Source organism: Typopeltis vanoorti, chromosome 20, assembly GCF_054136105.1.
Source record: "Typopeltis vanoorti isolate ZY-2024b chromosome 20, IOZ_Tvanoo_1.0, whole genome shotgun sequence".
Taxonomy (NCBI): Eukaryota; Metazoa; Arthropoda; class Arachnida; order Uropygi; family Thelyphonidae; genus Typopeltis; species Typopeltis vanoorti.
In genome coordinates, this window is record NC_143568.1 from 67467457 (window position 1) to 68287500 (window position 820044).

At 35.3% G+C, this 820044-nt stretch overlaps 3 protein-coding genes and 1 non-coding gene across 6 annotated transcripts; 3 read left to right on the plus strand and 1 right to left on the minus strand.

Moving 5' to 3' along the window:
- Positions 1 to 302: 302 nt before the first annotated feature.
- g (adaptor-related protein complex 3, delta 1 subunit-like garnet) lies at positions 303 to 563566 on the minus strand. 3 transcript variants are annotated; one of them, XM_090410782.1, is made up of 33 exons: positions 563349 to 563566; positions 530299 to 530394; positions 485730 to 485810; positions 479993 to 480073; positions 474922 to 475029; positions 466586 to 466715; positions 439083 to 439222; positions 413933 to 414006; positions 366398 to 366447; positions 361477 to 361505; positions 316316 to 316364; positions 305721 to 305866; positions 301798 to 301946; positions 292528 to 292654; positions 292317 to 292420; positions 276124 to 276355; positions 252306 to 252451; positions 242150 to 242242; positions 230303 to 230366; positions 203912 to 203980; positions 187127 to 187199; positions 169202 to 169460; positions 160130 to 160271; positions 150957 to 151115; positions 142682 to 142849; positions 113967 to 114191; positions 90813 to 90860; positions 84076 to 84213; positions 71151 to 71291; positions 46174 to 46259; positions 30984 to 31108; positions 14396 to 14478; positions 303 to 1407 (listed from the first exon to the last, which is right to left on the minus strand). In XM_090410782.1, exons 1-33 carry the CDS (start codon positions 563445 to 563447, stop codon positions 1297 to 1299), a joined length of 3825 nt encoding a protein of 1274 aa, XP_090266908.1. In that variant the 5' UTR covers positions 563448 to 563566; the 3' UTR covers positions 303 to 1296. The 3 variants fall into 3 exon arrangements, with proteins under 3 accessions (XP_090266908.1, XP_090266907.1, XP_090266909.1); XM_090410781.1 differs by having other exon boundaries at positions 361477 to 361526; XM_090410783.1 differs by lacking the exons at positions 474922 to 475029; positions 479993 to 480073; positions 485730 to 485810; positions 530299 to 530394; positions 563349 to 563566 and adding an exon at positions 474863 to 474875 and having other exon boundaries at positions 361477 to 361526.
- Positions 563567 to 597738: 34172 nt separating this feature from the next.
- Positions 597739 to 707471, plus strand: LOC150095533 (phospholipid phosphatase-related protein type 5-like). The gene is made up of 7 exons (XM_090410703.1): positions 597739 to 597781; positions 615427 to 615698; positions 649049 to 649205; positions 660773 to 660890; positions 672098 to 672284; positions 684645 to 684757; positions 707299 to 707471. The coding sequence occupies exons 2-7, from the start codon at positions 615469 to 615471 to the stop codon at positions 707469 to 707471; spliced, it is 978 nt and encodes a 325-aa protein (XP_090266829.1). The 5' UTR covers positions 597739 to 597781; positions 615427 to 615468.
- Positions 707472 to 717615: 10144 nt separating this feature from the next.
- LOC150095534 (uncharacterized) lies at positions 717616 to 786368 on the plus strand. Its single transcript, XM_090410704.1, has 5 exons — positions 717616 to 718258; positions 719156 to 719224; positions 761360 to 763400; positions 779876 to 780050; positions 785369 to 786368. Exons 1-5 carry the CDS (start codon positions 717616 to 717618, stop codon positions 785453 to 785455), a joined length of 3015 nt encoding a protein of 1004 aa, XP_090266830.1. The 3' UTR covers positions 785456 to 786368.
- A 19770-nt stretch (positions 786369 to 806138) lies between these two features.
- On the plus strand, positions 806139 to 806210 carry TRNAE-UUC (transfer RNA glutamic acid (anticodon UUC)). Its single transcript has one exon. It is a non-coding gene; the product is annotated as a tRNA-Glu (tRNA).
- The last annotated feature ends 13834 nt before the right edge of the window (positions 806211 to 820044 follow it).

Genomic DNA, 820044 nt, shown 5'->3' on the forward strand with positions numbered 1-820044 from the left:
CAGAGGTGTATTTTTTATGTTTTTCTACTGTACTTAAGATTTACATTATATAATATAAACAACCACAACTGAACTGTGTATGCAAAAAAAAGCATTATAGTCCTTAAAACTTAAAAACATTTTTAAATGATGTAGTTATGTAAGGAGATACTGAGTAGTAATATCTCCAGATTAAAAATGCATGATAACTGGTTTTACAAAAAAAAAAAAAAAGGCTTTATAATGAAGTGCTATAATACAGCAGTCAAAACAAAAGAGTTTAAATTTAATATACAAATGATATATAAACACGTACACCCATATTCATTTATAAGACGTTTATTCCAGCACTAATATATTTACAGTGTTTTTCTTTAACAAGAATAGTTATTTTCCTCGCCACAGTTACCTTCCCAAGGAGGAAGGGAGAGAGAAGGTATTACAGCACAGCAACAAAAGCAATTCTGCCTTTTCATGGAGGGAGTTGTTCATAATACGAAAATTTATTAGACTTCCATAAAAGACTTTAAATACCATAATTTACAGCTGATGTTGCAGCTTAAACAGAACATTTCAATAACTTCTTCTTGATTTGTTGATCATATTTTACAAATGCTGAAAAGCCTTTATTATATCAAAGGATCAATTCTACCCATCAAATGAAAGTTCTTTGTCACTTTACACTTTTATTAGAAAACAGTTCTGGATACTTGATTAGCATTTAATGCTACAAATTTAGAAATGGTTTTATGTCTGGATGATAAGAAGATACAAATAAGTCTGTATAAATTAATTATTTTTTTCTTTTTGTTCTTAAAGCATCTTCACTGTAACTCTAAAAGAGCACAAAAAATAAACCAAGCATATAAATCAATACAGGTAACTAAATCAATAGAGGTACTAATTAATGTGTATCTCTATATCCAAATAACATTCACAATGAAGTCATATTCACTCAATCATCAAAATTTCTGCTTGTTTTGTATTTTAAGTTCTTTTTTTTTTTTTTATCCCTTTTTAATAGGTCATCAAACTGCTTTTTGGAATGTTAGTAAATACCACATCACACTTTAAGTTAGCTAAAATCTTCACAATTCTAGCACTCTGATACTTGAAACATGTTGGTTATCCTGACTTAACACTTCATTAGTGCCATGGTTGCATAAGAATGTCACTATAGGCAACCACATAAATCCCTTTGTCCTTCTCCTCCTCTTTCACTCTCTCTCTATATATAAGATCCAGTTTCCTGTAGGAGGAGGAGGAAGCACAATGCTGAATAAATTTCCCAACAATAAAGAATTAATACTGCTATCCTCATAGTGTTTTACTTGATGAAGGACATAAAAGTGTTTTCATTTCATCTAGCATACTAGACAGAAGCTGGCTGTTTGTGCTTTTACCATCTATACTGAGACGATTTGGATTCTGTAAGAAATATATACCTATATTAGAATAGTTTAATAAATCATATCAGAAGTTAATTATAATAACTTCTAAACTATTTGCTAAAATTTCCATTAACCAAAAAGTTTTCTTTGATGTTCTATTATGTTCAAAACAAAAAGTTTACAATGTTTAACAATTTCTCTTCTTCATTTATTATTAGCAAACTCCATAGAGTCAGCATATTCATCACAAAACCACAACCCATACTAATATTCTAAATTCTAAACCTAAACTCATTCACACTCAGCATCCACTATGCACTTGGACAATATATTCATCTCACTCACCACTCTCCATTAAAAAAAAAAAAAAACTTTCCTTGTTAGCAAATCACTTATACAACAACTTACTTTCAGGGATGGATTCTTATTCTTTCTCTTGCCCTCAAACTCAATGTATAATTCATCACCAGCCATTTTCTGTCCACTGTTGGATGAAGGCCTCCCCCAAAGTCCTCAATTCATTCCTATCTTGAGCCTTTCTATACCACTGAGTTCCTGCCATATCTTGAATCTCATCATCTCTTTGGTCTTCCTCTCTAGGATAACATCCTGATATCAACTTTGTATGTTTTTGAGTGTTACTTCTTAGTCTGAGCTCTGATCTAAATACTGTGCTTTCTATCTACAATGGTAATACCGAGTAATGATCTTTCCATTTTCCTCTGGATAATCCTAAATTTGTTGATAAATTTTTTAGTCAAATGTCCATATTTCACTTCCATATGTAATGACGAGAGGGAAAGAGAAACTTGTTTATTATTATTATTGGATAGTTCTTGACATTATGTTTACCATGCACACCATGCCACTAGTTACAGGCATTCTTTTGGACTCTACTCCTGAATAAACTATTCTCTGATATCTGTCCATCAACCATCCTCCTATTCATCTCATCAAACCCTATATCCATCCCCATGTGCTGCTGTTTACTGATTACAATTTTATGTAGTATCCTGTTAAAGGCCTCTGCAAAGTCTAGCACTGTCACTATAAATCCATTACCTTTATCCAACTCAGCTGTCACTGTATAATAAAATATGAGCAGAATACTAATGTGAAGGGTGCGCTTGACCTAACCTTCACAAAAGCATGTTGACCCCAATACAGTATCCCATTTCCATCTACCCATTCTTGTATTTGGCTCCTGACTAACTTCTCCAATACTTTAACTCCTGATATGCTGATTGGTCGGTAATTTGTTACATCAGTCTTGGAGCCTCCTTTATGCAATGGAACTATCCCCCCCTCTTTCCATTCCCTTGAGACTATCCCAGAGCAGAGACTTAGATTAAACAATATGATCAAGGGCACCAACAATTCCCTCGCTGCTTCACATAAAAGTTGAGCTGGTATACCATCCAATCCCACAGCCTTCAGTTCCTATATAAGCCTTTGGCTCTCTCGTTCCCAATATCACCACCTGGATGATATACTCTTGCAAAGTGTTCACTTAGTAATTCTACTATTTCGACTGATTCAGTTACCTCTCTACCATCAGCATTTATTAAAATCATTCTGCCATATACATTCTTTCTTTTACTTGCAGCATATCGAAAGAACTGTTTGGGATTATCTTTAGCTTGCATTGCCAACTTCCTTTCATACTCTGCTTTTTCTTTTCTTACCACTCTAGTTACCTTTCTTGACTGTGTCTTGGACAGGCAAGGGTAATTTTCGTCAGGTAATTCATGGGCCTGCTGGTCACCTTTCACAACTGTTTCTTTTTTTTTTTGCAGCTCCAGCTTAATGATGATATTCATCCATTTAACTCCCACTTTATTTACTCTCCTGATTCTAGGTATGTAGTCTACCATTACCTTCCTCAAGCACTCCTTTACCACTTCCCATGCACTATCAACATCCAGCCCTTGCAGTTTTACATGCCATGGCACTGATTCAAGCAATTTCCTAAGCTTGTCATACTTACCAGCCCTGTAATTCCACATATACCCCATTTTAACTGAAAATTCCACACATTTAGCCACCTCCCAAGTCAAGACCATATGATCACCCTCTCTCTCTCACTAATTGGTGGCAACATGGTCATATTCATTACATACGAATTCTCAGATGCAATTACTAGATCGAGCACTCTTAAACTCCTAGTATGTTCCATTACATGCTTTTTCAAGTAATTATCCCTTAGTAACTGCATAATTTAAATCAATTTATTCCTCATGTGATATGAGAATTGAAATTAAAAATTACAGCAGTGAACCGTTCAGGGCAGAACGGGGGGGGGGGGGTAAGACAGGGATGGATCTTGTCCCATCTTCTTTTTAATTGTTTTCTGGAATATGTCATAGATGAAGCTCTTCATGAATACGACACCGGAATAGTAGTTGGTGGACTAAGAATAAATAACTTACTTTTTTGCAGACGATATCGATCTTCTGGCAGAAAGTGAAGAAGAATTACAAGAGATAACCAGTCGTGTTTTCAGAACATTAAAAAAATATGGATTATGCATAAACATAAACCTACAAAAAACAAAAATAATGATAACCTCAAAATCAGACATTGAATTCTTAAAGATACAAATTGGCAATAAAGAAATTGAGAATGTAAACAAGTTCACTTATCTAGAAAGCATGTTGAGTCAAGATGGTTGTTCAAAAACCGACATTAAACACCAAATTGCTAAGGCAACCGTGGCCCTACAGAAGTTAAAACCATTGTGGGGAGATAACAGAATAGCAGTAACAACCAGACTAAGACAAATTGACACCTTGGTGAATTCTATCCTCTTGTATGGTTGTGAGGCCTGGACTTTATTGAGGGAAGATGAGAGGAGGCTTCTGTCTTTTGAAATGAAAACTTACAGAAAACTTTTGAGAATTCCCTATACCGCTCACGAAACCAATGAAAATGTCCAAAAACTGATCGATTCAATAGACGGGAGAAGAAGGGAAAATATTCTGACAGTCATCAAAAGAAGACAGATGAAATGGTTCGGACAATACAAATTGTCCCAGTCACTATCCTAATGGCATTCCAAAGCAAACACTAGAAGGAATCGTTCTGGGACCAAGGGTTAGGGGCCCGACCTCGATTAAAATGGACTGATAACATCAAAAAATGGACAAATTCCTCCCTTTCTCAACTGACATCAAGAACAAGAGATCAAGATGATTGGAGGAGGCTAACAAAGAATATCACCTACCAGCCATGAATTACCCAACGGTCCATTTAGGACTACGGAAAATAGAAGAGAAGAACTGCATAAAATCTATTTCCTTCCTCCAATGTGTTCTCTCCTCCTTCCAATCTATGTTCTCAGAGGAATTCTTCCCATAATAATTACCTATCCTCTACTCATTGAGTCTATTTGCTGATGCATACCATCTCCATCTTTTCCATCCTCTGGTCTATAGCAGCATCCAACTGTATATTTTGTTCTGCTGGCCTCACTCTCACACCAGATAGTCTCAAACAGGCTATTTTCACTGCCCTGCAGTTGAACATCTACTCTCTTTGGTTGCAGTTCATCAGCTATCAATAGCACTCCCCCCCATTCTTTTCTCTCTATCCTCCCTGAACACACTATATCCTTCACATTCTGTCCAATTAACAATATCATATTCTGTTAGCATATCTCACTAATGCCAATAACCTTTGGCCAGGATGAGCCAACCAATGTCAAAAATTCCCCCTGCTTGTTCCGAATGCTCCTGGCATCAGCATACATAAAGTGCAAAAGTCCCTTAGGCCTACCACTATCCTGATGCTTTATAGTAACTATTCCATTCTGGTTTGTTACCAGTGGTACTCACTTAGGCATATGCATTTTATACACATTCTTACACTCAACTGCCTCACTGATGTCTGCATATCCACTCAACAGCCTATCCCCCCCCCCCACAGTTTTTAGTTTCCCTGATTCTGCACATCCACTTTCACTGTATTCAACAACACTTTTTCCAGTCTCCGAACACTAAATCCATTCAGATGAACCATCCTTCTTGTGTGTCCTTTTGCTCGTCAAACTCGCTCCACACATCCACAAACTCCACACCACTCCTCCTGCATAACCTACACATATAACCTCCTGCTTTGCCCTATGAATCACTCTGTGCAACCAAGTTATCTCCCTCATTGCAGCCAACTCTTCATTCTTCACATCAGTCATACTATTCTTTTGTTCAACACTTTTACTCCCTCTCTCAATTATGTCACATTTAATCTCACTCTCAATGCTATCAGATGTTACATCACACATTTTCAATTGTATTCTGATTTCCATCCACTACTTCAATCTTGCGACCTGAGACACTCTTTTGATCCTTGTTCTCATAGCATTTTCAGCACATTTTCCCACCACTATCGCTTTCAAACTAAATTCCACCTGCCTTCAGTAATTCATACATTTTGCAGACGTTGCACTGTACAAAGTCCTTTTGATTAAATTCTTTAAACTATGCTATGTATCTTACTGTGCAAAAGACTAACAATATTTACAACAAAATTTTTAACCTAAACTAACTCACCCCACCAATGCCAGTCTAATTTTAACACAATCTTTTAACTAGCAATGTTATTTTTTGAAAACTAAACAACTTAGCTTTCGGAGCTCTGCAACCACAGTCCTACCACCACATGTCACCTAATGGCGTATTTGTTTGTTTTGATCTATTTATGAAATACAAATAACTAACTAATAATAATCAGCAACTATATACATTTGGTAGCTCAGTAAATAACTAAGGAGGGAGGGGATTTAATCCAATAAATTAATAATGTTGACCAGATGATTCATCTAAGCATGGTAAGAATATATGTGGATTGATGGAGTGGCAAGGCATTTTGTATAGCTTATGTTTTTTTTTTTTTTTCACCAGCTCTTCTGTCTTATCAATAATAGATATTTTGCTTATGTTAATATTTTGTTGGAGATTAATGGAGGCAGTTCACATCTCATAATACATAGGATTCATTTTTTTATTCAGGAAAGGATGAATTTTTACTCACTATGTCTTTTTTTTTTTTCTGAAGACTAGAATGAAAAGTTCCTAAAGCATGAAAAATATTCCATTCCTCAACATACACTGTATTTAGTGATACAATAAAACTACCTGTTTTTCTTGCTTCTGTTGTATAGTGTCTGCAGTATGTTAAACAAATGTATTTAGATATTATGTTTGGTGCTACAATAAAACTGTTTTGCTTGCATGCATAATGAAAAACATGCCCCCCCCGCTCCCATAGACACCGTGCTGAATGCATGCAAGCAAAACAGTTTTCTTGTAGCATACATATTTGATAGAGGATGTTAGACAAATGTATTTAATTATCTAACTAATACATTTGTCTAACATCCTCTATCAAATTTGCAGTTGCAGAAAATAGGTGGCAACAACTGTTTATAATGCAACTATCACTGGTTGCAGAAAGCAAACAATTTATGTAGAGCAAATTTTCTAAAGTAAATAAAGATGCAAGATGAATCAAGTAGGAATTGTTGGATCTTGAATGGAGAACTTTTAAAAGAAACTATTCATTCAAGATCTAACAACTCTAAAATTCTACAAGGAGAAAAGTACTTGGGCATGAAAGAAAATAGATATATATATACTGTAAGGAAGGCTGTAAATACTTTGATGTAGAGTTATAAAAATAATCTTGTCTATCCAAAATAATGTAAAGAATTTAGTGTGTAGAATGTAGTTAAAAGAGAGTATTCTGTAAGGTGAGTGGCTTGATAAGATGTAAACAAAAGTCCAAAGGTCGAATGCGAACTGTCCAGTTGAACGTGTGGCTTGAGGCAAAGGCATTTACAAGGAAAGCAACGCTAGTTCGTTTTCCCGTGAAGATGCTACACAAGGCGATGCGGTATACCAGATGATCTCGCTGGGCAAAAAAAAAAAAAAAAAAAAGATGAGTGCGGTGTGGAAGAAGGTAGCAGAGAGAGGGTACCAAAGTGCACAATAAAAGGGGTTTGCTCCCCTTTTTCAAGGCTTTTTTTTTTGCTGTGTTCCTGGTTCCTGATTTCTTGGACGTTGGGTCTCTCTTTCTCGTCTCCTGATGGATTCCAGATCGCCCTTGGATGTTATGTGTCGGTACCAATAATTCCAGAGTCCTGGCTAGCTATCTCTTCAGAGCGGAATAGCTGACCACGACAAAAGAACCGGCAATGCTGATGAGGGAAGGCGGCAACAGAACGAGATCAGAATGGGCATAGTGCCAGCCGTTAGGAAAGGCCAGATCGTGCGACTGCCATAAGTGACCATGTGGACGAAAGCCAAAGGAAGGATCATGCTGTAATAGACAAAGCTGTAAGCAGAATAGATGAACCTGGTAATCTTGCCAAGAGATGGTAATGTACAGAATTTTGTTATATGTTCCCCAGTTAGAGTAAAGAAAGGAAAACTGTTATGTAATTGTTGAGTGTGGACATTTTAATAGAGAACTTTTAGGTGATTACCATAATTGGCTGGCCTATCTCAACTAGTTAATTTGTCTGAAAAGGGCTATAAATGAATTGTGACAATGTTTAATGTGAAAGATTAACATAACCTAAAAGGAAATGGAACGGATAATTTTTAGACTTGCATATTGTGTATATTAGTGATTAGATAATCTCATAGAACGAGTTATTGCTCATATTCAAGTGTGTTTACTTGATTTTTCTAATTTAACGTAGAATGATAATGAATAAATTGAGTGTCTGGCTGTACGTGATTTAAGACCTCAATAAACATGCTTTGTATTTTATACCTGGAACTGGCCTGATATATGAATTCAAATTACCACTCATAAATCTGAACCTAAGTGGGGGGATGAAAGTATAATAAGGTATTTTAGGAGCCACAACTGCAAACTAAATTAAACATAGCCGAAGTAGAGCAGATTGTTGATGAGAATAAGTGCTAGATTTTCACCTCTGTACAGTATTCTGAGAAGGTCTCCCTGAATAAGAATCCCTTCTATCCTAAGATATTGGCTAGTGCAGCGTATCAAATAAATTTGTCAATATCTGATCAGGAGACAGTCTCAGACAGTAATCTTAAAGGATTCGTTCCTAACTAAGGAAAAACCTTTAACAGTTAAAGGATACATGTGACTAATCTAGGAAACGGCCAAAAATATAGACTGCCTTTCTACACAGAGTACGATAGGTAAGAATTGATTAGATCTTGAGATTAGTTGAGACTTACAAAAGTTTTATTCTTAGTGTAGGAAGGCAAGTATAATTAAGGAAATTAATAGAAAAACGGTGATGTAACAGAATAAAATAGCTCTCATTTCTCAGAGACCAGATTGTTACTACTTACAGTAGCCAGCAATTAAACATGAATGCTAAGATTTCCTGGGTAATCAGATCGTGCTGCTGTTGGAAAGTAGACCTTAAACTTTACACTGTAGGATTCTGAGCAGTGAAGTATGGCTAACTGAAGAGTTAAAGTGACTAAAATGGAGACATGCTGTACTACTGAGGCCAAGATATTGGCCCCCAGCATTGAGTTAGTCTCAAACTGTGAAAGTCAAGTTATTTTCCTCTGGATGCTCTAGTTTTCCCCTGACAAAAATAAAACTAACTTTAAGCACATTTTGGTTTTTATTTAAGAGTACAAATATAAGCAATCATAATGGGAGACTTTAATTATCCAAATATTGATTGGGTAGCAGTAGAAACTCATGAAAAGAATGAAAATTCATTTATTGAGCTGTTGCGGGACAACTTCCTCAAGCAGCATGTGACTTGAGGTCAAAGAATGTTAGATTTGATTATAATATCAGAGGGTGTTTCAGTTAAAGACGTAACTATTCTGATTTTGGTTGGTGATAGTGATCATGAGGTACTCACTTGGGAAGTGACTAAGTTTATGAATGTTCCATTCAGAAAAAGGTTACATGCTGAACTACAAAGCATGAAATTACGACCAACTAAGGAGTATACTGAGTTCACTGGAATGGGATCGGTTGCTGGATGGGTAGAATATCAACAGTACATGGGAAGCATTTAAACAATACTTAAATGATGTGATATCAGAGTGTGTCTTGAGAGTTCGAAGAATAATTAGGGTAGGAGAGTCAAACGGATGTGTAATCTTATTAAACAAGAAATTTGTAAGAAAAGAATGCTGTGGAAGGAATACAGTGTGCACAAGGATGATGTGCATTATGAAAATTATAAGCAGCAGGCTAGAATCGTCACAACTGTTGTACGGAAAGCAAAGTCTGAGTATGAAAAGAAACTAGCTCTGTGTGCTAAAGACAACCCACAAGAATTCTATCGATATGCTGCAAGTAAAAGAAAGAATGAATATGAAAGAATAACTCTTTAAAAGGCTGATGGTGTGAGGGTTACAGATGCAGAAGATATTATTCAACAAATGAGTGCCCATTTTGTTAAAAGCTATCAACCTGGTGTATGTGACATTGAGCTCACTGTTACCTCTTCACTGGATGAAGAAACTCAGGTGTATGAGGACAAGGTATTGTCCTATACACCTGAGTATAAGCTGTTGCACAAACTAAATAAGAATTTAGCAATAGGGACTGATGGGATATCAATATGTGTGCTAAAAGTGTTCAGCTGAACTGGCTATTCCTTTGACCAGGCTGTTTAATATGAGTCTCAGAACAGGGAAGATTCTGCAGGAATGGAAGGAATGTATGGTAATTCCATTGCACAAGCATGGTGCAAAGACTGACATATCCAATCACTGAGCAATTAGTATCTCAGGAGTGGTGGTGAAGATTTTGGAAAATTGGTTAGGGCTCGCATTCAAGAAATGGGTTGACAGTGAATCTCTACTTTGCAATGAGCAACATGGGTTTACTAAGGGAAGGGTATGTTTTAGCAACTTGCTCACATTCTATAATTCCATTGAACTAGACAAGGGAAATGGATACACCATGATACTTTTGGATTTTGCTAAGGCTTTTGGCAGAATACAGCATGGTAGACTGTTGTATAAATTGGGTTTGGTTATAGAATATTAGGATGGATAAGAGGGTGGCTGACTGACAGATATCAAAAAGTGGTATATGGGGGATGCGAGTCTACAAGATTTAAGGATTATGGGGCAACTCCGAGGTTTACCAGCGCCACCATCTCTTTACATGGCACATAGAGCACAGATGCTATAAGGACTTAAAACAGCTTGGGCTTATGCAGGATATAAAAGTTCTTTCCTTGAGGGTCCCACAGGGCACACTGGTGGCATGGTGTTGCCACCAGAGAATGACTACAATGACAACTAGAACAGGCATAGGGTAAAACACTTGTAAAGGCTTAGGCCTACGTCAAGTCTGGACATGATGTAAGGGTAGTACTTCCCATGACCAGTGTACACACACACAAAAATAAAAATAAAAAATAAATAAAGGTGATGTACCACAAGGATCAGTGCTTGGTCCACTGTTATTCAATCTGTACATTAATGACATTGGGGAAGGATTTGACAAGTGACATAATTCCTAATTACATAATTATTAATTACCCTACGTATCTTTGCATCATCAGCAAATAGCTGATGATGTAAAGATAGGTAGGGTAATTAGGAATGCTGCTAATATGCAGTACTTGCAGAATGATTTGAATAGGTTGGAATTGTGGGCATGGAGAAATGTATGTATGTTCAATGTTAGTAAATGTAAAGTCATTCACTTCGGATTAGATGTCCAATGCTGTATTATATTGGTGGGATTATGCTAGAAGAAACTGATGAGGCTAGGGATCTTGAAGTGTTAGTAGATAGCAAGTTGAAGTTCAAAGGCCATGTAGCAAATATAACTCAAAAGTTAATTGCAATGCTGAAACGAACATTTACATGTAAAGATAAGGATGTCATTTTGCTTCTTTACAAGGCTTTGATAAGACCTCACTTGGACTATTGTGTGCAGGTCTGGTCTCCTGTTTCCATTGTGATTCCGATATATTGGAGAGAGTGCAAAGGAGTGTTGAAAATCATATCAGGATTGTGGAATACTAATTATGAAGACAGATTGGGAATTTGTAGACTTTGGCCACTAGCAAACAGGAGAAAGAGAGGGGGTGATATGATTGAGACTTACAAATTTATGAAAGGATCATACAGGATTTCAATTGATGGAATTTTTCAATTTATGGAGGGTGGGGAAAGGACAAGAGAGCATTCTTGGATGCTGAGAATGAATGCCGCTAAGAAGGGGTGAGGGCTAGATTTTTCTCTCATAGGGTGTGGTGCGTGACTGGAATGGATGCTGTGAGTGAAAGCAATATGAATAAATTCAAGAAAAAGTATGATAGCTGGTGTGTGTGCAGTATGTGGCCTCCCTTGGGGTCTCTCTTAATAATAATAATAAATTTGGATGCTTTGTAGAGTTAATAATATTGCCACTCTAGATGGACATAAGTCTCTTAGTGGGTGGCTGATCAAAAACAGTATTCACAAGCAAAACACATTAATCTTCAAAAGTGATTTTAGAACTATCACTAACGTAGGCACCTCCAAAAGAAGCTGCTACAGAAATACAGACTGAGCGCTACACACCCAAGTTACCATTGCTTTAGATATCTGTGCTACCAGACTAGTTCCATTCTTTCTTACTCTCACAGATAATTGGAAAACACCCCACTATCACTGTACAACCAAATAAGACTATCTGCACCATTAAAAATTAGAATTCTAGCTAGAGAGAAAAATTTAGCAATCCTGAGAGTTGATATATTGCTAAATAATACACAATTGCCACTATATTATTTTTATTTATTAACTTCATACTGAGAGTGCAGTATTACACATACAAATCTTACTAGGCCGAAGGCTTTACAAGAGATTACCCAATTCCGGCACGAGGCATCATAACAGTCATATGCTCAGCACAAAGCAAGCAGTGTGCCCTGCGGAGACAAAATTTTAGTCTCCATATGACAGTCCTAATAAAGAGAGATCTTTATAACTAGCAGAGCACCAAACTCCACGAAAAGAAATAGTAGCACCGGTAAAGTGAGGAGTTGCCCCTGTATTAGTCTTACAAGGTCTTGGTTCTGCTTGTAGTGTTGTACCTTGTAAAGATGGCTAGAGGTAAGTGTGTGTCCAGTACCCACTACCTGGGCATCAATAACTCAAACTTCTTTTTCTTTCTTTATTATCAAATCTGGTATCCTTATGCCTATCTCGGTATGGAAGCGAGGTTCTACCATGGTTGACATATTGCTAAATAATACTCAATTGCTACTATATTATATAGAAGTCACTCTGGAAATTCCCATGAATACCATATGTTGAATTCAACAGCTAAGTTTGCAAACTCAAAGAAGCTGCTAAAAATGACACATCATCTAACACAATGCGACAAAAAAATCAAGACTTTATTTTAAACCAATTATGGTCAACATATATAAAATACTTAAGAAGCTAGGAACCAAGTTATAACAGACATTACATAATGGAGCACAACGAGTCAAGTGAAATCTCAGCACGGCGTGCACTATCAATTTAATGATAATTCTATATATGGCAGTTTAAGTTTTAGGAATGAATCAATCTATTAATATAAGTTTTTCAAATTACAATATTTTATTCCTGAAGAAGCATCATCTTCATCATCATCAAATTCCTGCCATGTACCCTCAAGGGGTGTACAGGATATGATAGTGCTACATGAAAAATTTACATCATTACTAACAATCTACAATTTTCCTCCAAATCAGCCTGTTACTTGTCAACACTCCAACATTATCAGATCTTATATTTCTATTGTCTAAGGCACTTTGTACCATATCAATCCACCTATATCTTGGTCTTCCTCTGGGTCATTTTCCTGCCAACCTGGCAGAGAACAATTGTTTTGTTAATCTTTCCTCGCCCATTCTGTTTAAGTGACCATACCACCTGAGATTGGCTCTGCTAATGCATTCCTGGATGCTGACGATGTCAAGTTCTTTCCTAATATCCTCGTTTTTAATATGATATTGCCATTGATGCCATCTGTTCATGCCTCTAATATTTCTCAGGACTCTCATATCTGCGGTCTCTAGTCTTTGGTCAAGTGTTTTACTTCTGACCCAGCTCTCAGATCCATAAGTTAAAACTGGTTTGAACACTGTCTTGTATACAGCTAATTTAGTTTTCCAACTAATTTCTCTCTTATTCCATATGAATTTATTCAATTGACTTCCTACCATACCAGCTTTGTTGATTCTGTTGTCTATTTCTATATTTAATTTACCATCTTTACTAAAAATCGTGCCTAAGTAGCTGAAATGTTTTACTTATTCCACAGGTTCTCCATTTACAACACAGTTGACATTTTCAATGATTCTACCTATTTTCATTGTCTTTGTCTTTTTATTGCTGACTTCATACCATATCTATTACAACAGTTATTCAATTTAGTCATTGAATCTTGCAGACTTGTAGTGGATGTATAACATCGTCTGCATAAAGAAAAGAGCTGACATTAACATTTTCAATTTTGATATCATGTTTAATGCCACTTTCCTTCATAATGTGATTCATATAGATAATGAATAACAGAGGGGATAATGTACATCCTTGTCTCACACCAGATTTAACATTAAATCATCTTCCTTCAATTCTAACTGCTGACTTACAACTCAAATAAAGACTAAGTATTGCTTGATATAACGCACCATTGACACCATATAACTGTAGCGTATTGAATAGCTTCTCTCTTGGCACCTTGTCATATGCCTTTTCCAAATCGACAAAACTTAAATACAGATCTTTGTTATATTCCCATGATTTCTCCACTATTTGTCGTAAAGCATGCCATAGGAAATTTGTTGAATTAAACAATTTTTGCTCCTTGTAGTTCTTACTCGAAGCAATACCATGCATAATACCAACTGCAGAAGCTGAGACTTTTTTTTTTATTACCACAAAATGACAGGTTGCAAACATGGAGCACATCAGATATTTGTTTTCTTTGAGTAAGTGATGTAATCTGCTCTTTTAGGACACAATAGTATAAACAGGATCATGAACCAAACTGATATAAATTATTATACTTACCAAGTGCTTGACTAGTAAGCAAATGTGGTCATCCTGGATGGAGCGGCTGTACAATGAGGCACTTAGTCCAACTTGCTCTACAACTGCAATACAGAAACAGTGTGTATCCATTAAAACATACATCATAAAGAGTAGAAAATTGAACTTCTGTTTATTTATTTATTTGTAGTGGGGGAGTAAGAGATAAGAATTATTTTTGTGCATTAACTACAGAATAAGGATATCCTGTAGAGATGTTCATTATCTAAGTTTGATCACTAGATGCATATTGCAAACAATTGCAAAATTGCCACAGATTACAAAAAAAATGTGAACTGGTGACTGGGACTTTGAATCAATGTTGAAGTATTTTCACCTCATGGTGCTTTTGCTACAAGGGATCCATCTGGATACTAAATAAATGAGGATGGGCTGTAATTTAGGATTTAGCTGACTAAGTTGTATCTCACATGGACTTAAGCCACAAAGAAATTTGAAGATACATTATAAAAGGTCATGCTAGCTTTGACATTACTCAGTTAAACAAGGTAATGGCAATTTTCATCAGAGAACAAGGGTAAACAGGGAAAAGTGAGCTACTGGAACAAATAAGCTTAGCAGAAAATGGGAGACAGGCACCATAACTGGTTACCAGAACTAAGAAGACTATTACTATGACTATTAGGTAGACTATTACTTCTTCATCAACAACTATTCTGACAGATGCTGTCAGATCAGGCAGATCAAAGCTCTCGATTTCTTCCTAAATTCCTTCTTCATGAACACTGTTCCAGTTGAGGTTTCTTTTTTTTCTAGATAATCTCTTATCTGGTCTTTCCACCTTTTCTGTTCTTCTCTCCTCAAATTTCATTACATATATTCTTGTTATTCTTTCTAAATTCATTCTCATTATATGTCTAAACTACTTCATTGAGAGTTCACAAGCATTTTGTCAACAAATTTACCACTTTCTAGTCCCAAACCTTTTATTGACCACATTTCATATTCTATCTTTCCTTGTTTTTGCCAAGGTGTCCATAAAACTCGGGATGCATGTTGATTCGGTGTACTTTTCAAATATTTGACTTTAGCTGAATTAGTAAAAATATTTGGTATTCAGTTAGCCAAAGCAGGAAAATTCCTGTTACACAAGTCATAACAAACACAATCAATCAGGGAAAGCCTCCCCTTATTTTGCATAACCACAAAGGTTGATGTTTGTAATAGGTACTTTATTTAGTCTATATTATGCAATCTTAAAAGTTGTTTATATTATGAGGTATTAATATTTGTCTTAAAATGTTGAAAAATGGTATATAGTTTTATTCGTCATGAATAATAATAATAATAAAAAAAGCAATATTTGAAAGTTTTACATTTACATGCAGATTCAAAATTTGAAAAATGTAAAATATGAAAACAAAATATCCGAGCAATACAGAAAAAAAGAAGTACATATCTCTGATCATGTAATCAAGCATAGTAATGAACTGTAAAACAAAACAATATAATCCTCTGGGATTGTATTCTTATAAGCTCTCTCAATTTTCAGAAACTTTGTGAAAGTTTCAATTTTTTTCCTTCGGTCATGAAATAAGGATGAATCTGTAAATCCCCTATTTCCTCCTATTTTAATATTGCTAAAATGAAGCCTTTGGCTCCTTTTTTGAATAAATGCAATGTTTTTTTCTGATTTTATGCTGTATTCTTTTTTAAAGAAATGTCCCCTATAAAATTAAATGATAGTTTTATTATATTGAAATGAAGGATATTATGGATCCATCTATATTTTATAGCCAAATATAGAAAGAAACAAGTTTTGAAAATTTACCAGACAGCTTATGAGAACATAACCTTTGGAATTGCCCTGGCTTTAACTATTTAAATGACATGAACTCTAACCCAGAAGCCCATATATTCATCTTTTATTAGTGCACTGATCGGGTTTTGCTTGCCTGACAAGTGGTTAGTTTTCATCAGAGACCAGGTTTCAAATTGCCAAAGTTTGAAAAACTTAGAGCTACAGGCAGAAATGAAGGCAAAAACTCTCATTCAATAATATTGCCAACTATGTCAGAAAGTTAAATTCATCATAAGTGAATTCTTGGCAGGTGCATAACAAGATATTAAATGCAGAGCTGAGAGGCTTAAAATTTTAATAACTAAGATGTTATAATAGATGATATAGTGCCACTGTATAAAGCACTGATCAGACCATACTTGGACTATTGTGCTCAGATTTGGTCACCTGGTTTTCATTGTGATGTGGAAGCATTGGAGAGGGTCCAGAGATGTGTGACTAAGGCAATATCAGGGCCCTGGATTGCAGAGTTCAGTGAATAGGAGGAAAAGAGGTGATATAATCAAGATGTTTTAAGTTAGTAAGGGCAATTTATCAGATTAATCCAGAGAGGAACAGAAGAATAAAAGGTAAAAGGGGAAGAACCAGAGGCCATCCTTAAGTTACGGAAGAGTGTGGTGAAGAAGGGTGCAAGGAGTAGATTTTTTACATGAAGAACTGAATGAATGAACACATTATTGGAATATGTTGTCAGTTGAATGAACAACCTCCCATGATGAGTCTGCTGACTTCATAGAGGGTGTAATAATAATGATATTGTGAATCCATTTATATTTTAAATGTAAATGAAGCTAAATGTAGAAAGAAAGAAAGATTGGCTATAAAATATGGATGGATCTATAATATCCTCCATTTCAATTTTTCACTTACGAAATTGAAGCCTCTTCGCTCTATACTACTTTAATATCTGATGGTTATAATATTTAACAAAAGCAAAAATTTTATTTTCTCTTTTTATCAAAGAAGAGTCTAAATGCCTTCATTTTAGAAATATAAAATAAACAGAAGCAACAGATATTAAAGACCAAAAGAACTTATGAGAATACAATCCTCAGCATCGGAGTTGCCTTAGCATGCACTACTTTCCAAGTTTCTATATATATATTTGGCTATGATCTGTTATGAACCATATACCTCTCTGAAATATGATTGCTTTGGTATTGAATGGGGGATTCTTGCCATATTAAGGTTGTTGCCTGAGCTTTTAACAACCAACAGTTCGAAAAAACTAAATAAACTTGATAAAACATTGCTTCGAGATATGTGTATTTGATCAATCAATCAATTCTTTGCATATGCAATTTTATATACTGAAGCTGTACATTACTATTTACATACTGGATAATAAAAAAAAAAAAAAAAAAAAAAAAAAAAAAAAAAAAAAAAAAAAAAAAAAATCAGCTAACGCCTTTTTATTCCCGTTTATACGGGAGTAGGCGAGGCCATTTAGCCCTATCTAACTTTTGGAGACTGAGTGGGCAGTTCAATCTCCACTGGTACTCAATCAGAGACAGATGGCCCAAGGCTATCACTAATTAAGCGGTACGCAGTGAAGAGAGACGGCTCAAATGTGCCGCCATCTCGTGGTCTCTAACCCTAACACAATATATTTAATGTCTGAAATAATGTGGGTTCTACGGTCGATGTACATTACTATTTACATACTGGATAATTTCAATTCTTATTTCCTCTTCAGTTCAGTCACCAAAAATAAATCAAACATGAATGATATATGGAATAAAAACAGAATTTGTTTCTTTCTTTAAAAAAAAAAAACACTTTTTTATATATCATTCATGGAAGAAAATTCTACACCTTGAAATGTAAAATTTTCTCATATATTTCAGTCTCATGAGACTGAAATATACAGCCATAGCCAGGTTTAAAAATGCAGGTTTTGCATAAAGTATTCAACTTTTTTATCTAAGGCGATTTCCAAAAACAAGATAAGCCTTACTAATCTTTCAGGATTAGCCAGATCTTTCCTGAATTTATTAGAAATAAACTTAGAAAACCAAGGCCTTTTATTTTCTTGAGGTTAAAAAATAGAAGGAATGGATGTAAGATCATTGAAAATTCTTAGAAAAAAAATTTCCCATACCTATTATTTTGAAATAGGTTTTCAGGGTATTTTACTGTATTTCCTGCTAGAGTAAAACTTTTACTTTGTTTGATGCATCTGCATAGTGAAGTGGTAGAGCTGTGTGTGTGTGTGGGGGGGGGGGGGGATTTTTTCACTATCTCCCTTTATAACTGATGCTTGTTATAAATGTGTGCATATGCATAATTAGAGTTTATATGATGATATGCAATTTGTTCCCTATCATAGTAGTTTATTGAACAACTTATAATACCACAACTATAGACTGAATATTTATTTATCTGCAACAATTCCATTCTCTTTTCCTTAGATGTGCTAGACATAGATAAATGGTTCATATTTGATTAACACGTTCGCTGCCAACTACGAGCATACTCGTAGTTGGTAAACCAGCTACACAAGCCAGCTATGAGTATACTCGTATGACGCTTACCGCCGGCAACGAGATTACTGTACTGACCTCGAAGAAGTAAAAATGCTTGGCTTGTGGAGCTAGCATCAAAACTGTGTATTCTCATAGATGGTATATGCTGTGCACAAGCCAACTACGAGTATACTCGGATGACACTTACCGCCGGCAACGAGATTACCGTACTGACCTTGAAGAAGTGAAATTGCTCGGCGTACGGGAACAGACTATGCTGAAGTAGTGTGGCAGCGAACGTGTTAATGCAGGTTGAAATATAATTACCTATACCTCCTGGAAATTTAAACATACCAAACTATTATAGAAATTCTCTTAATTATTGGTTATTTATATATCCTGAAAACAACAACTCTTATACAAATCCTCTACATAGCTATGGTTTTTCTATAAAGCACACAACAATTTGTCACGTGCCTGCCAGATGGCAAACTAGAAGTATGAAATGATTTGTCACTCCTGCCCTGTGTTAAAATACTAAAATCAAAGTCATCAGAAAGGAACTTGACACTGTTAACATCCAAAATATGTCAGCACTAAACCAAGGTAATTTGGTCACTTTAACAGAATGAGAGAGGAGGGATAAGCTCTGAAACTAGGACAGCAGTAAAAAAAGATTCACATTAAGATCAAGATGGATTAATGCAGGAAGTAATGCTTTAGAGGTACCAAAACACAAGATCTGAGAATAGAGTCCTCACAAATAATAGACGAATTTGGAAAAAACTGATATGAAGCATCACCATATCCTATACGTTTCTTGAAGGTACATATCAGGAATTTGATAACAAATGACTATAAATTTTCACATCAGAAACTATTGAATTTATCAAGGTATGTTCATTTCATGGAGTGTGTCTAAAAACAAATATGGTTTGACTGTAAGCTAAATAATAAAATGATTATTTGCATACTAAACATGTCTACAACTAAAGTTCTTAGCACAGGACAAAGACATGCTGAGAAAAGGAAACATGAAGGAAATTCATAATTAGCTCATATGTATGTAATTAATAATACAAACATGACTTAACCAGCAAACAATTATTATTCATTAATTCATTAGTAATTTGTGCTCATCTTTCCCTCATGTGATATGCCAGAATTGTCACTTCATTTCATGGAGTATGCTTAAAAATGAATATGGCATAATTGTGAGTTAAGTAATAAAATCATTATTATTTAGTTTGCATACTAAATATGTCTATATCTAAAAATGCCACTTTCCTACTTATTGAGTGGGAATCCTTTCTTTTAGTGTTACACAGTGGTGATCAGCATTCATTTTAGTAAAATTATGGAGGCTATATTCTATTTATAACATTATCGGAGAACAAATTCATATTGATAGTTTTAATACAGCAAAGTGGTGGTCTAATCCATAATTTAACAAGAGTGTTATATTAGAGTTATGATTCTGGATTGCTTACAGTCCTAATTATAATTAACTCTTAGACCAAAAGGTTAAGTGGGTAGAATATGTGCCATCCATATTCTTGGGATTTTTAGACCACTATTATTATCAAAATTAGGGTGGTTGATAAGAATTTCACAGGCTTCCTTAAATTTACGATCATCCACATTTTGGTGTGATGTAAACAATAGGTGTCCTTCATGACTGGAAAGGCATCACAACACCACTGAGTTTTTTTTTTAGTTTCTATGACAATAACGAGTCTCTGAAAACAAACAAAATCATAAAAATGCACTTATGATTGCAATAGGGATAAAATATTATATGATGTTAAATCTAAGTATATTTGGACAAATGGGACTAACAGAGTATTGACATCATCATCATAATTCAAAGGCATTAAAAAAGCCCATATTATTATTATGGGCAAATCCAAGGAGCCGACAGACTCTCGAGGGAGGCCCTAACATCATGTCAAGAAAAACTATTCGACATTCAAGCAGTATCTATCATACCTCGTCTTGAACTCATGCACGGTCATAGCACCCACAACAGACTCTGGCAGCTTATTCCACTCATTCACCACTCTCCAAGTAAAACACCTAGTTCTAACACTCCTGCTAACCACATTCTTGCCCAGCTTCCATGTATAGCCCCTAGTCCTCTCACCACCACCGGTCCTGTTCTCAAAAATATCTTCTGGATTAATCTTATAGAAACCCTTCAGTAATTTGAATGTCTCAATCATATCACCCCTTTTCTGTCTATCGACCAATTTTTGCAACCCACAAATCTTCAACCTGTTCTCATAAAGTTCATTCCACAGACCTGCTATCATCTTGGTCACTTGTCTCTGGATCCTCTCCACCTCCTCCCCATCAAGAAGAAACCCTGGATCCCATATCTGGGCACAGTAGTCTAGATGGGGTCTTATCAAGGCTCGATATAGAGGAACAATAACTTGTTTGTCTCTGCTTATTAAAGTATTTTTCAGAAGCCAAGAGATTTGATGAGCTGATTTAGCCACTTTTGCAATGTGCCCCCAAACTTCAATTCCCTATCCACCAACACCCCCAAATCCCTGGCCTCATCAATCTCCTGGAGTACAGTTTCACCAATGTGATATACTGCTGCTAATCTTTTCACCCCAAAATGCATAACCTTACACTTCACCACATTAAATTGACATCCATTTTCCCTTGCCCAGTCCTCCAAACTATCCAAATCGTTCAGCAAAATTTTGACATCCTGTGCACTAACAATTGCTCTACCCAACTTTGCATCATCAGCAAATAAGTGAACACTCCTCTCAGATCTTTTCTTATATCATTGATGAACAAATTGAAAAGTAGTGGTCCAATAACAGAACTCTGCGGCACACCACTAGTCACAAGCCGTCTTTTGGACTCAACTCCTGAATAAACCACTCTCTGGTATCTCTCCATCAACCACCCTCCTATCCATCTCACCAACCCTATATCCATCCCCATCTGCTCCAGTTTACTGATTAAAGTTCCATGTGGTTCCAAAGGCCTTGGCAAGGTCCAGTAGAATCACTGTAAACCCATTACCCTTATGCAGTTCAGCCGTCATTGTGTTATAAAATGTGAGCAAGTTACTGAGGCATGATCTACCCTTCACAAAACCATGTTGCCCCCCCCCCATACAATATCCCATTTTCATCTATCCAATCCTGTATTCTTTTCTTGACTAATTTCTCCAAGACCTTGACAATGATCCTGATATGCTAATTGTTCGGTAATTTACTGTCAAGGTACTGACAATTCTTTAGCCGCTTCACGTACGACATGAGCTGGTATACCACCCAATCCCACAGATGTATTGACATTGATGTTTTGCAATAGGCTACTCACCTCCACTTCATTAACCACAATTCTCATATACTCTATTGGTTCATTCATTTCTGCAATGTCACCACCTAGATGATATATTCTAGCAAAGTGCTCGCTCAGTAACTCAACTATATCAACTGATTCGGTTGATATAGAGATTTACCTCCCTACCATCGGCATCCTTTAAAATCATTCTGCCATATACATTTTTTCTTTTACTTGCAACATATCGAAAAAACTGTTTAGGATTCTCTTTAGCCTGCATGGCCAATGTTCTTTCGTAATCCTTTTTTGCTTTTCTTACCACACTCGTTACCCTTCTGGCCTGTGCTTTATACCGTTCATGTGCTTGCCGGTCACCTTTCTCCTTAAATTCCCTTCATAGTTGTTTCTTTTTTTGCAGCTCAAGCTTAATGGTGTTATTCATCCATTTAACCCCTACTTGATTTATTATTCGGACTCTAGGTATACAGTCAGCCAGTGTTTCATGCAAATACTTCTTAACCGCCTCCCATGCACTATCAACTTCTAGCCCTTGCAGTTGTACATGCATGGCACTGAACCAATCAAACTCCTAAGCTTGTCATACTCAGCCCGATAATTCCACATGTACCCTGTCTTAATTGTAAATTCCACACCTTTAGCCACCTCCCAAGTCAAGACCCTATGATCACTCTCACCAATTGGTGGCAATATGGTCAATATTAGTTACAGCCAAATCCTCAGATGCAATAACTAGGTCAAGCACTCTCTGACCCCTAGTACTTTCCATTACATGCTGTCACAGATAGTTATCCCTTAATAACCGTATAAATCCAATACCTTCCTCCCGCATATCCTCTCCTCACTCCAATCAATGCTACCATAGTTGAAATCTCCTATAATAATTACCCTCCTTCCACTCATTTCTTCTATTTGCTTGTGCATACTATCTCCACCATCTTTTCCATCACCTGGTCTATAGCAGCACCCAATTGTATATTTTGTTCTGCTAGCCACAATCTCACACCAAATGGCCTCAAATGTGCTCTTTTCTCTATCCTGCAATTCAACTTTTATTCTCCTTGGCTGCAGCTCATCAGCTATCATCAACAATACTCCTTCCCCCATTTTATTCTCCCTGTCATTCTTGAACACGCTATACCCATCACATTCAATCCCACTAGCTATATCATCTACAGTCAGCCATGTTTCACTAATGCCAATAACCTGTGGTCTAGAAGTGCCAACCAGGGCCAAAAATTCTTCCTTCTTGTTCCTAACACTCCTAGTTAGTGTACATGAATTGCAGACCCCCCCATTAAGCCCTACCTTGATGCCTTATAGTAACTATCCCATTCTGATTTGTTGTCCTTATTTGATTTGCTCGGGCATAGTATATTCATTCATACACTCAACTGCCTCCCTAAGGTCTGCATATCTACTCCATCCCCTTAATAAATTTAGTCCCCCTGATTTTGCACATCCACTTCATTCAACAACACTTTTTCAAGTCTCCTTACACCGAATCCATTCAAATGCAAACCATCCATCTTATATAGATCCTTACGCCCATTGAACTCACTCCACACCACTCGTCATGCATAAACCCACACAAAGTCATTTGCAATTATGGCCCTCCTTCTAAACACTTCACCGTTGTACCATGGCAAAAGACTAATCACCCTAACTCTCTCACTCTTTTCTTTTGCTACTTCAAACAATTCATTCAGGTCCTCTATCATTTCCATTTTATCTCCTTTCAAATCATTCGTATACCTGCCACAACTAACTATCATTTCTTTCACCCTTTCCTTTTGCTCTCTAATAGACTCACTTACGTCCTTGATGGTCGCACCAGGTTGGTACGATTTTGTCAAACCCTCTACTAACACATCTCGTACTAGCGAATCTCCATATAGCACTCACTCCATACTCCATTTTGTTTACGTTCACAAACATACTCTTATTTTTCCTATCATACTTTTTATTATTGGCTGGTACACTCGGTAGACATTTGTGCATACGCTCTAGCTGCCATTTTGTTCTATGTATCGCTCTGCTCAACAATGCAATATCACTCATTGCATCTATCTCATCTTTTTTATTAACTGTTAAACCATTAATTTCCTCTGTATTAATACTATCATTCACGCCGTCACTGTTCTCAGGTACAACCTTGCAATTTCTTATCATATCACTATTATCTTCATTCTGAAATTTGACAAAACCATCACACTCACGACCTGAAATACACGTTAATTACTCATTTTCCTTACATTTTCTACACACATTCACTCCATTATCATCATCTAACCATACTCCAACCGCTCTCCGTAAAGCGTACATTTCGCAGGTAGTACACTGAATAAACTCCTTTATATTACAGTTATTGAACAAAAATGCGAACTATTATTACTAGCCGCCATTTTCCTTTTTTTACGGGAGCCATGTGCTTGCTTCTATCATATTTTATCAAATTAATAGTTGAAACACCAAAACACACAAACAAACACACTAAGATATGCAAAGCAAACTAAACTATGTGACATTCAAGCAAAATTGTCAATGATAACTTAAAATAACGCTTATCTTATCAGGAGCTCTCAACAAACACTACAGACCACGAATCCCTCTAGCAGCGACTCCCCAATCAATCAATCATTAAGTTATGATGATTGAAATCAGGTTTTCATCCTGGTATGCAGATAGCCTGCTATGTCTATAAATGAACTTTCCTATTATATCACCAATTGTATATTAAGTTCTTGTACGATGCCAAGAAACTTGCATGTTTTGGCACCATAAAGGCTACTTACTACTTAGCTAAGGGAAAGAGGATAATGATGAGCTGTTTATCACTGTCTCTCCTCTTCATAAGTGAGGCCACTAATTAGACAGTTGACAAAATGTATAGCAGCTATCCATCACTCATATGTATGTTAGTGAGACTCCCAATATTAGGAGACTAGTGATCAGTCCCTTAGTCATTCTCCTCTCTGTGGTCTATCAATTACAAAGATGACTATGACTCTGCCAATGTAATCCTATCATATAGGATAGGATTATCTATTGGTTAATTTACTTCAATACTGATGTCTTGGAAACTGATAGTTTCAAATGTAATTTTTTTTTTTTTTAAAGTTCAGTTATGCTTCATGAAATATCTAATTTATAATGAATTAGATATTTAATACATTATGAATTATTTCAAATGACATTACTTTCAGCTATAATAACATTTCAAAAATCAAACATTAATAATCCTGGATTTTCACTGTCTTAAATTTCACATGTTTCTAGTTATTTTATCTATTCCTAAGAATAGAAGAACAGAACTAGAATCTTTTTTTTTTTCTTTTCTGTGTTCTTTATATATTGTCATCTGTATCATGTTGAATGTCTGTATCATGTTTTATGTTGAAAGTTTATTAATCAAGTGAAAAATAAACTTTCAACATCTTTCTCTAAATCCAGAGTAATTTAATAAAAAAAGGTGGCACACCTTTTGGCAACTCCTATAGGTAAAGATGACCTTGCTATTGCTTCTGCTTGGTATCTCCACACTGGGCCTAGCTCCCACTGAAGAGACCTCAATAAAGGTTGAAATTAGTCTGGGTGGTGGCCAATCCCTTAATGCATATCTGCAAGGAGATGTATTTTGCAGTATGAGAGATACCGGAATAGGAGTGATGGTATCTTGGTCCACTTTTGCTACGAGTTGCACCACCTTACCAGTACAACACCATATTCAGTCCTGAAGATATTTTCAGATGCAAACTTTGTTTGCTCACACTTGGATAAAGGATTAAACTAAATTTATTATAGTCTAACCAAGTGAAAAATAAACTTTCAACATGGCCATGGATGTTTGTGATTATGAAAATACTAGTGGTGGGGAGCAGTAGATGGCATTGGTGTAGTTGCAGTTCCTTGCAGTTGGTGGATTGAGTGGTGGAGACAGAGAGTTGTAGAATAGGTGCCCTTCCTCAATGAGTTTTTGGACACCCTGGAGGTGTCAAGTAATAATAATAATAATTGATTTCTGAAATATTTACACAATTACAATAATCATCTTTAGTGACATTCAACTTGTAATTTTTACAAAATTCAACACTAAGTGCTGCATATGTGATTCATTTTCTACATTGTATTTCAATTAAAAATTTTGATAATAATATTTTTTTGCTTCTGTATTTACAACATGTGTTCTTCTAATATTAACAATGAAGATTACATGGATTTTTTTGAATAATGGATAATAATAATAATAGTATAATAATGTCACAGATAAATTACATACATATGATTATTACAGGTGATTATTACATACTTTTTTTTGGATGTTTACACTTTATGTATAAAATAACAATTTTTGTATTTTCATCGTACAGAGTATTTACAATTAATGCATATTACACTTGATACTCTGTACATTATACTGTAAGCAGTTAAGGCATATTATTTCTTTTCAATGTTTTTTCCCTTTGGATACAAATTCATATACTTTATATATATCTATATATCTATATATATCTGTATCTTCATTATTATTATACGCCATACTGATTGTTTTGTTGCATAATTTACAGTCTTTGATTATGAGGATTACGTGTTGATGAGTGAGGTGGATTAATCCCACCTACTTTGAAGCTATATCAAATAATAATTGTATTTGTTTTTTTGCAGGAACTTTACAAATATTTACTAATCCACAATAAGGGATACTATAACTCTGTTCTTATTTCAGAGCCAAATGTATAGAAACTTAGAGAATTTCAAACTAGAGAGCTTATGAGAATACAATCCTTGGCATGAGAGTTGCACTGGCTTGTAGTAGTTAAAAGATATGAGCTCTACCCAGAAGCCTATATGTTCACCATTCACTAGTGCACTGATCAGGTTTCACTGGCCGGACAGCTGTCTTGAACTGTTGGTTCTCATCAGAGATCACAAAGAAACATTAAGACAGCAAAATCCTCTCTGGTCTAGCAAGTTTGATGGTCTTTTTTCAAAACTATTTTTCTATACCTTCAACTATGAAATAAGGACAGATTTATAATATCTCCAGTTTCTATTAATATATAATGAAATGAAGCCTTTTTTAAGATTTTTTTCAATAATTACTGTTCTACAATTTTTAACTGCTATATGAATATGGATTTATAATAATGCAAATATCTTTAATTAATTTTTATAGAAATGTCTAAACTATATTATTGATTTATTTGATTTTATTGTATTAAACTATATTATTGATTCATATAATTTTAACCTTAAGGGTCAAAGCTGTATAACCGAGAGGAGACCTCCACATAGCCTTTAAAAGAATGCAGAGAACTGACCAGGGCTTCTAACCTAATGTCCAATCCTCACCTTCTCGTGGTGCACCCTGTTGGGTATCTACTTAGATACTGAACGAACAAGGAAGGGCTGGCAATTTGGGATTTAGCCGACCAAATTGTATTCTTATTGGTTAAACCAAAATAAAAAAATGATGGTATAACAGGACAAACTTTCATGATGGCTGGGGCATCGCCCGGTTAAACAAGGCCCCCGTTGTTTTCGAGAGGGAACCAGGGCAAACAGTGAAAAGTCAGCTACTGGAACAAATCTGAAAACACACCATAATTCAACATCGCCAGAGTTAAAGATCGGTACTATCAACATAAGAAGCCTGAATGGCAAAGAAATGGAGCTAGCTGAGGAATTAGATAAGTACCAGATCAACATAATAGGGGTGACTGAAACAAAAAAAGACAAAAACTGGTGAGATCTTTCTGAGCAATAAATACAAAATGTTATATTCAGGCAATGACAATCAAGGAAAAGAAGGAATAGCCATAGTATTCAACACAAAATACGAGGCTAATCTTCTTGAATGGCAGTCAGTTTCAAGTAGAGTAATGTGGGCATATATGAGAATGGGGGAACTGGACAATGAAACTTATTTTTGCCTATGGTCCCACAGAAGGTTCTACTAAAGTAGAAGTGGAGGAATTTTTTGATGCTTTAGAAAAAGCAACTGACACAATGAAAAAAGAAAAGTTGGTCCTTGTTGGGGATCTAAATAGCAGAGTAGGAAATGATTGTGAGACATACAAAAATATTTTGGGAAAATTTGGAGAAAAGAGCAAAGCTAATAATAATGGCAAATATCTGTTGGATTTCTGCTCAGGATGAGCTGGTTATTACTAACACCATGATCCAACATAAAAATGTGCACAAATTCACATGGAGAGAAGAGGCAAGGAATAAGAAAAGTCTCATTGCCTATGTTATTGTTGATAGTGATGTTTTCTCCCTGGTGCAGGGAGAAAACATCACTATCAACAATAACATATTCTCTCAAATCAACACTATCAACAATAACTTTTCTCCCAAAGTGTACAGAGGATTTGAAATTGGAAGTGATCAGTATTTAGTTTTGAGAAGGATAAAATTGAATTTCATATTGAAAAGAATAACATGAAAGAAAGTTTTAAAGCCAATAAAAGTTGAGCAGCTCTCGGATGTGAACTGTAGACTAAAATACACAAAGATTATTGAAGAAAAAATGAAAGAGTTTGAGAACAAGAACCATACCTTTGAGATATTCAGCGGCAAGACTTGAAGAAAGCCCTGATTGATTAAGCAAAAGAGGCATGTGGTGAAGTTGTCTGCGAGGATAGAAAAATTAGAACTCCATGGTGGACAAAGGAAGTTAAAGAGGCAGTGAAGGAAAAGAAGAGAACATATCAAAAGTTCCTGGCAAATAAGTCAGCTTGTGCTCTTAGAGAATACAGAGACAAATGCAAGAATGCTAAACACTGTGTAAAACTAGCTAAACAAAAGTCATGGGAGGACTTTGGCAAGAATATGGAACATAAGTATGAAGTAATTACTTTTAAAAACTGCTAAATGAAACAAGCAGTGATGACAGCACAGTGGTAAAAAACACTGACCAGGCATGCAGCTCATGAATACATATCCATATTTGAAGTAGAAAAAGCCACCAAAGGCTTGAAATGTGGAAAGGCAGCAGGAGTAGGAGTAGATTATATTCGACCAGAAATGCTGAAGTATGGTGGTATAAGAATCTTATAGTGGCTGCACTGCATAGTTCAGAAAGCCTGGACAGAGGGACAAATTCCCGATGATTGGAATAGAGCTCTCATAGTACCCATATATAAAAAGGGAAATAAAACTGAATGTGAGAATTACAGAGGTATTTCCCTACTGAGTGTTCCTGGCAAGATCTATGCAAGTATACTTGAGAAATGGTTAAGAAGAATTGTGGAAGAAAAGCTTGGTGAAGAACAAGCTGGATTCAGGCCAAATAGAGGCTGTCAGGATCAGATCTTCACTTTACGACAAATAGTTCGAGAAAGCATGGGAATATAACAAAGATCTGTATTTAACCTTTGTCGATTTGGAAAAGAAATATGACAAGGTGCCAAGAGAGAAGCTATTCAATACACTACAGTTATATGGTGTCAATGGAGCATTATATCAAGCAATATACTTAGTCATTATTCGAGTTGTAAGTCAGCAGTTAGAATTGATGGAAGTACAGGAAGATGGTTTAATCTTAAATCTGGTGTGAGACAAGGATGTACATTATCCCCTCTGTTAATCATTATGTATATGGATCACATTATGAAGGAAAGTGGTATTAAACATGATATCAAAATTAGAGATGTTAATGTCAGCTCTTTGCTTTATGCGGATGATGTTATACTTCTAAATAATTCCGCTACAAGTCTGCAAGATTCTCTGACTAAATTGAATAGCTGTTGTAATAGATATGGTATGAAGGTCAGCAATAAAAAGACAAAGACAATGAAAATAGGCAGAATCACTGAAAATGTCAACTGTGTTGTGAATGGAAAACCTGTGGAACAAGTAAAACATTTCAGCTACTTAGGCACGATTTTTATTGAAGATGGTAAATTCAATATAGAAATAGACAACAGAATCAGCAAAGCTGGTATGGTGGGAAGTCAATTGAATAAATTCATATGGAATAAGAGAGAAATTAGTCGGAACACTAAATTAGCTGTATACAAGACAGTGTTCAAACCAGTTTTAACTTATGGATCTGAGAGCTGGGTCAGAAGTAAAACACTTGACCAAAGACTAGAGACCGCAGATATGAGAGTCCTGAGAAAGATTATAGGCGTGAACAGATGGCATCAATGGCAATATCATATTAAAAATGAGGATATTAGGAAAGAACTTGACATTGTCAGCATCCAGGAATGCATTAGCGAAGCTAATCTCAGGTGGTATGGTCATTTAAACAGAATGGGCGAAGAAAGATTAGCAAAACAAGTGTTCTCTGCCAGGTTGGCAGCAAAACGACCCAGAGGAAGACCAAGATATAGGTGGATTGATACGGTACAAAGTGCCTTAGACAATAGAAATATAAGATCTGATAATGTTGGAGTCTTGACAAGTAACAGACTGATTTGGAGGAAAATTGTAGATAGGAAGTTAGTAATGATGTAAATTTTTCATGTAGTACTATCATATCCTGTACACCCCTTGAGGGTACATGGCAGGAATTTGATGATGATAATTTGATGATAATTTTAACCTTTCCATATGACGATGTAACATCAGCAAAATGATGAAAGAGAATTATTATGAAACAGCTTATTTCTGCATATATTACCATATTAAATTCAACTAAAGAAAAATTGGTACCTCTGTCATTATTGTTTTTCTTAATTATTTTATTTTACAGCCTGTTGAATCAGTTATAATTAAATGCCATTCAATTCATTTTATTGGAAAATTATGTTTATAATCACTCTGGCATTACTGGTTCCATAAATGTGCAGGTATTTTGGACAAGTAATATTAATGTAAGTGTGTGAGAGAGAGAGAGAGAGAGAAAATGGGAGGGGTAGATTTCTTTCATTTTAAATTTGAGCTTTATGACAGTTAAGTTACAAAAAGTGCATAAGTGAAAGAAAAAATCCAAAGTACTTACCAGAAAAATGACAATGGAAACAAATTTTGGCCAAAACATGAGAGAATTCAAACTCTACACCATCGAGGTTAAGACAACTCTTTTCAATAAGTTCTCCACTTGTCAACAGCTCAGCAAATGTATCCCTGTAATACAATATTTTTGAAAAGTAATTTGAAACATTCAAAATTTATAAAGTATAATCATAAAATAATAGAATGCAATTTTTTAAACATAAGCTCATCATGTCGACTACTAAATATCATAATGAACAAACTTTCATTAATTCTCCATTCATGAATAATCTGAGATTTTACCAATAATGCTTGAAAAGAGCATTTTTTTTCATATGGATCTATTAGTCTCATTGCAAAATGAAAGAGAAAGCCATTTGGCTTAACCCAGTGTGTCAGGGTTACATAGAATCAATGCTGAGAGCGCCAAGACAACAAGGTAAACAACATTATGTCTATTGCTTGTATGTGTGGAAAAAACAAACACCTAGGAGAAAATCTGTCTCAGAGCACTTAACTATTTCTTCAGGGTACCATTATACAGTACCACAATGGCTGGAATTGCAGTAAGAAAGATGCACAATGCTATAATAAAACATTAGTAACAATGAGCTATGGAAAATTAGTCATCATCATTAAATTCCTAACATGGGCCCTCTGGTGTACAGGATATTATGATAGTACTACATGAAAAGTTACATCATTACTAACTTCTGATCAAAAATTTTCCCCCAAACTGATCTGTTAACTATCAAGACTGCATCCAATATTATCCTATCTTATTTTTATCTTCTAAAGGCACTTTTTACTGTATCAATCTACCTAGTTCTTGCTCTTTCTCTGGCTGTTTTCCCTGCCAGCCTGGCAAAGAACACTTTTTTTTTTTTTTACTAATCTTTCCTCTTCCAATCTACTTAAGTAATCATCCACCTGAGAATTAGCTCTGTTAACACATTCCTGAATGCTAACAATGTGTACTTCTTTCATAATATCCTCATTTTTAATAAGATGTCTTCAATGATGCCATTTGTTCACTCCCCGTAATCTTTCAGAGAACTCTCATATATGTAGCAGTCTTTGGTCAAGTGTTTTATTCCTAACCCAGCTGTCAGATGCATATGTTAAAAATTGTTTGAACACTGTATTGTATCCAGCTAATTTAATATTTCGACTAATTTCTCTCTTATTCTATATACATTTATTTGGCTGACTTCATACCATATTAATTCTGTTAACTCTGTTGTCTATTTCCATCTTTGCTAAAAATTGTGCCTACATAGATGAAATGTTTTACTTGTTCTGGTTCACCATCCAAGATGCAGTTGATATTTTCCATGTTTCTGCCGAATTTCATCGTCTGTCTTCTTATTGCTAACTTTCACACCAAATTTATCCTAATTGCTTTTCAATTTAGTCAGAGAATGCTATACACTTGTACTGGATTTAATTAGAAGTATAACATCATTTGCATACAGTAAAGAATGCAAATTGGAGATTAATATCTCCAATGATGAATAAAAGTGGAGATAAGCTACAGTCTTGTCTCACATCTCTTAACATGAAACCATCTTCCTGTACCTCCTTCAATTCAAAATGCTGATTACAACTAAAATATAGACTAAGTATTGCTTGATATAATGCTCCATTGACACCATACAACTGTAGCGTTTTGAACAGCTTTTCTCTTGCCACATTTGCCATATGTCTTTTCCAAATCTACAAAACTTAAATACAGATCCTTGTTATATTCCCATGATTTCTCAACTGTCTTAAAAGAAAAAATCTGATCTGGTCCTGAATCCAGCTTGTTCTTCAAAAGCGTCACCTCCACAATTCTCCTTAGCCATTTCTCAAGTATACATTTGCATAAATCTTACCAGGAACACTCAGTAAGGCAATACCTCTGTAATTCGCACATTTTTTATTTCCTTTTTTATAACTGGATACTATGAGAGCTCTACTCTAATCACCCAGAATTCAACCATCTGCCCAGGACAGTACAGCCACTGTAAAACTTTTATGCCTCCACATTTGAGGATTTTGGTTGAATATCATCTATTCCAGCTGCCTTTCTACATATCAGATTTTTGATAGCTTTTGTTTTTACTTCAAGTATTGATGTGTATTCCTGATTACTTACCTGTTGAGTGTTTTCTACCACCATGCAGTCACTGCATGTTTCATGTAGCAGTCTTTCAAAATAATCAAAGTAATGGCCTGGTTGGACGAGTGGTTAGCATACACTCTAGCTAAAAGGCAGTGGATTCGAATCCTGCCATGGGCAAGGATATTTGTGACTGTCTGTGAAAATACTAGTGGTAGTAGGTAGTAGATGGCATTGGAGTAGATGATGTGGTTTGCTATAGTTGGTGGATTGAGTGGTGGAGACAGTTTTAGAATAGGTGCTATATACTAGAAACGTGATCTTGTCATGTGTATTCTAGTACTGATCAAAGGCATGTTGTCCCAAAATCATTGATAATGCTAAATGCTTGTTGATTTATTTGATTTTATTGTCATCATCATCAAATTCCTGCCATGTACCCTCAAGGGGTGTACAGGATATGATAGTACTACATGAAAACTTTACATCATTACTAACATCCTATCTACAATTTTCCTCCAAATCAGTCTGTTACTTGTCAAGACTCCAACATCACCAGATCTTATATTTCTATCGTCTAAGGCACTTTGTACCGTATCAATCTACCTATATCTGGGTCTTCCTCTAGGTCGTTTTCCTGCCAACTTGGCAGAGAACACTTGTTTTGCTAATCTTTCCTCACCCATTCTGCTTAAGTGACCATACCACCTGAGATTAGTTCTGCTAACGCATTCCTGGATGCTGACAATTCAAGTTCTTTCCTAATATTCTCGTTTTTAATATGATATTTCCATTGACCATCTGTTCACGCCTCTAATCTTTCTCAGCGGTCTCTAGTCTTTGGTCAAGTGTTTTACTACTGACCCAGCTCTCAGATCCATAAGTTAAAACTGGTTTGAACACTGTCTTGTATACAGCTAATTTAGTGTTCCGACTAATTTCTCTCTTATTCCATATAAATTTATTCAATTGACTTCCTACCATACTTTGCTTTATACGGACAAAGTATAACATCATCCGCATAAAGCAAAGAGCTGACATTAACATCTCCAATTTTGATGTCATATTTAATACCACTTTCCTTCATAATGTGATCCATATAGATAATGAATAATAGAGGGGATAATATACATCCTTGTCTCACACCAGATTTAACATTAAACTATCTTCCTGTACTTCCTTCAATTCTAACTGCTGACTTACAACTGAAATAAAGACTAAGTATTGCTTGATATAATGCCCCCATTGACACCATATAACTGTAGCATATTGAATAGCTTCTCTCTTGGCACCTTGTCATATACCTTTTCCAAATCGATAAAACTTAAATACAGATCTTTGTTATATTCCCATGATTTCTCCACTATTTGTCATAAAGTGAAGATCTGATCCTGACAGCCTCTATTTGACCTGAATCCAGCTTGTTGTTCACCAAGCTTTTCTTCCACAATTCTTCTCAACCGTTTCTCAAGTATACTTGCATATATTTTACCAGGAACACTCAATAGGGATATACCTCTGTAATTCTCACACTCAGTTTTATTTCCCTTTTTATATATAGGTACTATGATAGCTCTACTCCAATCATTGGGAATTCGTCCCTCTGTCCAGGCATTCTGAACAATGCAATGCAGCCACTGCAAGACTTTTATACCACCATACTTCAGCATTTCTGGTCGAATATCATCTACTTCTGCTGCCTTTCCACATTTCTAGCCTTTGATGGCTTTTTCTACTTCAAGTATGGATATGTGTTCCTGACTGCATGCCTGGTGAGTGTTTATTTATCGCTGTGCTGTCATCTCTGCTTGTTTCATTTAGCAAAATTTCAAAGTAATTATTCCATACTTCAAGGATATCTTTTTCTCCTGTTTTCATTTCATCTTTATCATCTCTAACTCCTTTTACAGCACTCTTTCCTCCATTCTTAAGCTTCTTCAACAACCTCCAGAATATTTCGCCACCTTCTTGATATTTATTTTCTATATTCTTGCCAAAGTACTCCCATGACTTTTGTTTAACTAGTTTTACACAGTGTTTAGCTTTCTTACATTTGTCTCTGTATTCTCTAAGAGCACAAGCTGACTTATTTGTCAGGAACTTTTGATATGCTTTCTTCTTTTCCTTCACTGCCTCTTATTATGGAGTTCTAATTTTTCTATCCTTGCAGACAACTTCACCACGTCTCTCTAGCTGAATCAATCAGGGTTTTCTTCAAGGCTTGCCACCGAATCTCCAAGGTTTGGTTCCTGTTCTCAAACTCTTTCATTTTTCTTCAATAATCTGTGTATTTTAATCTACAGTTCGCATCTGAGAGCTGCTCAACTTTTATTCGCTTTTATTGTATTACTGTGTTATTGAATCATATAATTTTAATCTTTCCATATGAGGTTCCATGTCTGGAAACCCATATGTAAACATGGCTGGTTCGGACTCGTGGGTTTGTAAAGATGAATTTTAGTATTTGTGGCAATGAAATTGAATTTATAGATATTAGGCTTTTATGGAACTGAAAATCTTTGTGATTTCTTTTCACTGTGTCAGCTAGAGGATTGATGTGGGAACCAAGGTACTAATATTTCCTTCTATTCTGTTCTTTAGGACTTTAGTTTTACATAAATTATCTAAGTGGTTTGGGGCAATTTAAATGTTAGAGTGAATCAGTACATTTCCATCAGAAAAGTAGAGACTATTTATGTGTGTTTGTCTTGCTAAATCTCCAAGAGTTATTCAATAACCAATTCCTGTGAGTCTGAATATGTAGGCAAGAATAATAATAAACAGATATGAAGCCAAAGTGTCTCCCTGCTCCAGTGGAGATGAGATAGCTTTCAGTCATCTCTCCATTAATCATTACTGTTGCATGGTAATTCCTGTATGGTTCTACTATTGCTTTGATTATTTTAAAGGTATGCTATAATATCTGAGTATTTGGAACATCCTTTGTTCTGTCTCTTAACTGAATACGAGGCTTTTGAAAAATGTACAAAGTTTAAGATTAAAGCAACATTATTATCTCTTGCTCCTTCGCAAACTTCTAAGGCAGTGGACGTGTCAACAGTATTTGGTTTTTCAAGAAACCTGCTTGATTTTGGGGAAAAAAAAAAAAAAATGGTGTCACACACAATTCAATTGGATTTAGGACCATTCTATTATAGCTTTTCAGCATGGTAAGAGGTGTGATTCCTCTGCAGTTTTTTTAAGGTAATGGTATTATTAGATGTTATCTTTATTATGCTAGAGCTGTATTACAGATATTGAGTAGTTGTTTCCAAAGCTCTTTTTCTCCATGTTTAATAGCTGCTGTTATACCATCCAAATCCAGGTGTCACAATCAACAGCTTTCTTCATTCATTGCTGGATGAATGCTTCTCCATGCTCCTTCCATTTTGGCCAATTTTATGTACCTCTCCATCATAAATGTCCATTACATCTTGTTATCTCATAAGCCCATCTCACTGCTGATCTACCTGGTTTTCAATAACCAATTCTTGGTGTCTACTGTGCTGCACTCCATTTGTTGTCAGACATTCTCATCACATGTCCTGCCTAGCATCATTTGTTGCCCTTTATTATTAATGCAATGTCCATTACCTCAGTTTCCTTCCTTATCCAAGTATTATTCTTTTTATCTAACCATGTTATTCCCAAAATGGCTCTTTCCAAGTATGTGTTGTGTTCAGTTTCACTAGGTATTTTCCAGTTAGACTCCAGTTATTTGTAGTCAATCCAGGTTTCACAGGTCACTATTGGAAGTACACACTGATTGTAGACTTCCCATTTAGGCAGTCTGGTAAATTGCTTTTAATATATATATAGTATATATGTATGTATGTATGTATGTATGTATGTATAATGGTTAAAATTTTTCCATACTGCTGTTATTCTAGCTGAAATTTCATTATCAAGTTTATGGTTGTTTGTAATGATTTTTCCTAGATATTTGATGAACTCACTATTTCAAACTGTTTTTGATTTATTTCAATTTGTTTTCATTCTGGAATATTTTCACCATATATTTTCCTATACAAATTAGCATTTTAAATATACTAAAAAGTGTTAAACATGCAATTAACACACAAAAATACTGTGTAGGATATGGTGTAGTTGATAGTGGATTGTGCAATATTGCATAGAATAGTGACAAACCAAATTATTTTTTAAAATGTTGATCTACAAAAGGACATTAAATATCCCTTATCTAATTATAGTTAAATATGATACAATTTAAAAGTTTTGAAAATGACCTCAGTGAAGTTTTCCAGATTATGTCTAAAATGGCAGTTTTGCTGTAAAGAACTTGGATATTTATGAACTTGTGACTGTTTAATCTCAATAGTGAGAAGGAAAAAAGGTACAAGACTTCAAAAAATTCAAATGCAAGGTTTTGCAATAAGATATTTCTAAAGGAGTCTTGAGAGATAACAGATTGATTTGGAGGAAACTGTTGATAGGAAGTTAGTAATGATGTAAGTTCTTCATGTAGTACTATCATAATATCCTGTACACCCTGCTGAGGGTATATGTCAGGAATATGATGATGAATATTTCTAAAGATATGGTGGGATAATCTAGTTATTCTTAATTTTTTTTGAGAATGAAGAAATACATTCAGTCTAGGTGCTAAATTTATTTATGAAAAGGAAAATCTCCTGCTGTTAAAAAAGAATCTGCACGCCCAGTACTGGAAAAACTCAATATATCACAGATGATATGACTATTCCCAGTCATACCGTCCCTAATATGCAGGACAACAAAAAATAAACTTGAACAAAATCTGTAAAGAAAAATTTGAAATTGTCTTTACAAAAAAATTAACTTCTAGAAGATAAAAAATGGATATTGAATTTTCTAGCAAAATTCTTGTTTTGCAAGAATTTAGCAAAATAACATTAAATCTCTAGTAAAAGGTTTTCAGTTTGCCTTGACTCACATAACATTCCAAAAATAGATATAATGGATCTTGTTGAAAATATAGCTACACTTATGAAAAAATAATGCAAATGATTGTAGATTCAAAAACTGCTTTTCTGGTTAGATGTTACTATCCTTTAAAAATAATATAATGGCTTGGAAAGATAGCAAACTTAGAATTAACCAAGATATCATTTTGAAAGATAATGCATTAGCTTTCAAAATGATATCTTTAATATAATAAATTTAGTTTAATCCTTTATCCAAGTGTGAGCATACAAGGTTTGCACTGAAAGTATCTTCAGGAACCAGTTCCTATGCATTCGGTATTTTTTTTTTTTTTAATGTATTGATTCATAATCAAAGCTCATTGTTTATTTATATTTACATGTTTATCCAAACCCAGATGAAGCCATTAGTTTATGTGGTGAAACTAATAGGTGACTAGTAGTATCAAATCTTTACAACCAATAAACCCAGCATTAGTTATTTTTATTACATTAGTTTTTGTGGTCCAAAATAACATACTTATTATCATAGTTCCTTGTTATATTCCTACGCTTTCTCAACTATTTGTCAACTGTAACTCAACTCCTACTAATCTGAACTCAGATAATTCTTCAAGTGTCTCTTCCAATATATATATATATATATTTAGCTTCTTCTCAAGCATTCTTACTTAAATCTTACCTGGAAAACACTCAATAGAGAAATTCCACTAATTTTCACATTGACTTGTTTCTCAAAATCTACTCTAATCATCTGGAATTTGATTTTCTGAGTATGTCTGAATTATGCAAGGATTAATAAAAGCTCTACAACTTTTATACCTCTATATAGGAACATTTCTGGTTTCTGATAGGTCTTTCTACCTCACATATTGATGATGATTGCATTCCTCTTGAATATATTCTGCCATTCCTCAGTGACATTTAACACACTTTCAAAAGTAAATACTCCAGACTAGAATATATTTTAAGTTTTCATGTCACCTTTATCATTTGATTCCTTGTACAGAATTCTTTCTTCCTTTTTATTCTTTTCAATAGCCTCCAAAACATTTTGCTATCTTCCTGATGTTAAGTGAATATTCTTACTTGTATTTTTATGACTTTCACTTAGCTAATTTTGCACACTTCTTAGCTTTCTTGCAAACCCTTGCATTTCCCCCCTTCAATAATATTTGTATATTTGAGTCAACAGTCCACTTCAGAAAGTTGCTTGATTTTCTTTTTAAAATCTTTCTTGCATATTTTTATTTTCATTATGATATTCATTTTTGTCATATTCAAAATTGAAGGTAATTTCCTGTATGCACATCTTTATGCTGAAATATTGTTTCAGTGATGATTAGTTCATGTCATGAACAGAAGTCCAACAGGTAATTAGCATTATTATTATTATTAGATTTGCTCTTTTTTTCCAAATTTTCCCAAAACACATTTGGTATTCATTTCACTCTGGTGTTAAGATCTCCAACAAAGATCAACTTTTTTGTCAGTTGCCTTCTCTAATGACTCCAAGAATGCTTCTATTGTTCCTTAGTAAAACTTTCTGTGATACCAGAAACACAAATAAGCATTGTGCAGTTCTCTATTTTTTGAGTAAATAAGATAGGAAATTTCAAACAGTGATGGATGTCTGCCCATCACTATTTGAAATTTCCTATCTTATTCACTCAACCTATTAATTCAAGATTATCTTAGTGTTTAGTGTTGAATACTACAGTTACTTCTTTCTATCAAAGATCATTATTGCCTGAATATAACATCTTGCAGCTGTTATTAAAAGAATCTTATAGGTTTTTGTCTTCTCTGTTTTTTGGTAACACCAATTATGCAAATTTTATATATTTTATGTATTTATTTAATTATTTTTAAATTCTTTTGCTAATTCATATTTTAAACTGTGCCTTGTGTACTGCTGTAACCTTTGATCTGGTGTAATATGATCTTTTGTCCTTGTACCAATAAACCATTAATAAATCATTTAGTTTTTGTTTATTATAGTAATAAACTTACACAGATTGTAAAACCAATATTACTCATTGCCATACATGAATGAGCAGTTAAGAAGAAACATGCCGATGTGTTTTTTAAACAGCTAGAGGTTATAGTCTTTGGAGGAACTGTCCAGATGACTGTTTCAGAGAAAGGTAGAAATAAAGAGGATGGGGAAATGGATGGCTAGGTTTGAAGATGAGCTGTAATTGGATGTTGATCAGCATCTGCTTGTACTTTTACAAGTTTAGTGGAAATTGGAATGATGGAAGCCAGTTCAGTAGAATTACACCCATGAAGTCTATGAGAAAGTGATTTTTTGTGTGTGAGAGAGAGAGAGAGAGAGATGGGGGGGGGGCATCTCAATTGGTTATGAGATGATTTTCCAGAAATGTTTGTTGTTTCTGAATAGCAAGAAACATTTCTAATGAAATTATTGGTGTCTCACCCCAAATAACTTGTAAAGCCAGTTCTAAGATTTGGCATTCCTTCTCAAGAATATTGGAAAGAAAAAGGACATTAATTTTTTTTTTTTTTGCTATGAATGTGATGTGTTTTTTTTGGTAACGAAGTCAATTCTCAAGGCACTGACTATGGAAGAGTTTAAAACTCGAAATACACTGCTTGGAAAGAAGTCAATAGACACACACACACACACACACAGTGTGAGGAACAAACATTCACGACACCCACCTTAATAAGATGTAGGACCTCCTTTCACTGTGATGACTGCAGCAATCCTACAGAGCATACTTTCCACAAGCATCGATATGAACAATGGGAATTTTGGGCCATTATTTCTGTATGCATGTAATTGCTGGGGGGGGGGGATGGACATCCCTTGACCTAACCCACTGTTCCAGTTCATCCCATAGATGTTCATTAGGGTTGAGATCAGGGCTCTGTGGAGGCCTAGTCAAGTGTGGTGATGTTGATGTCCACAAACCATGCAGTTACAACAGCAGCCCTTATGACATGGTTCATGGTCTTGCTGAAAGAGATAATGGTCAGTTCTGTAGAAACTCCACAAAGTAGGAAGCATTGCATTATCCAGAATGCTCTCATACCTCTCAGAGTTCAATGTTTGCGGTACCATAAACAGAGGTCCAAGGCCAAACTAGGAAAAACAGGACCATACCATCACACTGCCACCTTATAATTTCATAGGGTGGCAGTGTGAAACAATAGTAAAAGACGTTCATTGGGCATCTGCAACAATGCACGTCTTTGCATCACTGAGGATGACAATGCATGCTGGTTCGGGCAATATGCATGTGGGGCTTGCATACTGCAGTCCTACCATGTTGTGAGCTTCGGTTCTGAATATTTTTGTAGATTCATCGATGTCCAGAATACGCATTCAACATGCTGGCTCACGAATGGCAGTTTTTACATATTATGCTTCGTAGCACCTTACGGTCACATCTGGTGAGTGTGGCAGGTCGTACTCTGCAGGTAACACCTGCAGTTGACTCCCTGCACTTCCATCTCAGTATGGTATCTGATTGTTGACCTGGGATGGCCCAATTTGCAAACAAATAGGCCTGCATGAAATCTTATTACAATGCCTCTTTCAAACTCCATCAGTTCCCCTTTCCAAGCAGTGTATTTGAGTACAACAAAGTTGAGCAAATGAAAAGTGAAAAACTGAACTATCATCAGTCAAACCATGAACAAGGCTTGAGCTCATTGAAAGGGGGATCATTTATATACAGAATGAAGAGCTTGGGTAAAAGTATAGAGTAAATCTGAGACAAGAGAAAGCCATCTAATATGGCCAGAAAGGAAATTTGCAATATAATTTCGCAAAGGGTGGGAGGAAACCATAAGGTGGTAGTTCAGTAAGTAAGTCCTTATGCCAGACTTGATAAAAATCATGCCCTGGATTTGTCTAATATAATTTAATAAATGCTAATGGAATTTTTTCTTAAAGTCCTAATGGCTTATATCTTTAATGCCTACTTATAGCTTTTTTTTCAATTCAAAGCTTTTTATTTCACATTTCTAGCTTATTCAGAATATTCATTTCCATGGGTGCACAGATACTTTATCAGTAGTTTGGCAGTGAAAAATCTGAAAACTGAGCATAACTTGCTTTTCTCATCCAACACCCAATTGTAAGTAATAATCAAAAATATCTGTTATATAAATAACACCTCTGAAATTTTTAGTTTCAAAAATTACCAAGAACTTATGAGAATGCAACCTTAGATATTATTATTATTACGTGACCCCTCCAAGGAGTCCAAAGACTCATCGAGGCATGGCACCTACTCTACAACTCTCCATCTCCATCACTCAATCCACCAACTACAGTGAACCGCTTCATCTACACCAATATCACCTGCTACCCACCACCACTAGTATTTTCAAAGACAAATCACAAACATCCATGTCCACGATGGGATTTTTACCTGTAGCCTTTTGGCTGGATAGCAAATATGCTAACTACTTGGCCAACCAGACGGCATCATCATCAAAATTCCTGAGATATACAATATATACCATACCCTCGGGGAGTACAGGATAATTATGATAATAATACATGCAAAAGTGACACATTTACTAACTTCTGATCAACAATTTTCCTCCAAATTAATCTGTCAAGATTCCCATATTATCAGATCTTATATTTCTGTCTTTTATGGTTGGCTGAGTGGTTAGTGTACGAGGGTAGTCTGAAAAGTCCACGGGCTTGACCATAGATGGCAACACTATCAGCACGATTTTTTTTCTAAGTTGGTACAACTGTAATAAGCATCCATGTGAAATTGCAAGTCAATCTATCAAGTAGTTTGTTTTATACAACACTTTCTGAAGCAAAAGTGAGACAAAAGTTATCTGTATCCCTTGAAATGGATAAAATTGAGTATTGTGCTGTTATAAAATTCTCTGTAAAAGAAGGTTTAACGCCAAAAGAAATTCATTCAGAGTTCATAAAAGTTTATGGGCACTGGCACTCTTCTCCTTTTTTTTTGATAATTAAGAAACGGGATAGCAAGTTTAAACATGGCCGTACCAGTCTTGAATATAATCCACGTGAAGAACGTCCCAAAAGTGTAACACTAGAAATCATTGATCAAGTGCACGATATGGTATTGGATGACCGACGACTCAAAGTGAGTGAAATTGCTGAGACTATAGGCATTTCGAAAGAAAGTGTAGGATATATTTTGCACGAAGAATTGCAAATGAAAAAGCTTTGTGCAAGATGGGTGCCACGCTTGCTCACAGCAGATCAAAAACACACTCACATGAAAATCTCTGAACAGTGCTTGGAGTGTTTTAACAAGAATAAAATTGATTTTGTGCATTGATTTATTACTATGGATGAGACTTGGATTCACCCCCACCAGAATCCAAACAACAGTCAAAACAGTGGACAGAAGCCAGTTGTTCAGTGCCAAAGAAGACAAAGTCAGTTCTATCAGCAGGAAAGGTCATAGCATCAGTGTGTTTTGGGATGCTAAAGGCAGTTTGCTTATTAATTATCTTGAAAAGGGTAAAACAATAACCAGGGAATATTATTCTGATCTTTTAACCAGACTAGACAAAAAAATTTATAGAAAAGACCTGGTTTGCGGAAGGAAAAAATCACCTTCCATCAGGACGATGCATCATTATCATCAAATTCCTGCCATGTACCCTCAAGGGGAGTACAGGATATGATAGTACAACATGAAAAAAAATTACATCATTACTAACTTCCTATCTACAATTTTCCTCCAAATCAGTCTGTTACTTGTCAAGACACCAACATTATCAGATCTTATATTTCTATCGTCTAAGGCACTTTGTACCATATCAATCCACCTATATCTTGGTCTTCCTCTGGGTCGTTTTGCTGCCAACCTGGCAGAGAACATCTGTTTTGCTAATTTTTCCTCGCCCATTCTGTTTAATTGACCATACCACCCGAGATTAGTTCTGCTAACGCATTCCTGGATGTTGACAATGTCAAGTACTTTCCTAATATCTTTGTTGTTAATATGTTATTGCCATTGATGCCATCTGTTCACGCCTCTAATCTTTCTCAGGACTCTCATATCTACGGTCTCCACTCATTGGTCAAGTGTTTTACTTCTGACCCAGCTCTCAGATCCATAAGTTAAAACTGGTTTGAACACTGTCTTGTATACAGCTAATTTAGTGTTCCGACTAATTTCTCTCTTATTCCATATGAATTTATTCAATTGACTTCCCACCATACCAGCTTTGCTGATTCTGTTGTCTATTTCTATATTAAATTTACCATCTTCACTAAAAATCGTGCCTAAGTAGCTGAAATGTTTTACTTGTTCCACAGGTTCTCCATTCACAACACAGATGACATTTTCAATGATTCTGCCTATTTTCATTGTCTTTGTCTTTTCATTGCTGACCTTCATACCATATCTATTACAACAGCTATTCAATTTAGTCAGAGAATCTTGCAGACTTGTAGCGGATTTATTTAGAAGTATAACATCATCTGCATAAAGCAAAGAGCTGACATTAACATCTCCAATTTTGATATCATATTTAATACCACTTTCCTTCATAATGTGATCCATATAGATAATGAATAACAGAGGGGATAATGTACATCCTTGTCTCACACCATATTTAACATTAAACTATCTTCCTGTACTTCCTTCAATTCTAACTGCTGACTTACAACTCAAATAAAGACTAAGTATATTGCTTGATATAACGCACCATTGACATCATATAACTGTAGCGTATTGAATAGCTTCTCTCTTGGCACCTTGTCATATTTCTTTTCCAAATCGACAAAGGTTAAATACAGATCTTTGTTATATTCCCATGCTTTCTCGACTATTTGTCATAAAGTGAGGATCTGATCCTGACAGCCTCTATTTGAATCCAGCTTGTTGTTCACGAAGCTTTTCTTCCACAATTCTTCTCAACCGTTTCTCAAGTATACTTGCATAGATCTTGCCAGGAATGCTCAGTAGGGAAATACCTCTGTAATTCTCACATTCAGTTTTATTTCCCTTTTTATATATAGGTACTATGAGAGCTCTACTCCAATCATCGGGAATTCGTCCCTCTGTCCAGGCTTTCTGAACTATGCAGTGCAGCCACTGTAAGACTTTTATACCACCATATTTCAGCATTTCTGATCGAATATCATCTACTCCTGCTGCCTTTCCACATTTCAAGCCTTTGATGGCTTTTTCTACTTCAAGTATGGATATGTATTCCTGACTGCATGCCTGTTGAGTGTTTTTTACCACTGTGCTATCACTGCTTGTTTCATTTAGCAATTTTTCAAAGTAATTACTCCCTATCTCAAGGATATCTTTTTCTCCCGTTTTCATGTCACCTTTATCATCTCTAACTCCTTTTACAGCACTCTTTCCTCCATTTCTAAGCTTCTTCAACAACCTCCAGAATATTTTGCCACCTTCTTGATATTTATTTTCTATGTTCTTTCCAAAGTCCTCAAATGATATTTGTTTAGTGATGTTTTTTCTCTAAATTTTTGGTCTCAAAAGCAAGGTTTATGTTTTTTGAAATTTATGTTTCTAATTGCATAACAAATTCACAGGGAAAAATATTTAAATACTATGTTTTATAGTTAATATTGTTTTTAAGACATCTACTTCTTTATTTAAATTAAGCTGCATGAAATCTTGAGAAAGGTTTCTGGACATCTTCACTCACACTGGTTAAATTTTTAATATTCTATTAATAAAGAAAATAGTTTATTATTATAGTCCGTGCAGTTAGCCTAGTGGCTGTGCTCTTCGCAACCGTATGCCTGGGGAAGGAGTGTCCTAGGTTCGATTCCCGTTGGTGATGTGAGGAGCTGAAGTATCTTCCTCAGCCATTGCCAAGTTAGCCAGTCTTGGGTGTGGACAGTAGGGTTTTTCCCCCCCAGTTTATCCTATGGGTTTTTCATTCTGCAAAGCAGGCAAACCGGCCTTGAGAACTCAACACTATAAACATAGGATACACTGGGGAATAGGGCTGACCTTATCCTGTGAACAGTTTGAGGTTCGATGATTAACAAACCCTCGACACTGCAAGGTAAAAGAGGGAAAAGGAAGATGAGATGAGTTTATTATTATTATTATTAATTTTGCCTATTTCTAAGAAAGCAACTGCAGTTACATAAATGTCAGAGAAGCAAAAAACCATATGGATATATGAATAAATGATTTTTATCCTACCTTTTATATAAAGTACCAATTAGATAGGAAGATACAGGAAGATGGAGTTTGAAGTCCAATTTCTCATGTGTTGATCCATCTTCTTTCTGAAGATGAGAGATTTTATATCATATTAAAATTTAGAGATAAAAATTATTAATGTTAATAATTACTGTTAATGAGAATGGGTTCAACAAAATATACAGTTTTATAATCTCATATTTTACAATTAATACAGTATCGATCTAAAAGTTACTGCCTAAATAATTGTTCACTTAATAGTTACACAAAGATTTAAGAGTAGCTACTGTCCATGACACAGTTGCCAATGTTCTAATTACGATGATAAATAGGAAAGTATGCTTCACATTAATATATAGGTAAAACTTGCAAAATATCTTTCAGTATTAACATCATCATCATGGTTCTACCAGGAAGTCATTGAGGTGAAGAACTCACTGAGGAAGGGGGGGGGGCTTTTTTCAGTTAATCATGACCTAATATTTAATCTACTTCTAATAAATTAATCAAATATTGCAATCACAACATATAGTGGTAACTCATTCCATACATTCACCATGTCACAAGAAGAAATTATTAGACATCATGTTTTCCAACTATCCCCTTAGTTGCCATCCAGGAATCAACATGAATTCTATTCACCACTTGCCATAAGCTGAAAACTTTTATATCTTTACTAACTTGTATGTTTCTATCATATCTCCTTCTCATCTATCCATTCCTCAAACTGCAGACTACATTCCATCTGATTCTCGTGTGCACAATTTCATATGATTATACTTTTACTCTGCCCCAATATAAGCAAATAATGATGTCATACTTTAGACCAGGGCCAAACCCTTTTGAAAAACATGTGCCAAACTGCTGAAAGGTTTAAGAAAAAAGCAAATTGTTGAATGTCCATAGAAATTGTGAACAGTAAATTATTAAATTGTAAAGATTAATAGTAGTCTTTTTTATTTTATATACTATTGTCACATTATAAGTTATGCACAATACAAAATTATCAGTAAGAGAGAATAAAATACATTCAAGTTCTATTTTATAGATTTATTTACCCCTCCCCCAATCCAATAAAAAAAAAAATTAATCACAAATGAAATAAATGCAAGTCATTTGCAGGAAGTATGTTCAAAAAAATTAATGCAACATCAATAAATGCTTTAAAAGAAATAACTATGTGAAGTATTTGAATAAAAAAGACAAATGTGACAGAGAAAGTACATGAGCAGAACACAAGTGTATATCAATATGGCCCTGAGTGGCATAAGTACAGCTGAGGTCAAACTGTCAGGTAAAAAAAAAATAAAATAAGCCTATAAAAACAAATGTTCATAAAAACATAAATACAAAACCAGTTGTTTTGTATTTATGTTTTTATACATGAAGTTCAATTATTAAAAATAATATATACAATATGTGCTTCGTCTATATAAAGTAATAAATATTAATGCTCTGTAAAAATTTAAAAACAAACTTGATTACTCTCATAAAATCTGCCCGAGTGTGTAGAGCTCAGATGGATTCATGAATATGACTAAAACAGTGACTGTGTTCATTGACAAAATAAGGGTAGTCAATTAAAATGTGAATGATGTTTAGTCTATTATCACAGAACTGACACATTGGTATGTCATTCCTCCTCGATAACAAGGAGTGTATAAGATGACTACAAATGATGCAGAGCTATGCAAGAACAACTTTCTCTCTGCCCTGTGTAAACTTCCATAATTTAATTTCAGGCTTGATTTGATAGTTTGTTGTTGGTATCCCTATTCCATGACTGCTACTGGGATAAAAGTTTCTGTCTGATGATCTATCAATCATCAGTGTATGAGACAGGCAGATGGTGAAAATTTGACCTAGATTTTGTATATGCAGCATCATTTCCCTTAATCTCAATGTGGCTTGTAATCCAACAGAGAGAGGACATGATATATCTGAGAGTCCTGGATGTATCTGTAACTCCAGACATCTAATTCCCTATAAAGAACTTTGTGAATCTATGTGTAATGAACCTTTGGTAGCTTTGCAGTGAAGTTGTTACATTCCTTTGGGATCTGAGCTAATATTATGCTGTCTAGGAAGACTGCAGAAGATCCCACTACAGCCTTTCCTTTTGGACCATCTGTAGAGATAGGTACAGATGGTTGAAATGCAGTGCATCCCTTAGACCTAAGAAAGAGGGGCAACACTTGCCCTGGGCCGCTGTGCTTTAGAAGGCCTGTATATCACAAAAACAAAAAAATAAATTTATTAAATAAGAAGTAAAAAATGAAATATTCAGAATCAATCTCATGAAAAAATAAATTTTATGGAGCAACTTTGTATCAGAATGTGTGTTTTTGACTGCAACTCTATTAAATTAAAAAAATAATTAAATGATCATATATAGGTGTTATTGCCTACCTTTGCTGTATTTTTCAAAAGTATTGGTGAAATTAAAGTTGAAATTGTAGATGGATGAAGATAAGTCAATAATCAATGAGAAAGTAAAATCAGTGAGATGGAATTCTATTAATCTTAAAAATTTAAAATTGAGATAAGTCAAGTCTAAACATGTAAAAATGATAGAATATAATTAAAAGATATAATATGAACAAAGAATAGATTCAATAATGGATGATGTGATATTAATGATAAATATCACCATAACCGTCACAGTTTGATTTCAGTCTTGATAAAGCATGTTGTTGGTGTCTCTGTTCCATGATGACTGCCAACGGGATAAAAGTTTGTCTTATGTGAGTAATCAATGTGTATGGGATAGGCAGATAGTAAAGGTCTGAGACCTTTACTTGGATCTTTACATCCAAGTAAAGCATCAATAGCTTAGAGAGGACATGCTGGATATGAGAGCCATGGATGTTTCTGTATCTCTCATCATCATCATCAAATTCCTGCCATGTACCCTCAAGAGGTGTACAGGATATGATAGTACTATATGAAAAAAATTGCATCATTACTAACTTCCAATTTATAATTTTCCTCCAAATCAGTCTGTTACTTGTCAAGACTTCAATATTATCAGATCTTATATTTCTATCGTCTAAGGCACTTTGAACCATATCAATCCACCTATATCTTGGTCTTCCTCTCTGTCGTTTTGCTGCCAACCTGGCAGAGAACACTTGTTTTGCTAATCTTTCTTCGCCCATTCTGTTTAAGTGACCATACCACCTGAGATTAGTTCTGCTAACGCATTCCTGGATGTTGACAATGTCAAGTACTTTCCTAATATCCTTGTTGTTAATATGATATTGCCGTTGATGCCATCTGTTCACGCCTCTAATCTTTCTCAGGACTCTCATATCTGCGGTCTCTAGTCTTTGGTCAAGTGTTTTACTTCTGACCCAGCTCTCAGATCCATAAGTTAAAACTGGTTTGAACACTGTCTTGTATACAGCTAATTTAGTGTTCTGACTTTCTCTCTTATTCCATATAAATTTATTCAATTGACTTCCCACCACTCTGCTGATTCTGTTGTCTATTTCTATATTGAATTTACCATCTTCATTAAAAATCGTGCCTAAGTAGCTGAAATGTTTTACTTGTTCCATTCACAACACACAGTTGACATTTTCAATGATTCTGCCTATTTTCATTGTCATTGTCTTTTTATTGCTGACCTTCATACCATATCTATTACAACAGCTATTCAATTTAGTCAGAGAATCTTGCAGACTTGTAGCGGATTTATTTAGAAGTATAACATCATCTGCATAAAGCAAAGAGCTGACATTAACATCTCCAATTTTGATATAATATTTAATACACTTTCCTTCATAATGTGATCCATATAGATAATGAATAACAGAGGGGATAATGTACATCCTTGTCTCACACCAGATTTAACATTAAACCATCTTCCTGTACTTCCTTCAATTCTAACTGCTGACTTACAACTCAAATAAAGACTAAGTATATTGCTTGATATAATGCTCCATTGACATCATATAATTGTAGCGTATTGAATAGCTTCTCTCTTGGCACCTTGTCATATTTCTTTTCCAAATCGACAAAGGTTAAATACAGATCTTTGTTATATTCCCATGCTTTCTCGACTATTTGTCGTAAAGTGAGGATCTGATCCTGACAGCCTCTATTTGACCTGAATCCAGCTTGTTGTTCACCAAGCTTTTCTTCCACAATTCTTCTCAACCGTTTCTCAAGTATACTTGCATAGATCTTGCCAGGAATGCTCAGTAGGGAAATACCTCTGTAATTCTCACAATTCAGTTTTATTTCCCTTTTTATATATGGGTACTATGAGAGCTCTACTCCGATCATCGGGAATTCGTCCCTCTGTCCAGGTTTTCTGAACTATGCAGTGCCGCCACTGTAAGACTTTTATACCACCATACTTCAGCATTTCTGATCGAATATCATCTACTCCTGCTACCTTTCAACATTTTAATGCTTTAATGGCTTTTTCTACTTCAAGTATGGCTATGTATTCCTGATTGCATGAGCGAGTTCCTCAAGATCTTTTTCTTCTGAGATAATGTTGGTCGTCTATTCTTAAGCATATGTATTATGCTGAGTTTCTGTGCAATATGGTGAGTCGATATGAAGTGCAGGTAACATCCAGTGTGTGTTGGATTTCGACAGATTGTGAGCTTGATTTGTCCATCCTCTTGTTTCTTTTTTTTTTTTAGTTAAACATCTAGCCCATCTATTGAAAGAAAATATAAAAAAATCAGATTCCTTCATAAAGAATTCTAAGTATTTCACTGAAAAATTAAAAGGCATCTCCATCTTAAAAACAGATATCCTCGCAAGCTTAGATGTTGTTTCATTATTTACCAACGTACTTGTTGAAGAGGTTATCAATATCCTAGACAATCTCAATCCTCATGACACAGCTTAGCTTTTTCATCATTGCCTCAAATCTAATTTTTTTAAAGTGAATGACATGTTATATGAACAACTTGATGGCTTAGCCATGGGCAGTCCCTTATCACCTCCCTGCATTGATCTGTTCATGGAAAAACTAGAAGCTGACATCCTTTCCAAATTAAACCCAAAGCCGTTGGTTTGGTGGAGATAAGTAGATAATGTTTTCATAATTTGGAGAGGCACAGAAACAACCTTATTTGAATTTCTTACAAAAATAAATTCCTTCCACCAAAAAATACAGTTCACATTAGAGTTTGAAAAGAATAGCAAATTGCCTTTTCTAGATGCACTAATCAAGAAACAAGAGAATGGACAAATCCAGCTCACAATCTATCGAAAACCAACACACAGGACATTACCTGCACTTCAAATTGACTCACCATATTGCACAGAAACTCAGCATAATACATATGCTTAAGAACAGAGTGACCAACATTATCTCAGAAGAAAAAGATCTTCTTGATGAACTCGCTCTCATATCTCAGACCCTAGTAAACAACAGTTACCCAAGAAATATAATCAAAAAGATTCTTCATAGAAATCCTCCACAACAGCAACCTTCTGTCACGCAATATGCATCGTTCATCGTCATCACTTATGCAGGCTCAGTGTCAACAAAAACTGCCAAACTCCTTAAGTCTTTCAATGTCAGAGTTGCTCTCAAAAACCTGTCAAGACAATACGCCATATTTTAAGATTACCAAAGGACATTAATGCCTTCTTCAAATACGCAGGTGTATACAACATTCCATGTTCCTGTGGATTAAATTACATAGGGCAAACATCGAGAAGCCTGGAAATTTGAAAAAAAAAAAAAAAAAAAAAACATGCAGGAGACATGAACAACAACAGAACAGATACTTAAGGATTAGCCCATCACTTCTCGATTGGGATAAAAGCTCCATGCCCTATATAGAAGAGGATTTTCGATGTAGAAACTTCAAAGAAGCCGCAGTTGTACTCCGCTCTGGAGAAAATCTAAACAGAAATCAAGGAATGATTTTGAAAGACATCTGGAAAAGCCTAATCAGTTCGCTCAGCTTACCAGAATTTCATTTTGCCAAAAATTATATAACGCGTTCAATAAATAAACAATGACTGATACACCACGTCCCATGCTTATGATGTTACACGCCGTTTTAATTTATTTCACTGTGTTACTCAATTCTTCTTTTTTACTAGTAAACGTTAGTTCCATGTCGCATTACACATTCCTGAAGAAGCCAGACAGTAATGCTGGTGAAACTTGTAGACAATTATTATATATTTTACAAATATCTGGTCAACTAATAAAGCCAAGATAAAAATTCAGTTGCAATATTCAAGAAGTGACCAAAAACAACACAGAGACATACTTTTAATTTTTTTAGGAAATGGCAACGTAAACTATATCATTAATTATAAAAACTTTAATTAATAAACTACCTATATTTCGGCAATGTTACATTGCCATCTTCAGGGATCACAAAACAATGATATATACATGCAGGCACTAACACTAACAAATGAGGCTGAAGAAAGGCAATTGAAGTCAGTCCTAGAGTCCTAAAGGTGCCACCTAGCAGGCCAAGATCTTTATCTTGGACATTGTACTGATGATCTTAGAATGTAAGTTTCCCAAATTTGGGACAGTCATGCACCAAAATTTGTTGAGGTTTGGGAAATTTTTCAGAGCTGAGGCTGATTCAAGGAATAATCTTGAATCAGCTTGTACTTGCTGCAGTGTAATAAAGTGGCCTTCCAGCTTATTCTGTGGTGGGTGTCTACAATGCATGTTCAGTAAGTCCTGAGTGGCGCTATTGGTGGAATCGGATGTGGTCATTGTGTTCAGATATCCTGATATTGGCTGTCTTGCCTGTTTGGCTGTAGTAGGACAGTTTGCAACTGCAAGGCACCTGATATACTCCAGGTAGGTCTAGGACAGTGTTTCTTAAACTTTTTTTGCCATTTTTTTGCAAAAAAATGTTGATTGTTTAAGTGTTTTGAGAAATTGTGAAGTGTATCCAGGCCATGCAGCCATATAGCAAACACATCATCCACATAGTGCAGCCAAACAGTGGATTTATGTGGGGCAGAGTTTAAGACTTTTTCTGCAAAGATCCCCAAAGTTTCTCAATACACAAACAATCAACAACAACAAAAACAGTTTCCCTTTCTTAGATACGCTGATTACATGCCAGCCTGATGGATCCACAGCTTTCTTTGTTTACAGGAAAGCTATACATTCAGGTAGATACATTCACCAGCAGTCACTCCCCCCACCCCAACTCCCAACAATATGGGATTATTAAAAAAAATTTTGCCCTGTTATGTATAACAGGGCAAAATTAATCAGTTCAGATAACAAAGTCCTAACTACTGAACCCCATATCCTTAACACCTTAGCCAATGGCTACAACCCTCAAAAAATATTAAACAGAGATTACTCTGTTTAATAACAGAGACCTCATAACAGAGATTACTCTAAATCTATCATCATTCCATATATCTGGGGTACATCCAAAAAACTAACAAAAATCCTAAGAAAATATGCCTTACAACTAGTTACAAACCAAATAAGAAATTAGTATCTCTTATCCACTCCAAAGGCTACAACCCTCAAAAAATATTAAAACCAGTTGACCACAACTCCCCCATCTCCGCCCTCATAACAGAGATTATTCTAAATCTATCATCGTTCTATATATCTGGGGTACATCCAAAAAACTAACCAAAATCCTAAGAAAATATGACCTCACAACTAGTAACAAACCAAATAAGAAATTGGTATTTCTTATTACTCCAAAGATCAGCCACTTCCCCTAGACCTACCAGGAGTATACCAGGTCCCTTGCCATTGCAAACTGTCCTACTATATCCAAACAGGCAAGACAGCCAATATCAGGATATCTGGACACGACTACATCCAGTTCCACCAATACAGCCACTCAGGACATTCGACACCCACCACAGAATAAGCTGGAAGATCACTTTATTACACTGCAGCAAGTACAAATACAAAAGATTATTCCTTGAATCAGCCTCAGCTCTGAAAAACTTCCCAAAGCTCAACAAATATGGATATATGAGACTGCCCCAAATTTGGGAAGCTTACATTCTAAGATCATCAGCTTAATGGCCCAATTTAGCATGCTAAGGGGTGGGGGAGGGGTACCTCTAGGACTGACTTCAGTTGCCTTTCTTCAGACTCATTTGCTCGTTGTTAATGCCTGTGTGCAAATATCATTGCTGAAATATAGGTAGTTATTAATTAAATTTTTATAATTATAACATAGTTTAGTGCTGCAATTCCCTAAAAAATTAGAGGTAGTCTAACTAGCATATAAGCTTATCTACAAGGATTACCAAACATATATAAATGTTTTGGAAAAAAGCAAAGCTAATAATAATCTTAAGTATTAGCTGGATTTGTACACATATTTTTAGTGTTGGAGCATGATCGTCTATGTCCTGAATAGAAATCAAGATGAAAGAAATAAGAAAAGTCTTAATGACTATGTTATTCGTTGATAGCGATGTTTTTCCATTGGCTTAAGACATAAAAGTATACAGAAGTTTTGAAACTGGAAGTGATCACCATTTAGTATTGAGCAGGATAGAACTGAATTTCATATTGAAAAGAAGATTGTATAAGAAAGTTTTAAAATGAATCAAAGTTGAGCAGCTGTCATAAGTAAACTGTAGACTCAAATAGATGAACATTATTCAGGAAGATATTGAAAGCAAGATACTGAGAACAAGAACCAAATCTTGAAGATTCAGTGGCAAACCCTGAAGAAAACTGACTGATTCAGTCAGAGAAGCGAGTGGTGAAATCGTTTGCTAGGATAGAAAAATCAGAACTCCACAGTGGACTCAGGAAAATAAAGAAGAATCATTAACTAAATTATAATGACAAAAAAAAGAAATTCTGTAATATGGCGACAATGTACTCATACTATGTTTATTGTAAATCAAACAAATAATAATAGAAAAATACACTGTTTATATATATATATATATATATATATATATATATAAACAGTGCCGATGCATGATCATCATGCAAGACCTATAACATATCAATGTCTTATGTGGTCAAGAGGGTAAGAAGAAAGGAGGAACAAGTTTTTGATAACAGTGGAGAAGAAAATATGAGAGAGGCAGTTCCAAAGAACAGAGGTAGATGGAATGAAAGGAGCCAAGGAAGGCAGTCAAGGAAAAGAAGAAATCTTATCAAAGGTTCCTGGAAAGTAATTCAGCATGTGATCTTAGAGAATACAGAGAAAAATGTAAGAAAGCAAAGCAATGTGTAAAACTGGCTAAACAAAAGTCATGAGAAGACTCTGGTAAGAGCATAGAAAATAAATATCAGGAAGATAGCAAAAGATTATGGAGGCTATTGAAAAAAGCTTAGAAATGGAGGAAAAAAAGTATTGTAAAAGGAATCAGAGATGATAAATATGACATGAAAACTAAAGATATTCTAGATGTTTGGAGTAATTACTTTGAAATATTGCTAAATGAAACAAGCAGTGTCACAGCATGGTGGTAGATAACTCCCACAGGAATGCAATCAGGAACACATATCTATACTTGAAGCAGAAAAAGTTACCAAAAACCTGAAACGTGGAAAGGCAGCTGGAGTAGATGAAATTTAACCAGAAAAGTTCTAATACACAGGTATAAAAGTTTTACAGTGGCTGCACTGCATAATTCAGAAGATCTAGGCAGATGGTTGAATTATGGATGTTTGGCATGGAACTCTCATAATATCAATCTATAAAAAGGGAAATAAAACTGAATGTGAGAATTACAGAGGAATTTCCCTACTAAGTGCTCCTGGTAAGATTTATGGAAGTATACTCGAGAAATGGCTGAGAAAAATCCTGAAAGGGAAGCTTGAAGAACAAGCTTATCAACATAAATGTAAACTATTTCTAGAATCTGCCACAGCATTACAAAATTCACCAAATCTTAAATTCAATGGCCTCACTTTAGCAAAAATCTGGGAGACCATTATCATGAGACTTTTACTAAGATTCCATTGCTGTATTAGAAGGTGCAGTTAGGACTGTAGGATCCTTTCACTCAGTCTGTGTTTGCAATCCTGCAAGTGTAAATGTGAAAATGACAGGTAGGGGCTACATTATTGCAATGTAGTCCTTATCTGTCATTTTCAGGTAGTGTGTTAAGTTCTGAATTAATCAAAAATTAAATTAATTTACTTTTCCTTCAGACTTAACATGGGCTTGCAAATTTGAATCAATTATTGATGTACCAGAATATACTAGACTCTTGTAAATTTCACTAAAATATTACTAAGCTGAGAATCCTTCATTTAATATGTGATATTACAAAGTATTGTGAATTGCTAGACTGTTTAAGTGTAAGTACTTATAGATTGCTGGGTGAAAGAGATAATCCGATTAAATTGAAATGACCGGAATCGAAACACGTGCATCATAAAGTACAGGTGCACCTTTTCGTAACCAAATAAGCCCCCCCCCCCCCCCCGCCACACTCATACACGCAGAAGAGTAGGCTAGGATTTCTGTGTGTGGCGCGCAGTGCTAGGTGACGCTAAAAAAATAAAAATGGGCGGAGTAATCAACGACGTGGAGTGAACATGTGGTGCGCAATTTAAAAAGTCGTGCAGCACCTAGGAAGCTCTCTTATGCTTCTGGTTTTTTAGGCAGAGTTTTTGGGCGGTCTTGCTGATGTAGCCTCCTCGTGGCGTCCCCTCGTTCCTCGCGGATTCGAGACAAGGATGGAGGAACTTTGCCATAGAATTCCCATCAAATTACTGGTCGGCGACCAGCCCAGCAGAAGGTATTATTCACCGATGCTTATGGAGATGTCGTTATAATGTTGAACGAGTTCACCATGGAACAACGTCTACCTATTTTCGGCAGCAGAAGTAAGTGCAGATTGAAACCTTGAAGAATACCTCAGAGAAAGCAGAAGGAATGCGGTGTCTAAAGTAATCGTCCAGACGAGATATGTAAAGTGGCCAGATAATTCTCCAGCAATTGGTAACGTACAATCCATGTTTTATTATGTGTATTAGAAGAATGTATGTAAACTTTAGGAAGGACTTTAGAGAAAGTTTTCTTTGAATGATAAAGTGAGTATTTTGTTAGGTAAATTAATTAAGAGCATGTGGTGCCTTAGAATTGTCTTTTAATGATAGAAAAGGTTATGAGAATTTTGTGGGAAGAAATTGTATAAGAGCACATGAAGCTAGTTTAGTAATTCAGCTAATAATTGTCCTTAGCATTAATGAATAAGTGTGATTTTACAAGTGTAAATTATAAGCATAAACTGAAGTTCTTTGTCATACATGCTAAGATAGATATTGAGAATCTAAGTAAATTAGTGCTCATTCATTAGCAATTGCAGATTAAATTTTAAGAGTGAATTCATAGAATGTATAATGTTTCAATTGAATTAAATGTTTTGCTTCTTTTGTTTAACTAATGACTTGCTTGATTTTCTTCTCTGTTGCACTTGCTCATAAATTACGGACCACAGTGGGAGATTAATTTATAGAGGCTACGACTGCAAACGTAACTCTTAGTAACGTAAGATCGTATGCTAAACTGTGTTCTGGTTCCTCGATTCTACACTATCTGTTAATCTAGGATTCGGGGTGACACAGTGAAAAATAAATTTTTCCTGAATCCGGAAAAGGAATTAGAACCACTGTGAGACAAAGGAATAGGTATCCGCCATTAGTAATTCCTTTGTCCTACAAACCACTAGCATTGTTCTTGTAAGTATAGATCAGCCATGAGAGATATTGAAGTTAAGAGAATTAAGATTGAAGATAAAGTTTTAGTATAATTAAGAATAATCAAGAGGTAAAGATAAGAGAATATAGACTAAGTATAGAGTAAAATAATAAGAATAAAATAAAAGAGCCAAAGATTTTACAGTGATTATTATATTGCCAATCAAATGCTTTTGATTTTTTCACTTCTCTAATTTCTTGCTGCACATCCTCTACATCAGGGATCAGCAAACTTTTCAGACGCTCGTGGGCTACATTCAACTTTTGTTTTTAATAATCGGGCCGCAAGCTTTTATTTAAGAAAAAATAGTGAGTGAAAAAAATACTTAAGTTATCAATTATTATGTCAATCTTAAAAAACACAGAAATATTTAAAGTACGAGATATAAAACAAGCATGAAAATCAAACAATGAAAAATTATTATCACTTAAAAACAAAGTAATATATCCATCACAATATGTACATATGCCTCCCTGCTTAATGTGACTTTTGTGATTGTTTTCCCTTAGCCAGATTATCTAGATCCACTTTATAACCTGAGGTGCAAATTCGAATCGAAGCATGCAAATATTCATCAGTCAGTCGAGAAGAAATTTTATCTTTTCTAAGACTCATGGCAGAAAATGCTTATTCGCAAATGTAGGCGCTTCCCAAATGCAACTATCATCTTTGTGAAACTGATTAATCCTTCAATTTTTTTTTTTTTGGTAAGCATCGATCAATGTCAACATTAAAAGCATTCAAACATAATCGCATTTCGATGTTATTTTTTATGAAAATCCACAAACCTTGTTGAAAATTCCATTTATAAATCTTCAAGAATACCAGCAAAAGTTTCCTTTTGTTGCCATTTCCAAGTGGCACGGGAGATATCACGAAGTATAGGTATAAAATTATTTCAGATTTATTATTCATATTATAAAATGTATTATTTAAATAATTCAACATACAGGACACATGCCATGTAAGTATGGTCAACCTTTTATGGACTGCCAAAAACACACGTTTGGGCCACATGCGGCCTGCCGACCCCTGCTCTACATCATGAAATTAACAACTTTTCATAAATATTCTCATATAATCTTCAAAAGCTCAGGTGTTTGTGGCTTTTATTCAAAAGTATGTTAGATAACATACAAACTGTATAAAGATATTAATTTTCCAAAGAATTACTAAAATATATTCTTTACATTTCCCCCAACCCACACTAAACTAAGAAACATTGCAACAGACTCTTCGATCTAGAAACTGATCATAAACCACATCAACTTTGACTTGCTTTGAAATGAAATACAATAAAAAAAAATAACGCAATGAAAAAAAAAAAAATCTAGAGACTAGAAAAGAAATCTTTCCATATTTCTGAAGTGTGGAAAGGCAGCTAGAATGAAATGCTCAAATATGAAGTATAACAGTGCACAATTCAGAAGGCTGAATATAATTATAAATATAAACAAATATAATTCCAAAGAAGAGATTTTGCATGGTGCCCATCTTAATAGCAGGAAATAAAATTGAATGGGAAAATTCCTAAGGAATTTCACTATTATGTATTCTGGGTAAGATTTATGCAAACATACTTGAGAATAAGTCAAGAAAAATAGTGGAAGACATACATGGAAAGGAACAACTTGGGCAAAGGCAAAACAGGGATTGCCAGGACCAGATCTTTACTTCATGACAAACAGTAAAGAGAAATTATACAAATATAATACAAAGTTGTATTTAAGTTTTGCAGATCTGGAAGCATACAACAAGATACCCAAAAGAAAAAGTTTTCAAACAAAACAATTTCTAATTGTTCTGTGTAATTTACTAAAAGGGAAATTACACAGAGCAATTACTGCTTATAAATTGTGTCAACTCTAAGAAGTGAAAGATTACAGGAAGATGGTTTGATGTCTTATCAAATGTAATGAAAGGGTACATGCTATTATTATTATTCTCATCAGCAGATCTTGGAGTCAAGAGACTCATTATGGGAGGTCCCACTCTCACATTCACAGCTCATCATACCTTGACTTAAATGCATTCACTATCTCTGCCCTCATCACACACACTATCAGGCAATGCATGCCAATCACCCACCACTCTGTAAAAATTCTACCCCCCCCCGATCACACCCATCTTATATAGCTTCCAGGGATGGCCGCTTGTACCCCCCCCATCTCTCCAGATATTCTATGAAAAGCCTCATCTACGTTAATCTGGTAATTACTCTTTACCAACTTATATGTCTCGATGACATATACCCTCTTCCTTCTATCCACTAGGTTCTGTATTGCATTCTCTCAATCTGTCCTCATATTCCACATTCTAGAGACCAGAAACCAACTTAGTCAACCATTTCCTAACTCTCTCTCTCCAATATATCATCATCTTTTTGAAAACTTAGCGAACAAATCTGTGCAAAATAATTCACATGTGGCCTGATCAAAGCTTTGTACAATAGAATCAAAACATACTTCAAAACATGTCAGTATTCTCCACATCATTCCCATAATTTTCTATGTTGTCCTCACAATTTTAGCAATACGTCCATGAAATTTCAAGTCCCTATCCGCCATCGCCTTCAGATCATCTCCTCCACCTCCTCTAAAATATTCCCACCAATCCTACAGAATGCATCCCAAATTTTAAAACCTTACACTTTGCAATATTAAACTAACATCCCCACACAGTTGTCCATTCAGACAGTCTAGAGCAGTGGTTCTTAACTGGTGTTCTGCGAACTGGTTACAAGTGTTCTGCCAGTGAAAGATGTCACATGACACAATTCTGAATGTAATTGGCTACTCTGATCCTAACAACTGAAGACTGCTTTGAGTTTTAAACCAATAGAATATCGCTTATAGGTCATGTGTTTGCAGGAAGGGTGGGAGGAGCATCTTTTTTACAGTCATTCAGTGATGTGTGTTTGGTTTGTGGGTTGTCTAACATCGTAGTAGTACACAATGGATAAATTTATCATTAAACGAAAACATGATTCTGGGGGAAATATTAATGATGGATAAGTACAAGTGGAAGAAGTAGTAGTAATGACGTCGCTGCAAATACGAATCATAGAGAAGACAACATTATACGTAGTAGTAAAATAAAAAAAAAATTAATAGACAATATTCGGAAGAATATTTAAGTTGGGTTTTACATGGACCAGTGAGGAAGAATGTCCTATTCCCCAGTGTCTTGTATGCAGGGGAAAACTATCCAATAGTACAATGGTTCCTGCTAAGTTGAAACCCATTTTACTACGAGGCACGCCAATCTTGCTTCAAAAACTAAAGATTATTTCAAGAGATTGTCGGACATGCAAGTTAAACAGGTAAAATATTTTGAAAAGACTGTTAAAATATCCGATAAGGCACAACTTGCATCATATAAAGTAGCTGAATTAATTGCTCTAAAATTAAAACCACATACTATAGCAGAGTCTCTTATTTTACCAGCATGTTGTGAAATAGTAAACATTATGTTTGGCGGCAAAGCAAAAAAGGAAATTATGAAAATTCGTCATTCGGGCGATACAATAAAAAATAAAATTAAAGATATGTCAGATGATATTGAGAAAACAGTTACCAATAAACTTTTCAAACAACATTTTGCTTTATTGACGAGTCCACTGACATTAGCGGTAAAGCTCATATACTAGGATTCGTTCGTTTCATTAATTGAAAACAAAATAGTGAATCAATTTCTATGCTGCAGAGAACTTACCAAACGTACAATAGGACAAGATATTTTTAACTCTATTACGTCATATTTAGAAAATTTTAAATCATGGGAGCTGTGTGTAGGAATTTGTACGGATGGTGCTCCATCAATGATAAGCTCTATTAAAGGATTTGTTACCCTTACAAAGAAAATGAACCCAAATATTATATCTACGCACTGTTTTTTGCACAGAAAATCTCTAGATCTCTAGTTTCAAAAACATTACCGGCAATATTAAGACCTGTACTAGATCAAGTTGTAAATATAGTAAATTACATCAAGTCAAGACATTTAAAAGCACGCCTTTTAAAAAAAACTTTGCATATCTATGGAAGCCAAGTACGAATCTTTGCTTTTGCACACTGAAATAAGATGGTAATCCAGGAGTAAAGTGCTATTCCGAATTTGAGAACTTAAGAATGAATTATTGGTGATTTTTCAAAATGAAGGTACAGATGCTTTTATAAAATGTCTTCAAAATGATACTTGGTATGCTAAAATGGCATATTTAGCCGATATTTTTAATTACTTAAATAGCGTTAATACAAGTATCCAAGGAAAAAATGAAAATATTTTGACATCCACTGACAAATTGTCAGCTTTTTTTCTTATATGCGGTTTTTCTGCATATCAGAAAAAAAAATCTACTATGACTATCTACTACAGAAAACATATCTACTATGCAGTAGACATGTTTCCTTTGCTCCATAATAAAAATGTTGAGGGAATTATTTCCGTTATAATAGAACATTTGACAATATTGGAAGAAAAGATTTCAAGTAACTTTCCTTCCTTAAATACACACAATTATGACTGGATACGAAATCCATTTGGCACAGTTAATACAGTGAGTTGTGAATTTTCGTTACAAGAAGAAGAACGATTAGTTTCCTTGTCAATAGATCGTACTCTCAAAATAATTCTCTGAAATAACTCTCGAGGAATTTTGGATTTTTCTCCAAGATGAATACCCAGCTCTCTCCATAAGGGCATTGAACATTTTGTTACAGTTTTCAACATCATATTTGTGAGAGTTAGGTTTCTCAATATTAACACGTTCGCTGCCAACTACGAGTATACTCGTATGACGCTTACCGTCAGCAACGAGATTACTGTACTGACCTTGAAGAAATGAAAATGCTTGGCTTGTGGAGCTAGCATCAAAACTGTGTATTCTCATAGATCGTATATGCTCTGCACAAGCCAACTACGAATATACTCGTATGACGCTTACCGCCAGCAACGAGATTACCCTACTGACCTTGAAGAAGTGAAATTGCTCGGCGTACGGGAACAGACTATGCCGAAGTAGCATGGCAGCAAACGTGTTAACTAATATAAAAACTAAAAAGCGTGAAAGACTTACTAATATAGACAAAGAGATGAGGGTAGCTATATCACATATTAGACCTGATATTGCTGAAATCTGCAAAAGCCGACAAAGCTCATGTATTGCATTAAAATAAGTTCAATTTTTATAAAAGGCAAGTCGATGCATATTTTTATTGTTAGTTTTATGACCCTAATGCTTTTGGTGTTCCCCAAATTTTTCTTACAACCAAAAGTGTTCCGTGACTTCGAAAAGGTTAAGAACCACTGGTCTAGAGGTTTGTCTGGGAAATTCCCAAACTTTTGAATTATTGTGCCAGCAAGCACTACTAGCATGCTTTGTATGTTGCAATCTAATGCAACATTGGGAAATAGCCTACCAAAAACCACAACATCATATTTTGCTTAGTTATTCTACTATGTCTGTTTGTGTCAACACATGTTCACTGCATCTAGCGATTTTTTGTTGCGTTTAAAATGAACAATTTTCCTAATCAATAAATTCGCGCGAGGTTTTGCATCAACTTGGGAAAAACTTTCACGGAGATATCTGAAATGTTAAAAACAGCATTTGGGAATGAGGCTTTAGGTCAGACTCAAATGTACGAGTGGTGGAAATGTTTCAAAGATGGCCAAACTTCAGTAGATGATGATCCCTGTTCATCAACATCGAAAATTGACAAAAAATGTCGCAAAAGTTGGGAAGCCATCTGTTCATTTCGTGAGATAGCTGAAGAAGTAAACATTTAAAAATTTGTCTATCATGAGATTCTTAGGAAAAATTTATGCAGTCAAATTTGTGTCTCACCTTTTTGACTGACGATCAAAAACAAATTCGAGTTGATGTGAGCCAAGAACTTTTCACAGTTGAGCTTATGAGGATGAAACCTTTTTAAAAAACATCCTTACTGGAGTTGGTTTATGGCTATGACATCAAAACAAAAGTTCAATCATCCACAGGTGTCAAAAGGTCATCATGACCAAAAAAAGCAAGACAAGTGCAGTCAAATGTCAAAGTGATGATGACAGTTTTTTTTTTTTATTCTGAGGGCACGGTTCACCATGAATTTCTGCCACAAAGCAAGACAATGAACAAGGAGTATTGTCTTGAGGTAATACTCGTGATTGTCATGAGACTATCACAAAAAAAAGGCCCGATGTTTGGAGGGAAAACCAATGGATGCTTCATAATGATAATGCACCCACACAGGCATCATTACTAATTCATCAATTTTAGGTGAAACACGAAACAACAGTCGTTCCACAGCATGCTTACTCACCTGACCTCACACCAACAGACTTTTTTTAAAAAAAAATTTTTTATTCCCCAAATTGAAATTGATAGACCAATGTTTTGAGTCAACTGACTCAATAAAGAAAAATTGCAAGCAGAACTGTGCAGCATCCCAAAAAAAAGTATTCCAGAAATGTTTCAACGGATGGAAGAAATGCTGGTAGTGGTGTACACAAAGTGGAGGAGAGTACTTTGAAGGTGACAAGGCCGAATAGCTTCTAAGTTAGACAGGAAAATTTTTATTTAAAAAGTTCAGGAATTTCCTGGACAAACCTCATATTTAGGTCCTCTTGCAAAGCTACAACATCTGCTCTACTTTTCATAATTCGCCCCAACTTTGCATCATCTGCAAACAACTGTATATCACCATTTAAGCCCTTTCCAATGTCATTTACATTGGCCCCAAAACATATTCCTGGGACATACCACTAGTGATTTTTCCTCTTCTGGGAGATATCACTGCCCATACACAACCTGCTCATACCTATCAAACAGCCAATCTCCAATTCAATGCATTAATTTACTGTCCAACCCCACCTGTTCCAATTTAACTGCTAGTTTGTCATATGGTAATCTTTGCAAAATCTAAATATACCACTGTATATGCATCCCCACCTCTTGTCCAATGTATTTGTCACCTTGTTATAATAAGTAAGCAGAATGCTAAAACATGATCTTCCTTTAGCAAACCCATGCTGTCCATTAAGGAGAATTCTACTGCTGTCAACCCAGTTCTGATCCTTTTCATTGCTAGATATTCTAACACCTTGACCACAACTCCAGACAAGCAGATTGGCCTATAATTGGAAGCCTTAGTCTTATCATCCCTTTATGAAATAGAACAATTTTGCCATCGTCCCACTCCTTTGGAACTTGAGCTAATCTAAGACTCATGTTAAAAATTAAAGTTAAAGCTCTTGTTAACTCTCTGTAGCATTCTCTCAAGACACATGGTGATATACCATCAAGTTCCATGGCCTTGTTGATATCGAGTTTATTCGATTCCTCGCATACCTCTTACTCACTCAGCATCAGTTTCTCCCGCATTTCCACTGCTCACAAGGATGGAATAATTTAATGAACTGCTCATTAAATACTTCCACTATATCCTCCTCAGTGTTTATCATTCTCCCATTATCACTGAGCAACATCATCCTCCCATAATCATTCTTCCTTCTAATGGTTACATATCGAAAAACTCCCTAGGATTTCTTTTAATATCATTTGCTGACTGTTGCTCATACCGCACTTTTATTATCATTACTAAGTGAGTCACCTTCCTTGCTTGTTCTTTGTACTCCTCATGTAACTGATTATCTCCTCTCATCTTGAGCTGTGTCCACAATGCCTTTGCTTCCAAGCCCTGCAAGATTCACTTCTTCAGTCATCCATTTTCACTTACCTTATTTAATCTCCTGGAATACACTCAGTCACTGCCTCTGCCAGACACTTTCTGAGTAGAGGCCAAGCAGCACTGAATTCCTTCCCATGCAAGTCCTCATTCCATGATATCGCTGCAAGCCACCTCCTGAGCTTGCCATAATCAACTGCCCTATAGTTCCACACATAACCCTGCCTAACAAAAAGTCCTAATATGGTTGGCCGCCACCACCTAAGTGATCACTTCATGGCCATTTTCACCAACTGGAAGATGTGACACTTTATTCACAACATCTTCTGATGAGATAATCAAATTTAAGACCCCTCAATCCATGTGTAGCCTCTGTTGTGTACTGCTTAAGATAGTTATCCTTTAAAACTCAAAAAATTAATTTTCTTTGGTTCGTGATGCTGTCTCTTAATTCCAAGAAATATCTCTTCATTTCATTCTATATCACCATAATTGAAATGGCCCATAACTCTTTTCTTATTAGTCAGACTAATTGGTCTAAACATTTCCTTTTCACTGCTTTTCATATTACCAGGTCTATAGCAACACCCTACTAAAGATTTCATCCTATCCATCTCCACTTCATGCTGCTTCAAAACTACTGTCAGTATTTGCTCCTTGTAAAGTGCCTCCGTAGCGCAATTGGAAGAAGGACGGTACTTTGCGCCCTTCAATTGGAAAAGGCATGAGTTCGATTCCCGTCGTGATGGGAGGAATCTTTATATGGACTTTTTCAACTGAAGGTGAGTTAGCTGATCTCATACGGAGGTAACAGGGTTTTTTCTCCTGGAAACTCGGGTTTTTCATCCCGCATACAGACAAATCAGCCCTTCAGAACACACAATTTACAGACAAAAAATACTTGTTGTGGTAGATGGCGCTGATGTAGTTGACTGGTAGTAGAGGTTCGGTAGTGGTGGAGATGGAGAGTTGTACACCAGGTGTCCTCCCACAATGAGTCTTTGGACTCCTTGGAGGTGTCACAAATAATAATAATAATAATATCTTCACCCTAGATGGGATACAACTCCTCTGCCATCATCAATAACACCCCTCCTCTCTTTCTGCTTTGTCTGTCTTTATGAAAGACCACATATCCCTCCATCTCTATTCCTGTCAAAATGTCATCCTGTACAACTATGTCTCACTTATATCAACCATTTTTGGGCGAATGAATTCTATCAATATGGATCGCATTATGAAAATTACATTTATACCTAATATCAACATCTGAGATCTACTCAATGCAGATGTTATGTTCCAGAATAAATCCATAAAATACAAGTTTTCAGACATCATTATATATTGAATAACTGCTGTAAAAATCTAATATGAAAATCAGCAATAAAAAGACAAACTATTCAATTCAATACATAAGAATAGAAAACATCAACACTATATTTTTAATAGAGAACCTATAGTACAAATAACATGTGCTATTTAGACACAATCACCTATTTCCATATTTAAGTGGCCATTTTGTGAAGATGGCCAATTGAATATGGAAATCAATAACAAATAAGAAAAGCTGGTATGGCAATGAGGCAAATGAATCAATTTATACAGAAAAAAAAGAGAAAGATTTGCCAAACCACTGGTAGAAGTATAAAAGACTGTTCAAATTGTTTTAACTTTTAGATCGGAGAGTAGGGTTAGAAATAAATCAGACTACAAACTATTGATAAAACAGTTCTGAGAAAAAACGGGAAAGTGAATAAATGGTATAAATGGAAGCTGCGAAAGGAACAGGTCACCATTAGATGTGTGTTAGTGGTGATTGCGTTTAAAGAGGGGACGGGAATAAATATTTAAGTATGAGTTACTAGTGATATGTTCATAATAATAAACACCAGAACCATAATAAAAACAAAGGTATTATGGAAAAAAATTATCATTCGAATGTGAGAGGTATTACAGTCACTTCATACTTAAACAAAATGAGAGATGAAAGGTAAGCAAAACAGGTATTTGATGTTGGGATGAGAGGAAAAAGCCCCAGAAGATCAAGATCTAGATGGATTGCAGATAATAGTGCTTCAATAGACCAAAATGTAAATCTGTCGATATTAGAGACCTGACAAATAACAGAATAATTTGATTCTAAATCAGAACTATTCTGATTTAGAATTTCTGATTTGTTTAGATAATTTTAATTTTAAATTCATATTTACGAATTTAGGGACACAAAACACACGTGTTGAAATGATTAATTTACTTATTAATAAAATAACAATTGATGTTTCGACCCCTGTATTGACATCATCAGAAAAATTCACGTGTATATGAAAACAAGCTGCATGTTCTTGCACTCTACAAAGGCAAATTGAATCTATGCTGTTAACTGATCTTTTACTTAGCCTGACCCCTAGTGGTAAAAAAAAACAAAACACTACACTAAACCCTGCTCAGGTCCTCCCATACTAAGATTTTCTTTTGAACTTGTACAGTTCAGGTTGCTATTGAATGTTAAAAAAAACTTCAAGTCTTCTGTATTGAGATTTTTCTGTGGCTTGTTCTGGTTGGTATAATGGTTGCAAATGGATCCTTCACATTCTTGGAATGATTAGACTGTCAGTTTTGTTCAGGATGGGATTGCGTTTGAGCATTTCACGTGCTTCTTTAAATTTCCTCTTGAACCAGGTTTTGGTGCGGTGTAGGGACTTTGTATCTTTCCAATTGATTCTGTGGTATGTCTGGAGTGCATGGTCTGAAAGGCCAGTTTTTCCAAAATGGAGATATTTAATGTGTCGTTTGTGTTTGTCCTTCCTAATTGGGATGGTTCACCCTGTTTCCCCTAGCCGAGTGAACATGTGTTTACACTAGCTGCCTCTCCAAAGTTATGGAGGAGGAGATATAAAGAACAGGGTATCCCTCAGCAGCATGAGGAGTACAAGGTGCATGCTAAGAAGGTGACAAAGAGAAATTGGCATATGGCAGGAAGTTGGCTGAAGCAGTAAAACAAAACCCTAGAGAATTCTACAGTTATGTTGCTAGTAGAAGAAAGCATGAATATGGAAGACTAACTTTAGTTGCTAGATGGCCACTTCTACTGAAGATATAATGGAAATGTTCAATGAGTATTTCATTAGTGTATTTGATGTAGGGGGTTTAATAGTAATATTGAAGAACAACAGAAGACAGACGACCGACAGTTCAAGAATGAGAAGTGTCTAGAATAACAAATAACCTTGATGTTAATAAGTCTGTGAAATTAGATGGGATATCACCACATGCATTATGGGAATGTGCAAAAGGGCTGGTAGCACCCTTGACTTGGATGTTCAACAGAAGTCTGGCAACAGAAATAGTCCCAGAAGAATAGAAAGAAGGAAAAATAATGTCACTGCATAAGAGGGAATTCAACTATAGGCCAGAGTGCATATAAGTAGTGAAGGTGTTTGAGAGGTTGGTTAGAGATGGAATACAAACCTAGACTGATGAGAATAGTGCTGCTGCATAAGAGGGAATTCAACTGTAGGCCAGAGTGTATATCAGTTGTAGTGGTGAAGGTGTTTGAGAGGCTGGTTAGAGACAGAAATACAAACTTGGATTGATGAGAATGGAAATCTTTTGAGAGAGAGAGAGAGAGAGAGAGAGAGCAACATGGGTTTGTTAAGAAGTCATGTTTTAGTAACTTGGTTACATTTTATAATAGGGCTAGTGCACTGAACAAAGAAGGTGCTTATACAGTGATTTATCTGGATTTTGCTAAAGCAATTAATTGAGTACCACATGATAAACTACTATTGAAATCGAGCAGGATGGGGATGGATAATCAGTTGGTATATGGGGATGCAGTGTCTTGAAGAAGAAAAGTGATGAGTTGTTTAATTTCTATATCAATGATATAGTTGAAGGTGAGAGAGGAGATATTCAGTTGTTTACTGATGATGCTAAATTAGGAAGAGCAATGTCAGTATAATGTTATGCATTAAGGGAAGGGCCACTATCCAGACTAGTTTCGACCTTTATTGAGGTCTCTTGGCAACTCCTATAGGTAAAGATGACCTCTCTATTGCTTCTGCCTGGTATCTCCACTTCTAGGCCTGGCTCCCACTGAAGAGACCTCAATAAAGGTCGAAACTAGTCTGGGTAGTGGCTCTTCCCTTAATGCATAACATTATACATATCCGTAAGGAGATGCATTTTGCATTATGGGAGATACTGAGATAGGAGTGATGTTAGCTTGGTCCACCTTTGCAATGAGTTGCCCGGTGTTGTACTACCTTACCCCAGTCTTGAAGATACTTTCAGGTGCAAACTTTGTTTGCTCACACTTGGATAAAGGATTAAACTAAATTTATTATAGTCTAACCAAGTGAAAAATAAACTTTCAACATCAATTTAGAACTGTATTTCAAAAAATGAATAAGTATTATTATTTGATAATATTTTTTCAAATAGGCAATAATGTTGGAAATAATTATTTTTCTGCACTTTTAGTAGAAAATGAATAACATTATGATCATTTTTGAATAAGTACAAGTAGCATGTTGTTGCTTTATTTGTGTTTTCTAATGTCTATCTTGCATCTGTGAGTATGGTTCTATTAATGAGAATGAATAATTCAAACAGAAATTGAAATGATCAATGACAAAAGATGTGCCTGGACTATATATTTGTTTGGAATGTGAAATATTAGCTTCATGAAATTAATACAGATGCTTATATTAAACAAATATGCGAATGAACATTCAAAGGAAACTGTCATTCACTAAGAAATATATTTAGCCTTTGTTTATAAACTTTTGTCAATCAACGGCACAATTTAAATTTCTTTTAACTTACAAAAATAAATTAGATTGACAAATACAGCAAGCTGCCAGTGATGAATGTCATTTATGCACCATGAGGGGAAAAAAATTCCCATTTCATATTGCAAACTTAGGGTTGCTTTTATTTTAATTAATTTTAAAATATTAATTAAAAAAATTAATATTTCATATTCCAAAGAAAAATACAATTCAGGCATCATTATTTTCTTTTCTTTTAACCAATAATTCTCCTTTTCTATATGTATTATAAATTAATAGCTTTTATGAAATTTATGACCCAAGAGCACAAGTATTGTGATGACAAAATTCACATATCTGACACACACACACACACAGTGCCACCACTTTAGTACATACACGTGTACTGCAAAAAAGCATCATTCTAAGAGGGGGGGGGGGGTCTCTATTATGCAGAAAACTACTATCAGAAGACAAAATTTCCCAAGCTATTTGGATAACATAGACTTCACTATTACATCTTGAAATGTTAGCTTTAAAAAACAGAAGTGATTTTTCAGCTAGGGATTTGTGTTTGTAAATTAAAACATGCTTGGTTCTAACAACTTTTAAGTCATATATAAAAAATCACTTATATATATATATGACTTGCCTATTATAACATCTTGGATATTGCTGCTAATCGTAATATTTAACTACATAATTTAATCAAAGAAAATGTAAATAAAAGTAGATCAAAAAGTTTACTCCAACTGAATAAGACTGAGCAGGATACAGACTTGGGAATTACATTTATATTACTACCATATGCAAAGATACAATTATTGTAAAAGAAAGCTGATACATACCACAACCATATAAGTAAAAGTGCCTCGTAACCTCTGCGACATAACTATGCTGTCTACACTGAAGGCAAACTGTCCTTCATTGGCAGTGCAAGGAGGTAATTGGAATGGAACTTTAATACCATCATGATTATTTGCATTACCCTGGAAAAGTTAAACAAAACGAATCATTCTCAAGTAAATAACATAAAACCCACCTGATTTACATGCATTACCTTAAGGTAATTTAAGCAGATAAACTAATAAATATCTATAGCAGGCGATGTATTTGATAAGCCCAACATAGAACTGACCTTGCCTGACCATAAGATGGTCAGGCAAGGTTCCACTGATGAATACTCTAATCTTGGTAGCCTTGGTTGCACACCTTTTGGTCCGAGGCACCAGACAAGTGCAGAAATGGGTAGCCTCCTCGTGGCATACCCTGGATACCTTTGGGTGACTAACTGGCTCATTACACTATTCCTCACATCTTGTGCTAGCACCCTGGGATGAGTTAGTTTCCTCACTTGCAATAATCAAGAAAATAGTGGAAATGATCCAGGAAACCTGAAGTACTGATTCCAACGTTTGGGACTTGTTTGATGATGTACCAGTCTCCCATCCCTTCAACATTTCTAAACGTCACAGATGTGCCTGCAAGAATTGTTATCAACTATTTTCTACCAGTACAAGTCATCAATGTTCCAGCATATCGGTAATTTCAGACATTATCATTTTACCTGATTGTAATCATGCCTTTACTTCCAATGTTGGGCTTGGAGTGCATCGTTCTTCTAAACATCCTGCTGAGGTAAACACCGGTGAGTGCATTAAAGCATACTAGAGTTCAGAGGAGGAGGAGTGTATTCTTGCTGCCCATGAAGTTCGTTTGGTGGAGGCAGGTGTTAGGAACTTATATGAGGCTTTGGCTGATGTGCTGCCTCATCATACTTGCATGCTATTAAAAGTCACAGAATATTAGCAGGTTACAAACAGCTTGTTAATGAGCGTACAGAACTTTCTAGGAATGGTGGGATGGGTAATATCTTCATACCTCCTACCCTGCCTTCCATCCCTACTCAACACCAAGTTGATTTTTAACAACCAGGTTTAGCAACAGGGGCTCCGATTTCCATGTTGGTATCAGCTTTAGACCATCAATCTTTAGAAGAATATAATCATACAACTCTTAAAGACATTATTCATGCTCATCTTAATGGGCATGATATCACCAGCAAATTTCAGAGCTATCTCCAAAATGCATTTTCCAAGCAGCAGCATCAGCCTCAAATAACCAAGACACCCCAGCCTCAAAGTCTGCCTTCGCATAGGCAACTGAGGAAGAGGACCTGTGCAGAAATGCAAGCCTTATATAAGAAGAATCGCTGGATATGTGCAAAGACTATACTAGATGGGGCATCTCCACCTCCCTCCGAAGAACAGCACAAAGATTTTGTGGAATTTTGGAGTACTGTTTTCTCTACTCCACCACTGCATTCACCTGATCAAGAATCCCTGAATCAGCCATTCATTCTCCCATATTGCATTCATTAAGAAATTGTATCAGCTTTACCCCTTAGTAATTAAATTTCTGGCCCCAATGGCTTTCCAGTGTCACATTTAAAGAAATGTGCCCATTCATATCCTTCGAGATCTGAACATTTTCTTATCAACTAAAGTAATCCCACCTTATTTACAGAACTCCAAAACTATATTTATCCCAAAGGATACTGCTAGTATAGCTGTGGATTACAGGCCTATTACAGTTTCTCCTGTTCTTCTTCAACTTTATCATAAAGTATTAGTCAAGAGACTGCAAAAGTATATCCAACATTATGTTCGGCAGAGAGCCTCTGTCCCTTCAGATGGCTGTGCTGAGAACATCTATATTCTTTCCGCCCTCCTTTCTGATTCCCGCTGGCATCTTAAGCCTTTGTTTATGATTTCCCTGGACCTTCAGAAAGCCTTTGATAGAGCCCCACATTACCTGAACCAACATACAGCATCATCTTCAGTGGTGAAGAAATCTTGTAAAATGGGATGTGGAAGCTTGAAAAGCTGTGTTATGGAGTGATAAATCATGCTACGCCCTCTATCTAGAAGAAGGATGGGTGGGGCAGATGACTGGTGAATATCTCTTAACACAGTGCATAAACCCAAATATGAAATTCAAAGGTGGTAGTGTAATGTATGGTCCTATTTTTCCTGGTTTGGCCTCAGACCTCTGTTTGTGGTGCCAAAAACATTGAGCTCTGAGTGGTATCTGAGCATTTTGGATAATGCAATGCTTCCTATTTTGTGGTGTTTCTATGGAACTGACCATTGTCTCTTTTAGAAAGACAATGCATAATGTCATAAGGCTGCTGCTGTAACTGCATAACTTGTGGACATCAACATCACCACACTTGATTGAATTCCACAGATTCCTGATCTTAACCCAAATGAACATCTGTGGGATGAACTGGAGTGTCAGGCAAGGTCAAGGGACATCCACTCCATCACAGCCCAGGACCTCATTACATGCTTACGGAAAGCATGGTACAAAATTCCCATTGATCGCTATTGTATGTTTGTAAAAAGTGACCCCATAGGATTGCTGCAGTCATTGCAGTGAAAGGAGGTCCTGCATGTTTTTAAGGACTTATGGGTGCTGTGGATGTTTGATTCTCATGCTATGGTGTCTTTTGACTTCTTTCCAAGTTGTGTATAAAGAATACAAATGAATCAGAATATAGAGCCTAAAAGGCTTCAGTCTGGCAAGTCAAATTACAAATATGAAGGACATTATTAGTTCATTATTGTTATAGTCAGATAGAATCAAAACTTGAAAGGTTTCAAAATTTACCAGAGAATTTATGAAAATATAACCTTTGACACTGGCTGCTTTGATCTGCACTACTTAGAAAAGTCATAGTTACAGAAACTTTCCATAAGTGAACTCTTGGAAGGTGCATAAATGCTAGATAGATGGCTTAAAAGGTTTCATCATGGCAAGTTAAATTATAAATATTATGGTTATATGTACTTCTGGGCAGTGAAAACAAGACAATTTGGAAAACAAGGCTATACACAAGGTTATATTCTCATAAGCTCTCTGGTAAATTTTGAAATGTAAGTTTTAGTCCTATCTGGCTAAAACAATGATGGATTAATAACATCCTACATATTTTAAAACAAAGATGTGTTTTTTGATACATATTACTGACATCCTGGCTGGCCTGAGTAAACATGTCTCTGCTCTCCAACTAATAGGTCATAGGTTCGAATCCTCCCATAGGCAAGGAAGTTTGTGAATGTTTTTAGATAGCAATGATTTTTATCTCCCAGTGAGATTACTGCTCTGCTTATTGAAGGCCTGAAGTGGCTCGAAAAAGTTCCATGTTTGGTCACTAGAGCAAGGTTTCTAGATTATTTAACCCCTAGCTCATGCATAGTTTCAGGTTTACAATCGTTTGATGGCAGAATTCATATAACAAAGAAAACAAAATGTAGATAAACAGAGAAAATGATCAGATAAAAAATTCAAATGTGCAATTCAAAATTAAAAAAAAAAAAAAAAAAATTAAATAACCTACAATGGTCATTTTCTTCTTCACCTTAATGGACTATTTAGGTTTAACGCTTCTATCACTAGGTTTCGCCATTGGTCTTTGTCATAAACTACATCTGGTGAAAAGTGTTCATTCAGCCGTCTTAAGTCTCTCATTACTACACCTTCCTATGGATCTTTTCTTGTCAATTTTATTTGTAAGTACTTGTTTTATTAACTGGTCATATGCTCTCCAAACATGACCAAACCATTCAATTCTCTTGCTCTTATGATAGGATGTTTGGTCTTGGATTTGAAATGGTTTCATAGTTCCTCATTATGTCTTCATCATTTTTATAGTCCAGTATTTTGATTGTAAGACGGTCAAAAAATTTTCTCAGTATGATATAGCATAAATACTAAAACTGGTCAAGAAATTGAGAGGTAACATTACTGATATGCACACTACCCATTCTTGGCTGCAGTTATTAGTGACACAAACCTATATACTATAAACCTCTATACACAAAGTATAGACTGCATGTTTTTAATGAACTTGAAAACTTTTTTTTTTTTTTTTTTTTTTTTTTTAAACTCTAGTATGTAGTGGATTGTGGCATTTGAAATTTACTATGTTGAGAGAGAAAATAGTATTTCTCATCTGTTAAATGATGAATTGGGCCCCTTTTAAACAAATACTCTCCAGCTCCTTTTTCTCTGTGCCAGTTATGTAATAATCTCTTTTTTAATCCTTTTCCTTTACTCATCCATTCAAGAAACACTGAAAGCAGATTTTGAAAAGGCATCCTTTCATCATGCGCAAATCACTTTATGTGCTATGATACTTCATATTATCAATTTCCTTCCAAAATAATCTGTTTATTTGTCAAATCTCTAAAATTATCAGTTGTTACATTTCAGTCTTCTAAGGCATTACTAATATTAATCCACATAGATCTTGGTCTTCTGTTGAGTCTTTTCTGTCATGCTGGTATATGTTACTTTGTATGGAAAACAACTATTTTCAATTAGAATGGATGTCTGTAGGCTTACCATTGTCTCTCCTCCATCACAAAGACTTTTATAAAAATTCAGTCAGAAAGTTTAACTCTGCAATTTTAAAACCTTAAGTATATGCCTTAGGTATTTAAGAATAGCCTACTTAAAATCAAGGATGATGTTAATTTGTAAAGGGAAGAATGGAAAGAATTGATTGTTTAGGCAGGCAGAGATGATTCAAAAGGTAAGAAATATGCAATGAGAGAACATATGAAAGAGTTTCTGACAGAAGAGAAAGTAAAGATTGTGAGTTTGCTGCCTACTTGAATACTCTAGAAGTTGAGAGAATTAACTGGAAAAATCAGTGACTGTCAGAACAGCGTGTAAGTCATGTTAATGTCTGCACAATTAACAAAAAAAGATCAAGTTAAAAAATGCTTATATATATATATATATATATATTTATTATATATAACAATGAAAATTTTTATGCAGACATTAGATATCATTCAGAATTAGAATATTAAAAATCCAGATGTGAGATTAACAGATAAGCTGCCCAAATGGCTATTGAAACTCTTCTTTGAGTTATTTAACCTTTGAATTGTACTAATTTAATTTTACTGTATGTAAATAAAATTAAACAAAATTCTGGCATGCCTTTTGCTAACTAAGCATCAAATTGCACTCTTACAATAAATGCACTTGCTTCACATGGGGATATATATTTTATTTATTTTAATTTCTTCTTATTATTTTTTTATAATTATCTGAGTCAGCATCACTTTCATAATTTTTGTCCAGTTTACCACAGTTCCCCCCCACCCACCCCCCGACCATTCTTCTTTATTTCATCTTCATATTTACCATCATTTTTAATTCTGGACTCCAGTAAATCATCACTTTTAACAATCTCTATTTTATCTCCCTCCATCACAAAGTGATCTAACCTGCACATCCACAGGCCAAAGTAAACACCTGCAGAATTTGCCTATACGGTTAGAGCTAGAAACATTAAATTTGGTTTATAGCTCCTTCTTATCGCAACTTCAAAGTAGTGTAAGGATTAGATAGGGCACAAACCAAATTTGCAGCATAGTAAGAGAAAAGATGCTTCACTCAGGTAGTTAAAATGTTTTGTGTGATTTTTAACCATGCTTTATTTTAGTTTCTAATTTTAAAATTTCATAAAATGCTTCCTTTCAGTGAGGTATTACCCAAATCAAGCAGTATTCAAAGCAGCTGGTTTTTAACACGTTCGCTGCCAACTACGAGTATACTCGTAGTTCGTATATGAGCTTCACAAGCCAACTACGAGTATACTCGTATGCTGATTTACCGACATCCTATGCCAAACACGAGTTAACCCTTAGTATAATTATCTTAATTTGGATCCTTGGATTCTGAATAAAGCGAAGAGCACATCTGTGGGGCTTGATAGAAGGGAAATAATTTCAACTAAAATATAGTATATTATGTATGTGTCTCAGAAGCCAACTACGAATATACTCGTATGTCAATTACCAACCTCCTATGCCAAGCGCAAGCTAATCCGTAGTATAACACGTAATTTGTAAATCAATTTAAAACTGATAAAAATCAATAAAAATAATAAAATGAAATCAATAAAATAAAAACCAATTTATTCAAATTACAAATGATTTACTTTAAAACAATTTTCTACGCACAATGGTGGTTTTTCCTGGCAAACAGGACAATAATAACATGTTTCGCGTCGTTGTTTGTTTCGTTTGTTTGTACATACTTGGCATGGCTTTGTCGGCAAATTTTTTTTTTCTGTAGGTGGTAAAATTTCGAAATAATGAAGATCCTGAATCCTGCTGATAATCTGTGATGCTGTAAGCTTATCCATTCCAATAAAAACTGAGATAAATTGATCTCTAAATTTTAAGGCAGTCATAGCGTTTCCAGTAATTATATTATAAAATTTATGCACATTTTGAAAGTATATATCAAGAATGCGTATTGCCAATTTCTTTGGCCATCTAATTGTCTTTCATAAGGGGGAACAAAGAGATCGATGCCTGACATATCCAAATTATAGTCCCTAACGATATTTGGTTTTAATTGAATTTTTCCATTCCGATTTTTTGCTTCAACCATTTAAAATTTGTGCATATTTGAAATGGAAAGAACTTCCCTCTTATCCTTCCATTTGTGATGATGAATTCATTATATTCATTATCGCTCATATTAGCGTAAACTTCTAATTCTTTATCAGAAAGTTTTCTTTTACTGGTCATAAACGCAATAAACACATTCGTCAGCGCATATAATATATGGGTGGGGGTGATACGAGATTACTCGTAGTTGGCGTATGAAACAAAATTCTGTCTGATAAGCCGGCTACGAAATTACTCGTAGTGACCTTGAAGACGTGAAAGTGCTTGCCGTGCGAGAACAAACTATGCCCGAGGAGCATGGCAGCGAACGTGTTAACAACCAATCACCACAAACATCACGTAAAGCTGACCACAATGGCAGCACAGCATTTCAATATTAATCATGTGATGGTTTTTAGATAGCTTCATACATGAAGTTGCAAAACCTATGGCACATCATTGGCAACTATAGGGAAAAGTTTAAGGAGAAAGCAGATATCAACTGTTTCTCTGAAGAGGAGTAGTTTGTTTGGGAAAAACAGTGCAAGAGGTTCTTTCAAAGAGCAGAGGTAAATGGAATGATGGAGAGGAAGCAAAAGTAAGTTATACAGTAGTAATGAAGAAGATGGTAAAAGGAGACTGACCATCAGCTGCTTATGTTCTTACAAACTTTGAAGAACGTAGTGGAAGGGAAGCAGTCAGCAAAATGCTACCCTTGAAAATACCTACATAAAAGCATAAGATATAAACAGAATATCTATGAAAGAGTGATTGGAGTAAATTTGTGTACGAGAGAGAGATAGAACATCAGTGGATTGGAGTGACCTCCTGGTTGGTTCAAGCATTTTTTGGGACAACTTTAGTGCATCATTTTAATGATGACGCCCACACATGAGAGATTAAGAACTATAATTCTGCAGTGCCATGTGTGAGCAAGTGATAAAGCAGAAACATGTAGCTGTTTGATATGTTTCTTAAAGACGTTACTCAGTGGGAAAAACAGTATGGGGGATGGAGACTGTTCCAAAGAATAAAGGTGGATGGATGAAGGAAGTTGATGAGAAGTCAGTTCAGTGTGTTCAAAGCTGGACAGCGTATGGGTGTTGGCCAGTGGCTGCTCTAGTTTTCTTCTATGGATAGAAGAAAGTAGAGGAATAGTAACAGTCAATTCAGAAGCAATGCTCATGAAAGTACCTATAGAACAAGCACATCACTGAAACAGAGCACCTACAACAAAGTCAACAAAGGGAGTCTGTGAAGGAAGGGTCCTGTATTAAGTGGATGGTCCTCTTCTGAATATCATCAAGAATTCTCAGGGAGGTCTTAGGTGCTCTATTCCAAATGTGGGAACAGTACTCCAAGGTCAGTTGGATCAGAGACTTATCAAGTGTTAGTTGAGAGGAAGAGAAGTAATATTTAGAACATAAAAGAACATCAAGTTTTTTTAGAGACTAAGGAGGCTATGTAGGTAATATGTTTGTGCCAGGATAAACTGGATGTGACAATCAATCCAAGAAGAGAAAGCTGATCTTAAAAGGAAACTGGAAAAATATCAAAGGTGAGAGGGGATGAGGTAGGATTTTGCTTGTAGGTAATAAGGCAGGCCAGAGTTTTTTTGTCATTGAAATTTACTAAGTTGTCTTCACTCCATTTCAGGATGTTGAAGAGGTCAATGTTTAAGTCATTGGTTATGGAAAATCTTGAAGCATCTAACATTAGGATACTGTAGGGTTTATTGAATGAGGAAGAGGAATGAAGAGTACTGATGTAAAAAAGGAAGAACATAGGTGAGAGTCCTGGAGAGTTCCAGCATTGAAGGAAAATCTGATAAGAGGAAACCATCCATCATGATGACATACAATGAACAACCAGAGAGGCCATAAGATAGCAGCTTGTTTAGGAGGCCTCAGTGCTAGACATGATCAAATGCCTTTGAAATATCCAGAGCAATAACACAAGTTTCTCAAAATCTTTTCATGGCCTGTGTCCAAAGGTGGGTGAGATTAGCTATGATCGGCTGTACAACGAGAAGGGTGGAATCCATATTGGTGATCGCTAATTAACAGTTGAGTCTCCAGGTAATGAAGAAGCTGGTTGTTGATAACCTTCTCCATCACTTTTGAAAGTACTGAGGTGAGAGCAATGGGATGATGGTTAGATGGCTGACTTTTGTCTCCCTTTTTGGGTACAGGCTGGATGTAGGCTTGCTTCCATGATAGTTTATATAGACATTACAGGATTCTGGAATGTCTGGTCAATTCTGGAGCACAACTGGAGAAATAACACCTAGACCAGGAGCCTTATTAGTATCAAGATTAATGAGGGTTTTCCTGATGTCCTTTTGGTGATAGTTCAGGCAAGGTATGCAGGGGACAGTTTGTGGTAATATGAAAGATGATTTGCTTTTGTCACCCAAGCAGGAGTAAGAGGGAGAAAACTGATGCCAAGTGGTCTGCCTTTTCCTTGGATGAGATTACCAAGGTCCCATCAGGATGCAAGAGAGGTGGCAACACAGTAGTGCAGAAATTACACCCCAACAGCCTTCATTTTAAAAACTTTTTTTATTATCCCGACGTTTCGATCTTCACATCAAGATCATCATCTGGAGCATACATAAATATACAGGACAAGCTGAGTTACATCATTAACTGTAAGCTAGAGAAACAATGATTTGATCACGTTATTCTACTGGCGTGACCTCTGGTGGAAAAATAAAATAAATAAATTTTTACATCAAGCTAAATTCTATTTTTACAATGACAGGAATAAACATTCTTTTAGATGGTTTTCTTTCAGAAACAATTGGTGTCCTATTTTTAGTATTACAATTCTTATTTTTGATTTACAATACTGGATTTTCTACAGTCCTGTTTATAGTTCTTGGTGAGGAAGGTCGAATATATACCTTCCATATGTTTGGGATTTTTAAACCATCATTGTTGTTCAGATTGGGGTGGTTGCTGATAATCTCACAGGCTTCCTTGAATTTCCATTCATGGCATGCTCTAGTGTGATGTAGACAGCTGGTGGTTTTCCAGTCAATTGCCAGTAGAATAACATGTGATCAAATCATTGTTTCTCTAGCTTACAGTTAATGATGTAACTCAGCTTGTCCTGTATATTTATGTACGCTCCAGATGATGATCTTGATGTGAAGATCGAAACGTCGGGATAATAAAAAAAGTTTTTTTTAACACGGTTGTAAATTCCATAAAATTTTTAAAATGAATGCTGATCACCGTGTAACCCTAAAAGAAAGGATTACACCCAACAGCCTCCTTAGCAAGGACCAGAAGGCTTGACTGCTAGTTGAAAAGTTTATTGTGTTTCATTCTTACGAAGTTTGCTTTAAAATTGTAGATAACTTTTTTTTTCTTTTTTTTAAACACATTTCTGGCTATTGTGTAATCTGAATGAGAAGCTGTAGTTTTTAATTTAAGTCAATGAATGTAAGCTGCATGTTTATCATGGATTGAGGAGGAACATATTTTTGAGAATCAGGGCTTGGATATGGGTTAGGGCTTTGCAGTAGAGTGCAGAATGAAGGCTCTGATTCCAGTGAGGATTATTCTGGTTATTAGTTCATTGCAGGTGTTTAGGTTTAGATTGGGAGAGCAAAAGCAATAATCTGACAATGAAAAAGAGGCATAAAAATTCAAGAGGTCATTAAAGTTGGCATAATTATAGTGCCTGAGGGCACAAGGATGAACTGTGGAGAAGGAAACTTGAATACGATTGTGGTCATAAACAGAGATATTACAAGGGACCGAACCTGATGGTAATGCATCTGCTTGAGTCATTCCAATCAGCTGGTGAATAATCCTGCTTCTGCTTACTCTGCAAAGTGTACATTGGAGGAGTCAGAGTATAGCCAGCATGCAGAGATACTGCTAAAGCCAAACTCAGAGTCTTGGCACTCCCTGTGTGGGAGTTATATGCAAGTCCCTCACCTCAGCTGCATGCCCCTACTCTTTATCCTACACCAACTCTACAATGAAAGGTAACAAAAAATGCTGTAGATGTAAAAAAAAAAATATATATATATATATATATACATACAACAAAAAATTGAAAAACAAAACAGATTTCATCCAATAAAAGACAGTCCCATATCCATTTCACCAACATCCAGAGCATCAGTATAAACATTAATGATTTACACCACTACTTACAGGTGGTCAAAACCAATCTACTATTTCTAAACTAACCTCAACTGGCATCTTCTGCAACTGCAGTTTACCTTAATTATCCCAATGACATTTTGCATGATGTCATGCAAAAATTAAGGAAAATGTACTTATGTCAAATCAGACATTCCTTGTCAAATGCTATCAAACCTGGAATCAACCTGGAATCTCTACTTTTTGATCTGCAAATCACTTTACAGGTTTTATTTGGTGCCTTTACCATTCTTCTAATTCAGACAACCTTCACAACTGATTTCATGCAGTTCAATACTCATAATACTCAAATTGTGAGATTATCTTCCTTGAAGACTAATTTTCATATCACGAGCTACCTTCTCTAACTTCATAGTTTAAGCTGGACAGATAACTGATAGTAAATAATTCAGTTTTCTTTCAAACTGAATTTCTCTCTGGTTTCCTACAAACTAGAATACTAGACGATCTTCATTGATTTTCCAACATTCTACAGCTCTTCTCAACTAGGTTATCCCTCCAAATACACAGTAAGCATCTGCTCACATCCTAGTTAATCCTCAACCCTGTAACCTATGACACAATGATACCAATTAGGGTGACCTCCAGGATTTCTATGCCTCTTTTCCTTGATCAGATTACTGGTTTTGCTCTCCTGATCCAAATACCTGCTCTAAACTAATAACTGAAAGAAACTTACTGGAATGAGTTCATTCTACATTCCAATGCAAATCCCAGACCGCTTTCCAAATCCTGGTTCTCTAAAAATTGTGCCTCTGCATTTCAGTTCATGATAAAAATACAGTCCATGTTTAATGGTTCAAGTCAAAAATTCCCTTCTATCTACTCAGCTTATGCTATAACCAAAAACAAGTGTAAAAATTAACAAATCCAAAGCAGAGACTTCTTAAGGGATAGATGCAATAAGCAGCCTCCTAACTGACTACCAGTTGATCAGGAGGCAAGCTGCTTATCGCATTTATCCCTTAAGAAGTCTCTGTTTTGAATTTGTTAATTTTTACACATGTTTTTGGCTATAGCATAAGCTGAGGTCGGTCATCCTTCTAAGACTTATTTTTCCTTCTTGGGCTAGCTTTCACGTCTGGCTTGTCCTAACATAAACAAATTGCATCATGATAGTCTCCTCAGCCTCTAAAAAAAAAAAAAATGTATTTATTTATTATTATTTATTTTTGGTTCAAAGACACTACTTCTTTCCTGCTCAACTGCCAACACTTTATAAATCTAACCAAATCTTACTCTCACATTTCAGGTGGTCCACTCAAAAGCTCCCTAATTTTTGGCTGTATATAGAAGAGGGCACACCTCTCTCAAAGACTTCCTCCAGTCACTTTCCCCATAGGTGCTGTTTTTCTGCATTATGCCTTTTATATAAGTACTTTCATTGGCATTGTTCCATTTAAGTGGCCACTACCATTGCTCTGATTTCCTTTAATCATGTAAGAATTAGAACAGCTACTAGCCAGCATCCAAAGTTCAACTCCAAACATACTGAATCAATGTTTCATCTTCTTTCATTCCACCCCACTCTGTTACTTGAAAAATCCTTCATCATACTATCCCGCCCCCAGCTCAGCAAAAATACTTCTTAATAGATTTCTTTTTAATCCCTTAACTACATGACCACACCCAGCAGTTGTGTTATAGGTCTTGTAATCTATCATCTCTCACTGGGATTACTATTAAAAAAGAAAAAAAAATCTCATTGAAGTTTTTAATCTACTCACTGTTCATCACTAAGCTGGTATTGCTTCAGACTTTTTTTTTTTTTTTTAGCAATCTGTTATAGTATAGGAATCATTTCATTATTAAACATATTCTCTACAGTGTCCATCTGTCACATAATAGTAGTGATATTTTAACTGACTTCTAGTGATATGAGTGACAAGAAGCCTTTTGGCTTTTTATTTTTAGTGATGTGAGGATTTTTATATGTTTCAAGATAACTGAATCTCATCCTTATTGCATCAAGCTTGATTCAATAAGGATGAATTCAGAAAAATATTTTAATTTTAAACAAAATTATGTTTAAAAAAAAAAAATGTATTGCATTTGAATTACAAAACTACCTTACAAGGTTGTGATGCATCAATTTATTGATGTTGAGAACTTACCGAACGAATCATTTTAGTATTGAGAGTATCCAAGATATTAAATTCCATCTCTTTAACATGATAGCCACTGAGGTTATGGAAAATGACTGATACAACAATTTGGTGTCTGTGATTTGGCAGTACTCTTGTCTCATGTGTCTGTTAAAACATAGAACCATAAATAATTATTCAAAATATATAATTTACCAATTACTAAAATATAGAGCCAAAAGGTTTCAATTTGATTATAAGTAAGATATTAAAATGGAGGATACTTGGATCCAGCCATATTTTATAGCCAAATATAAAAAGAAATTTGAAAAAGTTTTGAAAATTCACCAGAGAACATGTTAGTATGCTTTCTTCTTTTCCTTCACTCGGTTTTTAACTTCCTGTGTCCACCATGGAGTTCTGACTTTTCTATCCTTGCAGACAACAAAGGCATGTGGCTCACCACATGTCTCTCTGGCAGAATCAATCAATGTTTTATTGAGGGATTGCCACCAGATCTCCAAGGTTTGATTCCTGTTCTTAAACCCTTTCATTGTTTCTTGAATAATGTTTGTATAGTCTACAGTTTACATCTGAGAGCTGAACTTTTATTCACTTTAAAACTTTCTTACATGTTCTTCTTTTTAATATGAAATTCAATTTTATCTTGTGTTTGGCTGTTTATATCTTTCGACAGGCAGATCAATTTATTGTCCACACCACAGGATTCCAAGGCTACCCATGTTATATTTTGGTCAATATTATCGAAGGTTTTTTTGGAAGTCCACGAACAGCAATATAACTTTTTGTTCTTCCTTTGAGCTTTTTCTGCTATTAATCTTAATGCGTGTATTTGTGCACTGTACTTGAATCTTTTCGAAATCCAGCTAGCTCATCAGGAAGATGTGCCTCCATATGACCCTTAAGGCAATCTGTAAGTATTTTCATCAGCACTTTGCCAAGATGATTCATTAGTGTAACAGTTCTGTAATTGGTGCATTCTAAAGCACTGCCTTTCTTATGAAGAGCCACCAAGATCGATATCCACTCTTTGGGGGCATACCCTGATCTCCATATTTCATTACATAGCTTCTGCATTTCTTTTAAAACCAATTCTCCTATTATGCATCTCGCCTATTATGTTGTCATTTCTAGGACGCTTGTTGTTCTTGAGATGTTTTATAGCCTTGCTTACCTCCTCTTCCAAGATGCCATTTTCAAAGATCTCTGCTGGTGGAGAAATTGCTTTTAGTTCTTTGATTACTTCTGTTATTACAGTATTATTTACTTGATTTTTATACAGTCCACTGCAGCATCTTGTCCATCAATACTTTATCATCTTCATCTTTGACTGCTACTGAAAGGACTCCAATTTCACCAGATCATATATTTCAGTCTTCTAAGGTACTACTTACTGCATCAATCCACCTAGATCTTGGCCTCCTCTGGATCGTTTTCCTGCCATCTTGGAAAAAAAAAAAAAAACTTGTTTTGCTAACCTTTCTTCTCCCATTTTGTTTAAGCAACCATATCATCTTTGATTAACACTGCTCTCACACATTCCTGAATGCTAACAATGTCAAGTTCCTTCCCAATATCCTCATTTTTAATATCGTTCTGACTTGACACCATCTGTTCAGTTCCATAAGTATTCTCATAAACTCTCTTATCTGTGTGATGGCCAGTTTTTAATCAGATATTGTATTTCTAATCCAGCTCTCAGATCCACAAGTTAAAATAGGTTTAAACACTGTCTTATATATAGCAAGTTTAGTGTTTTGACTAATTTCTCTCTTATTCCACATGAATTTATTCAGCTGCTTACCTACCATATCAGCTTTGTCTGTTGTCTGTTTCCATATTTAATTTACCATCTTCACAAAAAATTGTCTAAACATCTGAAATGTTTTACTTGTCCTCTATTCAGGTTCTCTATTCAAGATGCACTTTATGTTTTCAATGTTCCTGCCTATTTTTATAGTTTATGTTTTTATTGCTGATTTTATGATCCATATGTATAATGGTTAATTTGGGTCTCCCATGATGAGATGCCATAAAATAATAATAATAATATAAATGAAGAATAACAGTGAAGATGATGTGCACTGATGTCTCACACTTTAACACCAAATCATCTTCCTGTATCTGCTTCAATTAAAAGTGCTGACTTACAACTCAAATGTAGACCACATATTGCTTGATATAAAGTCAGTACCATCAACAGGGTGTGGCATAGAGGCAACGTGCCTCACGACATGGGTTAATAAGGGAGCTTGTTCAGCCATATTGCAGTAGGCGTTGTCACTACAGCATAGCAAGTGCAGAAAGAAGTTTTTCCAAGCTTAAACTAGTTAAAAATTATTTGCGAACAGCAATGACCCAAGAAATATTGGTTGGTCTAGCAGCTATATCGATAGAGGCGGACATAGCTTATAATTTAAATTTAGAAGAGCTTATAAACAGTTTTATTGTGCAATATCCCGTAGAGCAAACATTTAATTAATATTATGTAATCGTTTTGCATTAATGTTTCTCTTGTAATAAAAACAAAATAGCAGTTGGAGATTTTCTTATATTTTTGTCTTATAATGCATCAGGGGCGATATTTAATTGTTTGCCTCAGGGTGCGATCTAATCTGGTGATGACTCTGTATAAAGTACCACATAACTGATGGCACTTTCTTTCAGTACTCTGTCACTGGCCTTTTCCAGATCTATACAACTCTAATTCCAGTTTGTTTGTCTCTAAGTTACTTTTCCATAAATTTTTAGCCTCTGCCTCTTGTCAAGTATGCATGCATAAATTATAACTAGAACGTTCAGTAAAGAAATCCTTCTGTAAGTCTCACATTTGATTATTATTATTTATTTATTTATTTTTAATGTAGATAGTTACTATAGGAGTTCTTGCCATCTTGAAAAAATCATTTGGAACTGGACTCTGTAACCAGGCCATTTTAATTATGCAGTATAGCCAATCAACCATTTATATCTCCATATATGAACATTTCTGGTTGAATTCAGTAGATGACATTCAACCAGAAACACTCATATATGGAGGTATAAATGGTTGAATACCATCTACTGCATTTCTACATTTCAAGTTTTCTAAAAGTTTTTTCTAACTCAAGTACTGATATTTAGTCCTAATTGTATTTATCTTGATAATTTTCTACCACTGTTCTGCCACTTCTTGTTTCAGCAGTTTATCAAAGTAACTACTACTATGGACATACAAATGCCCAATATAAATGTTAAGATCAGAGGAAATACCTTAAGATCAAGTAGAGAGTTATATATTTGGATCAACTAATTATACAGAATGGAAAGTGTGATAAGGAAATATTAAGGAGGATAGAAACTGATAGATTAGCATGAAAAACATTCTGACCTCAAGGGAAATTCACACAAAAACAAGAATTAGGCTCTCCAAATGCTACATATGGTCAACACTGCTATATGGAGCAGAAACCTGGACAATATCAAAATATTGTGAAAATAAACTAAAAGCCTTTGAAATGTGGATCCTCAGAAGAATCCTTAGAGTCCCATGGAACTGGCAAAAAAAAACTATAGATATTGGAGTTGAATTGAGAAGATAGAACTCTGTTGAAAACCATTAAGAAAAGGAAAACCACCTACCTTGGTCACATACTAAGGCATGAATCCCTACAAAAAAACACTTACAGAAGAAATGATACAAGGAAAAAAGAAGAAGAGGAAGACAAAGAACAGATTGGATGGGAAATATTAAGGACCGGACCTTTTTGTCTAATGAAGAATGTAAAAGAGAAGCACAAAACTGTACATGGTGGAATCTCATGGTAATCAACCTCTTGGAAGGAGATGACATCTGACACACACTACGGACATCCAAAACATCTTCAGTTTTCCTGTCATCTTTATCATCTCTGATTCATTTTACAGTACTATGAGAGCTCTACACCAGTCATTTGGAATTCAATCCTTCAACAGCCTTCAGAACATTCTGCTACCTTCCTAATATTTATGTTCTATATTCTTACCATTTCATACTTTTTGCTTAGCTGCTTTTACATAATGGTTTGCTTTCTTACATTACTCTCTGTATTCTCTCAGGGCATTTAGTGATATATTTACTAAGAACTTCTGATCTGATTACTTCTTTTCATGACTGCTTCTTTAATTCAAGGACTATAAAACTACAATTGTTCCAAAACAAATTACAAGGTTTCTTCTTTCTTTTTAACTACTTGCCATCACATGATTTTGATGTGCTACAAGATCAGACAACTTTTCATAGATCAGGGTTAATATTGGAAGCTGCCTGATCTTAGAGAGTATGTATACCCACACATATATAGAAATTTAAAATGTTATGTCATTCTCCTCATAAACAATTATCTCTGACTATCTCCATTCTTTGTATACACCATAATTAAAACAGTTTATCTATTTTTTTTTTTTTAGTCATTCCACTGATAAGCAGCATTGTGAGATTTGCTGTAGGTTGTAAATCCTATACCAATCAACTGTACAGTAAACAACATTTCTTTCGAATTTGTAATACCCTCCAGATTCTTTGATGTGACATAAAGAACATGTTCTAATTCTTCTTAAATTTATTTCTTTTCTATACAATACTTCAAATTGCACAGAATCTTAAATATTTTTGCAACGATGTTTAAGATATCAACTCTAAGACAACAATGTTCAACTTTCAGATAAGATTGTAAAAACATTCAGAACTTTATTGGACACTTCTTTTTGAACAGGAAAATAAAGTTGTTTTTTTTTAAAAAAATTCATAAAATAACTGATTTCCTCTGTTTATTTTAATTAAAGAGTATTACAAATTTATTTTTTAATTCCACTTGTATTACTACCTTTCAGAATCCATTTTCCTACTTTTTTTCTTTAAAACCCAACTATGAACTGCTGAACAACATCCATTATCATTCTCAATATTCTTCTTATATGTGTATGCTTGTAAAACAGAGTTCACTTTTTATTTAGCTCAACAAGCAATGCAAGCAATGTAATGCAAAATTAAACAGCAATAATGCCCCCACCTCCCCATAGTGCTAGTTAATAATTTTAATGATATTATAAGGTTTCTTCATTTTACAAGCATTAAATGAAGGATAAAGCAAATTCATTTAAATATCCAAAATGCAAATACAATAGTCGATTTGACATGGATCATATACAAGTATTAAGAGAAAAGTTTTATGCAGTGCTTATCTAATTTCCTCTTCCATTAAGCCAATATGTTACTAATAATTGAAATTTAGTGCTGTCACTTCTACACATAATGATTAGAAATATATACACATCTGCACAAGAATAATGTTTAATTTGCCAAATATTTCGGTCTGAATATTACAGACCATCTTCAGTGGCTACATAGGAATAGTTTTAAAGAAACAAAGTGGAATACGAACCATTGTTCATTCACACACACATAGAACGAGCCGCATGATGTCATATCACTAAGTATTAGAAGAGTAAATATTTTTAAAGTCATAATTAAAGATATTCACCAGGTAGAGACAAGGTTGAGCATTTATCTTTAGATGTGTATCAAGTTCCTTGTAATTGTAATCTTTCCTACTTTGGACAAACTGGACGTTCTATAGAAAAAAGAATTCAAGAGCAGCAGTCATCAATTCAACACAACAAACCTGAGAAATCTGGATTAGCTCAGCATGGATTAGAAACAAGCCACAACATCCTTTGGTCCAAGACTTTCCTCCCACACAGATGTCGCTACAAATATGAACGCTTATTTAAAGAAAGTGTGGAGGTCTTACTTCAACGTCCTAACTTGAATTGTAATGACTGTATATCTATATCAAAAATTTGGGAAAGTTTAATCAGGATAACACATTAATTTTTTTTTTTTTTTGTAAATTTCCTATATTAGTCTAATGTTATTTAAGATTATTATATGAATTTCTGAATTAATATCTTTAATTATGACTTTAAAAATGTTTACTCTTCTAATACTTAGCAATATGACATCACGCGGTTCGTTCTATGTGTGAATGATCAATTGTTCGTATTCCACTTTGTTTTTTAAAACTATTCCTATGTAGTCACTGAAGATGGGCCGTAATATTCAGACCGAAATATGTGGCAAATTAAACATTATTCTTGTGCAAACGTGTATATATTTCTAATCATTATGCTACAAGTATCGTTAAAAAATCAAACTTCTACAGATAAGTTAAGCTCTTTAACCATTAAGTGTGACTTCAGGCTGTCAGAAGGAAGCATTACAAATATCTTGCTCATAATATATATATATATATATATATATATATATAAAAGATAAAAGTATGTCATTAAAAAATCAACAATTTATATTCTTTTTAACTTTTAAAATGAGATATCTGAATACATGCAGAAAATAACCTAGACTAAAGATTTGGTGGATCCCAAAAACAGACTCTTGGATTTAAATCTCTAATGAGAGGTTCTTGCCCCTTGCCACCCAGATTTAATGATCAGAGTCAATGGTAGTTTAAGTAGTGGACACTTTTTACATTCATCCATATCAATGTTAGATAGTTCAGCATGAGTTCCTGCAAATGCTTGATCTAGGTAATGGAGATGGTGAACAGATAAGGATAATTAACTTTTGTTGAGATATGAAGGTAGGTATCACAATATATTTTTTTAAAAATAACATGAATGATAATGCCTAAGAATTCACACCAGCAAAGCATCAAAATAAACTTATGATTTCAATTTTGTTCAATAAATCAACAAAATATACTACTTACAAGTTTCATATTTGAGTCTTCCGCTAGTAACTTATAACTTGATGCAGGCTATAAAATAAACAAAATGTTATTCATTTTGAGAAAAAAGGATTTTAAAAAGAATTATAAACATCAGCACTCAACCTATAAAAAAAAAAAAAATCAACTGGTAAAAAAGAATCAGGGGTCGGTTACTAAAAAGAATAACATCTTGTTTAGATATGTTAAAACAAATAAATCTGAGTGGTCAAATTTAAACATTACAAACTGAAGAGGCATTTCGTAACTTCTTCAGCAACTTCACTTGATATAATGGCAATTTCTGGTTTGTTTTCTCCATGACTGTTTTATCATTTATATATAACTACTTCAATGGCAACTTTCAACGATGAGTAAATTCACTTGATGCAAAAGCAATAATGAATTTACCCATGTTTAACTATGTCCAATGGGATTCTAAAGTAGCTGGCTAATCAAAATTTACAGATATAATAACCAAGTTGACTCATCTTCAAGGAAAATTCAGTTTCTTCCACCTCTGCGCTGAGTTCTTGGTGCTGCACTACTTAAGACATCATTCCCATAAACCACACTTTGTGACTAATGATAAAATTAGCTTTTTAAATGAATAATAATTAAAAGTATGGAATTCACCAAAAAAGAACTATGAAAAGGCATGCATTTGAGACAATCAACAGATGTGGTCATGTCACTGGGCTTTTTTTTTTTTTTTGACAATCCACACACAACAGGCTGCAAAACTTACAGCACATCATTCCAAGAAAATCATTGACAAATTCCTTCTTAATCCTCCTAGACATCACTCAGAAGAAACAAATAGATTCGAAAGCAATATATCTATTCCTTACATAAGTACTGTTTCACATAAATTAGCAAAAGCTGTAAGAAAATACAATATCAGAACCTTGTTCACTCCACTTCCAAAGATCCGTTCCTTAATTAGCCACCCAAAACCTTGTCATCATCAACTCAAATATTATGTGACTGCGATATTCCTTATTTTGGGCAGACAGACAAATTTGTCGAAATGCGTATGGAAGAACACATAAGAGACATTACTTACAAGAGACAGCGAGCGAGTGCATTATCAAGTCATATCCTTTTCTCGGCTAATCCTAATGATGATAACCAAAGTCACAAAGTCTGCTGGGAAAAATCTACTAACATCTTCCGTTGCAGTGACGAAATAGAGAGAAAAATTGTGGAATCTAGAGAAATCGTCTTCAATCCTGTTCATCTAAATAACAACTTAAGCTACAACCTCCCAGATAGTCATTCAGCTGTAATCATGTACTGGCGTTCACATGATGCAGCAAGCACGCACTCTCCCAACAAATGAAAGACAGCTTCAAATACAACTACAACATTTTCATGCTAATTATGTATAAAGACTGTCTATGTTGTTCATAGTCTTTTAACCCTCAATGTTTAGTGTTTTTTCTTTTATAACGTCACCTGAAGAAGGCTGTTACAGGCCGAAACTAGTAGTGTGTTTATATTAAAACCTTTTTACTTAAATCTCGGTTCTAGTCATTCAATTTTTTCATAAAAAAAAAATATATATATATATAGAAAAGGCATAGAGTGGAATCACAAACATCCATGTCTATGGCAGGATTTGAACCCATGACCTGTTTATTGGAGAGTGGGTACACTAACCACTCAGCCAACTATGCTGACATTAAAGCAAGATTGAGTGCTGGTGACATCAAAATTGAAAAGTTGTCCTCATGTAATTGAAATACAGGCAGATGCACTTAAGGGCATTGATTATGGAAAATTATGCAGTTTGGGATTTATGAACATTACAGTTTTGTTGAATGAAAAAAGATCAAGAGTGTACTGTCATCAGTAAAAATGTGTATAGGATTTATGGTTAGCAAGAGAAGGTCGTTCATGAAAAGGAGAAAAAGTGTGAGAGAAAGCACAGAACCTTGGAGTACCCTGGCATGACAGGTTTGTTGATAAAAAAAGATTAATAGAGTATACTGCCATCAGTAGAAATGTGTACAGGATTTGAAGTTAGTGAAAGAAGGTCACTCATGACCTTCTCTCACTAACCTCCGAATAGGAGAAAGAGTGTGAGAGAAAGTACAGAACCTTGGAGTACCCTGGCACTGGTAGAGAAGTCTGAAGAAAAGAAGCCATTCATTATGACATACAGTGAATGATCAGAGAGGAAATTAGCAATCTAGTTGCAAGTGGTGAATGATAGATTTACGATGGACTGTAGATTGGTGATGTTGGCAAGGAGATCTGTTGTGGACCAGTAGTTGTAAAATCCATATTGGATTCTAGGTGGTGAAAGAGTTGACTGGTAATGAATTTATTTTTCATAAAACTGAGGTGAGTGCAGTAAGATGATAGTTGGCTTTTTTCTCCTTTCTTTGGGATGAATGTTAAATCAAAATCTTCAAAAGTTAAATACATGCTAGTCTAGTTTCCATGCTGAACAGAAGATGAAGGATGAGTATAAGTGATTACAAACATGATACAAACGGGTGTTAGGTCAGGAGTAAAGGTTTTAAGCACAAATGGGATAGAAGGAGATGGACCCATTAGGACAGAAGAATTGTTGGCACAAAAGCTATTCAGGATTCTTCTGTCTTTCTAGCCTGATGAAAGACAAGAGCAGGCATGCAGCATGAAGTTTTTGGAATACTGGGAGTACTTTGCCTTCATCAATATAGGGAGTTTGAGGAGAGAAATGATGCCAGGAAGCTAGTCTTGTCTTTTAGTACAATGGTACTATCTGGATGTGAGAGAGGTGAAAACACAGATGAGCAAAAGTTTTGCTCAATGATTTTGCTAGAAGGGAACCAAAAGATTTGACTGCCATTTGAGCAAGAGGCAAGTTTGTTACACTTAGACTGCTCAAAGTCAGATTTTTATTCGCTTATGGTCTTTTTGCAGCTGCTGCCTTAGAGGGTGAGTGAGATGCTGCAAGTTCTGGTTTCAAGCCACCTACAATATGCAGAATTCTTTTCTTGAACTGCTTTGGCATGCTTGTTAAAAACCAAGATTTGGATTTTCGGGTGGAATGGGAGATGAAGGGTTCCATTCCCGTAAGAATTATTTCAGTTAAAGTAGGTGTTTGGATCTGAATAGCAGAAATTATATAAGTCATCCCAATTGGCACACTATTAAACTGTCAAAGAAAACAAGGATGTGAGTGGCTGCTGGATGAAGGACATTTTGCTAGAAAGGAGATGTGGATAAAGTTATGATCTGAATTATCAAGAGGAGAGCTGACATCAGTAGAGTGAGAGTGTGTGTGTGTACACACACACACACACACACACACACACACACACACTCTCTCTCTCTCTCTCTCTCACTCTGTAACGTGATTCAAGCTACTAAAAATGAAACTAGCAGCTTCTTTTACTTATATAACTGTACCCTGAAGCTTTCAATAATGGCAATATCTATTTAAAACATGATATAATTATTTTCATCTCATCTTCCTTTTATGTTAGGCTCAATAACCTGTCACAGCTGAGTAAGTTGGCTTCCAGAATTTCCAAAAGGAGAAATATATGTGACCAGCTAACTTACTTTCAAGTTTACAGTAATGGATTATTATCGATCCAATTGACTGATTTGATCTTTAGCTAAACTAAAAAACAATGCAATAACATTGTTTTTGATTTTAAAAAAATGTTTCTTTGTTTTGTTTTCTAACATGCCATTTTGATTTTTGCAAGATTGATTTTTGCACCCTTAAGGTGTGAGAACAGAAAGATCAGGAATGTTGAATTTCTTGAGTCTCAATTCTGGATTGGGCATTTACTATAAACCCCCTTAATGGCATCTCCACCTTGATGTGGCTTTCATGCACCAATGACCCCAAGAGTTATGCCAGCAGTAGCAGCTTACTGGTAGGGCCTCCCCAGCTGGACAGGTTGAGAGGTAGGGCCCAGACTAAGAGAGAGAGAGATATATATATATCCTGGTCCTCCAGGTTGGGGGTTTTGCATAAGGCTGGTTACCTTACCAAGTAAAAAATTTCTAACTCAGACATTGGAACTGGAAAATATACTGAACCAAAGCAAAGTAAAAAGACCAAGAAAGAACAAAGGCAAACCAATTAGGAATCATGGACATTTTAAAAGTAGTTACGTGGAATGCGCAAAGCATAACAACAAAGGAATTGGTAAAACAACTAAAAATTTAAAATATTAATAAACAAAAAAAGAAATTAAAGGGAATTAAAGATATAGATGGTTTTTACTATGCTATACAGGTGGATGAACATATCAGAGCTTCTAGTGGTATGGCCAGTGGTGAGCTATAAGGGGCTTGCCCGAGCCCTTTGTTAATTTTTCTCAAATTTGCGAGCCCCTTGTTCTTCATGTTTACTTTTTCATTTTTTCAAAAAACAAAACAAAAAAAAAAAAAAACATAATTTTTTTGAAATATATTAAGCGAAAAACTCATATGGTAACCTAACAAAGTGATTTTATTAAATAAACTATTATAGTTACTGTTACTACCATTTTACAAATAAGAATTCACTTTTGGTAATCGCATATAAATATATAGGACTATAAAATAATGCCCCTTGATTATCACTTGAAGTATAAAAACAAAAGAGAAATATAACGTACTTCAATATTATTGTGATTAGATAATATTTATTATTTCTAGATTGTTTGTCATAAAAACTTCAATCGCAAACAAAAGAAATTTAGTTTATTTATAAAAAATGCGGACTATTTCACATGTGCGATTATAAAAGATTTTATTCTTATTATATTCTGATAGTTAAAAAATATTCTTATGTCAGATAAATTAACACAGATGATTGTGTGCAAATATTCAATGTTTAGATCATGAAATATTTGTTTAAAAATGATAGCCTTTACAGGTTCATTGTTCCCTCATACTTTTTGATTGACATTTGTACACAAGCTGTATTAATAAAAGTTTTTGTGTGAAATATGACTTTTTTTTTTTTTTTTTTTTTTTTTGCTCGACGATGGCGAGCCCTTTGTTAAAATTTCCATAGCTCACCACTGGGTGTGGCCATTTTAATTGATAATAAACAGAAAAACAGAATACAAAAGTACAATTTTGTGAATGATCGAATTATAACAGTTAACTTAAAAACAAATAAAAGCTACTTAAAGATCATAGGAATATATGCCCCTGAAGAAGGTAGGAAAGAGAATTCCAAACAATTTTACGAGGAACTACAAAATTGTAATAAAAATTACTATATATTAATAGCAGGAGATCTTAATGATAGAGTTGAAAATAATCCAATCCCTTTAAATGCCTTAGGAAAATATAGAGAAACTTGCATGAATAACAACTGTCAAGAACTATTAGGCTTCTGTATTTTCAATAATTTTAAAATAACCAATACTTTGTTTCAAAAAAAAAAAAAAAAAAGAAAAAGAAAAAATATATAAATAAATATGCTTGTAACAGCAGAGGAACAAGATCTATAATTGATTATATCATTACTTATCAGAAACTAGCTCCATGTGTGAGAGATGTACATGTTTACAGATGAAGTAAAATTTTTTAGGGGGTGCTAAGGGTCAAAGCTGTATAACTGAGAAGAGACCTCCAGATAGCCTTTAAAGAAATGTGGTGAACCAACCAGGGCTTCTGACCTAATGTCAAATCCTCACCTTCTCGTGGTGCATCCTGTTAAGTGTTTATATATATATATATATATATATATATATATGTTGGGCCCATATATGAGAGGTTGGCTGGTCAACCTATAGTACTTTAGTACCATATATGGGTAGCAGGATGGGAGAGGAGGAACTTGTTAACATTCGATTTAAAAGCCCGTATTATTCCTTGGGAAATACATCAGGGGGAAGATTGCTCTACAGTACAGCAGTAGCAAGGATGAAGGAGGAGGAAAAGAAACTTGTTCTGTGGGTTCTGAGGTGTACTGTAAAGGGGTGTTGGGAGGTGGCTGTATGTGTTCCAATGGGTTTAGTAGAGAATGGGGAAATTATTGACGTTGTTTCAGATGAATATTTTCCATGAAAATATTTGCAGAATATACAAATTGCAGAGACTAAGCATCGATGTGAGAGTGGGAGGGGGGTGAGTCAGTAAGAGATGGATCATTTATCAGTCTAATTGCTCTCCTCTGTATTGAGTCAAGCATTTTGAGGGAGCTTTTAGCAGCCCTACTCCAAATGTGAAAACAGTATTCGATAGCTGGGCGGATTTGCAATTTGTATAGGGTTAACAGTTGTTTTGAAGTGAAGTAGCGTCTTGAGCGAAACAGAAAGCTTAATTTTTTGGAAGCTGAGGATTTTTTGGAAGCTGAGGATAGTTGCGATGTGTTTATGCCAGGAAAGGCCTGATTTCATGGTAATTCCGAGGAGAGATTTCATCTTGTCTGGGAATTTGAGTGTTATCGAAAGTTCTTTTTTTGTGTGAAATAAGACAGAACTGGGTTTTACTAGCGTTGAAGTTGACGAGGTTATCTGAACCCCATCAGAGGATGTTTTGGAGGTCTGCGTTAAGGGAAGTTGTGGTTAATGTTTTGTGCATTGAAGTGAGTTGTAGAGGTTGAGGTTTATCAAATGAAAGGGAGGAGTGCGATGTGCTGTCATTTGCAAAACTGTGTATTGGGTTAGAGGTCAAATGAAGTAGGTCATTGATGTATAAAAGAAAGAGGGTCAGTGAGAGAACTAAACCTTGTGGAACCCCGGCATTTGTTGGATAGTGGGAGGAGGATAGGGAGCCATCTACCATCGCACATAGTGTGCACCCAGACATGAAGTTGGCAATCCATCTGCAGAAGTCCTGAGATAGTCCAAATGATGAAAGTTTGCTTAATAAGCATTTGTGTGAGACCCGGTCAAAGGCTTTAGAGATATCAAGTGCAACTACTTGGGATTCGCCAAATTTTTCCATGGCATATGTCCAGAGATGGGTGATATATGACAGCAGGTCACCTGTTGATCAGCATCGACAGAATCCACACTGGTGGTCGTTTAATAGCTGGATGCCTTCAAGGTAGAGTAGGAGTTGAGAGTTAATGGTTTTCTCTATCACTTTAGATAGGATTGAGGTGGGTGAGATAGGGCAGTAGTTAGATAGCAGCAATTTGTCACCTTTCTGGGAATGGGCTGAATACAGGCCAATTTCCAGGCTTTGGGATATATATATATATACTTGTGGAGTATTTGAGAGTGTGTATAGAGCATACGATAGGAGTCATTTCTGCTGCACAGACTTTCAGGACAATTGGAGGAATGCATTCAGGGCCAGAATTTTTTTTTTGTGTCTAATTTTGACAACAGGTTTATGATCTCTTTCTGGCAAAAGGATACAGGGGGCATTGTGTGTTGGGCAGTTGGAATGACTGGGGAACATGTGTCATTGTCAGTTATGCATGCACTGGAGGCAAAGTGTGAAGCCAGGAGATTAGCTTTTTCTGTGGGTGATGGTGCAATTGAGCCATGCCATTTGGGTATAATAGCGGGGGGGGGGGGGGAGTAGAATAGTGCAAAAGTTGCGACCAGTATCTACCTGGATACTGAACGAACGAGGATGGGCTGGCAATTTGGGATTTAGCCGACAAATTGTATTCTTATTGGCTTAAACCAAAATACCAAATGATGGTACAACACGACAATATTTCATGCTCGCTGGGGCGTCGCCCAGTTAAACAATGCCCCCATTGTTTTCGCCAGGGTGAACAGCGAAAAGTCAGCTACTGGAACAAATCTGAAAACACACCCCAACTCAACATCACCAGAGTTAACGATCGGTACTATCAACATAAGAAGCCTGAACGACAAAGAAATGGAGCTAGCTGAGGAATTAGATAAGTACCAGATCGAAATAATAGGGGTGACTGAAACAAAAAAGACAAAAACTAGTGAGATCTTTCTGAACAATAAATGCAAAATGTTATATTCAGGCAATGACAATCAAGGAAAAGAAGGGGTAGCCATAGTATTCAACACTAAATACAAGGCTAATCTTCTTGAATGGCAGGCAGTCTCAAGTAGAGTGATGTGGGCAAATATGAGAATGGGGAACTGGACAATGAGACTTATTTGTGCCTATGGTCTCACAGAAGGTTCTACTAAGGTAGAAGTGGAGGAATTTTTTGAGGCTTTAGAAAAAGCAACTGACACAATGAAAAAGGAAAAGTTGGTCCTTGTTGGGGATCTAAATAGCAGAATAGGAAATGATTGTGAGACATACAAAAATATTTTGGGAAAATTTGGAGAAATGAGCAAAGCTAATAATAATGGCAAATATCTGTTGAATTTCTACTCAGGACATGGACTGGTTATTACTAACACCATGTTCCAACATAAAAATGCAGAAATTCACTCGGAGAGAAGAAGCAAGGAATAAGAAAAGTCTCATTGACTATGTTATTGTTGATAGTGATGTTTTCTCCCTGGTGCAGGACACCAGAGTGTACAGAGGTCTTGAAATTGGAAGTGATCATTATATAGTGTTGAGCACGATAAAATTGAATTTCATATTGAAAACAATGATATGTAAGAAAGTTTTAAAGCGAATAAAAGTTGAGCAGCTCTCAGATGTGAACTGTAGACTAAAATACACAAAGATTATTGAAGAAAAAATGAAAGAGTTTGAGAACAGGAACCAAACCTTGGAGATTCAGTGGCAAGCGCCTTGAAGAAAACCCTGATTGATTCAGCCAGAGAGGCATGCGGAGAGGTTGTCTGCAAGGATAGAAAAATCAGAACTCCATGGTGGACACAGGAAGTTAAAGACTCAACAAGCATACAGCAACAAGTGTTTTATGCATACCATAAGCATAAAACACTCAACAGGCATACAGTCAGGAATACATATCCATACTTGAAGTAGAAAAAGCCATCAAAGGGGCTTGAAATGTGGAATGTCAGCAGCAGTAGATGATATTAATATTATTATTATGCAACACCTCCAGGAAATCCATTGACTCATCGAGGGAGAATGTGCCAACACATTCAAACTACTAACAACATCAAAACCTGCTTAACGTTTTGCAAGCAGTAGTAGCAGAGGATCTACCAATCGACCAACCTTTGCAAAGACCAGAAATGCAAGTATGGTGGTATAAAAGTCTTACAGTGGCTGCACTGCATAGTTCAAAAAGACTGAACAGAGAGGAAAATTCCCGATGATTGGAGAAGAGCTCTCATAGTATCCATATATAAAAAGGGAAATAAAACTTAATGTGAGAATTTTAGAAGTATTTCCCTACGGAGTGTTCCTGTTAAGATTTATGCCAGTATACTTGAGAAACAGCTGAGAAGAATTGTGGAAGAAAAGCTTGGTGAAGAACAAGCTGGATTCAGGCCAAACAGAGGCTGTCAGGATCAGAACTTCACTTTACAACAAATAGTGGAGAAATCATGAAAATATATCAAAGATCTGTAATTAAGTTTTGTCGATCTGGAAAAGGCATCTGACAAGGTGCCAAGAGAGACGCTATTCAATACACTTCAGTTATATGGTGTCAATGGGGCATTATATCAATCAATGATACATGTAGTACAGGATATGATAGTACTACATGAAAAATTTACATCATTACTAACTTCCTATCTACAATTTTCCTCAAAATCAATCTGTTATTTGTCAAGATTCCAACATTATCAGATCTTATATTTCTATCGTCTAAGGCACATTGTAATGTATCAATCCACCTATATCTTGGTCTTCCTCTGGGTCGTTTTCCTGCCAACCTGGCAGAGAGAACTTGTTTTACTAATCTTTCCTCGCCCATTCTGTTTAAGTAACCATACCATCTGAGATTAGCTCTGCTAATGCATTCCTGGATGCTGACAATGTCAAGTTCTTTCCTAATATCCTCGTTTTTAATATGATATTGCCATTGATGCCATCTGTTCACACCTATAATCTTTCTCAGGACTCTCATATCTGCGGTCTGTAGTCTTTAGTCAAGTGTTTTACTTCTGACCCAGCTCTCAGATCAATAACTTAAAAATGGTTTGAACACTGTCTTGGATACACCTAATTTAGTGTTCTGACTAATTTCTCTCTTACTCCATATAAATTTATTCAATTGACTTCCTACCATACCAGCTTTGTTGATTCTGGTGTCTATTTCCATATTTAATTTAATATCTTCAGTAAAAATCGTGCCTAAGTAGCTGAAATGTTCTCCTTGTTCCACAGGGTCTCCGTTCACAACACAATTGACATTTTCAACAATCCTACCTATTTTCATTGTCTTTGTCTTTTTATTGCTGACCTTCATACCATATCTATTACAACAATTATTCAATTTAGTCAGAGAATCTTGCAGACTTGTAGCGGATTTATTTAGAAGTATAACATCGTCCGCATAAAGCAAAGAGCTGACATTAACGTCTCCAATTCTGATATCATGTTTAATACCACTTTCCTTCATAATGTGATCCATATAGATAATGAATAACAGAGGGGATAATGTACATCCTTGTCTCACACCAGATTTAACATTAAACCATCTTCCTGTACTTCCTTCAATTCTAACTGCTGACTAACAACTCAAATAAAGACTAAGTATTGCTTGGCTTGATATAATGCCCCATCGACACCATATAACTGTGTATTGAATAGCTTCGCTTTTGGCATCTAGTCATATGACTTTTCCAGATCGACAAAACTTAAATACAGATCTTTGTTATATTCCCATTCTTTCTCAACTATTTGTCGTAAAGTGATCTGATCCTGACAGCCTCTATTTGGCCTGAATCCAGCTTGTTCTTCACCAAGCTTTTCTTCCACAATTCTTCTCAATCGTTTCTCAAGTATACTTGCATAGATCTTGCCAGGAACACTTAGTAGGGAAATATCTATGTAATTCTCACATTGTTTTATTTCCCTTTTTATATATGGATATTATTAGAGCTCTACTCCAATCATCAGGAATTCGTCCCTCTGTCCAGGCTTTCTGAACTATGCAGTGCAGCCACTGTAAGACTTTTATACCACCATATTTCAGCATTTCTCGTCGAATATCATCTACTCCTGCAGCCTTTCCACATTTCAAGCCTTTGATGGCTTTTTCTACTTCAAGTATGGATATGTATTCCTGACTGCATGCCTGGTCAGTGTTTTTTTATCACTGTGCTGTCATCACTGCTTGTTTCATTTAGCAGTTTTTCAAAGTAATTACTCCATACTTCAAGGATATCTTTTTCTCCTGTTTTCATGTCACCTTTATCTTCTCTAATTCCTTTTACAGCACTCTTTCCTCCATTCCTAAGCTTCTTCAACAACCTCCAGAATATTTTGCCACCTTCTTGATATTTATTTTCTATATTCTTGCCAAAGTCCTCCCATGACTTTTGTTTAGCTAGTTTTACACACTGTTTAGCTTTCTTACATTTGTCTCTGTATTCTCTAAGAGCACAAGCTGACTTATTTGCCAGGAACTTTTGATATGCTTTCTTCTTTTCCTTCACTGCCTCTTTAACTTCCTGTGTCCACCATGGAGTTCTGATTTTTCTATCCTTGCAGACAACCTCATCACATGCCTCTCTGGCTTAATCAATTAGGCTTTCTTCAAGGCTTGCCACTGAATCTCCAAGGTTTGATTCCTGTTCTCAAACTCTTTCATTTTTTCTTCAATAATCTTTATGTATTTTAGTCTATAGTTCACATCTGAGAGCTGATCAACTTTTATTCGCTTTAAAACTTTCTTACATGTTATTCTTTTCAATATGAAATTCAATTTTATCCTGCTCAAGACTAAATAGTGATCACTTCCAATTTCAAATCCTCTGTACACTCTGGTGTTCTGTACCAGGGAGAAAACATCACTATCAACAATAACATAGTCAATGAGACTTTTCTTATTCCTTGCCTCTTATCTTCATGTGAATTTGTGCACATTTTTATGTTGGAACATGCGTTAGTAATAACCAGTCCATGTCCTGAGCAGAAATCCAACAGGTATTTGCCATTATTATTAGCTTTGCTCTTTTCTCCAAATTTTCCCAAAAATATTTTTGTATGTCTGACAATCACTTCCTACTCTGCTATTTAGATCCCCACCAAGGACCAACTTTTCCTTTTTCATTGTGTCAGATGCTTTTTCTAAAGCATCAAAAAATTCCTCCACTTCTACCTTAGTAGAACCTTCTGTGGGACCATAGGCACAAATAAGTCTCATTGTCCAATTCCCCATTCTCATATTTGTCCACATTACTCTACTTGAGACTGACCGCCATTCAAGAAGATTAGCCTCATATTTTGTGGTGAATACTATGGCTACTCCTTCTTTTACTTGATTGTCATTGCCTGAATATAACATTTTGTATTTATTGTTCAGAAAGATCTCACCAGTTTGTCTTTTTTGTTTCAGTCACCCCTATTATTTCGATCTGGTACTTATCTAATTCCTCAGCTAGCTCCATTTCTTTGCCATTCAGGCTTCTTATGTTGATAGTACCGATCTTTAACTCTGGTGATGTTGAGTTGGTTGTGTGCTTTCAGATTTGTTCCAGTAGCTAACTTTTTGCTGTTTGCCCTGGTTCCCTGGCAAAAACAATGGGGTCCTTGTTTAACCGAGCGATGCCCCAGCTGGCATGAAATTTTGTCATGTTGTACCATCATTTTCTATATTTAAGCCAATAAGAATACAATTCGGTCGGTTAAATCCCAAATTGCCAGCCCATCCTCATTCGTTCAGTATCCAGGTAGATACCCAACAGGATGCACAACAAGAAGGTGAGGAGTGGACATTAGCTCAGAAGCCCTTGTCGGTTCTCTGCATTCCTTGAAAGGCTATGTGGAGGTCTCCTCTCAGTTATACAGCTTTGGCCCTGAAGCATCCCAATTCATTATTTAGTAGCCTAAAATAGAAATACTAGCAAAATGGAGAAAGTAAATAAGAAAAAACAAGAAATAGAACAAGTATATCTATTACAAGAGGAAAGCATTAGAATGCTATATCAATCACAATTAACAGATTACCTAATTTTCTGATTAACTTTATTAAAGTTTAACGGAAAACTTTAATAAAGTTAATCCATAAAGCAACCTCTGAAGTACTTGGTACTTGGAAAGAAAAATAAAATATTAAAAAGAAAAATATTAAAAATCTGGAACACAGATATAGAAAATGCAATAAAGGAAAAACAAATGGCATATAAATCACTCCATCAAAAAGCATACAAAGGAAACTGAAGAAATATACAAAAACAAAAGAAATATAGCTAAAACCATAATAAAGAAAGCTTACCAAGATTCTTTTGGACAGATTTATTAATGGATTAGAAGACATACATGGAAGACAAGACAGCCTACAAAATATTAACGGAATTAAACAATAAAGAAAGAGATACAGCACAAATCAGCATAATAAAGGAGAAACAATGGAGAGAACATTATAAGAATTTATGTGATGACCCAAATTTAATGACAGAAAATATTAATGAAGAAATCAGCACTGATATAGAACCAATAAAATTGGAAGAACTAAAAAAAGCAATGAAAGTATCAAAAAATAGAAAATTAACCAGATTACATGGCATAAATACATAGCTTTGGAAATATGGTAGAGAATATTTACATTACATTACAGATTCTTGAAATTGATAAATAACTGTTGGAGGAAATGTTAGCTTCCATCAGATTGGTTAAAAAGCTAGTTATATCTATATTTAAGAAAGGAGATGATTGTGGAAATTACAGAGGAATTAGTTTATTAAATATAGGTTACAAAATTCACAGTAAAATCCTGAATAAAAGATTTAGAAATATTGCAAACAATTTACTCTCAGAAGAACAAAATGGTTTCAGACATGGAAGATCATGTATAGACAATATTTATATGCTAAAACAAATTATTGAAAAAGGAGGAGAATTTAATTTAAATTCATATGGCCTTTATAGATTATGAGAAAGCTTTTGATAAAATAAACATAGAAAAATTATGCAATATAATGAAATAAAAGGATATCCATTACATTTGGTACAAGCTAGATAAAGTTTATATACAGATACAAAAATACAGTTATAGTTAGGAATAAATTAACAGAAGAGACTGAAATAAATCAGGGTGTCAGACAGGGTTGTAGCTTATCTCCAACTCTGTTCAATATATTAATCAGATTAATAGAATATGGAAAACAACAATAAAAGAAGGTATTCAGTTAACCAGAAGAACTGTTATCAATGCAATGCTGTATGCAGATGATCAGATTATATTACAAGACAATGAAGATGATCTTCAAAAATCAGTTTTTGAATTAAACAAAATAAGCCAACAATACAATTTAAAAATTTCACAAAAGAAAACAAAAGTCATGACATTTAAAGGATGGGATCATGTAAGATCAAAAACAGTTATAGAAAATAAAATAATAGAACAGATGACACAGTTTAATTATTTATGCTGTGTAATAACATATTTAAAAGATAAAAATATAAAGAAATTTCAGAAAATTTGTGGAACAATTAAAAGGACACTGAATTAAAAAAAGACAAGAAACGCAGTTAAAATTTCATAAGGTAACGGCCACTCCCACTCTGTTATATGGTTCAGAAACATGAATGGTTAAAAAGAAAGATGAAAGTAAAATACAACCTGCAGAGATGAGATTTTTTAAGAACAATTAAAGGATGCACAAAATTGAACCATATAAGAAATAAAGATATCAGAAAAGAACTAAATATTTATAAGAAAAATGAAAAGATCAAGGAATATAGAGAGAAATGGAAAGATATCAGCAACCAAAAGATGTGGATAGATATAGACCAGAGAGAGAGAGAGAGAGGAAGACCAGTGAAGCAGGAACAGGCAAATGCCTGATCATTGAAGAGAAGAAGAAAACATTCACTAAAACATGCTGGGATACCTGCAGACCCAAAGCAATATTGCAATTTGTGAATAGTAATACCAGAAACATCAGAAGCAAGGATGAAGGGATTTCTTGGTGATGGTTAGTTTGACTTGACCAAAAATTATAAGCAATAGTGAGGGTTCATTGGTGGAAGAGGATATGAGTATATGATAGAATTTAAGGGATGTTGTAATTTCAAGGACAGAAAACAGGACTGGCTGCTATAATATGAGATACAGAGCATTCAAAAGTATGTTGACAAACTACCATTTGACCTCAAATCCTTCAAACTAGTTGTAAATAATGAACTCAGTCTTATTTGTATATTTGTAGTTTGATTGAAAGCATACACTATAAATAGTTTAGTACCCCCCCCAGAGTTTTTGCTATTTGTTGGTTTTATAAATAGCTACTATGAGTTTAAGAATATTAATAAGCCATGCTAATGAGAAAAGAATACTCTGCAGACTTTAAAGAAGCCATAATTCATGCTATGCCAGAGGATGCAGACAAAACAAAAAATTTTTGGAATAGATCTTAAGGCTAGGGGAGCTGTGTACGACAAAATTAGACAAGGGCATCCACAAAAAACAATGACTAGAGAGGAAAAAAAAGTTATCAATAGACTATCTGAGCAAGATCCTCAAAAGCCTGCTACAGCTATTAACAAAGAATTACAGGAGAATTATGGACTAAATATACATCTTTCAACTGCAAAATGCCTGGACAAGAAACAAGGTTTATTAAGTTGCTGATCTAATAAGAAGCCATTTCTGCAAAAAATAGAAAGGGCTGATTAAACTTTGCTAAATGTCCTAAAAATCAAATGAACAATTCCAGACAATGTAACTTCATGATATGGGATGTTTTCTGATGTAGGGGTTTTCATACTCACTGTATGAAAGCAACCATGGATTGCTTTATCATAAAATCTGAAATAAGAAAATGCTACCTTATGCAAAAAGAAATATGCTGAACCCAAAACACTGATCAAGCTACATCTGGGATTACTCTCAGCTGAAGAATATGACTTTTAGAGTGGCCTAGTCAAAGTCCCAACCTGAATCCTAATAGAGCACTTGTGGGAAGAGCTGAATATTATGTGAGACAATGTAACTTCTCAAATAAGATAAATTCTCTGATGCATTAAGCAAAGAATGGGAAAAACCACACTGTTAAGTTGTTTGACTTGATGCCTAAATGCTGCATGGCTATTATCAGTGTCAATGGTTAAGTTACAAAATATTGGCATTCTAGAATATATTGGATTAAGAATTTGTTTTGTTTTGCTTAAATCATACATTTTATTATTCAAACTCATGTTTGTAAAATCCGAAGACAATAATGCATTAATACAAAAGCAAAACAGAAAATTGTTTTGTTATTATTTAGAATAAAAAAGAAAATATTTTTGTTTTCATTCATGCATATAACATTTTAGAGATATTACAATAAATAGTTATGTACAAAAATATCTGTTTGTTAAATACTTCTGAATGCTACTCTATGATACTGCTAATGACAGTAGAAATTCAGCAGGAAGGTAGGACTATGGAAGGCAGTGCATTGAGGCTATTTAAAGTGAGACAGAAGAAACCAGAACAAAATACAGTTGGTTGTTGCTACAGACAAGGGGTGCAAAGAAAGATACAATTACAGGTGTCCCTCGCTTTACGTGATTAATTAGTTCTATGAAATAATCACGTAATATGAAATCACGTAAAGCGAGTTGAATTTAGGATGGGTGAGATATAGATAGGGATAAAAAAAAAATGAAAACTTTACATCTGTGAGTAAAAGAAATTTTAATGAATGAAGTGGTAAATTAACTCAATGAACAAGATGAGTAATTACTGATTATTATTATTGAAGGAGAGTTCTCACTGGACAAGTTTATTAAAAAAAAAAAAGATAATAAAACAGAATATGAAAATTATAGAGGAATTTAGCTACTGAGTGATTGTTCAAAGAAAGATTTATACAATCACAATTTTACAAAACAGGTGAAACACAAGCTGAATGTAATTGTAAGATTTTCAAGTCCAGATTTTTATGAGAAATAGTTAAGATCATGGGAACATAATGAGTAATTTTAAGTTTTGTTGATCTCAAAAAGAAAGCATACAATAAAGGGCCAAAGGAAAAATGCTCTGATCATTAAATCTACACAGTGTGAAGAGAACTTCATAGAGAAAAATATAAAGCTTATTAATAAAATAAAAATTAGTCAGAATGAAAGATGTATTGGAAGATATTTTGACGTTAAACTGGGTATATAGCACTATTGTTTATTACTGTTACAATTACAGGTGTCCCTCGTTTTACGTGATTAATTGGTTCTATGAAATAATCGCGTAATACGAAATCATGTAAAGTGAGTTGAATTTAGCATGGGTGAGATACAGATAGGGATAAAAAAAATGAAACTTTACATCTGTGAATAAAAGAAATTTTAATGAATGAATTATTTAAACTTATAAACAAAACACACAAATTTTAATGAATGAATGAATTTAATTAATACAATGTCATAAATACCTAAACATTACATACTTCTGACAATCTTCTGGCACTTGCAGCAAAAGATTGCACTTTAGGACCAGGATCTATAGCATTCAAATTGAACAAACTTTTCGCTTTAGCCTGGATAATCAAGGTGGATAATGGAACAGCATGTTGATTTTCATGTTCAATCCAATGGGCCAACATCCTTTCCAATTTCTCCATAATTGGTTCCCTTATCTGTGTTATCTTAGTTGTCGACATTCTCGTCACACTTATACAACTTTCTTTTATTTTCTCTGCTTGATTTCTTATTGTTCTTAAATTTGATTCTGAAATTTCTGTAGCTCTGACTATGTCGACTGTGCGCTCATTACGTTCATACCTCTTTATAACTTCTAATTTTTCCTCCAGTGTTATACCTTTTCTCTGTTTTTTAGTCTTGGAAGTATTTTGATCACAATTACCTCTTTTTCCCATAATGTTTGCATTGCAGAAGACTCCAACAATGGAGCTTACTAGTTCTGCACCTTCTGTGAGACTGACATGCAACACGATGCCTCCTTGTCAAAGTGGTGAAAGTGCACAAAGTCACATGACCATGCACAAGGTAACTGCGAAATTGCTACTGGCAGTTAAATTACCCTATTAAAATTGCTTTATGGTGAAAATGCATAAAGTGAGATCGCGTATAACAAGGGATACCTGTATTTATAACCTATATGAACAACAACATTACAGAAAGTGGTAGCACCTAGCATTTCAATAAGAAATATTAAATTTAGTCCTTTATTCTTGCAGATGTTATCCTCTTAAATAAATCTGCGGCCAATCTTCAAGAGACTTTAAACCAAATTAAATTATAATTTTGCCATTTTTATGCACTTTAGTGAAGAGGACAAACTGAATAAGAAGGCAGGTATGGTGGGAAGCCAGATGAATATGTTTATATGAGAGAGAGAGGCTTGAATTACCAAAAATGTTCCAGAGCAGTAAAAGAAAGAAAAAGGTTCTGTGACATGGTTGCCAACCTCCTTCTAGGAGATGACACTTGAAGAGAGAGAGATTAGCCAAGATAGCATATGTTAACATACAGATATATAAGGAAGGGGTGGAAATTTCTGATAAACACCTAGAACAAAAATGATATTAAAGCAACTGATATAACTACAAGAAATAATATATGAGGATAGAAGAATATAAATTACTTTCATAACTCAGCTACTAGTATATTCTTCCTTGTGATTATATATTGCTTTAATATCATTTTTGTTCTAGGTGTTTATCAGAACTTTTCAGCCCCTCCCACATAAGAACTGGATTAGAAATAAAACAGTAAATCAGACTTTAAACCAAAAGATACATTTTGAGATAACATAAGCACAGCGAAGAGCCACAATAAAAATGAAAACACATCAGAAAAGAACATCATATTATTAATCTTAAAGTATGTGTAAACAAAGATTTTAGATGGTATGGCCACTGAAACAGAATGGAAAATAGAAGATAGCAAAACAGTTCTATTTATTCAACTGTTTTGAACAAAGAGTGCTTGAAAAATCAAAAAGCTGATTAGAAACCAACCATGAAATGTACTTGATTGTCATAACATGTAATATAGATACTGAGAGTTTGCATAATAAATTTTCTCTCCCCCTCTCTCTCTCAGCGGAATAAAGCTCTTATCACTCTGTCAAACCGACCAAGTCACAGTTAAATAAGGACTAGGAAGTGTTTCCTCCTTGAAGTCTTGATGAGATTCAAACTCAATAATCTAGTCAAATGTATTTTTCATGTTCTCCAAGGTGGATGTCAACAGATTTCCTATCTGTCCATAATAAGCCAGGTCACAAGAACTGGGTACTTCGTATACTCTAGGACAGTGTTTCTCAAAATGTGGTATGCGTACTCCCAGTGGTACGTGAAAGGTCGTGGGGGGGTACGTGGCAATTTTTGGATATGCATAATTAAAGGAGTCCTTATATTTTTCAACAGACAGTGCAATTAAAGACAACCGGGATAAAAACGGCACTAACTAATGAATCAAATCTCCCATCCCAACAGAAACTGCTGCATAGACTAAGCAAAACCATATGTTGCTGGTGGAACATATGGTTTTGCTTGACAACTACCCCATTGTTAACGTATTAAAACGAAGAAATATATAGTGAATGTGTTTCAGATATTATGGAATTCAGTTGAATGGAATTACCATTTCAACTCAACTGTTGAAATGCTAATTTTTCTTTGGTTCGTGCGATCTTTTGTTAATACCGCATCAATCATATGGAGTTCTTCGCTGCTCTACGCATCTCAAGTCTTGTAAATTACTGGTAATTTTTACTTGAAATAATTGGAAAGAAGATGAGACTATTTGGGCAGATGACTTTGACGATGCACACAAACTGTTCTCGATGCCAAAAGTAGTGACAGTGAGTAGGAGCTTCATGGTAAGACACACCATTTTCAGTTTTTTCTGAAAACTTTAGTTTCAGAAAATCCCTGCACATATCTTGCAACATGATTTTTTTAGATTTAATTTTGGGAAAAAAGTTAGAGTTATATTCGAGTAAATACGGTATTTTTTTTTTAGCTTTCAAATTCTTACGTATGGATCATTGGTTAAAGATTGGATTTATAAACCCCCAAAAGAGAGCAATATAGCAAATACAAGTAGCTGTGAGCAACAAGAAAACGTTGATATTGCATCTGGATCAAATGAAACTGATAACAGTGTGTCGTCTGACATCTCTAGAGAACCAACTAGGAAAAGGATGAAACTCCTCGTAAGTATGGTATGAATTACTTGAAACGTGGATTTTCATGGATGGGAAATGAAGAGGAACCTATTCCAAATTTTGTTCTATTAAAAATAAATCATAATTTTTGTAATATGATTTATTGATCATATTACAAAATAATATGATATTGTAATATAAATTTTGAACATATCAATTCAAATAAAATAGATATTTAATTTTTAATTAATATTTTTAATTAATTTATTAATTTTAACTAATTTATTCATTTTTAATTAATTAATTAGGGGATACTTGGTAATAACGAAAATTTACGAAAGGTATGCGGATATCTGACCTAATGTCAAATCCTCACCTTCTCGTGGTGCACCCTGTTGGGTATCTACTTGGATACTGAACGAACGAGGATGGGCTGGCAATTTGGGATTTAGCCGACCAAATTGTATTCTTATTGGTTAAACCAAAATAAAAAAATGATGGTATGACATGACAAAATTTCATGCCGGCTGGGGCGTCGCCCGGTTAAACAAGGCCCCCGTTGTTTTTGCAAGGGAACCAGGGCAAACAGTGAAAAGTCAGCTACTGGAACAAATCTGAAAACAAACCCCAACTCAACATCACCAGAGTTAAAGATCAGTACTATCAACATAAGAAGCCTGAATGGCAAAGAAATGGAGTTGGCTGAGGAATCAGATAAGTATCAGATCGACATAATAGGGATGACTGAAACAAAAAAGACAAAAACTGGTGAGATCTTTCTGAACAATAAATTCAGAATGTTATATTTAGGAAATGACAATCAAGGAAAAGGAGTAGTTATAGTATTCAACACAAAATACGAGGTTAATCTTCTTGAATGGCAGGCAATCTCAAGTAGAGTGATGTGAGCAAATATCAGAATGGGGAATTGGACAATGAGACTTATTTGTGACTATGGTCCCACTCAAGGTTCTACTAAGGTAGAAGTAGAGGAATTTTTTGATGCTTTACAAAAAGCAACTGACACAATGAAAAATGAAAAGTTGGTCCTTGGTGGGGATACAAAAATATTTTGGGAAAATTTGGAGAAAAGAGCAAAGCCAATAATAATGGCAAATACCTGTTGGATTTCTGCTCAGGACATGGACTGGTTATTACTAACACCATGTTCCAACATAAAAATGTGCACAAATTCACATGGAGAGAATAGGCTAGGAATAAGAAAAGTCTCATTGACTATGTTATTGTTGATAGTGATGTTTTCTCCCTGGTGCAGGACACCAGAGTGTTCAGAGGATCTGAAATTGGAAGCGATCACTATTTAGTCTTGAGCACGATAAAATTGAATTTCATATTGAAAAGAATAACATGTAAGAAAGTTTTAAAGCGAATAAAAGTTGAGCAGCTCTCATATGTGAACTGAAGACTAAAATACACAAAGATTATTGAAGAAAAAATGAAAGATCTAACAGATAAGCTTAGGTGTTGATGATTCATGACTTATTTTTCATGGTATTAACAACACCACAAACACTTTTATCACCAAAGATGTATATTTCGCTGATTTTCAACTCAGAATCATCAGAGCACAATGCACTTGTAAACGCGACAGTGAGTGATTGAAACAATATAATTGCAAAAGACAAAAGATCTAAAGTACTATTTTTTGGCACTCTCTAACGAGGGAAAAAAAAAAGCAGTTATCCAGGAGTTTTTCTTAGGATAACCGTCTCCCAAATTTTTGGCAAATTAATGCAACCATATTTGTTAAGGTTGGGAGAATTCTTCAAAGCCATTGCTGACTCAAAAAATAATCTTTCAAATCTATAACGACTCCTAAATAGCACATTCGTTTTTCTCCATCTAATCCTGTGTGAAGGAGTGTCTAAAGCGTGGTCTGCCAGTCCCGACTTGCCATAGTAATAGTAGCGAATGTATCTTTCATGTTCTTCCAGGCGGATGTTCACTGATCTTCCTGTTTGCCCATACTGTAATAGGCCAAGTCACAGTCACACGGAACTTCATACACTCCTGGGTGTGCCTAAAGGGTGAAGTTTATCCTTAGGCAAGCGGATCAGAGTTGCCAGCTTGACATGAGGTTTGAAAGTGGTGCGAAGTCCATGTTTCAACAATACTTTGGCTATCTTTTCCGATGTACACTGATATAGGGAATAGAAATGGTCACGTTGTATTCTTGTGTATTAAGGGAGGGCAGCGTAATGGGCCTATGTAGTATTTTATCTATTTTGTAGGGATTGTAGCCGTTGGCTAAGAACGTATGGCACAGGTATTGGAGTTCAGTGGTCAGAGCTGTATCGTTAGAACAAATGGCTCTGGCTCTGTGTGTAAGTGGTTTTAAAATGCCGTACTGTTGGACTGGATGATGATGTGATTGTTTATGTAGGTATCTTCCTGTGTGTGTAGGCTTTCTATAAATAGAAAAAGATAGTGATCCATATGAAAGGTGGGTGACTAATGTGTCAAGAAATGGTAAACCGTTATTTGATTCTTTTTCTACTGTGAAATGAATTTTGGGATGTTGGTTGTTTAGGTTGGTGACAAAAGCATCCAAAGGGTCTTGTCCATGGGGTCAGATGGCAAACACATCATCTACATAGCGTAACCACACTTGTGGCTTGTATGTAGCTGTGGTAAGTGATACAGCTCTGACTACTGAACTCCAATACCTGCGCCATACGTTCTTAGCCAACGGCTACAATCCCTACAAAATAGATAAAATACTATATAGGCCCATTAATCTGCCCTCGCTTAATACACAAGAATACAACATGACCATTTCTATTCCCTATATCAGAGGTACATCGGAAAAGATAGCCAAAATATTGTTGAAACATGGCCTTCGCACATGACGACGGATGCGGTATGGAGTTCTGATTTGTCTCACCATTTAATAAATATATATATATAAAATCACAAATTTGGTGAAAATGGTGCAGTTTCAAACCTGAGTAATACATAAATGTTTACAAAGTCTTGTTTGTACAGCAAGTTTATAATGGCTTGTATTTTAATAACAAAAAAAAGTTCATAATTTTTGTTTTCGTAAATTACAAGTTAATAAATAATTTAATGCATACTGGCACAATTGGTGTCATGGGAGTTTGGGCAATACTGGCTCCTGGTTCTTTGGAAGGGGTAGCAATTCCAGGAGCTTCCTCATATTCTGTTTTATCCTTAGGTTGATCTTCCTGCAGTAATGAAACATGCCTCTCCTTCTCCCTCTCCTTTTTCTTTTTCTCTTTTTTTGATTTCCTTTCCTTTTCTTTATGTTTATCTTTCTCTTTCCTCTTTTTTCTTTCTTTCTGAAAATATTAATTTAATAACAAATCAGTTCAAAAATTCACAAATCACAATCACAATCAAATCACAAAAATTTAATTCTAATATCCCTTTACATCTTTAAATATAAACTGCTATAAAATGGAGCCTTTAGTTAAGTCATTTACAAAAATAAAAAGAAATCACCATTTTAACAATATTTCCCTATGATATCTTTTAAACCATATGTTTTAAATATATTTCAAGTCATTAGAAAATATAGCACACAAAGAAAGAAAGAAACCTACTGTTTAGATCTTCCTGTTGAAGATCTAAACAGTAGAGTAAAAAAAATAAATATTACACAAAGAAATATTTTTGTAAAATTTTGAGAAAACTAATAATAATGATAAATGCCTACTTGGATTTCTGTTCAGTATATGGAATAGTTATTATCAATATCTTGTTCAAACATAAATGTTTACATAAATTCACCTGGAGAGAACATACAAGAATTAAGAAAGTTGTATTCACTATGCTACACTGTTGATAATGACATCTACTGACTGGCTTGGGATACATGGATATGCAAAGGATTTTGATATCACTGAATGTTAAATACAAAAGTCAAACTGATCCCACAATCAAGGATAGCATTAAAAACTCAATTTTAGATGACAAAACAAAGCAAGGAGTGATAAAAATTAAAAAGAGAAGGATAGGTCTAAGTTAAAAATAAATGAAACAAAGTAAATTTTTGTTATGATAAAGAATGAATTATAAATTTTGGAAAATGAGAAACTAGAAAGTGAGAAAGAAGAAGAAAGCTTAGATGATAAAAAAAAAGGAGATGAAAACATAAGATAGTGTACAGTAAGGTAGCAAGAGACTGTTTAGGTATACTAAGAAAGTAAAACAGAACAAGATTGGTTATCAAGCAATACTGCAAAAATTATAGAAAAAAGGCTTAAAATTAAGCTGTTTGACAGAAATGTTGTCAGTACTCAGAGAACTAAAGAAATTCATTTGAAAAACGATAGAAAAGTTAAGTAAAAGAAAAGTAAGTTAAAAGATCAGTAAAACCAGATAAAAGGAATTACATGAAGAGCACAGCAGAAAAACACAGTAATAATAATAAATTTAGTCCTTTATCCAAGTGTAAGCAAACAAAGTTTGCGCCTGAAGTATCTTCAGGACTGAGGCAACTCGTGGTAAAGGTGGACCAAGCTCTCATCACTCCTTGCCTTAGTATCTCCCATAATGCAAAGCACATCTCCTTACGGATATGTATAATGTAATGCATTAAGGGAAGGGCCACTACCCAGACCGGTTTTGACCTTTATTGAGGTCTCATCAGTGGGAGCCAGACCCAGAGGTGGTGATACCAAGGTGGAAGCAATGGAGAAGTTATCTTTATCTTTATGAGTTGCCAAAAAGGTGTCTCACCTTATTATTAAATTACTCTGGATTCAGAGAAAGATGTAGGAAGTTTTTTTCCACTTGATTAGACTATAATAAATTTATAATAAATTTAGTTTAATCCTTTATCCAAGTGTGAGCAAACAAAGTTTGCAAGTGAAAGTATCTTCAGGACTGGGGTAAGGTGGTACAACACCAGGACACTCCTTGCAAAGGTGGAGCAAGCTACCAACACCTCTATCTCAGTATCTCCCATAATGCAAAACACATCTCCTTGCAGATATGTCTAATGTTATGCATTAAGGGAAGGGCCACAACCCAGACTAGTTTCGACCTTTATTGAGGTCTCTTCAGTGGGAGCCAGGCCCAAGTAGAGATACCAGGCAGAAGCATTTGCAGGTCATCTCTACCTATAGGAGTTTGTTTGCTCACACTTGGATAAAGGATTAAACTAAATTTATTATACTTTAACCAAGTGAAAAATAAACTTTCAATATAATAAATTTAGTTTAATCCCTTATCCAAGTGTAAACAAACAAAGTCTGTGCCTGAAGTATCTTCAGGACTGAGGCAACTCGTGGTAAAGGTGGACCAAGTTGCCTCAGTCCTGAAGATACTTCAGGCACAAGCTTTGTTTGGATAAAAGATTAAACTAAATTTATTATAGTCTAACCAAGTGGGGAAAAAACTTCCAACCACAGTAATCAGGCCAAAGTAAAAAATTGTATGAGGTGACAATAAAAGTACGCACTGAAAGAAGGAAGCAAGTAAATGCTTATAAGGGATAAAAATAGTGCACTGCTATAATGGAAGAGGATAAGACTGTAAGTTGGAAAGAAAGTACTTTGTTGAGATTTTTAATGTAGAAAACAATAGAACTGATATAAGTAGTTAAATAATGAAAGAACCTCCTATTACTATAGATTTGTAGCAATGATAATACAACAGCAATAATTAACTAAAGAATGTGCTACTGATAGTCACAAGTGATCTTTAATAATGTGCTAGAGAATAAAAAGACAATGGAAAGAATAACAAGCATAATTCCAAGGAAGAGAGAGCTTATTAAATGTGAAAATTTCATGGGGATTAAATATCGTCAGTACTCACAATTTTTTTAATTTATAAACTTTTGATAAATAGGATTAAAAATGAAATGGAAAATATATCAAGACATGAACATTTGGTTTTAGAACAGACAGAAGTACTGTACATCATGTTTTTATTTTAAGGAATATCACTGAACAAATTATAGAATTTTGATCTTCCTTATACCTAAATTTTATAGATTTTTCTAAAGCTTTTGACAGAAAGAAGATGTCTTATACTGGCAGAGAGAGACATTCTTCTTCTTCTTCAAGTGTTATCTCCTAGGAGGAGGTTGGCAACCATGTCACGGAACCTTTTTCTTTCTTTTTCTGCTCTGGAACATTTTTGGTAATTCAAGCCAGTCCAGTCCTTAATGTCTTCGAACCACATTCTCCTGGGTCTACCTCTCCCTCTTTTTCCATCCAATTTCCCTTCTAATATTAATTTCTGCATGCCTTCTTGTCTGGTTAGATGTCCAAAATATTTAAGTTTTCGCTCTTTAATTATTTTGATTAACGTTCTTTTCATTTTTGCTTTCTTTAAAACATCTTCGTTTTTCATTTTCTCTTGTCCATGGTATTTTCAACTTTCTTCTGATGGTCCACATTTCGAAAGCTTCTAATTTTTTCTCTGCTTCTTTATTTAGAGTCCAAATTTCATTGTTGTAGAGAAGGCTTGACCAGATATAGCATTTTATTAATCTTTTTCTTGTGTCTATATTAATGTCTCTGGATGTTAGAACAGTTTTCATATCAGTAAAGGCTTTTCTTGCTATCTCTATTCTTTTTATTTCTTTAAGGGAATTTCCTCTATCTGTAAACATTTGTCCCAAATATATAAAAGACTGAACCTGTTCAATTTTCTTTTTGTTAACAGTTATGTTCAGTTTCTTATTTATTGGTTCTTTTGATATAATCATGCACTTTATTTTCTTTAGGTTAATAATTAATCCCATGTCTAAGCTTCTGTTGCAAATTTCTGTGATTAAGTTTTGAAGATCATCTTCAGATTCAGCTATAAGAACTGCGTCATCTGCATACCTGAAGTTGCTGAAGTTCCTACCTCCGACTTTTACACCCTTTGGTTCTGAAATATTTTTAAAAACTTGCTCACTATATATATTGTACAGTAAAGGTGATAAGACACATCCTTGCCTTACTCCTTTTTTGATTTCAAAGTTGCCAGAATATGTATTTTTATATCTTATTGAGGCCATTTGATTCCAGTATATATTTGTAATTATACGTAGATCTTTTCCTTTTAACCCATTATTCTGTAGGATATGTATTAATTTCTTGTGATCTATTGAATCAAATGCGTTGGTGTAATCAATAAAACAAAGATGTATGCTTTTCTGGTTGTCAAGGCTTCTTTCACATAATGTTTACAAATTGAAGATTCCTTCTCTTGTACCTTTGTCTTTTTGAAAACCTGATTGAGTGTCTTCTATTTCTACTGACAAAGTGCCTTTTATTCTTTCTAGGATTATTCTCAGTAGTAATTTTGTAACATGACATGTTAAGGAAGAGGATCTTTGGAGGAATTCCTCCAAAGATCCTCTTCCACACCTAGCACACCCAGGGGTATACAAAATACACTGCACATGTAACATACCATACATAGGGGAAACAGGGCGAACTATCCCAATCAGACAAGACGAACACAAACGACACATTAAATACCTCCACTTCGGTAAAACAGGCCTTTCTGACCATGCACTCCAAACATACCATAGAATTGACTGGAAAAATACCAAGTCCCTACACCGCACCAAAACCTGGTTTGAGAGAAAATTTAAAGAGTCTTGTGAAATGCTCAAACACAACCCAAATCTCAACAAAAATGATGGCCTCACCATTTCAAGAATGTGGAGGACCCATCTACAACCTGTATAACATCCTAAACTAGAATTAGAAAAATTCCCACTACAAGAAGACAACCTGGTGACTTGGTGAAGTGTTTAGAACATTCAATAGCACTGAAAGAAATCATTTTGTAACTATCCAGAATATTAATACATGAGGACTCTAACAGTTTATTGTAGTTGCATTTATCTATTTATATATATATATATATATATATATATATATTTTTTTTTTATATATAATTTTATTTCTTTCTTTATTTATTTTTGTTTTTCTTTCTATCACTAGAGGTCAGGCTAGAAAAAAGATTTATTAACTACGTAGATTTAGTTTACTGGTATAGAAAGAATGAGCATGTAGCTTGGTTCTGTATACAGTTGTATTCTTCCGATGATGACCTCGATATAGAGTCGAAACGTCAAGTTTTATTTTATTTGTAATTAATAAAATAATCTGTTCAACACATGTGTCTTTGAGTCCCTAAATCTACAAATATGAGAAAATTGGAGATGTTAATGTTAGCTCTTTGCTTTATGCAGACAATGTTATATTTCTGAATAAATCGGCTAGAAGTCTGCAAGATTCTCTGACTAAATTGAATAATTGTTGTAATAGTTATGGTCAGTGTTAGATCTTGAATGAAGACCTTCTCATCAAAAGGATCATTCATTCGAGATTTAACAGGAATACAATACTGACCAAGAAATACTTGTACTATTAGCAAAGAAAACAAATTGTAAAAAGAGAATATATTTGAATTACTTTAAAGGAAGTAATAAGGAGGAGAATTTTGTCTAAATAGAAATTTTGTTGTTTAAAGCATTAGTGATTAAAATATACTCTTTGCAAAATGTATGACAAAATGCTAACAAAGGTCACGTGTGAGTTACCTACGATAGTGTAATGCCTGAGGCGAAAGCATTCGTGGAAAGCAAATCGAACTCGCATTCTACGAAAAGAGCGCTCTTCAAGGAGAAGAACTGTGACGTGATAACGTGAGGGCGAATAGGAAGGTGCCATCAGAAATTTCCGTAACCAAAAGAGGGCATGACAAAGGAGAATAAATGCAGGTTCATGCAGGTTTCAGCCCCCCATTTTTTTTCTGTTCCTCGTTTGGAGCTACGATGCTGACCAGTGGAAGGAAGCTCTACGATGACCGACAGTAGGCCTTTCCCCATTACTGATTGACTAGTATTGGACGAGCTGTACTCGAGATGATGGTGTCCACCAATTCAGGCCATCGGTAAAGGTTTTTACCAAGATGAGACAGCGGAATGATCCCTCTGGAAAGCTGTCAGGCTAACGACAGTAACCAGCGAGACATGCAAGCTCTGCCCAGCAGAATGCAGAAAATGGCTATAAGCGACGAGCAACGTGACCTCCACGCGGACAGGACCCACTGAAGCAGAAAGGTATCTAAAGTATCTAAGGAAAAAGGATGAATTAAAGGGACACGGCAACCTCAAGTGGCGGTGGTAAAGTACAGAAATATCTTATTCAATTAACAATTATCATTAGAGGAAAAGTGTGAACGAGAATAGAAGATGGACAATTACTTAGAGAACTTTGAGTGATTTGTTAGTTCCATTGGACTGGTAGTCTGAAGATTTGAGATTTTGTGTGAGACCTAATTAATGTGGAGGACCTATGTTGGCAATTGAAGTTAGGAATTATGAACTTATATTTTATGCTAAGTGTGTATTTATTTATTTAACCTAAGGATATGAGTTGTATGTTTGTTAATTAGAGTGTTCTTTCATTGTTTGTCAATTGATTTAGTAATGATAATGTGATATGCTTTTGATATGTTTAAACCTATTTGTAAACTCATTAGATTCCTAATAAACATGTTTTGCCATGTAAGCCTGAGCATGAGACTAATTTTACCACTCATAAAAGTTTGAACCTATGCATAAAGGGAAGTTAAGGGAATTTTAGTGGAATAAGGCCATGACTGCAAGCTAATCTTTCTACATATGCTTTAAACTTTTAACAAGATTAGGTAGCTCTGGAACTCTAGGAGGTTTCTCTGAGGCAAGAATTCTTCTGTCCTAGAACTCTGACTGGTGCAGTTTAAACAAATTTTGACAGAGTTCGCAAAGGAAACGACCCCAGAGAGATAGATTAGAGATCTCATTCTTAGTTGGCATAAGGGGGAATAATAGAAGTATAGTTTATGAGAAAAATCCATGACGTAACAGTCCGCAATAACAAGAAAAGACAATGAAAATAGGCACAAGCATTGAAAATGTGAACTGCGTTGTAAATGGAGAACCTGTGGAACAAGTAAAACATTTCAGCTACTTAGGCACAATTTTTAGTGAAGATGGTAAATTAAATATGGAAATAGACCACAGAATCAACAAAGCTGGTATGGTAGGAAGTCAATTCATATGGAATAAGAGAGAAATTAGTCAGAACACTAAATTAACTGAATACAAGACAGTGTTCAAACCAGTTTTAACTTATGGATCTGAGAGCTGGGTCTGAAGTAAAACACTTAACCAAAGACTAGAGACCACAGATATGAGAATCCTCAGAAAGATTAGAGTCGTGAACAGATTGCATCAATGGATATCAGATTAAAAATGAGGATATTAGGAAAGAACTTGGCATTGTCAGCATCCAGGAATGCATTAGCAGGGCTGATCTCAGGTGGTATGGTCATTTAAACAGAATGAGTGAGGAAAGATTAGCAAAACAAGTGTTCTCTGCCAGGTTGGCAGGAAAACGACCTAGAGGAAGATCAAGATATAGGTGGATTGATACGGTACAAAGTGATTAGACGATAGAATATAAGATTTGATAAAGTTGGAGTCTTAATAGGTAACAGGCTGATTTGGAGGAAAATTGTAGATAGGAAGTTAGTAATGATGTAAATTTTTCATGTAGTACTATCATATCCTGTACACCCCTTGAGGGTACATGGCAGGAATTTGATAATGATGATGACTTATACATTGCTACATTTTTTCTATATTTTTGAAGAGCATTCTGGCTTATTAATCATGAAATTTTCATAAGTTCTTTTCATGGACAACTTCTTTAACTTCCTGCATCCATCATGAAGTCCTGTTTTTATATTTTTATGGAACAATGTCATCATTTGCTTTCTTGTCTGAGTCAATATGTTCTTTAGATTTTGCAAACTCAGTTTCTTTTATTCTGTTCCTGTTTTTAAACTGCTTCACTTTTTCGTTAATTATTATTGTAAATTTGAGTTTGTCGTTCACATCTGCATTGTTTGATTTTGATTGTTTTCAAAACTATAGTCTACAAATTTTTCTTTTCAGTGAGATACTCATTCCTTGCACAACCAGAAGGTATCATTATTTTTTGTTGTTGTTGTGTGTGTTTTGTCCAGAATAATTTATGCATATTTATGTTGGAAATATGATGCATGGTTTGTGTCCTGAGCACTATCTTTCAGATACTTTGCAATTTCATTGTTTCTACTCTTTTCTTCAAATTTTTCCAAAGCATTTCTATGTCAGGCTTTGATTTTCTATACTGCTATTGTTGTCTCCAACAAGAAACAATTTTTTTAAAAAATTAGAATGAATAATATAAAATTCCTCTGCCTTTTCCCTAATAACCATCTGCAGGACCATACACACAATGTCCAATACCCATTTCAAAATGAGTTCACATTAATATACTTAAAACTGACTCTCATTTAGAAAGTTTTCCTTATGTTTGGTATTGACTATTACTACAGCTGCTTCTTCCTCTCCCTAATTCATAGTGTCTGATTAAATCACCTTATGCATAACATTCAGAAAGATATCATCTGGTGTATTCTCAGAAAACAGCAAAGGCCTTGGATAAATGAATGATGATACAACCAGCATAATCTCAATAGAGAATTAGGTTACATCATATCTTACTGAGGGATCATCATGTTTTAAAGGATGAAGCCAGTGTATCATCAGTTGATGAGAACTGAGCCACAAAGTCCACTTGCTTTTCTGTGTTTCTCATAGGCTATGTAGAGGTCTATTTCCACTTATCTGGTTTTGAACCTAAACTACCAATTATGAAGCTTCAAGTCTTGTTCAAGTATTTATTTATTCTAATATTTTTCGATGTTGTACAGACTAGTGTAGAGACCCATCTGTCTATTATGGGTAGTCTTTGGAGTGTGTGTGGGGGGGTCATCCCTACCAAGCATGTCCCTCGGGTGGCAGTGAGGGAAGCCCAAGAGGGCTGCTCCGAATAAAGAATAAGGAGTCATGGACCAAAGGCGCACTTCAGAATCATGGCAAGATGAAGTGCTATGAACCACTGTAAAGATGCCAGCAAGTAAAAGGCCCAGTCCTGCGTGGCTCTTTGCAATCCCACCAAGGTGAGGGTGAGGAATCTGCAAGAGGAGGTATTAAGAATCTCGCAGAGGCAGATAGACCACCATCTGGAAATTCGAGCCTATTTATTGGTTCTTTCAACACTTGAACTCTGTTTTCTGACTCCCATATTGATTTCCTGTTTCAAGAACTGCATATGTAAAGTTTGATGTCCTTGCTATTTGTGAAACCTGAAGAAGCTCTGAATTAACAGCAAAATGGAACAATGGGCAACCAAATCTTCCTGGAACTTCAGATAATGCTACAAGTGTTGGAGGAGTTGGCTTTATCACAAACGAAAAGCTAACTAAAAATATTATTTCTTGCACAATCCATTCTGAACAACTAAGAATGCTCAACTTAAAAATAGGAGAATCAGTAACAATAAAAATAATAGTAGTCTATGCACCTACTTCAACAGCTGACAAAGAAGAAATAGAAAACTTCTATGAACACCTACAAGATTGAAATCCCCACACACTATAGTGTGTGGGGATTTCAATGCAAAGATCAGTAAAGGATCTATTGAAGAAAAATACATTGAACCATGGGGGAAATGGGAAAGAAATGAACGAGGTGAACTCTTAGCAGAATCTGTTGAAGCATTATTGAAGGCAAAACTTGATATGTATGGATAAGGAAGTAATTTTTCCTCTTTATAAGGCTTTGATAAGACCACACCTGGATTACTGTGTGTAGATTTGGTCTCCTGGGTTTCAAGGGGGATAAAGAAGCTGTGGAAAGGGTGCAAAGAAGAGTTACTAAGATTATTTCCGGATTATGGGATTTAGATTATGAGGACGGATTGCGAGTATGTGGATTGCAGACTCTGGTTAACAGGAGAAAGAGGAGTGATATGATAAAGGTCTATAAACTTTTGAATGGATGTTATAGCATGTTAAATGATGAAATTTTTCATTATATAGAAGGCAGGGAGAGAACACAAGGGCATCCATGGAAGTTAAGGTTGTTCTCAGTCAAGAAAGGGTAAGAGCTAGGTTTTTCTCCCAGAAAGCAGTGAGTGAGTGGAATAATTTTCCCTTAGGGATAGTGAGTGCATCTAGCGTAAATGAATTTAAGGGAAGGTATGATAGCTGGGTTGGGTAATTTACAGCCTCCCTCGATGAGTCCTTGACTCCCTAGAGGTCTCGGATAATAATAATTACGAATAGTTTTCTTTAAAAAGAGATTTGGAAAAAGATAGACTTGGCAATATCCAAATGGAGAGACAAGAAATTAAATTGCTTTCATCCTGACAAATTGCAAAAAAATAGTAAAAAAAGTTGAAGTCTTTGGAAAAACCAAGTGTGATATTCATTCAGACCACTGTCCGACCATAAAAAATGCTCAAAACAGATAAATTCAGAATTTAGAAAAATTGTGGAAGAAATTAACTGGAAATTAAAAAATGACAATGATAAATATTTAAGAAATTTTAATAATCATTTATTGAATTGCAACGAATGAGCCTCCTAAGACCGAGGAACACCTATCAGCGAGAATGAAAATTGAAAGAATATAGGAAAAGATCATTTAGAATATAAAATTATCTGTAAATAACTGAGGCAGAATATCAAAGATAATTATAATATATATAGAATGACAAAACTGGAAGAAGCAGCCAGGGTCTGCAGTTGCCTATAAAAAGTAGAAAAAGAAATAAGTCTAAAGCAACCACTACCATCAGTTTTCATAGACAATCAAGGAAACAGGCACACAAACAGATGTGAAATGGAAAAAATAATAAAATCGTTTTATGAGAACCTTTACTCATCTAAACAAGTAGTCACAGCTCCAGTACTAGATGAAAATTTGGAAATACCATCTGTCCTACCTGAAGAAGTAAAAATGGCTATCCACCATATGAAAACTGACTGATCACCAAGAATTGAAGGTATAAAATCTGATGAATTAAAAATGGGTGGACAGGTACTTTTTAAAGCTCTAGCAGATTTACTCGATATATACAATTAAGGAAAGTACCTACTCAATGGAAAACATCAAAGACCATAATTCTTCATAAAAAAAAAGGTAATAAAGAAGACATCGGTAATTACAGACCCATCTGTCTATTATCAAAGTCATCCTAACATAATACAAACCTCCAACGAAAATAGCTGCAAAGAAGGCCAGTTTCAGAAAAGGCTTTCAATAATAGAACACATTCAAACTATTACTCAACTAACAGAAAGATGCAGAGAATACCAGATGCCACTTTTTTCTTTTTACAGATTTTAAAAAGGCATTTGACACTGTTGAACATAATGCAGTATTCCAAGCTTTAATAGAACAAGGAGAAGAAATAGCATACATCCAGCTCATAAAAGATATTTACGAAGATGGCATAACAAATATAATATCACTCTTTTTCAATTACCCAATTAAAATTAACTTAAGCAGAGGAGTACGTCAGGGTGATGTCTTATTACCTAATCTCTTCACATTCACTCTGGACAGCATCATTCAAAAAACTGACATGAAAGGTGGAATAAATATTGATGGTGAAATGATAAATATTCTATTATTCACTGACAATGTGGTATTAATATCTCACTTCCCAGAAATCTTAGAATCAGTGCTAAATGACATAAGCCAAAACTGCCAAATAATTGGATTGGAAATACATCTAGACAAAACAAGATGGGTAAAAACGAATACTGCAAACATTATACGATCACCTTAGAATCCTACACCATCGAAAAAAAGTTGAAGATTACATCTACTTTGGACAATCCATAAAAATGAATAACGACATATCAAATGAAACAGCAAGGAGAAAGAGAGCTGCTTGGATGGCCTTCAAAAAAATAAAATCAACAATTCCTAACCAAAACATAGATATAGAAATAAGAGGCCCATCTTTTCAATAGTCACATCCTACCAGCATTAACTTATGGCAGTGAAACATGGAACAACTTTAAAAGAAGAAGAAAGCTTAATAACAACTCAATGTGCAATAGAAAGAAGTCTGGACTCAAAGATGTAATAAAAGCAACTGACAACAGCAAAAGTCAATGGGCAGGACATCTCACCAGATGGAAAGTCAGAGTAACAAATTGGTATCTCTCAGATACCAAAAGGAAACCTGGAAGACTGGTCTTAAGGTAGGAAGACCCAATGATCAAGAAAGTTGAAAGAAAATGGAGAAGAAAAGCTCAAGATAGGAATACCTGGACTCTTTACGACTTGCTGTCATGGAGAAATCCTGACTGAAATCACAGGTCCACTAAGGTAATGATATATATACATATATATACATATATAGCAATTTGTAGTATTAACTCGGTACTGGGATATGTTCATATTTATATATACTGACTATAACCGAGACTAGAACAACAATTAAATTTATTCAAAACGCAACATATTTCATCGGATTGTCCGACTTCTTCAGGCATGGGAACATAGAAAGCAAGTAAACACTATAAGAAACATCGTATCACTATAAAACGACTATTATAAAATCAGTTAGCTTTGAACTGTAGCTACAGTCCGTGTTGAAGTTCTATTGTTAAGTAGCTGCGTGCGTCTGATTTCACGTGTGTGCCAATATCGGATAGCAAAGCTGAAAGAGTCCGATAGATTATAGCTGAGGTTATTATTTATGTGATGAGGGTCCATAACAATTTCTTTAGACTCGACTATGCGTCGCTCCACCTCATCACAGTTTATCTCATGTTGACGGCCTTCATCATTTGTTTACTGAAAACAGTAAATGGCTTGACAGGGCACTTGCTCTAGTTCTTTTGTAGGCAATGTCTCTCTGATGTTCTTCTAGATGTAGGAGGATGAATTTTTCAGTTTGGCCATAGTATTGCTTCCTGGAGTCACACGTGATTTTGTACACTCCTGGGAATTGTAGATGGTTGTGAGCTTGTTTGTATTTGCTTAAAATTGATCTTAGGTTAGGAAGAGTAGAGAAACAGTTTTTATGTTGAACTTTCTTAAAATTCTTCTTAGTTTTGTGGAGAGCGAGCTGATATATGGTAAGGAGATATAACCTTTTGGATTGTCTTGTGTTTCCGAGTTGTTTTAATTGCGGTGGTATAGATGCTTATAATAGTTTTCAACGAGTAGCCATTACTTGTGAAGGTTCTTTGTAGATGTTGTAGTTCATTTTTTAGATCTTCATCATCTGACAGTATAGATCTAGCACGATGTGGTAGGGTTGAGATGATATCCACTTTCTGTGCAGGATAGTGATGCGAGGACGTATGCAGGTATCGATCTGTGTGTGTAGATTTTCTAAAGACTGGTATTTTAATAGAATCAGATGACTTAATAAGTCTTACGTCCAGGAAGGGAAGAGATCCATTTTCTTCAACCTCCATTGTTAATTTGATATTCTTGGTGGAAGTTGTTTAAATGATTTAAAAAAGACTGAAGGTTATCAGTGCCATGGTCCCAGATAAGAAATATGTCATCTACAAATCTTAGCCAAATTTTTGGTTTAAGAGTAGCTGAGGAGATTGCCTTTTGTTCGAAATCTTCAAAAGAGATGTTAGCTAATATAGGAGACAGGGCTTCCCATTGCCAATCCTTTATTTTGTTTATAGATTTTCTTCTCATATTGAAAGTAGCCGGAGCGAATGCAATGTGATAGCACGGAAAACATCTTTTTTGAAATTTTGTTCTTTAAAATATCGAGAACCTCTTGAATTGGTACGTTTGTAAAGAGAGCCACCACGTCAAAGCTCACCATGATATCTGAAGGCTGGAGTTTGAAATTTTTGATTTTCGAGACGAAATCTGTTGAGTTTTTGATATATGAAGAAGAATTTCCTGTAAAATCTTTTAAAGATGAAGCCAGAAACTTAGATAAGCTGTAGGTAGGCGAGTCAATACTATCTACTATTGGTCTCAGTGGGTAGTTTTCCTTGTGTATCTTTGGGAGACCATATAACCTTGGGATGAGTGGATGTAAAGAGCAAGCGGCAAGGCGTATGTTTCTTGGAAGTTCTGTGGCTATTTGTAAGAGGTTGTTTTTCTATGATAATATAATATATTATCATAGAAAGAAAGAAAAGAAAAAAAATAAAAGAAAGAACATAGAAAGCAACCAATATAATATATTGATTGCTTTCTATGTTCCCATGCCTGAAGAAGTCAGACAATCCGATGAAACATGTTGCGTTTGGAATAAATTTAATTGTTATTCTAGTCTCGGTTATAGTCACTGTGTGTGTGTGTGTGTGTGTATATATATATATATATATATATATATATATACAGTAAAACCCCTTTTTAACACTTTTCAGGGGTCTGATGAAAAAAAGTGCAAATAGCAGGAAATGTAAAAAAACATAAAAAAAAAAGGCTAAAATATGACTTACTGCTAGTATGTGAGTCTACACACTAGATTACAAAATTTAATAACTGAAAATAAACGAATTTACAATGCACTTACATTTATCTATTTAAAAAAATTTTTAATTGTTGATTGTTTTTGCTTTTCGTTTTTTTTTCTTTTTTTTGACTTAGTGCCAGATTGCTTTGCATCGAGTTCAATGCTTGACCTGTTTTTTTACTATCGTGTTCAAAGTGGACATGGAGAGTCCTGGATCTTGTACTAAATGCACACATATTCCGGCATGCCAATTTACACATCGCAGAATTGCCATCTTTTCTTCTATCGAAATACATTTTCTGTCTTTTTTTCCCTCCATGTTAGTACACCGCAACTTGAAAGCAACTTTCACACGCTACATTACATTGCAGAAATTCTGCAATATCAATTCATACTGTGATTGAAAAATCATGGTATCGCTCATCACTACAGTACTGCTGCATGCGCGCAAGTCGCCATGATGGCGGAAACGAAACTACAGCCGAAAGCAACGCCACCTGAGAACAGAAATGCGCAGATTTCCATTGAAATGTATTTGAAAATCGGTATTGCTACCAAGAAAAAAAAACGCAAATCATGGGAAATAACGTCCACATCGAGTTGTTAATGGCGGGAAAACAATACATCATGAGAATAGGCCTTAAGATGGGACCAACAGAAAATGACGTAAATGGCAGGAAAACGAAAATTGCGGGAACGTAAAAACAAGGTTTTACTGTATATATACATATATATTTTTTAATAGTTTAGCCATTTCATTTTTTTTATTTAAACAGAATACAAAGAATATAACCAAAATATAATATTTATAAAACTAAGTCATTTTTTTTTACTGAAATACTCAAATTAACAAATAATGATAAGTAAATTAAGTAAACAAATAATGACAAGATAAGCATTATATCAAGAAATACTTAGTCTTTATTTGAGTTGTGAGTCAGCAGTTAGAATTGAAGGAAGTACTGGAAGATGGTTTAATGTTAAATCTGGTGTGAGACAAGGATGTACATTATCCCCTCTGTTATTCATTATCTATATGGATCACATTATGAAGGAATGTGGTATTAAACCTGATATCAAAATTGGAGATGTTAATGTCAGCTCTTTGCTTTATGCGGATGATGTTATACTTCTAAATAAATCCGCTACAAGTCTGCAAGATTTTTTGACTAAATTGAATAGCTGTTGTAATAGATATGGTATGAAGGTCAGCAATAAAAAGACAAAGACAATGAAAATAGGCAGAATCACTGAAAATGTCAACTGTGTTGTGAATGGAGAACCTGTGGAACAAGTAAAACATTTCAGCTACTTAGGCACAATTTTTACTGAAGATGATAAACTAAATATAGAAATAGACAACAGAATCAGCAAAGCTGGTATCGTGGGAAGTCAATTGAATAAATTCATATGGAATAAGAAAGAAATTAGTCGGAACACTAAATTAGCTGTATACAAGACTGTGTTCAAACCAATTTTAACTTATGGATCTGAGAGCTGGGTCAGAAGTAAAACACTTGACCAAAGACTAGAGACCACAGATATGAGAGTCCTGAGAAAGATTAGAGGCGTGAACAGATGGCATCAATGGCAATATCATATTAAAAATGAGGATATTAGGAAAGAACTTGACATTGTCAGCATCCAGGAATGCGTTAGCAGAGCCAATCTCAGATGGTATGGTCACTTAAATAGAATGGGAGAGGAAAGATTAGCAAAACAAGTGTTCTCTGCCACGTTGGCAGGAAAACGACCCAGAGGAAGACCAAGATATAGGTGGATTGATACGGTACAAAGTGCCTTAGACGATAGAAATATAAGATCTGATAATGTTGGAGTCTTGACAAGTAACAGGCTGATTTGGAGGAAAATTGTAGATAGGAAGTTAGTAATGAAGTAATTTTTTCATGTAGTACTGTCATATCCTGTACACCCCTTGAGGGTACATGGCAGGAATTTGATGATGATGATGATAAGTAAATTAATGCTGAGGAGATTTTCATATGGCAGAATGAGGGAAAGGAACAAGGACAAGGGGCCATCCCTGCAAGTTGCAAAAGGAAGTAGTGAGTAAAAGGATAAGAAGTAAGTTTTTTGCATGGAGAGTAGTAGATGTCTGGAACACATTGCATGAGAGGGTGGTGAATTTGCAGACTGTCGATGATTTTAAGGAGTGGTATGATAGACTTTGTGTTCATGTTAAGGCTTAAGTACTGGGCAGACATATGTTTAAAATATTAAAAAAATAAGTATGAGTATAGACTGAAACCATGAAAATTAGAGTCTGGTAGATAGCACATAAAGGGAGGAGGGAAAATGACGGATATTTAAACAGATGAAAGGTATTTATTGCAATCGACAGTGGAGCGATTTTTCATGTGATAGAACAAGGATAAAAAAAACAAAGACAGTGCCATCCCTGGAAGTAGAGGTAAGAGGGTAAGAAGCAAGTTTTTTTACATGGTAGGAGAACAGAATTGACTAAGAGGAAATAATGATGTATTCCTATCAACATGATAGCACTATATGATTATTTAGCTTCTATTAACAATGAAGCTCAAGGCAGTGAAGTATATGATATCAAATAAGCAGTTAGGCAAATGTCTTTTACCAACATGTATGCAGTGAGCCATCTTGTTATTAGAAATTTATATAAGTAAATTACCACAATTCAACATATTCCAATCATAAATGCTGTATTTTTGAGCAAGGATAGGCAGAATAGAAGAGGATACATGATGCTAATGATATTAGGATGACTTAAATCCAGCTAGATATGAGACCTATTACTGCAATACTGGTAACAGTTTTTCATATGGCAGAGATTGGAAGCCATCTAGTGTGAGGTGGGCAAGATTAAATACATAGTGGGATGTTATTAGAGACTTAGCAGATTGGTTGCTAGTGATGAAGAAATGCATCACCAAATAAAAACAATGGGTGTGAAAAGAGTAATCAAATTGGGGGAATTTAATTATCATTGAATAGCAGTAAAATCTCACGAGAAGAATAAAAATGAATTTATTGAGCTGTTGCAAAACAACTTCATCAAGGAGCATGTGAAAGAAAGAACTCGAGATCAAACACTGTTAGATTTGATTATAGTGTCAGAGGGAGTTTCAGTTCAAGGGGTAACTATTCTGCCTCAGATTGGTGACAGTAATCATGTGGAACTCACTTGGGAAATGGCTAAGTTTAGGAATGCTCCAATCAGAAAAGTTTACATGCTGACCTACAAATCAGGAAATTATGACCACCTGAGGATTATGCTGGATTCTGCACTTCAACTGTAAGATGGGAAGAATGTCAACAGTGCATGGAAAGCATTCAAAAAATACCTAAATGATGCAATATTAGAATGTGTTCCTCAAGTTTAAAGAATAAATATGGCAGGAGTGAAATGGATGTGTAAGCTTATTAAGCAACGATTCTTATTAAAAGGATGATGTGAAAAGAATACCGTGTGTATAAGAACGATGTCAGTTATGATAATTATAAGGAGCAGTCCAGAAGAGTCCTAATTGTTATATGGAAAGCTAAGCCTGAGTAGGAAAAGAAACTGGCTCTGCAAGCTAAAGACAACAGCAAAGAATTTGATCATACTGCTGCAAGTAAAAGGATTGAAAATGACAAAATAGCTCTACTGAATGTAGATGGTATGGGGAAGACAGATGCAGAAGAGATGGTTAAATTGAGTGTGCAGTTTGCTAAAAGCTATCAACTTAGTTTATGCAACATTAAGTTCACAGCTACCTCTTCACTGGATGAAGAAACTCAGGTGTATGATGAGGAGGTACTAGCGCTGTTGCACAAACTGAATAAGAATTTGTCAATAGGGACTGATGGGATATCAGCAGGGATGCTAAAAAGTGTTCAGCTGAACTGGCTATTCCTTTGGTTTGATTAACAATTCACAACATTAAAGAATCCACAGAAGTGGAAACAACATATGGTCATAACATTGCACAGTGGTGGTGGTGCAAAGACTGACCTATCCAACTGATCAGTATCCCTGGACTGGTGGTGAAGATTTTGGACTTGCATTCAGAAATGGATTGATAGGGAATCTCTATTTTGCAATGAACAGCATAGGTTTACTAAGGGAAGGTCACGTTTGAGCAATCTGCTCACATTCTATAACATTACCACTAAGATAGACAAAGTATACACTATGATACTTTTGGATTTTAGTAAGGTTTCTGACAGAATATTGTATAGGAGACTTGCATAAATTGGAGAATATGGGATTGGATTATAAAATATTAACCTGGATAAAAGGATAGCTGAATGACATATATCAAAACATGGTATAAGAATCTGCAAGATTTAAGGTAACCATTGGTGTATCACAAGGACCAGTTCTTAGTCCATTCCCAATGTCGTCAATCTGAAAATTAACGCCATTGGGAAGGATTTGACAAGCAACATGACCGAAGTTTGCTGATGATGCATAGATAATCAGGAATGTGGCTAATATGTAGTACTTGTAGAATGATTTCAATAGGCTGGAACTGTGGGCGTGTGAATGGTGATCAGTTCAATGTTAGTAAATGCAAAATGCAAAGTCGTGCACTTCTGTGTGATTAGATATCCAATGTCATATCATATTGGCGGGATTATGCTAAAAGAAACTGCTCAGAATAGGGATCTTGGAGTTTTAGAAGATAGGAAGTTGCAGTTCAAGGGCCATATAGCAAAGACTGCAGATACAACTCAGAGGATAATTGCAATGCTGAAATGAACTTTTATGTAATGATAAAGAAGTAATTTTACCTCTTTACAAGGCCTCGATAAGACCTCACTTGGACTATTGTGCATAGGTCTGGTAGCCTGGTTTCTGTGGTGATCCTGATATAGTGGAGAGAGAGAGAGAGAGTGCAAAGGAAGTTAAAATGATATCAGGATTGTGAAAAACACGGTTTATGAAAACAGACTGAGAATTTGTAGACTGCACACGGCAGCATACAAAAGAAGAGGGGTGACATGATTGAGAATTACAAACTTATGAAAGGGTTGTACAGGATTACAGTTGATGGAATTTTTCATTTTATGAAGAATGGCAAAAGGACATGAGGATATCCTTGAAAGTCGAAAATGCCATCAAGAAGGGGATGAGAGCAAGATTGTTCTCTCAAAGAATGGTGAGCGATTGGAATGGATTGCCACTGGATGTTGAGTGTGCAAGAAGTGTGAATAAATTCAAGAATGAGGATGCGAGGTGGTGTAGGTAGTGTGTGGCCTCCAATGATGAGTCTCTAATTCCCTGGAGGTTTCTCTTAATAATAATCATTCCAAACTTATTTTTATCCCATAAACTTAATGCACTTAATATGAAAGTAAAAAAAACAACAACTGTATATTGATTTTTTTTAAGCAATGCTAATTTATTTATTTATTTAGCATGTGACATATTGCACACACACAAAGCATCAAATTTATGACAAACAATCAAAAATTACAAGTTAACAACCAGATTACAAATAAAATTAATTAATTCTTTGTTTGCAAACAAGAAGTCACTAAAATTTCCTTTATAGGCTCTTAAAGTGAAGTCTTGTATAAGATGCCACTGATTGCTTTTCAGCTCCACAATCGCAGTTTGAGGGAACTGCATTGTTCCATTTATGAAAAGCGTCGGCACATCTACCATATCCTGTTCTGATTCTATTGAGAGATGACCAAATTCTAGGTGGTAATTCAAAACCAATCGGGGGGGGGGGGTCCGTGATAAATGGCATAGTGTGGTAATCTGTTAGTGATTCTTCAAACCACCTTGCTGACCAGGCATTATTCATGCAGGAGATGCTTACCAGAAGCACCTCTGTGGTTTCAGTGAAGGATTTCTAGAATAAAGTCTGTTGATATTAAGGTCTTCAAGGTTAGAGTGGATAGGGAGCTGTTGATTGGACATGATCTTCTTGTATTCTTGAAGAAGTGCTTTTCATCTGCTTAGGTTTGGTGGTGAGATATAGCTCAGAATTGGGAGCCAATAAATAGGAATTGATTTAATTGTACACAAGATTAGGTGCATGGTGTTATTCAGTTATGCATCTACGAGTTTCACAGGGGCACTATTCATCCAAACTGGGCGCAGTATTCAGTGCACCAATTATCAATATTTATAAATATTGATTTTCAGATTTCAGATTTATTTAGATGTTATACTTCTAAATAAATCTGCTACAAGTCTGCAAGATTCTCTAACTAAATTGAATAGCTGTTGTAATAGATATGGTATGAAGGTCAGCAATAAAAAGACAACATCATCATCATCATCAAATTCCTGCCATGTACCCTCAAGGGTGTACAGGATATGACAGTACTACATGAAAAAATTACATCATTACTAACTTCCTATCTACAATTTTCCTCCAAATCAGTCTGTTACTTGTCAAGACACCAACATTATCAGATCTTATATTTCTATCGTCTAAGGCACTTTGTACCGTATCAATCCACCTATATCTTGGTCTTCCTCTGGGTCTTTTTCCTGCCAACCTGGCAGAGAGCACTTGTTTTGCTAATCTTTCCTCTCCCATTCTATTTAAGTGACCATACCACCTGAGATTAGCTCTGCTAACGCATTCCTGGATGCTTACAATGTCAAGTTCTTTCCTAATATCCTCATTTTTAATATGATATTGCCATTGATGCCATCTGTTCACACCTCTAATCTTTCTCAGGACTCTCATATCTGTGGTCTCTAGTCTTTGGTCAATCAGCAATGTATGGTGACTTCCCACCATACTTTGCTGATTCTGTTGTCTATTTCTATATTTAATTTACCATCTTGATGGTAAATTAATAATGAAGATTGAACTCATAATGAAGATTGCAACATGGAATGTGAGAAGCATTGCACACAAAGAAGAAGAACTTGATAAACAACTAAACCAAGCTAACATAAAGATATGTATAGTAACAGAAACAAAGAAAAAACAAAAAGGTACAAAAGAAACAAACTATATACAAATCTACAGTGGGGTAAAAAAAAGAAGAAAGAGCAAAAGCAGGTATAATGATTATGGTACATAAATCCCTAAAGAACAATATTGTATATTACAACTATTTGAATGAAAGACTAATAGAAATTAGACTCAAGACATTAAGAGGCCACATAACAATAATTGGTGCATATATACACCAGAAGAGGGAAAAGAAGAAGACAGTAATATATTTTATAAAGAATTACAGAATGCCATAGATAAAACAAATAAAACTGACTATTTACTGCTAGCAGGAGATTTAAATGCCAGAATAGGAAACAAAAAAATACAAAACAAACATAGGTAAATTTGGCGAAGGTACATGTAATCAAAATGGTCGCAGATTGCGCGATTTTGTCATTTATAATAATATGAGAATAATGAATTCAACATTTAAACACAAGGAAATACATAAATATACTTGGTCAGCCAGAGGATACAAATCAGTAAATGACTACGTTATCACAAATTTTAAATTAGCGGAGTTAATTTTAGACATAAAAGCATATCGAGACTTTGAATTAAACTCTGATCATTATATGGTATCAGCAAAAATTCATTTTAAACCAAAGTGGCTAAAAACACATAGAATTGAAAATTCTTACCAGCCAAACTACAAAATTTCTTCATTACAGGATCCTCAAGTTAGACTACAATATCAAAAATGCACAAACTTAAAAACAGAAATCACACATGAATCAAGTGACATAGAAGATGAATGGGAAAATTTGAAACAAATTCTCACAAAAGCAGCAACAGAAACCTTAGGAATAAAGAACAAATGGATTAGAAAAAGAGGACTACGAGACTGGAACAAAGAAATAGAAAATATAATAAAAGTGTGGAGGAGTCTCATAACAAACAGTGACCCCACTTAAGTGGGAGAAGCTGCAGAAGAAGAAGAAGAAGAAGATAATAAAAACCAAAAAGGACAGTTACCAGAAATGGCTAAATTCCAAAACAATAGAAGCAGAAATAGAGTATGAAAGAAATAGTGCAATTGCAAAACGAGAAGTAAGGAAAAAACATAGAGAAAGATGGAACAATTTCGTAACAGAACTAGAAAAGGATTTATTTAAGCCACAACCCAAAACCTATAAAGTAATAAAATACATGAATAAAGAAATAAAAGAAAAGATAAAAATACAAACAATAGATTTAGAAAAATGGGTAACCTATTTCCAAAATCTCTGGACAGATGAGAACAATGAATTAAAATTTTATAAGACAAAGAATGACCTAATAGAAAATATCACAATGTTAGAACTGAAAAATATAATAAAGAAGATGAAAAATAGGAAAACGCCAGGAGAAGACAATATAAATATAGAACTATACAAAAATGCAGGTGAAAAATTTAATGAAAGACTTTTGAAATTTTTTAATATGATTTGGATGTCTGGAAAAACCCCTAACTCTTGGAAAAAAGCATTGGTCATCCCAATCTATAAAAAAGGAAATAAAGACAATTGCAATAATTATAGGGGAATTAGCCTGCTGAATACAGGATATAAAATATATGCAGGAATATTAAAAGAGAAACTAAGCAGCATTGTAGAAAACAAATTACTAGAAGAAGAAATATTAACAATCTGGAAACAGCATAACCCATTTGGTATACAAATGACCCCGCAAATGAAGATAGATACACTACTATTTGCAGATGATCAAATAGTATTAGCTACATCAGAAGATGACTTACAAAGATCATTAAAATCATTAAATGATATCTCAAAGCAATATAATATGACAATATATCCAAAGAAAAAACAAAAATAATGGCATTCAAAGGAGAAAACCCAATAAGAAGTAAAACAGTGATAGATAATAAAATACTAGAACAAGTAAACACTTTCAGATACTTGGGGTGTGATCTATCATACGAAGAAGAAGAAAAAGACATAGACACTAAAATATCAAACTTTGTCAAAGTAAATGGCATAATAAATAGTATATTTAAGCCATCCTTGGTACAAAAACACACTAGAATCAGACTATATAATGTCTTGTCAAAACCAACTCTACTAAACGGAAGCGAAACATAGACCATGAAAAGGAAAGATGAAAAACGAATTCAAACAGCAGAAATGAAGTTCCTCAGAAAAACAGCTGGATATACCAAGTGGGACCACAAAACAAATGAAGAAATCTTACAATCCCTAAAAATCAAACCAATTAATTACTACATAAGACAGTATAAACAAAAATGGCTAGAACATTTAAATCGAATGGACAACAGCAGACTACCAAAAATATTATACAGATACAAAATAAGTGGAAAAAGAAGAATTGGAAGACCAAGAAAGAGATGGCATGAGACCAGAACAGGCCACATGGCCTATATTCCATGATAGGAAGAAGAAGAAAGAAGAATTTACCATCTTCAGTAAAAATCGTGCCTAAGTAGCTGAAATGTTCTCCTTGTTCCACAGGGTCTCCGTTCACAACACAATTGACATTTTCAACAATTCTACCTATTTTCATTTTCTTTGTCTTTTTATTGCTGACATTCATACCATATCTATTACAACAATTATTCAATTTAGTCAGAGAATCTTGCAGACTTGTAGCGGATTTATTTAGAAGTATAACATCGTCCGCATAAAGCAAAGAGCTGACATTAACATCTCCAATTCTGATATCATGTTTAATACCACTTTCCTTCATAATGTGATCCACATAGATAATGAATAACAGAGGGGATAATGTACATCCTTGTCTCACACCAGATTTAACATTAAACCATCTTCCTGTACTTCCTTCAATTTTAATTGCTGACTTACAACTCAAATAAAGACTAAGTATTGCTTGATATAATGCCCCATTAACACCATATAACTGCAGCGTATTGAATAGCTTCTCTCTTGGCACCTTGTCATTTGCTTTTTCCAAATCGACAAAACTTAAATACAGATCTTTGTTATATTTCCATGCTTTCTCGACTATTTGTCGTAAAGTGAAGATCTGATACTGACAGCCTCTATTTGGCCTGAATCCAGCTTGTTATTCACCAAGCTTTTCTTCCACAATTCTTCTCAACCGTTTCTCAAGTATACTTGCCAGGAACACTCAGTAGGGAAATACCTCTGTAATTCTCACATTCAGTTTTATTTCCCTTTTTATATATGGGTACTATGAGAGCTCTACTCCAATCATCGGAAATTCGTCCCTCTGTCCAGGCTTTCTGAACAATGCAGTGCAGCCACCGTAAGACTTTTATACCACCTTACTTCAGCATTTCTGGTCGAATATCATCTACTCCTGCTGCCTTTCCACATTTCAAGCCTTTGATGGCTTTTTCTACTTCAAGTATGGATATGTATTCCTGACTGCATGCCTGGTCAGTGTTTTTTATCACTCTTTGCTTTATGCGGACAATGTTATACTTCTAATGAAAATAGGCAGAATCATTGAAAATGTCAACTGTGTTGTGAACAGAGAACCTGTGGAACAAGTAAAACATTTCAGCTACTTAGGCATGATTTTTAGTGAAGATGGTAAATTAAATATGGAAATAGAAAACAGAATCAACAAAGCTGGTATGGTAGGAAGTCAATTGAATAAATTCATATGGAATAAGAGAGAAATTAGTCAGAACACTAAATTAGCTGTATACAAGACAGTGTTCAAACCAGTTTTAACTTATGGATCTGAGAGCTGGGTTAGAAGTAAAACACTTGACCAAAGACTAGAGACCGCAGATATGAGAGTCCTGAGAAAGATTATAGGCGTGAACAGATGGCATCAATGGCAATACCATATTAAAAACGAGGATGTTAGGAAAGAACTTGACATTGTCAACATCCAGGAATGCATCAGCAGAGCTAATCTCAGGTGGTATGGTCACTTAAACAGAATGGGCGAAGAAAGATTAGCAAAACAAGTGTTCTCTGCCAGGTTGGCAGTAAAACGACCCAGAGGAAGACCAAGATATAGGTGGATTGATAAGGTACAAAGTGCCTTAGACGATAGAAATATAAGATCTGATAATGTTGAAGCCTTGACAAGTAACAGACTGATTTGGAGGAAAATTGTGGATAGGAAGTTAGCAATGATGTAATTTTTTTCATGTAGTACTATCATATCCTGTACACCCCTTGAGGGTACATGGCAAGAATTTGATGATAATGATGATGATAAATATTGATAATTATTCAAATCTGGCAAATTAATTCCATATTGTTGGACACTTTGTCCAAGTGTTCTGGTCCTATGGTCCTTGTGTGTGTGTGTGTGGGGGGGGGACCTAGGGCTTGACTCATTCATTTAATCCTTGTAATGTGTACTGGCCAGGAAATCTTGCAGAATGTTTGGCCATCAGATTTCACTAGTGTTCATTCAGTGTTATCCAGGGTGAGCAATGCTAAAATTGATTCAATTAGAGAATGAACATTACTGTCAACAGCATAACTTTTTTTAAAAATTTTTTATTTGAATTCCACCCATGAAAGGTTGTAAATCTATACTACTTTATTATAAGCACCACAGAATTACCATAGAGAATTATTTACTGGATGATGTTCTTATACCAGGTGACGAAATGCATCTTTTTTTTTTTTTATGTTGCTCCTACCTATGAAATGTTATTTGCAAACCTATAGTACATTTTGTACTGTGGGTGGACCAAAGATAACAGTATTGGGAAACTCTCCGTAGCCCACAATCTCCATATCATCTTTAGCATTCTCCTTTGCACTCTCTCTCTCCACTGTATCAGAATCACCACAGAAACCAGGGGACGAGACCTGCAAACAATAGTAAGTGATATTTTATCAGGGCCTTATAAAGAAGGAAAATTACTTCCTTATCTTTACATGTCAAAGTTCATTTCAGAATTGCAATTATCCTCTGAGTTGTATTTGCAATCTTTGCTTTATGATCCTTGAATTTCAACTTCCTTATTTACTAAAAATCCAAGCTTCCTAGCCTGATCAGCTTCTTCTAGCATAACCGCACCAATATAATACGACATTAGAAATCTTACACCAAAATCCACGACAATTTTTTTCTTACAATCTCTTGCTTAATAAGATTACACATCCATTTTACTCTTACCCTATTTATTCTTTGAAATTTACTGAGGCATTCCAATATTACATCATTTAAGTGTATGTGCGGTTAGCCTAGTGGCTTTGCGCTTCGCAAGCATATGCCTGGGGAAGGGGTGTCCTGGGTTCGATTCCCGTCGCCGATGTGAGGAGCTTCAGGATCTTCCTCAGCCATAGCCAAGTTAGTCGGTCTTGGGCGTGGACAGCAGGGTGCCCCCCCATGAGGGGACTCAACTTGCCCTAATAGGGAAGGGAAAGAAAAGGGAGGAAACTCCATATGAATAAATCATTTAAGTATTTTTTAAATGCTTCCCATGCATTATCATTATTTTATCTATCCAATAACTGATACCATGGTGCAGAATCCAGAATACTCCTCAGCTGGTCATAATTATTTGCTTTGTAATCCAGCATGTATAATCTTTTCTGAATTGAACATTTAGAAACTTAACTACCACAAGATCACTGTCACCAACCAGAAGAACATCTTCTGACACTATAATCAAATCTAAAACTCTCTGACCTCGAGTTCCTTCTGTTTCATGCTGCTTGAAGAAGTTGTCTAACAACAGGTCAATAAATTCAATTTCATTCTTGTGAGATTTTACTGCTACTCAATTGTATGTTTGGATAATTAAAGTCCTCATTATGATTACTCATTTTACACCCACCATTTTTATTTGGTAATGCATTTGTTCATTACTAGCAACTGATTCATTAGGTCTTTAACAACACCCCCACTGTGTATTTGATCTTGTTGGCTGTATCTCAACACCACATGGCTTCAAACTCATTGCCACATGGAAAACCATTACTGGTATTGCAGTAATAGGTCTCATATCTAGCATTTAAGTCACCTGACATCATTCAACACTATCCCCCCTTTCCTCCTCTCCTGTCTATCCTTTCTAAAAATACTATACCCTTTAGTATGGCTGCTTCTGATAGCCAGGGTCTCACTAATGCAAACAATCTGAGGTCCCAACATATTCACCAAGGCAATCACTTTGTTTCTTATACTTCTAGCATTTGTGTATAGATATAAGTAGTATATATAAGTAATATAGTAATTATAATAATAATATAATATAGATATAAGTTACTGCATGCATTTTTGTATACTCTTCTCTGTGGTCTGCATTATAGAGATCTGCAAGTTTGGGGAAACTTGCAGATCTCTGTTCTTATCTAGTGCCTACCTTATGCAGACATCCTTGCACAATCTTGATAGTCTGAACTGGACAAACACACAATCGTTATGTCCTAATTTCTATGAGAATGTTCATTCCCATCATTAACACAGTTACTTAACATTGTCAGTCTTACACACAGATTATCATTGTTCCTCCCATCCTTATACTATACCATTTCATACCAATTACTAATTTCCCAAATGTGGGTCATTCCTTTTATACAAATACATTCTACTCTCAAACTCACTCCACACATCAAAAACTTGGATCTATTCCATCTACACAGTCTATGCATCGAATCATTTGCCATCCTAGCCCTCCTCCTTAATTCATATCTATCATATCTAGGTAATATACTTATGGTTTCCACTTTCTCACTCTTACTTCTTCCAACAATCCTTTCATATCCTCTCTCATACTACAATTACAATCCCTTTTGCTTTGTTTTTCTGTTTTACAACTGCTTGAGCTATATTTTTAATTTATGCTCCAGGAAAACTTGAAGTTATAATCCAGGCATCATGACAGAGTAACCATACCAAATATCATCCTTTTTTTTTTACAATTGACTTCATTGAGCTGATTTTTATTATGCACTAATTTATGGGATTCCATGGTTTGTTGTTTCTCATTTTGCTGGTTATTTTTCTCATCCTCCTTATGTTCCTTTAAATGCCACTTGCCTTTCTGTAATTAGCATGATATCTGTCTAATAATATGTTTTAACTTTGTTGAAAAGCCATATCAGTGCTTTCTTCAAGATATACCAATGTATATGCATTCATTTTCAGACAGATTTTTTAAAGTTTACAACTCTATATGACATAGAATTTTATACCAGCTAGTGTTGACTTTGGAAATTTCAGAACTTTCCTACAATATGTAGCGACAAATTAGTGATAAAACAACTAACAATCAATCTTCATTGAAATTCTATCAATGCCACAATGTCACGCTTTTTTGTAATATGTTCATTACTAATATAAACTGATTTTAAGCAAAACCTTTGCAGAACTAATAGACAATTTAATACAGCTTATCAATGGATTTCCTGTATCTTCAGCTTCATGGAATTACATGATTATCCAATGACATATATGATAAAGGCTAAGCTGTGGGCCCAAACAAATTATTACTAGTTTCTCTGTTGTTCCTTACTCTTATACCTGTTCCTTTGTGTGTGTGTGTTTTAATTCATTCTTTTGTAATATACTGATTCCTCAAAACCAACAGACAATACAGCTTACCAATGGAGTTCCTTTGTCTTCGGCTTTGTGTAATGCAGAATGATTTTCCAGTGGTAGAGATGATGGAGGTTGTGGACCAGAACGATATTGATGATTAGATGGAACTAAATCATTAGTATCAGGCTGTGAATCAGGAGCTTCAGGAGCTAACCAAAATTCAAGGTCAAGCTTAAAAAAAAACATTAAATTTGTTAATTGTAGAAAAAAACAAATGAAAAGAAGAGCATGATATATCTACCTTTTAATAAAATTTAAATTATTTTTATTTTTTTTCATTTATTTATTTTTCTTATTAGCTAAATGGAAAAGAACACGGAATATTCATTTTATGAATTGTGAAATGAAGCAAAAGTCTGGGCTTATTAATACATTTACACTGTTTCACATGTACAAGGGTGGTCTGAAATGTTCTTGGCCTAACAATGAAAAAACGAATTCATAATTTCAAAATTATTTTTATTTTTCAACATAATCTCCCTTAAGACTAATACATTTATTCCAGTGATGCTTCAGTGCCATTATCCTGTCCCTGTAGTGGTTCTCGGGAAGATCTGCAAAATACCCCTCTACAGCTGCAATCACCTCTTGATTCGAAGAAAAACGCTGACCAGCGAGGAAGACTTTTAGTTTTGGGAAGAGACAGAAGTCAGAGGGAGCCAAATCTGGGAAAGAGGGTGGATGTTCCAACAATTCATAGTGCAGATATCTTAATTTTCCCATTGCCAAAACACCTTTGTGGGCAGGTACATTGTCCTGATGAAAGATGATTTTTTCTTCTGCAAACTGGGTCTTTTCTTTGAACTTCGAATGAATTTCTTTTGGCTTTAAACTTTCTTTTACAAAGAATTTTATAACCACACAATACTCAATTTTTATCAATTTCAACGGATACAAACAACACTTTTGCTTCAGACAGCTGTATAAAACAAACTGCTTGATAGAATGACTTGCGATTTCACATGGATGCTTATGACAGATGTATCAACTTAGAAAAAAAAAAATCGTGCCAATAGTATTGCCATCTATGGTTGAAGCTGGGAACTTTTCAGACCACCCTCGTACAGTAAAGAGCTGAGACCGACATCTTCAATTTTGATATGAGGTTTAATGTTGCTTGTCTTCCTTTTCTTCATAATATGCATCCTTTCATAGAGCTGCAGGTAGATGGAGGGTTTGTATGTTTCCCTCAGCTGCTTGAAGAGAAACTGCATTGTGGAATACAGGCATGCCCACTTAGAAATGTATTCTGTGATGGGCGCTGTATTCTCTAATATGAGATCTTGAGCTGCAAGGATTTTATTTTCACTGCATATTGTGAAGACAGTTGCTAATGACAAAACAAAAATGTTTGTTTGGTACAACATAAAAATTATAAACAGGTGATGTCTGCGATGTATGAGCTGTTGTTTTCATTGCCTAATGGGAAATGGGATCCCAATCTCGCATTTCTCACAGAAGACCTCAGATCGGTAATCAAATCTGATTGGAGATATTCCATCTGTACTCAACACAGATGGAACAAATAACATCGGTCTGCATTCAAAGAAGTGAAGGACAGGGTACAAAGGATGTTCATTGCTCTCAAACACTTATCTTGCAATTAATGTATGTGGATGTGTTATTTCTTATCTCATACAAGTCCCAAGAACTTTCTTTGTCACAACTGGGATTATCATTTGTTCTGGTCTTAATTCTGGGTCAGGGTAAGACTAAATTTGTGGCAAAAATGAAAACAAACTGTCTTTTGTGATGAAAATGACCCCACTTCCAAGCAAGTAGAAAGATAGTCAATGGCCTGATATAAATGTCTCTGAACCTCATATTGCAAAAAAGAGCAAAAGAGGTTCAAGCAATCAACATATAGGGCACTGTTTATGAGAGAAGAAAGTTGCCATGTTACCGAGTCAACTCTGAATACAAATAGTGTGACAATTAAAAATAGAACCTTTTGATCCTACTAAGACTTGGAAGATTGTTGAAAGAGAGAGGTTTCCTAAAGACTAGAGTTGCATAGGTCTTTCAGTGTATAAACCAGACTTCTAAGCTGTGTCATATGCATTATTTATTTTATTTTTTTCCATATTAAAGAAAACCAGTATACCAAGCATTCATGTTTTAAGACCGCTTTAATAAATATTTTATCTGATTAAATTATCTAATAATGAATGATTTTAATGGAAACTAGATTGTGTCTTGGAAGGAAAAGATTACCATTCTCCATAAACCATAAAAGACAAGAATTAACCATTTTCCAAAGATGATGCATGTTCAAATGATAGAATTAGATGACAATTTGTTGGGATTTTCTGATCCTACCTCATTTTGGACAGGCAATAATAACTTCCCTTTGCCAAGAATTTGGAAATTTTGTTCTCACAAAACATTGTGTTGAAAATGAAGAGTAAATATACCTAATTTGTTATTATATCAGTAAATATTTTTTTGTTTTCTCTTCATTATCATTTTAATTTTTTTTTTTTAGGAGTATCCCTTTTTATGATATCATTGGCTTTTTACTCAATTTTTTTAGGGCATTATTGGTATTTTTCCATTATTGGCATTCATTGGTTTTTTACCATGAGCTCCGAAGACGACACTCAGTCAAAATGGTACACACCCCCGTTTACTCTCACCCTAATCTTGATTCATATTCTATCTTCCTTTCTCCTAAAAATATTCTATCGTTTACCTTCTTCCCAAAGAATTCACAGTTCGCCCTAAACCTGGGTTTTAAATTCACATACCTTTGTTTTATCTGCAATTCTCCCACATCTTTCTATCTCCACATCCCCCCCCCCCTTCCTTTCTGTTATACTTCAGCAGTGGTATATAAATGTTTATTGCTATAAGCCTCATGCTGCTTCCAAAGAAGAAAACCAAGAACATCCCCTACAAAGGTATGCCTAAAATTATTCCTTCCTTATAGTCATGTATTTATGTCTTTAAAATACCAATAATGCCAAAAAAATTGAGTAAAAAGCCAATGACATCATAAATAGAGGTACTCCTAAAGAAAAATAGGCAAAATAGCCATAACAATTAATATTAATTCAGCGGAGTAACATGGAAAATTTTCCAGAAATAATATCTATTTTAATTTTCAATTGTTTTCCTGTTAGCAAAGAATGAGTACCAGCACCCATTATTCCACAAACAGAAGTGCTGAGTAACAGGGCATAGTAACTGTAACAAGCGATGATCAAGGTCATCTTAGGATATACATGCACCAAGAGGTAAGTCAATGCAGCTTGCAATAAGCTTGCATATGCCAGCTTCTATATTAGTGTTGGATTTTGTGAAAATGGGATATATGGTTACCTATAAGGATGGCAACTCCTTTATGGGTGGATCCACATATCCTATCCACATGAATAAGAGTAAAATACTCATCATCATCATGTGTATCAAGGATTTAGGCCTAGCATGGCCTGTTGCGGTCTTACAAGTAATCGTTGAATCGTTTAAGAGGACGTCCTGGTTTTCTTTTTCCTAATGGCTTGTACTTTAAGGCTTGCTTTGGTAATCTTTCTGTTTTCATTCTCTTACCGTGTTCCATCCATTTATGTTTATATGTTTTAATTTTTTCTATTACTGGTTCTTGGTTTAATTCTTTCATAATTTCTTCGTTTCTTTTGTGATCAAACAGGGTATACTTTGCAGTTTTTCTCATAAACTTCATTTCTGCTGTTGTTAATCTTTGTTTGTCTTTTTGTTTTATTGTCCCGATTTCGCTTCCATACATTAAGACTGGTAGGACTAGTGTATTGTATACTTTTAGTCTCGTTTGTTTTTGAACTAGGTTTGGTTTAAATATAGACTTAATTACACCTGTTATTTTTAAATATTTTGCAATTTTTATGTTTATATCTTTTTCATTTTCATATGATCATACATCCTAGGAAGTTAGATGAATTCACCTGTTCTAAGATCTTGTTATCTATTACTATTTTAGTTCTTGCTGGATTTTGTCCTTTAAAGGCCATAGTTTTTGATTTTTCTGTTGATATTATCATACCATAATCTTTGGATATCTCATTTAGATCTAAAATAGCTTTCTGTAAGTTATCTTCAGAATTTGTAATTATTATTTGGTCATTGGCAAAAAGGAGAGTGTTTAAGTTTACTGCAAGAGAAAATTTAGTTCCTTGATGTAAATTTTTATTCCATTTTATTATTATTTCATTTAATAATAATGAAATATTATTAAATATTAGATAAAAAATATTAAATAAGTAGATATTAAAAAGAGTTGCTGAGAGGGGACATCCCTGTCAGACCCCTTGGTTTATCTCTCTCGTATATGATAGCTCATGATTTAATCTTATTTGTATTTGATTATTTTCATATATACTTGTGATAGCTTTTAGGATATATATTATTTGGCATTTGTCTTTCTTTTAATATGTTAAATAATATGTTTCTTTTAACTTTGTCAAATGTTTTTTCAAAGTCAATAAATGCAATATGTGTGTTTCTAAATTATATTCTCTTCTTTTCTCTATTATTAATTTTAGGCAAAAGGCCGGGTCTATACATGATCGCCCTTTTCTAAATCCATTCTGTACTTCTAAAATAAAGTTTTCGGAATATTTCATTAGTTTGCTATTTAAGATTCTGCTATATATTTTGTAACAGGAATTTAGTATTCTGATACCTCTATAGTTTTTAGGGTCATCTCTATTACCTTTTTTAAAGATAGAAATCACAATTGCTTTTTTCCATTCTATTGGGGGGATACCAGTCGAGTAAATTTTATTTAAAAATAATAAGAATCTTTCTTTGAATCTTGTTCCTGCGTATTTATATAGTTCTGAACCGCTTATCTTCTCCAGGTGATTTTCCGTTTCTTGTTTCTTTCAGGCTGATTTCTAATTCTTCTTTAGTTATTTCCTTTTCATTTTCGTTAATTGTTTGCAGTTGTCTTTTTTAAAGTATTTGTCTGTCCACAGTTCTGTGTAATAATTTAGAAATTCTTCTAATTTCAATTCCGTGTTTAATTTTATGTTTTCTTTGGTATCTGCATTTAAGTGTTTCAAAATCTTATATATACATTGGGTCTTATTTTATATAAATCATGTTCTAAATTAGAAACAAATTTGTTCCATGATTCTCTATGTGTTTTTCTGACTTCTCTTTTAGCTATGGCTCTTATTCTTTTATATTCTATTTCATCTTCTAATCTTTTACTGCTTAACCATTTGTGATAGGCTTCTTTTTTCTTTTTGATTATATCATCCCAGATTTTCAGTTTTTTCCTTTTATTGAATTTTTTGGCCTTTCCTAAGCTTTCATTTGCTGCTGCATTTAGTATCGTTTTTATATTAAGCCATTCTATTTCTATTTCTTCATTTTGTTTTATTTTATCTAGATATTGATTAATTCTTTGTTCATATAGCCATTGTACATCTGTGTCATTCAGTAGTCTAGTTTTATTAGCAAATGTTTCAATTTTTCTTTCTGTTCTTGTTACTTGTAGCCATTTAGGTGGTAATCTTAATTTTATTTTAACAAGGAAGTGGTCACTGTTTATTTCATATCCTCTGTGAACTCTAACATCTAGTGAAAATTTTGATGTATTTTCATTTAATATGAAGTAATCTAATATTGATTTCCATCCTCTTGCTGCCCAGGTATATTTATGTATGTCTTTATGTTTATAGAAGGAATTCATTATTTTTAGGTTATTATAACCTACAAAGTCAATCAATTTTTTACCATTCTAGTTTAGAGTATGTTCTCCATATATTCCTATATTATTAATATTTTCGTGTTTCCAATGCTTGCATTTAAGTCTCCTGCTAAAATTACATAATCATTTTTATTTATTTTATTATATATGTTTTGTAGCTGATTATAAAAATCAATATTATCCTGTTCTCTTCCTTCTTCTGGGGCATATAAACCAATTATTGTTAAATAGCCTCTATCTATTTTTATTCTAGCTCCTATTATTCTTTCATTCCATAATTTATAATGTTTAAACCATTTTGAAAGGGAGTTATGAATCCAAATCATGACTCCTGCTTGTGCTCTTTGGTCTCTGTCGACTCCACTGTATATCACATTAAAATTTTCAGTTCTTAATTCCTTTTAATTTCTTTTTTGTTTCAGTGATTACTGCTATTTTAAAATTTCTTTCATTTAATAATTGGTCTAATTCTATTTCTTTATATGCTATTCCTCTTACATTCCAGTTTGCTATGTGTATTATATTTTGTCATTTCCATTTTTGTTTTACCTTTTCCATTCCAGGGTCATTTCCCATAGATTCAATCCAATTATCTTTTTCTGTCAGCTTACAAGTAGGATTATGTTCTCCATGTCAGGGGACTAACCTGACAATGGAATAGTTCAGTGGTAGGGCTGCTACCTTAAGGCTTCTGAACTAGCCTTCTTCCAAATTTAAACCCGTAGGAGGAATAGAGTATATTGAAGGGGAAAGAGTAGATTATAGAAGAATTATAGTAAAGTTTATAGAGAGGGCATAGTTGTAAGGCCAGAAATGAAAAGACCCCATGGCCCTGGAGTACTCTAATAGCATAAGGATCATAAAATAAGAAGAGTTGGCTGATAAGGCCTTATAGGAAAGATTGAAGTAAGTGGATCTTCCTCAAAGTGGCCCTGTTGGTCCACGAGTCCTTATTCAGCATAGTCGGACCACCCCACCAGATACACACACACACACACACACACACACACACACACACACACACACACACACACACACACACACATGGTAGGCTCTCCTATCCGCCACCCAGGGGACACGCTCTCTAGGGGTTACAGTGTCCCCCGAGAGATAGTAAAATACTAAAATGCAGTATTCTCACTAGATATCAAATAAGTCTCTTGCAGGCAAAAAACACAGTGGCTTATACCTCAGTATGAGAGCCATGAAGTCATCAATATTTTGGTAGAGTCCAAAAAATTTTCACTGCAGAAAGGTAATAATGATTTATACCTCCCCTTCCTTTAAAAAGGTGTAGATAGCCACTGTCCATGTCTTCCTCCTAAAAAAAAAATACTTGGAATTATAAATTTGACCTCCTCTGTGAATTCACAAGTATCCATTCTTTGCTGGCATGTCTCAAGGCTATTGGACTTTAATTAGAAGTTCTGATCAGTTAGTTCTCTGCATTTTGCTTAGAGGATGTGTGGTGATGGTGGGGAGATTCTCTCTCTCTCCTTACAGTTATCCAGCTTTCGCTCTTAAATAATTCTTTATTAAGTCTTGAAGTCAACGACTTAAAACAATATTCAAGTGTACATAAGTTTTTTATGTTAATGATCAATAAAAGCACTTCTGACTTGGATAACAGGTAAATTCATTCAAATGGCCTGGTTGGTCAACAAGTTGGTGTTAACACATCTTATGTAATTCAGTCAAATGCATTCATTTAAAACACATCTTCGTGTTTATACTGAATGGTAATGATAAATCACAAGGATTTATTTCTGACTAAATCAATTAGTCGTAGGATTCACTTTACTTAAAATTTCATTTTTGCAGATACCTTATGTATTTCCATTATTGAATTAACCAAATCATCTGGTCTCTGTTCCTATTTTCACTCCATGTCAAGCTGAAAAATTCCCATAAATATCTTTGCCTGCAATTGCAATTGTTCAACTAAATGGTAAGCAGAAGCTAAGAGTGGTTACTACATTGTTGTTAGCAAAGCAAGATTTTTTATTTTTTTTTAAACCAAAACCGATGGGATTACTGTACATTTAATAAATTCAGTAAGCTAAATAAGTACCATTAAAATTATTACACATCAGGTTTCTAGAATGTACAATTTAATCAACAAACTTTTAATTTTTTTTTTTTTTTGAAAGTATATCATCTGTCACATATAAGGCAAATTCTGATGGTATGTAGTTACAAAACTAACTTTTCATATTGCTATTGCACAATTTTTTTTAAAAAAAACATCATAAATGTAAATTTTGATTATTCTTATAAATTTTAGCAAAGATTAAACAAATGATTACCTTGCATTTATGCTTTTTCTAACTTTTTTTTTTTAACGAAAGCAGAGACTTATGCATGTTTTTTTGTAGATTTTTTGTAATAAGCAGTACATCCTTCCTGTCATTATAAATGAATGGAAACACCGTGAAAACCAATTAATGATGAACCATACTGAAATACTAAATTTCATCAAATTCTTTCAATCAGTGTTACAATTGTGCAACAATGCAAAGCACACCTTTGAATAAAATTAAATTCTGTGTATGTTTGTAATGTTAAAATTAAAAAAGAGAGATGTACCTTCTGCTTTTCTGGTAAAGGTTCTTCACCCATTTCTTGGTCTATAATTTTGCTTTCAGAATCCATGCCATTCTGTTGTATATCATCTTTATCATAGTCAACTTCTTTCTTTTCTTCGTTTTCCACAACATTATCTTTATTTTTCTTGCTCTTTTCTTTCTGAAGTAAAAATAGTTAAGGCTTTTATATATTAAACTGAATTCAATTTTTTTTTTTCATAAGAAAGGAGAATATAATTTAAAGCCTGTTAACAAAATTTTAATTAAATTCAAAAACTTAAGCATTAACATGAAAGTAAAAACTTTCATGTTAATACTTTCTTTTTATCAAAACTAATACACACCAAATAATCAGAACACCATGTATCATGTGTGAGCAAGAGTGTAAGAGGAAAGAAAGAATATGTTGATACGTTTCTTCAGATGCATCTATCCATTATCACAATTGTTACCATTCAAGAATGCTTACACATTCTTGAATGGCAACAATGTCATAATATCTAATTTTTTCACATATACTACTAATTTAGTGTTTTGGCTAATTTCTCTCTTATTTCATACAGTTTTCTGTATGGATCAATATCAGTTATGAGATTTTTACTCTGCTCTTCTGATTTCGCAGGAATCACAGGGCAGTAGAATAAGTGGTCATCAGCAAACTTTATGAAGACAATTCTATAATTCAAATTGATAATTTGAATCATTAATTCATGAATAATACTAAAAATTCTACCCAAGTATTATTATTATTGATATATAATTTAAAACAAGCCTACAGTATACTTTGAACTGTAGTTCAAATGAAATTTATATGAACCAAAACGGGCTGTGGGATTTGAACCATTAGCCCACTGGCTGGATAGCAGGTAAGGTAAACCACTCAGCTAACCAGGCCAACAGAGAATGCTGAATGTTGTAGTTAATGAAAGTTCTGAGAATTTAATAAGCCTGTAATTTTGATCTGTTTTGGAAATTATTACAAAAGTGAGAGAAATTATAGTAATGTAATTAAACTGGGATAATGGATCAAAACTTGGGTCTCTTACCTAAACTGGAGAACGGACAGACATGCTATTATCTACATCTGAATATTTCTTCCTTTCATTAAGTTATAGTGATGCCCCATCAAAAATTTTTAATTTTTTTTGCATGGGATGGATAAATATACCTGTCAGCGATTATGTTTGAGTGTTGGAAAACTCTGATGCATATGCAGTGAGCAATTTTATTTAAACCAGAAAACAAAAAATCAGTCCATATAACCAGGTGAGTTAACCCGTTTAATGCACTAACCTAGTGCATTAACTGGGTTAACCAGTTTTTTCCAACCCATGATGGGAAGATAGCAGGCTATCTTCCCATCACACCCTATTCAATTCCTCTGATAAACTCCAACAGCAGCAGTAATAAGGTATATAAACACAACATAATGTAGGTGTTGGTTGTGGCATATAATTTCTCATCAAGTGTAATTTAGGTGTTGGTTATTATCCACATTGGTTTTTAATGGTATTTACTCACAATACAATATCAGTAGGGTTTTTTCCGCCAGTTTATCTGGCGTTTTTCATCCCGCAAACAGGCCCCGTGAACATACACCTCTACAGTCAAAAATATATATCCCACAGCGGCAGACCAGGCGACGGGTCGGTTGGGAGTAGTACTAACAGGTAGTCGCATCTAAGTAACACGCGGACCCTGCATAGGAAGCGGGAATAACGTGAAGAAGAAGAAGAAGAAGACTCACAATACAATATCAGAATAGAAAATATGAATTTATTACACGTCAGTATTTTGTTGGATTTAAACCTACAGCCTCAAAGCACAAAACACTATAGTGTTTAGTCAGTCTGCAGAGCACTTGCAAAGATGTCGACTGAAATTTTGAATTGTGGGAAAAAATGACCTTGGCAATAAAAAATGGAAACAAAATATTGAAAAGGGGTGTTTAAGGGTCAAAGCTGTATAACTGAGAGGAGATCTCCAGATAACATTTAAAGGAATGCGGAGAACCGACCAGGGCTTCTGATCTTATGTCCAATCCTCACCTTCTCGTGGTGCACCCTGTTGGGTATCTATCTAAATACTGAACGAATGATTTAGCTAAACAAATTGTATTCCTATTGGTTAAACCAAAATACAAAATGATTGTACAACATGACAAAATTTCATGCCGGCTGGGTCGTCGCCCGGTTAAACAAGGCCCCCGTTGTTTTCGCCAGGGAACCAGGGCGAACAGCGAAAAGTCAGTTACTGGAACAAATCTGAAAACACACCCCAACACAACATCACCGGCGTTAAAGATTGGAACTATCAACATAAGAACCCTGAATGGCAAAGAAATGGAGCTAGCGGAGGAATTAGATAAGTACCAGATCGACATAATAGGGGTGACTGAAACAAAAAAGATAAAAACTGGTGACATCTTTCTGAGTAATATATACAAAATGTTATATTCAGGCAATGACAATCAAGGAAAAGAAGGAGTAGCCATAGTAATCAACAATAAATACGAGACTCATCTTCTTGAATGGCAGGCAGTGTCAAGCAGAGTGATTTGAGCAAATATCAGAATGGGGAACTGGACAATGAGACTTATTTGTGCCTATGGTCCCACAGAAGGTTCTACTAAGGTAGAAGTGAAGGAATTTTTTTGAGGCTCTAGAGAAAGCTACTGACACAACGAAAAAGGAAAAGTTTGTCCTTATTGGGGATCTAAATAGCAGAGTAGGAAATGATTGTCAGACATACAAAAATATTTTGGGAAAATTTGGAGAAAAGAGCAAAGCTAATAATAACGGCAAATACCTGTTGGATTTCTGCTCAGGACATGGACTGGTTATTACTAACGCCATGTTCCAACATAAAAATTTGCACAAATTCACATGGAGAGAAGAGGCAAGGAATAAGAAAAGTCTCATTGACTATGTTATTGTTGATAGTGATGTTTTCTCTCTGGTGCAGAACACCAGAGCGTACAGAGATTTGAAATTGGAAGTGATCACTATTTAGTCTTGAGCAGGATAAAATTGAATTTCGTATTGAAAAGAATGACATGTAATAAAGTTTTAAAGCGAATAAAAGTTGAGCAGCTCTCAGATGTGAACTGTAGACTAAAATACACAAAGATTATTGAAGGAAAAATGAAAGAGTTTAAGAACAGGAACCAAACCTTGGAGATTCACTGCAAGCCTTGAAGAAAACCCTGATTGATTCAGCTAGATAGGCATGTGGTGAAGTTATCTGCAAGGATAGAAAAATTAAAACTCCATGGTGGACAAAGAAAATTAAAGAGGCAGTGAAGGAAAAGAAGAAAGCATATCAAAGGTTCCTGGCAAATAAGTCAGCTTGTGCTTTTAGAGAATACAGAGACAAATGTAAGAAAGCTAAACAGTGTGTAAAACTAGCTAAACAAAAGTCATGGGAAGCCTTTGGCAAGAACATAGAAAATAAATATCAAGAAGGTGGCAAAATATTCTGGAGGATGTTGAAGAAGCTTAGGAATTGAGGAAAGAGTGCTGTAAAAGGAGTTAGAGATGATAAAGGTGAACTGAAAACGGGAGAAAAAGGTATCCTTGTTTGAAAATTATTCGTTATTCGAAGTAATTCGTTTGAAAATTTGCTAAATGAAACAAGCAGTGATGACAGCACAGTGATAAAAAATACTGACCAGGCATGCAGTCAGGAATACATATCCATACTTGAAGTAGAAAAAGATATCAAAGGCTTGAAATGTGGAAAGGCAGCAGGAAGTGATGATATTCGACCAGAAATGCTGAAGTATGGTGGTATAAGAGTCTTACAGTGGCTGCACTGCATAGTTCAGAATGCCTGCACAGAGGGACGAATTACCAATGATTGGAGTAGAGCTCTCATAGTACCTACATATAAAAAGGGAAATAAAACTGAATGTGAAAATTACAGAGGTATATCCCTATTGAGTGTTCCTGGTAAGATATATGCAAGTATACTTGAGAAACAGTTGAGAAGAATTGTGGAAGAAAAGCTTGGTGAAGAAAAAGATGGATTCAGACAAAATAGAGGGTGTCAGGATCAGATCTTAACTTTACGACAAATAGTCGAGAAAGCATGGGAATATAACAAAGGCCTGTATTTAAGTTTTGTCGATTTGGAAAAGGCATATGACAGGTGCCAAGAGAGAAGCTATTCAATATGCTACAGTTATATGGTATCAATGGGGCATTATATCAAGCAATACTTAGTCTTTATTTCAGTTGTAAGTCAGCAGTTAGAATTGAAGGAAGTACTGGAAGATGGTTTAATGTTAAATCTGGTGTAAGACAAGGATGTACATTACCCCTCTGTTATTCATTATCTATATGGATCACATTATGAAGGAAAGTGGTATTAAACATGATATCAAAATTGGAGATGCTAATGTCAGCTCTTTGCTTTATGCGGATGATGTTATACTTCTAAATAAATCCTCTACAAATCTGCAAGATTCTCTGACTAAATTGAATAACTGTTGTAATAGCTATGGTATGAAGGTCAGCAATAAAAAGACAAAGACAATGAAAATAGGCAGAATCATTGAAAATGTCATCTGTGTTGTGAATGGAGAACCTGTGGAACAAGTAAAACATTTCATCTACTTAGGCACGATTTTTAGTGAAGATGGTAAATCATCATCATCATCAAATTCCTGCCATGTACCCTCAAGGGGTGTACAGGATATGATAGTACTACATGAAAAAAATTACATCATTACTAACTTCCTATTTACAATTTTCCTCCAAATCAGTCTGTTACTTGTCAAGGCTTCAACATTATCAGATCTTATATTTCTATCATCTAAGGCACTTTGTACCGTATCAATCCACCTATATCTTGGTCTTCCTCTGGGTTGTTATGCTGCCAACCTGGCAGAGAACACTTGTTTTGCTAATCTTTCTTCGCCCATTCTGTTTAAGTGACCATACCACCTGAGATTAGCTCTGCTAATGCATTCCTGGATGTTGACAATGTCAAGTTCTTTCCTAACATCCTCGTTTTTAATATGATATTGCCGTCGATGCATCTGTTCATGCCTCTAATCTTTCTCAGGACTCTCATATCTGCTGTCTCTAGTCATTGGTCAAGTGTTTTACTTCTGACCCAGCTCTCAGATCCATAAGTTAAAACTGGTTTGAACACTGTCTTGTATACAGCTAATTTAGTGTTCCGACTAATTTCTCTCTTATTCCAAATGAATTTATTCAATTGACTTCCTACCATACCAGCTTCACTGATTTTGTTGTCTATTTCTATATTTAATTTACCATCTTCAGTAAAAATCTTGCCTAAGTAGCTGAAATGTTTCACTTGGTCCATAGGTGCTCCATTCACAACACAGTTGATATTTTCAATGAATATGCCTGTTTTCATTGTCTTTGTCTTTTTATTGCTGACCTTCATACTGTATCTATTACAACAGCTATTCAATTTAGTCAGAGAATCTTGCAGACTTGTAGCGGATTTATTTAGAAGTATAACATCATCCTCATAAAGCAAAGAGCTGACATTAGCATCTCCAATTCTGATATCATGTTTAATACCACTTTCCTTCATAATGTGATCCATATAGATAATGAATTACAGTGGGGATAATGTACATCCTGTCTCACACCAGATTTAACATTAAACCATCTTCCTGTACTTCCTTCAATTTTAACTGCTGACTTACAACTCAAATAAAGACTAAGTATTGCTTGATATAATGTCCCATTGACACCATATAACTGTAGCGTATTGAATAGCTTCTCTCTTGGCACCTTGTCATATGCTTTTTCCAAATCGACAAAACTTAAATACAGATCTTTGTTATATTCCCATGCTTTCTCGACTATTTGTCGTAAAGTGAAGATCTGATCCTGACAGCCTCTATTTGGCCTGAATCCAGCTTGTTCTTCACCAAGCTTTTCTTCCACAATTCTTCTCAAACGTTTCTCAAGTATACTTACATAGATCTTGCCAGGAACACTCAGTAGGGAAATACCTCTGTAATTCTCACATTCAGTTTTATTTCCCTTTTTATATATGAGTACTATGAGAGCTCTACTCCAATCATCGGGAATTCGTCCCTCTGTCCAGGATTTCTAAACTATGCAGTGCAGCCACTGTAAGACTCTTACACCTCAGCATTTCTGGTCAAATATCATCTACTCCTGCTGTCTTTCCACATTTCAAGCCTTTGATGGCTTTTTCTACTTCAAGTATGGATACGTATTCCTGACTGTATGCCTGGTCAGTGTTTTTTTTTTTTACCACAGTGCTGTCATCACTACTTGTTTCATATCACCTTTATCATCTCTAACTCCTTTTACAGCACTCTTTCCTCCATTCCTAAGCTTCTTCAATAGCCTCCAGAATATTTTGCCACCGTCTTGATATTATTTTCTATTTCTTGCCAAAGTCCTCCCATGACTTTTGTTTAGCTAGTTTTATTCAGTGTTCAGCTTTCTTACATTTGTCGCTGAATTCTCTAAGAGCACAAGCTGACTTATTTGCCAGGAACCTTTGATATGCTTTCTTCTTTTCCTTCACCGCCTCTTTAACTTCCTGTGTCCACCAGAGAGTTCTGATTTTTTTATCCTTGCAGACAACCTCACCACATGCCTCTCTGGCAGAATCAATCAATGTTTTCTTCAGAGTTTGCCTCTGATTCTCCAAGGTTTGATTCCTGTTCAAAAATTGTTATTTTTTCTTCGATAATCTTTGTGTATTTTAGTCTACAGTTCACATCTGAGAGCTGCTCAACTTTTATTCGCTTTAAAACTTTCTTACATGTTATTCTTTTCAGTATGAAATTCAATTTTATCCTGCTCAAGACTAAATAGTGATCACTTCCAATTTCAAATCCTCTGTACACTCTGGTGTCCTGCACCAGGGAGAAAACATCACTATCAACAATAACATAGTCAATGAGACTTTTCTTATTCCTTGCATCTTCTCTCCATGTGAATTTGTGCACACTTTTATGTTGGAACATGGTGTTAGTAATAACCAGTCCATGACCTGAGCAGAAATTCATCAGTTATTTGCCATTATTATTAGATTTGCTCTTTTCTCCAAATTTTCCCAAAAAAGTTTTGTATATCTCACAATCATTTCCTGCTCTACAATTTAGATCCCCAACAAGGACTAACTTTTCCTTTTTCACTGTGTCAGTTGCTTTTTCTAAAGCCTCAAAAAATTCCTCCACTTCTACCTTAGTAGAGTCTTCTGTGGGACAATAGGCACAAATAAGTCTCTTTGTCCAGTTCCCCATTCTCATATTTATCCACATTACTCTACTTGAGATTGGCTGCCATTCAAGAAGATTAGCCTCGTATTTTGTGATGAATACTATGGCTACTCCTTCTTTTCCTTGATTGTCATTACCTGAATATAACATTTTGTATTTATTGCTCAGAAAGATCTCACCAGTTTTGGTCTTTTTTGTTTCAGTCACCCCTATTATGTCGATCTGGTACTTATCTAATTCCTCAGCTAGCTCCGTTTCTTTGCCATTCAGGCTTCTTATGTTAATAGTGCCGATCTTTTACTCTGGTGATGTTGAGTTGGGGTTGGTTTTCAAAATAAAAAATGATGGTACGACAAGATGGTAAATTAAATATGGAAATAGACAACAGAATCAACAAAGTTGGTATGGTAGGAAGCCAACTGAATAAATTCATATGGAATAAGAGAGAAATTAGTCGGAACACTAAATTAGCTGTATACAAGATGTTTTTCAATTTTAACGTTTTAACTTATGGATCTGAGAGCTGGGTCTGAAGTAAAACACTTCTCCTAAGACTAGAGACCGCAGATATGAGAGTCTTGAGATAGATTAGCAGCGTGAACAGATGGCATCAATCGCAATATGATATTAAAAACGAGAATATTAGGGAAGAACTTGACATCGTCAGCATCCAGGAATGCGTTAGCAGAGCTAATCTCAGGTGGTATGGTCACTTAAACAGAATGGACGACGAAAGATTAGCAAAATAAGTGTTCTCTGCCAAGTTGGCAGCAAAACGACCCAGAGAAAGACCAAGATATAGGTGGATCGATACGGTACAAAGTGCCTTAGACGATAGAAATAAGGCACTTTGTACCTTTGTACTGTTACTGACAAGTAACAGACTGATTTGGAAGAAAATTGTAGATAGGAAGTTAGTAATGATGTACATTTTTCATGGAGCAGGAATTTGATGATGATGAATATTGAAAAAGGGGAAAAAATGACATATTTCTGACAAGTGCTTTTTTTTTTTGCTCCAGGATGCCAATTTGAATCAAATGTTTGTTGTTGGATTTAAATCCAACTATTTAAATATTTGCATGTTCATCTAGATGTACCCAACATTCTTACACAAGTTTAACCTCCTGGAGTCAATATAGCCTTCTAAACAAAAATGTGGAACTTAAACAGTTACAGCTGACTGATCTTGTGGGGTCTAATGGCTGTTATAATAGATAGTTTACTATAGTGCATTTTCAAAAAACTATTCTAAAGGAAATTCACAACTATCCATTATAAAGATGATAAGAGAGTAGATGACATGTCATCAAGGATGCTGATGATATATATAACTTTGCAGGCAGGGAACAATACCACTCGATGTTGTGGTTTTGTTGAATGTGCAAGTATACAAAAATTGAGAAAAAAGATTTCTTTCACTGATCACCTGAACAAACCTTAGTTCGGTACATTCAAGAGAACATAAACTAAATTTATCCCAAGACATGAGTTATGTTTAATTAAAATTTAAAACTAACTGCTGGGTGTTTTTGTACTTTAAATTGATTTCCTTAATATAAACTGAAAAAATGTATAAAATTATGTTCAAGTTTGCTAACATAATTCATTATGCACTATTCCAAGAAAGATTTTATATATCATTACTATCTTCAGAAGTACAGGAAAAGAATAGTCATACCATAGTTTCTCCTCTAATATCATAAATACTGTTTTTGTATACTGTTCAAAGTTTTCAGGGACAGCATCTATCTTTCAGGAATAAACCGATGTCACTGACTGTAGAAATCTATGGTTTTTCGGTTATATTCCTCAATGAATCCCATGAAATATAATTAAAATTTTGCTTTTTTCCAAAACACTTGAATGATTTCAGCAGAAGTGAATATTAATCAACATGTTACCAGTTAACTGATTATTAAACATACCTTTCTCTCTCTTCGCTCTTTATTTCTTTTACTTTTATCTTTTCTAAGTTTTTTCCTTCTTCTTTCATCTGGTTCTAGATCTTCCATAATATCAGGATTGTGATGAGTTCTAACTGGAAGTTGTTCTTCATCCCGAAGAGGCCTGTAATTAAATGATTTAACATTCAGAAATTTATACTTCAGGAAGTTAAGTATCTTTTAAGATAGATTTCTAATTGCAAAGTAACTATTTTTTATTATGTTAAATTATCATCAAGATAAACATTACAACGTTATTCATAACCTTGGAATTGTTTATTACGCTAAAGCAACTAAGGCTATGAGGAAATATTTTCTCTGTTAAATACAGATGTCCATTTTTAGGGTAAAAATCATCAACAAAAGCAATACACGTTTGGTGAAATGTATGGAAATGCATCATGATAGTTACTTTGGACATCAATTATTCATAAATTCCCATTAACATTTGATTTTTCCATTTTTGTAATGAGAGATTTTGCAACTAAATTTATAAATAATTATGCACTGAGTTTTGAATAATCCATTTTTGAATAAAAGAAAAAAAAAATTACATAGGCAAAGTGGATACTAGATCCAACATTATTTCAAAGCCGAATATTTGTAGAAGCTACGAAAGTTTTGTAAGTTGACCTGAGAGCTTATGAAAATACAATCCTCAGCAAGAAGGTCCCTTAGCTTGCACTACTTAACATTGGCACTGCGCAAACGTCCATATATTTGCCTTTTATTGGTGCATTTTTTAAGATTTCACTGGCATGATAGCTGTTTCGAACTAGTTACTAATCTTCAGGGGGTGCTTAAGGGTCAAAGCTGTAAAACTGAGAGGAGACCTCCACATAGCCTTTAAAGGAATGTGGAGAACCGACCAGGGCTTTTGAGCTAATGTCCAATCCTCACCTTTTTGTGGTGCACCGTATTGGGTATCTACTTGGATACTGAACGAACAAGGATGGGCTGGCAATTTGGGATTTAGCCGACCAAATTGTATTCCTATTGGTTAAATCAAAATACAAAATGATGGTACAACATGACAAAATTTCTTGCCGGCTGGAACGTTGCCCGGTTGAACAAGGTCCCCGTTGTTTTCGCCAGGGAACAGGGCAAACAGCGAAAAGTCAGCTACTGGAACAAATCTGAAAACACACCCCAACTCAACATCACCAGAGTTAAAGATCGGCACTATCAACATAAAAAGCCCGAATGGCCAAGAAATGGAGCTAGCTGAGGAATTAGATAAGTACCAGATCGACATAATAGGGGTGACTGAAACAAAAAAAGACAAAAACTGGTGAGATTTTTCTGAGCAATAAATGCAAAATGTTATATTCAGGCAATGACAATCAAGGAAAAGAAGAAGTAGCCAAAGTAATCAACAAAAAATATGAGACTCATCTTCTTGAATGGCAGGCAGTGTCAAGTAGAGTGATTTGGGCAAATATCAGAATGGGGAACTGGACAATGAGACTTATTTGTGCCTATGGTCCCACAGAAGGTTCTACTAAGGTCGAAGTGGATGAATTTTTTGAGGCTCTAGAGAAAGCTACTGACACAATGAAAAAGGAAAAGTTGGTCCTTGTTGGGGATCTAAATAGCAGAGTAGGAAATGATTGTCAGACATACAAAAATATTTTGGGAAAATTTGGAGAAAAGAGCAAAGCTAATAATAATGGCAAACACCTGTTGGATTTCTGTTCAGGACATGGACTGGTTATTACTAACACCATGTTTCAACAGAGAAGAGGCAAGGAATAAGAAAAGTCTCATTAACTATGTTATTGTTGATAGTGATGTTTTCTCCGTGATGCAGGACACCAGAGCGTACAGAGGATTTGAAATTGGAAGTGATCACTATTTAGTCTTGAGCAGGATAAAATTGAATTTCATACTGAAAAGAATAACATGTAAGGAAGTTTTAAAGCGAATAAAACTTGAGCAGCTCTCAGATGTGAACTGTAGATTAAAACACAAAGATTATTGAAGGAAAAATGAAAGAGTTTAAGAACAGGAACCAAACCTTGGAGATTCAGTGGCAAGCTTTGAAGAAAACCCTGATTGATTCAGCTAGATAGGCATGTGGTGAAGTTATCTGCAAGGATAGAAAAATTAAAACTCCATGGTGGACAAAGAAAATTAAAGAGGCAGTGAAGGAAAAGAAGAAAGCATATCAAAGGTTCCTGGCAAATAAGTCAGCTTGTGCTTTTAGAGAATACAGAGACAAATGTAAGAAAGCTAAACAGTGTGTAAAACTAGCTAAACAAAAGTCATGGGAAGCCTTTGGCAAGAACATAGAAAATAAATATCAAGAAGGTGGCAAAATATTGTGGAGGATGTTGAAGAAGCTTAGGAATTGAGGAAAGAGTGCTGTAAAAGGAGTTAGAGATGATAAAGGTGAAATGAAAATGGGAGAAAAAGATATCCTTGAAGTATGGAGTAATTACTTTGAAAATTTGCTAAATGAAACAAGCAGTGATGACAGCACAGTGATAAAAAAAACTGACCAGGCATGCAGTCAGGAATACTTATCCATACTTGAAGTAGAAAAAGCCATCAAAGGTTTGAAATGTGGAAAAGGCAGCAGGAGTAGATGATAATCGACCAGAAATGCTGAAGTATGGTGGTATAAAAGTCTTACAGTGACTGCACTGCATAGTTCAGAATGCCTGGACAGAGGGACGAATTCCCAATGATTGGAGTAGAGCTCTCATAGTACCTATATATAAAAAGGGAAATAAAACTGAATGTGAAAATTACAGAGGTATATCCCTATTGAGTGTTCCTGGTAAGATATATGCATGTATACTTGCATATATCTTACCAGGAAGAAACGGTTGAGAAGAATTGTTGAAGAAAAGCTTGGTGAAGAACAAGCTGGATTCAGGCGAAATAGAGGCTGTCAGAATCAGATCTTCACTTTATGACAAATAGTGGAGAAATCATGGGAATATAACAAAGATCTGTATTTACGTTTTGTCGATTTGGAAAAGGCATATGACAAGAGAGAAGCTATTCAATACGCTACAGTTATATGGTGTCAATGGGGCATTATATCAAGCAATACTTAGTCTTTATTTGAGTTGTAAGTCAGCAGTTAGAATTGAAGGAAGTACATGAAGATGGTTTAATGTTAAATCTGGTGTGAACAAGGATGTACATTATCCCCTCTGTTATTCATTATCTACATGGATCACATTATGAAGGAAAGTGGTATTAAACATATCAGAATTGAAGATGTTAATGTCAGCTCTTTGCTTAATGCGGACGATGTTATACTTCTAAATAAATCCGCTACATGTCTGCATGATTCTCTGACTAAATTGAATAACTGTTGTAACAGATATGGTATGAAGGTCAGCAATAAAAAGACAAAGACAATGAAAATAGGCAAAATCATTGAAAATATCAACTGTGTTGTAAATGGAGAACCTGTGGAACAAGTAAAACATTTCGGCTACTTAGGCACGATTTTTAGTGAAGATGGTAAATTAAATATAGAAATAGACAACAGAATCAACAAAGCTGTTATGGTAGGAAGTCAACTGAATAAATTCATATGGAATAAGAGAGAAATTAGTCAGAACACTAAATTAGCTGTATACAAGACAGTGTTCAAACCAGTTTTAACTTATGGATCTGAGAGCTGGGTCTGAAGTAAAACACTTCACCAAAGACTAGAGACCGCAGATATGAGAGTCTTGAGATAGATTAGCGGCGTGAACAGATGGCATCAATGGCAATATGATATTAAAAACGAGAATATTAGGAAAGAACTTGACACTGTCAGCATCCAGGAATGCGTTAGCAGAGCTTGTCTCAGGTGGTTCACTTAAACAGAACAGGAGGGGAAAGATTAGCAAAACAAGTGTTCTCTGCCAAGTTGGCAGGAAAACGATCCAGAGTAAGACCATGATATAGGTGGATTGATACAGTACAAAGTGCCTTAGACGATAGAAATATAAGATCTGGTAATGTTGGAGTCTTGACAAGTAACAGACTCATTTGGAGGAAAATTGTAGATAGGAAATTAGTAATGATGTAAATTTTCATGTAGTACTATCATATCCTGTACACCCCTTGAGGGTACATGGCAGGAATTTGATGATGATGATAGTTGTCTTCAGAGATCAGGCAGAAACCTTAAGAGAGCAAAAACTCTCATTCAGTACTAAGGAAACTGAAATGTCAGAGAAATGTATTTTTCATAAGTGAAGCTGTCAGGCCAGTGAAACCATAAAAAATATAAGGTTGGAATTACCCAAGGGGTCACTACATTCACTGTGTATTTGGAAGGGTCATTGGTTGAGAAAGAGATCTAGGGTGTTTTAGGAGTAGTTTGGGTTATCTGGTATTCTCATTTGCATGTGAACAATTTGTGCAAGGTCATTAGTGATGGCAAATATTTCAGCATCTCTGCCTGCAAAAATCTGTGCAACTGGAGGAGGAAAGCCAGTTGGTATTGTGGACATTAAAATCTCCTAGGAAGATGATTTCACTTTTAGGAGAGTGAAACTGGAGAAAATCAATTTTTAAGGAGAGAAAATTAAAAAAGCTCAGAGTGGCTGGCAGAATTAGGAGAGCAATAGAGACAGCAAATGAATTTGACTAAGCAGGGATGGCATGTTTTTAACCAAAGGTCAAAGTTGGGCGATTCTAGGTTAGGTGCTTTCATGCAAGCTATGTCAGAGTGGACATGCACAGATGCCACCCTCGGGTCAAAAGGAGTTAAAGAGTGTGTAGTTTGGAAGGGTGAGATGGACAGTGCTGGGGGGAGGTGAGATTTGGGTTTCTGCTAAAAAGAATAGGTGGAGTTTGGTGGACTGAAAATGGTAGTGGACACTATTAAGGTTGGAGTTGAGGCCATGGATGTTAGTGAAGTGGATGTGCAAGGTTCTGTGGGGCATATATTTGACTGCAAAGGTCTTGCACAATTCCTATGCAGTGCCTGCATACTGGTCTCCATCATGGCTGCTAGTGGTGTCACTTGATTTTTGCACTAATTTAACTTGTTTGTTTGTTTGATGATTCAACTGTTGTTTCCATTATGCCGTTTTTCTTCAAGTTGTCTTCAAAGCCAATATTCAACTCAGAGAGTCTTAACTCATGTGTCAAGGACACCTGCCTCCAATCACGCATGTGTGCTTGACCTGACTTAACATTTGCCCAGAGGGAACAAGGATTTTGCAACCATCCAATTTGTAGGATCTTTCTTTAACTTTGTTCTTTTGAAAGCCAATATTCAACTCAGAGAGTCTTAACTCATGTGTCAAGGACACTTGCCTCCAAATCGCGCATGTGCATTGCCTCTGGGCAAATGTTAAGTCAGGTCAAGCACACATGCGCGATCAGAGGCAAGTGTCCTTGACACGAGTTAAGGCTCTCTAAGTTGAATATTGGCTTTCAAAAGAACAAAGTTAAAGAAAGATCCTACAAATTGGATGGGTGCAAAATGCAACAAATGAAGAACTGTATAGCAAAGTAAACTGCAAAGAGAACCTAATGCAGAAAATAATTCAAAGGAGACAGACCATGATGTTTAGTACAATGGACATTATAAACAGAAGAGGATGGCCAAGGCAAGAGTGGGTAGATGATATATGAAGGAGTGGTGTAGAAAGAGTTTGCAGGATTTGAGTTACCTGGTAATGGGTGCAGAGAAATGACAAAGGATGGTAAAACATCAGACACTAACAGACATTGGAACTATGGGAACAGATGATATATGTTTCTTTTTGTAAATTAAAGATTTTTGTTTTGGTTAGAAGGTGTCTGAAAACTCAATCTCCTAATGGGTTAAATAGGTTAATTTAAGAGGTTAAGTTACATAAGAGATATCCTGAGATACATATCAGTGTGCAAGTGAGTTGTACTTTAGTTCAGATGCTTTCTTTTTATTCTGAAGTTCAGAGTTAAATCACTCAAAGTGGAGGGAGTAATTTACTAAGATTACAACTTATAGAATCACATGCACAAGAAAGAAAAAAAAAGTAAAACTTCCTCACTCACCCAAACATATACATTTTACACAAGTGTAAGCATACAAAGTTTGCATGTGAAATATCTTCACAACTAGGCTACTTGAACATATGACATGTACACCAACCAAACTTGATGGATATGTTATATGCCCAGACTTAATGGGTTTTGTAACAATAATATATTTGAAATGGATGGTAGGACTTTGCATGGAGGTATCTTCCAATGTGCTTAGTTTTCTATACTGTTTTCTATATTGAGATCCCGCTGATGAGACCTCAATAAAGGTCGAAACCAGTCTGGGTAGTGACCTTTTCCCATAATGCAAAACAACAATATTCATGTCTGCAAAGAGGTGCTTTGCATTATGGAATACTAAGGCAAGTGATGTGAAGTCAATATCACCTTTACCACGAGTTCTCCCAATTCTGAAAATACTTTAGGTGCAAACTTTGTTTGCTTATGCTTGGATAAAGGATTAAACCAAATATATAATTTCTTGGTATCTTTATAATTAATTTATAGTATAACCAAGTGGAAAAACTTTCAACAACAACTTAAGACCTTTTCAACTGGCCTGAGGACACTATGAAACTTCTAGAGATCATCTAATTCCCAGAATTTATGAAGTTTCAAAGTTCACAAGCAAAACCTACCTTATGGTCCATGTATTCACTCACTAATCTTTTCTCTACTCTTATTGAGTAGAGAAAAGTATAGAAAAGGTAGTCTCACTTATTGAGCAAGATGGATACCAATATTCATCTCACAGGAACATCACTAAGTTTGTTTTGTTTGGTGAACTGTAGTGGTGTCTAAAATAGGTAAGGATCCATTGTTTTCTAATTTGATAGTGAACCTCATGTGGGATGAATGTCATTAAGATGCACAACAAAGATTAGTAATTATATTGAAAAGTCAGGCCATATGATGAACACATCATCCTCATCCACGTAGCCAGAGTTTAGGTCATAATTTGTAATTCCTCAGAGTTTGTTTTTCAAATGACTCCATCAACAGGCTGGAGGTAGAAAAAATAGTGGACCCATGGCTAAGCCTTTCCTCTATGTGAAATTGGAAAATGTAGTTGATGCAGTGTTCAAATAACATCAAAATGTCCAGTGGAAATAGTTCTTGTAGTAGTAGTCTTACCATCTCTATTTGAGGTACAGTGGTGAACAAGTTGATAATGTTCAGGCTTTCTAGTAGATCAGATGGTTCTGTTACAAAATCCGTCATTTTTTCAATAGTGTGTGTATGCTGTTTCTTATATAGGTATCCATCTTGCCTGATAACTGGGACTACCAGCTGTATAATCAACTATGGACCACAAGGTAGGTTTGGCTTGCGAATCTCTTGGAACTCCAAAAATTCTGAGAATTAGATAATGTCTAGATGTTTCTTAGTGTCCTCAGGCCAGTTGGCAAGGTCTTAAGTTGTTGGTTGTGTCAAGTGGTCACAGTGAAGTAGACTGTAGGTGCTGGTGTCATTAAGTAAGTTTTACATTTTTTTAAAATACTCTTCCATGTTCATGGCTACTGTAGAATTACTTTGTCAACTTTTAATACTATAATGTTCCTGTCATGTATTTTCTAAAGCATAGACCACTCAATTTTTGAGATATTTCTGTATGGCTGTTTGGCTTTGAGAAGTATGGCTGCTGTTTGGATGCAGTTACATTGCAGCACCTTTTGGTAATTTTCTTAGACTCTTCTCCACATTACAATGACATCAACTTTGAGGGGTTTCTTTTATTTTTTTATTTTATTTATTTATTTATTTTTTAAATTTCACTCTCTTGGTGAAGTGCATTATAATATACATGAAACTAGTAGTAGGTTTAAATAAAATAACTCCTCAACAAACAGTCTTTGTGTGGAATATATATGATGGACTTAAACATTCAACAATTACAAAGTATCTGCAATACAGCTTGAACTATAACTAACATTCTATACCAATGGGAGAAAAAAAGCTATCACCACCAATACCCCCGCCCTCCCCTAAAAAAACCATTCTAAATAAACAGAAAAATTACAGCAGAATTACATCTTACTATCAACTATAAGAATCTATAAGAGAATGCCTCCAAAAAAATGAAGCATATAAAACACCTTTTCTTCTCAAAGAAGCAGCAAGGAGGTTTTGGTTTATTTGGATTTACAGTCAAAGCAACTCAAGCTATGAAGCCAGTGTTATTATGTCTGTTAATTACATGTGTTCTAATGGCCGGTTTGCCTGCTTCCTGCAAGAAAAGAGGTTTCCTAACAAACAGTACTATCAAACATCCCTTGCCTCAAATAGCTGCTAAAAATAAATAAATAAATAAAAAATCTTTTAGTTCAATCAAGAAAAAAATGTTTAAAATTCTTAGTTATTATCAAATACCCTTGTGAAAAATTAAAATAGCAGAACCAAACCAGGACAACCATGCAAGAGTAATGGTTAATGGAGGAGATGACTGAGAGTTTCCTATTTCTAATGAAGACCTTCAAATTCATTTGGCATCATAACTCTTCAACATTATCATTGACTATGTTTAACAGGTATGGAATAAATAAATCTCAAAGATACAACACGCAAAACCCACTTCAGCAGCTAATGTGTCGCAGGTGAACTAATTGATTCCAACATTCAGTATGCTCAAAACTACCTCTGCAAGAAAAAACAAACAAACATTATTATTTGGGTTAACAGCAATGAGACTGAAGTCCTCAAAATAAAACAGAAGGGAAATATTAAATGAACACAATTCCAAAAGGCAGAAGCCTTTCAATACTAGAAGCACTAATTCTGTACAGAAATGGTATACTTGATATTCTTGTAAAATAAAATTTTACAAAAGACTAACAGTTGAATGGCTAATTCAATTAGCCATTTAAGTCCTTTTTTCTTATTACAGAATATACATTTTTTTAAATTAAAAAAAAAAAAAAAACTTGAGTAAAATTTTAAGCCATATTAGTTACACTAGTATATTACATTCAGTTATTACTGCACTATGTTGTAATATCCCTTACATTTAAGAGCTTTATTAACTATAATAACTGTAATGAATAAAGATAAGAAAACAAATCCTACTCTTCTAAATTGATATCTAATGCTCGATGAGGATCATCTGGATTACGCTCATCATCATCATCTTCTGTGCTTCTAGCACCTTCAGGCATTTCCCCGCCTATGATATTTACAACATGAACTGGCTGAATATCTTCTTCTTCACTCTCTGATGGAATGTGTTTGTTCTTCTTTCCTTTTCTGTATTTTTTCTTAATTTTTTTAGGCTTTTTTTTCATCTGTTCTTTATTAGTTTGTAAATATCGGTCAGATGAGATTAAACCTAAGAAGTAACAACCGTATCAACAAAGAATATGAATTTGTTGTGATAAAAGATAAAATATGGATGACTATTTCATACAACACTATGCAATATGATGTTCTTTAAACTTTTCAAAGTGAAAATTGTTGATCAACTACAGAAAAAACTAAACAAAATTTCACAAATGTAGTAGTGACTAATATTAACACAGACAAGAATTCTGTAAAAATATACCCTTCATTATATTAAGTAAGAATTCAACTTTCATTGTATCCATATCCCTAACAAAAACGCAACTAGTATCCATCCACAAATTTTAGAAGCCAATTAATCAGTTAAGAGAGAGAGAGATAGGACTGTTAATCTTATCACCATGGCTTGGTACTGTAAGTTGTACATATCACTTGTATTTTTCGTTCCACAAAATAAACCAAATTTCTGTGAGGACAAATCCTATGGGAATACCCTACTGAACAGCTATTATAATGGTTCTTTGCATCCTAGACAGGATCTGAACTCAAGCTCTGCAACAAAGGCATCATCATTATATGATGATGCCTTTGTTGCATCATCATATAATGATGAGCTATGGAAGCTCATTTCTTTGTTTCTTAACTTCTTATGTTATGTTAATATGTTATTATTTTTATTTGAATTTAATGGTTCATCACAACACAATACATAAATGAATTAAAGACATTATTTACCAATATTTTGTCTCCAGTAACTGTATTCTTGAGGTCAACCACAGTGTAATCACAGATACAATGCATGTTTGCATTGTGTGCCCTTCCTCATATTACTTGACAGCAAGGAAAGAGTAGATAAAATAAAGCCTACAGAATCATGGCATGTGATATTTCAAGTAGCGATAACAAAAGAACTAATATATTATGGATGTGCTAATCAAAAATAACCATTATCTCATCTCACCGAAATGATATGCGTAAAACCGTTTCTGATCAAGGCATCCTTAATATATAAATACTTTAAATTATTCCCTTAACTAGATGTTCTGGTGCATCACACCATAATATAAATTCTAACCAGAACATCTAAGTAAGGAAACAATTAGTGTCTTCTAATTCAAGCATAATTCGTACCCTGATATGTATTTGGATTAAATAATTGTTGCTGTGATGCCCAGATAGATTATAAAGATAATTCATATATGCTGGTGTTTATGCATTTTATAAAAATCATAAGCACCAGCAAATGTCCAGATGTTGATTGTGGACATATTTCTGAGAGAGAGAGAGAGAGAGAGAGAGAGAGAGCATCTGATCTCCTGATAACACAGAATCGGCAATGTTCTTCCCCACAAACCACTATTCTCACACTCTTCAGCCCCCAATCTATCAGATTAATGGAAGTATGATTACAGAGTGAATAAGGATGCAAACCTATGGGAACATATCAGGACTGATGTGTTATGACCAGGTGAAGTCATATGTACTAACTAGCAGACAGCTTGCAAAAACACTTTACTGCAATATACTTAAATGGAGGAATTACATTTAAGTATTACAATGACACAGTACATTTGGCATACTATTGAAAGGTTCAAATTGCATTATATATAAGAAGAAAGGAGGAAAATGAGGAATATTGCAATGGTTACTTATGTTTTCCATTAGGAAGGTGGCAGTGGTGGTTCATTTGATGATGAAAGGCAACCAGTGAAATCAATTTCTGGTGATAAAAATAGCACAGAAACTTATCTGACAAATAATACCTAAAATTGGAAGTGATCATCATATAGTTCTGAGCAGGATAAAATTGAAGATCATTTTGAAAAGTGTGCAAGAAAGTTTTAAAATGAATCAAAGTTGAGCATCTTTAAGAGACAAGTACAGACTCAAATACACAAATATTATTGAAGGGGAAAAAAAAATGAAAGAATTTAAAACAAAAACTAAACCATGGAGATTCACTGGCAGACCTTGAAGAAAACATTAACTGATTTGGTCAGAGAAGCATGTAAGGCAGTTTTCTGAAAGGATAGAAAAATCAGAACTCCATGGCAGTCTCAAAAGGTTAAAGAGAAAGTCAAGGAGAGAAGAAAGTGTTTTGAAAGTTCGTGGTAAGTAAGACAGCTTGTGCTCTGAAAGAATACAGAGGAAATGTAAGACAACAAAGTATTGTGTAAAGCTAGCTAAACAAATAATGGTAAGACTTTGGTAAGAAATAAATATCAAGAAGGTAGCAAAATATTCTGCAAGCTATTGAAAAGGCTTAAAAATTAAGGAAAGAGTACTGTAAAAGGAATTAAAGATGATAAAGATGGCATGTAAAGTGAAGACATTCAGGATGTCTGGATTAATTATGTTGAAAGATTGCTAAATGAAATGAGCAGTGACAGCATGGTGGTAGAAAACATTTCAGACGAATGCAATCAAGAGTGGATATCAATGCTTGAAGTAGAAAAAGCAGTCAGAAACCTGAAATGTAGAAAGGCAATATAGTAGATGTTCAACCAGAAATGCTCAAATATGGAGATATAAAAGTTCTATGGAGACTATACTGCATAATTCAGAAGACCTGGTCAAATTTCAGATAACTGGAATTGAGGTCTCATAGTACTCATCTATAAAAAGGGAAAAAAACTGAATGCGAGGAATTTCCCTATTGAGTATTCATCGTAAGATTTATGCAAGTGTGGAAGAGAAGCTTGGACGCAGATGAAGCAAAATAGAGAATATCAGGATCTGATTTTCAGTTTAAAATAAATAGTTCAGATACATTATTGGAATATAACAAAGATCTGTATTTAAGTTTTGTAGATCAATAAAATGCATGACTGGGTGCCAAATGAAAAGCTACTCAAAAGGCTATAGTTGTATGATGTAAATGAGAAATTATATCGAACAGCACATAGGCAGGCTATATTTCAGTTCTAAGTTGCTCTTTTTTGTTTTGTTTTTTTTTTCCCTTTTTTTAAATGTGTGGTTCTCACCCACAAATGGTTATTATAGACCTGTAGTATGTTTTGCATCATGGGTGGCCCAAGGATTTTTTTTTTTTTTTTTGCCATTTTTAACAATTTTATATATTTTTTGGTAATTTTTTTATTTATTTTTACAAAATAAATAAAAAATTAGTGCAAAAATCCTGCTCTAGAGCCTAAACATGAAACTTTTCCAAGCCACTTCAGGCTTGCAATAAGCAGGGCAGTAGTCTCAAACCATGCAATGAACTTCATACCCACAGCAGGATTCAAATCCGTAACCCTGGTTAGAGATTGGGTACATTAATCACTTGGCAACCAGGCCAGCATTTGAATAGCAGTTGACTTCCTGAATGGAAAACCTATTGAAGAGGTTAAACATTTCAACTATTTAGGCACACAATATAATAAATTTAGTTTAATCCTTTATCCCAGTGAGAGCAAACAAAGTTTGCACCGGAAAAAATATCTTCAGGACTGAATATAGTGTTGTACTATCTTACCTGGGTAAGTAGTACAACACCAGGCAACTCGTAGCAAAGGTGGAGTAAGCTACCAACACTCCTATCCCAGTATCTCCCATAATGCAAAACACATTTCCTTGTGGATATGTATACCGTTATGCATTAAGGGATTGGCCACTACCCAGACTAGTTTCGACCTTTATTGAGGTCTCTTCAGTGGGAGCCAGGCCCAAAGTTGGAGATACCAGGCAGAAGCATTAAGGGATTGGCCACTACCCAGCTACTTGCTACTGCTTCTGCCTGGTATCTCCAACTCTGGGCCTGGCTCCCACTGAAGAGACCTCAATAAAGGTCGAAACTGGTCTGGGTAGTGGCCAATCCCTTAATGTATAACAGTATACATATCCACAAGGAAATGTGTTTTGCATTATGGGAGATACTGGGATAGGAGTGTTGGTAGCATGCTCCACCTTTGCTACGAGTTGCCTGATGTTGTACTACTTACCCAGGTAAGATAGTACAACACTATATTCAGTCCTGAAGATATTTTCAAGCGCAAACTTTGTTTGCTCTCATTGGGATAAAGGATTAAACTAAATTTATTATATTCTAACCTAGTGAAAAATAAACTTTCAATATTTAGGCACAATTTTTAGTGAACATGGCAAATCCAATTTGAAAATAGAATTAGCAAAGCTAGAGTGGTAGGAAGTCATCTGAATAAATTTAAATGAAAATATGGAATAAGAGAGAAGTAAGTCGAAACACTAAACCAGCTGAATAGAAAAACACTGTTAAAACTAATTTTAGCATTTTGATCTGAGAGCTGGGTTAGAAATAAAACACTCGATAAATGACTAGAGACCACAGATATTCAAGTTCTGAGAAAAATTAGAGGAGCAAACTGACGGAATCAATGGCAATACAATAGTATCATATTTATAATGGGGATATTAGGAAAGAACTTGACAATGTAAGTATTCAGGAATGTGTTATCAAAGTAGTCTTAGGTGTTATGGTCACTTAAGCAGAATGGGAAAGAGGAAAGAAAGGTTAGCAAAATATAAAAAATAAAATAAAAAATAAATAAATAAAACCAGGATGACAAGAAAAAGATTCAGGCAAAGACAAAGATTTAGTTTTCCCCTGGTGGAATGATAAAGTAAGTCTTTGAAAACAGAAATATAAGATTAATTTGGAGGAAAATTGTCAACAGGAAGTTAGTACAACATGAAAAAAATTGCATTAATGCTAAACATGACATCCTGTACATCCCGAGGGTACAACCCAGAAATTCGACTTTTTGCGCAGGTACGTGCATTTAAGGTGTGGGGGAGGGTAGAATCCAGGCTCTCTTTTCTTCTTGTGTATCTCTGATATGCAGTCTATGAGAGCTGACTATGTCTATAAATAGCATGCATTATGTAGTATCAAAATGGATCACACTCTTCTCAAATTTTTCACTTCCTTCATCTATAACAGGGTTTCCCAAATTGTGTTCTGCAAAATGTGAATAAGTGTTCCGTGATGTCAGTGACCAATCCGTGCATTTTTAAACATGGAAGTAATTCGGGAAAGGTAATACCACTGTTTATGACTGGTCATAAAATTTGCCTGCAAGCCAATTACAACAATGGGCAGCATATCCTCAGTTCTCAAAACTGAACGAAATAATATCTGTTTTGCAAATGTCAGCTACCAAGTCTCATATTTTTAAACATGGAAATATTTATGAATTATCATTAATTTTCACACATTGAAATCTTTCAACATTCGGAAAAGGGAATACTGCTGTTTATGACCGGTCATAAAAATTGTCTGCAAGCCAATTACAACAATGGGCGGCGTATCCTCTGTTCTCAAAACTGAACAAAATAACATCTGTGTTGCAAATGTTAGTGACTAATCAGCAAAGAAGTATAAAGAAATTTTTCCACTGAAACTGAAGATCAAGGTAGTCTGTATCCAGTTCTCAAATCTAGTAATACTGAATTTCTTCGCAAGTTCATATTGTAGGGTGAAAGTGCTTGTTTCGAAACCATAGTGCCATGATTTTTTAAAAGTAATAGGCCTACAGATTTAAATTTTAATCTGAATAAGAGACAAGAGACTTTATTTAATTTTGGTGTTAAGAAATCTCTTATTGAAGGTGTTTGTGACACAACAGATAGTGATTCATCCACCTCCAGCCTACAAAGCGATATTCGGGATGTACAAAAGGAGGGGAAAACTACCAGAACTCAGGAGAAAAAGCCTGCATTCACTCGTAAGTACTTATAATATTATAAATTTTTGGTTATCAGAATGGGATATGTCAATGATAATTAGCACAGATTAATTTAATGATGTTGGCCTGAGGAAACTACAATACACTACAAGATTTCATTAGTCCAGTGATTGATAACTGATTTAAATGTAATTTTATATTTGTCAACATGTCACACCGAATACATAAGTGTACTAGTACTCTTTATGATTATGCCATAATTAATTATTAATACATTACAAAATAACCAAGGTGTTCCGTGAAAATTTCAGGATTTGTGAAGTGTTCTGTTGTAGGAAAAATCTGGAAAATGCTGCAGATGCTGAATTTATTTTTGCTCTCTATTTTTAGAAATAAATTTCTAGGTTAGCATTTATGACAAAAGAGTTGTATATATCAATATTTAATTTATCAGAATTGTAGATCAGTTTGGGTTTAGTGGTATAAAGATAGCTAAGATCATTCTTCTTCTTTGAGTGCCATCTCCTATCGGAGGTCGATGACCACCTTGGCAAATTTTGAGCGATTCTCAGCTATTCTGAGCAGTCTCTCAGAGTTCATACCAGTCCACTGTCTGATATCTGCCAGCCAAGATTTTCTTCGTCTTCCTTGTCCTCTTCTTCCATTTATATTCCCTTTTATAATCAATTGAAGTATCTTATATTTTTCATTACGAAGTAGGTGACCAAGATATGCAGTTTTCCTTCTTTTTATGGTATCTAAAAGTTCACGTGATTTCCCCATTTGTTCCAGTACTTCCTGATTGGACGTTTTTGCTGTCCAATCAGGGGAGTGAGGCAAGTCCATGTCGTGCTCCCTGGGACCTTCCGTAGGGTACACTCCCTACAAGGATGCTAACAGACCTCTGTGAAGAACAACGGACAAATCAGTGGAAGAGGATTTGTATCCCGAACAGTGAAATGTGTGGAAGAATCTTCAGAGGAGCAGACCTCTATAAAAAACTCAGGCTCAGCTGGCTCTGGCTGTCAGTACCCGGTTAGGGCCCCTACCTAGGGTTACAAGGAAAAATAAAGGATTCAATCCTCTGACAAAGGGAAGCAGCTTTGTCAGTACTGACACAAGGTTGAGGTCTTATGATGACAGTAAAGCTTGTGATTAGAAAATTGCAGATGGCAATACAGTTTATTGTGTACATCTGTAATAGCGCAGAGCAGAAAGCAAATGGAGAACTACTGCTCTATTCTCTCTCCAGACTAACCACCATGGCGAGCAAATCTACACAAATGGCTCCGAGTTACCGGCGTCCCTTAAATGGGACAGGGGTGCAAAGAATCCCCGGGCTCAACATGGTGCGCTCAGCTAAGATCATAATGCATCAAAACATGTCGCAGCAGTATACGATACTAGTAACAAACAGATAATAAATACATAAAACAGCAGAATAGCAGGTATAAAATTAGTGTTTAAACAACAAATGAAAAAAAAGGTGCATAAAACAAGTATAAAAAAGTTAATAAAAACATATTCAAAAACCTAGTGTTATGAGCTTATATACACTAAGTTTAACAAATAAAACTAATATATACAACATGTACATAACACACATATATATAGAGTGATAAATATTACTGCTCCACAAAAATTTAAAAAAGGAAATAATGCTTGATTAATCTGAGAAAATCTGATAAAGTGTACACTGCTCACAGATTATGAATATGACTCTTACAGCGACTGCGCTCATTGAAGAAATGAGAGCAGTAGATTCAAATTTTAATAATGGTCAGTTCAGAGACAAACAGCTCTCACATAGATATGTCATCACTCCCCCTCAATAGAGAGGAGTATGTAAAATTACCATAATCTATGCAGAGCCAAGCAAGAACACTTCCTCTTTATGGTCCCTGTGAAAACTACAATGCCAAAATTTGATTTTAGTCTTCATAAAGCTTGTTGTTGGTCTCTCTATTCCATGACTGCCACTGGATATAAAAGTTTGTCTTATGACTTGCTTGTAATCAACGTAGGGAATAGGCAGAAATGAACCAACCAAATGGAGTATCTACTGCCTCGTTTCCCTTAATCCCAACACCACTGAGGATTCAACAGAAGTGGAGTCCAAATGTATCTGCAGAAGCATCTAAGGCTCTGTCTTTTATCTTACATGTCCTGTCTCAGTTACTGCCATTTGGACTTGCACTTCTGTTGAATGGGAAACCTATAGAAGAAGGCACAATTTTTAGTGAAGATGGCAAATCAAATTTTGAAATAGACAGAATTAGCAAAGCTGGAGTGGTAGGAAGTCATCTGAATAAATTTAAACGAAGCTCTGTGAATCTGTACATATAGTGCACTTTTGGTAACACTGCAATCTTATTCATTTAAGAAGCTCTATGGCACATAGCTAAGCAGCAAAGTTATTATATTCTAGTGTGATATGATGAAATATTATGCTGTCTGGGAAGATAGCAGACAATTCAACTAGAGCCTATTATTTTGAATCATCTCTGTAGAAAGGCACAGAATCAGAGTATTCTCTTCTGCGCTTGAAAGAGCTGCTGGTAGAAAACAGGAATGGAATGTGTGAGTAGCCTGAGTAGAAAAGATGAATGACAGTATATGAATGCCAGTAGTGTATTTGGCAATATTTTCTAACCTAATATCTATTTAGAGCTTTTTAAGTGCAGTTGTTCACAAACCAAAGGGTCATATGGTAGTCTGATGAGTGTTGTACAGATTTATCCAGCATGAGTAAAAAAATAGTTGGCCACGTGGAATAGTCTGGCAGATAATTTATTTTGTCAGTGTATAGCAAGAGCTGTTGACATCAAAGTGACAAGGGTATTCCATTTATGTGAGCATATAGACTAGGGATTGGTAAGGTTCAAAATGCTCCAGTTGCAATTCTTATGGCTTGATGGTAGATAGGGTCCAACCATTACAGTCTGGCAGAAGACCCATAATAAAGTTTTGATCTAATCAATGCATGATATAAATGGAGCAAATAACGTCAGCTCCCTGCCACCAAAAAAAAGTATTTACATATAAACAAATTTATGGTCAAATGTGTTTGTACAAATTAATTCTTTCTAAAAAATTAAAAACATCATGCAATTTGCCTGAGTCTGATAGCATTTCCCTGAGTGTATATGGCTTGGTTAGATAGGTGAAAATTTCATTCCTCTCTCGTGTAAATTTTTGACAATCTACCAGAATATGATGAATAGTGGATGTGTGTTGCATTTTTCACATATGGGAGGGTCATCAGCTCTCAGTAAATGAGAATGCGTAAGGTGACTGTGACCTATGCAGAGCCTAGCAAGGACAACCTCCTCCCTTCTCTTTGTATGTTGACTAGAATGCCAATGTTTAATTGCAGGTTTAATGTTATATAATTTGTTTGTTGATGTTTCTTGCCATGTTAACTCCCACTGAGCAATTAGCTTTGATCTTATAAGTTGTCTGTATATGGAACTGTCAAATAGTATGTGGAGAAGGTATGAGCTGATTTAGCAGCTGCATCTGCAGCCTCATTTCCTTTGATTCCGATGTGGCTGGGAATCCAGCAAAACTGAACATCAAAATTAAGGATTTTCATTTTGTGAAGCAGGTGTAGTACCTCATAAAGTACTGGATGTGGATTATACATAGGAGAGGAGATAGCCTGTAAAGAGCTCAATGAGTCTGTATAAATTATACACTTTTGGTAGCAGTTTTCTTTTATATGCACAAGTGCAAGCTGAATGGCATATAACTCTGCTGTATAATTACTGCAGTCAGGTGGGAACTGATTTGAGATAATAATGTCAGGAAACACAGCAGCACAGCCAACAGAGGTGTTAGTTCTTGAACCGTCAGTATAGATGGGTAAGAAATCAGCATGTGCTGTTCTGTGTGCATTAAACAATTGCAGGTAGATGGATGATGGGGGTATAAGATTTCTGTAGCTGACAAAGTGAGAGGGTGCAGGATGGTGTGCAAACCTGCCATGGAGGAATGCTGTTATGTTTAGTGTAGCCAATGTTGTCAACATTTATACTAACAGCTTGCACAGTTTCTTTAATATGCATACCAAAATGATGTATAGCAGTTTGATGTGATATTGAGCTTCCCAATGCAGAGAGAAGATACTATTCCATGTAGGGTGATCTGGGAGAGATTTTATTTTTAGGGCATAATTAAGAGAAACTGTTTTCGTCGAAGTGATAGAGCTGGTTCATTTGCATCTACATAGAGACTTGGAGTGGGTGAGGTGCGAAAGGCACCAGAAGCTATCCGTATACCCTGATGATGGATGGAATCCAACCATCGTAGGTTACTCTGTCTTGCCGAACCATAGACTTGGGACCCATAATCCAGCTTTGAACGTATAAGTGCACGATAAAGATGGAGCAATGAAGCTCGATCAGCACCCCCACCCAGTAGAGGATAGAGTGCGAAGGAGGTTCAAAGTTCTTTTGCACTTTTCTCTTAGTTGACGAATGTGTGCTAGAAATGCGAGTTTTCTGTCAAAAATGAGTCCCAAGAACTTGGTTTCTGTAGTTACTGGAATAACAGTAGGTCCTATTCTTAGTTCACGATCTGGGTGATGAGTGCATTTTCAACAGAAGTGTACACAGATACTTTTTTCTGTTGAAAACCTAAACCCATTATTAAGAGCCCACAGAGAGATATGATCAACTGCTTGCTGAAGTTGTCTTTCAATTACCCTCATGTTACGTGAGTGACAGTAAATTGTGAAGTCATCAACATATAGAGCATTGTCTACAGTGTGAGGAAGCTGTTCAATGATTGAGTTGATTTTAATAGCAAAAAGGGTTACATTTAAGACAGAGCCTTGAGGAACACCTTGTTCTTGAAGATATGGTTGAGACAGCGTACTTCCCATTCTGACTTGGAAAGTTCGCCTGGACAGAAAGTTTTTAATAAATATAGGGAGGTGTCCTTTGAGACCTAGGTTATAGAGGTCTTTTAATATGCCATATCTCCAGGTTGTGCCATAAGCTTTTTTCCATGTCAAAAAAACAGAGATGTTCTCGCTTCAGAAATGCATCTCTTATACAAGTTTCTAACCGAACTAAATGGTCTAAAGTTGATCGATGTCTACAGAAACCACATTGTGTATTGGAAAGAAGACTGTTGCTTTCTAAATACCAGAGAAGTCTGGCATTAACCATTTTCTCTAATATCTTACAAAGACAGCTGGTCAGAGCAATGGGTCGATAATTATTTGCTTGTGTTGGATCTTTTCCTGGTTTTGGGATAGCAATGACAATTGACTTATGCCGAGAATTTGAAAACTCTTCCTCTGCAAGTATTCGATTGTATAATAAGAGAAGAAGATCCATAGAAGATGATGGTAGATGTTTTATCAATTCATAATGGATGTCATCAGGCCCTACTGCACTAGGGTGAGATTGTAGGAGAGCTCTTTTTAACTCCTCCTTGACAAATGGCTGTTTCTCTTGCTGCTCTTTGAGCATTAAAAATTCCCAAGAATATGAAGCTGTTTGCTGAGATTTTAGCAAAAGTTTCTCCTCAAGTATCTGCAATAGCTTTGGGATCAGCAAGAACACTTCCATTAAAGTCTAAGGTGGACAAACAATGCGTACTATATTTGCCTTTCATTTTCCGGATTTTATCCCATACAATTTTTGGACTGGTCATTTGATTAACTGATGTAGTAAATTGGATCCACGATTGTTTTTGACTCTGATGTCTTACAAAACGTGCTTTGGCTCGCGCACGCTTGAAAGTTATTAAATTTGATGTGATGGGGTATCTACGAAATATGCTCCGTGCTCTGTGTTGATCTTTTTTGGCTGCCTGACATTCTGGGTTCCACCAAGGCTTTGGATAGACTGGAAATTGAGATGATGTTTTTGGGATGGAGGTTGTTGCTGCATGGACAATGCATTGTATTATATATTTTACAGCTTCATTGATAGGTGTTTGACTGATGGCATCAGCATTAAATTTTGCAAGATGAGAGAAAGTGTTCCAGTCAGCCTGGTCCATTTTCGATATAGTTATCCGTGTGGCTGAACATGGTTCCTGTGAAGACTTTGTACAAAGAACAGGAAAGTGATCATTTCCATTCAATTGCAGAATATGAGCGGGTAGGCATATGGAAGAAAGTATTGAGTTTATTATTTAGAAGGGAAAGGTTATTATTGTCAAGAATTTTTTCAATGCTTCAACCTCGTCTATTAGTGTTGACACTACCCCATAGAGTATTATGACCGTTAAAGTCACCCATCAAAATATGGGTTCAGGCAGTTGCGAGATAAGGTTATCAAGATCAATTTCATTTAACTCAGCATTTGGTGGTAAATAAATTGAACATACTGTAATAAGGAATCCCACAGAGAAGCAAATTGCTACCGCTTCCAGAGAAGTATTAAGTTGGACCTGATAGAAAGGAGTATGACTGCCTACGAGGATAGCTACTCCTCCATGAGTAGGACCATCTCCAGTTCTATCCTTATGAACAACAGTGAAATTCCTAAAGGTACAGTCCTCATTGGGTCTTAAGTAAGTTTCCTGTAGACAGAAACAGAAAGGTTTGTGTTTCTGCAACAACATCTTGATATCGTCAATATTCTGGTGGATCCCGCGACAGTTCCATTGTAAAAATTTTCATATTACTGTTTTAGGGAAGTATGGATGGCCAGTGTCCATCTCTTCCTCTGGTAGAGTGTTCAAAACATCAAATGTGTTAGGGTCAGTTGGTATGCTTAGTTTGCTTTCAGTGGGTATCGAGGTATCCATTTTTCTGTGTGAGTGTCTGGTGGTTTATCTTTGAGTGAAGTCTCCACCATAATTTTTTTGACAGATGAGTTTTCATTGAATGGGACCATTTTTGAAGTTGTCTCCAGAGACAACAGTAAGGCCATAGGTCTTGTGATTAATGCACTCAATGGAGAAGCACTTACGATTGTAAAGTTCAGATATGGTGAAATTATCAAATGGTGGAATAGACATACATGTTTGAGTTGCTGTTGGCATTTTTTTAATTGTTACTTTTTCAGCATAAGAGGATCGTAGAACAGGTGTAATGGTGGCTGGCTTTCTTTTTGCATCCTGATATGTTATGTTTTGTTTTTATTTTTTGTATCTCTTTTTCATCTTTCCATTTCTGACATGTACGAGAGTATGCTGGATGATCTCCCTGACAGTTGACACATTTAACTTTTTTTTTCACAGCAAGATTTATTCTCATGTTCTTTACTACCACATTGAGTGCAGGTAGTAGAACCACGACAGGCAGTTTGGGCATGTCCATATCTTTGACATTTAAAGCAGGTTAGGGATATACATTCTAACAGGACAGCTGAGATAGCCTGCTTTTACAGATGTCAGAGGCCTAGGTGTATCAAAAGTAAGGATGATGTTCTTGGTTGAGACCAGGCGACCATCCCTGTGTATCAGGATGCGCCTCCTCACACCTGTCACTCCTTGATCTTTAAGCTCTGAACATATCTCCTCATCAGGAACCTCAAGGAGATCCCATTCTGATATCACTCCTCTACTAGAATTGAGTGTTCTGTGAGGTGTTACTGCAATTTGTATTCCACCCTTTGTCGTTGCTCTCAGTATGTTGAATGTTGTGTGCACATTGTTTCCACGAGGATATCACCAGAACGCAATTTCTTGACAGTTTTGAGAGATCCTGCCAGTCCTTCTAAACCTTTTGGATAAAAAAGGGTGACATTTTCCCAATTGGTTTTTCACCTGTTGCATGAATGATTAAAAAGGTTGGTACATTTTTGTTAGTATCCGATATCTTTTGTTTCTTACTTCTGTTTCCATATGCTGTGTCTATGTTATCGGTTCTCGGTTGGGACTTTGTTAGGGTCCCTAAAACATCTGAGGATGAAGAATTCATATTTAAGGAATTTTTAATTTGGCGCCAGAGCTCCCCACCCACTACGGAGCCACACATGGATGCCCACTACCCGGCAAGCAAAGAATGCACTCAGGAGTGGAACGGCAGGGCTACCCTGGATGCTATACTGCTATACCGCCACTGCAGCAGGTCTAGGATCCCGACCCCAGCCCATGGGGGTGAGAAACTTACTGCAATACCGGTGATCCTTGCAGGCAAACCCACTAGCTGATTGATCCTAGCTGGGCCATCCAGGACCACCCGTCTTGCCGAAGCAGGGGCCAAAGTAGTGCAAGACTATCAGGATCCCCCTTTCCGGATGTCCATGGGTCGCACTGCATGGCAAACATAGCGTTGGATCCCAGTGATGATGGTCTGGAAAAAGGATAGTGAAAAAGACTCAGGAGAATTAGAGCAAAGAATATGGGAAGAAAAACAAAGAAAAAGAGGAAGAATGAAAAGGGCCAGTACCATCACTGGGAGGTCCCCTCCACCAAGAACAGGTGCCCCACATGGAGGGGTGTGAGAAGGTAGGATCAGTGTTAGATGCCTTATGTGTTAAGGCATCTAACACTTTTTTTCACAGTTGTCTTCTCAATGTAAGATGATTTACCACTAGATGTTGCTACTTTTGTGGTACACTACCTCTTTGCCTCCTGATATGGGATGTTTTGCTTTGCTCTTTTTTTTTTTTTTTTTTTTTTTTTAACCCTCTCTCTCTTCATTGTTCCACCTTTGGCATGCTCATGAGTATGGTAGGTAATCTCCCTCACAGTTAGGACATTTCAGTGTTTTGCTCTTACAATCTTGATTCTCATGATCATTACTGTCACACTGAGCACAGATGGCAATGCAATGATAAGCAGTCTGAAATGACATTCTTCTTACATTTCAACAGTGCAAAGGAAGAGATCAGGAAGTAGAGCCCAACTGGGCAGATGAGGTATCTTGCATTCAGAGATATTGGTGATTTAGGGTTGAAATTTAGGATGATATTCCTAGTGAGAAGTAGGTGACCATCCCTTGATGAGGATTCTCCTGGTCTCTTGGTCATTCAATTTGGAGCAGATTTCTTCATCTGGAACATCAAAGAAATCCCACTCTATTACTCCCAAGAATAGTTCAATGTTTCATGGAGGACAACTGTGACTGGTGTTCCCAATGGATGTTGCCTAAAGGAGTTGCTCTGATTGTGTTTGCATTGTTGTTTAAATAAGAATATCCCATAAGCAGCATTTCTTCACTGATTTTGTAGATTCTGCCAATCCTTCTGGTAGAAGAAGAAGAAGAAGAAAGGTGACATTTTCCCAAGTGGATGTTCTTCAGTTGAGTGTAATATTAAAAAAGGTGACATGTTTATTGCTGCATTAGAATGGTTTCTTTGAGACTTGCTGATGGTCCTGATAAACCAAAGCTCCCCACCACCATGGAGCCACATATGTCTATGCTCCAGCAAGCAATGACTGTGCTTGGGAGCAGAGTGCGACCTAAGACATCGTACAGGTACCACATTAAGACTTGGGTTGTCTCCTAGGACAATGGAGGAGACTGATTGCAACACTGTTGATTCTTGGCAAGTGCACTGGTTGAATGATCCTGGTTAGACATCTAGGACCACCCATCTTGCCAAAATAATACGAGACTCTCAGGACCCCCCCTCCACTTTCCCCTAGATGTTCATGACAAATACAGTGGCAAGGCATTATAGTGATAGTGGTCTGAAAGATAGGATAGTAAAAAAAAAAGCTACTCAGGAAAAGTAGAGCAAATAAAACAGGAACAAATAATAAGAATGGAAAGGACCAGGACCATACCTGAAGGCCTCTTCAATTACAATCAGGTGCCTCAAATGGAGGGACCAATGTGAAGAAGTGTGCTTGCAAAAAGTATGTTTGGTTTCTCAAGAGCAGCATCCTCTTCTATTAAATAACTTTTAGCCCATCACTTCCAGTTATTTCAGTATGAAATGAATGGACCATATGCACACACACGACAGAAATTCAACTGATTAATACAAGTCCAGTTTTTTATCCAGTTTTTTTATAAGATATAAAAAATATATACACTCATGTTCATAGAAACTGCATCATCTGCTGCAACCATGTTTTCTTGGTAATTAAATTTGAACATCTTCAAAGGGATAATAACAATTGTCACAAATAATGAACACAGTAATATAACAATTTTATTTTTGATTGATATTTGGTTATTTTTAGTACAAGATGTGACATAATTAGGAAATGACAACAAACTTGACAAATTTGCAAATATTTCAAATTGGAGTGGACAGTGATATTTTCACTGGAAAAACAAACACTGCTATCAAAATTTAGTTCAACAACACAGCTTTAGTTAACATTCAAAGCTAAAATTTCAATTCTTGCTGTTTAGTACTTTGTGAGTCCTTCTCTTGCCTTTATTACAGCTTTTCATTGATGGGGCATGTTCAAAATCAATTTCCTGATGGATGCAACTATCAATTAATGGTTCCATACCCTTATAATGGCTTCTTGGAGCACCTGAAGTGTTTTCAGCTTCTTCTTGGTTTCCATTTGGTACACAAATTCTCAATGGGGTTGAGAATTTGGGCCATCTCCTGGCCAAGGTAGTCACTGAATCGAGTGTTCATTGAGCCACTTAATAACCTGCAACAAAATCGAATGCTTTTTTAAATACTATGACAAGGGGCAGAGTCATCCTGAAAGATACAGTTCGTCGGTATGTAAAGTGGTCACTGATAGCAGGCAGCAATTCTAAAATTTTCTGGTACACTTGTGCATTCACTGAAAACCTTTTGTAAAATGCAAGTGATCAACACCATGATATGATGTGCAACCCCCTGACTGGCTGAGAATTTAACTGTTGACATCAGATAGTCAGGGTTGAATTTTTTCACTGATCGTTTTTAAACTGTTTGTCTGCTGTCGACACTGTGCAGGTTAAACCTTTTCTGGTCAAAAAAAAATTACTTTTTTTCCACTGATCAGGGGTCAATTTGGTATGCACCAATTTAATTGAGCAATCTCATATTTTGGTTAACAAGAGCTTCTTTTTATGGCACCTGATATCAGTCCCTGTCAAATAAGTCTTCTCCTTACAGTTACACCTCCCATTTGTTCTTCTTATTCCCATTTCACCAGATGACACATGGCGATTTTTGAGGAAAAGCCGCTTTAGAACTCCATCTTGAGATGGTGTAGACAGTAACTTTCTTCTTGTCCCCTTCTTCCTTTCAGCAGATCTGGTTTCCTTCACTTTCAATAGCAGCCATACCATAGTAGATTGACTACAGGACACCCTTTTAGCTATTTCACGAGAGGAATAGCCTTCTCTATTCAAAGCTTGAATCACACTTTTCTACTAAGTATTAACCGCACATAACTAGCCATAGTGATCTCAGCAAAAAATGTGAAAACCAGCTCTTGCTATTTATAGCAAAAAAAAATTCTGATGCAATAGCAGCAACTATTACATTAAACAGAAACCCACGGAAATGACAGATGATGCAATACAACAAAATATCTAATGATAAACCAATGAAAATGACCATTTAACTACCAAAAGCTATTTATGTAAAGTGATGTGGTTTCTATGAACACGAGCACACACACATTACTAGCAGAGTCCACAAAGCACTTATTTCCCCATAAAGAGATAAAAATAGTCCATCAAATCTGTTAAGAATGGGACCAATGCAACAAATAGCAATCTTCCAGACTGGCCAAAATATGACAACTGCAACAGAATCTAGCAACAGAAGCCATGACACAACTGTGTTTCATCTTGAAAAAACACAGACTGCTTAGACAAATGTAAATTTACTGATTAATTTCAGAAAGAACAATCATACATACACAAGAGCTTATTCATACTATGCAATCTGTTGCCCCAAATTCCTTATTCCTTGCTTGTATGCATAGTTCAAGAAGGAAGGCAGTAGTTTATTGCATTATTTTAACCTCAAAATGGTCATGATAAATTTGGTGCTAGGGTATACCATTTGTTTGTTGATAGACAATAAAATAAAATACTATTTTACATCAGTCACCAAGCCTATGGAAATTCAATGTCCCAGCATGATAGATTCCTGATTTGATAGCATGCAAGAGACCACTATAACAATTCAAATGACTATCAAATGAGAAAAAAAATAATGCTGCTTACCAGGTATGTGAAGTGGCACAGAGAGATCAATCTGAGTAACTGGTATGTCATCAATATATGAGTCTGCTCGATCCTATTAAAAAATATATTGTAGATGTTTACTCTTCATTTCTGAATACAGCTATTTAATATGATATTTAATAGGAAATTATTCAATATTAATGCTGTCCTCCTCATTAAAAATTCGAGCAAAACACCAGCATATCTGAGAAAGCAGGGGATATATGCCGACATGGTTGGCCAAGTGGTTAGCATACCCGCTCTCCAGTCAAAAGGCTGTGGGTTCGAATCCTGCCATGGGCATGGATGTTTGTGATTGTCAGTGAAAATACTAGTAGTGGTGGTAGTGGGTGGGAGATGATGATGGTAGATGCACTTCATTATAGTTGGTTGGTGGTGGAGACAGATGTAGAGTAGGTGTCCTCCCTTGATGAGTCTTTGGACTCCCTGAAGGTGCGTCACGTAATAATAATAATATATTTCATTTCAATGGGAGGGTTTCCTTTGTCAGTAATTTCCTATTAGTTCATTTTGTTGAACATATGATCCTGTTGATAAAAGAAAAGTGACTACTCTATAAAGTCTTAATATTTTTAATCACTGTGTAAATATACTATGCCAATCTCTCTTACTCATACCCTCCCCTCCTAAGTTCACAGAAATTGCATCTGCTAGTGATGTCCCATAAAAGAAAAGCATAATTTCATAACAAGTAATCTATACTAAAAACTTGCAACATTCTCTATTTTTGTATTTGCCAAGTTTTGATTTTGAAGTCAACAATACTTTCTCTGATATGGCACATCTAAAATGCCAGGCTTGCAATCAGAGAAAGTTATTTAGCAGGTAAAAATACACATAAGTGTATTTTTACCTGCTAAAAATATTGAACTAATATATTGAACTTACTAATATTTCATTAGATTTCTAACATTTTCACAACACTGTGATAAAATCCAGCATGCAATGAGAAGTCACCACAGGTATGGGAGTATTTCTAAATCAGCATCAGCTATGAAACATGCTTTCCTAACCTCAACAAGTATGGCTGCATTAATTTGTATGTGGCATCTTTCTGTGCCTCAATAAGTATGGCAGCATATAGTTGGGAGGCATTCATTCTAGGACCACATTTAGCCTGACTTCTCATGAATTAACTTTGTTTTTATCTGGCCCCTTACAGGGAGCCTTGACAGGACATTAGTTCTTTTATAATTTGAACTGTTTTTATAAAACTATTTTCAGCAAAATAGTAATCTCAATTTTGCTCTTCTGGTATTGTTTATACTGTGAAGCACTGTAATGAATAACCACCACACCAAACCTACAAATATGTATACACAGGAAAACAATTATCTCTATTCATAAATATTGTGTTATCATCAGAGTTAATGCAGATCTTAAGACACTGTAATGACAATAAAAATACTTAATTTTTTATGCATGTCTTCCAAGATCATAATGTATTGATGAAAATGAATGTAAGTCGTAAACACGATACTTTTCTGAATCAGATGATTCTGAATCCCACTTTTTTAATGCGATTTCTTTCCACTAATGGGAGGTTGTAAATTTATAGTACATTTATACAATGGACTGAATGAATTAATTGTCATCATCATCATCATCATCATCAAATTCCTGCCATGTACCCTCAAGGGGTGTACAGGATATGACAGTACTACATGAAAAAATTACATCATTACTAACTTCCTATCTACAATTTTCCTCCAAATCAGTCTGTTACTTGTCAAGACTCCAACATTATCAGATCTTATATTTCTATCGTCTAAGGCACTTTGTACCGTATCAATCCACCTATATCTTGGTCTTCCTCTGGGTCGTTTTCCTGCCAACCTGGCAGAGAACACTTGTTTTGCTAATCTTTCCTCTCCCATTCTATTTAAGTGACCATACCATCTGAGATTAGCTCTGCTAACGCATTCCTGGATGCTGACAATGTCAAGTTCTTTCCTAATATCCTCATTTTTAATATGATATTGCCATTGATGCCATCTGTTCACGCCTCTAATCTTTCTCAGGACTCTCATATCTGTGGTCTCTAGTCTTTGGTCAAGTGTTTTACTTCTGACATAGCTCTCAGATCCATAAGTTAAAATTGGTTTGAACACAGTCTTGTATACAGCTAATTTAGTGTTCCGACTAATTTCTTTCTTATTCCATATGAATTTATTCAATTGACTTCCCACGATACCAGCTTTGCTGATTCTGTTGTCTATTTCTATATTTAGTTTACCATCTTCAGTAAAAATTGTGCCTAAGTAGCTGAAATGTTTTACTTGTTCCACAGGTTCTCCATTCACAACACAGTTGACATTTTCAATGATTCTGCCTATTTTCATTGTCTTTGTCTTTATTGCTGACCTTCATACCATATCTATTACAACAGCTATTCAATTTAGTCAGAGAATCTTGCAGACTTGTAACGGATTTATTTAGAAGTATAACATCATCCGCATAAAGCAAAGAGCTGACATTAGCATCTCCAATTTTGATATCAGGTTTAATACCACATTCCTTCATAATGTGATCCATATAGATAATGAATAACAGAGGGTATAATGTACACCCTTGTCTCACACCAGATTTAACATTAAACCATCTTCCTGTACTTCCTTCAATTTTAACTGCTGACTTACAACTCAAATAAAGACTAAGTATTGCTTGATATAATGCCCCATTGACACCATATAACCGCAGCGTGTTGAATAGCTTCTCTCTTGGCACCTTGTCATATGCTTTTTCCAAATCGACAAAACTTAAATACAGATCTTTGTTATATTCCCATGCTTACTCGACTATTTGTCGTAAAGTGAAGATCTGATCCTGACAGCCTCTATTTGGCCTGAATCCAGCTTGTTCTTCACCAAGCTTTTCTTCCACAATTCTTCTCAACCGTTTCTCAAGTATACTTGCATAGATCTTGCCAGGAACACTCAGTAGGGAAATACCTCTGTAATTCTCACATTCTGTTTTATTTCCCTTTTTATATATGGGTACTATGAGAGCTCTACTCCAATCATCGGGAATTCGTCCCTCTGTCCAGGCTTTCTGAACTATGTAGTGCAGCCACTGTAAGACTCTTATACCACCATACTTCAGCATTTCTGGTCGAATATCATCTACTCCTGCTGCCTTTCCACATTTCAAGCCTTTGATGGCTTTTTCTACTTCAAGTATGGATATGTATTCCTGACTGCATGCCTGGTCAGTGTTTTTATCACTGTGCTGTCATCACTGCTTGTTTCATTTAGCAGTTTTTCAAAGTAATTACTCCATACTTCAAGGATATCTTTTTCTCCTGTTTTCATTTCACCTTTATCATATCATCTCTAATTCCTCTTACAGCACTCTTTCCTCCATTCCTAAGCTTCTTCAACAACCTCCAGAATATTTTGCCACCTTCTTGATATTTATTTTCTATATTCTTGCCAAAGTCCTCCCATGACTTTTGTTTAGCTAGTTTTACACACTGTTTAGCTTTCTTACATTTGTCTCTGTATTCTGTAAGAGTAAAAGCTGACTTATTTGCCAGGAACTTTTGATATGCTTTCTTCTTTTCCGTCACTGCCTCTTTAACTTCCTGTGTCCACCAGGGAGTTCTGATTTTTTTATCTTTGCACACAACCTCACCACATGCCTCTCTGGCAGAATCAATCAATGTTTCCTTCAGAGTTTGCCACTGAATCTCCAAGGTTTGATTCCTGTTCTCAAACTCTTTCATTTTCTTTTCAATAATATTTCTGTATTTTAGTCTACAGTTTACATCTGAGAGCCGCTCAACTTTTATTCGCTTTAAAACTTTCTTACATGTTATTCTTTTCAATATGAAATTCAATTTTATCCTGCTCAAGACTAAATAGTGATCACTTCCAATTTCAAATCCTCTGTACACTCTGGTGTCCTGCACCAGGGAGAAAACATCACTATCAACAATAACATAGTCAATGAGACTTTTCTTATTCCTAGCCTCTTCTCTCCATGTGAATTTGTGCACATTTTTATGTTGGAACATGGTGTTAGTAATAACCAGTCCATGTCCTGAGCAGAAATCCAACAGATATTTGCCATTATTATTAGCTTTGCTCTTTTCTCCAAATTTTCCCAAAAATATTTTTGTATGTCTGACAATCACTTCCTACTCTGCTATTTAGATCCCCACCAAGGACCAACTTTTCCTTTTTCATTGTGTCAGATGCTTTTTCTAAAGCATCAAAAAATTCCTCCACTTCTACCTTAGTAGAACCTTCTGTGGGACCATAGGCACAAATAAGTCTCATTGTCCAGTTCCCCATTCTCATATTTGCCCACATTACTCTACTTGAGACTGACTGCCATTCAAGAAGATTAGCCTCGTATTTTGTGTTGAATACTATGGCTACTCCTTCTTTTCCTTGATTGTTATTGCCTGAATATAACATTTTGTATTTATTGCTCAGAAAGATCTCACCAGTTTTTGTCTTTTTTGTTTCAGTCACCCCTATTATGTCGATCTGGTACTTATCTAATTCCTCAGCTAGCTCCATTTCTTTGCCATTCAGGCTTCTTACGTTGATAGTACCAATCTTTAACTCTGGTGATGTTGAGTTGGGGTTTGTTTTCAGATTTGTTCCAGTAGCTGACTTTTCGCTGTTCGCCCTGGTTCCCTGGCGAAAACAACGGGGGCCTTGTTTAACCGGGCGACGCCCCAGCCGGCATGAAATTTTGTCATGTTGTACCATCATTTTTTACTTTGGTTTAACCAATAAGAATATAATTTGGTCGGCTAAATCCCAAATTGCCAGCCCATCCTCGTTTGCTCAGTATCAAATTAGATACCCAATAGGGTGCACCACGAGAAGGTGAGGATTGGACATTAGGTCAGAAGCCCTGGTCGGTTCTCCGCATTCCTTTAAAGGCTATGTGGAGGTCTCCTCTCAGTTATACAGCTTTGACCCTTAAGCACCCCTGAATTAATTGTAGATATATTAATTTCACCTACAGTACTAGATAAAAGTGAACGATCCCATGTGTTTTGTGGTGTCTGCAACATTGTGTGCTCTGATGCCTAGAGCTTGTAGTAATGCTTTTATTCACAAACCAAAGGGATGTATAGCTGCTGATATTGAAATAACAAAGATTGTTCATTTACTTTGGTGTAACATTTCTATGAATAGGTAATGTTTAAAATTCTTCAAGTGCAGCTCTGAATAGTGGATAGTGAATGAATCTCAACTATCAAAGTATATTGTCTTTTGCAGAAGCATAAAATTGAAATCCACAATCAAGTCTTGAACCAATAAGTGCTGGATATAAACGGAGTACAAAGAATCATCCATCCACATCCAAGAGGCAGAAACTAGAAGTGTGAACGATATTTATTCATTATTCTCTGACACTTAGCTCACAACTGATGTATATGAGGTAGAAAGGTTTTTAAGCATGAATCCAAGAATTTTGCTTCTGCTGTAACTGGAATTGTTATTTGTCCTAGTCTTAGTTTTGGGTCAGGATGAAAACCATGTCTGTGGCAAAAATGCACATAAACAGTTTTATCATGACAAAAATCTGAACAGATTTCTTGTGGTATGAAAGAAAACTGCTTGATGCAGCTGTCTCTATTAACCTTTACACTGCAAGAAAAACAAAGGATGGTCAACTAATTGACATACTGTGGATAGTGGAAGTCATTCTGATCCTATTTGTCTGAGGTGTCAATGGCGCTTGTACTCAAAGATTTGCTTAGATATAAGGTTTTCAATAAAGATAAGGAAGTTTCCTCTGAGACAGTCCAAAGATGCATAGGTCTGTTAATATGCCAAAACTCTCCATGCTGAATCATTCCCTGAAAAAAAAAACAAAAAAAAAACAAGTTCATGATTTAGAGGAAAGCATCTCTAATGGATGTTTTCAGTCAGATTAAATGATTTAGCATAGAATGATGTATTCAGAAGAAGACTGTACAAAAAAAAATATTGCTCTCCAGAAACAATAAAACACAAGAGTGAAACAAATTTTTTTATCTACTACAAGCAGCTGGTCAGAGAAATTAGATAGTAATTTGTTGGCATTTTTTCATCTTTACCTGGATTTGGAAAGGCAATAATGCCTTTTGTCAACTGAGAGCACCTATGGAAGATGGTGACAACAGGGCAGTTGATCTATAGAACATGGGGACAGATGTTTAACCGTCTCATAATGGATATTATCTGGTATTACAGTTAGTCGACAATGAAGCAAAGCAGATTTCAGTATTACTTACTTGAAATCTGTTTCAAGTAAGTAATACTGAATTTTCTGTTTCAGCCCTTTATTTTCTGGATTTTGCCCCAAACCTCCTTGGTATTTGTTGATCTCTGGCAATAGAAAATGAGAATTGGATTCATGAGTCTATTTTGGCTCTCGCTGAAAGTGAATGTGGCACCAGCAAGTTTAAAAGCAGAAACTTATAATTTTCAGAAACTCCCACTTGGTGGGAATTTCTGAAAATTATATCACAAACACTGATTTGAACTCTAAGAAGCTGCTATATACTCTGAATTTTACCATGATTTGGGGAAAAGTGGGAATTACTTTGATGTTTTGGGTACTACAGTCATGGCAGCTTGTATTATGCATTCTGTAATATGATTTTTTTTTGTCTGTTTGCTTACTTGGGAAATGAAGTAAAACCAGGTTTGAAATATGTTGGTATCTTTAACATTTATTATGCCCAAGGTAAAATACTTTCTACATATATATATATATATATATATATATATATATAAACTTTTTGCTTTCCAGCCCAACTCTTAGTTTTATAACCTAATAGATAATAATAATAATGAGACTCTAGCTTTGATGTAGTAAAGGTTTTTTTTTTTTCACAGAGGTCAGGCCAATAATTGTAGTAATGGTTGGTCAGTAACTTGAACAAACCTGTAGATTGTAGTGCAGCTTGCTTCTCTGTATATAGTGTATGCTCCAGAGAATGACCTTGATATGAAGGTCGAAACGGCGAGTGTTGATTTTGGTTTATATTAAACTCAAGTTTTACTCTACAACACGGTAGTTGTCTCCGTAATTTTTCAAAATGTATCAAGCGTGGCTACTATAATTGGGCACACCTATCTTTTGTACATAATCAGTAAATGTTTGCCAGTAATGAGGAAACATAGTGCATAAGCCAATTTGACAGTGAGCAGATAGTTGGGGGTCAGAGGGCAGATGCCAGTATTTCAGAAACACCTGCACTTGTTGGTTGCTCCCATACTATTGCATCAAGGGTGAACCCAAGACTTTATTAACCATAAACAGATATCCAGCAGAAGGACTCACATTGGTCAGCCACATGTCTGTTGATCCTAGAAGTGATGCAAAACACAGGCCTTTGGGCATATAGGCCTACTAGTCACAGACATCCTGCCCCAGTTTGTTGAGATATGCACATTCATTCAAGCACATACCTGTGCTTGAATGAAGCCAACTTGCAAGATGACCTGCCGTGGTGCTTAGATTACGTTTTGCTGTTATAACCAAAAATCTGTCTTCATGCTCTACCATGGAGCAAACATCTGGAACCCATTCCATTGGTTTGAAATGCTGCCCAGAGCCTGGATATAACTCTATGCAAGATTTCAAACTCTCTGGCAATATCAGTAATTCTACGATTCTTCAAGCTTTCCAATAATTCTTCCTTGCATGAAATCATCTAGATGATGTTTTTAAAACATTATGAGAGATCCAAGTTTGCAACTTTATTCTTTCATGAAAAGAGGTTCTGTCAAACACAATTTGTTTAGCACTTTTTGCCTTTTATCCTGTTAGATGCTACTGTAAAACTCAATGTAGCTTAAAAATACCAAAGCGCTTTACATCGATTTTTACAGAGGTCAAGTCTCATGAGAACCATTACAAAAATAACCCTGCTTGTCACTATGTATTTTATGTTAAAGATTAATGTAAATAACCCAATGGGAATTGATTGTATTTACTGTTTTAACTAAAGTTTCTAGAATATCAAAAACAAAGACAATGCTTTGTCATCAGAAGTTTTGTATAATAGCTATATATAAGAGCACAAGAAAACTGTTTGTGAGCTCTGCGCATGAACACCTTCAAAGTTAGTATCAAAGTGATCCGCTAGTTTCAGAAGTTTCTGCTGCCCGACAAGACAAGAAAAGAAAGAATACACAGAGGAGAAGAAAGAAGGGGGTCAGCCTTAACAAAAAGATCAAGGAGAACTGCCGATTTTTTCAGTGCTTACAACCCTTGGTGCAAGGTCCTGAGAAGCCTAAAATAAAAGGGGACTGAGCCAAACATCATGAGGAGAGTCCAGTTGCCGAGAGAGCAGAGGTGAGGTCCAGTTGCCAAAGAAAGGAGAGGCGAGGTGCAGTTATCAAGAAGGGAGGCAAGGCGCAGTTACTAAGAGGCGAGGAGAAGCGCTGTTACCAAAGAGAGCCAGAGGCAGTCGGCGGAGAACCAGAAGCAGTCAGACCCAGAGAACCAGACTTTATGGCAAACCTACGCCAGAGGAAAAAAACAGCCGATGCCAAGTGCCGGACGGATGTCCTAGTGCTGCGGGAAGTCAACCAAAGCCAAAAGCCACAGAGTGATCTTGAAACCTCTTGCCTGAACTTTTGAGTACCAGGAAGATTGCAGTCCAAGACTCGCTGATATTCCGACAAAAAGCCCCCTGAAGCAAGACTCTCCAGATGGAAACCTAAGGCCTGAGATGAAAGAAAAAATACAGAGACTTTGATGCAGGACCTTTGGAAGGTGTCATGACAAAGAGCTTCTCTAAGTGTGTTACATCGTTTTATGTATATTCTTTTTGTAATCTAAGAGATATGTCATAGATGGACTGATAAGAAATAGTAATAAGAAATATCTATAAGAGAGTCCTCTGATTTGTAGTTAACTGGAAAATAAATTGTAAGATAACTTGCCATAGCTAGCTAATCTCTTTATGAGTAAATTAGTCTCAGCAATTTGATTTTTTTAAGCAGAGAAGTAGCAGAGTAATTATATTGTATAGTCATTTAACATTGAAAAGGGAAAGTTTGTTTTTTATACCAAAAGTATATAATGATAGGTAGAGAGAGTAACCGCCCTATCGCTTATTTAATGTACTTTGTTTTTTTTTAATGTAAATAAATGTGTTTTAATTATATGTCAATAGAGTGCCGCCTGATTGTTTATTTTACAATGCACCGTTCCTAAATAAACGCAAACTTAAGAGCAGGAAACCAAGTAAGATAGCTGAAGCATATAGTTAAGTGCAAATAGACCACGATTGTTGGTGTAAAATTTTACTGAAGGAATTTGTGTTAGAGAAAGAGAGAGAAAAATCAACCGGCTGTATTACTGAGTTTTATGCCAATTAAAAGATACTGGTGGCAGAGTCTCATCAAATAAATTTTCTAGTATCCATAGGTATAAACCTTGTAGTGCGAAACGTAGATAAACTAAGTATGCAATACAAAGAAGGAATAGCGAGAAATAAGAAAGGAATAAATACAAAAATAATAATAACGGTATTACAAAAGCACAGCAAACCAAGCAGGCTTATTAATAGCAAACTGTTCACACTACCACATGACCACTTTGCACTCAATTGAAAATTTGAATGTGTACCCATGTTCTACTCGAAATCATCAGTTATACAAACTGCCACATGTGGATTCATCAAATGTAGTGAATCTTCATAAATGTTGTTTGTCCTTGGATTTTAGAAACCAGTGTATTTTCATGATTTTTAAACTGCCATAAAGTAAAAAATCTAATTCTGACAACTCCCATTTGGCCTGAGCCAAGCTTGTTGTTCTTCAGGTTTCTTCATCATCAAATTCCTGTCATGTACCCTCAAGGGGTTTACAGGATATGATAGTACTACATGAAAAATTTACATCATTACTAACTTTCTATCTACAATTTTCCTTCAAATCAGTCTGTTACTTGTCAAGACTTCAATGTCTTGACATGTAACAGACTGATTTGGAGATTATAAGATCTTATATTTCTATTGTCTAAGGCACTTTGTACTATATCAATTCACCTATGTCTTGGTCTTCCTCTGGGTCGTTTTCTTCCAACCTGGCAGAGAATACTTATTTTACTAATCTTTCCACGCCCATTCTGTTTGAGTGACCACACCACCTGAGATTAGTTCTGCTAATGCATTCCTGGATGCTGACAATTTCAAGTTCTTTCCTAATATCCTCGTTTTAAATATGATCTTGCCACTGATGCCATCTGTTCACGCCTCTAATCTTTCTCAGGACTCTCATATCTGCGGTCTCTAGTCTTTGGTCAAGTGTTTTACTTCTGACCCAGCTCTCAGATCCATAAGTTAAAACTGGTTTGAACACTGTCTTGTATACGGCTAATTTAGTGTTCTGACTAATTTCTCTCTTATTCCATATGAATTTATTCAATTGACTTCCTACCATACCAGCTTTGTTGATTCTGTTGTCTATTTCCATATTTAATTTACCATCTTCACTAAAAATCGTGCCTGAGTAGCTGAAATGTTTTACTTGTTCCACAGGTTCTCTGTTCACAACACAGTTGACATTTTCAATGATTCTGCCTATTTTCATTAGAAGTATAACATTGTCCGCATAAAGCAAAGAGCTGACATTAACATCTCCAATTTTGACATCATGTTTAATCCACTTTACTTCATAGAGATCACATACGGATCTATATGTGATCCATATAGATAATGAATAACAGAGGGAATAACGTACATTCTTGTCTCACAACAGAATTAACATTAAACCATCTTCATGTACTTCCTTCAATTCTAACTGCTGACTTACAATGCAAATACAGACTCAGTATTGCTTGATATAATGCCCCATTAACACCATATAACTGTAGCATATTGAATTCTCTCTTGGCACCTTGTCATATGCCTTTTCCAAATCGACAAAACTTAAATACAGATCCTTGTTATATTCCCATGATTTCTCCACTATTTGTCGTAAAGTGAAGATCTGATGCTGACAGCCTCTACTTGGCCTGAATCCAGCATGTTTTACACCAAGCGTCTCTTCCACAATTCTTCTCAACCGTTTCTCAAGTATGCTTGCATAGTTCTTGCCAGAAACACTCAGTAGGTAAATACCTCTGTAATTCTCACATTCAGTTTTAGTTCCCTTTTTTATATATGGGTATTATGAGAGCTCTACTCCAATCATCGGGAATTCATCCCTCTGTCCAGGCTTTCTGAACTATGCAGTGCAGCCACTGTAAGACTCTTATACCACCATAGTTCAGCATTTCTGGTCGAATATCAATTCCTGCTGCCTTTCCACATTTCAAGCCTTTGATATCTTTTTCTACTTCAAGTATGGATATGTATTCCTGACTGCATGCCTGGTCAGTGTTTTTTATCACTGTGCTGTCATCACTGCTTGTTTCATTTAGCAAATTTTCAAATGAATTACTTCGAATAACGAATAATTTTCAAACAAGGATACCTTTTTCTCCCATTTTCAGTTCACCTTTATCATCTCTAACTCCTTTTACAGCACTCTGTCCTCCATTCCTAAGCTTCTTCAACAACCTTCAACATATATTGCCACCTACTTGATATTTATTTTCTATGTTCTTGCCAAAGTCCTCCCATGACTTTTGTTGAGCTAGTTTTACACAGTCTTTAGCTAACTTACATTTGTCTCTGTATTCTCTAAGAGCACAAGCTGACTTATTTGCCAGGAACTTTGATATGCTTTCTTCTTATCCTCCACTGCCTCTCTAACTTCCTGTGTCCACCATGGATTTCTAATTTTTCTATCTTTGCAGACAACTTCACCACATGCCTCTCTAGATGAATCAATCAGGGTTTTCTTCAAGGCTTGCCACTGAATCTCCAAGGTTTGGTTCCTGTTCTTAAACTTTTTCATTTTTTCTTCAATAATCTTTGTGTATTTTAGTCTTCAGTTCACACCTGAGAGCTGCTCAAGTTTTATTCGCTTTAAAACTTCCTTACATGTTATTCTTTTCAGTATGAAATTCAATTTTATCCTGCTCAAGACTAAATAGTGATCACTTCCAATTTCAAATCCTCTGTAAAATCTGGTGTCCTGCACCAGGGAAAAAATATCACTATCAACAATAACTTATTCAATAATGCTTTTCTTATTCCTTGCCTCTTCTCTCCATGTGAATTTGTGCACATTTTTATGTAATAACCAGTCCATGTCCTGAGCAGAAATCCAACAGATATTTGCCATTATTACCTTTGCTCTTTTCTCCAAATTTTCCGAAAATATTTTTGTATGTTTGACAATCACTTCCTACTCTGCTATTTAGATCCCCAACAAGGACCAAATTTTCCTTTTTCATTGTGTCAGTTGCTTTTTCTAAAGCCTCAAAAAATTCCTCCAGTTCTACCTTAGAACCTTCTGTGGGACCGGAGACACAATAAGTCACACCCCAGATGGCATGAAATTTTGTCATGTTGTAGCACCATTCTGTATTTTGGTTAACCAATAAGAATTCAATTTGGTTGGCTAAATTCCTGATTGCCAGCCCATCCTCATTCGTTCAGTATCCAGGTAGATACCCAACAGGGTGCACCATGAGAAGGTGAAGATTGGACATTAGGTCAGAAGCAATGTTCCCTCTAAGCTGTGCACACACATTTTACAACTAGCGCACAAAGCAAAAAATATGTGCACACTAGATTTTCAAGATGAAATTAAAATTTATTAATTAAAGTAGTTCCACCTAAACATTAACATATAAATTCTTTAAAAAAATATGGTAACTCGGCATATAGAATGGCTCGCAGTTTGTCTACATCTCAGGCCTGACTCATGGAAAATTGTAAATTCCCAAACGGCTGATCAAATTAGTTCAAGAATTAAAACAATCGTTTCATAATTTTAATAAATATAATTAAATACTTTTAAAAACTTAAATTAGAGTACAATTAAAAATGTTGTAGCGTTTCAAAATTCTCTAATTTTTAAAAGGAATTTTAAAATAATGCGCTAAGTCCCGGATCGATTCCTGCTCAAGGCTCGTGATTTCCGACTGTTTACTGGGGAAGCTACTGCCATGTGTGGGAACACGGTGGGGAGTTGGGGTGACCTGGCTGACGTCCCATTGACACCAGAAGGTAAACAGTGAACTAAAATCTTTTAACTTTTTTGCTTAAATGATCAGTATGGTGTCTCGTATGGGTGTGCACATACTTTTCAAATGAAGACAAATTTTGCACACACGCAAATTTCTGCGCACACTCACAGCAAAAAATTAGAGGGAACATTGGTCAGAAGCCCTGGTCAGTTCTCTGCATTCCTTTAAAGACTATGTGGAGGTCTCCTCTCAGTTATATGACTTTGACCCTTAAGTACCCCTTCAGGTTTCTATTCTGCAATTTTCTTAGCCTATTTTCAAGTATGCTAAATCTTGTACAAATGTTACCTAGAACACTATGACAATTACAGAGAAATTGCTCTGTAATTCTCACTTTTTTTAAAAATTTCTTTTATCCTGTTAGATGCTACCACATTACCCCTTTGCATGCCATTGAAAATTTGAATGTGTACCCACGTTCTACTCAAAATCATCAGTTATACAAACTGCCACAAGCTAATTCTGACAACTCCCATTTGGCCTGAGCCTAGCTTGTTCTTCTTCAGGTTTCTATTCTGCAATTTTCTTAACCTATTTTTAAGTGGGCTAAATCTTGTACAAATGTTACCTAGAACACTATGACAATTACAGAGAAATTGCTCTGTAATTCTCACTTTTTTAAAAAAAAAATTCCTTTTTTTTTTATTCCAATCAACTGGAATTTGACATGCCTTCTGGCCTGTGCAGAACAGACAATGGAAAATTTTATACCTCCATATCTCAGTAATTCTGGTCAACTATCATCTACTCCAGCTATCATTTACATTTTGAAGATTTCTCTTTTCTCTATCTCAAGCACTGATATGTACTACTGACTGTATTCCTCAAATATTTTTTACCTTTGCCCTGTCATTTCTTGTCTCATTTAACAATCTTTCAAAGTAATTACTCTTGGCATTTAGAATATCTATCTTCAATTTTCATGTCACTCACCTTTATCATCTTTTGATTCATTTCACTGATTCTCATCATTTTGAAGCTTTTTTCAATAGCCCACAGAATACTTTGCAATATTTCTTTTCATTTATATCATTTCCTCTACATCATACCAGTCTATGACTAAGAATACACCTTTACTTTATTACAGTTTTCTCTGTTTTTTCTTAGAGAACACACTTTTACTTAGCGGGAACTTTCGGTATGCTTTCCTCTTTTCTGTCACTAATGTGTTAACTTCCTAAGGTCTACTACAGATTTTTCTATCTTTGCAGACAACCTGACCACTGGCTACTCTAACTGAATCAATATTTCCTTCATCAGCAAATGAGTCGCCAAGGTTCAATTAATGTTTTAAAACTCTTTAATTTCATCTCCAGTAACATTTAAATGTATAGTTCATCTGTGAAAGCTGGTCTGCTCAGGTTCTTTTGAAACTTTTTAAAATATTTTTCTTTTCAATATGATATTCATTTTTATCCTGTTCAAATTAATGGTAACCACTTGCTATGTCAAATCTGTATACTCTTGAATCCTGAACCAGCATGAAGATATCACTATCAACAATAACACAGTCAATAAGACTATTTCAATCTTGTCTTTTCACCATATGAATTTGTGCATATCTTTATGCTAAAACATTGTGTTAGTGATGACTAGTTCATGTTGTGAACATGAAGTCCTACAGGTATTTAGCATTACTAACAGATTTCTTTTTCTAGTATTCATCTCTTACTCTGCTGTTTAGATCCCCAACAGGAACCAATTTTTCCTTTATGTTGGCTGCCTTTTCTAATGACTCAATTTCTCCACTCCTTCCTTAGGAGACTCTTCTGTGGGACCACAGGCACAAATAAGTCTTACTGTCTTATTCCCCATTTTAAAATTTGTCAATCTTATTCAACTTTGCCATGCAATTTGCATTTAATGTTGACTATTATAGCCACTCCCCTTTCCCTGATCACTACTGCCTGAATATTGAATATAACATTTTATAGTCATTACTTAAGAGCAGGTTAACATAAATGATAATACTAATTCTGTCAACATGGTATTGCTCTTATTCTTGTGAGTGTTCTAAAGAATGTTAATAGTATCTATATCTAATCATTGTGAACAGTTGATAATAACAGTAACATGATAATAAAGATATGTACATTGCTTTCAAATTTCTAAGGTATCTGTTTCTTTTTAAAAAAATGTGAGCTACAGGAAAGTTTGAAAATCTCTTATCCTCTAAATTCAGACAAGTTATTTTGTATCTTCTTATGCAAACTGGTATAACATATGATAAGAATAATCATTCTGAGTAATAAGTGGTATATATTATTATGAGATGAATAAAAGGTATATTATTCAAACTAGACTCAAAGAAAGAAACCTCCACTAAACAGGGAACAGGAACACAGTATTCACCTTTTCAAAACATTATCATCAAACCATTACTATTAGCTTTGCTTCCCTCCCCTCCAAAAATTTCCTGTAACATTTCTATATTCTAGTATTCATTTCCTACACTGCTGTTTAGATCTCCAACAAGGATCAATTTTTCCTTTTTCTTTGTCATTCTTCTCTAATGACCAAAAAAGTTCCCCACTTCATTAGTAACTTATGTTAATATTCCTACATTAGTTACGAATAACTTAATGTAGGAATACCATAAACACAAATCAGCCTCATTGTCTGCTCCCTCATTTTATGTCAGTTCACATCTCTCTTCTTGAAATATCTGATATTGAAGATTATCTTCATGTTGGATGTAGAAAACTAACTATTCCTTGACTTTATTGCCTGGATATAGCCTTCTAAATTTGTTATTTAGAAGCACATCACCTGTATTTGTCTCCCCTTTTTGATAAGGCCAACTACGTTTATGTGGTATTCCCCTAATCCTGCTAGTTCCATTTCTTTCCCATTGATACTTGATGTTGGTGCCTATTGTGGATTCTGCTGATGTTGAGTTTCAATTTGTTCCAGATGCTGACTTCTGTTGTTTGTCCTGGTTTTCTTGCAAAAAGAATGTGCATGGGGGGATCAGAAATGATCCCCTAACCTCGATTTAATTCACCATCCCCACACATTTTTCTCTAAATTCTTTAAAGACATGTGGGAGTAGATAAACAGCCCTGAGGACTAAAACTTAAACAATTTCAAAATAATCCATGTGTAACAGTCATTAAGGGTACAATTACTGAACTTTGTGCATGCATGAATGCAATACAAAGACGAGTTAGAACAATGCTCATAAAGACAAAGAAATGAAGGGCATTGATCCACTGACCCGACAGTTTGTCTGAATAGTTGTTAAGAAATTATTTTCAATATGAGTGGTAATTCTTGTGATTGGTACTAATTAGGTACTATTTTAGGAATGGTTAGCATATAAGAATTATCAAAAGTATTTTACTTTCGTGAATTCTGTTTTGTGTTCTAATATTGATGCTGCATAAACAGTTTTTTTTGCATCAAACTAAATATTGATATTAAGTATCATATCAAAGAAATATGTAAATAAATAATGAAAAAAAAAGCAGACTGGTTGAGATATTTTTCTCTTCTTATGGTTACCAATGCTAGTTCTTTAAAGTGGCTGGATATAAAGTACTAAAAAAAATTGATTACAATGAAGATCTTATGATATGAAAAGTTAATGTAAAGTGAAAACAGGAGGACAACTTAAAACAGGAATAAATAAAAACATACAAAGAGAAATCTCACCCTGCAAACAGGAGAACTTTTCAAATAATGAGGATTATTCGCCTGCTCCAATTTCCTTGCCTCTCTCCTCTGAAATCAATAACATTAATGACTCTCAAGATAAAAAAACTAATATTCAAATAAAATTACTCTTAAAAACCAACAGAAATCAATTCAAATATAGTAAATGAAATGAAAAATTTACACAGACACAAGATGCAACTGGGAAGAATGAAAATGAACAATATTTGCATGTTTAATTTAATTACGTCACTGTCTTTCAGTTGTAAAGATTTAGGTTCAAACCTCATCTAGGACAGGAAGAACCTTTATCAGATTTTTTTAACTGAAGGCGAGTTAGCCAGTCTCATATGGAAGTGACAGGGTTTTTCCCTGCAGAATCTCATTTTTTTCATCCTGCTAAACAATCAGACCCACAGGCAATTTAATGATGTAGTAGATAGTGTAGATAGGATTAAATGAAGAGTCATAAGCTGTAATCAGGTTTCTAAGATGCCAAGTCACTTGGCTATGAGTGACCATTGTGCCTAACAATGGAAGGGAAGACAGGATGAAAACATTGTACTGATATCAAATTTATATTTAGGAAATAAGATTTTATGATTATATAATCACATGTTATATAACCACAATGAAAATTATTTATTACACAAATATTTTGCCTTGTGTATCATAAGATATAAAAGAGCAGAGAAATAGTGAGGTACTTGAACAAAAGAAACAGTAGAGCATGCATTATGTTAGAATCCCTCTCTATACCAGCAGTTGCATGCTTGTAAGGTTAAAAACCCTATTGGGCTGAAAATAATAATTAAAAATAAAATAAATTTAATTACGTTTGAGGATAACAAGTATTTTGATAAGCTAGATATGGTTGTGATGTTCAGAAATACATTTATTGACTGAAGAATAGGTTAAACTAAAAAAATTCAATTCTGATGGCACACTGCAAATATCATACATTAAACATTTCATCAACACAGATTCCATTCTAATAAGATGTAAAGATCTTAGAACACAATAATAAAAAAATAAAAAAAAAAATCTGACATGACACAGACGTAGGAGATGGTGATGGTATTTCTGAAATCCTTCTCAACTAATGGCGAAAGGTGGCCAGGGAGGAGGGAATTGATTTTTTTTATTTTTTAAATGCAGTCCCTGTAGTGGTTCTCAGTAAGATATACAAAATACCCTCTACAGCTGCAATCACCTCTCGATTCGAAGAAAAAGCGACCAGCGAGAAGAGTTTTAGTTTTGGGAAGAGATAGAAGTCAGAGGGAGCCAAATCTGGGGAATAGAGTGGATGTTCCAACAATTCATAGTCCAGATCCCTTAATTTTCAAATTGCCTAAACACCTTTGTGAGCAGGTGCATTGTCCTGATGAAAGATGATTTTTTTCTTCTGCAAACTGGGTCTTTTCTCACGCATATTTTCGTCTAGTCTGGTTAAAGATCGGAATAATATTCCACAGTTATTGGTTTACCTTTTTTCAAGATAATTAATAAACAAAATACCTTTACATCCCCAAAACCAATGCCATGACCTTTCCATGCTGATGGAATCGACTTTGTCTTTGGTGCTGAACAACTGGCTTCTGTCCACTGTTTTCACTGCTGTTTGGATTCTGGTGTGTAATGGTGTATCCAAGTCTCATCCATAGTAATAAATCGACACACAAAATCAGTTTTATTCTTGTTAAAATGTTCCAAGTACTGTTCAGAGATTTTCATGCGTTTTTTGATCTTCTGTGAGCAAGCATGGCACCCATTTTGCGCCGAATTACAAATGAAAAGTTTTTTCATTTGTAATTCTTCATACAAAATATATCCTACACGTTCTTTTGAATTACCTATAGTCTCAGCAATTTCACGCCCTTTGACTCACCGGTCATCCAATACCATATCGTGCACTTCAGCAATGATTTCTGGTGTTGCTACACTTTTTGGACGTCCTTCACGTGGATCATCTTCAAGGCTGGTACGGCCACGTTTAAACTCAACAGCCCATTTCTTAATAGTCAAAAACAGAGAAGAAAAGTTTATTGCCCATAAACTTTTGTGAACTTCGAATGAATTTCTTTTGGCATTAAACCTTATTTTACGAAGAATTTTATAACTGCACAATACTCTATTTTATCCATTTCAAGGGAAACACACGGTGACGCTAAAGTTCTGACTAGGTGTTGTGCCCTTTATGGACATTTGTAGGCAGCCTAGGATTATTGTTTCCCAAATTTTGGGAAATTTTATGCATCTGTATTTGTTTAAATTAGGTTGATTTCTGAATGCTGCTGCTGCAGATTCCAAAAACAGTCTTTCCTTTTGCTTCAGACAGCTGTATAAAACAAGCTACTTGATAGAATGACTTGCAATTTCACATCGATGCTTATGACAGATATACCAACTTAGAAAAAAAAAATCTTGCCAATGGGATTGCCACCTATAGTCGAGGCTGACAACTTTTCAAAACCCTCTTACAGTGAAGGAGATGCTACCATCCAGAAAACATGTTAATAAGGTTTCTTGGAAGGGTAAGCTATTGTTATTTTCCTTTTCCATCATAAACTGGATTCTTGGATGTAGACTACTGAGGTTCAGTGAAGTTCAGATATTCCAGACAATGAGAGAGGAGGGAGCTTATCTTTGGTAGAATAGATAATGGTAGCAATTTTCTTGTGAGGTTTAAAAGCTTTATAGAGGTTATACTTTATTTAAATTGGAGTACATAAATTACCCTGTTCCTAAAAAATGTGAACTTGCTTTGGAAAGACAGGTAGATCAGCCATCACCTGATTAGATGAACACAAATTGTACATCTGCAATGATGACTATGGCCAATTTGGAATTGCAGACCATGTATTGGATACAACTCACAGGCTCTTCTGGAAGAAAGCAACCATACTCCACCATAGTAAATTTAAAAAGGAAAGACTGTTTTTGGAATCTGCAGCAGCAGCATTCAGAAATCAACCTAATTTAAACAAATACAGATGCATAAAATTTCTCAAAATTTGGGAAACAATAATCCTAGGCTGCCTACAAATGTCCATAAAGGGCACAACACCTAGTCAGAACTTTAGCGTCACCGTGTGTTTCATTAAGTATTGTGTTGTCTTTGTGCATGTGTTACAAGTGTTATTTGTACTCTCTGAAGAGTACAAATAACACTTGTACTGATGATTTCATCTGTCTCTGATGTCTCAGTGACAGACGAAATATTGGAAGCATTAAAATTAGTTTTTAATCCTTTCCTAGTGCTGTCGATACTCCATTAAATCTTCAACATAATGTCTTCCCAGCACTTAAGCCTAAATACACGTATATAAGATGATCTACAAAAGATATAGAAACATTATAAAAGATGTGACAACATATCCAGGAGCAGACTGTGATACAGATCACATATTGTTGTCAACTAAGATAAGGATTAATCTAAAAAAGGTAACTACAGGGAAATGGAACAAATCATGGAACATGGAGCAGCTGAAGATACCAAGTACGGCGAATGAATTCTCAAAGAAAGTAGAGGAAGAAATGAACGAGAGAAATATACAAGAAAATGATGATGCAAGTGAAAAATGGAAGATTCTGAAGAAAAGCATAATTACTGCTACAGAATTACATTTAGCTAAAAAAGAGGAGGAAAGAGACAAAAGAAAGAAACCATGGATGACGGAAAATATTTTGAGGAAAATAACACAAAGAAGAAAGTTAGTTAATAGTAAAACAGAGGAGAAAAAAATCATTATAAAGACTTGAGTAGGGAGATACAAAGAGAGATAAGAAGGAAAGAGGAAGAGTGGTTAGATGAAATAAGTAAAGATACAACAGCAAAGGCAGAAAGAAAGGACATAAAAGGTGTTTATAAAAACATTAATATGATGACAGGAAGGAGAAAGATGCTAAGGACTGGAGCAATCAAGAATGAAAGAGGTGAAATTCTGATAGAAAAAGAGAAGATATTACAGAGATGGGAAGAATATGTAAGTAAACTTTATGAAGACAGTGAAAGAGGAGAAAATCAAAGGAAAGAACATAGTGGGCAGAGACTGTGCATCATGAGGGAGGAATTAAATCTAGCAATTCAAAAGATGAAAGAAAGAAAATCGCCTGGAATAGATGGTATACAGATAGAACTTATAAGGAATATAGGTGAAAAAGGTATGGAAGTGTTATGGCAAATTATTAACGGAATTTATGAAGGACAAGAATTACCAGAGGAGTTTAGAAAGATCAATTTTTATCCCCATTCCAAAAAAGACGGGAGTTTTAGACTATAACAATTTTAGAACTATAAGTCTTATAACTCACACAGCAAAAATTCTGGTGTAAATCATTTTAGAGAGAATTAGGAATAAAATAGAAAAAGAAATGAACGAGGAACAGTTTGGATTCAGAACCAACAGAGGAACTAGAGAGGCTATAACTTGTCTAAGAATTATTGGGGAGAAAACACTAAACCATGGTGGAAAGTTGTTTTTGGGATTTCTAGATTTTGAAAAGGCATTTGATACAGTGAAACATGAAAGGCTCTTTGACATTCTAGAAAATACTGATATTGACTCTCATGATTTGGAAATTTTAAAGAAATTATATTGGTCACAAATAGCGTCAGTGTGTGTAAATGGAGAGGAAACAGGAGAATTCCCAGTGGAGAGAGGAGTCAGACAAGGATGCAAGTTATCACCATTATTGTTTAACTTTTATAGTGAACAAATGTTTAGAGAGGCACTTGAGGATGTAGAAGAAGGAATAAAAATAAACGGAAGAATCATTAATAACTTAAGATATGCGGATGATGTAGTAGTGATGGCAGAAAGTGAAAACAGGTTACAACAAATTATTCAAAGAATTGAAAACTCTTGTAAAGAGTTTTTGGACTTGGACTAAGAATTAACAAAAAAAAAGACCAAGATAATGATAATGGGTAGAAAAATAGGAGATAATGTAAAAATAAGATGTGGAGGAAAGATTTTAATTAGAAGAAGTGGAAAGATTTCAATATTTAGGTAGCTGGATCTCAGAGAAAGGAACTTCAGAGTTGGACATTAGAATCGGCATTTATGGAAATGAAGAGAATTTTAATAAACAAGAACACTAAAATAGGCATTAGAATTGGAATAGTTAAAGCAACAGTTTGGAGTATTGCAAGTTATGGAAGTGAGTCATGGACACTAAGAAAGAGAGATATGGAAAGAATTAATGCATTGGAAATGTGGTGTTATAGAAAGATGGAAAAGATTAGCTATACAGAAAGAATATCAAATCAAGAAGTTTTAAGACGAGATGGGATGGAAAGAACACTGTTAAAGAATATTATGCAAAGAAAGACTAGATTTGCAGGACATCTTCTGAGAGGTTCTTCGGGACACCTGACAAGAACTATATTACAAGGGAAAGTTGAGGGGAAGAGAAGACGTGGAAGACCAACTAGAGAGTGGTTTAATGACATCGTCTAATGGACTGGTTTAAGAATGATGGAAGCAACAGACAGAGAGAAATGGAGAAGTGCTGCTCATCTGCTGCAACCCTCTTGCTAGAGGATGCTACCGGACAACGACGAAGATGATCAGAAACAACAACAAGAATTGGAATCCAAAATAGAAAACCAAAAAAATTATTTAAATGATGAAATATTGATAAACACAGAAGAAATAAGAGATGGACAAGATACTGCTCAGAGTTATATAAGACAGAGATGTTGAGGTCCAAAAGAAGTTAACTGATGAATTGAGGGAAATATCAGCCCCCAGCACAGAGGAATGAGGTTGTAAAGGCAGTAAAACATAAAAGCCATGGGAATAATGATGAGATCACTGGAGAGAGATTGAAAAATGGTAGCAAGGTAATAATAGAAAAACTGTACTGCTTGTGTAACATGGCATGGGAGGAAGGCAAAACGCCAAAAGAATGGATAAGATCAATTCTAATACCCATTCACAAAAATGAAGCAAAATGGACTGCAAAACTTATAGAACAATAGCTCTAACGAGACATGAGAAAAGTAATTATGGTTCTGATTTTTAGAACTTGTGGCACAGTAAATTAAATAATAAAGAAACCACAGTGATATCTTTAATTAGTAAAAGGACAGATATTTTGTACTAAAATTAATAGTACATCTTCGGTGTCTGTTACAGTAAGATTGGAATACAAGCAAAATGTTCGGTGGATCACCTATTAAAATACAATTGTTGCCGTGTGCTAGGAAATAATAGAAAATAACAAATTAATCTATTAAGCTAAATGTTTTTTTACATAAGATAAAAGTCTTCCAGATCTTTGAGAGAGAAAGGCAGTCATTTCAATTTAAATTCGGTCGGCATAAGATAGTTTCAGAACTTTCTTTAAATAAGCGTTCGTATTTGAATCTGCATCTATGGAGGAGAACAGCTTTATCCCACTGGACACTGTGAGTAGAGTCAATACTGTGCTGTGCCAGACCAGACTTAATTATGGTGATATTAATGGAAAGAATAAGGAAATTCTTCTTTCTTTACATAGCAAAGATTGGTCGATTGGTAGAGCCTCTGCTACTAATGGCTTAGCAAAAAGTTAAGCAAGTTGGAGTGCGGTTAGTAGTTGGAAGGGACTCAATGGCTCAATGCTGTTGGCACACTCTCCCTCGAAGAGTCTTTGGATTCCCTGGAGGTGTCACATAATAATAATAATAATAAATTAGACTAGCCTGTTACAATTTGAAACTGACGATTCTACAGAATAGGTTGGTCAATCCATATTCCCAGAGTGTCCAATGTCTGTAGATGTGTTCACAAGGCCGGTTTGCCTGTTCTGGGGGATGAAAAAACCCTCTACCTCCATATCAGACTGGCTAACTCACCTTTCATCGAAAGAGACCCAGATGAAGGTTCCTCACGTCATGGATGGATATCGAACCAAAGTCTTTCCGACCAAAGGGCTTCGTCTATGCCGACTGATGTAACTGCATCCTAAGGATGTAGTTAAGGAATTAATGTACAATGCTTACAGAAAACTGTGTGTAAAGACATTTCAGTATGGAATATGTCCATCCCAAACTGCAGCACAGCTCTCACAATGTCGTACCATGCTTAGTGCCAAGTGATTCGGGAGTTCTTGAGGCAAACTGGCTCGCTCCTGAATCAGAATAAGGATAAGGCCTTGTTTTATGGAGAGGAATTTCAAGCAGCAATGAGTCTACTTATTGCATTCCAAACATGTCCTATGGGGATGAGATTTTGAGGAGCATGCTGACCACTTGATTTGATTAATATCCTCTGTCTCTCCACCGCTCGTGTACATGGTGTGATACAATATACCGACTGAGCTACGGAGTCTCAAAGAAATTAACAAAATAAGAAAATCTGGAAGATGAGCAAGCATGATTTAGAAGAGACAGATGTACTGGCACCAAATATTAATGTTAAGATTAATTGTGGAGAAAGCTCTATGTAAAAATAAAAAATAGAAAGCATTTGACAGTATAACTCAGAAAGCAGCATAGACTGTAGGAAAGTAGGTGTTTGATACCAAAATGGCAAAAAAAGACCTAGGGAAAGACCAAAATGTAGGTGATGGATTGATGCAGTTAGATATGCCTTAGAACAACATTTCTCAAAGTGTACTCTATGAGAGAATTTCATTAAAAAATAAATTGGTTTATTTTTACACTTAGTGTATTATTGTGTTGTATTCACAAAAGAGAGTAGCAAAGCCATTTAGCCCTAACTAACTTTGGAAACTGGAGGAGAAACTTTATTAGGAGGATTTTATTAGTAAATAAATATTTTTTTTTTTATCTTAGTTTGTATATTTTTAGATACAGTACAGAATATTTTATATAAAAAATTCTGTTAATTTTAAAAAGTTTTTTGAATAATGTTTAATTTCAATATAATAACATGGATAATATTTTGCCACGCACTATATTATCTAACACAAGAGTGAATAGTTATAGATAAAATCAGATACTATGTGCTGAGAAATTCTCTGTCTCCTATCCATGTGAAGGAGGGTGTAATCTGGAATGGTCACACCTGATTTCTGAGATGAATAATAGTTTACATGTACCATTACAGTAATAACTTAATTACATATTACTTTATTTTTACTTATCACATTAACTGGCATGCAAGGTTAGTCAATTCCATGTTATCTCTATAAAAATATATTTCATAGAGATAACATGGAATGCTGGTTTAAAACTGGTGTTTTGAAGCACAAATCTAGCGAAGTTTATGAAAATAGTCAAGATAAAAATATGATTAATGCAAATGACTGTAATTTGCAAAAATAAGAAATGCAAAGAAACTGTGACATAAGTGTTGCAATGAGGAATGATCCAGAAAATGAAACAAAAATTGAAAAGAAAACAAAAAAGTAAAAAAGAAAATGTTTTTTCTTTTTATCGGAATTTTCCTGGACAGGAAATAAGAGTACCCCACAACACACTGTGCTTTGTGTTACGAAACCATTTCAAATGAAGTAATGAAATTCTTCAAATTAAAGCATCATTGGAAAGTGTCTGCAATTTTTTCAAAACAAATGCAGAGATCTAACTAACCCATAATAAGAATGTTATGCATTCAATCACTAGTGGAGAAAATGGCAATACTAAAGAGGCTTTATACAGAGCATCACTGCTGGTTGCTAAGAACATAAAAGATCATGCTGTGGGAGAAAACTTGATCATACCTGCTGCGAAAATAAGCAAACATTATGCTCGAGGAAAGAGCAAAACATTATTGCAAACATGCCCTTTTTCTGATGACACAATTAAACATTGAATAACACGCATGGCTGAAAACATGTGGAACATCTGTTATCACATTACATCAGATTATGTATTTTTCACTTCAATCTGATGCATCCAATGATTTAATTGGCAAAGCTAATCTCCTTGAATACATTAGATATGAATATTTAGGGAGTCCAATTGTCTGTTCTGCTAAATCTCGCCTGATAAGACCACAGGAACAGATATTTTAGAAGTCTTAAATAAATTCCTGATACATAATAAAGTGGATCGGACACAATATGTTGGTTTTTGGAGCAATTAATGATTGATGAAAGGAAGGGTATTTCTGTATGTGTTAAATGAGTTGCACCACTGGAAACAGTAACATTGCAGCATTCATTGTGAGCAATTTACTGAATATGCCAAATGGACTTAAAATAGTTATGAATGAAACAGAATGAATTGTCAACTACATCAAGGGCCACCCATGTATTTTTAAAATCTTGTATGAAGAAATGGGCATTGAATATACACAGCTTTTATTTCGTACTGAAGTTCACTAGCTAACTGGTGAAAAAATTCTTGCCTGTTTCTTTAAATTGCAAGAATAGATCAAAATCTGTCTGCATGATAGTGAAAATTAAGTATCTTGCCTCTATGATCATATGTATGATTTCTTCTAGCTTGTCCAACTTGCATACCTACCCAATATTTTCAGCATCTTGAGTAGTTGAACCCTTGCTTTAAGAGGAAAAAATGTAAAATCATCTTTAATGTTCATGATAAAATAAAAGCAATTTGCACAAAAATGAATCTACAGCAGAAACATTCAAATTCAAGGAAGATTGAGTTTCACAACACTCTGAATGATGTCATACTTATTTCTAGAGAAAAAATTCTAAGTTGGTTATCAAAGACTTCAAATATCTACATGGCTTACATAAGCAATTTAAACATTTTTTTTTCCTGAACCAGAGAGAGGATTTGAGTGGAACAGGAATCCTTTTTAATATATAAAAAATACCAAGGACAAGTTTCCATTGAAAGAGATAGACAACCTTGTAGAACTAGCTTCAGACACATCACACAGAGAATGTGTTAAGGGAGAAAAGTTTGACTTGTGGTTGCAAATATAGCAGAATATCCTAGATTCACCGACATAGCAATGAAGTATTTAGTGTCGTTTTCCTCAAATTATAACTGAAAAGTTGAGTGTTGAACAAGAAATTAAAAAAAATAAAAATAAAATAAAATAAACAAAAATGACTAATGTGGAGCTGGATATGTGACTAAAACAACAACTCAGAACCGGACATATGTTTACTGATTTCTGAAAGAAAACAGTGCTGTTCATCACAATAATATATTTAATACATTTTGATGCTTCTGCATAAAAATGTAATTCCTAAAATGCTCCAACTTGAATAAACAAATACTTTATGAGGGACTTACATGATGAATACATAAGTTTCTGTGGTTTAGCAGTTCAATACTGGTCTCAATACTGGAAATTTTTTAGTTGCCATTATTGATACCACAGTTTTAAACAAATAACAAGATTAATAAAATAAACAAATATGACTCCACAAGTTGTGTAAGTAGTCAAACTTACATTGTTGATGGTACTAGCAAATGTTATGTACAAAAAAGACTAGAAAAAATTAATTTTTTTCTAGTCTTTTTTGTACGTCTTTTTTTTTCTAGTCTCTTTTCTGTAGTATGGGTACATGCCGTATCGGCATGTACCCATACTACAGAACATGACAGCAACAACTAGCATTGTTCCAACATATATACGGTAAAATGTTTTTTTTTTTAAATTCTGGTTACTTGTTTGTATGTACCAATTGTGAAGTTCTGATAACATCTAATACGTTTAATTGTTTCTAGTCTTTTTTTTGTTTATAACTTTTGTATCCCTGATGATATAAGTCTGATGACTTTTGCATATTTGTTTATTTTATTAAACTTGTCATTCGTCCAGAAATTTTCCAGTATTGAGACATGGTCTCAATACTGGAAAATTTCTAGAGGGACTTTCTTTTTTGGTATAATTCGCAATATATTTCATACTACCTAATTTCCTGACAAATATTAAGGCTGTGTATTTAATGGCATCTATACTACAATTTTGTACTTGTGGTGGCATATGAAAGATCACCTTTTGTGATAAAATTTGACCTATTGGTAAATAGTGAGATATACGTGCTGGTGGCAAATGAATTGTTCAAGTGGGCTATGACAGAAAAGTTTAAACAATACTGCCTTACAAGACCAAAATATAAGAACTGACAATATTGAAGTCATGCCAAATAATAACAAAAATGCACCCCAACCCACTCTAAATAAAAGCAAAACTTTTTCAAATAAAAAAAAATTCCCTATTAATTTCATCAACATTCGAGGCATTGATACAAACATTAGTGACATACATCACCATTTACAGACATCAAAACCTGATTTCTTTTTCCTAACAGAACCTCAGTTGTTATTCCTTCATGACCACAGTCCACATCAACTATCCCAGTTACATCCTACACGATGCATTTTGCATAAAGAGTGGGACATGTGCGTTTGTAAAATCTGATATCTCCTGTCAAAAGCTATCCAACTAGGAATCCCGACTGATCGATCTGCTCTGGCTCAAGGTTTCCTTGCCTCACTTTATAGCCTTCTATCGCTAAAAAAACGATTTCTTACCAACTAATATGAAATCAATAATTGCAGGATACAAGTGGGATAGAGGAACTGGAGGGAGATGGCTGGAGTGTTATGCGATAAGAGGGTGCCGATCAATCTGAAAGGCAAAATCTATAGGACAGTAGTGAGGCTAGCTATGACATATGCTATAGAAACTGTGGCCCTGAGGAAAAATAACATTAGCAGGATGGAAGTAGCAGAGATGAGAATGCTTAGGTGGATGTGTGGTGTGACCAGAAAGGATCGTCTGAGAAATGACTATGTAAGGGGAACAGTGAAAGTTGCGAACTTAGGAGCGAAGATACAGGAGGCAAGGTTGAGATGGTTTGGTCACGTGATGAGGAGGAAGGACGAATATGTGGGAAGAAGGGTCGTGCAGATGGATTTGCAAGGAAGGAGGAAGCGTGGGCAGCCAAAGAAGAGATGGAGGGAGCTGGTAGAAGAGGACTTGAGGATGAAGAACTTGAATGTGGTGACAGCCCAAGACAGGAGGATGTGGAGGAGACTCATCATCAACAGTGACACCACTTAAGTGGGAGAAGCTGCAGAAGAAGAAGAAGTCATGACCTAACAAAAATAGTCAATCTACAAATCAGAATACCAGATGATCATCATTCTACTAAAATTCTTGACCTTTTCTTAACCAACTCTCCCTCCAAATATACCATGAATGCCTGATCTCCCCAGACTGATTATTTTTGTTACTGAACTAGAAACAAAAATAATCCTTACTAAAACGAGAACCTTCATTCTGCACTCCACTGCAAACTCCCAACCTGTATCCAAGTCCTGGATCTCAAAAAAAAAAAAAAAAAAAAAAGTGCCTCTGCCATCAATGATAAAAATGCAGCTTATGTTCAATGGCTTAAACTAAAAACTCCAGCTTTCATTCAACTAACACAATGATCGAGTTGCCCTAGTGTGGGCCATATAGGAGACATTCGCTTGCCCAAGCGTCTATATATTCACCTTTTGTTGGTCCATTTTGATAAGATTTCACTGGCCTTCTGTTTTCGAACTGGTGGGTTCTCCCCAGAGACCAGGCAGAAACCTTAAGACATCAAAACCTCTCATTTAAAGTGTTGGGCTGTCAGGCCAGTGAAATCTTATCAAAATGGACCAATAAAAGGTAAATATATATGGCCACTTGGGCAAGTGATCATTTCTTCTATATGGTCCGCACTAAGGTAACTCGTAAATGCTGACGAGTGTATTTCCGTAAGCTCTCTGATCAAATTTCATACTGATCAAAAAAAAAAAGCTCTCTGATCAAATGTCTTTCATAGTATCTACATTCGGCTTTGAAATAATGCTGGATTTAATACCTTGATTTATATAAACGTGTAACACAGTTATCAATGATTCCAAAGCAGACTGAAATCAATAACCTCACCTCCTGCTCAACTAGCAGTCAAGCCTTCTGGTCCCTGCTAAGGCTATTGGCAGTAACTTCTGCCCTTGTTGACACCGCTCTAGCATCCTGATGGCACTATGGTAACCTCACCCAAGGAAAAAGCAGACCTCTTGGCATCATTTTTTTTCTTCCAATTTCTGCCTGAACAACCAAAACTAACCACTTCCAGTAATTCCACAAGCTGCCCACTGCATGTCTCCTCTGAACGTTTATCAAAAGGACATCAGAAAAACCCTTAATCTTAATACAAATAAGGCTACTGGTCCAGATGGTATTCCTCTGGTGGTGTTCAAAACTTGTGCTCCAGAAATGACAGCCATCCTGCATCATCCATATAAACTTTCATATTCTATTGGCATCTATCTAACAGCATCAAAGCAAGTCCACATCCAGCCTGTATCCAAAAAAGGGAAACAAAAGTCAGCCATCTGACTATCCATCCCATTGCTCTCACCTCAATACTTTCAAAAGGGATGGAGAAGGTTATCAATAACCAGCTTCTTCATTACCTGGAGACTCCTCAGTTAATTAGTGATCACCGATATGGATTCCACATTGTCGTTGTACAGCCGATCCTAGCTAATCTCACCCATTTGTGTAGAGGCTTAAGTACTGTGAGGACATTATGTTGAGCATATAAGCCCTACCGCAAACTGGCTACCCTTATCCGTTCTACGAAAGATCAGCTCCCTCCTCTCTCTCTGCCTGGAGTTTACAAAGTACCCTGTTCCTGTAAGCTTGCGTACTTTGGACAGAAGGGCAGATCAGCATCCATCCGCCTAGAGGAACACAAGTCGTACACAACTATGGCCATTCAGGCTTGGCTGACCATGTTTTGGACACCACCCACAGAGTATCATGGAAGAAAACCACCATGCTCCACCACAGCAAATTCAAGAAAGAGAGACTTTTCTTAGAAGCAGCAGCAGCTCTCAAAAACCAACCAAATCTTAACAAATACGGTTGCATTAAGCTTCCGAAGATTTGGGAAACAATCATCACCAGAGGTCCCACCTTACATTCCAGGCCACCTACAACTGCCCTTAGAGGGCGCTCCACCTAGATAGGACTTTATTGTCACCCACGTGGTTGGGCTTAGTATTGTAAGTTTTTGTGTGCATGTTACATTAATTGTCTTTGTAATCCCCGTAGATGTCCTAGTGACTAGGACGAAATATAGGAAGTATTAAATTCTATTTTAATTCTTTTTGAGTGTTGTAAAAAATCCATTAAACCTCCAACATAATAATCTCACCCACCTTTGGATACAGGCCATGAAAAGATTTCAAGAAACTCGTATTATTGCTCCAGATATTTCAAAAGCATGTGATCGTGTCTGGCACCGAGGCCTCCTAAACAAGCTGCCATCTTATGGCCTCCCTTCTACTCTGTGATTGGATTGCCAGCTATCTCACTGGTTGTCCATTGTGTTGTGGTGGATGGCTTCCTCTGATCAGATTTAACCATCAATGCTGGAGTGCCTGAGGGTTCTGTTCTCTCACCCATACTCTTCCTCCTTTACACAATGGCCTCCTTTCTCTGACTTCAAATCCTATTCACAGCTTTGCCGATGACAGTACTCTTCATTTCTCTTCATCATTCAATAAACCCTGCAGTACCTTAATGTTAGATGCCTCAAGATCTTCCATAACCAGTGACTTGAACAATGACCTTCTCAACATCCAGAAATGGGATGAAGACAACTTGGTAAATTTCAAAGTTAAAAAAACTTAAGCCTGTCTTATTACCTGCAAGAAAAATCCAATGTCATCTGATATCATTCTTGACAATGTTCCAGTTTCCTTTCCAGATCAACTTTCTCTTCTTGGGTTGACTGTCACATCCAGTTTATCCTGGCACAAACACATAACTTACATAGCCTCCTTATCCCCCCCCAAAAAAGCTTAATGTTCTTTTCAATTCTAAACATTACTTCTCTTCTTGACTCCTAACACTTCATAAGTCTCAGATCTGTCCAACCTTGGAGTACTATTCCCAGATTTGAGGTGGAGTACCCAATACCTCTCCAAGAATTCTTGATGATAATGAAGAGGCAATTTGCTAAATAGACTACCCTTCCTTCACAGACTCCCTTCAGTCACTTTATCATAGGTGCTCCATTTCAGCACTGTGCCTATAGGTACTTTCATGGGCATTGCCCCTCTGAATTGGCTGCTACCATTCATCCACTTTATTCTAACGAAAGAAGAAAACTAGCAGCCACTGGCCAACACCCACACACTGTTCAGCTTTGAACACACCAAACTAACTCATCAGCTTTCTTCATTCCACTATCTCTATTCTTTGGAATAGTCTCACTCCATGCTGTTTTCCCCACTAAGTTCAATCTCTCTCTCTCTTTCTTTAAGAAACATATGAAATAGCTACATGTTTCTCCTTAATCACTTTCACACACATAACACTGCATTGTCTTTGGTCTGGTGACCTTTCATGTGAGGGGTCAAAAAAGATAACAGACTCATATGGAGGAAAATTGTCAATAGGAAATTAGTCATTTTATAAACTTTTTATTTTGGTACCATTATACATACTTAGATTTTGGTGTCCAAAATCTAAGGACAACACCAATTCTGGAAATACAACTTAAAACTCAGATGAATCAGCTTGTGGTAATTTGTATAACTGATTATTTCGAGTAGAAAGCAGGTGCACATTCAAAATTTTCAACTACGTGCAAAGGGGTCACATGGTAGTGCTCAATAGGATAAAATTCAGAAGGCCGTGCTAAGTGAATTATGTTTGAAGGAAGCTCTTCTCATGAAGGAATAAAGTTGCAAACTTGGATGTCTCAATGTCTCAAAAACATCACCTAGATGATTTTACACAGGGAAGAATTATTGGAAAGCTTGCAGAAGGCTGCAAAATTACTATTTTAAGATAGTTTGAAATCTCACATGGTGTTGTATCGAGGCTCTGGGCAGCGTTTCAAACCAATGGAATATATTGCAGATGTTTGCTAAGAGGTTGCCTACTCTCTACCATGAAGACAGATTTTTGATTATAACGGCAAAAGGTAATCTATGCACCACGACAGGTCAGCTTAAAAGATGGCTTTCTTCAAGCACAGGGATGTGCATATCTCGACAAATTATGGCAAGGCATCTGTGACAAGTAGGCCTATATGTCCAAAGGCCTGCATTCTGCATCCCTTAATCCATCCACAGCTCATCATAGAGCACGTTTTCACTGGTGTTGTATCCATAAAAATTTAACAAGACATAAATGGGCTAACGTACTCTTTACAGATGAGAGTCATTTTAGTCTTTCCTCTGATTCTAGATGACATTTTTTCTGGCATGAAAGTGGCAATGCTTACCATCGTGAGAATGTTCTTGAAAGAGAGAGATACAGTGGTACTGGGGTCATGGTGTGGTGAGGCATTATGCTTAATAAATACACCAAGCTACAGTGCTGGAAAACGGAACTATGACTGGTGATTGTTATTGCAACAAAGTTCTTTAATATCATGTTTGATTATTCTGTTGTGATGTAGGCGAAGAAATAATTTTTATGGATGTCAATATCACACCATGTTGTACACGAGCAGTGGAGAGACAGAGGATATTAATCAAATTGAGTGGTCAGCATGGATCTCAACCCCACAGGACACGTTTGGGATGCAATAAGTGGACACATTGCTGATCGAAATTCCACTCCATAAAACAAACAAGGCCTTATACTTGCTCTAAATCAAATGACAGTTTGGCTGTACATTCCTTTAACATGCATGTTGATATTCCATCTGTCCCTAGTGACAAATTCTTAACCAGGTTTGCAACAGCTCTAAAGCTCCCCCCCCTTCTCCTGCACTTCAGGTTCTTCATCCAGGGTGATGGTAACACTGCACCATGTTGCATAAACCTATTTGACATATCTTAGCAAAGTGAGCACTCATTATTTGAATAAATACATCTTCTCCTTCTAACGCAAGGATACCATCTGCATTCATTCTTTCTTGCAAATTCTTTTTACATTTTGGCTTAGCTTTCCCCTATGATACTCATAACTTTTATGGCCTGCAATTCATATATTTCATAATTCCTCTTATTCTTAACAATATTCCTTCCATATTTCCTTATGGATCGCTTACTTAATAAGGTTGAACATCTCTTTCACTCCCATCCTATTTGTTCTTTGAATTCCAAGAACACATTCAGATACTGCATCATTTAAGCATCTTTACAAAGCATCTCATGCATTAATGTTATCTGTCCCATTCAGTAACTGATACGTGGGACCAAACGTGTTCTCCTGAGTTTCTAAATTTCAAGTTTGTAGTTCAGCATGTAACCTTTCCTAAGTGGAACATCCATACACTTAGCTACTTCCTGAGGGTCAGTATAGCATGATCATTGTCACCAAATGATGGCAAAACAGTCACATCATTAAATGAGAATTAACACTATGACTTCAAGTTCCTTCTTTCACATGCTGCTTGTTAAAGGTGTCTCACAACACCTCAAATTCTTCCTCATTCTTATGATTTCTCTGCTACAAAATCAATAATTTAAGTCACCCATAATGAGTAGTTGTTTAGTATCCCTCACAGTAATTTTACGATGCATTATAAGCCCCAAGCAACAGCACTGTGAGATCTGTAGCAACACTTCGCCATACATTTCATCCTATTTGCTTCTACTTACTTCGCACCAGATAGCCTCAAACTCACTACTACATGGAACATTATTACTATTATCGCTTTCATGAATTTCTACCCTAACCGGATTCAAATAATCTAATATCATTAGTAGTATCCTACTCATCTTTGCTGTTCATCCAAAAAATATCATATCCTTTACACTCAATTTCGGTTACTACATCTGACTGAGAGCCAGGTTTCACTAATGCAAACAATCTTAAGCCACAAAGTATTCACTTAATTCCCACTGTTTCTGATGCTCCTAGAATTTGTGTACAGACATAACATCTGTGATTTCTCTCTCTCTCTCTCTCTCTCTCACACACACACACACACACACACACAAAAATACTGAACCCAAGGCATACACAGTCTACCCATGAAATTCAATTTTGCATATATTAGCTGAACTTACATTCTCACAATTCCTTCCAAGATGATCAAGATGATCTAGTTTCCCCGACTCTGAATCACGTCGTCTCAACCCTATAAATGTCTTCAAGCTGCTGATGCCAAATCTATTAAAGTTCAATCAATACTCATTTGATATTGTTTTCACAATCTTTCGTACTTACCAGTTGCATACCTAACAGGATGGAAAAAAAAAAAAAAATTCAGCCATCAAACTATCATTCCATTGTCCTTGCCTCACTTCTAAAAAATAATGGAGAAAATCATTGTCCTCCAAACACATCCCACCAATTAATTAGTAACCAGAAATATCGATTCAGGAACTGGTGATCCACCATTCATCATCCACAAGGTAGGTGGTGATGAATAGTGGATTTCAAAGTGAATCCCATGATTTTAAGATCAATTTCAGCACAGATGTCTGCTCACCAAAGTACCATGTTATGGTCTTCCTTCTATCTTTTGTTATTGTTTACTATTAGTTTTTCTCAGATTTCCCTACCAATGCAGAAATACTTCAGCACTCAGTACTTTTGCACTTCCTTTTATATAAAAAAACCTTCGTTCCCTTGCTCCAAATCCTATTCACTTTGCATATGACAGCACACTCCATTCTTCTTCTGACAATTCCTGTAGTACAGAATCATTTCAATCTTCAAGATCTTCAATAATTGACAGAGGCGGCGGCGCATACCCATTTTGGTTGGGTGTGCTGTCATGTGGGCTATGCAACCCACATTTGTTTCAGGATTTATTAGAAAACAACAAGGAGAATGCTCTATTTGAAATATTCAAAGGTGAAAATATGTGAACATCATTTATAAGACATGAAAATGGGAAATGAAAGGAGAGAATAAGTGCGAGTAGAAATACTTTAATTAATGGAAAATGAATTATTAATAATTAACATTTGTGATGTGTGTGTGTTTTATAAGTTTCTGGGTAGAGCGAACAGCAAGATTCTATAAAGTCTAGACATGAATAAGTGAATTTATGATGGCATAATTTAAAAACAAAAAACTTATGAGGAGACAGAGAGTATGGCAGGAATAAATATGATTTGATGGAGCAGCAATCTCGTAAAATTTCTTGCGCATGTTATGTGCATTTCTCTGGTTTGTATATATATTTCACTCCATTTTCTAAGAATTTTCTTTTGTTTACTGAGACTCAGTATACATTTTATGCAAAACAGGATACATAATACCGATCATTATCTCGGAATTATCCACACTTTCAGGAATCTCCTGTCTTATCAATCTTACATATGCTGGTATTTTGTTGTAGATAAACAAAGTCTTATAATCCACAGACGTATTCATAAAAATGTCTCTATACCGTTAAAAAACTTTCCAACCTCAACAGATCTTATAGTACACAAGCGAGAGAAACAATTAGCTTTGTTTATCATTAAATACAATAAACAGATTTTTAACATCTACTATATTTAGGAACAATTAGTGTAAGACAACTTGAGCAACACGCTTAATGGAAAAACACTTCGCTCCTGCAGACTATGCTGCATGCATGCGAATAGAACAGGCTAAATATAACACCTAATTAAACACATTTGTCCTAACATCCACTTTCAAATTTTCAGTTCCAGAAAACATGTGTAACAGCAGCTTGTAATACAGCCATTGGATACAGAAAGCGTTCAATTTATGAAAAGCAAAATGAATATATATAACTTGAAGTCAGTTTGAATTGCATTTCAGATATTCAATATCATCCAGACATTTAAATGCTAATTACATTGAAGTGTCTGGAAGAAGTAAAGCTTTGTGAAAATGTAACTGATCGAAGTATGTACCTGGGGGGAAAATTCATAGGAAGCTGTGAAAGAAGAGACAATTATAAAGTCATTTAAAAAATGCGGGATAAGTAATGTGATGGATGGTACCGAAGATGACGCAGTTTTTGACGGGAGTGACAACAATAGTTCAGACAAAAGTAATACGAACGGTCACATTAACGAGATGAGTGATAGTACCGAGAGTGAAGATGAACTGAATATTGCTAATAAAAATTAAGTAAGAATATGTAAATATCTTTATATAATAAAATATTTTTTTCTAAAAATCGTCTCATAAATTTGAGGTGTGTCATATCGTCCGAAAAATACAGTAATTTCCTCGATTAGCTGAACCTTCAGACTCATCATGACCTCTCAAAGGAAGCTCTTGATTAGCCAAATAGCATACATCAATTAATCTTTTTAAAATGTCTCTATTTCTCTTTACCTGTTCATTATGAGTAACTTCAAATTTTCTTTGTCAAGGAGAGTGTCAATTCTTTGTTTTCTAAACATCTTGAGATTTAAAAATGACTGAACATGTGATTGGGAGTGCTCATGTTTTTGAATTCTGCAGTTAAATGGTTAAGGTCAGAATATCCATGCTTATTCCAAATGCCCTTCTCTCTGGAGAATAATAAACAAGGCCAACAAAAAGTCTTGACTGCACTTCGCATCCAGTTAACCATTCTACTGTACTGTATCGTGAAATAGAAAAGTGTCTCATGTACTCAGTTTTTGCATCTCTGTAAATTTGGAAGAGGAGGAGGAGGAGGCTTACATCCTTCGAGTACAGTCATACAATCCACAAAAGTTCTGGCAGAAAACAGGACATTCAGTACATCGTCAACAATGTTTCCCATTGTAAATATGGGCAAAAAAGTTTATGGAAAATTATATATTAAAAATTTGTCTATATTATATATAAAAACTTGCCTACGTCAGTTCATACTTCATGCATGCAAAACAGAAACTCAGAACAGCAAAAAAAACAGAAACTCATGACAATATCCAATTGGATTGGTTGACACAATAATCAATCACAGCCACTAGGTGCTACTGTCTCTGAGCTCACCCAGCCTCTCTTTCTGAGCGGTTTAAAAATACTAGAACACTAAGAATTTGACCAGCTGTGCCCTCTTTACATCTCTTCAAAGGGCTCAAAGGTGTATGTATTTTAAAAGCACACCGGTCTATTAACGCAAATATAATGCAATGTTTATGCATCGAAAAGTGTTCTCTTCATGAAGCATTAGTATATTGTGTTTAATTTTAGGAATCATGCAAAATCTGCAAACAATTAGGGGAGTCTTTAACAGTAATAAATGCAAAAATGTAATATCGGTAATACTCATATTTCATGGATGAGCACCTCACACGGAATATTTGCCTCTGGATTTTGAATGCTACCAAAACAGTTTTGTCTCCTTTCTTGAAAGAAAGATCTTGATGTATTTTCCCCTACCTTTGATCACAGCAAGATTTCCAGACAAGACTAAATTTCTCTTCATACTATACGTGTAGCCTTTCTGGGCAAGCCTGATGGTTCTGCACAAGTTTCTTAATGCGTTCGATTCATATGATCTTAACAGTTGTACACGTGAGAATAGTCCTTTCCTGATTAAGAGACTACTCTCACATGTACATGTTAAGACCATATGAATCTAATGCATTGAAAAAACCATATAGAACCATTGGACTTTACAAACAAACTAGACGTCACAAATTTGTTCACAAATGTCTGAGAAAAGAAACCTGAGAACTGCATCAAAAATCCTTTTCCTCCAGAAATTACCAACTCTACAAACATTGTGCAGAATTTTCCCCCCCTCCAGTTTTAAGAAAAATACTTTGAACAATAAGATGGCTTTGAACAATAAGATGATATCTGCTTTTAGCCAATTTGTTCATGCAATCATTTGAAAACAAAGCCTAGAATAGCACAATTAAAAACCAAATTATGGTTTTTAATTGTGCTATTAAAAACCAAATAGATGTTTTCATGGCTAGGTTTAACAGAACTAGAAGAATGCAAATTTATCTGATCAGCCTACACCCACACATAAATTTCACTTTTGAAATGGAAAAACAATAGAACCCTATCATTTCTTCATGTACATCTGAAAATCTTCAAAGAGACACCATTTAATCTATATACAGAAAGTCTACCAGTATTAAAGATTACTCCATCCATGCTACATCTCACCACCAACCGCCTTTTGCAAAGGACAGATATAGTTAAAGCACCATGGGATAGGGTATATGTCTCTAGCAACAAACAGAAGAGGAATCAAGAATTTAAATACCTCAAACCCATAGCCTATCTCAAAATGAATATAAATACAAGATGATCAATATCTTGCAATTCCCTCAGGAAATAATAAGCAAAAATACTACAGTGCAGTAACCCTTCTTTATATCCAACATGTAAAGGATAAACTTTCTAAAATCATAATCCTATCTTAAAACAGGTGCAAGATATATATCACAACCTCAGGCAATCCTGAAGTTGTGATATATCAGGTGTGCTATCCTATCTAATTCCTGTTAGCTTTAAGTCAAGGTCTCTTTTCATTTAACTTGAACCAAAAACCAGCTCCTGAAGAATTATACATTTGAGATGTATGGGAAGCTAGTAGAGAAGCATGGTATTCATATTTTAAATCTTAGAAGAATGTGGTCTCTATACTAGAATTCTCAAGAACTACCCAAAGAAATCTTAGAATATTGAATTCCAAATCCACTAAACCTTAAAATGCTGTTTAGATTTGTAATGAAGAATGAACCCCCCCCCCCCCCACACACCATAAAATGCTTGGTGCTATCAGGAAACAGGGATGGGGAAGAGAGAAATACAGTGAGTTCATGATCTCTCTCTCACTGAAAGACTACATTAATAAGGTGGAGGCACCCTCTTTGCCCATGTACTCTGCTCCAGGTATTTCGTGTGGCAAAATTATTTTTACCCACAAAAAAGAAGGTACGGCCATAGGCTCACCCCCCCCCCCCCGCAATAGCTAACTTTTACATGAAAGACTTTGAGCAATGAATTCCAGATTTGGCCAGCCTAAAGCCCAAAGTCTAGCTCAGATATGTTGATATTTTCACCATTTGGCCCCACAGCCGTGAAACATTAAATACATTCCTAAGCCACTCGAACAAACGACACAAATGTATCCAATTCACCATCGAAATCAAAAACAACAACTCTCTTTCTTTTCTAGACACACTCGTCAAACGTCCTCCCTCAGGCTGTCTCTCCTACACAGTCTACTGCAAACCTACACACACAGGACAATACATACATAAAAATTCATACCACCATCCAACACAAAAACTAAGAGTCATCAGCACCCTCAAAGAACAAGCCCCAACAATTTGTTCCAATGAACAAGCTCTGAACCAAGAATTTGAAATCATTAACCAAACATTTGTAAAAAAGGGCTACATTAAAAAAAAAACAATTTGCAAGCTCCTCCATAAAAATGCCACTAAAAACAAAAAAGATTACAAGCATGCCATAACCATGCCCTACATTAGGGGCATTTCAGAAAAAATAGATAGAACACTACTGAAATACAGTAGAGACTACCTTCAAACCCCCAATAAAATTAAGAAATTGACTTAGCTCTCCCAAAGATCCTGTTCCATACCTGGCCCACCCAGGAGTTAACAAAATTCAATGTACCTGTAACCTACATTACACAGGGGAAACGGAACGCACCATCCCAATCAGAAAAGATGAACACAAATGATACGTTAAATACCTCCACTATGGTAAAAAATGCTCATCAGATCACACACTCCAAACATGCCACAGAATTGACTGGAAAAGCACCAAATCTCTAAACCACACCAAAACCTGATTTGAAAGAAAATTCAAAGAAGCTTGTGAAATAATATAATAAAATTAGTTTAATCCTTTATCCAAGTGTGGCAAACCAAGTTTACACCTGAAAGTATATTCAGTTACCACCTTACCCCAGTCCTGAAGATACTTTCAGGCGCAAACTTGGTTTGCCACACTTGGATAAAGGATTAAACTAATTTTATTATACTCTAACCAAGTGAAAAATAAACCTTCAACATCAAAAAGCTTGTGAAATGCTGAAACATTATCCAAACCTGAACAAAATTGATGGACTAATCATTCCAAGAATGTGGAGGACTCATCTGCAATCTGTATAAGCAACACGAACAAGTCCAAACAGAAGAAAATCTCAACATTAAATATTTCTAGAGAGAACTTTAGAAATATTTAATGTGTTCTGTTTCATATGTTATTTTTATTTACATTTTTAAAAATTTTTAATTTTATTTATTTATTTTATTTTCCCACAAGAGGTCAGGCTAGGTTAAATGCTTAACAAGCATTTAGATTCATCTTACTTTTGTATAGTGCAGTGTCATGTAGCTTGTATCTTATATTTTTCCTGATGATGACCTCAATACAGAGGTAGAAACAGAGAATGTTATTTTTCTAATGTTAAGTCAAGTATAATTATTCTAACACGTGTGTTGTGTCTCCATAAATTCTTCACTATGAATGCTGACCACCATGTAACTTTAAAAGGACTCATCATACCTAAAAGCATAACTTTATGCTTATTAGCACTGAACTGACAGCCAGCATCATTTGCTCAATGTTCCAGCTTATTCATATCATTCTGTAAGTGTTGCATATCAGTAACATCCCTGATTGTGCCTATTTTTGAATCATCAGCAAACAACTGAACATCTGTCAGATCCTTCCCAATATCATCAATATACAGAGTGAACAATGGTACAAGGATTGATCCCTGGGATACACCACTGGTCACCTTAAATCTGGTAGATTCACACCCACTATACAACAATTGTCTGATACCTATCCATCAGCGTCCCAATTATCCAAATGAATAATTTATATTCCAATCCCATATTCTCCAGTTTAAGCAAGCATTTTGTTTGGTATCCTATCAAATGCCTTATCAAAGTCTAAAACATCATAGTGTATCCATTCCTTTTATCAAACTAAGCTACAACAATATAATAAAATATGAACAAATTGCTAAAATATGTCACTCTTTAGTAAACCTATGCCGTCCTTTCAAAGTATAGCCTGTTTGCCAACCCATTTCTGTATTACTAACTCTAAAATCTGCACCACTCCAGATATACCAACAGGTAATTAGTAAAGTAATTATTCTAACATGTGTGCGTGTGTCTCCATAAATTCTTCACTATGAATGCTGACCATTTTTAGTTAAATGCATCGGTTTCTGCACAGCACCTGTACAATGGAACTATTATACATTCTTTCCATTTCTGTGGGAGGATCTTTCCTGAGCTGGCTAAGTTATACAGATGTGTCAAGGCCATTTTGATGAACATTCCTTTAGCACATGTGCTAATATTCTATCTGGTCCTATTGCCAGGTTTCAATAATATTATGCTAAAACATATTCAAGGCAACAAATTCTACTCCTTTGTTTCTGATGCATGGCATTTGAGTATAGAAATAAAAACTTACCTCCTAATTTTTTTATAAACTTACATCTACTGTTTGTGTGGCCTGGTTGAGCAACTTCTCTTTTCCATCTAAAGAGACACTCAAAAAGCCTGAACCCAAAATGTAAATTTTCACCCTTGAGCAGACAACAGAAGGTATTTTAAGGATGAAGAATCTGTGAATGTGGTGTGTCTGTGACAACAAAAGGCCAACATGCATAAGTTAGCCCAAGTAGAGAAATCTGATTTTGTCTGGAAATCTGGCTATTATTAAATATAAAGAAAAAGAAGGCAACAATCTCTCATGCAAGAAATAAGACAAAATTGTTTTAGTAGCACTGAAGATCATAAGAGCAATAAGATCACAGTGTAAGGCACTAATTATGGAAGACATAGAAGAATGTATTGTTAAATGAAGAATAGGAATGGAGTGAACTGTCATCAGGAAAATTATGAATAAAATTTGGTGTTAGTGAGAAAAAGCAAATTATAAGAGGAATGGCTAGGGCAAAAAGCACAGAAGTACTCTGCCAAATGGCAGGGAAAACTGCAGAGAGGAAACTGGCATAGAGTGGAAGGCAGGCCAAAAAGATGGCAGTTTGGGAAGTATGCCTCTATGCTAGTTGAAATCAAATATCCAGAAATATTATTATTATTATCTGAGACCTTCAGGAAGTCAAGGACTCATCGAGAGAGGATATAAATCACCCAAACCAGCTGTTGTACCTTCCCTTTAATTTATTCACACTAGATGAACTCACTACTTACCTTACATTATTTACACTATTTACCTAAAGGTAAATTATTCCACTCATCTATATCAAGAGGGACAACCTAAGTTACTCCAAACATTTTCATGACTTGTATCTGAAGACGATTAATAAGACAGCTAGAAGGTCCACTGTGGATCAAGAATGGGAGAAACCATATCGGTTACGATTTATCTCCCAATTCTTTTTGCAATGATTTAAACACATTTGTTTTAATATCAGGACAGATACCAACTCAATGATGTCAACTTAATCATTTAGTACTAGAATAATGCTTTGACACTACTTATCATGAATTTGATAAATACTTATAAGTTTGATACTTATAAGTACAGAAACACCGCAAAGTGAAATTTGCAGGTATCATAAATCATGCTAATTTTCTGTATTACAATGGGAGTTTCTGAACAAGTCAACAGTTCCTGCTCTTACCTTTTCCAATTCTTCTTCACTTGGCTCATACCTTTTGGATGTGTAGTTTTGTTGAATCATCATTCTGTTAAGAAACGGATAAGAAGTTAAATATATATATATATATATATATATATATATATATATATATTCTTATACACAAGGCTCCAAAAACAAAACAAAAATCTATTAGCCAGAAAAAAAGTTTATCCACCCAAGGTATTAGTCTACTTTATATAAATAGTGGTATAGGTAATGTGTTAAAAATAAATAAAATAAAATAAAACAAAATGACAAAACAAAGTAATATATTTTTAATTTCCAACACATCTTATGTAGTTATACAGAAATATGCTTACCTTTAAGGTGGGTTTAAAATGCTCACCACTCAGTTTGTTTCTTTCACTTATTGTTCATAATGAAGGGTGAATTTATATAAATTATCAATGAACAATAATTTAACAGGGAAGACAAATAATAAATTCACAAAAACAATAAAGTGAGAAGCACAAAAAGTGGAGCTAGACTAACTTTTCATGATGCACTCAGTCCCATGACCTGGTCTTTCACTTGTCTTTGCAAGATAATTCTATTTTTTAAATAATTGTATTAAAAATAATCTGTGTTATGTAAAATTTCAATGCATTTAATTACACTAAGCTAATTCATATTGTGAGCTGTGAAAATCAGCTTAGGACAATACTATATTAGGATTGCATACCTACTTAAGCAGTAAAGATGTTCAAAAAATAAGATACATAGATGTACTGCAGTATTAATTAGAATGTACCAATTTTAATTTTTGCACTTACAATTATCGGTTTTTGTTTTTGAAATTACACTGTAAAAAAAGTAAAATTAACTTTTTTTTTAAAAAAAGAATAGTTGTCTATTTCATATGTTGTGCATACTGTATATATGTAACTTGTGGCTTGTGTCCTATGCATGTGTTCCTGATTTTGACCTCAATACAGAGCTCAAAACGTCAAGTGTTATTTTCATAATTAAAAGTAAAGAAATTACTCCAACACATGTTTCTGTCTCCATAAAATGTAATGGCACATGCATAGAGTGAAAAGAACCTATAATATTACTGTGAGAGAGAGAAATAAGGAAATTTTTGGAACTAGAAAGCAGATGTTTATGAAGTCTTTCATGTAGAAAGAAAAATGTTTAAGTTACCAATTGTTTTATGTTATGACAGTGATGACAAAACGACTGCTGGGGGGGGGGGGGGGGAGTATGGCAAGATGAGTTTCTAATTTATGTTGGGTCCATACACGAATGATTAGTTAGTCAATCTATAGTGCGTTAGTACCACATATAGGAAGAAAATTGGGAAATGAGGAACTTGTTCACATTGAATTTGAAGGCCCATGCATTGTATTCCTTGGGAAACACATGGGAGGGAAGGCTGTTCCAGAATACAGCAGTAGGGATGAAGGAGAAGGATGAGAAACTTATTCTATGAACATGGAGTTTGACTGTGAAGGGATTGTTGGATGGTAGCTGAATGTGTTTTTCAATAGATTGGTAGTGAGAGGAAAAATTTATTGATGATAGTTCTGATGTACATTTACTACAGAAATATTTATAGAAGATGCATGCAGTCATGCAGTAAATACTAGATGCCTATATGAAAGTGAGTTGGTAAGAGATGAATTGTAATCATTTAGGCAGCGCTTACAACTAGTCCCCCCCCCCCCCCAAGATGTGAGCAGTACTCAATGGATGGGCAGATTTGTGATTTGTGCAGAGTTAATAGCTGCCTGGGAGTAAAGTAATGCCTTGAACAAAAGAGATATCCTAATTTTTTGGATGCTGAGAAGGGAATAGAAGGGAATGGTTGTTATGTGTTCATGCCAACAAGAGAGTCTTGATTTCAAGGTAATCCCAAGAAGAGAGATCTCCTCTTGCTTAGAGATTTCGCTGTTGTCAAAGGTAAGTCTGGGATAATATGGTTAGTTTTTTGTGGGAACAAGGCAGAACTGTTTTGCAAGGGTTGAAATTGACAAGGTTATCCGAGCCCCATCGAAGAATTGCCATGAAGAAATGATTTCTGGGTCTGGTGGAGCTTGTGTCCAGGCGAGTAGAGAAGCTCTGTATGGTGGTTGGTTTTTGCCTGTCACTGGGAGATGCTACTGAGATTCCTGTCCTGGAGTGATTCAGGTTAGCAATGATAAGTTTAGTAGCGATCCTTTGGGGTCACTCTGATTTGTTGCGATCTTGTAGATCACTCAGAGTGCATTATACATGTCTGTAAGTATATGTGCCTTGCATTATGGGATACTAAGGCAATTGATGTGAAGTCATTAGCCTCTATATACAAATAACCCAGTCACGAAATTGCTTCATGCACAAACTTTGTTTGCTTACACTTGGATAAAGAAGCCAAGAATATAATTTCTTGGCTTCTTTAGTTTATAGCCTTACATGCCATATTCTATGAAACATCTTAGTTAAGTCCAACATTATCACAGTGTATCCATTCCCTTTAACCAACTCAGCCATAATATTATAAAATATCAGCAAATTATACTCAGGCATGATCTTCCTTTAAAAAACCATAACTGTTCCTTGCAAAGTATAGCTTGTATGTCATCTCATTTCTGTATTTGAGTTCTTACAAACTTCTCTAAAATCTACACCACCACTCCAAAGATGGTGACAGGTTAGATAAATGAGTTTCTGCATTGCCCGTGTACAAACAGACTCTGTGAAATCTATCCTGTGCTAGACTCAAATTATAAAATCATGTCAGGTGCCCAACCAGTTTGGCTGAACATTACTTTAGCACACATGCAGATATATCATCTGTCTCCTTATAGCTGAATTCTTATCCAGGTTATGCAAGAGCTCTAGTAGAACCTCCTCATGCACTTCTATCTCTTCATCCAATGTAGCAGCAACACTCACCATATCACATTGGATGAAGAGATAGCAACACTGTGTGCCATTATCACATACAACAGGTTGATTGACCTTAGTAAAGTGAGCACTGATTATTTGAACAACTGTATATGCTTCTGACACAAGTTCTGATAATGGTGCACAGTATTGCTATCTCTACATTCAATATGATAGCAACACTGTTGTATGTGTATGTGATATGATGTTGCTACTACATTGGATGAAGAGATAGAGGTGCATGAGAAGAAGGTTCCAGAGCTGTTCCATAACCTGGATAAGAATCCGGCTATAAGGCAGATGATATATCTGCATGTGTGCTAAATTAATGTTCAGCCAAACTGGTACTGTTGAATTCAGTCAAGTTACTCTACCACAATGATAAAATTCTTTTAGGATGCCTTCAGTCTACACAGCTAATTTTGTTTCATACTTCAATTTAGCTTTTCTGCACAATACTTGTAACTTTTCTAGCCTGCACTTTATGTATTGCATAACTCCTATCGCCCCTAATGTTCCAAAATTCCTTCCACATCTTATGGATATCTTGCATGAATCAAGGTTGCCCATCCATTTCATGCCCACCCTATTTGTTCTTAAAACTATAGGGACACATTCAGAAATGCTGCATCATTAAGCTTTTATTTTTTTTTCAGTTTATTATTCATTAAATGATACCATAGGATCAAACATAAGAGAATCTTATGTTTGATTCTATTGAGAAACTGTCCTAAGGACCATCCAAGGATAAATTTTCACTGCAGTTATGCTTATTTTGGACAAACCAATTACTGATGCTGCATTTTGTACAACCAAACATGCCTTCAACTAAAAGAGTGATCTACAGCTCAGATCATAAAATCCTTTGGTCGATGGCATGTCTTATTTATAGGTGATATTTTAAATTTGAATGCTTATTTCTAGAGAGGTCTGAGGCTCTGTTACATTGCCTAAACCTAAATTGGAATGACAGTATATATTTACTGAAAGTTTTGGAAATTCTTATTTTTAACAACTGTAGGTTGTTGTTTTTTTTAAATAAAAACAAACTATTAGTAATGTCCTATCACCATTGTAGCTTGTGGCTCTTGCTTTGAAACGTGAAATCCATGGTGTTCAAAGGTTCTTCACATCAGTGATGTGAGGAACCTTTATTCAGCCTTTTCAACTAAGTTTTATCTTTTGAACTTGTCAATGGTCACTGATGATGATCTGTTATTTTGATTAAAATGTCCAATTTATACTGAAAATAAATTTATAATTATCCATTATCAGTGAACTATTGTTAAGTTACTTGTATTGAAGTCATTAGTGTCAAGAAAGTTATGCATCTGATTTCAAGTCAAGTGGACAGGGTCACTGAAATACAGATTAGCATCATCAGCAGAACAACTAGATATTCACCTTTGAATCATTTGCAATAACATGAATGTATAAATTTACTTTTACAAAACCAGAGCTTCCACCGTTCAGTTGGTATAGATGAAGCCCTTTGTCGGAAAGACCTGGATTTGATTCCCATCAGTGATGTGAGGAACCTTTATCTGGTCTCTTTCGACGAAAGGCAAGTTAGCCGGCCTCATATGGAGGTAGGTTGTTTTTTTTTTTTCACCCAGAAACTTGGGTTTTTTGTCCCCCAGAACAGGCAAACAGCCCTGTGAACACACATGGCTATAGTCATAAATATTTACGCCAAGGAAGGCAACGGGACACCACCTTGCATCATATCTTCCTAATAATTAGCTGCAACCCTCTCAAAGACGGGAGGCCCCAGGATTAGGATTAGGACTTGACATAAAAAAGTAAGATAAGGATATTCTAAATGTCTAGAGTAATTGCTTTGAAAGACTGCTACATGAAACAAGCAGTGATACCCGACTGAATAAATGTCAACCTCCTCATCAACCCCTTCCATACATAATTATACCTTTTTATCATCTATTGCATCCTTCTTTCCTTTCTAATTTTTTTCTGTCTTACCCAGCACCTCCTTTTATCAGTCTGAAATGATCCAACCACTCTTGGATAACACACCCACCTCTTTATTAATGGTTTAATTTATTTTTTAGTTTAATGTGTAGGTGAAAAATCCAAATCTTGTGGTATACACACACATACAGGCAAATGGAAAAAAATGTCCCCCCCCCCCACTCAAGACATTACTTTTCATACATCCAGCTATTAACTCTGTACAAAAATCCAAACCTGCCTGACCATGAAATAGTGCTCGCAATACTGGAATAGTTAAAAAAAAAAAAAAAAAAAAAACTATAAAAATTCTTGATACTGCCCAGAAGAAGACAGTTTGCTTAATTAGTGATCCCTCCCACCACTCTCCCCAGCCACTGTCTTACAGAGGTGTTTCCAAAGCATTGATCAATGGAATTGGAATCTATCATTGCCAAATTATTAAACCTAAAGTGACATGAGCAACAGCTGCCCAACATCCTTCTAGATGAATTGATGACTTACCAACCCTGCTACTCCCATTCATCTTTCATTCCATCTGTCTCAATTCTGTGGAAATGCTTTCCTCATGAATTATTTCCCACGGACTAAAACCTCCAGATCTTCTTGATATTCACTGATGCATGTCCATACATGAGATCTTTCAGCTTCTCGCATAGAAGTTATAGAAAAAAAAAAAAAGAGTTAGCAATCCCGCTGCAAACCACAGAAAACAAACAGGAGATGAAAGATTACTTAACAGGTTTTTTTTTTTTGCAAAACTCATAAAGGCTAGATGTGTAAATCCATTATGCCACATCTCTAGCCTTTATGATGAGGCAACTTACAGAAACGTCAGAGACTTCCAAAAGACTTTAAAGAAAATTCGAAGCTCTAAAGCAAAAACAAGAAACATCTTTGAAATCAAAATCACAACTCTGTCCTGAGAAGATTGTTATTAACAAATCCACTATAACCTTTCCAGTGCTGAAAAGAATATTCTCAAAGGTTTTAATTTCGTGTTGTCTCTGAAATCCATCCAAAGGAACTGTTGCTTACAAAAATTGAAAAAGCTACCTCATTCCTTCCTACTCAAGAAGCTAACCTTCTCCATATGGAATCTATTTTTATTATTAAAAATGCAAAACTCCCCTGCAGACAACATCTCTCCAACAGAACGTCGAGCGATTAAAAAACTACAACCAAACCAAATCATTCTTTTGGCTGATAAATGCCACTGTCATCCCAAACACTGAAGATTATAACAACAAAATATTACAGTTGCTGTAAACAGATACTTACTCGATCCTTGACAGAGATCCAACTCGAGAACTCTACAACCGTACTAATAACCTTCTTAGAGCAACTATGGGATTTCTTAGGAATATTCAATTAGCCCTTCGCTCTCTTCATCTATTAATTCCTAGATTATATGGATTACAAAAAATCCATAAAGAGAACACTCCATTAAGACCTACTGCAGAAGGAATTGATTCACCCACTTATAAGCTTTCAAAATATTTAGTTAAACCTTTTAAATGTTTTTCAGGCTCATCCTCTTCTTTCATTAACAATTCCGTCAATTTTGTTTCCAGTATAAAAACTATTAATATTAAAAAAGAAGAAATCATGGCCAGTTTTGATATCATCTCCTTGTTTATTTACTAATGTTCCTACAGAAGAAGTCCTTATGCTACTAAAAGAGAAATTATTAAAAAAAGTTATGTCTTTATTAACTCACTGCATTAATTCCAGCTATTTCAAGTTTAAAGACACTATTTACAAACAGAATTCTGGCTTAGCCATGGACAACCCATTATCGCTAATACTAGCAAACATATATCTGGAATATTTCGAAGAGAAAGCTATCTCATCTTTTCCTTTAAAACCAAGAATATGGCTGAGATATATAAATGACATCTTTTCAATCTGCAGCACAGTCCTAAATCTTTTCAGAACTTCCTTGACCACCTGAATCCCACCATTATCCATCTCAAAAATTTGGAATCATCTCTATACTAGGCAATCGTGCTTGCTCACTCCTGGGTGAAGAAGAAGATATCAACAAAGAACTTCAGTTTCTACTTACTACTTTTCAAGAGAATGGCTATTCCAAGAAAACAATTAATAAATTACTTTTCAATCCACTTCCTTGCCATAGTACAGACACAAATAGTGAAAGAGGTCACATTTCTCTATCATATATCAGCTCTTTTTCACCAAAACTGGGCAAAGGTTCTTAAGAAATACAACATCCAGACTTCATTCACTCCTCTTCCAAAACTCCGTTCCTTACTGAACCAACCCAAACAAAGACATGACAATCTTAAATATCCTGGCGTTTTCCAGATCTGGTGTAACTGTGATAAACCTTATTTTGGCCAGACAGAGAAATCCATCAAATTGTGTATTGAAGAACATCAAGGAGACATTACATATGGCCGAACAAGAGCTAGTGCTCCGTCCAACCATGTTCTGAATTCTAACACTAATGAGGAAAACCCAGTCCATTCAGTTTTATGAGACAAATCTGATAATATCTTTCATTGCTATGATGAACTGGAAAGAAGAATAGTTGAATATAAAGAAATCTCCCTTAATCCAATACAACTTAACAACAACCTTAGTTATAATCTCTCAGACTGTCATTGTGCTGCCATAAAACTTTGGCTTACACAGTTACACAGTGAGCAGCTTTAAATATCCAGACACTAATGCTTTAATTTATTTACCTTTTCATGCTAAAGCTTTGTTGTTTAGACTTTATTCCTTCACAGTTTTTGTTGGTTGTTTCTCTCTTTTTTATGCACCTGAAGAAGTCTTCTTAAAGACGAAACTAGTCGTGCTGAATAAACACAGTGTTTTATTTTTTTATCTCTCAGCTTCCAGTCATTTAATATTTTTAAAAAATATGTCTTTCAGCTGAGTAAATCCATTATGCCACATATATATATTACAGTGAGCATCACTATACGGATATGTCTCAATCCTCAAAAAAAATCATCTATGGAGTAATGAGATCTATCTGGATAGCAAAAATCATATTTCTCAAGTAAAAACAGCAAAATTGTGTATTACCATGCATTTACAATACTTGATCTCAAATAAAGCACATTGTTTTCCCTTAGCTGGAGAGTATATTTACTTAACAAGAAATCTTTTATTTTACCTTAGCATAAGGAAACAAAAGTTTGAATACAAAGCATCTTCCAACCTAGTGAAAAAAATACCACAATCTCAAATCCAAAGTATACTAATAATACAGTGATACTCTCCCCATCTGTTTTAAATTATGTTGCTATTAACCAGTCACAATGAGTGTGTGAGTAGGCTAAGGGTTAGATAGTTCAGAGGCGGCTAGATAATTCAAAAATCTACAACATCCTGAAGTATGAAGTGACTCTTTTTTAAGTTACTTCAGGATGGTGATCTCAACATCAGGAGACAATAATTGTCTACCATCTAAAGATATTCCAAAGCAGTACTACAGTAGGATTCAAAAGTTTACCTTTGACAACACCCATATCTCTAGATATGATGAGAGCTCTCCTCTTGGGATTACCATGAGATCAAGACTCTTTTGGCATAAAAACATTACAGCCACTGTTTCCTCAGCATTTGGCCAAAAAATAAGGATTCCTCTTTTGCTCAAGACATTATCTCCAACAGCTATAAACCTTATACAAATCCAAGTCTGCCTATTCATCGAGTATACTGGTTACACATCTGGGAAGGCGTCCTCCAAGAGATCTCCAAAAATACCCAATGCTAAACACCTGTGAGAGTAATTGGAGTTGGTAAAAGATGAGTCATTAATCAGTCTGATTGCTCTTTTCTGTGTTGCATTGGTATTTTTAGGGATCTGTTGAGGATGCCATCACCCAACATCTCTTCACAGTCCAACTCCACACTCATAGAATATGTTTCTCTTCTTCCTCCTTCATTCCTATTGCTGCTGTATTCTGAAACAGACTCCACTCCCATGTGTTTTCCCAAGGAATGCAATGCACAGACCTTCAAATGCAATGTGAACAAGTTCATTCTTTCCCAAATCTCTTCTGACATGAAACGAACTAACTTACTATAGGTTGATTAACCAACCTCTCGTGTATGGGCCCAACACAAAAAAGCTATGGCCTGTTGGATGGAGAGTAGAGATACTATATATGCTTGGCTTATCAGATTGGAAGTCGTTAGGATCTCACAATCTCATCACTATGATATCTCAATCTGGGTTGTAACTCTTACCATACTTGCAGCATTAGACATGCCATATGAGGGAAGTATGCCATGCATTATGGGATACCAAGAGAAACTTGATCTAAGGTCATGTGCCAAACAGCAAAGTTGTTAAAGATACTTCATGCAATCTTATGCTAGAGTAAAATACAGATGAAAACAAAAATATAATTTCTTGTAAGGTATAATAAAAGATCATTAGTGTGAAAGAGAGTAAGAGATATTTGGTAATCAGTTATGACTGTCTGGTATTCTGGGAGGAATGTGACAATTCAGGTGGCAATGATACTAAGAACAAGTAGTTCAGCATTTCTACCTGTTTGATCAGTTCATCTGGAAAAAGGGAGAACTATGAATTGCAAACATTATAATAATCTAGCATATCTATTAAAGCAAACATATGCAAAAAAAAAATCAACCTTGGAGATGAAAAAGTGCAACTGAGAAAAACAATTAAAAAAACAACAACAGACAAACAAGTTTGTTAGCAAATATAAAGAGAGGATGGACATGGGCATTAAGGTTGAAGATGAGGCCATAAATATATTCAAGAAGTGTATTTTGCAAGTCTTTCCCCAAACATAACTGTTTCTCTCTGCTTGACATTACATGGCTGTTCAAGGTAAGATGGAATTCAGAGAGACACGGATTAATATTATTGCTACTGACCACCTCCATAGTAAGCCTAGAACTCACATGAAGAGAGTGCTTCAACTCTGCATTTAAATGGGCACGATGATTATACCACCTACTTACTGAAGACCTAGAGTGGGTCAGGGGAAAAAATGCCACATATGCAATCCTCACTACAGCAATCGTTATAACAAACTACTAAAAACTTCTAACAAATACACAGTGTGCATTTGTTAAAACTGTGCTAAACAAACTGTAACTTGTAAAAAGGTTCACAGCCTTTTGTGGGTAGGAATGTCATAAATAAGTCTTACAAGATTTGCTTCATGATGAGAATACATAATCTTGCCCTCAGTAATGATATGCACACTTCAGTCACACCTAGAATATTCACTAGTTGATATGGAAAAGTATTAAGTTCAATCTGGTATACTACCTAGTAGGTATTCTATGTAATAACTTTTTAAAGTGGTACACTTTTAAAAATGTCAGCGATAAAGGTTATTACAGGAAAACTAAAAATACCCTGGATATCTGGATTGATTACTCTGAGACTTAAATTAAACAAGCAGTGACAGAACAGGAATAGAAAATATTTAAGAAATATATCAGTATTTCAGGTAGAAAAAAGCCATCAGACATCTGAAAAATGGAAAAGTAGCTGGATGATATTCAAACATAAATGCTCAAATATGAAGGTATAATTTGATAGTGGCTGAACTGCAAGTTCAGAAGATTCAATTATGCATCACTGGAACAGAACCCTCAGTGTCCAACTTTATAAAAAAAACTGAAATAAAATAATGTGAGAATTACAGAGGAATTTCCCAACTGAGTTTTCCAGGTAAGATTTATGTAAGCATACTTGAGAAGAAGCTAAGAAAAATGGTGGAAGGGAAACTTCAGGAAGAACAAGCTAGGTTCAAGCAAAACAGAGAATGTGTCAGATTCAGATTTTCAGTTTAAGACCTTGGGAACATATCCTTCTTATATTCTTATATAGTTTTTTTAGATTGGAAAAATTATACGTTTGTATGCAATAAATGAGACATTATAATCAACAATATATAGTCTGTCATTCAGCAATAGGAAGTGAAGAAGATACAAGAAGATGGTCTGATATTAAATCAGGTGTATGACATTACACATTATATCAAAAGTGGAGATGTCAATATGAACTCTTTATGGAGATGTGATGTACTCCTAAATAAATCCAGAAGTCTTCAGAATTCTTTAACTAAACCGACAAATCCTGTAACAAATCTCTATGAGAATCTGCATGTAAGCAATAAAAAGACTATGAAATTAGTGGAAATGATGAAAATATCAGCTACATTCTGAGAATCTGGCAACCTATAAAACAAAAAATATTTCAGCTATTTAGCACAATTTAGAACATATTGCATTAATGGAAGAATCATATTCAAAACAAAGATATTTGAAAGGAACTTGACATTTTTAGCATTTAGGAATGTGCGAGTAGACCCAATCTAAGCTTTTTATGGTCTATATTGTAGTGTATTCCCATTTACCAGTCTGAATAGCAAGTGAATAGTGCATCTACTCTTCCACCAAAAAAAAGTAATCTATGTTTGTCAGGAGTTCTAAACAGAGCTCCCAGATTATCAAATCCTTAGCCCACTAAAGGTATGATATTTGACATCTTTCATGGCAGGATTCACATATATAAAAATTTGTGGATAAAATTGAAGTCCAAGAGATTTTTCTTCACACTAATCTTTTGCATTTATAATCATGTACATTACTTTTAACAACAGCATTTCTGCGACCTATCTTTTTTTACAGGTATTTTACTCATGGATATAACAAAAAAAATTCTCAAAAATGGTTAAAAAACTATCCTCATATGGTGAACTTCAAATTCAGTAAAGCAGCTTTTCTGGGATGTTCACAAAGATTGTGTTCAAGAGTTAATTAAATCACAACTCTATTAGTTTTTTTTTTTTTTTTTACCTTTAAATATTTATAGATTTAAAAATTTGTGAGAGTTCTATTAAAAACTACATCGAGGTTTGTTATACACATGCAAGATAAATAATCACATTTATTTTCAACTTTATTCCATTCAAAAGAAAAACAAAAATCTAAAATTATAAATAAAATGGAAGAGATATAACTTGCCTATGATCTGTTTTGATGAAAATATCACCAGTATATTCCTCTTCTTCTGAAGATTCTGATGGCGGTTCATTAATCCACTGATCCAAATCAAGGCTGAAAGATTTAGCATTTCTTTAATACTGAAAAATAACTGCAAAATTAAAATATTCAAAACATTTTAGGAATATCATGTTCAAAATACTGACTTTTAGATGAGTCGCTTGTAAGAGCAACTCTCCATCCAACGCTTGAGGCATTGGTCTTACTGGCAGTTAGTCACTAATAGCTATTCTACCACTGGAAGTTTTCCAGATTATACAAATACAAGAAAAAGCCTTCCACTGCTTGTTAGTTATCTAATGAGGAACCATATCATATCACAATTAAATTTACATTGTTATTAATCTTCTATCAACAATTTTCCACAAACAATTTTAGTCTTCTATCAACAATTTTCCACAAACAATTTTAGTCTTCTATCAACAATTTTCCACAAACAATTACTCAGCACTACAATGTTGTTGTATCTAACACCTATATGGTCTTTTTCTGCCAAATATCATCAAACACCTGTTTTGCTAATATTTCCTTTCCCATTCTGTTTAAGTAACCATACCACCTTAGATCAGTCCTGCTCACATTTTCCTGAATGCTAACAATGTCTAGTTCCTTCCTAATGTCTTCATTTTTAATATGATTCTGCCATTGATTCAATCTATTCAGGCCACTAATTTTTCTCAGAACTCTCATATCAATGTCTTATAATCTTTGATCAAGTGCTGGTTTGGACACTGTCTTATATAATGCAAGTTTAGTTACTTGACTAATTTCTCTCTCACTCCAAATAAATCTATTCATTTGTTTCCCCTAACATATCAGCTTTGCTAATTCTGTTGCATTTCCAAGTTTAATTTCATCTCCACTAAAAATTGTGGCTAAATAGCTGAAATATTTAACTTGTTCTAATATGTTCACAATTGAGAATGCAGCTAAAATGTCCTATGTTCCTGCCTATTTTCATAGTTTTGTGTTTTTATTGCTGATTTCCATGCCAAACTTATTGCGGTTGTTATTCAATTAGTTAGAGAATCCTGAAGACTTGTGTTGGATGTATCTAGGAGTACAGCATCTGCATAAAGCAAAGAGTTATGTTTATATCTCCAATTTTAATATTAGGTATAATACAATTTCTTTCATAAGGTGATCCATATAAATGATAAATGGGAGTGGAGATAATGTGCATCCTTATCTTACAACTGATTTTACCATATTTCCTTCAATTCAAACTGCTGACTTACAACTTAAATATAGACTGTATTGCTCTGTATGTTTCATTTATTCACGTAATTGTAGCATTTTGAAAAGGTTTTCTCTGGGCACCTTGTCATATACTTTCCTGTTATACAAAGTTACATAAAGAACCTTGATATATTTTCATGATTTCAATTATTTGTTGTAAAGTGAAAATCTGATCCTGACAATCTCTATTTGGCCTGAACCCAGCCAAAAGTTTATTATTATTACATGACACCTCCAGGGAATCCAAAGACTCATTGAGGGAGGGCACCTACTCTACAACTCTGTCAGCACCACTCAATCCACCAACTGCAATGAACCGTAACTGCTACCCATGCCATCTACTGCCGACAACCACCACTAGTATTTTCACAGACAATCACAATTATCTTCTCATTTTTCTCAGTCTCTTTTCAGTTTGTTTCTCTATAAGTTTTTCTTCTCCATTTTTCTAAGCCTCTTTTCAAATATGCTTGTATAAATCTCACCAGGAACACTCAGTAAAGAAATTTGTCTTCAATGCTCACTTTCAGTTTTCATTTCTTATAAGAACACTATGAGAGATTCTGCTCTAGTCATCTACAATTTGATTTTCTTACATGCCTTTTGAATTATGCAGTGTAGCCACTGCAAAACGTTTATATCTCCATATTAAATTAAAGCATTTCTGGCTGAATGTTATCAACTCCAGCTGCCTTTCAACAGTTCAAGTTTTTGATGGCTTTTTCTACCTCAAGTATTGATATGAACTCCTGTTCGTATTCCTCTTGGAAATTTTCTGCTCTCTTCCTGTCACTGCTTGTTTCATTTAGTAGTCTTTCAAAATCCAGGATATTTTTATCTTCAGTTTTCATGTCACTTTATCATTTTTGATTCCTTTTAGAGTATTCTTTCCTCCATGTCTAAGATAATGGTATCTTATTATTCTTTATATTATTTCCTCCATGTCTGATATTTAATTTCTATATGATTACTGAGGTTTTTCCCATGACTTTTGTTTAGCTACTTCTACACATAGCTTAGTCTCTTACATTTTTTTTTTTTTGTTTGTATTTTTTAATGCATCTGTCTACTTATTTGTTGGGAATTTTCAATATGCTTTCTTCTTGTCCATGACTGCCATGAACACATGGCAGTCATGGACAAGAAGTGAGTTCTTTATCCTCTTGTGTTCATCTTGCAGACTACTTCACCACATGCCTCAATGGGTAAATCAATGTTTTCTTCAGAGTTTGCCAACGAGACTCCAAAAATTTGGTTCTTGTTTTCAAACTGTTTCTTTTTTAATTCAATAGTGTTTATATAGTTGAATCTACAGTTTATCTGCAAAAGCTGCTCAACTTTTCTTTTAAAACTTTCTTACATAACTGTTCTTTTCAATGTGATATTCATTTTTTATCCTACTTTTATCCGTTTTCTAACCAACAGGCTGTGGGGTTTGAATCCTGCCCTGGGCATGGATGTTTGTGATTGTCTTTAGGTGGCAGATGAATTTCATCACCTGATGAAATTCATCTGCCTGTGAGACCACCAAACTCCACCCTACTAATCTGAGGCATGAAGTGGCTTGGAAAAGTTTCATGAACAGGGTTTTTCAGACTACATAAAAAAAAAAAAAAAAAAAAAAAAAAAAATATCAAAGAATATAAAATGAATAACAGGAAAAAAAAATCCTTAGTGTGCACATATGGTATTTATAGCAAAATAAAAAAAACCCTTAAAACTAAGTGACAATCACAAGTTATTCATTTTTGAATAACAGTTCATTTTGAACTGTTTCATTCTTTCTTCAGTATTGTTCGTATATTATACAAAGTATGCAGTTTAGCTGTATAAGCTGCTCAACTTTAATTCTTTTTTAAAACTTGTGTACATACTGTTCTTTTCAATGTGATATTCATTTTTATCCTACTTAAAACTAAGTGATGATCACTACCAATTTCAAATCCTCTGTACACTCATGTATCTTGAACCAAGATGTAGACATCCTTATCAATAATGACATAGTCAATGAGGCTTTTATTTCTTGTGTCTTCTTTCTCCATGTACTCGTGCACATCTTTATGTTGCAACATGGTGTTAGTAATGACTAGTTCGTATCCTGAGCAGAAATCCAGCAGATACCATTATTATTAGCCTTGCTTTTATCTCAAAATTTTTCCAAAACTTTTCTGTATGGCTGGTGGCTGCTCTAATGACTCAAAAAATTCCTGCACTTCTTCCTTAAGAGAATGTTTTGTGGGACACCGTAGTCACAAATACGTTTCAGTGTCCATTTTCCCATTTTGTTTGCCAACATAAATACCTGAAATTGCCTTCTAATCAAAAAGTTTATTCATGTTTGGTGTTGAATGCTATTGCTACTTCTTCCATTCCTTGATCATTATTGCCTGTAAATAACATCCTGTACTTACTATTTAATAAGATCTCATTTGTTTTTGTCTTGTCTTAGTAATGCCAATTATATCCAAGTGGTATTTAGTAGGTCATAAATGGCTAGTTTGAGCTCTCTAACCAAGAGGCTGTGAGGCTTGTACCTTGCTATAGGCATGGATATTCATTAATGTCTGCGATTGGGGAATGAATTCTGCATGTGAGATAGTCACCCTGCTTACTGAAGGCCTGAAGTGGCTTGGAAAAAATTCCATGTTTGGTATCTAGAGCATGATTTCTGGATTATGTAAGAACAACAAATAAACATATAAAATATAGGTTTATAAATAAATAAATAAATAAATAAAAAAAAAACAGCCCACCTTCCCAAGGTACTAACACATCATAGATTTACAACTCTTCATAGGTAGAAAGGGGGAGGGATGTAAATAAATTATAATACTGGAATAAACTCACAAAATATCATTTTATTAGTATAATTTTCATCTAAGTATCAAAGGCATCTTCAGTACAAAGCTAATCAAACAATAACTGACAATTCAAAGGCACCTGCTAAGCAGCTAATGTAAGATAACTAAAAAAAAGGTCATTAAATTTCCTAACTTATTAAAAAATAAAATAAATAAATAATTAAATAAATAAATAAATATATATATATATATATATATATATATAGATACAATTAAAAGAAAAAGGAAAAAAATCTGAATGGAAAGAGTGCATGAAAAATGCTAGGACAAACAGGCCATGTTTATCTCAAAATTGTACAGAAGACTCTCTAAGTCAAGTAAAAAATAACCTCTACGCAAGACCTTAGTCACTTTCATCATACCGTCAACAGGCACAAGTAATCATGGACCATTATGTGTAAAACAACCCCAGAACGTCTTTTTAGCTAGGTGCTTAAGAGCTTGAAGGTGTGCAGGAGAAGTCTTCAGTTGTATTTGCAAACATAGGGTACTTGCTCTCCTTGGACAAAGAAATAGCTCTCATCTGAGAATATGACCTTCTTCCACTTCTCAACAGCCCAATCTTTGTACTTTTGCCCATTGGAGCCCCTTTTTCTGTATAGCCTTTGTCAACAGTTGTTTCTTTTTTGGTCTGTGGGCAGTCCTCCCTGCTTTCAACAATCTTTGACAAACTGTCATGTCAGAAACATTAATCCCACTAGCTGCCAAGTCTCTATTTAAGTCTATGGCAGACAATCTTGAATTCATTTTGCTTTTCCTAACTAGTAAATGACCTTGAGTAAGGTGCAGTTTTTCTTTTTTGCTCACATTTTCCTTTTCTGTCAGGAGAAAAGGTACCTGTCTATCTAAACTTCCCAAACCAACACCACACTCACTGGCAATTTGTTTTTGAGTCATAAGTGTGTGCTAACAAAGAGTACATATATCTGAATGCTTTCTTGGAGATGTATCCATTTTATAGTTACACAAAATGAATAAATACTATGAATGTCAACTTGTTTACACTATTCAAAATGCACATCAGTACTAATAAACATCAGAGGCAATTAAAACATGCAGCACTCAATCAAAATAGTGATCTAAAACCAAAATTACTGTGAAATGAAACAAAAACCAAATCAAAACCTTAGACAAAAATTCAGCTTGTTAGGCTTAATTTGTTTGCTACTGCGCACGTGTGTGTGTGTGAGAGAGATCTGGTTAATAATTTCTCCAAGCTTATGGTTAATATTAGTCTGGAGATATCCATGAAGCCAAATCATTTAATAATAGTAATTATTTTTAACTTAACTTCTGATTTTGTTGCTTATACATTTATCTGCTTTTGATTTTTGATGCTAAGTCATCTGATAAATGCTTGTTGTTAATTCGCTGTTCATGATTTTATTCTACTGTTTGTTTATACTGTTTACTTAGATTATTTATAAATAAACATATTATTTATATGTTTACTTATATTATACTGGTACCTCCAGGGAGGCAGGGCTCATTGAGGAAGGGGTCCTATGCAGACCATACTATGCCTAAATAAACTGAAAAAAACATTGAAGATGCATTCAACACTAGTAGCTTATTCTGTTCAGCTATTGCATTCCATGAGAAGAACCTGGACTTCACATGCACTTCCTGATCATACTTATACTTAGCTTCAAAGGATGACCCCCACACACACATACACACTTATCACCTTTACACTTTACCTTGTATTTATACTGTAAGATACCCTTAGAAACTTAATGTTTCTATCTTTTAACTCTGATTTACAAACTCTTAAGGTAACATTCCTTTAGTCTGTTTTCATATGCAATTTATTCCATGGGTTAGATATTATCTTACCCAATGCTGAATCTTTTCTGCTGTTTCCTTATTTCTCTGAAACTTATGCAACCATGTCTGACCATAGCAATCCTTATTCTATCTGGGTTTCTATGTTGTCTCTGATCAGAACTAACAATTTGAAAAAGTTGTCAAGCCAGTGAAATCTAATCAATGCACTAATAAAAGGAGACTATATGGATTCTGGGCAGAGTCAACGTATTTTAAGTAATTTAAATAACAATGATCTAAGCACAGACCCTTATAATTCCCCATTGGTTACCCTCCTTTTCATTAGTTTCAGGGGCTCTGCACATCAGTCGCTGATGCCTGTCAGTCAGCCACATATGTTCCAATTCTATTTTGCATGCCATCCCTTTGAGTTAGTATAATAACTTCCTATATAAATTATGATGCATATTACATATCATTATGGTATATTAGATCAAAAATATGGATGTCAAGAACAGAAGCATGAAAAGATTACTCGCAGTAGAAAGGGTGCCTTGTGGCAGTATTTCTGGTATCATAATGCTAGACTGCCATTTTAACCTTGAACAGAAGAAAGTCTGTTCTAGGTTAAATTCTAATAACCAAGTTGAGGATTGTTAAGCTGGTTCCCAAGTTAACTGATCTTTGATACAGATAAATAGGGAAGATTTCACTTCTGGATAATCAGGTTTTTAAACTCTACAACTCAGAAAATCCAGGTAGAACTCATTATTTCAGACAATACTAATTTGGGTTTAAGTATATGAGATGGTGACAGCTGTTTCTGATATGCATAAATTCTTGGCTTCATTAACCTACCAAAAATTTGGGAGGCAGTCATTTTGAGACCAATTCCAATCTAACAACTGTAAACTTTTTAGCCAACATTAGAAGGTGGAAAGTCAAGACTTTAGTTCAGTTGTTAGTTACAGCCTGAATTGTTTCTAACATTTAACTACTATTAATTATGTAATGTGGCAAGTTATTTAATGACGACATTAAGTATCATTGATGACATCTTCAATATCCTCATTCTACCTGGATTTTTATACGGTCTCTGATGAGAATCGACAGTTTGAAAAAGTTGTCAAGCTAGTGAAACCTAATCAAAGCACTAATGAAAGGAGACTATATGGATTCCTGGGCAGAGTGAACGTATTTTAAGCAGTGACTCCTATGTCAAAGGTTTATTTTTGTTTCTTTTATCATCATATGCAGTAATAATGTAAATAAAAATTACATTATTACTAACTTCCTATCTACAATTTTCCCCCAAATCAATCCGTTACCTGTCAAGTCTCCAACATTATTATTAGATCTTATATTTCTATTTTATATAGCACTTTTTACTGTATCAATCCACCTATATCTTGGTTTTCCTCTAAGTCTTTTTCCTGTCAACCTGGCAGAGAACACTTGTTTTGCTAATCTTAACTCACTGCATTCTGTTTAAGTGACCATACCACCTGAGATTATCTCTACTAACACATTCCTGGATGCTAATAATATCAAGTTCTTTCCTAATATTCTCATTTTTAATATGATATTGCCATTGATGCCATCTGTTCATGCCTCTAATCTTTCTCAGGACTCTCGTATCTGTGGTCTCTAGTCTTTGGTCAAGGTTTTATTTCTAACACAGCTCTCAGATCCATAAGTTAAAATTGGTTTGAACACTGTCTTGTATACAGTTCATATAGCGTTCTGACTAATTTCTCTCTTATTCCATATAAATTTATTCAGTTGCCATGCTACCATACCAGCTTTATTGATTCTGTTGTCTAAAAATCATGCATAAGTAGCTGAAATGTTTTACTTGTTCTATAGGTTCTCCATTCACAATGCAGTTGATATTTTCAATGCTCCTAGCTATTTTCATTGTCTTTGTCTTGTTGTTGCTGACCTTCATACCAAATCTATTACTTCAGCTATTCAACTTAGTCAGGGAATCTTGCAGACTTGTACTGGATTTATTTACAAGTATAACATCATCTGCATAAAGGAAAGAGCTAAGTTTGACATATGCAATTCTAATGTCAGGCATAATGTCACTTTCTTTCATAATGTGATCCACATAGATAATGAATAACAGAGGGGATAATGTACATCCTTGTCTGACAGCAGAGTTAACATCAAACCATTTTCCTGTACTTCCTTCAATTACAACTGGTGACTTACAACTCAAATAAAGACTAATTATCGCTTGATATAATGCTCCATTAACACCAGATAACTGTAGCATTTTGAAAGCATTTCTCATGGCACCTTGTCGTATGCCTTTTGTAAGTCTACAAAAACTTAAATATAGACCTTTGATATTTTTCATGATTTCTCAACTATTTGGCATAAAGTGAAGATCTGATCCTGACAGCCTCTATTTGGCCTGAATCCAGGTTGTTCTTCAATAAGCTTTTCTTCCACAATTCTTCTCAACCGTTTCTCAAGTATACTTGCATAAATTTTACCAGGAACACTCATTAGGGAAATACCACTGTAATTCTGACAATCAGTTATATTTTCCTTTTTATATATGGGTACTATGAGAGCTCTATTCCAATCATCTGAAATTCATCCTTCTGTCCAGGCCTTCTGAACAGAGGGATGAATGCAGTGCTGCCACTGCAAGACCTCCATACTTGAGCATTTCTTGTCGAATATCATCTACTCCTGCTGACTTTCCACATTTCAGGTTGAAGTAGGAAAAAACCACCAGGCTTTTGATGTTTTTTTTTTCTATTTCAAGTATAGATATGTATTCCTGATTGCATGTCTGTTGAGTGTTTTTTTATCATTGTGCTGTGATCACTGCTTGTTTCATTTAGCAATTTTTTTGAAGTAATTACACCATGCATCAAGGATATCTTTTCACAAGTTTTCATGTCACCTTTATCATCTCTAATTCCTTTTACAGCACACTCTTTCCTCCATTTTTGAGCTTTTTCAACAGCCTCCAGAATATTTTGCCACCTTGATATTTATTTTCTATGTTCCTGCCAAAGTTCTCCCATGACTTCTGTTTAGCTAGTGTTACACACTGTTTAGCTTTCTAACATTTGTCTCTCTCTCTCTCTGTATTCTCTAAGAGTATAAGATGACTTATTTGCCAGGAACTTTTGATATGCTTTCTTCTTTTCCTTCACTGTCTCTAACTAGAAAAATCAGAACTCCACCATGGAGTTCTGATTTTTCTATCCTTGCAGGCAAATTCACTATACGACTCTGGCTGAATCAATGTTTTCTTCAGGATTTGCTACTAAATCTCCAAGGTTTGGTTCCTGTTCTCAAACTCTTTCATTTTTTCTTCAATAATGTTTGTGTATTTTAGTCTACAGTTTACACCTAAGACCTGTTCAACTTTTATTAACTTTAAAACTTTCTTACATGTTCTTCTTTTCAATATAAAATTCAATTTTATCTTGCTCAAGAATAAATGGTGATCACTTCCAATTTCAATGTACACTCTAGTGTCCTGCACCAGTGAGAAAACATCACTATCAACAATAACATAGTCAATGAGACTTTTCTTATTCCTTGCTTCTTCTCTTGATGTGAATTTGTGCACATTTTTATGTTGGAACATTGTGTTAGTAATAACCAGTCCATGTCCTGAACAGAAATCCAACAGGTATTTGACCTTATTATTAGCTTTACTCTTCTCAAAATTTTCCCCAAATATTTTTGTATGTCTGACAATCATTTCCTACTCTGATATTTAGATCCCCCAACAAGGACTAACTTTCCCATTTTCCATTGTATCAGTTGCTTTCTCTAAAGCCTGAAAAAATTCCTCCACTTCTACCTTAGTAGAACCTTCTGTGGGACCACAGAAGTAAGTCTCATTGTCCAGTTCCCCATTCTGATATTTGCCAATTTTAATCAAATAAAATTTCTTTTATTTGATTACAAAATAATGACGTCTAATATTTTCATTAAATAAGATATCTACTGTCCCAAAGTACAAGAATCAAAAAAAAAAAGTCAGTTACTAAAGACTTTAGTCATATGCAGAAAAAGGTATCTGAAGTACCTTATTTTATCTGATACATATATGAACAACATAATATCAAGTCTCTCAAACTTTAAGACCTACATAGGGTTAAGAAAATGAAATATGATCCAAAAAACCATTACAGTTACAATTAAGATAATGGTAGGTTCAGTAAAAACTCTTTTTTTTTTTTAACTTAAAAAAAAAAAAAAAGATTTCTAACCCTTCAGGAACAGGAACCTTCTTCTGAGCTTTTGGTGCTACTGGATTAAGTTCTCCAGTAAATAATGCTTGTAAATCTTCTGCTATTTTCTCCCCTTTGGCTTGAAGTTTAACCAGATGTTTCACTAAATGAAGAACTGAACAGGCCTGAAAACATTCAATATAAATTCATGCAGTGAAAGTGATTTTTAAAGAAATGTATATATGAAATTAAGAAAAGTAAGCAAATTATCCCAGTTATTTTTAACATCAAAGTACAGTTCAATTATACCAATAAAAAGCACTAATGTGGTTGTTATTGATTTCATAATAAAACATCTCATATGTATAAAAAATAAGTGGAACAAGTACGAAGGAAGCAGGAGTTTAGTTGTGATTTAGAAGCAATTACTTTACTAATAATATTTCTAATAACTAGTGATATTGTTGCTATTATGTAAATTGCTCTCTATAATTTATTCAAATTATAGAGAGCAATTTACATTTTAATCATTAACAACTAATGGTAAGAAGTTGCTTTTCAGTTGCAGCCAATCATTTTCCACCTCAGTACTTGGCTTTTTTTTTTTTTTTTTTTATTTTAAACATACAAGTTTCTTTCCTTATGGGATACACGCACAGTGTGATAATGAAGAGCGAGAAAGTGAAAATCATTAGAATATATAGTAGTGAATTAAGAAGAAGTGTTATAACATAAGTTCCTTTAACACTCCTCTGAAATAGGTGATTTTATATCTGTTTTACTGTTTGTTTGTTTTTTAATTAGAATAATTAGTTTTTATAGTACACTGCTACTGGTTTCATGTTTTTATTGTATCAGATACACTTTTGATATCTCATTGAAATATTGTAATATTAAAACAATACTGTCAAATGGCACCAAAAACAAGACAGCAACAAAGTGAAATGCAATCCTGAATAGTGAGATTATGAATGAGGATTGCCCCAAGGAAATCATGCCAATTCAAAACTAATGAGGAAATCGAAAATGAATTAACTCTGCAAATCAAGGCTAAAATGAATTATTAGACACATGAATAGGAAAAGTCAAAAAGTGATTAGAGAGGTACAGGAAGGACAAGAAAGGTAAGAAGCAAACAGAGAAATAACAACGCAGTGAACCAGGTAAGATAATGTGTAATAATAATCAGATAAGTTGAATATTACAGAAAGTTTCACATTTGGTCAGAAATCCTATTATATCCTTTCCTTCAATGCTTACACAGTGATCAGAATATATTATGTAACTTATGGAAACAACTGAAGAGATGCAGAGACAGCAATCTTATTCCTAACTGCATCAAGCTAGAAAAGAAATTTACTTCTGCTAAAACACTTTGTATCTATGCACGTACAGAGAAAGAAATACTTAGAGAACAAATTCAAGCAGCTCATAAAAATCTAGCAATGACCCAGAATCAAGTTTTAAATTTACAATCCGAACTCTCTAGTTACATGAATCCAGATATTTTGAGTGTGATTGAAAGAATCACTGATAATTCAGCTAAGGTAATAAAGAAAAATTTAAGACCAAATTTCATACTTTAAAACAATGGCAAAATTTGAATGTCAATCATACAAATCTAACCAATCAGGATATCTCTTCCCTGGAAAACAACTCCAACAGTGAACAACAAACAAGTAAGATGAGGAGTGACCAACCACATGCAAGCAATAATCATGTGATCAATCTATCTAGCCACATCTTAAATAATGGTTAACTTGCATTACTCGATAAAGGTCTAAACTTCAGAGTAGCACCTAGAACTGTTAATAAACTGGATGTTATATACCACATAAAAAGAGGCATTAAGTCTCTTCCAAATAATATAGCTGATAAAATTCATTTAGAAACCAGCAATGTTTTGAATAAAAAGAAAACCATATGTAGCAATCTCACAAAAATAGAACTAGCAGCAATCAAGTCAATAAAAGCTAATCAAGATATAATTATAACAAAATCGGACAAAGGTAATGCAGCAGTCATCCTCGACAAATTGACTTACATCCATCAGATGAATCAACTAGTTAAAATATAATAAATTTAGTTTAATCCTTTATCCAAGTGTGAGCAAACAAAGTTTGCGCCTGAAAGTATCTTCAGGACTGGGGTAAGGTAGTACAACACCGGGCAACTCGTTGCAAAGGTGGGCCAAGCTAACATCACTCTCATCTCAGTATCTCCCATAATGCAAAACATCTCCTTGCGGATATGTATAATGTTATGCATTAAGGGAAGGGCCACTAGCCAGACTAGTTTCGACCTTTATTGAGGTTTCTTCAGTGGAAGCCAGGTCCAGACGTGGAGATATCAGGCAGAATCAATAGTGAGGTCATCTTTACCTATAGGAGTTGCCAAAAGGTGTGCCACCTTTTTATTAAATTACTCTGGATTTAGAGAAAGATGTTGAAAGTTTATTTTTCACTTGGTTAGACTATAATAAATTTAGTTTAATCCTTTATCCAAGTGTGAGCAAACAAAGTTTGCGTCTGAAAGTATCTTCAGGACCGGGGTAAGGTAGCACAACTGGGGACTGGGGTAAGGTAGTAGAAGAGACTTCAATAAAGGTCGAAACTAGTCTGGGTAGTGGCCCTTCCCTTAATGCATAACATTATACATATCTGCAAGGAGATGGGTTTTGCATTAACGAGTTTCCCAGTGTTGTACTACCTTACCCCAGTCCTGAAGATACTTTCAGGCGCAAACTTTGTTTGCTCACACTTGGATAAAGGATTAAACTAAATTTATTATAGTCTAACCAAGTGAAAAATAAACTTCCAACAACTAGTTAACTATAATCCAACGAACAGAATAAAGAAAAAAATGGTGAAATTACTTAAGTCTGTCACTTCTTGGCCATCAGACACCGTTAAAAAACTTATACCCCATTACACCCATTCTTCCAGAATATATGGTGTTCCCAAGGTACACAAACACAACGTTCTGCTTCGGCCGATATTTGAGGGAATAGACAGCCCTAATTATCACCTAGCCAAGAAATTAGCGTCAACACTGAAGGAGTTGGTAGGTCATTCCCTCTCCTACATAAAGAACACACAACACTTTATAAAAATTAAAAACATAACACTCAGCAAAGATGATTTATTAGTCAGTTTGACATTTCAGTCCTTTTCACAAATGTCCCAATCAGTGACACAATTCTTCTCCTACAGAAAAAATTTCTGCCCGACATGTTTATAAATAATTTTGTAACCTAATAGATAATAGGACTCTACCTTTGATGTAAGGGTTTTTTTCCCACCAGAGGTCAGGCAATAGTTGTCAAGATTGGTCAGCAACTTTAGCATGCCATGTAGATTGTAGTGCAACTTGTTTCTCTGTATATATGCATATGACCTTAATGTGAAGCTCGAAATGTCAAGTGTTTATTTTGGTTTATATGAAACTAAAGTTATACTCTGACACGGTAGTTGTTTCCATATGTTTCATGATGTAAATCCTATTATACTTCACAAGAAATTATATTCTTGTTTAATCCTTTATCTAAGTGAAGGCAAAGAAACCCTTTCAAGTCTTGCAAGCTGCTTCATTGTGGTGACACCGGACAGAACAAGTGAAGTACATGAGGAATATTATTATACGGCCACTTACCTGGAGTGCAAAGACTAATCACAGGAGAATCGATCTATCCACACAATTCTTCTTCTTCTTCTGCAGCTTCTCCCACTTAAGTGGGGTCACTGTTTGTAATGAGTCTCCTCCACACCCTCCTGTCTTGGGCTGTCACCACATCCAAGTTGTTCATCTTCAAGTCCTCTTTTACCAGCTCCCTCCATCTCTTCTTTGGCCGCCCATGCTTCCGCCTTCCTTGCACATCCATCTGCATGACCCATCTTCCCACATATTCGTCCTCCCTCCTCATCACAGGACCAAACCATCTCAACCTTGCCTCCTGTATTTTCGCTCCTAAGTTCGTAACTTTCACTGTTCCCCTGACATAGTCATTTCTCAGACAATTCTTTCTGGTCACACCGCACATCCACCTAAGCATTCTCATCTCTGCTACTTCCATCCTGCTGATGTTATTTTTCCTCAGGGCCACAGTTTCTATAGCATATGTCATAGCTGGCCTCACTACTGTCCTATAAATTTTGCCTTTCAGATTGATCGGCACCCTCTTATCGCATAACACTCCAGCCATCTCCCTATAGTTTCTCCAACCCGCTTGTATCCTACATCCCACTTCCTTCTCAGCTCCTCCATCTTCTTCCACTGTTGAACCTAAGTATCTAAAGTCTCTCACCTTCCTGATGACATTTCCTTCCAGCTCCAGATCTGTCTCCTGGCTGCCACCACCCACTGCGCAACACATATACTCCGTCTTACTTCTGCTCAGTCTCATACCTCTCTCTTCCAGTACTTTTCTCCATCTTTCCAGTTTAGTTCCCGCTTCTTCTCTTGAATCTACACACAGCAAGATGTCATCTGCATACAGCATTGTCCAAGGCGCATCTTCCACACATCATAAAATCTATCCACACAATCTATCATAAAAAGAAAAAGCACTCAAAACTGAGGGCAACTATTCTACTCATTCACCACTCTTCAAGCAAAAAAATCTGGTCCTCACACCTCCTACTGACCACACCTTTATTCCACTTCCAGGGATGACCCCCCCCCCCCCACCCGTTCTGGTTCCTCTAGCAAAATGCTGAAGCATTTCCCTTGCATCTAGCCTATAAAAACCCTTTAAACAACTTAAATGTTTCTATCATATCCCATCTTTTTCTCCTATCAACGAACTTCTGCAATCCACACACCTCCAATCTATTCTCATAGGACACTCACCTCTGAATCCTCTCCACTGCTTCCACATCCCCAAGAAACAAAGGGGACCATACTTGAGCACAGTAATCCAGATGTGGGTGTACCAAGGTCTTATAAAGAGGAATTATAACTTCCTTATCTCTACTTGTTAATATGTTCTTTACTAACCAAATAATCTTATGTGCTACCTTAGCAATATGTCCTCTAAACTTTAACTCTGTCTACCACCACCACCCCTAAATCTCTAGCTTTATCTATTTCATGGAGTACGTGCCATCAATGTGATATACAGCTTGTAATCTATTTATTCTAAAGTGCATAACTTTACATTTCTTGATATTAAACTGACACCCATTAACTTTTTTCCATACTGACAGCCAATTTAAATCATCCTGCAAGCTCTCCACATCGTCTTGATAACTATTACTCACATCATCAGCAAACAACTGAATATTTCCTTTCAAGTTATGTCCTATATTATTTATGTACAAATTAAACAGCAATGGTCCCAGCACTGAACCTTATGCATACTAGTCACCTATTTTTGCCTTGATTCTGCCCCACCATATATCACTTTTTGATATCTGTCCAGCAGTCACCCTCTTATCCACTTTACCAGTGTCATACCCATCCCCATTTGTTCTAATTTCCGTAATAGCGTTCCATGCAGTATTCTGTCAAATGCCTTTGCAAAATCATCATGTAGCCATTTCCTTTATCCAACTCAACTAACTTATAAAAAGTTAGTAAATTACTAAGGCATGACTGACCCTCATATGGTATCATATTTTTACCAATTTTTCTAGTACTTTTACCACCACGCCTGAGATACTGATTGGTCTATAATTTGCTACTGTAGTCTTAAAACCTCCCTTATGCAAAGGAATCATTTTGCCTCTTTCCACTCCCTTGGAACTCTATCAGAGCAGAGACTTACAGCTTAGTCAAAGACATTGCCAGTTCTGTTGCAAAACCTTAGCTGATATCCACATTAAGATTCTACAATATCCTAAGAACCTTCAATTCATTCACCTGTATTCCCAGATTAGTTTCTGTCACATAGGTTAAACAGTAACTCCACTATGAAGATATATGCTTGCAAAGTGGTCACAAAATAACTCAACTACTTTATCCGCTTCCGTCTTCGTGCCCATCATCACTCATTAAGGTTAATCTTCCACAGTCATTCTTCCTCTTACTTGCCACATAACGAAAGAACTCTGGTATTTCCTTTGGCCTGCTCAGCTATATTCTTCTCATAATCTGATTTTGCCTTCCTTGCCTGAGCCTTGTATACTGTTCATGAGTTTGCTGGTCACCTTTCTCTTTATATACCTTCCATAGCATTTTATTCTTCTGCAGCTCATGCTTAATGATATTACTCATCCATCTAACTCCTACCCAACTAACCCTCCTTACCCTGGGTATACAATTTAATAACTGCTTCTTCTAGATTATCCTTAACTATATCCCATTCACTACTAACATCCTTACCCTGCAGTGTTTTATGCCATGGTACAGAGTTAAGCTTCTTCCCAAGCATGTCAATCACCTATCTTGTATTACAAAATATCCCTTCTTGATAGAACATTCCTCATGTTTTACAATTTCCCAAGTCAAGACCGCATGGTCACTTTCACCAATTGAAGGCAATGTTGTCTGTCACCTTGGTTATGGATAATTCTTCTGATCCTATGACCAGGTCCAATATTCTCCCATCCCTAGTTCCATTCATCACATGCTGTATTAAGGAATCATCTCTCTGCAGGTGTATAAATTCTATTTCCTTTTTTGCCATGTGATCTTTCTTTCTTCCTTCCAGTCTATATCTCCAAAGTTTGAAAGGCCCCCATAATAATCACTTGACCTGTGCTCACTGTACCAATTTGGCGATGCATGTCTTTCAGATCATCTGTGGAACTCCCTGGCCTATAGCAACACCCAACTGTATATTTTGTCTTACTGTTCTTAATCTCACATCAGATTTCTTCAAATGAACAGTCACCCTCCGGCCTGTCTCCTATTCATTTTGGTTGCAATTCATCTGCTATCATCAGAGTACTCCTCCCCCAATTCCTATCTTCCCTGAATATGCTAAACCCTTCGCATTCAAATCCCTGTAAATACATCTCCTGTTAGTCCAGTCTCACTAATGCCTATAACTTTTGGCGAGGTTGCACTAATCAATGCCAAAATCTCCTACCTCTTATTCCTGATACTTCTGCCATTAGTATATAGAAACAGCAGCATCCCTTTATTCCCCCACCCACCTTTACTTTCTGAATTGACTAACCTATTCAATATTTTTGCTTGAGAGACTAGATTCCTCACTTGGTCATTCTCACACTTACTCGCTTCACGGGTACCTTCACACAAACTCACTTGCTTTCACCTTAATTGCTTATGTTTTGCTGAATTTGCTTGGTGAACAAAGTTCTCTCCAAACACCAAAACCATTCAGATGCAGTCCATCCACATTGTACAAATGTGGTTAAAAGAAGGTAAAGACTTAGAATCTTCACCTTCTCACTCTTCAGTTTTGCCTCTTCTAACAACTCCTTTACATCCTCCCTCATTCTCACCTCTCAAATTATTTCCTTCGACTTACCTTTTTTGCACCAGGATGTCGTGACTAAAATTGTGAATTTTTGCACCTGGGAAACACAAATTTTTCATACTTTTGTTAAATATTCCCCTGATTATTGAGTCTCCATACATAATTTTCTCCTCAACCTGAGTAAAGAAAGATTTCTTTCATCTGTTGTTAATTCTCCATATTCTAGCTATCTTGTCTCACATATACAAATAATGGACCATTCACAGCATGGTACTTCTTTTTGCAGAATATTGAGTTAGCTATGTTGATATAATAATCTAATGTTCTACATTCCAATCATAAATCTGTTTCTCAGATGAAATTCACATTTAAATATCCATAATTTGTATTGATTGAAAGATCATTGTCACCTGTAGCACATTTTTCATCATCTTTCCTAGTATCTTCAAACAATGACGCAGTTCTTGTTTGTGAAGGTGACATCTGAGCCTTCATGACATTCTGTAAAGTTTCCTTCATATTCAAATAGTGGGTAATTAAGGACATAGTGGAACAACTTTTATGCCTACGGTGCTTCTACCAGGATCACATATTGGATTTTTATCCATTTTTTTGTGTTTTTTCACCTCGCTCTAATTTTCATTAGAAAATTAGAGCATTATAGTGTATTAGTGTAGATTTTCGTGTTTCTAGAGCAACAGTTCCCAACCGGTGGTACGCATACCCCCAGGGTACATGCTGGACCATTCGCACATATCAGGGGTACACAAAAAATAATCAGTAATGGTGGAAAAACAAAGATGTAAAATAAATAAGTTGCAAAATGTTAGTTATGGAACAATAAATGTCAGTATTTAAAAACAAGGGGTACAATTTATAGAAATGGGTTTAAAAGGGGTACACAAGCGGAAAAGATTGGGAACTACTATTCTAGACTATTAGTATATTTATAACATTTTTATCGTGTTATTTTCTGCGTGGCACCAATTTGATGAATAGTGGCAGCAAAGACCATGTTGTCCTGCGATTTGAATTTCCAGGATATTATTCAGTGCTGTGTATGTGGAATGCATGCGTAGAAAATTAAAGAATATGTGGAAGGAAATTGAAACTGGAGAGAGAATATGTATTGAGTGTTTTAAAAGTGAGTATCTGTTAGGTGATGAGAACCCAACAAATACTGATGATAAGATGAAAAATGAATGTTAATAATGTTGAATGTGTGGCTGTGGAAATATAGGAGAACAAAATGGATATCAATAAAGAAATAGTGTGCTTAAATATTATCCTTCATAGGACAAAGTGTGAAATTAAAAAACTACAGAAGTGGAAAGAGTTAAGCAGGGCTGAAAAATGAAAGAAGCAGGTGATTCAAAAGAACAATAAAGACCGACCCAACAAAAACAAGTTGAGGAGAAAATTATGTATGGAGACTCAATAATCAGGGGAATACTTAACAAAAGTATGAAAAATTTATGTTTCCCAGGTGCAAAAATTCACAATTTTAGTCACGACATCCTGGTGCAAAAAAGGTAAGTCTGTGTCATAGACTTTAAATCTGCAAATATAATTGCAGTAGTAAAGTTAAAGGATAAACCATTAAATATATCTGTTATACAAGCAACAACCTCAAATCTTGACCTGGAATTGGATCTCTTTTATGATCAAATTAATAACCTGATCTGTGAAACACCCAAGAAAGACTTCCTAATAGTGCAAGGGGATTGGAATGCAAAAATCAAGACAGATATAGCTCTCCTTTGCCAGACATTTTGGATTAGGAGAAACAAATAACAGGTATGAAACTGATAGAATTTGCTTTACAGAATGATCTCATTGTAACCAACAAATTTTTTTACATGAAAAAGTGGACCTCATTCATGAAAGTGGTTGCAATTTATCTCAATCTCCTAGATGGAAGAACTGAGAATCTAATTGATTATATACTCACAAAAACTAAACATAAAACTTGTATAAGCTCAGCAAGAACTAGACCTTTTCCAAAGTGCCAACATTGGAAGTGACCATAATTTAGTAACAGCAACATTTATGTTAAAATTTGGAATCCAAACCACAAGAAAAATAAGAAGACAAAAGTTTAATCTTACACAAATCAAATACCACTAAAGAACTGTTTAAAACAAATGCTGCTTCTCCTCTTTCTAAAATCCTTGCTGACTTTCTTCTTACCGACAGTGTTCAAGGAAAGTCACTGAAACAGCTGGAAATATCCTAGAAAGCAGTATTAACAAACCTTGGATTACTCAAGAAATATTAAGAGCTTTGTGATCAGCGAGAAAATGACGACTAATCTGGCACACTGGGAACAATAATGACCAGTATAATTATGTAAATAGATTAAAAAAGAAGATAAAATTTGCAAAAAATAAGTGGTTATCTGAAGAATGCAAAGAAATTGAGGGTAATTCTTCATAAGAATAACCATACAACAGCATACCAAATAATTAAGAAATTAAGATAACTTATTTTTAATGGTATTATCAACACCAAATGAACTATTTTTTAAAAAATATGTTTATTAACTTGCTTATATTTTGCCGACTTTCAAATTAGCATCTTCAGAGCACAACACAGCATGTACATAAGTTACAGTGAGTAAGTGAAACAATACAAATTTTAACAGACAAAAGATCTAAAGTCCTAATGTTGTAAAAAAGCATTACAGCTATGTGAGAGTCACTTTTAAGATAATCTCCCAAATTTTTGGCAAATTAATGCAACCATATTTGTTCACAGCCAATGGTTGACTCAAAAAATAATCTTTCCAATCTGTAACAACTTCTAAATAGGACATTCATTTTCTGTCATCTAATTCTATGTGAAGGAGTGTCCAAAGAGTAATCTGGCAGTTCTGACTTGCCATAATAATGGTAGTGAATGTATTTTTTATGTCTTCCAGATGAATGTTAACAGATCTTCCAATCTGTCTATAGTAGACCAAGTCACAGTCACAAGAAACTTCATACACTCCAGGATGTGCTATCCTTAAGTGAGTTTATCCTTAAGAGAGCAGATCAAAGTTGCTAATTTAACATGAGGTTTGAAGCCCATGTTTTATTAGTACTTTGGCTATCTTTTCTGATGTACCGTGACATAGGGAATAGGAATGGTAATGTGTATTATTTTATCTATTTTGTAGGAATTGTAGCCATTGTTTAAGAAAGTATGGTGCAGATATTTGAGTTCTGTGGACAGAGCTATATCATTAGAACAAATGGCTCTGTGTGTAAGTGTTTTTAAAATACCATACCGTTGGGCTGAATGATGATGCGATTGTTTACGTATTTATTTTCCTGTGTTGGCTTTCTGAAAGTGGAAAAGAATAGTGATCCATGTGAAATGTAGCTGACTAATGTGTAAAGAAAAGGCAAAATTAGATTCTTTTTCGACTTCACAGTGGAAAAAGAATCTAATTACTGATTATTGGGTATTGGCTGTTGAAGTTAGAAAAAAAAAATCAAAAGTGTCTTGCCCATGGAGCCAAATGGCAAGCACATCTTCAACAAGCATAACCATACTAGGTGCTTGTATGTAGCAGTAGTAAGTATTTGGTTTTCAAAGTGTTCCATGTAAAAGTTTGCTAAAGGGGGAACCCACAGAAGTACCATTAATCTGTTTGTAGAGCCCCCCCCCCCCCCGTGTAAAGTAAATTGCATACATAGTAAATTTGAGTAATTCAAATATATCGGGGGGGGGGGGGGGATTTAGACTTTATCAAATCAAGTGTCTATTAGTCATTTTTCCATGACTCCACGCAAATATTACTCTGACCCGCTCCACCTTAATACACTCTAATTAGTTACTTTAAGCCAGCACCGTGTGGATGAAATGACACTGATACCAAGTTGCAACACATTTAAACTTGGCAAGGAATTATATTCTTGTTTAATCCTTTATACAAGTGGAAGCAAACGGTTTGCACCTGGAGTATCTTCAGAACTAGACTACTTGTATATAGAGGCTGATGACTTCACATCAAATGCCTTAGAATCCTATAATGCAAAGAGGCATATTTGTTTAGTGTCTAGTCTATATAGTACAGTCACTTAAGCACATGCAAGCAATGGTGGATTTTTGTAGCTACAAGGATTAAAGCAAATTAATTTAGTGTTTGCAACTTTATAGGTTATGGCTAGACAACAACAACAACAAAAAAAAAAGCAACATTAATATGAGAAATATAACATTAGTGGTTTTAGTGCATTAAACCCTAAGGATGATATACTGTTTGAAATTATAGTGGAAAACTAGAAATTCTCTTAAATTTGAGTGGCAAGACAAATGTGACAATCTGTTTATAAACTTCATGTATATGACAGCTTGAATAGCTGAAGGAGTGAGCATTTAGGTTGCTCTTATAAAAATATTTAGCCAGCAACATACAATATATTTTAATAAAGATTTTCACAAATTTTAGGCATATCAAATTAAGAGTTTGTGGCTTGTGACTTTTATTACTGTGTGCACAAGCTACTGCACACGCTGAACACTGAATCTAAGACTGGAAACTTGCACATGTGGGGCGGAAATAATTAGAGGGAATATTGGTGATCAGTGGTGTACCCCAGGGATGCCTTGATCCATTGTTATTGAACAATGTTAATGACATTAGGAAGGATTTGACAGGAGGCATAATTAATTACTGATGATGCAAAGAAAGGTGGTGTAATCAGCAAAGCAACTGACATGCAGTACTTGCATGACTTGAATAGGTTGGAATGTGAAAATGGCTACGAGTTCAATGTTAGTAAATGTGAAGTTATGCACGTTGGTGTAAAGATATCCAATGATGCATTAAATTGGCAGGATTACATACTATAAGAAACTGATCAGGCTAGTGATCTTGGAGTTTTAGTGGATATGAAGTTGAAATTCAGGGGCCATATTGCAAAGATTGCAAATACAGCTCAGAGGATAACTACAATCGCAAAATAAATATTGACATTCAAGAATAAGGAAGTCATTATAAGGTCTTGATATGACCTCATCTGAACTATTGCGCACAGATCTGGGTTCTGGTTTTCAAGTGCTTCATACGAAATATCACTAAATGCAATTTTTCATTTCATGTAGGGTGGGGAGAAGATGAGAGACCATCCATGGAAGTTGAGAATGAATTCAGTCAAGAAAGGGGTGACAGCTAGATATTTTCTCTCATAGAGCAGTGCATGAATGGAATGGCTTGCCTTTGAAGGAGGTAAGTGCAGATACTATGAATGAATTCAAGAGAAGGTATGACAGATGGTGTGGGTGACATGTGCCTGATTCCTGAGAAGTGTCTCTTATAAAAATATTTAAGATGAAGTAGGTAAAGCAGATGACAAATAACTGATTGAAATGTGATGGATGAGACAATATGTAGCAGTATCAATGACATTTTGATTTCTTCTCCTTCTTTTATAATCTCGCTCTTCATTTTGATTCACACTGTACAGGAAATGCCAGGAGACCCCTATACAGCATAATGATAAAACTATACTCCAAATTTACTCAAAAATGGTTAACACGTTCATTGCCAAGCTGAAAATTGGAATTTCGTGTGGTGGCCAAATTTTTTATATTTTTTTATTTAGTTTAGAAACTTGATAGTGACGTCCACGGGATAATGCATGATCGGCCGTTCGGTGAGAACTCGCATCATGCGATATCGCATGATTGGCAATGAACGTGTTAAGCCTTGCAATTTAAAAGTTGTTTGCAGGGAAAGGAAGCCAATACATAACACACACATAAATTTTCATTTTAGTCCAACAAGGCTCCGAATTTCCAAGGGACCATCAGCCAATGCAAGAAACAACAGCATTAAGCATATGCCTATCAACTTATTTTTAATAAAATATTGCAAAAATGCAAGTCACATGATCTTTACATAAGTACATATTTGTGAATAATGAAATCACCTTAAGCAGCCAATAAGCAGGGGGAGGGGTTGTTATACTCAGAGACAATTTCCATTAAAATTGATTTATGAAACTAATGTGTAGATATGCTTAAGTGTTGTAATTTTGTGGCTTAATTCACAATACTAAATGAAACCCAGAGAAATATCAATGTTTGCATAAATAAATATTTATTTATTTACTGTAAATAACATTTTCAGATGTTTGCTGTTTAAATACACCAACACTGTATCTAATGTGTCTGGACCATGGGACCAAAATGCACAGAAGCCATTTGTATAATGCAGCCAGGCTACTGGTTTGTATAACTCATATATGCATAAGAGTGAGGGAGGATAGGACTATCCTATCAAAGGTCTCTCTAAGTGGTATGTTAGTAAATAGGAAAGGAATATACAAGCTAATCACGATGTCTGAACTTTTAAGGATGTGATTATTTAATAAATCTTTCAAGTGAACAGAAATTTTGTTTTACAATGGAGAAGTTATCTGTGAGGGGAGGAAAAACGACAGACAACTGTTTGGCAAATCTGTATGTAGAATTCTATACAATCAATAACTGGCTATTATTTCTTTCTGTGGTCAGGATACTTACTACACCAAGTGACTAATGATGGCAGTTACAGGAGGTAGATCATACATCACATGTTCAACATGTCATTATTTCAAATTTACAGAACATGCTGGTTATTTCATATGGAAAGTAAAGTACGCAAATAAATGTGGGATAGAAATGAGTACCTTTTCCCAGAAACTTAGAAAACCAAGCACTCAACACAGTTATACCAAAACAAATGTGCGGCTGCATTATGTAGATCCGCATTTCTCAAACTTTTTGGAACACTTCACAAATCGAGAAATTTTAACAGAACACCTTGGTTAGAGTCTAGTATCATTGGTCTCGTATTCAATGTAAAGCTAAGTGCACACTATCGCAGCAGCAGACTGTATAGCATCGCAAAAATGCAACAGTGCACACTACACAGGCATGGCGGGCTGGCGCACATCGCATTGACCTTGATTGTGACCACGTGTTTCCTAGAATAGATAACTCCGTACTTCACTCACACTCTGAGGTGTTGACAACAGCTGACCGCTGTTGTCAACACCTCAGAATAGCACAATCCATATGCAAAGTCAGGAGTACCCAATTTTCAAACATTTTTGAACTTGTCGCAGCATTTAAAACCATTCCAGGCTCATATTAATTTTGATAATTTTTCATGGAACACTTATTCACTTTCCGTGGAACACTGGTGTTCTGCGAAACATACCTTGGAAAACACTGATGTAGATGATGTGTTTGCTATTAGGTCCCATTGTGCAGACATATTAAATATATTTTTAGTGCATTTAACACATCAACTGCCAACTAAAAGATAACTCTTAGTTCACCATTTATATTAGAACTCCAAATATAAGTTATCTCATAGAGTATTTTTTGTATTGATTATCAGTATACTAGTCCCATGTGAGAGTATAAACTTTCTATCAGCAATCCTTTCTTTTAGTGTTGCAAAGTGATCAGCATTCATTTTGGAAATTATGGACTTTACAACCATGTTATAAATAACTCTTTTAATTTGCCGATGTTTCGATCTTCATATTAAGATCATCATTTGGAGCACATACAAATATACAGGACAAGCTGAGTTACATTACATGCAGTAAGCTAGAGAAACAATGATCTGATAACAGGTTATTCTACTGGCATGAGCTCTAGTGAAAAAAAAAAATACAAATTAATTATTTAGAAACTACATCACGCTAAATTCTATTTATGATATCATGAGCAAACATTCTTTCTTATAGATAGTTTTCTTTCAGTAACAATTATGTCCTATTTTAAGCATTACACCTGTTATTTTTGATTTAGGATTCTGGATTATCTACAGTCCTGTTTATAGTTACTCTTAGAGAGGAAGGTTCCGTGGGTCGAAAACGTGCCTTCCATATGTTTGGGATTTTTAGACCATCATTATTGTTCAGTTGGGGTGGTTGATAATAATCTCACAGGCTTCCTTAAATTTGAATTCATACCATGTTTTGGTGTGATGTAAACAACTGGTGCTTTTCCAGTCAATTCTATGCAAGGTGCTCAAAGGCAAGATCAGAAAGGCCAGCTTCACCATAGTTATTATATTTAATGTGTCGTTTATGTTCTTTTTGTCTGATAGGAATTGTGCATCCTGTTTTCCCTATATATGGTATGTTACAGGCGCAATAAATACGGTATACTCCAGGGTGGGCCTTTGGATGAGTTGTAAGCTTTTTAATTTCGCAGGAGGTTTAAAGGTGGCTTTGAGGTTGTATTTTTGTAGTATTCTGTTTATTTTATCTGATGTCCCTTTAATGTAAGGAATGGTTATAGTTTTATTGTAGTCTGGTTTATCTTTGCTTTTTATTGAGGTCATGTACAGAATTTTGTTAATAGTGCTTTGGCTCTAACCATTTTTTAGAAAAGTATTGCTGATAACTTTAAATTCGTCTTTCAGTGCATGTTCATTGGAGCAGATCTTCAAAGCCCTGTTTTTTAGAGTATTAATGACACCTAGTTTCTGTGTTGGGTGGTGGTAGGAGTTTATGTGTATATATTGGCCAGTATGTGTTGATTTCCAGTAAACAGTGAAGGAAAGATTGCCAGAAGGAAGACGTGTATCTAGAAACGGAAGTGCGTTCTGTTTTTCAATCTCAATTGTGAATCGTATGCGTTTGTGTTGTTTGTTTAGTTGGCTAAGGAAAGTGTCTAGCGGCCATGGGACCAGATTGCGAAAACATCGTCAACATATCTAGGCCAGACTTTGGGTTTTAAAGGAGAGGAATCTAAAGCATGTTGCTCAAAATGTTCCATATAAAAGTTAGCAATGGGGGGATAATGGTGAGCCCATGGCTGTGCCTTCTTTTTGTAAGCAGAAAGCGTTTTGCCATACAAAATAACCAGAACGTAATACATGCGCAAAGGGCGCCGTGATATCTGGAGGAAATTTGTTCTGTAAAAGAAGGATTGTGTCATTGATTGGGACATTTGTAAAGAGGGCAGAGACGTCAATATTGACTAATAAATCATCTTTTTCTAATGTAATGTCTTTGATTATGTTTATGAAGTGTTGTGTGTTTCTGATATAGGAGGGGAATGACCTACCAACTCCTTGAGTGTAGCCACTAATTTCTTAGCTAGGTGATAATTTGGTCTATCCCTTCGACTATCGGCGAGAGTGGTGTGTTTTGTTAGTGTATTTCCACTGGCCCATCCTGGAGTATACCGTATTTATTGCACCTGTAACATACCATATATAGGGAAAACAGGATGCACAATTCTTATCAGACAAAAAGAACATAAATGACACATTAAATATAATAACTATGGTGAAGCTGGCCTTTCTGATCATGCCCTGAACACCAGTTATTTACATCACACAAAAACATGGTATGAACGCAAATTTAAGGAAGCCTGTGAGATTATTATCAACCACCCCAATCTGAACAATAACGATGGTCTAAAAATCCCAAACATAAGGAAGGCACATATTCGACCCATGGAACCTTCCTCTCTAAGAGTAACTATAAACAGGACTGTAGATAATCCAGGATCCTAAATCAAAAATAACAATTGTAATGCTAAAAATAGCACATCATTGTTACTGAAAGAAAATTATCTATAAGAAAGAATGTTTGTTCATGTTATCATAAATAGAATTTAGCTTGACGTAGTTTCTAAATAATTAATTATGTATTTTTTTTTCCACTAGAGGTCATGCCAGTAGAATAACCAGTGATCAAATCATTGTTTCTCTAGCTTACTATATGTAATGTAACTTAGCTTGTCTTGTATATTTGTATGTGCTCCAGATAATGATCTTAATATGAAGATCGAAACGTCGGGAAATTAAAAGAATTATTTATAACATGGTTGTAAAGTCCATAATTTCTAAAATGAATTTCTATCAGTAATATAATCACACAAGCTCTGAAAACACTTTTACTAAAGAAAAGTTTCTATTTACAGTGACAACATCAAATATATATCAACAATTATATATATTTGAAGAGAAAATACTACCAACCTATTGTTATCATTGGCAAGTTTACAAGTTAGGCCAATGACAGTCAACATGTTAAAGAGTCAACATCCAAAAACCCACTTTATAACAGAAAAAAGGATTAACTGTTTGCCCTTCTAGATAGGTTAGTTACACATATTTCAAATGCATCTCAATTTAATACAACTTATAATTTTATTAATTTTACTGTACAAAAGTTAAGTAAGCTGCATAAACAGCAAAGCAAATAATGTCATGTTGTAGTATGTTATTTTACTGTAAATTATTTTTGTTTCTTTAATTTTCTTTTTCTAATATAAGCGCAAACTTTTTTTTGTAATTATATCTACTTCATTAAAAATGAAATGTGAAATTAATATACCTGGAATGTTTGTTAACTGCAATGCAAATGTTATTATCCTAAACATACTAGCAACTGCAGGGTGGTGGTTCCACTTTCTACCAATGTGCGCAATAGCAAACCAATTAATCCAAACAAGCCAAATTTGCATTAATTTGGCTTGTTTGGATTAATTATAAGTTTCTGGTTTGGATTTGTTCACTATTTTAGTTGAGTGCTACTTTTTTTGACTGTCTCTAATATATTTATTAATAGTGTTGTGTGTTTTTAATACTGTAAACAAGCTGACATTTGTAGTGTTTTATTCATTTTGTGTGGCTATAAAAATGGATACATCTCCAAGAAAGAGTTCAAAAATATGTACTCTTTCTCAGCACACAGCCATGACTAAAAAAAAAAATTGCCAATGAGTGCTGTGTTGGTTTTGGTTCTGTTAATACGATTTTAAAGAGGTTTAGGGAGACAAGTACCATTTCTGACAGAAAAGGAGAAATGGTACTGTTGGACTGTTGAGGAGCGCCATTTCTTTGTCCAAGGAGAGCGAGTATGTATGTTTGCAAATCAGCAACTGAAGACTTCTCCCACCTATCTTCAACAAACTCCTAAACACCCATTTAAAAAGATGTTCTGGGATTGTTTTACAAATGACGGTCCAGGATCACTTGTGCTTGTTGACAATATGATGATACATAAAAATATTAGAGAAAAGAGTGGTCCCACAGATCCAGAAAGACAAAGAACTCATCATCCAATATGATCTCGCTCCATGCAACACTTCAAAAAAAGGGAAAGAGTTTCTCAAAAATTACAATATCCAATTGCTTCAGTGGCCAGGTAACTCTCCTGACATTAACCCAATAGAAAATTTATGGGCCATAGTGAAAAAGAGACTTGGAAAATTATATGGTGATACAAAGGATAACTTAATACAATCCTTTATAAAACTATGGTTTCGAGAAGCAGTAATAAGAAAAATGTTGTTCTACACTGGCAGAGTCCATGCTTAAGTGAATTAATGAACTTATTAGGAACAGAGGGGCACAAATTATTTACTTAAAAAAAAGTTTTAAGTAAAGTTGGAGTTTAATTTTTGTACAAAATTTCTTGTGAAATTAAAATTTTTCTTTAAAATGCGACTGTTTGGATTAAGTTGTTTACTACTGGTATTTGCTATTATGTTCTACTCTTTAGTCAAACCATACTTTTTTGTTACCTTTGCTTAAAAAAAATATAGCAATGCTATAGCCTTTTAGAGCACTTCTTTTTTTTTTTTCTTTTTTATCAACAAATGCAAAATAATCAGATATGATAACTTGGTAGATAGTAATTTGGGAACTACTAAATATTTGGTGGTTACTAAATAAACTTAGTATTACTCATCTTATCACAAAAACACATTGCACACAAAAAATTTACATTACTAATACAGACTGTACAGAATTTATAATACTGTAATAAAAAGAAAAACCTCTCGAAAGTTGAGTGATAACTTCAAAATATTTGGCCATTTTCACAGACAGCAAAATCAATGTTCCATTTTTTACAACATAAGAATTGAGCACCAACAATAGCAATCAATGACATGTACAATACTAGAAGCAGATGAAACAAAATGTGCTGACAGTCAACAGCTCATGATTATGACGCTAAGACATGAACATTACACAAAATATTATCATCAGTCACCAAGTAGTCAGGGATCATCAGTAATTAGGCCTCTCATCAAATCCAGTTTCCATACTTTTTTTTTAGACTTTTATAGTATTCTGTTTTTGCCTAGAAAAATGAAGAAATAGTTCCAAACCAACAAAAGAGTGCTGTCTCATATAAACCTGACCAAGTTTTAAAAATGTATAAGTCATTAAATAAGAAAGAAAGATCATCAAGAATTCTATACATAGCTACCCATAATATGGATGCTCTTATCAATGCTAACAGATTAATAAATCTAAATAAAGAGCTGTAAGGTATTAAATGGGATATAACTGGAATAAATGAACATAAATGTAAAGGAAATACGATCCAAGATCTAAACGATGGGAATCCACTAATAATTGGAAAATAAAATGAAAGCAAACATAGTGTTGGTTTTTTGATTAACAATAAAATAAAAAAAATAAGTTAGAAGATGTAAAATTCATATTAGAAAGAATCTTCCAAAATCTCACAATAAGACTAAATAATAGATTTACCACAAGAATAGTGCAAGTTTATCTACTTACATACAGCAACATGGATGAAGAAGTAGAACTTGTTTACAGTGTATGTTTGTCTACCTACATGTAGCAACATGGATAAAGTAGAACTTGTTTATAGTGCATGTTTATCAACCTACATGTAGCAACATGGATAAAGAAGTAAAACTTGTTTACAACCATCTACATTATCTTTCAGAAAATGGTAAACATTAGCTAACTCCATTGATAAATGTTTTGAAGATCAGAATTTAAGGTGTGAGTAGTCATGTGCATCTTGATCCATGGGAGAAGGCTAGTAAGGGTTTCTAATTTTTTTTTTACATAAAATATAGTTGTTTTTTGTGTGTGTTTATGCATCTCTCACATATGCAAGGTCAAACATATAGAACATAAGTACCATGAGTAGGTTAGAGATGACCTGATCGTTTATTTTTATTTAGTTTTATACAGTTCTGAAACTACATCATGCCTCCAATAAACATGACAGTGCTCTTACACTAGGCAGTGAAATTCATTTACCACCTAAAGACAATTACAAACATCTATATCCATAGCAGGATTTAAACCTACAGTTACCATCAGGTAAAATATTGGATTATCATCATCATCAAATTCCTGCCATGTACCCTCAAGGGGTGTACAGGATATGACAGTACTACATGAAAAAATTACATCATTACTAACTTCCTATCTATAAATAATAATATTGGATTATTATTATTATTTTATTTTTTATTTGCTGTGAATTAACTATTAAAGTTTTTATTAAAAACATTCTCCTTGAAATCAATTTCTTATTGATTTCATTCCCTCCTACTTTCTTTATTCTAGAGAGTTACAGGACTATTTATAATTTTATGAGTTTTCAACATTAAAGAACTATTTTAACTTATTAATAATAAATTTATAATTATTGTTATAAAATTATAATAATAAATAACTTATAATTATAAATAAGAAATTTTTTTTTTTCTTGCACCCTTTGAAGATCATACAATAACATTTTACAAAAAAGCAGTGAAATTATTATTGTTATCAAATTCCTGAAATGTACCCTAGGAGGGGAGGGAGTACAGGATATTATAGTATATAACATTTACTACATGTAAACGTTACATGATTACTACTTCAACTTCAAATTGAAAATTTCAACCAAATTATTCTATTAAATGTCAAGACCCAATATTATCACATCTTATAATTCTCTCTTCTAAGACACTTTTTACTGTATCAATTCACTTAGGTGTTTGTTATTTTGTTGTGTAGCTCATCATCATCAAATTCCCGCCATGTACCCTCAAGGGGTGCGATATGATAGTACTACATGAAAAAAATTGCATCATTAATAACTTACTACCTACAATTTTCCTCCAAATCAGTCTGTTACTTGTCAAGACTCCAACATTATCAGATCTTATATTTCTATCGTCTAAGGCACTTTGTACTGTATCAATCAGCCTATATCTTGGTCTTCCTCTAGGTTGTTTTGCCGCCAACCTGGCAGAGAGCAATTGTTTTGCTAATCTTTCCACGCCCATTCTATTTAAGTGACCATACCACCTGAGATTAGCTCTGCTAACGCATTCCAGGATGCTGACAATGTCAAGTTCTTTGCTAATATCCTCGTTTTTAATATGATATTGCCATTGATGCCATCTGTTCACGCCTATAATCTTTCTCAGGACTCTCATATCTGCGTTCTCTAGTCTTTGGTCAAGTGTTTTACTTCTGACCCAGCTCTCAGATCCATAAGTTAAAACGGGTTTGAACACTGTTTTGTATATAGCTAATTTAGTGTTCCGACTAATTTCTCTCTTATTCCATATGAATTTATTCAATTGACTTCCCACCATACCAGCTTTGCTGATTCTGTTGTCTAGTTCTATATTTAATTTACCATCTTCAGTAAAAATCATGCCTAAGTAGCTGAAATGTTTTACTTGTTCCACAGGTTCTCCATTCACAACACAGTTGACATTTTCAGTGATTCTGCTTATTTTCATTGTCTTTGTCTTTTTATTGCTGACCCTCATACCATATCTATTACAACAGCTATTCAATTTAGTCAGAGATCTTGCAGACTTGTAGTGGATTTATTTAGAAGTATAACATTGTCCGCATAAAGCAAAGTACCGGCATTAACATCTCCAATTTTGATATCATGTTTAATACCACTTTCCTTCATAATATGATCCATATAGATAATGAATAACAGAGGGAATAATGAACATCCTTGTCTCACACCAGATTTAACATTAAACCATCTTCCTATACTTCCTTCAATTCTAACTGCTGACTTACAACTCAAATAAAGACTAAGTATTGCTTGATATAATGCCCCACTGACACCATATAACTGCAGCGTATTGAATAGCTACTCTCTTGGCACCTTGTCATATGCCTTTTCCAAATCGACAAAACTTAAATACAGATCTTTGTTATATTCCCATGCTTTCTTGACTATTTGTTGTAAAGTGAAGATCTGATCCTGACAGCCTCTGTTTGGCCTGATCTTCACCAAGCTTTTCTTCCACAATTCTTCTCAACCGTTTCTCAAGTCTACTTGCATAGATCTTGCCAGGAACACTCGGTGACCTTGTTTAACGGGGACCTTGTTTAACCAGGCGACACCCCAGCTGGCATGAAATTTTGTCATGTTGTACCATCATTTTTTTATTTTGGTCCAATAAGAATACAATTTGGTCAGCTAAATCCCAAATAGCCAGCACATCCTCGTTCATTCAGTATCCAAGTAGATACCGAACAGGGTGCACCACGAGAAGGTGAGGATTAAACATTAGGTCAGAAGCCGTGGTCAGGTTTCTCTGCATTCCTTTAAAGGCTATGTGGAGGTCTGTAGGCAAACAGGGACAAATAAATCTCATTGTCTAGTTCCCCATTATGATATTTGCCCACATCACTCTACTTGATATTGCCCACCATTGAAGATGATCATCCTTAATTCTTATGCTAGTTCCATTTCATTTCTACTGATGCTTCTTATGGTGATAGTACCAATCTTGAACTCTGCTGATGTTGCATTGGGATCTGTTCTGAGATCAGGTGCAGTAGCTGACTTTTCACTGTTTAGCCCTGGTTCCCTGACAAAAACAACAGGGGTCATGTTTATCCAGCCAATGCCTCAGCCAGCACAAAATTCTATCATCCTGTACCACAATTTGGATTGGTACAAAATGACATTGATTGTTACTGATTGATTATGGTTAGCAAAAAATACAAACTAGTCAGTTAAATCCCAAATTGCCAGCTCATCCTCATTCATTCAGCATCCAGGCTGATACCTAACAGGGTGCACCACAAGGTGAAAACTGGACATTAATCAGAAGCTCTGGTCAGTTCTTGCATTTCTTAAAAGGCTATGTAAAGGTCTCCCCCCAGATGTATAACTTTGACACTCAAGCAAAGCACACCACAGTGAAATTAGCATTCCATAAATATACAAACCTGTAAAAATCAACCTAGGAGATGAAATGAGAAAGTGAATGCAAACAAATAAACTTTTTGCATGGCATGAACTCCTGTGCTATATGTATGGACTAGCATCAACTTTTTAATGCAATTTTCAGGACTCTTTGCAGACCATTTGAAATAATTAATTTTCCTCACATATACTGTATGCCGCATTTAGAGCCTCTCTAATTAAGTACATCTACAAATCAAGGATGTAATATAAGGATGTAATAACATATGAAACAAATAAACTCTCAAGGTACTTTTTAATACCCATAATCACTGTTAATGTTAACAATGTTACATGTTTGTCTGTAAAACTATATCTGAGATGATCCATGATAATGGTTAAAGCATTTGCTGTGATGCTAAGTCATTATCTAAAATGGTGAGAGACCCAATGAATCACTTACTATGCAGTCTATAACTTGTCTGATGCTTAAACAATGAATGGTATTTAATAAAAGAATCCATATACCTACCCTTTCCTGAACTTCCAAGTCTGCACTCTGAACAAACATTGGTAATTTGTCAATAAGCATCTGACCAAATGCCTGGGCCCCTTCCATATCATCATCAGACTCAGCATTAGCAACTACTTTTGCATATAATTTAGTAACATTCTGAACATATACACTTTGAATATGAGGAGGTAGCAACATTACTTTGGGCATTAACATAGCTTCCAGAGTTGACTTTGGATCAGGTAACAAACTGAAATATACAATAGCAAAATATTTGTAAAATACAATATAATTACTAGCATAAACAAGATTAGTTAAGGAGTTAGCTCACTTTCAGGAGGAGGCCAAATGATAAATATATTATCAATACTACAGACCACTTGGTTTTCATTCAGATCTCATTTTGAAAGTGAATTAACTACCTTTCTATCAAACCACCAGTCTCTCAACCATAAATTCAATTCATCATGGAAAAGAAGAACTCTGGGAGTTTACCTTACATATCCTACTTATCTGTACAGCCTCTGGTGTCTTGTCAACCAGTGTTTATTGTAAAACCAGTATTCACTGATAGATAACTGCTCATCATGCCTTCCAAAAGATCAAGAGTTGTCAAAAGTTCAATTAACTGACAACATTTGTTCTGCTTCATCTTTACAGCAAGTGTTTCTCAAAATCAAATCATTAATGAAATAAAATGGCTAAATCCTCATCATATTCAATGAATACTGGACTCATAATTCTATGGCCAAGAATACCACAATGGAATGCACGATCATAATCCTACACATTTTAGGAATTATTGAACCATCAGCCAAATCTTGAAGTTTTACCTGAAACCTATATATTTCTAATCAACAAAATTTATAATCTTATGTCAACTACTAAAGACAAATTTTCACTTCCATCACTAGCCAGCATTATAAGTCCCTGAGAGTATAATTTAGCATACTTTGAGACACCCTGACTGGTCTATGGGAAAATAATTAATGAATGTCTGTACTATATTGAATATCTTGACCTTGAAAGTCAGGTCTTGCACAACATGATATTCAGACTGAACACAATGTATCTGGGATGATACTTGCCTAATTCACCAAAGTAGTTTTCAATATGAATGTCTCTTCAAATAAAGTTCAGAGACACTGTCCAAATTTAAACTGTAACGAATGCCACTTGATCCCATGAGTTTCAGAGATTCTCTCATGTTCAGCAAACATAACAATAATTGATATCTCTTGGATATGATACTTCTGGCTCATGGCACGTACTAGTTAATGGATTACTGCAGTATCCTTGTATTCTGTCTCTATGAATTGCTTGTTTTTTGATCCAATGATGACGTAGTATCAATTTCAGTATGATATATTTGTTGCTAATTTCAATAAATTAATAAAATATATTAGAGATGTTAATAACTGTGCCTAATGTGTTTTACACTATCAGTATATCTCAGGTATTATTAAAGCTAATATTTTGATGTGATGATATTTCAGATATGTGTCATCCCCAACATAACCTGTGATCTTTCATACCTTCAGGAATGCTAAAATAATCTTGAACTACTGATTTCTTTTAAATGTTTACGAGAATCTTTAGCTCATCTTATGAAGAATATGAATGAGTATAGATATTAGAAATGAATAGATGAGGTTGAGAAACAAATTAAAATGGGTGCAGAGTGAAATAAGACATTTGGGGAACAGATTAGTTGTTGAAGAGACTCAAGCTCAACATCTAGAAGAACAACAATTAATAGAAAGAAAATCGAGCTTTCAGAAGAACTGGAAAGTATCACATGGACATAATTGACAACACTGAAACAAAGAAGGCAAAAACAGAGGAGATATTAATAAATAATAAGTATGTTGTATTCAGGCAATAATGATCAAGGAAAGGAGTAGCAATAGCATTCAACTCCAAACATAAACCTCTTGATTGGAAACAAAGAAATTTATTTGTGCCTATGGTCCCACAGAAGCTTAGAAGATTCTCCTAAGGAAGAGGTGGAGGAATTTTTTGAGTCATTAGAGCAGGCAGCTGACATAAAGAAAATGGAAAAAAGTGGAACTTGTTGGAGATCTAAACAGTTGTGAATCCCACCAGACATACACATCTAAATGAAGTGAATCCCACCAGACATATAGAAATATTCAGGAAAAATTTGGAGAAAAGAGCAAGGAAATAATAATGGTATCTGTTGGATTACTGCTCAGGATATGAACTAATCATTACTAACACCACATTTTGACATAAAGATGTGCACAAATTCACATGAAGAAAGGACAAGAAATTAAAAAAGCCTCATCAACTAGATCATTGTTGATAGTCATATCTTCATGCTGGTTCAAGATACAAGAATGTACAGAGGTTTGAAACCGGAAGAGATCATCACTTAGTTTTAAGTAGGATAAAAATGAATATCATATTGAAAAGAACAGTATGTAAACAAGTTTTAAAAAAATTAAAGTTGATCAGCTTTTAAAGGTAAACTGTACTGAATAATACAAACATTATTGAAGAGAGAATGAAACAGTTTAGTTTCTATACTGAGTATTCCAGATAAGATTTATACAGGCATACTTGAAAAAAAAGTTAAGAAAAATCATGGAAGAGAAATTGGGAGAGGAACAAGCTGGATTCAGGTCAAATAGAGGCTGTCGGAATCAGATTATCAATTTATGACAAATAGTTGAGAAATCATCTGAATATGACAAGGATCTCTGCTTAAGTTTTGTAGATCTGGAAAAGGCATATGACAAGATACCCAGAGAAAAGATTTTCAAAACACAAACTATATGAAGTAAAAGGCGCATTATACAGAGCAATACATTAGTCTATATTTAAGTTGTATGTCAGTAGTTAGAATTGAAGGAAATACAGGAAGATTGTTTGATCTAAAACCGGGTGTGAGACAAGGATGCATATTATCTCCATTCTTATTCATCATCTATATGTATCATATCACATTATGAAAGAAAGTGATATTAAACCTGATATTAGAATTGGTGATATCAAACTTAGCTCTTTGCTTTATGCAGATATGTTGTACTCCTTAACATATCTAGTGAAAGTCTCTAGAATTTTCTAATTAAATTGAATAACAGCTATAACAAATTTGGCATATGAAAATCAGCAATAAAAAAAAAAAAAAAAATGAAAATAATCCGAATCCTAGAAAACTTCAGCTACATCCCAAATGGAGAGCCTATAGAACAAACAAAATATTTCAACTATTTAGGCACAGCTTTTAGTAAAGATGGCAAATTAAATTTGAAAATAGACAACAGCATAAACAAAAATGATATGGTGGGGGAACCAGTTGAATAAATTTATATGGAATACGAGAGAAATTAACCAGAACACTAAACTAGCAGTAATACAAGGCAGTGTTTGTAGCAATTTTAAGTTATGGATCTGAGAGCTGGGTTAAAAATTAAAGCACTTGACCAAAAATAAGAGACCACAGACATGAGTTCTCAGAAAATTTAGGGGAGTGAACAGATCACATCAATGGCAGAATCATATTAAAAATGAAGACATCAGGAAGGAACTTAGCATTGTTAGCATTCAAGAAGGCATGAGCAGAGCTAATCTAAAGTGGTATTGTGGTTGCTTAAACAGAATGGGAGAGGAACTGTTAGCAAAACAGGTGTTTGATGCCAAGATGGTAGGAAAAAGACCCAGAGGAACATCATGGTCTAGGTGGATAGATTCAGTCAGAAGAATGAAATGTTAGATACGAGAATGATGGAGTGCTGACGAGTAACAGACTAATTTGAAGGCAACTTGTTGAAAGGAGATTATTAATAATGTAAACTTATTCATGTAGTGTTGTCATAGTAACCTGAACACCCCCTTGAAGGTACATATCAGGAAAGTGATGACTGGTTGTTGATAGTGTAAGTAGGAATAAGAAGGCAGCTTAAAGTGGAAGGTATAATATTGTATGTGTGTGGGGGGGGGGATGTTGAAAGTGTTTTTGAGAAAGGATATTAGGAAGACTGAGATTTTCAAAGAAATACTGGTACGAATAAATAATTTGTGAGAAAACATGAATGCGATAGCATGAAATTGGAGTATTGTTGGAGACCATGAAGCAGAAGAGTGTGATAGAAAGAATAATGGCGTATTGCCAAAGTACTGTATGCAGATATATAAATTTCTACATTTGAGCAGTTTGACAGTGTATCTGGGTAAATTGCTGAGAGAAGAGTGTGTTCAGGCAAGGAAACAAATATCAGATGGTGGGCTGTGAGTGTAAGACACCAAGACTGGTGTAAGATATATGGCGGAATGAAAGATGCATCAATGGAAGCATCAAAGGTCTCATCTAGTAAGAGGATTAGGAATTGTGTAAAAAGGGAACAGGTGCAAATTACGTTATAAAGAGTATTAGGACTATAAGAGAAGAAAGCAGGATTAATAAAAATCAGTAGGGCTGAAAATCATTAGTGTCAGTGAGATGTGGTTAACAGTGGGTGATGTACTAACAGGAACAGACCATGATGGTTATAGCAATTTTTGAAATGTTATGTGTGTGGGGGTGGGTTATTAGTGATAATAACCATACAGAGTGGACAACTGTTTTAAGATTACTCTCAGGCGATTTTTATCTCCTTTATATGAAAATGTTTCAAGCATGGCAGTTTCAGGTAGAGCTATGTGGCAAACTTCAAAATGGGAAAATGAACAATGAAACTTATCTGTGCCTATAGGTTTTTCTAAGAAGTGGAGGAATTTTTGAGTCATTAGAACAGGCAGCAGACATAAAAAACATGGAAAAAGTTGTCCTTGTTGGAGACCTGAAGAGAAGAGTAGGAGATGAATCTTACCAGGTATATAGGAAAATTTGGAGAAAAGGGCAAAGCTAATAATAATGGTAAGTATTTACTGGACTTCAGCTCAGGACAGACTAGTCATTACTAACACCATGTTTCAACATAAAGATGCGCACAAGTTCATGTGGAGAGAAGACACAAGAAATAAGAAAAGCCTCATTGACTACACCATTGTTGATAGTGATATCATAAGGCTGGTTCAGGATACAAGAATGTACAGAGGATTCGAAATTGGAAGCACCCATCACTTAGTACTAAGCAGGATAAAAATGGACACTACATTGAAAAGAACAGTATGTAAAAGTTTTAAAAATAATTAAAGTTGAGTAGCTTTTACAAGTAAATTGAAGACCCAACTATGCAAACATTATTGAAGAAAATTTGTAGCAGTTTGAAAACAATAATCAAACCTTATTCTCAGTGGTAAACTCTAAAGAAGCATTGAATGATTCAGCTAGGGAGGTATGTGGTGAAGTTGTCTGCAAGGACAGAAAAATAAGAACACCATAGTGCACACAAGAGGTTAAAGAAGCAGTCCTGGAAAAGCATACCAAAGGTTCCTAGCAAAATAAGTCAGCAGATGCACTAAAAGAATACCGAGAAAAATGTAAGTGAGCTAAGCTATGTGTAAAAGTAGCTAAATAAAAGCCATGGGAAAATTTTGGTAAGAGTATATGGAAAATAAATATCAGAAAGGTGGCAAAAGGTTCTGGAGGTTGTTGAAGAAGCTTAGAAATAGAGGAAAGAGTACTGTAAAAGGAATCGAAGAAGATAAAGGTGACATGAAACTGAAGATATGAATATCCTAGATGTCTGGAGTAATTACTTTGAGAGACTGTTAAACAAACCAAGCAGTGACAGAATGTACTAGAAAATTTTCAAGAGGAGTACATATCAATACTTCAGGTAGAAAAAGACATCTTGAAATGTGGAAACACAGCTGGAATAGATGATATTCGACCAGAAATGCTTACATATGAAGGTATAAACGTCTTGCATAATTCAGAGGGCCTGGATAGAAGGTCAAATTCCCAATGATTGGAGTAGTGCTCTCATAGTACATATCTATAAAAAAGGGAATAAAGCTGAATGTGAGAATTACAGAGGAATTTCTCTACTGAGTGTTCCTGGTAAGATTTATACACCCTCTTGAAAAATGGTTGAGAAAGATTATGGAAGAGAAACTTGGAGAAGAACAAGCTAGGTTCAGGTCAAATAGAGCCTGTCAAGATCAGATTTCACTTTAAGACAAATAGTTGAGAAATCGTGGGAATACAAGGTACATTTAATACAAGGAATACATTTAAGTTTTGTAGATCTGAAAAAGGCATACGAAAAGGTGGCCAGAGAAAAACTTTTCAAAACACTACAATGGCGTGAATTTAACATTATAGAGAGCAATACATAGTCTGTATTTAAGTTGTCAGTCAGCAGTTAGAATTAAAAGAAATACAGGATGATGGTTCGATGTAAAATAAGGGGTAAGACAAGGATGCACATTATCTCCACCCTTCTTCATCATCTATATGGATCACATTATGAAAGAAAGTGGTATTAGTCTGGATATTAGATTTGGAAATGTCAAACTTAACTTTTTGCTTTATGCAGATGATGAACTTCTAAACACATCTAGTGCAAGTCTCCAGGATTCTCTGACTAAATTGAATCACAACTGTAACTAATTTGGTATGAAAATCAGCAATAAAAAGACCAAAACGATGAAAATAATCAGGATCGTACAAACTTCAGCTGTATTCTGAATGGTGAGTCTATAGAACAAGTAAAAAATTTCAGCTATGCAGGTACAGTGAAGATTGCAGGTTAAATCGGGAAATAGACAAGAGAATAAGCAAAGCTGATGTGTAGCCAGTTGAATAAATTTATATAGAATAAGAAATTAGCCAAAATACCAAAATAGCAGTAGAGAAGACAGTGTTCAAACCAGTTTTAAGTTATGGATCTGAGAGTTGGCCTAGAAATAAAGTACTTGATCAAAGTACTAGATATTATCCATATGAGCGTTCTAAGGAAAATTAGGGGAGTGAACCTATGGCATCAATGGCAGAATGATATTAAAAATTATGACATTAGAAAGGAACTTGACATTAAACATTCAAGAATGTGTCAGAAGAGCTAATCTAAGGTGATATGACCTGGTCACAAAGAGAATGGGTGAGGAAAAGTTAGCAAAACAGGAAATTTGATGCCAAGATGGCAGGAAAAATACCCATAGGAAGACCAAGATCTAGGTGGATTGATTGAAGTCAGAAGTGATGCCTTAGAAGCATGAAATGTTAGATATGACAATATTGAAGTGCTCTCAAGTAATAAACTGATTTGGAGGAGAATTGTTGATAGGAGATTAATAATAATGTAAACATATAGTGCTGTCATAGCAAGCTGAACACCCTGTGGGGATACATATCAAGAAATCAATTATGGTGATTATATGGAAATATAGCAAAAGCAGTAGTAATTGAAGAGATTTGGTTGTGGTGAGTAGGAATTTTAAGTATTTAGTGTGATTTTGTATTTAGATACTATAGATAAAGACAGAGGGATATGATTCTGAAATATTCAGACAGATGAGACTAATGAATGATAGGCAGGTGATAATAATGGGTGATTTTAACTATGAAAGTAGGAAATAACGTGTAGTAAGGAGATTTAATTCCTTTACCTTATGATATCTCATAGAGATAGCATAGCAGAAAATGCCACCAAATGGGGAAGAGTAATTATGTGGTTTTGATGTGGCAAGTTGCTAGGCAGATCTAGGTTTCAAAAAAGAGAAAAGTAAGGAATATGATTAACTAAGGAAACATAATGGTTACTGAATAGCTCTATCAGCTGAACAAGAGAGAAATCAGTATTTCAGGAGACTTAATTTGAGATGGGTTACTTATTGTAATGTTAGATTTTACTCCTAAGATTAGGAGGATAAAACAGAGAATAATTTAGGGATGAAATGCATGAATCACGGAATTATGGAGGATTTGCTGAGAAAGAAGATGTTATGCTGAGTAGTACCTGTTCTTTATACCATAAAGAACAGAGTACTCAGCAGTACAAAGCAGAATAGAAAAGTTCAGCATTTATGATATTTCTTCAGTATCTTACAAAACAGGTGGTGATAGCAATAGGTTGATAACTGTTTGTTTGTGTGGGTTTTTTCCCTGATTTTTGGAACCCATGAAAATTGATTTATGCTAAGAATTTGGAAGCTCTTTCTCAGTATGTATCCTGTTGTACACTAAGAGAAGAAGATCCACAGTAGACAGTTAAACATGTTCTTTTTAGTTTCTCCTTAACGAATGGCTGATTGTACGGCTCTGGCCTATTTGAAGAAAAGCTGAGCTGCTGCGTCTCTTGTACTTTCAAGATCAAATTTCAGGAGGATGCACCTTTTTTGGGTTCAGCAGATACACAAATCTGTTATGTTACAGGATAAAAAAAAATTGATCTTCTATATCTACCCTTCATTTTCTGGCCTTTTAATTCATACAACCTTTCCACTAGTTGCATAAATGACAGATGAGGTACTCATAATCCATGGCTGTTTCTGACTGACATCTAACATAATGTGCTTTGGTCTCAGTACATTTAAAAACTATGATATTTTATGTGATAGGATATATTCAAAATATACTTATGCTCTGTCTTAATATTTTTTTGGCTGTGCAGCACTCAGAGTTCCATCATTACTTGGTATGCTGTGGAAACTGAGATGATGTTTTTGGAAGTGTAGTTGTTACTGCCTCGATGATCTGCAACTTAAATTATCTAAATCTATAACTAAATTAAAAATTACTGCCAATACAATCTGCAAAATACATTACTGGTTCTCTGATAGGTGTTCACTGGCCGCTTCAGTATTAAATTTTACAAAGCGGGAGTTAGTCTGGTAAATTTTCCACATGGTATCAATGTAGGAGAACATGATTCCTATAAGTTACCCATAAGAGTTATGAGCTGAAGCAGTTGCAATATAGGATTATAAAGATTGATATGAGTTAACTTACTTAGAACTTACTTATGGTAAACAAATGGAACACAACAATAATGAATCTAGTTTTAAGACATTTTTAATGTAAATAGTCTGACTTCTTTTTTATTGTTCTAATCAAATACACATCATTCATGTTGCACTCAAAAAGAAACATTTCACAACTTTTCTTCTTGAGTGCAACATGAGTGATATTTGCTTATCGGAAGCTTTACCTTGATGGACCTGTGTTTCACTCAGGATTTCTCCATGAGTGCAGATCACAAAGATGCCTCCAACGATCTCGATCTTGAGCCTCTCTCTTCCATGTTATACCCATAGATTTCACTAGTGGATCTTTCCATCTTGTAGGTGGTCTTCCTGGTTTTCTCTTTATTCTTGATTGACAGTTGAGTATTCTAAATGTCCATCTGTTATCGTCGAGCCTGGCTATGTGACCTGCCAATCTCACCTTGATTTCATATACTGCAGTTACCACATCTTTTATGCTTGATCTCTTTCTTAGTTTCCGTGTTTCTAATATGTTCCGTTACAAATCCTGTTTTCTATTGCACACTGAGTTATTCTGAGAATCTCTTCTTCTTTTCTTGTCATGTTCCATGTTTCTGATCCATATGTGAGTGATGGTAGAATATCACTATTAAATAGTTTTGCCTTCGGAAAGATGTCAAGATTTGGATCAGTAAGTGTTTCTTTTAGTCTGTTGAATGATAGCCATGCAGCTTTCTTTCTTTTTGCTAGTTCTTCAGATAAATCGTTATTCATTTTTATTGTTTGTCCTACATACTTGTATGAGTCAACTTGTTCTATAGGGATGTTATCAATACATAGGTGATTGTCACTTGTGTAGATGTTTCTGATCAATTTTGTTTTTTCTAGATTCATTTTTAAGCCTATCTTACTACTGTTTGTGTATACTTTTTCACCCATTTCTTCTAGGTCTTTGGGTTGTGGGATATCAGTACTAGATCATCAGCAAACATAAGAATTTGTAGCTTTTCACCATCTATGCTTATTCCTCTGTTTAGGTCTATTTTTTTCAGAATGTATTCTAAAGTGCTGGTAAATAGATTTGGGGAGATCACATCGCCTTGGTGGACCCCTCTCTTTATATCTGTATTTATAGGTTGATCAAATAGGGTTATTTGTGTGGTCTGATTTTTGTTAATTTCTTTTATCATGTGGATATAAGTAGGGTCCACATTTATTTCCAGTAAGGCACTGATGACTGCATTGTGTTCTGTGGTATCAAATGCTTTTTTAAAATCAACAAAGAGGAAACATAGAGGGATTCAGTATTCTCTGCATTTTTCTGTTAGTTGTGAAATGACTTGGATATGATCTATTGTGGAGATGTCTTCTAGAGTGTTTTGGATTCTGTTCAGTATTACTCTGTTCATGATCTTATATATGTGAGAGAGTAGACAGATTGGACGATAGTTTTTTATGTCTTCCTTGTTCCCTTTTTTGAATAGAAGTATGGTTTTTAAGGTTTTTCCATTCCTCTGGAATCTTTCTTTCTTTGAAGTACCACGTGAATCTGGCCGCCAAGGCTTTGAAAATAATTGGTCCACTTTGTTGGATTTCTTCAGCCTTAACATGATCAAGTCTTGAGGCTTTTGCTTTACTCATTTTCTTAAGGGCATGTTCTATTTCTTCTGGAAGTACATCTGGTATATTGCTTGGTTTTGGAATAATAGGTTCTGAAACTTGGCAGTTGCATAGAGATCATTATAAAAATTCTGCAAAATTTCTTCTATCCTTTTCTATTAGTATGTTTTTCTCCATTTTGATCCTGTAAAGCAAATGGAATTGACTGTTTAAAATTTAAGTCTGTCTCTATTTTTTTCAGGCTGGTTTTTGCCTGCACTGCTTCTCTTAATTTTTGTATCCTGAAAGCTTTGTAGTCTTCTGGAATTATTTTCCTTAGTAACTTACAGATAATTTTGTATTCTAGAAAATTTTCTTCAGATTTTGAGAGCTTATTTTTCACTTGGTTAGACTATAATAAGAGGAAACATCTTTCTCTGAATCCGGAGTAATTTAATAATAAGGTTGCACACCCTCTGGCAACTCCTATAGGTTAGGATGACCTCTCACTGCTTCTGCCTTTGTATCTCCACTACTGGGCCTGGCTCCCACTGATGAGACCTCAATAAAGGTCGAAACTGGTATGGGTAGTGGCCCTTGCCTTAATGCATAGCGTTGCACATATCAGCAAGAAGATGTGCTTTGCATTATGGGAGATACTGAGATAGGAGTGATGAGAGTTTTCTCCACCTTTGCAACGAGTTGCCTGATGTTGCACTACCTTACCCCAGTCCTGAAGATACTTTCAGGCGCAAACTTTGTTTGCTCACACTTGGATAGGATTAAACTAAACTTATTTCTTCAGTTCTTTTCTCTTTTTCAGTAGTTCTATAGTTTGAAGTGAGAGTCGTTCTCTTTTCTTTTGTTTCACAGGAAATTTCTGATTTTTTCTTGCACTCGTTGAATTTATTAATAAAGCCAATATAGTCATCATTTATGTAACAGTTTTTAATAGTCTATTTGGTCTCTTCTATGTACTTCCTGAACTTGTAGTCTATTTGTTTGGGTTGTCTTTTATGGTTTGATGTTGCCCTGAAGCTTATAATGGCCAAACACTGGTTCAGACTAACCAAGACCCAGTTAATTTTCTTAAAGTTCATTTCTTCCATTTATTTATTTATTTAGCATATGGCTAAAAATACAAGAAATTAATAAGCAAAACTGTATACAGATTGACAGTTCAGTTGTTAACCAATCAATGGCAATATATCTGTGAGTAAATGCAAGTTCCTGAAGCCTCCAGAGAAAGAGTGTGGGGAACAGTCAGTGACATGATGCACAGTTTGCACAGCAACACAAAGGGATGACTATGAAATTCTCCACAGACGTAAGAAGAGGATACAGTTGCCTTGTCCAGCCCTAAATTTGTTTAGCTGATTCAAGAAGTGTCGAAGTAGATTGAATCCTGAAAGTTTGATAGTTGGATCTATGATCAAGCACTTGTTTGTAGTTTATTCCAGAGTCTTCTCCACCAGTCCTGGGGACCATCATCTTGTATTTTCACAAGGCAGATGGGAGATAAGACCTGAAGGAGGAGAAATATCTTGATGCATAGGAAGGTTCACATTATTTCTAATTTTATTTATTTCTTTAATGGTAACTACTTCTCTTCTGAAGCATGGAGGAGTGATATGAGAAAGAACAGGCAACAACAGGAGGGGAGTAGATCTTAAGGTACCAGAGATGGTTCTCATTGTTATGTTAAGCTGTGTGTTTACGAGAGTCGTACGGTAACTTTGGCTCAAAACTGGTGAACAATACTCTGCCATGGGGGAAAACCAGAACCAGGGCTGCTGTTCTAAGAGTGAAGGCATTACAACCTCAAGTTGTGCCCGTAAACTCAATGTTTTTCCTGGAAGATATCTTTAACTTAGTTTTTTGCAAATGCTTTCAGTATGTTAAACTACAATCGAGTGACACCAAATTAGCAAGGGTTACTTTCATGGATTGAAGTCCTGACACAGAAGTTTATTTTTAGTTTTCTATGAGTCTCACAGTTATTTAGGTGGAAAGTAGGAACAAATTTTGCTGGGGTTAGGAAATAGCCCTCCAGCTTTCATAGTAATTTTGCAGTGAGCTCAGATCTTCGCTCAGTGTTTCCTCAAGGCCTTGGAAGGGAAACTGTCTCTTTGGTGGCAATTGCTAAGTCATCATTGGTGAGTGATATAAAAAATGCCCCCTACATTGATAGATTGAGAGCTTGTGGATTGCAGAGATTGGTTGATAAGCGAAGAAGAAGAGGGGATGTGATAGAAACATTTAAATTACTGAAAGGTTTTTATAGGATTGATGCAGGGGAAATGTTTCAGCTGTGTGATAGTGATGGAAGAACAAGAGGTCATCTCTGGAAATTAAAGAAGAGTGTGGTTAACAAAGGTGTCAGAACAAGGTTTTTTGCCTGGAGGGTGGTGAACAAGTGGAATTCATTGCCTGACTTAGTTGTGAGCTCTTCTTCTGTAAATGAATTCAAGAAGAGATATGACAGATATTGTTTTGCTAGTTTGGGTCTCCCGTGATGAGTCAACTGACTCCATGGAGATACCCGTAATAATAATAATAATAATAATCAGCATAGACAAACTTTTGACTAGCTGTTGGAGGGATGTCACTTGTGTACAGGTTGAACAGAACTGGAGTGAGAACAGATTCTTGTGGTAATCCATCCTGCAGGATAAATGGTCTGTTTTTTTGTGATTTCAGATGAAACTTTATTTTCTTATCAGAGGACATTTGTTCTAGTAATTTTAGAGTTTTTTTTTGGCAATTATTATTTTTGATGTTTTATACAGTAAACCTTTCTTCAATATGGTGTTATAAATTGATGTTAGGTTTATGAAGACAGTACCTGTTTTTAAGCCCTTTTGATATCCAGTTTCTATGTGGGTTGGAAGAGTAAGGACTTGGTCACAGCAGCTTCTGTCAGGTCTAAACCCAGCTTGTACAATTTTGGAGAAATCCTCGACAGGATAATCCTTTCAAAGAATTTGTAAGGAGGGCAGAGCAATACTATAGGGAAGTAGTTGGTAGGATCACCAGTTGACTTAGTGGGTTTTGGCAATGCCATTATCTTTGATTCATACCAAAGTTTTGAGAATCTTTCATCATCTATTATTGAGGAGAAGAAACTGGTTAGCCAGGATTTTGTTCTTAAGCCAAGATGAGTAAGGAGGTCTGGAAGGATGTTATCAATGCCAGGAGTTTTAATTTTAGTTAATTACCAAATTAACTAAAATAGGTAAAAGCTTTACCTATTTTAGTTAATTTGAGGGCTGAATCAATTTCATCTAGAGTTACTGGATTGGCGATTGCTCTAGATGTAGGACATAAGAAAACTTTTCTGTAAAGATGATGATGGATCTCTTTTTTTGGTATCTGTGGGAATTTTGGGTTTAGCTTTATGTGCTAATATTTTTGCAATACTGTTAGGATTTATGTTTCCTTAAGTTCTATTTAGAGTGCTGGTGTCTCCCAGTGACCAAGCCTAGCAACTTGATCTGGTAAAGTTGAGGTTGTTCATTTCTTCATGCCCAGCAAACTCTTCTGCCATCATCCAAGGAATTTAAGAGAATAGAAGCACTGTCTGGATGGTTTTATTGTTCACGCTCAGCAGAAGACTACTTTCAATTGACCAGCATGGTGTGCAGATTGTTCTGAATCCTGTGCGTTTCTTGCTAGCTGATATGAAAAATTTAGTAACGCTTTCATTATTATCAACTATATGTGGACTTATGTTGATCCTGTTTTCAATGAATTCAGAAAATTTTGCCTGTTCGCTTATCTGAGATTTCATTGGAGTATTGAGAAGCTTTATCTCAATATATTTATTGAGAAAAAGCTTCTGGGAATTATAAATCTTACAGTAATTAGGCAGGGTGTGTGCTGTCTTTGGGGAAAAGGAGGCGGTGCTTGATAGGTTGAAGTAACAGGGGGTTCCTTCCATATCAGTGGTGGCAAAATCTCCCCTCCATCTTCCAGATGTGAAGGTTCCAGGCTGCTAACATAAAGGAAGAGCAGGCTATTTGTTAACATCCAGTCTGTCAGCTTAAAGCCTGAGATGTTTTCATAATTGTATCTCCACAATGTACTGTATGAGTTGAAATCCCTAAGAACCTCCCAAAAACTGATATATCAATATCAGTATTATTATTACTATTACATGATGCCTCCAAGGAATCCTCCTTTGAACTCCAAAGAGTTCAAAGACTCATATGCCAAAGAAAGAAATCAATGCTTTAAAAGAGCTATAAAGCAACAACAATATTGTAATAACTAAAAGCTGACAAAGGTAATACAACTGTGGTTATGAATCTAATGAAATGTTAAAGTTCTACACACTAAATCATACACCCTCTGTCCAAAAAGAAATCAAACTTTTGATAGAAAATAAAACACAGGCCAATTATAATTATTTAAATCATTTATTGCAATCAATATCCTCTCCCTCAGCTTCGATGCAGCGTTTGCATGGTCAATTAATTCATTCAATGAGTTTTTTTATATAGGTTTTTGGGGTGCTGTTGAAGGTTGTGGTTACTGCAGCTTGAACGTTTTCAATGGTATCGCATCACTTTCCTTTCATCGGCAAATGAAATCGGGGGAAGAGAAAGAAGTCACAGGTGCTAAATCAGGTGAATACGGCAAGTGATCCAACACACAAACTTGGTTTTTGCTAAAAAAAAAATTGTCTCACAATATTCAAATGATGAGATGGTGCATTATCGTGCAAAAGTGACCAGCTGCCTGCATCACAATATTCATGCCGTACACGACAAATTCTCACTATCAATCACTTCAAAACTTCGAGATAAAACTCACCATTGACCATTTGGCCAGGCGGAATGAATTCTTTGTGGATAATGACCTTGGAATCGTAGAAACAAATCAGCATTGTCTTTACTTTTGACTTCTCCAAACGACTTTTTTTTCGGATGCCATCTTCTGGTGATCTCCACTCAGCATTCTGCCGCTTTGTTTCGGGCTCATATCCAAAACCACGTTTTTGTCACCAGTAACGATCATTTCAAGGAAGTTTGAGTCCTTACGATCTTTAATCTTTAATCAATCTCACGGACGATTTCGGGTTTTCTTTGATGAAATCATGCTTTTTTGATGTTAACTTCACTCAATCCAGTTTTTGGAAGGCCCGGCTTTTCGTCATCCTCAAGCATCTCACGACCACTTTGAAATCGCTTAAACCACTCGTAAACTTCAGTACGGTATAAGCATTCATCACTGTATACTTTTTGAAGCATTTGATGCGTTTCGGTAAAACTTTTGTTAAGTTTAACACAAAAGTCAATCGCAGCTATTTGTTTGAAACTCATTTTTGACCGTTCGTCGAAACAATGTCACTATAACTCAGCTTCTAATGAAACAAATGTCATAAACAGTTGACACAACACTTTTATGACACAACTGTCATAAACAGTTGACACAACTAATGCCGCTTTCGACAACAAAAAGATACAACAGTTGGTGCCACTAGTTTCTTCTATTTTCGAAAAGTTTAGTTTCTTTTTGGACAGAGGGTGTAGATCGTGATCTTACTAACTCGCAAAAGAATAAAGTTCGCAAATAACTTAAAAAAAAAGTCACTTCCTCATCAAAAAAGAATGTGGCTTATTTAAAATATTTAATTTGCAATATTCTGTTAAATATTCTACGTATCTTAAAAAAAAAAAATGATGGTAATACGGTAGTGATTACTTTTTTTTTTAAATGTTTCTGTAACAAAACTTGCATTTCTAGATATTTAAATTTCAAAATATACTCACTCAGCAAACTCTCCACATATCCAAACAGCACCATATAGCACTTCAGAAATGCTATTCCTCTGAGCACTACCAACCAGCAAATGAGCATTGTCAAGAAGTACAGCCTAAAAAAAATCCTGGATGAATTTCTATAAATAACAAATGAGTAAAAAGAAGCCATGAAATGTCTAAGTTAAACTGGTAACACACAACCTATAATTAATAATCTCACCATTTGTGACACAGCAAAAGAACGTATAGCTTGAACTCTAATAGCAACATCTAACATTTGGGAAGCAATCAAAGATCCGTGTTTAGTCCCTTCTATCCTTGTTAACTCAACAAGGATGCTCACATACCTATATGTAAACAGAAACTTATTAAAATACCTCAATGTTTGATTATTGGGGAATCAACATTTTTACTATAAAGAGATAAACAAAGCTTTTATGTTATGAAACATCCTTGAATCAGAATGTCTTTTGACTGCAACTCTTTTTAATGAAAAATTTAATGAAATGATCAGATATAGATGTTATTGCCTACCTTTGTTGCACTTCTGGCAATAACAATATTTGAAATTTGGAGTGGAGATTGCAGATGCTGATAAACAAATATGAGATTAGTGATAGGTAGAATATTAGATGGAGCACCATTGAATTTTCAAATTTAAAAACTGAGATATGAATAAAAGAGTTTAAAGCATAGATATAATTTAAATAATAGTACACCATTAAAAGATTGGGGGGGGGGGGGATCTGTCCAGAAGAAGATAAAAAATCTCAGATGGATGGAACAACACTAAACTAGTGTTATTGCACAAAAAAGGAGACAAGGAAGAAATAAAAAAATTACTGCCCAATAAGCCTCTTTCCAACATTCTAAACTTTTCACAAAAATCATGGCAAACAGGATAACATGTACAAGAAGATAACCAATCAATAGAACAGGCAGGATTCAGATCCAGTTTCAGTATGGACAATATCTACATAATAAGACAATTATTAGATAAACATAATGAATTCAATATACCCCTTTGTCTAGCTTTTATAGATTATGAAAAAGCTTTTGACACAGTCAAGACAAATGAACTAATAACAGCCCTAGAGAAACAAGGTGTTGAATACAAGGTGTTTTTAGAAGTTCAAGTATATTGAACTTCTAAAACATATCTATAACAATTCTACTGCAACAAAGCTATGGAACATGAAATCCAAATTCAACATAAGAGGAGGAGTTATGCAAGGGGGGGGACATTGTCACCAAAACTGTTCAATGCAATACTCGACGAAATCTTTAAAAACTTAAAATGGAACAATAAAGGTATAAAGATAAATGAGAAATACCTCCCACACTTAAGATATGCAGATGATATGTTGATAATAGCCGAAACAGCTAAAGAACTCCAAGGAATGATAGACCAGCTTAATACAGAAAGTCTGAAAACAGGGCTAAAAATTGATGTTAGTTTTTTTCACTTGGCTATGCTATCAATTATACATTTGGTTTAATCCCAAGTGTAAGCAAACAAAGTTTCCGCCTGAAGTATTTTCTTTGCCACGAGAAATACTTCAAGTATTTCTCTTGTGAAAGGTGGAAGTAATGGAGAAGTCATATTTCCATATGCCAGTTGCCAAAAGGTGTCACACCTTATTATTAAAATTCTCTGGATTAGAGATAATTTGATGGAAGATTTTTCACTTGGCTATGCTACCAATTATATATTTTAAGCAATTAGATATTGTAAGCACATCTAGCGTAAGCAAACAAAGTTTGCTTACACTAGATATGCTTTGCCTTATGGGATACTAAGGCAAGTGATGAGAACTTATACCACCTTTGTCAAGATTGAGCCAGTTCTGAAAATACTTCAGGCGCAACCTTTGTTTGCTTACACTTGGATAAAGGATTAAACCAAATATATAATTGGTAGCATAGCCAAGTGAAAAAAACTTCCATCAACTTTTTCTTAGAATCAGAAGCAGCTCTCAGAGTTCAACCAAATCTTAATAAATACGGTTGCATTAAGCTTCCTAAGATTTGGGAAACACTTATCACCAGAGGTCCCACCCTACATTCCAGGCCACCTATAACTGCCCTTAGTTGGAAAAACAAAATCTACAAAAAATTGAAGGTACTGCCATGGGTAGCCCTCTGTCTCCACCTTTGGCAAACTACTATTTGAAACAACTCGAAGATACTATGTTCTCATCCATTCATCCTCAACCATCTCTTTGGTACCGTTATGTACCAAATCATTTTTGGACATACTCCTTACTAGAACGTCTTCTGGTACCTTATCTACAACCGTCTTTCAAAAACCCACTTTTACTGGCAGATACATTCACAAAAAGTCTGCGCACCACATGTCTCAAACATTCGGCATTCTTAAATCTCTAATTCATAGAGCACATAAAGTTTGCTCTTCCCCAATAATCTCACAACAAGAACTTTCCATCATTAAAAAGTTAATGGAATCAAATGATTACAATTCCAATCAAATCCAACAGATACTTCACTCTTATGTTCCAACACCTACAGTTTCTTCAACAGTCTGCAGAGTTCCTATTCCGTACGTTCCAGGAATTTCAGAACTTAGAGGTAGAATTCTGAAAAAGTATTAACTGATTCCAACATATATTCCTATCAACAAAATTTCTTCTTTATTACCTTCTACAAAGGATAAACCTCTATCTTTGGCCGGCATTTACCAAATACCTTGCGAATGTGATGTCTCTTATTTTGGACAAACTGGCCGTTCTTTGGAAAAAAGAATAAAAAAACATCAATATTATATTGATTATAACAAACCTCTGAAGTCTGGTCTGGCGCAGCACAGTATTGACTCTACTCACAGTGTCCAGTGGGATAAAGCAGTTCTCCTCCATAGATGCAGAATCAAATATGAACTTATTCAAAGAAAGTTGTGAAACTATCTTACACCGACCGAATTTAAATAGAAATGACTGTATGTCTCCTTCAAAGATATGGGAGACCTTTATCTTATGTAAAAAACCATTTATCTTAATAGATTAAATTTGTTATTTCTATTATTTCCTAGCACGCGGTGACAATCGTATTTTAACAGGTGATTCCGAACGTTTGCTTGTATTCCATTCCTATTACAGACACTGAAGATGTACTATTATTTTTAGTATGAAATATCTGTCTTTTTACTAATTAGAGATTTCACTGTGGTTTTTACGTGCTATTTATTATTTATATTAGGAGAAACACCCTTTAGCACGCATGTACGTCAATCATTTACCGTATAAGTATTTATTGTTGAAAAGTGTCTTTGTTTTCTGCCAGGAAAGCACATTAAAAATCATAAGTGTGTTAATCTCAAGCTGAGCACTTTGTTTTTTGGTGAGTTACATACAATATGTAATGCTTTTCTTTTATGTAAAAAAAAAAAAATTATAGTAATGGCCACTTAGAGCACTTTTACGGTATGTGTGTTTGTTAATAGGGATAAACCCACCCACTGTAAATTGCCAAGGTAACAATTAAACAAGACTGAAGATACATTCGGTTTCTATCAGCACATGAGACTCAACCTTCGCAAACTTCTTCATAAGTGCTCCAATCTCTTCAAGAGTGAATTAATTGATGGGAAATAGATTTAAATGAGGAGGAACTTGTACAATTAATAGATAACATCAAACCAAATGGTGGGGAAAGTTCTGCCAAAGATTCTGATTGTGATGAATCCATTAAAGAATTCAGTTTAAAGAAATTAGCAGTAGGATTGGACCTGGCAAGAAAGTTATTTTATGGATAATGATCTCTCAATGGAGCACTCTGGAAAATTCATGACACAACTGGATATTTGTTTAGCTCCATATTATGAACTTAATAAAAATTGCAGCATAGTGGTAAGCAAGGTCTTATTACTGACTTCTTGATAAATAATCCAGCCGAAGTATGCAATGAGAATTATACTAATGATGTCCAAGAGATTTCAAGTGATGACGACATCCTGTCACTCGTAAAATAAAGAACATCTACGAAATGTTAGTTTTGAAGAGAATGATGACGATTAAAATATACACTTTATTTTATTTTGCCTAAAACATTTATGTATTATGTGCAATGAAGTTTACATACAATTCGTAATTTTATAAGCTTATACTATGTATTCGTTTCATAGTTTATATGTTTTCTTAACTCACATGAATTACCTGAATTAAATAAAAATATATTTTTGTTGGATATGTCATTGTTTATATAATCTTTAAAAAAAAAACGATTCAGAACCTAACCACACTTTTTCTATGTGATCTGAATCTCGCATAACGCGATTTATATAACATGGCATTTTTGTGGACCCTAACATCCACATTATACGACGGTTACCTGTACTCAGTAAACTCTCCATATATATCCACACAACACCATAAAACACTTCAGAAATGCTATTCTTCTGAGCACAACCAACTAATAAATGAGCATTGTGAAGAAGAATATGTGAAAGAGGTACAAGGCTCTCATAAGCATGAAACCATGTAATATCAAGAAATTCTTGTTGAGTGTTATTTTTTTAGAGGTCAAGCAAACAAAATTTAGTCATGAAATAGCTTCAAGACTAGGGCATCTCTAATCCAGAGTACTGAAATAATATGGCAATACACCATTTTGTTACTGGTATATGGAAACATTGCTTCTCATTAAAGTTAGCTCTCATTATCAACAACAACATCCCTGCTGATGAGATCATGATCATCCAAAGGACACTAATAATTACAACTGACAGAGTTACAAACTGCGTGCTGAGGAATGAGGTTCAATATTGTTTTGCATGTTAGTAGGAGCAGTTTTTAATAATGATCTTTCATTGATACTCTTTCTTATCATCTGTCCCATGTCCAGCAGTAGCCTTTTACTACACTTAGGCAATTATAGCTGTTGGGGAACATAACTATGTGAAGGAGAGGAGAGGAAGAAGGTTCAAACTGCTCCTTAGTTTTACCCTAACACCTTTTGCTACAGTTTCCAGCAGCTATTTGATAGCAGTTTCATCGATACTAACTCCTTCCCCAATGGTAGTGGATTTTGGTGGGGTTTTGGTTTACCCTGAGAATGCCATCATTTACAATGATCCAGTTTGTTTTATTACTCCACCTATCAATTGGATCGGATAGCTTTTCTTCTGCCTAACGAGAGGATTTGAATTTGGAGTTGGTGCACATGAAAACGTGTAGTTTCCAAGGCCTTGTGAATCTGTGAAGAATAATGTTAGAGCTTACACATATACTCTATCATCCCTAATGATGGTAAAGATATCAGCACTTGTAAAGGATCAGAAAGCAAGATAATGTCATAATTTTTCCCCCTTAAAAAGTAGGAAAAGAGAGCGTGAGCAGATAGTTAAGTCAACAGCAATGAATGTTCAGATAAGCATATAAAAGAAGGTGTGTTGTTTCGTGTATTTAAGAGGAAGAGATTATTGTTGTCAAGCATATGCTCAACAACTCTTCCTCTAATTCTTTCTTTTAAGGTGACACGGTGGTCAGCATTCACAGTGAAGATTTTATAGAGAAATTATTAATTTTTTTATTTATTATTTATATATATTATTTATTTATATATTTATTATTAAAGTAATACTAGATGTTTCGATCTCTGTATCGAGGTCATCATCAGAAAACATACATATGCACAGGACACAAGCTACATGATGCTAGGCAAAAGTAGGATAAACCTAAATGTTTTGTTAATCATTTATCCGAGCCTGATCTATGGTGGGATAAAAAAATATATATATTTATTTATATATACACACACATCATCATCATCCTCATCGTGCTTTTCAAGGATTTAGGCTTAGAGTGGCCTGTTCTGGCCTCAGCAGTCATTGTTGAATCTCGTTAGAGGGCGCCCTGGTTTTCTTTTTCCTAATGGTTTGTAATTTAAGACTTGTTTTGGTAATCTTCCTGTTTTCATTCTTTCAACGTGTTCCATCCATTTATGTTTATATTTTTTAATGTTTTCTATTACTGATTCCTAGTTTAATTCTTTCATATAAGGGAGAAAAAAATCTATATATAAATAGATTTTCTTTCTTTTAAGTTTCTTTTAAATAAAGTTTCATAGCAGACTACATTGAGCACATCTCGACAGCCCTCTTATATGAAGGATTTCTTGTGTTTGGGGTTCTGTTATCATGTTCTGGATGCTATATAGATTACAGATGGGTCGTCCTCCAGATTCTTGGAATGTGGAGGATAGCATCCAGAACATGATGGCAGAACCCCAACACAAGAGAAAACCTTAATATAAGAGGACTGTAGAAATGTGCTTAATGTAGTTCTACTATAAAACTTTATTTTATTTACATTTATTTAGAGATTCCCCACACCCATCATCTGTATATTATTATACTGATATGTATAAAAAAAATTTTTTTGTATATATTTTACTTATTTTTTTAAAACTTTATATATTTATTTTTCTACCAGAGGTCAGGCTAGGGTAAATGATTAACAGAGCATTTAAATTTGTCTGACTTTTGTGTAGTGTCATGTAGCTTGTGTCCTGTGCATATGTATGTTTTCCTGATGATGACCTTGATACAGAGGTCGAAACATCAACTTTTTCTTTAAATCATGAAGTAATTACTCTAACACGTATGGTTTTGTCTCCATAAATTCTTCACTATGAACTCTTCCTCTGATGTTTAAGGCACTGCCCCCACAATGTTGCATAAATATAATCCACCATGAAAATATTAAATGAAAATTCCAGAAATAAAAAATTTACAATTACATCAGCAAAGTGGATATTAGATCCAACATTATTTCAAAGCCAAATGTTTTTTTAGAAACTATGAAATTTCGTATGTTGATCTGAGAGCTTACGAGAATACAATCCTAGGCAACTCCGAGTTTCCTTAGCTACTTACATCAAGTAATGCAAGCTAAGGCAACTCGGGGATGCCTTTGCCCATGTAACTTTGCATCACCAAAATGAAGCCGCATGGCTCTTTCTTTTAGTAATAGACAATTCATAAGTTTTAAACTGTGCACGATTGTGAGTAGTTCTCGGCTATCAGATCAACTGTCACCGTATCGCAGTGCTTATGTTCAAGTAACCCTAATTTCACTCAATAATGGCACCAGAGCATAAGAGTAGTGATGATGGCAATTTGGATAACCCAAAGAGAAGCCATAAGTGCTTCCTTTTAAGTAAATAAAGTGAAAGTTCTTGATTTCATAAATTAATAAATAAATAATAATAAAAAAACGTATGCTGAGGTTGCTAAGATTCCCTTCACATTCAGATAACTTTTATTACATTATGTTGTTATAACTGTTCTATTTTATTATTAGTTGTTGTTAATCTCTTGCTGTGCCTAAAATTAAACTTTATCATATGTATGTATGTATGTATGTATGTATGTATATATATATATATATATATATATACACACACACACACACACACATGTATATATATATATATATATATATATATATATATATGTGTGTGTATATAGGGTTCGGTACTATCTGTGGTTTCAGGTATGCACAGAATGTCTTGGAACGCATTTCCTGTGGATAAGGGGGGGCTACAGTATACTTCTGCAAGAAGGCCTTTATGTCATCTATGTTTTGTAGGAATCCACAACAATTCCATTGAAGAAATGTTTCCATTGTTTCTTTTTGGTGGTATCATCTGGCTTTCTGTAATGGGCAATTTTTTAATTGTGCACGGACAGTCTCCATCATTTCTTCTTCTGAAAAAAACATCCAAGACATCATCAAATTCCACTCAGGGGAGATCCGTGCTATCTGTTGACAGGCCATTTAATAAGAGTCTGGAGGCATATCTTTAATCCTCTGTGGTGGATGTTCCATTATTCTTTTAACTAGTAGATTTAGTGTGGTGGGAATATTTTTGGCATATCTTCAGCAGAGAGTAAGTCCATAATAATTTTTCTATTTCATTCATTCAAAGGAGATAGCGAGTGAGTCATATCTTTCAGGGATGTTGAGGTTGTGAGAAGGTGGGATTGACATCCTTGTCAAGGTCCCAACAGACACTTCCGTTACAGTTGTCTTCTCAGCATAAAAGGGTTCAGCAGATGTTGTTGCTACTGTTGTGTTTATACTACCTCTTTGCCTCCTGGTATGGAATATATTGCTCTGTTGAGAACTTTGAGTCCAAATTTAAGTACTGAATATTCCACATTCACCTCCCCTTTTGTTGTAACTCTAGTGATCTCAAGTATATTATGGTGATCAAATGGATACTTAACTAGTATCGTACATCATCGATGGGTAATGACATGGGTTACACAAAACTTTACAAAGAATAGTAGATCAGTATTACTGGATCAGTTCACTTATCCATGTAGACAGGTTTAGCCAGGGAGGTAAAGCAATTATGTCTAGTCCTGTCATAGTTGTCAGATAATAAATGCTTTTGTTGGTAAGGTTGCTGGTAACATAGCTGTTTACAAACAGTAACGTTACCAGTTTGTCCTTTTCAGCATAGATGCAGATGTCATAGCTCCCTTACAAAGGTCTAACAGACAAAACAAATTCATATATCCTGAAGCATTTCCAATAAAAAGATCAAAAAGGCGGACACTCTTGTAAGATGCTTAACAGATGGGATAATTGGTAAGTATGGCTGTCCAGAATATTTATTGACAAAAAGTCCTAGATTTACCTCAGTATTGTTGTTCAAGTGCAAGCTGTTAAAAATAGAGAAAATGCCCCATCGTTGTGAAAGATTGAATAAATCTACAAAAGAGATTCCTTCAGATTTATCTCATGAAAGAATAAAGATTGGGATCTACATCTTCCACAGGCCTTATTTGCTTACCACACTATAATTCATTCCAGTATCAAAGAATAAAACCATTTTTTTCACTCTTTGGGATTTGATCCTTTCTTACTGATTTTCATTCATCTGTTCCCAGTTTAGGATTTAGGGATATAGATACATATCTGAATGATATAATACAAAGATGTAATAACTCAAGAAAATTGGTCAGAGAAGACAGTAGACAGACCTCAAAAAAGTAGAGTGGCCTAAATAAAACAAGGAAGGAAAGAAATTTGGAACCTAGCCAAATTATGTTATTACAAGTTTAGTCTAAGAAAATGAGCTCCTTTCACACGTATTGCCATGCCAATGGAGATAATACACATTGTGTAATACCTGTTGTGCTAACCAGAATAAATTTAAAAATATATGCATATGTTCTAATAAATGAAAATTGAGATGAAGGAATTGCAACATCATTTGTTGGGAAATTCAGTAAAAAGATTCTTGATTGCATGAACTTAAAATCATGTTGGTCCTATAAGCTCAGGCCAGTATACAGTGTATCATTTCACTGTGGATGTTCATTATAGTATGCATATAATGTATATAAATGCAGAGGGGCATCTCTAGTACACCCCTGAGTTAAGCTTGCAATAAACAGATAAAATTGACTACCATAAATAAACCATCAATAATGCAAATAATTAATTTATGAAGTACTAACCATTCAAAATTTGTAATGTATTGATAATTGTTCTGACAGCAGATATCAATGATCTTAGATAAAAGCTCATCACGATAAGTTGTACCTTCTGCCTTATCCATGTGGACCATAAGCTTCTTCACTATTTCCATCAAATTCTTTTTTGATACCTATAAAAATTGGGGGGATAAGGATTGTCAGATATATTTCACATTAGTTTAACACAGTACAGTGACACACTAGACTTAAAAAAACAGACAATTATATAATAATAATAAAAAAAAAGTTCTCTTGAAGAGACTGCAGCTTGCTTTTTTTTTTTTTTTGCAAATGTTGTCATTATTTCTATTTTTTGCCAAACAGTGTTTCAAATACAGTAATATGACTGATAAATGTTAGTGTCCATTAATTAGGGCTGCTATGAACTTGTGTGTGCAATATGTAGCTTCTCCCAATAAAGTCACCTGTGCCTTCCCTTCCTAGTCAAAGGAAATGCTAACCAGACCTACTAGCTCATCACTTAGTGAAACACCACCCGAGCAGGGATTGCACTTTTGATGACATTCTCAATCACTTTCAACAATACTGATGTGAGAGCAATGGGATGATAATGTGATGAAGGACTTATCATCCTTTTTAGGTACAGGCTAGATAAAGGCTTGCTTCAACACTGTTGAGTAGATCCCAGACGAATATGACAGCTTACATAGTCGATACACGATGGGTATTAATTCTGGAGCACGAGTTTTAAGCACAAATGGAGAAATACCATCTGGACCAGGAGACTTATTAGTATCAACATTAAGTCAGGAGTTTTCTTACATCCTTCTAGCAAAAGAGTTGGCATGCAATGGGGCAGTTTGTGTTGGTGCAGGAGGTGATTTGCCTTGGTTGTCTAAGCAAGAGTTGGAGGAAAAGACTCCACCCAATGTTAAGGTAGACCTCTTGACAGAGGTGTACCTTAACATTGGTTGAGATTATCATGGTATACCATCAGAATGTGAACAAGGTGGAACCAAAGAAGGGCAGAAGTTGCACCCAACAACTCTTAGTGAGGAACCAGATTTCAACTGCTACCAGTTGAGTGGGAGGCAAGCTTAATGCATTTCATTCTTATGAGATCTGCATTATAATTGTTGATAACTTTTTTACACTATCACAGGCTGTAGTATAAGCTGAAGGTTTTGATTTAAGACACTGAATATTATATGCTACCTTTTTATCATGGACTACATGTATGAGTATAGGCACATTTTTAGGGAATCATGGTTTGGATTAGAGTTCGGGGGGGGGGGGGGGGGGGGGTTGTAGTGCCATGGGAAATGAAGGCCCTCAATTCCAGTGAGGATTATTTCAGTTATTAATGGAATTATTAACAATGGGAAAAAGATGTAAAAATTCCCAATATCATCCCAGCTGGCACCATTGTAGTACCACAGGGTACAAGGCTAAGATTGGATGGGAGGAGAGCAATCTGAAGAAAATGAGACTTGGATAAGATTATGGTCAGTTGCCAAGAGGAGAGTAAACATCCATAATGTATTTGAAAGGAGAGCCAGTTAAGAAAAGGTCCAGAATGCAGGAAAAATGATGAGGATGGTCAAGTATTGTTTTGTAGGTTAACTACTTGTGACAGATCATTGCTGATGACAAATTATTTGGCTTACCTTCTAGTTGACGTGCACAGTTAGAGAAGGGAAGCTAGTTTGTGTTATGGACATTAGTCTTCTACGGAAACAATCTGGTAACGTGGGTAATTAGATTGCATGAAATCAATTTTTAGCAATCTTAGTCAAAAAGGGCAACATGGTTTTCAGAATTAAGGAAATAGTAAAGGCAGAAAATGATGGCTATAAAATGAGATAAAGAAATTCTGAGTCAGAGAAGATCGAAAAGCAGGGATTCTAGGTGAGATAACTTTTAGCAAGGGATATCTAATTTAGCAAAAGCACACATTCCTTCCTCTCTGCAGAATGCACCACGCAAGATGGAGTTTGGATAGTTGAGGTGGGTTGTCATCATTGAGAATGCAAAATGAGATTCCATTAGGAAGAGCTGATTGGATTTTGATGTCTGTAAGCGGTGGTGTACATCCTTAATGTTAGTACTAATGTTTCCAATGATGGTGAAATGGATGTGGAAGTGTTTTTTTCATTAGAACAAATTTTAGATTTTGGGTATGTTTGGTATATTATTATTTTTTTTTTTCCCCACAATTTTTTGTTCTATTTTTCTTATTTTTATGGGAGACTTTTTACATCTGCAATGACACTAATATTTATATAACTATCTTTCATAGTATAACCGATGGAGTAAACTTAAAGAGTAGAGGCAGCAGCCGAGATGAGAAACATATGCACACAACTCCCACAAAGGGAGTGTGGCCTCAGACAGTTAATGATGCTAGTTCAGAAGAATAATTACCATAGATGTAATTATAGAAAATTAATGTAGCAGAAATTAAATGCTATGTGAAAGTGGATAGAGTGAACTGGAGAGGAGTGAAGAGAGAGGGGAGTTAATTAACTGAACTGCTTTCTGTACTAAATAGAGTATTCTTAGAAACCCTCAGTGGTCACCTGAAATGTGATATCTAGAGATGTTAGTGTTGTTTAAAGCACGACTGGGAGAAAATGGGTCTTTTTTTGTGGAAAATAAGGCAGAACTATGTTTTGATAGTACTGAAAGTGACAAGATTATCTGAACCACACTGAAGAATGCTGTGTGGTTCGGAATTTAGTGTAGCAGTGGTTGATGTTCTGTAGATTGTGGTGGTTTATGTACTACAAGGTTTGTCAAATAAGGAGTGGAGTGTATTATCATTTGTAAAAGTGTGTACCGGATTTGCAATCAATTGGAGTTAGGTTGTTATTATATAGAGGGAAGAAGGTAGAGTGAGAAACAAACTTGTAGCACTCCAGCATTAGCTGTGTATAGTTAAAAGATAAAGAACTGTATAATTATGTGTAGTACCCAGTCAAACTTCCAACCCAGTTGCAGAAGTCACGGGTCAGGTCAAATAATGGAAGCCATCTTAACAGACTAGATTAAAAGCCTTGGAGATATTAAGAGCAACCACATGAGATTCACACATTTTTCCATGATATTTATCCAGAGATGAGTGACATAAGCAGATCTCCTGTGGATCAATAGTGGTGGAATATATACAATCATTAATTATTTGAGGATCCTCAAGGTTTCCGTTGCTTTGGAGTTGAGTGAACTAAGAGAAATTGGACAGCAATTTGTGGGATAGATACCAGTGAAATAATGGAGCATAGAACATGCATCTTTAGCTCTTCAAAATTTTTGAATCTCCCAGGATATCTTACTTATAGACGACTTACTTGCTAGGAAGTTCAACAACTTGCTTCTTTTCCAGGACTGCCTCTTTAATCTGAAGTTCAGATTTTCCTATCCTTGCAAACAACCTCACCACATGTTTTCCTGTCTGTGTTAGTCAATATTTTCTTCAGAGTGTGTCACTGAGACTGTAAAATTTGGTTCTTGTTTTCAAACTTTTATTTTTCCTCCACCTCCATAATTTTATTCAGTCTGCAATTAATCTCTAAAAGCTGCTCAATTAATTCTTTTAGAATTTTCTTACATATTTTTATGTTCAATGTGATACTGAAATTTCAATATGATAAGTTTACATTCACTTTCTTCCCCCAAAAGCATAACAACCATTCTAATGATTGCTATGACACAAATGTACAGAATAAGATACCTTTACTCAGCTATTATTAATTTCTTTGTACAGATTATAGATTAGTTGTAGAGAAGCAAATGCTTTAAGCTTAGCATTCAGGATTTTTACTTCTTTCTTCCCCCCCCCCCCCCATTAAATAATCATACACATTTTTCATTAAGATACACTAAATCGATTGATAAATAAAATCAAAACCAATACCATTTTTTTATCACCCTCTCTAGTAACTTACCATGCCATACAGAAGGTCAAGGGCACGTAGCCTAATAGATTCATCTTTGTCATCTAAACACTGAAGAACTAGATCTTTGTGTGCTTGAACACTTTTTGGATGAGTTTTCAAAATCTTGGACATAGCTAATAATCCTAGATATTTCACTGTAATGAGGAAAAAAGTGTATAACAACAAAACAGTGATAAACAAAATTTAATATTTGAAAAGTAATTTATCTTTTAAATACTGATTATAAAATATAGTTCTAGTTAAGAAAATAAGGTGAAACAGCACATTAAAAATTTATAAATGTTTTTATAGCAACTCAAAATGCTCTTATCTTAAAAAAAAAAGAGAGAGAAATCAGTAATCTATGAATAAAAGTGCAGCATTTATTAACAATACTGTATTTACATTGGATATTTAACATCTGAAAGTTATTTTAGTTTAGAAAACAAAAAAACTTTTCTATGTTGATTATCCCATAGACACTTCAAAACCTAAAAGGAATTTTTCCATTTTACTTAAATTTTGCAAATTTCTTTCATCACACTTGAAAACCATGTAAGGATATGATCAAAAAAGAATGTAATGTTCAAGTTTTCTTTTATGACATTTAAGTGAGTGAATGAAATAAGCTACTAGTGGATGTTATGAGTACATCCTCAGTGACTGTTTTTAATAAGTGGTATGATAGGTACCATAGAACTACACTTTCAGGAGCATCCCTCAGTAAGTCTCCATGACTCCCTGAAAGTGACTATAAGTGGATATTTATACACAATGGTGTAAAATTCAAGGATGGTATAGAATATGCAAAATGAAGCTTACATTACAATTAGTCAACTCTTGTTATATCAAATACAAAGGAAAGTCAGTAAGTTACAAATAATTATAAAAAATAAAACAAGTGAAATACAAACCTCAGAAAAACATTTATTTCTCTACATAATCTCCTTACACATTTATACACTAGTCCCTTACTTTATCAGTTCTTCAAAATCAGCAGCATAGAATTCTTTTGTCTGTCAACTCCGCGGCTAATTTCCTGATCATCAGCAAAATGTCTGACACCAAGGTGCTGTTTCAGTGATCCTGAAAGGTGGAAGTTGATTGAGATGAGGTCAGAGCTGTGAGATGGATATTGAGTCCCCACTGAAGCTATTGAATTCTCTCCAAGGTTCATGTAGCAGTATGAGGTTTTGCAAAATCATGCAGGAGCAGTACTCCTTTTGTTAGTAGATCTGGACTTTTCACCTTTAATAAATCACAGTATGATGTGACATTCGCATTTTCACAATCTGTCACAGTCTCAACAGGACAACCAAATCAGTCATCAAGAGTTTCTGCAAAAATTTTTGAACTGAGTTTAAACTGCTACATGTGACAAACACTTTTCACCATAAACAGGTATATGTATAATGTATCTATATGTATGTGTAATGTTATATGTATCTCATAAATATATCAGATACATTATGAATGTCCTTAAATAAAGAGCAAACAGGCTTCACTTCGGCAATGTAACATTATTTAAATTAAGGGGATATTAAATCCCACAAATCCCTAGGAGATGTGTTTTACATTATGGGAAATACTAAGAATAGTGATCAGAACTTTACCCACCTTTGCTACGAGTTGCCCTAGTGTTGAACTATGTGCTTTAGCTTACAATATAATCTGCCGAAACTTTTATAGTTTACTATATTCGGCATGAAACTCTGATTTCGATCTTTGAGTTTCTTATTCGGCTTTGAAATAATGTGGGATTTAATATCCAATTAATTTAAATTATGAATGTCCATTTGCAGGAAAGTTCTTTGCTCACAACACAGAACAGCATACTGTTCAACAATTGTGTACTCCTCACCTACTATCATCCTGTCACCATCCCAGACTGTGACTACTGAAACCATTCACTTCCAATTCATTTCTTCGGCTTTTGTTTGCATCTTACTGACTTTCTCTTGTATTATTATAGCACTCACTATAACAAAATATAACTTTCAAACTCAAAGCTGCCTCCAGCCTCCCAAAGTACTCCATATCAGAAAAGTTATTACATGAAACAAGAATGTGATACTCAATTCCATTACTATATGAAATATTTACTCACAATAGTTTATTAGTGATCAAGCTAGCATTAAGATACACACAAGACAAATTACATAAGTGAAAATGTTACATGATTGATGCACAATTGTTGTTCCTTGTAACCTTCTGTAATTGGGCTGCAGTTAAGGCAGTATGCCAAAATTGATTTAACGTAAATCAACTGGTTCTCTTGCAATTCAAAACATTTTGCAAAACTTCTAGAACCACTTTTCCCAATTTCAAGTTAGATTTATGCTAACAGTTTTGCTTTATTCCATCTAATGAAGTGATCAGTTTCTATGAATGATTAGCATGCCAAAGAAACTGATCAGTTTCTATGGCATGCTAATCTCTTGGGATATACATATTATATATACCAGCCTACAATAGATGACCATAGTTAAGAAGAAACAAGATCCTTTTTATAGCATACTAATCCCTTGGTATATCCATCTTATATATAACAGTTCTGATAGATGGACCACGGTTAGGAAGAAACAAGATCTCCCTACTCACACATGCACAAAACACTATTTCCTCCTAACTGTCGTCATCTATCCTCACCATCTCAAATACCTGGTATCAGAGTAGAGGATGCAGGATTTTTGTTGTCTTTTGATGTTCTGATTTTATAACTATATATCCATAAATATCCTTGACTACTTAGAGGAGAACATTTTCTTTTTCATGAGCATGACAAGACTTTTCCATTCAATTTTATTCCATTATGCTGTCCATATAGATATATAGTATCCAAACCTGATCCATGACAGAAAAAATAACCATCCCAAATAACTGAGGAGAGAAACATTTTGGGAATTAAGAGAGCACAGAAGATAAAACATGCAAACAATTAGATCATGCAAATTGGATGTAACAAAATCATTCAAGTGGAAATGGAATAGCACTGTAGCCAATAAGAAAGATGGCTGGTAGACAGACCTTACTATAGTTGGGATTCCAACCAAGAGAGAAAGCAAAAAATTCAAAGGAACATAGATGAAATCAAAGTAGCATGAAACTGGATTAGGATGATACCTGAGAAAGAGGAGTGGAGAGTCCTTCACCCAAGCTGTGGAATATAACAGGCTGATAATAGGAGACTTGATCTAACAGTGTGCATGGATTTACAGTAACCCAAACGAGCGAGGGATGCCTTCCAAATGCTTTCCACCAAAATAGGACAAATTTGGAGATCCATGAGTTAAATGGCAAGGACTTCATCTTTATAGTCAGCTCTCACTAGAAAATTTGTTAGGAGAACAGTAATAGTTTGTTATAATAAAAGTCAATCAAACATCAGCAAGACTATAGATATAAGGAGGCCAAGTTCAGAACTCAGTTGAAAATTAAAGGTGTAGAAATGAGGAATCCAATGCCACACCTTCAATATATTTGTAAAACTGGTAGCTGTCCAGCTAATGCCCTTAATTCCCATCATTTGACAAATATCAATTCTCCCATCATAAATACTGGAGAAGGCGAGGGAATAGAAAAAAATTTACAATGTTTTGATAGAGAAAATAGATAACATTGGTTAGAAGAAAAGAACTAATATTTAAGGACTGATCTTTGCACTCAAACCTATTAACACATTTATGCTGAGATGTATCCCCCCCCTCTACACACACACACTTATTTAATGGTAATCCTATGTATGAAAGGTTGTGCAACTTATAGTTCATCAATAAAATGAATATTCAGAAAGTTGAGAGAAAAAAAAAAGTTAACATCGAAATGCATGCAAATTATACTTCTTAGGAAACATTAGCAAAACAAGTGTTCTCTGCCAGGTTGGCAGGAAAAAAACCCAGAGGAAGACCAAGATATAGGCGGATTGATACGGTAAAAAGTGCCTTAGAAGATAGAAATATAAGATCTGACAATATTGAAGCCTTGACAGGTAACAGACTGATTTGGAGGGAAATTGTAGATAGGAAGTTAATAATGATGTAAATTTTTCATGTAGTACTATCATATCCTGTACACCCCTTGGGTAAATGTGAGGAATCTGATGATGAGGAGGAGGAGGAGGAGGAAATACATATGAGCAGGGTACCATATGAACAAAGACAGGGAAAAAAAAACTGTTTCATGATTATAAAGCTGAACTGTGAAGGAATGCTGCTGTAAACAAAGCAATAGATTTAAAGGAGAATGAAGGAATTACTAATACCAATTCTGAATAGCACAGACCATGGAAATAGTAAAAAATGAAAATAACATAAACTGAACATTGCATATGAAAGCAAGAGTGGATTGAAATGGTGAGAGATGGGAATTAAGGGCATTACTTCAAATGGTAGAACAGCATTAACGATTGCATGGATTTCTGATCAGAAGGATATGCAGCAATAGCAGATGTGTGTGTGTGTGTGTGTGTGTGTGTGTGTGTGTGTGTGTGTGTGTGTGTGTGTGTGTGTGTGTGTGTGTGTGTGTGTGTGTGTGTGTGCACGCACGTGCAAGGACCAGAGCAAAGTAATCTGGTAATATTCTTCTTAAACTGCTGGAGGTTGTAGTCCTTTGGAAATGCTTCATGGGGAAGGCTGTTCCATATGACAGAGTAGCAGATTCCGTATGTATGCAGTTCAATTGTAAAGGGATGTTGTAAAGCCACTGCTTAAGTTCCCATAAATCTGGCAGAAATGTGAAGCATAATGAATGATAGTTCTGCTGAACAGTGGCCATGGAAATATCTGCAGAAGAAACACAATGCAGAAAATGATCTTCTATGGGAAAGTGCCTGAAGAAAGTCTGTAAGAGATGTGTAATTAATCAACCAAACTGTCGTTTTCTGAACAGCATCAAGAATTTTCAAGGAGGTCTTAGATACACCACCTTAAACCATGAGTATTCCAAGGTTGGCTGGATATGGGATTTACACAGAGAAAGTAATTGGTCAGAAGAGGAAATGCTGTCATAAGTGGAAAATGATTCAAAGTTTTTTGGAAGCTGGTGAAGCTATAGAAATGAAATGAATATGCCAGGCATGGTATGAAGAAAGAGTCAATCCAACAAGAGAGAGAAATTTGATCTTGACCGTTCAGCCAAGCATTATCAAAAATAAGTAAAGATCTGAGGTCTCATTTGCAAGAAAACAAGCAACACTGTATTTTGGAAGCATTGAAATTGAGGGTGTTTCCACTCTAATCGAGGATACTGTGAAGATCAGTGTAGAGGGCACTTATTACAGCGATCTCGAAGCATGAGCACTGCAAAGCTTATTGTATGACTAGGATGAGTAGGGAGTGCTATCATTAGCAAAACTATGAATAGGATTTACAATTAATGAGAGCAGATTGTTTATATAAATCAGGAGGAGGGTGGGGGGAAATGACAGAGCCTTGAGAGATGCTGGCATTAACAGGAAAATCTGAAAAAAAAAAGAACACATCCACCATTGCACACAGGGATTGATATGAGAGAAAACTGGAAATCCCATTACACAAGGACAAGGCAGTCCATATGGTGGTAATTTGTTGAGAAAGCCTGAATGCCAGATCCTATCAAAAGCTTTGGAGATGGCAAATGAAATGGCATGGGTTTTTTCAAACCTTTCCATGGAATGAGTCCAGAGGTGCATGATGTAGGCCAGATCTCCTGTGGATCTACAATGGTGAAATCCATGCTGTTGGTCACAAATACCTTGTATAACCAAAGTTTAGAGCTGCCTATTTCTTTTCATAATGAAGAATTTATGGAGACACAACACAAGTGTTAGAATAATTATTTACTTTAAATTAAGTAACAATCGACATTTCAACCTCTGTATTGAAGTCAGGAAATCATACATATGTACAATATACAAGCTACATGCCACTGCACTATACAAAAGTAAAATGATTCCAAATTTTTTTAATCATTTATCCTAGCCTGACCTCTGGTGGAAAAAAAAAACAGAACTACATTAAACAATTCTACAGTCCTTTTGTATTGAGATTTTCTTCTCTCTGGGGTTGTCTGATTGAGAACAATGGTAGCATTGCATTCATCTACTTTTGTAATCACGATATCTGGATTATTTAAGATTTAAGTGCCAATTTTTCTGTTCTGGTTAGGTTGCAACTTAGTTGTTTATTAGAGTTTCATATGTACAATGTTTCCATTCCTATTTTGTTGGCTAAATTGGAGGGGAGGAATTTTAGACCTCTTTCAATGTGATAAATAAAATTATAAAATAAAATTAATAATAAAATTTGTTTCCATTGTAACACCTTTCTCTTTGCTGGACTTTAGCTTTGGAGGCATGGTCATAAGGGTAATCATACTCACAAAATCAAATAAAAAAAAGTTAAGATGAAAGTGATACTGTGTGTAAGCAACCATATAAACAATTAGACTAACCGCTAGAGTAAAGATGCTGGACCAACAAACCACTTACGACATGTGGGTTTTACATACATGGAAGAAACTAGTACCCAGATTATTCATTTAATTATCCTTATGGAGAGCCTTGGGAACCAATTTGTAAGTAATAAACACCATAAGTCAGGTTGTCCGTAACCCGGGGACTGCCTATATTTATTTTCTTTTAGATAGGCTTATACGTTGGTAACACAAGACTATTAAATTATTTAAGGCATTTACAACACATACTGGAATATTAATTAAAAGAAACTTTAATAAATACCTCCTATATTTTGGCAGCGTCACATTGCCATCTTCATGAGAACACACAACTATGACACATGCATGCAGGCACTACAAAAAGGCAAATGGAGCAGAAGAGAGGAAAACTACTGTTGTTCCTAGAGTCCTAAAGGTTCCTCCTAACGGGCTATATTGGGTTGTCTTGGCTGGTGGGCTGAGGTGCTCAAGATGCAAGCTTCCCAAATTTGGGGCAGTCACATGCACCCAAATTTGTTGAGGTTTGGAAAGTTTTTTTTAGAGCTGAGGCCGATTCCATGAATAATCTTTCACATTTAAATTTTCTGCAGTGTAGTAACGTAGCTTTCTTCCAACGTATTCTGTGGTGGGTATCCAGAGCATGGTCTGCAAGCCCAGAGTGGCTGTACTGGTGAAACTAGATGTAGTCTTTGTGTTCGGAAATCCTGACATTTGCTGTCCTGCCTGTTTGGCCAAAGTAGGACAGTTTACAGCTGCAAGGTACCCACCTGGTATACCCCAGGTAGGTCTAGGGGAAATGGTTGGTCTTTGATGGAGTGGATAAGGGATGCCAATTTTTTTATAATTTGTAACAAAAAGTCAGGTCATACTTTTTTAAGATTTTGGTTAACTTTTCAGAGGTGTCCCAGATATAGGGAATGGTGATGGATTCAGTGTAATCTTTGTTATGAAGGGAGGAGGGAGGGTTGTGGTTAACTGGTTTTAATATTTTTTGGATTTTTTGGGAGTTGTAGCCATTGGCTAAGAAAGTGTTAGGGATGTGGTTTAGTTCAGTAATCACTGTTAATGAATAATGTTACTGTTACTTAAGTAATTATCTCTCTGCAGGTGTATGAATTCTATTTCCTTTCTGCCATGTGATCTTTCTTTCTTCCAGTCTATATCTCCGTAGTTGAAGTCCCCATAATAATCCCTCAACTTGTACTCATACTAATTTGGCGATGCATATCATTCAGATCATCTGTGGAATTCCCTGGCATATAGCAACAACACTATATATTTTGCATTACTGGTCTTAATCTCACACCAGATTGCTTCAAATGAACAGCCACCCTCCCACCTGTCTCCTATTCTTTTTGGTCGCAATTCATCTGGTATCATCAGTACTCCTCCCCATCCCAACTTTTCTATCTTCCTGAAAATACTAAACCCTGCATATTCAATCCCTGTAACTACATTGTCTGCTGTCAGCCTAGTCTCAATAATGCCTTTAACTTTTGGCAAGGTTGCACTTACCAATGCCCAAAACTCCTTCCTCTTGCCTAATACTTCTGGCATTAGTATAAAGAAACGGCAACATACCTTTATTCCCCCACCCACCTTTACTTTCTGAATTGACTAACCTATTCAATATTTTTGCTTGCGAGACTAGATTCCTCACTTGCTTCATGGGTGCCTTCACACAAACTTGCATGCTTCCAACCTAATGGCTTCCAACCTGATGTTTCCCTGAATTTGCACATCAGCATGCTCAGTGAACAAAACTCTGTCCACACATCTAACACCAAAACCATTTAAGTGCAGTCCATCTGCATTATACAAATCCTTCTTTCTGTCAAACAGAGACCGCAGATCCACAAATTATACATTATTCCTTTTAAAATTTCAATAAATATCACAATAAAAATGCTATAAATATACTAATACTCTAAAAACATGAAATTCTACACTAATACACTATAATACTCTAATTTGCTCATGAAAAAACCACAACAAAATATATAAAAATTGCTAATTTCACATGAGCGTTAAATTACATGACCACTCACAATAACCTCGAACCGAATCCCAAAAATTTTTCCTCTACTCACCAACTAGATTTGAACCCAAGTCTTATTTCATGTGGTCAAGTGCCATGGGCATAAAGGGTAAAAATCGCAGATCATTCAAGTAGAGCTCTCATAGTACTCATTTATCAAAAAGGAAAATAAAACTGAATTGAAAATTATAGAGGAATTTTCCTAATGAGTGTTCCTTATGAAAGTTATTCAAGAATACTTGAGAAAAGACTGAAAAATGTTGGAATGGAATCTTCAGAGAACAAGCTCCCAGTCCTGATTCGGAAATAAAACACAAGTATGTTTTATTTCCGAATATTTCAGTTTGTTGCCATTGTGAAATGGCAACAAACTGAATACTGCCCATTGATTACTGCTTTTACTCGACAGTGTTCAAAGAATCAGTCGAAATGATGAAGCATCCTCTAAAGTCTAACAAAAAATAAGAGATGATTTTACATTAAGTCTGGTCTTTCTTAATCCATCAGAACACGTATCTACCAATAGTATACAGCAACCCATAAACCAGCAGCAAGCATAACAGCAAATGTATGTTTTCTATTGTTTAAATGTTTTCAAATATTTTTCAGTAGAGATGGTAACTGTTATTACTTGCTTCTAGTTTTTAGTTTATTCATGTTATTTGCTAATGAAATGAAAGAAAGTATTTCATAGTACTAGTCACAATAAAAAATAGCTTCTATTTGACATTTGTTTGTGGTTTTATACCAAGAAAAATAGTTCTAAAATGACATACTCTACAGAAGCATGTGCAATGGCAAGCAATTTATATTTGAAAACAGTTGCAATCAGGACCAGCAAATCCTGTGTAAACATGCAACTTTCCCTTCTCTAGTGCTTTACTGTAATGACTGTAAAATCATTACAGTAAAGAAATAACATCATCCCTTCTTCACAAAAGTAGAGTGTTGTCTTTTACCTTCCTATGATAACCAAATCTCAAGGGGAAATACTACTTATCTGTGAAGACAACTGGAAGCAGTTTCTCAGTTTGTTTCTTCTCCCCCATATTGTTATGATATTAAGTACTCAGTCAGCTGTGTTTTGCATTCTCTCCTTTTCCAAGTCCATTCTTCTTATGCTCTAATTTTATTTTAATTATTCAAATGAATGTGAACCTTCTCTTTGTTTTCTTTCATTAGAAAAATCTAATCTTTTGATTACATGTTATACTATTCATATAACTTATTCTCATTAGAGCCTCAGAATGGCTCAGTCGGTATAGAGAGAAAGTCCTTTTGTCGGAAAGACCTGGGTTCGATTCTCGTCCATGACATGAGGACCTTTTACCTGGTCTCTTTCAACGAAAAATGAGTTAGCCAGTTGCATATAAAAGTGGGAGATTTTTTCACCCAGAAACTCAGGGTTTTTCGTCCCCCAAGAACAGGAAAACTGGCCCTGTGAACACACACAGATTACAGTCAGGAATACTTAAGATGGTCCCTTCCAGTCACAGGCCTGATTCGTATGCTGGTCTCGAGCCCAGATAAAAATAGGGGGATTGAGATAGTACCGTATCTCCCTGTAAAAGAGGCTCACGGCCATTGTATCATCATATGTCATCAAAATAAATAAAACCTATTCTTATTGAAAAAAGTAATACCAATAGGTTATATGAATAGATAGCATACTAACACTTGTGGCATAATTTTCTTCCGACAGTTTTGTATTATTTAGTTTTTGTCCGTAAAAATTTTTCTGCGTACTATTAGAAAGCAGTTAGCACACTAATGAAGATATGATCCATAAGCTTACATATATTACTATTACATGACACCTCCAGGGAGTCCAAAGACTCATTGAGGGAGGGCACCTACTCTACAGCTCTCTGTCTCCACCAACTACAATGAACCGCAACTACACCAACACCATCTACCATCCACCACCACCAGCATTTTCACGGACAATCAAACATCCATGCCCACGGCAGGATTCAAACCAGCAACCTTTTGGCTGGAGAGTGGATACGCTAATCATTTGGCCAACCAGACTGGCAAGGTCTGGTGGTTGGCCAAATGGTTATAAGAGAAATTTTAAAATTTTTACATTATTACAAAAAAAAAAAGAAAGAAAAAGAAAATATAAAATACATACAGTTCTGATCAGAATCTTCTATAAGAATTCGGAGTTTCTGGACACAAAGCTGGAAGGGGAAAAAAAAAAATTAATACTGGTATAGTTAAATGACAACAGCAAATCAGCAGTGCAAGTGAATAATATAAACTGATCACTATTCCAACCAGCCAGCCATTTGGCCACTTACATAAATCAACTGTATTCATTATAGATAGCCTATCATCTAGTTTACTGTATATTTAAACACAAAATATTACTTCTGAGTGTATGAAAGTGTGAGCCTCTGTAGCTTGGTCAGTATAGACTAAGCCTTTTGGGCAGAAAGACCTGGGTTCGATTACCATCACTGATGTGGGGGTTTTTCCCTCCTGCAAACTCGGATTTCTCATCCCTCAAAACAGACAAACTGGCCAGTAAAACACACGCAATTTACAGACAAGAATACTTAGAGGCACTGGGCAGTTACTTTAACAGTAACTGCCTTATCCTTGTATTGCAGTTGCGAAGTCCAAGGATACTTGGAAGGCCATGGACACTTAAGTGTCTCTTAAAAGCCACTGATGAATGAATGAATGAATGGATATGGAAGTGCAGGATGTATTTGTATTCAACTGTTTTGTTTCTCAAAGGAATGCAGAGAACCAACAAGGCCTATTGACCCAACAATCCAATCATCACCTCAATGTGGTACACACACATTGAAGCAATTATTAGACATCACTTGGACACTGAAAAAATGAAAAAGGCTCTCACACTGAGACTGAGCTGAGCAGAATACATTGTTTTCTTAAAACAAAAATGAACATGATACAACATAAACAAATGGCAGGTAAGCTGGAAAATAGGTTAAAGAATGCTCCTGAAATTTTCATCAGGGAACCAGGATGAAACTGAAAAATCAGCTACTAGAACCTCACTTAGGAAAATTGAAGGTACATATCATCAACATTTAAAAGCATTAATGGATATGCATAGGAAAGTGAGGCAAGAGAAAACTGAAAAACTATAGAAATACCATGCTGACATAATTGGTGTTACTAAGACAAAGAAGACTACAACATTTGAGATATTTTTAAATAATAAGCAAAGGATGTTACATTCAGACAAAAGTGATCAGGAAAAGAAATAGCAACAGTATTCAATGTTAAATAAGATATTAAACTTCTTGAATGGCAAATTATTTCAGTTGCAGCAGTAAAATTTCAAAATTGGGCAATAAGTCATTTTTTCTATGGTCCCAGTGGGGAAGAACTAAAACTTTTCAAGTCATTAGACACACCAGCTGCCACTGGAAAAGAAAGCTGGTTCTTATTGGATACCAAAACAGTAAAATAAGAAATGAATCATGGCCAAACATTTTGGAAAATGTCTGAGAAAAAAGCAAACAGTAATAAGTACTTTCTACAGTTCTGGTCAGGGCTTAGACTAGTCATTACTAAAACCCTATTCCAAGGTAAATTAAAAAGGAGAGAGCACACAAATTCACAATGATAATTTTATTGTTGAGAGTAACATTTCCATATTCACTAAGGATAAAAATGAGTTATACTCAATGAGGATATAAAATATACAGATGATTTGAAACAGGAAATCATTCAATTTTGAGAAAAATAAACTGGGAAAATGAGCAAATTAATTAGAAATGAAGAAATTAAAATATGTACACATATCAGCCACTAAATTAGAAACCTTTATGCAGTTGTATGTAAATGTCACTTATGCAGCGTATATGCAGAACACTTGGTTCCATGCATCACCAAGTGTTCTAGGCAAATACTTAAGAATGCTGCTGGTCAGTAATAATCAATAGCGTTGATCACAATGGGAAAAACAAAGAATCTTTTAGAGTTGAAAAAAGGGCAAATTGTGGATACTCATCTGGCAGGAACTATGATTTTGAAAACATGGTTAACTGGTTTCTCAAAAGGTGAATAACCCCAGGTGTTTAATCATTGGAAAAATACCCCACATTGCTCGTCTAAGAGGCATAATTGTGGTTCTAAGATAGTCTGTCAGGAAAGAGACTGCCATCATCTGAGAAGGCTTGTACAAACAAACAAAACTTCCTATGTGCAGCAACTGACAAAAGTATTTAATGAAAGCTATTCCCGACCCATATTTCATCAAACTATGTGCAGGAAATTGAAGGGGATCAGTATTGGCAGTTGCATACCTATATGGAAACCACTGATTTCTGCAAAGAACTGGAAAAATTGTCAACAGTGGTGTCAGGATTATGACTGGACAATGGAAGACTGGAAAAAAAGTTGTGATCCGACAAGTCATGGTACGCTTGTTCTGTATCAATGGTAAGCAAAATGTATGGCAGGAGCTCCATGAAGCAATGAACTCAGCTTGCCTTGTAAACACAACTCCAGGTTCTAGAGGTGGAATGGAACAGGTCCCCTGATATTGCTGGAAGGTCGGGCATCTTCAAAAGAATGTCTGAACATTATTGCTGATCAAGTTCATCAATGTAATGTTAACTTTTTACCAGCAGGTGACAGCATTCATTTTAAAAATTAATGGAATTTACAACTGTGTTAAAAAAACTTTATTATCCCGACATTTCGATCTTCACATCAAGATCATCATCTGGAGCATACATCAATATACAAGACAAACTTAGTTACATTATTAACTGTAAGCTAAAGAAACAATGATTTGATCACATGTCATTCTGCTGGCTATACAAGACAAACTGAGTTACATTATTAACTGTAAGCTAAAGAAACAATGATTTGATCACGTTATTCTGCTGCTTTATTTTATTTAATCTTTTTTCCCACTAGAGGTCATGCCAGAAGAATAACATGTGATCAAATCATTGTTTCTTTAGCTTGCAGTTAATAATGTAACTCAGCTTGTCTTGTATATTGATGTATACTTCAGATGATGATCTTGATGTGAAGATAGAAACGTCGGGATAATAAAAAAGTTTTTTTTAACACAGTTGTAAATTCCGTAAATTTTTAAAATGAATTATGCAAGAGTTGTTTCAGCAAGCATGACAGCACCTTCCACCATCTTTCCTGACCACAACAAAGCCTGGATCTTAATCCCATTGAGAATGCATGGGACATTAGAAAAACAGACACAAGAGCAAAGTCTTTTTCTGTCAAATTAGAGCCAGTTAAAAGACGGCCTGGGGGAATGCCTTGTATGTTATAGACATAGATGTAATCCAACCCCTCGTAGAATCTATGTCAAACCACCTAGGTGCTATAATTTGGGCTAAAGAACATCCAACATAGTATTAAATAAAAGTTTCTAATTCAGTGTCAGTATGTGTATAATAGTTTTTAAAATAATCAAACAAGTGACATTCACAGCTACACTGTAGATTAAAATATAATCACTACCATTATCAAATTGCTCACATATACCCTTAAGGAGTGTACTGGATACTACAATATCATTATATTGTAAGTTCACATTATTAACTTCCAGGCCTGGTTGGCCAAGTGGTTATCTTCACTCCAACCAACAGGGTGTGGATTCAAATCCTGCGGTGGGCATGGATGTTGGTAATTGTCTTTAGATGGTAGATAAATTTCATCATCTGGTATAAAGGAAATGAAATTCATCTACCACCTAAACACCCAACATTTGGTCTCTAGAATAGGGTTTCCAAACTAGATAAAAAATGAATTAAAAAAAATAACAAAAAATAGAGGAAAAATCTTTAGCCCATCCATGGTACTAATGCATTATAGGTTTACAACCTTTCGTGAGTAGGATTCACATAAAAAAAAAAAAACAACCTTCAAATTAGTCTCAATTCTCAGTACTCTAATACAGTAATTTTATATTTCAGGACCTCATAAAGTGTATCAATCCATCAAGATCTTGGTCTTTCTGCGAGTCAAAGCTGCCATTAAACATCTATTTCATTAACTTCTCTCTGAAGAGAGGAGAGTTTAAGTGACTACAAGGGTGGTCTGAAAAGGTCTCAGCCTAACAATGAAAAAACGAATTTATAATTTAAAAATTATTTTTATTTTTCAACATAATTTCCCTTAACACTAATACATTTATTCCAGTGATGCTCCAGCGCATTATCCCGTTCCTGTAGTGGTTCACAGTAAGGTCTGCAAATTACCCATCTACAGCTGCAATTGCCTCTTGATTCGAAGAAAAATGCTGACCAGCAAGGAAGAGTTTTAGTTTTGGGAAGAGATAGAAGTCAAAGGGAACCAAATCTGGAGAACAGGGTGGATGTTCCAACAATTCATAGTACAGATCCTGATTCTTTAATTTTACCATTGCCAAAATACTTTTGTGGGCAGGTGCATTGTCCTGATGAAAGATGATTTTTTCTTCTGCATCTTTTCTCACGAATTTTTTCATCTAGTCTGGTTAAAAGATCGGAATAACATTCCCCAGTTATTGTTTTACCCTTTTCAAGATAACTGATAAACAAAATGCCTTTAGCATCCCAAAACACCGATGCCATGAGCTTTCCTGCTGATGGAACTGACTTTGTCTTTCTTTGGTGCTGAACAACCAGCTTCTGTCCACTGTTTTACTGCTGTTTGGATTCTGGTGTGTAATGTCTCATCCATAGTATTAAATCGACACACAAAATCAGTTTTATTCTTGTTAAAACACTCCAAGCACTGTTCAGAGATTTCATGCAAATGCGTTTTTGATCTGCTGTGAGCAAGCGCAGCACCCATGTTGCGCAAAGCTTTTTAATTTGCAATTCTTCATGCAAAATATATCCTACACATTCTTTTGAAATGCCTATAGTCTCAGCAATTTCAAGCACTTTGACTCGCCAGTCATCCAATACCATATCATGCACTTCAATCATTTCTGATGTTGATACACTTTTTTTTGGGCGTCCTTCACGTGGATCATCTTCAAGGCTGGTATGGCCACGTTTAAACTCGGCAGCCCATTTCTTAATTGTCAAAAACAAAGGAGAAGAGTGTCCATAAACTTCTATGAATTTTGAATGAATCTCTTTTGGCATTAAACCTCTTTTACAAAAAATTTTATAACTGCATGATACTCAATTTTATCCACATCAAGGGATACAGACAACACTTTTGCTTCAGAAAGCTGCATAAAACAAACTACTTGATAGAATGACTTGTAATTTCGCATGAATGCTTATAATATATGTACCAACTTAGAAAAAAAAATCTTGCCGATAGTGTTGTCATCTATGGTTGAACCAGAGAACATTTCAGACCACCTTTGTATACCACATTCTTGAATGATAACAATGTCAAGCTCCTCCCTAATATCTTCAGTTTTTCATATCATTCTGTCATTCATGCAATTTGTTCTCTGTCAATTGTTTTCAGAGCTCTCATATCTCTGTAGTCTAGTCTTTGGGTAAATGTTTTATTTTAAACCCAACCATAACTTAAAACTGGCTTGAGTACTGTCATCTATACTATTAAGTATACATACGCATACACCACAACCACTCACAACCTTGTGTCAGCTAATTTCTCTTATTCCATAATATAAACAGGAGAGGTACTGTATGTAGTGGTCGGCTTCCATTTTGCATCCTGATATTTTTTGTTCAGTTTTTGCCTTCTGTATTTCTTTTTCATCCTTCTGTCTTTGGAATGTATAGGAGTAGGTCATTCTCCATCATTGTAGGATGGAGAATGACATACATGTTGAACATGTAGGGTAAATGTTTTGCAGAACAAGATTTATTATCATGCTCTTTACTACTGCATCAGATGCAGATGGTAGAACCAAGACAGGCTGCTTGGGCATGCCTGTGACATTTAAAATGGATTACTGAATTAGTTCACAATCCTCTTCAAGCTCAACCATCTTCAACCCAGATATCCAAACAGAAGTCATCCTATTAAGGTGACTTCAATGCCCACAATTCCAACAGGTTTCCCTTCTCCAACACTACAAATCAAGCTGGAAGGGATGTAGAAGTTTGCTATAAAGTGATCTAAAGCAAATCACACATCTACATACCCAAATTCTCGATAATTTCCTCCACTTCCCTTCATCTTTTATTTAACCAGTTCTCCTTTCAGATACAGTATAGAGGTCAGGTCTCCTCTCAGCAACTGAGATCACAATCTTGGGCAAATTTCCAGTTTCAGAGAATGCCACTCTCCTAACCACATACAACATTGTGTCCTTTGACAGGAGGCATCAAATGGGATGACCTCCAGACCATTACTCTTCCTTTCCATAGCATGACTAATTCTGACTCAAATACCTGAGCAGAGTAAGTAACAGAAATTATCCTCACTGGAATAGAAATCTTGTCACTCATTCTACTCAAAATTCTTCTCCACTTTCCAAGACCTCCAAAAGAAGATGTACGAAAGCAGTTGAAAAAGAACTTGGCTTACCACTTGCATTTGGAACCCTAGCTTTATACTCAGTCTATGCTAAAGCATGCAATAAATGTAAAACAACTATCAGCAAAATCTAGATCCAACTTCATAAAGACCAATAACAGAAAACTTGCCTCATGTCCAAATGGAACCCATTCCTTCTGATTACTTGTAAAGGCCATCAGATGCAATTTCTGCTCACCTGCATCCCTCACCTACAGCACCCAAAGATAAAGCTGACCTCTGAGCATTACTCTTTTCTTCTAACTCCTGTATAGATGATGGGGGGGGGGAGGGGTCACCTCAGCTGCTTATATGGAAGGAGCTGATGGAGCACCATATGTCGACTGCGATTTCTCAGCAAAAAGCCATAATATGAAATCCTGGACTGAAAAGTCTTCTAGTTCTGATTACATCGCTTCTACTATACTCACTGTGCTCCAGAACTAACACCTATCCTTTATCATCTCTTCAAGCTTCTGTATTCAGCTGGCACCTATCCCATGGAAGTAAGCTTATATCTAATCCATTTCAAAAAAGAGAGAGAAATGCCTACCATCCAACTGCCATCACCACAATCCTCTCCAAAATAATGGAGAAAGTTATTAACAGTCAACTTCTTCACTACCTAGAAGCTCACCACTTAAATCAGCAACCACCAGTATGTATTATGCCAATCCAGATCCACAGCTGATTTCTTAAGCTATATCATCCACTCCTGGATGATATAGCCTTAGAGATCAGTTTCTCCAAATCTTTCCACCAATGGACAGGTTTGGAGAAACGTGTTTTGTTGTCCTTGACATTTCCAGGGTTTTCAATTGTGTTTGGCACTGAGGCTTGCTCACTGTGTATTATGGTGGATTGCACACCCTCTCTTCGAGCTCTGCCACCAATGCAGGAGAGCCTCAGAGCTCCATTCTATTACTCTACCCTTTTTCTCTTATACATAAATCACCTCTTCCCTTTTTCTCCTATACATAAATCACCTCTTCAATCACCATCAATCCTCACAGCTTTGCCGAACGATAGCACAATCCATTCATCCTACTCCTTCAACAAACCATGCAGTTCTCAGACATCTCAAGCATCAAGTTCATTTGACTTTGATGCTTAGGATATATAAGAATCAATATCATTTGTAACAATGCCTTAAATATTGATCTCCATACCATCTTTCAGTGGGGCAAGGATAACCTGGTCAACTTCAATGCTATCAAAATGCAGTTTTGTCTTTTCTCTCACAAAAAGGATCACAACTCACCTTCCCTTATCCTCGGTAATATTGTAAACTGTGATGCTATTATTTCTATTTATAAAGCCTGCTTGGTTACTTCGCCTTTGAAATACCGTTATTCTAATTAGCAGTGCACGCTTTCTCTCTCTCGTAACCTTTCTTGCTTATACTATTGCATACTAGGTTTATCTACCTTTCGCACTACAAGTTTTATGGCTATGAATACTAGAAAATTTATTTTTTTTTGAGACTGCACCACTAATATCTTTTAACTGGCATAAAACTTAGTAATACGGCCGGTTGATTTCTCTCTCTCTTTCTCTAACACAAATTCCTTCAGTAAAACTTTACACAAACAGTCGTGATCTATTTGCACTTAACTATATGCTTCGGCTATCTTACTTGGTTTCCTGCTCACAAGTCCGATATTTTTTTTTTTTTTAGGAACAGTGCATTGTAAAATAAACAATCAGACGGCACTCTATTGACATATAATTAAAAGACATTTATTTACATTTAAAATAAAGTACATTAAATAAGCGATAGGGAGGTTACTCTTCTCTCTCCACCTATCCTTTTGGTATAAAGAAACAAACTTTCTCTTTTCAATATTAAATGACTATACAATACTGCTTAAAAAAAATCGAATTGCCAAGACTAAATTCCTCATAAAGGGATTAGCTAGCTATGGCAAGTCATCTTACAATTTATATTCCAGTTAAACAACAACTCAGAGGAATCTAGAGATTAGCTAGTTATGGCAAGTTATCTTACAATTTATATTCCAGTTAACAACAAATCAGAGGACTCTCTTATAGATATTTCTTATTACTATTTCTTATCAGTCCATCTATGACATATCTCCTAGATTACAAAAAGAATGTACATTAGAGGTTAGAACACACTTATGGAGGCTCTTTGTCACAACGCCTTCCAAAGTCATGCATCAAAGTCTCTATGGTTCTTCTTTCATCTTAGGCCTTGCTTCAGGGGGCATTTTGTCGGAATATTTGGTGGGTCTTGGACTGCAATTTTCCCGGTACTCAAAAGCTCAAGCAAGAAGTTTCAGCATACAGGCTTGAAGTTGGTTCTGCGGCTTTTGGCTTCAGCTGACTTCCCAATTTTTTTCCTCTGGCGTGGGTTCGCCGTAAAGTCTGTTTCTCTGGGTCAGTATGCTTCTGGTTCTCCACTGACTGCCTCTCTTCGGTAACAGTGCTTCGCTTCCCCTCTGTCAGCAACTGGACCTCGCTTCTCCTTCTGTCAGCAAATGAACCTTACCTCCTCTGGACCGGCTCTGGTTCTCTGCCGAAAACATGACCTAGATTTCTGCTGAAAACTGCCCCTCTGGTTCTCTGCCAGAAACTGACCACAATGTTCAACTCAGTCCTCTTTTATTTTCGCCTTTTCGGGACCCTGCACCAAGGGTTGTAAACCCCGAAGAAATCAGCAGCTCTCCTTGATCCTCTTGTTAAGGCCAGCCCGTTCTTTTTTCTCCTCCATGCGCTCTTTTTTTCCTTGTCTTGTAGGGCAGTGAAAACTTCTCTGAAACTAGCACACCTCTTTGATACTAGCTTTGAAGGTGTTCATGCGCAGAGCTTACAACTTTCTCACACACTTAATCGTAAACAATTTCTTGTGCTCTTATACATAGTTATTATGCATTATACAAAGTTCCGATGGCAAAGCATTGCCTTTTTGACATTCTAGAAAAATTAGTTAAAATGGTAAATACAATCAATTCCCATAGTTATTTACATTATATATTTAGCAAAAATTACATGGAGACAAGGTTATTTTTGTAACAGTTCTCATGAGACTTGACCTCTGTAAAAATCAATGTAAAGTGCTTTGGTATTTTTAAGCTACATCGAGTTTTACAATATACACATCACCAGATAAGATCAGATTTCTCTCCTTGGGCTGATATTTACCTTCAGCCTCGCCTGGCAAAAACAATCATATTAACAGCTTCATCTGTCTCTAAAAAGCTAGGCATTGTTTTCCACTTAAGAAGCCTTTTTACACCTACTAAGCTACTAACCCTACTAAAATCCCAAATCCATACATCCTTATAATACTGTTCACACATGTAAAGTGGGACACCTAAAATCTCCTGAAAAAATCTTCTTAATTCCAGAAGAGGACAATTTGGCTAACAGATGAACCTTCTCTCACAGGCTCACGTCAACCTCTTTCTGACAGATGCAATGTTTCTGTAGACCATCCGCGTATGAATAGAGATGTTCTACAGTGTTTTTATTTAATTAAACGTAAACTAAAATATTCTGTTTCAAAGTAGAATTTTGTCTGTGCAAATATATTGAGAAAAGCACACAATTAAATGTTTGTTTTGCTTATATATATGTAGCAGAGGCATGGCAAGCTGGCTACAATATTATGCCAGTAACTTCCATGAACTGGAGAACGTCTACAAACTGAGATAGTGCTACTGCATACGAGACAGCCGATGTGCCTACTCGAAAACCACATAGAGTAGGTGAGAAATCAGCAATGTGGTCAGCCAAGTACATGAAACACATGGCCACCCTCAACATAAGATCATTACACCAACCTGGAAAATTGCAAAATACTGAAATGGAGTATTTTAGGTTTATCAGAGACACATTGGTGCAGAGATGGATTCATGGATTTACCAGAAGGAAGACTATACTTCTCAGGAAGAAAAGATAACATACACAGAGAAGGAGTTGCATTATTAATTGAGAAGAAACTTACACACTCAGTAATTGAAATAAAACTAATGTCTCCTAGAATAATCACAGCTAAACTTCAATCAAAAGAAAAAGGTCAAACAATTAAAATAATCCAAATATATGCACCAGACAGTAACCATTCAGAGGAAGAAATAGAAAATTTCTATGAAGAACTACAACAGGAAATAGATAATTCCAAAAATAGGGAACTCATGATAGTGATGGGAGATTTTAATGCTAAAATAGGACAGTTCACAGCAAACAAAAAAAGATATGGAGAAATTTGGATACAGAGAGTTTAACGACAAAGGAGAACAATTACTCCACTTCTGTAAAGCAAACGATCTAATGATTGCAAACACATTGTTCTATCAACGCCCTAATAATAAATATACATGGACATCCCCAGATGGTAATATAAAGAACTGCATAGACTATATGATCATAAACTAACAATGGAAAAGATCAGTAAATAATGTACGAACATTAAGAAGCCTCAATTTCAACACTGACCATGAAATATTAACCCAAAGTGAAGATAAAATTCAACAGGAAAAACATTATCACAAAAAAAGAAAACATCAACCTATCAAAACTAAAAGATAGCTCAAGCAGAAGTCAATTTTTAGAACAGATGTGCTTGAAATTAAAACCCTCCATCTTCCAGAACAGCAGAAAACACTGGGAAGAAGGCAGTGTTATCAATTGCAAAAGACACTCTAGGTACCAAACCTTAATAAACAGTGGATAACCCAAGAAATCACAGCTACAATAGAAGAGAAAAGAGAGACTAAGATAGTTGTAAACCAACAAAACAACGAAGAGAATAGAGAAAAATACAGAGCACTAAAAAATAAAGTTGATAACCTATGCAAAAAAGCCAAAGAAAAATGGTTAGAAGAAAAAGCTAAGCATACCAACAAAACAACCTAAAAGTCTTCCATGACACTATAAGAGAAATTACAAAGGAATTCTCAGCAAAAGCGGTAACAATGATAAACAACAAGATGACTGAAACCGGGAATACTGAAGATATAAGAAAAATCTGGTCAAACCATTTTAAGACTATCTTTCACCAAGGAAACAAAACTACAATGCCAACAATAGAAGAAAATAAAAACCCAGCAAAAATTTTACAAATAGTTAGATAAGCAATAAAACAGATGAAAAACAATAAAGCACCAGGCATTGATACTATCCCTACTGAACTGTGGTCATATGGAGGCAGCACATCAATAGAATATTTAACAACCCTATTCAATAAAATACTACAAACAGGAGAGATTCCAGATGACTGCAGAACTGGAAAGATCATCTTAATATACGAGAAAGGAGACAAAAGAGACTGCAGAACTGGAAAGATCATCTCAATATACGAGAAAGGAGACAAAAGAGACTGCAGAAATTACAGACCAATCAATTTACTCTCCCACACCTATAAAATATTCGTAAGAATTATACAAAATAATTTAAAAACACCTATGAAGAACTGACAGGCATAGAACAAGCTGGTTTCCGAGGAAAATATTCAACAATAGACCAGATTTTCACATTGCACCAACTAGCAGACCACAGCTGGGAAGACCATGAAGAACTATATTGTTGTTTTGGACTTTAAGCTTTCAATAGCATCAACAGAGAAATTAAAAGTTTATTTTTCACTTGGTTAGACTATAATAAATTTAGTTTAATCCTTTATCCAAGTGTGTGCAAACAAAGTTTGCGCCTGAAAGTATCTTCAGGAGCGGGGTAAAGTGGTACAACACCGGGCCCGGTGTTGTACCACTTTACCCCGCTCCTGAAGATACTTTCAGGCGCAAACTTTGTTTGCACACACTTGGATAAAGGATTAAATTTATTACAACAGAGAAATTCTTAAAGTTCTACTAGAAAAAGCAAATATATAAATAGACAAATATATAATAGTTTCTGATAAAATATTACTCTAAGAAAAATGCAATAATTAAAAAGGACACACTCACAACAGAACTCATAGAGATCCAAAAAGGAGTAATGCAAGGATGCCCATTATCCCCATGCCTATTCAACATATATCTAGACGAAGTTGTAAAGAAGGCAATAGACAATGAGACTGGAATCAATGTTAATGGTTTAAACATAAATAATATCAAATATGTGGATGATTTCGTCCTTATTGCAAGAACCCCAAATGAACTACAAAGGTTGATAAACAAGCTAAACGAAACCTGTAAAACATATGACATGACAATAAATATAGAAAAGACAAAAGGGAGGAAAATAGGGAAGAACAGAACTACCATCTCAGCCACCCTAAATGGAGAACAAATAGAACGAGTAGACAACTTCATATATCTTGGATCAAAACTAACAGAAACAATAGATGAACTCAAAACAATCAAACACAGAATAGCGATAGGATGGACCACCATGGGAAAATTACAGAAAATCTGGAAAACAAACAAGATATCTAAGCAAGCCAAAATCAAATTATATGAATCAATAATTATACCAACAGTCATCTATGGAGCAGAAGCGTGGACAGTTAAAAAAAGAGAGGAGAAAAAACAGCTGGCATTTGAAATGAAATACTTAAGAAAAATAAATAGAACAAATTAGGTAGAAAAGAAAACAAATAGCACAGTCAGACAAGAATTATTGTATAAAAAGACAAAAATAGAAAAAATTAGAAAACAACAACTGCGATGGTTTGGCCACACTGTGCGAAATGCAGACTTCCTAACGTCCTAATCAATACTTTTCCAACTGAAAAAAGAAGACCCAGAAGACCAAGAATTACTGGCTGAAATTAATAAAGAACATCTTGGGATGCAGAACATATAAGGAACTTTTTCGAACAGCAAGGAATAGAGAAGATCGGAAGATCCTGCTCAAGAGAAGACTTAACCCGTCTTAAGATGGAAGAGAAGAAGATGTGTGTGTGTGTGTGTAGATTGTGGAGTTTATATGTAACACTAAATTTTAACAAAGTGAAACTCATGTGATTTTAAGTTGGTATATCCAATATAAGAATGATTTAATGTTTTAGATATGTTTAGATCATATATATATATATATATATATATATATATATATTAAAAAACCTACTTAGTTCAATGAAAGTATGAGTTTTTATTGCTTTAGCAAAATGCTGTGAAGTTAACAGGCAATGGTGTGGCCTGTCTCACTTTATGACTGAAGCAGAAACCAGAAGTACTGTGTGTGTGCTGGAGTATATGCTAGCGAAAAGAATATGTAACTAGTAAACAGATGAGAGGTATTGAGCTGTGAGATACAGACATGCACTGATATGGAAGAATTTTTGGGAACAAGTTAGTAAAAGTTCCATTAGTACTAGTCTTTCATAAAGAAAGAAAAATGTTTAAAATGATTTTAGAATTTCGAGTGATATGAAGTTTTTCATATAAAAGGTGAAATGCTTATCAGATATTAAATATTCCATTTAACTACTACAGAACTACAATTCTACAGTAATTAGTGTTTGATCATTTTCTTTGGGAATTCTTGGTATAAGAAGAGAAAAGAACTGTTTCCTTCAACTTTTATTTCAAGTACAGCTGAGTTAAGAGAAATATATGTTATTTTTAGTTGGCATATTTTGGGCCCAGATAACATGTAATTTAACTCTTTAGATTTCATGATTATGTTAAGTCCAGAATGTTTTTTTTATTATTTACTTATGTATCTTAAAATTATTAAATTGTTTTTTTTTTTCATATATATATAGAGGTGTGTAGACTCAGTTTACTTATTTATTGTGAAAGTTAAGATATATGTAAGATCTTACCTATATGTTTAGATTTCAGGATACACATCTGATACCACTTGCAGCCTATTGCTACAATGGTGCAATTGATGATCAGCATTTAATAAATGAACTAAACTTGCTACATTTCAGCAATCTTCTACAGGTACTTCCACAGTTGCTGTCGCCTGTTAAAACAAGAGCAGTAGCCATACAACATCCCTTTTCAGTACAATGCAAATGCACCGAACCTGCTTCTCCTCTTCATTATTTATTCCAACTACCTCTGCCCTATGGAACAGGTTTCTTCAATTTGTTTCCCAACTTCAACCTTCAGCTTTAGAAAAAAAATGTCAATATATTTTTTTTCAATCCTTATCTATATCTTACAGAATATATTGTCTCAAGTGCCCTGTAAGGGTCTACATACCCTTTTTATATTATCCCACACACACAAGAAGTACAAAATATATAGTATATCAGTGCAGTTGAGACATATCCTGCTTTTACAGAGTTTGGCAATTTGAATGTATCAAAAGTAAGGATATTTCTGGTTGGAACCTGGTGACTATTCCCACTAGCCAATTGATCTGGATGGATATCCCCTTTCAGAATATCCACAGGTTGCACCACATGGCAAACAGTGAAAGGTTGTTGGATCTGAAGTGATGGAAGGCTGAAAGATAGGAGAATGAAAAATAGTCAGGTGTAGGACTATAAAGACCATGGAAGGAAAAGAATAGAAAGAGAAGAATGAAAAGGGCCTGAAAGGTGTTTTGGTATAGACATCTTCCTGAAACACAGGTCAAAAGTAATGAAAGAATACCATGATTCCCCCACCCCTTTTCAAGGCATCTATGGGTTGCATCCCATGGTAAACACAGTGGAAGGTTGTTGGATTCCCAAGTGATAGAGTTCTGAAAGATTGGAGATTGTTTTTCAATCACTTATCTTAGTGTTTTGGAGAAAAAAAAAAAAAAAAAAAAATGCAGAAAAGTATAGAAAAAGAGAATGAAAAGTCAGTACCATCACTAGGAGTCCCTCCAAAATCACAAGGTGTCCCACATAGAGGGGACAGTACTTTTCCTGCACTTCTAATCTTTTTCAAAAGCCTCCAAAAAATTTTGTCATCTTCATATATTAAGCATCTATTTTTTACCAAATTCTTTGCATGTTATTTGTTTAAATACTTTTATACATAGCTTTCTTACATTTTTGTCTGTATTCTTAGAGGTCACATGATAACTTACTTGCTAAGAACTTTAAAAACACACACTCCTTTTCCAGGATTGCCTCCTTAAACTTCTAGTGTATGTACTAAAAAGTTCCAATTTTTCTATCATTGCAAAGAACTTCACTACATGCCTTTCTGGCTGATTCAGAGTCTGCCAGTGATTCCATTCATGCTTTTAAACTCTTTCATTTTTTTTTTCTCAAATAATATTTGTACATTTGAGTCTACAATTCACCTCTGAAAGCTGCTCAAATTCAACTCTTCTTAAAACATCTATACACATTTTTCTTTGCAATATATATTTATTATTATTCATTTTTATTATTACTGTTATCATCAGAGCCCTTCAAGGAGTCAAACTCTCATCAAGTGAGGCCATACATCAAATGAACTATCATACTCTTAAACTGATTTAAACTAATTGCATCTTAAACTAGATGCAATCAGTACTTCAAGAGGCAAACTCTTCCACTCACTGCTCTATGAGAAAAATCTATCAGCTCCCTTTCTTAACCATACACAAATTCAGCTACCAATGATATGAACTCATCTTCTACCCACCTTCTATAAAATGCAAAATTCTGTTAATTGGTATCCTATAACACCGCTTCAAAAGTTTATATACCTCTATCATACAATCCCTCTTTACCTGTCTGAATTCAACATATTCTTGATCTGTCCACAAATTATATTCCACAATTCTAATATCATCTTTTGTAACTCTTCTCTACACCCATTCCAGTTTCTTCATCCCCCCCCTTGAACATAGAAGACCAGATCTCCATATGATAACTCTAAAGAGGCAATGTAATGATAAGACTTCCATATCATTACATGCCAATATTTATTTCAGTATCACAATTATCCTCTGAATTGTATTTTCCTCTTCGAAAGCCATTATTATTTTATTTAGGATACTGTCATATTATTCTGTTCTGAGATTTCCTTTAATGATTTGACTGGTAAATTATCTGCTGACATAGCTAATACATTTGGTCATCTGTAAATAATATGCTCAGCTATTGCCTTATTTGTATCCCTAACGTGTTCTGCATTTCCAAATTATTTACATACATATATATACATATATATATATTTTAAAGAATAAATATTTAATGACCTTAAACCGAGATAAAATATTAAGTTTTAATGAAAATGATACAACTAGATTCAGCCTTCATCAGGTATCCACTAAAGGTAGAACACAATAATAAAAATTGAAGTTACAAAAAACTGAGAATTACAGGCAAAAAATGCAATACATAATTGACACAGAAAAGTTGTATTTTTCAAGTTGTTCTATCTAACGCGCTATTGTTTGTTGCATGTGTGCTTGCAAGTTCTCGTGAACGCCAGTATTGAACAACTGCAGCATGGCTATCAGGGATGTTGTAACTCAAATTGCTGTTCAAATGTTCAGGATTAAGGAGGATTTCCCTGGACTCCACGATTTTCCTTTCAAATTCATCACTGCAGCGAAAAATGTTTTCGGATTTATCCCAGCAAACTGAGTGACCCTGTAGATCACCATGAGGATTGTTTGAGAAAAGAACATGACTGGATACTGCAGATGCATGTGATCTTTTATAGGAGATGTCTCTCCTATGCTCCTCTATACGTAGTTCAATAGATTTGTTAGTATGTCCAAAATAAGGAATATTACAATCGCACCATTACTTGTATACACCTGGATGTTTCAGGTTTGATGAATAGGCTTCAGATGGCTTTTAAGAGAACGGACTTTAGGGAGTGTAGTGAAAAAACGTCCTGATGTATTTTTTACGGACTTTAGCCAATTTATTGGAGACTGAACTAATGTAGATGCTACCTTTAAAATCATTAGTCTCCGTAGTACACTGCCTAGGAGAAGATCCAGAAGAAATTTCTTAATCGTTTTTTCAGAATATCCATTTTGTTTAAAGATAAGAGAAAGGTGATTAATTTCTTTTTGGAGCTCATCTGGTTCAGTTAAAAGAGCGTGCTCTGTGTCCTAAGGTAGAAATAGTTCCGAGCTTTTGTGGTGGAAAGTGATGAGATTGACAGTGCAGATATCTGTTAGTATGAGTGGGTTTTCGGTATATAGAGATTTTAAATCTATCAGAGCATCGTCTAAGAATTATATCCAGGAAAGGAAGGCAGTTATTTCGTTCTAGTTCGGCAGTGAATTTTATATTAGGATGCTGGTTGTTAAGTTGTTGAAGAAAATCCATGAGAGATGTATGTCTGTGACTCCATATAATGAAAATGTCATCAACATAACGTCTCCAAAGTTTTGGCTTAAATCAGAAGAACGATATGGCTTTTGTTTCAAAATCTTCCAGGAAGATGTTTGCTAGAACCGGGGATAAAGGGTAGCCCATTGCTAGGCCTTGGTTTTGTTTGTAAATGGAGTCCCTATATCTGAAGTAGCCAGATCGAATACAATGCTTTAATAAAGCAAATATCTTTTTAGACAATTTGTCCTTTAGTAATGTTAATAGTATAGACGTTAGTATATAATGAGATAATGTCAAAACTTGCTGAGATATCATTTTCGCTGATTGAAGTATTTTTGATATGAGAAACAAAGTCTGTGGTGTTTTTGATGAACGATGAAGATTTATTGGAGAAACACTTGAGGTATTCTGCAAGATGTTTTGAAAGCTTATAAGTAAAACCATCAATTCCTTCACAATTGGACAAAGAGGGGTGTTTTCCTTATGGATCTTCGGAACTCCATAAATGCATGGTATAAGAGGGTGTAGAGAGCGTAAAGAAAGGCAAATATTGTAAGGAAGTTCAACTGTAGTCTTTAACAGAATGTTTGTACGGTTTTGTAGTTCCCTTGTTGGATCATCCTGAAGAATGAAGCTCAGGAATACATCTATAGCCTAAATGACGAGGTATCTCTAACTGTCATCAAAAGAAATTATAAAAAAACATTGAAGGAAATAGGACTGAGAATCAACAGGTTAGTTTTCCTCAAACGGTGTAAATTCAATCAAGTTTTTCCTAATTTCATATCGTTTCAAGAAAAAATAACAACAGAATGCGCTAAAAGAATTTAGCGTAAAGCAAAGTTATATCTTCTCAGCGAAAGAATCTCAGATACAAAACGCTGTCTTGCCTTTTTGTTCAACATAAAAAGGTCTTTAACTCAAAAACTTGGAGAGGTTATGGATAATGATAATTTTCATGATTTTATCTTTAACAGTGAAGCGCAAGCAACATGGATACAAAATAATAATAAGCTTAATCTTATCAAGAAATTTGAGATTCTTAAGGGAGTACAAATCACATCTGTTCCTACTAAAGCCAGTATTAATCCTGACAAAGTTGTAGTAAACAATTCGTCACGTTTTAACAGTTGCAGAAAAAGATATTCTAAGCACAGGTCTAAATTTCATTCCTTCACCTAAGTTTATTCCAAAAGAATCTCTACTTACTAAAATAGAAAAAAGCCAGTTCACTTATTCCTAATCATATGGCAAAACTTCTCCGTATTGAATCCATCTTCATTATCAAAAATGCTAAACCTCCAAGAGATAATCTTTCTCCTGCTGAAAGACAGACCTTAATAAATCTTAAAAGGAACAAAAACATCATTATTTTACCTGCAGATAAAGGCAATGCAACAGTCAACCTCAACTCTGAAGATTACCACAATAAAAAGCTTCAATTGCTTGAAGACAACATTACATATTCAATTCTTCAGGATGATCCAACAAGGGAACTACAAACCACACCATCTGTTAAAGACTACAATTGAACTTCCTCAAAATATTCGCCTTTCTTTACGCTCTCTACATCCTCTTATACCACACATTTATGGAGTTCCGAAGATCTACAAGGAAAACACCCCTCTTCGCCCAATTGTGGAAGGAATTCATGGTCCTACTTATAAGCTTTCGAAACATCTTGCAGAATACCTCAAGTGTTTCTCCAATAAATCTTCATCGTTCATCAAAAACACCACAGACTTCATTTCTCATATCAAAAATACTTCAATCAGCGAAAATGATATCTTAGCAAGTTTTGACATTATCTCATTATTTACTAATGTCCCTACTGAGGAGGTATTAACATTACTAAAGGACAAATTGTCTAAAAAGATATTTGCTTTATTAAAGCATTGTATTCAATCTGGCTACTTCAGATATAGGAACTCCATTTACAAACAAAACCAAGGCCTGCCAATGGGCAACCCTTTATCCCCAGTTCTAGCAAACATTTTCTTGGAAGATTTTGAAATAAAAGCCATATCGTCATTCTCACTTAAGCCGAAACTTTGGAGACGTTATGTTGACGACATTTTCATTATATGGAGTCACGGACACACATCTGTCATGGATTTTCTTCATCATCTTAACAACCAGCATTCTAATATAAAATTCACTGCCAAACTAGAACGAAATAATTGCCTTCCATTCCTGGAGGTAATTCTTACACGATGCTCTGATAGATTTAAAATCTCTATATACAGAAAACCGTCTCATACTAACAGATATCTGCACTGTCAATCTCATCACTTTCCACCACAAAAGCTCGGAACTATTTCTACCTTAGGACACAGAGCACGCTCTCTTTTAAATGAACCAGATGAGCTCCAAAAAGAAATTAATCACCTTTCTCTTATCTTTAAGCAAAATGGATATTCTGAAAAAACGATTAAGAAATTTCTTCTGGATCTTCTCCTAGGCAGTGTACTATGGAGACTAATGATTTTAAAGGTAGCATCTCAATACCTTACATTAGTTCAGTCTCCAATAAATTTGCTAAAGTCCGTAAAAAATACAACATCAGGACGTTTTTCACTACACTCCCTAAAGTCCGTTCTCTTAAAACCATCCGAAGCCTATTCATCAAACCTGAAATATCCAGGTATATACAAGTTATGGTGCGATTGTAATATTCCTTATTTTGGACATACTAACAAGTCTATTGAACTACGTATAGAGGAGCATAGGAGAGACATCTCCTATAAAAGATCACATGCATCTGCAGTATCCAGTCATGTTCTTTTCTCAAACAATCCTCATGATGATCTACAGAGTCACTCAGTTTGCTGGGATAAATCCGAAAACATTTTTCGCTGCAGTGATGAGTTTGAAAGGAAAATCGTGGAGCCCAGGGAAATCCTCCTTAATCCTGAACATTTGAACAGCAATTTGAGTTACAACATCCCTGATAGCCATGCTGCAGTTGTTCAATACTGGCGCTCACGAGAACTTGCAAGCACGCATGCAACAAATAATAGCGCGTTAGATGGAACAACTTGAAAAATACAACTTTTCTGTGTCAATTATGTATTGCATTTTTTGCCTGTAATTCTCAGTTTTTTGTAACTTCAATTTTTATTATTGTATCCTACCTTTAGTGGATACCTGATGAAGGCTGTAAAAGGCTGAAACTAGTTGTATCATTTTCATTAAAACTTAATATTTTATCTCGGTTTAAAGTCATTAAATATTTATTCTTTAAAATGTACCATAACAACCGAGTAGAAGCTCAGGAATATATATATAACTTGTAGTGTTGACCAGGAATTGGAATATGTTCATGCTTTTTATATACTGACTGAATCCGAGAATTAGAATAAATAATGAAATTTATTAAAATACGCAACATGTTTCATCGGGGTGGCCGATTTCTTCAGGCATGATAGAACATAGAAAACCAATAAAAAAACACTGTAAAGAAACACTGAGTCACTATAAAACCATAAATTATAAAAATATAAAATCGACTATAAACTACAGTTATTTGAACTGCGGCTACAGTCGTGTTAAAGTTCTATTGTTAGAAACCTGTGCGCGTGACTTCATGAGTGCGCCAATATCTGACAGCAGAGCTAAAAGAGTCAGGCAAATTATAGCTGAGGTTACTGTTTATATGAAGAGGGTCCATGACAATCTCTTTAGACTCGATTACGCAGCGTTCAACCTTGTCGTGGCATTATGTGCAGGTTTTGATATATATATATATATATATATATATATTAAAAAGCAGAGATGAAAGAATACATTCTTTCCATGGTCCTCTTATGTTTTTCCAATATGATACTTGTTCTAATATGTCTACTATTTGATTTCCTCTGTCCATTCCTTGCATTGAGTGTAAGAGTTGGTTTGGTATAAAAAGAGCTAAAATGTTTTAAACAATTTTTGCTTGTTAATTTTATCTAAAATGTTTTTATAATTAATAAAGACCATACTGTTTCTCTTAAAATTCTCTTCCTTTTTCAATTAATAACTCTCAAGTGCGATGTCAATGGAAGATCAGCCTTTTTGAAATCCATTTTTTTGTTTAATAGTTTGCCCTCTACGATAGTTTTCTCTTTGAAATCCTGCAATGTTTTGTAAACCTGCACTTAGACTAATTCAATAGTTGTTAGTCATTTTTCTTCTCAACTAGTACAACCGGTGCCCCCCTCTGAGCTGTTTTTTCCCCCCAATAATCTATTACGAAAGAATTTCAAGTCTCAATTTTAAATTCTCCACTTGCATTTCTATATAGTTCCATATTCATATTGCCTTCTGTTCCACCTCCCAATTCTGATTTTTCATTTTATTAAAAAAAAATGACCAGGACATCCTCAAAAGAGATAAACAATGATTTCTAAGGCCAGAAGGCCACTCTAGGATTAAATCCTTGAAAAGCATGATGTTGATGATTAAAAAAATAAATTTTTTTAGCTCTCACATTTTAATATTTTCTGTTAGGTCATACTTTGTTTTATATATTTTTACTTCTTTATTATGATCTGTCCAAAGATTCTCAAAAAGTTATCCATTTTTCTAACACAAAAAGTTATCCATTTTTCTAACACAAAATGTGTTAGAAAAATTAGTCTAATGTCTTGCAATTCTACTAATTTTTCTAACACATTTTGTTATTAATATATTACTGTATTGTACTGTATTAATATAATGCATAAGGTTAGGGTCCACAAGATGACAACACTTGCTTGCTGTACTCTCTTTACAGGATGCCATTAAAATTAGTGAGTTTTGGGCTAGCTATCTGGCTAATAGTGAAGAATGACTGCCCCTCAGTCTCCAAAAGTTCGACAGGACTAAAGTAGCCATGTGCAAGAAATGGAATGTTTCTTGCAAGACACATCTTATACAAATCTTGGGTCAATTCCAACGTACTCCCAGGATGTTGGAACATCGCGTTTAGGGAAATGATGACACTGTTGCTTGGGGGGCACACTTATGGAAACAATGACCAAACTGCTCACAAACATGTAGGCTTGGACAATTTGCTCTGTCCACATGAACGAAAATAATGCTCAACAATAAATGTCTTTTCTTCCAATGTCAACACCACTGCTACAGTTAAATGCAATGGTGCAGACTGTAGATGTGCTCTTCTATTAATGTGCATGCAGTTGAATGGCATATCTCATAGCACGTGTACTGAAGGGGTGTCGAAGATAGTACCATTTTTTTTTTCCAACATACTGTAGTATAAATGGACAGTGTTCATAATTGAAAATATTGAAAATCATAGTATGAGCAGATCACTGTAATTCAAACATTATAGGACTACATACCATAATGCCAGTTTTACAAAAATTAAATATTAAATTAAATTTAATATTTAATTAAAAAATTAAATTGAATAAGAATTTATTACATTATTAACAGTCATATATCAATTTTTCCCCCTTTGGAATAACCTAGTGCATACGTCATTTTTTAATGGCATTAATACCATTGATGTATTGCATTTTTGCATGCTTCATATGAAGGGGGGGGATGAAAAGTTCTGATAAGCATGCTGAAAAAAAATGATATTTAAGCAACTGATATAACCACAAGAAGAAACATCTTAAAAACCCTTTAACTCCCATCTTTCATCAAATTGTAATAATTTCTTCTTATCTTTTATATATATATATATATATATATATATATATAATATACATAAGACATATCACCGTTATGAAGAAATGTGAAGATACAAAGGTGTGGGCCATCATTGAGTTTTTCGTGCTACAAGAAAAGTCCACAACTGAGATTCACCAAACTTTGTGAGAGACTTTAAGGGACTGTACCCCAGTATATCCAACAGCTGCCAAATGGTGGCCAAGTTTAAAACTGGGTTTCCTGAGACAACAGATGACCGTCAGGAAGACCTTGCACAGTGATCACACCTAAAAATATTGATGCAGCACATGTCATGATCTTTGATGACATACAAATATCAGCCAAAAACATTGCAAAGACTCAGGGGATATCCAGGGAACGAGTTGGGGTCATTATCCACCAACATCAGGACATGCAGAAGCTCTCAGCAAAGTGAATCCCCAAATGTTTGAATGCCAACAAAAAGAGAGAATGTGTGGTGTCATCTCATGGGATTTTGGATCATTTTGAGAAATCAGATGCAAATTTTTTGGCTCATATAGTGACTGTTGAATAACAAATGAATAAATATAAGACCAAACAACAGTCAATGAAGTGGAGACAGGAAGGTTCTTGCCATTGTCTGTTGGTATGTGGATGGTGTAATCCTTATCCTCAGAGAAAGTTTTTCCCTTCTTGCACAAACCAATCCTCGGTATCCTTATCCTCTGAGAAAAAAAAAAAGTCTTTCCCTTTTTGCACAAGCCAATCCTCAGCAACATATGTGACTTCATCTTCTGTGGTACCACTTGGTAACAATGCTAACCACTCGGCCAACCAGACCGGCCTAGTTGGTGTATCCATTCTCCATCCAAAAGGCTGAGTTCGAATCCCACCATGGGCATGTATGTTTGTGATTGGCTGTGAAAATACTAGTGGTGGTGGGTGGTGGTAAATGGCTTGGTGTAGTAGCCGTTCGTTGGTTGATTGAGTGGTGGAGACAGAGCTGTAGAGCAGGAGCCCTCCCCCAAAGAGTCCTTGGACTCCCTGGAAGTGTCACGTAATAATAATAATAATAATAATAATAAAATTTTGTTTTGTTCGAGTGTTTCTTTAAATTTGGGAATAGGAAATAGTCAGGTGGGGAGATCTGACTATTTCCTGTTCCCAAATTTAAAGAAACACTTGAAAGGGACAAAATTTACCACATGAAGTCATAACTGTTGCTGAGGGTTGGTTTGTGCAAGAAGGGAAAGACTTTTTATCTCAGAGGATTGCAAATGATGCAGCAGTGTTGTAACAAGTGTATACCATTGTATAACATGAAGTGTATAACACTTCATGGGGAATATGTAGAATGATGTGTAAGTTACATGGTTCTACCTCAATTCCTTCATGTCATGATTATCACAACTTTTCAGCACACAGTTACACATGTGAAGAGAAATGCCAGTGGTAAAGGAGGTGGAAAGAAAAGCACAATGAAATTCAGTCCTGGCTCACAGAAACACTCTTGTATTCAATTTTCAGATGACAATTCACTAAATGTTTGAAACTTCGAAGGATCACAGTTTTGAAAGTTACATAAATGGTAGATTACTGTATGTTTAAAATAAATATAAGAATAAATCCTCTAATGCCCTTTTTTCCCCGACAGGAATAGGTTAATATTGAACCCCAATTGGTAACTCTTAGTCATCAGGTAGCTGAGATCACTTATAATGATGATGCAAGGACTAATCACACTGATCTCCATACAATCCGTTAGTGGGGCAAGAATAACCCGACTGCCTTCAATACCACCAAAATGTAGTCCAGCCTTTTCTCTCACAAAAGGGATTGCAGCTCACCTTCCCTTATCCTCTGTAATATACACATCACCAGACAGGATCAGATCTCTCCTTGGATTGACATTTACCTCAAGTCTCTCCTGGCAGGACCGGCTCTATCGACAGTGCAACACGTGCATTTGCAAGGGACGACAAGTTTTTTTGGGACGTGGCAAAATTGGCTTAAACAATACAAAAAATAAATCATAAAAAGTCATTTATTCCTTCTCTGTTGAAACCAGATTTCAGGATGTCGTTAATGAAATTTTTACATAATAAAACTTTATTGTACTGTTTATTTTTTTAAATATCATAATCATTTAAAATAATATAGTATCATGTTGCGTTTATTATCGCACTGTCAGTGTTAATATTAGACAATGTAACAATACCAGAATGCCTCTCTTGCATTTATTTTTTGGAGTTTACCAAAATTCATGGAGCTCCATGAGTTTTGGAGCAATACATTTATTGATTTTTCAAATAAACCAACCTTTAGTAATTGACACTTTGTTATTGTAATTTAATTAAAATTAACAGCGGGTGCATTTACTCTGCATTTGACAAGTATACTCCTCATCTTTGCTTGATTTTAATTACCCATGCAGATGCACACTTTCAGAACAAAATCCCACCATTAAAGAGTTAACTATCTCTCTCTTTTTGTAAAAAAAAAATATAGTTTATGATAATTTTTCACTCACTCATGAATTTTCATTAGCTAATGCTACTATTTAGAATATATGATCAGACATGTTGAAGCCTAGTTTAACATCATGGTTTTTAAGATGTCATTAAAGGAGTTTTTTAGGGGGAAGGGGCGGCAAAATTCCTAGGGGCGACCCTGTCTTCTGGCACAACACCACATCAAAAGGGCTTCCTCATCCTCTAAAAAACTAGGCTTGTTTTCACTCAAGAAGCTACTTCACCCTCCACCCAGCTACTAATCCTGCAGGGCCAATTAAAACAAGAGCAGCTGCCCAACATTCCTTTCAGTGCAACTGCAAACACATCAAACCTGCTTCTCCTCATTCTCATTTATTACATTTCTTTCCTTTGGAACACCCTTCATATTGTTTCCCAACAACTTTAAAGAGCTGAAGATTAAGAAAAAATGTCAGATTTCTTCTATCTCAATCCTTACTTACACCTCACATATGGCAATGATGTGCTATAAGGTCTTATACCTCTCGTGTGTGGAATACACACACAAAATATCCTATTTACACCTCTTGCATTCCCTTAGTCTATATCATTCATTATTAACATTCTGCTTTCTCTTCACTTACTAAAAAAACTGACTTACAATGTTACCGCTGAAATAGCACATCTCTGCTACATTTTATCATATTTATCCAATGTAATGAGTCAATCTCAAATTCCAAATATTTTCTCATGAATTTTACACACACACACACACACACACACACACACACACACACACACACACACACACACACACACACACACACAAAGCAGCATGCCACAGTTTACATGCAACAATGAGTAAATGAAACAATTCAAATTTTAATGAACAAAAGATCTAAAGTCCTAATTGAGCACCCTGTAGTGTTGTAAAAAAACAAGTATTACAGTTGAGTAGGAGTTGATCTTAGGATAACAGTCACCCAAATTTTTAGCAAATTAATGCAGCCATACCCATTGAGGTTAGAAAGATGCTTTATAGCCATTGCTGATTCTAAAAATAACCCCCGTGACCTCCAACGACTTCCACACCACACTGGTTTTCTTCCATCCAATCCTATTAAAGGTGGGTACAAAGTGTGGTCTGCCAATCCAGACTTGTCATAATAATAATAATAATGGTAGTCTTCAATGCAGATGTTAACAGATCTTCCTCTCTGTCTTTGGTAGGCTCAGTCACAGGTAATTTCATACATTCCAGGATATGCTAGAGAGAGTGGATTTATTGGTAGGAGAGTAGGATAGAATTGCTAATTTGCCATGTGATGTGAAGGTTATATTTTATTAGTACTTTGGCTATCATTTCAGGTGTACCTTGGATAGAGGGAATAAGAATAGTGATGTTTTGTTCTTGTGTGTTTGAGGAGGGAGAAGTAGGAGGACCATGTAGCATTTTATCTATTTTGTAGGAGCTGTAGCCATTGGCCATGAAAGTATGGTGAGAATAGTCAAGTTCTGTGGTGAGAGACGCATCATTAGAACAAACAAACTTAGCACTGTGTGTAAGTGTTTTTAGAATGTCATACTGTTTGGATGGGTGATAATGTGATTGTTTATGAAAGCATCTTCCTGTATGTAGTGGTTTTCTATAAATGGAAAAAGATAGTGAAGCATCTGAAAACCAGGTGAGTGGTGTGTCAAGAAAAGGCAAACAGTAATTAGATTATTTTTTCCACCTTGAAGTGATTTTGGGGTGTTGGCTGTTTAAGTTTTGGTTGATTGATCAGTGGTTCCAATAGGCACTTAAGCGACCACGCCCTTCAAACTATTCTTGGATTTCTTAACCATACTCAAGGATAAGGTGGTTAGTCCTATGCCTCCCAGAGCGTCCTATGTCTGTAGATGTGTGTTCATGAGGCTGGTTTGCTGTTCTGGGGGACCAAATACCCGAGTTTCTAAGTGAAAAAAAAAAAAAAAAACCCTACCTCCATATGAGACCGGGATAATTCACCTTTAGTTGAAAGAGACTATATAAAGGTTCCTCATATAATGGACAGGAATCGAACCCAGGTGTTTTCAACCAAAGGGCTTTGTTTTTACTGACTGAGCTATGGAGGCTCTGACTGTTTAAGTAAGTTAGAAAAAAATCAAAAGTGTCTTGCCCATGGAATGAAATGGCAAACAAATCAACAAAACATAACCATCCTAAGGGTTTGTACACATAGCTGTGGTATTTTTGTTCTTGAAATGTTCCATGTAAAATTAGCTAAAAGGGAGAAACCATTGCAATAATTTGTTGCAAAAATTATTGTTCATAACTGCCTTCAACTCTGTGCCTACAAAGTGCAGATTGTGCAGGCTTTAAAGTCAGATGATAAACCCAACTGTTTCCAATTTGCCCAAGACATTTTGTTAAAAAGTCAAAGCTGATGAAAATTACCTTCAGAGATAGATATTTAGTGATGAAGTAACGTTTTGCATATCAGGGAGGATAAATCATCATAACTGCAGAATATGGGGATCAGAAAACCCTCATACCATTCGAGTAGTCGAAAAACAAAGTCCAAAAGTGAATGTCTGGTATTTTATGTTTGGAAGTTCTGGGACCCTTTTTCTTTGTGGAAAAAACAGTGACAGCAGTGAACTAGCTGGACATGCTACAGCTGTATCTGTTACCCCAGTTGGAAGATCATCAGCCAACTGTGGTGTTCCAGCAAGATGGAGCACCACCGCATTGGGCTCTTATTGTCCGAGAATCTCGTGACATGCATTTTCCTGGACACTGGGTTGGGAGTGGTAGACCTTCCTGTGGGGATACGTGAAGGACACTGTTTATCAGACCCCTGTGACCTTCCTCGATGAACTGAAGACCAGAAGTGTTGCTGTGATAGAAGCAGTTACACTGGATGAGGACACTTAGAGGGAAATTGAATATCCCTTGGACATCTTACGTGCCATGAAAGGTGTACATGTTGAAGTTGATTAGTATTCTGCAGTACTGATTCTACAGATAATAAATCTTTTTAAGTTATACTTTCGTATTCTGTAAGCAGTTTTATTTTGTTGTTTCTGGTTTGAAAATTATAGGCCACAAAAACCTCAACAATAATTTGGAATCATCCTGTACTTTATTATTTAAAAAAATCCTAATTACAATAATAAGGGTAATTTATTAGAGTAACGAAAATCTTTCTTTCTGAATTTTTTTTTCAACATTTCACTTACACTGTATGTTCCCCCCCCCCCCCCCACACACACACACACCACCACCACCATGCTACAATTATCATTGATCATTTATTCAAAACACTAACTACACTGCTTTCAGATGTAAAACAAAGTGCAAAGTTACATTCCTAACACATACAGTATGAAAGCTTAAATATAGAAAATATGTCTATTCTATATCCAAATTCTTCTCTAAATAGTGTGCCAATTACAATTACTCACAAAATACAGTGGATAGACTACAGTTTTTAAAAATTTCAGCTTAGATAAAAATTAATGCAAAAAAAAAAAAAAGCAGGAATACCAAATTTAACAATCATGGAAAAATATATCATTTAAAACTAGTTATATTAAGATAAGTTTGAAAAGCGTGTGAGCAAGTCAACTAATAAATAGTTTCATTACTTATTAAACTTAAAAATATGCTATCCATTACTGAATATAAACATTACATTTTTTGAATTCAATTTTAATATAACAAGTTTTAAATAACTACAGTATTAAGAATAAATTAAAATTCAATTAATGTCAAAAAATTAAAATTTAATACTCAGATGAAATTACTTAATGATTAAATATAGACATTCTGTACTTAATATGAGCTAAGAAAAAACAATTATATACTTCATTTATTAAAGAATCCAATATAACTGATCAATACAATCTTTTATGTTAAATAGTATTTTAAATAGTAAATAATATGTTTTTCAGTATATTCACTAAAAGAATACTAAGCGAAGCCTTGTAACATGATGAATGCAGTTCTGATACAGCATAATACAGTTACACATATTAAAACAGTTTCTTGTATTCCAATCACAAAAAAACAAAATATCAACAACAGTTTTGTTTTCCTTAACAGGACAATAAATTGTGAAGAGTACTTTCAAAATAGCAACAAATCAACTGCCTTCCACAGGATGCATGTCTGTGTACATTTTAATCAAAAAAATTGTTTTACGAGGGTGGTCTGAAAAGTTCTCAGCCTAACAATATAACAAATTTATCATCAAATTCCTGCCATGTACCCTCAAGGGGTGTACAGGATATATAACAAATTTATATAATTTCAAAATTATTTTTGTTTTTCAACATAATGTCCCTTAAGACTAATGCATTTATTCCAGCAATGCTCCAGGCACCATTATCCTGTCCCTGTAGTGGCTCAGTAACATCTGCAAAATATCCCTCTACAGCTGCAATCGCCTCTTAATTCGAAGAAAAATGCTGACCAGCAAGAAAGTTTTAGTTTTGGGAAGAGATAGAAATCAGAGGGAGTGAAATCTGGGGAATAAGGTAGATGTTCCAACAATTCATAGTACGGATCCCTTAATTTTCCCATTGACAAAACACCTTTGTGAGCAGGTGCATTGTCCTGATGAAATATGATTTTTTCTTCTGCAAACTGAGTCTTTTATCACGAATTTTTTCATCTAGTCTGGTTAAATTCTTGTAGATAGGCTTATACGTTGTTAACACATGACTATTAAATTATTTCAGGAAATTACAACATATACTGGAATATTAATTAAAAGAAACTTTAATAAATACTTCCTACATTTCGACAATGTCACATTGGCATCTTCATGGGAACATAAAACTATGTTCCTATGACACGTGTATGCAGGCACTACAAAGAGCAAATGAGGCAGAAGAAAGAAAACCAACGTTATTCCTAGAGTCCTAAAGGTCATCCCCCCCCCCAGTGGGCTATCTTGGCTGTTGAAGTTCTCATGATGCAAGCTTACCAAATTTGTGGCAGTCTTATGCACCCAAATTTATTGAGGTTTGGAAAGTTTTTTAGAGCTGAGGCTGATTCCATGAACAATCTTTCGTATTTAAATTTGCTGCAGTGTAGTAACGTGGCTTTCTTCCAGCATATTCTGTGGCAGGTATCCAGAGCATGGTCTGCAAGGCCTAGAGTGGCTGTATTGATGAAACTGGATGTAGTCTTTATGTTCCAATATCCTGACATTTGCTGTCCTGCCTGGTTTGCTAAAGCAGAACAGTTTACAGTTGCAAGGGAACTGGTATACTCCAGGTAGGTCTAGGGGATGTGGCTGGTCTTTGGTGGAGCGGATAAGGGATGAAAATTTCTTATATGGTTTCAGGGCCGGTCCGAGAGTATCTGATGCCCCTAGGCAAAGAAAATATGGGTGCCCCTATACATTGTCTCTCTCTCTATATATATTTCCATACTCACACAAGCACACGTACACCGAAGTCTTAGCGTTCCTAGGCGATTGCCAGGTTCACCTAATGATAAAACCAGCCCTGTGTGGTTTGTAACAAGAAATCAGGTCATTTTTTTTTTAAGATTTTGGTTAATTTCAGAGGTGTCCTGGATAAAGGGACTGGTGATGCATTTAGTGTAATCCTTGTTATAAAGGTGGGGGGGGGGGATTGTAGTTAATTGGCTTTAATATTTTTTGGAGGTTGTAGCCATTGGCTAAGAATGTATTAAGGATGTGTTTAGTTCAGTGGTTAAAACATTGTCATCTGAACAGATTAATTTTTCCCTGTTATATAGGGTTTTTATAACTCCATATTGTTGTGAGGAGGGGGGGGGGGGGGGAGAATTGCTGGTGATTGTATCTGCCTGTATGGGTAGGTCTCCTGTAAACAGAAAAAGCCAAGGATTCATCAGGCTGGAGAGTGATTAGAGTGTATAGGAAAGGCAGACTGTTGTTTTCTTCTTTTTCCAAGGTGAACTGGATTCTGGGGTGTTGGTTGTTTAAGTGTGTTAAGAAGTAGAGTGTACAGTGGGTTTTTGTGGGGGCTGAATTTAAGGCTTTCTCTTCAAAAGTCTCCATAAAGAAGTTGGCCAGGGGTGAGGAGTGGTGAACCCATGGCTGTCCCCTCTATCCATTTGTAGAATTTTCCTTGTCAAACAAAACAGCATGAGTTCATTGTGAACTGAAATACCATGAGATATTGGGCGGAAATTTGGCTTGGACGAGCCATAAGGTTTCCTTGAGTGAGATATTTGTGAATAGGGAGGAGATGTCAAAACTGACCATTATGTCAATGTCTTGGAGTGAGAGGTTTTCTATACTGGCTTTGAAATGGGCTGAGTTTTTTTTGTGCACGATATGGTGTGTTGCTAGTATAGTGTGTGAGCACTTTGGCTAAATAAATGCTTGGCTAATTTGTATGTGGGGGAATCAATGCCATCCACTATGGGATGTAATGGCACATTTTGTTTATGTATTTTTGGAAGTCCATATATTCGGCGGAGGGGGAGATAGAGTTAAAAGGTTTTAGGTTGTTAGTAACTTCCACAGGCCAAGAAGTGACCCTCTTAAGGAGCCTTTGGAGTGTTTTAATTTGGGAGCTGGTGGGATCATATTCAGTACGGAGGCAGGTAGTCCGATCTAACAATAAAGCATTAAGCTTACCTGTATAGTCAGTTTGGTTGAGAACCACAGTGGCATTTCCCTTATCCATGTTGGCGATTACTATTTCTTTGTTTTTTTTTTTTTTTCATTTCTTGTAGAGATTAATATTCTCCTTTGGATAGACTGGTTTTTGATGGTCTTGCTTTGGTGAGAATACCAGCTACATTGTCTAATATTGTTGGAGATATGATTTGGAAGGTTGAAGATACGACGTTCTATCTGAATCATTATTTCTTTGGCAGGTATTTTCTTAGGGGGTTATGGCGAAATTGTGGCCACGTGCCAGTGCGTTGAGTGCCTCAGGCTTCAAGGTAATGGAGAAGGTTGATTACAGTGTTCAGTGGTTGTTTAGGTTCGGAGGTAGAGTCCTTTTTCAAATTTTTTGATGTGCCAACATTGTATCTTTTCAAATTCTTTCTCTGCCAAAGTGAACGAGACGTCGTAATTCCCATGAAGATAGCGATGTGACATTGCCAAAATACAGGAGGTATTTATTAAAGTTTCTTTTAATTAATATTCCAGTATAAGTTGTAATTTCCTGAAATAATTTAATAGTCACCGTAGTCTGGTTAAAAGATTGGAATAACATTTCCCAGTTATTGTTTTACTCTTTTCAAGATAATTAATGAACAAAATGCCTTGAGCATTCCAAAACACTGATGTCACGACCTTTCTTGCTGATGGAACTGACTTTGTCTTCTTTGGTGCTGAACAACTGGCTTCTGTCCACTGTTTTGACTGTTTGGATTCTGGTGTGTAATGGTGAATCCAAGTCTCATCCACAGTAATAAATCTATGCACAAAATCAGTTTTATTCTTGTTAAAACACTCCAAGCACTGTTCAGAGATTTTCATGCGAGTGCATTTTTGATCTGTTGTGAGAAAGTGTGGCACCCATCTTGCACAAAGCTTTTTCATTTGCAATTCATCGTGCAAAATATATACTATGCATTATTTTGAAATGCCTATAGTCTCAGCAATTTCACGCACTTTGACTCGCCGGTCATCCAATACCATATATCGTGCACTTGATCAATGATTTCTGGTGTTGTTACACTTCTTGGATGTCCTTCACATGGATCATCTTCAAGGCTGATGATCCATGTGAAGGACACGTTGAAACTCGTCACATTTAAACGGCCACGTTTAAACTCGGCAGCCCACTTCTTAATTGTCAAAAACAAAGGAGAAGAGTGTCCATAAACTTTTATGAATTTTGAATGAATCTCTTTTGGCATTAAACCTTCTTTTACAAAAAATTTTATAACCACACGATACTCAATTTTATCCACTTCAAGGGATACAGACAACAAGCTTTAGACAGCTGTATAAAACAAACTACTTGATAGAATGACTTGCAATTTCATATGGATGCTTATGACAGATGTATCAACTTAGAAAAAGAAATTTTCTAGATAGTGCTGCTATCTATGGTCGAGGCCGAGAACTTTTCAGACCACCCTCGTATTCCTTAATTTTAGAGAAAGTCTCACCCACATTATTCCAAAATGTTTGAATTTTTCATCCCATTTATTTTTTTCTCAGAGAGAAAGCCTTGATCCCCCACCCCATCCCCCCAAAAGTTAATAAGCTGTGAGAGATTCATGCAAATTGTGCTGGTCATATATGGGTTCTCTTTCCTACGCTTGTCAATATTGTTGCTTTGGAAGTAAATATTTCCTTATAACTAAAGCACTATTTTGTATTTCCTTCAATACTTTTCCTGTGGCTTGTCCAAAATTAATTCTATGTAATGAAAAATTACTTTTGGAATCATGCCACTATGATGTCAACAATGGTACTATTCACACCAACCATAAAAAATTAATTCCAGCCACTTTTATGTTATTTATATTTTAGTGCAACATAACATTACAATAAAATTACAGATTGTAATAAATAAATAAACACTATCATTTGGATTAGCACAATTAGAAAAACAAGTTGCCTAGGGATATAAATGTTAAAATTACTAAAGTAGACAGCTCAGTAGTAAACACAACTAAGTTTTAACAAAACTAATATACTCAGAGCAGCTTGTACTTTGGGGATAGGAAAAATGTAGTCTTCTGTAGTTAAGTTTCAAAATTAAAACACAGTTCTAAATATTTTACATTTAAGCACCTTGTGGAAGTTACAATCCCAGAAATTACAAAAAGTTATAAAAAATGTCACCTCTAAAATGCTTGCCATACTAAGGATGACAATTCAGAAATATGAAACAATGAGAAGAAAAATGAGACAATTCAGAAAATCGTATTTTTCAGAATTTTATGTCAGTTGAAACTTTTGAAACTTCCAAATACCAGTCTAGATGGCCAAGTGAAAAGCTCTGTTTTCTAATAAACACTGCTTTGGTGTGAATCTCATGATGGTAAGGCTATTTGTAGCAGATAAATTTTGTCTGTGTAGTAAGACCATCATCCTGATTATTGGAGACTTACATTAGCTTGAAAACAATTCAATGTTTAATTTCCAGCAGAATTATCTAACCCTTTATGCACCTATTGTATCAGTACACTATAGGTTTACACTTTGTATGTGGATTCACAAAAAAATTGCATACAAAAAATTTCTCTCTCTCTTTTTAAGATGTATAGGAAGTCTGTATATAAACACTGTTATCATCAAATTTATGAGTGTTCATATATTTCTATCTGTTTATGCTTAGTGTTTTTTGGCATCTTTCATGTTTCAAGATTTGATAAACCTAAACCTAAATCAAAAATAATAAATATATTGGCCCAAAGACATTTTGAAAAAAGAATTCATGAATATTTTCACATACTGCATCACTTACTTTGTTCTACACACACACACACACACACACACACACACACACACACACACACACACACACACACACACACACACACACACAGAGCATCAATTCAGATTTACAAAAATGTACTTGAAACATAAATAAACTCTGGAGAGAAGAAACATACATTCTTTTAATATAAAACTTTTCAGTAGCAATTTTACCAACCATGTGTGTGCCTTTAAAATAACATCACAGTGACAGGATCTTCCTTCCCAAAAACCTGGGATGTTTGCCTGTTTTACAGAAGGTGTTTTTCATTCTGCAAAACAGGCAAATTGGCTATAAGGATACACTTGCCTCACAGCATCAATTGCTTCTGCTGTAAATTCAAAATGAACACAACTTAAAAAATATGTACAGTGGGTACCCACTTATAACATCTACACTGTTTTTCTTTGTCTCAGTCATATATGGCAGTAAAATTCTGAAGAATACAATTTCCCTCTCCCACCCCCACTTGTGAAATTTGATACTAAAAAAAGAAGTAAAGCACCAAACATAAGATGCCATGCAAAAGAATATATATTAAATAGAATGTGTATATTTTCAAGCCCAGCAAATTTTGGGTGACTTTTTTTTGCATCTTGATATAAATTTATTTTTATTTATTGGATGTCAGTAAATGTCAAGTCATGCACTTTGGCATGATTAGATATCCAATGTCATTGTAAAAATAATCATATTAAAAATTCTGAATATTTTTACATATTAATTATGCTTGTTAGTTTTGTTTTCATACACGCAGTGTCTGCACTTGTGATGTGCTCGTTATGAAAATGTTATATTAGAAGTAACATGTAAAGAAAAAAAAAATTTGATGTACTTACTAAACTGAATATTTGTGTTACTTATAAGAAAGTTTGTTATGGTTTAAAAATGTTGAATTTTGTGTTTTGTGAAAGACTTTCTCTTAGCGCTAATGGATACAGCGAGTCAGCCATTTTGTTGCAGTGCGTAGTTTCTGACTTTTGTGGAGTGCGCATGCTCCCGGAGAGGATTTGATGTGTGATTGACAGCTGACAAGGAAAGCGTTGCGTATCCAAGTAACGGTTGTAAACAAGAGAGCGTTCGGAAGTTTTTAGAACACTGGCCGGTAAATATTCAAGTTGGAAGGAACTTGATTTTTTTTGTGTGTGGCAGTTGGAAGAAATTTCATAGTGTATTCCGAAAAGGGAATAGTGAAATAATAGGTTTCAAGGAGGAATAAGTAATGAATAAAAGGAAATCTTGAAACTGTAATTTTTTTTTAAGTGGAAAAAGTTAAAACTGTCATTTAGTATTGTGAATGAAAGAAGAACTTGTTGCTTACATTCTAAAGTGAATCTTTTTCTTAGAGAAAATATTAATAAAGAAGTTCTATAAGTATTAAGGATGCCTGAAAGTGAATGTTTAGAAAATATATTGATTAAGAAGATTTATAGGTATTAAGGATGCCTGATCTGATGAGTATTGCTACTAAAAGGAAACAAGATTTAGTCAAGAAGACTTTTATGTGTGTTACATTGATTGATGAAAAGGATCCTGAAATTGAAGTACAGAGCCGTATAACTTCTGGAAAAGAGCCTTAACAGAAAGAGAAAAAGACTATGAACATTTTTTTGTGATTGTGAAAGAAAAAGTGTTTAGTCTTAAGAGTAAGTTTATATTTTTAAATAAGGCCTTGGATCCATATAATCTCTAGTTATAGTTATGTATTATTGCTAGAAGTGTATATATATTGTTTTAGTTTTATTAAATGTGTTTATTTTGTACTTGGTTTTGAGTCAATGATTAGTTGGATTCTGAAAGAGAGAGTTAAAGTCATTGCACCAATTGGAGTGAACTTTTGTGCAATACAATAACATATAGGGACACTCGGAGTCAAAATAAAAATAAATGTTAGTAAAAGAGATTTATATAATAAATCACCTCATAAGTATATAGTATAATTATTAACAAAGGCACAGCCGGTAGACTAAATAGTTAATATACTATATATATATATATAAAAAAAGAGGGAATATATATAAAAAGAATAAAATTAACATCATATTATATTGGTGGGATTATACTAGAAGAAACTGATCAGATAAGAGATCTTGTTTAGTAGATAGGAAGTCGAAGTTCAGAGGCCATGTAGCAAAGATTTCAAATACAACTTAAAATTGTAATGCTGAAATGAACTTCGGCATGTAAAGATATGGATGCCATTTCGTCTCTTTACAAGGCCTTGCTAAGATCCCACTGCATATTTCATCTCACCATCAACTAAATGCCTTATAGCACTAGGTGAAGAACTTAGAACTTGAATTAAGGATAATTCAAGTTGGAATGGTTAATGATAATACTCAATGCCAGTAAGAATTCAGGAAATTTCAGGAAAGTGTTCAAAATAAGTAATAGAAATGGGAAAAGTAAAAACAGTCAAACCACAAAAAAAAAAAAAAAAGATGACAATAATACAAGCTGAAAAGATTATTACTAATGAAAAGCTGAGAGTATTGGGGAGTGGGGGATTTACTGGCAGGTATATTGAATTTGGATTAGTCTGAGCAAGACTTTGGTTAAGGTAAGTACTTTCATCTTTCTGAGGTCTGCATCTCTTCTTGTCTTATTCTCGGAAGAAAGAGCTTACTTCAGTATTTTCCACCCTTGCTTTTGATAATATTCCAATGACCGAAACTGCACATCTAAAATTTTACAAATCACAAATCTGCTCGATCTTAGAATACTGTTCTCACATTTGAGGTAGTGCACTAAAAACTTCCCTAAAAATGCTTGTTGCTAACCAGAAGAAGAAAATCTGCTTAATAAATAACTCCTATCTCAAACTCACAATGACAGTTTTCTCATAGATGCTCTGTTCTGCATTACATTTTTCTCATAGGTATTTTGAAGGGTACTACTCTAGTGAATTGGCCATCATGCAAAATCCTCCTCTTTCCTCTAATCATGTAAGAACAACTATTGTCAACATCCACACATGGTTCAGCTTAAAGCTTACTGAACCAACTTCTCATCCTTCTCTTTTATTCCATTTATCTCTTCTATGAAGAGCCTTCCCCATACCATTTTCCCAATGACTACAACTTTCTTCAAGAAACAGTAATAGATTCCTTCTTTCTCTATTACTTTGCTTATCACCAAACATCACACTAATGTGCTATATGTTTTGTGATCTTTTGTCTATGATTTGTCTATGATATATGTATAAAAATAAAAAAAAATGAACAATTTGGATCAGAGAGCTTTTAAAATTTGGCTGTTTTATCACCAAAAATTCCCAGAAGAAATAGAAGTATTGTACATACTGAAGTTTGAGAGTAAAACAACTTTACTGTTATGGAAAAGCTCTATTAGGATGTTCTAGTTTTGAGGATTAAAAAAAAAAAAAGACATAAACACTGATCGACAACAGATAAAGTGGTAAGAATCACAAAAGATAGAAAAAGGGTGAATGTGTAATTGAAGAGTGTGACAGGTTGCACACAAGAAAAATCAGATATGGATCTAAGGACTGAAGATAAAAATGGACTTCACAGAAGTTAGAAACAGGGCTTTCAGTAACATGGAAAACTATTTATCATTATTATATTTTAAATTAAAGAGGAGGGTTCTAGCATGGTCAATGGTACTGTCTGACCATAGATGAAAGACTCCTTGACACTTCTGCGCATGGCAGAAGAAGGTGAATCCATTCCAATAATATGGTAATCAATGATGAGTGTTTATTATTATACGTTGAAAAATTAGCTTTCTTTTATGAAAATTCTAGTTTTTAAAGTGGTAACTATTTGGCTTGTACAACAGTTGGAAAATTTTACAAATAAAGTACTTGATTTCATGTGTTGGTGACGAATTTTCTACATCCCTTATTCCTTTCTCCCCTTCAAAATGAATTGACTCATCTTGGCATGGTGGCAGCTAAGTTTCTCGCATGTGTGGTTTGACAGTACCCCATCATACTTGTCGAAGCTAGCTGGTGAACGGACGTGCTATCGGAGAGCTCCTGAGAGATTTGTGTTTTGTTGATTTATTGATGTTTTGGATTCAATTTAATGGACTTAAGTGTGTAATTTTGGTATATTATTGGAGCTTTATTAGCGTGGTTAGTGTACTAAAGTGTTTTATAACATAATCTATGTCGGGAAGTCGCCGCTAGATGAATTCGTAATGTGTAGTGTTCGTGCAAGCTCCAGATAAGATAAGTATCATTTTCAGTTATCGATACAAATTACTTAATATTGTGTAGTTTTGTTTTGTTTGCCTTGCGTATTTTAGTGCGTCTATTTTTGGTGTGTTATAACGTATAATTTGACAAAACACGTTGCAAATAAGTATGGCACCTGTGCGAAGGAAAATGGCGGCCAGTAATGAAGGTTCGCCATCGTTATCAAAGAACGGTAGCATAAAAGAAATGAGTCAGTGTACTAGCTGTGAAATGTACGCTTTGCGGAGTGCGGTCGGATTGTGGTTAGATGATAATAAAGGATTGAATGTGTGTAGAAAATGTAGGGAGAATGAGGAATTGAAGTGTATTTCGGATTGTGAGTGTGATATTTTTGTCAACCTTCAGAATGAAGAAAATAGCGATATGACAAGAAACGGCAAGGTTGTACATGAGAATTATGAGAGTGTGAATGTAGAAAGTGTGAATGATAGTATTAATGGTTTCTCAGAGAACAAAAAAGATGAGATAGATGCATTGAGTGAGATCGCGTTGTTGAATAGTGTGATAGAAAGAGCAAAACAGCAGCTAGAGTGCATGAACAAAAGTAGACTGAATGAACCAGCCAATAATAAAAGGTATGACAGGAAAAATAGACGTATGAATGTGAACATGAACAAAATGAAGGATAGAGTGCTGTATGGAGACTCATTAGTACGAGGTGTGTTAGTAGAGGATTTGACAAAATCGTACCAACCTGGTGCGACCATAAAGGACGTAACTGAGTCTATTAGAGAGCAAAAGGAAAGGGTGAAAGAAATGATTGTTGTGGCAGGTACGAATGATTTGAAAGGAGATAAAATGGAAATGATAGAAGACCTGAATGAATTGTTTGAGGTAGCAAAAGAAAAGAGTGAGAGAGTTAGAATGATTAGTCTTTTGCCACGGTATGACAGTGAAATGTTTAAAAGGAGGGCTATAATTGCGAATGACTTTATGCGTGGGTTATGTATGACGAGTGGTGTGGAATTTGTGGATGTGTGGAGTGAGTTTGATGGGCGAAAGGATCTATATAAGATGGATGGCTTGCATTTGAATGGTTACGGTGTAAGAAGACTTGAGAAAGTGTTGCTGAATGTAGTGGATGTGCAAATTCAGGGAAACTAGATTTGTTAAGGGGGGGGGGAGTAGATATACAGTCCTTATGGAGGCAGTTGAATGTAAGAATGAATATAATATGCCAGAGCAAATAAGGACAACAAATCTGAGTGGGATAGTTAATATAAGGCATCAAGGTAGGGTTGGGGCTAATGGGGGTCTTAAATTCATGTACACTAATACTAGGAGTATTAGGAACAAGAAGGAAGAGTTTTTGGCCATGGTTGGCACTTCCAGACCACAGGTTATAGGTATTAGTGAAACATGGCTGACTGTAGATGATATAACTAGTGGGATTGAATGTGATGGGTATAGTGTGTTCAGGAATGACAGAGAGAATAAAATGGGGGGAGGAGTATTGTTGATGATAGCTGATGAGCTCCAGCCAAGGAGAATAGAAGTTGAATTGCAGGATAGAGAAAAGAGCACATTTGAGGCCATTTGGTGTGAGATTGTGGCTAGCAGAACTAAATATACAATTGGGTGCTGCTATAGACCAGGTGATGGAAAAGATGGTGGTGACAGTATGCACAAGCAAATAGAAGAAATGGGTGGAAGGAGGGTGATTATTATGGGAGATTTCAACTATGGTCGCATTGATTGGAGTGAGGAGAGGACACACGAGAGGAAGGAACTGGATTTTATGCGGTTATTAAGGGATAACTATCTGCGACAGCATGTAATGGAAAATACTAGGGGTCAGAGAGTGCTTGACCTAGTAATTACATCTGAGGATTTGGCTGTAACAAATATGCCCACATTGCCACCAATCGGTGAGAGTAACCATAGGGTCTTAACTTGGGAGGTGGCTAAAGGTGTAGAATTTTCAATTAAGACAGGGTACATGTGGAATTATCGGGCTGGAAAGTATGACAAGCTTAGGAGTTTGATTGGTTCAGTGCCATGGCATGTACAACTGCAAGGACTAGAAGTTGATAGTGCATGGGAGGTAGTTAAGAAGTGCTTGCATGAAGCAATGGCTGACTGTATACCTAGAGTCCGAATAATAAATCAAGTAGGGGTTAAATGGATGAATAACACCATTAAGCTTGAGTTGCAAAAAAAGAAACAACTATGGAGGGAATTTAAGGAGAAGGGTGACCGGCAGGCACATGAACGGTATAAAGCGCAGGCCAGAAGGGTGACGAGTGTGGTAAGAAAAGCAAAAAAGGATTACGAAAGAACATTGGCCATGCAGGCTAAAGAGAATCCTAAACAGTTTTTTAGATATGTAGCAAGTAAAAGGAAAAATGTACATGGCAGATTGATTTTAAAGAATGCCGATGGTAGGGAGGTAACTGAATCAGTTGAGATAGTTGAGTTACTGAGCGAGCACTTTGCAAAAGTATATCATCCAGGTGGTGACATTGCAGAAACGAATAAACCAGTAGATTATACGGGAATTGTGGTTAATGAAGTGGAGGTGAGTAGTCTATTGCATAACCTCAATGTCAATACATCTGTGGGATTGGATGGTATACCAGCTCGTGTTGTACGAGAAGCAGCTAAAGAATTGTCAGTACCCTTGACCATTTTGTTTAATTTGAGTCTCGGGTCTGGGTTAGTCCCGAGCGGGTGGAAAGAGAGGAAAATAGTTCCACTGCATAAAGGTGGTTCCAAGACTGCTGTTGTAAATTACCGACCGATTAGCATATCAGGAATCATTGTCAAGGTCTTAGAGAAATTAGTCAAGAAAAGAATACAGGATTGGATAGATGAAAATGGGATATTGTATGGGGGACAACATGGTTTTGTGAAGGGTAGATCATGCCTCGGTAACTTGCTCACGTTTTATAACACAGTGACGGCTGAACTGGATAGGGGTAATGGGTTTACAGTGATACTACTGGACCTTGCCAATGCCTTTGATAGGATACCACATGGAACCCTAATCAGTAAACTGGAGCAGATGGGTATAGATATAGGGTTGGTGAGATGGATAAGAGGGTGGTTGAAGGAGAGATATCAAAGAGTGGTTTATTCAGGAGTGGAGTCTAAAAGACGTCTTGTGACTAGTGGTGTGCCACAGGGCTCTGTTCTTGGACCACTGCTTTTCAATTTGTTCATCAATGATATTGGAAAGGATCTGAGAGGAAGTGTTCACTTGTTTGCTGATGATGCAAAGTTGGGTAGAGCGATTGTGAGTGCACAGGATGTCAAAATTTTACAGGATGATTTGGATAGTTTGGAGGACTGGGCTAGGAAAAATGGATGTCAATTTAATGTGGCAAAGTGTAAGGTTATGTACCCTGGGGTGAAAAGAATAGCAGCAGTATATCGCTGCTATTCTTTTCACCCCAGGAGACTGATGAGGCCAGGGATTTGGGAGTGTTGGTGGATAGGGAGTTGAAGTTTAGGGGGCACATTGCAAAAGTAACTAAAACAGCTTGCCAAATCACTTGGCTTCTGAAAAATACTTTAACATGCAGAGACGAACAAGTTGTTGTTCCTCTGTATCGAGCCTTGATAAGACCCCATCTGGACTTCTGTGCCCAGCTATGGGCACCAGGGTTTCTTCGTGATGGGGAGGAAGTGGAGAGGGTCCAGAGACGAGTGACCAAGATGATAGCAGGTCTGTGGAATGAACCTTATGAGAATAGGTTGAAGATTTGTGGGTTGCAGAAATTAGACGATAGGCGAAGGAGGGGTGATATGATTGAGACATTCAAATTACTGAAGGGTTTTTATAAGATTGATCCAGAAGATATTTTTGAAAATATGACTGGTGGTGGGAGGACTAGGGGCCATGCATGGAAGCTGGGCAAGAGCGTGGTTGACAAGGGTGTTAGAGCTAGGTTCTTTACTTGGAGAGTGGTAAATGAGTGGAATAAGCTTCCGGAGTCTGTTGTGGGTGCTACGACCGTGAATGAGTTCAAGGCAAGGTATGATAGATACTGTGTGAATGTTGAATAGTTGTTCTTGACATGATGTTAGGGCCTCCCTCGATGAGTCTGTCGACTCCTTGGAGTGTCCCGGAACAATAATAATAATAATAATAATACTTATTATAGCTACAAAGTTGTTTTAAACTAGCTACTAGGGGTATCAGAAAATTTGGGTGGAGAATTTCAGTTTTACAGATACAAAAGATTGCTCATGATGGTTCTACTGACCATAAATTATCTAAAAATTGAAAACAGAATACAGATTTTATATAGATATAGAATATATATAGATTTTCAGCTCTATCCCCTCCCAATGCAGGTACAGAGAATCCTCACACATTAGGTCCTTGCATATTATATATACCAGATAAACTAGACACCTCAAACAGTTACCGTTATATGAGCACTGATTTGATGGGAACCTAAGGCATTGTTTTAAAACTGTACTGTCAACCACAGGCATGCAGTAGTAAAACAATTTACCATTTCCCTGTTTAATGAAAAACAAAAAGATTAAATATTACTTAAGGAGTGGATGATTTCAAGGATAGATTTCTTGCAGCTGCCAATTAATTTGAACAGCATTCACCTAAATTCTGTTCAATGAATTAATTCATTAAGGCATAAATTATTATTATTATTACGACACCTCCAAGGAGTCCAAAGAATCATCGAGGGAGGCACCTACTCTACAACTCTCCATCTCCACCACTCATCAACTACAGCGAACTGCATAATCTACACCAACACCATCTGCTGCCCACCACCATCACTAGTATTTTCACAGACAGTCACAAACATCCATGCCCACAACGGGATTCGAACATGCAGCCTTTTGGCTGGAGAGTATATACGCTAACGACTCGGCAAACCAGGCCGGGTTGCCTTCAGTTCATGAAGGCATAAATCATCAGTTTCATTACTGACAGATTTCACAATAGTATGACAATATTATTTACAAATTGTATATAAAAAGTGTTTAGCGTAGTAAATGCTAGCTAGATGAGAACAGGCATTTGCATTACTAGAATTGATATTTGATAATCACTAGACTAATGGTCACAGGGTTCTGTGAACTCCAAAGAGAAGTATAGTGAAAATGAAATAAACTCCCTCAATTATTTTGACTGATCAACAGAGATGGATGTATCATTACATTCTATCTTTTTGGAAGAGCTCTATGAAAGATATCACTTTAAATAAAGTCAAGATAAAATTATTATTCAAATTTTTTATGAGGATTAAAGTAAAAAATACAGTATTCTCTAAAATAATTTAAAGTCACCTAGTTATAAAAACCTGGCTGGAGATGATGCTTGGAAACTGGTATGCAGGATGCATTCAAGTGGTAAATGTGTTCCTTAATATGAAAAATACTGACTGCTTTACAAGCATACAATATTTAAAGATTGCTAATATCCTTTCTACTATGTACTTTTGGTCTCCAAATATCTAGATTACATTTCTTTACTTCAAACTAGCTAGGGTTTACTGTATAAACTTATTTGTATTTCTAATCTATTATTACTTGTAAGTTTAAAAACATGGAATGCTAATCATGCACACTGTAGCATCATGATATGAATTTCATTTTAGTCTAATGAAATAATATTCACTAATTTAAAAAAATAATAATTTATTTAAAGAATAACTGAACAGGAGATTAGTTTTAACAGTAATAACAAAAGAGAAAGGGGAGGAGGAAGTATTAGTAGCATAATAGTTTAAAGAAACTAAACAAACACAATATTCAGACCCATAACCACAGTAAAAGAAAATTATAAAAGAAAACACAAGTAACATGGACAAAAGAAATCACTTATAATAATAATAATATTACAAAAAAAAAAAAAAAAAAAAAGAAAAAGAAAAGTAACACTTAGGCATGCTTGGAAGGTAAAACACAGTGGCAAGTCAAAAGTTGCAGTTAGTGTACACAAGAATCCCAGAACTTCAGCATATTCACGATACCTGAATCGAGGCAGAGTGGTTCGGCATGCCTGAAGATATAGAAATTAAAACTGTAAGTACAGAAAAAACAATTTCAGTGCATGACTTCTTTTTAAAGAACCTGAAACAGGTAAAAAAAAATTACTCAGCAAAAATTTGTATTATAGAATGTCGCTTCCTGAAAGGGTGAAATCCATTATATTTTTAAAATAGCATCTGTGTTATTTAATCAGTATAAATTTTCCTATAACCAAAAATTATTCCACTACATGGAAACTAGATTTTTAGATATCAACAAAAGAAAGTAATATGTAATTATTTTTTTATTATTTTTGTTTCTGCATACTCAAGAAAATAACACCCTATAAAACAAATTTCTGACATGTTTCTTTTTGTTTCTTCCACCGTTTATCTGTTATTTCATTAATTCTTCACAAACATTTATCAATAATTTTCCTCCCAAGAACTTTAAATTACTTCAAACATTCATATTTAGTTAACTTTAATATTTACTTTCGTGCCTGAATATATTAATATTTAATGAGGCAATGCATTCTTAATATACCCTATATCTTTTCAAATAATCCATTTGTTTACAACACACAAGTATTAAAAATTAAGCACTGCATTTAAATTTTAAAAAATAAATAATAATAACAAACAGCAAATAGATATCAAAGCATGAAACCAGCACAATTACTCTTAACTAAAATACAAATATACATAAATGTATAACTGCAAAGCTTAAGAGACCATGAATATTTTAAAACTTAATTATGAAGACTTGTGCTGAAATTCCATTTCAACTGTACAATACAATACAAACTGTTAATTAATCCCCATTAATAAAATAAATAATAATTCCATAAATCTGATATTTCTCACCCTATGTGAAGTAGTGGTTTCTATTAGCATTTATTTATTTAACTTATTTATCTAATTTCATTTAATCTGCTTGCTTTTTTTTTTTTTTTTTAAAGCTATCAAGTAAATCCCAACAGAAAACTTCACTGCCCTCTTCATTTCTAGCATTTTTTCCCCACCATGAATTTATGTTGGCAGGTTTCATTGGCATTATATTTTAGTATATTAAGTTTTCATTATGTGTGTTCTTTGGTCAGTTTATATTTTGCAGGTTTAAACGTCAAGCTACGAAAAAAAAAAAAAAAAAAAAAAAAAAAAAAAAAAAAAAAAAACATTTGTACAAGCTCTATATGAGCCTAGCTAATTCTCAATTGGGTGGAAAGCCCTTATAAAGATTCCTCATATCCTAAATAAGATTTGAACTTGCCATTCCAAATGCCATAATAGCATGGTTTGGGGCACTTCATAATGCAAACAACTGAACAGTTAACTACTTGCATGATTACACTGACCTAAAACTTCCAATATTTCATGTAGATTGCTTCCCATGTGATGCAGTCTGTCTGCTCAAAATGGGCTTGTATGAGCATTAAAAATTGCTCAATTACTAACTACAATCTTAAACTATATTTGTTCCTTTTTTATGGCCCCTCATTACACTGAAATGCAAAGATAATGTCAATGAACTTCAGTATCTCAGCAAATAAGACCAAAAGAAAGTTTGCACTACACATCTGTAGTACATACACAGCAAATCGCATGTGTCAATAATCATCATTACACAAATCAACAAAACTGTTTCAAAAAAAAAAAAAAATGTAAATATTTCTTAGCTAACAGTATACAAAAATTTGTACTAAAAATGAACATTGTATTAATTTGTTTTTACTGTTGAATGCCATATTTGCATCTAATCCTGAAGTAAAATAATAATTTCCAAACACTATAATCATTTTTGAAGCAATGTAATGATTTTTTTTATAATTATTATTTTGTTTACTCCCTTCATGCTATATTATAATATTTTGCATTAATAAATTTTTAATTTCTAACATGCAATACAGAAATTTATGGACAGTCAATTATCTCTCTAAAAGGCAGATCTAGGAAGGCTACCTCTAACTATGGACATAAATTTCCCAGGTCAGAAACCAGTGCAATACAGTAATTTCATGATTTCCAGATGCTCTTCGCTGACTGATTTTTCACCTGATGCTCAATTTCCATCATGCAAATGAGTTCATCTTCATCAGAAACTTAAATGTTCATAATTCTCACTGTCTCCTCTGACTTCACAAAATAAGCAGGAATTGATGCCCAAAAGTATATGCTGTTAGTAATGATCTAGCACAAATTCTCCATCTACCAAACAGAATAACTGAGTCCTCACTATCCTTCGAACAATGGACAACCCTTAACAGCTCACCTTCCAAATGTACTATGAATGTCAGCCATTCCCTTGGTAACTGTGATCAGAACAACATCAATGTGTTGTTAAAAAAAAAAATAAAGCCTTCACCCAGCCATTTTCAGTCTAGTGGTAATTGGGATAGTTAAAGCATCTTCTAATTGAGGTTCATTCAAAAACAAGTCAGGTCTGGATATCTCTAACTGGTAGTGCACATCATTTAAGTGTATATTTATACTGCAAATGTTGGTGAATTCATGTATATTGATTAGAGGGGGGGGACAGGAGTCAGCAATTTTTTTTAATATATTTTCTAAGTCTTTTTTTGAATCTGTGTTTTAGAAGTTAAATAAAGAGTAGAGGATGCAAGAGGAGATACTCAGATAAATTGCCCATGTATAGAAAGAATCCAGACCTTATGCCATAATGTAACAAGTGAGTCCCAACACATACTACACTACTAGCTTTGATTTAAGCACAGTCTTGTAGTGCTGGTGAAAACAGATGTATGAACTATTTTAAAAGCCTCCTAATGCATTACTATTTGATTCAGTCCTATGTACAAGGAGTCAACCTGTGGAATCACTTTGCTCTGGTATGGCTATCAATCGAGAAGTTATTAATCAATATACCACGTACTCTGGTTGTGGTTGTATTGCCCATATGGCTAGCAGAAAGGGGGGGGGTGCTAGTAAACTCCAGTCTAACCAGTTGCTCTGGAGTTTGCTGGCATAAGGGCTGCAAAGGTCATACTATATCATTATGAAGGTGCAGCAGTAGTACACAAAGTGACTATCAAGCTTTGCGTGAATGCCTGATAAATGCAAAGCAAGGAACACCAATCAGCACCCCATTCTATAGAGGAGAGGATGCGAAGGATATTCAACTTTCTTGCACTTTTCTCTTAGTTGACAAATGTGTAAGGAATGTAAGCTTTGTCCAAAATGAAATGAAAATGAAATGAGATTTTATGGCAAAGCTTTATTGAAAGCATGCAGTTATCAGAGTTATTTTAGCAAGATATTTGTGGAAAATAACAAGATATGTAAAAGAAAAAAAATTCAGAGTATAAAAAAAGATATTCCACAAGAAAAAAAAATTATATCTTTATGAGTTGCAGCCTATTTGTTATGATTAGGGAAACAGTGATCAAGAGACCATATTTAAAGTTTTCACAAGCTATGTTCCTTTGTGAAAAGGAACAGCTATGTTCTTATATAGCTGTTCCTTTGATCAATTCAGTAGTCAGAAGCCTCTGTCTTTCCCCATACTAAACATCTCCACTTAGTAATCACCACTACCACATATTAGTAAGTGAAAATGTTTAGTGTAGGAGAAAAGGTGGGAAGAGGAAACTTTAAACTATACATACATTAAATTTGAATTTTAAAAAAAAAGTGGAACATAGACTAGAAAAGGATGTTACACACTCAAATAATACAGCAACTATTACACCCATCACACTCTAAAAAAATATTTAGGCACAATAAAGCTGAACCAATTTCTAATAATGAAACTATAAAACTCATGAATCCAGCTGTCCTAAACTTTAATGGGACATTTTCAAAAGTTCATATCGGCTAGAATTTGACTCAACAGCAATATTCAGGCAGTCAAGTCTGTCCAACATTTTAAATCCTCTGCAAATGCCAACCTTGAATAGTGCGGAGTGGCCATTTGCTACATCTTCCAACCAAATTTCATTACTGGGATAATGTTGAGAATAACTAAGCAAATGCAGTGTCCAAGAATTCTTCAGAACCTTATATTTCTATTGTTCCTGAAACATGAACTACATATAAAATATGCATCTCTTATATGGACTTGTTCGATGAAATTGATCATAAAAGCAACTTAGACTGTCAGGTATATACTGAGCTTAACAATAATGAGCTAAATATTCATGTTTTGTATGGACATCTTTAGTGCAGTAGATAGTGCTACTACCCTCAAGTTGTAAAAAACTGAAATGCTGTTGTAGTACAAGAGGAGTATATACAGGATTAGCTTTAGTAGTGTTTCTACTTATGCATACTTTTGAGATTACAAGTATATTCCAGAATTCGCTAAAAATACCAATTTGATTCATTATGGCAAAATAAAATAATTAGTAAATGCTAATTTAAGCAATTTGAAAATAATTGAGGGATGTATACTATTGTGAGCAGAGCATCTTAAAACCAAGAAACTTTTCATTAATCAAGATTGCATAAATTAATTTTAGCAAGATTTTACAAAAAAAAATTTTTCATTAAAAAATTGTGAAAATAACCGAAGTATCACACATATTTCAGTTATTAGCATACACACAGGTAGAGTATGCTATGCTCTACCTGTCTGTATCCGATGTGAAACTGAAAACAACACTAATAAATGCTGGTTTTGATTCTGAATTTCATCAAAATTTGTGATTTCAAAGCTCATGTTATAGATAGAGACAAAATGGCAATAACAGTAAACATTCTGTGAAAACATTACATGGATCCCAATATCTATGACTAATTTTATAACATGTAACCCCTATTTTTTAGAAAAATAATTTTTACTAAAAAAAAAAAAGCATAACAGAATGCTGATAACTGAAATTAAGTGACTTAATTCTATCGCTAACTAGTCTAATGAATATGCATTTTAATTTATAAAATACCCATTCTAATGTTGAAAGATTACCTGCTATCACAGTGTTGATACATTCATAAAGAAGGGACATAGCTGAAGTGCTGCAAAAGAAAACCATAATATCTCACTTCCACAGAAAGAGACATGAACATAAAAAAACTAAATTGTTAATCTCAGATTTATCATAAAATTTAATACTGCTTAAAATACCCTCTGAGAAAAGCACAACATAAAATGCTTATATTTAAAATATAATATGTGAAAGAAAGAAAGAATCTCATGTTAAATGATTAGAGCTTGACCAATGCTTTCCTTTTCACTCCAGATAAAATGGACTTGATTAGTTTCATTCCTTCTCCTCTGGTAAACACATTCACTTTCAGGTCATTTTGATGGATGATTTACTTAAGATAAAAACATTGAAACTATATAAGATTTTTATTATTTTTTATTTATTTATTTTTTTTATAAAAGTAATAAGCAGACAAATGATATATAAAACATTTGGTCAAAAAAAAAGGGGGAGGGGAAAGGAATTAATCTGAATTTGTAATGGACATTATAAAATGATATGTTTAATGAATGACATGCAGTTCTCACTAAGTTAGCCAACAAAATTAACTAGCATAAAAGCACATGTGAGAGCCTAAATGCTATTCAAAATACAGATAAAGTATATATCAGCATGGTACACTATTATTCCAATCCAATGCTTCTAAGTATTTAATAACTAAGTTATAATTAATAATGAATTATACTAATAATAATATTATTTGATGAGACAAGTTGCTATATCTAAAATCTAATATCAAGAAAGAATTCACATCTGGTTTGGCATTTAATTTGAATTAAATGCCAATCTGATTGGTTGAGTTGATAACGTATCTATTCTCCAACCAACTGGCTACAGGTTTGAAATCCACCATGGGTAGGAAGATGTTTATGAATGTATTCAGGTCCACTTTCATCATCCAGAGTGAAGTCATCAACCTGCTTACTGGAGACCTGAAGTAGACTGAAAAAATTCTGGATTTGGTATCTGGAGCAGAGCTTCCAAACTATCTAAATCCACAGCAGATCCATGGTGCTAATACTAATATACATAGACAGGGAGACACTACAAGAGAAGAGTGGATAATGGATACAGGAGCAGGTGTGTTAATGCACAAGAAAGGATTAGGATGACTAGGGATGCAGGGGAAACAAATAGGTCTGGGAAGAGGTGCAAGATCAGTGATGATAGAGAAGTGGCAGGTAGTGGTGTAGGGGAGGGTTATGGAGCAGTTATATCCAAGATTTGAAGATTTGGAGCCAGTTTGGTCTTGTTATAGAACCAGAAATAAACTAGTATGTATGTTTAACAAATTACAGAAGTATTCAAAATAAAGGGAATGAAACTGTAGAATTCATAATTCAAAATAAATGACATGCGAATAGATGAGGATGACATTCTGACAGGAATAGAGACACAGTGACATGTTGCTTTTCATGAAGACAGACAGGGCAGAAAGGGAAGGAGAATGCTGTTGGTGGTAATGGAGGAATTATGCCCATCCAAGGTGGAGTTGCAAGGAGTGAAAACAGTATGGTGTGAAGTGCAGTTGAACAGAACAAAATATCTAGTCAGGTGTTGCTACAGACCTGGTAATGTGGAAGAGAGTAAGAAGGAAATGTATACACAAATTGGTCTGGCTAATCAGAAAAAATTGATCATTATGGGTGATTTTTAGATTGGAATGAAGAGATAGCATCTGTAGACAAAGAAAATGAATTGAAGTTTATGAGGAACTACCACCTTAGGCAGTACATAACAGAGGGTATATGGGGAATTGATTATCTCCTCAGTAGATGGTATTGTAAATGAGGTGTCAAATCTCCCTTGAGTTGGTGAAAGTGACTGAAGTGATCATGTGGGTGGTGGAGGCCATATGTGGACTTCTGTGAGAAAGGGATATGTGGAACTAGAAGGCTGGTGATTATGACAAGCTCAGTAGACAGCTAGCAGTTAGATCATGGAATGAGGAATTGGATGGAAAAAGAAGATCAATGCTGATTGAGACCAGTTTAGGAACTGTCTGGCAGAGAAAAGTCTGGATGCATTCCTAAGATCAGGAGGTCAAATAAGGTAGCCATTTGACCTCATGAGTTCAAAACAAAAGAACAAGACCAAGAACCAAGTTCAAGACCAAGCAGGATTCAGAAGTGGAGATTCAACTAATGACCACCTCCAAACTATTAACCAGATAACAGAAAAACAAATGAATACAATATACCACTTTGTATATTGTGTGGCATTTATCGATTATGAAAAAAGCATCTGATACAATAGAAACAAAGCAATAATACAGGCACTAAATAACCAAGATACTGAAAAACCATATACCAGAATGCAAGAAGTAATATACAATTAAATAATCTAAAAGCAAAAATTAAAACAGACAGGAGAATAAGACACTAATGCTTGCCTACAAGAAATATTTTAAAATCTAAAAGGAGAAAAAAAAAAGTCAAAATAAACGGTGTTAAATCTTGAATGAAAGGTTTATTATATTGTAAAATATTTCATTCAGATTTAACAGGTACAAAATAATTCCCAGAGAAAATGCTTGTATATAGGTATAAGTGAAATTGTTGACAGAAGTAACAAAATAATCATTTAATTGTAAATTCCCCTATGTATTATATTGTTAAGTGCCCTTTAAAACCGATAAGGGTTGGAATTTAGTGAAAGTTATGTTAACATGAGAAAGTTAGATCTAAGTATACAACGAGATAATCGGCTTAAAGAAATGACCCCAGACAGTCATGTATGCGAGGTCCAAGTTGCGCATGTGGAGAACGTAACGAGGAGAGAACAATACCAAGTGTAAGAATTTTAGGTGCCAGCTGGAAAAGAGTGACATAAGAGGGAGAACAGCTCAGCAAGGATATATAGAGCTTGGCGACGCCAACTCTGGCTCTTTTTTTCGGGATTCCTGTTCCAGTCGTTCCCAGAGAAGTTGTGCGACAGCGGTCGAAAAGAACGATGACCAGTGACAGCCATGCAGCCAGATAGCGATCCAATGCGGGCATAATCATCAGTACAGCGGAAAAGCCAGCGCAAACCGATCAACATACAGAACCACGTGGACCAACCCCATCAGAGCGGCTTCGCCCACATCGGAAAGGGTGATTTGTGATCATAATCACTAGTTTGTCCTACCTGAGGACAACTGACCATAAGAGAGGGTAACAAGCCGTGTGAATTTTTCGGGAGATCGAGAGAAATCCTGAAAAATTTCTCTCGATCTCCCGATTTCGGTAATGTAGAAACCTTCCAACAGGGAAGGTTTAAAGGTTTAATACATTTATTCCAGCGATGCTCCAGTGCCATTATCCTGTCCCTGTAGTGGTTCTCAGTAAAATCTGCAAAATACTCCTCTACAGCTCTTGATTCGAAGAAAAATGCTGACCAGCGAGGAAGAGTTTTAGTTTTAGGAAGAGACAGGAGGGAGCCAAATCTGGGGAATAGGGTGGATGTTCCAACAATTCATAGTGCAGATCCCTAATTTTCTCAATGCCAAAACACCGTTGTGGACAGGTGCACTGTTCTGATGAAAGATGATTTTTTTTCTTCTGCAAACCAGGTATTTTCTCAAGAACTTTTTCGTCTAGTCTGGTTAAAAGATTGGAATAATATTCCCTGGTTATTGTTTTACCCTTTTCAAGATAACTGATAAACAAAATGCCTTTAGCATTCCAAAACACCAATGCCATGACATTTGCTGCTGATGGAACCAACTTTGTCTTCTTTCGTGCTGAACAACCGGCTTCTGTCCACTGTTTGGACTGCTGTTTGGATTCTGGTGTGGAATGGTGAATCCAAGTCTCATCCATAGTAATAAATTGACGCAAAAAATCAGTTTTATTTTTGTTAAAATGCTCCAAGCACTGTTTAGATTTTCATGCGAGTGCATTTTTGATCTGTTGTGAGCAAGCACGGCACCCATCTTGTTCGAAGCTTTCTCAATATTTTGCAATACCTCATGCAAAATATATCCTACACGTTCTTTTGAAATGCCTATAGTCTCAGCAGTTTCACGCACTTTGACTCACCGGTCATCCAATATGGTAATTGATGACCGGCATGCACTTGATCAATGATTTCTGGTGTTGTTACACTCTTTGGACGTCTTTCACGTGGATCATCTTCAATGGGCTGCTGAGTTTAAATGTGGTACGGCCATGTTTAAACTTGGCAGCCCGTTTCTTAATTGTCGAAAACGAAGGAGAAGAGTGCCCATAAACTTTTATGAACTTTGAATGAATTTTGCGGTTAAACCTTCTTTTACAAAGAATTTTATAACCGCACGATACTCAATTTTATCCATTCCAAGGGATACAAACAACACTAGACAACTGTATAAAGCAAACTACTTGATAGAATGACTTGCAATTTCACATGGATGCTTATAACATATGTACCAACTTAGAAAAAAAAAAAAATCGTGCCGATAGTGTTGTCATCTATAGTTGAGGTCGAGGACTTTTCAGACCACTCTCGTATTCTTCTAAAACATCTAATAATGCAGGATCCAAATTCTCTTCAGAAAAAGGTCCTACTCCTTTTACACTATATGTTAAGCCAATGGTTTCTTGGCTTTCAATGTCTATTGAAACAGGCAACTGACATCTCCCCCAAAAATAAACTATGGCATTAAAGTATATCATACTATATGAAAAAACCGTTTCTAGTTTAAAAGACTCTTTTCTGCCTTAAAAAGCTAACCCAACCTTACTTCAATAGACTTACATTGGAAGTGTGTATGGGGGGGGGGGGGAATAACATTGTCTGCTCAGTTTCAAACTATAAACTAAAGTAAATAATGTTTATTTAACTTTCAGAAATGTGGCTAGAATCAAAATATAAAAAATAAAATAATATGATGGTAATTACTTTTAGATCACATAAGCTGGCATCTCCTATAAGCTCTCCAAAAAATCAGCATTCCCAGATCTTATCAAAAGACAGGATAAAATCTTGCTTCTTATGACCAGATCAGAGACAGCCACAATTAGGATTCCCAAACATGAAAACTATACCTGTTCACTTACTGAGTTTCCTTTGTAAAAGGTAGCAAACATCAGTGTAATAAAAAAGCACATTCTTCCCCACTCGATCATACTAGATTCATGTTGTATTTATGAAATGCATGAATATTCAACCTAAAGTTAGGTTTTTTTTAAAAAAATTTAGCCCTGAAAAATTCGAATGTAGAAAAACAGGAGAAAAAATTATAAATCATATCGATCTGGCTATACATCACTCCCTTTTTAAATATGCAAATGACAGATGTTCCAAAAATATATATTATGAATGCCCCATTAAGGGAGTCTGATGATTCAACGAGGAAGGCCTATTTAAACACTCATAATTAAATACATATCTTTCCTCTTGAAAACATTCACTCAAGATATATTCCCAACTTCTAAATGGAACACATTTCATATACCAAATGCCATGAGAAGAACCTGGACATGCTTCCTAACTTTAGACAGCTTTGATGGATGACCTTGAGGTCAATCTCCATCATCAACCTCCCCACTCCTCAGAACCCAGTTGACCATATCTGCATACAGCAATCCGGGTAGTCTTATCAAAGCCTTGCAAAGGGGAGAGAAAATTCCCTTATTCTTACAAATTAGTATTCTCTTTAATAGTGCTGTTGTCTGATGTGCTAACTTAATTACCTTAGCAATGTGACTTATAAACTTCAACTCACTGTCCCCAATAACTCTCTAGCTTCAACTATTTCAAATAATTTCCATTAATATATAGATCCAAGTGCAGGACCAGAGGTGCACTGAAGGTCCTGTACATTTACTTAATTTTATTAATAACTTTATTAAAAAACTTAATTTATTAATAAAGATGATGAGTACACAATTTATTTGAATATTTTCTAACAGAATAAAATTAACAAGAAATTATATGCAAATTTAAGTGATCTAAGTTTCAGCTGTTGAAAGTTTTCCCTCTTGGATATACTATAAATTAAAGATGCCAAGAAATTATATTTTTGGTTTCATCCTTCATCCAAGTGTAAGCAAACAAAGTTTGTGTGTGAAGTCATTTCATGACTGGGCTACTTGTATAGAGAGACTAATGACTTCACATCAATTGCCTTAGTATCCTATAATGCAATGCACATATCCTTCCAGGCATGTATAATGCTATGCATTATGAGAAGCGCCACTACCCAGACTAGTTTCGACCTTTATTGAGGTCTAATCACCATGATGATGAGACCTCAAAAGTGATATTGAGGTTGAAGTAATGCAGAGGTCATATTTCCATATACAATTATCAAAAGGTGTCGCACCTCATTACTAAAATACTCTGGATTATTAGAGATGGATGTTAAAAATTTTTCCACTTGGTTATACTATAAATTATATATGCCAAGAAATAATATTCTTGGTTTCATCCTTTGAGCGTGAAGTCACTTCACGACTGGATGACCTCTGAATTACTTCAACCCTGGTATTGTCCTCTAGGTGCATCACTATAAATTTGGAAAAAGAAGATAAGGTAATTTTGAATCTGTACATCATGAATGAAGTAAGTCTATGAGCGAAAAAGAAAAACAGCTTTCTTGAGCCTGTAGCAGCTGTACATATGTTTACTTTAAAAAAAGCAAGTTTGACAAATGCTAGAGACCTTATACCACATTTTAGCTATTCACTTGTAGAAAGACTTAATTTAGTTCACTTATGCACTAATGTGCCATAATTCTAAAACAAACCTCTCATGTGATGCATCAATATTAAAAAGAGGCAGATGATGTTGGTCATGCAGAATATTTTTTAATGTAACCCCAATTGGAGAAAATTGTAAAAGTAGAGTGTCTTATCACCATAGACAGAGTAATGAGTTAATAATCTGCAGACAAAGCTCTAGAAACTTGAATACAGGTATTCCTCGATTAACGCGGTTAATTAATCCCTCGATGTCACCGCGCATATCAAAATCGCGTTAACCAAATCTAATAATCAATGGTTAGAAGTACAATTCGTCCCTGATCGATTACTGTACTAATAGTTCGTTTTATATGGTTTTAGGAAAGATGAAAAATGAATGCAAAATAAATGTTTAATAAATACTTGTACCTACATTAGTTACTGCAATTTTTTTAAATCAAAAAAGTTATAAAGAGTCGTTTGAACAGTTTTAGTTTTTTTCTAATCAGCATAAATTCTAAGATAACAAGCAAAATAACTCTCCAGGCGCAAACAAGCATTTTTTGCAAACAAATATCCATTACTTGCTGTTTAAGCGATTCTGAACTGTGACTGTTCCAGTTCTTTGACTGTTATTTCCTTTGGAACCTCATCTTCACATTCCATTTGTTCATTGTCTTCATATGTGCGTTGTTCAATTTCAAGAAGATTGTTGTCACTGAAATCTTTTGAATCCAATAACTCTAACATGTTCTGCATCAACACCATTAAAACCGAGGTCTTCACAAATTGCAACGATTCCTTTGACCACTTTGTTCACATGATTTTGAAAACAACCTGAGTCATTAGTGCATTCTGGCAAAAGGTTTTTCCAAACAGCTTTCATGCAACTAGAAGACACTTGCAACCACAAGTCATGAATGTTCTCAAATTGCGTGTTTAATGTTAAATTTTTTCCGAAATTCGCGGAGCGTAATCGCATTTTCTCCCGTTGTTGTTTCTACGGCCTTTGGGAATCTCTTTTTAAAAAAATAGGCTTCAAAAGTTGCAATGATGCCCATGTCCATGGGTCATAGCAATGATGGGAAAAATAAAACTTTCACATTCTCACATAGATCATTAAGAGAATTTGGATGACCAGATGAGTTGTCTAAAAGCAAAAGAGCTTTAAAAGCTAAGTTATTTCTCTTGCAATAAGTTTCAAATGCCGGGCAAAAATAAGACTTAAACCAATCTTCGAATAGACTTTGGTTAACCCAATCCTTCTGATTTGCCTGCCAAATTACAGGTAAAGAGTTCTTGTTACATCCTTTTAAAGCCCTCGGGTTCTGAGTTCGATACACAAGCAGCAGCCTCAATTTAAAATCTCTATTAGCATTCCCTCCAAGCATAACAGTTAAGCAATCTTTTGATACTTTATAGCCAGGCTGCACTGATTCTTTTTTTGATATAAAAGTTCTAGATGGCATTTTTTCCCAACAGAGTCCAGTTTCGTCTACATTGAAAATTTGGCGGTAATCGTAATAATTTTCTTCGATAATTTTCTGCAGCTTGGCAGGAAATGTGGATGCAGCATCTTCATCGGCACTTGCAGCTTCACCTATTATTTTCACATTCTTTAGTCCAGCCCTAGATTTAAAATTTTTAAGCCAGCCTTTGCTAGCTGCGAATTTTGAATTGTCTTCTTTATATTTAGTCTCTTTAAATCTTGAAAACAGGCTTAAAGCTTTGGCCGTGATATTATAGGCACTAATTGGAATTCTCTTTTGATTGCAGTCTTCCAGCCAAATAATCAATAGATCTTCCATTTCAAATATTATAGCACTCCGTTTACGTGTGCATTGCATACTTGCAGATGTAGATGCAACTTTACCTTGCACGCAATGCTCATCAGCTTTGGATAAAATAGTCCGTATTGTAGACTCGTTAAAACCAAATTCACATCTGATCTTACTTTTACCACGTTTAAATCTTTTAATTATATCAAGTTTTGTATCTAAGGTATCTTCCTCTTCTTTTTTTCACTTAATGACCCAGTTGTGGGATTGCTCTTATTCTTCGACATGATCAATGGGCTGTAAAATTAACGAAGAATGTAATTTGTAAATACGTACAACAGAACAACTGGGGCTTGTAATGCACCCACTCTTAATGCTAGCAGCGAAGTAACTGGCTGGCACTCAGCCTCATGGAGTGATTTTCTCGGTATTTTCCCAGCCTCGTGGCATGATTTTCATGATTTTCACCCGTTGTTGTTTCAACTGCCTTAAAATGTCTTTTTAAGAAAATAGGCTCCGAAAGTTGCAATGACTCCCATGTACATAGGTTGTAACAATGATGTTGTATTTGGTGGGAAAAATAAAACTTTAACATTCTCACACCGATCATTAAGAGAATTTGGATGACCAGGAGGCTAGCAGCCTCGTCACGTGAGCATGATAAATTTAAAGGTGCGTTAATCAAAACTCTTGCTGCGTATATTAAGGGATTGCCGCAATTAATTTCACTGAGATAATCAAAACCGCATTAAACAAGGGATACCTGTACTTTTTTTTAAAGATCTGACATCGTACTACTAAGCTTTTCACTGGCTGTAATGTCAAATAAAGTAGATTAAAAGTGGCATTGGAATTTTTCAATGAACACTTTATTGGCATATTTCATCCTGGAGGAGTAAATTTTAATACTAAAGGGATAGGGCAAGTTCGAGGTTTAGAGGTGCAGGAGGAGAGTGTGTTCCAAATACTAAGTACTATGGATGTAAATAAAGCAGTGGGACTGGATGGTATTTCACCACGAGTTTTGAGAGAATGTGCTAAAGAACTGACAGAGCCTTTGACCTGGCTTTTCAATCAAAGTCTGGCTACGGGAAAGGTGCCCAGGGAATGGAAGGAAGGTAAGATAGTGAGAGTGCCATTGCATAAGGGCAGTAGCAGACTGGAAGTGTCTAATTATAGGCCACTTTGTGTGTCATCAGTAATTGTTAAGATCTTGGAGAAATTAGTGAGGGACCATATACAGCATTGTTCAGATGAGGGTAATGTTATCTGTGAGAGTCAACATGGATTTGTGAAGGGATGCTCTTGTTTTAGCAATATGCTAGCATTTTATAATAAAGTTACAAGAGTAGTAGATGAGGGAAAGGCATATACTGACATTTTCTTGGACTTAGCAAAGGCATTTGACAGGGTACCACATCATAAGCTGATATTTAAGTTATAGCACATGGGTCTGGATGTCAGATTGGTCAACTGGATTTAGGATTGGCTGTCTGATAGGTATCAGAGAGTTGTGTATGGTGGGGAAGTTTCAAGGAGGCAGAAGGTTACAGGTAGGGTCTCACAGGGCTCAGTACTGGAACCTATATTGTTTAACCTTTATATCAATGACATTGTCAGTGGATTGCAAGGGAATATTCAGCTGTTTGTGGATGATGTGAAGCTGGGAAGGGTTATTAGTAATAGTGCAGATGTGGTAGTCCTGCAAGAGGATTTGAATAAGCTAGACAGACTGATGGGCAAATGAATGGGGGAGGGGTTAATGCAGCAAAATGTAAGGTCTTGAAGTTTGGGACACATCGATCGGATGCTGCATACTCTATGGGAGGAGCTATACAGGAGGAAGTAGGGGAAGACAAGAGATTTGGGGTTGATGATTGATAGAAACTTGAAATTCAGGGGACATATTGCAAAGGTGGTGAAGGTAACACAGAGGATTGCTGTAATAATGAGAAGGACGCTGACCTGCAGAGATAAGTTATCATTCCTTTGTATAAGATACTGATCAGACCACACTTAGACTATTGTTCTCAGATTTGGTCCCCAGGATTTGAAGAGGATAAATTAACTGCGGAAAGGGTACAAAGGCAGATAACAAAGACAGTTTCAGGACTGTACAATGCTAGTTATGAGGATAGGCTGAGGGAATGTGGAGTGTAGAATTTGGTGGATAGGAGAGGTGATATGATTGAGACCTAAACTGTTGAGAGGTGGTTTTACAGGGTTGACACTAGGGAGTTCTTTTGCTTGGTTGAACAGTGGGAAGGAGTGACCACAAGGGGTCATCCCTGGAAGTTACCAAAGGAAGCTGTGAGCAAGAGGGTGGGGAGCGGTTTCTTTGCATGTAGGGTGGTTGAACCATGGAATGCATTGCCTGATAGTGGTGAGAGCGAGAACGGTCAATGAGTTTAAGGAGTGGTATGATAGACTGTGTTTCCTAGGAGGGACCTCCCATGATGAGTCTTTTGACTCTATGGAGGACTGAATAATAATAATAATTAATAAAAATATCATTCCATGCAACTGTGAAAACTTTTATAATCTAATGGTGCTCTTGTATGACACTCAAATTACAGAGTACTTTCTTAATAAGAATATGACACACAAGGTCATCCAGAAAACTGTTTACACGAACTTCTTTATATTCTTAATAAAGAGTTATTGCCCTAGTGTTCTCCTTAAGATTCAGATATCTGTTTAAAAAATAAATTCTCTCTATGAACCTTCTCCCCCCAAATAGCATTTTTAGATGCAGTTACCAGTGTTTACAACTACAAGTTACAAAAAGCATTTCCTGTTGAATGTTAATCTTTATATTCTTCAAATATACTTGCCTAGTGATATTCAGTTGTGTGGGAATGTTTTGAAATGTTCTCTTCCAAAATTCAAAGGAACTTTGGTATAGAATTTAAGAATTTTGTTTTCTTCTATCTACAAATATACACTTTTTTTTTGATATCAATCCCATACACACAATGTTTTCAAATCCAAAGCATGTCAGCACCATGTGTGGACAAGGATAAGGAGAGAAAGATTCTTGAATATTCTTTCTGAAGGGCAGGAAGTTTTGGTAGTACTTCAGTAATACTTCGTGAGAAAAGCTGTTCCAGAAAACAGAATGAAAGAGGCATATGAGAAGCAGATTTAGTAGAGAAGTAATTAATAGTTACTGTAAATAGATGTCAAGCAACTATTGTTCACTGTTCATGTTATTGGACATTTAATAGAAACAGAGAGAATAATGGATACCAGTTCAATGGAAATGAGACCAAACATATCTGTCGAATAGACATAAAACAAGAAATCATTAGGGAGTCGGTGGTAAAAGCAAGTTTGTGAGAGAAAGACTGCCAGTTAATTAAGATTCTCCCTCTTGAAAGGCATTTTCACACAACTGAAAAATTGTGTGAAAATCAGTGTTTAAGTCATTTGGTTGTAGAATACAAGTGTCAATGTGTCAAAGATCCTTATATCGTTTAAAAAAAAAAATCTATCAAAAATATTCCACATAGGTTTAGTTTCCATCTTTAATTTCTACCTTTTTTTTCTAATATATTACTCATGCCCAAGAAAGATTATTTGCAAACCTATAGCACATTTGATAACCATGGATGATCTAAAGATTTTTTTTTATATTATCATTAATTTTTATATTTTTTTTTTAATTTTTTTTTAAATTTATTTTTTTTTTTTTACACAGTCTTTTTACACAGTTTTTTTTACATAGAAACCCTGCTCTACAGACCAAAAATGGAACTTTTTCAAGCCAATACAGGCCTCCAATAAGTGGGATGCTGCCTCACACCAAGCAATGAAATTCATCTCCCACCTAAAGACAATTACATGCATCCACGACCCACAGCAGATTCAAACCTGCAGTATGTGTTTTTGACTGCAAATATTTATCTCCTTTTCTGGAGGGGACTGAATATGGTCTTGCTTCAGAGTATCAAGATAATATAAGCAGGTATTATCTTGAAGTATAACTTTCGCCAGCCTGGTTGGCCGAGCTTTGTGTTCTGAAATCCTGATATTTGCTGTCCTGCCTGTTTGGCCAAAGTAGGACAATTTGCAGCTGCAAGGGACCTGGTATACACCAGGTAGGTCTAGGGGAAGTGGTTGGTCTTTGGTAGAGCAGATAAGGTATGCCAACTTTTTATATGGTCTATAACAAGAAGTCAGGTCATATTTTTGAGGATATTGGTTATTTTCTCAGAGGTGCCCTGGATGTAGGGGATGGGGATAGATTTGGTGTAATCTTTAATGTGGAGGGGGGTTGTGGTTTACTGGTTTTAGTATTTTTTTTGGATTTTTGGGGGGTTATAGCCATTGGCTAAGAAAGTGTTGAGGATGTGGTTTAGTTCAGTGGTTAGGGCATCGTCATCTGAGCAGATTAATTTTGCCCTGTTATATAGTGTTTTTATAACCTCGTATTGTTGTGAGGGGGGAAAATTTGCTGGTGAACGTATCTGCCTGTATGGGTGGATTTTCTGTAAACAGAGAAAACCAAAGATCCATCAAGCTGGCAAGTGATTAAAGTGTCTAGGAAGGGGAGGGTGTTGTTTTCCTCTTTTTCTAAGGTGAACTGGACTCTGGGGTGTTGGTTGTTTAAGTGTGTCAGGAAGGAGTGGAGTGTATCTGAGCCATGTGGCCAAATAGCGAACACATCATCCACGTATCGAAGCCAAATAGTGGGTTTTTGTGGGGTGGAGTTTAAGGCTTTCTCTTCAAAGGTCTCCATAAAGAAATTGGCCAAGGGTGGGGAAAGTGGTGAACCCATGGATGTCCCCTCTATCTGTTTGTTGAATTTTCCTTGCCAAATGAAATAGCCTGAGTTCATTGTGAACTGAAATAAGGCTGAGATATCGGGAGGAAACTTGGCTTGGATGATTCCTGAGTGCCACCACAGATTCTAAAAATAGTCTTTCCTTTTTGAATTTACTATGATGGAACATGGTGGTTTTCTTTCAGGAGATCCTGTTGGTTCTTTCCAATACATGGTCTGCAAGGTCAGGTTGACCATAGCCGTGATTGCAGATGTATGATTTGTGTTCTTCTAAACAGATGATCGCTGATTTACCTGTAAGAAGTAAGCCAGCTTGCAGGAACAGAGTACTTTATATACTCCAGGCATTGAGAGAGGAGGGAGCTGATCTTTGATAGAATGGATAAGGGTAGCAAGTTTCTGGTGGGGCTTAAAAGCTATGTAGAGATTGTACTTTTTTAAAGACTTGGCTATTTTTTCTGATGTTCCATGGATGTAGGGATGGTGATGGCATTTCTGAAATCCTTCTGAAGTGAGGGTTGAGGAATGGGTGAAGAACTGATTATTTTCTTAATTCTGTAATTACTGTAGCCATTGGAAAGGAAAGTGTTGTGTATGTGATCGAGTTCGGTGGAAAGAGAGGTTCCACTGGAACAAAGATTATAAGCTATATTGGTTAGTTTTAATAATGGCATATTGTTGAGAGGGATGGTTGGAAAGTTTGTGAATGTATCTGCTTGTATGAGTAGATTTGTTAACATTTAGAGATTTTATCATATAGGATATTATCATAATATTTTATATTATCCTGTATATAGAGGAGATGATCTCTGTTCAACAATTATTTTTTTTTTATTTCAGAGTGTACCTATATATGCACAAGGGTTCACTCCAATTGGTGCAATGACCTCTTTTTTACTATTTCTTTCAGAATCCAAAAATCACTAACTCAAGACCAAAATACAAAATAAACACATTTAATAAAACAAAACAATATATATATACACTTCAAACAACTTTACATAACTATAACTACAGAATTAATTGAACCAAGGACTTTTAAAAATAAACTTACACTTAAGAATAGACTAAACCCTTTGTTTGCAGAATGACCAAATGTTCATAGCCAGTTTCTCTCTCTGTTAAGGCCCTTTTCCGAAGATATATGACTTTATTCTTCATTTTCATAGGATCCTTCTCATCACTCATGTAGCACACATTAATTCATCCTGACTCAATTTTGTCTTAGTAGAAATAATAGTTAGATCCGGCGTCCTTAAGACAGATGAAACTTCCCAATCAGAGTTTTCTCGAACATTCCTTTAGAACGTAAATAGTAATTTCTTCTTTTATTCACTAATGCTTATTGACAGTTTTAACTCTTCCACTTTAAAAAATTCACAGTTCTACAATTCCAGAATCTACTACTAATCTTCCAATTAGCGTTTCCTCGAATATTCCTTTTAAAACGATCTATAGCAATATTTCCCTTTTATTTACTAATACTTATTCCACATTAAAACTGCGTAGTTCTACGATTCCTTTTTCGGAATATACTATTGATTTTCCTCCGACTGTCACATAAAAAAACTCAAATTCCTCCGAATCTAAAAGTCTGCTGGCCTGTGTTCTAATTTTGTCTCCGAACACTCTTCTTGTTTACTCTCCATTACCCTCATACCGAATGCTTTCTGTCAGCTGTCAATCACACATCAAACTCCTCAGCGAGCATGCGCACTCCTTGAAACTGGCAAGAGAGAAACTAAATATAATGGCTGACACGTTGTTTCCATTAGCGTAACGAGGATGTCTCTTCAAAACACAGCACTAGATAATTTTAAACTACAATAAAATTGTTTAAAGTAACACAACTATCAAATCCAGAAAGTACATCAATTTTTTAACTTTACATTTCAATTTGACAAAACAATTTCAATAACTGGCACATCGCAAGTGCCAACAATGCGTGTTATGAAACTAAAACTAATAAACATGCTAACATAAACCATACGTAAAAATACTCAGAATTTTAAATTATGATTATTTTTAAATCTGTTTCATCTTTCTCTGAAAATTTTAAAAAAAATTTTTAAATATTTAACCTATATTTAACAAAATTTTAATGCTTATTCCTATATCTTAAATAATAACATGATTCTTGCTTATCATTATTTACAATCTCTGAATCACTAATTTCAGAATCATCTGATGCTAGAGATGATTCAGAATTTACATCTTCAAATTTACTATAGTTAAGAATTTCATTTCTATACTTCTCAAATATTTCATTTAAACTACTTGAATTATGCCCTAAATCTACAGAATCATCACTATCAGAATCAAATTCTACAGGTTTCTGAGATTCTTAATCCTTATTAACTAAATTAGAGGTATTTTCACATTTTTATGGTTTATTTAACTGTAAGTTAACTAACTTATGATATTCTGCTATAATTTCATCAATGTTAGAGTCAGTTTGATTACACTGGCCAACAAAAAAAAAAAAATTTCTGCTGATTATGATCTGACACTTGTTTTTTTACTAATTTGGGTGCGCTGATTTCAAATATCAAACCCGTTTTTCTTTATCACATCAGGTTTTTCCTTTATGGCATTTTCTTTTTGCTAATTTGTAAGTTTTTGATAGTTTTAAGGAGGCAGTACTATTTAGAGGATCAAAGAAAATCGATATTTTAATATTATTTCTAAAATATTTCCCAAGGCAGAGCTGACTACTACTGGGTGCATCCCCAGGTGGCGGATCGGGGAACAGCTTCAGATATGGAGGTTATCTGCAATATAAGCAGAGCAATCTGGCGAATAAGCAGCCATGGACCAACAGCGACTGAGCTATCAGGGCGTGGGGGAGCAGAAGTGGCAACTCTGTCTCACTTAAAACCTCACAAAACCCAATGACAAACAACTCGGTGACATGCCGAGTAGTGCTGCCATTAAATAAGTACCTGCTGGGGTCACTGCCCCTGACATTGGGAAGCAGCATTGTCAGTACTCACACAAGGTTGAAGCCAAATGATGACAGGAAAGCTTGTGATCAGAGATTTGCAGATGGCAATATGATTATATTGTGTACGTCTGTAATACTGCAGAGCAGAAAGCAAACAGAGAAACTACTGCTCTACCTTATCTCCAGAACAACCACCATGGCGAGCAAACCCTTACAATTGGCCCCAAGTTCCCAGCGTCCCTTAAATGGGACAGGGGTGTGAAGAATCTCTGGGCTCAAAATGGTGTCCACTTTTAAAATTGCAACTTGGAATGTCAGAACTCTGTATGAAGCTGGCAAATTAAGAAATGCCACAAGAGAAATGAAGAGGCTGGGCATCCGGATTTTGGGAATTTGCGAGACAAGATGGCCAGGATCTGGAAAGTGTCAACAAGATAATATGACAATGTATTACTCTGAGAATGATGAGAACAAACATCGACATGGTGTAGCTGTAATAGTAGATGAAGAAATCAATAAATCAGTAATAAATTGGATTCCATTTTCTGAAAGGATAATGCTGTTACAACTTAAGGGAAACCCCGTTAACATAAATATCATCCAAGCTTATGCACCCACAGCTGACAAAAGTGAAGATGTTGAAGAGTTTTATGAACACCTAAAAGAGATTAAAAACCTAACAAAGAAACATGATATAAACATAGTGATGACTTCAATGCAAAAGTGGGGGTGATGGAGAAATTGTTGGCAAACATGGCTTAGGCACCAGAAATGACAGAGGAGATCGCCTAGTCCAATTCTGTCAGGAAGAAGATCTAACAATAGCAAATACATGGTTTAAACTTCCACCCAGAAGACTGTACACTTGGAAATCGCCTCAAGATAACCAACATAATATTGTCAGAAATCAAATTGATTATATATTGATAAATAAAAGATTCCATAGTAGTATAAAGAGTGCAAAGACTTATCCTGGAGCAGATATCTCATCAGACCACAATCCCATAGTTGCAGAAGTACATCTTAGATTAAAATCAGCTAAAAAATCACAAAAGAAGAAAAAGAAAATTGATGTAGAAAAACTGAAAGACCCGAACATAAATAAAAGTGCCAAGACACAGCTTAACCTGCGATTACAACAGATTAACATAGAAGAAAATAAAAGTGTGGAATCTCTTTGGAATAGCTTAAAGAATGCCATCGTAACAACAAGTATTGAAGAAGTAGGTTATGTAAATAATATAAAACAACAGGAATGGATGACAGATGAGATTCTTTCTCTTATTGATACAAGAAGAATGTATAAAAACAAAGACCTAGCCAGGTATACAGAAACACATAACATCATCAAGAAAAAAATAAAAGAAGCCAAGGAAAATTGGATGAAAAATTTATGTACTGAAATTGAACTGCTTCAGAAACAACATGATAATTTCAATCTGTATAAGAAAATCAACGAAATTTCCGGAAAACTGAGGAAAAAGCAAATAGTGTCTCTAAGAGATGAAAATGGAAAAATAGTTCTAGAAGAAGAGAATAAAGCACAGATTTGGATAAAATATGTAACAGAACTTTTCAATGATACTAGACAGAAGCCTATAAATATAAAAGATAACATTCAAGGATCAGCAATCATGAAATGCGAAATAGAGAATGCTATACGAACAAGTGAAACAGGAAAAGCCAGTGGACCAGATGTGTGCAAACAGAATTTTTAAAATTAATCGAACCAGATAACATCAAACTTCTTGAAAAACTATTTAATAAAATATATGAAAGTGATGAATTTCCATCAGATTGGCTCAAATCTACATTCATCACTATCCCAAAGAAACCCAAAGCAAATTCCTGTGGTGTCTTCAGACTTATTAGTCTAATGAGCCAAACATTAAAAATATTTTTGAAAGTAATTCAGAATCGCATTTATAGAAAAAGTGAAGAAACTCTAAGTGAAACACAATTCGGCTTTCGGAATGGTTTTGGTACTAGAGAGGCCCTTTTCTGTACCCAAATATTGATACAAAAATGCATAGAAAAACAGAAATCTGTCTTTATGTGTTTCATAGATTTTGAAAAAGCATTCGACAAAGTCAGACACACTAACTTAATAGAAATCCTTCAACAAATAAGGCTAGACGAACAAGACATAAGACTAATAACAAATCTGTATTGGAATCAGTCAGCTACCGTTCAATTAGACAACATTACCACCAGTGATATTAACATCAAAAGAGGAGTGAGACAAGGATGTGTGCTCTCACCACTCCTGTTCAACATATATGCAGAGGTAATCTTTAAAAAAGCATTAGAAGAATGTCTAGAGGGAATCACAATAAATGGAAAGATTGTTAACAACCTACGATATGCAGATGACACCGTGCTAATTGCAGATGACACCGTGCTAATTGCAGATAACATTATAGATCTCCAAAAACTCGTTGACAGAGTATACATAGAAAGTCAAAGAATGGGAATAAATATAAACATCAACAAGACAAAATACATGATCATCAGCAAACATCCAGCCTCATCAATGAAACTGACACTCAATGGGAAAAATATTGATCAAGTGTCAAGATATAAATATCTTGGTTGCTGGCTTAATGAATGGTGGGATCCAGAAATAAATATCAAGACAAGGATTGAAGTTGCACGGCAGTCCTTCATGAAAATGAGAACACTATTCGGCAATAAAGACCTAAACATGGAAGTCAGATGCCGAATGCTGAAATGCTACGTGTGGTCTATTCTGCTCTATGGAGTTGAAACATGGACATGCGACAACCATCAAGAAAATCGAAGCCTTTGAGATGTGGCTATACAGAAGAATGCTAAAGATATCATGGACAGAAAAAATTACCAATGAAGATGTCTTAAAATCCATTGGCAAAGCTAAACATCTTGTACAAATAATCAAGAAACGAAAAACATCATATCTTGGACACATCATGAGAAACAGCAAATACCAACTTCTACAAACTATTTTGGTAGGAAGAATTGATGGCAAAGGAACCAGAGGAAGAAAAAGAATATCATGGTTTGACAACATCAAGACGTGGACAGGAAAGAGCAGTGCACAACTGCTCAGATTAGCACAAGAGCGCAGTTTGTTCGCCAAGATGGTCGCTGACCTTCGATAGAAGATAGCACAATAAGAAGATTTTCTAAAAGTATGTACTTTTAAAAATCTGTTCCTAACTTTTTATCAAGACATTCGAAAAATTCCCAAGGATATAGCCTATTATTCAAAGCGGTGCGCAGATCAGAATCGGAGCGCTCACCGCTCTCGCTTGTTAGTAAACGAATAAATGCGTAAGAACCTGCAACGGTACGTACTGACGCTTTGAATGCGAGAGAGGCCGATAACCGACCTAATACATTTAAGTGATGAAAAGTAGGTGATGACAACTGCCTAAAACAAATGAATGCTATATGCGTCATAGCGGACAAAGAACGATCGAAATCAGTCAATCGTTAATCGATCGTGAAAGTATGATGAGCACTTATAACGTTTCAATAAAGTCTCTGGTTTGTTTTGTCTTGTTAATTGCATGTTAGTCGGCAGTGAAGAAAATACATCATGTCTACTACTCGAAAATTTGTCAATAGTGTAGATTCCTTCTGATACATTTGTGGCAGCTTTACTGTTCCCAGTCAAAGGACAAATATCACTGATTTCGTTAAGAAAGTGTACTTTGCATATTTTGATGTAAAACTTGCAGATCAGGACAATTCATGGGCTCCAAATAGAGTGTATAAGTCATGTGTAGAAAATTTATGGCAGTGGAGCAAGGGAAAACGCCAAAAATTAGCTTTTGGCATTCCAATGATTTGGCGTGAACTGAAAAATCACACAGATGATTGCTATTTTTGTTTAGTTCAGACTTCTGATTATAATAAGAAGAATAAGAAAAAAATTGTATATCTAAATCTCGACTCAGCAATTCGGCCAGTTGCTCATTCCAATGAAATAGCCATGCCAATTTATAAAGGACTTCCTTTACTTGAGAACAAGCATGATCGGGATATGCCATATGTTCTTGAGGAGCAAGACCTGGATGTTGATTTAGACAATGAAAATTTAATTTCTAGTTCCGGACCACAACGTTTTACTCAAGCGGAATTGAATGACTTAGTAAGAGATCTGGGCCTATCAAAGGAGTCATCAGAATTGTTAGCTTCAAGATTAAATGAAAAAAACTTACTGGAGCAAGATACGAAGATAACTTTTTATCGTAGCAGGGAAAGTAATCTTGTACAATATTTTAAACGAGTGTGGGTTTGTTTACTGTAACAATGTGTCAGGTTTACTAACTGAAATGAGTGTTGTACAATATATCAACCAAATGAGTGGCGTTTATTTATCAACAGTTCAAGCAGAAGTCTCAAGTGTGTCTTACTACACCATGGGAATGTATATGGCTCAATTCCTATGGGCTATTCAGTCCACTTAAAGGAAACATATGAGGACATTAAAAAGGTTCTGAAGTTATTAAAATACACAGACCATAAATGGATCATCTGTGTGGATCTTAAAATGGTGAACTTTTTACTTGGCTTTCAAAGAGGATATACAAAGTTTCCGTGTTTTCTATGCTTCTGGGATAGTCAAGCTAGAAACCAACACTGGAGTCAGAAACATTGGCCTCTTAGAATATCCTTAAATGTTGGAGAACAGAATGTTATAAATCAACCTTTAATCGACAGAGAAAAAATCATTTTTCCACCTCTATACATCAAACAAGATCTTATGAAGCAGTATGTTAAAGCTTTAGATTTACAAGGTGACTGTTTCCAATATATATGTGAAAAATTTCCACGACTTAGTTATGAAAAAATTAAAGCCGGTGTATTTGATGGACCGCAAATTAGAACTTTAATGAGAGACCCAAATTTCATCAACTCTATGAACGAAATTGAGAAAGAGGCCTGGACTTCATTTATGATGGTTGTGAATAATTTTCTTGGAACCAAAAAAGCGTGTAATTACAAAGATCTAGTGGAAACAATGCTTGAAAATTTCCAGCGCCTAGGTTGCAACATGAGCATAAAGATTCATTTCCTATACAGTCATCTTGATAGATTTCCTGAGAATTTAGGTGCTGTAAGCGATGAACAAGGCGTAAGATTTCATCAAGACTTGAAAACTATGGAAGATCGGCACCAAGGAAGATGGGATTCTCACATGATGGCCGACTACTGTTGGAGTATTCAAAGGGATTGCCAAAACAGAACACACAACAGAAATTGCTAGAAACAAAAATTTATTCTCTGAAACTAATGTGTAAGTTGTTATTTTTTTATAAATATTCTTGTAATTTTTAATGAATATTGTTAAGTAGTTATGTATCTAATTATCGGCCTCTCTCGCATTCAAAGCACCAGTACGTGCCGTTACAGGTTCTTACGCATTTATTCGTTTACTAACAAGCGAGAGCGGCGAGTGCTCCGATTCTGATCTGCGCACTGCTTTGAATAATAGGCTATATCTTCGGGAATTTTTCGAATTTCTTGATAAAAAGTTAGGAACATATTTTTAAAAGTACATACTTTCAGAAAATAATATTAAAAAATCGATTTTTTTGATCCTCTAAATAGTACTATCAAAAACTTACAAATTAGCAAAAAGAAAATTCCATAGAGGGAAAAACCTGACATGATAGAGAAAAATGGGTTTGATATTTGAAATCAGCACACCCAAATTAGTTAAAAACAAGTCTCATATAAAAGTCAGCACAAATTGTGTTGGACTGTGTTATCATCACTCTTACATTGTACATTATCTGAATTATGTACTTTGGGATTTCTAAAATTTCCTGCATTAAGTTTTGTTTTACCCAAATTTAATTTTCTCCTTTGCTGTGTATTTGAATTATGAGTTTTAAACTATTCCCTTTCCTACTATTTGATTGTGAATGAGATGCACAAATAGTATTAGGAAAACAACGCTCATCTTTCAATATTCTATTCATATTGTCTCCTAATATAACTAAATTTCTACTCCCTAAAAAGTACCTTTTTAACCTATCAGAGTGTACATTTATAATTTTACTAGGATTTTTGACATCTTTAAATCATAAAATTCACAGGAGAAAATTTGTCTAAAATTCTATATGGACCTAAAGCTTTCCTTCGTAATTTCCCAACTCTTTTTATACTAGATTTATCATCTAACAATACTAAATCTCCTGGTGCAAATGACTTATACTTTCTAAAACGATTTATATACTGCCTAGTTTTCTGAGAACTTAATCTACTTATTTCACCTACTAATCTATTAGTGCAAATTTTATTTATTACTATTTCCAGATACTCATTTATGTCATTGTATCCTGTATTAGGAATGACTGAAACAAGTTCATTAGGTAAGATTGGATCAAAGCCAAATAAAGCAAAAGATGGTTTTTCTTTGATAGCAGAATGAAAAGCAGATCTACATGCACATAATGCTTGAGAAATATATGTATCCCAATAATTCATTTTAGTGTTTGCCAGATTGGAAAGTATTTGCTTTATATTCTTATTCAGCCTTTCACACATATCATTACACTGTGGGTGGTAAGGTGTAGTAAAAATCTTCCTAACAATGAGTAATTTACATAAATGTAACAACAGTTCAGATGTGAAATTTGCTCCTTGATCTGAAAGTAAGGTCTGAGGAGTTCCATATCTACAAATTATCATATTCAAGAACTTTCTAGCAATAGTCTTTGCAGTTTGATCCTTCATTGAGACTGCTTCAGGAAATCTAGTTAGCATATCTATGACTACAACAATGTACAACAATGCATGTTATGAAACTAAAACTAATAAACATACTAACATAAACCATATGTAAAAATATTCAGAATTTTAAATTATGATTATTTTCACAGATTCTCTATATATAATGAAGAAAGGGTTATCATTAGGAAGGTGTGTTAAGAGTAAACTATTGTTATTTTCCTTTTCCATCATAAACTGGAACATTCTTGGATGTAGATTATTGAAGTGACTGAGGAAGGAGTCTAATGTGTCTGGACTATGAGGCCAAACAGGGAACATCATCTACGTATTTTAGCCAGACAGAAGGTTTAAGGGGGATTGATTCTATGGTTCATTTTTCAAAATTTTTCCATGTTAAAATTGGCAAGAAGGAGAGACCCACAGCAGTTCCCTCTATCTGTAAATTTTGTTCAAGAAAAATAACTAGAAATGATGGCAAAGGAAAACCATTTATTAAGAGTGATAATTTGTCATTTAAATGAATATTGGTAAACAGTGAGGTGATGTTAAAACTTACCAATATATCTGTATTATTTAAAGTTAGATTTTCAATCAAGATTTTAGAAAATTCAATAGTAATTGATTATACATTAATAATAGTAAATTCAATAGTAATTAAAAGGAAAGACTGTTTTTAGATTCTGCAGTGCTACTCAGAAATCAACTGAATTTCAATAAATATGGATGCATAAAACTTCCCAAAATTTGGGAAACAATAATTGTCAGAGGTCCTATTTTACATCCTAGGCCACCTACAAACACCCATAGAGGGCACACACCACTTAGATAGGACTTTAGTTATCCACATGTTTCATTTAGTATTGTGTTGTGTGTGTGTGTTTTACAAGAGTTATTTGTTATTCCTGAAAATGTCTCAGTGACTGAGATGAAATATTGAAAGCATTAAAATTAGTTTTAATCCTTTCCTAGCTGTAAATATTCCATTAAACCTTCAACATGATGTCCTCCCAGCACTTAAGCCTTAACACAAAGATTCATGACTATGTCATACAAAGAGCATCCAGTCTCCATGTTATGAAATGACCTCAGTATTCTCTATCACATGAATAGGCCTTCCTCCAGGTATGGTCTAGCAGTGTAAGTGGCAACAAGATTATACACCAATTAAATGGGAAGCCAGGCACTGTTATGTTGCCTGGCTTTTGTAAGCCAGTCAACATAACAGTGCCTGGCTTACAAAAGTGATTTGCTGCTTATCCTAGAGTGTAAGTTCTGAATCTGTACAAAACATAATGATACTGCAAATAAATGATTAATTTCCTTGCTTTAAACAGTCGAGATGTCCTATATTCTGCACTTGTGTGGGATTTTTTGAAAGGTGATTTTGGGTTAATTTAGTAAGCTAAAAGACTGTGCATTATCTTAACTGGATCAACATTAAACTAAATATACAACACACCAAAAAAGTTGCATTAATTCTGAGACTAAAGTGCTGCACAAAATCCAAGTAATCTATATGTTATTCCAATGCCACCTTCAAGTTTATTTTCAAAACAAATCTTGCCCAAATGTTTCTGCTCAATCTTGACAGTTTTTCACATGAAGTCTCCATGCAAGACTTTTCATATCAGACCCTTCATATGGAACCAACATTCTCTAAAAAAGATAAGGAGTTGCAGTGTTTTTATGGCATGTTCTAGAGCATACTGACAAACACATAATTTATGTTATATCCAGGCAAAATTTACATTCTCATACATATGTATGAGCAAATTAATTACAGTTGAACATTGTTGTAACAAGCACCAAACTAACAACATCATGGCTGTAATGAGCAAAAAACCCCTAATGATTTTAATTTACACATATTCCCATACAATAGCTCACTTTTATGCAAGCATTCTTAACTGCTTGGGTAGTTCTTAGAATAGAAAAAAATGAAAGGAATAACTTGGCTTTTACCTGCAGTGGATTATGGGCCAGTTTATCAGACTTTATAACCTGCTCTTGCCTTTGGTTACCAACCACTCACTATCACCTCTCCAGATAGCTTCCCACTCTTCTCCTGACTTTACCTAACACTGCCAAGATTGTAAAATCAGTTTAAAATGAACCCTTCCATCAGAAAGAAATATGTCTACTAAAAAAAAGTGTCGCTCGGTTTGTGAAAAAAATTGTAGAACTCTGTAAAAAGGTTTGTTTCTCCACTTCAACAGTATTGACATTGTGGAAGAATAAAGATGTTCACATATCGACACTGGAAAACAACATAACTGAAACAAAAAATTTAGAAATGCAAACTTACAAGCATTGATGAAGCATTGCATCAATGATTCACTACACCAAGGTTTCCCAAATTGTGTTCTGTGATGTCAGTGACCAATCCATGTATTTTTAAACATGGAAGTAATTTGGGAAAGGGAATACCACTGTTTATGACCGGTCATAAAAATTGCCTGCAAGCCAATTATAACAATGGGCAGTATCCTCTGTTCTCAAAACTGAATGAAATAACATCTGTGTTGCAAATGTCGGCGACCAAGCTGCATATTTTTAAACATGGAAATATTCATGAATTATCGTTAATTTTCACACATCGAAATCTTTCAATATTCAGGAAAGGGAATACTGCTGTTTATGACCAGTCATAAAAATTACCTGCAAGCCGATTACAACAATGGGCAGCTTATCCTCTGTTCTGAAAACTGAACAAAATAACATCTGTGTTGCAAATGTTAGTGATCAATCAGTAAGGAAATATAAAGAAAATTTTCCGACTGAAATTGAAGATCAAAGTAGTCTGTATCCGGTTCTCAAATCTAGTAATATTGAATACTTTCTTCGCAAGTTCGTATTGTAGTGTGAAAGTGCTCGTTTCGAAACCGTAGTGCCGTGATTTTTTAAAAGTAATAGGCCTACAGATTTAAATTTTAATATGAATAAGAGACAAGGTACTTTATTTAATTTTGGTGTTAAGAAATCACTTATTGAAGGTGTTTCTGATGCAACAGATAGTGATTCATCTACCTGCAGCCTACAAAGCGATCTCCAGGATGTACAAAAGGAGGGGAAAACTACCAGCACACAGGAGAAAAAGTCTGCATTCACTCATGAGTACTTGTAATATTATAAATTTTTGGTGATCAGAATGGGATATGTCAAAGAAAATCAGCACACATTAATTTAATGATGGCCTGAGGAAACTACAATATGCTACAAGATTTCATTAGTCCAGTGATTGATAACTGATTTAAATGTAATTTAAATCAGTTATCAATCACTGGACTAATATTGGACTAATAGTGTGACATATTGACAAATATGATTCAGTATTTGAATCATATTTGTCAATATGTCACACCGAATACATAAGTGTACTACTACTCTTTATGATTATGCTATAATTAATTATTAAAATTGTAATGTATTAATAATTAATTATTAATACATTACAAAATAAACAAGGTGTTCAGTGAAAATTTCAGGATTTGTGATGTGTTCCATCGTAGGAAAAATCTGGGAAATGCTGCACTACACAAAGAGTGCTTGATTCTCAATAGATGGTTTTATCTTGAAGGTTCAAGTGAAAAAATTTGCTAAACAATTTGAATGCGACATTTTTGTATGTAACAATGGTTGGATGGATTGATTTAAAAACCGACATAACATTTTTATGTTGGTTTTTAAAAAGACTAATGCAGCTTTTATTATTATTGTATTTAATTACAGAGAAATAAACTGTTTAATATTAAATATATAGTTTTAAATTATGGACAAATAAATTGTGTTTAATATTAAGTATACTGTAGTTTATACAAGCATACTGATACAAATAATATCTAGGTGTGTTATATTATTTTGAGGGAGAGCAGCACACCTTATGTGCTCTATTAATTAAAGACTTGATAACACCATTTTTTTTTGAGAGGTGTGATGGGCAGACTTTTGATGAATGCATCTGCCAGTAAAGGTAGGTTTCAATAAACCCTGGTTGATAAATTACCAGAGGCTGTGCGTGTAGGGCAGATGTCCAAGAATAGTAAACTACTAGCCTTTTCTTTTTCAATGGTGAACAGAATGCATGGGTGAAGGCCACTGATCTGTTGCAGGAAAGTGGCAAGTTCATTTTCAGAATGAGGCCAAATAGCAAAGACATCATCCACATAACAAAACCAATGAGAGGGTTGGGGATGAATGGATGAGAACAAGGTATCTTCAAGATGGTTCAAAAAATAATTTGTCAAAGGTGGAGACAAAGGGCTACCCATGACAGTACTTTCAACTTGTCTACAGATCTTATTTTTCCAGCTGAAATATCCTGATTATATAACAAATTCAAAAATCTTTGCAATATCAGGAGGGAAATCATCATATAATAAATTAAGAGTGTCAGATAAACCAACATTCCATTATCTAACACTTAACGAAATATCTGTACTTTAATTTTATTAAAGTTAATTACTGTGGTTATCTGTAATTTATTATTTACAGCGAGTAAAGATCGCAATGAGAAAATTTTGTTGGTCCTGTGGTGCTTGTTATAACCAAGTTTGCTGTATTATGCTATTAACCTACATGTTTATTTATTACTGGATATTTATTTTTTAGCAGTAGATTATACTTAAAGTTTTCTTTTCCAACTTAGGCCACAATTCTCAGCATACCACATGTGCATGTTTCATGTCTCTATAGAATATGCATTTAATCCAACCTATAGTAATAATCTACTGTACTATTTAGATGTAGAAATACTCAATTACTGTTATGTGAGATATTATTTCAGTAAATAAATCTCTCATATTTTGAAGTTTTCCACTGTAACACTTTTCCTGCTGGGTATACAAATGTGTTCCTTCAGAGAGTATATTATTTATTATATGGGCATGTTAGCATTTAAAATGAATATTACTAAAAAGTATAGTTTTAGTGTCAACAGTACTAATGTAGAGTACTGGATGGATAATAATGCTTACATCTATGGGGAAATTGGAATATGAGACTCATTTATGCAGATTGTCCTTCCACAGAATGTTCTGGTAAGGGAGAGCAGAGGAATGAGCCTTTAGAGATGGCAGTTGATATGAAGATAAAGAAAACACTAATTCTTATTGGATATCAACATATTACAGGAGGAAATAAATCATGACTATACAGGAAATGTTTGGGGAAAATCTGAAGAAAATCACAGGACTAATAATAATGGCAAGTATTTGCAAGAGTTCTGTTTAAGATAGAATAATGTTAGAAATTAGTATTGTAACAAAGGAGTGCATAAATTTGCAAAATTCTTATGTTATGGTTTAATAGTGATGTCTTCAAATTAATGCAAGGTACATAAACAAAGAAAAAGAATCTGAAACAGGAAGTGAAGACCCCATCTAATGTTGAGCAAAAGAGTATCCTATTAAAAAGAAATATACAATCAAGTGCTGAAAAGAATCAGTCTGATAACTGTTGGATATGTACTGTAGAATGGAAAAAAAAAAAAAAAACATTATTCATACAAGTAAACAAAAAACATTTATTCTCACATAGGCATCTTCAGTATAAACAAAATGTGCAAGCATATTTAACAGGAAAATATCAACAATGCAAACAAGAAATGGATCTGAAAAGAGTGGTCTATAGTAAAAACAAATTTGCTCTTGTGAGTAATTTAATCTTATTTCCAAAGAATCGTGTACTTGGAAATGAGAGTGTAATCTGTTTATACTACTTTTATGTTCTTCACAACAAAGAACACCATAGATCAGTGTTTCCCAAAGATAGTGCGTGTATCCCCAGAACTATGCAAAAGGTATGTAAGGTATGATTTTTTTTTTTTTTTTTTTTTTAAGGGTGATATTTTTGGTGTAATATCACAGATAAGTGCAGGTCTATTCTGCAATTAATTTTTCAAAAACAAAAATTGGACACAACAAAGAACACCACAGATCAGTGTTTCCCAAAGACAGTACACGTGTATCCCCCAGAGCTATGCAAAAGGTCTTTAAGGTATGATTTTTTTTTTTTTTTAAAGGGAATGATATTTTTGTTGTATTAACACAGATAGTGCAGGTCTATTCTGCAATTAATTTTTCAAAAACAAAAATTCTAAAGGAAGTTTTAAACAAAATGTGTTTCATGGCATGTACTGAACCTCCATCAGGCCTCCTATGAATGGTAGTACAATCACATTCCTACATGCATGGTTCAAGCTGTTTGCATTAATAGTTTAAATTCAAACATTAAATTTATTTAGTGTTCTAATCTTGTTTCATCATATTCTATCCTTTTCCTTTCCCCTTCTTCCCAAAGAATTCACCGCCCACCCTTAAAACCCAGAGTTTTAAATTCCACATACCTTGTGCCTTACCCGCAATTCTCCCACATATCCCTATCTCCACATTTCCAACCCCTCCCCTTTCAGTCATACTTCAGTAATATCACTATATGCTGGATACCGCTCAATAAAATGACAACCAGGAACATCCTACAAAGGTATGTCCAAAATTATTCCTTCCTTATATTCTTAATATATGTATATCTTTAAAATATCAGTAATGCCCTAAAAATTGAGTAAAAAGACAATGACATGATAAAAGGGGTTCTCCTAAACAAAAAATAGACAAACTAGTCATAAAAATTAATATTTATTTAAAGGAGTAACATGGGAAATTTTCCAGAAACAATATCTAAATTCAAACAGTTAGAACCATGTGCTTGGAAATCTCCTCTATATTTCATTCGTCTCCTTAAACTTATTAAAAATTTAAATTTCATAACTTTTGTTTCTATTGTATGTATGTTGGATTCATATAACTAATTTTAAATGTATTTAATAATTAAAAAATTATTTCACGTTTTTAATTTATTATAATGTAAATGTTAAATAATAAATACCTAAATGTTATTATGATTACTTTTTTAAAATTGTATATTTCTGTCATATTATCACAGATATTATGGGAGATTATAACAAAGATTGGTCAATACTCTGAAGATAAAGCAGAAGTAATGGGAAAATTTGGACATGGAGGACGATTGATTTTTGCAAAATAAATCAACTGTTTATCACAAATACCTTATTCTACCACAGGCCACAGCATAAATATACCTGACATCACCAAACAATTAAATTAAAAACTGTATAGACTATATAGCCATCAATAAAAAATGGAAACATTCATTTCAAAATGTCAAAACATTAAAAAAGATTGACACAGACCATGAACTACTATCAGCCAAACTAAAAATCAGTCTTAAAAGGAAGAAAACAAACCACTAAAAACAAAGGAAAATAGACATCTCAAAACTCAAAGATAGCCTAACCAGATCTAATTACCAGAGCACTGGAAGAAAACTTAAATAATCTTGCTTTAGATAAAGCTTCCGAATCTTGGGGGGGGGGGAGATATTATTAAAGGAACAGCAGAAAAGCACTTAGGCTACCAGAACAAATAAAGATTAGATTACACCAGAGATTATGGATTTATGGGAAAGAAAAAGAACATCAAAAATTAATCTGTCAAAAGAAGATAATGAAGAAAACAGAATACTATACAAAAATGTGAAAAAAGAAATAGACAAAAAAAATGCAGATTAGCAAAAACCACATATTTAGAAGAAAAAGCAGGAATGTATAAAGAAGTATACAAAAAACATGACTCCAAGTCATTTATGAAATAGTTAAAGAAACAACTAGAACATACTCACCCAACCCAGTCTCAATATTGCAAAAATATAGAATTGCAACAAGTAGCAGTGAAACAATAAAAGATATATGGACTAATCATTTTAAAGAGACATTTGCAGCTGAAGAAAGTACAGATCAAGATGTCTTCTACCTAAAAGAAACTTCTGACACAACTTCTGGAAAAAGGAGGAGAAAGCACAATAAATATTACTTAAGGAAACTGTTCAATAAAATATTAAAGGAAGGAAATATATACAACTGAATGGAGAACAGGACAGTTCATACCCATCCACAAAAAATGAGGAGATGCCAAGTATTGCACTAATTACAGCACATTATTCTTCTAACTGGTAATTAGTTTACGGAATTAACAACACATATAAAGTATATTAATTAAAGGTAATTTTAATGAATAACTTCTATATTTCGGCAACGTCACATTGCCATCTTCAGGAACATAAAGATATGGTATGTGCACTCAGGAACTAACACAAAGCAAATGAGGAAGAAAGCAAGAAACTAATATTGTTCCTAAAGTCCTAATGGTGCCCTCTTGCGGGCTAATTTGGTAGTCTTGGCAGTTGGGCTGAACCATTAGGACTTTAGGAACAATATTAGTTTCTTGCTTTCTTCCCCATTTGCTTTGTGTTAGTTCCTGAGTTCACTTTATATGCGTTGTTAATTCCATAAACTAATTACCAGTTATGTCTAACCAACGTATAAGTCTTGCTACTAGAATTATTCTTCTAAGTCACTGTTATAAAATATTTATCAGTATTATTCTAAACAGAGTTAAAAATGCCGATGAAGAACAGATGGAAGAAGGGCAATTGGGATTCAGAAGTAACAGAAGCCCAATAAATGCAATTTTCATATTTAACAGACTAGTAGATCTTATGAAAGACAAAAACAAAAAAGCTCTACTGCTGCTTTACAGATATCAAACAAACACAATAAACAGAAGTAAACTCATTAAAATCCTAGAAAATAGAGGGTTTGAAAAATACCTATTGAATTGTATTAAGAATTATTATTCAGAGACACAAGCAGTAATAAAATACAAAACTATAGAAACAGACGAAATAGCAATTAAAAAAGGAGCTATGAAAGGATGCCCATTGTCACCATATTAATTTAACCTGACCTAAAAGAACTAGTAGGATGCATGAAAGCATAACTGTAAATGGAAGAAATATAACACACTTATATGCTGATGATATAGTTATCACTACAGACATCTAAAAAAAATTAGAAATACTCTGACCAAACTGCATCAAACAAGTTTCAACTACTGTTCACCACAGCTATTAAACTTTAATCAAACTTGGTTGTAACAAGTGGAAATAATGAGATTACAGTTATAATGAGAAAAAGCCATAATGATTTTAGTTTACATATAATGCCATACAATTGCTGACTTTTATAACAAGCATAATTAATTTAAGCAAAAATAATTTTGACTTTTCATGAGCCGAGAGACACTTTCTTTTAGTAGACATGTTTCTGATGGAAGGGTTTGTTTTTAATTGGTTTCTGATTTTACAATCATGGCAATGATTGGGTAAAGTGAGGAATGAGAGCCAGAGACTAGAAAATGAAGAGGTAGATAAAGTGGGGACAATAGGATATAAACTGACCCATAATCTGATACACATCAGAAAAGCTAAGTCACTCCTTTCATTTTTCTGTATTCCAAGCATTGGATATTCTAAGAACTACCCAAGGAATTAAGAATGTTTGCATAGTTGCCAAAATTATTTGCCAAAACGTTCTTAATTCCTTGAATAGTTCTTAGAATATCCAATGCTTGGAATACAGAAAAATGAAAGGAGTGACTTAGCTTTTCTGATGTGTATCAGATTACAGGTCAGTAATCTGATACACATATCAGATTACGGGTCACATATCCTCTTGTTCCCACTTTATCTACCTCTCCAGTTTCTAGCCTCTGGCCCTCCCTCATTCCTCACTTTACCCAATCATTGCCACGATTGCAAAAATCAGTTAAAAATGAACCCTTCCATCAGAAACATGTCTACTAAAAGAAAGTGTCTCTCATCTCATGAAAAGTCAAAATTACCACATACACCACATTCTAATTCAAAATTACCACATACACCACATTCTAATTCAAAATTATTTTTGAATTAGAATGTGGTGTGAAAAATATTGAAGTGTGTAAAAAGTTTTCTTTGTCCTCTTCAAAAGTGCAAACTCATAAATGTTGATGAAGCATAGCTTCAATGGTTCACTGAAGAAATGTTCAAAAGAAGTGGATTCTCAACAGATGGTCCGATCTTGAAGTCTCAAGCAGAAAACAATTTGCTAAACAATTTGGACGCATCGATTTTGTATGTAACAAAGATACATAAATAAAAAGACTAATTGAAATCATGTTTATTATTAATTAGTATTGTTTTTAATTATGGAAAGAGAAACTATTTAGTATTAAGTATATGGTTTTAAAATTATGACAAATAAATGTTTAACATTAAGTGTATTGTCAGTAGTTTATACAAACATATTCATACAAATAATATCTAGGTGTATATAATAATATTTTTTCCCCTTTCTAATATTTTTGAGTTTTCAAATCTATTTTTTATTGAGTTATTGAGAATAAAAAAAATAGGAGGTAGATTCAACTCACTGATATAGTGAGTAATGGTTATAATAAGGAAATTTTCTATCCACTGGTTCTTGTTATAACCAAGTTCGACTGCACTTTCTGCATGATTCCTTTGCTAAGAGGGGTGGGTATATATGTGCATTTGTCTGATGTAACATGTCTCAGTTTAATTCTCTCTTTATGATCTGCTATGGCTCAACATTTCCTTGCTACTATGGTTTTCATTTGCTATCATTATATCTCTCTCCTAATTCCAATAACCATTCTGACTTCTGATGATCTCTGAAGGATGATTTTCTAGTCTAAATAGCCAAACAGTGAGTTCAACATTCATGGAAAATCATAACTTTCTTTAATGTTCAAAATTCAAATTGGCTTTCATTCTCTAACTTCACAGACCAGGACATAAAGAGATGTTGAAGTATTTTCCATTAGCAGTGATGTAACACAACTTGACCATCTACCAACTAGAATACTAGATGATCCTGAATGTTCTCACCATGGACATTTTCTTAACTAGCTTGTACTCTAAATACATTTAACTCACTATAGCAAAATCACAGGGACCACATAAGAATTTTTTTATAGCAGACAGTTTGTATAATGACTTTCCCTTATTGTTGTATTTTAACTATGAGGCTTTCGTCTGAACTTTCCAGTACTTTATGGTGTTTGTTACAGTTGATGTTACATTGTAGATTATCAACATCTTCACACACAACTGGGTAAATACATGAAGTCTCCACACAACGACCATTACCGTTTCCATATTTTCTCTCTATAGATTAATCTTCACCAAGCGAACCTCAGCACCATTTCCTTGAGCACTTCAGCAGCATTAAACAAGATGATCCCTGCAATTTCTATGCCTATGGCCTGATTACTGCTTACATTCCTGATTAAAACCTCAGCTTCAAATGAATAACTGAAAATCTTTGCTAGAATAACTGCTTTTATCCTCAACTCCACAAACTCCTATTCGATAAAAGCTCAAGGCAAAAATCTCAGCTTTCTACTTGCTGGAAACCTGCAATATCTGTATAAAAAACTTTCAACCAATCCAAATCAGACTTTGAAAGGGCCCACTGCAAAAAATATGCTGCTTGCTGAAATGGTAGCACAATTGTCTAGAGACCTCTGCTAAGGTGACTTGAACTTCTACCCTTTACGCTTCTGACACCATGGTTACATTACCCCAAAATAAAGCTGAATCTTGACATCGGCCTTCCCTTCTAACTCTTGTACAGACAATCAAGAAAAAAAAACACCACCCACTATACTATGAACAGCCCATTGTATGTTTTTTTTTTTTTTTTTTTGGATCTTTTCCAAAAAAGACATCAGAAAAATCCAATATTCCAGATATCAGTAAATCTACTGATCAGGTGGCATACCCAACTCTGCTCAAATTTTGCATTCTAGAATTAATTCTTCTTCTTCAACCTGGATAAATGATAGATTACTGTAGTCATCTTTCACACATAAAAGGCTGAGCATGTGCAGTATTCTGATACTGTGGGTGGGCTAAAAAGACGAAAAACTTATTTGTTAATGTTTTTAGATTCCAGCTGACCAGAAATACTATGCTGTAGTTAGCCTATTTTACAAAATAGCAGTAGTAGTAGTAGTAGGGATGAAAGAAGAAGATGAAGAATTAGTACAGTGGGTTGGAAACAAACTGTAAAATGGTAGTGTTGTAGCACAGGTATTCAAAAGTGAGTAAAGCAGGGAATTCAACATATGTAAGCTTGAATTGAATATAGTCAATAGAAATACAGTAGAAAAGGCTTAAAACTGAGAATAAACAATGTATATGCTAGGAACCAGAGCAAATTAGCATGGGAGTATTTGTTAATCAAGTAAACAGCATCTAGAATTTTTTAATTTTTTTTTTTTTTTAACATTCCCATAAACATGAATACAATACTTCATTGCTGGACAAATGTGTGCACTGTAGGATTTGCAGTTGCTCAGAGAAGCAATTCACTCTCTCTCTCTCTCCACTACCATCTGGAGCAGAACAGAAAATCCAGTTTTTTGGATGCTAAGAAGGCAGTGATGGATACTATTGTGTTTATTCCAGGAGTAGCTGCTGACACCTGAATGGAATTAGGTAAGGTAAGAATTTTTTTTTTCTCTTTAAAACAGCACAGGACTTGGTTTTTAGAAGGATTAACACTGATCGAGTTATCTTTCCCTGCTAGAGAAAGGCATTGAGACCAGTATTTAAGGAGTATTTCATGGATATTCTTTATTGTCTCACTGGTTTGCACACAAGGCTTTAGGAATGAAAAGTGCAAACTGCCATCAGCTGGAAAAAAAACTGATAAATTAAGTTTGAAATAAGTGAAAGATCACTGATGTACAAAAAAGAAAGTGGTGAAAGAAAAGATCATCTTTGGGGTACAGAAGAACACTTATGGGAAAGATGTGGGATAAAATGGCATCTACCTTCTCATGCAGCAGACACAAAAGAGAAATCTAGACTTGCAATCACAAAATGCACTAGAAAACCACAAGGGAGTCTGCTTGGGAGACCTCTGTGTAAGACTCGATCTTGAAAATACTGACAGTAACAGCATTTGGCCAGTTCTAGGTAAAATAAGCTAGAAAATCTTCCAGAGAGCAGTTTGTGGGATTCCTACTAGTAGCATCACCGATGACTACTAGTATGAATCTATGAATATTAATAGATTATAACCATTCTCTGGAATGAGTTGGATATGGACTACTTTTAGGCTACAAGATATATGACTGTACAACAGCAAACTGCAAACAAAACACTTCAAGTATGATTTCATTCTGAAGTACAAAAGAGATTCCATCAGGAGGAACAGTTTCTGAATCCAGGCTGCTCAAGATTGTCATGTTCTCTGAATGACATGAGATTATTATGCGTGTGAAGTCCTGGAAAAAGTAGTCTTCAAACTTCTGCAATAATGACTTTCCTTGATCATCAATGAATGAGTTTAGTTTGAGGGCAAGTATGATTCCAGGACATACATAAGGGAAAAAAGAGAAGAAAGTGTGGATGAGCAGTTGTGAGCAATATGAATTTGAAATAACTAAAGAAAGCTTTTTTATAATCTTGTTTTCATTGCTATTAGGAACCTGTGTCACGGTAACTAAGAGTGAAACATTAAAAACAAAAATTAATTTCATTTTAAGGTAAAAAAAAATTGTACCAAAGCTAAGAACATCAATTGGGGGATGGGACAAAAAACGAGAAATTCAGAGAGAATGCAAGGCAAACAAAACAATTAGTTAACCTATAACATCGAGTGCTGAACTTCAGAAGAAGAATCTTATCAAATAGATAATTAATCGTTCTTGATATTTATACAGATGAAAATCTTTTAAACTTTTGGGATAAGGAGACAATCATTTCAGTTTAAATTCCATTGCTACAACAGGGCTGTTGAACTTTCTTTGGGGAAAAAAACTTATATGCAAAACTGCTTCGAATTGGAGAAAGCAAGCATAATTCCAGAAGATGTGTTTGGTCTCATCATCATCAGGGTGCACAAAACCTGATTTTGAAGTTTAGATGTCCAATGTGTACTGGTGTTAATTCCTCTGCCCCCCCCTCCAAAAAAAGAATAATGGTATGACAGTTGTAATGGATAAAGGCAAATATGAGAGGAAGATAAACCTCAGTTTATAGGAAAGATCTGCATTACCCAAAAATAACTTATAACCCTGTCAAAATATAAATTAAGTAATCGAATAAGCTCCTTGTTGAGACAAAGAAGATAAAAACGGGCGAGATCTTACTAAATAATAAGCGTGCAGGATGTTATATTCAGGAAGGAGTAGTGACAGCATTGAATACCAAACATGAAGATAAACTTCTCGATTGGAAGGCAGTTTCGAGTAGTTATGCAGGCAAACTTTAAAATGGGGAAATAAACAATGAAACTTATTTGTGCCTATGGTCCCACAGAAGGTTCTTCTAAGGAAAAAATAGAAAAAATTTTCGAGTCATTAAAAGAGACAGCTGACATAAAGAAAATGGAAAAGTAGTCCTTGTTGGAGATCTGAACAGCAGAGTAGGAAATGAATCCTACCAAGCATATAGGAATTTTGGGGGAAAATTTGGAGAAAAGGGCAAAGCTAATAATAATGGTAAGTATTTGCTGAACTTCTGCTCATGGACATGGACCAGTCATTACTAACACCATGTTCCAACATAAAGATGTGCACAAGTTCACATGGAGAGAAGACACAAGAAATAAAAAAGCCTCATTGACCATGTCATTGCTGATAGTGATATCTTCGTTCAGGTTCAGAATACAAGAGTGTACAGATGATATGAAATTGAACGTTACCATTACTTAGTGCTAAGCAAAATAAAAATTAAAATCACATTGAAAACAACAGTAAGTAAGAAAGTTTTAAAAAGAATTAAAGTTGAGCAGCTTTTATAGGTAAACTGTAGACTTCACCATACAAATATTATTGAAGAAAATTTGAAGCCATTTGCAAACAAGAACAAAACCTTGGAGTGCCAGTGGCAAAATAAGAAAAAGACATTGACCGATTCAGCTCCCCATGATGGCCACAAGAAGTTAAAGAAGCAGTACTGGTAAAGAGGAAAAAAAGTTCCTAGCAAATAAGTTGACAGATGCACTAAAAGAAGAAGAATACAGAGGAAAATGTAAGAGAGCTAAGCTATGTGCAAAAGTAGCTAAACAAACATCATGAGAAGACTTTGGTAAGAATATAGAAAATATATATGAGGAAGGTGGCAAAGTGTACTGGAGGCTAATGAAAAAGCTTAGACATGAAGGAAAGAGTACTGTAAAAGGAATCAAACATGATAAAGGTGATACGAAAACTGAAGGTAAGGATATCCTAGATATCTGGATTAATTACTGGTAATTAATTTACGGAATCGACAACGCATATAAAGTAAATAAATTAAAGATAACTTTAATGAATCACTTCTATATTTCGGCAATGTCACATTGCCATCTTCGGGAACATAAAGATATGGTATGTGCACTAAGGAACTAACAAAGCAAATGAGGAAGAAAATAAGAACTAATTTTGTTCCTAAAGTCCTAATGGTGCCCTCTTGCGGGCTAATTTGGTAGTCTTGGCAGTTGGGCTGAAGTTCTCAAAATGAAAGTTTCCCAAATTTGGGGCAGTTTCATGCACCCAAATTTGTTGAGGTTAGGAACGTTTTTTAGAGCTGCTGAAGATTCTTTGAATAGTCTTTCGTATTTAAACTTGCTGCGATAGATTATTTTTGTCTTCTTCCAACGAATTTTATGGTGGGTATCTAAGGCATGGTCTGCCAGTCCAGAGCGGCTGTACTGGTGAAACCGGATGTAGTCTTGGTGTTCTGAAATCCTGATATTTGTTGTTCTGCCTGTTTGGCCAACAGCAAGTTTAAATACGAAAGACTATTCAAAGAATCTTCAGCAGCTCTAAAAAACGTTCCTAACCTCAACAAATTTGGGTGCATGAAACTGCCCCAAATTTGGGAGACTTTCATTTTGAGAACTTCAGCCCAACTGCAAGACTACCAAATTAGCCTGCAAGAGGGCACCATTAGGACTTTAGGAACAAAATTAGTTCTTATTTTCTTCCTCATTTGCTTTGTTAGTTCCTTAGTGCACATACCATATCTTTATGTTCCCGAAGATGGCAATGTGACATTGCCAAAATATAGAAGTGATTCATTAAAGTTATCTTTAATTTATTTACTTTATATGCGTTGTCAATTCCGTAAATTAATTACCAGTTATGTCTAACCAACGTATAAGTCTTACTACTAGAATCATGGATTAATTACTTTGAAAGACTGTTAAATGAAATAAGCAGTGACAGAACCATACTAGAAAATTTTCATACAAAGAGGAATACACATCAATACTTAGGGTGAAAAAGCTACAAAAATTTGAAATGTGGAAAGGCAGCTGGAGTAGATGATAGTTGTCCAGAAATGCTAAGTTTTGAGATATAAAAGTTTTGCTGTGGATACATCAGATGGTTGAATTTCAGATGATACAGGTCAGATGGTTGAATTCCAGATGATTGAAGTAGAACTCTAATATTTCCCATCTATAAAAAAAAGAATAAATTGAATGTGAGAAGTACAGAGGAATTTATCTACTAAGTGTTCTAGGTAAGATTTATGCAAGCATACTTTTGAGAAAGACTGTGGAAGAAAAACTTGAATAAGTTGGGTTCAGGCCAAATAGAGAGGAAAAAACTTTACAAACAGTTGAGAATTCATGTGAATATAACAAAGATCTGTGTTTAAGTTTAATAGATCTCAAAAAGGCATACAATAAGGTGTCCAGAGAAAAGCTTTTCAAAACGCTACAATCATATGGGGTAAATGGAACATTATACAGAGCAATACGTAGTCTATATTTAAGTTGTCAGTCAGCAGTTAGAATTAAAGGAAATATAGGGAAGATAGTTTGGTATAAAATCAGGGGTAAGACAATGATGCAGATTATTGACTCGTATTCATCATCTATATGGATCACATTATGAAATGAGGAGGAAAGGATAGCAAAACAGGTGTTTGATGCCAAGATGGCAGGAAAGAGACCCAGAGGAAGACAAAGGTCTAGGTGGATTATTTCAGTCAGAAGTACCTTTGAAGGCCTGATATTAGAATGGATATGTCAAAGTTAGGTCTTCGCTTTATGCAGATGATGCTGTACTCTTCAATACTAGTGCACGTCTCCAAGATTCTCTAATTAAACTGAATAACTGCTGTAACAAATTTAGCATGAAAATCAGAAGACCAAAACTATGAACATAGGTAGGAACATACAAAACTTTAACTGCATTCTGAATGGAAATTCTATAGAACAAGTAAAATATTTCAGCTCTTTAGGCAGTTTTTAGTGAAGATAGCAAGTTAAATCTGAAAAAAAGGCAACAGAATAAGCAAAACTGGTATGTGCATAGCCAGTTGAATAAACTTATAGGATAAGAGAGAAATTAGCCAAAACACCAAATTAGAAGTATACAAGACACTATTCAAAGCAATTTTAAGTTATGGATCTGAGAGTTGGGTTACAAGTCCTTGATCAAAGACTGGAGAACACAGATATGAGAATTCTGGAAAAAAAATTAGGGAAGTGAGCCAATGTCATCAATGGCAGAATCATATTAAAAATTAAGATATTAGAAAGGAACTTGACATTTTTAGCATTCAAGAATGTGTCAGCAGAGCTAATCTAAGGTGCTACGGCCACTTAAACAGAATGGAGAAGGAAAGGTTAGCAAAACAGGTGTTTGATGCCAAGATAGCAAGAAAGAGACCCAGACAAAGATCAAGTTCTAGTAGGATTAATGCAATCAGAAGTACCTTCAAAGCACAAAATGTTAGATATGACAATATTGGAGTGCTGACAAGTAATAGAATAATTTGGAGAAAAATTGTTAATAGGAGATTAATAATAATGTAAACTTAATCATGTAGTGCTGTCAGAGTAACCTGAACACCTCATGAGGTTACATATCAGGAAGTTTATTATGAAGTTATAAGCTGGGATGACTAATTTTGGAAGCAATAATTATAATAATAATAATATAAACTTAATCATATAGTGCTGTCAGAGTAACCTGGACACCTCATGAGGTTACATATCAGGAAGTTGATTATGAAGTTATAACTGGTAATTAATTTACGGAATTAACAACGCATATGAAGTATATTAATTAATATAGAAGTGATTCATTAAAGTTATCTTTAATTAATATACTTCATATGCGTTGTTAATTCCGTAAATTAATTACCAGTTATGTCTAACCAACGTATAAGTCTTACTACTAGAATTATGAAGTTATAAGCTGAGATGAACTAATTTTGGAAGTACATCTCATTTATGTTGTCTCCCAAGCATACATAAAGGAGGCTTCCCTGTGAGAATTGACATATCAAGTGGCAGAAGGTTCTATCCCATCTATTAAGTGCACATATCGGACACTCTACATCATATATTAAGAATGGCACACATTTTCTGAAAAATGATCAAATATATTTCCTTACAAGATTCTCACAGTTTGGTCAGCTTTCACATCTTTGTTCAATAACATTCCTTTCCCTGAAAATATCTTACTTTTATATGACACTTTTCCTCCAGATGTTGTGAAGATAGCTGAATTTGTAATACAATTGGGATATTTTGGCTGAAAAAATAAGATCTATAAACAGACTGAGGATGCAGCTATGGTGAGATCTCTATCCCGATTTAGCTAATTATAACTCAACCATCTGGAAGATCCATCCCGCAACACAGACACTATTCACAACCCTACCCCCTGCATCAACAATCCAAACAGTATATTCATTTCATTATGGGAAAAGAATTCTGGGAGTTTATCTTCCTTGGGAACCATCCTAGTTACTAATACAACCACTGGTACCTTTTCAACTGGTGTGTGTGTTATTTATATATATATATATATAACAAACCTACCTTCACTGGCAGATACAAATTTCTATGCATTATGCTTCTCAGAAAATCAGAGTTATCAAATTCCTGATAAGTACCTGCAAGGAGTGTACAGGATACTATCACAGCACTATATGAAAAGCGTGCATTATTACTAACTTACTATTGACAATTTTTCTCCAAATTAGACTTATCTGCCAAGAACTCCAATACTATAAATTTCAGTCTTCTGAAGTGCTTTAATTTTCATCAATCCACCATTACCCTGTTCACAAATTCATGAATGTTAACAATGCGAAGTTCCTTCCTAACATATCTTCACTTTTAATATGATTCTGGCACTGATGCCATTTGTTCCCTCTCCTAATTTTTCTCAGAACTTTCAATCTGTGATCTCCAGGCTTCATTCCTAACCCAACTCTCATCCATAGGTTAAAAATGTTTTGAACACTGTCTTATACAATATACTGCTACTTTCTCTCTTATTTCTTATTCATTTAACTGCTCAACACAACCAACTTTGCTTATTTTGCTGTCTATTTCCATATTTAATTTACCATCTTTACTAAAAATTGTGCCTGAATAACTGAAATATTTAACTTCTATAAATTCTCCATTCAGGATGCAGTTGATATTTTATGTTTATCTAAAACTTGTTTTTGGCCTTTTTATTGCTGATTTTACATCAAATTTGTAACACAATTATTTGATTTAGTTAAAGAATCCTGAAGACTTGTATTGGATTTATTTAAGAGCATAACATCATCAACACAAAGTAAAGAACAGACATTAACATTTCCAAGTTTGGTATTAGGTCTAATGTTACTTTCCTTCATAATGTGATTCATATAAATCAATATTTCCCAAAGTGTGGTATGCATACTCTTAGGGAGTATGTAGAAGGTTTTTAGGGGACAGGAGGCACTTAAAAAGATTACTTTTTAAATTTTATTTTTGTCACTGCATTGTTGAAGATAAGTGCAGGTCTATTCTATAATTAATTTTTCAATAACTAAAATATCTAAAGGAAGTTTTAAACAAAATATGTTTGTTGGTATATATTGCCTGACTTCCACTAGGACTGCTTCCAGCTGATGGCATAAAATCAGTTTCCAACTGTGTGATTAGAACTGCTGGCATTAAAAGTTTAAATTCAAATAGTTCAAACCCATGGTGTCAGAACTCTCAGCCAAATTTTGGAATCATTCGTATCTTAAATTGTAGTAGTCCTTAGAGTTTATTTTACAACTCATGCATTTATATGTTTAATTGTGCTTGTGTTACAAGTTGTATTCTATGTGGAGCTCCATTTACAGCTAAATATAACAAACATAGCAACAGATTTCCCCAAACTCACTTCTTCTCAACCGAAACAATTTCATTCATCTCATTAAACTTCATTATTGAAAACTTAATTTCATAATTTTTTTATGTTTCTAATGTATATATATTGGATCCATGTAACTAAAAATGTATTTAATAAAAAATGTTGCATATGTTTGTAATTTATTATAATGTAAATGTCAAAAAAAAAAAAAAAAACCTTTATAATTATTCAAGTTTGAATGAAATATTATTATAACATCTCCTGCAATGCAATTTACTTGAGAGGGGATATGCCACTGTTACTAAAATCTTAAAACGGGTACGTGGGTACTGAAAGTTTGGAAAACAATGATATAGATGACGTTCACTCATCTCACATCTGAGTTGACAAATTCTTAATTAATAGAGCACATAACATTTCTTTTTCCTCCATCTTTATATTCTCACAATCAATGCATTAATGAAACAGAATGGCTACAACCCCTGTCACATTCAATGGATAATAGATTATAACTCTAGATCCAAGAATGTTGTAACAAAACATAAGGTTCCTTTGTTCCCATACATTTCAAGTATTTCTGAACTTATCAGCAGAATCATGAACAAATTTCACTTGATACATATTTTCCAACCAACAAAACATCTAATCTCTTACTAACTACAAAAGGCAAACTTTGTCTCTATCTCTGATCATATTTACCAGTTTCCTTGAAATGTAATTTAACATTCCTTGGACAGGCAGATTGTTCTCTGCTTCAGGCTCCAAAAGTTAGAGCTAAAACAACTGCCTACTCCCTATAGGAATAAAAGACATTAGCAGAACTTTTTTTTTTTAATTATTCCATGCACAAGCTTCTGCCTGCGTATGCTTCAGTATAGCATTTTTTTTTATCCTCTCAAAAGTCAGCAGCAAGCTAACAAATAATATCTTCCTTCAGCAAACACCAATGCATGAATAAACAAAAATCAAGGAATAATAAACAGAACTAAAACAGAATATTGTTTAAAACTATTGTCAATTCAAAAGCTGTGAATTCATTAGTATGATCATCTTACAGTGAACAGGCTTTCTTAGCTGGTGCTCAGCTCTATGTGAATACTTTACATAGGTTTGCTATATGCAATGAAATATAATTTCTTATGTATCAAAAACACATACATATGATATTACTAAAGGATTACTTCAGAGAAGAATATGTGAAGATATCTTGAGGCCATTTTGCTCAGTCATCAGTAAGAAGTAACAAACAACCCTGAAAAAACACAATTTTTCGGGGAGAGAGGTATAAAGTAAAAGAAAATTTATACACTTAAATGCAAGGTAGTTTCAAATTTTGAAGTATGCTTCTGTTGGTCTATCCTAGAAGGCATCAATAGTTTGTCACTATGGTGTCACAGACTTCAAAGGGCAAGCATAAACTTGCTGCTTTGAATTATCACTTTTTAATACAAAAGTAGGAAGGTTAGAGGGGGAGGACGAATTCTAAGAAATATTTAATGTTTATTTATATATTTTGCTATACAAATCATTAAGAAATGAAAAGAATATCAATACTTTACCACCACCTGTATATGTAAGAAAAAAATACATTAAAAAAATCAAAGAAGTATATGAAATTACTGAAAAACTAAAGTACATTAAGTTTCATAATATTTAAAAATGTCATTATTTTATTAGATCAAGAATGTGCTTTGAAACCACAATTCTTCTGCACTCTAACTTTTAGCTAGCAAATTTCAATGACATACTTTCATAACATCATAGAAAAATTATCACGTACAGCATGCAAAAGAGTTTGAAATCTATGAAATATTTGTGAGTCATTTCTGCAACTCCATAAGTCTTTTATGTTATCTTAGTACAGCAATTGGTTATACATGGATGGGCATGTATATCAGTCCTAGACTTAGATATTTTTATGGCTTTTTCAAAAACAGAATAGACATTGCCACCCTCATTTTGAGTACAACATGTGATTAAAAATTGTATGTTATGAATTTTATTTGTAATATTTGCAAACAGTACAAATGGCTGCCCATGACAGTTACTGGAGGAGAAAACTACTTTCAGACTATTAGTGTTCACAGTCATGACCATCTTTTCTAAATACTTCCAAGATGCAAGGGCCTTTAAATTCTTTCTTCCAACTTTTCTGTAAAGACTGTGACAACTACAAATATGTCACTTTTTCAGAACAATTAACAAAGATCTCACTGTTTTAAGTTAAAAGTGACACTATTCCTAATGCATCCAGTACAAAATCAGCTAAGAAAAGCAACTGCACTCTGGCAGCCAATTTTAGAAATAAAATTATACCACTATATCTGAGTGAAGATCTCTACTTTATCATTTCAATTATGCTTTTAATTCAAAATCAGCAAGTTGTATTGGAGAGTTTTGTCACTCTTCTCACTGATTAGCAATATACTTAATGTTACTATTATTGGAAGAGTAATATTTCAATGGTATGTATGATTCAAAAACAATAATCTACAAAACTGCTATGAAAACTACCTCCCCTTCCCCAAAAAAAAAAAAAAAAAAAAAAAAAAAAAACACATATATACTGCTCAACAGTATAAGTAACAAAAAATGTTTTTCATTAATATTTTGAAGCATCTCCAAAAACAAATGTTTGATGTAGCACACATTCTGTCATGCAAATTCTGAATATTCAATGGAAACTGATCTGTCACTCAATAGGCCTGCATGCAATGCAATTACCCATACCTATAAGAGCATAGGTTGTGACCACATCACTTCATTCCCCCCTTGGGGGGGGGGGGGGGCAGCTTGCTCAGTGGGTTAACTACATCATCTCCAGTAGCTTCAGAATATCAAGTCCTCATCATCATTTATATGATTCTTTAAGATGATGGGCTGCTGAATGACTTGAAGTTAGGCTAGCAGGAGAAGACAGCATATGTGTCACAAAATGTTATTGTGTCACAAAATGTCACAAGGAATGACATTTCAGGAACAGAAAGAACCATTACAAGAAGAGCTGGCCAAGGTTGCCTGAGGACTATGTCAACCACAATAGGCTAATGTCTAATGCTAACAGCAAGATGTACTCGATAATGTCTACCTCTCTCTCTCTTGAGAATGCTGTGGCCACAGGTGAATACATTTCCATCCAGCCTACGTTAAGAAGGCTCACTATGAATGAACTCAATGCTGGGAAGCCAGTGGTTTGTATCCTATTAACTACAAGCCACTGCAGAACTTGTGAAAACTTGCGAAGAACAAGACTTGGGGCACTGACAAATGGAATATAATTTTATTCACTGATGAGTCTCATTTTGGCTTATACACGGATTCTAGATGTCTGATCTATAGATAATCATACCATCCCTCCAAAATCAGAGAAAAAGGACACTTATAGTGGAGGCAGTATTCTCATATGGGGCAGAATAATGATCAATGAGCCACATTGCTCTTCATGTTTTTTTGATAGGGATGTTGTAACTGCACAGAGGTGATAAGAACGAATCATCAAACCCTATGTATGACTTCGTAGGGATATGCATTGATCATATTTTCTTTGCATGCATGACAATGGCACTGCCCACAGAGCTTAAGTGGTGGAGTATCTTGAAACTGAAGATATATAATGACTACCACAACCAGCATCATCACCATACTTAAATCTCACCGAATGTGTGGCATGTCCTTGGGCATTGCATTACATTGCACACTGACAGTCAATGCCTGATACCAAGCTAAAATCTGCTCTGGAGGAAGAATGGGATTTGTTGCCACACACATCTTACAGACACCCTGCATACTGAGCATGGCCCTCCACTGTCAGGCCTATATGACCACTACAAGGAACTATGTATAGTGATGTGACCATATTTTTTAGCATATTTTGTCAAATATCGTAATGTAATCTTTTTTGTCAATTCTTACAACCCCCACTATAAATGCCCTTTATATCTCACATTTCTTGCTGTTTTCTCATTTCATTGTTATTCTATTATATGCTAACATACCAAATTTTGTCTTACTTCATCATAAACTGCACAAATTACACATTTTTTAGTTTTCTAGTAAGTCTGTCAAGCAATGTATAAATATTGCCTGCAAATTATTGAAATCTATAATATGCTAATACATTCACTGTGTGGACGGATATATGTGTGTGTAATGTTTGACTTCCAATGAGAAGTTTAATATTCTTTCCCCCCCCCCTGCAAATTGGATAAATTTAGAGTGCTAGAAGACCTTTTACTACCAATGTGAGCAGAGTGAATAATTGAAAAGTGAACAATATTCATTTTAAATAACTTAGTATTCTTGGTCATAAATCTGACTGTAATATAAATATTTATTTTCCACTTGCCTTATATCATTTTTTTTTTTGAGTCATTCAATCATTTAAAAGCAAATAAGGGGCATTTTAGAACTGAAAATGACACAAATAAAGCTAACAAAATAGTTATTAAAGCAATAAGCAAATAAATAATACATGCAACAAAACAGCTGCAGCAAAAAACAAAAACAAAAAAGTGTTCTATTAAGACAAAAAGCTTTTACAAATAATAAGAGCAAATTCAAACTCAAAGCATTTACCTGTGAATTAAATTAGTGAGAGGTTCAATCAACTTTTTACCCAGCCTAGGTTCTAGAGGAGTCAGGGCACCAAACTGTAAGAAGCAGAAATCTGCTATTAGAGTGCTTCTGGGATATGATGCAGGTTTACTACCCACACTATGTAGATAGCACATGTGATACTGAATGAAAGCTGAAGTGCTTAATGCAAAAGAAATTAGCTTGCAGATATTAGCACTAGTGTATATAAATGAAAAAAACATCCCAAAAATCTAAAAAGAAAGCAAATTTCACAGTGCATTTCCAGCAAAAATTATCTTCAACTTTCATTCAAGATGCATATAGTGTAAGATAATGCAGATAATTAGGCTTCTCAACATTAGACTGGCATATGGGCCCATGTATACTACAAAGGGAAAAAAGCATTTTGCACATGCCAGCTACTTAATTAGCACTCTAGAAAACAGCTATAATGAAAAAAATAAAAATTTAAAAAAAAAATTAAATCAAGTAGACATATCATACATATATAATATATATATTTATAATCCACACTAGCAGCTGAACACAAAAGTACAGTGGAAAGTAATGTTTACCTGCGAATAATATTAATGAGAGGCTGACTCAACTTTCTACCCAGCCTGGGTTCAATGTAGGTCAGAACACCGAACTAGAAGAGGGAGAAAGAGATGGCAGAGAAGAGACAATTGGACAGACACTCCCATGCACAACATTATTAACAAAGGAAGAAGTAAATGAGAAGAATAAGTGAATACATAAAATAAATATAAAAAAGGATCAAGCAATTAGTTTGAAAAAAAAAAAAAAAAGACAATAAATAAAGGACTTTTCTTAACACATTCACTAAAATAAAGATTTCCATACTAATTTTTTATATATAAAACTGATCATAATCATTATGCATTTATTCAAATTAGTTTAATATGCATTGCACAATTTCTCAATATTTGTTGCATATACATTTCAGTGTAAAAATTTATATATTATAATTTATTAAAATTAAGAATTAAAATTGTTATAACATTCTAAAATATTTTAATATTTTTAAGTTGATCAAAGAATTCTGTCAAATTAGTTTTTTTTCTTAGTCTACAAGCACATATTATATATGGAAAATTTAGCTTGCTGCCATGTAACATTGTCATTGATTGATATGCAAAGAATATTGTGTATCAATTAGAATTAGCCAATTCATTAAAATTTTATCATACAAAATTAGAAGTAGCTCGCAAATCACTTTGGACTAGCAAGAGTATATCAAGTGAAACATACTTATCATTAGAAATGTTTATATGCATTATTATTATTATGTGACACCTCCAAGAAGTCCAAGGACTCATTGTAGGAGGGCACACTCCTCTACTGCAACTCACTATCTCCTTTACTTAATCCTTCACTGAGATAACACTACTACCATTAACAAACAGTGTCATCTACCACCCACAATCATCACTAGTATATACTGTGTTTTGCATGTGTGTATGCTCTCATAGCTGATTTGCATGTGAGATGAAACGCCCAAGTTACCTGGAGAAGAAACCCTGCAACCTCTGTATTAGATTGGCTACCTCACCTTCAACTGAAAAGCTCATATAAAGATTTTTCTCATAACACCAAGAAGCAAACTTAGTTCTTTTCCATTCAAAGGGCACAATTTACCATTGTTCTTCCAATTGCACTATGAAACACTAATGATGCAGATCTAATCTAATTTTTATTTATTTTTAATTTTTTTATTATGATTTTTTTTTTTTAAGATAAGCCTTATAAAACTTTATACAAGCTTGTCCAGAGCAGGCTTTCACAAACATCCATGCCAACAATGGGATTGAAACCCATGAACTGTTGGTTGGAGAACATCTTCAAATTAAATTCGAAGGCAGCTATGTATTCATAAAAATGAAACCAAAAACTAAGAAAAATACATACAAAAACAACATTTCCAAATCCACTTCAACTTGATTCATGGGCTAAACACAATCAAATGATGTGCACTGCATTTATAATTGCAGACATCCAAACAATACATTTCTAACAGAATTTCAACTGACAGCCAAATAACTACTATACCCTAAACACCATTCTGCACAATTAATTCCATCACAAGGATAGCACAAAGATAGTACACAAATTATGCTGCAGATAGTTCCTATTTTCTCAAGAACATAATTTCACTTAAAACTTTTTGTTCAATGCTAACTCAGAATTTTTTTGCTCCATTCTAATAATCTGTCTGCTCTCTCCCAATTTTGACCCCTTAAAAATTGATTTTCAGTAACAAAATGGTGAATTCTTTCCTTTAATGTCACATGGTGATCAGCATTCATTTTGATAAATTATGGAGACTACTACTGTGTTAAGAATGATTACTTGAATTTCCACGTTTCGACCTTCATATTAAAGTCATCATCTGGCATAACATACAGTGTGTGTGTGTGTGTGTGTGTGCACGTGCACAGAGACAAGCTACATTATCATTCAAACAGTATGCCAAAGTGATAATGATTTGATCAACTGTCATTCTACTGCCCTGAATTCTAGTGGAAAAAAACACAAAGATACAACACTTTGTAAACAAAATTAAGGACATCACACTTGATAAAAGTGATTTATTAGTCAGTTTTGACATACACAAATGTCCCAATCAATGACAATTCTACTTTTACAGGACATATTCCTGCACAATATCATGGAGCTCTGTACACATGTACTGTGTTCTGGTTATTTTGTGTTACAAAATACTTTACTTGCAAAAAGAAGGCACAGCCATGGCAAGCAGTTATCTACCCCCCCCCCCCCCAATTGCTAACTTAGATATGTTGACGATGTTTTTATCATCTGACCCCACAGCCGGCAGTCTTTCCTTCGCCATTTATTGTAAACCTACACATACTGGCTAATATATATATATATATATACACACACATACACACACACAAATAAATTCTTACCACCACCTACACAAAAACTAGGTGCCATTAACAAACTGAAATATAGGATCTAAAAATTTGCTCCAATGAGCAAGTATTTAAAAATGAATTAAAAATTAGCAATATTTTCTAAAAAATGTAATGTAAATGTTATAGTAAATATGCTATTTATAAAATTCTTTAGAAGACTGCACCTAATAATAAAAATGAACTAGATTACAATAAACCAGTAGCCATTCCATACATTTAAGGAATATCAGATAAACAGAATACTACACAAATACAATACTAATGCCACCTTTAAACCTCCTGCAAAATTAAAGAATTTATTTAACTCCTCAAAGGATCCCCTGATCCATTCTGGAGTATACTATATACAATGCACCTGTTTTACCTATATAACCTCACTGACAAAGCTAGAGAGTTGGAAGTGTTAGTGGATAGGGAGTTTAGAGGGCAAATAGCTAAAGCAGCTCATCAGATCACTTGGTTACTGAAGAATGCTTTAATGAGCAGAGACAAGCAGGTTATGTTGTTGCTCTTTATCGAGCCTTGATAAGACCCATCTTGACTGCTGAGTGCAGATCTGGGCACCAGGATTTCTTGGTGATGAGGAGGAGGTGGAGAGGATTCAGAGGCAAGTGACCAAGAGGGTAGCAGATCTATAGAATGAACCTTATGAGAACAGGTTAAAGATTTGTGGGCCACAGAAACTTGATAGGCAGAAAGGGATGATATGATTGAGACACAGAAATTTCTGAAGGATTTTTACAAGATTAATTCAGAGGAAATTTTCTGGAACATTTTTGGTGGTGCGAGAACAAGGGGGCATCCATGGAAAAAGAGTAAGGGTGTAGTTGCAAGGGTGTTAGAATTAGGTTTTTTGCTTGGAGAATATTGAATGAGTGGAACAGGTTGCCAGAGACTGTTGTGGGTACCATGACTGTGAATGAGTTCAAGGCAGAGTAAGATAGATACTGTGCAAATGTTGGATAGTTCTTGGCATGATGTTTAGGGCCTCCTTTGATGAGTCTAAGGACTCCTTGGAGTTGCACATAATAATAATAAGTGAAACTGGACACATAATTCCTATCTAAAAAATGGAACATAACACATTAAATTTAAAAACTATGGTAATTCTGGTCTTTCTAATGCCATGAATACCTTACATAGAACAGACTGGAAAGGCACCTAATCATTACATCACATCAAAATGTGGTATAAGTGCAAATTTAAAGAGGCCTGTGAAATTCTAACCAACTATCCTAATCTTAACAATAACGATGGCCTAAAAATCCCAAGGATGTGGATGGTACATATTCTGCCCAAATAACCTTTTGTTCTAAGAGTATGAGTATAGTACTCCAGAATCCTAGCTTTAATATAACAAATACTTATGTTAAATTATTGATTAGGCCACTAATATTGCAGTATTAAAAGTATTAATATGAATTTGTTCCTTTGACCATGTTATAAATAGGATATAGCTTTGATGTAGGTTTCCCCCTTTTGAGAGGGAACCTACATCACTGGTCTGACCATCAGAGGTCAGGTCAGTGATGGTTGATCAACTCATTGTCACTCTGACATACTATTTAAACTGTATTGTAACTTGACTCTGCATACTCCAGATTATGAGCTTAATATGAAGGTCGAAATGTCAGGAAATGAAAGCAATTATTCTTAACGTGGTAGTAGTTTCCATAATTTATCAAAATGACAAAATAGTGAATCTGTCTTTGCTGTGGACTTCAGTGTACACAACTAAAACTGGCTTACCTTTCCCAATTTCAAGCCAGACATTCACTAGACAAACATCAAGGCATTTGCTATTAACATAGTGACCAGGTTTTCAGAAAGACAAACTGGGATAAAAACGTTTTTTGATAATAAATCATGTTATGTTTTTTTACCATTACATATTATAATATTTGCATTATTGATAATAAAAATGATTCAATACTTACAAAAATAGAAAAGGCTACTTCATTTCTCCCTCCACAAGATGCAAAACTTCTACGTATTGAATCAATCTTTATTATCAATAACGCAAAACCACCTGCAGATAACATTACTTTAACAGAATGCAAAGCTATTAAAAGTTTAAAAAACAACAGAGATATAATTATCCTTCCTGCGGATAAAGGCAATGCAAAGGTGATCCTCAACTCTGAAGATTACCTGAATAAAATGCTTGAATTACGATAAAATGATCCCTACTCAATACTTGAGCGAGAGAGATCCAACTCGTGAACTTCAAAATCATACCAACAACTTATTAAAAACAACCACTGAATTATCCCATAATGTACGCTTATCTCTATGCTCTCTCTCCATCTGTTAATTCCTCGCATATATGGTGTTCCTAAAATCCATAAAGAGAACACCCCACTACGTCCCATTGTAGAAGGTATCAATTCTCTGACGTACAATCTTTCAAAATATCTTGCCAAATACCTAAAATGTTTTTCAGGCAAGTCACCATCCTTTATCAAAAACACTACAGAATTCGTTACATACATCAAGGATATAACAGTTAATGAAGATGAAATCATGGCTAGCTTGGACATAACTTCTTTGTTTCCTAATGTTCCAACAGATGAAGTCCTAAGATTACTCAAGGACAAGTTATCCAAAAAAATATTAGGCCTTGCTTACACATTGCATCAAGTCTGGTCACTTCAAATTTCAAGATACTATATACAAACAAAATCATGGACTGGCTATGGGTAATCCTTTATCCCCTGTACTCGCAAATATTTACTTAGAGGATTTTGAAACCAAGGCTATCTCTTCCTTTATTTTAACACCTAAAGTTTGGAAACGCTATGTAGATGATGTCTTCATTATTTGGAGCCATGGACATGATTCCCTTATGGTTTTCCTCAAACATCTCAGTAGCATCACATAAATTAGCCAAAGTTCTAAGAAAATACAATATCAGAACCTTTTTCACTCCACTTCCAAAAACCCGTTTCTTAATACGCCACCCAAAACCTTGTCATCATCAACTCAAATACCCTGGCGTATATAAAATATTATGTGATTGTGATATTCCTTATTTTGGGCAGACAGACAAATCTGTCGAATTGCATAAGGAAGAACAAATGAGGGACATTACAAGAGACAGCGAGCCAGTGCATTATCAAGTCATATCCTTTTCTTGGCTAATCCTAATGATGAAAGCCAAAGTCACAAAGTTTGCTGGGAAAAATCTACTAACATCTTCTGTTGCAATGATGAATAGAGAGAAAAATCATAGAATCTAGGGAAATCATCTTCAATCCTGCTCATCTAAACAATAACTTGAGCTACAACCTCCCAGATAGTCTTCAGCTGTAATCATGTACTGGCGTTCACGAGATGCTACTAGTACGTACTTTCCCAACAATACCACAAACGAAAGAACAGCTTTAAATACAACCACAACGTTTTAGTGTTAATTATGTATAGAGACTCTCTATGATGTTCTTAGTTTGTTTAAGCTTCAGTGTTTTAGTGTTTTTTCTTTTTTCTTTCTTTTATAATGTCACCTGATGAAGGCCTGTTACAAGCCAAAACTAGTAGCGTTTTAATATTAAAACCTTTTTACTTAAATCTCGGTTATAGTCATTCAATTCTTTAAAAAAAAAATAAAAAAAAATATATATATAAAAAAGATAAGCCGAAATTTGAAACGTTTTTATGTCACGTTTTTTGTCTTACCACCTCGGAACTCAGGAGGTTGGGTGCCGTAGGCGCTGGGGGGGGCAGAGTCCCCGCTAGTGTGTGTGTGTGTGTATATATATATGCTATTCGTCACACAGAAGAAATAAATATACAATATCAGAACTTTGTTCACTCCACTTCCAAAAATCTGCTCCTTAATAAGCCACCCAAAACCTTATCTTAAATATCCTGGTGTGTATACAAAATATGGTGTGATTGTGATATTCATTATTTTGGGAGACAGATAAATCTGTCGAAATGCGTATGGAAGAACACATGAGAGACATTACTTACAAGAAACAGCGAGCTAGTGCCGTATCAAGCCATATCCTTTTCTCGGCTGATCCTAATGATGAAACCCAAGTCATACATCTGCTGGAACAGATCTACCAACATCTTTTGTTGCCATGATGAATTGGAGAGGAAAATCGTAGAATCTAGGGAAATCATCCTCAACCATGAACATCTAAATAATAACTTGAGCTACAACCTCCCAGATAGTCATTCAGCAGTAATCGTATACTGGCATTCACGTGATGCTGCAAGCACACACTTTCCCAACAATACAAGAAACAAAACAACAGCTTTAAATACATTTTCATGCTAATTATGTATAGAAACTCTCTATGTTGTTCATAGTTTTTTAACCTTCAGTGTTTAGTATATTTTCTTTTATAACATCACCTGATGATGGCTGTTATAAGTCGAAACTAGTTGTGTTTTACTATTGTTAAATACTTTGTATGTCGTGCCTTATTGTCCTTTATAAATCTTATCTATAGTTCTTTCTTCTTTCTACCAATTGTTTTCCTTCCTGTTCCAGCCGCTAATATACAATGCCTCATCTTAATTAGAGCCGATTTTTATCAGACACCATTCTTTCTAATGGATCACGTGTACTATTCTTGCAGACAAAGAGAATGCTCCAGGCGAGAGCCAAATCCTTCTATTGTTGTAGATCTGGAGTTTGCTCCTTTTCAGAATCAAGAAAAATTTATTTGTTAATACAGCTGCGCCATCTTAATTCCTATACAGGAAGGATATTCCTATTGGAGAGTTAACACACAGATAATCACACGACCTTAGAATCTATTATTTATTCATACCCTATTAGTTTATTCCTCAATCAGCAGTCGTAACCAAATTTTCAGACCCCCCCCCCTCCCCACACACTTGTATTTTATACAGATTCTAATTTTAGCAAGCGGTACATTGCCGTGAGAAATCAGGCAAGTTTCTTAGGTATAGAAAACAAAAACATTTATTTTACACCAAGGTATTGTACACAGAGATCAAAATTTAGCTTCAGACATATAATAACTTGTTCTTAAAAGGATATCTAAAAATTTCTCAGACAATCTATCTAATTATAACTAAGTAGTCACTTAACACATTTCCAACAGATCAATTAATCTAATTCTCGTTCCAGATTTAACACTATTAAACCCCTTTTTTTTACCTAACTCTCGGTTTAAGTCATTCAACTCTATTTTACTATATGTATTTCAACCAAATCAATGAATCGTTATACATACACATATATATATATATGCATTCATATTTTCTTAATAAAAGAATTCCTCTAAGCTTTATTAAATTTACTTTTTTGTTTACAAGCTATATTATACATGATGAAATTTTATAAAATTACTGCTATTTACCATAAAATAAACTCAATCACTGTGAATGAGTTCAAAGCAAAGTAAGATAGATATTGTGCAATTTTGGATAGTTCCAAACTTGATATTATTCATCCTGATTGTTCGGTTCATACACTGCCATATAACTGCATAAGCTTGCAGCAAAAAGTGGCATTTTCTAAACTAAGTAAATAAACTGAGGTTTCTGTGACTTAAGGGAATAACATGCAAATATTACTATCTTCTGGTTTATTTATTTCTTGTGTTTCATACAATTCTATCATCATCAAATTCCTGAGTATCCTCAAGAGGGTGTACAGGATATGATAGTACTACATGAAAAACTTACATCATTACTAACTTTCTATCTACAATTTTCCTCCAAATCAATCTGTTACCTGTCAAGACTCCAACATTATCAGATCTTATATTTCTATCATCTAAGGTACTTTGTACTGTATCAATCCACCTATATCTTGGTCTTCCTCTGGGTCGTTTTCATGCCAACCTGGCAGAGAACATGTGTTTTGCTAATCTTTTCTCTCCCATTCTGTTTAAGTGACCATACCACCTGAGATTAACTCTGCTAACGCATTTCTGGATGCTAACAATGTTCTTTCCTAATATCCTCAATTTTTAATATGATATTGCCATTGATGACATCTGTTCATGCCCCTAATCTTTCTCAGGACTCTCATATCTGTAGTCTCTAGTCTTTGGTCAAGTGTTTTATTTCTAACCCAGCTCTCAGATCCATAAGTTAAAATTGGTTTGAACACTGTGCGTGCACACACAGCTAATTTAGTGTTTTGACTAATTTCTCTCTTATTCCATATAAATTTATTTAGCTGCCTTCCTACCATACTACCAGCTTTGTTGATTCTGTTGTCTATTTCCACATTCAATTTACCATCTTCATTAAAAATCGTGCCCAAGTAGCTGAAATGTTTTACTTATTCTATAGGTTCTCCATAATGCAGTTAATATTTTCAATGCTTCTGCCTATTTTCATTGTCTTTGTGTTGTTATTGCCTTCATACCATGCCCATTACAAAAGTTATTCAATTTAGTAAGAGAATCTTACAGACCTTTAGCAAATTTATTTAGAAGTATAACATTGTCTGCATAAAGCAAAGAGCCGAGATTAATTTTGATAACAATTTTGATATTAGGTTTAATACCACTTTGCTTCATAATGTGATCCATATAGATAATGAATAACAGAGGGTATAATGTACATCTCTGCCTGACACCAGATTTAACATTAAACCATCTTCCTGTACTTTCTTCAATTCTAACTGCTGACTTACAACTCAAATTAAGACTAAGTATTGCTTGATATAATGCCCCATTGATAACATAAAACTGTACTGTTTTGAACAGCTTCTCTCTTGCCACCTGGTCATATGACTTTTCCAGATCTACAAAACTTAAATACAGATCTTTGTTATATTCCATTATGCAATTTCATTATTATTACTTTTTATTATATGACACCTCCAGGAAGTCCAAGGTTTCATTGCAGGAGGGCACGCTACTTTGCCTTGCTAAATATATCTCACCCACTCCAATACTACTTAATTCTCCTACTACAACACTACCACTGCCATCGATGCTATATACTTCACATCATTACCAACAACAGTATTTTCTGTCTGTAAATTGCATGTTTTTTGAAGGCCAAGTTGTCTGTATGCAGGATGAAAAATCAGAGTTTCTGGGAGAAAAAACCCTTCTACCTCCATATGAGATTGGCTAACTCGCCTTGAATTGAAAAAGCCCATATAAGGATCCCCTCTCATCATAACGAGAATTGAACCCAGTTCTTTTCCAATCGAAGGGTGCAATATTCCGCTGTTCTTCCAATTGTGCTACGGAGGCATCTAATTATTGTAAAATGTATCTTCACTGTTTTACTGTATATTCAAAAACCAAAACATAAGCGTTATCTTTCAAGATATAGGGACAAATGATTTGAAATCAGTATCATTCCTGGTTAAAGCATGACATATAGTCACCTTATATTAACAGTGACCTAATGCAAAGCAGCTTCATCCATCAGAATACCTAAGAAAGTCCAGTATTCCATCACTTGCCTTTTTAACCAAGTTTATTCTTCACAAGATAATACAAAAATATCATATCTGCAGCTTCACTATTCCAAAAACCTGGTGTCCTTTTCTGTTCAAAACACAACTCTATTGCCTGACTACTAATAAATTTTTTTCTAAACATTTCTATGAGTATTCATTTCCTACTCTGCTGTTTAGATCTCCAACAGAAACAGCTTCCCTTCTTAGTAAATAATTCTTTGGAATCATAGCCACAAGTAAATCTTGTCACCCTACTTGAAATTGCCTACTATTCAAGAAGTTTATCTATATGTTTAATGTTGCAGCTACCGCCCTCCCTGGATCACTAAATGAACTTAACATCTGATGTTTTTTTTAACAGAATCTTACTTGTTTTAGTTTTTATCTCAGCAACACCAATTAGTAGAAGAGAGCACTCTACTCTGCAACTCCCCTCTCCACCAACTGATATCCACCAATTTAAATATCTTAACATGAAATGGAAAATATTGGAAAATATTTTCCATTTCTATGGAAAATATTACTGATAGTTTAAATAATTGAAAATGAAGTAAAAGATGTATAAAATATCAGTTATTTTTATCACCTGATTAAACAAGGATACCTCCACCTCACTGTTTTCATCAGAAAACCAGATGACAGTGAAAGTCAACAAATAAAACACACATCAGAAGAATTGGAGATAAGCACCATCAACATATATATCGACGAAAAGGAAACTGAATAAACTAAAAATATCCTAAAATACTGATTTTAGTAGATATTTTTAGCATTATTTAGCAAGATCTCACTTTAATGAGATCCTGCTAAATAACAAATAGATGCTGTTGTAATTAGGCAATGACAATCAGAGAAAGGAAGGATTAGCTACAATAGCCAATGTTAAGCATAAAATTAACCTTCTTGAATGGCAAGCAGTTTTATGTTGAGAGAACACCTAACAATGGGGAAATTGGACAGTGAGACTTATTTGTGCCTATGGTCCCACAGAAGGTAAGGAAGAAGTAGACAAATTTTTCAAGTCATTAGAAAAGAAAGCTGACAAAGAACAAGCTGATCCTTCTTAGAGATCTAAACAGCAGAATGAGAAATAAATAGCAGACATATAAAAATATTATGCAAAAATTTAGAGGAAAGAGCAAAGCTAATAACAATAGTAAGTACTGGTGGATTTCTGTTCAGGCTAATGCAATATTCCAGCATAAAGAAGTATACAAATTCACATGGAGAAAAGATGCAAGAAATAATAAAATCTCCTCAATGACTATGTTAACTATTGATAATGATATATTCATGCTGATTCAAAATACAAGAGTATACAGGGGATTTCAAATTAGAAATGATCATCACTTAGTTTTAAACAGGATAAAAATAAATATATCAATCAGAAAATTATATAAGAAAGTTTTGGAAAGAATTAAAACCAAGCAGCTTTTAGAAGTGAAATGGAGACTAAACTAAACAAATATTATTAGAGAAAACAATGAAAATTTGAAAACAAGAACCAAACCTTGGAGCCTCAGTGACAAACTCTTAAGAAAACATTAACTGATTCAAGCTAGGGAGGCATGTGGCAAAGTTTACTTTATAAGAATAGAAAAATCAGAACTCCATGATGGACAGAAGTTACAAAAAATCAGAACTCCATGATGGACAGAGATAGCTGTGGAAAAGAAGAAAAAATATCAAAAGATCCTAGCAAGTCAGACAGATGTTCTGAGAGAGTATAGAGAAAAATAAAAGAATTGCAAACCTACATGTAAAAGCAGCTAAACAAAAGTTTTATGGGGAAAAATTCATATGAAAGACAAATATCATGAAGGTGGCAAAATATTCTGGAAGTTATTGAAGAAGTTTCAAAATGGAAGAAAGAGAAATGTGAAAGGAATTAGATCTGGAATAATTAAGATGAAATTAATGACTGCTAAATGAAATAAGTGACTTAAGGGAGAAAAAGCTATCAAAAGCCTGAAATGTGAAAAGGCAGCTGAAATACATTTAGTCATCGACTTACAACCGTCCGCACTTACGACAAAAAATAAATAAATAATAATAATAAATTAATAATAAATCAGGCAGCAGCACGTATGATAACTATGGGATACGATAGTTATCGTACGATAACCCATGGACGATAACTATCTCTCACATACACTCAGTCACTTTCAAGCATCTGTTGCACGTGGTGTATTAATTAAAATTCTACTGAAATACTACCCATAAAATGTCTAGTAAAAGGAAAATGCCTTCATCTACAGATATGGCAGCTAAGAAGTCATGGAAAACTATTGATTAGAGTGTAAAATGAGTTATCCAGAAGTATGAAGGCAGAAAGAAAGTGAATACGATAGCGCGAGACTTGAAATTATCACATTCCATGGTATGATGATACTTAAGGACAAAGAAAGGATTCGGGAAGCTGTGAAAGGTGCCGCACCTATGAAATCTACAATTTTAACCAAACAACGACAGGGGCCCATCCATGAAATGGAGAAATTGTTAATAATTGTTAAGAATACTGTTAATAAATATATAGCCGACATATGACCTGTCAGCCAGAACAGAAGTCGGTCGTAAGTTGATGACCAAGCATACATGATAATTGACCAGAAATGCTCAAATATGGAGGTATAAACATTTCACAGTGGATACAGAAGGATAAATTCTGGATTATTGGAGTATAGCTCTAAGATTTCTCATCTATAAAAAGGAAAATAAAGTGAGAATTATACCAAGTGTTTTAGGTGAAATTTTTGCAAACATACTTGAGAAGTTAAGAAAAATTGTGGAAGAGAAATTTGAACAAGCTGAGTTAAGGCAAAACAGAAGTTGTCAAGATCAGATTTTCACTTCATGAAAAATAGTTGAAAAATCATGAAAGTATAACAAGAATCTGTACTTAAGTTTGTAGATCTGGAAAAAATCATACAAAGCAAAAAGAGAAAAACTTTTCTAAACACTACAATTATATGTAGTAAATGGAGCATCACACAGAGCAATACAGTCTATATTTAAGTTTAAGTGAGCAATTAGAATTGAAGGAAATACAGGAAGATGGTTTGACATAAAATGACGTGTGAGACAAGGATGCACATTATCTCCAATCTTATTCATCACCTATATAGATCACATTATAACAGAAAGTGATATTAAAAGTGATATCAAACTGAGTTTTTTGCTTTATCTAGATAATATTGTACACCTAAATAAAACCTCTCGGATTCTTAAACTAAACTGAATAACAGTTGCAACAATTTCATATAAATATCTGATATAAAAATAAGCATTAAAAAGATCAAAACTATGAATATAGGCAGGAACAATGGAAACATCAGCTATATCCTGAATGGAAAAAACTGTAAAAAAACAAGTCCAACATTTTGGCTTTTTAGGCAAAATTTTCAGTGAAGATAACAAATTAAATATATAAATATACAACAGAATAAGCAAAGATGGTATAGTGGGAGGCCAAGTGTGTATACATTTATATGGAATAAGAGAGAAACTGGGCAAAATCTGAAACTAGCAGTATAAAGGACAATGTTCAAAAGAGTTTTAACCTATAAATCTAACAGCTGGCTAAGAAAGTGGATAACAGATATGAGTTGTTCTGAGTAAAATCAGGAGAATGCATAGATGGCATCAATGACAGAATAATATTAAAAATGAAGATATTAGGAAGGAACTTGACATTGTTAGCATTCAAGAATTTGGGAGCAGAGTATCAAAGGTGGTATGGCACTTAAAACAGAATGGGAGAAGAAAAGGTAAAGGTCAGCAAAACAAGTGTTTGCTGACATTTCATCTTCATGCATCTTCAGTTATAAGGTTATTATATATGACTTTCAGATGTATAATCTAATGGTGGAGGGATATCAAATATAATATTTATTATTCAACTGTTATGAGAGTCCAAAGCAGTCATTATTTGATTACTTGTTTCCTATTTTTTTTTTTTTTTTATCTCCCATTCAAAGTTTCCAATCAACACTTTTGATCCAGTCAGAATTGTCCAACAATTTTTATCAGACAATTACATTACATCTTGTACATCTTCAGTTTATAAGGTTATTATATACAGGGTGTTCGGGATAAATTTGACATATTTATAATTAATTATATTTTTCCGTAAGTTACATGTATTAACACACACTTCTCTTCATTTAAAAGTTTGGACCCTTCTTCATTCATATACAAGATGTCAGAAAGGATGGATAGCTGGAACCCACCTGAATCATGGAAGAGAATAACTTGTATCATGATGATTCGTGCCCGCCATCAAAATAAGGATATTACGACTGCTGCCCAATGCTCCCTGAATACAGTAAAAACAATCGGGCATGAACTAGAGACTTGCAATGGTGACTACGAGGATGTAGCAAGAAGAAAGATCCCTAGCAGACGATCTGATTGCGTTCGTACAGCAGAATTCCTCGCAAATCTGCAGGAACAGGTGTTGAAGAACCCTGGCATTGGAATTCGGGCTTTGTTCGTGGAGTTGCTAACTGTAGTCAAGCCCTGGACAACAAGGGTAGCCAATGGTAGGCCGTATGTATGGCAGCAGGATTCGGCCCCTTGCCACACCTCTGGGAAAAGTCAAAAATGGTTGTCTGAAAATTTCTACGACTTCACCAGTCCAAATGTTTGGCCTCCAAACTCCCCAGACCTTAACCCCATGGATTATTTTGTATGGGGCGCAGTTGAAAAAGACACCAATCGCACTTCCAGTAATACAAAAGCCCAGTTAATGGATAAAATTAAAACAGTTTTTGCGGCCCTTCCCAGGGAGACTGTAGCATCAGCTTGTTCGAGGTTCCGAAGCAGAATTGAAGCTGTGATCGATGCTAATGGTGGTTATTTTGAGTAAATCTTGTTGATAGTATTATAATTAACTCTGCCTGTAATGTTTTTTTGTCAATTCATTAAATTTAATAGATACAAAGAAGATTTTCTTTTTCCTTACGAAACTGTCAAATTTATCCCGAACACCCCGTATAACTTTCAGATGTACAATCTAATGGTGGAGGGATATCAAATATAATATTTGTTATTCAAATATTATGAGTCCAAAGCAGTCATTATTTGATTACAGTATATTTTTGCGTATAATGCAATCCACGAATAATGCGAACTAGAAATTTTGTTTGAAAACTAGCCCTAAAATGCCATGTTCACGTATAAAGCAATCTGTTAATCTTGTTCCCTAACATTATAAATAAAACAAATTAACGCAAGAAATATTTATTTTAAAACAAAATGTCAAAATCCTTTAAATTCTTCATCTTTTGAGTCATCCCACATTTCATTTATAAATTCATCTGTAGTCTAATATTACTCTCTGCTACACCAAATTCTCTCATAGCAACACTGTCATTATGTTCTTCTGCAAACTGCACGACAGACATGCAATTTAAATCCTGCTTCAAAAGATAAACATTTATGTTTCTGTTGGCTCATTTTCAGGCTAGGTTTGTTTAACGAATAATATTTAAAATGAACTGTGGTTAAACCAATATAACTGTACTAATATCCCGCCAAGGGGGCAGGATATTAGCATTACTTACATTACTGGGTTTATGCGGATACAATGCGTGCTCGGTCGTTGAATGTGAGTGGATCAAGTAGATTTGGTTGCATAGGCATTAGGTAGTATATATTGTGCACGCAAGTCTAATAAGAGGTTATATTTTTTAAGATCCACATATAATGCGAACCCCTAACTTTAGACCATAATTTTTTTGCATTATACGCGATAATATACGGTACTTGTTTCCTATTTTTTTTTTGTCTCCTATTCAAAGTTTTCAATCGACACTTTTCCAAATTGGTCTATTATCTATTGTCTGTGATTTCATCAATTTCAAATTTCCTCTCACCCAAAACAGTTCTAACTGCACATTAATCCACCATCTTGGTCTTCCCCTCATCACTTAATTTGCTATCATATTAGATTATGAGCTCAATCTATACCATCTTTGATAAATTATGAATATTGAATATTATTGTCAATTTCTTTGCTGATAACTTTATTTTTAACATGGTTTTGCTACTTGTCCTAATTTTCATGAAATCTCTTCTGTGAACCACAATCCTTGACTGTTTTATGTCTACCCAATCTCCAATCCTTGTGTTAAAACTGTTCCGAATGCCATCTTCTGTATACTTAGTATGGGTCTTTGCTGATTTTTCTCTTATTCTGTATAAATTCATTCACCAAACTTCACACCATATCAGCCTAATTTATTCTATTATCTGTTTCTATATTCAATTTGTCAATTGAATTCACTAAAAATCAATCTTAAATAACTACAAAGTGCAACTTGTTCTACAGGTTCACTACTAAAAATACAGTTCATGTTTTCATGAACTGAAGATAACATCAATAAAGAACTAAGTTTAATTTCTATTTGAATGTTAGGTTTAATGTCCATTTTCTTTGCAACATGGTCCAAACAGATTATAAATAACAGTGGAAAGAGTAATACTTGGAAAATAGCATGAGAAATCCCTGCCTTACAACTGATCAAACTATCTACACTCAACTGCAAGTACATTTGTAAATTAAGTATAAAGCAAACAAGTCGGTCACTGGAATAACCTTGCACAGGAGAAATTGTTCAGTCCATTCATGAATACTAATATGCTATAAATCTACAACCTTTCATGGGTGGGAGTCACATAAAAAAAAAATAATAAAATAAAATAAAAACTCAAACGAAATGAAGGTGGGATTCACTTGTACACATTATGACGTATCAATGAGAAAGAAGTGAAACTAGTAGAATTATAAAAATATAAGAATATACAGGAAATGTTGTTTTATTCCAAAATGGATCACATTTCCTCACCAAATGAATACACTTTTATATAGTTTTTACTCCATTCTTTCTTAAATTTTTAACTCAAATGTAACCCCTACTTCAAATGACCATTGAGTTTCAATTAATATGAAACTTAGAATATCATAGCAAGGCAGAAAAAATATTTTCTTTGCTAAAATATATCACTTTTCAAAGAACCATCTCAAACTTATTTTTAACAGCAAATGTTTTCATCACATTAAGAATTTAATGGCTAATTACTTTTAACTAAACATGTGATGTCATCATCTCCTAAAAAAAACCAAAGAGATATAGTAGTGATGCAGTGAGCAGCCAGAAAATATCATCATGCTGCTTATAGTGGCGCTTTTAAAAAACAAGCTTTTCAGCTAAATTATTCAATTTTTAATTCAAACAAAAACCCGCTCGCCATTAGTTTTTGATTTGGAGAAATACATATGTATATCAGAAAGGAGTTTTACTCTATACAAGCATGTCTGTGGAATAAATACATCTGGATATTCAATATGTCTAAATACATTAGGGGCACTGCATTTAGTAAGGGAATGCAATAAAGGCATCCCTTCCCCATCTGATTGTATACATAACTCTGCACACTCTTCCCCCACTCCAAAAATGCTTCTACTAACTTCCTTTAAATGGTTATTACTGTTAAAAGTTTAAATATTTATTAAATCAAAACTACTATTTAAAGCCTCGTCAAATCTGCATACCAGAAAAGCAGTGAATATCACTATGACAATACTATGAAGAATGATAAAAATATTGATATACATAAAAATGCATTACTATAAGATTTCACTTTTCTATTCATATCAAAGAAGTTGGGGAATGCTAAGGACAATGTTGTAAGAACTTATATTCTGAGGATTTTTTTTTTCTTTTTAAATACAGCTAACTTTGGTATCTTACAATTCAACTGCAACTTTTTCTGGATACTTAGAAATTCATCTGATACTTTCACACTCATTCATCAAATAACTAAGTAAAAAAAAAGCTATTTAGATTATGTTCTGCTTACATCCATGGAGTAAATACCTGGATATAAACAGGAGCTAATGGAAAATTGTCACAGTTGTTGTGTTAAGATTTTTTTCAAGCTTTCCTATTTTCTTAACACTAATCTTTCAAAATTTTTTTTTTTTCTCTCTTTGGAAATGTTTAATACAAGAGATGTGATTTATGAAGAATACTGTATATCGGATGCTGTGTTTTTATAAACTATGCTTTTGTTCTAAAGTTATATCAGTTATGTTTATTCTCAATAGCATTGAGAATAAAGGCATCTGCATAGTTCTTTCTTCAGTGGTTGCTGTAGTTATAAATTAACTATATCTAATGTCTAGTTGTAAGCTAACTGGCATCATACCCTAATTCCTTCAGAGAACTGATGACTACCAGCTACTCTTCTTCTACAATAATAAGAAGAGCATGCCATTAGCTTATTGGCATAGCATGAATCCTCTCTCGTATATATATTAATGTGAGTAGAGCCTATCATATTCCCTTTTCGGTGTTTCCCACATAAATGCTGAGCATTTATGCTTAAAACTTTCTATTTTTGAAATGAAAGTGCTGTTATTACAGAAAGAACAAAAAATTAAGTTTCCGTTGAGTAAGAAAAGTTGGGAGAATATCTTCCAGCAGAAGGAACCTAGTTTATTGTCTTTAACTATTATGTAATCACAATACAAGTTTAAATGATAAAAATGACTGTTTCAATAAGAAAGTTTACATAATAAAGTAACAGGTAAAAACCACAGTGAAATCTTTAATTAGTAAAAAGACAGATATTTCGTACTAAAATTAATAGTACATCTTCAGTGTCTGTAACAGTAATGGAATACAGGCAAATGTTCGGTGGATCATCTATTAAAATACAATTGTTTCCGCATGCTAGGAAATAATAGAAATAACAAATTTAATCTATTAAGATAAATGGTTTTTTACATAAGATAAAAGTCTCCCAGATCTTTGAGAGAGACACGCAGTCATTTCTATTTAAATTCGGTCGGTGTAAGATAGTTTCACAACTTTCTTTGAATAAGCGTTCATATTTGAATCTGCATCTATGGAGGAGAACTGCTTTATCCCACTGGACACTATGAGTAGAGTCAATACTGTGCTGTGCAAGACCAGACTTCAGAGGTTTGTTATAATCAATATAATATTGATGTTCTTTTATTCTTTTTTTCCAACGCACAGCCAGTTTGTCCAAAATAAGAGACATCACATTCGCAAGGTATTTGGTAAACGCCAACCAAAGATAGAGAAGACAGTTTATCCTTTGTACAAGGTAATAAAGAAGAAATTTTGTTGATAGGAATACATGTTGGAATCAGTTGATACTTTTTCAAAATTCTACCTATATCAAATCCAACAGGTACTTGACTCTTATGTTCCAACACCTACAGTTTCTTCAACAGTCTGCAGAGTTCCTATTCCGTACATTCCAGGAATCTCAGAACCTATAAGTAGAATTCTGAAAAAGCATCAACTGATTCCAACATATATTCCTATCAACAAAATTTCTTCTTTATTACCTTCTTATACAGCCACCCTCTTATCCACTTAACCAGTGTCATATCCATCCCATTTGTTCCAATTTGTGTAACAGCATTCCATGTGGTATTCTGTCAAATGCTTTTGTAAAATCCAGCAAAATCATATAGCCATTTCTTTTATCCAACTCAGCTGTTACTCTATTATAAAAAGTTAGTAAATTACTAAGGCATGACTGACCCTTCACAAAGCCATGTTGACCCTCATACAGTATCATATTTTTATCTATCAATTTTTGAATTATCTTTTTTACTAATTTTTCCTAGTACTTTTACCATTATACCTGAGATACTGATTGGTCTATAATTTGTTACTGTAGTCTTAGAACCTCCCTTATGCAAAGGAATAATTTTGCCCTCTTTCCGCTCCCTTGGAACTCTACCAGAGCTGAGACTTAAATTAAACAGCTTAGTCAAAAGCATTGCCGTTCCCTTGCAGATTCTCGCAAAACCATAGCTAATATCCCATCTAATCCCATAGCCGTATTTACATTGAGATTCTGCAATATCCTAAAAACCTCCGATTCATCCACCTCTATTCCCAGATTAGTTTCTGTCACACAGGTTAAAGCAGTAATCTTACTAGGAAGATATATGCTTGCAAAGTGGTCACTCAGTAACTCAACTATTTTATCCGCTTCTGTCTCCTCGTGACCATCATCACTCATTAAGGTTAATCTTCCATAGTTTCTTCCTCTTACTTGCCACGTAATGAAATAACTCTCTGGGATTTCCTTTGGCATGCCCGGCTAAATTCTTCTCATTTTGATTTTCTGATTTTACCTTCTTACCATGCTGATCACCTTTCTCTATACAGCATTTTCTTCTTCTGCAGCTCGTGTTTAATGATATTACTCATCCATCTAACTCTTACCCGATTAACCCTCCTTACCCTAGGTATACAATTTAATACTGCTTCCTCTAGATGACCCTTAACTATATCCCATGCACTACTAACATCCTTACACTGCAGTGTTTTATGCCATGGTACAGATTTAAGCTTCTTCCTAAACATGTCATAATCACCTGCCTTGTAGTTTCACAAATACCCTTTCTTGATAGAATATGCCTCATGTTTTACAATCTCCCAAGTCAAGACTGTATAGTCTTTCAACAATTGAAGGCAATGTTGTCACCTTGGTTATGGGTAGCTCTTCTGATCCTATGACCAGGTCCAATACTCTTCCATCCCTAGTCCCTTCTATCACATGCTGCCTTAAGTAATTATCCCTCAGCAGGTATAAATATATAAATGTATAAATTCTATTTACTTTCTGCTATGTGATCTTTCTTCCTTCCAGTCTATATCTCCATAATTGAAGTCCCCCATAATAATCACTCAACATGTACTCATTGTACTAGTTTGGCAATGCATGTCCTCTGCCTCATCTGTGGAACTCCTTGGCATAGCAACAACTGTATTTTGTCTTATTGGTTTTAATCTCAGACCAGATTGCTTCAAATAAGCCACCCTCCCACCTGTCTCTTATTCTTTTTGGTTGCAATTCAGCTATCATCAGCAGTACTCCTCCCCCCCCCACCCTATCTTCCCTGAAAATACTAAACCCTTCACATTCAATCCCTGTAACTACATTGTCTGCTGTTAGCCAAGTCTCACTAATGCCTATAACTTTTGGCAAGGTTGCACTAACCAATGCCAAAAACTTCTTCCTCTTGTTCCAGATACTTCTGGCATTAGTATATAGAAAAGAAACATGCCCCCATTCCCCCATTTATTCCCCCACCCAACTTTATTTTCTGAATTGACTACCCTATTCAATATTTTTTCTTGAGAGACTACATACCTCACTTGGTCATTCTCACACTCACTACTCACTTCATGGATGCCTTCACACAAACTCACCTGCTACCCACCCAAATTGCTTAAGTTTCCCTGAATTTGCACGTCAGCATGCTCAGTGAACAAAGTTCTCTCCAAACACCTAACACCAAAGCCATTCAGATGCAATCCATCCACATTGTACAAATCCTTCTTTCTGTCAAACAGAGATACATATCCACAAAATCTACATCATTCCTTTTGCAACTACATATATGAATACATATGACTATGTATATGAAAACAACTGGTAAAATACTGAATTACTGATATCTGATTCAGGTGACTCACTGACTTTCTAGATAAAAAAAGAGAAACTGAAGCAGTTAATACAAATTTTAAAAAAGCAAAGAGAAATTTCAGCAGAATTTTGCTTTGCATTATCCTAGAAAAGATTCATGCAATCCAGAAATGCTTCATTTAATCAACAGAGATTTAATAAATTTCATATAGAAGGATGGTTAATTTTTTTTATAAAGATGACCATAGTAGGCAACAGAAAAAATGAAATGAGTTTTGTAAGAAATTAAGACAGAAATTTGAAACAGCAACTGATAATGTCCCAAGAAATCTATATGGAGATTTCTTGGAACATTATCAGTTGGAAGTTTTTTCCTATCTCTGCAAGATGCAAAGGCTTTGGACATTCTTAAATCACAATGTCCAAAGCCTTTGACTTTCAAGACAGTAATAAAAACATTTCCATGTGTTATGAATAATACAAAAAAAAAAAAAAAAAAAAGAATATGATTCATATAGACACCAAGACAAATGTTAAATGATAAATTCATGTGAATACTGAAATTGTAGTTATTCAGCAATAAAAAAAAATAAAAATAAAAAAATAATAAAAAACAGATAAAAAAAGAGAAACTGAAGCAGTTAATACAAATTTTAAAAAAGCAAAGAGAAATTTCAGCAGAATTTTGCTTTCCATTATCCTAGAAAAGATTCATGCAATCCAGCAAAATCCTGATGAGTTTACACTTGCAATTCCAGCTGGAATTGCAAGTGTCTTTCGAGTTTGCTCGAAAGACACTTGCAATTCCAGTGATATATGTTTGTTGGATGCTGCTTCAATTTATTTTCCAAAGTTGAAGATAAAATCCACTCCATTTTTTAAAAAATCTAGTCAAAATAAATATACTGTAATAAAAATAACACTGGGTTTGTTATTATTCAAGAAGTTTAGAAATAAGACAAAAGGAACATATTGGAGACGTCAACAACAACAGAGGACAGTTCAGGGTTGGCATTCCATGTCTCCAATACTCACCACAACACTGAATGGGATAAGAGCTCCATGCCATACATAGAATACAGCTTCTGCAACATAAAAGAGGGAACAGTGGTAATCCACTCATAAGGTACCCTAAACAGAAACCAAGGGATGCTTCTGTGTGACATTTGGAAGTCACTCATCAGATCTCTAAACACAGAGTTTAATTTCTCTGCTAACTATCGGATGCACCTGCTGAATAATGACTGACCATGTGCCAGCATCTATGCTCCACGTGTTTCTAGTGTAACGGTTCCTATGCATTCGGCATTTTGTTAGCAATGTACTGATTCATAATCAAAGCTTGTTGTTTATTTATATTTGTATGTTCATCCAAATCCCGTGAAGCCTGATGAGTTTACATGGCGAAACTAGTAGTATCAAATCTTTACAATCAATAAACCCAGTGTTAGTTATTTTTATTACATTAGTTTTGTGGTCAAAAATAACATACTTATCATAAATATACTGTAGTTTAACAGAGATTTGACAAAGAATTTCAATTCTGCCAATGAATGCGAGTATAATCAGGAATAAAAAACATTCCTACATTCACAGTAGATTGCGTCATGTGTCCTGCTAACATAGGTGAAAGAAAAGAGGAACATTTGGAAAATAAACTCTTCAATAGCACATCCCATAGGTTCGGATACAGCTCTACTCTGTAGATGGTTTTGTAGTTTGGTTGCACCCAGAGACTTTTTTTTTTTAGGAAAAAAACTCTTATACAGAGCTGCATCAATGTTATATTTTAAGAAATAAGAAACCATTAGTCATATTTAATGATTACATGAATTAAATAAAAATATCACATTTGTAAATTTCTTATCTGCTTAATGGTGTTATTAAATACATTCAAAAATCTTTACTAGAAGTATGTACTGACTGCTTAGCTAACATCCTGTTTGAAAATTAATTAGCTAATAATTTATTAACCAACTAAATGAAATCAGCTAATTCACTATATTAACAGTTCATTTAATGTAATAAATTTCTATCAGTATAAAATCCTTCCTTCTTTACATAATCCTTCTAAAACAGTTATGTATTGTGCTTTTTCTATTTTACCTTCCTCCAAACCATTCTGAATTAGATTGAAACTTCACAAAGGAAGAGACTAGCAAAGAAAAATCTCTCTCTCTCTCTGGGAATATTAAAAGTATATATGAAAATAAAATCTCAATTGTCTTTTACAAAGAAAAGTAATTATCTTCTTTGTAAAAATTAGTTACTTAACTAGTAATTATCATGATTCCTATATTTTGCTTTAAAATTGTTGCAATTTGAAAGGTTTTAATATTAATAGGGTACTTTCATTTAGCTTACTCATTCCTCTTTCTAATACATCCAACTGCTTCTCAGCAGTGTGTGTGTGTGTGTGTGTGTGCGCATAGTTAAATATCTACATCCACTGAATCGGAATGAAAATATTTGTTCATTAGCATATAAACTTTGAAAAAACAACAGCTACATTTACCATTAATATAACATATCACGTGAAAAAGAGAAAAAATTAGTATGGAAATCCAACAAAAAACAGTTCATGCAATAAAATTTCCACATTTTGTTTGTAGAAAATAATCAAATTAAGCAAGTGAAATGCCAAAAAATTTTAGAAAAGATTAACTTTTAGCATATTCCTAATCAAAGCAGGCTATCCAAGTTATTAGCTTTTTAATATCAATAGAAAATATACACAAACATAAAACTGTTTGATGACAAATAAATGCATTTTATATCAAAAAATTAATTTGTATTTTTCAAAAAAAAAAAAGGAAAAAAAAGTGAATTTAAAAATTACAGAATAAATTCATTTGATTTACTATTAAAACTAAATTCCAGACAAATACCAATTAGAAAAATAATGTAATTCATGCTGCAGACTGACACATGCAAATTTTATTAATGGCAATTCATACTATTCTTCTTGTTATTCCTTGAAGAAAAACTGAGCAATATAATCTGCAACGTAATATGCATATTTCACTGAAAATGTAAGCAAGCAAAGATGAAAATTCCAAATAGAAATTAGTATGAAAAATCATTTTTATATGACTAATTAAAATATGGATGACTTCACTTTTCGAAAATTATTATAAAAGTACTTATGCAGGTTCTGCATCAAACTTTTCATAAATTAGCAGTTTATCAAAAGGAATAACAAGTAACAGTAGTAAAAATATGTAGAGATTTTCAATTAAAATTATGTAGAAATTTCTGATTAAAAGTTAGAGTATAAATAAATCTCCATACTCACCAGCTTAATTATTTTAATAAGCATCCAATTGTTGGTAGAACTGGTCATCAACTTAAAAAAAATAGGAGCTAATGAAAGATAGTTCTTTGGATTTTTTCTTGCTAATTCACATATTACATTTACTGATGCAGACTGTACACCTAAACAAATCCAAATTGAAATAATTATGATCAATGTAATGAAGAGATCACAGATGAATAACAACCTTCATATGAAATTGTTTGCCCAAAATAATAAGAATGCTAAGTTTTATCACTTTTCCATACTGTCACAGATTTAGGCTTATGTACTGGTTTAAACTCATCAATTAGGTTTAATGAAATAATCAGCACCAAGAAACAATTAAACACAAGTTTATTGCAGCCTATATTTTATCTCAGTCAAGACAACATGAAGGATACAATTGCAATTGCAAAATTGTAAAAACATACAAAAGAGTTAACCAAATGTCCTATGAAGGGTGCACTCTATTTGGTGCTACTAGTCAGCCTTAGTTGTTAGGCGGGAGGCCTAAGAAGTAAAGTTTGCTTCATTAAACTTCAAAAAACATCTAATCTTAAACAAGTTTAAGATTAGGTTGGTTTTTCAAATCAACTGCTGATTCCAAGAAAAGTCTTTCAAGTTTATCTTTGTTGTGGTGAAGCATAGTAGGTTTTTTTTTTTTTTGTTTTCCCCATTTGATTCTATGCAAGGTATCCAAAGTAATGGTCAGAAAGACCTAAACCATAGTTAGGGAAGAAGAAGATATATTTCTTGTGTTCTTCTAGGCAAATCACCTAGTTTCGTCATAATAAGATAATTTGCAAGAACAAAGAGACTTGTATACATCCAGACCAGAGAGTGGGGGGGGGGGGGGCAGAGATCAATAAGAGAGCAGATAAGGAAAGTCAGTTACAGATGAGGTTTGAAAGCAGTGCAGAGACAATATTCATAGAGAATTATGGCTAATTTTTATGAAGTGCCTCAGATATATAAAATAACAAGAGCATCACTGTAATCTGTATCGAGAGGGAAGGAACAATCAATTTGTTAATATTGTCATTGTAATCCACTGGACAGAAAAGTCTGTGAATAAAGGACGGTTCAAGTGAAAGGAAAGCCTGGGCAGAAGAGATTGGAAGATTTTCAAAACATCATATTGTTTGGAAAGAGGGGGGGGGGGGGGAATCATCTAGCACTAATGACCACAGTAGAGTATCCTTGTTGACATTAGTGATTATGTTTTGGTCTTGACATAATTAACCCCCCCCCCTTTTTTTTTTATGTTAGCCAAATCTTTAGCCGAAATTACTGGTCATACTTCCTCTCATGTTAAAAATTTCGCTAATTTCAAATCTTTAATGCAAAATTTTGATTTAAATAATGACATCATGGTGAGCTTTGATTATCAGTTCTTTATTTACCAATATCCCCTTTTAATTTAGCTTTAATGAAAAATGCTTTCTCCCGATTTTTCATTGTTGATATCCATTGATGTCAGAAGCTAATCAGATTTTGAATTAATGAGTGCTCACTTTGCTAAGATATATCAACCAGGTGTATGTAAGATGGTGCACACTACTACTACATTGGATGAAAAGATAGAGGTTCATGAAAATGATGACATAACCTGGATAAAAATTCGGCAATAGGGTCAGATGGAATATCAATACATATGTTAATGGAATGTCCAGCCAAACTGCCTAGGCCTTTAACATGTTTATATAACTCAAGTCTCAGCTCATAAAAGATACCACAGAATGGAAAGAACGTATGATAGGTTTGTTGTACAAGGATGGTGCAAAAACAGGTGTCTAACTACCAAACTATCAGTATCTCTGCTGCAGTGGTGAAAATTTTAGAGATGGTGGTAAGAACTTGCATACAGAACTGGGTAGACAGATAAGCTATACTCTGCAAGGAACAGCATGGGTTTATTAAAGAGAGGTCATATTTTCGCAACTTGCTTGTATTTTATAACAATGTTATGGCCAAGTTGAATAAAGGGAATGGTTATGCTATGATGATAACAGTGGTATTATCTTTGATGGCCAGCATAAATTTGTTAAAGGGAGATCATGTTTTAGTAATCTACTTACTTATTACAATAAGGTGACAGCTTCATGTTTTAAAGCCAATGCTGTTTAACCTTTTAACCTGTATGTTAATGATATTGGAGAAGATTTGGATGGGAATATGCAGCTGTTTGCCGATGATGCAAAGTCAGGATGAATGATGAGTAGAGCAGATCTTCTGGCCTAACAAGACTTGAATAGATTGAGTGAATAAGTATGTGAGTGGGGATACCAATTCAATGTTGCACAATGTAAGGTTTTAAAATTTGGAAAACAAAGATGGAATGTAGAATTTATGTTTAGTGGGGATATATTGTTGGAGGTGAAGGAAATAAGAAATCTTGGGGGTGATTATGGATAAGGATCTAAAATTTAGAGGACACGTTGACAAAATTGTGAGGACAACACAACGGATTATGGAAATGATGCAGAGGACACTGACTTGTAGAAGGAAGGAGATTCTTGTTCCACTGCTTAAGGCCTTGATTCAGCTACATATGGATTACTGTGCACAGATTTGGTCACCTGGTTTTCAAAAAGACCAAGAGATGTTGGAAAGGGTCTAGAAGTGACTGATTGACTAAGGTCATTTCTAATCTCTAGAGGAATGTTGAATATGAGAAAAGGTTGAGAAGATGCAATTTATAGTCCAGTGGATAGGAGGAAGATGGGTGATATGATGTACAAGGTGGTAAGCGATTGTTATAGGATCAATGTTGAAAAGGTTTTTAATAAAGGTTTTTATTAGACTGAATCAGTCTAATAACTGATTAAAGAACGTGGTGTCTGCTGAGAATTTGAATGTGTTTCAGGCAAGGTATGATGAGCTGTGGGTATGAAAAAGGGACCTCCTAGATGAGTCTGACTTCATGGGGTCTTAGGATAATAATAACACTGTTAGATTTTGTAAGGAATTTGACAGGATACCACATAAAAGGCTATTGCATAAAATGGAGAATGTGGGTTTGGAACAAACTCTTAACTTGGATAGTGGATGGTTGACAGACAGGTCTCAAAAAGTGTTTACATTTTGAACATTAGAAAGGATCTACCATGAGATATTCAATTGTTTGCTGATAATGCACATATGCAAGGGGATCAGAGATGCTACTGATATCCAACAATTTGAACAGGCTGGAAATTTGGGCAAATGAAAATGGCCATCAATTTAATGTTAGTAAGTGTAAAGAAATGCACTTTGGCATGATGAGATTTCTAAAATCAGATTATATTAGCTGGGATTATGCTACGAGAAACTGATGAGGCTAGGAATCTTGGCATTATATTGGATAGAAATTTGAAGCTCAAAAACAAGGCAATATAGCAAAAACTGCAAAGACAACTGAGTTAATAATTACAATGTTGAAATGAACCCTGAAATGCAAGGATAAGGAAGTCATTTTGCCTCTTTACAAGACCTTGATAAGACAGCAGATTTGGTTTTCTTGATTCCAATGGGATAAAGAAGCTGTTGAAAGGATGAAAACAACTTCTGAGTGAAGGATACTGTCTGATGGAAGTTTTCTTTATATAGAAGGTGAGGAGAGAACATGGAGGAAGCATCCATGGAAGTTAAGCTATTTTGCAGTTCAGAAGGGTTAAGAACTAGATTTTTCTCTCACAGAGCAGTGAATGAGTGAAACAGTTTGCTCTTGAAGTGATGAGTGCGTCTAGCGTGAATGAATTTAAGGGAGGGTATGACAACTGGTTTGAGTGATGTACAGCCTCCCATGATGAGTCATTGACTCCCTGAATGTATCAGATAATAATAATAATATTAAATTTTGTTGGCTACTTCACTTGGAAGGATACCAGTATATAAACAGATAAAGAAGAGAGAGACATTGGCTCTCCCTGTCTAGCCAATTTCTATATGGAATGTAAAACGTCCTTGATATTGTCATTCTCAAAACTTCTATCGGGCTGAGACATATCAATGAAGTGTTCTCCATTTTGCCACATGGCTCTGACACTCTTTCTCCTCCACTTCAAAAGTCAGCACTGCAGAAATCTAATAACTGATTCCAATAATAGCCTGCCTTTTCTAGATACTTGAATCATGCATCTTCCCAAGGATACCCTTTCTTTTTCAGTTTACAGAAAATCCACTCAAACAGGTTGTTATATATATATATATATATATATATTTGACAGTTTCGTAAGGAAAAAGAAAATCTTCTTTGTATCTATTAAATTTAATGAATTGACAGAAAAACATTACAGGCAGAGTTAATTACAATACTATCAACAAGATTTACTCAAAATAACCACCATTAGCATCGATCACAGCTTCAATTCTGCTTCGGAACCTCGAACAAGCTGATGCTACAGTCTCCCTGGGAAGGGCCGCAAAAACTGTTTTAATTTTATCCATTAACTGGGCTTTTGTATTACTGGAAGTGCGATTGGTGTCTTTTTCAACTGCGCCCCATACAAAATAATCCATGGGGTTAAGGTCTGGGGAGTTTGGAGGCCAAACATTTGGACTGGTGAAGTCGTAGAAATTTTCAGACAACCATTTTTGACTTTTCCCAGAGGTGTGGCAAGGGGCCGAATCCTGCTGCCATACATACGGCCTACCATTGGCTACCCTTGTTATCCAGGGCTTGACTACAGTTAGCAACTCCACGAACAAAGCCCGAATTCCAATGCCAGGGTTCTTCAACACCTGTTCCTGCAGATTTGCGAGGAATTCTGCTGTACGAACGCAATCAGATCGTCTGCTAGGGATCTTTCTTCTTGCTACATCCTCGTAGTCACCATTGCAAGTCTCTAGTTCATGCCTGATTGTTTTTACTGTATTCAGGGAGCATTGGGTAGCAGTCGTAATATCCTTATTTTGATGGCGGGCACGAATCATCATGATACAAGTTATTCTCTTCCATGATTCAGGTGGGTTCCAGCTATCCATCCTTTCTGACATCTTGTATATGAATGAAGAAGGGTCCAAACTTTTAAATGAAGAGAAGTGTGTGTTAATACATGTAACTTACGGAAAAATATAATTAATTATAAATATGTCAAATTTATCCCGAACACCCTGTATATATACACACACACATACTTTTCTGCTGTCAAAAATATAGTGTTATCAAAACCCTTGTCAAGAACCTTCAACCTCAGTTCTACCCTGGCTTCCCTGGGTAGAACTGAGGTTGAAGTTCTGGAAGTTCTGAGGTTAAGGTCTGGAAAATAAAGAATAACTCCTTTATTTTCCAGACCTTCTTGTCCAATGGTTACAATGCCAAAAAGATTAACAAATTGGTTTATTTCTGCTATCTTCTCACATTCCTCTCAACATAGAGACTCCAGTAATGCTATTAGTATATCCAGGGTACCTCAAAAAATAGCCAGAATTCTAAAGAATCTAATTTTATAATGAACTCTAACTTTCAAAAACGTTTTTTTTTGAAAATTATCTTATTATGGTAAAACTGGGAGATCTGCCAACATCAGACCTAGAAGAACAAAAGAAATGCATCTGCTGCCATAACTATGGTCAATTGGATCTAGCTGACCATTATTTTGGACACCTTGCACAGAATCAAATAAAAAAACTACAATGCTTTAGTGCAACAAATATAATCTTGAAGACTTTTCTTAGAACCAGCAGCAGAAATTAATTCTTAGGCTTCTTGCCCAATAGCAACCATAGATGACATCTCTCATAGGACTTTAATCTTGACTTTTTTCTTTTTTTTTTTCCCTATTCATTGTGTTGCATGCTTTTGTGAGCTTTTATAATTTTAAAATTATATTCCTCATGATGTCTCTGTGAATGCAACAAAATATAGGCTTCATTAATCATGTGTTTAATGGTTTCTTTGGCTACATTCATTCCAATAAATATACTATACTGTCAGCATAAATTTCATATTCTTCAAATGAAGGCAGACACTGAACTAGTAATTTTACTGAAAGTTACTAAATTTTTGGAATAATACAATTTTGTAGTATGGAAATTGCAAAGAGGTAGTTAAATTAACACAAATAAAAAAATTAAAGTAATTTAAATTTAAACAAGTTGCAAAAATTATCCCACATAAGTTATACCAAATAATTATAATATAAACATGATGTACATTTCCAACTGTTCTTGATATGTGCACTTAGGAAGTACACAAAACAAAGATGACTCACTATAAAGAACTTAGGAAACCACAGAATAGTTTGTTATAGTGGATAGTTTGCTAAGTGAATTGTCTTTAGAACAGCTGTTGGAACTTAATGTGAGGTATTTTGGTATAACTTATGTGGAATAATTTTTGCAACTTGTTTAATTTTAAATTACCTCTACTTTTTTTTTATTTGTGTTAATTTAACCTTGAGTTAAATGTCAGATGTCACTCACTGTGTTGAGTGACAGAAGCAAGGTGACTAGGATATGTATCCTTCTAGAGTAGATGGCCAAATGAGAGGCCACAGAATACTGAGAATAAAACTTAACCATTATGAATTTATTTTTATTTATTTAGCATATGATGATACAATAGCATGAGGCCCATACAGTCATTTACAGCAATATCTTATAATTAATATAAAAGCTACTTGTTGCTGAAATCTAATTTTATGTCTAAAAATTGTGGACGTTCACTAGCCAATTTGCTCATATGTGGGATGAAAAACCTGAATTTTCAAGAAGAAATACTCTGCTGTGTATGAGATTGGCTAACTTATCTTCAAATGAAAAAGTCTATATAAAAGATTTCTCTTGTAATAATAACAATACAACTCATGTCTTCTCTGAAGGGTGCAATGTCCCAAATAGTCTTCCAATTTAGCTATGGCAACACTCACAACCCCCAACTCAACATCACCAGAGTTAAAGATCGGTACAATCAACATAAGAAGCCTGAATGGCAAAGAAATGGAGCTAGCTGAGGAATTAGATAAGCACCAGATCGACATAATAGGGGTGACTGAAACAAAAAGACCAAAACTGGTGAGATCTTTCTGAGCAATAAATACTAATTGTTATATTCAGGCAATGACAATCAAAGAAATTAAGGAGTAGCCATAGTATTCAACACAAAATATGAGGCTAATCTTCTTGAATGGCAGTCAGTCTCAAGTAGAGTAATGTGGGCAAATATGAGAATGGGGAACTGGACAATGAGACTTATTTGTGCCTATGGTCCCACAGAAGGTTCTACTAAGGTAGAAGTGGAGGAATTTTTTGATGCTTTAGACAAAGCAACACAAACAATGAAAAAGGAAAAGTTGGTCCTTGTTGGGGATCTAAATAGCAGAGTAGGAAATGATTATGAGACATACAAAAATATTTTGGGAAAATTTGGAAAAAAGAGCAAAGCTAATAATAATGGCAAATATCTGTTGGATTTCTGCTCAAGACATGGACTGGTTATTACTAACACCATGTTCCAACATAAAAATATGCACAAATTCACATGGAGAGAAGAGGCTAGGAATAAGAAAGTCTCATTGACTATGTTATTGTTGATAGTGATGTTTTCTCCCTGGTGCAGGACACCAGAGTGTACAGAGGATTTGAAATTGGAAGTGATCACTATTTAGTCTTTAGCAAGATAAAATTAAATTTTATATTGAAAAGAATAACATATAAGAAAGTTCTAAAGCGAATAAAAGTTGAGCAGCTCTCAGATGTGAACTGTAGACTAAAATACACAAAGATTATTGAAAAAAAAAATGAAAGAGTTTGAGAACAGGAATCAAACCTTGGAGATTCAGTGGCAAACTCTGAAGAAAATATTGATTGATTCTGCCAGAGAGGTATGTGGTGAGGTTGTCTATAAGGATAAAAAAATCAGAACTCCCTGGTGGATACAGGAAGTTAAAGAGGCAGTGAAGGAAAAGAAGAAAGCATATCAAAAGTTCCTGTCAAATAAGTCAGCTTGTGCTCTTAGAGAATATAGAGACAAATGCAAAAATGCTAAACACTGTGTAAAACTAACTAAACAACAGTCATGGGAAGACCTTTGGCAAGAATATAGAAAATAAATATCAAGAAGGCGGCAAAATATTCTGAAGGTTGTTGAAGAAGCTTAGGAATGGAGGAAAGAGTTAGAGATGATAAAGGTGACATGAAAACGGGAGAAAAAGATATCCTTGAAGTATGGAGTAATTACCTTGAAAAACTGCTAAATGAAACAAGCAGTGATGACAGCACAGTGGTAAAAAACACTGACCAGGCATGCAGTCAAGAATACATATCTATACTTGAAGTAGAAAAAGCCATCAAAGGCTTGAAATGTGGAAAGGCAGCAGGAGTAGATGATATTCGACCAGAAATGCTGAAGTATGGTGGTATAAGAGTCTTACAGCGGCTGCACTGCATAGTTCAGAAAGCCTGGACAGAGGGACGAATTCCAGATGATTAGAGTAGAGCTCTCATAGTACCCATATATAAAAAGGGAAATAAAACTTAATGTGAGAATTACAGAGGTATTTCCCTACTGAGTGTTCTGGCAAGATCTATGCAAGTATACTTGAGAAACGGTTGAGAAGAATTGTGGAAGAAAAGCTTGGTGAAGAACAAGCTGGATTCAGGCCAAATAGAGGCTGTCAGGATCAGATCTTCACTTTACGACAAATAGTCGAGAAAGCATGGGAATATAACAAAAATCTGTATTTAAGTTTTGTCGATTTGGAAAAGGCATATGTCAAGGTGCCAAGAGAGAAGCTGTTCAATACGCTGCAATTATATGGTGCCAATGGGGCATTACATCAAGCAATACTTAGTCTTTATTTGAGTTGTAAGTCAGCAGTTAGAATTGAAGGGAGATGGTTTAATGTTAAATCTGGTGTGAGACAAGGATGTACATTATCCCCTCTGTTATTCATTATCTATATGGATCACATTATGAAGGAAAGTGGTATTAAACATGATATCAGAATTGGAGATGTTAATGTCAGCTCTTTGCTTTATGCGGATGATGTTATACTTCTAAAAAAATCCGCTATAAGTCTGCAAGATTCTCTGAATAAATTGAATAACTGTTGTAATAGCTATGGTATGAAGGTCAGCAATAAAAAGACAAAGACTGAAAATAGGCAGAATCATTGAAAATGTCAACTGTGTTGTGAATGGAGAACCAGTGGAACAAGTAAAACATTTCAGCTATTTAGGCACGATTTTTACTGAAGATGGTAAATTAAATATAGAAATAGACAATAGAATCAGCAAAGCTGGTATGGTGGGAAGTCAATTGAATAAATTTATAAGGAAAAAGAGAGAAATTAGTCGGAACACTAAATTAGCTGTATACAAGACAGTGTTCAAACCAGTTTTAACTTACGGAACTGAGAGCTGGGTCAGAAGTAAAACACTTGACCAAAGACTAGAGACCACAGATATGAGAGTCTTGAGAAAGATTATAGGCTTGAACAGGTGGCATCAATGGCAATATCATATTAAAAACGAGGATATTAGGAAAGAACTTTACACTGTCAGCATCCAGGAATGCGTTATCAGAGCTAATCTCAGGTGGTATGGTCACTTAAACAGAATGGGCGAGGAAAGATTAGCAAAACAAGTGTTCTCTGCCAGGTTGGCAGCAAAACGACCCAGAGGAAGACCAAGATATAGGTGGATTGAAACGGTACAAAGTGCCTTAGACGATAGAAATATAAGATCTGATAATGTTGGAGTCTTGACAAGTAACAGACTGATTTGGAGGAAAATTGTAGATAGGAAATTAATAATGATGTAATACTCTCATATCCCGTACACCCCTTGAGGGTACTTGGCAGGAATTTGATGATGATGAACACTCACTAACATGAATGATTTCTAATAACTGATTCCAATATTTTTTATGCAATAACTAATTTTTATGTCTCTCTCTCTCTCTCTCACACACTCACACACAGTTTGTGTGTATGTCATAAAAAACTATGAGTGAGTAATTTATTAGCAGTTTATGAGTGAGTAGTTAAACTATGTGTGTGGTATTTTATAAATCAAGCTGGCTGTATTTCCAGGAACAAACCCTCAATTCATCACAAGTCATGAATAGAGCCTATGGTAAAATAAGGTTCCATTTATAATAGTTTGCTTGGCAACAGTTTTCTAGGAACCAACTGGTTGTAAGAACAGGGGTCTACAGTATTTTATAATCTCTACCAGTTTTGTGCTTATATAATTATTATACACTTCAAGAGAGTGAAATAAAACTACCTGATGTTACAGTGACAGGGTTTACAACAAGCAAACAAAATGTATTAGTAAGAAATATTTGAAATAAACCAACAATGTTATGTGCGTGCGATTCATGTTGCATTACATTGAATGACTGTGATCTTCATGTACCAAATTATGAAACACCAACGAAACTTATATAGTATCATTCTTCATTTCTGATGATTCTGTGAATTCACTAATGAAGAAATTGTTATCAGTAGATTATTTCTGCACAATGCCAAAGTATTTAATAATTTGTGCTTGTTGCATGTGGGGCTGGTCCTGATTTATGTTATATTTTCTTTTCCATGTCAATATATTTTGACAACCTATGTGTCACCCACGGCAAATTTAACATGAACAATTGATTTTGTATACTCTTAGTTTTCTGAGAGACAAATGGGAAAGTTTTGGAGGGGGTGAATGAAACTTGCAAGCTTTTATTTGTTGTCACAATATCTTATCTATAATGGAGTGAACATAAAGAAGCAATATTACTCTGCTACTTTTTTTGTTTTTCAATAATCAATTTATGGAAGGAGATGGGTGTTTGAGTTGCTAGTTTGTTTGCTTTTTTTCTGCACTACTGAAAATGTTAGATATCCTCTGTCAGATTTTTTTTTTTATTTTATTTTATTTATTTTTTTTTTTTGACACATATTTCTGTGATGGATAGTGATACAATGCTGCATGAGATAATTTCCTGTGTGTTGGGCTCTCTGTAGAACAGTTGTTTATTCTGTTCAGGGATCTCTAGGAGAGTAACTAAAAAAATTGAAGGATTAATGGAGTGAAAAACTAGTAGAGATTATAAATAATAAATTGTAATTTTTTTTCATCCATTTTCCATGTGGTAAATATACAGAACATTAATTCCAATGGATGTGAATGTTTCTCATCCACAGATGTCTGAAGAAACAGAACATTTTAACTGAAGACTTGTAACTGGATCATAATCATTCCTATACAAATGAAGATTCTGATAAAGACTTTTCAGTATCTTTATACAGTGCATAGAATGGTTATAACTGGGTATATAGAATGGTTATAACTGAGTTTACAGTGAGAGTGACTTTACTTTAATAACACAGCAATCCCTCGATTAGTGCGCCTAATGAGTTTTTTAAAACAGGTGCGTTAATCGAAAATGCACTAATCGAATAGAATATAATAATCTATAGGAAAATGTATCATTTGTTCCTCAGATTTCATTTTTGACCCTTAATTTTTTTTTAAAAAAGAATTAGGATATGTCTCAGGGCCAGTTAAAGGAAAACCATGAAGCTGAAAGACAATAAAACATATTCAGAATATAAATTTATTATTCTGCTTCTTAACAAAGAATTGAGCTAATGTAGTTTGGCGGCATTCTGTTTCTTTTTTTCATACAACTGACGGTATGGCCCTATTGTTTCTTCTGCAAATTTTACTGATTCTCTCTTCACCAGGGTCAGTTTCTAAGCATTGCTGCCTAAAAACTTCGATTGTACAAAAACTATTTTCAAATTGTTTCTATGAAACCTCTTTGGGCTTGTCAGTGATTAAATTTTCTTCATATTCTTCAGGATCTTCACGCTGTGTATCTAAATTTAGCAGGTCGGAATCATTCAACTTCTCAGAATGAGATTTAATTAACTTAGATTCATTTGAAAAGCCTCTAAAATCATTTGCACAATGTGAAAGAGAATGTGCTTCCAAACAGCTCGCATATTGCTAGGTAATTTCATTTGACTTTGCAACTTTATAACCAGGCTGAGATTTCTCTGATTTGGCTAGAAAAGTTTTGGAAGGCATTCGCTTCCAAAAAAAGGCCGGTTTCATTGACATTAAATATTTGTTGATCACAACAGTTTCCTTTTTACACAATTATCTTCAAAATCTCTGGATATCTCCTTATCTGCACTGGCAGCTTCTCCTGGGTGATTTGAGCTTTTTGGAAATGCTCAAATCACCCAGCACTAACGTGGAATTCTTCTTTTCCATCACTGATAGCCCTTTCTTTCCAGGTTACAAAGAGGCAATGCTTTAGATTTAATAAGTCCAGTGTTTAGCGGGATCCGTTTTTGGTTACAATCTTCGATCCATGTAAAAAGAAGTCTCTCTAATTCAATTATTATAATACTTTGATTTCAAGTGCATGCATGATGAACTTGAAGCAGCCTTACCTTTCTCTTTGTATTCAGCAGTTCATTCGTCCATTTTTGTGTTCTTGTCCTATCTCTGCTTTGGACTTGCCTTGATCATTTTTCTTTATTATTTCAAGTTTTTCTTCCAATGAGATTATTTTTCAAATCATTTTCACACTTCTATTTTTTTGCTCACTAATTATTTTACTCATGATTAAAGGTTAGGAAAATAATTAAAATAAAAAAATAAGGAAAACAATTGCACATGATATGATCAGCAAAATGCTATGTAAAGCAGATGACATAAATTTTGGCAGTAAATTTGAAACATAATATATATGGAAATAGTGTAGTATGCCATTAAAAAATAACTTTGTAAAATGTTTCAAATCAGTAACTAAATTATTTCATCCTGGTGAGTGATTTTTTAAATAGTTAGCCATAAAAAAGTATAGATCTAAAATTTTTAAAATCTGTAACATTTATTTTTAAGATGTATATAAGCGCACTAATTGAATTTGGGTATAAAAAAAAATGACGCACTAATCGGGGGGCACATTAATCGAGGGATTGCTGTACTGTTTAATCAAGTTTATATCATTTCTAGCTTCCCATTAATAATTTTCTTCCAAATTAAGCTTGTCTGGTCTCAATATCAAAAGGTCTTACAGTTTGGCATTGTAAAGGCACTATTAATATAAAACCTTACTAACCCAACACAACATCAATCTCATCAAATGAGCTCAATGGCTTGCAAGTACATATGCAGCACATCAGAATATTCTACACCACTTCAATTGGGTTCAAATTAAGACTCTGGGCCAGCCAAAGCAACATGTTAGTGCCAACCTCTGTGAACCACCTTTGTGTTGTATGTGCAGCATGGCACATTGTCCTGCTGGAAGATAACAATCAGTCGCATTGTCACAGAACTCCATCATTGGTCCAGAGAGATGGTTAGTCAGCACCACCTGGTACTTAGAAGCATTGAGTCTCGTGCCCACACCTGCAGAACAGAACATTACCCATACCATGACTCCAACACCACCACTACCACAATCCTTCAGTGTGGACATGGGATAATCTTGGTCATATCTCTTGTGAGGGCATCTCCAGGCCCACACATGTCCATCTGGGTGGAGAGTAAAAGGTACTCTTTGCTCTCCACATAAAGGGATCACTTTACATCGCTTTTATCTACTGGCCCAGTGCTGATGTTCTTGACAGCAACACAGATGTTGCCAAGAAATCACCTCCAAGATGAAAGGTTTCCTCTTCATAGCCTACCTGAAAAACCCGATTTCGTGAAGAGCAGGCTGCACTGTTCGTGTTGATGGGCTACACTGGGAGGCCGAGGTAGAACCTACCGGGTCCACCAATACACCAGCTGAAGAGTGGATTACAACTCTTCGTGATTTCTCAGGCAATGGCCCATTTGTCACTGTCCGAGATATGGGGATCTTCCTGATCATGATGCGACCATTGTAGCACCTTGCTTCTCATTTTCTGTACAATTTCATGTACAGTGGATTGAAGATTCCCAGTCAGAACACTTATTTCATGGATGGACTTGCCACTTATATGGAACCCAATGATCATGACTTGTTCAAAATCACTTAAAATCACTTAATGATGTGTCTTGGGCATGTGGCCAGCTGTATTCAGCAAACCCGCTGCCTTGGATGTCTGTTACCTTCCTTTTATAGCAGATACCATGCAATGCTTTATCGGAGGCCAGTATATTATATCTAGGGGGTGTCTAAATACTTTTGGAAGGGCAGTGTACATGTAGCTTAGTTGTGAAGTACTTCATGCAAACTTTGTTTACTTACACTTGGATAAAGGACAAACCAAGAATATAAGAATATAATTTCTTGGCATCTTTAATTTAATTTATAGCCAAGTGAAAAAACTTCCAACAACTAGCCTTTATCCACAGCATTGTAATAATAATATACGACACCTTTTCAGTGTTTGTATATGAGAAATATGATAAGATCTCAATAAAGGTCAAAATGGATCTGGGTGGAGACCCTTCCCATAATGCTTAGCATTAAGGGAAGGGTTTTACATTAATACTAAGGCAATGTGAAGTCATTAGCCTCTATATGCAAGAAGCTTAGGCATGCAAACCTTGTTTACTTACAAATGGATAAAGAACAGGTCAAGAATATAATTTCTTGGAATCTTTAATTTATAACCAAGTGAAAATAACTTTCAGCAATCTTCACTAAATTGAATGGCTGTAAAAATTTGGTATGAAAATCAGCAATATACTGACAAAGATAATGAATATAGCTAAAAACAGTCTGTGAGACTCCTTGACCAACTTTAATAACTGTTGTTGTAAATTCAGTATGAAAATCAGCACTGAAAAGATAATGACAATAGGCAGAAATTGCAAAAAATCAACTGCAACCAGAATGGAAAGCCTACAGGACAAATAAATCATTTCAGCCATATATATATATTTTTTTATTATTAACAAGGTAATTTAAACATGGAAATAGACAACAAAATAAGCAAAACTGGTGGGAAGTCAAATGAATATATTTATATGCCAAAAGAGAGAAAGTCAAAACGCTCAACTAGATCTATACTCTTGTATAGATCTAGTTGGATCTATACAAGATCCAACTAGATCTTGTATGGATATGAGAGCCAGGTTAGAAATAAAATACCTGATCAAAGAACTAGAGACCACACAGTTCTGAGAGATATAGGGGATTGAACATATGCCATCAATGGCAGTGATATTAAAAACGATGATATTAGGGAAAGATCTGACTTTGTTACGGGAGTGGAAAGATTAGCAAAACAAGTATTTTATGGCAGGAAACAGATCCAAAGGTAGACCAAGATCTGGATGGATTGATACAGTAAGAAGTGCCTTAGAATACCAAAATATAAGATCTGATAATATTGGAATCCTGACAGATAACATTAATTTGGAAGATCAACTGGAAGTTAATAAAGATGTAATCATTTCATATAGTACTATCATAACATCCTTTGATTTTGATTATGATGAATTTGTGAAAATTCAGATACAATTTCTGTTAATTTATGTATTTAAAGTGAATACAGAAATACATTAATCATGTTATGTTCAACTGGAAGCTATGAACAATATTTATTATTTACTTCCATACTTGTCACATGACTATTAATTCCATTAAAACTAACAATTTTTTGAAAAAGGAATAATTTATTTTGAACTTCAACCACCAGTAGTAATTTAAGTATTAAACATATGTAACATATATAGTCACAATTTAATACCAACCAGTTGTCATCAACTTCATGACAAGTATCCTTAAAGCAGTGTTTCCCAATCTGTGGTCCACCGACACCCGGGGGTCTGCAAGTGATTCAAAGGGGATCCGTGGGATAGTTTATTTTCATTAAACTTTATCTTATCATGTTGCTCACACCTGGCCTAACTGATATGTTCAAATTCTTCCGAATATCTCCATTTATAACAGTATTGCATTGCCATAAATGACACATTTAGTGTTATAAAATTGTAATTTATTACTTCATCTTTATGATATGTAAAATATAAAAAATTTTCATTTTGGATTTTATGGGGGCCGCAATGAATTAACATTCGCTACAGGGGGGGGGGCACAACATCAAAAAGGTTGGGAAACACTGCCTTAAGGGATGCAATATCAAGAATGGATGCCTCAGGATACTATGCTAGTACTGCATAATTAAGTTTCCATTATTACTAATGTCGTGTCAGCAATTTTATTCCAAATCATTCAACACTCCAATATTATCAGATCTTAGATTTCTGCCTTCTATGACACTTCTGCCCTAATCCATGTAGATCTTGTTCTTTATCTACATGGATTAGATCTTTCCTGCCATATTGGCATCAAAGACTTGTTTTGCTAACCTTTCCTATCCCATTCTGTTTAAGTGACCAGACCACTTCAGATCATCTCTGCTTATGCATTCTTGAATGTTAAGAACATCAAGTTTCTTCTTAATATCCTCATTTCTAATATGATTATACAACTGAAGCTATGCATTCACTCTACTAATTTCTGAAACATCTCATAGCTGTGGTCTCCAATCACTAATCAACCAATTATTTCTAACCAAACTCTCAAATGCATAAGTTAAAACTGGTTTCAACACTATCTTGTATACTGCCAATTTGTGTTTTCACAAATTTCTCTCTTAATACCATACAAATTTATTCAACTGGTTTTTCACCATATAGTTTTATTTATTCTATTGTCTATTTCCATATTTAATTTGCCATCTTCACTAAAACATGTGCCTCATAGCTATAATATTTTATTTGTTCTATAGGTCCTCCACTGAGAATGTAGTTGAAATTTTGTACATTCCTGCCTATTTTCATAGTTTTGATCTTTTTGCTGCTAATTTTCATGTAAAATATGTTACAGATGTTAAAGAATCCTGGAGTTGCAATAGGAATTTTAGGAACACAATATTATCTACATAAAGCAAAGAGCTAAATTTAATATTGCTGATTGTAATATCAGGTTTAATGCCACTTGCTATCATAATGTGATGCATATAGATGATGAATAAGAGTGGAGGTCAGAGCACACACACTTGTTGAATAACTCATTTTAGATCCGTGTGTTAATAAGGCTTAAGTGCTGTGAGAACATCATGTTGAAGGCTTAATGGATTGTATACAGCACTCGGAAAGGATTAAAACAGATTTTAATACTTTCTATATTTCATCTCAGTCACTAAGACAGCTTCAGGGATTACAAAAAACTAATGTAACATATACACAAATACCACACAATACTAAGCTAACTACATGGATGACTAAAGTAATATCTAGGTGGTGCACCCTCTATGGGCGATTGTAGGTGGCCTAGAATGTAAGGTGAGATCTCTGATGATTAGTGTTTCCTAAATCTTCAGCAGTTTAATGCAACCATATTTATTTAGATTTGGTTGATTTCTGAGAGCTGCTGCAGATTCTAAAAACAGTCTCTCTTTTTTGAATTTACTATGGTGGAGCATGGTGGATTTTTTTTCAAGAGATCCTGTGGGTTGTATCCAAGACATGGTCAGCCAGGCCTGACCGACCATAGCGGTGGTTGCAGATGTATGACTTTTGTTCTTCTAAGCAGTTAGTTGCTAATCTACCTGTCTGTCTAAAGTATGCCAACTTACAGGAACAGGGTGCTATATAAACTCAGCCACAGAGAGGAGGGAGCTGATATTTTGTAGAAAGGATAAGGGTAGCAAGTTTGTGGTGGGGCTTAAAGTGTGAATTGCACTTTTTTAAAGTCTTGGGTATTTTTTTCTGAAGAGATGGCCAGGGAATGGGAGAGGAACTGATTACATTTTTAATATTATAATCACTGTAGGCCATTGGAGAGGAAGGTGTTGTGTATGTGGTTGAGTTCAATTAAAAGGGTGGTTCCACTGGAACAAAGATTGTGGGCTCTCTTGGTTAGAGTTTTAATAATGCCATATTGTTGAGCAGGGTGGAGGTAGGAGAGTTTGTGAATGTATCTGCCTGTGTACATAGGTTTCCTATATACAGTGAAGGAAACTGTACCATTAGGAAGGCGTGTAAATAAGGTGTCTAGGAAGGGTAAACTATTGTTATTTTCCTTTTCCATCATAAACTGGATTCTTGGATGTAGGCTGTTGAAGTGACTGAGGAAGGAGTCAATGTGTCTGGGCCATGAGGTCAAATAGAGAGCACATCAATACATCAATTATATATTTAGTTTAATCCTTTATCCAAGTGTAAGCAAACAAAGTTAGCACCTGAAGTATCTTCAGGACTAGGGCAACTCGTAGCAAAGGTGGACAAAGCTTCTCATCACTTGCCATAGTATCCCATAATGCAAAGCACATCTCCTTGCGGACATGTATAATGCTATGCATTATGGGAAGGGTCACTACCCAGGCCAGTTTAGACCTTTATTGAGGTCTCTTCAGTGGGAGCCAGACCCAGAGGTGATACCAAGGTTAAGTAATACAGAAGTCATGTTTACCTATGCGAGTTGCAAAAAGGTGTAACACCTTATTATTAAATTAAATTAGAGAAAGATATTAGAAAAAAAAAAAGTTTTTTTTTCCTAACATATTTTTTATAGTCTAACCGAGGTTAGACTATAAATTATATATTTAGCTTACATTTGGATAAAGGATTAAACTAAATATATAATTTATAGTCTAACAAAGTGGGAAAAAAAAAACTTCAAACATCTTTCTCTAATCCAGAATAATTTGATAATAAGGTGTGCTGTTACACCTGATATCTTGAGAATATAGTATTCTCAGTTATCATGGTGTAACATGAAAAATAAATAACATAAATAAAAACCCCTGCATAAAAAGGATAATTTAATTAATAAAATATTCTTGCATCCAGTATAAATTGAGTAAAATGTAAAGGTCTATTGTTTAGTTAAAATAACAAAGGAAAAGAATGTATTAAGATGTATTATGACTAAACAATGAATTAGTATTAAATAAGTAGCTAACTAAGAATTAATATAGTAATGCGATTAAGAATGAAGGAGTTAAGTATAAAAGAATGAGTCATGAAATATGCTATGTAAGAGGCTACAGATTAAGCATTAAGTAGAATTCTGAGAAAAGGTTTAAAAGGGGGTTAAGATAGAGGCTAACAAGAGAAATAACGGAATATCGCTTAGGGCCTATACCCAGATAGAACCTTCGTTACGAGTTGCTGATCAAAATGACGTATGGCGACCAAATGCTACCCAATTGGTAGACTGACGGAAAACAAGTAGGAGGCGGGAGAAAGAAGTAAGAAAGGGCGCCGTTAGGGTAGCAGCTATAAAAGGGTTGGTACCCCCCCCCCCTCAAGGCATTTTTTTTTTGGAGTAGTCTCTTTTGGTTTTTGGGGAAGACGTTTAGATAGTCAAGGAGGCTTGAGGCCTTTTTGCGAGAGGAGAAGAAACGTTTGGATAGTCGCGGTGGTTTTAGTTTGGTTTTCTAGTGGATTTCACGGTGTTCCTGAGTGGAGAGATATGGCTTATATCCTCATGCCACAACAAGGAATCGAAGGTGAGCGGGAAAGCTATTCGCGTATTCTTATGTAGAAAGCGAAATATGCCATAGAGTCATAGGAAACTGTGAAGATATCGATGTCCTCGTTTCGGATAGTACAGCCGACCGCGCAGATGTTTATATAGCCCTGAATTGTAAGAAGTTATGCAAGCAAGTTCGTTCAGTAGAAGGTAAAGGCCTGTAAGTGAAACTAAAGAAAGGTATTGTGGATTTTGTCTTATGTTAACTAGAAGTTGTTTGTGATAGGTACCATTGTCATAATACGGAACTGTTAAAGTGATTAGGGAGAAATTATAATAGGACTTTAGAATTTGATAGAGAGTGTTAAAAGTAAGCTAGCTAGTGTTGATAATTTGTGAATAATTAATTATCCTAAGAATCTTGAGTGCCTACTATATTGTAAAAGGATTAATGACATAGATGTGTGTTAATGAAGTAAATGGTTTTGTTAATATTGAGTTTGATTAGTGTAAATTGAGTAATCAAATAGCCTGAGGAATTTGAATGCCTAGTGTGATGTGCAGAGAATCGGAATTGTCATAAGTATGTGCTAGAGTAGTTAATGATTTTGTTAGTGTACTTGAAGTTGAATAATCTAACAATGTGTGGTGATCTAATCTTTCCATGTGTGAATTCATGTTTTGTATGAAATTTTGTGGCAGCATGATCGTAGTAACTTTCGTCGAATCATAGCCCAACTACTTGTATTAAGCTAATTTTAGTGTAAGTAATTTAGTTGAGTATTTTGATATGTACCATGTTTAGAGAAATAATAAACCTTTTGTTTAATGATAAAAAAGTTGTCTGATATCGCTAATCCAATGCACCGTTTAGAAACATTTGAGCCTAATCACGCGGGGAATTAATGTTAAGAAACGGGAAGTTTAGGGAATTAATGTTGAGTAACAAGAAATAGTGTCACGACTGCAATAGTTACACTTTTAGATATTTGAGTTCCTCTTCTCTGTTTATGTAAAAAATATCTTAAACTAAATATCCCAAAGGGCGCAGTTAAAATACAAATACTAGGGATACTACGGGGAACAATGACTCAGATATTAATAGAAACTTTGGTGATGTCTTGAAAGTAGAAGTTAGGAGAATATAGACGAAGGCAGTTTGTAAGACAAACAAAATCATAAGATAGGGACATAACAGTGCCACCTTTTGGCAACTTGCATAGGTAAACATGACTTCTGCATTACTTGACTCTTGGTATCACCTCTGGGTCTGGCTCCCACTGAAGAGACCTCAATAAAGGTCTAAACCAGTCTGGGTAGTGACGCTTCCCATAATGCATAGCATTTTACATGTCTGCAAGGAGATGTGCTTTGCATTATGGGATACTAAGGCAAGTGATGGGAAGTCCACCTTTGCTACAAGTTTCCCTAGTCCTGAAGATACTTCAGGTGCAAACTTTGTTTGCTTACACTTGGATAAAGGATTAAACTAAATATATAATTTATAGTCTCACCAAGAGGGGGAAAAAAAACTTCCAAGGGAACACATCTACATATCTTAGCCAGATAGAAGGTTTGAGAGGGTCTGAGTCTATAGCTCATTTTTCAAAATTTTCCGTATAAAAATTACCAAGAGGAGGGCGAGAGGTATGAACCCATGGCAGTTCCCTCTATCTGTTTGTAAATTTTGTTCTTCCAAGAACATGGTTCTTGGAAGAACAAAATTTATAAAATTATTCCGGTTGCTTGGCAACCAGAATTGATGGCAAAGGAAAAAAGATCTAAGATGTTAGAAGGAAAAACGTTTTCTAAGAGTGTTAAGGTATCAATTAAGGGAATATTGGTGAACAGTGACGAGATGTCAAAGCTTACCAATATGTCTATGTTATTTAAAGTTAGATTTTCTATTAGGGTTTTAAAATGGTTAGAGTGTTTTATATAGGATGTGGTAAGTCCAGTGATGAGGGGTCAAAGAGTTAGCCAGTTGTTTTGACAGTTTGTAGAAAGGTGCGTTAGCAGCATCTACTAGAGGTCTTAGGGGGAATTAGATTTATGGATTTTTGATAAACTGTATATTTGGTGGAAAGGGGGATGGGGGGAGACAGAAAAGTTTTGAGTTTTTTCGTAATGTCCAGAGGCCATTACGAAAAAGCAACATTACTACTGCAATGTTGCTAAGCAGGACAAAGGTTCCCCTCATTGGCAAATACAGTTGTAGTGAGTTTTTGGTGCCATTTGTAAGACTATTAAAACTAACAATATTTCTACAATTATGATGCTAAAAGCACTAATATAGTAAATTCACTAAAAACCTACAATAATATACTAAAGATATGCCAATTAATCAAAGTAAACACTCAAAGTAAAAAAAAAAACTATAGAAAACCACAGAACTCAATATAAAAAAAAAAAAATAGAGTATGTATTGCTCTATTAATCTTCCATTTACCCCACATAACTATAGCATTCTGAACAGCATTTCTGTTAGCACCTTTTTCATATGCTTCTTCCAGATCTACTAAACTACAATACAGATCCCTATTATATTCCTATGGTTTTTCAACTAATTATCTTAAAGTGAAAACCTGATTTTGAAAATCTATTTGGCCTGAACTCAGCTTGTTCTTCATGCTTCCCTTCTATAATTTTTCTTAATCTATTTCTCACTTCAATGAAGTTCCTCATCCTCTGCAATCAAGATTACTTCTAAGAATATTCTTAGTATTCTTTCACTATCACCCCCCCCTATTTTTATTTTGCAACCACTGAATCTCACTGAATCCTCCAATCCCATATACATACAACACTTAGAATTCTAAGTGTGTTTATTCAGTTTATCTACAGTAAGTTACATGACACCCAACATTCTAATCTTTCAACCAACTGGAGCTTAGTTCTGCCAATGATTTAATGCTACACTGTTAGCTGTATCTCTGATCTCGAATGCACTAATGGCACACTAATACAAAAAATGCAATGATAATCATAATTAACATGTAACAAAACCTGTGTTTTCACATGAAATAAACACATATCACAGTGAGACCTGAGCATTTAATTTATTGAGAACATCAGTTAACTACAAATATTTTGCTTTGAGAATCACAAAACACTGACAGTGAAAGAGCTAAGAGAACAAGAAAATTCAAATGCAATTAATTATAATTATATACTCACAATTACGAGTAAGTTATTTACGAGTTAGTTATTTACAATTACGAGTAGGGATGTGCTGAATATTCAGGCTTATAATTTGGAATTTTTTAGATATTCAGCTTTGGCCAAATCAGCAGAAAGATTAAGTATTCAGCCAGCAGAATTACATACATCATCATTAATGCAATCAAGGAAAAGTCTCCCGTTTATATTGGACCACATTATACAAAGGCTTATTGCATTTGATATAAGCCCTTTTTTGTTGTTTTTATTTTAGTTTACATTATGAAGTATTAAAATTTGTATTAAATTATGAAGTATTAAAATATTAAAAAAGACTGTGTTCAAAACTGTATAGTTTTGACCTTAAATAATAATAAAAAGTTATTTGAAGCATTACAATTTCCGTGAAGATTCGAAATTTGCAAAATGTAAAATATGCAAACAAACAAAACATCTGGATGACAAAAGGAAAAAGAAAGTACACATTTATGATTAATCATGTAATGAATTTGAAAAACAAAATGAAATATTAAACCACAATGCAAGAACAAGCAAGCAGTCAGAATCTAGAGTAAATTCCACCAAAACAACAAACAATATTTGAAGTTAACAAATCAAAAAATAGGATGCAGATGACAAACAGGCAAAATCTCTTTGCATTACATTCTGGCTGAAATAACTGCATGAATAACAGAGAATCTTTTTGCCTGTTAAAAAAAAGATTTCCAAGGTTAATTACTAAACTTATTCCACAGTACAATTTCTTAAGAGAAAGTTTCTTTTAGCACCAGCCACAAGCATATTCATTGAAAGAGTTTTTTCCTGATTTATAATTATTCTCATAATTCATCATCATCATCATCATCAAATTCCTGCCATGTGCCCTCAAGGGGTGTACAGGATATGATAGTACTACATGAAAAAAAAAATTACATCATTATTAATTTCCTATCTACAATTTTCCTCCAAATCAGCCTGTTACTTGTCATCACTCCAACATTATCAGATCTTATATTTCTATCGTCTAAGGCACTTTGTACCGTATCAATCCACCTATATCTTGGTCTTCCTCTGGGTCGTTTTGCTGCCAACCTGGCAGAGAACACTTGTTTTGCTAATCTTTCCTCGCCCATTCTGTTTAAGTGACCATACCACCTGAGATTAGCTCTGCTAACACATTCCTGGATGCTGACAATGCCAAGTTCTTTCCTAATATCCTCGTTTTTAATATTATATTGCCAATGATGCCATCTGTTCATGCCTATAATCTTTCTCAGAACTCACATATCTGTGGTCTCTAGTCTTTGGTCAAGTGTTTTACTTCTGACCCAGCTCTCGGATCCATAAGTTAAAACTGGTTTGAACACTGTCTTGTATACAGCTAATTTAGTGTTCTGACTAATTTCTCTCTTATTCCATATGAATTTATTCAATTGACTTCCCACCATACCAGCTTTGCTGATTCTGTTGTCTATTTCTATATTTAATTTACCATCTTCAGTAAAAATCGTGCCTAAATAGCTGAAATGTTTTACTTGTTCCACAGGTTCTCCATTCACAACACAGTTGACATTTTCAATGATTCTGCCTATTTTCATTGTCTTTGTCTTTTTATTGCTGACCTTCATACCATATCTATTACAACAGCTGTTAAATTTAGTCAGAGAATCTTGCAGACTTGTAGCGGATTTATTTAGAAGTATAACATCATCTGCATAAAGCAAAGAGCTGACATTAACATCTCCACTTTTGATATCATGTTTAATACCACTTTCCTTCATAATGTGATCCATATAGATAATGAATAACAGATGGGATAATGTACATCCTTGTCTCACACCAGATTTAACATTAAACCATCTTCCTGTACTTCCTTCAATTCTAACTGCTGACTTACAACTCAAATAAAGACTAAGTATTGCTTGATATAATGCCCCATTGACACCATATAACTGCAGCGTATTGAACAGCTTCTCTCTTGGCACCTTGTCATATGCCTTTTCCAGATCGACAAAACTTAAATACAGATCTTTGTTATATTCCCATGCTTTCTCGACTATTTGTCGTAAAGTGAAGATCTGATCCTGTCAGCCTCTATTTGGCCTGAATCCAGCTTGTTCTTCACCAAGCTTTTCTTCCACAATTCTTCTCAACCGTTTCTCAAGTATACATGCATAGATCTTGCCAGGAACACTCAGTAGGGAAATACCTCTGTAATTCTCACATTCAGTTTTATTTCCCTTTTTATATATGGGTACGATGAGAGCTCAACTCCAATCATCGGGAATTCGTCCCTCTGTCCAGGCTTTCTGAACTATGCAGTGCAGCCACTGTAAGACTCTTATACCACCATACTTCAGCATTTCTGGTCGAATATCATCTACTCCTGCTGCCTTTCCACATTTCAAGCCTTTGATGACTTTTTCTACTTCAAGTATTGATATGTATTCCTGACTGCATGCCTGGTCAATGTCTTTTACCACTGTGCTGACATCACTGCTTGTTTCATTTAGCAGTTTTTCAAAGTAATTACTCCATACTTCAAGGATATCTTTTTCTCCTGTTTTCATGTCACCTTTATCATCTCTAATTCCTTTTACAGCACTCTTTCCTCCATTCCTAAGCTTCTTCAACAACCTCCAGAATATTTTGCCACCTTCTTGATATTTATTTTCTATATTCTTGCCAAAGTCCTCCCATGACTTTTGTTTAGCTAGTTTTACACACTGTTTAGCATTCTTGCATTTGTCTCTATATTCTCTAAGAGCACAAGCTGACTTATTTGACAGGAACTTTTGGTATGCTTTCTTCTTTTCCTTCACTGCCTCTTTAACTTCCTGTGTCCACCAGGGAGTTCTGATTTTTTTATCCTTACAGACAACTTCACCACATGCCTCTCTGGCTGAATCAATCAATGTTTTCTTCAGAGTTTGCCACTGAATCTCCAAGGTTTGATTCCTGTTCTCAAACTCTTTCATTTTTTCTTCAATAATCTTTGTGTATTTTAGTCTACAGCTCACATCTGAGAGCTGCTCAACTTTTATTCGCTTTAAAACTTTCTTGCACGTTATTCTTTTCAATATGAAATTCAATTTTATCCTGCTCAAGACTAAATAGTGATCACTTCCAATTTTAAAACCTCTGTACACTCTGGTGTCCTGCACCAGGGAGAAAACATCACTATCAACAATAACATAGTCAATGAGACTTTTCTTATTCCTTGCCTCTTCTCTCCATGTGAATTTGTGCACATTTTTATGTTGGAACATTGTGTTAGTAATAACCAGTCCATGTCCTGAGCAGAAATCCAAAAGATATTTGCCATTATTATTAGCTTTGCACTTTTCTCCAAATTTTCCCAAAATATTTTTGTATGTCTCACAATCATTTCCTACTCTGCTATTTAGATCCCCAACAAGGACCAACTTTTCCTTTTTCATTGTGTCAGTTGCTTTTTCTAAAGCCTCAAAAAATTCCTCCACTTCTACCTTAGTAGAACCTTCTGTGGGACCATAGGCACAAATAAGTCTCATTGTCCAGTTCCCCATTCTCATATTTGCCCACATTACTCTACTTGAGACTGACTGCCATTCAAGAAGATTAGCCTCGTATTTTGTGTTGAATACTATGGCTACTCCTTCTTTTCCTTGATTGTCATTGCCTGAATATAACATTTTGTATTTATTGCTCAGAAAGATCTCACCAGTTTTGGTCTTTTTTGTTTCAGTCACCCCTATTATGTCGATCTGGTACTTATCTAATTCCTCAGCTAGCTCCATTTCTTTGCCATTCAGGCTTCTTACGTTGATAGTACCGATCTTCAACTCTGGTGATGTTGAGTTGGGGTTTATTTTCAGATTTGTTCCAGTAGCTGACTTTTCGCTGTTCGCCCTGGTTCCCTGGCAAAAACAACGGGGGCCTTGTTTAACCGGGCGACGCCCTAGCCGGCATGAAATTTTGTCATGTTGTACCATCATTCTATATTTTGGTTTAACCAATAAGAATACAATTTGGTCGGCTAAATCCCAAATTGCCAGCCCATCCTCGTCCGTTCAGTATCCAAGTAGATACCCAACAGGGTGCACCACGAGAAGGTGAGGATTGGACATTAGGTCAGAAGCCCTGGTCGGTTCTCCGCATTCCTTTAAAGGCTATGTGGAGGTCTCCTCTCAGTTATACAGCTTTGACCCTTAAGCACCCCTATTCTCATAATTATAAGAGAATAATTATTCTATTAAATAAGATAATTATTCTCTATATTTCACAATTTAAAAATAACTTCCATTAATATTTTTATTTTGTTATTTGAGGAAATAAGTGTAATATTTGTTCTGATTTTTATGCAGAAGTTTTTTTTGTAAATAAATGTTTCTTATACAATCTAATGAAATTTTATTATTTTGAAATGGAGAACGTTATGAATCCAACCCTATTTTATAGCCACATGCAGTAGAAATAAAGTTAAGTTTCAAAAGTTTACGAGAGAGCTTATGAGAACATAAAATTTTGGCATTGGAGTTGCCATGGCTTGCACAATTGAGGGACATGAACACAGTATGCCTTTTATTAGTGCATGCACTGATTAGGTTTTATTTGCCTGATAGGTATTACTGAATTGTTCATGTTTTATCTGGGATCAAATCATCACATATATGGGACTTTATAAAGCAGAAGGACCTTTATGAGTTCCTTGTGCCAGGTTTAGCAGGCACAACTGTTTTGCATTTTCAAATAAAATACAAAACTTCATCTATAAACAAATGATTTTTCAATAAAATGCATATGACCATTACAGTAAGTAAACATTATGCAGGCTGGCATGAATGTGTTAATCCAATACAAGATCTTTACTGAAAGCAAGTACTATTCCCAAATAAGAACTGTTAAACAATTAATTTTATATAAAATATAAACAGATTTAAGAGTGTTCACAGAATCTGCATTAAATTAAATGAACATGCTCAAAATACATAATTTAAGTGAATACCTGGATCAGGGTCTTCAAGTTTTTCTTTTAATCTTGGAAATGCAGGCCTTAGTGCTTCAGGAAATTTAAGAAATATTTTGTACATCAAAAGCACGGCTTTTTTCCTTAAATATGGCTTTGTGGATGTTAACTAATAATTAATAAGAGGGGAAGAAAAAAAAAAAGTTATCAACAGTGGATAATGCTATGTGCAAAACTGAATACAGACAATAACAGCACATTGTACTTTTATATTAAAAATACATATACAAAACACACTAGATAATACTGCTTAGATCAACTATCTGAAGCAGATGTAATCTGATATTTGCTTGTAAGATCAAATGTTTCAGGGTTTTTTTTTTTAATTTTTTTATTTATTTTTTAAGAAGCCACTTTCACTATAATTACTCTAATCCAAAATTCTCAAAATAATTTAACACTGAGAAAGTTAATTATTTCAATTTGTTAAATATGGCATTATATAAGATAGTGATTATAAACAGTATGATATATCAAATCTGCTAAATACTATAATAAAAGAAAATGCTGTATTAACTTTAAGTACTGAAAATAGTGCTTCATTGATATATAATATTCAATTAAGTATACTACATGGAAATAAAGAGAAAAGCAGAAGTTACAGAAAAATCTTAGTAATTTATATTTCGACAAACTTTTCTAATCCATAGAAAAGCATCAAAATTACACGCATATCAATAGAAACACTGTTAGTTCAGTAGCGTGCAACTTCATTTCATAATGAAAGACCTTTTGTGGTATCTCTAATTATTACGAGAAATTTGGGAAAGGTAGAATGATAACAATAAACAGATTGCTATTTATCTGTTTGAAAACATACAGTAATGTTAGAAATTATTTAAGTGTCAATTAGATTGAAAACACAGACATGTTGTTCGTGTTTTTCTATGCATCGTAGATGACAAATTGTGAAGTAATCAACCACCCTAATGTGAGGAGAGCCAATGTTCACTTCAGACAGTTGAGTGAAAGGAATATCTTTTAAACTGATCAATAAAATCTTCTGCTGTGATTACGAGAAACTATTCTGCAAAATCTGAGTCATATCTAAGGTGGAATTAAAAAATTGTACAACCAGCCTAAGTGGTCAAATTGAAGAGCGTATCCATTCTGCAGACAAACAGGGATTCAATCCCATGATCTGTCTGTTGAAATTCTTCTCCAAACTGAATGTCTTCAGGTAGGAGATAAATTTCATGGTTCAGTGTGAGACCACTACCACTAAATTAACTGGGGACCTGAAGTAGCATGAAAAGTTTGGTATATGTAGAATACATTATCTAAAGCCTTTCCACAGTTTGTTGTTGTTGTCAGCCTGTAGAATCCCACTGCTGGGCAAAGGCCTCTGCCACGTTCCATTCGGCTCTATTTTGGGCTGTTCTCAACCAGTTTATGTAACCCTTAATTCATCTATGGTATTAATATAACTGTACTACAGCTTTACAACTTTTAAGATTGACGTAAAAATAAAGCATCTAAAAATATGCTGAAATCGAAAGCAGAACTGTGCATAATGATTTTTCTGTCAAGAAACTACTTGCAAGATGTGTTTTAAAGCTGGGAAAAAAAAAAAAACTACTTGAAAGATCAGAACTAGATAGCCAGGAGGAGACCTACACAGTCTTTTAAGGAATGCAGAGAGAGTCAACTGAAGATACCCATGTCCAATCCTAACCTTCACATGTCCTGTGAGTAAGTATCGACCTGGATACTGAACAAACAACAGATGGGCAATTTGGGACTTAACTGACCAAACTGTATTCTTTATTGGCTTAAGCCAAAGCAAAAATATAAGGCAAAATGAAATTTCATAGTAGTTCAAATCATGGCCCCCAAATGTTTTTTTTTTTGTCAGGGAACCAGGGTGAACAGTAAAATCAGCTCCTGGAACAAAACTCGAACTCAGCATCAGAAGAATTCAAGATAGGCATTATCAACAACATAATAAGTATCACAAGAAAAGACATTAAACTGGCAGAAGTATTAAAGAAGTATCATACTGACATAATTACCAAGACAAAAAAGCCAGAAACAGATGAGATCCTAATAGATAATAAATATAAGATGGCCAGTAAAGACCAACCACAATACACGTGTGACAAATGAGGACAAACTGGAGAAAAAACACAGCAGTAGCCATGATAAAGAAGCCAGAAACAGATGAGATCCTAATAGATAATAAATATAAGATGGCCAGTAAAGACCAACCACAATACACGTGTGACAAATGAGGACAAACTGGAGAAAAAACACAGCAGTAGCCATTTCACACCCCCAATAAGCAGAGCATTGGTGTTTCGCCAGGCAGTGAAAGTCATTAGTTTTTATGATTACATGCTATACAAAGAAAAGACTTTAAAAGGTAAAAGGGAGCCATTAATTCCTTCAGTTACAATTTTATTATATTGGATTTTGTTAAATTGTCCCCCCTTGTCAAATGGCATGTTGATAAGTGGGAATGGTTTGACAAATGGATATCAGATAAGTTGTATACACATTAACAACAAGTAAGTAGCTGTTAAAAGTCACTTTGATCAAATCTATGAGGTTAAGACAAACAGAAGTATTAGATATTTTGTGAGATGTTATGATAGGCTAAAAATATTGGAGGGAAAGAGAGAGAGTGAATGATTGAGTGCAAAATCTTTAGATAATTAAAAAGTGATAAGCAGAAGAAAATTTAAAAGTACTGATCAGAGATGGGTAATGGTACCTTTTATAAGTTTTCTAATGCCACCAGTTGATGAGAGTGATCATGGAGTTTTGACTGGTCAGACAGATGCAAGTTCATTGAAGAAAATGAGATGTGGAAAAACAGAATATAACTCAGGAATCTGAATAGGTTGGTGCCTTACAATGGTAGAAATAAGTGTGAAATGAAATTGCACATAAGATATTCTTCTTATTGTCTTTAGCCAATGTCCACCATCTTATTTCAAACCTTTCTAGATCATCCCTCCATCCTGTCCTTTGGTGACCTTTGCTTCTCTTTCATTCTCTTAGTAATCCACTCAGTGCTAATTTTTATCACTTTTCATCTAGCATTCTACTAATATTGCCAGCCCATCTCCATGTTTCATATCTTCTACTCAGCAATTATCTATCTAATTCTAGTATTTCTTATTCTATCCCTTTTTGTTATGTAGAGCATGCTTCTCTCAAAGGCTCTTTGGGCAACACACGTCTTCCTGATGTTTAATTGTTGTTCATCTCTCGTTTCCATAATTAAACACTGAAATAATACATACGTTTACCTGTATGTCTAAAAAGACATATAGGTAAACCTCTTAACAGATTATCTTTTATAGCCAAAATGCTTTGTTTCGTTGTGTGATTCTTCTACTTATTTCTTTCTCTTGTTTTCCTTTTGTTATGTTAGATAGATAATCGCAGAGTAGATATTATGAAACATGTAAATGGAGATGGGCTGGCCATATTAGTAGAATGCAAGATGAAAAGAAAAGTGATAAAAAGTAGCACTGTGTGGATTACTAAGAGAAGGAAAGAGAAGCAAAGGTCACCAAAGAACAGGATGGAAGGATGATCTAGAAAGGTTTGAAATGAGATGGTGGACATTGGCTAAAGACAACAAGAAGAATATCTTATGTGTAATTTCATTTCATAACTTAGCCTGTTTATCTTCTAATGGAATATATTTCATTATCATTAATTGATTGTAAACTATGTCTCAGACACTACTAACTAATTAACCAAGGTAAATACAGTTCCCCACAATTTCAATATGATTATCTGTTAATTTTAGCTTGATTTGATCTGAATTTGTCATCAGTTTGATTTGTTAATCTTTAAACCTTTTTTTTCCTGCTTTCACTATCAAGGTCATTTAGCATTTCAAGACTTCTTTATTTTTGCTAGAAAAATAATGTGATCTGCAAAACATAAGTGATCGAGATTTTTTTCATTCATGTTAATTCCATAGTTTTCCTAAGAAACATTTTTCAAGACTTCTTCTAATGCAACAGAAAACAAGTTGGGTGATGCAGGATCTCCTTGCCTTACTCTCTCAATAACAAATTCCCTTCTCTTATTAAGATATTTAATACCTTAACTTGATTTTGTTTATGGAAAATATTGTTAGAGCAGTTAATTAAAAATGAAATAAAAAAGATGAATAAAATATTATGTTGATAAAATATTTGTTAAAACAATATTTTACTGTAAGAATGAAGCCTTTAAGCCTAACCACACCTCACGGCTATGTCATTGATTGTAACAGCAAATCACTTAGCAGTATGAAGAATCTGAAAGATGTATATACTTTCCTACATTATTTTGGAATTAAAATACTTGTAGACATTTTTTTTATACTGAGTGCAATGAAATAATCAAGTGGAAAGAAACTCAACTGCACCACAAATAAATATATCCAGTCTGCCATTACTGAAAAAACCTCTCTTTGCTGTTTGTGATACCTAATTGTCGTGACATCATTTAGTGCAGTCACAATTAAGAGAATACAGCAAATAAGGGAGAATTGGAAATAATTCCCTTTAAGAAGTAAAGAAAAATGAAAAATATAAGGAATGAATAGTTGAATTTTGTGGATTCCATATTTGTTCAAGCTCCTATTGAGAAGTTTATGTATCTTCAATGTTGTGATGATGATGAGTAAAGATCAGACAGAAAGCTATTCTCTGTTTGTGGAACTGACGATTGTCAAGTGAAAATGCTGAAACATTCCATATAGTTGTTTTCTACTTCAGTACTAGATAGCTGAGTTTTATGAAGCAAACTGTTAATGTTCTTGGTGCTTGTTTTAAACTGTAACTGAATATGCATGAAGTGAGACATATGCTGAAGACAAGTATGAGTTGTCATTTTCTTGTGAAATTTGTGTCTCGATTTTCCAGAGCAAGATTGGCCAAGTTCTCTGTTATGTCTGTCTCTGACTATTATATTTTAATTTCTGCTTTGCAGATATTTTATATTTCATGACAGAAGAACCAATGTTTTAAGGTTTCGGATGCGAGTGTGAGTAATGGAATCGCTACTGTTTTGATATACAAACTTATTAAGGGTCAAAGCTGTATAACTGAGAGGAGACTTCCACATAGCCTATAAAGGAATGCGGAGAACCAACCAGGGCTTCTGACCTAATGTCCAATCCCCACCTTCTCATGGTGCACCCTGTTGGGTATCTACCTGGATACTGAACAAACGAGTATGGGCTGGTAATTTGGGATTTAGCCGACCAAATCATATTCTTATTGGCTTAAACCAATATAGAAAATGATAGTATACAACATGACAAAATTTCATGCCAGCTGGGGCGTCGCCCGGTTAAACAAGGCCCCCGTTGTTTTCGCCAGGGAACCAGGGCAAACAGCGAAAAGCCAGCTACTGGAACAAATCCTAAAACATACCCCAACTCAACATCCCCCAGAGTTAAAGATAGGTACTATCAACATAAGAAGCCTGAATGGCAAAGAAATGGAGCTAGCTGAAGAATTAAATAAGTACCAGATCGACATAATAGGGGTGACTGAAACAAAAAAGACAAAAACTGGTGAGATCTTTCTGAGCAATAAATACAAAATGTTATATTCAGGAAATGGCAATCAAGGAAAAAAAGGAGTAGCCATACTATTCAACACAAAATACGAGGCTAATCTTCTTCAATGGCAAGCAGTCTCAAGTAGTGATGTGGGCAAATATCAGAATGAGGAATTGGACAATGAGACTTATTTGTGCCTATGCTCCCACAGAAGGTTCTACTAAGGTAGAAGTGGAGGAATTTTTTGATGCTTTAGAAAAAGCAACTGACAGAATGAAAAAGGAAAAGTTGGTCCTTGTTGGGGATCTAAATAGCAGAATAGGAAATGATTGTCAGACATACAAAAATGTTTTGGGAAAATTTGGAGAAAAGAGCAAAGCTAATAATAATGGCAAATATCTGTTGGATTTCTGCTCAGGACATGGACTGGTTATTACTAACACCATGTTCCAACACAAAAATGTGCACAAATTCATATGGAGAGAAGAGGCAAGAAATAAGAAAAGTCTCATTGACTATGTTATTGTTGATAGTGATGTTTTCTCCCTGGTGCAGGACACCAGAGTGTATAGAAGATTTGAAATCGGAAGTGATCATTATTTAGTATTGAACAGGATAAAATTGAATTTCATATTGAAAAGAATAAAGTGGATAAAAGTTGAGCAGCTCTCAGATGTGAACTGTAGACTAAAATACACAAAGATTATTGAAGAAAAAAATGAAAGAGTTTGAGAACAGGAACCAAACCTTGGAGATTCTGTGGCAAGCCTTGAAGAAAACCCTGATTGATTCAGCCAGAGAGGCATGTGGTGAGGTTGTCTGCAAGGATAGAAAAATCAGAACTCCATGGTGGACACAGGAAGTTAAAGAGGCAGTGAAGGAAAAGAAGAAAGCATATCAAAAGTTCCTGGTGAATAAGTCAGTTTTTGCTCTTAAAGAATACAGAGACAAATGTAAGAAAGCGAAACACTGTGTAAAACTAGCTAAACAAAAGTCATGGGAGGACTTTGGCAAGAACATAGAAAATAAATATCAAGAAGGTGGTAATATATTCTGGAGGTTGTTGAAGAAGCTTAGAAATGGAGGAAAGAGTGCTTTAGAGATGATAAAGGTGACATGAAAACAGGAGAAAAAGATATCCTTTAAGTATGGAGTAATTACTTTGAAAAATTGCTAAATGAAACACGCAATGAGAGCACATTGGTAAAAAACACTCAACAGGCATACAGTCAGGAATAGATATCCATACTTGAAGTAGAAAAGATTAGTAGAGTACCACTAATCATTTTATTGAATTGCTATCACTGGAAGATTAAAAAAATAGGGGAAATCATTGTGTGAGCATATTTTTTGCATGATGAGTAGGTTTTCTGAATAATTCGGCAAACCCTGCAACAAAGCAACATTTTTCACACAGATAACTGCTCTCTTTTCCCCTTTTAAAAGTTGGGTCCAGCAAATTTATCAACCTTTCAACTGACATCCAAAAAAGTCAAACACACAAGCCTGTGTTTTTACACGCTGTGATCATCTTGAAAACAATCTCCAGCTTATTCATCAAAATAGTTCTTTACAATTCGACAAGAGTCAAGAAATTTATGGAAGAAAATGGTATTAGTTGCTTAGAGTCTCAAAAGAATAAACTGCAGAAAAAACACGTAACTTATATAATAACATGCATATGAAAAACTTACAAAAAAGATTCCTTACAAAGAAGAGTAGGTTATGAAGTATTAATAAATGAAATGTAAACTTATATTTCTGTATGTTTTTGGAAATTAAAATTAAAATGCTTTCTTCAAAAGGTATGTTCACACAGGTGTGCATCAGGGTTATGTAAATACATCTTCAAAAATATCAACAAAAATGGAGGAGGAAAAAATTAGGAAGCTACAGTTCATAATAAACTATAACAAGTACCTTAAAGTGTGTGTAGCGGGAGGGGTAGTCTCGGGATTCCCACTGGCTACCAAGCACATCCCCTAGGTGGCAGATAAGAATAAACCCTGACTACCATCTGTTGAATATTAGGTCAGCTCTGATTATATTGAATAAAGAGTTGTGGACCATAAAAAATTAGGAAGCTACAGTTCATAATAAACTATAACAAGTACCTTAAAGTGTGTGTAGCGGGAGGGGTAGTCTCGGGATTCCCACTGGCTACCGAGCGCATCCCCTAGGTGGCAGATAAGAATAAACCCTGACTACCATCTGTTGAATATTAGGTCAGCTCTGATTATATTGAATAAAGAGTTGTGGACCAGTGGTTTGGGGACTAGCAATCCCATGTGAAAATATTGCCATTCACCAATCTGCAGTGGGCCAACATGGTGAATTATGGTCCAATCTTCCAAGATTGGACCATAATTGAATAAAATGAGAGCCATTTTATTCAAACAGGAATAAAATGGCTCTCATTCTATGGAGGTCAGACTGTTACTATCTAGTAGCAGCAGGCAGTTAATCATGAAGGCAGAGAGTGCTAAGAATCCTTGAATAATCAAATCACACTGCCACTGGAAACTGAAAATTGGAACTTTAAACTGTAGGACTAGAAGTACTGGATTGAATTCCATGACAGGAAAAATGACCACGATGCACCCTAAATCATAGTGAATCAATGATATTTGCAGGAGTGACATGGGAAAGGAGAGCCATGGACAGACAGTTCTGGAGTAATCTTGGAAAAGCCTTCATCCAGCAGTGGATTGACAATGGCTGATGATATATATAGTGCTTACCAATGTCATTACATCATTTACTAAATATATATATATAGATATATATACATAGTGCTTACCAATGTCATTACATCATTTGCTAAATCTCGGGCCAGATCAGGAGTAACAAAACATGACAGGCCACTCATAGCAGTTCCTGCATCATACATGTTCTGGCTATTTAAATCCTATAAATAAAGATATATAAATATTTGCTACTAATAATCATTTTAAAATTATTATGAGTGATGTGAAAATCATTAATATTCAGTATTCTCTAAAAAATAATACACATACATTTTGTGTGTATGTGTTACCTAAAACTCATTTTACATCTAGATATCATTTGAGATATCACTTTGTTAATTATCTTACTTTTCTTTTCTCTATCAATGAATTGAGAATTTAAAGCAATGTGTATCATGAATTCTCAATATACATTACAAAATGCTAACTGCCTGTTTCAGTAGCTGAGCTAGCAATGGTCTACCAAAACAATTTGCTTGTCTACCAAAACAGTTTTGGGTTTGAATCCTGCTTAAGAAAATTTGTAAATGCTTTTACAAATATCTTGAATACAAATATTCATAAGTATATGGTAGTACTAATGTATGATAGATTTATAACCTTTTGTGGGGAGAGCCATGTAAATAATTAATTTTTTAGTATATTTTTGACAAAATGGAAAGAAGAAATGCACTGGTGAAAGTACACAACTCTGTATCTCATTTACTGGTTCAAGAATTAAGGAACTTCTTCACTAATATTTATAAACAATGAATTTCTACCAACTTTTAATAATCTACTGCACTACAAGGTCTAAATCTTTATGTATAGAGTTAAAAGTTTTTCCTTATAAGATGCCAATACAAAATTTAACTCCTCCTCCCATTCTGTGAATCCCACTCACAGAGTTGTAAAGCCCTTGTACATTTAGTACTGTGGGCTGACTGACTATGCTTAGATAATCTATAAATCCACCTCTAAAGACTAAATAAGGCATTTTTTCAAGATGCCTGAGGCTTCTAATTAGAAGTGCAATGGTCTCAACACTGGGTAACAAAAATCATCTACCACCCAAATAAATACTTATTTATGATAACCCTTTTTTAATCATGTGACTATGCAAATTATTACCCTGCAGAGATCTAGTCTTCAATATATATACATTTTCTTTTGGCAATCCCAAAACTGAATGGTTGAAATGTATGATATAATAAGACTGGATTTCTTAAAACATTATTTCTTCCAGTGCATTCCATCCTATTCCCTCAGTTCCCTCAGCCATATGACTGGTGGGGGTAGCTATATGCTCCATACTAGGGAAATGATTATGAGCAAGGTGGTTTCCCATTGCCTTCCTTGCTATAGTATGTATTTTATGACTGTAGATCTGTGTGTGTTCACAGGACTGGTTTGCCCATTTTCAGGGATGAAAAACTGGAGTTACCACGAGAAAAAACCCTCCACCTCTGTATGAGACTGGTTAACTCGCCTTTAGTCGAAAGAGACCGGATGAAGATTCCTCACCTCATAGATGGGAATCAAACCTAGGTCTTTCCAACCAAAGGGCTTCGTCTATACCGACTGAGCTATGGAGGCTCTTCCAGTGTATAGTTAGTTCACACTAGTGCTCTCTTATAGTATACAATTGCATCAACCTTGAGGTTCACCACCCCAGCTTCTTCTATTATAAAATCAGTTCAGACTCTCTTGGCAACGTGTCCCTGTCTCGCATTAAGGCCCTAAAGGCGTTCAGTCCTTATGGTACATGAACCTAAAGTCGTTCAGTTCATGCAATTACCACAGTATGACTAATAGCCATACTTGCCACTATTAATAATTCTACAGACCTGTGTTATTCATTACTATCTTTTAATAAGTTTAGGAAGAAGTACAGTCAGGTTTCCTCTTTGATTATTTCAAGTTTCACTTTTTCTTTTACCTCCTTATTCATATTTCTTAGCATTCTGTATGTATTTGGTCTCTTCACTGTAAGATCTCTTTCCAATTTTGTTAAGAAGTGATCACATGTTTCTCTATTCTGTTACCGTTTTACTGACTTTTTTTCTGTTTGTAGTTTTTCATTTATTCTTTGCAAATAAAGGTAGTTAACACTTTTGTCATCAAAGAGTTGAACTCTAAGATTCCTGGGGATTTCTCTTTCTATTGATTTGGTTTTCTCAGTTTTAAACCATCTAGGAATTATTCTTAATTTTTGTTATAATAGATAATGATCACATTCTATTTCTACACTTCTAAATACCTAGCTATCTAGTATCATATTAGCTGTATTCCTATTTACTCTCATTACTATTATACAGTCTATTACACTTTTAAAGTTTCTTGTTTCCCAAGTGAATTTACAAAAATCTGTATGCTTGAAAAAAAGTATTACTAATTTAAGTTATTATAGTGGAAAAATCTCTAAGTCTGTATCCATTGACATTGCATGTAGTTTCACCATATTTCCTATATATGCACCAAGTGAAATGTTCTCTACACTGGCATTGAAATATTCCGTTATTAACAGACTGCCCACACATAGCATTTGTGTTTGCCATAGACTCTTCAGCCTTTTGTATGTGGGAGAAATATTAAAAAGATAATCATTCAGGTTTATCTTTTATAAATCTGAATAAAAGGCACTGTTATCTTCCTCTCTTCCTTCCTCTGGGACACAGATACCAATAGTCATGAAGCCAAGTCTTCTTTCTAATCTTAGTTCTAGAATTCTGTCGTTCAAGTGTTTGTAATGTGTGATTTTTTTTGTGAATAAAAATCATTAGTCTTGCTCTTTCTTCCTTTTTGACTCCACTACAAATATAGATGTAATTATCTGTTTCATCTGAATCTTTTTGGTTTTTCTTTTTTTCTTATTACTGCTAATTTGACATTTCTTTCTATTAGTTCTTACTATTCTTACTAAATAGTTCTTTCTATTAGAGATTTACTTAGATCATGGCATTTGTGATGAATACTCCTGACATTCCGAGTAGGCAACATTCCAGATATTCTTGCTTATTTTCATTCTTCTTCCTTTCCTTGTCCTGCTCATATCCATTAATCTAACCTAGTCTTTTTCCAGAGTGGCAGTCTGGTTACCTCTTTCCTGAGACTAGAGAAAGAAAAGATTCAGCTGGGTTGATTACTCCCTCAAAATGCTTGACTCAATACAAAGGAGAGCAATTACTTATTAATGACCCATCTCTTACCAACTCACTCCTCCCACTTTCGCACAGACATTTGGTTTCTGCAATACATGTATTCTATAAATATTTTCATTTGAAATAGCATCACTAATCCCCCCCACTTAGTACTAAGCTCGTTGAAACACATGCAGCTGCTGCTCAACATCCCTTCATAGTGCACTTTCGAAACCTACTGCTGTATTGTGCAGTCTTATCCCTGATGTGTTTCCCCAAGGAATACAATATATAGTCTTTTAAATCAAATGTAAACAAGTTACTCATTTCCCAACCAACTACCCATATACAGTTCTAATGTACCAACCTCTTGTGTATGGGCTCAACATAAAAAAAAAAAAAGTCTTACTAAAGGCATTTCTTGATAACTCATTTTCTCCCATCTGTATTTACTAATTAATATTAATTTACTAATAACTAATATTTAGTTCATTTCTTTAATAATTTTTTGATTCAAAATAAAATGCATCCTACTGATATTAAATTTTCAATTCATATGAAATTTACAGCATCATGGCTATTTATAAGATATTTTATATATTTGTTCTATAAAACATAACTTTTCAAAAGTTAATCCCAAATTTATAACTTTTAAATGATCTCAAATTCAAAATTTTCAAGAAGCAGTCATTCATAACGAGAATGGAAATAACACGATCACTGCTGCAATGAGCAACAAGCCATAATGATTTTAATTTTTGTATATTTCCATACAATTGCTCACTTTTATATTGAGTATACTACATGGATATGCTGTACAAATGTTGATAATTTATTTTAATGGTATTACAACACCAAATCAACTAAATTATAAAAAAAGATGTTTATTTAATTGGCTCGTATTTCAGTGGATTTCAAACCAGCATCTTCATTCAAACTAGCATGTTACAGTTAACACACAATGAGTAAGTGAAACAATTCGAATTGTACCAGATAAAAGATCTGAAGTAATAATTTGATGCCCTCTAATGATGTTAAAAAAAAAAAGTATTACAGCTATGTAGGAGTTGATCTTAAGATAGTCACCCACATGTTGGGCAAATTAATGCAACCAGACTTGTTTGGGTTTAGGAGAATACTTCGTCACTATAGCTGACTCTAAAAATAACTTTTCTGACATGTATCGATTTCTATAAAGCACATTGGTTTTCTTCCCTCTAATCCTGTGTGAAAGGTTGTCCAAAGTGTGGTCTGGCAGTCTGGATTTGCCATAATAATAGTAGTGAATGTATTTATTTTTTTTTTTTTTATTATTTTATTTTTTTTTTTTTATGGTTCTCCAAGGTGGATGTTAACAGATCTTCCGGTCTGTCCACAGCAGGTCAAGTCACAGTCATTGAAACTTCATCACTCTAGGATATGCTAAGAGATGGAGTTTTTCCTTAGGACAGTGGATCAGAGTTTGATCAGTTACTAGTTTGGCTATCCTTTGAACATAGGGAATAAGAATAGTGGTTAGGAATACCCAAAACTTTCCCAAACTACAACCTGTAACTGTTCAAAAAACTTCTCAGTCCTCATCTGCACTCCACACAGGCTCTACATATATTTTATGAATTCATGACATAGTTAACTCTTTCTTAATTTTTTCAATATTTCTTGGCTACATGGTTGGTCTGCAAGTTTTGACTGCACACACACACACACACACACACACACACACACACACACACACACACACACACACACACACACACACACACACACACACACACACACACAGCACTGATGTGCTTATAGGTCCCTCAACCTCTCATGTATGGGATAAAAAAAATAATAAAATAATAATAAAACTCATGTGGTTCCACAATATGCCCAACTTATAAAACAATATTTACAGAAAAGTGATCAGGAAGGAAACTACTCTTACCCCTATGTATAAGCCAAGAATTTAGTAAGCTTTGTTCATTTATTAGTTGATAATTTCATTTAACTGGTGACTTACCTTTCTGATCATGTTGGTGGTTAACATTAAAACCTCAGTGCCTTCATGAAAACTTTGTGCAGCTGCCAAGTATCCTATTCTCTGAAATTTAAAAGAATAATAATAATAATAATACTTTTCAGAATTTGGCAAAATACATCTTCATACCTACTAACTTATTAACTTGAGAAATTTACAAACTGGAAGTTGTTTTTTTTTTGTGTGTGTTATCGAGTAGTAGCTTTATTATTTTTTCTGTCATTCACTGATGAATCACTAAACCCTTAGTTAAATACATATCCAGATTTAAAAAAAAAAAAAAAAAAAAAGCAATATATCATCATCATCATCATCATCATCAAATTCCTGCCATGTACCCTCAAGGGGTGTACAGGATATGACAGTACTACATGAAAAAATTACATCATTACTAACTTCCTATCTACAATTTTCCTCCAAATCAGTCTGTTACTTGTCAAGACTCCAACATTATCAGATCTTATATTTCTATTGTCTAAGGCACTTTGTACCGTATCAATCCACCTATATCTTGGTCTTCCTCTGGGTCGTTTTCCTGCCAACCAGGCAGAGAACACTTGTTTTGCTAATCTTTCCTCTCCCATTCTATTTAAGTGACCATACCATCTGAGATTAGCTCTGCTAACGCATTCCTGGATGCTGACAATGTCAAGTTCTTTTCTAATATCCTCATTTTTAATATGATATTGCCATTGATGCCATCTGTTCACGCCTCTAATCTTTCTCAGGACTCTCATATCTGCGGTCTCTAGTCTTTGGTCAAGTGTTTTACTTCTGACCCAGCTCTCAGATCCATAAGTTAAAATTGGTTTGAACACAGTCTTGTATACAGCTAATTTAGTGTTCCGACTAATTTCTTTCTTATTCCAAGCAATTTAAAGCAATATATGGCTTTTTTATATAAGGAAAGAGAACAAACAAGAAACTGTTCCAAAGATAGCAGCAGAAAGCAAAATTAAGATTAACAAAAATTTCTTCAGCAAGTTTGGAGGTTGAAATGTGAAAGGGATTTGAATAGCTGCAGCACAAGTTTTAATAGATTTAGAAGAGAGCAGAGAAAATACTGATGCCAATTCTAATTAATTGTGTCTATGGAAATATTTGTAGAAAATACCTGTATAAAAAAGAGTGAAGTGAATTAGTGAAAGATAGTTCATTAATCAACCTAAGTGATGTCTTCTGTATACTGATTCAAAGGGATTTTAGATGGCTCTTAAGGATATCAATTCCAAAGGTGAGAACAATATTCAATAGTTGGGCAGATTTGTGATTTATAGAACTGTTCAGAAGTAAAAAATATTGAGTGAAAAAGAAAACCTATTTTTTTGGATGTTGAAGAGGTTAGTTTGGGAACCATAATCAGTGACTTATGTACAATGCTTTGAATGATTTCAGATGTATGCATTAATAAGGAAATAATTTGTCAAATAAAAATACCCAAGATTTGGAAGAAATGAATGCTTGTTCTCTGCGAATTAAATGACAATCAAAAAAGCAAGCTGATCATTTTAGAGCACTCAATGAAGCCACCAAAAGAAATCCAAACTTCATGAATTCAACTGTAGGTGATGAGACCCAAAGTTTTCAGTACACCCCAAAACTAAGGGACTTAGTATCATGATTAGTGAAGATTTTTCTGATGCCCTTATGGCAAAAGATTTGGTGGCACGTCATGAGGAAATTCATCTTGGTCATCTATATAACAGTCAGAAGTAAAGATATTCCAAGATGTTTACATGCAAATGAAACTACATCTGTAATGGAGGTTGAAAGCAAAAAAAAATTCACCAAGAAAGATTAAAAATCAAAATAATGCTGATCACTTTCCACAATTCTAAAATGTATGGATGTTGAATAGTGGTTGCATGTATTTATACATGATAAGAGAAAAGTGGAGGAACAGTAATGGCTAGTTTGGTAGAGCAGCATTCATGAAAATATTATAATAAAGAGAATGCAAAACATTGAAATAGAGGCATTATCTATTAAGTGAATTACCTCTTATAGACAACTTTCTTATGGAGATTTTGGGTACATGTGTAGCTCAGTGGCGCTTGTGTCCTCTGCGCTCAGTCACTTGAAGTCAGACTTAAGTTCTTAGAAAAAGTTCCTCCTGCCAACTGGAGGAACTTTTTCTAAGCCTTTCTTCGACCGATTCCCGAGTTAGTAGATCTCTGGCATGGGCAAGCGGGTTTTGCCTCCCGGAAACTCTGGTTTTTTTATCCCGGAAACTCAAGAAAATCGACTGTAGTACCCAGATTATTTCAGACAGTAACATATCTTGTTAGAGTTAGGTACCAAGAGATGGCAGCACTTGTTTGCCAGCCTCTTCATTGGTGGCTGCTATAATTAGTGATAGCTATACCCCTATGATTAGTGATACATATACCCCTATGTTCACCAGACAGTCCCTTTAACTGGCTTAGATTTGATGGAAGAGGACTTTGCTCCTGGATCTGTTTTTTTTCTAATATGTTTCATACATACATTCTCAATGGGGCTCAGATCTGAGCTTTATGGTGGCCAATGAAGTCACTGTCATGTTCACTGACCCACTGCTGAACAATTCTTGTGTAATGGACAGTAGCACTGTTGTCCATGAAACAACCATCACCAGTTGGATAAAAAGTCAACATTGCAGGATGAACTTGATTAGCAATAATGTTCAGATATTCCTTAGAGGACACTCAACCTTCCAGCAATATCAGAGCACATTCTATACCAAGAGAACATGACCTGCACCATAACACTACCTCCAGAACCTTGAGTTGTGTTTACAAGGCAATCTAGGTTCATTGCTTTCATGGGAGACTCCTGCCAAACTCTGTCTACCATCCATAAATACAGAACAAGGTATACCATGAATCATCAGACCATGACTTTTCTCCAGTCTTCCAATGTCCAGTCATAGTGTTCTTGAAACCACTATAGATGAACTTTTAGATTCTTTACAAAATCAGTGCTTTTCATATAGGCATGTGACTACCAGAACCAATCTTCAATTCCCTGTGCATGGTTCAGTGAGATATGGGTTGGAAACAGCCTTCATTAAATCCTTCAGCCAATTGCAACACTCAGGAAGTTCTGTTTTTCTGTACAAGCCTTCTCAGATGATGGTAATGTCATTCATGACAAACTGTCCTAAGACAAAGCGAGTTATTTTTCTGCTGATTAAACACTTGGGATATTTCACCTTTTGAGAAACCAATCAGACAGGCACTCACAATAGGCTCTTTATTGAACTACAAAAGATCCTTTGCTTTTCCCATTCTGATCAAATACTATTGACAATTATGACCAGCAGAATTCTTAGATAGCTGCCTGAAACACGTGGTGATGCATGTGACCAAGCATTCGGCACATACAATGTGTAAGTGATGTTTACGTATATCTGCATAAGGATTTCTAATTCAGTGGCTGGTATGTGTAGTAACATTATTCCAAAGTTGGATGGATTTGTTATTTATATCAGGTCATCCCAAAATAATGTCATTTTTTATACTGTACGTGTTCAAACATGTCTCAGCTTCTCTAAACATGAATTTTTAAAACTTTATAAGTACCACTAAGCTGAAGCAGCCTCATTCTAAGGAATTCTAATGATGCTAACACTGTAAAAAATGTGCAAGAAGTGTATGGCAATAATGTTTTGAATGTGTGAAAGAGCCAGCGATGGTTCCAAAAATTTTGACAAAGAGACTTTAGCTTGAAAGACTCCCATCGCTCTGGTCGTCCTGCCTCTCTCAATAATGATACACTGGAAGCCACTATAGTAGAAATGCCAATCCAATTGTTGAAGATTTAGCAAAAGATCTTAATTCATTATCATCAGCCATCCATCGCCATTTGCAAGAACTTGGAATAATGTCTAAACTCAGCAAGTGGGTTCCTTGTGAACTGACAAACAACAATCGAAGAGAGTGCATCAACATCTGCACTGCTCTTCATTCTAGAGAGGTTCAATCTTTGTTTTTGAGTCATGTAGTCAGTGAAAAGTGGATACTTTACAAGAATGCTAAGCACCAAACCCAGTGGGTTCATTCATGGGAATAGATTAAACCTCAGCAAAAACAAGACCTCCACTCCCAGAAGGTTTTGTTAAGTATTTGGTGGGATATGGCTGGTAATAAATTTAGTTTAATCCTTTATCCAAGTGTAAGAACAAAGTTTGCACCTGAAAATATCTTCAGGACTGAGGTAAGGTGGTACATCCCTTGGCAACTTGTAGCAAAGGTGGATCAAGTTCTCATCACTCCTTGTCTCAGTATCACCCATAATGCAAAGCACATCTCCTTATAGACATGTATACTGCTATGCATTAAGGGAAAGGCCACTACCCAGAGTGGTTTCGACCTTTATTGAGGTCTTATCAGTGGGAGGCAGACCCAGAGTGGTGATACTAAGCCAGAAGCACTGGAGAGGTGATATTTACCTATACCAGTTAACAACCGGTGTACCACCTTATTATTAAATTACTCTGGATTTAGAGAAAGATGTTGGTAGTTTATTTTGCACTTGGTTAGACTATAATAAATTTAGTTTAATCCTTTATCCAAGTGTACGTAAGCAAACAAAGTTTCCTTTATGTAGTAAGCAAACTTTGTTTGCTTACACAAAGAGCACAATGTGCCATCGTTCTTCCAATTGTACTACGGAGGATTATGCACATAGGTTATTCCTTCCACATCATCCTTTTCTTACGAATCTCTTGCTTAATAAGATTTCACATCCGTTTGACTCCTACTCTAATTGGTCATAATTTCTTGCTTTGTAGTTCAGCATGTAACCTTTTCTGAATGGAACATTCATAAACTTACTCACTTTCCAAGTGAGTACTCCGTGATCACTGTCACCAACCAGAGGCAGAATAGTCATGTCTTTAACTGAAACACCTTCTGACACTATAATCAAATCTAACACTGTTTAACCTTTATTTCCTTCTGTCACATGCTGCTTGAGGAAGTTGTCCTGCAACAGCTCAATAAATTTAGTTTTGTTCTTCTCATGAGATTTTACTGCTACCAATCAATATTTGGATAATTGAAGTCTCCCATTATGATTACTCTTTTTGCACCCATTCTCTCTATTTGGTGATGCATTTCTTCATCACTAGCAACTGATCCACCAGGCCTGGTCTGTAACAACATCCCACTATGTAACTGATTCTGTTAGATTCTACCTCACCTTCCAGATGGCTTCAAATTCACTGACACATTAAATACTATTACTAGTACTACAATCAGTTCTCAACACTAACTGGATTCAATTCAAATCACCCAATATCATTAGCAACACACACACAAACATCCCTACTCTCCTCTCAATACCAGTTAGTACGTCTGATTATGACAGCAAGGTCTCACTAATGTCCACAATCTCAGATCCCAACATAATGATCAAGGCAAAACTTTGCTTCTGATACTCCTATTTGTACATAGACATAAGCTACCTGCATGTTCATTTATATGCTCTTGTCTTCAGTCTGCATGACATAGTTAGACAACTTGCAGATCCTAGCACCTTATACATGGGCGAGTAAATTTTTTGTCACCAGTAGATTAAAGTGGTATTTCTGGAGCCCTGCTAATAATGATATAAATTTATCACACTGGAATAGAAGGACACTTACAAATGGGGAGGATGGATTAAAATGGATCAAAAGAATTGTCGAGTATTCATTATGAATTATAATAATTCATAAAAAAATAAATAAACTTACCTTAAATGTAAATTTTGTGGAGCTCATCACTTCTATGACATTAAATGCTGCCCAGCTGATATCATATCCAAGCATTTGTAGCTGATAAATATAAACAAGATACATAATTATATAAACAAAAGAAAAAAAAGTAATAAGTTAAAATAGCACAAATGTGTTCTTTGTTTAATGCTTGTAAAAGACAGTAGACGTGAAGATATAATTATTCCTTTATATAATACTAGCACAACCTCATCCAAGTTGTTTGTAGCTGATAAATATAAACAAGATACACAATCAATTAAAAAGAAAAAAGAAAGAATAAAAAGTTAAAATAGCACTGCTTTTATTTTTGTTTAATTCTTGTAAAAGACAGTAGGTTCAAATGTGTAACCTCATCTAAGACACACAAGTTTGTAGCTTATCTAATACACTCAATGGACAAAACATTAGAATTGGGAAGTTGACACTGTCATCCCCGTGCAAAATAAAATGTACTCAAACTGAATATAGACGGTAAATAGGCAGACGAGGTCTTCCCAAGTGTATCGCCCCAGGGCAACAGTGACACAAATCCCGTCCAGTTTTGATGTCAGAGGCCCAAGAAGCGTTAGTGAGTAAAGGGTACAGTGTACATTGCATACCATGGACTACAAGAGTTGATGCCTCTAATCGTGTACAACTGTTGATAGCTCATCATTTGACATTACACCTCGCCTGGTGTTGAGACCATCAAAACTGGACCTTTGCACAGTGGATCAGAGTTGTCTGGTCTGATTAATCTGTTATTAGTTGTACCAAACTGACAGAAGGATGTAATGTTGACAGTATGAGACAATGCTGCAGCAGGCATGGCTGGAATTAAATCCAGCATCTGGTGGAGTCAATGCCTCAGAGATTACAAGCTGTTATTCACACTAGAGGAAGACTGATATGCTAATTAGTATCTCTAATGTTTTGTCCATTGACATGCCAGACTGGCTTTGCGATGGTTTGGAGAGCCTTCTCATGTGACACATTAGGTTCCTTAGTGTGTCTGGTGAGGTTCCTAAATGCTACGAGCCACCAGAAAGTGCTGGTTGATCACCTACGCATTCTCGTGGCCTTCGCACATCCTGCAGTTGATGGTCTGTTTCTGTTTCAGAAGGGAAATGCACTACCCCACTGGGCCACAACTACCCAGACATGGTTCAAGGAACACTCATCTGAGTTTGCGACCATCCAGCGGTCCCAAGGTACCCAGATTTAAATCCAATCGAATCTCTCTCTCTGGGATACTGCAGAGCAAGACATCAGATCCATGTATCTGGGACAGACGTCTAATATGTAACTGTAGACAATGCTGCAACAGGCATGGCTGGAATTAACTTCGATATCTGGTGGAGTCAATGCCTCCGAGAGTACAGGCTGTTATTCACACTAGACGACCGAAATGCTATTAGGTATTTATCTCTAATGTTTTATCCATTGAGTGTATATGAGTTACTGAGTTACAAACACAGCAGAAAATCTGCAGTTATAATTGCTCATCTGGACATGGGGGGGGGGTTAATTTGAGGGTTTATTGGCAAGAGCGAAGACCATACTGTGCCAATGCAAAGGTTAGAGCAGCACATAAGGGGTGATAAATACTTCGTTGTACCCTGACATATAAAAATTAATTCAAACTATAGATTAGTTTAAATTTATTTGTATAAATTATACATATATAATATTTATATAAATAATATATATTTATAATTATTTATATCAATTTAAATTATTTATATTTTTATTACTTATTTTCCAACCTATATGCTGCAATAACCTCTTCATCTAACAAAAAAAAGGAAGAAGTCTTGTAGAGTCATATCAGACAAATAGGGTGGATGCAGCAACTATCTGAAGCCAAGTTCAAAGTTTGACAACAGCAGAGATGTAAGATAGTGCACTATCATGATGAAACAATACCTTTTTCTTGGCCATTTCTTGCCTTGTCTCATGAATTTTTTCATTGCTATAGAAGATTAACATAATACTCTTTAAGTATAGTTTCTGGGAAAATTCCCATGTTACTCCTCTTAAACACTATTAATATAATTACGACTATTATAGCCTGTTTTTGTTTAGGAGTATGCCTTATTTTAATATTGGCTAACATTACTCAAAAAAGGGGTATATATATATATATATATTTTTTTTTTTTTTAAAAATAGATTTAATGACTTAAAAACCGAGCTTACTTATAAAGATTTAATAAAATTAATACAACTAGTTTTGGCTTATAATAGCCTTCATCAGGTATTCTTAAAGGAAGAGAATAGTAATAAACATTGAAGTATCTAAAAACTTGAAAATACAGGTAAAATATCGCCACACATAATTGATACATAAAAAAACATATTTTTTCAAGTTGTTCTAACAGACGTGCCATTGTTTATTGCAAGTATGCGTGCAGACTCACGTGAACGCCAATATTGAATAACTGCAGCATGGCTATCTGGGATGTTATAACTCAAATTGTTGTTTAAGTGGACAGGATTCAGAAGTATTTCCCTTGATTCTATAATTTTTCTCTCAAACTCATCATCAGAGCGAAAAATATTTTCTGATCTATCCCAGCAAACGGAGTGGCTTTGTTGATCATCATTAAGATTATTTGAAAAAAAGAATGACCGGATAACGCAGTTGCATGTGATCTTTTGTAAGAGATGTCTCTTTTATGCTCTTCTATTCGTTGCTCAACAGATTTGTTAGTTTGTCCGAAATAAGGGATATTGCAATTGCACCATAGAGTTTGAGAGAAAAATTATAGAATCAAGGGAAATACTTCTGAATCCTGTCCACTTAAACAACAATTTGAGTTATAACATCCCAGATAGCCATGCTGCAGTTATTCAATATTGGCGTTCACGTGAGTCTGCACGCATACTTGCAATAAACAATGGCACGTCTGTTAGAACAACTTGAAAAAATATGTTTTTTTATGTATCAATTATGTGTGGCGATATTTTACCTGTATTTTCAAGTTTTTAGATACTTCAATGTTTATTACTATTCTCTTCCTTTAAGAATACCTGATGAAGGCTATTATAAGCCGAAACTAGTTGTATTAATCTTATTAAATCTTTATAATCTCCGTTTTTAAGTCATTAAATCTATTTTTAAAAATGTATCACAACAACCGAGTTGAAGCATATAATTACACACACACACACACATATATATATATATATATATATATATATATATATATATATTTTTTTTTTTTTTAGGGCATTATGGGTGAGTATAGAAGGCAATTATGGCAGAATAAAAGAGGTGGAAAAATTTTGTACATACCTTGTTTTTGGTTCTATGATGCCTTCCATTTCCAAGATCCTGCCGAAGGTTGTTTATAAAGAGGGGGAGGAACATGGGGGGGGGGGGGTGTTTTGACACTGGGATATAAGTTTGGAAACCCAGATTACTATTAATAATATATATATAAATATATAGATATATATTATTTTGTTTAGGGCTGCATTTTTTGTGTGGGGGGGTGAAACGAGGGGGAAGGGTATCCTTATGTGGAAACTGGGACAGGGGTTAACGGGGTGTGGACCGTTTCGGTCGTCATCTGACCATCGTCAGACCCTTGTCAGAATGAGTGTAGGGCTATGTCAAGGCTGCCAAACTTATTTCCCGCGTCAAAACACACACCCCATGTTCCTCCCCCCCCTCCCCGCTTTATAAACAACCTTCAGCAGGATCTTGGAATTGGAAAGCATCATAGAACCAAAAACAAGGTATGTACAAAATTTTTCCACCTCTTTTATTCTGCCATAATGGCCTAAAAATATATATATATATATATACCCCTTTTTTGAGTAATGTTAGCCAATGTATTAAAATAAGGGTCACTCCTAAACAAAAACAGGCTATAATAGCCATAATTATATTAATAATACTCTTTGTTTATACCTAGTCTAGCCATAAATATGGTTACACCTTGAACAGCACAAAGCTTTAATCTATCAGTAAATCATTTACAGCTTTCAGCACATACAAACCACAAGTATACCGTGGTTTGCATGTGCTGAAAGCTATAAGAGCACTCAATGTTTGCAATGTCTCTCCTTTTGCCTTCATGCACGCACGAAGTCTGTAAGGCCACATATCAGTGGAGGCATGCACAACATCCTGCAGAAATGCTGTCACTGCTCACTCCAAATCCACCTTCAAGCTAGCAATGCTGGGGTGGTGTTTCTTGCAACTTCTCTCCATCTCCAACAAGAATTTGAAGTTCAACAGATTCAGATCAGGACTTCCAGATGGCCAGTTTGATGGTGATATGTTGTCGGGCACATTTTCCTCCTATTACTGTTGTGTGGCCCTCACCTTGTGTGCAGGGGCTGTGTCCTGTTGGAAAGTCCACTGCCTTCCATGAAACAAGACATTGTTCAGGGGCCATACCACAGGTTCCAGAACGGTGTCTTGATATACTCTGGCAGAGGTTTTGACCCCTTTCTCCCAGAAATGCAACTTGGATACCCACCCAATATATCACCCCCTCCCACCAAACCACGTGGCATATACCTAATCATTTTGGTGGTTAAATGAATCTTCAATGGTGAAAATCTTCTTGTCTGTAAAGAGGTTATCTCTGTGTCCATTGTTTATTACTGCTGGAGAAGTGCCTTTGATTTTATCATCCTCTGCCACATAGTTGTGGTGTTAGTGTCCAGTAAAACAATGATAGGCTCTCACCTCCAGGTCATCACTTACTCTGTAAAATTGTACATTGTTCTCTGTAAAACATTCATCTCTCACAACATTTTCTGCATTCTCACGATTACAGCAGAGGCATGCCTTCACAATCCTCACAAGCTGCTGTATCTCCTAATGCAGTGTGATCAACCTGTTTTTTGGCAGCCAGATATGTATTCTGTATTATTATAATGGTTAATAGTCTGATAGACAAACATCCTACTGATCTCGGGTGTTTTCAGCATGTTACAAACAACAACAAGTGGTTGCATTCCTACCTTATGAAGTGCTATTACAGCTACATGGTTCTTATAATTTCCACATTGCATGTTAACCCATACAGCTTGACAACTCTCTCTCTGCACTGATAAACATGCAAATGTTGGCTGCACACAGCACCACTAACAGAAAAGATTGGAATGCCTGAAACATTTTGGTAGTTGCATGATATAAAAATGTCATGCAATCAGCCTATAAATACAACCAATGCATACAATCTATATACAATTCATATACATTTACAATTGTTAATCTATAAAAATTTAAGAACAAAATGAATGCTGGAAGAAAACCGGTGAAATATTAGCAAGTTCAATAAAAAAAATTTTTATTGGTGAGTAAAAAAATAATTTTTTTTTACTCACCAAGAGAGTAAAAAAATAATTTTTTTTACTCGTTTGGTGTCATTCATACTATGAACTGCGATCATGAATATTAAAAGCACTAGAATAGTGACTATGCTCAAATGAAGGCAATCAACTAACACACAATGGATAAAGCACAGAACTCGCACATAGACATATCACCCGTCAGCAAGAACAAATGTGCGAGATGGTCGTGACCTATGCAAAGCTGAGCAAGAATAACTTTCTCTATACTCCCCTTGCACAGACCAAACTATCATAATTTAATTTCAGATTTGATCTGGTAGTTATTACGGACAACTCCAAGGAGTCCTTAGACTCATCGAGGGAGGCCCAACATTATGTCAAGAACAATTATTCAACATTCACACAGTATCTATCATACCTCACCTTGAACTCATTTACAGTCATGGCACCCACAACATACTCTGGCAGCTTATTCCACTCATTTACCACTCTCCAAGTAAAAAACCTAGCTCTAACACCCTTGCTAACCACACTCTTACTAAGCTTCCATGGATGGCCCCTAGTCCTACCACTACCAGTCCTATTCTCAAAAATATCTTCTGAATTAATCTTATAGAAACCCTTTCAGTAATTTGAATGTCTCAATCATATCACCCTTTTCTGCCTATCAACCAATTTCTGCAGCCCACAAATCTTCAATCTTTTCTCATAAGTTTCATTCCATAGGCCTGCTATTATCTTGGTCACTCATCTCTGGATCCTCTCCGCCTCCTCCCCATCAAGAAAAAACCCTGACGCCCATATCTGGGCACAGTAGTCTAGATGGATCGATACAGAGGAACAATAACCTGTTTGTCTCTGAGCAAGTTATTCTTGCTCAGCTCGTTAAAGTGTTTTTCAGCAACCAAGTGATTTGATGAACTGATTTTGCCACTTTTGCTATGTGTCCCCTAAACTTCAACTCCCGAGTTGAAGCTACTTGCCTGAGTTGTTGCTACTTTCTATTCCATAATACTTGCAAAGTGAAAACAATTTCTGTCTTATAATATTCCTGTAATTAGTGTTTGCTGAGATGCTCTCATGAATATGAGAGCATCTCAGCAAACGAGCTGACCTAGCTGCAATATCTACAACCTCATTTCTAGATCCACGACAACATGAGATGTTGTCGTGGATCCAGCATCTAGATACTAGACTTGTTGCCTATAGAGAGCTTTGCAAGTCTGTACAGTAATGCACCTTGTAATGTTTATGTAGTTGGTAGAAGTACTATGGCATGCACCTCAGCAGTCAAGTCTACATTCTGAGATCTGATTAGACATTATACTGACTGAGAAGACAGCAGCAGATCCTACTAGGGATTCTTATTTGCATTCATCTACGAAACATTCACAAATTCAGAGTATTCTGACTGAGCTCAAAAGAGCTGTGGTAGGCAGAGGGGATGTTTGGCTAACTTGTATAAAGAAAAGCTGCATGGGTAGTATGTAGATATGATACAATGGCAGTGCAGTGTTGTTTTCCCTGATATCTAGAGAGCTCTTCTAATGATGCTTTTATTCACAAACCAAAAGGACATATGCAGTTCAATAAGTATTACAAAAATTCTTCCACCATGGACAAAATTAGGCTGGTGTGGGATGGTCTGGCGAGGATTTTATTTTAGTAGCATATAATAAGAACAGCTGTTGACATCACAGTGACAAAGGTGGTTCATTTGACATACAGACTGTGCAGTTTGAAATGCTCTGCTGCAAATCTGGCTGCTTGGTGGATCATGTTCTGATCTGATAAGTGCTTAATATATGTTAAGTAAAGATCATCTGTTCTGCACTCCAAGAGGTGGAAGTTAGGATTGAAAGAACGTGCATTGTTCATGTCCCCATCTATCTTGCATATGGCATATATGAGATAAAAGAGTCAGTTTTTGGTAATTATATTAGCCCTAAACTTGTTCAACTAGGATTATTGGTCCTAGTCGAAACTGGACCAATAATCCTAGTCTTAGTCTAAACTAGGTCTAATTTTAGTCCTGGTCTAAACCTGGTCTTAGTTCTAGCTCGGAGTGAAGACAATATTTGCAGTAAAAAATACATACAGTGTTTTGTGTTGGAAGACTTGAACCATTTGCAAGTGTACACTTTGTAAGATGATCTACAGAGATCTATCTGCAGCTGTCTTTCTATGAGTGTCATATATTGCCTCTACACAAATGACTTTATCCATAGTTGGAGAAAGTTGTTCAGTTATCAAGGTAACCTTGATTGCAAAAAACCTGACACTAAAAACTGAATTTGTGGGGCTCCCTCTGCTTGGGTATAGGAGTGAGAGAGAATTGTTCATACTTAGAAGATTCAGTTCAATAAAAAGTTCAGAAACAGAAGGAAGATTCCTCTGAGACAAAATTGTTATAATCTATTATTTTGTTCTTACTTTATTTTAATTTGGTTATATAGAGATCTATGTGTACTTCTGCCACTTAGATTGTCACATGTGCGAATTAAATTAACAAACGGATTGTCTCTGAGTAGAGCCAATTCCTTAGCTGCAAAAATCTGGAGTTACCTCCTCTTAAGGTCCTGGGAAAATTTATTTGTTCCGCTGTGCCACCCAGAGCCCTTAGATTGGAAAACTTCTCCGTTAAGGAGTGAACTCTCAGACAGGCACTTGATCAATCGTTCTACATATATACTTAGTTTCCAAATATCAATACCTTCTGTATTTAACCTTCTTTGCAGTCATGGTCTTAACTAAACAATTAACTTCCGCTTAGGCCTGAACTTTAATGAGTGGTGCATTGGCTTCAATTAAATCAGGCAACTAATTAGATAAAAGCACAAGGGTTTATTAAGAAAATTCATATTATACATTTTGGCAAAATATTTACACTTAATTAAGCTAACATATTCCTAGATTAGAGAAATTAACATGTGATAAACTGTAATCTATACAGTAAGACCTTATCAAGAAACATTACTATCGAACTTTAGTGGTTTGCCCTTTCAATTCCTTTATCTACAATTTCCTACAGGCATTAGTTTAATTATCTGTACTTAAGGTTATGCTATAACACATCAAACCTAATTAACATTCACAACATACACTGAAACACATAACTAGATCTGAAGCATTCATCTTTTTGAATATATATTACAGTCCTACCTATAAATTAATTAGAGTACTATTAATGAGTGTCCTTGTTCTTTAACACACAACGACTCTTCTTTTTCATACAAAATTAACTAAAGGTTTGTACTTGACCAGATCCTTTATTTCATCAAGCTTTTCTCTCAACCTTTAATTTCTTGTCTTCAGATTAACTCTTTGTCCGGACTGTTGATTCTCCTGGGCCTGGCTTGGATCTTGGTATAACGATCTTTCCTCTCTGGTGTAGATGGGAATAGTTTAGCCCAGGTTGGACCAAATGGTACTGCACATCGATCAGCTTATGCAGGCTTTCTCAGCACACTGACAAAACTGCACTCATTTAGCTCGCTACCTGGCCGCTACTTCTCCATCTGTACACAGCTACGTTGAACCTTTCATTTGCTAGTCATTGTGAATGACTCAGGTGGCAACCCTTGAATAACGGGCACCTATGTCAAACCCGAAAGCGAGAACAAGAGCAAGAGAGCTTTGCTGGATGGTCCCAGCTCTTATAATCTACTCCTAACGGCAACCCTTTTTGTGGCACGTATTTCCACATGTTACTGAATTCTTCTGCGAGTGGATCTTGCCTTCTCCTGTAGCGTCTTCCGAGAACCCCACGCGCACATGTGCTCTGTGTGTACGTGACTGCTTTAGGCTATTTCACTAATCCCAGTGTCTGGCTCGCAAACTTTGAACTTGTATTACTACTTGGCTACACATAATTTACAAAAACTTTCTTCCATTGCTAATATACAAGTCAGGCAGTAATTTCACATATATATATATATACACACACACACACATACATACTTATCAAAATTTGTCAAAATACATTACTTTACAGATTTTTAAGTTATTCAAATTTTTACCTAGATACAAGCATATTCCCTTTGTGTTTTAAACTTGTTAAATCCCAAATGAGATAGTTCTTATTGAAATATCTTCATTCAAGATTTAACAAAATTTACACAGGTCACTCAGTATTTCAAATCTCCAAGCAGAGTTGTCCACTTTTTTCCATGTCAAAGAAAATTGATACTCAGCACTAGTGTTTTAGGAAGACTTGGACTAGACATTCAGCTGGTGAATGATATTTGCAGAAGCCAGATAGAGAAATTGGATAACAGTATATTGGAATTTTTAGTTCCTTTTAGTTCCAGATGAAAATGTTTGAACATTTTATAACAGATACTATCTGGACCAACAGATGTTGCACAATATTTAAGCAAAGATGCATTCAGTTTTTGTTTCTGAATTATGCAATGAATGGAAATCATAACTAGATAAATAACTCACTACAGATTTACTACTAATGTAAGAATTTTTATTTGACACAAAATTTTCACCCTAGTATGAAGAGCATCTTCAAGCATGACTTTCAAATTAAACAAGGAGAAGAGAAAACTAGAAAATTTAATGATGAATACTCATGAGTTACATGTACATGATATAGAGTTCTATGTTCTAAAATACATTAAGGTCCAAACTGTACAAATTTAAACAAGACAAAGTATTAATGAGAAAAACTACTGCATACAGAATATGTGGAGAAGTACTATTTCCCATAATAGGAATAATTTCAATCCATCACTTGAGTTCAGATTCAGACAGTGTCTTGATAGGTTTCACAATTATCCTTCTACAAGCATACAAATGACTAACATGTCAAAATAAACTTTACCAGCAAATTGAGAATACAACCATAGTTAGTCTTCTTTTTCTAACACTTGCTAAGCACTTGGCAATGATTCGAACAACACCTACTGGACAGCATCTCTCCTAAACCATCCTTATGGTACAGGTGTGTTGATGATGTCCTTGCTATTTGGATTGGTTCCCTCAGAGAACTTCAAGATTTCATCACAAAAATTAACCAAAATTCACCACCACATTCAGCCCATTTTTGAGAAGTGAATCAAATTGCCTTGTTCAGCCCATACTGAACTTCATATTCATGCTCTTCTGCATCATCATTCTTGTCAAAAATCTGGCATCATTACGACACTGGTACATCAAGCTCCCTGTGGTGTGCTCTACTAAAGCACTGTTGTCTTGGGAAATAACTTACATCAGGTCCTCCACCTTCCTTGCTAATGGCTTTAATGAGTCCTATGTTAACCACAGGTCCGTTTCTACATTTTGCGGGGCCCCCTGAAAGTTAGTAACATTTATGGAAATTTTAACGAGAAATTGGAAGAATATCTCGTTAATTAATTAAATCAAATATGAAAAATATTTATGCACATAAAAATGAACAAGTATGCACTTTAGCATCAATTTAAGTAAAGGGAAAAAATTAGTTAAAAAATAAAGCAAAGTTGGTCAATTGGTAGAGCCTCTGCTATTAATCGCTCGCAAAAACTTAATCACGTTTGAGTGCAGTTAATAGTTGGAAGGGAATCAATCATTCGATGGTGTTGGCACACTCTCCCTCATTGAGTCTTTGGACTCCCTGGAGGTGTCACATAATAATAATAAATGTGTTTGTATGTACATGATATATTATTTTATTATGTAAGTACACATTATCATATAATATGCCAGAACAATGATTTATTTAATAATATAAATAATGATATAAAAATATGAAAATAATATCCATTTTTACTATAAAGAATGAAATATATGTATAACAACTTATAAGATTTAAAAGAAATCTTAATATATTAAATTTCATTTAACCTAATGCGCTTATCAATAAAATCATTTATAACGCTATCAAAATTCAAATTTTTTGCAATTTCATGCTCTATAGATATAGATATTATTGCCAGGGACAACAAACGTTCTTGAGACGTTTGAAGATCGCAAATAGGTTTTTATTAATTTTAATTTGGAAAATGACCTTTCTGCTGATATGATCGTAACTGGACTGGTCAATAATATTTGAAATGTCGTAGTAATATCTGGATAAATATCCCACGAATTATTTGCAATTATGAATTTTCAAATATTAATGGGTGCATCTTCTGGAACAATATTTCTAAAAATAATTAATTCATTGTAAAATTCAGATTTATCAATATCTGTATTTAATTTCTGATACAGCTGTTTGCAGCAAAATTTTAATCCATTTTCTGTAATTTTTCTTATTAATTTCATATCATAAAGAAATCCAAATGATTTTTCGTGAATTTCATACAATTCTAATCTTTTTTTTTTTTGTTGTTGACAGATTGTAGAGCAATATCTAAAATTACAAAAAAGAAATTCATCCTAAAATTATCTTTCTTATCACCTATGTGCGAGTCATCAGACGTTTCATAATCAAAAAATACTTTTCTTCGACGTACTCGACTTTCTTTAAATTTAATTTCTAATAGATTTGACAGATCTTTAGCAATCTCAAAACAGCTATCAATTCCTGATATTCTCTGCTCTTCAAAGTACTGCACTAACTCTTTAACATGCTTAGTTGCTACGTCTATGGGAATTTTTGCATTTTGTAATATTTTACTTGCTAAATTAACTTTTGACAAAAGCTCATACCAAATTACAAGGCTTAGGATAAACTCAAATGAAGCTATTTGTTCATATATTGAAACCACTTCTACTTTGATAGTATTATCTGATGCAGTTTTAAATAATTCTTTTAGTGCATTTAAAAATTCTGTAATTTGAAAATGTACAGCTCTAACTGATTCTATTCTACATTCCCATCTTGCATCACATAACGGTGTTGGTGTTAATTGTTTAACAAATTTCCTTAATATGTCCCAACATGAAGTTGAGGCAAAATAAATAAATCTAATAAAGATTGAAAACTGCTATTGAAGAAAAATTCTGATGTCGGATAACCTAAAACTTTTTTTTAGGTTATCCGACATCCGATATTTTTTAAGATATTTTGCAAGTAACGTCACATAAAAAAATTGCCATGACAGTATATACTTACTTGTGCATAAAATCATAAACTAAAATCAAAAAACTCCTTAAAATTATTAAAAACACCTGTTTTAAAATGTGCTTTTCCCTATTTAACACTATGTTGTACGATATTGTTATATATCTTAGAGTATCACGCTCAAATACTACCGCTACGATCTTATTTCGCTTACTATAACAACAATAGTTGGTTATAAAATTATATACATATATTTTTCTATATAATATTTTTTATATAATAATTACAATATTAATTTATATAATAATTAAAAAATTAATTGATTTTCTTTTTTCAATTTTTTGCGCTTTGTGGGGCCCTGTTCCACCGCACAGTTCGCACACCCATGAATACAGCCTTGGTTAACCAAGTCATTAATAACTATAATTTCCTTATCATTTGCTTCCCAAGAGATGGTCCACTATGTTACCATTCCTTACATTAAGGGTGTCTCTGAAGGAATAACTACCAGCTTAGATAAGTTGGCCTACAGGTTTGCTCTATTAACAAAAGTTATGTTTTATTTTAAACCTCTAGCCCACCCTCAAAGCCTATCAATGGTGAAAATTCCATGCCAATGTAATTACCATATTTTGGCAAAAATGGTACAGTTTTGTTGGCTATTCATCATGATGAACACCTCAATTACAATAAAGTCCATAAACTAGCGCAGTGGGACTTGCAGAACATGTCATCTCTACCAAATATTGAATCCTTCAGAGGAAGATTCATATATATTCACTGGGCATCCACAGATGCTGTATGGTCACCTCCTTGCTCGGTGATGTGCCACACCAGGCCTCGCCATGTAGTTCTGTTGTATGATTTTCTGGAGGTTTCAACTCTCTGAAGATCAGTCACTCCACATACATCACCCATCCATCTCATTGACATTCTACCCATTCCTCTTTTTCCAGGAACTTTACCTTCCATTACTGTTCTGAGAAGTCCTCCTTCCATCCTTTCTAAGGGACAGAGGACAGGGGCAACCCCACACGGAAAAAAAAAAAAAAAAAAAAACGTGTTCAAAATATTTTAACTTTCTTCTGTCAATATCCTTAAGGAACCTCAAATTTTATTCTATTGAGCTTTTCTAACACCTGTTCATTTGTTCACCTTTCAGTATATGATATCCTCAACAGCCTTCTGTAACACCATGTCTCAAAAGCAGCTATTCTTTTCTGACTTCTTTAAGTTCCAAGTCTCACATCCATAAGTCACTGTTGGAAAAACAACTGCAACCAAAATCCTTAAATTTGTTCTCATAGAGATCGATCCATCTTTACAGATTTTAGATAAGTCTCTGACTTATTTTAGCTATTCCTAATCTTCTGAACAGAAATTCTTCACATCAATAATGTGTCCCAGGTACTCAAACTTGATGATGTCCTCAGTTCTTTCTCCATCAAACACTTGTTTCTCAAGAGCTTCCTTGTTTGTATTTCCTTTGAGAACCATAATCTTTATCTTGCTAAGATTGAGCTGACCTACTCTGTTATTACTGATCTTATTAACTTTATGAAGAATTTGTTCTAGTTCTTCCTTGTCATTACAGAGGAGTATGGTATATCAGCATACCTCAGATTACTGATCAATCTACCAACTATTCTAATTCCTGTCTTAAGCTTATCCAATGCTTCATGCACGATGTTCTCAGCATATATACTAAGCAAGTGAGGAGAAAGTAAACATCCTTGCCTGACTCCCTTTCCAACCTGAAGCCAATCAGTTAATCCAACACCTGTTTTTACCATGGCTTCTAGTTCCCTGAACAAATTAGCCTCAACACCTGATAATTTGTTGAAGAAAACCCATTCTTTTCATTACTTCCCATAGTTTCACATGTTGAACACAGTCAAAAGCTTTAGAGTAGTTTAAGAAACACACTACCAGAGGGAGTTTAAATTTTTTATATTTTTCTATGATCTGTCTAAGGCAAAGGATTGGTCTCTGGTGCCCTTACCTTTCCTAAAACCTGCCTGTTCCTCAGGCATCTCTGCCTCAACTTTGGCCTCAATCTTATTTAGCATGATCTTCAATAAACTTTTGTTGTTCTTGCAAGAACTTGCAAGTTTTATAGTTCTTGCAAGCATATCTCCCTTCTTATGTAGTGGTATGAAAACAGACTTCTTCCAGTCTCTAGGTCATGATCCCGTCTCCCATATCCTTGTAATCAATCTATGAAACACTCTTACCCCCCCCCCCCCGTTGGCCTTAACTCTGTTGGAATTCCATCTGCACCTGGGGGCTTATTGCTGTTAAGTTGCTTAACTGCTCTTTCACGCCTAAATGGAGAAGGTTCCAAATCAGAATTTTCCTGGGGAGAAGGCTCCTCCAAAAAACTGTTGTACAGTTCCTCACTTAGTATAAAACTTTTCCTTGTCCTGACTGATGGCTCCTCTGACTTCTCTATGTAATCTCTTATATTCTTCAGTCCCTATGTCTCTTTGTTTTTCCAACTACCTTCTTTTGATTAGTTTCCATGTTGAATCTCATATCCATGGGTCTCTTGATCTTCTTATTTGGGCCATGATACTTCTTGGCTGTATCCTGTATTATCGCCTTGACTCCTTCCCAAAGTATTTCTGGTGAGTTCTCCTCATTGGTCTCCAAAAAGGAAGATTAAGGTCCTTCAAAAAAGTAATTATCTTATGGAAAGCTTATACAAAGAGAGTTTTGAAACCGTGCTTCATCATCCAAATCTGAACAGAAATCAACTGAAATCATTCCTATTATGAGAATAGTACTTCTCAAAACACAGACAATAGTTGATTTTTTTTAAAATTAATACTTTGTCTCTCTCTTTTTTTTTTTTTTTTAAATTTATACAGTTAACGTATTTTAGATCATGCCACACTATACAATCTACTACACCTTGGGCGATTTCATTTTTCAGTCTTTCATTTATATTTTCTACTTGTTTAATTTGAAGGTTAAAAGTTATACTGAAGATTTCCTAAGGCAAAAATTCAATGTTAAATAAAATATATTACACAAGTATTTGTAGTCAGTTGTTACTTACCTGGTTTTGTGATGGCCTGTTGTAATCTTTCATACCATTCAGTTGAATAGAATTATAAAATTTGGTGTTTTTCTACTTTGCTCTTTGGGAATAGGAACTCAGGAAGGTAAGAAGATACTGCTAATGCTTCAGTAAAAATCTCTGAGATTATTTGCAACTGCTTTTGGGTTAGCAAGTGTACATTCATAGTGTTCAAGGAATGAAAGTATCGTAGATGGGTGGGTATATCCTTCATTTCCTGAATTTATCCCATACCTTTTTGGTGTTGGCTGATATGGTCACAGAGAATGAAAACTGGATCAAAGAGTCCTTTTGGCTCTAATGACAGATATATCTTGCATGGCCATGTTTGAAAGCAATGAGATTTATTGTTGTAGGATAACAAAGCTTGGAGTAACTTGGAGAAGTTACTCCAAGCTTTGTTCTGAACTTACTTGGCTGCTGTGCATTCAAGCATTCCACCATAGGTTATGGTGTAGATAGGTTTTGAGCCCCCTTCACAAATTCATAACAATGCACTTTTATTTATCTATCTATTTATTTATTTAAAGCTGTATAAACTGGGAGATCTCCATGCGGCCTTCTAAGGAATGCAGAGAACTGACCAGGACTTCTGTCCTAATGTCCAATCCTCACTTTCTATTAGTGCACCCTGTTAGATATCTACCTGGATACTGAAGGAACAAGGATGGGTTGATAATTTGTGATTGAGCCAATCAAATTGTATTCTTATTGGTTTAAGCCACAATTTAAACCTCTACCAAGCACGTCCTTTGGGTGGCAGATGAGGGAAGCCCAAGGGGGCCACTCTGAATAATGAATAAGGAGCTGTAGACCACTGTAAAGATGCCAGCAAGTAAAAGAAGAAAAGCCCCCAGTTCTGTGCAGCTCTTTGCAATCCCACCAAGTTGGTGGTGAGGAACCTTCTCCATTTAGGCATGAATTTGAAAGAGCAGTTAAGCAACTTAACAGCAATAAGCCCCCAGGTGCAGATGGAATTCCAACAGAGTTAAGGCCACGGGGAGGTAAAGAGTGTTTCATAGATTGATTACAAGGATGCTAAGAATCTCACAGAGGAAAGTAGACCACTATCTGAAAATTTGACCTTACTGATTGGTTCTTTCAACACTAATTATCTTCAGATTCCCATACTGATTTCCTGTTGTGAGAAGTGCAAAATATAAAGTTTGATGTCCTTCCTATTTGTGAAACCCAAAGCAGCTCTGAATTAACAGCAAAATGGAACAATGGCAACCAACTCTTCCTGAGAGCTTCAGATAACACTACAAGGGTTGCAGAAGTTGGCTTCATCATAAATGAAAAGCTAACTAAAAATATCATTTCTTGCACAATCCATTCTGAAGGACTAGGAACACTAAAATTAAAAATAGGAGAATCAGTAACAATAAAAATAATAATAGTCTATGCACCTACTTCAACAGCCAACAAAGAAGAAATAGAAAACTTCTATGAACACCTACAAGAAACATTACAGAAGAAAATGACATACACTATAGTGCATGGGGATTTCAATGCAAAGATCAATACAGGACCTTGTGAAAAAAAATACACTGGACCATGGGGGAAAGGGGAAAGAAATGAACAAGGCAAACCTCTAGCAGAATTTGTTGAAGCGGAAAGGTTTTATTATGAACAGTTTTTTTTTTAAAAAAAGAAAATTGAATAAAGATGGACGTATTAAAATAGAAATGAAAAATGGAAAAAACCTGGGTTTTTTCCATTTTTCATTTTTATTTTAATTCTCCCACATTGCCAAAAACCCCTCCCACACACACAGTAGTTTGCACATTGCAGAAAGAAGAAAAGCCACAACACCCAGAAAAAGGTATGTGTAAATTTCTCTTCCTTTATGCTACATATATTTATTAGTAATTATACATCTACAATGCCCTAAGAATCCGTGAGTAAAAAGCCAATGACATTTAAACAGGGGCACTCCTAAACAGAAACAGGCAAAATAGCCATAAATATAATAGTTTGTAAAGTGCAGTAACATGGGAGTTTTCCCAGAAATAATATCCATAATGTCTTTTTGTATATTTTCTACCAATATAGAAAAGATAGTTTAGAATATAAAATTATCTGTAAACAACTGAGACAGAATATCAAAGACGACTATAATATATATATATATATATATAGATTGACAAAATTGGCAGAAGCAGCTAGGCCCCGCAGCAACCTAAAAAAAGTAGAAAAAGAAATAAATCTAAAGCAACCACTACCATTGGCCTTCATAGACAATCAAGGAAACAGGCACACAAACAGAGGTGAAATGGAAAGAATAATAAAATCGTTTTATGAGGAACCTTCATCATCATCATCATCTTCATACCCTTTTTTACCTTGCGGTGTCAAGGGTCCATTGATCATCGGACCTCAATCCGTTTACAGGATAAGGTGGTCAGCCCTATGCCCCGGTATATCCTATGGCCGGTAGTGTTAAGTTCTCAAGGCCAGTTTGCCTGTTGTGCGGGATGAAAAACCCCAGAATAAACTGAGGAAAAAACCCTGCTGCCCACGCCCAAGACTGGCTAACTTGGCTATGGCTGAGGAAGATCCTTCAGCTCCTCACGTCACCAACGGAATCGAACCTAGGACACTCCTTCCCCAGGCATATGGTTGCGATGCGCAAAGCCACTAGGCTAACCGCGCGGACATGAGGAACCTTTACTCATCTAAACATGTAGTAACAGCTCCAATTTTAATCTAGAAAATTTGGAAAATTTTCTAAATGAAAATTTGGAAATACCATCTGTCCTACCTGAAGAAGTAAAAATGGCTATCCACCATAAGAAAACTGACCGATCACCAAGAATTGGCAGTATAAAATCTGATGAATTAAAAATGGGTGGAGAAGTACTCTTTAAAGCGCTAGCAGAAAGATTTACTCATATATACAATTAAGGAAAGCACCTACTCAATGGAAAACATCAAAGACAATAATTCTGCATAAAAAAAGGTAATAAAGAAGACATCGTAATTACAGACCTGTCTGTCTATTATCACATACATATAAAATATTTGCCAAAGTCATCCTAAATATAATACAAACGTCCATCAATGAAAACGGCTGCAGATTGGTTTCAAAAGAGGCTTTTCGGCAATACACAACATTCAATCTATTACTCAACTAACAAAATGATGCAGAGAATACCACATGCCACTATGTTTTCTTTTTATAGATTTTAAAAAGGCATTTTAAAAATGCAGTATTCCAAGCTTTAATAGAACAAGAAGTAGAAACAGCATAGATCCAGCTCATAAAAGATATTTACAAGGCACAACAAATTTCAATCCTTTCAATCACATGATTAAAATTAACTTAAGTAGAGGAGTACATCAAGGTGATGTACCTAATCTCTTATCTTATCACCTAATCTCTTCACATCTACTCTGGACAGCATCGCTCGAAAAACTGACATGAAATGTGGAATAAACATTGATGGTAAAATGTTCAATATTTTATTATTCGCTGATGATGTGGTATTAATATCTCACTCCCTGCCAAACTCTTAGAAGATGTTGAATGACATAAGCCAAAACTGCCAAAAAATTGGATTGGAAATACATCCAGAAAAGAAGATGGATGAAAAATTAATACAGCAATCCCTCGATTAATGCGTCATTTTTTTCGATACCCAAATTCAATTAGTGCGCCTCTAAAATTCGATTAGTATGCCTATATACATCTTAAAAATAAATGTTACAGATTTTAAAATTTTTCAATCTATACATTTTTTATGGCTAACTATTTTAAAAAATCACTCACCAGGATGAAAAAATTTAGTTGCCGATTTGAAACATTTTACAAAGTTATTTTTTAATGGCACACTATGTAAAAACTCAATGTAGCTTAAAAATATCAAAGCGCTTTACATCAATTTTTACGTAAGTCAAGTTCCATGAGAATGTTGTAAAAATAACTTGTTTGTCTCTGTATATTTTATAGTAGATGTTTCTGTAAATAGCCCTTTGGAAATTAACTGTATATACTCCTTTAATAAGAATATGTTAGAGTGTTAAAAACAAAGCCAATGTTTTGCCGCCAGAACTGTATGTAATAGATCTACATGGCAGCATAAGAAAGGTTGTTTATGAAATTTTGTATGTATGTGAAAGGCTTACAAGTTCTGCATGTAAACACCTTCGAAGTCAGTCTGAAAGGTTCAAACAACTTTCCAATGGCCGGCAACTTACAATCAAAAGATAGCAGAGAACAAAGGATGGACTGAACTTGAAACTTAAGATGAAAGAATCATGCCAAATTCTTCGGGGGTTACAACCTTCGTGCGAAGTCTAAGAGAAGGATAATAAAAAGGGACTGAGCCAAGCATAAAGGTTCGAGACATCGCTAGAGAGAGTCAACTTCCAGGCCAGAGAGATGGCTACAAGACGTTGCCAAAGAAGGAAAGGCTTCCAGTCATCGCCAGAGAGAGGGAACAGATTTGGGAGTCCATAAGTCAGTTGGCGGCAATTACAGTCATTGGAGACGGCTGTTCGAGCTATTAGAGACTGCAGTTGTCCAGGCATTTTCGGCAAGCCAAAGCAGAGGAGAAGTTCCAATCGCCGGAGTCAAGTTTCCAGTCCAGAGAGAGGGATCCTGGTAAGACAGTTGGAGGCAGTTTGAGTTAGTGGAAGTGGAAAATTCAAGAAATTTCGAGATGGCAGACAAAAGCGGCAGTCGTCCAGGCATTTTCAGTGAGCCCAAGCAGAGAAGAAAAGGTGAGGCAAATTACCCTAAGCAGATTTGCTCGGAAGCTTTTTGCCATGGGAGAAGAACATTTTGTCCGAGCTTATGAGTACCACAGGTCTCTGTTTACAGACTGCTATTTTTCCAATGAGATACTACTGAAGCCAAATTTCCTGAAGAGAGCTCGAGTTCTGAATTGAAAGAATTGCCACAGAACTTTTAGTGAAAGACTTTTAACTGAATGTGCGATACAGAGCCTTTGTAAGTTATATACATTTGTACAATTCCTCTTATAATGTGTTTTACTTGGACACTTAAGATTTAGATTAACAGTAACAAGAAGTGTCATTAAGAGAATCTATTGACATATTTGAAGCTGATATAAAGCTTGTAAAAAGTAACTTAACAGAGAGGTAGCTAAACTCTTTGCAAGTAAACTAGGAGTTTAATAAGTGAAAATTGTAAGCAGAGAGTAAATAAGTTTTTGAGTTAAAGAAATTAATTAATGTTGAAGTGTAAAGGTTCTAATTTATGCTAAAGAATTTTTATAGATGGATAGAGAAAGCAATCTCCCTAATGTTTAAATTCGTGTATATTTCATAGTAGTGTAAATAAAATGCGTTTGATTTTTTTTGTTAAAAGAGTGCTGCCTGATTGTTATGTACAACTGCACTGTTTCTAAATAAATCGGACTTGTGAGTGGGAAACTAAGTGAGATAGCTGAAGCGTAAAGTTAAGCAAAAGAATAGACCATGACTGTTTATGTAAAGTTTTACTGAAGGAAATTGTGTTAGAAAAAGAGAGAGAGAAATCTGCCATCCGTATTATTGAGTTTTATGCTAATTAAATGATATTAGTGGTGCAGTCTAAATTAAATAAATTTTCTAGTATCTTGGGCATAAGACTCATAGTGCGAAAGGTAGTTAAACATAGCACGTAATAATATAAGCAAGAAAGATTCAGAGAGAGAGAGAAAGCGCACACAGCTAAATTAGAATAACGGCATAAAGATATAGATAACATATAGAAAGTATAGAGCAAAAGCATTACAAGTAATAAAGAAATAATAACATATGATTAATGGCACAGCATTCGTTTACAACTACACTATTTCCATGTACACTATGTTCCAAACTTATTGCCAAAATTTATGTCATCTGCTTTTATGATCAGCATTTTGCTGATCATATCTCTTGCAATTGTTTTCCTTACTATTTTAAATTATCTTCCTAACCCTTAATCATGAGTAAAAGAATTAGTGAATAAAAAACAGAAGTGTGATAATGATTTGAAAAGTAATCTGATTGGAAGAAAACTTGAAATAATAAAGAAAAATGAACAAGGCAAGTCCAGAACAAAGATAGGACAAGAACACAAAAATGGGTGAATCAACTGCTGAATACAAAGAGAAAGGTAGGTCTACTTCAAGTTCATCATGCATGCACTCAAATTCAAAGTATCATAATGATTGAATTAGAGAGACTTCTTTTTACATGAATCAAAGATTGTAACCAAAAATGGATACCGCTAAACACTGGCCTTATTAAATCAAAAGCATTGTCTCCTTGTAACCTGGAAAGAAACGGCTATCAATGATGGAAAAGAAGAGTTCCACATTAGTGCATTTCAAAAAGAGAAATAGCCTACATAATTGTTCTAATCACAGGTAAAGCTGCAAGTGCAGATAAGGAGATATCCAGAGATTTTGAAGATAATTGTGTAAGAAGGAGACTATTGTGATCAACAAATATTTTATGTCGATGAAACCGGCCTTTTTTTTTTTCTTTTTTTTTTGGAAGCGAATACCTTCCAAGACTTTTCTAGAAAAATCAGAGAAATCTCAGCCCAGTTATAAAGTCGCAAAGTCGAATGAAATTACTGCTAGCAATATGCGAGCCGTTTGGTAGCACATTCTTCCACATTGTGCAAATGATTTTAGGGGCTTTTCAAATGAATCTAAGTTAATTAAATCTCATTCTGAGAAGTTGAGTGATTCTGACCTGCTAAATTTAGATACACAGTGGGAAGATCCTGAAAAATATGAAGAAAATTTAATCACTGACAAGCCCAAAGAGGTTTCACAGAAGCAATGTGAAAATAGTTTTCGTACAATCGAAGTTTTTAAGCAGCAATACTTAGAGACTGACCCTGGTGAAAATTTGCAGAAGAGGCAATAGGGCCATACTGTCAGTTGTATGAAAAAAAGAAACAGAATGCCCACTAAACTGCGTTAGCTCAATTCTTTGTTAAGAAGCAGAATAATAAATTTATATTCTGAATATGTTTTATCATCTTTCAGCTTCATGGTTTTCCTTTAACTAGGCCCTGAGACATACTCTAATTCTTTCATAAAAAAATTAGGGTCAAAAAAGAAATCTGAGGAATGAATTATACATTTTCCCATAGGTTATTATATTCAATTAGTGCATTTTCGATTAATACCCCTGTTTTAAAGAACGCATTAGGCACATTAATAGAGGGATTGCTGTACTGTAAAGATTATACAATCAATCTAGAATACCACAACATCGAAAAAGTTGAAGATTACATCTACTTGGACAGTCCATAAAAATAACGACATATCAAATGAAATAGCAAGGAGAAAAGAACTGCTTGGATGGCCTTCAACAAAATAAAATCAACAATTACCAACCAAAACACAGATAAAGAAATAAGAGTGCATTTTTTCAATAGTCACATCCTACCAGCATTAACTTATGAGAGTAAAACATGAAACACAACTTTAAAAGAACAAAGCTTAATAACAACTCAACATGCAACAGAAAGAAGAATGTGCAATATAATTAAAATAGACCACGTAAGACACACAGAAATCAGGAAGAAGTCCGGACTTAAAGATGTAATAAAAGCAATCCACAATAACAAAAGTAGATGGGCATATGGACAGGACATCTCATCAGAATGAGAGACAACAGATGGACAGTCAAAGTAACAAACTGGTATCGAAGAGATACCAAAAGGAAACCTGGAAGATTGGCTTTAAGGTGGAAAGATCCAATGATCAAGAAAGTTGGAAAAAAATGGAGAAGAAAGGCTCAAACGGGAATAGCTGGACTCTTTACAACCTGCAGTCATGGAGAAATCCTGAGAGAAATCACAGGTCCATCAAGGTAAACAGCATGTTCCAACATAAAAATGTGCACAAATTCACATGGTGAGGATATGCAAGAATAATAAGAAAAGTCCTATTGACTATGTTATGATTAATAGCAATGTTTCCCACTGGTTCAGGAAGGAAGAGTATACAGATGATTTCAAATAGACAGTGATCACTATTTGGTTTTGAGCAGGATAAAACTGAATTTCATATCAAAAAGAAGACCATGTAAGAAAGTTTTAAAACAAAAGTTGAGCAGTTGTCAAAGATGAACTGTAGACTCAAACACACAAATATCATTCAAGAAAACATGAAAGAATTTGAAAACGAGAAGCCAACCTTGGAGATTCAGTGGCAAATCCTGAAGAAAACCAACATGCCGCTGACTGATTCAGCCAGAGGCCTGTGGCGAGATCTGTAAGGATAGAAAAATCAGAAATCCATGTTGGATTCAGGATGTTAAAGGGGCAGTCAAGGAAAATAAGTACGATATATCGAAAGTTCCCGGCAAGTCAGTCAGTCAGCTTATGCTCTTACAGAATACAGAGAAAAATGTAAGAAAGCCAAGCACTATGTAAAACTTGCTAAACAAAACTCATGGGAAGATTTGGATGAGAGTATAGAAAATAAACATCGGGAAGTGGCAAAATATTCTGGAGACTATTGAAAAAGACTAGAAATGAAGGAAAGAGCACTGTAAAAGTAATCAGATGATAAAAGTGACATGAAAACTGAAGACAGAGATATTCTGTCTGGAATAATTACTTTTAAAAGATTGCTAAATGAAACAAGTGGTGTCAGCACAGTGGTAGAAAACTCCCAACAGGAATGCAGTCAGGAATACATATCCATTCAGAGGTGCAAATTCCAGACGACTGAGCAGAGCTTCCATAGTACCCATCTATAAAAAAAAAAAGGAAATAAAACAATGCGAGAATTACAGAGGTATTTTGTATTTCCCTACTGAGTGTTCCTGGTAAGATTTATGCAAGTACAGTACAGCAATCCCTTGATTAATGCACCCCCGATTAGTGCATCATTTTTTTGCATTGCAATATCATATTAAAAACGAGGATATTAAGAAAGAAATTGACATTGTTAGCATCAAGAATGTGTTAACAGAGCTAATCTCGGGTGGTATGGGAGAGTGGAACAGAATGGGAGAGGAAAGATTAGCAAAACAACTGTTTTCTGCCCAGTTGGCAGGAAAAAGACCCAAAAGAAGACCAAGATATAGGTGGATTGATACAGTAAAAAGTGTCTTAGAAGACAGAAATATAAGATCTGACAATGTTGACAGAGCTTGACAGGTAACAGATTGAATTCGAGTAAAAGAGTACATAGGAAATTAGTAACAATGTAAATTTTTCATGTAGTACTATCATATCCTGTACACCCCTTGAGGGTGTATGTCAGGAATTTGACAATGATGATGAAGATATATATATAACAAGTTAATTTCTCAATTATTTCATAAAAAAAATTACAAAAACCACTGCTACAATAGTAATAGTACTGTAGCAAGAACAATATTAATACATAAAATTACATATACATATTATATACATAGTTATATATGTACAAAATTTAAAATTATTAAAATATATTAAAGCTCATTTTTCCTTGTATTAGCAAAATTTGTGATAATTTCATTGAGGTCATTTGGATAGCCAGTTCACATTCATTTGAAATTAGATAGAAATCATGTGCATTTCTGTAAAGAAGTCAAGCTCAAATAATTCTTAAGTAGCTGGCATTGTAAAAAATATTCTAAGAGCTTCTTTCAACATTTGGATATGTTTCTTGCAATTCTGATTTAGCCCATATACGAGGGTGGTCTGAAAAGTTCTCAGTCTAACAACGAAAAAACGAATTTATAATTTCAAAATTATTTTTATTTTTCAACATAATCTCCATTAAGACTAATACATTTATTCCAGTGATACTCCAGTGCCATTATCCCATCCTGTAGTGGTTCTCAGTAAGATCTGCAATATATCCCTCTACAGCTGCAATCATCTCTTGCAGCTTGATTTGAAGAAAAACGCTGACCAGCGAGGAAGTATTTTAGTTTTGAGATAAAAGGGAAGAGATAGAAGTCACAGGGAGCCAAATCTGGGGAATAGGGTGGATGTTCCAATAATTCATAGTGTAGATCCCTTAACTTTCCCATTGCCAAAACACCTTTGTGGGCAGGTACACTGTCCTGATGAAAGATGATTTTTTTTCTTCTGCAAACTGGGTCTTTTCTAGCAAATTTTTTTGTCTAGTCTGGTAAAAGATTGGAATAATATTCCCTGGTTATTGTTTTACCCTTTTCAAGATAATTAATAAATAAAATGCCTTTAGCATCCCAAAACATCGATGTCATGACCTTTCCTGCTGATGGAACCGACTTTGTCTTCTTTGGTGCTGAATAGCTGGCTTCTGTCCACTGTTTTGACTGCTGTTTGAATTCTGGTGTGTAATGGTAAATTCAAGTCTCATCCATAGTAATAAATCGATGCACAAAATCAGTTTTATTCTTGTTAAAATGCTCCAAGCACTGTTCAGAGATTTTCATGTGAGTGCGTTTTTGATCTGCCATGAGCAAGAGAACCACACATCTTGCACAAAGCTTTTTCATTTGCAATTTTTCATGCATAACATATCCTAAACGTTCTTTTGAAATGTCTATAGTCTGAACAATTTCGTGCACTTTGACTCACTGGTCATCCAATACCATATTGTGCACTTGATCAATGATTTCTGATGTTGTTACACTTTATTGGATGTCCTTCACGAGGATCATCTTCAAGGCTGGTACAGCCACATTTAAACTCGTCAACCCATTTCTTAATTGTTGAAAATGAAGGAGAAGAGTGCCCATAAACTTTTATGAACTTCGAATGAATTTCTTTTGGCATTAAACCTTCTTTTACGAAAAATTTATAACCACACGATACTCTTTATCCATTTCAAGGGATACAGACAACACTTTTGCTTCAGACAGCTGTATAAAACAAACTACTTGATAAGAGAATTAATAAATACAAATCATAACCATCTGGCTATTCATAAAACTTTATGAATAGTCAGATGGTTATGATTTGTATTTATTAATTCTCTTGTTTAAACTTGAAGTTATACTATTTATCCCCTGAAGATGTAAATCCTACGATTTACGAAACTTGTCGGGAACTATTATTTCAGTGTTTTATAAAACTACTTGATAGTTTTTTCTTTCAGTGTTACACGGTGATCAGCATTCGTTTTAGAAATTAAGGACTTTACAACTGTGTTATAAAAAACTATTTTTAATTTTCCGAAGTTTCGACCTTCATATTAAGGTATATGGAATATATACAAATATACAAAGGACAAGCTGAGTTACATTTCACACATGTTACATTTAAGAATGCTAAAGAGACAATGATTTGATCAACAGTTATTCTACTAGCATGACCTTTAGAAATATAATATAAAAAAAATACAGATAAAATTTAAAAAATTAATTATTTAGAAACTACACCAAAGCTAAATTCTACGTAAGATAACATAAGAGAAACATTCTTTCACATAGATAGTTTTCTTACAATAACAATGACGTCCTAATTTAGCATGACAATTGTTATATTAGATTTAAGATTCTGGATTATCTACAGTCCTGTTTATAATTAACCCTTAGGGAGAAAGGTTCTGTGGGTAGAATGTGCGCCTTCCACATGCTTGGGATTTTTAGACCATCATTATTGTTCAGATTAGGGTGGTTGATAAGAATCTCACAGGCTTCTTTAAATTTACGTCCATACCATGTTTTGGTGTGATGTAAACAACTGGTGCTTTTCCAGTCAATTCTATGTAGTGTTCAGGACATGATCAGAAAGACCAGCTTCACCATAGTTATTATATTTAATGTGTTGTTTATGTTCCTTTTGTCTGATAGGAATTGTGCAATCTGTTTCCCCTATATACGGTAGATTACAGGTGCAATAAATATGATATACTCTAGGGTGGGCCATCAGAGGAAGTGGGTCTTTGGATGAGTTGAGTAAGCGCTTTCATTTTGCAAGAGGTTTAAAGGTGGCATTGAGGTTGTATTTCTGTAGTATTCTGTTTATTTTATCTGATGTCCCTTTAAGGTAAGGAATGGTTATAGTTTTATTGTAGTCTGGTTTATCTTTGTTTTTTATCGAGGTCTTATAGAGAATTTTGTTAATAGTGTTTTGGTTGTAACCATTTTTTAGGAAATGGTTCTAGAGGTCATGTCAGTAGAATAACTGTTGATCAAATCATTGTCTCTTTAAGCATACTGTGTGAAATGTAACTTAGCTTGTCCTTTGTATATACTCCAACTGATGACCTTATATGAAGGTCGAAACGTCAGGAAATTAAAAATAGTTTTTTATAACATGGCTGTAAAGTCCATAATTTCAAGAACGAAAACTACTTGATAGAATAACTTGCAATTTCACATGGATGTTTATGACAGATGTACCAACTTAGAAAAAAAAAATCTTGCCAATAGTGTTGCCATCTATGGTCGAGGCTGAGAGCTTTTCAGACCACCCTCGTATTTAAAAAATCTAATTGATATGTTTTAGGGAGATTTCTGTTGTCTAATATTTCAATAATTTTCATGTTTAAAACATTTGATTTCAAAGTATACTTATGCAAATAAAATAGCTCTGGTTTCTAAATCCTTGCTAATCACTGAATGGAACACTTTGTCAAAAAAATAAATAAATCTTTTGCTATCTTCTTAAGAGATTCAAATCTTAGCAGCATTATGAAAGAATTAGTTACTAATAAACATGAAATGTTTATTGTATCAAAGTTCAATGATTATTTTTAGAAGTTTCCTCACTTTTAGTAAAAAAAAAATATATATATATATATCTATATATATACTGTATATATATAAATTTCATTATTTCTTAGATCTATAAAATAATCTACAAGTCCCTTAATTAATACTGATTGATAAACATCCAGATCTTTTTTTCTTGAAGGTATGCATTTGTAGTTACAGTCGTGTAGCTACAAATTGTCTTGTAGTTACAATTATCTTTCATTTAATCTAATATTGAAATAATATATTCAAGTTGTTCATATAAGGAACTTATGGCATTAACTTTTGAACCTCATCTTGTATCAGTATCTCTCTTTAGACTAATTTTAATGACTAATAATAGTTCTAATCCCATTCCACATGCTTGTAAATGAAAATAATCATTGTACAATGACTGATTGTATAGCTCATATAATGTCATATTTGCATTCATGATGGCCACACGTACACTTATCAAATTAAGACTTTGCAAACAATGTCTTTTTGTAAAATGGCTTCAATACCTTTATACTTTCCTTGCCATATTGATGCCATTATCATAGCCTTTAACCATATTTGCAGTTAATGAACCATCCTGAATTAGTTTTTCCTTAATTTCTAACAATTCCTTCTCTCATCTTTCTTATTGTGTTTACAAAATCGATGAACCTGTCTTCAACAGTATATTATCATCTGAAAATTTTATATAACGAATAATTTCTGTTAAGTGAACTCACTGTGCATACATCTGGAGTGCTGTCAAATATTACATCATAATATTTAGTCATTTAAATATCTTCTTATTTCACTTATTTTTGATGCTAATAAATTCATTTTGAATTTCTGGAAATAAATAATTAGTGTGGTGTTTACACTACAATTATTTCAAGAATTAATTCAAGAGCATTTTTCATATCAGCAGCAAATTAGCTAATGATCAAGTTTATAAATTTTCATGTAAGTAAAAGCTAAATTATTTGCAGCACAGAATAATATACATTTAATAGTATTTTCAATATATAGTGATAATTCGAAATTTCACTTAGCTGCTTGTGCAACACCAATCAGTCTATTTTTCTAAAGACCCTTTTTCTAATCGTTTCCATTTTGTGATAAGGAATTCTCATGCAACAGAACATTTGGATTTAAAAGTTTTCTTAAATCCATCTGAGTTGCAAAACAGAATATTATTTGTGCCTGATACAAATAAGAAGTGAAGAAAACAACATACTGTATCAGTGTGTTAGCATGCCTGTCACCAAGATTCAAAGAAAATCATGTGAGAATTGTTTGCTGCTAGTAGAGCAACACTGTGTTACAATGATATGACACAGGAACACTACTACAAACATAATATACATACACAACATTTCTATGCAACTCCTTAAGGATTACAATATCGAGGTAAACAAGTTGACTATTTGAAATATATATCCAAGTTTCCGTTGTATTGCCACTACTCATCTGCATGGCAGTTTCAGTAATGCTTAAGTATACAAAAGGCATGCAACTTCATTAAAAAATGTAAATTTAATAAAAATAATAATAATTTAGCATCTAACCAAAGCATAGTTTTAAAATTATATATGAAATCTGTACTCAATATTTATAATGATGTAGAAAAAAAAAAGTACACAATTAGTGAGAATTTTGCAAGGTCTTTAGAAGAATAACATTCCACCTATTCTTAATCATTTACTTCTTTTTCGGTTCACAATCTGCAATGACAACAGATTCTTACTATATTTCAGTGCCCAAGTAGCTGTAGTATATATAGAAATCAAATATATTAATGAAAGGTTGCAAAACCTATAAATCATTAGTACCAAAAGCAGACTAAGGGTAGGATTATCCACAAACAAAAACATTTTCTTTTTCAAGTCACTTCATAGGCTCAATTAAGCAGAGCAATTGTCTCAGAATGATACAAAATTCATCTACCACCTATAAATCTTCACAAACATCCATGTCCAGATGTATTCATTTGCCATCTAAAGAAATACAGGTATATCCATGATCACAGTGGGAATGGAACACGCAGCTGCAGTTGAAGAACAGATATTCTATCCACTCAGCCAATGAGGAAGCCATTTCTCTTTTTGACAAGTACATAGTCGATGTGATAGCATATTATTCACGATTTCTTGATAATTCCTAGATACACCATCATCACTGTTTGATTACTTCAAAAAAGTGTTGCTGATTATAAAACTTTCTTTTATGCGACTTCCACCAACAAACGATTGTAGGTGGGCTAAGCATCTTGTACTTTTTATTTTATTTTATTAATTTTATGCAAATTCTTTTTTGAATTTTTATTTATTTATTTAATCTGGAAAGAAACCCTGCTCTAGATCCAGACCAAACACGAAACTTTTTTCAGACCATTTAAGGTCTCCAAATAAGTGGTTCTGTGGCCTCATACTGGGAAATGAAATTCACAAACATCAGGATGCCCATAGCGGGATATGAACCTGCAGCCTGCGTTTGGAAAGCAGATATGCTAGCTGCTCAGCCAACCAGGTTAGCACATTAAGAAATTGCAAAGTTTCTTCACATAACTGTTCACTTGTAAACCACAGCATCTCCCATCATAATTTCCCTTTATATGATACTGTTATATCTTGTTACTCTAGCTTTTACTTGATATAGTTTTACTTTTTCTTTACAGGTTACTTCTTACACTTACCAGAAATTAGCCCCTGACAAATTTGTTTATCTTAAATCACTGTGCCAGCCGGTGACTAGTTCCTGATACTTAATCTTACTTTAACAAACTATCTCGACAATATTGCTTAGCACTGGGAACACATGGTATGCAGTCGCGGCTCCCTTCTTAACTTAACGTCGAGTGTCTCCCCCCCCCCACTTACACAGATTCAGTTTTTTTATAAGTGGTAGGTCAGTCTCAAACAATAGAAGCATACAAACTCTGATTTAAGATAAAACATTTTAATGCAGCTAAATTCATATACAGGAAAAATCATGAAAATATAATACTAAGAAAAGGGAAGTAGGTTCGTGCACAAGTGCCCACTCAATAGCAATAGACTCAATCAATTCTTCTCATGCACTTCCTAATGTGCAAGCTTATACAATTCTAATCGAGGAGCATTAATTAATCAGTGTGGTTTGCGCTAAGATTAACTGATACTCCTGTCCTTAAGCAAGTTTAACAACACTTAATAAATCAATTTATACATGACACGTTCTCTCAATCCTACAGATTGCTAATCTTATGAGAGGTAAACTCCTTACTATTTAACTTATGCAGATCGCAGGCTCAATATACAGAGCAGAAACTTCATTTATAGCATTTCATATAGCACTTCATTTCTAAAACTGTTCCACTAAAAGTTCACACAAACACAAATTTACAAACATCCATGTCCAGATGTATTCATTTGCCATCTAAAGAAATACAGGTATATCCATGATCACAGTGGGAATGGAATACGCAGCTGCAGTTGAAGAACGGATATTCTATCCACTCAGCCAATGAGGAAGCCATTTCTCTTTTTGACAAGTACATAGTCGATGTACTTGTCACAGCAGGAAGGTCCAATCAAGACGTATAGTCCAAAACGGATCTTCTAGCCAGGTCAAGCAGGGTTATGCTTAAGGCTTTCCCCTTTTTCTTTGTTCACTCTGGTTTCTACAGAACTTCTCATGCATATAAGGTAAGAAATATTTCCCTTACTGGTTAATCTCCTTAGCGTGGTGGTCCCTTTGTTTTATGTCTAATCCATCCTTGGATATGGCAAGATTTTCTTGTCGTTCCACTGTCTTTCTTCACTCATTCCTTCCAAAGTGTTGAACCCTTCGAAATCGTCACATTGGTGGTAGCTCACCAATGCTCGTGTCTACTGGTTCCTTGTTGTTCAGATGGATGACCGGTACGCAACGGAACCCATTGCAACGTGGAGAGTTGCTGGACACCGCCAACAAGCTTCCTCAGCCTTCTAGCAGGCACACAGGAAAAATGCAGGAAACAAGAGAGCGTTTGAGGAGTGCGCCACTCATTATATCGTAGCGGCGAACACCCTCCCTCTCTCTCTCTCTCTCTCTGTCTACATCACTCACTCAGCTGTCTTTGATTCATCAGGTAATGTCGTGTTCTTTACTTGGGGGCCCTCTCGACAGAACTGTTACTGCAGGGGGGGGGTTACCGGATGACGTTTCGGATTTTCTGCTGTGTCATGGACTATTACTTAATGATTAGGCCTTCTGCTGATTGGTTAACATGAATTTTCCAAGTACTGGGTATTATTCTAAAACAATATTTGAATTATTTTACAAGAACAACATTATCATCATCAAATTCCTGCCATGTACTCTCAAGGGGTGTACAGGATATGATAGTACTACATGAAAAATTTACATCATTACTAACTTCCTATCTACAATTTTCCTCTAAATTAGTCTGTTACTTGTCAAGAATCCAACATTACCAGATCTTATATTTCTATCATCTAAGGCACTTTGTACCGTATCAATCCACCCATATCTTGGTCTTCCTCTGGGTCGTTTTCCTGCCAACCTGGCAGAGAACAATTGTTTTGCTAATCTTTCCTCGCCCATTCTGTTTAAGTGACCATACCACCTGAGATTAGCTCTGTTAATGCATTCCTGGATGATGACGATGTCAAGTTCTTTCCTAATATCCTCATTTTTAATATGATATTGCCATTGGTGCCATCTGTTCATGCTTCTAATATTTCTCAGGACTCTCATATCTGCAGTCTCTAGTCTTTGGTCAAGTGTTTTACTTCTGACCCAGCTCTCAGATCCATAAGTTAAAACTGGTTTGAACACTGTCTTGTATACAGTTAATTTAGTGTTCCAACTAATTTCTCTCTTATTCCATATGAATTTATTCAAATGACTTCCTACCATACCAGCTTTGTTGATTCTGTTATCTATTTCCATATTTAATTTATCATCTAGTGTACTAAAGTGTTATATAACATAATCTATGTCGGAAGTCACCGCTAGATGAATTCGTAATGAGTAATGTTCGTGCAAGCTCCAGATAAGATAAGTATCATTTTCAGTTATCGATACAAATTACTTAATATTGTGTAGTTTTGTTTTATTTGCCTTGCGTATTTTAGTGCGTCTATTTTTGGTATGTTATAACGTTTAATTTGACAAAACACGTTACGGATAAATATGGCACCTGTGCGTAGGAAAATGGCGGCCAGTAATGAAGGTTCGCCATCGTTATCAAAGAACGGTAGCATAAAAGAAATGAGTCAGTGTACTAGCTGTGAAATGTACACTTTGCGGAGTGCGGTCGGAGTGTGGTTAGATGATGATAAAGGATTGAATGTGTGTAGAAAATGTAGGGAGAATGCGGAATTGAAGCGTATTTCGGATCGTGAGTGTGATATTTTTGTCAACCTTCAAAATGAAGGAAATAGGGATATGACAAGAAACGGCAAAGTTGTACATGAAAATTGTGAGAGTGTGAATGTAGAAAGTGTGAATGATAGTATAAATGGTTTCTCAGAGAACAAAAAAGATGAGATAGATACATTGAGTGAGATCGCGTTGTTGAATAGTGCGATAGAAAGAGCAAAACAGCAGCTAGAGTGCATGAACAAAAGTAGATTGAATGAACCAACCAATAATAAAAGGTATGACAGGAAAAATAGATGTATGAATGTGAACATGAACAAAATGAAGGATAGAGTGCTGTATGGAGACTCGTTAGTACGAGGTGTGTTAGTAGAGGATTTGACAAAATCGTACCAACCTGGTGCGACCATAAAGGACGTAACTGCGTCTATTAGAGAGCAAAAGGAAAGGGTGAAAGAAATGATTGTTGTGGCAGGTACGAATGATTTGAAAGGAGATAAAATGGAAATGATAGAAGACCTGAATGAATTGTTTGAGGTAGCAAAAGAAAAGAGTGAGAGAGTTAGAATGATTAGTCTTTTGCCACGGTATGACAGTGAAATGTTTAAAAGGAGGGCTATAATTGCAAATGACTTTATGCGTGGGTTATGTATGACGAGTGGTGTGGAATTTGTGGATGTGTGGAGTGAGTTTGATGGGCGAAAGGATCTATATAAGATGGATGGCTTGCATTTGAATGGTTACGGTGTAAGAAGACTTGAGAAAGTGTTGCTGAATGTAGTGGATGTGCAAATTCAGGGAAACTAGATTTGTTAGGGGGGGTGGGTAGAGATACAGTCCTTATGGAGGCAGTTGAATGTAAGAATGAATATAATATGCCAGAGCAAATAAGGACAACAAATCAGAGTGGGATAGTTAATATAAGGCATCAAGGTAGGGTTGGGGCTAATGGGGGTCTTAAATTCATGTACACTAATACTAGGAGTATTAGGAACAAGAAGGAAGAGTTTTTGGCCATGGTTGGCACTTCCAGACCACAGGTTATAGGTATTAGTGAAACATGGCTGACTGTAGATGATATAACTAGTGGGATTGAATGTGATGGGTATAGTGTGTTCAGGAATGACAGAGAGAATAAAATGGGCGGAGGAGTATTGTTGATGATAGCTGATGAGCTCCAGCCAAGGAGAATAGAAGTTGAATTGCAGGATAGAGAAAAGAGCACATTTGAGGCCATTTGGTGTGAGATTGTGGCTAGCAGAACTAAATATACAATTGGGTGCTGCTATAGACCAGGTGATGGAAAAGATGGTGGTGACAGTATGCACAAGCAAATAGAAGAAATGGGTGGAAGGAGGGTGATTATTATGGGAGATTTCAACTATGGTCGCATTGATTGGAGTGAGGAGAGGACACACGAGAGGAAGGAACTGGATTTTATGCGGTTATTAAGGGATAACTATCTGCGACAGCATGTAATGGAAAATACTAGGAGTCAGAGAGTGCTTGACCTAGTAATTACATCTGAGGATTTGGCTGTAACAAATATGACCACATTGCCACCAATCGGTGAGAGTGATCATAGGGTCTTAACTTGGGAGGTGGCTAAAGGTGTAGAATTTTCAATTAAGACAGGGTACATGTGGAATTATCGGGCGGGAAAGTATGACAAGCTTAGGAGTTTGATTGGTTCAGTGCCATGGCATGTACAACTGCAAGGACTAGAAGTTGATAGTGCATGGGAGGTAGTTAAGAAGTGCTTGCATGAAGCAATGGCTGACTGTATACCTAGAGTCCGAATAATAAATCAAGTAGGGGTTAAATGGATGAATAACACCATTAAGCTTGAGTTGCAAAAAAAGAAACAACTATGGAGGGAATTTAAGGAGAAGGGTGACCGGCAGGCACATGAACGGTATAAAGCGCAGGCTAGAAGGGTGACGAGTGTGGTAAGAAAAGCAAAAAAGGATTACGAAAGAACATTGGCCATGCAGGCTAAAGAGAATCCTAAACAGTTTTTTAGATATGTAGCAAGTAAAAGGAAAAATGTACATGGCAGATTGATTTTAAAGAATGCCGATGGTAGGGAGGTAACTGAATCAGTTGAGATAGTTGAGTTACTGAGTGAGCACTTTTCAAAAGTATATCATCAAGGTGGTGACATTGCAGAAACGAATAAACCAGTAGATTATACGGGAATTGTGGTTAATGAAGTGGAGGTGAGTAGTCTATTGCATAACCTCAATGTCAATACATCTGTGGGATTGGATGGTATACCAGCTCGTGTTGTACGAGAAGCAGCTAAAGAATTGTCAGTACCCTTGACCATTTTGTTTAATTTGAGTCTCGGGTCTGGGTTAGTCCCGAGCGGGTGGAAAGAGGGGAAAATAGTTCCACTGCATAAAGGTGGTTCCAAGACTGCTGTTGTAAATTACCGACCGATTAGCATATCAGGAATCATTGTAAAGGTCTTAGAGAAAATAGGCAAAAGGAAAATACAAGATTGGATAGAAGAAAATGGGATACTGTATCGGGGACAGCATGGTTTTGTGAAGGGTAGGTCATGCCTCAGTAACTTGCTCACGTATTATAACATAGTGACGGCTGAACTGGATAAGGGTAATGGGTTTACGGTGATTCTACTGGACCTTGCCAAGGCCTTTGACAGGATTCCACATGGAATTCTAATCAGTAAATTGCAGCATATGGGAATGGACATAGGGTTGGTGAGATGGATAGGAGGGTGGTTGACGGAGAGATATCAGAGAGTGGTTTACTCGGGAGTAGAGTCCACAAGACGGCCTGTGACTAGTGGTGTGCCACAAGGATCTGTTCTTGGACCAATGCTGTTTAATTTGTTCATAAATGATATAGGAAATGATCTGAGAGGAACAGTTCATTTGTTTGCGGATGATGCGAAGTTGGGTAGGGCAATAGTGAATGCAGATGACGTCAAAATTTTGCAGGATGATTTGGATAGATTGGAGGTCTGGGCTAAGGAGAATGGATGTCAGTTTAATGTGGCAAAATGTAAGGTTATGCATTTTGGGGTGAAAAGATTGGAGGCCAGTTGAGCAGCTCTCAGATGTGAGCTGTAGACTAAAATACACAAAGATTATTGAAGGAAAAATGAAAGAGTTTGAGAACAGGAATCAAACCTTGGAGATTCAGTGGCAAACTCTGAAGAAAACATTGATTGATTCTGCCAGAGAGGCATGTGGTGAGGTTGTTTGTAAGGATAAAAAAATCAGAACTCCTTGGTGGACACAGGAGGTTAAAGAGGCAGTGAAGGAAAAGAAGAAAGCATACCAAAAGTTCCTGTCAAATAAGTCAGCTTGTGCTCTTAGAGAATATAGAGACAAATGCAAGAATGCTAAACACTCTGTAAAACTAGCTAAACAAAAGTCATGGGAGGACTTTGGCAAGAATATAGAAAATAAATATCAAGAAGGTGGCAAAATATTTTGGAGGTTGTTGAAGAAGCTTAAGAATGGAGGAAAGAGTGCTATAAAAGGAATTAGAGATGATAAAGGTGACATGAAAACGGGAGAAAAAGATATCCTTGAAGTATGGAGTAATTACTTTGAAAAACTGCTAAATGAAACAAGCAGTGATAACAGCAGTGGTAAAAAACACTGACCAGGCATGCAGTCAGGAATACATATCCATACTTGAAATAGAAAAAGCCATCAAAGGCTTGAAATGTGGAAAGGCAGCAGGAGTAGATGATATTCGACCAGAAATGCTGAAGTATGGTGGTATAAGAGTCTTACAGTGGCTGCACTGCATAGTTCAGAAAGCCTGGACAGAGGGACGAATTCCCGATGATTGGAGTAGAGCTCTCATAGTACCCATATATAAAAAGGGAAATAAAACTGCATGTGAGAATTACAGAGGTATTTCCCTACTTAGTGTTCCTGGCAAGATCTATGCAAGTATACTTGAGAAACGGTTGAGAAGAATTGTGGAAGGAAAGCTTGGTGAAGAACAAGCTGGATTCAGGCCAAATAGAGGCTGTCAGGATCAGATCTTCACTTTACGACAAATAGTCGAGAAAGCATGGGAATATAACAAAGATCTGTATTTAAGTTTTGTCGATCTGGAAAAGGCATATGACAAGGTGCCAAGAGAGAAGCTATTCAGTACGCTGCAGTTATATGGTGTCAATGGGACATTATATCAAGCAATACTTAGTCTTTATTTGAGTTGTAAGTCAGCAGTTCGAATTGAAGGAAGTACAGGAAGATGGTTTAATGTTAAATCTGGTGTGAGACAAGGATGTACATTATCCCCTCTGTTATTCATTATCTATATGGATCACATTATGAAGGAAAGTGGTATTAAACATGATATCAAAATTGGAGATGTTAATGTGAGCTCTTTGCTTTATGCGGATGATGTTATACTTCTAAATAAATCCGCTACAAGTCTGAAAGATTCTCTGACTAAATTGAATAGCTCTTGTAATAGATATGGCATGAAGGTCAGCAATAAAAAGACAAAGACAATGAAAATAGGCAGAATCATTGAAAATGTCAACTGTGTTGTGAATGGAGAACCTGTGGAACAAGTAAAACATTTCAGCTATTTAGGCACAATTTTTACTGAAGATGGTAAATTAAATATAGAAATGGACAACAGAATCAGCAAAGCTGGTATGGTGGGAAGTCAATTGAATAAATTCATATGGAATAAGAGAGAAATTAGTCGGAACACTAAATTAGCTGTATACAAGACAATGTTCAAACCAGTTTTAACTTATGGATCTGAGAGCTGGGTCAGAAGTAAAACACTTGACCAAAGACTAGAAACTGCAGATATGAGAGTCCTGAGAAAGATTATAGGTGTGAACAGATGGCATCAATGGCAGTATCATATTAAAAACGAGGATATTAGGAAAGAACTTGACATTGTCAGCATCCAGGAATGCGTTAGCAGAGCTAATCTCAGGTGGTATGGTCACTTAAACAGAATGGGCGAGGAAAGATTAGCAAAACAAGTGTTCTCTGCCAGGTTGGCAGGAAAACGACCGAGAGGAAGACCAAGATATAGGTGGATTGATACGGTACAAAGTGCTTTAGACGATAGAAATATAAGATCTGATAATATTGGAGTGTTGACAAGTAACAGACTGATTTGGAGGAAAATTGTAGATAAGAAATTAATAATGATGTAATTTTTTAATGTAGTACTATCATATCCTGTACACCCCTTGAGGGTACATGGCAGGAATTTGATGATGATGATGATGAAGATTGGAGGCAGTTTACTGCATTGGTGGAACCCTGCTCCAGGAAATTGATGAGGCACGAGATTTAGGAGTGTTGGTGGATGGGGAATTGAAATTTAGGGGACACATTGCAAAAGTGACCAAAACAGGTCATCAAATCACTTGGTTGCTGAAGAATACGTTGACAAGCAGAGACAAGCAGGTTATTGTTCCTCTCTATCGAGCCTTGATAAGACCCCATCTAGACTACTATGCTCAGATTTGGTCACCTAGGTTTCTTCTTGATGGGGAGGATGTGGAGAGGATCCAGAGGCGAGTGACCAAGATGATAGCAGGTCTGTGGAATGAACCGTATGAGAACAGGTTGAGGATTTGTGGGTTGCAAAAATTGGTTGATAGGCGGAGGAGGGGAGATATGATTGAGACATTCAAATTACTGAAGGGTTTCTATAAAATTAATTCAGAAGATATTTTTGAGAACAGGGCTGGTTGTGGGAGGACTAGGGGACATCCATGGAAACTGGGCAAAAGTGTGGTTAGTAAAGGTGTTAGAGCTGGGTTCTTTACTTTTAGAGTAGTGAATGAGTGGAATGCGCTCCCTGAGTCTGTAGTGGATGCTGTGACAGTGAATGAGTTTAAGGCGAGGTATGATAGATACTGTATGAATGTCAGATAGTTGTGATGAATATGATTTGGGGCCTCCCTCGATGAGTCTAATGACTCCCTGGAGTTGCCCGTAATAATAGTAATAATAATAGTAATCTTCACTAAAAATCATGCCTAAGTTCGTAAAATGTTTTACTTGTTCAACAGGTTCTCCATTCACAACACAGTTGACATTTTCAATGATTCTGCCTATTTTCATTATCTTTGTCTTTTTATTGCTGACCTTCATACCATATCTATTACAACAGTTATTCAATTTAGTCAGAGAATCCTGCAGACTTGTAGTGGATTTATTTAGAAGTATAACATCATCCGCATAAAGCAAAGAGCTGACATTAACATCTCCAATTCTGATATCATGTTTAATACCACTTTCCTTCATAATGTGATCCATATAGATAATGAATAACAGAGGGGATAATGTATACATCCTTGTCTCACACCAGATTTAACATTAAACCATCTTCCTATACTTCCTTCAATTCTAACTGCTGACTTACAACTCAAATAAAGACTAAGTATTGCTTGATATAATGCCCCATTGACACCATATAACCATAGCGTATTGAATAGCTTCTCTCTCTCTCTCTCGGCACCTTGTCATATGCCTTTTCCAAATCGATAAAACTTAAATACAGATCTTTGTTATATTCCCATGATTTCTGCACTATTTGTCGTAAATTGAAGATCTGATCCTGACAGCCTCTATTTGAACTGAATCCAGCTTGTTCTTCACCAAGCTTTTCTTCCACAATTCTTCTCAACCGTTTCTCAAGTATACTTGCATATATCTTACCAGGAACACTCAGTAGGGATATACCTCTGTAATTCTCACATTCAGTTTTATTTCCCTTTTTATACATGGGTACTATGACAGCTCTACTCCAATCGTCTGGAATTCGTCCCTCTGTCCAGGCATTCTGAACTATGCAGTGTAGCCACTGTAAGACTTTTATACCACCATACTACAGCATTTCTGGTCGAATATCATCTACTCCTGCTGCCTTTCCACATTTCAAGCCTTTGATGTCTTTTTCTACTTCAAGTATGGATATGTATTTCTGATTGCATGTCTGGTCAGTGTTTTTTATTACTGGGCTGTCATCACTGCTTGTTTCATTTAGCAGTTTTTCAAAATAATTATTCCATACTTCAAGGATAACTTTTTCTCCCGTTTTCATGTCACCTTTATCATCTCTAACTCCTTTTACAGCACTCTTTCCTCCATTCCTAAGCTTCTTCAACACCCTACAGAATATTTTGCCACCTTCTTGATATTTATTTTCTATGTTCTTGCCAAAGTCCTTCCATGACTTTTGTTTAGCACAGTGTTTTGCTTTCTTACATTTGTCTCTGCATTCTCTAAGAGCAAAAACTGACTTATTCGCCAGGAACTTTTGATATGCTTTCTTCTTTTCCTTCACTGCCTCTTTAACTTCCTGTGTCCGCCATGGAGTTCTAATTTTTCTATCCATGCAGACGACTTCACTACATGCCTCTTTAGCTGAATCAATCAGGGTTTTCTTCAAGGCTTGCCATTGAATCTCCAATGTTTGGTTCCTGTTCTCAAACTCTTTCATTTTTTCTTCAATAATCTTTGTGTCTACAGTTCACATCTGAGAGCTGCTCAACTTTTATTCGCTTTAAAACTTTCTTACATGTTATTCTTTTCAATATGAAAATCATTTTTATCCTGCTCAAGACTAAATAGTGATCACTTCCAATTTCAAATCCTCTGTATACTCTGGTGTCCTGCACCAGGGAGAAAACATCACTATCAACAATAACATAGTCAATGAGACTTTTCTTATTCCTTGCCTCTTCTCCCCATGTGAATTTGTGCACATTTTTATGTTGGAACATGGTGTTAGTAATAACCAGTCCATGTCCTGATCAGAAATCCAATAGATATTTGCCATTATTATTAGCTTTGCTCTTTTCTCCAAATTTTTCCAAAATATTTTTGTATGTCTGACAATCATTTCCTACTCTGCTATTTAGATCCCCAACAAGGACCAACTTTTCATTTTTCATTGTGTCAGTTGCTTTTTCTAAAGCCTCAAAAAATTCCTCCACTTCTACCTTAGTAGAACCTTCTGTGGGACCATAGGCACAAATAAGTCTCATTGTCCAGTTCCCCCATTCTGATATTTGCCTACATCACTCTACTTGAGACTGCCTGCCATTCAAGAAGATTAGCCTTGTACTTTGTGTTGAATACTACGGCTACTCCTTCTTTTCCTTGATTGTCATTTCCTGAATATAACATTTTGTATTTATTGCTCAGAAAGATCTCACCGGTTTTTGTCTTTTTTTGTTTCAGTCACCCCTATTATGTCTATCTGGTACTTATCCAATTCCTCAGCTAGCTTCATTTCTTTGCCATTCAGGCTTCTTATGTTGATAGTACCGATCTTTAACTCTGGTGATGTTGAGTTAGGGTGTGTTTTCAGATTTGTTCCAGTAGCTGACTTTTCGCTGTTCACCCTGGTGAAAACAATGTGGGCCTTGTTTAACCGGGCAATGCGCCAGCCGGCATGAAATTTTGTCATGTTGTACCATCATTTTGTATTTTGGTTTAACCAATAGGAATACAATTTGGTCGGCTAAAACCCAAATTGCCTTTACAAGAACATTAATAATTAAATTGATACACTTTACATTTACAAGTTAGTTGTTGCCTCTCTACGTAAACTCTTGAGAGTTCAAGCATGTCTTTATGTTACGATTCTATTCTTTCATGTTGTGTCTGAAATCAATGGCTGACTTATAGTGGGTCAGCAATTTCCAACACAACAATACTATCAGTTCCTCTAGTTGCTTGTTCAAAGTTCTTTGGTTGACTGTACACTTAAATTATAAGGTCCACTGAAGTTGCTGTTAAAATTATCAATATTCCATCGTTCAGATATGTTTTTTACATTTTTTACTTCCTCCATCAAATAATCTTTTCTTATTAAGACACACCTATATGCTCTTTCTGACATGGGTCTAATAAACTTTCATATTTATTATTCTACTTAATACAAACATCAAGATCTTAGAAATTTCATTGCCTTTGCTTAATGTGATGTCAGAATATATTTCTGTGCATAGAGTAATATGTTTAGAAAGCAGTTTGGCTTATATGATGTGCAGTGAAATATTGGTGCAATACTAGGAAATGGATGTTTCGGATGGCATAGAAACTTTGAAAAATTGCAAGTAAACATGGTATGAAAAATACAAAAATAAAAAATGTAATGTCTGAATTTCAGATTTTTATTTTTTGTATTAATTTCCAAAATGCAAGCAAAACCTACAGTACAGTTAAGTGGTTAAGAAAACAGAAATAGCCTATCAATGTTTTCTTAAACATCTGAACAAAACTTTATTCTTCTATTTTGAGATTAAAAAAAAAAAAAAAAAAAAAAATCACAGGCATCGATGTATTTTAAAAATATACATTAATAACAAACTTATAATGTATTAAAATCTTATTATAATGTATAAATATGAATAAAATATTATTATGTACATTGAGTAATTTATACATGCCACTAAAACATCTGTTAAAAATTAATTTACAACAGGAACCAAACTTTATTTTTATTAAACATGTCAAAAACTATACAATGTAACTAATGGAATGTTTCCACTACTTTTTCTTTTTCCTTAAAGCTCACACAAAGTTGTTCTCAACGTGAACATTAGTTGTTGTTGTTTTTTATTTAAATCCATTCTAGCAGGGAAAAAATACTTTAAAATTCTTAAATTCCAGTGAATATAAAACATACAAAAAATATTTTAAAAAGATATATATAATAGTCAATATTAACTTAATTGAAAGAATTACAATTTTCAGAGTCCAAAATACAACTGTCATATGGAGGAAGAGGTGTTAATTCCTTGGTGGAGGGTTCTGGTGAAACAGGTCCAGATGAAGAAATCCCTCAACTACATGATAAGATAATGCTGGCTCACTGACCCAACCTTTGGTGCGCTATTCACAAATAAAAAAGGCTCTAAATTTTTCCTTTAGTTTTTCCTTTAGAGCAGAAATTTTATGGCCATTAAATCAAAAGCCTACTGTATATATGAATGCAATCTAGAAGGAAGACTACCAGTAGCATTTCTAAATGCAGCAGAAATACTGGACAGTAAAAATTCACAAAAGGGCTTTGCAAAGAACACAACAGTGGCGTTTAAGTTAAGGATATACCTTGATTTTCAGATAGTCCAGGAACTTTTGGCTATCAATGTATACTATATAATTAGTTTAGTATTATTGTAATTATTTTGACATAATAAACTATTGTAGACTTAGGTTTCTGTGGTTTAGCAGTTCATAAGAAAGATTCCAGTAATTGGACCACGTTTATTAAGATAAATAACAATAAACAATAAAAAAAATTTCAAGAACGCAATCAAGCTTCCATACATCAAGAATGTTACAGACAAAATGGCCAAATTACTAAACAAACATAACATCAAGTTGCTTTTCTACCGCTGGAAAAAATTTCAAGATTTCTACATCCCCCTAAACCTCCACATCATCCTTTAAAAAAACCAGGTGTTTATAAAATTCATTTTTCCTGTGACATCTGCTAATTAGGCCAGACGGGCAGATCAGGGGAAATTCGCATGGACGAACACCAAAAAGACATGCAAAAAAGAGAACACAAATCAGGCCTAGCATACCATGCAACTTCCACCGGCCATAATGTACTCTGACAAAAAACAAACATGTCTTACATTAAAAAAAAATTGTTACATAAGGAAATTTAAAGAAGCTGCAAACATGCATAGAATTCCAATGCAATGCAACAAAAACCAGGGCCTAATTCTACACCAAGTTTGGTCAGCATTGGTAAGAAATATACCCAAGTCAGATCTCAGACAATATGAACGTGAACATCAGACGTGAACAACAGAACGTAACAGCATCCAGCATTGTTTCAAACTTAGCATTGCACTGAATCTGCATTCAGATATTTAATTTAATGAACAGTTAGATGGCCACAACTGTAGAATGAACTATTTTGAGTAATTTTTCATTTCTTGTGTTTAAACTTTTAGTTACCTTTGACCCCTGAAGATATAAGTCAAACGACTTACAAAACTTGTCAGGTTTGTTTTTTATTGTTATTTATCTTAATAAGCACGTGATCCAATTACCGGAATCTTTCTTATAATAAACTATTGTTTTCTTTTTTTCATAAAGTATAATCAGAAAAGTGCAAGATATTTTGAATCTGCAAATATGGAGTCAAACAGTTCTAACTGCTACTAGGGCAAATAATAGTAGAAATACTCACATATGTCAACTTAGCCACAGCATTTGATTTAACTGCAATGTTTTCCTGCCGAAGTTCTTCTTTGATTTCTTCGATACACTGGGCAATATACTTTGACTGAAATTTAAATAAAGGTTTTAAATGATTTTATAAATTAACCAGGTTTAGAAACTGATTTATAAATGACATTCCTTTTTTTCATGCTTACACAGTGATCAGAATACATTATGGAAAATTATGGAGACAACTACCATGTTAGAGCAAAACTTTGGTTTAATATAAACCAAAATGAACACTCGACGTTTCGACCTTCATATCAAGGTCATCATCTGGAGCATGCACACACATATACAGAGAAACAAGCTGCACTACAATCTACATGGTTTGCTAAAGTTACTGACTAACCATTACAACAATTATTGGCCTGACCTCTGGTGAAAAAAAAACCTTTACTTCATCAAAGCTAGAGGCCTATTATTATTATCTGTTGGGTTACAAAATTAAATTGGGCTGGAGAGCAACATGTTTATATATATATATATATATATATATATATATATATATATCTGCTCTATATAAAAAGATAACTGTCGTTTGTATATAATATAGATATATATATTTTGATTTGTATAAAAAGAAAATTGTCTTACCAGCCTGGAACTTGGGGGGGGGGGTTTGAGCCCCCTGGTATGTACACACACACACACACACACACACCCTCGTATAACGCGGATGTTAGGTTCCACAAAAATGCCGCGTTATATAAATCGCGTTATGCAAGACTCAGATCCCATAGAAAAAGTAGGGTTAGGTTCTGAAATCATTTTTTTTTTTTAATTATATAAACAATGACATATCCAACAAAAATATATTTTTATTTAATTCAGGTAATTCATGTAAGTTAAGAAAACAAACTATGAAACAAATACATAGTATAAAATTATAAAAATTACAAATTGTACGTAAACTTCACTTCACATAATACATAAACGTTTTAGGCAAAATAAAATAAAGTGCACATTTTAATCGTCATCACAGTCTTCAAAACTACAAGAACGTAGATGTTCTTTATTTACAAGTTGCCGGATGTCGTCATCACTTGAACTCTCTTGGATATCATTAGTATAATTCTCATTGCATACTTCGGCTGGTTTAGTTATCAAGAAGTCAGTAATAAGCCCTTGCTTACCACTATGCTGCAATTTTTTATTAAGTTCATAATATGGAGCTAAACAAATATTCAATTGTCTCGTGAATTTTCCAGAGCGCTCCATTGAGAAATCATTATCCATAAGATAACTTTCTTGCCAAGTCCAATCTTTCTGCTAATTTCTTTAAACTTTTGATCAGTGTATCCAGGAATGGGAGCAAATTCCGATTCGCTCCCGTTCCTGGATTAATATATACATGTTAACTCATATCACCACCCATCACAAAAATCTGGAGTCGTTAACACCTTTAAAAACAGACCTTTAACAATTTGCTCTAATCAACAAGCTCTTAAACAAGAATTAAGGATTATTAGCAACACATTTATAAATAATGGCTATAAACAAAAATACTATTAATAAAGTTCTTCATAAAACTTTATCAAAAAAGAATATTGATTACAGTAAAACCATAGCCATCCCATACATTAAAGGGTTATCAGAAAAAATCAATAGAATCCTACACCATTATAATCTCAATGCCACTTTTAAACAACTTATAAAATAAAAAAACATATTCAACTCCTCTAAGGATCCTCTCCTCCCAGTGGTACATCCTGAAGTTTACTGCATCTACTGCACCTGTAACTTACCTTATATTGGTGAAAAAACTGGACGTACAATCCCTATACATAAAAAAGAAAACACAAAAGACAACAATTCTGGTGAAGCAGGCCTCTCAGATCACGCTCTCAACACTCTACACCAAACTGATTGGAAAAGTACCTGCTCTTTACATCATACAAAAACCTGGTATGAAAGAAAATTTAAAGAAGCCTGTGAAATTCTGATTAACCACCATAATCTCAACAATAATGGTGGCATAAAAATTGCAAGAATTTGGATGGCACATATTCAGCCTACTTAGCATCTAGTATACTTTAGGACTTTAAGCAATTTTCAGCTTTTATTAGAAACTATTCCATATCAATTGGTTGAAATTTATATGTATAATCACAGTTTTTTTTTTATTTATTTACAGGTAACCCTCGTATAACACAAATGTTAGGTTTTATAGAAATGCCGTGTTATATAAATCGCGTTATGCGAGACTTAGATCACATAAAAAAAGTAGGGTTATGTTCCGAAATCTTTTTTTTGTTTAATTATATAAACAACAATGACATATCCAACAAAAACAATATTTTTATTTAATTCAGGTAATTCATGTAAGTTAAGAAAACAAACTATGAGACGAATACATAGTATAAAATTATAAAAATTACAAATTGTACATAAACTTCATTGCACATAATGCATAAATGTTTTCGACACAATAAAATAAAGAGCATATTTTAATCGTCATTACTGTCTTCAGAAATAACATTTTGTAGATGTTCGTTAAGTGGCCGGACGTCGTCAACACTTAAAATCTCTTGGACATGATTTGTTATAATTCTCATTGCATACTTTGGCTGATTTAGTTATCAAGAAGTCAGTAACAAGACCTTGCTTACTACTATGCTGCAAATTTTTATTAAGATCATAATATGGCGCTAAACAAATATCCAACTGTCTCATGAATTTTCCCGACGCTCCATTGAAGGATCATTATCCATAAAATAACTTCCTAACTTTCTTGCCAAGTGCAATCCTTCTGTTAATTTCTTTAAACTGAATTCTTTAACGGATTCATCACAATCAGAATCTTCAGCAGAACTTTACACACCATTTAGTTCAACATCATCTATTAATTGTACCAGTTCCTCCTCATTTAAATCTGATTCCCCATCAATTAATTCACTAATTTCGCTTTCAACCGTATCGCAAAAGCCCTCTCCACCAAAAATGTGTGCAACATTTATTATACAACTTAGCTCGGCATCCAGTGGAGGTACGAAATTTTGTTCCAGAATGACTTCAGGCCATATTTTTTTCCAGCAAGCATTCAGTGTAGAGGGCTGTAATTCCTTAATGGACAGAGAAATAATTTTCACACAATTCAATAATGAAAACTCTTTCCACGCTTGAGGCAGTGTCATGTTTGGATTAGATTCCATTTTTTCCAAAATTAACTGGAATATTCGACAAGACCATATCATCATCATCATCATCATCAAATTCCTGCCATGTACCCTCAAGGGGTGTACAGGATATGACAGTACTACATGAAAAAATTACATCATTACTAACTTCCTATCTACAATTTTCCTCCAAATCAGTCTGTTACTTGTCAAGACTCCAACATTATTAGATCTTATATTTCTATCGTCTAAGGCACTTTGTACCGTATCAATCCACCTATATCTTGGTCTTCCTCTGGGTCGTTTTCCTGCCAACCTTGCAGAGAACACTTGTTTTGCTAATCTTTCCTCTCCCATTCTATTTAAGTGACCATACCATCTGAGATTAGCTCTGCTAACGCATTCCTGGATGCTGACAATGTCAAGTTCTTTCCTAATATCCTCATTTTTAATATGATATTGCCATTGATGCCATCTGTTCACGCCTCTAATCTTTCTCAGGACTCTCATATCTGCGGTCTCTAGTCTTTGGTCAAGTGTTTTACTTCTGACCCAGCTCTCAGATCCATAAGTTAAAATTGGTTTGAACACAGTCTTGTATACAGCTAATTTAGTGTTCCGACTAATTTCTTTCTTATTCCATATGAATTTATTCAATTGACTTCCCACGATACCAGCTTTGCTGATTCTGTTGTCTATTTCTATATTTAGTTTACCGTCTTCAGTAAAAATTGTGCCTAAGTAGCTGAAATGTTTTACTTGTTCCACAGGTTCTCCATTCACAACACAGTTGACATTTTCAATGATTCTGCCTATTTTCATTGTCTTTGTCTTTTTATTGCTGACCTTCATACCATATCCATTACAACAGCTATTCAATTTAGTCAGAGAATCTTGCAGACTTGTAGCGGATTTATTTAGAAGTATAACATCATCCGCATAAAGCAAAGAGCTGACATTAACATCTCCAATTTTGATATCAGGTTTAATACCACATTCCTTCATAATGTGATCCATATAGATAATGAATAACAGAGGGGATAATGTACATCCTTGTCTCACACCAGATTTAACATTAAACCATCTTCCTGTACTTCCTTCAATTCTAACTGCTGACTCACAACTCAAATAAAGACTAAGTATTGCTTGATATAATGCCCCATTGACACCATATAACTGCAGCGTATTGAATAGCTTCTCTCTTGGCACCTTGTCATATGCCTTTTCCAAATCGACAAAACTTAAATACAGATCTTTGTTATATTCCCATGCTTTCTCGACTATTTGTCGTAAAGTGAAGATCTGATCCTGACAGCCTCTATTTGGCCTGAATCCAGCTTGTTCTTCACCAAGCTTTTCTTCCACAATTCTTCTCAACCGTTTCTCAAGTATACTTGCATAGATCTTGCCAGGAACACTCAGTAGGGAAATACCTCTGTAATTCTCACATTCAGTTTTATTTCCCTTTTTATATATGGGTACTATGAGAGCTCTACTCCAATCATCGGGAATTCGTCCCTCTGTCCAGGCTTTCTGAACTATGCAGTGCAGCCACTGTAAGACTCTTATACCACCATATTTCAGCATTTCTGGTCGAATATCATCTACTCCTGCTGCCTTTCCACATTTCAAGCCTTTGATGGCTTTTTCTACTTCAAGTATGGATATGTATTCCTGACTGCATGCCTGGTCAGTGTTTTTTATCACTGTGCTGTCATCACTGCTTGTTTCATTTAGCAGTTTTTCAAAGTAATTACTCCATACTTCAAGGATATCTTTTTCTCCTGTTTTCATTTCACCTTTATCATCTCTAATTCCTTTTACAGCACTCTTTCCTCCATTCCTAAGCTTCTTCAACAACCTCCAGAATATTTTGCCACCTTCTTGATATTTATTTTCTATATTCTTGCCAAAGTCCTCCCATGACTTTTGTTTAGCTAGTTTTACACACTGTTTAGCTTTCTTACATTTGTCTCTGTATTCTGTAAGAGTAAAAGCTGACTTATTTGCAAGGAACTTTTGATATGCTTTCTTCTTTTCCTTCACTGCCTCTTTAACTTCCTGTGTCCACCAGGGAGTTCTGATTTTTTTATCCTTGCACACAACCTCACCACATGCCTCTCTGGCAGAATCAATCAATGTTTCCTTCAGAGTTTGCCACTGAATCTCCAAGGTTTGATTCCTGTTCTCAAACTCTTTCATTTTCTTTTCAATAATCTTTCTGTATTTTAGTCTACAGTTCACATCTGAGAGCTGCTCAACTTTTATTCGCTTTAAAACTTTCTTACATGTTATTCTTTTCAATATGAAATTCAATTTTATCCTGCTCAAGACTAAATAGTGATCACTTCCAATTTCAAATCCTCTGTAGACTCTGGTGTCCTGCACCAGGGAGAAAACATCACTATCAACAATAACATAGTCAATAAGACTTTTCTTATTCCTAGCCTCTTCTCTCCATGTGAATTTGTGCACATTTTTATGTTGGAACATGGTGTTAGTAATAACCAGTCCATGTCCTGAGCAGAAATCCAACAGATATTTGCCATTATTATTAGCTTTGCTCTTTTCTCCAAATTTTCCCAAAATATTTTTGTATGTCTCACAATCATTTCCTACTCTACTATTTAGATCCCCAACAAGGACCAACTTTTCCTTTTTCATTGTGTCAGTTGCTTTTTCTAAAGCCTCAAAAAATTCCTCCACTTCTACCTTAGTAGAACCTTCTGTGGGACCATAGGCACAAATAAGTCTCATTGTCCAGTTCCCCATTCTCATATTTGCCCACATTACTCTACTTGAGACTGACTGCCATTCAAGAAGATTAGCCTCGTATTTTGTGTTGAATACTATGGCTACTCCTTCTTTTCCTTGATTGTCATTGCCTGAATATAACATTTTGTATTTATTGCTCAGAAAGATCTCACCAGTTTTGGTCTTTTTTGTTTCAGTCACCCCTATTATGTCGATCTGGTACTTATCTAATTCCTCAGCTAGCTCCATTTCTTTGCCATTCAGGCTTCTTACATTGATAGTACCGATCTTTAACTCTGGTGATGTTGAGTTGGGGTTTGTTTTCAGATTTGTTCCAGTAGCTGACTTTTCGCTGTTCGCCCTGGTTCCCTGGCGAAAACAACGGGGGCCTTGTTTAACCGGGCGACGCCCCAGCCGGCATGAAATTTTGTCATGTTGTACCATCATTTTTTATTTTGGTTTAACCAATAAGAATACAATTTGGTCGGCTAAATCCCAAATTGCCAGCCCATCCTCGTTCGTTCAGTATCAAAGTAGATACCCAACAGGGTGCACCACGAGAAGGTGAGGATTGGACATTAGGTCAGAAGCCCTGGTCGGTTCTCCGCATTCCTTTAAAGGCTATGTGGAGGTCTCCTCTCAGTTATACAGCTTTGACCCATAACATGACTTAAATGTTGATATTATTCCTTGGTCGAGTGGTTGAATAAGTAAAGTAGTATTAGGTGGCAAAAACATTATTTTAATATTCAGATGGTTTAATTTTGTTGAGTGGCCTGATGCGTTATCTAAAATTAGTAGAATTTTGAAGTCGATATTCTTTTTCTTTGTGTAACTTTCTACATTGGGTACAAAACTGTTGAAAAACTAATTTTCAAACATGCTAGCTGTAACTCATGCTTTTTTGTTGGCCGGCCAATAAACAGGTAGGGTGGACTTGTCAAGCCCTTTCATCACACGAGGATTTGCAGATCAGGTAATCAACGTTGATTTCGGCATGTAATCACCTGATGCATTACTACAAAACAGTAGAGTAATTCTATCTTTGGAAACTTTGAATCAAGGAGCTGATCTTTCATTTTTCGAAATATAGGTGCATTTTGGCATTTTTTTCCAATATAACCCAGATTCATCCGCATTGAATACCTGGTCTGCATTATAACCACCTTCTACAATGATTTTTAAAAGTTCTGATGGGTATTTCCGGGCAGCTTCAGCATCTGCTGATGCTCCCTGGATTTTAAGATTATACAAAGAAAACTGCTTTTTAAAGTTTTCGAACTAACCCTTACTGGCACAAAATCCATGCTGAGAGATTTCTTCTGAAGAATCTTGATCAAGTTCTTTTAAATGTTCATAAACTTTGAAAGCTTTTTGCTTAATAAGATGTCTATCCAAAGGAATTTTCTTTTTAGTTCAATCTTCTATCCAAATCATTAGAGATTTCTCCATTTTTTCTATTAGAATATCGCGCACACAAGCAACGCGCTTTGTACTTACCGTTGACTCAACAATAACACTTTCTCGGATTTTATGTTCATTTTGTTTAATTGTTCAAATTGTTGATTCATTTAAATTCAGAGTCCTTGCAAAAACTTCTGGTTTTTTTCCAATTTTCGAATGATCCAAGATTTTAATTTTTTCTTCGAGAGAAATGAATTTCCTCTTCAATGTTGGTTTTTTCCCTTTTGTTGCAGTTTTAGTGGCCATTACAATAAAAATAAATGTTTACATTAAAAAAGCATATGTATGTAATTCACCAGGAAATAAACTGTTCAGCTTGAAAATAACACACTTATGATTTTTAATGCGCTTTCTTGGCAGAAAACGAAGCCAATTTTCAACAATAAACACTTTATACAGTGTTTATTGTTGAAAACCCTAGATGGTGAACCTACGGTACTTGTGCCAGAGGTGGCACGTCTGAGAATTTTCCTGCCAACATCAACGATTTACAGGTGATATCCTTTTATACGCTTATAAATTATTCAACTTTTTTTTTAATTATTACAATACGTACAAGTTGAATTTTGTTTTACACAAGAGAGCAGCTATGAAGATGTGCATATGATTGGTGCGGTATTAACAAAAGATCGCGTGACCCAAAGACAAAGGTAATCGATAAGTGTTGAGTTGAAATGCTAATTCTCTTCAATCGAATTCCATAACATCTGAAACTGTCATTACAACATTCACTATTAGTTTTAACACATTCACGACAGGGTGTCATTTATCATTCCGAAGGAACTTCTCGTTACTGGCTGGCTCAACTCACACAAACTTTCAACCCTTGGTTGAATTTTATGGCTGCTTGTTTGCGTTTGAGGTGGCAGATGAACTCGCACAATGTTTCAATTCTTATTAGAATTTTATTTGAAGTTAGCCTTTGTGGCTTCATAATAACATTGAGAATTTCAAATGCAATAAAACAAACACTTATTTCACAATTGAAAAATTGGACAACAGCTTTTAGTTAGATACTATGTTTCACTGCAACATATGGTTTTGCTTGAGTCTATACAGAATAGTTTCTGTGAGAGGGGGGACGTGATTCATTAGTTAGCACCATTTTTATTTCAGCTGTCTAATTGCACTATTTGTTGAGAATCACATAGACTGCAAAAACCTCTGTACAGCACCTTATTCAGGTATTTAATTTAATTTTTAAGTCGCACAGTGAAAAATATATGAAAAATAAATAAATAAATAAAGGGTTACTACAATTTGTAGACCGCATTATATCGAAACCGCATTGTATAAGTACCGTGTTATACGAGGGTTTCCTGTATATGTATATATATAAACATATTGCTCTCCAAGCCAATTAAATTTTGTAACCCAACAGATAATAATAGGACTCTAGCTTTGATGTAGTCAAGTTTTTTTTTTTCACCAGAGGTGAGGCCCATAATTGTTGTAACGGTTGGACAGTAACTTTAGCAAACTACGTAGATTGTTTCTCTGTATATGTGTTTGCTCCAGATGATGACCTGGATATGAAGGTCAAAACATCAAATGTTCACTTTGGTTTACATTAAACTAAAGTTTTGCTCTAACACGATAGTTGTCTCCATAATTTTCCATAATGTATAAATGACATTCTTTTAAAAAGTAGAGAAACTTTTCCAGTTACTTACTTCAACTTGAAATAATTTAATACAAATTATACAATGAAATAATTTTTATGAAATAATTATGAAATGAAATAAAAATTTGCAACATAGTTAATTTCATAGCTTGCTATGCATGAGGAAAAGTTGTCTCCATAATTTTCCATAATGTATAAATGACATTCTTTTAAAAAGTAGAGAAACTTTTCCAGTTACTTACTTCAACTTGAAATAATTTAATACAAATTATACAATGAAATAATTTTTATGAAATAATTATGAAATGAAATAAAAATTTGCAACATAGTTAATTTCATAGCTTGCTATGCATGAGGAAGGTATGTACAAATCCCACTGTTTAAATATATGGCAGATGTGGGACAGGAATGTGTATGTGGATGAAATGCAAGCTCAAGATACTTCTCTCTCTCTTAGTGAGAGGCACTGAGAGACATAAGCATCTTGATCTCAGACTTTGGCAGCAGTAGAGATAGTGCTTCAGAAATGGACGAAATTCAATTTGTGGATACCAAGAATGTGTTAGAAGGTGGAGAGAATATTAAGACCTACATATGGATTAACCTTGAGCAGTGTGGCAGACAGAGATGGTTTGTCTGATGACATATGAATGCAGAACGGTGCATGTGTGAATGCCAACTGAAAGTAGGATGTGTGGAGAAAGAAATAGAACTGCTGAGTAAGGAGATGGAAGGCATAAAGACTGAGTTGAGGAGAGTGAATAACAGGAGACTGGAGAGGTATTAGAAGGTTGGCTAGTGTGAATGGAATGAGGATAGGTGAGAGAAGAGCATTAGAGAGCATGGGAGAGAATGAGAGTCATGGAAGAGAGGAAATCACAGGAAGTCGAGAAAGTGTGAAGCAAGGAATAGTGAGATGAGAAGGGAAAGTGGGAGAGAAAGGAAAATGAGATTGGAAGCAGTAAGAATGAAGGATGAATGAATCTGTTCCAAGTATCATGCATGGAGATTTAATGATTCAGGTATGCAGAGTAGAGTGCCAGAGAAGTGCTTGCCTGGTGGAATGATGTGTCAATGACAGTGAAGAGGAATGAAAATATAGAGATGATAGTAATGGTTAGTACGAATGACCTGAGAGGTAGCATGAATCATGTAGCATGAGAACTGAGGTGATGTTAAGGATAGTGCAGCAGAAATGTGTCCAAGAGAAGGCAGTGAGCATGTTGACCATGGTATACTAATGCAGAGTGATGTAGAAGAGCAGTAATAACAAATGAGATTATAGTGAGAACGTATAGGAAGAGAGGTCTGAAATATGTGGATGCATGGAGTACATTTCAGGATAGAAGAGAGCTGTATGCAAGCAATGGATCACATATGAATGCAGAAGAATGCAGGCATTTAGAGAGATTTATTTTCTGGGCAAGGACTCTAGAAATGCATGGGTGAAACGTAACAGGAATGCCTTATGTGGAGATAGTGGCTTGAGAAAAGTAAGGGTGTACACTATATTACAAAGTCAGATGAAGTATGAGGGGAGTAATAATGGCTATAAGAATACTGGCAATACACTGTTTTTTCTGTATACAAATATTTTTGTACATATAAAAATATTTTTCTATAATTCATAATGCTGGGAGAACTAGGAATAAAGGGAATGAGTTTGTGGCATTGATTGACCCAGTCTCTCTAAAGACTGTTGGTTGTAGTGAAACTTGGGTAACTGAGGAGAATGTTCTAACAGGGATAGAAATTGAAGAGTAAAGCATATTTCGGCAGGATAGAGAAGGTAAACGTGGTGGAGTGTTACTCGTGATAAGAGTAACACTCTTATCACGAGTCTGTGTCCTTAATCTGTGTCCTTTCAGTGTGGTGAATCTGTGGAAATATCACTAATGGCTTTTATAGTATATGTGGGAGTTAGATGTTTATAAGACAAGATGTGGGACATTGTTATAGACTAAGGAATGTAGATAGTGATGAGCAGGAAATGGTTAGGCAAATTAGTCTGATAAAAATGTAGCTTTTCAATGGCCTGAATTAAAGACTCCAGCTTCTTATTTAGCTTATACAATAACCAGAAACCTGTACAAAAAGTTATGACTCCAAAGCAGACTTCATAAGAATGAAAATGCAATAAACTTGCCTCTTGCTCAACTGGAAGTCAAGGGAATAACTTCTACCCTTCCCTGTTGCCACCTCTGGCATCCTGATGAAACCATGGTAACCACACCTAAGGAAAATGCAGACCTCTTGGCATCAACAGTTTTTTCCTCCAATTCCTGCCTAGACAACCAAAGCAAATTACCTCCTGTACTACCACAAACTGCTGATTGCACTGCTCCTCTGAACTTTTGAAAAAAGGACATCAGCAAAACCCTCATTAATCTTGATATTTATAAGGCTCTTGGTTCAGATGATATTCCTCCAGTTGTGCTCAAGACTTGTGTTCCAAAACTGACACATATCCTATACAGCTTATATAAACTATCATATTCTACTGGCATCTACCCAACAGCATGGAAGCAAGCCTACATCCAGCCTGTACCCTAAAAGGAGACAAAAGTCAGCCATCTAACTATTGTCCCATTGTTCTTGCCTAAGTACTTTCAAAAGTAATGGAGAAGGTTATCAACAATCTGCTTCTTCATTACCTAGAGACAACAGTTAATTAGCAATCATCAATATAGATTCCACCATTCTCATGCTATAGCTGACCTCCCAACTAATCTCACTCCTCTTTGGACACAAGCTATGGAAAGATTTGTAGAAACTCATGTTACCACTCTCAATATTTCAAAAGCATGAGTATCAAGCAAAATCAATGATAGGAGGAAGCCATCCACCATGACCCAATGAATGAATGACCAGTGAGGAAGCTGGGATTCCAATTACACAGCAGAGGAGGGAGGCCATAAGATGGCAGCTTGTTCAGAAGGTCTCAGTTCCAGATACAATGGATGGCTTCCTCCTATCTATTTCTCTATCAATGCTAGAGTGCTCCAGGATTCTGTGCTCTCACTCATGCTCTTCTCTTTTACATTAATAATCTCCTTTCTCTGACTTCATATCCTATTCACAGCTTCACCGATGGCAGTACTCTTCATTTCTCTTCCTCATTTGATAAACCCTGAGAAAACTCTGTTAGATGCCTCAGAATCTTCCATAACCAGTGACTTAAACACTTACCACCTCAACATCCTCAAATGGGGTGAAGACAACTTAGTAAAGTTCAATGCCAAAAATAATCAAGTCTGCCTTATTATCCACAAGAAAAATACTACCTGCTTTTTCCCTCTCACTTTTTATAATGTTCCAGATTCCTTTCAAGATCAGCTTTCTCTTCTTGTCTTGACTGTCACATTCAGTTTATCCTGGCACAAATATATTTCTTACATAGCCTCCTTAGGCTCTAAAAAGCTTGGTGCTCTTTTCCATCCTAAACATTACTTTTCTTCTCAACTCCTAACATTTTATAAGTCTCAGATCCAACAAACTTTGGAGTACTGTTACCATTTGGGATGGAGAACCAAGCCTTCCCTAATAATTCTTAATGATATTCAGAGGAGAGCAATCTGCTTAATAGATGACCCTTCCCTTCACAGACTCCCTTCAATCACTTTATGATATGTGCTCTGTTTCAGCACTGTGCCTTTTTTTATAGGTACTTTCATGTGCATTGCTCCTCTGAATTGGCTATTACCATTCCTCCACTTTCTTCTAGGTAATCCCCCCCCCCCCACCCCCCCCCCCCCCCACCCCCCCCCCCCCCCACCCCCCCCCCCCCCCACCCCCCCCCCCCCCCACCCCCCCCCCCCCCCACCCCCCCCCCCCCCCACCCCCCCCCCCCCCCACCCCCCCCCCCCCCCACCCCCCCCCCCCCCCACCCCCCCCCCCCCCCACCCCCCCCCCCCCCCACCCCCCCCCCCCCCCACCCCCCCCCCCCCCCACCCCCCCCCCCCCCCACCCCCCCCCCCCCCCACCCCCCCCCCCCCCCACCCCCCCCCCCCCCCACCCCCCCCCCCCCCCACCCCCCCCCCCCCCCACCCCCCCCCCCCCCCACCCCCCCCCCCCCCCACCCCCCCCCCCCCCCACCCCCCCCCCCCCCCACCCCCCCCCCCCCCCACCCCCCCCCCCCCCCACCCCCCCCCCCCCCCACCCCCCCCCCCCCCCACCCCCCCCCCCCCCCACCCCCCCCCCCCCCCACCCCCCCCCCCCCCCACCCCCCACCTCTGCAAAAACCCCAATGGGTAAGATACCCAAGGCAACCCACCACACGAATGACAAAACCGCCAACATTGAGATTGCAAACATCGAAATGTGCAGGAAAGAGTAAGAAATTGTCACAACCAGCGCTCCAACAAAGCGCACAAGAGAAATAGAAACAAAGGAAAAGAAAAAAGCTAAACAAAGCAGCCTACTGTCATCGGAGGACGACAGTAGGCTGCTGACCCACGAATCAGATAACACCCAAATTACAGGCACAAAGCCCCTCAACATAGACGCAACAAGGCCTGGGAACCCTCCCTCAGTAACAAACGAACCTACAGAACCCCAAAACACATAACCACGGAACGGACATTGCCAGCAACACAGATATGGAATATGAAGGCAACCTCGTTATTGATACGAACGCAAATAGTACAAACAGCTCTGACGAAGAACCAGATGTGGTTCACGTAGACCCACGAACAGATGAAACCCCCCCCTTCTAAACACCAACATGGAATTTAAAATTGCCACTCTAAACAATAACGGTTTACGCAACCCTTTTGCGCAAAGCGCTGTCTGGAAGCTAATGTTAACGCACAAAATTAATATCCTCCTGATCCAAGAAACCCATTTCTATAAGCATTGGGAAGTGGAGAACTTCTCGATAAGCTACCCGGTCACCAGCTACGGGTGCTTCGGGGACACGCACTCGCTAGACAAAGTGGGCGGGAATGCAAATACCGGAACTGGCGGCATCGCCGCCTTAAAACGATGTTGTGTAAACTTTGACCTCGTCGATGTCTGGAGGCGGAATAATCCCTCCAAAGTAGAGATAACGTGGTGCTGCGGCCAGATATCGACGACTCTAGACAGGGTGTACGTATCTCAAAACTTGGAATAACATGTTCAGAGGAAATGTCACACCGCAGTACACAACATGTCAACAGACCACAAAATGGTCATATTCAAAATCACACTCCCAGAGGTTATGGAAACAGCCAGAGGTCCTTGGAGGCTCCCTCCTACCTTTCCCAGTCATTTTAGCAACCAGCTACAGAACCTTTCTGACAGATGGACAAACACCAACTGGGACTGGGAAAACTGGCTGCGCTTCAAGTGGCAGGCTAAGGAACTGTTTCAAAACTGTGGACGCGAAAGGGCCTACCAACAACGTAAACGGCTGAGGGATCTCTACAGGGAACTCGGCTGGTACCAGATAAACGAACGGAGCGGAGTTCCCTGCGGAGATCTTATCAGACAAGTAGAAATAGAGGTGCAGCAAGAGCAGCAGAGTAGAGTTGAGGACCTCGACTTTCAAACGAGACTCTATCTCAGAAATTTGGAAACGCCTTCCGCCGCATCCTACAATCAACAACGGTTGGCGGCAAATGACGAGAGAACGATTTACCAGATCAAAGAGAAGGGCCAGATTCTAAACTCAACCCATGAAATACTAAGTCATTTTCATCAGCAGTATCTCGGCATCTTCTCTGACCAGCAGGGCACGGATGACTTCAGCGAGTGGAATGTCAAATGTTTTCCCGATCATCTTAGTGCCCTGCATGACAGGCCGATAACTGCGGTGGAAATAAAGGCAACGTGCAAAACAATGACGACAAAAAAGACCCCAGGGCTAGACGGACTGGGGATAGAATTCTATAGATCCATCTGGGATTTTGCACTGCCAGCATTAGTAAACATCTTCAATGAATTCCTCACTTCGGGAAACATCCCCGAGGAATTCGTTAAGAGCTATACAATCTTTATCCCCAAGAAAGACCGAGATCGGACTTTAACTGGCGTCCGATCTCCTTAACCAATTTAGACTACAAGCTTTTCGCAAAAATTATCTGCACGCGCATTAAGGGCGGAATAGAAAATATCATAACAAGCTCACAGGTCTACGGAATCCAGGTAAATCTATGGAATTTAATCTCTTCTTGTTAAGAGACCTAATCAGACTAGCCAAGGAAAAAAAATACCCCCTGGCACTTCTCTCCACCGACCTGGAAAAAGCGTTTGACAGCATCAACCACATGTACTTGCAGGACACCCTCAAAAAAATAGGTGTGGGCCCGAGACTTCGGCGTACAATTAAAAATATGTACGTGGATGCCTTGCCACAACTGTCTATTAAAGGGTTAAAGAGAGGGGTTAGGCAAGGCTGCCAGATAAGCCCCCTCCTCTTTTCTTTAGCATTTAGAACCCCTCATCAACAGAACTGAGAACACCCCCGTAATTAATGGTATTCCACTGCCCCAAGTCTTCAGACAATGCAAAATAGTGGCATATGCAGACGATGTAGTGGCTACACTCAGAAATTCTGAGTCTATCTGCATCTATCTTGACATACTGCAAAACTTCAGCATAGTCAGTGGTCTCCGAGTTAACGCAAAAAAACTAAAATCAAAAGTTTTGGAAATTTCCATAACACTGGACTTCCCTACGGTTTAACGCTGCATACGCAGCCCTTAACAATACTAGGCGTTCCGTTTTCTGAGACCCTAGCATTACCAACTCAAAAATTACAGGAAACAAGCATGGAAAGGATAAAGCTGTTCAAACCAACCTTTTTCTCCTTTTATGGCAGAGCCACAGTAATAAGAACAATCATTACCCCAATGCTGATGCACACAGTCAACATCATAGGCATCACACTGCTACAAGAAAATCAATTATCAAAAAAACTCGTAGACTTCTTCTGGAATGAGAAAAAACGCGAGGTAAAAAAAGAATACCTACAACTAAAACATGAAGAAGGGGGGGGGGGTATGCTCTGCCCGATCTCAAAAGCTTGCTCCATGCAAACACATTCAAAACCGTACGGAAGGCCTTAAACTCAAACCACACTTCAGGCCTCCTCATTAGATATTTTATAGGATTTTTCCTCTCCCTCTTTGGGATCACGAACTATGCTGGGCCGCAAGCAAGGGTTGTGCCCAAGTGGTACCGCACACTAGAGAAATCGCTCACAACACTCAGAGACAAAGGAATAGAAATCCTCACACACAAACCCAAAGCAGTATACTGGGATTTCTTCCAACTCTCCAGGTGTGATACACCAAATCTCAGGACCAACAACGAAATTCTTTTTAGAAACATTAAAAATAGCGGGGGACAGCCTTTTCATCGGGATCTCGCCTGGCGAATAGCCTACGGGCGGCTCCCGGTGAAAGAGGTTAAATCCAGGTATGTACCCAGTCCGTGCGACCCCTTCTGTGATGTCTGCCGAGGCGTGGAAACGGTGGAGCATTTTTTTTATTTTTGTCCACCAGCCCAACGCATCTGGCAAAGACTGAGCGCAGCATTGGGAATCCCGATGCTGTTGCTAGAAGTGGTCGTACGTCTACAATTCCCTCCACCATTCAACAAGACCCAAAAGTTCGCTATCTTCTTAATTAACGTCTTAAAGTATCACATCTGGAAAAAATCCCAGGTACAGGATGCAAATTTAATGTATGCAAGAATAAGGAAAGGTTTTTTTATCTATCTACCCTAAATTTCTTGCGCAAGAGAGACATTTACTAGGAGACTTTAAATTTGTGAACAAATACTGCAAACCACCGAAAATATGCTTTCTCATACAGGGACACATCAAGCCCTGTATATATCTTTAAAATCTACAAAACCCCACCTAACTCTCCCTAGGAAAAGTAATAACTATTCTGTCCTTCCTCGTTTCGCTGGCACGGATTCTCTTACTCCAAACAAGGGGGGGTAGATCTGAGAACCCAGGCTGCGAAGGCTTACAGCGAGGCGGTGCCGCTCCCTGTGAGCGGCATCTCCCGGGCCAGATTCTACCCCATTTTAAGTCACAGTGGTACCAGGTCTGCAAGTTCTTCAAAACGTTCTTATTCATTTCAACTTACCGGCCCTTAAGTCCTTTCTAAAAAAAAAAAAAATCTAGTCCGGACCTTAAGTTCGGATTTTATGGTAAATTTATATATCCAGTTTGGACCATAAGTCCTTAGATTTTCAATAACAGCAGTAAATTTTAATTACCCGGAATACAAATAAGGATTCAGTAATAAAAATTACGAACAAACATTTAAACTGTAAACTGTTCCAAAACAGGGTCAACGGATATCCTCCATAGACACCTGATTAAATCATTAAATTGGATAAATTTATATGCGAACTTTAGACAAAATTTTATGGTTAACCTTTTTTTGAACAGATAAATTGAGATTGTGTTACAGACCAATTAGCCTAAAACGGCTAAACAGGTTGACTGAGGCCTCTTTTACCTCCTACTATCTACTCTATCTTGCATTATCCTCCTCTCTCACTGTCTGCTGATCCTCGGCATGCTTTATTCTCCAAAGGCCAATGATGAGAGACATGAACTCCCATTCTACCTCAATAAAGGTCAAAACCGGTCTGGGTAGTGGCCCCTTGCCTTTAATACAAAACATCATACATCCCCTTCTTGGAAATGTGTTTTGGCATTAAGGGTAAATATTAAGATTAGTGATCAGAGCTTATGCAACCTTTACCACGAGTTGCCTTGGTCTTGCACTACCTGAAGGATCAGCTAGACTTGCATCCTTGCAGGCGCAAACTTGACTTGTTTGTCTGTTTGCTTACTTGGGAAATGGAGTAAAACCAGGTTTAAAATTGCTTGGTATTTTTAACATTTATTATACCCAAAGTAAAATACTTTCTACACTTGCTTATCCCTACACATTAGTGTACCACTTATCATAGCAGCACCTCTGCAACACTTCCAACATGCCCTCTAAACTTCAATCTACTGTCAACCATTAGTCTCAAATCTCAACCACTTCCTGCAGTACAGTGCCATCCATATAGTACACGGCCTTATATTTCTGCACTTTAAAATACAACACCTTGCACTTATTAATATTAAAACCAGTGGCGTCTCGTGGCTTGAAATCATGGGGGTGCTGCAACTTTTGAAATGTACATATACACTGTAAGTACAGTATATACGTGTTTGGATAAAATATCAAAATTATGGTAAACATTTTTTAAAAAAATAAACATGAAAAAATATTGTTTATTATCGATAAAATTATACAGCTTGATATAATTCAAAATTACTTAAAAAGAAAATCCATCATCATAACCCCAATAATGTTCTAAAATAAAAACTATAACAAATGTTATGTCTTTAATTGTAATGTCTAAATATTTAAAGAGATGGAGTAAACACGATAAGCACTACGAACACACTCTACTACTGGTGCAAACTGCATATAAACAACAGTGGAACTGTGCGACGGACAGTACAGCATTATGCTAATAGCTCGCATCTCACTATGACGTGCATATGCTTGCATCCGTAGCAATATGACACTGTGGTAAACACAGTGCTACTAGCGTCCTTAACCCTCCTAAGTGCTACAAGATGGATTTTTATTATTTTTTATACAAAATAAGAGAATTGTATAGGATTGTTGATGATAAAATTAATTACAAGCAAATATAAATAAATTAATATATTTATATATCGAGGAAAACAATGGAATTTATTTTTTTTTTATTTTTTTTTTTTTTTATTTATCGAGGAAAACTGGGGGTGCTGCAGTTCTGCAGTGCCTATGCATGAGCTGCCCCTGATTAAAACTACAACCCCACTCCATTGTCTAAGTTAAAAGTCTATTCAAATCTTCCTAAAAGGAATTAACATCAGCAGTGCTACTTATAATTCTCCCCAACTTTGCATCATTAGCAAACAACTGAAGATCCCCAGTCAGTTCATATGATATATTATTTACAAACAGGTTATACAGCAGGGGCCTAAAAACAGAAACTTGGGGCATGCCATTGGTTATCCTTTTTTTTTTTTTTTTTGAGACACTGCTCCATCATATACAACTTGCTGATACCATTCAGAAATCTTATCACCAATCCATCTAACCAATATACTCATCAGCCATTTTCTGTCCACTGCTGGATGAATGCCTCCCTCAGGGTCCTCCATTCAATTCTTTATCTCATCTTCCCACCGTTTTCCTGTAGCTCTTCTTTTGATCTCTGGGATACCATTCAGATATCAACTGTGTTCATTTTGAGAATTACTTCTTGCATTATGGCCTGCCCATCGTGTGGATCTTTTAATGACTTATGTCCCTCACCCTAGTCTGAGCTCTGATCCAAATATTGCACTTTCTATCTAGAATGGCAATATGTAATAATGATCTTTCCATTTTCCTCTGGGTAATATTCTACATGTTAGCCAATATTTTATTCTCAGTCCACGTTTCACTTCCACAGGTCATGACTGGAAGCATAAAACTGTCAAATATTTTTCTTTCAAGGCAGATTGGGATGTTTCATTTGAGTGCTACATGATGTTTTCCAAAAATAATCCAACCAAGTTGAACATGTATAATTTCTTCTTCACAGTTTTCTTCTAATGTGATCTTTTCTTCTTAGTTAAACATAGGAGTTTCTATATCAATTTCCTGGTGTTCCATTTGAATTGGCTTTTTAACTACCTGTTTATTATACATTATTTTTGTTGTGTCTTTGTTTATATTTAATCCTTTTTTACTTTTTGCATTCAATTCACTAAACATCTGTTGAAGTTCTTCTGCAGAGTTTCCTAAAAGAACACAATAAAAGAATCCATTCCCATCCTCTGCAGCTTGTATACCAACTTATGTGGTAATCTATCAAACACTTTTGAAAAGTCAAGAATATCACTGTATATGAACCTTTAACTAACACACTCATCACCTTATCATAAAATGCAAGTAAATTGCTAAAAGAAGACCTACTCTTTACAAATCCATGTTGAACACATCATAAAGAATACTAAGTCCATCAACTCATTCTCTCCAACACCTTGACTATAACTGCAGTTATACAGACTTGTCTGGGACCACGTGTGGAGTGGTACTATTTTTGCCTTTTTTCCACTCCTTAGGAACCTTACCCACTACAACACTTTCATTAACCTACCTATCGGCCAATGTGGATGAAATAGTGACACCAAATTGCACTTCTTATCCATGTTATTCAATGGGTTTTAGAGCAGATTTATCTCAACGGCTATAGACGTGTGGCCGGTTGGGGGGGGGGGGGGGGTTAAATAACCAGCTAACTGTTGTTCACAATATAAAAATACACGGTGATATGTTATCCATTCCCACAGCCTTATTAATATCTAACCCAATTAAAAAAAACTTATTTTTACAGCTAATTTGCCTGCTTAAAAAAACAATTAAAAAACCCAATTAAAAAAAAAAACACCTGATACACCTCTGATTCTTTCACTTCCAATTCTCCTAAATACTTGCCTCCCCTCTACACACTGCACAGCATCATCTACAGCAGTATAATAAATACTGATAAACTGCTCATTCAATAATTCCAATGGTAGCAATATATTTGAGCTGTGCTAAGAAAAGTGTTTTTAAAGTGCAACTTTTTATATATATAATTGTGCTTCATTTTTTTCATGCAGAATATAAGTGTTCTTCAATAGTATTTGTTTAATCCTTAAAAGGCACTTGTGGAATAATTATAAAACAACAAAATTACATGATTACCACAGTAATAAACTTTAATGAGAGTACAGATATTTTTTAATGAAAATAACAGCACACCATCACTGTGTGTAGAAATAACAAGCAAATCAAAGAACAGTTGCCACATATTAGAAATTAATATTAATAAATCATATTAAAGCTGTTCTTGATGTTTACATAAAATGAGACTCTCTCAAACTTTTGGAAGGGAGGGGGGGGGAGAAAGACAATCATTCCAATTCAGATTAGGCCAATGTAAAAGAGATTCACAACTTTAGTGTTGACACTACAAGGTATCTGGTAAACAGCAGCTAAAGATAGAGGTGACAGTTTGTCTTTTGTAGATGATAAGAGGTGAGAAATTTCGTTGATAGGAAAATGTGGGAATGAGGTGATACTTCTTCAAAATTCTACCAACAGGTTCAGAGATATAAGAAATATAAGGAATTGGAACCCTGCAGTCTGTTGAAGAATCTAAGTGTTGGAACACAGAGAGTTATCTGTCGGATTTGACAGGGGTTATAACCATTTAAATTTAATTCCAAAGTTTTGATAGCGAATTTTTTTGTAAGCTTGAGAGAGAGAGAGAGAGAGAGAGGGGAGCACATGTTATGTGCCCTATTAATTAATAGCACCAATTTTTTTAGAGCTGTGATGAACAGACTTTTGATGAATATATCTGCCAGCAAAGGTAGGTTTCCGATAAACACTGGTTGATAATGTACCAGAGGTCATGCAAGTAAGAAGGATATTGAACAATGGTAAACTACCAGAATTTTCTTTTTTCAATGGTGAATTGAATGTGTGGGTTAAAGGCTATTTATTAATCTGATGTAGGAAAGTGGTAAGTGCTGATGCTTTGAAGAGAAGGAAAGAGCAGGCATCAGAATTAGCAGTAGTTGTAGGCAGAGTTCCAGAAATTGATCAACTCACCATGGGCGAGTTATTAGAGAAAGTTTCAAGTGAATTTTCAGCCTAATTCTAAATGCATTCAAAATATACTGTCTTATTTTCTTTGCATATTTTACTCTTTTTATTTTTTTTATTTTAAAACATCTCATTCACTGTCAAGTTATTTGATTATGTACAGCCTCCATGAATTTAATAAAAAAGTTTTATTTTAAGCCAGGAGACAGTATCTTTTGTAATTAATAAGTTATTTTCTTTGTAGATTGTTTGTCCCTGCCAAAAATTAGTTTGCACAAAGATACTCTCGAACACGCCTTGCTGAAATTTCCCAAATGTGAATTAATTCCAACCTATGACAATAGGTGGCACTATTTCTCTCACCTCTGTTATAAAGTCCTGCATCCTCAGGTTAATTTTGAATTAGTCGGGTGCTCTCAAACAACACTATATTTTGCATATAACTTGCAAGTTATATGCAAAACACTATAACTTGCAAGTCATCACTGTATTTATAAAAATTAGAGACACCCTTAAAATATTAATTTAACAATAATGATTTTCATTTGATTTCCATTGCCAACTGTAATTCTCCAAACACCCTCTTTTAGCATTTATGTGGATAGGCAGTATTGGCATGATGACTTATTTTCGCAATGTGAATTCTTCTTCTCCCATAGTCCTAAATGAACCGTTGGTCATTCATGGCTGGTAGGTGATACTCTTTGCTAGCCTCCTCCAGTCGTTTCGGTCTCATGTTCTTGATGTCAGTTGAGAAAGGGAGGAATTTGTCCATTTTTTGATGTTATCAGTCCATTTTAATCGAGGTCAGCCCCTAACCTTGATCCCGGAACGATTCCTTCTAGGGTTTGCTTTGGAATGCCATTATGTGAATTAGCAGTGTAATTATCAAAAAAAAAAAAGGGGAAAAAATCAGATAACACGTTTTATTCCCTTACAGTCCGTGTGGTTAGCCTAGTTGCTGTGCGCTTCGCAACCATATGACTGGGGAAGGAGGGTCCCAGGTTCGATTCCCGTTGAAGACGTGAGGAATTTGAGGATCTTCCTCAGCCATTGCCAAGTTAGCCGGTCTTGGGCGCGGACAGTAGGGTTTTTCCCGTCAGTTTATCTGGTGTTTTTCACCCCGCAAGCAGGCAAACCGGCCCCGCAAACACAAGGATTTACAGCCACAAATACTTAACCGCCCATGAGGGGGCTCAACTCGCCCCAATAGGGATGGGGGGGAGGAAACTATAAGAATAAATTTCCTTGCAGGAAGTAGGAGAGGCTGTTTTATTCCTATCTAACGTTTGAAGACTGAAGGGCAGTTCAATCTCCACGAGTAGCCAATCAGAGTTAGCTAGCCCAAGACTGCCACTAATTTTAAGCAGCATCCAGTGAAGAGATGGCTAACAAGTGCCTCCATCTCATGGTCTCTAACCCTAACACAATATTCTTCATGTTTGAAATAGTGTGTTTTATGGTCAATTTTATTAAGTTTACAGAACAAAAAAACTAGAGTTTCCAGGAGAAAAAACCTGCTTGCCCATGGCAGAGATTAACTCAGGAACTAGTCAAAGAAAGGATTTTAAAAGTTCCTCTAATCAGCAACTAGAATTGAACCTAGGTCTTTCTTCAGGCAGCTTAGTGCTGAGGAAGCATACCGCTTCCACTGTGCAATACAGGGCTCCAAGTGTAACATGATGAAAAGATTTTTTAAAGTATTATTTAATAATAATAAAAGTCATCCTGCAAAGACAAGCCAGAGACTGAATCGTTTTATGGACATTACATTGTGAGAAACTTGTCAGCTCCATTGCTAATGTTGCATTTGCTGTTGTTTTCACAAACCTTTGTCTTTTCTACTGAATTATTATGGATAAGTTATATAAATTCACTCTTCATTATGGACAATAAATGAAAGGAAATGCAATTTCCTTTCATTTCCCTGAGTGCAAATATAGGGGATTAGAAAATATTAAACACTAGAAAAAAAGAGTTGTGTCAACTAAAAAAGTCAAGACGTGCTTTCAAGACAAATGGCTCAAGGAATTCAAGTAGATGTAATGTGAAAGTAAATTTGCATTCTGTAATGTATAAAAAATATAATGGGACTGCTGACAAACTCTAGATTACTACAATGTTTTCGAGGCCTTTAATTCAATTTTCACAAGAACTGTGACATAGACTTGGCAAAACATCTTTCCAGTAGTAGAACAGTATAAAAATAACATTATTATTAGACACCTCGAGGGAGTCCAAAGACTCATCGAACGAGGGCACCTGCTCTACAACTCTGTCTCCGCTACTCAATCCACCAACTGACTGCAACTACACCAGCAGCATCTACTGCCGATATGAAATGTAAAGAATTTGTATCAGTTACTACTGGTGTCATTAAATAACAACTAGTTATTAAAAAATCAGACAGGTAGTAAGTCTTCTCGATGCTTCTACAAATATTTCAAATGAGGAGAAACTCAGCCATTATATGAGATGCTTAGATTAAAATCACAGGAAATATTTGTTTTCATAATTCCTCTTCATAACTCAGTTGCAGTGTATTTGGATAGATAGGGAGTGAAATAAAGAAGTTTTTCTTATTATGGAAGAATAGTAATTAATCAGCAGGCAGTGGAACAGAAGTGCCATGTACATGGGAAAAAGGAGAAAAAAAAAAATTGAACTGATGGCAAAATTAAACGCATGCCAAATCTTACAAATTATTGCATATAATTTGAATTGGTTTCAAATTCTATTAAAGATTGTGTGTGTGTGTGTGTGTGTGTGTGTGTGTGTGTGTGTGTGTGTGTGTGTGTGTGTGTGTGTGTGTGTGTGTGTGTGTGTGTGTGTGTGTGTGTGTGCATACAGATATATATATACTTGAATAGTATACATTACACACACACATGCATGTGTACACACACACACACACACATATATATATATATATATATAAAACACCTTTTACCACCATTCATACTATCATCATCATCAAATTCCTGCCATGTACCCTCAAGGGGTGTACAGGATATGATACTGCTACATGAAAAAAATTACATCATTACTAACTTCCTATCTACAATTTTACTCCAAATCAGTCTGTTACTTGTCAAGACTTCAACATTATCAGATCTTATATTTCTATTGTCTAAGGCACTTTGTACCGTATCAATCCACCTATATCTTGGTCTTCCTCTGGGTCGTTTTCCTGCCAACCTGGCAAAGAACACTTGTTTTGCTAATCTTTCTTCATCCATCCTGTTTAAGTGACCATACCACCTAAGATTAGCTCTGCTAATGCATTCCTGGATGTTGACAATGTCAAGTTCTTTCCTAATATCCTCGTTTTTAATATGATATTGCCATTGATGCCATCTACTCACACCTATAATCTTTCTCAGGACTCTCATATCTGCGGTCTCTAGTCTTTGGTAAAGTGTTTTACTTCTGACCCAGCTCTCAGATCCATAAGTTAAAACTGGTTTGAACACTGTGTTGTATATAGCTAATTTAGTGTTCCGACTAATTTCTCTCTTATTCCATATGAATTTATTCAATTTGACTTCCTGCTAAGTAGTTGAAATGTTTCACTTGTTCCACAGATTCTCCGTTCACAACACAGTTGACATTTTCAATGATTCTGCTTATTTTCATTGTCTTTGTCTTTTTATTGCTGACCTTCATACCATATCTATTACAACAGTTATTCAATTTAGTCAGAGAATCTTGCAGACTTGTAGCGGATTTATTTAGAAGTATAACATCATCCGCATAAAGCAAAGCACTGACATTAACATCTCTAATTTTGATATAATGTTTAATGCCACTTTCCTTCATAACGTGATCCATATAGATAATGAATAACAGAGGGGATAATGTATACATCCTTGTCTCACACCAGATTTAACATTAAACCATCTTCCTATACTTCCTTCAATTCTAACTGCTGACTTACAACTCAAATAAAGACTAAGTATTGCTTGATATAATGCCCCATTGACACCATATAACCATAGCGTGTTGAATAGCTTCTCTCTCTCTCTCGGCACCTTGTCATATGCCTTTTCCAAATCGATAAAACTTAAATACAGATCTTTGTTATATTCCCATGATTTCTGCACTATTTGTCGTAAATTGAAGATCTGATCCTGACAGCCTCTATTTGAACTGAATCCAGCTTGTTCTTCACCAAGCTTTTCTTCCACAATTCTTCTCAACCGTTTCTCAAGTACACTTGCATAGATCTTGCCAGGAACTCTCAGTAGGGAAATACCTATGTATTTCTCACATTCAGTTTTATTTCCCTTTTTATATATAGGTACTATGAGAGCTCTACTCCAATGATCCGGAATTCGTCCCTCTGTTCAGGCTTTCTGAACTATGCAGTGCAGCCACTGTAAGACTCATACCACTATACTTCAGCATTTCTGATCGAATATCATCTACTCCTGCTGCCTTTCCACATTTCAAGCCTTCGATTGCTTTTTCTACTTCAAGTATGGATATGTATTCCTGACTGCATGTCTGGTCAGTGTTTTTTTACCACTGTGCTGTCATCATTGTTTGTTTCATTTAGCAGTTTTTCAAAGTAATTACTCCATACTTCAAGGATATCTTTTTCTCCCATTTTCATGTCACCTTTATCATCTCTAACTGCTTTTACAGCACTCTTTCCTCCATTCCTAAGCTTCTTCAATAACCTCCAGAATATTTTGCCACCTTCTTGATATTTATTTTCTATATTCTTGCCCAAGTCCTCCCATGACTTTTGTTTAGCTAGTTTTACACAGCGTTTAGCATTCTTGCATTTGTTTCTGTATTCTCTAAGAGCACAAGCTGACTTATTTGAGAGGAACTTTTGATATGCTTTCTTCTTTTCCTTCACTGCCTCTTTAACTTCCTGTGTCCACCAGGGAGTTCTGATTTTTTTTATCCTTGCAGACAACCTCACCACGTGCCTCTCTGGCAGAATCAATCAATGTTTTCTTCAGAGTTTGCCATTGAATCTCCAAGGTTTGATTCCTATTCTCAAACGCTTTCATTTTTTCTTCAATAATCTTTGTGTATTTTAGTCTACAGTTCACATCTGAGAGCTGCTCAACTTTTATTTGCTTTAAAACTTTCTTACATGTTATTCTTTTCAATATGAAATTCAATTTTATCCTGCTCAAGACTAAATAGTGATCACTTCCAATTTCAAATCCTCTGTAGACTCTGGTGTCCTGCACCAGGGAGAAAACATCACTATCAACAATAACATAGTCAATGAGACTTTTCTTATTCCTAGCCTCTTCTCTCCATGTGAATTTGTGCACATTTTTATGTTGGAATATGGTGCTAGTAATAACCAATCCATGTCCTGAGCAGAAATCCAACAGATATACAGGTGCAGATTCATACTATAGGTGAGTAAAATTTTTACATAACCAGTAGATCTAAGTAGTATTTCTAGAGTCTTGGTTGTGGGCATGAATTACTTAGTGAAAAAAGGAATGTTGATAGATTTCAGGAAGTTGTTGCAGGAGGTTGGAAAAGTCATTAGTGTGTGTTGCCCAGATATGAGAATATTCTGTTGAGAAGGAGAGCAGAGGTAATGAACAGTAGGATGGCTGAGTTGTGTGAGACAAAGCAGTTTATGAATCTGTGGAGTGAATATGAAGGAATGAAATGGTTTATAGTTTGATCGTATCCAAATGGGTTGTATGGCAGGAGGAAGATGTGATTGTAGCAGGGCAAGGTGATGGAATGCATAAAGGTCAGGCAGGTATGAATGTCAGAGTCAGGATCAACGAATGAGAAGTGGTCAGACTGAAGAAAGCAAGAGAGAGAGGTGTATTATAGTGGCTAGATTAGAAAATGTCTGTGTTGGTGGAATATCCTCAAAGACACAGGGACTGTTGTGTTTGTATACAAATGTAAAGAGTATTCAAAATAAGAGAGCTGAGTTTGTTGCATTCATTGAGTCAGTAAACCTAAAGATGATAGGTATAAATAAAACTTGGCTGTCTGAGGATGATGTGATGTCAAAAACAGAAATGAAAAGATATACAATTTTCAGGAAGGATAGGAAGGTGAAAAGGAAGAGGGGGAATACTACAAAGTGTGGAAGTGGATAGTATAGGTGCAGATTTTGAGTCTGTGTAAAGTTGAGTTAACACACTAGTTTATATGATGCTGTTATAGGCCAGGAAATGTTGAGAATACTGATTGTGAAATGTTTATGCAAATTAGTTGCATGGTGATCCTGATAGAAGACTGATTACAGGAATATGGCAGCATGGAAGGAGGAGAAGAATAGTGTATAGGAACAAGGAGAGTGAGTTTGCTGAATTTCTGAGATATAAATATCTTAAGCAGCATGTGACTGAAACAACCAGGAGTTTTAGCATTTTGGATTTGGTGATATCTTCACAAGATGTAGTTGTTAATGAGGTATTAACACAAATGCCAGTTGATGAAACTGATCATGAGGTACTTGTTTGGGAAGTGGTGAAACAAGAAAAGGTTGCTACCACAAAAGGATATATGTAGAATTACAAGGTGGGTGATTATGATTGTGGGAAGCTCTGTAATCAACTAGCATCAACATGTTGTGCAAATGAGCTGTGCAGAAAAGATGTTGACAGTGCATGAGAATTCATAAGGCAGTATCAGACACAAGCAATGTATAGCTGCATACTGTTGATGGCAATCAGATTCATGAAGAGTATAAAGTACAGGATTGGAAGGTGATGAGCATGGTAAGCAAAAAAAAAAGTGCAGCATAACAGTAGACTGCCTGGTTAGACCAAGGTTAATTCAAGGGAACCGTTCCGATATATTATTATTACGTGACATCTCCAGGGAGTTCAAAGACCCATTGAGGGAGAGCACCTACTCTATAACTCTGTCTCCACAACTCAATTCACCAACTACACCAACGCCATCTACTGCCAACCACCATCATTAGTATTTTCACAGACAATCACAAACATTCATGCCCACAGCAGAATTCGATCCTGCAGCCTTTTGGCTAGAGACTGAATACGCTAACCACTCGGCCAGGCTGGCAAGCAAACAAGAGGAAGAATAATTATGGCAGGTTGACACTGGCAGATAGTCATGGCATCAGAGTTACTGTTGCAAATGATAGAGTGGATATAAAGGATATTAGTTCTGAACAATTATTAATTCTAAAAAACTGAAACATTTTCACTGATCCAGATATTCCTGCAGTCGCATTTTCTAGTTTTTCCTCATGCTTGAGGATGCTGTCCAATAAAAAGGCAGTAAAACATGGTGGTTATCCTAGAATAATGACTATTTAAATGAGAATACTCCTGGTTTCATAATTCAATTTTTTAGATAACTACAGTATACTAAGAAAAGTTTTGGGCAGGAAAAGATCAAAAGTGGTTTAGTTCTGGTTTAGATGAAATTACAGCCAAAGCAAATTAAGGGTATGAGTATATCATGTAAGTTAACTGTTTATTCTTTTGCCTTGTTTGCCCATTTTATAGGTTGAAAAACATTTGAGTTTCCAGAAGGAAAACTGCAATATCCATATGAGACCAGCTAACTTACCTTCAGCTTAGAAGCCATTATAAAGATTCCTCACATCCTAGAGAGGATTCAAACTCGGGTCTTTCCAAATGATATGCAGGTGTTGCAGCATCTTCATCACTTTGCTATGCTATAGCTCAAGAGTGATCCAATATATTTTCTACAATATGACAGTCACCTGCATTACAAAGACAGATGGTGATGCCCACCTACTATCACACAAAGATCAGATGAAATAAACTGGGTCCTACATACATGCTATTTCCACTTCGAAATTTTTCAAAATCAAGTTCTGATGAACTTTCCAATTCTAAATGATATAACATGCTAGTTTTCGTTTTTTTCATGTAGCAATTTATTAACTTTTTATAATAGAATGACATCTGAATTGGACAAAGGAAATGGCTACACAGTGGTACTTCTGGATTTTGCTAAGGCTTTTGACAGGATACCCCATGGAATACTGTTGCACAAATAGGAGCAGATGGGGATGGATACTAAACTGGTAATATAGATAATGGCTCGGGGAGAGATACCAGAAAGTGGTGTATGGAGGAGCAGAGTCCAGGATGAGGCAGGTGACCAGTGGTGTGGCTCAGGGCTCTGTGCTCAGGCCATTATTGTTTAATTTGTACATAAATGATATAGGAAATAGCTTGAAGGGAGATATCCAATTATGTTAAAGATACCAAGCAATTTTAAACCTGGTTTTACTCCATTTTTCCCAAGTAAGCAAACAGACAAAATGTCAAGTTTGCGCCTGCAATTGATGCAAGACTCGCTGATCCCACAGGTAGTGTAAGACCAAGGCAACTCGTGGTAAAGGTGGAGCAAGCTCTGATCACTAATCTTAATATTTACCCTTAATGCCAAAACACATCTCCAAGAAGGGGATGTATGATGTTTTGTATTAAAGGCAAGGGGCCACTACCCAGACCGGTTTCGACCTTTATTGTGGTCTCATCAGTGGGAGCCAGGCTAGAAATACCAAGATTTAGTAATGCAGAGCTTGTAAGTATTTTACCAAAACAAGTTACCATAAGGTGTTATAACCTGTTATGGTTATGATACGGTGCTACGGTAACTTGTTTTGGTAAAATACTTACAAGCTCTGCATTACTAAATCTTGGTATTTCTAGCCTGGCTCCCACTGATGAGACCTCAATAAAGGTCGAAACTGGTCTGGGTAGTGGCCCCTTGCCTTTAATACAAAACATCATACATCCCCTTCTTGGAGATGTGTTTTGGCATTAAGGGTAGATATTAAGATTAGTGATCAGAGCTTGCTCCACCTTTACCACGAGTTGCCTTGGTCTTACACTACCTGTGGGATCAGCTAGTCTTGCATCAATTGCAGGCGCAAACTTGACATTTTGTCTGTTTGCTTACTTGGGAAAAATGGAGTAAAACCAGGTTTAAAATTGCTTGGTATCTTTAACATAATTATACCCAAGTTAAAAATACTTTCTACAGAGATATCCAATTGTTTGCTGATGATGCAAAGTTGGGTAGCATAATAAAAAAATCAAGCTGATGTTGAAGTTTGCAAGATGATTTAAATAAGCTGAAAAAATGGGCAAAAGGTAATGGATGTCAGTTCAATGTGGAAAAGTGTAAAGTTATGCATTTTGGGATTAAAAGATTACCAGCTGTGTACTACATTGATGGAATAGTATACTCTAAGAGATTGATTGAGGCTAGGGACTTGGGGCTGTTGGTGGATAGGGAGATGAAATTCAGAGGCCACATTGCTAAGGTGTCCAAGATTGCACATAGGATTACTTGGTTATTGAAGAACACACTAACATCCAGAGATAAAGAGGCTATTATTCCCCTTTATAAGGCATTGATACTTCCACATTTGGATTACTGTACTCAAGTCTGGTCAGCTGGATTCCTTGGAGATGAGAAGGTTGTGGAGAGGGTGCAGAGGAGAGTGACTAAGTTGGTGATTGATGTAAAAAATGCTCCCTACATTGATAGATTGAGAGCTTGTGGATTGCAGAGGTTGGTTGATAGGCGAAGAAGAGGGGATATGATAGAAACATTTAAATTTCTAAAAGGTTTTTATAAAATTGATGCAGGGAAATAGCGATGGAAGAACAAGATGTCTTTAAATGGTCTTTTACAATTGATGGTGAGTTATCCAATCTCGTACGGAGGTGGTATGTAATCACCCCTGCAAACCAGTCAGAGAAACATGCAATTAACACAAAAAAAATACTACAAGTGGGCATTAGTGAAGTGTGCTGCATAATAATAAAATGTGAAAAGAGAGGATTAAGTAATGGAGATGGTGGGTTATGTGATGGAGTGCCCTCCTGCAATAAGTCCTCAGAAGTGTCATATAATAATAATAATCTATATGTCAAACACTTTGTATGATTTCCCTCTAGGGTTTGACTATTTCAAACAAACAGAAGGTTATTTGCAAAAATGTACAAAACATTTCTTTTTATAATTTTGTGTAGCCAATGAGGACAGGACAGCAGCCATCAAATCTAGTTTCTCTGCATTAAAGAATCTGAAACCTGGACTGGAGGTGGAAAATAACTGGTTTAGCTTTAAGAAACAGAATAGAATCATCTTCCTTCCCCGTTAGATTAGATTATCATTCAATCAATCAAAAAAAAAAATATAGCACCAGATCCTGAACATCTAATTTTGTACTTTCTTCTAGCTTCATGCTGCATCACTTCAACATGATGCTTTGTGCATGTTCTAGGTAAACATCTTCATTTTACAATTGTTCCGACTACTACCATAATATCTAAAATATAAATGTCAAAATTTTTAAGTATTACGAAGTAAAGATAACAAAACTTGGGCTCTCAAGAGTTAGACAATGTTTTTCTAACTACTATGAAAATGTTAAGAAAAGCCTTTATATTTCCTTATTCGAAAATCTGAAGCAATTTTAAGTATTTGTTTCTAAGTTAACTTAGAGGGGGGGAAAACAAACTCCGCTGTTTTCAGGATGTTCTTCCGTGGTATAGTACTCCAAATAAGTATGTTCAGGAAATGCTGGTATCCATTTATTTTGAAAAGCTACCAAAATAAATGGATACCAGTAGAAAAAATTTCATTTTCTACCCATTAGTAAATAATGAAATAAACAATTACTAGTGGTACAGCAGTTTATAAAATAAACAAGCTTTTTACAAATACCCCCCCCGCAGCTTTAATGTTTATTAAAACGGATGCTTTGTCAATCTATGTTTTTCGTTGTTTTTTAATCAAAATGGGGGGGTCTGTAAAATTTAAAATTAAAATAAGGATTGATAAAGTTTAAGAACAGCTGAGTCAAAGGACTTTTCCTAGATAACGTTGCCACAAACTCGCGCACAATACTTTTAATTACTCTGAACTTAAATGTTGTTTTTCATAAAATGCATACTAGGTTTTGAAATGACATTGAAGATTGATGGGGCGTGAAGTCGACCATTTCTATCTTCGTGTATACAGTTATTTCTGAATAGCACCTGTTTTGGCTGTTATTCAAGTATGACTTTCATGTATAATAGGAACAGCTCCCTTAACAGAAAAAAATAAAATAAAATGCACAAATCACAATAATATCACTACAGCGTCTTATTCTGAAGTGGGAGGAGGGTTATATATACATATATGTGTGCCATGTGACTTCATTTTCTCTTATAAAGATGAGGTATAATTCATTCAAAATATGTGCATAAACATCATCGTTTACACATCTTTGCCAAAACCATGCTGAACAAAATATGCTCTTCCCCCTTAATATTTAAATCTTGGTATTGTCATTTCTGACATTCACAACTGCAACACACAATAATACATACAGTAGGTACGAAAGCAGGCATATTTATCAATCAGATTACGCCAAAAGTTTATATATCTTCTGGCTACAGAAACTAACCTCATTATCTTTATTATTCCTTATTCCACGGACTAAATCTGTCAGGTTTTTGTCAAAGATGCGCTCAAGATTGCCTTTTACTTTACGAAGAGCCATCATGAAAGGATGCTCATAAAAACTGCTTTCTAACTTTTTTACAAATACATATATAAACTTCAACCATTATCAGATGACACTAATCTGCAAACGGAGCATCGGTAATCGCCAAGACTTCGGCTTGCGTGGATAGGAACGATGGCTGACAGAAACCTCTCACGTGAGAAAATCTCTGCGCCATCTACCCTCCTGGAATTGATAATAAATAAATTTCGAATGGATACTCGCAAATACGGAATATGTTTTTTATTTAATTACTATATGGAACTGTTCACATGAAACTTGATATATACTCAGAAAAGAAAACGAAGCTGGTTTTATTAAGGGAGACATCACAGCAAGTGGTGGATATAGCGGAATGATTGCTCTCAAAACCCAACAAAAAAATAATAATAATTTTAACCGAAATTTTATTCATATTATTTACAGTATATACATGAACACGAATACGCATACATGCACATTTATATGCTTATTATTATATAACAGCTCCAAGGAGTCCAAGGACTCATCGCGGGAGGGCACTCTACTTCACTCCGTCACACACATCTAATAATCTCCCTTACTACTTAATTCTCCTACTGCAACACAACTACCATCAACGCCATCTATTGCCCATCACCACCACCACCAATAGTATTTTTTGTCTGTAAACTGGATGTGTGTTCCGAAGGCCGATTTTCCTGCACTCGGGATGAAAAACTGTGGGATTTGTTATTCAATGCCGGTGGTTTTAATTTCATATTTTTTAAAGTTTTAATTCTTATTTTTTAAAGCTTTTAGTCTATCCTTGCAATGTCAAAGAGGAGAAACTGCAGTTTTAATGACGATCTCCAGAAAGAATTCAAATTTCTTTAAGTGGACAAGCGTGTAGTGATAGAACAAAGATTTTTGTAATATTTCAAGATTATAGTCTATCCTTGCAACGTCAAAGAGGAGAAACTGCAGTTTTAATGACGATCTCCAGAAAGAATTCAAATTTCTTTAAGTGGACAAGCGTGCAGTGATGGAACAAAGATTTCTGTAATATTTCAAGATTTTTGTAATATTGTAGCGTTTATTCTTTGCCTTCCAGGAATTACAGCACCTGTTGAGAGAATATTTTCTGTTATAAAAAATATGTGGTCAAAGGAGAGATTTAGGTTATGTGCTAAGTCAATGAGAGCTATGTTAGTTGTAAGATAAAATTATGTCATTGAGTGTGAGAAGTTTTATGATAAGGTGTTGATAGACCACAATTTGCTATGTAAGATCACTTCATCGGAGAAATATTCATGTTACGATCGTGGTGAAATACAGTCCCCCCCCCCTCTACGTCTACCTAAATTTTTGTATGGGTTCTCTCACGGAAGAATACTGGTAAGCTCAATACGTTTATATAATAAAACTATTTTTATCGTCTTACTTTTTCATGAATACAGAATATTACATAACCCCCGTCCCGTTTTCGTCATCCCAATCTCCCGTTTTTGTCTCAAGGAAATATGGTCAGCTTATCGTTTAACCATGGAGGTCAAACCTTGTTTTTTTTTTAAATTTATTTATCCATAATGCTATCATCTCTTACTTTTAAAAAATGGTTTGATGTGAGTAAAGAAGTGGAGTTCTGTTTCTCCAGTACTGGGATGTGTAATGATGTCAGTCATTGTCTGTTTGCTTACTTGGAAAATATGGAGTAAAACCAGGTTTAAAATTGCTTGGTATCTTTAACATAACTATATCCAAGTTAAAAATACTTTCTACATCTATATCTCCTCCTGAGATTTTTATTTAATAAGATTATAACACCTTATGGTAACTCGTTTTGGTAAAATACTTACAAGCTCTGCATTACTAAATCTTGGTATTTCTAGCCTGGCTCCCCACTGATGAGACCTCAATAAAGGTCGAAACCGGTCTGGGTAGTGGCCCCTTGCCTTTAATACAAAACATCATACATCCTCTTCTTGGAGATGTGTTTTGGCATTAAGGGTAAATATTAAGATTAGTGATCAGAGCTTGCTCCACCTCTACCACGAGTTTCCTTGGTCTTGCACTACCTGTGAGATCAGCTAGTCTTGCATAAATTGCAGGCGCAAACTTGACATTTTGTCTGTTTGCTTACTTGGAAAATATGGAGTAAAACCAGGTTTAAAATTGCTTGGTATCTTTAACATATATATATATATATATATATATATATATATATATATATATATATATATATATATATATATATATATATCAAAGTCAGGTACATTATTTTATAAAAAGTAACATTGTTGTTTAATTTCGTATGGAAATGAGTGGTGTTGTCAGCAGTATATGCAAATGAGCCACGGTATAAGGGAGGGTGTTTTGGATAATCTTTCCATTTCGTGTCTGGAGTAACATAACATTTATTATCTGCTATTATCTAACAACTATTATCTGCTCACTGAAACAAGTGTTACCCCGAATAAACTACGATCTTATTTGGCGTTGGGTACAGGAACATTGGTATATGCTTCCAATGTGCGCAGGCTTCACGAAGGTGGTCTGAATGCTAGGCGACCAGTAGGCTGCTTGTCCCTATTTCCACACCACAGGAGAAAGCGTTTGAAATGAGACAGGATCCACGTAAACTGGACCTAAGACAATGAAGATCGGTATTGTCAACCCTCACTTGTGGTGGAAGTAGTGTGTTGGTTTGAGGAAGCATATGGTTGGGTGAACACACTGACCTGTATGTGATTCCTAGAGGAAAGTGAATGCTGCAACTTATAGAGATGAGGTCCCGAATCCCTATATTCATCCATATGTTAGTGTGATAGGGGAGACATTTATCCTTCAAGAAGACAATTCTCGTCTTCTTCAATCGGAGCTCGTGGACCAACATCTTCAAGAAGAGACTATAATACATATGGACTGGCCATCCAGGTGTCCTGACCTTAATCCCATCGAGCACGTCTGAGATGCTCTAAGCAGATGTGCTGCTGCTTTCAAACCCCTTTCTTAAAATTCTGAGGATCCTAGGAGAGTTTAGCAGGAGAAATAGTTGTCATTACAAACCGAGCTCTTGGATACCGTTACAAACAATATGAAACATCACAAGCGCTGCATTGCTGTAAGGGACGGCCACATTCTTTATTGAGGCATTTTGACAATCTCATTTTGATCTCTTTTTTTTACCATTGTCTTCATGTACCCATTTTTTACTGAATTAAAGTATGCATTTATAATTTTATAGGTGTTTCTTTCGGATCTCATATCATACTGCTTTTCACTGAACTGCATAATAATTCATCATAGTATTTTTGTCTGCATGGTTAGCCTAGTGGCTATGCACTTTGCAACCATATGCCTGGGGAAGGAGTGTCCTAGGTTCGATTCTTCCCGTTGACGACGTGAAGATCTTAAGGATTTTCACATTAGCCGGTCTTGGGCATGGACAGCAGGTTTATTCTCCCAGTTTATCTGGGGTTTTCATCCTGCAAGCAAGCAAACCAATTCCGGTGAACACACGCGGATACAGTCAGGAATACTTAATCCCTCCAGCCATAGCCATAGGTCTGAATTGTCAGCTATGACGCCCTGGATAAAAATAGGGGGACTGAGGTGGTGCCATACCTCCCCGTAAAAGGGGCTCAGGCCGTTGAATCGCCATACAAAATGAATACTATTTTTGAATTATTGTAATTTTTCTTTTGTCTCTTAATTTATGGAAACCAGTGAAGATTTTGGGAAGGAATGTTTTATCCAGAAAAATCGGAATTGTAATCACAAAACTCAAAAAATCAACTATAGACTTCAGACAATAATATACCAATTACACCCTCTGATGCTACGCGTTCTGCATCGCAGTGTGGAGGAAGGTCTGATTTAGGCGAAGCATACTAAAGGTGCATACTTCCTGGAGGCTATATCAATATATCTGGCCAACACAGGAGGCTAAATTAAACTTTCCAAAAAATTATATTCTTGTTTAATCCTTTATCCAAATGTAGGCAAGCAAAGTTTGCGAATGAAGCCTTTTGAGGATAATGCTGCTTGTATATAGAGACTGGTGACATCACCTCAATTATCTTAGTATCTCATAATGCAAAACGCACTTCCTTTCATAAGCCCTCCCATCCTCTATATACAAGTAGCTTAGTCACGAAAATACTTCGCGCACGAACAAGAGTAATCAGCGCATGAATTAAGAAGAAATAATACATTCCGTGATAATAAAATACACTATAAAATAACATGGGAGAATAGAAGAAAGCAAAAATCGGTAACTGAATAAATTATAGCTATCACAACAGAAAAAAAATTACTGAACAAAAAAAAAGCATGCTTACAGATTGTTAGGTATTAATGTGAGGGTTGAACATGAATAGATATAGGAAGTGATCATAGGTTAGAACTTGGAAAGACAAAACTTGGAATTAAAAAAACACCAAATAATAAAACCCAATATACAGAGAAAAACAAATAAATGACATATTTAGAAAATTATTCGCTTGATTACTGAGTAAATTACAAGAAAGGTCTTCGAAAGTTACGTCACCCTTTAGATTATTTTAACTTCAACGAGTAAGCCGAAAGGGTTATTGCAACAGATTTCTCTCGATCTGGATACCTTTCAGATTAGAGTTAATCTTTCAGATCAACTCTAATCTGAAAGGATCATTCTTACTCATTACTCGTAATCCAGATCACTCTAAGATACTCAGCATTGGATCTACCAGCCTCCACAAGCAGCTAAAAAAAAATCAGCAGTATCTTCCTGAAATATCTCCCAACAGTACTGAAACTAAATTAATGGACATATATATTTTCCATATACTAGTATTATTACTAATTACTACTAGTACTGCTATTGATATAACTCCTACACATGAGAGGCCAAAAGGTCTATGGGGAAAAATGCCATGTGTGGACTAGAGTCAAGAGCAAAGGACTAGTTATCTGTTGATATTCTTCTTGTAGGCTGGAGGTTGTAGACAATACAAGCCACTGAATTAGAAACTTTCATATATATACTGGAACTCCTTCAGCCCGAATTACAGCACATATGCAGTTTTGAATAGATTCCACAAAGTGTTGAACCTGGCTCATATTTGTCGGAAGAGAATTTTGCTCCTGGATCTGATTTTCTAATATTCCTATACATTTAGAAAGTTTTTTAACTTGGATATATTGTGTATTCAAGATACCAAGTTTATATAAAATTACTTGGTATCTTGAATACATATTCCTGCACATTTTTCAAATGGGGTCAGATCCAGGCTTTGTAGTGGCCAAGAAAGTGGTGCAGGGAAGTTGCTGTCATTCTCTTTGAACCATTGCTGAATAATTCTTGACCAATGGACAATAACATTGTCATCCATGAAGCAAATGTCTCCTACTGGATAAAAAGTCAACATTGCAGGATAGGCGTGATTGGAAACAATGTTCATGTATTCTTTGGAGGATACCTGACCTTTCAATAACAACATCAGGGGACTTGTTCCATACGAACAGAACATGACCCACACCATGACACCACCTCCAGAACCTTCAGTTTTGCTTAAAGGAAAGTTAGGTTCATTGTTTTGTGGGGGTAAGGGTTCTTGCCAAACTCTGCCAACCGTCGATACAGAACAACAATGGTTGACCATGACTTATCGCACCACATGACTTTTTTCCAGTCTTCTAGTGTGTGAAGAACTTTCTGGGTCTTCGTAGAAATCAGTGGTTTTGGTATAGGCATGTGATTGCCAATACTGATTCTCTTCATTTCCTGAGCATAGTTCAACGAGATATGGATCGGAAACAGTCTTCATTAAATGCTTTGGTCAATTGCTGCACATATGAAGTTCTGTTTGTTCCTAAAACCTTTCTCAGACGAAGGCGATCTCGTTCCTGACAGACTGCCTTAGGAACAGTCATGCTTCTTAGACAAGCAATGTAGGTTATTTTTCCACTGATTAAACACCCGGGATATCTCAGTTTTTGAGAAACCAGCCAGCTCTGTTTTCAAAATCGTGGCTTCAGCCAGATGGGCACCCACAACATGCTATTTATCGAACTCTGAATGATCCTTTGTTATTCCCATTGACGGTTACTGACCAGCAGCATTCTCCAAGAGTTGCCGAGAACGCGTGGTGACGCATGACCAAGTATTCTGCATATACGCTGTGTGACATTTACGCTTATCTGCATAAAAGTTTCTAGTTCAGTGGTCGGCATATGTAGGCTTTGAAAAATACTTCATGGAAAAGTATGTTCCAAAAAACTGAGCTAGATGTAATAAAAGTCAACTGGGAATAACACGTTCGGTGAGTGTGCAGTTCAACAATAAAAGGATGTTGGGGAGTTCCTGCTCAATTTCCTGTAGGTTTAGCAGAAATGAGTGGGGGGGGGGGGAGGCTAGTTCTGATTAACACTACCCATGGAAATACCTGTAAAAGAGACATAATGAGGAAACTATAACATGGTGGTTATAGAGAGTCTGTAAGAGGAGCCATATCAACTCAACTGCTCTACACAGAACTGCATCAAGAAGTTTCAGAGGCCTCAAGTGATCACCACAAATGTGAGAGCAGTATTTCTAGTTTGAGCGGGTTTTAAATCTGTACCAAATAATATGTCACATTTTTTGGAAGATGAAGATGCTATAGAGGTGATGTGATTGACAGAAAAGACTCTTACAATTTGTCTTTTGTAGGAGTAAGAGTCTGTCCGAGAAGAGAGAGAGAAAGAGAGAGAGAGAGAGAGAGAGAGAGAAAGAGAGAGAGAGAGAGAGAGAGAGAGAAAGAGAGAGAGAGAGAGCATCTAGTCTTGACTAAGTTGAGCATTATAAAAAGTAGTACAGAATAACTAAGTTCTTTTTTGCGAGAATGAAAACTAGGTTTGGGAAGCATTGAATATGACTAGACTATTGTTGTTCCAATGCGGTATGGCGGGAAGATCACTGTTTAAAACACTTATCATAGATTATTTTGAATCTTTAGATGTTTAAGCCCTGCAAGATTAAGCTGTTTTCTAGATAGAAGAAGCTAAAGAAGTCAGATTGATTTTGTGTAGGAGGATCGAAGAGTGCTATCATCAGTAAAACTGCGAATACGGTCTCGAGTCAGTGAAAGCAGATTATTACACGCAGCGAATAACCTGGCCTAAGAGAAACTAGCAATCCAATCACAAAGGGAGGAAGGCAGAAGAGATCTTAATATGGAAATATTCTAAGAAGACCTCGATGCCAAAACCTGATCAAATGCCCTGAAAATGTCAAGTTAAATAGCTGGTTTCTCCCAATTTATCCATGGCCATGTTTAGAGTTAATCAAAAAATCCTTGTGGACTTTGATTAGTTGATTGTTCTCACGATGTCGAAAAAATTGATTATTAACGAACCCTATATTACTTTGGACAATAGTAATGTGAGAGCAATAGGTATCACCATGTTTTTTTAACTGGCTGTATGTGTAGCTGCTTCAATCCTGATAAAAACATGTATTAGTTCAGGATCACATTCGATGAGCGTAATTGATGAGAGTCCTTCACGATTAAATTTTTATATTATCTAGGTTGTTCGGAACAATTTTTCTGTCTTTCTGAGAGAGGCTATAGGAGGTATGAGATGCAATGTTCCAGGTAAAGAAGTGCTGATTTGCCTTCATCATCTAGTTGGATGAGAAAAATGATACCATGAAGTCAGCCTTATATTTTAGGTGATGTCATAATACCATTATTTGGTAAGAAAGAAGTGGAAGCAAAAGAACGCGTGAAAGAAGTGGAAGTAGAAGAGCGCTTTTGTACGAGACCAGAAAGCACAAGTCTCACTGGCGCAGATGAGGAATTTTCTGCATTTAGCCTTATCAAAGTTAGACAGCCTTTTATTGGTTTTGCAAATATTGAGATCTTCGGTGTAGGCTGTGAATGGAGCTTGAGTCTTTGTCTAAAGTTACTTACGATAAACTGTTACTTACGGACGCCGTGAAACACTTTTTTTAAAAAAACCATGAGTTAGGTATAGTGTGGGAATTCGTCAGTGACGGATTGGTCAGTAGAATTCGAAACGGGGAGCCTGTTAGAATTGTGATCATAAAGTCGCTAAGGAAGATGACTTCGCTGTTACCGAGTTTGAACTGCAAGAAACCAAGCTTCAAGGATAAGAAGTTAAAGAAGTCAGAATGATTTTCAGAACTGGGAGAACAGTACAGACAATGGAACAGATGAATGAAACATAATGAGGCAGCGAAATCTTAAGTCACAGATAGTCAAAAAGGGGAGATTCAAGATTAGGCATCATCTGGCAAGGAAAGTTAAATAGCTTTGATACCAAGTAACTTATAATAGACAAAAATATTCTTGTTTTAATCCTTTATTCAAAGCACACACACACATACACACACACACAATTTCCCAGAGTGCAGTGCTTGCCGACTATGTCACTTGCATTTTGAAACTGTTTACTTCACATCACTTGCCCTCGCATCCCGTAATGTAAAGCGCACTTCTCAGACCGGTTTCGACCTCTACTTAGTCTCATCACTGGGAACTAGACCTAGGAAGATACGGAAGTTAATGCAGAAGTCATATTTTCCATATACTGTACAAGCAAATGGGTGTTTCACCATATTATTTAACTCACCCTGATGTGACCTGCATAAAAGTCGAAACTTCTCTAGGTAATGACCCTTCCCATGATGCACAGCAAAACACACGTCCAAACAGAAATGTGCTCTGAATTCTGGGATACACGTGATAGTGTGAAGATACTTCAGGCGCAAAGTCTGTTTACGTCTCGGTAAAGGATTAAAATGAATGTAATTTCTTATTATCTATTATCACTTAAAATAAAGGATAGAATTGCTCGTGGAAGAAAATATAAAATATCTATACCAGAAAAGGTTGTTAGATAAAATGCAACAATGAAAGATATTAACAAATATACAGTCAAATCGTAGGAGAGGAGATAAAAATAGAGAAATTTTAAAAAATTGCACGCAAAGCAGCAGAAGTATTGGGGAAAAAAGATGGTAAGTACAAAAAAAAAAGCATCAGAAAGCTTGGAAAGAAATCCACATTTCACCGATATGTACAAGAAAAATCAAATATATGTATATCACTGTGTAAAATATAAAACTATACGAAATAAAGCAAAGAATGAGATAAGGAAATTAAAACAGGAATATTTGAATACGCGTAACTACCCAAAGAATTAGAACAAGATCTTTATAGTACTCAAAGAAGAAACTGTATAATAATAGCTTCAAAAGATAGAATTAAAAATGAAAGTCTAAAATTATCACATACTGAATTGGATACTTAGAAAGATTATTTTCAAAATTGATACGAAGGAAAAAAAATTAAGATAATATAACTAGAGAGACTGGTGTTTATGAAAAGGATAACATAACTCTGGAAATATGGGGAAAAAAATCCGAAACAAAACCTTAAAGAAAAAATTAGAAAATCAGCCAATTATTTATTAATGTTGTAAATGTGCTAGAGAATTGCCCTGATGTGGAGATTGACGTCTCATTCGCAGAAACAAATAACAAAAGTCCGCAAACAGAGAATCAATATGAAATTTTGGACTAGTTGTTGCAATGTTTTGGCATTTCTTCTATGCCACACAGCATGCTTATGAAGTGGTTTAGCATTTATAGTTCATAATTTCCATTCCAAACTCAAATACAGTACGCATGATATTAATTAGGACGAAAAACATTGGTGGAGGAGACCTATGTCTGCTAAACAATAACAGTTTAATTTAAAATAATAGTACAGAGAATGAATATCTACAAAATGATATAGTATTCTTTTCTAGCAGGTAAAATTGAAACTAAAAACGATGTGAAAAGTAAACTATGTAAATATATATATATATATATATATATATATATATATATATATATATATATATATATATATATATATATATATATATATATATATATATATATATATATATATATATATATATATATATATATATAGGAGGGTGGTCTGAAAAGTTCTCGGCCTCGACCACAGATGGCAACATTATCGGCAAGGTTTTTTTTTTCTAAGTTGGTACATCTGTCATAAGCATCCATGTGAAATTGCAAGTCATTCTATCAAGTAGTTTGTTTTATATAGCTGTCCGAAGCAAAAGTGTCGTCTGTATCCCTTGAAATGAATAAAATTGAGTACCGTGAGCAGAGGCGAATGCTGGTCTTGATATTCACGCTTGCTCTTGTTATCATTCAGGGAGTGAGAGGTGTTATTGAAGTCTGATTAGCGGAATAATGAATCACTGACCATTTAAAACTATATATTTAGAAATTTATGTACATTTAATCATACAAATACAACATTTATTTTACAGATGATATTCTATCTTTTTCAATTTAGCTACTTGAATACAAATTCTACCCTACAGTTCTTTTTTATGAACTGGTCAATAACATAAAAAGTTGGTTGCAACTTAATTTTCCCAAGCAACACGCACACTTATAAAGGCTGGCTGAAGCTCACTGGCTAGAGCTACGTTGACTGGGAATGGCCTATGTCTAAGCAACAGAGTGAGACGACGTGAAATGACTATGCGCGTGCATGAAATCACAGTGCTGCAGCGAGGACTTGGAAGCTCCTACAACAGAGCAAGACAAGGTAGCTTTAACTAGAGAAACAAGCATCGGCCTTCGATACACAACGCAAAATTATTGCCCCGCAAGCTTAAGACGTCTTCTGTCTACAAAAATAAAAGCCTAAATGGAATGCTTATAAATGCATGCATTTATTAACAAATAAATATTAGTTCGTTCTCAATTAATGAGCTTGCGCAGCAAGCATAGCAAGCATGGAGAATTCACCCCTGTTCGTGAGGTTATAAAATTCTTTGTAAAAGAATAATTACTGAAAGAATTTAACGCCAAAAGAAATTCATTCGAAGTTCATAAAAGTTTATGGGCACTCTTCTCCTTCGTTTTCGACAATTGAGAAATGGGCTGCCGAGTTTAAACGTGGTATGTCCACGTTTAAACTCGGCAGCCCATTGGAGATGATCCACGTGAAGGACATCCAAAAAGTGTAACAACAACAGAAATCATTGATCAAGTGCACGATATGGTATTGGATGACCGGCGAGTCAAAGTGCGTGAAATTGCTGAGAATATAGGCATTTAAAAAGAACGTGTAGGATATATTTTGCATGAAGAATTACAAATGAAAAAGCTTTGCGAAAGATGGATGCCGCTCTTGCTCACGGCAGATCAAAAACGCACTAGCATGAAAATCTCGGAACAGTGCTTGAGCGTTTTAACAAGAATAAAGCAATCAAAACAGTGGACAGAAGCCAAAGAAGACAAGGTCGGTTCTATCAGCAGGAAAGCTCATGGGATCGGGGTTTTGGGATGCTAAAGGTATTTTGTTTATTAATTATCTTGAAAAGGGTAAAACAATAATCGGAGAATATTATTCCGATCTTTTAACCAGACTAGACGAAAAAATTCGTGAGAAAATACCCGGTTTGCAGAAAAATAAAATCATCTTTCATCAGGACAATGCACCTGCCCACAGAGGTGTTTTGGCAATAGGAAAATTATGGGATCTGCACTATGAATTGTTGGAACATCCACCCTATTTCCCAGATTTGGCTTCCTCTGACTTCTATCTCTTCCGAAAACTAAAACTCTTCCTCGCTGGTTAGCGTTTTTCTTCGAATCAAGAGGGTGATTGCAGCTCTTACTGAGAACCACTACAGGGACGGGATAATGGCGCTGGAGCAATCGCTGGAATAAATGTATTAGTCTTAAGGGAGATTACGTTGAAAAATAAAAATAATTTTGAAATTATAAATTCGTTTTTTCATTGTTAGGCCGAGAACCTTTCAGACAACCCTCGTCATACACACACACACATGTTGTTACTTCATAGTGTGATAATGCTTTTGGAATAGAGACACTAAATTATAAATATATAATATACAGTTTATGATCGAAATTTTTATTTCTTAAATACAGTACTTTCGCTCAAATGGTTATGCAAGAGTACGAATTCTCTTATTTACGTAACGCACATCCAAGCTTTGTTGTTGTTGTTGTTGTTTGTTTGTTTGTTTGTTTTAATCGACAGTCGAAAAACTTGTCTGGTTATTTATTCTCACTTGTTTTTAAAATCTCAACTGTAAAAGATGAAAAGACAGTAGTAATTTTTTTCACCTTTTTTACTATGGCAATTTTTGTATTACTTCTTAGATGAACATAATATTTACGAAAAGCCGATAAAACCTGGTAAAATAGATGGTTCATTTAATATATAAGCAAAATTATTTAAAATTCTAAAAATCGTTATAATTATACACTGTTTGCAAAGAAGTCAACGGATACCCCACGGGCAAGGATCATTGTGCCATGTAACGAGTCGTGTTTGCAGCCGGTATAAATTGAAGGAAATATAAGCCGAAACTGTGTCTTGTTTGGCTACGAGAAGGGAACTGACGGAGTTTGAAAGATATGATGCCATGTGGCAGGCCAGTCTGTTCGGCAAATTCAGTGATACCATCCGAGATGGAAGTGTGCCTCGGAGGTATCTGAGCATTCTGGACAATGCAATGCTTCCTACTTTGTGGCGTTTCTACGGAACTGACAATTGTATCTTTCAGCAAGACAATGCACTATGTCATAAGGGCTGCTGTAACTGTGCGGTTTGGGGACATGAACGCCACCAGACCTGACTTGCTTCCACAGAACATCTGTGGGATGAACTGGAGCATCGGGTGAGGTCAAGGGATGTCCGTTCCACACAACACTCAATGACCTCATTACATGCCTACAGGAAGAATCAATGGTATCAAAATTCACAATGATCGCTATCGCACGCTTGTGGAAAGCAAGCCCCATAGGACTGCGAGTTTAGAGAAAGGAGATTCTACTTCTTATTAAGTGGACGCCATGGCTGTTTGTTCCTCACATTATAGTGTCCGTATATATCCTCTTATAGCTCGGATTGCCAACTTATAGCTCATGCACATTGCACTCCAAATATAATAATAAAAACGAGCCTATTTATGCAAATAGTATTAACCAAAAACCCATTTATAGAAAAACGTAGTAATTATTTTTAGTGATTTTATTGTTTCATGCACATCTTTTGCATTCACTTGTTTGATCCGAGGCGCCAAGCGTTAGCAACAGCGATGCGTCGCAGGTTTTTGTCAGTCTGTTTACAATTGATGCTCGTGCGCTACGGAGTTGTACTGTGTTCGTCATCTGTGAATATTTTGCAGTTTTGTACTTTTTCGAAAGTACAAAACTGCAAATTAAGCGTTTTTTTTTTTTTTACATTTAGTTACCCATCACAGTGCAAAGAAAATGAGCAAAAGAAAAACAAGAGGCTCCGAAGCTCAGTCAGTATAGACGAAGTCCTTTGGTCGGAAAGACCTGGGTTCGATTCCCGTCAGTGAGAGGAACCTTTATCTGGTTTCTTTCGACTAAAGGTGAGTTAGCCGGTCTCATACGGAGGTAGGGTTTTTTCACCTGGAAACTCGGGTTTTTCATTCCCCAGAACAGGTAAACCGGCCTCGTGAACACACACGGGCTACATTCAGAAATACTGCCGTTAGGGGATGCACCAAGGAGTGGCGTTCCGGTTGCATTAATTAGCTGTAAGCGTCCTTGGCAGAGAGGGGTGGGGGGGGGGACTCAGCCCGTCCTAGGATAGGATGGACGAGTAGATATGATGATGAAAAGAAAAACAGACGATGGTAGTAAGCGTGAATTCAATGAACAGTGGGAAAAATGAGTTCTTATTTATAGCGAATCCGTCAGGAAAACTTGTTGTGCATTGTTTGTCAAATGTTTTTTAAAGGAAGTTATGAAAGTTTGGAGATGACAGAAGAGTCCTACGAAATTGCTTAACGTTAGCCAAAAAAACGGAAGTTTTTCTCTGATAGAGAAGAAATTGTTAAGCCTTGTTTTTAAATATTGGCAAGATGTCTTCGTGCTAAAAATATCGAAAAGAAAGTAAACGAAATTGCACTGTCAAAGCAAACAGTTACGAGACGCATTTTTCCAGAATTAAGTAAATTTGCCCAGAGTAATATCTGTTTCGGAACGACGTACAGATGCGAACAAGCATTTTCAGCCATAAAATTGATTAAAAACAAAATGAGGTCGCGATTGACTGATGCAAATTTCAAGAATAACTAATTTAACGCCAAACATTAAAAGCTTGGCAAAATCAAAACAGACTGAAAAGTCTAATTAAGGTAGTAATATTTATCTTGTTTTTATACTAAATCAGTATATCATGTCTATATTAAATATGTATATATTAACATATTTTACAGGGAATTTTTAAGGGTACAAGAATTGTATAGTGCATGGAACGTAAAAGATTGGCCACTCCTGCTCTATGCTTTTTATTTCCAAAAGCATGTAGGCATTTAATCCAAACTAACGTTTATAAATCGAGTAGAAATGTCGGTTTCCACCCTTAGCTATCCAATGATAATAGAGTTAATGGTTACCGATGATTTGGAACATTTTGGAGAACGAGGGAAAGTAGACTATTTCCGCCGTGAATTTTGTGTACGAGTTTCTAAGGTGAGAGAGGAAAAATCTACTTAGCTATCGCACTGATTAACTTCGGAATCAGCATTAAAAAAGCCTATAAAATTTTCCTCTACCCCTTTGTCAGTGGAATCACAATTTTTTTAAATAATAATATTATTTTTATGTTTTATGTTATAATAAACTGACCAGTAGTTCTTATTAAGTTTATTATTTGGAAATAATCAAGGAAAAAAACATTCATTCTGATTAATATCCTTGCATTGCTTTTTAGTTTTCAAAAGACTTTTTATCAAAAATACAGAATTCTTAAAACTGTTATACGAATTCTTTAAAATGCATTGTATCATTCACCGATGTTTAACAGAAGCTCAAAGCTTATTTCTATCAGGGGTCAACCAGACATTTATGAAACCAAAGTTTTTTCAACATATATTGACAATACCAGCATTATGAATTGCTATTGTTAATATAATAGTGCAAATTTATTAAAAACTGCAAACCATCTAAAACATTAACATTGACATCATTCACATACTGATCCATGAAACTCGAAGTTTTCCACAGTCCAAACGCCGAAACAGATAGGTCGTAACTTTCGGGAACTGAATGTTCATAACTAAATTACTATTAATTCTGTTCCTCCAACTCCTACATAGCTGAACAAAACTAATCGCCTGGTGGTATACCATAATCAGTGCACTACATACAGTATCTCATGTATTCTTTCCAGAAAGACTAAAAGAATTTCGAACCCTGTAATATTGCTGTGGCATTCCTTAATTGTACTTAATAGTCAGACTCTTTTCGATTATTTGAAAAATCTGCAAGAGATGGTGAAGAATTTGAGTTAAACAATGGTGACCCAACAAAAATCATATATACACACCCGAATGTCAAAAATTCTCTGAGCACTCTTGATCTTTTCTTATCCGGTTCTCTTTCTACGAGGAGGGTCTGCAAACTTCTGATAAACACCAAGAACATAAATGATATTAAAGCAATTGATATAATCACAAGAAAGAACATACTGGTAGCAAAGTTATGAAGATACCTATGTTCTTATATTCTCGTATGTTCTTTCTTGTGGTTATATCAATTGCTTTAATATCATTTTTGTTCTAGGTGTTTATCGGAACTTTCTAGACTCCTCCTCTTGTATGTACACCTAAGTGTTACTTTTCCTGTTGGTAATTTGCTCAAGGTAAATCTTGTGCAAGTGCAAATGTTAGCTTCTTGGAGAAACCTGTAAAAGTTTCTCTCCTTGAACTTGCTTCATATTTTAGGGAATTAACAATGGCACCAATTGAGATAATCTATTCAAATTAAAATCGACTCCAAATGAGCCATCAGAAATGGTTGTAATTGATTACGGATCTAAGGGCTTCTATACAACCCCCTAGTAGTTCAAATTAAGAGCAGCATATATATCTGATGAAACAGCAAATAGCAAACGAATGATGTTACCATCCAGTTTACACTACTGATATATCATATATTCAAGGTGCAAGTAAGTTTTAAAAAATGTTGGATTCAACTGATTTTAATTTTTATAAGCTAAAGCTTAGATCATTCTGGAGTAAGCGAAATATCCTGAAACAGACGGTAGCAAAATGTTATATAAATAGGGAAGGGAAGAATTTACAATGAGTATTTTCCAGTTAAGTTAATTTAGCTGGTTTTACAAGAGTAGTTCTCAAGTTGTGTTCCACTGCCATGGAATGAGAAATACAAAGAGTGAATCACTAATTTCAATATGAAGTTGGGCATACACATTACGGAAGAATATTCTAAAATAAAACAAAATAATTATTGAAATTTTCGATGACCCTGATGGCGCTGTCTGTATCTTGGGTAATGTTAGATAGATAATTTTAAATAAAATATTAAAACAATATATCGCAAGAAATTCAGTGTTTTGGAGAATTATGAAAACAAAATAATTGAAAATAATTAGGATTTTTTTCCGATAAATGGTTTCTACGACGAATTGCCGTTATTATTAACACATGCCGTTAATAAATATATGGTTCTCATTAATTTATCTTATTTCATATATGTATACAGTTGATGTAAAAGTGGTACTGTTGTACGCATGACGAAAAACATACCGTTTTATTTTAATTTTTACTTGATTCTCTTAACTTTATTTTCAGCATTTTGTTATTTGTCTGGACATAACTCCAGGTTACAGTGAATGCAAAGTCAAATGTTCCCATTTATAAAATGTGTTCCTTACAAAATTATCAGATAAGATGATTTGTTAGCTGCTGATTCTACCTATACTGATTGTGTCAACTATGCGTATTGCATCATTATTTTTAAAGGTTTCAACAACAACCGTATCTTTACAGCGCATTCCACAAGATTAAGCTGTACTTTATCAAGTGACACAAACTGAACTCGAAGTTCAGACAGTGTTGCTAATATAGTTATTTTCGCAATTATAATTTTATATAATGAACGTTATTACAGGAAATTAAATATTTCCTTACAAGATTTTTAAGGAAATATTATTATTATATCTGCCTGATACTCTCACACTCGATCCATTTCTCATCCGTCCGAGACAGGTTGATTCCCCCTCATTTCGAGGTTTTAGGCAATTTATGCAGCCAGCTTACCACTCCTCTTCTACATAATATACTCCCTTAAGGACGAAGATTTTATGTTTGTAGATATGTGTGTTTTCACAGGGCTGGTGTGACTGGTTTGAGGGACAAAAAATCCAAGTTTCCGGGAGGAAAAAAAAAACCTTAACCTTCGTATGCGACTAGCTAACTCACCTTTAATTGAAAAGCCCTGATTAAGACTCTTCGAGTCACAGACAAAATTCGAACCCAAGTCTTTCCAATTAAAGGGTTCCGTCGAAACCACCAGAGCTACAGGGCCTCTACGCCAATATTAGTGGTGTAAAAAACTTCCACAAAAAACAAAAAAAAAACTGATAAAAAACAAACAAAATTAAAATATCTCTAACAATGCACAAATATGTGTCTGTCTCAAGAATGGCACTTGTGCATTCGTATCAAAACTGATTTGATCTAACTGGGCTCAAAATTTCCTTGTGGAATTTTGTATTATTCATATCTGATTCTGAATTTCTGCACTCGAAATACCCAACACTGGGGGACTTCGTCAATAGTTCTACTATCTCGTCAAGACCTTCCAAGAAGACGTCGGATATAATGGCATTCTGTTTCGTTACAGATAAGCAATGCCTTGTTTACACACAGACATTGTAGGCAATTATGTACTGCACGAAATATATATACAGCTAGTCCTCGACTTACGACGATTCGCACTTACGACGGCCAAAATTATTATTATTAAAAATTCTCTAATTTAACTTTGCCGCCAACATATACATACATACAATATATCACATTGCAGCGTCGCCGTTAGTTGACAAGCAAAGCCTATCACCAATAAGCAATAGCCGCTGCTATGATTCATCCACTTCTAACTTATCACAGCCTTTGGCACGTTAGTTGCTAATCAGCAGTCGAAGTGTTCGTTTTTCTCTCGTTGCAATTTTTTGTATCTCGTCGTAACCCTATCGTGTCCAGCGAGAGAAGTAAAACTACTGATGAAAATTCCAACATAAAAAAGAAGGTGAGAAAAGCTTTAAGTTTCGATGTTAAAATGAAGGCGATTGAAGCATATGACAAAGGAAAGAAAGTCGGTGAAATAGCACGAGAAGAAAAACTATCGCATTCAACTGTTTCAACAATCATAAAAGATAAATCGAGAATAATGGAGGCAGCTAAAGGGGCAGTTAATATGAAATGTACAATTTTAACGAAAAAAAGAGAAGGGCCAATACATGAAATGGAGAAGCTTTTAATGATTTGGATAGATGATGAAATCAAGAAGATCCTCTCAGTTTGTTTACGATTCAAACAAAAGCACGCAGCCTATTTGACACTTTAAGGAAACAACAAAAAGATAAATACGGCGAGCATACATTTAACGCTAGTAAAGATGGGTTTTATCGATTCAAAAGCCGATTTAATTTACATAACATACGAATAACGGGAGAAGCTGCTAGTTCCGATTTTGAAAGTGCCGAAATTTTCAAGAAAAATCTGAAAGAGATGATAAAAGATGAAGGATATTGGCTAGAGCAGGTTTTTAACGTAGATGAAACCGGACTCTTCTGGAAAAGAATGCCAGAACGAACTTACATTCACAGAGAAGCTAAATCGGCGCCTGGTTTTAAGGCATTTAAAGATAAAAAACGCTTCTTCTTGGAGGAAATGCTGCTGGTTTTAAATTAAAACCATTTCTTGTTTACCGTTCACAAACCCCAGAGCTTTGAAAAACATTGAAAAGAATAAATGGCCGGTGTATTACAGGAGTAATCCTAAGGCTTGGATGACAGTTGTTTTATTCGAAGACTGGTTCTTAAATAGTTTTATTCCAGAAGTGCGTGCCTACTGTCTTGAAAAAAACATTCCTTTTAAAATTCTGTTGTTGCTTGAAAATGCTCCAGACATCCTCTTCACATCGGCGATTTGAATGAAAATATAAATGCGATGTATCTACCGCCCAATACAACAGCTGCGATTCAGTCTATGTATTACCTGAAAACTACATTTTCTCAAGCAATAATAGCAATGGACAACGATGCTATAACATTACGCGAGTTTTGGAAAAATTACGATATTAACCAATGTATCCAGAACATTGGAACGTCATGGAAGCAAGTATCAGAACAACGTATGCGAGGAATTTGGAAGAAGTTACTACCCAGGAGACACTCGAAGAGTACAAGGAGCATAGTATGTTAGAACAAATTGGTGAAGAAATCGTTGAAATTGTAAGAAAACTGGATTTAGAAATCAATATTACCGATATAGAAGAATTAGCAGATCACGAAGAAGGTGAACTGACTGATCAAGACTTGATTTTCCAAAACGAAAGAGTTGTGGGAGAAGAAAGGAATAATGAGGAAGACGAAGAAGAGAAATCGTTAAAAAAAAGTTACTGTAAAAGGATTAGCTGAAGTATTTTCTAAACTAAATCAAGGACTTCAGCTACTCGAAAATATAGATCAAGACACTGATCGTTTCGCCAAAGTCGAAAAGCAAATTCGAGAAGCAGTCAGGTGTCATCACGAAATATATGAAGAAAGAAAGAAAAAACCCTACAGACAACATTAACCAATTTTCTTGTTTCTCTTCCCGATCGCGAGAAATAACCATATCGTCCAAATAAATGACAGTTACTCACCTGTCACTTATTTGGATAAATACTTAATTTTGTATTTATGTATTTGTATGTGCTAATAAATAATTTATAAATGTTTATGTAAGTTTATACATTTTTCACCGTTTTAAGTTATATAGAAACTTAATTTATGAAAATATTATAACAGAAATCAAACAAATCAAGACTTAACAAAAGTCCTCGACTTACGACGGAGAGGTTGAAACGTAACCCCGTCGTAAGTCGAGGACTACCTGTATATATATTTTTTTATTTATGATAATCGCATTTAAGAGTTAGATAATCAGGAAACTTAGCTATAACAAAGAAAGAAAGAACTTTTATCAGCCTGTGCGTTTGTTATAAACAAATGAACAGGCTGTTTGAACCAAACAAAGAACTTTTACCAGACACTTTTAGGGGTTAGATGAGTAGGGGCATGGATACCGGGCGATGAAATTCTTCTACCATCTAAATACAATCACAAATACCCATGTCCATGGTTTGATTCAAACTCTGCGGTTGAAAACCTGGAAGGTGGATACGCTATCCACTCCGCCAACCTGATAGGTAGTTTGGTTGCCAATTGACTTTCTGATTCTTCAATACGTATAGTTATGGATGGACTTTTTTTCTCTCTCTCTCTCTCTCTCTCTTCAGTTTTTCACACTATTGGGAGTGAGCTTAAATTTGGTCCATAATTTACTGAGTACATTTCCTTCCTCTTTTTTTTTTTTTTTTAATTTGACAGACTTTGCATTGTTTAAATTTTCAAGATTTTCCATATCTTAAATACTGATCTCACTGCCATTTTCCAGTGGGCTTCTTGACAACCTAATGAACTTCATTGCTTCCAAAACACAGTCCGATCTCATTTATCAATATACATATAAAGAGCCCAAGTCACCTCGATTAACTTTGATAATAACTACATCTCAAGAAAAAATTAGATTTCTGTTCTCGGACTTTCAGCCTTCAACCTTAGTGATTTTTTCCGTTCAGAGCCTAGTTGCTTTTTACCTGTACAATTTCTAACACTATATAAATTCCAAATCTTCCCATTCTTAAAATAGTTTTCCCACATTTGAAGTGGTACATCAAAAACTTTTCTAAACATGCTGAATGATAACCATAAAAGAACAGTCCAGTTAATCTATAACCTCTCCCTCTGTGCTCATCACTTACTCTCTCTCTCTTCGCTCTCCTAGTACTTGTATTTCTCTCCTACGTCTTTTGTACAGGTGTTTTTTATTAGAACTTTCCTGTCTGCTGAACTAGATGTCACCATTCCTTTGCTTTCCTTAATTTCAAAATTTAGGTTTGTAGAAGAGTAGCTTTGTGTGTGTGTGTGTGTGTGTGTGTGTAGGAAAAAAGTAACACAATCATAAATAGCACATTTTTATTCACTTCCATCATGCATTCACCAGCTGTACTGTTCAATGTGTTTTCCTTCCCGCTATGCCATAACATGTATCCTTTGCACAGTTTTGTGTTGAACGGAAGAATGCAGATTGTCGGGACTGATGTTGCGCACATGCTTCATTGTGCTGTATTTTAGGGCTGGCAAGTTATTAGGACGATCCCGATTAACCCTGTCTTTGAGAAATCCCAAAAGCCAGAAGTCACAGGAGTCATATCAGGTGAAGGAGATGGTCATGAGATGGGAAACGCACGACTGATCACTCTGGCTTCAGTGAAACGTTCTTAAAGAACCCGTGAAATGTGTGGAGGAGTCTCGTCCTGCATGAAAATGACTGAATCCGTGCACAGGCGCTGCTGTAGTTGTAGCACAACAAAATTGTTTATCGTATTGCGATACCTCTCGGCGGTAACTGAATAGGTCACAGCACCCGACTGGCCAATGCACTCAAAGAAGAATGGTCCAATGATAAACGAAGCTGAAAACTCCCATCAGACAGTAATTTGGGTGAATGCAAAGCAATTTCTTGGATTGTGTGCAGTCATACCTGGCAATTGTAGGTATTCACTGTTCCGTTCAGGTGAAAGTGAGCCTCATCTCCCCAGAAAAGCATCCATGGCCATTCAGCGTCCAACTACACTCGAACAAGGAAAGTTAAAAGGAATGTCAGTCGACTTTCAAAATCCTGCAGGCGCAACTCCTGTGTCAGGGCTATCTTGAATGAGTAGAAATGCAGACTCTCCCATAGAATTTTCCACACAGTTGTGTAAGGCACATCCATGTGTCTTAATACGCAAGAACGTATCAGGAAACAACGCTGTTATTCATGGCCTCCACCACAACGGCAGTAGCCACTTCATTCACTCATTGTGAACTGACTGGTTTGCGACCTCTGCCAGATTTAACTCCCAACGATCCCGTTTCTTCAAAACGACTAATCATTCGTCACATAACACATGGAGATAGTGGACCTCGTCAACTTTTGTTCAGGCGACGAAATCGCGGAGTGCAGCAACAGCATTGCAATTGTTTAGGTAATACAGCTTCACGAACAATGCACGTTTGAGCAGAGTTAGTACCATCACTGTGAACGGTATTTACAACCAGAATGAAAGGAAAAATCACGTGTCCATCTTTTAAAACCTCCTCGCACATGTGGAGTTACGTGATATGCAAATTCCATGCATTTGGTGTTTACAACGTCATATAATAGCTTGGTATCTTTAACACACACACACATATATATATATATATATATATATACAGGGTGTTCGGGATAAATTTGACATATTTATAATTAATTATATTTTTCCGTAAGTTACATGTATTAACACACACTTCTCTTCATTTAAAAGTTTGGACCCTTCTTCATTCATATACAAGATGTCAGAAAGGATGGATAGCTGGAACCCACCTGAATCATGGAAGAGAATAACTTGTATCATGATGATTCGTGCCCGCCATCAAAATAAGGATATTACGACTGCTGCCCAATGCTCCCTGAATACAGTAAAAACAATCAGGCATGAACTAGAGACTTGCAATGGTGACTACGAGGATGTAGCAAGAAGAAAGATCCCTAGCAGACGATCTGATTGCGTTCGTACAGCAGAATTCCTCGCAAATCTGCAGGAACAGGTGTTGAAGAACCCTGGCATTGGAATTCGGGCTTTGTTCGTGGAGTTGCTAACTGTAGTCAAGCCCTGGATAACAAGGGTAGCCAATGGTAGGCCGTATGTATGGCAGCAGGATTCGGGCCCTTGCCACCCCTCTGGGAAAAGTCAAAAATGGTTGTCTGAAAATTTCTACGACTTCACCAGTCCAAATGTTTGGCCTCCAAACTCCCCAGACCTTAACCCCATGGATTATTTTGTATGGGGCGCAGTTGAAAAAGACACCAATCGCACTTCCAGTAATACAAAAGCCCAGTTAATGGATAAAATTAAAACAGTTTTTGCGGCCCTTCCCAGGGAGACTGTAGCATCAGCTTGTTCGAGGTTCCGAAGCAGAATTGAAGCTGTGATCGATGCTAATGGTGGTTATTTTGAGTAAATCTTGTTGATAGTATTGTAATTAACTCTGCCTGTAATGTTTTTTTGTCAATTCATTAAATTTAATAGATACAAAGAAGATTTTCTTTTTCCTTACGAAACTGTCAAATTTATCCCGAACACCCTGTATATATATATATATATATATATATATATATATATATATATATATATATATATATATATATATATATATATATACATATATATATATATATATATATATTATATATATATATATATATATGTATATATATATATATATATATATATATATATATATATAATAATATATATGTTAAAGATACCAAGCTATTTTAAACCTGGTTTTACTCCATTTCCCAAGTAAGCAAACAGACAAACAAGTCAAGTTTCGCCTGCACGTATTGGAAGTCTAGCTGACCCTCAAAGTAGTGCAAGTCAAGGCAACTCATGATAAAAGTAGAATAAGCTCTGATCACTGTTCTTAATATTTACCCTTAATGCACAGCCCATCTCCTTGAGGAGATGTATGATGCTATGTATTAAAAGCAAGGGGCCACTACCCAGACCGGTTTCGACCTTATAAATAAAGCCGTCTCTAAAAATTCGGAGACGATCCCTAGGCCACTCAATTGTGGGCGAAAGACCGTCCATCTCAGCGTTGGCTCCACTCAGTGACAAGCTCACCCCGTCACCGAGAAGAACTTCTCAGCGTTGGCTCTACCCAGTGGCAGGCTCACCCCACCACCAGCCAGAGCCATAATCTCAGCGGTGGCCCAACTCAGAGAGAGGCAAAAACCTATCCCCAAGTAGAGCCTCTCAAAGCCAGCCCCCACCAGTTCCGACCCTATCGAGGTCTCATCAGTGGGAGCCAGGCTACAAATACCAAGATTTTAGTAATACAGAGCTTATAAGTATTTTACCAGAACAAGTTACCATAAGGTTTTTTATTTAATAAGGTGTTTTAACCTTATTAAATAAAAATCTCCGGATGAGATCTAAATGTAGAAAGTATTTTACCTTGGGTATAATAACTGTTAAAGATACCAAGCTATTTTAAACCTGGTTTTACTCCATTTCCCAAGTAAGCAAACAGACAAACAAGTCAAGTTTGAGCCTGCACGTATTGCGAGTCTAGCTGACCCTCAAAGTAGTGCAAGTTAAGGCAACTCATGGTATATATATATATATATATATATATATATATATATATATATATATATATATATATATATTTATTTATTTATTTATTTAATAACAGTTAATTCATATTATATATGAGCTAACCGTTATCGTAAGGAAATAGAGGGGTACCTCCTCCGAACACACAGACAAACTATCCAAAGAATACATCCATTGAAAATGAGCAATATTACTCATACCATGCTAACCACTACTAATATTCTCCGTAGAGCCTCAGTAGTGACGATATTTTTTTTAAAAGTTCTAAGTTCAATTCCTGTCTAGAATATGAGAAACCTTTAAAATATGTTTTTTTGTTTGTTTTTTTTTTCAAATGAATATAACTTGGCTAGTCTCTTAGGGAGAGGTAATTGTTGTTTGCTCTTGACAACAGGCTTTATTTCTTAGGCTAAGCAAACAATCGGGAGGTGTGGACGTCCTGTTCATTCCAAGTTCCTGATCGACATGAAAAAAATGATCTAGGACTTCGAAAAAGGAAATTGTAAGGCACCATTTGAGAGTGGAATTATCCATGAAAACTGCCATTATTGGCTCTTCTTGGAATGTAATAGAGGTGTTCCAAGAGTGGAAGTACATCGTGCAGACCAGCAATGTCTGGGCCAATGGTAGGAGTCCACGCTTCATTGATACTCGTGGTGATGGCACATTGTCCTGCCTTGTGCAAGCCCATAGATGAAAAATTGTAATGGCTGATAATGAAATTTAATCGGGGGGGGGGATGGCGGAATTTCCAAGACTGGAAATTTAATGTACACTCCTCAGGAAGAACCCGAAGTAAGTACCCAATCAGGGTATTCATGTTTATGCCTAATCATCGACGAATATTATTCAAGACGTTCCTCAATTGGCAGATGAATGTCTGCCATTGGAGGAAGTTATGGGAAAAAAGTTGTTTTTTCTAATGAATCTTGTTTCCAGCTATGCTGTTGTGAACGCAGATTGGTCCACGTTTACCTCGCTCATCACTGGGGCGTACACTCCCATTATTGGCTCTGCAACAGTTATTCTGCCTAGTATCCTTTCCATTTTTGGACCACGTTAACTGCAACAGTCTAGGAACAGTAGGCTGACCATACGTACGGTTGTTTTTTCATATTTCCCTGCGGTACCGTCGTTAATAAAAATGTCAGTTTTGTCCCGTTTTTAATAAAAAAATAAATATATATTAATATCGGTTAATCATAAATTATTATTCATAACCTATAATCGTTTGTGGATCAGTCCCTCATAAAATCTATAATTGTGAGGCAGTTGGATACATGGAATAAAGAAAACATTCCTGTATCTGATAGATGGGTACAGATTTTTTTTCTGAAATGAGCGAAAAACGCCTAGACTTTCAAGATTGTAGAGTTTATTCTTTGTCTTCCAGGAAGTACAGCACCTGTTGAGAGTATATTTTCTGTTATGACAAGTATGTGGTCAAAGGAGAAATCTAGATTAAGTGTTGAGACAATGAGGGCTATGTTAGTTGTAAGACAAAATTGTGTCATGGAGTGTGAGAAGTTTTATGATAAGGTATATTGAAAGACAGAAATTTGCTTCGTAAGATCACTTCATCAGAGAAATATTCATGGTGCGATCGTGGTGAAATACAGTCACTGAAGAATAATGGTAAGCTTAATATATTTATGTAATAAAACTTTTTTTTACCGTCTTACTTTTCATGAATACAGAATATTACATAACCCCGTCCCGTTTTTGTTTCAAGGAAATATGGTCAGCCTAACGAACAGCATACAAAATATTGGCAGTTTTCTGGACATCACAGACCTTCAACTAGCACTCTACAATCACACACACACAAGAGAGAGAGAGAGAGAGAGAGATCGCCTTGTTCATGTAGACCTGCAACTTCCAGTTAACAGTACATTACACACCTTGAGTATCATGTACGCTGGCATTCGCCATGTATTAGTAGCACTTGGTGGGAGTGGAATGGCCAATTTTGAAATACTGGTAGTGGTGGTAATATTTTAACTGGATTAAACATGTGTGTTCGGTGCAAAAGGCTCTGATAATATATCTATCCAAAGAGGCAGTTATTCTTTTCAGAATGTTGAGCACTTGAGTATTAGATGAAAATAGATTATAACATCAGTCAGGAAATAAGACAGAGCGTATCAGCTGCTAATAGGTATTATTATGGGCTGTCAAGCCATATCAGAAATCAAATACTGTCGAGGCTACTAAATTATCTTATTTAAGACAATAATAGGACCAGTACTTACATATGGGCAGTACTTGGATTAAAGCAGATGAGAACTTGAATTTTTTTTTCCCTTCAAGGAAGGATCAGTCAACATTTTCCGTCAGTTGGCAAGTCTACAGGTCGAATTCCATTTACCAGAAAGAAAACAAATCAGCTAACCTTTTGTTCTCATATAGGGAGTAGGCAAGGCAGTTTTAGCCCTATCTAATTTTTTAGAGACTGAGTGGACAATCCAATCTCCACTGGTACTCAATCAGAGATAGCTGGCCAAAGGCTATCACTAATTAATCGGTACGCAGTGAAGAAGGCGGCTAGCAAGTGCCGCCAACTCGTGGGCCCTAAAACAATATTTTTAATGTCTGAAAATAGTATGGGTTCGACGGCCGATTTTCTTGAGTTTATGGGAGGAAAAACCCGAGTTTCCGGAAGGGGGAAAAAAAATCGAAAAACTCGGGAACCGGTCGAGAAAAGGCTTAGAAAATGTTCCTTTAGTCGAGGACTCGATTCGAACCTAAGTCTTTCGTCGTGCGATTAAGCTCGTGAGTGCAAACGCTACTTCTGAGCTACACAGAATTCCATTTATAACACAAGAAATCGTTATACGATCTTTTCAATTAAAAGTGAACTTATCCATCTCAACCGAAGGTGGAAGGCTAGACAATCTTAGAATTTCATTCCGCATGAAATGCATATCGGCCAGAAAACACACCGTAGTCTACAGGCAATAAAGCTGTTTTTGGCATAATCTAAACCAGTTCTTTCCAACGTTATTCATCTCGCCGCTCTGCAAGAGATCAGAAACTATGTTTATCTCTTTCACGAAATATATATACCCTTCCCCCCATGTATGTTAAAAAATAAAAATAATAAAAAGCTATGTAATTTTAGGCAAAAAAAGAAGCTAAGAAAATGATAAAATTATATGGATAAAAAAGAAAAGAAGAAAAAATAAACTCCTTGACTACTGTTGCATTTTTATTGTGGAATACAACACTGGTTTTTGAATCAAAGTATTATTTGATTCTATTGCTTTACCAATTCAATAAAAATTATTTTGAAAAACAATAAAAATTTATTTCACGAGAACGACAAAAGGAACATGAACAACGCACTTTGTTTAAATAAAATTTAAAAAACACAAAATTCATTCCGTCATAACACACACAGACACATTCGAATTCATCGTGAATTCGCTGTATGACTGAAATATTACTATATTTTTACCAATATACCAATAAGGAAAAATACCAATAAGGAAATTCATGCCAAACAATTCTTTCAATGCTATCAGAAATGCTTGATAATTACAAATTATGCTACAGCGTTTGATTATGGCTACCTTTCGAAACCGGGTACGATTTCAATCACGAATTTAGACATGTGAATTCCTAATTTTTTTTTTTTATCTTCTTGTTCTTATAGAAGTCAACCTTGACATAGCATTTGCATCTTGTAAACATCAGTATAAATTACAAATAATGTGCTACACAAACTCTGTCCTAAACACTCAGCCATTTATTGTTTCGGGTGCAACTGCGATTATTTCGCGATTTCTTCTTCATTTTCTTTCTCGTGCGTGAAATCACTGGGGTTGAGTCCCCTATGAAGAAATGTTTGCCATCTGGCTCTACCTCTGGGTTTCTATCATCTATCTGATGCTCGAGAATTGTGACCTTACCTCCAAAGACTGTGCTTTTTGATCTGCCTCTTGGTCGTCGTGATAAGATGAGGTTCAAAGATATGTTCAGTAATCTCTGAGAGGACATTCTCTAGAGATGTCCAAACCATCTTAACTGTTGTTTATGAATTATATATGATATCTTTTCTGTGGTTTAATGCGTGTTTGACTTGCTCATTTGTTTTGTATTCTGACCAGTGAGACTTATATTTCTTAAACATTTCATTACGAAAATGTGATTTTCGTAATGAAATGTCGTAATGTGATTTTCGTAATGTGACTGTCCTAAACACTCAGCCATTTATTGTTTCGGGTGCAACTGCGATTATTTCGCGATTTCTTCTTCATTTTCTTTCTCGTGCGTGAAATCACTGGGGTTGAGTCCCCTATGAAGAAATGTTTGCCATCTGGCTCTACCTCTGGGTTTCTATCATCTATCTGATGCTCGAGAATTGTGACCTTACCTCCAAAGACTGTTCTTTTTGATCTGCCTCTTGGTCGTCGTGATAAGATGAGGTTCAAAGATATGTTCAGTAATCTCTGAGAGGACATTCTCTAGAGATGTCCAAACCATCTTAACTGTTGTTTATGAATTATATATGATATCTTTTCTGTGGTTTAATGCGTGTTTGACTTGCTCATTTGTTTTGTATTCTGACCAGTGAGACTTATATTTCTTAAACATTTCATTACGAAAATGTGATTTTCTGTATTTCTTTCTGATTGAGTCTCAATGTCTATACAGTTTTAGTTTGAGGCGTTTTGAATTCTGTTATATTTCCATATTTTGTTTTCATTTATTCATATTAGATCATCCTTTGTTAAGTCTGTATTTTACTGTTTCTCTGTTGTCGAGGTGATGAACAACGAGACTGTCAAGATATATAAATTGCTTTACCTGTATAAGTATATGATTTTCAAAATTTATTGAAAAATTTCCCTCGTCTCTTCCGATTTTCATTATTTTTGTTTTGCTTAGATGGATTTTCATTCAAAAACTTTACATTTTCATTTAAAATTTTTGTATTTTTCACCTGTGCTCTAGATTCTAGTAAGAATAATAATATCGTCTGCATATTTCACGTGTTTAACTGATGGATTGATTGGACATGTGGTCCTTTATCCTTTGGTCGGATGTGCAACGAAATTTCTGAATTAAGGAATGTTATTGAGCCTATGGCTCACCCATTGTGGGCAATAGACTAAAAATGATTTTTTTTTACCCTTTTTCTTTTTTAACTACCTGTTCGGTATGGTTTTTATGGGATATTTGTTCCGAGATATTTGCTTCTTTTAGCCTACCGTTCGGTGGTACAATCATCACGGAATTGGAATATTATTGAGCCTTTGGCTCTCCCATTTTAGGCTTTGACGGTGTTTCAAAAAAAAAAAACTTACCAGGATTCAGCGTGGTTTGCAGAGCCATGCTCACTGTAGTATTTGTGGAAGCAACTGCGCTGGAGATGTAGTCTACTGCTTGGAGGATTACTGGTCAGGGTGGATAACAGCATTTACAAAGAACTTTACAGCGTTTTATTCGCGTATGAAAGTTTTGATCTTACGGATATCATCTTCTTGGTGAAGCTATATGTTTCTTAATAATCATGGTGCGCTATTCGTAAACCTTTGTTTTGGATTATATGTAGTTTGCTAACGTTTTTGAATCTCCGTTGTGCGACTCCACGTGGATGACTCCATCAGGACTGACCTGATCAGCATCTTGTATAACAGCAGTTTAAGTTCTGTGCTTAGCCGGCTACGACGATTCAGTAACGGGTATAGCTACCCAATTACCCTATTTGCTTTTGAGCAAATATGGTCGATATGAGTTGTTAAGCGAAGCCCTTTATCTAGTTGTTCTTCTTCTTGCTTTAAGCTTCAGCTTGTTGCGTCTCCAAAGTATTTAGCTACTCGTTGCCATGTATGGAGTTCCAAATACGACAACTTCGCCCTCCGGGGATACACATCTTCTCGTCTGCATTAACATCAATTCGCCATTGGTTGAACTATTGTTTTCTGATATTGTTTTGCATTTTTTTTCGTTGCCAATCTAGGTAGCAAGGAGCGGACCATTATTGCAGTATCATCTATGTATAGGGCCATTGTGGTAGCAACTATGCTTGAGATGTCAGCCACATACATAGCAAAGGTGAAAGCAGGGAGCACTGAGGGACGCTGCGTTCAGAGGATCTGATTCCCTTATAGCTTCACTTGGAGTCTGCGATGGTGAGGTACGATATGGTAAGTTTCACCAATCCTAGTGGGAATTTGGTCTACAGGGATTTGAAGAGAAGCCCATTGTGCCATATTTTGCCGAATGTTTTGGCAAGACCTAGGAAGATTACCTTTGTGTGCTGCTTCCAATTGAACCCTACACTGATGTTTTCCACGACTCTGAGAACTTGTTCGGTAGCGTGGTTCTCTCGGAATCCAGATTCTCATCGGGGATGAGATTTAATTCTTAATAACTTTCTGCAGTCTTCTTAGTATTTCTCTTGCAGCTATTTTTTTCCTAGACAGGAAAGCAGACTAATTGGGAGATAATTTTATTGAAGGTGTGCTTTTCCTAGTTTGGGAATTAAGATTACATCTGCTATTTTTCATCGTGCAGGGAAGCAGTGATATCTTAATATTGCATTAATAATAGCAACCACATGCATCACGACATTATGTGGCAGTCATTTGATGATTTTGTTAGAAACCCAATCTGGGCCTGGAGTTTTCCTCTTCTTGGAGAACTCCAGGCCGTGATGATTTCATGTACCTCAGCAAGCGATGTCAGTTGAATGGTGTTCATGTACTCCGCGCGTTTTAGCTTACAACGTACCCAGGCGTGTACTTTACTGATAAAGTCTAGATCCGCATGGGTGTAGTTTGGACTACACTGCTTCTCCAGGCATCGCCAAATGTTTACATCATGGTAAGCCAAACCACAATTCACCACGGATTGGTGGAAGAGGTTTACGGTTTGTGCATAGAGCTTTGGTAATTTTCCAGAGCGTCTGGTCCTTTCTTTTTAAGGACTGGTTTTGTCTCCCACTATTGATTCGATAGTTTTTAACAGCATATCGAACTTCTTTTGTAGTCCTATTGAGCGCGTACCGATATTTTGACAGCTTTCTGTGGTATTGACACCTGGCTCTGTTTTTTTTCACGGATCAGGTTTTTAACTACATTCGGAAGTCGGTCGGAGTTTGTGCGTCACACATCCGCAGTGGCAACTGTTAATTTTGTTTACATCATGGGATGCTTTTCTATGCTTGAAATTGAGTCGTCGATTTTTTCCTTTGACCAACAGATTCATGAAGAGCGGTCGCTAGTTTTGTCCAGTTGAAGGTTGGGGCCTGATCTGGGATATTTTCATGTATGCCAACTGGGAATAAACTGGGTTGTGGTCAGAGCTGAGGTCGTCCATGGGGTCTGGAGGTCCGATAATTACTGTGTTCCTGGCAGCAGCAAAGACGTTGAGGGTTCTACTGCTTTGGTTTGTAGTAGAACCCTCAGACTGTGTGCGCTTAGCGTTCGGATCTCCTGGTACTTATACTGTTTCGTTTGTGTCTAGAATTTCAGTCAACTCTGATTCCATTAACTGTTTGTTTGGATACGGAGTATATTTTCAGGGTACCCACATTTGCGGTTTGGGCCTCCACTATTATTAACAAAATTATGCACGAGAGTTGAGATTATAAAATAAAATTTATTTTTATGAATATGACACTCTAAGTGATAAGAAAAGCACTAAAGCTGGGATAAAACTAGGATAAAAAAAGTAATCTGGGAACTCCGGCATTAGTGAGGAAATCTGAAAAGCCAGCCATCATGACATTTAGCGTATGACAAAAAGAGAAAAATGACTGGTGCCCTAGTTACAAAGAATTAGAGGCAGAGCAAAAGGTGGTAATTTGTTAAGTAATACTCGAAGCCAGACCCGAATAAATGTCCTGGAAATGTTAAGAGCGACCAAACAAGTTTCTCGAAACTTTCCATGGCTATATTTATTTCACTCATCCTAGATTAGGATTCATACGGACGTTTATGTTTTCATGTTTATCAGAATTTAACCAAAGGTTTTATTTGAAAAATCATTTCCATCCTTATAATTTATTCTATTTAATTAATTACTTTATTATTATCTCCCCCCCCCATCTTCTATTATCTTACGTTATCATATTATTCCAGTTATCTACGTTCTTATCACTGGAGCCTAGGCGAATTAGGCCATCAGGCATAGGATCTTCAAATTTTATTTTTAGCTGAAAGATGTTTTTTCTGCTTTGTTTGGAGAGGTTCGCCCGAGATTTTCTGATAATCCCGACTCCTTTCTCATGCTCTGCCATCCATTCAAGCACATGTCATTAAATCTTCATTTTTGTATTTGTTTCGTGTTCATTTTATGAATGGCCAAATAAACTTGGCGTCAAAGAAACCTAATGAATGCTATGACAGTGCGGTTAATCCCGTCTGCAGTCTGGTATTCTGTTAAATGCGCCTATTCTGTGACCAGCTTGAGGAACTAAAACCAGAGTTTCCAAGAAGAAGGGGAAAAAAAAGAAAAAACCTTTATGAGACCAGCTAACTCACATTTAGTCGAAAACCCTTATAACAGTTCTTAGACAAGATTCGAACCTTTGCTGTCTGTATTTGTTATTTATTCATTTGTATTTTAAGAAGAACCTAGGCAATTGATAGCCATATAATAGGTTATAATAAACTGGCCTCATAGCCTTAGTTGTTGAGGCCGTAATTCTAAATAACCATAACAACAAACCTTTGAATTTCACCTTTTACTTCTTTCATTTTGGTCTGGTACTGTTCCTAACTTTATCAATTTATTGATGCTTCACTTACTGTTCGTCTTCTAGCCCTGCAGCATCAACGAATAAGTTAGAATCCACCATTTTCAACTTAATGTCTCCTCACGAAATTCTCAAATTAATGATGCACAATGAAAAAAAAAAAAAATCACAGTGATGATCAACAACAGCTTTCGAATATATCGAGCTTTGCTAACCTGAAAATATAAAAATAAGCATTTATTGATAAGATTTAAATGATTGTACAATATAGTACAAAATATCTTATGTATATTTTTATTATTATTTCAGAGTCAGGGACTCATCGACGGAGGCCATACATCTTCCGTACCAGCTGTCATACTTTCTATTATTTATTTTTCTTTTCTTTTGAAATTTCAGCAGAGATAGCCTCCCCCCCCCTCCTCCAATTCATTTTTATGAATGGGGGGGGGGAATAAATACATACTGAATCTCCCGAAAAATAAATATAAAAGTCTTACTTGAAATCTCAATATTTTGAAAAAATAAATAGCATGCTTTACAGTAATCTCCGATTCCCACCATATTGGTGTCATTAAAAAAAAATAGGGCAATTCTTCCATGTATGAAAAAAAATCTTAACAAATGATAAAATATTTTCTTGCCATGTCCAAAAATACGAGAATCTATATTTCTAAAGATGAGCGAACAAGATATTTTCTTTTAAACAACGTATCCGAAAAAGTCTTCCTATCTTTGTTATAAATACCTTTGTTTTACAGAATTTACCCACAGTCAATTCTGCCACTCCTTCCCTGCACACAGCTCCTTTTATATTAAGTTCTCATACGCATCAGTCAGGGGGTGGGGGTTTGATACCTCCTGGGCTGTTAATCCTGTAAGACGCAGATTTTTCTTACTGCTTGCTGTAGCATTGTAGAACGAGCTGTCAGAAAGCAAATTATAGCGTCAACTAGGATTTTGTTCAAACTTCATCTCTGTATATAATTCAAGATTTCGGTGTTATGTAATATTATAGACAGATACATGCTTTACATTATATAATAATAATTCGTTAGAAGCTAAAGAATTGTAAGTTTCTAGCTACATCAATGATCAACCAGCCACCCCTCTTTGCTTGCTATTGTTGACACGGTTGTCGGGAGTTTTGCGCATGCGTCCAATAGCATCAGAAGAGCAGAGAGGAACTAGATAGGCGACCTAGGAACATTTCTTGTTAGAGCGGCTTTTCTGTTATCCTGTCCACCATTCTGCCTCAACCGGGATTCGTAGATTTTCGTTTTGAGGAGCGAAAAGGTGGGTGCTAATATTTTTTGCATAATACAAGTCGCTAAGTAAAGGTGCCAATTATTCGTTGTTTAAAACCAACAGCGCAGCATACGTCTGCAAGTCCAGGTCGCCGGTTCTTTGCATCTGAACAGATCGAATTCTCGGCTGTCAAATATGCAGACATATGCTGATAGATCGCTAAGTTTAGGTGTATTTGGTTTGGCATGTTTAGTTGACGATACTTTAAACCTCATACGTTGAACTTAGGGAACATATGAGTGTTACTGCCTGCAAAACAAAGCGTAGCACTTGACTATTATTATTAAGGTTTGTCTCGTGAACCATTTTCTTTCTATCCCTTAATGTGCCTTAACATTTTCGTTCTTTTTCTTAAATATTTGAACTTTGGAAATTTCTATTCTATATTTAATCTTATATTTAATCCTAACAGTTTAAGGATTAAATTGTTAGAGTTATCTTCTGAGATGGCATAATAAAATATTACTTGCATCCCTAACAGAACCTAAGAAAAACTATTCGCGTGTATCTGCTGAATGGGGGTATTCTATCTATTCCCCCCCTCTACAAACACTTGTTATAATTCGCCTGCTATGCGAGGCAAGATGCATGGGTTCAATTATATTGTCTGCTGTGGATTAATCTCGTAATGTTGATAGCCAGGTGTTTATATAATAGTACCATGCATCACGAATAAAAAACTTATAGGGTTTTATTTTTTGCAGCTGATAAAATGCTTTCGGGTGTGATGAAACCTGGCATGACCCTACAAACAAACGCCTTCCCCCCCCCCATACCTGTTCTATTAAGTGGTATTTGAACTTGAATGAATAACAGGTTGTAGTGAGGCGGCAGGAAAAGCTGATCACATCGTTTTCCTACTTAATATATAATTACGAAGACAATTAGTTACCACCAGATTCCCCATTCCAGGTTTATCACCTTCGGCTTTACTTTCCTTGCACAGGATCCAAAGAACGTGTCATTCCTTCAGACCCTACAACTTTAATGTCTAGACTTGCCATGCAGAGAGAAGTAGGGTTACCTCCCTGACAGAGCACCCAGACTAGTCGTCTGCTCCCTAGTCTCCTAAGTGGTTACTACAGTGAGTCATCATGAAATTCGTGCCCGCACACCCCCTTTTGCAGTGGGCTGGTATCAAGGCGTCAGAGAACCAACCAGCGATCCTAGTCGCACGTTGCCCTTTAAATCGATGATTGAGAACGCAGACAGTCGCGAGACGTGAATAGAAATTGGGGATGAAACTAAGACCAGATGAATGTAAAAGAATAATTGAGAGACGTTAGTTAATAGTTAACAAATTCAAGCCGAGTTGTAAGCGAAATATCAGTTGTGGAGAATCGACGTTTGTCACACCAGTGACTTTCTGAGATTCTTAATCTGATTGCCCGTCTTGATTTTGAATTCGTTTCGCTGCTAAGTTGAATTATATTTATCTTAATACTTTGAAAAATATTTAATTCGTGTAAATCAGAATACACAAGTTCTTAAACTTTGCAATATGTCAATCCATTATATATTAGGAAAAGCCTTGTTGAAATACAGCCAGTGTCAGTCTGATTTCATATCTATATTTAATTTCCTTAACAAATTAAGAAAAATTATTACATTCTTTCCACGTGGGGAATATCTTTTCCATATAAGATCCTCCCCACGTGTTTTGCTCCAGACTGTTCTCATCGATTTTTCTTTAAAGAAAAATCACGTGATTCTGACGAAACAGACGATGTCTCAAGATGGTGGGAACAGTAGGAAAGAACAAGGCAAAGATATACTGCCAGTGGTGCAAGCAGAAGTACATAGGTTTGAACACCCATCCTCTGTATACGTACAGTTACTCGCTTAACGAGTAACCTACAATAAAATGACGGATCATGCATCAAGTCACTTTTTTTAATAATAAATTCATCAGTTTATTCCTGTGATAGACGAGAGCTAATAAATCGGAACTTTCCTTATCACTGTTAGAAAAGTGATCGTTCCTTAATGGAGGAATCTATATCCTTTCTATATAATTCAGTTAGAGAAGTTAGTCATACGGAGAGGAAGCCCTTTCTCCCTCGTACGAAGGATTAACTTGTAATGCATCGGCAGCTAGATGAGTTTTTAATTAACGGAAAACTAATTACTCGTTTTTGTATAGTTATCATGCAAAGTCGATTTTAATTCTTATAAAATTTTATTTTGTTGGTATAGATAATACGTAAAAAAATCCTATCAAATACCCCCTTTTTTTTCTCTCTCGAAAAATTCATAGGATTGTTTTGCAATATGCGGTATAAAGATGTCGTTTGGCGTTAGATTACATACAGAAGGCTACTATATACTGTATATTACATAGCAAGATGTTACCTGCTGAGACCATTCCAAATCATTGATCAACCACGAAACTCGATTGAGAAATGTTCTTTCTATTTGGCAATTACTGCTCATCACTTTCCCTTCCGTATTAACTGAAATGCATAAAACTCCTCTTTATTTTCGAATTAAACGAAAACACGCGCCCAATAATTCAGTTTTAACGTGAGAGTACGTTTCATCGTATGTTTAAGCAGCATCTTTTGAAATTAAAAGGGAAGTAGATGCGAATGAAATATAACCAAAATATGCTGTTTCCTTCATTTTTACGAGGATATCACGTGCAGTTAATACTTATTTCGATTTGAGGGGAAATAAGTCAGAGCAGTTTGCTCTCGAGAAATTGTCACTGCACATACTCGCAGCAAATCTTTACCATCTACACAACCCTTACTTGCGTATCGTTTCCCCTTAAGTGTGAGGAAATGCTGGTTTAGGATGAAACAAGTATAATTACACATTAAGCATAAGGAATTGATATGAAACCCTAAACAGTACTTTAAGTTTAATTCCCGAGATGACCTCTTTTTTTTTTTTTTCTTTCCCTTTAAAACTGGCATTAGTGAAGAAAATCGCGTTACAACCCTTTCTTGAACTTACAAATATGACACTTAAAGAATATCGTCTAACAATTCAGTTTCATTAATTGTTCTGCTTCAGATCTTGAATGGTCTCTTCAGATTAATTCCGGATTTATTTTCAAGCTACCACATTGTATGAATGAAGTGTGCAATTCAATATTGCACATCTACTGCTGCGCTGATCATTCCGGTCGAACATTTTACAGGGCTGCTTAAATTAATGGTATAATCATCCAGCCAGCGAGGTTACTCATCTACAGACTTGTCCGAGTGCTTTGCTAATCTAAAGCCACCGCCATCCAACAGAGGGCGTTTCAAAAGTGACCTGCATTATTTGCAATTCTTTCTGAACTGCACAACATATTTAGATCTGTCGCCATAGTGACAACGGTCCGACATAAATTACAGTTGTCACCAGGTTGGGCTACCGTGTGTGTACTTTTTTAGTAGCAACAACCGAGATGTGCGTGCATCTATCGTTCGTAAATCATTAGTTTAAATGGCGACATATTAGTCGCAATGAATATCCTTGTCGATTCTCAACTCTTCATATGCAACCTACATTTTTAAGAGAATTAATTTTATTTTTCAATGTTTAATTTGACAAAAATAAAATTTTTAGTTTGGGCTGAAATCGTTATTTGGTTCATCTGTATATAGCTAATTGTTTGAAGTACAGTAATCTGTAACGCCAGATAAAATGACTTCATATTGCAGTCAAACAAACACTTCTTGGAGTCGAGACTTGGTGAGGAGGTAACAGTGAGATGCAATCTAACAATGTAATGTCATACCTCTTCATTAAATTAATGTCTGCCACCTCATTCGGCAAAGCATTCTCCTCTCCATGTATGCTTTACTCTTATGCATCCATACCAAATTACATTTCCTCAACCTGTCATCGCAGTCAACATTGCACAACCCCGATACGGCTTTTATTATCCTCCTGTGTTAACCTTCTTTTACAGCTCCTAGAAATCAGGGCGTAGTAGTTCAGATGTGGTTTTATCAAAACCGTGTACAGTGGAATGACCACATCCTTATCCCAACTTGTCAATGTTTTTTTTACTTACTATAGTAGAATTCCTTTGTGCTATTTTATCACTTTTGCAATATGTCCATTGAACTTTTTCTATCCACTAATATCATCCCATGCCATCGCTTCCTCCACATCCTATAATACAAAGCCTCCAATAGGAAAGTATTAAATTTCCGAGTTCCAAAGTGCACAACGTTACATTTATTGGTATCCCCACTTATCTGCTCCCATAGCTAATTTATTCCAATCGCTCCGAAACACCAGCAAACAGACGTCATTCCTAACAGTTTCGCCCAATTTTGCATCATCTGCAAAGAGTTCAACATCTCCCTTCAAACCATTCGCGATATCAAATTACTGAAACAAGATCTTCCTTTTAACAAACCCATGTTGACCTCCATACAGAATATTTTCCCCCTTGTCTACCCAATCTCCCTGAAACCTTAACTTTTAGAAATGCAAACAATCTGTAATTTTGCAACTGTTTTGCATTTCATCTTTATGCAATGGAACAGTCTTGTCCTCTTTCCACTCGTGGATCGTTTCAGAGCCAAGACTTATTAAACAACCAATGGAAATACCAGTTCCTTAGCACACTCATCCACAACATATGGCGAAACTTCTCCACTTTTTAGATTCCCAGTTATATTCCGAATCAAATCGCCAAATGATCAGTAATGGTCCGCTTAGTTCACATTCATAATATGTCAAATATTCGAAGATATATTCTAGCAAACGGATAGAATATTTTTCGTACTCACGCAGTCCATCCATCAAATTTTTAGTAAATTAAAAACGCTGATCTTTTTCGTTTATAAAAAAAAAAATAATAATAAAACTCGATCAATTCTTGCGATGTAAAGATTGGGCTTTCTGTATTTTGTTAATGTCATTTTATGGCAAACTCATGAATTATGGCTTTGCAATCTGCCCTGCAAGACAGCTTAAACAAGACATTAAATTGAGAAACTAGAGTGGGTAGAATTCATCTCAAACAAAATTCCTCAAGGCATTTTTCTAATTAAAAATTAACTTCCTTTATGCTTAAAACATTTAAGACTCTGCTCTCCAAATTAATGTGTTTACTCAAGACTTTTTTTTTTGAGAATATTCTTTCTTGACAATCTACTATATTAAGATAAAACGTCATTGACAAAAGTGAACTTTCCTGCACACGACACTGATATTCTGAATTTCTAATCCTAATAGCTTTATTGTGGGCAGGAAGAAATACAAGACCCTTTTGGAAGGGTATGTATTTCTTGAACCGGTTGCAAATCCAGATTAAAATTTTGAATGAGATATAGACGAGGAAGAAAAATGCGTATCTGGTATCGCATTTTATTTCGTTAATATTTCAGTTCCCTTGCACTGGAATTTTGACAAAGCGTATTTAAGTTTTATTAAATGAAACTTTTCAGTGTTACTAGTCTGGGTAGATAAAATAATTCTCTTCTGAACAAATCTCGGCTTTTTTTTTTTCTCTTTTTGCATCTGCTGTCGGCCGAGTGGCTAGTGTATTCGCTCCCCAATCAACAGGCTGTAGGCTCAAATCTCGCCGTGGGCATGGAAGCTTGTGAATGTCTTTAGGTGAGAGATGAATTTCATCGCCCGGTGTGAGACCACTTCCCCACTTATTGGAGGCCTGAAGTGACTTGAAAAAATTGTATGGGTGGTTTCGTTTAAAGCAAGGTTTTGACTTCAACTGTAGTCGCGAAGTGATGCCGTATTTACAACAATTTTAACAGTCAGCAGAACTATAAACTTGTCGAGCTACTAATCGCTCATTTTGAAATAATAGATTTAAATGGTACATAAGGCGCAAATCACTCGGTATTCTATTCCAAATTATTTGCTTCTTTACTTTAAATCTCGACATTAGTCAATTAATAGCAACGATTTCTCGATGTTAAATGGTTCGAAATACGATTTCATTTCTTGTGGAATCGTGTCAAGAAAATGACACTTCAAATAATATGAAAGTATGCGTACCAAATCGTTCGGTTTTCTACAAGCCGTTTAGATATCCACGTTGCTATAACTGGAAGAAACCTGTAATTTAATCTAAACCCGAACGCATTTCTTTTAAATGTATTCATCCATTATATTTCAAAACGTTTCTTCGTGGAGAACCATAACCAAGTCAACTAGCAATGCTCATTGAGAATTTAATGTCAAGTTCTAAAAAAAAAAAAAAAAAAAAAACTTTTTGTTTCTTTCCAGGAATTCTATTCTTTACACAATTGTTTGTTTATAGTTAGATGCCTTGACTATACTTCAAGTTTGAACCGAAAAAACTGGCCTGATTCTTCAATTTTCTCCATCGCTCTTGGACAAGCAAATATCCCTTTTTCTATGCTTCTAAATTTCGCATCCGAAATCGGCTCATATTCACTAATCTATATTAGTGGGGGGGGGGGGTACGTCCCTCCCACCATCAGAACCGCCTTTTATGGTAGCTTTTGTCTTCTAGATCTTTTTAGAATACCATTTCAGGAGAGCTTTCCTGCTTAACTCGCTCCTATATATTCTAAAATTAGATACGATTTGAAAATAAGCTTGGATCCTTCATAAAAATGATAAATCGGAACTCCTTATATGCAGGAAAATATTCTAAACTGATTATTTTTAAAGAACTAAATCTGACATTTTTATTAATCAGACGTCATATTAGTTAAATCTCAATGATGTCGGACGTTTAACTTGGAAATCTTGCTTTTTTTTTGATAACTATTCATCGAAAACGAAATGGAGGGGAAGGAAATGCACACCAATCTTTCGTTCTATGCTATTACCGACTTGAGAAAATACTTAAATTTACTTGTATTCTTAACTAGTTTTGACACATTCTTCCTAATTCTGTTTTACAGTACTGTTTTTATGTAATTTGATTCTCTTCACTGTAGGCTGGAAGCCTTTTATTAATGCCGTTCTAATTTTGTAATGAGAGAATTTTTATTGGTAATTTATTCGAGAACGGTGCGCATGACGTTAATAGTAGAATTGCGCAAGTTCCAGAACTCGTCTTAAAAGTGTAACATATGGCAGCTGATATTACATCACGATTCATCCTCGGATAATTAACACTGACATAAGTCATCGCATTACTTGGTTTAATAACAAACTTGTGTCGTTACCATTTATCGGAAATGTACTACAGAAGATTAATTTCCTCTTTATAAATAAAAATATATGAAGTGAACCTCGCATTTTTGCTACTTATACATAAAAATACAGGGAGGAAAAGTAATCAGTGACCGGTGACAACAGAAAATGGCATTTGTAACTGTCATACAACACAATTACTAATAGGCTTCAAGTGAACGGTAACATCTGCGTGTAATCTGCTTGCTTGATGCTAAAATGACTGTCCTACATAAGCTTAAAATGGTCCGTTTCACTGCAAGCAGTTGTCTGATCATGAACTATGTTCCCAAATAGTAAGATAGGACAATCAAATTTGATGTACAGCTTTCTCATCATACCATTTAAAACAAGGGTTTGTTGGGACTCATTTCTAGAGTTCGTTTCATCTAACGGCAACAACCACCAAGTTAAGCGCCATGCTTTTCTCGTGTTGTAGAGTACTGGTGGAGTTATGAGATTTTCGATCTAATATCGCGTGAAAACTTACCGTTATCGATTTGAGTTTAGGCATCTGTTTAAAACTTCGAGTCATCTATTTGAGAAAGAATTGCTTTTGAGGTGAGCTGTCCATTGATTCATAAAATGAAATGGGGAGAAATATTTGGCATAAAAAAAAAAAAAAGCGAAAATACTAAAAGATCTGATCTAATCCATAATGAGACTATGAAGGTACCTTTTTGTAGTTTCATATTATGGAGATGGTAGGCAGAAAATTAGAATGGAATCTATTCCAAAATTAAAAATTTTTTCTAAGTTTTTTAATCCAACTCTTCAATTAATCTGTGATACATAGCAGGATTTTTTCTTTCTGGGAAGAAACGCCAGATTTTTAACTTGGAGCCCGAGATGATGGCAGTTACTTTGTCTATTCGTAGATATTGCACTAATTTTCCAGTGATAATAAAGGTGGAGAACGGTTGCCAAATCGAATTTCAAAAGTTAAAGATCAAGAGTACCTTTTTTGGGAATGAAAAGACAGGACGTCAGTTTTTGAAAAGAATTTTAAACTAATTTTTATCCTTTTTTTTTTCATACATACCTAATTAAAAGGTACAAAAAAGAAAAACTAACATTTGATCATGCCCATACTGCTACTCACTTTTCGCTCATAAAAGCCGAAGTTAAGAACACAGATTTTCCAACAACAAACCCTGGAAGGAAGATCGGCTAACGCTTTGAATCTGTAGCTAGACACTTTTTTCCCATAAATATATTTTTTTTAATGTACATGTAAAAGTCAATTGAGTTGACGGTGCACTACCTGTGCTCTTTACCTTGCTGACAATGAGTTGGAATCGCACTTTGGGATGGATTATAGGGTTTAAAGTCTTAATCTATACATTCGGTTTATCTTCGCTTTATGAAAATTAATGTAATATTACATGAACTTGCTGTTATTTTGTTGAATTAAGTTCAGAATACTTTAGTACAAAAATTTTTAGTTTCCTTTTTCGAGGTTTTCGAATTTTACTAGCGTAACCGGTGACATTATACTTTTGAAGATTTTAGATATAAACCGAAACTGCTATGTTCTCGAGAACATAGCAGTAAGCCAGCGAGAGTTTGAAAGAATGTCATAAATTGCAGAAGTTTTACAAATTCAATTTTATCATGCGTCTTCTAGCTTTATCCCGATTCTTAATTCTCCAGCACTGAATTGCTCTCACTTCCCCTTTAAACTTATAAATGGAAGTGTTCGGCCAAAAAAAAAAAAAAAAAAAAAGCATTAGGCCTCATTCTTAATTACTTAGCTGTAAAGCTCTATTATACAAGCTTTCTTGGTACAATCTAAAAGAAGGCGTGAGTCGTTCTTCCTGTGACTCAAAATTACATGAAAAGACCCATTTAACTTGGCAATCATAGTTTGCACCTGTAAGTAAACAAATGTTGACCTTTAATGATACTTCAGGCATTGATAATGATACTTTTGAGTATCATTATCATGCTGAAAAATGAGTTAACTGTAGAGAAAAATTTAGATTCACTGATGTTCCAAATGGATAACAGGAGTAAGAAGCGAGATATTAACTCGCTAGTATTTTCATCTTTACCTTAAAGATGGCGATATGGCGTAGCATCAATGTACAAAAAAAAAAAAACATACTTCGTATATGGTTTTTTCTTGCATGAAAACTTAAGGTTACCTAGCTATGACTAGATCTGAGACTGGCTGGTTCTGTGATGTAACTATTTGACGAAAGATTAAAACTCTTCACCAGAAGAATTATATAAACTGCAAAATAGCAGAAAGGTATCGAAATATGCCATGCTGATTAAAGTGTGTGTATAGTAATTGAGATCAAATCCATCGCAGGTGCTTCGACCATTCAAAAACTTTTTGATAAGTAATCGGTTAACTGAAACTTCAAGTGATGTATTCTAAAACAATTTTTCAATCCTAAATTTATTAGCCAAATTTCGAGGAGTATGTGCACAAAACTACATCCAGATTAAAATGTTGAAAATGAGAACAATATTAAATATTGTTCTCTTCTCCAAGAATGGACTTCGTCAAAGTTTAATTTATTGATATGAAGCGGCGTCGAATTTCTTGATGCATCGAAAAGACGAATCGAATTCTTACAATATACGTTTTGATCGTTAAGGATGGGTTCCACAATTAATCATCCCGTTGTCAGCATGGATTAAAAGAGGACCACATAAACCGAAACTTGCTCGCTTCTGAGAAGCAAGCGCATTGCTCTTTCTGTTGGACAGATAGTAATTGCCTGAGATCTCCCTACGTTGTCTTATACTTTTTGTATGATTTTGGACTATTTTTCAGCGCTCAAAATATCAAGAAATCTGAATGAAAAATCTGCTCAGAATGTGAATTCTAAGTTAGACCTGTTTTTGTTTTCTCGTGTTTGAGATCAATGTCATTGCCTAGATCATTACCCTGCTTACTGGAGGCATGAAGTTATGAAGTTGCTTGAAAAACTTTCTTGTTTAGTCTTTAGAGAAATTTTCGGATTATATAAAAGTTTAAAAATTAGCGCAGTTGGCAAACAAAAATTAATGTACTACAGGCTTGCAATCTCGCGGACGTGGGTGGCCTGAAAACTTATTTTTTTTTTTAAGGCACTATTTGTTTCTATACAAAACTTTCATCTAGCCGGTTACAAACAAAGGTTTGAAAGATTTTGGTATCCTACTACATAACTAAATCCATTATCACATTTCAGGAATGTTTCATATAAACGTCCTAATTGGTAACAATAAAACGATCCATGAAAATTTCTCCTGAGATTAAAAACAACTTTGGATAAACCAATGGATAATTTGCTTTTATAACTCGAGTCATAAACAGTAGTTTCTAATGCTGCAATCATTCACTTAAATCTATGCATTTTCTAACGATTATTTTAATGATTATCCAAGTAACTGTTCACAGACGGAACCATAAGTTGCAGATCCATCTGCTTTTCAGGAGCAGACGTGTGGTCTTTTGTTCATGTCTCAGTTACCATGACGACAACGTATTCTCACACCTTCGATCTGAAGTGCCTGTATAATCGCCTGCCCTGGTTTTGGATTGTTCGATGCCTGAAAGCAAAAAAAAAAAAAAAAAGTGAGGGGAGGGGTGGTGAATAGCGTGGACGTTAGTATGTATTCCCGAGGTAACGTTTATTGAACAAATGAGTACGAATGTGGAAAATTAGATAACGTACTTAAAGAACAGGAAAGTTTATTTGAATATAACTAGTACGAAAGTTGAAGCAAAATGTTTATTATTCTGTTTTCCTGTGATGATTCATCCCTAAACATTTACTAAAAAACCTGATGGTAAAAATTGGCCTTTAAGAACTTTAAATAATGCATTGGTGACTATTTTCTAATATGGATTATCTAATACAAAAAGGTGACTTTGTGCATAAGAAAAACAAATACCACTTTTTTTTAATATCGTCTTTTGGGATCCATTTTTGGTATTATATATGTGATACACCGGTAAATAAGTTATCGTTTCATAGATTTTTTAAAAAAATCTTTTGTATAACTGCTCATGTATACAGTATTAATCCATATCCGGATTTTCGGGTCACTGCCATGCACTGTTAGCCAAAACATCATGGGTCTGAACTCGTTATTGCTATACGCTAACCAAAAGTCCCTCCATTCGATCCTTTATCAGACATAGAAGCACCCAATGCTCTTTCCTGCACTGTAGCTGCTTGCTTTACTTAGACCGGTGCGTGTTGCCTTCAACTCAGTCAACCTCTAACTCGACTTTTCGTTTGCCTGTTGCACCAATCGGCTCTTTCTAGCTACATGTTGGATGTTAACTTTATTACACAATTCCCGGTATACTCGAAAATTTCTCTCTTTGGGAGAGAACTGTCCCAATTTATTTATTTTTTTGGTAAACAAAAATATATAATAGAAATTGTTAAATCCCTGTATCTGATAAAAAAAAAAAAAAATAAATAAATAAAATAAGAGGGGATTTTATCATGAAATTTACTAGAACTGAAGTCCACAAACCCAAGGTTGTGGATCCTTTAAAAAGAACATACTTCGTACTAGGAATATCGAAGGTTTTTTTTTTTTACGGTTTATTGAAGTTCGTGCAATTTCAAGGCTAGGTCTCTTGCTTTCCGACCCTATGTCGAACTTCGGACGCAAGGTCAACTAGGTAGTTTCCAGACTCGAGCAAGCCTATCACGTCATTATAGTAAGCGAAAACAACTTTTTAAATTATTTCTCTTATCAAATTCAATAGGATACTGATTACTCCAGAATAAAATTCGCTATTTTTGTATCCTAATAATTAAGCGAGTTATTCCTGACTTGTTCTATATACCATTTGCGCAGTAATACGTCCTACAGCTTGCTATCTCTAAACCAAATATTATAAACGCGATATCGAGATATCGTTGTTACTCATTCACGAGTCCCTGTTATAGTCGGAATCATCGCGTCATTAACTTTAATCTGATCATTACTGGTTACTACCTCGCGTAACAGGTCAAATCACAAGAAAAAGCTCGTTGCAAAACTAGCCATGCAGGAATGATCTATGGTAATGCTTGTAGATCAGAAAAAATTTCAAGTAATAAAACATCGTAAATTTAGAAAAAAAAAAAATGAAATCGTACACTTCAACATAAACAAAGTAGCCTATTTGCAATAATCTAAATCCGGGTTATTTTCTTTCAAAACAAACGGTTTACATAATAAAGTATTATCGGCGTATAACATCGCCTAATACTGTACTAAAACCTTTCGCAAGCATGATCACTTGTGACAGCTAATGCAATTCGCTAATGTCCGACATCGATGTGGTTCTGTGGCGCGTAGACAGCAAGATATCCAATAGTGTCATCTTATCATACGTTTCAGAATATTCCACATGTATTTTGATTTGACGGTGTTGAAATTCGGTAGTCGTTCAAAGTGGATGTCTCCATGTGTTCCTAGCAGCACAGACCTGCTTGACAATGTCATCCTGGAAGACTCGTCTCCAGTTAGTGTAACCCAGCATGTAAGTGATTTACTATGAACTGACCTAGGCCAAATTCTGATTTGTAACCTCCCCCATACGAGCATATAACTACCTAGTTGAAAGTGAGGAGCCTGTTTTGCAATTGGAATCGCACGTGCATCTGTCAATCTGCGTGGTGTAGCCGGAACTGCGACTGATCAGACCAACATTCAATTTTTCGGCTCCTCTAACATCCAGTGAACGTGCTGCTTACACTACACAACCGCTTTTTTCGTGTACTTCCGTGAGGAAGTTGACTTTTGAGCCTTGGATTATGGAATGGCCTATGTATGTGGTGGTGCAATGCGTCACCTGTGTTATTCTTTCCACATTCCGTGCTGTACTGAGACGTAAAGTAAGGCTTGTCAATTAATACGTATTGACCTTTCGCTTACCACAAACATTTTGCTTTCCATCCTCCGTTTCGTTAGGAGGGAAACCTTGTCACATCTGCTCATAACTGCATCTTATGGTGTGCACAAAGCATATTCAATTACACTATGCTGGTGTATGGTACTACATCTCCCTTTTTATACTCAACACTGCCCTCCCTCTTTACAGTAATCATTTTAATCGAATTCAATGTAAATTTAGAACGAGCAATTGTCAAGGTGCAAGATCGATTACAGAATCTGCAATGCCGTTATCCTAATAAGTGTTATTCATTAAACATGCCAAACTATTAACAATTTGATAGGAACTTGTACAAAGTTATTAGCTATTGGTAGTTTTCCCCCTCCAGGAATCTTTCTTGGAGTGGCTTTTTATAGTTTAAGAAACATTTTTTCTCTAGCTGACAACTTTTCCGCATGATTGACAGTGCTTTGATTTTAGCAACGCAAAAGGATTCAGAAAAATAGCGTTTTTTTTTTATTTTTTACCATGCTCCAGTCTTTATTTTTTACTTTTATTTTTTACCAGTCTCACTTCATATGAATTCTGTGATAAACAATGGAATGACGTCAATAAATGATTTTATTGTATTTTCGATCGTATTTTTTCAGGCGATTGCACCACCAGTCAGTCATAGATCACAAATGTAATACTAGCAATAAGAACTTTTTAATACTGAATAAAACTTAAAATGGAGGGGGAGAATTCTATAAACACCAATTTGCAACTTTTAAGTGGCAGTGCTGTCCTGTTTAAATAGTTTGACCTCGACCATTTCAACATGCACTGAGAAATTTCGCACGAAAAGATGAGTTCTCTTCCATTCTCCCAAACTTCAATTATATAGTCATTACTTTCTTATGAATAGCGTCAATCTTAAGGCTGCAAACAAAGCAGCGGTCGAATTAAGGTGCGGCTTTCTTTTAGGTCTTAGTCAAAGACACCAAAATTTTCTCTAAAACATTTTGTTTTCAAAGCAAAAGGTTTGGAAATTAGAGTAAAATTAATGATTTTGATTGTTTTCAAGGCGACCAAAGATAAGGATAAATGAGTCATGCTTGACTAAGTAATATACTGAGTAACCGAAGTGGGAGGAATACAGTGTTCTCGGAGTACAACGCCTTAAGATCACGAGTTGTTCGCTCAAATCCAAGAAACAAAAGATAAGGTTCATAGTGATTTGTGAAAGACCCAACCTCAATTCAAGGCCGACGGCTAAATATTTCTTCGGAGGCTGTTACGGAAATTCTGAAAGCGATAAGAAGGAAATGTTAGGACAAATTCGTTCAGACTTTGGAAATATGAACTGGAAGAGAAGGCTGAGAATACCGAGAACTACCTCAGTTTGGAGAAAACATAAGAGTGTCAGCAAATGTTTGTAAATCAGCTACAAGTTTACAACCTCGCGCAGATTAATAAGAGCCATAAATTTTCATTTTTATTTTCGCTCTCAAGCTGCTTTAAGTAAACAGCGCACAATAAAGTGAAGCTGTTATTATTGCATTGTCTTCAGGTCAGCCATGAGTTCCAGATTCACTTGCAGGGTATCTTCCTACTCGGTTCATATTTCACTGTCCAAATTCTCCACTCCTTGTATTTCCATGGAACAGGTTTCCACTGTTTTTCTAAGCTTCCATGTCAAGACTGGAATAACAACTCCCAAGATTCAGGTCCTCTATATTTCAGAATTTACGTACCTAAACCTCAGACTTTTTGTGCATTCCGATTTTAAACGAATTTGATTGCATCTCCTTCGATTTTTTCTATCTTGGATGAAAAACTAAAGGTCATCTGAAGAATAATCTCCTTATGAGACTGCCCAAACTATTAAAAATAAATAAAAATAAAATAATCCTCGCGTCAGCATTCCGAGACCGAATCCAGGTTCTTTTCCAAACAAATGGTGCATGCCGCGTCATTCTATATCTGAACTCGGGAGATGCACTTCAGAAGTATCGAGGAAAAGATATACTATATAATGATCAAAAATCATCAGGTTAAGAGTAACATAGAAACAAACTTCGAAGACATTACATCGTGTTGTGGATAATGTTCCATAGCGGTAAACGGTTGTATACCTAGAACTAAACAGAATTGATATTTAAAAAAAAAAAAACTATTTCTCGAATTATGTGGCCAGGAGACGTATAAGTGTCTAGTAGAATTATAGTTTGACATTCAGAATATTAATGAGTCATTAAAGTTTCACAAAAAAAAAAGTTTGGGGTTTAAGTAACTTGTGTTAAAGCAGACGACATGGATGATATTTCGCTCCATGTTGCATGCACTATAGAACCAGCAGTGATTTTGATCGCTTGCTTGAACTTTAGTCTGGAAATTGTCTGCACGGCTGAAGTTTTTATAGAAAGCAACAGAAATGGTGAGCGGAATAAATGGCTAGATAAGGTGGCGAATCCAGAGTTTAATACAAGATATAACAGATTCCACGTTAGTCCACTTTCCCTTAATTATCACCTACTCACTCTAATTCTAAATCTTACTGAAATTTCCTCGGTGGAAATTTGACCCTACCAAATTACTTTTAAGATAACACACAAGTTTAACATAATCATCTTGGCATATTTCATAAACTTATTATATACTGTGTGTATCTTTTATCTTTTCGGGCCATGTGAGATTTTTTCGTGTAGTTATTTAGCATCTCCTATAATCTGGCCGGCGTTCTAATTTTGACGATATTAAAAACTGTTGCTTAACATTTAAAGGTACGTTTATATAGCTCCCTTTTATAGAATTCGGAAGCTGTCTTAAAGGATAACTGTAGCCGATTCTAGCTAGGATATTCTGGATCCACTTCTTTGAAACTAACTTCATTCGTAGTTCAATATTGAAAATCAAATAAACCGCAATATAAATGAACGTGGCATAGCTTAACGATATAGATTGACATGTAACAGACTATAGCGATGCTGACGATGAGGTAGAAATTAGGTACTGGAAACTAACGTTAGTTCAGCACTCGAAGTTTTTTTTTTTTAAAGAACTCAAAAGATAACTTATTAAGAAATGTAAGAACCGAATTTCCTTCATACACTACACAAAGTTTTAAGCAAAGTGTTTAAAATCTACAACTTAAAAAATTGGCATTATTTTTCTTAGCAGTACATTCGTATAACAAACCAGAATATTTTTTTTCCGGAGATTATTTTCGTATTTGAAAATGCATAATGCATTAGTGATGTTTTAACCTGGGGATTTGAGAATGCCATGAGATGCGAAATTTTTTGTTGGAATATCGGAAGAAAATAAGAAACGATAGAAAAATGAGTCGCAAGGTAAAACTCAAATACTGATGAAATCAATGCTCATAGAAGGTATTTTTAGATTTCAAAATGATAATGCACTTTCAAATACCTTTTTTTTTTTATTTGATTTTAATAACCTCAATTCGAACAATTGAACTCTTTCCCCATTATAAAAGATTACTAGAAATGCTTATTGTGAATCCAGAACGTCGATAATTAACACTGATTTTTTAAAATCGGCATTGATTCATACCGTATTAACCTAAAGATGGTTACCAATCGTTCATTAGTCCAGCCATCTTCAGTAGCTGGAAAAAAGTACTCAAATGATGCATGAACTACATCATTTTTGTCCTTCTTTTGCAGTTCTGAATCCTTCCAATGAAATTTAGTCCGGTTATCTTTGAAGATAGACTACTCATTTAGAACGGTCGTAAGCCTCTCTTCGACCGGTGCCAGTTATGTTTTGAATGATGGTGACTGGCTGCTCATTTGTCTTCAAAAATTTAAGAGTTCATTCTGCTATTCGGAGAATAAAAGGCGTTAGACAACATTTTGCTTTTATTTTCTTGAAGACCCTTGAAATTCCTATCATAAATGTTTTGTTAATAGGGAATCGAAACGGAAAACCAGAAATAAACTCAAGGATCGTAGTGATGTTTTAACCTGGGGGTTTGAGAACGCCATGAGATGTTAAATTTTTTGTTGGAATATCGGAAGAAAATAAAACGATAGAAAAATGAGTCGCGAGGTAAAAATCAAATACTGATGAAATCGATGCTCGTAGAAGGTATTTTTAGATTTCAAAAGTATATAATAAAAATACTAAATTTTAATTGAAAAAGAAGTCTTCAAACAAGTTGAATATGATCGGGGGGAGGAGAACAATGCAAGCAAATTTACTGTACATAGTCTAGTCTATATTTAAATAGAAAAGATTACAAAAGCATTCTACAAATACGTGTATGTTCAGGTTTGTTATTACTATCCTTTCCACCAACAAACTTTCAATGAATTCTAGAACCAACCTTCTGAATTCCTACTTTGGCTCATCGCGAGTATTTTTATGCAACTGTGCTAACGATATGCAAGACAAGCACTTTCTTGCTGGATTTTAAAATCATTTTAATCAAATAGTAATTATTCGATTTTTTATTCTACCAAACATAATTATTCATTTAAAAATAATTGCTGTAAAAATGTATTCAAAAACCCTAATCCTACTTGATTTAGTTCATCCATTCTGTATTTCCCTTTCTTCTTCCTTTTAATTTTCTCCCTTGCAATTTCTAGCTCTAATTTTTGTTTGGTTTTTTTCCCTACTTTCCTTCGATGCATGCCCTACCTTCTATTTTTACTCACAGACCTGTCTTCCTCCACTCACTATCGCACCCACCCACAGTCAGATGTATTCCATCTCTCAGCAACATCCTCTGAATTCTGGATACCTAGGATACGACCATATTATGAAGCCGACTAAAGATATTGACAAAGGCCTGGATCCGGCAGTTTCGGACGACCATTCCGAATCATCTGACGATGAAAAAGTGTATAAAGTGCAGCTCAATCTAATCCCTGTGATCATACTGGAGATGATAGCATTAGGATGTTTAGCAGTTCTGGCCTTTTTTCTTAGGTGAGTATTATTTCTTTAAAATTTTCGATTTGTCTAAATTACCTTCATTGTTTTGTTTTCTAGATTTCTAATAAAGTAATTAATCATTATGCAGAATAGCCTGAGTAGAATGAATATCTATTTTTATTCATCCTTGCTATGAGTCTTGGGGAATAAGCTCCTTCAGTAGTATTTTCAAGAAATACATTAAAATTCTACTTTACCTAACCTTTTGTTCTACCTAATTAGAATACTTCATAAGTGACATCTTCCAAACTTTTTCTATATTTTTATAGAAAGTTTATAAACTAAAATTGTTCGGACTATCATATGATCCTGTACACTTTTGCAAGCGCATATCAGTAATCATGGCACACAGCTGTTGCTATAGCAGAAATAACTGCAACTAGTCCACAGACTGTTAAAGTGAATCTCCTTCTGAACTTAAGTGCATATTTTCTTGAACATTTAAAAAGAAACTTGTTTGCTTAGATGTTAGAGGTCTCAACCTTTTTTCTATTTGAGATGCATAACAAAACTTTTTTTTTTGTATAACAATAGTGATTTTGTTTGCCATTTGACTAGTGACACAACTGGTAAAGATGCTATGAACTTAAATCACTAAATTAACTAACAGTGGTAAGAATGCTCCCCGAACTTCTGGAGAACTATCTCCGCATGAAACGAGTTAATTTTTTTTTTTTTCTTGGGGATTTTGGTAGGCTACTAAGCTGACAGCGAAGTTTCGAGCAACTTTGTATCGCTGGTATTCGTATTTTTACAAATGCTGGTGCCAGACGTATAAAGGCTTTAAGCCTATCACCCGCATTAACTTTTAGCCAACCATAGGTTGGCTAAAAGTTAAATAATACGGAATCCTCCGTGATTTAACGCTAATCACGGAACTTTTGGAAGCCTTCAGGCGTCCATTAAATCGTCTCATACTAGATAAAACTACGTACCACTTGAACATCTCCAAACGTTCTGCCTGTGGCAAAATTCGAACTCTTCCTACTGGCTGGAAAGTACTTCCGCTCTTCAGCAAGTATACAATCATAATTTGATAGTGCTAAATGTTGAAAGCATTTAATCACCTTTATCACATGCATTGAGGCTTAAAAGAGCATATATTGCATTACCAATAAATACTGAAATTGTCTTGGGGAAAAAAGTCGTCGTGCCCGAAGGTTAGTCAAACTTCACGATGGCTTTGAAGATAGTTATTGCTGGGCAGTTTAATTGCCCCCCCCCTCCAAACTACTCGTCAACAATACTTTTTTTACAGCTCATTTCTATCGTACTTCGTCACCTAAAAGTATTCTGCTCAGATGTAGACTGAACAACAGAAGGTCACCCTGAAATACTTAACTCAAGCACTGAAGAACTAAAGCATTCGAAAAATTCGAATGGATAACATATACCTCCGTAATATTTGTCAAAATAAATTGAAAGTCTGTGATCAACTAGACTAAAAACATCCACAATCTAATTTCTCAGATTTGTTTAAAGAAATTTTCAGATAGTGCTAAAGGAAGAATGATGAAGGTGCCTTTTGGTGTAGTCTTCCAGCTCACGGAAAACGAAATTGCTTTTTTGATCTATTAAGAAAAATGTGGTAGGAATACAGTGTGCATAATGATGCTAGCTTTGAAAATTATAAGGTGCAGACAAAAGTTGGAATTCTATACTATACTTTTATCACTTACAAATGAAAGAATCGAAGAATAACTACTGAATGCAGATGGTCGGCAAGTGGCAAAATGTATACGAGATTATTCAACTAACGAGTAGCCATTTTTGCTAAGTTATCAACCTGAAGCTAATAAAGTTTTTGCATAAACTGTGCCGAATTGCTTTGCTTTAGTTTAGATAGCAGTCGGAATATTTAGGGAGGTTTCATGTGCACTACTCCAAACAGCAGTATTTAAAGGACGAGCCAATTTGATTTATATAGTTATAAGCTGGGTGGATGTGAAACAATCGTGAATGGAAGAGGATGCCTAGTTTTTTAGATACTGAGGAAACTATTCATGTGATGTTTATGCAACGAGAGGCTGGAGGTACAGTTAAAACGATGTCATCCTGTTTGGAAATTTGTGTATTACTGAGGGTAAGGATAGAGAAATTTTTCCCTTTTGTAGGGAAAAAAGAATGCAATCCCCCGTACCATTAAACATTAAAGACTTTCTCTTTCTAATCAAATGGCACTGCTATAGGTTTTGTGACCTTGTATGTGGGGAGGGGAGTTTTTTTAAATAAGAATCCAAATCGACCTCTTTAATTAAATTAGGATATTCCATCCTTGTTAAAAGAATTAATGAAGAAAATTCATCCAAGTATTTATTTTTGGATATTAAACGCTTGCTTTTTTACATGTTCGGTGTGTGTGTGTGTAATATGGCATTGTATGTTGAATAGAAATGTACTACATTTTTACAACTGACATTTCAAACTTATCAGTCAATTCAAGAAAGAAAATATTGATGGGAACAAATTTGTCGCATGCTTGGAACCATTGTGTTAAGAGCCATAGGTTGCAGCTCTTAACACAATGGTTACCAACTTCTGGTCTACATCGAAAACAGTTTGTACACTCGAATTCCTAGTAAGTGTGTATTAATGAATTTTATCTTAACCCTAGATTTGAGTTGGATGAATATATTTATCAATGTTCGGATCCCACATTACCTCCTGCATGAAAACACATTCAGTACTTGAACGTCTGCGTTTGTTCCAGATCATACCATACGCAGTGTCTCAAAGAAACAGCTATAACACGCTGCAAATTTTTTCTTAGCTGTTTAGAGAGTAGGTCAGTTATCTTTCCGTGTTATCCTTACCGATCTTCTCGATCAAAGGTAAATCATAAATGAGTAGCGAAAGATATCTCAATCATACGTGGTATGATTTTGAGTTTTGAAGTGTACTTGTTAAAGTGTTAATGTCGAGCTAATTCTTGCGAAATTTCAACAGCATTCCTGTAAATAAAAATTCTTCACAACTACTGCTGGTCGCAGCTTTCAGCAGTCGCTCTTAATAGCAGAATAGTTTAATTAGTGAGTGGGAAGGATGAAGAAAAATGAGTAACATATTTACATATGGAATGTATGAGTTTCTTTCATTCAATCCGTACATGAATTCTGAATTGCTTTTCTGCAGAAGCATTTATTTGAGAGGGAAGCGTATGTGCAATTTTTTTTTTTTGCAGAGTAAATTCTGGAATTAAAATATTATATTTTAATAACTAATGGCTATGGTTTAAATAACTGGAATTGCATTCATTTAAGGCAAACTGTAATAATCCAAGCGATGCTTATCTTTCGTCTACACGGCATTGTTTATCGCTTTTGGATTGTTTTGTGTGAGGATCATTAAAAAAAATCTGTTCAACGTTCAGTAATATAGACTTTAGTTACCATTTTGCACGAGTGTAATTAAATTGAACTTCATAATTAATTTATGTTCTAATTTACACTTGCTCTGTCGCAACGGCCAACTTGAACTGAAAAACCACGTACTACCTGAATACAGTAATGCTTTTTCATCCAGTAAATGAAATCGTGACACTTGAGTATATAGTGCCAGCTGCTCACACTGGAATTTTTATGAAGTCAGTTCTATCTTGAAGCCTTAGCTGTTAACAGCTGCATTGCATTCATTTTCCTCGAACTGTGTTCAATTATGAACAGCTGTGTAAAAGGACCACAAAAGCTTTTGTTTTCCTGTACTTTTTTTTTTTCAAGAAGGTCAAGTTCTAGCTTTGCATTCAATCCAAATTTGGCAGTAATTTTTTCCTTTTTTTTTTTTTACTGTAAATGAACATGTGGTACAAAGCCTGGTAGAACAATACGTCTAAGCATTTTTAGTATATGTTTTGTTTTTAAAGTTTGAGGCTGTTAAATTTTTTCGAGGAGCATCCAGGATAACTATTCCTTTCTTCTGACAGTCACTATCTGTAATATTCACAAGGCTATATTCTTAATTCGATACCTCGCAGGAGGAACTATATTCTACTTTCATTTGCCAGTACAGTTGGCCCAGTGGATAGTCTACTTTTCAACAGGCTTTAGGTTCGAACTGCATATCGTGGATGTTTTCTGAAATGCTATTTATTGCTATAAGATAATTTATGATTTAACTTGTAGTTTCATAGCATTTGTAGATGACCTAAGAGCCTTTAACAAAATCATAATTTTCAGTTATCGCCGTCTTCAGTCACTCTGGTCTTCATAAAGATTATGGTTTCAGTGTCAAACTAAATATTTGCCCGTGGCTTATAGATAGTATAATATTTAGAATTGCTCCTAATAAGTTTTACTCCTCGCCTTTTTATATACGAGGGTGTACTGAAAAGTTGTCAATTCCTTCATGGTGATTTTTACATTTCTTTGTATATCCTAAAAGAAAGAACAAAGTATTAGAATTTGATGAAACATGGGGATTAAAGGGTTTAAGATATGTTCTTTCTTGTGGTTATCAGTTCTTTAATATAATTTTCTTTCTAGGTGTTTATCAGAACTTTTAGCCTCCCCTCGTAAAATTATTTCCAATATATTTCCGAAAAGACTAGGGAGCATTGCTGACATTTTGATATGACGTGTCATGTTCTCCAAATTGAGACATTGATAACGTGTTTGCAACGTTTTCGCACCCTAAACAGAAAAGGAAGGAGATTTCGGTGAAAAATCAATGCAATATGTAAAGTTTTAGCACAATTCCTAGAAACCCAAGCTTAGATAAGGTACAGGGGAAAAAAATTAATAGAACGGAAAGTAAATTTTCATAACTGTTTAAAATAACGTTCGTTATACGTGTTTTTGAGACGGTAATCCAGCCAAGGAAATGGCGAAAATCCTAATCATCCGACTAGGCGAGACGAGTGAACATTAATGCTAGTTGTGGTCTTGCCTAGAAGATAAACATACATAGTATACTTAAAAGGGTTACTCTTGAGAGCGAGATAAATTTTATGGTGATTCCACACACACTAGATGTTCACCCTGAACTACGCTTTACCATGGATGGCGAAAGTTGAAAGAAGCGACTTCATCTGAAGGCCTGTGGATTATGCATTCCTTGAGAAATCCAAAGGATAGGACTTCCAGAGAGAAGCAACGAAAGGAGTTGAACTGAAAAGGTGTGCACCTCCGCATGACAAGCTTCTGGAAATCTGTACTAGAGCCTGTAATCAGGTTATCCGTACCGCATTTCGAAGAACGACAGTACGTTGCGCCCTTCGAGTGGAAAAGAACTGCATTCGATTCTCCTCGTGACGAGAGGAATCTTTATACGGGCTTTTTTCATTGAAGGTCAGTTACCTTATCTCATTCGGATATAGTCGTGTTTTTTTTCATCCCGTATACAGGCAAATTGGTCATGAGAATACACAATTTACAGACGATATACTAGTGGTGGTATAGTCGGCGGTAGATGGCACTGTTGATGGTAATAGCGTGTAGATGAATTATTTAAGGGAGACGCTAAGTTGTAGCGGAGTAGTGTGCCCTTCTACGATGGACCCTAGAACTCCTTGGAGGTGTCGCGTAATATCTTGGCTATTATGTGACTGAACATGATCTTCGTTAATCACCTAAAATGAAACCGATCACAAATTTTAAATCCTAGTTTCTAAACGATGCTGCGAACGTCTTGCAAGTTGCAATGCAAATTTGGATGACAGGATTCTGCAGGGAAACGATAAATACCATTTAGAAACCACTCCACGAATATAGTTCATTTTAGATGTATGGTTTGCTTTTATGCGCACGCGTACACTCAGATTGTGTCTTGTGCATAAATAGTCATTTGAAAACGCAGTTTTATTAGAAGACCCGTGGGTTTAAAACGAATGCATTTCTACTTTTATCTCCACATATAAGCGGTCTCAAAACGTATGCAAATACCGTATGAGGATAAGTGCTTCAGGATAAAAAAGAACCGGTTGAGTTTCTTCAACAGTTCAAGGTCAACGACCTTGAAGACGATGTGAGGAAGGAATAAAGAGATAGATGGAATGAAAGAAGAATGAGAACTTGATCCTGAAGTTAGCGCTGGTTGTATTTTGGTGTGAAGCACACCCATGAAAACTGCCTGCAGCAAAGGTAAAATCAAAACAGAATCAAGGAAATTAGAATTTATGTAACCAGAAAAAAACTAACGTCAGTATTTGTAATCTAATACTGAAACCGATATAAATATATTAGTTGCCATACTCGGATTCGACAACAAATTGGGAAGATAATGAAAACAATGTCAGTGTTTCACTCAAAATAGGCAGCGTCGAAAGCAAGCAAGCATTTATGAAAGAATTTATTATTAAATAAGGCTGTGCTGAATAAGATTTTCAGTATTGAATAATGAACAATTCTTTAACATTCCAATTTAAAAAAAAATCCATGTTTTTCACACTTACATGAAAGATGTCAATATGGAAGAGTACGTTTTTCATGTTAAATTTACAAGTAAAAATTTAACTCATTGACATAATCTATCTACTTTTTCCGGACACATTTTATAAAATGTAAACTGCAAAACAGTTTGCAATAATTGCACACCAAATGCTAATACCATCTTATATATGAAACTGACCATGGTATTTTAGCTTTTAAAAATTTAGCAGACACAATATAAATTTGTAATTTTAAGCATAAATAACATGCTAAAACATATCTAAATCACAGTCTAGTTGATCATATGGATAGTCGTCACTAACAAGTTGCAGGTTCGAATAGACGGAGATAATCATTTAGTCCAGAAGTGGCTTGAAATGTTCCATGTTCTCTACAACAGGATTCCTGAATTACACAACCCATAGCCTCGCAATATTAAATGCGTCGTAGTCATTTGGCTGGAAGAAACGTGTGCGATATAATATTTGTAAATAGAAGGGGGGAGAAGCGCATCGTAAAATATGCCTATGGGAGCATTTTATGTCGCTACTTTCAACCAGCACTATTCGCGATGCTCGTACCATGTCACATAATTATCTGTGATGACATCAATCGGGTTGTTAGTGATAACGATACTCGTAACAAGAATAAGTTACGATAATTTATTCATAATTAGAACATGACGTGCAACAGACGACTATCTCTCATATTGTGGGAGTTGCTGCCGATGGGCTTTAAAAATATAAACGAATAGGTGGAAAGGAAAACAACTGAAGTCTGTGTTCACACAAAACCGAACCCTAGTCTACAACTAGATATTTTCAATCAATTATACTTGTTCGATTATGTCATCGTTCTTGAAAATACGACAGCTGTATTGATACTGCAAAGAGCGATGTATAATTTTACGATAGTTCAGTAAAATGCATCTAAAGAGGGTAAATGAAAGAGAGAAAACGGATGCTGTCTACTCGACCAACCTGGTGGCATTTCAGTTAATTTTTTTTTTTTTTTTTTTTTTCTTCAAAAAAAGTCTAGCATAGAAAATCGACAGCCTGAAGTTGTATTCGCGTACATCGTCTTGTGAGATCGGTACCCGCTAACTATTAAAGCCATTAATATTTACAGAAAAGTAATCCATAAGGGACTCGCGGTACTATAGGTTGTCTTCAGTGGATGGGGTATTCATTAATGACATGGAATGGGGATAATTGCAACATCCCGAAATTTTAAGAAAACTGCTTTATATGGAAGATCTTAAAGCTGAAATATTAGTTTTGAGATGAATTTTATTGTTCTAGGATTAGTTTACATAGAAAACATTCTTCGTTTTGTGAAAGCATGGTCGGATACATGCTCATTATCATTTTTGATTTTATTTAAAATGATAAAATTAAGCATTTTGTAAACCAGTACATAATCTCTATGAATATAACTAGTACGTTTCTGTTATTGCTACCCACACGTATTAAAACTAGCTACCCACGCTACAACTGTCCATCAACTGCAATTGCCTGTGACCATCTCGTCAATGAGTTAAAGAAAGAGACAAAAAAATTGAAATACTGCACTACCACGACTTGTTGAACTTGGGCGATTATCATTGTCGGATGCAATAGCTCATTAAATAACGAAAGCCTGCGATTACGTATGTCAATTTTTGTTTTTAATATTATGGAGGAAGCTTGTTAGAGAAATAATTCCGCTCTTTTTAAAGTGGGTGAACGCAGCTTATAGGTGGTCGAATATAACACTGAGAGTATGTACTTTAACAAATTGGAACAACCTCTTACAATCGCTACAAAATATCAGAATTAGCAGTGAAAATGAATTCCGGATTCTACCGTAGTTTTAGAATTTTTTTTTTTTTTTTTTTTTTTTTTTTTGTAGAGAATAAGTTTACCAATTACAAAACCGCTGCGTATAAGAAACCATGGGAATCTGATAAAAGGATAGAATTTTTTTTTTTTTTTCTTCAAGAGAGACAACAGATGCACAAAATAATGGAAAGAATCGACGTGGAATCCATTTAACTAACTTACATTATTTTGAAATGCACAAACGCCTGTTGCTCGACGGCAGTCTTATCATCAGGTATAATACGGAGATGGTAGAGATTTCCGTCTCGCAATTTTTTCCATAATCACAAAACAAACTGGCCAAATAATGCGCGCAAGTAGCAAATAATATTAGCCTCATAGCAGTCGCTTCTTCGGCCATAATTCCAACTAAATCCAGTCTTCCATTGAGGTCAATGATGGAACTTCATGACATCCATGCGTCAACCACATTCACGTCCGTTTGATTCAACGATGAATATGTTGAATATATATTTCTTTCGTGAAAAACATCACGCATTATAACATGCCTGATGTTTTTCAATAATAAAATAGAATCTGCGACTCTCGGAGTTCAGCTATTACAGATTTTGACTTAATAGATTATCGATGGATTAGGGGGTTCCCACATCCCCAAGTCGCTCTTCATTAGTTTAGCTCGCGATTCCCGAGGGAAACATAAAATACCTCCTGTAATTAGACTCGCCCATTTCCTTAACAGTTCTAAAATTCAGTAAAATTCCTCTTATATTTTTATTGCCTCTAGGAGGTTATAAACCTTAACCGAATTTGAAAATTGCCACCATTCCACATAACCATTGGTAGCTCTCGACTGCATTTTTTCTCCGGCATATCAGTATCCAACCTTAGATAAGGAAATGCTTGAAATATTTGTAATTGAAATATTCAAATATTTCAATACAAATATTTGAATACTGTCGGTCTAATCATTTCTTTATACAAAAATTACAGTCGCAGAAATCGAACATCGTTTATTGTGAAGTTGCTAAAAGTTGGATGTTAAAAATCGGATTACATTTATGAAAACTATTTAAAAGCGAAATGATTTAAATCACTTTAAGACTGACTATTAAGATTTAAAAACTGTTTTCGTTGTGACGAGCAGTTTTTTTTTAATTGGAGGTGAGTTAGCCTCTCTCATCCGGAGGTAGCAGGGTTTTCTTCTCGGAAATTCTAGTTTTTCATCCCTCATGCAGAGGAATCAGCTATGAGATCAGTTTGAGGAGAAAAAAAAAGTGGGGCAGTAGATGGTGGTGACGTTCTGTGTAACTGGCGGATTGTGGTGGTAAAGGAGAGGAAGATTCGAGAGTATCCTCCCTCGATAAGTCCTTGCAGGTGTCACGTAATAATTTAAATGACATCTTTGTCTAATTGCTAAGTTCCTGAAAATGAATGAACTATTTCGCTTGCATTTTAAAATGCCTTCCTATATTGTCCAAAATTTTGTTACTGGGCCATAATTCACGTAATTTTCATCTTCTACTGTCTTAAATGTATCCTCATCGAACTAAACTATCAGGCTACCTTTTTGGATTGCTTCTTTATAAATTGTTAAATCTTATCTTTAAGACCCTAGTTAATTTATGACAATGTCACTCAATTTAGAAACCTACCTACAGTAAATTCTATTACTGTGGGTAGGGTTAAGTTTAGTAATGAGAATCTTGCTCCAGCTACAAAATGGTACTTAATCATTTCATGATTTCCATAATCAAAGTAATATGATTTTAATCGCTCGCTATATCACCAGAAGACTTGCACGAATGTCCCATTCCAACCCATACGATGTAGGTTGGAAGAATTAAATCTGTTTCAATAAAGCCTGCATAATTTATTTTTCATAACTAATTTTAGCAAACAGAACAATGCTGAGATCTGCTCGTAAACATCTTATAAACAGATGTCTGGGGTTATTGACATTTTAAATATCCTTGTAAGTTCTTTTATGAACTCATTTCTATATACTACTGATACCAGACTTAGAAGCATGTAATTTCCCCTCTCTCACTATTTTATTTATTTTTGCTATTTATGAATTGGTGTAATATTTACACTAAGTCGTACTGTGAGATTTCCTACAACTTAAATTTCTCCTCTAGCTTTCTCCACCCACTAACCTTTGAGCTCAGGTTCACGCAACTTTTTGTCAAGTCATTCTGAGTTGTTACAATACCCGTTCTCTCCTATGTAATAAATTATATCATACAAGAACATTCAAATATAGGATGAAAATATTAGTAAATGCAAACGAAAAGTGTGCGATGTAACATTTACAGGCATGTTGATATTACTCGGACAAAATGCAAGATTAGTGTAAGTAGATTAGCGTCAAGTTTAACTTTCACGAGCTCGATTAATGATCCTGAACGAGATTAAAACTGCTGTTCCTATCAAGGTTGACTCCACTGCTATGCTTTACTTGTATACAACATGCCGCGTTACTGGCGCAGTGGGGGGGGGGGGGAAACCTTCATGCATTACGGTAATTGCCCACTGTAACAAAATAACTTCAGTCTTAATTTAAGTTATGGGATATTATATCCCATATTGTTTCTTAGACGAATAAGAAACTCCAAGAGTTTCTAGCCGAATATAGAAACTATATAAAGTTCGGCGATTCCAAGCGTAAGCAAATACCTGGATAGTGCAGCAACTGACCCTTGAAGGTAGTGCAAGCTGAGGCAACTCATAGAAAGGGTGGAGCAAGCTCAGATCACTATTCTTGATATTTACCCATAATGTGAACTTAACTCCTAGGAGCTGTATTATTGCTCAACATTATGAGAGAAGGTCACTACCCAGACCACCTTTTTTGAGGTCTCATCAGTGAGTAGGTAGACCAAGTTAATACCAAGTTTGTAGCGAACAGAACTTACATTTCGGCTAAGAAACAACATGGGATATAATATCCCTTAACTTAAATAAGTTCATGTCGCCGAATTGAAGCCTTTGGCTCTTCATTATAATTCAATCTTAATGATACTGTTGCACAGGAATTGAAAGTCAACTTCACAAATGAGAAGTTTTGATCTCAGCGTCACCACAAATTTCGTTAAACGTTTCGGGAAAGTATTGTAGATGAGTGCTATTAAGTTTTAAATACTGTCTAGTTATTAAAATGAAACTATGTACTGCAGTATAACAATCAGATATTTCATTCACCTTATGTGAATTCGCGATCGAAATAGTGACTGCAAAGAAACTTCTGCCTTTGGTCGAAATTTTCCCTTGGAAATAAAGTGAGGAAAAGCCAAATAGTTTCACTGATACATTTAAATTTGGGTTAAACAGAAATTTAGATAAAGCCATTCTAAATCCAGGTTGATCAGCATCATCCTTCAATATCATTTTCATATACTTGCTTTAAACTAGCAGCAGCGAATATCCACCTTCGAGAGGCTAATTTTTCTTGAAACTGGCGCATTCGGTTCGAGTACTTGCCAGCTTCTACAGAAATTGGTTTCATATACTTGTGCTGCGCAACAGGCTTCTTCCAAGAAACTAGTCTTTTCCTGAAATGCGCAGAACATCTTTAAATTGGGAAGAGAATCGATAAATTCTCTTTAAGAGGAGAAAAACATTAAATTCAAAATCTGAACCGGTCTTCCTTGAAGATTAAGATTTACATCTACTATTTGATTTACACAGTAAATTCCTCCCAGAAATGCATGCATGTAAGAGATGCACTGATCAAAACAATTACGGGATATTTTGGTTCTTGTAAATTGTAAACTAAATTTACAAATGCAACATTTATTTTAAAATATTCTTAATATACAACAGTGTAGAACACACAACTGCGTACAAAATCATGTTAAGACTTGTTGGAAGTTTTTTCCACTTAGTTAGAATATAATAAATTTAGTTTAACCCTTTATCCAAGTGTAAGCAAACAAAGTTTGCGCCTGCAGTATCTTCAGGACTGAGGCAACTCGTGGTAAAAGTAGACCAAGCTCTCGTCACCAATTCCACCTTAGTATCACCACCTCCTGGGGGTCTGGCTCCCACTGACGAGAGCTCAAAGGTCGAAACCGGTCTGGGTAGTGGCCCTTCCCTTAATGAATAGCATTACATCTCCGCAAGGAGATACTAAGACAAGTGATGACAGCTTGGTCCACCTTTTATCACGAGTTGCCTCAGTCCTGAAGATACTTAAGGCGTAAAAGTGTTTGCTTACACTTGGATAAAAGGATTAATACTTTCTAAGACTTGTCGAAACGATCGCTTAAAGAGCTCGAAATCGCTCTCACAGAAGAGTGGGGAAATAGTCCACAAGAATTGTTTGATCATCTTATCCGGTCCATGCAATCAAGATGTACCATCTTGATTGCATGGACCTAACGTCCCATTAAAAATTAACAAAAGCGTTTTTGGTTATTCTTGTTCTTAAAATTATTTCACTCTAAAATGTTAAATTTGTAATAAATATCTATTATTTAAACAATATCTCAATTACACCCTATCCATAAGAAATATTACTTCATGTATGAAGTACCCAATAATTATAATTATTTGCAGAAATTTATAATTATCCGACAAACTAAAATATTTCCTCTAATTGTTTTGAGCAGTGTATATTGGTCTGGCGGAACGCTAATGAAATCTTCATTGCAGCTGGAACTAGATTTGTTTAGCATCTATAAACTTATCAGCATTTCATATATACTATCTGCTGGGAATATTGCTATTATCATAATATTCTACTGTATGAAGAATAAAAAAATTTCTTAATGCAGTCATGGTTGCATATATTTTCTAAAATTGCTTGAGAGAGATACTTAAATTATCTCGCAAAAATAACTTATAAGCAGTGTAGACGTAACGATTCTTGATTCCTGCAATGATTAATTTTTTTTCCGCATCGAAATGTAAAAAAGCCTTAACTAATGAGTTTTGTGTAAAGGATTTTAACCTCCTTACGAAACTACAAGGAAAAAGATTTATAATTTCCGTTGTAGCTGCGGACTGGAACTTTCCCAAAGCCTTCCTTTTAGCCTATTTCCAAGTTAGTCGATCATTGGCGCGGTTAACAAGTTTCTTCCTAGAAGAAACTTGTTTACCCTCGTCCATCTCGGAATTACCGAACCGCAGAAGTCGCATAATATTCAGACAACAGTGGTTAAGATTGGAAAGGTGAGGTTTTCGTCACCTTATCTTGTTAAAGATAGCTCAATCACCTAGTTGTTCTTTAACAAATCCTTCAAATACTACTATATTTGTAACAAAGATATTAGGGATGGCAAATATCATAAAACGATGAACAAAACTTATTTGAGATCGCAGCCGAAGCAACGAAAACTGATGCCAGTGTAATAATTTCGCTGTTTTTCTGAAAAGTTTGTCTTTTTTCGAAGAAAATTCTGTTCTGCTACTAGTCTCATACACGGCGGCAATGACCACACGTCTAAACAATTCAGATGTTCTAATTGGATATTTTGTACCTAGAGCAAAATACAAATTATGCACCCTCCACAGGATCGATTGTCGTTTGCACAACTGAAGATTATGCAAATTGCGCCTTATACAGCATACTGATTAAATCTGTACGCGAAAGGAATCGTTTGTTTAGTGAGAATTAAGCAAATTCATAAGCTGTAACAAAATGAACTGCATAAACGTCGAACGAATAATGAAGTATAAAGTATCTGCCTAAGTAAATCGGTATTTTGCATTATTTAGTTAGGGCCTTTTTAACTTTTCACATAATTTTGCTGCGCTGACGCTCTGGTGCCATTCTTTTGAATTTTTTAAATCAGCACCTAATCGTAACTGTGCTTCACGAAGATACACCAACTGCAGGAGATTATTATTGGAGACTATTAATCCAAATTAATGCCATCTAAACAAAACTGAGGGAAATGAACGTCTGTAACGAAAAAATAGTGCTGACTTTAGTCTGTTATTACTTTCTTTGCGTCTAGCCATAATCCTTACTGTAAACAGCTTTCACTCCTCTAGAATTAAACTTTTAGTGGTTGGCCTCGGAATACAGTGCTAACAGCCTAAGAATGTCAAGTATACCCTCCTCGACACTGAAAGCAAGTTCACATACGTGTTGTGAATGATATTAAATAATTTACGTCTTCTAATTCGTAAGGACACTGACAAGCAGGCGTAGGAATATAGTTTATTGTATTGGGCCTTTAGTCATTCCACGTCTGGATTTCAAAGAGATGAGGCTAAGACAAAGTGGAAAATGCTTCAGCCAAATAGTAAGACTGCATACAGATATCCACTTCCATAGTTAAGGTTAGGACATAAGATTGAATATGATCAGGAGGTGCCTGTATTAATCATATATGCTAACAGTTTCGATTTCTAATTGATAATCTTGATTTCTACATTTCATAATATAGGATTGACATCACAAATATTCTACACGTATATAGGCAACTGCAGCATGAAAATTAGTATCTGAACTCCAGCAAATGGAATCGGACAATCGATTAATGGAGTGGTCAGACTGGTTCTAATGGATATCCAGGAGTTGTATAGAGAGGAACAGTGTCTGGGCATAAGGATAGCGAGTGGAATTCTCAAAGGCTCTTACTTGAGCCCCCCCCCCCCATTTCTATTTTATCTGAAGGCCAATACTTTCTTGAATATATATATTCAGTTTGTAATGGTGCATTGTTGCAGAATTATTATAGTGTTTATCTATTTAACGTTAACATAGGCTTTGACTTGAAGGACTAACTATATATTAAAAAAAAAAAAAAAAATGAAGAGACAGCGGAATAGAAGTGAAACGTAAGGAGACCTCCATTGCCTAGATGGTGCGGACAAGGTACAGAACTGGTGCAAATAAGTAGAGAAGGGAAAGGGCTGTTCCATTGTTTCTTGGGTTCATGTTCAACACTGCCCAGATTTTGCCTCCACACTTAGAAGATAATAAAAATAACATCGTAGCTATGGAATATCAATTATGAGGACAGATTGAAGTAGCGTGAAAGATGTAAACAGATCCAGATTTTTCAGAAAATTCCTGAAACAATGTCCTCTCTAGAAGCTGCAATAAGTCAGGATAACTTCACTGCGTGAAAATGAAAGGAATATATCGCCAGAGGAGTGTAATGAGGGAAGAAGTGGTGAGTGACCAAGACAAGATGTGACATTGGACCTAGTAGAATTGCCGGCTTCAATTTCTGGAAAGCATACATCTGCTCAGTAGTTATGTCACAATGCACTCTCTCACCCGGAATATTGACCCATTATTGCGTTTAATGAATTCGGCAAGATCTTGGAACAATCCACTTTTCATGCATGTCAACAGCGACTTTCCAGACCATATATCCCTAAAAATTTGTAAACCCCTTCTAGTAACAGGAAAAACTGATCCTAGATAAGCTGGCTCAAAGAAAAATGGCAAGAGTATACTGATACATCCCAACATATTCAGATTCTAGCCTATATCAAGATCTTGATCTAAACAGGTAATTTATTCACCTAGTGTCGACTGCTTTCTTTTGATTCAAGTACTTGCATTTATGTTGCTTGTTTTTGTGTATTGCATGTGTCCAGTGCACCCAGTTACAGAAAACATGCGCAACTAATTAAAATGTACAGTTTTCTACCGAAACTTGATTTCCACGAATAATTCTTCACTTGGCATAGTAACTTCATTCTTATTATGCTTTGTCAATAGGAGATTGAACTGCCCACTCAGTCTCCAAAAGTTAGATAGGGCTAAATGGCCTCGCCTACTCCCGTATATACGGGAATAAAAAGGCGTTAGCTGATTTTTTTTTTTTTAGCTGATTTATGCTTTGTCACACTTGCTGCTGCAGTAAACGGTGCTTGTTTACCAACCAGCTATAGCTGCAAAAAAAAATATCATTTTTAGTTGACATCTCTAACGGAGTTACTCATAAGAAGAATGAGTGCTACTTCAAATCAGTTCATAGATCTCCTTCTAGATCTGTCACCGTATCCTGCCGTTAGCTGAAGTCGACATGTGTAGATTTCTTTCTCAAAAGATACACCTTCAATACTTTTCGAAAGAAATTAGTTATCTGTAACTTCTAAGAATATCCACTACATCAAAGGATTTTTAGATTTCTAATTCTAAAATACTTGCATGTCAGGATGTGTCTCTAGAGTTCGAAGAACAAATTAGGTGGCAGTGGATGGACTTGCAAACTTATTAAGAGATCCCATAAGATAACGTGAAAGGAATATCGTAAGAATAAGAGCGACAGGAGTTATGACTTTTTTGGCCGGCGCGTTATACAGTATATTCATGAGTATTGTTTAGTAAAGTAAATCAGAGTACGAAAGGAAATCGGCTGAAAAGGCAGTCCAAAAGAATTGTCACGAGTAAGTGGAAGAATAAATTTACCGAATACAGATGATACATAATGTCAGAAGCTGATTATTACTCAAATAACCAGCACTCTCTGGGCTAAGATCTATCAACCAGGTATATGAAGTGTGCATAGTGCTACCACTGTCTTAGATGAAGAGCTAGAAGTACGTGAGAAAGAAGTTAAAGTTGTGTAACTCCGATAAGAATTCGGCAATAGAGGCAAATGGGATATTAGTAGGTATGCTAGTGCAATATTCAACCGAAAAGCTTGGCCCATGATATGTTTGCATAACTTCTCAGCTCAGGAAAGATCCCATAGGAATGGAAAGAATAAGATTTAGTTCAGATGCATAAGGATGAAGGGGGATGCCTAACTACCGAGCTATCATCTCTGGAGTACTAAAGATCTTGGATTGGAGCTTCAGGTATTTCAGGAGCAACGCGTCTTAGTCGGGTTAATGTTCATGATTTCCAATCGAAGGGCATTGTTGATAGCGAATGAGTTGCAAAAGTTCTGTTTTAATATTTAATACCATCTAAATAAGTTGAATTTGTGGTCCAATAAGTTATTACTAATTGTTTGATACTCTTGCATCTTCATATCCTCTTAATTGCTGGAAAAGTTCTTTTGAAAGAACTTATCAACAGTGGGGTCACTGTTGATGAGTCCCCTCCACATCCTCCTGTCTTGGGCTGTCACCACATTCAAGTTCTTCATCCTAAAGTCCTCTTCTACCAGCTCCCTCCATCTCTTCTTTGGCCGCCCACGCTTCCTTCTTCCCACATATTCGTCCTCCCTCCTCATCACGTGACTAAACCATCTCAACCTTGCTTCCTGTATCTTCGCTCCTAAGTTCGTAACTTTCACTGTTCCCCTCACATAGACGATCCTTTCTGGTCACACCGCACATCCATCTAAGCATTCTCATCTCTGCTACTTCCATCCTGCTGATGTTTATTTTTCTTCAGGGCCACAGTTTCTATAGCATATGTCATAGCTGACCTGAGTACTGTCCTATAGATTTTGCTTTTCAGATTGATCAGCACCCTCTTATCACATAACACTCCAGCCATCTCCCTCCAGTTCCTCCAACCCGCTTGTATCCTGCATCTCACTTCCTTCTCAGCTTCATCTTCTTCCACCGTTGAACCTAAGTATCTAAAGTCCCTCACCTTCCTGATGACATTTCCTTGCAGGTCTGTCTCCTGGCCGCCGCCCACTGTGCAACACATACTCCATCTTACTTCTGCTGTCTCATACCTCTCTCTTCCAGTACTTTTCTCCGTCTTTCCAGTTTAGTTCCCGCTTCTTTTCTTGAATCTGCACACAGCAATATGTCATCTGCATACAACATTGTCCAAGGCGCATCTTCTCTAACCACCTCCATCACAATGTTAAACAGAAACGGACTTAATGCTGACCCTTGATGCAAGCCAACTGTTACTTGAAAACTTTCTGTCTGTCCCAGACCGGTCCGAACACTTGTCTTCACATTTCTGTACATCTCCCGCACCAACCTGACATTTCTCCAGAACCTACTCCCTCAGACTTCTAGCCTTGGCACTCTATCATATGTTTCTCCAGATCAATAAATGCCAGATGTAGCTCCCGTTGTTTCTCTCGAAACTTTTCCATCATCTGCCATAACCCAAAGATAGCATCTGTTGTTGATCTACCAGGCATGAAGCCAAATTGTTCCTTTGCAATCTCCACCTCCTTCCTCAATCTTCCATCAAGAACCCTTTCTACGATTTTCATTGTGTGGGACATTAACTTTATTCCTCTGTAATTTTTAGTCTTGTGCATCCCCCTTTACCCTTGTAGATGGCGATAAGAGTACTCTCCCTCCATTCCTCGGGTATATTTTCCTGTTGGAAAACTTTCATGAACAGGTCCCACAGCAGGTAAATTCCCTCTTTCCCCCAGTGCCTTCCATTCCTCCACTGGAATCCTGTTGGGGTCCACCGCTTTTCCGTTCCTCATCTTCATGGCCTCCATCACTTCCACTCTACTGATGTTCTGCACCATTCCCTCAGAAGGCTTTCCATCTTCTCTGTGAGTCCTTGCATTTTCCTCATTCAAAAGTCCCTCAGAGTATATTCTCCATCTGTTTCTTATGTCTACATCCCTCCATAATACTCTTCCTTCAGTGTCTTTGATCTGCCTCACATGTAAGATGTCCTTTGCTGCTTTATTTCTACATTTCGCTAGTTGGTAAATTTTTCGGTCCTTCCTTTGTTTCTAATTGATCATACAGATCTTGATATGCCATGGCCTGTGCCACAACTCTCTTGGCTTCTTGCTTTCACTCTGTCCTCTTCCACTCTTGACTCATCCCACTTCTGCTTTGCCTTCCTCTTAGCTGTCACTGCCACTTGTACATTATTATTCCACCACCAACCCTCCTTCTGCTGTCTAATCTTTCCAGATTATATTTTGATGCCAGATGTAGCTCCCGTTGTTTCTCTCGAAACTTTTACATCTGCCATAACCCAAAGATAGCATCTGTTGTTGGTCTACTAGGCATGAGGCCAAATTGTTCCTTTGTAATCTCCACCTCCTTCCTTAATCTTCCATCAAGAACCCTTTCTACAATTTTCATTGACTTTATTCCTCTGTACTCACCAAGCACCTCGATTGCACAGCTCAGGATTACTTTTGAATTATGTTTCCATCAATCTTGTACACTTTCCAGTCCATCCGAAATCCTCTCTAACACCCTCTCCCTAAAACGATTCCTCACACTCTTAAGTGAAACCACTTGTCTTCATCCCATGGCTTTCAGAGGTTCTTATCTTCGATCTTATTTTAAAGTCTGCGATAGACTTTAAAATAAAATAATTTTGACTAGAAGAAAACATCTTAAGATGTTTTCTTCTAGTCAAAATGTAGTCAATTTGTGAACTGTTGTTACCACTCCTAAATGTTATCAAATGTTCTTCCCTCTTGTAGAAAAACGAGTTCACAATTGCCAGATCAAACGTTACTGCAAAGTCCATAACCCTATCTCCTACCTGGTTCATCATTCCCACTCTGTGGCCACCATGCACCCTTTCAGTCCATTCTGTCTCCCTATGTGTCCGTTCAAGTCTCCTCCGACAATCACCATATCGTTTTCTTCCAGTTCCCTCATTTCTTCATCTAACACGTTCCAGAACTCATCATTCTTCTCTGCTGTACAGCCAACTTGCAGGGCATATATACATAATACGACCACCCTCTCTTCTCCTGATCCTGTCGTTCCTTCTATCCACTTCCAGTACTCCGCCCATCCGTCATTCTGCCACACACCACAATTCCTACATCATTTCTTCCCTCGTTATTCGCTCCAGAGTAGGACGATTTATATCCCTCTCCCAGTTCCTTTGCCTTCCCTCCCCCCTTCCACCTTGTCTCCTGCGCACATAAAATGCTCAACTTCCTCTTCCTCATCATGTCTGCCACCTCTCCTTCCCTTCCAGTCATGCTTCCAATATTCAGTGTTCCCACTCGCAACATCCTCTCCACCTGCTGGGCTCGGTTCTTTAACCGCACCCGCCCTTGATGCGGTAGCCCTCGTCCACTTCTCGCAGCTGTAGGGCGATGTGGCTGCGTGTCGCTTAAGGAGTACGCCCTAGCCCTTATATCATTTTCTCTTTGACTCATATCATAGCTAGAGCTGGCAGTGAAGTTTTACGACCGGATGCCCTTCCTGACTATGAATGTACTATAAGTTTACAAAAAAAAAAAAGTGCTGTCACTTTCGAAGTTGCCACAAATCTTGAATCTAAAAGGCAAAGCTAATTGTCTTAGGATTTTTTCATGTGGATGGCATATGCTTCAGAAATGAAGTGACATTTAATTCAGTTGTAGATAACCAAATCCGCCATTGCCGGTCCGAATGAGAAAGGAGGAGGGTTGTACTTGTGGCTGGCAACCACAATATGGAAAAAATCATATTACTACGGAAACCTCAACCATTGTTGGAAAACCGACACAAGACCAAGAGGGAGAAGTACTGTGGAAAATGAAGCAAGCCTTCTCCATTGGAGAAGCTGACAGGCGGAAAACTCCAAGAAAAAAACCTCTTTAACCCCAAACTTTTAACCAAAATTGATCCTGGAATATTAGGACTTTGTACGAAAGTGGAAAAGCTAACTTACTAACCAGAGTAATGGACAGATACAAAATAGAAATACCAGGTCTAGACGAGATGGAATGGTAGCGGAGAAATCCAACGAACAAATACATTTTATATTCTGGAAACCAGAACGAAGATGACACACACACATAGCAAAGGTGTAACTTTCATGCTAACAACAGATGCTAGAAGAGCACTAATTGAATGGAAACAGTTTCTGAGAGAATCGTCAAAGCTAGATTTAAAACTAATATAGAAATGTGACTATAATAAATATGGACCAACAAATAATGTAAAAACAGAAGAGAAAGAAGACTTCTATGACATGCTGCAAAAAGAAGTAGATGAAGTAAAAAGTAAAGATATGCTTTTACTTATAAGTGACATGAATGCGATAGTAATGTGGGATATGAACGAATAATGGGAAAAGAAGGTTTGGGAAACTAATGAAAATGGGGAATCCTAAAACACTTGCACATTCAATGATATGATCATAGGAGGAACCTTATTTAAACAGCCTTGGATATCACCTGATAAGAAAACCAAATAGACCATGTTTTAATAAACAGACCTTGGCGAACCTCTTTGATGGATGCAAGAGTTTGGAGAGGTGTAGATAAACTTTTACAGAACACCATTTATTGATTGCAAAAATAAAATTGATACTAAAAAAAATATTTAAAGGCAAGAACCAAGGAATTAAATATAACATATATCCAAACTGAAAAACAAGGATACAAAAGACATATAAAGTAACATTAAGGAATAAATATGGAAGCCTTATAGAACAACATGAGGAAATAGACCTTGAAGAGAACTGGGAAAAAATAAAGAATATATTTAGTAGTACCGCCGAAGTAGTCCTGGGAAGGCAGAGCAGGAATCGCAAACAATGGATCTCTGAAGAAAGCTTTATGGGATACACTTCTGCAAAGTATAAAAGAAATAGGATAAATGAAAGATACAGGTTTAAAAAGTGCAAGGAAGGATAGTGTAAAGAAGCTGAAGAAGCAGCAAGTAAATTTGACTCGATCAAATTTACTTGCTATTTTGTTTGAGATAACAAGAAAGTTAGCTGGGCAGAGTTTTAAAAGAGAAGGGACTATAAAAAAAAAAAAAAAAAAGTTACTCACAAATGAAACAGACATCGAGAAAAGATGAGTGGAACATTTCCAGGAAATTTTAAATGGAGAAATAGAAAAATTAGAATAAGAAATACCACAAGAAATATACTTAAAATAAATACAGGAACTATAACTAAACTAGAAATAATTCAGGCAGTAAAAAAAAAAAAAAAACAGCTGGGAATGACAACATACAGGTTGAACTACTTAAAGCAGATATAAACACTACTGTTGAAATGCTACACCCGCTATTTAATCAAATATGGGAAAAGGAGGAATGACCAGAAGACATGAATACAGGACTCCTGGTGAAACTGCCAAAAAAGAGAGAGACAACACTTTGGAGAGGGATTTCATTTCTAAATGTTGTAAATTGTTTACTAAAATATTGCTAGAAAGAATTAAACAAGAAATTGAAACTAAACTGAGAAAAGAATAGGCTGGGTTCAGGCCAAACAGATCTTGTATTACCAGATAATAACATTAACTATTGAACAATCAATAGTGGCAGAGTAGCCTATATTTGTGATTCATCGACTTTGAACGTGCATTTGATAGCATAGACAGACTATATAGAAGTTAATGAAGCACTATGGGATTCCTCAGAAAATCTTAAATATAACAAAATTCATGAATAATAAAATCTGAATAATGGCGAACTATTTGCGCCAAACAGTAAGATAAGGATGTATACTCTCCCCGACCATCTTTCTGATTGTTATTGATTGGGTGATGAGGAAAACATTGAAGAAAGAATTGACATTCAATGGGAATGGTCAAATAAAATCAGTGACCTGGATTTTGCAGATGATTTATGCCTTTTGGCACAAAAACATCAACACCTTCAAAAGAAAATGGATAATTTAAACCAGGAAGCAAATAAATATGGATTTGAAAATAAATCATAAGACTAAAGTAATGAAGATAAATCCCAAACAAGAACTAGTACTAAGAAAAACACTGGAACAGGTAGATAACTTTATCTACCTGGGATCGGTGATTAGCACACAAGGAAGAACCAAACAGGACATACAAAACAGAATCCAGAAAGCACAGATTGCATTCAGTATGATGAAATTTTGGGGATCCAAAGAAATAAAATTAAAAACCAAAATTCGGCTCTTCAACACTAATGTTAAACCAGTTTTACTATACGGAGCTGAGACATGGTCTCTAACAGGAAAACATAAATAAAATACAGGTCTACATAAATGCTTGAAGATACTAGGAATATACTGGCCAAATAAAATAAACATAGAACTTTTTGGGAGAGAGCAGGTCAAACCAGCATCAGAAATGAAATCACTAAAAGAAAATGAAACTGGATGGGTCACACAATCAGGAATCCAGATAAAGAAATGGCAAAAATTGCACTAGAATGGAATCCCCAAGGCAACAGGAAAAGTAGACCCAGGATAACATGGAGATGAGAACTAGAAACGGAGGCAAGACGGCTGGGATGTTCCTGAAAAGATCAAAAGCATTGAATAGTCAGATGGAAGTCAATGGTTGAGGCCCTATGCTCCTCAAGGAGCGAAGAGGAGAGGTAAGGTGTAGATAACAATCGTCAAACTAATAGTTGACATCTGCAACTGACCATTCATCGTTAATTTTTCTCCTCGGCGTTTCTGTTAATCTTCTAACTCTTTCAAAACACTAGGTTGCCACTCGAATTTGTTGTCGTTAACACACGAACATCTCATTGAATAAATATTCGGAGTTGAATGATCTTGCGATATACGCGTATACTCAAAGTTAGAATCTCCTCGAAAACTGCACGAAGGTTATCATCCATGAGACCAGCCCTTTGCCGGTTCCTAAAAACACTATAATCTTCGTGCAGTTTTCGAGGAGATTCTAACTTTGAGTATACGCGTATATCGCAAGATCATTCAACTCTGAGTATTTATTCAATGAGTTGTCGTTAACACGAACATATCTATATAGGATTCACTAGAATATGATATTGCACTTACATGTCTCCTATTAGTGGTAATCGTTCACATTACATGTTTCGAGAAGTTTTAGGAACCGGCAAAGGGCTGGTCTCATGGCTGATAACTTTATTTTTGTATGTCTTACTACTTTTAACATATTTGCAGCTTTTAGAAATAAATAACAGAAATAGCAATTTAAACTCCTTGCCTCACCGTTTAACTTCCATCAGCAGGCCTGGTAACCCGAATAGATATCGTACCATCAACAGAATGTGGCTCGCATCCCACCTAAGAACATTCACAAACACCCGCATGGATGTTTGTGAATGTTCTTAGGTGGTGATAAACTACTATTGGAGACATAACGTATCCTCGAGGAGGAAAAGAAAGTACTGTTTGGTTTCTATTCTCGCTTTAAGTCCACCCATGATACTTAAATGTAATATTGATTTAAGACTTAAAGATTCGCATAAAAAAATATAAAAATATAATAGAACTGCAACATATGTGGAGGACCAAGTCAGGTCCATGTTTCTCACTTTATATCATAAGTAAAGCCTTTTTTTTTTTTTTTCAGTCAGTAGTGCAGGCTTGTTTTATGCTACTTTACCACTTATTGTAAAATAAGTTGACACTGAGCGACTCTTAGCGATTTTTAGACAACGATCGAAATCCCGCAATCTGCCTTTTATGTGCAAACAAATGGCAACTAGACACAAAATACATTCCACAAAGTCACGGTTAAAGAAAATCGTAAAGCCAACAGCTCAGAGAAATTGTTTTAAATCTGCCTACTCTCACTCTTCATGATAGCTTCCTTCACATGCCTTATCGTGTTATTTAAAAGTGATGCACGTAATCCTTGTGCAACTGCATACTCTAGTGTCGACCTTGAATCGACTCAATGCTACATTGTTCCAATGTCAACTTTTCTAACAAGACAGTTTCTTGAACAAACTGTGTATCATGCAACATAAATGTCGTTTTTGTATTCAACTAATTGTCAAAATTACGTTTGCCTAAAGGCAGACGTAAAGGTTGTATAATATTTTTTTTTTTATGGAAGCGCTTAAGAATAGTGTTCAGAAAATCAGCGCGGGAACCCTTGACGGAAGAGAGCTTATTTTGATTCTAAATCCATTCTGTAAAATGATAGCATGCCCAAACTTCTTGCTCTTTAGTAAAGACAGCTCAAGGATTAGCTACTAAAAAGTAGGTCACTCGCCAATTAATGTCATGGTTTAACATCACTATCTTCACCCATGCCACCTGGTCAAACTAAAATGACCCAGATAATGGCCTTGGTCTAGCTCTTATGTATATTTACGTTTTGTTTTATTTTGCCTTATTGTCATTCCTGACGAAGAATGTTTGAATGAAATTAGGCATTTCATGAAACATGACTACATGCGCGTATTCCCATAATGTTTAGATTTTTCTGAAAATACCTAGATTCAGATTCATAAAAAAACGGTTCAGTTTGAGTAAGTTCTCTATTCATTCTTTTCTGCGTTGCATGTTACCTATGCCACACCAGCGCGAAAGATTAAAATTCTCGCTCATCATTCATTATGCGACTACCGGAGATAATCTGTGGTCTTAACTACTAATGGATTTCGGTAAGTAATCCCTCCTCCTCCTCCAAACATGTACATTACTCCAAAGCATACAACCAATAAAATCTCCTGCAGATGCTTTATCTATTGCCCATTTGTGTATCACAAGAATGATCGGATCATTAGAATCTGATCTTGGATGTTTTGTACTCTTATGAACAGTATAGAGTGAATATGGCAATTTTTACTATTTTGTTCTTATAAAAAAAATTATTTTAAAATCATATCTGTAAATATTATCCATCTGAATCAGCCTCGCTTGTCTGCAATCAAAGCGCGGAAGACGTCATCCCACAAATTTAAAATTTCATTGCCTCTGTCGTAACAGCGATAGCCTTGGAGAGTTGAAGGCCAGAGGTGCCTCTAGAGAAATTACTCTGCGTTCTTCCAATATTCATGAATAAACAGAACGCGCTGTCAACAGATTATAAACCAATAATTACAACGGACCTACATTATTGAAACTTTTCGATAACTTAAGCAAAGGATATATTATAACCCCCCCCCCCCCCCCACACACACACAAGAGGTAAGTGTCGCGTTTGAACAAATAGGTAAGGAACCCGCTGTTTTATGTATCTTTACGAAGCACACAGGTAGAAGTTAGTTTGTGTTTTTGAAGCAGAATGTTAACCATTCTGCTGATGTGAACAGAATGTTAACCATTAGTTTTTCGCGTGTTTAAAAGGCTTAAAGTGGAGGGATAGTGACAGCCAATTCAGTAGCAGAACAACTCCCACGAAAATGCCTATAGTCTGAAATGATTTCAATCCTCATGAAGTTGAATATGTTAAGGTTTTATTTTTCCAGAAAATTAACACTGAAATTTGTTTGCCAAAGCATGACATCCCCTACCACTAATGACAGAAGGGGGAAATCGCACATTGAAAAGACATTTTTCAAATCAATTAAATCGGCAATATTTCTGTGTGCACAATTTAAAATAATCGGTTTCTGCAGTTAGTGTCATTATCTATCAATCATTCTACCTTCCTTTCCTCCTTTTATGGGGGAGGAAGGGGAAACAATGTTTAAATTGCATATAGTACGCCCACAGATACAAGACCCTTCGACACTTCTGCGCATGTCAAAAGGAGAATCCATTCCGATAATAGGGTAATCAATTCGTATTATGGGATGAGTATTTATTATTACACATCGGAAAATTAACTTCTCTTTTATGATCATTGTAGTTTTTAAAGTGGTAACTATTTTGCTTGTATAACAGTTAAACTTTTACGTATAAAGCACGTTATTTCGCGTGTTGGTGACAAATTCGTACATCGCCTTATTTCTTTCTCCCCTTCAACATGAATTGACTACTTGGCAGTCTGCCAACGAGAGTTCTCGCTTCTGTGGTCGGACTATATCAACAATAATTTAAAGTAACAAAGGCAATTATAACGTCAAAGATGTTAACACATTTATGTTTACGTTCTTGTTTCACAGATGGCTTTGGAGTTGCAGAACACATCCGAAATTCACGTGCAGTATTATTAACTCAATATAAAATAAGGTATTACGCAGGATCATTTTTACGCTATAGCTGAGGATTTCCGCTTCAGTATAGTTGACCTAAAGTTTATCCAGCAGAGGGCCTCTGAAGTTTAGCTTAGGATCACAACTCTATGAATTCAGCCCTGGGTATATATTTCTCACTAAGAGAGGTGCATTGCAATGATACTTAAACTTTTCATTTTTATTGATTAAAAAAAAATGGACCAATGGTTAAAAAGGAATATTTGAAACAAACAAAACTATTAAAAAAAATGCGATTGCGTTAGTAATGGATGTGCAACTATATCAGACAACTGAAGACAAGATTAGAAACTGTATTAAAAATATAAAATGCTAAAAAAGGCTAAAGTAGTTCACAAATATGATGAAAGTTTTATATAGAAATTCTGATTATCGTACACAAACGATGCAACTTGAACATATTCCAGAAAGTAATTTGTTGTGATTCTTGAATGATAGTAAACTCATCCATCTTCAAACACCATTTTGGAAACAAGTATGAAGAATTCTTCGAAAAATAAACAATCTCAAAGTAATGCTTGGTAAGATGATGTGAAAGCATTAGTGGTGCATTTTGCCATGGTGAGATTTTATTAAAAACCGGCAAGGAAATAATGGCTCAACTTGTGGTAAACAAAGCTAGCAACGCTATTGAAAAAAATCTCTCGAATTTCATCGCAGAGTTTTAGATATAAAGGAGTTCGCGATTATTTGTTCCGTCAACCAGTCGGCTCTAGCAAAGAGCTGTTTCAAGTATCCAAACCGTTGCATCGGAAGCCAAATCAACGCACCGTTGAGCACGATGCACAGGGAAGCACTCAGAATAAAATGCAGATTTAAAGAAAAATTCTTGATGAAGCCATTAAAATTTTGTAAAAGGTATGCTACTAAATGCCTGAATTTGTTGAAGAAATGGTGATTATAAAACAAATTACTATTACATGCATTCGCTCCTTGAGGGATCGAATGCACAACTGCAAATAGCTATGTAAATTGGCACAACTTACGATATTTTTGCTCATTTGAACAATCCCAATCTATTCTTAAAAGGTAAATTTATATCCCGTTTTTTGTTAACATAAGTGCAATGATTAAAAAAATTTAGCTGGTGGTACGATCATGCTTCAGAAGTGGTATACGCCACTACCATGACTAGGAAATACTGTCTTAGAAACCGTTTGCTGTATTATAGCCATCTTTTTAAGGGGTGTGTGGGGAAAAAATAAATGTAGCAAGGGGAAAAAATGCGCTATGGTCTGTTTCAATATCTGCAATGTTCTTCTTCCTCCTCCCCTTCTGAATCGGATCCAATGCGTTATCTGCAGATAAAGGAGATGAATAAAAGAACAAGGCGTGAAAAGTTTCAAGATCTAATGGTAGAAAGCAAAACTGTGTGCGCGAGAACAAGTGGAAAAGCAGAGGATAATGACACAGGTGGTGGACTCAGTTATTTTGAAGAAATAGTTAAGTCAGAAAAGCTTAAGTTCATATAGGTTCATTTCAGAGGAATTGAATCGGGGGATTGAAGCTGCATTATTTGTTGACTGATGGTTGTTGTGGCTCTTTCAGATGAATTTTTTTTTCTTTAGTTTTTCCTGCATTCTGTAATTATGACGACAGTCTTGTTCACAGATCAACAACAGAATTTAAGTTTCAGAGGGCTTTAAAATTAAAGCTTGTTTCCAATTTTTTCCCTCATATCAACATTCACTGTATGTACTTTTTCTTACTTGCATTTACAATTTTTTTTTTCTTTTAAGATGGTGGTCACCTGTTTAAGGTGTGCAGGATGCTCTTTCCCATTTTGTACTTCACCTCAAAGAGCTAAGTTGTATCCACAAGGCTTTGTTTTATGCACGCATGTAGTGGATACGTGTACTCAATCTTGAGTGACACCTATGGGGGGGGGGAGCTTAAAGCTTGCGAAAAAATTATAAACTGATCATGAAACTCAAATTGTCGGTCCAAGTAAATTTGGGAGATGGTTTACTTACTGTAAAGCAAAACTGGTTTCACTCGTTATTTTCACCCCTTCAGCGGAAAGGAAGTTTGAATTTAAACATTTTTTTTCATGCATCTTGCAACAATTTTAACTTATGAAAACACTCCTTTAAGAGCCTGAGTGTTGCAAAGTAAGCAAATTGTATGTGGGGGTTTTACATATCGCCAGCATTTATGTAAAAGTAGAAAGAAACATTAACACCCTCCCCAAACCTTTTTTCATTCAAATAGTTTATTATCTGGGTCCTCCAAGGACTCATCGAGAGAGGCTATAAATCACACAAACCATCTATCATACCGTCCTTTAAACTCATTCCCACTAATGCACTCATTACCCATAAAAGCAAACTATTCTACTTTGAGAGAAAAACCTAGCTTTTACCCCTTTCTTGACTGAAGAAACTTGACTTTCATGGATTACTCGTGTTCTCTCTCTACCTTCCATATAAAGAAAAATTTTATCGGACGATATCCTATAACACCCATTCATAAGTTTATAGACCTATATCATATCTTCCTCTTTCTATGTAGATTACAGACTGTTAACCAGTCTGTAATCCACATACTCGCAATCTGTCCTCATAATTTAAATTCCATAATCCGGGTATAATCTTTGCAACTCTTCTTCTTTCCACAGCTTCTTTATCCCCTTGATACCAAATCTGCACAAAATAATCTAGGTGCAGTCTTATCAAGGCCATATAAGGAGGTAAAATGACTTCCTTATCCTTGCATGTCAAGGTTCGTATCAACATTGCAATTATCCTCTGAGTTGTTTGCAACTTTTACTATGTGACTTTTGAACTTGAAATTCCTATTAATCATTATGCCAAAATCCCTAACTTCATCAGTTTATTGTAGCATAATCGCTAATATAATATGCCGCTGGAAATCCTATGACGCCAAAGTGCATAACTTTACTTACTAGAATTAAAAAGACGGTCATTTTTGTTGCCCAAATTTCGTCTATTGAAATGATTTAAAAATCATGCTACTGATATCCTGGTGCACAGTGCACCAGAATATCAGTAGCATCCCTGATTGCCCCTGTCTTATTGGCAAATAATCATACATCTCTTGTTAGACCTTTTCTGATGTCATTAATGTATAGATTGAACAATGGCCCAAGGACTGAGTCTTGAGGTACACCACTGATCACCTTAAATCTAGAAGAATCGCAACCACCGTATACCACTTTTTGATATCTGTCGGTCAACCATTCACTGATCCAAGTCGAGAGTTTATATTTCTATCCTATATTCTTAAGTTTATGCAACAGCCTTTTTGTGTGGTATCCTATCAAATGCCTTTGAAAAATTCAATTATCATAGTGTATCCATTCCCTTTATCCAACTAGCCGTGACATTGTTATAAAATATGAGCAAATTGCTAAAACAATACCTTCCTTTAGTAAACCCATGCTGCTCCTTGCAGAGTATAGTATGTTTGTCTACCCATTCCCGTATGTAAGTTGTTACCAACTTCTCCAAAATCTTCACTACCATATCAGAGATACTGATAGGTTGGTAGTTTGGACACATCCGTTTTTACAACACCCGTGTATACATAGGAAGTATCATACATTCCTGAGTTGAGATTCAAGTTATGCAAACATGTGACCTAGCCAATTCGGTTGAACATTCGTTTAGCAAATGCTGATATTCCACCTGTCCCTGTTGACAAATTCTTATTCAGGTTTTGATTATCTCTTCACCTTCCTTTTCATGCACCTCCAACTCTTCATCCAATATAGCAGTAGCACTGTGCACCATGTTACATAAACCTGGTTGATATATCTTAGCAAAGTGTGCACTCATTAATTGAACAATTTCATTAGATTCTGACATTAGAGTAACCATCTGCATTCAATAAAGGTATTCTTCCACATTTTGCTTGCGGCATAACGATAAAACTATCAAAACTCAAAAGCTTGAACTATTACTGTTTCAGTCGCTGATTAGTGTTTCGGATTTTAAACGATCATTTTTTTTTTTTAAAGAAATCGCAAAATGCATGCAATTGTGCATTTGCCCAAGCACCACTGCATCCATTTGTGAATTTAAAAAAAATAAAAATCCTTTATAAATAAAGGTTGGAAAAGACGGGGAAAGAAATAGCTGTGATCAAGAATATATATTAGGATAACCAAGTAATTTTATAAACTTGGGTTATTTTAACTCCTAATCCCAAGTATGTAAACAATCAAGTTTGCGCCTGAAACAAAGTTAAAGTCTAAAGATGGTACAACACCAGGGCAATCAACACAGGGTAGTATGCATCTTCTAGTGAGATGCATTGTAGTGTGCATCTCACTAGAAGATGCATACTACAATGTCTGGGTAGTGACCCCACCCATAATGCATTGCAGTATACATCTTCTAGTGAGATGTGCTTTACATTATGGGAAAATACTAAGGATAGTGATTAGAGCTTTACCCACCTTTACAATGAGTTACCCTGGTGTTGTACCATCTTTAGATTTGAACTTTGTTTCAGGCGCAAACTTAATTGTTTGCATACTTGGGATTAGGAGTTAAAATAACCAAGTTTATAAAATTACTGTACTTTGTTATCCTAATATACAATATCCCCAAGTTAAAAAAAAATGTATTACATATATATCGGCAAAAATGCATTGGGTTTATTTGGCCGTAAAGGGGGAAAAGGGGGGGGAGACTAGTTTCGCCACATACTTGTGGCTTCGTCTGGATTAAGATACTAAAAATATACAATAAAAGGCTAACAGGAATTATAACATTAAAGTACAGAGCATGTGGGAACTGTTAGAGTTACCATATAAGTTTAACTTATATCCTAATGGTTCCTACATGCTCTGTACTTTAATAATGTTATAGTTCCTGTTAGCCTTTTATTGTATATTTTTAGTATCTTAATTCAGACGAAGCCACAAGTATATGTGGCGAACGGCCACATATACTTTTCTTACGGCCAAATAAACCCAATGCATTTATGTTTATCATTGATCTTACTGGTCGAAAGCCTAAATATTAAGAATATACAGTATGTGTGTATGTTTAAAATGTAGGAGCTGTGTGCAGATGAAATTTAGTAATTCAGGTTAGTTTAGGTTAAGATGCTTCCTTGTAGTTCATTAATTTCACTGTTATTCATTGTGGTAATGAATTTAGTGTCCTAGATGCAGTTAACGAACAAAAGGGGGAAATTGACAAATGGAATAGGTACAGAACTCGTATGACTCACATTTAATAAGAGTGAGTATGATTTTAACTTGTACAATTTCTCTATGATTTAAGTGTCAGACTCAATGGATCAGGCTGGAAGAGTAGTAAAAGCGTCAATTATTTGGGAAGTCCACGTCTACTGATGAAAGGTTAGGTCAGGAGATATCGAGGGCAATTTCACTGCGCCAAAGCATTAAGGGAGTAAGTAGCCCGCTTTGGGATAGTGTTGTCCTACTGAATGTAAGCTTTTGATTAACAAATGATTGTAAATTCATCTTGAAGTGATTTGGACATATGATAATGAACTTAGAATACTAAGAATGTGTGGAATGAAAATTGATTCGAAAATGGAAATAGGAAGGATTTTGGAAAGAAAGTTTGTACAGTTAAATTACTACAACTGACTGTGCCTCCAATTGCATGGAACATGCCTTGTTTTTTTTTCTTAAACACAGAACATGTTTCAATCATTTAGTGATGATGCAGATATATATATATATATATATATATATATATACTAGCAACGCGATCTTTCACCATGCTTAAAATAAAGTGTATAGTAAGATTACTATTACACTGGTACTTCCATGGAATCCAGGACCCTTCACTTATAATGAAACCATGAATAAACTAAATAATACAGGTATTAAATGCTGTGCGCGCTACATCTTACAAGACAGGCAAACAGGGCCCATATGAATACATGGCTACAGACATATATACTGGCCGCGTAACATTAACTGCTTCGGCCCTAATTGTTTGGAATTCGAAACAACTAAGGCTATGAGGTCAGTATATTATGTCTGTAAAATGCATGTTGTGACAAGTTTGCCTTTTTTCTAGGAAGGGAAAAACCCTTCCGCCCCTTTAGCGACGGCTAATTTGCCTTCAGTTAAAGGCAAACTCGCATTACGAACTGAACGTCAGTTTGCTCATGTAGCATGACTATCTGAGATAGATTCAATTTTCTTTAAATTTTTATCATTGGTCAGACCTTTTAAATGTCTCAGATTTCGTTACAATGCCAGAAATAATGGCAACCACACAATTTCACCCTCTCACTCCTACAAAAAAAAAAAAAAAATTGTTCCATATGTCCATCTCAAAAGTACGACCTATAAGCGTAAAATGTAGCTATGCTGTGTATGGACAAATATAGGCAAAAATGTATGGAATATTGAAAAAAGTCCACTTTTTGAAATATTTAAATTTGGAACACTTGAAATTTTTTTTTCATAACTAATCATTTTAGTAGTAATTCTAACATCTAATTACTACCTTCGCCTCTTTTTTTTTAGATTTCGGACAACATTTCCTGTATATATTCGAAATTATAATCCTTTTGATCCTGCTTTATCACTCCCTGCAAAAATTTCTGCTGAAAGCAAACATGTTCCTCTTGCTATGCGCACAAATATATTCTATATAGTTGCTGTGTCTGCACCCATCAGTGTGGTAAGCTGATCATACGTATTTCTTCTTAGATTATAGTGATTTACATAATTATGAAATATGAACTTAATCTCTCAGATTTTTGAGAATGCATTTGAAACTTTTTTATAAATTTTATTAGTTTTGATTTTTCAAAGCTGTTTTGATAGAATCTCTCATAAGATATTAAAACTGGGATGAATGAGATTAAAGCTAGTTAGATATGTGAAAGGCAGGGTATGGTAGGGACTAGAGGGTAGTAGCCCCAAAACAGCAAGGTTATTAGTGACGTGTTGCAATAATGATTTCATAGCTATGAATAAGATATTTCAGAGAAGCTTAAACTGGATATGCAGTTTTTGATGATTGATTGAGAGGAGGGGAGAGAGCTATGAGGAAAGAAGCGGGTGTTGCATTACAGGACTGGGATACTTACTGTGTATGCACATCAATGAAGTTGCTAATTCTGTGGTGGAAAATGATTTTTGAAGTAAGGATCAGATGCAGTGTATACTAATGAGAATATCTGGAAAGAGGAGAGGCCATAAGCGACTTAGTCTTTCTAAATGATGTAAACGTCATTTCCACATGTCATTTACCATTAGTCAAATCTGTTTTAAGTTCAATTCCAACTAGAATCGAACTTAGAAAGGTCTTTAGAATTGAAAGGATTAGAAGGGGGAAAAAATTGAACCCCCTGGCATGTGCAAATGGGGTTTCCTCTTGTAAACTGTTTTTTTTTTATCCTGTATGCTTTAACTCCGCTAGAACTCTCAGTATTTCAGACACCAATATAGTGTTAAGGACCAAGTGATAGTTGTCTGCCATACTCTCCTCTCCAAATGTCAATTACAATCGTCTTGGGCGATCTTTCTGTGATTAACTTAGGGTGGGGTTGGCTGCTCACTAGTTTCCAAAAGTTAGGGATAAATGGCCTTGCCTAACTCCCTTTTTGGAAAATTAAAGGGAGTCGGCAGATTTTATTTATATATGGCTACTATTATAAGAACAATGCAATGAATTATTCTGACATAGTAAACAGTTTGGTTCCATAGTACAAGGCCTTGATCAACTTATGCACGGATTGGTCGCCCATTTCCTTTTTCTATAAGAGCCGAAGTATTTGGAAAAAGTTCCAGAGAAGGGCCGAATTGAGTGAAGTCACTGGAATGGGCAGTAGACAATGAGATTTCCATTTGCAGAGCTTGGTGAATAGGTAATGACGATTCTGCAACAGATTGAGAACACACACACACACACACAGGGCGGCCATAATTAAAGAAGTGTTCAGATCCCCTGTAGGAAAAAATTGATTTTACGAAATTCAACTTGGTGAGTATACTCTGGAACGTTTTTTTTTATTTACAGAAGATATAAAAATGGTACAAAATTCTTCCATTAGGGTACATTTTGGGCTATAACGTGTGGTTTTGGATTAAACAGTAGTGGTTAGAAGAGACGCAACAAACGAATTTTCTTGTTTGTATAACTTACAGATGTGGTTTAATGTCCTCCTTTCAGGCTGTTCTGAGGACTGCATTCCGTGAATGACATCTTCTACAGGCAGAACACAACAGATCTACATAGACTTGCTTCATGCTGCGTTATTGTCATTCAAGGTTGCTAAATTAGGAACATGTCCTTCATACACCACACGTTTCGCCTGATCTCAACCCACAACCAAAAGTCAGTGGTTGAGTTCAGACGAACGAGGTGCCCATGCCGTGAGAAATTCACGACTAATCAGTGTTCTGAGGAGTGTTTTCGTAATATCCGATGTACCGGCAATTCAATGAGCTGTTCTATCCTGCATGAATATGGTAGTCAAAGCATTTTCGCTGCTGCAGTTGCGGAACAACAAAGTTACGCAACATCTTTCGATACCTAACAGCAGAGATAGTACAAGTCGCTGCTCCTATCGGGAGAAGTACTACGAAAAAGTACGGACCGATAATAAACGATGCAGTGAAACCACACCACCACAGACTTTCTGGAGTGTAAAGGAGTCGGATGATACATGGGCATGGAGGATCTCGTGGGAGTGACAAAGCAAATTTTTATCAGAACGATAGTGTTAGCTCGCACAATTACCGCATTTGGGTTGCGAATAACTTGTTTCATCAACCTACATTCTAGCTAAGAACGGGAGGGCAAACTGCAGTGAAGTTTCTGCATCACCATGAAGCAAAGCTTGAGTATGGGAGATCTTGTAGGAGAAAAAACTCGGCATTTGACGAGCAGGATTTTCAGCACAGTTGAGTAAGAAATGTCTAGTTGCCTTGATATTGCCCGAGCACTGCTGGACCGTATTCATTCCATTTTCCATGATGGCAAGTTGCAACTTCGTCAACTTGTTAAGGAATAATCCGTTTGTATCCTCTTCCTGGCCTCACTGCTTAAAGATCCGCAATTTTTAAATCGTATAATCATTTTTCTAAGATTTGTTATTATCATCCGGCCTTTTTCTCCTAACCTTCCAATGCCGGAATTCTCGAAGCGCAGCATTAGAGTTGTTGATAGTAAAACTTGACTAGTAACGCGTTCCGGTAAGGTGAGATCCATAGCACTTCATTCTTTTTAGAATGATGCGAATCCGTTTTGGTCTTCCTTATATCCACCTACTCGGTAGTAGAAACGGTGAAATTATGCAAATATCACTTGATTATATTGGTAGCATTTTTCTACTCTAAATTAAAACCCCATGTTCCAGAGTGTATTTACACCAAGTTTGGTTGAATTTCGTCCAATACATTTATTCGCTACAGGGCGAATAATGCATCGGAGAGAGAGCTGTGATTTTTAATGTAGTAGACATGGGTGTGAAACAAGACATTATCTTAAAATTATAAAGATGCAAGAACCAAACCTTAATAAAGTTTTGCCTTTGGAGGTCCTTACTTGGCAGTAAGGACCTCCAAATAGTGACTCTAGTGATGAGTCTTTGGTTGGTTCCCTCTAATATTAAGGGAAATATTATCACTGGATTAAAACAAGTCTCAACTGTTTGGAATTGCAAGTGAAAGTAGCTTAATGACAGAAGGAATCAACTTATTATCAGACATTGTCACAATGTCTGCTTAACCAGCAGCATATATTAAACCATAATCAACTACTTAACAGTGCATTGTATTTGCTCACCACCTGCTTTGTGTTTTAAAAAAAAAAAAAAAAAAAAAAAAATCTATTCCTTCTGCTTCATATCTTTCCAAGGATAGCATTTCATTCTTCGTATTAATCCTATAAAATTTACTTCCTCATTAACTTAAACATTTATATAATATTCACTTCTCACTAAACATTTAGAATGTGGATTATGGAGAGAAGTTGAGGGAAACTTAAATTGAAGAGCCTTGAGATTAGTGAGGCAATAGCCTTTCACATCTCTGTACCCTCTGCAGTTTCCTCATCACAAAAGAAATTGACCAAGTTTGCACATAATCCATGGTGATCTGATTTAAGATGTTGTATAGTATAACTAACAATCTCCTTATCTATCGGTGTGCTGCATGGTCTTCAATATTTACTATCCTGAATTTCAAGTCTGACCATCACTTAAAATCCTGACTTCTTTTGCCTTCTAGAAGTACATAAACATGTTATATTAGAATGCACAGCACTACTCCTATGCATGCCAAAATACAGCACCTTGTACATGTGAAAATGACACTCCCAATCCATAACTCTTAAACTATCACTGAAAAGCAACTGAATATTCCTTGTCAATCCACATAAATTTAACAGATGTTGAATAGTAGTGGCCCAAGGGGGAAAACCCTACAGCATGCTGTAGGGTTACCTTCCTTTCTGATTCAACTTGCTGGCACTGTCACCAATCTCCTAACTAAAAACCATTATCCATTTCTATCTCTTCCAGTTTGTGTATTTGTATAACTTACCATGCACCACATTACTGTACAAGAATTACAGTAATATGCTTTACAAGGCCATACAATGATATTCTTGCTTTGCAAAATTCAAGAATATAACTATGTATTCTCAGCAGCAACTTCAACCCACTGCCTGCTTCAGATTCCTAACCTCATTAACCTCTGAGAAAAAACATTAATGCAAGGACATTTAATTCAAAATGTATAATTAACATTTGATCTGGCATCCAGTGTTCTGTGGCATGAAATGCTCTGTTTCTTACTGTTCTTTATTATTATTTCCAAGACTTCATGGAGTCAAAGACTCATCTGGGAGGTCCTTTTATCACACACATCTCATCATATGTCTTAAACACACTCAAACTCTTTTCAGACACCACACTCTCAGGCAAGGCATTCCAATCATTCACAACTCTGCAGGAAAAAAACCTGCCTCTCACTCCCCTACTCGCACCCTCTTTATACAGTTTCCAGGGGTGACCTCTGGTTATCCCCTGATCTCCCGCTATTTTCTGTAGAACTTCTCCACCATTGATCTTATAACAACCCCTTACCAACTTGTAGGTCTCTATCATATCTCCTCTCTTCCTTCTCTCCACCAGACTTTGCAAATTACATCTTCTCAATCTTTCCTCATACTCAACATTTCAGAGGTCAGAAACTACCTTAGTCACCTTTGGACCCTTTCCAACATCTCTTCATCCTTCTGAAAACCTGGTGACCAAATCTGGGCACAATAGTCCATGTGTGGCCTAATCAAATTCTTATTCAATGGAACAAGAATCTCCCTACTTCTACATGTCAGTGTCCTCCGCATCATTCCCAGAAGTCTTTGTGTTGTCTTCACAATTTTGGCGATGTGTCCCCTAAATTTTGGATCTTTATCCACTATCATCCCCAGATCTCTTATTTCCTCTACCTCCAACAATATATTCTCACCAAGCATAAATTCTGCATCCCATCTTTGTTTTCCAAATTTTAAAACCTTGCATTTTGCAACATTGAACTCGCATCCCCAATCACTCAATTTATTCAGGTCTTCTTGCAAGACCACAACATCTTCACTACTCTTTATGGTTTGTCCCAACTTTGCATCATCTGCAAGCAACTGAATATCTCCATCCAAATCTTCACCAATATCATTAATATACAAGTTAAATAGTAATGGCCCTAAAACAGACCCCTGAGGCACTCCACTAGTGACTTTCCTTTTCCTGGATATCGCACCCCCATACACAACTTGTTGATACCTATCAGATAGCCAGTCTCCAATCCAATGTACTAATCTAATATCCAACCCCATCTGCTCTAGTTTGACTGTCAACTTATCATGAGGTACTCTATCAAAAGCATTTGTGAAATCCAAGTATATTACTGTGTATCCTTCTCCTCTGTCCAAGGAAGCAGTCACTTTATTGTAATAAGTAGATTATTAAAACATGATCTCCCTTTAGCAAATCCATGCTGTCCATCAAAGATTATACCATTGTTGTCAACCCAACTCTGGATCCTAGTTCTCGCAAGCTTCTCCAACAACTTAACCACAACACCTGACACAGAGATAGGCCTATAGTTGGATGCTTGAGTTCAATCACCTCCTTTTTATGAAGTAGCACAATCCTTCCACTCTTTAGGAACTTTACCAAGTGCAAGACTCGTATTAAAAAAAATATGTCAAGGCAGGTGTCAACTCTCTGGCACATTCCTTCAGAATACACGGTGATATATTATCAAGTCCCACAGCCTTATTTACATCTAGTTTACTCAACTCCCCAAACACCTCTTGCTCACTTAATCAGTCTCTCCTCCCCATCATCAACTGCTCTCAATCTCCATGAAGTCACATTCACAAGATTGAAAGATCTTTATGAACTGCTCATTAAGTATCTCCACCACACATTCTGCAACAGCTGTCTTTATACCATTTCCTCTAATGTCATCCTTCCATAATCATTCTTTCTTTTGCTGGCTACATATCAAAAGATCTCCCTAGGATTCTTTTAGGCTTCATTAGCTAACTGCTGTTCATAGCTCTCTTTAGCTACTCCTTGTCACCCTCCTTGCCTGGTATTTGTAGACCTCATGAAATTGGTTACTTCCATTTCTCTTATGCTGCCTCCACAATGCCCTTTTCTCTATATCGCATGCTTAATCTCTTTATTCATCCATCTCACACCTACCTTATCTAACCTTCTCACCCTTGGAATACATTTAGACATTGCATCTACTAAATAGTTTTTGAAAATCCCCCAAGCTGCATTGATCTCTTTTCCAGCTAACTCCTCATTCCATGCTACACCTGCACGCTGTCTCCTGAGCTCTTCATAATCACCCCCCTTGTAGTTCCACATATACCCTTTTTTTCACAAGGGTCCTTGCACTGCTGGCAACCACCCAGGTAATCACCTCATGGTCACTTTCACCAATTGGTGGATAATTTGACACCTCATTTATAATTACATCCTCTGAGATGACCAAATCCAAGACCCTTAATTCTCGTGTGCCCTCTGTTACATACTGTCTGAGGTAGTTACCCCTCAAAAACTCATTTTCTTTACTTCCAGTTGCTATCTCTTCATTCCAGTCTATATTGCCATAATGATCACCTTTTTATTAATTGCTCGGCTTATTTGACTAGTCATTTCACTATGACCACCGTCCACATTACCAGGTCTATAACATCCCACCAAGTATTTGATTCTATTCACCTCTATCTCACACCATACTGCCTCAAAACCACTGGCCCTATTTCCCTCTTGCATCTCTACCTTGTATGGACATAACTTTCTCTATCATCAATAGCACTCCCCTTCCTTTTTTTACCCCTTCTATCCTCAAGAAACATATCATACCCTTCCATCTCTATTCCTGTCAGGATGTCGTCCTCATCTACCATGTCTCACTTATTCCGACAATCTTTGGGTGAACAGACACAATTAGTGCAACCATTTCATCCGCCTTGTTTCTTATACTTCTAGCATACTTGGTTTCCTAATACATCTTTTTTGTTGTTCCTAACAGGGGCGAATGGTGGTCTTGAAATTCACACTTGCTCTTGTTATCATTCAGGGAGTGAGAGGTGTGATTGAAGTCTGATTAGCAGAATAATGAATTACTGACCATTTAATCATACAAATATAATTTATTTTAAAAATTATCTCTCTTTTTAATTTAGCTACTAGAATACAAATTCTACCCTACAGTTCTTCTTTATGAATTGGTCAATAATATAGTCATAAAAAGTTGTTTGTAACTTAATTTTCCCAAGCAACACGCACACTCAAAGGCTGGCTGAAGCTCCCTTACTAGAGCTACTCTGATGGTGTATGACCTGTGTTTAAGATGATGTGAAAGGAGCAGAAATGGCTATGCACATGCATGAAATCACAGTGCTGCAGTGAGGACCTGGAAGCTCCCACAACTGAGCAAGCCAAGGTAGCTTTGACTAGGTGAGCAAGCATTGGCCTTGCATACACAATGCAGAGCTCAATTATTGCTGCACAAGCTTAAGATGTGTTCTGTGTACAAAAATAAAAGCCTAAATGGAATGCTTATAAATGCATGCATTTATTAACAAATAAATATTACTACTTTCTCAATTAATGAGCTTGCACAGCAAGCATAGAATTCACCCCTGGTTCCTAACTACTCTAGTCAAATGCTTCCCAAGTCTGATAATATCATGGTGTATATCCATCTCTTTTCTGGTAACTTTACAGTAAAACAAATTATCAAAGCAGACCTCATTTAACAAGCTACACTGAAAGAGCATGGTTTCTATTGAAGAGAATCCATACAGATCAACTATCCACTTGTAAATTTAGATTCTTGCAAACTCTTAAGAGTTCCTTAGCTATCATCCTGAAGATACTATGTAATCTGTTTTGCATCTATTTTGTCATCCTTGTTTCAAGTTCTTGCCCTGTTTTCATTCATTCTTTTAGGACTGAGTAAGTTGACTCAGAATAAGTAATAAGGTCAGTGTGTTGCCACTGTGCATGAACATTTAACACATACATAAAGATTAGATTTGAATTTTTATATCTAATTTGTTCTGGCTACTGCATCGGGTACAATGTATTCTGCTAGATACTAGCAAAATATATCTTTACCAGCTATGCTCAATACTTATTCTTCCACAATTTTTTTTCCTTGTTGCAGCTGTTCTTTGAATTGGTGCTTATGAGCAATATAAGTCTGTTTACTGCTCTTCTCCCACAAGTATCTTTTTTGTTTTTTGTGGATACCTTGTGTAATAGGCTTATTCATCCATTAACTTCATCCCAATTTCCTTCATTTTATGAATGATTCTGCTTCTAAGCACTTTTTTAGTTTTCCATGTATCACTAGCTAGCTTTTCCTTGAAATATCTGGAACATGGTTTATTAAGTGTATTATTCCTTGCTGTTATTATTAGTGGTTTAATTCTCTTCAAGTGCTGCCACTTAAGTTGCAACTGCATTGTTATTCTTGATATGATTCTTGCTTATGGATAGTTGAATGCTCTAATCAGATTTAACCTTCTCTGACTTTAAATACTTTTTTTTACTACAGGTTGCCTAAGATAAGTTTCTCTTCCTACAAGACAGTTTCCTCAAATTCTTACTATATAAAATTTATCAGAAGCTTAAAAAAAAAAAATTACTATAGCAAACCCAATCTGTTTCTCAGTTTCATGTTAACATCCTCAAACTTGGTCTACTGGTCACCATCACTATTCTCATTCTGGATAGCAGTTGTAAAACTAGTTTCTCTCATTAGCAAATGTTCAATCTCATAATTTCTTATAAACAAAAATAGATGAAATATTTCTACTTGTTCAGCTGGTTTGCCAAATGGATAGTCTGCTTCCCAACTATTGTACAGTCCTAATCTTTAGCTTCCTCTACTTCTAGCATAACTCCAAGCAAGTATAAGCATCCCATCTGTGGATCCTAATCCCTGATATCATTTTTGTTATCCATCTCTGCATCCTCTCCAGGGCTCTCATCCCTTTCAAATCCTGGTGGTTAGATCTACACACCAAAATCCAGTAGTCTGGTCAAATCCGTATACAATCGGACCACCACCCTTAATTTCTTAATACTGCAGTACTTGAGTTGTTTGTGCAATCATATCCTCTGAAATTCAAATTTCTAGCTATAAACACCTAAGATCTCTTGCTTGCTCCCATTTCTTCCAGCATAACTCCATGTGGGTGTGAAGCATCACATCTGTGGATCCTAAATATCAAAACCTTGCATTTAGTTCATTAAACTGAATCCTCATTAATTTTCCCACCTTTTTTTTTTGAAGAGCTAAAACAGCATTAATAATCCTTCCAAGCTTAACATCTGAATATCTTCCTGTAGTCCAATGTCATTGACATAAATATTGAACCCAGCAGAGCTGCCCTTGTAAACTTCCTACTCCCTGGCACTGCTCCTTTCTCTATACATAACTCTATTAAAAACTTGGTTACCAATCCACTAACCTGATATGCAAACCCATATGTTGCAATTTAAGTACATGACTTATGTGGCATTCTATCAAATGCGTTTTGCAAAACTCAAAGTGCATGCCCTATCCTCCTCTGGTGCTCTTTTTACTCTATTGTAAAAGCAACCAAATTACTAAAAAGATTACCTCTTTTAACAAACCTATGCTAGCCTGCTTAGATGTTGCCTTGATCTGCCCAATCTGGTATAAGAATTCTTGCCAATTTTTCCAAAATCTTAACCAAAGAAGACATATGAACTGGTCTATAATTTATTGCCTCTATTCTACTACCCCTTATGCAATGGCACTATCTTCCTCTTCTTTCACTTCAAGGAAGGAACTTGCTCCATTGCAAGACTTGGTAAACAACCAAGTTAATGGCATGGTAAGTTTTACAACATGCTTCCCCTTAACATGTGGTGAAATTCTATCTAGTTGTCCTGACTTAAGTACATCTAGTGTACTCTAGATGTACTCTTGCTCATTGAATTCTTATGCCTCACCCATCCTTATCCCTCAAAATAAAACCCTACTTTACCATGATGGAACACCATGGTAAAGTAGCACTTTCACCTTACAAATTGTTTGTACCTGCTAAAACTGTCAACTCTTGCTTTTCTGTTTTTGCATTCTAACAGTATTACTTCTAATTTTTAATATTGGATACTATATGATTTCATTATACTAGGATACAGTAATCCTTCTGTCTATTCTCTTGATCTTTTATATATTTTTTTTCTTCTCCTCATACTTTATCCTGGTATTTTAAGGATAACACAAATTATGCAAAAATAAATCAAATCAAATTTAATGGATCACAAATTCATGCTTCTTTCAATGCCATCTTAAATTATGCTGAAAAATCAACATCGGCAGCTTTCAAAGCTGCTACTACTGCTAGTTTAGTCTCTTCTACAAGATCAAATCTTGTAGAAAAGACTAATGGGGCAACATGTCACTGAAGATGTGCTTTTTATACACGGATTTTTTCTTTTTTTTTTTTCCTTTCCTAAGATGGCTAATCTTTGAAACGATTCCCTCAGGCCATTTCTTGTATGGAATAATTATGCAAACAAGTGGAACTTGAATATGCTTGCTGATTTTTGCTGCCTCTTAAAGACAAATTAATCTTGTACTGTGCAACCAGAGATGCAAGACCCCTTACACTTCTGTGCATGTCAGAATTACCCTGATTACCCTATTATCAGAATAAATTCTGATAATAGGGTAATCAGTGTGTTTTTGTGCGATGAGTGTTTATTATTATGTCGGAAAATTAGTTTTTCTTTTATGAAAATTCTAGTTTTTAAAGCAGTAACTATTTTGCTTGTACAACAGTTGGAGACTTTTACATATAAAGCACGTGATTTCACAATATTGCTAACAAATTTGTACATTGTCTTATTCCTTTCCCTTCAACATGAATTGACTTCTTGGCACATTGCAGGTTTGACTACAGATTCGAGCCAAGGGTCTCGAATCTGTAGTCAAACAGTATGTATCTATAAGTTCATGAGTAAATGAACTAGTCAATACAAGTTTCATTTCTGATAAAACTGATGGCAACAGGGAATGTTTAAGCTATGTTCAAATACTCATATTCATCTATCTTTGCTTAAAGGTAGCATATATTTTCAACTGTTGCTTGGTGTAATTATTTATCTTGGAATCATAAAAAGCTAATTAACCTTGACCATATTCCTGCATCTGTAATCTCATATATTCTGCTTTTTTAAAGGCAGAATGAGATCAACCAATCAATTGCCAGCTTGATTGGCTGAGTGGTTAGTGTATTTGCTCTCCAGCCAAAAGGCTGTGGGTTTGAATCCCACCATGGGCATGGATGTTTGATTGTATGTGAAAATACTAGTGGTGGTGGTGGTGGGCAGTAGATGTTGGTGTAGATGCAGTTCGCTGTAGTTGGTGGATTTGGGTGGTGGAGACGGAGAGTTGTCAAGTGCCTTCCCTCAAGTCTTTGAGAATCCTTGGAGGTGTCACATAATAATATAATGCAACCATTCACCATCTCCATGTTTATATTTTTGCAGTAACCTCTTCTGCATATCAGAGGAATATTTAATTTATGCCATACAAAAGTGCTTAAATGTTTGCTTTTCTCTTAATTTAGTACATTATAACATTTAATAAACTTCTATGAACATTTTAACTTGTAATATGTTACCTTTTTTTTTTTTAATGGTTCCATTTTACTTTTTTCACTCTTAGCTGTTGCTTGGTGAATTGGCTACCTTTGTGTTTTCCAGCAAGCCAAGGAAAGTTGTCAGGGCAGGTTGTATACCATGCAAGATGCACAAACTGACTAGGAGAATTGTACGTTTTACAGGTAAGAGTAGTCTCATTGAGGTGTGTGTGAGAGAAATTGTGGACGAATGTAATGTTGGCCATAGGGTGTAGGGACAAAAGATTTGTGCATTAAGGATGGCATACATCTAAATAAATATATATCCAAGATTTCACTAAAAGAACAGAGGTCATATCAAGAGAATTCTTGGCTGGAATGGATAAGGGTGCCCATCCAAGATCCCTCTTGGATGGGCACCAAGGATCTTGTGACCTTCATAGACAGTTAGTCCACAGGCTTTTCGCATTAATGAAACATCGTGAACTGACAGAGAACTCTGTTAATCGTGAACACAACTCTATTGATCTCATCCTTGAATGATTTGGGATGAAACATAATCTACCAACTAAAGATTTACAATTATCCATGCAAAAAATGCTAATCCACTCTGTTAGAGAGAAAATATCTACCATTTGGCTAAATGGATGTTATTTGTTTGTTTTACCCATCCAAGAAGTAAGTAGTCTATCTTGAGAGTAAATGATAGGACAAAATGGAAAGGCAATCTTCTTAATAATAGCAGAAGAGTTGTCTACTGATAGTGGAATCTCATCTCATTTTCCTTTCCCTCTTCTACCTTGAGATTTCGAGGGTTTATTAATCATTGTACCTCAAACCATTCGCAGGATAAGGTGGTCAGCCCTACGCCCCGGTGTATCCTATGTCTGTAGTGTTGAGTTCTCAAGGCTGGTTTGCCTGCTTTATGGGGTAAACTGGGGGAAAAAAACGTAATGTCCATGCCCAAGACTGGCTAACTCTTGGCTATGGCTGAGGAAGATCCTTCACCTCCTCACGTCATCAATGGGAATCAAACCTAGGACACTCCTTCCTTAGGCATATGGTTGCGAAGCCACTAGGCTAACCATGCAGACTGATAGTGGAATTTAGAGAATTAAATTATTGGCATTGGGTTTTGAGAGCTTATGGTGTGTAAATATAGAAGAGGATGGAAATGAAATAACTAGAAAATTTTATTTAGCATATACAAAAGATAATTACAGTGGACGTATTCAGCATTTGGGAACAGCATTTATAGAATTTCTGGGATAATTACCTGAAGCATCATGTGACTGAATCCAAAGGTTTTGGATTTAATAGCATTATTTTTTATTTTTAGTTATTTTATTGAATATACCTCAGTTAGGAATTTCTGTTCCTGATAAACTTCCGGGTTGTCTTAACATTGGGAGGTAAGCAGGCTAATAGAAATCTCAGATATGTGGAACTTTAGAGATTACATGAATAGATTTTGTGGAAACAATTTGAAGGAGATCACTGTTGCTTAGAAATTGGCTAGGAAATTTTGAAGATTTGCAATGATTTGATTTATACAGGAAGATGAACTGGCGAGTTTGAAACTGAATGCTGAAATGGAAGAAATGAAGTAGACTATGAAAGCCTAGGAACTTCCACACAGAAAATTGAACCTACATGCAAATTAATACTTAGCATAGGGTAAAGTTTGGATAACTTGAACACTGTTCAAGAGACCACACAGGATTAAAAGAACCTTAATTTAATTACTGCAGAAATGCTAAAATGGAAAGAGGTGTATGTCGAGGATGAATATTTTCACTAATTCTTTTTAAATCTATATTTGGAATATATAATAAACTTAGCCTTAGAAAACAGTGGTTACAGAAATGCAGTTGGTGACAAAATTCTAGATTTGCTGATGACACTGACCTAATAGCAGAGAATGAACATTAGTTACAAGAATTGACAATTTCTAAGCCACTTAGTGATTAAAGATCAGCATTTACAAATCAAAAACTGTCTTCAGGCAATAAGCCTATGAACAAAATTTCAGTTAATGATTTTTGTTGCTCCCATCCATTTCTTTGTAAACCTATAGCATATTTTGTGCCATGGGTGGGCTAAGAGTTTTTCTATTCTTAACAATTTTTATATATATTTTTCATTTATATTTTACATAACCTGGAAACACTGCTCTAAAATCCAACAGTGGCTTAAATTTTATCTTTAACCAAAATTATTTAACCGACAAGATTGCAATGAAGAGATAGCATGTGGGAATAAGGAAAATGAATTTCTTGTTCTCGAGGCAACTATTTTAGGCAGCATGTAGAAGAAGGCATGTGAGGATTGAAAGTTTTAGAACTGATCATTTCATCAGAGGATGCAACTGAGTGGGGTTTTGCACTTTCTTTCAGTTGGTGAGAATGATCATAAAATGATCTGGGTTGTGATTAGACGTCTATGAGGAAAAGTTGTATATGGAAATACAAGGCTGGTGATTATGACAAGCTTGGAGCTATAGTATGGAATCACGAGTTGAGTGGTAAGGAAATAACTGCTGCTTGGGAACTGACAAAGAAATACCTAACAGCATCAATGTGTGAATGTATTCCGAAGGTCAAAAGACTGAATAAGGTAGATGTAAAATGGATGAATGAGGGGCTTAAGCATGAAATATGGAAGAAGGCACTTTGGAGACAGTACAAGATGAATAATGGTAATCAGTTAGATGAACCAGGAGAGTGATTCACTAAAGACAAAAGTACAATATGAGCAGAAATTAGCAAATCAGGTGAAGAAAACCCTTACTTTTATATATGTAGTAAGTAGAAGGAAGAATGATTATGGCAAGATGATGAAAATGGTAGAATAGTAGCTGAGGATGAAACACCCTTATAAATTGATTACTGAATACCTCAATGTCTTCCGTAGCAGTTACCATGAAGGTATTAGAGTTGGGCGAGAAGAGGTTAAAGAAATGGGCTGACAGCAGCATCCTCTTTTGGTTATTGGTATGGGTTTGTTAAAGAGATAATGTTTTACTATCTTATGTACTATAACAAGGTGACAAACATCTTGGACAAAGGAGATGTAGACAGGGTGTAGCATAGAGGCAGCCTGTCTCACGGTGCAGCTTAAGGGCAATCATTCAGCCATATTGCAGTAGGTGGCATCGCTATGCTAACAGGAATTGTTTGCATAGCTTGTGAACAGCAATGGCCCAAGAAAGATTGGTTGGTCTACCAACTATATGGATAGAGACAAACATAGCTTATAATTTAAATTTAGAAGAGCTTATAAAGAGTTTTATTGTGAGATATCCCTGTAGAGCAAACATTTTAATATTATTGTAATCGTTTTGCATTAATGTTTCTCTTATAATAAAAACAAAATAGCAATTGGAGATTTTCTTATTTTATCTTATAATCCATTAGGGGTGATATTTAATTGTTTGCCTCAGGGCACGATCTAATCCAGTGACGGCGCTGGATGTAGTCGTGTAGCCAGAGCTTTTGCCGTGCCCCTCTCAATACACACCAAAAATATTACAAAGTCAAAACGACATAGGGAAATAAATTAAAACAGTTTATTTTTGAAGTAAAACTTTAATTTCAACATTCTAAAATGTTATTTTTCTTGCTTTTCTGTTAGCAAAATAGTCTATGACATTGTCGAAGTCTATTTCATAGTAATGTAGGTAATTCTTAATCAATTTTATTTAGAAAAGCTCCTCTCATAACTAGCAACACTTAGAGCAATTGAGGAAAATTCACTGTACTATTACAATAGTTGGAACTGAGTTCGAGACTATATTTTAGAATTAACTGCAAAAGTTCAAAAATGTTCCAAGTGCCGCTGCCTGGGATGGATCGCCCACCCTCTAGCTATGCCTCTGCCTTGATGTCACATACAGTGATATACTTAGATTTAGCAAAAGCTTATGATAGACTGCCACATGACAAGCTGTTAGATAAATTGAAATAGAAGTCTGTTATCCAATCCTGTCTAAGTTGGATTGGTGACTGGCTGTCAAATAGGTATCAGAAAGTTGTATATGGGGGCACAGTATATTCTGATAGATGATCAATAATGGTGTACTGCAGGGGTCAGTTTTGGGACCATTGTTGTTCAATTTGAATATTAATGATATTGGGATGGTTGATATGCAAAATTGGGGAGAGCAATGCAGAGTCAAGCAGATGTTATGGCCTTATAGTAGAACTTGAATATATTGCATGAATGGGCAGGGAAATGAAACTGAAATTTGGTAAGCAACAAAATCCAAATATATACTTGGTGGAAAAAAACTTGAAAGGAGGTAGAGAAGATGAGAGATCCAGAAGTTATGGTAGACAAGGACCTGAAATTCAGAGGCCACATTCCAATGTTGTGAAGACATCACATTGGATAATAGCAATAATGCAGAGGACCAAGGCATGCAGAAATGAAGGTTATGATGCATTGTATAAAGCTTGGTCAGGCCTCGTGTCAATTATTGTGCATAGATTTGGTTAAGGTTTTAATGGTGACAAAAATATATTAGTAAGGGTCCAGAGGAGATTCATAAAGGTGGTCAGTGGTCTTTGAAATGTGGAGTATGAGGAAAGATTGAGAGAATGTAAATTGCAAAGCCTTGTGAATAGGAGGGAGATATGGATGAGACACATAAGCTAGTCAGGAGTTATCAGGTTGACAAAGATTTTTCATAGAATGGGAGGGGTGAATAGAACAAGAGGCATCTCTGGAAACTATAAAGAGGGTGGGTGCAGAGCTGTGAAGAGCAGGTTCTTTACATGGAGAGTGGTTGGTGAGTAGAATGCATTGTCTGAGTGTTGTGAATGTAGACACATTGAATCAGTTTAAGGCACAGTGGATGAGCTTTGTACACGATATTGTGTACCTTCCACAATGAGTTTCTGACTCCATGGAGATCAGATGTTAATAATATAAATGTTTCTGTAGTGGTGCTAAACTGTCAAATATGGTGAACATTTGACCAGAAATTGCTAAACTGAGGTATAAGTTTAACTGGGCCTTGTGAATTATATAGTGAGTGCACTTCATATTCAGAGGTGGCATTCTAGATCATGCTTTTTTTTTTAATAAATATGACTTCCACTCAACAAAAAAAATGTAAACCTGTAGTACATTGGTACTACTGTGGGTAAGCTAAGGAATTTTCTTTTTATTTATTTTTAATGTTTATATAACTTGGAAACTAGAGACCACACATGGAACTCCTTGAAGCCACTTCGGGCCTCCAATAAATATAAGCAGTGCAGTGGTCTTTCATCAGGTGATGAAACTGATCTCCTACCTAAAGAAAAATCAAAAACATCCATGTATGAAACAGGATTTGAACTTGATCATTCTTTTATTAGCCATATAGAACTTTCAGCTAATTTTTATCTCAATTAGCTAACTGCTTTTCACACACAGCTTTAGTTATCCTTACTAAGCAAGCTGCCTCCATTGCTTGTTCTTTACACTCCTTGTGCAACTGATTATCACATCTGCAATGCATTCCAGATTGCATTCTTGACCTCTTTTCATCCATTTCACATTTGCCTGATTTAACTGCCTTCTCTGAATATTTTGAGACATCTCTAAAAGTCCTTGAATAGTGCCAACAGCAATGATTTCCTTCCCATCTGATTCATTATTCTATAATACAACTCAGTTGTCTCTTGAACCTTTCATAATCACCAGCCTCATGGCTGGCCATCACTCAAGTGCAATTACCTCAGTCTCTCTTGCCATCGAGACAGCGAGATAGATCGATCAGAGGTCATCTGATCAATGAATTTTCTCTTTGCATACTCCTGTAAGTCTATTCATTGTTCAAGTCAAAATCACCTGGTCACTCTCTCCAACTGGGGGCAGACATGCCATCAATTATTATCAGCTCTTCTGATGCTATGACCAAATCCAAAACTCTTGAACTTAGTGTTCCTTCTATCACATATTTGTCCCTCAAGGATAAATGTCTTAGGCAATTGCAGAAATTCCATTCCCTTATTACTACATGTAATTTCTTCTTCCCAATTTACTGCTGTGGTTATAAGTCTCTCTCCACTTGTTATCCTCATGCTACTAATCTCTCTACGTCGGTATTCTCCATCTGATGCCGAGGTCTGTTATACTAATCTCTAATTCAAAGTTCTTACCATTTCCTACGTTTTCTGCATGCATGCACTCCCTGATCTCTCACCTGACACATATCCAACTGCTGGGATGCATACATGACACAAAATCCTGAAGTATGCTATACAAAATGTAGTCCTTAAATGGGAGAGGACTTTGTCACAAGCCCTTAGACTGAGCTATGGTTGCCACAGTCATTCAAATAGTGCATGAAGAAACAAGTACTCAGAACTATATTAAAAACTGTTTTTTTAAAAAATTTTCCCAACTGCAAATTACTTTATGTTGTGTTAAAGTAGAAAACTAATAAAAAAAAAAAACGAAAACTTATATTTTTTGTTAATTAAGAATTATATTAAAAGAATAAACTAGCAGAAAAACTCAATATAAACAAACTCCAATTACAGTACCGAAGGACACTTATCTCAACATGAAAATGTTATTATTAATAATATTTTCGTGCAGTCAGTACAATTTGCAACAAAAAACTACACTTGTATGATTAATTTTTTTATTTTTTTTCAGCACAACTCAATCTAATCTACATTCTCTTAGTTTTGAGGTAGATGAAGATGGGATGAACTATTTAGTCTGATACTGCTGTTGAATCAGCAATGTGGAAGACAGTAACAAGGAAATGTAGGCAAATTAGCTTAGCAAATAAAAACAAGGGTGATTAGAGTGATTTTAATCATGATGATATAAATTGGAATTAAGAATTATATCTGGAAGAAGGGAAGAATAAATAGTTTGAGGAATAACCACTGTTGGTGCCAGGTTATTTTGCACCCTAGGCAAAGTTTACAAGTGTGCCTCTTATTTCATAAACTAAAATGTTTCTAATTGACATTAAACAAAATAAAATCGTCTTTCAGGTTAAATTAATAGGGTTTTTATTTTGTTTTTTAATTAATTTGAAAATTTCTGTTATAATTCATTTACAAAAAGTTTTATAAAATACCGAAATTTAATATTTTAATGTTAACGTTTTAAAATATTTATCTTAACTGAATTTTAAATAGCAGTAAGTTCAAATCATTTAGGTAAGGAACAAAAAAAAGAACCAAGAGTAAAACAGTGTGTTATGTGAGGGATAAGGAAAAAGAATAGATACCTAAATTATATATCACTATTTAATTTTGATATTTTAGTAAAGTATGAATAAAGCATAGCTTCAAATTTTGCACCCCTCCATGGCTTGCGTCCTAGGCAATTGCCTAGTTTTCCTAAATAGTGGCCCTGGGATAACTATCGTAGAAAATACATAACAGATGGCATGCAAGGATTGCAATTGCATTTGGAATTATAAGGTAGGTGATGATAATAGTCTTAGATATCAACTTGGGGCAGTTCCATGAAGGGAGGAATTGAAAAGGTGAGATATTAGTGCTTGAGAAATTATAAAGGAATATATCTTTTTCAATTTTATTAGAATCAATAGTAAGCTGTATACCATGAGTGAAGACATAATTTGGTGTAAAGTGGATGACAAACAGAACTGCAGGTGAAAAAGAGGTTATAGAAGAGATATAAAGAGAGGGATAGAGAGTAGATGCACAAAGAATATAAGATTCAAGCTAGGAGAGTGACTAGTATGGTAAAGAAGGCAAAACTGGAATATGAGAAGAAAGTGGCCCTGAGATCCAAAGAAAATCCTAAAGAATTTTTTACTTGTGGCCAGTAGAATTGTGATATTGTTGGATAAAAATGGGAATAGTGACTGTTGCAAAGGACACAGTGGAGTTATTCAATGAACATTTTATTGGGGTATTTCATCCTGGAGAAATTAGTTTTAATACTAGAGGGATAGGGCAGGTTTGAGTTTAGAAATGCAAGAGGAGTATTTCAAATGTCAAGTATTCTGGATGCCAAGAAAGCAGTGGGATGGGATGGAATTTCACCAGGTTTTGAGAGAATGTGCTTAAGTATTGACCTGGCTCTTCAATGAAAGTCTGGCCAAGGGGAAGGTACCCAAGTTGTGGAAGGACAAGAAAATAGTGCCATTGCATAAGGGTGGTAGTAGACTGGAAGTGTCAAATTATAGACCAGTTTGTGTTTCATCAGTAACTAAGATCTTTAGAAATTAGTGAGGGAGCATTATATAGGCTTTGGGCAGATGAAGGTAATGTTACAGTCAACATGGATTTGTTAAGGGGCGCTTTTGTTTTAGTAATATGTTTGCCTATTATAATACAATGACAAGCAGTTGATGAGGGAAAGGCATATTCTGCCTTTGAATTTTACAAAGGTATTTGACAGAGTACCACATGCTAAGCTGATATTTAAGTTACAGCACATGGGTTTAGATGTCAAGTGAATCTACTAGATTCAGGATTGGCTGTCTGATAGGTATCAGAGTTGTGTATAGGAGTCAGGGGAATATCAAGGTAGCAGAAGGTTATAAGTGGAGGTCTCACAGGGCTCAGTACTGTAAACTGTTGTTTAACCTTTAAATCAATGACATTGTCAGTGGATTGCATGGGGATATTCAGTTGTTTGCAGATGATGTGAAGCTAGGAAGGGTTATTAGTAATAGTGTAGATGTGGTAGCCCTGCAAGAGGATTTGAATAAACTGGGGAGATGTGTAAAAGAATGGGAGTATCAGTTCAATGCAGCAAAATATAGTCTTGATGTTTGGGATACATAGATGAGAGGCTGCATACTCTATTGGAGGAACTGTACTGGAGGAGGTAGGGGAGGCAAGGGATTTGGGGATGATGATTGATAGAAACCTGAAATTCAGGAAACATGCTGCAAAGGTAGTGAAGGTAACTGAGGATTGCAGTAATACTGAGAAGGATGCTACCCTGCAGAGATAAGAGTTGTCATTCCATTGTAATAAAGCCCTGATCAGACTACACTTGGACTATTCTCCAAATTTAGTCCCCAGGATTTGAAGAAGATAAATTAACTGTGGAAAAGGGTGCAGAGGCAGATAACAAAGATGGTATCAGGGCTGTATAATGTTTTTTTTTTTTTTCAACAACCAAAATAATTTCAGTTATTCTATTCATTTCAGCTATATATCTTTTTTCAGTTTCAGCTCCCATCAGTCACTCTTACCCATGTCACCAACTTTATCTCCATCCCCGTTTCTTTCGATTTACATAAGCCTTCTATTCAGTAATATCCTGTGAAATCTTTGTGAAGTCCAGCAATGTCACTGAGAAGATTAATAAAGCAAGACCTACCTCCAGAAGAGTAGTCATTTCTATATAGCCATTTCTGAAATCTGCCCTTAACCAACTTTCTGAGGTGATGTCCATTATTTGCTTTCTCTGTTTGCTTTATGCAAGAGAATTATCTTGTCCTTTTTCCACTCCCTTGAGACTATGGCAATAATGCAATTTAAACATCTAAGTCAGAGGCTCTGTTCATGCTCTGGCATTTTTTCGAGCTCCATGGGAATATGATTTTGAGATAAAAGTTGAGGAGCTTGTCATATAGATAACAAATTTTCTGAAAATTTAAAAAAAAAAAAAAAAATGGCAATGTCACAAAAGCTGTAATTCAATATTGCTATGTGCAGTTAAGGAGAAAGAAGGAATCTTAACAAGGTTCCTGAAAATTTGGGTTGTATTCATTGAGAAAAAATAGCAGGCTGTTCCAAAGAGCAAAAGTATATGGAATGAAGAAAGATGAAATTGGTGTGATATATTTTCAATTGAACTGTGTATGTATGTTGACCAGTGGTTACTCATCTTTTTGCATAATTAAAGAAAAGTAGAAGAATGGTTATGGCCCAGTTTGAAGTAATACTGGTGAAAGTATCTGGAGGAAGAAATACAATACAAAAACCAAATCTAAGGTTATTTGAAAGAATCAAGGAGGGTCATCTATCAGGGAATTGTCCTCTTCTGCATTGCAAGAACTTCTAAGGAGGCTTCTAGTGTACTATCCCAAGTGTGAGAACAATATTCTTCTTTAGTCGGTTGGATTTGGGATTTACAAAGCGAGTTGAACAGCATACTAGTATTTTGAACAAATGAAAAATTATTTTTTGGAGGCTATGAATGCACTGTTTGACAGATTAACCAAAAACTGAAAATCAACCTCAGAAATCTGATCTTGACTGGAAATCACATTATCAGAAATAAGGGGTCAAAGTAAGATCCATCTTCAGTGAGATGGGATTAAGATAAGATTGGGTTTTGGTAGCATTGAAATTAACTAGATTTTTCTTAACCTTTTTGAGAAGGGATCGGTGTTTAAGACCTTTCTGTTATTGAATATCTTGGAGCTTGAATCATTTGAGTAAAAGGTTCCTCAAATAAAGAGGAACAATAAATACTGTCACCAAAACTAGGTAGGATATGAATTTTGGAGGTCATTAATGTATAGAGTGTGGGGAAAGAATACAGAATCCTTGGTATATTTCACCATTAATAAAGAAATCAGAGGAAACTATCTATTATGACTTTGTGATTAAAGAGTAGAAGAAACTGGCAATCCAACAGAAAGAGCAGGAGGGAGACATAAGATGATAACCTGATAAGATCTAGATACAGACATGATCAAATGATTTCTAATATGAGGAACCAGAAGGCTCAGCTGTCAGAGTAAGACAAAGATTCAATGCATTTGGCCTTTGCAAAGTTGGATTTAATTTTTTTTACAATTATGGGAAGTGGTGTATGCTGATTGAAAATTTCAAGTTTTCAACTTGAATCAGTGAATGCATGCTGAGTTTTTGTCTTGGACTGCTTTGCCACATTTGTTGGATATCAAGGACTTGGATAGGTGTGGGAGTTTTGATTTGATTGTTCAAGTTTAATCCTCAAATGGAAAAGGTACTAGCTCCTTACCTAGTTAGTGTGGAGAGCATGAACAATAAGGCTGTCATTCACACTTCATATGAAGAAATGGTGGCCATAAACTAGAGATCCTGTTCTTGAGACCAAACAGGACAGACATTTTGTGCCTGCAGTAAGTAGGGTGATGATGATTCAACAGGCAGTGTAATCAATTGCATAGTTGATTACACTGACTAGTTGGCCTTTTCTCTAAGGAAAATAGGGTGGCAATACTCACCTTGCCAGACCCCTGTTTTGTGAAAACAGTCCATACCATGGGATGAGGATTGACTTGGCTGCAAGAAGCTATATATGGCATGTCACAAGTCCACTGGAATGCATTATTGGATAAAGGTGGTGAGTGATGTATAGTATTAATCATATTCTTAATGGCATTTAGAATGAAACTGCAGTATTTGATTCCATGGAAGACTGATAATGTACCCACTTGAATTCCATGTACAAGTTTCTTTATTTGATTTAATTTTCAGGTACATTCCTTTTTGGATTACTTTGTACTAGTGTGTTGACAGATTTCTTGAAACTTATTACGGGTCGACATAGACCTTACTTTCTTGAAGCCTGTGGAATAAATATCACAAAACCCCCATCCAATGGTTGTCCACCAATATGGATTTGGCAATGTAATGTGGATGAAGATATGGTAAGAGAAGCAAGGTGGGTATAATTTCTTTCATGTTTTTCTTTCATAGTACACATGCATGTGTCATGAATATATATATCAATAATATCTTTTACAAAAAATTATTTCATTAGCTGATTTAGCTCCATGAACAATAGCCAAAAGTGGTGGATAACTTAACAAAAATAACATGCACGTATGCTATTGCAAAATATTCCAAAGATGGGGACATTTTTAGATGGAAAATGCAAGCATTGTTCTTAATTAAACTTGTTTAATTTTACATAACATGAAATAAAAATCAGTAAGAAAAATTAGTTTTTCTTTTCCCAATTAACGCTAGGTTGTGAAGTTTGCAACCAACCAAGGCATTCATCGTATTTGTCATGTCGCTGTTACATTCACATTAAGGCTCATTTTAAAAAGAATCTAAAGGGAACTTTGGCTTTTTATTAAAGTTTCCCAAGAGCACTTTGCATGCTAGAGAAGTTTTTCAACTGCTTATCACTTAGTCATACCTTCTGCTTTATAAAATTGTCACTTGTTATATTTTTACACTATCAATGACTTGATAATCAGTAAATATCCGTATTGTAAAGATTTTGCCTGAAACAATTTGAGAGAAGTGTAATGGAAAGGTGGAGATTTAGATGCATTTGACAGAAGGCAGATTGTAGGTGCCCAATGGATGAGTCACTTGATCTCCAAAACTGTCAACAAACTTGGATTTTCTCAAGAGTGTTCCAGGAATATAAAATTCTAGCAGAAAAAAACAAGACCAACTGCCAAGGGCAACCAGCCTTGAATGATCATGGGCTTTGCCATCTGACTTGCATTGCATGGACTGATAGGGGCCAGACATTATCTCAAATCACATACCATCTAAACAAGAGTTCCACTGGTAAGTTAGTGCAAGGACTGTGAAACATTCACTTCACTGTCTCAGCTTCAGGAGATGCCGACCTATGAAAGACCCCTTTCTAATGGCATAACACCGGGCTTTGAACACCTTGCCTGCACTAAAGAACATAAACTTGATTGAAAATTGGCGATGTGCAGCCTGGAATGATGAATGGCAATTTAAACTTCATAGCAAAGATGGGAGACTGAGGATATCGTGTCAGCCCCCATGGATCCTGCATGTCAGGTAAGAACTGTACAAGCTGGTGAGGGCCTTGGGTGTCTTCATTTGGGACCTTTGGTATATGTACCAGTGACTCAATGTATCTCAGTATATGGAACTCATGGCCGACCATTTAAACCCATTTATATCCATGCACCCCAATGAAGATGGCATCTACCAGAAAAACTGTTCATTTCACAGGTTCAGGCAGGTTATTGCTTGGTTTCAGGAGCATTCTGTTGACTTTGCAATAATGAAGTCGCCACCTAGAAGCCCTGATTTAAATACCATCATAAATCTTTGGTATACCGTAGAGCAAAGTGCTCAAGCCCGTGTCCTATCACCACCAAACTTGAGCAAATTGTGAATGGCTCTGGAAGATGCATGGGTTGCCATACCTGTGAAACATTTTTGCAAGCTTGTGGAGTCCTTGTATTCTTGTGTGGCAGCTGTTATCAGGGCAAGAGGGAGTCCAACACATTACCAGGCAGCTATCCCTAATTCAGTGATGTGTGTATTGGGAGGAACAATTTCTTATTATAGGTAGATCTGTCATTTTTTTTGTAGCGCAGCTGAAATAATGATAAAGCATGCACCCTTTGGCTGTAAAAAAAAAAAAAAAAAAAAAAAAAAAAAAAAGTCTAGGTTATATCTTTTCATGCAAAGGACATGAAAGAAGTTTTTAGCCGACTTGATCAGTAAAACTGTTCATTTCACGGGTCTAGGCAGGCTACTGCCTGGACCTGTATTAACTGGTCTCATGGAAGTTAAAGGGTTTACTCTTAAAAGCTGAATTTTTCTTTTCTCCCAAAAAAACTTCTGCAAATGCACATTTACATACATACAATACACAACTCTAATCTAATAGGTGGTCAGGATTAGCATGATCCAAGATTAATAAAAAAAATAATATGAGAGTCCTAGTTTTTAAGGAACTTGCTTGTAATTTGGCTAGCTAGAATATTTTTGAGGTAAAAAAAAACAAAACTGATATCTCACTTAAAGCCAAACTGAACAAGTATGTTGAAACTCACTTTGCCTTTTGATGGTAAGGGATTAGCTATTTTGCCTTGTCTGAAAGATGAAAGTTCCTTTACTTTATTTGGCTGCAAACTGCTACCATTGTAAGTTTTAAAGATACTCTGAGTATGATAAAGTGCAGTATCAAAGAAATAATTTGGAAAAGGTAATGGTGCCCTTGGATTATTTGGCCAGAAATCTAACTGCTCTACTACATAATAAGTCAAGTTTGACTTGATGTAAGATATCAAATACTAAAACAGGATCTCAAAAGATTTAGATTCTACAATCTTAACATATTAGTCCTATAGAAATATAGAACTTTCAGACTTTCAAAAAGTATGGTGGTTCTCATACAGTGAAATCATCTACTTTATTTTTCTGTGCCACAGACATAATTCAGACTGCTTCCTACTCCGCACCATTCAGGTGTGACGTGTGGGCACCAAATTGTCTGCAGACGACCTAAGTACTGGTCTAGGTGTCGTGCTTAGAAGAACAGCCACCATACTGTGATCTACTGCAGACGATCTGGTGCTCGCACGTCACACCTGAACAGTGTTCCAGCAGCTGCCTCATAGTCTCAACAGCTGCCTTGATGCTTCCATTCTAGTGGCCTCATTGCCAGAGAGATCGCACCGTGACAGTATACGAAAGTAACTCTGGACGCTGCTTTTAATGCACTAGGGATCTTGGAGTGTTGGTAGATAGGAAGTTGAAGTTTAGGGGCCATGTGACAAAGATTGCAAATACAACTCAAAAGATAATTGCAATGCTGAAACAAACATTCACATGTAAAGATAAGGATGTTATTTTGCTTCTTTACAAGGCCTTGATAAGACCTCACTTAGACTATTGTGTGCAGGCCTGGTCTCCTGGTTTCCATTGAGATTCTGATATATTAGAGAGAGTACAAAGGAAAGTGTTAAAAATGATATCAGGATTGTGGAATACTGATTATGAAGACAGATTGAGAATTTGTGGACTGCAAACAGGAGAAAGAGGTGATATAATTGACACAAACTACTGAAAGGGTTAAAGGATTTCAATTGATCGAATTTTTCAATTTATGGAGGGTGGGGAAACAACAAGATGGTATCTTTGGAAGCTGAGAATGAAGGGTGTGAGGGCTAGATTTTTCTCTCAGAGGGTGGTGCATGTTTGGAATGGATTGCCATTGGATGTTGTGAGTGCAAGCAGTGTGAATGAATTAAAGAACAAGTATGATAGTTTGTGTGTGTGTGTAGTATGTGGCCTTCCTCGATGAGTCTCTGACTCCCTGGAGGTCTCTATTAATAATTATAAATTTATTTATAAATTATAATTCAGCATGAATATCTTAGAAAATACTAATGTCAAAAAATTAAGTTGATTATCATCCCGAGACACCATGGAATCGCTCATCTAGGAGATCCCTTGTCATACACGTAGCTCGCATCATACCTTGGCCTAAGCACATCTGAGTTCTCTAAGCACACGGGCATTCCAATCATTCACAACTCTGCATGCAAAAAACCTGCTTTTCACACCCTCCTTATACAGCTTCCAGGAATGACCTCTTGTTCTTCCCTGATCTCCCACAATTTTATGAAGAACATTCTCAACATTGATCCTATAACAATCCTAGACTATAAATTGCATCTTCTCAACCTTTCCTCATATTCAACATTCCAGAGATTAGAAACAATCTTAGTTAGTTGTCCCTGGACCCTTTCCAACATCTCTTGGTCCTTTTGAAAACCAAGTGACCAAATCAGTGCACTGCAATCCATGTAGCCAATTCAAGACATTATCCAATGGAACAAGGATCTCCTTACTTCTACAAGTTAGTGTCCTCTGCATCATTCCCAGAATTTGTTGTCCTCACAATTTTGGCAATGTCACTATTCCCATTTTTATCCCACAATGTCATTCTTCCATAATCATTTCTCTTCTTATTGGCCACATAGCTAAAAAAATTCTTTAGGATTTTCTTTGGATCTTAGTGCCAATCTCTTCTCATATTCCAGTTTCACCTTCCTTACCATACTAGTTGCTCTCCTTGACTGAGTCTTATATTCTTTATGCATCTGCTCTCCACCCCTCTCCTTATCTCTTCCATGTTGCCCTGATATGATAACAGTGAATTGAAGGAGAGCAGATAATGAATAGTAAGATGGCTGAGTTGTGTGAGGCAAAGGGGGTTCATTTTGCCAATCTGTGGAGTGAATTTGAAAGGAAGTTCAAATGGTATAAACCTGATGGATTACATTTGAATGGGTTTGGTGTTGGGCATTTAGATAGGCTATTGTTCTCTGAGGAGGCACAGAGTCAAGAAGTTAATGTGAATGATCAGGCTACCTGTGGAACAGGATAGCACAAATCAACAGATTGCACAGCAGGAGGAAGATGGATATGAGGTTGAAGATGTGGTTGCAGCAGCACAAGGTGATGGAATGCATAAAGGGTGAGGATGAGGCAAGTAAGAATGGAGATCAGGGAAAAGGAAGTAGTCAAACCAGAGTGGTCTAGTATAGCAGCTAGAATAGAGAATGTTGGTGCTGATAGGATGATCTCAAACACGGCGATTATGTTTATATACAAATGCAAGGAGCATTCAAAACGAGCTGAGTTTGTGGCAGTGATTGGGACGGTATGCCCAAAAGTAATTGGAATAAGTGAAATTTGGTGGTCTGAGGGGGATGTGATGTTGTAAATGGAATTAAAGGATATATAATTTTCCAGAAGGATAGAGATAAGTAAAGAGATGGGAGTGCTGTTAATGATTGCAGAGGAATTGTTTGCAAAGTGTGGAAGTTGGTGGTGCATGCACAGATTTTGAATCTGTGATGCAAGGTTGAAATAAACAGGTTAGTATATCTGATAGGATGCTGTTATAGGCCAGGGAATGCAGAGAATATTGATTGTGAAATGTTTAGACAAATTAGTTGGGCATGTAAAAGGATGATAATCCTGATGGGAGACTTTAATTATAGGAATATAGACTAGAAGGAGATAGTGTATGGGAACAGGGAGAGAGGGAGTTTGTGGAATTTCTGAGAGATGAGTATCTTAAGCAGCATGTGATTGAAGCGACTAAAGGTTTAATGTTTTGAATTTGGTGATAACTTCATAAGATGTAGTTGTTAATGAGATGTTGAACTGCTGCCAGTTGGTGAGAGTGATCATGAGGTACTTGTTTGCAAACTGATGAAACAAATATCCATTTGTTGGCAGTGAACTTTACATGTGGAAGTATAAAGCAGGTGATTATAGGAAGATCTGTAGTCAGTTAGCATCAGTACACCGGATAGATGAGCTGAGCAGAAAAGATGTTAAATGCATGGAAACTCATAAGGCAGTATAAGTCAGTGTATTACTGCATACTGAGGATTATGGGAATGAAATGGATGAACAGTGAAATCAAGCAAGCTGTGCTGGAAAAGAAAATGTTATGGAGGAGGTAAAAGACAGTTGATCAGATCAATGAAGAGTAAGGTGCAGGCTAGAAAAGTGATGAGCATAGTAAAGAAAGAAAAGGTGCAGTATGAAAAGAGATGGTCAGGTCAAGGTGAACTAGAGGGAATTTTTTGGCTACATGGCAAGCAAGAAGAAGAATAATTATGGCAGACACAGACTAACATTGGTGGATAGTCATGGCAGCTATTCAAAGAATATAGTGGAATTATTGAACAAGAACTTTATCCACATATATCATACTGGTATATATTATCTGGTACAATATATAGAAGAGAGGCAAGTATTAGGAGAATTGGAAGTGAGTGAAACAGAGGTGTATCAGATGTTGGTTGGGTTAGATGTGAATAAGGTTGTGGGAATGGATGACATATCACCATGTATGCTTAAGGAATGCGCACCAGTTGGTTATGCCCTTGACCTGGCTGTTTAATGAAAATCTTGCAGTGGGTAGCATTCCTAAGGAGTGGAAAGAGGGCAAAATAGTACCATTCCATAAGCATGGTTCTAAGACAGAAGTCTCTAACTATAAGCCTAGTCTGCATACTTGCAGTTGTGGTCAAGGGGTTGGAGAGATGGAGGAATAGAATACAGAATTGGGTTGATGGACATGGCATCCTTTATGAAGGTCAGCATGAATTTGTGAAGGATAGGTCCTGTTTCAGTAATTTACTTGCATTTTATGATATGTGATGAGTGTGTTTGATAGATTACCACATAAGTTGGTTTCCAAGCTGCAGATGTTGGAAATAGACAGTATATTGGTTAGATGGATCAAAGATTGGCTCTCTGAATGATACCAGCAGACTGTGTATGATGGATCAGTGTCTCAAAAAAGAGTTCTTTGGCCCCTGCTGTTTAACTTTTTTGTAAAAACGATATCATGTGAACTGACTGGGGATCTTCAGCTATTTGCTGATGCAAAGCTGGGAAGAATTATAAGTAGCACGATACTAAATCCCTTCAGGAAGATTTAAATGGAAGTTTTACTTGGACAAAAGAGTGGGGGTTTAGTTTTAATATCAATAAGTACAACGTGTTGCATTTTGGAGTAGTGAAATATAAGGCTATGTACTATACTGACAGTGCCGTACTGCAGGAAGTGGATGAGATTTGGGAGTGATGGTTGACAGTAGACTGAAGTTTTGAGGGCATATTGCAAAGGTTGCACATCATAGTGCTGCTATGATAAGAAGTACTCTAACATGCAAGGATAAGGAAGTGACAGTGCCACTGTATAAGGCACTGGTCAGACTACACTTGGATTATTGTGCTCAGATCTGGTCACCTGGTTTTCAATGTGATGCGGAGACAAGTGACTAAGATGATATCAGGAGTTTGGAATGCTGGCTATGGAGAGAGATTGAAGAGATGTGGATTGTAGAGTTTGGTGGATAGGAGGAAGAGAGGTGATATGATAGATGTTGAAGTTAGTGACAAGATTTTATCAGATTAATCCAGAGGGGATTATAAAATGAGTAGAGAGAAAGAACTAGAGATCATTTCTAGTTCTTTTTTTTTTCACTAGAGGCCAGGCCAACAATTGTATGTATGTATACACACAGACATTGTTGCCCAATGTAATTCTACAACCAACAGATAATAATAGAACTCTAGTTAATGTATATTCTATTTTTTTTTTTCACTAGAGGTCAGGCCAACAATTGTAAAGATTGGTCAGTAACTTTAACAAACAGGTTGTAGTGTAGCTTGTTCTCTGTGTATAGTGCATATGTTCCAGAAGACGACCTTGATATAAAGGTCGAAACGTCGAATGTAGAGTTTAGTTATATTAAACTAAAGATTTACTCGCACGGTAGTTGTCTCCATAATTTTCAAAAATGTCATTCCTAGAAGTTATGTAAAAGGGTGTGAGGAGTAATTTTTTACATGGAGAATTGTCAGTGAATGGAATGCATTACCAGAATGCCTTGTTAATGCAAGGAGTGTTAAGGACTTGAAGATTCTATATGATATGTTGTCAGTTGAATGAACCGGTCACAATGAGTCAGTCGATTCCATGGGGGGGGGGTAATAATATCTTTTTTAACCTGAAGTTCCTGTTTGATATCGTTATCCACTTTACACCAAATTGTATCCTCTTCTTCACTCATGGAATACCGCTTACTATTGCTGCTAACAAATATTCCTTCACAATTTCCCAAGCACTAATGATATATCTGTCTTCCATGGAACTGCCCCAAATTGATATTTAAGATTATTATAACCACCTGTCTTACAATTCCACATGTTCCCTTTTCTTTTGATACTCCTACATGTCTATTCAACTTCCAAGTCCAAACCACATAGTCACTTTCTCCAACTGGGGGAAGAGATGTCATTGCAGTTATTATCAGCTCTTCTGATGCTGTGACCAAATCCAAAACTCTTGAATCTCTTGTTCCATCTATTACATGTTGCCTAAGACATTTGTCCCTCAAGAATTCTAGAAATTCCATTCTCTTACTATTACATGCATTTTCCTCTTCTTAATTTATATTGCTATGGTTAAAATCTCCCATAACAATCATTTTTCTTGTACTTGCCATGCTCAACTGCCTAAAATATCTCCTGCTCCTTGCCCTCTTGGCTTGTAGTAAACCCCACTAAATATCCAGTCTTTCCCACCTCTACCTCACACCATATGCTTTCAAAACCATTAGTGTCACTGCCTTCCAAAGCCTCCACCACTTACAGGACAAGTTGTTACTTATCATAACCAGTACTCCACCACTTACAGGACAAGTTGTTACTTATCATAACCAGTACTCCACCACTGTGTTTGCCCTTCCTATCCTGCCAAAAATGCTGTACCCCACTACTTCTATTCCTGTTATTATATCATCTTCCATCAACTATGTCTCAGACATCCCAATAATCTTCGGACAGGCTGATGCTATCAGCGCCACTAATTCATCTCCTTTATTTTGGATACTCCTGGCATTAGTATAAAGCATAAAAATGTCACTTTTTCTATACCTGTCATTATCACCTCCAAACTCCATGGGATTCAGCATTCCTGGTGTCTTCCCATAAGAGGCCACCCCCCTGATACCATCCACCCTGGGAATTGTAGTTTCCCTGCATTGACATGCACTCATTCAGAAAACGGCAATCTCTCCAGATGCCTATGTCCTTCCTCATTCAAATGCAAGTCCCCCCCCCCACCCCCCCCCCCCCCCACCCCCCCCCCCCCCCACCCCCCCCCCCCCCCACCCCCCCCCCCCCCCACCCCCCCCCCCCCCCACCCCCCCCCCCCCCCACCCCCCCCCCCCCCCACCCCCCCCCCCCCCCACCCCCCCCCCCCCCCACCCCCCCCCCCCCCCACCCCCCCCCCCCCCCACCCCCCCCCCCCCCCACCCCCCCCCCCCCCCACCCCCCCCCCCCCCCACCCCCCCCCCCCCCCACCCCCCCCCCCCCCCACCCCCCCCCCCCCCCACCCCCCCCCCCCCCCACCCCCCCCCCCCCCCACCCCCCCCCCCCCCCACCCCCCCCCCCCCCCACCCCCCCCCCCCCCCACCCCCCCCCCCCCCCACCCCCCCCCCCCCCCACCCCCCCCCCCCCCCACCCCCCCCCCCCCCCACCCCCCCCCCCCCCCACCCCCCCCCCCCCCCACCCCCCCCCCCCCCCACCCCCCCCCCCCCCCACCCCCCCCCATGGAGATCCACCTCTGTGTGTTTCACTTTTGTGGCAAAATGAACCATGAACATTATAATTTGAGCACTGAAGATCGACTGTAGGTGATGGAGCTGAAGTTTTGGTCTGGTTGTCTGTAAATGGTAATGAACGCCATTTACACTGGAGTTTATGCAACTGATGTTTGTAAAATGTATGCGAAAGCGATTTTTTTTCCTTGAAGGGATTCTAATATGTTTTGAATATTCTGCTCTAGTTTTCATTTTTTTTATGGGATTAGTTTTCCAGGAAGATTTATTCTGCTATACGTGTCACTGTCATTGTTTGCCTCTTGCATTTTTCGATCATTGTCGGATGAAAGGTATGAGTGTGAACATACGGTGAGAGGAAATATACGGCTTTCCACAAATTAAGGGGCAAAGATAAAAAATCGCGATAACCCGGGGGGGGGGAGACACATGAAAATTAAGTACATTACGTAGAAAGTGACGCTGAGTGTAGTTATCGTGGTTAACAAATCAGCGGCACATGCAAATGAGCCACAGCATAAAACACCCAACTGGGTAAGATTTTAAAAACTGGATCTCAAACTCAAATCGTCCACTGATCGCATTCCCCATTAATTTGCTGTTTTATGAATGTTGCATCTATGATTCTTTGGTACTTTTTTTTTTCGGTGTACAAGGGAGGGAGAGAGACAGTTTCTTACTAAATCCCTTCTGGTACGTCTACTTAAAGTAACTCTTTATGGATAACCTCCAGAATTTCATATGAACGTTGTGAACTGGCTTTTACAGACTTTGCTTGCTGGTTTTAGTTTCATAAATAGAGTGCATATTCTAACATTCGAAGGTTACTAGGTCCTCCTTGAAGGCACACTGAGGTGGGATGCTACAGATAGCACCTCCCCCTCCATGATTTTTCCTACTGTGAGAAAATAATGTCATATCAGTAGATTTCCAGGATTCAGTGCGAATTCCCACACCTTTTTATGACTAGTAACAAAATTGGGTAGGTCGTTGTTATAAGGAAAACGAAGGAGAAGAAAAAGCAAAGGATTTCCCCCTTTGCTTCAACTCTCCATCTTGGACTACTTTGGAAATAAAGATATCTTGCTCACTTGCATTTGATATATATATATATATATATATATATATATATATATATATATATATATATATATATATATATATATATATATATATATATATATATATATATATACACTGTATATATATATATATATATATATATATATATATATATATATATATATATATATATATATATATATATATATATATATATATATATATATATATATTAATATTAAGTATTTTATTATTGTATATTTCTTTGCAGTTTATTCTAAAATAAGACGTGCGTAATATTCAGAAATACGTCATTATTTGACACTCAACGAAATTATCATTTTAACAACAATTATTTATGGCTCTATATTTTTCATTTACACTCTTCATGTCCCGAAAATTCATTACTACGGCTCTGCCTGGTATATTATTTCTTAATGATGTTATATCCTATTTTAAGGCTACTGAAAGTTGGTCAGCTTCATGGCTAAATGGTATTTAGCCTCATATTGTTGCCACCACAGGTTACCAAGGCTAGTAGTTGCTTTGATTGCCTTGGGCAAAGATTAATTGTATTAAAACAGAAATGCTTTTTTTAAAGATTTCTGTTTTTCTAATTTTAGTAGTTACCGGCAACATTTTTTAACCTCTGTAAAGGAACTTTCCGTTTTTAATCGTAAAAAACATTTTCTTCTCTATGGTTAGAATCATAGCATGGCTCTCATTGCTAAGAATTTTTTTAAGTCGGATTATAATGAATACATGATTAGGGACATGATTAGGGAATGTCTAAAGACATGATTAGGGAATGTCTAGCAATTATTTTAAAATCGACACTTACAAATCGTAGTAGTTGTTCTATTACTTTATATTATATTTAAACACTTTATATAAAGAGATGGTATAAATAAATTAGATACGTCTAACTTATAATTTGCGTTTTAAAATAAAGATTGATCGTTTGTTAGCCTGGTTTCATCGTGTATATATTTTAGTTATATATATATATAGTTATATATAAAGTGTGACTCGTTATTTACATATATATAACGAGTCACACGTTTGTTGCCAGTATAAATTGGAGGAATATAATGCTCCCAAGTCAGTACAACTGTGTCCACTTAAATGGCTGCGATAAGGGAAGAAGTGGCGGAATTTGAAAGAGGTGTTGTGTAGAATTTCATGTTGCAGCCCTATCTGTTCAGTAAATTGTTGAAAAATTGGGTCATCCCAGCTCAACAATCAATTATACTATACTGAGATGGAAGTGCAAGGAGTAACTGCAGTGCTACACGCAGTGGACAACTCATCACACTCACACTCACCAAACGTGACCATAAGATGCTACGAAGGATAATATGCAAAAACCGTCATTCGACGGCCGACAAATTGAATTCGGAGTTTCCGGCATCGACTGGAACACTAATCGGCACAAAAACATACAGAACTGAGGCTCACAACACGGGTTTCCATGTAGGACCGCATTATGCAAGCCCCATATTACCCCATAGTAACTGCAGTGCTACACGCAGTGGACAACTCATCACACTCACACTCACCAAACGTGGCCATAAGATGCTACGAAGGATAATATGCAAAAACCGTCATTCGACGGCCGACAAATTGAATTCGGAGTTTCCGGCATCGACTGGAACACTAAATCGGCACAAAAACATACAGAACTGACGCTCACAACACGGGTTTCCATGTAGGACCGCAGCATTATGCAAGCCCCATATTACCCCAACCAACATATAGCGTCGTATTCAGTGGTGCAAAGAACGTGTACAGAGGGACGTGGAAACTTGGAAAGCTGTACTATGGCGCGACGAATCACGCTACATCTTCTACCGTGCAGACGGACGGGTGTGGGCGCCTTACCATTTTAAGAGATGATAAGAGACGTATCTAATGGTGTGATTCCGTTTTTCCTGGTTTTGCCTCGGATCTCTGTTTGTGGCACCACGACCATTTAACTCTGAGAGGGATCTCAACATTTTGAACAATGCAACGCAATGCTTCTCTTCTTAGTTTGTTGCGTTCTACGGAATAACCATTGTTTCTTTCAGCAAGGCAATGTATCATAAGGCTGTTGCCGTAACTGCGTGGTTTATGGACATGGATGTCAATACACTTAACTGGCTTCCACAGAGTCCTGATCTCAACTGTATTGAAAACATATGTAGGATAAACTGGAGCGTCGAGTGAGGTCAAGGAACGTCCACCCCACAACAGTCCAGCACCCCAATGCATACCAACAGGAAGAATGGTCCAAAATTCCCATTAATCGCTATCGTACGCTTGTGGAAATTGTATTTTTTTATTTAAGTTGGGAGCCAAGACTGTTTGTTTCTCACACTATGCTGTCCGTTTACTTCTTTCCATTTTTTCCCTAACTTTAAGGAACTTGTGTGTAGCCAAACTCTGCCTTTAGCCTCTTCCAGAAAGCTCGCCCAAGACTCTGGGTGATTTTAATTTGCATCTGGGGAGGAAGATGTGGCAGATAACTGCCGCCATCTCGTGAACATTAACTCTGAGACCATGGCCCCCACAAGGGTAGGGCTGACAGGGCTCTAGCCTGGGGGCCCGGAATTAGGGGGGGCATCTTGTTGGTTCGGCCAGTTAAGTGAGACTAACAAAAGACAAAAAGAAACTTTATAAAATAAGAATTAATATGTGCTGAGAGGGACTACTAGATTTTGCAATCGTTTTCAACCCATTATCCATCTTTTCAGACTTATGGTTACGCCTGAACTTCCCATTTGAAAGGATTTACTTTAGTTTTCATTTTTCGTTCACCCGTCTCGCTTTCTATGTACGCCGTCGTTTCAATGACGACGCTGTCCCGATGTTAACAGCACACTATCCTACCGGTGCGTGTGCTACGGATGCTGAGAGAATTTTATTTTATTCATAAAAGGGAAAGCTTTATTTAATAGTTTTAGTTGGCTAAGTTGATCTCAAGAAACTGAAAATTTTCTACAAAATTCTTTATTTGAGAATTTGTCTTGTTTGAATTAAAATTTTGCTAGTTAGTAAGTAAAAGAAAATATAAAGCTTTTTTAGTTATGATTTTTTATATGAAACAAACTTAATTTTTTTTTCCAGATCATAAAAATTTGAGATATTAAAAATATCTTAATAAATTGCTCTCAAGCAAGCAAAGACGTTCAAGTTAAAATAAATAAAATCCAATATCTAATTCAAAGTACAAACATAAGTCCGGAGCTCAGAAGAGGAAACTTAAATCCGAGAGAGAGAGAATCGAAAACATCACAAGGTTGTCAATTCATAACCAAATTTTTAACTGAAAATGAAAAGGACATAGTTCCTAGTACTGATCACAGTTAAAGTGGTGATAATGTTTGTGACATTGAAATCCGAACAGAATATCAGTGTCAAATCGAAACTCATAAAGCAGTCGAAAGTCAAGCGACTGTTACATGTGAACCTCTTGCAACGTAAGAAAAGGCCCACAAGTGAAAAATGGAGGAGTGACTATGGGAGAATATGATACAGTTGATGCTTCAGTTGCAGTCCCTGTTGAAAAATCTGATATAAAATATGATGACCCTAGTATTTGGCTTAGAGTAATCTCAAACAACATGCGGTAAGAGACAGTACGGACTATCAGCTTTCAAGAATTCCAAAAGATTTATAAGGAATTGCCAAGAGATCTTAATCGTATGAAATTTCAAGATTTTTTGCTCTATACGAAAACGAAAGATGAAAGAACAAGAGAACATTTTCCAAGAGAATGGTTAACATTGTGTGTATCGAAAGAAAATCTTTATTGTCTACCATGTCGTATTTTTTGCGACTCTAAGAACAAAAACTTAAGCAGTTTAGCCCAAGAAGGATTTTCGCCTAGAAATAAGCATTGGAAAAAGTTATTGGAAAAGCATTGGAAAATGGTATGTTGCCTCTTCACGAAAATAGTGCCGAACACAGAAAACAATATCTGGCGCTTGGAAATCCCTTTTGCAGTCATTGAAAGGACATGGAATCGATAAAGCCTTACACCTACAAATTCAATATGAAACAGATAAGTGGAGAGCACTTATGCAATGGATTGTAGATCTAACGTTATTTTTATCATCCAGAGATTTAGCATTTCAAGGAGAGAACACGAAGATTGGAGATGTTCATAATGGGAATTTCTTAGGTATATTAGATTTAGCCAAGAGCAACTTAATCCTCTAGCAATTTTGGGCATCAAAAATGATTTGGCTAAGCTTTTGTGTTATCATTTAAACTAATTGATCTTAAAGCCTGTAGAGCAATGTGTTGTCCTTAACCTGTTCGACAGGTAGGGGTCTGCCAAAAATCCTGGCCTGGGGGCCCGCTTCAGGATGTGGGGCCCCTGTCTTACACAACATATTATTATCTAACATTGTGTGAATTCGACAGATTATATTGTGTCTAACAAGTTAAGAAAATGTGAAGCTAAATTTTGTGGTAATACAAGTTTTCAAACATGACACAAAATTATTCAATAATGATGACGTATTGATGGCAATGGAAGAAAATATGCATCCTGGCTAAGTACAAGACGATGACGAAACAGAGAATTGTGTTTCGTCATTTAAAATTTTAATTTGAAGTCATTTCAAGGTTAAAATATCAACATTGCAAAAACGGACTGTGAACTCATACAAACCATTTTTGTATACTGTATTCTTGGATAGAAGACTGAAGAGTTGTACATTAATATGTTTGGGCTCTGTTTAGCAAATAGCCCATAATTGTGTCCCCGTATTCTTAGACAAAGATTAAGTTAAGTGTTAATATATCAAAAACAGTAATAGTTCATATGAATGTTTGAATACAGACAATAGCCACAAATCTAGCATGAATAATTCTTGATTATTGTGATGTGTTCGCCAGTTTTTTTCTCTCTTCTTCTTCTTTCTTTCATTTCTTTCAATGAAAACGTACCACTATCAATTAAGGATAGGTAACTTGCATTGGAGAAAATATATGATTTATATTAACAGTTTGTTACAGGCGTGATAGTGATAACAGGTTAAATATTATTGTCTTCCTGTCTAGGATGTGGTGATCATTGTGGTACTGCTAAGTGAAAAGTTTTGATTAACTAATACTTCATAGTAACGTTCCACTTCTGAAAGATTATTCATCATTCTCGTGTTACTTCCTGTAGCATAATATATCTACTCTTCTTCTTAATATATCTATTCTTCTATTGTTTTACTCCCAATTTTTGTTAGTTTTAAATTTAGTTAGGGTTAAAATTTTAGTAAGGATAAGATATTCATTCCAAGCACACAAGCTCATCCATGTTATGCTGTAGATGCGCAGATATGCATTATTCTTTATTTATATTCCTTTGTTATTTTTAAGTTTTATTTGGATCACTCTGTTAGATTCCCAGTTTCACAGTCTATAAAGAGACAGGTTTTCGCGACTACGTAAAAGTCAGCTATTTCGTCGCTTTACTTTCTTCTTAGTCCTTCCTTATTTGTATCATAAAGGTGTTTATACAGGTCTATGTGGACGTGTCCTAAATGTTTTAAGAGAAACTGACAGTATCTGTCCTAATTTCTATAAGCTAGACACAACTAAATCATATAGTAAATCTTTTAAGACAGGTAATGATTAAACGTTAAACCAATATGAAAAATGTGTTCCAATGTTCAAAACACTCTTTTCCGATATTTCGCATTATCCGAAAAGAATAATGTTATTTGTGATATTTTCATAAATGAAAATAAATAAATAAATAAAAAATGAGCTCAATCATGATTAGATACCATTTTATCCCGACCCCAATAAAATATTTGTACTGCATTTTTTAAAAATATAATATAAAAAATAAGAAAACTATTTCACCTTCTTGACATATGACCACACTCCGGAAAAAAGGAGTGTGGTCATATGTCAAGAAGGTGAAATAGTTTTTCAAAGGTAATTAGCCTCCTATTTACAACAACAACAAAAAAAAAAAAATGCAGTGACATGGAAATGCTATGCAATCACTATGTAAACGTAAAATTTAGATTAGTTTTTAGATCATTTTAAAATACTTAAACAAACATATAATGACCGAACTCAGACTATAGTTTGATACTACTCATGAATGAACTTAAAAAAAATTAGGAAAACAAACCAAATGCTTGCTCGAAATCTGAATCCAAAGGGGTGGGAATATAAACTGATTTTGTTAAGCACAAACTTAAATTACATTGCCCAATACACAGTAATCTGTCTGGGTAAGTTACTACTAGTGTTGAACAAGGTTACTTGTTAATGCATTACCTCAGTAGTTCGTGGTCAGCGTTGAAATCAATGTGTTGTTACCGCACATTGTATTTTGTGATGTCTGAGAATTAAAACAATGAATGCATTTAGTTTTGAGTAAGAATCTACAATAACAAAACAGATCACATTAATTAAATAAAATACCCTCCTGCATCGTAAGTGGAGCATATCATCTTACAACTAATAGGCTGTGGGTTCGAATCTCACTGTGATATGGATGTTAGGTCTTCAGGTGGTAAATGATTTTTTATCGCCCAGTGTAAGACCTTGTTGCTTATTGGAGACCATTAAAAATAGAATGTTGGGCAGGTTTTCGGGATTATTTTATCCCACCCACGCTAATAAAGTTCTATAACTTGTTCTGGGGTGAGGGATTATTCTAAAGAAAAGCGATTAGCGTTTTCTTTGATCACGAGGATAGTCCGCATTATTAGTATATTTCCCAAGGCGAAGCCATTACTCAATATTTGCAAAAGTTAGTGTATCGCCAAGAGGCGAAAGCCTGCGTGGTGCTTTCAGATCCACATGTGCCCTTTGGTTAGAAACACTGGGATTCCTTTCCCATGGTAGTAAGATAGAGAGATATTTTGATAAGCCAAATATATTGTCTAACATTCGTAACTGAATTGCAAGTCGGCAGGAGACATACGGAGGTGACTGGGTTTTTCCTCTCTGTAACTCTTATTTTCTTTTTTCCTGCAAGCAGCCATACATATGTAGCCTCGGCCTCAATCGTTTTCAGGCAATACTAAGTTAATCGCAGTTATACGAACCAGTAGTATAACGCCTTTTGTGAACACATTGCTGTGAGCCTCCGTAGCTCAGTCCGCATTTTTATGCACGCACGTCCACCCTTTCAGATTTTTATACCTTTAGAACCAAAGAAAAGAAACATCGCTCTCAGCCCAGCACTTTTGGAATATTCAGTTTTTTTGGGGGAAAATAAAACCAAAAACAATATTCTATTAGCAGGTGGCAGGAACATACAGAATGCGCCTTTCGGATCTGTAAAATCGAGTAATCTCTATAGCTATAGCTCATATCACACATATCCTAAACCTACACAGACATATTCTTCTGCAATACCATAATAATAAGAATCCATTTGACATTGAAATACTTTTTTTTTTTTTAACATCCAGTACCTCGTAAATCACCCACGCTGATATTTTGGATCAATATGGCTTCACCACACGCACGTATAGCTAAGTTAACAAGCTTTCTAATCTCTCCGTATGACTAAATTAAAGATAAGATCCAACTACATAAATGTAAATATATTTTATATTTTTTTAATTCAATATGCCACCTATTGGAGTTTTTCTGAATTAGTTTAGTTTCGTAATATAAAATACATTTCATCAAATAGTAAACAATTATAATATAAAAATATACCTAATGTAATAAAAAAAATAATCTCAGTAATCACGAAAATTCAAACATGAAATATAAAAATAATATTATTATCTGTGAAAAAATTCTTTCCTAAATAGGAAAGAAATATTTTACTCTAAATATTTAAGCACGCGCACACACAAAAGGTGTTCCGGAATGTAACTGCTCAATGACGTATTCTAATAAAAAAGTAGGGGAACGAGTGCGAGCTACTTGAGGTCAATGAAAGAGGCACAGGTGTTCATTCTCAATCTACATAAACTATCACTTAGAATAAAATAACTAAATAAGAGGACTAATTAGCTTAGATTTAATTCTGTAATGGAATTGCTTCGAAATATTTTCAAGACTCGTTAGCTATCATTTTTATTAAACTCGAATAAGTGGAAGTGAAATGATTTATGATTAGATATTCAAGGTCCGAAATGTTACGAAACGTCATGCACTGCTTTGTAAACAGAACTACTCAGAAAAAGCAAAGTTACGACCTATCCCAGATTGATTTTTTTTTGTTTCGAATAATGACGGTAAATAATTAAGATTTTTAATATTTAGTGCATTTAATACTTCTTTCATTTTTATTTCATTCAGCACTCGACCTTGCTCCAATTTTTTTTTCGCCACAGTGCGCAGTTGCTTCTTCCACTTCCTTCAGCATGTGCCGACTGCCTTTTGGCTTTCCTCCAGGTCATCACACACGGAAGGTTCATTCGAGGGGACCATGTGACAACATTCGTCTTGTATATTTTATGGATGATTTATAGTCGACGTGAATGTTCGTCTTTATTTGCTTTTATGTGTTGTTGAACTATTTAGCAAGAGCTTTCGCGTGTAATATTATTAAAAACCTGGAATAGAAAGAGAGAGAGAGTTCATGCATTTAATCTCCTTTCCAAAACAAAGCTTTATTATTATTATTATTATTATTATTATTATTATTATTATTATTATTATTATTATTATTATTAAACACATGAAATGAATTTTAGAATGAAAATTTAATTTTATGGATGAAATTTCTCTGAGCTAACAAAGAACTAAGAATCTATATTATCTAAGAATATAGATATTGCTATACATAGAACTAAGAATCTATGTATAGCAAGTGCTCTTCCGGTAACAGCCATTATATTAGTTATTAACGATGTCATTGGTTTTTGCTTAAGACCAGCATGCATCTTGAAAAAAATCTAACCCGGATAAGTTTATTTTAATTGTCCCAATAAGTGTTTATTATATTTGATGCGCAGCATTTACGAGAATCTTTCTTCTCGTATTGCCGCATATTACATGGGACATTACGAGAATAAAATGATGACGAAAACTGAGTAAAATTAAAAATTTCATAACACGATGCCAAAAGGTGCATTTAAAATCATAAGGATATATACATTATTCATTGTCTGAAAAATATTTTGGATACACGTAAAGTTATACTGTGTAGTTTAGAATGCTGAAGGATTTGGTTTGATTGGTCTTAGGACTGAAACAACAAAGGCTATGGAACCAGGGTAGTGAATTTGTCGATTGCTTGTTTTCTAAGGCAAGTTTTTAGCAGGATGATAAACTCTTCTACCTTCGTATGAGATCACTTTCAGTTGAAAAAAAAAAAGTTTTTATAAATGTTCCCTACTTCCTAGACAGGATTCGAACCCAGTTGTTTCAATCAGAGCACAGTTACTAAACGGATCATGGAAGAACTTGAATGTGTTCATCTATCGAAATAACTTACTAATTGTGCCTTCGTAGCTTAGTCGGTATAGACGAAGCCTATGGTCGGAAAGACCTGGGTTCGATTCCCGTCTATGACGTGAGGAACCTTTATCTGATCTCTCTCGACAAAAGGCCTCATACGGTGGTAGAGGGTTTTGCACCCAGAAACTCTGGTTTTTCGTTCCTTAGAATAGGCAACCCGCCCGTGAACATAGATATGGATCTACAGTCATAAAATACATACTTAATCCCTCATTAGGAGGATTCAACCTGTCCTAAGTATTGCAGCAACTTTTTCCTTCAAAAATTGAAAAATTAGCCGAAAGAACAAATGTTTTCTATTGGGTTAATGAGAAGTTCTTGTATATGCCTTCAAAACACATCTTAAGTGGGAAGCGTTAGAACTTAAGAACTTCATAAGGAGATTATAATGACAATAATTCTTTTTTTTTTTTTGACTCTTTAGTCAAAAACCTGCTTTTAGTTTGTTTTTATTCCGATCACAAAAAGGAATGCACTAGTCATCAAACAAATGCATTATTCAAGTATGAAACCACAAAATGCTTCTCTGTGGAGATGAATGAAAGTGAAAGTTAGAAAACATCTTAAAATGAAAAGAAGGGAATAAATATTTGTACCGAACAAATTATTTCTATATTCGCCATTGATTTTACATCACCCTTCGTGTACTTCCATACTTAATCCTTGTGCTTGACCTTTTTACTGCTCAGAGGTCACAAGGTCTTTCGAACCTGAATTTCAATACAATATGCGACATCACAAATCATTCATCCGCCGACATAACCCAACTGACACCTGAGGGCACATGTGAGGGAGTTCACTCGTAAATTAACAGACATACCATCTCACAGCAACAACGCCTTCCTTATTGCACGTGGTATGTAGACAGAGCGCGTGTGTGAGAGGTATTTAAATTTTTTCGCTTCAGTTGCTGCTGAGTCTTCCATCTCTTCCCTGGACGTAACTGGTCAGCCTTCAAGATGACAGGTTTTACAAGCGGCCTTCTCGGACCCTAATACTCCAAGGTAATTGGTCGTTTGGTGCCCCAGTTAGCAGTAAATTTATTGTCCGTAACCGATGTGGGCCAAGTAACTTCAGACATGGTGGAGAACTAGTAACGGGTTCTTTCGTTTCCATCACCTTACCTTAATTGTGTCGACTAAAGTGGCGGAGCTGTATACAGCGAAAGTAAGGTTAAGCTAGTTGTGGAGACAAATTAGAACGACTGTGCCGGCCTGAGTTAATTACTGAACTGTTATCTAGAGAGAGAGGAAAAAGAAGTGGAAAGTTTAGAGGTAAGCTGAATTTGCTTTCTTCTAGGTTACATGTTTGTTTAACTCACCTCGTGTCATGCAATGGAATGTTAGCTTATCAAAAAAAAAAATATGGGACTGTTTAGCATTACATTCACGTTAATCAGGAAATGCATATAAAATATTTGGTTTCCTTCCTTTCCTCTAGTACCATATCATGCATGATAGTGATATATTCCAAATGAAGCTTGTTTTGTAGTTTTAAATGCCATACAAATTGTTGCAAATGATCTTTTGTTTTTTAATAATCAATTAATTAATTACATGAGGACTGATGAATTTGCTCTCTGATTTTTGAAAAATGAAAATGAAATTTGAAAAATGAAAATTCAGACCACAAAGTTTCATTTTTGAAAAATGAAACTTTGTGTTTCATTTTTCAAAAACAAGGTTTCCTCATATAAACGTTATCCCATCGATATATATAACAAATAAATAAATAAAATAAACTATGGGATAATAGCAAATCGTATGTTACAGATTTATTGCATTTAGCAAAATGAAACGAATAGAGAACATAAGCGCATATTCATTAGATTATGTGCGGCTTTACATTCATTCTAATACCATTGACAATCAAAATTAAAACATTATTAACAAATGGCTGATGTTAAGAAATTCAATAAATGCTTGTATTTTAAAAAAATCTCTATATAATAATTAATTATTATGATATGACGTTTGCTTCTATTATGTACGTGAAATGATATTCTGCTCAATATGAATTCCTGATCATTTATCCCTCCTCAGAGTTGTTACCTTTGCTTATGCGTGGGGAAAATTAAATCGTATAATACGTTGACTCTTTCGAATAAACATGAAATTAAACAAATATTAATAATTATGAGATGAAAGTGTAAAAAAAAAAAAAAAGGTTTCGCCTCTAAACATATTAAGCTTAATAAGTTTTTATGAATAACCACCGAAGAAATCTCAAACGAATTTAATATTTAGAATATTTAAACAATTATATATATATATAACTTTTACATGGGCGGCGCTACTTTATTTCAATTCCAAGATCGAAACTCTGATATCAAAACAATCACGATAGAAGCATATGATGTCACCATTTGCAGTACTAACCGAAATGCTTCACGATATCTGAAATATGACGTAATTATGGGAATCTCAAACTTTGGATCCAGGCACTGAATGAAGTAAAGTGCATTCCTGTTTTTCTTTACATTGTGTAAATCTCTCTCTCTCTCTCTCTCTCTCGTCTCTCTCTCTCTCTCTCTCTCTCTCTCTCTCCCCCCCCACACACACACACACATATCGGATTTCATGGAATTCTATTTGGGTATTTCTTTTTATTATTTAGGATATCTGACCACTTTGTATTGAAACCTGACCGGTGAAGTAACTATCGTACAGCGAAAAGGAAACGAATTTTTGGCTGTCAGTCCAAGTTGTGCTACTACTTCTCACACTCATTGTATGCATTTCTTTCCTTCTCTTCCAGCCAATTAGTGTCCTTTAATAACACTAAAAATATCTTACACTTTTACGCAAGAGATTTTAGTCTAGAGTCGTCCAACCTGTTGTCACACATTCCATTTTTGATATTACGACATTAATTTGCGAAATGTCATCTTACAGAGATACGAGGACACCTTATAGTCATGCACTTTCATAATGTTGAAATATATATTCAGGGCCAATCACTTCCTGTAGTCATTGTTAACAGACTCTGTTGACTATGAGTGGATTCTTTCTCTTTTTCCATCTCTCCTGTTTGCGAATGTGAACTATCATGTAAATACGAACTATATACGAACGATGGGATCATTCTATTATCGTATACTTGTGGCAGAGAGAAGCATATGATATCACCTACATTTACAGTACTAACCGAAAATCGAAAAGCAAAAATAGATTATACGTGTTCTAATTTAGAGTGTATAATTTTTGTGCTTTATTGCGGTCATAGCCCTGAGTGTACCCGAAGTTTCCAGATGTCTAATTGCTTATTTAAATATGCACATGAAGTGGAAACAGTGTGGTGTGTGTGTATTTCGTATTTCAAATTCATCCATAAACCAGCGGTAAAAAAAAGCGCCATTACTACTTGCAAATTAAAAAACTGAAGATACAAGAGCACACTTAAATGAGGCCAATAAATATTAAAACACAGCTTCTGACTACAGTTTTGTGCGTATGTATGTATGCATGTATGTGAACTTCTCTTGCCAACTTGAGCAATGTCACATTCGAGGATAAATCCGGGATGTTCCAGTAGTATTTCTGTTCCTGTGTCACATTCGCACTTCATATTTTGAACCAATTAAGGAATTGCCAGTTGGAGTGAGGTTAGGTGAATGCACTCTAATATGAGAGCTAGTGTTCATTCCAAGGTACTTGACATAACAGTAACCTGTCCTTTTATCCACGTGCTGGGCTTGGAAGTCGTTTAAGGGTTGTAAACTATTTTATTATTCTCAAAAGCCAAATGCTATGAAGATAACTCACAACATGCCATTTGGAAAAGGTGATCATTGGTATTGCATCGGTACAGGAACTTAAAAATCAGAGCTGATTACAAGTCTGATTTTTAGGTTCCTGTGCTGACGTAATCAGCAACGGATTACAGCTCCTGTACAGATTTTTTTCTGCCTTTAAATTCGAAAATCCTGACGCTTTATTAGAGGATCAACTTGTTTATATAAAAAAAACTCATTCATACGTTTGTTTCCTTAAAAAAAAAGCTCTCTCTCTCTCTCTCTCTCTCTCTCTCTCTCCTCTAAATCTTGAAGTTTAGCATTAATGTGATATATGACCGACAGTTATTATTACCACAAGGACGGCCGTAATTTTATTTTAAGTTTGAAAAGCTTTGTAAAGACGAAACTTGTAAACTTAGTTTTGAATTCTCGCAGGTTATAGTTTCCCTGAAAACATCTGAAATATCTTTAGAAGAAAGTGCGAAATTATTGTTGACAGCTATTGATGAAACGGTAGAAACTAAAACTGCCGAAAGGAGCATGTGTGTGTGTGTGTGTGTGTGTGTGTGTGAGAGAGAGAGAGAGAGAGAGAGAGAGTGGAATGAATCGATAAAAGAGAGAAGTCCCTTATCAACCTGATCGTTCTTTCTGTCAAGAATTTTTAGGAACACTTTTGTATTCGTTATCTGAAATGTGGAACTCTCCCTAAAATTTAGGGAGATTTACGACTGGTACATGGTAAAAGAATAGTATATTATATTCAGGGTCGTACTTATACTTTTCTCGAGGCGCTAGAGTGTTCCGGGGCCCCTCATTGGCCCTAATTTTTTCGGGCTCCCAGCTAGAGCCTCGTGCGCCTGTGCATAAGTACGGCCCTGCTTATATTCAGAGATAAACCTTAAGCCTTAAAAAAAAAATAAAATAAAACCGGATAATATTAGCTTTCCGTTAAGGAGGCGAAAAAGTGTTATTCAAATACTACTGGCTAATTATTTCGTGTCCAGACAACCCAAAGTCGATTTAATTCCAGATAGATAATATCGGCGTATACAGTTATGTTTCACTAGAAATTATACAAAATTAAGTTTTAGTAGAATCCTGAAAGTAAGGTTATCAGATCTCCCACTAAGAATAGCAGCGAGGCAGTTTTTTATGAAGTTTTGTTCTTTTTTTTTCTTTTTTTTGATATTCTAAAACTTCTCAATAAGAAAGAGGGGTCCGATTTCCTATCATCTGCAATAGTAATTGAACAGAAAGAAGAGAGGAGGTGAAAGACCGGTGTCCAGTGGTTCCAGGACATCAGTTGCAAAATTTTTAATCCAGAGCCCCTTCCATCAGACGTAGTATGAATCCAGACCTGACGCATAACGACGATTTCCATCCTCCTCCCCTAAATTTTTAAAAATAAAATAAACTTACTGAGGACTACAGTTTTGTTAGGTTCCTGGTTGTCTTTCAAAATCCACTTAAGCCACAGTACTCTGGGGAACGAAAACAGGCTTGGTTTGATTTGGTTTGGTTAATAAATGTACAGTCGACACAAGGATTACATTTTCGGTGTATTGTTCCTGTTAATTATATTTAGTCAGGCTGGTGTGCTGTTTTGAGGGATGAAAAACGTGAGCTTTCTGGAGAGGAAAGGCAGCCCATCTCGGTAAGAAACTGGCTAACTCACCTTCAACTCAAAAAGCCTTTATAAACGTTCCTTGTGTCATGGATGGAATTCGAATCGAAATCTTTCCAACAGGACAAATGTCTCATCTTCCCGACTGCTATACGGGAGAGGAGGGGGAAGCAGCCAACTCATCTTTAAAAACAATAAGAGAAGTCAAGAGCAAACACTTGAGTTTCTTGCCTCTCTTTTGCGATTTGTCTAAAGAGATGGCCTATACAAGTCTTCTGCGGATAGTTTCAATATTCTGTATAAGTTTACAACTTTGTGCATGAAACTACCATAAGATTAATACCAAAAAAGATTAATTAAGATAACTAATTAGACATGGATGCTGCCCAAGCATCTATGTCTCATAGGACATTTTACGAAACATAAATTGCCTCTAATAGAACGAAAAGTTTTCTATAATGGATGTGATATCTGAAATATATCATTATTTTTACTTCAGGATATTGAGAAGATTCTTTAGCCTACAGAGAATATTTTGCATGAATGTGTTTCGTATCTCATGACATCTGCAAGTCCTCAATGAAGATTTGAATTCAGAAAAGTACATGATAACCATGATGGCCGCCTCATGTCATATAAATAAGTACATCGTAATACAGAATAGACAGGAGTGCTTTGAGACATGATCTCTTGGGCAACGTCCATGTCTTTCAAGTAGTTCTTAGGCGTGTATGATTTCAGGCCACTATTACCAGATTTTCTGTATTTCAAATGGCTGAAATAAGTCGAATTTGTTTTCTGTTTTTGGGAAATGCGTCTTTGTCTAACGCACCTGTGAAAATAAGAAAATATTTCTTAATTCATAGGTCCTGAGAACATTTGCAATAATGGAAGAATAATATATAAGCATAAGTTTAGATATAATCCCTACATTTTTATATATTTTATAATTTCAGTAAAGAAGTGTAAACAAATCTGAGCTCCTCTGCAGCAAATAGAATGGAACTCCTCCGAATATCTTAGACAGATGCTAATAAATTAATAAAAATAATCCATCCCAAGTGCATACTCACACTATTGATGTTCTGAATGTGTGTGTGTGGGGGGGGGGATTAAATTACACTGTGATTTGTGGGGACTGACTTTTGATCTCGAGAACCTCAATGACTGGAAGTCCCGATGAAGAAAAAAGTTTGCCTCTCAAATATTTTTCATTGAATTAATTTTGTAATGCTTACTTATGTTTACTGATGTTTGACAGACTCGTATGCATCTAACTGAAGATCCATTTGTATCCTTAAATAATAATAAAGCGCACTCCATGAATGTAGTTACATTTATGCGTGTATATATATATGCTATCACATGGGGGAAAAAGTTGGCAAGAACTTACTAATGACTAATTCTATCCAATCCTCGTCCGTCCCAGACAGGTTTTGGCAGTTTTAATGAAGCCAGCTTGTCATTTTCTTTTGCTGTATCACTCTAAGGCGCAAATTTTCGCAACGTTTTTTTGGATCATGCCCCACCTCAAAGCCTCAAAGATTTTGATGCCCCCCCTAGCATAATAGTCAGCCAAGTTCTGAAAAAAAATATAATATAAATAGGTACTTTAAACAAAAATAGGAACATAGGTAAAACTGTTTTTAATTTGACTTTCTTCAATGAATATAAATTTTATATTACACTTGTATATTATAAAACAAATCGAACCGAACTCGGGAAAATAAAATCCAAGTTAATGCGATCCTTGAGCTTGATGTCTGCTGCAAAGAGTTTTTATTTGAGGTAATAAATTTAATCATTTTTAATCTCAAATCCCCATGGCTTGTGATATCCAGATGATTTCTTTTTTTCAGTAGCAAGTCATTTACAGCACTAAAGCCACATTCAACTAAATATGACGACGGGAAGGACAACAGTATTTTTTTTTTTTTTTCAAAACTAGTTGAATTTCGGTATTTCGTTTCTGTCTCGTCAGAAAGTCATGCCATTGTCCTTTTATGTTTTGCTTTTCTGAGAGTTCTTGATACTGCATTTATGTTGACTGCTGTACTAGTGATGTCAGCTTTTTTTTCTCGGAAAGTCAGGGTTGCAACATCGACAATGGTGAGTTTTTTGAGTATATCGGTGATGAGGTGACGAATGCAACATTATTTTCTAATTGCCCCCCAAAATATTCAAATTTCCCCCCTGTGGGGCGAACGCCCCACGTTGGGAAACACTGCTGTAAGGGTAAGTGTTTATGCAGATTGTGTGTGTTAACGGGACTAGTTTACATATTTGTGGGATGAAAAACCTGAGCTTTCGGGGGAAGACTCTGCGACCCCCGTATGAAACCGGATAACTCAACTTCAGTCGAAAATCCCTGATAAAGGTTCTTCGCGTCCTAGACAAAATTCGAAACCCAGGTCTTTCCAACCAAAGGACCTTCGTCTATATTGACTGAACTATGGTCAATGATTGATTAGAATCTGTACTATTCATTACGCAAAGTTCGTTCTTTAATCTAGGGCCAATGCAACTCTGTGTTTTATTCTCATAAGCTGTAGGTCTTTCTAAGCTTTTATCCAATCTTATACGGATGTAGCAGAGGTTTTGCTTCCGGAAAATAGTTTTTTTTTTAACCGACAAGACATGCAAATCAGCCAAAAGAATACACATAACTCTCATAGACTTACTTGCTTCGTCCTAATTCAAAACAAACAAAGCGTACAGACAGACACTCAGTGCATCATATAAGTAATGTCAATAAATAGCGCATAATATAAGTAATAAGTAAGTCAATACAAGTAAAAGCGTGAATTTCCTTATTAAAAACTTATCGAACCAGATTCAAGTTTGGACAGTTTGAACACACTTTCCATCCAATCCTTTGATAATAAACAAGCCTATTTATACATGCAGGATCACATCTCCATTCCTGTTGCTTGTTGCTGAGTGTCCTAAAACAGAACGTACTCGTTTGTTGACCCTGGAATATTCATGATGTGTTCTGCATATAATAAAGAAAGAAAGTGAACTCAAGGAAAATTCTCCTTCCTTTATTGATGATAGCCGACTATGTGAGCAACAAAATTGAAAACTAGAATGATCGATGGAGGAGTACTGTTATTTCCTTGAAGACGTAGACCTAACTTCTTAAATCTTTATGCATCAGAAATATCTTGATGCTCTCTCTCTCTCTCTCTCTCTCTCTCTCTCTCTCTCTCTCTCTTTTTCTCTCTCTCTCTCTCTCTCTCTCTCTCTCTCTCTCTCTCTCTCTCTCTCTCTCTCTCTCTCTTTCTCTCAGGGGATTCTTTAGTGGTTTGACTGCATACACAGCTTGACGATATCTGGGTCATCCAGAATAACATCTGGTTAATCAAATCAAATACATAAAAGCGAAGTACAAAATGTGTGTAAACAGTATTATTTTTAAAGAAAGACGCTATCAAATACATACGATCGTACTTTTTTCTTTTCTTTTTTTTTTTTTTTTTGATATGTTGATATTCAAAGCAACGAGCAAGACTGTGCTTACAAATCTCCATAATCTGATTTTTCTGATCGCCATAATATGCATACAGATTTATGAGATACGAGCAGTTGCTGCTTCTAAAAGTCTTTATTTCTGGACCACGAGTTAAAAAATTATCCTCAAAATATTGAGTTAAAGTTGAGTACACTGAAACAATACTGAGAATTTTGTAAATTGTGCAACGTTTTGACATTATTCAGTCATATGCTTGAAATAACTGGGAAATGTTAATAGGGTAAGAAAACTTGGAATTAGACATAAATTCTCTGATGTATGACGTATAATTTTGGACTTTTAAAATATATTGAAGGCAGCACTAAAAGTACACATTTCACCCGAAAAGAAAGCGAGTTTCCAGGTGATGAATTTTAGAAGCATATGCATCAATATGAAAGTTCAAATACCACGCAAAAAAACATTGTTCCTTCTCCGATACTTCTTTATTCCATTTTTGTTTGTTTTCATGATTTTAACATGCTGTTCTTTTTGGGAAGGCCTGCGATGACCTCAGCGATGAGTGTGTGTGTTCCCATAGAGTGATGACACTTTGAGCAGTCGTTACGCACAGCCACAAGTGACGATCCACAGTGGACAGATCCTACAGTATGGCATATTGTCTGGATGAAACCCTTTCTAAAATGTGAGTAGATGATGAATATTGCCTTTGCATGTACACAAAGGATTGACTAATGTTTACCGTGGGTTATAGGGAGTGGTCTGCTATCCACTCATATTTATACATGTTTTGTATAAATGCAAAATTATTTTTAGAATTTGTACCAAACGTTGTGAGCTTTCGTAGCTCAGTCAGTTTCGACGATGTCCTTTGGTTAGAAAGTCGTGGGTTCAAATCTCGTATAGAACGCCAAGAACCTTCATAAGAGCTTTTCATCTAAAGGGGAGTTAGCCAGCCTCATATATAAGTGATAGTTTTCGTTTTCCTTCTCGAAACTCGGGATTTTCATCCCGCAAAACAAGCAAACCAGGAGAACACCATTTACTGACATGAGACTGCGTGAATAAGGATTAGCCATCTAGTTTCGAAAGCCTGCATGGTATGTGGTATGGGTTTGCGTGTAAGCGTCAAACAGCACAGAGCAAAACATCATATAAATCTTACACAGAATTTCATATGTGCTTCAAAGCAACCGAATGAAAATTATATGTAAGTTATTAGTCTGTGTGTTCTCATTCCTATAGGTAAAATAAGCTTCAGTAGACGACTTTATCAAAATTTACGGGAAAACATGTAGGGCTTAATCAGTGCTTGCATTCTTCGCTTACCTTGCGAATACAGCTACTGGATATTTTTATTTTCTCATAGTTCTAGTATGAAAACAGGTGATCGTTTACTGCAACTAAATCACATAATTTTCATATTACTATGCTGACTTAAGTTTATTGCTAGCACACAATTATATAAATAAAAACAAGGAAATGCGTTTTCTTATTCAGTTATTTTTATAATGTTGCACTTTATTTTACATAAAATAAAGATTTTATACAACTGGAACCTTGAATGTGTCTATGCAGACGGGAGGGTTTAATCCGACCCTGGATATTCTATTCTAGCCTATGCCGGTGTCTCTTCTGTTTCGCTTCTTATCATGGACTAATGCTCAAACATCAAGCTTATCGAGTGCATGGTTCCCCCACTGTTGCTCTTCAATACTGACGTCCTTCCTTTTGTTTCTGTGGATGACATCATCTTTGAAACTCTTTCTCGCGTCGCCCTAGGAATGTGTGAAGCCTTTATCTGCGAAGTGCTTGTCAAACGTACAACAAATAATTACGCCTCTTTCAAACTCGGTACCCGCCTCTTGCAGTAATGTGCTTGAATCTTCTTGTATCTTGATATTGCCCTGAATAGTTTTATTATAAGTAGATAGCAAAAAAATGGCCATGATAACAAATGCATATATCGCACATTGTCAGGTGTTTTTTATCGTGGCTTTAAGAACTGTCATTGATATATTTCCATAATTAACATTATAAGAAATACAATGAAAGCAAATCAGATGTTAAATGAATTAAAATTGTTAATAGTTTTTTTTTTAATTTAACATTCAGATTAAAATTTTAAACACTCAATGCATTTTTGATTGTTGCACTTGTGGTGTCAAGGAAAAATCGGAAATGTCATTAATTCTGTTCTCGTTAACACATCTCCGTATCCTTACATGGTGAAAACATGGGGAAGTGATTGATTATTCAGAAGAAATCTCTGCCGTCGGCATGGACAAAATCTTGAGTTTCGTGCCATTCATCTAACCCGTATATCGTTATATCAAAACCAAGGCTAGTGACCTAAATTCTCTAATAGCCACATTGCCACTGTTGAGTTTATTCTTTACCGAGATCTAATAAATGTTTTTTGCCTCTGTATAATGCACACCTAGACACGAAAGTGTATAAAAATAAAACATTTTAAAAAATTTGAACTTTTTTTATAACACACTTACCCAGAAATTGTTCTCATTATAAACAATGGGAGTCATTCACAGACTAAGGTATGCAAAATCAGTCAAGAAAAAAAAAGTTAATAAGTATATATAAGCATCTTAAATGTGATAACGAAGAAGTATTTCTCCTCTGCTTCTTCTATTTAAATATAAATAAATAATAAATGTTTAAGTGAGGTATTTCATGCGCAAACTTTGTTTCCTTATACTTGGATAAAGGATTAAAATAAGAATATAGGTAATTTCTTGTCAAATATAATTTACTTGGAAAAACCATCGAAAACCATCTTTGATCCAGGTTATTTCAATAATAAGTGGATGCACCTTTTCTACTACCGACTGGTCAGTTGGAACGGAGTCCAACTGACCAGTCGGCTTGTGGAAAAGGCTGAAAACCGCCTCTAGCGGATCGCTACCTCTTGTTCTTTGTGATTCTCCTTTGGCTATGCCATCTTCCTCCCTTTGATACCTTTAGTGCTTTCCAGAGGGTAATTTCGGCTATCCGCTGATCCATCAGATCAGCACCGCCAGAGAAGCGAGTCGGAATCGAATGGTAATATAGGTATAGGTAATATCTAATAGATATAGGTAATATCTTGTCTATATATATATATATATATATATATATATATATATATATATATATATATAGATTTTTTTTTTTTTTTTTTTCCATCTGAAAGTGAGTTAGCCATTTTCATACAGGGACAGCAAGTTTTCCTCCTCGGAAACTTTTTCTTATTGAAAAACAGAAAAACCGGGCAGGTTAACAGACATAATGTACTGACCTCATATGCCCTTTGACAAAAAAAAACAAACACCTTAATATAAAAGATGTCAAACTCGTAATCCTAAAATTTTTTGAAGTTATGTTCAAGTTGTCCTTTTTTTTAAGATCTGCAAATGCTTATAGTTTTTGTCCGTTCTGCTTCAAAAACTACAAGCATAATAAAATTATCACATTTATCCACGATTCAGAAAGCGTAGGTTGTTCAACAGAGCCCCTTTCTATACTTGCTCCACTGTCTATCGCCGATACATTTTATATTTCTACTCACATGGAAATTGTTCAAGCGAATTAGCACTTGCAGCCCCTCTACTTCACTCAACACATTCAAAATAAGTTACTACTTGTGTTAAAACACGAACAGCAACTAATAATCGTCTCCAATCCTTAAAAAAAAAAAAAAATAATAATGTCTTCCATTCTTATATACTTTATAGGCATTTGTGTTCTCCAGCAACTACGGTATAACTTTAATATATAAGCAGCATTGGCTGCTAATTTGCTATCCTCAGAAATTAACATTTAGATATTACAGATTTTCAACTGTTTGTGAGAGTAATATTAAGAAAGCCTTTAATTTTGTGTCTTTTTCACGTTATTTTAATTTGTTTGTTTCTGCATTGCAGAGCGCTAGTAGTTGTAATTTTATGGAGTTTTGTATTTCTTTTAATTCCTTTTAATTGTCCTTTCACCTTTATCATATTTCCCGCATGGAAAACTAAACAAACAAACAAAAGTGACAGCAATGCATCATCATGCTAATTTTCAGCAAACTACTTTGCTTAAAATAATCAGACTTAATTCTACCGAGTTTCTTGACTTGTGTGTGGGCATGTGTCGTGTCACCGAAAGGAAAAGCTGGCAAAATGTAAATGAGGCATTCTGGTAGTTTTAGCCTACGGTAGTTGGTACGCTCGGTCACTACACGACCGTACAAATTATTGTGTCACAAATGTGTCATTTAGGGTTTTAATAACATCTAATAAAATAGGTAAGGTGTGTCTGTTATCACCTCTCAATATCAACAGTGTGTGATAAACAAGCAGAGGGAATTTAGAAATTAAGCGAAGTTTTTTTTTTTTTTTTGCTTCGAATAGTTTTGGAAAATAACATTGCATTTATCTGATCACCATCGTAGGGGAAAAAAGTGTTAACGGATTTTCCCTTCCCCTTGGGTCTCGGTATGATATTTCAATTTCCTAATATAATCTGTAAATTTTGGTTTTTATTAAAAAAAAAAAAAAAAGCAAAATGACTTGGATATTTCTGTATTACTGGCTATTACTGTATTACGCCCCCCCCCCCCTCCAACCATATTACAGATAGTAATATGGTTGGAGGGGGGGGCGTAAGAAAGCCTTTAATTTTGTGTCTTTTTCACGTTATTTTAATTTGTTTGTTTCTTGTAGAGTATAATACTGGATCAATCCTCCTGTTAGAACACACTTGAGGTTTCCTGAAATAAAAAAAAGCAAAGTTGCTTGGTTGATAGGCCATTTAGACTCAGAGCGTTAATGGAATACAGGATGAATGGTTGTTTTTTTTTTTTTTTTCATTTAAAAATCACAAACATCCCGCCGTGGGCATGGATGTTTGTGATTGTCTGCGGAAATAGTAGTGGTGGTGGTCGGCGGTAGGTGGCGTTGGTGTAGTTACGGTCAGTTGGTGGATTGAGTGGTGGAGACAGAGCTATAGAGCAGGTGCCCTCCCTCGATGAGTCTTTGGACTCCCTGGAAGTGTTAAATAATATTAATAATAAAAACAAACAAACACAGTAGATCTGTATTTCAGGATCGAGATGATAACAGTCCATTTACTCGAAAATATTTTTCCTTAAAGACTGTCCTTACCTCCACATCCTCTCCTGTGTTCTCGCTTATCGTAAATATTTATATAAAATGACTCTGAAGGCTATAAAACAAACAACAAAAACTACACATTTCTCGAGATATTTTAATCTTTAGAATGAAGTGGGAAACACTTCATTCTAAAGTTGATTCAGTTCCTTACAAACAGCAATAAATTAAAGCAAAATTGTAAAGGAAGTCAAGTCTTCAGTAATGTGAATAATATTTTTCTCTTGGGAGGAAGAGTTCACATCATTCAAGAGTAACACGAAGCAGTTTTTATTCAAATATTTCACTTGTATCGTAATGTAAATTTTAGAAATGGAAAAAAAAATGTACAGTTAACTTAATAATATCCAAATATAGTTTTGTCAGCTTAGTCTTTCCTCAACGGTCTATAATCTTATGCAAGAAAAGGTTTATTAATATATTGTGCTTCTTGAGGGGGGTCTTGCCTCTGGGAAAATACACACGAAACCATCGATAAGCATATCACAGTGATTTTTAATAATGTGAACACCTCCACTGATGTCAAAATGTGCAGCCTCATCAGAGATACTTTTAACATTTCAAAAAGTGTTTTATTTCAGAGATTAGATGAAGATTTCTCTTGAGCTACACCAGATCAATTGATTTAATAACATATTATTATATCGCATATATTATAATATTTTATTTAAGTATGTTTCATGACTACGTCATATATATTACTTGAATTAATACCGAAATATGTAATTCTTATGATGACAGAAATTACTAACGGAACATTTTTTTTTTTATTTTTAAGTCGAATAACATGCAACTCCGTCTATTGATCATAAAGAGAAGCTCGACTGGAACAACATATTTGCAGAGATGAAGGTAATAATCAGTGATTTGTTTCGCTCACCTTTAAACCAACCATAAAAACACCAAAAACGGAAACAGAAATCCGGAAATATCTTGAGGTAGAGGTTTTATTTAATTGCATACCCCTATAGGAGGGCCCTTGAATTTGCGCCATGGGAGGAAGTCATGGATCTTTCACGAGTAAAACAACTTATCGACCATTTTGTTGAATTACAAAATGGTCGATAATTTGTTTTAGAAATATTCTCTTGTCGGCCGACGTTGCAATTAAATCGTATCATGGGGAGAGAGAGAGAGAGAGAGAGGGAGTAGAATGTATGTCGACTGTACCCAGAGGGAAAACTGATAGTCAAAATATGTTTACTGACATTCATTTACAAAAATATTGAAGGCAGGACACTGCCTTGATGGTCTTTCATATTTTGTGTCCGTATTCATGTTTATTTATTATTTATTTTATTTTTAGGTTTCGTCTTAGATCGCTCTACTGATTTCTCAAGGCAGTTAGAAGGCCGTCAGATGAGTAGCACGTGCTTCGCAAATTCTCTTCCACGAGGCGTGGCAGAGCTAGGCGAAAGCAAGGAGCTAAGGCGGCCTACCTGCTGCACTCCAGTATTGGCCTCGGGCATATTTAGGTAGCTCGTTTTCTCTCCTTCCAACCCCCATCGACTGAAGCTGCCTGCTGTATCTCCATGGCGGGTATTTCAGTGTGTGGAGTGGTTATCCAAGTTCTGTTTCATAATCTTTCCCTAAAGAAAGGGAGGGGAAAGTCTACTTTTGTGACGAAGTCAACGCACCCTTAAGTCTTACTGTTCCATAATGATCACAGATCCTAACATTTTTTTTTTTTAATTTAATTTTTGCGTGCCATTTTTATGGTCCTTTTGTCTTTATAGTGATTTATTTACCGGTTGTTCAGTTTCGTCTGCCAGTGATAAACTCACAAATCTACAAAAGCAGATCCATGGCACGATGCACGTAGTACGAAAAGTATGGCGTATATATTTAAAGTGTGCATGCTATGGAAATTAAAAGTGTATTGTAAATAGGACCAGCTGATTTGGGATAAAAATTCAGGTATGGCTTGTAATTTTCGTTTAAAATTGAATGTACATACAGAAAAAAAGAACGAAAGAAATGAACCAAATTAAAAGGGAGAAGGACTGTGTGTGTGTATGTATGTGTGTTCTAGTTAAGTTTGTTGCTATGATTTGTCAAGAGCATTTTTGGATCTAACATTAAGTCTTGTTTAAAACTAACTCGTGCTTTGTTTCTTCACTATGAAGGTTTCTTAGCTTGGCGGAGATAAATCACTACAGTTTAGGCTTATTGCATTATATATAACGGTTTGGGGAAAAACACAAAGATGTTTTATAGGCCTTAGAGTTTAGTTGAGTTTGCTTGCTGTTCCATATACTGATAAAGCCTAACATGAGAACAACCTTGTTCAAATTGGCATGAGACCAAGGAGTGGCAGGAACGAACTTGACTATGTCATGATTAAAAATATACTGCTGATTCCCCCACACACACACACTCATTTTACTTCCTCTTTCATTCAATTCCTGTTTAGCAAAAGGCTTAATAGACAACCCTAATAAACTGCATATTGAGCTTTGTCAGAAGAATCATTTTTCGGGAGACCCACACAGTTGATCTTGCATCACGATAGATAAATGCTTGCATGAAAATCATGCAGCACCAGGATTCTGTTCAAAGCACACTCTATTGCAGCACAGCTTATTCAAAACATTAATCTTCCTGCAAAAGATAAAAAGCAGCGTGTAAGAGCTCATTTATGCAATGTGATAGCGTCACATATTTTGTAAAAATCATCTACCCTAAAGATTTTTACAAACATCCGTACCGCAGTAGGATTTGAACTCATAATTGATGGTAATGAAGTTCATTTAATCGCTGGGCCCATTCTTTCTCTATTGGATAAGTTATCTTATTATTTTCTTTGTTTTCTTATAAAACATAAATTGCATTGATGTTTTTAGCCATTAGATGACAGTCACTCATTATGTTACTTTGTAAAATTACAGTACTAATACATAATGAACTAATAAAGTTCATACTTTCTTGAACAAGAATGGAAAATACTTGCAAATACTGTCATTTAATTATTCGCGAATCTTTAGGGAGACAAAGCCATATAATATCCCAAATAATCTTTGCATTATCGATTGAAATATATGGAACAACGTAAGACATAAGCCTAACACTAGACTTATTTGTAATGCATTAAACCACCAATTGCTAATTAATTGTTAGGATAGCACAGAAGCAGAAGATCCAAATTGCGTGGAGATTCGTTATAATTCTTCTATTTCTTTTTTTCTATCAGCCTGGTGTGGATGTGATATATATGACTAGCTTTGGAACACTCGGAGAATCATGGTTTATAATGCACTAGAAGTTTGAGTTACGACAGATAGTCCTCCATTCCAGCAAGATTTTAGAAATGTCACCTTAGAAGATTTGATGCATTTATCCATGCTTCTAATGTGCACGTATCACATGTGGTAAGCATGTGAGCCAGGGTAGTTTCCATTATTATCCACTAACAATATATAAAACAAGATTTGCTGTAACAGAAATGAATTTACTTAATATCCACTTAAGTTGGCCAAGTGGAAAGCATCGCTATCTTCAACTAACAAGAGTGCGAGTTCGTAAGTCAATGTGTTCCACTATGGCATGAATGTTTGTGAATTACTTTAAGTGTGCACAAATTTCGTGTAAAAAACGCTCCTCTACTTATTGGAGATCGAAGTGGTTTGAAAAATACCATGTTGACTCTCTATCGCAGGGAAAACTGGATTACTCTGCTTTAGGCAACTCATGAAGCTAAGTGTAAAATAGGTTTACAACCTTTCGTGGGCACGATTCACATAAAATCAAGCAATAAGCAGCCACTATACTTGAATTCCATTTGCCACGTTGAACTTGCATATCGACGAACAATATGTGATGAAATGCTCTCTATACTTGGGAGTAGATTATCAGCTGTTTGTGTATTCTAAGTGAGCTCAGAGCATTGTAATCACGTGTCAGATTTATTCGCAGTCCGTGTCAAAGTCTCCATCATTGAATAATCCTCGCTTTACGGACCTGCGAATTATATATATATATATATATATATATAGATAGATAGATAGATAGATAGAATAATAATAAAAATCTTATAAGCTCAAGGCTTATACGGGTTGGTTCGGAGTAGTACTTTTGCTAAATATCCATGTCTTTCGAGAGGGAGGAGGGTGGTGAAAATTCGAATATGCAATTTTTGTAAACGAGCAGTGCTAGCGGAGTGAACTGCACTTCCGCTTTCATATCTAATGACTGCGAGTTTCGAATCCCGCTGTGCGTATCTTCATGCGGTCGGTGATTTTCGTCGCCGTTATGAGACCACCAGCTATTGAGGAAATTTACCAATACAAAATAAATAAAGTATTTTACTACAGAATCTTGAATCTGAATAACGTCTGTCTGTTGTGCGAATGTGGCCTATAGTTCGTCATCAGTGCAGACAACTAGAAACAGCGTAACTCTAATTCCTTTCCGTGCAATTGCCAATAACTGGGTACCCCACATTTCATTTTACCTTGAACCTTCAAAGAGTATGTTGTTCTTAGTTCCATGTTGTTTAAAGTGTTGCCCACATCCTTCAAAAGGTTGAATAACCTGATCCAACCCACTCACCCGCCATACTGATGAGCTGTTGGTTTGCCATCTTTCCGGTTGGAATTATCATTAAAAAAAAAGAAAAAGAAAAAAAACATTTCAGTTCTAAATATATCCCTTTTTTTTTTTTTTTGTTGTTGTTGTTCCCGATATTTGCAAAAGAATTCATCATTATCCTTTTTTTAAAAAAACTGCATGAAAAAGCATACTGGTATGATACGCTAAATGAGTCGATGGTTGAATTGAGAGTTATTAACATTGAATGCGAATTTAGGTTCTGATTTATTAGAAAAGTAAGATGAAATTTTAGTTAATAGAACACAACAGAAGAAAGAACTATCTAAAAAAAAAAAAATTGACATAACATTTCCCGAAATCCAGCAATGTTCATTCCAACATTCTAAGTTAAAAAATGAAAAACCCCAGATAAACTGGCAGAAAAAACCCTGCTGTCCATGCCAAGGCCCGGCTAACTCGGCTATGATTGAGGAAAATCCTTAAGCTCCTCACGTCGTCGGGAATCGAACCTAGGACACTCCTCCCCCAGGAATATGGTTGGTTTACTAAGCGCAAAGCCACTAGGACTTTTTCTGGATTATCTATAGCCCTTAATCCAACCGCATATTAAAATGTGTTGCTCATTATCAAGCTTTCTTTCATTATTTGTAAACAGTCGTCGGTATCAATGGATGTCCTGGTCATCCGTAAGTGAAGCTGTTGGACAGTTTTTAAACATATGAATCCACTTGTATATGCTTTGGTGACTTAAAATGTTGTTGCCATATGCGCTAAATTTCTCCACACGCTGCACTTCAGCGCGCGCGCACACACATATACACACACAAAGAACCGCTACGAAACTTCACCCTTAGCACAACACATTCGGGTAGATACTGTTCTCTAGCATCCACCAAACCCAGACTTGTCCGTCAGCATGCCAGATGATGAAGCGTGAGAACGTATTTTTACTATTCCAGAGTTCAATGGAGGCGAGCTTTACACCACTCCATCCTATACCTTGCATTGCTTTGTCCTTGTTGATGTTAGAATTGTGTCTGGCTGCCATGGAAACCCATATTCTTTAACACCCAACGAACAGTTGTGGTGCTAGCGTTGTTTACAGAACTCAGTAGCAAGTGTTTCGACCGAGATAGGCAATTTTTTTTCGCGCTACGCACTTCAATATTCGGCTGTCCCGCTCTCTGATTTTATTTGGCCTTCCAGGTCGCGATTGTGCTGTTGCTACTTCTACGCGTTTCCACTACACAATGACATCACTTACAGTTGATCGGGGAAGCTGCAGAGGTTGTTGCAAAGGTGGCTTGTAATGTATATAGTCCTATCCACTACTACGAAGAGGTGTTCGGATAACAGATAGTGTACCTTACTTTACTTCGTATGGGATTCCTCTTTTCCTCCCCTGACCCTTAGGACGGGTGGAGCCCTCCTGATGAGGGATTAAGTATGTGTTTTATGATTATAGATCCGTGTGTGTTCACGGGAGCGGTTTATCTGTTCTGGGAACGAAAAACTAGAGTTTCCGGGTGAAAAAAAAAAAAAAACCTACCTACGTATGACACCGGCTAACTCACCTTTAGTCGAAAGAGACCAGATAAAGGTTCCTCACGTCATGAACGGGAATCAAACCCAGGTCTTCTTTCCGACCAAAGGGCACCGACTGAGCTACGGAAGCTCTAGTGTATCTTCTTTAAGTTACAGTACGATTTTTTGGTACGTTTTTGTTTTTAAGTAGCTTAATGTTTATGGTTACACGTGCATTCAGCAGAGGGATCAAGCGAAAAAAAAAAAAAAAGAAAAAGAATAAAGCATTAGGAATAGTTTTTATATAACTGCAAGATGTGTGGAAAAGACATTAGTCAAACTCGCCTTTTAGCTAGAAAGTGCTGATATTATTTAATCCTCTTTAAAATTTAGATTTATCTACCTTTGAACAAATGGCTGTTTATCCTTAAACTTCCGCTTCCGGGGAGTGTGTGTATGTGTGCGTGCGTGCGTGTGTTTGTTGATACATATTTCTGAAACCCTACTTTAGCGATAAAAATATAGAATCAATTTCTAGCCTGCATAAGCAGGCGTCGAGTTTCAATCTAAAATCGAGCTGTATTCGCTTTCTCTTTCACATATAAACGACTACAACGCATACAAATTATAGAGGTTTAAGAAGATAGTACACCTCCTTTTCTCCATTTATCAAAATTTACACAACAAAAACAAACCGTACTTCTAGTTCTAACTCCACCAATGTTTCCCCTTATCATTATTCTTTTTTTTCTTTTTTTTTTTTCATGCATGCACTGGATGTTTATATTCACGTGTAGCGGTTATCAAGAGCAATATGCGGATATGCTCTACCGTACTAGACGCCATCAAGGGCATAAACGTAGATAATATTAATTGCAAGGCACTGGAGATAGTGTTGCGCGACCTTCCGAACTAGAAGCTTAATGAGAACTTTGATTAGTTTTTTTTTTAAAGGCTGATTTCGATAACGGAGATGGAAAAACCCTCGAATTTCTGAGTAATAACGAAGGGATGTATGAGCCATTTCAGGAAGTTGTGCGATATATCTATCAAGAGTGCTACTTCCTCTTTCACTTTTGCTGAATAATGATAAAAATAAATCAACATTCTACACAAAATAATTTAAGAAACATATGATATTTATAATTTATCAATTTTTATAATATTTATATAAATCAAAAATTTTATATGAACGAGTTCTACCTTTGGTTGGAAAGCAGGGTAGCTCCGTCACCTAATAAGCTGTGCTGTTTTTTTTTTTTTTTTTTTATATTGTTTAAATTAGAAGCAACTGACGAGGTTTTTCCTTCCCTAAACACTGGTATTTCATTCCACAAAAAGAGACATACGGGCAGGAGAACACGCGCAGTTAACTGACATAATACACTTGCGCATCTTAAGTTGTTTCGGCCGTACCTCTAGTAAATTGACTACCCATATCCGAAGTAGAACTCCTTCCCATTCGGATCAAATGATGTGTTTTAATTGTCCCAGCCAGAAGAAAATTTGCCATACAACGAAATTTGCAATGTGTGTCTCCTTTCGTCTGTTATTATATCTACGCTAAACAAATAGAATTCGCTGCAGTGGCATTTCTTGTTATTAATATTAATATTTCTTCTTCCAGTTCCGCTAAATGTAGTCCAAACTACATAAACAAATGTTGCATAAATCTAATTTATTGATTTATTTTGAATTGTATATTTTGTGAATTTGAAATATATATATATATATCTCCAAAAGTACAGTTTAAATCATTCATAAATCGATGAATGTTTATTCTGATTGGGATTTCCATTTATGATACCATTTCTTTTTTATTTGATTGCGATAATGATAAACAAACCTGTTTCAGTTCGAAAACTTTTCCGTGCTAAAAGAAACCCTGAAAAAAAAAGAAAAAAAAAAAAGAAACGTAAACATGGTTCCAAATCATACAGGATGAGGAAGATGGTATTAAGGATCAATACACTAATGCCCGTCTGCAATCATCATACACGTACAAGGAAATCCAGCAAGTAGAATTTAATTAGCTCTGCCGAACATTATCTTTTTTAATCACTTATTAAACAGACTTTAAACTAATTTCGCAAATGATTCTATATTACATCATCGAAAAAAGTATACAGAGAAAGAGGAGTTTTTTTTTATTTTTTTTATTTTTTTTTATTTTTTTTTTAAATCGGTGGCCAACCGATTATTTTGTAAGCATCGGGAAGGAGTACTACCGGAAAATAACTGATACTATCCCGTGATGCTAATTATTATCTGAAATAGTGCGAGTTCTACGGTAGATTTTGCTGAGTTGTGGAGTTAAAATCACAGTTGTAAGTTTTAAAAAAATAATAATAATAAAAGGCCTACAAAAAATTTCTTCACTCAGCCAGTCCAATCGAATGTACAATGGCCTTTCTTCGAAAGATCTGCGGAACTAGAATTGTTGCCTCTAGGCTACATAGGTCAAAATTTTGAAGGAAAAAAAAAGTAAAATAAATGGGAAACTTTTGATTTCACACCTGGTCATCTGATACTTACTTTTCCAAACTGGTTCCAAATGATTTTTTGGGGCTTTTTTGTTTACACTATTTAAACAATCAACGCAAGGTTAACTACTACAGTAGTGGCTTATCTAGATTTCAGAACAAATCTAATAATAAGGATTTAAACTGTTGTAAAATGATTGTTGTCATAATCTTTCTAAATTCAAATGTGCTTCACCGAGCTCTTTGCAGATTAGGGAGCGAGATTAAAATCTTTATTCTGAATTCCGAATTTTAATTATTCATATCTTTAAAGTATAAAGGAGAACAATAATGAAAGTCAAAACGTTCTCAGAAGATGGCAGCACTGTACTTCAACTTTATTTCGAAAGGAAGTTTAATAACAGGGAAGGAAATTACTTTCTGTAATATTGCACGTTCGGTTCCATGACAACCGGTTATTTGCAGTACGCATTAACCAATCAGCAGTAAATGACTGGTAAAGAAGAAAACATACTCTGCAATCTAAATACATTGTCCACAAGAAAACCTTTTATTTTTTGACAACTGCTGGAGCGAATAAATTCTTTAAAGATGTAATTGCATGAGACTGTTAGAATATTTTCTTCATGCAGTGGCAAAAGTTGAGTGGCGGTGATTACTGTCATGATTGGATGGTTGCGGCGGTAGATTAGAATTAAGAAGTCTTCAAAAATTCTCATTAAAAAGCTCTTAAAATGCTCACCAGTTGCAAAAAAATGCATTTGTCATTCAAACTATTCTTTCAGCTAAAGAAAAAGAAGGGGAAAAATCCATTTATCAGACTTATTTTCATTCCGATTTTGTTGCAGAAACTTCGACATGAATAATATGTAAAATATTACATTTTTTAAAAAAATTATTTAGAGACTGTGTTTATTTTATATAATGTCTGTTTAGCTTCATTCCGCAAACAGCAAACTCAGCCAGTTTGCTGTTGGCGGAAAGTTAGTTGTTATGGCAACATTACTTCCGATGTCCGGCGCATGTGCAGTAAATGTGAATTACTGGAATGCGATATTTCCTAACGCAGAATTTCTACAAATACGCATTAGAAGTTAATTTTCGCTTTGTATATTAATTAAAATTTGTTTATATTATTTTAGCTGTATTTTATTAAAAGAATATCTTTAATTACAACATTAATTTATTGTACTTTTGTTATTTGTATATACTGAAATATCATTTGTTGATACTTGTAAATAATTCTGAATATAAATATAAATAAAAAGAAAGTGACAGTGCAGTGAGAGATATTTCTCCTCAGAAATATCTAAATTATTGATATTGATTGTACATCCTCAGTACAATCAATAAATCATACCACGGATACATAATTGCTTTTCTACAAAAATGCCTTTCTGACAAAGTCATCAGCTCTCTTCCTTCGATCAAAAATAAAAAAAAATAATAATAAATAAAAAAAACACCAAGAATGTTTACTGAAATGGCTGAAGGATACCGGTTTATGGAAGAAAATTACGGCATTGAAAAGTACTACATACCAAATCAAGAGCAATATATGCAAAGCTAACTAGAACCATTTTCCCAATACCTCAGCATCGAGAACAAAAAAGAGGAGAGATCAAACTAAGTTCAGTCTTAAACAATGTCTTAAACAAATTAAAATATTTCGTCTTCCAGTAAGTCCGTCCTATAAAACATTTTTCTTTAAAGCTCATCATGCATGTTTGCCAACCAAAATGTGGGTTGTGGCAAAAGGAACACCGTTGGATGGTCTTGCAACCTGTCAATTCTGTAAACAGCCAGAAACCCCTAACCACATGATGATTTATTGTAAAAAAGCAGAACAAATCTTGTGAGTCTTGTGAAACAATGGATGCCACAGAATCAAATAATAAATGAAAATCTAATATTTTGGCCAAATGAGAAAAAGTTAAGCAGAGTACAAACAATTATAATTATTATAACTGTGTTTACTATTTGGACATACAGGTGTGACCATATGTATGACAGAACAGGCAGCGCAAATATCCAAACAAAGTTTCATAAATACCTTCGAGATGTCATGAGGACCTCCATCCTTTTGAAAAAGATGAAAAAGGAATGGGAGTCCTTAGGAATTCACTTGCATCAAATAAACCAAGGCTACCTTTCAGATAGCTAAACAGAAAGAATCTTGTGTGTGTGTGTGTGTGTGTGTGTGTGTGTGAGAGAGAGAGAGAGAGAGAGAGAGAGAGAGAGAGCATCAGCTAATAACACAATTTCTGGAATGCTAAATGAACTTTAAGAAATCAAAATGTATAATCAAATAACAGTGTGTTAAAAGAGCTGACAATTGAATAGTTAATAACAGTAAAACAAATGTATTAAGAGTTAAAACCTGAATGTAACTAATAATGTAATTAATGGCATGTGACTATTCACTGTTAATGACTATGAGAAGTAAATTCATAAAAAAGAATTACTTGTAACAAATAGTAATACGCTTAAGGAGGTTAAAGCATATATAAATATATGATGTATCTATTTATGATATATATATTTTTATTACTATGTATTTATTTGTTATTGATTTAATAAAATATACTCCGCGGTACAGTTGGAAGGAGAACACTCCGAATATAAGTGGAAAGACCTGGGTTCGATTCGCATGACATGAGAAACTTTTAAGTGTTTTTTTATTTTATATTTTTTTACTTGAATGGATTTTCCGACCAGCAAAAACACAAACTGACCGGCTGAAGAAGATAGTTAATAGAAAAAAAGTGATGAGTCGAGTCGAGCTGGCTGAATTGTGTAGTGTTCGAATGACCTCCCAGAGTGAGTGCTGGGACTCCGTGCATTTACAAAATAATAATAATAATAATAATAATAATAATAATAATAACAATAATAATATCTTGTAAATAATATCAGGATGATCTTTATTAATTTCGTTTACTTCATTTTCTTATTTTTATTTTAGACTATCCCAACATTACTCGAATTCAACCCATATCTTTATCTTCTATCTGGAATGTATCTGTGCCGTTTAGTTTTGTAATCTTGTCAGCGTATACCATCCCGTAATGGAGGATTCAGAAGAACTCCATGCACCACTGTCATTTGGACATAAAACAGGTAATTCAGCCATTGACGCGCAACGTGAAACAGTGGAAGAAGCTGATGCCGATTCAGATGTTGAACCATCCTCACCTGATCACTATTTGACGAGTACTGATGAGGATGAAAGTGACGATGACACTATGACAAACGATTCACCTCGGTCTTCACTTCGTAACGAAAGTAAATCGTGTGATGTTCGAAGGACATTGGATTCAAATTCTCCTCAAACTCAAGCACCAAAAAGCTTCGATTTAAGTCAGTATCCAGGTAAACTCTTTGAGGATCCAAAGGATGATCATCCACACGTGTCACTCAAGGACCTTGAGGAGAAAAGTCTACGGGAGATTGCTCGTGAGCGAAGGAGAATTATAGAAAATCAAGTGGTACGAAGAAAAAAGATCCATCAGTGGCTCTTTAGTGAGCACCACCATGTTGAAACCAAACGAGCTGACGCGGAGAGCCATAAACACAGTGACAGTTCGAGTACGGGAACCTCTGAAACATCAGTCAAAAGAAAAGGGAAGTTGCATGCCATACAAAAACACTGGCACAACATGACAGCCAAACTCTCGCTCAAATCAAGCTCGTCCAAGTCTGTGATGGTTGGTAAGTTACTCTTTTTTCATCCCTTTCTCTCCTGTGAATACTGTTTCCATTTACATTAATGTAATTGTAGGATATTCACAATTTAGCGATATCCGATTATCTTGCCTTAATTTTTAGCGCAGCCATATTTGATAAAATATTTTTTTAAAAAACATCCTTTTCTTTTTATATAATTATTTTATCAAATATGGCCGCACTAAAAATTAATGTAAGATAATCAGATATCGCTAAATAATAGATGTCCCACATAATCACACTAATTTCTATATACGAAAAAATATATATAGATGGCGCTCTATTTCTAGTGGAAATAGAATGTCATCTGTTTTATTATAATTAGCTTTTGACTTCTTTTTCTGTTATTTTTTTTATTTGTTTATCTTCGATTTCTTTTTTGTGTTTCGTTTTGTTTCTTTTCTTTTTTGGATTTGTTTTCATCTCTGATTTATTTTTAATATGCTGTTTTCTAGGCGGCGCTCTTCTTATTTTTTTACCAGATATGGTGTTATTTACGATGTACGTGAATTGTACAATGTTATTTGCCAACGACCTGCTTCGTAGTACTGTAGCGAATTAGTTTACTTTCATAATAATTCCCTTCCTTTTTTAACCAAGGTATTTCACAATGAATTTGCGCAAGTTCGTGGTATAAATTCATAATGTTGATTAATGTGGTGTCTCCAACCAAAACCTGTATAACTGCAGCGGACAATAGCAAAACTAAGCCTAATTGTTTTATTTTTAATTGTTTAGGCCTAATATCGTGACAGAACTAGTGCTCGCTACTGTCACGCCTCACTCCTCATAATTCTCTCTTTGTGGATATGAACTAATTTGCTACGTTCGCTCTTTAACATCTTAACAGGAACTAATGATGCTAATCTTTCCTACTAACAGGATCCAAAGATCGAGATAATTGGACATTAAAGCGTAAAAATGAAGACCTTACCGACTCTACACCCAAAGGTAGGTAAAATTTTGAAATTTTAAGAGAATGAAAGAGAAAGGTTGAAGGATTGAAAGTGTTTAGTTTTCCTTCTCTGATTCATGTGGCATGAATAAAAAAAAATCATATAAGAACCATGGAGCACGTGCAGTACGGAGAATTGTGCCATAAAAATAACTTATTATTTTTGTAGCATTTTCAGATTTTCCACGGTTTTTTTCCGTTTTTTTTACGGTGAGTTTTCTTCCTGTTTATAGAATGGGCTCTACAGCATGGCGGTACTGCCGATAGGCCAGTTTCCAAGCATGGACCCAACGTATTAGTACAACAATCCCGGTAACTTTTTTAATGTGCTAATTCTATTACATTGAGTGAGTCAGATTGGCCACTGGGGTATCATATAGCTTAACTTTAATTAATTACACTGTTGTGAATGCGCCCTAACATTTTCATCCGGCATTAGGGAGAATTGCTTAATAAACAACTGGCTAAATCCCGGAGTAACAACAACAGACTTTTTTTGCTCTACAGAAATTAATATATTTGATCTTGTTTATTTTATTGCAGTGTAGCAACTCCTTTCATTTTTAATACGGCAGTTTGGCTTCACTGCATTTAAATCCCTTGATTTCATATTGATCTTTTCTTCGTTCCCAAATTATTTGTTTTATTAACAACAGAGAAATGTGTTTGAGAAATGTGTACCCCACCCCCTAATTTCACAGCACGGAAATCATAAGTGATGTTTGAACAACTGAAATTAAAGTTTCCTAAACACTCCCCTAAACAAGTAAAGTATCATTAGTTTTTTTTTTTTTCCTTCAGAAATCCATTGTACGTAAGTTCACAACTGGAAAGTCTACATTATGTAGTTACAGTGCACATTATAAAAGTCGCTTAATTATGTTGTGATTGCGCTTTTATTATGAAAGGTGTCATTAGTGGTGAATACCGTAGTAGGCCCAACAAAAAGCATAATGAATAAATATTTTTCTGAGTGCAACAAAATTGGTTGAAGAGATTACATAATAATTGTCTTGCACTCATCTGCATTAATAAATTTTGAATTCCATGAGGGACATGACTTGTTTTATGTTTGAACCAATAAGCTGATACTGGAGTTTTGTTTTGTTTTTTCTCAAGTAGTCATATACTGTACGCCCACAGATGCGAGACCCTTCGACACTTCTGCGCATGTCAAAAAAAAAAGCAGAATCCATTCCGATATTACGGTAATCAATGCGTTTCGTGGGATGAGCGTTTATTATTGTACGTCGGAAAATTGGCTTTTCTTTTATGAAAATTCTAGTTCTTAAAGTAGTAACTATTTTGCTTGTACAACAGTTGGAAAATTTATGTTATGTATAAAGCACGTGACTTCGCGTGTTGGTGGCGCCAATTCATGCATCCTTTATTTCTTTTCCCCTTCAGCATGAATTGATTATTTTTAAGCCTGAGTGTCATGGCTTTCCCACCATCCCCTCCTGTATGAGACCAGCTAACTCATTTTCAGTTCACACGTCCTCCAAAAAGTTTCTCCTGTCCTTCATTTGTCCACCCAAACGACTTTTAGAGTGAATGGACCAAATTCAGTACTTACTGGCTGTCGGAGGTCTACGTGATATACAGTATGTATATATATATGTGTGTGTGTGTGTTAAAGATACCAAGCTATTTTAAACCTGGTTTTACTCCATTTCCCAAGTAAGCATATAGGAACTGTGGAAATTATGCTTACGCTACCTATCCGAATTCATAGCTTTAACCTGCGAGAAGGCTATTCAGGTATGATTCAGGATCAACATACCCGAATAGAACGATTATTTGCTCTTTTCTATGTGCACTACCGCGAGTATGTGTTCTCTTTTGCTATTACGTAGTTCTAAACATGATCAATCCTTCTTGTCGCAATGGTAAGTTCGATTGTGTAATTATGACTCTCTGTATTTGCATCTGAAGAAGTCTTTTGGTAAGAGCATTTCTTCAGGTGCACTAAACTCAGTGGCGCATCCAGAGGGGGGGGGGGGCTTCCCCCAAAGAAAAAGGAAAAAAACACTAAAAAATTTTCCAAAAATCTTTTCCTAATTAAAATTCATTTTTTTAAAAATGTATGTTGTGTCGTGTCTTCTATTTCTATACTACTTATGAATTAGCGATCACTGCAGATGCTCAGTCATAGATCGTGTGCGATGCGTAGTGTGTATTCTCAAATCGTCTACTCAACTCGGCCTCCCCCAAAATTAAATCCTGAGTGCGCTACTGACTAAACTAATCATGCTAATTAACAGCAACAGATCTCGTGCATGTTTTTTTTTTTTTTATAATACTCTTTGGCAATAAAATCTCACATTAATATATCACATGTTCATATATCACCTCCCTCAAAAACTGTGGCCAAAGAAACCACTTCCTCTTTATGCTTTCTGGTTGTTCTTCTTGATATGCCGCCTATTCCTAACGTAAATTAGTCTTCTAGTCCTGCACGTGCAAGAAACGCGCTTGACATGTTAGATCTCACCGACATTACTTATCTGATGAAGCAATTATCAGCTTGGCATGAACTTATCGCTGAACTTTATCACTAGAAATCACCACAGTTGCAAATGTAATTCATTGTGTATAATATTTCCATTAGGGGCGGATTGTCCTCAGTTAATTATCCATACGTACTGTATATAAAAACGTTTTACCGAACAAATTTGTAAATCCGTACTAATCTAGAATCGCTCATTAGAAGAACAATAGAAAATTAGTTAATGAATGTAGATGTGCGTTTTAACCTGGAAAATTCTGTCAAGAGGAATTTGTTCTTGTTATAACAATGTGGCTATGCACGCAGTAAGTATGAATTGGATTTATTTATGTGAAGGTTATTTCGAATTATTTATAAAAATTGCGCGAAGTAATAAGGTTAGTTGAACTTTCCGGCCGAAGCAACTAAGGCTATGAAGTTAATTTTATGTTATGTTAGTTATGTCAGTCATTTTTATGTTACGTTTGTGTTATGTTAGTTAACTTGTATGTATTCGGGATGATTTCACTGGAGTTTCTGACAGAAATAACACTTTTACCTTCTTATGACATCGACTGACTCAACTGTAGTTGAAAGGTCCCTCGCGTCCATAAAGGAATTCAGACCCAGAACTTTCTAACCGTAGCTCATTCTGTAGGAAGGCACGGCATTCGCCCTTTGCTACAAGCGACAGGTTGTTATTTTTATTTAAAATTTACACGAAGCAGCTAAAACGATGAGACCTCCGTATTACGTCAGTTGCGTGTGATCTTCTGGCTGATCGGTCTGTACAGGGCAATGAAAAACTCTAGTGCTCGGGACAGAAAGAAAGAAAGAAAAAACTTCCCTCCTTATGAGACCAGCTAACCTCACCTTCATTTCAAAAGCCCTTATAAAAGGTTCTTCGCGTCCTAGAACAGGATTCGACTCCGCGTCTTTCTAATCAGAGGGTATCTGCGATATCGCACTCGACAGAAAGAAGATATTATTGTGTACGGTTTGACATTTATGATAGATATTTCGGATTATGGGCGATCGTTATCTGTTTTGTGATAAGAAAAATCGATAGCTATTTTTGGTTTAATAAAATAACAATGGCTAACCTCTCGAAATAATCTACGTGATCAAAGTACGTATTAGCTGTTTTCACTTACTGCTGATAAGTAGTAAGTTATTAGGAATTTTATTAGGAATACAATAACCAAGAAAAGAATATTTCTTCTACTTAATTGCAACTACATGAATGTAAATTAAGTGTTTCAAGGGTTCAAATATCACAAAACGTTTTCTGTCTTCCAAAAAAATTCCGTTTTTTTTTTCACGAAAAATTAAATGATATATGAAACACATAAAACAAACGAATTAACTACCAACTTAGTTTGCAACTTGATGCTGTTCAAACACTAATTACAACTATTACTAAGTACGTTGAACGAAGGCTTTGGGTAGCCCAGAGCCTTCGTTCGACAAAGTCTTAATGTAGGAATGAGGACAGAAAACGTCTCTTAAGAAGCCGACAAATTTTTATGCAATTTTTCTCTTTCTCTCATTTTTTTTTTTGTGCATTGAATAAGACGTTTTCAGTGCTTAAAAATCATATTGATTACACTATTCTGCGAACAGAAGTGGCTGTACTCTTTAAAGTAGGTACAATGACGGGTTCCAAAGAAGAATGAAGTGATTGCCCCTTTGCAAGAAATCCAAGCAAAAAACTGTTGTGAATTTGTATTCCAATTGCGATAACGATGCGAGGAATCTTTTCTGAAGGCTTTTTTTTCAACCAAAGTGAGTAGTTGGTCTTATGGGGGGGGGGTGATGGAATGGTTTTCCTCCCGCAAAACAGATAAAAAAAGACGTAGGAAGAGGATAATTCATTAACAAGACAATGTACTGCCTTTGTAGCCTTAGTTGCTTGTGCCATACTTCTGTCTCCATGCGTAATTTTGCTTAATCTCTCTTTCTCTTTTCGTACTCCTGGGTAAGAGTGAATACAAGTTTCGTGGGCCTGCGAAACTCCGAAATCTTCAAGCATGTATCGCATCGAATTGCTGTGGTCATCAAATCAGTTCTATATGACGATAAATTTTGGTTTCATTTGATTTTCTTCAGTGATTGTGAACCCTTGGGTAAGAGTTTTCAACGCATTGTGCATCACAGTTTTTGCGGCGATTGTGTGTGGTTATTGTATTCAGATATGGTTATTGTTTTATTATGATTTATATATATAAAATATTTGTTTTAAGAAGAAAAACTGTATACTTTTGTTCCACCATTCTAATCGTGATATTGTACTTTTCCATTCTGAAATCTAGCAGTCTAGTTCCCAACCATCTGGTTGCAGGAACCGTCTCAAGAATGCAAAAAAATCTCTTCAGAATGCATAATTTGGCACCACCACAACATTGTAAAAATTGCGTGTATTGTGGCGCCATCTATCTACTTGTTTCCGACCTATAAATCACTGAATGTTAAGGTATGCGAAAGCACCCTATTTATGAAGATGCGTATTAAGATAGAGGCATTAAATATTTAAACCCTAAATTCTTCACGCTTATAATTTATAATCATCATCATTAAATTCCTGATATATGCCCTCAAGGGGTGTACAGGATATGATAGTAATACAGGTCTTGAATTTTCTGATACTAGAGTTTAATAACATAAATTATGTTATTTATGTTATTAAACTCTAGTATCATAAAATTCAAAACCTAAAATGCAAACCAAGATTTTTCCACAAATTTACTTCTTCCCAACAAATCCTTAATCTCTCTCTCTTTTCCTATCGACATTGAGAAGGCTGGGAGAAGTCATTGTTCCGTAATATCCCACTGATCCAGAGCTTTTGTATGTTTTATTTTCTATTTGGATAAATGGTCATGATACAGTTCTATGTGTTGAGAAATATGAAAAAACAACGATATAAACTTGTATCTTCTATCGTTTTTTATAATTATTAAAAACAACAGGTGTAATTAACTCTATATTTAAACCAAACCTAGTTCAAAAACAAACCAAACTAAAAGTATACAATACATTAGCGCTACTAGTCTTATTGTATGGAAGCGAAATCTGGACAATAAAACAAAAAGACAAAGATTAATGACAGCAGAAATGAAGTTTATGAGAAAAACTGCAAAGTATACCCTATTTGATCACAAAAAGAAATGAAGAAATTATGAAAGAATTAAACCAAGAACCAATAATAGAAAAAATTAAAAAATATAAACATAAATGGATAGAACACGTTCAAAGAATGCAAACAGAAGGATTACCAAAAAGCCTTAAAGTACAAGCCAGTAGGAAAAAGAAAACCAGGACGTCCTCTTAAACGATTCAACGATGACTTCTAAAGCCGGAACAGGCCATGCTAGGCCTAAATCCTTGATACGCATGATGTTGATGATGATTTGTAAATAATATGGAAAAAATATAAAATTTTTGTACTACTACTAATTTTTTTTTATGAATTTCTTGCCGAAAAGTGAACACATGGGATAAACACCAGCTCATTTTTTTACGTATTTCCAATTTAAATTATCATCTGAAATTCAACATGTTATAAAATAACCATTAAGAAATTATACATATAGCTGAATGTTTTTCTAAAATCCTGTTTTTGTATTTTTCTGAAAAATGTGTCATTGTCCTGTATCTATTCATGTACCAAGTGCCATAGAGGACGCTGTAGAGGTGGCATGGAAAACTTCATGAGTCATATGCATCTGTTTATTAGATTTTAATCATATGAAAATGATAACAACTGCCTGGCGTTTGGTGCTACAGTGGATAAGATATTAAGCCTAGCCTTGATCCGAATGTGCAGATAATGACTTTTACATATTTCCTAGTCGAAATTATAATCAGGGCAGTGATGTCGTCTATGAAGGTTGACAGCAAGTCTTGGTTAAGACAAAAAAAAGTTCAATTTTTGCACAACTAAAACTATATATGTTATTATATTAATATATATAGGGTCATAAAACTTTAATAACTTTAAACATTTCTTTAGATTTTACAACACCATTGTAGTTTCTAATATTGCATCTACTTCTCGCCTAGAAAATTGCTATTAATTCAACATTTAAAACTACCATTGTGGTTTTTATTTTTCCTCCATGCACCTATATGCTATTGAATATCATTGATAAAGAAGAGTATGGAGATATACTTGAAAAGTAAAAGAGACCTGAAAACAAATAATGTTAGAAAAAGAGAATTTTATTCTTTTTGGTTAGCCAGAGGTGTTTTTGCTTTCTTCCCTCTCTTGTTCCCTTCAACAAGGCCACATAGAGCGATGGGCTACCAGGTATCCAGTGGTACAAATAAATAGCACAAAAGACCAACCTCTGTACCTCTATTATAAGCAAAAAAAAAAAAAAAAAAAGAACTGAACTACCTCTAACTAATGGTGTCAGCATATGCTAAATTTTATTCCTTGGCAACCTTTGAGATTTCTCAACATTTCACATAAAAGATAATTTCTTCAAAATAATGCTCGAACTTGAAATTTTTAATTCTAAAACTGTCATAAAATTAGAATGCCCTAATTTAAATTGCTTGTTAAATGCCAAGAAATACAGATGTTATCAGTAACCTGAATTCAAAGTATCACATCTCCACCTAGTGTGCTGAATGGGAGCTAACTTAAAATCTGTGTATTTCGCTTTATTTGATTGCAATAATTTATTTACGAAACGCAGCATGAAATGAAATTAACAATTTTAAGTTAATTTCGTACTCGTATTGATTTTGCATAAAATGATACGACGTTGGTGAACATCATTTTAACGGCAATCGTTTGTTTTCCTCGGCTTTTGTTTGTGTGTATGTGTTTTTTTTTTTTTTTTGTCCATAAATTCAAAAATAAGCAGAGAAATTTAAGCATTCCCAAGGGAATTTGGAGATGCACAAGAAAGGCGCAAGTTCATAATGGAAACGATTTTCTGTGCCCTCAAGCATTACAAGGGTGATTTTCCTCATTTTTATCATTCTCGGGACTTGTGATGCGGAAAATCCAATAAAAAGTAACAGCTGATGGCTCACACACTATAAAATTAAGCAGCTAAAATTCCTTATGACCAATTTTCTTAGTCAAGTGGTCCATTTACATGAAGTCATAGTCACTGAAGTGAAAAACCGAGCAAAAACAAGAAAACTAGGCAAAGTGGAATTTTTTAAGTCTCGTTTAGGAAGGCGTTAAATTGAAGTAAGTTTCCAGTTCCCTGCTCCACTGTAGGGACGGTCGTCTATGCTCTAAAAACGCGTCATTTGTGGCCAAGTGGATTGCTCGGAACACTGTGGTTCTGTGTTTATGTGTTTGTTGTCGCATTTTAGGCTTCATGGGTAAGTCTGGAGAACGCATTGAAGATTAAAGTTTAGATAGAATGGGTGAGCTTTAATGTTACTGGAAAGGCTGTATGTGAGTGACCATTTATCCAAAGGATTATAAAGATGTTTGGTTACACAGATTTGCGACGTTTCACCATATTTTGCATGTCCTCTCTCTTTGACTATATCAGATTACAGGCTATACTTGGACCCATGTTATTTTTTGTGTTTTTTTTTTTTTTGGATTGTGGGCTAATATCACGAAAGCTGTTTGAAACAGAGGTATGTTTATTTTTTTCTTTTCCCCTTCGCCTCTCTCCATTTGTTTGTCGGTTTTGGATAGACAACACGATAGCAAGCAAGCTAAAAAAAATATCTTTGTTGGATCTTTTGTCGTTTTCAAAAATTTATTCTGAAACAAAGGTAACTAAATCAGTGGGACAAATATAAGCATATATTCTGTCTGTTGCACAGATTCCTTTAAAGTTTTAGTGTACGTTGTAAGTTTTTTTATTTTTAATATTGTGTTCGATCTTTAATTTTTCATTCTCTCTAAACTGCGTCATTTTTCTATAATAAGACTATTTTCTTTTATACTTCGTGTTATTCTTTCTCTTTCCTATTATGGACACTTCTTCACCCTAAGATCTTCTGATCTGTTTCTTTTTCACATACGGTTTCTTCCGGTTGTAAATGTCCTCTAATTGTGCTCTGACCGCCTCTATTGTTTGTACAAGAGGGCGTTAGTGAAGACATAGCAGCAGAGGTGAATATCAAAGTTATCGTCTACGCTACAGACACCGCTAACCTTAGCCCTGTACTGTGTACGGTAACGCTATTGTACGTGTACCATATCAGTAGTGATGGGAGTTGTCCATTCAAAGGGTTGCTTCTTCCGGGATATTAATCACTCGGGTGCCGTGTATTGTAGGAGTATCTCACCATTGTGTACGGTGCGCCAAATTGCTGCTCAAATACTTGAGGGCGGTAGGAGAGAGAAAAGAAGACATATGGATGAGCGCATTTTTATAAACCGTATTTTCATGAGAACGAATGAAATTTTTGTTTTCTGACTTCGAAGTTCTAGTTCTCTCTTTCGAGCACGCATTTCACACAGCCCACCAACAGCGAATAAAAAAATAGCAACATTAGTGTTCTTTATTGTTTTGCAGTTTATTATAATAAAACAAGTATCAGAACTAACAATATAAAAGTCGTATTGTATTTGATAGTATTATTTAGATCCACACGCATAGTGCCTTTCATTAGCGCCGTCTTGACTGTGACTTACCCTCTGTTGCATCTTTCAGTTCTGGGAATTAACATGGTTTCGTTTTCAATCTGTAATTCGGATGAAAGAAAGGTCTTCACTCACAGGGAACTATGTTTCTTGATTTCTTCACAAACACACGCGCTCGCGTGACAGTTTGCATCTTTCAATCATCACTTAATCATAAGTATGAAATGTGAGAAGAGAGAGAGACAAGAGACAGATCCATGTAATAAGAATCATATAAAGGAATGTGGCCATTGTTCCGATAAATTATGTTAACTGATTTTCGAATAAACTCCTTCACAGGACCTCGTGAGTGACAAAATCCAAGTCATATTGAACCCTATCGATGCATTTTTTAAATTCAGAAATCAAATTGGCTCTCCTTATTTTTAAGATTAGTAACTGCATTAAAGTTATATAAACATTATGTGCAGGTACTAGAATTCGTGTACTAATCTGTTAAAAACAACTTCTTTAGATGACTTGTTATGTTATAGAAAACTTTCATATTCGTTACAGTTATTGAATATACATTAACCAGTAGTATATTATTATTAACACAGAACAACTAACTTAAAGAAAAAGGAAAGGTTGGTTCTTGTTGCATACCAAAACATCAGAGTAGGGAAACCAACCCCATGGTTCACACGTTTTGGGGAAATTTGGAAAAGAAAGTGTCAGGACTAATTCCATCATGACCATCATTATGTTCCATTATAAAAATTGCAAAAAAGGTGTTAAATTCATTAGTAGTACACGTCTCAACAGGATGAATAAATTTGTCAACGAGTTATTCTACTCGTACGTTCTACGGAAACATTCTAACATTTATGGTTTCTCCACTATTTAATAATGGTTGCGTTTTGTCGTATAGTATCGTATTGTTAACAGAACAAGTACAAAAAGTAACCATAACATAATATTAGCGCGACAGCAACACAGAACGTACAATTGCTGTCGCGCTAATATTAATAACTATATTGTGGTTACTTTTTGTACTTGGAATGTCTAAATAGGGTATCTCGCCCTCTAGTGATCTTGAATACACTTACTCCAGCAATTCAGTCTTTTGTATGTTTGCAAAAAACGTCGACTGGGCAGTACGTGTATATCATGCATGCTTTGCTTACTCTTTTGTCTCTTGGTCGCAAGCAAAAACGAGACAGCCTTCATTTGAGAGTGCTTGTGTAGCCCAAACAGGTGATCGTCACCAAAAAAGATCTGGACTTTCATGCAATAGTAGTACAACACTTGACAGCAATCTACGGATTTACTGAGAGTCGCTGAGCATCTTAAAATAATATGCTCTGTTTACTGCCGTATTAATTTCCTGATAATGTTTAAGGATGGTTCTTTGTGAATCCCAGAAATCGCTGCAGTTTTTTTAACAAATAAATAAATGATAATAATACCCGTTGTTAGCATACAGTGATATAAGTCTTTGAAAAATTTCTGCACTTAATATTAATGTACAAGATAATAATAATAATAACAGTACAATACTGCAAGATGAATTTCACACTATTATTCTCTTCTTATTGATGATGCAGTTTGGATGAAAAAAACCTTCGTTAGTATTTGTTAGTCTTCTAAGGCACCACTAACTGCATCAATCTATTTTGGTCATTCCCTCTGGGTCATTTGCTTGGCGTCAGACACCTGTTTCGCTAAACTCTCTTCTCCCATTTATTATTATTATTTTTTTTTTTAAGTGCATGATCTAAATAATATTGCTGCTAGTAATATATAGAAATGAGTATTCTTAGGTAGCTTTCTTTTTCAATGTAACGAAACTTGTATGTTTAATATAAAAGGGTATCGAATTTCAGTGCGTTGGCCTCGATTCAACTGTAGCCTGAAAACTGTCATAACCCGAGCTAATATTCTAACATTTATGGCACTTTCTGTTGAAGTATTACAATGGATAATTTCTCTTATGATACATTATTATGATTGATCCATTCAAACCAAATGGGTGTGGACAGTAGAGAAACACAAACATACAGTATGAAAATAGACCAGTATCCTGGTCATTTGCTTTAATTTAAAGAAGCAAAAAACTCTAGTGCCTTAAGATTTAACCTTCGTCTTATCTTGCTATGACAAGATTTTGACTACTGTCCTTCGCACACTTGACCTATTAATTATAAGCCAACCCCCATCCCTGAGGCTAAAAAGGACCTTGATACTCACGTGGGTTGAGTACCAAACGCGAGGGGACAGTTACACGATGATTTTAAAACGCAAGAAAATAGGTCGGTCGACTGGAGACGAAAGCAACTCAGGTGTCGTGACTACGGACCTGTGAGACTGCATCCGACAAGGACATCATTAAAAATATAACCTAGTGAAGATAATAGTCTTTGGTCCTCTGCAAACTTATTGTTTAGATGCGTTCCCGACCCTTCTAAGACTCCTATCTCTTGCACATATTAATTATATGATTATATACTACGGTCATAAGTTTATGAATGTGGTTTACAATCGTATACGTTGCTGAAATTACAACCCTTCGTTGGTCAACGAACTCAATCCAATACTGTTGGTCTAATTTTTATTTTTGATTATATTTAGGACTCGAATAGTTTAAATAGCTATTTATTGCCTTTCCAGTTATTAGAGATGTGAAATATAATTTTTTGCTGATTACCATGGCAACTGTCTTCTAGTCTGCTGTCTGAGTAAATAATGCAATAGTGATTTCTCTTTCTGCGAATAATGTTCTACAAATGTCTGATTTGTTTTTATTTCCATTCCATTTCTTAAATTGACAATCATCTTCAAATAATAATTACCAGATGGCAGCACTAGCCATTTCGTTTTCAGATTTAAGGTGAAAAGGACGTTGCACTTTGACAAGAACCAGTCGTCTCGGATGGGTGAATACATTACATTCCCTACAGTTGCAAGGTCAATTGGCGGAATGTCGTGTTATGTTGCTAAAGGTAGTAGTTGAAACTTAGTGACAAGAAAAAAAAATCCCTAAGAATCTTCGGTCATGGTTATAAATCATTATAGAAGGTGTTTGAAACAATTGCTGATGATAGACGGAACAACTACACAATGTGCTAGAGATGGAATCGCCCTTTTGAGGCTGTAAACTCTAAATGATCAATTAGGATACTTGCTGCTTCGGTGATTATATCTTCTTCCTCATGAGTGTCACAGAACTGGAAATGGAAAAGCCCCGTGTTGAGTGAATTAGTGCTCTATTCTGTTGATCGAATAAAGATGGCAAAGGTGAAAGGTCACTTGAAGATGGCAAGTGTTTTTCTAATGAAAGCATTGGCGCATGACGTAAAACATCATAACACTACATCGTAAAGCGAAAGAAATCATTGATGGAGTTTTAAAACACGAAGGCCATTTAAAAATAAGGTAATAGCACAGTACATGGGAAAACGCGTCGTTCGGGTAGGAGAATGAATATTTGAAGAAAGTGTTTACATCATCTAGTTCCTCATATAACCACGAGATGGAACTGTATGCCAGCACACATCATTTCAGAGGAATGGGAAACAACTGAAACATCGTCATTATACGAAGAAGTGTCCAGCATGATCCAATGTTCGAATATTAAGGGCAACACGCCAACAAAAAAGTTCGCAATTTGATGAAATATAAGAAGCAAATGTCGTGTTAATGAAGCAGACAAGGAGCCATCCAGGAATGTTTGTCGCCCTAATCAGAAAGAACTAACGCATTAATCTAAATAACATCGTCCAAATACAGAATAAGCCTTGCTTATGATCACCTTGGCTACTGAAAAATTTGAGTGTTAAAATAACTTGGGACTTCTACCTCCTCACACGCCTGCATTGGTAACCCATAATTTCAGCTTCTTTGGACCAATCAAAGAGCATTTGACTGACAAAGAATTTGCAACCGACGGCGATGTGCAGAACACTATCTCTCCCCCCCCCCCTTTATTTTCTTCCTGGGTCGCGATAGAAGTACATAAATGCCTTTTGACAACAATGTAGAAAACTGAGATGTGTGACATCGCTCATGTATCCTACTTGTAATTTATGTCAAAATAAATGTGTCAGTAAAGTGCTCTGTCAGCTTATTTTTTGAAACGTCCTATTTTCTTTCAGAATGATTGGATGTTTCTTGTTTTGTTTTATTTTAACAGAAAACTACCAAATATTTTGGTAGTTTACTGTTAACTTTTTCTGTTACCAATGTCTTTGAGTGAGCAGCTACTATTTTATTAGAACTATGATATGTCAGTGAATATTACTTTCTCATAATTGGTTCCCTTTCTATTGAGTCTTTAAGCATTTGCAATCTCTACACTTTACCATTTAGTTTAAGTATCTCTACTTTTCAAATATCATTTTCATTATATTATTGTAATGATTTATTTTACAAGATTTATCTATAAACGGAAGACACCCAGAGTTTATTGGATTTTTAAACTAGAAAATTATTTTTGCTAACAAATAAAAAAGGTTCAGCGATTATCTTTGGTTTATCCTAAATTCTTTCTAATATATAAACGAAATAAAGAGAGCTTTTCAATCTCCCTTTATTTCGTTTATATTATGAAATACAGTATATGATGCAATTTATTCGAGCATGAGGCTTTTGCCCTCGTACGAATACGGTACATTTAGTGATCGACATCTTTTTGCCCTGCTGATGGATACTTATAGTTACCTACCGTTGAAGAAACACCCAATGAGTTGGTTGTCTAGTAGCAGAACCTTAAATCAATAAAAGATATATATGAACACTTTGACATCTCTGTCTTCTTTTAGTTCGGTGTCACAACTCCGCATGTCGAGAGTCGTAATGTATTAATGCCCTAAATTTTTTATTTATTTTTTTTTAATCAATCCCACACATCAAGTCACTAAACCTGTAATAGAACAATGCGGTGTCTGGATATGGGGGATGAGGGAGAAGGAAGAAAGGAGGTTGCATACTCTTATCTTTAAAGCAAAACATGAATATATTCATAGAAGATCCAGGCTCTCATACAGAATTATGCCCCTTATTCCGGCATAAGACTTATCATAATAGAAATACTTTTCCGTGTTAGTAGGATAATTCTTAGCCAGTTGCTTTGGCAATGTTCCTATATTTTAGCAGAAGAAAGCCTGTCTGATCCGGTTTCATACAGAGCCTTCTCACCTTTGGCTGAAAATCCCTCACGTCATGACGAAGTTCGGACACGTGGTAAAAGTCAAAGAGCACCTGTTGTTCTTTCGACTACACCATGGAGAGATCTCGTTGTCTTCTTTTAATACCGACCTTAATCAGCAATAGTTGATAACATTGCTGTCGTCTCTTTCTCATCATTTTTAAAACGATGTTTTTTTTATTTTATTTATCTTTTTATCATTTATTCTTTTTAACATTTTTGTGATTGCCAGTAAGTAATAATTTACGTGAAAAAACTGAATGGTTTTGTATCATTAGTAAAATACAGGATAAATAGCGCTATTATGCCACGGGGATATTATATCACCGGGGTAATAGTGTTACTCTTATTCCCTAACATGTTAAAAATATCAGATCATTATTTCAGTAACAAGGCCCACGGCATGAAATTATGCTTATTTAGTAGTTAGATGTCCGGTAATTGCTAAGATGATTTGCATTAAACTCATCATTACCAACTTCTATTCGACCTCTTCCACACACGCATAAGCAAGTTCATTTTCTCCTTTTGCATCTTCCTTTCCTCAACACGCAACTTTAGTTCTTGTGGACCTGTAGAATTACCATTAACACACATTGTGCCAACTCAATCTAGGCCAGTAGTTTAGTATTGCAGACCTCGGGGGGTAGATGATGTATCCATCAGATTGATCGCGAAGATGTGTTAGTGCGTTTTTCCCCCCGATATTCTTGCAGAAATTGTTACTATATATTGACATGAATAAAGAAATAAAATCTTTATTATGCCCAACAAAATTGTAATATCACATATTTTCCTCTTTCTCCGTTTATTGACCTGTCTTTTTCACTGTTTGTCTGAGATCTAGTTTTAAATCCCATTTGAACTCTTCAGGAGGTGACAGAATTTTTACTGCCAGTGAAACCAGCTGAAGAACACATCCTATAAGACATAATGTAGCCTTGTCGCGATCATAAGTAATAACAGCCTTGCATGTCTGATGGACCATGAAAAATATCGCCGAGAAAGGACCCTGAACTAATCAGTAGCAGACAAAGATGAGTTCCACTGGACAGAGAGAAAGAGAAGGGGAAGGAAAGAGAAAAAACTCGTCACCTTCCTTTGCCTTCAGGCATTTGTTTTTGAGATTGTCTACCTCTACCTGTCTATAGGTAAACAGACGGGTAGCTAATTACTGGTCTGTTTACTGAAATAAAATGCAGGAACTCTGGAAGTACGTCTTTCGAAAATCTTAGTTTCGGAATATTTTATTAATGAACTGTCTGTCTAAACTTAGTATATTAAAAAAAATGTATACTTATTTATTTATCTCCAAACTCAACAACGAAACTGGAAATATTAATGGATTCGTTTTTTTTTCAAATTGAGTTTTCTAGAAGGCAGCTGAGAACGCTTTGCTTCAACAAAATACGACCCACTGCTTTCCTTTTAACTGAATATAATTAAACTCATTTTGGGGTCAAGAAATTTTATCTTAAATTCGATTCTCTTTCTCTCTCTTTCCCACTTTCCTTGTAGAAACCTTATCTCACATAGCTATTTCCATTCCGCTCTCTGGTGGAAAATAAAGAAAAATACATGCATGCTATGCTTTCATTGTAACATAGTCTGGGAAAATTCGAGACTCATTGTAAACTGTTGACTGACAGAGACACCTAGCCTGTCTCCACTACCCCTCACATTCCCAGACAATTCGGAGTCCTCATTGTTATAGCAGCGGAAACTGCGCCTCTATGCTTGAGGCTACTAACGTCGTTTTTAAGATCCATGTCTGTATGCGTGTGTGTTTGTGTCTGGATACGTTAGAGGCATTCAGCGAGGGGCGAGTAGACAACTGGCCGAGCCGGTTATAGCCCCACCTGCCTCTCACCTGCAGTAAACGAGCCGGACCTTGCTCTCTTCAGTTTTACCGGAAAGGTGGGTACCTAGGTCCCATACGGGGACGAGGGTAATGGTTCAGACAAGGGGGTAGGCGGATCCAGGCGTCTTACTACGAGAACATGGTGAAGGAACCGACGATTGTAGTACGGAGAAAAGAAGGGGGGGGGAGTAAACAGGTAGGGAAGAAAGTGCAGCTAGGTGGAAAGGCTGGTTACCTGTAAACACTACTAGTTGAGTCGGCCAATGGTGTTCTGTTAACTTGTGCTCCCAGATTAGGGTTAAATGTATTCTAACCTTTACTTAGGTGTGAACGTACGTTAGGATTAGATTGGCGATTTTTAATATATTGGAAAGCTTTCCTTCCAGTCTTTAAACTACGTTTGTTTACAGGTAAGAATCGCAATGCTAATAGCTTTCTCCGCAGTGTTACTTCGGGGGTTGCCTTAAATTGCGCGCTTCGTATTCTGTAACTGACTTGAATCATTTTATGTGCGCATTTTTTAAGTTAACATCTGTTGACCCTTGCAGAATTTTTGATTGTTTAGAAACCATATAATCTACTCTGTAGTATGCAAACACACGCGCTCTCTCTACTTCATATCATCATTGGATTTTCAGGTGTTCTGCTTGTTGCACTCGCTCAAGGCTAAAGTGCTCTATTTTTACACATGATTCATGTGCTCTCCGACACGTAAATATTTAGTATTAATTACATTACGCGATACTAGATTGTTGAAATATGTATTTTGTTCACGTGATTAAAAACCGATTCTAAATACCATAAATGGTATTTTTTGTCAAACTAAACGGACGAAACGATATGCAATACGATTTAATTTATTTGTAATCGGATTGCACACGTGAACTGAATTTCTCTAACACTACTTAAATATAGTATTTTCATCCGACAACCGGTAGCAAGATAAAAACAACATACAAAGAAAATAAAAGAATTTTTTCTCAATCCTTAATTGACTAACCCACACACGCGAAAAGAGGTTATTCAGTACTCAGCTTTACTTGAGTGATATCGGTGACCTAACCCCTTAACGAAGTCCCTGAAATATTTGATACTATCAGCTGCAATGGCATTGTGGTGTCCTGTTAATTTAAAACGCTAAACTGGATCTGCAGGTCAAAAGGTTGAATTCGAATTGGGTCGTTGTTTGCTTTTATTTTAATACCTCTTTCGCTAGTAAGCAAAAGAATAGACGTTCATAATTGGCTATTCAGCTTTCAGTTCATAACTTCTGTTAGCTGTTGAATTACGGTATTAGCAATTAGCGCCGCAGCTTTTGTATTGATACTTCAAAGAAATAACCTTGTACCTTCCTCCTCCCCTCCCCCTCCTTCCATTTATCTTATAATGGACTACAATCCTCCCTCCCCCCCATTTCATGATATACTGAAGTTAAAATATGAATATATTAAAGTGATTTTAAATATATTTCAATTTCAGGAACTTTGTGTAATATATCTTATCTAGAATTAAGCAATTTGAGTCATTGTATCTCTCCCCCCCCCAAATGCCACCAAATACTCTTTTTAGTAATCAGTTATATGAAACAATTGCGTAGTCTTTCATCAGAAAGTGGGGGGGGGAATCATTTTATCACTGATTGTGTTAACTTATGCGCACACCTTTATTTCAGATATTAATATTCCATTAATAATAAATTTATAGACAATAAATCATTAAAAATTTTCTGTTAATCGATTACACATTGCAGATATTTCGTATTGCAGGTAAATTAAACGTGGAGTAATACTAACAGAAATACGCACTTTTTTTCCCCATCTGTATAAATATAACTACAAATAGGTAAAATAGATTTTACAACATTACTAATCGATTTACATCAAACAAAGGAGAACATTACTAAATGAATTAATAAAAAACAGTGTAGCATTGTTTCCTATCTTTGAAACCAAATTCTGTCACCTGTCCTTGTTTCCACTTGGGATTCCGATCTTTAACGAGCTGATCTGATTTATTATTATTTTTTTTTTTTAAATCAGTTTGACTATGAAGAAATCCAAATAGCGTAGATAAGATACTGCATTTAAACTTGAAATAGATGTCTCATCGAACTAAGTCTAAAATGGTTTCGCTACCATAACGAACTTGTACAAAATACATGAGAAAAGGGAGATTCAGGTAATATATATTAATGGGTGGGTGGGAGAGATGCAACTCTAGTAGAAATTTCCACTATATTTGATGCTTAAATGTGCCGAAACTGTTACGAAAAATAATAATAAATCACCAGTATCATTTTTTAATGTAGCATTTTTCATTAAAGAAATTGTGTTAAAATATTTATTACAGGTATTTTAAATGGTTTGCACTTTGAATTTTTGATTAGTTTCTCTTTGATAATAAATGACAACCTCTCTTGTGGTTAACATGATAATTACATTTACTGGAATACTAGAGAAGCTTGAAGAAAAAAAATGTTTCGCCTTTAGAGTTGGGTTTCCAGATTCTCAGTTTCCGTACAAAGTGCTGTTGGTTTTCAGTCTTCCTTGAGAGAGATTAGTGTAAAAGGGATTGGAGTAATTATAACCGAATAGGTTTGTCCTGCTGTGCTGTATTGAACTGTGTAAAGTACTCGTATATCGGCTAAGGAAAAATCAAAAGGATTCGAGACAACACAATTTAACTTGAAAATAGCGTACCGAGTAACTTCGCTTTGCCTTGAAAATCAGGTTTAGATACCCCCCCCCCTCTTAATATTAATAAATATTAAAGGTTTCTCCTCGCATTCACGAAGAGAAATGAAATTGCTTTGAGGTGGAAGAAGTAAATGTATCAGTGGGTATCATAGTTTGAAACCTCGGTGATCGCTAAAGCACCCTGCCCTAAACCCTAGTGTCGTTTATTACTTTTATTATCAGTTTGTCATGTATCATGGTCCTTATTAAGACCATTTTTTTTTCAAAAAAAAAAAAATGATAGAGACAGTGTCTACTAATTGTTGATTTATATTGATTGGGATTTTTTTCCCCCTTCCTCGATAAAGCTGTTCGTTTTAGTCGCATCCATGTAAGAGAATACCACGTAAATTCAGTTTTTTTTATTTATTTTCAAAATTCACAAAAAATATCCAAACGTTTTCTTAATTTTCTTTTTCATTCTAAAGGCATTTCATGGTAATATTGTCGAGATCAAAATCATTAGATTTTTATAATAAAATATATTATAATATTGTTTTAAATACTTAATTTAGTTTTTTAAAATACAAATGAAGTATTTAAAAAAAGCATTCCTTTTAATGTCTTGATAAAAGCCAAGATTCGCATAAATTATTTTTTCTATTTAATCATGCATACCTCCTATAGTAAAGGAGAAGTACATGCAAGACTTAAAGGTGGATCAAACAATACAAACTTCTATATCGTATAAACAAATAAGATGTATTTATTTTTTATTATCATAGGAGCAAAGATGTTTTTTTTACTATGAATATTTGGTGGATAACGGTTATTTATTTCACTGGTTTCAGAGAATTACTATATTTACACAGCAAACAGTTTAGTATGATCGGATACTTCAAAACCAATTCTTCTCAAATGGCTGCTGTTGTGTAACCTATATGAGGCTACCTTGAGTCGTTATCTCTAAATGATAGAAGCATTAAGTTCCTGTTTGTGCCAATTTAAACTGAGCACCTTGCTTTAACTTCACACCCAATGTTACTACAGAAGGTTGTTTGTTTTTCTTTTTTTCCCCCCATTTTGTTTCTGTATTTGAAGAAAAAAAGACAAGGAAACTTAAGATTCGTTCTTAACCTCTACATGCAATCTCGAACAACTGGTAGATCCTGTTAGGACTGTTTTTTTTTTTTTTTTTGCTAAAACTGAGTAGGAGGACAATCAACCTCTGCAATTGTATCGAAGAGCGATTCAAAACAGAATCATGGTAGTCAATGCATAGGGGATTAAACGCAAACTTTAAGAGCGTTTGTGGGCTCTGTAATGATCCGTTTATATGGGTTAACAGAACGCAAGAAGAGAAGGAAAGAATGATCTCTAACTAAAGGAGTAGGCGTGGCTCCACGGTAGCACTTCTATTTCCTACTACACGGAACCAACTCACGATGGATGGTAGAACATGACTTGCAAGTGCAGACACGCACAGATTGGATGAAGATACAAAAACAGTGGTATTAATAGATAAATATCTTGAGAATGATGATCCTATTGTTGATTTACATATATGCGTCTTTCTCATGGTTCTCATAACCCAATTCCCAACCAAATACAAGCATTTATGCTCATTATTAGAGATATATGAATCTTGATTCATCTTATGAGACTTCATAGGAATATTCCCCTTAAGAATAACGGGAAGAGAGATTCTTCCAGTAAGGATTAAATCAATTAAAACATTACAGTGCCTGTAACGCGCGTTACAGGCACTGTAATGTTTTAATTGATTTAATCCTGTGTCTATAAATACAGGAAGAGTTTAGTTTTTTGATAGGCAAGAAACATCGTTTTACTGACCTTCTGAAACTCACGTAGATGATGTTAGTGTTCAGATGTATTGTAAGAAGGTTGTTTGGCAGTGTGAATAACATGGGTTCATCTACGCAAGTTATAATTATGTGACGAAAGGTCTGTGTTATGCACTTCCATGATAATTGACCTTTACCACTTCCTGCTGGTCAGTGTCCTCATAAATCGTGTGAGTTCCTCAAAACATCAAGTCTTCAAATACGCATCATTACAGGTTTTCTTCTGGATGATTATTTGGAATAAAATTTAAATATATTATCCAAAACAATAGAGTATACCTTGGTAATTTTTAATATATTGTAGCTGCAAATCTATACTGACCTTCCTCAGCATGATTACATATGCATGATCAGGATTTCTGATATCATCATGAAGTACTAAAATAAAACATTCAGTCAAGAGTCATACTGATGTGTTTACCGGAAATTGGGAAACTAACAATCGCGCATCAGAGCAATGAGATCTGGTACGTGTATACAATAATTCTAGCAACGGTTGATATCTACTACATCAAGAAATCACTCCAGCGACATGCGCAGCAGGAATCTTTGGAGATATTCGTTACATCCGATTTCGGTCACTAAGTGATACCATATTCGTCGAAAATAGTAAAAAATATATATTAAAAAAAATTCTTCCTTTTAGGAAAAATATCTAAGAAGATGACATTAATATATTTTCTATAAAAATCGCCATTATTTTTTAGAACAAAAGGGCTCATCTGTATCTGAGATGCAAAAATGACTGGATTCTGAATATTTGAAACAGTGGATAAAGATGTTATTCCCCCACCTCTCTTAGAGGAACTTTTAATCTTATTAAATGAATAAAATAAAATAGTCGATGTCTCATATATTACGAGACCATTATTTTGATTTTGTTTTCTACATCTATAGCTTTTGTCTCTTTCCTACTAACAGGCAAGGAGGCGTCGTAAAGTTTTTTATACATGCTGTGTGGATCTCGGTTCGATTCCCTCTTAGGAGTTCTTATACGTGGATTGGTTTCCATCCCGCTTACATGCAAACCGGCCAGATAACACATGCACTTTAAAATAATAAACTTGCCTCATAGCTTAGTTACACACGCATGTAGCAAAGTGTTTTATTGTTGTTATTATTATTACAACGTTATAGAATAACTTCTGTTGCATGGTTTTAGCTGACCATGGGTGAGTTGTACAGTGGTTAGAAGTGATAGAGAAAGCGGCTAGTTGTACCTTGCTGAGACTTTGACGAATAATAACAAACAATTTTTTCCCCAGTATATCCTTTTGGAATAGAGCTACAAGCAGTATTTTTTGAAAATGTCTTTGTTCATTGGAAATAATAATATGATTATCCCTTATTTATTTAATAAACAATAAATGTGTAATAGGTTATCTTATCAAGGTCAGAAACCTATACTTCAACTACTTCAAACATTTTATAACACGGAAACGTGGGTAGGATTATCAAGTACTTGAGATTTCCCTATATTTGGTTTTTGAGTAAATTTAATATTAAAGCATGTGTATATACTTTGAAGTCACTGAGAATTTTGCCATATGACATCCAAGGGATTGAGAATGAATCTCATATTCCATATGTGATTCCAGTGAATAAACAACGTCCCGAGATTCTGCCATTTACTTTTCAATTCTAGCTATTTATTTGCAGTATATTTGAATACGATACAATTAGGCTTTATTATATGCTTAATTAACCTCTTCTAAGGTTAATTAAGTATATAAGCTAGTTTTAAGTTATGGTTAAAAAAAAAAAAAGTAAAGCTTATGTGCATGTGTGTGTATTAAAGATACCAAGTTATTTTAAATATAAACCTGGTTTTTTACTCCATTTCCAAAGTAAGCAAACAGACAAGTCAGTCGAGTTTGCGCCTGCAAGTGTTTCAAGTCTAGCTCACCCTGCACGTAGTGCAAGTCCAAGGCAACTCGTGGTAAAGGTAGAATAAGCTCTGATCACTATTCTTAATATTTACCCTTAATGCAAAGCACATCTCCTGAAGGAGATGTATGATGCTATGTATTAAAGGCAAGGGGCCACTACCCAGACCGGTTTCGACCTTTATTGAGGTCTCATCAGTGGGAGCCAGGCTAAGAAATACTAAGTTTTAAGTAATACAGAGCTTATAAATATTTTACCAACACCAGTTACCATAAGGTGCTTTGACCTTATTAAATAAAAATCTCAGGATGAGAGATAGATGTAGAAAGTTTTTTACCTTGGGTATAATATATGTTAAAGATACCAAATTATTTTAAATATAAACCTGGTTTTTTTACTCTACATCTATATCTCATCCTGAGATTTTTATTTAATAAGGTCAAAGCACCTTATTGTAACTGGTGTTGGTAAAATATAAGCTCTGTATTACTTAAAACTTAGTATTTCTTAGCCTGGCTCCCACTGATGAGACCTCAATAAAGGTCGAAACCGGTCTGGGTAGTGGCCCCTTGCCTTTAATACATAGCATCATACATCTCCTTCAGGAGATGTGCTTTGCATTAAGGGTAAATATTAAGACTAGTGATCAGAGCTTATTCTACCTTTTTACCACGAGTTGCCTTGGACTTGCACAACGTGCAGGTCAGCTAGACTTGCAACACTTGCAGGCGCAAACTTGACTGACTTGTCTGTTTGCTTACTTGGAAATGGAGTAAAAAACCAGGTTTATATTTAAAATAACTTGGTATCTTTTAACATATATTATACCCAAGGTAAAAAACTTTCTACATATATATGTTACTCGCAAAGTGTGAAATTAGGCATTGTATAGAATGCTGAACGGTGGGACGTCGAAGTATGAAACGCTTAGATTTTCATACATTTCCTAGGCATTCTATAGAATGCCAAAAGGCAAATCGGCAAAGTATGAAATACTCCCGGCAGTGATTTTTAATGTCGCAAGGCGAGTCACGTGACTTTCGACGCTCGCCTCAAACAGAGAGCCAGAGCATTTCCTAACCTAACCTAACCTAACCTGAAACGGTCATGCCGCCTGTGGACATGAGAGTAAAGACGATGGAAGTGAGAAAATAGAAGGTGGTGATGATAATATTTTGTGTGCTCTTTGCTTCAATATTGAGAATGCTGTCGAAGTTAAAATTCGATCTAAATTGAATCTGGAAATACAGGCCGAAAAAATGAAAATGGAGTCCGACAAGAAATTTCCTCCTGAAAAAATAGCGGTTGTTATGAGTGTAACAGACGATGGTTTTTATCGACTTGGAACTGCTGAAGGAATTTTAAACCAACTCTATGCCAGATCACAATTCACGTTATGTCCCAAGGATTTATTGAGAGTTGGAGACGTTCCTGACTACGAAATAACTCTCCGGTCAGCCGCTTCCGCTCAGTCCACGGGTAGCGGCCAAGGGTTCGTGAGGTGTACTTGCAAGACCAAGTGCCGAAATTTGAAGTGCTTTTGTATGAAAAAGGCAGTTAGGTGCAATTCAAAATGTCATTCCAGTCTTCCTTGTAGCAACAAGTAGTTCAGCACTGGTCTTTTTCTCTTTTTTGTAGAAAAATCCGGTATCTTACATTTTGTACTTCTTACTTTTCACATGCATCTTTTCAATAAAAGCTTTTTCATACTTTGCCGAAATAGTATTTGTCATTCTATATAATGATTAGGTATTCTATACAATGCCTAGGGAAAGTATGTAAAATATTAAAATAAAACATTTAAAAAAAACAAGAAATATTACGCCATGCGTAATATTTCTTGTTTATTTTTATTTTTATTTAATGAATTCAGTGTAAAACTCTTCTAAACCTGTTTCTAGCAGAATAATATTTACCTTAAAATTTTGAAAAGTAGTACCTGCTGATTTCACATCACCGTTCAACCATCCATCCCTCTGATGTCAAAGTTAAACAACATTGCTAAGAGCAGGGGATCTCCAATGTTACCAACTACCTTCTATTGCAACTCGCCTTTTATTGAAACCGGGCATTATTACTTCCCGACCTTATTTGGCATTTAAAAATCTGTGAAATAAGAACACCAGACTTTTCCTCATAACTGACAGAAATGCTTTTGTATTGTTTATCATCATTCTTTTCTTTCATGCTTACACGGTGATCAGAATACATTATGGAAAATTATGGACAACTACCGTGTTAGAGCAAAACTTGAGTTTAATATAAACCAAAATGAACACTCGACGTTTCGACCTTCATGTGAAGGTCATCATCTGGAGCATACACATATATACAGAGAAACAAGCTGCACTACAATCTACATGGTTTGCTAAAGTTACTGACCAACCGTTACATCAATTATTGGCCTGACTTCTGGTGGAAAAAAAAAACACCTTTACTACATCAAAGCTAGAGTCCTATTATTATTATTATTATTATTATCTGTTGGGTTACAAAATTAAATTGGGCTGGAGAGCAACATGTTTGTATAATAAAAAATTGTGATTATACATATAAATTCTGATTAACCACCCTAATCTCAACAATAATGGTGGCATAAAAATTCCAAGAATTTGGATGGCAGATATTCAGCCTACTTAGTATCTAGCATACTTTAGGACTTTAAGCAATTTTCAGCTTTTATTGGAAACTATTCTATACCAATTGATTGAAATTTATATGTATAATCACAGTTTTTTTATTGTATTTATTTATATATATATATATATATATAAATAAACATGTTACTCTCCAGCCCAATTTAATTTTGTAACCAATAGATAATAATAGGACTCTAGCTTTGATGTAGTAAAGGTGTTTTTTTTTTTTTCCCATCAGAAGTCAGGCCAATAATTGTTGTAACGGTTGGTCAGTAACTTCAGCAAACCATGTAGATTGTAGTTCAGCTTGTTTCTCTGTATATAGGTGTATGCTCCAGATGACCTTGATATGAAGGTCGAAACGTCGAGTGTTCATTTTGATTTATATTAAGCTAAAGTTTTGCTCTAACACTCTAGTTGTCTCCATAATTTTCCATAATGTATTTGTCATCATTCCTTTTTATATAAAGTAAAATAAAGCAAGAATGCTTTGTAAGCAGAGCCAGCGGTTTCTTGCTCGCCTGTCATCTAACTTGTTTGCAATGCGTTGTATTACAACAAAAGAACAGTGTTTTTATTTTTTATTTTTTTTTCACTCTGTAGCGTGTTACTTAAGGGTGTTTTTTGTAGGGTTCACAAGGTAAAAAGTATTTTCTGATTAAAAAGATCAAATTAGGAATTGCATGCTGCAGAATGAAGTGGATAGTAGTTGTAAACTCTGGCACAGTAGTTCGGGTGTGTGCCTTTCTTCTTTCATCCCATTAGTTTGTCATTATAAAATGTTTGCTTATGTAACGCATGTATTTGCATTGCTTTGTCGTGGATGTTTTCTTATTGGAGTAGTGTCTAACAGTGTTTTTGATTGCTCACGTCAGGTATGTAAATATCTTGGCCATCTCTTTAGTGGGATGGCTGGAGACGTCGTGGTGAAGGCCTAGTTATTAATGTCTGATCATACTCAATAGTTTTAAAAAGTCAAGGATAGTAGGAAGGAGAGAATAAACAGTTATTGTTCAGTATATGCGTACTCAACTCCAAAGATAGAGTGTAAATAATTGACTGATTTTCGTGGTTCCAGAATAGTTGTTATAAAAAAGATCCTCGTGTGAATTCTTTGTTAATGTCCAGCCAGTGTGTTTAAGTACAATAGATTTAAATTTAAGTTAGTAACAGAGCAGTCGGAGCGAGAATGCATTAGTTCCGTTGAATTTGAAAGCCATAATATTTGCCCTTAGCAGAGATGGGGCTTTGAGGGGAAGGGTAGAATCTAATTATCATGAAGCTGATAATTCGATTCTACTCTTCGCTTCGTATAGGCTATTTAACATTTTTGTACTGCTGATGAATGGTTCGAAGTTATGTACAATCTTCTTTGATCTGCTGTAATATAATAAACACATTTGTCTTGTATGTTGGTTGGTTTATTGTAGTTTAAAAAAAAAAAAAATGACTGCAAACAGAATTTCAAAAGCAGCACATAAAGATAATAACATTTGCTCTCAGGTGAGAAATGACATGGTCGTGCCTTTTGTGGATCAAGTAATTTTTCCTTTACACAACTTCAGTATAATCTTTCATTATACTGAAAGATTATACTGAACTTAGGTAAAGTATAATCTTCCATTTCTCTTAGCTTTTAGATCATTCTTTCACGCATTCTTTATTTCAAGAATTTAGTAACTTTTTGTTTTGTTCTTCGAGCATACTTATATTTCGGAGAAATGGTGAAGTATTGGTTGTTGAAGACACTTTAAAAAATATATATATCGTGAAAGAACAGCAAACCATGAAGTAAACAAAGGAGGAAGAATTTACCCCCTTCTCAAGAAAGCGTCATCTATATTTAGTATTATTTATGTTGTCACGGCAATTAAGCCTTACAATTTTTAGTTAACGTATTTTTTTCTTTCCAAACTTCAAGTGCTGTCACCTTCTCACCTAATTAATGATTATTCATATGATTTCCGTCACTCTCTGTCAACCAAGAGATTTTCTGTGTATTCCACCTTGTCTTTGAATATATCATAAGCCATAATTCTCCTATGACTACGCATACTGGATGTGTGCCTTCAATTACTGATATTCTGGCCATTACATGTCACCTGATAACATAACATGATAGTAAAGTTCAATCCTTGTTTATCTTTATCAGTCTTTATTTATATAAAAAAAAAAAAAAATTCTGAATAAAAAATACACACAACGAACATGGAGCAGAACAAAAATGATCTACCTCGTTATGAGATATTCAGTGTTTCGTCATTAGTATGATTAGCGAGTTACTTGGTCGTCTAAATTACAAGCAACAATAGTTGAGTAACATGTCTGTAATCTGCGTGAGTTCTCTAGCCAACCTTATTATGAGGATTGGAAAATACCAGCATAAGAGAACGGCTAACTCACCTTTAGTCGCGAAGCCCTTACAAATGTAAACGAAGGAGCTTGAACTTGACATGAAGTCACTGAAATTGAATTCTAAAAAGATAATTCTGTAACAGAAATTTTTAACACGACCTGTCATTGATAATAATGAATTATTTAACTTTAGAGTAACTAAATTTGGAAACAAAATAAGGTACAAGTATGTCAGAGCTAGCTGAATGCATTTAGCTAAACCCAATAAAAATATTAGTTTTCTTATTCTTTTTAGTAAAACAAAGTCCACAAGTTTTTCTAAGAAGCCAACCAATTAAGTGAAACGAGGTACTTTTTTTTCAGTAAACTGTGAAAGAAAATATTGTCAAGGAATTTTAATTCCACTTGACAATCCTAGTTTAGTTTCTGCTAATTTGCATATCTTTCGATACTGGAAAAATAAACTGTTGCCATTTCCCAGATTATGTTGGTGCGTAGTGTTGTTAGGGAATAGCTTGAGCTGTAGTTTTAGTATGAACACAGAACTGGATTCAATAGTCGAATGGTTATGGCCAAACGCTTCTAAAATTTTGCTCATTTTATATTGAGGTAGTGATAAAATGCTACTAAAAACCTGTAAGTTAATGATATAACAGAAAATTAAGATAGACATGCGATAAAACAGATATTGGGATGGATAACATACGAATGGGGACACGCATTTTAATGGTAGGTGCATTACTTAAATCCAGAACAGATCCGAAGTGTTTTATGTGCCGCTGTACCTAATTCTATCTCATCGACCAAGCATTTTTTGTTGATAATGGCACCTACATCCAACAGATAGATCAGAAATGACCTTGTTTTGCATTTTTTTCCCTTTTTTAGTTAGCCTTGATTCGCGTGGCGTTATAACATTTCGAATTTACGGGCGAAGATGGAATTGCAAATGACTATTCAACAGTTGAGACCGAACTGGTACCGAGGGGAAGTTATGTGGTGTTTCTCAGTCACACGGACATTAACTGGCTATGACCGCAACCCTCCCCACCTCTCTTTTAATATACCCACAACAGTGAGTGGAGTCTTCGGCAAGCGCAACCTCTTTCGCCCACGGCTTGCCACTATGCGAAATGTTACGGAGTTAGCCACAAGAAAAGAATACAGGAGGAAGTAAAATTCTGTTCGTCACCTCAAACAACACCAAGGCGGACTGGTTTGATATAAGCAAGTTGTTGTAAACATGATCATTCGCTGAAAAAGTAGGCCTGACTTCCAAATGTAATGCAAAACTCCATCAGCCCAAACGTTACCTGTAATGTATTTTGGCCTCTATTTTTTTTTTCTTTTAATCCCACGAGAAAAGTAAAAAAAATCTCTTGTAGATTGTTCTTAATAGTCAATGTAGTTTTAACTTCAGTCCAAATCCAAAATGATATAACAGGACAGCTGCGCATCAGCTTTTCGTGTAAAAAATAAAACATAAACGATACAATCTTGATTCTACATAAGATAAATTTTACTATTCCATTGCTTCACTGATCCGTGTAATAAAAGGATATTTGCCTGTGAGTTCTACTAGAAATAAATGGTTACGCCATTTTTTAAAATTAAAATATTATACTCAAAAGATTGCGAGGCTTTTTCGTCCAACTTTGACAGGTTGAAGAACCAAACTCATTAATGCTGGATTTGAACTCAAAATATCAGAAACCTTCGATGGTTGACTTTCATTTTGCTTTACATTTGCTATGCTGAAACTATTCAGCATGTTTCACAATGATTGCGTTTCGTAGGAGAAAAGGAAGAGTTTAATGATCGTTATTGAGAATCGAGCGTTGGGTAAGCTTGAACTATTGGCACGAGGCGTTCACGGATCATGGTGTCCTTTATAAAGCAGCGGATGTCAGTGACATGTTACGGTATCGCCCAGCTTAAGTGATTTGCCGGGGGTATAATCAGTAAGCAAACTAGCTCAAGGTTCTTTCTTGTCAGGCCCTTTCAGCTACATCATCTGTTCCGAACGCACTTAACTTTCTTACCGGAGGATCGGAGAAAGTTTTTTTTTCAGTGTTTCGAGTGTAAAAGAAACTATCCATCTTGTGCTTCTGTGAATAAGGCGAACTAATTGAGTTTTTTTGGCCAAGTCATCTGTCCGACAGAGACAAAGTTTTCCCACCCCGGCAACTTGAGTATGTTAACCAACATAAACAATTTGCCATTCGAAAAAGTACTCATTTCATATACATAAATCTAAACTAGCCTAACACAAGCCAGCATACATTGAGGCATGTTATGAAGTAGGGACCTGACCCCCCCCCCTATGTAAATTGCACTGGTTCAATTAGAGGGCATTTTCACGTACCACTTTTTTATGAATCCAGTATTTTCCACTAATTATGAGACCCGTCATCCTGAACATACCATTACAAGACTAATCTTTTTATTAACATATATAAATTGAATTCTATTGAAGTGCTTAAGGGGGGAAAATGCAGGTATATGGTTAATGACAAGTTGCACCTCATCTAGCCTCTGAAACTGCTTCTAGTCAACTAGCCACGTTGTCATTAAGATGGATTCCAAGTCTCTTTTTCAGCATATCTCTTGTGAGCAAAATTGAAACAGATACTTGCTTACCTTCCAATAATATCCATACTTGAACCTTTTTTGCTTTGAGATATATATATTATCCTAGAAAAGAGTGATGCCATTATTGGCAGTACATAATCGGATGGTAGTTACCGATATGTATAAGAGATTGATCTGATCCTGTGGCTTCCTCTCTTTGAGAGGGTTGCAGCTGCTTACTAGGGAGATAGTGGTGGTTTCCCGTTGCCTTCCTTGCCGTATTTCTATGACTGTAACCTGTGTGTTCACGGGTTCGGTTTGCCTGCTTGGGGGATGAAAAACCCCAGATAAACTGGCGGGAAAACTCTGCTGTCCACGCCCAAGACCGGCTAACTTGGCTATTGCTGACGTCGTCGACGGGAATCGAACCTGTGACACTCCTTCCCCAGACATATAGTTGCGAAGCGCAAAGCCACTAGGCTAACCGCGCGGACGTATAAGAGATTACAGGAATATAATAAAGCAATACGACACGTTGTTCCAACCCAACAACAACAAACACGCCAAATCATGAGATTCGTACTATTTTAAATCATAGAGGTAACGCTACAGAATTCAGATGTTTGTGATCATCTCCTCGTCATTCAACAATCGTTATGGATTAACAGTAATTCTCATTTGTCGGTGACTTTCTACCAAAATCTTTGCATTGTGGGTCATATTGTCCGTTACTGGGAGGGATGAAATTTTCCTAAAAGCTGCAAATATTCTATTAATACACTTTTCTTGTGTTCGTGTTAATATTTTTTCCCAAAGAATTACTCTTCCTGTTGTAGTTTTTCCCGTGTCATGTCATGTCAAGGCGAAGAACATCACAAAAATGTCGCATATAGACATTTCATCTGAAGTCGCTGCTGCTTTTAGCGCCGGAGGATACATTGGCCCGCACTGTATCCGGGAAGCTAAGAGGAAAGGACTCTTTTTTTGGGATGCCCTAGATTAATATCGACTGCTTCCCCCATGTTGCTTGCATCACTGTAGAATTGACTTTGTGCAGTTGCTTTATATTTTTTAATGTGATATTCACACTATTTCAAGGGTAATATGTGAGTAGAAAATCTATGGGAACGTCACTTAAGAAAGGCAGTATTTAGTCACTCAGTCCACATACAGTACTAACAAATAATTGTTCTCCTGGTTTAGAGACGAAACATGGAACTTCTTAAACTACTCACGCCTTCAACAGTGCCGTAATTAGAGCTTTTGTCGCCCGGGGCGATCCCTGAGTTTGCCGCCCCTCTCAATACACACCAAAAATACTACAAAAGTCAAAACGATATCTAGGGAAATAAATTAAAACACTTTATTTTTGAAATAAAACTTTAATTAAAGTATTTTTTAAAGTATTCTTTAAAACAACATTTTAGAATGTTGTTTTAAAGTAAAACAACATTCTAAAATGTTATTTTTCTTACTTTTCCGTTTGCAAAATCGTCGATGACATTGTCGAAGTCTATTTCATCACTCATTTGCTGTTCTATAGACAGTATGGCAAGATTTCTTAAGCGCTAAATGCTGACCTCCCCTACCTCTATTTACGCCCCTGGCCTTCAGTAACCAGGATGGTAGTCTCGCAAAGTAACGAAATTCATCTATGACTTTCATCTATGACGTAATGACTTTCAAAAACATCCATGCTACGAACGATTCATAAAGAATCCTTGATGTTTACGTGCCTTTTGATTTACCGATCATCCTTGGCTTTCATGGCCGTAATTTTATGATAAGACAGGTAAGGATTATATAAATATACGCCTGTGTGTGTGTACATAGCATATGTTTGCCTGGTCGCGAGAAAAAAAAAAAATCTGGAGGGGAAAAAAAATCTAAAGTTAGCTAGTTCCGTATGGAGCTAGCTAACTCACTTTCAATTGAAAAGTCCACCGAATAGCTATATCCTTCTGAACGGGATTCGAACCGCGCTCTTTCAATAATGGATATCAGACAAAATCGACTACGGAGGCTCTGTAATACCTCACTATTGTAATCAAACTACTACAATCAACACTTTCAGTTTTCTTTCAAATAACATCTGCCTTTTGGAATGTGAATGCCAATTCTTTACATGGCAACAAAATTTTATACTTTGATTATAAAAATAAACAAGTACAGTGCGCTTATAATATTAGTTGTAGTCTCTACTAAATCCTCTAGTTTTTCTAGTGACGGTTGAAGCAAAAGTTTATTTCATGTTATGCTAATGAATTTGTCATTTCCGGTGGGACTGATAAAGATCATTATTTTTCTTCAGCATTCTGTATTTACCTCTACGGAGAAATGGATTGGCTCAGTATGCAGGTGTCGTTCAGTTCTCTTTGGGTATTTAACTCATCATGCAGCTGTCAGGTGTGTGCGCTCGACAGCTGGTGTTATGACGTGGCTTCCGCGCTAACCACCCCTAACTATCCCCCCCCCCCTCCGTTCTCCATAACCACTTAAAGCAACGGTCTTTGTTGGCAAACGAACCAACCTGAAAGTCCTATAAGTGAACTACGTTGAAATTCCGTAGTTTACCTTATTTCTGAGTTCCGAATTTTAGTTGCTTTTTCCCCCAATTTCAGCTGAGAGAAGAAATTTAGGAATATGAACAGGTAAGTGATGACTGTCTTTTACAATATTGAAGGAAAAGAGAAAAGATGCAGATGGACTTTATCCCCTACGCCGTATTTGTGTGCGATAGGTATTTGTGCGAAGTATTATGTTTCGTTGTATATTAAGGTGTTGTGACTGCTATGTGAACACCTGTTCTTTTCTTCTGCTCTGGTGATTTGAAGGGGTAAAAAAAATCCATGCAAAGGTTTGGCATTATTAATGTTTACTGATTTTACATCCGGGATTAATTTGAAGGAAAGTTTGTAGATTTAATGGTCATAATTAAGTTTTTGATGTATAGTTTTTGCTTCTCAACAGCATAACACCATTTCATCTCTTACAAAGATTAAAAAAAAATTCTTTCGAATATTATAAGTTCACTGTTTGCATACTTGTTGAATTTTGAAGGTCTGGAGAGGAAGGAATGGTTAGTTGTGATGCACAGCCATCTTTGGACTAAATTTAATCAGTGGCGTACGCAATGAAAAGATCTATAAAAGATGTTTCTTGTTATATCTAGCGGTAAGTATCCATCTAGTCTACATTGCATGTTTCCACTGAATCTTGCGATATGTAATAAAGTTACATAAGCGTTTTGAATCGCTTCCATTTCATATTTTCTATGAAATCAATGGAAGAGTATTACTTGTGATGTATGTTACTCCTCCTTCATACGATTTATCCCCCCCACCTCGACGTTAGATTATCTCAGGCTGTCATTTGTAGGCGTGAAGAAAAAGTGACTGAAGAGAATGGTACGATAACCAGTTGCACTTTCGCTGTTGTTCCTCCCCCCAACACACACACACACACACACACACACACACACAAAAATAAAATACACTAACATTTACTTCCTTTTGTATTTCATAGGATGTATCCTCAGGGATGCTATTTCCCCATATTTTTAATACCAAGTAAAAGGAGTAATTGTTGCTTATGTGTACATGAATAGCAGTAATGGAGACGGGAATGAAAAGAAAATCCGAAGAGCCTTAGGCGTTAAGTAGTGAAACAAACATAAAGAAATAGACAATGAATCATATTTCAGTGATCAGTGATTTGAAACGACCTCAAAGCCTGATTTAAGTTTTGATATACTAGAAGTTGACAGTATGAGACTAGAATGAGAAACACTTTCGTACAAAAAGTTTCAGATTAAAGACAAGCCACGTAGATAATTGAGAGAGAAAAAAATATTTGTATTCAGGATGATAAATGATATCCCATGTTATCAAAAGTTCTTTTAACATTGTGTGTAGTCGCTTATAATTTTAGTTTAATTAAATAACATCAATGGATTTTCAGTATTGACTCAATTTTTTTTCATTGCTTTCCGTTTAATTATTAAATAGAAAATTAAAGCAACGGTGAGATGCTGAAAGACTGACCTTTCTAAGTTTTTTTTTTTTCTTTTCCTGTATTAGCTCTTCAGTTGACTATCATCTATTTCGTTTTGTTAAATTATCTTTTTTTTTTTTATTTTACTTATAATTAAAAATATTTCTGGAGTTAGTCGGAATCGAACCTTTGGAAGTAGGTAGTTCGCATCTGACCACTGAGGTGCTAAAAGCGGAACTTATTGTTGTCATGGAAACTACGTCACATCCATCTGCCAGAAACGCAACTATTTTACAGTATAATAATACAGACGTAGGACATTTTCAGGAACTGATTTCTCATTGCGGTTTCGTGTTCAGATTCTAGGTTTTACCCCACACACCAAAAATTAATAAATAAATAAATAGTTTCAATTTCTTACAGAAGGCTTGCCTTAAACATTGTGTGAGAATAATAATAATAATAAAAAAGCTTTCATTATCATATGTTAACGACAAATATTGACAGTTCATAACGGCAACGTTGATATTTCCCTGCATGTAAATGCAGGAAAACTGCTGTTGAGAACCACCTTGAGTGAAGAAAGAAGCTGGGTCCTCATGAGTTACAATGAAAAAAAAAAAAAAATTACAAATTCAGGAATTCAGTTTTTCATTCTTTAAATTTTTGCAAGCCTTACTGAAGTACATTACAGAAAGACATATAGACATATGTGCTGATGTTTAAGATGAGTGGCAAAGAATCTCTCTTAAACTAATTCCTTCTCACGTTCCGAATGAACTGTTTTAGCGATAACTCGGATTGTATTCGCTTGTGTAAGCACAAGGCGTTTCCAGGCTATTTGAAACAATCACGCACTGCTGTCTTTGCGTTTATTGATAATCGATGTTGCCCCACAGAATCCAGCCACGCCGTTTAACTTTTAGACCTCTCCAGTCTGTTTCGTTTTGCTAAGTGTGACGCTTAATTTTGACGTGCAGTTTCGAATGCAGTGTAGTCTCGATAGTGATTCCAGAAATATCTCTAGAAGGTTAAAAGAAAAATATTATGTGAAATTTGATGTCACTTCATTAACCAGTTTCCTTAAACAGTTTAGAACTTGTTCTGCATTTTTTTTCTCTCGTTCTAAATGATGCCACACTACGTTAATTCAATGGGGCAACGTCCCCTATATGACAAAAGAAAGTTGGTCTTTTGAGATGCATCGAATTGAAAAATATATTCTATTTAAAACGAATGTTAGAAAGCATTCCCTCTTTCTCCTTTTGTTATAGGCTAGTTGATGCGAGGAAAAACAGAAAACTTGAAAATACGCTAGTATGAAAAGGGGAAATAGCAATGTCAGCACTTCTAATAGCTTTCTGTTATGGTGCTTTTTGTAAAGGCAAATGATGTAAGATCTCAATAGTTTTTTAACCTCTTAAGATAATTAGGGACACACGATCGTTTCCTGCATCCGTTTTTTATATATATCCAGAAGTTGGTTTTCATGCCTGTGCTTTATTGATTTTTGTACTCTAAAATTTTAGTAGTTAAACCGGAACGATTTGTTATTTAGATTTTTAATTGAACTCAGTTTGATTTTATCTAACAAAAAAATTCCTCAGTTTCTACATCCCATTTAGTTTTCTGATTTTTTTTAATATTTGTTTTTCATATGGAGAGACTGGAAATGTGCAAAACCTTGTGTGTATCTAACATAAATCACCTATGCAAGTACTTGAGATACAGTCGTAATTAACCAGACATGCTCGTATATATAACAGAAACCAGCAAGTTGTAGTTGAAATGTGTTTCAGGTGTAGTGCCCCAGTGGTGGGTATCCAAGGTCAGCTTTGAACCGCAGTGCCCTAACGCTGTCAAATAGTAGAATGTAAAACAGGATGTACGGACTAGAAGTTTGGCAGGTAAAGGGCGGAGTTGGAGGATGTATGAGCAGGACCGTCACAGCATTTTGAAAAAGTGACGTGATCTGTGGTGTTGAATTCCTATGGCAAAGGTTTCTTTATTCGTTTTCGACACGGGAAGTGACAACGCAGGCCATGCTAATACCTGCCACATACACTAGCTGCAGACTGGAGGATTATAACCTGGACCTTGGAAGGAGCACGTGATGGGTAAGACATTTTTATGCGTTCATAATTTCATAAGAACAGGAAGAAATATCTCCACCCACCGCTAAGATTAATGTTCGCTCAAGAACGACCGAACAGCTCAATCGATAGAATGTTCCAGAAATGTAGGCTTAATGCTAAGCCTAATATGTCTTTTAATCATATATTACGACTATTTACTAATTAAACAGTTTATTCGAAGATGAAAGTTTTATGACCATAACTTTTTTTTTTAATTGGATTGAAAGTGTTATGTTGTGTTATCGTGAAATGTATGGACTGAATGGTGACTGACTAAAGTTTGCGATACTTCAAGTGATCACATGCATAGCTTGTAATTATGGTCATACGTAACCTGCATTTAATTCACAGTATTTCCTTCATAAAATACTTTTAGGAGATGATTTTCCCCTTTCTGTCTAGGAAGTTTCCTAACCAAGAACGATGAGCATTACCATTATGGAGTTCAATGGCTGTTTTTTTATTACGATTTGTTGTTTAAAATTTTATTTTGTAAATTGCTTTGGCGGCCATTAAGTCTACTTGTTTTCTACATAAATCACAGGGCTGAGCTTGTGTTTATCTTGTTAACTCTGAAACGTAGTTCAACATTTATTAGCATCTAAACCTGTTGTTAGAAGTGGGAGTGGTATCATTTTCTGGAATAGCTTTCTCAGTATCGAGACTTTTTTTTGTTGTTTTTGGGTTGAAGCGGCCATGTGGAATCGACCTTAAAACAGCATGAGTCCGAAAAAGGGGTGGTTAGATGCGACAAACTTTAAAAGAACAAGAGGCGTTCATTAAAGTATGCAAGATATCCGAACATCTGTGTTTCACAACGCCTTGTAATTAGTTGGTGTGTTCTTGCATCACTGGGCTCATCACCCTGGCAACCAGCTTTTTCTACTCTTTCAGCTTCCTGATGATATGGTCAAATACATCGATGAGTTAGCTGGAACCTCCAAGGAATGTGTGTCATTCTCTTCCCGGAAATGATAGCATAAGGGTCGCTTCGAAAGCAGGATGATAGCGAAATACTTAGCACAGTTGATGTATGCGATTGCTTCCTTACATTTGTATGTTATTCTTTCAGTTTATCGTCGTATTGCAGGTAAGAATTTCAAGACTTGTTTAATGTATACTATTAAACTCTTTTTGAACAGATTTATTCAAAAAATTATACTTCAAATGTTTTTACTTTTAATTAGTTTAACATTAAGTAAATGTCCAATCACAGCTGGGATTTTGGTTCAATATTTAGTCACCATAGAATAATCAACAATTGAAACTTTTTGATGCAAAACGTACGCATTTTTCGAAACAGATTTGAAAAGAACGAGGGGTTTTATATACTCTTGTCTAATATTTTTTAAATTCATGATTTATGTTTACCCTAATTAGATTACTTCATGAGAAAGTAATGTTTCTGATTATTTCATTTGTGCCTATTAAAAATAAATAAATCGCTTCTCTTTTAATCAATGTGCATTTTCTTCATTTTAAAGTGCGCTTCGTAACAAAATATTTGAAATTTCAGTCTTCCTGTCGTCGTCTATGGGAATGAGTTATGGTGAAATGTGGTATTAAAAAAAAAATGATCTCTTATGAAATTTAAAAATTGTCGCGTAATTTACATAATATTTTACATATCGACAACATTATATGAAATATTAAAACATATAATTAACATAGGAAACATGCATAACATATTTTGATTTCTCCCATACTATTAAAAACTGCGTGTATTCCTACAGTCAACCTCAAAAATAAAATCCATCCTCACCATAAGTTTGACGCTGTTTTCCGGATTTTAGGGTCCCATCCTCTCCTATAAACCACATTTTTCCCACAAGCGAAAAATGATCTTTTTAATATACTAATTTTCATTGATCATTAGCATAATAAAGTACAGTGTATTAGTCATTCAATGAGTGTAGCATACTGAAAGGGATTCTGAAGTTTTTCGTGAGCAATAATTTTTAGAATATCATTGACTTAAGTTTTTAAACTCTCAATCCGAGATCAGGTTATGAAACATAATTGGATTCACTGAATATATTAAAAATAAATAAATTCACTGGTAAACTATGCTGTTTATTCCTACAAGTTCGTTTTCTTAATATATTAAAAAATGTGAGATTTTTTTTAATTTTAAAAATCAAGATTTTTTTTTTTCATGAATAGAATATTTTAACTTTTTCCTTTTTTAAAATTATTATAGTCATTTATGAATAAGATAACGAAAAAAAAAAGCTGCCTTATTGCTACAACACATATTACAATCCAAAATCCACCGACATATTTGTTCCGAATCAAAGTTAAAAGTGAAAATAACACTTTGTTTCATTTATAAACTGAAAGGAATATTGGAACTATAGATATCGACTCATTTGAATGAATCAGCGTCCCTTTCCTGTTTGTAAGACTAATGCATTTCGAATTAACCTAATAAGCATCACCAGTTCCGTGTATTTTAAAGGAATGTTTTTAGTTTCTCAACACTGAAGCTAAATATCACTCGGGATACTTCTTTAAAATGTGTGCAAGAGAGAAAAACATAACTTAATCTACGTGTGCGGACAACATCCATATCCTGTGTTCTTTTGACGTTATGATCTACTTCCAGTATTTATTACCATTCGCACAGTTCGTGACTAGGTGCCTTAACAATACGAGGGAAGAATGCCCATTTCCGTCATCAGCGAGGTCATGTTCGCGTTACATATGTGGTTTCCTGTGTTTCTGGACACTTTCTTGTGTAGCTTTTCCATTATGTAAATAATTGATAATTATTATGTCATAAATAACTACGTGCCGCCTCTCAATTATTGGTAGCCACTCTCTCTTCTCGTATTGTTCATTGCATTACACTGCATCTAATATTAGCTACCATTCAGCTATTGCAGATGCCATCATCTCCATTCCAAACGAGTTCTTCCTTACATAACACTGATATCTCTAAATTCCATATGTTTGTAATGGAACTATCAATGCTTCCTGTCCTACAAACTCCAAAGTTGGTCACTTGTAAAAGTATGAAGAAAAGAAATGGATACAAAAGAAAACATTATAATCGGGTATTGTTCTATTCTTAGAATGGGGGGAGGAGTGGCCGAGTTGGGGGGGGGATTCTTTTAATAACAAAGAAACAAAACGATGAACGTGGGAAACTAATGGCTGACATATCTTTCAATACGGCTGACATCGAATCTAAAGATATGGCTTGCCTCGAGGCTACGCTGGTCACCGTTGCTTGTTTGCCGTATGGCAATAGAAATGCACCACTGACCCCAGGGGCGTTGCTGTGGTTTTCCTCTTGCATTTGTTCGTGCACTTGGGCTACCTGAACTAATAACTCCTCAGGCATCTTGTGCTGGAGGCAGTCCCGTGTAGAACCAGACACACAACTTGCCATTGAAAGGTCTGGTGATGCTTACGGTTTGACCAGACCTGTTCTTGCATCTGTTGGAGGAAGAGCAGACGTTGTGGCTCTCAATAGGATCTTATGGAGATGTTGTGAGCTGGTTGAGTGGCTACAGGTGGGTAAAGAATTTGAAGTTTTCATATCGTAAACAGTGACTAGATCATCTATCTCTTCCTCACTGTTGTGATTGTCTCTCTTTAAATTTGTAATTTTTATTAAATTTTTGTTTTAAAATAAACTGAAGACTTACTTTTTTTTTAATATTCTCAAGCTAGATGTATTTTAATAAGATAAAAACAAACATTGTAGATTGGATTGGATTCATATACGTGTAGGATTTGATAAATATTTTTGAACATTTCTGCGTCACCAGCAGCCTTTCGGGGCCTAGTATATAATCAGGGTAAAGTATATTACAGTAATTAATGCTGCATATTTTACCTTCAATTCTACAGATATGTTTCATAGCGCTTTAGGCTCATCAAAAAAATATGATCCTGGATTTAGGGGAGGAGAAATTTGAAAACTAACATAAAAATGTGATACTTTAAGATTCGAAATACAATATCAGCAGTTTTCAGATTTAAGAATCTTTTCGTAATAGTTTATAAACCCTTTTTTGAAGCAATTCAGTAAACATTGGACTAGCTGTTCGATGTCAGCTAAATTAAAACAAAAAGGCTTAATATCATTGCCCTAAAAACAAAGCTATTTTTTTTTCGTTAAAATATTTAACCACTTTTTTTTTTTTCTCTCTAATGTATATAACAATACAGCACTTACGGTCACAATGTAATTATTCCCTCCTCCGCCTCTCTGCTCGCGATGCAAGATGGAACTTTAATACTAATGATCCTTACTAGGTCATCATACCTTTTTATGTTTTCTCTATTGTATCTTCCGGTATGTTGAACTACGTGCACTGCATTAAGTAGACAGGTTAATTTTAATTGTTCCGAGGTCATCTACAGTTCTACAAGACTAATGATTTGCGCTTAGTAAGTGGAAAGATTGTCGGTTCAGCCAATGACCGGACACTTCTAAAATGTTCCAAGTGGGGAGTTAGTTCGATCTTCAAAGGTTAGTATTTTAGCTGAAGGCAATAACTTAATATTTTTTTTTTTATTTCCCAACCTGCATAACTTTATGAAACCAAAAATTTTAGCAATTGACATTTGTTGTGCATGATGGGAAAATGTTTGCTCTAGCGGCATTTTTTGTCATTAATTTCATTGTGGTTGGTATTTGTAATAATAACAAAAATAACTTGCATTGTTAAGCACGTGAAAGTCAATTTAATCAAAACTAATATATTTTGTAATATTTTATTACACTTGATTTGCTTTTAAATGCATCAATTATACAATTAAAAATGCTTGCCGAAATCATTACTTTTCTACTCATCCTAACTCCTATACAGTATACGAATATCGCTATCTGAACATAAGCATTTCTGCACGTGTATTGGGCTTTTTTATTTATTTATTTTTTCTTGTTGAACGCAATCCAGCCTTCACTTAACACTGGTGTTGGTGGGGATGGCTACTTACAGACCAGCATGCGAAACGCTGGATGGGGTCATTACCCGTGCTTAGAACCCGATGTGGGCAATTCTCTTTTGCACGTGAAGCCAACAATACGTCACTGTAGCAGAACAGGTTAGACAGGTGAGTTTCGCGAAGAATTTTTGCCTTTAGAACATGTGTCCGGAAGCCTTATGTTGGCTAGCAAGGATTGAGATAGATTCAGAGATAATATCTACTTTAATTATCAGCTATTTTTAGAACACAGTTGATTTGTATTTTAATTTTCTCAATAATATTGTCTTACATGATACCAGGGATCAATCCTGGATTTAACTCGCAGTGGTATTTATAATTTGAAATACTTTTGTTTATTTGTATAGCGGGAGGGTTAAATTGTAATATATTCTTCATATTACTTAGTTTTTTTGTATTAACTAGACACAAATAGTGCTGGATACTTTACTGGCTAATAATAGCCAATATGTTCTAGTGTTAACAAAAATTACTTGTACCACCAATAAATGAATATAATCACGTCGGTATTCATGAATTCTTTTTTCTGGGCTTCGATCTCATTATCAGCTGTTAGTGTAATAATGATTAATAATATAGGTGACCCCTACGGAAGTCCCTTTTGGGATCAACGTTCTTCTATTCCTTTCGCAAAGGGTATTGAAAAACTAGTCTGTCTTCAAGCAATCGCTTTCATCATTGCTATGCAAGAAAGTGCCTTTTTCATTTATAGACTGTCATTTTTCTACTTCCTGTCGATCTGTAGGGGGATTGGGGTAATTAATATTTAGGACATTGACGCAGTTTTGATTTATTATCTTCCATAAGGTACTTTCCTTGCATACGAGTCATATTTCTAAGTCAGAATTCATGAAAAATGTGTTTTTTTTTATTTATTACAAAAAGGTGTGTTAGTTTGCTGCATTAAAATCGACTAATTCGAGCTTAATGTTTTATTTATTTAGGGCAACGAGCCAGTGCCTTGAAAGTAGAAGAGAAGTTCAAGAGCTGTGGTCATTACAGGATGATGTCGGAGCTAGATTTGATAACCTTCGACTCTGAGGCTCCAAAGTTAGCCGAAGATGCCAATAACAACCCTGCAGATTCGCCATCAGACAAAAAAGACTGTGTGGTAAGTGCTGAAAGTTCACATAAAGAAAACGGAGTCACCAGTAGTGAGAGGAGTTCTCTTTTAATCGATATTGCAGAACTTTGTGCTAATAAAGCCAAAACTCTGGATTCATCTGCGGTGGTTGAAGACGAATCCATGTGCGCAGATGATGAAGAAACCAACGAAGTGAAACCTGTTGATGAAGTAGAAGCATTTTCAGTTAGTGTTGAATCGAAAGTAGTGAACGGAACAAAAACAGTTGAAGTAGTCAAAGAACTGGAAGAATTGCAGACTGATAATATCAAAGAGGTGGTTGAAATTTCTTTGAATGAAGTGAGCCAAAAGACAAATAAAAGTGCCATGAGCAGAAACGGAGTTAGTGGAACTTCAGAAAGTATCATAGAACGAGAGATTCGTATTCAAAAAGAGAGGGAGGAGACCCTGGCCCGTGAACGTCACTCTTTATACACGAAGGAAAAAGAAGAAATAACCACACAGGAAGTAGTTCAATCCAAAAGTCAGGTGGTCGAAGGGGGGATATATAAGAGTACACTCACGCTGATGGAAAATGCGCTTTCCAGTGGTAGCACCAAAGAGGTGAAAACTGAACGGCAGTACTCCAGTCATACTGCTGAAACCAAAATTGCTATGGAAATTCGAGAGATGCGTGAGAGGGAGGATGAGCTCCGTAGGATGAGGGAACGTTCTTTATCCAATGGTTCATGCATCGAACAAAACGGTCATGTGCAATCAGACGATTCCGTAAAATCGGAAGATTATCAAGACATCGAGACTCCAGCCGGTAGTGAATCTCCACTAGAGGGTGCTTCAACCCCTTTTAGGGACCACAAGGATATAGCGCGTGCCGTTAGTTTGGATTCCTTACACATGGGTCAGACGTACAACGTTGGCTATGTTTTTGCCCCCAGGCGAAGAGAACATATCAAAGTGCGTCCCTTGGCCGACGAAGGTGCGGAGGAAGAAAAGCCGGTATTTAAGGGATTGAATGAGTCTCCAATTGAGCGTGAGATAAGAATGATAAAAGAACGAGAGGAGATGTTGAAAATAGAGAAGGCTTCTTTAGCGGCATCCGCGAATAAAAGTCCAGAACCATCTACGGAATTAAAAAATGCATCAGAGGAAACTCCGAAGCTTGATCAACAGAAAATTGAGCAGACAACCCCTAAAGCAATCGTAAATAACAAAGAAAATTCCAACGATACTCTGCTAAAATCTGCCATCAGTCCACCAAAACACGGGAGTGACACTCAGCGCCTCCTAGCGACCTCTAGGATTCAGCAGGAGATTGAAGAACAAACACAACGTGAAATGGCACTCAGAGAAGCTGGCCAAATACAAACAATATCTCACGAGCGCACGGACGCTAAGGTGACCCGTCTGTCGTCGGATTCATCTTCGGTCGATTACGAAACGAAAGCCAAGAAAATCCCTGCCAAACCCGTTCTCATCTTGGACATTCCTTCAGTAACAAGCGAGAAAACACATACAGTAACAAGCGAGAAAAAATCTTCATCCATTACCAATGGCCATGTTATTCCTACAGCCAAAACTAACGGGGTTGTAAAATCTCCATCGTCCGGTACTTCCAGCAGTTCTTCAACGTCTCGCCCCGTGTTGTCAGTGGGTCGCCGATTTAGTAATCCCCCACCCGGAAAGAATGTGAACATGCAAAGGTTTATTGCCAGCAAAGGAAAAGAAATTGCTTTTTCAAATGGTACCTGCCGCGAAATAGGCGTTGGCATTTCGGACTATTATGAAATTAAACCACCCCAGATAAGAAAAGGAGACGGGCGACCAGCGAGGAGATCCATCACGGCAGAATCCCGTATCCAAGAAGAACTTAAAGAAATGAAGGCAAGGGAAGACGAACTGAAGTAAGTTTTACTTGAAATATAAAAGTATTTATTTATTGGTGTTTAGAATAAATCGCCCTTTTTTATTAAAGAGAAAATATTTTTGCTACTCTAAATTGAATCAGACCTCTTTATCCCTGTGAACTTACTAGGCAATATCAGGGATGATGATGACATAGATTTTCGCTGCTGTTTGTCTCTTATCTTACAACCGCCTAATTTGAATTATAAGTGGCTTTTGTTATAATATTTGTTGCTCTTCTGTTATTTTATCAAGATTAAAAATATAGTTTTAACATAATTAAATTTGCATCAAGGATTATGAATATTTATTCTACTAAAAGTGTTTTTCATAATTTAGGTTACTGTTAGGTTTGTTTACCATTTTCAAATAAATGGACAACATTTCGGGAAGGGTTCTCTTTGTGTATATATATATATATATATATATATATATATATATATATAAATCTGGCTTTTTCGACCAGTTGGACATTTGTTTGGACTTATTTTAGAAGTGCTTCAATGGAATACGATGTCAATTCTTTCATTCCTATAGTCATATAAAAATACAAAGCAACGAGGTTCTTTATGCATAAAAATAAAAAACACGCTTTAGCTGAAAACCATGCCCTCCTTAGTCTGATGAACAAAATATTGGACAATACCAAACGAATAGATTACTCTTATCTATTTGTTTGGTATTTCTTAATCTTCTACGAATCTCAGTATTCTTATAATTGTCAAACTATCAAAATCGGGTTACAATACTCTGTGACAATAACTTTTATTAGAGGTGGTCAAGCTATAAAATTTTAATTTTACATCTGGAATGTAATGTAATCTATTCTACATTTATTTTTGTTTTTCATTTCCATCGCAACAGAATTGGCGAGTTACGATATGTTGGCCAATTGTCAAAATGTGACAATACATTCGTGCATAAATTGCTGGCTTCTCATCTTAGGAATATAATTTTATCTTTCAACATCCGAGTTTTTTTCGTTTACTTTCCTTGTGTTTCTAGTTTCGACATCAATCATTACTGCTTCAACTGCTTGAAGGAAACGAACATTAAACGTCTGTCCTTCAAACTTGGAATCATCTTATACGAAATCGGCACGGAAGTTCAAACTCCAAACTTGTCTTTTTAGGTTTGGATCTTGACGTTATACAGTAAGAAGAGGAAAAAGTCTAGCAGGCTTAAAATGTAAAAGGATGAGATTTAAAAATTGAGAATAAACGCCAAATTCTATAATTAACGAAAGAACAATAAATATCCGTTATGTTTAGTAAAGTACGCAAACATAATTTGCTTATATGAAACATTGGCAAGTGACAATAGCTCGAGAAAAATACAAACTTTCGGTATGAATTGCTTTGGTATTGAATCCCTCAAAAATATAAACTGGCATAGGAACTAGTATTTATCAAATCTACTATTTCCCTGGTATATTTGCTGATCATTAATTTTGTCTAAATTAGTGCGATTCAGTAGGGGCTTCGATCCGAAATTGAAATGTATGAATATGTTTTGACTACGTTTTATGCTAATGCTTTTTTGCCAACTCGATTTACTCAAAATCTTATAAAAATTTATACACTTATAATTAAAAATTTTTTCCTTTAAATTTGAAAAGACTAGTAAGATCATTTTATATGAATTTTTAATTATAAATAAACCCTAACAGTAGTCAGAGCAACCTCGTGGTAACCTCAATGACCATAAAGTCGAGATTGATTATAGGTTCAATTCCGATACCAAGTAGAGAAACTTTCTAGAGTTGGTTGTGTCGTGGTATAGACAACTAGAATTTCGTGTTACTTGAACACGTCCTTGGCCTTCGTTGACAAGTGGAATAAAATTTTACTTGTATATGAATAAAATGAATTGTTAAATCCCTACCTCAGGCACACACACAGTACATCTAGATAAATATAAGAGGTTATGAATCGCCTCTTGTCTAACATTTTTCTGGGATGCACTCAAACTTAGTAATAATGAGAGATGAAAATCGGCTGCCTACTTCTTCCAAAAGAAGTAGGCAACAGGGGTAGTGTCACCTGCTGCTTTTTTTTTTTTGAGAAATAAATGGCAAGAAATGCTTGTAAAATTTGTATTTCTCATTAACTCCCAGAAGTGCTACGTAAACATGACTTCCTGTCAGCTGATGTTATTAGTAGAAAACCTTAACATTCGCGAAATATTCTTAGCTTATTAACCCTTATTAAAACTAGAATATCCTGTGATCATTACTTTGCAAATCAAATAGTTTTGAAGTTTCCTTTATCATGTAAGCTAATCATAAAATAGTTTATCTAAATTTCTGAATAAACTGAAATGGAAATGAAATGTCACTTAGCATTTATTAGCCTACCAAAAATGAGACTTGGTTTTATTGCTACTAATTAAAATGGAAACATTATGTAGTAAAAAAAAATATTTTTGGGGAAAAAAGCTTAATAATATCTATACAATTAATACTCAGATAAATTTCAAATAAACAGACGAAATATTTTGTTAAAAGAATATGTTAAAAAAATGAAGGGTCAAATAAACTCGTACAACTTGATTAGCTAGAGAAATTGAAACAGATCACATGGAGAACTAAATCTGACCTCATTCTCATGGAAAACAGTAAATGTGAATCATTTCTGTTTTGTTCAACAACTTTAAAAGGAAATCGGTTAATTTGCTTTTTTCCACTACTGGTTCACAGACCCAGTAGCTGCTAAAAGGTCAATGTACACCTGATCGCAACAGCTTAAATATCTAAGTGTAGTAACATATTTTAAAATTACGAATTTTTCAATTTTGTTTAGAAAATTGAAAATAGAAAATTAGACTTTAGAAAAAAAAATTTTTTTATTCACCAACCATCCTATCTGGAATGTAGGAAGCAGTTGGTTGCTATGACCTCAAACTATTATTGTCAATAGTTGATTTCATGGCTACCTATGATTTTTGAAGATTTTAGGGTAAGTGTCGCGAATAACTACTACCATACCTAACTGTAGATATGTTGGAAATTTTGCATGAATACATGATTGATAGAGGTACTGATAGGAAATACAAAGGAGCATAAGTACAATGTGTAGGGGCAGTATGCTTCTGATCAAAAGACATCTTGTATGATGTCTTTTGATTTTTCGAAACATCATTTAACTTTTAATGATAATTAGCGTTTCTGATAGCCCCTAAAAAATTAATTTTCGAATAAAAAAATGTTAGCGTTCTTGTTAAATGTTTAAACATAGGTTAATCAACGTCTTATTTGCAAAATTAATCAGTACCTGTGACACTTCCCCTCCCCCATCTCACTCCGAAAAACAAAAAAAAAATTTAATAGCTAGTAACTTCCTGTACCTTTTTTTTTAACACATCGGTCTTAATGTTTTATGTGTTTTTTCATTCACTGCTATTTCTATCCACGAAACAAGACATTTGTGTTATAAACAGAAGTTTGCAGTCGGCATGCTAGCAAATATGTTCACTACTTGAGTAACTAATAATTGAAACAAGAAAAAAATATACGCAGGCTGAATAACAGGAATACATAAAATGGAGGAATATATACTAGTTTCACATCACATTTTAGCAAGGGGAAGAATTTCCATTCAGGTTGCAATTTCAAAAATTAATACTATAGTTTTGGAAACTCAACGATTTTGAGAAGTTAATGATACCTCTTTGTTTCCTATCCAGGCATTGCGTGCAACAAAGCAGTTGTCATAAAAGTGGCTATAATGCTTCTTTACAAACCAGTTTTTATTAATTTCTTTAGCCTATCGATAACTTCTCAGCCAAGTATTTTTTCCCTTCAAGGTAGCTCTCCTTTATGTATTCTAATTGGCTATTGTCCAACTTCTAATTCGGTCAAAAACAATATTTATGCAGTTAAGAATTGGATTTCTACACCACCTTTTTTTCATGTCTCCTTCCATAAACTTCGATGCATGGAACATTGATAAATCCGTCGATAAATGTATTATTGTTATTCTTAACCTATTATATTATTCTTATATAGGTTAAGCATGAAGCTTATCGAAACTTCTTAAATGAGGTGGGGGGGGGGAAGTCATAACGAATGCGATCACACTGCAAACGGGTTTTTGTATTAAAACTTCCTTGAGCCAATTAGAATGAGTGTTGCTTTAATATACTAACCTAACAGTGGTTCTATTATCAGTCATTTGTTTTGAAACCCAACAATTAAACTCTCCAGCAAAAGACAGGGGTCCACTGTAGATGGATATGTCTCCTGTTGGAAGATTGAAATAATGATTTTGAAAATGCTGATAATTATGAGAGTCTCTGTAATTCACTTTATAACAACGATGTCCTTTATTTGGAATAGTATCGGTCCGAATCCAATTTACGACACGAAGGTATATAAGGGCTTTTCCATTGAAGGTGAGTTAGTAGTCTCGGCAAGAGGCTGTGTTGCATTCCACAAAACAGTCCAACCGGTCAGAACAAACGCAATTAACACTTAACATTCGCTCGATAGACTTCGGCCGTAATCCCAGGCAGTTCAACTCGAAATCATGAGAATCGGCATATACAGACTTTAAAGGTTATCCATACTTTTTTTTAGTAGTTGTGGAAAGAACTAATGTTGGTTATTAAGAGATAATACAAATATGCATTACTGCGACTGCTAAAGGCCCGGTGTATATGAGGTAGCGAAATTATCAAAAATTTCCCAAATTAGACACTAAAAGAAAAGTCGAGTGTTTTCTTATATCTAATTCTGATCCTCTTTCTGGTTTTCGCTTATCTCACTGCTTTATGGTATCACTTCCTTAGTGTTGAAGTCGTGTCCTTAATGAAACTAGATCGAAACCCAAGAAATAAAACTAACGATCCTATTGAAAGATATGTGAGATGAGACGACAACCAAGCATTCAGAAATTAAAAGCCTCCTTCATTGAAAGCGTTAAGATCATTCATAACAAAATTCTTAGAGAACATGTATGGCCGTTGGAGCCTGGAGTCTGCCTAATAGTCTTTCTCCCTCTTTCTGGCCTACCCCTACAAAAAACTAACCATGCAAGACCAGTGATACCTCTGTGGTAGTCAGTAAGATGACGCCAACTTCTCTTAGTTAAAATGGTTCATATCTATCCCTTCAAAAAGCACAAGGAAACTTCTATCAAGGATTTCAAGTGTGGAGATGAGTTAGTCAGTCTCGGGGAAAAATTTTTTCTCCTCTCTAAAACAGATTCTTTAATTCTGCAAAATAGGAACTACGTGGCAATTGATTAAATGAGGAAAATGTCTGTGTATTAAATGAGACTTTTCCTCATTCAATAATGCTTCAATCTATAAACATGCATTTAAATTCTCTAATAACAGACAAATTGGATTAATCTATTCATTAATGTTTACAGAAATTCTCATCTAAACTCATTCATTAACCACAACACACGTAACATCGTCGAGTTCTCTGTAATGTAATATTACCAAAACAATTTCGTGTCATCCTTGTATGCTTTATGTACTAAAACGTTTACCAAACTCAACTGGCCAAACTAGTTTATTAACGAATGAAATTAACTAAAATTCAACCACCTGTCCAGACACAAGGGCGTTATATATATGACAGACCAATAAGTGCGTGCTCACTGTTTTTTCGTGCATCTAACCAAATTGATAATAATGAATCGGATGCTAATTTGACTACTCTTTGTGATGGTTTTAAATCAATCAACGAATCATGAAATGAAAACCTGTAACTGTCCCCTAAACGGGGGAAAAAAATGGCTAACTCAGTTTTTAAAACTACAGAAGACAGTACAGATGTTATTTATATACAGCATATTTTTATTTGCACCGAACTTTGCCAAGCAAGAGGTTTGGATGAAAGGTGTGTAGTAGTTGCTTCACTTACGTGTAGACAAACTTCTCCACAGCTTTCAATATGCTTAAGTGCAGACGATTTAATTTTTTTTGATTCACTTCATTTCCAACCAAGCTATAGTTCCTGTCACATTTGCACATCTTGAGAATGCTCAAGATCGCTGCATCTGGGCAATTCGCATTTCATTCATTGTCCTCTTCCCATAAATCTTATCAATACTAACATTATTCTGTCCTCTCGCAACTATTTATCCTCGAGTTTTGTTCCGCCTTCGTAAAACAGTTTTAACGACTCTTTCGACGCGGATCCCATATTACTGATTCACATCTGTCCATGTCTACTTCCATTTCTAAGTAGATGTTTGCATTCCACACGAGTACAGTTATCAGCACCATTCACGATGTGGTGACGTTCTCCCCAAATACAACTGACCCAGTAATTTCTTTGCAACGCGCAAACTCAAAAATCAGTAAAATAGCATTTAGATTTGGATACAAGGATCGCAATGATGCTTCATGGAGTTTTGGAACCATGCCAGCAATATTCATATACGTTTGCAGAAAATTCATAATATCAATGGGCAGATGCTACCCAGAAATGGTCGGATGCGAGGAACTGGGAATATTTCACGGCAGTGTTTTAAGCACCAATTTACAAAAAAAAAAAAAAAAAAAAATGTAGCATGTAAAATAATGCTATTCTTTTCTCGCATATATCTAATACAGTACTTCGTACAGACGAGTGTTAAAGCTGTGAAGCCACTAGTACTATAGTTGGACTTCGGCAGAGACTGCTGAAATCCTAAGTAGGATTCTTGCAGACACACCGATTGCGTATTCTGTAACTCCAGTTTTAAATAGAGGAAATCAAATGCTTTTGTGGGATAGATATGGTCCAATTCTTGGCATTTTTATTCAAGTATAAAAATATGCATGTTGTCGCTCCGTATTTTTAATATTTACAGTGAATGTTATGAAAATGGCTGATTTTAAAGACCCAACAGGAATTAAATTGGAAGTAGAAAAATAATTGAGATGTATTGATAATCATCCTCATGGCAGAAACTAAGGAAGATCTGGAGCTGTTAAATTCTGTTAGGTAAGAAAGAAAACAAAGACAGACTTAATTTAAATATCAGCATAAACAAAAAGTAGACTTGTGACAATTTGAATGAATTTATTATGAAGATAAAATAGTTTCTGTTAAGAATTATCTTAACGGAAACTATTCTTTAGGCTTATTATGCGAACAAATGAATAATTGAAAAATGCAGTTGTGTTGGGGAAGATTGAAGACATGAGAAGGGAAACAGCAAAAGAGTGGGTGGATACCATAAAGGAACTTACGAATATGAAATTACAACTGCTGAAAGAAGAGACAAGAGACCAAATTAGATGGATATCCTATGGTCACAAGTCGGAAACGACTAGATTTCACGATATCTGAGAAGCCATTCAAGTTATAAAGAACTGTTACACTTATGCAGTGAAGGAAATTGAAAAAAAAAAAAGTTTTCAATTCTCATTTCGTTTTGAGCATAGCTATACGTAAATAAATGAATGTTCCATCCATCTTTTCAGCTTATGAACAGTAGCCAATGAAACCTAGAAATAAATGCTGTTATCTAACAAAGTTGTGAATTGACTCCTGACTACACAAGTTCTCTGTCAAATCGATGATGGAACAGATGAATACCGGCAGCCATTTTTTTATTCTTGCTGCAAATAGCACTAGTAGCTGAAAAGCCAATCGCGTGCCGGTGGTCATTTATTCTTGTATGTACTACTGGCCCATATCACCTGTGTACAAAGAAACAGCCCCAACGTCCGGGTCATCTGCCATTGGGTTCCATACGCTGAGGTCTTCCTGACAGTTGCACGCCAGCGTAGTATTCATTGTGTAATAATTTTTTTTTTTTTTTGGGAGGGGGGGATCGCTTCCATGGAAGCTTAAAATAAATAAAAGGTTTGGATAAATAGCAAGCAGCCGAATGATAATGTGTACTCCTAGGATGTATTTTCTTGGTTACCATTGCTTTGATAGCATTTAGTTTTTACCGAATATGATGTATTGTTCTAGGTATTATTGTAACAAAAGAAGCTCGCCCCCCCCCACTCCTTTCTACCCAATTCACGTCTGACAGTTATTGGCATATCCAGGTGTCATTCTCGTTAAGACAAGGTCACGAACTTCACAGGGCACCTTGTTATCTGGGAGACATGTCCAATGACCATTCCCGTAGTTCTTTGTCAACCTTATTGTCTTTAACAAATAAATGAAGCCGTAAAAAGCAGTGAGGGTATTTACTATTGAAGTACATACTACGAGGTCACTACCTTCGCAAGAGAAATGATCCAAACTTGATGCATACAGTTGAGGGTCACAGTTTGTTTGTTGCGTATGTTTATAACTGTTTGCAGAGCAGCCTATGATTGAAATAAGTAGGCAATAAACGAAACTTCTTATTCTTTTGGCGTACTAATGAAATATAATTGGCCGAAGGCATATTCATGAATGTTATACGCCCCAATCCCCTTCCAGTCACCCTCGCAAAAAAAAAAAAAAAAAAGTAAAGCATGTGCGGATGCCTCCAGAAACAAGTGTAACATGATACAATGTTTATATTCATTTCTAACATGACTGACAACTAATCAGTTGACGCAGCAGGCCATTTCGTTTTTATATTCTGACTAAGATAAGTTTCTCTTACTTAATGTAAAGAAAAAAAACTAAAATACACATTCCGGGCTTAAGGCATATACGCTTGGATGGATATAGGAAATTGTGTATCTAGGGAGATAAAAACTTTAACTGCAGACTTGTGACTGTCTGCTGCTCTTCGGCCCATCATCTGTTATTAAGATGGTAATTATCTTTTGACACTAGGCGGCGCTGATGTATGTAATAAAAGGTTAGTTTTCAATTATCTCTGGAAGAATTTCTAATTATTTGAGTCTTCGTTTCCATTTTTAGAATCGGAATTTTGCTTCAAGGATACTATACAATCGTTTATTTTTTTTTTTTCTCCGAGAGAGAAAAAAAATTCCGATATGGCTGACCAGTCCTAAAGCATTTGTCTTTTTTTTTTTTTCCTTACATTGAAATAGACTACTTCTGTGACATATATATAACATTGTTTATATTCTGGAAGATTATATACTAGCATTACAAATACCATAATGTTAGCAAAGTAACTTCTAATTGTGCAATGTTATCGGTATTTTACTGTTATTTTTCTTATTAGATGTCTTTTTGAGTTATTTTTTAAAGTGGAACAATAAAAAGTAGTTCAGGAATAACTAGTCGAAATCGGCTAAACAGTACCATCCGTCGAGATTTCTGCAGCATTTTACTTTCAACCTCCTTTTGCGATCCACTACATTTGTTCCAATTCCCAGAGAAAACTAAGCAAAATAGGAAAAGGAAGTATTCCGAATTGAGACAAAATCTTTTTGCTGCAGTTCTTTTCATTAAATGAATAATACTTCAAATTTGACATGTTATATTTTGTCGAATACTTCCTTCGAATAAAGGTGTCGGTGATTCCGTAAATCTTAGTACGATGCAGGGGCGGCTCGTGCATAGGCCCTGCGGAACTGCAGCACCCCCAATTTTTGTCGATATATAAATATATTTATTACTTTATTTATACTTGGTTGTAATATTTAATTTTATCATCAACAATCCTATACAATTCTCTTATTTTGTATAAAAAATAAAAATCCATCTTGTAGCACTTAGGAGGGTGAAGGACGCTAGCGGCACTGTGTTTACCACAGTGTCATATTGCTACGCGCGCAAGCATATGCACGTCATAGTGAGATGCGAACTATTAGCGTAAAGCGGCACTATCCTTCGCGCAGTTCCACTGTTATTTATATGTAGTTTGGGCTAGTAGTAGAGTGTTCGTAGTGCTTATCGTGTTTACTCCATCTCTTTAAATATTTGGACCTTACAATTAAAGACATAACGTTTGTTATAGTTTTTATTTTAGAACATTATTGGGTTATGATAATGGATTTTATTTTTAAGTAATTTTGAATTATACTAAACTGTATAATTTCATCGATAATAAACAATATTTTTTCATGTTTAATTTTTACCACAATTTTAATATTTTATCCAAACACGTATACACTGTACTTACAGTGTGTGTGTATATTTCGAAAGTTGCAGCACCCCTACGATTTTAAGCCACCAGTCGCCACTAGTACGATGTTCAAATTTTATATACATGAGATTCAGAAATTTTATAATCGATTATAATCCTAGAACAGATAACAAAATGCTTTGCGCGCGCGCGCACACACACAAAATACCATAACATAAACATTATAAAATGAACTCTTCATTATCTTGAGTCGTTTTGGCATACGGCTCTGTAGACGCGATTTCATTTCACCATTAAAATATCCAGTTGGAATGACAGATTATAATGGTGAATCTTCCTTTTGTTTTGATAGACCCTTACGCGCCCATAACTTTCCTTGAATTTACTAACAGTTATTCCCAGGACAGGAGAGTTAGAGTTTCCTGGAGGAGAGGAAACCCTTCCACCTCCGTATAAGACAGGCTAAATCACCTTCATATGAAAAGCCGCGATAAAGGTTCTTCCCGTCCTTGACGAGATGATTCACATCCAGATCTTTCCAACCGAAGGGCATCGTCCAAACCGACTGAGCTACGAAAGCTCATAAGGTGATACTGAATACCAAATTCCATCATATTCGGCCAAGCTAAGGAGGAAAGTGTTATCTCGAATCGTTTTGTGATAAATTTATAAGGAAAAAAAATTATCGTAGTTATTTTATTTTATGCTAGTTCAAGCTGTCTTGAAACTAGGACAGGTAACAACAACAAAAATGACTTCAACGTTGCGTATTAATAGACTTACAATACTGTTGTAAATACAATACGGTTTTGAAATTGTCCGGAGTTAATGGATGTCCTAAATTTTATTAAATTATTTCCAGATAGAGCGAATTTATTACAATATGTAATTTCGACATGTTTTCTCTTCCTCCCACCCCCAACCTTTTTGTGTCCCTACGTCTGATTACTCCGAAATAATTTTGTATTTGACTGACAAAATGATTCTGATAGCACATATCTAAGTTTTTAAGATGCTTAAGCAAACAAAGTGACATTTCATAAATGTGCTATACTTCGATACTTGTGAAGTTGATTTTTTATTTGGAGCAAAAATATCAGTCTTCGAATAACATAAAATGTGCGCGCCCACATACTTCTTGGAAAACATCGGAAATATCTACAATCGAAAATGTAAAATCTCTGATCATAGTGTTTTTAATACTTCATTAATTCTATTTCACTGAAAGTTTTCCATCTCAGGCTTATTACCAGAAACAAGTGCAGCAGTTATTGTGGATTATATACGAATTTTCTTGCGCTGTGACTCGTAGTTGGGGAAAAAAAAAAAATTGTACTCCCTCAATACTTAGAGGGTATATGTATTAAGAGATAATCCTTAAATGATATGACTATTTGGGATGGGGGTTGTTTTCGATTTGTCACCGAAGTTATGAGGTATGTGTATTGTAACTAAAGGTACTGGGTGTGTTCTTCTGGATGTTTTGTTGGAGAAAATAGGACACGATGATAAGAATGAATATAATTTTCTTAGAAAAATTCTGAGTTTTCTATTATTAATTTGAAAATTTTAATGTAATTGTACTAATTTTAACCATTTCAGTAATTATTGAAGTTGCTAAATTTCTATTATATTAGAGGGTATTGAAGTGACTGTCGGCATTTTTGTGACGTGTAGGAGGACAGTCTACCGCCTCTGAACTGTAACAGGAAAAGGGGTTCAAAATTCAGGAGAAAGTCATATTTAAGGATTATCCCTTAATGGATATAAATCTGATTTTCTTTTTGTTAAAAATTCAGTAATTTCAGTATTGCGCGCTAGATTCAAATAGCAAAATTGGTCTTAGTTCCAACGAACTATTGCCAATTTTGCTGAGATGTTTCAGTGCAATGCCATTTGATCGTGGCCTTTAAGTGGCATTTTTGACGCACTTCCTGAATAATTCCTGAATTTTAAATTGTATTCGTTTTATAGGTTATTTTGCAGCTGGTGAATGTTAAGATATTCACCAATTCTTCAATTCGTTTTCTTCTAGTGCTTAAAAATAGCAACACCATTGTTCGTTATTTGATTTAATAGACCATTGTATAATAGACGCACGATTCTCTCCACGCAGAAGAAATAAGTATTTCTGGAAAGATCTTGTCGTTCGTGATCCTTTCAATCTTGTGGTTTAAATTTATCCATACATACGTAATTACGAGTGGACAAAAGTGGGTCATAGTCTAGTATCATCTCCAGCAGATTTATTTCATAGTTTTACTCATTGATGTTCCAGTTTGTTTGAGCCACGATTCGCCTCGTTCCATTGAAAGTACAATATTGGAAAAGGAAGCAAGAGGAACTAAATCGGTGTATTGACCTCAAATCGTATTTTCGTGCGTACTTATTTTAGACATGAAAACTTGATTCTGTTAAATATTTGTCAAGTGATCAAATAGTTCTAATCGGAAAGTAAGCTTCATAAAAACTAGGACGAATTGTTTTCATTATTGAAGTTCCTGATTGCTCTGAATGAATTCTTAAGCGAAAATTCAGTTCGTCGTAGTAATCTAATTTCATGCAGTAATGAACTCCACTATCAATATATGGATCATTAAATCATGTGACTAAAGCTGCAGTTAAAATATAAATTCCAAAATTCATCTTGGGTAATTTCAAAGGAATACAAGAATTATTATGTTACCGCTAAAGTGCGAAAACCGTTAATGTGCACATTCCCAGCTAATCTGCAGATTAACTGATTTGCTCCGTTAACGTGCGGAATCAAGAGTTTTCCGCATTTTACCTAGCTAATGTGCACATTAACGGCTTCCGTATCGTTAAAGTTCAAAAGTTTGTTTCTCTCATTTCCTTTCCCTACTCTTTCCTCCCTCTCCCTCCACTTTTAGTTTGGTTTTTTAATAAGTAAACATAATTTTATCATATGTTTTTTTCTTAATTGTAATAATATTTTAAACCGTTAGATTCCTTGTATTATATTAATTGATTGATGATTGATTCTATCAACTAATTTGTTGATTGTTTGATTGTATTAACTTGATTCTTTAGATATCAAAAAATAAATAAATAACATTATCTTAATTTAAACATACAGAAACGTTGCTGTTGTTCCAGCAAAGATCTTATTTTCACTTTAACGAGTGCCTAGTAGGTAATGTGCAGATTACCTACTAGGCACTAGGTAATTTGAGAAATGAAACAATTTTCCGTACATTAACGGATCACCGTAGTTAATCTGCACAATACCTAGATAATCTGCAGAATAACTGATTTCTGCACTTTAGCGGTAACAATTATACTAATCAGTTAGCAAGTTACCATTAATTGGTATTTAGATAATGTCTTACGGTAATCATTTCTCTCTCTTTCTCTCTCTCTCACACACACAATAGGTTTTTTTTTTTTTTTACATTCTGCTATTGGGATAACATTCGAGACAATTGTCATCATTCAGCACGTTTATCGTCAGGCAGTCGTTTCATACATATTTTGAACGTTTTATGAACTATATTTTGACAGATTGAAGCTACAATCTGACTGAAAAAAAATCCTTGTAATTAGAAGCAACTTTGAAATCCCAGGCCTTTCTTGTCTCTTCAAAAATGTAACTAATTCTTTGTTCCTTTTTATTAGTTTGTTATTTACATCTTGCGGCGTGGTCTTAATTTGGTTGTATAAGCTTTGAAATGCATCCATAACAATCCTAAGTTTGCAAGTGTTGACGTGACTTCAATCTTGTTTTGCATGCCATCATATGTTTTTTCATCTAGGATTATAATATTGTCATAATCCTGTCAGTGTGGAAAGGGTCAGGAAACTAAAAATCCAGTTTTCAAAAACCAAACTGACAATCTCTAGTGTCCATATCTTAATTCTCTTATTATTTTGGCCGAAACATATAAGTATTAGTCAATGATTTGTTTCATCTCAGAAACATACCTTTTAAAACAATGTTAAAAGAATGATTTTAATCTGACAGGCGCTGAACTGTACAGTCTTTTTTTTTTCTTTCTTCGTGATTTTTTTTTTTTTTCTCCATTATAGCAGAAGTCATTTACAATGAAGATTTGGAGCACAATGGTTAAATGTAAGAAACATGAAGAAAATAAACTAAGTCCTGAAGATACTGGCACATCTTTTTTTCTATTGTGATGTTTGTTCTGATAACAGTTGACTACTCCGCCTCCTTCGTTTTTGCTATTGTGTACTGATATTGTGCGATCACAAGCTCAAAATCAAAAACATCTTGTTACAGACTAATAACTGCCAATCTTTGCTTCAGGCGTGCCAATTAATGGACCGGAATTATTTTGCGGATCACTTCCCGACGTTAGAAGAAAGACTCCCCCCCAATAATGTGACGGTAATTATCAGGGATAATTCAAATATTATTTAAGCTGTTTTTGATTTTTCATCGTTAAAGAAATTGTTCTTTTTTTTTTTTTTAAGCTTTGCCTTTAATGATTTTGTTTCTATCTTCATTGTTCAGTTTTTTTTTTTAAATATTCATTTGGAGAACCACTTCATAATTGGCTTGACTTGTATTTAGTACTCTCCAGCCATTCTTTAAGAAAAGCATTCAAATCAAACCCGCATAACATTCAGTAATTTAGGTTAAACTTTAAATTCAGTAATTTAGATTAAACAGAGGACAGTCTTATTTTTTCCAATCCAAGTCTTTCAGACCCTTGGATTAGTTTTTCTTCTTGTCTTTTGAAGGATTTTTTTTAAAACTTTTTTTCTCTCCCAGATTGACTCTGCACAAAGATTTTGGTGTCCATCAATTGAAATTGTCTTCATAGTATTAGGATTGATATCTCCCAAAAGAATACAATCATGCTAATGTATCTTATTAATCGATGGAAAAAATCCCTATATACAAATACAGTGTTATGTAAGCAAACTACTGAATTGTTTGAATACTTTACAAGATATTTAATAGACTATTAACATGTGATATAGTCGCCTCCATGCCTTGGTTATGAAACAACCACAAATAGCAGTAGTGTAACACTTTCACTGGGTCTCTCAGAACTCTGTTTCCTCACATTATAAGTTGCGCACTACGCTTTGAGATTTGAATTTATTAGCTAATTCTGGAAAAGCTTATTAGCTAATTCCGTGTGCTGGAAAAGTTGAAAAGCAATGCTTTTCAGCTTTCCCAGCATATCGCCCTTCTCCCTCCAAAATATAAATTCTAATATTACAGAATATATGAAACGCTGCAGTTGAGTTGACCATTGGCTCATCTTATAGCATTCGCTGATTGTTTTTCTTTTTAAGGTTTAGTCTCGTCTAGAACTGTCAGTTAAACATGCGCGTGTTGTTTCTGTGGCCACTACTGTGCCAACAAAGTAGCAATTATCGAAGAAGAGACTGCATTTTTTTGTTTATTTAAGCCGTCTGGGCGGTTTTCATGGTTAGCTATTTTAGCTTTTAGACAAGGACAGATCCGGTTCTGGTGGTTAGCAAACTTGACCTCGTCTACAGGGGAAAAGTTCGTTTAACTTTGGTCCGGCAAATTCTTAAGACTGCATTTTATCAATGAGATTCACGTCTTGTATGAAAGGTATGTGCAGCTTAGGATCAAGAAAATCTCGGTCTTAAATAGCGCATTTATATTGTGCTTCTTCATTCTATTTCGTTGCATTAAACTATGTGTTAAGTTTAGTGCTGAAAATGTTACCCTAAAAGAAAATCATATTGAATAGTCGATCTACCCAAACTTAACCTTCTTTCGAAACGGTAGTAGTAAAACAAATTTAGTTTTTAAGTATTAATTTTAGTCGATTTATTTTTATGAGATATAAAATCTGAGTTGAGTACACATTATTCATTAAAAAAATTAGTGGTTGCAGTTTTACAACAATATTAACTCCGTTCAGCTAATTCGAATGTTATTAAAATACTAACTGTTAAACTACGTTTGTATTTTTATTGAATTTTCTAAATTTGTTTTCCTTCAGTAATCAACATTTGTTTTTATTTTATTCTATAAAAAAAATTAAATATCACGGCAGAAAATATATAAATAGCGTCGCACTAGATAGTCTGATTGCAAGTATTTTGTGTATTTTAATATTAAAATAGCTTAGATTTAATTTCTATTACTTATGTTTTTGGGATATGTTTTGAGTTTTATTTATTTGTAGCAATAATTATGAAATAATACTAAAATAAGACAGCTTTGCATTAGCTAGTTTCGCTAATAAAACTGTTTAATTTTTCACCGCTAGGAGGCACGTAAAATAAGACTGATTTTTCACTTTACAGCCAGCAGACGATTGTTTTCTGCGATATCATTTGTAATTTCATTTATGCCAAAAAAAAAACAGCAAATGTTCAAAGTTAATTAACTAAATGGATTTTGATGAAGATTGTATTTCATAAATAACATTATATTTGATAAACATAAAAATAATAAAGCAACCAGGTATGCTATAAAATATAGTTAGTGTAAAATGATATATATAAAATCCTAATTTTAATAGTCTGTACAATGAATACATTCTTTTCAGAAGCCAGCGTGCTCGCTTGTTGGGATTATCTCAGCCTAACTTGACTTCAATTGCAACGATTGAAGACGATGTTACGACTAATGGCACTTGTCAGCCCGAGACATCAATAGAACGCTGTATCAGTAATCCAAATCTGTTGGAAAATGGCGACACAGTTGACGCAACGAGTGAAGAAGTAAGTTCATCATTTCCTGTTTGTTATCTTTCATATAATGGCTTATTTTTGTTCTTGCACAACTTACTGTTGTTTCCTCATTTGAAAGGATTGGGGTATCGTGAGTTTTGACAGCAGTTTTTGCTGTTGTGATTTATAAGCTAAATTCATATGAATGACAGCTAAGAGGATAATTTTAAAAAAAATATATATATACTTTTATCTAATTATATAAAAGTAGATTGGCTCACTTAGATTGGGAGTTTTCCTGAATATTATTTCGTCAGGTATTAAATTGTGAACTTCAAAATTTAAATTCACTATTTTGGCTGATCATTCTTGTTTACATTATTTTTAATCTTATCCTGGATTTTAAATTAATTTAAAAAAAAATCAGCTAACGCCTTTTTATTCCCGTATACGGGAGTAGGCGAGGCCATTTAGCCCTATCTAACTTTTGGAGACTGAGTGGGCAGTTCAATCTCCACTGGTACCCAATCAGAGATAGATGGCCCAAGGCTGTCACTAATTAAGCGGTACACAGTGAAGAAAGACGGCTCAAATGTGCCGCCATCTCGTGGTCCCTAACACAATATATTTAATGTCTGAAATAATGTGGGTTCTACGGTCGATTTTCTTGAGTTTACAGGACGAAAAACCAGAGTTTCCGGGAGGAAAAACCCGCTTGCCTGTGCCAGAGATCGACTAACTCGGGAACCGGTCGAAAAAAGGCTTAGAAAAATTTCCTCTAGTCGCCGACTAGACTCGAAACCAACTCTTCTTTCGTGCGGCCAAGCGCCGTGGATGTGCAAACGCCACATCCACTGAGCTACACAGGCTCTTAAATTAATTTTATTTTATTTTTAAGTTTATTTTAAATCTTATCCTGGACTTAGCGATGAATGTTCCCATGAAAAAAAGACTAGATATTATAATAAGCCATAATAGTCGCAGTTGATGGAAATTGAACTAATTTCTTTCTCGTCGTCGTCGTCGTCCGGTAGCATCCTCTAGCAAGAGGGTTGCAGCAGATGAGCAGCTTTTCTCCATTTCTCTCTGTCTGTCGCTTCCGTCATTCTTAAACCAGTCCATTCTACGATGTCATTGAACCACTCACTATTTGGTCTTCCACGTCTTCTCTTCCCCTCAACTTTCTCTTGTAATATAGTTCTTGTCAGGTGTCCCGAAGAACCTCTCAAAAGATGTCCGGCAAATCTGGTTTTTCTTTGCATAATATTCTTGAGCAGTGTTCTTTCCATCCCAACTCGTCTTAAAACTTAAGACGAGTTGGGATGAGAGAATATCATTGATTTGATATTATCTCTCTCTCTCTCTCTCTCTCTCTCTCTCTCTCTCTGTATAGCTAATCTTTTCCATCTTTCTATAACACCACATTTCCAATGCATTAATTCTTTCCATATCTCTCTTTCTGAATGTCCATGACTCACTTCCATAACTTGCAATACTCCAAACTGTTGTTAATTTCTTTCTATTTTTCGTATATATGCGAGATATAAAATTTCTAAAAACAAACTCGAATTTGTTAAATCGTTATCTTGGTAGGACATAAAGTGCAGACTAAAGTCTATAATGTTACAATTTATCTTGAATAACACCGCACCCAAAATGACTCGACAAGGTCTCGTATGTAATTACACGCAGTGGGCAGTGTTACAATTTCTCTAAAACAAAACATTGAAGTGTTGCACTGTTAACTAAGCTCTAATATTTTTAATGGAGATTAATTGGCACTAGTTACCTTGGCTTGAACTGTTCTCCTTTTTTTCTTTCTGGTGAATTGGTCTATTTTCGAAAGTGGTAGTGGGTGTAGATCTCGGGTTTCCTGTTTAAAAAAAAAAAAAAAAAAAAAAAACGGTCTATGAACTTTAAACTTTGATTTAAAAAAAAAAAGAATTCTAAAACCAAACAAGTATAGGAATATGCACAAACTTCTAGAAAGGCATTTCCATCAAAATATGAGTTTAAGGAAGGAATTTCTTAATTCTGAATATAATAAACACATCTTCGGTTTCAAATCGGCTTTCCATTTCTTCAAAGAAGGAGAGCGCATGCGTGAGGGAGAGCGAAGTATGTTTTTGAATGTTTTACAGTGGTTTCTAGGTCAGGAATTCTAAAACCTACCTTAGATAAGTGCAGATTGTCGTATTGTTTAGTTGGTATCGCAGGAAGCCTTGGCTATAAACAATGCACTCGGGTTAAAATACCACATTGTCTAATAGCACAGAGGCAACAAACAGGAAGAAAACAGACCAATGGAATTCCTAATGAACACAAGCAACCGAGCGAGGTAGCCTCCAACTGTGTACTCGTACACAATTGTGTAACCTTGTAGTAACAACCTTTTTGGTATCTAACAAATGCATTATTCCAGCAGGTACACGAATAAGGATTCTCTTTGACACGTTCGTTTCTATGCATAATAGTGTAAACCTTCACAAAAAGTCATTGAAGAAAGAATTGGCACGAGCCTTTATATTTAATGCCTTATTTGTATGTGTGAAAAAAAGAGCGAAGATATGTAAATATCGTAAAGATTGTTAATATTTACCTTAAAATGGAGTCGGGTTAGAGTTGTTGACGTCCTTTTTATTCAGGTTAGGTGTTGGATGTCAAATGCACTTCTGACTAAGGTGTGATAAAAGGAACTATCCGGCACACTATAAATAGAGCAGGGTGCGAGTATTTAAATATTGAAAGTTGCTCAAAAGTCTCTTTTTTCTTTTTTTATTATTATTATTGTAAATGACTCATTTAGAAAGAGCCTTTACGATTCGCGCTGGATGGGCTTTCCAGAATTCACATTAAAGAGGATACAGATTTGATTCGGACTATTAAAATGCGAAATAAACGTTGATATAGCTGTCCATAGACTGATATAGTGTTTTCTAGTATTCTTGCATTTTGTGTTCTTGTTTGTTAAAGAATTAAAGTCTCAAGTATAAATAACACTCCTCCGATCACAGAATGCAAACAGTTTGGAATAAACAGTAATTAACTGTATTCCGTACTTTTGTTTCTTGTTTTGGATCTTCTTTCATGGATTTTTGGCTACATAATTCCTCTTTAAATTTCTTATCTCGTACTTTTCAAATTCAAAGAGAGTATGGAAATGGATATTTCCGAAGATATGAAGAAATTGATGAGCTGATTCTTTTACGCCATTGACGAGCATGGAATCGTAGCTTTGTATTTAAGTGTTCATAACCAGCCATCAGGTATTAATTGGAATCGGAGCAATAACTGCCCAAAACGGAATCGTCTCTGACTCGAAATATTCTCCCTATTCAATTGCTGCCTCAGTCACTCCGCCAGCCGATAAACCACTGAACTAGCTTCCTTTTCTCAAATCCCCAATTCCTCGCTGCTTTCCAACAGCCAAGTCACTTTCCTCCAACTATAATCAGCAGCATTTAAACGGATAAAATTTGCGGAACTTCATTTGTGGCAGTAGGGAATAAAATTGACAAGAAATAGAATGGAACAGTAAATTATAAACTTGTATGTTAATGCTGTTATACAGTAAAGCTGCAGGCGAGCTCTGTATGATCTGCCATTTGAGTCCAATTGACTTAAGAAGCAAGACAAGTATAATTAACTCTTACCTTTCCTCCCCTCCACCCCCCAAATCAATACTGAACGTATTGTTTTTAAAAATAAAATAAAAAAACACCCTAGAAAGATTGTTAAAGGACTGAAGTTACTAAACCTAATTTAAACGAATTGCCTCTCATCATTGATAATGTTTTTGGCTACATAATCTCAGTTATTCTCTTCCAACTACCCAGTAGAATATATAAAATGGAGCTCACGGGTGTGATCATCATTGTATGAATTCAACTTACTCGTTTATTCTGTACTGGAAGTGAAACCTGGTGCAGATGATCATGAAACGCATCCGTTAAAAATTGCTGAAAATAAGTTTTTTACTTTTTAAATATGACCTCATAACTTAGTTGATGTGGCCGTAATACAGACATCAACATCCTTTTAAACATTGTTAATTCAAATGCATGTAAATTAGGTGTTTATTCATATATCCTCTCACTGTAATGCGCACACCTGACTTTTTCGGAGATCAGCTGAAACACAACACAAAGCCACTTAGCCTTGCTGTTTTATCCAAAATACACGATCATCATCATCAGAATGCCCATCATTTTATCCATTCTCCAAATCCATATTGAGTAGTTTTTTTTCTTCCTCTTCTGTTCATTCCATTCCTCTCTCACTTTTGCTGTTGGAACAATAAGTGTTTTCTGAAAGCTGCCATCTAATAAATATTAAAATATAATGTTAATAAATCTCTTTATTCTCATTCTCCTTATCCATTGTATTAAAGGTCTCTTTGGGACCTCGATAGAAGAAAGAGGGGGGAGCAACAGCCATTAGGATTTTTCTCACAGTCAATCCGAAAGCTTGTGTCATCTTCCTTTGTACAAATTGAAAAATTCTGAAAACTCCAGTTACTCTCCTTGATATTTCATTAATGACTAGCAAACTTCTGTTCTTCTGTACTTTTTTAAAATAATTCTAATTCTTGATTAGTTATTTTGTTCCTAATTATGTAATCCTTACTCCATTGTAGATTTAAAGATTATGTAATTTTCGAAATCCTAACATTCTCTCTGGATGCTTATCAATGTGGTTGGCTTGGACATTGACATCACTTAATGTTAATTAATTTAATTCATAGAGTCTGTGGTGCTTAGCACTCCTTTTTTCATGTTCCAGAAACCTTGAAATATATACAGTAGAATCTCTCTTAACCAGCAACAACGGGACTTTGCCGATTCCTAATACGAGATTTTGCCGGATAATTGAACATATATTTCGAGAACTTAGCTGTTAATGTTTTGTGATGCCATGCCATGTCTACAAATTGCAACATGCGAAGTTCGTTGGTCGTGTTTTTCGATCTGCTGGCCATAATTAAATAAATAACATCAAAAATCGTGCGGATTTTTTTAAAAATTTAAAACACATACACATAATTTTATATTTCACAAAATCAAATTTAAACAGTATCTAAATTTTATCACATGACATACGAGTTTTGCCAGAATGCAAGCCCATTGCATATTTTTCTTATCATAGGCTTAAATTTCGATATTGCCGGTTAGGAGAGATTTCACTGTGTGTGTGTGTGTGTGTACATATATATAGTCTTTCAGGGACAACAATTACAAGAGTTTCGTATACATAGCACATCCATAGTTGACGGAGCATCCAAATGATGATTCTAACTTAGTAATCAAGATAATAATTTATTAAATATGATGTATATTTGAAATATTTAAACACGTTTTTACTATTTGCAGGATGTTTCAATAGGAGGTCCCCGAAGACGCAGTGCTCTTATAGCCCAATGGGAACAAAGGATCCAAAAATCTGATGTGAAGTCCTAAAGCTCCATGAAAAATTTCTCAGCAAATATTTTCTTACACATTGACGTGAAATATGTCTAAAGAGTGGTCGATCTTTCAGGGGAGAGAGAAGACTATTTTAATCCACTAAAAGAATAGTCGTCGATGTATGTTATTTGTAGAGCCTATGTTTATTGTTTTGACAACCCTGCGAACATTTTATTGTTTTCCCCATACCAAGTGTAATATGTTTTAGGAAAAAAAAAAAATGTTTTTGCACTTACTTTTAAGCACTAAATGTCTGAAGTGGCGCTGTATTATCTTTAAATTCACTAAACTTTGACACCCTTTGAATAATGGAAAAGGATATTTATTTATTGTCATTAGTGGGTATCAAAACGGAATATTTATAACCGCAGTATTAAAATAAGGAAGAAAAAAGAAATGTACATTTTGGTCCCTCTCGCGGGTAATAAAATAAAGATTTAACCAATCAAATTTCAATCATTGATTGTAAAGACCAGTGATGCGCGGACAATTCTAAAAACATTGTTCATTGTTGAAATTGTGCGCAATATTACCGTTTTTTAACGCGCCAATATTGTAATATTTTTTCAGTTTTCCTTTTTAATATTTTTACGACTGATGTCATGTATGTTTTTAAATAAGTGATTGTGGAATTTTATGTAAAATATCACTAACTTTATCACTGACTGCTGCTACTGTTAAGTGTGTACATTCTAACGATTTTCTATAGTCTACTTAACTTTTCTACCGATGCAGTTACAAATCCAGCTTATTTTTCTGCTTGTTATATCACTGTTACTGTTATAGTCTTGGATCCACAGTGGTCTAATGTAAGGGATGAATTGTTAATAAACTCAAAGAATATTCTTGTACTAATGAGTTGGCATTGTATAACTAATTTAGTTCAATAAAATAGTTTCCGATTTTATTGTTGTGGAAGGAATACATGACTCGATAGATTTTACTTTTAGTTTGTGTTACATAGAATCATGTGACGTCTTATTTTAACAGGCGATAGAACAAACGCGCATGCGCCTTGATTCACTCTCGGTTACTGTTTATTTTATAATTTCCAGCGGTTGAAAAATAAGGTCATTTACTTCGATTGCACTGGTTTATGTACCTATTGCGAAGATCATTTCGTCATGGTTAGCGGTTGACAATACGTAGGCGCAAGAAATATTATTAGAGGAAGTGAGATCCACGGAACTGACAGTGTTTGATATAAAAATATTTTAGACTAATCCATAGGAAAGAGGATAAGATAGTATTGCTTAGGATACAGTGCATGTGATGGTACTATTTCTTTTAAACTTGCTAAACATTTCGGTATAAAACATTAAGATACTAAGTACAAATGATAGTACAAGTATTTAATACTGATGTTTCAATGCTCATATTACCATTTTCTTGATTGCATGTAATCACCGGACCCCAACAACATGCGTCATTTTTGTCAGTGGTATTATGTACATGTTACTGCAATTGACATCTATTGTGCTCAACTAGGAAAATAGGAGAGTGGGGAGATAGCAAGAACTTGAGTTCTAAACCACGGCTATATCCTGATATTATTACAAATTAAAATTCGAGAGAATTCATAATTAGTTGAATGTGGACACACGTGCAAAGGAAAAGAACCTAGTGTCCTGAATGCTATTAAGATTCTAATAATTTTGTGTTGTATTCTAATTTGAGAATGTTTTATATATATGTGTGTGTGTGGCGGGGGGGGTAATTATCTGTCTACTTAATTGATTCATTTTTGTCTATTTAATCCTATGAAGGATTTTCGATAATAAGGTGCATGTAATAATAGTATATCTTCCGATATACTGCTTTTCACATTAGGAAATATTGACTCTATCGCTAGCTGTTTGTATACAATGATCAAATATTTCAAGCAAATGTATTCTGTGGGAATTATTTCCCAGATTGGAAACAAAATGAGTTAATTCTCAAGATAAATAAAATTAATGCTATCACAGAAGGTTCTGCAAATCTCGTGATAGATTTCATGCTGCCATATCTGCGCAAGAACAATGTAAAAGTTCAACTGAAGCCTTTGTAAGAAGGCAGTTCCAATTTTATGAACTACTGAAATGTAAAAAAAAAAAAAAAAAAAAAAAAATTAGTTGGTACTTACAATGTTTTACCAATGTATATTTATACACACGAATACACATTTGAGCACTGAAAAAAAAAAGGTTCTTTTTTCCCCTCAGAGCTGGATGAATTTTCAAAATTTGGAGCCTCTTTTTGAGCCAAATTGCATAAAATCATGAATATTGGTTTGCAAAGGTGTAGAGTGCAAGTACTATATACATATACTCAACGATTTTTTTCATACATTTCGCCCTATTCTCGGTTTTAAACGGGAAAATGGAAATGGTTTTCCTGTTCTAATGCAAAAAGCTATCAGTACACATGCAGTTTGAAGAAATGATAATAATACATTGGCCTCATAGCTTTTGATGGTTCGGGTCCCAATTCCAATCAATCAGAAATAGCATTTTAGTGCGGGCGATAGAATTTTTCTCCTCAAAGAAACCACGATATTAATCTCAAAACTTAGCAAAAATCGACTGAGACGAGTATACAAATACTAACTACGATTGAAAAATATCACCAGTTTGAATCTAGTAGCTGTGGGAATGCATTCAATCGCGGCGATGGAGAGTTAATGGCTGCCCACCGAATTCCAAAAATTTAGAGCTAAGAGTGTGCCTACTCTTCAACCCACACGTCCCTTAGAAAGGGTAGTGCCCTGGTTAGAGGTCATGCAAATTAATGCAGCCTGCGAGACGCTCCTACCTAAAGGGTAAGTATCCACGTCTGTATATCTGTGTTCGCAGGAATGGTTTGTCTGTTTTGAGAGAGTAGAAACCTGAGTTTCTGGGGGGGGGGGGAATCTCCATTTCGTATGAGATGGACTAACTCGCCATGGGAATGAAAAGACTTGATCAAGGTTATTCACATCATAGATGAGATTCGAACCCATGTCTTTCCAACCAAAGGATTGGTCTATACCTAGTGTGCTATGGAGAGTCCCTTGTGTCAAAGAAAAGCATTAAACTTCAATAAACAAAATATTTATTGTATTAACTTTCGCACTTTATTTCTGTTTTTATGCGCTCAAACGTTCGGCGACAATGACGTTTGCATCCATAGCAGGTTGACTGAAGAAAGACCTTTATAAGTTCGATTCAAGGCTCCGATCATAACTTTTTCTAAACGTTTGTACCATTTCCTGAATTAGTTTCCAATGACAATTCTGGATTTTAATCCCACAATTCAATAATATTGACTGTAGAAATCGTACTATTTGGGTAACATATGGTGTTAAGCATCCAGATGGCAGCAGTTATCTTCCGTATTCTTCTCCCCGGATGTAAAAGTCATTGATAGCCTCCAGTAGGCTCATCCTTAGCCATCACTGACAGCTAGCCTAAGGTTATCAGTGACTTAATAGTTGGGTTTAAACGCCCTCGCCTACCTACTTTTGCGGGTACAAAAGGCATTAGTTGATTTATTTATCATTTTCATATCACATGCATTCAACAGATTGCCTTTTGCCAGTTTTCTTTCCTTCAAAACAGGGGTCATTTTCACAGTCGGTTTCCTGGCTATATCCGCCGTTTTGCAGGTGAAGACCTTATTCTTGTTAAATCGATGCTCGAATGTTGTCATCACCAGTGCCTTGTTTGGAAGCAATAATAAATATTGGAGTGCGATTTCTTGAAACCCACACACACACACACACACACCCCGCCAGTTCAGTTTACTATTAACCACATAATATGCATAGAACAGACAAGGATCTTCAACAAAGGCAAACAGCACAGGAGATATTGGTGACATCTGGAGGGGCCTAACCCGAGGGCTTCGCCAACATTAAAGAGAACTTTCCAGGATGAAAAATGGCAGACCAAATACAGAATCTTAACAGCAAGGTAGCATAAATACAAAGGAACCATCGATACGGTAATTTGTCTTTGATTTTTTCCAACGGATTCAACTTAAATTCCAATTGGGACCTGTGGACTGAAAAATTAAAAAATGGGCTATTCGTCTGTTTGGAAATCTTTCATTTCTCAAAGGAAAAGGGAATTCCTGACTACTTCAACCTTTTGGTTCTGTCCACTGCTGGACGAAGGTCCCCCCCCCCATGATTTTCCCGACCACTCGGTTTTCTGCCTCTCCCATCCATCTCGCTCCTGCAATTTGTTCCAGTTCATCCCTCCACCTTCTTCTCTGTCTTCCTCTTTGTCTTGCTCCATCCATTGGTCTCCACTCTGTTGTTTTTCTAGTCCATCTCCCGTCACTGCATCTGGCAATATGGCCAGCCCATCTCCACTTAGCCTGTTTAATGTATTTTACAATATCCATGACACCTGTTTGAGATCTTATCCAAGTATTTGTCTTCCTATCTCTTAATGTTATTTTTAGCTTTTTTTTTAAGGCTTCTGTTAAAGTCCATGTTTCTCTTCCATATGTTAGGACAGGAAGTATGCACTGGTCGAAAGCTTTCCTTTTTAGACTCATAGGGATGTTACTTCTGAATATGTCTCATTTTCCCATAAGCCACCCATCCAAGGTGAATTCTTCGTTCAATCTGTTTTCTTTGGCAATCCTCAAAGGATAACAATTGGCCCAAATATACATGTGAAGTAACTTGTTCTATTTCATGGTTTTCAACTTTGACAGTTCTATGGATTATGTATTTATTCATCTTTATTTTTGTTTTTTCTCTATTTATTTTTAATCCAATTACTCTGGAGGTTTCATTTAGCTGATTTAGCCTTTCTTCCAGATCTTCAAGATTATCTGCTATTAGAACAATGTCATCTGCAAATTTCAGATGATGCAGCCTTTCTCCATTTATGTTTATTCCTTTTGTTTCCCAATCAAGGCTCCTAAAGACTTCCTCTAGTGCAGCTGTAAATAATTTGGGATATGGTGTAGCCTTGCCAGATACCTTTTTGTAATGGGAACTTTTCACCGTTTTTATATAATTTAATTACAGAAATTGCATTATTGTAAATATGTTTTAGTGTTTCAATATATGGTTTCTCAGTTCCCTGGGTTTCAAATGCTTTTAGTATTGCAGATGTTTTAACTGAATCAAATGCTTTTTCGTAGTCTATATAGGCCAGACATAAGGGTTTATTGTATTCAATTGATTTTTCAATGAGCTGTCTTAATGTGTAAATATGGTCCAAAGTATTGTAATTCTTCCTAAATCTAGCTTGTTCACAGGATTGCATTCCCTCTAGTTTAGATTTTATTCTATTATTTATAATTTTTGTGAAGACTTTATATATATGTGGTGGGGAGTAGGCTCTAGGTCTGTAGTTTTTAATTTCTTCCTTACTGCCCTTTTTAAAATTTAATATTAGAAGTGAATTGTTCCAATTTTTCGGACTTTTTCTCTGTTTTAGGCATTTATTGAAGAGTTTAGTCAGCTGTTTGATGGCAGGACTTTCTCCCAGTTTTAAGAAGTCTACCATAATTCGTACTTCTCCTGGGACCTTTCCATTCTTCATTTCCCGCAGTGCCATTTCCGCTTCACCTTGTAAGATCTCAGGGGCATCATGTTCTTCCTCACTTGCGTTATTCATAGATGATTCGTGGATGTCTCGGTCTTCGTCTTCATAGAGTTCAGTATAAAATTCCTGAATTCTTTTGATTATTGCATCTCTATTTTTCATAAGTTCACCATTTTTTCCTCTTACAGCAGCTATGTCCTTTGTTCCAACTGATAATGTTCGTCTTGGGACCTTCACATTACTATTGTTTTTTATTGTTTCTTTAATTTTCCTAGTATTATACGATCTAAGTTCATGTTTCATCCTTTTAAGTATAGTTTTAAAAATTTCCGCATATTCTATTTTACTGGTGTCATTCAAATCTCTTTTCATATCTCTTCTTTTCTTCATCAGATCTAAGATTTCTTGCCTTAGTTTTTCCTCTCTTTGGTGCCTTTTTACACCTCCTATTTCTATTGCACAATTCAAGATAGATTTTGTTAAGATTTCATTAGCATCATCGATGGTAGTAGCTGTGTTTACTTTTTTCAAGTTCATTTTTGAGTGATTCTCTATAACAGCTTTTATTGTGGTAGAGGTTTTGTAGATTCACTAAATTGGACTTTTTTCTTATGAGTTTATTTCATTGATCCATACTTTTGCCCACTAGTCTGTGGTCACTTCCTGTATTAAATCTATTAAGCACTTAGGTATTATTTATTATATATCTTCTGTTGGAGAGGGGTGAAGTCTATTTCATTGTAAGTTTGTTCATTTGGGCTTCTCCAAGTCCATTTTCGGTTGATTTTCTTCTTGAAAAAGCTGTTCATAATAAAGAGGTTATTTTCTGCGAATTCAATAAGTCTTTCTCCTCTTTCATTCCTCTATCCAAATCCAAATTTACTGATGGAGTTCAAATGGTCATTTCGACTTCCAATCTTGGCATTCAACTCACCCATTATAATTATGTAGAATTCTTTAGAATTATTTAATGTGGATTCTAATGTTTCATAGAAATCTTCTAGCTCTTCATCTGGATGATCCGTAGTTAGGACATATATTTGTATAATTTTCAGTTGATATCTTTTATTTATGAAGAGACTTAGTTCAGCTGTTCTTGATGTTATTTTATTAGCAAAGAAGACATTGTCCTTGATTGTTTTATTTATTAGGAATCCTACACCACCAGTTGAGTTTCTGTCACATTCACAGTGGTAGAGTAGATGTCCGTCTTTTATTCGCATGAGAGTTTCTTCTTTCCTTCTTATCTCTGAAAGGCCCACAAACATCCCATTTTATATGGTCCAATTCCTTCATCAGTTCTTCAATCTATCATCATCCCGTAGAGATCTGCAGTTATATGTTCCTACTAATATTCTATCATTGTGCACTGTAGGTGGACTCATTGTAGATAGTGGAGACTGTAGCATATTTTTCGACGTAGATCCTCTGCCTAAGTCCAGGACGCATCCATTTTTATGCTGGGCAACGGACGAGCCAGTATGTAATTTTCCTACTTTATTCATCATTTGCATTGTCCTCATGGGGAGGTATTTGGCCTTATAGCACTAGACTGGTTGGTGCCTCACAATAGTGCATAAGATGAAATGACACTGCAAAATAGGAAAGATTCACCCCTAGCCCTCGAATACTCTAATAGCATTCAGGTAAGGAGCAAGAAGAGAAGAAAGTAGCAAGGAAGGAAGATGAGAGACCAGTCTACAGATAATATAACAGATTATTTAAATTAAGGGGATATTAAATCCCACATTATTTCAAAGCCGAATAAGAAACTCAAAGATAGAATTCGAAGAGTTTCATGCCGAATATATAGCAAACTACAAAAGTTTCAGTGGATTGTAGCATACGCTAAAACACATGGTTCAATACTAGGGCAACTCGTAGCAAAGATGGATAAAGTTCTGATCACTATTCTTAGTATTTCCCATAATGTAAAACACATCTCCTAGGAGATGTATGATGTCATACATTATGGTGGAAGGTTCACTACCCAGACCGGTTTCGACCTTTATTGAGGTCTCATCGGTGAGTAGGTAGACCAGGTAATACCGAGATTATAGTGAAGAGAACTTATATAATTTGCGATACGAGTTGTCAAAAAGGTGCACCTTACTAAAATAAAGAGCCAGGGAAATACTAAGAATAGTGATCAGAACTTTATCCACTTTTCCTACGAGTTGCCCTAGTATTGAACCATGTGTTTTAGCGTACGCTACAATCCGCCGAAACTTTTATAGTTTGCTATATTCGGCATGAAACTCTTTGAATTCTATCTTTGAGTTTCTTATTCGGCTTTGGAATTATGTGGGATTTAATATCCCCTTAATTTAAATAATTTTACATCGCCGAAATGAATCCTTTTGGCTCTTTATTTTAGTAATATAACAGATGTATATTACATTACATGAAGTAAGGCATGGTCCAGCATCAGGTACCTGACTTACTGCATGATAAATTTGAATAATTGCGGTAGATCGAGATCGTATGGTCCTCACAATCCAAACTGTTGCCAATCCTCAATGGGTGTAAGGCCAGAAGATGACCACATAAGAAATCATCATGCGTTGTTAATGGTTCAAGATGATGCTGAATGTGTTTTAATCGAGAATGATCGTTGTTGAGAAGAATAATTACTGCAGTCTCTTGATGGTGGCGTAAACCTGCAAGCACCCGGATAATACTCTGGATAATACTGTATTGCAGGGTAATAATGTCACCCTAAAATACAGAATTGTATTGCAGGGTGACATTACGACAAAAAATTTTTAGAATATATTCAAGTGAGCATAAGTATGAATTCCAATCCAACAGCACGGTCGCTTGACTTAGATCACAAAGCGTGAAATATAAAAGAGATATATTGGAAAAGACTAAAACACAGCAGAAATAACTACATAGCTCAAGATTTTTCGATTGTTTTTTCTATAACGAAATACTTTTTCAAGATAGGCTTTATTTTATATACTGTTTTCCCTGTAGTTTTGCTTTCTCTCTCACTACAACGATTTTCGACCAATAGTTCGGATTAAGAGCAATACAAGTGAAGAGGTGAGAGTGGGATTAAAGCTATGATCACAGTGGTGTAGTAGATAATGCGATGTACACACCCAAACATAAACAACTACACGCGCCTTTATTTACTTCACATGACAGAGCCATAACTTAGTGACAAAATTAGAAGGGGGGGGGTTGCGTTAAAGGAGGACAACAAACAATCCCTAGAAGGGGAGGTACAAGGATATAGTTACCGGGAGATTAGTGGCGAGTAGCTTTTTCTTGTAGATGTCGTGAATGAATGGATGGTGACAAGGAAAATTAGGGAGGAATGAATCCCAATGTCTTGAAATTCCGATGATAATAACGTCAACGTAGTCAGGTATGCAGAACTCTTATCACCGTATTTTTAATTCAGTAAGAAAACTTGATAACTTACAATTTTGACACCTCGCAATTTGCTAGCATACTTGAGAATGGAATCGTAACTTTTTTTGAGCTAATTTCAATACGTATGACTTTTTCAATTATAATTAATGATCCTTACTTTGTTGATATCGCTGGGTATTAAAAAAAATCCATAAAGAAAACGTATACATTTATGCAACATAATGACTCGATTGTATTTTTGACTCCTAATATCCTGTTCTGGTAACGACGAAGTCACTCGTTAAACCAAGACACACACCAGCTGATTATACACGTCTAATATTTCAAAGTAAAGGCAATGTACTATGTTCTGCTGATTTAAAATTTTATTTATGTTTCTTTTCAAAGACCTCATGATCTCTGTAAGAATTTGTGGTTAATCCTGTTCGCTAGTCAACTGATGCAAGGGATGAAAGAAAGACGCTGCCATCTTCATATCAGATCGGGTTGCCATCGGGTTTTATTCGTTTCTTACTAAAGGGCATGTCTGTTCTCCCTGCGCGTGTGAAATATTTCACGAGATTATAATCATATACTTATTTATTATAACCATAAATTAAGTGATGTAATCATGTTTCTGACTTGAAAATGCAAATGTTGTTTGTGTACAGACGAAAATAATTTTGATATAATTCTACAACTGATCTCGACGCATCTACACGCGCATGATGTATATTTCAGAATCCCACAAATCTTGGACATTTCGCAACATGAAAAGCGAGTGTATAAGGAACCACGTGCTTCCAGCACCGGTTGCTAATTTTAAATATCTCTTTTATTTTATTATTATTATTATTAATTTTTTTGGGAGGGGGGGTATGGAGTATCTACAGAAGGATATCGCAAAACAATCAAGTCGACATGCAGCATCTTAAACATATTTACAAATAGTAAAAATCATTTTTTGAAAAAAAAAAAAAAAATTAATTGGTAGAGAAAACATGATTTAGTTATCCTCTTTAATAAATAACAAAATCAGCTTTAAATCAGGCTACTTATGTGCGGTGGGAAAGAAGTTCTTTCCCCCCCCCCCCCAGCGCGTGAAAACAAAACATTGAAGGAAGATTTTTCGTTCATTTCACTGGCACTTTCCTATTTAATTTTTTTTTTTTTTATCATGCTAATGTTTTACTTGTTTTTATTGACTTTATGCATCGTTTGGTGATTCCATTTTTATCCTTTTATATTCTAAAATGTTTGTTCTTCAGGATTGAAGGTAGACATGTTCAACCCCCCTGTGTGAAATATGTGCATGGTGTCTCAGGCGCTATACAAGAAGAATTCCGATTAACGCAATCGGCGCCTTTTTGTAAGTGACACCCTAAGGTGGTCTGCTCCACCCTGATTTTAATTAGCGTTTCTACAGTACGTACTTGAGTTCCCACGTATTTTACATTCCAGTCCCATACTTTTTCAAGCATGAGAATGGGGAAGGGAGCTGCTGGGAAATATATTATCTTTTCTTTTATTCGGATCTCTCTCTGTCTCTTGAAATATTCATACAATGCAGTCCGTAACATGACTATTACGTTGCTGTGGTATGTAATCTGTTTGCTTACCGCTTAAGTTGTTACCGCTTTCCAAATTTAACTAACAGAAAAAGTTATGAAAAACAATTCCAGAATTGTGAAATCAGCATTTAAAAAGTATCAAAAGAAATATATATATATATAATTCACATCCGTTTTCACATCCAATTATACTGTCTAAATGCCCAATATAAATAAGTTCTAGTAAAATGGACTTTTCGTTTCATAGCTTGATTTTACTCACATTGGTTGAATGACAAATTTAAAAACGTATTCATTTTAATACACTATTGTTTGTTTAACTTTAAAAAAACCTGTAAATTTCTAATCATCCGAACTGTGCTTTTAAGTTTATAAATAACCAGTTTTATATAAAAAATCTCAAGGAATACATTTCAAGAAAATTGTTTTAACGTCATTTCGGAATACGTCATAAGGTCATCAGCACCATCTCTTGACAAGTTCCTGAACTAGCCAATATCTTCAATAATATGGAGTAAGGGAGTTTAAAATAATAATAAGAATTATTAGTAGTAGTTGTAGTAGTGATAGTCGTTTATTTTCTTCATGATCAAATTCTTGAACATATGTATGATTTCAGTGACTTTTAGAATTCTAATTTCTAAAAGATTTTGGTATGTTAGAGGCTTATAACGATTGTTCTGTAAATATTAGTAATACATCTATTCATTTAAAAGTAAAAAGAAATGAAATTTTATCATTATTAATAATAAATTACAAAAATAACCATTTTATTTTTAAATAAAATTTAATTTTTATTTTATTAAATCAATAAAAATCTGTATTATTAGCAAAGAACTACCCACAATTTTACTGAAGTTTTGCTAGCATTTTGTTGTAAATGAAATTTTCCTTGCATGGAAAATCCGGACTAAAGTTTCAGTGCGGATTTATTTCGTACTTCTTTTCGGGAGAGAAAATTCTGCCTATCATGGATTCATATGATGTAATAATTTTTCAGGAGCATGACTTTAATTTTCTTCTGATACCACGTCTGTAGCTGAATGTTAAAATAAATCTTTTGATATCTGACATTAGTTACGTGTTGTGATTAACATTAATATCAGAACGAAGGATGAAAGTCGGTTGAAATTCATAATACTATAATCAGATATTTCCAGGATTACGTAATATTATGAAAGCTTGAAGAAATGGGCAAGGAAAAGGACTGTTGAGAGCAATTTTATCATTTTATTCACATCCAACATTTTCTATTCAATATTTGATATATCTGGGTTAAAAAAAATGCATGTATTAGGAAATTAGGTAAGAAAAAATATCTCATGTGAAATATAAAATTAGAAAATCATTACTGAAGTTTGCCCTTGAGTTTCTGGGTCAGTGTCTGTCGCTAGAGGGATGTAAACACTCGCTATCCATTAACTATCCTCCCTGCGACTTGCGCAATATATAACTGCTCACGACTCACAACATCTGCCTCCCCATAACGGAATAATTTTAAACCAAAGTGCTGGTGTTAACGGTGAGCCTCTGACGTGGTTGAATAATAGTAGCTCCAGGCAGTTGAAGCTCCATAGCCTTGGATGGCAGTTCATCTACGAGAATGAAAATTCATATTCTGAATTCTGATGAAGGGCAGTCACATCCATCAGTGTTAAGATTTTTGAAATTACTGTGTTTGTGATTTATCTTTGAATCTCCCAGATAATTGGCAAACGATGCTGAAGGACACACCTTTTCATTAATCCAAGAACATTGCATCTCTCTAGAGGGTTCGGTAACAATAGCACCATTCGAATGGTAAAAAGATGACTCACATAAATGAGCTACAAACCATGGAGATCACTTGGAAGGTGCCAGGCTATAACCCAAATAAAATACCCTAACTTTACTCTATGTAGAATAAACGAAAAATTTAGAAACGTGAAAGTAAATACTAAGGCACACCCAAGTTTGTCTTGGCATGGCTATTTAGCGTCGACACACCCTGGTAGGTTTGCATTGGGATGCAGACACACCCTAGCACGTAAGCGGTTGGATTATATATAATTCTATATTTTGATATCATTCGTTCATTATATCTTATTAATCTGATCACAAAACATCTAAATAGTTTTCTATTAAATTATATCTATTAGTTACTGCATCAGATACATCGCAATTAAGTCAGACTTGTTTAATTTTTGCAAATATGTGGGAACGAACCTTTATTTTTTGTAATCAGTGTAGACTTCATTACAATAACAAAATTCTTGTAGCTTACAGTAAAGGGAAATACGTTTTATATTTATCTTTTCATAATCTTATACTACTTTAATTTTACAGAAGTCACACGCTCCTTTGGTGATTATTATTATTATTATTACGTGACACGTCCAAGGACTCGTCGTGGGAGGGCGCTTTTGTTGTGTGTGGTTATGTTACCTTTACAGTATACATACTGGAATAACTAGATATTCTATAGAACAACGTGATTTTATTTCATAATTTAGCTAGGTAATTTATGAACTACCTGGATATGCTATAGAATAAATAAAGCAGTTCTAGTTAAAGTGTGTAAAAAATAAATACTTGTTGGCATAATGTTGCGATGGCCATTATATTTCCAAAATAAAGAACATGAGTTTCAATTTCATAAATTTATTTGAAAATTTCAATTTTAAATAAATTTATGAAATTGTTTATTTCATAAATAAACAAATTCATAAACAACAACTTTGTTTATTTGCACTTGATGAACTATAATAGCTCAAATAGCATTTTGTAATCTGACATCTTTGCTTACATACACATTTCACAAAATTTACACACATTTTTTTTTTCAAAAAAAAAAAATTAAGAAGAATACAAAAAATAAGTACATTGATAGGAAGAAGAAAATAAAATCTCATTCCATTTTAAATATTATTTATAATATTTACAAGATGCCGGAAGAAATGAAAACCACAATTATAGTGCTCATAGTAATGAAATCTAAAACAACAAAAAGAATATATAAAAATTAACTGATATAAATATTTTATTGAAAAATAATTATTCAATATTGATTTCTATATTCGGTCACAAAAGCTAGACATTTCAGTATAATATATTAATGTTTGCCGGCCTAGGTAGCATATCTGTTCTCCAAATAGCATGCTGGTAATTCTAAACCAGCCTTGGATGTTTGTGATGGTCTTTAGGTGGTAGATGAATTTCATCGCCCGATGTTAAACCATCCCATACTGTGGTTGAATTTTAAAGCACCTCACCCTTACTAAGGAAGGTAGAAAATTTACCTCTGAAAATATAATTTTATTCACAATTTAGACAAAGAAAAAATCAGTTAAAAATATGTACCATTCTTCAAAGAGTTTTATATCATGTTGGAAATTTTGAATATTACTGATTTTTGATTTATCTTTTTATTATTTTTATATATTACTAAATTAAAATAATTATTAAATTAAATTCCCTTGTTCTTTTTAAATCATGGGAAGTTAAGCGATTACTTGCGTATCAAACAAGTTATTCATTAACAACGTTCACTATTTGATCTTGCTTTCAATTATATACAACTATATACCTAACATTGATTTTTTAATTATTTTACAAAATAAAAAGTGAAAGAAGCGTTAAATTCAATATTCACGAATGATCTAAAATTATTTCATTTTAATAAATGCGTTTTAAGTGACGCAGTAATAACAGGAAAATCAGAAAACTGCGAAATGAATTTCTATTTCGCAAGTAGAATGCTGTTCAAATGTCTGGTTGCCTGGCGTAATAATTCCGCTAACCTCTACCTTCCATATTTGAGATAGTGAAATATATCCGTTGATTCAACATGTTTGAATATACAGTATTATTAAGAAACTTGTAAATAGATTCCTTCTTTCACCTTAACCAATTGATTTTGCGATCTCTCGTGTAATACTAAAACGATATTCTTTATTAAGTTACAACCTACAAGTTTATTGCTTCCTTCTGTAAAAATATTTCAGAACAAAATCTTTCTTTTAATCACTCTCCTACAAACATAAGCAAACGACAGTTTGTTTATGTTTGTAGGAGAGTAATTATATCGAGTGTATCACACAACAGATGGCGCCACTAATCGAGCAAGGCTCAATCGTCAATAAAGGTAATATTAGCGGTTTGGTTATTTATTGCATTTTCTTGTTTCTTTTTCTGTATTGAAAACCAGAGATGAAGGTAAGATAAGTATCATATCAGAGTTCTGCCAAAGGGGTATCAGCCAACCTTAACAATATATTAAATATAAAAAAAGAAACTACTTCAGGTTTAAAAAAAATATAAAGTAATAATAGTGAATAGCTAAGAATGAAATTACTTTTACAAATCGCTTTGTCATGTTATCGTTGAAAGTAACTACCGAATTAATTTTTAGAGTAAAATTATTTATTAGAATTTTGTCACTGATAGTTTATTACATTGCTTTAAATTAATCAAAACTCTGTAACAGCTATCAGTCACAGAAATTTAAACGCCGTGATTGCAGCATTTGCGAAATAGAAATTCATTTCGCAGTTTTCTGATTTTCCTGTTTATTACTGCGTCACCTAAAACGCATTTATTAAAATGAAAATAATTTTAGATCATTCGTGAATATTGAATTTAACTCTTCTATCAGTTTTTATTTTGTAAAATAATACTCAGTGATGATTCTTGTAATTTTACTAAAAGTATTTTTATTATTTAAAATATAATAATAAAGAAATATGTTTAAATATAAGAGTTGGATTTTTGTATCGAGATATGTTTTAACAAGCTTAATCATCCCTTACCAGTTCCAGGTATATTAACATAGTTGCCTAGCAACGAAGCTCTCGAAAACTACACTTCAAATGGCTGCTGTATTATCTTTATTCGCAAAACGCTCTTGAACTTTGTGTTTGGCCACTTTGCATAATCAAAGTATAGTTATCGGAAATAAATGAACTAGCTGTTTAAGAGGGTACCGATCAAGCCTTTTAACTTTCCTTAGTACTGAACAACTTTTTTTTTTGGGCGGGGGGGGGGGATCTGTAATAAAACAGCATCTTCTGAACAAGTGAATTACAATCACTGAAGCAAGTGATTTCCTAATCTTGCAGCGTGGAGAAACCACAGTGTCAGATATTCATCTGTGGTGAACAAAGGAATGATAAAAATGCTGTAAATACCATCACGTGCTTTAGTGGGTGTATTAAAAAATGAAATGATAGGCATGTTGCTTGGAATGTCCCTTGGCATGTGGCCGATTGTTAATGCATTACATATTTATGATGCTTTTCAATTTTATAACAATAAGCAAATTATAAGTATTCAGACTGTGGATTAAAGTAACAATTTTAATTTGACGAATTCATGAATCTAGTGCATTGAACTCAATTCATTGTGATGAAATCATTTGAAAAATAATATAATTTATTTTCGATGAAAAGGAATTGAGAAAGAGATCTTCGGCCAAGGCCCTTTATCGATTCCTGTTATATTTAAGGGTCTATTCTTGAAGTCCGAGGACTTTTTTTTTTTGTTTGTTTGTTTCAACTGAGTTTATTTATATTTTTGTGGATGCCATAATTATATATAATAATGCGCATTAGTATATTTAGAAATCATATAATGATTAATCGATTTTGCTTGTATTCAGTATTGGAGCTGGTGATGCGGATAAGAGGGTAGTTGTTCGAGATACCAGATATTTGCTTATTCAGGAGCAGAGTCCCGTAGAAGGTCTCAAACTAGCGGCGTGCCACAGGACTGTACTTACTTGGGCCACTGCTATTTAATTTTTACATTAATTAGATAGGAAATGATCTGAGGGAAAATATTTAGTTGTTTGCAGATGATGGAAAATTAGGTATAGCAAAATAATTTGATATTTTACAGGATTAATTTAAATACACTGGCAATATGAGCAAAGGAGGACGGATATCATTTTAATATGGCAAAGTGTAAGATTATGCACTTTGGAGTGAAAAAAAATTACCAGCTATGTACCTATTGATGGAACTTTACTCCAGGAAATTGATGAAGCCAGGGATTTGGGGAGTATTGGTGGATAGGGAGTTGTTTAATCTGGTGGTGTTTTTTAAATCCAAAATGTTTTATTATTATTATTATTTATGGATCGCGTCGTTCTCATTCCCACAAACTGCCATTTTCCAGGTGCTCATTCCATATTATAATTATAATTCCAATTTTCAGATCCCATTCGCGCACTTCTCCTTCTGAATCTAGTTCCATTCGAGTGGAGTATTTACGTGTGGTCGCTAATCGTTTCTTAATGAATGTGTTAGGCATTATGACCGATTGCGAAAAAGGATTCAGTCTATGGTGGTCTCTTATATTTCTCCATGGAAGGAAGTTGCTTGTTAATATATTTAAATGGCTTCATAGCAAAATGCGTAATTCTAGCTTATAAATTAACGTCTGTTTCTTAATGGAGGAAGTAATTTACATCGAAAGTAAAATTTAATATATATATATTTTTAATCGGGTTTGAATTAGTTATTCTTTGTATGTTATAAAGCTTTTGTCTGGTCGCATAAAATAGCGTTACCACTTGTAATTATTTAAGAGTGGCTAAGGTCGAGGGAGATCACTTGTCTACTCGAAATTATATAGTCGTGCAGGTATTTAAATAATAAAACATTTTTCAGTGTTATTTATAGAAAGCAATAAATGATAGTGTACTCATGAATTCTTCAATTTCTCTCTCTCTCTCTCTCTCTCTCCACACACACACACACACATACACACACACTTGGATGGTCTGAAAAGTTCTCTGTCTAACAATAAAAAAAGGAATTTATAATTTCAAAATTATTTTTATTTTTCAACATAATCTCTCTTAAGACTAATACATTTATTCCAGCGATGCTCCAGCGCCATTATCCCCTCCCTGTAGTGGTTCTCAGTAAGATCTGCAAAATACCCCTCTACAGCTGCAATCACCTCTTGATTCGAAGAAAAACGCTGACCAGCGAGGGAGAGTTGTAGTTTTGGGAAGAGACAGAAATCAAAGGGAGCCAAATTTGTGGAATAGGGTGGATGTTCCAACAATTAAATGTGGTAAAACAATAACCGGAGAATACTATTCTCCGGTTATTGTTTTAACTAATTCAAGATAATTAATAAACAAAATGCCTTCAGCATCCCAAACAAAACATCTTGTCTTGTTTGGCGCTGAACAACCGGCTTCTGTCCACTGTTTTGACTGCTGTTTGGATTCTGGTGTGTACTGGTGAATCCAAGTCTCATCCATAGTAATAAATCGACGCACAAAATCACTTTTATTCTTGTTAAAACGCTCCAAGTGCTGTTCAGAGATTTTCATGCAAGTGCGTTTTTGATGTGCGCGGCACCCATCTTGCGCAAAGCTTTTCATTTGCAATTCTTCATGCAAAATGTATCCTACACATTCTTTTGAAATGATTATTTTAGTTCTTGAGAATTTATCTATAAATCTGTTTAAAAAACGGCGTACGTAATTGTTTAACTTTCATTAAATATGCATATCAGCTAGCTAGCGAATTCGTATGCTACAGCAGTGCTTCCCAAACTTCTGGATGTCAGGGCCCCCTTTGGAAAAATTAAAATATTTCACAGCCCCCCCTCCGAAAAAAAATCTTAATATATAGACATATATAATATTTATTGTATTTAAATTCAATACAAAACATACACAGCGAATATTGCAAAAATCAAATGCAAATATTACATTTTTAGCATCTTACATACACATTTGACATGCCACATTATCTCATATTTTTAAAGAGATAGATATATTGTTATTGTACATTTGCAGTACAAGCACATGAAACGTAAAACGATTAGTAATAAAGAAAGACTTAAAAACATAAAAGTTTAATAACAATTTAATGTTATGGGTGTGTTTCAATACTGCTACACAAAAAGTCAATATCAGGTGAAATATTTGAAACTGCAATTCTTAGATTTCTGCTTTGAAATGAAACTTATATGAACAAGCATATACTTACTAATATTCATTAAGCGCCGAAATACGCAGGAAGCAAAATTTGTGAACCCGCACCAATGTGTGCTTTTTTTTTCCATTAAAATATAAAAAATAACAAAAAAGAAATAATAAAAATTAAATACGTTTCTTTTAAAATAAAAAAATCTACTTAATCTTAAAATATTTTAAATTTGTTTTCATTATTTCAAGGCCCCCCCTCAACAAAACCTACGTCCCCCGAGGGGGCCGAGGCCCACAGTTTGGGAAGCGCTGTGCTACAGTACTTCACATGTTAGTTCTAATTTTCATCGCAGAGTAAATTTATGTTCGTATGAACGTAAAATTGGACAAATCTAAAATTATAAACGGAATATCGCCTTCATCGTTTATTTTTAAATGGTGTATTATGTTTTTGGAATCCTAGTTACTGTTGCAAAGTATACAACCCCAAAAGATCCTATTGATATGCATATCAATAGAATCAATGTTTTATAGTTCTCTGTTGTATTTTGAGTGTGCGCCTTCTAATATTACAAAATACACGTGAACGCATAAATATGTTCGTGTTGTTGATACTTAGAATAATTTACATGAAAAAGGGCTGAATACTTTTGCCTAAATCTTCAAGATTTTATAGAGGTTAAAGTTCTGTTTGTTTCTTTTATCTTGCAGCGAAATGATATTTCCCGTTTTGAATCGTATATAATGGTTTGGTTAAGCACACACTTGCACACCCATACACACACTGTTCAAATACTCTCTCTCTCTCTCATTGACAAAAAACTCCGATCTGTCCTCCCATTGACTTACTTCAAACATAAAAGATAACTGCTGACGATGTTGTAAGAGAGCAGCAATAACAAGATAAAGATGCATCCTCTTCCTGAGTTGTAGTGTGCACACCTGCTCGTCTTTTGAAGGCCCCCACTCTACGTTATCATAGTTTCAAGAACATGGGAAAATCAGGTTCACAAGCTTATGTCAATACAACCGGTTATCAATGGACAAAGTTCGATTTAATATTTTTTTTTTAAGTCTGTGTCACTTTAAGGTAATCGAAGGTCAATTTTTCCATCCTTAGATCTTTTAGATCAAGTATGAAACTGTGTTCAAATGCATACATGAATGTGTGTGCGTGTGCGTGTGCGCGCGCTTCCTACTTACAAAAAGTTGTAAATCTGTCGTCCATAATGCTACTGCTGATGGGCCTGCAGTTTGATTCTTGCTCTACAGACCAAAAAAGGAACTTATTCAAGAGGAAAAAACTGCTATATTGCAGCATTTTTTTTTTTTTTTTTTGTGTGTATAATAATAATTTCTCGAAGGGCCTTTTAGGTTATTGGTTTGGTTATTTATTTATTTTTTTTTAAAAAAAGGGATCTTATAATCACATTGTTTTAATTATAAGATCCTTTTATCCTTCTTCTTCCCAATATGCACCTGGTGATTTAATGTACTCGTGTTTTCTTACTTCTAGCATGTGTGGCAATAGAGAGCGGTAGTGAGATCACGTCATGATCTCAATACCGTGGAATTTCATTGAGTGTTTCTCAATGAAATTCCACGTGATATGTACCTATGTACTGACTTATAATAGGCAAAGTCAGTATCGGTTGACTATCCCGAGACCGCAAGTGGTCTTGTGAGTTCATGTTATGTTGCCAGAGAAATGTTTTCCTAACACGATAAAATGTAATTTTAAAAAATGAAATATTTCAACAAACCATATAAAGTTATTTTTAAGTAAACCATTTAAAGTTATTTTCAAATTTTTACAGACGAAACGTATGAAGGAGAACGCAGTTTCGTTCAGTAACAATTTCTGTGTTTCCTGAGTAAATTGGCTTCTGTCAAGTAACAAGCTCGCAGCTTTCTCTAAAAAACTGTACTAGTTCAGGAAAGATAGGAGGGCGTGAATTGTATGTGTAAAGCAAAAGACCTCTTTTCTGTTTGAATAACTTTCAAATGGCAAATAGAAATATATTTTCTTGCTTGATTTCGGTGTAATTCAAGCTATAGAATGCTTATAATCTGTGTCTGTTTCACGAACGATACATAATTTTAGTTTCTGTCGACTTAATATTAGAGAAATTACAATTTGTAGTAATGTTCCGATTTAAGAAGTATAAATAGCCAGGAAGTTTTCTAAAACTAGATTTTGAAGAAATACTTTGAAATTCCAAGTATATTTTTCGAATAATGCAATACATTGTATCTTTATTAGGGATTTTGCACTAAGGTAGAGCAGATCCCACGTGGTCTAGTGGTTAGGATACCTGGCTTTCACCCAGGAGGCCCGGGTTCGATTCCCGGCGTGGGAATATTTTTCCACTACCCCATTTTTATTTTTACCTTCAAATATCATTTTTGTACTTTTGTTATCAGCGTATTTTTTAACCATTGCATCTATTTTTAATATAAAATAGATTAAAAAATTGAAATAAATATTTTCCATCAAGGTAACTTACTAAGATTTTTAAATTAGTCAATTTTTTTTTTTTTAAAGAAAAAATCGCCAATTAATTATCATGCGAAGCAAGAATCACTAATATTTTATATGGAACGTAAGCATTTCGTCCTAAAATTTTTCTACGACGAAAAACGTGTTAGTATGTATAGCTTGTGTGACGCAATCAAGAGTGGTTACAAAAATGAGTGTTTTAGACAGGTGGTAAGTGATGCCAGAACATTTTATCAAAACCACTTCATGTCCCCCTCTATCTCTTAAATATAACAAAGAAGAATTATAAAATGCATGCCTCGCAAGATGTAAAATTAGCTATTTCTTATAGGCTTTTTATTTATTTATTCTCATTTTTATTTTTTATTTTTCTTTATTTTTGTTCTTTTCTTTCTTTTTTTTTTTTTTTTTTTTTTTGAGAACAGTATCTAAAAACCATAGTACATGTAATTTGTTTAGTTAGTATTATACCCTAAAACAATAAACTTTAGGATTTCCATATATTTTGTAAGCTTGTTATTATAATGTTAGTTAAAGGGAGAAAATCTAATATATACATTTGTCCATTGGTCAGAAGTATAAAACAAAGTAATGTATAAGGAAATAATTTACTGAGCTTTTGTATAGAAATGCTAGGATGCAACTTCATAAGATGACCTATGGGATAACAGTTGGAAAAGAAAAACTACCATTTAAGTGCTACAGAATATCTTGCTTTATTTACTTATGAAGCTTATTAGCTCTTTATACTTAAGTTGCTTTATTTGTTCGTATATTATATTAATATTTTATATTTAGAAAATGCTCTAATTACAAATGTAATATCAATTTTTTAGTGCAATATCACACTTATTATTAGGTATGATGAGCCTATTCAAATACACGTATCCCATTGGAATAGTCTATTATTCGCTTAATCAGTGGTCCTGAACTGATAAAAATGAGCCATGCAATTTTCATATTAGGGAAATATTCTGGATAATTCAAATTTGAGTGCTGAAGCAATTCTTTTCGTTTACAATCGTCTGCTAATATTCCAGATATGGTCGTCTAAGGCATATTTATCTTTTCACTTAGATAATTTGAGATTTCTTTTGTATAGTTTCAAATTGTTTTGATGCTGAAAGTAGTAGCTATTATTTGGTCTGTTGAACTGAAGAAAGAAAACGTAAATTGAAAACCAGTATATGATTTATTGGTGATCGCACGGGTTTTTTTTTTCCCACTATCACAACGATGAAAATAAAGTATTGATCAATATCAATACTTTATCAATATCAATACAAATTTCTGTCAAAGCAAATAAATAAATAAATATTGACCGTAACAGAGACCCATTTAATACGCGTGGTCTTTGAGATATGTTTCACTGCAATCGGATTCCTGATGTTCAGTACAAATTTTAGATAATAATAAGGAAAATATCAATAAAAACCAATCCGATGAAATGTTTTTTTTTTTTTTTCTGGAGAAATTTTTATCAAAAAATTATTGATCAGTAATGAGTCCAATTATTAATATATATTAAATTTAATTAATAATATATATTAATAATAATTAATTAATCATGCGTTCTACATACCTATCAAGTAATTCTGCGGTCTACCAAATGATTTGACTTTTTAAATTGGCATATTTAAAAGAAATCAAACCGCTGATCCTATTCAGTAGTATAACTGTGGTACAGTCGTTATTAGTATTTCATTGAAAAACTAGATGGCAGCACTATAAATGCAATTCAAATTAAGTTCTGTTGTTCTTTGTGAATGATTCCGTATGCAATATACTGTATAAGTTAGTACTAACAGGATTCCAAACGTACCTTCGATATTTATTTATACGTACAACTAAGCTCAGAAGTTTTCTATATTAAAGCAACATTCACATAAACAAAATTTTATCTGCTGTGTTACATTATATTATTATTATTATTATTATTATTATTATTATTATTATTATTATTATTATTATTATTATTATTTAGCAGAACTAGACTACTGAGCTCTTTGTAAGACAGCAGCGTAAAGTTCAATGCATAATTTTCATTTAGAGTAACAGAAAATTCTGAAGTTAACGAACGAAATTTTACATAAAAAACTGATAACTGATAGATATTCTTTGAATTTCTATGATCAAGGTTTGAGAACACAATACAATACTAGACGTAAGAAGAAATATTAGATTTTTCTTGAGGGAACCATGACTTTTTTGAATAAGGAGAATTTTATATTATTTTTAGCACGTGTGTGTGTGTGTGTGTGTGTGTGTGTGTGTGTGTGTGTGAGAGAGAGAGAGAGTGATATGTCATATTATTTTTGCCTTTTCATATTTAAAATGATATTATATATATATATATATATATATATATATATATATATATATATATATGTGTGTGTGTGTGTGTGTGTGTGTGTTAAAGATACCAAGCTATTTTAAATATAAACCTGTTTTTTTTTTTTTACTCCATTTCCCAAGTAAGCAAACAGACAAGTCAGTCAAGTTTGGGCCTGCAAGTGTTGCAAGTCTAGCTGACCCTGCACCTAGTGCAAGTCAAGGCAACTCGTGGTAAAAGTAGAATAAGCTCTGATCACTAGTCTTAATATTTACCCTTAATGCAAAGCACATCTCCTGGAGGAGATGTATGATGCTATGTATTAAAGGCAAGGGGCCACTACCCAGACCGTTTCGACATTTACTGAGGTCTCGTCAGTGGGACTTACTTATGGTAACTTGTTTTGGTAAAATATTTATAAGCTCTGTATTGCTTACTTGGGAAATGGAGTAAAAAAAAAAAACAGGTTTATATTTAAAATAGCTTGGTATCGTTAACATATATTATACCCAAGGTAAAAAACTTTTCACACACACACACACACACACATATATATATATATATATAATATCATTTTAAATATGAAAAGGCAAAAATAATATGGCATATCTCTCTCTCTCTCTCTCTCACACACACACACACACACACACACACACACACACACACACACACACACACACACACACACGTGCTAAAAATAATATAAAATTCTCCTTATTCAAAAAAGTCATGGTTCCCTCAAGAAAAATCTAATATTTCTTCTTACGTCTAGTATTGTATTGTGTTCTCAAACCTTGATCATAGAAATTCAAAGAATATCTATCAGTTATCAGTTTTTTATGTAAAATTTCGTTCGTTAACTTCAGAATTTTCTGTTACTCTAAATGAAAATTATGCATTGAACTTTACGCTGCTGTCTTACAAAGAGCTCAGTAGTCTAGTTCTGCTAAATAATAATAATAATAATAATAATAATAATAATATAATGTAACACAGTTTATATATGAAATATATATATATATATATATATATATATATATATATATTTCAGAAATAATCTTAAAAGGTATGTTTTCCAATAATAATTACTAATCGGGATGTCATTCATTAATTTTAATATATAGTTAATTATAATAATAATAATGATGATGTCACTTAATGTTATAGCAGTTAAACCTAGAACTTTTTTTCCTGTCTTTTTTTTTATGTGCATACCTTTCACGAAAAGCTGTAAACGTATTAGAAAGTCAGATCATTCGGAAACTCTGCTCTATAGACCGAACACGGAACTCTAACATACAACTTCAGGCCTCCAATAAGCAAGATGCTTGTTTCAATCAGCCCACGGCAATAATCTGCACCCTGAAAACATTCGCAAACATCCACGATACATTGTGATTGGAACTTATGGGTTGATTGGAAATCGCCGAGCTGTTCTACACGGCACAATAGATAACATCTCGCTGTACTATAGCAGTTTATTTATAGTCATTTGAAAATATAATGTGTGTGTGTGTGTGTGTGTGTGTTGGGCAAGTTTTTTCAGCGGCTGGTAGCTAAACGCGATAATAAATTAGTGACTTTTTTTTAGTTAAATAGCATATAATTGTATCCTATTTAACTAAAATGTTGTATATAGTAATGTGAAATTATAATACCTTTTTTATTATGCACTTATATTTGACTGATATATTCTTGCTACCATCCGGCCTGTTTTTTTGAAACGGATAATATGTAAACTAATTTCATGCTTTATAATTATTTTCCCCATGGAAGATAATTTTCGAAACTGCAGCACCCCCAATTTTTCTCAATATATAAATATATTTATTAATTTATTTATATTTGTTTGTGATATTTAATTTTATCATCAACAATCCTATACAATTCTCTTATTTTGTATAAAAAATAACAAAAATCCAACTTGTAGCAGCACTGTGTTTACCACAGTGTCATATTGCTACGCGCACAAGCATATGCACGTCATGGTGAGATGCGACACCGTCATCAAATGCGGCACTGTTCGTCGCGCAGTTCCACCGATGTTTATATGCCCTTTGCGCCAGTAGTAGAGTGTTCGTAGTGCTTATCGTGTTTACTCCGTCTCTTTAAATATTTGGACATTACAATTAAAGACATAACATTTGTTATAGTTTTTATTTTAGAACATTATTGGGGTTATGATAATGGATTTTATTTTTAAGTAATTTTGAATTATACTAATCTGTATAATTTTATCGATAATAAACAATATTTTTTCATGTTTAATTTTTTTTTTTTAATTTTTACCATAATTTTGATATTTTTATCCAAACAGTGTGTATGTATATTTCGAAAGTTGCAGCCACGAGCTGCCACTGAAAGATATTGTGTAATTTAAGTTCAGTTCTGCCATCTGCATAACTAAAGTACAAATTATAACAGCCAATCTGATTAAAAAAAAAAACGAAATTGTATAAGTAAATCGGTTTTTTCTTTAAATCAGCAAGATCATTGTTATGTAATCAAAGTAACCTACTTTTTTTTATTTTTTTAAGCAATTGGCAATATAAGATAATTCTAGTGTACCTTAAAAATATATTTTATTTTTTATTTTTAAGGTACACTAAAATTTTCAATCAAGATATTAAATTCATATTTAAAATGTGTCAAATGAAATTTAATGTATGTTGTTATCTTTTAAAAAAAATACTTATAGGAAAACTGTTGTCTCGCGCAAATTCCGAAAATATTATAGAATTGTAACATAGCGCGGATTTCGCTATAACACTGTATATAATTTCTAGCGGTTTAAAAATTATTTAGCTGTACCGTATTGCATTACGACATTCAGACTTCTAAAACAGTACCGAAGTGGTTTACACTTTAGTATTTATTATTTCAGTTTGGAGGCAGTAAAGTCGTGGTTACTCTACAATTTATATTTATTTATTTATTAACCCTTTTAGGCGCGATTATGAGTGAGAAGAGGAAATGCAACGATGCTTGTAAACCGAACAAAAATAACACTAAATAAAAAAATACATTGAAATCATAAAGCGTCATGAAGAAAATTAGACGATGTTTCTGATGGACGCCTATCCTAACATTAAACGAAGCGTTCAACTTCGGCAAGAATGCAACATGTTATTCGATGTTACACCCGCTGTCCAAAAAGAAACCGAACTTTTCGAAAATAGAAGAAAACTAGTGGCGCCACCTGTTGTCTTTTTGTTGTCGAAAGCAGCATTGTGTGAACAGTGTATGACATTTGTTTCATTAGAAGCCGAGTTATAGTGCCAAGAGTGACAGTGTTGGCGAACGGTCGGAAAATGAGTTTCAAACAGAGAGCTGCGATTCACTTTTGTGTTAAACTTGGTAAACGTTTTACCGAAACGCATCAAATGCTTCAAAAAGCATACGGTGATGAATGCTTATCCCATACCCGAGTTTACGAGTGGTTTAAGCGATTTCAAAGTGGTCGTGAGACGCTTGAGGATGACGAAAAGCCGGGCCGTCCAAAAACTGGACTGAGCGAGTTAACATCCAAAAAGTGCGTGATTTCATCAAAGAAAACCCGACATCGTCTGTGAGATTGATTGAAGATGAATTGGGAATTCAAAAATCAACTGTGCACAGCATTTTGAGCGAGAGTTTGGGCCTTCGTAAATTGAATTCGCGATTTGTACCCCACAAGTTGACCGACGACCCAAAAATGTATCGAATTGAACCGCATTAAAAACCGCTTAAGGACTCAGACTTCCTTGAAACGATCGTTACTGGTGACGAAACGTGGTGTTTTGAGTATGAGCCCGAAACAAAGTGCTGAGTGGAGACCACCAGAAGAGGGGCATCCGAAAAATGTTGCTTAGAAAAGTCAAAAGTAAAGACAATGCTGATTTGTTTCTATGATTCCAAAGGCATTATTCACGAAGAATTCGTTCCACCTTGCCAAACGGTCAATGGTGAGTTTTATCTCGAAGGTTTGAAGCGATTGATAGCGAGAATTCGTCGCGTACGGCATGAATATCGTAATGCAGGCAGCTGGTCACTTTTGCACGATAATTCACCATCTCATCGTTCGAACATGAACATTGTGAGACAGTTTTTGAGCAAAAACCAAGTTTGTATGTTGGATCACTCGCCGTATTCCTGTGACTTCTTTCTTTTCCCCCGACTTCATTTGCCGATGAAAGGAAAGCGATACGACACCATTGAAAACGTTCAAGCGGCAGTAACCACTACCCTCAACATTATCCCAAAAACCGATATAAAAAAATTCATTTAACGAATTAATTGACCATACCAAACGCTGTATGGAAGCTGAGGGAGAGTATATTGATTGAAATAAATTATTTGAATAAATTATAATTGGCCTGTGTTTTATTTTCTATCAAAAGTTCGGTTTCTTTTTGGACAGAGGGTGTACAAAGACATGCATGTTGAGAAAAATGAAGAAAAAATCGGAACAACCTACGTTGTTTAAATTTTTTTTTTTTTTCAAACAAAAACTCGTATTCAATTATCAATAATAAAATCTTTACTTTTTTCCGTTTTATTTTAATCCTTTATAATTTTTCTGTGCGTAGCTTGTAGTAAACAAATAATGAGTAATTTTCCCCCCTTCCCCCACACTGACAATATTGTAATTGTCTATTTGAAATGCATTATATTATAACACACACTATAATAATATAGTGTTATAATTCCTCGCTATACCGTATTTACAGCAATATATCTTCGTCTTTAGAATAGGGGGAAAAAAATAAATGGCTTGCAAAGCAAAACGTAAATCGTTAAAAAAGTGAGTAAATAATTTCTAAATAAAACGAAAACTTAAAATGTTGCCAAGTGAACAGCTATAGCATTTCCAGTTCCTGGAGTGCTTTCTATCAGTTTAAGTCTACATTTGGTACCACTAGCAAACAAACGGTCATCTACTCTTGTTGTTTACTTTGCGATAAAAATGGAACAATTTATCAGCGTTTCTATAGTAACCGTGGCGTGTCAGGTGATTTCACGATTATTTGCTATGATGTCGATAGCCGCACTCGCCAAGAGGACAGGAAAAGAATGTGTGTTTTACTTAGTGTGGTCTTCAAGGTTAGGAAATATAATGTTGAAACAAAATGTTTAGATAATTTTCATTACAGAAAAATATGAAATCATTTTAACTCGCGAGATTCCCAATAATTATTTAAGGAGTGTTTGGCTGTGGTTAGGTTATACACCAGATTTTGAAATTATTAAAATAAGAGGTTTTAAATAATGCTTTATTTCTAGAACTGAATTTTTTTTTCTAAATATGCAAATTGATTTTGGATATATGAAATCCGAAATCAAAGTAGTTGCTTATTTTCTCCGTTAGGTGTCTTGACCTCCAGGCTAACTAAAACATTTGTTTGTAGAACACCTGTCATTTGCAAATCGTATTAGTGGGCAAATAATGTATTTTGACAAGTTCAAATTAGAATATACTGCCTAGAAAGAAGTCAACGGACACCATAGTGTGAGGAATAAACAGCCATGGTGTCCACCTTAATAAGATGTAAGATCTGCTTTCGCTGCGATGACTGCAACAATCCTACTGGGCATACTTTCCACAAGCGTACAATAGCCATCAATGGGAATTTCAGACCCATTCTTCCTGTAGGCGTATAATGAAGTCCTGGACTATTGTGGGACTGATGTCCCTTGATCTCACCCATAACTTCACTCCAGGGTCATGTGTTCCTCCCTCCCGCCTCTTGAAATATATTTTTGAAACTAATTCCACTTTGCAGCAAAATGTGCCTCTACTAACAAAATATTATTACTCGGGCTCTTATGATGCAAGCAGGTTTCTGGAAATTTCGTAACATTTAGACATCGATGGAGATACGAATAACGAATAGAAATTAAAACTTACTTATTTTGATTGAAGTTGGCTTGGAGCACTTTCATAAATAATGACATCAATTTCAGTCACTTTTTTATGCAGTATTCTTATAGTATTTTGGGTTTCTGATTACAACCAAAAGGTTGAAAGCAGTTATTTATAATGACCTTTTAAATGTCTTGCTTAAGCATGGTTTCATGCCTATCATCATCATCAAGTCTTACCGTACTGGCACATATGGCTGCAATGCTGGTTTTCCATCTGCCCCTGTCCCTTGCAGCTGCTCTTGCTTCTGCCCAACTCTCCCATTTTGCCTCCTTCAATTCGGATTCCTTTATTCTTCTCCAAGTTAATTTTGGGCGACCTCTAGAGCATCTCCCTTCTGGAGTGCAAGTCAGTGCTACTTGGGGAATTCTGTTTATTCCCATGCGAAGAACATGTCTGGTCTATTTCCATCTTCTTAGGCGAATCTCTTCATCTATTGACTTGGAGAAGATATTCTTTAAAAGTTTCTCGTTACTGATTATATTTGGCCAGAAAATGTTTAAATTCTTAAACATTTGTTTTGGAAATTGTCCAATTTATTACTTTGTGCCTTGGTAAGTTTCCAAGTTTCAAAGCGGTATAGCAGTACTGCTCGCACAATAGATTTATAGATATTAATTTTCACTTTAACTGTAATATTTGATGCTTTCCATAATTTATTTAATGACCTGAAACAATTTTGTGCTTTAGCAATTCTTTGTAAAACGTCTTCGTCGGTGCCTCCTTGTTTATTTATTATTGATCTAAGGTATGTAAAAGTATCAACATTTTCAACTGTTTCATTTTTTAACTTAATTTCTTTATTTGATTTTTCATTTATTCGCATGACATTGGTTTTCTTCTTGTTTATATGAAGAAATGAAGATCCACAGTTTCTGTTCAATGAACAAAGTCAATCAGTTTTTAGCAAAAGCATCAGCATTATGCCATCAGCAAAATCAAGGTCTTCCAGTGTGGAAGTAAAGTCCCAACGTATTCCTCTCTTTTGATGATTATTTGAGTTTTTCATAATCCAATCAATTAAAATTATAAATAATGGACCAGACAGAACACAACCCTTCCTAATTCCATTTTCATTTATAAAGAACTCTGTAAGTTTTCCATAATTTCTATGCAAGACTTGCTGCCATTGGTTTTTTGTCAGTTAACGCCTTTTTTTTTTTTTTTTTTTGTCCCCGTATATAGGGAGTAGGCGAGGCCATTTAGCCCTTACATATATTCTTAATAATGATGAGAAATTTATAAGGCATTCCGTATTCTTCTAATATTTTCCAAAGTTTCTATCTACTGAGTCGAACGCTTTACTAAAATCGATGAAGTTTAGATAAAGTGGGACTTGAAATTCTATATTGTTCGATTATATTTCCAAGAGTGAATATTTGTTGGATGGTTCCGCAACCAGTTCGGAAACCCGCTTGTTCTTCTCTTAATAAATTTTCGATTTCCTTTTTTAATCTATTAATTAAAATTTTTGTAAAAACTTTTTCCGGAATTGAAAGCAAACTTATTCTTCTCCAATTTTCACACTTGGTCAAATCTCCTTTTTTGGGGAATTTTTCTAATTACTGCTTCTTTCCAGTTGTGATGAATTTTTTCTGTTTTCTATATTTCGTTGTATAACCTTCGTAATTTGGTAGTAGTTGTGGTAAGATCAGATTTTAACTTTTCGGCGTTGATATTATCATTTTCGCATGCTTTGTTAGATTCTAGTACCTTCAAGGCATCTTTCAGTTCGCTCAACGAAATCTCGTCTTCGGAAATGTTCAAAGTGAGTATTGCACTAGTTGTAATATTTTGTCCCTGTTGAGATCCTGTATCTACCTTTACATTCAAAATTTCATCAAAATATTCTCTCCATCTTGCTTCGATTTTGGAGTCAATCGTCAATAACTTTCCCTGCCTATAGTGGATAATAAATATCCATTATAATAATATCCCTTTTTTTCTTTTCTCATTAGTTATGGATGCCACATTACTAGAATATAAATTCTTCTATCCTTTATTTATTTTTTTTAAGGTCGAATTTTTTAAAGCAAATGTTTACGTTTTCCATACCAATTTTTAATCATGGATTAGTAATAATAATATTATCAAATTTTTAAATATTACCACTTCATTGTCATTTTATGGGTGTATGGCTCAAGGCAGTGTAACAGTAGTTTGAAAATGAATAGAAGCATGTTTTGAATACGTTTGAACACGTCCTAACCTGCCTTTAGTCAATGAACCGAAACACAATCTCAGATTGTGTTTCGTTCATGCCTAATATTCTGATATTAGGCTTTCTCCTTTTGCACTTAGACGCCTTTGAATCTCTCGTTTCTTTAATTCATTATTATTTCATAATTAAAAGTTTAGAGAGATGAAAAAACAAGCGCATGCAGCTTTTGTTGTGGGTCTAGTTCACTTAAATGTGTTAAACAACGACACTATCTCACTCTCACAGTGACGACTACATATTTTCATTAGTTTCGGTATTTGAATTGGGGGATTAAGATCAAATCTAGTGGGCTCCCTATTCTTTCTCATGCTTAATTTGGCGGTTCAATAAATTAGCGCTAAACCAGTATGTGACTTCTGAAATTGCTCATGATTTAAAGAGAACCAAAATATGTAAAAGATTGGTATTTCTGTTTACGCAGCTATCTAGATTTTGTATTTAAAATAAAGAAAACTAAATATTACAAAATGACGAGTGCCTCATTCTTTCCATCTTCTAGCATCCGCTGCAATATTCCAGCACCATTGAAGTATGATGAATCCTATACTTCCAATGTTGAGAAGATCATCGTCAACAATTGACAACTTTCAGAAGTTTACCATAATATTAACAATCTTCCATACCTCTCGACTAGGCAAGAAGTATGAAAGAGACGTTTGCGAAAATATCTCCGATGGATGGAAGTAGCAAGACAAAAGAATCATCACTGGAACATTCGTGGCGATTTTAAAGCACTTGTATTGCTACTGGTTATGAATGGAGGAGTTATAAAATCCTTTTACTCTTTGTGCTTATGGAATAGTAAGGCAAAGTCGGAATATTACGTCTAGAGAGTATAGCCTTTTCGGAAAAATTATATATATATATATATATACAGTATATATATAAGATACTTAAGGAAGGTATATTTGTTTTTGTTGCACCTCAAATTGGGGAAGTATTGAAAATGAATGGTGTATCTCGAGAAAAGAGTTTCACCAAAATAAAACTTGAAGCCTGGAAATCATTCTATATAAATAAATATAAAATTATAAACTGTCAACTAATAAACTTATTGAGAAATGCCACAGGATGGAGAATCAGGATTTCGTATCACTAAAGATTCAATTCTTTCATTCTCAACAGGACCTTTTTTTCCCCTGAAAACATTAGTGCAATGAGTGAATATTTCCACTAGGACATCATGATATTCCAGCGAAAATGGAATCTGGTAGAGAGAGAGAGAGAGAGTAAAACATGCAACTATTTGAATCTTGCTTGTCCTTTTTATGTTTCATATAAAAAATACATTTGTTCCTTATTGGCAATAGTTTTTTTAAAATAAATATTTCGTAATATTTACATTCTCAACAATTAAATAGTATAAGGCAGACTAGTATTTGCTTCAGAATCGCAGCGAGATAACTGCCTTCTTCCTCACTATTTGACTCACTTTTTCATAGATGACATTTTTTATGAAATATCATTTATATTTTTAAAATAAATAAAATAGCAGAGGAATTAAAAGGTCGAAGTCAGCAGTACGACTAACTATAGAATTTTACTATTTTCTCCTTTCTTTACAAACCCTTTATTTCGATTCTTCTGCGTCTAAATTCTCAGAGGACCTTCAGCAATGAAAAAAGTGACGATATTTTGAATTATCGGCTGAAATTCAAACTCATCATCCGAAGATGCGACCAGTGCAGGCGTCTACAAAGGAGGCGATCCCCCATAACCTTCGTTTATTCCAGTTTCTTGGAAGAGCTTAAGCAAACATCAGAAATATCTCTTTGTAAACTATCGTTGAATTTGGTTGCGCGATACAAAATGAAGAAGTAAGAAATTATTTCCTTTTCCCCTACCACCTCATCTCTTTATGTTTGGTAAATTTGGGCAACATTCTCAGTGAAACATAAACAATGTAAGAACTAACTGTAGATTCCAAATTTGATCGTAATCAGCAGTGTAAAGAGAGGGAAGGAAGACGGTACAAATTATCATGGCCCTGAGGTCCGGAAAGGGTCTAGTAGTATCATTAGCTGGTCCTCCCTTATTGGGGTTAGGGGCAAAAATATTTTTCCACAGGGCCCGAACCATTAGGCAAAGAATCATTAGAGTGGTCAGCGACTCTCTACAGTACTTTAAGGGTCGCGGTAGTAGCTCTTGATATCAATGATATTTTTTATATAATTAAAATATCGGACCATTACAGTAATAAATATCGGACCATTATGTTTAGGACTGGCTGGATTTTACGTCTGTGTTATTTTTCAAAACGCGTGTAGAGTATTATTATTATTAGTATTCCTGACACCTCCAAGGAGTCCGAAGACTCATCGCGGGAGGACACCTACAACTGTCTCAATTGATACAACTTTCTCAACCACTACACCGAACATCTACTACGAATCATATCCATCAACGCCATCTACCACCCACCTCCACCACCACTACAACTTTGTCTGTAAGTTGCGTGTATTCTGAAGGGCCGATTTGTCTGTATGCGGGATGAAAAACCCGAGTTTCCGGGAGAAAAAATTCTGCTACCTCCGTATGAGATCGGCTAACTCACCTTCGATTGAAAATCGTCCATTCGACGGGAGGAATCTTTATCGTCCATATTAGGAATCTTTATCGTCCAGATAAAGATTCCTCCCGTCGCGACGAGAATCGAACTTAGATCTATTCCAATCGAAGGGCGCAATGTACCATCGTTCTTCCAATTGCGCTACGGAGGCGCTGAAGCTAAAGATTTCTTTCTTCACTTAATATAATTTTTTCCCTTTCAATCCTAGCCAATTTTTTATCCAAACTAATGCCTCAAATTTCAGCACCAATTTTAATGACTTTTTATTTTTATGTATCACTGTTTTTATTTATTTTTTAAATGATGATAGACTTCTTTTAAAAAATATCAGTTACTAGATCTCTCTGTCTTTAGTTTCTATGATTTTCATGAAGGATTTTTTTTTGTATTGAATGACTGTGTGTATCCCCGAGCATATAAGGTACACGTTCTTCATACTTCAATAATGAATGCTAACAAGAGGAAAGTCGTTTCATAAGCAATAGGATCAGATTGCAAACACATCGTGAATAAAATTGAATCACTGTTTAGTTTTGTACTTAGATGAGTATATGTTTAATTACTTATTTTATTTTTCTTCTATTTATTTATTTCAAAAAGAACTAATGGTTTGAGAAAGTTACTTGTGTGCTTTCCAACATTTGAAATTTCGTATATCATGACATTCCTT

Excerpts from the sequence above, each read along its gene's own strand:
- g (XM_090410781.1), bottom strand. The coding sequence starts at position 563,447 with ATGATGGCTCTTCGTAAAGTAAAAGGCAATCTTGAGCGCATCTTTGAC. Across the intron at positions 485,811-530,298 it reads CTGTGGCTAAGTTGACATAT|CTACAAATGCTTGGATATGA; the intron begins GTGAGTATTTCT and ends TATATTTATCAG. Across the intron at positions 160,272-169,201 it reads TTAGATATCAATTTAGAAGA|GCCTCTTCGGGATGAAGAAC; the intron begins GTAGGATTTGTT and ends ATTTAATTACAG.
- LOC150095533 (XM_090410703.1), top strand. The coding sequence starts at position 615,469 with ATGTATTCCATCTCTCAGCAACATCCTCTGAATTCTGGATACCTAGGA. Across the intron at positions 615,699-649,048 it reads GTTCTGGCCTTTTTTCTTAG|ATTTCGGACAACATTTCCTG; the intron begins GTGAGTATTATT and ends CTTTTTTTTTAG. Across the intron at positions 672,285-684,644 it reads GATATGGTAAGAGAAGCAAG|CAAGGCAATGTATCATAAGG; the intron begins GTGGGTATAATT and ends TGTTTCTTTCAG.
- LOC150095534 (XM_090410704.1), top strand. The coding sequence starts at position 717,616 with ATGGAGGATTCAGAAGAACTCCATGCACCACTGTCATTTGGACATAAA. Across the intron at positions 718,259-719,155 it reads GTCCAAGTCTGTGATGGTTG|GATCCAAAGATCGAGATAAT; the intron begins GTAAGTTACTCT and ends TCCTACTAACAG. Across the intron at positions 780,051-785,368 it reads TTGACGCAACGAGTGAAGAA|GATGTTTCAATAGGAGGTCC; the intron begins GTAAGTTCATCA and ends TACTATTTGCAG.